Here is a 1,062,247-nt window from a genome sequence, read left to right as displayed (position 1 = left end):
TCAAAAAAAGATGACACGGTTGTATTGGGACCACCAGCTGGTCCACACCCCGCTATTCCCCCCCAGCCCTGGCAGAAGCTCCCCGCCAGCGGCACATGTCAGAAAACTATGGCGATGTTGACACTTTCCGTACCCCCTCTCTCCCCTCAATAGCCGCCACGCCGGTTTCACGATTTTAAATGCACAAGTGACCACAGCGTCAGGAACTCGGCCCATCAGAGGGCAGAGAATCGCGGAGTCCCGGAGAGTGGCCGGATCAGGCCCGCTAATGATATGCAAATGGTGCCCACTGTACGTGCGGAGTGAAACACGATGACGCCGTTTTCCGAGACAACGGAGAATCGAGATTTGCCGTTCAAATCTGCGCCTGTCAAGATTTTGGCGCCGGAAGCTATTCCCTGCCAAATCGCATTTCATCGCGGGTTCAATTCCCGTACCAGCTGACAATTCCCAAACAGGCGCTGGAATGTGGTGAATCGAGGCTTTTCACAGCAACTTCATTGCAGTGTAAATGTCAGCCTACTTGTGACAGTAAAGATTATTATTATTATTATTTCCCAATTTCGGCGTCGGCTAACGGAAGGAGTCCTGCCTTCAGTCACAGAAATGGAGAAGCCAGCCTGTTGTGCATCAGACCCCATCGGTACTGCACAGTGAGTGGCATCCAGATTACATTACTCAAGCCTTTGGAATTTGGTCTTGAATATGTGCTTTGCTGTCTCAGAGTGAAAGTGCTATCTTCTGACAGCAGGGGGCCATAAACCTGTTCCAGGTGAGCACTCAGAACAGCTAACCATGCCTGAGGACAATATGGCACCTGGCATATTTCCAGTCCAGATTCAGTGAAAGTGATTGTAACTAAAACAAGGCGGCTACAGAGGTGAAATGTGCAAGTTAAATTTATCCTCTTGCATCATTATTTGACCTACTAATTACGGCTTGGAAATGTTTTTTGGCACAACTATTATATTCACCTCAGAGAAACCCTTTATCCTTGTCGGAGTTCTCCAAGTAAGCTTTGCTCTTTACCTTTTAGAATCACACATGCCAATGACGGAACCTGTCAGGTTTCTGGGTGTGTTTATTCTGACACGTTCTCTCCAGGACTTCTGACAAGCCTTTTTAAAAATTTATGTTCACATAGATATCAGGTACTTCTACATGAGATTTGGCAATCTCTGGCTCGGACATCATATATCGCCCATCCCTAGTTGCCCTTTGAGCAGAGGGTGGTGATCCATCTTCTTGACCCACTGCAGTCCTATTTGTTGAATGTTTGCATTTTCAACAACTCTCAAAAAGAATTTCTGAGTCTTGTACGGTTGAACATTAACTGTTTGCTGGTAACATCTAACTATGTTAAGGGCAGCACGGTAGCATGGTGGTTAGCATAAATGCTTCACAGCTCCAGGGTCCCAGGTTCGATCCCCGGCTGGGTCACTGTCTGTGCGGAGTCTGCACGTCCTCCCTGTGTGTGCATGGGTGGTCCTCCGGGTGCCTCCGTTTTCCTCCCACAGTCCAAAGATGTGCGGGTTAGGTGGATTGGCCATGATAAATTGCCCGTAGTGTCCTAAAAAGTAAGGTTAAGGGGGGGGTTGTTGGGATATGGGTATAGGGTGGATACGTGGGTTTGAGTAGGGTGATCATTGTTCGGCACAACATCGAGGGCCGAAGGGCCTGTTCTGTGCTGTACTGTTCTATGTTCTATGTTCTATGTACATATAGACAGAGTAATGCTCAAGCTATGAGCTAACTCCATGCTTGCTTCTACACAGGTCTCTGTCCACAAGCGATTTTAGTCTCAGGTCATGTGCCTCTTTACATCGCACTATGGTACTGTTTTCCATTCCCGCATTAACCCTTACGATGCCAGATACGCTTAAAGTACACCTTACCCCTATGGTGGAGTTTTCCTTATAACCCGCCGCCGCCTGCTTTGTGGTGGCCCACTATTTGCGGTGGCCCGCTATTGGCGCAGGTGCACATTTGGCGATAAATCCCACCGGTGTGAATGGCTGGAAAATTCTGGTCCAGGCCTTTACTCAATGTATTTAAATTGTAAATACCCCACTTGGCCCTTCAAGTCCCTAACTTTACAGATTCAAGTGGTCTAGCGACTTGATGCTTCTTCCAGACCTCATTCTGGTCAAATTCAGAGGAGTGGTTGGCTCTGTTGATTTGGGATTTGTTTGTTGATTCCGAGTCTGAGTTGCAATCCGTTTTTCTGGCTCACGATTGCCTTCTTCCAATAAATTTTTCCGCTCCTTGGAGGGGCACATCTCGTTGTCAACTCCCCATCTGCTCCGCTTGGGGACAACCGGCTTGTCCGGTTCTTTCCACAGAGAGTATTCACCCCGTTCATTCCTGGGACAAACCTGTATTTTGTTTTCCCGTGTGGTCCACCGTGATCACTGTGGGAGTTGAAGGTGCCTCGCCCCATTGTTTGGATGATGGTCATCAGTGGGCTCACCTTGCAATATGTCTTTTATCAAAGAAATTGGAAAAACCATCTCTGTGAAGAGTTAAGACGATTCAGAGCTGAAGTCCTAGACAGGAGACTCTTTATTGGTCGACCCCTTGGGAGTTTGCAGTTCCACGTAGTTGACAACAAAGGTTGTCTTGGTATGGCCAGACGTTTTAAGAAGGTTAAAGATAACACGGGCATCTCAGCTCACGAGAGAAAATGATTGGTCTTGGGTGACTGACATGAATTTAAATACCTGCTTCTCGCCGTATCTTAATTGTTCAAAGGCTGATGACTGGAAGTTGGATTCCTACAGGCCTCCAGTGTGGTGTGTCTGTCATTCATTGCCCGAGGTTTCTCAAACATGATTCTTTATCTGGGAGGAATGAACACTAGCTCCCATCACCAATTAGAAGTTGGTGGAGTGACCGTTTACTAAGATGTTGTCTTTCCTAAAGCAAATTCAGGATCCTTGATCTCACACAAGAAAGACAGTGTGTCTCTTCCTGGTGTGGGACCTCAATCTCATGCATTGCGTTGGCATTCTCCACCTATCTGACTGTCTTAGCGTTGGATAACTTTCTGAAGTGTCCCAGGCAGTATATATTTCTGAAGTGTCCCAGGTAGTATAGATTTGTGAAGAGACCCAGGCAGTATAGCTTTCTGAAGTGTCCCAGGCAGTATAGGATTCTGAAGTTTCCCAGGTAGTATAGATTTTTGAAGTGTCCCAGGCAGTATAGCTTTCTGAAGTTTCCCAGGCAGGATAGATTTCTGAAGTGTCCCAGGCAGTATAGATTTCTGAAGTGTCCCAGGTAGTATAGATTTCTGAAGTGTCCCAGGCAGTATAGCTTTCTGAAGGTTCCCAGGCAGTATAGCTTTCTGAAGTGTCCCAGGCAGTATAGATTTCTAAAGTGCCCCAGGTAGTATAGATTTCAGAAGTGTCCCAGGTAGCATAGATTTCTGAAATACCCCAGGTAGTATAGCATTCTGAAGTGTCCCAGGCAGTATAGATTTCTGAAATACCCCAGGTAGTATAGCATTCTGAAGTGTCCCAGGCAGTATAGATTTCTGAAGTGTCCCACGTAGTATAGATTTCCTAAAAGTCCCATGTAGTATAACTTTCTGAAGTGCCCCAGGTAGTATATCTTTCTGAAGTGCCCCAGGTAGTATAGCTTTCTGAAGTGCCCCAGTCAGTATAGATGTCTGAAGAGTCCCAGTTAGTATAGATTTCTGAAGTGTCCCAGGTAGTATAGCTTTCTGAAGTGTCCCAGTTAGTATAGGTTTCTGAAGTTTCCCAGGTAGTATAGATTTCTGAAGTGTCCCAGGCAGTATAGCATTCTGAAGTGTCCCAGGCAGTATGAATTTCTGAAGTGTCCCAGGTAGTATAGATTTCTGAAGTGTCCCAGACAGTATAGGTTTCTGAAGTGTCCCAGGCAGTATAGATTTCTGAAGTGTCCCAGGCAGTATAGATTTCTCAAGTGCCCCAGGTAGTATAGATTTCAGAAGTGTCCCAGGTAGCATAGATTTCTGAAATACCCCAGGTAGTATAGCATTCTGAAGTGTCCCAGGCAGTATAGATTTCTGAAATACCCCAGGTAGTATAGCATTCTGAAGTGTCCCAGGCAGTATAGATTTCTGAAGTGTCCCACGTAGTATAGATTTTCCAAAAGTCCCATGTAGTGTAACTTTCTGAAGTGCCCCAGGTAGTATATCTTTCTGAAGTTTCCCAGGTAGTTTTGAATTCTGAAGTGTCCCAGGCAGTATAGCTTTCTGAAGTATCCCAGGTAGTATAGATTTCTGAAGTGTCCCAGGTAGTATAGATTTCTGAAGTGTCCCAGTTAGTACAGATTTCTGAAGTGCCCCAGGCAGTATAAATGTCTGAAGTGTCCCAGGTAGTATAGATTTCTGAAGTGCCCCAGGCAGTATAGATGTCTGAAGTGTCCCAGGTAGTATAGATTTCTGAAGTGCCCCAGGTAGTATATCTTTCTGAAGTTTCCCAGGTAGTTTAGAATTCTGAAGTGCCCCAGGTAGTATAGCTTTCTGAAGTGCCCCAGGCAGTATAGCTTTCTGAAGTGTCCCAGTTAGTATAGATTTCTGAAGTGTCCCAGGCAGTATAGCTTTCTGAAGTGTCCCAGTTAGTATAGATTTCTGAAGTGTCCCAGGCAGTATAGCTTTCTGAAGTGTCCCAGGCAGTATAGATTTCTGAAGTGTCCCAGGCAGTATAGATTTCTGAAGTGTCCCAGGCAGTATAGCTTTCTGAAGTGTCCCAGGCAGTATAGATTTCTGAAGTGTCCCAGGTAGTATAGATTTCTGAAGTGTCCCAGACAGTATAGATTTCTGAAGTGTCCCAGGTAGTATAGATTTCTGAAGTGTCCCAGGCAGTATAGATTTCTGAAGTGTCCCAGGTAGTATAGATTTCTGAAGTGTCCCAGGCAGTATAGATTTCTGTAGTGTCCCAGGCAGTATAGCATTCTGAAGTGTCCCAGGCAGTATGAATTTCTGAAGTGTCCCAGGTAGTATAGATTTCTGAAGTGTCCCAGTTAGTATATATTTCTGAAGTGTCCCAGACAGTATAGGTTTCTGAAGTGTCCCAGGCAGTATAGATTTCTGAAATACCCCAGGTAGTATAGATTTCTGAAGTGTCCCACGTAGTATAGATTTTCCAAAAGTCCCATGTAGTGTATCTTTCTGAAGTGCCCCAGGTAGTATAGCTTTCTGAAGTGTTCCAGGCAGTATAGAATTCTGAAATGTCCCAGGTAGTATAGCTTTCTGAAGTGTCCCAGGTAGTATAGATTTCTGAAGTGTCCCAGACAGTCTAACTTTCTGAAGTGTCCCAGACAGTATAGCATTGTTAAGTGCCCCAGGTAGTATAGATTTATGATTTGTCCAAGCAGTATAGATTTCTGAAGTGTCCCAGACAGTATAACTTTCTGAAGTGTCCCAGACAGTATAGCATCGTTAAGTGCCCCAGGTAGTATAGGTTTATGAAGTGTTCCAGGCAGTATAGATTTCTGAAGTGTCCCAGGTAGTATAGATTTCTGAAGTGTCCCAGGTAGTATAGATTTCTGAAGTGCTCCAGGCTGTATAGATTTCTGAAGTGTCCCAGGCAGTATAGATTTCTGAAGTGCCCCAGGTAGTATAGATTTCTGTAGCGTCCCAGGCAGTATAGGTTTCTGAAGTGTCCCAGGCAGTATAGATTTCTGAAGTGTCCCAGGCAGTATAGCTTTCTGAAGTGTCCCAGGTTCTATTGCTTTCTGAAGTGTCCCAGGCAGTATAGCATTCTGAAGTGTCCCAGGTAGTATAGATTTCTGAAGTGTCCCAGGTAGTATAGATTTCTGAAGTGTCCCAGGTTCTATAGCTTTCTGAAGTGCCCCAGGCAGTATAGCATTCTGAAGTGTCCCAGGTAGTATAGATTTCTGAAGTGTCCCAGGTAGTATAGATTTCTGAAGTGTCCCAGGTTCTATAGCTTTCTGGTGTCCCAGGCAGTATAGATTTCTGAAGAGTCCCAGGTAGGATAGATTTCTGAAGTGCCCCAGGTAGTATAGCTTTCTGAAGTGCCCCAGGCAGTATAGCTTTCTGAAGTGTCCCAGGCAGTATAGATTTCTGATGTGTCCCAGGTAGTATAGATTTCTGAAGTGTCCCAGGTAGTATAGGTTTCTGAAGTGTCCCAGGCAGTATAGATTTCTGAAGTGTCCCAGGTAGTATAGGTTTCTGAAGTGTCCCAGGTAGTATAGATTTCTGAAGTGTCCCAGGTAGTATAGCTTTCTGGTGTCCCAGGCAGTATAGATTTCTGAAGTGTCCCAGGTAGTATAGATTTCTGAAGTGTCCCAGGTAGTATAGATTTCTGAAGAGTCCCAGGTAGTATAGCATTCTGAAGTGTCCCAGGCAGTATAGATTTCTGAAGTGCCCCAGGTAGTATAGCTTTCTGAAGTGTCCCAGGCAGTATAGATTTCTGAAGTGTCCCAGGCAGTATAGCTTTCTGAAGTGTCCCAGACAGTATAGCTTTCTGAAGTGTCCCAGGCAGTATAGATTTCTGAAGTGCCCCAGGTAGTATAGCTTTCTGAAGTGTCCCAGGCAGTATAGATTTCTGAAGTGTCCCAGGTAGTATAGCTTTCTGAAGTGTCCCAGGTAGTAAAGATTTCTGAAGTGTCCCAGGTAGTATAGAATTCTGAAGTGTCCCAGGCGGTATAGGTTTCTGAAGTGTCCCAGACAGTATAGGTTTCTGAAATACCCCAGGCGGTATAGATTTCTGAAGTGTCCCAGGCAGTATAGATTTCTGAAGTGTCCCAGATAGTATAGCTTTCTGAAGTGTCCCAGGCAGTATAGATTTCTCAAGTGCCCCAGGTAGTATAGATTTCTGAAGTGTCCCAGGTAGTATAGATTTCTGAAATACCCCAGGTAGTATAGCATTCTGAAGTGTCCCAGGCAGTATAGATTTCTGAAATACCCCAGGTAGTATAGATTTCTGAAGTGTCCCACGTAGTATAGATTTTTCAAAAGTCCCATGTAGTGTATCTTTCTGAAGTGCCCCAGGTAGTATAGCTTTCTGAAGTGTTCCAGGCAGTATAGAATTCTGAAATGTCCCAGGTAGTATAGCTTTCTGAAGTGTCCCAGGTAGTATAGATTTCTGAAGTGTCCCAGACAGTCTAACTTTCTGAAGTGTCCCAGACAGTATAGCATTGTTAAGTGCCCCAGGTAGTATAGATTTATGATTTGTCCAAGCAGTATAGATTTCTGAAGTGTCCCAGACAGTATAACTTTCTGAAGTGTCCCAGACAGTATAGCATCGTTAAGTGCCCCAGGTAGTATAGGTTTATGAAGTGTTCCAGGCAGTATAGATTTCTGAAGTGTCCCAGGTAGTATAGATTTCTGAAGTGTCCCAGGTAGTATAGATTTCTGAAGTGCTCCAGGCTGTATAGATTTCTGAAGTGTCCCAGGCAGTATAGATTTCTGAAGTGCCCCAGGTAGTATAGATTTCTGTAGCGTCCCATGCAGTATAGGTTTCTGAAGTGTCCCAGGCAGTATAGATTTCTGAAGTGTCCCAGGCAGTATAGCTTTCTGAAGTGTCCCAGGTTCTATTGCTTTCTGAAGTGTCCCAGGCAGTATAGCATTCTGAAGTGTCCCAGGTAGTATAGATTTCTGAAGTGCCCCAGGTTCTATAGCTTTCTGAAGTGTCCCAGGCAGTATAGATTTCTGAAGTGTCCCAGGTAGTATAGATTTCTGAAGTGTCCCAGGCAGTATAGATTTCTGATGTGTCCCAGGTAGTATAGATTTCTGAAGTGTCCCAGGTAGTATAGGTTTCTGAAGTGTCCCAGGCAGTATAGATTTCTGAAGTGTCCCAGGTAGTATAGGTTTCTGAAGTGTCCCAGGTAGTATAGATTTCTGAAGTGTCCCAGGTAGTATAGCTTTCTGGTGTCCCAGGCAGTATAGATTTCTGAAGTGTCCCAGGCAGTATAGATTTCTGAAGTGTCCCAGGCAGTATAGATTTCTGAAGTGTCCCAGGCAGTATAGCTTTCTGAAGTGTCCCAGACAGTATAGCTTTCTGAAGTGTCCCAGGCAGTATAGATTTCTGAAGTGCCCCAGGTAGTATAGCTTTCTGAAGTGTCCCAGGCAGTATAGATTTCTGAAGTGTCCTAGGTAGTATAGCTTTCTGAAGTGTCCCAGGTAGTATAGATTTCTGAAGTGTCCCAGGTAGTAAAGATTTCTGAAGTGTCCCAGGTAGTATAGAATTCTGAAGTGTCCCAGGCGGTATAGGTTTCTGAAGTGTCCCAGGTAGTATAGGTTTCTGAAGTGTCCCAGGTAGTATAGATTTCTGAAGTGTCCCAGGCAGTATAGCTTTCTGAAGTGTCCCAGGCTGTATAGCTTTCTGACGTGTCCCAGGTAGTATAGGTTTCTGAAGTGTCCCAGGCGGTATATGGGGCGAAATTCTCCCAAAACGGGAGAAATCGTCAAACTGCCGTAAAACCCGGGCGGGTTTTACGGCATCGCGCCCCTTCCCGACGGGGGACCGATTCTGGTCCCCGGTCGGGGCTAGCAGCCCGACGTCGGAGGCTCCGACAAGTCGGGCTTAACGAAAATCGTTAAGCCCGCTTGTCGGACTTAGCGCCGGCTGACGCGTCATATGACGTCAGCCGCGCATGCGCAGGTGGGAAGACTCCACCCGCGCATGCGCGGGTGACGTCATCGCGTTTTTGCGCGAAACCCGCGCATGCGCGGTCCGGGTTGCCCCTCAGCCGCCCCGCGTATTGATACTGCGGGGCGGCGGAAGGACAAATAGTGCGCGGGCATCGGGCCCGCTGCCCGCGATCGGTGGGCACCGATCGCGGGCCCATGGCACCCTTGGCACGGCCGTGGTACTGCCGTGCCAATCGGTGCCATGGTTATTTTTTCCAGGTAGTCACGACGTTTTTACGAACGGCAGGACCAGGTGTGTTTGCCGTTCGTAAAAAGGTCGTAAAGGGCTGGGACTTCGGCCCTTCTAACAGCTGTGAATCGCTGCCGGCCGTAAAAAAACGGCGGCAGCGATTCGTGTCGGGATTTTGGCGGGGGGGTGGGAGAATAGCGGGAGGGCGTCAAAAAAGTCGGGAAGGCCCTCCCGCTATTCTCCCACCCGTCGTGGGGGGCGGAGAATTTCGCCCATGGTTTCTGAAGTGTCCCAGGCGGTATAGGTTTCTGACGTGTCCCAGGCAGTATAGCTTTCTGAAGTGTCCCAGGCTGTATAGCTTTCTGACGTGTCCCAGGTAGTATAGATTTCTGAAGTGTCCCAGGTAGTATAGGTTTCTGAAGTGTCCCAGGCGGTATATGGTTTCTGAAGTGTCCCAGGCGGTATAGGTTTCTGAAGTGTCCCAGGTGGTATAGGTTTCTGAAGTGTCCCAGGCAGTATAGCTTTCTGAAGTGTCCCAGGCAGTATAGATTTCTGAAGTTTCCCAGGCAGTATAGATTTCTGAAGTGTCCCAGGTGGTATAACTTTCTGAAGTGTCCCAGGCGGTATAGCTTTCTCAACTGTCCCAGGTGGTATCAAAGAACAAAGAACAAGAAACAATACAGCATAGGAAGAGGCCCTTCAGCCCTCCAAGCCTTCGCCAACCATGGTACCTGCTTAAACTAAAACCATATGCACATGCAGAGTCCGTATCCTTCCATTCTCACTCTATTAATAAATTTGTCTAGATGCCCCTTAAATGTCGCCATCGTACCTGCTCCCAACACCTCCTAGGGCAGTGTGTTCCATATATTTACCACCCTCTGTGTAAAACACGTGCCTCGCACATCTGTTCTAAACTTTTCCTTATGCACGTTAAACCTATATCCCCTAGTACTTGACTCTCCTACCCTAGGAAAGGGCATCTGACTATCCACTCTGTCCATGCCACTCAGAATCTTGTAGCCCTCTATCAAGTCACCTCTCAATCTCCGTCATTCCAGTGAGAACAGACTGAGTTTATCTAACCTCTCATCATAACTAATGCCCTCCATACTAGGCAACATCCTAGTAAACCACTTCTGTACCCTCTCCAAAGCATCTACATCCTTCTGGTAGTTTGATCACCAGAATTGTACATAATATTCCAAATGAGGCCGAACTAAGGTCCTGTACAGCTGCATCATGTCTTGTCAATTTTTATATTCAATAGCCCGACTGATGAAGGCCAGCATGCCGTATGCCTTTTTGACCATCTTATCCACATGCGTTGCCACTTTCAATGATCGGTGGACATGCAAGAGTTCTACCATTTACTGGGTAATTCCTACAACATGCATTGGACTTTCAACAGTGCATTACCTCACACTTAATTAAACTCCATCTGCTATTTCTTCACCCAAGACGCCAACCAGTTTATAAGTTGCTGTATCTTCTGACAATCCTCTTCACTATCCGCAACTCCACCAATTTTTGTGTCGTTTGTGAACTTACTAATCAGACCAGCTACATTTTCTTCCAAATCATTTTACATATACTGCGAACAACAAAGGTCCCAGAACGGATCCCTAGATCAGTGGAACATCGCTAGTCACAGTCTTCCAATCAGAAAAGCACCCTTCTATTGCTACCCTCTGTCTTCTGTGCTCAAGTCAGTTCTGTATCCAACTTGCCAGCTCTCCTCTGATGGCATGTGACTTCACCTTTTGTACCAGTCTACCATGAGGTACCTTGTTAAAGGCTTTACTGAAGTCCATGTTTACAACATCTACTGCCTTTCCCATATCTATCATCTTTGTCACTTTCTCGAAAAACTCGATCAAATTAGTGAGGCATGACCTCCCCTTCACAAAACCATGCTGTCCACCACTAATAAGTCCATTTGTTTCCAAATGTGTGTAAATCCTGTCTCTAAGAATCTTTTCCAATAATTTCCCAACCATTAATGTAAGGCTCACCAGCCTATAATTTCCTGGATTATCTCTGCTGCCCTTCTTAAACAATAACTTTCTGGTGTCCCAGGCAGTATCGCATTCTGAAGTGCCCCAGGAAGTTGAAACACTTCATTCAGGTTGTTGGACATTGCTCTTGCCTGTCAGGTCATTTGGCTCCACAGCCCAGATTGTGCACCATTTGTGGTCAGTTTGGGTATTGCCTTCCTTGGCATGGAGTCTCATGTGGCATTCTAATGTCAGATGCATAGACCACCTTCACTCTAAATTAAATGAAATGAAAAGAGAGAAGTGACGACTTTTGATATTCAGAACTGAATGATAAAAGGAATGATAGAGGGAAACGTGAGGAGTTGTGCAGATGAACCTGCAGGAGAAGTTGAGACAGCTGATCAAAAGCGTACAGGACCCTTGGTTTAGTAAGGAAACGTATAGAATACAAAAACCAGGGATGATATGCAAATCATCGTTTATGTCTCCGCTGGAGTATTGTGTTCAATTCCGGGCATCACCCTTCAGGAGGATGCGGAGGCTTTGGAGAGGGTGCGAAAGAGATTGCCAGAATTGTATCAGGGACGAGAGACTTCAGTTAGATGGAGAGACAGGAGAAGCTCGCAGAATCACAAAATTGTTACGGCCCAGCAGGAGGCCATTCTGCCCATCATGACTACTGGGATTGCTTATCATAGTCAACATCCTGGGGGTTACTATTGATCAGAAACTGAACTGGACTAGCCACATTAATACTGTGACTACCAGGGCAGGTCAAAGGCTAGGAATCCTATGGCAAGTAACTCCCAAAGCCTGTCCACCATCCACAAGGCACAAGTCAGCAGTGTGATGGAATACTCTCCACTTGCCTGGATGAGTGCAGCTCCAACAACACTCAAGAAGCTCGACACCATCCAGGACAAAGCAGCTCGCTTGATTGCTCCTCCTTCCACAAACATTCAAACCCTCCATCACCAACAAACAATGGCAGCCTTGTGTACCATCTACAAGATGCACTGCAGGAACTCACCAAGGTTCCTCACACAGCACCTTCCAAACCCACAATCACTACCATCTAGAAGGACAAGAGCAGCAGATGCCTGGGAACCCGACCACCTGGAGGTTCCCCTCCAAGTCACTCACCACCCTGACTTAGAATTATATTGCCATTCCCTCACTGTCGCTGGGGCAAAATCTAGGAGTTCCCTCCCTAACAGCATAGTGGATGTACTTACACCTGAAGGACTGCAGCAGTTCAAGAAGGCAACTCATCACCACCTTCTGAAGGACAACTAGGGATGGGCAATAAATGCTGGCCTAACCAGCGAGGCCCACATCCGTAAATTAATTTTTAAAAAGTATTTATTCATTGACAGGATGTGGTCATGGTTGGCTCGGTCAGCATTTATTGTCCATCCCTATTTGCTCTCGAGAAGGCGGAGCAGAGGTGGTTAAGGGGAGGTTTAGTGAAGAGGAGGTTAAGGTCAGGTTTGATAGAGGTATCAAAATGATAAGGGTTTTGATGGAAAATAATAAGGAGAAACAGTCTCCACCGATAGGTCAGTCAATTGAAGTAATTGAAAAAAGACTTTGAGGGGAGACGAGAAGATGGTTTACCCAGTGAATCCTTGTGATCTGAAGTATGCTGGCGGTAGAAGCAGATTCAATAATAGCTTTGAAAGTAAGTGCTCGATAAGGAAAGAATTGCAGGGCTGGGGTGTGCGACTAATTGATTAGTTCTACCAAAGAGCTAGTACAGGCATACTGGGCTGAATGGTCTTACGATTGTATGATACAGTCTGTCAGCAAACACACCATACATGTGCACAAATCCATTTTTTAATGTGAGTGACCCATTAATCAGTGGTTATTTACTGATAAGTATTGAAACCTGATAAATCTCTCATATACAAGTGGTTGCCTTTTGCCTAAGAGATAGCGGGAGATATTGTTAAGAGGTGGTGTGAAATTAATAATGCTCATACAAAGTGTTGGATCTGACTCACAGCCTGCTTAAATTGCCTCCCGCTGTCATTAAAATTATACATACCTTCCTTGTGAAGTGTATCTTTAGCTCAGTTAATGAAATTCTCTGCTATTTTCCTGTTATAATGAGGAGAGAGCATCTCTCAATTCCCTGCAGCATGCCTACTGTGGAGTGAGGCAGTGGGGAATCTATTTCTGGGTCTTAATTTACTTTTTGATTCCTTGATAATGATTGTCCTGTAGGTGATATATTGAAATTAACCTTCATTTCACTCCCTCTACCAAAAATGACAGTTGTAACACTTCCCTCTCACACAAAGGGCACTTCTTTTACACAAGAAATAAAATTGAAAAATGGCGAACAGAGTTTATGCGGAAAAAGAAACCTGCCCTTGTTTGTGTTGACTCTCATACTGAAGTGTCCGGTTCCCTATTTAAAAAGACATGTCGACATCAGGCTGCTCCATCCCTACTTTAGCCACGGGGTAACGCGGGGACTGAGAGGATAGGTGCTCACACCCAAAGGTATTCAGAGCCTGGAATGAATAAAATAATTAATTTCCCTAACACCCCAGCTCCAGACTCCTGTAGTAAAGCTCATTAACAAAATGGTTGAGTATAATCCTACTGTGCAGATGTGTTTGAAGAGCTCTCCTTGATAACAGGATAGTTTTTAAACGACTACAAAGAGCGAGCTCAAAATGTTAATGGCTAAAAGGGTACCCCATGCCTTGAAACCCCCCCCCATCCCTCTTCTCGGCACATGGCTAGTCCGTCTCGCTTGTCTCTCCAGGCTTGTTGTGGAATGCTGGGCACTAGATGGTGACAGGGAGGGGTTCATTACAACCAGGTCAGGGTCAATACAAAATGATGGGCCCACTCTACAGTGGCGGATGAGATTTTACATCAGCAGGACCTTCTTCCCCTGCAACCTTTCCCATTGCAAAAAAAACAAACTAATATCCTGGGAACACAGAACACAGCCAGGAGTTACCCCCCCCCCCCCCCCCCCCCCCCCCCCACCAACACACACACTGTTTTGAACATACATCAGCCATTGCCTCATCATCACTGGGTCATAACACCTTACCTAGGAGTATTGCAGGTGCACCTTCATCACCTGTAGCGGTTCAAAGAGAATCGCCTGCTCAAGGGGCCATTAAGGATGGACAAAACATACCAATCTTACCAGCAATGCCACATCCAAAGAAGAAATAAATAAAAATTACTCAGTACATTATTCTTATTTCAACAATCTTACAGCCAAACATCGATAGCCAACAATAGAGTCACAGCACCAACAGTACTCTTGTGCAGTTGAGTATAACATCCTTACCTTGATTACAGTTTGAGGATTTGGAAGTATGTCTGATTAATGTATTTTATTTTAATATATTGTTTAATAAATTTCACCCATTAAGTCATTGATGCAGGCTATCTCTTTGGCCATGATAGCAAAGGCAATTTTGCGCACAGAATTGTTACGGCGCAAAAGGAGGCCATTTGGCCCATTGTGTCTGTACCTGCTCTTCAAATGAGCATCATGATTTAGTGCTATTCCCCTGCCTTTGTCCCTTACCCCTTCACGTTGTAATCATCAAATGCCCTCTTGAACGCCTCACATGCAACAGACTCATCGGTTGGGTAAATGTTTCATCATGGTTGCACACACTAACCTAAACAAAAGATAAACGTTGCGATGGTTTCTAGCATGTTGCATATTTATAGGGGTAATATGACGCTATTACATCAGCACATCCTACCTTCATGTAATGTAGTTAGCACAGAAACCAATGTACACACAACAAATTCTCACAAACAGCAGTGTGATAATGACCAAACAATTTATTTTTCTGATGTTGTGTGCATTACATAACATGTCCATATCCATATCCATATCTCTTCTTAATTGTACCTGCGCATGACCATCGATCTCTGGTCATTGTTCATTCTTTGAGTGTAATGAATGATCTTCACTCTCTTATCTAGCCTGTTTTATTTCCCCTAGTTTATATGGCTATCTCATCTACAGAGCCTACTTTTACATTCCTCCCCTTGAGGCTTAAAAAATCCTTCAATCTCGAGCCAACATTTTAATTGTGTTGTTCCTATCAAGGCGGTCCTAAACCCCCTGCCCAGTAATGGCAGCAATGATTAGGCAGGATAAGTCCCTATATAATGTCACTCCCTGCCCATAACCTTCCACTCCGAATCTTTGGTGATGTTGTGTTACCGACGGTGAGGGAGTTCAAGTTGCTTTGGCAATCAGCACCTGCATGCAATGAATAGTGAAAGCACAGATTCCGACTTTCCACCACATGGCTGACCAAGGATTTCTCCTGCTGTTGGTATGTGTTGGAAGGATTTACAGGTTGGTTGGCTGTGTTATGAACACACCTTCCATGACCATCAATTTCTGAAATGGGATGTGAACCCAGAGCTTTCCGTTCAGAGGCAGTTATGCTTACCCCCCCCCCCCCCCCCCCCCCCCCCCCCGCCGCAGATCTTACATCAGGCCATATTCCGATCCTATTTCCAAATTTTCATTTTCTCATCCAATTGAAATTATGGAGTGGATTATTTCCTCCATCATTCAACTCCTGGAGTACTGTCCACAGCATTAGTCTCCTTATTTAAAAAAAATGTAAATGCATTAGAATACATGTTTGAGCCAAATAATAATATAATAATCTTTATTAGAGTCACAGGTCAGCTTACATTAACACTGCAATGAAGTTACTGTGAAAATCCCATAGTCTCCACAGACCGGCACCTGTTGTGGTACACCGAGAGAGAATTCAGAATGTCCAATTCACCTAACCAGCACACCTTTCTGGACTTGTGAAAGGAAACCGGAGCACCCAGAGAAAACCTACGCAGACATGGAAACAATGTGCAGACTCTGCACAGACGGTGACCCAAGCCAGGAATTGAACCCGGGCCCCTGATGCTGTGAAGCAACAGTGACCCTGGCGGAACCAAAACTGAGCGTCCATGAGCAGGTTATTGCTGAGTTAGTGCCGCTTGATAGCAGTGCTGATGACCTCTTCCATCACTTTGCTGATGATCGAGAGTAGATTTGATTTAGATTTATTGTCACGTGTACAGAGGTACAGTGAAAAGTATTGTTCTGCGTACAGTCCAGGCAGATCATGCCGTACATGAAAAAACATAGGACATATGATAAATACACAATGTAAATTGGGTGAAGTTTATGGAGTATAGTGCTATACAGTAGGGAAGATGCGTAGAGAGATCAGTTCAGTCCATAATAGGGTCATTTAGGGCTCTGGTAACAGTGGGGAGGATGCAGTTTTTGAACCTGTTAATGTATGTTTTGGGACTTTTGATCTTCTGCCCGATCGATGGAAGAGGTTGGAAGAGAGAATAACCTGTGTGGGATGGGTCTTTAATTATGTTGCCCACTTTCCCAAGGCAGCGGGAGGTGTAGACAGAGTCAATGGATGGGAGGCAGGTTTGCGTGATGGACTCGGCTGTGTTCATGACTGTAATTTCTTATGGCCTTGGGCCAAGCAGTTGCCATACAAAGTTGTGATGCAGCCAGATAGGATGTTTTCAATGGTGCATCTGTAAAAATTGGTTTGAGTCAATGTGGAGATGTTGAATTCCTTTAACTTCCTGAGGAAGTGTAGGTGCTGTTGTGCTTACCTGGTCGTAGCATTCACCTAGGTGAACCAGGACAGATAGTTGGTGATGTGCACTCCTAGGAATTTGAAGCTGTATGCTTCGCTTCCTGAAGTCGATGACCAGCTCCTTAGTTTTGCTGAGATTGAGGGAGAGATTGTTGTCATTACACCATGCTACTAGGTTCTCTATCTCCCTCCTGTACTTTGACACATTGTTGCTTGAAATTCGACCCACTATGGTCGTGTCATCAGCAAACTTGGAGATGGAGTTGGAGCCAGAGTAGACTGATGGGGCTTTAATTGGCTGTGTTAGATTTACTCTCTTTCTTGTGTATAAGACGCACCTGAGCAATTTTGCACATTGGTATGCAAATGCCAGTGTTATAGCTGTATTGGAACAGTTTAGCTAGGGGAGTAGAAAGTTCTGGAGCACAAGTCTTCAGGACTATTGCCTTTGAAGTATCCAGTGCCCTCAGCCATTTTTTTGCTATCACGTGGAGTCAATCGTATTGGCTGAAGACTGACATCTGTGACACTGGGGACTTCCGGAGGAGGCCAAAATGGATTATCCACTCTGCACTTCTAGCTGAAGATTGTTACAAATGCTTCAGCCTTATCTTTTGCACTGATGTGATGGGCCCCCCATGATTGAGGATTGAAATATTTGTGGAGCTTCCTCCCCCAGTGACTTGTCCACCACCATTCATGGTTAGGCGTAGCAGGACTGCAGAGCTGAGATCTGATCCGTTAATTGTGGATTCGCTTAGTTCTGTCTATCGCTTGCTGCTTGTACTGTTTGCCACACAATTGTGTTCCCCGTGACTGTTTGCCAGTCCATCACACGAACCTGCCTCCCATCCATTGATTCCATCTACACCTCCCACTGCCGGGGGAAAGCAGGCAGCATAATCAAGGATCCCTCCCACCCGGCTTACTCACTTTTCCAACTTCTTCCATCGGGCAGGAGATACAGAAGTCTGAGAACACGCACGAACAGACTCAAAAACAGCTTCTTCCCCACTGTCACCAGACTCCTAAATGACCCTCTTATTGACTGACCTCATTAGCACTACACCCTGTATGCTTCATCCGATGCCAATGCTTATGTAGTTACATTGTATATCTTGTGTTGCCCTATTATATATTCTCATGTATTTTCTTGAATTTTGTTTAATTCCCTTTTCTTCCATGTACTGAATGATCTGTTGAGCTGCTTGCAGAAAAATACTTTTCACTGTACCTCGGTACACGTGACAATAAACAAATCCAATCCAATCCACAAGTAGTCCTGTGTTGTAGCTTCACCAGGTTAACACTTCAATTTTAGGTATGCCTGGTGTTGCTTCTAGTGTGTTCCCCTGCAATCTTCATTGAACCAGGGTTGATCCCCTGGCTTGGTAGTAATGGTAGAGTGGGGAAATGCTGGGCCATGAAGTTTCAGATTGGGGTTGAGTACAATTATGCTGCTGCTGATGACCAACGGCGCCTCATGGATGTCTAGTCCTGATTTGCGAGCTCTGTTCAAAGTCTACCCTGTTTAGAAGTCTTACAACACCAGGCTAAAGTCCAACAGGTTTGTTTCGAATCACTAGCTTTTGGAGCACAGCTCCTTCGTCAGGTGAGCACCCCACCCCCGTCCACCGCCGGCATCTCCACATCATGCCTACCCCATTTAGCACAGTGGTATTGCCCGTAGCACGATGGAAGATATCCTCAATATGAAGTCGGGACTTCGCTTCTCCAAAGACTGTGTGGTAGTTACTCCTACCCAATACTGTCATGGACAGATGCATCTGCAGCAGGTAGGTTGGTGAGGATGAGGTCAAGTATGTTTTTCCCTCTTGTTGGTTCCCGCACCACCTGCCACAGTCCCAGTCTGGCAGCAATGTATATAGAACCCGGCCAGCTCTATCTATGGAGGTATTACCGAGCCACTCTTGGTGATGGACATTGAAGTCCCCCACCCAGAGTACCTTCTGCACCCTTTCCACCCTCTGTCCTTGGTCCAAGTGCTGTTCAACATGAAGAAATATTGAGGAGGACGCTACGTGGTAAGTATGAATGTGGAGAAGATGTTTCCTCTTGTAGAAGAATCTAGAACCAGGGATCACTATTTGAAAATAAGGGCTCACTCATTTCAGACAAAGATGTGGAAAAGTCTTTTCCCTCAGATGGTCGTGAGTCTCTGGAACTCTTTTCCTCAAAGGACAGTAGACGTCGCGACTTTCTGTATTTTTTAGGAAGAGCCAGATAGAGTCTTGATTAACCAGGGGTGAAAGGTTATCGGGGTTCGGCAGGAATGTGGGGTTGAGGTTACAATCACATCAGCCATGATCTTATTGAATGGCGTAGTAGGCTTGAGGGACCGAGTGGCCTCCTCCTGCTCCTAGTTCCTATGTTTGCATGTTCCTTTTGAACCTGACTGAGCAAGGGTCCTGCATTTATACTGCAGATAGTTCAGTTATTCGCGAAATTGATTTGGCCAATTGCATCATTACCTTTATCCTCAACCTTGTCTAATTCTTCTGCAAAATTCTTCACTGAAACGAGTGGCTCTTCTTCCTCTGAGGAAACATTCCCATGTGTGCTCAATCCCCAAAGGAGCCCTTTCACCTGGTTATGCATTTTTTCGTTGTGCCCCATATTGTGTCCACATCAAGTATTTTGTTTGGCACTGGGGCCCCCGGCCATTCCAAAAACCTATCCATCCCCTTCCTCCTTTCTTAACTCCAGAACCCTCAGTCTCTTCCTGATCCAACATCTATATTTAAATTAGTTCAGTAAATACCTACACCATTTTTTTAACATTGTATGATGAAAATATTCCAGAGAGGGGCGAGAGTGTGAAACATTTAACCATGTGGAACAGCTACGGTGAATAGCATTAATATATTCAATGGGAAGCTGGCTAAACACATGAGGGGGTGGAAATAGAAGAATCTACTGCGAGGGTGGGGGGGCTAATAGAAGAATATACTGCGAGGATGGGGGGTAATAGAAGGATATACTGCGAGGGTGGGGGGAGTAACGGAAGGATATACTGCGAGGGTGCGGGGAGTAATAGAAGGATATACTGCGAGGGTGGGGGGGTAATAGAAGGATATACTGCGAGGGTGAAATGAAGAAAGGTGGGAGGATTCTCATGCGAATTGTAAACAGCAGCATGGACCAGTTGGGCTGAATGGCCTGTTTCTCTGCTGTTTATTCAATGTATTTCACTGTAAACAGCCACCCTTTAAGGTGGCCATCACCCAATATATATGCTGCTTCGCATATCTCAACAGTCTTAGCATGAAGACTAATCCCACAATCTCACCATGGTAACACTATAGGACCATGGTGAGACTGAGATCTACCTTCATGACAATGCACAGAATAGTGAAAGTTGAGAGTTTGTACACATTTCTGGGTCTCCAAGTTGACCTCATATATTAGTGCATTAAAGATCTGTCAATCATGCTTTGATTCTGAATTCCCTCTTGACCCATCCCAGCTTTGGCTTTGATCTTTAAGTCATCTTTGTCTACAGGAATAGTGCCAGAAGACTGGAGAATAGCAAATGTTGTCCCCTTATTCAAGAAGGGGAGTAGAGATAACCCCGGTAACTATAGACCAGTGAGCCTTACTTCTATTGTGGGAAAAGTCTTGGAAAGGTTTATAAGAGATAGGATGTATAATCATCTGGAATGGAATAATTTGATTAGAGATAGTCAACATGGTTTTGTGAAGGGTAGGTCGTGCCTCACAAACCTTATTGAGTTTTTCGAGAAGGTGATCAAACAGGTGGATGAGGGTAAAGCAGTTGATGTGTTGTATATGGATTTCAGTAAAGTGTTTGATAAGGTTCCCCACGGTAGGCTATTGCAGAAAATACAGAGGCATAGGATTCAGGGTGATTTAGCAGTTTGGATCAGAAATTGGCTAGTTGATAGAAGACAAAGGGTGGTGGTTGATGGGAAATGTTCAGACTGGTGTCCAGTTACTAGTGGTGTACCACAAGGATCTGTTTTGGGGCCACTGCTGTTTGTCATTTTTATACATGACCCGGAGGAGGGCGTAGAAGGATGGGTGAGTAAATTTGCAGATGACACTAAAGTCGGTGGAGTTGTGGACAGTGCAGAAGGATATTACAAGTTACAGAGGGACATAGATAAGCTGCAGAGCTGGGCTGACAGGTGGCAAATGGAGTTTAATGCAGAAACGTGTGAGGTGATTCATTTTGGAAGGAATAACAGGAATACAGAGTACTGGGCTAATGGTAAGATTTTTGGTAGTGTGGACGAGCAGAGAGATCTCGGTGTCCATGTCCATAGATCCCTGAAAGTTGCCACCCAGGTTGAGAGGGTTGTTAAGAAGGCGTACGGTGTGTTAACTTTTATTGGTAGAGGAATTGAGTTTCGGAGCCATGAGGTCATGTTGCAGTTGTACAAAACTCTGGTGCGGCCGCATTTGGAGTATTGCGTGCAGTTCTAGTGGCCGCATTATAGGAAGGATGTGGAAGCATTGGAAAGGGTACAGAGGAGATTTACAAGGATGTTGCCTGGTATGGAGGGAAGATCTTACGAGGAAAGGCTGAAGGACTTGAGGCTGTTTTCGTTAGAGCGAACAAGGTTAAGAGGTGACTTAATTGAGGCATACAAGATGATCAGAGGATTAGATAGGGTGGACATTGAGAACCTTTTTCCTCGGATGGTGATGTCCAGCACGAGGGGACATAGCTTTAAATTGAGGGGAGATAGATATAGGACAGATGTCAGAGGTAGATTCTTTACTCAGAGAGTAGTAAGGGCGTGGAATGCCCTGCCTGCAACAGTAGTGGACTCGCCAACACTAAACGCATTCAAATGGTCATTGGATAGGTATATGGACGATAAGGGAATAGTGTAGATGGGCTTTAGAGTGGTTTTACAGGTCGGCGCAACATCGAGGGCCGAAGGGCCTGTACTGCGCTGTAATGTTCTATGTTCTATGTTCTAGCTCATCCAGGCCTATCAATAATTATCACCAGCAATGGTGCTTACAAGGATCAGCAGATTATCAGGTGCCACATTAAATCAGCGGCTAATCAAACCAGCGGGATTGCCAACTTTAGTTGAATGTTTTCCTGGAGGTTTCATCATGTGATCTTTGACTGCCCCACCCCACATTCCCTGTCACAGGTTGTCTAATAAGTCTACTCTCATGGTACCCTGCCTTCGCATAGCCAACTGAAAAGGGAACAGGCTTTTCATTACCTGACTGGACAATTCTTGACCGTCAGTCGGATGGTAGGTTGGTCTCCACCAACCACCTCCAGTGTCTGCCGCACCCCTCTCCATATGCCCCTGACCTATCTGTCAGAATGCTCGTTTTCCATGCTCCCTGGACAGCTCTCTCAACATGGAAAACTGTTGGCACTATCATTGGGGGAGGGGGAGGGGGGGGGTTTGAACCTGTTCTCATTGAACATTAGTACTGTAGAAGCAATGTTTACTTTGGCTAATGACAAAAGACAAAAAGCAAATTGTAAATCAGCCTTGGTGGCCGACGCCTGTTCAACGAACTTAATATGCCCTCTGAAATCAGATTGCTGCCTCCCAGACACCAATACAGTCTGATAAAAAAACAAATACTTATATAGAACCTTTCATAACCTCAGAATTTCCTTAAAATAGTTTTACCGCCAAAAGGAGCAGGATTAGACCATATGACCCATCAAGCCTGCCCCACCACTCAGTAGGATCGAAGCTGATGACAGGGATTTAACTCCACTTTTCTGCCCGCTCCCCATATCTCTGGATTCCTACCTTTTGAAGTATTATCATTGTTGTAGCAAAGGACATGAAGTAGCCAATATTCACACAACATGGCCCCACAAAGGAGCAATGTAATCGACGCCATTCTCTGCCGGGTGAGGGGTAAATATTGGTCAAAATACCAAGGAGAGCTGCTCTGCTCTTTAAATACAACCATAGATATTTACACCTGGCTGACAGGGCCTTGGTTCAACATCTTATCCAAAAGAAGTCACTTCTAACAGCGCAGCACTGCCTTAGTGCTCTACTGGGGAGGGTCGGCCGAGATGATGAGTTCACGTCCCCTGAATGGATCTTCAATCAATAGAAGCAAGAGTGCTACTCATTAAGCCATGGGGTTGGTTCGCTCAGCTGGCGAGATGAAACTAATGGTGTGGTTGTCGAGATCTGCGTCCTTGCTAGTGTTCTATGCTTGTGGGGGTCATACAATCCCTACAGTGCAGAGGAAGGCTATTCGGCCGATTGAGTCTGCGCTGATCCTCCGAAAGAGCACCCTACCTAGGCCCACTTCCCTGCAACCCCCACCCAGCCTTTGGACACTAAGAGGCAATTTAGCATGGCCAATCCACCCAAGCACAGCTTTGGACTGTTGGAGGAAACCAGAGCACCCGGAGGAAACCCGAGCAGACACGGGACGAGAGTACAAACTCCACACATTCCAAGTCCGGAATTGAAATTGGGTCCCCAGCGCTGTGAGGCAGCAGTGCTAACCGTTGTGCCACTGTGTTGCCTCTCAAATTATATGTAACCAATTCATTCTCTAATGGAGAGAGATAGGGGCAATATGGTGGCGCAGTGGTTAGCACTGCTGCCTCATGGTGCTGAGGACCCAGGTTCGACCCCGGCCCCGGGTCACTGTCCGTGTGGAGTTTGCACATTCTGCCCGTGTTTCGTGGGTCTCACCCCCACAACCCAAAGAAGTGCAGGGTAGGTGGATTGGCCAAGTTAAATTGCCCCTTAATTGAAAAGAAATTGAAAAGAAATTGAAAAATAACATGAATCCTTTCATAATAAATGTGAGACTTGTACTGACATAGTCCAATCTGGTCATTGGTTCTTATCTCCCATCAAAATCTAACACAGCCTTTTTGATAAATCCCAGCAACGAGGGCAGGAGTAGACCATTCGGCCCATCAAATCTGTTCTGCTGTTTAATATGATCCTGTCCACACCCCACATCCCCTGATTCCCAGAGAGACTGAAAATCTGTCCATCAGATAGATAAGGAAGCGGTAAGATCATGAAGGGTTTTAATCACAAGGAGTGTATTAAATTTGAGGAGTTTGAGAATGTGAGACCCTGCCGGTCTACAATGGGTGGGGAGGTGGTGAGGGGGAGCAGGATTTTTGCAGGCAAGGATACGGGCAGCAGAGTTCTGTTAAGCTGAATTTTACAAAGGCTAGAGAATGGGAAGTTGGTCCAGGGAGCTTGGAGTAGTGAGGTCCGGAGGGGACGAAGACATGGATGAGAGTTTCAGGAGGACTCAGGCTGAAACAGGGGTAGAGAGAGGTAATGTTACAGAGATGGAAGGAGGTAGCCACCTGTGATGGAGAGGCTATAGCACTAAAAGCTTAGCACGAGGTCAAATAGGGTTAAACAGTCTGGTCTAGCAAGAGAGAACGAAGATGGGACGGAATTGATTTCAAGATGTAGAGTTTTGTCGGGGTTGGCTTTGATTTTCCTGATGTTCACTTGGATCTTGAAACCTCTCTCACTTGCACCTGAGCATAATCTAGGTTGACCAACTCAGTGAGACTGGCAGCTTTGACTGTAATCACGTCAATCAAATGGCAACCAGAGGAACCTTCAGCAATAACATATTTTTCACCACCATACTGATACTTCGGGAGATCCCAAGGAGTTGTCCTTGCCAGCTCCTCTTGTTCCACTATGTGCTGTCCCTTGGTGCAATCGCCTGTAGACATTGTGGTGATATGCATCACTGTAAATACACAAGAGGTTAATGTAGATACACTGGGACTAAGTAAACACTAGAGGGAGCACCAGAGACATCATGACACACAGACATTCAACCAATAGGTCAGTAAGATAGGACACGACCAATGGGCAGTCAAGACACCCAGAGGTGACACTACCACAAGAGGGCTACCCATATAAAAGGACAGGGCACACATGCTCTTTCTCTTTCCATAGGCGACACTCAGAGAGACAGGGGCAGATCAGGAAGCATCACACCCACCGCATGGATTACAGCAGACTGGGGAGAACTCAAGTAGGAGAATTTTTAACTGTTCAATAAATGTGTTAAAGCTATCTCCAAGTCTGAACCTTCCTTTGTCAGAGAATACATCAAGGAAGCAGCTTATGCTACATGAAGAAGCATAACACAACTGACATGGAATCAGATTCCGCACGTAATCTAACAACACCCAGCTCCAACTGCTCAACAATGTCTCTGCAGGCTGTGGGCACACACTGCCCCGTGGCAACCTGGGGGTATTGCGGGGGCCACTCACAAGCTGCTCCCTTCAACATATCATCCCCTGTAGCGGTGCAAAAAAATGTAAAGGCATCATGCACAAGCAAAACAATGTAGAGGGGGGGGGGGGGGTCATTGCTCTTCCATCACATTTCTTGACCCCTCTACTGGCTCTCTGTTATCATGTCTCATGGCCCAACATCCAGTCGAGGATAAGCCATCAGCAACGCCCAACAGTGGGCCGTCGCACTGGCGAAAACCGGATATCTGGGCACAAAGTGGGATTTGGGACTGGGAGCCTTCAGTGCTTTATCTGTCACCCAGCTCTAAACTGTGACCAGAGCGTCTCACTGCTCCGCTCAATCCTCGGTCTCACAGCAGGGTGTCTTCAAGGGATCAGTGCAGTAATTTACTTTTCAGTTTCATTCACCAGTCTCTTCGATTGGCCTTCAGACTTTTTACCTCCTGGGGGGAACAATGATGAGAAATAGGTTTTGTTGTGACATAAAGCAGGCAGGGCTATTGCCCTATCAATAGGAGATGGGTTTGGGTGTTTTTTTAATCCACTTTTTATGATAATGGTTGTATTGTATCACAAAGCTGTATGATAATCAGCAGCCTCGACTGTATAATCACCTCTGTCACTTCCCAGCCAGAGGTGCCATGCAACCCAGGCACCCTGCAGAGCTTTTCATCTTAATGCTGAGAGTCGAGACTTAAAACAACAAAAAAAATACAACAAACGCATCTTTGGTTAAAAAAAAGTATTTACCTACTCTGCTTCGAGTCCCTTAACTTTCTAATTCCTCAGATTTTGACTCACTTGCACGGCAGTCACTGGGTCAAGCTGCGAGACAGTATCCCTTTTGGAATTTTTCGCAAACATGTGTGACATTGAACGGGCATTTTCCATTAAACATCCCCATCAATCACTCCCAGGACAGGTACAGCATAGGGTTAAATACAAAGCAAAGCTCCCTCTGCACTGTCTCCATTAAACACCCTTAGGACAGGTACAGCACAGGGTTAAATATTCGAGTAAAGCTCTCTCTGCACTGTCCCTATCAAACATTCCCAGGACAGGTACAACACGGGGTTAGATACAGGGCAAAGCTCCTTCTACCCTGTCCTCATCAAACACTCCCAGGGCAGGTACAGCACGGGGTTAGATACAGAGTAAAGCTCCCTCTACACTGCCCCCATCAAACACTCCCAGGGCAGGTACAGCACGGGGTTAGATACAGAGTAAAGCTCCCTCTACACTGTCCCCATCAAACACTCCCAGGGCAGGTACAGCACAGGGTTAGATACAGAGTAAAGCTCCCTCTAGACTGTCCTCATCAAACACTCCCAGGACAGGTACAGCACAGGGTTAGATAAAAGTAAAGCTCCCTCTACATTATTCCATTCCCCATGCCTTGCTTTTTGAAGACAAGTAGTATGTGATGAATTGCACATCTAGAAACAGAGTGAAAACCTTCACAATACGTAAAGTCAGGATCACATGCGGCAACTGGAACACCCCAGTTCCAGCCTAACCTCCTCATTATTGGATCCCCGCCTTGGCCTTCTTCCCTTATTCACTTTTGCATTTGCTGTCGAACTTTATCACTGGGACGAAACCCACTCAGCTCATCAAGTCTGTGTCAGCTCGGAAAGCCCACAGCTAGCCCACTGGCCAACTCCCTACCCATATTCCTGCAACTTCCTCTTGATCTGTCACCACTTCCCCCCAGTGGCAAAGCACTCCGTGATCCAAGAAACTCATTTGCCAAAATGTCTCTCTTCACTCTTAGTGACTATTTAAATTGTTAACATCTCACACACAATAACACACACGTACCTCCCATCTCACAAGCTGGGGAAGCTGCATGATGTGCGGGTGTGGGAAGGAAGAAAGGAGAAATAAATAATAAAAGACATGTCAAAATAGTCCATAATCTGGGCAATCAAAGATTTTCGAATGTTGGAAGGGAACCGAGAATAGTCACCCTTACGATGGACATAATAACTCGCAAATGGAGCTCATGAACATTTAACGAACCATTACGTTTACATCAATGACGTACAAATAGGGTCATTTTCAGAACTGAAATATTTAACAAAAATTAATTTTAAAATAGTGGTGAGAGTTAATGTATCACAATGTCTGGATTTAATTAGGTTGCAATTACTTTGTATATGATATTGCACTTTTCATGTTCAGCCTCCAGAATGATTGACGATAATATGTACTAACTGGTATTTATAATGGTTTATGATTCAATAAATGAATGCTGATTAAATCACAATTGTCATCTTTATCAACATTCCAGTGTGCAAGCCATGTAGCTCCCTGAGCCACACCATCCACAGGCTTCAGCCGTGTGTATAAGTCTCAGCTAATCGTACAGCTGACTTTTTCCGATCACCTGTCTAGCTCCTGGATTAGAGAGAGGGGATATTAGCCCGGGGCTCTGCTCCTGATCACTGTCCAGTCAACCCTGGGTTAGAGAGAGAGGGGAAATCAGCCAGGGTTCCTGCTCCTGATCACTGTCCAGTGATCCCTGGGTTTGAGAGAGAGAGAGGGGATATCATCCTGAGTTCCTGCTCCTGATCACTGTCCAGTGAACCCTGGGTTAGAGAGAGGGGAAATCAGCCAGGGTTCCTGCTCCTGATCACTGTCCAGTGATCCCTGGGTTTGCGAGAGGGGATATCAGCCAGGGTTCCTGCTCCTGATCACTGTCCAGTGAACCCTGGGTTAGAGAGAGAGGGGATATCAGCCCGAGTTCCTGCTCCTGATCACTGTCCAGTGAACCCTGGGTTAGAGAGAGAGGATATCAGCCCGAGTTCCTGCTCCTGATCACTGTCCAGTCAACCCTGGGTTAGAGAGAGGGAATATCAGCCTGGGTCTCTGCTCCTGATCACTGTCCAGTGAACCCTGGGTTAGAGAGAGGGGATATCAGCCCGAGTTCCTGCTCCTGATCACTGTCCAGTGAGCCCTGGGTTAGAGAGAGAGAGGATATCAGCCTGAATTCCTGCTCCTGATCACTGTCCAGTCAACCCTGGGTTAGAGAGAGGGGATATCAGCTCGAGTTCCTGCTCCTGATCACTGTCCAGTGAGCCCTGGGTTAGAGAGAGAGGGGATATCAGCCTGAGTTCCTGCTCCTGATCACTGTCCAGTGAACCCTGGGTTAGAGAGAGGGGAAATCAGCCAGGGTTCCTGCTCCTGATCACTGTCCAGTGAATCCTGGGTTAGAGAGAGAGGATATCAGCCAGGGTCTCTGCTCCTGATCACTGTCCAGTGAACCCTGGGTTAGAGAGAGGGGATATCAGCCCGAGTTCCTGCTCCTGATCCCTGTCCAGTGAACCCTGGGTTAGAGAGAGGGGATATCAGCCCGAGTTCCTGCTCCTGATCACTGTCCAGTGAGCCCTGGGTTAGAGAGAGAGGATATCAGCCTGGGTCTCTGCTCCTGATCACTGTCCAGTGATCCCTGGGTTAGAGAGAGAGGGGAAATCAGCCAGGGTTCCTGCTCCTGATCACTGTCTAGTGAACCCTGGGTTAGAGAGAGGGGATATCAGCCCAAGTTCCTGCTCCTGATCACTGTCCAGTGAATCCTGGGTTAGAGAGAGGGGATATCAGCCCGGGATTCTGCTCCTGATCACTGTCCAGTCAACCCTGGGTTAGAGAGAGAGGATATCAGCCCGAGTTCCTGCTCCTGATCACTGTCCAGTGATCCCTGGGTTTGAGAGAGGGGATATCGGCCTGGGTCTCTGCTCCTGATCACTGTCCAGTGATCCCTGAGTTAGAGAGAGAGGATATCAGCCCGAGTTCCTGCTCCTGATCACTGTCCAGTGAGCCCTGGGTTAGAGAGAGAGGGGATATCAGCCCGAGTTCCTGCTCCTGATCACTGTCCAGTGAATCCTGGGTTAGAGAGAGAGGATATCAGCCTGGGTCTCTGCTCCTGATCACTGTCCAGTGAACCCTGGGTTAGAGAGAGAGGATATCAGCCTGAGTTCCTGCTCCTGATCACTGTCCAGTGAATCCTGGGTTAGAGAGAGAGGGGAAATCAGCCAGGGTTCCTGCTCCTGATCACTGTCCAGTGAACCCTGGGTTAGAGAGAGAGGGGATATCGGCCTGGGTCTCTGCTCCTGATCACTGTCCAGTGAACCCTGGGTTAGAGAGAGGGGATATCAGCCTGAGTTCCTGCTCCTGATCACTGTCCAGTGAACCCTGGGTTAGAGAGACAGGATATCAGCCCGAGTTCCTGCTCCTGATCACTGTCCAGTGAACCCTGGGTTAGAGAGACAGGATATCAGCCCGAGTTCCAGCTGAAAGGGTGAAACTGTGCGGACAGTTGTATAGATAGGGGGCGGGATTTTCTGTCAGCAGGATGCTCTGTTCTGCTGACGCCCGGGCTGTTTCCCGACGGCGTGGGCCGACTTCACAATGGGAAATCCCATTGACCGGCCGGCGTAATGGAGAATCCCGCCAGGGGATCGAGGCAGAAATGTGGCGGGGCGGAGAATCCAGCCCTATACATGTATTCTCTTGAGCAGAGAAGATTTAAAGTGATCTCATAGTGGTGTCTAGGATAATTGTATGATTCAGTAGGATAGATGGACAGTGAGCGCGATCTAACCAAATGGGAACAATGTACCAGAGCGAGCATGTTGAGCCACGTGTTTTCTGGTGCTCAGAGCAGCGAGAAACACAATGCTATCTAACGTGACTCCAGTTAGATCCGGAGCCTCAGCAGGAAACGCTCCGACGAGGCCGCACTTAGTCCCGTTTTCTGCACTGAGGAACTCTGTTCACCGGAACGCCTGAGTGGAGCGAGAGATCGGGGCACCATTTTTAAATGGTGTCCTGAGCCCCCTAGGCAACCCCAAAACTTCTCCCAAGCCCCAAGCCACTCTAAAGGGGTCCCTGGGCCTCCACGCACCCCTCCAGGTCACACCCAGCCCGATCATCACTACACAAAGAATGCCATCTTGGCACCTTGGCAGTGCCAGCCTGTCACCCTAGAGTGAGACTAGCTGGCACCCAGCTGGCACTGCCATGATGCCAGGCTAGCAGTGCCTAGAAGCCAAGGTGGCACAGCAGTGCCAGGGTACCATCTACCCAGAGGGCAAGCACATGGGGACCTCCAATCCCCTGGGAGACCCTTACGTGTGCTTTTCATCTGGTTCCCAATTATGGAGACCAGTACTGAACAGCGCTAATTCGAGGTCTCCGAGGTGAGGGGGCTAGATCCCATGCCTTGGTTAGATCTTGGGAATGCATATTAGAGGGAGATCAGCTATCTCACTCTAATATGCCGTTTTGTTAAAATATGATCCCGCCCACAATGTGCGGTCTTCACATTGCGACATCTCACAAAATCGCGTTAAATCACGCGAGGCGTGAGGAGCTGGGTAGACTCCTGGAGCGGGGTCTCCCGGCATTTACCAGCCACGTTGCGCCGCGGCGTGCTGATTTTTAGGCGCAGCCTGGCGGGTAGATTGTGCCCAGAAACGATTGGATCTGAGGGTGCAGCGGGTGGGTGTGGAGGAAGGGGAATCCAGAACAAGGAGCAGAACTTTAAAATCAGCAATTGTTCAGAGTGGGAGTGGAAATCTGGAACTCTCCCCGTCAAATAGCTGAGGCTGGGCGTCAATTAAAAATGTCAAAACTGAGACTGATACATTTTTGTTGAAGAGGATTAAAGAGTATGGAAGCAAGGTGGAATAATGGAGTTAAGATGGAGTGTCAGATTGAGGTCAAGGGGCTGAATTGCCTTCTTCTGTTCCAATGTGCCTAATCTTAAACACTTTTCTAATAACTGACCGTCATGGAAGTTGTGTTATGGACACAACCAAGGAAGGGGCCCAGAGAAAACAAAGGCCATCAGGCGACACTTAACATAAAGTTGACTACCATGGTGCAAACTATCATCTCATGAGGTGAAAGCTCAGCAGCCACCAGGGTGCTACGATTGCTGTGGTGATTTCTTCGATTGGTATATTGATTGATTGAAATCCAGGTGACAAGTCTTGTGTTCAGTGTGGGACATGAGCAAGATCAGCTGGTGTTAGAGCAAAGATGAGTGAATCCGGAAATACTGACGAGTTGGCACCATGCCTGGCCTGGAGGATTGAGGGAGGAGTCGAGAGTTGAGAAACACTGAGCTGTAATAGCAGAGACTGAAGAAGTGTCCTACCAACCCGAAACAGTAACTCTTTTTATCTCTCCACAGATCCTTCCAGACCAGCTGAGTTTTTCCAGCATTTTATGTTTTTATCACAGGGGAGATGGGTTTTGATTTAAATTGAGGATACGGGGCAAGGGAGAAGGTGTAGGAAGGTTTTGAAGAAGAAAACAATAGGGATGTTACAAAGAAGCAACGATCGTAGTCAATAGTGAGATATTACTGCCAAACCATTAAGGGGTTAACTAGATTTAGTTAGGCAAACTGCAATTATGTCCTTAAGGCAGTAATATTAGCATACTCAAAACTTCTATTATCTGACAAATTGTCTCATCAGCTCTATTTCCTTTCCTCGTTGCCTGCCTTCCACTCGCGTGTCCATTCTTCATTATCAGGAGAAAGCTGCAGGCTTGCTTGATTGGCAGGGTGCATTTGCAGTTCCACTGCAGCCTCTGTGGGGAGAGACAAGCACAAGATGTTACCTTTTCCTTCCATCCCTTTCCCAGATTATCATCAATTTTACATGCCATGTTCCCCAGCACCAGGCTTGCCTGTCTATCAACCGTAACAAAATATGACACATGTCGACGAGTGACATCAATCAATTAATGACAGAGTGGGTTTAAAGACTTCGTTCCTGTTGACCTGTCACTCAAACGCCAAGCTGGTGTGTGATGTGCCGTGTTAACCCTTTCATGGGCTCAGTCTGTCCATCCTAATGAAAAACATAGTTGATTTTTAACGAGGAAGAGTTTTGCATGTTATTCTTTTCTGCTAAACCTTTAGCTTGGGTCCAACTGTTTATGACAGGGGTGAAAAGGTATAAGGTGGCAGTGCTTAAACTGTTTTACTATTCTTTTCGTCCAGTTGTTGAGCCGCAGTTGCCAGAATAACCTGGTATCCTGTCAAGAGATCATTATTTATCTGTGAACTAAGATACAATTCCAACAGTGTAGAAGGAGTCCTTTCAGCCCATCGGGTTTGCACTGACCCTCTGAAGGAGCAGCCACCTGGGCCCACTCCCTCGCCCTATCCCTGTAACACCACCTGATCTGTACATCTTTGGACACTAAGGGACAATTTTTCGCATGGCCATCCAGCTAAACTGCACATCTTTGGAATGTGGGAGGATACAGGAGCACCCGGAGGAAACCCACGTAGACACAGGGAGAAAGTGCAGACTCCACACGTACAGTCGCCCGAGGCCAAAATTTAGCCCGGGTCTCTGGTGCTGTGAGGCAGCGGTGCTAAACACTGTGCCAAGGTCTCTAAGCTGATTGCTCACCCTTCACATGCTCACGCACCTTCCAACAAGTGGCAATGGATGGTGACGAGGAGCACTAAACCTGGCTGATTTACACCCTCTGTAGTCTGGGGTCGTTAGGTCAATAGTACTGCCCCCCCGAACTCCGCTGATTCTGCACAAACCTGCCACTCCCCCTCCCAAATTATTCGGCCATTACATCTCAGGAGATCAACAAAAGGGCCAGCCATGTCGGACTGAGATCAGGTGAAATTTCTGCACTCAGAGGGTGGTGAATCTTTGAATTCTCTATCCCAGAGGGCTGTGGAGGCTCAGTCATTGAGTATATCCAACACAGGGATCGATAGTTTTTTTTTCAGTGCAAAGAGAATCAAGGGATAGGGGGAGCAGGTGGGAAAGTTAAGTTGAATTAGAAAATTGAATGGCGACGAAGGCTTCAAACAACTCTTGCTCTTGTTTTGTATGCTCTTAAACTGTAATAATATACATGCAGACAAAATAAATCATATAATTATTTGGACAATCATAGGTTAATCAATTTAAACTTGGTAGTTGTCATGATATGCAACCAATGAACAGTCAGAATAGGACACAACCAATGGGCAGTCAGGACACTCAGAGGTGGCATCACCACAAGGGGGCATGACATAAACACTATAAAAGGGATGAGGCAGTCACACCCTGACTCTTTCCACAGACAGACATCTAGAGAATTAGACAGGGTTGATCAGCAGCATCACACCCCAGCACGTGGCTTAGAGCAAGCTGGTACCGTTAGACTGAGTTACTACAGTTAGATTAGCAGAGAGTCGAACTCATTTGGGAACTGTGTTAATAGTTCAATAAACATGTTGAACTAATTTCAGAGTCTGGAACATCCTTTAGTTAAGACTGCATCAAGAGCAGCCCTCAAGAAAGTATTCTGACGCATACATGAACATGGCCTCAAGCTAAACAGGTCCAAGTGCTGTTTTGGGACATCCACGCTGAAGTTCCTGGGCGATCAGATTTCGCAACACGGTGTGCGCCCAGACGCCGACAAAATTAAAGCCACCGAGGCAATGAAAGTCTCCGAGGACAAGAAGGCAGTACTGCGCTTCCTGGGAATGGTCAGTTTCCTTGGCAAGTTCATCCCGAATTTGGCCACACACACCTCGGCCCTACGCAACCTGATGAAAAAAATCAACTGCCTTTGAGTGGAAGGCGGAGCACCGAACAAAGTGGCTGGAGCTGAAAGCCAAGCTCACCACTGCACCTGTTCTTGCATTATTTGACCCAGACTGAGACACCAAGATATCCACAGATGCGAGTCAGGATTGCATTGGGGCGGTGTTGCTTCAAAGAGACGGCACGTCATCCTGGGTACCAGTAGCATACGCGTCACGGGCAATGACACCCACTGAGACCAGATATGCGCCGGTTGAGAAGGAGTGTTTAGGTCTTCTCACCGGCATCCTCAAATTTCATGATTATGCCTATGGCTTGCCAACATTTACTGTTGAGACGGATCATAGGCCTCTGGTCCACATCATCCAAAAGGACCTGAACAACATGACGCCTTGTTTGCAGAGAATTCTGCTCAAACGCCGGAGGTATGATTTCAATTTGGTGTATACACCTGGCAAGGAGCTTATCATCGCCGATGCATTGTCCCGCATTGTCCCGCTCCGCCAACTCACCCAGTGAACCACTGGAGATCATCCAGCACATTGAATTGCGGGTACAACTGTGCGCAAGCACTCTCCCAGCAACGGATGAGAAGATCGTTCTCATCCGAGAAGAGACGACCAAAGACCCCCTGCTGCAGCGAGTCATCCACAACCTCAGCAATGGCTGGCAGAAAGGGCAATGCCCTCAATTGTCAAGGACGACCTGACGCTGATCGATGGCATCCTGCTCAAGCTGGACAGGATAGTCATCCCATGCAGAGCATGGTGCTGCGGCAGATTCATGAGGGTCACCTGGGCGTAGAAAAGTGCCGACGCAGAGCCCGGCAAGCTGTCTACTGGCCCAGCATTAACCAGGGCATCACGGACATGGTCCTGAACTGCGAAACCTGTCAGAGGTTCCAACGCTCCAACCACATGATCTAGAGACCTCTCCGTGGTCCAAGGTTGGCATTGACCTATTCCACACGAATAGTCGCGACTATATCTTAATCATCAATTACTTTATGAACTATCCTGAGGTGCTGAAGCTGCCAGACCTCACCTCAAGGACCATCTTCAAAGCGTGTAAAGAGACATTCTCATGGCATGGCATCCCGAACACCATCATGAACGACAATGGCCCGCGCTTCCACAGTCGAAATGGTCCACGTTTGCCAAGAGCTACAATTTCAGGCATGTCACCTCCAGTCCGCACTATCCGCAGTCCAATGGAAAAGTTGAAAAAGGGGTGCACATCGTTAAGCAGCTCATCCGCAAGGCCTCGGACTCCGCTTCCGACATACACCTTGCACTACTTGCGTACCGGGCGACTCCCTTGTCCACTGGCATGTCGCCAGCTCAACTGCTGATGAACAGGGACCTGCGGACGACGCTTCCAGCCATACACCTGACCAACCTTGATCACCCCCCCGGTGCTGCAGAAGATGCAGCAGCTTCGCGACAGCCAGAAGCAGGGCTATGATGCACATGCCACCGACTGGACATGCTACCCCCGACAGACACGGTCAAGATCAAGATACCGGATGGTGGGTGGTCTGCTCCGGCTATCATTGTTCAGCAGGCCGCGCCCAGATCCTATGTTATACGTATGGCTGATGGCTCCATTGTGCTAAGGAATCGATGGGCACTGCGGAAAGTTGCTTGCCAAAAACACTTTCCCCTCCATTTCCACACATCGAACTGCCACCTCCAGACATCTCGAACCACGAGGCCACCAGTCGTGCCTCCCACTCACCTGTCAAGACACCATCATCCCCTCCATCACCTCTGCGGCGGTCAACGAGGATCAGCCGCAAGCCTCAGAGACTGGACTTATGAGAATTTGTTTTGTTTGTTCTGTTCTGTATTCCTCAGTCAGTCACATTAGACAGACACATTCACATGTATATACATCTGAAAAAAAGAAAAAAAAGGGGGAGATGATATGCAAACATGCAACCAATAAACACTCAGAATAGGACACAACCAATGGGCAGTCAGTACACTCAAAGGTGGTATCACCACAAGGGGGCATTACATAAACACTATAAAAGGGATGAGGCACTCACACCCTGCCTCTTTCCACAGACAGACGTCTAGAGAGTTAGACAGGGGTGATCAGCAGCATCACACCCCAGCACGTGGCTTAGAGCAAGCTGGTACCGTTAGACTGAGTTACTACAGTTAAATTAGCAGAGAGTCGAACTAATTTGGGAACTGTGTTAATAGTTCAATAAACACGTTGAACTCATTTCAGAGTCTGGAGCATCCTTTAGTTAAGACTGCATCAAGTAGCAGCCTGTGTTATCCAAAGCAGCATAACACAACAGTAGTGAGTGATCCCGTGGGTCAGTGATACAAGATGTCATCAATCCTCACCCAAGAATCAAAAATTAATTAAGGAGCAGCATCATGGATGTATGAAAAGCATGTCATGTCTGAAATGCCGTAGTGTTCTTAGAGAAAGTAAAAGAACGTTCTGAAGGAAATACAATTCACGTTGAATAAATGAATTTTCAAAAGACATTTGATAAGGTCTATATAAGAGGCTTGAGACGTCACGACCAGGTGTGGTTGCCGCCGTCGTGAAACGGTCGCGAACGGCAGGCCGCTCGGCCCATCCAGTTCAGAGAATCGCCGGTCGCCGTGAAAAACGGCGAGTGGCTATTCTTCCAAGCGGGGGGTGGGAGATCACGGGGGGCGGCAGGGGTGTCGTGAAATTAGTCGGGGGGCCCTCCCGCGATTCTCCCACCCAGCGTGGGGAGCGGAGAATCGCATCCATGGTTTTGTCAATTGCGCCAATGCAACTAAGGGTGCAAAGCCCATGTGTGTTATATGCAGGGAAGTACATAGAACATAGAACAGTACAGCACAGAACAGGCCCTTCGGCCCTCGATGTTGTGCCGAGCAATGATCACCAGCGCCGGCCCTAGGGTTGCTGGCGCCCCGGGCAAGCTGAACTTCGGCGCCCTTTGGGGGGGGCGGGGGGCGGGGCCGGGGGGGGCAGGGGACAGGGCCGGGGGGGGCGGGGGGGCCGGGGCGGAGGCTGGGCGGGGGGCCGGGGGGGGGGCGGGGGCGGAGGGGCCGGGGCCGGAGTGGGGGGCGCGGGGCCCGAGTGGGGGGCGGGGGGCCGGAGTGGGGGGCGGGGGGCCGGAGGGGGGGAGGCCGAGGGGGTCCGGGGGAGGGGGGGAGGCCGGGGGGGTGGCCGGGGGGGGGGGGGGGGGCGGGCCTGAGGGGGGGGGCCGGAGTGACCACCGGCGAGCCTGGATCCATCCGCCATGTTTGTGCGGGGCGGCCTGAGGGAGGGCGGCCACCGCGCATGCGCTGGTTGGCACCGGCTCAACTGCGCATGCGCGGGACCCGCACTCCTTGATGGCGCCCCGTAGCACATGGCGCCCCGGGCGACTGCCCGAGTTGCCGGTACCTTGAGCCGGCCCTGATGATCACCCTACTCAAACCCACGTATCCACCCTATACCCGTAACCCAACAACCCCCCCCTTAACCTTACTTTTTTAGGACACTACGGGCAATTTAGCATGGCCAATCCACCTAACCCGCACATCTTTGGACTGTGGGAGGAAACCGGAGCACCCGGAGGAAACGCACGCACACACGGGGAGGACGTGCAGACTCCGCACAGACAGTGACCCAGCCGGGAATCGAACCTAGGACCCTGGAGCTGTGAAGCATTTATGCTAACCACCATGCTACCGTGCTGCCCCTGGTGAATGAGAGGAGAAGTTTCAGATTTTGCCAGAGAAGTGGTGGTAAAAAATTCCTTTTGAGGTTGAGCTCCCAGAGGCAGTTATTAACTTATAGCTGGCTCCAAATAATAACCTAAGGGTTAAGATCTGCTAGGAGATCCCAGACCCATGTCGTGGCCCTCTGTGATGTGGCAGTTCAGGGACACATCCACTGTCCCTCTCTCTTTCACTTGCAAGAGGTGTGTAAAACTGCAGCTTCTGTTTGACCACTTGACGGCTCTGGAACTGCAGATGGACTCACTTTGGAGCATCCGCGATGCTGAGGAAGTCGTGGTTAGTACGTTTAGTGAGTTGGTCACACCACAGATAAAGAGTACTGAGGGAGATAGGGAATGGGTGACCAACAGCTAGAGGAAGAGGAGGAAGTGAGTGGAGGGGTCCCCTGCGGCCATCTGCCTCCAAAACAGGTAAACTGTTTTGGATACTGTTGGGGGAGATGGCTCACCAGGGGAAGTCGGCATTAGCCAGATTCATGGCAGCGAGTGGTAGAGTGATATAGTACTGGTGGGTACAGATATGTCACTCTATAACACTGGGGTGCAGAACTGGTGGGGCCGGTCTGTCACTGTATAACACTGGGGTACAGTACTGGTGGGGACAGGTCTGTCACTGTATAACACTGGGGTACAATACTGGTGGGGACAGGTCTGTCACTGTATAACACTGGGGTACAGTACTGGTGGGGATGGGTCTGTCACTGTATAACACTGGGGTACAGTACTGGTGGGGATGGGTCTGTCACTGTATAACACTGGGGTACAGTACTGGTGGGGACGGGTCTGTCACTGTATAACACTGGGGTACAGCACTGGTGGGGACGGGTCTGTCACTGTATAACACTGGGGTACAGTACTGGTAAAGGCAGGTCTGTCGCTGTATAACACTGGGGTACAGTACTGGTGGGGACGGGTCTGTCACTGTATAACACTGGGGTACAGTACTGGTGGGGACGGGTCTGTCACTGTATAACACTGGGGTACAGTACTGGTGGGGAAGGGTCTGTCACTGTATAACACTGGGGTACAGTACTGGTGGGGACGGGTCTGTCACTGTATAACACTGGGGTACAGTACTGCTGGAGACGGGTCTGTCACTGTATAACACTGGGGTACAGTACTGCTGGAGACGGGTCTGTCACTGTATAACACTGGGGTACCGCACTGGTGGGTACAGGTCTGCCACTATATAATACTGGGGTACAGTACTGGTGGGTACAGGTCTGTCACTGTACAACACTGGGGTACAGTACTAGTGGGTACAGGTCAGTCACTGTGTGACACTGGTGTACAGTACTGGTGTTTATCATTTTTTCATTTTTTTTAAACACTGAGATCGATGTTGTGATATTGCGTGATACATAGTTGGGGCAGCACGGTGGCACACTTGACTAGCACGGTGGCTTCACAGCTCCAGGGTCCCAGGTTCAATTCCACACTGGGTCACGGTCTGTGCGGAGTCTGCACGTTCTCCCTGTATCTGCGTGGGTTTCCTCCGGGTGCTCCGGTTTCCTCCCACAGTCCAAAGATGTGCAAATTAGGTGGATTGGCCACGTTAAATTGCCCTTAGTATCCAAAAAGGTTAGGAGGGGTTATTGGGTTATGGGGATCGGGTGGAAGTGAGGGCTTAAGTGGGTCGGTGCAGACTCGATGGGCTGAATGGCCTCCTCCGGCACTGTATGTTCTATGTACCAGGAAAACAACCGCAGTTTATCCAATCTCTGCATAACTAAAATTCTCCAGCCCAGGCAACATCCTGGTAAATCTCCTCTGCACACTTTCCAGTGCTATCACATCCTTCCTATAATGTGGATTCCAGAACTGCACACAATACTCTAGCTGTGGCCTAATTAACGTTTTATACAGTTCCAGCATAACCTGCCTGCTCTTAAACTCTGTGCCTTTGCTAATAAAGGCAAGTATACCATATGCCTTGTTAACCACTGTATCCACCTGCTCTGCTACATTAAGGGACGGGTGTACATGCACACCAAGGTCCCTCTGATCCTCAGTACTTCCCAGTGTCCTGCAGTTTATCATGTATCCCCCTGCCTTGTTTGTCCTGGCCAAGTGCATCACCTCACACTTATTCAGATTGAATTCCATTTGCCACTGATCAGCCCATCTGACCAGCCTGTCTGTACCTCCTGTACTCTTAGGATATCCACTATTTATCACCCACCAATTTTCGTATCATCTGCAAACTTACTGATCAATCCTCCTACATTCATTTCAAAATCATTTATATAAACCACAAACAGCAAGTTCCCAAAACTGATCCCTGCGGGACCCCACTGTACACAGGCTTCCAGTCAGAAAAACTCACCTTGACCATCACCCTCTACTTCCTGTCACCCAGGCAATTCTGGATCCAATTTACAACCCTTCTTGGATCCCATAAGCTCTTACCTTCAGGATGAGTCTCCCATGTGGAACCTTATCAAAAGCCTTGCTGCAGTCCAAGTAGACTATGTCAAATGTATTGCCCCCATCTACACACCTGGTGACCTCTTCAAAAATTCAATCAGGTTGGTCAGACATGACCTCCCCTTAATGAAACTATGCTTACTGTTCTTGATTAATCCCTGCCTCTCCCAATGCAAATTAATTCTGTCTCTCAGAATTGCTTCCAATAGTTTCCTCACTGTGACACTGACTGGCCTGCACTAGCCTTGTTTATCCCTTCTTGAATAATGGCACCACGTTGGCTATCCTCCAGTCATCTGGCACCTCTCCTGTGGCCAGAGGGAAATTGAAAATTAATGCCAGCACCCCTGCTATTTCCTCCTTTGCCTCACTCAACAGCCTGGGATACATTTCATCTGGCCCTGGATGTTTGTCTACTTTTAACCCTGCCAGACCACTTAGAACCTCCTCTCTGTCTATGTTAATCTCTTTACTTTTATCACAGCCCTTCTCTCTGATTTCTGTGCCCACAACGTCCCTCTCACTCGTGAATACCGGCACAAATAATTCATTTAGAACCCTACCTATGTCCTCTGGCTCCACGCACAAATTACCTGCTGTCCTTAATGGGTCTACTCTTTCTCTAGTTACCCTTTTAACCTTAATGTACTTGTTAGAGTGGGGTTGGTCACAGGGAACTCCTGCCTTTGTCTACTCTGCCTGATGGTCACCCATGCCCTTTCTGCCTGTTCAATCTTCCCCTGTAGTGTGACCACCTCACTGAAGGTGCTATCCATGATTTGCTCAGCATCGCGGATGCTCCACAGTGAATCCTCACCCTCACTTCTAACTCCAAAATGCAGTTATCCAGTAGTTGCAGTTGGACACCCTTCCTGCACACGTGGTTAACTGAGGCAACTGCAGCTTCCATGATTTACCACATTGCACAATAGGAGCACATCACATGTGTAAACAGAAGAATTATGCTTATATACGAATACTATTAACTTACCTCCCTTATGCTAACTTTACTTCACTTACCCTATTTGTTCATTGGTACTACTTTATTATAATGACCCTGCCTTTCACTTATTTGTGTTGTTTCTCAGTTAATCCCTTCTTCCCAAAAAAAGCACTTTTTAAAACCATGACTACTTCTCTACCGCGCTGCTTACAAGAACGCTGATCCGAGACCATTTCACTGTGACACTGACTGTGAGAACACCATTCCCAGACCACTTCACTGTGATGACAATGTTCCCACACCACTTAGCTGCAACCCTGACTGTGAAGACTACATTCCCAGACCACTTCTCTATAACGCTGACTGTGAGGACAGCATTCCCAGACTGCTTCACAGTGATGCTGACTGCAAGGACACGGTTCCCAGACTGCTTCATGGTGACGCTGACTGTGAGGGCACTATTTGCGGACTGCTTCACAGTGATGCTGACTGCAAGGACACGGTTCCCAGACTGCTTTATGGTGACGCTGACTGTGAGGACATCATTCCCGGACTGCTTCACTGCGATGCTGACAGCAAGGACACGGTTCCCAGGCTGCTTCATGGTGACGCTGACTGTGAGGACATCATTCCCGGACTGCTTCACTGCGATGCTGACTGCAAGGACACGGTTCCCAGACTGCTTCATGGTGACGCTGACTGTGAGGGCACTATTTCAGACTGCTTCACTGCGATGCTGATTGCGAGGACATTGTTCCCAGACTGCTTCACTGCGATGCTGACTGCGAGGGCACCAGAATTATTGCATAGTATTTATCTTATAAGTAATCCCCATTGCAGAGGTCTAATCTCAAGTGAAATATTTGTGAAGAATTTTCTCCGCATGACAGACCTGTGTTAATTTTCCAGTTCTCAGGGTGGAGGTTGGGGACATCATTATTCTTCACATCACTGACATCATAACAATCATCTCCCACATCCTCAGAAAATGGTGCCAAATACTTTATTAATGCAAAGACAGCCTCTCTGTAAGGTAATTGGCAAACTTGAACAAGGCGAAGCAAAGTTGGTGGAATAAAGTTCAAACTTCTCAGGAAGCCAATGGCAAATAATTGGAGTTTGACTTTCCGAGTCGGTTTATCTTGGGAACTGGAGATCAAGGCATTACAAGGAGCTCATAAAAGGTCTCTTGGTGTAATAGTGAAAGAAATTATTCAAACGCTTTCAAATTAAGCTGAATTATCGGTTTCAGTTTCCCATTTGTCAAACCTTTAGAACTTTGCATGCACCTAAGATGAGCACCGCCTCAATCCCTGTCATCCTATTCACAGATCTGCTCTGCAGAAACTCATTACCATCTTCTCCCAGCTGTGTGAATGAGCCTTGCTTTATTATGCAGGAATATTAATCTTGAGTTGTCTTATCACCTCCCAAATCACACAGCTGTCGAAGCAGGAGACATTGGACCCAGAGGCTGAAGGTATTCACTTTCACAGAACAATTTGCTTTCAGCCCCATTTGAACATTTGGGTTGTATTTTGTTTCATACGAACGTTATTCTCTATATCCCTACCTTCACGTTTTCGGACTCGCCTGTCAAACTGGACTTGCAGGAACTGTTTCTGTTCAAAGAACAGAGGTATATGATCTCCGTCCTTACTTTCTTTCCCATCTTCTCTCCTTCCTCGGTGGATGGTGCTTGCTGCTATAGATCCCAGGCGGCAGCTGTTGAACTTTACCTGCACACAGGTGCTGCTCACTCGGTCTCTCAGCCCTTGTCATTTTTCACTGACTCATCATTCCCCTTCCAAATGCATCGACATCAAAATTCCCATCCTTGTCTTTAAATCCCTCCATGGCCTGCCCCCTCTCCCTGTCTCCGGGTGCCAAACCTTCTCCTATTCTATGTCTCTCGCTCTTCCAACTGTGGCGTTCATGTAGATTCACATTTGCCCATGTGAGATTTGGGTTTTGCTGGCAAAGCCAATATTTATTTTCCATCCCTAATTGTCTTTGAGATAGTTGTTGATAAGCCAACTTCCTGAAATCTGTGTGGTGAAGGTACCCCACACTACTCTTTGGTAGGGATTTCGGGGTTTAAACCCAGTAACATTGAAGGAATAACAATTGAATGCTCAACTCAGGATGATGTGTCACTTGTTGGGAATCGTGAATGTGATGGTGATCCCTTGCACAGTGTAATGATGCACTTTTAGCGACTCCATTAGTGAACACAAAAATAATTTATGAATTAAAAATTGTACAACAACCACATGGCTGCACCTACCTCCCTACATGTGTCTTGCCTAAGAAAGCTCTACCCCCTGGATGATTCCCTACTCTGAGTCCCAATTGGTCCTCCTGGCTAGGCGACCCATACTCTGCTGTGTTGCCCTTAAAGGCACAATCGCCACATCCCTCCGCCTTTAACTCCTTTATACAATCTTCAGTGATTACGTTGCACAGTTCAACACTCTAACTAAACATTAAATACGTGAGTCGGACAATTATGAATAAAGACTTTGAGGGATGTTTCTGTTTCGTGTATAGCAGCATAATTCTGAGATGCTTCCACAGTATCAGAATGAACAGGAACTGCAATAACAGAGTACTACGAACATTCTTTCACACGTGACAGACCGAGATTATGAAAGAACTGTCAAGATATAAGACCGTCGGTGCTGAGGTCCCAGGTTCGATCCCGGCTCTGGGTCACTGTCCGTGTGGAGTTTGCACATTCTCCCCGTGTCTGAGTGGGTTTCGCCCCCACAACCCAAAAAATGTGCAGAGTGGGTGGATTGGCCACACTAAATTGCCCCTTAATTGGAAAAAATAATTGGGTAATCTAAATTAAAAAAAAAGATATAAGACCATGTAGTATTGTGATGATATGAAAATAAAAATCACTCAAAGGGTGGAGAGAATCTAGAATGCGCTGTCTGGGAAAGTAGTGGAGGTGGGAAACCTCACAACCTTTAAAAAGTACTTGGATGAGTACTTGAAATGCCCATCACATTCAAGGATATGGAACAAGTGCTGGTAAATGCGATTAGCGTGAGATTTGGGGTAGTTATTGTCAGTGCAGACTCCATGGGTTGAAGGGCCTTGTCTTGCGTTATACAGCTCGATGACTCTATAACAGGTCCCTGTTCTGGCACAGGCAGTTCATTACTATTTGCTTCCACAGAAGTCAGTTACGTCTCTAACATTGATTAGGTACATCGGTGCTTACGGGTTCAAAAACATTTCTTGATGACAACACTGACTGTTGGAGCATCTACTCCTCATGTGAGCGACATGTTTACGAACAATCGGTCCCTCCACATCCACTTGGTACGAGAGACAACAATTCCGGGAATCGAACTTGATCCACTACCAAAGTTTCAGATTCTGTATTTAGTATGGCTTATTTTTCTTGTTGAAGTGGTGATGTCTCATTGATGAGATCTTGAGGTTTGTGTGTTTAAACATAGACACTTTTATTGTTCGGCATGAACTATGTACAGTCCAAATGTAGTCTTGCAAGGAGCTGATCAATGCAGGTTTGCTACTTACTGAGTTCTGTCCTAGACTGTTATCTGAACATGTGACTATGTACATCACTCTGTGGGCGGTGCCACTCTCCAGTCCCACATTGACCCTTGCTCGAGCACCTTACATTATATTGCATGCAACAACATGGTCTTAAACCTTGACAGTTCTTTCACAATCGTGGTCCGTCACGTGTGAAGGAATGGTCGTGGTACTCTGTTTCTGATACTTAGGTCATGTGATGAAGTTTCTTCTCCTTCCAGCATTTCAATTCGGCATCTTTTTCATCAACAATTTTCTCATTATGATTCTTGTGCTTTTCTATTAGAGTGACCATTTCATTCATCTTGATCTGGCACTTAATCTTAGTTTCTTTCTCTATTTGAAATGCCGATTCTGTTGTCAATTTTAATGTTTTCACCTCTTCAGTTAATTTTTCATTGCCAAGCTTCCCTTCTTCAAGCTCTTATTCGACCAATTCAATTCTTCACTGGCCTTGTTCTTATTTTTTGTTGCTTTTTCATGGAGTTCAGCTTATTCTCTATTGTCTCATTTATTTCTCCTTATTCGTAAATTCCATGTAATTTATTTTGAAAATTCTTTATAGAATCCTAGAATCATAGAATTTACAGTGTAGAAGGAGGCCATTCGGCCCATCGAGTCTGCACCGGCTCTTGGAAAGCCCACAAGCCAGTAAAGCCCACACCTCCACCCCATCCCATAACCCAGTAACCACACCCAACACGAAGGGCAATTTTGGACACTAAGGGCAATTTATCATGGCCAATCCACCTTACCTGAACATCTTGGGACTGTGGGAGGAAACTGGAGCACCTGGAGGAAACCCACGTAAACACGGGGAGAACGTGCAGACTCCGCACAGACAGTGGCCCAAGCCGGGAATCGAACCTGGGACCCTGAAGCTGTGAAGCAATTGTGCTAACCACTATGCTACCGTGCTGTCCAAAGTTTGCTGTCAGTCATTTCATTTTGTTGTTTTAATATCTTCTCAAGAGCTTTAATTCTTTTTGCTGATTCCTCCTTATGTTCAATAGTTCCTAGTTTATTTTGAAGACTTTAATTTCTGCGTTTCTTCCAAGGGGAATCCATCATGTTCTTACTGGACATCTACATTTCACAAATTGAACCATTATTTCCATTTGTCTTGAATTCAGCCAAACCCTGTTGGCTTCACAGTTGGTCAGGTCTGTCTCCGGTGAAGTGTTGACTTGTTTCCATAGTACAATTCTCTCATTGCCCTCCTTCTGCTGTCTTTTACTGTCTTCTTTCCGGGGTCTTTCACTGTCCTTCTGTGGTCTTTCATAGCCCTGCTTCTGTGGTCTTTCATAGCCCTGCTTCTGTGGTCTTTCATAGCCCTGCTTCTGTGGTCTTTCGTTGTCCTCCTTCTGGGTTTTTCATTGCCGTTCTTTATGGGTCTTTCTTGCCCTCTTTCTGGGGTCTTATCTTGCCTCCTCTCAGGTCTTCCATTGGCTCTTCCTAGAAGTCTTCATTGCCTCCTCTATGTCTTCCGTTGCTTATGAACCTTGAGAGTTGAACTCTATCTGGGGTCTTCCCTAATTTTCCGATCCATTGCCATTTGCTCCTTTTTGTGTTTGCTGCTTTAAGTGCATTGCCACTTTCAATGTATTACCGGCTTTCCCTCAGTATTTTTCCTGTGCATTAGGAGCTTCGGTGCGAACCTGGCTGCTCTTTATTGAAACGTTTTTCCTTTAACTAAAAGAAAGCCTTTTCAGCAATCTTTGGAATTTTTTTTTCTCCCTGGCCGTTTGTAGAGGTTGTTTATTTTTTCTTGTTATTTCATTTCGATATGCCAATATTTTGTCTATTTCACCTGCACTTGGAGACCCGGTGCCGTCCAATTGGAATGGTGATTTTTTAAAAAAACTTACTAACTTTTCTTCAATAGAACTTTTATTCTTTTGCTTGATGCCCATTGGTGCTGCAATTTCTACCATGGTACCCCGCAGGCTTTGTTCCGATTGTGCAAATTTGTCAGTTTCAGCTCCTTCATTTTCCTGTGCTTTGGGAGAACTGGCTGCAGTCCATTTGGGCCATTTTGTTTTTTTCTTAGAGCGCTGCTTTCTATGTACTCTTTCTTTTTTAAACTTTGCAGCAACTTTTTTTTTTACTTGTTATTTTTTTAAAACTTAAAGCCAAAGTTCTGGCTTCGCAGGGTTACTTTTTTTTGCTTTTTCTCTATACTTCTCTTTCTAAACTTTTGACTTTGTCAGTCAATTCGGGTTTGCTCTGCATCTGTCCCTCAGCCTCTCCAATGCCCTGAGCCTCCTGCTCTAGTCTACAAAGTAAGTGCAGGTACTTCTCTGTATTTCGCTCACTTTTCTTGTGGATTCCGACCCAGAGGTCTTGTCATGTTCTCTACGTGTGTCCATTGATCCAAACAGAAACATTCTATTGAGTATTTTTTTCAGACTTCCATTGAAACATAATACTCACAGGTGTCGGGCCAGAGGCAGTATCATGATAATTTATCCTTGTCGCCAGATGTAATGTTGCTCTTTCAGAGACTCCATTAGTGAGTACAAAAATGGTCTATTAATTAAGACTGATACAGCAGCTGCATGGCTGCACCTAGCTCCCATGTCATGTGCCTTAGAAGACTCTACCCCCTGGGGTGATCCACTACTCTGAGTCCCAAGTGGTCCCCAAAACCAGGTGTCCCTTACTCTGCTGTGTTGCCCTTAAAGGGACAATCACCACAGATCACCACACACAGGCTACCCTTCAACTTCTATATGGCATCCCCACATATTCGCCTACACCTGCTCTATGTCGAGTCTAAAGCACAACCACAGATCACTCAACCCAAATCATCCATGTTGTTGCTTATGCTCCAGCTGGGCATCCTTCACCCTTCTTCAGCTCACTGTCTCAGTGTATTCTTCTATTCCTTTCTCCCTCATGTGCTCATCTCCAGCCTTCAATTAAATACATCGACACTATTTCCTTCGTCCACTCCATGTGGTGGTGAGCTTCACATTTGCTCCACTCTCTGGGAAATAGGTTCACCTGGAACTCCCTGTTGGATTTGTTAGTGAAATACCTGCTCGACATTTGCCCTATCAAACTCTTTCATAATTTTAAAGGTCACTATCAGGTCACCCCTCACTCTTCTCCTTTTGAGAGCAAATGTAAAGAAGACAGCGATGAGGAGAAACTTTTTCTCTCAGAGAGCCTTGGGTCTCTGGAGCTCTCTTCCTCAAGAGGTGGTGGAAGTAGATTCTTTGTATGTTTTTAAGGCAGGGGTCGATCGATCAGAGATAAGCAAGGATATAAACGGTTACCCGGGGTGGGCAGGAGGTTGCAGATAAAATCAGATCAGCCCTGATCTTATTGAATGTTGGAGCAGGCTCAAGGGACTGAGTGGCCTCCTCCTACTCCTATTTATATGTTTGTAAATAATTCCACCCTGCTAAATCTTTCCTTTTGGAATAACCTCTCAGTTCTTGTATCATTTGAGTAAATTTTTATTCTACTGTCCATAACCAGACAATCGTACAGCATGTGAAGAGGCCAGTCAGCCCATCATAACCTTAAAATCATACAGCGCATGAAGAGGCCATTCAGCCCATCATGCCTGTGCCAGTTCTTTGCAAGAGCTCTCTGATTCGTCTCACTCCCCCTGCTCACTCCTATAACCCAACAGATTTTGGGACTGCATGGTGGCGCAGTGGTTAGCACTGTTACCTCACAGCGCCGAGGACCACTGTCCATAAGGAGTTTGCACACTCCACCCGTGTCCACGTGGGTCTCAGCCCCACAACCTCAAAATATGTGCAGGGTAGGTGGAGTGGCCACGCTAAATTGCCTCTCCATTGGAAAGAAAAATTGAGTACTCTAAATTTTTTAAAAACCCTACAGATGTGTAAGAAAGGTGGGGCGCGATTCTCCGCACTCCCGACGGTGCGGAGAATAGCGTGGCTCGTAAAATTTTACGGCCACGCTGTTCCGACGCAATCCCGCTATTCTCCCCCCCCCCCCCACGCCCGACTCCCGATACGAATCGCTGCCGCCGTTTTTTTACGGCCGGCAGCGATTCTCAGCTGATGGATGGGCCGAGTTCCCAGCCCTTTACGGCTGTTTTTACGAACGGCAAACACACCTGGTCTGGCCGTTCGTAAAAACGGCCGTAAACTCTCGCTTTTTATAACCATGGCACCGATTGGCACGGCAGTACCATGGCCGTGCCAAGGGGGCCATGGGCCCGCGATCGGTGAGCACCGATCGCAGGCAGCGGGCCCGATGCCCGCGCACTCTTTGTCCCTCCGCCGCCCCGCTGTATCACTTCGCGGGGCGGCTGAGGGGCATCCCGGCCCGCGCATGCGCGGGTTTCGCACAAATGCGCGATGACATCATCCGCGTATGCGCGGGTTGGAGTCTTCCAATCCACGCATGCGCGGCTGACGTCATATGACGCGTCAGCCGGCGCTAACTCTGGCAAGCGGGCTTAACGAAATTCGTTAAGCACGTGATGCCGGAGTTTACGGCGTCGGGATGCTAGCCCCGACCGGGGACCAGAATCGGTTCCCGGCCGGGAAGGGGGGGGCTGGCGTCAAACCCGCCCGGATTTGACGCCAGCCTTACGATTTCTCCCCATATGGGAGAATCGCGCCCTGAGTACTCTAAATTTTTTTAAAACCCTACAGATGTGTAAGAAAGGTGGGTCCTGTGAGGGAGGAAGACGGCTTTTGCACTATGTTTATATTTGTATGCACGCTGTTTCTGCAGTTATTGTTATAAAATCATAAATACCTCGATAAAATGTTTATTTAAAAAACCCTACAGACTTTCTCCAATTTTTTTTTTGAAAGATATGACTGAATCTCCTTCCACCACCATTTCAGGCAGTGAATCTAGGCCATCATAATGTCACAGAAGCACTGTCAAGAAAAGGTAACTCAGAAGTTTCCTGAATAACCAGTGATCATACTTTCAACAATCACATTGTTTCAAATTAAATACATAGCTTGGGTCTGTGAGGAATCTGTATGTTCTCCCCGTGTGTGCGTGGGTTTCGTCCTGGTGCTCCGGTTTCCTCCCACAGTCCAAAGATGTGCAGGTTGGGTGGATTGGCTATTCTAAATTGTCCTTTGTGACAAAAAAAAGTTAGGTGGGGTTACTGGGATAGAACAAAGAACAAAGAAAAGCCTGCGCCGAACATGCTGCCCATTTAAATGAAAATTTTCGACACTTCCAGGATCTGTATCTCTCTATTCCCATACTACTCATGTATTTGTCAAGACGCCCCTTAAACGTCACGATTGTCCCTGTTTCCACCACTCCCTCCGGCAACGTGTTCCAGGCACCCACTACCCTCTGTGTAAAAAACTTGCCTCGTATATCTCCATTAAACCTTGCCCCTCGCATCTTAAAGCTATGCCCCATGGTAATTTGCCCCGCTATCCTGGGAAAAAGCCTCTGCCTATCCACTCTGTCTATGCCCCTCATAATTTTGTGAACCTCTATCAAGTCGTCTCTCAACCTCCGCCGTTCCAGTGAGAACAAACCGAGTTTATTCAACCTCTCCTCATAGCTAATGCCCTCCATACCAGGCAACATCCTGGTAAATATCTTCTGCACCCTCTCCAAAGCCTCCACATCCTTCTGGTAGTGTGGCGACCAAGTGTGGCATAAATAAGATTCTATACAGCTGCAACATGACTTGCAAATTGTTATACTCAATGCACCGGCCAATGAAGGCAAGCATGCCATATGCCTTCTTGACTACCTTCTCCACCTGTGTTGCCCCTTTCAGTGACCTGTGGACCTGTACACGTAGATCTCTCTGACTTTCAATACTCTTGAGGGTTCTACCATTCACTGTATATTCCCTACCTGCATTCGACCTTCCAAAATACATTACCTCACATTTGTCTGGATTAAACTCCATCTGCCATCTCTCCGCCCAAGTCTCCAAACGATCCAAATTCTGCTGTATCCTCTGACAGTCCTCATCGCTATCCGCAATTCCACCAACTTTTGTGTCATCCGCAAATTTACTAATCAGACCAGTTACATTTTCCTCCAAATCATTTATATATACTACGCATAGGAAAGGTCCCAGCACTGATCCCTGCGGAACACCACTAATCACAGCCCTCCAATTAGAAAAGCACCCTTCCATTGCTACTCTACCTTCTATGACCTAGCCAGTTCTGTATCCACCTTGCCAACTCACCTCTGATCCCGTGTGACTTCACCTTTTGTACCAGTCTGCCATGAGGGACCTTGTCAAAGGCCTTATTGAAGTCCATATAGACAACATCCACTGCCCTACCTGCATCAATCATCTTTGTGACGTTAGGCTCACTGGCCTGTAGTTCCCTGGTTTATCCTTGCTACCCTTCTTGAACAAAGGAACAACATTGGTTATTCTCCAGTCCTCTGGGACATTACCTGAAGGCAGTGAGGATCCAAAGATTTCTGTCAAGGCCTCAGCAATTTCTTCTCTTGCCTCCTTCAGTATTCTGGGGTAGATCCCATCAGGCCCTGGGGACTTATCCACCTTAATATTTTTCAAGACGCCCAACACCTCGTCTTTTTGGATCTCAATGTGACCCAGGCTATCTACACACCCTTCTCCAGACTCAACATCCACCAATTCCTTCTCTTTGGTGAGTACTAATTCAAAATACTAATTTAGTACCTCACCCATTTCCTCTGGCTTCACACATAGATTCCCTGCCCTGTCTTTCAATGGGCCAACCCTTTCCCTGACTACGCTCTTGCTTCTTATATACGTGTAAAAAGCCTTGGGATTTTCTATAACCCTATTTGCCAATTACTTTTTATGACCCCTTTTAGCCGTCCTGACTCCTTGCTTAAGTTCCTTCCTACTTCCCTTATATTCCACACAGGCTTTGTCTGTTCCCAGCCATCTAGCCCTGACAAATGCCTCCTTTTTCTTTTTGACGAGGCCTACAATAGCTCTTGTTATCCAAGGATCCCAGAATTTGCCGTATTTATCCTTCTTCCTCACAGGAACATGCCGATCCTGAATTCCTTTCAACTGACATTTGAAAGTCTCCCAAATGTGAGATGTTGATTTACCCTCAAACATCCGCCCCCAATCTAGGTTCTTCAGTTCCCGCAGAATATTGTTATAATTAGCCTTCCCCCAATTTAGCACATAGGGTGGAGGTGTGGGCTTAGGTAGGTTGCTCTTTCCAAGGGCCGGTGCAGACTTGATGGGCCGAATGGTCTCCTTCTGCTCTGTAAATTCTATGATTCCCTGATTCTATGAACTGAACATCTCTGCAAAAGACAAGGCTGAAGCATTCGCAACAATTTCCAGCCAGAAGTGCCGAGTGGATGATCTATCTCGATCTTCTCCGGAGGTCCCCAGCATCACAGATGTCAGCCTTCAGCCAAAGTGATTCACTCCATGTTATATTAAGAAATGGCTGAAGGCACAGAATACGGTAAAGACTATGGGCCTTGACAATATTCCGGCAATAGTACTGAAGGCTTGTGCTCCAGAACCTGCTTCACCCCTAGTCAAGCTGTTCCAGTACAGCTACAACACTACCATCTACCCGGCAATGTGGAAAATTGCCCAAGCGTGTCCTGCACACAAGAAACAGGACATATCCAACCCACCAATTACCGTCCTATCAGTCTATTCTCAATCATCAGCTAAGTGATGGAAGGAGTCATCAACAGTGCTATCAAGTGGCACTTACTCATCAATAACCTGGTCATGGATGCTCAGTTTGGGTTCCGCCAGGGTCACTCAGCTCCTGAACTCATTATAGTCTTGCTTCCAACATGGACAAAAGAGCTGAATGCCAGAGGTGAGATGAGAGTTACTGCCCTTGACATCAAGGCAGCATTTGACCGAGCATGGCATCAAGGAGCCCTAGCTAAACTGGAATCAGTGGGAATTGGGGGGAAAACTCTCCGCTGGTTGGAGTAATACCTGGCATGAAGGAAGATGTTTGTGGTGGTTGCAGGTCAATCATCTCAGCACCAGGACATCACTGCAGGAGTTCTTCAGGGTAGTATCCTAGACCTGACCATCTTCAGCTACTTCATCAATGACCTCCTTCCATCATAAAGTCAGAAGGGGGGATGTTTGCGGATGACTGCACAATGTTCAGCACCATTCACGACTCCCCAGATAATGAAGCAGTTCATGCCCAAATGCAGCAGGACCTGGACAATATCCAGGCTTGGGATGATAAGTGTAAGTTACATTCGCGTCACACAAGTGCAAGGCAATGACCACCTCCTACAAGAGAGGATCTAACCACCGCCCCTTGACATTCAATGGCATTACCATCGCTGAATACCCCACAATCAACATCCTGGGGGTTACCATAGATCAGAAACTGGACTAGCCATATTAATACTATGGCTACCTGAGCAGGTCAAAGGCTCAGAATTGTACAGTGAGTAACTCACCTCTTGTCCCCAGAGCCTGTCCATCATCTATAAGGCACAAGTCAGGAGTGTAATGGAATATTCTCCACTTGCCTGGGTGAGTGCAGCTCCAACAACACTCAAGAAGTTCAACACCATCAATGACAAAGCAGCTCGCTTGATTGCTCCTCCTTCCACAAACATTCAAACTCTTCACCATCGATGAACAGTGGCAGCCGTGTGTACCATCTACAAGATGCCCTGCAGTAACTCACCAAGGTTCCTCAGACAGCACCTTCCAAACCCAGAACCACTACCATCTAGAAGGACAAGAGCAGCAGATACCTGGGAACCCCACCACCTGGAGGTTCCCCTCCAAGCCACTCACCATCCTGATGTGGAATTATATCGCCGTTCCTTCACTTTTGCTGAGGCAAAATCCTGGAATTCCCTCCCTAACAGCACAGTGGATGTACATACACCTCAGGGACACTAGAAGTTCAAGAAGGCAGCTCACCATAACCTTCTGAAGGGCAACTAGGGTTGAGCAATAAATACTGGCCAAACCAGCGCTTCCACATCCCATAAAATGAATTTTCAAAAAAGGTTTGAGATAAACTTTACATTTTTCAAAGAGTGTGCAAAAGATTCAATTAATATTCATGTTGGTGACTAATTTGTGCAGTTACTATTGCTTAACAAGTCCAAGAAATAACCAACAAATTTAGATTTAGATTTGGATTTAGTGTCATGTGTACCGAGGTACAGTGAAAAATATTGTTCTGCGTACAGTCCAGACAGATCATCCCATACATGAAAAACATAGTACATACGATAGATAGAAAATGTAAACACACAGATATAGACATCGGGTGAATCATATGCAGTGTAGTACTATTCAGTAGAGAAGATACGTGGGGAGATCAGTTCAGTCCATAAGAGGGTCATTCAGGAGGCTGGTAACAGTGGGGAAGAAACTTTTTTTGAGCCTGCGTGTTCTCAGTATCTGCTGCCCGATGGAAGAGGTTGGTTGAGAAAACAACCAGGGTGGGAGGGGTCTTTGATTATGCTGCCTGGTTTCCCAAATCAGCGGGAAGTGTAGACAGAGTCAATGGATGGGAGGCGGGGTCGTGTGATGGACTGGGCTGTGTACAGGGATTGATTGGAATGATGAAGCTTTTGGTATGTTGTTACTCTGTTAACGTGGAGAACCATCAAAGCCTCATTTTGCGATCGATATTTATTCACCAGTGAAACAATGAAGTTACTCTTGAAGGCGACTTCAGGAGTAAAGGCCACGAGGAAGCTTGCTAAAGCGCGACCCATCATCAGGCCATTATTGAGTGCTAATGAAAATCCCCCAAAAGAAAACTGTGGTGCGATTGACCTTGAAGGTTTCATTAGTGCTAACGCCACTGGGTTAGGTTAAACCAGAGGTTCGCATTCTCTGAGAAGCCCCTATTGTCTCCGTGTTGCTGCCCCTAACCGCCCACCTCCCCCGCCGCCCCACCACCTGGGACTTACTTCACCATCTTTTGGTGAGCTCAATCATTCAAACGCCCGTTTTTCCCACTTGTTCTACAAACCTGAGGACGAGGCTTCAAAATTGTCCTTGTCTCTTGGCTTCCACTCAGCCCTCCCCTCAAAAGATGAAGAAGATAAATGCAACCCCTTCATTCCCCGCACCCCCCCCCCCCCCCTCCCCGCCACTCCAGTGTGCGTCTGATTTTCTGAAAGACGCAAATAGTTCAGAAATATCTAATTAAAAGAAAGCATTAGAAACACTTTGATCCAGCAGGCAGGGCTTGATAGGATTCATAAAATAAATGTCAGTGCAGTGACAGGATCTCTGATCGATGTTGTCTCTCTGGCACAGATAATATTAGCCCAAGAAAAATTTTCAGGCAGTACATCTTTGGAAGACTTACCCACCCTGTAGAATGTTGACTGGCTTGTTCATATTGCGATTACCTCAGTTGTTGAGTGCAGTCTATGAACAAAGATTCTCCGGTGATCAATCGTCCATCTCCAGCCTCCAACTTCTCTCCATTTCTTGCCTTACTCTTTTACTGATACTATCAATGTTCATTGAGCCTCTAAATTTACGCCCCATCTATTTCCTCACTTTCAGATTTACAGGTCACCATATTTGTCTTGTCCCTGCCTCTTTGTAGTGTTGCTGCACCTGCTCTTCTTTCGTTCCAGGGCCCAGCAGCACGATAATACGAGCTGGACAGACATTCCCGCATCAGGAATTGTGATTCCCTGCCATTCCCCACACCGTCCCACTGCTGGCCTGAGTGCCCTTGTTTCTGTAAACCTTGAATCCTGCCATCACGGGAAGGGAAAAATTGTTATCTGCCTTCCTGTTTCCTGTGTCTTCCAGACAGGGCAGCATGGTGGCGCAGTGGTTAGCACCGCTGCCTCACGGCCACAAGGGTTTGATCCTGGCTCCAGGTCACTGTCCATATGGAGTTTTCACATTCTCCCTGTGTCCGTGTGGGTCTCAGCCCCACAACCCAAAAAGATGTGCAGGGTAGGTGAATTGGCCACACTAAATTGCCCCTAAGTTGGAAAAAAATATTTGGGTACTCTAAATTGATCTTTAAAAAATTGTCTTCAAGACAGAGCAGACCCCTGCTCAACTGCTTCTGATCATCCAATCAGCTTCATTACTCAAGCTTGGTGTCAGCTCACTCTGCCTCTGGGATCTATTGCATTTTCTTCGCTGTAAACCGATGCACGACCCATTGGCTCCCATTGGCCTATGAATATAAAACAAAACGTCTAAAGGTGTGCAGGTTAGATGATTGGCCATGCTAAAATTGCCCCTTGGTGTCAAAAGATGGGCAGGCTAGGTGTGGTTACAGGGTTATGGGGATAGTGTGGTGGGGGAGAATGGATCTAGGTAGGGTGCTCTTTCAGAGGGTTGATGTGGACTCAATGGGTTGAATCGCCTCCTTCTGCACTGTTGAGATTCTATGATTCAATGAAAATAATTTCATTTCCCAATTTATTCCCGATTTTCTTTGTTACACCATTGACTGGCATGCCTTAGCTCTGGAACCAACCACCTCAACCTCTCTCCATCTCTCTCTCCTTTAAGATCAATCTTTTGGTCACTTGTCCCTTTATTTGGTGTAGTGTCAAATTTTACTTGGTGATCATTCATACGAAGTGCTGGGGTATACTGTCTGACTGGAAAGGCGTTGTACAGACATAAGCTATTGTTGGATCTTAGTGCTGTTGGGCAATTTTCCTTTGACAACCTCAGGCCTGACAGGTCGGGCATTCTGTGCCAAGGATGCCTTCCAACATCAAGCCCCAATGACAGGGGCTTTATTGGGCAGAAGGAAGGAATGAGCAGTTTAAGAAAGAAAATATTGAATTTTGAAAACAGCACAGAAGGCAACTGGTATTATTGTCCATGGCCTAGGATTCCGGCTCACAACTGCCTTTTTCTAAAAGCTGTATTCTAATTGTCATCGGTTGGCATAGTGATACCCACAGTGATTGAATAGGGCAGCACGGTAAGTAAGTGGCTAACACTGTGGCTTCACAGCGCCTGGGTCCCGGGTTCGATTCCCCGCTGGGTCACTGTCTGTGCGGAATCTGCACGTTCTCCCCGTATCTGCGTGGGTTTCCTCCGGGTGCTCCGGTTTCCTCCCACAGTCCAAAGACGTGCAGGTTAGGTGGGTTGGTCATGCTAAATTGCCCTTAGAGTCCAAAAGGTTGGGAGGCGTTATTGGGTTATGGGGATAGGGTGGAAGTGAGGGCTGAAGTGGGTCGGTGCAGACTCGATGGGCCGAATGGCCTCCTTCTGCACTGTCTGTTCTAATAGCCTAAAGCACTTGCTGACCTGGTGAAGACTGGTACCCAGACTAAGTATTAGCTCAAGGTCAGTGCCCGTCAGTCATAAACCAGCGAACTTTCAGGGGAAATCATGGACAAAAGAAGGGAAAAACAAACTTGATTTTTCTTTCTATAGAAAAATGTTCTCTGTCCTCTCCGCTTATTCGTTGGTAAACTGTAAACTTGTGTTGTGACAGAAAACTCTTGGTTGTGTCTGCACCATATGGCAGTCGGCGAATGGGCCAGCAGGGACACAGTGTGACAAGAATCCATCCGTCCTGTTTGTCAAACCTCAAAATGCACCGAGCTAGTCACTCGCAATTTGATATCTGTTCCTCTTGTCAGTGTTCAAGCGACAGTAGATTAAATCTCTCATCAATCAATGTCAGATGTGTTGAGGCAGGCAGAGGGTACAGCTGAATGTTTATCTTTCTTTTTGCATCCCACCACAGAAAACTTAGAAGAGAGATTCCCCCAGGGGGTGGGGGAAGCAATTATTCAGTGAGAGGTGTTCACAGCCTCAAGATGAATTTAGTGCTCTATTTCACTAAGCTAGTTTTTATCGACAATTGGACATGCAAACCATTTTTTTCCCCCATGTACATTTTGCAATGCATTCTCGAATCTGCCTACTGACACATTGTTACACACGGAAATAGTCACACAATCCACATCGTCACACGTGGCAATTGTCACATGACAGTTGATCTGGGGTAATTGTCACAGAGTTAGTGTCAAGGTTTAGCCTCGTTAGCTGGACGGCTGGTTTGTGATGTGGAGCAGGGCCAGCAGTGTGGGTTCAATTCCCGTACCGGCTGAGGTTATTCATGAACCTTCTCAACCTTGCTCCTTGCCTGAGGTGTGATCCTCAGATTAAATCACCGCATGGTAGCACAATGGTTAGCACTGTCGCTTCACAGCTCCAGGATCCCAGGTTCGATTCCCAGCTTGGGTCACTGTCTGTGCGGAGTCTGCGCCTTCTCCCCGTGTGTGCGTGGGTTTCCTTCGGGTGCTCCGGTTTCCTCCCACAGTCCAAAGATGTGCAGGTTAGGTGGATTGGCCATGCTAAATTTCCCTTAGTATTCAAAAAGGGTAGGTGGGGGTTACTGGGTTATGGGGATAGGATGGCGGTGTGGGCTTAAGTAGGGTGCTCTTTCCAAGGGCCGGTGCAGAATTGATGGGCCAAATGGCCTCCTTCAACACTGTAAATTTTATGATTCACCACCAGTCACCCCCCCCCCCTCAAAGGGAAAAGCAGCCTATAGTCATCTGGAATATGGTGACTTTACTTTTACTTTACTATATCTATGACACCAACTGCTTCCTCTCCTCTCCCAAATGCATTGATTACAGTTGGAACATAATTCCATTTCCTGCCATCTTTACTTCATCCAGCTGACCAGTGGTAATATGTGAATCCAGACAGTGAGTGCGGCCGTACCTTAGTAGGCAGAAATCTTACATTGGGGTCAAATCCCACTACAGAGATGCAGCAACTCGCCAAGGCACACGGGTCAATACCTTCCAAATTTGTGATGCCTACCATCTAAAAGGACAAGGGCAACAGATACTTGGAGGGGAACCCTCACCAACCTGACTTGGAAATATATCGGCCATTCCATCACTGTCGCTGGGTCAAAATCTTGGAACTCCTTCCCTAACAGCACAACACCGGGAGTACTTACACCTCAGGGACTGCAACGGTTGAAGAAGGCAGCTCACCACCACCTTCTCAAGGGCAATGAGTGATGGACACTAAGTGGCCTAGCTAGTCACGTCCACATCCCTTGAATGAAGACATTTTAAAAAGCACTTTAGTAGATCACCTTATTTGACTGTGGAGGAGTTCCACAACAATCCTAAATTCTGCCCTTCGTCCTTACATCTGCAAACATGTTCTTTCCCCAACCATTGGAGGAGCTCAGGCACACTGAATGTGTGATTCAGGCAAGTCAATTCTTAAGCTTTTCAATGAATGATAATTCATGGTGAGTGTCAATTAATAAAAATACTGGTTGGGTGCAGATCATCAAAAGTTGGCAATTAGTTAGCACTGTAAATTCTATGATAAACTGATTAATACCTTGTGTAAGATCCGGACTCCCGTTGATGTAATGACCGCTCTGAGTCATGGGAAATAAGCTTCGACAAATGGAAATTCTAAACTCAAGACCTCAAACCTGCTTCTGTCACCTCTGTACAGTTACTTACCTGCCTTCTAGCAGATTTTCCGACGTTTAAAATTCATTTACGGGTTGTGGGCATCGCTGGCTAAGCCAACATTTATTGCCCGCCTTAGTTGCTCTTGAGAAGGTGGTGGTGAGCTGCCTTCATGAATTCCTCTGGTTTCTGAGGTGTAGGTACACCCACTGTGCTCTTTGGTCCCTGTGACTAACACATCAGCTAAGTAAACCGCAACACGCGGCAATCCATGCAGGATGTCCTCCATGACGCTCTGGAAGACTACGCACACCAAAGAGACTCCGAACAGAAGACAGGCGTACTGTAAGGAACCATCCTGTGAATTCTCGTTGGACTCTTATTTCTGGTTTAATTCCCGTTGTTTTGGTTATTCTAATTTCTGCACCTTGGCATTGCTGGGACCTACATCTTTAATTTGAAAAAAGGCAGTGGCAGGATATACTGACATAAGTGGTGACACACCTTGACAGACTTGGCTGACAGCCAATTGGCTACTTTCATTTCCTGGGCTGCCGTAGATTCTCAATGAGGATTGGTTTGCGGTATCCTAGAGTGCCCTGCTGGTGACTCTATGTTTTTGCCTCAGTTTTGTTTGGGAGCAGCAGAGCTAGGCAGAATTCTTTTAAGTCTCTCTCCCAGAAGAGGGAAATTATCTCTCAAATCTTAGCTGGAACTCCCTTCAGGTACACAGAACAGTTAGTAAGTGCTCAAAGCCTAAAAACAGAGCTTAGCAAGGGAAACTTTCTGGACTCTCCTCCCTTTACAGGTACCAGACAACTTGAAGGCCTCACAAAAACTGTAGCGCTGATTTTCTGTTTAACTGAGACAAGCTGTTGGTGAGTCTGCTGAAGCTGACCACATATCAGAAACTGAGCCATCCTGACGTACATCTTCCGTGGGTAAGACTCAGCCCAACACAGGTTGGAGTGTGTCCCCAGAGGGGATCCCACAGTCTGAGAGTCCGGCCTGAGTGGTCCAGCTAGAAGATCCGAACCAACTGACGATTCCACACCTTGCATTCTGAAGGGATCACCTCCTGCAAAGACATCAACCCCAGCAGCGAAGATCCTCAAATTTTGAATACACCTTCATCCCCATTCTTTTTGAACCTTCCCTCCCCCCTGACCATATATGTTTGCCTTGTGTGTGTCTCTGAGGATGGTGCGGTAGGGTTTTGGGAAGAGGTAGACAGTAAACCAACGTTCCATTATTTCCATGATATGTTCATCTTTTACTCATGTTATAAATAAATAGTTTATTAACGTTTTACTTATAAATCTGGTCCCTGTAACCCATTGGAGCAGTGAAGGGTTAACGATCTCAGGAAAATATACAACTTATTGGTTAATTCTCTTATGTTCAGACTCCGGGGTCTGTGGGGTTGGAACTGACCACGCACTGTCCCAGGGTGTCGTAACAATGCTCATAGAGTGCCTTGTGCCTATTAATTGTGATATGCTTCATTGAGGATTTATCAAGCTCCAGTTGTAGATAAGCGTTGCTCATGTCCAATTTCGTGAATGTACAGCCACGGGCCAATGTTGCACAGAAATCTTCGATGAGAGGTGAAGGGTAACAGTCTAACCTCAAAGCCATGTTCACTGCCAAATTATAGTCACCGCAGAGACGGACTGTCTAAACCGGCTTAATTATGGGGACCACTGGCGTCGCCCAAACAGCGAAGCGCACAGGCCGAATGATGCCCAAACTTTCTAAACGCCGAGGTTTGGTCTCAACCTTCTCCACTATAGCGTAGGGAACTTGGAGGCACAAAAATATCGGGACTGGGCTTCCAGATCCACCTGGAGTTTAGCCACGATCCCTTTAATCGACCCAAACCAGGCTGGTAAACCTCCGGGAATTTGCTCAGCACAAACCCACCAGACCCGACTTGGAGGATATGCTGCCAATCCAACTGCAGCAGGTGTAGCCAATCGGGGCTCAGCAGGCTTGGGCCATTTCCTTGCACAACAATGAGGGGATGACGCACTGAATTGCCCTTAGTGTTGGTTGAGTGGGGTTGCTGGGTTATGGGGATGGGGTGATGTGGGCTTGGGTGGGGTGCTCTTTCCGGGAGCCGGTGCGGACTCGATGGGCCGGGTGGCCTCCTTCTGCACTGTAAATTCTATGTGACCATACACATGTATCAGAACATGAATAGGGGCCACACAAGGGCACTGCCAAGCAGTTCAGCTGAATCTCAGCCTCATCCACAGCCTCTTCTGTGTCATCCAGATGCAAGGACCGGCCCTGGGCTGACGCCTACCTCAACCAGGGCACCTGGAGAGCTGGCCGACCTGCTACCAGTGGATATGCCTCGGTCGGCGTCCACATGTAGTGCATAGGCCGTAATTGTCTTCAGCTGAGTTGGAGATGTCGCATGATGTCTGCAGCTCGTCGCCCAGAAGCCAGAGTTGCCACAGTGTTCGGTCCAGACGATGGGGATTGCAAATGAGTGGTGATGTCCCAAAATGTTCACCTCCATCCCTTGTATCTTTTGGATGCTGCGTTCTGCGCTTTCTTGGGATAGGAAGAGGTGCAGGGCCTGCTGAAACGTTCGGAAGACTTCACCCAAAATCTTTTTCTCAGTTTCCATATTATTAATACCGCGGAGCAAGTGATCACAGAGCATATCAGACAAAACAGTTCCATACTCACAAAACTCGGCAATCTTCCATAGCCGAGACAAACCCAGTGATGGACCCACTGATGGACCACTCCGCTGTATTAAACCAGTATCTTTGAATGATAAACAATGGGGTTGGGCTGTGCCGCGAGTGACACCAGCTGGTCGACTATATGCGCATCCGGCACCGCTGGGTGCATGAGACTCAGGATCACCCCAAACATATGTGGCCCACAAGCCATCAACAGTATAATGATCTGACACTCATTATCCATGATATTGTTAGCCCTGAATAAATATGTTCAGCGTATTGGTTCCAGTCTTCAACACCAGCGTCAAATGTATCTAACCGTCCAAACAGAGGCACAGCAAATCAAAGAAATCCAAACCTGGGTCCTGAAAATCTGGAGGCGGCTCAGCTGAATAGGTCGTAGCGAACCAGTTTATTCCTCGTCGCCAGTTTAATAAGTGCACAGGGTGTCCACATCGAGTAAAAATAAGAACAAAGTTTTATTTACAAAAGATGTATGTCCTGGTAGACCCTGACCGGATTCCTTGTTCGCCGGTGCCTTACTGGCCGACCTTATGGCCACTGGGTAAGTAAGATACCTGCTCCCTAGCTGGGAAACTTGTACTCTGCAAGGAGCATGGGAACGGCAAGCATTCCCACACCGTATGTTCAGTGCGGGATATTACATTATCCCATCACCTCCTGACTTATGCCTTGTAGATTGTGGACAGGCTTTGGGGAGTCAGGAGGTGAGTTACTCACCACAGGATTCCTAGCCTCTGACCTGATCCTGTAGCCACAGTATTCATATGGCTAGTCCAGGTCAGTTTCTCGTCAATGGTGACCCCCCAGGATGTTGAAAGAGGGGGGGATTCAGCAATGGGAACGCAAGTGAATGTCAAAAACAGGGTTCTTTTATAAACAACCAGAGCTGTTGGTTGATTTAAAGCACAGTACAAAACATGACAACAGGGGCTGACAGGACATTTTTATTTATAGGCATTCTGACACTTTCTTCAATGGAAAAATACTGCAGTGCATATTAACATTTACACAATGGTGATCAAATTAAGGGTCAACTTTCCTTTGCAGCACTGATCCCTGTGATGAATCACTGCATTAATAACATATTTACATTACAATGCAGCATCAAATAATGACATTTAAAGATGTCAAAACATTTCACACTTCCCTTTCATAATGTTCCTAGCTCCTCAGCAGACTTCCCCAGTGATCACAAACTCTCTCAGGAGGTGTGTTCATTTTTGGCCTTCCAAAACCCACACGCTGCATGATAATTGTATACGGGAGCAAAGGAAATTTTCCTTTGATCCTTATAATGGGGACTTGAACTTTGGGAAGGTAAAGTTGTGTTTTGCACCCAAGGCCCTCCCGACTTGTGAAAGGCCACACAAAAATGGACTCGTCACCCTCCATTTCCCAGGGGGTTAGCAGTGCCCTGGTGTGCATCCCGCAGCTCTGGCTGCCGGCAGGGCCCTGCTGTCTAGACTGCCCGGCCGCGCATGCGCATTGCGGCCCACCTCGGCGTGGGAGCCACCGACGTGGCGGAGCCACACAGCGGTCCCCCACAGATTGTGATGGCCCGCTGATTAGTGGCCCCGGATCACGGGCCTGACCATCGCTGAGACCCCCTCCCGGAGTCAGATACCCCCCGCCCCTCCACCAGGACCGCTGCCGCGGGCCCGAGCTCCCGCCGAGTGGTACCAGATGTCAACCACGCCAGTGGGAATTCGGCTAGTCAACCGTAGAAAATCAGCGTGGGGTCCTCTTCCAACGGTCCCTGACCGGCGCCGCCTCGACCGCACGCGCACGACTGGCAGATCTGCGGAGAATCGCGGAAGCGCCGGATTTCCGGCGTGAATGGCTATTCTCCGCCCCGCGCCGGGCACGATTCCAGCATGGAGGGTCAGAGAATCCTGTCCATGGAGTCAGCTATTCAACCCCTCTAGCCTGCTCCTATTTAATAAGGTCACGGCTGATCTGTTAACCACCGATCTCTATCTCGCCCACCCACCGATAACCTCTGACCCTTTTTCTTACCAAGAATCCATCACTGCCTTAAAAATGTTCAAAGACTCTGCTTCCGCCAACTTACAGGAAGAGAGGTCCGAAGACTCGTCACCCTCTCAAAAAGAAAATCGCCTCATCTCCATTTTAAATGGGCGACTCCTTATTTTTAAACAGCGACCCCTAGTTCTAGATTCTCCCACAAGAGGAAACATCCTTTCCACATCCATCCTGTCAAGACCCGTCAGAATCTTAATCTGTTTCAGTCAAGTCACCCCTTACTTTTCTAAACTCCAACGGATCAAGCCAAGCCCATTCAACGTTTTCTCATAAGACCTGTCCATCCATTCCAGGTATTTGTCTTGCAAAGTTTCTCTGACCTGCTTCCTTAAATAAGGTGACCAATACTGAACATAGTGCTTCAAATATGGTCTCACTAGCGCTTTGTACAACTGAAGCATAATATCCCTACCTTTATAATCAATTCACCTTGCATTAAATTATAACATTGCCTTCCTAATTACTTGCTGTATCTGCATACTAACCTTTGTGATTCATGCACCAGGACGCCCAGATCCCTCTGGATTTCAGAGCTCGGCAACATCTTAAGAAGGCAGAAGAAAACTTTTTTACAGCAAAAAAATAAGTCAACATTTTGCAACCTCTATTGTGAAATAAATGTAATGTGGGAGTTCAAATCCGACAAGACAGCTGGAAATTTACATTCAACCCATCAAATAAATCTGGAATTGAAAAGCTGGTATCAGTTATGTTGATCATGAAACTATTGGATTGTTGGAAAAACCCATCCGGTTCACTTATGTCCTTGAGGGAAGGAAATCTGTCGTCATTACCCGGTCTGGCCTACATGTGACTCCAGAACCACAACATTTGGCTGGCATTAAACTGTCCTTTGAAATGGCCTCACAAAAAATACAATTAAGGCCAAATACAATTAGGGGCAGCATGGTAGCATAGTGGTTAGCATAAATGCTTCACAGCTCCAGGGTCCCAGGTTCGATTCCCGGCTGGGTCACTGTCTGTGTGGAGTCTGCACGTCCTCCCCGTGTGTGCGTGGGTTTCCTCCGGGTGCTCCGGTTTCCTCCCACAGTCCAAAGATGTGCGGGTTAGGTGGATTGGCCATGCTAAATTGCCCGTAGTGTCCTAAAAAGTAAGGTTAAGGGGAAGTTGTTGGGTTGCGGGTATAGGGTGGATATGTGAGTTTGAGTAGGGTGATCATTGCTCGGCACAACATCGAGGGCCGAAGGGCCTGTTCTGTGCTGTACTGTTCTAAGGCAATTAGAGATGGGCAATAAATGCTGACCTTGCAAGCTATGCATGCACCCTTTGAATGTATAATAATACAAAAAAATAAATTAGTCACAGAGCCACATTGTGGGGAGGTTGAAGGGTAAACATGGTGGAACTGAGGAATGAGAAGGACACAAATTCCCTGATGAATCTCTGTTTCAGCTCTGTGACCAGCAAGTTAACTCCCTTTGAATTTGGAGCATGACCGTGAGGAACAGCCACCTCGCAAGATTACAATAGATGTGAATTCATCTCAGTTTTGTTGGAGACAAGTTTCCTTTATTCTGGACACATTGTCAGCATACAGCTCCACAGTATTCCAAAACCTATCTTCAGCTTATTTTACTGGCTTCATTCTTTATTGGCGCCTAATTCCGTGCTGTAGCTGGGAGTGTTTGATGGGGACAGTGTAGAGGGAGCTTTACTCTGTATCTAACCCCGTGCTGTACCTGTCCTGGGAGTGTTTGATGGGGACAGTGTAGAGGGAGTTTTACTCTGTATCTAACCCCGTGCTGTACCTGTCCTGGGAGTGTTTGATGGGGACAGTGTAGCTGGAGCTTTACTCTGTATCTAACTCCGTGCTGTACCTGTCCTGGGAGTGTTTGATGGGGACAGTGTAGCGGGAGCTTTACTCTGTATCTAACCCCGTGCTGTACCTGTCCTGGGAGTGTTTGATGGGGACAGTGTAGAGCGAGCGTTACTCTGTATCTAACTCCGTGCTGTACCTGTCCTGGGAGTGTTTGATGGGGACAGTGTAGCGGGAGCTTTACTCTGTATCTAACCCCATACTGTAACTGTCCTAGGAGTGTTTGATAGGGACAGTGTAGAGGGAGCTTTACTCGGTATGTAACCCTGTGCTGTACCTGTCCTGGGAGTGTTTGATGGGGACAGTGTAGAGGGAGTTTTACTCTGTATCTAACCCCGTGCTGTACCTGTCCTGGGAGTGTTTGATGGTGACAGTGTAGAGGGAGCTTAACTCTGCATCTAACCCCGTGCTGTACCTGTCCTGGGAGTGTTTGATGGGGACAGTGTAGAGGGAGATTTACTCTGTATCTAATCCCATGCTGTACCTGTCCTGCGAGTGTTTGATGGGGACAGTGTAGAGCGAGCGTTACTCTGTATCTAACCCCGTGCTGTACCTGTCCTGGGAGTGTTTGATGGGGCAGTGTCGAGAGAGCGTTACTCTGTATCTAACCCCGTGCTGTACCTGTCCTGGGAGTGTTTGATGGAATCAGTGTAGAGGGAGATTTAATCTGTATCTAATCCTGTTCTGCATCTGCCCTACCGCAGTTAACAACTTTCTGATAAAAATTAAATTCAATCGCAATGTGGAAGTTCAGCCAGATGCTGCTACTGAATGGCCTCAGGTGGATCAGTGTTGGTCAGTGTGGGGTTAATTTGATACAAGCTAAGACACAGAGCCATGTGTGTCTGCTGATATGTGTAATCTGATCATGAGCTGAAGTGTGCAGGTGTTGAGATGAATTGGGATCCACTTTGATTTTTGGTTAATTAGCTCATTTGTCTTTTTCTATTACTTTATATAGCTCCGAATTTATTGAGCCATTAGGGCACTGATGACTGTGATAATGATTATGAAAGAAGAAATGGGAAAAGGAGCAATACTACAATTCTAATGGCTCCCCCATGACATTGCTCCTTGCAGCTTGGATCATGTTGAGATGATCATCATATCAGCTCAGATAGTTCCTTACCCATTGAGAACATCTTCGTCCATCCATTCAGAATGATCGGACTTGGAATCTAGAGGACCATTCTCAATTCTCGGCTGGGAGCTTGTGTCCTGTTCCATTCCAGAGACACAAATCCGGTCTGACCTTGCCAGTGTCGGCACTGAGGGAGTGCTACATTGTCGGAGGTGCAACATTTCAAATGGGATGTTAAACTGAGATTCTGTCTGCCCTCTCAGGTACTTGTTTACGGAAGATCAGAGGAGATTTTCCTGGTTTCCTTGATTAACACCTTCAACCAATATTACTGTTACAATCATAGGAGTGCCAAGGAGGGTTCAAACAAAAATGTTTATTTAGCAAGCCAAAGCAAAGCCGTAAAACGGCGAGGAGTACATCTAGTCCTGGCCGGGACCATCCGAAGATGCCAGTTCCCACCCTGGCTGGCTTCTATCGGTGAGTTTTAACGAGCCCCACTGTTAAACCTCGGCTCCTCAACGGGGGATCTCGTCTTCCACGAGCCTCATGGCGAGATCAGCCGGGTTGTCCCCGTGGGTCCCGTGGGGGTCATTACAATTACCAAAATACACTTTCACTCACTCATTGCCGCTTGTGAACTCCTATTCTGAACAAATTGACCTTTTCCTCATTTAAACAAGATTTGATTTGATTCATTAACAGGATGTGGGTAGCATTGGAAAAGCCAGAATTTATTATCCATTGATAATTGCCCTTGGGAAGGTGATGGTGGCTTGCCTGCTTAAACTTTACAGGGCAGGTAAAAGTATAACACATTGCTGTGGGTGTGTGCCGAGACGGGTAAGGAGAGCAGATCCATGAATGAGCTGTGCTTTGACAACAACCCGGTAGTTTCAGCTTTGACAAAGAGTCATCCACATTCTAAACGTTAACCACGTTCTCACTCCACAGATGCTATCAAATCTGCTGAAATCGTGCAGCATTTTCTGCTTTGTTTCAGATTCCAGCAGTCCAGACAGGGGCAGTAAAGAAATTCCAGCTGTAACACTTACCTGGAAGCACCATTGCCGAGATTCTCCGAGCCCGCGCGGGCGCGGAGAATCGGAGTTGGTGCCGAGACGGGCCACGATTCCGGTCTGATGCCAGAACGCGATTCTCCAGCGATTAGAGAATCGCCGCCAGCCACGCGCAAGCGGTCGATGCGGCACCGGTTGGGGGCCGTTAAAAGAGGCCCCTGTGGCCATTCTCCGCTGTCAACCGGCCAAGTTTCCGCTGGTGTGGTTCTAACATGGTTCCACCCGGCGGGAGTTCGGACCCGCAGCCGCGGTGGCCGTCCTGGTGAGGGGGGGGGGAATCAGACTCTGGGGGGGGCCTCCATTATGGCCAGGCCCACGATCGGAGGCCACCGATTGGCAGGCATGCGCAATCTGGGGGGAGGGGGGGCCTGCCTACCATCCTCCGGCCCGCTGTGTGGCTCCGCGTGTTGCGCGGGCCCGGCCCGGAAGTGGCCGCCGTGCGCATGCGCGGACCCGCGGCCGGTCGTCGTGCGCATGCGCAGACCCGTGGCTGGCAGTGCAGAGCTGTGTATCGGTGCCGTGCTGGCCCCTTGTGGGCCACGGAATCGCTGGGCCAGAAGGCCCATTGACGCCAGCGTAAAACACTCCGGTGTTTATGCCGGTGTCAACACTTAGCTGCGATTTTAGAGAATCCCAGCTGATATCTCCATTCCTGGAAATAGAACAGCTGTGACCGGTGTTTAAACCCCTCAGGTCCATTAGCTGCAAGCCATTCATTCATTTCTAGTGGTGGGTTGTGATTGACAGCTTCCACAAACCAACTGTTAGCCTTGCTTCCTTCATCTTCCTCATGGATGAATAAGTCTAAGTGCTGAAACCACAATGTTTATAAACATCAACAACATCAAAGCGAGTTAAGTGCATTCCAAACATGGCCCTTCACACTTGAGTGATTTCGAGGTGCTGAGCCGGAAATTGACAGCACTTAACTCTCTTTGATGTGATTGATGCTTGTCAGCATTGTTAAATCTGCTACCTATCTTCTCACTCCACTAACTTGTCTATGTCCTTTTGAAGTTCTACACTGTCCTACTCCTAGTTTATAATGCTTCCAAGTTTTGCATCATCTGAAAACTATGAAATTGTTCCCTGCACACAAAGATCTAGATCATTAACATATATCAGGAAAAACAAGGGTCCCAATGCCAACCCCTGTGGAACTCCACAACAAACCTTCCAAAAGCCCGAAAAATATCCTTGGACCATTACCCTCTGCTTCCTATTATTCAGCTAGATTTGGATCCATGTTGCTACTGTCCCTTTTATTCCAGGAGCTATAACTTTTCTCACAAGTCTGTTGTGTGGCACTGTATCAAATGCCTTTTGGAAGTCCATGTACACCACATCAACAGCATGACATTCCTCGATCCTTTCTGTTATCTCCTCAAAAACCTCCAGCAAGTTAGTTAACCGTGATGTCTCCTTTAGAAATCCTTGCTGGCTCTTGCTAATCACAGCTGGAATTCTCCAGTCGTTGCGATTCAGTTTTGCCGCCGGCAGCATACCCCCGCCAACTGGTTTTGTGGCGGTGTGGGGTGGTTGCAATGGGAAATCCCATTGACGATAGAATTCCGCAGCTAGTGAACGGCTGAGAAACATGCAGCTATTGAACCAGGGCATCCCACCCCACATTTTTCCATGTGACCACTAATTCTATCCTGAATAATTGTTCCTAGAAGCTTACCCACCGCTGACTGGTCTGTAATTGCTGGGGCTATCCATACAACATTTTTTGAACAAGGGTGTATCATTTGCAATTCTCCAGCTCTCTTGGGACCTCCCCTGAGTCGAGGGAAGACTGGAGGATGATGGCCAGCAGCCCTGCAATTTCCATTCTCACTTCCTTCAATATCCTTTGATGTATCTCTGGTTCCTTGTCTCCTTTCAGTACTAACATTCTTCCTTATCAACTTTGAACCCTTCTCGGGACAGAGTTTCCTCGTCTTTCTCCATGTCTTGGGTAGCATCTACCTCCTTGGTAAAGATGGATATTAAGTATTAATTTAATACCTCAGCTATGCTTCCAGCTTCCATATGTAAATGTCCTTGTCGGTCCCTAATCAGCTCCATTCCTCCTTTTACCACCCATTTACTATCTATATTTACACGGTTTTGTGAAGGGTAGGTTATGCCTCACAAACCTTATTGAGTTCTTTGAGAAGGTAACCAAACAGGTGGATGAGGGTAAAGCAGTTAAAGTGGTGCATATGGATTTCAGTAAAGCATTTGATAAGGTTCCCCACGGTAGGCTATTGCAGAAAATACAGAGGCATGGGATTCAGGCTGATTTAGCAGTTTGGATCAGAAATTGGCTAGCTGGAAGAAGACAAAGAGTGGTGGTTGATGGGAAATGTTCAGACTTTAGTCCAGTTACTAGTGGTGTACCGCAAGGATCTGTTTTGGGGCCACTGCTGTTTGTCATTTTTATAAATGACCTGGAGGAGGGCGTAGAAGGATGGGTGAGTAAATTTGCAGATGATGCTAAAGTCGGTGGAGTTGTGGACAGTGCGGAAGGATTTTACAAGTTACAGAGGGACATAGATAAGCTGCAGAGCTGGGCTGAGAGGTGGCAAATGGAGTTTAATGCAGAAAAGTGTGAGGTGATTCATTTTGCAAGGGATAACAGGAAGACAGAGTACTGGGCTCATGGTAAGATTCTTGATAGTGTGGATGAGCAGAGATCTCGGTGTCCATGTACATAGATCCCTGAAAGTTGCCACCCAGGTTGAGAGGGTTTTTAAGAAGGTGTACGGTGTGTTAGCTTTTATTGGTAGAGGGATTGAGTTTCGGAGCCATGAGGTCATGTTGCAGTTGTACAAAACTCTGGTGCGGCCGCATTTGGAATATTGCGTGTAATTCGGGTCGCCGCATTCTAGGAAGGATGTGGAAGCATTGGAAAGGGTGCAGAGGAGATTTACCAGAATGTTGCCTGGTATGGAGGGAAGATCTTATGAGGGAAGGCTGAGGGACTTGAGGCTGTTTTCTTTAGAGAGAAGAAGGTTAAGAGGTGACTTAATTGAGGCATACAAGATGATCAGAGGATTAGATAGGGTGGACGGTGAGAGCCTTTTTCCTCGGATGGTGATGTCTAGCGCGAGGGGACATAGCTTTAAATTGAGGGGAGATAGATATAGGACAGATGTCAGATGTAGATTCTTTCCTCAGAGAGTAGTAAGGGCGTGGAATGCCCTGCCTGCAACAGTAGTGGACTCGCCGACACTAAGGGCATTCAAATGGTCATTGGATATACATATGGATGATAAGGGAAGAGTGTAGATGGGCTTTAGAGTGGTTTCACAGGTCGGCGCAACATCGAGGGCCGAAGGGCCTGTACTGCGCTATAATGTTCTATGTTCTATATGGGGTTGGTGTAATAACCCCTACGAGGCCCACAGAGATACACTAATCGATCGCCCTGTGGGAAATATAGAAAAGGGACTATGCCACTAGTGGGCAAAGGCCTGCCCAGCTGGGGTTCGTTATCTTTTTTTGTGCAAAATTTAGAGTACCCAATTATTTTTTTGTCCAATTAAGGGGCAATTTAGCGTGGCCAATTCACCTACCATGTACATCTTTTTGGGTAGTGGGGGTTAGGCCCACGCAGACATGGGGAAAATGTGCAAACTTCACATGGACAGTGACCTGGGACCGGGATTGAACCCAAGTCCTCATCACCGTGAGGCAACAGTGCTAATGGCTTCGCAACTGTGCTGCCCTGCGGCTCGTTATCTTGCTCTTTATAACCCAGCCAGATGGGGACCAGCGTTCTGGCATTCCCGATAGAGACTTATTGTGTGTACGCTGCCGTAGCGGCCGTTCTTTGACCTGAATAAACTTCCATGTATTTACCACCTCGGGCCACCTGGGTCTTTGTGGTTGGTTATGCTCAGTTGGCTGGACGGCTGCTTAGTGATGCAGAGCAACGCCAACAACAGGGGTTTAATTCCCGTACCAGCTGAGGTTATTCATCAAGGCCCCACCTTTTCTAACTCTCCGGCCGTGTGGTGTGGTTAAATCACCACCAGTCAGCTCTCAAAGGGGAGAGTAGCCAATGATCCTCTAGAACTATACAGAAACAAGACTTTAGGATTCCCCTTTACGTTGTGTAGTCATCACAGGCATATTTTAGCACTAATATCACTGTTTATACTCAAGCAATAATTATTCCAATTCTACTCTTGAGGACTTTACCTAAAGAATGTGAATGATGAGCTGCTGCACCTTATAGAAGCCACTCAGGGAAGGGGAGAGCTTGACCATGGGCATTGTCCTAAGGACCCTCCTTTCTCTGCAGGAACAATGGGAAGAGCCGAGGCCAGGGTAAGAGGACCACCAGATGCTGGAGGAGAGATGGACAGGTGGGCAGGATGGACTCCTCCTGCCCTGCGGAGACAGGATGTCCCTCCTCCTCCAGCCCTCCTTCACCAAGTCCTCCAGTGCTGTGTCCGTCAACCTGTGTGTCCTCTTCCTCCGTCCCTGAACATGTCGCTGTGAGTCAGCCCGAGCACGCCACACCATCATTGGCAATGAGTGCTCGGAACTCACATATGTCGCTCTGCGGAAATTGTGTCTCATCAGCAACAATACACTTAAACTTGCAGCTTCTGCTTGAATGTGTTTAATTTATGGTAATCAGCAATTTGTTTCAAAATTGCATGCCAAAATCAGACTTTCAAACAGGCTTGTCTTATTAGCATTGCATCCACTTAGTGACTGTTTCCATCCTTCCCTAAAATAACCCCCTGTCTACCCCTCTCCTGTTTGTTAGTCTGCATTGGGTTAAACAGTTTCACTCATTGTCAACTATGTTACTCACTCTGCAACTCATCTCATTTGAGTAACACTCATTTAACCCTTTCTTATTTCTGTTACACACTCTGTAACTCTCTCCTATCTGTGTAACCGTTGCATCCTCGTGTTAGTCTGCGTAGAAATTCTTCCACTCACTTATTAACTTGTATACCTGTGCTACCAGAAAGCATTGCTGGAACAAATGAGAAGCTTTCTACAACTGGATTCATTTGTCCCGATCAAAATGAAATATTCCAGCAATGTACAGCCGATCTCATTATTTCGATGTGCAGAGCAGCCTATACCAAGCCTTGCCACTAATTAATCCTTCAGCACAATTAGACATTGTTGGAATCACAGCTGTGCACCATTAGTGTCGGCAAGTTTACATACAGCCAGCCAATAACAGCCATTACGTACATAATTGGATGTTGAGATTTTTAACCTGGGGCGTCTGGAGTTGGCCTTCCCTAATTAGGCTTCAAATGTTTGCAAATGGATTAATCATCAATTTTGTCTGTGTAACCGAGCAGCTTTTTCTCCAGTTAAATTGACTGTTGCAGGTTTTGAGGTCAAGATGCAGGAGCGAGATCCCGGAAACACATCTCTGTGTCTCTTAGTGAAACTCAAATCAGACACACGAGACACTGATTCACGTCAAGCAAATTTTACAGCGAAACGCTCTCACTTAGAAATACGTTTGCACGAGTTAAATGTTAATTTCTTTTTGTGATGCGCAGGTAGTCTTGGCATTTTATACTATTTTTGAGTGGGACTGATTGAGTTGTGTGTTGTGCTTAGAGAAAGCTGACAGGAACTTAATGGAGTGAATGGCCTCCTTTACTGTAACCACTCTATGGTTTACTCTCAGTGTGCCTCCATTTTTCTCCCCTCCTCTCCTGAAGGCTTCTCAGTTTTGTTGACATGGTCCCATCTGCATTCTGTTACCTTGTCCAATGGCCTTATGTGCAAGTCTACAGTGTGAGTGTAGACAGTCTAATCATTTATGAAGGCCTCACAGCCTTATACATTGACCCTAAACCTGACTGACTTGCACCCTCTGTCATAATATACATCCAGGTATATGATGGTGCACAGACAGGCAGTGATTGACAGGCAGTGATTAAAGTATGTATGATAGTTAAGAGTTCAATAAAATCGAGTTGCATTTCTTCAAGTGTTGGAAGCCGGTCTCTCTCACCACTGCAGTAAACGCAGTCCTCGCAGACCCAGCTTACCCAACACATCATGGTACCAGTGAGTCATGCTCGAGTTTGACGGACCTACCTTGAGATAATCTGCCTTTGACCAGCGATCAGCCATCCGGTAACATGGACAGCGCCCGCCCTCCCCACCCTCCAGGACGAGTTATTAGGCAACCACCAGGTAATGAAACCCTGATTGGTTTCTCCTGCCCCGATGCAAAGGGGGAATGAAGTGTTTTTCTCAGCTTGTTCAAGCAGTCAGTTCTCAGCCATGAACAATGGTGCGAGGCACTGCTGTCTTCGAGGAAGCCAGTGCAACCCACTGCATAATGTTTCCAAATTCCTCCATGTCTTCACCACTCTCTATCTCGTTAATCTTCTTCAGCCTTATAACCCTCTGAAAAATTTAGGGCTCGATTCTCTGTTTTTGGGAATATGTCTCCACGCGGTCGGAGAAACTGTGGACTTTCAAGCCCGAAAACCTGCCGTGAAAGGGTCACATATTCCTGGCCCTGCAGGGGGCTATCAGGGGAAACTAGCAGCTTTTGCTGCGGATACGGGGCCCCGCACTTCCGGGTCGGAGTTCACGCATGCGCATGGCGGACTCAGACCGCGGAGCTGGACATTAAAATTAGACCCCCTGATTGGCCGCGTGTCTGACCCTGACTGCCAGCCCAAACATGGCCCGGCCGCGTTTAAGGCCCCCCTGCCCTCCGATTGGCCCACCCCTGACCAGGGCGGCCGCGGACTGAGTCCGCAGCCACCACGCTAGTATCCCGACCAGCAAGACCACATTATATCCACGCCGTCGGGACTTCGGCCGGTCAGGGGCGGAGAATGGCAGAGCAGGTCTCCAGCAATGGCCGCAGGCAGGTGATATACGGTGCGGCGTACTCTCCGGGGCCCACAGAATCGGGAAACCAGCGCTGGTCCTGATTCCGTGCGGGGAAATGGATTCTCCGCCCCGTCGCCGGCCGCGATTTTGGCGTCAGGGTGCGGAGTATCAAGCCCCTGATTTCCGAAAATTCTGGCCCCTCGTGATCATCCCTGATTTTAATCACTCCATCAAGCTTTTGAGCACCTGTCCTTTAACTCTCCTTATGCGGCTCGCATGCCTGATAACTCTACTGTGATGCATCTTGGGACATTTTATGACATTAAACATCTCATAGACAATAATTATGTCCCATTTACATTTGGGTGGCACAGAGGTTAGCACTGCTGTCTCACAGTGCCAGGGTCCCGGGTTCAATTCCGGCCTTGGGTGACTGTGTGGGGAGTTTGCACTTCTCCCTGTGTCTGCGTGGATTTCCTCCGGTTGCTCCAGTTTCCTCCCACATTCCAAAGACGTGCAGGTTAGGTGGATTGGCCATGATAAAAAAATGGCCTTTCGTGTCCAGGGATGTGCTTGTTAGGTGGGGCTGCAGCGATGGGGCAGGGGTGTGGGCCTAGATGGGATGCTCTTTCAGAGGGTCGGTGCAGACTTGATGGGCCGAACGGCCTCCTTCTGCACTGTAAAGATTCTATGGTTATAGTACAGCCATTGTTGGGTTGTATCTTTGCATCGCGGGCACACCTTCTGAAAGTGTGAACCCTTATTATTCACAACTGAAACTATTATTTTAGGCAACTTTTTTCATCCTTATTTAAAATTAAAATGTTGGTTCGCACAGCATCACGGCTACTGAAACTGGGAAGTCTTAACTCTTGACAAGCTGATTTAACTTGGCTCCAGAGTGTGAATTGAAGAGAAAGAGAAAGGAAAGCTGACTAAGGCTCCCTTGTTTTAAAGAAGCATCCAAAAAAAATGCTAAGTTTTCAACACAGATTGTTGAAGGAGGGCCTGCATGTCAATTCGTTAAAGTTGAAATGATTTTAATTCTGGTGTAGAGCTCGATCAGTCGCTCCCCTTGCACAATGAAAAGGCTGATTCACCGGCACAATGGCTGGGAAATTACTATTAGAGTGTGGCTATTGTTCCTCAGTCACTGGGCTGTCCAAACACTGCATTCATTCTGTAGACGCACCTTGTGAAAAGTGGTTGGGGGATGAGAATAAATAGCATGTTTTTGGCAGCAGTGAATAGGGGCAGGTTTAGGCTCGAACAGACCCTTACCTCCCAGTCGTGTTGCCCACCTTCCGTCAAGTGTAGATATAGGAGCGTTCCATGGTGATGCTTTTGGAGGATCGTTTACACCCTCAGCTCACCAGGCTAAATCGCTGGCTTTTAAAGCAGACCAAGACAGGCCAGCAGCACGGTTCGATTCCCGTACCAGCCTCCCCGGACAGGCGCCGGAATGTGGCGACTAGGGGCTTTTCACAGTAACTTCATTGAAGCCTACTCGTGACAATAAGCGATTTTCATTTTCATTTCCTCCCTCTTTGTTGTTGATGTAACTTTGCTGACACTTTGTTGGTTGGTTGCAGTCCGACGTGATGTAAGTAGAAACACAGGAAAGAGGAAGAGGCCCCTTGAGCTCATTCCTCCAATCAATAAGATCCGTCTTGGTTTTGTAACCATTCCTACCCTTTACCTCCACATCTTTGCAGCTCTCTATCTCTTTAATCGCTTCCAAGAACAAAGAACATTACAGCACAGAAACAGGCCCTTTGACCCACCAAGCGTGCGCCAATCCAGATTCCTTATTTAGACCTATTACCTATTGCCCAAACGATCTTATCCTGCCATTCCCCACCTGTTCATGTGTCTATCAAGATACATCTTAAGCACGGGCAGCACGGTGCACAGTGGTTAGCACTGCTGCCTCACGGTTCGATCCTGGCTCTGAGTCACTGTCCATGTGGAGTTTGCACATTCTCCCTGTGTTTGCGTGGGTTTCACCCCCACAACCCAAAGATGTGCAGGGTACGTAGATTAGCCACGCTAAAATTGCCCCTTAATTGGAAAAAATGAATTTTTTAAATAAATAAATAAATAAAAAGATACATATTAAACATTGCTATCACGCCTGCCTCCACCACCTCCACTGGCAACGTGTTCCAGGCACCCACCACCCTCTGCGTGAAAAAATGTCCCTGCACATCTCCCTCAAACTATCTCCCTCTCACCTTGAACCTGTGCCTCCGAGCAATTGAGTCTTCCACCCAGGGAAAAAGCTTCTGACTATTCACCCTGTCGAAACGTCTCGTAATTTCCCTCAGCCTCCGTCTTCCCAATGCAAGCAACCCAGGTTTTTCCAACCTCTCCTCATAGCTAACACCCTCCAGAGCTGGCAACATCCTGGTAAACCTTCTTTGCAATCTCTCCAAAGCATCCACGTCCTTCTGGAAGTGTGGCGACCAGAACTGCATGCAGTATTCCAAATGTGGCCCGACTAAAGTTTTATACGACTGTAACAAGACCTGCCAACTCTTGTACTCATGACCCCGGCCGATGAAGGCAAGCATGTCCTATGCCCTCTTGACCACCTTATTCTCCTGCATCCAGCCATTTAACCCGTGGAAAATCGGATTTCCTATAATTCTGACCTCTTGAGCATCTGTGATTTTAATCATCCCACTACTAGCCTTCAGCTGCCTAGGCCCGAGAATTCCCTCCCTACATCTCTCTGTCTCTCCACCTCCATCTACTGAAAGCTATCAATCTCGATCACGGAAATTTCAATTGGCCCTTGGCCCCAACAGATTTTGCATGGACAGGAATCCAGATTTCCGCCAGCCTTTGTGTGAAGAAGTGCTTCTGCCCAGCTTGAGTGCAGATGAAGATCTCACAATAGTAAACACAGAGTTGCACCAGGAAATGATTTTTATCCCAAAGATTGACCCCACAATAAATTGCACTTTCATCCAAATCCAAGTATATTGTTTTAAAACTGTATTTAAGTATTGTTACCATTGCCCAGGAATGCAGAAATTAATTTCCTTTGGCTTGGACTAGATATCTGGTCCGGAGTACTGCTTCAAAGTCATAAAGAAGGGTTTTATAAAAATTTCACATTCGACTTGTGGGGTTGGCGCATGTTTGAAATAACCTGACTTTGCCAACAGAGCTCAGTCACCTCGGCGCAATCTGCGCATGTGCAAGACTGTTCTTCCCACACCTACAACCTGCTGAATCTTTTAACCCTGTGAGGGCTGAGGGTGAATTACAACTTCGAAAAATCCACCGACATGTTCAATTTCCAACTTGTGAATGTTGCCAAGTGGAACAATGAGACCCACGTTTGATGCATTGCTTTGAAGTGTTTTTCATGAATTTGCGTAAATGCACTCATGACGGACCATTCCGATATTGATCAGCATTTAATTTCCAATCTGGGTTGGGTTACCTGCTCTTGGCTTGGAGAGGATGGGAGGGGTACAAATCATCAGACAGACGAGGGACATTAACCCAACCCGCCAGTGTCCTATAGATCTGAGAGTCAGCATTCGATAACAATATGGTGCCTCCCTGGGATTGTCTGCAACAGGGGCCAGATTCTCCGATGAAGACAAGAACAGAAAATGTTTAATTTTCTTTGGTGAGGACGGGTAACTGCTGGGAACCAGACAATAAAAGAAGCAAGTTAGATTTGCAATTTGATAGAGCCTCATTCCCAGCCTCAGAGCAGGTAAATAGAGGACCCAAGAGCAGTAACCATCACATAGAAGAGGGAGAGAGGAGCAGCGGGGACATTTAAAGTGAGAGGGGAGCGGCGAGTCTATTCACAGAGAGAAAGGAGCAACAGGTCCATTCACAGTGAGAGAGGCACTGGGACCATTCACAGTGAGAGAGGGGCAATGGGGCCATTCACAGTGAGAGAGGAGCAACAGGTCCATTCACAGTGAGAGAGGGGCAATGAGGCCATTCACAGTGAGAGAGGAGCAATGGGGCCATTCACAGTGAGAGAGGAGCAATGGGACCATTCACAGTGAGAGAGGAGCAATGGGACCATTCACAGTGAGAGAGGAGCAATGGGACCATTCACAGTGAGAGAGGAGCAATGGGACCATTCACAGTGAGAGAGGAGCAATGGGGCCATTCACAGTGAGAGAGGAGCAATGGGGCCATTCACAGTGAGAGAGGAACACTGGGACCATTCACAGTGAGAGAGGAGCAATGGGGCCATTCACAGTGAGAGAGGAGCACTGGGACCATTCACAGTGAGAGAGGGGCACTACGACCATTCACAGTGAGAGAGGAGCAATGGGGCCATTCACAGTGAGAGAGGGGCACTACGACCATTCACAGTGAGAGAGGAGCAATGGGGCCATTCACAGTGAGAGGAGCAATGAGGCCATTCACAGTGAGAGAGGTGCAATAGGACCATTCACAGTGAGAGAGGAGCAATGGGACCATTCACAGTGAGAGAGGAGCAATGGGACCATTCACAGTGAGAGAGGAGCAATGGGGCCATTCACAGTGAGAGAGGAGCAATGGGGCCATTCACAGTGAGAGAGCAGCACTGAGGCCATTAACAGTGAGAGAGGAGCAATGGGACCATTCACAGTGAGAGAGGAGCAATGGGGCCATTCACAGTGAGAGAGGAGCAACAGGTCCATTCACAGTGAGAGAGGAGCAATGGGGCCATTCACAGTGAGAGAGGAGCAATGGGGCCATTCACAGTGAGAGAGGAGCAACAGGTCCATTCACAGTGAGAGAGGGGCAATGGGACCATTCACAGTGAGAGAGGAGCAATGGGACCATTCACAGTGAGAGAGGAGCAACAGGTCCATTCACAGTGAGAGAGGAGCAATGGGGCCATTCACAGTGAGAGAGGGGCAATGGGGCCATTCACAGTGAGAGAGGGGCAATGAGTCCATTCACAGTGAGAGAGGGGCAATGGGGCCATTCACAGTGAGAGAGGAGCAATGGGACCATTCACAGTGAGAGAGGGGCAATGGGACCATTCACAGTGAGAGAGGAGCAATGGGACCATTCACAGTGAGAGAGGGGCAATGAGGCCATTCACAGTGAGAGAGGAGCAACAGGTCCATTCACAGTGAGAGAGGAGCAATGGGACCATTCACAGTGAGAGAGGAGCAATGGGGCCATTCACAGTGAGAGAGGGGCAATGGGGCCATTCACAGTGAGAGAGGAGCAATGGGGCCATTCACAGTGAGAGAGGGGCAATGGGGCCATTCACAGTGGGAGAGGGGCAATGGGGCCATTCACAGTGAGAGAGGGGCAATGAGTCCATTCACAGTGAGAGAGGGGCAATGGGGCCATTCACAGTGAGAGAGGAGCAACTGGTCCATTCACAGTGAGAGAGGAGCAATGGGGCCATTCACAGTGAGAGAGGAGCAATGGGGCCATTCACAGTGAGAGAGGTGCAATGGGGCCATTCACAGTGAGAGAGGAGCAACAGGTCCATTCACAGTGAGAGAGGAGCAATGGGGCCATTCACAGTGAGAGAGGAGCAATGGGGCCATTCACAGTGAGAGAGGAGCAATGGGGCCATTCACAGTGAGAGAGGAGCAACAGGTCCATTCACAGTGAGAGAGGAGCAATGGGGCCATTCACAGTGAGAGAGGAGCAATGGGGCCATTCACAGTGAGAGAGGAGCAATGGGGCCATTCACAGTGAGATAGGAGCAATGGGGCCATTCACAGTGAGAGAGGAGCAATGGGGCCATTCACAGTGAGAGAGGAGCAATGGAGCCATTCACAGTGAGAGAGGAGCAATGGAGCCATTCATAGTGAGAGAGGAGCAATGGAGCCATTCACAGTGAGAGAGGAGCAATGGGACCATTCACAGTGAGAGAGGAGCAATGGGGCCATTCACAGTGAGAGAGGAGCAACAGGTCCATTCACAGTGAGAGAGGAGCAATGGGGCTATTCACAGTGAGAGAGGAGCAATGGGGCCATTCACAGTGAGAGAGGAGCAATGGGTCCATTCACAGTGAGAGAGGAGCAATGGGACCATTCACAGTGAGAGAGGAGCAATGGGTCCATTCACAGTGAGAGAGGAGCAATGGGACCATTCACAGTGAGAGAGGAGCAATGGGGCCATTCACAGTGAGAGAGAGGCAATGGGGCCATTCACAGTGAGAGAGAAGCACTGAGGCCATTAACAGTGAGAGAGGAGCAACAGGTCCATTCACAGTGAGAGAGGGGCAACAGGTCCATTCACAGTGAGAGAGGAGCAATGGGGCCATTCACAGTGAGAGAGGAGCAATGGGGCCATTCACAGTGAGAGAGGAGCAATGGGGCCATTCACAGTGAGATAGGAGCAATGGGGCCATTCACAGTGAGAGAGGAGCAATGGGGCCATTCACAGTGAGAGAGGAGCAATGGAGCCATTCACAGTGAGAGAGGGGCAATGGGGCCATTCACAGTGAGAGAGGGGCAATGGGGCCATTCACAGTGAGAGGGGAGCAATGGGGCCATTCACAGTGAGCGAGGAGCAATGGGGCCATTCACAGTGAGAGAGGAGCAACAGGTCCATTCACAGTGAGAGAGGAGCAATGGGGCCATTCACAGTGAGAGAGGAGCAATGGGGCCATTCACAGTGAGAGAGGAGCAATGGGGCCATTCACAGTGAGAGAGGAGCAACAGGTCCATTCACAGTGAGAGAGGAGCAATGGGGCCATTCACAGTGAGAGAGGAGCAATGGGGCCATTCACAGTGAGAGAGGAGCAATGGGGCCATTCACAGTGAGAGAGGAGCAATGGAGCCATTCACAGTGAGAGAGGAGCAATGGAGCCATTCACAGTGAGAGAGGAGCAATGGAGCCATTCACAGTGAGAGAGGAGCAATGGGACCATTCACAGTGAGAGAGGGGCAATGGGGCCATTCACAGTGAGAGAGGAGCAATGGGGCCATTCACAGTGAGAGAGGAGCAATGGAGCCATTCACAGTGAGAGAGCAGCAGTGAGGCCATTCACAGTGAGAGGAGCAATGGGGCCATTCACAGTGAGAGAGGAGCAATGGGACCATTCACAGTGAGAGAGGAGCAATGGGGCCATTCACAGTGAGAGAGGGGCAATGGGGCCATTCACAGCGAGAGAGGAGCAATGGGGCCATTCACAGTGAGAGAGGAGCAATGGGACCATTCACAGTGAGAGAGGAGCAATGGGGCCATTCACAGTGAGAGAGGAGCAATGGGGCCATTCACAGTGAGAGAGGAGCAATGGGACCATTCACAGTGAGAGAGGAGCCATGGGACCATTCACAGTGAGAGAGGAGCAATGGGGCCATTCACAGTGAGAGAGGCGCAATGGGGACATTCACAGTGAGAGAGGCACTGGGACCATTCACAGTGAGAGAGGAGCAATGGGACCATTCACAGTGAGAGAGGAGCAATGGGGCCATTCACAGTGAGAGAGGCACTGGGGCCATTCACAGTGAGAGAGGGGCAATGAGGCCATTCACAGTGAGAGGAGCAATTAGGTCATTCACAGTGAGAGAGGAGCAATGGAGCCATTCACAGTGAGAGAGGAGCAATGGAGCCATTCACAGTGAGAGAGCAGCAGTGAGGCCATTCACAGTGACAGAGGAGCAATGGGGCCATTCACAGTGAGAGAGGAGCAATGGGGCCATTCACAGTGAGAGAGGTGCAATGGAGCCATTCACAGTGAGAGAGGGGCAATGGGACCATTCACAGTGAGAGAGGAGCAATGGGACCATTCACAGTGAGAGAGGAGCAATGGGACCATTCACAGTGAGAGAGGAGCAATGGGGCCATTCACAGTGAGAGAGGGGCAATGGGACCATTCACAGTGAGAGAGGAGCAATGGGGCCATTCACAGTGAGAGAGGAGCAATGGGGCCATTCACAGTGAGAGAGGAGCAATGGGGCCATTCACAGTGAGAGAGGAGCACTGGGACCATTCACAGTGAGAGAGGCACTGGGGCCATTCACAGTGAGAGAGGAGCAATGGAGCCATTCACAGTGAGAGAGGAGCAATGGGGCCATTCACAGAGAGAGAGGAGCAATGGGGCCATTCACAGTGAGAGAGGAGCAATGGAGCCATTCACAGTGAGAGAGGGGCAGCAATGAGGCCATTCACAGTGAGAGAGGAGTAATGGGGCCATACGCAGTGAGAGAGGAGCCATGGGGCCATACGCAGTGAGAGAGGAGCAATAGGGCCATTCACAGTGAGAGAGGAGCAATGGGACTATTCACAGTGAGAGAGGAGTAATGGGATCATTCACAGTGAGAGAGGAGCAATGGGACCGACCATTCACAGTGAGACAGGAGCAATGTGGCCATTCACAGTGAGTGAGGAGCAATGGGGCCATTCACAGTGAGAGAGGAGCAATGGCCATTCACAGTGAGAGAGGAGCAATGGGACCATTCACAGTGAGGGAGGAGCAATGGGACCATTCACAGTGAGAGAGGAGCAATGGCCATTCACAGTGAGTGAGGAGCAATGGGACCATTCACAGTGAGAGAGGAGCAATGGGACCATTCACAGTGAGAGAGGAGCAATGGGACCATTCACAGTGAGAGAGGTGCAATGGGACCATTCACAGTGAGAGAGGAGCAATGGGGCCATTCACAGTGAGAGAGGAGCAATGGGACCATTCACAGTGAGAGAGGTGCAATGGGACCATTCACAGTGAGAGAGGAGCAATGGGACCATTCACAGTGAGAGAGGAGCAATGGGACCATTCACAGTGAGAGAGGTGCAATGGGGCCATTCACAGTGAGAGAGGAGCAATGGGACCATTCACAGTGAGGGAGGAGCAATGGAGCCATTCACAGAGAGAGAGGAGCAATTAGGTCATTCACAGTGAGAGAGGAGCAATGGGACCATTCACAGTGAGAGAGTAGCAATGGGACCATTCACAGTGAGAGAGGAGCAATGGGGCCATTCACAGTGAGAGAGCAGCAATGAGGCCATTCACAGTGAGAGAGGAGCAATGGGGCCATTCAGAGTGAGAGAGGGGCAATGGGGCCATTCACAGTGAGAGAGGAGCAATGGGGCCATTCACAGTGAGAGAGGAGCAATGGGGCCATTCACAGTGAGAGAGGAGCAATGGGGCCATTCACAGTGAGAGAGGAGCAATGGGGCCATTCACAGTGAGAGAGGGGCAATGGAGCCATTCACAGTGATCGAGGAGCAATGGAGCCATTCACAGTGAGAGAGGAGCAATGGAGCCATTCACAGTGAGAGAGGAGCAATGGCCATTCACAGTGAGAGAGGAGCAATGGAGCCATTCACAGTGAGAGAGGAGCAATGGAGCCATTCACAGTGAGAGAGGAGCAATGGGGCCATTCACAGTGAGAGAGGAGCAATGGAGCCATTCACAGTGAGAGAGGAGCAATGGGGCCGTTCACAGTGCGGGAGGAGCAATGGGACCATTCACAATGAGAGAGGAGCAATGGGACCATTCACAGTGAGAGAGGAGCAATGGAGCCATTCACAGTGAGAGAGGGGCAATGAGGCCATTCACAGTGAGAGAGGAGCAATGGGGCCATTCACAGTGAGAGGGGAGCAATGGGACCATTCACAGTGAGAGAGGGGCAATGGGACCATTCACAGTGAGAGAGGAGCAATGGGGCCATTCACAGTGAGAGAGGAGCAATAGGACCATTCACAGTGAGAGAGGAGCAATGGGGCCATTCACAGTGAGAGAGGAGCAATAGGACCATTCACAGTGAGAGAGGAGCAATGGGACCATTCACAATGAGAGAGGAGCAATGGGGCCATTCACAGTGAGAGAGGGGCAATGGGGCCATTCACAGTGAGAGAGGGGCAATGGGACCATTCACAGTGAGAGAGGAGCAATGGGGCCATTCACAGTGAGAGAGGAGCAATGGGGCCATTCACAGTGAGAGAGGAGCAATGGGCCATTCACAGTGAGAGAGGAGCAATGGGGCCATTCACAGTGAGAGAGGAGTAATGGGGCCATTCACAGTGAGAGAGGAGCAATGGGGCCATTCACAGTGAGAGAGGAGCAATGGGGCCATTCACAGTGAGAGAGGAGCAATGGGACCATTCACAGTGAGAGAGGGGCAATGGGGCCATTCACAGTGAGAGGAGCAATGGGGCCATTCACAGTGAGAGGGAAGCAATGGGGCCATTCACAGTGAGAGGGGAGCAATGGAGCCATTCACAGTGAGAGAGGAGCAATGGGACCATTCACAATGAGAGAGGAGCAATGGGACCATTCACAGTGAGAGAGGAGCAATGGAGCCATTCACAGTGAGAGAGGGGCAATGAGGCCATTCACAGTGAGAGAGGAGCAATGGGGCCATTCACAGTGAGAGGGGAGCAATGGGACCATTCACAGTGAGAGAGGGGCAATGGGGCCATTCACAGTGAGAGAGGGGCAATGGGGCCATTCACAGTGAGAGAGAAGCAATGGGACCATTCACAGTGAGAGAGGGGCAATGGGGCCATTCACAGTGAGAGAGGAGCAATGGGGCCATTCACAGTGAGAGGGAAGCAATGGGGCCATTCACAGTGAGAGGGGAGCAATGGAGCCATTCACAGTGAGAGAGGAGCAATGGGACCATTCACAGTGAGAGAGGAGCAATGGGACCATTCACAGTGAGAGGAGCAATGGGGCCATTCACAGTGAGAGAGGAGCAATGGGACCATTCACAGTGAGAGGGAAGCAATGGGGCCATTCACAGTGAGAGAGGAGCAATGGGGCCATTCACAGTGAGAGAGGAGCAATGGGGCCATTCACAGTGAGAGGGAAGCAATGGGGCCATTCACAGTGAGAGAGGAGCAATGGGGCCATTCACAGTGAGAGAGGAGCAAAGGGACCATTCACAGCGAGAGAGGAGCAATGGGACCATTCACAGTGAGAGGGGAGCAATGGGGCCGTTCACAGTGAGGGAGGAGCAATGGGACCATTCACAGTGAGAGAGGAGTAATGGGGCCATTCACAGTGAGAGAGGAGCAATGGGACCATTCACAGTGAGAGAGGAGCAATGGGACCATTCACAGTGAGAGAGGAGCAATGGGACCATTCACAGTGAGAGAGGAGCAATGGGACCATTCACAGTGAGAGAGGAGCAATGGGTCCATTCACAGTGAGAGAGGAGCAATGGGGCCATTCACAGTGAGAGAGGGGCAATGGGGCCATTCACAGTGAGAGAGGGGCAATGAGGCCATTCACAGTGAGAGAGGGGCAATGGGGCCATTCGCAGTGAGAGAGGAGCAATGGGGCCATTCACAGTGAGAGTGGAGCAATGGGGCCATTCACAGTGAGAGGAGCAATGGGACCATTCACAGTGAGAGAGGAGCAATGGGACCATTCACAATGAGAGAGGAGCAATGGGGCCATTCACATTGGGAGAGGAGCAATGGGACCATTCACAGTGAGAGAGGAGCAATGGGGCCATTCACAGTGAGAGAGGAGCAATGGGGCCATTCACAGTGAGAGAGGAGCAATGGGACCATTCACAGTGAGAGAGGGGCAATGGGGCCATTCACAGTGAGAGAGGAGCAATGGGACCATTCACAGTGAGAGAGTAGCAATGGAGCCATTCACAGTGAGAGAGGAGCAATGAGGCCATTCACAGTGAGAGAGGAGCAATGGGGCCATTCACAGTGAGAGAGGAGCAATGGGACCATTCACAGTGAGAGAGGCACTGGGACCATTCACAGTGAGAGAGGAGCAATGGGGCCATTCACAGTGAGAGAGGAGCACTGGGACCATTCACAGTGAGGGAGGAGCAATGGGACCATTCACAGTGAGAGAGGAGCAATGGGGCCATTCACAGTGAGAGAGGAGCAATGGGGCCATTCACAGTGAGAGAGGAGCAATGGGACCATTCACAGTGAGAGAGGAGCAATGGGACCATTCACAGTGAGAGAGGAGCAATGGGACCATTCACAGTGAGAGAGGAACAATGGGGCCATTCACAGTGAGAGAGGGGCAATGGGACCATTCACAGTGAGAGAGGAGCAATGGAGCCATTCACAGAGAGAGAGGAGCAATGGGGCCATTCACAGTGAGAGGAGCAATGGGGCCATTCACAGTGAGAGAGGGGCAATGGGACCATTCACAGTGAGAGAGGAGCAATGGGACCATTCACAGTGAGAGAGGGGCAATGGGGCCATTCACAGTGAGAGGAGCAATGGGGCCATTCACAGTGAGAGGGAAGCAATGGGGCCATTCACAGTGAGAGGGGAGCAATGGAGCCATTCACAGTGAGAGAGGAGCAATGGGACCATTCACAATGAGAGAGGAGCAATGGGACCATTCACAGTGAGAGAGGAGCAATGGAGCCATTCACAGTGAGAGAGGGGCAATGAGGCCATTCACAGTGAGAGTGGAGCAATGGGGCCATTCACAGTGAGAGGGGAGCAATGGGACCATTCACAGTGAGAGAGGGGCAATGGGGCCATTCACAGTGAGAGAGGGGCAATGGGGCCATTCACAGTGAGAGAGAAGCAATGGGACCATTCACAGTGAGAGAGGGGCAATGGGGCCATTCACAGTGAGAGAGGAGCAATGGGGCCATTCACAGTGAGAGGGAAGCAATGGGGCCATTCACAGTGAGAGGGGAGCAATGGAGCCATTCACAGTGAGAGAGGAGCAATGGGACCATTCACAGTGAGAGAGGAGCAATGGGACCATTCACAGTGAGAGGAGCAATGGGGCCATTCACAGTGAGAGAGGAGCAATGGGACCATTCACAGTGAGAGGGAAGCAATGGGGCCATTCACAGTGAGAGAGGAGCAATGGGGCCATTCACAGTGAGAGAGGAGCATTGGGGCCATTCACAGTGAGAGGGAAGCAATGGGGCCATTCACAGTGAGAGAGGAGCAATGGGGCCATTCACAGTGAGAGAGGAGCAAAGGGACCATTCACAGCGAGAGAGGAGCAATGGGACCATTCACAGTGAGAGGGGAGCAATGGGGCCGTTCACAGTGAGGGAGGAGCAATGGGACCATTCACAGTGAGAGAGGAGTAATGGGGCCATTCACAGTGAGAGAGGAGCAATGGGACCATTCACAGTGAGAGAGGAGCAATGGGACCATTCACAGTGAGAGAGGAGCAATGGGACCATTCACAGTGAGAGAGGAGCAATGGGACCATTCACAGTGAGAGAGGAACAATGGGTCCATTCACAGTGAGAGAGGAGCAATGGGGCCATTCACAGTGAGAGAGGGGCAATGGGGCCATTCACAGTGAGAGAGGGGCAATGAGGCCATTCACAGTGAGAGAGGGGCAATGGGGCCATTCGCAGTGAGAGAGGAGCAATGGGGCCATTCACAGTGAGAGTGGAGCAATGGGGCCATTCACAGTGCGAGGAGCAATGGGACCATTCACAGTGAGAGAGGAGCAATGGGACCATTCACAATGAGAGAGGAGCAATGGGGCCATTCACATTGGGAGAGGAGCAATGGGACCATTCACAGTGAGAGAGGAGCAATGGGGCCATTCACAGTGAGAGAGGAGCAATGGGGCCATTCACAGTGAGAGAGGAGCAATGGGACCATTCACAATGAGAGAGGAGCAATGGGGCCATTCACATTGGGAGAGGAGCAATGGGACCATTCACAGTGAGAGAGGAGCAATGGGGCCATTCACAGTGAGAGAGGAGCAATGGGGCCATTCACAGTGAGAGAGGAGCAATGGGACCATTCACAGTGAGAGAGGGGCAATGGGGCCATTCACAGTGAGAGAGGAGCAATGGGACCATTCACAGTGAGAGAGGAGCAATGGAGCCATTCACAGTGAGAGAGGAGCAATGGGGCCATTCACAGTGAGAGAGGAGCAATGGGACCATTCACAGTGAGAGAGGAGCAATGGGACCATTCACAGTGAGAGAGGAGCAATGGGACCATTCACAGTGAGAGAGGGGCAATGGGGCCATTCACAGTGAGAGAGGAGCAATGGGACCATTCACAGTGAGAGAGGAGCAATGGGGCCATTCACAGTGAGAGAGGAGCAATGGGGCCATTCACAGTGAGAGAGGAGCAATGGGACCATTCACAGTGAGAGAGGAGCAATGGGACCATTCACAGTGAGAGAGGAGCAATGGGACCATTCACAGTGAGAGAGGAACAATGGGGCCATTCACAGTGAGAGAGGGGCAATGGGACCATTCACAGTGAGAGAGGAGCAATGGAGCCATTCACAGAGAGAGAGGAGCAATGGGGCCATTCACAGTGAGAGGAGCAATGGGGCCATTCACAGTGAGAGAGGGGCAATGGGACCATTCACAGTGAGAGAGGAGCAATGGGACCATTCACAGTGAGAGAGGGGCAATGGGGCCATTCACAGTGAGAGGAGCAATGGGGCCATTCACAGTGAGAGGGAAGCAATGGGGCCATTCACAGTGAGAGGGGAGCAATGGAGCCATTCACAGTGAGAGAGGAGCAATGGGACCATTCACAATGAGAGAGGAGCAATGGGACCATTCACAGTGAGAGAGGAGCAATGGAGCCATTCACAGTGAGAGAGGGGCAATGAGGCCATTCACAGTGAGAGTGGAGCAATGGGGCCATTCACAGTGAGAGGGGAGCAATGGGACCATTCACAGTGAGAGAGGGGCAATGGGGCCATTCACAGTGAGAGAGGGGCAATGGGGCCATTCACAGTGAGAGAGAAGCAATGGGACCATTCACAGTGAGAGAGGGGCAATGGGGCCATTCACAGTGAGAGAGGAGCAATGGGGCCATTCACAGTGAGAGGGAAGCAATGGGGCCATTCACAGTGAGAGGGGAGCAATGGAGCCATTCACAGTGAGAGAGGAGCAATGGGACCATTCACAGTGAGAGAGGAGCAATGGGACCATTCACAGTGAGAGGAGCAATGGGGCCATTCACAGTGAGAGAGGAGCAATGGGACCATTCACAGTGAGAGGGGAGCAATGGGGCCATTCACAGTGAGAGAGGAGCAATGGGGCCATTCACAGTGAGAGAGGAGCATTGGGGCCATTCACAGTGAGAGGGAAGCAATGGGGCCATTCACAGTGAGAGAGGAGCAATGGGGCCATTCACAGTGAGAGAGGAGCAAAGGGACCATTCACAGCGAGAGAGGAGCAATGGGACCATTCACAGTGAGAGGGGAGCAATGGGGCCGTTCACAGTGAGGGAGGAGCAATGGGACCATTCACAGTGAGAGAGGAGTAATGGGGCCATTCACAGTGAGAGAGGAGCAATGGGACCATTCACAGTGAGAGAGGAGCAATGGGACCATTCACAGTGAGAGAGGAGCAATGGGACCATTCACAGTGAGAGAGGAGCAATGGGACCATTCACAGTGAGAGAGGAACAATGGGTCCATTCACAGTGAGAGAGGAGCAATGGGGCCATTCACAGTGAGAGAGGGGCAATGGGGCCATTCACAGTGAGAGAGGGGCAATGAGGCCATTCACAGTGAGAGAGGGGCAATGGGGCCATTCGCAGTGAGAGAGGAGCAATGGGGCCATTCACAGTGAGAGTGGAGCAATGGGGCCATTCACAGTGCGAGGAGCAATGGGACCATTCACAGTGAGAGAGGAGCAATGGGACCATTCACAATGAGAGAGGAGCAATGGGGCCATTCACATTGGGAGAGGAGCAATGGGACCATTCACAGTGAGAGAGGAGCAATGGGGCCATTCACAGTGAGAGAGGAGCAATGGGGCCATTCACAGTGAGAGAGGAGCAATGGGACCATTCACAATGAGAGAGGAGCAATGGGGCCATTCACATTGGGAGAGGAGCAATGGGACCATTCACAGTGAGAGAGGAGCAATGGGGCCATTCACAGTGAGAGAGGAGCAATGGGGCCATTCACAGTGAGAGAGGAGCAATGGGACCATTCACAGTGAGAGAGGGGCAATGGGGCCATTCACAGTGAGAGAGGAGCAATGGGACCATTCACAGTGAGAGAGGAGCAATGGAGCCATTCACAGTGAGAGAGGAGCAATGAGGCCATTCACAGTGAGAGAGGAGCAATGGGGCCATTCACAGTGAGAGAAGAGCAATGGGACCATTCACAGTGAGAGAGGCTCTGGGACCATTCACAGTGAGAGAGGAGCAATGGGGCCATTCACAGTGAGAGAGGAGCACTGGGACCATTCACAGTGAGGGAGGAGCAATGGGACCATTCACAGTGAGAGAGGAGCAATGGGGCCATTCACAGTGAGAGAGGAGCAATGGGGCCATTCACAGTGAGAGAGGAGCAATGGGACCATTCACAGTGAGAGAGGAGCAATGGGACCATTCACAGTGAGAGAGGAGCAATGGGACCATTCACAGTGAGAGAGGAACAATGGGGCCATTCACAGTGAGAGAGGGGCAATGGGACCATTCACAGTGAGAGAGGAGCAATGGGGCCATTCACAGTGAGAGAGGAGCAATGGGGCCATTCACAGTGAGAGAGGAGCAATGGAGCCATTCACAGAGAGAGAGGAGCAATGGGGCCATTCACAGTGAGAGAGGAGCAATGGGGCCATTCACAGTGAGAGAGGAGCAAAAGGACCATTCACAGTGAGAGAGGAGCAATGGGACCATTCACAATGAGAGAGGAGCAATGGGGCCATTCACAGTGAGAGAGGGGCAATGGGGCCATTCACAGTGAGAGAGGGGTAATGGGACCATTCACAGTGAGAGAGGAGCAATGGGGCCATTCACAGTGAGAGAGGAGCAATGGGGCCATTCACAGTGAGAGAGGAGCAATGGGGCCATTCACAGTGAGAGAGGAGCAATGGGGCCATTCACAGTGAGAGAGGAGCAATGGGGCCATTCACAGTGAGAGAGGAGCAATGGGGCCATTCACAGTGAGAGAGGAGCAATGGGGCCATTCACAGTGAGAGAGGAGCAATGGGACCATTCACAGTGAGAGAGGGGCAATGGGGCCATTCACAGTGAGAGGAGCAATGGGGCCATTCACAGTGAGAGGGAAGCAATGGGGCCATTCACAGTGAGAGGGGAGCAATGGAGCCATTCACAGTGAGAGAGGAGCAATGGGACCATTCACAGTGAGAGAGGAGCAATGGGACCATTCAAAGTGAGAGAGAAGCAATGGGACCATTCACAGTGAGAGAGGGGCAATGGGGCCATTCACAGTGAGAGAGGGGCAATGGGGCCATTCACAGTGAGAGAGAAGCAATGGGACCATTCACAGTGAGAGAGGGGCAATGGGGCCATTCACAGTGAGAGAGGGGCAATGGGGCCATTCACAGTGAGAGAGGAGCAATGGGACCATTCACAATGAGAGAGGAGCAATGGGACCATTCACAGTGAGAGAGGGGCAATGGGGCCATTCACAGTGAGAGAGGAGCAATGGGGCCATTCACAGTGAGAGAGGAGCAATGGGGCCATTCACAGTGAGAGAGGAGCACTGGGACCATTCACAGTGAGAGAGGCACTGGGGCCATTCACAGTGAGAGAGGAGCAATGGAGCCATTCACAGTGAGAGAGGAGCAATGGGGCCATTCACAGAGAGAGAGGAGCAATGGGGCCATTCACAGTGAGAGAGGAGCAATGGAGCCATTCACAGTGAGAGAGGGGCAGCAATGAGGCCATTCACAGTGAGAGAGGAGTAATGGGGCCATACGCAGTGAGAGAGGAGCCATGGGGCCATACGCAGTGAGAGAGGAGCAATAGGGCCATTCACAGTGAGAGAGGAGCAATGGGACTATTCACAGTGAGAGAGGAGTAATGGGATCATTCACAGTGAGAGAGGAGCAATGGGACCGACCATTCACAGTGAGACAGGAGCAATGTGGCCATTCACAGTGAGTGAGGAGCAATGGGGCCATTCACAGTGAGAGAGGAGCAATGGCCATTCACAGTGAGAGAGGAGCAATGGGACCATTCACAGTGAGGGAGGAGCAATGGGACCATTCACAGTGAGAGAGGAGCAATGGCCATTCACAGTGAGTGAGGAGCAATGGGACCATTCACAGTGAGAGAGGAGCAATGGGACCATTCACAGTGAGAGAGGAGCAATGGGACCATTCACAGTGAGAGAGGTGCAATGGGACCATTCACAGTGAGAGAGGAGCAATGGGGCCATTCACAGTGAGAGAGGAGCAATGGGACCATTCACAGTGAGAGAGGTGCAATGGGACCATTCACAGTGAGAGAGGAGCAATGGGACCATTCACAGTGAGAGAGGAGCAATGGGACCATTCACAGTGAGAGAGGTGCAATGGGGCCATTCACAGTGAGAGAGGAGCAATGGGACCATTCACAGTGAGGGAGGAGCAATGGAGCCATTCACAGAGAGAGAGGAGCAATTAGGTCATTCACAGTGAGAGAGGAGCAATGGGACCATTCACAGTGAGAGAGTAGCAATGGGACCATTCACAGTGAGAGAGGAGCAATGGGGCCATTCACAGTGAGAGAGCAGCAATGAGGCCATTCACAGTGAGAGAGGAGCAATGGGGCCATTCACAGTGAGAGAGGGGCAATGGGGCCATTCACAGTGAGAGAGGAGCAATGGGGGCATTCACAGTGAGAGAGGAGCAATGGGGCCATTCACAGTGAGAGAGGAGCAATGGGGCCATTCACAGTGAGAGAGGAGCAATGGGGCCATTCACAGTGAGAGAGGGGCAATGGAGCCATTCACAGTGATAGAGGAGCAATGGAGCCATTCACAGTGAGAGAGGAGCAATGGAGCCATTCACAGTGAGAGAGGAGCAATGGCCATTCACAGTGAGAGAGGAGCAATGGAGCCATTCACAGTGAGAGAGGAGCAATGGAGCCATTCACAGTGAGAGAGGAGCAATGGGGCCATTCACAGTGAGAGAGGAGCAATGGAGCCATTCACAGTGAGAGAGGAGCAATGGGGCCGTTCACAGTGAGGGAGGAGCAATGGGACCATTCACAATGAGAGAGGAGCAATGGGACCATTCACAGTGAGAGAGGAGCAATGGAGCCATTCACAGTGAGAGAGGGGCAATGAGGCCATTCACAGTGAGAGAGGAGCAATGGGGCCATTCACAGTGAGAGGGGAGCAATGGGACCATTCACAGTGAGAGAGGGGCAATGGGACCATTCACAGTGAGAGAGGAGCAATGGGGCCATTCACAGTGAGAGAGGAGCAATAGGACCATTCACAGTGAGAGAGGAGCAATGGGGCCATTCACAGTGAGAGAGGAGCAATAGGACCATTCACAGTGAGAGAGGAGCAATGGGACCATTCACAATGAGAGAGGAGCAATGGGGCCATTCACAGTGAGAGAGGGGCAATGGGGCCATTCACAGTGAGAGAGGGGCAATGGGACCATTCACAGTGAGAGAGGAGCAATGGGGCCATTCACAGTGAGAGAGGAGCAATGGGGCCATTCACAGTGAGAGAGGAGCAATGGGGCCATTCACAGTGAGAGAGGAGCAATGGGGCCATTCACAGTGAGAGAGGAGTAATGGGGCCATTCACAGTGAGAGAGGAGCAATGGGGCCATTCACAGTGAGAGAGGAGCAATGGGGCCATTCACAGTGAGAGAGGAGCAATGGGACCATTCACAGTGAGAGAGGGGCAATGGGGCCATTCACAGTGAGAGGAGCAATGGGGCCATTCACAGTGAGAGGGAAGCAATGGGGCCATTCACAGTGAGAGGGGAGCAATGGAGCCATTCACAGTGAGAGAGGAGCAATGGGACCATTCACAATGAGAGAGGAGCAATGGGACCATTCACAGTGAGAGAGGAGCAATGGAGCCATTCACAGTGAGAGAGGGGCAATGAGGCCATTCACAGTGAGAGAGGAGCAATGGGGCCATTCACAGTGAGAGGGGAGCAATGGGACCATTCACAGTGAGAGAGGGGCAATGGGGCCATTCACAGTGAGAGAGGGGCAATGGGGCCATTCACAGTGAGAGAGGAGCAATGGGACCATTCACAGTGAGAGAGGGGCAATGGGGCCATTCACAGTGAGAGAGGAGCAATGGGGCCATTCACAGTGAGAGGGAAGCAATGGGGCCATTCACAGTGAGAGGGGAGCAATGGAGCCATTCACAGTGAGAGAGGAGCAATGGGACCATTCACAGTGAGAGAGGAGCAATGGGACCATTCACAGTGAGAGGAGCAATGGGGCCATTCACAGTGAGAGAGGAGCAATGGGACCATTCACAGTGAGAGGGAAGCAATGGGGCCATTCACAGTGAGAGAGGAGCAATGGGGCCATTCACAGTGAGAGAGGAGCAATGGGGCCATTCACAGTGAGAGGGAAGCAATGGGGCCATTCACAGTGAGAGAGGAGCAATGGGGCCATTCACAGTGAGAGAGGAGCAAAGGGACCATTCACAGCGAGAGAGGAGCAATGGGACCATTCACAGTGAGAGGGGGGCAATGGGGCCGTTCACAGTGAGGGAGGAGCAATGGGATCATTCACAGTGAGAGAGGAGTAATGGGGCCATTCACAGTGAGAGAGGAGCAATGGGACCATTCACAGTGAGAGAGGAGCAATGGGACCATTCACAGTGAGAGAGGAGCAATGGGACCATTCACAGTGAGAGAGGAGCAATGGGACCATTCACAGTGAGAGAGGAACAATGGGTCCATTCACAGTGAGAGAGGAGCAATGGGGCCATTCACAGTGAGAGAGGGGCAATGGGGCCATTCACAGTGAGAGAGGGGCAATGAGGCCATTCACAGTGAGAGAGGGGCAATGGGGCCATTCGCAGTGAGAGAGGAGCAATGGGGCCATTCACAGTGAGAGTGGAGCAATGGGGCCATTCACAGTGAGAGGAGCAATGGGACCATTCACAGTGAGAGAGGAGCAATGGGACCATTCACAATGAGAGAGGAGCAATGGGGCCATTCACATTGGGAGAGGAGCAATGGGACCATTCACAGTGAGAGAGGAGCAATGGGGCCATTCACAGTGAGAGAGGAGCAATGGGGCCATTCACAGTGAGAGAGGAGCAATGGGGCCATTCACAGTGAGAGAGCAGCAATGAGGCCATTCACAGTGAGAGAGGAGCAATGGGGCCATTCACAGTGAGAGAGGGGCAATGGGGCCATTCACAGTGAGAGAGGAGCAATGGGGCCATTCACAGTGAGAGAGGAGCAATGGGGCCATTCACAGTGAGAGAGGAGCAATGGGGCCATTCACAGTGAGAGAGGAGCAATGGGGCCATTCACAGTGAGAGAGGGGCAATGGAGCCATTCACAGTGATAGAGGAGCAATGGAGCCATTCACAGTGAGAGAGGAGCAATGGAGCCATTCACAGTGAGAGAGGAGCAATGGCCATTCACAGTGAGAGAGGAGCAATGGAGCCATTCACAGTGAGAGAGGAGCAATGGAGCCATTCACAGTGAGAGAGGAGCAATGGGGCCATTCACAGTGAGAGAGGAGCAATGGAGCCATTCACAGTGAGAGAGGAGCAATGGGGCCGTTCACAGTGAGGGAGGAGCAATGGGACCATTCACAATGAGAGAGGAGCAATGGGACCATTCACAGTGAGAGAGGAGCAATGGAGCCATTCACAGTGAGAGAGGGGCAATGAGGCCATTCACAGTGAGAGAGGAGCAATGGGGCCATTCACAGTGAGAGGGGAGCAATGGGACCATTCACAGTGAGAGAGGGGCAATGGGACCATTCACAGTGAGAGAGGAGCAATGGGGCCATTCACAGTGAGAGAGGAGCAATAGGACCATTCACAGTGAGAGAGGAGCAATGGGGCCATTCACAGTGAGAGAGGAGCAATAGGACCATTCACAGTGAGAGAGGAGCAATGGGACCATTCACAATGAGAGAGGAGCAATGGGGCCATTCACAGTGAGAGAGGGGCAATGGGGCCATTCACAGTGAGAGAGGGGCAATGGGACCATTCACAGTGAGAGAGGAGCAATGGGGCCATTCACAGTGAGAGAGGAGCAATGGGGCCATTCACAGTGAGAGAGGAGCAATGGGGCCATTCACAGTGAGAGAGGAGCAATGGGGCCATTCACAGTGAGAGAGGAGTAATGGGGCCATTCACAGTGAGAGAGGAGCAATGGGGCCATTCACAGTGAGAGAGGAGCAATGGGGCCATTCACAGTGAGAGAGGAGCAATGGGACCATTCACAGTGAGAGAGGGGCAATGGGGCCATTCACAGTGAGAGGAGCAATGGGGCCATTCACAGTGAGAGGGAAGCAATGGGGCCATTCACAGTGAGAGGGGAGCAATGGAGCCATTCACAGTGAGAGAGGAGCAATGGGACCATTCACAATGAGAGAGGAGCAATGGGACCATTCACAGTGAGAGAGGAGCAATGGAGCCATTCACAGTGAGAGAGGGGCAATGAGGCCATTCACAGTGAGAGAGGAGCAATGGGGCCATTCACAGTGAGAGGGGAGCAATGGGACCATTCACAGTGAGAGAGGGGCAATGGGGCCATTCACAGTGAGAGAGGGGCAATGGGGCCATTCACAGTGAGAGAGGAGCAATGGGGCCATTCACAGTGAGAGAGGGGCAATGGGGCCATTCACAGTGAGAGAGGAGCAATGGGGCCATTCACAGTGAGAGGGAAGCAATGGGGCCATTCACAGTGAGAGGGGAGCAATGGAGCCATTCACAGTGAGAGAGGAGCAATGGGACCATTCACAGTGAGAGAGGAGCAATGGGACCATTCACAGTGAGAGGAGCAATGGGGCCATTCACAGTGAGAGAGGAGCAATGGGACCATTCACAGTGAGAGGGAAGCAATGGGGCCATTCACAGTGAGAGAGGAGCAATGGGGCCATTCACAGTGAGAGAGGAGCAATGGGGCCATTCACAGTGAGAGGGAAGCAATGGGGCCATTCACAGTGAGAGAGGAGCAATGGGGCCATTCACAGTGAGAGAGGAGCAAAGGGACCATTCACAGCGAGAGAGGAGCAATGGGACCATTCACAGTGAGAGGGGGGCAATGGGGCCGTTCACAGTGAGGGAGGAGCAATGGGATCATTCACAGTGAGAGAGGAGTAATGGGGCCATTCACAGTGAGAGAGGAGCAATGGGACCATTCACAGTGAGAGAGGAGCAATGGGACCATTCACAGTGAGAGAGGAGCAATGGGACCATTCACAGTGAGAGAGGAGCAATGGGACCATTCACAGTGAGAGAGGAACAATGGGTCCATTCACAGTGAGAGAGGAGCAATGGGGCCATTCACAGTGAGAGAGGGGCAATGGGGCCATTCACAGTGAGAGAGGGGCAATGAGGCCATTCACAGTGAGAGAGGGGCAATGGGGCCATTCACAGTGAGAGAGGAGCAATGGGGCCATTCACAGTGAGAGTGGAGCAATGGGGCCATTCACAGTGAGAGGAGCAATGGGACCATTCACAGTGAGAGAGGAGCAATGGGACCATTCACAATGAGAGAGGAGCAATGGGGCCATTCACATTGGGAGAGGAGCAATGGGACCATTCACAGTGAGAGAGGAGCAATGGGGCCATTCACAGTGAGAGAGGAGCAATGGGGCCATTCACAGTGAGAGAGGAGCAATGGGACCATTCACAGTGAGAGAGGGGCAATGGGGCCATTCACAGTGAGAGAGGAGCAATGGGACCATTCACAGTGAGAGAGTAGCAATGGAGCCATTCACAGTGAGAGAGGAGCAATGAGGCCATTCACAGTGAGAGAGGAGCAATGGGGCCATTCACAGTGAGAGAGGAGCAATGGGACCATTCACAGTGAGAGAGGCACTGGGACCATTCACAGTGAGAGAGGAGCAATGGGGCCATTCACAGTGAGAGAGGAGCACTGGGACCATTCACAGTGAGGGAGGAGCAATGGGACCATTCACAGTGAGAGAGGAGCAATGGGGCCATTCACAGTGAGAGAGGAGCAATGGGGCCATTCACAGTGAGAGAGGAGCAATGGGACCATTCACAGTGAGAGAGGAGCAATGGGACCATTCACAGTGAGAGAGGAGCAATGGGACCATTCACAGTGAGAGAGGAACAATGGGGCCATTCACAGTGAGAGAGGGGCAATGGGACCATTCACAGTGAGAGAGGAGCAATGGAGCCATTCACAGAGAGAGAGGAGCAATGGGGCCATTCACAGTGAGAGGAGCAATGGGGCCATTCACAGTGAGAGAGGGGCAATGGGACCATTCACAGTGAGAGAGGAGCAATGGGACCATTCACAGTGAGAGAGGGGCAATGGGGCCATTCACAGTGAGAGGAGCAATGGGGCCATTCACAGTGAGAGGGAAGCAATGGGGCCATTCACAGTGAGAGGGGAGCAATGGAGCCATTCACAGTGAGAGAGGAGCAATGGGACCATTCACAATGAGAGAGGAGCAATGGGACCATTCACAGTGAGAGAGGAGCAATGGAGCCATTCACAGTGAGAGAGGGGCAATGAGGCCATTCACAGTGAGAGTGGAGCAATGGGGCCATTCACAGTGAGAGGGGAGCAATGGGACCATTCACAGTGAGAGAGGGGCAATGGGGCCATTCACAGTGAGAGAGGGGCAATGGGGCCATTCACAGTGAGAGAGAAGCAATGGGACCATTCACAGTGAGAGAGGAGCAATGGGGCCATTCACAGTGAGAGAGGAGCAATGGGGCCATTCACAGTGAGAGGGAAGCAATGGGGCCATTCACAGTGAGAGGGGAGCAATGGAGCCATTCACAGTGAGAGAGGAGCAATGGGACCATTCACAGTGAGAGAGGAGCAATGGGACCATTCACAGTGAGAGGAGCAATGGGGCCATTCACAGTGAGAGAGGAGCAATGGGACCATTCACAGTGAGAGGGAAGCAATGGGGCCATTCACAGTGAGAGAGGAGCAATGGGGCCATTCACAGTGAGAGTGGAGCATTGGGGCCATTCACAGTGAGAGGGAAGCAATGGGGCCATTCACAGTGAGAGAGGAGCAATGGGGCCATTCACAGTGAGAGAGGAGCAAAGGGACCATTCACAGCGAGAGAGGAGCAATGGGACCATTCACAGTGAGAGGGGAGCAATGGGGCCGTTCACAGTGAGGGAGGAGCAATGGGACCATTCACAGTGAGAGAGGAGTAATAGAACATAGAACATAGAACAGTACAGCACAGAACAGGCCCTTCGGCCCTCAATGTTGTGCCGAGCCATGATCACCCTACTCAAACCCACGTATCCACCCTATACCGGTAACTGAACAACCTCCCCCTTAACCCTACTTTTAACACTACAGGCAATTTAGCATGGCCAATCCACCTAACCCGCACATCTTTGGACTGTGGGAGGAAACCGGAGCACCCGGAGGAAACCCACGCACACAGGGGGAGGACGTGCAGACTCCACACAGACAGTGACCCAGCCGGGAATCGAACCTGGGACCCTGGAGCTGTGAAGCATTTATGCTAACCACCATGCTACCCTGCTGCCCCTAAATGGGGCCATTCACAGTGAGAGAGGAGCAATGGGACCATTCACAGTGAGAGAGGAGCAATGGGACCATTCACAGTGAGAGAGGAGCAATGGGACCATTCACAGTGAGAGAGGAGCAATGGGACCATTCACAGTGAGAGAGGAACAATGGGTCCATTCACAGTGAGAGAGGAGCAATGGGGCCATTCACAGTGAGAGAGGGGCAATGGGGCCATTCACCGTGAGAGAGGGGCAATGAGGCCATTCACAGTGAGAGAGGGGCAATGGGGCCATTCGCAGTGAGAGAGGAGCAATGGGGCCATTCACAGTGAGAGTGGAGCAATGGGGCCATTCACAGTGCGAGGAGCAATGGGACCATTCACAGTGAGAGAGGAGCAATGGGACCATTCACAATGAGAGAGGAGCAATGGGGCCATTCACATTGGGAGAGGAGCAATGGGACCATTCACAGTGAGAGAGGAGCAATGGGGCCATTCACAGTGAGAGAGGAGCAATGGGGCCATTCACAGTGAGAGAGGAGCAATGGGACCATTCACAATAAGAGAGGAGCAATGGGGCCATTCACATTGGGAGAGGAGCAATGGGACCATTCACAGTGAGAGAGGAGCAATGGGGCCATTCACAGTGAGAGAGGAGCAATGGGGCCATTCACAGTGAGAGAGGAGCAATGGGACCATTCACAGTGAGAGAGGGGCAATGGGGCCATTCACAGTGAGAGAGGAGCAATGGGACCATTCACAGTGAGAGAGGAGCAATGGAGCCATTCACAGTGAGAGAGGAGCAATGAGGCCATTCACAGTGAGAGAGGAGCAATGGGGCCATTCACAGTGAGAGAAGAGCAATGGGACCATTCACAGTGAGAGAGGCACTGGGACCATTCACAGTGAGAGAGGAGCAATGGGGCCATTCACAGTGAGAGAGGAGCACTGGGACCATTCACAGTGAGGGAGGAGCAATGGGACCATTCACAGTGAGAGAGGAGCAATGGGGCCATTCACAGTGAGAGAGGAGCAATGGGGCCATTCACAGTGAGAGAGGAGCAATGGGACCATTCACAGTGAGAGAGGAGCAATGGGACCATTCACAGTGAGAGAGGAGCAATGGGACCATTCACAGTGAGAGAGGAACAATGGGGCCATTCACAGTGAGAGAGGGGCAATGGGACCATTCACAGTGAGAGAGGAGCAATGGGGCCATTCACAGTGAGAGAGGAGCAATGGGGCCATTCACAGTGAGAGAGGAGCAATGGAGCCATTCACAGAGAGAGAGGAGCAATGGGGCCATTCACAGTGAGAGAGGAGCAATGGGGCCATTCACAGTGAGAGAGGAGCAATAGGACCATTCACAGTGAGAGAGGAGCAATGGGACCATTCACAATGAGAGAGGAGCAATGGGGCCATTCACAGTGAGAGAGGGGCAATGGGGCCATTCACAGTGAGAGAGGGGTAATGGGACCATTCACAGTGAGAGAGGAGCAATGGGGCCATTCACAGTGAGAGAGGAGCAATGGGGCCATTCACAGTGAGAGAGGAGCAATGGGGCCATTCACAGTGAGAGAGGAGCAATGGGGCCATTCACAGTGAGAGAGGAGTAATGGGGCCATTCACAGTGAGAGAGGAGCAATGGGGCCATTCACAGTGAGAGAGGAGCAATGGGGCCATTCACAGTGAGAGAGGAGCAATGGGACCATTCACAGTGAGAGATGGGCAATGGGGCCATTCACAGTGAGAGGAGCAATGGGGCCATTCACAGTGAGAGGGAAGCAATGGGGCCGTTCACAGTGAGAGGGGAGCAATGGAGCCATTCACAGTGAGAGAGGAGCAATGGGACCATTCACAGTGAGAGAGGAGCAATGGGACCATTCAAAGTGAGAGAGAAGCAATGGGACCATTCACAGTGAGAGAGGGGCAATGGGGCCATTCACAGTGAGAGAGGGGCAATGGGGCCATTCACAGTGAGAGAGAAGCAATGGGACCATTCACAGTGAGAGAGGGGCAATGGGGCCATTCACAGTGAGAGAGGGGCAATGGGGCCATTCACAGTGAGAGAGGAGCAATGGGACCATTCACAATGAGAGAGGAGCAATGGGACCATTCACAGTGAGAGAGGGGCAATGGGGCCATTCACAGTGAGAGAGGAGCAATGGGGCCATTCACAGTGAGAGAGGAGCAATGGAGCCATTCACAGTGAGAGAGGAGCAATGGGGCCATTCACAGTGAGAGAGGAGCAATGGGACCATTCACAGTGAGAGAGGGGCAATGGGGCCATTCACAGTGAGAGAGGAGCAATGGGGCCATTCACAGTGAGAGAGGAGCAATGGGGCCATTCACACTGAGAGAGGAGCAATGGGGCCATTCACAGTGAGAGGAGCAATGGGGCCATTCACAGTGAGAGGGAAGCAATGGGGCCATTCACAGTGAGAGGGGAGCAATGGAGCCATTCACAGTGAGAGAGGAGCAATGGGACCATTCACAGTGAGAGAGGAGCAATGGGACCATTCACAGTGAGAGGAGCAATGGGGCCATTCACAGTGAGAGAGGAGCAATGGGACCATTCACAGTGAGAGGGAAGCAATGGGGCCATTCACAGTGAGAGAGGAGCAATGGGGCCATTCACAGTGAGAGAGGAGCAATGGGGCCATTCACAGTGAGAGGGAAGCAATGGGGCCATTCACAGTGAGAGAGGAGCAATGGGGCCATTCACAGTGAGAGAGGAGCAAAGGGACCATTCACAGCGAGAGAGGAGCAATGGGACCATTCACAGTGAGAGGGGAGCAATGGGGCCGTTCACAGTGAGGGAGGAGCAATGGGACCATTCACAGTGAGAGAGGAGTAATGGGGCCATTCACAGTGAGAGAGGAGCAATGGGGCCATTCACAGTGAGAGAGGAGCAATGGGACCATTCACAGTGAGAGAGGAGCAATGGGACCATTCACAGTGAGAGAGGAACAATGGGTCCATTCACAGTGAGAGAGGAGCAATGGGGCCATTCACAGTGAGAGAGGGGCAATGGGGTCATTCACAGTGAGAGAGGGGCAATGAGGCCATTCACAGTGAGAGAGGGGCAATGGGGCCATTCACAGTGAGAGAGGAGCAATGGGGCCATTCACAGTGAGAGTGGAGCAATGGGGCCATTCACAGTGAGAGGAGCAATGGGACCATTCACAGTGAGAGAGGAGCAATGGGACCATTCACAATGAGAGAGGAGCAATGGGGCCATTCACATTGGGAGAGGAGCAATGGGACCATTCACAGTGAGAGAGTAGCAATGGAGTCATTCACAGTGAGAGAGGAGCAATGAGGCCATTCACAGTGAGAGAGGAGCAATGGGGCCATTCACAGTGAGAGAGGAGCAATGGGACCATTCACAGTGAGAGAGGCACTGGGACCATTCACAGTGAGAGAGGAGCAATGGGGCCATTCACAGTGAGAGAGGAGCAATAGGACCATTCACAGTGAGAGAGGAGCAATGGGACCATTCACAATGAGAGAGGAGCAATGGGGCCATTCACAGTGAGAGAGGGGCACTGGGACCATTCACAGTGAGGGAGGAGCAATGGGACCATTCACAGTGAGAGAGGAGCAATGGGGCCATTCACAGTGAGAGAGGAGCAATGGGGCCATTCACAGTGAGAGAGGAGCAATGGGACCATTCACAGTGAGAGAGGAGCAATGGGACCATTCACAGTGAGAGAGGAGCAATGGGACCATTCACAGTGAGAGAGGAACAATGGGGCCATTCACAGTGAGAGAGGGGCAATGGGACCATTCACAGTGAGAGAGGAGCAATGGAGCCATTCACAGAGAGAGAGGAGCAATGGGGCCATTCACAGTGAGAGAGGAGCAATGGGGCCATTCACAGTGAGAGAGGAGCAATGGAGCCATTCACAGTGAGAGAGGAGCAATGGGGCCATTCACAGTGAGAGAGGGGCAATGGGGCCATTCACAGTGAGAGAGGAGCAATGGGACCGTTCAGAGTGAGAGGGGCAATGGGACCATTCACAGTGAGAGAGGAGCAATGGGACCATTCACAGTGAGAGAGGAGCAATGGGACCATTCACAGTGAGAGAGGCAATGGGGCCATTCACAGTGAGAGAGGCACTGGGGCCATTCACAGTGAGAGGAGCAATGGGGCCATTCACAGTGAGAGAGGCAATGGGGCCATTCACAGTGAGAGAGGCACTGGGGCCATTCACAGTGAGAGGAGCAATGGGGCCATTCACAGTGAGAGAGGAGCAATGGGGCCATTCACAGTGAGATAGGAGCAATGGGGCCATTCACAGTGAGAGAGGCAATGGGGCCATTCACAGTGAGAGAGGAGCAATGGGGCCATTCACAGTGAGAGAGGCACTGGGACCATTCACAGTGAGAGAGGAGCAATGGGGCCATTCACAGTGAGAGAGGAGCAATGGGGCCATTCACAGTGAGATAGGAGCAATGGGGCCATTCACAGTGAGAGAGGCAATGGGGCCATTCACAGTGAGAGAGGAGCAATGGGGCCATTCACAGTGAGAGAGGAGCAATGGGGCCATTCACAGTGAGAGAGGAGCAATGGGACCATTCACAGTGAGAGAGGAGCAAAGGGACCATTCACAGTGAGAGAGGAGCAATGGGGCCATTCACAGTGAGAGAGGAGCAATGGGACCATTCACAGTGAGAGAGGGGCAGTGAGGCCATTCACAGTGAGAGAGGAGCAATGGGACCATTCACAGTGAGAGAGGAACACTGGGACCATTCACAGTGAGAGAGGAGCAATGGGGCCATTCACAGTGAGAGAGGAGCAGTGGGGCCATTCACAGTGGGAGAGGAGCAATGGGACCATTCACAGTGAGAGAGGAGCAATGGGACCATCCACAGTGAGAGAGGGGCAATGGGACCATTCACAGTGAGAGAGGAGCAATGGGGCCATTCACAGTGAGAGAGGGGCAATGGGACCATTCACAGTGAGAGAGGGGCAATGGGACCATTCACAGTGAGAGAGGGGCAATGAGGCCATTCACAGTGAGAGAGGGGCAATGGGACCATTCACAGTGAGAGAGGGGCAATGGGACCATTCACAGTGAGAGAGGGGCAATGGGACCATTCACAGTGAGAGAGGGGCAGTGAGGCCATTCACAGTGAGAGAGGAGCAATGGGACCATTCACAGTGAGAGAGGAGCAATGGGGCCATTCACAGTGAGAGAGGGGCAATGGGGCCATTCACAGTGAGAGAGGAACAATGGGGCCATTCACAGTGAGAGAGGGGCAATGGGACCTTTCACAGTGAGTGATGAACAGCGGGGCCTGTCGTTCATCTAGGAAAATGTGATTGACAAATTGCTACACACCACATGACACAGACATATTGCAGGCACAAGCATAACCGTGTCGAAAGTGGCGAAGAATGCGTCCTCAGATGGTTACTGTAGAGGAAATTTTGGACTTGGGGGAAGGGGTGTAATAACCTTCACTAGTCCCAAAGGGATACCCCAATTGATCTCCTGGTGGTTCTCATGGAATTGCGCAGCCCTGCTCGTGGGCCGAGGCTCTCCCAGCTGGGGCTCATAATGATGTATTAAGGCCGGCCCAGACAGGGCCCGGCATGTTGGTAGTCCTGAATGGGAGTATTACTCTGTGTATATTAACTGCCAAAGGGCAGATTCTGTTGAACCTGAATAAACCAGCCTTCACCCGACTACTCGGCCTCCTGTGTAATTACACCTTCAAAAATCAAACTAAAAGGAGGAAATGGATAAATAAGGTAACTGTGGACCAGTTAACCTAATGTTGATATTGGAAAAGCTCCTAGAGACCGTAAAGTGAGGTTAAAAGTTCTCACCCAGGAAGACAATTGATTAATTAAACCCAATCATCATGGAGTTAGAAAAGACAAGACATGTCTGAGAAATTGAATCAACGTCTTTGAGGAAGTTACTCTGCGTATTGATAAAGGGAATGCCTTGGTTTTCAGTCTGTAATTTCACAAAACATTTGATAATGAGTTGCGTAGGAGACTGACTGATAAAACTAAGCCACGTGGTGTTAAAGAGAGTGTGACAGCAGAGATAGGGTGCTGGGTGGATGACTGGAAACAGTCAGAGTAATGGTTACTGCATTGTTCCAGGATGGAGTGATGTGAAGAGTGATTTTCTCATGGGGTTGGTGTTTGAACCAGCATGCTTAATCGATCAAAATGATCCACACTTGTGTAGAAGGGGCACAAGCTCCAACTTCACCAAAATGAAGAGTGCGGTTAACCTTGATGAGTCGTGTAAGTTCATGTTTTGTTATGCCCTTGATGTAGCTTAAGCTGCTTCCTTGATGTGCACTCTGACAAAGGAAGGTTCAGACTTGGAGATAGCTTTTACACGTTTATTAAACTGTTAACAATTCTCCTACTTGGATTTAACTCTCCTGTTAACCCTGCTATAGCTACTCAGACTATCTAACCAGTCTGCTACAATCCACGTGGTGGGTGTGATGTGTTCATATAGACATAGAATATCAATCAACCCTGTGTACTCACTAAGTGTCTCCACTGGAAAGAGGAAGATTATCCTTTTATATGGGTTGGTCTAATGCCCTCCTGTGGTAGTGTCACCTCTGTGTGTGTCTTGAATGCCCATTGGTCGTGTCCTATCTTACTGGCCTTTTGGTTGAATGTCTGTGTGTCAATCTAATCTACACGTGTCTAGCTAATCTACACGTATTTACATTAACCCCGTGTGTATCTACAGTGATGCTTATCACCACAGTTCGTATGTTGGACAGAAAGATGTCAGATGGAAATGTGAAGTTATATCAGCTTAGGAGGGAAATTCAGGAGACGTAATGCATCCTGAATGGTGAATCTTTAAACTGAACAAAGGTCTCCATATTTCTTCAATTATTTCAGAAAAAATGGAATAGGACCATTGAATATTGGGATTGCGGTGAAAACCGACCAGTTCACTAATGTCCTCAAGGGAAGGAAATCTGCCGCCCTGAGCCAGTCTGGCCTACTTGTGAACCCAGACCCACAGCAATGTGGTCGCCTGTTAACTGGGCTCTGAAATGGCTGAGTGAGCCATTCAGTTAAAAGATGGCTCACCACCACCTTCTCAAGGACAATTCGGGATGGACAGGAAATGCTGACCTTGCCATCGATAATCACATCTTATGAAAGAGGAAAAAATAGCAAAGCCACAATACCAACCGTGCACAAGTCATTCGTCAGACCAGTTAGAATCGTGATTTAACTGAGGATTTCTGTCACCTGTGACGTTGGGGTTGCTTTTGTCAATTTCCTGTCGGTCTTGAAATGGGATCAAAATTGAAATAAAGTTTAATGAAAGCAATACTGCAGATGCTGCAAGGGTCTGTTGGAGGGTCATGTGGACTCGAAAAGTTAACAATTGTTTCTCTCACCACAGATGCTGCCAGACCTGCTGAGTTTACCCAGCATTTTGCGTGTATTTAAAATAAACTTTGTTCTGCTAAAAATATATTGACTCCTTTTTAACCTACCTGCACCAGGTGTAACCACATTGTAGCATTAATTTATAAGTTTACGTGCGCCGGAATTCTCTGGCCGGTGGGATCATCTGTTCCTGCCGGTGCCGCACCCCCACCCAAGGGTTTCCCGGGACCATGGAGTGGTTTCAGTGGGAAATCCCACGCAGCGGGAGTAGAGAATCCTGCCGCCAGTGAACGGCACGCCGCCAAGAAGCACGCGGCGGGGGGACCGGAGAATCCGGGTAGAAGAGATCATGGGCGCGATTCTCCGCAAATGCGGAGAGTCGTAAAGGCTGCCGTGAAACTGGCCGTGTTTCACGGCAGCCTCCGCGCCTCCTCCCGGGACCCGATTCTCCCCCCCGGGCGGGGCTAGCAGCACGGCCCCGTGAAGCACGGCATCGCGGGCTTAGCGACCGTCGCTAAGCCCACGCGCCAAGTGTCACGGTGGCTGACGCGCACGATGACGTCAGCCGCGCATGCGCAGGTTGGACGGCTCCAGCCCGCGCATGCGCGGATTACGTCATCACGCAGATGCGTCAAACCCGCGCATGTACGGGCCATCATGCCCCTCAGCCGCCCCGCGGACTGATCCTGCGGGGCGGCGGAGGAACAAATAGTGCGCGGGTATCGGACCCGCTGTCCGTGATCGGTGCCCACCGATCGCAGGCCCATGCCACCATTGGCACGGCCGTGGTGCAGCCGTGCCAATTGGTGCCATGGTTGTCCGGGACGGCACTTTGCGGCCGTTTTCACGAACGGTGAGAGCAGGTGTGTTTGCGTTCGTGAAAACGGGCGTAAAGGCCTGGGAACTCAGCCCATCGGCCTGGGGAGAATCGCTGTTCGCCGTAAAAAACGGCGAGCAGCGATTCGTGTCGTGGGGCGGCCGTGGGGGGTGGGGGGGGGGGGGGTAGAATAGCGGGAGGTCGGGAAAAATGTCGGGAAGGCCCTCCCGCTATTCCCCGACCCGTCGTGGGCAGCGGAGAATCGCGCCCCACGGTTTCAAAACCAGAAGGCTGACTCCTCTAGTCAGCAACAGTTTTGAGGAGAGTTGTCCATCAGATGGGACCTTAAACGGAGACCCATTGGACCTCCTCAGTGCATGTAAAAGAATGCACTGCACTATTTAAAAAAAGAACAGGAGAGTTTTCCCTATCCTGGCCAGTATTTATCCCTCAATTAATGGTGCAGAAACAGATGGTGTGCTCATTATCAAATACACTGGGCAGGATTCCCCGTTCCTGGGACTAAGTGGTGACTCCGGGGCAGGATTCGTGGACTTCTATGAAAGCAAAACTGGCGCCGGGCCTGGACCGCTTTAGTGCCCATTGAGGGGCTCGCACCAGCACCACATGGAACACGTCCAATTCCAATGACAAATGGTGTCTGATTCGCCAGGTCCATGATTGACACTCGGGAGGGTGAGCAGCTGCAACTGCATACACACACTGCATTCCCCTCAGACACTCAACCCAGACAACAAGATGGCACTGGTTGTGCTGGAGTGCCCCCATCCCATTGTTGGGACGCCTGGGGCCAGAGGACACCAAGGGGGGGGCAGCCTTGGAAGACACCCATACGACCAATGGCACTAAGTTCACAGTGGGCAGTTGGCGGTGTGCGCCGCTGCATGGCTGCCTTGCCGGCAGCTGCAATGATGTTCCCTGCCCGTCTACCCCGACCCCACATCCCACCTCCTGGCCTCCCCTCGCTACTCCCCCTGGCCCTGGCAGAAACCCCCCCAACCCCCACCCCCGGCCAGCGGCACAATTGTCATCACACTACGGCGATGTTGGACACTTTCCGTACCCCCACCTCTCTCCCACCCTGCGCCCATTTCCCGATTTTTGAAAGCCTAAGTGAACTTGCTAGCGGAAAATCCCCCAGCTGGGGGTGGAGAATTGCGGAGACCCCAGAGAATGCCGGGTCAGGCCTGCTGATGATATGCGCATGGTGTTTACTGTGCTGGACTGGAATGCATTGTTGCCGCTGTCGATGGCACCGAAGAATTGCGATTTGGCGTGAACCTGGCGCCCGCCACGATTCCGGTATCAAAGCCGATCCTCCGCCCCAATTGTCTTTCCAGACTTCGGCGTGGGCCGACGGAGAATCCGAGAATCCCGCCCGCTGTTTGTGGGAGCTTGCTGTGAGTAAATTGGCTGCTGTCTTTCCGACATTGCGTCAGTGACTGCACTGCACCGGTTGCGAGGTATTTCAGGATGTCTTGAAAGGCGCGATATAAATGGGAGTCTTTTTTTAAAAACTACATTCAAGGCTCTGAAGTGTTTCTCCCCAACCCCATCCTTTCTGTTCGACTCCACTGTGCTTTATGTTGCTTCGAACTCTTGGCCAGCTCACACTCAACCCCACAACTGTTAAAAAAAGGTTTCAGTAAACATTGTCTCCTCTCATTTTTCACTTCAGTGATCGAGCCAAGCAAACCTGGCTGAGTCAAAAAGGAAATCAGTATTTGGTTTATGAGGTGCCTCTTCCTGTTCTCCCTCTCTCATGATACTTCTGCGTGAATGCTTCTACTTTCTACCATCTCTCCGCAATTACGTTAACTCTTAAATTACACGTTTTAAGAGGAATTTACTCTTGCAGCTTTCAAAACACACCCGTGATTTTCACTTCTCTGCAACCGCAGAAATCTGGTTTGTTTTCTGAATAGCCAAAGTCAGGAACAGTGCAGGAAATGAGTAGATTGGAGTGAGAGCTGATCAGTCACCTCGAGCGAAGCTGACCCAATTCCAATTCCTTCCTACAACAGAGGCCGCCTGCAATAATAATCCAGAGTCCCCTGAGTTCAGAACTCACCCGGGCAGGCTGCAAGTTCAAATTCAGTTTAAGAAAATCTGGAAACAGAAACCGGTCCCAGAGAAAGCGACCTTGATGCTGCTGGGGTGCTAATAAAAATCCAACTGATTCATGTCCTTTAGGGAAGGATACGTGACATACTTGCCCAGTCGGGGCCTGTACGTGACTCCAATTTCACACCAATGTTGTTAACTCTTAACTGCCCTCCGAGGTCCCCTCTCAAACCTGGGCAACAAGGGATGGGCCATAAACAGCAGCTTTGTCAGTGACACCCATACCCCAAGAATGAATGTAACTGCAGGAAATAATTGGCCTTTGTAAAACTCAATCTTGACATCATTTATCAAAGAAAGCTGATTTACCTCTTCTCTTTGCAACTGGGAGCTGTGCCCCCCCCCCCATCATCGCCCTCAGCCCCTCACTTGGGTTTTACAAATTAGAAAGTTAATATTGATCACATTAATCAGAATGTGTTGCACATTGGATAGCATAGGGTTGGGGCCGGCAATGTGACACAGACCAACTAGAGAGAGCATGGACCCAGATCAGCAAGAATCTCGCGGGGGATTCTCTGTCCAGCGACGCCAGATTCGTGAAATACGATCGGGTGTAAAATTCGGTGTCAGCCAAAAATCAAAGTTGGCGCCAGGCGCCAAACGGATTGCCATGCTCCGGTCCCTCGACAGTGGTGTGATTGCATTCTACGGTGCATGTGGCATGGGTCTACAAATAGTACAGTAAAGAGCGTTGACATATCATTAATGGACCAACCCGGCATTTTCTGGGCCTCCCGCGATGCTCCACCTCCACCAGGAGGTATTACCGACAGCGAGGTTCACTTCTGGTATTTCAAATCAGTACACAGGCACCGTGGTGGCTGAGGGATACAGAGGGGGTACAAAAAGTGCCCAACATTGCTGTAGTGTGCTTACAGTTGTATTGCTGGCCGGGGTGGGTGGGTGTGGGTGGGAGGCCTGCCAGGGCCAGGGGGAGCAGTGTGGGGCAGCTAGGCTGTGGGCTGGGTGGTCGGGGTGGACGCTCACGGAACACCATTGCCACAATCTGCAAGGCAGCCATCCGACTGTGCTGACTTCCAACTGTGAACTTAGTGCCACGGGTCATATGAGTACCCCCTGTGTACCCTCTGACCTCAGCCGACCCATCAATGGCACGGGCGTGCTCCAACGCAACTGGCGCCATCATCTTGGCTGGGAAGAGGGTCGGCATGCACAAGTTCTACGTGGTGTCAGTGCTAGCCCATTACTGGGACCTGAACCATTCCAGGGCTGGCACCACTTTCGTCCACGTAGACCATTCGCGATTCAGTCTCGGCGTCAGCACCTCGTCTCCCAAACTGAGAATTCCGCTGCTTTACTTAAACAGAGCGAAACAACCCGAGACATTTTCGGAACATGACAGAAGCCTTTGAATTCAAGACGCCTAAGTGCTTTCAAACTCCTTTGTTGAATTTCTCCCTGCCCTAGGCCACGAACTATGAGATTCAGATATTTGCTGAAAAGTCACGGTGCAAAACATTTGAGGTCTAATTTGAAGGGACCTACGGAACAGTACGGAATTGTGTGAGAGGCACACTGCACCATTTCAAAATAAGCAGGTCTCGTTCTGAGAATTGGGTGAAAGTTGACCTGCGAAAGGATTGTTTTGTTAAATTTGCGATCGGGATCTAGGTGTCCAGCTGATGGAGAGCTGCTGAGCGTGCGTTTGGCTCTGCATATTCCAGGGCTCATTTTCCAACTTTCACGTTGCTCGCCTCAAGTCACCGAGAATTCCAAACCCAGGCTCCGCCTCGCATTTCATTTCCCGATCACGGATTTTGCCAGGCAAGGCTTGTTAGCAGGAGCTTGAAAGCAACAAGCCGCGATGTATTATTTGTAAAAGACACCACAGTACAACATTATGTTGATACCGTCAGTCAAGCTGAGGGATGTAGAATTGTTTGTCAGCATGTCAGGAGGTTTGATCATTTCACACTTCAAAATGCTGAGGTAAATCATAGACCGATCAAACCACCAAGGGTGCATTTTCCAACTTCTCAAGGGTAATTAGGAATGGGTAATAAATACTTGTCGAGCGGCGACATTCACATCCCGTGAAAGAATAAATAATGTGGAAAAAAACAATTGGGCTGACTTTCATAGAACCTGGTGACGGTTTGATTGGGGCACCCTTTAGAGAGAGAGAGAGGCAGCGATGAAGGGAGGTGGAGGGGGAGGAAGGAAACTTGAGAAGGATGAGGAGGAAGTGGTGGGGAAGAGGAGGATAACGATGGGGAGGGGAGGAAACGGAGGAGAGGGAAAAAGAGGGGGAGCACCAATTCTCATTGCAGTGTCCAGGGCTGTCAATGTTTAAGCAGGATCAAATCTGTAAGCCCAGAAATTAGTGTCTGTTCTCTCAGTTCACTGGAGTTTAACGTGCCTCTGGGACATTCCCCATCTGCTATTGAAACCCGTTTAAAATAAACCAGTTAACATCTGCGCTGGAGAGAGACATTTTGTGCAAATGTGCAAAGTACTTTTCACTATTAACAGCAACCGTAATTTCTCAGATCTTGTTAAACTCCCTGCTCGTCGATCTCACAGGAACATCTTATAGAACCCTGCATTTAGAATTTCTCTTGTGTGGTTCCTCAGATTGTTGTGTTGAAACCACAAGAACTTGCATTCCTACAGTGGATTTAATGTATAAAATTTCTCAAGGCATTTCACAGAGTTAAAAATCGGGCAAGATTTTGGCAATGAACCGCTTAAGGGGATGTAGGCCGGGTTCTGCATTGCGAGTCTACTCCGCGACCACTGCTCGCGAGGGCGGAGAATTTGACGCTCAACCAATTCGCCAATTCATTGCAGCAGGACCGGAGAATCCCGCCGACGTGAACGGATGGAGAATCCCACCCATTAATACGGATGACCTAAAGCTCGGTCGAAGTTTTAAAGAGTGTCTTAAAGAACAGTAATGAAGTCTTACAACACCTGGTTAAAGTCCAACAGGTTTGTTTCAAATAACTAGCTTTCGGAGCACTGCTCCTTCCTCAGGTGAATGAGGAAGGAGCAGTGCTCCGAAAGCTAGCGATTTGAAACAAACCTGTTGGACTTTGACCTGGTGTTGTCAGACTTCTTGCTGTGGTCACCCCAGTCCAACGCCGGCATCTCCACATCATGTCTTAAAGGAGGAAAGGGAGGTTGACCGGTAGAGAGCTTTCGGGATGGAATTCCAGAGCTTCGGGCCCAGATATCTGAAGGCATGGACACCAATGGTAGAAAAGTTAAAATTGGGTCTGATCAAGAAGCCAGATTTGGAGGCGAGGTCATGTCGAGCTATGGGGTCAGAAGAGGTTAGAGTGCGGGAGTTAGGGGTCAGGGAGAGATTTGATAACAAAATGCTGCCGGACCAGGACTCAATGTAGGTCAGCAAGCATAGGGGTGACAGACGATTAGGGCCTGGTGGGAGTTAGTATACATGTATAAGAGTTTTGGATGATTATCATAGATTATCATAGAATTTACAGTGCAGAAGGAGACCACTCAGCCCATCGAGTCTGCACCGGCTCTTGGAAAGAGCACCCTACCCAAGGTCAACACCTCCACCCTATCCTCATAACCCAGTAACCCAACCCAACACTAAGGGCAATTTTGGACACTAAGGGCAATTTATCACGGCCAATCCACCTAACCTGCATATCTTTGGACTGTGGGAGGAAACCCGGAGCACCCGGAGGAAACCCACGCACACACGGTGAGGATGTGCAGACTCCGCACAGACAGTGGCCTAAGCCGGAATCGAACCTGAGATCCTGGAGCTGTGAAGCAATTGTGCTATCCACTTGTGTTTATGTACCACCCCACTCCCCACCCCCCCAGGCAGCGTGTTTTGTTCTCGCAGGTGGTGAGCTTGGGACGGGAAGGGCATTTGCGTAAGTGGGGTGGTGCCACCTTTCTACCTCCAACATCCCATGGTCCACCTTCCCGCCTGGCCAATTAATGACCATTTAAGGGCTTTACCCCACCACCACTGGGATTAGTTCAGCTGCAGGTGGGCCTGTCATCATGGGGCATGCATGACAGGTGAAGCTGTACGGGATGCTTGCAACCTTAAGGGGGGCTTCCTCGAGCAAAGGCAATCAGTGCCTGGTCGAGGGATTCGACATACGGAATGGAGGGGTGGGGGGATCTAAGACCCCTCTGTCCCCCCCCCCCCCCCCCGACTCACCCTATGGCCCCACCCATGAAACCCCCACCCGACATTATTTACCTGTGGGCTGGGTTGCTGGTGATCGTGGGACTCTGCTGACTGTCCTTCTGGCAGTTGCCACGGCCTCCTCAGTGGCATGACTGAGTGCAGGGGCTGCTGGCCAGACTTCTGCCCTGGGGTCCTGATTTCAGGGAAGGCCCACCATTGGCCTTGCCATTGCCTGATTGGGTTTTGTACGTGGTGGAATTGAATTTAATCAATCTGCAGCTGAGGCCAAAATAAGAACAGTGGAACCTGCCAGATTATTGCGAGAACTCACCTGGCTCACCTGCCAATAATGGTCCCAGCTTGTCTCGCTGGGTTGCACACTTGCCTCTGAGTCACAAGGCCGTGGGTTCCAGTTCCACTACAAAGATTTAACCATAAACCCTGGGCTGTGGCCTGTGCAGCACTCTCAGGTGGACATTAAACATCCAATGGTGCAATTCTGAAGAAGAACAGGGGTATTCACCCCCAGTGCCTGGGCAATATTAATCGCTCAACAAATATCACGAAACACAGATGATCTGCTCATTATCACATTGCTGATTGTGGGAGTTTGCTGTGCACAAATTGGCTGCCATGTTTCCCACATTGCAACACTTTGAAAAAGTACTTAATTGGCTGTCAAGTGTTCTGGGATGTCCTAAACTGACTGAGAGGGTTGAGAGAGATAGAAGTTCTTTCTTTGCACATTTCCCACAATCCTCCAGAAATGGCATATTGCATCCGGGAAGCATTGCTGTCGTGGCCTGGATGACATGGACAGGAAATACACTTGTGGACATTTTCCCCTGCTTCTTCGCGGGATCAGTTGCTGGGGAGATTAATCTTTAATTTGAGTAGATTCCAGGAAATTTGGCATGCCTGTGACATGGTGTGACCTCCACTTGACTCCAGTTCTACACAGAGTGCTTGTTGCTTACAGCCCCCAGGACGACTCGGGATGAAGGATAACTCCCAACCTTGCAAGTGTCACCCACAAGCCATGAATAAATAAAGTGAAGATGAGGCACAGTCAGACTTGTCCGACTCAACACCCCAGGGCTGGTGAATCTGCCAGATGAGCTACGAAGGGAAATGCTATTTTTGTAAATGGATTGGGGGCTTTTAAATGTAGGTGCATTAAAGAGGAGATGAATGATTGCCTTTTTATCCAGCCATGACTGGAACTACCTGTTGCGTAGCCAGCAGCAACATTAACTGCTGACTTTGTTTAAACGGAATCACCATGTGCTGCTCCCATCTGTTCCTGTTCATGTCTGTGCTTACAGGCTGAGAATTGCTCTACAGGGACAAGTACAGACAGGGTCACTCGCTGGACCCTTCCCTCGTGCTGCTGTCTTTTTTAATATATCAGGCTGAGTTGCAGAAAGAGAGGCAAAAGGAAGTTTCTTAAAAAACATATGCATTTAAGCATCGCATTTGATGCTTGTGGAAAAAAAAATTAACGCCGTACATTTATATCGCATCTTTCACGCCCTCAGCACATCCTGAGCAGCATGGTGGCACAGCGGTGAGCACTGCTGCCTCATCAGCGCCAGCGACCCAGGTTCAATTCCAGCCTGGGGTGGCTGTCTGTGCGGAGTTTGCACTTTCTCCCCGTGTCTGCGTGGGTTTCCTCCGGGTGCTCCGGTTGCTTCCTGCAGCCCAAGGATGTGCAGGTTAGGTGGATTAGCCATGATCAATGCACATGGTTAGGGGATAGGGTGGGAGAGTGGGCCTCGGTGGGCTGCTCTTTCAGAGGGTTTGTGCAGACTCAATGGGCAGAATGGCCTCCTCGGCACTGTCAGGATTCTACGGATTTTATCCCAAAGCTCTTCACAATGAACAAAGTGCTTTTTGAAGTGTAGTCACTGTTGTAATGTAGGAACTTCAACAACCAATTTGTACACAGCAAGATCTCACAAACATATGATAATCATCTGAGAGGACAGATGGAGCTTCAGTTTAATCATATCTGAAAGATGGCATCTCTGACTGTTCCGTACTTTCTTAGTGCTGTACTAATGTGTCAGCCTTGACATAGTGCTCAAGTCGTGAAGTGGAAACTGAACCCACAACGTTCTTGATTGAGAGCTGTGATGGTGGATTAGATTTTCATGAGGTCATGGAGACCATGCAGGTGATTAAAAATGGTGGATAGGACATGGATCAGCTAGTCCCACTCGCATTCTATTTCTTCCAGTAGGGAAGAAGAAGGGTAAAGCAGGGGGTGACTCACACAGGCAGGGAGTCTAGACTTAGCGAGGCCATCAAAGTGTTAGCTGTCTTTGGCATACGGGTTATGAATATAAGTCTGTTTATTTTGGTAAGGGATTAAGTACTCGAGGAGCTCTAAAAGGTTTGAATGGGCTTTCTTAAATGGGAGTTTTTTTAATAGCGCAGGTTGTAATAGATGTTTAGATTTTGTTCAAATTTCATATCAACATGGTTCCAGAAGTCTGCACATGGCGAATATTTGGTGAGTTAGCTTGGAGCGTGTCAGGGTAAAGGGTGGTGGGTGGGGGGAATGAGTTGACATTATATTGACATGGAGTGTTTGAGGGGACTTGTGGGTGGTTGGGGGATGGGTTGGCATAGGGGGAATGTGGCGAGTGGGTGGTGGAGTGATGGGGTATGAGGGGTGAGAAATAGAGGGCAGAATATTTAACAGAACAACTGGGATGATGGGCGCGATTCTCCGATGTCACGCCGGAGCGACCTCGCCGTCGAGAACTCCGTCGAGTTTCATGATGGCACGAAACGGCCCCGATCGCGACCGATTCTGGCCCCGGGAATGGGCTAGTATCTGGGGCCGTGCGGCACACGAGGGGGGCGTGTCGTAAAATGCGCGTTGTCAGCGCACGACGCACAAATGACGCCGCGTCGCGTCTTAAAAGGCACGATCCGCGCACGGAAAGACCCGCAGCAGAAGAGGTAGGAACATGACAGAGCCACGGAGGGCCACCCCGAGGTTCCGTGATACGGACCTGGAGACCCTCCTCGATGAGGTGGAGCAGCGCAGGGGCATCATCTGCCCAAGACGAGGGTATCGCCACCCATCTAGCGCTGTGCGATGGGCCTGGCGTGAGGTGGGCACGGCAGTCAGTACTGTGGGGCAGAGCCCTCGGTCCGGGGAGCAGTGTCGAAAGAAGCTCCACGACCTCACCAGGGCTGCCAGGGTAAGTGCCACGAGGGTCACAACCATCCCCCCCCCCCCCCATGTCCATCGTCACCCCCCCCCCCCCCCCGAGCACGAGGGGGAGGGGGGTGAGAGTGAGTGGAGGGGGTGAACAACGTTGTAACAGACCCACATGAGCGCTGTGACCCCCTGGAGAGATGACATGGTGTAGCTGCAACCTTCCCCCCACACAGCATTAATGTAGCCCATATCTGAACACCCTGATGATACCCTCCTAACTGTCATGCTCTATCCATGCCCCCCCCCCCCCCCCCCCCCCCGCAACTGGACAAGACTGCGCACGACAACCGGGAGCGTAATAGAACCGGAGGGGGATCGCCCGTGCTGCACCCACTAATAGTCTTTGAGCAGAGGGCACTGGACCTTGCTGGGAGATCCGCCACCCGGGAGGTCGCGCAATGCGAGGTTGGAGGTGCAGGAGCAAGTGAGAAAACCCTGCATGCCCCCCCCTCCCAGCCCATCCTCTCTCCCCTCACACTCTGCCCACTGAACCACCCATCCTCTCTCCCCTCACACTCTGCCCACTGGACCACCCAACCTCTCTCCCCTCACACTCTGCCCACTGGACCACCCATCCTCTCTCCCCTCACACTCTGCCCACTGGACCACCCATCCTCTCTCCTCTCACACTCTGCCCACTGGACCACCCATCCTCTCTCCCCTCACACTCTGCCCACTGGACCACCCATCCTCTCTCCCCTCACACTCTGCCCACTGGGCCACCCATCCTCTCTCCTCAGTGACGGGGACAGGACGGGGTCTGTGGACCTAGACGCACAGAGGACGGTGACGCAGTCAACGGACTCACCCGCTGCTGAACTGTACATGGGCCACGTGCGCCCTGCGCCGGGCCATGAGTGGGACCAGGACACAACAGATGTACTGACGGACGAGGACCTAGAGCTTGCGGCACTGCTATCTCCCACACCATCCACCATCCCAGAGACACTCACCTCGGTTGGGCAATTAAGTGATGAGGCTCCTGGGTCACGGTCTGGTGTGCACCACACAGCCGAGCCGGTACAGCAGGTGGAGGTCGGAGCAGCCGAGGGGCTGGACGGTCGGCGGGCAGCCCAGGCCCAGCATCCAGCTGCCGCACAGACGTTTCCCGGGTTCCTGGATTTACTCGACCCACCCGGACATCCGAAGCATTTGGAAACCCAGGGACACAATGACGGGATGAGGGCCGTCTTCCAGCAGCTGCAGACGCAGTTGGAGGAGTCCATCCGCATCCAGGAGTAGGGAGTGGTGCCGATCATCGCAGCTACCCAGGCCGACACCGCGCGGGTGGCGTCCACGGTCGAGGCAATGGGTGAAACGGTTTCGGCCATGGGTCAGTTTCTGCAAGGCGTTGGGCTTCATGTGCACGCATCATCCATGGCCCAGGAGAGGGCTGCCCTCTCACAGGCAGAAATGCGCCAGAGCCAAAACGATATTGCTGGCGCGCTACAGGCCATGGCCAAGTCTCACCGGGTCATGGCCCAGTCCCAGCACGCCATGGCCCAGTCCCAGCACACCATGGCCCAGTCCCAGCAGGCCATGGCCCAGTCCCAGCATGCCATGGCCCAGTCCCAGCACGCCATGGCCCAGTCCCAGCACACCATGGCCCAGTCCCAGCAGGCCATGGCCCAGTCCCAGCACACCATGGCCCAGTCCCAGCAGGCCATGGCCCAGTCCCAGCACGCCATGGCCCATCCCAGCACACCATGGCCCAGTCCCAGCAGGCCATGGCCCAGTCCCAGCACGCCATGGCCCAGTCCCAGCACGCCATGGCCCAGTCCCAGCACACCATGGCCCAGTCCCAGCAGGCCATGGCCCAGTCCCAGCACACCATGGCCCAGTCCCAGCATGCCATGGCCCAGTCCCAGCACGCCATGGCCCAGTCCCAGCACGCCATGGCCCAGTCCCAGCACGCCATGGCCCAGTCCCAGCACGCCATGGCCCAGTCCCAGCACACCATGGCCCAGTCCCAGCAGGCCATGGCCCAGTCCCAGCAGTCAGTCGCGGAGAGCATCAACCGCCTGACGCACGTGCTGGATGGCATCGCGCAATCACAGGTTGAGGTCGCACAGTCCCTTGCGGGAATGTCTCACTCCCTCGACGCTGTCTCTGTGAACATTTAGACCCTGGTCGATACCGTTGCAGGCCTCCAGGACTGGCAGCGCCAGGTGTCGGTGGGGCGATGGGGCACGTCCCCGATCGCACCTCCATCCCACAGTGAGGCCCGGGGGCCACCGGGCTCCCCAAGGGAGGAGGAGGTTCTGGGGCCGTCCCATTAACTCCATCACGGGGCGTCCCTGAACGCTCGGCATCCCCCCGTCCCGTCCCTGGCGCATCCGGTGGGCAGCGGGCAGAGTAAGGTGGCACCACGTCATCCAACACGCCCGCCAAGCAGCCTGCCCCAACAAGGCCAGGTCGCCCCAGGAAACGAGTGCCGACGGGGAGCCATGTCGCGGGGCGAGATTCTCAGCAGTCCGCCTCCACTCCCGCTGTACCATCTGGGGATTCACCTAGGCGTAGTGGTAGAGCCCGTAAGGCAAGGAAGTTGGACACATAGTAAGTTGGCAAGGGTGCAGGGCCCAGTTTAGTTGCCGGGGCTAGGGCATCAGTATATAACCTTCACTATTAAACTCACTGTTGCACCTAACTTGTAAGACTCTATGCTGTGTCCGGTGCCACGGAGCTCCCGGTGACCGACTGCCGCTGGGGTTGACGAGCAGTTAAACGTTGATGCCAGATGTGGAGTCCCCCCCCCCCCACCCCCCCAACAGTCGGACACCGTAGTCCTCAGCACTCCGACACCAGCTACCCCACACGGGCACGTGATGGAGTGTCCCTGACGAACGCAGCGACCACCGAGATGGATGGTTCAGCTATTGCCATGAGTCAGACTTTGTCCAACGATTCTGAGCCTACAGCTCATCGCAGATCGGGCTGTCATCATTCAACATGGCACTGATCACACCCGCTGACACTGTCATCAATGTAGTGCTATACCGTAGTGCCGCAGTGGTAAGGTGATGTCGAATTGGAGCAGTGCACACGGAGCGGGGGTGCGGGGTAGGTGGTGGGGGTTGTGTGCAGTCCGTGTGCACGACTGATGATGCAAGTGGCACTGTTCAGCGATCCCCTCCCACGCGATGCGTGAATCTTGCAGCCACCAATGCGTTGCGTGCCCGTGTCCTCGACGGTGCCGTCGTGCAGCCTCCTGGACATTACCAGCACCCGGGTCGTGTCTGTGTCCTGCGCCCCACCCTGCTGCACGCCATCCTCCTCCTCCTCCTCATCCTCCTCCTCAACCTCCTCCTCAACCTCCTCCTCTTCATTAGCGTTATCACCGCTGCCATCGGCTTCTCCCTCCGACTCCTCCACCAGGGCATCTCCCCTCTGCATTGCGATGTTGTGCAGCGCACAGCAGACCACAACTATGCGACTGACCCTGTTGGACCGGTACTCCAGGGCCCCTCCGGAGTAGCCCAGGCATCTGAATCTCATCTTCAGCAGGCCGAAGCACCGCTCCACCACACCCCTGGTTGCTGCATGCGCCTCGTTGTATCGGGTCTCCGCGTTGGTCTGAGGCCTCCGTATCGGCGTCATCAACCATGACCTCAATGGATAAGGCCTGTCGCCCAGCAACCAGCCCCTCAGCCGGGGGGGGGGGGGGGGGGGGGGGGGGGGGGAACACACCCTCGAACATTGCCGGGATGAACGACTGCGCAAGAATGTAGGCGTCATGCACACTCCCGGGGAACGTTGCGCACACGTGCATGTTACTCATGTGGGGGTCGCAGACCACCTGGATGTTCATCGAGTATGTGCCCTTCCTGTTAGTGAACACTTCCCTGTTGCCTGCAGGCTGGCGCATGGGGACGTGAAAGCCATCGATCACTCCCTGGACCATCGGTATCCCGGCCACCTTGGCGAATCCATGGACTCGTGCTTCCTGATGTGCTCGGTCCTCGGGGAATGTAATGTAACGGTCCGCGATGGCGAACAGGGCGTCGGTCACGTCCCGGATGCACCTGTGGACCGATGCCTGTGATATCCCAGATAGGTCCCCGCTCGGAGCCTGGAAGGAACCGGTAGCGTAGAAGTTTAGGGCCTCCGTCACCTTGACGGATACCGGTATAGCGTGTCCTCCTCCCGTTCCACATGGGGCGAGGTGCGTCACGAGGTGGCAGATATGTACGACCATCTCCCTGCTGAACCGTAGTCACCTCCGGCATGTGAGGTCTGGTAGGGCTTCGAACGACATTCGGTCACGGTACACCCTGGGCTTTGATGGCCGCCTGTGGCACCCTGGCTCCACCATCAGTGGCTCCTCCTCCTCCTTCTCCTCCTCCTCCTCCCCCCCCCCCCCCCATCCACTTCGACATCAGTGCCCGCATCCTGTGCCTTCCTCAGCGTTTGGGGGTCAATGTTCCCCTCGGCATCCCCCTGAGCATGCCGGCCATGAGCGCCTGCGGCCTGCGTGGCGATTATGGGCCACTCCGCAGCCATTCCCTCTACTGCAGCAGCCCCTGCATCTGCATCCACTGTGGGCTGTCGCAGTCGCCGCTGCTGGATGGCCAACTGCAGTGCAGCGGCTCCAACCACTGCGATGAACATCGCTGTCTGGTTGGCATACATGGTGACCTACAGAAGAGTGGTGGGGGGCAGATAAACGACGTGTTACACGGAGGTTCTTCGACACCTGGGCAGCCGGCTGCTATGGGATACCTGTGTGCCCCGGTGGCCTGGTCGCGCTGCTGACACACGGCCAGCCTAACCCCTGGTCACTGTCTGCGTACAACGGTCAGTTAAAAACGTCCTCCTCACCGGTGCGTCAGTGGGCTCTGCCCATCAGCCACACGACAACCTGCGGGCGTGTCCTCGTCACCATCCTGCCATGGCAGGGCGGCTGATATGTGGCATCCGCGGATGGAAGACCCCCTCCACTCCCTCCCTCTTCCCCTCCCACCTCTACTCCCTCCCTCTCCCCCCTCCCACCTCCACTCCCTCCCTCTCCCCCCTCCCACCTCCACTCCCTCCCTCTCCCCCTCCCACCTCCACTCCCTCCCTCTCCCCCTCCCACCTCCACTCCCTCCCTCTCCACCCTCCCACCTCCACTCCCTCCCTCTCCCCCTCCCACCTCCACTCCCTCCCTCTCCCCCTCCCACCTCCACTCCCTCCCCCCCACCTCCACTCCCTCTCTCTCCCCCCTCCCATCTCCACTCCCTCCCTCTCCCCCCTCCCTCCCACCCCCCCCCCCCCCCCCCGTTGGGCGCAGCATTCTCGGGGAAGCCTTCCCCAGTCTGCGGAGACTCCGGGACAGTCCGCTCACACCTCCTCAGCGCTCAACGTCAGCCAGCACGACTGGCTCATGACTACAAAAAGCAGGTGTGAACAGCGACGGCGTGAACTGGGGTCACGCCATCGGGACTTCAGTCCATCAGGCCCGGAGAATAGCGGGGGTACCGGAGATTCGCCATTTTGGGTGCCTCGGGCGATTCTCCGGCTTGCGCCGTGCGGAACCCGATGGGACCGATTTCGCCTGTTGGGAGAATCGCGGGAGCGCGTCGGACCGGAGTCGCGTGAAACAGTTGCGTGGCGCACGATTCTCCCAACCGGCGTGGCATCGGAGAATCACGCCGATGCCCCTGAGAACCAAGCTAGGTATTTTAAATAGCCCGCCTTGATACTTGGTAGCCATGTCGTCGCCTCCGATCTGCATCCAGGGAAGCAGACCCGAATCCATCCCCCAAGATTGAAAACTGGGTCTGACCGGACACTTTTCCTGAGGTGATGTAGCAAGCCAGGAAATTTCTCAAGTTGTGCTATCCAACTCATGAGTGAAATTCTGGTCTAATATATTATTAAAATGTCACTGTACTGTAAGTCAAGCAGCGTGCCTTAATGACTATCGTCCAGTGGCTCTGACATCCATCATCATGAAGTGCTTCAAAAGGTTAGTCATGGCACGAATCAACTCCAGCCTCTCGGATTGCCTTGATCCATTAAAGTTCGCCTACCTCGGCAACAGGTACACAGCAGACGCCATCTCCATGGCCCTGCACTCTACCCTGGAACACCTAGAAAACAAAGACACCTATGTCAGAGTCCCATTTATCGACTACAGCTCAGCCTTCAACACCATCATTCCTATGAAACTCATCTCCAAACTCCGTGGCCTTGGCCTCGGCTCCTCCCTCTGCGACTGGATCCTGAACTTTCTAACCCACAGGCCACAATCAGTAAAGATAGGCAACAACACCTCCTCCACGATCATCCTCAACACCGATGCCCCACAAGGCTGTGCCCTCAGCCCCCTACTATATTCCTTATACACCTATGACTGTGTGGCCAAATTCCCCTCCAACTCGATTTTCAAATTTGCTGATGACACCACTGTAGTGGGTCGGATCTCAAACAATGGTGAGACAGAGTATAGGAATAAGACAGAGAATCTGGCGAACTGGTGCGACGACAATAATCTCTCTCTCAATGTCAACAAACCGAAGGAGATTGTCATCGACTTCAGGAAGTGTAGTGGAGAATATGCCTCTGTCTACATCAATGGGAACGAAGTAGAAAGGGTCGTGAGCTTCAAGTTTTTAGGTGTACAGATCACCAACAGCCTGTCCTGGTCCCCCCATGCCGACACCATAGTTAGGAAAGCCCACCAACGACTCAACTTTCTCAGAAGACTCAGGAAATTTAGCATGTCAGCAACGACCCTCACCAACTTCTGCAGATGCACCATAGAAAGCATTCTTTCTGGTTGTATCACAGTTTGGTATGGAGCCTGCTCTGCCCAAGACCGCAGGAAACTACAAAAGGTTGTGAATGTAGCCCAGCCCATCACGCAAACCAGCCTCCCATCCATTGACTCTATCTGTAATTCCCGCTGCCTCAGAAAGGCAGCCAGCATAATTAAGGACCCCACACATCCAGGACATACTTTCTTCCATCTTCTTCCGTCAGGAAAAAGATACCAAAGTTTGAGGTCACGCACCAACCGACTCAAGAACAGCTTCTTCCCGACTGCCGTCAGACTTTTGAATGGACCTACCTCGTATTAAGTTGATCTTTTCTCTGCACCTTGCTATAACTGTAACATTATATTCTGCAGTCTCTCCTTCCTTCCCTATGTACGGTATGCATTGTTTGTACTGCATGCCCGTACCAGCCTCCCCGAACAGGCACCGGAATGTGGTGACTAGGGGCTTTTCACAGTAACTTCATTGAAGCCTACATGTGACAATAAGCGATTTTCATTTCAAATAAAATGCTATATTGACAGTAAAGTGCTTTGGACATGCTGAGCATGGTGGAAGATTTATTTTACTAGCCCATGGAGCCTTTTGTGTGATTGCGTGCACAGGTACCGTATAATACAGGTGTGGACAGAACAATTGACAATGTTCAGTCATCTATCTATTAAGGAGTGGCTTCCCCTGACTTTGAAGAATACATTGACATAAGACAAAGTATAGTTCTGGTCCTCACATAAGCAGCCAAAGTGATCACACATTTTGGAGCGGCTCTACTATTTTACTCTTCCATGTCTCTCACAATCTTAAGGTTTCCGAACTCCATGTTTGGCCCCATCCAATCAAAGCTTTCTAATTCACCCCACCTCCTGTTTCGCTCTTTCAGCCACGAACAGGCCCTTCTCATTGGAATTTGAACTTGACTTTTTCTGTCACAGATGTCCAGTGGTGACTTTCAGAAGTCTAAGCAGAATTTTTACTAAAATCCTTCGAGGAAGTGAGCGGGTAGACACTGAGCGACTGTTTGCCTGTGAACAGTATCAAAGACGCGGTCACAACCTCAGGATAAGGGATTGGCCATTTCGGACTGAGATGAGGAGAAATGAATCGTTGGGGTTCTCTACCTCAGAGGGCTGTGGACAATCACTTGTTGAAGGTGTTGATGACAGAGATTGATAGATTTTCCAAATCTTAGGGGATCAAGTGAAATGGGAATAGTATAGGAAAATGGAATTCAGTTAGAAGATCAACCATGATCTTTTTGAATGGCAGAACGGACTCAAAAGTCCCAATGGCTTACCCCTTTCCCTCATATTCGTCTGTCTTTTGAATCCCGTTTAAAAAAACAAATTTAGAGTACCCAATTCATTTTTTCCAATTAAGGGGCAATTTAGAGTGGCCAATCTACCTATCCTGCACATCTTTGGGTTGTGGGGGTGAAACCCACGCAGACATGGGGAGAATGTGCAAACTCCACCCAGACAGTGATCCAGGGCCGGGATTCGAACCCGGGTCCTCAGCGCCGTAGGCAGCAATGCTAACCACGGTGCCACCGTCCTGCCCTTGAATCCCGTTCTTAAAGAACCACACTGCAGGTATCCAAGTGTCAGACAGATATTTCATACCAATGTTCCATTTAGAAAACCCTAGGCACCCCACGAGCCACCATTTTGTCATCTTCTTAATTGAGAGACCGTAAGTGGCCATTTTCCATATCTGAGAAAGCAATCAATTAACATTTTGGAATATCCCGGACTATTTTTCCATGCATGCTTCAGAATGTACCAATGCGTCGACATCAAGACATTGAAATTCTTCCACTACTCTGAGCTACTTTGCAAATGCTACATTGCTCGTTTCACTGTGTCTAATTGATAGCTCCCTTTAATTAGATTGGGTATGAAATTGCTGCTCTGGGGCTGAATGTGTTAAGTCATTTATCAGGAAGTCATTTTTCTCTTTAATTTCCGCGGTGTCAGTGGTGAGCTGGTGTGGGTAACACTAGAGAAGGGTGCAATTCAAGAATGGAGATTTCTTGGACTGAGGAAATTAGCGACGGTGCGATTAAAGTGCAGACAGAGAACTTGAGTGGTTGCACGGTTTTAAAACGTTGTTGGCACCCTTTAAATGATATTATGGGTTGGTGTAGGACTTTCAGTCACCATGCTAACTCTGAAATTCAACTTTCAGAGGCTTCTGTTTTCCATCATCATAAATCCAGACTCACATCCAAAGATAACTTGAACCAATCTTTAATTTTGTTTGTGGGACAGATTCATAGCAGATGAATATTTCAGTAAGTGTTCCAGAGCTCTCTCGCTGGAGATTTCTCATATTACACAGGGAAATGCTTCTCATCCTTTCACTGATTGGCACCTTACCCACTCACTAACTGGCTCGAATATCGTCGTGCCACAATAAAAGCTGCTGTTAGGCTTGAACAGCACACTCTCCCATGCTGGGTGTGGTTCTAGAGACGTTGGCAGCTCTCCAATACTTCAACCAGGAGATTATTCTTCAACTGTGAACCTACACATTGAGTGTTGACAGACTATTCTTGTCAAGGAGATGGAGAGGCGAACCATCGCAGCAAACTCTGAACTCAGTCCTGTCCTAAACTGATATTCAAAGATGTTCTGACGGATGTCACTGGCCAGTGATTAAGAAAAAAATAATGGTGCCTGCTTCTTCTCTGCACTGGGGTAATGGTTGTAGCTGTTCCTCCCCTGCCCTTGGCGCTAACATCAAATACCTCAGGATTGACCAAGAGTGAAGTCTGAGATCTTGCACCGAATGCTCGATAACAATCTGTGCCTTTACACACTGAATCACTGGGGGAATCTGAGAGACCAGTCTGGTGACAAGTGATCCACATTGTGAGCCTTACTGATCATCTTAAATTGGTTGTTAGTAGCTCACTTACGTTTGCTAGAAGCTATATATATGCATTAACAGGGACCTGTACTCTGCAAGTAAAAGGAACATGTCCAGGTCATGCACCTATTTTTGAGTTAAACAAAAGCCCTAAGGACAGTAGTTTCCATGTACATTCTCCATGAGAACTGAAGGGGGTGTCCAGAGATGAAACTTCTTAAAACTGAATAGTTACGATGTCACTAGAGTAGTTCTACACAAGTTAGTTTATTAAGGATTGAGATTAATCATAAATAGTATACCCAGTAATCATTATTAACCATTAAACCTGTGTGTTAGGACATAGCAGTGATAATCATGTAAACTCTAGCTACAAGCAGTGGCCACAATGCATGATGGGATTTAGGCTAGCTAACTAGCCCATGTTTTTGAAACACACGAGATTGTGTGGTCAGCAGATTGCATAGTGGACTTAGTAAACATGTTTTATCAGTGGCGTCAATATGCTCTGAAACAATCCATGGAGTAAAGAGGATGCTGGTTCTGGTATCCTGCCGCTGGATGGACAATGTGTGGACAGGAATTGACTGCGATATCAGGATGGGAATGCCCGTGAAAACCAATGTTGAAATGGACACAGGATCCTGGTATCAACAGGTGACCGGATGGGGTTAAATCATGAGCTGATCACAATTTTACTGGGTAGTTTGGAAATTACAGCTTCAAGGATTGGATCAAATCCAACTGAGGTGGGCTATTGACTTTTGGAAAATCGTATAATTGGTGTGCATTTATAAATGTTTAGCAGATCGATCTTGGCATGTATCCAGATCCATCTCTCATGTGCACGAAATCAAGCTTGGGATAAAAAAGCCGTCTTAATCAGGTTGTGTGTCTGCTGTATTTATTAAGCTAAGCCATATCAATGAGGGAGGAACCCCATGTAAACGCTGGTTCAATACTCAGACCTTGGAAAACGCTCCTACAGGAACAGTTCAACCAATCAGATTAAATTTGCCAAATAATCAGCATCCTTCCCTTATGCAGTATCAATTGCTGCTCCCTTTGAGATTTTATATTCTTGCATCTGTCCTGATGAGTGCTGGATGAAAAGCTTTGACGGCATGTCTCTTTTTTCATTAATACTCAGATTCTGTAAAATGTAAAAGATTTATTCTTGTGTCTAATTATTGTTTGACAGTGCAATATCTTATTACAGCACTAAAACCAAGGGAAGGTCATGGCTAAGGAGCCATTAAACTGTTCATTCCATACAAGGCAGCAACAGAGATATAAACATTTGGGCAATGGCACAAACTGACCATATTTAGCACAGAAAGGGAAATAAACGCAAATCAGTTGCACATTTTTCTTTAAAATACATAACACACTGTGACTAGGTTGCAAAAAATCTTGTGATTGACAGTTTCTTTCTCACTCACAATGCTCAAATTCTCCCCATTACAATATTTCTTGTCTTTGCTTTATTAAAAGTATTGCTGGTAAGAATTTCACCCATGACTTCCGGTTGCGGCTATGACTAGCTAAGCCGCACATTTGGAAGCTCCTGCAACAAAGGTGTTTTTGGGCCAATTGGAGGGCCCCAACGGCGCTGAAAAAACGAATCCCGGTGGGGGAAGGTCCCCTGAGGAGAACTAGACCGATTTTATGGTCGGTACCCGGAGTGGAGCGGCAAGAAAAACGGCAGCAGCTCCCCAAAAAAAGCGGGGGAAGAAAATCAAAATGGCGGCCGGCGGTGCATCGGAGGAGTGGAAGAAATGGGCGGAGGAGCAGCAGGCCACTCTCCTCCGTTTTTTCACGGAGATGAAAGTGGAACTCTTAGAGTCCATGAACGCGACGGCCACCAGATTGGTGGGAGCCCAGGCGATCCAAGAGGCGTCGATTAAAGATCTGCAGCAGGAGATGACCGCGAGGGAGGAGGAGGCCACAGTCATCGGGGCAAAGGTGGAGGTGCACGAGGCACTCCACATGAAGTGGCAGAGCCGCTTCGAGGAGCTGGACACTCGGATGAGGAGGAAAAATTTGAGGATCCTGGGCCTGGAAGAAGGCCTGGAGGGGTCGGATCTCCCGGGATATGTGGCGGAGATGTTGAGCTCCCTGATGGGGGAAGGGGCCGGTCCGGCGCCCCTGGAATTGGAAGAGGCATACCGGGTCATGGCCAGGAGGCCTAGGGCAAACGAGCCCCCGAGGGCGGTGCTGGTGCGGTTCCAGCGGCTAAGTGATCGAGAGAAAGTCCTGAGGTGGGCTAAAAGGGAGAAAAGCAGCAAGTGGCAGAACTCGACGGTAAGGGTGTACCAGGACTGGAGTGCGGAGGTGGCAAAGCGGCGGGCCCGGTACAACCGGACAAAGGCGGTGCTACACGCGAAAAAGATCAAATTTGGAATGCTGCAACCGGCGCGCTTGTGGGTCACCTACAAGGACCGACATCATTATTTCGAGTCCCCAGAGGAGGCCTGGACCTTTGTACAAGAGGAAAAGTTGGACACGAACTAAAACCTGGGAGCACCGGCGGTCGTAGCCGCCGGGGGACTCTTGATTGAGCAAGTGGCCCTTTTCTTTTTCAGGCCAGGTCGGAACTGGGTAACAGTTTCGTGGATTGTTTGGGGTGTTTTTTCTCGAACGGTTGACTTTTCTGAATATTTTGAAGGTTTCGAGTTGTTGGGTGTTTCTGTGTGTTTGTACTGTTGAAATCTCTATGGTGGGTCGTTGGCTTCTTATGGGGTGTTTTTTCCCGTTTCCAATTTCTCTTAGTTATTTACCCCTCTTACCCTTTTTCTTTGGGTGCTTGGGGGGGTTTTTGGTTCTTTTTTTTCTTTTCGGGTTATGGTTATCTGCGGTTATTTATACTGTTTGATGGAGGGTGATGGTTGGGCACACTGTTAGTTGATAGTTAGTTAATTATTTTGTTATTTAAGTATGTAGTTAAGTATTTATGTATTTAGTTGCCATTGGGTATTTGTATTTATATTGTTAAGTTGGGGAGACGGGACGGGGGGGAGCGGGTTGATTATGCGGGTCTTTCTCGGGGGTTTTAAGGGGATCTTTCACGGGCGCAGATGGGATGAACCGGGAGGAGTTGGAATGTGGCAGGAGCAGCCGGGTCAGCGGAGACCAGCTGACTCTCGGGAGTACGATGTGGGGTACATCGCGGCTAGGAGGGGTCCTAGCCAGGGGGGGGGGGGGGGGGGGAAAGGGGGGGGGAAAGGGGGGGGGGGCTGGGGGGGGACACCGGGTTGCTGCTGGAAAGACCAGGGACGAGAAGGGGAGAGCCGGGGGGGGGGGGGGGGCCATCGCTATGGGAAGCGGGTCAGAAAAGAAGGGATGACCCGGGGCGAGCAAGGGACAAGACATGGCTAATCGACAGGGAGTAGGGACGGGTCGCTCTGCGACCCGACTGATCACGTGGAACGTAAGGGGGCTGAATGGGCCGGTCAAAAGATCAAGGGTCTTCTCACACCTGAAGGGACTGAAGGCTGATGTAGCAATGCTGCAGGAGACTCATTTGAGGGTAGCAGATCAGGTCCGCCTGAGAAGGGGGTGGGTGGGACAGGTGTTCCACTCAGGCTTGGATATCAAAAACCGGGGGGTGGCGATTTTGGTGGGAAAGAGGGTGTCGTTTGTGGCGGCAGAGGTGGTGGCAGACAAGGAGGGCAGGTACGTGATGGTGAGGGGTAGGCTGCAGGGAGAGAATGTGGTACTGGTAAATGTGTATGCCCCGAACTGGGACGACGCGGGTTTTATGAGGCGCCTGTTGGGCCTCATCCCGGGACTGGAGGCAGGGGGTCTGATCATGGGAGGGGACTTTAATACGGTGTTAGACCCTGGGCTGGATAGATCGAGTTCCAGGACGAATAGGAGGCCGGCAGCGGCAGAGGTGTTAAGGGGGTTCATGGAGCAGATGGGAGGGGTAGACCCATGGAGATTTGGTAGGCCTAGGGCGAGGGAGTATTCTTTTTTCTCCCACGTCCACGGAGTGTACTCTAGGATCGATTTTTTCGTATTGAACAGGGGGCTGATACCGAGGGTGCAGGACACGGAGTACTCGGCCATTGCAATATCGGACCATGCACCACATTGGGTGGACGTGGACATGGGGGAGGCGCGGGACCAACGCCCGTTGTGGCGCCTGGATGTAGGGCTGTTGGCGGACGAAGAGGTGTGCAGAAGGGTGAGAACGGGCATTGAGAACTATCTGGGTACGAATGACACAGGTGAGGTGCAGGTGGGGACGGTCTGGGAGGCCTTGAAAGCAGTGATTAGAGGAGAGCTGATCTCCATAAGGGCACACAGAGAGAGGAAGGAGAGGCAGGAAAGGGAGAGGCTGGTGGGGGAGCTCCTAGAAGTAGATAGGAAATATGCGGCGGCGCCAGAGGAGGGGCTATTAAGGGAGCGGCGTAGCTTGCAGGCCAGGTTCGACCTACTGACCACTAGGAAGGCGGAAATGCAGTGGAGAAGGGCGCAGGGTGCGGCGTATGAGTATGGGGAAAAGGCGAGCAGGATGCTGGCACACCAGCTTCGTAAGCGAGATGCAGCCAGAGAGATTGGGGGAGTGAGAGAGAGGGGTGGGGACGTAGTGCAGAAGGGGCAAGAGGTGAATAGGGTCTTTAGGGACTTCTATAGGGAATTGTATAGGTCTGAACCGCCGAAGAGGAGAGGGGGAATGAAGAACTTTCTCGACAAATTGGGGTTCCCAAAGGTACAGGAGGAGCTGGTGGAAGGGTTGGGGGCGCCGATAGAGCTGCAGGAGCTAATTAAAGGGATAGGCCAGATGCAGGCGGGGAAGGCGCCGGGGCCGGATGGGTTCCCGGTGGAGTTTTACAGGAAATTTGTGGACTTGGTGGGTCCAGTGCTGGTGCGAGCCTTTAATGAGGCGCGCGAGGGGGGGGTTCTGCCCCCAACAATGTCGCAGGCCCTGATCTCCTTGATTTTGAAGCGGGACAAGGACCCGGTCCAGTGCGGGTCCTACAGGCCCATCTCCCTCCTGAATGTTGACGCCAAGCTGTTAGCAAAGGTCCTGGCAACCAGGATAGAGGACTGTGTGCCAGGGGTAGTCCATGAAGACCAGACGGGGTTCGTGAAGGGACGCCAACTTAACACAAATGTCCGGAGATTGTTAAATGTGATTATGATGCCAGCAGTGGAAGGGGAGGCGGAGATAGTGGTAGCGCTGGACGCGGAGAAGGCATTTGACAGGGTGGAGTGGGAATACTTGTGGGAGACGTTGGAAAGGTTTGGGTTTGGGGAGGGATTTATCAAGTGGGTAAAACTGCTCTATTCAGCTCCGATGGCAAGTGTGGTAACAAACGGGAGGAGGTCAGAATATTTTGGGCTCCATCGAGGTACTAGGCAGGGATGTCCCCTATCTCCCTTACTCTTTGCATTAGCGATTGAGCCGTTGGCGATGGCACTGAGGGGTTCAGGGGGGTGGAGAGGACTGACAAGGGGAGGGGAGGAACATCGGGTCTCGCTCTATGCGGATGATTTGTTGTTGTATGTGGCAGACCCGGAGGGGGGAATGCCGGAGGTAATGGGGATACTAGCGGAGTTCGGGGACTTTTCGGGATATAAATTAAATCTGGGGAAAAGTGAGGTCTTTGTAATACACCCGGGAGACCAAGGGGAGGGAATTGGGAGGCTCCCCTTCAAAAGAGCAGTTAAAAGTTTTAGGTATTTGGGGGTGCAGGTGGCAAAGAACTGGGGGACCCTCCACAAGTTGAACTTTTCCAGACTGGTGGAACAGATGGAGGAGGAGTTTAAGAGGTGGGACATGGTGCCGCTGTCGCTGGCAGGGAGGGTGCAGTCAGTTAAAATGACGGTCCTCCCGAGGTTCTTGTTTTTGTTCCAGTGTCTGCCCATCTTCCTCCCCAGGGCCTTTTTCAAGAAGGTAACGAGTAGTATCATGGGGTATGTGTGGGCACATGGCACCCCGAGAGTTAGAAGGGTCTTTTTGGAGCGGAGTAGGGATAGTGGAGGGCTGGCGTTACCCAACCTTTCAGGATATTACTGGGCGGCAAATACATCGATGGTACGAAAGTGGATGATGGAAGGGGAGGGGGCAGCCTGGAAGCGCATGGAGAGGGCGTCCTGCGGCAACATAAGCTTAGGGGCACTGGTAACGGCACCATGGCCGCTCCCTCCCACGAGGTATACCACGAGCCCAGTGGTGGCGGCCACCCTCAAGATCTGGGGGCAGTGGAGGCGACACAGGGGGGAAGTGGGAGGTCTGATAGGGGCACCACTAAGAGGGAACCACAGATTTGCGCCGGGAAACACAGGAGGGGGATTCCAGAGCTGGCAGAGGGCGGGTATTAGACAACTGAGGGACTTGTTTATAGAGGGGAGGTTTGCGAGCCTGGGAGAGCTGGAGGAGAAATTTGGGCTCCCCCCGGGGAACACGTTCAGGTACCTCCAAGTGAAGGCATTTGCCAGACGACAGGTAGCGGGGTTCCCCGCGCTCCCCGACAGGGGGGTGAGTGATAGGGTGCTATCAGGGGTCTGGGTCGGGGAGGGGAAGATCTCGGACATCTATAAGATTATGCAGGAGGCGGAGGAGGTACCAGTAGAGGAGCTGAAAGATAAGTGGGAGTTAGAGCTGGGGGAACAGATAGAGGACGGGACATGGGCAGACGCCCTGGAGAGGGTCAACTCGTCGTCGTCATGTGCGAGACTAAGTCTCATTCAATTTAAGGTACTGCATAGAGCCCACATGACGGGGACAAGGATGAGTCGGTTTTTCGGGGGGGAAGACAGGTGTATTAGATGTTCGGGAAGCCCTGCGAATCATGCACATATGTTTTGGGCATGTCCGGCACTGGAGGAGTTCTGGAAGGGGGTGGCAGGGACGGTGTCGAGAGTGGTGGGGTCCAGGGTCAAGCCAGGATGGGGACTTGCGATCTTCGGGGTTGGGGTGGAACCGGGGGTACAGGAGGCGAGGGAGGCTGGAATATTAGCCTTTGCGTCCTTGGTGGCTCGGAGGAGGATCCTGATTCAGTGGAGGGACGAAAGGCCTCCGAGTGTTAACACCTGGTTAAACGACATGGCAAACTTCATCCAATTGGAAAGGATCAAATTCGCCCTGAGAGGGTCGGTGCAGGGGTTTTCCAGGCGATGGCAACCCTTCCTAGACCTCTTGGATCAGAGATAGAAACTGAGGCCGTGACAGCAGCAACCCGGGAGGGGAGGGGAGGGCGGGAGGGAGGGGGGAGGGGGGGGGGGGGGAGGGGGGAGAAAGACGAAGGAAGTACGGTAGCGGTGGTGGCACGGGCAAGGCCTGCCCGAGGACGCTGCTAGAAATGATAAGTTGGTCTGACTGTCGGTTCGCCGGCGGGGGGGGGGGGGGACGCGCGGGTAGGGGGGGGGGGGGGACTTTTTTTTCTTTTTCTTGTTAAGTAGGGGGGTTTGACTTTGTTTTGTTATAATTTAAATGTGAATGTAGGGGGGGTTAAAATGTCTGTATTTTGAAAAATTCAATAAAAATTATTTAAAAAAAAAAAAAAAGAATTTCACCCATTGCCTCTCAGTTGCCAGTCCTCCTCTGCATATAACACACATGGATTTTGCATCCTTATTTGCATGGCACAATTGACAAAACCTTACCTCAAGAAATCATCTTCGTCCTGCTTGGTCTGTTAACCAAAGGCCCTGGAGCTCTGTACAGTGCTAACACTAACACTGCTCTGTCCTGCCCTGGACTCTCCTGAGCAACACTCTCCAGCAGATTCAGATGTGAGATTCTGGCCAGTACGTACACTGTCTATTTGCGTCTTTGGTTATCTCTTCCTTGTGACAAAACAGTCCATCTTCACATCCTCTTGCCTTGCTTGCCAGCAGCGAGAAAATAGAACAAGCTCTCCTCCGTGATTTGGCGCTAAAAGCACGTACATACAAGGTGCTTGACATCAGGCCAATGTACCGGACGTGAGCGAGACACGCTCACTGCTGCTGCTGATGGTCGGTTGGATTGGATTGGATTGGATTTGTTTATTGTCACGTGTACCAAGGTAAAGTGAAAAGAATGTTTCTGCGAGCAGCTCAACGGATCATTAAGTACATGAAAAGAAAAGGAAATAAAAGAAAATACATAATAGGGCAACGCGGGATACACAATGTAACTAGATAACTTGTACACAGTATCATTTCATTCTCATTCAAAAGCCGGTAGCAGCCGCCATTTTCAATTTAAATGCCGGTAGTGGCCATTTGGCCCGTCCTTCAATTGGGACCACTGTGGGAGTGCCGTGACCGATCATTACACAACCCTCCTAACAGCCGTTGGTCGCTATACGCACTTTGAAAAATCCTGGTATAGAGCTTTGCTGAGACTGCACCCTGGAGTATTGTGCATAGTTCAAAATCCTTGAACTCCCTCCCTGGATAGGGTGTACCTACACTACATAGACTGCAACGGTTCAGGAAAGCAACTCAACGCCTCCTTCCCAAGGGAAGTTAGGACAAAGCCCACATCCTACGGTTGAATAAGAAAAAAGGTTTTGGTCTCCTTAGCTAACAAAGAATATACTTGCCATAGAAGGAATGCAAGGAAAGTTTACTCCTGCGGTAATGGGATTGTCCTGTGAGGGGAGATTGCGGAGAATGGGCCTGTATTTTCTTGAGTTTAGAAGGATGAGAGGTGATGTAATTGAAGCATACAGAATCTGACCTGAGTGCGACGGGGTAGATGCAGGGAGGATGCTTCCCCCTGGCTGGGGGGGGGGTGGGTGGTGGTGGTCTGGAACTTGTGGAGACGGTCTCAGAATAAAGGGCAGGCCATTCAGCATTTCCTCACTCAGAGGGGGAGGATCCTTGGAATACCTGACCTCAAAGGGCTGTTGATGCTCAGTATTTGAATATAGGTTTGAGACAGAGTTTGATTGATGCACTCGGAATCTCTCTTTGAAGTTACAAGGTAAGAGTTTATATGACAATTGTCCAGAAACGCGAACGTCACCAAGGATAATTGCACTGGGCTGGGAACCATCCGATAAAGCAATCAAAATCGCATCTTTGGATTGTTAGAAACTCATCGAAATTCTACAGTGCAGACGGTGGCCATTTGGCCCCATCATGTCTGCACTGACTCTCTGAACGTCTACCCAGATACCCTACCCACCCAACCATATCCCCATAACCTAACCTGCTCATCCCTGGACACTAAGGGGCAATTTAGCATGGCAATCCACCTAATCTTCACATTTTCGGACTGTGGGGGGAAACCGGAGTATCCGGAGGAAACCCCCATTGACACGTGGTGAGCGTGCAAACTCCACAGTCACCCAAGGCCCGAATTGAACCCGGGTCCCTGGCGCTATGAGGCAGCAGTAGTAACCGCTGTGCCACCATGCCGCCCTCCAGGCTTTCCAGTTTTACACTCATAGTTACTCTGGAAGAGTTAGAAGGAGAAAGGTACTTCTAAATTCAGTGTAACTATGTTAAACATCCAGACCGAGCCCCGAACAGGAAACCTCCACATTCCTGACACCACAAGGGATTCCCCCATCTCCCCACCCCCACTAGACACCTCATCAGTATTTCCCACCCCGACACTCCCACCCCCACCTGCACGGGATTTTCCACCCATAACAACCTGACCCCCTCCTCCCACTGACCTGACTAGCCCCGCCACCCTACCCCACTACCCCCTGACGATGTCTGAAAGTGGGTCCCAAACAGTTAACAATCAGATCACAGGTTAATGTTGTTACATGAGTGATTGAATGTTATTGATGAGTTTAGATGATAATTTAACATAGTTTATATCAAATGGGTGAAGGTCATGTGGTGCAGTGGTTTGCGTCGCTGCCTATGAGCCAGAAGCTCTGGATTTGGGGCTCACCCCAGGACTTGATGGTCAAGGAAGGTGAGATCATAACACAGCCAAACAGGTTGAGCGTGTCAACCTTCAAATTCTTCTAACACACCAATGACTGCTGGTAAAAGCAGGAGAGGATCTTGGTCAGCCACATGTGTAGTGGCGCCCCACAAGCTACGAACCTCTGGCGACAGACTAGTGGCCTGCTCCAGGAATCACCAGCTATGAAAACAGACAAAAGTCTGCCACGAGGTGTGGGAAGAGAATTGGACATGAAATATCAAATGGGCTAACACCGGCCCTCAAATACCAGGGAAATGTTACACAATTAGAATCATCTCGAAAACTACTGTTCTTTCATCTCAGTAAATGGAGTTGTATTCTTTTAGAACATAGAATTTACAGTGCAGAAGGAGGCCATTCAGCCCATCAAATCTGCACAGGCCCTTAAAAAGAGCACCCCACTTAAGCCTCACATCGCCACCCTATCCCCGTAACCCAGTAACCCCACCTAACCTTTTTGGACACTAAGGGCAATTTAGCATGACCAATCCACCTCACCTGCACATCTTTGGGCTGTGGGAGGAAACCAGAGCACCCGGAGGAAACCCACGCAGACATGGGGAGAACATTCAGACTCCGCACAGACAGTGGCCCAAGCCGGGAATTGAACCTGGGACCCTGGCGCAGTGAAACAACCGTGCTAACCACTGTGCTACCATGGTGCCCAAATTTTCTGGCTGTACAATTCCTCTGTACGGTTAATGTTGAGAATTTCACAGACAGTAAACACTAATCTCAAAGGTCTGTTGTCCCTTTTGGAATTTAGCAATTCCATTATATTAGTCTTTATTAATAACCTAATTGGACTTGTAGATTAATTACAGGTTTCCATTGGGACTATAAGTCAGTCTAAAAGTCCAACCCATTCAAAACTAAATTCCCCAATAGCTGGACAAATTCATTGAACAAAGGTTGTAATGCCTCTGCGTTTGTGCCCAATAACTGCAATGGTTTGTTACTGTTTCCATAGAACGTTTAACTTCCTGAAATGCATTCTTCAGAACCATGGGCCTCCTTCTCTCCTCCTCATTCATCTTTCTCTGAAGCCAGTCCCAAACACAGTGCAAAGTGACTCATGTGCCTTTCAAGCCCTTTCGAAGATACTTGATTATCATTTTCATGAAGTTATCATTATTTTATACACCATCCGAATAATCAGTCTGACATAATTGCCTTTGGATCACAGTGTGATGATCAGAATCGCCTAGTTCGAGCTGACAATCTCATACTGGGCAGCAGGGTAGCACAGTGGTTAGCACTGTTGCTTCACAGCTCCAGAGTCCCAGGTTCGATTCCGGGCTTGGGTCACTGTCTGTGTGGAGTCTGCAAGTTCTCCTCGTGTCTGCGTGGGTTTCCTCCGGGTGCTCCGGTTTCCCCCCACAAGTCCTGAAAGACATGCTGTTAGGTAATTTGGACATTCTGAATTCTCCCTCAGTGCACCTGAAAAGGCGCCGGAGTGTGGCGACTAGGGGCTTTTCACAGTAACTTCATTGCAGCGTTAATATAAGTCTACTTGTCACAATAAAGATTATTATTATTATTTCTACACCTTGGGAGTGCTACATTGCTGGTGGTACAGCATTGTTCGAGCTGCTACAATGTTGGCGGTGCTGTGTTATCAGTGGTGCTACATTGTTCGAGTTGCTTCGAAGTTCTTGGTACTGCCTTTTCTATAAGACATAATGCTCAGGCTTTATCTGATTGTTTCCACGGCACAATTTAATGAAGAGTAGGGAAGTTCGCTCGAATGTTCTGGGCAACATTTGTCCCTCAAGCAACAACAACAAAACATATTATCTGGCCATTCATCTAATTTGCTATTTGTGGGACCTTACTGTGCATACTTGGCTGCTGTGCTGCTCACATATCTGTGACTGTAGCTGGGAAAGAATCCATTGATTGTAAAGTGCTCACGATGACTCAAAAAGTGTCAACTTGCTATAAACCTGGGGTAGCATGGTAGCCTAGTGGTTAGCACAGTTGCTTCACAGCTCCAGGGTTCCAGGTTCGATTCCCAGCTTGAGTCACTGTCTTTGCGGAGTCTGCACATTCTCCCTGTGTCTGCGTGGGTTTCCTCCGGGTGCTCCGGTTTCCTCCCACAGTCCAAAGGTGTGCGGAGTAGGTGGATTGTCCACGCTAAATTGCCCTTAGTGTCCAAAAAGGTGAAATGGGGGTTACTGAGTTACAGCGATAGTGTAGAGACGTGGGCTTGAGCAGGGTGCTCTTTGTCAGGGCCAGTGCAGACTCGATGGGCCAAATGGCCTCCTTCCGCACTGTAAATTCTATAAACCTGCAGGTTCCTTCTTCAAATATCCTGCACAAGGAATGATTTAGGCACAAATCTCAGATTGGGTTATATAAAAACACATAATGTTGTTATTCTCTATATTTTATAACTCTTTCCTGTTTTATAACATATAACACTGGTGTCACAGCGGCACAACTTTGTGATTTAATTTTTTATTTAAATTTAATCTTTGGGGCTTCTTGAGTTATTTTTCAATTTGTGAAAGTAATAAAGATATCTTTCATTTCCAAAGTAATCCTGATAGGGTCTGTCTGCTGGCCTGACTGTGGTTTAAAGAGTATAGTTAAGTATTTGTGTAAAGTGAGACAGACTCTGTTTGAATATATATCCCACATGGCTTGGGTCAATCTGCCAAGATACCTGGTTCAGATTAAATCCCAAAATGGGTTACCACAAATTCTGGCAAATTAACACAATGTTCAACACACACTTTCTTTCTTTTTTTTCAAATAGCTCTTCATAGTTGGATTTGTTTTCGTGAACAAATGCAATCTTGCTAAACCATCAAAGTGAAAGAAATAATAGAAGTGAAATCGCGCATTGCGTGTGTATTCTTAATTGAGTACCTCAGAGAGGATGGGTCGAGAATTTGACGGTCTCAAGGTTTGGTTCAGATTGTAAATTGCAATTTGCCTTAATGTAAGAGTTGGGGGAGATAATGGTGCAGTGATACTGTCACTGGGCTAGTAATCCAGAGACCCAGGCTAATGTTCTGGGGTCCTGGGTTCAAATCCCACCATTGCAGCTGGTGGAATTTAAATTCAGTTAATAAACCTGGAATATAAAGCTAGACTCATGAATGATAACCACAACAACGATTGTCATTGTTATAAAAGCCCACCTGGTTCACTAATACCCTACAGGGAAGGGCGTGTGTTGTTCTCACTTGGTCTGGTCGACGTTTGACTTCAGACCACAGCAATGTTGTTGACTGCTCTCTGAAATGGCCCGGTGAGGCATTTGCTTCAAAGACAACTGGGGATGGGCAACAAACGCTACTCCTTTCCATGATGCCCACATCCCAGTAAAGAGTAAAGAAAGAAACTCTGTAAATTCTACCCTTCAAAGTGATTGCTCAAGGATCAAATTCCAATTGCATTTCCTCTCTCACCTCGAGGAGCATTAGATGCCGAAGGAACCTTATCAGCTTCCCCGAGCCCACACCACAATTCAATTCAACCAGCTTGGCTGGGCCTCCAAATCATCCAACCTCCGTTTGTCATTCTTTTACAATAACTTGCATTGGTATTACATCTCTAACAGAGTAAAATGGGCTTCACATGAGGTTGATCAATCAGAATTTGTCACTAAGTTACAGGAGTAGACATCAGGGCAGATGACTGAAAGTTTGATTGGAGGTGTAGGTTCTAAGCAGCATCATAGGCAGGAGCGGGAGGTAGAGAGGCCATTACTGTTAGTTCCCCAAAATTCCTCTCTTACTTCTCTTAGATTTCGATACCCGGCCCTGCACACTCTTCCTCTTTCCATCATCCTCGCCATCACAGACTCGAAACTCAATTCAAAATCTTTTCCTCGAACTCAAGTTTTCAGAGAAACTGAAAGTAATGGATCTCCTCAACTCCCTTTCCCCTACAACCGACTGGCTTTTAAAGCCCAGTGTAATACAGGTACAAATGGCTCACTGAGGTTATCTTTCCAGCAACTCCATAAATAAGATGAGGGGAAAATTAAGTGTGGGCCCCTTCTCATTGTCTGCTGAGCCAGCTGATCACAACTGGATGTGTGCTGGAACCGGACAGCATGGGACAAGTTCCCAACCAGGGAACACTTTTAGGTGAAAGGGGAAGATGAGGAAATTCGGTCAGCTCAAAAGCAGAAGTCCATTAAGTAAACCATTGCTAGGAAACCAATTAGAAGTACCATCTTTGGCCTTGTCTTATGCTCCTGCCCTTAAGATAGTAATCGTACTGAAGATTGGGATCTATGGGGTTTGAACTCATCCAATCATGCAATCGTTTTCCATCGTCCTAAGTGCAGACAGCCCAATTAACCATGACCGCAGAGTGCAATTCTATCCTTGCCTAATCCACAACCTCAATCACTACAACAGCAATGAGGATAGATAGTCCTGACTCCCATCCTTGTAAGACCAGTTGTCATGCCTTCCGTGCAGAAGGAGGCGATTCAGCCCATCGAGTCTGCACTGGCTCTTTGAAAGAGCACCCTACCCCAGCCCACACCTCCAGCCTATCCCAATAAAGCAGTAACCCCACCCAACGCTAAGAGCAAATTTGGACACTAAGGGCAATTTAGCATGGCCCATCCTCCTACCTGCACATCTTTGGACTGTGGGAGGAAACCGGAGCACCCGGAGGAAACCCACGCACACACGGGGAGGATGTGCAGACTCCGCACAGACAGTGACCCAAGCCAGGAATCGAACCTGGGACCCTGGAGCTGTGAAGCAATTGTGCTAACACTATGCTACCGTGCTAAGCCAGGCTTGTGTGAGCCAGGCTTGTATTCCCTTGGGTTTGGAAGTTGGAAAGATGAGTCTAGCTTAAAATGATGTGATTCCATGGGGTAGGTACTTCTTTGAACCTGTAAAGGGGAATCCAGAAAAAAGGGCATAAGTTAGAATTATCCAGCGGTGTGAGTAAGAACTTTTTCACTCAATGGGTAGTGGAAAATGAGAGCTTTCTCCCTCACAATGTGGTTGAGGCTGGGGGCCGATTGGAGTTTTCAAGACTGATCTTTGTTGGGGTGGAAGTTGAGGGACAGATCAGCCATGGTCAAGTTAAATTGAACTCGGGATTTCGAGTGCATGAGCAGAGATGTCTTGCTGCAATTATACAAGGCCTTGGTGAGGTCACACCTGGAATATTGTGTGCAGTTTTTGTCTCCTTATCGAAGGGAGGATGTTCTTACTCGAGAGGGAGTGCAGCGAAGGTTTACCAGATGGATTTCTGGAATGGCGGGAATGACGTAGGAGGATAGATTGAATTGGTCGGGATTGTATTCACTAGAGTTCAGAAGAATAAGGGGAGATCTCATAGAAACCTATAAAGTTCCAACATGACTAGACAGGGTAGATGCAGGAAGGATGTTCCCGATGGTGGGGGTGTTCACACTCTGAGGACACGGGTGTAGGGATCTCTGTACATGAAGGGTTAATGTGTAGTCAGTACAGTTTGGAGTCAGTTTGGAGTTGAGGACCAAGTGCAATGTGTCCAGGTTTGCAGACGACAATACGATGAGAGGTAAAGCAAAAAGTGCAGAAGATACTGGAGGTTTGCAGAGGGATTTGGATAGTTTAAGTGAATGGGCTAGGGTCTGGCAGATGGAATACAACGTTGACAAATGTGAGGTTATCCATTTTGGTAGGAATAACAACAAAAGGGATTATTATCTAAATGATAAAATATTAAAACATGCTGCTGTGTAGAGAGACCTGGGTGTCCTAGTGCATGAGTCACAGAAAGTTGATTTACAGCTGCAACAGGTGATTAAGAAGGCAAATGGAGTTTTGTCCTTCATTGCTAGAGGGATGGAGTTTAAGACTAGGGAGGTTAAGCTGCAACTGTATAAGGTGTTAGTGAGGCTACACCTGGAGTATTGTGTTCAGTTTTGGTCTCGTTACCTGAGAAAGGACGTACTGGCACTGGAGAGTGTGCAGAGGAGATTCACTAGGTTAATCCCAGAGTTGAGGGGGTTGAATTACGAGGAGACGTTGAGTAGACTGCGATCGTACTCGTTGAAATTTAGAAGGATACGGGGGGGATCTTATAGAAACATATAAAATTATGAAGGGAATAGATAGGATAGAGGCAGGAAGGTTGTTTCCACTGGCGAGTGAAAGCAGAATTAGGGCGCATAGTCTCAAAATTAGGGGAAGTAGATTTAGGACTGAGTTTAGCAGGAACTTCTTCACCAAAGGGTTGTGAATCTATGGAATTCCCTGCCCAGTGAAGCAGTTCAGGCTCCTTCATTGAATGTTTTCAAGATAAAGATAGATACGTTTTTGAAGAATAAAGAAATAAAGGGTTAAGGTGTTCGGGCGGGAAAGTGGAGCTGAGTCCACAAAAGATCAGCCATGATCTCATTGAATGGCAAAGCAGGCTCGAAGGGCCAGATGGCCTATTCCTGCTCCTAGTCCTTATCTTCTTGCAGTCAGAAGATCACTAGAGGGCAACAATAACAGGGAGTACAAATACAAGCTCAATCTGTTTCACGCTCTTCAGGTGTGTTGTGTACATAAAAAGCAAGACGGTAGCCAGGGAAAGGGTTGGCCCACTGAAGGACAGGGGAGGGAATCTATGTGTGGAGCCAGAGGAAATGGGCGAGGTACTAAATGAATACTTTGCATCAGTATTCACCAAAGAGAAGGAATTGGTGGATGTTGAGTCTGGAGAAGGGTGTGTAGATAGCCTGGGTCACATTGAGATCCAAAAAGACAAGGTTTTGGTGTCTTGTAAAATATTAATGTGGATAAGTCCTCAGGACCTGATGGGATCTACCTCAGAGGTGAGCTGGCAAGATGTATACTGAACTAGCTAGGTCATATAAGGCAGAGAGTAGCAAGGCAAGGGTGCTTTTCTGATTGGAGGGCTGTGACTAGTGGTGTTCCGCAGGGATCAGTGCTGGGACCTTTGCTGTTTGTAGTGTATATATAAATGATTTGGAGGAAAATGTAACTGGTCTGATTAGTAAGTTTACGGACAACACAAAGGTAGGTGGAATTGCAGATAGCGATGATCACTGTCAGAGGACACAGCAGGATTTAGATCGTTTGGAGACTTGGGCGGCGAGATGGCAGATGGAGTTTAATCTGTACAAATGTGAAGTAATGGATTTTGGAAGGTCTAATACAGGTTGGGAATATACAGTGAATGGTAGAACCCTCAACAGTATTGACAGTCAGAGAGATCTTGGTGTACAGGTCCACAGGTCACTGAAAGGGGCAACACAGGTGGAGAAGGTAGGCAAAAACGCATATGGCATGCTTGCGTTCATTGGCCAAGGCATTGAGTATAAAAATTGGCAAGTCATTTTGCAGCTGTATAGAACCTTAGTTAGGCCACACTTGGAGTACAGTGTTCAATTCTGGTCGCCACACTACCAGAAGGATGTGGAGGCTTTCGAGAGGGTGCAGAAGAGATTTACCAGGATGTTACCTGGTATGGAGTGCATTAGCTATGAGGAGAGGTTGAATAAATTTGTTTTGTTCTCACTGGAACAAAGGAGGTTGAGGGGCGACCTGAGGGGCGACCTGATAGAGGTCTACAAGATTATGAGGGGCATAGACAGAGTGGATAGTCGGAGACTTTTTCCCAGGGTAGAGGGGTCAATTACAAGGGGGCATAGGTTTAAGGTGCAAGGGGCAAGGTTTAGAGCAGATGTACGAGGCAAGTTTTTTACACAGAGGGTAGTGGGTGCCTGGAAATCGCTGCCAGAGGTGGTGGAAGCAGGGACAATGGTGACGTTTAAGGGGCATCTTGACAAATACATGAATAGGATGGGATTATAGGGATACGGACCCCGGAAGTGTAGAAGATTTTAGTTTAGACGGGCAGCATGGTCGGTGCAGGCTTGGATGGCCGAAGGGCCTGTTCCTGTGCTGTACTTTTCTTTGTTCTTTGTTGTGGCTAGAGAACAGAAGTGTATAGTTAGCTCAGAGTACAAAGTATATTATTGATAGTTAATCTAATTATATCTTGTTTAATTTAACTACTGGTAAAAGTATTGAAGAATCGAACTCACAAGTTAATTGATTAGTTACTGAGTAAATTATTTGTTATCACTGGATGACTTTGAGTATTCATCATCATCAAAAATCAGCACATCTTGGCATAAACAAATGAGTAACACATATTACTCCAAGTAACATAACAACAGGGTACACCATTTAGGTCAGTGATGAGGAGAACTATCTTCACCCAGAGAGTCAATGTACCCCTCATGAGGCTCTCTCCGAGGGATCGGTTTATGAAAGTGTCCTTCCGAACACCGGCTACTAGTCCGTGTTTTTGTTATGTCTTGGATGATCACTTTTTCAGGAAGGTTAATTTTAATTTGTGATAACATTGACATCTGTCTGGTGAGGTGCATTGTGGGAGTTTTCAGTTTGGAAAAATGGGAGGATATTTGGCTTTTGAAACGCAGGCCAGAAAAGGCGATCCAGAGGATTCGACGTCAACACCATTCAACGTCTGCACCATGGAACCTTTGAGGTAATTGTACAATAGAATGGATCAATTTCACCTCAAATATATCACTTCACATCCCAGAGTTTTATAGATTCAAAGGGCATGATCCAATGGCCACGCTGCTCCCGAAAAGCATCTCGCCTCAGCGCAGCAAGGCCGTTGAATGCCGGGAGATCCTGTTCCCAGGATCTACCTTGCTGGCCACGCCTCGCGAAATCCAACGCAATCTTGTGAGGCGTTGTAATGTGAATCCGGCCCACAGTGACTTTTTGGCAAATCTGCATATTAGAGCGAGGCAGTTAACCTCACTCTAATGTGCAGACTCCCGGGGTACCTGAGGCTTTGGGATTTAACCCCCTTGCTTCAGAGACCTCGGGCAAGTGCTGTTCAACCTTGGTCCCCACAAACAGGGATCAGATGGAACAGCACTCGTGGGGGTCTCCCAGGAGATAGGAGGCCCCCAGCTGCATGCCCTTTGCTGGTGCCACCTTGGTGCAAGCCTGGCACTGCCAAGGTGCCCAGGTGGCACTGCCAGCTGGCATGGGCACAGCTAGGGTGCCAGGTTGGCACTCCCAATGTGCCATGCTGCCAATTTTTCAGGAGTCACCTCAGGAAGGAACAGTGCTCCGACAGCTCGTGTTTGAAACAAACCTGTTGGACTTTAACCTGGTGTTGTAAGACTTCTTACTGGGCAATTTTTCAACACGCGATCAGGCCAGGTTACCCGGTGTGGGTTTGAGGGGGTGGGGGTGACCATTGACCTCCCCATTGTGCATTGAGGCTGGTGGTCGGGGTGGAGGTCGGGGATTGTTACGGGGGCCTTGGCGATTGGGACGCCATTTAAAAATGATCTCTCGCTACAATGGAGCTCCCCACTGTACAAATCGGGGCTATATTCGGTGATCTACATGCAACTCTGGTATCTGGATCTCACAATCCCCCTCTGTGTATAGTCCCCAACAACCACTTTTATAAGAACCCCCTTATAAATAAAACTTGCCTATTTTTTATTAATAGTTTCTATGGGGTGGAGTTATGGAAACAGTAAGCCTGCCATGTCCCACTGAATGACTCACATCACAAACATTTAATTTATAGGAACTTAACACCCAAACCCAGGCCCCATGACTTGCGTTGATTAGCATCCTCAGCACTGCGAGCGCCGGGAAACACGCGGCTAAACGCGCACAATATGTTTCTATTTGGGAGAATCGCGCTCATGGATGTTGAGAGCACAGAGGGAGACCATTCGGCCCATCATGTCAGGGTAGCATGGTGTCACAGTGGTTAGCACTGCTGCCTCACAGTATCAGGGACCAGGGTTCAATTCTGGCCTTGGGGTTATTATGTGAAGTTTGCACGTTCTCCCCTTGTCTACGCTGGTTTCCTCCGGGTTCTCTGATTTCCTCCCACAGTCCAAAGATTTATAGGTTAGGTAGATTAGCCAAGCTAAATTGCCTCTTAGTGTGTCCAAAAGATGGATGGGGTTATGGGATAGGGCGAGGCAATGGGCCGATGTAGTGTGATCTTTCAGAGGGAAAATGGCTGCCTTCTGCACTGCAGTGATTTAATGATTCTATGTTCATGCTGGTCAACCATTACTCATGCTGCATATACTGTTAGTCAGGTATCCATCTTGGTGTGTCTGCCATGACAATAACCCATGTTGAAAAATGCAGTGTTAAGTTCCTATAAATTAAATATTTGTAATGTGAGTCATTCTGTGGGACATGGCAGGCTTGCTGTTTCCATAACTCCACCCATGAGAAACTATTTTTAAAAAATAGGCAAGTTTTATTTATAACAGCGGGTGCTTATGAAAGTGGCTGTTGGGGAACTGCACACAGAGGGGGTTGTGAGACCCGGATCCCTGTGTTGGATATAGATCCTGCTTCTTGATACGCAAGTCACAAAAAATTCCGTTGGAGGGATAATCCCACTCTGGAAAAGAATGAAATGTGATTTTTATATCATCGAGGCACCTTTATCAAATCTCCGTAATTTCCGACAGTATTGTTGTTTTGTTTCATTGTGAGGATTGTGATTCCTCTGGGATGGTCTTTAGAAGCTTCACTGGTGGTCCCGTGCGTGTTGTGCTGGCTCTCGCAAACCACAAAGACATCTAGGGCCTCAGTTTCAGTGAGAGGAAGTTCAGCCAGAATCCTTGCTTTTGACCACAGCCTCGGCTTGCAAGTGTGGAGTTGAGCTGAGGACAGGGTCAGGCTGCCTGTAAGAGCTTCACCGGTTGTTTGGCCAATACAACAAGCACAACTGCAGTAGAGAGCTACTGAAACTTACAGAACTGCAGCTCTGGCTCATCACTCCTGCTTCTGAGTCAGAAGGTTCTGGGTTCAAGTTCTGCTTCAGAGACTTGAGCACACAAATCCAAAGTTTGCCGTCAGAGTGCCACACTGCCATAGGTGCTGTTCTTTCGGTGAGATGTTAATCCAAAGCACGCCCGCCCCCTCAAGGGCAAGCCAAAGATACCACACAGCACTATTCTGAAGAGGAGTTTATCAATCTGCATTCCCTCATCGAACATCATTAAAACACATTGGGGTGAATTCTCTGTCTCCCCAGCCGTGTCTTCCTCAGCGACCAGCCGGCGCCGGCAGCGAGATTGTCCGTTCTGCCGCTGGCCGTTGGAATTTCTATTGTGGCCATCTCACGCTGCCGGGAAACACAACAGCGGAACGGAGAATCCCGCCGGCGGAGAATTCACCCCATTATCTGCTCGTTGCCACATTGCTGTTTGCGGGATCTTGCTGTGCAAAAATTGGCTTCGTTACAACAGCGACTACACTTCAAAAGCATCGGACATTCTGAGTTGTGAAAGGCGCTTATGCAAATGCCTTTATTTGCTGTCAGTATGAGAGATACTGGGAAAAAGAATATTTTTTCTTTTAAATACTTCCAGTACGTACTCATGTTCCTGTACAGATCTGCAGGAGAGGTCGAATTGAATATGACAGCAACATGCCTCGTTTTCAGAAATATCCAGATAGAAGTAGGAAGGTGCTGAGCATCAAACTGAAACCATTGCCACATCATTTACAGTCACCTCTGAATTCTGAAACATTCCGAAAATCAGGTTGGGAGGCAAACGATAGCAGCACCGATCAGGCACTGAAAAATTAAACGTGAGAAGCTTGTCCATAATTGTGCACTAAGAACCCTTACTCTTCCTCTCTTGTCTCAATTGGATTCAAACTCAGATTCTAGAACTAAAAGAGGCAACTTAATAACCCACCTGATCGCAGGAACACGCCGATGAACAAAAGTTCAAACTGAAAAGTTAATTCTGAAAGCTTTAATAAATGCTACGAGCTTAGAAACATACGTGACACTTTCATCAAACTTCCCACCTCGCCCACAATCTTCCACGTGAATAAACTGGCTGGTTGAAAGTGTGCAAAATGGGCATACCGTGGAAATATTAACTGAACAAACAGGGCTATCACCCAATACTGCAGAGTTACAGAATTAGATTTGCTGCTAATGGGAATGGACCAGGCTGCCCTCTTTGCCCAAATTCCTGATCTTTCTTTCAACAGAAATTCTTGACAGGAGAGAGCTTTAAAATAAGGCGTCGCTCTAAATGTGCAAAACGAAAACCTACCATTACAGATAAAACACAAGAAAACATCAACATAATAAGTCCCTCATTTAAATCACATCAGGGGGCAGAGTTAATGCAAGTGGGCTTTTCAAACGATATGGGACTTGTCTGATTTCAGCAAGGGTAATAAATAAATTAACATCTTATTTGCATTCATTACTTTTGGAAAAAAAAAATGTGACTGTCATTTGCTATCTTCCACAAACCCCAGCTGGGTAACTCTGGGGGAAGAAGATCCTTTGTCCACTTGACCCCAGTCTTTTTGACCTGAGCTCTTGTGTCGCTATGGACTAGATGCCTTTAGTTATGGTGACCACAGGGCCAGCATTTGCTCTCTGGACTCCTGCAAGGTGTTACCACCCAGGGTGGAAAGTTCTTCTCCCATTTCCTTCCTTTGACTCCTCCTGGAGGGGTGGCAATCTCTGAACCGTACTTTGGTGCGTGATGCAGGTCACATTAAAAAAATTAGTGGAACGTGCATCAATCTTTACCGAACTCCTATTGCATAGAGTCATAGAGCACTACAGCACAGAAAAGACCCTTTAGCCCATCGCATCTGTGCCAGTCAAAAGCAACCACCTACCCATTCTAATCCCATTTTCCAAGGCCCAAAGCGTTGTATGCCTTGGGATCGTCATAAATGTAGAGAGCCTCTGCCTCCATCACCCTTTCAGGCAGAGAGTTCCAAACTCCCACCCCCCTCTGTGTGAAAAGGCTTTTCCTCACAAACCCTCTAAACCTGCTGCCCCTTCCCTTAAATCTGTGCTCCCTGGGCATTGATCCCTCCACCAAGGGCAAAGGTTTCTTCCTGTCCACTCTATCTATGCTATCATTTTATACATCTCAATTATATCCTCCCTCAGTCTCCTCTGCTCCAAGGAAAACAATCCAAGTTTATCCAATCTCTCTTCATAACTAAATCTCTTCAGCCCAGGAGACATGCTGGTAAATCTTCTCTGCACCCCAGTGCTATCACATCCTTCCTATAACGTGGATTCCAGAACTGCACACAATACTCTAGCTGTGGCCTAAACAACGTTTTATACAGTTCCAGCATAACCTGCCTGCTCTTAAACTCTGTGCCTCGACCAATGTATGCCTTCTTAACTACTGTATCTACCTGCTCTGCTACTTTAAGGAACCGGTGTACTTGTACACCAAGGCCCCTTTGATCTTCAGTGCTTCCCAGGGTCATGCCGTTTATCATGCATTCCCTTGCCTTGCTTGTCCTGCCCAAGTGCATCACCTCACACTTATCCGGATTTAATTCCATTTGCCACTGATCAGCCCATCTGGCCTCTATCCTCCTATAATCTAAGACTATCCTCCTCACTATTTATCCCCCCACCAATTTTTGTATAATCCGCGAATTTACTGATCAACCCTCTTACATTCATATTTAAATCATTTATATAAGCCACAAACAGCAAAGGCCCTATCCCCGATCCCTGAGGAAGCTCAGGTTCCCAGTCAGAAAAACACCCCTCAATCCCTCTGCTTCCATTATGATCCACCTTGCCAAATTTCTTTGGATCCCACTGCAGTTGTCTCTCGTGTGAAGAAACACCATTGAAATTACCCTTCTCCGGAGTGAACATGGTATTCCACTCTATCCCATTGCAAATTCCACCAGACCAGGCATGAAATTGAAGCTTTGGTTGAGTGCATGGCTGATGCTGTGTTAGCTGGTTCCAACCAACCTGGTGCTGGGCACTATAGTTGGGTAAGGAATCCGGAGAGGGGGGAATCAGGAATTGCTATTGAAAAGTATAAAGGTTTCGAAAATTAAGTGTGGACAAGATCAACTTGGTCATAATCTCACCCCTGCAGTTCCAGAACTTTGATACCAAGATTGTGGGGCTGGGCATGCATCATTGTCTTTGGTTATTGAAGTAGAAAGCAACTCAACATTTAAGGCTAGGTTAGTTAGATGATGGAAAGGATTCTGCTCTTGTGGAGGTTTAGCTCCAACAAGGACTGGCTGAGTGGCCGAATTTCATATTGAAAGTTCATTATTAAAATTCAGAACCGTAGCTCACAACTGTCGATTAACTGATGGACTCAGATATCGAAAAACAGTTGTTCTCCATTAACCAGATCCAAACAGTCGGGAGGAGAAGGGGGAAGATGTGGAATAGGTGAAAGAAAACTTATGATTGGAAGCAATCAATATATTTCATTGCTGCAGTGCAGAGGGAGACCATTCGACCCATTGAGTTGGCACCCGACCTAGAGCATCCTACCTAGGACCACTTCCCCACCCTATCCATGTGACCCCACCTAACCTGCACATTTTTGGACAAAAGGGGGAATTTAGCATGGCCAATCCACCTAACTTGCACATTTTTGGACTGTGGGAGGAAACCAGAGCACCCGGAGGAAACCCACGCAGTCACGGGGGGGAACATACAGACTCCGCACAGACAGTGACCCGAGGTTGGAATTAAACTAGGGTCCCTGTCACTGTGAGCAGCAGTGCTAACCACTGTGCCAACATTCCTCCTTGAGTTGACCCGAGCACCAGGAACCCCGTTATCTCATTGTGGCTTCCACTGAATTTAAAACCAGTTATCAGACAAAATTTGACATTGCGACACACAAGGGGCTGGATTCTCCAGTGTTGGAATTCTCTGTTAAGACGACAGCGTTCCCTTGCCCGGGGATTTCCCGAAGGCGTGGGGCTGCCCACAATGGGACATCCCATTGGCCGGAAAACGGGTGCGGCGGGACGGAGAATCTCACCCAAGATATTAGGACAGATGATCAAAATTTTTGTTAAAGGGGTACGTTGTAAGGAGCACATTAAAGGACAAGAGAGAGGTGGAGAGGCTTGGGGAGTTTAGAGAGCTTAACGTCTCATGGTTGATGGCACAACGATGGACCATAGGAAATGCTCAACCTTTTTACTGGATCGTTTCACTATTGCATTCAATCTGGTGTAAATAACAGGGGTGTGGAGATCTGAGTAGTCCTCACTCCCTGTGGATCACTACATCACTGGTGGTACAAACATGTAAAGTTACTCCCTTCCACTCCGTCCCCACCAAAAGTAACATTACAATAGGATGAGAATATAACACTGCCCAAAAATACAAATAAAATAGTCTGCATTAGCAAATGAAAACACAATGATTCATTCAATTTGACTTTAATATTTCATGCTGGTAACAAATTATCAGCTTGTAGTTTGGAACGTTTACATTTTAAAAAGAACCAGAGATGGAGAGAGTGATGAGACGTTATCGTGAGTTAACAGACCCATGTCCTTTAGTGCCGTAGGAACATTCTGTTTGTAATTACCTTTTTATATCACTAGAATATAACTGAACCTTGTGTCATGTGAGAGTACCTTTAAGAAATGGGTGTTTATAAATGGGTATGTATAAAAATATCTGTAGTGAGAGTACCTTTAAGAAATGGGTGTTTACTACTGCAGTGATGTCAGAGAGTGGGTGGAGTTGGGCTGTCTGTCAGATTTTTACATTTGTTTTAGGCTGTTTGCTGCAGGGTGTGTTTTTGTTTCATTTTCAGTGTTGGAGCTGAAGCTAGATCAAGCAGGTGCACTGCTGTTCTCTCTGCCATCAAAAGACTATCTCTTGACCATTTGGTGAATTCAGAATTATAAATGTTTTCAGTAGTGTCTTTAACCTGATGTGCTTCTGTTAAAGGTTTTGTTTTTAAGTCGTATGGATGTTAAAAGGAAAGCTTAAAGGATTACTTAGTGTTGTATTCTTTGGGGTTTGTATTTGAATTGATGGTTGCTAAGATATTCACTGTATGTTTTAAAAAGGTTCACTTGAGTTCATAGATCAAACATTGTTTTTCTTTAAAAAATATTTTTCCATTTCTGCTGTACCACACCTGTAGAGTGGGTCGTGTGCTCCCCATGCCACAATCTATTAAAAGTTGTGGGTCAGATGAACTCAGTGATACACTTTGGGGTTCTCTAAACCCTGGCCCATAACACTTGACACATGATCTAAGCTCAGGAGCAGGAAAAGTGTTTTACCTCCACAGTTTTATTGCATCAGAGATGGTATTGTAAAGTGCTTAATTCTGTCAGGGGTTTCATTGCGTCAATGGTGTTAGTAAATTAGCATCTCGACGTATCAGGGTTAGTTGATAATTCGTTACAGTAGAACAAACAGCAAATGGGAATTCTGTTACAGCTAATGAGCCCAACTGGAATGACTCCATCCTGAACATTGAGTCGTTGAGTGATTGTTACACTCTCTCATTTTCATGGATGTCCTCTTACCTGCAGCTTCAGGTCCTGAGTTTGAACTGAAACAGTAAGAAGTCTTCCAATGCCAGCTTAACGTCTAACAGGTTTGTTTGGAATCACTAGCTTTCGGAGCGCAGCTCCTTCATCAGGTGAGTCTGAAGGAGCTGCACTCCGAAAGCTAGTGATTCCAAACAAACCTGTTGGACTTTAACCCGGTGTTGTAAGACTTCTTACTGTGCTCACACCAGTCCAACGCCGGCATCTCTACATCAGAACTGAAACAGGCAGTATGTGATCTGCGAGGTAAACAGTCTGAGACTAGCTCATATCCTGCAGCTGAATTGGGATTAAAACTTTTTTTTTAAAGTGCTGTTCGGGAATGTGTGTTCAGTCATCCAATCAGATCATGGCTGACCTATGTCTCAACTCCACTTACCTGCCTTTGCTTCAGATTCCTCAATCCCAACACCCAATAAAATCCTGCCGACCTGCCATGTAATTTTCAACTGACGCCACCATTTTCCCCGCACCCCCCCCCCCCCCCCCCGCCCCCACCCCGCACCCCAGCATCCATAGCTTTTGGAGAGAGTGTTCTCGATTTCCACACCCTTTTTTGTGGAAAAAGTGCTTCCTGACATCACCCCTGAAAGGCCTAGTTCGAACTTTAAGGTTGTGCTCCTGTGATTCCTGTACCGAGGGTAATAGTTTCTCGCTGTCCATCCTATCTCTACCGTTTGAAAGACCTCAGCTAGATCATCCATTAACCATCAAAACTGAAGGGAATTCGGCCTAGCTATTTTTAATGAAACTTGCCCATCTCAGAGTAACCCTTTATAGTGGATCAGCCATCTATTTTCTGTTGATGTTGGTTGAGGAAGGCCTTTTGGCCAAGACACAAGGAGATCTCGGTGCTCTTCATATAGAGTTACATAGCAGGGAAAGGCAAATGAGCCGCTAAGAAGGGAAACTTAAGGCGAAAAGGGAAGAGAGCAAAGATTCCAATCAAAAGAGGGGCATAAGAGAAATATGAAGGCCAAGGAAGGCAGCAAGGCATGAGGTGTTGGAAGAGCAACTTACAAAACGAGGGTAGAAAGGCTGAAAGATAAGCCTCTGGTAGCCCTAACCCTAACACTCCTAGAGCAGTACTGAGGGGGTGCTGCACTATTGGAGGTCAGCTGAGGCACTAAATCTAGTCTACCTTCTCAAATGGATGTAAAAGATCCAATGGCACATTTTCAAGGAAGGGCTGGAGAGTTCTCAAATATTTCAACCAACATTACTACAAACAGATGAATTGGGTTGTGGGGTTTTGCTATGTGCCCATTTGCCTGCGAGGTCTCAACTGTGACTACTCTTTATAAGCACTTGCAATAAAAACAAAATGTTGCAGTCTCTATATAGATGCAATTTTTTCTTTGCAAGATGCAGGGAAAGCTGAAAGCAAACAACAAGTAAATGAAAAGGCATCGATTAGACAATAGGAAACCGTGGGGTTTAACAGGTCGTGCAAGAAGTGAAGACTGAAGGGGATTTGGCATTTTACAATGGAACAGTTAGAGAAGGAGATGCTGCAGTGAATCTTGACTTTGATGCTGTGAGAACATAAACAGGAGGCACGTCTCACAATTGAGATGAGGAAAGTCCTAAACGGCCTTGAATATTACATAGCGCATGAAATAAGAAATGTGAGAAAAGTGAAAGGAATATTCTCCTCAAACAAAAATCTTGCAAAATATTGAACCTTAGTTCAGCAACTGTGAATATTTAGATCATAAGGTCGCACAGAGAAAGGCAAAAATATTCTGTCAAATTGGCCTCTGGAAGGAAGCGAACATAAAATCAATTCCTCTTACTGTCTCAGCCTTCTGCTTGGTTAACTGGTTAAAACGAGAGATTTATAGAAAGGGGAAAAATGTGCAGTCACTCTGTTAACATGGTAGCATTCATAGAACCAGACAATGATACAACACAGGAGTCCATTCGGCCCATTTCCACGGTGAAAATCTTTGAAAGAGCTAACCAATTAACTCCCCTGCTCCTTCCCCATTGGCATGACATTTTTTTCCCTGTGAAGGGGAGGTCTTGTCTCACCAACTTGATAGAGTTTTTCGAGGAGGTCACAAAGATGATTGATGCAGGTAGGGCAGTGGATGTTGTCTATATGGACTTCAGTAAGGCCTTTGACAAGGTCCCTCATGGCAGGCTGGTACAAAGGTGAAGTCACATGGGATCAGGGGTGAGCTGGCAAGATGGATACAGAACTGACTAGATCATAGAAGGCAGTGAGTAGCAATGGAAGGATGCGTTTCTGATTGGAGGGCTGTGGCTCGTGGTGTTCCGCAGGGATCAGTGCTGGGACCTTTGCTGTTCATAGTATACATAAATGATTTGGAGGAAAATGTAACTGGTCTAATTAGTAAGTTTGCAGACGACACAAAGGATGGTGGAATTGTGGATAGTGATGAGGACTATCAGAGGATACAGCAGGATTTAGATCATTTGGAGACTTGGGCGGAGAGATGGCAGATGGAGTTTAATCCGGACAAATGTGAGGAAATCATTTCAGAAGGTCTAATGCAGGTAAGGAATATACAGTGAATGGTAGAACCCTCAAGAGTATTGACAGTCAGAGAGATCTAGGTGTACAGGTCCACAGGTCTCTGAAAGGGGCAACACAGGTGGAAAAGGTAGTCAAGAAGGCATACAGCCTGCTTGCCTTCATTGGCCGGGGCATTGAGTATACAAATTGGCAAGTCATGTTGCAGCTGTATAGAACCTTAGTTAGGCCACACTTGGAGTATAGTGTTCAATTCTGGTCGCCACACTACCAGAAGGATGTGGAGGCTTTAGAGAGGGTGCAGAAGAGATTTACCAGGATGTTGCCTGGTATGAAGGGCATTAGCTATGAGGAGAGGTTGAATAAACTCACTGTTTATCTTTGAAAGAGCTAACCAATTAACTCCCCTGCTCCTTCCCCATTGGCATGACATTTTTTTCCCTGTGAAGGGGAGGTCTTGTCTCACCAACTTGATAGAGTTTTTCGAGGAGGTCACAAAGATGATTGATGCAGGTAGGGCAGTGGATGTTGTCTATATGGACTTCAGTAAGGCCTTTGACAAGGTCCCTCATGGCAGGCTGGTACAAAGGTGAAGTCACACGGGATCAGGGGTGAGCTGGCAAGATGGATGCATCTCACTGGATCAACGGAGGTTGAGGGGCGACCTGATAGAGGTCTACAAAATTATGAGGAGCGTAGACAGAGTGGATAGTCAGAGGCTTTTTCCCCAGGATAGAGGGGTCAATTACTAGGAGGCAATGGTTTAAGGTGTGAGGGGCAAGGTTTAGAGGAGATGTAAAAGGCAAGTTTATTACACAGAGAGTAGTGGGTACCTGGAACTCGCTGCCGGAGGAGGTGGTGGAAGCAGGGACGATAGTGACGTTTAAGGGGCATCTTGACAAATACATGAATAGGATGGGAATAGAGGGATACGGACCCCGGAAGTGCAGAAGATTTTAATTTAGACAGGCAGCATGGTCGGCACAGGCTTGGAGGGCCCAAGGGCCTGTTCCTGTGCTGTACTTTTCTTTGTTCTTTGTTCAAGTATTTATTCTATTTCCTTTTTTAAAGTTACTATAGGACGTGCCCCCTCCCCAACGCCCCCACTCCCCCTTTTCAGGAACAGGTTCCAGATCATGGCTGGAGTTCTCTGGCCGTTGCGATTCTCTCTTTCCACCGGGAGCGCACCACCGCCCCTGGGTATCCCAGCGCCGCAGGGTGGCTTCGATGGATAATCCCATTGACATGCGGCAGGAAGAAAGAATCTAGTCGCCAGCGAACAGAGCTCTGCCGAGAAACGCACGGCTGGGGGACCGGAGGACCCCACCTATAATCTTTTTAAAATTCTCATCTCCTCTCTGGTTCTTTTGGCAATTACCGTAAATTCTTCTGGTATCGCACCGCAATGTGATACAGTATTATTGTACTATTTGTTTATTCATTGCACATCAAAGTTCCTGTAAACTTGTAGTGTTCCAATGGAAACATCATCACTGAACAAGTAAATAGAGCCACTTGATCATATATGTCACACCTGCCATCAAAACATACAATCCAATGTGATTATAGTTAAGGTATCACCCACATTTCTATGAGTCTTCATCCACTGAGTAATTTATTCACAATATTTGGCATTGGGCTTCAAGTGTCCCTCGGTTTGATTCCTGTTGTATTAGTTGATCTCTTGCTGTGATTAGCCCACAATGTCCCTGGTCAGCCCAAGGGACATCAGTCTGATATTATTTAACAAACCTCTGCAGCCCATGTTCCTGGGAAGAGGGGATTGTAGGACAGGAGGAGGTTACAGGGAGGGGTGATAAAGAGAAATGGTGGGCCTGGCTGGGTCCAAACTAGCCGAAATACCCACAGCCTAATCAAACATAATCCACCGAGCAAGAACGTGCAAGGCATCAAAAATAACCCATTGAATGTCAGTATCTTCAAGAAATGAGAAAATAACACTTGAGGAATTATCACATTAAAGGTTAGAAAGGTCTCAGATCCAACCCCTGTCGCTCTGCGATCACTCATCCCACCATTAATAGTCCCCGAATAATGAATTGCCATATTGCTCAAGGGCTGAGAGGAGGAGAGAACTGGGGGAATAGTCAAGACCATTTCCCATGGCATTGCCATATCCACATCTCAAAAAACAGAAAAAGCAGGCCTCACGCCTTCATTGACGCATGTAAAAAGGGGTCTTATCCCTGTTTTGGGTGGCTGCTTTAAATGCCTGAGAAGAGGCCTGGCACCATTTGGGTTGGAGTTTTTTCAGGTGGCGTTGAGGCACAGGATGAAATAGTTTTTTTTGCATCCATTTCATGCTTGTGAAATAAGTGCGATGTGGACTAATTTCTCCTCCAAGGAACCTTAATGGCTTTAAAGAATGAACGAGACAGGTTCCTGACAACAAATGGAATCCGGAGTTACTTAAAATGCACAAGGGAATCCTGTGAATAGGGTGTGAAAGATGGTCTCATTGCCAATGTCTGCACGTCCTCCCCGTGTGTGCGTGGGTTTCCTCCGGGTGCTCCGGTTTCCTCCCACAGTCCAAAGATGTGCGGGTTAGGTGGATTGGCCATGATAAATTGCCCGTAGTGTCCTAAAAAGTAAGGTTAAGGGGGGGTTTGTTGGGTTACGGGTATAGGGTGGATACGTGGGTTTGAGTAGGGTGATCATTGCTCGGCACAACATCGAGGGCCGAAGGGCCTGTTCTGTGCTGTACTGTTCTATGTCTATGTCTATCTGGGAAACGGCCTTGCTCACATTCACCTGAGGAAGGAGCTGTGCTCCGAAAGCTCGTGTTTGAAACAAACCTGTTGGACTTTAACCTGGTGTTGTAAGACTTCTTACTGTGCTCACCCCAGTCCAACGCCGGCATCTCCACATCATGGCCTTTGTCACTGTTATTGGGAGGTGTGAGGGAGCAGGCAGCCTGAGGACTGTGGACAGGAGAAGATTGGAGCTCAAGAGGAAAACCCTCCATTGCTCACCGCCACCACAGCATGTCCCCCATGATCCCACTTTCAACCCATTTTGTGGGGCCCTGTTTCCCACAGGATGCAATGGGACTGGGATTGAGTCTGAAGCTAAGATTCAACATGGGACGTCATTGGAGGAGCATTCCAACAGGCGAAGGGGAACCATATAAACTACTCAACAAAAAAGCTTTGGATATTAAAGTGTCTGAAGAGCATAGTTTTCAAAATAATTACTGCACAAAACTTGCTGCTAAAACAAAATGAAGGAGATGCCAATAACACCATAGTCTTGTCTTGTCTTCCAGTCTTGACAGCTGTCAGTTTCAGAGTTTCAGTTCAGACTGTTCTCATCTTGAGGACACTTCCTCTAACATTTGGAGAGCCTCTGAGACTGACCATAACAAACCATTCCATTCTCATTGACGCCAGTCTGCATTCCCAGGATTCACATTTATGAGGAGAAGCAGAGGCCACAGCACTCCATGCAGATCTCCAGGCAGTCTGCTGATTCGCAACACGCATCTATAATCCCACAATCCAGATCGCACGGCAAGTCACAAGGCACACACTCCTCCGAGCCACAGCAGAAACAGCAGGAGCTGTCTGAGCTACAGGTGCCACAGGTTGCACAGTCTAGAACGATATTGCACCAGGTGAGGAACTGACAGAACAGGCAGGCCAGGATACAGTGTACACAGCAGTCTGCACAGGAGAGATGATGGAGAGAAAGAGAATTTATAGCAGATGTTCACAACTTGATTCTAACTAGTAACTAGAATAAAACTACAAGTCCTGCATGTTTCCATGTATGTGTGCTCATGTCTGACAAATATTCACCCTCATCTGGCATCTAATCAGGCTCACTGGACAGTGATCAGGATCAGGAACCCTGGCTGATTTCCCCTCTCTCTCTCTAACCCAGAGCTCACTGGACAGTGATCAGGTTCAGGAACCCTGGCTGATATCCCCCTCTCTCTCTAACCCAGAGCTCGCTGGACAGTGATCAGGAGCAGGAACCCTGGCTGATTTCCCCTCTCTCTCTCTAACCCAGAGCTCACTGGACAGTGATCAGGTTCAGGAACCCTGGCTGATATCCCCCTCTCTCTCTAACCCAGAGCTCGCTTGACAGTGATCAGGATCAGGAACCCTGGCTGATTTCCCCTCTCTCTCGAACCCAGAGCTCACTGGACAGTGATCAGGATCAGGAACCCTGGCTGATTTCCCCTCTCTCTCTAACCCAGAGCTCGCTGAACAGTGATCAGGAGCAGGAACCCTGGTTGATTTCCCCACTCTCTCTAACCCAGAGCTCACTGAACAGTGATCAGGATCAGGAACCCTGGCTGATATCCCCCCTCTCTCTCTCTAACACAGAGCTCACTGGACAGTGATCAGGAGCAGGAACCCTGGCTGATTTCCCCTCTCTCTCTCTATCTAACCCAGAGCTCACTGGACAGTGATCAGGATCAGGAACCCTGGCTGATTTCCCCTCTCTCTCCAACCCAGAGCTCGCTGGACAGTGATCAGGATCAGGAACCCTGGCTGATTTCCCCTCTCTCCAACCCAGAGCTCAGAGGACAGTGATCAGGATCAGGAACCCTGGCTGATTTCCCCTCACTTTCTCTAACCCAGAGGTCACTGGACAGTGATCAGGATCAGGAAACCTGGCTGATTTCCCCTCTCTCTCTCTCTAACCCAGGGTTCACTGGACACTGATCAGGAGCAGGAACCCTGGCTGATTTCCCCCTCTCTCTCTAACCCAGAGGTCACTGCACAGTGATCAGGATCAGGAACCCTGGCTGATTTCCCCTCTCTCTCTAACCCAGGGACCACTGGACAGTGATCAGGAGCAGGAACCCTTGCTGATTTCCCCTCTCTCTCTAACCCAGAGCTCACTGGACAGTGATCAGGAGCAGGAACCCTGGTTGATTTTCCCTCGCTCTCTAACCCAGAGCTCACTGGACAGTGATCAGGAGCAGGAACCCTGGTTGATTTTCCCTCGCTCTCTAACCCAGTGCTCACTGGACAGTGATCAGGAGCAGGAACCCTGGTTGATTTTCCCTCGCTCTCTAACCCAGAGCTCACTGGACAGTGATCAGGAGCAGGAACCCTGGTTGATTTTCCCTCGCTCTCTAACCCAGTGCTCACTGGACAGTGATCAGGAGCAGGAACCCTGGTTGATTTTCCCTCGCTCTCTAACCCAGAGCTCAGTGGACCGTAATCAGGAGCGGAACCCGGGGGCGCGATTCTTCGGTCGCCGACAGCGAAAACGGATTCGTCGAGCAGCCGGAGAATCCCCATTTCCAACAAAATCGTGATTGGCGCAGCTTTTGCGATGCTCCGCCCATCCAAGGTGTCGAACTCGCTGAGTACGGCGCGTGCTTACCGACGGCCTGAGGACGTTGCCTGAGTCCCATACCCCATGCTCTGCCCCGACCGGCCTTGTTCCCGACTGCGTCCGTCACATGTGCTGTCATCCATCGGGAACTCGGCGCTCCGGCTGCCGACTCAGTCCAGAGGTCACTGGACAGTAATCAGGATCAGGTACCCTAGTTGATATCCCCCCTCCCTCTAACCCAAAGCTCACTGGACAGTGATTAGGAGCAGGAGCAGGAACACTGGCTGATTTCCCTCTCTCTCTCTAACCCAGAGGTCACTGCACAGTGATCAGGAGCAGGAACACGGGCTGATTTCCCCTCTCTCTCTCTCTAACCCACAGGTCACTGCACAGTGATCAGGAGCAGGAACACTGGCTGATTTTCCCTCTCTCTCTAACCCAAAGCTCACTGGACAGTGATCAGGAGCAGGAACACTGGCTGATTTCCCCCTCTCTCTCTAACCCAGAGGTCACTGCACAGTGATCAGGAGCAGGAACACGGGCTGATTTCCCCTCTCTCTCTCTAACCCAGAGGTCACTGCACAGTGATCAGGAGCAGGAACACGGGCTGATTTCCCCTCTCTCTCTCTCTAACCCAGAGGTCACTGCACAGTGATCAGGAGCAGGAACCCTAGTTGATTTTTCCTCTCTCTCTAACCCAGAGGTCACTGCACAGTGATCAGGAGCAGGAACCCTAGTTGATTTTTCCTCTCTCTCTAACCCAGAGGTCACTGCACAGTGATCAGGAGCAGGAACCCTAGTTGATTTTTCCTCTCTCTCTAACCCAGAGGTCACTGCACAGTGATCAGGAGCAGGAACCCTAGTTGATTTGCCCTCTCTCTCTAACCCAGAGGTCACTGCACAGTGCTTTATTTGCAGTGGGCCTCGCTGTTTTTTCAGGTGCGCTTGTCCTATGTTGTGAGAATTAACCAATCTGAATTCACTGCAGATCATAGAATTGGATAGCACATCTCACGAGGGTCTGGGCCATATTAACCCCGTCACTAATCCAGTGGGCTGTGGTCGGCAGTAACCACCCCTCACTTACCCATCCAGGAGAGATCTGTTCCCAGCTGGATCGAGCCCAGGATCACCACGAGCAGTACTGCTCTGTGCCATAACACCAGGGCTCTCAGATAGACACTCGAAGAGGCCATGCTGGGGGTTTTCAGTTTGATGGTATTTTCTGACATTCAATTCAATTTCCGTATTTGTAACACTTAAGTTTCTTACTTCGCTCAGGTAGCTGTCGACTAAATGTTTGACAGGATGGTCCACCATGTTGGGCATCACAGCAGCTCCAGATTTTGCCTGGACATCCAAAGCCATAGACAGTCCCAAAAAGGTTTGTTGGATAATGACGAGGAACAGCATTTCTGGGTTTTTTCTTCACTTGTTTGCCTCGGCCAATACAGCCACTTCAGATAGTGCGAGCTCAAAGCCAGGGACAGGAGCCAAGAGGACCCATTTATTTAATAGGCAACAAGAAAGGACCATTCACCCCATTAAGACCATGCCATTCCAGCTATTATTTCTACTTATTAAGTCTTTCTCAATCACAGACCATCGATTTCAGAGATACAGGCGCTTCGTTCAATATGACGTACCTGAACCTACACTCACCTTCCTCTGCATCAGAAGGGATCTGAGATGCTGTGGACCTGGAACTGGATTTGCTCTTCTTGCTGCTGTGGCTGTTGATGGATGGGTAGGACTGCAGCTGACCGTGCTGCTTATCTGAGGTTAATAGCGTCAACTGCTCCACGTCACTGCCACGCATTCGGTGTCCGATTGGAGCATGGGTAACGGGGCGTCCCGATGGAGTTACAGCTTCAATGTCTGTGCTGTTTGAGTGGGCTGCCTGTCTGCTGCCATTTTGAGTTAAAGTAGGACTCCCTCCAGTATCTTCTGGTGTCAAGCATCTTGCTGTAAGTGAGGCCTTTGGTTGATCTTAGAAATAAGATTTAAAATAAAGCTTTAATCACCAGGGTTACATTTACTTGTGAGTGTCTGACAGTACAGCTTTCCCTCATACTGACCCTCCGATAGTGCAGCACTCCCTCAGTACCGACCCTCCGACAGTGCCGCACTCCCTCAGTACTGACCCTCTGACAGTGCAGCACTCCCTCAGTACTGACCCTCTGACAGTACAGCTTTCCCTCATACCGACCCTCCGACAGTGCAGCACTCCGTCAGTACTGACCCTCTGACAGTGCAGCACTCCCTCAGTACTGACCCTCTGACAGTGCAGCACTCCGTCAGTACTGACCCTCTGACAGTGCAGCACTCCCTCAGTACTGACACTCTGACAGTGCGGCACTCCCTCAGTACTGACCCTCTGACAGTGCAGCACTCCCTCAGTACTGACCCTCTGACAGTGCAGCACTCCCTCAGTACTGACCCTCTGACAGTGCAGCACTCCCTCAGTACTGACCCTCTGACAGTGCAGCACTCCCTCAGTATTGACCCTCCGACAGTGCGGCACTCCCTCAGTACTGACCCTCTGACAGTGCAGCACTCCGTCAGTACTGACCCTCTGACAGTGCAGCACTCCCTCAGTACTGACCCTCTGACAGTGCGGCACTCCCTCAGTACTGACCCTCTGACAGTGCAGCACTCCCTCAGTACTGACCCTCTGACAGTGCAGCACTCCCTCAGTACTGACCCTCTGACAGTGCAGCACTCCCTCAGTACTGACCCTCTGACAGTGCAGCACTCCGTCAGTACTGACCCTCTGACAGTGCAGCGCTCCGTCAGTACTGACCCTCTGACAGTGCAGCACTCCCTCAGTACTGACCCTCTGACAGTGCAGCACTTCCTCAGTACTGACCCTCTGACAGTGCAGCACTCCTTCAGTACTAACCCCCTGACAGTGCAGCACTTCCTCAATACTGACCATCTGACAGTGCAGCACTCCCTCAGTACTGACCCTTTGACAGTGCAGCACTCCGTCAGCACTGACCCTCTGACAGTGCAGCACTCCATCAGTACTGATCCTCTGACAGTGCAGCACTCCCTCAGTACTGACCCTCTGACAGTGCAGCACTTCCTCAGTACTGACCCTCTGACAGTGCAGCACTCCCTCAGTACTGACCCTCTGACAGTGCAGCACTCCCTCAGTACTGACCCTCTGACAGTGCAGCACTCCCTCAGTATTGACCCTCCGACAGTGCGGCACTCCCTCAGTACTGACCCTCTGACAGTGCAGCACTCCGTCAGTACTGACCCTCTGACAGTGCAGCACTCCCTCAGTACTGACCCTCTGACAGTGCGGCACTCCCTCAGTACTGACCCTCTGACAGTGCAGCACTCCCTCAATACTGACCCTCTGACAGTGCAGCACTCTCTCAGTACTGACCCTCTGACAGTGCAGCACTCCCTCAGTACTGACCCTCTGACAGTGCAGCACTCCGTCAGTACTGACCCTCTGACAGTGCAGCGCTCCGTCAGTACTGACCCTCTGACAGTGCAGCACTTCCTCAATACTGACCATCTGACAGTGCAGCACTCCCTCAGTACTGACCCTTTGACAGTGCAGCACTCCGTCAGCACTGACCCTCTGACAGTGCAGCACTCCATCAGTACTGACCCTCTGACAGTGCAGCACTCCCTCAGTACTGAACCACTGACAGTGCAGCACTTCCTCAGTACTGACCCTCTGACAGTGCAGCACTCCCTCAGTACTGATCCTCTGACAGTGCAGCACTCCCTCAGTACTGACCCTCTGACAGTGCAGCACTTCCTCAATACTGACCATCTGACAGTGCAGCACTCCCTCAGTACTGACCCTTTTACAGTGCAGCACTCCGTCAGTACTGACCCTCTGACAGTGCAGCACTCCATCAGTACTGACCCTCTGACAGTGCAGCACTCCCTCAGTACTGACCCTCTGACAGTGCAGCATTCCCTCAGTAATGACCATCTGACAGTGCAGCACTTCCTCAGTACTGACCCTCTGACAGTGCAGCACTTCCTCAGTACTGACCCTCTGACAGTGCAGCATTCCCTCAGTACTGACCCTCTGACAGTGCAGCACTCCCTCAGTACTGACCCTCTGACAGTGCAGCACTCCCTCAGTACTGACCCTCTGACAGTGCAGCACTCTCAGTACTGACCCTCTGACAGTGCAGCACTCTCTCAGTACTGACCCTCTGACAGTGCAGCACTCTCAGTACTGGCCCTCTGACAGTGCAGCACTCCCTCAGTACTGACCCTCTGAAAGTGCAGCACTACCTCAGTCCTGACCCTCTGACAGTACAGCATTCCCTCAGTACTGACCCTCTGACAGTGCAGCACTCCCTCAGTACTGACTCTGCAACAGTGCAGCACTCCCTCAGTACTGACCCTCTGACAGTGCTGCACTCCTCAATACTGACTCGCCAACAGGTGCAGCTCTCCTCAGTACTGACCCTCTGACAGTGCGGCACTCCCTCAGTACTGATTCTGACAGTACAGCACTCCCTCAGTACTGACCCTCTGACAGTGCAGCACTCTCCGCACTGACCCTCTGACAGTGCAGCACTCCCTCAGTACTGACCCTCTGACAGTGCAGCACTCCCTCAGTACTGACCCTCTGACAATGCGGCTTTCCCTCAGTACTGACCCTCTGACAGTGCAGCACTCCCTCAGTACTGACCCTCTGACAGTGCAGCACTCCCTCAGTACTGACCCTCTGACAGTGCAGCACTCTCAGTACTGGCCCTCTGACAGTGCAGCACTCCCTCAGTACTGACCCTCTGACAGTGCAGCACTCTCAGTACTGACCCTCTGACAGTGCAGCACTCTCAGTACTGACCCTCTGACAATGCAGCACTCCCTCAGTACTGACCCTCTGACAGTGCAGCACTCTCAGTACTGGCCTTCTGACAGTGCAGCACTCCCTCAGTACTGACCCTCTGACAGTGCAGCACTCCCTCAGTACTGACCCTCTGACAGTGCAGCACTCCCTCAGTACTGGCCTTCTGACAGTGCAGCACTCCCTCAGTACTGACCCTCTGACAGTGCAGCACTCCCTCAGTACTGACCCTCTGACAGTGCAGCACTCCCTCAGTACTGACCCTCTGACAGTGCAGCACTCTCTCAGTACTGCTTCAGTAATGTTGACCTCTCATATTCTGGAGTTCTGATTGAAGTCACATAGTTTTTCTTCCAGAGGGGCAGAGGATGACCCGCAGAAACAGGTCAGTAAATGCAAGGCAGGTGCGGCTGATGAGGTTTCAATTAATAAAAGCTACACGTCTGCTCTGAGCTCATGCTGCATGAATCCTGATTTAATTAATATGGCCCCGTTTTTATACAAATACACAGTATTATCTGCCCATGCTAATTTAAATATGTGCATTGGAGAGAATATAAAGACCTTGGGAAACTGAAATCAATCATCTCACTTCACATCAAGTCACTGGAGCAATTTAATTTTAACTTGTTAATTGAAGAAACATTCTGTGGATGATTCCTGTCTGAATCAATTTGCTTTGAGATGTAATGCAGCTCCCTATTTTAGTCTGGATTTGAAAACTTTATTCTAAAGTTTGAATTCTTCACTTATTCCCAGTCTGCACTTTCCTATCCCTGTATTTGTTTCTCTTCCTGGGAGTCTTTCAACTCCAAGAGTGCAAAATCGTCTTTAAAAACTTTTTTTTTAAAATAAATGTTTTTATTGGGTTTTTGAACAAAGTATATTTACCGTTATGTACGCAGAATAAGAAATATATATATATATGTACATATGTAGAAGAGAAGGGCACACCCAAACATACCCAAAAAAAAAGTAATAATAAAAAATAAAATAAAAAATAAAATAGAATAACTGGTCGGGTATTGTGCGCCAGCTCAACAGCAGCAACTCTGTACAACTGGCAAAATTATTTACAACACATAAGTAGGCAACTGTTTGTGGGGCCGGGGGGAGGGGGAGTGGGGTGTGGAGATTGGGGAGTTAGATATACATTTGGGTGCCGGAGAAACAATTACAGAGGGCAATACTTGAATGTGTTTGGTGTTGGTGTTGTCACTTGCTTCTCCCGGATGGATCGCGCTGCCGTTGTCATCTCGCGCTCACCTCCGCTTCAGCCGTATCGTCTTAAAAAAACTGAAGACGCCTCTGAGTGGTCACCTTATCATCAAAGACTAGAGCTATCGGTACAAGAATGTAAACCAGGCAATGAGGAATGTACACATCAGGCCCATTCCAATCTGAGAGGAGAGACTGATTTGCTACTCCGGGGTTCCTGTGGAAGGGAAAAGAGAAAACCCAAACCAAACAGGGCAGAGAGTTTTCCCAAACTTTAACTTTACTGTTGGCCTTTAAGATGCTAAGGGGTACAGTGAGCTGCTCCTCGTATTTTCAGCGTTCTGGATTTAGAGCATTTATATTTTATATCAATGGCCTGAAAATGAACCGGCTTTTCTGTGCTGTACTGCGGCACAGCTTAACACACAGCATTGCTGCTGGATCTTCAGCAAGCTGTAGATGTGTCAAACTGACCCTATTAGAACTATGAAAACACTTGCAAATGTCCTACTCCTTTCTTCTAAACGTCAGCTATGTTTCGAGAATCAGTTGCACAACACTGGAACACAGGAGAGGCAAATAGGGTCTGTCACTGTATAACACTGGGCTACAGTACTGGTGGGGACAGGTCTGTCACTGTATAACACTGGGGTACAGTACTGGTGGGGACGGGTCTGTCACTGTATAACACTGGGGTACAGTACTGGTGGGGACGGGTCTGTCACTGTATAACACTGGGCTACAGTACTGGTGGGGACGGGTCTGTCACTGTATAACACTGGGGTACAGTACTGGTGGGGACGGGTCTGTCACTGTATAACACTGGGCTACAGTACTGGTGGGGACAGGTCTGTCACTGTATAACACTGGGGTACAGTACTGGTGGGGACAGATCTGTCACTGTATAACACTGGGGTACAGTACTGGTGGAGATAGGTCTGTTACTGTATAACACTGGGATGCAGTACTAATGGGGACAGGTCTGTCACTGTATAACACTGGGGTACAGTACTGGTGGAGACAGGTCTGTTACTGTATAACACTGGGGTACAGTACTGGTGGAGACAGGTCTGTTACTGTATAACACTGGGATGCAGTACTAATGGGGACAGGTTTGTCACTGTATAACACTGGGATACAGTACTGGTGGAGACAGGTCTGTTACTTTAAAACACTGGGGTACAGTACTGGTGGGTATGGGTCTGTCACTGTATAACACTGTGGTACAGTACTAGTGGGGACATGTCTGTCACTGTATAACACTGTGGTACAGTACTAGTGGGGACATGTCTGTCACTGTATAACGCTGTGGTACTGTATTGGTGGGGACAAGTCTGTCACTGTATAATACTGGGGTACAGTACTAGTGGGGACATGTCTGTTACTGTATAACACTGTGGTACAGTACTAGTGGGGACATGTCTGTCACTGTATAACACTGAGGTCATAGAATCATAACATATCTACAGCATGGAGACAGGCTCTTCAGCCCAAACGTGTCCATGCCAACCAAAAACCCCATTTAAGCTAACCCCATTTGTCTGCATTTGGCCCATATCCTTCTAAACCATTCATAATTGCAAATTTGTGAGGCATTCCATATTTTTGGGGTGTCACGGTAGCACAGTGGTTAGCACTGTTGCTTCACAGCTCCAGGGTCCCAGGTTCGATTCCTGGTTTGGGTCACTGTTTGTAAGGAGTCTGCACGTTGCCCCCGTGTGTGCGTGGGTTTCCTCCGGGTGCTCCAGTTTCTTTCCACAAGTTCCGAAAGACGTGCTGTTAAGTGAATTGGACATTCTGAATTCCCCCTCAGTGTACCCCAACAGACGCCGGAGTGTGGCGACTAGTTCACAGCAACTTCATTGCAGTGTTATTGTAAGCCGACTTGTGACAATAATAAAGATTATTATTATTAAACTCTTCCTATCCATGTATCTGTCCAAATGCCTTTTAAATGTTGTCAATGGCCCTGCCTGAACCATTTCCTCCGGTAACTCATTCCACATACGTACCACCCTCTGTGTAAAAATGTAGCACCTTATGAGCGTAATTCTCCGACCCCCCGCGGGGTCGGAGAATCGCCCGGGGCCTGCGTAGATCCCGCCCCCGCTGTGGCCGGAATTCTCCACCACCCGGGAATCGCCGGAGCGGGAATCCTGCCGCGCCGGTTGGCGGGCCCCCTGCGGTGATTCTCCGGCCTGCGATTGGCCGAAGTCCCACCGCTGACAGGCCTCTCCCGCCGGCGGGAATTGGAGCACCTCTGGTGCCGGCAGGAGCAGGCGGTGCGAGCGGGCCCCGGGGGAGGCGCGGGGCGATTGGACCCGGGGGGTGCCCGCGATCGGGGCCCACCGATCGGCCGGCGGGCCAGTGCCGTGGGCGCACTCTTCTACTTCCGCCGCCGCCTCGGCCTCCACCATGGCGGAGGTGGAAGAGACCCCCCACCGCGCATGTGCCAGGATGATGTCAGGGTCGCCGCCGCTCCGGCGCATGCGCGGCCTCACGCCGGCCGGCAAAGGCCTTTCGGTCACCTTTGGGGAGGCCCGAAGCCGGAGTGGTTGGCCCCACTCCGGTACGCCGGAACCCGCCCCCCCCCCCCCCCCCCCCCCCCCCGGGGTAGGGGAGAATCCTGCCCCAGGTTCCTATTAATTCTTTCCCCTCTTAACTTAAACCTATGTCCTCTAGTTCTCGATTCCCCAACCCTGGGAAAAAGTCTGAGTGCATTCATCCTATCCATGCCTCTCATGATCTTATACGCCTCAAAAGGTCAAACCTCAGGCTCCTACGCTCCAAAGAATAAAGTCCCAGCCTGTTCAGTCTCTCCCTATAACTCAGTCCCTTGAATCCTGGTAACATCCTTGTAATTCTCTTCGGCACACTTTCCAGTTTAATAACATCTTTCCTATATCAAGACGAACAAAACTGAACACAATATTCCAGGTGCGGCCTCACCAATGTGCTGTACAACTGCAGTATAACTTCCCAACTTCTGTACTCAATGCCCTGACTATCAGGCCAGCATGCTAAAAGCCTTCTTCACTGCTCTATCTGCCTGTAACTCCAGCTTTAGAGAACCGTGCACCTGAACGCCAAGGTCCCTCTGTTCCACAATACTCCCTGAGGTCCTACCATTCAACGTGAAAGTCCTACCTTGATCTGACTTTCCAAAATGCAACACCTCACACTTATTTGTATTGAATTCCATTTGCCATTTCTCGGCCCAGTTACCCAGCTGATCAAGATCCTGCTGCAATTTTTGATAACCTTCCTCACTGTCTACAATGCCACCTGTTTTAGTGTTACCTGCAAACTTATTGATCATGGCTTGTACATTCTCATCCAAATCGTTGATATAGATAACAAACAGCAATGGGCCCAGCACTGACCCCTGAGGCACATCTCTAGATCACAGGCCTCCAGTACAATAGTTCTGTGATGCACTGGTGAGAAATACCAGTTACGTGATAGGATTGGAAGGTACAATTTGAGGCAATGATTACCGGCATGTGCTGGACTGAGCATAGCTAATTTACAGTGTGAATATGTTAAATTACAACATTGCGGGTCTCCCATGGTGCTGCTCATGGCTAGGTTGGTACCGACAGTCCAGCTGTGATGTTGAGTCGATGTGGGAGACCAATGATTTAAGTGATATCCTCCTTCAGGCCATACCTCAGATACACTCATTTGAATAAATGCACCTTGAATTAAATTTGTCAGAACTGTTTGACAGAACTTTCTGGAGATTGGTGTCTGCTTATGAATCCCTTAACTTGCATCCTTGGAAACACAAGTTCTCAAGACCAGGAAACTGGTGATAAATGATTGGCTTTCTTTAACTTTTCTATGCTTCTGATATTTTGAAGTTTAAATTTAATGTACAGGAGGGAAGCACGAGCTGCCAAAATGGTTGCACATATATTTGAATTGGCAAGACTTAAAATATTTTTTCAATGAATTTGACAATATTTGTAGCAATGATGTGGGATATCAGTTTCTTTGAACTCTCACTTTCTGGGATATCGATGCTTGTTTCTTGGTGGAACCGAATAAACGTCATATTTACGGTTATGTAATAGCTCAATGAGGCATCAGTCTGGACAAGGCCAAGATCCCAACAACATGTTTCAACTCCAATATCATGACTGGATCCCAGTGAGGTGCTACACTGAGGGATTGTTGGCTGAATGTTTGTGCCTCACTGGGGGTGGTAACAGGGACATCAGGGCTGGGATGTGAAATCGTGGGCCCTTCCCCCTTAATCACACATGGTATTTTTTCCCCTTTTCACCAAAGAGAGAGGTCCTGGTAAGATGATAAATCTCATTGTTGGCATCTGTTCATAAATATCAGAATCCCTGCCATGCAGGAGGCCATTCGGCCCATAAAGTCTTCACTGACCCTCCGAAAGAGCAACCCACTCCTTTGCCCTACCCATGTATCCTCACCGGACCTTTGGACACTAAGAGGCAATTTAACATGGCCTAATCTACCTAACCTCAACATTTTTGGACTGTGGAGGAAACTGGAACGCCCAGAGGAAACCCACACAGACACAAGGAGAGTGTGCAAACTCAACTTAGATAGTCGCACAAGGTTGGAATCTAACCAAGGTCCCTGGTGCTGTGAGGCAGCAGTGCTAACCAATGTGCCACCCCGATATATACAGCATGGAAAGGCGACACGGTGGTGCAGTGGTTAGCACTGCTGCCTCACGGCGCTGAGGACCCAGGTTTGATTCCGGCCCCAGGTCACTGTCTGTCAGGAGATTGCATATTCTCCCCAAAAGGGGCTGGGTTAGCACAGTGGGCTATGACAGCTGGCTTGTAATGCAGAACGAGCAGCACGGGTTCAATTCCCGTTCCAGCCTCCCCGAACAGGCGCCGGAATGTGGTGACTAGGGGCTTTTCACAGTAACTTCATTGAAGCCTGCATGTGACAATAAGTGATTATTATTATTATTATTATTATTATTATTATTATGCGTGTGTTTCACCCCATAACCCAAAGATGTGCAGGGTGGGTAGATTGGTCATGCTAGCTAAATTTCCCCTTAAATGGAAAAATTAAAAAATATATATATACAGCATGGATCATTAATATTAAGAGCAGCAGCAATATAATGCAGCGTTAGTTTAAGTGCATCCAATAGGGCCTCCCGCCATGACTATGAGACAAGCCAGAGAGTACAAATTCCACTTAAAAAACATTCTGCAATATTGATAAATTTACAAGAAAATATTTCATTATCTCAATATCCTGTATCCCGCAGAAAGTTAATCTCGGGGATTAATAATGGAAAATAAGGAGATGGCAGATGAATTGAGCTTGTTTTTTGCATCAGTCTTCACAATAGGGCAGCAGGGTAGCATGGTGGTTAGCATAAATGCTTCACAGCTCCAGGGTCCCAGGTTCGATTCCCGGCTGGGTCACTGTCTGTGTGGAGTCTGCACGTCCTCCCCCTGTGTGCGTGGGTTTCCTCCGGGTGCTCCGGTTTCCTCCCACAGTCCAAAGATGTGCGGGTTAGGTGGATTGGTCATGCTAAATTGCCCGTAGTGTCCTAATAAAAAAGTAAGGTTAGGGGGGGGGGGGGTTGTTGGGTTACGGGTATAGGGTGGATACGTGGGTTTGAGTAGGGTGATCATGGCTCGGCACAACATTGAGGGCCGAAGGGCCTGTTCTGTGCTGTACTGTTCTATGTTCTATGTTCTAATAGAAAATACCCGTTACATCTCAGAAATAACTGTAAATCAGGATATGGAAGGAAGCCGGAAGCGGGAAAATTGCAATCACGAGGGAAGTGGTATTGAGCAAATAGTTGGAGCTGTGAGCTGACAAATCCCCTGGTCTGGATAAACTCCACCCGATGGTCTTAAAAGAAGTGTCGAGTGAGATAGCTGATGCATTGGTTTCAATTTTCCAAAATTCCCTAGATTCTATGATGATTCCATTACATTGGAAAATAGTGAATGTAAATCCTTTATTCAAAAAGGGAAGGAGAGAGAAAGCAGGAAACCACAGGCCAGTTAGCTTAGCACCTGGCAGGGAAAATGTTAGAAGATATTAGTAAAGGAGCTTGGAAAAATTCAGACAATCAGGCAGAGTCAACATGGTTTTGTGAAAGGAAAACATGTTTCACCAATTTATTGGAGCTCTTTGAAGAAACATATGCTGTAGATTAAGGGGGACCAATAGATGTACTGTACATAGAACATAGAACGATACAGCGCAGTACAGGCCCTTCGGCCCTCAATGTTGCACCGACATGGAAAAAAAACTAAAGGCCATCGAACCTACACTATGCCCTTATCATCCATATGCTTATCCAATAAACTTTTAAATGCCCTCAATGTTGGCGAGTTCACTACTGTTGCAGGTAGGGCATTCCACGGCCTCACCACTCTTTGCGTAAAAAACCCACCTCTGACCTCTGTCCTATATCTATTACCCTTCAATTTAAGGCTATGTCCCCTTGTGATAGCCACCTCCATCCGCGGGAGAAGGCTCTCGCTGTCCACCCTATCTAACCCTCTGATCATTTTGTATGCCTCTATTAGGTCACCTCTTAACCTTCTTCTCTCTAACGAAAACAACCTCAAGTCCATCAGCCTTTCCTCATAAGATTTTCCCTCCATACCAGGCAACATCCTGGTAAATCTCCTCTGCACCCGTTCCAAAGCTTCTACGTCCTTCCTATAATGGGGCGACCAGAACTGTACGCAATACTCCAAATGCGGCCGTACTAGAGTTTTGTACAACTGCAACATGACCTCATGGCTCCGGAACTCAATCCCTCTACCAATAAAGGCCATCACACCATAGGCCTTCTTCACAACCCTATCAACCTGGGTGGCAACTTTCAGGGATCTATGTACATGGACACCGAGATCCCTCTGCTCATCCACACTACCAAGAATTTTACCATTAGCCAAATATTCCGCATTCCTGTTATTCTTTCCAAAGTGAATCACCTCACACTTCTCCACATTAAACTCCATTTGCCACCTCTCAGCCCAGCTCTGCAGCTTATCTATGTCCCTCTGTAACCTGCAACATCCTTCCGCACTGTCTACAACTCCACCGACTTTAGTGTCGTCTGCAAATTTACTTACCCATCCTTCTGCTCCCTCCTCTAGGTCATTTATAAAAATGACAAACAGCAACGGCCCCAGAACAGATCCTTGTGGTACGCCACTCGTAACTGAACTCCATTCTGAACATTTCCCATCAACCACCACTCTCTGTCTTCTTTCAACTAGCCAATTTCTGATCCACATCTCTAAATCACCCTCAATCCCCAGCCTCCGTATTTTCTGCAATAGCCGACCGTGGGGAACCTTATCAAACGGTTTACTGAAATCCATATACACCACATCAACTGCTTTACCCTCGTCCACCTGTTCAGTCACCTTCTCAAAGAACTCGATAAGGTTTGTGAGGCATGACCTACCCTTCACAAAACCATGCTGACTATCCCTAATCATATTATTCCTATCTAGATGATTATAAATCGTATCTTTTATAATCCTCTCCAAGACTTTACCCACCACAGATGTTAGGCTCACCGGCCTATAGTTACCGGGGTTATCTCTACTCCCCTTCTTGAACAAAGGGACCACATTTGCTATCCTCCAGTCCTCTGGCACTATTCCTGTAGCCAATGATGACCTAAAAATCAAAGCCAAAGGCTCAGCAATCACTTCCCTGGCTTCCCAGAGAATCCTAGGATAAATCCCATCAGGCCCCGGGGACTTATCTATTTTCACCTTGTCCAGAATTGCCAACACTTCTTCCCTACTCACCTCAATGCCATCTATTCTAATAGCCTGGGTCTCAGCATTCTCCTCCACAATATTATCTTTTTCCTGAGTGAATACTGACAAAAAGTATTCATTTAGTATCTCGCTTATCTCCTCAGCCTCCACACACAACTTCCCACCACTGTCCTTGACTGGCCCTACTCTTACCCTAGTCATTCTTTTATTCCTGACATACCTATAGAAAGCTTTTGGGTTTTCCTTGATCCTACCTGCCAAAGACTTCTCATGTCCCCTCCTTGTTCGTCTTAGCTCTCTCTTTAGATCCTTCCTCGCTTCCCTGTAACTATCAAGCGCCCCAACTGAAACTTCACGCCTCATCTTCACATAGGCCTCCTTTTTCCTCTTAACAAGAGATTCCACTTCTTTGGTAAACCACGGTTCCCTCGCTCTACCCTTTCCTCCCTGTCTGACTGGTACGTACTGATCAAGAACACGCAATAGCTGTTCCTTGAACAAGCTCCACATATCCAGTGTGCCCAACCCTTGCAGCCTACTTCTCCAACCTACACATCCTAAGTCATGTCTAATGGCATCATAATTGCCCTTCCCCCAGCTATAACTCTTGCCCTGCGGGGTATACTTATCCCTTTCCATCACTAATGTAAAGGTCACCGAATTGTGGTCACTATCTCCAAAGTGTTCACTTACCTCCAGATCTAACACCTGGCCTGGTTCATTACCCAAAACCAAATCCAAAGTGGCCTCACCTCTTGTTGGCCTGTCAACATATTGTGTCAGAAAACCCTCCTGCACACATTGTACAAAGAACGACCCATCCAATGTACTCGAACTATATCTTTTCCAGTCAATATTAGGAAAGTTAAAGTCTCCCATAACAACTACCCTGTTACTTTCGCTCTTTTCCAGAATCATCTTCGCCATCCTTTCCTCTACATCTCTAGAACTATTAGGTGGCCTATAGAAAACTCCCAGCAGGGTGACCTCTCCTTTCCTGTTTCTAACCTCAGCCCATACTACCTCGGAAGAAGAGTCCCCAATCTTGCACCCTTTCTGCCACCGTAATACTGTCCTTGACTAGCAGCGCCACACCTCCCCCTCTTTTGCCCCCTTCTCTGACTTTACTAAAGCACCTAAACCCCGGAACCTGCAACAACCATTCCTGTCCCTGCTCTATCCATGTCTCTGAAATGGCCACAACATCGAAGTCCCAGGTACCAACCCATGCTGCCAGTTCCCCTACCTTATTTCGTATACTCCTGGCATTGAAATAGACACACTTCAAACCACCTACCTGAACACTGCCGCCTTCCTGCGAAGTCAAATCTGTGCTCCTGACCTCTCTACTCTCAATCTCTCGCACCCCAAAACTACAATCCAGGTTCCCATGCCCCTGCTGAATTAGTTTAAACCCCCCCAAAGAGTACTAACAAATCTCCCCCCCAGGATATTGGTGCCCCTTAGGTTCAGATGTAGACCATCCTGTCTATAGAGGTCCCACCTTCCCCAGAAAGAGCCCCAGTTATCCAGAAATCTGAATCCCTCCCGCCTGCACCATCCCTGTAGCCACGTGTTTAATTGCTCTCTCTCCCTATTCCTCGTCTCACTATCACGTGGCACGGGCAACAACCCAGAGATAACAACTCTGTTTGTTCTCGCTCTGAGCTTCCATCCTAGCTCCCTAAAGGCCTGCCTGACATCCTTGTCCCCTTTCCTACCTATGTCGTTAGTGCCAATGTGGACTACGACTTGGGGCTGCTCCCCCCTCCCCCTTAAGGACCCGAAAAACACGATCCGAGACATCACTTACCCTTGCACCTGGGAGGCAACATACCAAACGTGAGTCTCTCTCGCTCCCACAAAATCTCCTATCTGTGCCCCTGACTATTGAGTCCCCAATTACTAATGCTCTGCTCCTCTCCCCCCTTCCCTTCTGAGCAACAGGGACAGACTCCGTGCTAGAGTCCCGCACCCCATGGCTTACCCCTGGTAAGTCGTCCCCCCCACAAGTATCCAAAACGGTATACTTGTTACTCAGGGGAACGACCACAGGGGGTCCCTGCACTGTCTGCTTCTTCCCAGTCCCTCTTACAGTTACCCATCTATCTCCAGTCTTTGGTGTAACTACTTCCCTGAAGCTCCTATCTATGACCACCTCTGCCTCCCGAATGATCCGAAGTTCATCCAACTCCAGCTCCAGTACCATAACTCGGTCTTGTAGGAGCTGGAGCTGGCTGCACTTCCTGCAGGTAAAATCAGCAGGGACACTAACAGCATCCCTCACCTCAAACATCCTGCAGGAGGAACATTGCACTACCTTCCCTGCCATCCCACTTAATTTCAACCAAGTTCTGGTAAACAAATATAAAACAAATAAAAAAAATAATAATATAATATAGCACTTACCTGCTCACCCCAATGGGTCTTATTATTAGGTTAGAGGAGGAGGGCGAGTGGGAGACACTTCGATCTCCAGCAAGCATTTGATAAGGTACCACACCAGAGGTTATTGTGAAAAATAAAACATCATTGTGTAGGGGGTAACATATTGGCATGGATAGAAGATTGGCCAGCTAGCAGGAAACAGAGTCTAAGCATAAATAGGTCCTTTTATGGGTGGCAGGATATAATGGATCACGTGTCAAGGGGTCAGTGCTGGAGCCTGAATTCTTTACAGTTCATGTAGATAAACGGACGGAAGGGATGGTTGCTATATTTGCTGATGACACAAAGATTGTTAGGGTAGTAGGCTGTGAGAAGGACACAGGGGGCTACAAAGCGGTATGGATAGGTTGTAATTGTAAATTTTGGCAGAGAAAAATAAAAAAAGAGCCTGTTATCTAAATGGTGAAAGATTGCACAGATGTGGAGGGACCTGGGTGCCCTGGTGGATGGATGAATCACAAAAGGCTAGAATGCAGGTCCTGCAAGTAATTAGGAATGCTAATAGAATGTCATTGTTTATTGTGAAGGGGATTGAATATAAAAGTAGGTTGCTTGTACTTCAGTTATACAGGGCATTGATGAGACCACATCTACAGTATTGTGAACAGAGCTTTGGCAAAGAGGCATCGGACTCAAAACGTTAGCTCTTTTCTCTCCCTACAGATGCTGCCAGACCTGCTGAGATTTTCCAGCATTTTCTCTTTCGTTTCAGATTCCAGCATCCGCAGTAATTTCCTTTTATTTGTTATTGTGAACAGTATAGGTCTCTTTATTTAAGGATGAATGTAAATACCTTGGAAACAGTTCAGGGAAGGTTTACTAGACTAATACCTGGAATGGGCGGGTTGTGTAATGAGGAAAGGCTGGAATTTGGAAGAGGTGACTTGATTGAAACATAGAAGATCCTCCTTCATCTCCACACTGTCACCATCAAACTCTCCCAGGGCAGGTACAGCATGGGGTTACATACAGAGTAAAGCTCTCTCTTCACTGTTCCAATCAAACACTCCCAGGCAGCTTCAGCGCAGGGTTAGATACAGAGCAAAGCTCCCTCTACACAAAGGGGGCAGCAGGGTAGCATGGTGGTTAGCATAAATGCTTCACAGCTCCAGGGTCCCAGGTTCGATTCCCGGCTGGGTCACTGTCTGTGTGGAGTCTGCACGTCCTCCCCCTGTGTGCGTGGGTTTCCTCCGGGAGCTCCGGTTTCCTCCCACATTCCAAAGATGTGCGGGTTAGGTGGATTGGCCATGCTAAATTGCCCGTAGTGTCCTAATAAAAGTAGGGTTAAGGGGGAGGTTGTTGAGTTACGGGTATAGGGTGGATACGTGGGTTTGAGTAGGGTGATCATGGCTCGGCACAACATTGAGGGCCGAAGGGCCTGTTCTGTGCTGTACTGTTCTATGTTCTATGTACACTGTCTCCATCAAACACTCCCAGAACAGGTGCAGCATGGGGTTAGATACAGAGTAAAGCTCCCTCTACACTGTCCCCATCAAACACTACCAGGACAGATACAGCACAGGGTTAGATACAGAGTAAAGCTCCCTCTACACTGTCCCCATCAAACACTACCAGGACAGATACAGCACAGGGTAGACAGGGTAAAGTCCAGTACTCTAAATGTTCTCCCACAAACAGGAAGCTGGATTAATTTTTTAAAAATAGATTTAGAGTAATCAGTTATTTTTTTTCCAATTAAGGGGCAATTTAGCGCGGCCAATCCACCTTCCTGCACATCTTTAGGTTGTGGGGGTGAGACCCATGCAGACACGGGGAAAATGTGCAAACTCCACATGGACAGTGACCTAGGGCCGGGATCGAACCCGGGTCCTCAGCGCCATGAAGAGCCTCGATTAGTTGAAGTGTTTGCTAATCACCCTTGCAGAGAGAGAGCACATCACATACTGATAGTCAGTGCGTCCAGAATCTATACTCCTGCTCACAAGATTCTTAATTATTAGAGTATTGCTTCAGTATCATTCACACCCCGAACACTTCATGGTGAAATAGCTGAACATTGTGAAAACAGGCAAGCTTTTTTCAGCGAGAGTGTGAACTGAGCCCCCAAATAATTGCAATCTGTGGACATACAGCCTCCAGGAACTAAGAAGACTGTGCAAACAATTGTCATATCGCAATCACGCAGCCAGCAGCAGGGAAATCTTTGCCTCAATCTGATTCAGACTTACGTGGCCCAGGTCCAAGAGATGAAAAGTCAACCAGTTAAGCTGTTCCATGTGGTATTCTTTTCATTTCGCAAATTTTAAACACTGGTTACATTAAAATATAATCTGAATAGTTTCTGAAATTGAAGCGTATTGCAAGAAGTTTTCATTTGGTGTGTTAAAGGAAATGGAAAATGTTTTTCTTTCACAGGGGCCTGGGGCACATTTGTCAGTTGTGACATGTTCATGTTTATTTTCGGCAAAAAAAATCTGCTCAATGATTGCACTTCTCAAAAAGAAACAGAGCTCCGGGTTCAGGCAGAGATTAAATTGGAATCCTGCAAGAATTAAAATAATCCCAAATTTCACTCTGATGCTGGGCGAGCAGTTGGGGAAATGGTATGACCGAAGAAAATGCATTTTACACCGAGTCAGAAAAGAACAGCAGAGGCAGCCGACGGGAATGTCTCACTTTTAGGAACGAACGTTTTCACGCGTTCCTCACACGATTCGTTGGGAGAAGGGGAGAGGAGTTTAAAGGAGATGGCTCGTTGTGGAGAAAAGAAGGTCCTTCCAAAATGATGTCGGCACACTGGGTTGCTTTGGCAGAGGCAAGTAATGCCCAAAATGTAGCCTTGGTCCCGTGTAGCGAAGGATGGTGAAAATAATGGGCTGTTTAATCGCTAAGATCCGCACTCCTTGGATTTGGGGGAGCAAAGATAAAAGGCCACTGTACCAGGGGGGTTTGCCCATTGTGAGAGTAAAGTCCTTCAGGAAAATAAAGACACCACGCACGTTATTGTTGCTGCAAATATTTCACTGGGCAAAGGGCTTTAAAAGTGAGAGAGAGAGCATTTGTACTACAGGAAGGCATTGCAGAAGTTCTCCCTCCCACTCACCCGATAACTTGGGGCTGGCACCAGATGCAAAGCTCAAATGAAGCTGTCAGATAATCATTAAAAACCAAACTGAGTCACTGATGCCCTCATCCTGTTTGGTCTGTATGAAACCCCAGCCTGGCACAAAAATGATTGGCTCTTAACTACCCTCTGAAGTGCCTGGTAAGCCATTCACTGCATAAGGCTGGCAAAATAAATCAAAACTTGACACTACCGAAAATACATTTTTACAACGTTCTCACAGACGTACATTTACCCGCAAAAACACACACAGACGCACAAATGCAAACTCCCTTGCAGGCACACGTGAACCTGTGCACACAAATTTCTTGTCTTGCACACAAACCCTCCCATTCAAACCTTGAATCTCAAAAGCGGCCAAAGAATAAAGCTGTTCAGAAATACAAGCTTCCAATCTTACATTGCTGAATTCCAAGCCAGAGTAAGTAATCTGAAAATTTACAAGAGGAGTGTCCTTCTCAGCTGGCAGCAGCCTGGTCTGTTTTAAATCCTGACCGCCCAGGACACCAAATTATAGAATTTCTTTACTTCACTTTGAGATTGAGTAGGAAAGGACTGAGAGAACTCGCTCTCAACTCCAAGTTCTATGTCATTTAATGTAGCACAAGGATTGAGCCAGGAACCTGCATGGTTTGTATGCCTACATACTGACATTCTGCAATATTATCAGTGGTTCTCTCTCAATGACAACTAAGCCATACTCTGCAATACTTGTCCACCCTCGCACAACCATTGTTCAAAGGCTGACATTCCAAAGAAGGTCACGGACGGCCCTCGTTTCATTTGGGAACTGCACCTTCAGGCATCTCACTGGGAACCAATTCCTTTTGTGTCAAGGGCAGTCACTCCTACCTCACCTCTGGCATGCAGCTCTTTTGTCCACGTTTGAACCAAGGCTGTGATGAGGTCAGGAGCTGAGTGATCCTGGCGGAACCCAAACTGAGCGCCAGTGAGGAGGTTATTGCTGAGCAAGTGCTGCTTGATAGCACTGTTGATGACTCATTCCATCACTTTGCTGATGTTGGAGAGTAGACTGATAGGATGGTAATTGGCTGGGTTGGATTTGTCCTGTTCCTTGTGTACAGGACACACCTGGGCATTTTCCACATTGCCGGGTAGATGCCAGTGTTGTAGCTGTATTGGAACAGCTTAGCTAGGGGGAGGCACGTTCTGGAGCACAGGTCTTCAGTACTATTGCCGGAATATTGTCAGGGCCCACAGCATTTGCGGTATCCAGTGCCTTCAGCCATTTCTCTATATCACGTGGAATGAATTGTATTGCATGAAGACTGACATCAGTGATGCTGGGGACATCCGGAGGAGACCGAGATGGATCATCCACTTGGCACTTCTAGCTGAAGATTGTTGCGAATGCCTCAGCCTTGTCTTTTGCACGTATGTGCTGGGCTCCTCCATCATTGAGGATGGGGATAATTGTGGAGCCTCCTCCTCCATGAGTTATAGAACATAGAACAGTACAGCACAGAACAAGCCCTTCGGCCCTCGATGTTGTGCCGAGCAATGATTACCCCACTCAAACCCACGTACCCGTAACCCAACAACCCCCCCTTAACCTTACTTTTTAGGACACTACGGGCAATTTATCATGGCCAATCCACCTAACCCGCACATCTTTGGACTGTGGGAGGAAACCGGAGCACCCGGAGGAAACCCACGCACACACGGGTAGGACGTGCAGACTCCGCACAGACAGTGACCCAGCCGGGACTCGAACCTGGGACCCTGGAGCTGTGAAGCATTTATGCTAACCACCATGCTACCGTGCTGCCCGAGTTCTTTAATTGTCCACCACCATTCATGGCTGGATGTGGCAGGAGGTGAGTTACTCGGCGTAGGATTCCGAGCCTTTGACCTGCCCTGGTAGCCACAGTCTTAATACAGAGCTTAGATCTGATACTTCTGTTGTGAAATTTCTTAGCTCTGCCTATTACCTGCTGCTTATGCTGTTTGGCACACAAGTAGTCCTGTGTTGTCGCTTCACCAGGTTCACACCTCATTTTTCAATATGCCTGATGTTGTTCCTGGCATGCTCTCCTGCACTCTTTATTGAACCAGGTTGATCCCCTGGTGTGGTGGTAATAGTAGACTACCACCGAGCTAAATCTGATAGACTTTGAAGGCGCTGTGGGTCATCAGTAGCAGCAGAATTGTATTCAGCCACAATCTGTAACTTCATGGCCCACCTCACAACACTTTGGAGGGTATCTGCAATCTAAAGACGGGACTTTGTCTCCACAAGGACTGTGCAGTGGTCACTTCTACCGATACTGTCATGGACAGATGCATCTGCAGCAGGCAGATTGCTGAGAATGAGGTCAAGTATGTTTTTCACTCTTGTTGATTCCCTCACCACCTGCTGCAGTCCCAGTCAAGCAGCTATGTCGTTTAGGACCCGGTGTGTGGGGGTACTACCGACTCACCCTTGCTGATGAACATGAAGTCCCCCACCGAGTATATTCTTCGCCCTTGCCATCTTCAGTGCTTCCTCCAAGTTGTGTTCAACATGGAGGAGTACTGATTCATCAGCTGATGGTGGACGGTACGTGGTAATTAGCAAGAGGTTTCCATGTTTAACCTGAAGCCATGAGACTTCATGGGATCCAGAATCAATGTTGAGGACTCCCAGGGCAACTCCCTCCTGACTGTATACCACTCTGCCGCCACCTCTGCTGGGTCTGTCCTGCCAGTGAGACAGGACATACCCAGGGATGGTGATCGTGGTGTGTGGGACATTGTCTGTAAGGTTTGATTCTGTGAGTACGACTATGCCAGGGTGTTGCTTAACTAGTCTGTGAGACAGTTCTCCCAACTTTGGCACAAGCCCCCAGATGTTAGTAAGGAGGACTTTGCAGGGTCGGCAGGGCTTGCCGTTGCCGTTTCTGGTGCCTGGTTCGATGTGGGTCGTCCGTCTGGTTTCATTCCTTGCTTTTAGTTTTTGTCGCAGTTGAATACAACTGAGTGGCTTGCTAGGCCATTTTAGAGGGCATTGAAGAGTCAACCACATTGTAACCAGTAATTGCAAGGTATTCTTCTGCTGCTAAGATGAAGGTGAGTCTGCTGTAGCCTCATCCTATAAGGCCATCAGAGTCTAACTGATGTTTCAAAAAAAATAGCAGAACATCTAGGAGTCAAGCAAGGGCCAATTGCTTTCTCTTTTATTCTTGCAGAATCACAGAATCGTACAGCACAGCAGACCATTTGGCCCATCAGACTTGTGTGGGTTCTGCGACAGGGTTAGCCAATGAGTCCCATTCCCTCTGTTTTCAGTGTTATGGATTACATGTAGGCCAGGCCAGGTAAGGACGGCAGATTTCCTTCCATATAGGACATTAGTGAACCAGATGGGTTTTTACGACAGTGGACAATGGTTTCATGGTCATCATTAGAATTTTAATTCCAGATATTCTTTGGAGTTTAAATTGCATCACCTGCCGTGATGGGATTCAAACACAAGTCCCCAGATCATTATCTGGGATTACTAGTCCAGCGACAATACCACAATGCCACTGCCTCCCCAGAATGGTTCCAAGCTGAGGGACTTCAGTTACGAGGAGGGACTGGCGATGCTGGAATTGTTCTCCTGAGAGAAGGGAAGGTTAAGGGGAGATTTAATAGAGCTGATAAATTTTTCCAAGATTTGGGTAAAGTAAATAAGGAGAAACTCTTTCCGCTGGCTTACAGATCTGGTAACCAAAGGGACAGAGATTTGAGATAATTGGTAAAAGAACCAGAGAGGAGATGAGGGGAATTTTTCTTTATGCAGAGAGTTGCTGTGGTCTGGAAGCCCCTGCCCAAAAGGGGAGTGGGAGCAGATTCCATAGGAACTTTCAAAAGGAGAATTCGGATAAATATCAGAAGAGGCAAGATTTGCAGGGATATGGGGAAAGAGCGGGGGTGGGGGGGCGGGGACTCATTGGATAGCCCTTTCACAGAACCCACACAAGCTTGATGGGCTGCCGTGCTGCACAATTCTGTGATTCTACAGGAATAAAAGAGAAAGAAAGCAATTGGCCCTTGCTTGACTCCTGGATGTTCTGCAATTTTTTGAAACATCAGTTAGACTCTGATGCCCTTATAGGATGAGGCTCCAGCAGACTCACCTTCATCTCAGCAGCAGAAGAATACCTTGTAATTACTGGTTACAATGCGCTTTCCTTATGAAACAGACCGACCGACCAGAAGCAATGTCACCAGAGGTCTGTTAATGTGTTGAACACACAGCAGGGAAAAAGAATGAAAGTTAAAGTTACTGCGCACTTAAAGGGCCCCGACGATGGAGCTTTAACTATTCGTGTGATTTAAGCACTGTTGCCCAAGGTTCGTTCCCATGGTTACTCAAGGTTTAGCAGCTCATAGCACGCAGCCCACTCAGAGTTGAAAATGTTTGATGTTTTCTGGGGCCATAGATTGGGTTTTGTGTCGGACCAATGCAAACTCCACAGGGAATCCACAGCCTGAGGGGGGAGAAATTACGTTAATGAATAAAACATTACAGCTTGACCTAAAATGCTGCTTAAAGCTTTCAGGCAGCGATTCCTGTGATCTGGCACAGGGTTAGACGCTGTTGAGGACTTCCTAATTTGATTGCAGGAATTTGACTTGAAGATTGCAAGTCAAAAGTGAAATACATCAGACCCCCATGTTCACAGTAAAACGGTTCGCAGGGGAGTGGTCAGGCTGATTGAGGACCAAAATGGACATCTATCAGTGGAAGATGAAGGAGTGGCTGAGGCAGAGTGGGTTCTTTGCATCAGTGTTTATCAAGCAACAGGACCTTGCCAAAGCAATGGTAAACAAGGAGGTTTCTGGGGTACTGGATGAGTTAGAATGGCAGCTAGTACTTAAAATGGAAAAAAAAATCATCTGGTCTAGATAGGATGCAGAATCAAAGAATTTTTAGTGCACAAAGGAGGCCATTTCCCAGCTCCCCAAATGAGCAATTCAGGTTGTGCCTCCTCCCCGTAACTTTGCGCATTCTTACTTTTCAAGAAACAGTCTAATTCCTTTTTGAGTGTCTCAATTCAACCCATCTCCAGCCACATCAGGCATCGTGTACCAGACCCCAACCACTCACTATATGAATAAGTTTGTTCTCGCATTTATTTCTTCTTCTTACACCAATTACTTTAAATCTTTGCCCTGTCGTTCTTGATCTTTTCACAATGGGAACAATTTCTCCCTCTGTGCTCTGTCCAGAGCCCTCATGATTTTTAATACCTCCATTAAATCTCCTCTCAGCCTCATCTTCCCTGAGGAATACAGTCCCAAAGTCTCAAATTGAAGCTTCTCACACCTGGAGCTATTCCCGCAAATCGTTTCTGTACTCTCTCCGATGACTTCACATCTTTCCTGAAGTGCGGTGCCCAGAACTTGGGCAGATTTTGGGCAGCACGGTAGCATGGTGGTTAGCACAACTGCTTCACAGCGCCAGGGTCCCAGGTTCGATTCCCCGCTGGGTCACTGTCTGTGCGGAGACTGCACGGTCTCCCTGTGTGTGCGTGGGTTTCCTCCGGGTGCTCCGGTTTCATCCCACAGTCCAAAGATGTGCAGGTTAGGTGGATTGGCTGTGATAAATTGCCCTTAGTGTCCAAAATTTCCCTGAGTGTTGGTTGGGGTTACTGGCTTAAGGGGATAAGGTGAGGTGTGGGCTTGGGTAGGGTGCTCTTTCCAAGAGCCGGTTGTAGCCATGCTGGCCACGCAAAATGGACACTGAGCCAAAGTAAAATGGAAGACAGAAGGAAAAGCCTGTTTAGTGTGAGCAGACAGTCTGCTCTCAACTAATTAGCATTTTGCAAGCAGCAAACCAGTTTCTGGCCAGGTGCAAGATCTCCAAGCCAAAGGTGTTAATGGCAAAGCGCTTAGCATTCTGATGAGGCAGCCCAGATCCAGGCACGAACAATGGCAACATTTCCATCTCAATGTAACACTTAATTGGTTGCGCAGACAGGATGGCACCAGAGTAAAGAATATCGGAACCACCCCCCAACATCGAGGAAGGCCCTCGCATTGGAGGATTTCGAAGGTAACCGTTTGGAAACGCTCCAATCGGTACCGAAAGGTAGAGCCCGCCCAGAAGGGGGCAAGGACATTAGAGAGGGGTATAAAGGCAAATTCCCCACATAGCCCGGTCTGTTAAACCCGTGCTCCGGCTCTGACTGACATCTTGCATCCTGACTCCAGCCGTTGAGCACCAGCCGCCGAAACCGTAAGTTCAACGCTCGCTACGCGATCCAAGCCCACTAGACCCCAGTACCAGAACGCTTGCTGAAGGCTGCAGTACAAGACCAGGACGAAGGCCTCGTTCTCTGACCTTGCCTGTTCCTGTTAGATAAGTATTCTGTTCACTTAAGTTTAGTTATAGCTTAGTCTCTTAGTGTGTGCATGAGTATTTATTATAACTGTATAATAAATATTGATCGTTTGAACCTTACTAATCGGTGTATCGTCTTTATTACTTTGAACTTGACCTTGGAATACTTGTGACGTTGTCTATACGGCAACTGGCGACTCCAGAGCTGAATAAATACATAGAACAGAGCCTAGTAGTGTTAAGCACACGTCGAATACGGAGGCGTGTTAATACACTCCAATAAACGCGTTTTACGCCCATAGTAAAACGTGCAACATTTAGTGGCGACCTCCTGACGGGACACGGTTGTAAGTGGAAACCCCACACCGTCCAGGACCCTGAAATTTGAATTAGAACTCCAAATTGCAGAGAAAGAAAGAGATCACAAGTATTCAAGGTGTTCAAAATAATAAGCGTAATTCGGAAGTGTGTTTAGTGCATGCGTACTAACAGGGCTGTAAGGTAAAACTGAAAGCTTTTTGTTGCGACAAACTTTCGGTAGTTTTGTTAACGGAACATAGCGTAAGCCGTACCCGTTTCTTGAAACACAACCCCAACAACCCCCTGTTCCAAATTATATAAAAGAGAGTCAGAGAAAATGGCCATGCAGGCAATGGAACGTCTGATGGATCCAGCAAAGTTTGTGGTCGCAGCGACCAGCAACAGTAGCAGGGTAGGCCAGTGTCCCACGTGGGAGCTGGAACTCCGCAAATATTTACAAGGAAAGGGATGGCCCCTTTGGAAAGAGTTTTGTGCAAATGAGGAGACAGGTCCCGGGAGTATAGGTCATACTTGGTGGGAGAACCTCTCTCAAATACACAAAAAGAACCTAGGTAAAGCACGCAAGCCGATGGCGATTGTGTCCTGTTTGGCACAGTTGCGAGGCGCAGAGGAGGTCATCAGGACGCTCCGGACAGATTTAGAAGAGAGGAATAGGATGAGTAAGGTCGATGTCAGGGACATCGAGAAGGAGAATCTGGATCTCAAAGGGAAGTTGGCAGAGAAGGATAGAGAGGTGGATGATGCCAAAAGGGCTCATCAGTCTTGTCGAGCTCATCTGAGCAGTTCCCAGACCCAGTATGAGAAAGCCTATCAGGACGTGCAACGTGCCGTTCTGATAAGACAGGAATCGGAGAAGCAGGTGGAGGCATTGCAGAGGCAATGCTCTGATCTCAAAGCAGCTTTGAGAGCACTCCATGCTGCAACGACCGAACAAAGACAAAGCACAGTTGACCACGCGAAATGCAGGAAACAGATTGCGGAACTGCAATCTCTGCTTTCGGTGCAGAATGGCTTCCAAAGCACCTTTGGAGCACAGTTAGATGGGGAAAATGCCCCAGACTGGCAGGAATTAAGTGAGACAGCGCAGCGTTATGTTCAGGGAACATGTGCGCCAGCAGCTCAGCAGAAACGACAGGCACCCCAACCCCCCACAGCTCAGACCATAACCGCACCCATGAATCCCGTAACCACGCAGAGAAAAGCCGAATCAGAAGGCGCCCCAGACATAACCTACACCACCCCTTTAACAGTAACCCAGCTAAGGGACGCGTGTGAAAAGATCACTCCGTTCCTCCCCACCGCAGACCCCCACCAATTTTTCGCAAAAGTGAAACAGCAGGCTACCATGTACGGCCTGGATGAGAGAGAGCAGGTTAAGCTCACAGTTCTGAGTTTAGACCAGAGTGTAGTAGCAGCCCTCCCCGACCCACAGAACGTGGCAGGAGGCAGCCTAGAGGAGATGCACACCGCCATTTTAGATGCCATAGGGTACAATAGAGGTGACCCAGTAGAAGGATTAAACAAATGCAGACAAAAAAGATCCGAACACCCCACAGCATTCGCAGGAAGGCTGTGGATTCATTTCAGCGCAGTTTTTGGACAATTAGATAGAGCGCATTTAACCCGCGAAAACATGGTTAAATGGACGCGCACAATAATCTCACACGCAACAGAAGCAGGACAGAGCGCTTGCAACAGCTATGACCCCTCAGAAGAGGCCCATAACGAGAAATGGGTCCTGAAAAGATTGTCCCGCGCTTGGGAGCAATCGCTTCAGGGAAAAGGCAAAGTTAGATCCCCAGAAGAGGCTCAGGCTGCTGCAGATATTCAAGCAGTCAGAGAGCACCAGAAGCCCGCATGGGTAAATGAAGGCAAGAGCAGCCCTCAGCAGAAAGGACAGGAATGCTATAACTGTGGACAGTTAGGGCATTGGGCTAAAGAGTGCAATGCACCCCAGCGATCTCAGAGAGGCCAGCAGACAGGCACTCTGAACCGCAATAAGTCAAAACCGATCCATAATGTTACAGTACAGTCAGGACCCACCAATGTGGACGAGACGGACTGACGGTGTCCGGGCTCCCCCACTTGGGTCTGTGACACACTATGAGATCCATCAGGGAGGCCCGTAGTCACAGCGAAAGTCAAAGGGAAGCCCATAGAGTTACTGTGGGACACAGGAGGCTCCCGCACCACCATTAACTCTACGATCACGGCACACGCAGACACGTGGCCGACCACATCCACCATTACACTTAGCGGGTTCACTGGACACTCGCAGCAGGGGCACATTACAGCACCCATAGCAATTCAGCTAGGGAACATTTCCACACGACACCCCGTAGTTCTAGTAAACCTTCCCAGGACAGCAGAACACATCCTAGGGATTGATTTTATGAACACACACAGCTTATCGTTCGACCCAGTAAACCAGTGTGTCTGGCGAATGGCTAGATCAGACAGAGCACCAGCCACCCTCACAGTAGGAGACTACGCTAATCGGATTAGCGCAGTGGGAGAGTACTCATTCGACCTGACTACACTCCACACCGACCGACAAATTAAGGCCCTACTGAACAAACACAGGACAGCATTTGCAAGTCACCGTCATGACTGTGGCAGAATGACTGGACAAGTTCATGTTACCGGACAGGACCCCCGACCGCAAAAGCAATATAGATTTCCCCTTGAAGCAGAGGTGGAAATAGAAAAAGTTATAGGTAGCTTGTTGGACCAAGGTGTACTTAGAACGGTAGCCTCCACCAATAATGCCCCTATTTGGCCAGTGAGGAAGCCCGATGGATCATGGCGTCTGACCATCGATTATCGGGAACTCAATAAAGTAACCCCCGCAGTAGCCCCAACGGTAGCTACTAGTCCCGAGACCATGCTCAAGCAGGGTCTCAACGCCAAGTACTTCACGGTATTGGATATCAGTAACGGATTCTGGTCCATACAATTGGCAAAAGCGTGCCAATACAAATTTGCATTCACTTTTAAAACTCAGCAGTATACGTGGACATGCCTCCCACAGGGATTCCACAATTCCCCCTCCATTTTCCACCGACAGCTGGCAAGTGGACTAGAAAACTTTTCCCGCCCCGAATGTCTGGTACAGTATGTAGACGACCTACTACTGCAGACAGACACAAAGGCAGAGCACATTTCGCTTCTGGCCGAACTCCTGGAATTGTTGACTTCAATTGGATGTAAAGTTAACCCCAGAAAGGCCCAGATATTGGAAAGTAAAGTGATGTATTTGGGAACAGTCATCACGCACGGCAAACGCGAGATCGAATTCAAAAGAATTGATTCGATCGTCAAATTGCCCCTTCCCCAAAATGTATCAGCCCTCCGGTCGTTTTTAGGACTGGTTGGCTATTGTCGGAACCACATCGACGGATTCGCGACAAAAGCCGCCCCACTTTCAGACCTCCTTAAGAAAGGAGCCCCCTGGGAATGGCTTCCGCAGCATACAGAGGCTGTGGAAGAGTTAAAACGAGCCCTTAGTGCAGCACCCGCGCTGCTAGTCCCAGACCAACTTTCCCCGTACGCAATCGAGGTAGCTAGCACAGATCTAACCCTCTCGGCCGTGTTGCTTCAGGAACGGCACGAGCAGCTAAGACCAGTGGCTTATGCCTCCCGACTGTTAGACCCGGTTGAACAAGGATTTTCAGCCTGTGAGAGGCACCTCCTTGCTGTCTTCTGGGAAGTACAGTACTTTTCATACATAACCGGACTAAACCCCATCACCATTCTAACCGAACACACACCCACACAGCTACTACTAGACGGTCGACTGAAGGACGGTTCAGTTAGCCAGATTAGGGCAGCTAGGTGGACCCTACTTTTACAAGGACGGGACATTACTGTAAAACGGACACGCACACACACATATTTAGCAGACAACCTCCAATACCCCGGACAGCCCCATGACTGTGAAATTGTAGCTCCCCTGCATAACACAGGCCCCTTCATAGCAAAAACACCCCCCAGGAAGCTAGGAAACCCAGCACAAGGCACCCCACACACAGACACGTGTGGACCCCTCAAGATATACGTGGACGGTTCATCCACAGTTTTAAATGGTGAGCGTATCACTGGATGCGGCATCTACGTCGAGGACGCGCAGGGGCGCGCTCTCGAGGAAATAGCACTGAAGTTACCTGGTCACTTAGGCGCGCAGGCAGCAGAGCTAGCAGCCATAGCATATATAGTGGACCACCCCGATTCTTTCCCCAGCCCAGCAGACATATATTCGGACAGTTTATATGTCTGCAACAGTTTGACAGATTTTCTGCCCCTGTGGAGGACACGAGGTTTTGTATCCGCAGACGGAAAACCCCTTCCATCAGCCCCCTTACTCCAGCACATTCTAGAGAGAGCGAAGGACAGGACCTTCGGCATAATAAAAGTTCGCAGCCACCATAGGTCATCACCCCCTGGGAATGTAAAAGCCGACGCATTGGCTAAGGCAGGTTCCAGGAGAGGACACTTATGGACCCCCCCAGCTAGCGCACCAGCTAGCGCCCCTGTGAGCGCAGTACAAGTCTCACAAACAGAGGTTAAAGATCTCGTAGCAGCACAGAAACAGGATGGAGACCTCATGGAGGTTTTCAAGGGAAACTTTGTGCCTGCGTACGAGCACTTTAAACACGCACTGACCACACATGAGGGTGTGATCATTAAGGATCAACTTTATGTGGTCCCACAGCAGGATAGAAATGCAATGATCGCTTTATTTCACGATAACCACGGACACCAAGGAATTGATTCAACCACGAGGCACCTCAGGCAACTCTGTTGGTGGCCTAATCTCAGGACAGATGTCACACACTATATAGAGAATTGCCTGATTTGTGCTCAGAATAACCCGGAGCGGTATTCTAAGAAAGCACAACTTCGGCATACTCGCCCAGTTAACGGCCCTTGGACAAACCTCCAGATCGATTTTATAGGTCCATTGCCCCCTTGTCGGAATGGCTATAAGTATGTTCTGGTGGTGATAGATACCTTTACAAAATGGGTAGAGGCATTTCCATCACGTACAAACACAGCTAAGACAGCTGCAAAGATCCTGACCCACCACATCTTCACGAGATGGGGTTTACCCCGAAGTATCGATTCGGACCAGGGATCTCACTTTACAGGAAGGGTCATGAGGAACGTCCTGACAATATTCGGTATCAAACAAAACTTCCATATTGCGTATCATCCACAGTCCAGCGGGATTGTGGAGCGCATGAATCGGACCCTAAAAACGACCCTCAGGAAAATGGTTCAAGAGAATAACTCAACATGGGATTCAGTGCTCCCCTTTGCACTTATGTTCATAAGGAACACTGTCTCCACATCTACAGGATGCACACCACATACACTCATGACCGGACGCCCTATGAAAGGTACAGAATTCCTTTTAGGACTGGACATGACAAGCCCCGAAGTGACGGCCCTCACACATGAAAAGGCAGTTAAAGATCTAGTTGAGACTGTGAGGTCTGCACAGATCGCAGCCGCAGTCCAGCTAGGGAAACGCCGACAGCAACGCACTGCCTGTTTCAATAAGACCGTACACACCACAGAATTCCAGGTTGGGCAACAGGTAATGTTATCTGTTTATAACCCCAGCAGTTTTTTGGCTCCAAAATATTCCGGTCCCTACTCAATTTCGGACAAAATTAGCCCCTCCGTTTACAGGATAAAGTATCCTAATGGGAAGACCGCGTGGTTTCATATTAACCAGCTTAAGGCGTATGGACCACAGTCTAACCATGCTCATCATGTACTGCTGGATGCAGCAGAACACTTCACCCCGCCCACCAGAGACACTTTTCCACCATTCCCCTCACAGACCAGTTCATCAACGGACTCACACACGACTCCGCCCACAGACCACGACAGACCACGCCCCGACACGCCCACAAGCTGCCACAGCAGAGACAGCAGGACAGACACTGACTCTGAAGACAGCGACAGCACACAGCCATACAGCCCACACTGCACCCACTACGACCCCGACTCCAGTGACCCCATGGAAGTCACCTACCTCAAATATCCAGAACCACCACCCGACCCCGACTACCCCGACAACACACTCGACACTACATTATGGCACAGGGACAATTCGTACAGACTTGTCCGTAACGATGAAAGTGACCCCCGGTCACACAATTCCAAAGTTTCATGCCTGATCCACACAAGGGTGTGGGATCCGGGAGAGCAGGACGACGCAATGTCTGAATCCCGACACGGCAACCCCTTTGTGACCCTGTTCACAGAGGCAGAATCAAAGTGAGGTGTCCAGATGATGTAAAATAGGAATCGTTTGAGGGAAACGATGTCCTTTCTGATGGAACCTGCACGTATGTTTGTCTTCGTTTTATGTTTGTTTGTTTCCAGGATTGTAAATTGTTCAGCTGGAGGATGGACATCTTCTTTTCAGCTGAAAAGATTGTGACCACCTCACATACACGTTAGCTTGTCTGCCGAAACTTTTGAGAACTTCGGTTTGATTGGAGATCTTTTCCAAAGTTGTAAGGCTACACGCCAAATAGCTTGTCCGCAGATATCTCTGAGAACTTCAGTGATGTCCTCAGTTGGAGCATCTTGGCTCCCTTGGTTTTTTTAGGTGCCCCTCTATTCGGCGAAATAGAGGCTGCAAGTCATGGTAAATACATTCATACCCGTTTTTTTTTCCAGGTTACTCAGGCAGTGGACAAACGGCACTGAGGACCCGCCCTGTCTGAGAACCAACCCTTGGTCAGCCAAGCTCGGGTATGGCACAGCACGCCCTACCCGGGGATTCCATCCAACTCGTACCCGTCGCGGCCCATACGCAACTCATTCGGATGTTTGTTTCAAAGTTTGTTTTCATTTTAAGTTAGGTAGCCCTTCGGCCGCCATCCCACATGCTATTTACATCCGGGAACATTCGGATGGTAAATCAGCAAAGCCTGCGAGACGGCTCGCAGAAGGAAGGATTGTTAGGTGTATGCTGGTCTTTAAATTCGCTTTTTGAAAAAAAAAAATGAGGGGAGTCACAGGGTGTGACTTAGCCAGTCATTTTAAAGGGTCAATTGGGTTTTGAAAGACAGATGCACTAACAAGTAAAGGTCTTAAACTGTGTATTGACAGATACTGTGCTTGATCCCAAAGGTTTCAAAGGACGAGACAGAGGTCGAAGCCAGGATTGTCAATACCGGAGGAAGAAGGAAGAGAAAGAAGAAGAACAGCAAAATGATGGAAACCCACCTATTGTTTCTAAATGTTATGTGTATATGTGTGGAAACAAGACACGTTTCCCCCACAACCCCCACCGTAAATGTTTCAATTACAGCAAACCCCCAGTGCTCAGCTCTGATCAGCGAGGTTCAGACCTGGTGCACTAAATTCATGACGTGGTACTCCATGTCCTATATAATCGAATCACTGTTGGTGATCGCGATCCTCATCATACTAGTACAGACCCTCAGGTTGAGGAAATGGAAGAGGAGAGCCTCTCGTTCCAGCACCTCACCCATCTATAGAGTTCAATCCCCCATCTTCGGATTCCACCAAACCCCTCAACCCCTCACTGATTACAACACTCTGTAAATAAAAAGTTCAGCCATGTATTATATTGTTCCATACTCGACTGCCGAGTTGGGAAGTGTGATGTTGTGGTGTGAATGATAAAGGTTTTAGAGTGATGAAATGTTAAGTTAAGGTTAAGGTTAATAGTGATAGGTAGAGGTTCCCAGTTGTAGTAATGCATGTCCCTTTGACATAGGGCCAAGTAGAAATGTTAGTTAAAATTTTTTTCTCTTCTTCCCATAGTTTAAGATAGAGTAGAACAGGAACTGGCAAGAGGTCAGAACACAAGGAAGGCAACGTACATAGGTGATCCTTCACAATAGTATGATTGTGAGGATCACAAGGAGGGAATGTAGCCATGCTGGCCACGCAAAATGGACATTGAGCCAAAGTAAAATGGAAGACAGAAGGAAAAGCCTGTTTAGTGTGAGCAGACAGTCTGCTCTCAACTAATTAACATTTTGCAAGCAGCAAACCAGTTTCTGGCCAGGTGCAAGATCTCCAAGCCAAAGGTGTTAATGGCAAAGCGCTTAGCATTCTGATGAGGCAGCCCAGATCCAGGCACGAACAATGGCAACATTTCCATCTCAATGTAACACTTAATTGGTTGCGCAGACAGGATGGCACCAGAGTAAAGAATATCGGAACCACCCCCCAACATCGAGGAAGGCCCTCGCATTGGAGGATTTCGAAGGTAACCGTTTGGAAACGCTCCAATCGGTACCGAAAGGTAGAGCCCGCCCAGAAGGGGGCAAGGACATTAGAGAGGGGTATAAAGGCAAATTCCCCACATAGCCCGGTCTGTTAAACCCGTGCTCCGGCTCTGACTGACATCTTGCATCCTGACTCCAGCCGTTGAGCACCAGCCGCCGAAACCGTAAGTTCAACGCTCGCTACGCGATCCAAGCCCACTAGACCCCAGTACCAGAACGCTTGCTGAAGGCTGCAGTACAAGACCAGGACGAAGGCCTCGTTCTCTGACCTTGCCTGTTCCTGTTAGATAAGTATTCTGTTCACTTAAGTTTAGTTATAGCTTAGTCTCTTAGTGTGTGCATGAGTATTTATTATAACTGTATAATAAATATTGATCGTTTGAACCTTACTAATCGGTGTATCGTCTTTATTACTTTGAACTTGACCTTGGAATACTTGTGACGTTGTCTATACGGCAACTGGCGACTCCAGAGCTGAATAAATACATAGAACAGAGCCTAGTAGTGTTAAGCACACGTCGAATACGGAGGCGTGTTAATACACTCCAATAAACGCGTTTTACGCCCATAGTAAAACGTGCAACACGGTGCAGACTCGATGGGCCGAATGGCCTCCTTCTGCACTGTAAATTCTGTGAAACTGTACACAATATTCCATCTGAGGCTGAAATAGTGTCTTGTTTCATTATGTTCAACATAGCTTCCTGCTCTTGTATTCTTTGCCCCTGTCAATTAAGCCCAGATATGTCCATGTTTTATTAACCATGCTCTCCACTTGTCCTGTCACCTTCAACGATTTCGACATATATACACTCAGGTCCGTCTGCATGTAGAATTGTACCCTTTGTTTATGTTGGGCGGGATTTACTGCGCCACCTGCCATGTGTTTCACAGCAGTGGGAGGTGGCCCACCATTGGCTGATGGTTGGATCTTCTGTCCCGAGGTTTCCTGTGGAATGCCACCCTTGCCATTGGGAAACTCCTGGCCGGAGATGCACCTTCAATGGGACTGGAAGATCCCGCCAAGTGAACAGCCAGAAGATTCCAGCCATTGTCTCTCCGTGTTCTTTCAATTAAAAATCATCACTATGCAACATTGAACTTCATCTGCCACTTCTCTGCCCACACCACCAACTTTGCTATGTCCTTTTAAAGTTCCATACTGTCCTCCTCACAGTTCACAATGTTTCTAAGTTTTGTATCATCCGCAAATTTGGGTATTGTGCCCTGTACCCCAAAGTCGAGGGGCGGGTTTCTGCGGGAATCGGCGGGGCGGGCAACTCCGGCGCGAGGAATGGCGTGAACCACTCCGGTGTTGAGCTGCCGCAAAGGTGCGGAATCCTCCGCAGCTTCAGGGGTAGGCTGGCACCGGAGTGGTTTGCGCTGCGTCGGCCAGTGGGGAAGGGACTTGGCGCCACGCCAACCAGCGGCGAAGGGCCTCCGCCGGCCGGCGCGAGTTGACGCATGCGCGGCAGCACCAGCGTGTGCTGGCGTCATCCCAGCGCATGTGCAGAGAGGTTCATCTCCGCTCCGGCAATGACGGATCGGTACAGCCGTCGGTGCGGAGGGCCTACATGGCACAAGCCCGCCCGCGGATCGGTGGGCCCCGATCGCAGGCCAGGCCACTATGGGGGCACATCCCGGGGCCAGAACCCCCCGCGCCGCGCCCCCCCCCCTCCGAGGACCCCGGAGGCCGTCCGCAGAGCCAGTAAGTAATTTACGCTGGTGGGACCGGCCAAAAACGGGCAGCCACTCGGCCCATCGCAGGCTGGAGAATCGTCGGGGGCGCTGCCAGCGACCGACGTGGCGTGATTCCCGCCCCCGCCAAATCCCCGGCGCCGGAGAATTCGGCAGCCAGCGTAGGCGGGATTCACGCTGCCCCCCCGGCAATTCTCTGACCCGGCGGGGGGTCGGGGAATCCCGCCCAAGGTCATTAGTATATATCAGGAAAAGCAAGGGTACCAACAATGACCCCACCATCCCAAAAAAACATCCCTATGCCACTACACTCTATTTCTCATCATTCAGCCAAATTTTGTATCCATGTTGCAACTGTCCCTTTTATTCCACGAGCTACACCTTTGCTCACAGGTCTGTTGTGTGGCACTGCATCAAATGTCTTTTGGAAGTCCATGTACACTACATTAACTCTCTCGACAACCTGTTCAAAAAAACTCCAGCAAGTTAGCCAAACATGATTTTCCCCCAACAGATCCATGTTAGCTTTCCTTAATTAACCCAGATTTGTCCACGTGACTATTAATTTTGTCCTGGATTATTGTTTCCAGAGGTTTCTCCACCACTGAACTTAAACTTACTAACCTGAAATTGCTTGGCTTAACTTTAAACCTTTTTGAGCAAGGGTGTAACATTTGCAATTCTTCATTCCTCTGGCACCACCTCTGGAGGACTGGAGGATACTGACCAGCATCTCTGCAATTTCCTCTTTCACTTTGCTCAGCGTTCTTGGATGGATCCCATCCAGTTCTGGTGCCTTATTAACTTTACGTGCAGGTAGTCTATTCAATACCTCCTCCTTATCAATTGTAAACCTTTCTCGTGTCCAAGGTACCTCCACTGTCACTATTACCAGTGTAGCATCTTCTTATTGGTGAAGTATTCCTTGATGCAAAGTATTGATTTAATACCTCAGCTCTGCCCTCTGCCTCAACGCGTCAATCTCCTTTATGGTCCCTAATCAGCCCTACTCCTCCTTTTGCCACCCTTTTACTGTTTATATGCCAATAGAAGAGTTTGAGATCCCTTTATGTTAGCTGCCAGTTTCTTCTCATACTCCCTGTTTACTTCTTTTATTTGCTAATTCACTTCCTCTCTGAGCTTTTTATCTTCAGCATGGTTCTCAATTATACTTTCTACCTGACATCTGTCAAAGGAAACTTTTTCTTCTTTATCTTAATCTCCATCTCTTTTGCCATCCAGAGAGCTCTGGATGTGTTTGCTCTATCTTTCCCTTTTGAGGGAATATACCTTGACTGTGCCTGAAACATCTCTTCTTTGAAGGCAGCGACCGTTTTCCCTGCCACCCTTTGACTCCAATTTATTCAGCCCAGATCCGTTGCTACCCTCGTTGAAGTTGCCTTTCCCTCAGCTCACTATTCTAACTCCAGAGTAATTGTTCTGACTCTGGAGTGTTCTTTGTCCTTCTCCATCATCTTATGGACAGAATGTTCTGGTCGTGCCTCGGTGGGGGGGGGGGGGGCGGGGCCAGGGCTGGAACATGCGACGAGCTGTTGAAAAGTTCATTGATGTTGACGTGACCGGATGGTCCTGCTGCCGGGATTGGGCTGTAAACTCCCGCCCGATGATACAATGATCACTGTTGCCTATATGTTCTTCTACTGACACTTATATCTTAGGTTGCTGAGGGAAGGAAGGGGTAGAAATTGCTGAGGTGCTCACCATGAATTTCCAATCCTCCTTTGATTATGGGGCTGATAAAGACAGAAGTGATCCAAAAGGAACGGTGGATCCAGCCCTGTTCAAAAGGATTACGCACAAATTATGCTGCCCAGTCAGTTTTAACATCAGCGGAAACTTTTGGAAATACAAACTGCAGAATAAAGTAACGTCATTTGGACTAAAACAGACCAATGAAGGAGAGTCAGCACAAGTCTGTTAAGGGTAATGCATGTTTGAACAACTTGATTTTTTTTGTTGTGGAGAAGGACAGTGTAGTTGATATTGTATATCCATATTCAAAAAGCTGATGATAAACGCCTACATATTAGGCTCGTTAGAAAAAATGAAGTCGATGGGACAAAAGGGTCAGCGATAGCATGGATACTAAATTGTTTCAGGAATAGAAATCAGAGAGTTGTGGTGAATGGCTGTTTTTCTGACTGGAGGGAGATATTCACTCGTGTTCCCCAGGGTTCAGTTCTGGCATCATTGCTGGTGTTTTTGTTTTAGGCATTAATTACTTGGACTTGGGGTACAGGATACAATTTCTAAATTTGCAGATGACACTAAACCTGAAAATGTCGTCAATAGTGAGGAAGGTAATAATAGACTTCAAGATGACATGGGCAGGCTACGGGAATGAGCAGACCCGTGAGAGATGAAACTTAACGGAGGAAAGTGTGAGTTGATGCATTTGGGTAGGAAGAGTTAAGAAATGCTAAGTGGTTAGCACAATCGCTTCACAGCTCCAGGGTCCCAGGTTCGATTCCGGCTTGGGTCACTGTCTGTGCGGAGTCTGCACATCCTCCCCGTGTGTGCGTGGGTTTCCTCCGGGTGCTCCGGTTTCCTCCCACAGTCCAAAGATGTGCAGGTTAGGTGGATTGGCCTTGCTAAATTGCCCTTAGTGTATAAAATTGCCCTTAGTGTTGGGTGGGGTACTGGGTTATGGGGATAGGGTGGAGGTGTTGAGCTTGGGTAGGATGCTCTTTCCAAGAGCCGGTGCAGACTCGATGGGCCGAATGGCCTCCTACTGCACTGTAAATTCTATGTTTAAAAAAAAATATATAACCTAAATGGTAGCATTTCAAAGGGTGTGCAAGAAGAGACCTGGGAGGCTTCGTACATAAATCATTGAAGATGGCCGGACAGGTTAGCAAAGCAGTTAATAAAGTATTTAGAGTCCTTGGCTTTATGTTTAGGAGAATTAGGTACAGAAACCAAGAACTTATGCTAAAACCATAAGAAATATCGGTTTGGTCCAGTTAGAGTACAGTGTTCAATTCTGGGCACTGCACTTTGGGACGGATGCCAATGTCTTGGAGGGTTGCAGAGAAGAATTACGAGAATGGTTCCAGTGAGGAAGAATTCCATTTATGTAGAGAGTCTAGAGAAATTCTGATTATTCTCGATAGAGCAGAGAAGGTTAAGAGGAGATTTCAGGTGCGCAGAATTGCACAGGGCTTTGGTAAGAGAATCAATACCCAAAGTTCATGGGCTGGATTCTCCAAAAATGGGGCTCGGTCCCCACGCCAGTTTAAAAACGCTGGTGTTTCGCTCTGGACTTTCCTTCACAAAGTCTTAAGCGATTCTCCTACCTGCAGGGGGCTGGCAGGGCCCCGGAGTGCTCCTCGCAGCTCTCGCTGTGGATACGGAGCCCTGCACTTCAGGTCGGGAGTCCACGCAAGCGCACGGCGGCGGCCTGCAGCGGCCAAACCGTGCGACATGGCGGACTCGGACCGCGGAGCGACATCCAAAATGTAGGCTTCCCCGAGATGGCATGCGCCCTCAGAACCGAGCTGCCCGATCGCCGCCTTGGCTGCCCATGAGGCCCCCCATCCGCTGCTCGATCCTCCCGCCCCCCCCACCAGGGCGACTGCGGACCGAGTCCGCAGCCACCACCCGATGTTCCCGACAGGCGATACGTGCTTTTGACCAGTTTTGCCTGGAGAATCGCTGGGGAGGCCTCTGTCAATGTCCCCAGCCATGCCGCGTAACCCGCGCGCGAGCGATTCTGCGGGCCCGGAGAATCGCAGGAGCAGCGCCAGCCGTGATCCCCGCGTAAAAATGGATTCTCCACCCCTGCACCAATCACAATTTCGGTGCGGGGCTGCGGAGAATCCAGTCCATTAAGATCATTCACAAAACACCCAGAGGAGATTAGCAGAAATATTTTGTTGACACACATCGTTGCTGTGATTTGGAATCCACTGCCAGAAAGAATCATAGAATCCCTACAGTCCAGAAGGAGGCCATTGGGCCTTTGAGTCTGAACAGACTCTTAGAAAGAGCACTCTACACAGGTCCACTTCCCTGCCTACCCTACTCTATCCCGGTAACCCTTAACCTAAGCTGCACAAATCTGGATATGCAGAGTCAATTGATCATGGCCATCTAATCTGCACATCGTACGACAGTGGGAGAAAGCCGGAGCATCCGGAGGAAATCCATGCAGACACAGGGAGGATGTACAAACTCTCAGTCACCCCAACTGGAATGAAATTTGGATCCCTGGCACTGTGAGGCAGCAGTGCTAATCACGGTGTCATGGTACTGCCCAGGTGATGATACGGTGTGATGCAGAATCCAGCATCAGAACTACGGCAGACCAAATCACACCGCACCAAACCACACCGCACCAAACCACACCTCCACAAACCACACCAAATCACACCACACCAAACCATACCGCACCAAAACACACCGCTCCAAACCACACCGCACCAAACCACACCTCCACAAACCACACCAAATCACACCACACCAAACCATACCGCACCAAAACACACCGCTCCAAATCACACCGCACCAAACCACACCGCACCAAAGCACACCGCACCAAATCACACCGCACCAAACCACACCGCACCAAATCACACCGCACCAAACCACACCGCACCAAAACACACCGCCACAAACCACACCGCACCAAACCACACCGCACCAAAACACACCGCACCAAACCACACCGCACCAAACCACACCGCACCAAATCACACCGCACCAAACCACACCGCCACAAATCACACCGCACCAAACCACACCGCACCAAATCACACCGCACCAAACCACACCGCACCAAACCACACCGCACCAAACCACACCGCACCAAAACACACCGCACCAAACCACACCGCACCAAACCACACCGCACCAAACCACACCGCACCAAACCACACCGCACCAAAACACACCGCACCAAACCACACCGCCACAAACCACACCGCACCAAACCACACCGCACCAAACCACACCGCACCAAACCACACCGCACCAAACCACACCGCACCAAATCACACCGCACCAAATCACACCGCACCAAACCACACCGCACCAAACCACACCGCACCAAAACACACCGCACCAAACCACACCGCACCAAACCACACCGCACCAAACCACACCGCACCAAATCACACCGCACCAAACCACACCAAACCACACCACACCAAATCACACCACACCAAACCACACCAAAACACACCGCTCCAAATCACGCCGCACCAAACCACACCGCACCAAAACACACTGCACCAAACCGCACCAAATCACACCGCACCAAACCGCACCGCTCCAAATCACACCGCACCAAACCACACCGCACCAAACCACACCGCACCAAACCACACCAAATCACACCGCACCAAAACACACCGCTCCAAAACACACCGCACCAAACCGCACCAAATCACACCGCTCCAAATCACACCGCACCAAACCACACCGCTCCAAATCACACCGCACCAAACCACACCGCACCAAAACACACCACACCAAAACACACCACACCAAACCACACCACACCAAAACACACCACACCAAACCGCACCGCACCAAACCACACCACCACAAACCACACCACACCAAATCACACCACACCAAATCACACCACACCAAATCACACCACACCAAACCACACCACACCAAATCACACCGCACCAAACCACACCACCACAAACCACACCGCACCAAAACACACCACTCCAAATCACACCGCACCAAAACACACCGCACCAAACCGCACCAAACCACACCACACCAAATCACACCGCACCAAACTACACCACACCAAACCACTGCAAACCACACCACATCAAACTGCCACGTGCCACACCAAACCAAACCACACCGTAACAAATCACACCACACCAACCCACACTGCAGCAAACCACTGCAAACCACACCACATCAAACTGCACCACATTAAACTGCCACGTGCCTCACCAAACCAAACTACACCAAACAACACTGTACCAAACCACACTACCAAATTACGCCATACCAAACCATACCATAGAAAACCACACTAACCCAAAACCTACCAATCCATACCTCACAAACCCGTATCGCACCAAACCACACCTCACAATACCACACTGTATCATACCACACTGCACCAAACCATACGGCACCAAACCTTAGCGCAGCATACCACACTGCACCAAACCTTAGCGCAGCATACCACACTGCACCAAACCTTACCGCAGCATACCACACTGCACCAAGTCATACGGCACCAAACCTTATCGCAACATACCACACTGCACCAAACCATACGGCACCAAACTTTACTGCAGCATACCACACTGCACCAAGTCATACGGCACCAAACCTTATCGCAGCATACCACACTGCACCAAACCATACGGCACCAAACCTTATCGCAGCATACCACACTGCACCAAACCATACCGCACCAAACCTTATCGCAACATACCACACTGCACCAAACCATACGGCACCAAACCTTATCGCAGCATACCACACTACACCAAACCTTACCGCAGCATACCACACTGTACCATACCACACTGCACCAAACCACACTGCACCAAACCTTAGCGCAGCATACCACACTGCACCAAACTTTACCGTAGCATACCACACTGCACCAAACCATACTGCACCAAACTTTACTGTAGCATACCACACTGCACCAAACCATACCGCACCAAATGACATGGCACCAAATCATACCGCACCACACCATACTGTACCAATAATCCAATCCTCAGCAGTGACCTCAGTGCAAAATGACTTACTTATTGAAGTTGTAAGGATAAACCCAGCAACTAGAGGCCAGTCAGTTTAACCTGGGGGGTGAGGAAGCTTTTAGAAATGATAAATTGGGATAAAATTTGCTGGTGGCGCAAAATCTGCAAGAAGCCTGGACAAATGTGGATTGATTAAAGAAAGCCAGCACACATTTTTTTCGGGGTAAATCATATTGACCTAACTTGCTTGAATTTTTTGACAACAGAGTGGGTTGATGAATTATTGTGGCGTAAATGGGCTTCCAAAAGGCATTTAATAAAGAGCCACGCGACAGATCTACTGCCAACATTAGAACTCATGGAATAAAAAGGACAGAAGCAACATGCAAACGGAATTGTTTCAGTGACAGGAAACAGAGGTACAAATCTTCCGATCAGACAAAAAAACTGCCCATTTATCTTCCTCAGATTTTTCTGGTCAATCTTCGAATGGAGGATCCTGAGAAGCTCACTTGGTGAAGCAAACCTTAGAGGGAGCAACAGAGAGAATCTCTGCAGTAGCCACAACCCCTGTTTATGGAACTAGCTGCCTTGTACTGATAAGAGTTTAAGGGCGAGATTCTCCCAAAACGGGAGAAATCGTAAGGCTGGCGTCAAACCCGGGCGGGTTTGACGCCAGCGCGCCCCTTCCCGACCGGGAACCGATTCTGGTCCCCGGTCGGGGCTAGCAGCCCGACGCCGTAGGCTCCGGCATGACGGGCTTAACGAATATCGTTAAGCCCGCTTGCCGGAGTTAGCGCCGGCTGACGCGTCATATGACGTCAGCCGCGCATGCGCGGATTGGAAGACTCCAACCCGCGCATGCGCGGATGACGTCATCGCGTATTTGCGCGAAACCCGCGCATGCGCGGGCCGGGTTGCCCCTCAGCCGCCCCGCGAATGGATACTGCGGGGCGGTGGAAGGAGAAAGAGTGCGCGGGCATCGGGCCCGCTGCCCGCGATCGGTGCCCACCGATCGCGGGTCCATGGCACCCTTGGCACGGCCGTGGTACTGCCGTGCCAATCGGTGCCATGGTTATAAAAAGCGAGTTTGTGACGCCGTTTTTACGAACGGCCAGACCAGGTGTGTCTGCCGTTCGTAAAAACGGCGTAAAGGGCTGGGACTTCGGCCCATCGAACAGCTGTGAATCATTGCCGGCCGTAAAAAAACGGCGGCAGCGATTCGGGTTGGGAGTTGGGCGGGGGGTGGGGGAGAATAGCGGGAGGGCGGGAAAAATGTCGGGAAGGCCCTCCCGCTATTCTCCGACCCGTCGGGTTGGGGGGGGGGTCACAGGATGAGTTGGTCTCTGGACCTCGTCAGTTCGGGGTGAATTGGGGGATTGGGGAGGGGGGGGGGGAGAGTCAGCTGGGTCAAGTTGAATGATTAGACATAGATTTGAAAATGAAAATCGCTTATTGTCACGAGTAGGCTTCAATGAAGTTACTGTGAAAAGCCCCTAGTCGCCACATTCCGGCGCCTGTCCGGGGAGGCTGGTACGGGAATTGAACCGTGCTGCTGGCCTGCTTGGTCTGCTTTAAAAGCCAGCGGTTTAGCCTGGTGAGCTAAACCAGCCCCTCATTTTCATGTCAGATTTTTCATGTCTAACAGTGGTGCAGTGATTAGCACTGATGCCTCACGGCACTGATCACCCGGGTTCGATCTGGGCCCCGTGTCACTGTCCATGTGGAGTATGCACATTCTCCCCAAGTCTGTGGGTCTCACCCCCACAACCCAAAGGGTCTCACCCCCACAACCAGGCAACATGCCTCAATGACTACCTCCCGGTGGCCCTGACGTCAATTGTAATGAAGTGCTTTGAGAGGCTGATCATGAAGCGCATCACCTCCATACTCCCGGAACACCTTGACCCACTTCAATTCGCATATCGTCGCAACCGGTCCACATCAGACGCCATTTCCCTGGCCCTACACTCATCCCTAGAGCATCTCGAAAACAAGGACTCCTACATCAGACTCCTATTTATTGACTACAGCTCCGCCTTCAACACCACAACCCCAGCCAAGCTCATATCAAAGCTCCAAAACCTAGGACTTGGCTCTCCACTCTGCAACTGGATCCTTGACTTTCTGACCAACAGACCACAATCAGTAAGAATGAACAACAACACCTCCACAATAGTCCTCAATACCGGTGCCCCGCAAGGCTGCATACTTAGCCCCCTACTCTACTCCCTGTACACACACGACTGCGTGGCAAAACTTGGTTCCAACTCCATCTACAAGTTTGCTGACGATACGACCATAGTTGCCCGGATCTCGAATAACGACGTGTCAGAATACAGGAGGGAGATAGAGAAGCTAGTGGAGTGGTGCAGGGACAACAATCTCTCCCTCAATGCCGGCAAAACTAAAGAGCTGGTCATCGACTTCAGGAAGCAAAGTACTGTACACACCCCTGTCAGCATCAACGGGGCCGAGGTGGAGATGGTTAGCAGTTTCAAATTCCTAGGGGTGCACATCACCAAAAATCTGTCCTGGTCCACTCACGTCGACGCTATCACCAAGAAAGCACAACAGCACCTATACTTCCTCAGGAAACTAAGGAAATTCGGCATGTCCACGTTAACCCTTACCAACTTTTACAGATGCACTATAGAAAGCATCCTATCGGGCTGCATTACAGCCTGGTATGGCAACTGCTCGGCCCAGGACCGCAAGGAACTTCAGAGAGTCGTGAATACCGCCCAGTCCATCACACGAACCTGCCTCCCATCCATGGACTCCATCTACACCTCCCACTGCCTGGGGAAAGCGGGCAGCATAATCAAGGATCCCTCCCACCCGGCTTACTCACTTTTCCAACTTCTTCCATCGGGCAGGAGATACAGAAGTCTGAGAACACGCACGACCAGACTCAAAAACAGCTTCTTCCCCACTGTCACCAGGCTCCTAAATTACCCTCTTATTGACTGACCTCATTAACACTACACCCTGTATGCTTCAACCGATGCCAATGCTTATGTAGTTACATTGTATATCTTGTGTTGCCCTATTATGTATTCTCATGTATTTTCTTGAATTTTGTTTAATTCCCTTTTCTTCCCATGTACTGAATGATCTGTTGAGCTGCTTGCAGAAAAATACTTTTCACTGTACCTCGGTACACGTGACAATAAACAAATCAAATCAAATGTAGGGTAGGTGGATTTGCACATAAAAATTGCCCCTTAATTGGAAAGAGAAATTAATTGAGCACTTTAAATGTATTTCAAAAAGCATTTCTTGGGTGACCATCCAGCTAAATGAAGTCTCCGACTCCATCTTAAAGTTGGAGGCATTTTCGCAGGATCTTGGAGGAAGCCTGCCCAATGGAAGCTGAAACTTCCTCGGCAATTCCCAGGAAGTCAGTGCATCAGGATCTCCGATAAGTCCTAAAGCACATCTTGGGCACCCCCAGTCTCCGATGATCTGCAGACCATCTAGGCCAGAGAGTTGCATGGACTGGAGGAAGCTATATAATGGGGTTCCCCAGGGGTCGGTATCATTTTATTGCTTTGTATTAATGAGCTACTCTTAGATGTACAGGGCACAAGCTGAAAATTTCCAGATGACACTAAATTTGGAAGTATTGTGATAAACTGAAAGAGGACGTAGACAGGCGGGTGGAACAGGTGAACAATTGGCAGATTAAATTTAATGCAGAGAAGTATGAAATGACTCATTTTGGGAGGAAGAATCGGGAGAGGCAATATAAATTCATGCATAATTCAAAAGGGGATGCAAGAGCTGAGGGAACTGAGGCACAAATCGTTGAAGCTGGTAGGACAGGTTGAGAAAATGGCCAATGAAGCACATGGAATCATGCGCTTAATAAAGAGGGACACCGGAGTACAACATTAGTTCAGCATCAGCTGGTATGTTGGACCACACTTGAGAAAGGATGCAAAAGCTCTGCCTGAGAGCGGGGTGGAGGCAGATTCAATTGAGGCTTTCAATGGGAAATTGGGTCATTTCTGAGCCCTCTGGGGAAAAAGCGGAGAGTGAGAGTGAGTGAGTTATTCTTAAGAGGGCTGGCAGATACACGATGGACCAAATGGCCTCATTCTGTGTCGTAACCTCTTTTGATTCAATGGCATTGTCACCCCTACTCCCAAACACCGGGTGGAGTCAATTCATATTCTCCTGTGCAAGCTACGACCTATGATCAAGAATTATTGCAGAAACGTAATTCTTATGACATCACCCATTGCCTGCCTCAGATATCTGGACCACCCAAGATGGCTTTTTAATTCAATCTTATTGCTGATTTTCAAATGCACCCCATCAAAATTAGAGTTAGTAATGAGAGTGGACAGCAGATTATTTACACTGTGCATTTATTGCCTTACCAAATATTCACACAACAGGTCCAACAGGGTGTTAAGAGTCAGAGGAACGCTGACACTACACTGTCCCCATCAAACACTCCCAGGGCAGATACAGCACGGGGTTAGATACAGAGTAAAGCCCCCTCTACACTGTCCCCATCAAACGCTCCCAGGCCAGGTACAGCACGGGGTTAGATACAGAGTAAAGCTCTCTCTGCACTGTCCCCATCAAACACTCCCAGGGCAGATACAGCACGGGGTTAGATACAGAGCAAAGCTCCCTCTGTACTGTCCCCATCAAACACTCCCAGGACAGGTACAGCACGGCGTATGATACAGAGTAAAGCTCCCTCTCCACTGCCCCCATCAAATACTCCCAGGACAGGTACAGCACGGGGTTAGATACAGAGTAAAGCTCCCTCTACACTGTCCCCATCAAACACTCCCAGGGCAGATACAGCACGGGGTTAGATACAGAGTAAAGCTCCCTCTACACTGTCCCCATCAAACACTCCCAGGGCAGATACAGCACGGGGTTAGATACAGAGTAAAGCTGCCTCTGCACTGTCCCCATCAAACACTCCCAGGACAGGTACAGCATGGCGTATGATACAGAGTAAAGCTCCCTCTGCACTGTCCCCATCAAACATTCCCAGGACAGGTACAGCATGTCGTTAGATACAGAGTAAAGATCTCTCTCCACTGCCCCCATCAAACACTCCCAGGACAGGTACAGCACGGCGTATGATACAGAGTAAAGCTCCCTCTGCACTGTCCCCATCAAACACTCCCAGGGCAGATACAGCACGGCGTATGATACAGAGTAAAGCTCCCTCTCCACTGCCCCCATCAAATACTCCCAGGACAGGTACAGCATGAGGTTAGATACAGAGTAAAGCTCTCTCTTCACTGTCCCCATCAAACATCCCAGGACAGGTACATCATGGGGTTAGATACAGAGTAAAGCTCTCTCTACACTGTCCCCATCAAACACTCCCAGGGCAGATACAGCACAGGGTTAGATACAAAGTATATATTTAACCTTATACATGGGGTCACGATTAGTGAACAATCCCAATTTCAATCTTTTGGCTCACTGAGATAAAGGAGGGCCACTCATGCGGCAAACTCACTAGCCTAGGTTGCCCATCAATTGTAAAGTATCCCATCACATTCCTGATTTGTGCTTTGGTGATGATGGACAGCCTTTGGGTTGTCATGAGGTGAGTTACTTGTCGCAGGATTCCTAGCCTCTGACCTGCTCTTGTAGCCACATTGGGCGCGATTCTCCGCACTCACGACGGGACGGAGAATAGCGGGCGGCGTAAATTTTTACGGCCACGCTGGTCCGACGCCCTCCCGCTATTCTCCCCCCCCCCCCCCCACCACGCCCGCCTCCCGACACGAATCGCTGCCTGCCATTTTTTTACGGCGAGCAGCGATTCACCCCTGGCCGATGGGCCGATTTCCAAGGCCTTTATGGCCGTTTTTATGAACGTAAAACACACCTGGTCTGACCGTTCGTAAAAACGGCCGTAAAGTCCCGATCTGGGGAACCATGGCACCGATTGGCACGGCTGTACCACGGCCGTGCCAAGGGTGCCATGGGCCTGCGATCGGTGCCCACCGATCACGGGCAGTGGGTAATTACCCCGCGCACTCTTTCTCCCTCCGCCGCCCCAGACGTCATCTGACGCGTCAGCCGTCGGTAACTCTGGCTAGCGGGCTTAACGAAATTCGTTAAGCCCGCGATGCCGGAGTTCACGGCCGCGCGATGCTAGCCCCGGCCGGTGAGCTGAATCGGTTCCCGGTCGGGGGGGCGGAGGCTGGCGTCAAACCCGCCCGTTTTTGACGCCAGCTTCCCGAGTCTTCGTGACTCGGGAGAATCGCGCCCATTATGACTAGCATAGTTCAGTTTCTGACCAATGATAACCCCTGGCATGTTGATAGATTCAGTGATGGTAATGCCATTGACTATCAAGGGGCAATGGTTAGATTCTTTCTTGTTCGGGGTGATCATTGCTTGGCACTTGTGTGGTATGCATGTTACATGCACTTGTCAGCTCAAGCCTGGATATTGTCCGGGTCTTGTTGCATTTGATTCAGTACCTTGGGCGTTACAAATGGTGTTGAGCATTGTGCAATCATCGGCGCGCACCCCTAAGGATGGAAGGAAGGTCGTTGATAAAGCAGCTGAATCTGGTTTGACCCTGGACATTACCCTGAGGAACACAACAGTCCTGGAACTGAGATAATTGACCGCCAACAACTACAACCATCTTCCTTTGTGCTAAGTACACCCAAACCGCCAGAGTTTTCCCCAAATTCCCATTGACTCAATTTTGCTTGGGTTCCTTGATGCCACACTCGGTCAAATGCTGCCTTGATGCCAAGGGCTGTGACTCTATCCTCACCTCTCAAGTTCAGATCTTTTGTCCATGTTTCAACCAAGGTTCTACGGCATTCAGGAGCTGGATGATCCCAGTGGAACCCAAACTGGGCATCGGTGAGCAAAGTGTGCCACTTGGTAGCACTGTTGATGACCCCTTCCATCACTTTACTGATAATCAAGAGTAGACTGGTGGGTTGGTAATTGGCCAGGTTAATAAGGAGGACTTTGCAGGGCCGAGTTTGCCATTGATGTTTCTGGAGCCTAAGTTGGTAGTGCTGACCAGTTTCATTCACTTATAGAATTTGTAGCAGTTTGATACAGTTTGAGTGGCTTGCTCAGCTGTTTCAGAGGGCAGTTAAGAGTCTACCCCATTGCTGTGGATCTGGAGTCACAGAGAATATTGGGTAAGGACGGCAGATTTCCTTCTCGAAGGGACATTGGTGGATTTTTACGACAATGGTTCCATGCTCACCCTTCGGCTTTTAATTGTTATTGAATTCAAATTCCACCATCTGCCTGTAATTAATAATAATTAATTATTAAGTCATTACTATGACAACACCAACACCGTCCCCGCGATGGGTATGATTTTATTTGCACTTATCAACATCGTTTGGCAGTGCCTTGCAGTTGCAACAACCGAGTCAGAATGGTGTGGGTTTGAGTTCCACTCTAGGGATTTGAACAGGTAGGCCAAGCCGACACTCACCGTGCTACACTGTCAGGGATGCTGCCTTTTGTAGGAGACATTAAAGCCACTTCTAGTCTGCCCTCTCAGGTGGACCTTATCCAAAGAAGAGAAAGGAAGTTCTTTCAGTGACCTGGTCCAAAGTCACTCCTCCACCAACAACACTGAAAAAGATGAGCTGGCCATTATTGCTCTGCTGTTTGAGACCTTGCTGTGTGCAAATTGGTTGCCACATTTCCTACATTGCAACAGTGCTTATAATTCAAAAATTACTTCATTGGCTTTGAAGAGCTTTGAGACGTCCCGAGATTGTGCAAAGTATATATTAATGTAATTTTAAAAAATTATTGCTACCGTACGAAGGAAGCTTGAGCATTGCATAACTAGTTGGCAGAATAAAGGAGGCTGATCAAGAAGAGAGAGATTAAGAGGGTGATTGCAAGGTTGGCCAAAGAGATTGACTTTATGGAGATTTTTTAAATGAGCGTAAAACTTTGGACCGGTTTACAATGGAGCAGGTGACAGCCTGGACCTACGGGTGATTGAATTGCCAGGAACGATATAAGGAGTTAACATTAATTTTAAATCAGGACTTTGAAGGAATGTTTGATTTCACTTGATGACGGGATTAGAGCAATGGGCTGTCTTGGGGTGTTTCAATTAAAAGTGCTCTGCCTATAAATGCAATGGAAAGAAATTAGAAGTGTTGCCTTTGATGCAGTTGGCAGGGAAAATCTGTGTTCGGAGACTAACAGTTCACTGACTGGTACAGGTGAAAGGGGCAGAAAGCGAGATTTGAGGCACTGGTCTGATGGCATCCGCCAGGATTGGTCACCAGACTAGTCAACTGATGTGTAAAATTATAATTTGCTGCTTGAAAGGGAGAATACAGAAATCCACTTAAGAAATTGTTGAGACAGATTATGGTGGTGTTTTTGCAATAAAAGGATTAGTCGACAGAATTTCTAATCATGATTGGGGTCATTTGGAAACCAGGCGAATGTCAACTTAACCCATGCCAAGTAAATCTCCAAAATAGATTCTTTGCTTCAGTTCCAGAAGAGATAGAGATTTCTGTGCTACTGTGCACAGAGGAAAAATGTTGAAATGTTGACAATAATTGCCTCACGGAACAGATAAGTGAGAGATCATCTGCTGGAGATAGCCATGGAATGTGTTCTTCACTGTTTTCACATTGCTGCAGCAATGTTACTTTTGGAACAGGAGGTGTCCATTCAGCGACTTGTCCCTGTTGATCCTTTCAATGAGAACAGACTGAACTGCACCTCAATTTCTTTTCTTCTGTCTTTGCTTCATACCCTCTAAAACTCTTACCAAACAAAAATCTAACTACCTCAATTAAAAGCTCCAATTGTCATTGGCTAAATTACTGAAGTTCTGTCATGGTGTGATACAGTAGCATAGCAAGTGTCCGAACCTTCACAGTGAAGATGGAGGGAGAAAATCTGGGTGGAACTATTTTCTGGTGTGAAGGGTAAATTTCAGCAAGGACTGCTTGGGTCAACTAGCTTGTTCCTGGGTTATAATTTCTCTTGTGTTTCCCTGCTTTGTCTCTCCTACTTCCATTCGGTTTTTCGGACCTTCACTCCTGTTCTGTACATCGATTTAATAAGCAGAGATTGGAAAGGATAGGACTGTTCCCTTTGGAATAGAGGAAGTTAAGAAGTGAGTCAATAGAGGCCTCCAAGAAGATTGAAAATTATTGACCAAAGGTTTTGAGTGGTTGTGATAACCCTCGCGAGGACCACGAGAGATCGCTGATCCATCTCCCCATGGGCTTTGTAGAATACGAGTTCCCGCAGTGAGCGGGCGGTGACCCGCCCAGGTGGGACTCATTCGAGGGACCTTTAAATGTCGCTCCTTACCCGGAGTAGCAGTCCCCGATAGTCCTGGGCTGGGACGTCTGTTTTGTGGGCCGCGATAGCGGTTTAATTTTCAGTTGAAATAAACCAGTTTGGCCTTTCCCTTCGTACCTGCTGGAATTATTATCGTGCAGATGAGGGTAACCGAATTTCATTCAGAATTGTTGGAATTTGGAACCCTCAACCTGAAACTGTATCCATGAATAACTTGAAATGGGACGTTGAACAGGGGATAAGGAACTCACAGGATTACTGAAGAAACTTTGAGCATGTGGGGCAGAGCGTGATTTCTTTTTAAAGGCACAGGCTAGGCAGTACGAATGACCTCCTTCTGTGCTGTAGGTTTCTGTGATTCTCTGAACAGCTCACAAATACTGTATCTGGGGAGTGACAAATTAAAGGGCTTGCGCAAAGGACCAGGCACTGGTTTGATATGCTGAATGGTCACTTTCTGTACTGTACGATTTTACTCACTACCGTGGGGTAGCACGGTAGCATCTGCACGTCGTCCCACTGTCTGCGTGAGTTTCCTCCGGGTGCTCTGGTTTCTTTCCACGGTCCAAAGATGTTTAAGGTTAGGTGGATTGGCCACGCTAAATTGCCAAAAGGTTAGGTGGGGTTACTGGGTTACGGGGATAGGGTGGAGGCACGGGCTTAAGTAGGGGACTCTTTCCAAGGGCCGTGCAGACTCGATGGACCGAATGGTCGCCTTCTGCACTGTAAGTTCTATGGTACTCTTTTAAAACATTTTTTCAATAAATTTTGTGTGCCCAATTCATTTTTTCCAATTAAGGGGCAATTTTGCGTGGCCAATCCACCTAGCCTGCACATCTTTGGGTTGTGGGTGCGAAACCCACGCACACACGGGGAGAATGTGCAAACTCCACACGGACAGTGACCCAGAGCCGGGATCGAATCTGGGACCTCGGCGCCGTGAGGCCCCAGTGCTAACCACTGCGCCGCCGTGCTGCCCTGGTTCTATGGTACTCTAATATGCAAGTCTTTAACGACTGCTCATATAGAAATCATTGAATAAACTTCCATGCTGGATTGAAAATGCAGGTCCTATCTGCTCTCTTGGGGGCTTTGTAAAAGATCCCACAGCATTATTTCAAAGGGGAGTCGGAGGGTGGAATATCCCGCACGAAACACACGGGACAGGTTTGATGACAGTCCCCGTGTGGCCCGAGGAGTACACACTCTCCCGTTAACTACGGGGCAGAGACTGTTGTCTATAAAGTCGGCCTGGCTACAACAGGTCTGAAGAGAGAAAGGGCTAGTGAAGTCTAACTGAGTCCTGTGTGTGTATAAACGCTTCTGGTGTGAATAAACCAGTACGTAGATTTTTTTGCACCGACTCCGTTGCCTTTACGAAGGAAGAGTTCTCCCTAACGTCCTGCCCAATATTTATGCTCCAACATCACAAAGAGATGACCTGGCCATTATCACATTGCCGTCTGCGAGAGCTGCTGTTTACAAATCTGCTGCTGGGTTTCCTACTTCACAACAGTGGTTAAACATCAGAAATACTTCTTAGGCTGGAAAGCAATTTGGGATGTTCTGAATGTGCAATAGAAATGGATGTTCTATCTTTTATATATAAACAGAGCATACACATGGTGCAGCAACTTACAAACCTCTCACATATTAGCACCTTGGTAGTGCTATTTCCGCCCCTCTCAACAAAACAAACTGTGAAGAATTGAGAAATGACATTGAAATGAGTTGAAGCAACTAACGAACTTCATAGAAGAATCATAGCAGAGGGAGACCATTCATCCCATCGAATCTGCACCGGCCCTCCAGAAAGAGCACCCAACCTAGGCCCACTTCCCCTCCCTATCCCTGGAATCCCACCTAACCGTTGCACACTAGGGGGTAATTTCTTTAGCATGACCAATCCACCTAATTTGCACGCCTTTGGACTGTGGGAGGAAACCAGAGCACCCAGAGGAAACCCACGCAGTTACCCAAGGTTGGAATTGAACCTGAGTCCCTGGCGCTGTGAGGCAGCAGTGCTGGCCACTGTGCCGCAAATGATAAGTTTGAAGTGGACAAGAAAAGTTTGCAAACCAGTTTTCAATTGGGGGAAACAAACTTGCAGGGCCACAGGGATGGAGCGGGAAGGAATGGGATTGACTCAATTGTCCCACGAAGAGCCAGCATGGATTCAATAGGCTAAATGGCCTCTATTTGTGCCATAATGACTTTATACTTCCCAATGGCTTTCTGGTAAGGAGAGATCGGTTCAGAGATAAGGGCAAGAGAGTCCACTGGGGAAAAATAAAGATAAACACCATGGATGAACTTGAAGATAAAAAGAGTGAAGATGTGAAACCACATATAGACTCTACATATCACTGGAGTTATGTTGGACTGGAAACGTCCATTCCGATTCTCTCTCTGCCACTGTTGCCAGACCTGCCGGGTTTTCCCAGCATTTTCCGTCTTTATTTCCACCCTCTGTGGTATTTTCCTTTTTCTTTCATATAATACTTGGAAGCAGCCTTGGTGAAAACTGCAGAATGTTCACTCTGGCCTTCAAGAGGAAGAGGAGAGTGAGAATTCTTCTGCTTGCTGTGCAGAGCATTATTGTTGGATAATTCATGGTGATTTCTTTTGCATTTTTTCAAACTTCTTCAACACATCGTTGCGCATACCGAGGAACTGGCATCTCTATTCATGCTGGTGTTTAAAAATACACATCTTGTCCCTCACACCTCCTCAACCCAAGGAGCCAGTTGCTATGATTTGAACAGTGCGTGTTGGTGAGACTGGCTGCAATGCAGACAGGCAGCCTCAACATTTGTACCCAGGATGACGACGTTGAGGAAACATATATTTCAGAAGCATGGTTTCCCGACATGATATTTTGAAATGAACAAAAGCCTTTGAGCTTCCAGCCAATGTTATCTGGGTTTTTTCCCAATGAAAATATCTGGGTGTTCTATTGGGAAATGGGTTTACGAATGAAGTCCACAATAATCCCATTGATGCAAAGGCCTATGACTTCATTAGTGCTCTGCACCCTGAGTCATCTCTTCCTGTTTCCCTTCTCCACTCCCAAGACAGTAAAGGAAAGAATGTCATTGGAAGATACTAACGGCTAAGCACACTTGATAATGAACCAAGCGTGGTCTGAACACCCAGGAGCAACAGAGGGGAAGGAGGTACTGAGTGGGGGAGGGGAGAGGAGGAGAACGGCTTTCCAATTTGGGTACATAGTTCTCACCACTTTGAGGTAACAAGGAAAATTAATTTTAGCTATTAAAACAGGAAAGGAGCCGAACGCAGCAGATTTTGTTCTGCTGCAGAAAACAGTTTTGCTGAATTCAAAACAGGAGAGGACAAATCGCTGAAAGTTAGTATGCAGATGCAGCAGGTAATAAGGAAGACAAATGGAAATTTGGCATTCATTGTTAATGGAACGGAGTATAAAAATAGAGAGGTGCTGATGCCACTGTCCAGGCCACTGGTGGGAACGCATCTGGGGTACTGCACACAGTTTTGGTCCTCTTATATGAGACGGTTCAGAGAAGGTTTGCTGGATTGATTCACAGGATGACGGACTGGTTTTATGGAGAGAGATTGAGCAGTTTTGGCCAATACTTGCTGGGGTTTAGAAGAATGAGAGGAGTACTAATTCAGGCATACAAGATGCTGAAGGGGATTGGCAGGGTAGACGGAGAGAGAATGCTTCCCCTTGTTGGACATTCCAGACATTGGAGAGGCTATAGATTTAGGCTGAGGGGTGTCAGATTCAAAACAGAAATTAGGAGGAATTACTTCACTTAAAGGGCCATAAATCTGTGAAATTGTCCACCCCAGAGGGCAGTGGACAGTGTAACACTAAACAAATTTGAGGGGTAGATAGGTTTTTAATTAGTAGCAGGATGAGGGGTTAGGGAGAACGCGCAGGAAGGTGACAATGAGATCAACTATGATCGTATTGAATGGCGGTGAAGACTTGAGGGGCTGAATTACCTATTCCTCCTCCTAGTTCTTATGTTACTTTCTGATGTTTTTATGATAGAATAGAAGCAGAGAAGCAGTGAGTGGGACCCTGGGATGAGTTCAGTCAGGTTACTTTACCAACCTGCCCTGTTGTGGACCTCACCCATCGGTGGAATGGGAGAAATCTGAGTAATGTTCAGAAAACTGTGATTGGTGGGTGCCCAACTGTCTGACATGAGCCCTCCAGGCAGGGCTTTCCATTGGCAAGATGGGCCGATAAAAGTGACCGAGTTCTGGCTTTGTTGCAGATAAAGATGATTTGAGGATCTTAAGAATTAACAACCCCCCCCCCCCCCCCCCCCCCCATTGTGAGACACACAATTAAACAAAAGGGTAAATTCTTACAAATTTCCATTCTCGACAGACCTTCTCAGGCTGAAGTTCAGGTGCAAAGATGACAAGTGTCAAGGGATTTCCTGTCCATCAGTTTTAATGGACAGAATTCGCCTGTTTATTTCCACTTTGGAATTCTTGATCTCTAAAATAAAAAGAGTGCAAATCCTTCAAGTCAAAAGTTTTGGCATCTGGTTTTCATTTGAGGAATGTGCGGATGAGCCACTCGAGCACAGGTCAGTCTACTCTAACCCTAGATAACAAGAATTTCTTTCTTCACAGCTGCTGGGATAACTCCAACTTTGGTCGATACTGTAAAACTGCAATATCAAATCAGTCGCCTGTTGTCCATTTCTCCCAGTTTGCTTTTCCATCAACGTTTGGGCACTGCACTGCACACTGCGATAGAACGCCAAGACCTCCGAGGGACTGGAGAAAGCGGGATTGTTCTCCTTGGAGCTGAGGAGGTTATGGAGAGACTAAATCAAAGTCTTCAAACTCGTAAGGATGTGTATCTAAAGGACAGCAATTAAAGATAATTCAGTTGAGGAAATATTTGGTTTAACGCGGTGAGTTGTGGCGATCTGGAATGCTTGGCCTGAAAAGATGGTGGAAGCAGATTGGGTGGCGTTTGAAAGAGAAGGTGAGGAAGACTTGAAAAGCAAAACAAATTGCAGGGCTAATGGGAAAGAACAGGGAGACTAATTGGATATAACTTCCAAAGATCCGACACAGGCGCAATGGGGCTGAATGGCCTCCTGTGATTTATGATCCTATGATGAGGCACTCAGACTGCACATGAGCCACATTATCAGGCGTTCCTTGCCTCGGGCATTGAGGTGCGCACAGAAGCTCACTCCAGGTATGCAGAACTGTGCTGATGTCATTCTGGTCTCTTGCCCCACTGTGTTAATCCACTCTGGGTTGACTGGGAGACTTGCCAATAAGAAACAGAAACGCACGATTATCCAAAGACATCCAGATACTAATTTTCTTTTTAAGAGGAGATCAAGAACATTTTTATAGCATCTTTCACAACCTCAGGTCATCACACATTGTTTCACACAATGATCACTGCTTTAATGCAGAAAACGCAACAGCTAATTTAAGCACTGAAAGATGCCACAAATCACAGTAAAATAAATGGCCAGTTAATCTGTTCCTGCGATGTTGGGTGAGGGTTAAATATTGGCCAGGACATGGGGAGTTCACCCTGCTCTCCCACAAATTGTGCCATGAGATTGAGCTGAGGGTGTGGATGGAAGCTCAGTTTAACGTTTCATTTGAAAGGCAGCACCTCTCGACTGCAGCTCCCCCAGCATCGGGTCTTGATTTTGTGCTCAAGTCTCTGGCGTGGGAGCTGAATCCACAAGCTTCAGCCACTGAGGCCAGAGTGCTACCCGCTGAGTCACGTCTGACACATAAACGGTGGGTGATGCACTCCTGAATATCCAGCCTGTGCTGATGGTGTGAGACTCCCCCCACTCCCCCTAAAACACCAAGTTTGACTCCACAATGAGGAAGGTTGTCCAGAATGCAGTCACTGCAAACTCTCTGCCTGGCTGCAAACCCCTTTATTGTGAGTAAAGCTGCTGTGCTGGGCCAGCAAATTGGTGCAATCAAAAGCAGTGCCAAAAGGATTGAATCACCATTCCATTCTGACACTAAACACATGCTATTTATGGAATACAACAATAACTTTGCATTTATATAGTGCAAGATCGTCCGGCTGTTCACGCTGGCTGGATCTTGCTGCCCCGTCGACTGCACACCCCCGGTTTCTCAGCAGCGTGGGGTGGATCCAATGGGCATTCCTATTGGCGGCGCAGGACCAGAAGATCCAGTCACCGGCCAATGGCTGGCCGCCTCCCGCCGCTGAGAAACACGCCACAGCGGGGGCAAGAGTATCTCTCCCACCGTGTCTGTAACACTGAGCCTGTAAATTACAATCTGAGATTAATATAAACACCCATTATAATCATGGAACCCGCTGCTTTAAAGCTGCTGGGAACATCTCGGAGTCCTGTTCTTTTGCACAAAGAATTAAACATTCAACTACCAACATCACACAGCAAAGGCCCAGGCTGCGAGCTTTGGGTTTGCTGATGAGGCACGTCCATCGGTGGCTGCGTATGTCAAAAAATAGAATTGCAGGCAAGCTGCTCAAAGTTAGCCATCAAACATTCATCTCCAAAGAATGAGGCGGCCTCAATAATGGAAAGTTTAATTTCCCACAAGGGACATTTTGAAAGTTAAACGCGCTTTTGTTTTGGCAAAGTGGATCAGGTTAATGAATTATGGATCTAAATCGGTGTGCGGGATTTCAGTCTGGTTACCAACAGCAGTCCCTCAATGCCAGGCAGTTTCAAAGCCATCTGTACGGGGGGACTGGCTCACTCTGTGGCTCACACACTGAGATTGCGCTGTTGGAACATGTCCCTTCATACTGTTGAGTGAGTCAGGATATCAGCTCTCCTCAGTCTGTCAGCTGCCTGGTTCTCAAGAGAAAAGCAGTTTCAGTAGAAGGCCCAAGCAAAAACTGTCCTTAATTCCGTATTAACTGGAAATGGCACCCAGTGATGGCATGCTGTGTAAAATGGAAAACTGCTTCGATGTTACGGTTGGAGTTTTCCTAGAGAGCAAGGACCTCAGGACATGACGTTATTACAGTCCTGTAGAGTGGGCTTTACTGGAAGACAAAATCCTCACCTTGGTGTTCAAATCCTTCCACTGCCTCATCTCTCCCTACCTCTGTGGCTTCCTCTGGCTCTACAACACAGCATCCCGACAATTCTGGTCTCTCATTGCACAGGGGATGGTTTAGCACACTGGGCTAAATCGCTGGCTTTTAAAGCAGACCAAGACAGGTCAGCAGTGCAGGTTCAATTCCCGTACCAGCCTCCCCGAACAGGCGCCGGAATGTGGCGACTAGGGGCTTTTCACAGTAACTTCACTGAAGCCTACTCGTGACAATAAGCGATTTTCATTTCATTTCATCCTCATGTTCCTTCACCTTCCTGTAATGACTGTGCTTCACCGACCTAGAGTCCGAGGTATGGAATTCCCATCCCTGCCTTTCTCTTTTCTTTAACAGCTACCTCTTTGACAAAATCCCCTGTCCTAATATCCCCTTATGTGATTCGGTGCCAAATTATATCTGATTGCAATCGTGGGAAGTACTTTGGGATGTTAAAGGCGCCATAGAAATGCAAGTTGTTGAAATAAATTGAGGAAAGTTAGGAGGGAGAAAGCTTCAAGAATGATAGAGATTGTGGATCTTGCAAGGGAAGAAAAGAAGCATAGATTAAGTCAAGAGGCTATCAGTGATAAAGGAGTGCAGTGGTCTTCATTTACTCAAAGAGCCAGGCTTATTAGAAATAGTAGCCTTTTCTTAATTCTTAAAAATTCTGAAGCCAGTGTTTGCTGGAAAATATTTGCTGTCACAGAGGATCATCTTCTTACTGCTGGAAAATTTCTCTCCTTTATCTGGAACTGGATCTGCTATTTATAAATAAACTAAGGGAGGATGTTTGATATTTTAGGTTTGTGGAAAATGTGTTGGCAATTTCTTGGTGGTACATTCACATGCAACTAAATAGAAGTCAAACAAATAACACATTCCTCGTTCTTTCACCAACTCAGCCTTTTCAATGCATGTGCCTGGGGATTGAAAGCAGATGAAGCACAGACTGCAGTGTGTCTCAAACAAACTTAATTGAACTTTGCCAGCCCGAGTCAGCACTCCCTAGACAGCCTCCTTACTTTAGCCAACCTCCACTGAGTTCAGAATGAAAAACTGAAATACATCCAACAGAGATCACCAGGTCAGGTCTAAAGCGGAATCACAAACTTATCTTATTCTCTTTCAGACACTGGTTACCAACTACCTGTCCCTATGTTCGGTACAAGACTCTTATCACAGTCAGAAGATTTGAGCCTCACTCTGAAAGTATTTCCTATTTTCACAGGAGGATGAAAAGTCGGGTCAGGGTTCACGCATGTATCTTTAATGGAGGCAGCTGGCCATTTAAATCACCAGCTGCCTCCACCAAAGTGGGATTTTGGTAGGCCAAGAAATTCAGTTTGCTGATTAGACCAGGTAAGAACTGATCTGAATTTGGTGGATTCATTTTGATATCCAGGTTACCCTTTGGAGAGGTAAGGTGCCCATTAGAATACGGTCCAGGTATATTTTGGGGAGGTAAGATACCATTTTGAGTAGGTGAAGCACCCTTTGAGATTGATTGTTCATTAAAAAGTGCATAAACCTATAGGAATTGTCAAAGCTGTCAAAGAACTGTCAATCTGTTGGTGACCAATCAAGCGGTCAATGACCAGTCAAAGCTCTAAAAGTCATCAAAGAACTGTCAAACTGTCAAAGAACTATCAAAACTATTGGAACTGTCAAAACTCACTGGAACCGTCAAGTCTGTCAATGGATTTATCTTTGCTGGACTTTAAATTAAACAAAAGTCTGGAGTTCAAAAATAAATCAGTGCTTGATATTTCATTCTGTCTGTTAACAGAAGCCTGAGGACTATCACTTGAGGATTTGTGCTGCAGTGACTTATTTTACAAACTAACATTATCACAGTGGGGTACCTATTAAGTGAACAGCTTGATTGACAGCTCCAAGTGGTGGTAGAATATAGCTTTTTGTTTTTATAAGAGATTAGTTGAAGGAATGTTTATGTATTGGAATTTATTTTTAATCAATGAGAGATTTTCTTTGTTTAAAATACTGACATCATCATTAGACACATAACAGAGATTTGCCCTTGTGAATACTAAATAAGTTGGCAGGAGGGGATAAAGGAAAATGGTGGTGGGGAGCATGGGTTGGCATAAGGGCTACAACTAGTTTTGGGGGGCATAGAGGTTACGCGGGCCATTTGTTGGGTAGACAGACATGTGTTGACATAGGACATATGTGGAGCCATGGGGGAGTGGCTGGCGGGCATGAGTTAATTTTGTTGGCATGGATGAGACATGGGCAGTGTGTGTGGGGTTTGAGGGGGTAGGGCTGTTTTTTGTTTTAATCATTCTTTTTATTAAATTCAACAAAATGCCAGAGCATGGTGTTGATCTGCCCAGGCTGTCTCTGCACCCCCCACCCCCCGCATGCATCCCAGGGGCAGCAGGTAATCCAGCCCGCGACCCCCGATGGGGAGGCAGTGGCATAGTGGTATTGTCACTGGACTAGTAATCCAGAGACCTGTGTTCAAATTCCACCAGGGCAGATGGTGGACCACCAGGGCAGATGGTGGACCACCAGGGCAGATGGTGGACCACCAGGGCAGATGGTGGACCACCAGGCAGATGGTGGACCACCAGGGCAGATGGTGGACCACCAGGGCAGATAGTGGACCACCGGGCAGATGGTGGACCACAGGGCAGATGGTGGACCACAGGGCAGATGGTGGACCACCAGGGCAGATGGTGGACCACAGGGCAGATAGTGGACCACCGGGCAGATGGTGGACCACAGGGCAGATGGTGGACCACAGGGCAGATGGTGGACCACCGGGCAGATGGTGGATCACCAGGCAGATGGTGGACCACCAGGGCAGATGGTGGACCACAGGGCAGATGGTGGATCACCAGGCAGATGGTGGACCACCAGGGCAGATGGTGGACCACCAGGCAGATGGTGGACCACCAGGGCAGATGGTGGACCACCAGGGCAGATGGTGGACCACCAGGCAGATGGTGGACCACCAGGGCAGATGGTGGATCACCAGGCAGATGGTGGACCACCAGGCAGATGGTGGAATTTGAATTCACTTCAAAAACATTCTGGAATTGAAAGTCAAATGATGACCATGAAGTTGTTGTAAAAACCCATCTGGTTCACTAATGTCGTTTAGGGAAGGAAATCTGCCGTCCTTACTGGGTCTGGTCTACATGTGACTCCAGACCCACAGCAATGTGGTAACTCTTGAATGTCCTCAGGGATGGGCAATTAATGCTGGCCCGGCCAGTGACGCCCACATCCCATGAACGAATAAAATAAAACAAAATTCAGAGCTGCCATTTTTATAGGTCGGGTTTGCAAAGTCGGAAATTCTCCCGTCTCGGTTGTCCAGCGTGGGAGCAAAAATTCTGGGCTTAACATTTTGTGTTGCACAAGAGAGATCTGTGCATTGTTCCATTTACAAACCGGGATTTGGTGTCGCTGACTACTTTTATTCTACAGCGTCAAACTTCAGCCAAGTAAAAGGCTTGTAAGACTTTATCTCACAGATCACCCTAAACAATTATGGCAGGAAGTGTTTGCTTTGCTTTATTAAGATGCGTTGTTCAGATAGTACCAGTTCAACCATTGACATGTTGTTGGCCCATTATCCTGTAATTTCGGCCAACTCTCAATTAAGCCCCATCAACCTGTCTAAACATTTATAAAATTTGAAGTTCTTATAAGTTGGAATCAATGATCTGTTTTGAGGTGGTTTTGTAGAGTCTGGAGTGTGATTTGTGGCCCTGGATAGTGCAGGAACCGCTGCTGGATCATCACCTGATAGGGTGAAGGTAGAAGGGGAGCGTGTCCAAGAATCAACTTTAACTGCCTCAAGCACACTTCGCAGAAGATAATTCGAAACACCTGGATTCCTATGACCTATCTAGATGTTCTTTCAATGGGTTGTAAGAAGAAACTTAACTTGGATTTTGTTATATGCGTCATGCCAAAACAACTCAGGTTGCTTCAAGTGATCAATTATTGTGCGGACAACGTATCGGGAACATCCCACAGACGTCAATCAAATTAATTTGATGTTCCTCGGTTCATAGACAGATGAGAAAGATTGGCCAAGATCAGCTACTGAGCATTTCCTTGTACAACCTCAGTCCCATGGGTTTGAGAATCTGCAAGTATCCCACCCAAATGGCCTTTCTCCAGCCGCACTGTCCCCTCGGAAGAGGTTAACAGTCAGCTGCAACAATCCTCTCATTCCCCCCGGCTATCATTGAGCTCAGACAGAGTGACAAACGGGATTCTACACTGGGTAGTGCTTAAAATTATAAAATTATACAGCACGAATTAGGCCATTTGGTCCATTATTCATATATATACTGGTTCTTTTAAAGAGCTGCCCAAGCATTCCTCTGCTCTTTCCCCATTTTCCCCCAATGTTTAGCTTCACAAATGCTTATCCAGTTACATTAGGACATTTCTACTGATTCTTCTCCCTCCACCCTTTCAGCCTGCGGGATTTAAATCAAAACTTGCTGTGTGAAAAAAATCTTCGCCTCATTTAACCTCTGTTTTTTTGGCTCATTATCTCAAATCTGTCTTCTCTGATTACCAATCCTACTGCCAGTGGAAACACTTTCCCCTTATTTACCCTTATTAAAGCCCTTCATAATTTTGAACACCTCCAATAAATACCCCTTCTACTGTAAATACAGTCCCAGATTCTATAATCTTGTGTGAAACTGAATTCCCTCATCCTGAGTAACATTCGAGCAAATTCCTTCTGCACCCTCTCCGAGGTCTCGACACCCTTCCCAAGTGGTTGCCCAGAAGTGGACAAAATACTGAAGCAGAGGTTGAACATTTCTTATTTTTTCATGGCATATGGGGATCACTGGCAAAGCCAGGGTTTACTGGCCATCCCTCATTGCTCTTGAGAAGGTAGTGATTAGCTTGCTGGGTGGCACCGTAGCACAGTGGTTAGCATTGTTGCTTCACAGCGCCCGGGTCCCAGGTTCGATTCTCAGCTTGGGTCACTGTCTGTACGGAGTCTGCACGTTCTCCTTGCATCTGCGTGGGTTTCTTCCGGGTGCTCCGATTTCCTCCCACAAGTCCCGAAAGACATGATTGTTAGGTGAATTGGACATTCTTTTTTTTTTAAGTTTAGAGTACCCCATTCATTTTTTCCAATTAAAGGACAATTTAGCATGGCCAATCCACCTACCCTGCACATCTTTGGGTTGTGGGGGCGAAACCCACGCAAGCACGGGGAGAAAGTGCAAACACCATACGGACAGTGACCCAGAGCCAGGATCGAACCTGGGACCTCGCTGCCGTGAGGCAGCAGTGCTAACCCACTGCACCACCGTGCTGCCCCATGAATTGGACATTCTGACGTCTCCCTCCGGCGCCAGAGTGTGGTGACTCGGGGTTTTTCACAGTAACTTCATTGCAGTGTTAATAAAGACACTTATAAAGATTATTATTACTTAGTTGCATCAAACAGATACAGAAAAAAAAGCATTTTTGGTAACACATGGACAGCAGTAAAGTACAGAACATCAAAGGTATTCGTCTCTGGATTGTGTAGGGTCAAACAGATCGGAGAATTAACTGTGTGACTCAAACAGTGGCATAGGAAGAAGGGGTTTCAGTTCATGGGGCAATTACATCAGTACTCAGGGAAGAGTAAGCTATTCCTTTGGAATGAGCTCCACATAAACCAGGCTGGCAGAAGCGCCCTGGCTAATTGCATAACTCGGTCTCTGGACAGGACTTTAAACTCAGAAAGAGTGGGGATATCAGATTGGCAAGAATGGCCCAGAAGCTGAGTCTGTGGAATGTTTGTTTCATGACGGTTTCTCAAAAGAAATATGTTGTGGACCCAAGAAGGCATAAAGTTATCTTGGATCCAATATTGTGCGATGAAGCAGGCTTACTTTGCTATATCATAGCAAAAGATCCACTGGGAAACAGTGATCCTAACACCATTGAGTTCCAAGCTAAGTTTGAAAACAACATACTCCAATCACAACAGGAGTCCTAAGCCTAACCAAAGTCAATTGCATAAGTATGAGGGAAGCGCTAATTGAGGTTGATTGGGTGAATAGGCTGAAAGGTACGGCAGGAAATGGACAGTGGGAGTCATTTAAAGAAACAATTGAACATGTCCAATAAAAATACATTCCATTTTTTAAAAACTCAGCAAGAAAGACTGACCTGTGTGGGAAGTTAAGGAAAGTGTTGTAATGCAAGAAGGGGTTTACAATTTTGCAAAAAACAATAACAAGTCTGAGGTAGAGCCCCTCCAGTGGACCCCCCCCCCCCGCGCCCCCCCCCCCCCCCCCCCCCAATGGTGTAATTGACCTTTTCTGGATATAAAAATTCCTTGAGGTCACCCAGCCAGGCCAAGGCACTGGGCGGAGCGGAAGATCTCCATCCCAGCAGGACCCGTCTCCGAGCTTGAACCCGGGTCCCTGACTCTGTGAAGCAACAGTGTTAACCATTGTGCTACTGTGCCGCCTAATGATAAGCGTTTCATAATGGTTCAGCATAACTTCCTTGCCTTGGTATTCAATGATTCTAGTTATAAAGCCCCGGTTTCTCTGTGCTTTTTAAAGCAGCCATCCCAATTTGTCATACCACCTTCACGGATTTGTGCACATGCAGCCCAAGGTTTCTCAATTCCTGCAACCCCTTTGAAATTGTACCTTTGAGAGCATATTGACTTTCGTCATTTTCATTTAACAGCTAAATAGTTATGAGAACCGACCTGATTTCCTCCTTCTGTCACACAGAAGAAATCACCATTATCATTACGGCAAAATCTTCCCAGCATGCCCCGAAGGAAAGGATTGGGAGACAATACCGTTCCATAAAACCAGACCTGTCTCAGCAAATTCCTTTGGGGCTACCAGCAGGAATTAGTGATTGTCCGATACTATAATCTAGAAATGTCCTGTTGTTTAAGATGCACAAAACATAAAACTGTTCAGTGTTACTGTGCGGCACCAGCAACTGGCCATGGACGGCTCTAACTGCCACTGTAGTAATAAAATTGCATCAAGTCCAAAAGAATAGAAACGTTTTGTGTTCTCCCCTTCTGCTCCTTCCTGCACTTCGCCCCCGCACCTACCAGAGGTGGAGGCCTTGACTCTGGCTTAGATATAGTTAGACGGACTGTCACCGGCCTCTTATACTCACGCTGATTGTTCGCACATTGAAACCGGATTCCTCTCACTTTACAGTTAGCAATCATTCCAACACTGCCAGGGAAAAGGGGATTTGCAGAACAACATTATATTTTCTTTGGAGAGGTTTGCATTGGTTATGTTGCAATCTGAACAGGGAATGGAATATTTTTGGCATTTACGCTTAAATGGACTGTGGAGTTGGACTGGTTGGGGGGGGGGGGATGTGTCAGGTGATTAGTGGCATATTGTTTCAGCTCCATTACGGTTCAGCGATCCCCACTCTGAGCACAAGATTTGCCTTCTTGTATTGTCATTAAGCACTCTCAGGTCAATTACACCATGGGTTGAGGAGGTAACTCCCAAATTATCAGATAAATGTAATGTACGATTGATGCAGACTAATTCTTCTTCCAACTTAGCAAGTTCTAACCTCAGTTCCAGAACGGAGACATTTCCATATCTTTTCTAAACAGTCCTGTGGCTTCAAGTGAGGGAAATTGTCCAACCAGTAACAATTTGGACTGGATTTTTAAGCTTCCTTCTGTGTTGGAATGGAGGGGATAGGGCTTTAAAAATGGTGGATGAGACCCAATTCTGAGTTTCCCGCTCCCCTTCCTGTTTCCAGAACTCTTTGCCAGTTCAGGATAAGGGTCCCGTCAACAAGCCCACAAGTGGCACACAAACTTTCCTGCTCCATTGTGGGACATTTCAGACTCTCCACAATTTTGATGGAGTGCGGCCGACTTTTGCAGGAGTCATAATTGCCAGCTCCTCAGAGGAGTTGTGAACCCTGGGAGATCACTTCTCTGGAGGGAGGATCCTTTCGACTGGCATGTTTGAAAAGTGTTTTGAAGGTGCGTAATAATCCATTTTTAAGTATTGAGTTATGTGCTTCAGCCTTTTTGTGTGGCCCGTAGTATGCTGGCAATACAGTGATTGATCAGAGGACTCTGCATTTAAAAGTAAAGAGACCATTAAATTGATTAGCACTGTGCAAGGGTTCAGATACATTTGAGTTCTTTCTCCAATGGTTAATGTCCTCTCCTGCATTCTACAGTGTGGGGAATCAGATAGAATGTACATAGGGAATACTGTGGTATGGTTTTCATATTGATTTAGGGCACAATTCAGTGGCATCACCATGCCTGACTTGGTGTCGGGGTGAGGCCGTAGAATCTTGAGAGAGGACTCTTGCGATATTCGCAACCCTCGAAACACGATTCAACAGAATCTTGCAGTGCATCGCAATCTGGATCTTGCTGGGCAAGATCTGGGCATGCATATTTAATTGAGCCATTTGCTTCCACAACTCGAGCCACCTCCTTAGATTGAAATGCAGCAAGCAACTGCGATTTTTTTGTTAACGGCTTTATTTAGCTGCATTTGCACTTTCAGGGATTTATGCATTTGAATTTTTAAGTTTAGGTACTCACATTTCTAAACATCTTTTCATTGAATATATGGTCCCTCTCCTTGTTTTGCATTTGGAACAGCGTCAGTTCTCTACACTGGATTTTAACTGGCATCTACCTGTCCACTCTACTGGCTATGCCATTGTGAAATCTTTGCAATTCTTTGTCTTTGCCAAACCCACTACTTTCGTGTTGTCAGCACACTTTACAGATCACGTTCCTGCTGTCCAGCTCCGATTCCTTGCTAAATGAATTGGAGACTAAACTTAGAACTGTAACACCTCACATACACCATTTTCAACTCTTCTCAATTCCAAACCAAGAGTGGTTAAGATTTACAATGCATTGCCCGAGAGTTTGACGAGAGGCAGATTTAACCGTGGCCTTCAAGAGGAAATTGGAAAGGGAGACAAAATCTTTACAGGGCTATAGGAAAAGGGCCAGGGAGTTTCTCTTGCAGAGAGTTAGCATTGATATGATGGGTCAAATTATCCCATTCTGTACTGTAACCATCCTTTGATTCCATATTTCTAACTATTCATCTCAAACCTTGATTTATGCCGTGTTATCTAACTTTCTATCCATTCTGCTACATTTTCTCATGCGTTGCTCATATGAACACGTTTCCCTTTTTACAAACCTCAGTGACAGCCCATTCAATAATTTCTGCAAATCTATTGGCTATATTTACTGGGTTGTCCACATAAGTCACCACTTCAAAAACACGCTTACATTGGACAAACACAACGAGCCTGTAACAATTCCACACTGCCCACCTTTGATTAACTCATAAATGTTTGCTAACATTCCCTCAAATCATGGAATGCCTGCAGCTGATGCCCGAATAGCTGACCTATCTCTTATCTTCATTCCGGAGAGGAATTAGTACATTTAGCCAATCGTACAATTTAAATTCCGAAGGGCCATTGACGAATTTTAGTAGGACCCTCCACTGCCTTACTTCAATACCACAGGGTCTACACCTATCCACCTTGAGTTCTGCTGATTTATTTCCGAAACCACTTATTTTTCTGTAGATAACAAACAAATGTTTTCTATGTGAGGCCTCCATAGCAAGCTGATAGAAGAGATGCCATTTATCACTCTGCGTTGGATTTAGATTTCTGAAGGTGAAAGCACAGTCGGCATTTCACCCACCCCACTCCCTCAGAGTGCCGGCTTGTAGTAATCCACAGGAGGCAGGAGTTCCGTCACCATACCAATATTTATTTACAACAACGATATTACAGGAGCAGCTACAAACAGTGCTGCTAGCAGTCCAGTCAACTTAAGACTGGCTCACACAGCCTACATAGGTGCTTATATGGGCCCCCTCAATGAGCTTTCATTGAGGGAGCTCATACTCCAATTGGCCAACCAATAAAGCCAATTGAAGTTCATTACATCCCTCCCCCCCCCAAGGTCCGAGGAATTCCTGCCAGCTGGCATTCCTCCGAGCTTCTTCCTGCTCCTCATGTCTGGATCTGTCACCTCTGTGTCGTCCGCCGGGTTGTTCTCCGAAGTGGGCGGGGTGTACCTTATAGGTGCCCGTCTTTTCCTTGACGACCTCCTTGGAAGTTGTTCTTCCTCCTCCTCGGGGAGAGGTGTCGCGGCGGCCTCATCGAACGTGTCCATCTCCGACTCTGACGACTGGATGACGGGGTCTGGAGAAATTGCTCGGGGCTGGGGTGTGGGTATCCTTTCCGGCTGGTCTATCCCAGCTTGAGGCGGTCCTGCTTCGCCTGCCTCCAGGTGTGGTTCCGCTGCCCTTATTTGGTCTAGGTGTTTCTTCAGCACCTTACCTCCTATTGAAACCTCATAGGATATGGGCCCTGTTTGGGACTCTACCGTGCCTTTGACCCACGTTCGTCCATTCCCATAATTCTTGACCCAAACCGGTGCCCCCACCTGGAAATGTCTCTGCTACCGACTATTATCATGCCCCCTGCGTTGGGCCTCCTGTTGTTTCTCCACTTTCCCCGTTAAATTTGGGAAAAGGAGACTCAGCCTCGTTCGCAGCCGCCTTCCCATTAAGAGTTCAGCTGGCGGTATGCCCGTTGTGGAATGCGGTGTGGTCCTGTAATCAAACAGCCAGCGGGAGAGCTTTGTGTCCATTGACGCTGCCAGCTACTTATTGAGTCCCGCTTTAAGTGTCTGGACCGCTCTCTCTGCCAGGCCGTTGGTCGCTGGATGGTAAGGGGCCGTTTTGATGTGACGGACTCCGTTTTCCTTCAGGAATTTTCCAAATTCCCCACTTGTGAATGCCGTTCCATTGTCCGACACCATTACCTCCGGAAGTCCATGTGTTGCAAACGAGGCCCTGAGCTTTTCAATTGTTGATGCTGTGCTTGCATCGGTGGACGTCCAACCATTTGGAGTGGGCGTCCACTATCACCAAAAACATTGAGCCCATGAAAGGGCCGGCGTGGTCAATATGCAGGCGGGTCCACGGTCTGCCTGGCCATTCCCACGGGTGCAATGGCGCCGCTGGTGACACTCTTTGCCCCTGTTGGCACTCCTGGCACCGACGTACCAAGGCTGCTATGTCTGTGTCCAAACCTGGCCACCAAACGTAGCTTCGAGCTAGCATCTTCATTTTAGACACCCGTGGGTGTCCGTGATGTAACTCAGTTAAGATTGCCTGACGGCCCTGAGCTGGGACTATTACCCGGGCTCCCCATAATAGGATACCGTCTTCTACAGTCATTTGGTCCCTTCTGCTCCAGTATGGGTGCATCTTGGGCTCCACTGGTCTTTCCAGTTCCCCTGTTAGCAGTAAATGCTTCATCTTGGCTAAAACTTGGTCTTTTTGCGTCCACAACCGAATATGTTGTGCGTCTACTGGTAGGGTATCCAAAAAATTTAGAGTCATTACTGTCTCCTCTACTTTTGGTATTTGCAGCGGAGTGTCCGGGAGGGGAAGTCTGCTCAAAGCATCTGCATTTGCTACTCGCGTTCCCGGTCTGTGCTCCAGAACGTATCTATACGCCGCCAGTAGCAACGCCCAGCATTGGATTCCAGCTGATGCAATCGGGGGTATTGACTTGTCTTCTTTTAATAACCCTAATAACGGCTTATGGCCCGTCACTATGGTGAATTTCCGCCCGTACAGATACTGGTGAAATTTTTTTACTGCGAATATCACCGCCAGTCCTTCCTTCTCAATTTGGGCGTACTTCCTCTCAGCCATCGCCAAGGTCCTCGAAGCATAGGCTATTGGTCGTTCTTCCCCATTCCTTCCTCTATAGGCTAAGATGGCTCCTACCCCGTAGGGGGATGCATCACAAGTGACCACCAACTCCTTCCTTGGGTCATAATGCTCTAGGACATTTTCGGATGACAGCTGTTCCTTAAAGTCCCTAAATGCTCGGTTTTGGCGGGCGGACCATTTCCATTCTTGCCCCTTTTTTAGTAGCTGGTGGAAGGGTTCTAGGATGGACGCCCTATTTTCAATAAATTTTCCATAATAGGTTACCAACCCTAGAAATGATCGTAACTCCTGCACCGTGGTGGGAGCTGGGGCTTCTTTTATTGCCCTTACTCTGTCTTCTAATGGGTGTAAGCCTGACTCGTCTACTTTATATCCCAGGTACGTCACTTGTGGGGCCAGAAAAACACATTTTTCCCTTTTTAGCCGTACGCCTGTCTTTGCGAAACGCCTGAGCACTTCCTCCGGGTTCCTTAAGTGTTCCCTGTTTGTCCTACCCGTGATTAAGAAATCGTCCAAATAAATCGCCACCTGCGGTAGTACCTGCAGAATATTTTCCATCGTACGCTGGAATATAGCGCAGGCTGATGACACTCTGAAAGGTAGCCTAGTATAACGAAAAAGGCCCTTCAGGGTGTTGATCGTAGCAAACTTCTGGGAGTCCTTGTCCAGTTTTAACTGCAGGTAGGCGTGGCTCATGTCCAGTTTCGTGAACAAAAGCCCACCTGCCAATTTGGCATATAGGTCGTCTATTTTCGGGATTGGGTATTTGTCCAGCAGTGCGTATTTGTTTACCGTCTATTTGAAATCTCCACAGAGAGGTATCGAGCCATCTGGCTTCAAAATTGGTACCACCGGCGCTGCCCATTCCGAGAATTGTACTGGTCTGATAATGCCGTCGCGCCGTAACCTTTCTATTTCGTCATCTACTTTCTTCCTTAATGCAAAAGGTACCGGCCTGGCCTTACAAAATTTCGGAAGGGCTTCTGGGTCCACGTGCAAAGTTGTTTTGGCGCCTATGATTTCCCCCAAACCTTCCTGGAAGACCTCCGGGTATTTTTGGAGTACTCCACTCAACTGCCCGCTTCCACTCTGGAAAATTTTCATCCAATCTAATTTTAGGTCTTTCAGCCAGTTTCGTCCAATTAAGCTCGGTCCAGAGCCCTCTACTATCATCAATGGTAATCTGAGCAATTGTTTCTCATATTCCACGGGTACATGAGTCGTGCCTAGAACTTCCAGGGGTTCCCTCGTGTAGGTTTTAAGTTTCGTCGATGTTTTTGTTAGGGTTAGTGGCCGGAGTCCATCTTTGATTTTTCTAAATGCTGCCACTCCCATTACTGATACGGCCGCACCCGTGTCTATTTCCATTATTGTCGGCCGCCCGTTCACCCGTGGGGTAATCTTAATGGGTTCTGCTTTCTTCGTTGCAATATTATATAATTGTTCCCCTTCGGAGGAGGATGGGGCATCTAGGTTGTGTACTTCCCTGCGTCCCCACCATGCTATTCCTCTTTTGCCACCTCCTTCTAGAGTTTCTGTCGCTGTTACCCCACTCTGTCTGGTGCCAGAAACGGTCCTTCTCTGTTGGGGGAGCCTCAGCCGGTACTTCCCTCTGTCTCCAGATAGTCCTGGCAGACTTGGAGGCAGTTCTGGGTTTACCTTTTTCCCTCTATTCCTGAGAGCAGCTATCTGGTAGCAGGACCCGTTGTGGTAGTCCCTCTCACAGGTATCTACCTCCATTGGCATGCCCTGTAGTTCCTGTGCCCCACTTGCTGCCTTTTCTAGGGACAATGCGAGCTGTAACGCCTGCCTGCAGTCGAGCTCCGTTTCCGCCAACAGGCGTTTCTGTATTGTGAGGTTGTTTATACCACACACTAACCAGTCCCGAAGCATTTCATTTAGCGTCGGGCCGAACTCACATATTTCCGCCAGCCTTCTCAGCGGGTCAAGAAATTTGTGACTGACTCCCTGTCTTCCCGCTTCACTGTGTAGAATCTGTACCTACGCAAAATGAGGGGTGGTTTTGGGTCGTAGTGCTCTTTCAGGAGTTCCGTCACCACACCAATATTTATTTACAACAACGATATTACAGGAGCAGCTACAAACAGTGCTGCTAGCAGTCCAGTCAACTTAAGACTGGCTCACAAAGCCTACGCAGGTGATTATATTGGCCCCTTCAATGAGCTATCATTGAGGGAGCTCATACTCCAATTGGCCAACCAATAAAGCCAATTGGAATTCATTACACGGCTAATAGACAGACGTGTGCATGGGGTTATCCTCTGGCACTAGCAACCCAGAGGACTGGGCAAATCATTCCCAGAAATGTTGGTATCAGAAAAAAGGACAATGAAGTTATTGCATTGTCATAAAAAAACCCAACTGGTTCATTATCATCGAGGAAAGGGAAGCTTCCAACATTACACAGTCTGGCCTATATGCAACTCCAACTTAACAGCAGCCTTCTAATGTGACTGAGAAAGCCCCCACGCTATTTTGTGCAATGAAAGAAGGCACAGTGCAAGAATGAGTAACAAGATATTCATGTTCCAGGGGGAGCAATTTCGCTGCTCGGAATCCTCACAGCAATTTCCAAGCATAAATTTATATCAGCTGTGATATTTTTATACCACAAACAGGAGATTATTTATACGTATGTCTATGCATATCTCAATTCTTTGATTGCTCGGTATTTATTATGGGGGTCTTCCTGCAATAATCTACTCCCATACAGTATTAATCTTTATATTTTCTCAATGTCAATTTTACCCTGGCAGCAATCATTTACATCTAGACCTTCAGGTTGCCAATAGTGAGAACCAACCAGGGATGACTACATCAATTACTGCCTTTTAGAACCCAATTTGATTTTTGAGCTCACTTCATTGCTTTGCACCCCATTGTCTACCGAGAGTTCTGTCATGACATTGCCCCCGTGACGGACACTGTATGTGCCTGCAGGCTGGCTGGTCACTACTCACCATCGGCTGGGTCATATAATAATAGTCAAGCAATTCATTCAGCTTTCTGTCCTTAAGCATCTTTCTGGTAACAGGGTTTATTCACGCAGATCGGTTTGAGAGAATGAGAGTAATTGAAAGCAATGTTAATGAGACCCAGGCTTAACAGTAGGATTTTCTAAGTACCACCATCTGTGACCCTGATTCACAACCAATGACACAGGAATGAGATTGTCAGCATGTGTTTCAACTGTAACCTTTTAACTCACCTGTCCAACAGTTTTCCATGGACACAACCAGGACACAGGGGCTCAAATTCCTGTTGGTGTTTCTGCCCAATTTCAGTTTGGGCCCGAGGTCCGGGATGAATGTAGGAATTTCAGATACATTGTATCATATGTATTTGGTCCAGTAAGGGTTAAATGCCTGGGTTAGTGTGTGTATGACTGCTGCAGTCATGTTTTTTTAAAACCCTGGTTTGCAAGACAGCTAGGCTTGCAAGCTAGGCTTTTGGGGAGCCAGAGGTGCAATTAAAGCATCATAAAAGGTTGGGCTAATGGATTGTTTATATTAAGAGGGTTCCCGGTGAAGTAGTTAATTCGAGACATTGTGTTCAATTTAATGAGATGATGTCGTTAATGGGAGGAGCCAAAGGGCTGAAGCAGTCAGGTGTTAAGAGTCAGAGTTATAGTTTGGGAGCTGGAAGTGTAGCTATGAGGACAGTTTCTCAAGACATAAGCTGAAGATCCTGCATTGTTCCGACAGGGTCAGGTCTTTTTCTTTAAAGCAATCTCAAAAGATCCAGGGATTTCAAGACATCTCTGTCTTGCAAGTATTTTTGAGCCTGCAAATTGTATTTAAAAGTGGCTTGGGATTGGAGATGGTTGTGTTGTTTGAGTGGAAGTAAAGATAGCAGTTAAGGGTTATGGTGTCACTGTATTGATTAGCATTATTTAAGGGGGTAACTGTATAGGTATTTTCTTGTGTGATGTTAAAGATATTTTAATACTGTGTTAGTAATAAGGTTTGTTTCAATATGCCATATTCCTATTTTACGTGAAATCATTCGTGGGGTGAGGTATCCCGTCCTCACTGTCTTACAAAATTAAAATAAAATATTGGGGTGTCTATCCAGTATCCTCGCCACTGTTGGGGTCTGATCTGGGATCGTAATAGGCGACCAGCTGAGGATTTATTCCAGCCATCTCTGATTACCACCGTTATCTGCTGGAAGTAACAATTTAGCCAGAACAAATCATAAGCCTATAGAAAGAGGTGATACTCTGGAGATGTGGAAGCGGAGTATAAAATCACTAAAAGGTGATTCACTCCCCGTAATGGAACATAGAACAGTACAGCACAGAACAGGCCCCTCGGCCCTCGATGTTGTGCCGAGCATTGTCCGAAACCAAGATCAAGCTATCCCACTCCCTGTCATTCTGGTGTGCTCAATGTGCCTATCTAATAACCGCTTGAAAGTTCCTAAAGTGTCCGACTATCACAGAAGGCAGTCCATTCCACACCCTAACCACTCTCTGAGTAAAGAACCTATCTCGGATATCCCTCCTATATCTCCCACCCTGAACCTTATAGTTATGCCCCCTTGTAACAGCTACATCCACCCGAGGATAGAGTCTCGGAACGTTCACTCTATCTATCTGCCTATCTATGGACTGAAAACGATTGTGAAAATTAAAACTCGAGCATGGTGATGAAAATGCTTTGGATTTAACGTGTGGTTTAATTTGTCACTTAATAATCGTGCTGCTGTTCCCAAGCAAATCTCCTCTCTACATTCATCTCTTCAATTTTCAAAGCTGTGTTCCTGCTCCTGAAAAATTCCAGCAAGAAATAATACAAAGGGTGGACTGTCTCCCACAAAAATAGCAGGAGATGTTAGTTCAAATGCTAATTTCAGATTGATAGAATTTTGCAAATTAAGGATATTCAGATCAGCCATGGTCTTGGAAAATAGAAGAACAGGTTCAAGGGATGAAATGATCTCATCCTGCTCCTATCTTCCTCCATCTTAATTCATTTGTTTCCCAATGGGAACTGATGTGTCTTTTGTTGCGTTTCAGTGGTCACCAATTTGGAGCCATTGTTGCTGCCCGTTCTCCCTGAATCCTCCCCACACTCAGTACATTCAGAACAGAACCTGCAATTGACATCACTAATACCCTGGGAGGACCATTATTGTACAAGACCAGAATCTGAACGATCCCCCTCATCAGTTCCTGAAACATTTTTTTGCCAGCACACTTTTACCCCTCATGCCGAATGGATTCCAATTCTCATTTCCCCATTTGACTTGGCTTCTCTCTGATACTTTGTTCAATGGTCAAATTTCACATGCAACTAAATAAATGTTAGCATGGTATTCTATGTGGGAGGGTAACAATGACGAGACAGAGTACAGGAATGAGATAGAGAATCTGGTGAACTGGTGCAACGACAATAATCTCTCCCTCAATGTCAACAAAACAAAGGAGATTGTCATCGACTTCAGGAAGCGTAGTGGAGAACATGCCCCTGTCTACATCAATGGGAACGAAGTAGAAAGGGTCGAGAGCTTCAAGTTTTTAGGCGTCCAGATCACCAACAACCTGTCCTGGTCTCCCCATGCCGACACTATAGTTAAGAAATCCCACCAAAGACTCTACTTTCTCAGAAGACTAAGGAAATTTGGCACATCACCTACAACTCTTACCAACATCTATAGATGCACCACAGAAAACATTCTTTCTGGTTGTATCACAGCTTGGTATAGATCCTGCTCTGCCCAAGACCGCAGGAAATTACAAAAGATTGTGAATGTAGCCCAGTCCATCACGCAAACCAGTCTCCCATCCATCGACTCTGTCTACAATTCCCGCTGCCTTGGAAAGGCAGCCAGCATAATTAAGGACCCCACGCACTCCGGAAATACTCTCTTCCACCTTCTTCCGTCAGGAAAAAGATACCAAAGTTTGAGGTCACGTACCAACCGACTCAAGAACAGCTTCTTCCCGACTGCCATCAGACTTTTGAATGGACCTACCTCGTATTGAGTTGATCTTGTCTCTACACCTTGCTATAACTGTAACATTATGTTCTACAGTCTCTCCTTCCTTCCCTATGTATGGTATGCATTGTTTGTACAGCATGCAAGAAACAATACTTTTCACTGTATGCTAATGCATGTGACAATAATAAATCAAATCAAATCCAATAACACGGCCTATGCCAGTTCTATCGGCACTCAAAATTCTCACACACCTACTTGCCAGCAGAGATGGACAGAGATTAGTGATAGATTCTTGGGATGATTTATCCTTACTGTAGGCTTGTTGTAGCACTCAGGCTGGCTGAGAGTAACCATCCCTGTATAGACCGAGGATTAAAGCTGGCACTTTCCAGCTCAAGTTGGTTCAAAACCATATCAGATGCTGCATTCACCTAATTAGTCATTGTGGGAGCTGCTCCTGTACAAGGAGCTGTTCCTGTGCAGGCTACTACAAAGCACTCGCTAATGTGGCTATAAGTTCCAAAGTTTAACAAAAAGTTTTAAAAGAAACAACAACCTGTTTGGAAACAAAAATGTAATTAATTCATTGAAGCATAGCATGATATGGCACAGAGGGAGTCCATTCTGCCCTTCTTGTCTGTGTCAATTATTTGAAAGAGCGATCATATCAGTTCCAATAGGGCTGACAAGGTTTTCCTTTTCCACTACTTAACCAATTCCCTGTTGAAAGCTATGATTGAATTGACTTCCACCAGTGTTTCAGGCATCGATTTCACAATCACATCTTACAGAGCAGATGAGAGCCCTGACTTCATCTCTGGGTATGTGGAGTTGATGTAGTAGGTTGGAACATGTGGAGTTGATGCTGTAAGTTGGAACATGTGGAGTTGATATTGTATGTTGCAACATGTGGGGTTGGTGTTGTAGGTTGGAACATGTGGGGTTGATTTTGTATGTTGGAACATGTGGGGTTCATGTAGGTTGGAACATGTGGAGTTGATGATGTTGGTTGGAACATGTGGAGTTGATGCTGTATGTTGGAACATGTGGGGTTGATGCTGTATGTTGGAACATGTGGAGTTGATGCTGTATGTTGGAACATGTGGAGTTGATGCTCTATGTTGGAACATGTGGAGTTGATGCTGTAGGTTGGAACATGTGGAGTTGATACTGTATGTTGGAACATGTGGAGTTGATGCTGTAGGTTGGAACATGTGGAGTTGATACTGTATGTTGGAACATGTGGGGTTGATGCTGTATGTTGGAACATGTGGGGTTGATGCTGTATGTTGGAACATGTGGGGTTCATGTAGGTTGGAACATGTGGGGTTGATGTTGTATGTTGGAACATGTGGGGTTGATGCTGTATGTTGGAACATGTGGAGTTGATGCTGTATGTTGGAACATGTGGGGTTGATGCTGTATGTTGGAACATGTGGGGTTGATGCTGTATGTTGGAACATGTGGGGTTGATGGTGTATGTTGGAACATGTGGAGTTGATGCTGTATGTTGGAACATGTGGGGTTGATGCTGTATGTTGGAACATGTGGGGTTGATGCTGTATGTTGGAACATGTGGGGTTGATGTAGTAGGTTGGAACATGTGGAGTTGATGTTGTCTGTTGGAACATGTGGGGTTGATGTTGTAGGTTGGAACATGTGGAGTTGATGTTGTATGTTGGAACATGTGGGGTTGATGTTGTAGGTTGGAACATGTGGAGTTGATGTTGTCTGTTGGAACATGTGGGGTTGATATTGTAGGTTGGAACATGTGGAGTTGATGTTGGAACATGTGGGGTTGATGCTGTATGGTGGAACATGTGGAGTTGATGCTGTAGGTTGGAACATGTGGAGTTGATGCTGTAGGTTGGAACATGTGGAGTTGATGTTGTATGTTGGAACATGTGGAGTTGATGCTCTATGTTGGAACATGTGGGGTTGATGCTGTAGGTTGGAACATGTGGGGTTGATGCCGTATATTAGAACATGTGGAGTTGATGCTGTAGGTTGGAACATGTGGGGTTGATGCTGTATGTTGGAACATATGGGTTGATGCTCTTTGTTGGAACATGTGGGGTTGATGTTGTATGTTGGAACATGTGGGGTGGATGATGTATGTTGGAACATGTGGGCGGATGATGTATGTTGGAACATGTGGGGTTTAATGCTGTATGTTGGAACATGTGGAGTTGGTGTTGTATGTTGGGACGTGTGGAGTTGATGATGTATGTTGGAACATATGGGGTTGATGATGTATGTTGGAACGTGTGGAGTTGGTGTTGTATGTTGGGGCATGTGGAGTTGTTGGATATGATAAGAAGGTGGGTTGGTGGCCCTGAGCTTTCTGGGTGATGTAGGATTGAGGGAGAAGATGGAGGTAGGGGAGTAGAGGAATATGGGTAAACTGACCCGTCAAATTGTGCAGAATCTTCGGGTTCATCACCTTTTCCGACTAAAAAAAAATGATTTTTGTTCTTTTTTCACACATATCATCTTTGAATCAGTTCAATTGCTTCTCTGTCATGAATTAACACTTATACAGTGCTCTTTTAATAAACACTGAAATTTAATCACAATCCACATCAACTATCCACTTTATTCATGTGAAGCTTTGACATTTCCAATAATGTTCACAATAGGTTCACTTTTCCATCTGTCCCCACCAGTTAAGATGCTTTTATAGGATGTGTTTGACTGGCAAAGCGTCTTCTCTCTCTCTCTCTCCCCGCAGCTTTGACTGGCAAAGCGTCTTCCTCTCTCTCTCTCCGCAGCTTTGACTGGCAAAGCGTCTCCTCTCTCTCTCCGCCGCTTTGACTGGCAAAAGCGTCTTCTCTCTCTCTCCGCAGCTTTGACTGGCAAAGCGTCTCCTCTCTCTCTCCGCAGCTTTGACTGGCAAAGCGTCTCCTCTCTCTCTCCGCAGCTTTGACTGGCAAAGCGTCTTGTCTCTCTCTCCGCAGCTTTGACTGGCAAAGCGTCTCCTCTCTCTCTCCGCAGCTTTGACTGGCAAAGCGTCTCCTCTCTCTCTCCGCAGCTTTGACTGGCAAAGCGTCTTCTCTCTCTCCCCGCAGCTTTGACTGGCAAAGCGTCTCCTCTCTCTCTCCGCAGCTTTGACTGGCAAAGCGTCTTGTCTCTCTCTCCGCAGCTTTGACTGGCAAAGCGTCTTCTCTCTCTCCCCGCAGCTTTCAGTTGAAATCATTGTGGAACTGTGGCATTTGTATTGAGCAATAGAAGCCAGATGTTGGCAGTCCGCGGCCCAAGGATTATTTTGAGAGTAAAACAGCTTCATTGAGCTGCATTGAACTGCTTTGCCCAGCTTCTCTTAGAGAACACTCTTTCAATTTCAAGGCATTCGCCAAATCAAGAGGCACAACACACCCTGCACCTAAACCTCCAGGCAGGCAATGTCAATCTTAAGGGGGTGTGTAAAAACAAAGTGTCACTTTCTCACTCCCTCTATTCCTTCTACCCTCCATCTCTAAAACACTCCTTCTGTTATTCCCTTCACACCCACCCTCTCACACACTCATCCTCCCACTCACCCCCCTCTCTCACTCATCCTCCCTCTCACCCCCCTCTCTCACTCATCCTCCCTCTCACCCCCCTCTCTCACACACACACCCCTCTCTCACACACACACACACCACTCTCACACACACATACCCTCCTCACACCCACCCTCTCACACACTCATCCTCCCTCTCACCCCCCCTCTCTCACACACACACCCTCTCTCACTCACACACACCCTCTCTCACACACACATACCCTCCTCACACCCACCCTCTCACACACTCATCCTCCCTCTCACCCCCCTCTCTCACACACACACACCCTCTCTCACTCACACACACCCTCTCTCACTCACACACAAGGCACCCTCTCTCACTCACACACACCCCTCTCTCACTCACACACACCCCTCTCTCACTCACACACACCCTCTCTCTCACTCACACACACACACATCCTCTCTCTCTCACTCACACACACCCTCTCTCTCACACACACACACCCTCTCTCACACACACACACCCTCTCTTGCACACACATACCCTCTCTCACACTCATCCTCCCACTCACCCCCCTCTCTCACACACACCCTCTCTCTCACACACACACACCCTCTCTCTCACACACACACACCCTCTCTCTCACACACACACCCTCTCTCACACACACACACCCTCTCTCACACACACACACACCCTCTCTCACACACACACACACCCTCTCACACACACACCCTCTCTCTCACACGCCCTCTTTCTCTCACACCCTCTCTCTCTCACACAGACACACCCTCTCTCACACACACACACCCTCTCTCTCTCACACAAACCCTCTCTCTCACACACACACCCTCTCTCACACACACACACACTCTCTCTCACACATATGCAGCCTCTCTCTCACACACACACACACACACTGCCTCTCTCTCACACACACGCAGCCTCTCTCTCTCACACACACACACACACACTCTCTCACACATATGCAGCCTCTCTCTCATACATACACACACACACACATCCTCTCTCTCTCATACACACACACACCACCTCTCGCACACACTCACCCTCTCTCACACATTTGTATCAGTCAAGGGAACAGAGTTTTTGTTCTCTATCTCCCCTATTCGAAAATTAGGATATATTTTAAACCTTCATCATCTCTCTACTTTGCCTGAATATGACAAGCAATTGGACTTACATATGATAGCATGTACTGTGGAACTGTGACCCCCTGCTTTGTTCTCTACCTCCTGTGGAGCTGTCTGCTCCTTGACTGGTGCTGTGTCCTCTCTCGACAGCATGTGATCTTCTGTGCATTCATTTTCATCATCTGCAATAAGAATAAATCTCCTGTTATAACCAATATCCCGAAAAACAGATTCTCAGCTAATTTTCACTGTACGGCTTGTGCGTGTGTGAGCTTGCATGTTTCCCACATTCCAACAAAGACCCTGCTTCGAGAGAACTTCACCTGGGGACTTCCTGCTGTAGAAATATACTTCATTTCTTTTAATTATGGTATATCAACGTGTCATGATGAAATGAGAGAGGAAGATCATTTGAATTCGCCTGTGGTTGGATGAACCCATTTGACACCATAGTCCACATTAAAGTCCAGCTGGACAGCTAAGTGATACAGATGTTCCTTGACACAGATGTTTACCAAAGACTATTCAGTCCTTGCGTTAAAAATATGGAAATCTGTGTGCATATTTTTTGATCAAGTAAAACTCCTAACCAAAATGCTCCTATTTATTTCCGAATCTAACTACTGTAACAACTCAAATTCCAATGCTGAAATAGATCCAATTAACGTTTTTACACCAGAAATCATCCGACCCTCATTTCTCAGAAGGACGAGGGAACTTTCACACACTCGGTCATGTCTGAGGAAAGCCAAAAGGTTCAACTGCAGAGAGCAGAAACATTCTAAAAACAGTTTCTTGCTCTGCGAAACTCTTTGGGCTGAATGCTAAATAAACACACCAATGACTCAAACCATTGAAAACGTTCCTGCGTTAGAGGTTTGTGTGGAATTGACAGACGGGGAAAGTCAGCAGTTTGCGAAGTACAATCAATTGCAATGCTAGGACTGACCTTTAAAATCTCTCCAAATGGTCTTTAGTAACTCTGGTGTCGGAGGCAATGAGCGTCCCTTGCATCCAGCATTACAGTGGGAAAGACTGTCTAAGTATTTTCCTCTTCGAATGGTGTTTCAATTCACTTTTCCATGTATCTGCCAGCAAACACATTCCGAGCCAGGCCCCAATGTGTGTGATAATTCCAAATGAATAAGAAAATGAGCCGGGAATTCAGCCCATCTCGATCCTAACCCAAAACCCACCCAGAAATCCGTCTGGTAATGACCACAACACTGGAGAATATAATAATACTTTATTAGTGTCACAAGTAGGCTTACATTAACACTGCAATGAAATTATTGTGTAAATCCCCTCGTTGCCTGTTCGGGTACACAGAGGGAGAATTCAGAATGTCCAATTCACCTAACACTACATCTTTCGGGACTTGTGGGAGGAAACCGGAGAACCCGGAGGAAACCCACGCAGACACGGGGAGAATGTACAGACTCCGCATTCTCCGGGCTACCAGCAAGGTACCAGGCCGGGAATCAATCCCTGGCGCTGTGAAGCAACCATGCTAACCACTGTGCTATTGTGCCGCCCATATCAGGGCCTCATTGATTATGCTGAAACACAAAAGAACAAAAGGTTGGATTATCTATTGAAAGGTGGCAGCACGGACAGACTGTGCCAGAACACAATTCGCGATTTACACCTCCGGGGGGAGGCAACTTGGAACCGGGAGGGACCGATTCAGTTAAATCAGGTTGACAATCCCTGATCCTTTTCACCAGTCTGGGCTCAATAAAATCTGAGACGGATCTGCAGGTATCAATTATTGTTTTATTTCCACCAGCTTGCAAGGCCGACTCACTCGTGGGACCTGAGAACACGCAGCTGTCTTCTAGAGCTCTCAAACGTTAGTGAGGGAGAGAACAAAGAAATCACAGCACATATGATGAGGGAAGGGCTGTAGATGTCATATACATGGACTTTAGTGAGGCGTTTGATAAGGTTTCCCATGGCAGGTTGATGGAAAAAGTGAAGTCGTATGGGGTTTCAGGGTGTACTAGCTAGATGGATAAAGAACTGGCTGGGTAACAGGAGACAGAGAGTAGTGGTGGAAGGGAGTGTCTCAAAATGGAGAAGGGTGACTAGTGGTGTTCCACAGGGATCCGTGCTTGGACCACTGTTTGTTTGTGATCTACATAAATGACCTGGAGGAAGGTATAGGTGGTCTGATTAGCAAGTTTGCAGATGATACAAAGATTGGTGGAGTTGCAGATAGCGAGGAGGACTGTCAGAGAAAACAACAAAATATAGATAGATTGGAGAGTTGGGCAGAGAAATGGCAGATGGAGTTCAATCCAGGAAAATGCGAGGTGATGCATTTTGGAAGATCAAATTCAAGAGCGGACTCTACGGTCAATGGAAGGGTCCCGGGGAAAATTGATGTACAGAGAGATCTGGGAGTTCAGGTCCATTGTACCCTGAAGGTGGCAACGCAGGTTGATAGAGTGGTCAAGAAGGCATACAGCATGCTTGCCTTCATCGGACGGGGTATTGAGTACAAGAGTCGGCAGGTCATGTTACAGTTGTATAGGACTTTGGTTAGGCCACATTTGGAATACTGCGTGCAGTTCTGGTCGCCACATCACCAGAAGGATGTGGATGCTTTGGAAAGGGTGCAGAGGAGGTTCACCAGGATGTTGCCTGGTATGGAGGGTGCTCGCTATGAAGAAAGGTTGAGTAGATTAGGGTTGTTTTCATTGGAAAGACGGAGGTTGAGGGGAGGCCTGATTCAGGTCTACAAAATTATGAGAGGTATGAACAGGGTGGATAGCAACAAGCTTTTTCCAAGAGTGGGGATGTCAGTTACAAGGGGTCACGATTTCAAAGTGAGAGGGGAAAAGTTTAAGGGAGATGTGTGTGGAAAGCTTTTTACACAGAGGGTGGTGGGTGCCTGGAACGCTTTACCAGCAGAGGTGGTAGAGGTGGGCACGATAGCATCATTTAAGAGGCATCTAGACAGGTATATGAACGGGCGGGAACAGAGGGAAGTAGACCTTGGAAAATAGAAGACAGGTTTAAATAAAGGATCTAGATCGGCGCAGGCTGGGAGGGCCGAAGGGCCTGTTCCTGTGCTGTAATTTTCTTTGTTATTTGTTCTTTATATTGATTGAATCACATCAAGATTCGCATACAAGCTTCCCATTGGTCATTCTATACACCTTCTGACCTGGCCATATATCCTGATTGGCTGACTTCACATTTCCCAATCCTGGGCCTCTTGTTACCCAGCATCCTTTTCACCACTCTCTCCATGAGGCAAAGCTCCCCTCCCCCCTTTACTAGCAATGCTGTGCTCATCCCTTTGTTCTCTGTCTGTGAACTCACCATCTGTGACCCTCAGGGTCCTACTGTCTATCATATTCGTTTGTTCACTTCCTCAAGGTCGACATGGCTCATGGAGAGTTTTGGGGGCAGGATGGGAATAGTGAGATATGTGGCAGGGCGGGATTCGAGGGATCCGGCGAGGGGGGGTAAGAATCAGCGTGGGAGGTGGCTCATTTGCAATATAAACACCAACATTGACGAGCTGGGCCGAATGGCCTGTTTCTGTACTATAGCTTTTTCTTCATTCTAAGTGATTATATGTTTCACCTCAACTTTTTTGCAGACGCTGAATTTTTTGTGCTGTGAAAAGGTTCCGCAGACTGAAGTAACACAAACAGCTTGATGTTTGTGTTCTCGTTATTTATCTGTTTTCTGGTCCAACACTCAGAGGACTGACATTTGTGGAATTGTGACAAAAGCACAAATAAACCAATGTAAATGGGAAGGTTGTGTGTGAGCAATGAGTCATTTAACCTCAAGCATGAGTCTGAGCATGAAGCTGTCTGAATCTAGTCTCCAGGTGTAAATACACAGGCTGCCGTTGGTTACAAGCCCATAGATTGGAGAATCACACAGCAGAGCCCAGTAAACAGATGCAGAGTCTAACCTGAACTATTTTACCACAAGAATATAAGTACAACTAAAACTCAAAATGTTTGAGGAGATCAGAAAGGATAGAATTGGAAAAGGTTGTTTGACCCCCCTGATTGGCCATGTACAACGTTTGCCTTGCTGACTCTGTCTAATTTAGCTAATCTCTGAAGGGAAGTAATGAGCTGCTGGGAAAACATCCAAGGGGCAGGAAAATCTTCAGAATGGTAAAAGGTGGAAATAAAGCTGGGAGTAAGAATAGAACGGGAATTCTTTCAACTCCACTTTAAATCATGGAACAAGTTATTAGGGAAATACACTTGGGTGGACAATACGATTACAGTCAAACAATAATTAGTTGTGTTTTAGGAGAGAGAAAAGGGATATAGGGAAATGGGGAGATTGTGAATGTCTAGCATTGAAGGAGGTGAGTGAGGAGGCGGGTTGAAGGATATGGTGGGTGGATAGGGTTGGGGGAGATGGTGAGGAACATAGAACATAGAACGATACAGCGCAGTACAGGCCCTTCGGCCCATGATGTTGCACCGACAGGTTGAGGGATATGGTGGGTGGATAGGGTTGGGGGAGATGGTGAGGAAGTTGAGTGATATGGTGGGTGGATAGGGTTGGGGGAGATGGTGAGGAAGTTGAGGGATATGGTGGGTGGATAGGGTTGGCGGTGATGGTGAGGAAGTTGAGGGATATGGTGGGTGGATAGGGTTGGGGGAGATGGCGAGGAACGTTGAGGGATATGGTGGATGGATAGGGTTGGGGGTGATGGTGATTATGTGGCTGGTTCTTCTGACTCGTGAAGGAGTTTTTTTTACAGCAATCAGGTGACTTTCATGCTCACTTTTTTCAAGAACCATCTCCCAAACTACCAATTCATGGAACTCAATTTCACAACATGACTTGAACTAATGGCCTCTAGATTGTTAGTTCAATCCCTTAATCACTAGAATAACAAACCGTGCCCCAATTCTGATGCATGCTGACATCACATCACAAGAGCCAGGCTGTTCAGATTCTCTATATTGAGCAGTGGATCTGTCCCAAGGCCTGTGATCATTGGTAGGTTCACTTCACCTGTGACCCCGGACAGAACTGTTGCTTCACATGCCTCTGAACCTGGGTTCAAGATCTTGAACTGTATTCTCTGCGTCATAATATCCACTCATGTATATCATGAGATGCAGACAGGCGGTGATTGGCACAGATGATAACCAATGAACACACACGACACAGAACAACCAATCACCAGACAGGACACCACCACTATAAAGCCCATAGGGCATTAAGGCTCTCCCTCTCTCACAGGACACGGCTAATGAGATAGTCACAGTGCACAGGCCAATGAATATCATCACCATGTGATAGAGAGCTAGTCTGGTCAAGCCAGTAGGAGGTTATCAGTTAGGTTAATAGAGTGTCAACCCACAGCAGATTTTGTACAGTAATCAACAGGTTCAATAAAACAGTGTTGGACCATCTCCTGTGTCGGAAGCCTGTTTCTCGTTTTACTGCATCCAGTTGCAGTCGATGTTAGATCAACACAGATAACACATCACTCTGGTCTTCCAGCTGCTTTCCTTGCTGACCCCAAAAACAAATGTCAGTCAGGCAATACCGCTGGGAGGTTGATTTATTCCAACTTCCAAGCAGCAAAGAAAAGGTTTCTGGTAAAACAATTTTAAAAAACTATTCCACCCAAAATTCCACCCTGGCTTTGAACAGATGTGGCCTTATTGAAATTACAGCTGAAAACTCTACATTTGCAAGTGTGGAACTATCGTTCAGTGGGGCTTTTTCGTATGTTTGTGCTAAAGGGGATGGTGCCAGTACACCCCAACATATCGTTGTTGCATTATCAAGGTGCAACAAGGTGGCAATGGAGTATAATGTGGGGAAGTGCGAGGTTATTCACTATAGTTGTAAGAAGAGAGAAGCAGGGTGTGAAAATTTTAAGTCTTGATGTTCAGAGGGACTTGGACGTACTCTTACAAGAAGCACAGAGAATTAGTTAGTATTAAAGTGCAGCAAGCAATTAGGAAGTCAAATGCATGTTGGCCTTTGCTGAGATGGAATTGGATTGCAAGATTAAAGAAGTCTTTCTACAACTGTGCAGAGTTTTGGCGAGATCACACCTGGAATACCGTGCACTGTTTTGGTCTCCATTTTTAAGGAAGGATTATCACAGTGATAATTCTTCAGCTTGATTCCTACAGGGTTGCCCGATAATGATCAGTTGAATAAATTATTGGGCCTATATTTTCTACAGTCGATAAGAATGGGAAGTGATCTCATTGAGGGACTTGCAAGGGTAGTGAGGTTGTTTCCCCTCGTTGAGGAATCTAGAAAACAGGGACACCATTTCAGAATAAGAGACTGATGATTTAGGATGAGATTAGGAGAAATTCATAGAATACGTCCAGGGCAGGAGGCCACTCAGCCCATTGAGTCTTGCACCAACCCTCTGAAAGACCACCCTACCAAGCTCACTCCCCCACCCTATCGCCGTAACGCCACCTAACATACATATTTTTGAACACTAAGGGGCAATTTAGCATGGCCAATCCACCTAACGCCTGCACTTCTTTGCACTGTGGGAGGAAGCCGGAGCACCAGGAGGAAATCCATGCAGACACGGAGAGAAAGCACAAACTCCACACAGACAATGGCCCAAGGCCGGAATTGAACCCGGGTTCCTGGCGCTGTGAGGCAGCAGTGCTAAGCACTTAGCCTTTACTCAGAATTTCTTCACTCAGAAAAGAATCTTAGAATTCATTACCCCAGAGGGTAGCGGATGCTCCATTGTTGAATATATTTAAGGCCGAGATAAACAGATTTTTGGCCTCAGAGATAGGGGGAGTAGGTGGCAGAGGAGCTGAAGATTAGCAATGGTGGATAAGGCTCAAGGGGCTGTATGGTCTATTCCTGTTCCTGTTGTTATCAGGAGCCTGGTCACATGCTGTCCACCTCATGACAGCTCAAGCCCACACTTATTGGTTGTTTATGATCAGCTAGTGGGCAGCACGGTAGCATGGTGGTTAGCATAAATGCTTCACAGCTCCAGGGTCCCAGGTTCGATTCCCGGCTGGGACACTGTCTGTGCGGAGTCTGCACGTCCTCCCCGTGTGTGCGTGGGTTTCCTCCGGGTGCTCCGGTTTCCTCCCACAGTCCAAAGATGTGTGGGTTAGGTGGATTGGCCATGCTAAATTGCCCGTAGTGTCCTAAAAAGTAAGGTTAAGGGGGGGGTTGTTGGGTTACGGGTATAGGGTGGATACGTGGGTTTGAGTAGGGTGATCATGGCTCGGCACAACATCGAGGGCCGAAGGGCCTGTTCTGTGCTGTACTGTTCTATGTTCTATGTTCTAGTAGTCAGCTCCCTTCTTGGAGCGATGCAGGTTTATTTGGGCACCAGAAATGATAGAAAAAGGGAGTTGAAGTTGCCGTCTGTGGAAACTCCAATACCTGGAGTCCTTGACTCTTGATTGACCTGTAATTGAATAGGTAGATCTCTCGTTGGGGGTTAGGTTCATTCCCGCCTGGCATCAGATAGCCCTTGGCAAGACATGGTGCAACCAATGGGGTCATCACGGCTGGAGAAACTGGAAGAACCTTGCCAGAGCTCGGTGTGCCAGTAATGCAGTGGTTTTAGCTGGTTAAACTCAAGTTCTTTTCAATGCACAGAGGGTTTTATAGACCAGACAGTACTAAAGCACCCCAGGCTGAGATAAACAGGTTTTGACTCTGTCAGCGTGTGTATACAGTCATAAGCCCAGCCATCACTCTAAGTGTGGGTTCCTTTGCAGACTGACTTTTTAAACCGGTGACGGGTTTCTGTTTGTGTCAGATCACATTGGATCAGATTACACCCATGCACATTGCGTGAGTGGCTGAAGGGTTCGGTTGTAACACCTATGACTGCAGTTCCTGAGGGAATAGGAATGAAGGCCTGAAGCCCCTAACTCACTGAAAAAAACATGGTAAATGTACAAAGGAGACATCTAAAAAGTTAGAGTAACCACATGGAGCCAATATAGGTGGAAAGGGTGTTATTCCATTTAATATATTTAAATCCAATTTGAAGTTATGAAATTAAATCATGAGAAGTACAAAATTATGAAGGTGAAAAGATGTGGTCCCTAACTGCAGCATCGCCCCCATATACACTCCCAGACAAGATCATGCTTGTAGTATGTAGCATTCTCATGTCAACTCCATAAACCTTCGCTCTCAGAATATCTTCATTTGGCAAACTTCACTGTCTCAATTTTATTGGTAAATCTTCTATCTTCTACCCTTTTGTTTTCTTAAAATTCTAAGAATGGTGTGCTACATCCTCCCCTCTCCCTTCAAAATTCCTCACATCCTAGAAATAGAAAATTCCAGAAAACTGATCCAATTACATTTATTTTCAGGCCCAATCAAATACTCCCAGGACAGGTACACCATGAGGTTAGATACAGAGTAAAGCTCCCTCTACACTCTCCCCGTCAAACACTCCCAGGACAGGTACAGCACAGGGTTAGATACAGAGTAAAGCTCCCGCTACACTGTCCCCATCAAACACTCCCAGGACAGGTACAGCACGGGGTTAGATACTGAGTAAAGCTCCCTCTACACTGTCCCCGTCAAACACTCCCCGGACAGGTACAGCATGGGGTTAGATACAGAATAAAGCTCCCTCTACACTGTCCCCATCAAACACTCCCAGGACAGGTACATCATGAGGTTAGATACAGAGTAAAGCTCCCTCTACACTGTCCCCGTCAAACACTCCCAGGACAGGTACAGCACAGGATAGATACAGAGTAAAGCTCCCTCTACACCGTTCATATCAAACACTCCCAGGACTGGTACAGCACAGGGTTAGACACAGAGTAAAACTCCTTCTCCACTATCCCCGTCGAACACTCCCAGGACAGGTACAGCACAGGATTGATAAAGAGTAAAGCTCCCTCTCCACCGTTCACATCAAACACTCCCAGGATAGGTATAGCACGGGGTTAGATATAGAGTAAAGCTCTCGCTACACTGGATCCATCAAACACACAAAAGACAGATACAGCACAGGGTTAGATGCAGAGTAAAGCCCACTCTACACTGTTCCCATCAAACACTCTCTGAGCAGGTACAACACAGGGTTAGATACTGAGTAAATCTCCCTCTGCACTGTCAACATCAAACACTCCCAGGGCAGGTACAGCATGTCTTAAAAACAGAGTAAAGCTACCTCGACACTATGCCATTGAACATTGCCAGGACAGGTATAGCATGGGATTAGGTAAGTGTAAAATTCCCTCTACACTGTCCCCATCAAACACTCCCAGGACAGGTACAGCACGGGGTTAGATACTGAGTAAAGCCCCCTCTGCACTGTCCCCATCAAACACTCCCAGGACAGGTACAGCACGGGGTTAGATACTGAGTAAAGCTCCCTCTACACTGTCCCCATCAAACACTCCCAGGACAGGTACAGCACTGGGGTTAGATACTGAGTAAAGCCCCCTCTGCACTGTCCCCATCAAACACTCCCAGGACAGGTACAGCACGGGGTTAGATACAGAGTAAAGCTCCCTCTACACTGTCCCCATCAAACACTCCTAGGACAGGTACAGCACACGGTTAGATACAGAGTAAAGCTCCCTCTACACCATACCCATCAAACACTCACAGAACAGGTACAGCACTAACAAGAATATAGCTCTCTCTTCAAATTATTTTACCTAGCATGTTATTATCATCTGAAAAGCATCGTCTGCAAGTGTAGTCGAAGCAGATTCATTAATAATTTTTAAAAGGGAATTGGATGAACATTTGAGGAGGAAATATTTGCAGGCACGTGGGGAAAGAACAGAAGAGGGAAATTAATTCTCTTTGAATGAGTACACATCGGCATAAGGAGGCTTTCTTTACAATATGTTTGTATGGCTGTTCTTGGACAGCAGGTCCGGTATTACAATTGATGTTGTGCCCCTGGCCTGCCAGGGTCTGCCAGAGTTCCAGCACTTTCCCACTTTCTAGTTGCTCCTGAAAGGAAATGTGGTCATTGGCTGATAGTGAAATGACCGCTATAATTGGATAACCGAGCAATACCAGAGAACACCCACTACTGCCTGTGGACCTCAATTACTGATAAATAATACTGGCAGGAGTTGGCTATTGTGGGACGATTGTGAGAGGGCGAAGAAGTGATCAGAAATGGTGATTGCAATCGTGTTGCAGAGGCCAGAGGCACAGCATCCCCAGTTCACACATTGTGCAGGAAATGTAGATGACAACGTTTTTGAAGCAACCTCCCACGCTGCTTATCCTTGAACATTCTGCACTAAAAACATTTGCTGGCACTTCCGGCCAGCGAATAACAGGTGTCTCCTCTAATACAGCTGTTTGCAGCTCTTGAAACAACACTGGGAAGGGGAGGCAATCTGATCACCCAACAAGTCGTTGCAGATATTGGGGGTATCTTGCTACCATATCTTTGGTGAGGGCTTAGGCAGAGAAAACACACACATGGGACTTTAACGTGGATGGGAAGAGGAAATGTGAAGCTGGCCAATACTGGTCCACCAGTGTTTCACCGGTGAACCCTCAATGTAACGATGGAGCAAGCAGCTTGCCTTTTCAGAATTAGGAGCATACGTGTAAGGTAGACACGAATAAATTCAAGGGTGAATTCAGGAAAAACCTATAGAACATAGAACAGTACAGCACAGAACAGGCCCTTCGGCCCTCAATGTTGTGCCGAGCCATGATCACCCTACCCAAACCCACATATCCACCCTATACCCGTAACCCAACAACCCCCCCCTTAACCTTACATTTATTAGGACACTACGGGCAATTTAGCATGGCCAATCCACCTAACCCGCACATCTTTGGACTGTGGGAGGAAACCGGAGCACCCGGAGGAAACCCACGCACACAGGGGGAGGACGTGCAGACTCCACACAGACAGTGACCCTGCCGGGAATCGAACCTGGGACCCTGGAGCTGTGAAGCATTTATGCTAACCACCATGCTACCCTGCTTCCCCTATCTACCTAAAGAGTGGAACTCATTACCACAGGAGACTAATGGGGTAGATACATTTAAACAGAAGTTATAGAAACACCAAAGAGAGAAAATGTTGATCGGCTGAGATGAAATTGGTTGGTTGGTGGGAGGGAGAAGCTTGTGTGAAACATGAATGTCAACATGGACAGGATAGGCTTAATGATCTGGTTCTGAGCTTTAGTTTCAATGTTATTCTCCCACAAGCGATGTACTGAGCACCAATGGTTGTTGTGGTGTCATGGATTTTACGATACCCCAGGCGAGTGTGCAGGTCAGTTCCAGCCCCACAGACCCCGGAGTCCCAACATAAGTGAATTCACCAATAATTTATGTTTTCCTGAGATCTTCAACCCCTGACTGCTCCAATGAGTTACAGACGCCAGATTCATTTTTTTAAAATTTAGAGTACCCAATTCATTTTTTCCAATTAAGGGGCAATTTAATCCACCTAATCTACACATTTTTGGATTGTGGGGGCGAACCCCATGCAAAAAGGGGGGGAATGTGCAAACTCCACACGGACAGTGACCCAGAGCCGGGATCGAACCTGGGACCTCGGAGCCGTGAGGCAGAAATGCTAACCACTGCACCACCGTGCTGCCCCAGACGCCAGATTCCGAAGTAAAACATTAACAAATTGTTTATTAATAATAAGTGGAAAAGATGAATATGTAAAGAAATAATAATGGTCTACCTAATCCCCAAACTCCATCCCATCCTCCCCCCAGACACATGGTAAAGGTTGGAGAAGATGGCAAAAAAACGAGGATTAAGGGAAAAGGTTCAAGGTTACTCTTCGCTGCCACGGTTGTGGCCTCTGTGGAATCGATTTATTCAAGAGATTTTGGTTCCGTCCTTCGGCCACCGGATGTCCTTTTAGACAAGAATTCCAGGTCAGTGCAATTCTGGCCCTCTACCTCCAGGTGGAGCCGCTGCCTCCCTGAGATATTACTGGGCTTTCAATCTTAAAGTTTGCAGACCTTTTGTCTGTCTGATGTCTGTACAGAAACACCGGCTGTATTGTAACCAATGCTTTCCATTTAAGCTTCTATTTGAGCTCTTCCCAGCCCCTCAGACAGAGGGTTAGATTGTTTTAGGCCTGTGGAAAAATGGTTTGTACTTTCCCGTTCCAGAGATCTCTTATATAGTTCGGTTTGCTGTGCCTTTTAAACAAGAGATCCTTCACAGGTTTGTCTGGCAGCTTCTAAAATCGCCTGACAGAGAGAGAGCAGAGAGGGAGACAGAGAGAGAGCCTTCCAGTTAGGAGTCTGCACGTCCTCCCCCTGTGTGCGTGGGTTTCCTCCGGGTCCTCCGGTTTCCTCCCACAGTCCAAAGATGTGCGGGTTAGGTGGATTGGCCATGCTAAATTGCCCGTAGTGTCCTAATAAAAGTAAGGTTAAGGGGGGGTTGTTGGGTTACGGGTATAGGGTGGATACGTGGGTTTGAGTAGGGTGATCATGGCTCGGCACAACATTGAGGGCCGAAGGGCCTGTTCTGTGCTGTACTGTTCTATGTTCTATGTTCTAGTTGCAATCTGGCTAAATCCTTTTCAGAACTTGCAAAATGGCCCTGGCGTCTCCTATTCCAGAAGTTTCTGCAAAGCTCCGCCAACACTAGGCAACAATAGGAGATGGCTGAGAATTCTGCATTCACCAATTGGCTACTTGCCAAGTCTATCAAATCGACAGCACAGGTTCTGTCACAGAACCCAAAGGGGATGTCTTGACCTTGCCCATTAGAAGAGGTGTGTTTCAGTTTGTCCAAAATCTATAGTTTAATTGGAAATCTCTGTGTTGCAGCATCTAGCAAGAAGACTGTAGATTGAAGGCAGACAGCAAAACAACACCAAGCAGACAAAGGTTTACAACAATGTCCGACCAAGGAGCAAAACCAAACCAAACCAACATTCACACTCACGGTGCAAGGAAATAAATACCCTTCACTCAACACAAGCTTTGTGATGAGGATTTTCTTTTGCTACTAATTACAATATAATAGGAGCCCAGCTGAAGATGGTAAATAGTGACATTGAACACTGTAAAGATGTACTTTCACAGACTTCATTCATGAAAACAAAGGTATTTATTAATAATAATAATTGTACAGCAGCTGCATGGCTGTAGGTATCTCCCAAAATTTCTCTGGCTCGAAGCCTCACTCACAATGGAATGATTTCACAACCTTGGTCACACAGACCACATGATACTTACTCTGCTCTGTTGCCCTAAAAGGGACAATCACCACATCCCTCTCCCTTTACCTCCATTCTACAATCTTCAAGAACTATTTCACTCAGTCCCAAATATTAACTAAACATTATTTATAATTGTCCAATTCAAGTACATATAGGGCGCAATTCTCCGCACTCACGACGGTGCGGAGAATAGCGGGGTTCGTAAAATTTTACGGCCACACTAGTCCGACGCCCTCCCGCTATTCTCCCCCCCCCCCATGCCCAACTCCCGATACGAATCGCTGCCGCCGTTTTTTTACGGCCAGCAGCGATTCTCAGCTGGCCAATGGGCCGAGTTCCAAGCCCTTTACGGCTGTTTTTACGAACGGCAAACACACCTGGTCTGGCCGTTCGTAAAAACGGCCGTAAAGTCCCGATTTTTAAATCCATGGCACCGATTGGCACGGCAGTACCACGGCCGTGCCAAGGGTGCCATGGGCCCGCGATCGGTGGGCACCGATCGCGGGCAGCGGGTCCGATACCCGCGCACTCTTTGTCCCTCAGCCGCCCCACTGTATCACTTCGCGGGGCGGCTGAGGGGCATCCCGGCCCGCGCATGCGCGGGTTTTGCGCAAATGCGCGATGACGTCATCCGCGCATCCGCGGGTTGGAGTCTTCCAATCCGCGCATGCGCGGCTGACGTCATATGACGCGTCAGCCGGCGCAAACTCTGGCAAGCGGGCTTAACAAAATTAGTTAAGCCCGCGATGCCGGAGTTCACGGCCGCGGGCTGCTAGCCCCGACCGGGGACCAGAATCGGTTCCCGGTCGGGGAGGGGGAGGCTGGCGTCAAACCCGCCCGGATTTGACGCCAGCCTTACGATTTCTCCCCCTCTGGGAGAATCGCGCCCATAGTTTTTAATGGTTTTTCTGTTCCTTGTAGAGCAGTGCAATTTTGTTGTTGGAGGTGTTTTCACAGGACTGACATTAACAGGAACTGCAATAACAGGTACCTCTTCTGGAACAGGCAATTCATCATTTGCTTTCACAGAGACATCAGTTATGTCGCTAAGAGGTTGATCAGTAACTTGGGGGTTACAGGTTCGAAAACAATTCATGATGGAAACACTGACTGCTGCACCATCTCTCTATTCCTTACATGGTCCACATGTTTATGAACAATCTGTCCCTCCACGTCCACCTGGTATGAAAGGGGTCTGATCTTAGAGATAATAAACCTGGGGATCCAACTTCACTCATAACCAAAGTTTCCCATGTATTCAGCTTCATTTACCATCAATGAATGTGCTGCACTATGTGAATCATGGCTTGCTTTGGCTGGCTTCTACCATCCCTGGCAAATCTGCAAACACGAGGCTCTCTCTCATTCTGAGATGATGGCTCATTAGCGATTCTGTTGGTGGAACTCCCGTTGTTGCATGTGGAGTGGTACGATAGCCCCAGGAGGAATCATGATATTTTTGACTCCAAGGTTCCTCCTGAAAGTTGCTTTCGGCCAGATTTGAACATATGGTTGGGTCTCTCGGCTGGTCAGTTCAATGCTGAGGGGTAAGGTGCAGTAAGGTGCGTTTAATACCATTGAGAGCAGTGATGTTTTGGAACTCAGCACTTGTGAATATGGTTCCATTGTCTGATACCAGGACTTCAGGTAATCCTGCAGTTGAAAAGCATTGGTGTAATCCTTTGATGGTAGAATGCGATGTAGGTGACTTCACCTCAAAAATGTCTATCCATTTAGAGTGTGCATCAGTCATGAGGAAAAACATTGTGCATTGTTGACAGTGCTCGTCTCGCTTCTCGATATCAGCATCAATACCAGGCCACCACATGTAAGCATCAGAGAGATGCCAGGATGGGCTTTGTGTAATTCAGTTAGGAGCAGCTCTCTGTTTGGTACAGGGGTATGATGCCATCCTGACAACTCAATTCATTCCTATGGGTAAAGAATGGCATTTCCTTGCAGACTGTCCCACTTACCCATCCTACAAGTATTTTGTCTCTCACTTTGGACAGAAGTGAATCCCAATTGGTCCAGTTCCTGATGTGTTTCGCAACGTATCTAAAGATTCAATGTCCTGATGATTTCTTGTGGTATTGGAGTTGAAAGGGGTCTTCGTGATGATTCTGTTATTTCCCCTTTCTTTATTTTGCTGTTGTCATTTTGATCCATTGATGCTTAATGGACATGCCTCTTGAAGAAAAGGAATGAGGAATTCAGAAAGTATATGGTGCTGGTTTTTCGAACAGCAGAACTCGGCCATTTCGGCACCCGAGAGATGGGGGTGAGACTTTGTTCGGCTGGTTGACTGGTAATCAATTAAATGGCCAAAAGGTAACAGGTGGTGATTGGATCCTGCCTGAATGGGGTGATTTCCAGAGACTTAAGGAAAGCAGAGTTGAGACCTGGACGCACGGAGAAAATTACCTGCTCTCTTGCCCTCATGTTTTCTCCAGAAATGCTGTCAGCTGCTGTATTTCTGAAACTGCAGAGACCTGAATGAATCTACAGTGAAAACCATTGCAAACTGGAAAGCAGAAATCTCGACCTGAAAGCCTGGTTTGAAGGACAGTGTGTTGGAACCAACGATATGAAACAATGGCTCTTGGGCGGAGTTCTTCATCCCGCCGCAACCATTTTCCGATGTGGCACATCCCTGCCGGCAGCGGGATCCTCCGACCCGTAAGCCAGCCAATATGGTTTCCCATTGTGGGCATCCCCACGCCGTCGGGAAATCCACGGGTGTGAGTGCGCTGCTGGTCAAACGGAGGATCATGTCGCCGCAGAATCCAGCCCCTTATCTTTTACATTTATTTATTGTTTTCACCCCTCACTTCCCCTTGGTGTTTGTCTGTCCTGTGTGTGTGGGTGCAGAGAGTGAGGGCAAGTTAACTGGTGGATGAGGAATTAGATAATAGTTAACCGGTTGGTTTTGCTGCATATTTCTTCATATGCAGTTATTTCCCCTTTCTTTATTTTGCTGTTGTCATTTTGATCCATTGATGCTTAATGGACATGCCCCTTGAAGAAAAGGAATGAGGAATTCAGAAAGTATATGGTGCTGGTTTTACGAACAGCAGAACTCGGCCATTTCGGCACCCGAGAGATGGGGGTGAGACTTTGTTCGGCTGGTTGACTGGTAATCAATTAAATGGCCAAAAGGTAACAGGTGGTGATTGGATCCTGCCTGAATGGGTTGATTTCAACTTCTTGTAATTTTGTTTAAATTTACAAACCTGGTGACTGTAATTATTGGACAGCCAAGGGGCAAAGACTTTGGGTATTTTTCTAAGAATTATTGGTTAATTTGTTAACGCCCATTGTTGAATTCTGCTGAGGTGAGTCCTCTTTGAAGAGGTCCAAGAGCGGTTTCTGGCCAGAAATGATGGTGAAGTGTTTATCATGGAGGTACTGGTGCACTTTCTGACGCTAAAGACTATTGATATCCTTCCTTTTACATTTGTGAGTAGCACCCTCTGAGAGGGTTTTGGACACATACCCTATCGGCCTTTCAGAGTTGTTGTCCATCTCATGGGACAGCAATGCACCAGCATCATATAGAGAGGCATCGCAGGTCAATATCAGTTCTTAAATGGTTCGAAGTAAAATAGCAGGTTTGAGGAATGAAACAATTGCTTTACTTCTGGGGAGCCTTCCAAGACCAACGATGGTGTTTCTTTAACAGAATATGCAAGTGGGCCAATACCATTGACAGGTTTGGTAAAGAAAACTTCCATAGTACTTTACCGTACACAAAAATAATGGGTTTAGTAGTTGTGTTTGTGGGGACAGGCACCTCCCTTATTGCTGTGAACTTGTCTCCCATGTAATGTAATCCTTGTGCATTTACACTGTGCCCTAGGTCATCCCAATGGCTTGAAAGCTGCACTTCTCTTTCTTGAGGCTATTCGCCAGCCTCTTGAAATCTTGAACACCTCCTCTTGAGTTTTCTAGTTGTTCAGGCTTGTCGATCCAGTTATAAAGACATCATTAAGGTAACATAACAACAACCTGCAGTAGCCCCTGTAGCAGACTCTCCACTGTCCTTTGGAATATTGCACATGCAGAAGGCATGCAAATAGACAGGCACGTTTACTGGATAAGCCTTTGTGTGTTTTTATTGTGACCTTCCCCCAGGAAGCATCATCGAATTTGAGTTGCTGGCGCATTTGACTCATATCCAGCTTTGTGCAAGGTTGGCCTCCTATCAGTTTTGCATACATGTCTTCAATTCTCAGGGTTGGATATTCATCCAGCTTGGCCGCCTGATTAACCGTTAGCTTATGATCACTGTAAATGCAGATCGTCTTGTCCAGTTTCAATACAGGGACCATAGGTGCTGCCCATTCTGAGAACTGAACCAGCTGGATAATGCCTACTTCTTTCAACCGGTTTAATTGCGTATCTACTTTCTCCTGTAAAGTCTATGGTATTGCTCTTGCTCTAAAGAATCGGTGAATCACCTCTGAAACCACAAATGTTAGTTTGCAGCTTTTGATTTTGCCTAATTCATCAGTGTAGACTCTCTCCTGTTTTATCAGCTCAGGCAGTCCTTCTTCTCACACTTGGCCTAACTCAACTTGATTTTTTTAAGCCAATCGTGGCAAAGAAGGCTTGGTCTTTCACTCATCACTATTATCAGTGGGATCTGGGTAGACTGTTGTCCATAGGTTACAGGTATCATTGTGGTGCTTATTTAAAAAAATTCCTTCTCCTGTATTAGTCTTCAACTTGGCAGAAGTGTTCTTAAGTTCAATGGTTGGACTCCATCTCAAGTACTGAAATGTATGTTCGCCCATCACAATGGATGATGCCCCTGTATCCACTTCCATCTTAAGAAGCTTCCCATTTACCTGGAGTGTTACAGTGACAGGGTCTATCATGCCTGTTTTTAGATTAAACAGAGAGTGAACACCAGAATCACTGATGCTAAGCTCTTCCACGTTGTATCCCTGTAACAGCTTGGTTGATATGATTACTCAGCGATCTTGACTTAGCTCTGAATTGCTTTATCAAATGTCCTCTTTTGTGACAATAAAAACACTCAGACTCCTTAAACTGATATCCTTCAGGAGTGTTGTTACCTCCACATCGGTAACATTCCATTTTAAGCATTCCTGACTGATCATCTATTCTGTATCTTTTTTATTTTGTTCGTGGCTGAATTTGTTTCCCGCTTCAAATCTGTTTTGGCAGTTTTGGCGTCACGGTTGGCTGTAGTTCCTGCCCTAATTGGTGAATGGCGCCATTTTCAGAACTTTCCATTGCCAGCAGTGCCTCCATTGCTCATTTAAAATTTGTCAACCTCCGCAAGAAATCTGCATTGAATAGCGTATTTGTTCACACCACAGACTAACCTATCCTGTAACATGTCGTTCAGGGTGGCTCCAAAATCACAATACTTTGATAATTGCTTCAGTCTAACAATGTGAGTCGCCTGGTACACTCACCCTTGAATTAAATTTGAATCTCTGGAATATGACTGATGGTTAAGGCTGTATTTGAGCCTTCAGTAAAGCCAGGTGCTCACTAAATGATTTGGAGTCAGGCACGCTTGGGGCTGTAAGACTGCAAATGAGATCTGAGTTCCACAAACACTTCAGAGAATTGCTTTGGTTCGGCTCCTCCCCTATTGTGTTTGCTTAGAAAAACTTAAAGTTAAAGTCGCTAGTAGTCCCCAAGGACTAATGGCTGCTCTCCCCTTTTTGAGAGAGAGAGAGCCGACTGGCGGCGATTTAACCCAAGGGTCATTTAACCCAAGGGTCACCACACCTCAGGTGAGGGGCAAGGTTTGAGAAGGCAAGGGCTTCATGGATAACCCAGCTGGCATGGCAATTGAACCAATGCTGTTGGCATCACAAACCAGCTGTCCAGCCAAGTGAGCTAACCAACCCCCGAAACCAAGGCACTTTTGTGTCCAGTCATCCTTGGAGGTGCCAATTGGGCCTATAAGCCAGATGTGTGGGATTCTGGTGAGTACAATCTTTTCGGTCTTAAATTAAAACAGAATGCTCACAGGTGTCGGACCAGAGGCACTGTCAGGATAATTTATCCTCATCGCCAGATATAAAGATGCACTTTCACAGACTTCATGAGTGAACACAAAGGCTATTTATTAGTAAGAATTGTACAGCAGCCTCATGGGCATAGCTAGTTCCCAAAATGTCTCTGCCTAGAAGCCTCTCTCACCACGGAGTGATTGGTCAAAACAGACCATCTGACCCTTACTCTGCTGTGTTGCCCTTAATGGGACAATCACCACAAACATCCAGGTTCAGATGGCTTGTTCATTTGTTCTCTTAAGTAACAGTAGCAATGACACTGGGGATAATGCTCAGGGACACCCGTCCTCCTTAATTACCGGCACCGCTGCCATTTCCTCAGCGCATTCTAACCCTCCCTTTTGACATTTTGTATCCTGGGATTTTGGAAACGTTGGTCCTGGCTTTTTAAGGCTTGATTCAAACTCCCAGGGGTTAGAAACTAACAGCAGAAGAATGCAATCCCATTCCCTTCTCCTTCTAGTAGTCAGGTCGCCCCCAAAACTCGGCATGTGTTCCAATTGAGCGCCTGATTCCACTCTGCTAAGTGAGATTCTCCCACTAGGAAGGTTTGAGATGCATATTAATTATAGTTAGTTAATGTGTCACATCGATTTGATATTTAATGTGACTTAAGGTTTGAAAAAGATAAATTATTACTCTCGCTTGGAAATGAAAACTGTGCTGTCTTTAAGTTTTTTTTGTTTTAAAAAAAGAGAGTTTTAAGAAAGGAATTTGTTCAAACTTTGATTTTCAAACGCTGGCCGTTCATTCAACCCCATCAATGTTCCGCATGGACGCAGGCAATTAATAAAAACTGCACATTTTAACAGAGTATTTCAACACGAGAAATTCTTTATAATTAAGAGATCCAGTCAGTGCCTCGTGACCGGAGGCGCCTTCCCCCCTTGATTTATGAGTCCCATTCCATTGCGTCTCATGGTGATTAGCACCTCCTGATATACGGAAACATCCAGTCTGCAGGCATTCCCATTCTCACCTGCAACCTGTCTCTTCTTTTGTTATCTGTCTAAAGCACTGATACTATGGTCAACACCCTTCTAAAGTATTTTGTGATTTCCAAGTTCCACAATTCCCTCCCTCCTTCTCCTGCAGCAACTTTCAGTGGACTGAACTCCTTCACACATTAACAATGTGAGGGATGAGAGAAATCTCAGCATTACTGAAGGGGATAAGTACAAGACGTGAAGTTGAGATGTCTCAACCTGCGCTCCCCGGGGACAGCTTCCCTACCTAGAGCGACCACCAGGTTTTAGCCATCTCCGCCTCAAACACTTTTTCAACAAACTATGAGGCTGTTCACCTCTTTCCTTCAATCTATTGACAAGTTGTCGCAAGGGTCCCAAGTTCGATTCCCGGCTGGGGTCACTGGCTGTGCGGAGTCTGCACGGTCTCCTTGTGTCTGCGTGGGTTTCCCCCGGGTGCTACGGTTTCCTCCCATAAGTCCCGAAAGACGTGCTGTTAGGTAATTTGGACATTCTGAATTCTCTGTGTGTGTACCTGAACAGGCGCCGGAACGTGGCGACTAGGGGATTTTCACAGTAACCATTGCAGTGTTAGTATAAACCTACTGTGACAATAAAGATGATTATTAACTGATCCCAGCCTCGCTCCTTCAGACCTTGATGGGATGCTGCATCAGGCCTTCACCTGAGGTCTTCGGTATATGTATATATGTATTTCTTTAAGTAGGAATTAGGGGAGAATTCTTTCAGAGCAGCAGCATTAACACTTTACCAGAATAGATCACTGAGGTGAGCGTTGTAACTCGGTTCCAGACACAACTACAGTTTCCTCCCAGAAAGGTATAAGAAAAAAGCCCCCAGTTCTCTTGGCTCAGCCACTGGCTCTGTTTCTTCAGCTCCTGAGGTTGAAGCTCTGGAACTCCATCCTCTCTCTACCTCCCCGTTTTAAGGCACTCTTTGAAATCTGCACTGTTGATCTAGCTTTAATTATTTGCCTTAATAAATCCTTATGTGGCTCAGTCTAAAGTATTATCTGATAAGGCCCCTGTCAAGCACCTTAGGACATTTTACAATGTTAAAGGTGCTATATAAATACAGGTTACTGTCATTGATTGGACAAGGGGGTAAATCATAGAATCTTTACAGTGCAGAAGGAGGTAATTCGGCCTATCGAGTCTGCACCAGCCCTTGGAAAGCACCCAACTTAAGCACACACCTCCACCCGAACCCCGTAACCCTACCTAACCTGTTGGACACTAAGGGGCAATTTAGCATGGCCAATGCACCTAACCTGCACATCTTTGGATTGTGGAAGGTAACCGGAGCACCCGGAGGAAACCCACGCAGACACGGGGGGAAAGTGCAAACTCCACACAAACAAACAGTCACCCGAGGTCGGAATTGAGCCCTGGAACTGTGAGGCAGCAGTGCTAACCACTGTGCTACCATGCCGTGTTTAAGTTTTTATAAAATGCGTTGAGCTTGTTTGGCTAGTTTCTGTTCTTTTAAACTTGTTGGGAGTCATTTTAGTTTTGAGAAATTAAATCAAAATGGTGGGCATTATAAAAAAAAATAATCAGATATCACCCTTTTTATCCCAGTGTCCAGTTCAAGTTCCCTGCTGTTATGCTCCAATTTCTCTTGGTTTAATGACCGGAATATTATTTCATATAGTTTTCTGCTCACTGAGAAGAGTTGTCAGTGGTGTCAGTAATTAAAATATTTTTCTGCTTCCGCTGTCTAGACCAGCCTTGATCACTGTCAGGTCAGGTACAATACAAGCACAGCTCAGTAATGTGCCTCCAGTACCAGCCTCTAACCAGTGCTCTTCACAGTGGCAGACTGACCCATCCATTGCCCACAGTCACTATCCTTCTTGTTGCTTTGAGCAAGATGGTCGAGTTGATGCCAGGGGCTGGTTTAGCACAGGGCTAAATTGCTGGCTTTGAAAGCAAAGGCAGGCCAGCAGCACGGTTCAATTCCTGTACCTGCCCCCCCGAACAGGTGCCGGAATATGGCGACTAGGGGCCTTTCACAGTAACTTCATTTGAAGCCTACTTGTGACAACAAGCGATTCTCTCATTTCCTGCAATATTATTTGTAATTCTGCGTTGTGAGCCTGAACACAGGGTTGCCGTAAACCCATTTGAGGTAGTGCATTTGGGTGCCGAGCCATTTCCCAAAGATCATTCCAAATTACCGACACTCCAAACTGCAGAGCCAACGTTGAAAAAAAGCTGCTTGCTTTTAATTATCATTAATGTCAATTTTCCTGGGGCGGCACAGTGGCGCAGTGGTTAGCACTGCTGCCTCACGGCGCCCAGGGCTCAGGTTCGATCCCGACCCGGGTCACTGTCCATGTGGAGTTTGTCTCACCCTCACAACCCATAAAGATGTGCAGGGTGGGTGAATTGGCCATGCTAAGTTGCCGCTTAATTGGAAAAAATGAATTGGATACTCTTCAAAAAAAAAATTTCAATTAATGTCAATTTTCTTAAATGATAAACATTTTAATTACTGCATGCAACTCGAATAGATTTTCAATAGAAACTTTTGGAGAGACTGGAGACTCTGAGATGGTTCACTTTTTGGGGTAGAGGAGTTTAAGGAGACATTTAGCCAAGGTGTTCAAAATTGCGAAGCGTTCGAATAGATTAAATGAGTAGAAATTGCTCCCATTGGCAGACGGGTCCGTAAACAAACAAGTCATTCAAGGAGTTTGGCATATACCAGAGGGGAGATGGGAGAGTTGCCATGATCTGGAAAGTACTCCCTGAAAGGTTGATGGAAGCAGATTCAATGCTAACTTTCTAAAGTGAATTGGGTAAATTCTTGAAAGGCAGAAAATTGCAAGGATATGAGAAAAGGAGGAAACAGGACATGTTGGAAAGAGTCAGCACAGGAAGATGTGCTGAACAGTCTCCTCCTGTACTACAAGGTTGTATATGCTGATTTGCAAGAGATCATGCCAGAAGCAGTACCTAAAAATAAGGTGCCAACCTGCTGAAGCTACAACACAGGACTGCTTGCACCGCCAAACAATGGAAGCTGCATGTTTAGACAGAGCTAAACAATTCCGCAACCAACGGACCAGATGTAAATTCTGCCACATCTGGTCATGAATGGCGATGGACCGATTAAACAACTAAATGGAAGAGGAAGTTCCACGTATATCCCCATCCTCAAGGATGTATGAGCCCAGCACATCAGTGCAAAAGGCAAGGCTGAAACATTTGGAACCACCTTCAGCCAGAAGCGTGTAGTGGGTGATCCATCTTTGTCTCCTCCTGAGGTCTACATCATCACAGATGTCAGTCGTCAGCCAATTAGATTCACTCCACATGGTATCAGGAAATGCTGAAGGCACTGGATACCACGCAGGGTATGGTCCCTGACAATATTCAACAATAATACTGAGGACTTGTGCTCCAGAACTAGCTGTGCCTCTAGCCAAGCTGCTCCAGTACATCTACACCACTAGCATCTACCCAGCAATGTGGAAAGTTGCCCTGGTAAGTGTCCTGTATGCAAGAAACAGTACAGATCCAACCCAATTAATTATCCCCCCATCTGTCTACTCTCCATCATTAACAAAGTGATAGAGGGTGCCATTGACAGTGCTGTCAAGCAGCACTTAGTCCATAATAACCTGCTCACTGATGCTCAGTTTGGGTTCTACCAGTGCTACTGAGATCTTGACCTCATCACAATCTTGGTCCAATGACGGACAAAAGAGCTAAACTCAAAAGGTAAAGTGAGAGTGACTATCTTTGGCACTAAGGCAGCATTTGACCAAGTGTGGCATCAAGGATCCTTACCAAAACTGGAGTCAATGGGAATCAGGGGGAAAATTCTCCGCTGGTTGGAGTCATGTCTGGCACAAAGGAAGATGGTTGTGGTGGTTGGAGGTGAATCATTTCAGTCTTAGGACATCACCGCAGGCGTACCTCAGGGTAGTATCCTAAGCCTAACCATCTTCAGCTGCATTATCAATGACCTTCCTTCCATCATATGGTCGGAAATCGGGATGTTCATTGATGATTTCACAATGTTCAGCACTACATGTGACTCCTCAGATACTGAAGCAGTCCAATTCCAAATGCAGCAAGACCTGGACAACATTTAGGTTTGAGATGACAAATGGCAAGTAATATTCATGCCACACAAGGGTAAGGCAAAAAATATCTACAACAAGAAAGAACCTAAACATCTCCCCTTGGCATTCAATGGGGTCATGATTGCTGAATCCCCGACTACCAACATCTTGGAGGGTTACTATTAACCTAAGACTAGCCATATGAACATTGTGGCTGCAAGAGCAGGTCAGAGGCTGGGAATTCTGAGGTGAATGACTCCCCTCCTGACTCTCAAACCCTGTCCAGCAGCTACATGGCACCGATCAGGAGTGTAATGGAATGCATTCCCTTTGTCTGGATGAGTGTAGCTCCAACAACATTCAAGAGGTTCAACACCATCCAAGACGAAGCAACCCGTTTTACTGGTACCCCATCTATCATAATAAACATCCCTTCCACCCACCACCGATGAACATCAGCCGTGTGTGCCATTTACAAGATATACTGCAGCAACTCACCAAGGTTCCTTCGGCAGTACCTTCCAAAGACAGAGGGCTGGTTTCTCCGCATCCCCGACGCTGAAATCGCGGCTGGCGCGGGGTCGGAGAATCCATTTTCCCCCCAAGGAATCGGGACTGTCACTGATTCCCCGATTCTGCGGGCCCCGAAAAGCGGGGTATTCCCCCGCCTAGGACCTACCTGGGGACATTGCCAGAGGCCTGCTCTGCCATTCTCTGCCCCCAACCGGCTGCAGTCCCGAAGGCTTGTATCTAATATGGTGCAGTACGTCGTGAAACTCGCGTGGCGGCTGCGGACTCAGTCCGCGGCTGCCCTGGTCGGGGGCAACCGATCGGCGAGCAGGGGGGCCTTATAGGCGGGCGGTAAATGGTAAATGGTTGTGTAGACAGGTTCGGGCGCGCGACCGATCGGGCGGTTAATTTTCCGGGTCCAATTCCGCAGTCCGAGTCCGCCATGGAGTATGGCACGGCCTCCAACCCGGAAGTGCAGAGGCCCGTATCTGCAGGAAAAACTGCTAGATCTACGCCAGGTCCCTGCTAGCCCCCTGCAGGGCTAGGAACATGTGGCCCTTTCACGCCAGTGAAACTCCACAGTTTTGATGCCGCCATGGGGACATAGTCCCAATAACAGAGAAACCAGCCCAGAAGCTCTGCCAGTCAGAAGGAGAAGAATAGCAGATGCACGGGAACACCTCCACCTGCATGTTCTGTTGCAAGTGACACACCATCCTGACTTGGAAATATATCACCTGCTGTTGATTACCCTGTAAAGAAATAGGTCTTGTTGGCTCCAGTTTGAATTTATCTCTTGCTTATCGCTGGTGACAAGTGGGCCAAGATTGTTCTAAATGTAAAACTGAGCCTCTATTCGGCATCAATTATGGGATAGTGCCGAGTGAAAACCGTTCGCACCAAAATACTAAAAATCACACAATGCAGCTATCATCATCGACAATCACATCTAAAGGCAGAATTAGCACAGAGCTAGCCCGAAATATTCAAGTTAAATTGTCAGACAGATTTATTCACAGGTAAGGAAACTTTCAGAAGCAAAAAGGACATTCTGGACATCTGAAAAAAAGAGCAGGCTGTATCTTTGAAGACAGGAAATCCATGATGTTTCTTCAGTGACTCATTCGGAACCATCTCTGAGGGTAAACATGGAAGCTGAATATTTATGGACTTGCTAGTCTGATTGAGCATAAAGTTTTGGTGCTATAGACGACTAAAGACCTCAACAACCTTTGGAGATCAAATCATTTTTAATCTCGACGGTGTACAGCCAGTGAGAGGATGGAGTATACAGGAACTGTGGAAGGAGACAAAATGGGAAGGTAGAGCCTGTGATAGGGTAGAGTGCACGAGGAGCTGTGGAGACAATGGGGTTATCAGGGTAAATAACCTTTTTTTTTGCTCCTCCATGATATTGAGTTCTATTTTTAGCAGGTTAGGCATATTAGGCGCTACGTCAGTCATTGTTCTGTTATTCACTGCAGGTTTGATGGTGTCGTTTCTTTTCAATACTTGATAAAATTCAACCTTTTATTCTTAATGAAGCTTAAAGCCAGAGCAATTTCAATTTTATAAAACCCATTTGTTCCAAATCCACTTTTCGTTCTGTAAAACCAGTCACTGAAAAGAATGAAAAGAATGAGCCTTTTGCTCAAGTGGATTTTTTCCAAAACTTCTATGTAATTGCAGCTTCAGCTGTATTATGGTGGTATTATAGGCGCCATTCTCACAAGTAGTCTCCAGGCATCCCTCAATGTCTTTTTTGTGCCTGAATCAAGGATAATTATGGGTAATTTTACAATCTGAATTTCTAAAAGGAGTAATGTCCAATTTTTTTTTTAATTTCAGTGATTTTGCTTGTAGCTTTCATCCATTGTCAGTCTTACCATTGGGGTTGGGGAAGAAAAATCAAATATTCAACTTTTTAAAACTTGAGATGACTCAGTGGACATCTAATGCCCACAGGGCAAGAGAATAAAACTAAACAAGGAATAATGGTTCAGAACACAGACTTTGGGGTTTAGAGGGCGGAATTGAAGTAGGATTGCGGAAATTGACCACCTTCACAGATTTCAAGCGGTGGGGAGGATTTTCGCGGAGAGTAAGACCAGGTACGGTGTGATCAGTTCTACGGTGAGAAGGAAGGTGTGTTCGTAGCTAGGTAAGAATGAGAGAAGGGTGCAGAAAAGTCAGACCCTAGTATTAAAGACCAGAAAGATTGCAATGGGAAGACATAGGTTGGAAGCAAACAGTGAAAGGAAAATTGCCTCCATCAAGGTTGGTATTTTGTCCGACCAAAGAATGTAAAGCAGTGTGAGGAGACACTAGCCTTGAAATATCTGCGGACCTGAGGCAGAATGAGGGATAATGAAAGTAGTTCAGCATGGGTGAAAGATCAGGTTTTTTTCTAAAGAGGCAGAAGCTCGAGTTGGGACCTGCATTGGTTTAAAGGGCCCCCTTAGACCCAATGTTTCCTCTGGGGAGATGGAAGTGGGATGCAGGCCTTGCGACTCTCGGTGACCAAAGTGGGTGGGCGTGTGCGGAGGTGGGTTGGTTAGAAGTTGGTTAGAAGGCCTGCCTAAATTGTCCGGAACTTAGTAGCTAATACGCTATTACACTTGCTAAATCCTCCGTCCCTTCCGGTTGGAACCGACTTGATTTTACCCAGACTACGCCTTTGTGCCATGGACTTGACCTTTCTCTTCAGATTGTAAATGTAGTGTTATCTCAAGCCTCCCTTCGAGGTGTTAGCTTAAAGCTCAATCGATTGTCCCAGTTACCCAGGTCGCTTTGACACTGGTCTGTGCTCTGTTTGAATAGAGTCCGCTCCAATGAAACAGCTTGTGTTTTTCCCAGCACTGCTGACAGTGCCTCATGAATGAAACCAAATTCCTTCGCCCCTCATTCAAGCACACATTTATAACCTCAATCAGCTCGTTCCTATCCTCAATTTATTTATGGCTCAAGTCGCAATGCAGAGACTAATGTCTTCAAGATTTTTCTTTTTAATTTGGACCCAACTCCTCAGTGCAGAGGGAGCTTTACTCTGTATCTAACCCTGTACTGTAGCTGTCCTGAGAATGTTTGACAGGAACAGTGTAGAGGGAGCTTTACTCTGTATCTAACCCCATGCTGTACCCGTCTTGGGAGGGTTTTTTGGGGGACAGCGTAGAGGGAGCTTTACTCTGTATCGAACTCTGTGCTGTACTTGTCCTGGGAGTGTTTTATAGGGACGGTGGAGAGGGAGCTTTACTCTGTATCTAACCCCATGCTTCACCTGTCCTGGGAGTGTTTGATGGGGACAGTGTAGAGGGAGCGTTACTCTGTATCTAACCCCGTGCTGCACCTGTCCTGGGAGTGTTTGATGGGGACAGTGTAGAGGGAGCTTTACTCTGTATCTAACCCCGTGCTGCACCTGTCCTGGGAGTGTTTGATGGGTATGGTGTAGAGGGAGCTTTTCTCTGTATCTAACCCTGTGCTGTACCTGTCCTGGGACTGTTTGATGGGGACAGTGGAGAGGGAGCTTTACTCTGTATCTAACCCTGTGCTGTACCTGACCTGGGAGTGTTTGATGGGGACAGTGTAGAGAGAGCTTTACTCTGTATCTAACCCTGTGCTGTACCTGTCCTGGGAGTGTTTGATAGGGACGGTGTAGAGGGAGATTTTTACTCTGCATCTAACCCCATGCTGCACCTGTCCTAGGAGTGTTTGATGGGTACAGTGTAGAGGGAGCTTTACTCTGTATCTAACCCCGTGCTGTGCCTGCCCTGGGAGTGTTTGATGGGTACAGTGTAGAGGGAGCTTTACTCTGTATAACCCCGTGCTGTGCCTGTCCTGGGAGTGTTTGATGGGGACAGTGTAGAGGGAGCGTTACTCTGTATCTAACACCGTGCTATGCCTGTCCTGGGAGTGTTTGATGGGGTCAGTGTAGAGGGAGCCTTACTCTGTATCTAACCCCGTGCTGTGCCTGTCCTGGGAGTGTTTGATGGGGACAGTGTTGAGGGAGCTTTACTCTGTATCTAACCCTGTGCTATACCTGTCCTGGGAGTGTTTGATGGGTACGGTGTAGAGGGAGCTTTACTCTGTATCTAACCCCGTGCTGTGCCTGACCTGGGAGTGTTTGATGGGTATGGTGTAGAGGGAGCTTTCCTCTGTATCTAACCCCGTGCTGTGCCTGTCCTGGGAGTGTTTGATGGGGACAGTGTAGAGGGAGCTTTCCTCTGTATTTAACCCTGTGCTGTACCTGTCCTGGGAGTGTTTGATGAGTTCGGTGTAGAGGGAGCTTTACTCTGTGTGCAGGATTTACTGACCAACCACCATGTTTCTTTCGGCAGCAGAGGCAGCTTGACAATGGGATCTACCAGTCCCGCCGTTGGCAACGGAATTTCACGAATCACAGAAAAATACAGTGCCCGTTGACTGCACCCCTCATCGCCAGGAAACCCATGCGCCGGGTGAACAGCTGGTAAATCCTGCCCAGTATCTAACCGTGTGTGTATCTATTCCAAAAATGAAAATTAACAACTGTTCGATTTCCATAATCCCACCTCTCATTTAGATGAACAGAAAACTCACAAAAAGAAACAAAGTTCTCTTTGCAATCTAGTCCTGATCCTTCCAAAACAGGAATTTGGTTCTTGGCAGGAAGAGTGTCAACGAGTGTCTCTGAGAACCACGGTGTCATTCGACTCTGTCAAGCACCTCGAGCTGTACATCAGTGCCTTTCTCTGAGTCTTACCAGCAATTAGAGAAAACAAAATATTTACTTGTTTGCTTTTCACATTCTTCTAGCACGCAGACTTCAACACTGAAGGCCTGAGGTAGCACAAAGCTTGATCTGTTTGGAATCATGCTTCTTGATTGCTCTGAGGAACACTGTTCAGTTTTGGCATTGATAATTAAAAGAGCAATAGGCATTAGATTATTGAAGCCATTTTCACATTATCAGGAGAAATTTATCCTGTCATAGTTATTCATTGGCTTCAAGTGGGTATTATTCCATTGATGCTACCTCATTTCACGTGAGGCTCTGAATGGCCACTGGCTTTAGGCTATTCCTCTGTGATGGCCATCACTGTGGATTCTGCCTTCATCCAGCAGTCACCGGATTGAAAACAGGAGGAGGAGCCTTGGATGATCTTCCCAGGAGTATCACCTCCAACATCAGCCCAACTTAGATCAGCCCCGACAGTACAGAGCAGAAGCTGGAATCTTCCAATCAATTTTTAGCCGTAATGCAAGAAGATGGAGGAGCAGAAGTAGACCATTTGGCCCATCGCGTCTGCTCCGTTATTCCATGAGGTCATGAGTTACCTGATATGATAATCCGCACCTCCTATTTTCCTGCCTTATCTGCATAATCTCCGATTCCCTTACTGATTAAAAATCTGTCTATCTCAGCCTTGACCATACCTGACAACCCAGCCTCCACAGCTCTCTGTGGTAAACAGTTCCACCCAGCTTTGTATACCCAGCACAAATTGGACAAGTACACTGAACATAGCAAAGTGGCATCATCAGTCATGGATCAGTGGGTAGACTCCATCCCTCTAAGTTAGAGAAGATATTAGTTCAGGACCCACTCAGGAGAGTTGGCCGTTAAACTCCAGGCTGTCAAATGCAGTGCTGAGGGAGTTGTTCTTTGATGAGGTGGCAAGTCAAGGAACCCCCTCCCCCTCTCACAGATAGATGTAAAGATCCATGATGTTATTCAACTAAGAGCAGGGGAATTCTCACTGGTGTCCTGGACCAAGGTCTATACTTTAATCAATACCACTGAGAAACAGAGATTATCTGATCATGATCACATTGTTGTTTGCGGGAACTTTGCTTTGTGTAGAGAGATCAAGTTGTGTTGTAGTTCACCAACTGACCACTTGGAGTCTCATTAGTATATGTGAATGTGAGAGTCAGGTGACCTCAGACTGACTAGAGAGCTGGAAGAGAGAGGTTGCCTGTGCATGTTAATACTATTATTTATCTGTTATTTTGTTTCTTTGACCCATAGTCAATGTTAATAAACTGTTTATCGCTTTAGCTACAAGTCTTCTCGTAATACAAATCAGGCTATTCGACAGGAACATTACACTGTCTGCATATTCTCTGTGGTGTTTCCCACATTAAAACAATAACTACACTTCAAAAAGTACTTTATTGGTTATAAAGTGCTTTGAGATGTCGAGAGGTGGTTTAAAAGAATTTTCTGCTCCAATCAGAAGGCTCTTGGCTGTCACTAACGTGGCGGACCCGAAAAAGCAGATACCGTACTGACAAATACAGCGAATGTGTGTGGGTGCCAGGGTATTGATGTCAGTGTCATAGAATCTGCACCATTTTAGAATGGGAGGTACTACACTCCCCATTCAGTGTCCAGCATCATCAAGGACATCCAGCAGATAGGATCTCTGTATTAACCATAAATATTCTCCAGTTCCATCCCATTTCTACAACAATGATGCTTTGGTGGACCACAAACAACCTCTGGTGATTGTTTCCTCTCTACCTCCTGAGGTAGACCCCCCCGGTAGTGAGGGTGGGAGATGGTTTTTAAGGGAGTGAGATTGGGGTTGCCAAATATTTACCATGCGAGTGTCCAAGCGGTTAGCCTACTGCCTCTGCACACAGTGTCGGATGGTTTCTCGGAGCAAGGTGTCATTGCTCTGGTCTGCAGCGTTACCACTGGCCTCTGAATCCGCCCGGGTATATAGTCTTAATTCAGAAGGACTTGAGTTCATATCGCACCTTTTCACAACCTTTCACAAGACATCCAAAAGTACTTTACAATCAGTGACGTTCAAGGCTGAGAAAGACAGATTTTTATTCAGTGAGGGAATCAAGAGTTATGGGGATAAGGTGGGAAAGTGGATTTCAGGATTAATACATCAGATCAGTCATGATCTCATCGAATGGTGCAGCAGACTTGATGGGCCGAATGGCCTACTTGTCTTATGACCACCAGTTTGTGCATTGCAAGATCCCGGAAATAGCAATGTGATAACGACCAGATCATCTTTTTACTTGTCATGTTGACTGAGGAATAAATATTGGTCAGGACCCCAGGGAGCAACTCTCCAGCTCTTCTTCAAGATAGTGTGATGGGTTCTTTTACATCCACCTGAGAGAGAAGGAAGGGTTTCTGTTCAAGATCTCGCCTGAAAGACGGCGAGCACGATTCTCCGTCCAGCGACGCCGGAATCATGAATTGCCATTGGGCAGAGAATTGCTTGTCAGCTGAAAATCGGGGCCGGCGCGGGCGCCAATGGAATGCCATGCTCCGGTGCCTCAAAAGTGGTGTGAATGCATTCCACGCCACACGCCAGCCGGCATGGGCATGCAAATTGTACAGTAAAGGCCATTGACTGTAAACTTAGCGCCACAAGTCGCATGGGTGCCTCCACAGGCCAACCCCCCCCCGGGTACCCTGTGGCCCCAGCCGACCCATCGACGGGATGGGTGTGCTCCAGCCCAACCAGTGCCATCTCCTTGGCTGGGCTGAGTGTGTGTGGGCAGTGGAGTGCTATATACAGCTCCTGCTTGTCAGGCTCTCCGGTGCCGATCACAATCCCGTCATATCTCGCGCTGGCAAGCATTGGAATTGCATTAGTTCCAGGTGGCATTGGTGCTAGCCCAACAACATGTCCTGAAACACTCCGGGACCGACGCCACTTTCGTGGCCGTAGAACACTCTCGATTCAGTCCCGGCACCAGCACTGAGTCTCTCAAACGGAGAATTCCGCCCAGCACCTCTGACAGTGCAGCACTCCCTCTGCATTGCATTGGATTTTTATGGTCAAGTTTCCGAGTATTAACCCATAACTACTTGCGGAGTCTGAGGTGCGAAAGTTACCCATTGAACCATGGTTAACAGGTACAGATAGGAGGACATGAAAAAGCTTCACGATCAGATTTCTTCACATTACGAGTATGCGAAAAACAAGAAAATCTGTATTTAATTAGCCTTCAGGCCCCACTCTATGGCTGGAACTCTGTGTGATTTATGTGAAAGAACTCAATTTTGCTACGTGTGACTTCTCCCTTCCCACCTCTTGATATTATCCCTCATTCTGTTGATCGTACATTGTACCCTTCCTACCTCTACTGTCCTTAAATGTTACCAGTGCAGTTGAGAAGATTAAACATTCTTGTCTCCCATTACTCACAATGCAATCTCAGCCAATTTGCTGCAGGCAGGTTTCCTGGTTCAATCCAGCAAAGAAACCCCTTTTATTCCTGACGTTAGGTGTGAATTGTGGCTCAGTGGGTAGGACCCTAGTCTCTGAATGAGAAGGTGGAGCTTCAAACCCACATCCAGAGATTTTTTGTTTAATTTAAAGTAACCAATTTTTTTTCCCACTTAAGGCACAATTTATCAAGGCCAATGCACCTACCCTGCATGGGGGGGGGGGGGGGGGGGGGGGGGGGGGGGGTGTAAGTCCCAAGCAAACATGGGGAGAATGTGCAAACTCCACATAGACAGTGATCCGGGGGCGGGATCGAACCGGGGTCCTCGGCGCCATGAGGCAGCAGTGCTAACTACTGTGACACTGCCCTCTCCCTCCCTCCCCCGCGCAAAAATTTGGAATAAGTCTGACTGATGATCCCTTTGGAGAAGTCATGCATACTCGAAACGTTAACTCTATTTTCTCAATCCTCAAATGTTGACAGGCCTACTGAGTCTTTCCAGCATTTCTAATTCCCGATGTCGGGAATGATTGATTGATTTGGATTTATTGTCATGTGTACCGAGGTACAGTGAAACAAATTGTTTTGCGTACAGTCCATACAGATCATTCATAGAATCATAGAATTTACAGTGCAGAAGGAGGCCATTCGAGCCATCAAGTCCCCACTGGCCCTTGGAAAGGGCATCCTTCTTGACCAACGCCTCCACCCTACCCCCGTAACCCAGTAACTCCACCTAACCTTTTGGACACTAAGGGCAGTTTAGCCTGGCCAATCCACCTAACCTGCACATCTTTGGACTGTGGGAGGAAATCAGAGCACCCGAAGGAAACCCACGTGGACACGGGGAGAACATGCAGATGCCACACAGTCACCCGAGACCAGAATTGAACCCAGGACATAAAAAACCCATAGGACATACATAAATACACAATGTAAATACATAGGAACAGGCATCGGGTGAAGCATACGGAGTGTAGTACTACTCAAGTGGCGAAGATATGAGAAGAGATCAGTTAACTCCACAAGAGGGTCATTCAGGAGTCTGGTGACAGTGGTGAAGAAGCTCTGTTTTTGAACCGGTCAGTGCGTGTTCTCAGACTTTGTGGCCGGGATTCCCTGCCCCCCCCCCCCCCCCCCCCGGGGCCAGGTCAGAAAATTCCGGGGGGGGGGGGGGTCCTACAGTGGCCTGCGGTGGGCTTCACACCGCAAATGAAGGCTCGCAAGCTGATCCACCAGGACTGCGCTCACAAGCCCCCGCTCCCCGCCAACAAGGTCAAGAAGCACTTAAATAATAATAATCTTTATTATTGTCACAAGTAGGCTTACATTAACACTGCAATGAAGTTACTGTTAAAATCTCCTAGTCGCCACATTCCGGCGCCTGTTCGGGTACACAGAGGGAGAACTCGCAATGCCCAAATTACCTAACAGCACGTCTTTCGGGACTTGTGGGAGGAAACCGGAGCACCCGGAGGAAACCCATGCAGACACGGGGAGAAGATGCAGACTCTGCACAGACAGTGACCCAAGTCGGGCACCATGAAGGCAACAGTGCTAACCACTGTGCTCCCATTTGCAAAGCCAGCCCCACTCTGCTCGCAGCCATGGCGCCAAGACGACCGGCCCAAGGTTTGGAGACACGGACCTGGAGAGGCTCCTAGATGCGGTCGAGGCAGGAGGGATCGCCCCCATCAGCACCCCCCCTCCCCCCCCCCGCCCCCAGCGGAACCCCCCCCCCCGATGGCGGCCCACCCCCAACTGAGGCTGCACCCCAACTACACATTTGGTTCCAGAACAAATAATCCGCTTGCCCAACAAAAAACTATCAGTCTCAACTTTGAAATTTTCAATTGATCCTCAGCCTATTATTGAAACCTTTAAGATCCTCGGGGGACTTGAAAGGGTGCATGCTCAAAGGGTGCTTCTGCTTGTGGGAGAGACTAAAAGCAGGTAAAACACAGTTTAAAAATAAGGGGTCTTCCATTTAAGACGGAGATGAGAAGAAATACTTTCTCTCAGAGGGTGGAGAGTCTGTGGAATTCTCTTCCTCAGAGAGTGGGGCAGGCAGGATCATTGAGTTTTTTAATTAAATGCTGAGGTAGATAGAGCCTCGCCACAAGGGAGTCAAAGGGTACCGGTGGGCTGGCAGGGGGTGGGGAGGCCCAGAGCCTTGACACAAGGGAGTCAAAGGGTACCGGTGGGCGGGCAGGGGGTGGGGAGGCGGCAGACAGGCAGGAAATAGGAGAGGAGGCCACTGTCAGATCAGACATGGTCTTATCAAATGGCAGAGCAGGCTCGAGGGGCCGAGTGGCCTTCTCCTGCTCTTCGTTCCTATGATCTTATGTAACAGCTTTTATGTGTGTGGGGTTGGGGGGGGCGGAGGGTGGGGGGCAGGAAGGAAAGTTTTCCCGATTTCTAAATCCTTTTGTCTGAGGAAGTGCTTTCTGACATCACACCTGACTAGCTTGGCACTAATTTTAAGGTTGTCTTGCCCTTTCTTGAACTCCCCACACCAGAGGAAATAGTTTCTATTTACCCATCAATCATTCCAAATATCAGGGCACAACGTTACTGGGGGGGGGGGGGGGGGTTTCTGGGGCGAGCCAAGGGTCCCTGATTTGTCGTGGCAACAGATGGGCGGGAGCGACTGCTCCACCGTTGTTGGCCCTGCCTTCGGCTAGCTAAGCCCAAAGTTTTGAAAATCCCTCTTCAAACCTCTCTCCTCCCCTCTACCCTCATTCCTTTATAAATGCAAGGCCTCAGTGGATGGTTGAACAATTTATGGGGAGAGTGTGGTTGATTGGAAGGGTCAGGGGGCAGAGGTGTCTGATCGGGGAGGGGGAGGGGGGCGATGCTGGGGGAATGTCCCATTAGGCACAATGTGTCCACGTACAGATGGAAAGGTATTTATTTCCTAATTTTGTAGCCCCTCACCTTGATTTAGATGCAGATTTCCTGAGGCCTGGGAAATCCAATGTCCAATACTAAGTTTCTATTGATGACTGCAATGAGGCACTCAGTCTCACGGTAATATTTAAAATGCCAATCTTACACATTGGAGAAAGTTCACTGTGTTCTCGTGCCTTCCCATCACCTCTTGTTTCCATAGAATCCCTACATGATCCCGACAGAGTAGAAGGAGACCATTTTGCCCATTGAGTCTGCACAAACCCTCCAGAAGAGCACTCTACCTCAACTCGCTCCCCGCCCTAACCCTGAAACCCCACCTGACCTGTGCATCTTTGAACAGCAAGGGGCAATTTAACGTGGCCAATCCACCTAACCCACAGATCTTTGGACTGTGGGGGAAACAGGAGCACCCGGAGGAAACCCACGCAGAGACGGGAAGAACATACAAACTCCACATAGACAGCCACCCAAGGCTGGAATCGAATCTGGATCCCTGGAGTTGTGAAACAACCTTGCTAACTACTGATGATTAAAACCAGGAATGGGCTGGTTGGTGTCAGGATTCAGTCTGTTAACACTTAAACCCTCCATCTTGATCCAAACCCATCAGATTTTTTGAGATCAGAACTGATCGAATTACAGATGCATTCAGCATAGAAAACTGTGTCCTGTTCTGGACACCAGGCTTCAGGAATGATACCAGGGCTGGGAAAGGGAATAGAGGACGTTTACCAGAATATTTTTATTTATTTATTTGTTCTTGGGACATGGATGTCGCTAGGTAGATCAATGTTTATTGCCCATCCTGAACTGCCCTTGGGAGGCGGTGGTGACCGGTCTTTTTGAACCGCTGCAGTCCACGTGTAGGTACACCCACAGTGCTATTAGGGAGGGAGTTTTAGGATTTTGACCCACCGACATACAGGAACGGCGATTTATTTCCAAGCCAGGATGGTGAGTGGCTTGGAAGAGAACTTCCAGGTGGTGGCATTCCCATGAATCTGCTGCCCTTGTCCTACTAGATGGTAGAGGTTGTGGGATTGGAAGATGCTGTCGATGGAGCCTTTGTGAGTTGCTGCAGTGCATCTTGTATGTGGTGCACACTACAAATTGCTGCTGTGCATTGGCGGTTGAAGAAGTGAATTTTTAAGGTGGTGCATTGGGTGCCAATCAAGTGGGCTACTTTGTCCTGGCTGGTGTTGAGCCTCTCGAGTGTTGTTGGAGCTGCATTCATCAATGCAAGTGGAGAGCATTCCATCACGCTCCTGACTTGTGCTTTGCAGATGGTGGACAGTCTTAGGGGAGGTGAGTTACTCTCCACAGAATTCCCAGCCTCCAACCTTCTCTTGTAGCCACAGTAGTAATATGGTTAGTCCAGTTCAGTTTCTGGTCAATGGTAATTCCCAGGATGTTGAGAGTGAGAATTTAGCAATGGTAATGCCATTGAATGTCATGGAGTGATGGTTAGATCCTCTCTTGCTGGAGATGGTCATTGTCTGCCACTTGTGTTAACTTGCCACTTATCTGCCTAAACCTGGATATTATCCAGGTCTCGCTGCATAAAGACACATCTTGCTCCAGTAACTAAGGAGCCACAGATGGTGCTGAACATTGTGCAGTCATGTGCAGTCATCAGCGAACATCCCCACTTCTGATCTTATGATGCATGGAAGGTCATTGATGAAGCTGCTGAAGATGGTTGGGCTGAGGACACTACTCTGAGGAACTCCTGCAGTGATGTCCTGGAGCTGAGAGATTGACCTCCAACCATCACAACCATCTTCCTTTTAGCCAGGTATCCTCCAACCAGCAGAGTATCCCCCCTGATTCCCATTGACTCGTTTTGCTCGGGCTCCTTGACGCCAAAATAAATCAAACACTGCCTTGATGTCAAGGGCAGTGACTCTCACCTCACCTCTGGAGTTCGCCTCTTTTGTCCATGTTTGGACCAAACGAGCAGAGCGATGCTGGCGGAACCCAAACTGAATGTCAGTGCGCTGGATGCTGGTTATTGTTGAATAAGTGCCTCTTGACAGCACATATAACGACATCTTCCATCACTTTACCAATGACCGAGAGTAGACTGATGGAGTGGAAATTATCCCGGTTGGATTTGTCCTGCTTTTTGTGTACAGGGCATACCTGGGCAATTTTCCACATTGCTGGATAGATGCTATTGTTGTAGCTGTACTGAAACAGCTCGGCTAGGGGGTGCGGCAAGTTCTGGAGCACACGTCTTCAGTGGGATTGCTGGAATGTTGTTAGGGCCCATAGCCCTTGCAGTATCCAGTGCCTTCAGTTATTTCTTGATATCACATGGAGTGAATCATATTGGCTGAAGACTATCTGTGATGCTGGGAACCTCTGGAGAAAACCGAGATGGATCAGCACTTGGCACTTCTCTCTGAAGATAGTTCCCGGGATGAGGGACCTCACTTATTGGAGAGACTGAGAATCTGGGATTGTTCTCCTTAGAGCAGAGAAAATGAAGGAGAGATTTCATTGGGGCGTTCAGGGTCATGAGTAGTTTTGAGAGAATAAATAATTGCTTCGACTGGCAGGGGGGTTAGTAACTGGGAACGCAAATTTAAGGTAACTGACAAACAGAAACAGAGGGAAGATTAAGGGATTTCATTTTACATACCAAGTTATCGTGGTCACTTCCTCAAACAACAGTGGAAGTGGATTCAACAGTAGCTTTCAAAAGGGATTAAATAAATTGGAAAAATTCTTGAGAAGACTCGGCTGCTCTGACTCTGCTGGGGAAGGAGAAGGAGAAGGCGAGTGGGATCTATCGGATAGCTCTTTCACAGAGCTGCCAGGCCAGTGGGCCTCCTTCTGTGCTGAGTCATTCTGTGACAAACAATCCAAATAGAGAAATTTAGAAATCTCCAGAGAAAAGACAAGGCACCAGAGCACTGTAACAATTTAGGTCGAGTCAAGCAGTTTGACACAAAGGCGCATATCGTTTAAACAGTCACAATGCATCCGCAGTGAGGGTTAAAGCCAGGAATACTCATTAAAAATGTAAAATCATGGGCTCTTTATCTGAAAACATGAAGCATTTGTAAAAAGATAAGGTGAACTTGCGTCATGGAAAGAGATAAATGTGTTTGATCTAATAGTCATTACATAGATAAGTTTGCAAGGTGATCAAGTTGGGTAGAATAAAAGCTGAATGAGGGTGTAGGTTGGCAGGTGGGTAGGATGGCAGATGGGTAGGGGGTAGCCAGGTCAAGAGTCTGGAGGCGGGGTTGGGGGGGGGGAGGAGGAGATTGGGAGGGTCAAGAGCTGGTATTGGGTCAGGTTGGCAGGGGTATCAGATCAGATCAGGCTGGGGGGGAGTCGATGGGTCAGGATGAGTGATAGAAGGGCTAAGCTGCAGTTAGCCAGGATTTAGACTAGGATTTTTCTGTCTAACTATTCAAGTAACTGTGTCGGAACCATCCAGATCTACGACTCTAACTCAGAATTGGAGACTTTTTCAAAGGCCCCCGGGGAGCAGGGGAATTCTCCATCGGAAGTTCAAATGTCCCGGGCAATTCCCATGGAGTCAGTGTGTTGGGACTTCCGAGGGGTCCTGTAGTCCATCCTCTGGCAATCCAAAGACTGGAAGATCTGGGCCAGAGTATTAATCAAGAGATATAGGAGCTTGTAATGAAGATAATTCAATGCTTGTGAAGAGACTTTAATCTTTATATAGATTGGACAAATCAAATCGGCAAAAGTAATCTTCAGCAAAAATGAAACGATTACAAAGTCATCAGGCGGTGTTTTGGTCAAGGTTGATTTGGGAAAACGAATTGAAAGATATGACAGCAGATAAACAGTGGAAAACATTTAAAGAAATTATTCGTAATTCTCAATGAAAATATATTCCACTGAGGAATAAAACTTAATCCATCCATGGCTGACTAAAGAAGTTAAGACTAAAAGAAGAGGATTGTAATGTTGTGAAGAATATTAATAAGTTTCAGAATTGGGAGAGGCTTAACAACCAAGAAAAGCTGCAAAGGAAAGGGGAAATAGAGTGAGAATAAACTAACAAGAAATATAAAAGCAGATTGTTGAGCTTTTTCCAAATAAGCAACATGAAAGAGAGCAGCATAAGTAAATGTTGGTCCCTTAGTTGCCATGTGAGAAATTACAGTGGGGAGAAAGTAAATGGCAGTGACATAGAACATAGAACATAGAACAGTACAGCACAGAACAGGCCCTTCGGCCCTCAATGTTGTGCCGAGCCATGATCACCCTACTCAAACCCACGTATCCACCCTATACCCGTAACCCAACAACCCCCCCCTAATCTTACTTTTATTAGGACACTACGGGCAATTTATCATGGCCAATCCACCTAACCCGCACATCTTTGGACTGTGGGAGGAAACCGGAGCACCCGGAGGAAACCCACGCACACAGGGGGAGGACGTGCAGACTCCACACAGACAGTGACCCAGCCGGGAATCGAACCTGGGACCCTGGAGCTGTGAAGCATTTATGCTAACCACCATGCTACCCTGCTGCCCCTTAAGCATTAAATTAAGCATGACATTAAGTAAATATTTTGTATGTGTGTCCACAAGTAGAAGACATAATAAAAATATAATGGGGACTGGGAACCCAGGGGCTAAGGAGGAAATTAAATGGCTGTATTATATTTGGCTTATCAGAAGGCATTTGATAAGGTGATACATAATAAATCACAACACAAGATCTAGGCCAGGGGATTGGGAGAAACCATTAGCATGGATTGATGATTGGTTAACAGGCAGGACGCAGAGATAGGAATAAAAGGGGTGTTTCCAGGGTGGGGGGCTGTGACCTGTGACGAGCCACAGGGATCAGTGATGGGGCCACGGCTATTTGCAATCTATTTCAATTACTTAGTTGGGGGGATTGAGAGTGATGCTGACAATACAAAGCTCGGTGGGAAATTAGGCTGCGATCAACACACAAAGCTCAACTAGGTTGATTCCAGGGATGAAGGACATGTCTTATGGAGAGAGATTGAGCAATTTAGCCCAGTATTTGCTGGAGTTTCAAAGAATGAGAGGAATCTAATTAAGATGTACAAGATGCTAAAGGGGATTGATAGAGTTGACGTAGAGTGGATGTTCCCCCTTGTTAGGTATTCTTGAATGAGGCCATAGTTAATAATAATAATAATAATAATAATCTTTATTATTGTCACAAGTAGGCTTACATTAACACTGCAACGAAGTTATTGTGAAAATCTCCTAGTTGCCACACTACGGTGCCGGTTCGGGTACACTGTAGTTTTAGACTAAGGGTTGGCAAATTTAAAATAGAATTGAGGAATTTCTTCACTCAAAGGGTGGGGTGAATCTATGGAATTCTTCACCTCAGAGTGCAGTGGAAGCCAAAACACTGAACACATTTGAGGAAGCGATAGATGGGTTTTTAATTAGTAGAGGGGTGAAGGGTTATGAGGAGCGGACAGGAGGGTGGAGATCCTGCGACAAGATCAGGCATGATCGTGTTGAATGGCGGAGCAGGCTTGAGGAATCTGGAATTGAAAGATAGTCTCAACAATGAAGATAACATTGATATTTGTGAAATCCCTTGTGTCCTTTAGGGAGGGAAATCTGCCAGCCTTACCAAGTCTGGCCTACATGTGACTCCAGACCCACAGCAATGTGACTGACTCTTAACTGCTCTCTGAAATGGCCGAGAAAGCCATTCAGTTCAAGAGCAATTAGGGATGGATAACAAATGCTGGCCTTCCCAACAATGCCCACATCTCATCAAAGAATTTTTAAAATGGAGTGTAACCTTGGAAAATGTAAAGATTGTTCAATTTGGTCGGAAGAATAGAAGAACTGAATTTGGTGAGATGACTTTTAAATGTTGTTGGTTGGGTGTTCCTGTGCAAGAAATATGGCTGTCCTGTGATGGGAGGTGGAGTAGAATGGACCGATATGCTCAGCAGTTTAGAAGAAGGAGACGTGAGCATATTGCAACGTACAAGATTCTGAGGGGGTTTGACAGGATTGATGTTGAGAGGCTGTTTCCACTGGATGAATAGTTTAGAATGAGGGGAGATAATCTCAGGATTAAGGGCAATCATTAAGGACTGAAATGCAGGGAAATTCCATCACTCAGAGAGTGATAAATCTTTGGAATTATTTTACCATAGGAGGGTTGTGGATCTCAGTTGTTGAGGACATTTATGAAATGGATTGATTTTTGGACACGAGGGGAATCAAGGATTTGGCAGGAAAGTAGAGCCAAGGTAGAAGATCGGCTGTGATCTTATTGAATGGCAACAGGTTCAAGGGGCAACAAAATGGCCAACTCCTGTTTCTATTTCTAAGTTTCTTTTTCTTTTATAAATTTAGTGCACCCAATTCATTTTTTTCAATTAAGGGGCAATTTGGCGTGGCCAATCCATCTAGCCTGCACATCTTTGGGTTGTGGGTGTGAAACCCATGCAAACACGGAGAGAATGTGCAAACTCCACACAGACAGTGACCCAGGGCCGGGATCGAACCTGAGAGCTCGGCGCCGTGAGACTACAGGACTAACCCACTGCACACCGTGCTGCCCCGCTGTTTCCATTTCTTACGGTCTTGAGTTTCATCACCTGGTCAGGAGTGTGAACATTGTCGCATCTGAATCCTGGAGTCAACCAATTGAGTTACAAGGAAAGATTGAATATCTGAGACTTTTCCTCCTTGTAAGGAAATGAAATCGAGGAGGGCCATATAAATGTTCAAAGGAAATTAAATGGGATACAGAAGTTAACACTGAGCATTGATTCAAGATATGACTGGTTATTAGAACATTGGGGACAAGTTAGAACTGGGGAAATGATTGTTTGACAAAGATGTCAGGAAGATTTCACATACCGTGAGATTGACGCTTTAATGGGCTTGGAGTACGACAATGGAGAGTCTCTGAACAACACAAATTGCACCTACATGGTACCTTTTAAAGTAACAAAACACACGGAGGTGCTTCACAGAAATGCAATCAAACAATATTTGAAACTGAGCCACATAAGAAGATATTAGGACAAGTGACCAAAATCTTGGTAGGTTTCAAGAGGGGCTTAAAGTAGGAGAGAAAGTAGAATGGTCAAGAAGTTATGGAGCAAATTCTAGAGCTTAGAGTCTGGGCAACTGAAGACATGGTGGAGTGACTTAAAAATTAGGAATGCACAAAAGGCCGGAATTTCAGGAGCACTGAGAGCTGGAAGATGGAAGATGTTATTTGGGACGATGCTCGCCTTGGATGAATGAGCTAAGATGGATCATGTGGTTCTGAACTGTTGGACAATTGGTAAAGCCCAGGGGAGTGGTCTCACAGCTCAGCAATCACTTGGCTACATTCGGTGTGTCTCCACATTCTATTGGTAATCAAGGACAAGGCACCTTTACCAAGTTGATGAACAGAATAAGCAAATGCCTCAGAATAAGAGGGAATGTGCTCCAGAAGTTTTGAATAGAAATGAAAATAGTAACACATCAGCTAGTGACAAAATAGTTCCCGTACATGAATGTCCCCTCAGTTTGCTCTCCCTGTATTCCTATGTAAAGATGTAGCATGACGGTTGGATTGTATATCAATAAGTTTTTTGGATTTGAATAAAAAATTGTTTTACATTTTGACATTGCCTTTTACAACCTCACAACATCCCAGAGTGCTTTCCCACCAAAACATTGCTTTTGAAATATAGTCACTGGGGAATGTAGCAGCCAATTCACACAGCAAGATTCCAGAGAGAGGAATGAGAGAATAACTAGATAATCTGTATTTAATGTCAGCTGAGGGATGAATATCGATATACATTCATTAAGTATTTTATTGTATTCTGGCGGTGGGCATTAACTGCAAATATACTTTCGCTCCTGTCAGGCTGAAACTATGGTTGTTGGGTTAGGCGGTGCACGTTTGTAATATGTTTCTTGGAGAATAAAATATTCCAGTTCATAGAATTCATAGAATTTACAGTGCAGAAGGAGGCCATTCGGCCCATCGAGTCTGCACTGGCTCTTGGAAAGAGCACCCTACCCAAGGTCAACACCTCCACCCTATCCCCATAACCCAATAATCCCACCCAACACTAACGGCAATTTTGGACACTAAGAGCAATTTATCATGGCCAATCTACCTAACCTGCACATCTTTGGACTGTGGGAGAAAACCGGAGCATCCGGAGGAAACCCACGCACACACGGGGAGGATGTGCAGACTCCGCACAGACAGTGACCCAAGCCGGAATCGAACCTGGGACCCGTGAAGCAATTATGCTATCCACAATGCTACCGTGCTGCCCCTTCTATCCTTCTCTGCATGGCTATCCGATTCGAATTGAACAGCACATTCCCTGCTCCTCTTCAACATAGTGCAGTGGGATGTTTGACAAGTGGGATGTTTAACAAGTTGGTCAGGGCCTTGTCTCCTACCCCAGTATGACACTGTCACCTGGATCAGGCGCTCAATTATTGGGAGTACGATTTGAATCCGTGACCTGCTGTCTCAGAAATGGAAGTGTGTGCACCAACTGAATCATAGCTGGAGCGTCCTCAGATTCAGCTAGGAAATGGTTAAATGGCTCATTTCTGTCGATCCTCATATCCATTCAAACCATGCTCAGATCTCCAAACTCACAGATAGAATGTCTAACTTTACTTCCAAAATATAAAGAAACTTCCAAACATTCAACCACACATTTTCAGAAACTTTAACACAAGTTGGATGCAATTATATGCGGTGAGTGTGCATTGGGTGTGCCTCGTGTGTGTCTGTAGCTGAGTCTCTCTCTCTCTCTCTCTCTCTAGGTTTGTGCATGTTTGCACATTTGATTGTTTATCCTCTGCTGTGTCCACCCCACACTGCCCTGTTTCACAGTCGATGTGCTGTGCACCATTCTGTCTGCTGAAGCGCCCATTAGTTTATCTCCCAAAGGTTTGATTGTAATGTTTGTACTTGTGTTTTTCTTACTGCCTGGCTTAATTATTCTGTATCTCTCGGTTTCTGGCCCTGTCTGTGTTCCTCTTTCTCTTTCCATAACTCAGTGGGTGTATTTCTCTCTCCCTCTGTCCTTCCCGCTGGCCCAGCGACCGTTCGGCCCTCCTCCTTACCTCTATCCCGGGACGACTGGGTCCCTTGTCTTGTGGACGGCGACTCCTGTTCTTGGTAACTGCAGCTCTTGCTGTAATCTTGAGACATTGAGACATCTGGGTGTGACTGGAAGCGGAATGTGTAGAATGAGTAAAAACCGACCCTTTAAAACGAGTCCCACACAATCACAGCCTTTCCACTCAGTAATTAACAACTTGTCCAAACTCGAAGCAGAGCCTGGTCTGCGATTATGGGATGTCTCTCTCTCTAACTTCCACCCGCCTGAAACTTTCTCGAGTCTTTGAATGAATCCTGCAGCTTTTGTTTTTTTTTAAACAATCTCATCGATCTCTTAAACAAGAGCAGCTTAGAAAGTTTTTCAACTTAAGTTTACAAAAAAAAACTTTTATGGTTGGAAAAAAAAAGCTTGCAACTTTTTTCCCCCAAACTTACTGCAAAGTTTAGTCTCTCATGAAGTTTTTTTTTTAATAACGTTTCTTGCCTGTGCATCTGATTCTTCCTGAGCTCCTGTGGGTCCCCACACGCTGGAATTATTTGGAGATGAAACTCAAAGTGGCCCCTTCACTTTCCGCCTCTCTCTCCCCGAAGGTTCTCTCTCCTTCTGTCTCTCTGCTGAGCGAGAGGCGGAAATCGCCTGGATTGCGGATTTCTCCGTTTCCTCCAGCAGCATCTAGGCTTCCAAAAGAAATCTGCAACTCACTGGATATTTACTTGGGGTAGAGAGAGAGAAACACACATAAATAAGGCTGGCACCAGTGTAGCGTGTAGCCGAAAATCTGACTGTGGTCAGAAGATGAAGTCAGCAGGCAAGGACAGTGAGAATCATGTGTTTGTTTTAATATTAATTAACAACAACCCCCCCAGACATTTGCAATTTTCTCTCGGGGAGGAAGGGTAAAGGAATTTTAACAACTCATTTAAACAGAAACACATCCCCCCCCCCCCCCCCCCCCAACTATCCAACAATTTCTCAGGAAACACGCTCTGCAGGCAACGCAGAGTGAACATTTAATCCTCTCCAGGGTTATCTTCCAGTTGAAGTTGGCCTCCTTCTGCACTTTAAATTCGACGATTCTCTGCTAGGTTTCCTCCTGCACCCCCCCCCCCCCACCCCCCCCGTCCATCCCCCTCCTGTCAATACCACTCCCGTACCCCCGTCTATCCCTTTCCTGCATCCCCCTACCTCAACCCCCTCCCTCAACCCCTGTCCATCCCCCTCCCTCATCCCCCTCCCTCAACCCCTGTCCATCCCCCTCCCTCATCCCCCTCCCTCATCCCCCTCCCTCAACCCCTGTCCAAACCCTCCCTCAACCCCTGTCCATCCTCCTCCCTCGTCCCCCTCCCTCAACCCCTGTCCAAACCCTCCCTCAACCCCTGTCCATCCCCCTACCTCAACCCCCTCCCTCAACCCCTGTCCATCCCCCTCCCTCAACCCCTGTCCAAACCCTCCCTCAACCCCTGTCCATCCCCCTCCCTCATCCCCCTCCCTCAACCCCTGTCTAAACCCTCCCTCAACCCCTGTCCAACCCCCTCCCTCAACCCCTGTCCAAACCCTCCCTCAACCCCTGTCCATCCCCCTACCTCAACCCTCTCCCTCAACCCCTGTCCATCCCCCTCCCTCATCCCCCTCCCTCAACCCCCTCCCTCAACCCCTGTCCATCCCCCTCCCTCAACCCCTGCCCAAACCCTCCCTCAACCCCTGTCCAAACCCTCCCTCAACCCCTGTCCATCCCCCTCCCTCATCGCCCTCCCTCAACCCCTGTCCAAGCCTTCCCTCAACCCCTGTCTAATCCCCTCTTTCACCCCCTTTCCGCACCCCTCCGTCCATCCCCCTCTCTCACCTGTCAATACCACTCCTGTGCCACCTGTGCATCCCCCTCCCTCATCCCCGTCCATCTCCTTCCCTCGTCCTCCTCCCACACCCTCCTGTCAATACCACTCTCTCACCCCCTTCCACACACCTCCTGTCCAACCCCCTCGCTCATCCCTCTCCTGCTCCTCCTTGCCCATTCCCCTCCTGCATCCCCCATGTCCCATCATTCCCCTTCCCACAGCCCCCTGTCCATCCCCCCCTTGCAACCCTCCCGGCCAACCTGGCTTTGCCGCCTCAACCACCCAGCCCGTGGTACCAGGGGGTCCTATACACGCGTAGCCCTCCCTGCTAGAGGGCGATCGAACCCCACCCAGCAGCAGCCCATACACACTCCACTCTTTACCACCTGTTAACACCCATGCCGCCTGCCAGGACCGGGTGCCTCGTACACGGGGACTCCATGTGCTGCCCGCGTCCAAGTTTCTCACACTCTGCATTATCTGTCCTCCCAGGAGAAGGTGGCCCACAACCGCAGGGAGCGGGAGAAGACCGGAGGGCGCCCAATGGACCTGCGGCCCCTCACCATTGGGCCTGGTCTGTGGGGGTGGGAGAGCGGGCAATTGCTGAGGCAGATGTCGGCATGGGAGAACCAAGTGAGCCCGCAAGGAATAGCGATGACCCGCTTGCTTGTGTGGCAACCCCACCCGCGATCTAACCATGCGTCTTCTCTTGTGTCTTGCAGGATGACCTGGTGACGAGGCAGGTCCATCGGGGTTCCCCTGGCTGTAAACATGCGACTCACCTGGCGGCGAGATTGGACCTGCTGATGAATCCCGCCCCAGCCTAACCCCGCGACACCCCAGAGCGCACGTCCAGGGACGACAGTTACTTCTCGTCACTGCTGTCACCCTCCATCATCCTAGAGACACTCACCATGTCCCGCCACTACACATCGCCCCGGTACCCAACCCCGTCCCCCTCCCACCCCACCCCTTACCCCGTCCCCACCTCTGCTACCCCAGGGGTTTGATGGGAATGTGTGATGGAATGGACAGCATGCATGCAGGATCACCTAATGAACGGTAGAAAGTGCTGCAGAGGGCAGTAGTCAGACATTGGCAAATGATACAAACCACCGGAACTCATCGCGGAGCGGGTTGTCATCATCCTCCATCCCATGGGCCAGGTCCACTAATACTGCCAATCCAGGGCCAGCACCCTGTAGTGAAGCAGGTAGGGAGCACGGGGGGGGGGGGGGGGGGAGTGGCGGCTTTGCAGGAAGGATGGACAGTCCGGGGGGGGAGGGGAAGGGGGATGGCGGGGGTGGTGGTGGGGGAGTTTGACGCTGGCCAGGTCTGCTAGTCAGCGAAGCTTTTTTTTTAAATGTAAATTACCCAATTAAATTTTTTTCCAGTTAAGGAGCAATTTAGCATGTCCAATCCACCTACCCTGCAGATCTTTGGGTTATGGGGGTGAAACCCATGCAGACATGGGGAGAATGCACAAACTCCACACGTAGCTTCTGCTTGTACGGCCTCATGGCATCCGCTGGGGCTGCAGTGGGAGGCAGATGCCAACCATCCCTAGTTGGATACCAAACTTTAATTTCTGCATGGCGGTTACCCCTTTGCCCAACCGGGTCCGGTGCGCTACACGGTGGCACCAGCCTGCATTGCAGCCCCTGGAGTCTAAAAGACTGTGGGGTGATCTCATTGGAATGTATAAAGTTCTGAAGAGGCGCCACAGGGTAGATTCTGAGAAGATGGTTCCCCTAACCCGGAGAATGATTATTCACTGAAAGGCTTGTGAATCCTTGGAATTCTCGAAGAGGTTTGTGGATGTTCAGCCACTGAATATGTTCAAGAAATGGGCTGTAACCTCCGATGGAGAGGTGATTGAGTCCAATCGCCACTCTGCTCAAAAGTTCTCACCATAAAATACACGCCATCCTATCTCGCCCGAACCTCCGACTCAGGCCGGGAGAGATCTGGCATACCCAGGGCCTAGTGAGGAAGGCTTCGGAGTTGAAGGGAAGGAAGCCACTCCCCTTATTTTACAGCACTAACTGCCATAAACCAATTAAGTTTAAAGGTTTAAAGGCCTTTCACAGCATAAGTTTATAAGGTAGTGTAGGATTCGGGAGGAGAGGGTTATAGGGTCTGGTTTCTTGGAGGATAGGGTGGAGCAGAATAGGGTCAGAGCAGGTTGGATTGGGTCGGGCTGACCTGAAGGGGGTGGGGAGGGGGGGATGTGGGCGGATGTTGGGTCTGGCTTTGGTGGAAGGGGGTGGCGGTGTCAGGTTGGTTCAAGACTTGGGGTGGGTCGGGTTGGAGAGAGTGTTGGGTAAGTGGGGTGGTCGGGTTGAGCCTTGGGGGAGGGTGGGGTGCGAGTCGAACTTCGTGGGGCTGTGGCAGGTTGAAGAAAGAGTTCCAATGGGAGTGGGGGAAATCCATGGGTTGTGGTATTCCCGTCAGGATGGTGTAATCCCCTGCGGTTGGAGGGTGCTCCTGTGGGAGGGGTAGGGAGATTTCTTTGGGTGCTAATAATCATGTAGTCCCTTGAGATTTAGGGGGAACTGGAGGTTAGTCCTGTGGGAAGGGTAGGGGAAAATCCCCTGGGGGTTCAGGTGAGGGGGATTTCTGGTGTGGGGGGAGTAGTAGTGTGGTTTTATCCTCCGGGGGAGGGGAAGGGATAGGGTGGGTCGCATGGGGGGGGGGGGGGGGGGGGGGCGGGTGAATCTGTTGAATAGCTGCCCCGAAATTAGAAGTGGTTTTAATCCTTCTAACATTTTCTGGGTACCTATTGGTATAAAAAGTCGGAAACATCCAAAACTTGCAATTTTAATTCCATTTTGGGTGGTTCTGAAATAGCGCAGGCTATTTCCCAGGGGCAGTTTGCACTTCCGAGCAATTGCTGTGTGACCTTATCTCAGAACCTCCGGGTGTGTCAGGGAGGGGGGGACACCTTAGTGCATCTTGGGGGTAGCCCTCCTACAACGTCCTGGATCTCAGAAGTTATGACCATATAGAATAATCACAAGTAGGCTTCTATGCATTGGAATATGACTTTAATAATTCACTTTAATCTGTATGATGGAACTGTGAGGGAAATATCCAAGATGTACTTTGTTACAGAACTGTGAGTAATATATACCAATGTGATTTATATAAATGTATGTTATATCCCAAGGCAATTTATATAATGGAACAGAATGTATTTTATTCTGGCATAATCAATAGAACTGCAATTTCAGTGCAATGTCCCTGTGCACTGCATGCAGCAGAGCTCTGGATGATATAATACATATGATAGGGGTGTACAATATATCTCATAATAATCTATGTTTAAGAACCGTGAGTGGTAGTTCCCAGTGCAAACTTTGTAACAGTTAGGCGAGGGCCGGGCTTGATATAACCTAGTGTATTCTGAATAACAGAGCTTGTGGGTGATATGTTACAGTGCAATCCATGTCATAAAGCTGAGTCAGATATGTTAGTGTAATCTGGAGAGAATCATTGAATTCCTACAGTGCAGAAGGAGGCCATTCAGCTCATCGAGTCTGCACCGATCCACTCTGCTCTTTACCCGTAACCGCGTAACCTAACCTGAACATCCTTGAACACTGAGGGGCAATTGATCATGGCCAATCCACCTAACTTTCAGTTGGATTGTGGGAGGAAACGGGAACACCCGGAGGGAACCCATGCGGACATGAGGAGAATGTACAAACTCCACAGAGGCAGTTGCCCAAGGTTAGAATTGAACCCAGGCCACTGTCGCTGCGAGGCAGTAGTGCTAACCACTGCGCCACCTATAACAAAAATGTTTGTGATATATGACTTTTGCAAATATATTTTTATTCAACATTTTCAATTTTATACATAACAATAGAGCCCTAACAATCCCCTCCCCCACCCCCACACACACTCCCCAAACAAAAAAAAATCCCCAACAGGAAAGTCCCCCCACACTCCTACCTCCCACTTCCACCCCGCCGCCCCCACTCTCCCCCCTTGGCAAGTAACAGTAACCATCTCTTTAAAGTACAGAATAAACGGCTGCCATCTCGGGTAGAGCCCCTAAATTGCCCCCCCTCTCATGGAGTTATTGACTTTCTCAAGGTATGAAAACACCATAAAACCCCCCAGCCGTACTGAAGCAGTGGGTGGAGAAGCCGACCTCCACCCCATCGGCCATCTCCTTCAAGTAATCAGTCCCCGCCCCCGTCTGTAGCTCCGCCAGGCCCGACACTCCAAATATGGCCCCAGGGACAGGGTTCCAATTCAATTTGCAGAATCACTGACATGGTGCTGAAGAAGGAGGCCCAGAACCTCGCAAGCTTAGGCCACGCACGGAACATGTGCACATGGTTAGACGGACCTCCCCCACAATGATCACAATGATCACACTTATCCTCCACTCCCGCAAACCTAGTCAAATGAGTCACTTGCACTACCTTCAACTATATTACGCCATGTACGGATGTGATCTATGAAATAGTACTCAAGGGCAGATGAGGTCAACACAGATAGGTGTGAAATTATTAATTTTGGTAGGAAGGATGCAGGGAGACAATATAAGATAAGGGGTGGGTTTCTCCGACCCCCCCGCCGGGTCGGAGAATCACCGGGGGCCGGCTCCAATCTCGCCCCCGCCGTGTCCCGAATTCTCCGCCACCAGAGATTCGGTGGGGGTGGGAATCGCTCCGCCGGTCGGCGGGCCCCCCCCCCCGGCGATTCTCCGGCCGAAGTCGCGCCGCTGTCAAGCCTCTCCCGTCGGCGTGGACCAAACCACCTACTTTACCGGCGGGAGCAGGCGGCGCGAGCGGGCTCCGGCGTCCTGGCGGGGGCGCGGGGCGATGCCCCCGCGGTAGCCTGGCCCGCAATCAGGGCCCACCAATAAGCGGGTGGGCCTGTGCCGTGGGGGCACTCTTTTGCTTCCGTCTTCGCCATGGTCTTCACCATGGTGGAGGCGGAAGTGGCCCCCTCCCCAGCAGCCGCTGATGCTCCGGCGTATGTGCGGACATCCGCCAGCTGGCGAAGTCCTTTCGGCCCCAGCTAGCGTGGTACCAAAGGCTGTCCAGGTTAGCTGGCGGAGCGCCAACCACTCCGGCACGTGCCTAGCCCCTCCATGTTAGGGCTTGGCCCCTAAAGATGCAGAGACCTCTGCACCTTTGGGGCGGCCCGACGCCGGAGTGGTTCACGCCACTCCATCACGCCGGGACCCCCCACCCCGCCGGGTAGGGTGAAACCCAGCCAAGGGTATAGTTCTAAAAGGAATTGGATCATTTTCTGAGAAGGAATGATTTGTAACGTTATGGGGAATAGGTAGGGCAGTGGCACATGGGAAATTACTCTTTCAGAGAGCCAGCACATGCCTGGCAGGCCAAATGGCCTCCTTCTGTGCTGCAACCATTCAATGCTTCTACAGGGTGATAGATTTTGGGTACAAAAGGAATGAAGCAATGTAGGGATAGTGTGTAAAGATGGAGCTGTGGTAAAAGATCAGACCTGACCTCCCTGAATAGCAGAGAAGACTAAATGGGCCAAATAACCTACTCTAGCTCCTATTTCTTGTGTTCCACTCTATATAACCGGCTACCGTGTGTTAATGGGTGTAACATTTTTGTGGGTGATTGAAAGTAGACGGGAAAGTGGAGTTGAGGCCCCAGCAGATCAGCCATGATTATCGAATGATAGAGCAGCCCTAAGGGACTCAATGGTCTACTCCTAATTCTCCTGATCTTGCATTCTTGTGATCCTGAATACCTTGTATGACACAATGTGTTACTGTGTATAACACTGTATGTTATTAATGACCTGTAGACAGGGTGCAGTGTAACTGCAGAATTAGAGAGAAATTTACAGCCTGTTGTGTGACACAGAGGACTTGGCTTGGAATTGGGAAGGAGTGTGATGGTGTGATTGGGCTCCCAGTGTTCCTCAGAGTCTCCAAGCAATAAATTAGTTCCTTCATCAGGTCTGGCGGGTAATACGAGCAGCCACTTGTTAATGTTAATGAAATTAAATGAAAATCGCTTATCGTCACAAGTAGGCTTCAAATGAAGTTACTGTGAAAAGCCCCTAGTCGCCACTTTCCGGCGCCTGTTCGGGGAGGCCGGTACGGGAATTGAACCATGCTGCTGGCCTGCCTTGGTCTGCTTTCAAAGCCAGGTCTTTAGACCTGTGGTAAACCAGCCCCTAATCGCATGGTCCTGCCGTGTTCACACCATGAAAATTGTTGGAAACCTAACTTGAAGACGTCTCAAAACCTGATCATAGCTTCAAGCATAGAGAACGATTCAACATATTATTTTCTGTGGTGCTAAATTGGTATTGTGATCAAGTAAAATCAATAAGGACGGGTATTTTTTACTCAACCCAATTCTTTCTCCCTGGCCGTGATTTAATGGCCGCAAACTGCGTAATGGCCGTCAAATCTCTCGAGAGGCCAAAAATGAGATTTGGAATAGGTGCTATCTCAGAATGAGATCTTCCCCACCCTATGTAGGTGACATAATCAGGTACAGGTCCAGGAAGGGCAGGAACCTGATTTGCATATTTTATAATAAATTTGAATCTCATTATATGGCTTAACGCTGCCAATTCTGTCCTCAACGTATCATCCAAACCGGCCAGTATGTCATCATGTCGGTGTGATTTGCTACTGGTTTTCAAAGACGAGAACTGTGTGTACTCAGTGCACAGTCAGTGCGATAGACTCTTCGCATCAATTCCAGTGCCTCACATGCTTCATCACCCAATAATGATTCACGACCTTCAGCAACAATTGAGAACTTCAGCTTGTGCACTTTGTTGTTTACTTGCACTTCTAATTCGCACATACCCAAAGTGTTAATCTTCTTATCATTGTAGTCTTTAAGTAAGAACGGCTTATTTTGAATTCTCGGCTTTAGCTGCATGGTCTTAATATCACTTATACTGATTAGGTTTGCCTTCGCACCAGTATCCAATTTAACAGTAATTAGCGACCGATTGATAATCAAAGGTACAGTTCATTTGTCCCTTGTTACTGCTGCAATATCACTTGGCGCACTCGTTATACTTGTGGGCGGCATTTTATTCGGTATGGCTTCATTTGCTGTGTCCTCATCCGACACCAAGCCAACGAAAAATGTGTCACTTAAATTAATGTCATCGATCATGTTAATCGACTGCCCTGCATTAATTTTCGTATTTGAGAAACAGTGTTTCGTGAAGTGATTTTTCCCTTTGCACTTCGTGCATATCTTGCCAAAAGCTGGACATTGCCTTGGTAGGTGCTTATAATCACATTGTTTACATGCAATGGCTGTATGTTTAGGCCATTTAAAATGGCTGCTGAGACCATGTTTCTTTTCTAAGAGCATCACAACACCAATGGTGGCTGCATCATTTGCAATATTTGCATCAAAACGTTTTGCATTAAACATATTAACATGTTGCGGAGCTAGTTTGCTCGCATGGCAAATTTCTATGTCGGCTTCTAATTGGAGCTCATTCGCTCGTAAATGATGTACTCTCACTTTGGTATTGTGCAGTCCAAAAGCAATTTAATCTCTAATCATGGAGGATTTCAGAGTCGTGACGTTGCAAGTCTGTGCTTTCAGCTTAAGGCCAGTAAGAAAACTATCGAATGGTTCACCAGTCTTCTGCATGCGCATTCGAAAAATGAGCCTTTCATTTGTTTCACTTTTCTTGGTGTACAGTGCTCGTCAAAGTTTTTGATCAGGGCATCAAATTTCTTACTGTCTTCCTCTTGCTCATACACAAATATATTATTGTCGTGGAAATTATCATAAAGACAAATTCTTCGAGGTTCGATTTAAGGAAATTTATTTGACACAACTATTTGCGGAGGGGGGAGTGGTCTGGCTGTATAGCCATTCCACAGCACTCTGAGTTATACATAGACATAGAACAGTACAGCACAGAACAGGCCCTTCGGCCCTCGATGTTGTGCCGAGCAAATGATCACCCTACTCAAACCCACATATCCACCCTATACCCGTAACCCAACAACCCCCCCCCCCCCCAACCTTACTTTTTAGGACACTACGGGCAATTTAGCATGGCCAATCCACCTAACCCGCACATCTTTGGACTGTGGGAGGAAACCGGAGCACCCGGAGGAAACCCACGCACACACGGGGAGGACGTGCAGACTCCGCACAGACAGTGACCCATCCGGGAACCGAACCTGGGACCCTGGAGCTGTGAAGCATTTATGCTAACCACGATGCTACCGTGCTGCCCCATACCTGAAAACAATTATATTTATAGTGTGAAATAGACAACTTTGAAGAGATAAACCTTGGGAACATAAACAAGAGAAAATAGAAATGTTTTGCCGTTGGTTTCAAACAATTTGAGTATGCATTTTGTTGTCCTTCGGAAGAACAACTTATTATCATAATAAGGCTGAGTCCAAAATACTAAGCAGTATTTTGTTTATGTTACCTGACCTCTTATTTTCATTCAAAAGCAGTGTTAAACTATAGTCAAGCATTCCCAGCATGCTTTAGAAAGTGCCTTTCTTATAAAACATAGCCACGCAGCTAGATAAAATGAATACCCTTAAGCGGGCAATTAATCCGCACAGTAAAGTCCCTTCTACAATTCCCTCCTCGTTGATCTTATGATCGACACACTGTTAGTACATTATCGTGTCCTCCGTAGAGAAGGGTGGTTTATAAAGTAAGGAGAATGGACGTTTGACAGTTCTCTGCATGTTATGAGTCTGGTACCAAGGAGACAATGCAGCTAGGGCTGTTCCCATGTTTGTACAATACCCTGTGCACCATTTAAACAGGAACCATATGACAATTAAGATTATAAAGGCGATTATAATCCAGAACACAATCTTCTGTCCTAACGATCCTAACCACCCAAAGCCAAAGTCCCATCCCACATGCTAAATTGGTTTTGAATTTACGAGAGGCTATTCATCTTCCCAGCAAGATAGCCGTTTTAAAGTGTGAAGCACATACTACTGCAGACGATGAAGTCTCATGCGGCAATAGATTTGATGATAAAATGGAAAAAGAAGTGCCGCTCAAACAGCAGCCACAACTGCAAGCTGCTGCAGTTGAACTTCCGTCCACCATAATAGAACCAAAGTTAAAACAGGCACAGGAGCAAGCCTCCCCACAGGAGCAAGCCTCCCCACAGGAGCAAGCCTCCCCACAGGAGCATCGCTCTTGGCTAAAAGCCGGTTACTACCAAGACAACCATCAAATCTGGGTCCACCCCGATACCCGTATGGTATGCCCCAGAAGTCTGTTCTAGACACTATGTCACCTTGCCCATGGGCAGGCTCATGTGGACAATGGAGGGATGACACACGCTGAAGGAAATAATACCTAGGTTTGGAATACCAATGGGTATTAACAGTGACAGGGGAACTCATTTCACTAGCAAATTGACTAAAGCCCTCACAGAAGCCATGGGATTTGATTGGATATACCATATCAGCCGCAGTCCTCAGGAATGGTGGAAAGGGCAAATGGAATAATTAAAACTGCAGTTACAAAAGTGTGTCAACAAAATGGGCTGCTATGGCCAGATGCTATACCCATTCTGCTAAGAGTGACAACGTTGTTACCTTGGAGTTGGAGGAGCCAATTGGGGGATTAAGACAGTCCATGAGGCAAAGGAAATCTCCCTGTAGGCTAATGCTCTGATGGACTGCTTGAACTTCCTTCAGTTTTATATTGTATACAATTATTGTATGTAGCTTGTTTGTACATATTTTATTTGACGGTCTTGGGGGATGTGGGAGAGCGGTCCCTTTAAGGGGAATGTCCTTGCAATCCATGAGACCTTGTGGGAGTGCGTGAACCACAATAAATGAGGGAAAAGCGAGTGGTTGGGAACCAGGGTCCTAGCCCAGGAGCCTGAGTGCTAATGTCTATATTAATGACTCTGTGCCTGTACATAAGTTACCCTTGTTTGTTGTCATTAAACACATTCTTCATTACTACTGTCTACCTGGTATTGCCTCAAGCCACCACAGAAAGCTAATAGGATGTTATCCTTTATTGTGAAGGGAATTGAAGACAAAAGTAGGGAGGTTATGCTTCTATTGTGCAAGGCACTCTTGAGACCACATTGTGAGTACTGCATTCAACATTGGTGTCCTTACTTCAGGAAGGACGTAAATGCTTTGTAAGCAATTCAGAGACGGTTTGCAACAATAATACCTGGAATGGGTGGGTTGCCTTATGAGGAAAGGTTGGACAGGCTGGGCTTGTATCTGTTGGAGTTAAGAGGCAACTTGATTGAAATACTTGATCCTGAGGGGGATTGACAGGGTGGATGTGGAGAGGATGTTTCTTCTTGTGGGAGAATCTGAAACTGAGTGTCGCTGTTTAAAAATAAGGGATCGCCCACTTAAAACAGGGAGGTGGCGAAAAGCCTTCAGTCAGGGGCCATTTGTCTTTGGAGCTCTCTTTCTGAAAGGGCGGTGGAAGCAGAGTCTCAGAGTCTTTGAATAGTTTTAAGGCATGCCGATAGATTCTTAGTAAACAAGAGGGTGATAGGTTATCGGAAGTGGACGGGAAGCAGATTTGAAGTTTCTAGCAGCCGTGAACTTACTAAATAGCGGAGTAGGCTCAAGGGGCTGAATGGCCTACGCCTGCTCCTTGATTGTATGTAACCCGCCTCGGGCAAGATGGAGGAATGCCTTAATTGTAACTTTTTGTCCTTTTCATATACTACACTGGACTTGATTATATTAAGAATGCTATTAGACGGGCAGCACGGTGGCCTAGTGGTTAGCACAGCTGCCTCATGGCGCTGAAGTCCCAGTTTTGATCCCGGCTCTGGGTCACTGTCCGTGTGGAGTTTGCACATTCTCCCTGTGTCTGCGTGGGTTTCACCCCCACAACCCAAAAATGTGCAGAGTAGATGGATTGGCCACACTAAACCGCCCTTTAATTGGAAAAAATAATTAGGTAATCTAAATTTATTTTTTAAAAAGAATGCTATTAGATGCATATTGATGCGTCATTAGACTGTTAACTAAATTTATACAGTGTAACAGCCCTTCCTGTTTATTCCCTGTTTATTTTCTTTTTTTGCCCTTTCTTTTATTTTTGCATTTTTGATCCATGGATGACTCATGAACATGTGTCTTTAAGGCAGTATGTACCTGTAATTCAAGCAGAAAAAAACAGTGCCATTATGTTAGTCTGTGCTGGTTCAAACCAGAGCTTTGAGCTGTCCAGCACCAATGACAGACTGGCTGGGACTCGGTCTGATTGATTTGGCTAGTGGCCAATGAATTGGCCCAAAAGGCTGCACTCTGCTCGGTAACAGGTGGTGATTGAATCTGATGCCACTGGAATGTTTTCAGAGTCATGAGGGTTCCAGTTTCATTTCAGTTTTGATTCTGAGAGCCTGGATGAAAAGATTTGACAAATCCTCTCCAGAAGGCCTCTGTGAGCTCTGACCCTCTCTCCTCGGGTCTGGGTACATTCTCCTGAGACTGCAGAGGCCTGAGGTCAAACTATGAGTTGGAAGCAAGGTTTGATGTGAAATAAAGTGTCTCTCCAGAAATGTATAGACTTGAATGTGAACCTCGAGTTGAGGCCCGATTTGATAAGAGCTAAAGTGCCTCTCCAGAAAGCCTGCTGCCTGTGAGTACTGATTTTCCTAAACTACAGGGACTCTGATTGAATGATTATGCAGAGGAGGCCAATACCAGCTGCAAACCAGAGACTTTAAGCAGCAAGCGTGCGGTAAGGAAAATGCACTAAAGAATCACCATCGGGACCATTTGACCAGCAACCTTCTTATTTCTTACCCCTCTCCCCCTCTGTGTTTGTCTGTTTTGAGTGTGTAGGAAGAGGGTGAGAGTGGGTAGAAGATATTAGCTTCTTCTTAACCCAATTGTATTTACTGCATATTTCATGATAGTTCTTGGTATAAATAAAAATAAATTATGTTTCAACTTACAAACCTGGTGACTGTAATTATTGGGCAGCCCAGGGCCAAAGACTTCAGGAATTTTCATTACAAATTATTGGTTAATTAACTTGCGTTGAGACTCCGGGGCGAGTGGGGCTGGAATTGATCGCGCACTTGCCCAGGGTATCATAACACAGGGTAAGTTGTACCCTCCTGTTAAATTATTATTAAATCCAATATGGCTTGTCACCTCAAAGGCTATGAGAGAGGATTAGATTGGCTGAGGTTGTTCCCCTTGGAGCAGAGGAGGCTGAGGGGAGATTTGATCGAGATGTACAAAATCGTGAATAGAGTGGATGGGAAAGGCCTATTTATTTTCTCAGAGAGGTCAATGACTGGGAGCATAAGTGATTGGCAGAAAGATTAGAGGGGAGATGAGGAAACATTTTTCACCCAGAGGATTGTGGGCTCTGAAAGGGTGGTTGAGGCAGAAACCCATAAGTTTCCGGGTATGCACCTGAAGTGTCGTAGTGTTCAGGACCACAGACCAAATGCTGGAAAGTGGGATTAGGCTGAGTGGCTCTTTTTTCACCCAGCACAAACACGATGGGCCGAGTGGCCTCTTTCTGTGCCATAGAGTTTCTCGTTCTAGGACCTACTGTTGCAAAACATTACCCTGAACGTACTTATAAACATCTTCTGTGCAGCCAGTTTGTTCCCTGCTCAACTCACTCCTGATTGTTGTGCAATCGCTCAACCGCATAACTCCCGCAGCTTCGAGGGGACATTGATCCCAAAGTGACAGCAGACTACTCAGAATGCCCACCCTTCCGCTGGCAGCAGTATACCTCACCAATTAATGGCTGGCAAGAACCTGGAGCTAGGAACATCATACTTCCTGAGAATTTTTTAATAAACTAGTCTAGACGGCACTGAATAACTGCAAAGCTCTGACTGCTGAGTTTAGATCAAATGCATTTCGCATTGACACAACTTTTGAATTAAAGCCAACCGTCACATTCCACCGAACCACTTGCTCGCTGAAAAATGTCTTTTATAAAGAATTTATTTTGATTGTCATCTGGGATGTATTTCTTGATTGCTGATCCCACTGTTCCTGTAAGCTGTTGCAATGTTCGATTGTTTATCTATCCAACTGGATAGAATTCATGTTGACAGCCCCGGCCCTTTGTCGTGATGTCTGCTACCAAATGAATGAAAGAAATATCATTGGAACACCGTCATTTCCAAGTTAAAACAGAGAAACGTTTATGGAACAGAAGGTTCATCATGTCCATTCTGGCCATAAAAATTGTTCATCCAAACCTGACCCTTCACCAATAGATCTGCTGGTGCTTATCCAAGTTGATTTAAAATGCAACAAAGGTTTCTGCCTCTACCACCCCTTCAGGTAGTGAATGCCAGACTCCACCACCCTATGTTTGAAAAAATTGCTTCTCACCTCCTTAGAACATAGAACAGTACAGCACAGAACAGGCCCTTCGGCCCTCGATGTTGTGCCGAGCAATGATCACCCTACTCAAACCCACATATCCACCCTGTACCCGTAACCCAACAACCCCCCCTCCCCCCCTCCCCCCCCTACCCCCCCTCTCCCCCCCTCCCCCCTCCCCCCCTACCCCCCCCTCCCCCCCTCCCCCCCCCCCCCTCTGATCACCACATTATAAACAGAATATGAATAAAGTAAATTAGCGTGGACAAGAAAAATTTAATGTATACACACAACTGTTTATAAATAAGAGAAAAACCAATAAAAAGATTTTTAAAAAAAAAGAATTTGGAGGTTTTGGATAAAGTTTTTGTTAAAAATTCACAAGGCTTTTTTTTAAATTTAGATTACCCAATTATTTTTTCCAATGAAGGGGCAATTTAGCATGGCCAATCCACCTACTCTGCACATTTTTGGGTTGTGGGAGCGAAACCCACGCAGACACGGGGAGAATGTGCAAACTCCGCACGGACAGTGATCCAGAGCCGGGATCGAACCTGGGGACTCGGCACCGTGAGGCAGCTGTGCCAACCACTAGGCCACCGTGCTTCCCCACAAGGCTGATGCCAAAATTGAGAAGTCATAACTTCTGTGGTGAATTATAAACCTAGTAATTCACACTGTGTTGTATTATATGTGTTGTGTCCTTCTGGGCTCTGTATACGAGCTGTTGCGCGGCTCTGCCCATAGGGGGAGATGAGGAGTTTGTACTGGGCTCCACCCTTGGCTCCGATCATGGCTCCGCCCATGGCTCCTCCCACTAACCGGAAGTATAAAGATCTGCGGTCGTGAGCCTGCTGCCAGTTCATCCCGTCGCAGGCAGGCTCAGTTGTAAGACTATTAAAACCACTGTTCACTTCCAATCACGTGTCTTGTGGATTGATGGTCTCATCAATTTAATAGTCTTAGGAAACTTGAAGAAAACGACTGTGGAATCAGCCCTCAAACCTGACCGACTAGAACTCGGCCCGCAGGCTGCAGAGGTGAAAGAAATCTTTCTACACTGGCTCAGATGTTTCAAGGCCTACCTGGCTGAATCAAGCACTTCAGCAACTACGGAGGAGCAGAAACTCAGCCTACTGCATGCAAGGGTGAGCCACCGTATCTCTACTCAACTTAACAGTACTACCTTGTATACGGCGGCCCTGGCCATGCTCGATCGAATGTATGTGAGGCCCATCAACGAGGTCTACGCGCACCACATTTTTACGACCCGATGCCAGCGCCCCGCGGAGTCGTGGGACGAATTCCAGCGTGATTTAAAAGCCTTAGCTCGGGACTGCAATTATCAAGCTGTATCAGCCGATCAGCATATGGAGCTCGCTGTCCGAGATGTGTTTGTGGCAGGGCTCAGGTCAAACTATGTGCGCCAGCGGTTGCTTGAAAAAGGGGCCCAGAACTTGGAGGACACTGTAAAGGTAGCTACAACCATGGAGGTCTCATTCCGCAGCCTCACCTCGTTTGCCGCGGACCAAACGACCCCATCCTGTGCCCCCGACCAGAGACTGCCCCAGGCCTGCGCCGCGCGGCCACCCACCCAATACGCAGCCCCAGTGTGCCATTTTGCAGACAGCCCCAACACCCACCGCAGTACTGCCCGGCCCACAATGCGACCTGCAGCAGCTGCGGTCGCAAAGGACACTATGCCCGGGTCTGCCTGGCGAAGAAATCCCCCTCTCCAAACTCTCCCGCAGCCCAGAGCACTCGCTTCCCAAACTCACAGGCCCGCAGACCCGGAAATGCTGCGGCCTGTATGCCGACTCCGGCCCCACCCGACAAGTGCGACTCATGGGGGCCACCATCGTGGGCGCCATCTTCCTCGCCGCCCGCCACGTGCGATCCACGGGGGCGGTCATCTTGGGATCCATCCTCTTCAAACTCTGAAACTCACCTCGAAGACTACGACCTCAGCGGACAGTCATCACGGGGCCACTCCAGCACAGCTGATCGAGCCGCCGACTACCGGCAACTCAGCGCGGTCACGTTGGACCAGTCGCGTCCGAAACACCTCCGCAACTCGATGATGACCGTTAAAATCAACGGGTACAGTACAGCGTGCCTCTTCGACTCCGGGAGCACCGATAAGAAGAAATCGAAGAAACAACTCAAAGAAACAACTATGGAATCAGCCCTCAAACCTGACCGACTATAACTCGACCCGCTGGCTGCAGAGGCAAGTGAAATCTTTCTACACTGGCTCAGATGATTCAAGGCCTACCTGGCTGAATCAAGTACTGCTGAAACTACAGAGGAGCAGAAACTCAGTCTACTGCACGCAAGGGTGAGCCACCGTATATCTTCTCAACTAAATGGTACCAACTCGTATACGGGGGCCCTAGCCATGCTAGGTCGAATGTACGTGAGGCCCATCAACGAGGTCTATGCGCGCCATATTTTTACGACCCGCCGCCAGCGCCCCGCGGAGTCGTTAGAAGAATTCCTGCGGGAGTTAAAGATTTTAGCTCGGGACTGTAATTATCAGGCTGTATCAACCGAACAGCACATGGAACTTGCCGTTAGAGACGTGTACGTGGCAGGCCTCAGATTGAACTATGTGCGGCAGCGGTTGTTAGAAAAAGGGGTCCCAGAACTTAGAGGACACGGTAGAACTAGCTACCACTTTTGCGGGCAGCCCTGGCACCCACGGCAGTACTGCCCGGCCCGTAACGTGACCTGCAGCAGCTGCTGTCTGTCTGGCAAAGCAGGCCTCCTCTCCTATCTCCCCCTCAGCCCAGAGCACTCGTTTCCAGAATCCACAGGCCCGCAGGCCCTGAAATGCTGCAGCCTGTCTGCCGACTCGCCCCCACCCGACATGTGCGACTCATGGGGGCGGTCATCTTGGCAATCCTCCTCCATGCAGCCGGCCATGTGCGACTCACGGGGGCGGCCATCTTGGCAATCCTCCTCCATGCGGCCGGCCATGTGCGACTCATGGGGGCGGCCATCTTGGGCTCCATCCTCTTCCAACTCAGAAATTCGACTAGAAGATTCCGAACTCAGAGGGCAGTCATCACGGGGCCACTCCAGCACAGCTGATCGAGCCGCCGACTACCTGCAACTAAGCGCAGTGACACTGGACCACTCGCGTCCAAAGCACCTCCGAAATTCTATGTTGACCGTTCAGATCAACGGCTACAGTACACCGTGCCTCTTCGACTCGGGAGCACCGAGAGCTTTGTACACCCAGATCTGATAAGAAGCTGTTCGCTCCCTATTTTTCCTGCACGGCAAACTATCTCCCTCGCTTCGGGCTCCCACTCTGTTCACCTCCAAGGGCACACTGCCGCGACCCTAATGATCCAGGGCACTAGCTACTCAAACTTCCAGCTGTACGTGCTCCCCGAACTCTGCGCCCCACTCTTACTGGGACTTGACTTCCAGTGCAACCTCAAAAGCCTCACACTCAGCTTCGGCAGGCTCCTACCTCCTCTCACTATCTGCAGTCTAGCGACGCTAAAAATCGACCCCCCTCCACTCTTTGCCAATCTCACGCCGGACTGCAAACCCGCCGCCACTCGCAGCAGGCGTTATAGCCTGCAGGACAGGGTGTTTATCAGAACCCAGGTCCATATGCTCCTACGTGAGGGGATCATAGAGGCCAGTAATAGCCCCTGGAGAGCTCAGGTGGTGGTCGTCAAGACCGGGGAAAAATTCCAAATGGTAGTGGACTATAGCCAGATCATTAATCGGTTCACGCTCCTTGATGCGTATCCCCTCCCCAGGTTTGCAGACATGGTGAATCAGATCACCCAATATTGCATTTTCTCCACGGTGGATCTGAAGTCTGCATACCACCAGCTCCCAATCCGCCCGGAGGACCGCCACTACACGGCATTCGAGGCAGATGGCTGCCTCTTCCATTTCCTCCGGGTCCCCTTTGGCGTCACGAATGGGCTCTTGGTGTTCCAACGAGCAATGGACCGAATGGTGGACCAGTACAGGCTGTGGGCCATGTTTCCGTACTTGGACAACGTCACCATCTGCGGCCATGATCAGCAGGACCACGACGTTAACCTCCATCGATTTATCCAGACTGCCCAGAAACTCAACCTCACGTATAACATGGAGAAATGCGCTTTCCTGGCACGACCAGGCTAGCCATCCTCGGCTATGTCGTGGAAAACGGAGTCCTGGGCCCCGACACGGACCGTATGTGCTCCCTCTTACAACTCCCTCTCCCTCATTGTCCCAAGGCCCTCAAAAGGTGCCTGGGATTCTTCTCGTTTTATGCCCAGTGGGTCCCTCAGTATGCGGACGAAGCACGCCCACTATTTAAGGTCACACTCTTTCCTCTGTCAGATGATGCTCGCCAGGCCTTCACCTGCATCAAAGAGGACATCGCCAAAGCGGCCATGCGGGCGGTGGATGAATTCGTCCCCTTTCAGGTAGAGAGCGATGCCTCAGCGGTCGCTCTTGCAGCCACTCTAAATCAGGCAGGGAGACCAGTCACCTTTTTCTCCCGTACCCTCTCCGCTTCGGAACTTTGACACTCCTCAGTCGAAAAGGAAGCACAAGCCATCGTGGAAGCTATACGACACTGTAGGCACTACCTTGCAGGTAGGAGGTTCACCCTCATCACCGACCAAAGATCGGTTGCCTTCATGTTTGACAACTCACAAAGGGGCAAAATTAAAAATGATAAGATCCTACGGTGGAGGATCGAACTCTCCACCTACAAGTACGATATTATATATCGACCGGGGAAGCTCAACGAGCCGCCAGATGCCCTGTCCCACGGCACGTGCGCCAGCGCGCAAGACGACCACCTGAAAGCTATCCACAATGACCTCTGCCATCCGGGGGTCACCCTGCTCACCCACTACATCAAAGCCCGAAATCTGCCTTTCTCCACCGAGGAGGTAAAAGCCATCACCAGTGATTGCCCGATCTGTGCGGCGTGCAAACCGCACTTCTATAGACCAGACAGGGCCCACCTGGTAAAGGCCTCCCGGCCCTTTGAACGCCTAAGCATCGATTTCAAAGGGCCACTCCCCTCGACCAATCGGAATGTGTACTTCCTGAACGTCATCGACGCGTTCTCCCGCATTCCCTTTGCCATCCCGTGCCCCGATATGACCTCCCACACAGTCATCAGAGCCCTCCACAGTGTCTTCACCCTGTTCGGTTTCCCCAGCTACGTACACAGCGACAGGGGTTGGTCCTTTATGAGCAATGAGCTGCGTCAGTACCTGCTCGACAAGGGCATCGCCTTGAGCAGGACTACCAGCTACAACCCCAGGGGGAACGGACAGGTGGAGAGGAAGAACGCGATGGTCTGGAAGACCGTCCTACTGACCCTCCGGTCCAGGAATCTCCCGACCTCCCATTGGCAGGAGGTCCTCCCCGACTCGCTCCATGCTATTAGGTCCCTCCTATGTACAGCCACCAACCAGACCCCTCACGAACGGCTATTTGTTTTTTCTAGGCACACTACCACAGGGGTTTCGCTCCCAGCATGGTTGAAGACACCGGGCCTGGTTCTCCTATGGAAGCATGTCCGGACCCACAAAACTGACCCAGTCGTAGAGAGAGTGCTCATACTCCACTCGAACCCCCAATACGCCTTCATCGAATACCCTGACGGCCGTCAGGACACTGTTTCTCTCCGGGACCTGGCGCCTGCAGGATTGAATCCCACCACTACTACCGCCAAGGTACCCCTCACACTACACCCCGCACAACCCTCCGCGCTCTGCGCCCCCGCACCTACAGGTTCACTGCCCGTGCTCCGCGCCCCCACGCCTATGGGTTTCCGGCGCTCCCCATCGCCAGTCGAACCAGTCGGGTACGAAGCTCAGACTGAATCACCCCCGGAGTCTACCATCGTACCCTCACTGACCGTCACCACCCAGCCACCAGAAGAGGCTGCAACCACGGCGCTTCGCCGATCCCAAAGGACGACTCGGCCGCCGGACCGGCTCAATTTGTAGACCCATCACCCCCGCCGGATTTGATTTTTTTTACAGGGGGTGAATGTGGTGAATTATAAACCTACTAACTCACACTGTGTTCCAGTATATGTATTGTGTCCTTGTGGGCTCTGTATACGAGCCGTTGTGCGGCTCTGCCCATAGGGGGAGATGAGGAGTTTGTACTGGGCTCCACCCTTAGCTCCGCCCATGGCTCCACCCATGGCTCCTCCCACTAACCGGAAGTATAAAGATCTGCAGTCGTGAGCCTGCTGCCAGTTCATCTCGTTGCAGGCAGGCTCAGTTGTAAGACTATTAAAACCACTGTTCACTTCCAATCACGTGTCTTGCGGATTGATGGTCTCATCAACTTCTGACTGTGATTCTTTTCCCTCGAAAAAAGAAGGTTGATGGGTGTATTTAAAATTATGGAATGGATTGACAGGGTAAAGGTAGAAAAAACGTTTTGTGGGAGAGACCAATGCAAGGACCATAAAGGTAAGTTGATAAATCCAATAAGGAATTCTGGAGACTTTCCGTTACCAAGAGAGTGTTTTGAAAGTGGAATTTGCTACCACAGGCTGTGGATAAAATAAATAGCATATTTGCATTTAAGGGTAAGCTGGATAACAGATGAGGGAGAAAGGAATTGAAGAATAAGGTGAATCAATGAGATAATGAGGGGTGACAGGCTGCTTGTGTAAGGCATAAACACCAGCACAAACCATTAGGGCCAAACAGCAGTACAGACTATTAGGGCCGAATGGACAGTTTCTGATAAAACTTAATAGGGAAGATAATTGAAAGCAAAGGATTGGGAGGGGTGAAGTGGAGAGGAGACAGGAGAGGTGGGAAGGGGAAGAATGGAGAGTGGGAGAAGGCAGGAAAAGGGGGAGAACAAAGTGAGCAACTTGGGTTGGAAGGAGCGCAGTCAGGGAGGGGATGTTCTCTTACTGATTCTACCTCCATGTCAACTACTGGTCAATGGTCTCCAGACATCATTAAAGATTTCTAGTTAGATTGTGGTAGACCCAGTAAAGCTAAGTGGACCCACTCAGGCAGTTTCTACCAAGTGACCGATGGGGCTTTAGAGAGGAATTGAGCCCCGGATTCACACAAAGGGTCAGCTTCATAATTTGACACCTGGTGCACTTCTGGGCGAATCCTCTGTTAAACAGTGTGAGTCAAAATTCATTCTCTTACTTAGTGCCCAGAAACCGAGTATGAAAGGCAGACTGAATGCTCCACCCAGTGTGAACTGTGAACTTATCTTTGTTTCGATAACGCCTTGGGATGGTTTGCTACATCGAAGTTATTGTTGTGTCCGATTACAATGCTGTAGTCAGAGAGGAAGATCCCACCAACGATAACTCATCCTGATTTGTTTGAAGAGGCTGGGAAAGCAGCAGTACTGACGTGGTTGGCAATGGCTGCATTAGTTGAAATGCATGGCTGTGGTTGCCTGCTGTGTGACTGTGTCTACATCGTGTGGCATAAGGCACGGGGGGGGAGGGGGGGGGGGGGGGCCTCTAGGTGAACCATGCTTCTAATCAGCCACAATAGGTCTTTGTTCTCCCATCGCATGACTTCACAAATCAATAAGACTGGTCTGAGATTGAATTTTCCTTTGAACGGTTCTGAATTGATATTGAAGAGCATTTAATAATGTGTGATTTGAGCTGAGGCGAGGTGCTGTTACAGGACGAGCTGTGTTTTCTCTCTCCCTCACTGCTTTGTCAGGAAACCGTACAGTTTTCAGTGAGAGGTTATCGTTCACTTAGAATCCTCTGACCCAGATAAAAGACTGTTTACCATACGCTCATTTCTTTTTGTGTGCCAGAGAAAAATATGTCCAGTTTGACAAAGGGTGCTATTTATTAAGCAGAAGATTAGACAATACACATCCAACTGTAGGGAATGAAAATGTCTTCCCCACATTGTTGCTCCCCCATATTTTTAAAGCGTGCGATAGCCTGTTCACGAGTTAACCTTGTTGCTCGAAGTGAGATCTGATGTTAATGGTTGTGAAGCCAAGCCTGACTTATGATCAGCAAGGTCAGTGGTGAATGGCTTCCATTGCAAAATGGATGGAATGCTAATCCTTGCTGAAAATTTGATCACAAAGAATAACATTGAATTTACAACGTAGAAAAAAGCCGTTCAGGCCATCTGGTCCATGCTGATGTTCATTCTCGACAGGCGCCTCCCTCCTCTCTACTTAATTCCATGCCATTAAAATATCCTTCAGTTCAATTCTCCATAATTTATTCATATCCCTTCTTCTAAAATATATCCTACATTCTTCACCTCAACTAATAGCAAATTCCATATTCTCATCACTTTTTTCAGAGGCAATCATCTTCACCTCTGTTAATAGGACCATTAGCCAAGATTATTCAGTAACCCATTTGAGGCTCCTCATATTTGACTCCCAGCCAATTTTCCAGCAAGGTCCACTGAAACCTGGGACATCAGTGCACAATGTCGCCCCACCCTGGGCAAGTGCACAGTGCAATTCAAGCCCCACATGCCCCGGAGTCACAAGACAAGTGAATTAGCCAATAATTCTCATAAAAATTTCCTAAGTCTTTGGCCCTTGGCTGCCCAATAATTACAGTCACCAGGTTTGTAAAATTAAACATAATTGCTGTTTATTTATACCAAGAACAATCATGAAATATGCAGTACATACTGGATAACAGAAAGCTAATACCTATTACCCACTTTAACTATTCCACCCTCTCCCTGCACCCACAAGACAGACAAACACAGAGGGGTGGAAAGGGGTAAAAATAATAAGGATGAAGGTCAAAAGATAAGTCTTTGATTCAGATGGTTGTTCTTTTTTTTTAAAATAATTTTTATTGGAATTTTTTACAGAAAATATAAAATATAACAACAAACAATGAAATGCAACAAAATAACCCATAACAACTGTAACACCCCCCAGACCGCCTCAACGCATGTATCATATCCCCCCACCCCCCCCCCCCCCCAACCCCAACAAAAGAACTTAAAAATAAATTTAAATTAAATAAACAAACATAGTCATCATCTCCCCCCTCTTTTCCCTCCCCCTTCCCCCCCTCCCCCCCCGGGTTGCTCCTGCTACTGTCCCAGTACCCTATCGTTGAGCCAGAAAGTCGAGGAAAGGTTGCCACCGCCTAAAGAACCCTTGTACCGATCCTCTCAGGGCGAATTTGACCTTCTCTAGCTTAATAAACCCGCCATGTCATTGATCCAGGTCTCCACGCTTGGGGGCCTCGCATCCTTCCATTGTAGCAAAATCCTTCGCCAGGCTACTGGGGACGCAAAGGCCAGAACACCTGCCTCTTTCGCCTCCTGCACTCCCGGCTCCACCCCAACCCCAAAAATCGCGAGTCCCCAGCCTGGCTTGACCCTGGATCCTACCACCCTCGACACCGTCCTCGCCACCCCGTTCCAGAACTCCTCCAGTGCCGGGCATGCCCAGAACATATGGGCATGGTTCGCTGGACTCCCCAAGCACCTGACAAACCTGTCTTCACCCCCAAAGAACCTACTCATCCTCGTCCCATTCATGTGGGCTCGGTGCAGCACCTTGAATTGGATGAGGCTAAGCCGCGCACACAAGGAGGAAGAATTAACCCTCTCAAGGGCATCAGCCCATGTCCCGTCTTCAATCTGTTCCCCCAGTTCCCCCTCCCACTTAGTTTTCAGCTCCTCTACTGATGCCTCCTCCACCTCCTGCATAACCTTGTAGATATCAGATATCTTCCCCTCTCCGACCCAGACCCCCAAAAGCACCCTGTCACTCACCCCCCTCGCGGGAAGCGAAGGGAATCTCTCCACCTGCCGTCTAGCAAATGCCTTTACCTGCAGATACCTGAACATGTTTCCCGGGGGGAGCCCAAATTTCTCCTCCAACTCCCCCAGGCTCGCAAACCTTCCATCAATAAACAGGTCCCTCAGCTGTCTGATGCCCGCTCTGTGCCAACCCTGAAATCCCCCATCAATGTTCCCCAGGACGAACCTATGATTCCCCCTTAACGGAGCCTCCATCAAGCCCCCCACTTCTCCCCTATGTCGCCTCCACTGCCCCCAAATCTTGAGGGTAGCCGCCACCACCAGACTCGTGGTATACCTCGTAGGAGGGAGCGGCCACGGCGCCGTTACCAGGGCCCCCAGGCTTGTATCTCCACAGGACGCTCTCTCCATCCGTTTCCATGCTGCCCCCTCCCCCTCCATCACCCACTTGTGCACCATCGACACATTGGCTGCCCAGTAGTACCCCGAGAGATTGGGTAACGCCAGCCCCCCCCCCATCTCTACCCCGCTCCAAGAAGACCCTCTTCACCCTCGGGGTCCCATGCGCCCAAACAAAGCTCATGATGCTGCTGGTCACCCTTCTAAAAAAGGCCCTAGGGATAAAGATGGGCAAACACTGGAAGAGGAACAAGAACCTCGGGAGAACTGTCATTTTGACGGACTGCACTCTACCCACCAGCGATAGCGGCACCATGTCCCACCTTTTAAATTCCTCCTCCATCTGCTCCACCAGCCTGGTAAAATTAAGCTAATGGAGAGTCCCCCAACTCCTGGCCACCTGCACCCCCAGATATCTGAAACTCTTCACTGCCCTCTTAAACGGGAGCCTCCCAATTCCCTCCTCCTGATCTCCCGGGTGTACTACAAATACCTCGCTCTTGCCTAAATTTAACTTACAGCCCGAGAAGCCCCCAAATTCCGCTAACAGCTCCATCACCCCCGGCATTCCCCCTTCTGGGTCCGCCACATACAACAGCAGGTCGTCCGCATACAGCGATACCTGATGTTTCTCCCCACCCCGCACCAGACCCCTCCATCTCCCTGACTCCCTCAACGCCATAGCCAGAGGTTCAATCGCCAGTGCAAAGAGCAAGGGGGACAGGGGGCACCCCTGCCTGGTCCCACGGTAGAGCCTGAAGTACTCCGATCTCCTTCCATTTGTAACTACACTCGCGTAGAGCAGCCTCACCCATTTGATGAATCCCTCCCCAAATCCAAAGCACTCCAGCACCTCCCACAGGTACCCCCACTCAACTCTATCAAACGCTTTCCCTGCGTCCAGCGCCACCACTATCTCCGCCTCCCCTCCACTGCCGGCATCATGATAACGTTTAGCAGTCTCCGCACATTCGTGTTGAGCTGCCATCCCTTGACAAATCCTGTCTGATCTCAGATGGTTGTTCTTTAGCACACCTTCCTCACAGCTCGCTTGCTGATTAAGGTTTCTGGTTTAAGGTTGGTAATGGTCTTCTTTGCCGAATCCTTCATTCAGGGTCCCCGCAAGTTAGAAAATTCAATACTTACAGGCAGCAGGCCTTCTGGAGAGACACGTTATTTCACATCAAACCTTGCTTCCAGCTCGCTGTTTGACTTCAGGCCTCTGCAGTCTCAGGAGAACGGCACCCAGACTTGCTGGGGAGGGAGTCAGACCTCACAGTGATCTTCGGAGAGAATTAGTCAGACCTTTTTTGGACAGCGTTAGTTAGATCTCTTCATTCAGGCTGTCAGAATCAAAATTGAATCTAAACTGGAGCCTCGGGACTCTGAAAAGTATTCCAATGGAATCAAATCCAATCACCACCTGTTACTGGGAAGAACACAGCCTTTTGGGCCAATTCACTTATTGTGAGTAGACTGAAGTGTCCCCTCGTATGCCTGCCACCGCTTCCCTATTGATCTATCCTCAAACTTATTATCACAGTTCACTTCACCTCGCTCTGCTTTCATGCGGTGTAGTTGCCCTTGTTTAAGTTCAAAACCCTAGTCTTTTGGCGCTGACGATCTTTATTAACCCTGGAACTACAAGCAAGATGCTTTAGCCTAACTACCCTGTATCACTCACAGCCCAAGGTCTTCAATCCCTGTCCAGGCTGCAGTTCTTCAATGCTCTGCTCAGCTGCACCTTCACCACTGGACATTGCCATTGGCCGATTGGGAATTTTAAAGCCTTTATGACAGTGAGAGATGAGCAACAATTTTTTTTCACGGGGTCTGGGTATGTCGCTGGCCAGGCCGCATTTATCCTAATTTCCCTTGGGAAAGCGGTGGTGGGCGGCCTTCTTGAACCACTGAAATCCATCTGGTGTAGGTACACCCACAGTACTTCAGTAAGAATTGCAGGATCTGGTGCATTGTCAGTTTGTGGCTCAACATCTGGATCTGCCAAATGTGTAATGGATGTTTCTAATTGAGGAATGAGGTAAGATTTTCTTGTTCCTTCTTCTAGCACCTTCCGAATTTAATAGGATCTCCTTTGATTGCCATCCCTCTGGACAATTACACCTGCTCCATTTGGCTTCTTACCTGGAACTAGACTTGAGCCTTTCTTCCTCGCTTTTTTGTTATATTTCTCTTGATCACTTCTCTCTCACTCTTGGTTGGATTTTATAGGTTAATCTCTCTCTGATTTTTATACGTTCTCTGTCCTTATCTATTGAGTCCGCCCTGGTTCCTTTGGACAGTGTTGTCTGTCTTTCTTTACTTGTGGAGTGATGACTCCCTGTAGCTTCGCCTTCATGAACTCTGATAATCCTGGACTTGCAGCCCTGGAATTATATTATTTTTAGAATGGGGAGCTGTGAGGAAGCCACTTGATTAATCTTTTGCTTTCCCACATTATCCATTAGGCTTGGTGTAGCCATGATGCTAATGTCTTCCAACATGGAAAAGATGGACATTACATGGTTTGGCTCTGTATCTAGTTCTGGTCTAGTTTGATGGCTAGTACCCTTGACTACCACTTCTGGTGGATGGATAGGTGCAGATGTACTTTCTAGGTCACCAGTGTTGGGCGAATGTGGTGATTGAAACAACAGATTCTATCACTTGAGTTTCATCTTCCATCTTCTCAGCATACTGTGATGAAGGATTATTGTCACACTTAAGTATTCTTTAGTCCAATTGATTAGCACATTAAAACAAGCCACCTGGAAGCTTAGAGTAGCAATGTATTCCAAACTCACATCACCTAACAGATTTGGACATGTGAAAGGACCAAATTAAACATGGAACTGAGCACTTTGGGATAAAAGCTCCTGAAGATTCTGAACTGGTTCAGAGATTGACAATAAGTCAGAGGCTGAAGAAATCAGTACGTTATTTTACTTTGTTGAATCAATAGCAGATGATGTTATTGCAAGGCAAGCCATTACTGAGACATCAGATAAATTTAAAGAAGTCTTAAAAGTTTTGATAATTATTTCAACTTAAGGAGCAACAAGATTCTAGAAAGAAACCAGGTGAACCAGTAGACACTTTAATTAATGTTTTTTTTTTGACTGGCTGAATATGGAGACTTGAAAACAGAATTGATATGAGACAGCATTGTAATCGATGTTACTGATGATACCCTATCAGACGTATTGCAATCCAAGTAAGACTTAACCTTGGAGAAAACAGTACAGCTGGTGTGCTGAACAGAGATCCGTATACAGAATGGGACAATACTGAGAGGTGAAGAAAGACCTTGGCTCAGAAAGCCTCCAGTGACAGTGCAGTTTTTTTTTCTTCTACTTTATTAATTTAGAGTACCCAATTATTTAGTTTCCAATTAAGTGGAAATTTAGCGTGGCCAACCCACGCACCCTGCACATCTTTGGGTTGTGGGGGTGAGACCCACACAGACACGGGGAGAATGTGCAAACTCCACACGGACAGTGACCCAGGGCCTCAGCGCCATGAGGCAGCAGTACTAACCACTGTCTGCGCTACCGAGTCGCCCAGACAGTTTTTCTCCTTAAGATGTAATGCAGCCCCCCCCCCCCCCCCCCCCCCGATTGCTGCCTTGTAGTCACCGTGTGAAACGGGGCTGACCTCGGACTCAGACCAGGGGGTATATTTGATTCCGCGCTGGCCAGGAATGGACTATGCCCAGAGTTATCTGCTTACTGCCGTTAAATTGAATGTCTTTACCGCTTTTTAAGGGCTGTCACCAATTCTTCGAGTGTCACTCGGTTTCTCTGACTCTGTTGCTGGATGGGGGTCTTCCTCATGTGTTGTGGTTACTGAGTTGTACGGTTGATCTTCTGCCTCCACGTCTCTATGGAGCTCCTTTTGGAGTTCTTCAACTGTCTTACCCACTTTTGCAACTCAGTCCCATTATTGCTGCCACCACCACGACCATCACGTTGTGACTGGATAAGAAATGTTTACTACTGAGACATAGTATGTCGGAACAATGACTGGTCTATTGGACAAATATAATTAGATACAAATATACATAACGAGTTGTTATTCAGTCTCAGTCATAAACGCTCTCCTTGCCACCTCTTGGTCAGGTATCTCTTGCACCATTATGTGGGTGGTCCTGCTTGTCCAGTCCCACATATTAACACTTACAACCCTGAACTTCGTAATCTTACTGTACTGAGACCCAACGACCTGCAGAGCAGGGTACTGAGGTCCACACAGAGCAGAAGGTCCCCAATCCAGTGCCTGGTCTGTGTTGAATTAGCTGATTTCAGATAGGATACTGCCACAGTTAGTTTCAAAGGCGGAACAGGACTGAATGTCCTCTAACTGTTCCTTTGTTCCTGTTTCTGGGTTGAGGGAGGGGAAGAAACAAGCAATGGTCCCCTTCCCTGATCTATATTCACAGACTCTCTACAAAAGTGTCAATGTCAGACGGCAGGATCTGCTAGGCTCTGGCTAGACTCCTGTTATCTCGCTGAAACACATTGGCCGGAATTCTCTGGCCATTAGGATTCCCTGTTCCCGTCGGCATGACACCCCCCCTCCGCGGGTTTCCCAGCGACGTGGGGTGGCTTCAACAGGGAATCTTATTGACAAGCAGCGGGAGTAGGGAATCCCGCCGCCAGCGAACGGCGCACTGCCGAGAAACGTGAACGACCATTTTCAGGCCTCTCATTTACATGAGGTTGGCGAATGAGAATGCTGGCTGGGGAATCAAAGAGTGGAAGACCTTGAGCAGGATTCTCCGATTGCTGACGTCGAAATTGCGTTCGGCGACCGGCCGGAGAATCCCTTCATCCGCTTAAATTGGGGGGTGGCGCCGTTTCTCCGATGCTGCACCCCCTCAAAGGAGTACGCCACACACCATTGGGATGGCCTCAGGAGGTCACGTGAGGCCCTCCCCCGATGCTCCGCCCACGAAGGGCCGACTTCACGACGGCGTGGGACACGTGTCCTCTCAACTTTCGTAAACCTAAGGCAGCACGGCGGCGCAGTGGTTAGCATTGCTGCCTCACGGCGCCGAGGTCCCAGGTTCGATCCCGGCTCTGGGTCACTGTCCGTGTGGAGTTTGCACATTCTCCCCGTGTTTGTGTGGGTTTCGCCCCCACAACCCAAAGATGTGTAGGGTAGGTGGATTGGCCAGGCTAAATTGCCCCTTAATTGGGAAAAAATGAATTGGGTAATCTAAATTTATTTTTTTTAAACTTTCGTAAACCTGGCGTGGCGGCTGCGGGCTGTGTCCAGCGTCGCCACAGTCTGGGGGGTGGGGTGGGGGGTGGGGGGTTGTTCCGCTGACAAGGTGGGCTTCGACGGGGGGACTGGTGGGGGGTGGTCCGGGGGAGGCGAGGGGGGTTACAGGGGGCCTGTTTATGGCAGGCCTGGTCCACGCACGGCCGCCGCCATGTTGTACGGCGTGGCCGGGTGGGGGGAGGGGGGGGTGGGGCTTTACGTGGCGCGGCTGCTAGCCCCCCCCCCCCACGGGATGGGGCATGGGTGCGGGGTCTGTGCCTTTTTGGTCGGAAGACCAGACGCATCCCTCTGGACATAGCCGCAGAATCGGAGTATCCATCCCCATGCCTCCAGAAAAGAGGCAATTAAAGAAGGCAATGATGGGGCGGGCATGGGGGTAAGGAGGCATACCTTTGGCAGGAACCTGCTAACAACGTTTAAGGAACAGAATTATTGCAGTTGGAAGATTAGTCCAACATGTTGCTGAGATAATGTTTTTTAAACAGCAGGAAATTAAACTGTTCTAACATCTGGTATCTGGTTCAATCAGTGGTGATTGGTCATGGTAAAACATGTTTATTACTCCCTATCTCACTGTATAATCGACATAAAAGACATTTTCTGTAAAAAAAAATGATTCTTGCTTGATGTTTATTGTGTGTAATAAATTCCAGACGTAAAATATTGCCAAAGTAACCAGAATAAAGCTGACTTTGAATTATTGAAAGCATTATGAGACTCTAAGCTGTTTTTATTTTGAAACAATTGTGATGTGTTTTTACACTAACCATTTACATTCGTAAAATATGAAAACGCTCAGAGCAGATGCAGAGAAAATTATTGGTACATCGAGCAAACTGACCTCCACCTCTGCCCTGTGAAATTCGACCCAGAAATAACTTACAGGATCATCAGAAGACAGAAAAGTGCCAGAGTACAGCTGCCACAAGGCAGGTGAGATTTGATGCCAGCTCTCAAGTGGCCTATCATCCCATAAGGAGGCTCAAACTCAGAAACTCTGGGTTCCAGGCCCACTCCAAGACTTGCTGGCCATGGAAGAAGAGTTCACGGCGTGGTTCAACATACCCTGAAGGTGGCTGGACAAGTGGATAAGGTGGTTAAAATGCGTATAGGAAACTTTCCTTTACTAACCAAGACTTAAAATATAAGAGTACATAGAACATAGAACATACAGTGCAGAAGGAGGCCATTCGGCCCATCGAGTCTGCACCGACCCACTTAAGTCCTCACTTCCACCCTATCCCCCTAACCCAATAACCCCTCCCAAACATATTGGTCACTAAGGGCAATTTATCATGGCCAATCCACCTAACCTGCACATCTTTGAACTGTGGGAGGAAACCGGAGCACCCGGAGGAAACCCACGCAGACACGGGGAGAACCTGCAGACTCTGCACAGACCGTGACCCAGCAGGGAATCGAACCTGGGACCCTGGCGGACAGTGTTATCCACTTGTGTTACCGTGCTGCCCACGGGTGGTTATATTGGAACTGTCCAGAACACTAGTTAAGGCACACCTAGAGCATGGCATACGGTTCTGGTCAACACATTACGGGAAATATGTGATTGTACCAGAGGCTGTTCTGTTTACAGATGCTGTTTGCTCAACCATATGTTGTATTGTGGGTTCTTTGCATGTCTCAATCAGGAGATTATAATTAAACATGAACTGTTAATTGCTACTCTTTCACTATTCACAGATCCATGCATGCTGCGTTCATGCAGATAGGCTGCTTATAGAACATAGAACATTACAGTGCAGTACAGGCCCTTCGGCCCACGATGTTGCACCATCCTGTGAAACCCTTCTAAAGTCCCTCTACACTATTCCCTTATCGTCCATATGCCTATCCAATGACCATTTCAATGCGTTTAGTGTTGGCGAGTCCACTACTGTTGCAGGCAGGGCATTCCACGCCCTTACTACTCTCAGAGTAAAGAACCTACCTCTGACATCTGTCCTATATCTGTCTCCCCTCAGTTTAAAGCTATGTCCCCTCGTGCTGGACATCACCATCCGAGGAAAAGGGCTCTCGATGTCCACCCTATCTAATCCTCTGATCATCTTGTATGCCTCAATTAAGTCCCCTCTTAACCTTCTTCTCTCTAACGAAAACAGCCTTAAGTTCCTCAGCCTTTCCTCATATGATCTTCCCTCCATACCAGGCAACATTCTTGTAAATCTCCTCTGTACCCTTTCCAATGCTTCCACATCCTTCCTATAATGTGGCGACCAGAACTGCACACAATACTCCAAATGCAGCCGCACCAGAGTTTTGTACAACTGCAACATGACCTCATGGCTCCGAAACTCAATTCCTCTACCAATAAAAGCTAACACACCGTACGCCTTCTTAACAACCCTCTCAACCTGGGTGGCAACTTTCAGGGATCTATGGACATGGACACCGAGATCTCTCTGCTCGTCCACACTACCAAGAATCTTACCATTAGCCCAGTACTCTGCCTTCCTGTTATTCCTTCCAAAATGAATCACCTCACACTTTTCTGCATTAAACTCCATTTGCCACCTGTCAGCCCAGCTCTGAAGCTTATCTATGTCCCTCTGTAACTTGTAACATCCTTCTGCACTGTCCACAACTCCACCAACTTTTTATTTTAATAAACAATTTTATTGAGGTAGTTTTTGGCTTTGTAAACAGTTACAGACATCAACAGAAAGAAAGCAAAAAAGGCACAAATGTGCAAACATCCATGTACTTTCAATACTTCAATCGTAACAGCCCGCTCCTCTCCCACCGGTACTACCCGCCATTTTATCCCTCCTACTCTACTCTACTCTTACCCCCCCACCCACCCACCCCCTGCTGACGCTCACTCTCCCGCAAAGAAGTCAATAAATGGTTGCCACCTCCGGGCGAACCCCTGTATAGATCCCCTCAAGGCGAACTTAATTTTTTCCATACCCAGGAAACTCGACATGCCCGCAAGCCACAACTCAGTTTTCGGGGGCTTTGAGTCCCTCCACGCCAATAGCATTCGTCGCCGGGCTATGAGGGAAGCAAAGGCCAAAACATCGGCCTCTTTCTCCCCTTGGACTCCCGGGTCTTCCGAAACCCAAAAATTGCCACCCCTGGACCCATCGCCACCCTTGTTTTTAGCACCCGGGACATGACGCCTGCAAATCCCTCCCAGTACCCCCTAAGGTTAAGGCAGGCCCAAAACATGTGAATGTGGTTCGCTGGTCCTCCCGCGCACCTAGCGCATTTGTCCGCTATCCCAAAGAATTTGCTCATCCGAGCCACCGTCATGTGGGCCCGGTGAACGACCTTAAATTGAATCAGCCCGAGCCTAGCACATGTCGCGGTCGAGTTTACCCTACTCAGGGCCTCTCCCCACAGCCCGTGCTCCATTTCCCCGCCTAGCTCCTTCTCCCATTTAAGTTTCAGTTCCTCCGGCTGGGACCCTTCCTCCCTCATGAGCACCTTAAAAATACCAGAGACTCTACCCTCCCCTTCTCCCCCCCTAGAGACTGTTCTGTCTTGGATCCCCATTGGCGGGAGGCGTGGCAAAGATGGGACCTGTCTACGAACAAAGTCACGCAACTGTAGGTACCTAAAATCATTTCCCCTTACCAGCCCAAATTTCTCCTCCAAGCTCCTCAAACTCGCAAAGCTCCCTTCCAGGAATATCACCCACCCTTCCCACCCCCGCCCGCCGCCATACTCGAAACCCCCCATCCATACTCCCGGGGGCAAACCGATGGTTGTCGCAGATTGGCGCCCCCGACTCCCCTACATGCCTCCTCCACTGGCCCCATATCCGCAGGGTCGCCACCACTACCGGGCTGGTGGAGTACTTGGCCGGTGGCAGCGGTAGAGGAGCAGTGACCAGGGCTGCCAAGCTGGAGCCCCTGCACGAAGCCGCCTCCACCCGCTCCCAGATAGACCCCGTACCCACCATCCACTTCCTTATCATAGCGATGTTGGCCGCCCAGTAATAATTAATCAGACTCGGCAAAGCCAGCCCTCCCTCGCTGCGGTTCCTCTCCAGCATCGCCTTCTTCACCCGCGGAGACTTTCCCGCCCAGACAAAGCTCATGATCATCCTGTTAACTCTTTTGAAGAAGGACTGTGGGACAAAGATTGGGAGGCACTGAAAAATAAACAGAAATCTAGGGAGGATTGTCATCTTTACAGTCTGCAACCCCCTGCCAGAGACAGCGGGAGTGCATCCCATCTCCGAAACTCTCCCTTCATTTGCTCCACCACCCTGGCCAAATTTAACTTGTGCAGCCTGCCCCAGTCTCGTGCCACCTGGATTCCAAAATACCGGAAATTTTCCTCAACCAGCCTAAACGGTAGCCCTCTCAATCTGTTCTCCTGGCCCCTTGCCTGTACCACAAACATTTCACTCTTGACCGTATTTAATTTGTATCCTGAAAACTGGCTGAACTTCCTCAACATTCCCAGTATAGTTCCCATCCCGGCCACTGGGTCCGGCACGTACAGGAGCAGGTCGTCTGCATAAAGAGAAACCCAGTGTTCAACCCCGCCCCTCACCATCCCCTTCCATCCCTCTGCGGCTCTCAGCGCGATCGCCAGCGGCTCTATGGCCAGCGCAAACAGCAGCGGGGAGAGCGGGCAGCCCTGTCTGGTCCCTCGGTACAGCCTAAAGTACTCCGACACTTCTCTGTTAGTCCTGACGCTGGCCCTCGGGGCCTGATATAATAATTTGATCCAATCCACCAGTCCCTCCCCGAACCCAAACCGTTCGAGCATCTCCCATAGATAGTCCCACTCCACCCGGTCAAAGGCCTTCTCGGCGTCCATAGCCACCACTACCTCCACCTCTCTACCCGCCGGGGGCATCATTAGCACATTAAGTAATCTTCTCAGGTTGGCCGCCAGCTGCCTACCTTTCACGAACCGGTCCTCCCCAATCACCTCCGGTACGCAGTCCTCCATTCTAACCGCCAGTACCTTTGCCAGGAGCTTGGCGTCAACATTAATCAGGGAGATTGGCCTGTAGGACCCGCACGCCTCCGGGTCTTTACCTCGCTTCAATATCAGTGATATAGTGGCTTGCGACATTGTCGGCGACAGGGTCCCTCTGTCCCTTGCCTCATTGAAAACCCTCGCCAAGACAGGGCCCACCAGCTCAGAAAACTTCGTATAGAACTCTACTGGGTATCCATCCGGCCCCGGGGCTTTCCCCTACTGCATGGCCTTTAGGCTCCCCAATACCTCCTCCACTCTAATCGGGGCCCCCAGCTCACCCACTCGCCCCCCACCTACTGTTGGGAATGTTAACCCGTCCAGAAACCTTTTCATCTCCTCCGGTTCTTCCGGCGGCTCCGAAGTATACAGCTTGCGATAGAAGTCCCGGAATACCTTATTCAATCCTGCCGGGTCCTCCACTTTGCGCTCCTCCCCATCCATCACTCTACCTATTTTCCTGGCCGCCTCCCTCCTCCTGAGTTGCTGCGTTAACAGTCTACTAGCCTTTTCCCCATGCTCGTACACCACGCCCCTCACCTTCCTAAGCTGTTCCACGGCCCTACTCGTGGATAGTGCCCCCAGTTCCGCCTGTAGTCTCTGCCTCTCCCTGAGTAAAACCTCCCCCGGTGACACCGCGTGCTCTTCATCTATCCGACTCATTTCCCTGACCAATCTATCCATCTCTGCCCGGTCTGCCTTGGCTCTGTGGACCCCAATTGAAATCAGCTCCCCCCGCACTACTGCCTTTAGCGCCTCCCACAGGGTCGCCGCTGAGACCTCCCCCGTGTCATTCACCTGCAGGTAATTTTGCATACACCTCCGAAGCCTCTCACAGATCCCCTCCTCCAACAGCAGTCCCACGTCTAGCCTCCATTGCGGGCGTTGGTAGCTCGCCCCCCCCCCGATCTGCAGGTCTACCCAGTGCGGGGCATGGTCTGAGATAGTAATTGCCGAATATTCCGTGTTCTTTACCTCCCCTATACAATCCCTGCTTAGTACGAAGAAATCTATCCTAGAATATACTTTATGGACGTGCGAGTAAAACGAGTAGCCCCTTCCTGTCGGCTGTCTGGCTCTCCAGGGGTCCACTGTCCCCTTTGCTCCATAAACCCTTTCAGCTCCCTTGCCGTTGCTGGGAGTCTACCCGTTCTGGGACACGACCAATCCAAAGCCGGGTCAAGGACCATGTTAAAGTCCCCCCCCCATTATTAGCCTGCGAGAGTCCAGGTCCGGGATCTTCCCCAGCACTCTTTTACTGAAGTCCACGTCATCCCAGTTCGGGGCATATATATTCACCAGCACCACTCTTCTCCCCTCCAGTCTGCCCCATACCATAAGGTATCTGCCCCCCCCTGTCTGCGGCTATGCCCTCTGCCTCAAATTGCACCCCCTTGTTGATCCTGATTGCCACCCCCCTGGACTTCGAGTCCAAGTCCGAGTGGAAGACCTGGCTAATCCAGCCCTTCCTCAGCCTGGTCTGGTCAGACACTTTCAGATGTGTCTCCTGCAACATAATTACTTCCGCCCTCAGAGCCCGCAAGTGCCCTCTTAACCGGCCCATTCAGTCCCATGACGTTCCAGGTGATCAGCCTGGTCAGGGGGCACAACCCCCCACCCCCCCCCCCCCACGCTGGTCAGCCATAGCCTTTCTCGGGCCAGCCCCCGGTCCGTGCATCGCGCCATTCCTGGCCCGCCCATTGGCTGCCTCCACCCTCGACCTCCTTTCCAGTGCCTATTTCAAGTCCCTCCCACGTCAGCAGAACAACCCCCCCTAACAACATCCCCCGATACTCCCACCCCTGCCATCCACTGGCTGTGATCTCCCCCACCCCCCCCCCACCTGACTCCCTTGACTAGCCAATCTGCTAACCCGGTGACTCAACACTCCGGAGCCTTCCTGTCTCATTCCCATTGTTTCCCCGTCCTCCTCCCCACTCCCCGGCACCCCATCCCCCTCTCCAACCCACTGGAGCAAACTCACTGGCACAGGAAGGCATGGACATCAACAAAACAAACAAAAAAAACCAAAAAAAACCCCCAAGAAAAACCCCCCCAACCCACGTCCTTGGCCCCCCTTGCTGACCAGCCCCCCTTCGTTACCGTGCCGGCTCCAGTGTCCTCCGCGAGCTGCACAAAAAGTACAAATCCGCCCAAAAAGGAAAAAAGAGGAAAAAACAAAACATAAGAGAAAAAACAAACAATTAAAAAAAAACCCAAACCAATGACCATGAACAAAGGAAAGAGTCCCAAATGTTCCTATTGGCCCCTTTGACCCAGCAAACCATTGACCAGCAGTCCAGGCCCATTCGGCGTACCTTCCCACGGTAGTCCTCGGGCCCTAATTCGCGTCCGTGGGGCCTCTTTTCGGGACCAGCCCCTGATCCCTCGCAAAGTCCATCGCTTCTTCAGGCTCGGAGAAGTAGTGGTGTTGACCCTGGTGCGTGACCCATAAACGAGCCGGGAACAGCAGACCAAACTTCACGTGCTTCTTGAACAGCACCTCCTTGACATTCTTAAAGGCTGCTCGCCGCCGAGCCATCTCCTGGCTTAGGTCCTGGTAAATGCGGAGGACACTGTTGTTCCACGTGCTGCTCCTGGCGCACTTTGCCCACTGCAGCACCCGCTCCTTGTCCACGAACCTGTGGAACCTAATCACCATCGGGCGGGGGGGTCTGCCCGGCCGCCCCTGCCTCGCCTGCACTCTGTATGTCCCCTCCAGCTCCGGCGGTCGCAGAAAGGCTTTGGCCCCCATTAGCTGCATCAATAGGTCTGCTACAAACGCTGCGGCATCAGCTCCCTCAGCCCCCTCCGGGAGGCCGGCCATCCTCAGGTTGTTCCTGCGGGCTCTATTCTCCAGCTCCTCCACTCTGTCTAGCAGTCTTCTCTGCTGCTCCTTCAGCCCGTCAACTTCTAGCGCTGCAACCGTTTGCGCATCCGCCTGCTCCTCCACCGCCTCTCCCAGCTCCTTAACTTTAACATCCTGCGCATCCAGCCTCTGGTTCAGCTGATCCACCGCTTTCTGGATTGGGTCCAAGCTGTCCCGCTTCAGCGCTTCAAAACTGGACTTCATTACCGGGAGCATGTTATCCAGCGCCTGCTGGATTGCTGAGTCTGGGGTCCGTGTGTCCGCCATCTTAGGATCCAGGTAAGTTTCTTCAGGTCCTTGCCTCTGTCCCTTTTTCTCTCTTTTCTTCTGCCTCCTGGACCCCCGCTGTTCCATGTGCCGCAGCCCGCTCCTCAGCACTTTCGCTGCCGCCTTCCTTCAGGTCCGTGGTCCCACTATCGCGGGGAATCAGCCCCTAAACGCCCGCCGAAGTGACAGCCCGCTGAATGTGCGGCTCACTCGGACATCGCCGCCACCGGAAGTCCTCAACTCCACCGACTTTAGTGTCATCTGTAAATTTACTCGCCCATCCTTTTACGCCCTCCTCCAGGTCATTTATAAAAATGACAAACAGCAGCGGCCTGTAGCCATGCTGGCCACGCAAAATGGACACTGAGCCAAAGTAAAATGGAAGACAGAAGGAAAAGCCTGTTTAGTGAGAACAGACAGTCTGCTCTCAACTAATTAGCATTTTGCAAGCAGCAAACCAGTTTCTGGCCAGGTGCAAGATCTCCAAGCCAAAGGTGTTAATGGCAAAGCGCTTAGCATTCTGATGAGGCAGCCCAGATCCAGGCACGAACAATGGCAACATTTCCATCTCAATGTAACACTTAATTGGTTGCGCAGACAGGATGGCACCAGAGTAACGAATATCGGAACCACCCCCCCCAACATCGAGGAAGGCCCTCGCATTGGAAGATTTCGAAGGTAACCGTTTGGAAACGCTCCAATCGGTACCGAAAGGTAGAGCCCGCCTAGAAGGGGGCAAGGACATTAGAGAGGGGTATAAAGGCAAATTCCCCACAGAGCCCGGTCTGTTAAACCCGTGCTCCGGCCCTGATAGACATCTTGCATCCTGACTCCAGCCGTTGAGCACCAGCCGCCGAAACCGTAAGTTCAACGCTCGCTACGCGATCCAAGCCCACTAGACCCCAGTACCAGAACGCTTGCTGAAGGCTGCAGTACAAGACCAGGACGAAGGCCTCGTTCTCTGACCTTGCCTGTTCCTGTTAGATAAGTATTCTGATCACTTAAGTTTAGTTATAGCTTAGTCTCTTAGTGTGTGCATGAGTATTTATTATAACTGTATAATAAATATTGATCGTTTGAACCTTACTAATCGGTGTATCGTCTTTATTACTTTGAACTTGACCTTGGAATACTTGTGACGTTGTCTATACGGCAACTGGCGACTCCAGAGCTGAATAAATACATAGAACAGAGCCTAGTAGTGTTAAGCACACGTCGAATACGGAGGCGTGTTAATACACTCCAATAAACGCGTTTTACAACCACAGTAAAACGTGCAACAGGCCCCAAAACAGATCCTTGTGGCACACCACTACTAACTGGACACCAGTCAGAGAATTTCCCATCAACCACCACTCTTTGTCTTCTATCAGCTAGCCAATTTCTGATTCAAACTGCTAAATCACCCTGAATCCCATGCCTCTGTATTTTCTGCAATAGCCTACCGTGGGGAACCTTATCAAACGCTTTACTAAAAATTCATATACACCACATCAACTGCTTTACCCTCATCCACCTGTTTGGTCACCTTCTCGAAGAACTCAATGAGGTTTGTGAGGCACGACCTACCCTTCACAGAACCATGTTGACTATCTCTAATCAAATTATTCCTTTCCAGATGATTATACATCCTATCTCTTATAAACCTTTCCAAGACTTTTCCCACAACAGAAGTAAGGCTCGCTGGTCTATAGTTACCGGGGTTATCTCTACTCCCCTTCTTGAACAAGGGGACAACATTTGCTATCCTCCAGTCTTCTGGCACTATTCCTGTAGACAATGATGACATAAAGATCAAAGCCAAAGGCTCAGCAATTTCCTCCCTAGCTTCCCAGAGAATCCTAGGATAAATCCCATCTGGCCCAGGGGACTTATCTATTTTCACACTTTCCAGAATCGCTAACACCTCCTCCTTATGAACCTCAAGCCCTTCTAGTCTAGTAGCCCGTATCTCAGTATTCTCCCCGACAACTTTGTCTTTTTCCTGTGTGAATACTGACGAAAAATACTCATTTAGCACCTCTCCTATCTCCTCGGACTCTACGCACAACTTCCCACAACTGTCCTTGACTGGCCCTACTCTTACCTTAGTCATTCTTTTATTCCTGACATACCTATAGAAAGCTTTAGGGTTATCCTTGATCCTACATGTCCTCGCTTGGCTCTTCTTAGCTCTCTCTTTAGAGTCTTCCTAGCTAACTTGTAACTCTCAAGCGACCCAACTTAACCATCACATCTCATCTTCACATAAGTCTCCTTCTTCCTCTTGACAAGTGTTTCAACTGCTTTCGTAACCCATGGTTCCCTCACTCGACCACTTCCTCCCTGCCTAACAGGTACATACTTATCAAGGACACGCAGTAGCTGTTCCTTGAACATGCTCCACATTTCCATTGTGTCCATCTCCTGCAGTTTTCCTCTCCAGGCAATGAATACTAAGTCTTGCCTCATTGCATCATAATTGCCTTTCCCCCAGCAATAACTCTTGCCCTGCGGTTTATACCCATCCCATTCCATCGCTAAAGTAAACGTAATCGAATTGTGGTCACTATCACCAAAATGCTCACCTACCTCCAAATCTAACACCTGTCCTGGTTCATTACCCAGTACCAAATCCAATACGGCCTCGCCTCTTGTTGGCCTATCTACATACTACATCAGGAAACCCTCCTGCACACATTGGACAAAAAGGGATCCATCTAAAGTACTCAAACTATAGTGTTTCCAGTCAATATTTGGAAAGTTGAAGTCCCCCATAACAACTACCCTGTTATTTTCGCTCCTATCCAGAATCATCTTTGCAATCCTTTCCTCTACATCTCTGGAACTTTTTGGAGGCCTATAGAAAAACCCTAACAGGGTGACCTCTCCTTTCCTGTTTCTTAACTCAGCCCATACTACCTCAGTATTCGAGTCCTCATCAAATGTCCTCTCAGCCACCGTAATACAGTCCTTGACTAACAATGCCACCCCTCCCCCTCTCTAACCACCTTCCCTGAACTTACTGAAATATCTAAACCCCGGCACCTGCAACAACCATTCCTCGCCCTGCTCTATCCATGTCTCCGAAATGGCCACAACATCGAAGTCCCAGGTACTAATCCAGCAGAGGGCAACAGAGCAGAGCTACTGATTGGCTGTTCTGGGGAAATTAGGCTGACCGCACTGCATGTATGCAAATTTCCCCAGAACAGCCAATCAGTAGCTCTGCTCTGCTGCCCTCTGCTGGATGGTTCCTACCTTCACTCAAACTCCTCAGGTCCCTTTTGCAGGTACACCTTCAAATTAGGCTGACCGCACTGCATATATGCAAATTTCCCCAGAACAGCCAATCAGTAGCTCTGCTCTGCTGCCCTCTGCTGGATGCTTGCCTTCATCGAACTCCTCGGGTCTCTTTCGCAGGTACACCTTCAAATTAGGCTGACCGCGCTGCACATATGCAAATTTCCCCAGAACAGCCAATCAGTAGCTCTGCTCTGCTAGATACTTGCCTTCACTTGAACTCCTCAGGTCTCTTTCGCAGGTACACCTTCAAATTAGGCTGACCACACTGCACGTATGCAAATTTGCCCAGAACAGCCAATCAGTAGCTCTGCTCTGCTGCCCTCTGTTGGATGCTTGCCTTCACTTGAACTCCTCGGGTATCTTTCGCAGGTACACCTTCAAATTAGGCTGACCGCACTGCACGTATGCAAATTTCCCCGGAACAGCCAATCAGCAGCTCTACTCTGCTGCCCTCTGCTGGATTACTTGGCGAGGTTCTCTCCAGGCTGTTCTCTCCCAGAGTCTCTTACCATGTGGCTTTGCGCACCATACCGTGGGCGGTTCTAATCTTCAGTACCGCATTAACCCTTGATATTCCGAGCACCTTTACATTACAGTGTATTCAGGCACATATCACAACATCTCCTCTTCTTCTTTAAAGGAAACTTTCCACCCTGGCAACCGAGTATCGCAAACTCTTTTTATTTGCCATCACTGCTCCCCCCATCTCAAGTCTCTGTCTTTATGAATTCAGGCAGTCTTGAAGCTTGACAGATCTTCCACATCTTGGTCTGTCATGTTTGGAGGAAAGATAGTCATAATTATAATAGTAATGATAGTGTGCCTTTATAACCACAGTGTGTGTTAAACCCGTATACGGTGGACAAATGATCACACAAGTTTGTTTAATACAACGATAGTTTATTTGACATACACAAGATTCTTTACTTAATTAATCACACGTTCATACACATTGGACTATAACGAACACACTTAAACAAACTTGACGTAACTTCCAGGTGACCGACAGATACAGAGTAGATAAGTTGTTCTTGGCTGCTGTTGGTAGCTGTCGATGCGGCAGTCGAGGGAGTGAGTGATGGCCTGTGCAGTGCCTTTTATCCTCCTATCTTTCGCCCCCTTTTGGGCGGTCCCAGGTAAAGGTCCAATGGATCGATAGAATCTTGATCACCCTGATCGATCCTGACCAATTGGGGGCGGACACCTGTCGGCCATGGTCATTAGTGTCCAAGGCACGTAGGCCTTCCCAAATAAGGAAAGTAGGTGCCGCTCAGTCTGCCCCTTACTGTTAGTTTCTACCTGGAACCCAATTGTCCTGGAAGACCTCCAAATGAGTTTCTGCATAAATCTGGGCTGCAGTTGTATATTTGCAGGCTGCAGCCTTTATGTGTTCCAGCTTGGCCAAATTTCCCATCACTCTTTGCGGGTGGCCATTTTAGATGGTCACAGTAGTAATGGTAATAGTAATGATAGTAGTAATCTGTGCCCCTGGTACTTTGTAACCTCCATTTGATTCGCTTTTTACACTGCTTCCTTCCAATTGTGATTCTCTTTGTTAACAGCCTGTCCGCTTTTTTCACACACTTGCCGTGATTTTTCAGCAGTGTCCGCCGTTCGCACACATGGTGACATGGATAAAAAATAAAACGCGGGTGCTGCAAACCATGACGCCAAATGCCGGCTGTACAGCCAGCCGCATGTGGGTTTTCCCGTCTCAGCCAGCACTTAACGGAAAATTCCCCCCCCCCCCCCCCCCCCCCCCCCCCCCCCCCCCCCCCCCCCCCGGTTCCTTCCCAGGGGAACGTGCACTCTGTTCACTTCTGGAGTTGACTCAGCTTTTTTCTTTTTCCGTGGCGTCTGCCATGTTCTTGCTGGATGATTACGTTTCGTGAATGAAACCTTCATTTCCACTTGTTTCGCAATCTCAGCCAATCTTGTTGTATTTTTAAATCGTTTTACAAGTGTTTGAATCTTGTCATTCAATGGTTTTCAGGGCACCTGAGACATCCGGTGTTTTTCCTGCACCTTGCCTCAATGTCACATTTACATTTTCCATCTTAATTTCTGATCTTCTCGCTCAGTCCACGACAGAACTTTGTCTTTGTCCCTCATTTTGGATTCATTGTCTGCCATTTGTTTACGAGATCTGTCTCCATGTCATGTGAGAGTACCTTTAAGAAATGGGTGTGTATATAAATATCTGTATTGAGAGTACCTTTAAGAAATGGGTGTTTACTACTGCAGTGATTACAGAGTGGGTGGAGCTGGTTGTCTGTCAGCTTTTTATTTCCATTTTTGAGCAGGCTGCAGGGTGTGTTTTAATTTTCTTTTCAGTGTTGGAGCTGAAGCCAGACAGAGCAGGTGCACTGCTGTTCTCTCTGCCATCAAAAGACTATCGCTTGATCATTTGGTGAATTCAGAATTATAAATGTTTTCAGTAGTGACTTTAACCTGATGTGCTTCTGATAAAGGTTTTGTTTCTAAGTCTTCGGGATGTTCAAAGGAAAGCTTAAAGGATTACTTAGTGTTGTATTCTTTGGGGGTTGTATTTGAATTAATGGTTGCTAAGATGTTCACTGTATGTTTTAAAAAGGCTAACTTGAGTTCATAGAATAAACATTGTTTTGTTTTAAAAAATACTTTTCCATTTATGCTGTACTACACCTGTAGAGTGGGCCGTGTGCTCCCCATACCGCAATCTAGTAAAAAGTGTGGGTCTGGGGAACACTTTGGGGTTCTCTAAACACTAGCTTATAACATCCAGCAAAGTCTGACCGGGTTTCAGTTCTGTAATTGTGCCACTCACGGCTTCATTATCCGCTCGCAGTTTGGAAAGTTCCACGGCTTTTCCTTTCAATGCCTCCTCTTTTTCATTCAACAGTTTCTTCAGCTTTTCAGTCTGTTTCTTATAGCATTTAGCTTTCTCCTGGAATCGATAACATTGCTGACTCTTCTCTGCCAACCGGTACTTCAGTTGGTTCAGAGTGACGTGAAACTCATTTTTGTAATCTTCCAGAGGAACCGACCTTGACCTAAGGAATTGTTGTCGTGTGTGAAGATCTTTGGACAGGTTTTCTTTGGCTTTGCAAAGCGCACTTGCATTATCTTGGGGCTTTCCTGTAATTCAATGGAGTCTCCTTGAGTTTCTGCTGTTGGGCTTTCACTCTGCCGTTTAAGACAGTTTTCATTTCTTCATGTAGCAGCTGAATGGTCACGCATTCCTTTAGTATTCAAACCTGAAGGACAATAATTGTCCCTTCAACTGCTTATTCTCTTGCTGCCTTTGGCAGAGTTGACTTCTCTATGGAGTTCTGTTCTGCTCGGTGCTTTATTGGAGATTCCCTTCTATCTGGCATCTCTTGTGGCCTAATGACTTTCAGTTTTTTGTACTATTGCTCATTGTATTGTGGACTATGTCACTTAGGATCTTGCAATTTTCTGTAGTTTTGATCTCCTGTCTTGTGGGTGGGAAGTTTTTTGCTTTACCTCACGCAGAATTTGTGCAGTGGACTTTCGCTCACTTAGGTGGATCCCTCAACTTTGATGTTTGTGGTGAAACTGCTTCAACTTTGTTCTTATCTTTTCTTTTGAGGTGCACATCTCCCTCGCCTGGCTTCAATTCTTCATACATTGGGATACTGTTCTGGGTTTCGGCATTTAGCTGCCGCCTTTCTTCCTGCCGTCGATCTCACTGCTGCCACCATGTTCTATTTCTGAGAGCAGTAGGTTGTTCTCCCTTTACGCTCAGGTTTACGCTAGGAAATTTGGCAGCAACCAGAGGTGGGCGGCACAGTAACACAGTGGTCAGCACTTTTGCTTCGCAGCTCCAGGGTTCCAGGGTCCCAGGTTCGATTGTCAGCTTGGGTCACTGTCTGTGCGGAGTCTGCACATTCTCCCCGTGTCCGCGTGAGTTTCCTCTCGGTGCTCCGGTTTCCTCCCACACTCCAAAGATGTGCAGGCTAGCTGGATTGGCCATGCTAAATTGCCCTTAGTGTCCAAAAAGGTTAGGTGGGTGGGTTACGGGGATAGGGTGGAGTCGGGGGCTTAAGTTGGGTCCTCTTTCCAAGTCTTTGCTGCAGACTCGATGGGCCGAATTACCTCCTTCTGCGCTGAAAATTCTATGGTTCTATGACGTCGCTACCTGAAATAATTTTTTAAAATATGTTTATTTGAAAAATTTCATATTAAACAAAACCTGCCGAAACAATCAAACAGAAATACACAACAGAAGAAAGAGACAAAAAAGCAAAAGCACACATTAACTTTAATACAAAATTTAACTAAACCCCCTAACAGCTGACGGTGACTCGCTGCTTATAAAAGGATATGAATGGCTGCCATCTTAGATAGAACCCCTCCACCAAACCATTGTTGGTGAACCTAACCTTCAAATGTAGAAAAGACATGAGGCTACCCAATCAAGCCGAGGCACTCGGCAGAGTAGGCGACCTCTACCCAAGCAAAACTCATCTCCAGGCTATCAATGGGGCAAAGGTGAGGACATTGCCCTTCATGCCTTACGCACCAGCGAGTCCAACACGCCAACATGGCCACCAGTGGACATGGATCCAAATCCACACAGAGTATCTCCGACACGGTGTTAAAGAAAGAGGCCCAGGCTTTTACCAACTTGGAACAGGACCAGAACAAATGTGTGTGCTTAGCTGGCCCCCGAGAGCAGAGCCCCACACTTATCTTCCACCCTGAAGAAGAATCCGCCCATCCTCGCTTTAGTCAGGTGTGTCCTGCGCAAAATCTTGAATTGAATCAAACTCAACCGAGCACAGGAAGACGAGCAGTTGGCCCTGTGAAGGGTCTCACTCCATACCCCACCATCAAGAATGGGACCCAATTCACCCTCCCACTTCATCTTCACCTCACTCAATGGAGCTGGCTCTGCTGAGAGGATATGAAATGAAATGAAAATGAAAATCGCTTATTGTCACGAGTAGGCTTCAATGAAGTCACTGTGAAAAGCCCCTAGCCGCCACATTCTGGCGCCTGTCCGGGAAGGCTGGTACGGGAATCGAACCGTGCTGCTTGGTCTGCTTTAAAAGCCAGCGATTTAGCCCAGTGAGTTAAACCAGCCCCTGGCCCCTAATATGGCCATATATGTCAGAAATAGTCCCCTCCCTTCCGACCCGGCCAGAGATAAGACCTTCTTCAACAGGGAAGAGGGGGGTGCCAAGGGCAAGGAGGGAAAAATACTTGAAAAGACTGGAACCAGGCAATTGAAATTCCTCAGCCAACCCCTTAAAACTGGCAAACCTCCCCTCCACGAACAGGTCTCCGAACCTCTCCAGATCCGCAGGCATTAACATATTTGCCACTGAGGTCAGCTAAAATCTTAGAGACAGAAACCTGACCTCATATATTAATTAGTATTGACCCACCCTTGGCCCTCCCAATGAAACCCAAGTGAAAGACCTGTCCTAACCCCCTTCTGTAGCCTTCTCTGGTCCCTGACCCGCAAATTGGTTGCTTGCAAAAACACCACATCAGCGTTCAAACTCTTAGGGTGAGCAAATACTGTCCTGGGCCATTCAACCCCCTAACATTCCAGCTGACCAAACAAACTGGGGGTCTCCCACTTCCCCTCAGTCGGGAGTCAGCCATTTCCACCAAGAGTGATTACCCAAAAGGTACTGAAAATGCACAACAAGCAGGCCCTCCCAAACCAAATCTCAAGGCTGGAGGAAGAAAAATCTGCAGACACCATCAACAAACCACGCCCACCCCCTCCCCCCAGCGCCATTTCCCTTGAATACATCCACACCCCAAAAACATATACAAATACAGGCAAGGCAAACACAAACACCAAAATCTACATCTAACCAATCTAAACAAAACAAGCTATAAAGAACTGCTATAATTTGCTCCTGTTAGCTAACTCTTAGGTTAGCAGGGAGGCTCCCGACTAGAGTTAAGAGAAATGGTTACACACGACAAAATATTAAAACCCCATAAACCTTGCCCTCCAAAAAGGAGGTGTATATTATCATAACAAACAGAACCCCACATCGTACTAAACCCCAAATCTAATCAAGAACTGTGAAAATTCAACTCCAACAAGAACAAGAAAATACAAGAACAAACATGAAACTTCAACAATGCAACACTTCAACATGCCCGTCCCCAGAACCCAAAATCTTAATTATACCGTGCCCAACTTGTGTTTCTGAACAAAGGAGTTCTCCTCTCCTGGTGCGTCAGATAAATATCACTTTCCATTGAAGGCTACTCTAAACTCAGCAGGGTAGGCCACACCGAATCGGACTCCACTTTTATACAGGGAGGCCTTGGTTCTATCGAACGCAACCCTCCTTTTCGCTAGCTCCACTCCTGCAGCTTGGCAGAACCTGATGGCATGGCCTTCCCATTTAAATTCCTGATGTTCCTTTACCTAGCTCAGCACCCGCTCTTTCTCCTTGAAGGAATGGAATGTCACTATTACCGCAGGTTGGTTCCTCGGGGCGAGGACTCTGCCGGAGTGCACATGGACTCATTGTCAGAGATGTGTCATAGAACATACAGTGCAGAAGGAAGCCATTTGTCCCATCGAGTCAGTACAGACCCACTTAAGCCCTCACTTCCACCCTATCCCCCTAACCCAATAACTCTATCTTACCTTTTTGGACACTAAGGGCAATTTAGCATGGCCAATCCACCTAACCTGCATGTCTTTGGACTGTGGGAGGAAACCGGAGCACCCAGAGGAAACTCACGCAGACACGGGAGAATGTGCAGACTCCGCACAGACAGTGACCCAGTGGAGAACCGAACCTGGAACTCTGGCGCTGTGAATCAACCGTGTTAACCACTGTGCTACTGTGCTGCCCATTCTACCGTGCTGCCGTTAGCTCGGTCCAACTGAGAGTGGGGTGTGAGTCCACCCTCGCCCACTATCTTTCTAAATCTATTTGCAAAATACTCCGTGGGCATTGGGCCATTCCATCCCCCCCACAATTCAAATGTTTTTGGATCCTGGATCAATCCTCTAGATCATTCACCTTGGCCTTCAACAATTTGTTCATCTTGGCCACCGAAGATAGCTCCGATTCCAGTCAGGCAATCCAATCACTGTGGCTCGACAGGGCTATTTCCTTTAAATGTGGCTCCGTGGGCTTCCACGGTTTTGTTGGTTTTCTCCAGAGCCGCTCAGATCGGGGCCAGGGCCTCTTCCATTAATTACCAGAGGTCCTCTGACACAATCCGAGACCATGATTTTCAAATTCCTTCGCCAAGGTACTCGAAAGCATCTCGGCTGTTAGTGGAGTGGCCGGAGCCCCAGGGGTTGCCTCTGCCATTTTACCTGCCAACGAGCTCTTCGACTCTGTTGACGAACCTCCGCTGTCCACCTTCTTTCCCCGGACGTTTCCGGGAATTTCAGTCACACAAGATCCTTATTCCATTAACTATGTGGGCTTTCAAAAGAAAACACCCCTTGATACTGAGAAAGAGAGGCAAAAAGTACAGTACTCTACAGGGCCCACCTCTTGCATGTCTTCCCCCTACATTTCACCACCGGAGGTCCTCCGGGAATTATTTTAAAACAAATTGGTCCAGTATCTTGGGTCGTGAGGCTGGAACATGGAAGAGCTGTTTTAAAAACACCAAGACCATATTTGTTTACATTATGACTCAGAATCAGGAAAAGTTTCAGTGTCAGCAAACGTTACAGACAACATGGCAGAGGGCAATACTACTCCGGGCATTCACCAAAAAATGGTCCCTGTGTTTCCAGGTTTGCCAGTTGACTGCTGGGGGAGTGGAAGAGGAACATCCACGTTCAGATTCTCAACCTACCTCTTCACCTATGATTCCAGATCAACTGTTACAAGTTTCACCAACGATATTGCCGAGCACAAAGACTTCTGTATCGTTGAGACATTACTTTCGTCGTATTTCCGTCCTGGTGGGGGATTGAAATTCAAGGGGGAAGCAATGTTACAGATTTTGAGTACAGGGTGCCTTTCTCCTCTGTCGTTGTTTTTCTGGCGTCTGTTGAGGGTTCTGAGCATGTGCGGGCTTTGGCCGGTTTTTGGTCGGCAGGAGGGTGACCTGCAAGCAAGACCTGTTTTACTAGAGCTCTTGTTTTCATAATTATTACTGTTATTACTGTTCTGCTGAGTCACTGTTATTGTTAAACTTTATTATTTATTTATATAAAGAAATTCCTTCTTTTAATCAACACATTCGACTACCCACTTTGTGGTTTCGGTTACCACAGGCTGGATAGCTCCTATTCAGTTAGCACAGACACAATGACCTGAATAACCTCTTTCTCTGCTGTAAATTGTAATGATTTTATAATTCAGGGATTGCACTAACCACCCCTTGAAAGGCCCCCAAAACCACTGCCTTGAACACAGTGATTAAAACAAGGGGCCTCCCGTTTCTGTGGGCATGATTGTCCCCTCAGTGAAGGAGAGGTGTTCAAATTGAAACCCTACATGATTACTTATTGCCCACCATTGCCAATCTTTTTTTTTAAATTTAGAGTACCAAATTAATTTTTTTCCAATTAAGGGGCAATTTAGCGTGGCACATTTTTGGGTTGTGGGGGCGAAACCCACGCAGACACGGGGAGAATGTGAAAACTCCACACGGACAGTGACCCAGAGCCGGGGATCGAACCTGGGACCTTGCGGCCGTGAGGCCACAGTGCTAACCCACTGCGCCACCCGCGCTGCCCTTACCATTGCCAATCTTGAGGTTCCAGATATCCGGGGCCTCGACAATTTCAAATCTGTTGAACAGACGTCACTGATATTTTGTTGGTTGGTCTGGTGAGAAGGCGGGTAAGTGTGTTTGAGGGCTATGGGGAGACATTGTGCTTGAGGGAGAGGGTAAGTAGGGTGGGTAAATGGGATTGAGGGATATAGGGAGATGTACAAGGCACACAGACACCTGCATGTGTAAGCTCAGGAACCCAACAGATATTCACATACCTGAATTCAGAGGAAAACATTCAAATAAATAGTGACACACAAACACTCTTAGGCACACACTTAGACACACACTCTCAGGTACACACTCACAGATACACACTCTCAGACACACACACATAGGCACACACTCACAGGCACGCTCTCAGTTATGCACTTACTCACACACACTCTCAGGTACACACTCACTCACACACACTCTCAGGTACACAGTCACACACACACGCGCATTCTCAGGTACACACACACTCTCAGGTATACACTCTTAGGTACACAGTCACACACACACACTCTCAGTTACACACTCACACACACACATTTTCAGGTACACACACACACTCTCTCAGGTATACACTCTCAGGTACACACTCACAGGCACACTCTCAGGTACACACTCACTGACACTCTCAGGCACACATTCATTAATACACATACACACACTCACTGACACGCACTCTCAGGCACACATTCACTGATACACATACACACACTCACTGACACTCTCAGGTACACATTCACTGACACACACACTCACTGACACTCTCAGGTACACATTCTCTGACACATTCCTCACTGACACACACTCTCACTGACACACATACCCTCACTGACACACACTCTCACTGACACACACTCTCACTGACACACACACACTCACTGACACACACACTCTTACTGACACACACACTCTTACTGACACACACTCTCAGGTACACACACTAAGGTATGCACTCACAGCCAGTCACTGCTACACACACACTCACTGACACACACACACACACTCACACTCACTGACACACCATCGAAGATATACACTCACAGACACACACTCTCACTGACACACACACTCACCGACTACAGACACTCTCACTAACATACACACACTCTGAGGTACACAACCTCTCACTGACACACAGACACAGGCACTGATACATACACACATATTCACTGACATACTCTCAAGTTCACACTTACAGACACACAGTCTCACTGACACACAGTCTCAGGTATACACTCAGACGCACACACTCATTGACAGACACCCTCACTGACAGACACTCACTGACAGACACTCACTGACAGACACTCACTAACAGATACCCTCACTGACAGACACTCACTGACAGACACCCTCACTGACAGACACTCACTGACAGACACTCACTGACAGACAACCTCACTGACAGACACCCTCACTGACAGACACTCACTGACAGATACCCTCACTGACAGACACTCGCTGACAGACACTCGCTGACTGACACCCTCACTGACAGACACTCACTGACAGACACTCACTGACAGACACCCTCACTGACAGACACACTCACTGAGACACCCTCACTGACAGACACTCACTGACAGACACTCACTGACAGACACTCACTGACAGACACAGTCACTGACAGACACACTCACTGAGACACCCTCACTGACAGACACTCACTGACAGACACCCTCACTGACAGACACCCTCACTGACAGACACTCACTGACAGACACACTCACTGACAGACACCCTCACTGACAGACACTCACTGACAGACACCCTCACTGACAGATACCCTCACTGACAGACACTCACTGACAGACACACTCACTGACAGACACTCACTGACAGACACTCACTGACAGACACTCACTGAGACACTCACTGACAGATACCCTCACTGACAGACATCCTCACTGACAGACACTCACTGACAGACACCCTCACTGACAGACACCCTCACTGACAGACACTCACTGACAGACACCCTCACTGACAGACACTCACTCACAGACACACTCACTGACAGATACCCTCACTGACAGATACCCTCACTGACAGACACTCACTGACAGACACTCACTGACAGACACCCTCACTTACAGACACCCTCACTGACAGATACCCTCACTGACAGACACTCACTGACAGACACTCACTGACAGATACCCTCACTGACAGACACTCACTGACAGACACTCACTGACAGACACCCTCACTGACAGACACTCACTGACAGACACTCACTGACAGACACTCACTGACAGATACCCTCACTGTCAGACACTCACTCACAGACACACTCACTGACAGATACCCTCACTGACAGACACTCACTGACAGACACTCACTGACAGACACCCTCACTGACAGACACTCACTCACAGACACACTCACTGACAGATACCCTCACTGACAGATACCCTCACTGACAGACACTCACTGACAGACACTCACTGACAGACACACTCACTGACAGACACTCACTGACAGACACTCACTGACAGACACCCTCACTGACAGACACCCTCACTGACAGATACCCTCACTGACAGATACCCTCACTGACAGACACTCACTGACAGACACTCACTGACAGACACTCACTGACAGACACTCACTGACAGATACCCTCACTGACAGACACTCACTGACAGACACCCTCACTGACAGACACCCTCACTGACAGACACTCACTGACAGACACCCTCACTGACAGACACTCACTGACAGATACCCTCACTGACAGACACCCTCACTGACAGACACCCTCACTGACAGATACCCTCACTGACAGACACCCTCACTGACAGACACTCACTGACAGACACTCTCATTGACAGACACACTCACTGACAGACACCCTCACTGACAGACACCCTCACTTACAGACACCCTCACTGACAGATACCCTCACTGACAGACACTCACTGACAGACACTCACTGACAGATACCCTCACTGACAGACACTCACTGACAGACACTCACTGACAGACACCCTCACTGACAGACACTCACTGACAGACACTCACTGACAGACACTCACTGACAGATACCCTCACTGTCAGACACTCACTCACAGACACACTCACTGACAGATACCCTCACCGACAGACACTCACTGACAGACACTCACTGACAGACACCCTCACTGACAGACACTCACTCACAGACACACTCACTGACAGATACCCTCACTGACAGATACCCTCACTGACAGACACTCACTGACAGACACTCACTGACAGACACCCTCACTGACAGACACCCTCACTGACAGATACCCTCACTGACAGATACCCTCACTGACAGACACTCACTGACAGACACTCACTGACAGACACTCACTGACAGATACCCTCACTGACAGACACTCACTGACAGACACCCTCACTGACAGACACCCTCACTGACAGACACTCACTGACAGACACCCTCACTGACAGACACTCACTGACAGATACCCTCACTGACAGACACCCTCACTGACAGACACCCTCACTGACAGATACCCTCACTGACAGACACCCTCACTGACAGACACTCACTGACAGACACTCTCATTGACAGACACACTCACTGACAGACACCCTCACTGACAGACACCCTCACTGACAGACACCCTCACTGACAGACACCCTCACTGACAGACACCCTCACTGACAGACACTCTCACTGACAGACACACTCACTGACAGACACCCTCACTGACAGACACCCTCACTGACAGACACTCACTGACGCACTATCAGGTACATACTCACTGACACACACTCATTGGTAGACACACTCACTGACACACACACTCACTTGCACACACTCTAAGGTACACACTCACAGACACATACCCTCACTGATACACTCACACTCACAGACACACTCACACTGACACACACACTCAGGTAGGCGCCTGCTGACACACTCTCACTGACACACACACGCTTACTGACACGGACACTCTTACTGACACACACACACACTCACTGACACACACTCATGTACACACCTGCTGACACACTCTCACTGACACACACACTCTTACTGACACACAGACACTCACTGACACACACACACACTTACTGACACACACACTCACTGACACACTCTTAGGTACACACTCACTGACACACACCCTCATGGGAACACACACTCACTGACACACACTCACTGATACACACACTCAGGTACACATTCACTGACCGGCACCCTCACTGATACACACAATTATTCACACACACACTCTCAGGTGCACACTCGCTGACACACACACACTTACTAACACACTTTACTCACACACACATCCTCACTGGTAGACACACTCACTGGCACACACACTTACTGAACACACTTTCAGGTACACACTCACTGACACACACCCTCATTGGTACAAACAGACTGACACACACTCTCAGGTACACACTCACAGACACATACCCTCTCTGATACACTCACTCAGACACACACACACACTCATTGACACACAGACTCAGGTACACACTCACAGACACATACCCTCAGATACACTCACACTCACTGACACACAAACACTCACTGACACACACACTCAGGTACACACTCACTGACACACACTCATGTACACACCTGCTGACACACTCTCACTGACACACACACTCTTACTGACACACAGACACTCACTGACACACACACACGCTTACTGACACAGACACACTCACTGACATACACACTCAGGTACACACTCACTGACACACACTATTATTGACACAGACACTCTTACTGACACACACACACACACTCAATGACACACATACCCTCACTGACACACACACACTCACTGACACATTCTTAGGTACACACTCACTGGCACACACCCTCATTGGTTAACACACTACTGATACACACACTCACTGACACATTCTTAGGTACACACTCACTGACACACACCCTCATTGGTAAACACACTCACTGATACACACACTCACTGACACACCCCCCCCCCACCCCCCATTGGTAGACACACTCACAGGCACACCCTCACTGCCTGACACCCTCACTGACAGACACACTCTCAGGTACACACTCACTGACACACACCCACATTGGTACACACACTCACTGAACACACTCTCAGGTACACACTCACTGACACACACCCTCATGGGAACACACACTCACTGACACACACTCACTGATACACACACTCAGGTACACATTCACTGACCGGCACCCTCACTGATACACACAATTATTCACACACACACTCTCAGGTGCACACTCGCTGACACACACACACTTACTAACACACTTTACTCACACACACATCCTCACTGGTAGACACACTCACTGGCACACACACTTACTGAACACACTTTCAGGTACACACTCACTGACACACACCCTCATTGGTACAAACAGACTGACACACACTCTCAGGTACACACTCACAGACACATACCCTCTCTGATACACTCACTCAGACACACACACACACTCATTGACACACAGACTCAGGTACACACTCACAGACACATACCCTCAGATACACTCACACTCACTGACACACAAACACTCACTGACACACACACTCAGGTACACACTCGCTGACACTCTTACTGACACACACTCCTACTGACACACACACTCCTTCTGACACACACAGACAAACTCACTGACACACACACACTCACTGACACACTCTTAGGTACCCACTCACTGACACACACCCTCACCGATACACTCACAGACACACACACACTCAGGCACACACTTACTGACAGACACCCTCACTCATACACACAATTACTCACACACACATTCATGGGTACATACACTCACTGACACACACACTTACTGACACACACTGACACACACTTTCAGGTACACACATACTGACACACACCCTCATTGGTACACACACTCACTGGCACACACTCTCAGGTACACACTCACTGACACACACACTCACTGGCACACACTCTCAGGTACACACACACTCACTGGCACACACTCTCAGGTACACACTCACTGACACACATACTCACTGGCACACACTCTCAGGTACACACTCACCGACACACAAACTCACTGATACACTCACACTCACCACACACATACACTCAGACACACACTCTCAGATACACTCTCTCAGACACACACCCTCACTGACACACACCCTCACGTTCACACTCACAGACACACACCTTCACTGACACACGCACCCTCACTGGCACACACACACTCAGATACACACACACTCTCAGACACTCTTTCAGATACAGTCACACATATACTGACAAAAACACATTCTCACACACACACATAAACTGACTGACACACTCAGTCAGTTTATGTGTGTGTTCAGATACACACACATACTGGCACAAACGTACTCTCACACAGAGACACACTTACTCTCACATACACTCACTCTCCCGTACACACACAAACACGCGCACACACATTCTTGGAAAAACTTACTAACATACACACACTCCCACGTACACCCTTGACACACACATACTCACGGTCTCATAAACACACTCACAGATGCACACACATTCTTCCACACACTCACTAATGTGCACAGCCTCTCACATACACTCACTGACACACACACATTCTCACATACACCTACTGACACACACTCTCTCTCACATATACTCACAAATACACTCACAAACACACATTCTCATATGTACTCTCATACACATATGCTAACACACACACTCACACATGCTCACACTCACATACAAACACTCACTGACACACACTCGCACAGAGTGACACACAATAACGGATTCACACGTACTTACACACACAAACTCATACTCACATACACACAATGACACTCACACACTCACAAATGCACACAGAGTAACAGCCACACACACGTTTCACACTAAACTCACTCATTCTCCCTCACATACACACACACTCTCACACATACATACTCATTCATATTCACACAGACGTACTCCGCACACCCAACCTCCAAACAAACACGCACACACAAAATCATGCACTTGCACTCACTCTCTCACACACAGACTCACACTGACACACACAACCACTCATAGTGACACACACACACACACTCATGCAGTCACATGCACATACACACTGACACACCTAAATGTATAGTCACACACACACACACATTGACTTGCATACATAGACGCTCACGCACGCACATATACAGACATTCATGTGCACACTCACACATGCATGCCTACTCATGCATGCACATGCACTCACCATCATTTATGCACACAGATGTACACTCATATGCGCAGACTCTCCCATTCATACACAATCACGCACACACTCATGCACACATACAATCATGCATACACACTCAAAACACAAGCACTCACTCATACAGAAACACACACACGTGTGCACAGACATGCACACGTGCCTACACAAACTCCCACACAATACTCCTTTCTGTATGATGTTTTAAAGAGTCTTGAACCCGCCATACAAAAATACCAGCACAGTTTTTAAACAGTGTGATAAGGTTTTTTTTATTGCATTTTATAATGCCATTGTCAATAATTAGTACTGAATACATGCAACTAAAACTACTGTACATTTGTTTAATGTCTGCTGTACAGACAGGGAATATCAGGTTACAAATATGCCAGAGATGTTACAGGATGAAAGGGTCGGGCAGTGACTGGCAGTGGGATGCTCACCATTCCCTCCAGCTCACAGACAGTAATGTCATCTTACAAATACCCAATGCGAGCAAGAGGAAGAGAAAGAGGGAAAGGATCTGGGAGAGAGAAAAAAGGAGGAATAAACCAACAATCTCTTCGAATTAAACGGATGGTTGCCGACAACTGTGAGCTGTAGTCTTTACTTCTGCCTTAGCCTCAACTGCAATCGGACAAGATTTAAAAAATAAATATACAAAGTAAAAACGATTTAACTTGGTCTGTTGTTCTTTTGGTCTGAAGCTTTTGTATCCACTTTGAGCTGTGATGCTTGTTCACTCTCTACAAATAAGTCAGATGCCAAGCGATACCGTTTTACCAAGGCTGCCGCCAAACTGCAAACTACAACAGTGAGAAAACCTGTACAATGCATTTAAAAAATAATCATTTACACCTCGAACCAGGTTTACATTGGGTCTCGCAGGAGGGGATTGGAGAGAGGGGGAGGCTGATAAAGCCTTAAAAATTTCCACACATGTAACCATTGTTTGAAATTTCTTTGCAATTTATTTGAAATGAGGGTTCTGACGAATGGTTGCTCCATGATCCTGATAGGTCCTGCTTTGTGTTGTCAGCGCTGAATTGACATTTACATCATTCCTTTTCTTTTGTTGATAACAAACCGAATCTTATTGACTGGCTAGTTCACTTCTGTTCATTGTCTAATTCAGTCAATATTTTAATCATCAGTCCTCCAATTATGCTTCGCGCACCCTTGTGAAAACATTAAACGCCCAATGATCTCACCTCCCTAGTTACATAATTCAATTCCCAGAATCCCAGACCTATAGGATTCAAGGTATTAAGATACAAGTAAATGGCTCCTGGTGGTGTGTCACACATCAAAGAAGTCATAAAATATCCCAAACCCAGCTGTGGAATGCAACTTTGGAATGCAAGAGAAAACAAAAATACATGGAGCAAAAAATTTTCCAAGTTATGAATCTTTTGTCCATTGTGACAAGGTGTTTATATTGAGGTTCACTGTAAGTTTGTGGGCCTGTGGTCTCTTGTAGTGACTGGAGCACCCAGTACTTGCCCCTAGATCACGAGAACAGGGCATTACCACCTCGGAGTGGAGCACTTGTTGGGAGCTCATTGAGTGGCCTTGCCTCCATTTTGTGTACTGACCTGGGTGCCATGCGTCAACTTGGGGGTCAGCTGCGAGAGGAACTTTTACAAATCCAACAAAACTGGGTTTTATTCCTGGGGTTTTTGATGATTGGATGAACGTTGTGGCAAAGAAACCTAATGAGAGCTTCCATTTATTTTTCGTCCTTTGCTACGTTTTGGATTCAGGTCCTTTGGGTAACACACAACAATCAACAATGTCGTAGAGGGCAATTCTTGGGAGAGACAGCATCCTTTCACAAGAGTGGGAAATAATAGGTGCATTTGATGCCAAATTTTTTTGCTGCTTCCCATTCTGATGACAATGCAGTCTTACTTTACAGCCATGGAGTCATGGAGCAACTGATCTGGGTCCATTTTCCGAGCTAGTTTCTCCCACTTCTGTGCAGGCCGGGACTGCGACTTAGCGCAGACCAGGGATGGTGCCTGGCTCCTTCTGCGCCTTGTAAGCCAAATATTACAGGCATTGTGGCACCAGCGTTCAACTTGCAATTGTGTTGAGACAGTGCAAGAGAATTCTGAAGTCAAATCGGAATTGGGAATTTGGGAAAGGATTCTGTATCTCTGGAGGAATCTCTCTCAAACACTGGAGAGTTTATTGCAAAAAACGGCAGGAAGAATCAACCTGATCCCTTTGAGCTGTGACATCGCTCCCTTGACCAGGGAAAATGGAAGAAAAGTTCGTCTGGATTGGGCATACAAAATGGGCGGCAATGAATTGGCAGCAAACGTTCTACAAATTTATACCCCAATATGTTTCTGATTTTATTTCACAGTAACCAGAACAATCCTCCCTCCTTCCTGGTATTGTACACTGACAATCCCCCACCATCAAGACTCTCCAGGTTCAATTAAACTGTCCACATTTTCAATGTCACACATCCTCTTTTCCATCTCCTTCCCTCCATGGCTTTCAGCTTGAGGCAGTGAAAAGGACGAACAAACCCTCAACAACTCTTAAAGCACACACAGCAGGTAAGGGGAGGGGAGTGAAATCGCCTTCTGCAATGTTAGCAAAGGGAGTCCTCAATTCACTGAATCCGAGATCTTGCATTCACTGGAACAACAATGACCTATTTTAAAGGGGTTTTATTTCAAACACTGAATGTAGCAAAAAAAGATTTTCATTTCATGAATCCCTGGTGCCCTTTCACACTAATGTGGCAAAGTGTAATTACATACCTTTCAATTTAAAAACATTTGTGCAAGGTTTTCCTTTGGAAATGCATATTTTCAGCTGCTTTAGATGAGGGATAAAAAGAGATTCTAACATCGAAATGGCGAGTATTTGAAGCGACTATCTGAACACAGAAGGAATATCCCTCCTGTCATTTAATTTTTGGTCCTATATATCATTTTTTAAAAAATGCTTTTCTTTTGAGGTAAAACACATGATGAATACAGGAATAATTCAAAAAAGATAATTAAAAAAACTCGCATTTGAGAGAATTAACCTAACACACTGAATAGGGAAGTATCAAAATTATTCTAACTAAGATAAATATACAAACATTACCTAAACCACTTATTTTTAAACCTACGTGTTTCCCCCCCCCCCCACCCCCCCCCCCCCCCCCCCCCCCCCCCCCAGAAGTTAATAACATCAACTTAGATGCCATATGGAGTAACAAAGCAGTCAAAAAAAAATAAGTTTAACTATCCAGCTATATAATCTGCCGCAAGCTAGGCCAGAAAGGAAGCACACACAGAGAGCAGAAGAAGCAGATCTAAAATCAAAAGCAGAGCTTAAAGCCGTACAATACGTAAACAAGTGGAGGAACAACTCGGGTTCTTCAGAGCAAGCAACTTACAGAATATACATCGATACGTAAAATATCGCAATAAACAACTCGCTGCCCTTCTTTAATGTCTTTTTTGACTAGGTAACTAATATTCATATTATGCATTTTTAAAACTTTTTTTTTGCTTTTCTTTTTACAGAAGTGTCTTAAAGCATTTGTTCCTTATTTATTCATTGAAAGTTCAGTCCTTGAGGTCTCCAGATCCTTCCTTCGAAACGCGGAAGAAAAAGAAAATTAAGAGCTCTATTATTTTTCAAAACCAGAAACCAATTGCCAACGTGTCACTGCTGGGTTTGTGCAGCAACAGCTTCAAGCATTTATTAAATTGGGTTGCTTTCCCATCCCCACCCTGCCTCAATTCCATAGGATTTGCCAATTCCTGGGAAAATATCTATCATCCTACTTGGTTGCGGTTGGAGGTGCAGACACTCATCCTTGCCTAGACCATGTGCACCTCAAACAGAATATCTTTATGAAATAGAGCTTCAACAACAAAGCCAATATTCCCCATTTTCAATGAGGTGAGTTGATGTCGGGTTGGGAAAGAACAGGGGGGTTTGCTGCCTCTTTTGGAATCACCATTTAACTGTGGCGTCAGCTTGTCAAAAAAACTAATAATTACATGTTTTACAGAGTCAAAATATGTGAGATAATGGAATATAAAGTACGGTGCAGCACAGGTTAGATTCAAACTAAAGCTCTCCCAACGCTGTACCCATCAAACACTCCCAGGGCAGGTACAACACAGGGTCAAATACAGAGTAAAGCTTCCTCTCCACTGTCCCCATCAAACATTCCCTCAGCAGGTACAGCATGGGGTTAGATACAGAGTAAAGTTCCCTCTGTCCTGTCCCTATCAAACACTCCCACAGCAGGTACAGCATGGGTTAGATACAGAGTAAAGATCCCTCTACACTGTCCCCATCAAACACTCCCAGGGCAGGTGCAGCACAGGGTTAGATACAGAGTAAATCTCCCTCTGCACTGTCCCCATCAAACACTCCCAGGACAGGTACAGCACGGGGTTAGAAACAGAATAAATCTCCCTCGCCACTGTCCCCATCAAACACTCCCAGGGCAGGTACAGCACAGAGTTAGATACAGAGTAAAGCTCCCTCTGCACTGCCCCTACGAAACACTCTCAGGACAGGTACAGTAGAGGGTTAGACACAGGGTAGAGCTCCCTCTACACTGTCCCCATCAAACACTCCCAGGGCAGGCACAACACAGGGTTAGATACAGAGTAAAGCTCCCTCTACACTGTCCGCATCAAACACTCCCAGGGCAGGCACAACACAGGGTTAGATACAGAGTTAATCTGTCTGTACAGAGCACCAACAATACATTAAGACCTTCAGAGAAATGCCGATCAAATTTTGATGCCACTATTTCCCACAAGTACAGCCTCTCTCGTGGCTCTGTTTGAATGAGATTGTTGGTTGAGTGCTAGTGCTGATTTCTGTTCAAATACAGGCAATATTGCATTGTGCCACTTTTTCCCCAACCACGGCAGACTGTGTTACCATGACAGCTATGGGGCCAGGTTAATAAAAGCTTGAAGTTAAAGAAAAGGACAAAGAGATATTGTTGGAATAGTCCATTCAAACCCAGCAGTGAAGAGGATTCTCCTTTCAGCTCGGAACCAGCTCCAGCAGAGAGCTAGTTATCGCTGCTCAGACAATGGTATGTGCACTATATAGTATGTCATTAAACTCACATCTTTGCCCTGTGTGGATTCTGTTCACAAAACTCAAAAGAACAAGAATCACAAAGTCGTGGCTCCTACGATGGTAGGAACTCAAGATTCATTTAAATAAGAACGGAATAAAATCAGAGACACTTAAACACAATTTTGAACAACTTTTCCCGAGTTACATTGGTGCGACCGATACCGGCAAGTGCATCCTGTCCTTTAGTAAAATTCTCACCATCATAAAGGTTTATTTTTGCTGAGGTACGTGTTCGTAATAATATGTTCATTTCATGGACCTTTGGGTGTATAAACCATCCCAAGGGACATACTATTACCATAAGTGCAGGAGGAAGAAATGGGGCACGAGATACATTCACTGTCCGCTGAAGTCTACGAGAGGTCAAATGGTCTGACAACAGTTTTTGAAACATTGAACAAGCTTCTGATTTGGGATTATGTATATTTATGCAGCAGGGTTGCTCTGTTCCTCATTGATGTACCTGAAGCTTTCACTAAATCCCCAACAGTCCGACATCCCCAGAGTAGTACAATACATGCCAGGTCAAGGGTGAAAACAAACTCAAATCAGTACCAACAACTGTCCCATCTCAATATTCCTTCAAAGTCCAGGAGGAACATTAAAGAGGGAAGTGATGTGGGCCAATCTGTTCCATAATGAACCAAGATAAAAATAAAGTGAAGCAATCGGGTCACAGCAGGGGATAAATGACCAAATGTGGCCTGCTAAAACTCTCATCCGGGGCCTTGATCAATTAGCTTCAATTCCTGTGCTAAATGATTTGATTTTCACTTTTTCTTTTGGAAGTTCACATCCTAAAGCATTAATGTTCTTGACCCTGTAAGATCGGGGAAAAAAAATCTCCAGCAACATGTGAACCACCAGGATGCTACAGAGAATTCCTGATGCTTGAAGATTCTTGTATTTGGTGTTCTCAAAACATTCGGCTGACGCTCAATAAACTCTGTTGCCTTCTTTGGATTTTTGGTTGTATGTCCGAAGTAATTCTGAGGTTGTGGTTATTATTAACAACAACAACAAAAAAAAAATTCATATTAAATCCTATTCCTAATTGCGACTAGACCAATTTCTGGCCACAGATTACAAGGAGGTAGTAGCAGTGTTTCTGACATGAAATATTCTGGAAAGGTTAGCATAGCCCTCATTGCATTCTCACTTTGGGCCTATCTGATAATAAAGATAAGAGCAAGGACAGTTCTGGGAGAATCAATAGAGGCATAGGAAATCTACAAGGTTTAGCCAGAGTGAATGGTTAAAAACAATTTCTACTGGCTGGTGGGTTGGAACAATGACTGAATATTACCATAGGATTAATGAACAAAGAACTTAAATAAATATCTTTACACAGGGAGTTACAAGTTCAGGGAATGATTCGCCACACGAGATGACTTGAGACAGAGATTGGAACATCATCTAAAACGGAAATTGGACGAGTATCTAAAAAGGAGAATGCTGAGGAAAACTGGAATCCGCAATTGCCGACTTTTGGGTTGGGTGGAGAGTCCACTTTTTGAGGCACAGAGTCTGGAAATGATAAACCAGACCAGCACGCTCAAGAATTACACAACTGGAGATGTTTTATTCTAGAAGAGGGAAAAGCCTCATAAAAACCAGAACAAAGAACTCCAATCTGAATTGATCCCGAAACCTTTGCCGTTCTTTAGTTAGATTAGATGTTCCATTGGTAATGCAGACAAACCGTAAGCTTTGGGATAGAGGGCTGAGGGCACATGGGCAGGAACAGCAAAAATACTTGGGGCGAGAAAGCCAAGGTGAAATGGGTCTTTTGGCAGAATAAGTGCTATTTTAATTGTGCTACAACACGTTCATTTTTATTGAGTGTGGAACACAGGGGAATAAGGATTTTGCTGGTACCGACTGTGGCCATTTCTTTGACAATTCCTTGATAGACTAGTAAACAATCGCCTGATGCACAACTCATTAGAAAACAACATCACTTCGTGAAAAGAGAAAGAACACATTTAGTTGACCATTCAAAAGCATGAGATTGGACCTTGGTTCCACCAGTTAAATATAGGGCTATACAGCACGGATTTGTTCTCCAATTCAAGCAACTTTGGTCTTAAAATCAGCATTAAGGAAACTGAAATACCAGCCTGCTCCAAGAAAGCCCTTTCTTGAGCCCAGGGTTTCAGTCCATGACCAGGATACGTCAAGAGTGGGGAAGTTCACTTATCTCGGCAGCACACTCTCTCTCTTGAGTTGTTGATGAGGAGATACACGCAAGAATTGTCAAAGCAAGTGTAGCTTTCGGCGGATTTTGAACATCAGTCTGGAAATGGGGAAGGGTACAACTGCCTCCCAAACTGAAACTCTATGCAGCGACAGTTTTGCACACACTCCTCTGCATGACTTGTACCGGCGTCATGCAAAGAAGATCAACCACTCTCACTTGAGTCGCCTTCGGAAGCTTCTGGAGGTCAGATGGCAGGCTGGACAAAATATCAGACACTGGGGTGCTCAGCCAAACTGGCATCCACACCATATCGAGGCAGTCATGTGGGGCTGGTCACATCGCCAGACTGGCTGACAATCACTCAGCAAGGCAAATCTTCTATGGAGTGCTCGAGTCTGGGGTGCACTCTCATGGCAGTCAAAGGAAGCAATAGACAGGAATTCTGAAGTTCTCACTTTGGACTTGGAAACCTGAGAGAAGCTTGCACAGAATTGCTACATCTGGCACAGCCAAATAAAGAATGGCGCTGCCTCCCTCGTAAGTAAGGGCGTTTCAGAAGCATAGAAACACTACAGTGCAGAAGAAGGAGACCATTCAGCCCTTTATGTCTGCAGCAACCCTCTGAACGAGCACCCTCCCTAGGCCCACTGCCCTGCTCTAGCCCCGTAACCACACTTAACCTGCACATCTTTGGAGAATGTGCAAATTCAACACAGGCAGTCGCCCAAGGCCGAAATCGAACCCGTGTCCCAGGCGCTGTGAGGCAGCAGTGCTAACCACTGTACCACCGTGCCGAGCAGAGTGGAAACACAAAAAGAGGAAATCCAGAGTCAACAATTCATCCAAAACTTAATCGTCCAGAGTATATATCCACTTTGCAAGAGAACCTTCTGAGTGCAGATCGGTCTTAGTACTCACCTAATTGCCCACTGGAATCCTACCAAACACTGCAGCTAATGAACATTGTCACCTTCACAAACAAGAAAGGTATGGCTGGGTGCATGGTTTCTTGGGCTAAATGTTAAAAACAATTAAACCAAAGCCTTGGACTCAGGTTCTAATGTGAAATATTGAAGGTTATTAAGTTTTTGTGGAAAGGTCACTGGTGAGATTGAGAAATGGACGCTTGTAAATTGCTGGTCAATTTCATGTGTAATGAGCCCAATTGAACAGGAAAAGATTGAAGAAAAGTTTGATTCACTATCGCCATTCTGAACTTTCAACAAAGAGGTCAATTCCCCCTTGCCTGGCTTTCATTCACCTAAAAATGAATTATTAGATTGTGCGAGATTAAATTTATTGTGGCTAACTAATTCTGCTTGGATTTATTTACATGTACTTCAGGTGAGGTGGGGGGTGACTGCCCTTTACATTAATGCACCAGTTGACATCAAGGAGCCCCAGCAAAACTGGAGTCAATGGGAATCAGGAGAAATTCTTTGCTGGTTCAAGTCATAGCTGGCATAAAGGAAGATTGCTTGTGGTTGTTGAAGGTCAATCATCTCAGTCGTGCGACGTCACTGTAAGAGTTCCTCAGGGTAGTGTCCGAGGTGCAACCATCTTCAGCTGCTTCGTCAGTGACCTTTTCCATATCATAAGGTCAGGAGCGGGGATGTCCGCTGATGAATGCAAAATGTGCAGCACCATTTGTGACTCCTCAGGTACTGAAGCAGTCCTTGTCTATAAGCAGTAAGACCTGGACAACATTCAGGCTTGGGCTGATATGTGGCAAGTAATATTCGCGTCAGACAAGTTCCTGGCAATGACCATCTCCAACAAGAGAGAATCCAATCATTGCCTCTTGACATTTAATAGCATTACCATCCCCGAAACCCCTACTACTGTATCAACATCCTGGGGGTTACCAGAAACCAGGAACAAACTGGACTAGCCATATGAATACTGTGGCTACAAGAGCAGGTCAGAGGCTGGGAATTCTGTGGAGAGTAACTCACCTCCTGACTCCTCAAAGTCTGTCAATCATCAAGAAGGCTAAATTCAGGAGTGTGATAAAATGCTCTCCGCTTACCAGGTTGTGCCAGCTCCAACAACACTCAAGAAGCCCAACACCATCCAGGATGAAGCAGCCAGCTTAACTGGACCCCCCTCTACCACATTAAACATTCACTCCCTCCACCACCAACGTACAGTGGCAGCCACGTACACCATCTACTTGAAGGGCAAGGACTGCAGGCACATGGGAACACCACCACCTGCAAGTCCCCCTCCAAGCCACCTACCATCCTGACTTGGAAATATATCACCGTTCCTTCAGTGTCGCTGGGTCAAAATCCAGGAGCTCCCGCCCTAACAGCACCGTGGGTGTACCTACACAACATGGACACTGCAGCGATTTAAACTGGCAGCTCACAGCCACCTTATCGAGGCCCGTTAGTGACAGGCACCCACATCCCGTGATAGAATTTAAAAAATTGATGTACCTAAACATTGGAGAGAAAATTATCCTGTTCCTTCTTTCCCTTACCCCGCGCCCCCTGATCCAAATTGCCGAATGACGCCAATTCCGGTGATTAATGCCTGCTGAAATTATTATTTTTCACCTCATCTTTCCCTTTTCAGGGTTTCGCTCCCTTCCAAACAATGCACGTCAACACAAAATGTAACCAAGTCAGAGGCAAAATAAATAATTAAATGTTAAAAAACTTTGGATCAGAATTATAACTCAGCCAAGAACAGAAAACAGAAGCTTAACTTTGGAATAAATAATGAATGATTCTAATTCTGAGTGTATTGTTTCTTTGGAACATGTCTCAAAACTTGGTTAGCTCCTAACTGAGGTACAAGAAATAAATCCGTGTTTGATTCAATTAAAGTCATTGCCCCTCGGTGTGGATCAGCCACGTGTTTTCTGATTGGCGCCACATGAGGGCTTTCAGCTGCTACCTCGAGCTGACAAATTTTACACACGCATTGTCCCAGCTCTGTATCCATTCACTTTGAGACTGGCAATTGTAAACGGAAGCACGGGTGTTAGCCAGAGTTAGAGAGATTGCCATTCACCTCAGATACCTGGTCACAAGTTGAACAGGGGTGCGGGCTGCAATTTCCCTAAGCCTCGTGTTTAACGATCAGCCCCCCGCACCTTATTCATGAGAGGACTCAGGCTAGTAGACAGATACTTCTACCAGTTAAAAGGAAAATAATTATCTTTGGTCAATTGCGAAGTAAAATGTTAAAAGTGGAAAAGATTCAAATTGAGCAGTTTACTGTGTTTCTTCACTCAGAAACGAGAGCAGATGTGGGGGATCAAAGTGTTGGAGAGATCCTGGGGGTAAGTTTAACCTGCTGGGAGCAGGTGGGAGCAACGGGCACTAATCAACCCTTCCCCCCCCCCCCCACGCAGCTGGGAGCAACGGGCACTAATCTCCCCCCCCCCCCCCCGCACACAGCTGGGAGCAACGGGCACTAATCTCCCCCCCCCCCCCCCCCCTCCATGCAGCTGGGAGCAACGGGCACTAATCACCCCCCCCCCCCCCACGCAGCTGGGAGCAAAGGGCACTAATCACCCACCCCACGCAGCTGGGAGCAACGGGCACTAATCACCCCCCCTCCCCCCACCCCACCCACATTTTCCTCCCTGTCCAATTTTACTTCACGGTGACTTCAATAGAATATATCGCCAGGCCAGATATAATGCAGGATGCCAATCAGATTCCGCTAAGGGCAGGTTAAAATTCCTTCCTTTATGTACCTGCCGTTTATGTGAGTCTATTGAGGATACAAGGACTGACATCCATCCACCAGCAAAACTTGAAAACTGAAATTAAGCTGCAGGACAGCCCCAAGGGGCCGAGTGGCCTCAATCCTGCTCCTATTTTCCAACACTCGGATCAATTCAGTAAACCAGAGTGCAGCCAAGCTCCAATGGGTTGTTGGTTGGATGTAAATCCACAGCACCCGGAAATTCTTTCATTACCCTGTTCTCCCTCTAATAGTCTGATTCATCTTCCAAAGCAATGAGCTACTGGGCAGGACCACTCCCAAGAATTCATCCTGAAATCCTACACTGATGTAAAACCACTCAAACCTGACCTCGGGATTCTGACTCCCATCAATTTTCTAGTATTCTGAATCGTCACTGACCATTCAGGGCCAGGCCACTACCAAACGGATTAACCTGCTCCTGAATTTCATCAAAGCTTCGCAAACACTTTCAAGGTGGATGTTAAAACTGATGTCCCACTTGTTCTCGTAGGTTTCCAACCTGCTAAATTAGGCTAAAAACTCTCAACCTCTCTGGAATATCAAAGGACAAAAAAGAGAGTCTGCAAATTCTCAAAAAGGCAATAACAAACAAGGCATCATGTGACTGGGATACTTGCAGGATCCCGAAATTCTGCGACATTGTTTCAAAAAAATGTTAATTATCACATGAAAAAAAAATCAAGATATTTCAACGTGTGCCAGGTTAGTTATAATCTTTTATGGTTTTCAGGATTATGAAGGCTTGTGATGTGTAATATATCAGGTTTGATAATTAATTAGTGGTCATTACATTATTCATGATTCCACTTTCAATGATATAAATGACCTTTTTTACTCAGTAATGGTGTTGTCGTGGAAACTCTAATGCCTCATAATATTTCAATTTTTCCCTCCTTGTTTCAAAATGTCATCGAGACAATTAATCTTTAACTGCCTTCACCTGAGGAAAAAGAATCACGTGATTTATAGCTTGTGCGTTCAGAGTTTTATTGGATCCTGTATTACTGGGGAACTCCAATTGGTGATCCAGGGGCCCCATGTAGACTTCAATCCTGCCAATCTGGCCTCCATAATTCAGCCTCAGTTATGTTCCTGTTTCTTATTCCTGTTTAGATTTTCTGGAGCCTGGAAATTTGGAAAAGGTTGTTCTTAGCACTGTACAGCCAGAGTATGTTCGTAACAACAATGTAAGATTCCTGTGAATTAATAGGAGCAGGCATGAACAGCCGGAAGATCTCGCCCAATATCTCACCAATTGCTCCATACGGAGCCTCTGGCCAGCCCACATACAATGATGGAAGTTTATGCTTGAAGAAGAGTGGTGCTCTCAAACCTACAGGTTGACTGTGAATCTCTGATGACCCATCAACAAGCCTCCTGCTCGCTGCAGAGACCTGGTCTTGTTAGTGGTTGATTTGGAAAGATGGGGAGAGCAAAACACAAGTTGAGACTAATATTGAGGCAGGTTGCTGTTCATGTGCCATTGACTGAATACAAGAATGATCAGCGACCTCGCTGATCTTGACCATAGCGAATATCTGGAGATGACAGTGGCGATCGATTGTGTAACCATCTCAAAACTGCATTGAAGTCGAGGTTAAGACTTCACTACCGTTTACCAGGACTAACCTTTTTTTAAATAAATTTAGAGCACCCAATTATTTTTTCCAATTAAGGGGCAATTTAGAGTGGCCAATCTACCTATCCTGCACATCTTTGGGTTGTGGGGGTGAAACCCACGCAGACGCGGGGAGAATGTGTAAACTCCACACGGACAGTGACCCAGGGCCGGGATTCGAACCCAGGTCCTCAGCGCCGTAGGCAGCAATGCTAACCACTGTGCTGCCCTACCAGGACTAACCTTACTGAATTTGAAATATCAGAAACTGGCAAAAATTCATTCTCTGTAAAATGGTATACTGGCAAGCAGTGAGTGGTTCCTCTCTCAGTTTCTCTCTCTCTTCCTCTGATATTTTGTTGTCTCCTTTTCCTAATCTTTCAGTTCCTTCCTTAAAGGAAACTAAGACACAGAGAACAATTGTGTTGAATTTTCTGACCACTAGCTGTGAATTCCCAGGAAACCTAGACAGTTGTATAATCTTTCATTGAGAGCTCGAACCTTAAGTAGATTTTTGCTTGCGTTGCCTCTCACAGAAATGCTACAAGATTCCTCCCTATGGAATGTCAGCCATCTGCTGAAGTGCACACACTCAGGGACTCTGCTTTCAAATTTGCTGCTTGGCCAGGGAAATAAAACTCTTGGACCCAGGTTGCAATTGGTTCGATTTCTGTTCAGATGATCTTGTTCCCCTAAATCATTTTCTCAACAGCGAGAGTGGTGCCTAGCGCCAATTCTGACAATGCCTCACAGGCCGGAAAACATGTGGAGCTGCGATTCCCAGACCAGGAAAAGGTGGGCTGCGTTAGGAGGACCACCCACAGAGTGGGTGATGAGGACCCACAGGGTGTGATTTATGGCCAAAGAGTGTGGTTAATTGCCATGTTTCATAGTTTGCAGTCAATACCATGGGTCACATTCTGTCTGGCAAGGTGTACCCTGGTTTGGATATAACAAGGAGGTCATTCAGATTACAATCAGTTACATTCATTTTATACTAAGACTCTACCGCCATATTTGGATTGTAGGCATTCCATCCAGTTTTAAACTGGACAGTTTAGTTTGGGGGTTAGATGCATCATGATAGCAGCAATTGAAAGCTGAAATTTAGATTTTGTGCGTGGGTAGATTATTTTGAAGAGGCAAATGGATTGCATCTTCACAATTAAGTGGACTGGTTTTGTATATCTTGATCATAATGGAGGAAACTCCATAGCAGGTACCTATCCTTATCGAGGCTCCCTATCCCCTATCCTTACCATTATTCCGCCTCATTGTGTTCCAAGTCTAGAAACAGTGACAACCTCTAACCCTGTGGTGATTTTGGCAACACAAAACATTTTCTTCATTCCTATTCCCAATCACAACATGGACCGCCTGAAAAATAGACCTCACCGAGATGACATTACTATGCCTTGTTCGCACTGTCAGGTCACAGAGAAATACTGTAAATAAATCAAATTTCTTTTTGGTAACAGAAATTGCACTGCGTATTGTGTTAATTAAAAAAGAACATTATTTCAAAGCAATGAAAAGAATAAGTGAACACTGTGTCTTCGTGATTGATGTGATTTGGTTTTGTCAGGGTCCTATTGCAGAGAAACTCTCTCTATTTCTTTCTCGTTCTCATGCTGGGTTTGTTGAGGCTGCTTTGAAAACCTGTCACAAAAAAACAAAGAGCCGGCCTCGAGTTCCCTTCCATCACCTCCGCCCGCACCCCACCACCCCCATCCCCACCCCTTCCAACCTCTCTCTCCCATCCTCTCATAGAATCATAGGAATTTACAGCACAGAAAGAGGCCATTTGACCTTTTGTTTCCTCTCCTTCAGCTCTCCTCTGCCCACCCCATAGCCTTCTGCGCTCCCCTTGCCTTCCTCCCCTCCCCCGCTCCTCCCTCTCCCCTTCTGCCCCAGAAGTGCTGTCTGCTTGCTGCCACATTGTTCAAATGTCCATTCAGCATCGGTGAGCCTCCGCGAAGTGTCAACACCAAGAGTTACTGAAAAGTGATCAGCATTTGCAATCCTCGATTCCTACTCCTCCCTCCCCCCCCCACCTCTTCCCCCCCCTTCAAAAGCCAATGAGGGAAAATATTTTCTGACACAAAGCAGAATTTCAGTCAGCGTGGATGGAAGGTTTACCAAAGCAGCCCAAACAGAGCCAACGAGAAATACGCCTTTTGTTCGAAGCTTCACATTTCTTTTAAAGTATATTTATATACTGTGCTTAAACCTTTGATGGGTTAGCTTCATGGAAAATGTCTGTGCTTAGCTTTAAAATATGACGCCTGTAAGAAGTCAACACCTGACTACTTGGCTGTCTAACCATTTTCTCCACAGTTGTACCTTTGATTAGGTCTCCGTCAACATTATCTAGTCTTCAGTCGTTTACAATACAAAGCTTAAGTGAGAAAGATTTAAAAGGCTGGCCCTTTCCTCATCCCTCCCCATCCCACTCCCCTCCCCCTTCCATTCCCCAGATATAAACACAAAAACTAAAACAGCAATGGGAGTTTAAAGACAAGTTAACACTGTCCTGGATAGATCTCTCATTTGGATCTCCTCAGATGCCAAGACCAGCGAGGGGCATCTGATACCCCAGGAGCAGTTCCGCAGTTGCCCTCTGCTTAAATACAATGTGCCTGTTGAGCTATCTACAGCATTGGATAGAAAAATTTCAACTTGAGGTACCTTTTTAAAGCAGGTCGAAAAAGTCTGTTTGGGGCCCTAACAGTGAATAAGTGACTTATTCACATTGCAGGTCCGTGCGACTACCCGGCAGTCAGAAGACTAATAACCATCGCTGTGTTAATGACAAAACATTTGGGAAGAAAAGTAATAAATTGGTCAACAGCTTTGCTTTGATAAGTTGGAGCCATTCAATCGACACCCAACAAGTTGGTTTGTGTTCCAAGGCTTCATTATTAATGGACAATCAAAGCTGCCATTGGAGTCTTCAAGTATCTGTCGATGTTTGAAGAAAACTTGCTCCTTGCTTTGATCACTTAGTCCAGTGAGTCAGGCCCAGGAGACGCTGTTATGATGGATATGCAAGTATGAGGTCTGACCCTGTTTTCTTTTTTTGTCTTTTTTTCATAACTTGAAGTGCTCGAGTTCCATGTTATTCCAATTCTTCTGCTGTTAGCTCCTCCTCCATCTCTCTAGCTTCCTGCATTTCCGAATTCACATTGGCTGTGGCGATAATTGAGATGGATGGATCGTCCTCCTCCAATTCTGCAGGTTCCTCCTTGATGTGCACTTGGTGTCTACATAGAAATTGATAAACACATTGGCATTTAATAACAGACTGGAGAAAACTTCCAGCTTTCTATGCTCTTTAACATGCTTTCCATTGACTTATAACTAGATTATGAAAGGGATCAGCTCTTGCAATGGGTGATTGCATCAGCAAATCATGAAAGAGAGATTCTTGACCTCAGTCGAGTCAGCAATGTGGACCAGGGAGCCTCAGGCTAACACACAGAGAAAATACCAAGAATCCCATTCCGCCTTGTCTCTGTCGGGAAAGGTTATATGCAGGTCGCTCCCAACACTCTGCCAACACTCAAGTGATTGGGTGAGATGCTGGACTCTAGAAGATGGTTGGCATCTCCATCAATGAGAACATTCCTCAGCATTGAGTGGTACCTTCAGGAGAGCAGTGGAAAAAATTAGGTTGAAAAAATAAAAGACTCCAGGACGTGGAGCCATATCTATTCAGAGCTAATGATGTGCTGCATTTCCACCTCTGCAAAACTGGAACCTATTGCTCTGAATGCTCGGTGTTTGTTATTAGTTATTTTCACCTTCTCCCATGCAAAGACCCAGTCATCTTTCACAAGTTCAACCAGATGATATGATGACTATAGCAGTGCCCCACTCACAACAGTGACAACACAGAGCATGGAGACACAATTTGCTCTTGTGGCCCATGCACACTCTCATCTACTAATTTCCTGAGTGGAGGTTCTGCCTGCATGTTCACCTCACATTGGGAATCCAGTTAACCTCCACCAAGTTGGTTTATTGTTATACTCAATCCTAATTATCCTCAAACATCCCCAGTTCAGGTACAGTATGCACAGAAAAACGCCCATTACTTTGGCCAACCGCAGAAGAATTCCCATTCGGAAGTGGACTGTGTTGGTCCAAACGCTTTACCTCCTAGCAGATGGAAGAGCCTCTCAGTGGTTTAGGTTGGATATGCACCCATGTCCCCAAGTCAAAGGTTTGTTTCCACCCATCACTTACCCTGTGCTCGCTGACCTACCTTTGCATCTACCTTTGCCTCTGGCCCTCATCCTTTTTCAAACCCCTCAGTGGTCTTGTCCCTCTCTAACCCTGTAATCCCCCCCCCCCCCCCCCCCCCAGCCTTCCAGGCCTCCTAAGAGATCCGCACTCCTCTAAGTTCTGGACGGGATTATCCGGCCTCCTAGCCGCATGTTTCTCAGCAGCGGGAGGTGGAGTGCCGTTCCCTGGTGGCGGGATCCTCCGTTCCCGCCACTTGTCATTGGGAATTTCCATTGAAGCCGCCCCATGCCATTGGGAAGCCCAGGGTGTTTCTTCCCTTAAACATTGTGCCTCTCTAACTCTCTCCTTTTAAGAGGATGCTTAAATCCCACCATTTTAACTAAGGTTTTGGTCATCTTTACTGACATATTCCTATTTAACTAAAATATGTCTAATTTAACCTCCTGTGAACCATAGAATCCCTACAGTGCAGGAGGACGACATTCGGCCCATCGAATCTGCACCGACCCTCTGAAAAAGCACCCGACCTAGGCCCACTCCCTCACCCCATCCCAGTAGCCCCACCTAACTGCCACATTTGTGCCCACTAAGGAGCAATTTACCGTGACCAGTCAACCTAACCTGCACATCTTTAGACTGTGGGAGGAAATCGGAGCACCCGGAGGAATCCCACGCAGACACGGGGAGAACGTACAGACTCCGCACAGACAGTCACTCAAGGCCAGAATCAAACCCTGGTGCTAAATATGTATCCCATGCCGCCCTAAAGCACCTCGGGATGTTTCGCCGCATTAAAAGGCACTATGTAAATGCAAGTTGTTGTTGTGTCTAACCTATTAGACCTGTCCTCTGGTCTTTGACCATAGGCCAGTCCCCAGTCCCGGGGCCCCGGAGTTGGGTCGTACCCGTGCTGTTGAGGGGAGAGCCCTGGGCTGCTGCTGCCATTGCTGTTCACTTGCTCCACAGTGCTACTGACATCATCGTGACCCACGTGCATCAAGCCACTGGCAGACGGGTTTAGTAAGGTCGGGTTGTTGAGCAGCTGCATGTTGCTTTCAGCCAAAGCTGCCTGGAGAAGAGGGGAAGAAGGTTTAACACCAGTTAATATATGTAAAGGTCACTGAGGTTTCTTTACCCAGCGAGTAGACACAATGCGCGACTTGCTGTCACAGGGAGTGGTGGGAATGTGGAACTCGCTATCACTGGGACTGCAAATCAGGAAGCCATTCCCAATCCTTTATGCGCGATGAGGATTGCAAGTGATTCCTGAGAGAATCCGGCTGACAGGCCGCCATTTTGAGTGGGCAGCACGATTGCGAGGTCCAGAGGCTGGCCAACCACCCCCCCCGCGCCCCCTCCCCACTCTTCCCACAAATCAGCCCGTCTCCCGTGGCACCCACATCGCACATCAGCCCCCACACCCGGATTTTCTGGGTCTCTCCGCTTCCGCCAAGTACGGGGGTGATCCGCCCTGCCACGGCCCCCCCCCCATAGAGACCCACAAAATAGGGAGAGCCCCACAGATAGGGAGATGCCCAGAGTCCCCTAAATAGGGGGACCCACAGAGACTTCCTAAATAGGGGGCCCCCCCAGATACTCCCAAAATAGTGAGACCCCCCTCGAGACCCTCTAGATAGGGAGACCGTGCCACAGAGACCCCTAAATAGGGAGACCCCCTGCAGAGACCGCCTAAAAAGGGAGACCGCGGCCCCCCCCACACAGACCCCAAGTAATGAGACCCCTGTCAGGCTGTGATTGACATCTTCCATACACACAGCTGTGAGCCTTGCTTCATTCATCCTTTTCATGGTTCAGTGACTCTAAAGTGTTCTGATCACAATGTTGACAAACATCAACCACTTCAAAGAGAGTTAAGTGCATTCCAATCACCCCCCTTCAAGCTTGAGTGATTCTGAAGTGCTCAGCTGAAGATTGACAGCACTTAAAAGCCCAGGAAGGGGAATGAATAAATGGCTTGCAGCTCAAGGGTCTGAGGGTATAAACACAGGTCACTGTCTTTTCTTTCCAGGAATTGACAGAGGTGTTTCCTCTGTCTGAGCCAGCGGGTGTATGCCCAATTGAGTGTGACAACAGTGATTATTTTTACCGCTTTCTAGCTTCCAGTCTCTTTTCTGGAGGCCTCCTGACAGGTTTCTATATGGGTGTTTCTGTGGCTGGTCCACCTATTTAATGGGGGGGGGGGGGGGGGGGTTCTGGTGGGGGTGATGTGGGTAGGTCTGGCATTGTTGGTGTGGGGGAGGGGTTTGGTTATCGGATGGACTTTGGTGGAAACTCCCTTAGCCCACCCTGAGGTCCACCATGTCAGGGCCACATTGGGCAATACCAGGAGTAATGTCCGCACATGTGATTCCCGGCTCGGAGGTCCGGTGAGTCGCCAGGGCCCGGAGAATATGGTGCACGGCCCACTAAGTGGATGCAAATGGGTCATTTAAGACATCATCCGTTTGCATCCACTCGCTCGTGCGCGGGCACGAACCCCTGTCGCACTATCGGGGAGGCCGGAGCATCGCAACCAGATTGGCGCCCCAACACCCTCAGCTTGTCTTCTGGGAAGGCAGTACCCTGGCACTGCTAGTGCCATCCTGTCACTGCCACCTGGGTGCCAGCTGACAGGGGCACTGCCAAGCTGGCATTTTTCCATGATGGAAATTTTGTCTGAGGGTGCCGGGGGGGGAGTTGGAGGGGTGGTGGGAGAGTGGAGGATGGGGTGGGGGAGTGGAGGGAGGAGTGGAGGGGGAGTGGGGAGTGGGGGGGTAATGGGGAGTGGGGGGGTAATGGGGAGTGGGGGGGGTAATGGGGAGTGGGGGGAGAGCGGGGGGAGAGTGAGGGGGATGAGCGGGGGGAGAGCGGGGGGAGCACGGGTGGAGAGCGCGGGGGGGTAATGGGGAGTGGGGGGGGTAATGGGGAGTGGGGGGAGAGCAGGGGGAGAGTGAGGGGGATGAGCGGGGGGAGAGCGGGGGGAGCACGGGTGGAGAGCGCGGGGGGGAGTGGGGGGAAGAGTGGGGGGAAGAGTGGGGGAGTAGTGGGGCTGGGGGGTAGTGGGGGAGAGCGGGGGGAGTGGGGTAGGGGGGAGTGGGGTAGGGGGGAGTGGGGTAGGGGGGAGTGGGGTAGGGGGGAGTGGGGTAGGGGGGAGTGTGGGGAGTAGGGGGGAATGTGGGGAGTAGGGGGGAGTGTGGGGAGTAGTGGGTAGAGTGGGGGGGAGGGGTAGAGTGGGGGGGAGAGTGGGGGGAGTGGGGGTGGGGTAAGTGGCGGGGGAGTGGGGGTGGGGGTGAGGGGCGGGGGAGTGGGGGAGGAGTGGGGGTGGGGGGAGGGTGGGGTGGGGGGAGTGGGGGTGGGGGGAGTGGGTGAGTGGGTGGGGGAGGTTCCCCTTATAGGTGAGTTGGGGCTTGGGGTAGGGAGGGTTCGGAGGTCACGTCGAGAGGTCACGTCGAGAGGTCACGTCGAGAGGTCTAGAGATCGGGGCGCCATTTAAAAATGGCTTCCTGATCTCCTCCTGCACTGAGGACTTCCGGATAGGAGAGAGAGTACGTGGTGAGGTTCTATCGGCACTCAAGGATATAATTGCTGGAGGAGATTGCAGACATGGGACCAAATGCCCATAAGATCATAAGTAATAGAAATAGGAGTAGGAAATTCAGCCCTTCAAGCCTGCTCCACCATTTAATAAGATCATGGCTGATCTAACACTCACTTTCCTGCCGTATCTCTGTAACCCTTAATTCTGCTACTAATTAAAAACCTATCGATCTCAGTCTTGGAAATGTTCAAGGACTCAGCCTCCACAGCTTCCTGGGGTAAAGAATTCCAAAGATTCGCCACTCTATGGGAGAATAAATTCTTCCTCAAATGCGTCTTAAATGAGCGCCCCCTTATTCTGCGGCTACGGCCTCTGGTCCTACACACTCCCATGAGTGGAAACATCCTCCCAACATTTACCCTGTCTCACCCCCCGAAGCATTTCATATGTTTCACTAATATCACCTCTCATTCTTCTCAACCCCAAGAAGTACAGGCCCAATTTGTTTCATCTTTCCTGACATGGCAGTCCCTGCATACCTGGGGTTATCCTAGTAAACCTTCTCTCTACTGCCTTCATTGATAATGGGCGCAATCTACCTGAATGGAAACAGAGTCCCATATTTCAGATCTCTGAAAATCACCACGCTATCGAACAGCCATTCGGGTAGATTGGGGGCCTCAGTGGGGAACCCCCATGGCTGAGGCTGCAATTAGTCCCGTTTCCTAATGTCTCCTTATGTTTCTCAGTGTTCTGCTACCATACCTAATCATGTTGAATTGTCCTTTATTACTGGCAAGATCCCAAACTTAAGCTCCTTTCAGGAAATAAAAGATTTCTGTAACAACCTGCATGGGATATACTTCGAGGGGATGATTATTATCCCCGTGATCCTTGAAGAGTATGAGCTTCCCCCTGCTAGGGGCAAGGTAGTTTATCCGCACTTGTATAAAAGGTCGGCCAGTCTGGAACCGACCGATAGGAGAGAGAGTACGTGGTGAGGTTCTATCGGCACTCAAGTATATAATTGTTGTAAAATAACTGTTGTTTACTTTTTGCTTAATTTGGACTCTCGTGCCTTATTAAAATTTCTGATTGACTTTGAGTAAAGGACACACCCTTTGTCCTATATTCGAGTAGTTATGGTATGTGGACACTCTAGCACCTTCCAGTGGCAATATGTGGTATTGCATGAGCACAAGAATACACACTGGGACATAAACCCCTCTACTAATTAATTAGAGTGAAATAATGAGGCAAACAACTTTAAACTCACGAGCCCACTTTTGAACCAGGTTATCATATGGTTGGGTCTTGTTAGTTGTTTGTAGCCAATTAAACTTACTCTAGCCAGCTTGCAATAATCCAAGCATTTCTCCCTTCAATTATTAAACAGGAGGCTGACATTAAAAGCTCTGATCAATCAGTTCTTGGGTTGAATTATTGGATAATTATTTTAACACATGCCAAAACCTGGTCGACAGCACTGATCAATCTCACCCTCGGGGTGTATAATTCACTCAAAGGGGGAACAAATTCTCAAGGTGGGAAACTTAATTTTGAAGTAAATCCCCCAAACTGCATTGATGAAACTTGATTAGGTTTCTTTAATAAAAGGCGATTTTTTAAATGCCAGGTTGATGCATGTGGGGTAGGAGCAACTTCATCAAAAGTCATGGAGCTGGACGATGCCAGGAAACAAACTTTAGCAAACATTTATCATAAAGTGTGTTTAGCTCCAAATGTGGAGGGAATTTTCCTTGATTTCCCATTTACAGGAACAAAGTCAAGGACATACAGGTAGGATACCCGAGAGACTGAAAGAGCTTTTCAGGGCGGGCTGGAAGAATCCAGCCCGATCTCTTTGCCTTTGAGTTTCTCTTGATTGTCTTTTTCTGTCTACTCTGTCCACCACTAACCCTCCATCGCCTGTCCTTTCAATCTGTTTCCCTGTCTTTGTGTTGCCTCTGTCTCTCCACAGCAGCACGGTAACACAGTGGTTAGCACTGTGGCTTCACAGCGCCAGGGTCCCAGGTTCGATTCCCCGCTGGGTCACTGTCTGTGCAGAGTCTGCACGTTCTCCCCCGAGTCTGCGTGGGTTTCCTCCGGGTGCTCTGGTTTCCTCCCACAATCCAAAGACGTGCAGGCTAGGTGGATTGGCCGCGCTAAATTGCCCTTAGTGACCAAAAGGGTTGGGTTGCGGGGATAGGGTGGAAGTGAGGTCGGTGCAGACCCGATGGGCCGAGTGGCCTCTTTCTGCACTGTATGTTCCATGCTGTATGTACTTGTCTGCCTCTCCGTCTTTCCCTCCGTCTCTCAATGTGTCTCTCACTCTCTCTCGTCGGGCCATTCTCTACCTCTCTCTTTCCCACCCTTAATGTACTGCTCCCCAGCCAGCTGAAAAAGTTAAATGAGCACCAAATTATACTAAAGCTGCAAATCCCGATCACTGCACAAACATAGCCTTAACACAGGCATCATCTAATCCCATAAAATAAATGGACACCTGTTACTAATCCGAGTCCTGATGTGAGGGAGCATTGCACTGAATTTGAACGCAGTGACAGGAGATGATTTGCTGTCTCAGTGATTATTCACAGTTTTCCACGCAGACACAACGCAGATTTGCTGCTGGTCTATCTGTCGGTACCTGGGGCCGGAGTGGGATGCACATTGTTTCTCCACTTCCTCACTTCCATTCTCTCCGGAGATAATCTGTGATTCAGTTCCTCGTCATCATCCTGTTGTGTGTTTGAGTTCCACTGAATATCAAGAGGTTACCTGATCAGGGAATCACACCACACAGCAGCAGGCTATTTAGTTGCCCGAGTCTGTGCCATCTCTCGAAAAGCGGAACATTCTTTCCTCACAATCCTAGATACGATTCCTCAATCACTCATGCTAGGTAACTGCTGCTGATATTATGAATTACTTTATCATTTTCATCCCCCAGTCCCAGCTCAGATGCAATTAGGCTATTGTGCAGCTAACAACTGGCACTGTCTCCCGCAGGAAGCTATTTCTTTTGGTTCTCCCTTGTTCATAGAGTCATAGAATCCCTACAGTGCAGAAATTCGGCCTATCAACTCCGCACTGACCCTCCCAAAGAACACCCTACCTAGGCCCACTCCCCCGCCCTATCCCCATAACCTTAACTAGCCCTGTATTGCTCTGGTCATAATTTGGCTCACTGTTGCCTCCAAGCCAAGTTAAATGCTTATCTCAGGAAACACCAGGAATGTGCCACGTCCGACAGGGGGTCCAGTGTGTGGTGTTGGGGGAGGGGGGATGGGGGGGTTCGTGGAAGGGTGCTCGGCAAAAAATTAAAGGCAATCACAGACCAGTCCGCACCCTCTCCACCTACCTCCTCACCTGGTGCCCCTGATTTTGCAGCCCCTTCCCTCCACCACAGTGTCGCTGACACATTGAGAATTTTGCCTCTATCCCCAATAGCGAGCGACTGCAATACAGCAGGGAACAGCAAAGATCTCAGTGCTGGTCCCTCAGGCAGCCTGGAATCCTTTCCCACCCACCGTGCCCCCTTTGATACAACCTGTTCCTGACCCACTTAGAACTGTAGAAATGTTACGGCCCAGAAAAAGGCCATTCAGCCCATCGTGTCTGCGCCAGCCATGGCCTTGCAGTTTACCACACTTTAGGTGCAGATCCAGGTGCCTTTCAAATGAGTAGAGCATTTATGTCTCAACCACCAATTCAGGCAGTGAATTCCAGATACCCACCACCCTCTGTGTGCCAACATTCATCCTCATGTCCCCTCTAAGCCTTCTCCACAACTCCATAAACCTATGCCCCCTGATAATTGACTTCAGTCATTGCCCACTTCTTTTCCCAACCTTCTCTGGGTAAGTGGTGGAATCCGGATAAATAATGTCTGGACAAATTGTTTACTCAAAAGATTTTTAGGGGAGAGTCTAGCATGATAAATACACACCCGTGCCGGTCAATGGGATTTCCCATTGAGGACACTTCACGCTGCTTGGATACCCGTGGGCAGGGGTGCACTGCCGGCAGGGACAGAGACTCCCAACGACCGGAAAACTCCGGCACATGAGTGATCTGTTTCCATAAGGACACCTCTCAGTCTTCTAAACTCCAATGTTTACAGGCCCAACCTGTTCAACCTTTCCTCCTAAGAAATGAAAATGAAAATGAAAATCGCTTATTGTCACAAGTAGGCTTCAATGAAGTTACTGTGAAAAGCCCCTAGTCGCCTGTTCGGGAAGGCTGGTACGGGAATTGAACCGTGCTGCCGGCCTGCCTTGGTCTGCTTTAAAAGCCAGCGATTTAGCCCAGTGTGCTAAACCAGCCCCCTCACGCCGTCGTCCCAGGGAATAGTTGAGTGAACCTTCTCTGAAATATTTTCCAATGCAATTATGTCTTTCTCAAAGAACGAGACCAAAACTATACAAAGCGCTTGAGATAGGGTCTCACTATCCAGCTGCAGCAAAACTTCCCGACTTGTATTTTTCATTCCTCTTACATCCCATTTGCCTTCCTAAACACTTGCTGTACCTACTAACGTTTTGTGATTCATGTACCAGGACACCCAGAGCCCTCATCATCTGTCGCCAGAAGGAAAAGAAGACTTGCATTTCTATAGCATCTCCCCTGGTCTCAGGAAAGCCCAACGTGCTCTACGGTTTTGCAGCCAATTATGTACTTTTTTTTTAAGAAGCGTGGTCATTGTTGTAATGTAGGACATTCTGCAACTGCTTTGTGCACAGCAAGATCCCACCAATAGGATTGAATAAATGAACAAAGAACATCACCGTCCGGGAACAGGCCCTTTGGCCCACCAAGCCTGCACTGATCCACGTTCCTTATTTAGACCTATTGATTATTGCCCAAACAATCTGTATCCCGCCATTCCCCGCCAGTTCATGTGTCTATCAAGATACACCGTAAATGTTGCTATCGTGCCAACCTCCACCACCTCCACTGGCAACGCGTTACAGGCACCCACCACCCTCTGCGTGAAAACCTTTCCCCGCACATCTCCCGTAAACTTTCCTCCTCTCACCTTGAACCTGTGCCCCCTTGTAATTGAGTCTTCCACCCGGATGATAAGCTTACAGTTGTTGATGGAGGGATATGTATTGGTCCTAGATACAACTTCTTAGTCATTCATGCTAGATAACTGTTGTAATACTCCCTGTTATACATGACAGGGAGAACTCACCTACCTTTTTACAAATAATGGCCATGGGATCTTTTACATTGACCTGGGATGGCAGACAAGACTTTGACTGAATGCATCATCTGAAAGATAGTGCAGTATTCCCTCAGGACAGCACTTGAGTGATTAAAGGCTCAACTCCGTAGCAAGTCTTCAATGCACAACTTTATTACTCTGAGTTGACAGCGTTACCCAATGAGCCAAGGCTATCACCATAGATTCATCCTGACTGTCTGAAAGTTCTGAACTTCTCCGGATATTGATGTTTGCCTCCATCAGGGTCGACTCAGATACTTTATCAATCCCTTGGTCAGCTTCATCAGTTTAAGTTCCAGAACTGTCCTTTCACCCATCCTTTTAAAGGTAGTTACATTCCCTTCTCTCAAATCCTTTGGCAAATCTCCCCATGTTAATGATTCCCTGATGATCCCTATAATATTTCCACAATGTTGTGTGAAAGGGACTGGGGTCTTATCTTCCTTCAATATTAGAACCAGAAAGCATAGAATCCCTACAGTGCAGAAGGAGGCCATTCAGCCCATTGAGTCTACACTGACCCTCGGAAGGAGCACCCTACCTGGGTCAACCTCCCCCCCCCCCCCCTCCCCCCGCCTACCCCACCCTCATTCCCGTAACTTTACCTGCACATCCCTGGACATGAAGGGGCAATTTACGATGGCCAATCCACCTAACCTGCACATCTTTGGACCATGGGAGGAAACTGGAGTATTGAGTTGGAGTTAGATCTAATTCACTCTGCTGCTGTTGCTCATGTCAAACCCTTTGATGTGAGGGAGGGAACTTCAGTCTGGATGTACAATCCTGGGCCGGGATTCTCCCCTACCCGGCAGGGCGGGGGGTCCCGGCGTGATGGAGTGGCGTGAACCCAGTCCCTGGCGTTGCAAGGCAGCAGTGCTCACCTTTAGGGGCCAAGCCCTCACCTTGAGGGGCTAGGCCCGCGCCGGAGTGGTTCCCGTCCCGCCGGCTGGCGTGGAAGGCCTTTGGCGCCACGCCAGCCGGGGCCGAAGGGACTTCTCCGGCTGGCGGAAGTCCGCGCATGCGCCGGAGCGTCAGCGGCTGCTGACGTCATCCCCGCGCATGCGCAGGGGAGTGGGTCACTTCTGCCTCCGCCATGGTGAAGACCATGGCGAAGGCGGAAGGAAAATAATGCCCCCATGGCACAGGCCCACCTGCCGATCGGTGGGCCCCGATCGCGGGCCAGGCCACTGTGGGGGCACCCCCCGGGCCCAGATCACTCTGCCCCCCCCCCCCAGGACCCCGGAGCCCGCCCGCGCCACCTGCTCCCGCCGGTAAGGTAGGTGGTTTGATCCACGCCGGCGGGAACGGGTTGACACCGGCGGGACTTCAGCCCATCGCTGGCCGGAGAATCGCCGGGGGGGGGGGGGGGGGGGGGGCGCCGACCGGCGATTCCCACCCCCGCCGAATCTCTAGTGGCGGAGAATTCGGGACACAGCGGGGGCGGGATTGATGCCGGCCCCCGGCGATTCTCCGACCCAGCGGGGAGTCGGAGAATCCCGCCCCTGGTCATCGTTGAATGATCACTACGGGAAATGTCATGTGTAAATACCTGGGAAGATTAGATCAAGTTCATTTGTGACGCTCTCCATGGCTGAATGCCCTCTCTGGCCAGGCACACATGCGGTGAATGGGACCAGGTATGTCACACAGGCTATACCACTCAATGGGGAGGGGGAAAGATCTCAAGAGGGTTGTGTGGTGATTATAGAGATAGAGAGGGAGGGCATGAAGGGACTTGAATACAAGAATGAGAATTTTACAGAACTTTTTTTTACTCATTCATGGAATTGGGAGTTGTTGACAGGCCAGTGTTTATTGCCCATCCCTAAATGTCCCCTGAACTGAGTGGTTTGTTTGGTCATTTCAGAGGGCATTTAAAGAGTCAACCACATTGCTGTGAGTCTGGAGTCACATGTAGGCCAGACCGGGTGAGGTAGATTTCCTTCCCTGAAGGACATTAGTGAACCAAAAGAGTTTTTACAATAGCCTCATGGTCACCTTTACTGAGGCTAGGCGTGCGAGTCAACTGAAACAGATCTATGTCTGGTTTTGGACACATTTAACGGGGTGTTTCTTGGCGGCTGCAGTGCCGAGAAACACTGCTATTCAACGGCACTTTGCCTTTTTTTGGCCTTGGGGAGATTCTCTTCGCCGAGGCCTCACTTGAGTCATTTCCTGTCGGGGTCCCCAGCAGTAAAGGCTCCATGCAGATTGGGGTGCCATGTCTGGCTGCCCCCATCACCCCCTCCCTTTTCAGCTCCCCCCCCCCCCCCCCCCAATTTATGACCTCCCCCCCCCCCCCACTGCCAACCTCAGTTCGCCACCAGGCCCAATCCCTGGCAATGCCAACATGGTACCCAGACACCATGGCACACCATCCAAACACCCTGAGAGTGTCATCTGGAAGGAGCAGTCTGAGTAGCAACTCTAGGCTGGCAGTGCCAAGGTGTCCAGGTGCCAGAGGGAGTGCCAGGGTGCCACCGTGTCATTGTCCCTGACCACCTGGGGGTCTTTAATGGCCTGGAAGACTGCCCCCCCCTTCCCCCGGTGCCATTACGACTGGTTCAGGTTTGAGCAAACCAGTAATAAATGGCATCCTGGCGAAGTCTCACAGATGCGTTTGTTAGGTCCTGGGCAATGGAAGAATCCCGCAAATGCATATATAATCTAATGGCTCATTTAAATATGCAGATCTGGATCTCGCCCTCTGGGACGTCGTGCGAGCACCGCAAATCCTCGCGACGAGACCGCTAAATTACGCCCTAGATTTCAATTCCAGATTGATGAATTCATTGAATTTCTTAATTAAGTGCATTTAAATTCCACCAGCTGCCATTTGAACCCATTCGCCCCGAGCATTAGCTTGGGCCTTGGACTGCTACTCCAGTGACATTGCCACCCCCTCCTGCAGACAAGCGCACATACACACGCACATACAAAACTCACACACACACACAAAATTATCAGTCATGCACTCACGCACATAAACAAAATTCTGAGACGCACAATCACATGCACAAAAGGTCGCACACACACAGAAATTCACACACACAAAATTCTCACATGCACACACAAATTCCCATACACATTCACACACACATACACACACAAAATTCTCAAACACAAACATTCACAGGCTCAAAATCCTCACCCTCACACGCATACAAATTCTCACAAACACTCACACATATATACACCAAATTTTCACACACACACAGACAAAATTCTCACACACATAAACTTCTCACACATAGATTTAAATACACTCGCACACACAAAATTCTCAGACGAGCATACACGCTCGTACATGGGTACACGCAAAATTCACACACATACACACACACAATTCTCTCACACATGCACACAAAATTCACACAGACACAAAGTTCACATGCACACAAAATTCTCTCATCGTCACATATGAACACACACACATAATCACACAAAATTCACACACACACAAAATTCACACACACGCGCACAAAATTCACACAGACACACATGTACAATTCTCACGCACACACAAAATGGCAGCGCAACCCCACTCGTGGGTTTCCCTGCAGCATGGGTGGCTTTAATGGAAAATCTCATTGACAAGCGGCGGGAGTAGAGAATCTCGCCGCCAGCAAATGATATGTCACCGATAAACACGCAGTGCGGAGACCGAAGAATCCAGCCCATTCTCTCTCACTCACACACACTCTCGTATACTCTCTTACACACACTCATAATTCATATGCACACACACATTCATACATATTCTCATATACACACTCATAATTCTCACACACATACACAAACATACATGCATAGACAAATACACAGATAGACACACACATGTAAATTCACACATGCACTCAGACACACAAAGAGACACACAAATTCACACAGACACACATTGACAGACGGGCAGACACACGCATACAGGCACACACAAACTCAGACACACGTTCCAATTGGAATCACTAAAGTGCATTCAGGAACAGGAATGATTTAAATATATTCTCTCCTCTCTACCGGAGGCGCCACAAGGTTTACAGTTTATCCCCCCTACTCCCAAGCTGCAATCAGTCCCTCTCAGCAATCAGCGAGAGCTCAGATGTCACCGGGAACTCTGCTATTGCAGCCTGGTTGATATACAAAGAGTAACCAGCTGGTGTCTCTCTCTCTCACTGGAAATCCAGTTCAGCTTTACTTTATGAAACATGTCAAGTACTCGCAGCATGAGGTCAGATATGCAGAGGATATTCCACAAAACAGATAGCCAGAGTCACTCGGAAATATTCAATTCACATGTTCGAACGGGACCTGACTTTGGGAGCGCCTGCTGTGCGTGCGTGCCAATGATTCAATGTGTGAGAGTGTGTGTATTTGTGTAAGTGTGAATATGTGAGCATGTGCGTGTGAATGTAAGTGTGTCAATGTGAAAGTGTGAGTGTCTGAGTACGAGTGTGTGTGTCACAGTATGTGTGTGTGAGTGTCTCAGTGTGGGTGTGTCTCAGTGTGGTTGTGTCTCAGTGTCTGAGTGACTGAGGATGAGTGTGTGTGATAATGAGAATTGCAGTTTGTGTATGTGTCTTTAGTGATTCCAACTGGAACGTGTGTTTGAGTTTGTGTGCCTGTATGTGTGTGTGCGTCTCAGTATGACTGAGTGTCTCAGTGTGAGTGTCTCAGTATATGGGAGTGAGTGAGTGAGTGTGTGAGCGAGTGTGTATCAATGAATGAGCATGTGTGTGTGAGTGTGTTTGTATGTGGGCGAGTGTGTGTGTGAGGAAGTGTGTGTATGAGTGAGTGTGCATATGAGTGGATATGCTTGTGTGTGAGCGTGTATGTGTGAATGTGTGTGTGAGTGAGTGCTTGTATGTATGTGAGTGTGTGTGAGCGTGTATCTATGTGTGCTGGTGTGTGTGATGAGTGTGTGTGTGAGCGTGTGTGTGTATGTATGTGAGCATGTGCATGAGTGAGTGAGCATGTGTATGAGTGAGTGTGCATATGTGTGAGTGAGTGTGCGGGTGTGTGCGTAAGCGAGTGTCAGTGCGTGTGTGTGAGTGCCTGTGCGTGAGCAAGTATCTGTGCGTGTTTGAGTGCATGTGTCTGTGTGAACAGGTGTATGTGCATGTGTGCAAGTGTGTGTGTGAGCGAGTGTGCATAAGTGTGAGCGTGAGCAAGTGCATGTGCCTGTGTGACTAAGTGTATGTGCATATGTGTGAGGGTGTGTATGTGTGTGCGAGCGTACCCACTCACCACTGTTGCTCACTGGAATCAAAGTTGATGCCAGTTGTGGTCCTTCCAATTAATTGCTCGTAATGGGTTTTTGCGCTTGGCCCTGTGGTGACATGTGTTATCCAGCCATGCAGGTGAGCTAATGTCATCCCATAATAAGCATTACAAAGTCCCGCTGCTATTAAATGATGTCACAGTCCACCATTTTGAACTGAAACCTCTGTCCCAATATCCCCCAAAAACAGAAGGCCTGACAAAAGGGTTGTAAATCAGGGTCGAATCGGAACTCTGCCTAATTTCCTGTTCTCTCACACCCCACCTGTACCTATTTATGAAGTGGTAGAGAGTAAAATCCAGGCGGTGATATACAGGCAAGGAGGGAATAAGCTGTAGAGGGAGAAATTATTATGTTTCAAAGGTAAAATTGGATGAAATGGTAAAGGTTCACAAGTCTGAGCTACTTCCTAAAGTAAATCTGTGGCTATGGTGAACATTATAAGGAAACATCAGCACAATTGGTGGGGAGAGCAGAGTGTGTCTGGTCTTTTCTTGCCACTCATCTAGAATTTATTCCAAATATGTCCAAAGATGCTGGAGTATGGGCACTCACCTGATAGCTCGAGGTAAGTGCTCCTCCATATCCAAGTCCTGTAATCACATTCTTCACTAAAGTTGGACTTCTAAAAGAAAAGGTAAATTTTCAGTAAAAGGAAACTTTTCTTTAAAGAAATCAAATTAGATTAATTGAATAGAGTGAATTTGATTAGAATTATAGAGTTTTTACAGCACAAAAAGAGTCCCTTCGGCCCATTGTAAATGCGCCGGCCATCAAACACCTGTCTACTGTGCCAATAATCCTTTTTTTAAATAAATTTAGAGTACCCAATTCATTTTTTCCAATTAAGGGCCAATTTAGCGTGTTCAATCCACCTACTTTGCACATCTTTGAGTTGTGGTGGAAAAACCCACGCAAACGCGGGTAGAATGTGCAAACTCCACACGGACAGTGACCCAGAGCTGGGATCGAACCTGGGACCTCGGCACTGTGAGACTGCAGTGCTACCACTGTGCCACCGTGCTGCCCTCTGTGTCAATAATCCTGACTGAAAATTATGTAACGATGCTTTGTAAAGTATTGATAACCCAAAAACAACTCGTTCGACCCAACTGGCCAGTGTTTACACTCCCCATGGACCTCCTCCCATGCCCTCTTCATCTCACTCATCAGTGTACCCTTCTAGTGCTGTCTCCCTCATGTCTTTATCCAGCTTCCCTTTCAATGTGTCGATACTATTCACCTCAACCACTCCCTGTGGGAGGGAGTTCCACATTCTCCCACTCTCCGGTGAAAGAAGATTCTCCTGAATTCCCTACTCGATTCATCAGGGACTATCTGATATAGCCTTGAGTTTTAGGCCCTCTGACAAAAGTAATTGAAGTCTTTGACTGATGCAGTTGGGGGAATGGGGTGGGGGGGGGTAGATGTTTCCGTCAGGGAGTGGGCGATGTGGCCCCCGCTGAACTACCAAAGAGTGTGTTTTCACAGCTTTCACAAAGACAAATTGCAAGCAGACTTTCTCAAGCACAAGCTGTAATAGGTTGAAAAACAGGAAGTCATCATAGCAGAAACAGGCAGAAAACAATCGTTCTTTCACACACCCTCAAAATCTTGCCCAGGAAAGGCATCGCTAGACGGCACATCTGGCACAGAAACATTGTTAAACGTTTTGATTCGTTACAGGATCAAAGAGGACAACGTGACTATGTGCAAACGTGAAAACCAAGACAACTTTCGTCGGCATTCCATTCAATCAGATTGGGAGACCAATGTGATTTTAGGTGAACTGCCTCAAATGGAAACCTTACCCTTCTCTCTGTCTGTACCAATGCTGAAGATCTGACAGGTCTTATCCCAAGCATTGATCTTGAATGTATTCTATTCTAACTTGACCTTGGTCTTGTCTCCCTGGGTAGGTCAATGGGGCAAAGCAACTGCAGCAGGCACCAATCTTCCTGCACCTGCTGTGACAGGGCATGTGGCTGAAGTGATGGATGTATTGTGAAATGTCAAAAGTAGGAGTGCCCGTTAAGATGGTGGAGGAATGCCAGAACCAAACCGTACCCTGTCATCTTTGGTGGTCTTCGCTTTTGGTACTCCACTTCATCCACTGTCCAAACCGCCCCTTTCACATTCTCCACTCGCACAAAACACTTGTGAAGGCTGAGGTTGTGACGAACGGCATTCTGTAACATACAAGGAAGAAGGACAGGCATAGAAGTGAGAAACCAAGTCAGCCATGAATGTCACTCACAGGAAACACAACCACATTTATCGCCCTGTGATAGAAATCAGTTGTTTCTTCACACACGCTGTGCTGGTCTGAGCAATTCCAACCAAAGGTTACATTTTCGTCAAATGAAACTGAGGGGAAATTGAATCCCATAACATAATTTTATTGGAGCTTAGAATAGGAATTTTGACAGTGCAGCACTCCCTCAGTACTGACCCTCCGACAATGTAGCACTCCCTCAGTACTGACCCTCCGACAATGTAGCACTCCCTCAGTACTGACCCTCTAACAGTGCAGTGCTCCCTCAGTACTGACCCTCTGACAGTGCAGCACTCCCTCAGTACTGATCGTCTGACAATGCAGCACTCCCTCAGTACTGACCCTCTGACAGTGCAGCACTCCCTCAGTATTGACCCTCTAGCAGTGCAGTGCTCCCTCAGTACTGACCCTCTGACAGAGCAGCACTCCCTCAGTACTGACCCTCTGACAGTGCAGCACATCCTCAGCACTGACCCTCTGACAGTGCAGCACTCCCTCAGTACTGATCATCTGACAATGCAGCACTCTCTCAGTACTGACCCTCTGACAGTGCAGCACTCCCTCAGTACTGACCCTCTGACAGTGCAGCCTCCCTCAGTACTGACCCTCTGACAGTGCAGCCTCCCTCAGTACTGACCCTCACACACACACAAACTCGCAAACACATGCGCGCACACAAATACACACATAAACACACACTTGCACAAACAAATACACGTACACACAAACACACACGCTTGTACAAATACACACAAATATACAAACTCACATACAAACTCACATACACGCATGCACAAATACATACACTCATGCGCACAAATACTCACACACAGACTCACACAAATATATATGCACAAACACGCACACACACGCAGGTGCATGCAAAAATACACACACAAATACACAGACACAAACATGCACAGGTACACATGCATGCACAACACACACAAATCTCGCACATGTACAAACTTGCATGCACATAAATACACACATCAAATACCCTCAGATACCTACACATGCACAAACAGAAATACAGACACACAAACTCACACACACACACAGATACACACACAAACCCTAACTCGCACACACAAACCAAAACAAGCATAAATATACAAACACACACGTGCACACACCCGCGCACAAATAATTACACACACACAAACACACGTACACATACACTTGCACACACGCACGCACATACACACGGACAGGGACACACACTTCATGCCCTCACACAGCATGCACACACACGGTCACACACATACCATACATATATAGAGATATACATACACGCACCCATGCGTGCACATGCTCACACATTCATATGATCACACCTGCAGACACACACAGGCAGATGCATCGCTGTGGATTTTCATTTGAATTTTGCAAGTGTCCTTCAATAATCCTCAGAAATAATTAGCATGCAGAAAAACCAGTCACATTTTAAATAAATACTTTAAAAGCTTATCCAGAGCGCCATCAATAAAATTAAATACGAGACAATGAAAGCAGGTTGACAGGGAGTGCTTTTGTACTGCAAATGTTGTTAAAAAGAGCAGAGCGGCTGAATGGAAGCTATATTTTTTCAAAGTCAGTAAAACTGGGGTATTCATTCACACCTAGTTATCCCAGATCATAACACAAATCATTTTTTTTTTACACCCAAGCTCTTCAAGGCTGCCTTTACAATTTCATGTAGATTTCTTCATGTTTTGGATTCTGCGTGAGGTAATTTACTTTGCTAAGATTAGATTTACCAGTACATCTTGCCAAAAGAGAAAAAAAATCCAAAAAGAATATTTCCACAAATCGAAGCTACGATTGTGTTAAGGCCAGTCACCACGAGGTAGATTTAATTTATGATACCTTTTACATAAAGCCTTTTGAAAGGCTGACAAGTAACTAGCGAGGGAAGAAAGTAATGTCGGCTTGCAGTGGTGGCTGATTCTGCCCCTGAATCAGGAGGTCATCGGGTTTAGTCTTCACTCTAGTGTCTTAGAAATGAAAATCGTTTATTGTCACAAGTAGGCTTCAAATGAAGTTAACGTTAAAAGCCCCTAGTCGCCACATTCCGGCGCCTGTTCAGGGACGCTCATATGGGATTTGAACCCGCGCTGCTGGCCTGCTTTAAAAGCCAGCTATTTAGCCCTGTGCTAAACCCGCTCCTCTGACAGTGCATAATTCAGGCTGATAATGTCAGTACTGAGGGGGTGCTACTTTGTCAGAGGGTCAGTACTGAATGTGTGCTGCACTGTCAGAGGGTCAGTGCTGAGGGAGTGCTGCATTGTCGGAGGGTCAGTGCTGAGGGAGTGCTGCACTGTCAGCGGGTCAGTACTGAGGGAGTGCTGCACTGTCAGAGGGTCAGTACTGAGGGAGTGCTGCACTGTCAGAGGGTCAGTACTGAGGGAGTGCTGCACTGTCAGAGCGTCAGTACTGAGGGAGTGCTGCACTGTCAGAGGGTCAGTACTGAGGGAGTACTGCACTGTCAGAGGGTCAGTACTGAGGGAGTGCTGCACTGTCAGAGCGTCAGTACTGAGGGAGTGCTGCACTGTCAGAGGGTCAGTACTGAGGGAGTACTGCACTGTCAGAGGGTAGCGCTGAGGGAGTACTGCACTGTCAGAGGGTCAGCGCTGAGGGAGTGCTGCACTGTCAGAGGGTCAGTACTGAGGGAGCACTGCACTGTCAGAGGGTAGCGCTGAGGGAGTACTGCACTGTCAGAGGGTCAGCGCTGAGGGAGTGCTGCACTGTCAGAGGGTCAGCACTGAGGGAGTGCTGCACTGTCAAAAGGTCAGCGCTGAGCGAGTGCTGCACTATAGGAGGCTATGTTCAGATGTGATGATAAAACCATAAGACCATAAGACATCGGAGCAGAATTAGGCCACTCGGCCCATCGAGTCTGCTCCGCAATTCAATCATGGCTGATATTTTTCTCATCCCCGTTCTCCTGCCTTCTCCCCCTAACCTCTGATCCGCTTATTAATCAAAAACCTATCTATCTCTGTCTTAAAGACACTCAGTGATTTGGCCTCCATAGCCTTCTGCGACAAAGTGCTCCATAGATTCACCACCCTCTGGTTGAAGAAATTCCTCCTCATCTCCATTTTAAAGTATCGTCTCTTTAGTCTGAGATCGTGTCCTCTGTTTCTAGATTTTCGTACAAGTGAAAACATCCTCTCACATCCATTCCATCCAGGCCTCGCAGTACCCTGTAAGTTTCAATAAGATCCCCCCTCATCCTTCTAAACTCCAATGAGTACAGACCCAGAGTCCTCAACTGTTCCTCATACGACAAGTTCTTCATTCCAGGGATCATTCTTGTGAACCTCCTCTGGACCCTTTCCAAGGCCAGCACATCCTTCCTTAGATATGGGACCCAAAACTGCTCACAATACTCCAAATGGGGTCTGACCAGAGCCTTGTATAGTTTCAGAAGTACATCCCTGGTCTTGTATTCTAACCCTCTCGACATGAATGCTAACATTGCATTTGCCTTCCTAACTGCCGACTGAACCTGCACGTTGACCTGAAGAGAATTGTGAACAAAGACTTCCAATCCCTTTGTGCTTCTGATTTCCTAAGTATCTCCCCATTTAGAAAATAGTCTATGACTCCATTTCTCCTTCCAAAGTGCATAACCTCACACTTTTCCACATTGTATTTCATTGTCCACTTCATTGTCCACTCTCCTAGCTTGTCAAGCCTTGCCTGCTTCCTCAATACAACCTGTCCCTCTACAGATCTTTGTATCATCTGTAAACTTAGCAACAGTGCCTTCAGTTCCTTCCTCCAGGTCATTAATCTATATTGTGAAAATTTGCGGTCCCAGCACCAACCCCTGAGGTACACCACTAGTCACCGGCTGCCATCCTGAAAAGACCCTTTTATCCCTCAGCCAATCCTCTAACCATGCAAGGATCTTACCCTTAACACCATGGGCTCTTAAATTATTTAACAGTCTCCTATGAGGCACCTTGTCAAAGGCCTTCTGGAAATCTAAATAAATCACGTCCACTGGTTCTCCTTTGTCTACCTTCCTTGTTACTTCCTCAAAGAGCTTTAACAGATTTTTCAGACATGACCTCTCCTTGACGAAGCCGTGCTGACTCAGTCCTAAATCGAGGACCTATCTATTTATTATAGTGGTTCCTTTTAAGGACAGTGATTAGTCAGCACGTTCAGTCATTGATCACAGTGGCCATTGTGGAATCTTGCTATGTGTAACAAGATGACCTTGAATTTGTTTTGTCAGCAACAATCGCAGTGATGCAAGGTTTCAAGAGCAAATTGTGTCCCCTCTAATTGAGCTCTTCATCCTGTTCACATCCCCGACCCACACTGATTTTAACATGAGAGTTTCCACTCAAAAAAAAACAAAACTGCTCTGAGGTGGTGAAAACAAAATAACTTTTGCAGAATTGTCTCTCCGAGAATTGTTGATCAACTGAAATTATTGAGCTGAGGGTCATAGCCACCATGAAGAATTATTTGGCAAACATCGATCCCTCAGCTTTCCCTTGTGATAGTGCTCAGTGATAGGAAATCTATCATACCAGTTACAATGATGTCACTGGATTTGTACACACAGAACACACACACAGACCACACACAGACCATACCCATAGAACACAGACACAGAACACACACACACACAGACCACACATACACTCAGAACACAGCCACAGAACACACACAAAAACCACACACACACCACGCACAGACACACACACACAGACCACACACACACACCACACACAGAAAACACACACAGAACACACACACAGGCCACACACACAGGCCACACATACACTCAGAACACAGCCACAGAACACACACACAGACCACACACAGACACACACACAGACCACACACAGAATACACCCACAGAACACATACACACACTCAGAACACACACACAGACACACAGACCACACACACACCACACACAGACCACACACACACCACACACAGACACACACACAGACCACACACACACACACTCAGAACACACACACACACACATACAGAACACACATACAACACACACACACAACATATACCCACACAGAACACACAAACACAGATCATACACAAACACAGAAGACATACACACACAGAACTCATACAGACACACAAACACACGCACAAAGATACACACAAAACATACACATGCAGATACACATACACGCCGAACACACACAGACCTCACACATACAGATACATACAGAATACACACATAAAGAACACACCACACACAAAACAGAGACAAACTAACACACACAAAGACACTCACACATAGACACACACACTCACACGCAGACACTCACTTGTGCGCAGTCACACGTACATACCCAGACCACACACAAAAATACACATAAACATGGACACACAGAAAACATACACATGCAGATACACACAGACACACAGAGCATACACACGCAGACACACACACACACAGAATACACACACGCAGACACACACAGAAACACACACAGAACACAGACAAACTGACACACACAAAGATACTCACACATAGACACACAGTCACTTGCACACAGACACTCACTTGTACACAGTCACACACACAGACACACATACGCAGAGACACACGCACAGAAACACACACACAGCGACACACACACACAGTGACACACATACACAGCGACATACACACAGCGACACACACAGTGATACACACACAGCGACACGCACACAGCGGCGCGCACACAGCGACACACACAGTGATACACACACAGCGACACACACACAGCGGCGCGCACACAGCGACACACACACAGCCACACACACACACAGCCACACACAGCGACACACACACAGCGACACACACAGCGACACACACACAGCGATACACACACACAGCGACACACACAGCCACACACACACACAGCGACACACACACACAGCGACACACACACACAGCGACACACACACACAGCGACACACACACAGCGACACACACACAGCGACACACACACAGCCACACACACACAGCCACACACACACACAGCCACACACAGCGACACACACACAGCGACACACACAGCGACACACACACAGCGACACACAGCGACACACACACAGCGACACACACACAGCAACACACACAGCGACATACACACAGCGACACACACACAGCGACACACACACAGCAACACACACACAGCGACACACGCAGCGGCACACACACACAGCGATACACACACACAGCGACACACACACACAGCGACACGCACATAGTGACACACACACACACAGACCGACACACACAACACAGCCACACAAAATGACACAGACACACAGGGCATGATTTAACTAAATGGGAACAAAGTCCCAAAGCAAGCGTGTTTAGCTGCGTGTTTCCCAGCGCTCGCAGCACTGAGAAACACAAGGCTATGAAACGGCTCAGTGGGTAGATCCTGGTATCAGGGTCTCCCGGCTTCTATTGGCACGTTGCACTGTGGTGAGCTGCTTTTCGGGCACAGCGTGGCCGTTCGATCTCACCGACAGACCGACACACACATCCACACACAGACACAGTCACACATATTCACACACATACAATCGTGATCCTTGCACTCACACACACATCCTCACAAACACACACACAGACACACGCACTGAATCAAAGACACGCCTGGACAGACACATATAAATGCACACACACCTAGGACACACACAAACACCGAGTGCAAACACAACCAGACGCACACCCTCAGAAATGCACACACACGCTCAATCATAGACAAAGCCATATATCCTCCAGCACCCACACAAACACCGAGTCACAGACACACAAACAGATGCAGAGACAGATGAACAGAGTCACAGATGCACCCACTGAAACACATATACCCCGTGTGTACACAGGGGCGTACACAGACATACACATGCAAGCACAGGCAGATGCACGCAGGCAATGACCCTCCGAAACAGCACCCTTACCTAGGCCCACTCACCACCCTCTCCCTGTCACCCCATAACCTCACCTTAACTGGCACATCTTTGGACACTAAGGGACAATTTAGCATGGCCAATCCACATAATCTGCACATCTTTGGACTGCGGGAGGAAACTGGAGCAGCCGGAGGAAACCCACGCGGACACAAGGAGAATTCGTGGGTTTCCTCCGGGTGCTGCGGTTTCCCAAGACACTTTGCAGGAGCATTGTCAAACTGGATCTGGCACTGAAACACACAATGGGGAGATATCGAGGCAAAATCTAAACTGCAAAACTTGGTTTTCCAATTTAGTTTTCAGCATCATCTTCAAGGAGGATAAGAAGATCGTTCTGAATCTGTACGGGAATCAATCAGCAGTGAGGAGGCTCATCGAGCAGTCACCAATCGCAAGAGGAGTGTGACAGGGATGTGCAATGTGCACACTGAAGCGATCCGCAGAGACACAGAACATCTCTCAGATTGTGGCACTGCTGGGTTGAATGTCAACAGCTCGAGATACGCAGGTGACACTACCACTGACTGCGGAGCCAGAAGAGACACGACAGGAAATTGTAAACAAAATGAAAACAAGGAATGTGGAACGTGGATTAAGAATGAACGTGAAGAGGGCAGCACGGTGGCCTAGTGGTTAGCACAACCGCCTCACGGCGCTGAGGTCCCAGTTCGATCCCGGCTCTGGGTCACTGTCCGTGTGGAGTTTGCACATTCTCCCCGTGTCTGCGTGGGTTTCGCCCCCACAACCCAAAAATGTGCAGAGTAGGTGGATTGGCCATGCTAAATTGCCCCTTAATTGGAAAAAATAATTGGGTAATCTAAATTAAAAAAAAAAAAGAATGAACATGAAGAGGGCCAGGAAACTAGGGATGAGCAGGGAGCGAACGACGGGAGTGAAAACCAAAGTAAATGGGCAGGTCCTTGTGGTGAATGTAACTTAGTAATTCACACTGTATTTACCAATACCATTGTAAGCACAGTAGCATTATCCGCCCACTAGGGGGAGTAGCTCTGGGAATGCTCAGGAGTTTGTACAGGGCTCCACCCTTGGCTCCGCCCACGACTCCTCCCCCTGGACTTGCTGTATAAATACCCTTGTCCAGAGCCAGCCTGCAGTTCATCGAGAGTTCAACGGGTAACAGGCTGGCTCTGTAGTAAGTAGATTAAAACCACTGTTCATATCTTAAAGCACGTGTCTAGCGAATTGATGGTTCCATCAGCCCTCGAACGTGCGAAAAGGTTCACGCACCTCGAATACATTAGCACAGACGGTGGGAGGTGTGATGGTGATACCTGAAGGGAAGGGGGGGGGGTGGAGATCAGCTTTGACAGAATGAAGAACATGTTAATGTCAAAGAGACTAGATCTGAATCTTTGGAGAGAATGCAGAGAGGCCACCACTTTGTCACCCGGGTCGCATGCCTCACACAGATATGGACAGCAAACAAAACCACTATCGCTATGTTGAATGTAATCGAGACGAGGGCGGAGAGGAGAACATTCCATGTATCGTACAGAGACAGAAAGACTAATCAGGAAATGCTGGAAATGGCAGGAGAACAAGGAGATTCGTACGCAACAGAGAGAAAAATATAATACACATCACAAGAGCAGACGATAGGGACAGTTATTGGGGGGGGGCGGATGAGAAGTCGGCAGAAAATGTAGGAGCGGGTAGGAGATGAGACAATGGATGATGGATGGAATGGGCTGGACTGATGTGGGATGTGGAAGGGCAGCACAGGACAGATGGATGGAGATCGATGCCAGTCAATCTTCTGGGAAGAATGCAACACCGGCAAACGAAGGAGTGAAAAGGAGGGCGGAGAGAGACAGAAAGGTTAGGGAGGGTAGGGTTGAGGGCCCATAGGTAGCTATAGGAATGGCCGCCAATGGTGGAGTGATTGAAATCAAGGGCATGCAAGAGGCCAGAATTGGAAGAATGAGGATATCTCGGAGGATTGGGGCCTGGAGATTCCAGAAATAGGGAGGAGCAAGGATGTGAAGGGATTTGAAAACAAGGGTGCTCGTTTTAAAATTGACACGTTGATGGAATGGGAGCTGATGTGAGTCAGCCGGCACAGGGATGACGGGAAATCAGAGCTTGGTCATGGGCAGCAAAGCTTCGCACGTGTTCAGGTTTACAGAGGATGGGTTGGCAAGGAGAACGTGGAATTGTCAAGTGGAGCAGTGATGAAGGACTGAAGGAAGGAGGGGAAACCATGACAGAATGGTGTGACAGGTGCAATAAGACAAACTGTGGTCCATATCTTTCTCATTCTACACCAGCAGGGAAAGGGTTACCCAATCCCGAACACAAAGTAAATATTGTTCCCTTTTAACCGCAGTTGAATTATAACACCTTTCTCAGCCATTATCTGACCAGTAAAGGCTGGTCACAAGTCTCCCAGAGGCTAATAGACTGCCTCAGAATCCTTGACTGATTATATTATCGTTTTTAATTCAGCTGTTTTTACACCAGGTGTGATTTGATACATATAAAAATAAATATATGATATTAAGGGGCAGCAGAGTAGCATGGTGGTTAGCATATATGCTTCACAGCTCCAGGGTCCCAGGTTCGATTCCCGGCTGGGTCACTGTCTGTGTGGAGTCTGCACGTCCTCCCTCTGTGTGCGTGGGTTTCCTCCGGGTGCTCCGGTTTCCTCCCACAGTCCAAAGATGTGCGGGTTAGGAGGATTGGCCATGCTAAATTGCCCGTAGTGTCCTAATAAAAAAGCAAGGTTAAGGGGGGGTTGTTGGGTTACGGTTATAGGGTGGATACGTGGGTTTGAGTAGGGTGATCATGGCTCGGCACAACATTGAGGGCCGAAGGGCCTGTTCTGTGCTGTACTGTTCTATGTTCTATGTAACAAAGAAAGTGCATTATCCCGGGGGAAATCTTCTTTTCCAAGTCTCTCTGTCCCGAGGCTGAAATTTAGCCGACCAAAGCAGGTGGGTTTGGGTCAGGTTTTGGGGATGGGGGTTACATTCTCAGAAAGCTGGTCCCCAACCCAAACCCGCCCTGAACCCGCCCATTTCTGCTTTAACCTCAGGCCGGGAGGTGAGCCAGTCAGATTCAAGGAGGCAGGTCAGAACTTTAAATGCGATGACTGGATTGTGGGGTTTGTTAACATAAAGTGTTCATTGGCCCACTGTTGTCGTGTTTCCCAAATGCCAGACAACCCGGCAGCTCCCGCGACCCTGTGTCCTTGGCGGAGACATTAAGTGAGCACTTCCTCAACATTCCCCCTCATCCGGGATCCTACCCCGAGGAGCATCCGTGATCGGGCTCTCCGTCGGCCAACAATTCATCGAATCTCCTCCCTGCGCCTATCCCCCCCTCCCCCCCCCCCCCCCGCCCAGACCCCAATCGACCCAGCAGCACGCCCCCAACGCCACCCCGACCCCAGGATCAGCAATGAATCCAAGTGACACCCCTCCCCCAGCCCTGGTCGACTCGGGGCCTCCCCGCCTCAATGGCGCCCTCCTCCTGCCAGTGTAAACATTGCACTAGCCCTGGAAACTGCACATGCTGGCGCCTTGCCAAACTGGAAGCTACCACCCTTCAATCAGAGATTGAGACAGAGCCAGAAACAGAGACAAATGTTTGTGGGTGACTAGCCTATCAGTGATGCCAAATGCACGCTGTAACTCTCCAGTGTGGGGGTACCCCAACTTATAATAATAATAATCGCTTATTGTCACAAGTAGGCTTCAAATGAAGTTACCGTGAAAAGCCCCTGGTCGCCACATTCCGGCGCCTGTTCGGGGAGGCCAGTACGGGAATTGAACCCACGCTGCTGCCTTGTTCTGCATCGCAAACCAGCTATTTAGCCCACTGTGCTAAACCAGCCGCTTGTTGGATTTCAGCCACCCAGTGGCTCATAATCGGTAAAAATCAGCCAATGTCTTTCTGTCTCTCGATTTGTCTGTGTGACCCTCTCTCTGCTTCTGTCTCTGTCTCGTTCTCCCCCTCTGGTCAGCACATCTGTGTGCCTCTCTCTCTCTGTTTCTATCTCTCTATCTGTCCTTGTTTCTGTCTCTCTTTATTTCTTCCTCCCTGTCTCTCTCTCGCTCTCTGTTTCCGACACTGTCGATCCTTTCCACTGTCTCTCTCCACGCTGCTCTCTCGCCAACCCCCATCTCTTACTTCACTTTGCCACCTAACTGTATATAATTATGAACACAGTAACACTGCCTCACATTAAGAGCTGCTCTCCTCAACTTTGCAAATTAGAATGACCCCAATTTCAGATAAAGGCCTGTATTTATATTTGCATTTCCAATTTGTGATAGAAGATTTATTCATTCTGTTAAAACATTAACAGCAATTTGAAAGGTCAAACATCAAAGACAATACAAATAAAACATCTGCAACAAAAAAAATTAAAACGAAGGCTTTGAGGAAATTGTCTGGAAAAAGAATAAACCATTTTCAGTCGTCACAAACTGGAAGCTTTACCTTTTCACAAAATTGAGTCCAGCTTTGATCATTTTAATTCAGATTTTTCTCGAAGCGTTTGATTATTTTTCTCTCCAATTCCTTCCACTGTCAGTACTTTATTTCTTGACCGACAAGCGATTCTCTCCACGTCTCCCCCCTCCCTCCCCGCACCTCCCCATCATGCCTCTCCCCCAACATTTAATCCTGTCCCCATTGATCAGTTTCCAATCCAAAACATCCTTCTCCGAATCGGAAGGGAATGGGGATTCATTGAGAAAGGAGGGGTGCACATGGGAAATGAGGAGACTCTCACAAAATCAACAAATAAATCAACTGGTTCCCAATGGTCCCCATTTTTAATGCATGATCTTGACACTTCCTGGGCCTGATCGAACAGCCTCGCCATGCCCGACTTGGGACGTGATGGTCTTTTGTGAGATTTGTGATGATAGGGACGCCTCGCGAGATCTCGTGAGATGTCGTGATTTGGATCTCGCCCTCACTGGGCAGGATCTAGATTTGCATATTTAAGTGAGCAGTTAGCCACGCTTAAATATGTCTGCTCCGGATTCACCCTGTCTGTGCCTGGGAGACTTCGTCATGCACTGGTCCACACAACCAGGCTTAATGGCATCTGGGTGGAGCCTTCCAGGCCTTGGCAGGCACCCGAGTGGTGGGGCAGTGTGGCACCCTGCCACTGCTACCTGGGCACCTGGCAGTGCCAGGGTGGCAGTGCCAAGGTGCCTGGGTGTTAGATTGCCACTGCCAGGGATCAGGCCCAGGTGTGCCCTACCCTTATGAGGTGGCGTAAGGGTGTCTTGAGGATCCCCTAACTGGTAGGTTTTGGCATGGGGGGTGGGGGCGGTCCTTAGACTATGGTGGGGGATCCAGAGAACAGGGAGATCGGGGCAGAATTTAAAAATGGAACCTTCAGGAATTGTCCCCCGTTGAGAGTCAGCACAGATTGTGCGATCTTTCCACAGCAGTTCTATCCACTGAGCCAAAGCAATTCACAAGCTCATGTCTAAACTGCCTGTCACGCAGATAATGGAAACATAATTTCTGTAGCAAATGCTGTCACTGAATTAAATGTTTGGAAAGTAAACATTCAACAACAAGAACGCAAGTCTTGCATTATGTAATATTTCCTATATTGTAACAGGGATTACACTTCCAAAAGTATTTTGTTGTCTGTGCAGTTCTTTGAGATGTTGGTAGTTAGGAAACGCACTATGTAAATGCAAGTCTTTTTAAAAATCTGTTGCACCGCCAAATGTCCCAAACACTTTGCAGCCAATGAAGTACTTTTGAACTCTAGCTGCATTTGTACTGTAGGAAACACAGCAGCCAATTTGTAAAACATCAGAATCCCTCAATGGCAATGTGATGTTCACCAGGTAATCTGTTCCTGGGATGTTGGTTGCGGGGTGAATGTTGGCCAGGAGATGGGGAATGGCACCATGGGATCTTTCACACTGAAGGGAGAAGGCAGACAGGGCCCTCTGATTTGATAGACAGCTCCTCTGACAGTGCAGCACTCCGCGCGTACTGCCCTGGAGTCCCAGCCTCGCCTTTTTCACTGAAGCCCAGGAGTGGGACTTGAACCCAGAACCGTGTGACTCAGAGGTGAGATTGTTGCCCACTGAGTCACAGCAGACAACTCGACTGGGGTCGCTTTGGGGGCATCTTCCTAAATACTAAATGGTTTCAGGTCGTATCAGCGAGGAAGCATTTCTAAATGCCCTCTCCCCTCAAGTCCCTCCTTGAAGACACATTTCCGCTCCAGCTCCAGGTTCAGTGGGATTGGGTCAGTAGCTCTCTATGTTGTAAGTGTGAATTTTTAATGAAGCTGCAGTGACACTCTATTTAGCTTCCTCAGAGATAAAGCCCTCGTGTTCTGTCTCGGAAACGGCTCAGCTGGTTTGAAATGTCACCGCCTCCCATATTAAAGACAGACAAAAAAAAAATCCCAGTGCAGAAGCAAGATAAATAGGCCTCTCAATGATTTGCTCATAATCACATTAAAACACTTGTTTATGTGGCTGTGTGACTGACACTCACCTAGCTCTGATTGAAATAACCACACCAAATCTCCCAAGGACATTTAATCGCATAGTGATGAGCTTAAATTAACTTGTTCCTGATAGTCATAGCATCAATTATACAGCAATTGTTCAGGCCACGCAGAGCTAGCTATTCGGTGTATATTTCCCCCCTTGTTTGGTTTAGTTTCTGAGTTTACAGATTATATATTTTATTCTTCTGCTATTGAATTAATCCACAAATACAGGTTTTTAAAAAATGGTTCCCCAGTTTCCTGCCCATCTCCAGATTCAGCCTGTGACAGAGGAACAAACACGTCTCCAGGTAGTGAATCTTCATGCGTGTGAGCCCAGAGTGTGGAGTTAATCAAGAAAACACAACAAAGACCTATCCTGCCTGACGGGGGATTTTCACGCAGACCCACACACGCACGCGCACAGACGCGATGGGTGGAATTTACCGGCTATTCACGCCAGCGGGATATTCCGGTCCCATCCCGACGGTGCACGAGCTTCCCGTTGACAACGGCAGGGCCAGAAAACCCTGCTGGCGGGCCCGATGACACACACAGACACAGAAACCCGCAGAGACACGCAAACAAACAGAGTCACACAGAGCCACGCAGACACGCAGACACAGAGACACACAGGCACAGAGACACGCAGAGACACACAGAGACACACAGAGACACTCAGAGAGACAGAGATACGCAGAGACACAAAGACATAGATACACAGAGAGACAGATAGACACAGACATTCAGAGACACAGAGAGAGACACATAGACACACAGAAATGCAGAGACATGCAGCGACACAGAGATACGCAGAGACACGCAAACACGCAGACTAACAGGGACACAGAGACTCACACAGACACACAAAGGCACACAGACACTCAGAGACACAGGCACAGAGACACTCAGAGACACACAGACACACAGAGACATGTAGGGACACGTAGGGGCATGCAGGGACACGCAGAGACACAGAGACACACTGCGACATGCAGAAACACACAGAGACACACAGAGACACAGAGACATGCAGGGACACGCAGAGACACACAGACACACTGCGACATGCAGAAACACACAGAGACACACAGACACACAGAGACATGCAGGGACACGCAGAGACACAGAGACACACTGCGACATGCAGAAACACACAGAGACACACAGAGACACACAGAGACACACTGCAACATGCAGAGACACACAGAGACACACAGAGACACACTGCAACATGCAGAGACACACAGAGACACACAGAGACACACTGCAACATGCAGAGACACACAGAGACACACTGCAACATGCAGAGACACACAGAGACACACAGAGACACACAGAGACACACAGAGACACACTGCAACACACAGAGACACACAGACATGCAGAGGCATGCAGAGACACACAGAGACACACTGCAACATGCAGAGACACACAGAGACACACAGAGACACACTGTGACATGCAGAGGCATGCAGAGACACACAGAGACACACTGCAACATGCAGAGACACACAGAGACACACAGAGACACACTGCAACATGCAGAGACACACAGAGACACACTGCAACATGCAGAGACACACAGAGACACACAGAGACACACTGCAACATGCAGAGACACACAGAGACACACTGCAACATGCAGAGACACACAGAGACACACAGAGACACACAGAGACACACAGAGACACACTGCAACACACAGAGACACACAGACATGCAGAGGCATGCAGAGACACACAGAGACACACTGCAACATGCAGAGACACACAGAGACACACAGAGACACACTGTGACATGCAGAGGCATGCAGAGACACACAGAGACACACTGCAACATGCAGAGACACACAGAGACACACAGAGACACACTGCAACATGCAGAGACACACAGAGACACACTGCAACATGCAGAGACACACAGAGACACACAGAGACACACTGCAACATGCAGAGACACGCAGAGACACACTGCAACATGCAGAGACACACAGAGACACACAGAGACACACTGCAACATGCAGAGACACGCAGAGACACGCTGCAACATGCAGAGACACACAGTGACACACTGCAACATGCAGAGACACACAGTGACACACTGCAACATGCAGAAACACACAGAGACACACAGAGACACACAGAGACACACTGCAACATGCAGAAACACACAGAGACACACTGCAACATGCAGAGACACACAGAGACACACAGAGAGACACAGAGACACACTGCAACATGCAGAGACACACAGAGACACGCTGCAACATGCAGAGACACACAGAGACACACAGAGAGACACAGAGACACACAGAGACACACTGCAACATGCAGAGACACACAGAGACACGCTGCAACATGCAGAGACACACAGAGACACACAGAGAGACACAGAGACACACAGAGACACACTGCAACATGCAGACACACAGAGACACAGAGACACGCTGCAACATGCAGAGACACACAGAGGCACGCAGAGACACACAGACGCGCAGAGACGCGCAGAGACACAGAGACACACAGAGACGTGCAGAGACACACAGAGACACACTGCAACATGCAGAGACACACAGAGACACACAGAGACGTGCAGAGACACAGAGACACACAGAGACGTGCAGAGACACAGAGACACACTGCAACATGCAGAGACACACAGAGACGTGCAGAGACACAGAGACACACAGAGACACACTGCAACATGCAGACACACAGAGACGCAGAAACACAGAGACACAGAGACATAGAGAGACACACAGAGAGACACAGACAGAGACACATAGAGACACACAGACATGCCGAGACACGTAGAGACACGCAGGGGCATGCAGAGGCACACAGAGACGCAGAAACACAGAGACACAGAGACATAGAGAGACACAGAGAGATACACAGACAGACACATACAGACACACAAACATGCAGAGACACGCAGAGACACGCAGAGACATGCAGAGACATGCAGAGACACAGGCACGCACAAAGACACACAGAAACACACACACCTAATTGCAGTGTATTATATACACTCAGACACACACAACATATGACAACACAAAAGACACGTCTAAGCATTAGCACACAAACACATTGATTCAAACGTCACGACAATTGTGGTGATCCTCGCCTGAGTCACCAGGGGGCAGCGCGGGGACACCCATAAAAGGAACGCCGAAGGCCCGCCTCCGGCACTTGGAACCGGAGGGGTTGGAGTGGCAAGAGGTGCAAGAAGCTGGAGGGTGCTAGTCTGTTTGGGGCCTAGTTGCAGAACATTGAAGAGCAGCCTTTTATCAAGTGTAATCTGTAATTTATTGTGGGACACAATAAATCATCCTTAACCTAAAGACGACTTCGAGCATTCTTTCAAGAAGCATAACATGGTACCAGGAGTGGATTCTCTGAACAGAGGGAACCAGCGCTACCAGCAAGACAAAGAAAGACAAAGACAGCAGACAAAGAAGAAGCACCAGCAACAGGCAGGCCACCAGACTTTGCAGCCTCTCAACTTCAGACGACTTTCTGCAACAATGGAACACACGGTACTTCCAGCGCCAATGAGAGCTACAGGTAATTTAAATTATAATTGGAAAATGTTCAAACAACAATTTGAAATGTACTTGTTAGCTCAGGACTTACATACAGCCACCGATGGAAAGAAAATTGCACTTTTAATCACATCGTGTGGCCAGCAACTGGTAGACACATATAACTCGTTCACATATGCGGATACTGAAGACAAAACTAAGTTTCAAGTGATAATGGCAAAATTGGATGAACACTATAAGTCTCAATCAAATGAAATCATTGAAAGATTCACCCTCCGTCACAGACTCCAAAAACAAGGGGAGACTATCACCCACTTGGTCACAGAGTTACGCTTGCTGGCACAAGGCTGCAACTTTGGTGATTTAACAAACTCACTCATCAGAGATCAGCTAATCTATGGTCTTGCTGACAAAAAACTAAGAGACTCACTATTACTGCAAAACGATTTAACACTAAAAACTACCATAGAAAAATGCTTGTTACAGGAGCAGAAAATGCAGCAGGTACAGGAGCTATTTGAAAAACATTCCTTACAAAACATCCACCACGAGGACGATATAAAGATGGTGAATTCCCCTCACAGGTCGTCTCTTCCGTTTTCCAGGCCGTCTCTTCCGTTCTCTGGCCCGTCTGCGCATGCGCACCGTCCTGAAAGACGCGATCCCGGAAGTGATCGGTCCGCGCATGCGCACTACTCGCAATACCGGCCCTGGTCTGAAAACCGCAATGCGCATGCGCGAACGCAGCATACGCATGACGTCATGACGTGTCATTACTGCGGCTCCTCCCACTTAAAAGGGCAATGTCCTGCCCAAGGAAAAAGGTGCAGAAAGTGTTCAAAAATGAATCACTTTGCCTCCCAATGTCAATCCACAGCTAAATTTCACTCGTCCACTCAACGGCATGGCAACCTGAAAGTCCGCACGGTTGATGTCACGAACACTCAGGCTCCCGGCGACAATTTTTCCGACCATGAAGAATTCAACTCCTGGGAGCACACGTACAGCATTGGCATTATTAATGCCACAGCGGGACCACAGGAGCTGACGACACAACCTCGACACGTGCATGCCATCAACTCTGCAAGTGAATGGACTGCCACGGTGCACGTACAGGACTTCCCCATCACGTTCAAACTGGACACGGGAGCCTCAGCAAACTTGCTAACGAGCAAAGATCTCGCATCGGTCCCAGGGACGCACGAGGTGTTACCTGCAGCATGCAAGCTCACTGACTACAACGGCAACCCGATCATCTCCAAGGGATCCTGCCACCTACAAGTTGCCAACAAAACTGTCGTAACAGGCCTACGCTTTGAGATTGTGGAAGACAACAGGTCCTCGCTGCTCGGCGCTCAAGCCTGCAAGGATTTGCAGCTCATTCAGCGGATTTTCATGCACACGGCTGCATCATCACGCATTTACGAGGACATACAGCTGCTACTCACCGACTACCCCGACGTTTTCTCGGGCATGGGTACACTGCCCTACACGTACAGAATCTTGCTCAAAGAGACAGCCATACCGGTTGTTCATGCCCCACGGAGGGTCCCGGCTCCATTGCGGGACAAGCTAAAAGCCGAACTTCAGCGTCTCCAGACTCAAGGCGTCATCTCAAGAGTCACACAGCCGACCGACTGGGTCAGCTCGCTGGTGTGCGTCAAGAAGCCGTCTGGTGAACTTCGGATCTGTCTAGATCCCAAAGACCTGAATAAGAACATTCGCAGGGAACACTACCCGATCCCCAAGCGCGAGGAAATCACGAGCGAAATGGCAAACGCTCGCATCTTCACCAAGCTTGATGCCTCACAGGGTTTCTGGCAAATGCAGCTCGATGAGTCCAGCCGTCTGCTATGCACCTTCAACACGCCGTTTGGAAGGTACTGCTATAATCGGATGCCCTTCGGCATTATATCTGCATCCGAAATCTTCCACAGAATCATGGAGCAGATGGTAGAAGGCATCGAAGGCGTACGTGTCTATGTGGATGACATCATCATATGGTCGGCGACGGAGAAAGACCATATTGCGAGGGTGAAGCAAGTCTTCCAGAGGATACACCACTTTGGACTCAAGCTCAACCGGGCCAAGTGCACTTTCGCACAGTCCTCTCTGACATTCCTGGGCGACACAATCTCAGAGCACGGGGTGAAGCCGGACGCTGAGAAGATCGCTGCAATTCAGAGCATGCAGCGACCACAGGACAAGAAAGCGGTTCTAAGGTTCCTGGGATTCGTCAACTTCCTTGGTAAATTCATACCCAACCTGGCAGCACGGACAAAGGCGTTGAGGAACGTGACACGGAAGGACACGGAGTTTGCCTGGACCCAGGCTCACCAGGCTGAATGGGATGATCTAAGATACCAGCTGATGGCAGCTCCAACGCTTGCATTTTTTGACCCGGTGAAACCTACCAAGATCTCCACTGACGCCAGTCAACATGGGATTGGTGCTGTGCTACTGCAACAGGATGACCAGTTGGACTGGGTTCCAGTGGCTTACGCTTCACGGGCGATGACCGCCACAGAGTGCAGGTATGCACAGATAGAAAAGGAGTGCCTAGGGCTAATAACAGGAGTGACCAAATTCCACCACTATGTGTACGGTCTCCCCACTTTCATCGTGGAAACGGATCATAGGCCGCTGGTCAATATCATTGACAAGGACCTCAATGATATGACGCCGCGCCTACAGCGCATGATGATGAAGTTGCGCAGGTACGACTTCACGCTGGTCTACACCCCTGGCAAGGACCTTGTGATAGCTGACACGTTATCACGAGCCATGGACGCTGACAACCCGCCACTGGCGTCCATCAATGATGTGGAAGCTCATGCACAGTGGTGCAAGGAGACGCTCCCGGCAACGGATGAGAAGCTGCAGCAAATTCGTCAGGCGACACAGGAGGACGCCACCCTCCTTCAAGTCCTACACAACCTGCAGCATGGCTGGCCAAAGGGGCGGTGCCCACAGTTCCAGAATGTCAAGACTGAACTATCCGTGGTCGATGGCATTATACTGCGGAACGACAGGATCGTCATTCCAATGGCTCTCCGGGCGGACATCCTCCACAGGATTCACGAAGGGCACCTTGTTGCCGAAAAATGCAAAAGGAGAGCGCGCCAATCTGTTTACTGGCCAGGGATTAACGAGGACATCACCAACATGGTGCTCTCCTGTGACACGTGCCAAAGACATCGACCGGCACAATGCAAGGAGCCACTGCAGCAGCATGAGATGGCCACGTCACCATGGGACAAAGTGGGCATTGATTTGTTCCACTCCATGGGCCGCAACTATGTCCTGATCATTGACTACTTCTCCAACTTCCCGGAAGTCCTGCAACTCCCGGATCTCACAGCAGCAGCCGTCATCAAGGCCTGCAAAGAAACTTTCTCCAGGCATGGCATCCCACGGACGGTCATGTCCGACAATGGTCCTTGTTTTGCCAGCTGGGAGTGGACGGACTTCGCCAAGATTTACAATTTCCAGCACATAACGTCGAGTCCCCACTTTCTGCAATCGAATGGCAGGGTGGAGAAAGGTGTCCACATAGTCAAGCAACTCATCAGCAAGGCTGCGGACTCCAAATCTGACGTACACTTGGCCCTCCTATCGTACCGTTCGTCACCTTTGAGCTCGGGACTATCACCAGCTCAGATGCTTTTCAACAGGGATGTGCGGACAACTTTACCAGCGCTACACTTCACCAATCCTGATCACTCGCCTGTCCTGGATCAAATGCGTCAACAGCGCCAAGCGCAAAAGCAGCACTATGACAAGCAGGCCAAGGTACTGCCACCGTTGGCCATCGGCGACACAGTGAGGCTGCGAAACCCAGCTGGGGGTTGGTCCAAAATGGCGGTGGTCCTCCGCCTAACATCGCCACGGTCCTACGTCGTGCAGTCGGATGATGGAACAATGGTTCGACGAAATCGGCGAGACCTTCTGAAGGTCACACCTCGTCCACGGGTCCTTCCGACACTCGATCTGCAGGACACACTGGATCCACAGGACACGGTCATACATCTTCCTGACACCCCAGCAGCAGATGTCCGCACGGACACAAACGACCCTGGATCTCCAAGCCCACTCAGGAGGTCTACACGGATCAGACGTGCACCTGACCGTCTGAACCTGTGAACATGGACTGACAAATGCATCGCCCTGCCCTGTTCTGTGTATATACATATATAAACCTAACTCTTTACCTTTGTGTTTTACTACAGCTCTGCAACTACGAAAAAAAAAAAAAAAAAGTGAAGAAGGGGGATGTGGTGATCCTCGCCTGAGTCACCAGGGGGCAGCGCGGGGACACCCATAAAAGGAACGCCGAAGGCCCGCCTCCGGCACTTGGAACCGGAGGGGTTGGAGTGGCAAGAGGTGCAAGAAGCTGGAGGGTGCTAGTCTGTTTGGGGCCTAGTTGCAGAACATTGAAGAGCAGCCTTTTATCAAGTGTAATCTGTAATTTATTGTGGGACACAATAAATCATCCTTAACCTAAAGACGACTTCGAGCATTCTTTCAAGAAGCATAACAACAATAACAACCCATATTCGTACAGCACCTTTCACTTAACTCTCTATGATTCAAGGGGCAGCACGATGGCACAGTGGTTAACACTGCTGCCTCATGGCGCTGAGGACCCGGGTTCAATCCCGGCTCTGGGTCACTGTCCGTGTGGAGTTTGCACATTCTCCCCGTGTTTGCGTGGGTTTCGCCCCCACAACCCAAAGACATGCAGGGTAGGTGGGTTGGCCATGCTAAATTGCCGCTTAATTGAAAAAAATGAATTGGGTACTCTAAATTTAAAAATAAAAAAATGTTTGGATGGAGGATTTTGTGGGATTTGATGCCTTTCCATTCCCAAAATTACTCAGTGTTGTTCCTGACTCAAGGATTGCCTCATCATTCAGTCAGTGTAAATAACCAGTGGCCTCTGATGGAAATGATGAATTAATCCGTCTTTTGAATTTTTTTGGCAGAAGGAACCGATGATAAGACAGAGGGGGAGATTCACAGGCCTGTTTGCACCCGACTTGGTGTCGGGACGAGGCTGCTGAATCTTGCGAGCGGCCTCTTGCGAGATACGCGATGCTCGAAATGTCGCACTGGGCATGATCCAGAGCAGCCTATTTAAATGAGCCATTTTGCTCACATTTCGCTGGATCCACCTGCCGCCCGGGACTGAGTGGCCATGCGTAGGGGACCTGGTTGTAAGAAGTGCCGAATATCGGGATCTTTCTCGGCACTGCAGCGGCACCCCTGCCGATTCTAGGCCCGGGATGGGTTCAGCGGCCGTACAATAAAACCTGAGTCACGCCAGCGTCGCTCTAACCTGGTCTTACCTGATGGTACCTCGGCGTGAATGGATCCGGGGGCAGCCTGGTGGGCGGGGGGGGGGGGGGGGGGGGGGGGGGGGGGGGCGGGTGGGATCCGATCCCAGGGGGGGCCTCCGCTGTGGCATGGCCCACGCTCAGGGCCTACCGATCAGCGGGCTGGCCTCTCAGGCTGGGGGCCTCTATGGTTCCGTGCCGGCCCCTGTAGCCCTACGCCATGTTGTGTCAGGGAGGCGCGGAGAAGGGAGCCATCGCGCATGCGCGGAAATTGCGCCTGTCCCACTGCGCATGCGCAGACCCGCAGCGCCCATCTGACGCCGGGACCGGCAGCTGGCCCCTTGTAGGGTCAGAATCACTGCTCCTGAGGCCTTGTTGACGCCGTCGAACCCGCCCACTGCCTGTCTGTATTTGAACCCAGAGTTTTTAATAACATCATTGCAACAAAATATAATATATCACAATTTCTTACATTCATCAAATCACGGCTTATACGTTTTCATTTTACAGCAAAGAGCCCCAGCTTGTTTTGTTTTTCTTGACAGTCAAAAGGTCTAAATTCTAGTATAATCATGTAAATAATTTTTATCACTTCTCTGCTGCCTTATATTATTTTTGTAATATGGAGACCAGAACTGTGTGTACAGGACTGCAAGTGTGGTTGGACAGATTTGACAGGCTTTCCCACCAATAACAAGCGCACTTCTGGTGCTGTTCTGATGTGAACTCTGCAGATTCCAGTGTTGAATTTTACAGAAAGGTGAAGTGGGATTCAAAAATGAGAAGAAAGAAATTCTTCAGAAAACATTCCTAAACAGCATAAGGATTTCAAGACAACTAAAGACTGGAGATTTTCTTCTCCCAGTCTGGTAGTAACATGATACAATGATAATGGAGTTATTGACCAATCACAGTGATCAATAAGTCTCCAATAGACACAGACATGAGGTGAGGAAATCTCAGGAGAGTGAGAGCTTTGGGAACCACAGGCCCAAAGTCACCTGCCCTCCACCAACCGCGCCCCCACCCAAGAAAGATACCGTCACTAAACATCATGGCCGGATTCTCCGATCCCGCGCGGGTCGGAGAATCGCCGGAGGATGTGCGAATCCCGACACGCCACTCCGATGCGACCGGAGAATCGGCGCCAACCACACCGGTGGTCGGGGGCTGTTGAAAGTTCCCCCCCCCCGGGCGATTCTCCGTGCCCGATGGGCCAAGTGCCCGCCGAGTCCCGCTGGCGTCGTTTACGTATGGTCCTACCCGACTGGACCTCACCGTTCTAGCTGCGGGGGCTGTCCTGGCGGGTGGGGGGGGGAGCCGACTCCGGGGGGGCGGGGGGGGGGGACTTCCACGGTGGCCAGGCCCGCGATCGGGGTAACCGATCAGCGGGCAGGCTCATTCCGGGGAGGGGCCTACATTCCTCCACGCCAGGCCCCTGTAGGGCTCCGCCATGTTGCCCACGGGCTGACATGGAGATGGCCGTGTCGCGCATTCGCGGACCAGCGCCGGCTGTGGTGCACACATGCGCGGACCCGCGCTGGCTGTGGCACGCCGACTTTCGGCGCCGGAGCAGCGAACAGCACTCCACCGCCCTTCTAGCCCCCTAGGAAGGGGTGAATGCCTGGGTCTGGAGGCCCGTTGATGCCGGCGCCACTTGCGCCGGTTTTGACGGCGGCATCAACACTCGGCCGGGAATTCGGAAAATCCCGGCCCATGTCTCAAATTGCTCACAGGTTCTCAAAATGTTACTTACTGAAATCAATCTAATTTGTATTTGAATTAATTAATACGAGAACTATCCACTGTCTCACTCTGGAGTCTTTTCCATAGATTGACCTCTCACTTACTGAAATATTGGGCAGCATTTAATGGAGGCAACAGCCTGCCATGTCCTTAAACGGCATCTATGGCTGTGCCAATTTATTGAGTGACTGCTTTTTTCTACTCATTCACAGAGTCACATTTTAAGATGGATGAGGAATAATAAAGCAGCTTGTCTTTTACCTTCAGCAAGTTTATTCTTCATACAGCGCAGTAGAGTTGCAACTCCTTATGGTTCCCCGTAACCAACATTGTCCATTCGTCATCACCTGTCTTTAACAATGTAATTGCCAAAGCATACCATTGCTGAAACACTGACAGGCCAGACCAGGTGAGGACCGGTCTTGGTGAGCCACAAGGGTTTTTACGACATTCAACAATGGTCATCCTGAATGGAAGGCAGAGGGAATACCGCACTGTCAGAAAGATGTTAAACCGAGGCACCAGCTGCCCTTTCAGCTGGATGTAACGATCTCATGGCACAATTTTGAAGAAGAGCAGGAGAGTTCTTCTGATGTCCTGACCAACAACTCCCCTTCAAACAGCGTCACTGAAGCAGATTATCTCACCAATATCTGGTGTTTGTGGAAGTTTGCTGTGTGCAAATTGGCTGCCCTTTCTGCCACATTAAAGCAGTGACTACACATCAAAAAACACTTTGTGATGCTCTGAGGTTACGAAAATTGCGACATTAATGCAGGTCTTTCTAAATGTCTGATATTTTTTATATTATACAGTCAATGGTTTATTTAAAAACGTACATATAAGGAATTGAGTTTTTTTATGACACTGACCTTCCAAGTGGCTGTGTTTCTCCGGAAGTATGCGAACATTCTTGTAAACCAGTTATAAATTTCGTTCAGTGTTAACTGTCTGTCGGGCGCTTCCAAGATTGCCTACAGGGAAGGAAAGGCTGGCATGACACAGTGGATTGGAGCAGTAGTAGAGGACCGATCTAACAGGGCAGGACAGAGCAGGACAGGGCTCGGATGATGGGATGGCAAAGGACAGGACAGAACGAGACAGGTGAGTGTAGGACAGGACAGGGTAACACGAGACATTGTGGACAAGATAGGAAAGGACAGCATCACACCCGTACCCAATGCAAAAGGTGGTGGAATTGCAAACAAATTGAGACTGTGGTCAAATGTAACAATCAGTTCAAGAGACATCCTGCATCTTCTCTGTGGAGAGATGGGATTGGGGCGTTATGAAATTGGCACAGTTGTAATCGTTTATAGAACAGCAAAATTTAGAGAACAGAAGGAGGCCATTCGTTCCATCATATTCAATGCCAATGCAAGCTCTCCCCCGGAACAGTCCATCTCAATCACATTTCATTGCGTCTTTCTATGCCTTTTCCTTTGGCTCTCTGATCTATTCAAACTGGATAAAGTTTGGACAGAAATTTCTTCCAACCTCTGACCCACTTCAATTCGCATACCGTCGCAACCGGTCCACATCAGATGCCATTTCGCTGGCCCTACACGCATCCCTAGAGCATCTCGAAAACAAGGACTCCTACATCAGACTCCTATTTATTGACTACAGCTCCGCCTTCAACACCATAATCCCAGCCAAGCTCATATCAAAGCTCCAAAACCTAGGACTTGGCTCTCCACTCTGCAACTGGATCCTTGACTTTCTGACCAACAGACCACAGTCAGTAAGAATGAACACCAACACCTCCTCCACAATAGTCCTCAATACCGGTGCCCCGCAAGGCTGCGTACTTAGCCCCCACTCTACTCCCTGTACACACACGACTGCGTGGCAAAACTTGGTTCCAACTCCATCTACAAGTTTGCTGACGATACGACCATAGTGGGCCGGATCTTGAATAACGACGAGTCCGAATACAGGAGGGAGATAGAGAATCTAGTGGAGTGGTGTAACGAAAACAATCTCTCCCTCAATGCCAGCAAAACTAAAGAGCTGGTCATTGACTTCAGGAAGCAAAGTACTGTACACACCCCTGTCAGCATCAACGGGGCCGAGGTGGAGATGGTTAGCAGTTTCAAATTCCTAGGGGTGCACATCACCAAAAATCCATCCTGGTCCACTCACGTCGACGCTACCACCAAGAAAGCACAACAGCGCCTATATTTCCTCAGGAAACTAAGGAAATTCGGCATGTCCACATTAACCCTTACCAACTTTTACAGATGCATTATAGAAAGCATCCTATCGGGCTGCATCACAACCTGGTATGGCAACTGCTCGGCCCAGGACCGCAAGGAACTTCAGAGAGTCGTGAATACCGCCCAGTCCATCACACAAACCTGCCTCCCATCCATTGATTCCATCTACACCTCCCGCTGCCGGGGGAAAGCGGGCAGCATAATCAAGGATCCCTCCCACCCGGTTTACTCTTCCAACTTCTTCCATCGGGCAGGAGATTCAGAAGTCTGAGAACACGCATGAACAGACTCAAAAACAGCTTCTTCCCCACTGTCACCAGACTCCTAAATGACCCTCTTATTGACTGACCTCATTAACACTACACCCTGTATGCTTCAACCGATGCCAATGCTTATGTAGTTACATTGTATATCTTGTGTTGCCCTATTATGTATTCCCATGTATTTTCTTGAGTTTTGTTTAATTCCCTTTCCTTCCATGTACTGAATGATCTGTTGTACTGAATGATCTGTTGAGCTGCTTGCAGAAAAATACTTTTCACTGTACCTCGGTACACGTGACAATAAACAAATCCAATCCAATCCAATCCAATCCTCACTCCGATAAACACTTCACCAGAGGATAATTTTCCTGCAACAATTTGCCTCATAATTGTTCAAGCATCAATTGCCGTAGCTCAAAGACTCGAAAGAAACAATCCCCACCTCCTCAAATCTTCCGGCAGGCTGGGAGGAGGCTTGTGTGGAGCATCAACACCAGTATGGACCAGTTGGGTATAATGGCCTGTTTTGGTGCTGTAAAAAATGCAATGTAATTGTACCTAATTCCCGCCTGTTCTTATAAATTAGCGTTATCACGTGAGTGGTGAAACTGTTAACTCTGTGACATTACACCTTTCAGGATCTTTGCTCATTCGTCATTATACAAAATGATGCTTCTCTCCTTGGGAGATGGCAGAAGTGTCAATCTCTCACAGGACGTGCCTTCAGGGGGTTACAGTAGCCAGGACCCCAAACCATGTCCCAAATAAAGAGATGGGTTTTGTTCACTCACCTGCCGGATGAGGGAAGCGTATGTAAAAGGGGGTCGGACATCTGCATTCTTGTAAAATTCATGATTCTGAGCAAGTTCTGTAAGAAATCAGAAAGCACACATATTTGTGTTAATGCCGAGTGCTTGGTATCAATCCTTACTCACATTATCTGTGTATATACTGGGATGTCAGTAGTTTAAAGGGAATAGAGGGGAACTAGTTCCTAGAGTGTGTTCAGGAAAAATACTCCACCCTCCCAGTCCAATGAAAATGAAATGAAATGAAAATCGCTTATTGTCACGAGTAGGCTTCAATGAAGTTACTGTGAAAAGCCCCTAGTCGCCACATTCCGGCGTCTGTCCGGGGAGGCTGATACGGGAATGGGGGCATCGCTAGACCATTTAGGGGAACATTTAGAGAACAGCGATCATTGTATGGTAAGGTTTAGGCTGGTGTATAAAAAAAGGCGAGGAACAATCCAGAGTAAGAATAAATATCGTGGGGGAAAGCCAACTTCAATGGGGTAAGAATGGACCTCATCCAGATAAATTGGAAGCCATGATGTGGAGATGCCGGCGTTGGACTGGGGTGAGCACAGTAAGAAGTCTTACAACACCAGGTTAAAGTCCAACAGGTTTGTTTCAAACACTAGCTTTCGGAGCACTGCTCCTTCCTCCGGTGAATCAGATAAAATGGAATCAAAGGTTGGCAGAGAAAACAATAACTGAACCACTAAACACTTAAAGGAAAGACAGTCAGGGCACATTTGAGGTACATTCCCATGAGGGGGAAAAGGTAAAGCAAACAAATCCAGAGCTTTCTGGATGGTGAAATATATAAAAATTAAGATTTCTGCTTATGACCGATGTCCGGTGCATAATACAGCCCAGAACCAGGCTGAATAAAGAAGGTTCAAAGGGGAATTAAATTATCAAATAAGAGAAGCAAAGAGATAGTATGAAAAGAGGCTGGCAGTCAACATAAAAGAGAATCCCAAAGTCTTCTTCAGGCATATAAATAGAGACCGTGTGTTAATAGGAGGAGCAAGGCCAATTAGGGACCTTAAAGGGGATCTACACCCGGTGAGATGGAATAGGTGAGGCATTAAATGAATACTTTGCATCTGTCTTTACCAAGGATGAAGATGCTGCCTAGGACATGGTGAAAGAGTAGATAATTCAAACACTTGAAGGATTTAAAATTGAGAAGGAGCAGGTCCCAGGGCCAGATGAGATGCATCAAAGGATACTGAGGGACGGGAGAGTGGAAATTGTGGAGCGACTGGCCAGAATTTTTCAGTCTTCCTCAGACTCAGGGGTTATGTCAGAGGATTGGGGAACTGCAAATGTTACATAATTGTGAAAAATGTGTGTAAAGATAAGCCCAGTGAGTACAGGCCAGTCAGTTTACCCTCGCTGACAGAGGAAGCTTCAGGAAATGTTCACTCAGGACAAAATTAATAGTTTCATGGACAAATGTGGGTTAATTAAGGAAAGCCAGCATGGATCTGTTTAGCTACCTTGCTAGAGTTTTCTGATGAGGCAACAGAGAGAGATCACGAGGGTAATCACGTCAATGTGGTTTTCATGGACTTCCAAAAATTATGTGATACAGTGCCACATAACAGAGTGGACAGAGTGGAAAGGAATATGTGATTCCATTGGTGGGAGGATCAAGAACAAGCGAGCACAGATTTAAGGTCATGGGTGAAAGTAATAGCAACATGATGGAAACCGTTTTCACACAGCGAGTAGTTAGGATCTAGAAAGCACGGCCTCAGAATGTGGCAGAGGCAGATTCAACTGAGGCTTCCAAGAGAGAATTGGATAACTATCTGAAAAGAAAGAATATGCAGGGTTACAGGGAGAAGGTGGGAGAATGGTACTCGGTGAATTACTCCTTCACAAGAGCAAGTACAGACAAATCGGCTGTAAGCAACATCTGATTCTGTGCTCAGGGTTTATATCAGTTGGACTTTACTTCCACCATCAGTCCCCATTATCCAGGGCTTTTTTGTGTGCTTTCTCCTCCTGTTCTCTACCTTCTGTTGATTTTCAATTATTTCTGACTGCCCAACTCACACACATGGGCCTTTCATTGTGCCCAAGGTGCAACGCAGAATACTGATGGGATAGTGAATGAAAGAGGAGGCTTGGGCGATTCAGTGTGCAGACGTTCAATGGACCGGAGTAGGCACCACCCTTGAAAGGAATCAGAGCACCAATCATGTGGCTCCTCCTGGATGTAATCGAGTCTGTCCCCTCCTGGGTGTAATGGAGTCTACCCCCTCCAAGGTGTAATGGAGTCTGTCTCCCCCTGGGTGTAATGCAGTCTACCCCCTCCAAGGTGTAATGGAGTCTGTCTCCCCCTGGATGTAATGGAGTCTGTCCCCTCCCGCTGTAGCTCACCAGTGGCATGCAGCGATATCTTCTAGTTCCGCTGTTGACAACGGGGTTTCCCGTTGAATACACCACTTGCCGACGGGGGACTTCATGATCCCGCTGGCGTGAACGGCCAGAAAATCCCACCCGTTGTCTTTTCATTCCAGATTTATTTAATTAATTCGATTTAAGCTCCATAGTTGTTATGGTGAGAATTGAACTAATGTCTGGGAAACATTGATCCTGGGCAGTGGATTACTGGTGCAGCAATATGATTACTGACTATGCTGCTGTGCCTTATGACGATGCTCTAAACCATTGAACCATATTTTTAAATAAGCAGCTAAACGTTTGTCAGACACCACTTCAGGAACGCATTGCCTTTCCAGGTGATGATCATTACTTTGCCAGGTTTCTGCATCTCCTCTGGTCACATTTGACTTTCATTTCATGGACATCAATCATGTACCTTACTCCACGATGGGGAGTGGTATGCGATGGGGGCGGGGGAGAGCCTCTGAACTCTCCTTGAGCCTGTCCATATGAATCACTCACTGGAGAGTAATCAGGAGTTGGTTTAGCTCACTCAGCTAAATCGCTGGCTTTTAAAGCAGACCAAGCAGGCCAGCAGCACGGTTCGATTCCCGTACCAGCCTCCCCGGACAGGCGCCGGAATGTGGCGACTAGGGGCTTTTCACAGTAACTTCATTGAAGCCTACTCGTGACAATAAGCGATTTTCATTTCATTTCATTTTCAGTTGAACATTGCCCCTGTTCATTGTGACCAGCCCCGCCCCTTCACCAAAACCTGAACCTAATTCTCGTGTCCTTGTACGTGATCTGCATAGGCCAGGGATGACAAGGACATAAATCTACAGGGTATTGGACATAGGGCAGAGGATGGGCAGCACGGCAACACAGTAGTTAGCACTGTTGCTTCACAACGTCAGGGACCAACGTTCGATTCCCGCTTGGACCACTGTCTGTGCGGAGTCTGCACGTTCTTCCCAAGTCTGCGTGGGTTTCCTCCGGGTGCTCCGGTTTCCTCCCACAAGTCCCGAAAGACGTGCTGTTAGATGAATTGGACATTCTAAATTCTCCCTCCGTGTACCCGAACAGGCGCCAGAATGTGGCGACTCGGGGATTTTCACAGTAACTTCATTGCAATGTCAACGCAAGCCTACTTGTGACACTAATAAACATTATTATTAGATAGCTCTTTCAAAGAGACCGCACCAGTTTGATGGGCTGAATAGCCTCCGGCTGTGCTGCATCATCCTATATTTTCAACTCATGAACTAATACATTGAAAATCGAAAGTTTCTTACCTGAGGATAACGGCATGCAGTATTTGTCGGAATGCCTTCTCCGAATGGCTCCCATATTGTGCAAACTTGCCGAGCTGATGACAGAGGGTCCCTGCCTCATGGGGGTAATTGGTGTGGCGGCTGAGGTTGGCGTGTGAGGTAAACTTTCTGGGAAAATGTCTGAAGAACCCTTGGAAAGCGTGACATTCGACACCAGGTTCAGCTGACAGCAAACAGCGACCAGCAGGATGAACATTGCGCAGGATAGGGGAAAAGGACAGAAAACAGAAAGAATAAGCGTCACTGATAATCGTCTGGAGTTTCAGACTCTGTGTAGCCTGAATCGGGGGAATCCAGACTTTCTCCGCTAAATGACATTGTTCCACCGATTAACAGTTCCAATTAACAGATGTGTCACTTGAGAGCATCCTGCTTAGGCCCCAAGACAAGACGAGTAAAGGCCACAATGAATGCTCCTCGAACAGCCACATCTTGATGATTTTACAATGCACTTACAAAACCAATAATTTTATTTCCTCCTCTTTTCCTGATGTTGCCCACGCTCATTGGGTACACTGGCATTGGTTACTCACTAGAGCTCACCCAAAGGGCCATTGTTCAGGGATGAACCTAAACAGTAAATGCTGATAGACTATACCACCAAGCAGGGCAACATGTTGAACTCAGTCTGTCTTCAATTGATACCTGCTCATGTGCACTTTCCAGCAATTAGTTAGAGGAATCAGGGCACATCCATTTTTCTTTTCCCTTGTCTACTGGTATGAAAGTTGATGTAGTCAACAGGCACCCTGTTGAGGTTAGTTACACACAGAACATGAGGGAATATATAAGTAACACTGAGTCTGTAGTTCAGAAACAGGTCACAAGGGCCAACCAGTCTTTGTTGGTGTTTATTCCCCACATCAACCTCCTCCTGCATCTTCTAAACTCACCGTATCACCATATCCTCCTGTTCCTGTCTCCCTCATGCGTTCACCCAGCTTCCCTTTCAACATGCCGATACTATTCATCTCAACGATTCCCTGTTGCAGTGAGTTACACATCCTCATCACCCTCCAGGTAAAGTTTCTCTTCGAGTTTATGACTGGATTATTTAGTGACTGTCTTATATTTATGGCCCCCAGTTCCGGTCTCGCCACAAGAAGAAACATTCTCTTCGCATCCACCCTGTCCAACCCTTTCATTATCTCGAAGACCTTTACCAGGTCACTCCCAGCTTTTCTTTTCTCGCAAAAAGAGCCCCAGGCTGTTCAGTCGTTGTTGATTTTATAACCTGTTGTTATAACCTCTATGTTCTGTGCAGCTCCTACTCTGCTTACCTCATGACCGTCCACTTTAGTGAACAAGCAACTGGTTTGTTGCAGTAATGTGACCTAAATTTGTTACAAGAAGTTATATCTATGTCATGCTCCTCATGCCATAGGGATGTATGAGACAGTGTCAGTGACGTGGACACGTGGGGAGGGGGAGGATGAAGATTGGAAGCACAGAACGACAGAGCCGGACAGGAAAATAATTTTTTGTTTATTTGGAACTTTGCATTTTATTTTAATGAAGGTTCAAGAAACAGCGAATAAGAGCAGAGTGCGGCAGAGGAAACTGAAGACTTGGATGTCAGGAAGCAAAGTGTGAGAGGGGAAAACCAGGAAATTAAGAGGAAAATTCCTTCGAAGTAAAATGGCGTGGAATGCAGCATGTCACATATCAATAGGAATTCAGGAATTTATTATTCAGGAAATTATTTTCACAAGGCATGATTTAATGGAAACATTCCTAAGTGCCATTTTGGGCGAGTTTGGCGGGGCGTTTTTCCGCCGGTTGATTGGCTGAGATCCAGGCCGGTATTCACCCACACTTCGGGCGTGATGTAACCATAAAGAAACAGAGTCCTTTCAGGTCGGGATTAGACGGGTCGTCCCCGATGCTTGACCCCTCTATCTCAGGTCTCAATGGGGAACGCCCCGCCGATGCCACACAGTGCAGGAAGAGGCCGGGGCGGCCTTTAATTCTGCCTGTGTCCAGTGGGGTCCTGTAGGGATCTATGTTGGGGCTTTATATAAATTATTTAGATATGAATGGAGGAGCGGGTTAATCGGTAAGTTAGCAGATGATACAAAAATTGTTGGGGGGTAAATAGTGAGGAGGATAGCCTTCGATTACAGGAGGATGTAGACGGGCTGGCCAGATGGGCTGATCAGTGGCAAATGGAATTCAATCCAGATAAGTGTGAGGTGATGTACATGGGTAGGACAAACAAGGCAAGGGAAGGTATGATAAACGGCAGGACCCTGGGAAGCACTGAGGATAAAAGAGGCCTTGCTGTCCATGTACACTGGTCCCTTAATGTAGCAGAGCAGGTGGGTACAGTGGTTAAGAAGGCATACGGTATACTTGCCTTTATTAGCCGAGGCACAGAGTTTTAAGAGCAGGCAGGTTATGCTGGAACTGTATAAAACGTTAGTTAGGCCACAGCTAGAGTATTGTGTGCAATTCTGGAATCCACATTATAGGAAGGATGTGATCGCACTGGGAAGTGTGCAGAGGAGATTTACCAGGATGTTGCTGGATGGGCTGGAGTGTTTGTATGAAGAGAGATTGGATAGACGTGGATTGCTTTCCTTCAAGCGGGGGAGGGAGGGTGGCTCACAGTGGCTAGCACCGCTGCCTCAGAGCACCAGGGACTCAGGTTGGATTCTAACCTCGGGTGACTGTCTATGTGGCGTTTGCACATTCTCGCCATGTCTGCATGGGTTTCCTCCGAGTGCTCCTCCCACAGTCCACAGATGTGCAGGTTAGGTCGACTGGCTGTGCTAAATTACCCCTGGATGGGGTTATGGGAATAGGTTGGGGGATTGGGCTTAGGTAGGGTGCTCTTCTAGAGGGTTGCAGGCTCGATGGGCCAAATAGCCTCCTTCTGCGGTCTAGGGATTCTATGAGGAGGCTGAGGGGGGACATGATTGAGATGTCTAAAATTATGAGTGGCGTAGATAGAGTAGACAGGAAGAAACGTTTCCCCTTGGTGGAGGGGTCAATGACCAGGGGGCAGAGATTTACGGTAAGGGGCAGCAGGTTTGGAGGGGATGTGAGGAAAATCCTTTTTACCCAGAGGGTGGTGGGAGTTTTGAATTTTCTGCCTGAAATGGTGGAGGCAGAGACCCTCATAACATCGAAGAAGTATTTAGATGTGTACTTGTGATCCTAGAGGAAACAAGGCTATGGACCAAGTGCTAGAAAATGGGATTTGAATAGTTAGGTGTTTGTTTTTGACTGGCACAGAGGCAATGGGCCGACTCTATAACTCTATCCCAAATTGCCCTTGAGAATGTCATGGTGAGCTGCATTCTTGTGGTCTCTGTACACCTATAGTACTATTAGGGAGGGAGTTCCCGGATTTTGACCCAGCAACAGTGAAAGAATGCTGATATATTTCCAAGTCAGGATGGTGAGTGACTTGGAGGGAAACATCCAGGTGGTCATGTTACCATGTGTCTGCTGCCCTTGTCTTTCTAGATGGTAGTGGTCGTGGGTTTGGAAGGTGCTGCCTAAGGAGCCTTGGTGAGTTGCTGCAGTGCATCTTGTAGACGGTATACGTAGCTGCCACTGTGCATCGGTGGTGGAGGGAGTGAATGTTGAAGGTGGTAAAAGGGGCACTTTATCTTGGACGGTGTTGAGCTTCTTGAGAGTTATTGGAACTGCACTCACCCAAGCAAGTGGAGAGCGTTCCAACACACTGCAAACTTGTGCCTTTTAGGAAGTATCTTTAGCAGATGGACTGCAGCAATACAAGAATGTGACTCACCACCACTTTCACAAAAGGAAACTAATAATGGACAATAAATGGTGGCTTTGCCAGCGACATCCATACCCTTAATATAAATATAAAGGAGATTGGGGGGAAAAAAAAAATAGAGTTTGGTGAAATACTGAACATCTGCCACTAGATGTCAGCGACCGCCTAAGAAATCTTACTGATTGCCAGTTTAAGAAGCTAGCGACATCTAGGGACAGGGCAACAACACTGCATGGTCACTCAAACTGGCGACACTCTTTAAGAAACCTACTTCTGATGAGAAATGCTGTTTCTTCACCTGAGAGCCTTGGCAGGGGCTGTGAACAAGCCTCTCATCACAATCCTCGGATGGTGTCTACACCAGTGCACTGCCCAGCAGGGGGTCACTGAATAACCAACCAGATTCCACGTGTGGGATTCTCCGACCCCCCCACCGGGTTGGAGAATCCCTGGGGGGGCGGCGTGAATCCCACCCCGCCGCTACAACGCAGGATGCCGTATTCTCCAGCGCTGGTTTTCGGGCGGTGGGCGGGGTTTACGCTGCGCTGGTTGGGGGCCGTTGGCAGCGGCCTCCCTGGCGATTCTCCGGCCCACGATGGGCCGAAGTCCCGCTGGTTCTTTGCCAGTCCCGCCGGCGTGGATCAGACTAGATCCCTTACCGACGGGACCTGGCGACGTGGGTGGGCTCTGGGGTCCTGGGGGGGAGGGGGAGGGGGGGCGCGGGGCGATCAGGCCCCGGGGGGTGCCCCCACGATGGCCTGGCCCGCGATCGGGGCCCACCGATCCGCAGGCGGGCCTGTGCCGTGGGGCACTCTTTTCCTATGCGTCGGCCGTGTCAGCCTCCGCGATGGCTGACGCATAGGTGATTCCACCCCCCCGCGCATGCGCGGGGATGACGTTAGCATCCGCTGACGCACCCGCGCATGCGCGGACTCTTGCCGGCTGGCGGAGTCCCTTTGGCCCTGGCTGGTGTGGCGCCAAAGGCCTTCCACGCCAGCCGGCGGGGCGCGAACCACTCCGGCGCCGGCCTAGCCCCTGAAGGTGCGGAGGATTCCACACCTTAGGGGCGGGCCGAGGCTGGAGTGGTTCATGCCACTCCGTCCCGCCGGGACCCCCCGCCCCGCCGGGTATGGGAGAATCCCGCCCCTAATTTTTAAGGCTCTATCTTTTCCAGGTGTCAGTCATGGCTTGGTGGATATCACTCTCTTGCCCCAAGTCCCACTTCAGGCACTTAAATAAAGTCTAGATTAACACTCCCCGTGCGACACCGAAAGAACACTGCAATACTTGGGAATGCCATCTTGAAGATGAGATGTTAAACTGAGGAGCTAACTGCTCTCTTGGGTGGATTTAAATGACCCCAAGGTGCTATTGAAAGAAGAGCAGGGGAGTTCTCCTAAGTAACTTGCCTAATATCTCAACAAACATTACTGAAACAGATTGGCTGGACTTGATCAGATTGCTTCTTATGGGAGGCTGTTGCACATCCAGTGGCGACACTTTGAAAGTACTTGATTGACTGCAAAGTGCTTTGGAGTGCCTGCATTAGTGAGTGGTGCAACAGAAATAAAGTCCTTTCATTATCGACCTCCCAGGAGTAAGACACAGGCAGTGGATTGCCAGAGTGTACGATTGACTTCAATGTGGTCGCGTTGACTGGCTGCCGGGTAAGGTGGCAGTTTCAATGTTCCCGTTCTCTGTGATCTGACTGAGTGACCCGATTCCACTCATAAAAATTAATCAAATTTATATTCGGTTCATATTTCTCAAGAAGCCAGGAGAGTTGGAGAATTGTTTGGAAATGAGGAGAGAAAGTTTGAGTGTGAGAGGAATAGAGAAGACGAAGGTAAGAAAGAGAATGGCAGAATAAGAGAGCTGGGCAACGAGGAAGTGAGAAAGAAATAGAAAGGGAGGAGATGTCAGAGGAACTTTTTTTTAAATTTAGAGTACCTAATTATTTTCTTCCCAATTAAGGGGCAATTTAGCGTGGACAATCCACCTAATCTGCACATCTTTGGATTTCTGGGGGTGAGACCCACGCAGACACGGGGAGAACGTGCAAACGTCACACAGACAGTGACCCAGAGCCGGGATCGAACCCGGGTCCTCAGCGCCGAAGGCAAGAGTGATAACCACTGCGCCACCATGCCGCTCGGAGATGAAAGAGGAAATTGAAGGAAAGAAGGAAGGGACAAAAGGGGAACAGTAAGGAACGACAGGGGGATGAAGAATAGAATAGCTTGAATAAGTGAGAGAGGAACTGAGAGAGGGAGAGAGGAGTTCAAATCGTTTGGACAGGTGAGTAGAATAATTGATGACAGATTAGTGCTTCAAGACAGATGGAACAGGACAGAAAGAAACCAAACATTGGTTGGACTGTACAATAAGTACTCATTTACTAATTTGATAATGAAAATCATTTTGTTCCATCCTTGGGTTTTTTTCCAAAGCTCAAAAGATGAGATTTATTTATTTTAACACAACTTGATTGTAGCCCAAGTCAGACTGTCTCTTGGGATATAGCCCAGCTTGAAATTGCATTAATGTATCGCTCCTTCATTTATGTTACACTAAGTACAGATGATAGTTACCAACACACTTTCAGTGACTCACTTTTTGCCGATTCTTCTGCTCTTGCAGAATTTACGTTCAATAAATTGTGCACTTGTTTAGTGAGACACACAAACTAATGGGGCAATGAGTCAGTAAAATACAGCTCCCAAGATATGTTGTGCATCACACCATCCCAAACTCTTCAACGGCTTTGGCTCAATGCTGGCTCGCTGGGCTCTCAGTCAGAAGGTCATGGATGATGTCTATTGAACGAGGCATCAAACCATGGCCCTGCCTGTCTCTCAGATGGAGGTAAAAGGTCCCATTGCACTATTTTGAAGAAGAGCAGGGGAATTTTTCCAATGTCCGAGGCAATATTTCCCTCAACCAATATCACTGAAACAGATTAGTTACACATCATTTCAAGGCTGTTTGTGGGAGCTTGCTGTGCACAGATTGGCTGCCATGTTTCCCACATTTTAACAGTGGCCACAAAGCAAAAGTAGTTCATTGGCTATAAAGCACTTTGGATGGGTCTGAGGTACTGAAAGATGCTACAGAAATATAATTTGAAAGTTAATAAGAGTGTGGTTTAGATTGGAACTGCAGCTGAAATACTTACAGGTTGCGCAAAGGGCTTTGGATCTGATGGCCTCATGTGCAGGTGAGCCATCATGGCCTGAAGACGCTCGCTCTCTTTTGACAGCTGTGGACATCAAGAAAGACTGACTTCAACCCAATTGCATTGAGCATTTATTAGAGGTGAAGGGCTATGTTCGCACCTGATCATTCAGAAAATGGGAGCTTTTCAAAGGTTTTATGAGGTTTATCTCTTAGTTGGACAAGGATAAGTAGTTGAAAGAGGAATATCTGACAGCTGCAAGTCCAGGGATTGTTCAATTTCCTTGGAGCAGCTATTACTCCAAGCTAACATCGATCGTCCCCACTCTGCTTCATCTCACCCTGTCAGAATATCCTTCAATTTATTTCTCCCTCGTGTGTTTATTCGCCTTCCCTTTAAACTCATGCATACTCTTCACTTCAACTACCCCTTGTTATACCTCATTCTGAGCACTCCCTGGGTAAATAGATTCCTCCTGAATTCCCCATTGGATTTATTTGTGACTGTCTTACATTGATGGCCCCGAGTTCCAGATGCTTCCACAAGTGTCACGTTGAATTTTAACACCAAAAACAGGTGGTTTGTGATTGGGGCAGATATTTAAATTCAAAAATCACTATTCTGACCCCAATTCTCCTCCGACCCACCCATGAATGAAGTGAGTGAAAATGAAAATTGCTTATTGTCACAAGTAGGCTTCAAATGAAGTTACTGTGAAAAGCCCCTCGTCGCCACATTCCGGCGCCTGTTTGGGGAGGCTGGTACGGGAATTGAACCGTGCTGCTGGCCTGCCTTGGTCTGCTTTAAAAGCCAGCGATTTAGCCCAGTGTGCTAAACCAGACCCTAATAACCCATGATGAATTTAACGGAAATGGGTAAACGGTGAGCTGCCAATCCACTCCCAGGAAGCATGTTGGCAATTTAAATATTCTAATGAGGCAGGAAGCCTCTGCTTTGCAGGTTTTACAATAATTGGTCACGTTTCCCAGGCCTGAGATAACTTGACAGCTGAAAGGAGATGATGGCAGCTTTCAGGAAAGATGAAGTGCTTTTTCAGCATTGCATGTGGGCTGGGAGTAACTGAAATGCTTCTCCAAGGCACCCCCTCCCCCAACAGGTTCCCCTGCCCCACCCCAACCCATCAGAACCTCAACATATAAAGGCCCTCAGAATTAACCCCCCCACCCCTCCCCCCACCCAGCCTCACAGGGTCTCGGTTCAGGGTTCAGGCCTTCCCAGAATCTAGGATTAGAATTCCCCTGGGATGGGACTCTGCCTGAGATTGGGGGGGATCGGACCCCGTCATCTGGAGTCAAGGATTGGATTTCCCACCGTCACCCAGAACCACGTCCCTCACCGTCATGGACTGGACTGATCCGGTCTCACAGCCTGTTCCGGAGTCAATCAAATTGATTTTCAGGCAGGAAACTTGACAATCACAGTTGTCTCATATGGGAGGTTTCCCATTGGAAATCCTTCCACACAATCCACCGCGTGTTGACATCTAGGCAATGCTCTCTGCGTCAACGCAATCAAACTGTTCCATCAAGTTGCCCCTCAGTTTTCATCTTTCTCTGGAGAAAAGCATCCTAACCTGTTCATACATTCCTGATAGCTATAATCTATTATTCCCAGAATCATCTTTGTAAATATTTTCTTTCCCACCTTCTCCAGTGCCTCTATATCCTTATTATAGGGTGGAGACCAGAACAATGTGCAGTAACTCTCAGTGTCAGTCATAGAACATTGAACATAGAACAGTACAGCACAGAACAGGCCCTTCGGCCCTCGATGTTGTGCCGAGCAATGATCACCCTACTCAAGTCAACATATCCACCCTATACCAGTAACCCAACAACCCCCCCCCCCCCCCACACACACACACACACACACAAAGGTAAAGGCAGAGAAATGGGATTGGACAAGGCAGCGCCACGTGAAGGACTAATTTTGACAGACACGATGGGCCGAATGGCCTCCTGTTCTGTAATTTTTCTGATTCCATGAGGTACATTTTCCCTTGTGCAAGGCAGAATGGTTCAAAGTTTGCCCTTTGACATGGGGTTTAAGGGGGTTACTCTTTCAAGTTACTTGCAAAAGGCAAACTCCCACTGCAGAGAGACCCGAGTGAAAAATATATATACCAACCTGAATTTCAAGTTGTTGTACAACTTGCATCTGAACCCGACACTGGGCTGTGCTGCGATCATCGAGCGCGTGCTCGTTGCTGAGGTGCCTAGCAGGGAGGAAGAAATTATAACTTGAGAATACAAGTAATGAATCCATACAGAAGTGGCAGCGGGTAAGGTAGTGACTGTCAACAAAATAAAAAGATGTCTTGATACTCTCTCCCATCCTTTTCTGTTTTAATTGTTCAGGGGCCGAGCCTGCCAGGGTCATCTGGACAATAAGCGTTTCCTTGATACGCATCCAGCTCAACCATTGAACCAAGAGAGAGGCAATGGGTCTGCTGGCCTCCTCTGTGATCTATCATTCTATGATTCCACGAAAACAATGTCAGACCTGGCTACTCCAATGAGGAAAAAGAACTGGTAAAACTGAATCTGTCAAAAATCCCAGGCAGGCTGAATATTGAAATCCTGATTTCTCCCCTCAGCTCCTGTGTCTCATTCTGATGTGGACTGGTGAAATCCTGCCGATTGAAAGAATCCAAGCTCCGCAATCCATTTTTTAGCGGTGACAGACCGATATTACAGAATGATGCACTATTCAGAATTAAACACGCAAATCGTCATTGAAGTCAGAGTGACCATCAGTTTGGCTGGTGTGGATTTTGAGTCTCATTCGTGCAGGAGGGGACACATTGCCATGGTTAGGGATATGATCAATATTTTGGGTAGAGTGGAAGGAGCTTTACTCTGGGCAGGGAATGTTTGATGGGGGCAGTGTAGCCCAGGCTTTGTCAAGTGCGGGTCGCGACTCACAGGTGGGCTGCGGACAGGTGTCAGGAGGGTGCAATGGGTCGCGCAATTCCCGCGGTGGTTCCAATGGGAGAAGTGCCCAATGGCCGCTCTGAGATTTTACAGTGAGTACAGTGGCCGCTGACACTTTTAAATGAAAAGAAATGAGGCTGGGTGCAGTCTTCTGGTCAGAAGCAGCAACAGAGAGCAAGTTACGTGCCCTGCGCGCACACTTGACGTCAAGGGCCCTCCATGTATATGCTTTTGGCGCCAAATCATGGAGCAGTGTTGCTTCCATTTTCTAGCTGCTGGAAAGAGGACTGTGTAGATGGATCATTTTCTTGAAAGTAAGAGACAGCCAGGGACTCAAATAGGCACTATAATTCCTGAGAGATGCTACTCCAGAATGCTGACAGCCTCATGGGCTTTTGCCATCATTTTAATGTGGTGTACAGGTCAGGTGCAGCAGTGCAGACTTTTAATTTGGAGTCAGCAGTAAGTTAATAACTGACTCTGGGGTCTCAACCTCAAAAGCAAATTTTCACCCACCACATCTCTTTCAAAATCTGAAACTTAGGCATTAATAGTGTACCTACTCGACTGGATCTCTCTACAGGATTTGCTGGAGAGAGCTGCACAGGAGAGTCCAGGGCAGGCAGAGCAGTGCTAATGTTAGCTCCGTACAGAGCTCCAGGGCCTCCGGTTCACAAAGAAGATAATTCATTCGGTAACAAATTGGTAGGAAGATGATTTCTTGAGGTATGGTTTTGTCAATTGTGCCAATACAGATAAGGATGCAAAGCCCAGGTGTGTTATATGCAGGGAGTGCTGACCAATGAGAGGAGAAGTTTCAGATTTTGAAAGAGATGTGGTGGGTGAAAATTTGCTTTTGAGGTTGAAACCCCAGAGTCAGTTATTAACTAACAGCTGACTCCAAATTAAAAGTCTGCACTGCTGTACCTGACCTGTACACCACATTAAAATGATGGCAAAAGCCCATGAGGCTGTCAGCATTCTGGAGTAGCATCTCTCAGGAATATCCAGTGCAGAGTAAAACAAGCATTTTGTTGCTATTGCCATTCACGGCGACCTACATCTGCGAGGCTGGATATTTTGTTTTCATGAAATTGAAGACGGCACAGTAATAATAATCTTTATTGTCACAAGTAGGCTTGCATTAACACTTCAATGAAGTTACTGTGGGAAGTCCCTAGTCGTCCCATTCCGGCACCTGTTCGGGTACACTGAGGGGGAATTCAGAACATCCAAATGACCTAACAGCAGACTCCGCACAGACAGTGACCCAAGCCAGGAATCGAACCTGGGACCCTGGCGCTGTGAAGCAATAGTGCCACCAACGGAACTGACTGACTGCACCTGATATGCACATTGCCCTCTTCCACTTTGAACTTGATTCAAGTGAGATTGTGCGGACCAAGCAGGCTCCCCTATCATATTAAAGGTAAACAAATGTGACAAAGCCAGGAACACATTATATAATAATTGTTAATAATCTTTATTAGTGTCACAAGTAGGCTTACATTAACACTGCAATTAAGTTACTGTTGAAATCCCCCTAGTCACCACACTCTGGCGCCTGTTCAGGCACACTGAGGGAGAATTGAGAATGTCCAAATCACCTAACAAGCACGTCTTTCGGGATTTGTTGGAGGAAACCGGAGCACCTGGAGGAAGCACACGCACACACGGGGAGAACGTGCAGACTCTGCACAGACAGTGACCCAAGCTGGGAATCAAACCTGAGTCCCTAGCGCTGTGACGCAACAGTGCTAACCCCTGTGCTCCCACATTTAGAGTTTACAGTTCATATTTGGGAGACTGCTTCAATGAATTACTGACCCGATTGTCTCCAGTGATTTAACAATCAGGGAATGAGCTTTAAGTTATTTTATTTCCAACAGATATTCTGGATTTTGTTTTGTCTGTGCAAACTCTTTTAGAAGCGAATTCTATTCATGAAGGTGTGTTTGCGCTTAGTCGTGATCTTGGCTGAACCCGTTTTGGAATTGCCAAGAGCATTCTCAGTGTGAAAGAAGTAAGGAGTTGCTCAGTACTACAGAGCTTCTCTATTGCTGAGGAAAAGGGTGTGCTGGTCTTATACGCATCAGGAAAAACACAAGAATGCCAAATTTCAAAAACTCTCAACAAATTATACTGCAGGGGGAAGGGGTGCTAATTAATTGGCAAGGCGACTCTGATTGCTAAGGAGAAAGTAACTGGGAACTATCAGCTCCCCAAGGTGCTGGGTAATGTTTTAAAAGGCGCAATGCTTGAACATATCCCTTTTGTTCTGTGTAATGATATATACACACGTTTGTTGTGTAGGATGGTTTTTAAAGTAAGGTCGTTTAGTGGGAAGAGATGAAATATTCAATTGTTCAGTTGTTTGGTGTTTGACTGAGTGTGTCTGCTGACTCTTTGTTCTGTGTGCTGTTAGTCAAGCATGACATTTTAGAAGCAAACAAAACTCCTGCACACTTAGAAATGGGTGTGTCATCTCTCCATATCCCTAAGGTATAAAACAAAGCACACTGCTGTAATTTGTTTCCCCAAGAACATGTTTGAGGACTGGCTCTCAAGCCACCTATCACACTGAGCACAGTTGCTTGAATGTCTTCTGGAGATATTTCATTTTAAATTGTTTAATATAATATTTGTTGATATGTTTTTGGAGGGAGATGCGGGTTATTTACTCGTGATATTTATCGGCAACACTTACAGTGAAGAGAAACAGAGCAAACTAATTATCATGCCTGTTATGTCCTGATTATTTTCAGGGCTAGGGAAAATCCATCCCCGGGAATATCCTGTCACATCTGGTATGAATTTGATCATCGACTGATGTGGGACTCCCACTCACAGTGTGTCTGACCTGCACTGTCAAATTTTGCAACTGTTTTGAGTTGGCCCATTTCATCAAGGATCATTTATTTGTGTTTTCTTTCAGAACTCTGGCTGATTGCTTGGGCAACACTGTGGGATTTCTGGAGAAAATCTTTCCCCGTCCTTTCTCCCGCCCCCTCACCCACCATCTGCGACAGCGGTGACTTCATAACAATGATCTCATCTGAGATTCACGGGGGAACAGATAGCTTTCCTCCATTCCTGCTCAGGATTGATGATTAAAACAAATAAGCATGACTTCACCCTTCCTCTTCAACAACATTGCAGAACTCCTTTGCCGTGCATAGTATGGAGACTTTATTCCATTACGTTGAACAATAGAGCTCTGTCTGTTCGGAGCATGAGAAATCAACCACTGTTCTAGCCCGGTACTCCAGAGCACCACGATGACTCAGCATTCTTAGTACGACCAGGAGTTGTGTGTGTGTGTGCGCGCGTACGTGTATATGTTTCTGTGTGTGTATGTGTATGAGCCTGTGTATTTGGAAGTGAAACAGAGAAAGGCTGAATATCCTGGTCCTTTCCACTATCAGCTGTGAGGATTTGAAGAGATTTTCTACGTCTATTCCCACTAGTTAATGCAAAAGGCCTTTTTCCAGACCAACTCTCCTCAAATGAGAATTCACATGAGTGTAACAGTAATCCAATGGATCACTGCACTGCCCAATGTTCTACTGAGTCAGACAGCCGACAAAACACAGTCCTTTTCTTAATTCACGCATGTGGGCATTGCTAGCAAGGTCAGGAATTATTTTCAGTCCCTAAATGCCCTTCAGAAAGTGGTGGTGAAAAACTCCTTGAACCGCCGCAGTCGCTGTGGTGCAGGCACACTCACAATGCTGTTAGGGAGGGGGTTCCAGTGAAGGAACGTGTCATAATACACACACCAGTATATCATGGTGCAGACACACACTGATTGACACACAGCAAGACCAATCAACACACACAACACGGCAGCCAATCACCAGTTAGAGCACGCTCACTATAAAGACAGAGGGCATCAGTTTTCCCACTCATTCGGGATGCAGCCTCTAAGAAGGACAGAGCTCACAGCTTGTAGCACAGATCTTTACCATGTGCTGAGAATATAGACTGGTTAGGATAGGCATAGGTCTTCAGTTTAATCTAACATAGTGTCGACCCACAGTGAAAGTATGTTCAACAGTTTCTAGCTTAATAAAATAGTGTTGTACTATTTCAAGTATTGGTAGCCTGTTATGTGTTACTGCTGAGGTAAACACAGTCTCCACGGATCCAGAGTACCCAACACACCAGAACGGTAATACATTTCCAAATCGGGACGGTGAGTGGCTGGGAGGGGAACTTGGAGGTGGTGGTGTTCCAATGTACCTGCTGCCCTTGCCACCCCTGGATGTTGGAGCAGACAGATTCATTTGGAGTCAGTTACTCTCAATCAGGGCAGGGTTAAGGCAGCTAAAATAGGCTTTTCTGCAGCTGGATTAGCGAAGAACAATGATCTAATGGTCTCTTTTGGAAGGTGTGAATTGTATCTGGATATGAGGAGGGACAGACGTGGGCTGAAGTGTGATCTCCCAGTGCCACACAGTTTATACTCACTATCTATAGCCTTCCATAGTGAGAACTTAGATTGTCAAGCAACCAACTTGATTTTCTCAACGTTGCCATCTACTTTATCACCTTGCGTCTTAACTTCTTAACTTCCAATCCTTACACTTCCTTCTCGCCCCTCCTGGTTGCAATCAAAACTCAGTGTGCCAGTTCCCACTCCAACTCACCCCTCACAACTATTTTTGTGCGGCCGCTCATCCCATCCCGGATGGAGAATCGCTGTGGGGGGGGGGACGCCGCGTGGAGCGGCCCCCGACCGGCACCGCGCCAACCGCGCCGGCGCCAATGGCGCCGATTCTCTGCTCTCCGGAGAATCGACAGACCAGCGCGGGGTGGCGTCACCCGATTTGCGCCCGGCCCAGCGATTCTCCGGCCCGGCGTGGGCTGAGAGAAACCCGCCCCCATATCTACATCTACTCTATTGAGCCCTGTAAGAATTTTGTAAGTTTCAATCAGATCACCTGCAATTTATCAAAACTCTAGAGAATACAGGCCCAGTCTCCTCAATCTCTCTCTCCTCATAAGATGATCCCGCCATCCCAGGTATTTGGCTGATGAACCTCCATTATACTCCGTCTATGGCAAGTCCATCCTCCCTTACGTAAGGAGACCAGGACTGTGCACAATGCTCCAGGTGCGGTCTCACCAATGCCCTATACAATTGCAGCAAGACATCTTTACTCCTGTACTCAAAAAGGCCAACATTTCATTTGCCTTCCTAATTGCTTGCTGCACCTGCTTTCAATGATGTATAAAAGGTAAGAGAGAGGCACAAATAGACATTGGACCACTGGAAAATGTGGCTGGAGAAGTAATAATAGGAAACAAAGAAATGGCAGAGGAACTGAATAGTTACTTTGCATCAGTCTTCACGGTGGAAGACACCAGTGGGATGCCAGAGCTCCAGGAGAATTAGGTGGCAGAGGTGAGTGCAGTGACCATCACTAAGGAGAAGGTTCTGAGGAAACTGAAAGGTCTGAAGGTGGATAAATTATCTGGACTGGATGGACTACAACTCAGGGGTCTAAAAGTGATAGCTGAGGAGATTGTGGAGGCATTGGTGGTGATCTTTCAGAAATCACTTGAGGCAGGAAAGGTCCCAGAAGACTGGAAAGTGGCTAATGTAACACCGCTGTTTAAGAAGGGAGTGAGGCAGAAGATGAAAAATTATAGGCCGGTTAGCCTGACTTTGGTCATTGGTAAGATTTTAGAGTCCATTATTAAAGATGAAATCGCGGAGTACTTGGAAGTGCATGATAAAATAGGACTGAGTCAGCACGGCTTTGTCAAGGGGAAGTCATACCTGACAAATCTGTTGTAGAGTTCTTCGAGGAAGTAACAAGGAAGTTAGACAAAGGAGAACCAGTGGACGTGATTTATTTAGATTTCCAGAAGGCATTTGACAAGGTGCCGCCGAGGAGACAGTTAAATAAGTTAAGAGCCCATGGTGTTAAGGGTAAGATCCTGGCATGGATAGAGGATTGGCTGAATGGCAGAAGGCAGAGAGTGGGGTTAAAGGGGTATTTTTAAGGATGGCAGCCGGTGACTAGTGGTGTGCCTCAGGGGTCGGTGCTGGGACTACAACTTTTCACAATATACATTAATTATCTGGAAGAAGGAACTGAAGACACTGTTGCTAAGTTTGCAGATGATACAAAGATCTGTAGAGGGACAAGTAGTATTGTGGAAGCAAGGTGGCTGCAGAAGGACTTGGACAGGCTAGGAGAGTGGGCAATGAAGTGGCAGATGGAATACAATGTGGAAAAGTGTGAGGTTATGCAATTTGGAAGGAGAAATGGAGGCATAGAATATTTTCTAAATGGGGAAACGCTTAGGAAATCAGAAGCACAAAGGGACTTAGGAGTCCTTGTTCACGATTCTCTGAAGGTTAACATGCAGGTTCAGTCAGCAGTTAGGAAGGCAAATGCAATGTTAGCATTCCTGTCGAGAGGGCTAGAATACAAGACCAGCGATGTACGTCTGAGACTGTATAAGGCTCTGGTCAGACCCCATTTGGAGTATTGTGAGCAGTTTTGGGCCCCGTATCTAAGGAAGGATGTGCTGGCCTTGGAAAGGGTCCAGCGGAGGTTGACAAGAATGATCCCTGGAATGAAGAACTTGTCGTATGAGGAACGGTTGAGCACTCTTGGTCTGTGTTTGTTGGAGTTTAGAAGGATGAGGGGGGGATCTCATTGAAACTTACAGGATACTGCGAGGCCTGGATAGAGTGGACATGGAGAGCATGTTTCCCTTTGTAGGAAAATCTAGAACCAGAGGACACAATCTCTTTTAAAACAAGATGAGGAGGAATGTCTTCAGCCAGAGGGTGGTGAATCTGTGAAACTTTTTGCCACAGAAGGCTGTGGAGGCCAAATCACTGAGTGTCTTTAAGACAGAGATAGAGAGATTGCTGATTAATAAGGGGATCAGGGGTTATGGGGAGAAGGCAGGAGGGTGGGGATGAGAAAATATCAGCCATGATTGAATAGCGGAGCAGACTCGATGGGTCGAGTGGCCTAATTCTGCTCCTATGTCTTACGGTCTTATGGACCCATGAACAAGGACACCAAATCCTTTTGGACATCAACACTTCCCAATCTCTCACCATTTAAGAAATATTCAATCTTTCTGTTTTTTCTACCAAAGTGGATAACGGGGCACTTTTCCACGTTATATTGCATCTGTCATGTTCTTGCCCATTCAATCAGCCTGTCCAAATATCCTTGAAGCCTCTTTGCATCTTCCTCACAAATCACACTCCCACTGAATGTTGTGTCATCAGCAAACTTGGGCGGAATTCTCCAGAAATGGGGCTAAGACCCCACACCCACCAGGAAACATGTGCAAATCACTCTGGACCTACCTGGAGTACGTCCAGGGTGATTCTGCGATTTCTAAGGGGCTAGCAGGGCCCCGGAGTAGTCCTCGCCGGTCTGACTGTCGATACGGGGCCCTGCACTTCCGGTCGGGGGTCCGAGCATGTGCACGGCGGCGGTCTCCGTTGGCCGCGCAGCGCGACATGGTCCAACAGGTATGTCAGACATGATTTCCCTTTCATAAATCCATGTTGGCTCTGCCCAATCACATCATTATTTTCCAAGTGTCCAGATTTCGCTTCCTGCATAATAGATTCTGACATGTTTCCTACTTACGGACACCAAACTAACAGGTCTGCAGCTCTCCGTTTTCTCACTCTCTCCCTCATTTGCTACATTCCAATTTCCGGGAAACTTTCCAGAATCTGTAGAATTTTGAATGATAATCACCAAAGCACCCACTACCTCTTTAGCCACCTCCTTATAAACTCTTCCACTAATGGGAACAGATTTTCCTTATTTACCCTTAATACCTTTACTTGACAAAAATCTCCTGCCTTCCTGTAAATTATCCGCCAATTTGAGGTGAAGCACACAGAGGGTTAGGTTATCAAACTGCGTCTGGCTGTAGTTTCTTTTATTTGTAACTGTCTAATCATTTTAGTCAGAAGAAAAGATAAATGTGTGTTTACATCATTTCTTTCCTCAGCTCAACCTCCTTTTATCACCTCCTAGTTATTTTTCAATCCTCTCAAGTGTCAGAGAGTTGGCAAACACACAAACACGCTCCTTTGATGTCTTTTCTACCATCCGAGCAACAAAGGGATCTAATTGCAAATGAGCTAATTAAAGTAAACCAGCGACGGAGCGTGAAAACAATTTGTATGACCCTCAGCGCTGCTCGCTGTTGCTGTGAGGCTCACCGCTCACTAGACAGGGCTCAACCAGTCAGTCGGGGAAGAAATTAACCATGTCTTTAGCTCCAGTGACGGCTCTGCCCACCAGCAGACCTTCCTTCGTTGTGGGATCGCCGAGGAGCCGTTCAGAGCACTCAGGCCCAGGTGCAGCCGAAGGCCGAATCCGGAGGAGTAGAATCGTTGGCCTCCACTGCCCCTGAACCCCTCGGGATCTCTGCGCCCTCCAATTCTGTCCTCTTGTGCTTCCCCAATTCCCGCAGTCCCAACATTGCAATGACTCTGTCTCTTTCACTCTCTCTTATAACATTCCCTTTTAACCTGTCTCTTTGGAAAGGCCTTTGGTCAGCCTTTGGTCATCACTCCCAATAGCTTCTTACGTTGTCGAGTGCCAAAGTTTTCTTCGGTAATACTTCTGTGAAGGGCCGTGGAATGTTTTACTGCGACGGGTGCTATATAAATGCACGTTATTGTTGTAGGGCAACGGTCCCAGGCCAGTGACACTGGGTGGCCTCACTGCTGTGCTGTAAACATGCGGGGTTTCAGAAATATCTTTGGGACAGATCCAGAATTCGGTTGAGATAACTATGGAGAAGGAGGAGAGGGGGACATGTGGTACTAATTGGACAGCACTTGCAGGGAGTTAGCACAGTTACGATGGGCTGAACAGCCACTTTCTGGGCTCGCTGATTTGATTCAAAAGGTTGGAAGATGTAAGCTGGCTGTTAATTCACTTGTGTACACGGTTATAATCACCCAGTCGCTCCTTTCTCACTCATTTATCAACCATGCAACGTGACTGCTCATTTATCTCTTCCCCTCCTGTTCCTCCTTGCGTTCTCACCAACCTAAACTCCAGACACATTACTAACTCACTCTTTTTGAAAACCCTCAACACAGATCCCCTCGCCTCCTTTACCCTTCCTTTCCTCAACAACCAACAGTGTTTTCGACCCCAGCATTCAGTCAACAGGCCTTAACTTTTGCTGCTCTTTTTAACCCTGGTAGTGTCAGCTCTTGGTGAATTGCTGAGAATTCTTCACTGAAACAACTAACAGATGTAATCAAGCAAACAGAACGTGGTGGAGGAGGTATCTGTGGAGAAGTCCCTTTGTGCTGGATCCCAGCAACATCGCCCTGATGTCGTCCCTGAAGTTCTTCCTGCGTTGACTGAAATTGGACATTGGACTGGCACCTGACAGTTGGAATCCATAGAATTCCTACAGTGCAGAAGGAGGCCATTCAGCCCATCGAGTCTGCACCGACCTGCTGAATGAGCACGCACGTAGCCGTCGTCATCTCACCCCCCCCCCCGCCCCCGCCCTAACTTGCAGATCTTTGGACGATAAGGGGCAATTTATCATGGCCAATACACCTAACCCGCAAATCTTTGGACTGTGGGAGGAAACAGGAGCACCTGGAGGAGACCCACGCAATCGCGGAGAGAATGTGCAACTCTGCACAGACAGTCACCCGAGGCCGGAATCGAACCCGGGTACCTGGCGCTGTGAGGCAGCGGTGCAAACCACTGTGCCAGAGGTGTCTCTAATACAACCTCCCTGCACAGATTCTTCATGACCAACCATTGCTCCCTCTTCAGAAGCTGACAGAATTATTCTCTTCATCTTCTCTAAGCCATTTCAGAGTACTCAAAAGGTTCATTTTCTATTTTATACATTTTCCTCTCCAAAACCACTTGAAATGAGTAATTTAATCAGCTACAATGAACCTCTACTCAGTATAAATAGTGCACTTCACTACTCATCTGATCAGCTCAGGATTGGCCTGGAGTCTCCAGCGATTAAAGATTAAACGTGGTCTATGTGATATGTTTTAAGGAGCATCTTAAAGGGGGCGAAGGTGGCTTTGAGAGGTTTCGGGAGGGAATTCCTGAGCTCAGGCCCAGGCAGTTGAATGATGCCACAAACGGTGGAGCGATTAAAGTCAGGGATGCTCAAGAGGCCAGAATTGGAGAAGTGCAGAGATCTCAAAGGTTTGTTGTGTTGGAGAAGGTTACAGAGATAGGGAAAGACAAGACTATGGAGGGATCTCAAAGAAAGGAATTCAAAAACAATCAACTCAGGCCAAACATACAACTTGAATTCTAATGGCCAACACTCTGATTGCATCTATAAAAAAAAATAACCTGCCCTTCCCTCCCAATTTCCAGAAATCCTCATCCCTTTGTTTGGAATTTATTTCTTTTAATATAAATTTAGAGTACCAATTATTTTTTCCATTAAGGGGCTATTTAGCATGGGCAATTCACCTACCCTGCACATCTTTTTTGGGTTGTGGGGGCAGACACGGGGAGAATGTGGAAACTCCACACAGACAGTGACCCTGGGCCGGGATCGAACCTGGGTCTTCGGCGCTGTGAGGCAGCAGTGCTAGCCACTGCGCCGCCGTGCTAACCCAGGAATTCCTATTTATGTGTGATATTTGTTACAAAACCCTGCTCCCAATCTAATCCAATTCGGCAAAGCTGCTGCATAGTCAGTTGACGATCCTTCTGTAAGAACTTAAACGATGTAAACGCAGTTTTCAGAAAGTCAATCTTTAAGGTTCCACAGAAATTAACACCAGGAGCCCCAGCAACCAATGAATCAGGCACTGGGCTACAGGCAATTGGGTTTAGCGAGATGGCAGAGTCTATCGGGTAAATCTGAATGTTTCAGCCTCACTGCGTCATATCACCAGGTAAGGTTAACCAGAGGCTGGAACAGGAAAAACCTACTGGTAACATCCAAACGGTCCATGTGACTCACACATGGGTTGTGTGCTGAGCTCAGAGGTCAGATATTCATTGTTTGTTTGTCATTGCAGCTGGATATCTTCTGTAAAACCTGTTCTCATTGCGCTGAAACCTCAGACCTTTCACAAGTCAACATTAGAATCTCAAATTAAGCTGCAAAGACAATGGGTGGGACTCTCCCGCCTCCCAACCGCGTGTTCCTCGGCTGCGCACCTTTCTCTGTTCCCACCACTTGTCAATGGGATTTTTCACTGAAGCCTCCCCAGGCCGCCGGGAAACCGTGACGGTGCGCTGCCGGCAGGACCAGAGAGTCCCTTCGCCAGCGGACAGACAGAGAATCTTGGCCAAGGTTTCAGTTAGCGAGTAGTTGATCTAAGGACAGGCTCTTGACCAAGGCGGCGGCGCTAATTAGTGTTGGCTTATTCTGCTGAAAATTCGACAGATTTCTTTCAGTGAATAACAATTTGAGATCCTTTGTCTCAGTATTTTGAGTCATGGCGTGTAGTGAGTGTAACGGGCTCAGGGGGGACGGCTGACTTTGAGCCCATGATTCCCAAAGATCTCTACCACTGGGGGCGTTGCTCGCCTCATGTCTGCGTCTGTTGAAGACCCATTGATGGAAATTGATCACTGTGATTGATCACTAACTCCATTATCATTGCATCATGCGACTACTACAATGTGTACATCACAGTGAGGCCGAGACACACTCCGCCGTGTTGCTAAACCCAATCACAATGCTCTTTTCTAATTGCCTGCAGCCCGATGTCTGATTCATCAGTTGGTGGGGCTCCTGGTGTTAATTTCCAGGCAAGAGGATGATTTTTGGAAAGTGAACTACAAAGGCTCTGCTTTATCTTCATTCAATAATTCTTACTTTCCAAAGAAACGTTTTCAAAAACCACATGGTTACCAGTAACTTACAGTATAGCAGCTGAGTGCTAGGGTGCTATTAAGATATAAAATGTCACTGCTAACACAAACTGCAGAAAGAAAGCCAATGACAATGGACAACAGTTAATGTTGCTTACAGCGGTCTCGCCCGCTGCCTGTCAAAAGCCCCGGCTCATCACAGCTGAGGGAGGAATAAGTGCCCATCAAGCACTAAACTGACCAGCAAAGGGTCATTTATGACCTAGGTTCGGAAAGCCCACGCCCCCAAGAGCTTCCGGCCAATCAGAGGCTGGCAACTCCCAGGGGTCATGTGTCAGTGAGGGAACCTTGACCCACAGAGTGCATTGAGGGTCATGGGGGGTCACTGGCAAGCAGTGGGTTGGAAGTAAGGGTTGCCTCTCAGGGGCCCCTCCCACCCCCCCATTCCGAGGCAGGGTCCCTTACTGAGTGCCTTTAAATGAGGGAATCGCAGCCCACTCTGCATGGAAACCCACAAGCTCCTCAGACAGAGGTTGATTTTCAGGCACCCCACATGGCGACTTGCCCACCTGTTGCAGGGTCAATACCAGCAGCAATGGGATGTGTGTGTATGTGGGTGTGTGAGGGTCTGTGGGTGTTTGGATGGGTGTGTATCTGTGTCGGTGTGTATTTCTGTGTGTACGGGTGTGTATGTTGGTGTGTGTGTGCTGGGGTGTGTGTGGCTGGGGTGTGTGGGTGGGGTGGGGGGGTGGGGGTGGGTGTGTGAGGGTTTGTGGGTTTGAGGGTGTGTGGATGTTTGGATGGGTGTGTGTCTGTGTGTTGATGTGTGTGTGTTGGTGTGTGTGTGTATGGGTGTATATGTTGCTGTGTGTTGGATGTGTGGGGGTGGATGAGTGGGGGGGTGGGTGTGTGTGTGAGTGTGTTGCTGCATGTGTGTATGTGGGTGTGTGTGGTGTATGAGTCTGTGACGGTGTGTGAGTCTGTGACGGTGTGTATGTGTTTGGATGGGTGTGTGTATGGGTGTGGGTGTTTATGGGTATGGGGGCATATTGGTGTGTATATGGGTGTGTGTGTGGGTGTTGGTGTGTATATGGGTGTGGGTGTGATGTGTATGGGTGTGTATATGGGGTGTGGGTGTGATGTGTATATGGGGTGTGTGTGGGTGTGTATATGGGTGTGTGTTGGTCTGTATATGGGTGAGTGTGTGGGTGCATATAGGTGTGTATATGATTGTGTGTGGGTGTGTTGCTTTTTCCTCACTCCCTCTTGATCTCTTTGTAATGATTTATTTTAATATCTCCCCACTCTGACAAAGTTCCAAGTTTGTCACATTAACATGTCTATCTCCCTCTCACCCACTGTGGGTTACCAGCACTTTGCCATTTTTGATTCAGCATTTTGCTTACTTTATATTTAAAAAAGCAAAATTCATAAAATTCTCAGGAAATATTCCAGCAATTCCTGTGACTCTTAATGTTGCCCCTCACGTACTCTACACTGGCTTCTTCAAAGCTCTGTCTCGGTAGATGAAGAGTTAAGCGAGGAAGTATCAAGATGGGAATCATTTCGAAATCCCATCCCGTTCCATGAAGGAGTGAGATCCCGTAAATCAGTTACCACTGGAGGCCTCTGCAGGCAAAAGCCTGGATTTCAGTTACGGGTTGTATCCAATTATTGTTTCCCTTGGTACCTGTGTCGCCATTACCACTCCCCTGTGTCTATCTAAATCACTTCGCTAATGAGGTCAGTACCTGAGAGCGTTTACTGGTAGAGATACTGTTAACAGATTGACTGTTTGCACATCTCCGCTAATTGGCTGAATAAACTTCCACAATTATGCACCAGGCTATAAAAGATTGACTCAACAATGCTGCTAATGGAAGAAACACAACAGCTTGATGCGTGGAGAGTCCTTCGGAGAATACTTGTGTGCAGTCTGATTGCTGCCTCCCCCACTATTTGCTTAAGATCTTAAAATAAAAATTAAAGGGGTAAAGTTAAATCAGTAAACGTAAATGCTTTGTAAGATGGAAGGTTAGTTACATCGAATGGCAGAGAAAACACATCACAGAAACATTCAGCCCAGCTGATCCATGCCAGTGTCTCTGCTCCACATGAACCTTCTTCTACCTCTCTTCATTTCACCCGATCAAACTATCACATATATAACATACAAACTGATGAAACTATGTTGTTATAACCCTCACGAGGACCACGGGGAAACCATCACTGATCTCCCCGTGGGACTCGTGGAGTACCAGCTCCCCGGATAGGGGGCTGAGGTCACCTGCCTGTGGCTCGTTATGTATTGACATCAAAGTTGGCCCAAAACAGGGCCTCGACAAACTAGTCCTCCCAGCAAGGATTGTACTGGGTGTCATAATATCCACTCATGTACATAATGAGATGCAGACAGGCAATGATTGACACATAGGATGACCAGTAAGCATACAACACAGTACAGCCAATCACCAGACAGGACACTACCACTATAAAGCCAGAGGGCACTAGGTTTCCCGCTCTCTCGGGACCCAGCTACTAAGACAGTCAGAGTCCACGAGCTAGACAGTGCAAACACCATGCGGTAGCTAGTAAGTCTGGTCAGGCTACTACAAGGTCACCAGTCAGATCAGTATAGTGTCGACCCACAGCTGAATATGTATAGCAGTTCTGTAGTTGAATAAAACAGTGTTGGATCTTCTCCAGTGTTAGACGTCTGTTTCTAACTTCCCTGCATCGAGTGCAGTCCACATCCAACCAACCTGCCAAGCCCATCGTGGTACCAGAGTGATACTGACATTGATGGACCTACCTTGAGTGAATCAGCATTGACCAGCAAGCAGCCATCCAGCTAAATGGAAAACATCCAGCCTCCTCCGCATCTCCGCATCTCCGGCAACCTCGGCGCCAACTGGAAAATCTTCAAGCAAAAGTTCCTCTTGTACATCGAGGCCTCCGACCTCGAGGCAGCATCGGATGCCAGGAAGATTGTGCTATTTCTCTCCACCGCGGGGGACCACGCCATCCACATCTACAACTCCCTTACGTTCGCCGACGGCGAAGACAAAACGAAATTCAAAACAGTCCTGCTGAAGTTCGACAGCCACTGCGACATTGAGGTGAATGAGAGCTTTGAACGGTACATCTTCCAGCAGAGGCTTCAGGGTAAGGATGAACCTTTTCAGTCCTTCTTGACCCATCTCCGCCTCCTAGCGCAGTCACGTAACTATGACTCAACAGCTGATTCCATGATCCGGGATCAGATCGTTTTCGGGGTCCACTCCGACTCCCTGCGGCAGCAGCTCCTTAAAATCAAACAGTTGATCCTCTCTGTCGCTATTGAGACGTGCGTTGTCCATGAGCATGCCAAGAATCGTTACTCCCACATCAGGGCGGCAGAAACTGCAAAGCTGGCCTCCCACGAGGCGGAAAGGGTGCAGGCCAACGCACAGATGCAGGGCCTGAGCATTGAGGAGAGTGGCCATTTTGCGCGCTTTTCCCGGATCCCTGCGCATGCGTGCCACAACTGAGTGGACGACGAGACCGACAACCTGACTGCGCAGGCGCGTACGTCGACCGACCGCACTGCGCATGCGCGATGGCGCACGGAACGCGCTTACGTCAGTGTCATGACGTGTCTGAATTGTGGCTCCACCCACTTAAATGGGCAATGTCCGGCAAATGAACGTCGAAGTCTCCAGTGTGGCAAGCTTGGCCACTACGCAGCCCTTTGCAGATCCGCTCCACCGCTCAGCAGCCAGCGAACCCAGCTGCGGCGCAGAAGCGTCCGCTCAATGCAGCAAGGCATGCCAGATTCCGATCCCGACAGCCCAACGGACCCTGATGCTGACTGCCTCAAGTCTTCATATCGGGTGGTCATCATAACCACACATGAGCTGGCCTCCACCAGACCTGCGCAACGCCTCTCGATCCTCAGTGTGGATCCAGACAATGAGTGGTGTGCTGTCCTCACAGTTAACAAGGCTCGCATCCTCTTTAAACTGGACACCGGTGCGTCTGTGAACCTCATCTCACAATCCGACCTCGACATCATCCAGGCCCGACCAAGCATTCTTCCACCGGCCTGCCAGCTCCTTGACTACAATGGCAATGCCATAGCTGCCAGTGGCTCGTGTCACCTAGGGGTATCCAACAAGGCGATCAAGGCAACATTATGGTTTGAAATCGCCAGGCCTGACAGGACGTCCCTGCTCGGTGCTCGCACTGCAGGCTCCTGAATCTGGATCAGCGAGTCCACACCATGTCATTGTCACCGATGGAAATTTGCACGCCGACATAGACGACATTAGCACGCAGTACCACAGAGTATTCGATGGAATGAGCACGCTCCCGTACCGATATAAAATCCTGCTCAAGCCGAACGCCACCCCTGTAATTCATGCACCACGCCGGGTGCCAGCACCCCTCAAGGATCGTCTGAAAAAGAAACTACAGGACCTCCAAGACCAGGTCATCATCTCGAAGGTCACAGAGCCAACAGACTGGGTCAGCTCCATGGTTTGTGTAAAGAAGCCGTCAGGGGAACTTCGCATTTGCATTGATCCTAAGGATCTAAACCGCAACATCATGCGGGAGTATTACCCGATCCCGAAACGTGAAGAGTTAACCAGTGAGATGGCTCATGCCAAATTCTTCACTAAGCTGGACACCTCCAAGGGTTTTTGGCAAATACAGCTGGACGTGTCCAGTCACAAGCTGTGCACGTTCAACACCCCATTTGGTCGCTACTGCTGCAACCTCATGCCTTTCGGCATCATATCTGCCTCTGAAGTGTTTCACTGCATCATGAAGCAGATGGTGGAGGGCATCGAGGGGGTACGGGTATACGTGGACGACGTGATTATCTGGTCCACAATGCCCCAGGAACACATCGCTCGCCTCAAGCAGGTCTTCCAGCGAATTCATGAACATGGTCTCCAGCTCAACAGGGCCAAGAGCTCATTTGGTCAATCGATATTAAGTTTCTAGATGACCACATCTCGCAGCAGGTTGTGCGGCCAGACGCCGACAAGGTCTTGGCGATCAACGCCATGAAGACCCCAGAGGACAAGAAGGCGGTCTTCCACTTATTCAGGATGGTCAACTTTCTCGGGAAATTCATTCCCAATATGGCATCCTACACCACGGCCACATGAAGCGGAATGGCGTGAGCTGAAGGCAAAGCTCACCACAGCCCCAGTTCTAGCGTTCTTCGACCCAACCAAGGAAACCAAGATATCAACTGATGCAAGCCAGGACGGCATTGAGGCGGTGCTCCTTCAGCGAGATGACTCCTTGTCCTGGGCTCCAGTGCAGATGCTCATGAATTGCACTCTGAAAACCACAGTTCCAGCCATCCATGTTCCAGACCTTGACCACCTCAGTTTTACAAAAATGCAGCAGTCCCAGGCCCAACAGAAGGCCACATATGATGCGCATGCCACGGATCTACCCGAGCTGGCTCCAGCCGATCATGTTCGCGTCCAGTTGCCTGAGGGCGGCTGGTCAGCCACAGCTGTTGTTGTCAAACAAGTTGCCCCAAGGTCTTTCCTTGTCCGCATGGCTGATGGCTCCCTGCTACGGCGCAACAGACGGGCATTGCGAAGAGTTCCATGCCCACCACCTGATTGCAGTGCTCTGCCGGCCATCATACTTCCTCCGGACGTACCCTGCCACGAGGCCACCGAGTTGCCAGCGATCCTGCCGGCCCACGCGACCACCGCGATGGCAGCAATTCCACCTATCCACGTGCAGGCGGCTCCTGATCCACCTCTGCGGCGATTGACAAGAACATCGTCGCCCACCACAAAGGCTGAATCTGTGGACTGAACTTTTGTAAACTTTGTGATTGAATTCATCGATTTAACCTTTGTAAATATTGCTTTGTTTGCCATGTATCTGCACTATCGACACCTTCCCATGTATATACGTTTGTTCAAGCACCGTTTGTATATAGTCAGGCATATATATATATATATATACACGTATACATACCTCAGTATTTATTTAACTAAAAAAAAGGGGGAGATGTCATAATATCCACTCATGTATATAATGAGATGCAGACAGGCAGTGATTGACACATAGGATGACCAGTAAGCACACAACACAGTACAGCCAATCACCAGACAGGACACTACCACTATAAAGCCAGAGGGCACTAGGTTTCCTGCTCTCTTGGGACCCAGCTACTGAGGCAGTCAGAGTAGAGTCGACCCAGAGCTGCATATGTATAGCAGTTCTATAGTTGAATAAAACAGTGTTGGATCTTCTCCAGTGTTAGACGTCTGTTTCTAACTTCCCTGCATCGAGTGCAGTCCACATCGAACCAACCTGCCTAACACATCACTGGGAGCGAGATGTTGCTTTATGCAGAACCTGTGTGTCGTTAAAGTAAACTGATGTTCAAATTTTCACCTGCGTCCTCAAATTACTAAAGTCATCGACCTGGAGCTCTGGGTGAGATCTACCATCCGCGTTACACCTGAAAGGCTGTGCAGTGCAACGCAACCGGTAGATGCCAGTAAATCCCTCTTCTGGGATCTACCTGGCTGGTCAAGCCACGCGAGATCAAACGCGTTCTCGCGAGACGTCGCGATGTGAATCCCACCCGTTATGGGTGCGATCACTTTTTGGCAAATTATCGGTTTAGAGCGAGACAGCTAGTCTCACTCTAATATGCATTCCCACGATCTACCCAAGGCACGGGGTCTAACCCCTTCACCATGGAGATCTCGGGCAATCGCCATTCAGTGCTGGTCTCCACAAATGTGGAACGTGGACCAGATGGAATGGCAAATGTGGAGGTCTCCCAGGGAATTGGAAGCCCCAGGTGCATACCCTCTGGGCAGGGTGACACCCTGGGAACCTTGACACTGGCATCATGGCAGTGCCACCTGGGTGTCAGTCCAGCACTGCCAAGATACCCAGGTGGCACTGGCAGATGCCAGGCTGGCACTTTCCCTGTGATGGGGATCAGACCTGGGGGTGCGCTGGGGAGTGCAGGGAGGCCTGATGACTCCCTGATAGGTGAGTTGGGGCTTGGGGGTGGGTGCGCCCTGGGTTTGAATCCCGTCCTGGCAGACGGTGAAATTTGAATTCGATAAAAAATCTGGAATTAAAATCTATATTGTCAATTGCCGTTAAAAGAAAAAACATCTGGTTCATAAATGTCATTTATGTCCAGTCTGGCCTACCTATGACTCCAGACCCAGAAGTGGTTGACTCCTCAGGTACGGGCAATAAATGCTGGTCATATCCCATGAATGAATTTTTAAAAAACCAAATGTATGAATTGAACTTAACTTCCACCAGCTGCCAGGGTGGGATTGGAACCAGAGCATCAGCCAGTGACAATGCCACTGTGATTCTTATATGGGGAAAATATTTTTGGGGAGCTTATATCCTTTGATCCTCCCCAGATATTTATCTGAATCCTTTGACTTCCTCTCATATAACTGTTTTACACTTACCCCCTGAATTTTACACTGGTTTATATAGTCCTCCTGTTGTATCACAGGAGCTCACACTGCTAATGGGTTCACAGGTCCAACAATGTAGCACGTTGGTCCGATAGTGCTCCACACTACAACCTCACACAATGCTTCTGGCTTACCCAGCTGAAAGGAATTGTGGCTTGTGATACAGCCTGACCACAGAACCTTTGACGCTGAACAGGAGTGGCAAACTACCTATCTATTTCCTGCTTATCTGTGTCCTAGAAGAATAACTAGTACTTCCTTGAACTGGACTTCCAGCTTAAGATACACAAGACCTGTTCAGAACAATAATTTCCAAAATTCTACTGGTTTTTCATTCTGAGCTTCAAGGCAACAGGGCAGCATGGTGGTTAGCACAATTGCTTCACGGCTCCAGGGTCCCAGGTTCGATTCCCGGCTTGGGTCACTGTCTGCGCCGAGTCTGCATGTTCTCCCCGCGTGTGCGTGGGTTTCCTCTGGGTGCTCCGGTTTCCTCCCACAGTCCAAAGATGTGCAGGTTAGGTGGATTGGCCTTGCTAAATTGCCCTTAGTGTCCAAAATTGCTCTTAGTGTTGGGTGGGGTTACTGGGTTATGGGGATAGGGTGGAGGTGTGGGCTTGGGTAGGGTGCTCTTTCAAAAATGAGCAGGTGCAGACTCGATGGGCCGAATGGCCTCCTTCTGCACTGTAAATTCTATGATTCTAGATCCAAAGAGGGTTAAACATACACTCCCTCCATCTCCGACATACAGTTGCTGTAGGGTGTACTATCTACAAGTCTCCTTAGGCTCCACTGTACTCCCTATACACACATGACTGTGTGGCAAGATTTAACTCCAACACAATCTATAAGTTTGCGGATGATACGACTGTGGTGGGCCATATCTCAAACAACAATGAATCAGACTACAGGAGGGTCATAAATCACTTGGTTGCACGGTTCACCGAAAACAACTTCTCTCTAAATGTCGGAAAGACCAAGGAATTGATCATCGACTTCAGGAAGTGTAGCACAACACACACTCCTGTCTGCATCAATCCTCCAAAGTGGAGATGGTCAATAGCTGTAAGTTCCTGGGGGTCAGCATCACCAACAGTCAGTCCTGGTCCACTCACGTTGATGCAACAGTCAAGAAAGCTCAACAACATCTCTACTTCCTACGGAAGCTAAAGAAATTTGGCATGTTTGCATCGACTCTCACAAACTTCCACAGATGTGCGATAGAGAGCATCCTATCCGGCTGCATCACAGCTTGGTGTGGCAACTGCTCAACCCAAGATCACAAGAAACTGCAGAGTGTGGTGAACTCAGCCCAAGCATCACACAAGCTTGCCAACTCACATTGATTCTGTCAACATCTCCCGTTGCCTCAGGAAGGCAGACAGCATTATCAGAGACCCCTCCCACCCAGACATTTCCTTCTTCCAGACCCTTCCATCAGGCAGAAGGTACAGAAGTCTGAAGACCCCCACATCCAGACATAGGGACAGCTTCTTCCCCACAGCTACAAGACTCCTCAACGACTCTCCCTCAGGCTGATCTGTTTCCTGTACGAACACTATTCACGTCTCCCTAGGCTGCTCTTGCTCATGTATTTGCTTTGTTTGGCCCCTTGTTCCGCACTGTAACCAATCACTGTTTGTCGATGTAGCATTTGTCAATGTTCTCTTTTGATTATTCTTTTTGCCTACTATGTACATACTGTGTACGTCCCCTCAGCCGCAGAAAAATACTTTTCGCTGTACTTTGGTACATATGACAATAAATCAAATCAAATCAGGCGAAGCTTCCAAACCTGCGACCAATCTAAAAGGACAATGGCAGCAGATTACTGGAACCCCTACCTGGAAGTTCCCCAACAAGTCACACACCCTGACTTGGAAATATATAATTGTTGCTGGGTCAAAATGCTGGAAATCCCTCCCCAACAGCTCATGGATAGCAGCGGTTCAAGAAGGAAGCTCACTATCAGTTTCTCAAGGGCAAAAAATGTTGGCTACTTGCTGAAACTTAATAAATAAAAATAATGAATAAAAGGGATCCAGAGCTATTGTAAGCTCTCTCCCTAAAGTAATGCAATGACAGCTCACAACTTTCCAGTTTAACCGTTCCTCTTCAAGTTTGAGATTAAAATATTTCCTTGGGTCTAAGAGGGTTAAATTATAAGGATACATTGCATAGGCTAGACTTGTAACCTTTCCTCACACTTAAATGAAAGGGTTTTGACAATGTTTCTTCCCAGTTTTGAACCAAGGGCCTTTTGCGTGCAAAGCAAACATGGGCTGGAATTCTCCAGCGGTTGGGATTCACTTTTCCCGCTGGCAGCGCACCCCTACCAGCGGGTTTCCCGGCGGATTGGGGCGGCTTCAATGGGAAATTCCATTGACAAGCGGCAGGAATATAGAATCACCCTGCCAGCGAATCATGCACAGCCGAGAAACACGCGGGTGGGGGGGGGGGGGGGGGGGGGCGGAGATTCTGGCACATAGTAGCCACCACACTACAGAAACAGGGCACAAAACACAATGCAATTTCGCAGCCAGCGAGGAAAGCCAGCGTGTGGCTAAATGCCAAAACCCAGGATTGAACCAGGGATCTTGAGATCTTCAGTCTAACAATCTCCCAACTGAACTATTTCGGTTGATGGCAAAATTGAATTCTTCCCAACGCTATTTTTGACGGGTTTGAATTATGTCCACACATTAATCAAACAGACCGAGACATTCTGTCGACTTTGGGGGCTTAACGGGTGACCTATTTGAGGTGTTTAACGCATTTAAAGTATTAGCTAGGGGAAAACGATAGAGGAAAACCATTACCTCTGGTGTTGCGGGATACAGAAAATGGGAGTAAAACAGTAAAATTCTAGCTCAGCTGTTTAAGATGAGGCTACAATTGGAGGAACACGTTGGGAGTGCAGAGAATATGTGTGCAAGAGGCTCGGAGAGACTGTAAGGGGCGGGAGGTGGGTTAAGTCGGATTGTGACCTAACAATTCAAGGACTGAACCAGAAGTAGGAGAGGGTGGGGGGTCGCCGGGGTGGGATTATAGTTTGAACTTTGGTGTCCTGAGAGACAGAGGAGGGACGAAAGCCTTTTGTGTCCGGTTTCTATTTTGGACATGTTTGTCGATGGCAAAATTGAGCTGTTGCACCCCAAACCATCATTCACAGTTCTTCAAAATAGTGGGAAGAGGAAGAGTCACAGAGGAAGGGATAGAGGGTAGACTTGACTGATGGCAGAAGTTCAGTGACCCCCACCCCACCCCGCCATTCTTACTTTAGAAACTGTCCTACATCATCACAGAGAGCTTCACAACCCGGCCATTTGCATTCTCCATGTCCAAACAAGGGGTGAACACCTGTGGCTTCTTCATGGGACAAGCTAGGAAAGAATAGAGCAGAGATCAGGTTAGTCATTGTTGCCCAAACAATAGGGAAAACATAAAGTGCTAACTTTCACATCACACTGCCAGAAAAGGATTCAGAATGAAACATTTGACAAAGGGCTTTACTGATAGAGTGTCCAATTTCTCTGTCATTATGGGCTGTCTCAGACATACCTTAATAATAATAATAGTAATAATCTTTATTAGTGTCACAAGTAGGCTTACATTAACACTGCAGTGAAGTTACTGTGAAAACCCCCTAGTCGCCACACTCCAGTGCCTGTTCGGGTACATGGAGGGAGAATTCAGAATGTCCAATTCACCTCACAAGCCCGTCTTTTGGGACTTGTGGGAGGAAACCGGAGCATCCGGAAAAACCCACGCAGACACGGGGAGAAAATGCGGACACCTGGTGTTCAAAGAGCCACATAAAAAGTTTCAATAATTACGGATATGATTTCAACCTCTTTTTTCATTTGTTAATATGTTGTGGGTGTTGCTGGTTTGGCCAATATTCATTGTCCATCTATAATTGTCCCTGGGAAGGTGATGGTAAGCTGCCTTCTTGTGCATCTGCCGTCCATTGTCAGACAGGAACAGTGCAGTAAAGTGCTGGAAATGTTCCCAAAGGTTCCCAATGTCCAGACAGCTGTCGTTTTGGTATCCTGGAAACAGGCATCCCAGGACACTGCCATGCCAATCAGGTTTCTGCATAGTCAGTTGGACCTCAGCAGCTTCACAAAACGATTCCCTCAAAGAGTTTAATTGGGCCGGGGGAAACATTATCGTTCCTTTTTCACCTCATGAAATTCACCCCCGTCCCTCCGCCCTCCAATGCTTGCCCCTCTGCAATCTTCTCCCTCCTTCGCTTGGGCTCCGCAGAGGTCCTTATGAATTTCTTGTCTCCTCACATCTGCACGATTCTTCCTCAAGTGAGGAAGGGGCTACGCTCTGAAAGCTAGTGATTCAAAACAAACTTATTGGACTTTAACCTGTTTACAGATGTTGATAGCCTGCCGGTGTATCTCCGGTGAGTTTAATTCTAATTCTGAGACCGGTGCATTTAAGTGAAAGCTAGACCAGCATTTGAGGGAGAAGTGAATAGAGGGTGACATCGGTAGATTTATATGAGGAAAGATAGGAGGAGGATGGTCTGGAACAGAAACACCACCATGGCCTGGTTGTCACAGAATGGACTTTTTACTGTGCTGTAGATCAATTGTAATCCTTTGGTGATTTTTCTTCCCATATACCATCTATAGCAGAAGGGCCTCCACGCATGTGGTTGCTCCCTCACTAGAACTAAAGTCATTCATTCTCAATTGTTGCAGGTGTATGGTTGTTCCAGCTATGCCGCCAGGTTTAGTGAGGTTACTTCTCGTGGTAAACTCAGAATGTGACCAGCTCGCGGAACAGCAACAACAGGAACATGACCTGTGCCTGAAGATCAAAAGCCACATTCTGTCGCGATATGCCGGTAGGATAAAATCCGAACTGAATTTCCCTTCCACTGATGTATAAAATCAGATGTATAAAATCAATGAAGTATTGAGCCTGGGTGGAATACTGAGGCAGCAGCAGAGAACATGGTCATTTGGACATCAGCGCCATTGCCCTGTGGCTGATGACGGCCAGAAGTCTCTCAGTGTCTCAAATTTTCAATGATAGACAGAGTTTGGGTGGGCATTGGTGACAGGGAAGTGGACCAGAGGGAGGTAAATGGAATGGACATACAGATCAGCCATCACCTACTGGATTGATGGGTCAGGCTCAAGGGGCTGGATGGCCTCCTTCCGATACTATGTCCCTCAGAAACCACAGCTGTACAAGAATGATTGAAAAGTTACACGTTGCTAATCCTGGGAGGTGTTTATTCCCAAGTCGCCCATCTCCTGTGGTTGGTGCGTACCTTTCTCTCTTTGGAGTGTGAATGGAGTTTTGCCCATTCAACAAAGGATGGTGGGATAATGAAGGTGAGCTCTTGGCGGATAGGAAGGAGGTAGAGGTGGAGCTGCTGGTTGAGAGATCGAGGCTTTCACTCTTCTGAGGGTCCTCCATGCTTTGCATACTGGTCACTTCTTTCCATAGCTGCTGAAGATCTGCCGGACACATTGCTGTGAATGATAAGACAGTCAGAGTCAGCTGAAAAATCATTGATGACAACAACAACTTCTCTTTCGATAGAGCCTTTCATGTAGTGAAATGTCCAAAATATCCAGGAGTGTTGTCAAACAATGTTTGACAATGAGCCACAGAAATGAAGACCAAACGCTTGTTCAAAAAGGTTGGCTTTAACGAGTGTCTTAAAGGAGGAGAGAGGGGGAGAATCGGAGAGGTTTAGGAAGGGAATCCCAGAGATCAGGGACGAGGCAGAGGAATGCAGGGCAGTCAATGGAGGAAAGATGGAAAGTAAGGATGTGCAAGAGGGTCAGAATTGGAAGAATGCAAGAGCTCAGAGGGTTGTGGGGTTGGAAGAAATTACAGAGGTCGGGAAGGATTTGAAAACTAGTCCTATCAGAGGTCTGGCCATTTCTGAAGTGATCATAATCCCCAATGTGAAGGTCAAATCAAAGATCTCACCGAATAATATAACCTTTATTGGTGTCACAAGTAGGCTTACGTTAACACTACAATGCAGTTACTGTGAAAATTTCCTAGTCGCCACACTCCGGCGCCTGTTCGGGTACACTGAAGAAGAATCCAGAATGTCCAATGCGTCGAACAAGCACGTATTTCAGGACTTGTGGGAGGAAACCGAAGCACCCGGAGGAAACTCACGTAGACACGGGGAAAACGCGCAGACTCCACACAGTATATAACTCAAGCCGGGAAGCGAACCCTGTTCCCTGGCGCCGTGAAACAACAGTGCTAACCACTGTGCTACCGTGCCGCCCATGATAATCAGTTCACACTCAGCGAGGTAGGAACCAGATTACATCTGCTGGGAGGGCCCGGGAGCATCGGAAACTGTTTGGCGTCTGGTGCAAATCCCGTTTGAAGTTCTCATGACGTAGGGGGATCTGCACCAGACAGGATACGGCCGGAGACTGTCTGCTGCCCTTTGCTGGGGCCTTGAACAATCATTATTTTCTCTCAGTGTGATCGCCATTTCCTCCTCACGAGCTAAATGATCTGACTCTGTTTTGGATACAGTTCTAGGAATGGCAGCTAACCTTTGCTCACTCAGCTTGGTGTTTTACCTTGGGAGGTTAGACATTGAGCATTGAACAAACCTCCTCACATTTAGAAGCAGGTACTCGACCCCAATCAGAGATAGCAAATGTCAAATACCATTTTGCCAGTTCCGATGGAAGGTCATCGACCTAAAGCTCTGTCTCTCCTTCCGCAGATGGTGCCAGACTTGCTGAGTATTTTGATACTATTTTAGCCAAGGTTAGCTAACTCACCAAAAACTACGCATCAGGGTCACAATCTCAGGTTGGGTGTGTTTGTGGCGATTTGATCACATGATTTCCCACCTCCTACCACTTTGGCTGGTCAGACATCCATTTCCCCACCTCCAATAATGTTACTGAAGTGTTCAAAGAGAAGAAAAAGGGACACATCTGTTTCACCGCAGTGTCCAGACGAATCTTTCATTTTTGGGGACTCTGGAATAATCCAGGAGGGTTGGCAACTCCGATTGGGAATTGAATCCAGGATTCCCTGGCTCACTAACGCACTATGCATTCCTTCTTTGAGCAACTGGGAATCCAAATGCAGTGAAGCTTTTAAACGACTGTTGAGAGGGAACGAGTTTAAGTGTTCTTTCTGAGAATTAGAATTGAGTAATTAGCGATGAGTTATGAGGGATCTGGCCATTAGTTGAGTTGTGACAGTGGCTGAACAGGTTCAGTATCTCTATGTGACACTAATTAGAGACGCGGCACTTACTGAGAGTAACCAATGCAAGATCGGTGGTACTTATTAAATCTAAAGGTTGGGTCTCCTATTAGTCGTTAGTTTCCAGTTGTATCAAAATCATTAATTGTGACTTTTCTAGTGCAGATATAAATAATCAGTAATTGTTTTCAAAATATTGAGATGGGGACACATTTTAATTAGATCACAACAGTGGAAAAAAATCCTATCTGACGGTTTTTTTTTGTGTTCTTAAGACTTTAGCCTCAGGCTCCGAGTCTAACCCATCACTGCAGCCTTTGATTGAATGAGAAGTAGTGGTGGCAAGTTGCATTTGGGGATACATGCACTGTCTAACTTAACATATAAAGAGGAATCATTAAAGCAATAGAGCTTAGAGTGGAAATTAGAAGCATGGGAATCTGGGTTAATTGCTGTCATTCCCAAATCCTGATGAACCGTGCTTCGCTCTTTGACAAAGAGTCAGGGTGAGAAGGAATGGGTTTCTGTATAAATTGAGAAACCATGGGCGGATATTACGGCCCATCCCGCCGCTGGCATTTTCCAGTCCCAGCAAAGTCGATGGACATTTGAACGACTCGCTGCGTTTTCTGGCCCCACCCCCACCACGACTCGGCTTCAAAGTAATCCTCATTATTTCTTCCTCATGATTCGCCCAACGTGGTCAATACTGACAAGGCTGACATTTGTTTCACGTCCCCGACTTGCCCAGGGGTTTACGAAGTCACCTCACAGGATGGTTAAGAGGCAAGCACGTTGGACAGTGATTGGAGTCACATAGGGGCCCAGGCCAGTGACAGTGTCAGTGACAGGGGCAGTACGAGAGCACAGTAGTTAGCACAGTTGCTTCACAGCTCCAGGGACCGGGGTTCAATTCCCGGCTTGGGTCACTGTCTGTGTGGGGTCTGCCCATGTCTGCGTGGGCTTCCTCCGGGTGCTCCGGTTACCTCCCACAAGTCCCGAAAGACGTGCTTGTTAGGTGAATTAGACATTCTGAATTCTCCCTCCGTGTACCCGAACAGGTGCCAGAGTGTAGAGACTAGGGGATTTTCACAGTAACTTCATTGCAGTGTTAATGTAAGCCATTTTGTGACACTAATAAAGATTATTATGGTCCCTTGTGCTGAGGCCTGGTTTTAATTTCTAATTTTCTTTTCCAAAGAAAGACCTGTATTTATAGCTCAGTTTCTTTTCCACTAAATTCAAATTCTCAAATGGGATTTGACTCAAATTCTCTGGATGATTTGCCCAGGCCCCTCGATTACTAGTCACCAGGAGATTCGTCAAGACTGTCTTGAGCAAAAATCAAGTTCGCCTTGAGGGGATTTGCACTGGGGTTCGCCCGAAGGTGGCAACCATTCATCGACATCTCCGCGGGAGATTGAACGCCAGCAGTGGGGGGGGTTAGAGTAGAGTAGGAGGGATAAATAGGCGGTTAGTGTTTATGGGAGAGGAGCGGTTATGTGCACTTATGGCTTGGTTGAAGTGTTGGTTTTCCGTTGTTGTTTGCATATTTCTGTAATCTGTAACTGTTTACAATGCCAAAAAATACCTCAATAAAATTGTTTGTTTAAAAAAAAAGACTGTCTTGAGCAGCATGTGCCATATCAAGACAGTGCTGCATTGTGGAAATAGCTGTTTATTCAGACCATCGTTGTTCACCTTTATACTGAATGTTCATGTGGATTTTCTTTTTTTTCTTTTTTAATAAATAAATTTAAAGTACCCAATTATTTTTTCCAATTAAGAGCCAATTTAGCATGGCCAATCCACCTAGCCTGCACATCTTTGGGTAGTGGGGGTGAAACCCACACAGACACGGGGAGAATGTGCAAACTGAACACGGACAGTGACCCGGGGCCGGGATCGAACCCGGGCTCTCAGCGCCGTAGTAGGCAGTGCTAACCACTGCACCACCGTACTGCCCATCCACGTGGATTTTCCAGATCCCACAGCACTATTTGGAGATACGCAGGGGGGTTCCCTTGGTGTCCTGGTCAATATTTACTCCACAGTCACCCAGCAAGTAGAATATCTGTTTGCTGAGCAACCTTCAGTTGGAGATCTCACTCTCATTGTAGGTGTCTGATGCAGCTATGATTCGAATATTGATAGAAAAGCAAGGTACAGGAATAACAAACATGCTGGGAATAGACAACTAAGTCATGAAATGTGGGATTGGTGGTGCTGAGACTCTAGGGTGGAACATTTGAATACTCTCTTTATTTCAAATGATTTCAGCAGGCAACCCAGAGCCAAATGTGCTACTGACTGGCAGCACACTCAACAGGAGGACCAGCAGCATGTGTGGCTAAAATATGTTTCTTCTAGTCTGTACTTCTTAAAGGCAATCTTCAAGGGGAGCTGCACTCACTGCACAGAAGGTCCTGATAATTGCCTGTGGAGGGTGCAACTACAAGGAATGGCAAACTAAAGGGAGCGGCGGGCAGGTGAGGAGGTCACAGACCTGAAACATTAACACAGACGCTAGCTGACTAACAAAGTGTTTTCTGCATTTTCTGCCATTAGTGGGAGACCCTGGTACATCTGAATGTTGAGTGAATAGGTTGGGGCATGAACATACACCATCTAAAGTGACAGAATGTGGATCAAATCAGCTGAAGAGGCCAACTGATATCATGATCTGCCGACTCCGCATGGTTCTGATCCATACGCAGCACTCCAGCTCTAACAAACGGACTGTCAATCTTGCCGCATTGCGGGAATGCACGGGTACCAGGAAACACTCTGGCTAGCATCATTCCTCTTCAAGGCTTCCAAGGTGCCAGCACCAGAGGAATAATGGAGCCCACTTTCTCAGCCTCCGTGTGTCAATATTTCATGGGAAACATCCTGAAAAATCCCCTCAGCCAGAACAAATTGCAGTCCAATGTGCCTTGAAGGAATTGATTGCGAGTTGGTCCTGCAACTCGAGGCCTCAGGCTCACCTGTGAACTGGTCAAGGTAAAAGTTGATAATTAGGTCTCGTGCCTGGCTCCTGCTTACCTTGTGCCAGTGTTTGTAGTGGTACTGTGGGCTGCCCGGGCTGCAGTGTCACCAGTCCCTGTCGCTGGAGGTTTAGAAGATGCTGCTGTTGAAGCTGTTGCATTTGAAGAAACTGCTGCTGGAAGGCGAGCTGCTTATTCCCCAACTGTTGCTGTTTGAAGAGAGAAAATGCCATGAGACGCGCTTCACCATTACAGTCAGCACTCCAGCCACGCAGGGGCCAGCAACAAGACTTCTCCCTCCCCAAGGTGCCAACACTGGTTGGCACGCAGTGGCAGGACCACTGGGGCTCCCATCCGCCCTCCACTCCACAGCATCTCTAACCTTCTATGTCCTTTCTATGTGAACTGTACCGAGAGCGCTGGTCAGCTATTAGACTGTGGAGGTGTCACATCTGAAGCTGGATCGATGTACTTTCCAGCAGTAAGTCATAGGATAAGGAACAAGGAACTCAGTTGCACTTTCTCCATGGATTCTGAGAGTCCGTGCTCTGGTGGAGAATAATGGCTGAAGAAGGATATTCTGTGTGGTTCACGATCAAAGTGGATGGTAAAAACATGAATGAAACTACCAGGGAGTGGCCTCAACACTCTGATGCATTCACAGACCAGTTATTATTATCGCCATAGAATACATGGAACGTTGTTCAGGATTCATTTGGAGGACCAAAGATGAGCATTATAACCATGCTCACTCTCCACTATTGCCGTAAACCCATAACGTGGCCTGTACATCCCTGGACACTAAGGGCAATTTAGCGTGGCCAATCCACTAACCTGCACATCTTTGGACTGTGGGAGGAAACCAGTGCACCCGGAGGAAACCCACGCACACACGGGGAGAAAGTGCAAACTCCGCACAGACATTCACCAAGGCTGGAATTGAACCCGGGTCACTGGTGCTGTGAGGCAGCAGTGCTAACCACTGTGCCACCGAGTTGGGTCTTGGATGGTTTATCTTTAGGGGATGTCCGTTACCCTAAGAATACGAGTTTGGACTGTTACTTGTAAAAAAAAATCATGTCTGTTTATTCACAGATATCGGTGTACATCTCAATGCTACACACCAGCTTCTACTTCTTGCTTCCCACAAATTCTCAGTTACTTAACCTTGCATCATAGTTACATCAGTATGGACATCAGCATCAGCTGCTCCCAGTGTTAACCCTTTACTCAATATCCACCCTCCCCCCCCCTCCCCCAAAATCTCAGGCTTCACAAGACTAGCCTCTGTGATGCCTTAACCAATCTCCTGATCTGGTCCTGATTTCATTTTGAAGTTGGGGATGAACTGCTCCTTCTCACCATTCGGCAGGGCTGTCTCCACCTTGGGTGGGGTTGTACACTTTAGTACATCCAAGATTTCATTTGTTTCCTTCTCAATGATATCAGCACTCCTCGGGTCCACCTGATATTTCCCTGGCTGACTCTGTGGAGCTCTTTCTATAACAACGCTGCCTTTCAGTTGATTTTGTATCCACACACTCTCCCTCGCCTGTAGTTTATTAAACCTCGTACTCGTTGCCTGAAGTTGAATTTATGAACTTGGCTGTGAGTGGAATTTTCGGACTAAGTCACGTGGTGGGGACGGATCGCGGAGAGTTTCCCCCAGCGAAGGCCGGTGGGAATTGCGTCATGTCACATGACGCTGGCCTAATTAACCATGCTATCATAAGAACATAAGAACATAAGAACTAGGAGCAGGAGTAGGCCATCTGGCCCCTCGAGCCTGCTCCGCCATTCAATTAGATCATGGCTGATCTTTTGTGGACTCAGCTCCACTTTCCGGCCCGAACACCATAACCCTTAATCCCTTTATTCTTCAAAAAACTATCTATCTTTACCTTAAAAACATGTAATGAAGGAGCCTCAACTGCTTCACTGGGCAAGGAATTCCATAGATTCACAACCCTTTGGGTGAAGAAGTTCCTCCTAAACTCAGTCCTAAATCTACTTCCCCTTATTTTGAGGCTATGCCCCCTAGTTCTGCTGTCACCCGCCAGTGGAAACAACCTGCCCGCATCTATCCTATCTATTCCCTTCATAATTTTAAATGTTTCTATAAGATCCCCCCTCATCCTTCTAAATTCCAACGAGTACAGTCCCAGTCTACTCAACCTCTCCTCATAATCCAACCCCTTCAGCCCTGGGATTAACCTAGTGAATCTCCTCTGCACACCCTCCAGTGCCAGTACGTCCTTTCTCAAATAAGGAGACCAAAACTGAACACAATACTCCAGGTGTGGCCTCACTAACAGTTTACAGAATTGGAGCATAACCTCCCTCGTCTTAAACTCCATCCCTCTAGCAATGAAGGACAAAATTCCATTTGCCTTCTTAATCACCTGTTGCACTTGTAAACCAACCTTCTGTGAATCATGCACTAGCACACCCAAGTCTCTCTGAACAGCGGCATGCTTTATCGGGAGATATATACGCACATCTCAGTGCTATACACCAGCTTCTACTTCTTGCCTCGCGCCAATTCTCAGCTACTTAACCATGTGCCAAGGCATCATAGTTACATCAGTATCAGGTGCTCCTGATGTTAACCCTTTACTCTCCATTATGCAGCATCAATTCAGCATTACTCTCCAGCCACCTGAGCAAATTGGCCCCAGTGAGCACTTCATTGGGAGTAAAGTACTTCAAGAGGGTTTCATGGGAGGATAGTGGGTCAAGCCTGGGGCAGCGGAGGTCTAATCTTTCCTTGTGGAGTCCCGAGAAGCACTCGCACTCATTTTGTTCCGGACCCAGCAATAAAAGATTTTTAAAAATCTTTGCCCCAAAATGACATCTGCTGGCCCCGGGTCCTCTTCCTGCTGGATTGACCTGGCAGCGATGCCACAGCAAAGCTCCGATTGCCCCTGGCAGTTCTTGGAGCTATGCTATAGCAGCATTCTGACTGTCGCTTAATTGTACCAATCCCACGGTTCACTATCCTCATGTGGACAGCTTTGGCAGGGTCACATTTTTTAAATGTGGGATTCCAGTTTTCATACATTTTAACTAAGACTGTGCAAGGTCTTTTTTTTATGACGTTCTGCTTTTGTGGTGATGGTTTCACTAACAAGCAGCCCTCTTGTGTCCTATTAACATAGTCCCCAGCGAGGTATTAGTAAACTAGCCTACCAAGGTACAGTCTAGCTGCTTGAACCCTGTCACTGCAGTGACACATCCTCTGTGAATGTATTAAATATGAATACATTACCAGAGGTTTACTGCACTAACATAAATTCTCATCTGCTTAGGAGACCAGTCTGGAGGTTTCTTATGTAATTTAATCTAAACTGTAGTTTCTCCAAAGGTTCCACAAACTGATCCATCAAGTGCTCACTAATGGTTTGCCTCTCATTTAACCTGATTTCATCCAACTCATCCTCTTTTCCATTGCAGTTTTGAACCCGGATTATTCGGGATGTGAGGCCATTACTAACAAACAGCATGCAGACGTTAATTCCTGAAGTGTGTTTCCGAGTGAGGCAGTGTCCTGAGGCTAATTGTATATGACTCCGATGTGAAATTTTGGCCCAAGCGAACTTCTCCAGGAAATTTCCTTGGGCCTGGCTTTGAATTGGCTGAATGTTTCCTCCCTTCGCCTCCTGCAGACACAATGCCAGCCTGTCACCTTAGCACAGCCAGCTTGGCAGTACACCTGCCAACCTTGCAGTGCCACCTGGGCACTGCCAAGGTGCTAGGCTGGCAATGCCATGGGGCCCAGGTGGCACTAGCAGTGCCAGGGTGACACCCTGCCCAAAGAGCAACCATCCAGGGGCCACCGATCACCTGGGAGACCCCCCCCCCCAAATGTCGTTCCGCCTGGTTTCTGTGGGGACCAATACTGAATGGCGCTCGCCTAAGGTCTCCGAGGCAAAGGTGTAAGATCCCGAAGGCTTGGGTAGATCAGGGTGAGCTGCATATTAGAACGAGACTAGCTACTCCCTCTAATATGCAGACTTGCCAAATACTGATCCCATCCACAATGGTTGGGATCCAGATCCCGACAACTCGCAAGATCCTGTTAGATCTCACGAGGCGAGTTGGGTAAATTCCAGAAGAGGCCTCTCCTGGCATCTACTGGCCGCATTGCACCGCCGTTTGGACAGGATGAGGCCAGTAGTTCGCGCCCATTGTATATCAGAAAAATGTCATTTGAGACCCTTTGGTAACTTGTGATGAAAAGATCGGAGAGCTGGGGAATCAGCCAATCAAGGAATTAAGAGTTCAGTTGATGGGCAGCACAAGAATCAACAACATGTTGAGCAGCCAATGGCAGGGATGTGGAGGCAAGACGAGTAAAGTTCAGGGGTCACGAGAGGACCTCCAGAATATTTCTTTTTTTTAATATAAATTTAGAGCACGCAATTATTTTTTTTCTGATTAAGGGGCAATTTAGCGTGGCTAATTGATTTACCCTGCACGTCGCTTTGGGCTGTGGGGCTGAGACCCACACAGACACAGGCAAAATGTGCAAACTCCACATGGACAATGTGAGGAGAGATCGAATTGGCGAGGATAATATTCGCTGGAGTTGAGAAGAATGAGGGGAATCTCATAGAAACCTGTAAAATTCTTAACAGGACTGGCCCGGGTAGATACAGGAAGGATATTTCCATTGGTGGGGGAGTCCATAACAAGAACAGTATCTAAGGATACAAGTCTATGACTGAGATGAGGAGAAATTTCTTCACCCAGAGAGTGGTGGGCCAGCGGAATTCGCTACCACAGAAAGCATTTGAGGCGAAAACATTGTCTGCTTTCGGGGGGGTTAGATAGTGCTCTTGGGGCTAAAGGGATCAAACGATATGGAGGGAAAGCAGGAACAGGTTACTGAGTTGGATGATCATAGAATTTACAGTGCAGAAGGAGGCCATTCGGCCCATAGAGTCTGCACCGGCTCTTGGAAAGAGCACCCTACCCAAGGTCAACACCTCCACCCTATCCTTATAATCCAGTAACCCCACCCAACACTAAGGGCAATTTTGGACTCTAAGGGCAATTTATCATGGCCAATCCACCTAACCTGCACATCTTTGGACTGTGGGAGGAAACCGGAGCACCCGGAGGAAACCCACGCACACACGGAGGAGGATGTGCAGACTCCGCACAGACAGTGACCCAAGCCAGAATCGAACCTGGGACCCTGGAGCTGTGAAGCAATTGTGCTAATCACTGTGGTACCATGCTGCCATGTTGCTATGATCAGCCACGATCACAATGAATTGCGGAGCAGACTCAAAGAGCCGAGTGTCCTCCTCCTGCTTCTGTTTTCTATATTTCCAAAAGCAATCCAGGAGACTTTAAAATTATAGTTTTAGCAAAAGAGTGACTTAAACATATGCAGAAGTTCTGTCAGAGCTTCAAGCCGATCAGAGCAGTGATCTGAATGGTTACTTGGCAGAGTGAAGGCCTGAAACATACAGTGGTACCGAAGCACATACGCACTGTGCTCGTCAATGCTGTTGCCTGTTTTCCCACTGACATTGAGTCTTAAGGAGGTAAAAGGTGTGAGTACCGTAGGTTACACCTTCCCACTGAGTGACACAGAAAGGTAAAAGGAGCAAGTTGTAGAGATGGACTGAGTCACAGCTGATTTTTATTTTCAATGAAATAATGTGCAATTTTAAAAAAAATTTATGGTACCCAATTCATTTTTGCCAATTAATGGGCAATTTAGGGTGGCCAATCCACCTACCCTGCACATCTTTAGGTTGTGGGAGCGAAACCCACGCAGACACGGGGAGAATGTGAAAACTCCACACGGACAGTGACTCAGAGCCGGGATTGAACCTGGGACCTCGGCGCAGGGACGCAGCACTGCACCACCACGCTGCCCAAAACAATGTGCAAGTTGATGAGAATTTGTGCAGGAGCTGGTATGAAATGAGCTTTGGTGTTAGATTCAACAGAAGCCTTGGTTTGTTTGACCTCTCTTGTGCTCCCTTAGAACCCGCTCGTGCCTTCCACCAACACCTCCTGGAACATATCCATCCAGAGTTGGCAATCCCAGGTCCTGAAACACAGACAAGGGAAGAAACGCAGGGCCTCTCACGTTTGGTATGCTTCAGTTCAACAATGGCCAAAGTATTGACTCAATGGTTTATCGTGTATTCAGATAGAGGCCCCTGCAATAAGAACCCAGGCCACTGATCCCACAGTACAGGAACTCAATCCTTGTCTAACCTTTCTTATTCAGAATCTAAACTCAGCGCAAGGACACAATATTTTTTAAAAACTTATAACTTAATTAATAATGTTATTTTCATAATCCACTACTGTCTCCAATCCCAGCTGTGTGTCCAAGGACTGGTAAATGGTTGTACTGGGTTTTCTGTTCACTGATAGAAGGGTGGTTGCTAAGGAACCACGGTTTGTTCAGTGGGAGTGGGATTAAATGATTATTGGAGCCTTGGTAACAAATACATTCTGTATTGCCCATATTTGGAATGTCATCAATGGGGACATCACAAGAGTCTGACAGATAAAGAACTTGAACTAATTGGGAGTCACTAAGTTTTTTTTTTAGTTTTTTTTTCTTTTTTTTTATAAATTTAGATTATCCAATTATTTTTTCCAATTAAGGGGCAATTTAGCGTGGCCAATCCACCTTCTCTGCACGGGGAGAATGTGCAAACTCCACACGGACAGTGACCCAGAGCCGGGATCGAACCTGGGACCTCGGCGCCGTGAGGCGGTTGTGCTAACCATTAGGCCACCGTGCTGCCCGGGAGTCACTAAGTTGAAATCTGTTGCTGCCTCTTGTTCTCATCTGAGAGACGTGGAGTTCACTAGGGTGCAGTTCAAACAGTCACAGGTCTTGACCTGACCTTTCACCCGAGTGGCCCTAACACATGGTGAGTTGATCACTTTGATGGAATGTAAAATTGAGAAGGGTGTAACATGCTCAGACAACATGGTCAATTTCCGCTGGGTGAGCTGAGGGTAGAAATACCTCCCGTCATTATTGGAAGGGTATTTAGAAAGTTGGGCTGGGGGCGGGTCTCCCAGGAGATCGGAGCCCCCCCCCCCGCCCCCGAGTGGTCGGCCTCTGGGCAGGGTGGTACCCTGACACTGCTGATGCTGCCTTGGCACTGCCAGCCTGGACACCCTGACAATGCCACCTGGGTGGCACTGCCAGGGCCCAGGTGTCCCTGGCACCTTGGCAGTGTCCCTGTCGGTGCCAAGGTGCCTAGGTGGCATCTTGCCCATGATGGGGATCGGGTCCGGGGGTGCCCTGCCCTTATGAAGAGGACTCGAGGACCCCCCCAGTCGGTATGCTGGGGCAACGGGAGTGTCCGGGTGTTACGCTGGGAGGTCGAGCGATCAAGGTGCCATTTAAAAATGGTGCCCCGATCTCTTCCTGCGTTGACGAGCAGAGCTCCTCAGTGTAAGGAAATGAAGGTGAGTGCAGCCTCGGTGGGACGTTCCTCACTGAGGCTTGTAAAAGAACAGAATGCCATTGAATAGCGGGGTCCTGCTTGCCGCTACAAGCACTGGGTAACACTCCACTAAACGCGCTCAACACGAGGCCCTCTTTTTTTCCCGTTAAATCGTGCCCAATGCACTTTGTTCTTGACCAACCCCCAGCACAGATATTGGTCGTTGAAGAAGAATTATCAGAGCTGAGACTAACTACATCCTCTACTGAGAAACACACACCCTCCAGAAAGTTTCCTGGGAGCAGGGAGGATGGGAATCCTGGCTGATAATTTTTCTTTCTCGATCCAGATACTGAGGCTCATTATGGCACATCAAACAGTGTGTGGCTGTGATCTGCTGATTTCAGGGGATTGCATTTACGACTCAACAGAAGATGGAATTAGAAAGTCAGAGAGAGACTCTCACAACGAACTGCTTTGTTTCACCGTGCCCCTATAATCTGTGTAATATGGTAATGCGTTGTATCAACAATGAGGTATTAATCTGAACCTGGAACTTATCGAGTCCTCAAACTGCTCAGTTCTGTGACACTAACACGACAGACATGGCTCTGTATTGGTCCCAACCAGAAGAGGAGGAGCAGGGGGAGAGGGTGGAATAGGAAGGAAGGAGGCAGTGAGGGGGAGAGGAATGGAAAGAGGAGGGGAGCATGAGGGGAGAGTGAGGGACAGATGAAACGGAGGGGAGGAGGAGTTAAGGAAGAGGAGGGGAGAGTGGGGGGCGGGGGGTGAGAAGAGTGCGTGGGAGAAGAGAGGAGAGTGAGGGGGTGTGTAAAGAGGAAAGTGAGGTGGAGAGTGAAGGGGAGTGGAGAATGCGTGAGGGGGAAGAGTGAAGGGAGAGTGAAGGAAAAGTGAGGGGAGAGGAGGGGAGAGTGAGGGGGATAGTGCGGGGAAAGGAGGGGAGAGTGAGGAGAGTGAGTGGGAGAGGATGGGAGTGAGGGGCGATGAAATGAAGAGGAGGGGGAAAGATGGAAGAGGAGGGGAGAGTGAGGGTGTGAGGAGAGGCAGAGGAAGAGGAGGGGAGAGTGAGGGGGTGCCCTGCCCTTATGGGGGGAGGGGGAGAGTGAGGAGGAGAGTGAGTTGCAGAGTGAGGGGAGTGAAGGAAGAGGAGAGAAGAGTGAGAGGGTAAGTAGAGGGAAGATGCGAGGAGAGTGAGGGGGAGAGTGAGTGAAGGAGAGATGAATGGGGGACGAGGGGGAGAGTGAAGGAAAAGGGGGGAGAGTGAGTGGGTGAGGAGGGGAGAGTGAGGGGAAGAGGAGAGGAGAATGAGGGGGAGGGGAGAGTGAGGGGGAGAGGAGGTGAGGGGGAGTGTGGGAGGGGAAGGGAATAGCAAAGTGGGAGATGAAGTGGAGATGGAAGGGCAAAGTCTGGTCCAGGAGAGGGAAGTGGAGGGCAGGAAGGGAGAGGAAGCAGTTGAGTGGAGAGATAGAGGGTGAAGCAAGGATGGGGAATGATGGTCAAGCAGGGGGAGGGTGGAGTGGGAGAAAACCACTCAGCAATAATCATCCTTCATGCCTGTGTGAATCTTTCAGGTCAGTTCTCCCCAGAGCGTGAGATTGAGTGATGACTTGAGATGGACATAATACTGCAAGGCAAACTGGAGCAGTGAGCCTATGAAATTGGGAATTATTACTTCATGATTAAAGTGGCATTGCATCATGAATAAGTGTTGCTAAACATTTGTTTTGCCATTCCAAACCAAGAACACAGAATTATAGTAATGTGTTGATTGCTGGGATCGCATTGTGCAGTTTGAAATTGCTGTGATGAATTCATAGAATCATAGAATTTACAGTGCAGAAGGAGGCCATTCGGCCCATCGAGTCTGCACCGGCTCTTGCAAAGAGCACCCTACCCAAGCCCACACCTCCACCCCATCCCCATAACTCAGTAACCCCACCCAACACTAAGGGCAATTTTGGACACTAAGGGACAATTTAGAATGGCCAATCCACCTAACCTGCACATCTTTGGACTGTGGGAGGAAACCGGAGCACCCGGAGGAAACCCACGCACACACGGGGAGGACGTGCAGACTCCGCACAGACAGTGACCCAAGCCGGGTATCCAACCTAGGACCCTGGAGCTGTGAAGCAACTGTGCTAACCACTATGCTACCGTGCTGCACATTGAACTCTACCAAATGGATTACCTTGACAATTGATTTTTTTTTAATGTTCGTGGGATGTGGGCTTCGCTGGCAAGGCCAGCATTTATTTTCCATCCCTAATGGCCCTTGAGGAGATGGTGGTGAGCTGCCTTCTTCAACTGTTGCAGCCCCTAAGGTGTAGGTACACCCACAGTGCTGTTAGGAAGGGAGTTGCAGGATTTTGACGCAGCGACACTGAAAGAACGGTAATTTATTTCAAAGGCAGGATGATGAGTAGCTTGCAGAGGAACTTCCAGGTGGTGGTGTGCCCACGCATCTGCTCCCCTTGTCCTTTTAGATGGTAGTGGTCGGGGTTTGGGAGTGCATCTTGTAGCACGGTAGCACAAGTGGATAGCACTGTGGCTTCACAGTGCCAGGGACCCGGGTTTGATTCCCCGCTGGGTCACCCTCTGTGCAGGGTCTGCATATTCTCCCCGTGTCTGCGTGGGTTCCCTCCGGGTGCTCCGGTTTCCTCCCACAGTCCAAAGATGTGCAGGTTAGGTGGATTGGCCATGATAAATTGCCCTCAGTGACCAAAAAGGTTAGGAGGGGTTATTGGGTTGCGGGGATAGGGTGGAAGTGAGGGCTGAAGTGGGTCGGTGCAGGCTCGATGGGCCGAATGGCCTCCTTCTGCACTGTATGTTCTTTGGTGCACACGGCTGCCATTGTGCGTCGGTGATGGAGGGAGTGAATGTTTGTGGATGAGGTGCCAATCAAGCAGCCTGCTTTGTGCTGGATGGCATCGAGCTTTTTGCATGTAGGATTCTATCAGATACACAGCACAGAAGCAGACCATTCAACCCGACCAATCCATGCTGCTGTTTCTGCTCCATTCCAGCATCCTCCTATCATTCCTCATCTAAATCCACCATCGTAACCCTCTATTTCCATCTCCCTCACTTGCGTGTCTTGTTTCCCCTGAAACACATCAACTGCTTCAAACACTCACCGTGGTATAGTTCCACATTCTCACCACTCAGTGGCTGAAGATGTTCTGTCTCAATTCCCTGTTGGATTTCTTGGTGACCATCTTATATTGACGGACTTTAGATATGCCCCTCCCACAAGAGGAAACATTCTCTTTGTGTCCAAGAATCTCAAGTGTGATGGGAGATTTTTCAGATCCTTTTGCAAATGGCACAGTCACAACCGAAACAACAGACCGACCAATCTTCCTGCCTCACCAGCAACGCAAAGCAATTGTTACTGAAGACCTTAAACTCACTTAGCCTTAACGGAATTTGACAAAAAGGATGGGAATTTTGGAACGGAGGTCCTGTTTTATAGTTGTAACATTCAAGATTCTGAAGAAAGGACTCTCATGTGTGTGCACACATCCAGGCCTGACTATCACAACAGGAGCCTGATTGTATCTAAGCAGTACTCCAGCAGGATGCTTGTCTCTTTGCTCCCAGGTGGAGTATGAAGAGGCCCAAGAGGGGAAGTCAGATGTTTTTCTTTAGGGGGGGGTCAGGGGCAGTGGGAATGCCCTCAAGGTGGGCCATGGTTTTCTTATCCCAAACTCCTCCCGTCAGACCCACCCATTGAAAGCAGGAGCAACACACATTCCACAGCAACCAAAGACTCATAAATTAGGGCAGCACGGTGGCGCAGTCGATTAGCACTGCGGCCTCACAGCGCTGAGGTCCCAGGTTCAATCCCGGCTCTGGGTCACTGTCTGTGTGGAGTTTGCACATTCTCTCAGTGTTTGCGTGGGTTTCGCCCCCACAACCCAAAAATGTGCAGGGTAGGTGGATTGGCCACGCTAAATTGCCCCTTAATTGGAAAAAAATGAATAGGGTACTCTAAATTTAAAACAAATAACCTCATAAATTAATATTAAATTAACAATCTTGATTCATGCCACTGGGGCTGAGATGCAGGAATAGTGTGGACAGTGAATGAGGGAGCTTTACTCTGTATCTAACCCCATGCTGTACCTGTCCTGGGAGTGTTTGATGGGGACAGTGTAGAGGGAGCTTTACTCTGTATCTAACCCCATGCTGTACCTGTCCTGGAAGTATTTAATGGGGACAGTTGAGAGCGAGCTTTACTCTGTATCTAACCCCGTGCTATACCTGTCCTGGGAGTGTTTGATGGGGACAGTGTACAGGGAGCTTTACTCAGTATCTAACCCCGTGCTGTACCTGTCCTGGGAGTGTTTGATGGAAATAGTGCAGAGGGAGTTTTACTCTGTATCTAACCCCGTGCTCTACCTGTCCTGGGAGTGTTTAATGGGGACAGTTTAGAGGGAGCTTTATTCTGTATCTAACCCCGTGCTCCACCTGTCCTGGGAGTGTTTAATGGGGACAGTTTAGAGGGAGATTTACTCTGCATCTAACCCTGTGCTGCACCTGACGTGGGAGTGTTTGATGGGGACAGTGTAGAGGGAGCTTTACTCTATATCTAACCCCATGCTGCACCTTCCCTGGGAGTGTTTGATGAGAGAGTGGGTGTCTTTTTTCAAATTCATTTACGGGATGTAACACACTTACATTCTTCACGCTGAAGCTGATAAAATTCACATGTGAAAACACACTGTTTACTTCTGAAAAAAAAAACTGGCCGACTTCATTGTCTGCTCCACAATCACCCCACACCCCTTTCAATAACCACAAACGGGTCCGAAGTAAATCAAAAACTGTCAAAGATATCAGCGTGAATTGGCAGCAGAGAACGCGTACAGTATTAAGTGATAAGGTCCAGAAATGTTACAGTGATAAAGGATACTACAGAGCTCAGTACTGGGAGGAATGATAAACACCTCTTTGATGTGCTCAATGAAATATGGGCTGTATCACTCTGCCAGATGAGATCTTTAGAAGCTGGAGAAGTAAGGAAATGGTTCTTGATCCAAATCTGCAATGTGGCCAAACTGCTTATAAACCAACACAGACAGCAAGTCCCAGGAGAGGGAGAGGGGGGTCAAGGCCATTTCCTTGGAGGGTGTGTAATACATTTAAAGATGTTGGGTGTTCGCTGATGGGCTTCACTCCTTTAACACATTTTGTCTCTGTTCTGTTTACATTCGATGCAGTTCAGTGAGTAAAGCGAGCGGGGTAACAGGCTTGTCAAGTTGATTTATGAGCACATCAACCCAAGTTTCTGTGTGTTGTACAAGACTGACAGCGGCAGTTCATTAAATCTGGGTCCTGAGTGACTCAGAACTTGGCGTCAGACCTGCTGTTTAAACGTCAACTTTAACCCTCTGAGCCACGCCACTTGTTTTTCAATTTTCTGCCTTCCTCTCCTGGAGGCACACACTCCTGTTGTAGCTCCACAGGTGCCGGCCGGCAGCTCCCCAAATGGTCGCTCAGGTGACTGAATTTCATGTGATGTCTCTTTGACCATGCAGGTCAAGCCAAAGAGACTTGGCATGAAATTCAGTCACCTGAGCGACCATTTGGGCCGACCACTCTCGGGATAGAGACTTTGAGTGGTTATCATTCCCAGACTAATATCCTGAAATCATGCATTCACAATCTCAGGACATCTCATCGTGCTTTTCAGCCATTAAAGTAAAAACTCACTGGTTCGTTAATGTCCTTCAGGGAAGGAAATCTGCCGTCCTTACCTGGACTGGCCTACATGAAATGAAATGAAATTAAATGAAAATCGCTTATTGTCACGAGTAGGCTTCAATGAAGTTACTGTGAAAAGCCCCTAGTCGCCACATTCCGGCGCCTGTCCGGGGAGGCTGGTACGGGAATCGAACCGTGCTGCTGGCCTGCTTGGTCTGCTTTAAAAGCCAGCGATTTAGCCTGGTGAGCTAAACCAGCCCCTTGTGACTCCAGACCCACAGCAATGTGGTTCACTCTTTTTTTTTTTATAATTTTAGATTACCCAATTATTTTTTCCAATTAAGGGGCAATTTAGCGTGGCCAATCCACCTACTCTGCACATTTTTGGGTTGTGGGGGCGAAACCCACGCAGACACGGGGAGAATGTGCAAACTCCACACGGACAGTGACCCAGAGCCGGGATCGAACCTGGGACCTCAGCGCCGTGAGGCGGTTGTGCTAACCACTAGGCCACCGTGCTGCCCTTTGTGGTTCACTCTTAAATGCCCTCTGAAATGGCCTAACCATTTTTATTCAACTGCAATAAAAGATACAAAAAAGGAATGAAACTGGACGGCCCACCCTCCATCGACCCAGGCACTGGAAACAACATCGGCAAACCAGCTGTATCGACCCGGCAAAGCCCGTCGTACTATAATCTGGGGGGTTGTGCCAAAGTTGGGAGGGCTGTCTCACAGGCTAGTCAAGCAACAGCCTGACGTAGTCATCCTCACGGAATCATACCTTCCAGATAATGTCCCAGTCACCACTATCATCATTCCTGGATATGTCCTGTCTCACCGGCGGGCCAGACCCATCAGGAGGTGGCACAGTGGTGTACAGCCAGAAGGGAGCTGCCCTGGGAGTTCTCAAAATCCACTCTGGACTTTATGAAGTCTCACGGCACCAAGGCAAACATCGACAAGGAAACCTCCTGCTAATTACTGTGTACTGTCCCCCTCACCCGCTGAATCAGCACTCCTCCATGTTGAACACCACTTGGAGGAAGCACTGAGGGCCGATGGGTGCAGAATGTACTCTCAGTGGGGGACTTCAGTGTCCATCACCAAGGGTGGCTCAGTGGTACTACCACAGACTGAGCTTGCTGGGTCCTAAAGGACATACCTGCTAGATGGGACTGTGCAGATGGTGAGGGAACCAAAAAGGGGGGAAATCATACTTGACCTCATTTTCATCAACCTGTCTGCCGCAGGTGCATCTGTCCACGGAAGTATTGGTAGGAGTGACCACCGTAGGCAGTACGGCGGCACAGTGGTTAGCGCTACTGCCTCATGGCGCCGAGGTCCCAGGTTCGATCCCTGGCTCTGGGTCAGTGTCCGTGTGGAGTTTGCACATTCGCCCCGTGTTTGCGTGGGTTTGGCCCCCACAACCCAAAGATGTGCAGGGTAGGTGAATTGGTCGCGCTAAATTGCCCCTTAATTGGAAAAAATTAATTGGGTACTCTAAATTTATTTTTAAAAAGTAAAAACAAAGGACCACCTAACAGTCCTTGTGGAGACAAAATCCTGTCTCCACATTAAGGATACCCTCCATTGTGTTGTGTGGCACTACCACCGTGCTAAATGGGATAGATTTCACAACAGATCTGGCTACTCAACACAGGGCATCTATGAGGCGCTGTGGATCATCATCAGCAACATAATTGTGCTCAACCATAATCTGTAACCTCATCCAGCATATCACCCATTCTACTGTTAATACCAAGCAACACAATCAACCCTGGTTCAATGAAGAGTGTAGGTGGGCATGCCAGAGCAGTACCAGGCATACCGAACAATGAGGTATCAACTTACTGAAACTGCACACGGACTACTTGCGTGCCAAACAGCATAAGCAGCAAATGATAGACAGAGCTAAGTGTTCCCACAGGCAACGGTTCAGGTCTAAATTCTGCAGTCCTGTCACATCCAACCGTGAATGGTGGTGGACAATTAAACAACTCACGGTGTACGGAACCTCTTTCCAATCCTTGTTTTCCCTTGTTAATTCCTAACTTGCTGGCTGTCTCAGAATTGCAGACCCTGTTTTTAAATCTACAGACTTTTGGTTCAGAACTGAAACTGACACCACACTCCCCCCCCCCCCTCCCCCCACCCACCCACCCACCCAGCACCACTCAAGCTGGTATGCAGACTGACCCAGGCACCCCTTGATGCAGTGTGGATCAGTGGTACTACCACAGACTGAGCTGGCTGGGTCCTAAAGGACATACTGGGACTGTGGAGATGGTGAGGGAACCAAAAAGGGGGGGGGGAAACATATTTTACCTCATTCTCATCAACCTGCCTGCCGCATAGCTCATGATGTCATTTTGATGGACTTGGCTAGCAGCCAATCCCCTCTCCTAAAATTCTGGGGCCTCTTCTATTTTTGATTGAGATTGGTGGAGCCATTGAGAAACTTCTGGAGCAGAAAGGCAGGTTCCTTTTTGGTTTTCAGTTTTCTGCCTAGACCTCAAAGGCAGCACACAGCAGGTCATGTCTCTCTCTCTATTCTCTCGCTGCAATTTAAAAGGCTTCCAGGTGGCCGTGGAAGTTACACTGGAAGGTAAAGCAGATATCTCAACTTTCTGCATGGTGATTTAAAAGGCTGAAGCCTAAGAAAGTAACTTTATATCAAAAGGCTGCAATCAGTCTTCAGTTAGATCTGTAAAAGCCTAACTTCTGTTTGGAAGGCTGGGAAGGCACAGTACTAGTAGCTCTCCCTGGAGGGTACTGGAGGTCTGCAAAAGCCTCTTTTACTTTCTCTTCATTACAGTCAATCTGGATCTGCAGAAATGGCAGATAAATGTTCGATAAGTGGAGTGGACAGCCAACCTTTTAAATTCTCAGATGAAGAATTTTAATATTATGTCAGTAAGAATGAGAGCCAGTTATATGGAGGCATGTGCAACTGAAAATGACTCCCCAGAAAGAATTCGACAGCCTGCTCTAATTGAAGGCAGATTCTAAAAGCCCCAAACCAATCAATTGTTTCAAGATCGCCGACTACAAAGACTAGCACCTCAGTCGCAAATATTTATCCCAATCCCTTTAATCCCGGTTATTCTTTGAACCTTTCCTTCCCTCCCACCGTGTGTCTTTGTTGTGTGTGTCTGGGTGGATTGGGGAATAGTTAGACAAGTAAACCATTGTTCTATTATTTCCATTGCATGTTTATCTCTTCACTTATTATAAAGAAACAGTTTTCTATATGTTTTATTTACAGATCCGGTGCCTTTAACTCATTGGAACAGTCAAGAGTCGAAGATCTCAGGAAAATACACAGATTATAGGTTAATTCACTTATGTTTGGACTCCGGGGCCCGTGGGGCTGGAGTTGACTACAGAGATATCAAGGGTGTCATACAACTGGTGGAGATGGCCCCATAATATCCCCTTCCTCAATGATGGAGGAAACCAGCATATCAGTGCAGAAAAGAAGGTTGGAGCATTTGCAACAATCTTCAACCACGAGTGGATGGTTCATCTTGGCCTCCTCCTGAGGTCCTCAGCATCACAGATGTTAGTCTTCAACCAATTTGATTAACTCCACATGATATCAAGAAATAGCCGAGGACACAAGAGAGTGCAGGCGCCAAGGGCCCTGACAATGTTCCAGAAATAGTACTGAAGGTTTGTGCTGCGTAACTTGCAGCTCCCCCAGCCAAGCTTGTCCTGTACACCTGCAGCACCGGCATCTACCTGGCAATGTAGCAAATTTCCCAGGTATGTCCTGTACATAAGAAAGAGGACAAATCCAACCCGGCTAATTATCGCCCTATCAGTCTACTCTCGAACATCAGCAAAGTGATGGAAAGTGTCATCAACAGTGCTATCAAGCGGCACTAACTCAACAATAACTTGCTCATGGACATTCAGTTGGGTTCTGCCAGGGTCACTCAGCCTCTGACCTCAGTGTAGCGGTGGTTCAGACATGGACAAAAGAGGTGAGAGTGACTGCCCTTGACCTCAAAGCAGCATTTAACTGAGTATGGCATCCAGGAGCCCTCACAAAACTGGAGTCAATGGGAATCAGGGGGAAAACCCATCTGTGGTAGTATGGCTAGGGAGATCACATTACCTTAGAACCAGGCTGCCATTGGTACAGCAGTCCCGCTGCCCATTGGCCCAGGCAAGTCATGTGCCTCTCTGCCAATTGGCTGTGGCTAGTCATGTGACTCCCCGCCGATTAGCCGGGAGGATGGTTACAAAAGCTCGTGCCAGCCGGCAGTCGGCCTTTCCTTGTACGACCACTGCAGGGCTCACATCTAGCTTATTAAAGCCTAATATTTGGATCCTCTCTACAACTCGTGTCAGGTTGATGGTATATCACCCTCTGCTGGCTGGTGTCACACCTGGTTCACCACCATCTCCTCAAGCGCAGCCAGGGATAGGCAATAAAAATACTCGCCTCTCCAGCCACGCCCACATCTTGTAAAATGAATTTTTTAAAAGTACATCTGAAGTGTAATCACTGTTACACTATAGGGAAATGGCAGCTAACATGCGCACATCAAGGTCCGATGAATAGTAAAGTGCTAATGACCACATGAACTGTTTTCCGTGACATTTGTACAGGAATGAACACCAATCAGGACACTGGGTCGAATTTCTATTCTTTTCCATCAAATAGCACCATAGGACCTGACAGGAAAGATAGGGCCTTGATTTTGACGCCTCATCCAAAAGACAGCGCACCCCACACTGCAGCATTCCCTCAGTACTGCACTGCGAGGGGCAGCACAGTGGGGCAGTGGGTTAGCCCTGTTGCCTCACGGTGCTGAGGTCCCAGGTTCGATCCCGGCTCTGGGTCACTGTCCGTGTGAAGTTTGCATATTCTCCCCCTGTTTGCATGGGTTTCGCCCCCACAACCCAAAGATGTGCAGGGTAGGTGGATTGGCCACGCTAAATTGTCCCTTAATTGGAAAAAATGAATTGGGTACTCTTAATTTATAATTTTTAAAAGTACTGCACTACGAGTGTCGGACTAAATTGTCTAGTCAAGACTCTGGGATGGGAATGGGAACTTAGAAGGAAGTGAGTCAGCCACTGAACACGGCTAACAGTCCATTCAGGTAACTCGCCATGAAATGCCAAACGTCCCACCAATGCTCAGTAAATACTAAAAGTGACAATACCAAAAATAACAAAAAAAGTCAAGGATTAGATCCAGGAATGGACAGGGGATTGATCCTTTGGCCTTCCTGTTTGGCTGGCATCATACCACGCTAAGCTGCTTATTCAGTGGGCACCCAGTCCGATCACTCTGCCACACGGGACCTTTAAAACCAAGGAATTGGTTCTTGCTGCAAATTTGCGATGTGGCTGAACTGCTTACACGAATAGGAAGTCTCAGCTGAAGTGGTTTTGATCACCAAAATTCAGTCCAGATTTGGCGTCATTGGGACAGTTGAACAGAGGGTGTGTCACACTTCGAAGCTTTTATTTACAGACACGCATATTGGAAACATGCACCTCCAAATCAATCTGCTGCGAGATATGGCAGTAAATAACAAATTAATGCCCACTGGCTGCAGATAGTTGTTTAAAAAATTCTTATATAGAATGTGCGTGTGTTCAGATGCAGAGTAAAATACCCTCGACACTGTCCCCATCAAACACTCCCAGGTCAGGCACAGCACGGAGTTAGATACAGAGTAAAGCTCCCTCTACACTGTCCCCATCATACACTCCCAGGACATATACAGCACTGGGTTAGATACAGAGCAAAGCTCCCTCTACACTGTCCCCATCAAACACTTTCAGGGCAGGTACAGCACAGGTTAGATACAGAGTAAAGCTTTCTCTACATTGTTCCCATCAAATTCTCCCAGGGCAGGTACAGCACGGGTTAGATATAGAGTAAAGCTCCCTCTACACTGTTCCCATCAAACTCTCCCAGGGCAGGTACAGTACCAGGTAAACTACAGAGTAAAGCAATGCCAAATACTTCAGGTTCAGCTGCAGAGTGAATTTTCTATTGACCTTCCCTAGTGACCTATGATGTTGATTCTTTATCGCCATTGTTTCACGCCAGCAGGAATCTGCAGACACGCTGTAGTAAATGGGAGATTTGATTGAGCGTCAAATTCTCTGTCCTTGCTGACACCTGTAGCGAGGCAGACTAGCACCAGAGAATCCCGCCCAGTATCTTTCCAAGGTAATCCTCCCAGATCTCCTGCCCTGAGAGGTAGGTGACAGCTGTGTGTCAAATAACAGCTGATTAGTGGTCCTAGATTGGTGCACCTAAAATTGGCTTCAGACTGTGAATAAGTTACAGCCGGAGCAATTCCCAAAGAGACATGTTGATCTCAGTCTGGGTTAGACTGCAGCATAGCCACCCTCAAATTTCCATTTATCCGTTTCCTCTGCCTCAATCTTAAAATACATCAGAAATTTCACAACCTTTGGAAAGCTCATGACCCCTGACCCTTCAATCCATCAGAAACCCTCGGACACATTGTCTTCATTAGAGGCCTATTTTTCTTTGCTCGCATCCACTGCACCATTCCTCGGTTTGTACAGACTGTGTGCTGCACTCTCTATTCATTTCTCCCAGGGGTGACGTGGTGTCTGCTTAGAATATACATCTCTGAACCTACGAGGTTGTGCCAGATGGACAGAGAGCTCATGAGCTTCACACAGAATGAAGAATGAATAACTTTGCAATCTTGAAGCCATTATGGGTTTTAAAGGATGAGTGTGACAGAGAGGGTCACCAGGCACGGGAAAAGTTTGAATATTTATTCATCTCGGCTTGGATACCAAGATCCTTGTTTCCATCAATTTTTCAGCCGTTTATTAATTTTGGTTTTCTGAATTTCGTCCTGAGCAAAGCCAGAAATGTTCAGAGGTGACTCGAAATTTTCCTGTTTTCTTTTCTCCATTGTTTTGGGATGTGGGCGTCTCTGGCTGGGCCAGCATTTGTTGCCCATCCCTAATTGCCCTTGACCTGAGAGGCCTTGCTGGGCCATTTCCGTGGAGGGGGGGGGTGGCGTGAAGAATCAAATGCGTTGCTGTGTGGGTCTGGAGTCACATGTAGGCCAGATTGGGTAACAACGGGAGATTTCCTTCCCTGAAGGACATTAGTGAACCAGATGGGTCTTTACGACAATCAGCAATGGTTTCATGGTCATCATAAGGCATTTAATTCCAAATTTTTATTGAATTCAAATTTCACCATCTTCCGTGATAGGATTCGAATTTTGGACTTCAGGGCATTACCCTGGGTCTCTGGTGGATTACAAGACCATTGTGCCACTGTATCCCAGTTATCCTTTCTCTATCCATGTTAGTACATCATCACCAACCCCATGAGCTCTTAATCTCTGCAGTAACCTATCACGAAAAGCATTCCCGCCTACTTTATTTTGCCTCATAGACCATCCTGGAATGGGGGATATTGTAGGATTATTTAAGTAACAGAGAGATGGTTGACTAATGGTAATGTCACTAAACTAGTAATCCAGAGGACCAGGCTCATGCTCTAGGGACATGGGTTCAAATCCCATCACAGGGAAACTGGGCAAGAGAGAAGCCTTGAAGATTTGAGAATGCAGCCGGAGGTTGGTGATTCTGTGCTCCACGCCATTGGGATAAAGGCTCCACCTTGCTGCATTTGTGTTCTGCTTTTGAGGCTGGGGATCTGATATTGTGCTTGGAAGAGGATGCTGGAGTGTGTTTAGAAATGCTGGGGAAAGGAATGCTGGAAGATGAGGCCAAAACCGTGCGACCTGGGCCATTGTTGAAACCTTGGGATCTCTTTCCAAGGTGAGATCTTCAAAAGGTGGAGATTGGAAACCATTGTGAGAAAGACGACAGGTGGGATTTTGCGGTCCTGCCAGTGGTGGGCATCGGCATGGGAGGGACAGGAACATTTGGAGAGCAGCTAAAAGCCGCTGGCAGGATCAGAAAATGCTGCCTGGAGTTCTAGTGAGTCTGATTGGCTCACATTGCGTCAAGCAGCATGTGGGTTTTTGAGAAATCCATGGAATCTGTTTTGGTCTCATATATCATCCATTCTGTAGCGGGATGTGTCTGAGCATAGTTCAGCTGTTAATTCACATGTATCTTTTTCACAGTAACTTCATTTGAAGCCTACTTGTGACAATAAGCGATTTTCATTTTCATTTCATCTTCATCTCAGACTTACTCTGAATGTTAGAGTATAAGGTAGATATTGTAAATTGTCTTATCTTTCTGACTTTGTGTAGGAATGTTTATTTTTGTTTGGCTGTATTCACTCAGGAAGTGTCCTGAATTTCAAACTTTATCTACTTTTCTTTGATAAATTTAGAGCATCCAATTAATTATTTATTTATTTTTTCCCAATTAAGGTGGCCAATCCACCTGCCCTGCACATCTTTGTGTTGTGGGGGTGAAACCCACGCAGACACGGGGAGAATGTGCAAACTCCACAGGGACAGTGACCCGGGGCCAGGATTCGAACCCGGCTCCTCAGCGCCGTAGACAGCATTGCTAACCACTGTGCAACGTGCCGCCCTTAAACTTTATCTACTTTAAACAAAATGTTATCGATCCCTAATTGGATCTGCCCCCAAAACCTGAAGGCGGGATTGAAAGTTAATAAAGGTTTTGATAAAAGTAAACCGAAACGTAGTGAGGCACTGGTTGGCACTGCTGCCTCACGGCGCAGTGGATCGAGGTTCAATCCCGGCCCCGAGTCACTGTCTGTGTGGAGCATGTTTTGCACCGTCATTCCCGATTGGAGAGCCATGATCTCAAATTGACACCCCTCCCCTCCCACATCATCGCAGACATCGGGGGATTGGAGCCCTCTCTCCCTCACCAATGCAGGCATTCCCCTCCCCGTCCCTCACTCCCACCAATGCAGGCATTCCCCTCCCTGTCCCTCACACCCACCGATGCAAGCCACCCCCCCTCACTCCCACCAATGCAGGCAATCCCCCCCCCCCACGTCCCTCACTCCAGCAGCACGGTTCGATTCCCGTAACAGCCTCCCCAAACAGGCGGTGGAATGTGGCGACTAGGGGCTTTTCACAGTAACTTCATTTGAAGCCTACTCGTGACAATAAAGCATTTTCATTTCATTTCATTTCACACCAATGCAGGCAATACCCCCCCCCCCCCCCCCCCCGTTCCTCACTCCCACCAATGCAGGCCAATCCCCCCTTCCCTCACTCCCACCAATGCAGGCAATCCCCTCGCCGTCCCTCACACCCACCGATGCAGGCCACCCCCCCCCCAGTTCCTCACTCTCACCAATGCAGGTAAACCCCCCCCCCCCCCGCCCCTCACTCCCACCAATGCAGGCAATCCTCCCCACAGTTCCTCACTCTCACTAATGCAGGTAAACCCCCCCCCCCCCCAGTTCCTCACTCTCACCAATGCAGGTAAACCCCCCCCCCCCCCCCCATTCCTCACTCTTACCAATGCAGGCCACCAACCGCGTCCCTCACTCCCACTAATGCAGGCAATACCCTCCCTGTCCCTCACTCCCACCAATGCAGGCATCCCCCCCTCACTCCCACCAATGCAGGCATCCCCCCCCTCACTCCCACCAATGCAGGCAATACTCTCCCTGTCCCTCACTCCCACCAATGCAGGCAATACTCTCCCTGTCCCTCACTCCCACCAATGCAGGCAATACTCTCCCTGTCCCTCACTCCCACCAATGCAGGCAATACTCTCCCTGTCCCTCACTCCCACCAATGCAGGCAATACTCTCCCTGTCCCTCACTCCCACCATTGCGGACATTCGTCCCCCTCACTCCCACTAATGCAGACATCCTCCTCCCACCAATGTAGGCACCCGCCCTCCCCCACACCAGTGTGGGCATCTGTCCGCACCGCCCCCTCACTCCCATCACCACCACATACCATTGCCATCTCCTCCACATAATGTAAAGCCCTCAATATGATTCCCAGGAGGCGTCGGCCCTGGCAGTGCCAACCATGTCCTTCACGGCCTGGGGGTTATACTCACCTCTGATCTCCCAGCATGCACATCATGATTGGTGTCCATTTTTGGAAACCAGTACTGATTCCTGCTGGCAGTAGGAGAGGGGTCACATGGTGAGCCCAGGAGGAATGGCATGAAGCCATTTTTGAATATTAAAATCAAGCAAAAGCATGGTAATCTGGTTCATACCCTTGCTGGGTGTCAGCCTGATTACATAGCCGGTGGGGGAGCGTGGGGGTAAGATCTCAAAGTGAGACCTCCCCGGGACAAATCCTCTAATGGCCCTCTCGTGAGAGTTAGCGACCATAACGGGATTTGCGTCTGTTGCAAACGGGGCTGGAAAATCGCCCCCTCAGTTTTTATTTCAGATTTCCAGTGTCTGCAGGATTTTCATAGAATCATAGAAGTTACAGTGCAGAAGGAGGCCTTTCGGCCCATCGAGTCTGCACCGGCTCTTGGAAAGAGCACCCTATCCAAGCCCACACCTCCACTCTATCCCCATAACCCAGTAACACCACCCAACACTAAGGGCAACTTTTGGACACAAAGTCAATTTAGCATGGCCAATCCACCTAACCTGCACATCTTTGGACTTGTGGGAGGAAACCAGAGCACCCGGAGGAAATCCACGCACACACGGGGAGAACGTGCAGACTCCGCACAGACAGTGACCCAAGCCGGGAATCGAACCTGGGATCCCTGGAGCTGTGAAGCAATTGTGCTAACCACTGTGCTACCGTGCTGCCCTTTTGCTTTTGCTTTATTTTGCTTTTATTAATTGGAGAAGATGTTTCGTCTGGAACAATAGAGGCTGATTTAATTGGGGTGAATAAGTTCATGAGAGGTGCAGAGTAGTGTGTGGATAGGAAGGACACATATCCGTTAGCAGAAAGGTTAATAACTAAGAGATGCAGATTGAAAGTGGTTGGTGGGAGGATTAGTGAGGAGTTGAGGATAATTCTTTCTCCAGAGGGTGCTGGGGATCTGGAATCTGCTGCCTGGAAGGGTGGGAGAGGCAGAAATCCTCAACATAACTTAAAAGGAATATTTGGACATGTACTCGAGGTGTCGTGAGCTGCAGGGCTGCGGTCCAAGAGATGTAATGTGGGATTAGGCGGGATAACCTTATTGCGACCCGCATGATCTTTAGTAGGCAGCTTTTCTGCTGCAGGTGTTTCGATATTTTTGTCCAACCTTTTGGGCAGCACTGTAGCATAATGGTTAACACAATTGCTTCCCAGCTCCAGGGTCCCAGGTTCGAAATCCGGCTTAGGTCACTGTCTGTGTGGAGTCTGCACGTTCTCCCCATGTGCGCGCGGGTTTCCTCCGGGTGCTCCGATTGCCTCCCACAGTCCAAAGATGTGCAGGTTAGTTGGATTGGCCATGCTAAATTGCCCTCAGTGTCCAAAATTGCCCTTAGTGTTGGGTGGGGTTACTGGGTTATGGGGATAGAGTAGAGGGGCGGAATTCTCCGACCCCCTGCAGGGTCGGGGAATCGCCCGGGGCCGGCGTAAATCCCGCCCCCGCCATGGCCGGAATTCTCCGGCACCCCCAATGGTGGCCTGGCCCGCGATCGGGGCCCACCGATCGGCGGGCGGGCCAGTGCCGTGGGGGCACTCTTTTTCTTCCGCTGCCGCCACGGCCTCCACAATGGTGGAGGCGGAAGAGACCCCCCCTACCGCACAAGCGCCGGTGGTGACGTCAGCGGCCGCTGACGCACCGGCGCATGCGCAAAGGGGCGAAGGCCTTTCGGCCAGCCCCGATGCCAGGCGGCGGGCGTCAAAGGCTGTTGCCGCCGGTTTTGCCGCCAGTCGGCGTGGCACCAAACACTCTGTCGCGGGCCTAGCCCCTAAAGGTGCAGAGAATTCCGCACCTTTGGGGAGGCCCGACGCCGGAGTGGTTGGCGCCACTCCGCTATGCCGGGACCCCCCCGCCCCGCCGTGTAAGAGAGAATCCCGGCCGAGGTGTGGGCTTGGGTAGGGTGCTCTTTCCAAGAGCCGATGCAGACTCGATGGGCCGAATGCCCTCCTTCTGCACTGTACATTCTATGAAATCACCAGCCCACAATTGTGGAGGGAGTCCTGTCAGCGTCTTCCAGATGCTCAAACAAGATTTCAACCAGATCCCATTTCTCCAGGAACGCCAACCCCCCACCCCCACCCCCCGCTCTCCCCGCTCCCCATACTCTTCCTCCGCCCAAATACTTCAAAATGAATTCAGTGTGAAATGAGAGCACAACCAGAGGATGGATAAGGAGGACTGGGGTAAGAGAAAGGGTTCAGTGTCATCGGACTCAAAACGTTAGCTCTTTTCTCTCCCTACAGATGCTGCCAGACTTGCTGAGATTTTCCAGCATTTTCCCTTTCATTTCAGATTTCAGCATCCGCAGTAATTTGCTTTTATTGTATGTATGCATGTGTGTGTATGCATGTGTACATGCAACTGGATGTTGGCTGGAAACTGGATTGTGATGCTTCTACAGTCAAACAGCCATCCAATGTTCACTGCCTAGTCTCTCACATTAAGAACTGTCGCTTGGCTGACATAGTCGATGAATAAGATGTCTTGCTTTCAATGTAAGGGAAACAAGGAGGGCTTGTTTTAAACGATAGTTTCCCACCCGATGCCTCCAGATCAACGTACCTCTTTCGACTGTTTGATGGCCTGTTGTTGTTGTTGCTGCTGTTGTTGTTGAGTGAGCAGCTGAAGGTGCAATTGTTCCTGTTGCTTCTTGTAATACTCTTGAAGCTGCGAAGAGAAGGAAGAGGGAAAACGCACAGGGACGGAAAATACAAAGGATCTCAGTCAGGGTAAAAAAAAAACCCACAGATGAAGCAATCAGAAAATTAATATCAGAACAATAGCCAGCACACAGTGCAAACCTCGCTGCTATTTTGCGTTAGACAACACCAATTAAATTCTCGGTGGAAAGTTAATTATCTGTCAGTGCGATCCTACAGGGTCTGTGGGATCATTGTGTGCTGGTGACATGTAGATGAGGAACCTGTAAAATGCTGCTTGGGATGACTGCTATGTTTAGAAAGGTTCGAGAAATATATTAATTTGGATCAGTGTCTCATCTAAAGTGAAAGGGAGTGATTACAGCATGCTCACGGCGTCTCGTGTGTGTCAACACCACTGCAATGATCTCTTCTTGCTTCAAGCTACATTCTGCCTCATGGCTGGAGCCCACTCACTGAACAGGGGGCTGTACCGCTCCTGAACCCTGTCCCACGACTCAATTAGATCAAGGCTGACCTGGAACATCACTCCACACACCTACTTTGATTCCTGGTCCCGTCATCGCCTTCCCCAACGGAAAACCATTGAGTCCCAGGCTTGAAATTTTCAATTCAGCCTCCCGGCCTCAACAGCTTTTCTGGGGGAGAGAGTTCCTGATTCCCGCTCCTCTTCCTGAATCATCCCTCAATGTTTGGGCTGGAATACAAAGGTTCTGCCACCTTGATTTTTCCGACCAGAGTTTCTATCGAACGGTCCTATTAGCTCCATAAATCATTTCCAACAACGTGCTTAGATCACCACTCAATCTAATCAATCTGCGGGGATACAAATCTGGAGTGTGCAGCCCATTCCCCTCATTTGACCCATTTAGCCAGGGGATTATTTCACTGAATCATCCTTGAGTGTTTGTAAATTTGAATTTGCCTAAATACTGTATTCCAGACAGACACATTTCTCATCCTCAGCCTCCAGGGTGGAGAGAAACCATCTATCACTTACCCAGGATCATACTGTGTCTGGACTGGCACACACCCACCACCCTGCCCACTGTACCCCCACCACACTGCCCACTATACCCCCCCACACTGACCGCTGTACCCCCACCACCCTGCCCACTGTACCCCCCCCACACTGACCGCTGTACCCCCACCACACTGACCACTGTACCCCCCCACACTGACCGCTGTACCCACACCACACTGCCCACTGTACCCCCCCCACACTGACCGCTGTACCCCCACCACCCTGCCCACTGTACCCCCCCCACACTGACCGCTGTACCCCCACCACACTGCCCACTGTACCCCCCCACACTGACCGCTGTACCCCCACCACACTGACCACTGTACCCCCCCACACTGACCGCTGTACCCCCACTACACTGACCACTGTACCCCCCCCACACTGACCACTGTACCCCCACTACACTGACCACTGTACCCCCACCACACTGACCGCTGAACCCCCCACACTGACCCCTGTACCCCCCCACTGCCTGCTGTACCCCCACCACACTGACCACTGTACCCCCCCACACTGACCGCTGTACCCCCCCCACACTGACCGCTGTACCCCCACTACACTGACCACTGTACCCCCACCACACTGACCACTGTACCCCCCCCACACTGACCGCTGTACCCCCACCACACTGACCACTGTACCCCCCCCCACACTGACCCCTGTACCCCCCCACTGCCTGCTGTACCCCCCCACACTGACCACTGTACCCCCACCACCCTGACCACTGTACCTCCACCACCCTGCCCGCTGTACCCCCCCCCCACACTGACCGCTGTACCCCCCCCACACTGACCGCTGTACCCCCCCCACACTGACCACTGTACCCCCCCCACACTGACCGCTGTACCCCCACCACACTGACAATTTTCCCCTCACCACACTGACCGCTGTACCCCCACCGCACTGACCACTGTACCCCCCCCACTGCCTGTTGTACCCCCCCACACTGACCGCTGTACCCCCACTGCCCGCTGTACCCCCACCACACTGACCACACACTGACCGCTGTAACCCCCCACACTGACCACTGTACCCCCACCACACTGACCACACACTGACCGCTGTAACCCCCACACTGACCGCTGTACCCCCACTGCCCGCTGTACCCCCACCACACTGACCACACACTGACCGCTGTAACCCCCCACACTGACCACTGTACCCCCACTGCCCGCTGTACCCCCACCACACTGCCCACTGTACCCCCCACACTGACCACTGTACCCCCCACACTGCCCGCTGTACCCCCACCACACTGCCCACTGTACCCCCCCACACTATCCGCTGTACCCCCCACACTGACCGCTGTACCCCCACACTGCCCGCTGTACCCCCACACTGACCGCTGTACCCCCTACACTGCCCGCTGCACCCCCCACACTGACCACTGTACCCCCTCACACTGCCCACTGTACCCCCCCACAATGCGCACTGTACCCCCGCACACTGACCTCTATACCCCCCACACTGCCCGCTGTACCCCTCCCACACTGACTGCTGTACCCCCCCACGCTGCCCACTGTACCCTCACCACACTGCCCACTGTACCCCCCCACACTGCCCGCTGTCCCCCCCACACTGCCCACTGTACCCCTCCCACACTGAATGCTGTACCCCCCCACACTGCCCACTGTACCCCCCCACACTGCCCACTGTACCCCCCCACACTGCACGCTGTACCCCCCCACACTACCCGCTGTACACCCCGCACTGACCGCTGTACCCCCCCACATTGCCCACTGTCCTCCCCACACTGCCCGCTGTACCCCCCACACTGCACGCTGTACCCCCCCACACTACCCGCTGTACACCCCGCACTGACCGCTGTACCCCCCCCACATTGCCCACTGTCCTCCCCACACTGCCCGCTGTACCCCCCACACTACCCGTTGTACCCCCCACACTGCCCGCTGTACCCCCCCACACTGACGACTGTACCCCCCACACTGACCACTGTACCCCCCCACACTGCCCGCTGTACCCCCCACATTGCCCACTGTACCCCCCCACACTGCCCGCTGTACCCCCACACTGCCCGCTGTACCCCCCCCACACTGATGACTGTACCCCCCACACTGACCACTGTACCCCCCACACTGCCCGCTGTACCCCACCCACACTGACCACTGTACCCCCACCACACTGACCGCTGTACCCCCCGGCACTGCCCACTGTACCCACACTGACCGCTGTACCCCCCACACTGCCCGCTGTACCCCCCACACTGCCCGCTGTACCCCCCCACACTGCCCGCTGTACCCCCACCTCGCCGGATGCGAGTTACGGTAACACTGCACTGACTGAATATAAACCCCAAACCTCCTGGTTTACGTGACAGAGCAGCAGCGAGCTCTCTGGTACAAATGTGGCCTATCACGCAAGAAACTGCATTCAGCTGTTCCAACACCAGGGATGCGATGGGGGGAGGCTGGAGGAGGGCAGGGAGGATGGAGAGGGGTTGTGTGTCCTGCCCTGGTGGGGGGGGGGAGTGAAGGTCGAAAGAGTGTTGTATATTTCTGAAGATTATGTTTTACGTAGACAGTGGCAAGCTTGAGAACAAACCTACTAATTCCCCAGTGTTGGTCCCTGTGAAATCTGTAATGGAAAGGCCATTCCAGAACTGTAATCGTAGCGGATTGGATCACCCTTACATTGGGGATTGAACCCGCTCTTGAGGAAGGAGTGATGGCGATTTGTACGCCAGCGATGTGAATGCCACTGAGAGCCAGTAGCGGAGATGTGGACGGTCTGGTGAAGCAGTTATCAACCATGGGAGCCCTGCTGTGACCAGATGACTGATTGTGCCAAAGGGTGAATGAGAAGCTGCAGACTGAGCAATGACGCAGTGTGGGTCAGAGAGGGGTTGTCTCTGTAACTCTCCCCTGGGTGATGCGCGGCCTTGCAGCTTACCTGCTGTAACATGACTGCCTGCTGCTGCTGCAGTAACGCCTGCAGCTGAGGTGGAGACAGAATCTGCTGCATCTGTTGTGGGGTGATCACCTGCGGACTCATCATCGCCACGGACACAGGCACCTGCAATCAGAGAAAAGGCCAGACACATTTAATCGAGCTTTTTTCAAACTCAGGAAATGTTTGACAAGAGCCAGCTCAGAAGCTGGAACTGATCCCAGTGGGACAAGGATCGGTCACCAGAGCACACAGGCTGAAAGCGATTGCTAATGAATCAGAGGCAACACAGGGACAATGACACGAGCTGTTGTCCTCGGGAATGTGTTGGTGCAAGGGCAGTGGAAGCAGATTCAGGGGAATTGGATGAACGCGCGAGTGGGAAAACATTCACAGGGCTATGGGGAAGGAGTGTGTGGAGTGGGGCGAATTGCGTGACCGATTGTCCTCCTTCTGCCCTTTACCAATTTACGGCTCTGCAAACAGCACAGGAGATAGTGGGAGAGGATGTCCGAAACAATGTGGCAGAGGGGAAGGGCAGGTTGAGGAAACAGTTGCTTAGCCTGACACCTCAACTTAGACCACAGCCGGCTCTGGGTCACTGTCCCTGTGGAGTTTGCACATTTTCCCCGTGTCTGCGTGGGTTTCACCCCCAGAACCGAAAGATGTGCAGATTAGGTGGATTGGCCACGTTAAATTGCCCCTTAATTGGAAAAAAAAACAATTGGGTACTCTCTTAACAAAAAACTTTGACCACAGATGTGATGTTAAAATAATTGGGTTGGTTTTCCAAAGTAAACTGGAGCTTTATCTGTTCAACGGTAACAGGGTACGCAACAGTTTCAGACAGGAAGATACATCCTTGCTGCCCTCCTTCATTCCTTTGAGAAAGTGACAACCCATGAACATGGTGGGGAGGGCTCTGTGACCAGATTCCAAAAATGTTTTTCTTGATAAAGTTTCACATCAAAAGCACCTTAAACTTAAAGCCCTCAGCATTTGTGGCAATCGGCGTGATTCAAATAAATGGGAACAAAGTCCCGTAGCCAACGCATTTAGCCGCGTGTTTCCTGCTGCTTGCCACGCTAAGAAACACATGGCGATAAAACACCACTCCCATTGAATAAGAGGCTTCAGCGGGGAACGCACGGCAAGGCCGCACGTACCCCATTTTCTACAGCAAAGAGGTCCGCTCGCTGGAACTCCAAGTGTAGCGAGCGATCGGGATGCCATTTTTAAATGGTGTCACAATCCTCGGTTTCCCCCCCCCCCATCACCCATGTAGGGCACCCATACCCCCCATCACCCATGTAGGGCACCCATACACCCCATTACCCATGTAGGGCACCCGCACACACCCCCATCACCCATGTAGGGTACCCCTGGCCCAATTACCAGCATACGAAAAATGCCAGCTTGGCACCTTGACAATGCCAACCTGGCACTGCCCCTGCAAGCTGGCAGTGCCACTTGGGCATCTTGGTAGTGCCAGGCTGGCACCCAGGTGGCACTGCCAGGGTGCCTTGGTGGCACCAGCAGTGCCAGGGTCCCCACCCTGCCCAATGGGCATGCACCTGGGGACCCCAGGTCCCCTGGGAGACCCCACAAGTGCTGTTCCGCCTGGTCCCTGTTTGTGGGGACCAGGGCTGAATAGCGTTGGCCCAAGGTCGCTGATGCGAAGGGGATAGATCCCAACAGCTCGGGTACCTCAGGAATCTACATATTACAGCGAGACTAGCTGTCTTGCTGTAATATGCAGATTTGCTAAAAATCCCATTGCGGGTGGGATTTACATCGCTACAGCTCGCGAGATCGCGCTCGATCTCGTGGGGCGTTGGGAGCTGGGTAGTTCCCGTGAGCAGCGTCGCCGGCTTTTATCGGCCACACTATGCCACAGCAAGTTGCTTTTCGGATGCAGGGAATATTTGAGAATTAATCAGAAACTGGCACAAGGGCAGACAAGCAACAGGAGATTGGTTAGTGGAGGATATGGCACAACGTGGCACTGACAGCAGGGGGCAGTGTGTGGGGTGGGGGATAGTGAATGGGGCACCACAAGGCTTGTTGTTGGGACTTAGATTCACAAACCCAATGTAAAGTGAATAAATGCTTCCAATCTGGCAGTGTAACTAACTGGGGGAGACATTGGGATTCCACAATGGGGTTGGATAAAATATATTTGAGCCAGACAATGTACAGGTGAAAGTCAATACAGTAAAATGCAAAGTGCTTCATTTGGGAGAAAACATTAAATGTGCACATTCTGCTTGAATGGCTTGAACTTCAATAAGGATGAAGTTGAAATGGCCTTTGGTGTGTTAATGGAGGTCGGTAATCTCAGCTCCAGGACATCACTGCAGGAGTTCCTCAGAATCGTGTCCTAGGCCGAATCATCTTCAGCTGTTTCATCAATGGCCTTCCTTCCATCATAAGATCAGAAGTAGGGATGTTCTGATTGCACAATGTTCAGCACCCTTTGCGACTCCTCAGACACCGAAGCAGTCCAAGCCCAATTGCAGTAAGACTTGGACAATGTCCATGCTTGGGCAGACAAGTGACAAGTAGCATTTAAGTGCCAGCTCCAACAAGAGAGAATCAAACAATCACCCCATGATATTCAATGGCAATCCACCACCATCGACATCCAGGGGGTTACTATTGAGCAGAAACTGAACTGGACTAGCCATATAAACACTGTGGCTACAAGCGCAGGACAGAGGCTAGGAATCCTGTGGTGAGTAAGTCACCTCTTGCACCACCCCCTATTCCTGTCCACAAGACACAGGTCGGGAGAGATAGAATAATCTCCATTTGCCTGGATGAGTGCAGCTCCAATAACACTCAAAAAGCTCAACACTATTCCGGACAATGCAGCCCACTTAATAGGCACCCCACCCACAAGCATTCACTTGTCCCACCACCAATGCACAGTGGCAGTCTGTGTGCCAACTACAAAATGCACTGCAGGAACTCACCAAGGCTCCTTAGGCAGCACCTTTCCAACCCACAAGCACTACCATCTAAAAGGACAAGGGCAACTGACACATGGGAACGCCACCACCTGTGAGTCCGCCTGCAAGCCACTCACCATCCTGACTTGGAAATATATCGCCGTTCCTTCACCGTCGCTGGGTCAAAATCCTGGAACTCCCTCCCTAACAGCACTGTGGGTGTACCTACACCACATGCAGTGCAGCGGTTAAAGAAGACAGCTCACTATCGTTAAGGATAACTAGAAATGGAGAATGAATGCTGGCCTAGCCAGGGAAGCTAACATCCGTTGAATGAATACAAAAATAGATTCAACCCTAATCAACCAATGCAGGAAAGCAATCGACAAAGGCGAAACAATGTGGAGCTGTATCATACTGTCATGAGAATGTTGCTTTACGAAATGTTTGGCTACTCATGTTATTGCAGTGATGTCAGAGTGTGGGTGGAGCTGGGCTGTCTGTCAGCTTTTTACTTTCGTTTTAGGCTGTTTGCTGCAGGGTGTGTTTTAGTTTTGTTTTCAGTGTTGGAGCTGAAGCCAGACAGAGCAAGTGTACTGTTGATCTCTCTGCCATGAAAATACTATCTCTTGATCATCCGGTGAATTCAGAATTATAAATGTTCTCAGTAGTGAATGTAAACCTAATGTGCTTCTGTTAAAAGGTGTTTCTTTTGTCTTCTGGATGTTGTTTAGGAAGTTATTGAGGATTACTTAGAGTTGTATTCTTTGGGAGTTGTATTTGAGTTGATGGTTGCTAAGATGTTCACTGTATGTTTTAGAAAGGTTAACTGGAGTTCATAGGATAAACATTGTTTTGCTTTAACAAATACTTTTCCATTTCTGCTGTACCGCACCTGTAGAGTGGGCCATGTGCTCCCCATACCACAATCTATTAAAAGTTGTGGGTCAGGTGAACTCCATGATACACTTTGGGGTTCTCTAAACCCTGGCCCATAACAATACCGACAACAGTCTACAAATCAGAAGACACCGTAATCAAACAAATGATCTGCTCAGATCACATCTTGAATACAAAGTCCGATCTGGTCTTCAGGACGCTGTCGATGGAGCAGATCCACATGTCTGATTCCAGTGTCTGAGCCGTGAGAAACAACAAGAGAAGTTGGGCTCTTTCTGCCCACAAGGTAGGAGCCTCATAGAGCCGGGGTCAACAGGAGAATAAATGATTTGGAAATAGTTTACTGCGACACTAAATTAAACAGTGGGCATAGAACAAAGGGTAACAGATTCAGACTCGTGAAATGTAAATCTCAGAATGACATCAGGAAGCTTTTCCTTACTTCATGGTCTACACTCAGAATAGCCCTCGAGGAAAGGTGTGGGAGGCAATCTCTGAATCTGTAGATATAGAGTTAGGATGTTTCAATGGGAAGAACCGAAATGTCAACCTGGATAGGATAGGCGAATTAGAACATAGAACATAGAACAGTACAGCACAGAACAGGCCCTTCGGCCCTCAATGTTGTGCCGAGCCATGATCACCCTACTCAAACCCACGCATCCACCCCATACCCGCAACCCAACAACACCCCCTTAACTCCACTTTTTTTTTATTAGGACACTACGGGCAATTTAGCATGGCCAATCCACCTAACCCGCACATCTTTGGACTGTGGGAGGAAACCGGAGCACCCGGAGGAAACCCACGCACACAGGGGGAGGACGTGCAGACTCCACACAGACAGTGACCCAGCCGGGAATCGAACCTGGGACCCTGGAGCTGTGAAGCATTTATGCTAACCACCATGCTACCCTGCTGCCCCATTAGGATGGGCAGAATGGCCTTCCTCTTCCATGACTAACTTGTGAGGAGGAGAAGCAGAGAGAACTTCTACACTCAAAGAGGAATTGAGATGTCAGATGTGAAATAAGTTGCTCAGAATCAAGGATATTTTAGCGTGCCGTATGAATGGGCAAATGGAAAAGTGAGCCAATTCCCCAACCGTCAGGGTCAACGTTGGGAATTGTCTTCCTGAATCCAAATTAATAATAATAATCTTTATTATTGTCACAAGTAGGCTTCCAGTAACACTACAATGAAGTTACTGTGAAAAGACCATACTCGCCACACACCGGCGCCTGTTCGGTTACACAAAGGGAGAATTCAGAATGTCCAATTGACCGAACAAGCACGTCTTTCGGGAGGAAACTGGAGCACCCGGAGAAAACCCACGCGAACTGGGAGAATGTGCCGACTCCGCACAAACAGTTAAACTCATATCCACTTTAAAAGAAACAACTTTAGCTATATTTCTGGAAATGATTTGGGATGCAGGGTGAGGGATTGAAGGATAAACCTGTGTACCTCTTCCCCAATAACCTTCCATTGTTAATATAGATGTTGCTCCACATTGTTTGTTTATAGGACCATCAGGGAGACACAGCGAACGATTCTCAGAGCTTGGGTTCAAGGTACTTTGTTCCTTTTAACAGATGGAGTGTCAAATAATAACAGCCAGTGGCTCAGTACAAGTTATATTAAAATGTAATTCCACACTACCTCACTGACACACCCGGCACTCTCCACATCTGCCTGAAACTGGTTAATACAAATTATATATTAAAAAAATTTAAATTGCTAATCAAAATCCATCATCTTCTAATTGGTTTTCAATTAAGTGTAGCAATCCTACTAATTAAATCTTCACAGCTGTGACCCACTAATAGCACCTGACATCACTTCCTGTGCGAAACACAGCAGAGGAGCCAGTTTTTTTTTCAGGCCACTCATATTGCTGAATGGATTCATAGCTGTGAGCTGTCCATCTCACCTAAGTGACTGTTCCCCATGTGTGACTGGGTTATTCCTACATAGAGGATACATTCTTGTGGTGTCAAATTAAGGCCTGGTCTGCCCTCTTAGGTCGATGTAAAAGATCCAATGACTATTTGAAGAAGAGCAGTAGAATTCTTCCCAATCCAGGGTTGCCAAAAGCAACTTGACGGCCATTTACCTAGTGTGCCTCTTGTGGGATCTTACTCTGCACGCTTGTGCAGAAGTGACAGCAAAATTAAAACTGGCTTCAAGGACTCTAAAATAATCCACTGGTTATAAAATACTTTGGATATGCTGAGTTGAGGAAATGTCCAAATTCTGCCTTTGATCTTTGAATATTAATTTTCCTTTTGGAGCTATCGTGTTAGATGACAAAGATTTTTTTTTATAAATTTAGAATACGCAATTAATTTTTCCCAATTAAGGGGCAATTTAGCGTGGCCAATCCACCTAACCTGCACATCTTTGGGTTGTGGGGGGCGAAACCATGCACACACGGAGAGAATGTGCAAACTCCACATGGACAGTGACCCAGGGCCGGGATCGAACCTGGGACCTCGGCGCCGTGATGCAGCAGTGCTAACCACTGTGCCATCGTGCTGCCCTATTAGATGACAAAGTTAAAGAATCCAAATTAGGTTCAGCTCCTCGTTGCTCAATTTACAAATGTTGCTGTGATTCAAACAGGTTTGGCACTTGCTCCTGTGATACCAGGCTCAAATGTGGTTGCGGAGATCAAAGGGCAATGGAGTCTGCCCGAGGATATGGAGTTTTATTGAGCCCTGATTTTAGGCTCATGCTGTTATTTAGGAAAAATAATTAAATATTGCATTTTGATAGCATCTTATTATCTCCAGTGCATTGACTGCAAATTTTTCAAGTGCAGCTCTATTCTGTGCATAACAAAGATCTCACGAACAGCGATGGGATGAATGGTTAGATAATCTGAACGTTATTGGTTTGATTGAAGGAATATTGAGACCAGAACATCCTTGTTTATCCTCCAATAGTGTCATGGAATTTTAACCATCCAAAGCAGCAGACCGAACTCTGATTTCATGCCTCATCTTAAGGTTAGCACCTTGGTCAGTCAGCATTCTCTCAGAGACCGAGTGACTCAAAGTGACACACCTGATGGTGTGCATGTTTCCTGGGGCGGGATTCTCCCAGCCCCAGGCCGGGCCGAAGATTCCCTGCGAACGGCCATGCCGCTCAGACGCCAGCACATGATTCTCCGCCATTGGCACCGGTCACGGGCCACTCTACGCGGCTGGCCCGCAGATTCTCCGGCCCGGATGGGCCGAGCGGCCATAGGAAAAGAGCTGAGTTCCACTGGCGCCGTTCTAACCTGCTCTGGGCCGGTGGGACCTCACCGTGTAAGGGTCGGGTGGCAGCCTGTGGCGGGGGGGGGGTCTCCAATCCTAGTGGGGACTCCGATGTGTCACGGTGTGCGATCGGGACCCATCGATCGGTGGGCCGACCTCTGTGCCTGGGGGCCTCCTTTCCTACGCGCCGGCCCCTGTCGCCCTGCACCATGTTGCGTCGGAGCCAGCGCGTTGAAGGAGGCCACTGTGCATGCGCGCACTGGCGCCGGTGCCACTGCGCATGTCCTGTTTGGCGCCGGCGCAACTGCACATGCGCGGATCCCGCGGCGCCCAGTTAACGCCGGGATCTGGAGTGGCGCGAACCGCTCCAGCGCTGTAGGGGCCCTGTAGGGGCCAGAATTAGACATGGAAGCGGCCCGTTCACGCCGTCATAAAACGCAACGGCGTTTACGACGGCGTGGACCATCTGCCGCGGGATTGGAGAATCCTGCCCCCGGTCTCTTTAGGTAGCAGAGCAGGTGGACACAATGGTTAAGAAGGCATACTTGCCTTCATTAGCCGAGGCGTAGAGTTCAAGAGAGGTTATGCTGGAAATATAAAACATTGGTTAGCCCACAGAGGGCAGGTTTAGCTCACTCGGCTAAATCGCTGGCTTTTAAAACAGACCAAGCAGGCCAGCAGCACGGTTTGATTCCCGTACCAGCCTCCCCGGACAGGTGCCGGAATGTGGTGACTAGGGGCTTTTCACATTAACTTAATTGAAGCCTACTCGTGACAATAAGCGATTTTCATTCTTTCCATTTTTTCAGATAGAGTATTGTGTGTAATTCTGGAATCCACATTATAGGAAGGATGTGACAGCACTGGAAAGGGTGCAGAGGAGATTTACCAGGATGTTGCCTGGGCTGGAGAATTTTAGGTCTTAAGAGAGATTGGTTAGGCTTGCGTTGTTTTCCTTGGAGTAGAGGAGACTGAGATGGGACATGTTTAGGATGTATAAAATTATGAGGGGCATAGGCAGAGTAGACTGGAAGAAACATTTCCCCTTGGTGGAGGGATCAAAGGCTGGGGGCATAGATTTAAGGGAAGGGGCAGGATGTTTAAAGGGGATATGAGGAAAAGAACTTTCCCCCAGAGGGTGATGGGAGTCTGGAACTCGCTGCCTACTGGAGGTGGAAATGACGTCTCGTAATACTTGAGAAGTACTTGAGTGTACTTGCAATGCCAAGGGATACCAGGATATGGGCCAAGTGCTGGTCAATGGGATTGGAATGGTTTGGTAGTTGTTTTCGACCAGCGTAGATGTGATGGTCCTTTTCTGTGCTGTACACCTCTATGACTCTGAGATAAACTTCCCCAGACAGGGACTGGTGGGGAGACGTGGAGGGGGTCTTTATTTGAAACTCATTTAATCCTGATGGCAGAATTTCTTCGTTTCAGTGACGGAGTCGAGCACTCTTAGAGGTCTAACATGCATAAGATCCTGATTTAAACTGTACCACAATGACATTTCCAATTCAAAATTAGATGTCTTTATCTAAATGAAGTGGAATTACCAGTTTGATTTCAATTGGCTTCAGGTCAAACAGTTTTACCTGTGACACTTGGAACTGGATTAAACTTAGACTAAATCCACTTCACGGACGATCTTCGGAGTCTGAGACAAGAGGAGGGTTTCCTTCGGGATGGATTGGAACTCCCATTTGATACTGAAATGTCAAATGTGCCAGGGAGCCCAAATTGCAGGTCACTCCTTTTCTTCAATGCTGAAACCAAACTTTAGAGGTGAGGATAAATTAGGGAAGATATGTGTGAGGGACTGTGCTACGGGCTGCTCTCTAATCATTCCAAATACTCTCCGTGTATTGCGAATCAGATCATTAATTTTGAACGGGTTCCTTTTCCACGATCAAGAATGAGAGGCCTGGTCTTCATCCACCCAAACTTGAGCTCTGGGGCTCATTCCCTGAAATTGGGCCGAGGTGCATTTGTTGAAAATCTGGGAATTGGGTGAGTTCAGAGTGAAGCCCAATTTTATTCCCTATCAGATTTTACACTCCTTTGAAATCAACAGGAAGGGCAGATTACATCAGTAATTCCACCCCTCCCCCCACAAAAAAAAACCTTCCTAATGTTTACATTTACCAGCTCTAAGATCTGCACCCCTCGACAGATACAAAATGCGTAGTTCTAGCAGACAGGACAAGGCTGAGGGAGAATTGAATGAAAAATGAAAATGAAAATCGCTTCTTGTCACGAGTAGGCTTCAATGAAGTTACTGTGAAAAGCCCCTAGTCGCCACATTCCGGCGCCTGTTCGGGGAGGCTGCTACGGGAATGATGAAACCCTCTGGAAAATTCAGAGTCAATCAGAGAGGTGACCTCTTCCTGGAATTCTCTCTCGCTCTCTCCAGCCACATTCATCGCAATCCTATTGTCAGATTAGTAACTCTCCTCAGAGTGAAGTTAGGACACATCTGACAGCCTCTAATTAGTAAACACCGTTAATACAATTTGAGCTAATTAATTTTAAAATGCTTTTCAGTGCATTTCTAAATTAAAATGAACATAAACAACAGCTTATTTGTTTTCAACCAGTAAAACTGTTCTGCCCCTTGTCACTACTCAGTGAGCCTGGCTGGGAAGTACGTGTGTGTGCATGTGGACTGGGCAACGACAGACTGACTTCAGCTCTCATACCTGTCCACGGTTCAATACCTGGCTGTCACTCACGGTTAGGGTTCATTCATCTTTATGTCGTTCATGTCCCTTTAACACTAGGGTCATCCCAGTACAGGCAGGGCAGGGGGTGGGGGGTCGTGTCGTTGAAGCTGAAAAATCCTGAGGTTGGGGCAGAGCAGAGGCCAATAAGGTGAGGTACCGGGGCAGCCTCACCTTGGGAAAACTGACAGTAACACAAATGGATATCAGAAGCCGTTATTTCGAGGCAACCGGGTCGATGAATCCATCAAAGATCCTCTCGCCGGTGGGTGCACTAGCTCGATGCACATTCCTTCCCTTTCTGTTCCACGCCAACAATCCTTTTTACATTACCGAGCCAGTTCAAGTTGAGTCTTTCGCTGCGAGTCACATTCTGTGACAGACAGGCAGATTTTCATGCATCATCTTGCCCATCGTTGGTCATTTGAAATTTGTGAATGGCAGCATTCCTCAGCAACGTTGTCCGCCTGTAGCATGGTGCCATGCACACCTCCACAGTTACTGAGCAAGAAAGAGAATGATGTGTGCCCCACGGTGAATTGAGAACTGAATTGAACGCTGCAGCAGACAAGCTGTGCTGGAAATTGGTCTCTGATTATTCCCATGAATGAGGTGCGATTTTGAGGCAGCAATGCACCTCCTGGGGAGGGGAGAGGCACTCACATGGATGGCTTCAGAGGTCGAATGAGTCTCCCACCATTCCACCCGGTACCACTAGAGGACAGACTGACATCAAAATGCATCAACGGCAGAATGAAGACAGGTCAGAGACACAGCAAGTTCTCCGATGGTAACACCATTGACACAATCAAAATCAAGATACACCACACCTGAAACCTATAGGTGTGTCTGGAGAGCATTCATTTCACAAAAATGTTGCAAATGTTATTCTAGCTTGTTTATAATGGGCCCTCATCGGGCAGCAACTCACCAACGATAGGCTGGATCAGAATCAAAATACACAAAAAGGAGATCAAACTACTAGGGTAGGTGCCGCTTGGCTGGGCGGACGTGTGTGTGCAACCTTGGCGGCAGAAGGTAGGTCATGAGTTCAAATCCCACCCCAGACACTTGAGCACAAATTCCAGGCTGACACTAGCGCTGAGGGAGTGCTGCACTGTCGGAGGTGGAAGAGATGATTCATGTAATTGGCAGGGGAATTCTCCCCAGTGGCTACACCAACATTTATACCTCAATAAACCCATAAAAACACGGTTATTATCACATTGTTGTTTGTGGAACCTTACTGTGCAAAAACAAGCTGCTCAGTTTCCTACATTACAACAATGACTACACTATGCAATTCATTAGCCGTAAAATACTCTGGGCCATCCAGTTATAAATGCAACTAGCTAATACCTTCACATGATTCATATTTCCAACAGGACAGTTCACTCCTACACAGAATCACAGAACGGTTACTGTGCAGAAAGAGGCCATTCGGCCCATCGTTTCTGCACCGGCTCTCCAGATGAGCATCAATGGCAGGTGCCATTCCTCTGTCTTTTCCCCGTAACCCCGAACATTGTTTCCATTCAAATAATCATCTAATGCCATCTTGAATGCCTCAATTGAACCTACCTCCACCACACTTCCAGGCCGTGCATTCCAGACCCAAACCGCTCGCTGTGTGAAAATGTTTTTCCCCACATCACATTTGTTTCTTTTGCAAATCACTTTGGGTCTGAGCCTTCTCGTTCTTAATCCATTTATGAGGGGAACACTTTCTCCCTATCTACTCTGTCCAGCCCCCCCCCCCCCCTCATGATTTTGAACATCTCTATCATATCTCCTCTTAGCCTTCTTCTCTCCCAGCAGAACAGTCCCAGCCTCTCCATTCTAATCTCATAACTGAAGTTTCTCATCCCTGGAACCATTCTTGTCAACCTCTTCTACACCCTCTCCACTGTGTTCACATCCTTCCTACAGTGTGGCGCCCAGAACTGTACACAATACTCCAGCTGAGGATTAACTAGTGTATTGCATAGGCTCAGCATAAACTCTTTGCTCTTCTACTCTATGCTCCTATCAATGAAGCACAGGATAGTATATGCTTTATTAACTGCTCTCTCCACCTGACCTGCCACATTTAATGATTATGCACAAATACACCCAGGTCCCTCTGCTCCTGCATCCCCTTAAGAATTTGTCCCCTTATTTTATATTATCTCTCCATGTTCTCCTTACCAAAATTCATCACCTTAGACTTCTCCACATTGAACTTCACCTGCCGCCTATCTGCCCATTCCATCAATTTGTCTATGTCCTGTTGAAGTTCTACACTGTCCTCTTCATAGTTTAGTGCTTTCAAGTTTCCTATTATCCAGAAACTTTGAAACTGTCCACTGCACACCAGAATCGAGATCATTAATATATATATATCAGTAAAAGCAAGAGCTCCAATACTGACCCTGGGGAACACCACTACAAATCTTCCTTCAGCCCAAAAAATATCCATTGACCATTACTGTCTATTTCTTATTATTCAGCTAATTCTGCCCCTTTTACTCCATGACTTTTCTCACAAGTCTGTTGTGTGGCACTGTATCGAATGCCTTCTGAAAGTCCATGTACACCACATCAACATCATTACCCTCATCAATCCTTTCTTCCTTTTTTTTAATAAATTTAGATTACCCAATGATTTTTCCAATTAAGGGGCAATTTAGTGTGGCCAATCCACCTACTCTGCACATTTTTGGGTTGTGGGGGCGAAACCCACGCAGACACGGGGAGAATGTGCAAACTCCACATGGACAGTGACCCAGAGCCGGGATCGAACCTGGGACCTCAGCGCCATGAGGCAGCTGTGCTAACCACTAGGCCACCGTGCTGCCCTCATCAATCCTTTCTGTTCCATCTTCAAATTACTCCAGCAAGTTAGTTAAACACGATTTCGCTGAAATCCATGGGGGCTCTTCCGAATCAACCCATATTTTTCCATGTGACTATTAATTCTATCCCAAATAATTGCTTCCAGAAGCTTCTCCAGCACTGAAGTTGAACTGACTGGCCTATAATTGCTTGAACAAACATGTCATGTTTGCAATACTCCAGTCTTCAGGAATCACCCCCGAGCCCAGAGAAGACTGGAGGGTTATGGTCAGCATCCCTACAATTTCTATTCTGTGATGAACATAGAAATTGTTATATATTGTATTTCATATCAATTGCAGTAAGGGTTTTAAAAGCCTGGGTTAAGGTATATATTTGTTGCCAGTAATATTATTAAAGAACCTAGGTTACGGTATCCAAACTGTGAGTCTGATAAAATTGTAATTAAGAAGTCGTAAAAGGTAAGGTAAACATGGCTTCTAACCATTTACTTGTTTACATGCAGAGAGCTAATGGAACATTGTTATGATTGCTGGAGATTCCCTGGAGAGTAGATCATTTGAGAGGTTGTATTTAGTGCTAACTAAGCAGGTCATGTGACATCTCAGTGGCATATGGATGATGTAATTAATTGGAGGAGCCGAGTCTGTCTATAGTTTTGCAGTTTGCCATACGATTTGAGTCTGACAAGACAGAAGGATTTTAAGTTGAACCACAGTTTGGCCAAATGCTGCTATTCTCACTTCCTTCAATATCCTTGGATGCATCTCATCCGGTCCCGGTGAATTATCAACTTTAAGTACCAAATGTTTACAACACTTCTTCCTTATCAATTTTGATCCTTCTTTGACAGAGTTTCCTTATCTGTCACCATGGCCTGGGTGGAATCTACCTCCTTTGTAATGTTGGATGCAAAGTATTTATTTAATATCTCAGTTATGCTCCCTGCCTCCATGTATAAATCCCCTTTTTGGTCCCTAATCGGCCCTATTCCTCCTTTTACCACCCTTTTACTATTTATATTCCAATAGAAGACTTTGTGATTTCCCATTTGTGTTTGCTGTCAGTCTTTTCTCACAACCCCTCTTTGCTTCTCCAATTTTCTTTTTCACCTCCCTTCTGAACCTTCTGTCTCCCTCTTGGCCAGTGAGCCTTACTTCTGTTGTGGGAAAAGTCTTGGAAAGGTTTATAAGAGATATAAGAGATAGGATGTATAATAATCTGGAAAGGAATAATTTGATTAGAGATAGTCAACATGGTTTTGTGAAGGGTAGGTCGTGCCTCACAAACCTCATTGAGTTCTTCGAGAAGGTGACCAAACAGGTGGATGAGGGTAAAGCAGTTGATGTGGTGTATATGGATTTCAGTAAAGCGTTTGATAATGTTCCTCATGGTAGGCTATTGCAGAAAATACAGAGGCATGGGACTCAGGGTGATTTAGCAGTTTGGATCAGAAATTGGCTAGCTGATAGAAGACAAAGAGTGGTGGTTGATGGTAAATGCTCTGACTGGTGTCCAGTTACTAGTGGTGTGCCACAAGGATCTGTTTTGGGGCCGTTGCTGTTTGTCATTTTTATAAATGACCTAGAAGGATGGGTGAGTAAATTTGCAGATTACACTAAAGTCGGTGGAGTTGTGGACAGGGCAGAAGGATGTTACAAGTTACAGAGGGACATAGATAAGCTGCAGAGCTGGGCTGACAGGTGGCAAATGGAGTTTAATGCAGAAAAGTGTGAGGTGATTCATTTTGGAAGGAATAACAGAAAGGCAGAGTACTGGGCTAATGGTAAGATTCTTGGTAGTGTGGACGAGCAGAGAGATCTCGGTGTCCATGTCCATAGATCCCTGAAAGTTGCCACTCAGGTTGAGAGGGTTGTTAAGAAGGCATACGGTGTGTTAGCTGTTATTGGTAGAGGAATTGAGTTTCGGAGCCATGAGGTCATGTTGCAGTTGTACAAAACTCTGGTGCGGCCGCATTTGGAGTATTGTGTGCAGTTCTGGTTGCCACATTATAGGAAGGATGTGGAAGCATTGGAAAGGGTACAGAGGAGATTTACAAGGATGTTGCCTGGTATGGAGGGAAGATCATATGAGGAAAGGCTGAAGGACATGAGGCTGTTTTCGTTAGAGAGAAGAAGGTTAAGAGGTGACTTAATTGAGGCATACAAGATGATCAGAGGATTAGATAGGGTGGACAGTGAGAGCCTTTTTCCTCGGATGGTGATGTCCAGCACGAGGGGGACATAGCTTTAAATTGAGGGGAGATAGATATAGGACAGATGTCAGAGGTAGGTTCTTTACTCAGAGAGTAGTAAGGGTGTGGAATGCCCTGCCTGCAACAGTAGTGGACTCGCCAACACTAAACGCATTCAAATGGTCATTGGATAGGCATATGGATGATAAGGGAGTGTAGAGGGACTTTAGAGGGGTTTCACAGGACGGCGCAACATCGTGGGCCGAAGGGCCTGTACTGCGCTGTAATGTTCTATCTATCTATCTTGGTTCTCAATTGTATTTTCTACCTGACTGACACCTGTCATACGCCGACCTTTTCTTGCTTATCTTCATTTCAATCTCCTTTATTTAATCGAAGGAGCTCTGGATTTGTTTGCCCTACCTTTCCTTTTTGAAGGAATATATCTTGCTGTGCTCAAATCATTTCTGTTTTGAAGTTAGCTCATTGTTCAACTAAAAGTTTTTCCCACCAACTTTAGTTACAGTCCAACCGGCCCAGCTCCGTTCTTGCCCGATAGAAGTCGGCTCTCCCCCAGTTAATTATTCTGGATTACCTATGGTCCCTTTTTTACTGTCATCTTAATCTTTACGATACAATGATCACTGTCTCCTAAATGTTTCCCCACTTACACATGATCTACTTGGCCAGGCCACACAGTGCATCCTTTGTTGTTGGTCTGGACACATACTGCTGTATGTTTCCTATACACCATCTGGGAACCTTTGTATCTATCTGTCCGTTACATTACCACTGTCCCATTCTTTGCGTAATTAAAGTCCCCCATTATAACTACTCTACAATGTTTGCATCTATCTGTCATTTCCCTGCAGATTTATTCCTCTACATCCTTCCCACTAGTTTGCTTTCTATAGACTTCACTGAGCAAAGTAATTGCACCCTTTTTAATTCTTAGCTCTAGCCATATTGAATCTGTCCTTGAACCCTCTGAGACATCCCCTTTCTCCAACATTGTAATGTTCTCCTTAACCCATACCGCCACCCCTCCCCCTTTCCTATCTTTTTTGAACACCTTCCCAGGAATATTTAACACCCAGCTCTGTCCTTCCTTGAGCCAAGTCTCTGTTATCGCCACAACATCATGCAATCTGTGCCTGTAACTCTCCAATCTTATTTACTATACTCTGTGTATTCACATAATTGTACAGTAATCCTGATTTATACATTACTTTCTCCCTTACTCCAACCCCACCTCTTTACTTACTACTATTTACACCCTTTATGTCTCTCCCGGTATTTTGTGCATCCTAGTGTTCCTCTTTGACATTCTCTCTTGGTTCCCACATCCCCGTTAGTTTAAAACCCTCCCAACAGTGCTAACAAAACATCCCGCAAGGAACTCAGTCCCAGCTCTGTTCAGGTGTAACCCCTCCAGCATATCCAGGTGCCACCTCCCCCAAGGCAGTCCCAGGAATCTAAAGCCCTCCCTCCTGCACCATCCTTCCAGCCGCACATTTATTAGTCTCACCTTCCTACTTTCGTTCTTTTTCCCTCAATTCTTCTTGGATTTAAGTTGGAAGGAATGTTCCCTTAAAGACTGGTTTAGCACACTGGGCTAAATCGCTGGCTTTGAAAGCAGGCCCGCACCACGGTTCAATTCCTGTACCAGCCTCCCCGGACAGGCGCCAGCATGTGGCGACTAGGGGCTTTTCACAGTAACTTCATTGAAGCCTACTCGTGACAATAAGCGATTTTCATTTCATTTTCATTTCATTTCAACAGAGCAAAAGGCTCTCATTCTGTGCTTGATCAGTGTTGAGTTTGCTGACCTGAGTCCAGACAGTATTCAAATGCAACAATTGGTTTAACATCCCTGGGTTAGGGAGAAAGGAAATGAACCGAAATTTCAACTTTTGGGGACAGTAATTCCCCCCCCCTACCCAATGCTTCACTTGCATTAAGATTGGGCACCGATGGGGTATCTGCACTCCTCTCATTCTGTTGCCCGGGCCCCATGCTCTGGAATTTCCTCCTGACACCGCTCTGCCTCTCTCTCTCTCCTCTTCAATAATACTCCTTTAAAATCTACCGCGGTGACCAAGCGTTTAGTCATCTAACCTAACGGCTCATATTTTGTTTCATACTGTCCTCGCGAAGCTCTGAGAATGTTCTATTACGCTAAAGGTGCTATTGAAATGTAAATTGTTTTTAATGAGTGCTGGGATTAACATCCCTAAACAGTGAAAATTGTCACCACCCTCCCCACCCCCCCAAACCCCCGGCAATTTTTATCTGGTTTCTATGTGACACTTGCGAGTAAGAAGCAAGTGTGGGTGAGGACAGGATGGGTCATATTGGTGACAATCGACAGTGTCCAATAGACTGATGCTTGCACTGTCTATAACAATGGTGAATTGGGGGAAGGTCTCAGAGAGAGAGAGAGGGAGAGAGAGAGAGAGAGAGAGAGAGAGAGAGAATTCCCCCCACCCTCCCCCATAACCAGAGTCAGTGACTTTCCCACAGCTGGTCAAAGTCAAAGGCAAAAAAGCTGAGAGGAGGTTGCAGATCATTTCACTGAAACTTGCAGCAGAAAAAGAGACCGTTCAGCCCATTGCCCCTGTGCTGGTTCGTGAAAGAGCCATCCAATTAATCCCACTCTGCGCTCTTTCCCAGCACCCAGCAGGTTTCTCATTTTCAAGAATTCATCCCGTCAGATCCCTTTCAAAAGAGGGAGTCTCTCCATCAGTCCATCTTTTGAAATCCAGATATTGTCATTAACCTTTCAAGTTTCAGCCAGTTTCGATTAGTTTGCAGCCTTTCGCAGTGCGGTGATATTCAATTTCCCTCTGAATAACCCTCCCTGGTTGGTGATGAATATGGAATTCGTACATTCCACTTTCTTCTCTTCTTGGCTTCAGTGTGTGTGTTTGTTTCTTTAAATAAATATTTATCCCGTACCCCGGCAGGTTCCACACTGCCAAATCATCGGCAAATTTACTGCAAGCCACATATAGTCTCATATCCTGCCTGGGTCAGGCTTCATACAGTCCAGCTATGCAGGGCCTGTGCCAATCTGCATTCCACCCATTCAAACATTTTCTTCTGCTCAATGCTTGTTTCATTAGATCAGGAAATAAAAGAATCTTTTTATTAGAAAAACAGGCTTTAATCCATTACTAACAAAGTAAAGATGCAGGAAGAGATTGTTTTCACTATGGGTGGAATTTACTTTTCTGCTAGTGTGCCAACTGCGGATTCAGCTTTGCTTCCACTGGTAGCAACCTTCCTGCCGAGTGTGAAGGTTGTGAGTTCAAGTCCCAGGCAAGGACGTTATTCCTACATTACAACAGTGACTACAGTTCAAAGAGAACTCCAGTGACTGGAAAGCACTTTGGGATCGGCAGAGGCTATGAGAGGCGCGACATGAATGCAAATCCCATTTCTTACCCAACCTGGACTATCACTTTCGGGGTGACTACAATGCTTAGGGATGCCAGCCGCAAGGCAGGGTGTTAGGCCGAAGGCTGGTTGTCTGTGTGAGTGGCTCATTCTGACGCTGAAACATGAATTGTTAAGATAAAGGGCTTTATCTCACGTCCAACGGTTCAGCAATCGAAACGACAGCTCCCAGTTGTATTTTACAATTTCCCAGCCAGCACTGAGGTTCCATGTCCACGAGGCAGTGACTCACAGCCGGGAGATAACAATACAGCCACTGGCATTCCACTGCACTCCCTTCCCCCACCATATAGACTAGGCAGAATCCATCGCACAAGAGCCAAAACAAACAGAACCACTTCTGTTTGAAGAATGACGTTGAAATAAGAAAGTAGGAGCTAATATAGGGAAGCAGAGGAATGTGGGACATGAAAAGACACAAACATGAGAGGCAGGAAAAGAGAACCAGATGGAGACTGGCAGTGAAAGGTTGGGGGGGGGGGGGGGGGGGGGGGGGGGGGAGATGTAAAGAATGAATGGCTCCTGCTGAACTGCTGGAGTTTTGGTGGGAGCTGAGTGAGACCCCTGTTTGGAGGCAAAACGGTTTTGGTCAGAGTTCTGAAGTTACATCGGTGAAGAGAGTGAAAGAGACTCGTTGATAGGGAAAGAAGGGGAATATGATGGCGGAAGAGAAAGAAAATAGAAGTTAATGTGAGAGGAAGATACGAAACGTGTAGCAAAGTCAGAAGGGGAAAATAAAGACTAATAAGGAGCAAATAGTGGGAGATTGATAAAGCCAGAGAGGGAGAAAGAGGGAGAGGGAGTGCAACAGAGTGAGGATAAGAGTAAACAAAAGCTGCTGAATAAGTACAGAAAATCAACACAGTGGGGACTATTAGTTAGACGGAGAGATTAAATGTTAGTGAGGAGACTGTGCAACTTTGAGAAAGAGAATAAAATATCTGAAGGAGCAATGAGTAAGGTATCATTTCATCATTGTCTGGTGACTCATGGTGGAAAATATGCATATGTGTGCCGTGTTTATATGTGCGATTTGTTTGAGTTTGTATGTGTTTAAAACTGTGCAGTGTGTGTGACTTTGAGTGTGTGTGTGTGGCTGGGTGTATGAGTGTGCTTGGATGTGTGTGTGTCTGGGTGTATGTATATGTGTGTTTTCGGGTGTGTGTATATGTGTGTGTCTGGGTGTATGAGTTAAAATGTGTATGTGTCTGGGAGAATGTGTAGGTGTGTGTCTGGGAGAATGTGTAGGTGTGTGTCTGGATGAATGTGTGTGTGTTTCTGGGTGTGTGTGTGTGTGTATCTGGGTTTGTGTATGTGTCTGGGTGTGTATGCGTCTGGCTGTGTGTGTGTCTGGGTGCGTCAGTGTGTCTGGGTGTGTATGTATCTGGATGTGTGTATGTCCGGGTGTTTATGTGTCTGGATGTGTGCATGTGTCTGGCTGTGTGTGTGTCTGGGTGTGTCAGTGTGTCAGGGTGTGTATGTGTCTGGATGTGTGTATGTGTCTGGATGCGTGTGTGTGTCTGGGTGTATGACTGTATCTGGGAGTATGAGTTTGAGTATGTATCGGGATGTGTGAATGTGTCAGGGTGTGTGTGTGTCTGGGTGCATGGATGTGTCTGGGTGTGTGGGTTTGTGTCTGGGTATAAGAGTGTGTGAGTTTGAGTGTATGCAGTGCGCCTGGGTGTGTGTGTCTTGATATATGAGTGAGTCTGGGTGTATGAGTATGTGTAGTGTCGCAGTGTGTGTGAAGGTGTTGGGGTGTGTGCGTGTTTGTGAGTTTGAGTGTGTGCAATGTGTCTGGGTGTGTGAGTGTGTCTGGGGGTTTGAGTGTGTAGTGTCGCAGTGTGTGAGGGTGTTGGGGTGTGTGAGTGTTTGTGAGTTTGAGTGTGTGCAGTGTGTCTGGGTGTGTGAGTGTGTCTGGGTGTATGAATGTTTCTGGGGGTTTGAGTATGTGTAGTATGTGAGTGTGTTGGGATGTGTGAGTGTTTCTGGGTGCATGAGTATGTTAGGGTGCAAGAGTTTGTGCAGTTTGTCTGAGTGTATGTGCCTGGGTGTGTAAGAATGTCTGTGTGTGTGTTGTTTTTTATTTGTTCTTGGGATGTGGGTATCCCTGGCTAGGCCAGCATTTGTTGCCCATCCCTAATTGCCATTGAACTGAGTGGCTTGCTAGGTCATTTCGGTGGGGGATGGGGAGGGGTTTAAGAGTCAACCACATTGCTGTGGATATGGAGTCACATGGAGGCCAGACCAGGTAAGGACGGCAGATTTCCTTTCCTGAAGGACATTAGTGAATGGGTTTTTACGACATTCGGCAATGGTTTCATGGTCATCATTAGACATTTTTTTTATATTTAGAGTGCCCAATATTTCTTTCCAATAAAGGGGCAATTTAGTGAGGCCAATCCACCTTTCCATGCATCTACCATGTCTAGTCCTGTTAGAATTTTATAAGTCGCCATAAGATACCCCTCATTCTTCTGAACCCCAGCGAGAACAATCATAACCTAGTCAATCTCTCCTAATTTAGCATCCCTGCCATCCCTGGGATCAGTCTGGTAAACCTTCGCTCAAACACACACACCCAGACACATGCACACACAGACACATGCACACCCAGACACATGCACACCCAGTCGTGTGTCAGGGGATGCGAGGGTGTCCGGGTGCGTGCAGTCTCTATGAGTATGTCTGGGTGTCTGGGTGTAAGAGATGTGTGAGAGTTTGAGTGTGTATGGTGTATTTGTGTCTGGGTATGTGCAGTGTCTCAGAATGTGTGCAGCCTAATTTTGAGTATGTGCTTGGGTGTGTGCAGTGTGTGCGTTTGGGTCTGTGTTTGTGTCTGGGTGCATGTGGCGTGTTTGAGTATGTGTGGTGTGTGTGTGTGTTTGTGTGTGTGCAGTTTGTGCATGTGTTTGAATGTGGGGTGTGTGTGTGTCTGGGTGTGTGGTATGTGAGGGTCTGGGTGTAGGTGGTGGGTGTGTTTGAATATGTGCGGGGTGTGCGTTTGAGTGTGTGAGATGTGTCTGTTTGAGTGTGTGGGGTGTGCATGTGTGGGTGTGTGGGCATGTGAGCGTTTCTGAGTGTTTCTGTGTGCGTGTGTGGTGTGCATGTGTAAGTTTGAGTGTGTGGGGGGGGGTGAGTGTATAGGGTTTGTCTATGTCTGGGTGTGTGTGTGTTTGAGTGTGTGTGTTAGAGTGTATGTGGTGTTGTATTTGAGTTTGAGTGCGTCTGGATGTGTTTGTACCTGGGTGTGTGTGTTTGAGTGTATGCGGTGTGTGTTTTTTTGTGTTTGAGTCTGTGGTGTGTTTATTGAGTGTGTGTGTGGGTGTGTGTGGTCTGTGTTTGAGTCTGTGTGTTTTATGTATGTGTGAGGTGAGTGTGTCTGGGTGGGTGTGTTTGTGTGTGAGATTTTGTGAGTACTGTTTGTGTGAGGGTGCGTGTTAGAGTGTGTCAATGTGCAGAGTATGCAGTGTGTGCGTGTTTCTATACCTATGTGTGAGGATGTCTGGTGTGTGTTTTTCTGAGTGTGCGTGTGTGTTTTTGAGTGAGTGTGGGTTTGAGAGTGGCGCTTGTCAAACATAACAGGACTGCTGGTGTTATATTTCACATACACAGAAAACAACTGCTTGGGCGAAAATTTGTGGAATTGTTACTCAGCGAGTGAGCGAAGAAAGGGACAGAACTGGAGGAATAAAAGGATCAAATGTAACAGGAGATTGTGTGGAAGAGTGAGAAGCTCATGTAAATGTGAACAGAAATACAGTCAACAAGGCAGGAACTGGAACAAATTGGAACATTGGCAGCAACAGTAGCGTCGTGTTAATTTGCCTTCACTGCTAGCCTGCCTGAGAACTAAATGAAAGCATATAATTAATTGCTCTCCTGCTTCCCATTTTCCACTGACAACCCATAAATTTTATTTTATACACACTTTCATTGACATTTTCAAGTTTCAGGCATAATAATTACCAGAGTATAACACCTTCATTTTGTGGTAGCAGTAACTGGCTGATTGACGAGTAAGTTGAATAAGGTGCAGTAAAAAGGTTGATGGCATTAATTGCTCCTATAATCTAATATCACAAAAGGCAGAAGAAAAAAAATTGACACGGCAGCGTGAGTCTAGCAATCCGACACCGTGTCTTCACAATCACAGAAACAATGTGGAACCCACCTTCTCCCAAAATAACCTCGGATCTTGATAGCTGCCACACACGGGCACGCACACACACATGGGCATGCACACACACACAGGCACATATACACACACAGGCACATATACACACACAGGCACATATACACACACATGGGCACATATACACACACATGGGCACATATACCAACACACATGGGCACATATACCAACACACATGGGCACACACACACAGGCACATGTACACACACACACAGGCACATACACACACACACAGGCACATATACACACACACAGGCACAGATACACACATGGGCACGCACACACACATGGGCACACATATACACAGGCACATATACCAACACACATGGGCACACACACACAGGCACATGTACACACACAGGCACATACACACACACACAGGCACATATACACACACACAGGCACATATACACACATGGGCACGCACACACACATGGGCACACATATACACAGGCACATATACACACACAGGCACATATATACACACATGGGCACATATACCAACACACATGGGCACACACACACAGGCACATGTACACACACACACAGGCACATACACACACATGGGCACACACACATACATGGGGATGCACACGGGGACATAAACACATATTCACACACAGGGACATATACATGGGCACACACATACCTACATGGGGACACATACACAGGACATGAACACTTTCACACACAGGGGACATATACAAGGACAAACACACAGGTACATAAACATATATATTCACACAGAGGCACATATAAAAGGACACACACACACACACACAGGCATGGGCACACACACACATACAGAGACACACACAAATACACACACACTCACACATACATGGGGATGCATACACTGGGAGACACATTCATGTGGAGACACAGGGACACACACACAAAACCCCAGCTCAGGAACCAACTGTTTTGTTTCCAGATGCTTTGTTACGGTTAAGGATTTGACCATGAATCTTTGTTGGCTTTTACACAGACCCAATTGCAAATGAGCAAACTGAAATCTGTTTAGTTTTGATTCACTCGTCAAGTCAATATGGAGTTGCCAGCCCTGGTTGGATGTATTACTGGAGGTTTAATGCCCCCAATCAGTTCACCCTGCCTAACAGCTTTTTATAATTTGTAAGGTACATAAGCAGAAGCATTCAAAGTGAGTACATGCATGTGGAAGTGAGTACATGCATGTGGGGGTGAGTACATGCATGTGGAAGTGAGTACATGCACGTGTTCAGGTGTGTGCAGGCATGTGGGCTAGAATGGTCTCCATCCTTCCACACGTGTCAGGGTTGAAAATTCCAGGCCAGCTACCGTAGGGCTGTGTGCAACGTCCTTTAGATTTAGCACATTCCCCAACTTTTGGAATATTCTCTCCAAATCTATCTACCTCAATATTTATCTCATGACACTCTGCAAAACACCCTTGGGATGTTTAACTACATTAAAGACGCAAAATAAATCCAAGTTACTGGTGGTGTTATAACCAATGCAAACTTAAAATAACTCTTTTTAAACTGTCAGGGCACGGAAGGGGTACCATCAGAGAAAAGTCTTTTCCTTTTGGCAGCTCTCGTTCCCAGGTGGCTTGTGGCTGAAATGTTATTCCTGATTTTCTGGCGTTAGTGCCTCAGAATCATATCAACTGTCGGAAGCCAGGCCACCAGATCGGATACTCTTCCCCTTCCCAGTCCACATTGAATCTTACAGCCATGTGGCCTGACGTGCCCGTGCCAGCTCTTTGTTTCATTCCACTGCCCTATCCCCAGAGTCCTGCAATTTGTTTTCTTTTCAAGTATTTATCCAATTGCCTTTCAAAAGCTATTATTGAATCTGCTTCCTCCGCCCTTTCAGACAGCGCAATCCAAATCACAACAATTCACTTTTAAAAAGTACCCTTCTCATCTTCACCATCTGGTTCATTGTCCAATTGCCTTCAATCTGTTTCTCCTTACTCACTCCGTCAGACCCCTTCCTTGAAAACCTCTATCAACTCTCCCCCTGAGCTCTGGCTCCTGATTTTTTTTTTAGCACCGCTGTCTCTGTCCACAAAAGAACAATTCTGTTTTATTTCTGAGCCTCCCGACGTGACTGAAGCCCACACCGCTGGTTGCTTTCTGGTGAATTAAGGCTCTTTCCTCCTAATGTGCAGAGGTTGTTAAATGTTATTATGATGCCGGCGGGTGAAGGGGAGGTGGAGTTGTGGTGGCGCTAGATGCAGAGAAGGCCTTTTATAGAGTTGAGTGGGGGTACCTGTGGGAGGTGCTGGAGAGGTTTGGATTTGGGGAGGGGTTCATCAAATGGGTGAGGTTGCTTTATGAGGCCCCGATGGCGAGTGTAGCTACTAATGGAAGGAGGTCAGAGTACTTCAGGCTCTACCGTGGGACCAGGCAGGCGTGCCCCCTGTCCCCCTTGCTTTTTGCACTGGCAATTGAACCTCTGGCTATGGCGTTGAGGGAGTCGGGGAGGTGGAGGGGTCTGGTGCGGGGTGGGGATGAACATCGGGTATCGCTGTATGCGGACGATCTGCTGCTGTATGTGGCGGACCCAGTGGGGGGAATGCCGGGGGTGATGGAGCTGTTGGCTGGGTTTGGGGGCTTCTCGGGCTATAAGCTGAATCTGGGTAAGAGCGAGGTGTTTGTAGTGCACCCGGGTGATCAGGAAGAGGGAATTGGTAGGCTCCCGTTTAAGAGGGCAGTGAAGAGTTTTGGGTACCTGGGGGTGCAGGTGGCCAGGAGTTGGGGGACTCTCCACAAGCTTAATTTTACCAGGCTGGTGGAGCAGATGGAGGAGGAATTTAAAAGGTGGGACACGGTGCCGCTGTCGCTGGCGGGTAGAGTGCAGTCCGTCAAAATGACGGTGCTCCCGAGGTTCTTGTTCCTGTTTCAGTGCCTGCCCATCTTTATCCCTAGGGCCTTTTTTAGGAGGGTGACTAGCAGCATCATGAGCTTTGTTTGGGTGCATGGGACCCCGAGGGTGAAGAGGGTCTTCTTGGAGCGGGGCAGAGACGGTGGGGGGCTGGTATTACCCAACCTCTCGGGGTATTATTGGGCGGCCAATGTGTCGATGGTGCACAAGTGGGTGATGGAGGGGGCGAGTGCAGCATGGAAAAGGTTGGAGATGGCGTCCTGTGGAGACACAAGCCTGGGGGCCTTGGTAACGGCGCCGTTGCCGCTCCCTCCTACGAGGTATACCACGAGCCCGGTGGTGGTGGCTACCCTCAAGATTTGGGGGCAGTGGAGGCGACATGGGGGGAAGTGGGGGGCTCGACGGAGGCTCCGCTAAGGGGAACCATCGGTTCGTCCCAGGGAACATTGATGGGGGGTTCCTGGGGTGGCACAGGGCGGGCATCAGAAAGCTGAGGGACCTGTTCATTGACGGGAGATTTGCGAGCCTGCGAGAATTGGAGGAGAAATTTGAGCTCCCCTCGGGGAACATGTTCAGGTACCTGCAGGTAAAAGCGTTTGCTAGGCAGCAGGTGGAGGGATTCCCTTTGCTGCCCGCGAGGGGGGTGAGGGACAGGGTGCTTTCGGGGGTCTGGGTTGGGGATGGGAAGGTATCTGATATCTACAAGGTAATGCAGGAGGTGGAGGAGGCGTCAGTAGAGGAGCTAAAGGCTAAATGGGAGGGGGAGCTGGGGGAGCAGATCGAGGATGGGACATGGGCGGATGCCCTGGAGAGGGTTAACTCTTCCTCATCATGTGCGCGGCTTAGCCTCATCCAATTCAAGGTGCTGCACCGGGCCCATATGTCCGGGACTAGGATGAGTAGGTTCTTTGGGGGCGAAGACAGGTGTGTCAGGTGTTCGGGGAATCCAGCGAACCATGCCCCATATGTTCTGGGCATGCCCGGCACTGGAGGAGTTCTGGAAGGGGGTGGCGAGGACGGTGTCGAGGGTGGTAGGATCCAGGGTCAAGCCAAGCTGGGGACTCGCAATTTTTGGGGTTGCGGTGGAGCCGGGAGTGCAGGAGGCGAGAGAGGCCGGTGTTTTGGCCTTTGCGTCCCTAGTAGCCCGGCGGAGGATCTTGCTGCAGTGGAAGGATGCGAGACCCCCAAACGTGGAGACCTGGATCAATGACATGGTGGGTTTTATTAAGCTGGAGAAGGACAAATTCGCCCTGAGGGGATCGGTACAAGGGTTCTTTAGGTGGTGGCAGCCTTTCCTCGACTTTCTGGCTCAACGATAGGGAACTAGGTCAGCAGCAGCAGCAACCCGGGGGGAGGGGGGGAAAAAGTGGGGGGGTTGTTGACTATATTTATTTAATTTAATTTATTTTCAAGTTCTCTTGTTGTTTACTGGGTTTGGGGGGGTGGGGGAGCTCGATATATGTGTTGTTACGGTCTTGGGGGTGTTATGCTTATTATGTTGTTTTATTGTTGTTTTTTACTATTTGCTGTTATTTTTTTTTTTAATTTCCCAAAAAATTATTTTTTTTAAAAAGGCTCTTTCCTCCTGGAGGACCTGATTCAAGACGGGACTCATTACTCACCCAATGGCCACAGTTTGAATCTGTACACTCAGAATCATCAAGGCATCTCAGTCATGATGGTCTAGCACAGTGGTTAGCACCGTTGCTTCATAGCGCCAGGGCGCCGGGATCGATTCCCACCTTGGGTCACTGTGTGGAGTCTGCAAGTTCTCCCCCTGTCTCTGTGGGTTTCCTCCGGGTGCTCCGGTTTCCTCCCACAAGTCCCTAAAGATGTGCTGTTAGGTAATTTGGCCATTCTGAATTCTCCCCCTGCGTACCCGAACTGGCGCCGCAATGTTGCGACGAGGGGCTTTTCACAGTAACTTTATTACAGTGTTAATGTAAGCTGACTGTGACAATAATAAATATTATTATTATTATTATCTGGACTGGCCCTAATCCTGACCTGATCTGATCAAAAGCTGTCTGAAGGAGTGGCGCAGTGGTTAGCACTGTGCTTCACGCCGCCGAGGTCTCAGGTTCAATCCTGGCTCCGGGTCACTGTCTGTGTGAAGTTTGCGCATTCTCCCCATTGTGCGTGGTTCTCACCCCCACAACTCAAAAGAGGTGCAGGGTAGGTGGATTTTTAAAAAATAAATTTAGAGTACCCAATTCATTTTTTTTCCAATGAAGGGGCAATTTAGTGAGGCCGATCCACCTAGCCAGCACATTTTGGGGTTGTGGAGGCGAAACCCAAGCAAACACGGGGAGAATGTGTCAACTCCACACGGACAGTGACCCAGAGCCGGGATTGAACTTGGCGCCGTGAGGCAACAGTGCTAACCCACTGCGCCACTGTGCTGCCCTGAGTAGGTGGATTTTAATTGTTCCTTAATTGGGGGGGGGGGGGGGGGGGGGAGAATTGGGTACTTTAAAATGTTTTTAAAATGTTTTAAATCAATACCTGTCTGCGTTGCACAGTTATTGAATTAAAATCAGGAGCGGGGAATCGCTGGCTGAATTTTACACCCCTGTGTGTTCCACCACACCCCTCCCCCTCCCCTTGAGCATGCATTTGTCCAGCACCTTTGACCCACCTCAGGATGTCCTGAAGCACTTTACAGCCAATGATGTACATGTAGTGAGTGGCATTGGCAATGGAGGAGACACAGCAGCCAATTTGTGCTGAAGATCCCAGAAAAGGCAAGGAGTTGTTCACCTGCCAGTACGACACCCCCTCAGCACTTCACTTGAGCGTCAGCTTTAAGCTCCAGTTTTCTGGAGAGGGTCTTGAGCCATGTGCCCTTGTCACTCAGGTGCTACTCACTGAGCCACAACTAACCGATAGCTTAACACCGACCCTAAACTGCACCTGGCTGCTCTGTGGATGAGTAAAATTCAGTGACGTGCCAGAAAGGGGGTCACAAATTTAGCTGTTGGGAGAACAAGAAATGAATAAGGCCCATGGACAATGCCGTGTTACTTCATTTTTAAATCAGGGAACATACCTGAATATGTCCCACCTTCCTGGGCTGCAGCTGCTGAGAGAAAATTTATAATAATGCAGCCTAAAGTTTGTTGCTGTCACGTTGACGGAATTGCTTCTGATGCTGGACTCTGGCACCTATTCACATGTATTTTGCCATTAAAATAGTTAATCTCTCCCAGTGTTCTCCACACAATGCCTCTGCTACCCATTAGACCTGCCAATTAAATCCACTGTTACTGGAGCCCAGGACTTCAAACTAGATTAATCGGTTTTAGTGATTTAAAAGAGATTCTGAAATGATCCTGGACAGTAATTCCCGGTTTTGAGAGATGTTAAAAAGGTTGGGCTTCAGGGGCGTCCCTGGCTCAGTTGGCAGTTGCGTTGCCCCGATGTAACCCAGGCCCACAGCCCGGACTGCAACTCGCATCACACACGATCTGTGGTCTGAGGGCGAGGGTGGAGTTGGAACCAGTCACTGTTCAACCTGTGGAAAATATGTGTGCTCGTGTGGAGGTCGAGCAAGGATTGGATTGGGCTGCATTGCTAAACCCTTAATTGTCCAATATCTGACCAACACTCTTATGTGTGAACCGCGACAGTCAGTGTGGGCAGGATATTGCATTTTGGAAGACCTCATGGCTGAATCCAATCCTGTCCTCAATTTACATCTGTTCACATACAATTCCTGGACAGCAAGCAGGGGTGAAAATCCTGATTGGTTTATTCCCTCCCTGGCTGGACAACAAGCACACAGCCCCAAACTCTCACAGTGCTGGGATCTTCCTTGGTCTCGTGGCTCAGTAGCGACATGGATACAGGGCTTTCCTGTGCGTATCACCAATGCCAACGTAAACAGAGAGCTTGGGCTGGATTCTCCGCACTCGGACGCCGAAACCGCGTCCAGCGCCGGGACGGAGAATCCCCAGTTTGACGAATGGAATCGGGACCGGCGCCGATTACTTGATTCGTCGGCCCCCGAAAAACGGCGTACCCGCGCCTCGTACCCCCCACCTGCGGCCATTGCTTGAGCCCCGCCCCGATATTCTCCGCCCCCGACCGGCCGAAGTCCCGCGGCGTATTTCTAACATTGTGCCAGTTGTTCGGGAAACATGCGAGGGTGCTGCGGACTCAGTCCCCGTCCCCAATGGTCAGGGGTGGGCCGATCAGAGGGCAGGGGGGGGTCTCATACGGGACTGTGCCTTTATTGTGCTGGTGGGCCAGGTTGGCCGCGTGGCCGATCGGGGGCACTATTTCCGTGGTCCAGCTCCGCGTTTTGAGTCCGCCATGGAGCACGGCACGGCCGCTGGAGGCCACCGCTCTGCGCATGCGCGGCCTCTGACCCGGACGTGTGGGAGGCCGTATCTGCAGCTAAAGCTGCGAGCTTCACGACGGCTCCCTGTTGGTTCCCTGTAGGGCCGTGAATATGTGGCGTCTTGAAGCCAGTTTTTGGGTGTAAAAGGCCACAGTTTACACAACGGCGTGGGGAAGGAGTATCCAGCCCCTTATGTTCCGCGTATTGTGTGTGAGAGAGAGCGCGACAGGAGGAGACAATGAGCGACAGATAGACAAAGAGGGAGAAAGAAAACCAGAGACACCGAGTGAGAATGACTGGCTGTGAAAATCTACATTGAGTGAGGGCAGCAACAGGCTTGGGAGTGAAAGAAGGTGAGACGGGTAAGAGAGAGAGAGAGAGAGAGACCGAGGACACACAGAAAAAGAGAGAAAAGAAACAGAGACAGTCCCAAGAGGAGAGAAAGTGGCCAATATTCTTTACACCTGCATTTCAACATCAGCTATTGAACATCGTGCCACTTATACATTCTCCCCTTCGCTTCCCACTGTCTCCTCCAGTCTAGTCTGACCCTGACTATGTTCTCCTTGTCCCTATAATCGGGGGCTCTGTGGTTGGAACACACCGATGTTTGTTCATTTATCTTTGCGGATTTGTTGTTTATTACAGTACATTTTTACCTTGCGTGACCTGACAGCGCAGTGATAGCTCTCTCTGTGTACCAATAATGTCCTGTTGCATCGTGAACACACCAAAGGGAATAAATAAATAACACTGAACAAACATTCATTCTCATTGTAAAATGCATAATTAAAATTTGAGGTAATTACCCACTGCTCATTAAAACAATGCTAATTAAGCTACATGAGTGGCCTTTATTCAATTAGCACACACAACAAACAGTGTTTCCAAATCACTTAGCATACACACTATTAGATTATTATTGCATATTCTTCTCATTTAAATTCTCCTTGTCTAATCCCAGGACCATTACTGAAACTAAGCATGTGGCTATGGGAACCGCAAGTCTCCTAAACAGCTACCCCGTGAGCTCAAAGCTCTAGATCGAAGGACAAGAACGGGATCCAGCATTTCAAATTGGATTCTAATGAGAAGACATCCACACTGCCTCTGAAGACTTTGTAGGATCATTAAGATGCTTGTGGCATGACCAGAGTCACTGACGAGGTTTCTTTAATTGACAGAGGTCAAACTCAATGCTGAGCAGAAGAAAAGCGAAAGCTAAAATAGATTTGCAAAGCTGTGCCGTGTGGCGTGCTGTGAAACTGAGTAATTACAATGATTGTTTGAAGAGCCTCTGAAAACTGATTAATAAAAAGAGGAGGAAAGAAAGTTGGAACAATATCCCCCACGGCTCACGTGCTACGAAAATGCTTTTTGCCTTTTCATTCTGAAGGAATGATAGACATGCATATTCCACAAGGGGTTGGAATCAGGTGCCTAGCCCTACCCTGAAACCGCCCAATGAGACCGTCAGCTTATTTTCCTCTCTCTTGACTAGGAAACCAGCTGAATTTTTAAAAGTTCTTTCACAGGATGTGGATGTTGCAGCCTCAACCAACGTTTATTGCCCACCCCTAATTGGAAGTTGTTGTCAAAGGACCCTTAGTGAGTTCCTGCATGACCTTATATATGGTACATTTGGCTGCCAACTGTTGGTTGGTGGTAGAGGGACTGAATGTTTGTAGATGGGCAGCCAATCAAGCGGGCTGCTTTGCCCTGGATGGTGTTGAGCTTCTTGCGTGTTGTTGGAGCTGCATTCATCCAGCAAGTGGAGAATATTCCATCACACTTCAGACTTGTACCTTGCAGATGGTGGATAGGCTTTGGAGAGTCAGGAGGTGAGTTACTTGCCACAGGATTCCTATCCTCTGACATGCTCTTGTAGCCATAGTGTTTATATGGCTAGTGCAGTTCAAGTTCTGGTCAGTGATAGCCCCCAGGATGTTGATAGTCGGGGAATTCAGCGATGGTAATGCATTGAAAGTCAAATGGTGATGGTTAGGTTCTGTCTTGGGTGGCATAGTGGTTAGCACTGCTGCCTCACAGGGCCGAGGTCCCAGGTTCGATCCCAGCCCTGGGTCACTGTCTGTCTGGAGTTTGCACATTCTCCTCGTGTCTGCGTGGGCCTCACCCCCAGAACCCAAAGATGTGCAGCACGGTAGGTGGATTGGCTATGCTAAATTGCCCCTTAATTGGAAAAAAAATTGGGTACTCTGAATTTAAAGAAAAAAGATTGCTTCAGCATCTGAAGAATCACAGATGGTGTTGAAACATTGTGGAATCATCATTATGGGTGGAAATTGTGGGGGATATTCCACCCTTCTCTGCTAGGCGCTAGCTGACTGGGGAATGATAAATGTTACACCTTTGTTCAAAAAGGATGCAAGGTTAAACTTTGCAACTGCTGGCCAGTCAGTTTAACCTCGCTGGTGGGCAGGTTTTTCACAAATGACAATCTCAGACAAAATTGACAGTCACTTGGTTAAGTGTCAGTGTTATAACCTGACAGGAGGCCCAGGTATCTGCAACCGCCGAGTCCCTGTGGCCTCACCTGAGTATGATTTACCCCAGTGCTTTTCAAACTTTTTTTCTGGGGGCCCATTTTTACCAACCAGCCAACCTTCGGGACCCAACACGGCCGACCTTCGCGACCCATGCCAGCCGACCTTCGTGACCCACGCCAGCCGACCTGCACGACTCACCATTTTCTCTTACCTTGTGTGTTGCTGACAAAAATGGAGGAAATGGTTTTGGGTCCCTTTGGCCCCCCCGAACTTGGAAAAAAAAAGACTGCGACCATATAAAAAACATGCGGCCGCACTGCGCATGTGTGCCCGCTCATCGGTGCATGCGCACGCATGCGCAGTGCGGCCAAATTTTTTGATATATTCGTGGCCATGTTGAAGGCCCCTTGCAGCCGGCATTATTAAAAGCCGGCTGCTGCGGCTGCTGCGGCTGTTGCGTGCGGATTTGCACGATCGGGAGCGCCGCGACGAACGGCTCCGCGACCCTCCCGACACCCACCCGCGACCCACCTGGGGTCACGCCCCCGAGTTTGACAATGCCTGGTTTACCCAGATGAGGGGGGTGGGACTGCCCCCCTTTTCCTACGATTGCTGGAGCTTAAATACCCCCAGCCCCGGGTGTGGGAGACTCTTCGGGGAGTAGGAGGTGCAAATAGAAAGGAGAATAAATCAAAACTTTTCTACGGCTATCACTTCCGAGTGGTTGCTTGCCTGAGAGTTTACAGTTGGGTATCAGGAAATCCCGGCTCGGATAGTTAAGGGAAAATCATGTTTAACCAATTTGACTGAATTTCTTGATGAGAGAACAGAGAGGGTAGATGAAGGTGTTGCTGTTGATGTGGTGTACATAGACTTTCAGAAGGCATTTGATACAGGTCACACAACAAAGTTGAACTAATGGAATAAAGGGACAGGATACAACGTTGGGTGAGTGACAGGAAACAGGCTGATGGTGAACGGTTGTTTTTCAGACTGGAGGAAGGTATGTTGTGGGATTCCCCAGCGGTCAGTATTCGGGCCACTGTTTTTCTTGATCTATGTTAATGTCCTAGATTTGGGTTTGCAGGGAGGCACTTTCAAGATATGCAGATAACTTAAAAGCTTGGCAGCATTTTGAACTACAAGGAGGTTCGTGATAGATTTCAAGTGGACATCGGCAGGCTGGTGGAGTGGGCAGACAAGTGGCCGATAAAATGAATACGGAGAAGTGCGAAGTGATTCATTTTGGGAGGAGGAATGAAGAGAGGCAATAAAAAAAGAAAGGGTTCAATTCCATACCAGAATATATGAGATATCCCACACCCGTGAGTGGAACACTCTGATATCTCCCTCACTCCGACTTATCCAGTTGTGTTGTTGCCAGGCTCTAAGAGCTACTCAGCTATTCTCACTCCCCTCCCTTCTTCCTGAAATCTCTCTCTTCAGATACTTAACCAATTCCTTTTTGCAATCCATGATTGAATCTGCCTCCACCATACATTTCGAATAATAAACGTTTTTTCCTCATATTGTCATCGAGTCATAGACTCTGTCCCTGCTTGTTTTGCCATTCATCAAACATTGCTGTCCTCTGGCCTTCGATCCTTGCGCCAAACTATTTCTGGACTCCGTTCCGTACCCTTATGAATTTGAACACCCCGGTCAAAACTCTCCTTAAACTTCCCGAAGAAGAACAGTGCTTGTTTTGCCAATCTACCTACATGACTGAAGTTCTTCAGCCCTGGAAACATTTTTGTAAATCTTCTCTGATCCTCTCCAGTCCCTTCACAACCTTGCTAAGTGCAGTGACCAGTATTAGACACTAGCCTTTGGTTGAGGCTGAACCAGTGGTATATCTCGCACCCTTCACTGGAACACTCATATTACCATATACTCTTCACTGGAACACTCATATTACCATATACTCTTCACTGGAACAGTCATATTACCACATACTCTTCACTGGAACACTCATATTACCATATACTCTTCACTGGAACAGTCATATTACCACATACTCTTCACTGGAACACTCATATTACCATATACTCTTCACTGGAACACTCATATTACCATATACTCTTCACTGGAACACTCATATTACCACATACTCTTCACTGGAACAGTCATATTACCATATACTCTTCACTGGAACACTCATATTACCACATACCCTTCACTGGAACACTCATATTACCATATACTCTTCACTGGAACACTCATATTACCACATACTCTTCACTGGAACACTCATATTACCAGATACACTTCACTGGAACACTCATATTACCACATACTCTTCACTGGAACACTCATATTACCATATACTCTTCACTGGAACACTCATATTACCATATACCCTTCACTGGAACACCCATATTACCATATACCCTTCACTGGAACACTCATATTACCACATACTCTTCACTGGAACACTCATATTGCCACATACTCTTCACTGGAACACTCATATTACCACATACTCTTCACTGGAACACTCATATTACCACATACTCTTCACTGGAACACCCATATTACCATACACTCTTCACTGGAACACTCATATTACCATATACCCTTCACTGGAACACTCATATTACCACATACTCTTCACTGGAACACTCATATTACCACATACTCTTCACTGGAACACTCATATTACCATATACTCTTCACTGGAACACTCATATTACCACATACCCTTCACTGGAACACTCATATTACCACATACTCTTCACTGGAACACTCATATTACCACATACCCTTCACTGGAACACTCATATTACCACATACCCTTCACTGGAACACTCATATTACCACATACTCTTCACTGGAACACTCATATTACCACATACTCTTCACTGGAACACTCATATTACCATATACTCTTCACTGGAACACTCATATTACCACATACCCTTCACTGGAACACTCATATTACCACATACCCTTCACTGGAACACTCATATTACCACATACTCTTCACTGGAACACCCATATTACCATACACTCTTCACTGGAACACTCATATTACCATATACCCTTCACTGGAACACTCATATTACCACATACTCTTCACTGGAACACTCATATTACCACATACTCTTCACTGGAACACTCATATTACCATATACTCTTCACTGGAACACTCATATTACCATATACCCTTCACTGGAACACTCATATTACCACATACTCTTCACTGGAACACTCATATTACCACATACCCTTCACTGGAACACTCATATTACCACATACCCTTCACTGGAACACTCATATTACCACATACTCTTCACTGGAACACTCATATTACCACATACTCTTCACTGGAACACTCATATTACCATATACTCTTCACTGGAACACTCATATTACCATATACCCTTCACTGGAACACTCATATTACCATATACTCTTCACTGGAACACTCATATTACCATATACCCTTCACTGGAACACCCATATTACCATATACTCTTCACTGGAACACTCATATTACCACATATTCTTCACTGGAACACTCATATTACCACATACCCTTCACTGGAACAGTCATATTACCATATACTCTTCACTGGAACACCCATATTACCATATACTCTTCACTGGAACACTCATATTACCATATACCCTTCACTGGAACACTCATATTACCACATACCCTTCACTGGAACACTCATATTACCATATACCCTTCACTGGAACACTCATATTACCATATACCCTTCACTGGAACACTCATATTACCACATACTCTTCACTGGAACACTCATATTACCACATACTCTTCACTGGAACACTCATATCACCATACACTCTTCACTGGAACCCTCGTTAATATCCCACAAACCTCACTGCAGCATTTGGTAAATCCCACACCCGTCATTGGCACTCATTAGACCCCATATTCTTAACCCTACGACTTGGTATACTCCTCGCTGTAACACTTGTTAATACCCCACTATCCTCACTATAACACTTGGTATTTGCCACACCGTTCACTGTAACACTCAGTAAACCCCAAACTCCTCCTGTAAGGTGATGTAAAGCCACCATAGTCCCAGGTGACCATTTGCTGCTTTCCCCTTTGAGGGAGAGAGCTCACTGGTGGTGATTTAACCTGAGGATCACCACACCTCAGGCGAAGGGCGGGGGTAAGAAGGTGGGGGAGAAATTGAACTCACGCTGCTGGCCTTGCTCTGCATCACAAACCAGCTATCTAACCAAGTCAGCCAAACCGGCCCCACTCCTCACAGTAACACTCGGTATACCCCACACTCCTCACTGCAACACTCGGAATATCCAACACTCCTCATTATAGCACTCAGTATATTCAACACGCCTCACTGTAAAACTCAGTCTACTCAACACGCCTCACTGTAAAACTCAGTATACCCCACACTCCTCACTGTAACACTCGGTATATCCCACACTCCTCACTGTAACAGTCGGTATATCCCACACTCCTCACTGTAACACTCGGTATATCCTACACTCCTCACTGTAACACTTGGTATACCCCACACTCCTCACTGTAGCACTGTGTATACCCCACACCCCTCACTGTAACACTCGGTATATCCCACACGCCTCACTGTAACACTCGGTATATCCCACACTCCTCACTGTAACAGTCGGTATATCCCACACTCCTCACTGTAACACTCGGTATATCCTACACTCCTCACTGTAACACTTGGTATACCCCACACTCCTCACTGTAGCACTGTGTATACCCCACACCCCTCAGTGTAACACTCGGTATACCCCAAACTCCTCACTATAAACACTCGTATACCCCACATTCTTCACTGTAACACTCGGTATACCCCACACTCCTCACTATAACACTCGGTATACCCCACACTCCTCACTATAACACTCGGTATACCCCACACTCCTCACTATAACACTCGGTATACCCCACACTCCCCACTGCAACACGCTGTATACCCCACACTCCTCACTGGAACACTCTGTATACCCCACGCTCCTCACTGTAACACTCGGTATACCCCACACTCCTCACTGTAACACTCGGTATACCCCACACTCCTCACTGGAACACTCTGTATACCCCACGCTCCCCACTGTAACACTCTGTATACCCCACACTCCTCACTGTAACACTCGGTATACCCCACACTCTTCACTGTAACACTCGGTATACCCCACACTCCTCACCGTAACACTCGATATACCCCACACTACTCACTATAACACTCGGTATACCCCACACTCCCCACTGTAACATTCTGTATACCCCACACTCCTCACTGTAACACTCGGTATACCCCACACTCCTCACTGTAACACTCGGTATACCCCACACTCCTCACTGTAACACTCGGTATACCCCACATTCCTCACTATAACACTCGGTATACCCCACACTCCTCACTGTAACACTCGGTATACCCCACACTCCTCACTGTAACACTCGGTATACCCCACACTCCTCACTGTAACACTCGGTATACCCCACATTCCTCACTGTAACACTCGGTATACCACACACTCCTCACTGTAACACTCGGTATAACCCACACTTCTCACTATAACACTCTGTATACCTCACACCCCTCACTATAACACTCCGTATACCCCACACTCCTCACTGTAACACTGTGTATACCCCACATTCCTCACTGTAACACTCCGTATACCCCACACTCCTCACTATAAAACTCGGTATATCCCACACTCCTCACTGAACACTCGGTATACCCCACACTCCTCACTGTAGCACTGTGTATACCCCACACCCCTCAGTGTAACACTCGGTATACCCCAAACTCCTCACTATAACACTCGTATACCCCACACTCCTCACTGTAACACTCGGTATACCCCACACCCCTCACTATAACACTCCGTATACACCACACTCCTCACTGTAACACTCGGTATACCCCACACTCCTCACTATAACACTCCGTATACGCCACACTCCTCACTGTAACACTCGGTATACCCCACATTCCTCACTGTAACACTCTGTATACCCCACACTCCTCACTGTAACACTCGGTATACCCCACACTCCTCACTGTGACACTCTGTATACCCCACACTCCTTACTATAACACTCTGTATACCCCACACTCCCCACTGCAACACTCTGTATACCCCACACTCCTCACTGTAACACTCTGTATATCCCACACTCCTCACTGTAACACTCTGTATATCCCACACTCCTCACTATAACACTCGGTATACCCCACACTCCTCACTGTAACCCCCGGTATACCCCACAGTCCCCACTGTCACACTCGGTATACCCCACACTCCTCACTGCAACACTCTGTATACCTCACACCCCTCACTATAACACTCCGTATACCCCACACTCCTCACTGTAACACTCTGTATATCCCACACTCCTCACTATAACACTCCGTATACCCCACACTCCTCACTATAACACTCCGTATACCCCACACTCCTCACTGTAACACTCTGTATATCCCACACTCCTCACTGTAACACTCGGTATAGATAGAGATAGAGAAATACAGCACAGAACAGGCCCTTCGGCCCACGATGTTGCGCCGAACTTTTGTCCTAGGTTAATCATAGAATTTTGGACAATTTGTCATGGCCAATCCACCCAACCTGCACATCTTTGGACTGTGGGAGGAAACTGGAGTACCCGGAGGAAACCCACGCAGTCACGGGGAGGATGTGCAGACTCCACACAGATAGTGACCCAAGTCGAAATCGAACTTGGGACCCTGGAGCTTTGAAGCAATTGTGCTATCCACAATGCTACCGTGCTGCCCTTAAGAAGTTAACCTACACTCCATTATTCTACCCTAATCCATGTACCTATCCAATAGTCGCTTGAAGGTCCCTAACGTTTCCGACTCAACTACTTCCACAGGCAGTGCATTCCATGCCCCCACTACTCTCTGGGCAAAAAACCTACCTCTAACATCCCCTCTATATCTTCCACTATTTATCTTAAATTTATGTCCCCTTGTAATGGTGTGTTCCACCCGGGGAAAAAGTCTCTGACTGTCTACTCTATCTGTTCCCCTAATCATCTTATAAACCTCTATCAAGTCGCCCCTCATCCTTCTCCGTTCTAATGAGAAAAGGCCTAGCACCCTCAACCTTTCCTCGTATGACCTACTCTCCATTCCAGGCAACATCCTGGTAAATCTCCTTTGCACCTTTTCCAAAGCTTCCACATCCTTCCTAAAATGAGGCGACCAGAACTGCACACAGTACTCCAAATGTGGCCTGACCAAGGTTTTGTACAGCTGCATCATCACCTCACGGCTCTTAAATTCAATCCCTCTGCTAATGAATGCTAGCACACCATAGGCCTTCTTCACAGCTCTATCCACTTGAGTGGCAACTTTCAAAGATCTATGAACATAGACCCCAAGATCTCTCTGCTCCTCCACATTGCCAAGAACCCTACCGTTAACCCTGTATTCCGCATTCCTATTTGTCCTTCCAAAATGGACAACCTCACACTTGTCAGGGTTAAACTCCATCTGCCACTTCTCAGCCCAGCTCTGCATTCTATCTATGTCTCTTTGAAGTCGACAACAGCCCTCCTCACTATCCACTACTCCACCAATCTTCGTATCATCTGCAAATTTACTGACCCACCCTTCAACTCCCTCATCCAAGTCGTTAATGAAAATCACAAACAGCAGAGGACCCAGAACTGATCCCTGCGGTACGCCACTGATAATTGGGCTCCAGGCTGAATATTTGCCATCCACCACCACTCTCTATCTTCTATCGGTTAGCCAGTTTGTTATCCAACTGGCCACATTTCCCACTATCCCATGCCTCCTTACTTTCTGCACAAGCCTACAATGGGGAACCTTATCAAACGCCTTACTAAAATCCATGTACACTACATCCACTGCTTTACCTTCATCCACATGCTTGGTCACCTCCTCAAAGAAGTCAATAAGACTTGTAAGGCAAGACCTACCCCTCACAAATCCGTGCTGACTATCCCTAATCAAGCAGTGCCTTTCCAGATGCTCAGAAATCCTATCCCTTAGTACCCTTTCCATTACTTTGCCTACCACCGAAGTAAGACTAACTGGCCTGTAATTCCCAGGGTTATCCCTATTCCCTTTTTTGAACAGAGGCACGACATTCGCCACTCTCCAATCCTCTGGTACCACCCCTGTTGACAGCGAGGACGAAAAGATCATTGCCAACGGCTCTGCAATTTCATTTCTTGCTTCCCATAGAATCCTTGGATATATTCCGTCAGGCCCGGGGGACTTGTCTATCCTCAAGTTTTTCAAAACGCGCAACACATCTTCCTTCCTGACAAGTATCTCCTCAAGCTTATCAGTCTGTTTCACACTGTCCTCTCCATCAATATGGCCCCTCTCACTTGTAAATACTGAAGAAAAATACTTGTTCAAGACCTCTCCTATCTCTTCAGACTCAATACACAATCTCCCGCTACTGTCCTTGATCGGACCTACCCTCGCTCTAGTCATTCTCATATTTCTCACATATGTGTAAAAGGCCTTGGGGTTTTCCTTGATCCTACCTGCCAAAGATTTTTCATGCCCTCTCTTAGCTCTCCTAATCCCTTTCTTCAGTTTCCTCCTGGCTATCGTGTATCCCTCCAGCGCCCTGTCTGAACCTTGTTTCTTCAGCCTTATATAAGTCTCCTTCTTCCTCTTAACAAGACATTCAACCTCTCTTGTCAACCATGGTTCCCTCACTCGACCATCTCTTCCCTGCCTGACAGGGACATACATATCAAAGACACGCAGTACCTGTTCCTTGAACAAGTTCCACATTTCACTTGTGTCCTTCCCTGACAGCCTATGTTCCCAACTTCTGCACTTCAATTCTTGTCTGACAGCATTGTATTTACACTTCCCCCAATTATAAACCTTGCCCTGTTGCACGCACCTATCCCTCTCCATAACTAAAGTGAACGTCACAGAATTGTGGTTGCTACCTCCAAAATGCTCCCCCACTAACAAATCTATCACCTGCCCCGGTTCATTACCAAGTACTAAATCCAATATGGCCTCCCCTCTGGTCGGACAATCTACATACTGTGTTAGAAAAGCTTCCTGGACACACTGCACAAACACTACCCCATCCAAACTATTTGATCTAAAGAGTTTCCACTCAATGTTTGGGAAGTTGAAGTCACCCATGACTACTACCCTGTGACTTCTGCACCTTTCCAAAATCTGTTTCCCAATCTGTTCCTCCACATCTCTGCTGCTAGTGGGGGGCCTATAGAAAATTCCCAACAAGGTGACTGCTCCTTTCCTATTTCTGACTTCAACCCATATTACCTCAGTAGGCAGATCCCCTCGAACTGCCTTTCTGCAGCTGTTATTCTATCTCTAATTAACAATGCCACCCCCCCCCCCCCCCCCACCCCCCCAACATCTTTTACACATCCTCCCTAATCTTGTTGAAACATCTATAACCAGGGACCTCCAACAACCATTTCTGCCCCTCTTCTTTCCAAGTTTCCGTGATGGCCACCACATCGTAGTTCCAAGTACCGATCCATGCCTTAAGTTCACCCACCTTATTCCTGATGCTTCTTGCATTAAAGTATACACACTTCAGCCCATCTCCTTGCCTGCAAGTACTCTCCTTTGTCAGTGTTACCTTCCCCACTGCATCACTACATGCTTTGGCGTCCTGAATATCGACTTCCTCAGTTGCTAGACTACAGATCCGGTTCCCATTCCCCTGCCAAATTAGTTTAAACCCTCCCGGAGAGTACTAGAAAACCTCCCCCCAGGATATTGGTGCCCCTCTGGTTCAGATGCAACCCGTCCTGCTTGTACAGGTCCCACCTTCCCCAGAATGCGCTCCAATTATCCAAATACCTGAAGCCCTCCCTCCTACACCATTCCTGCAGCCACGTGTTCAACTGCACTCTCTCCCTATTCCTAGCCTCGCTATCACGTGGCACCGGCAACAAACCAAAGATGACATCTCTGTCTGTCCTGGCCTTTAACTTCCAGCCTAACTCCCTAAACTTGTTTATCACCTCCACACCCTTTTTCCTACCTACGTCGTTGGTACCAATGTGCACCACGACTTCTGGCTGCTAACCCTCCCCCTTCAGTATCCTGAAGACACGATCCGAGACATCCCTGGCCCTGGCACCCGGGAGGCAACATACCTTTCGGGAGTCTCGCTCGCGACCACAGAATCTCCTATCTATTCCCCTAACCATTGAATCTCCTATTACTATTGCTTTTCTATGCTCCCCCTTCCCTTCTGAGCCCCAGAGCCAGACTCAGTGCCAGAGACCTGGCCGCTGGGGCCTTCCCCCGGTAGGTCATCCCCCCCAACAGCATCCAAAACGGTATACTTGTTTTGAAGGGGAACGGTCATGAGGGATCCCTGCACTGTCTGCCTGTTAGTTTTCTTTCCCCTGACTGTAACCCAGCTACTCTTGTCCAGTACCTTTGGTGTGGCTACCTCCCTGTAACTCCTGTCGATAACCCCCTCTGCCTCCCGGATGATCCGAAGTTCATCCAGCTCCAGCTCCAGTTCCTTAACACGGTCTCTGAGGAGCTGGAGTTGGGTGCACTTCCCGCAGGTATAGTCAGCGGGGACACCAGTGGTATCCCTCACCTCCCACATCCTACAGGAGGAGCATGCGACTGCCCTAGCCTCCATCCTCTCTTACTTTACAGAATTAGCTGCCCCATGGACCAACTGGACCTCCGCCCTCCGACTCTGCTTCTAGTCAGCTGTACTCTAAACTCCTGGCTCCCTTCACGCTCTTTGATAAATACAGGAAATGAAATGTAAGGAGCACCTTACTCCCTCCTCACCTAACTCCCTCAGTCACCAAACTCTCACTGGAGCACTCAAATGCCACAAGCTCAGCACTCCAGTGCAAACAAAGTCTGCACTGTAACTAGCTCCTATTTATGCTGTGACTCTAGCCTCTGAAAACTGGCCTAATGCAATTAACTAATTAACAAGCTCCAGCTGCAAGTAAGTACAAGTAGAACCTTGTTTAAAGGTGATTCAAAATTCACCTTCTTACAGACCAAACAGCAACTTTTAAGTTAATTAACTAAATAAAAGAAATACTAGACTTTAAATAAAAATGAACCCTTATACTCCCTCAGTCACCAAACTCTCACTGTAGCACTCAAATGCCACAAGCTCAGCTCTCCAGTGTCCTCACACTCCTCACTATAACACTTGGTATACCCACACACCTCACTATAACACTCTGTATACCCCACACTCCTCACTGTAACACTCGGTATACCCCACACTCCTCACTGTAACACTCGGTATACCCTACACTCCTCACTGTAACACTCGGTAAACCCCACACTCCTCACTACAACACTCGGTATACCCCACACTCCTCACTGTAACACTCTGTATACCCCACACTCCTCACTGTAACACTCGGTATACCCCACACTCCTCACTGTAACACTCGGTATACCCCACACTCCTCACTACAACACTCGATATACCCCACACTCCTCACTGTAACACTCTGTATACCCCACACTCCTCACTATAACACTCGGTATACCCCACACTCCTCACTGTAACACTCGGTATACCCCACACTCCTCACTGTAACACTCGGTATACCCCACACTCCTCACTGTAACACTCGGTATACCCCACACTCCTCACTGTAACACTCGGTATACCCCACACGCCTCACTGTAACGCTCGGTATACCCCACACTCCTCACTGTAACACTCGGTATACCCCACACTCCTCACTGTAACACTCGGTATACCCCACACTCCTCACTGTAACACTCGGTATACCCCACACTCCTCACTGTAACACTCGGTATACCCCACACTCCTCACTGTAACACTCGGTATACCCCACACTCCTCACTACAACACTCGGTATACCCCACACTCCTCACTGTAACACTCTGTATACCCCACACTCCTCACTATAACACTCGGTATACCCCACACTCCTCACTGTAACACTCGGTATACCCCACGCTCCTCACTGTAACACTCAGTATATCCCACACTCCTCACTGTAACACTCGGTATACCCCACACTCCTCACTGTAACACTCTGTATACCCCACACTCCTCACTGTAACACTCGGTATACCCCACACTCCTCACTGTAACACTCGGTATACCCCACACGCCTCACTGTAACGCTCGGTATACCCCACACTCCTCACTGTAACACTCGGTATACCCCACACTCCTCACTGTAACACTCGGTATACCCCACACTCCTCACTGTAACACTCGGTATACCCCACACTCCTCACTGTAACACTCGGTATACCCCACACTCCTCACTGTAACACTCGGTATACCCCACACTCCTCACTACAACACTCGGTATACCCCACACTCCTCACTGTAACACTCTGTATACCCCACACTCCTCACTATAACACTCGGTATACCCCACACTCCTCACTGTAACACTCGGTATACCCCACGCTCCTCACTGTAACACTCGGTATATCCCACACTCCTCACTGTAACACTCGGTATACCCAACACTCCTCACTGTAACACTCTGTATACCCCACACTCCTCACTGTAACACTCGGTATACCCCACACTCCTCACTATAACACTCGGTATACTCCACACTCCTCACTGTAACACTCGGTATACCCCACACTCCTCACTGTAACACTCGGTATACTCCACACACTTCACTGGAACACTTGATGTATCATTTACTGGAACTCTCATTACAGCCCACACTCTTCACTCTAACACCCAGTGTACTCCATAGTCTTCACTGTAACACGCGTATACCCCACACACCTAACTAGATGCTCAGTATACCTCACAGTCCTCACCGCAACACTCGGATATACCACAAATTCAGTTGATATAGTAAGTGTTAAAGTGAGGAGTTTGGAATATAGCTTGTTTTACAGTGAGGAGTGTGGGATATACCGAGTGTTACAGTGAGGAGTGTGGGGTATACCGAGTGTTACAGTGAGGAGTGTGGGATATACCGAGTGTTACAGTGAGGAGTGTGGGGGTATACCGAGTGTTACAGTGAGGAGTGTGGGATATACCGAGTGTTGTAGTGAGGAGTGTGGGGTATACCGAGTGTTACAGTGAGGAGTGTGGAGTATACCGAGTGTTACAGTGAGGAGTGTGGGGTATACCGAGTGTTACAGTGAGGGGTGTGGGGTATACCGAGTGTTATAGTGAGGGGTGTGGGGTATACCGAGTGTTATAGTGGGGGGTGTGGGGTATACACAGTGTCACAGTGAGGGGTGTGGTGTATACCGAGTGTTACAGTGAGGAGTGTGGGGTATACCGAGTGTTACAGTGAGGAGTTTGGGGTATACCGAGTGTTACAGTGAGGAGTGTGGAGTATACCGAGTGTTACAGTGAGGAGTGTGGGGTATACCGAGTGTTACAGTGAGGAGTGTGGGATATACACAGTGTCACAGTGAGGAGTGTGGGTATACCAAGTGTTATAGTGAGGAGTGTGAGGTATACCGAGTGTCACAGTGAGGAGTGTGGGGTATACCGAGTGTTACAGTGAGGAGTGTGGGGTATACCGAGTGTTACAGTGAGGAGTGTGGGGTATACCGAGTGTTATAGTGAAAAGCGTGGGGTATACCGAGTGTTAGTGAAGAGTGTGGGATATACCGAGTGTTACAGTGAGGAGTGTGGGGTATACCGAGTGTTACAGTGATGAGTGTGGGGTATACCGAGTGTTAGTGAAGAGTGTGGAGTATACCGAGTGTTACAGTGAGGAGTGTGGGATATACCGAGTGTTAGTGAAGAGTGTGGGATATACCGAGTGTTACAGTGAGGAGTGTGGGGTATACCGAGTGTTACAGTGAGGAGTGTGGGTATACCGAGTGTTACAGTGAGGAGAGTGGGATATACCGAGTGTTAGTGAAGAGTGTGGGATATACCGAGTGTTACAGTGAGGAGTGTGGGGTATACCGAGTGTTGCAGTGAGGAGTGTGGGGTATACCGAGTGTTAGTGAAGAGTGTGGGATATACCGAGTGTTAGTGAAGAGTGTGGAGTATACCGAGTGTTACAGTGAGGAGTGTGAGGTACACCGAGTGTTAGTGAAGAGTGTGGGATATACCGAGTGTTAGTGAAGAGTGTGGAGTATACCGAGTGTTACAGTGAGGATTGTGGGGTATACCGAGTGTTAGTGAAGAGTGTGGGATATACCGAGTGTTAGTGAAGAGTGTGGAGTATACCGAGTGTTACAGTGAGGAGTGTGGGGTATACCGAGTGTTACAGTGAAGAGTGTGGGATATACCGAGTGTTACAGTGAAGAGTGTGGGATATACCGAGTGTTACAGTGAAGAGTGTGGGATATACCGAGTCTTACAGTGAGGAGAGTGGGGTATACCGAGTGTTAGTGAAGAGTGTGGGATATACCGAGTGTTACAGTGAGGAGAGTGGGGTATACCGAGTGTTAGTGAAGAGTGTGGGGTATACCGAGTGTTAGTGAAGAGTGTGGGATATACCGAGTGTTACAGTGAGGAGAGTGGGGTATACCGAGTGTTACAGTGAGGGGTGTGGGGTATACCGAGTGTTAGTGAAGAGTGTGGGATATACCGAGTGTTAGTAAAGAGTGTGGGGTATACCGAGTGTTAGTAAAGAGTGTGGGATACACCGAGTGTTAGTGAAGAGTGTGGGATATACCGAGTGTTACAGTGAGGAGAGTGGGGTATACCGAGTGTTAGTGAAGAGTGTGGGGTATACCGAGTGTTAGTGAAGAGTGTGGGGTATACCGAGTGTTAGTAAAGAGTGTGGGATATACCGAGTGTTGGTGAAGAGTGTGGGATATACTGAGTGTTAGTGAAGAGAGTGGGGTATACCGAGTGTTAGTGAAGAGTGTGGGATATACCGAGTGTTACAGTGAGGAGTGTGGGGTATACCGAGTGTTAGTGAAGAGTATGGGTATAATGAGTGTTCCAGTTTGAATGATTACAATTTGCTGACCTGCAATGTTTTCCTTTGCCGTTCGTAGGGCTCTGGTGATCCTGTCCTGGGATTTTTTTTTATGAATGCAGTTTCTTATTTTAGTTTGAAATTGCCAATGGTTGACGATTAAATGTTTGAGAGCTGGTGCCTCTCAATACCCTCTCCTCTTAGGTGATGCAGTTTGAGAAAAACTGTTGGAAATGGATCAGCACCTTTTGCTTTAATCTACATAGCTTTCCTCAACCAATCTGAATCACACCGCTAACATGCAGCTTGGGGTCTAGAAGCCGTGTCTTCTACCTTACTGAGCCTCAGATGTCCTACAGGAATGTGGAAGAATTTCTGCAGTTTCTTCACTCCCTCAGAACACCCAATAGAATTTCCCAGCTTGTGATATAACAGCCACTGTTATTGTGCATGTAATGCAGCTCACAATTTTCCCACAGCAATGTCCCATTAACAATAATAAGATACATGATCAGTTAAAGTCTGATTTTGGTTGTGGAAGGAATATTGACCAGGACAACATGCTCTTTACCAAATAATGCTGGCTGACACGGTGGCACAGTGGTTAGCACTGCTGTCTCGCAATGCCAGGGACCCGGGTTTGATTTCGGCCTTGGGTGACTGTGTGGAATTTGCACTTTCTCTCCGTGTCTGCGTGGGTTTCCTCTGGGTGCTTCGGTCTCCTCCCACAGTCCAAAGATACACAGGCCAGGTCAGGCACAGGCCAGATACACAGGCCAGGTCAGGCACAGGCCAGATACACAGGCCAGGTCAGGCACAGGCCAGATACACAGGCCAGGTCAGGCACAGGCCAGATACACAGGCCAGATCAGGCACAGGCCAGATACACAGGTCAGGTCAGGCACAGGCCAGATACACAGGCCAGGTCAGGCACAGGCCAGATACACAGGCCAGGTCAGGCACAGGCCAGATACACAGGCCAGATTAGGCACAGGCCAGATACACAGGCCAGATCAGGCACAGGCCAGATACACAGGCCAGGTCAGGCACAGGCCAGATACACAGGCCAGGTCAGGCACAGGCCAGATACACAGGCCAGGTCAGGCACAGGCCAGATACACAGGTGCATTGGCCATGCTAAAAATTGTCACTTAAGAGTCCAAATGTGTGCAAGTTAACTGGGGTTACGGGGTTAAGGTATGAGGTCAGGGGAGTGAGTCCAGATAGTGTGCCCTCTCAGAGGGCCAGTGCAGACCCGATGGGCCGAATGGCCTCCTTCTGCACTGTAGAAATTCTGTTCTATTCTGTGGTCTTCCATGTCCGATTCATCACTTTTTTTCTTAATTTTAGAGTACCCAATTAATTTTTTTTTACAATTAAGGGGCAATTTAGTGAGCCCACTCCACCTACCCTGCACATCTTTGTGTTGTGGGGGCGAAAACCACGTAAACACGGGGAGAATGTGCAAACTCCACATGGTCAGTGACCCAGAGCCAGGATCGAACCTGGGATCTCGGTGCCGTGAGGCAGCAGTGCTAACTACTGCGCCACCGTGCTGCCCCGATTCATCACTCTTAATATTGTACAAGAAATGCACAGTGTACAACCTTCAAACTCTTGAGGAACAGTGCGACCAGCAGAATGAAGCTGTTACTGTAAGGATGATGTGTCAATGTGGGAGCTAATGGTGCAAAGGGAACTCCCCGTGTCTAGGTTCCTCCATGATTCCGAGAGAAAATCATCACCGTGTATAAAATTCTTCAATGTGTTAACTGACACAGCGGTCTGACCCAAAATAAAATCGTCTGCCTCCTCCGCAATCTCAGATAAAAAGAGCAGAGAAACAAAAGAATGGCAGAGAGACAAGAGCTCCCTTTTCTTAATTGTTTCAAGCAGGAAACTAATTAGCAGGACTAATTACCGTGTTAATTTTTAGCAGATTGCACAGGGTATCTGCCTCAAGTTGACTGCTCTATTTGACTAGTCCTTAAGTAGAAAGAATTTGTTAAATATTTTTCTAAGCCTCGTTGATTTAATTTGCTTTTTATTCTATTGCGTGTTGTCATTTATTCAAAAGGATTTGAAGAGTATTTACTGCATCCATTTCCTCTCCACCCAGAGCTGTTTGTTGATCAGAAGTAAGCCATTCAGCCCCTTTAGCCTGTCCTGCCAGTCAATGAGATCATGGCTGATCTGTGACCTAAGTCCATATACAGGGATCACAATAGTCTTTGTGCCTCCGTGGTTAAGGTTTAAGAACATTGAATTTACAGTGCAGAAGGATTCCATTCGGACCATCGAGCCTGCACCGGCCCTTGGAAAGAGCATCCCATTTAAGCCCAGAACTCCGCCCCATACCCGTAACCCAGCAACCCCACCCAACCCCTTTGGACACTAAGGGCAATTTAGCATGGCCAATCCACCTAACCTGCACGTCTTTGGACTGTGGGAGGAAACCGGAGCACCCGGAGGAAACCCATGCAGACACGGGGAGAACATGCAGACTCCGCACAGACAGTGACCCAAGCCGGGAATCGAACCTGGAACCCTGGAGATGTGAAGCGATAATGCTAACCACTGTGCTACCGTGCTGCCCTTAAGCCATAGGTATTGCCGATAGCTACACTGTAGTGCCGTCAGTAAGTCAAATACGTATGTCCAGCTCGCCAGGGCTCCTTAGACAGCCCCTTCCAAACCTGTGGCCTCTACCATCTAAAAGAATAAGTGCAGCGAACACATGTGGATACCACCACCTGCAAGTTCCCCTCCAAGTCGCTCACCATCCTGACTTGGAAATATGTTGTCGTTACTTCACTGTCACTGGGTCACAATCTTGGAACTCCCTCCCTAACAGCACTGTGGGTGTACCTACACGATAGCAGTTCAGGGAGGTGGCTCATCTCCACTTTCTCAAGGGAAATTAGGGATGGCGGTACATGCTGGCCTCAACAGCGTCATTCACACCCCCGGAATACGTAAAATGTAATTTTGAGAAAGGACCAGTTTATGCTCTGTCATAATCCACCTCACGGTCAAACATTTTTGTTGAAATTCCTCGTCTCTGAACATGAAGAACGCTTTCTGCGTGAGGTGTGGGTGTCCAGCATATGTCAAAATGCAGGATACCAGCAGAGGAGGAGGAATTAGCAGAGAAACAAAATGAGAGCAAATCATGAGTGAACACACAAAGTTGCCCAATGAGTTTTGCAATGCTTTGCCATGACCCACAGAATACATTTGTGCTCATTCCAATCTGCTTCCATCAGCAGACAAAGAGATTTTCATGGAAATGTTGTCTGGTGAATGTTTGATCCTTTATAAGTGATATTATAACACCAGTACATCTCCTCAATGCTAAGAGAAAGAGGTTGTGGGATCATATCTAACCTGAAGCTTCCTTACTGCTGAAAATTATTGGGAGAAGGGTAAAGGAAATGGTTCGTTTTACAAGGTCAAAACATTCCTTTTGAGATAGGCAGTAAATTATGATATTTAAGTTGTGCGATGATTGATACGATGTCATTCAATGCTGCTTTTTCTGGATTACTGCATAATTAGTGCATGCTCTTCGATTCAATGAAATAAGCCCTGAAGGAGGCAGCTGTGATTCAGTGTCTGCAATTCAATAATTATGGCTTTTACCTGCTCCGATAATTGTATGCCATAAGAAATTATTGGCCAGATTAATAATCTTTAATCATTCACGTTTGCTTGCTCCGTCTTTCTCTTACAGTCATTGCAGCCAATCTTTTATTCTTAAATCCATATAAACTCTCAGACACTTTCTGCCCTGATCTTTTTAAATACAAAACTTAAACACGGCATTGGCAACTCTCCCAATGAATGTTAACCCTTCGCAAGTAACTCAAATTCTGTGACTCGTCCCGAACGCAAGACTAAATTCCTGAAAATGTTGTGCAATTTGTGTGTGGGTGAGTGTGAATGTGTGCAATTTTTAATTGTTAGTGTCATTATAAGTGTGCTTGTGAGTGTGTCAGACATGCGCGTGTGTGCGTGACGGCACATGTGCATGCAAGTGTAAATATTTACTTGTGCTTTGAGTGTCCATCTGAAAATGAATCTGATTGAGTGTGTGTTTGTGTGTATGCCTGTGTGACAGTGTAGGCGTCTGTGAGTGCCTTTATGAGAAAAAGTGCGTGTGCGTGCGAGAGAGAAAGTGCGAGAGTGTCTGTGTGACTGAGTGTTTGGTTGAGTGTGTGTGAGGGAATGTGGGTGCTTGGGTGTGCCTTTATGAGAGAGAATGTTTGCGTGAGTGTGAGTGTTTGTGAGTCTGTGTGAATGAGTGACTGAGTGCGTGTGTGAGTGTGTGTGTGCAAGTGTGTATTTGCAAGAGTGTGCGCAAACTTGAGAGTTGGGTGAATCCAGGGTTGCTATGTTGAATGCTGATACTGTAGTTCCTTTGGGCCCACTCTATTCCCCAGATGCGTGAGGGTTTGATATGATGTGGATGGATCCCATCTGTTGGTCCAGTTACATGGTGTACATGGTGACCAAGCAGATCAAGGTAGTGTTGCCAATCCATGGGCCATATTGTTGAACTATTTGCCCAAATCTGTTTTATTATGTTTTTTAACATTTGAATTTTAAATGTCTCCTCTCTCTAAACAAGCTGTGACATCCTGAGGAATATTTCCCGCTGCAGCCAGTATTCATCTGAAGTTGCCATTCTGCACATATCTGAATCATGCTATTCAGTAATGCGGCTATAACCACAGAGTTCTCACATTGTGTTACCAGCAGGACAAGGAACATCGTCCAAGATTGTTCTGTAATAAGCACATCTACCACTTACACTCATCTGAGCTCTGTTAATGTGCTCTTGAATCACTCACCATCAATGACCCTGAGCACACATGGTACCTTTAGCAGGACGCTTTCCTTCACTTGCACCTTTACATGAGTCACGTCACCAAACTCTCAAATGGAATGTCACCTCTCCTCGAGCCACAAAGTCCATGTGGCACAGAACGAGGCCAGACAGCCCAATGGGCCCATGCTAGAATTCTGTGTAACACAGCGACACCTGAGATCAAATGCATCTCACAGAAACAGCACAAACAACTAGCATTTATTTCTGGTCTTTCACAAAGTAAAACATCCCAAGACATATAATCAGACCAAAGGTAACACCAAGCTGGAAATACTGGGTCAGGTGACCAAGATCCTGGCTAAAGAGTTAAGTTTTAAGCAGCATCATAAAGGGTATTGGGAGGGGGCGAGAGGAGGCAGAGAGAAGCAAAAACAGAGGGACAGAGGTGGAGAGACACATCGAGGGAGAGGTTGAGAGAGATAGATAGAGGGAGAGAGGTGGAGAGAAGCAAAAAGAGAGGGAAGGAGAGAGGTGGAGGCAGACGGAGAGCGGGAAGGAGGGAGAGAGGGAGGGAGAGAAGCAAAAAGAGAGGTGGAGAGAGGCAGAGAGAGAGCAAGAGCAAGGTGGATAGAGGAGAGAGGAAGCGAAAGAGAGGGAGAGAGGCAGTAAGAGAGAGAGAAGCAAAGCGAGGCGGAAAGAGAAGCAGAGAGGCTGCGAGAGAGAAGGGGAGAGAGAGAGGCAGAGAGAGAGGGAGAGACAGAGAGGGAGGCAGGGGATTTCAGAGAATAGGGCCCAATAAGCTGAAAGGTATGACTGCCAACAGTGGGGGATTTCAGTCAAGGATATGCAAGAGACTAGAATTTAATGAGTGCAGAGATCTTGGAGGACTTTAGGGTTGGAGGATCTACAATGATAGGGGGGCACGAGGTCCTGAAGGAATGTGAGAAAAAGAATGAGAATTTTAAAATGACAATTTGCAATAACTGTGCATATGTGGGTGACTGCTTCCTCCATCAAATGGAAATAATTTTTAAAATGGGATGGAGGCACAAGATGCAGTATAACTCCAATCTCCATCCTGTTTACTGTGACTGAGGGGATGGCCTGGGGTAAAAGCTTTCTCTTTTCCTCTGCCATTGGTCTCCATTTCTCCCTCTCCTCTCTGGTCAGCTCAAAACCCGCTGGGTTTCCGACCATCTCTCCAACATTATGTTAAAAAGAAAATCTAATTGAACAAGGGGAAAAGGACAAACAAGGGGTGAGGAAATGAGAGCTGGGGGGTGAAAAGAATCCTCCAAAACTATAAACTATATGAAAAGAAGACCCTGTAGTGTAGCTGTTTCTACAAACAGGATAAAGTTAGTTCCTATTTCTCTGATTCCGATATGATTAAAACAAACAATGTTGACAGTAGCTGTACTGAAAGACACAGAGCAAAGAGTATATTAATAAAAACATGGTCTTGTAAAGCTAAGATTTCTGTGCTGCCGAGCTGCTATTTTCAGAGCTTGTGCAGCCTCTTCAGGATCTGCACAGCCCAATTACTTGTTGCCAGCTCACAGTTAAATAAATGCTTTGTGTTCGATGTGTGTCCAACTATGGATGGTTCAAATGGAAAATGCACCAACCCTCCATTTACTGCAACTCTATAATTTCACCAATATTTTACCAAAAGGCTGCGCGGTGGCGCAGTGGTTAGCACTGCTGTCTCACGGTGCCCAGGTCCTAGGTTTGAGCCGGGCCCTGGGTCACTGTCCGTGTGGAGTTTGCACATTCTCCCCGTGTTTGTGTGGGGTTCATCCCCACAACTCAAAGATGTGCAGGGTAGGTGGATTGGCCACACTAAATTGCCCCTTAATTGGAAAAAATTAATTGGGTACTTTAAATTTTAAAAAAAATATTTTACAAAAAAGTATATGTAGCACAGATAATACTGCAGCTTTTTGACTAGGCAGGGTTGTCCTATGGCCCCCTGCTGTTTGCACTTGCGATTGAGCCGTTGGCCATCGCATTAAGAGGTTCGGGGGTATGGAAAGGAATAGTGCGGGGGGGGGGGGGGGGGGGGGGAGGTGGTAGAGCATAGGGTGTCCTTATATGCTGATGATCTGCTGTTCTACGGTGTTATATGTGACGGACCCGCGTGTGTCGATATGGGGAATATTGGAGCTGCTTAGAGTGTTTTGGTCTTTCTCGGGGTACAAACTAAATCTAGACAAGAGTGAGTATTTTGTGGTGTCTCGGCCGGGGGTGGGGGCAGGGGGGGTGGGGGGGGGAGCTGCCATCCCGTAGGGCAGGGACTCACTTTAGGTATCTGGGGGTGTAGGTTGCCAGTTGGAAAGGTGCTACTACAGAGGGGAAGGCAGGCAGGGGGTTTGGGTCTTCCAAACCTGATGCATTACTACTGGGCGGCGAATGTGAAATGAAAATGAAAATCGCTTATTGTCACGAGTAGGCTTCAAATGAAGCTACTGTGAAAAGCCCCTAGTCACCACATTCCAGCGCCTGTTCGGGGAGGCTGTTACAGGAATCGAACCGTGCTTCTGGCCTGCCTTGGTCTGCTTTCAAAGGCAGCAATTTAGCCCTGTGCTAAACAGCCCCTGTGGAGAAGGTGCGGAGCTGGGTCAGAGGGGTTGATTCCCAGTGAGTCAGAATGGAGGAGAGTTTGTGCAGGGGGTCAGGACTGAAAGCACTAGCAACAGCGCCGCTCCTGATAGCCCCGGTGAAGTACTCAGGGAGTCCGGTAATAACAGCTTCATTGAGAATTTGGAGGCAGTTTCGCCAACACTTCAGGTTGGGGGCAGGGTCAAGGGAAATGCCGATTCGGGGGAGCCACAGATTTGAGCCAGGGAGGTGGGATGGAAATTTTCGGAAATGGGAGGAGAAGGGGATTAAGACACTAAAAGATTTGTTTCTTAGGGGTCGGTTTGCAGGGCTGAAGGAGCTGGAAGCGAAATATGGGCTGGAGTAGGGGGAAATGTTTAGATACATGCAGGTTTGAGATTTTGCCAGGAAGGAGATACAGAGCTTCCCGGTGGAGCCGGCCTCCACATTGCTGGAGGAGGTGCTGACGACAGGGGGACTGGAGAAGGGGGCAGTGTCAGTGGTTTATGGAGCTATTTTGGAAGAGGACAAGGCACCACTGGAAGGGATCAAAGCAAAGTGGGAGGAAGAGTTGGGTGAGGATATGGAGGAGGGGTTGTGGTGTGAGGTGCTCCAGAGAGTGAATGCCTCCACCTCGTGCACGAGGTTGGGGCTGATACAGCTGAAGGTGGAAAACAGAGCACACCTCACGGGGGCGAGGATGAGCCGCTTCTTTGAAGGAGTAGAACAAGAACGTTGCTGGGTTGGCCCGCTAATCACATCCATATGTTTTGGTCCTGTTCAAAGCTGGAGGATTACTGGAAGGAGGTTTTTAGGGTAATTTCTAAAGTGGTGCACATGAAACTGGACCCGGGCCCCCGGGAGGCCATATTCGGGGTGTTGGACCAGCCGGGGTTGGAAACGGGTGCGGAGGCAGATGTTGTAGACTTCGCTTCGTTGATTGCCCGAAGGAGGATCCTGATGGAATGAAGAGCAACCTCTCCACCCTGTGCCCTGGCGTGGCGGGGGGGACTTGTTGGAATTCTTGACTCTTGAGAAGGTTAAGTTTGAACTGAGGGGAAGGATGGAGGGGTTCTACAATTCATGGCCGTTATTCATTATACACTTTCAAGAATTGGATAACATCGAACATTAGTTGGGGATGAATAGGATGGGAATAGAGGGATACGGACCCAGGAAGTGCAGAAGATTGTAGTTTAGTCGGGCAGCATGGTTGGCACGGGCTTGGAGGGCCGAAGGGCCTGTTCCTGTGCTGTACTTTTCTTTGTTCTTTGTTCTTTGGGTGGGTGGGAGGGTTGGGGGGGAGGTGGGCGATAGGTGATTCCTGATTCCGTTTTGTCATTTGTTGATGTGAACATGCAGGCGAATGTTTAGGGTTTGGTGGGAGGATGGGATTGTTGTTATTGATATGGGGATTGACATATTTGTTACTGATTATTGTTTGTTGTTGTTGGGTGTAAATTTGGGAGAAAATGTGAAAAAAGAGAATAAAAAATATTTTTAAAAAATACTGCAACTTTTTACATATCTGATTTGTGAGCTCTACATCTCCCAGGCAAATGTGTTCCTTCCTCTTGCTCCAGCCCCTCTCTTCAAATAAAAAGTAAGTAACAATTGGCCATACAAGCCGCCAGCTGCAACCCCACCCCAAAATAAACTCTACCCAGTTATTTAATCCACTCCCACAGCTCAAGTGCACTCTCCCCTATCACTGACTCTACCCACCCATTTAATCTGCTGAAGGAAAATTCTGTCTTGTCATGAAGGTGTGCTTTAGGCACGTTGCACAGTGGTTAACACAGCTGCCAGGGCGCTGAGGACCCGGGTTCGATTCCCGGCCCTGGGTCACTGTCCGTGCGGAGTTTGCACATTCTCCCCGTGTCTGCGTGGATTTCACCTCCGCAACCCAAAGATGTGCAGGTTAGGTGGATTGGCCACGCTAAATTACCCCTTAATTGGAAAAAAAAGAATTGGGTATGCTAAATTTTAAAAAAGAAATTAAGGTTTGCTTTATACCAAGTGATGATTTTGTTATCCATTGGCTCTGTCTGAATTGAAGATTTAAAAACACTGACGCGAAAGTAATTTGAACTCACAGCCCAAGATGCCTGCCCTCAATTTACATTACTATACGTTCCACGTTCCAATTCATTGGAGTGGTGTTAGTCCGTTTGTAAAACCCATCAAATAGAATGCTTTCAAGGGAGTATGAAGGACTCACATATTCTGCCTCATTAGCAAGGCATCTATGGCAATCACCTGAGGTATTCAACTGTTGGAGATGGGCCATTAAGACTAATCGCTTGGACAATGGGACCCTGGCTTGGTTTGCTCCCAGGCATGAGCTAATCAAGTCACCTTTTGGAAAACACAGACAATGTATTTTTTAGTGCCACCCCCCCCCCCTTCCCCCCCCCTCCCCCCTTCCCCCCCCCCTCCCCCCCCCCCCCCCCCGGCAGTTGCAAAGGAAGGTCATGTGGCAAGCCAACCCTTTTGGCAGAATTTTCCACCCCCCCCCCCTCCCCCACCACGTCTTTTCTGGCAGTGGCCCGCAATAAGGGGCTGGTTTAGCTCACTGGGCTAAATCGCTGGCTTTTAAAGCAGGCCAGCAGCATGGTTCGATTCCCATACCGGCCTCCCCGGACAGGCGCCGGAATGTGGCGACTAGGGGCTTTTCACAGTAACTTCATTGAAGCCTACTCGTGACAATAAGCGATTTTCATTTTCATTTCATTTTTCATTTCAATTAGCTGCATCTCCCAGTCCTGTTGCTGTCAATGGGCTTTCCTGTTGTTCGCAGCTTCTTCTGCCGGGGAACCCACGCCGGAATGTCGCCGTCGGCAGGACTGGAAGATCCCATTGGTAGTTACGGCCGGAAAATTTCGGCCTTTGTCTGTTTTCGGCAAATGTCTTCTCAGCAGCACTGAGGACAAGCAGCTGAGGGAGAAGACCAAAGTCTGGTCCCTCCTGCCTCCACCTTACTCCAATCCACCTAGTAAGCTTCGAGCCCTGTTTGCTGACTGTGATCATCCAGCAACAGCCTGCTGCAGACAGAGATTTCTCAAAACAATTCACCCCAGAAAAGCCATCTCCCGAAGAACAACCAACTCCATTGTCTACACCTTTAAATTGGAAACATTAACACCATCGCGTTCAGTGCGAGGCCAGCCGAGTCGTCAAACCGGGAACCTTGGGAATCTGCACAGTAGTGTGAGACTAGCTGTCTCGCTCTAATATGCAGATTAACCGAAAAGTGACCCCGCCCACAATGGGCGGGATTTACATCGCAACGTCTTGCGAGATTGTGTCGGATCTCGCAATGTGTTGCGAGCTGGGTAGATCTGGGATTGGCGTCTCTGGGCTTTTATCGGCCATGCTGCGCCGCAACGGGCTGCTTTTCGTGTGTAGTGTGGCTATTGGATCGCGCCCTGAGGCAGTGCTGCACTGTCAGAGGGTGAGATATTAAACTGAGGCATCTGGGCCGACAGCCGGACCTCAGAATGTCCCCACCATTATTTTGAAGAGGAGTTGGCGAGTTCTCTCTGGTGCCCTGGTCAATACTTATCCCTCAAACAAAGTGACTAGAACCCATTTTCTGGTCATTCTACATGGTTACCTGCGGGAGCTTGTTATGCACAAATTGGCGATTCGTTCTCTGGTCCCCCAGCCGTGTGTTTCTCACCAGCCCGCCATTCGCTGGAGGCGAGACTCTCTCTTCACGCTGCTTGTCAATGGGATTTCCCCATTGAAGCCACCCCACGCCACCGGTAAACCACCGGGGGGGTGGGGCGGGGGTGAGCTGCCAGCCGGAAAAGAGAATTCCAACTGCCAGAGAATTCTGGCCCGGATCTCCTACATGACACCTCAAAATATTCAGGTGCGGGCAGCACGGTGGCGCAGTGATTAGCACTGCTGCCTCACGGCGCCGATGCCCCAGGTTCGATCCCAGCTCTGGGTTACTGTCCGTGTTTGCATGGGTTTAGCCCCCACAACACAAAAGATGTGGAGGCAAGGTGGCTTGGCCACGCTAAATTGCCCCTTAATTGGAAAAAATGAACTGGGTACTCTAAATTTATTTTTAAAATTCAAGTGCTTTGCGATGTACCCAGGTTGTGAAAAGAGTGATTGAAATCAAGTCTGTCTCTCTTTTACTTCAGAGTAAGGCAGCTCAAGCTTGGTGGCATTCTTGATGTTACTTGGAGTGGCCCGTGACCTTTCATATCGGCGTCCTGGCTGTTTGAGGATTTTTAGGTGTCTGATGAATAATCGTCTCCTTCTCTCACACTGCTCAACATGCTGGCTTACCCTTCCTTGGCCAAACAGGAGAAAACTTTTGTGCCTTCGACCAGTTTTTGAGAGCTGGCAATCTGTTAGCCAACTCAGAGCAATGTTCATACTGTACTGTTCACTTTGCTGTCTGTACATCCTGGACTCAGTTACAAGACAGTCTTCAAAAAATAGATCAAGCAGCATCAAGTACATCCTGGACTCAGTTACAAGACAGTCTTCAAAAAATAGATCAAGCAGCATCAATAACAGAACGTTAGCCCCTGCCGTGATCAGAATTCAAATCTCTGTGACAGACCCCTCCCAGAGTCGAGGCAACAGTAAACAGGGTGAGAATACCCCACAGCGGACGTTTACTACATGTTCAATGGAGGCAGCAGGTTGTGCAAAAATTGAAACTCAGTGAAGAGATCATGTTTTTAAATCCTGCTATTCGACAGCAGCACACAATCAGGAGCAAGGTCAGGAAAACAGATTATTGAACAGATGCTGGAAAGCAGAATCCCTCAGCTATTGAAAAAGAAAATCTGATGTTGCAGGAATATACAACAGGTCACATCAGAAGCGAGGATGGGGGGTGACATTGGCGAGGTTGGGGTGATATTGGCGAGGTTAACCCGATATTTCACTTTCTCCTGAGTGGTCCCCACATTTACTGCCATTGTTCCAGATTTCCATCTGTTGATGATTCTTTTTATTCTTTGATTCCAACTGTAGGAATTCATATATAAAGGCAGGCAGCACGGTGGCACTGTGGTTAGCACTGCTGCCTCCCGGCGCCGAGGACCCGGGTCCGATCCTGGCCCCGGGTCACTGTCCATGTGGAGTTTACACATTCCCTCCGTGTCTACGTGGGTCTCACCCCCACAACCCAAAGATGTGCAGGGTAGGTGGATTGACCATGCTAAATTGGCCTTCAATTGGAAAAAAAGAATTGGGTGCTTCAAATTAAAAATAAGGAAATCATATATGTGCCGAAATTGGGAAGCAAGTGAGTGTGGGCAGGCTCGTCAGCTACAGGAGGCTTCATAGCCAAACTCAACATTGCACGCACATTGACACATTTAAACACACTCCCATGCATACACACTCTATACACACACACACACATGTGTATGCACACAGCCGTGCACACGTTACATGGGAGGCGTCTCTGGATAATGGCCAGAAACAGGAATCCTGGTTGACATCTCCCTCCTGAATCAAAGGGCAGAGGAGAGGGATGAAAATCAGTCCCCCTATCGCTGGATGTACAGTGAGGACCTGGGATGGCTCTGCTCCTTCCTGCTCTCTAACACATTGCCAAATAGACCATCTGGGATCTCATTGCATTCTTTTAATTCTGTAAAATGACACAAGGGAATTTATGATGTGATGCAGTTTTAAGGTGTCAAAATATACCGTGATGTCTCAGTGATACTGTTACCATCAATTAATGCTGCGGCTGTTTCTCACACGAGGGAGCAGATTTAAAGAGTTGAGGCCTGGGACATGGTGGTCCATGTTTGTCAGATTAGTAAATGTTACGCATCCATTCAGACCACATCCAGCTTTACAGTCATAACCACAAACCTCTGAACACATCAACCACTAATTATATTCATAATTCTAGCTCCCTTCAACAATGTACATGAGCAACCGGCATTATTCACTGCTATGCTTCACTGAATCACATTTTCAGCCTCCACCCATCACATGAAATGAAAATGAAATGAAATGAAAATCGCTTATTGTCACGAGTAGGCTTCAATGAAGTTACTGTGAAAAGCCCCTAGTCGCCACATTCCGGCGCCTGTCCGGGGAGGCTGGTATGGGAATTGAACCGTGCTGCTGGCCTGCTTGGTCTGCTTTAAAAGCCAGCAATTTAGCCGAGTGAGCTAAACCAGCCCCAATGCAGCACGGTAGCATTGTGGTTAGCACAATTGCTTCACAGCTCCAGGGTCCCAGGTTCGATTCCCGGCTTGGGTCACAGTCTGTGCAGTGTCTACACGTTCTCCCCGTGTGTGCGTGGGTTTCCTCCGGGTGCTCCGGTTTCCTCCCACAGTCTAAAGATGTGCAGGTTAGGTGGATTGGCCATGCTAAATTGCCCTTAGTGTCCAAAATTTCCCTTAGTGTTGGGTGGGGTACTGGGCTATGGGGATAGGGTGGGGGGGTGGGGGGGTCTTGGCTTGGGTAGGATGCTCTTTCCAAGAGCCGGTGCAGACTCGATGGGCCGAATGGCCTCCATCTGCACAGTAAATTCTATAAAAACTCTATATGATATACATACTAACCAGTGATGTGGGAGTTACTGTTCGCTCAGGGAGTCCGAGTTGCTATGATAACATCCGCTTTCCCATGTATGGAGCAGTGGACTATGATGGTAAAGGCTCCAACCTTCTTTCCATCACATGGTTGACCGGGCGACTCTCCCACTCTTTCCACATGCCATTGGTGTGCATTGGTAGGATTTGCAAGTTGATACTTGACCCATTTGGCTGTGTTGCAAATGCACCTTCCTTGGTCATCAAGTCCTGGAGTGGAACTTGAAACCGGAACTTCTGGCCTAAAGGCAAGGATGGTATCCTCTGTGCCACAGGAGTTTCAACCAGTCCTGCACAATATGATAATCATCACTTTAACAGCCTCAACACAATCCAACAACACCACTCCTCTCCTCACCCAACAGAACCATTCAACTTGGAAGAACAGGCAATAGACTGCAAATGGCCCAACAGACCAGGATCAAATTCATTGCCAAATGACCAAAGATCCAGAACAGGGAGGGAAAATATTGGGGAGGGGAGCCAGGAGAAATGAGGGTGCGGATGGAACTGGGAAAGGGTGAGAATAAGGAGAGAAGAATTGGGCAGGATGAAATGGGGACGGACAGGGTTTGAGATGATGTCCTAACTTCTGAGGCATCTATCCTCAGTTGACTGGCTTCAATGATTAATACTCTCCCCGTTGGTGGGCATTTTGTATCACTGGTGGGCGGAGGATTGCATGATACGGGGGTGTGGCCAGAGAACACCATTCTCTGTCCCAAATGCTGGAAAACAATTGGGAGTTTTCTTGATTGAAATGGATGGATATCTGTTGGGTATAATTTTCGAGAGACCTGGAGCACGAACGGGGAAATGGAGAAAATGAAACTTGCATTTACATAGGGCCTTTCTTGACCACTGGGTGCCTCAAAGTGCTTTACAGCTTTTCCCTTGAAGTCTCTACAGCAGCCAATTTGTACGCAGCCATATCCCATTACAGCAATGTGCTAATCACCAGATAATCTGTTTTTGTTGATGTTGATTGAGGGATAAATGTCAACCAGGACACCGGGGGAGAACTCCCCAGTTCTTCTTTGAAATAATGCCATTGGATCCCATACATCCATCCGAGAAGACAGATGGGGGTCCCGGTTTAGCACCTGAACCAAAAGATAGTACCTCCTACAGTGCTGCACTGGAGTGTCAGCTGTGATTTTAGCACTGAAGTCCTGGGGTGGGACTTGAACCCAGAACCTGGTGACTCAGAGGTGAGATTGTTAGCCATGGCTAACCTGAAATGAGATAGCAATCAGTCATGATCTAACTGGATAGCAGGGCACACTCCAGGGCCAGAATGGCCTCCTCTCCCATTGCTCGTTCCATGAACTAATACTTAAGACGTCTGCACAGATGAAAGGAAAAGCCCATTAATCCAAGCTGAATACTAATGGATGCTTGTGAATATAAGGAAGTTAATATCGCAATGATTTCATGATAGTCAAGAAATTCACAGCAAAATAAATACATGAGAGTCTCTAGTTCACCATCTTTTTAAAAAATACTTTCACGGGTTGTGGGTGTCGCTGACCGAAATGGCATTTGTTGCCCTGCCCGAATTGCCATTGATGTGAGTCGCTTGCTTCAGAGAGCAGTTAACAGTCAACCACATTGCTGTGGGTCTGGAGTCACATGTAGGCCAGACCAGGCAAGGACGGCAGATTTCCTTCCCTAAAGGACATTAGTGAACCAGATGGGTTTTTACAACAATCGATGATAGTTCATTATCGAATCCCTACAGAAGGAGGCCATTCGACCCATTGACTCTACACCAACTGTCTGAAAGAGTATTCCCTCCCAGGCCCACCCTATTTCTGTAACCCCATAATTCCACCTAACCGTTGGACACGAAGGGGCAATTCATCATGGCAAAACATCTTTGGACTGTGGGAGGAAACTGGAGCACCCGCAGGAAACCAACGCAGGGAGAAAGTGCAAACTCCACACAGATAGTAACCCAAGGTTGGAATTGAACCGGATCCCTGGTGATGAGAAGCAGCAGTGCAAACCACTGTCACCGTGCCGCCCAATGGCCACCATTACTGAGACGAGCTTTCAGTTCCTGATTTATTTTACTAATCAATTGAACAGTTTAATTAATGAATTGAATTCAAATTCCACGATCTGCTGTGGTGGCATTTGAACCTCACCAGTGAGCCCCGCCCCTCAGGACCATCAGCTGTCTCCTCCTGGCGAGGCTGGCAGTACTGACTGCCTCTACCACCTCCTCCCAGGCGCTGTTCAGGAGGGCAGGCTTGAGTCTGAGACTGACCCTGGGGAAAAGGTGAACCTCATCTCTTCACTGGTGTGGAGCTGTAGGTCCATCTTGGACTCCCGACCTTGGGAAGTGGGGGGGGGGGGGGGGGAGGTTTGGGGGGGGGGGAGGTCGCTGTGAGCCATCCTTGTGTGTGCGAAGTGAAGCGCTTAAAAACATTTCCAGCTGTCAGACGTTTTGGCGCTGCTCCACCCCCAGCGGTTCCAACGTCTGCTGAGCTGGGAAATGCTCTCAATTGGCACCAGCAGAGTGCTGGTCCATGTCCTGACCCACTTACCGAATAACACCCCCAATGGAAGTGTAAATTGCACACAATTTAGTCCCGGCGGCAACACTTCGTAGAATCATAGAATCTCTACAGTGCAGAAAGAGGCCATTCGGTCCATCAAGTCTGCACCGACACTTTGAAAGACCATCTTACCTAGGCCCAATCCCCCGCCCTGCAACCCCACCCTAAGGGGCAATTTAGCATGGCCAATCCACCTAACCTGCACATCTTTGGTCTGTGGGAGGAAACCGGAGCACCCGGAGGAAACCCACGCAGCCACCGAGAGAACGTGCAAACTCCACACCGTGCAAACTCCACACCGACAGTCACCCGAGGTCAGAGTCGAACCCGGGTTCCTGGTGCTTTGAGGCTGCAGTGCTAACCACTGTGCCCCCATGCTGCACTTGGGGAGTGATTCACCTGAAAACCCTCTATGTCCGGTTTTGAGCCTGTTCAGCGGGATGGTCCTCTCCGGCTGCAGAGAGGGATTTCCTGCTGGCGAGCTTCAGGCTCCTTGTAGACTCAGGCATCATTGTGTCTGGCAGTCCCGATCTCTGCCGTGCACTCCCCCCCCCCCCCCCCCCCCCCCCCCCCACCCCCATCATTTCAAGGCCACCCCCATCTTCTACTCTGCCTTCCCTCCTACAACCTTGGGGAGGCCCCAATGTGTTCAACCCCCTCCCCCTTTACATGATAAGACCCCAGACCTGGTCCCTGGCATTGCCAACCTGGCACCCACACACCCTGAAATTGTTACCCTGGCAGTTCCCTTGGCACCAAGTTGGGCGAGGTGAGGCTGCTGAATCGTGCCCTTTGTCTCCCAAACGGAGAATCCTGGCCTTAATTAGAGAACAGAAAGGGATTTATTTTGTGACCGACAAAAGCAGCAGCATGTTTGCAGCGAACTCTAATATACTTAATAATATACTTAATCACCTGCAAATGCTCGCATTCGAAGCATTGTCTGGCATCTTTGAATTTGTCTATATTTATGTTTCTGGAACATACCTCTTCATTCACCTGAGGAAGGAGCAGTGCTCCAAAAGCTAGTGTTTGAAACAAACCTGTTGGACTTTAACCTGGTGTTATAAGACTTCTTACTGTGCTCACCCCAGTCCAACGCCGGCATCTCCACATCATGACCTTGATATTGTCACCTTTTTGTGATGTCAATGGTTTACTGGGTGGGTCGCTCCTTTCTAAGTCAGATGGTTGTGGGTTCAAGGCCCCCTCCACTGGCTCAGGTGGACACTGAGCTACATAAAGGAATGATTGCTTGGATAGGTTACAAAAGATTTCAATTTTATTTTAAATATTTTTAAGGCAGAGATAGATAGATTCTTGGTTAACGAGGGTGAGTGAAAGGTAACCGGGGTTGCCAGCAATGTGGGGTTGACATTACAATCTAATCAGCCATGATCTTATTAAATGGCGGAGCAGACTTGAGGGGCCGAGTGGCCTTCTCCTGCTCCTGATTCATATGTAACTTTGTAAAAGAGCAACTTGACAGAAGAGAGAGGCAGAGAGGTTTAGCACTGCTGCCTACGGCACTGAGGACGCGGGTTCGATCCCGGCCCTGGGTCACTGTCCATGTGGAGTTTGCACATTCTCCACGTGTCTGCGTGGGTTTCACCCCCACAACCCAAAGATGTGCAGGGTAGGTGGATTGGCCACACTAAATTGCCCCTTAATTGGAAAAAAATAATTGGGTACTTGAAACTGAACAAAAAAAAAGAGCAGGAATTCCAGAATTTACAGCCCAGGTGGTTGAAGGCACAGCCACGGGAGAGATTAAAATTGAGAATGTTCAAGGTCCCAGAATGTGAGGAGAGCAGAGATCTATCTCCCTGGATTGTTGGGCTGGAGGTGATGATAGGGAAAGACAGCAAAGAGGCCATGGTGGGATTTGAAATCAAGGTAACAGGAGCAGAGGATGATAGATGGAGTTTATAACAAACAATGTGAAATGGGCAAGAGTGTAACAGGCGGTTATGTAATGAGCAGACTTATAACGGGCAAGAGCGTAACAGATGTGTAGAGGTGTAACAGGCAGATGAGAAACAGGCATGAGTATAATAGATGTGGGGTGCAATAGGCAGAGGTGTAATAGGCAGGGGTGTAATAGGCAGAGATGTAATGGGCCGAGCAGTGGTGGGCAGGGGTGTAATGGGTAGGGGTATGATGGACATGGCTGTATTGGGTAGGTGTGTGATGGGCAGAGGTGTGATGAGCAGGGTTGTAATGGACATGGTTGTAATGGACATGGTTGTAATGGACATGGTTGTAATGGGCATGGTTGTAATGGACGTGGTTGTGCTGTGCTGTGCTGGGCAGCAGTATGCTGACAGAAGTGTGATGGACAGGGGTGTGCTGAGCAGAGGTGTGGTGGGTAGGGGTGTAATGGGCACATGGCTGTAATGGCAGAGGTGTGATCAGCAGAGATGTAATGATCTGGGTGGGGTGTGATAGGTATGGCAGTAATGGGCTGAGGTGTGATGGGCAGGGTGTGATTCACAGTGGTGTGGTGTGGGTGTGGTGGCAGGGCTGTTATGGGCAGGGCTGTAATGAGGTGTATAATGGGTGCCCTGTGCTCTGCCACCAGATTTTCCCCTCAATACATACAGGTGTTGTTAGTGTCAGTGAAAGCTGTAAGGACATCGACTGGGTATATCTGTGATGCACCCCAAAGCCAATTAGCCTAGCAGTCAATGTTGTGGCTGCAAATGTGTAGGAATGTGAAGAAGAATTAGAGAAAAAAGGAGCAGGGATATACTGAGAGAAGCATTCTTTGAACGCCCACAGTTATCAGTAAAAGCAATTCTCAGATTCAATTCCTTAGAAAGGACGGAAGAAAGTGACAAACCACTGAGCCTGACTCCGACAGTAGCAAGCAGCCACGTGTCACAGCTTTGTCCAGTTTATTTTTCCCACTTTAGCCAAACCACTAACTCGGTTGACTCAGGAATCACTGCAGATGGCAGTATTTGGCTCGGAACAATAGTCTCTTTATAACACTTTCATTGCCGAGTCAGCAGGCAGTCAGGATTGTTAACTCAGTGAAAGGAACTCAAACTCATTCTTGCACGCACACCCACACACACATTTGTGCATACACACACACTCGCACTCACACACAAACATTTGTGCCCACACTCGCTCACATGTGTCTGCAAACATATACACACACACACACACACGATCTCAAACTAAACTGACAATCCTGGGGAGTGTCTGAAACCAGACTCACTGAACACAGACAGAGGGAAAGGGCAGATTGATCGGCCAGTAGGGCATATCACAAAATCATTGTGTAAGCAACAGAATCACAGAGGCAGTGGTGAAGGAGTAGCCTTGAAAAAAAAATTACTTTCTTTTCCACAGATAAGTCCATGGCAATTTCTACTGCATCTGACTGAAAGGTCAGAGGTTGCTTCTCACACCCATGTGAAAGACAACGACAGTCTGCATTTACAGTTTGTCTTCTTATTCATCTGCCGACTGGTTATTTTCTTTGTAAGGTTCTGCATCTGGTTTCTAACTTGGCGAGAGTTTCATGACGCCCGTGGCGCATTGATCATTTCAGCCCCCTTGCCAAAAATCTGTGACTAAATCTTGCAGCAAAACCCATATCACAACAAGAATATGGCTTCCTGTAGCGCCTCTGACAGAGGGAAATGTCCACATGAGGCAAGGAGAATCAGACAGCAGTCACAGAAGATATTAGGAGGAGACATATAGGGATATATTAAATAAATAAAGAGCTAGCTGGGCAAACTTCTTTCCCCAGAGAATGTGGAACACACTTGCACAAAACGTGGTTGAGTTGAACAGCATTTAAGAGGAATCTGGATAAACATAAATACAGCAGAAAGGAATTGGCTGATAGGATTAGATGAAGTAAAGTGAGAGGAGATTCTTGTCAGTCGGCCCCAAAATTCCATTAGATCCTGTTACACACAGAGACCATGCCAGACAGCAGAGGGTGAGGGGGTTCAGGGAGGTAATCCCAGAGCTGACTCAGCAAAGGTAGAAGAATTAATTGCGTTCTCCCAGTGTGATGGTCATAGTGGTTTGCATCAACATTTAAAAACAGGGAGGGAGGTAGCAGGCAGTGAGGTTCAGGAAGGATTCAAGTATAGACGCTGTGAGCCATGCGACCATTGGAGAAACACTCAGAGAGGCTGGTGGACAGGAGATCACTGCAGGCTGACTTTAGGGGCCAGCTGGAGGAGATTGCAAACACAGGGATGGATGAGAGGAGGGGTTGCCAACCCTCCAGGATTATCTGGGAATCTCCTGGAATGACGATTAATCTCCAGGGCATTGCTGGGAGTAAAGCCCGTGGAAGAATCTGACAAATAATCCAAACGTGTTTATGTTCAGTTTATTTCAACACTTTGGCTCATTTGTTCTAAACATATTTCAGATGGGAAGAAGGTTATCTGACTTGGGGGAATAGCTGGCGACTCCTCCAGCCCTATAATCCTCCAAGGTCTCTGTGCTCCTCCAACTCAGCATCTTGTCTAACTGCCAGTCCCTTCACTCCACCATTAGTGGCCATGCCTTCAGCTGTCCAGGCCTCAGGCTCTGGATCTCTAATATATCTAATTCAAATAGACAAAGATGGGTAAGGCTGTGGCGGGATTGGCAATCTGGATTTAATCCTCTCCTCTGCCATGTTTCCCCATTCACCAACTCCATGATCAAAGGCGAGCAATGAAGCTAATGGAATTAGTGATGAGGGATTCCAATTGGAAACAGCAAAGCTCAGGAAATAGTTGGATGCGGAAACCCTTTTCCTTTCTCACTCTTTCAAATTCTCCCTTTTAATACAAAATAATACATGGGGCCGAAATTTCTTTCTGGTGCTTAGGGTTAGGGTTTGGGTTAGGGTCACCCACATTAATGTAACCCACATTAGTTCGTGCCTGATTTTCAGTTCCATCCCATTCATTGGAGTTATATATCATATGCTGATCCAATGTCAACCACTTGGTTCAACTGCCCCCGCTGACTTGCTACCCGATAGTATTCGCAACACGGAACAGACCATTCAGCCCAGAGAGGGCAGTGTTTGCTCTCTACATCAGCCTCCTTCAACCCGTCTTCATCACAGCCTAAATCTTTCTCACTCTCCGGACGGGATTCTCCGACTCACCGCCGGGTCGGAGAATTGCCGGGGGGGGGGGGGGGGGGGGGGGCGGTGTGAATCCTGCCCCCGCGAGCCGAATTCTCTGGCACCGGGAATTTGGCGGGGGCGGGAATCGCGCCGTACCAGTCTGCGGCCACTGGCAGCAGCCCCCGCCGGCGATTCTCTGGCCCGCGATGGGCCGAGTGTTTTGCCGGTCCCACCGGCGTAAAGGTCCTTATCGGCGGGACCTGGCGGCGCGAGCACCCTCCGGGTTTCTCGGGGGGATCTGGCCCCGGGAAGAGCTCCCACGGTGGCCTCGCAAGTGATCGGGGCCCACTGATCTGCAGGCAGGCCTGTTCCGTGGGGGCACTCTATTCTTCCTCACCAGCGGCTGCAGCGGTCCGCCATTGCTGGTGCGGAGACAAAGCCCTCTGTGCATGCGCTGGGATGACACCAGCACATGCTGGCGCTCCCCCGCATGCGTCAACTTGCATCGGCCGGCGGAGACCCTTCCCCGCCGGCCGGCACGGCGCAAACCACTCCGGGGCCGGCCTAGCCCCTGAAGGTGCGGAGGATTCTGCACCTTTGGGGCGACCCGACGCCGGAGTGGTTCACGCCACTCCTTCCCACCGAAGTTGCCCACCCCGCCGATGACGTCAGAATGCCACCCTCTATATCTCTTTGTGCACCTGATTTGACTCGAGTTGACCTGATTTTTTCTCTCTACTGTTCCACTGTTTCTCTCTCAGTCCTTAAATCTCATTGGTTAAGGAGTTGAGCTGGTTGGCCCACCGCTCCCACCGTACTCAAACCCCCAGCAAGTTACAGAGGAAGATATCGTTGAGATGAAGGGTGAATGGGAAATGATTGGCTGGAGGAGTTGAGTGGCATTGCCGGAAAATGGAAAATTTAAAAGGTCCTTACACTGTTAAGTACCAGCCCTAACTTTCTGTGGCGGGTTGAGTGGGCAAATAATGTGCGAATGCAGCAAGTTGGTAAGGGTGAGGGTGAGAGGCCATTTTCTGCTGCAGAGCAACACAAATTGTCCAGAAACTCTCATCTCACGGTGAAGGGAATCTCTTACACATCCCAAGCTGCTCCTTTCCAGTGGTATCCGAGGAATTATTAACATCATAGAGCACGTGACCAAACCTCAGATTGAGTCTTTGCTCTTCAGGGGATACATTCCACTGGCTGAGTGGGCACATGCATGATAAATGCAGCATAATGTGGATAAATGTGAGGTGATCAACTTCAGTAGAAAAAATAGGAAGGCAGATTATCATTTGAATGGGTGTAAATTGAGAGAGGTGGATACTCAGCAGGACCTTGGTGTCCTTGTGCATCAGTCACTGAAAGTAAGCATGCAGGTACTGCAGGCAGTCCAGCAGGCAGTAAAGAAGGCAAATGGTATGTTGGCCTTCATAGCGAAATGATTTGAGTATAGGAATAGGAAGTTTTACTGCAATTGGACAGGGCATTGGTGAGGCCACACCTGGAGTATTGTGTACAGTTTTGGTGTCCTTATCTGAGGAAGGATGTTCTTGCTATGTAGGGAGTGCAGCAAAGGTTTACCAGGCTGATTCCTTGAATGGTGGGACTGTGATATGAGGAGAGACTAAATTGGTTAGGATTAATTCATTGGCATTTAGAAGAGTGAGAGGGGATCTCATAGAACTTTACAAAATTCTAAAAGGATTAGACAGGGTAGATTCAGAATGTTGCCAATGGTGGGGGAGTCCAGGACTAGAACATAGAACATACAGTGCAGAAGGAGGCCATTCGGCCCATCGAGACTGCACCGACCCACTTAAGCCCTCACTTCCACCCTATCCCCATAACCCAATAACCCCTCCTAACTTTTTTGGACACGAAGGGCAATTTATCATGGCCAATCCGCCTAACCTATACGTCTTTGGACTGTGGGAGGAAACCCACGCAGACACGGGGAGAACGTGCAGACTCCGCACAGACAGTGACCCACCGGGGAATCAAACCTGGGTCCCTGGCGCTGTGAAGTGACAGTGCTAGCCACTTGTGCTACCGTGCTGCCTGGGGGGGGGGGGGGGGGGGGGGGGTCATAGTTTGAGGTTAAGGGTTAAACGTTTTCGGACTGAGGTGAGGAGAGATTTCTTCACCCAGAGAGTGGGGAATCTGTGGAATTCACTCCCATAGAAAGTAGTTGGGCCAAAACATTGTGTGATTTCAAGAAGGAATAAGATAGAGCTCTTGGGGCCAAAGGGGTCAAGGGATATGGAGGGGAAGGCGGGATCAGGATAATAACTTTGATGATGAGCCATGACCATAATGAATGGCGGAGCAGGCTCGAAGGGCCAAACTGCCTCCTCCTTCTTCTATTTTCTATGTGTATTTCTATCTATGTTTAGCTGCTTCCTGGTGATGAGCATCGAGTATTGAGAAGGATATTGGTGGTCTGGGTGGGGGCTATCTATGATTGTCAATTGGTGATTCACTCCTGTGTCTGTGAAAAGCAACGGCCCCTTTAAACATTCACACAGAGCCAGCCCAGCCCAGCAGATTACAACATTCAATGGGCTTTTATTTTTATTTGTTTTAACTGGAAATCTTTGGTTTTTCTGTTTTTGCAAAAAAACTTTACAGACAGTGACAGCACTTCCTTCCTGAGCTAACTGTGGAAAACATGCTTAACAAGCAAGTCTCTTACGGATTTGTGTCCCCAGGGAACCTTCTTTAAAGAGAAAGACAGACTGAAAAAGTGAATGTGATATTTTGAAAAGGAAAGACTTTTTTTTTTGGGTAAAAAAATTATTTGTTATTTTTCACTCCACAAAGTTATTAGTGTCGATTTGGATCTCTCTGATCCAATCTCCATACCTAACTGTGTCTATTGCACTGGCAATGATTAGTCAATTAGGATTAGGCGGAGAGTCGCTAATGTTTTTATTTATCTTTTTTAAATGGTGAGAAGTTGGTTTGAACAGTAAAAACAAAGGGTTTTCTGTGTGCGTTTGCATCTCCACATTTCTAAAAAATAAATTTAAGTACCCAATTATTTTTTTCCAATTAAGGGGCAATTTAGTGTGGCCAATCCACGTAACCAGCATATCTTTGGACTGTGGGGGCAAAACCCACACAGACACAGGGAGAATGTGCAAACTCCACATGGACAGTGACCCAGAGCCGGATTCGAACCCGGGTCCTCAGCACCGTAGTCCCAGTGCTGAGCACTGTGCCAGCGTGCTGCCCTCCACCTCCACATTTTAACCCATTTCTCTCCTGGTGGTGCTGGAGATCAGGGGGCATGGTGGTCACAGCACAAGCAGTCCAGCCAGGTTGCACACGCTCTTTGTACGTGAGCACAGACAATGCCTTTGGCAGCTATTTGATTGTCGTGGCAGTACATTATTATCACAAAACCTCAACCTGGCCTCACAAGTGTGCGCTGCCACATACACACCCCTAAAGACCCACCTAAAGAATGATCCACTTAGAACATAGAATCACTACAGCGCAAAAGGAGGCCATTTGGTCCATCGAGTCTGCACCGGCCCCTTCTTTTTTTTAAAGAATATTTTTATTAAGGTATTTGAAAAATTTTATAATAATGACATCAACAATGACATCAACATGGTATAATAAACATTTCCCTCCCCCCATCCCAATCTTCACACACCCCAACTATAAAACAACAATCCGGCCCTCTTCCCCCTCCCCCCCCCCCGCCCCCCTCCCCCCACTTGGAATACTGCATCTGCGGACATTTTAATTTTCCCCGAGAAAGTCAACGAACGGCTGCCACCTCCGGATGAACCCGACCATTGACCCTCTTAAGGCGAACATTATCTTCTCGAGACTGAGAAACTCAGCCATGTCGCTGACCCAGGTCTCTACACTCGGGGGCTTCGAGTCCCTCCACATTAACAAGGTCCGTCTCCGGGCTACCAGGGAGGCAAAGGCCAAGACATCAGCCTCTTTCGCCCCTTAACTCCCGGCTCTTGCGGACTTGCCACCACCTGTGTTTTTAGTACCGTGGACATTGCATTAGCAAAACCCTGCCAAACCCTCTAAGCTTTGGGCATGCCCAAAACATGTGGACATGATTTGCTGGGCTTCCCGCGCACCTCGCACACCTATCCCCTACCCCGAAAAACATACTCATCCTAGCCACTGTCATGTGTGCCCAGTGGACTACCTTGAACTGTATCAGGCTAAGCCTGGCACATGATGAGAAGGTATTAACCCTGCTTAGGGCATCTGCCCATAGACCCGCCTCTATCTCTCCTCCTAGCTTGTCCTCCCACTTGCCCTTAAGCTCCTCCACTGGAGTTTCCTCCGCCTCTGAAAGCTCCTGGTATGCATCGGCCCTTTCAAAGAGCACCCGACCCCACTCCCCCGCCCTAGCCCCATAACCCCACCTGACCTGCACATCCCCAGCCAGTAAGAGGCAGCGAGGGAGTGCAGTGAAGGTTCACCAGGCTGATCCCTGGGATGCTGGGATTGTCCTGTGAGGGGAGATTGAGGAGATTGGGCCTGTATATGCTAGAGCTTAGAAGGAAGGGAAGTGATTTCATCATAGCACACAGAATTCGTACCGGGTTAGATGCAGGAAGGATTTTAGCTGCAGGAAGGTGGTGGGGGGATGTCTGGAACCAGGGAACACAATGCCTCAGCATAAGGGAGTTAGGACTGAGATGAGGAGCAATTTCTTCATTCAGTGGGTGGTGGATCTTTGGAATTCTCTACCCAGAGGGCAAGAGGGGCTCAGCGTCTGTGTATATTTTGGTCATAGGTCAATAGATTTCTAGCTGTTATTGAGATTAGGGATTGTGCAGAAAATCTGTTGATGGAGAAGATCTGTCATAAGATTATAAAACCATAAGGCACAGGTGCGGAAGTAGGCCATTCAGCCCATCAAGTCTACTCTGCCATTCAATGAAATCATGGCTGATCTGATGGGATCCTCAAATCCACCTTCCCACCTTATCCCCATAACCCTTGATTCTCTTACTGATTAAAAATCTGTCTATCTCAGCCTTGAACATACTTAACAACCCAGCCTCTACAGCCCTCTACGGTAAAGAATTCCACAGATTCACTATCCTCTGAGAGAATAAATTCCTCCTCACCTCTGTTTTAAATGGGCCCCCCCTTACTCTGAGATTATGCCCTCTGGTCCTAGATGTTTTCTCCCACAAGAGGAAACATCCTCTCAGCATCTACCTTGAAAAGCTGCCTGACAATCCACGTCTCGCTAAGGTCACCTCTCACTCTTCTAAACTCCAGTGAGTACAGGCCCAACCTGTGAGGTTATCCACTTCGGTAGCAAAAATAGGAATTCAGGTTATTATTTGAATGGGTGTAAATTGAGAGAGGTGGATACTCAGCGAGACCTTGGTAACCTTGTGCATCAGTCGCTGAAAGTAAGCACGTAGGTCCAGCAGGCAGTAAAGAAGGCAAATGGTATGTTGGTCTTCATTGTGAGAGGATTTGAGTATAGGAATAGGAAGTTTTTCAGCAATTGTACAGGACGTTGGTGAGGCCACACCTGGAATACTGTGTGCAGTTTTGGTGTCCTTATCTGAGGAAGGATGTTCTTGCTATGGAGGGAGTTCAGCGAAGGTTCACCAGGCTGATTCCTGGGATCGTGGGACTGTCATATGAGGAGAGACTAAATCGGTTAGGATTATATTCATCTGAGTTTGGAAGATTGAGAGGGGATCTCATAAACATTTACAGAATTCTAACAGGATTAAACAGGGTCGATTCAGAAAGAATGTTCCCGATGGTGGGGGAGTCCAGAACTAGGGGTCATAGTTCGAGAATAAGGTGTAAATCTTTAGGACTGAAGTGAGGAGAAATGTCTTCACCCAGAGAGAGGTGAATCTGTGAAATTCACTACCACAGAAAGCAGTTGAGGCCAAAACGTTGTGTAATTTCAAGAAGGAATTAGATGTAGCTCTTGGGGCTAAAGGGTTCAAGGGATATAGGAGCAAGACGGGAACAGGGAATTTAACTTGATGGTCAGCCATGACTGGATGAATGGCAGAGCAGGCTCGTAGGTCGAATGGCCTCCTCTTGCTTCTATATTCTATATTGTTAACCTACATAACTAGTTGTTTGATGGAGCAGGCTCAAGGGACCAAATGGCCTAGACTTTCCGCCTACCTCCTATGTTCACAGGCATACAGACACACAAATTCATGGACAAACACACACAGACATGCATGTGTGCAGACACACACAAGTGCATTCATATAAAGATACTCACACTCTTGCAGGATTCATTGAGTCCTAATTAAGAGTACAAAGTCCAGTTGATTTTTTAAAAATTCCTGCTCCTAACCTCCACCAGCAGTTGGGCTAAATGTTGTATCCTACATTACCCAGCTCACTGTCCAACTGATTGTGAAGCATGAGAAACCAGGCCATTACATGTCACAAAATCAACTGAATCTTCCCCAGGACACTGAAGCACCTGACTGGTCGCAGCCTCACTGACCGACTGCCCCAGGTACAGAGATCAGTGTCGACGACCTCATCACAACTAAGCAGCCATGGATCAGCGAGAGCAATATAGCAACGGTTCAATATTTCCCCATCAGTGTGGACACACTTTAGTGATTATCCAATGTCGAATCGATGGAGCCTATCATCGTTCAAAGTGAAACAGGAAATAAGATGATCGCTCGAGTTTTATGCTGTGATTGAGACTCAGCGGGACCAGGGAAATATCACCAAGGAGCATAAATGCAAAGATTGGAAGAACACTCCACCCACAAGATACACTGCACAGACCTAGGAGAGGGGGTCAGGAGGTGAGACATACATAATAATAATATTAATAATAACCTTTATTGTCACAAGGGGGCTGACATTAACACTAATGAAGTTACTGTTAAAAACCCCTAATCGCCACACTCCGGTGCCTGTTCGGGTACACATGAGGGAGAATTCAGAATGTCCAATTCACCTAACAGCACATCTTTCGGGACTTGTGGGAGGAAACCGGAGCACCCGGAGGAAACCCACGCAGACATGGAGAAGGAAAGAGTCAGAGATAGCGAGAAAAAGTGAGAGAGAGAGACATAAGGGAAGTAGGAGGGTGAGAAAGAATCAGAGGACAGCAGAGCTAGCGCAGGAAGAAAGACACAGAGAGAGATAAAGGAAGATGCGAATGATACAGACTGGGAGAAGAGAAGGAGGGAAGAGACTGAAAGGAACAAAGAGAGGAAGAAGGTGAGGGAGAAATAATCACAGAAACAGGAGAGAAAAGGGAAAGAGCTACGATGAAGAGAGAGATGGAGAAACAGTGGACACGATCTACCCGAATCGGGACAGAGTCTCACAGCACGTACTATTACCCGGGGTGTTTCCCAGCACTCGGAGTAGCGAGAAACACCCCACTATCGAACACCCATTCGGGCAGATCAGGGCTCAGCAGGGAACGCAAGGCCGAGGCAGCACTTAGCCCCAATCCCTGCACGGAAGACCTCCACTCACAGCAACTCTCAGTGCAGCGAGAGATCAGGACGCCATTTTTAAATGGCATCCCGATCTCTCAAGCCCCCAACACAAACCCCCGTCACACCCCATACAAATCCCTGCCGTGCAGAAAATGCAGTGCCACGCACTTGGGCACCTTGGCAATGCCAGGGCGCCACCCTGCCAGGAGGACATGCACCTCGGGGCCTCCAATCCCCTGGGAGACCCCCACGAGTGATATTGCACGTGGTTCCCGTTTGTGGAGACCGACACTGAACGGCGCTCACCCAGAGTCTTCAAGGCGAGGGGGTCAGATCCCACGGTTAGCTGTCGGGAACACAGATTAGAGTGAGACTAGCTGTCTCAATCTACTATGCAGATTTGTCAGTAACTGATCCCACCCACAATGGGCGGGATTTGCATCGCGACATCTCGCAATGTCACATTAGATCTCGCGAGGCGTGGTGAGCCAGGTAGATCCCGGAAGTGGGATCACCCAGCAGCTGACGGCCGTGCTGCGCTGCTTTTCGGGCGCAACGCAGCCGGTCGACCCCACCCAGAGAGATAAAACACAGAGACAAACAGAACATGGACAGGCAGTGGGACAAAGATGAGCAGAGAGAGAGAGATCTGTGAGATTCATCCAGAGTCAGACAGAGGAATGAGGAGATAGAGGAAGGGGACACACGAGAGGGATTAGATGGGGGTGAAGGATAGGAAAGAATGACACCAGAAAAGGAACTGTAGATGGTAATAAAAGTGAAGGAGAATGTGTCAGGAGAGGGAGGGGAAAGGAGAGAGAGGAAGAGAGAGAGAGAGACCTTCAGTTTATTTTGTCTGCTTCAAATGTAAACCACAGCCCTGGAAATAAAAACACTTCTGTGATAAATACCAATCATCCAGCTGCTTCTGGGGAATACATTTCCAACATGTTGAATCATGGAATTCCTGCCTCAGGAACCGTCAGACGTGTTTGCGCGCATGTGTATGCACGTCCACACACTTGTGAATGCACATGTTCCTATGTGCGTACACACACGCGCATGCGTGTACGATCTGCTCAGACATGTGGCAATTCCTCTCCCAGCACCCAACTTCTACATCACCCAACATCCCTTCTTTAAATCTGTCATTCAAGGAGGGTGGTGTCCTGGCCCTGACTTATAGACAGTATCAAAAGCCACATTTGTCTGCTGGACAGATCGCAATTCCCATAAAAAAAATAATGGATTAATTTTTAAGCATTTTCCAATAATCCTCCCCATCAGTTGTAGTCACAATCTACAATGATTGCGCCAAAATATTGGTACTTTACTGAGGTACCAATTAGCAGTATAGTCTCCCGCTACTGGGCCCATTCTCATTCAATGACCAGAAAGTAGAGTACAATTCATTCACCTCAAAGCAGCTAACTGTGGAGCTTCAGGGGCTAACATGTACAGGGCAGGTGGATCAACTATTCCAATCTTCTCCTGACAAACCTCCTATCTCTCCACCCTCTGTAAACCTGACATCATCCAGAACTCTGCTGCTGGAGTCCCAACTCACATCAAATCCTGCTCGTCAATCCCTCTGTGCTCACTAACCTAGGTTGGCGTCTGGCCTGACGACAACTGACTTCAAAATTCTCACTGCCTATTCCAGATCTCTCCATGGCCACGTCCCCTTCCATTTCTGTAACCTCTGTACAGTCCTCCAAGATCTCTGCGCTCAAGGTGGCACAACCTGTATTGACCCTCACCTTCACTCAGCTCTCACTCTGTCTGCAAGTAGGGCAGCACGGTAGAACACGTGACTAGCACTGTGGCTTCACAGCGCCAGGACCCCCGCTGGGTCACTGTCTGTGCGGAGTCTGCACGTTCTCCCTGTGTCTGCGTGGGTTTCCTCCGGGTGCTCCGGTTTCCTCCCACAGTCCAAAGACGTGCAGGTTAGGTGGATTGGCCGCGCTAAATTACCCCTAGTGTCCAAAAAGGTTAGTAGGGGTTATTGGGGTTATGGGGATAGTTTGGAAGTGAGGGCTTAAGTGGGTCGGTGCAGACTCGATGGGCCGAATGGCCTCCTTCTGCACTGTATGTTCTATGTTCTAGTTGTTAGCATGCGACAGTGACCACACCCCAGTAAACAGTTTCCAAGGCAGACCAAACCAGGTGAGGGTCTCCTATCCCAGCAAATGAGGGGTTTGTCTACCCTGGTGTGTGAAGACTGATTCCAGCAGACTGGGTAAATGAGAAAAATCTCAGATCCAATGGACATGAAGGTGGGTCAGTAGCATGTTGTGGAACGTGCTGAGCTCAACACCCTACAGAAGATATCCTGGTCACCCCTTCATCCAGATTCCTCTCCACCCATCCAAAATCATCCAGTCACTGGACTGTGATGGGTCAGGACGAGCAAGTGAAAGTTATGTCCATCATCTTTCGATCATCTCTCACCCATCACCTCTCTTCACAAGTCCTGTGGCAATGGGCGAGTGATGGAGCAGCAGGTGTGGATTCATTGGGAGCTGCTGTCATAAACCTGACTCAGGGGTCAGGTCACAGGCTCACTGGACTGAGGCAGAAGTGGAACCCGGCAGCCCGCTGAGCGAGTGAGCAGGCCCTTTTCAGGACCACACTGAGCTCTCCTCCCGAGTATGAGGAAGGGGCGAGAAAAGGTGCCCTAAACATTGTCTGCTTCACTTCCCTGGCCAGCAGGCTGCAGCTGGCAGGAGTCCTATCAACACGGCTGTGAGTAAATCTCAAAAAGTAACGGTGACGTGGGTCACCATTGGCACAGGGAACGTGTGCCCCCTTACGGACAACACCACAGCCAACAGACCTGAGAGAACTTCTCCTGTCAGCAGAGAGCTGGATCAGTCCAACATTCAGATTACCACCCCCAGCGAGACGCATCTACCTGAGGAGAGTCAGCTCCAGGAAATCGGGGCAGGTTACACATTCTTTTGGAGTGGCTGTGGAAAAGAGGAACAGTGTAGCTGCTGCAGGCTTTGCTGTCGTGAACCATCTTGTCAAGTTGACTTATCTTCCGAATGATGCTAATGATTCTCTGATGGTGCTTAAGCTCCCCCTGCATGGTAACAAGCAAGTACACCCCTCTTACCACGACCACCCCTGACAAAGCCAAAGATAAATAATTTTATGATGACCTCCACTCCTTGATTGTTACTGTGCCAAAGTCAGGCACGCTGTGGCTTCAACACAAGAGATAGCATTCATGTTGAGAGGGCTAGACGACAAGACCAGGGATGTTCTTCTGAGGCTATATAAGGCTCTGGTCAGACCCCATTTGGAGTATTGTGAGCAGTTTGGGGCCCCGTATCTAAGGAAGGATATGCTGGCCTTGGAAAGGGTCCAGAGGAGGTTCACAAGAATGACCCCTGACAAGCTTGTAGCTTGTCGTATGAGGAACGGTTGAGGACTCTGGGTATGTTCTCGTTGGAGGGATGAGGGGGGATCTTATGGAAACTTACAGGATACTGCGTGGCCTGGATAGAGTGGACGTGGAGAGGATGTTTCCACTTGTAGGAAAAACTAGAAGCAGAAGACACAATCTCAGACTAAAGGGACGATCCTTTAAAACAAACAAAGAACAAAGAAAAGTACAGCACAGGAACAGGCCCTTCGGCCATCCAAGACTGCGCTGACCATGCTGCCCGTCTAAACTAAAATCTTCTACACTTCCGGGGTCCGTATCACTCTATTCACATCCTATTCATCTATTTGTCATGATGCCCCTTAAACGTCACTATTGTCCCTGCTTCCACCACCTCCTCCGGCAGCGAGTTCCAAGCACCCACTACCCTCTGTATAAAAAACTTGCCTCGCACATCTCCTCTAAACCTTGCCTCTCGAACCTGAAACCTATGCCCCTAGTAAATGGCCCCTCTATCCTGGGAAAAAGTCTCTGACAGAGATGAGGAGGAGTCTCTTCAGCCAGAGGGTGGTGAATCTGTGGAACTCTTTGCCGCAGAAGGCTGTGGTGGCCAAATCACTGAGTGTCTTTAAGACAGAGGTAGATAGGTTTTTGATCAATAAGGGGATCAGGGGTTATGGGGAGAAGGCAGGAGAATGGGGATGAGAAAAATATCAGCCACGATTGAATGGCGGAGCAGATTTGATGGGCCGAGTGGTCTAATTCTGCTCCTATGTCTTATGGTCTGATCGTATGATGGTGTAGATCACCAGGTGTGAGAAAGGTTCTCAGAGAAACAGGGTGTTCAACTGCTCTCTTGATGACCATCACATGCTGTTAGAAACAGTGAAAGCTATCAAACTCCAGTCTAGCAGAAAAGCTCCATGTAATTCCCGCATTGGACCTACGGGGTAGGAATGCTTGTCTTCCCCATTCTCCATGCGGAGTACGAACTTTCCCACTTGGGGCGGGGTATCTCAATTAGTCCCTGTATAAGAGGTTGGCCAGTAGGCTATTGACCAAAATAGGAACCCGGTAGGGATCTACCGGGTAGTGTATATATAGAATGTTGTTTGTTATTTTACTCTGTGTAGCCTCACCGTATCCTTATTAAACTCCAGGTGCTGATGCTATCCCAGCTGACCTGGACCAGACTGGAGGCCAATACCTGGTCACTGAACTCTTTCAGTCTTGTCGGAGCAAGGAACCACCGTGTAAGCACACAAGGATGCCTCAATTATCCACCTGGGCAGGCGAAAAGGAACTCGCCACTCTTGTGACAATCACAGAGGAATCTCTTCACCATTGATGGCAAAATCTTCGCCGGAATCCTTGTTAGTGCAGCACCTCAACCTGAAACATCTGCCTGGGAGTTAGTGCAGCTTCAGGAAAACTTGAGGAACCATTGATACCATTATTGCCGATAGAAAGTTCCAGTAGAAATGACAAGAGTAGAAAATGGTCCTCTGTGACACAGTCAGCTTTGTGTGCCTTTGGGAGGGAATGGAGAAATTCAGCTACCCTGAACACAACAGTTCAACCATTCCATGGCTGCATTCTTACCTGTGTCCTGGATGGTGGTGAGTCTTTTACCCATTCCCAATCACTAATGAGTTAGACAGGGCTATGTGCTTGCACCAATCCTCTTCAACATGTTTTTCTCTGCCATGTCTTCCATGGTGGTGATCCTGGCATTGAAATTGGATATCACATGGATGGGAAGCTGCTCAATCTGTGAGAAGCCCAGGCACAGAGCAAGGTCCCCAAGGACATACTCTGATTTCCTGTTTGCTGATGACTATGCACGAGCTGTTCAGAGTTCAGAGATAGACATGCAGCGTAGCACAGGCTTGTTCTCCAATGCATGTGTCAACTTCAGTCTTCTGATCAGTATGAAAAAAACTGAAATAGCAGCCTGCCCCAGGAAAGCCCTATCTCGAGCCCAAAGTTTCGTCCATGACCAAAACTTGTCAGCTGTGGATAAGTTCACTTATCTCGGCGGCACACACTCTCTCTCTCACTCCCGAGCTGTCTATATTGACGACAAGACGCATGCATGAATTGTCAAAGCAAATGTACCTTTGGCAGACTTCGATCATCCATCCAGGAAGAAAGGGGAGAAAGTCTGCCTCCCAAACTGAAAGTCTACAGAGCACGGGGTGGCATGGTGGCACAGCGGTTAGCACTGCAGCCTCACAGCACCTCGGGCCAGGGTTCAATTCGGCCTCGGGTGACAGTGTGGACTTTCTCCCCGTGTCTGTGTGGATTTCCTCCGAGTATTCCGGTTTCCGCCCACAGTCCAAAGATATGCAGGGTTAGTTGGATTGGCCATGCTAAAATAGCCCCTTAGTACCCAATGGTTAGGTGGGGTTACTGGATTGTGGGGATAGGATGGGGGCGTGGGCCTAGGTGGGGTGCTCTTTCCAGGGGTTAGTGCAGACTCGATGGGCTGAATGGCCTTCTTCTGCACTGTAAGGATTCTATTCTAATAGTCCTGCCCACTCTGCTCCACACATGCGACACATGTACTGTGTGTCAGCGTCATGCCAAGAAGATTAATCACTTCCATTTGATCTGCAGAAGCTTCTGGAGATCGGATGGCAGGAACGTAGTATCCAACACCGATGGGCACACCTGAGCTGGCATTCACACCACACCGAGCATCCACACCATATTGAGACAGTCACAACCGAGTTAGGCAGGTCACGCTGCCAGAATGCCTGACAATCGCTGATTAATGCAAATCTTCACTGGAGAGTTTGAGTCTGCAGTGCACACTCATGGCGGTCACAGGAAGCATTGTACAATGACACCCTGAAGGCCTCACTTTAGAGTTTTGATATCGACATTGACTCCGAGCAGAAGCTCAGCCAGAATCGCTGCATTTGGCACAACCAAATAAAAAAGTGGTGTGGCTTCTTTCGAAAGCACGCAAATTTCAGAGGCAGAGGGAAAACTCAAGAAGAGGAAATCTTGAGTCAACAATTCGTTCAAACACAATCACCCGGCGTTTCTTGTGTTATATCGTTCATAAAGAGCTAGGAACACATTGTTCTGTGATATATCCCAGGATTCCACATTTATTATCGCATTGCAGTCGTGTAACAATCTATCAGTTGGTCAGTCTATGAGTCACGTGGAGGACAGCAAGAAATACACTCATGAAAATCCAGCATTGAGTCTAAAGTATGATCATTTCTAACTTATGGGAACAAGAAAACACATCACCTGTCCTATTTGAAGCAGAGCCTTCCAGGCACAGATTGGCCTTAGCAGCCAACTTTGGGCACAATATCACGGCGCTGAGGTCCCAGGTTCGATCCTGGCCCTGGGTCACTGTCCGTGTGGAGTTTGCACATTCTCCCCGTGTCTGCGTGGGTTTCGCCCCCACAACCCAAAAATGTGCAGAGTAGGTGGATTGGCCACGCTAAATTGCCCCTTAATTGGAAAAAATAATTGGCTAATCTAAATTTATTTTAAAAAACTTTGGGCACGATACGTTGAACCTCAAAGTTGGACCTCTTTACATCCATTCTGAACGGAGACAACAATGGCCAAATTTTACCCCTGTACAGTTTAAGTCTATGTGCTGAATAAAACATATGATTATGCATTCAGTAAGTCCTTCAACCCAATGTTTTCTGGTGATTTAGGAGATTCCAGGTGAATGCAGGAGGAGGTGGTGTTGGGGAGAGTGAGACAGTGAATCCCTGATTCTTGTCTTGTGGCTTCCAAACATTATTTGACAGTCAACCAGCCTCTGAACCCCAGCCTCTGAACCCCAACCTCTGAACCTTAGTCTCTGAACGCTAGCTCTACACCCCAGCAATCAGAACCCAGCCTCTGAACACCAGCCTCTGAACCCTAGCCTCTGAACCCCAATAATATTAACCAAAGTCTCTGAACCTGAATAATTTGAATCCCAGCCTCTGAACCCTAACCTCTAAACCCCAGCCTCTGAGCCTGAATAATTTCAATCCTGCCAATCCAGCCCTCCTCGCCTGGATGATTCAGAGCTATCTCTGCCTCTATTTCTTACTTGTCAATATGTTCTGTCTGAACTCTATGAGTTTGTAGATTTGGACCGAGATTTCCCTCCACACCCAGACCGTGTGCCTCCTGACACTGACCCCAGGAGATTTTCTGGGGTCAGATCTATTTGCATTCTTGATGGGTTGATGGTGGGGCATCTAGACACACGCAGGGATCCCACCTGCATGAGCATCAGTGTTGAAAGAGTCTTGTGCCTCCTGGGCAGCTGGTGAAACTGACCGCTACTGTTAAGAATTCCAAACTTGCCATCTTGCTCATACTGCACTGGGCTGCCAGCCAGTCAATAGTTTCAAACCGAGGGCAGCACGGTGGCGCAGTGGGTTAGCCCTGCTGCCTCATGGCGCCGAGGTCCCGGGTTCGATCCCGGCTCTGGGTCACTGTCCGTGTGGAGTTTGTGCATTCCCTCCGTGCCTGTGTGGGTTTCGCCCCCACAACCCAAATGATGTGCAGGGTAGGTGGATTGGCCGCGCTAAATTGCCCCTTAATTGGAAAAAAATAATTGGGTAATCTAAATTTATTCAAAAATAAATATTTCCAAACCGCTTGCTCTCCTGAACAGTATTGCGATGCTAAGGCACAGTGGCTAACCTCATCCTTGAAGTGTTGGGCACTGTGGACCCGTGAAGCAGACATATGCCACCAACACTGAAGAAGGTTCAACACTATTTTATTAACTCTTATAAAATACTAGACATACTATAACTGTGGGTTTACACGATGTTAGTTTAACTAGAGACCTGTGCCTGTCCGAACCAGTTGAATCACTCAGCACGTGGTGTGAGTTTGTACTGTACTTGATGAGCTCTTGTGCATCTGAGAGGCAGCATCCAGAATGAGCGGGAATTATGCCCTCTGTCTTTATAGTGCGTGTGTTCTAACTGGTGATTGGCTGCGGTGTTTGTACAAGTTGATTGGTCCTAGTGTATGTCCATCAGTGTGTGTCTGCACCATGATATACTGGTGTATATTATGACAACCCTCACTGCAGCCATTGCACTATCCAAGGGAACAGCCTGATTAAAATGGTGTCAACTCTGTCCCTGTATGCAACACACATGTCTCTGGTTTCGGATGTTGTGGGTCCAAGCCCCACTCCAGAGACCTCCGCACTTAATCCAGACTGGCACTATAGTGCAATGCTGCAGGGGTATTGCAGTGTCAAAGGTGCTTTACTTGGGATCAGACATTAAGCCCTCTCTGCCCTCTCAGGTGGATGTAAAAGATCACACGATACTAAAACATAGATTACATACATAGAACATACCGTGCAGAAGGAGGCCAGTCAGCCCATCGGGTCTGCACCGACCCACTCAAGCCCTCACTTCCACCCTATCCCCGTAACCCAATAACGCCTCCTAAACGTTTTGGATACTAAGGGCAATTTAGCGTGGCCAATCCACCTAACCTGCACGTCTTTGGACTGTGGGAGGAAACCAGAGCACCCGGAGGCAACCCACGCAGAGACGGGGAGAACGTGCAGACACCGCACAGGCCGTGACCCAGCGGGGAATCGATCCTGGGACCCTGGCGTTGTGAAGCCACAGTGCTATCCACTGTGCTACCGTGCTGCCCAGGTTGGGCTGCCCAGAAGGACAGGGTGGGCTCATTACTTGGCCATCAATTAATTTAATGAAAACAGATTACCTGCTCATCATATCATTGAGGGCGGGATCTTGCTGTGCCCAAATTGGCTGCTGAATTTCCTAAATTATAAAGGTAACCAGACTTTGAACAGATTTCATTGGCTTATATCCCAGGCAAGCAGCTCAATATATGGCTAACAATGATAGAGTGATTAAAATTGGGGATATGTGAGAGGCCATTTCAATATAAAGGTGCTATAGAAATGCAATCTTCCTCAATCCTTTTTCCCAGACTGTACGTGTGTGTCGGGAGGGGTTGTAGCTATAATGCCTGTCATCAATGCCGTGGGAATGTCATGGGCAGTGCAGGAACAGTGTTTCACAATACACTCACACCCAAACAGGGTCCGAAGATGGGGCTGAGTAGGCCCAGGCTGGGGCTTGATGCTGCTGCCCAATTGGCGGATGAATCCTAAATCGGGAGCCAAGATCTGCTTCTTTCAGAAACTTGAGATGTTACCATGGAAACCATTGGCCCTGGTTGTTGCAAACATGTCTTTAATTGGGTGTGTGTGGGGTTACAGCTTGAACTTTCAATTAAATCATTCATTAGCATCCATTTTATCCCAAGCTTTGTTTTACTCATTCCCAGGGAAACGTTTGCCCTGATCTGTGACCTTTAACCTCCTGTGTCGGTTGCCAAAGTTTTACTGGGACAGGACTTTACTTTCTGTCACTGATAATGGGCTGAAATTTTGAAGTTTGGTATTTTTTTAAACTAAAATAATTATATCAAAATTGTTATTTATTTTGCTGCCAAATCGCTCCCACAAATCCTCGTAAGGTTAGAAAAACAGATCTGGGTGGAGAGCAGCACCTGTCCAAACACAACAAATGTTCTGGCAGCTGTGAGTAATGCTGGCAAACTGCAGATTGTCAACCTCAATCGTGACCTTTGGGAGAGAGAGGGGAAAAGAGGGAGGGGTGAAAGAGGTACAGAGTGGGAGACAGGCAGAGAGTGGTGAAGACAGGCAGACAGAAATGGAAAAGGAGAAACAGAGAGCGAGACAGATAAAGAGACACAGATGGAAGGCGGCATTTAACCAACGGGTTTCTATGTGCGCCAGCGAGCGTAAACTGCCGCGGGCTTCCTGACGCTCGGGCCGACGAGGCCGCACCGCTAGAAAACGTTAACCGAGGGCAGCATGGTGGCCTAGTGGTTAGCACAGTTGCCTCACGGCGCGGAGGTCCCAGGTTCGATCCCGGCTCTGGGTCACTGTCCGTGTGGAGTTTGCAAATTCTCCCCGTGTTTGCGTGGGGTTTCGCCCCCACAACCCAAAAATGTGCAGAGTAGGTGGATTGGCCACGCTAAAGTGCCCCTGAATTGGAAAAAATTACTCGGTAATCAAAATTTTTTAAAAAAGTAAAACGTTAACTGGTCCACTTAACAAGGCCCCACGGGCTTCACGCCGCAATGATGGTCCTGCCGGCTGATTCGCCAGGACTGTGCTCGCCAGCCACCCCACCAACAAGGGAGAGCAGCACATAAACCGATGCTGCACAGCTAACCCCACTCAGCCACCGAGGAGTCCAGCCCTGCGATTCAGGGCGGATTGTTGGGCACGATGGAGACGTGGCGGGATGCCCTGCTCCACCGAGGGTCTTGGTGGGTCTGCCACAGGGCAGCCTGTGCCGCCTGGGAGGAGGTGGCAGCGGCCGTCAGCTTGGCGAGCGTCACCGGGAGGACTAGAACCCAGTGCCGTCAGAAGATCAACGGCTTCCACCGGGCCGCAGGAGTGGGTTGTCCCCAGACCCCCAAACCGCCCCCATCACCGGAAATGCGCCTGGCAACACCCTTGCCTAGCACCGTTCTGTGCCTCGACCCACCCATGTCCAGCAGTGCCGCCCACACTTCACCACCCTCATACTCCCCACTTCCTTCTCGCCATATCCCTCTTACCACCCATCCATCCCATCCCCCGTCTCTCCAATACAATTCCCCCCCCCCCACCAATGCTCCATCTCCCCCCGACCCAAACAGCCTCCAACCGCCCCTCCCCCCACACCCCCACGATGAACAATGTGTGCAGCTCAGGATACCCTCTCTGTGTCCCCATAGTGGACGGGAGAGGGCCCAGACAGGCGGTGAGATGCCAGGCATCAGAGTCCTCACCCACTATGAGGAAGGGGCCCTGGGGGTCGCGGGGGTGGCTGAGGACAGATCCGTCACCGACACAGAGGTTGACGTACGGCGCTGAGGTGAGCTTCCACCAGCCCAACCCAGATGATCTGTCAGACGTGAGTTGTTAATGCCATACAGACTGACCCGTCCCTCCCACTGACCACATGTCCATTCTCCCGCAGGATCCTCGTCCAATGATGCCGGCCAATCCGGAACCCCCCCCCCAATCCGGGGACACCCCCCCCCCCCCCCCAAACCCCAGAGTCTCCTCCACCCCCCACCCCTTTGCTTTCCATGAGAACACCTTGGAAAGGGGAGCTTCGAGGACATCACCGTATTCGCGGCACAGCTGTCATCCCCACCCTCCACCAACGCAGAGACACACACCTCGGTGGGCGACAGTAGTGGGCTGGCTTCTGGGGCACATTCTGGTGAGCAGCACACAGCTGTGATGCAAATCAGGTGGAGGCAGGAACTCCCAGGCCAGACAGTAGTCGGAGGTCTGTTGGATCCCAGGAATGTTGACCCTCTGGACCAGGTTTACCCGGAGATGCTGCAGACGCTAGGCAGTAGAATTGAGAAAGGGATGCCAGTGACACCCCAGCAGGTCAAAAGCCCAATGGAGGGGTCCCAAAGGTTACGGGTGCAGAAGATGGTGCCGGCGATGTGTGGCACCGAGGACAACAGTGCTTGGGGTGATCATCGCAGTGGAGAGTCTGGTGCACAACGTCAGCAGCATGCGTGGAGTTGTCCAAGGCATAGCTCAGTCGGTGACTGACTTGGTCGAGCTCCTCGACAGCATGTCCCAGTCGCTGGGGGACGTGAGCTTGATAAGGTGCTGCGGTGGGCATTGCTGCGGTGCTCCAGATCCCCTCCCAGTCACTGCGGAGCATCGCCGAGGGCGTCGACACTGTGCTGCACACATTGGGGAGCCACCAGGACTGGCAGAACCAGATGGCGCAGGGGCAGCCGGGGCTCGGTCCAGCTGTCTCACCTCCCTGGGGTGACTCCAGGGCTCTCTGGGCGTCGACTGGGAGGAGGCGGCGTTGGCTAAAACCCAGAGCTACCCGATGGAGAGGTGACAGTGCCCACCAGCTCCCCTCAGACTCACCCCCTTGGCAAGGATGCGTCTCGGAGTCAGCATCTGGAACAGGGTGCACAACGAGGCATGTGCCGCCGGCAAGTGGCGTGGGGACCTTTGGCCCCAGGGCCCCCAGAGCATCCCAGCAGGGGCATCGAAGGCCACGGGACACGGTAGGCAGCAGGCTGCCTCCACCTCTGAGGTGCATCCGAGGTACACACCTCGGCACAGCGTTAGAGCACGGAAGGCGAAGTAGGTTGAGGATGACTGAGAAGGAGGGGGTAAGGGGGTGAGGGTATGGGGTGGGGATGGGGAAGGGGTGGGGGAGGGGTTAGAATAGTGTGGCAGCACCATCGGGGCAGTTAGGGCCACATGTGTTTAGAATGTTTAAAAGTTGACCTCGATTAATTTGACGCCTCTGGCACTTTCTTCTGCAATGCAGGCTGAGCACCATACCATGCCCCAGCGACCCGATATGGAGCCCCTAGATGCCTTTTCCCCCCTGACCCTGCCCCCTGCACCCCCCCCCCCCCAGCACACCACGTGCTGGTGTTGGGTGTGAACGAGCCCCCCCCCCCCCCCCCCCCCAGCACACCACGTGCTGGTGTTGGGTGTGAACGAGCCCCCCCCCCCCCCCAGCACACCACGTGCTGGTGTTGGGCGTGAACGAGCACACAACAGACAGGCAGGGGTTAGACTATGGCATAAATTGAGGAGCACCAGCGTTCAGCTCTCAGCGGATTATCATCACCCTTGTCAGTGACCCACTGACACACTCCCATCATCCTTTAGTGCAGTTACACACAACCTGCGAGGGTGAAACAGGCTGGGGGGAGTGGAAGAGGGAATGGTGGGGTGGGGAATGCAAGGCAGAGAAATAGAGGGGGAGGGTTTGAAGCAGGGTGGTGGGGAGAAGCGGAATGACAGACGAAGCTATGTCCTATATGAAGCAGGCGAGGACGAGGGCCTCCCTGGCTCTATGGGCTTTCTGGACCCTCGCCTCTGCTGCCAGTCCCTCATCCATCGGCTGGTCCTGCAGGTCCTCCCCGGGCTCGTCCTCCAGCCCCTCCTGGTCTGGTGTCTCCTCGTCCTCCTCCTCAGAGGTGGCCACATCTTCCTCCTCCTCCACCTCCAGCACATTTCCCCACAGCTCTGCCAGGTGGTGGAGGACACGGCAGATCACCACAAAGCGGGCGGCCCTCCGAGAGGTGTACTGCAGTGCGCCACCAGCGCAGCCAAGGCATCGGAACTGCATCGCCAGGAGCCCGACGCACTGCTCAATGACAGCCCGGTAGCCACATAGGCCTCATTGAATCGGATCTCTGCATTGGTCACCGGCCTCTGTGCTGGCGTCATCAGCCAAGTCCTCAGCAGGTACCCCTTATACCCCAAGAGCCAACCAGCCATCCTGGAGTGGTCCTTTAGGAGGGGAATCTGACTGCCCCAGGATTTGCTGTCATGCACACTGCCTGGGAAGTGTGCACGATCTTGAGGTGGTGGTCGCACACAAGCTGTATGTTCAGGGAGTGGAACCCCTTCCTTTGATGTTCGGGAACTCCCTGACAGCCCGGTCAGCACAGGACAACACATGTGCCATCCACTAACCCCTGGACCTGGGGCATCCCGTCAATAGCAGAGAACCCTCCTGCCCAGGTGTCTTGTTGGGCCTGGTCCATATCAAAGTTTATGTAGTTCACTGCTCGGTCAAACAAGGCATCCGTGACTTCACAGGTGGCACGGTGACGCAGTGGGTTAGCACTGCTGCCTCACAGCACTGAGGACCCGGGTTCGATCCTGGCCCCGGGTCACTGTCCGTGTGGAGTTTGCACATTCTCCCCGTGTTTGCGTGGGTTTCGTCCCCACAACACAAAGATGTGCAGGATAGATGGATTGGCCACGCTAAATTGTCCCTTAATTGGAAAAAATAGAATTGGGTACTCTAAAATTATTTTAACAAAGGGAGCGGGTAGCCTCCTCCTCCACAAGGTGCCATGTCCGCTTGCTGAGGCGGAGCCTCCTGCGGCACACTGTGTCCTTCATCTGTTCGCAAGACCAACAACGCCTGTACTCCTTGAGCCATAGTCGCTCCCCCCCCCCCCCCCCCCCCCCCGGGTCTTTCCCTGGCCTTCTCTGGCATCTGGCTGCCTGGCCACAGGGTCTAAGATATCATCCATTGCATGTAATATCTGTGAGGAATTGGGAAAGGGTGACTGACTGACAACCAATGGTGACCCAGCCGGGACCTTCAATTGTCCCATTGCTCGCCCCGCCTCCAATTTCCCCATTGCTCCCCCTCCCCCCGATCCCTCATTACTCCCCCTTCCCCCTTCCTCCTACTCCACCACTGCTCATCACTGCCCCCATGCCCCCCCCCATCCCCCCCCCCCCATACCCTTCCATCCAACCCACCTATTCCAGATATTAGTCCAGTAAACTTTCTCTGAACTGCTTTCAACTCATTTACATCCTTCCTTAAGTTAGGAGACCAACACTGAACATAATACTTCAGATGTGGAGCTGGATTCTCCGATTCTGCAGCTAAGTGCCGATGCCGGCGTGGGAACTGTGGCGTTTTACGACGCCAAAATTGTCGCCGAACCCTCACCAATTCTGGGACCGGTGAGGGGCTGGCAGTGGCGCCGGGTAGAACTCCCGCGCCAAAAACGGCCCGATAATGGCCGGGTCCATGCCCACGCATGTGCAGAGCGATGAGCTGCTGCAGTCACGGCGTAGAACATGGCACCAGCCGTGCGCGGACCCGACCTGCCAGATACGTGAACTCAGCCCATTGGGGGAGGGCCTTCACGTAACGTCTGCCCCAACGGCGTGCGGTGTACTCCCCGATGATGCTGTTTTGGAGGGGGCGGAGCATCCAAAAACAGGCGCTGCCCCCGATTTGGTCGTTAAAAAGGGATTCTCTGATCGATCGCAGATTACAAAATTGCCGAAGCAAGCGCAGAATCCCGTCCATGGTCTCACCAGTCCTCTGTACACCTGCACAACTTCCCTACTTTTGTACTCAATTCCCATTGCAATAAATGAGAACATGCTATTAGCTATCCTTATTACTTGCACATTATTTATCACATGAATCTCTGTACAGAACTGTACTTCTTCCATCGGGCAGGAGATACAGAAGTCTGAGAACACGCACGAACAGACTCAAAAACAGCTTCTTCCCCGTTGTTACCTGACTCCTAAATGACCCTCTTATGGACTGACCTCATTAACACTATATGCTTCATCCGATGCCGGTGCTTATGTAGTTACATTGTGCACCTTGTGTTGCCCTATTATGTATTTTCTTTTATTCCCTTTTCTTCCCTTGTACTTAATGATCAGTTGAGCTGCTCACAGAAAAATGCTTTTCACTGTACCTCGGTACACGTGCCAATGAACAAATCCAATCCAAAACAGGGATTGAATGAGGCACAATCAGGAATGTGTATGCCAAGGACCTATAAGTAGATTAATGTCAATCCGTGAACAATCATGGAGTTAATTTCCCCAAATCGTTTTCAAACTCCATTAGAAATTAAGAAAACATGTTCAAATACAGCCCAGTTCACAAGAGATACCCCCGCTGAGCCAGTCTGGAATATCGGCTGGGAGAGTGGACAGCACAAGATTCTGTCACTAAGATGGCGGACTTTCCCTTCCCATCACTGAAAGAGTTCGTGGCCAACACATTGACAACAATACTGGCTTTCCTGCAGCAATTTTACACACTGAGATGTCCTAATTAACTGGAGCTGGGACTTTCAACCCTTAGTCGAGAGGAAGTCCTACCATACAGCCAATCTGATTGACCGGCATCTGTCTAGCCCCAGCAGAGCCAGAAGCTACAGTGGACATGACTGGAACTCCAAGCAGTCCCCAGAATTTCCGCCCCGGGAATCAAGGATCCAGGACGTGTGGGGTGGGGGTCTCAGATCAATGGGGCGAGTCGAGACCTGGGGTGGGGGGTTTTGATGGAGCACATGTTGAGGACGACCCTTGTGAGGGGACACCTGGTGTTAAAAAGAGGTTGTTGATGGAGGAACCATCCCCCACCCACCCCTGCCAACTCCCACCTGAGGCCTGCCCCTGAACACCTGCCAGTCTGTAAATTGAGGCTGGGCAGAAAACAGTGGTCATTAATTGGCCACTTAAGAGCTGTTGAGGAAGGACAAGTGGTGCCGGCCTAGCCCTCACCAATCTCACTGTGAAATCATACAGAGGTCAAGGCAGGTAGGTGCCCGGTGGGAAGGCCATCCAAGAACCTTTTCGGGGCAACCTGCGAACTCACCAGTGGAGGAACGTCAAATTCTGCTCTATACTTTGGGGCAAGTGTGTGTTAGCTCGCCAGTGAAGTAGAGACCTCAATGAGCTGCATTTTCTCTCTGTTGCTGTGCTAATAGCTGCTGGCACTGTTGGTGACCTTCCATGACCTCTGCTGGTGATCTTCTATGATCTCAGATGATGATCTTCTATGATCTCTGCTGGCAATCTTTGATGGTGGTATCAGATGCTGATCTCCCATGCACTGTGCTGGCGATCTCAGATGATGATCCTTGTTGGTGATAGCCCATGACCTCTGGCGATCTCTGCTGGTGTACCCTTTTGAATGAGAATGTCCCAGGAGTTAGAGCTTCCTCTTCGGGTGCAATTGTGAAACTGCATCCGAAATGTGCAAGACATTAAGCTGGTCAGGTTGATGTTTAAGTATTAAAATTAATTGTCCTGGGACTGGATTATTCGGCCCTGCTGCAGTGAACGGATTTTTGGCAGAGCACCTAATCCTCCGTTCTTGCTGGTGGGGGGGTTTGGGGAGGGTTGGGGGGGGGGGGGTTGCTGGGGTGGTGGTGGGGGGTGGGGGGGAACCCGGATCAGAGACCCCAGGTCAACATGTTCACTGAATCAGCACAATTGGACCGAACAATAGCATTGTCTTTACTTTCCATTCGAAAGTATTTCTTATAGAACATAGAATATAGAACATATACAGTGCAGAAGGAGGCCATTTGGTCCATTGAGTCTGCACCGACCCACTTAAGCCCGCACTTCCACCCCATCCCCATAACCCAATAACCCCTCCAAACTCTTTGATCACTGAGGGAAATTTATCTTGGCCAACCCACCTAACCTGCACGTCTTTGGACTGTGGGAGGAAACCGGAGCACCCGGAGGAAGCCCACGTAGACATAGAACATAGAACAGTACAGCACAGAACAGGCCCTTCGGCCCTCAATGTTGTGCCGAGCCATGATCACCCTACTCAAACCCACATATCCACCCTATACCCGTAACCCAACAAGCCCCCCCTTAACCTTACTTTTATTAGGACACTACGGGCAATTTAGCATGGCCAATCCACCTAACCCGCACATCTTTGGACTGTGGGAGGAAACCGGAGCACCCGGAGGAAACCCACGCACACAGGGGGAGGACGTGCAGACTCCACACAGACAGTGACCCAGCGGGGAATCGAGCCTGGGACCCTGGCGCTGTGAAGCCACAGTGCAATCCACTTGTGCTACCGTGCTAGATGCGTTCAAGTGGATGACAGCTGATGAATCACAACCAGCAGCACACCCCTTCAACTATTCACGACAGGCGGGCTACTGGCCTCTGCTTGTGAAACTCAGATCATAACATCTAACACCAGATATCATTCCACAATTGGCCAGCATTTGTTAAACAATCCCGACTCTGCTAAGAATTACACTAACAACTAATTTAACAATATCTTTTCCCCTTGTTGAAAGCCACAAAAATTCAAATGCAGTTACCTGCACCCTCCAGTACTATCCAGACATTGCACTGTTTTTGAATATTGCTGTACTTATCCAGTTGCAGCTGAAAATGTCTTTCAACAAACATTTGAATAAAGATATCCAGCCCTTCGCCTGATTTGAAATCAATGGAGATAACATAAAAAAAATACGCTCCCATTTAATAATTTAGTGGGCGTACACTAGTCCGCTTCGTAGGAAATTAAATATTTCTTGAAAAGCAAAAAACTTTGACATTTGAACTCGTGCCTGGGCACGGGGGGGTGGAGGGGGAGGAGGGGAGGATCTAAGGAAATGAGCATAAACAGAAATAACTTCAGGTGGGAGGAACGAAGGAAAAACACAATAGATTGTGTGCAGCAAATCCCAAGGCTATTTTCATCGTGTTCAACTGCATCAACAGATCCACTCTGACTGTACCACTTTCTTTTATTTAAAGTGCCCAATTGGTTTTTTTTCCCCCCAATTAAAGGCCAATTTAGCTTGGCCAATCCACCTACCCTGCACATCTTTTTGGTTTGTGGGAGTGAGACCCACGTAGACATGGGGAGAATGTGCAAATTCCTCACGGACAGTAACCCGGGGCTGGGATCAAACCCGGGTCCTCGGCGCCGTGAGGCAGCAGTGCTAACCACTGCACCACCGTGCCGCCCCTGACTTTACCACTTTGTTTCGTGCCTTGCACCACTTTGTGAGCAGTCTTTAAGAGTTTACCATTCCAACTACTTCACGAAAATCGAATGCCTCTTTAATAAGAGGGCAAAACCACTGAGGTCTCAGCAGAGTTTTCATTGCGAGTACGGAATCATCAAATGATTACCAATTCTCACCGTCAGTTCTTGCTGATAATCATGAGTGAACTGCAGTGGGGAGTAGACGGTGATTGACCCGGAACTGTTAGTGAGTATTTCACTTGTACAGGATGGACAAATGTGAGGCCTTGCTCCCGCAATCTCCTGGTGGATTTGTGCTACGCTCACCCCGGTCGATTTTTAAAGATTTTATTCCCACAATCAGCCCACTGAAGTTAAATTGGCCACCGCCTTGCTCTCGGGGACTTGTATGTTTAATGAGACGAAGCTTCTTCGTCAGAGTTGGGTGGCATGTGTGTGTCCGCCATTGTACTGATTGTGGGTTGGTTGGACCACCCTCTGGGTGAAAGGTAGTCCATCATTCCTGCCTGCAACTGTGATATTCAACTGGACGTAACGACGGCAGGACAGCAATCACCTCATTTTCCAATCGTGTAACACATTTTGTGAATTTATGGGACTGAACCGATTGTATATACAGATTGGAACAGTTTGGGGCTATAATTCGGCAGTGAAGTCATTTCTCCAATTCTGTTTCCCTACAGGACAATAGAAAGGCATCTTCTGCTTCACTCATCTAAGTATCAATTCCTGCCCACATTAAAAATGTTGTAGGTAAAATGGGAATGATTCACTGCTGTCTGGTATTATACAACCCACGTGTGCCTCAGTGTCAGCTCCTGTGTGTATGTCTCAGTGTCAGCTTCTGTACGGTTTGTGTGTGTCTCAGTGTCAGTTGCTGTATATTCTGTGTGTGTCTCAATGTCAGTTCCTGTACTGTCTGTGTGTGTCTCAGTGTCAGCTTCTGTACGGTTTGTGTGTGTCTCAGTGTCAGTTGCTGTATATTCCGTGTGTGTCTCAATGTCAGTTCCTGTACGGTCTGTGTATGTCTTAGTGTCAGCTCCTGTACTGCCTGTGTATGTCTTAGTGTCAGCTCCTGTATATTCTGTGTATGTCTCAGTGTCAGCTCCTGTACGGTCTGTGTGTGTCTCAGTGTCAACTCCTGTACGGCCTGTGTGTGTCTCAGTGTCAGCTCCTGTATGGCCTGTGTGTGTCTCAGTGTCAGCTCCTGTATGGCCTGTGTGTGTCTCAGTGTCAGCTCCTGTATGGCCTGTGTGTGTCTCAGTGTCAGTTCCTGTACGGTCTGTCTGTGTCTCAGTGTCAGCTCCTGTACGGCCTGTGTGTCTCTCAGTGTCAGCTCCTGTACGGTCTGTGTGTTTCTCAGTGTCAGCTCCTGTATTCTCTGTGTTTCTCAGTCTCAGCTCCTGTATATTCTGTGTGTGTCTCAGTGTCAGCTCCTGTATATTCTGTGTGTGTCTCAGTGTCAGCTCCTGTATATTGTGTGTGTTTCTCAGTGTCAGCACCTGTAGGGTCTGTGTATGTCTCACTGTCAGCTCCTGTACGGCCTGTGTGTGTCTCAGTGTCAGCCCCTGTACGGTCTGTGTGTGTCTGAGTGTGAGCTCCTGTACGGTCCATGTGTGTCTCACTGTCAGTTGCTGAACGGCCTGTGTGTGTCTCAGTGTCAGCTCCTGTATATTCTGTGTGTGTCTCAGTGTCAGCTCCTGTATATTCTGTGTGTGTCTCAGTGTCAGCTCCTGTACGGTCTGTGTGTGTCTGAGTGTGAGCTCCTGTACGGTCCATGTGTGTCTCACTGTCAGTTGCTGAACGGCCTGTGTGTGTCTCAGTGTCAGCTCCTGTATATTCTGTGTGTGTCTCAATGTCAGCTCCTGTATATTCTGTGTGTGTCTCAGTGTCAGCTCCTGTACGGCCTGTGTGTGTCTCAGTGTCAGCTCCTGTACGGCCTGTGTGTGTCTCAGTGTCAGCTCCTGTATATTCTGTGTGCGTCTCAATGTCAGCTCCTGTATATTTTGTGTGTGTCTCAGTGTCAGCTCCTGTATATTCTGTGTGTGTCTCAGTGTCAGCTCCTGTATATTCTTTGTGTGTCTCAGTGTCAGCTCCTGTATATTCTGTGTGTGTCTCAGTGTCAGCTCCTGTATATTCTGTGTGTGTCTCAGTGTCAGCACCTGTATATTCTGTGTGTGTCTCAGTGTCAGCTCCTGTACGGCCTGTGTGTGTCTCAGTGTCAGCCCCTGTACGGTCTGTGTATGTCTCAGTGTCAGCTCTTGTACGGCCTGTGTGTGTCTCAGTGTCAGCTGTTGTATATTGTGTGTGTGTTTCTCAGTGTCAGCTCCTGTATATTTTGTGTGTTTCTCAGTGTCAGCTCCTGTACGGTCTGTGTATGTCTCAGTGTCAGCTCCTGTACGGTCTGTGTGTGTCTCAGTGTCAGCTCCTGTATATTGTGTGTGTGTTTCTCAGTGTCAGCTCCTGTATATTCTGTGTGTGTCTCAGCGTCAGCTCCTGTATGTTTTGTGTGTGTCTCAGTGTCAGCTCCTGTATGTGTGTGTGTTTCTCAGTGTCAGCTCCTGTATATTTTGTGTATGTCTCAGTGTCAGCTCCAGTACAGTCCATGTCTGTGTCTCAGTGTCAGTTCCTGTGCAGCCTGTGAGTGTCTCACTGCCAGCTTTCATGAGGCCTGTGTATTTTTCTGTGTCAGCTCTTGCATGCTCCATGTGTGTGCGTCTCAGTGCCAACTCTTGTGCAGCCTGTGTGTTTCTCAGTGCCACTCATGTGCGGCCCGTGTATTTATCTGTGTACTTATCTGTATAAGAGCTGCCAGCTCTTACACACTCCGTTTGTGTGTCTCAGTGCCGACTTCTGTACGGCCTGTGTATTTCTCAGTGTGAGTTCCTGTTTGGTCCGTGTGTTTCTCAGTGTCAGCTCCTGTACAGCCTGTGTATTTCTCACTGTCAGCTCCTGTACGGCCTGTGTATTGCTCAGTGTCAGCTCCTTTTCGGTCTGTGTGTGTCTCAGTGCCGACTTCTGTGCGGCCTGTGTATTGCTCAGTGTCAGCTCCTGTTCAGCCCGTGTGTTTCTCTGTCTGAGTTCCTGTATGTTCTGTGTGTGTCTCAGTGTGAGCTCCTGTATATTCTGTCTATGCCTCAGTGTCAGCTCCTGTATATTCTGTGTGTGTCTCAATGTCAGCTCCTGTACGGTCTGTGTGTGTCTCAATGTCAGCTCCTGTTCGGCCCATGTGTTTCTCAGTGTGAGCTCCTGTTCGGTCCGTGTGTTTCTCAGTGTGAGCTCCTGTTCGGCCCGTGTGTTTCTGAGTGTGAGTTCCTGTACGGCCTGTGTGTTTCTCAGTGTGAGTTCCTGTTCGGTCCGTGTGTTTCTCAGTGTGAGTTCCTGTTCGGTCCGTGTGTTTCTCAGTGTGAGTTCCTGTTCGGTCCGTGTGTTTCTCAGTGTGAGTTCCTGTACGTCCTGTGTGTGTCTCAGTGTGAGTTCCTGTTCGGTCCGTGTGTTTCTCAGTGTGAGTTCCTGTTCGGTCCGTGTGTTTCTCAGTGTGAGTTCCTGTTCGGTCCGTGTGTTTCTCAGTGTGAGCTCCTGTTCGGTCCGTGTGTGTCTCAGTGTGAGCTCCTGTTCGGTCCGTGTGTTTCTCAGTGTGAGCCCCTGTTCGGTCCGTGTGTTTCTCAGTGTGAGTTCCTGTTCGGTCCGTGTGTTTCTCAGTGTGAGTTCCTGTTCGGTCCGTGTGTTTCTCAGTGTGAGTTCCTGTTCGGTCCGTGTGTTTCTCAGTGTGAGTTCCTGTTCGGTCCGTGTGTTTCTCAGTGTGAGCTCCTGTTCGGTCCGTGTGTTTCTCAGTGTGAGTTCCTGTTCGGTCCGTGTGTTTCTCAGTGTGAGTTCCTGTTCGGTCCGTGTGTTTCTCAGTGTGAGTTCCTGTTCGGTCCGTGTGTTTCTCAGTGTGAGTTCCGGTACGTCCTGTGTGTTTCTCAGTGTGAGTTCCTGTTCGGTCCGTGTGTTTCTCAGTGTGAGTTCCTGTTCGGTCCGTGTGTTTCTCAGTGTGAGTTCCTGTTCGGTCCGTGTGTTTCTCAGTGTGAGTTCCTGTTCGGTCCGTGTGTTTCTCAGTGTGAGTTCCTGTTCGGTCCGTGTGTTTCTCAGTGTGAGCTCCTGTTTGGTCCGTGTGTTTCTCAGTGTGAGTTCCTGTTCGGTCCGTGTGTTTCTCAGTGTGAGTTCCTGTTCAGTCCATGTGTTTCTCAGTGTGAGTTCCTGTTCAGTCCATGTGTTTCTCAGTGTGAGTTCCTGTTCAGTCCATGTGTTTCTCAGTGTCATGTTAAGCTACTAGATCAGACTTCAAAATTTTTTACAACACTGGACAAGAAACCCAAACAATTTTTCATAAATTTGTAAAACTGTGAGGAAAGGATACTTCAGCCAGGAGTGATGATTCTGACCAATAGGAATCTTTCATGTGAAAACAAACTTTAATTTAAACACAGAATTAACCACATTAACATCAAAGAAATAGCTTTACAATTATCTGTTAACAGTTCTTAGAGACAAGGAAAGACTTCAACTATCTGTACCTGCTACTAACTCCAAGTAAGCAACCCATAACAGTTCAAATACCTCCTATAAATAAAGTTAACAAAACAGATTACTTGCTTATTTGTGTACAGATGTTTGGAGGGGGAGACACTTTCAAGAACAGATTTGGGACACTTTGCTCAACCTAAGAGCAATTGGTAAAACTGCGGTTCAACTTAAAATCCTTCTGTCTTGTCAGACTCAAATTTTATGGCAAACTGTTAAAAAGTATAGACAGACCTGGCTCGTCCCTGCAATTATATAATCTGTATCCCACTAAGATGTCGCAACTACAACCCTCATAAATGATCTACCCTCCAGGGAATCTCCAGCAATCATAACAATGATCCATTAGCTCTCCAAACGTAAACAAGTAAATGGTTGGAATCAATCATGACCTCACCATTTACGACTCCTTAATTACAGCTTTAGAAGACACACAGACTGGATACCTTAACCTAGGTTCTTCAATAATATTACTGCAACAAATATATACCTTAACCCAGCTTTTAATAACATTACTGCAACAAATATAAAATATAATATGTAATAATTTCTACATTCAACACAGTCAGCTCCTGTATAATCCGTGTGTATCACAGTGTCAGCTCCAGTATGCTCTGTGTGTGTCTCAGTGTCAGCTCCTGTATGGTCCATGCATGTCTCAGTGTCAGCCCCTATACGGGTTGTGTGTGTGTTACAGTGTCAGCCCTGTACAATCCATGCGTGTGTGTCTCAGTGTCAGTACCTGTCTGGTCCATGTGTGTGTCTCAGTGTCAGCTCCAGTCTGTATGTGTATAGAACACAGTAGATAAAAGGGAATGATTCACTACCGTGTGTGCCTCAAAGACAGCTCCTGTGCATACAAGACAGATATTACTATTAAAGCACCAATACAGTGTCAGCTCCTGTATATTAGATTTCACAGTCTAACCAGCACTGTTTACACACGATCTATTACACAGACCTGGACTGTCTGCTGTTGCTTGTCATTTGCGCTGGGAGAGTTGAGGCCTGTTGCTTGATGAAGTAAAAGCTGTCTCGCTGCTTGGAGAGCCTGAAATCAAAGAGGAAGAATGGTGAAAAGTGGAGAAAAAGCAGTAGATCCCAATTCCTTTTTCCATTATCACGCCATGAAACACTGCCACTTAACAACAGTGCAGATCCAGAATTGCCAATATTTGGGATGTCGGAGGATCCGGGGGCAAAGCGGGGGAGGGAGGCCGATATCCTGACCTTCTCCTCCCTGGTGGCCCGGAGTCGGATCTTGCTGAGATGGAGGGACTCGGAGCCCCTGAGGTCAGGAGTGTGGGTCAGCGATTATGGTCGGGCTTCTCAGTCTGGAGAAAATCAAGTTCGCTCTGAGAGGATCAACACAGGGATTCACCCGGAGTTGGCAGCCGTTCATCGATTTCTTCAACAAAAATTGAATGTCAGCAGTAAGGGGGGAAAGGGAAAAGCGGGGGGGGGAATGAAAACAGGAGGCATAGTAATGTTAAATAAGGACAGGGAACTCCGAATACGGGCAATTGGGGACAGGGCGGGAGAATGGGGGGGAACGTTGTTTGTTGTTCTTTTAGGGGGTATTTTGTTCTTCGACACGTGCGGTTGTTTTAGAAATGTCAACATGTTAAATTGTGAAAATTACAAATGCTTCAATAACATATTTCTAATAAAAAAAACAGTGCAGATAAATCATCGCAAACTAATAACTAATAATAATCTTTATTGTCACTAGTAGGCTTACATCAACACTGCAATGAAGTTACTGTGAAAAGCCCCAGGTCGCCACATTCCGGCACCTGTTCGGGCACACCGAGGGAGAATTCAGAATGTCCAAATTACCTAACAGCACGTCTTTCAGGACTTGTGGGAGGAAACCGGAGCACCCGGAGGGAACCCACGCAGACACGGGGAGAACGTGCTGACTCCACACAGACAGTGACCTAGCGGGGAATCAAACCCGTGTCCCTGGAGCTGTGAAGCAACAGTGCGACCCACTGTGTTACCGTGCCCCCTCACACACTTAAATGTGACAATATTTAGGTTTTCTGGTATCTTCAGTAGATTTTGGGAAAAGCCTCCACGTGTAGCAGAAACTACAACTACTCTAAGTTTTTTCCAATTAAGGGGCAATTTAGCGTGGCCAATCCTCCTAACCTGCACATCTCCCCGCAGACACGGGGAGAATGTGCAAACTCCACACAGACAGTGACCCGAGGCCGGGATCGAACCTGGATCATGAGCTCCAGAGGCAGCAGTGCTAACCACTGCGCCACCATGCCATGCCCCGTTACAGTTAGAACATAGAACATAGAACAGTACAGCACAGAACAGGCCCTTCGGCCCTCGATGTTGTGCCGAGCAATGATCACCCTACTTAAACCCACGCAACCCGTATACCCGTAACCCAACAATCCCCCCATTAACCTTACACTACGGGCAATTTATCATGGCCAATCCACCTAACCCACACATCGTTGGACTGTGGGAGGAAACCGGAGCACCCGGAGGAAACCCACGCACACACGGGGAGGACGTGCAGACTCCACACAGACAGTGACCCAGCCGGGAATCGAACCTGGGACCCTGGAGCTGTGAAGCATTGATGCTAACCACCATGCTACCGTGAGGCCCCATGCTTCTCATGCTTTTTTCTCCCACTCTGGGTCTGGGGTTCACAGAATCTGAAGCCTCGAATCTCCATCCTGGGTCTGCGTAGTTAAGCAGGAGTAGAATGATCCGCAGGTTCCCAGGTTAAGGTTGGGGGGGGGGGGGGGGGGGGGGGGACAACTTTACCCTGGACAACCACAGACATACCTGGCAACAACAACAACTTGTGATTCTTTGACAAAGGGAAGCAACTCACAGGTTCTGGTTCAGAGAAGGTTCACTGGATTGGTTCCGGGGATCAAGCACTTGTCTTATGGAGAGAGATTGAGCAGTTTAGTCCGGTACTCGCTGGAGTTTCGAAGAATGGGAGGAGATCTAATTGAGGGATACAAGATGCTAAAGGGATTGACAGAGTTGATGCAGAGTGGGTGTTTCCCCTTGCTGGATATTCTAGAACACAAGGCCATAGTTTTAGCCTAAAGGGGTGGCAGAATTGAAACATAAATGAGGAGAATTACATCACTCAAAGGGTGGTGAATCTCTGGAATTCTCTACCCCAGAGTACGGTGGACGCCAGATCACTAAACAAATTTGAGGAGGCGAGAGATAGGTTTTTAATTAGTAACGGGATGAAGGGTTATGGGGAATGGGCAGGAAGGTGGAGTTGAGGCTCGCTAAATTGCCCCTTAATTGAAAAAAAATGAACTGGGAACTCTAAATTTTTTTTTTAAGTGCATTGTTTTTTAAAATAAATTTAGAGTACCCAATTAATTGTTTCCAATTAAGGGGCAATTTAGCGTGGCCAATCCCCCTACCCTGCACATCTTTGGGTCGTGGGGGCGAAACCCAATCAAACACGGGGAGAATGTGCAAACTCCACACGGACAGTGACCCAGAGCCGGGATCGAACCTGGAACCTCGGCGCTGAGAGGCAGCAGTGCTAACCACTGCACCACCTTGCTGCCCAAGGTTAATACATTTAAGGGGAAGCTGGATAAACACGAGGGAGAAAGGAATAGAAGGACGTTCTGAGACGAAGAAGGGTGGGAGGTGGCTTGCGTTGAGCATATACACCGGCACAAAGTGGTTGACCCAAATAGCCTGCTTTCTGTGCTGTAAATTTTATGCAATTCGATGTAAACCTGGCAGCTTTGAGTGATTTGGCAAGTCAATTCCATTCTATTGCACATTCCCAGATCCTAACCAGTGTCCTCACAGAGAGTCAGCCCAGCATACTGCCACGTGAAGTGGAACTTCAGAGAAAATAGCTGCACAGGAAAGAACCGGAACTGTGTGACAGACAATTCCAACCATTCAGCAGTGGCACGGAGACAATTGCACGGCTGAGAGGAAGGAGCTCCCCTTGGGGATTGGCCATTCAATGTTCTTCAGATAAATATGAGACAGCACACTGACTCAGATACATCAGGCGTTCGTTATTAACCAATCTTGGACCGCAGCGGTTCAAGAAGGCGGCTCACCTCCACCTTCCTGAGGGCAATTAGGGACAGGCAACAAATGTTGGCCTGGCCTGCGGGAGCCGCCAACCTGTGGAATACTTTGTTTAAAATCTATGAGCTATTAATTTTTTTTTTTTTATAAATTTAGATTACCCAATTATTTTTTCCAATTAAAGGGCAATTTAGTGTGACCAATCCACCTACCCTGCACATTTTTGGGTTGTGGGGGCGAAACCCACGCAGACACGGGGAGAATGTGCAAACTCCACACGGACAGTGACCCAGAGCCGGGATCGAACCTGGGACCTCAGCGCCGTGAGGCAGCTGTGCTAACCACTAGGCCACCGTGCTGCCCTACTATGAGCTATTAATGCAGCTACATAGTGATAGAGGGATAGACAACCCCAACAATAGGGGAACACGGGTCAGAAAGATAAATGGGCCGGAATTCTGGGGCTGTTCCTGGGTTTTCTGTCGGCATGGGCTGTTCTCAATAGGAATTCCCACTGACAGCAGCGGCAGCAGAGGATTCCGCTGCCTCCCGCCGGCAAGAAACACAGAACCTGGAGTTCGGAGAACCACCCAAAATAACAACATTGTGGTTTTTTTGAAGATAAACTAAATTATACATTGATCGCGGCGCTTGTAACCCAGTAATACTGAGCGACTCCATAATCCTGTAACAACCAACACACTGACATAATAATCACTGAGAGCAATTTCCTGATTGAGAGACGACTGAGCAACACAGTAACATCTCAATGGAGATGCCACAGTGTCAGTAACACCATAACTGAATTGTACAACTAATCGAGGATCGAGACGCCTAATAATTGATTCACAATCAAGATACCGAAGAGTCAATAATCAAGCAATATACCAGTTTATTGATCGTGTGGGTGAAAGCTGAGTGGGGGGTGGGCGGTGCTCTCAGGGGTGTTATGGGGGTGGGGGTGACTGTTGTTGGTGGTGCAGGGACAGATATATGTAACCCCTCATATACATGACCACATATGGCAGGTTTTGGGGACAGGAGCGTGGTGGTTATGGTACTGGAACTCACTGTCTGAAAGGTTAGTGGAGGTAGAAGCCCTCAACTCATTTAAAAGGTTGTCTTCCAGGGCAGCACGGTGGCACAGTGGTTAGCACTGCTGCCTCACGGCGTCGAGACCCGGGTTCAATCCCGGCCCCAGGTCACTGTCCGTGTGGTGTTTGCTCATTCTTCCTGTGTCTGCGTGGGTCTCACCCCCACAACACAAAAATGGCCCTGTTCTGTACTGTAGCGATTCTATTATTCTATGATTTGTGATTAATAGTAAACTGGAGAGGGTGGTGGAGTTTGGTGATGCCACTCAGAAGTTGCAGGCAATAAATATAAGTGACAGATCTCTAGCAGATATAATCCAGCACAGACAAGCGTCTGACACAATCAAAGATTAAAATAGGGGGAAGTTATTTTACTGCATGAACGGTGTTTAACCAATGAGGTGAAAGCCTGAGAGAAATGGAGGAGCAACTGTTGAATCGACACTTTCAATGTCCACTCCACTCTGTGAAGCCATGACTAACAAGAAGAAAAAAAAGAACTTGCATTGTTCTGGCGCCTATTCGGACACCCTGAAAAGCTTGACAGCCAGTGAAATACTTTTAGGCGGGATTCTCTAATAATGGGGCTATGACCCCACGCCGGCGTGAAAACCGGCGGCAACCACTCCGGCGGCAACGGCCCCCGAAAGTGAGGAATTCTCCCCTTCCTCGGGGGCTAGGTTGGCGCCGGAGTGGTCCCCGCAGGTTCAGCCGGCGGCGAATGGCCAGCGCGAGTTCACGCATGCGCAGAACGGGCAGTGTACTTTCGTGCATGCGCACTGCGGCCGGCGTGATTCTGCGCATGTGCGGGGGTTCCTTTCTCCGCGCCAGCCCCCGGGCCATATGGCGGAGCTCTACTGGGGCCCGGTGGGGAGTAAAATAGGCCCCCACAGATCCAGCCCACCCGCCGATCAGTAGGTCTCGATAGCGGGCCAGGCCACCGTTGTGGCCTCCCCCCACCCCCCCCGGGATAGGATCCCCCCCCCTCCAGGATGGCCTCTGCACACTCACCTTCCAGGTCCCGCCGTGTGGGACCTGAGTAACCCACGCCAGCGGGACTCGGCCAAATGCGTTGGCCACTCGGCCCATCGGGGCCCGGAGAATTGCAATCCCGCGGGCGTCCGAGAATCGGCGCCAGAAAATGGGGAAGCTGGCGTCGAAGCGGCAGTTCGCGGCGGTCCCGGCGCCGGGTCGGAGAATCCCGGCCACGAAGTATATTCGCTCTGTGGTAATGTTGGGAACAGCTGTGCCAATTCAGGAGCCTGCAGGTCCCCGGCTGTTGAGTTGAAACTGCATGGTGCTCTGACCAGAAGCCAGTTTGATTTTGTACCTCAGAACTGATCACACAGGCACTGGGAAATATTCAACATCTTCAGGAGGATGCAGGGAAGGCACCCTTGGACTGACCTCCAGTGTGAAAGGGACAGAGTTATGGAGAAAGGTTTGGAAAAAGCACACATTTTAAATGTTAAAAAAGTCAATGAGAAAAGATTTCACTGGTGTCCAATGTACTGAGACCAGGAAGAAAGACTAATCCTGAGATAGCATTTTTCAAAATAATTTTAGAGTACCCAATTAATGTTTTTCCAATAAGGGGTAATTTAGCGTGGCCAATCCACCTACCCTGCACATTTTTTTGGGGGTTGTGGGGGCGAATCCCACGCAAACACGGGGAGAATGTGCAAACTCCACACGGATAGTGACCCAGAGTCGGGATCGAACCTGGGACCTTGGCACTAGGGCTGCAGGATAGGGGGCATATGACCATAAAGATAGGCATGTTGGAAATGGGAGCAGAGTAGACTATTCGGCCCCTTGAGTTTGTTCCACCATTCAACTAAATCAAGGCTGATCTTCCAGCTCCACGTCCTTTTCCCCACTATCCCCGTATCTTTAATATCTAGAAATCTTCCAATCTCAGTCTTGAATATACTCAATGGGCTGGATCCTCCGGTTCCCCAGCCGTGTGTTTCCTGGCAGTGCGCCGTTCGCTGGAATTGAGATTCTCTCTCTCCCCGTCGCTTGTTAATGGGTTTCCCACCGAAGCCACCCCATGCCGCTGGGAAACCCGCTGGCAAGGGTGCGCTACCGATGGGAAAAGTGAACCGCAACGGCCTGAGAATTGCGACTGAGCCTCCACAGCCCTCTGGGGTAGAGAATGCCAAAGGTTCACCACCCTCTGATGGAATAAATCCCTCCTCATCTCAGTCCTAAATGGCCGGCCCCCTAGTCTGAGACTATGTCCTCTGGTTCTCGACCACCCTCCTCACCATCAACCACCCCCCCCCCCCCCGCCCCCCCCCCCCCTCCCCACCCCCACCCTCACCCACCCACAACCAGGGGAATCATCCTTTCTACATCTACCCTGTTTTGTTTTTGCTTTTTTGTTTTTTCAAATGCATTTTATTCAGACTTGTATCAAAAGTAGGTTACAGCAAATAAACACCCCGGGAAACATTCTTCCCAACAATCAACTATACAGTTTGTGCAGATTTTTCTCCTTTTTCAACACCCTCTCCCCATCACCCACCACCACCCCCCACCCCCCTGCGACGAACAGCTCCTCAAACACGGTCACAAACATCGCCCACCTTTTCTCAAACTCCCTTGCTGAGCCCCTTAACTCATACTTTATCTTCTCTAACCGCAGGAAGTCGTACAGGTCACCCAGCCATGCTGGTGGCGATGCCGACCGCCACTCCAGCAAAATTCATGCAATCAGAGAGGCGAAGGCCAAGACATCGGCCTTCCTCCTCTCCATGAGCTCCAGCTTCTCTGAAACCCCAGATATCGCCACCAAAGGGTCCGGATCCACTCACTCCTCCACTATCCTGGCTAAGACTCTGAACACACCCGCCCAGAATCTTCCCAATTTTTCACAACTCCAAAACATGTGCGCATTATTCGCTGGCCCCCGCCCACACCTTTCACTCTCATCTGCTACCCCCTGAAAGAACCCACTATTTCTCGCCCGAGTCATATGCACCCTGTGCATCACCTTAAACTGTATCAGGCTCACCCTTGCACAAGAGGAGGCCCCGTTTACCCTTCACAGTGCCTCACTCCATACTCCCCAACTGATCTCCATTCCCAACTCCACTTCCCATTTCTCCTCGATCTTCACCACCCGCTCACCTCCCTGTTGCCCCAGCCCTTTATATATATCCCCAATTCTTCCCTCCCCTTCTACATCCGGAAGCAGCAGTCTCTCCAGCAGGGTATATCCCGGCAATCTAGGGAACCCCTTCCAGACCTTTCATGCAAAGTCCCTAACCTGTAGATACAAGAACTCACTATGCTTCGGCAGCTCTACCCTCTCCCTTAGCTCCTCCAGACTGGAGAACCCTTCCTTCAAATACAAATCCCTCACCTTGACCAGCCCCACTTCCCTCCACCTCCTGTATACACTATCCATCCCCCCCCGGCTCAGACCCATGATTCTTGCACAGCGGAGTTAGCACCGACATCCCTTCCTCTCTTAAATATCTGCTCAGCTGATTCCATATCTTCACCGTGGACTGCACCCTGGGCTCCCTGACTGCCTACTCGGAGCCATTGGCAATGCTGCCATCACCATAGCCCTCAAACTAGACCCCTTACAAGATTCCTCCTCCATCCTAACCCACTACCCCTTCTCCTTCCCACCACCACCGCACCTTGTCCACATTCGCCGCCCAATAATAATGAAGCAAGTTTGGCAATGCCAACCCCCCCCTGCTGCCTCTCAGCAGGGTCCTCCCCACCCTCGGCACCTTCCCCTCCATACAAAGTCAGAAATGATTGTGTCCACTTTCCGAAAAAAGGCCTTTGGTATAAAGATCGGAAGAGCCTGAAAGATAAACAAGAACCTCGGCAGAATATTCATTTTCACCACTTGGACCCTCCCCGCCAACGTTAAGTGCAGTGTATCCCACCTCTTAAGATCCTCCCTGGCCTCCTCCACCAGCTTCGTTAAGTTCCACTTATGGAGCCCCGTCCATTCCCTCGCTACCTGAATCCCCAAGTACCTAAACCTATCCCTCGCTACCCTAAAATGGCATCCCCCTAAATTGGCCCGCTGTGCCAGCTCATTCACTGGGAATACCTCGCTTTTCCATACATTCAGCTTGTATCCCCTCACTATCACCTGCTACCCTGCCGACCCCCTGAGAGCCATCGCCAATGGCTCTATGGCCAGCGCAAACAGCGGCGACAGCGGGCACCCCTTCCTCGTACCCTGGTGTAAGTCAAAACTTTGTGAGCTCATATCATTCGTCCTCACCCTCGCCCTTGGCACCAGATACAGCAACCGCACCATGCCACAAATCTCGGCCCAAACCCAAACCTTCCCAAAACTCGAACAAGTACCGCCACTCCACCCGATCAAATGCTTTCTCCGTGTCCATGGACACCATCACCTCGGTACCAGAGCTCTCGACGGATTCATCACCACATTCATCAGCCATTTTATATTACTCGCGAGCTGCCTGCCCTTCACAAAGCCTGTTTGATCTTCTGCAAACACCCCCGGGACACAATCCTCCCCGCCAACAAATTAGCCAATACCTTCACATCCATGTTCAATAGTGATATGGGTCTAGACGACCCACATTCCACCGGATCCTTCCCTTTTTTGGGGATTAGTGTGATTGCTGCCTGCTTCATCGTCTCTGGCAACTCCCCCTTCTCCAGTGCTTCATTAAACGCCCCCAACAGATGTGGTGCCAGGTCCGCCGCAAATTCCTTATAAAATTCTGCCGGGTACCCATTCGGCCCAGGGGCCTTCCCCGACTTCATACCCCTGATACTATCCAGCACCTCCCTCAGCCCCAGGGGCTCCCCCAGCGCCTGCCTCTTTGCTTCCTCCACCTGAGGAAATTCCAGCTCGTCCAGAAACCACCCCATGTCCCCCTCCTCTCCTCCTGGGTCTGCCTCATAAAGTCCCTGGTATATCTACCCTGTTGAGCACTGTAAGCATTTTGTATCTATCAATAAAGTAATACAAAGAGAAGATTGACAAACTGCTCCTTTACTCAGACAAAGGGTGGGATTTTCCAGCCCCTCCTGCCCACAGGGTCGTCTCATCCTGCCAGTGTTAATGGGGATGTTAAAAGTTCGTCGCATCTGCTGCTAGAAAAGCGGCTGCGGCAAGGCCGAAATGTCTCAGAGAATGAGAGAGAGAGAGAAAGTGAAAGAGAGAAAAGAGAGAGAAAGGGGGTGAAGAGAGAAAGGGGGGGGGGGGTGAAGAGAGAAAGGGGGGGGGGGAGAGAAAGGGGGGGGAGAGAAAAGGGGGGGAGAGAAAAGGGGAGAGAGAGAAAAAAGGGAGAGAAAAAAGGAGAGATGAAAAGGGGGAGAGAGGAAAGGGACTGAGAAAACAAGGGGGGAGAGAGAATGAGTGGGGAGAGAGAGAAGGGAGCGAAAGAGAAAAAAGGATGAGAGAAAAGGCAGAGAAAGGAATAGGGGAGAGAGAAAAAGAGAGAAAGAGGGGGGAGACAGAAAGAGGAGAGAAAAAGAGGGGAGAGAAAAGAGGGGAAGAGAGGGAGAGAAAAGAGGGGAAGAAAGAAAGAGAGAGAAAGAGCAGGAGAGAGAGAGAGAGGGGCAAAGAGAAAGAGGGGAAGAGAGACAGGAGGGCGAGAGATGAAAGAGGGGAAGAGAGAAAGAGGGGGTGAGAGAAAGAGAGAGTAAAAGATGAACCAAAAGAGAAAATGCTGGGAAATGCTGGACAAAGTAAAAGAGTGAGATGGAGAGAAAGAGAGGAAGAGAGTGAGAAAGAGGGGGGAAGAGAGAGTGGGGAGAGAGAAAGGGAGCGAGAGAAAAAGAGAGAGAGAGAGAGGGGGTAGAAAGAAGGAGGGAGAGAGAGAAAGACCCAGAGAAATAGCCCCAGGTTAGATTCAAGGTAGGGGAGTGAATTCATACCTAACGTAGCTATGCCCCTTGCTGGAGGGTCCATGGGCTTCAGTGAAGGACATGCTGGTCAGTCTCCTGCAGTTTGCCTTTATCTTTGCAAATTTACACATTACCCAACTCCCCCTATTTTTCATACCAACAGGAGGTAATCCTACTTTTGGAACACAGTTGGCGATAGAAGCAAGACCAGCTCCTGTAAATCAGACCTCATAAAACTAGTGATGTGTGAAGGTTTGCAACATCAAAGGCCCAAGTTCCAACACTTTTTCCTCTCTCTCGCAGGGTCCTAAAGGCAGCAATAAAAAACAAATCTTTAAAATGATTTGTCCAAATGTGACTTCAAAATAATTTTTTTAAGGATTTGGTGGTGACAGAAATAATAGTCCCAGTGTCCCACTCACTACCTCGTCTCCTCCCAGCTTCCCACACACTTCAGATCAAATTTAATTAAAATTTGAAACGGAGGTTTATCTCTTCATTGCCTTCTCCCCCACAACTCCCCCGCCATCCCAATCCCATACGCCCACCCACCAAATCTCTCTGCTTCCTGCCACTCCTCACTCTCCATGTACGAAGGGTGGATTGACACCTCTCAGTACTTAGAAAGGCTGAGTTAACAGGTGTTACCAGTTAACAAACCACAAGGAAAAATTGCACAATGCAGCATTCACCTGACATCGACAATAAACTTCACAGTCTAATTGTAACCCAGCTTTTAACCCATACCCCGAACGTTAACCTAAAAATAATATATGGCCTTGAATCTTGACCCGAACTCCTTAACCCTAATTATAACCTCAACTCTAACCCTAGCTACCAAACATTAACCTAAGCTCAACTTTAAACCTTATTCCTGATCCTAACACTAACCCCAACACCCTAGCTCAAAGCCCAACAAATTAACCCTGCAAAATACAGATCGACTGTGGTCTAATTGACTGGCAGAATGTGCTGTTGGGCTGAATGGCCTCCTCCTGCTCCAACGAACTTACAGGGCCGTTTTACCTCAGTTGGCAGGACAGCTGGTTCGTGATGCGGAGAGATGCCAACAGCGCAGATTCAATTCCCCATAGCGGCTGAGGTTATTCATGAAGGCCCCGCCTTCTCAACCTTGCCTGAGGTGTGGTGATCCTCAGGTTAAATCACCACCAGTCAGTTCTCCCCCCTCAAAGTGGAAAGCAGCCTCTGATCCTCGGGAAACTGTGGCAACTTTCACTTTCATTCAATGCCAACCCAGGGTATGGCAGCAGGGGTGCGGAAAGAGAGCCGCACCTGCAGGAGGTCTGAAACCACCCATGGGAGCTGGTTTTGCTGAAGATCTTTGGGAGGCCCGGATTCTGCCAGTGCCTGATTCCGTTTTGAGCTCTTTGGCCACCTGTTTGTTCCCAGTAGTGCTTGGCTGGCAAGTTCGGAGTTATCCTTCAATGTGGAAAATGCCTGCAAAGGTCGCAACTGGAAATCACACTCAAGTTCGAAATTTAGCACAAAACTTCAGACACGTGGGCACTTTGTGGAAGTTACCATAAAGTTGGGTACACGTCGAACTTTGAAGCCTCAAAATTTCTTCCAAAAACAGAAGTCAACTTAGGAGGTGCAAAATATAAAAGTAAACCAGCAGTATTTGTGTGGGTGGTCACCATTAATAATAATAATCTTTATTAGTGTCACAAGTAGGCTTACATTAACACTGCAATAAAGTTACTGTGAAAAGCCCTTAGTCGCCACACTCCGGCGCCTGATCGGCTACACCAAGGGAGAATTCAGAATGTCCAATTTACCTAACAGGTACGTCTTTTGGGACTTGTGGGAGGAAACCAGAGCATCCGGAGAAAACCCACGCAGACATGGGGAGGACATGCAGATTCTGCACAAGCAGTGACCCGGAAATTGAATCTGGGACTCTGGTGCTGTAAAGCAACGATGCTAACCACTGTGCTACTGTGCCGCACAGCGATACACACAGTCCCTCTCACTTGGCTGATCCCTTTGCCTGCTTATAAGGCATTGGTAAGTAAGACATACATTTGGGTATGATTGCTAATGCAGAACAGCATCTCATCGATGGAAAGAGCAAAAATTTGCAAAAACATTATTTTGGGGGCTGGAAAGCAGCATTGTTTTATAATCTGGGTCAATTTATATGGCACGGGTTTTAAATGCACAAGTGTCTATTCTCTCCCTCCCTCTACCCCATTTGCCTCCTATTCAAGTAATAAGTCCAATGCTCAATATTTAGTTGGTCTGTTAATAATATTCTCCTCTCTGAGTTGGTGAAATTTTTCTTCAAAACCCACTCCAGAACTTTGGGATAAAAATCAAGACTGATATTCCAGGGAGTGCTGCACTGTCGGAGGGTCAGTACTGAGGGAGTGCTGCACTGTCGGAGGGTCAGTACTGAGGGAGTGTTGCACTGTCGGAGGGTCAGTACTGAGGGAGTGCTGCACTGTCGGAGGGTCAGTACTGAGGGAGGGCTACACTGTCGGAGGGTCAGTACTGAGGGAGGGCTGCACTGTCGGAGGGTCAGTACTGAGGGAGCGCTGCACTGTCAGAGGGTCAGTACTGAGGGAGTGCTGCACTGTCAGAGGGTCAGTGCTGAGGGAACGCTGCACTGTCAGAGGGTCAGTACTGAGGGAGTGCTGCACTGTCAGAGGGTCAGTACTGAGGGAGGGCTGCACTGTCGGAGGGTCAGTACTGAGAGAGTGTTGCATAGTCAGAGGGCCAGTACTAGGTGAGCACTGCACTGTCAGAGGATCAGTACTGAGAGAGTGTTGCATAGTCAGAGGGTCAGTACTAGGTGAGCACTGCACTGTCAGAGGGTCAGTACTGAGGGAGTGTTGCATAGTCAGAGGGTCAGTACTGAGGGAACGCCACACTGTCAGAGGATCAGTACTGAGAGAGTGTTGCATAGTCAGAGGGTCAGTGCTGAGGGAACGCTGCACTGTCAGAGGGTCAGTACTGAGGGAGCGCTGCACTGTCGGAGGGTCAGTACTGAGGGAGTGCTGCACTGTCAGAGGGTCAGTACTGAGGGAGGGCTGCACTGTCGGAGGGTCAGTACTGAGAGAGTGTTGCATAGTCAGAGGGTCAGTACTAGGTGAGCACTGCACTGTCAGAGGATCAGTACTGAGAGAGTGTTGCATAGTCAGAGGGTCAGTACTAGGTGAGCACTGCACTGTCAGAGGGTCAGTACTGAGGGAGTGTTGCATAGTCAGAGGGTCAGTACTAGGTGAGCACTGCACTGTCAGAGGGTCAGTACTGAGAGAGTGTTGCATAGTCAGAGGGTCAGTACTAGGTGAGCACTGCACTGTCAGAGGGTCAGTACTGAGGGAGTGTTGCATAGTCAGAGGGTCAGTACTGAGGGAACGCCACACTGTCAGAGGATCAGTACTGAGAGAGTGTTGCATAGTCAGAGGGTCAGTACTAGGTGAGCACTGCACTGTCAGAGGGTCAGTACTGAGGGAGTGTTGCATAGTCAGAGGGTCAGTACTGAGGGAACGCCACACTGTCAGAGGATCAGTACTGAGAGAGTGTTGCATAGTCAGAGGGTCAGTACTAGGTGAGCACTGCACTGTCAGAGGGTTAGTACAATGGTGCATTGTTGGAGGGGCAGTCTTTTGGATGATACTTTACATTGCGATCCTGCCCTCTGAGGTGAACATAATATCCTGGAACGGGATCTTTTTACAATAATCTTTATTGTCACAAGTAGGTTTACATTAACACTGCAATTAAGTTACTGTGAAAAGCCCCTCGTCGCCACATTCCGCCGCCTGTTCGGAAGACGGTGGGAGAATTCAGAATGTCCAAATTACCTAACAGCATGTCTTTCGGGACTCGTTGGAGGAAACCGGAGCACCCGGAGGAAACCCACGCAGACACAGGGAGAAAGTGCAGACAAGTGACCCAAGCCAGGAATCATGCCTGGGACCCTGGTGCTGTGAAGCAGCAGTGCTAACCACTGTGCTACCGTGCCACTGTTTTAAGAAACGCAGGGGTGTTCTCCCTTGTGTTCTTATCAACGTTGTCCTTCAGGCAGGACAATGAAAACAGTTTACCTGTTCCTATTTCCACAGAATTGCTAAAAAGTCTAGTTATTTTGTCTATTTTACACCACCCCCCCTCTTCAAATAAGTCATTACTTATTGTTTGTCCATTTAAGAGGGGAGATGAGGCCTCAGTGTAAAATCTCATCAAAGGGGACAACATTTGCCATAGTGCACTGCTGTGAACATCGGCTCCAATACGGGCCTAAGCTTCTGGAGTGGGACTTGAACCCACAAATCTCCCTAAATCAGCGAGGAGAGTGCTGCACCACTGAGCGACGACGTGGAGATGCCGACGTTGGACTGGGGTGGGCACAGGAAGAAGTCTCACAACACCAGGTTAAAGTCCAACAGGTTTGTTTGGAATCACTGGCGAACTCCAGGAGAGGCGCAGTGCAGCCTTCCACAGCCGAGCAGACCTGGGGGTTCGCACGAAATGATGCACTCGGCTGTGTGAGGTAGTGGAGTGCTGTTGACACCCGCGCGGCGAGCGTCGAGTCAGCAGCTTGAGGTGTGGGGGGGGGGGGGGGGGGGGGGGGGGGGAGCGGACTGGAGTGACAGGAAACTGGAGTTGAAAAAGCCGCTTTCAACACAGCCAAAGTGCAATAAGAAACCGCAGGTTAAACATGTGTCCACAAGATGCCTGGTGCACACTATAAGCAGCAATGTGTTTCCTCAGAGCTCATACTGAGCGTGGAGTCAGTCTTTACACCCTGACTGCCCCCTGCTTAACCCCACTGGAAAAAAAGAAGCAACAAAAAAAAAATAGCAAATTGACTGACCCCCGAGAGGGGGTTGGGCATTTCCATTAAAAGTAATATTTTAGCAGACTTAGAAAGAGGAGAGATAATTTAATTCTACTGAGGCATTCGTCAGATTTATGAAAAAAGGCTGGATTGTGTCAAACCAGAAGTCTGATGTTTCTTTGCAAATTATTTTTTGTGTGTGAGAGGCCTTCCCCCCCCCCCCCCCCAACCCCTCCAGACAAACAGGGAGAGATAGTGTTTCTTTTACAACCCAGCGCTAAATCCAACCCCGTTGCTCTCTCAAGATGAAAACCATCTGTCTCGTAAAAACTTTTCTCTCAAGTGCACAAGGAAAACCCCACACCCTGCCCCTGCTGCCTCTGACTGGCTCACAGGGCGGCCATTTCACTTCAATCCCACCTTAATAAATAAATAAAAATAATAATTCCCCAACCCCCACCACCTTTAACCAGACGCAGCTACAGAAGTTTGGTCTCGGTTCCAACATAAGCAGGCAGCCCAGCGAGGGCTCTGAAAGAAGCAACCCATTAATTTTTCCCCTGCAAGAACAAAACGCGTATTGTTTGTTGCCCTGTGTGTCTCTGACAGGTTTTATTAGGCCTGAGAGCTGAGGGAGGGAGACAGAGAGAGAGAGAGTTGGGGGGGGGGGGGGGGGAGGGGGAGACGGAAGGGTCACCAGGGCGAGTGCAGAGTCTGGCACTGTGGCTGACAGCATGCTGCTGAGGCGGCTGCTCAGTCATGTCAACAAGCCAGCCTGTAAATCTGAAGTGCGAACCAAGAATTGATTAGCCACGCCATCAGGACATTTTTCTGCAACCGAGACTTTCCAACCAATTCTCATCCTCATTTGGCGGGGGGCAGGGGTTGGGGGGAGGGGGGTGGGGGTGTCGGTCTCTGACAGCTCCTGGTAACCACAAGCAATGGTGATTGGTTGTTCTACCAGCTCCCTGTGTTCCCCATCCCAGCACCAAATGGTGCAATCCAAGATTGAGAAATTCTCAGGCCATTCCTGCCTATCTTCCTTTCTCCCAATTGTTGTCCTGTTCTCTCTGTACTCCTGGGGAGGGGGGGGGGGGTCATTACCCTCCCTCCACCTATCACCTGAGTGGCGACATGGTAGCACAGTGGTTAGCATTGTTGCTTCACAGCGCCAGGGACCCGGGTTCGATTCCCGGCTTGGTCCGCTGTCTGTGCGGAGTCTGCATGTCTTCCCCGTGTCTGCGTGGGTTTTCTCCGGGTGCTCCGGTTTCCTCCCACAAGTCCCAAAAGATGTGCTTGTTAGGTGAATTGGAAATTCTGAATTCTCCCTCTGTGTACCTGAACAGGTGTCGGAATGTGGCGACGAGGGGATTTTCACAGTAACTTCTTTGCAGTGTTAACGTAAGCCTACTTGTGACAATAATAAAGATTATTATTGAATGTCCAGAAGCAATAGTCAGCAGACAGTGTGGACCTAGAGTTGGGTGTCAGTGGATATTGTCCTATGTGCTCCTGATCAGATACTGGGGAATGTTCAGCGTGCTCATTTTCCACTCTGTAGGCCCTGGGGCCTCCGCGGCGAACTGTGATGCTATCAAACCCACAGTCTGAAAGTGTTACACTCAGAGTTAATGATGAAATTGCTCCGGCTGCAGGGTTTCAGCGAGAACATCTGTTTCGGGAAGCAGATATGATCTGGTTTGCAACCCCATGCTCCACAGCAGCAATTCACAACGATGCTACCAGGGACAAGAGGTTTTCGTTCTGAATGAAAATTTAAAAAATGCCCCCAGGTTTTTCTCATCCACACCGACCCCCAGTTTAAAGATGTGTTTAATCCTTTGTCTTGGCTCAAGGCGCTCCTTATGGACAATTCCTCCAGAGAGCCTCAATATCAAATCCAGATGCTGCATTGGGTGGTAAGAACAAGCTTCAAATAAAGGCCATGTGTACTTTGTGACATTCTCCTCCAACAGTCCATCCCACTGGTTTTGAACTCCCGCACCGGCTGTGTATGAAGCTTCAGGTGAGAGATGGTAAGGGCCAGCTGCCAATCATTATAAGGGGGCCTCCCCATGGCGTTTCTTTTCCTTATTCATTCATGGGATGTGAGCATCATTGCCAATGGGCACCTGTTGCCCGTCCCTTGTTGCCCTTGAACTGAGTGGCCTGCTAGGCCACATGTAGTCCAGCTGCCAAGATGGGATTTGAACCTGACGCCCTGGGTTACTAGTCCACTGACATTACCAGCATCTCACCGCCTCCCCTGGCTGTGATCAGCTGGGAGCTGGAACCCCCACACTTGCAGACCATACTCACGCACAAAGGCTACCTCTTTCCTCACTGGACGTAACACACTTGCCATTTTTGTCATCGTAAGAACAGAAACTCAGTAAATCCCTCCTGTACCATTCTCCAGAATCCAGACGTCTTTTCTTGGCAAAGATGTCCGACAGCTGGGCACAATGGGGGTGAAGTTGGACTTCATTCCACAGGTCCAAAACAAATCCAGCAAGATCCAACTTCAGAAGAATATGTGTCAGGCTCCAAGTGTACCTGAAATATGTTCGACTCCCTACCAGCTTGAGCAGGCGATCAGCATCTCTGGACCTGTCTTAAATCAACACCAAATCCATTTCATATGCTAATAGAGGGCTTAACATCTCTTCAAGGATCTTGACTGATTCTTTGGATTTCTCTCAATGATCTTGCACTGAAATTGGTCAAAACTCAGCGATTCCCTGGATTTCATCTTCAGCAGGTAAACAATTGGGATTTTTCATTCCCGGTGAAGTGAATTCATAAGAACAATTCGACCAACCAGGAAACAGTTAATCACACACTCTCCCCTACCCTCCAGCTGTTTTTACATTTTTGATAATGCCCACGGATTCATTAACCTTAACTGAGTCAATGTGAGTAATACAAACAGGACAATCCACAGACAAAATGACAGAGAGAGAGAGGGGAGAGAGATGGAGAAAGAGATGGAAAGCAGAGAGAGAATAGGAAGAGGTGAGCGAAGATGGAAAGCTATAGAAGGGAAGGAGAGGAAGGAGAGAAGACGGATTTAGGGACGCTGAGAGTGCGTACTAGAGAAAGAAGATGCAGAGTGAAAACAAGAACAGAAGAAAAGCAGAGAATAAATCCTGGGGTGGTATTCTCTGCTCTCACCAGCAGCGCACCCCCACCTGCAGATTTCCTGGTGGCGTGGGATGGCTTCAATGGGAATCACATTGACAAGCGGCGGGAGTAGAGAATCCGGTCACCAGCGAACGCGTGGCCAAATTCTCCACCCTCGTAAATAGCGGAGCACTCGCAATGGAGAATCCAGCCCCTTACGTTAACTCTTCGCAGGTTTTAGTGTGGGTGGATAGTGAGATTAGATGGAAACTCAGTCATTTTGTAAATTCATTCACAGAATGTGAATGTTGCTAGCAAGGCCGGTATTTAGTGCTCATCCTTAATTGTCCTTGAGAAGGTTGGATCACAAGGTCATTTCAGAGGGCAAAGTCAACCATACTGATCACAAATCGGCCAGGCCAGGTAAGGATGACAGATTTCCTTCTCCGAAGAAGATTAGCGACACAAATGCGTTTTCTTTTACAACAAATGCTATTAGATTCATGATCACTAATACCGATACCAGCTTCTTATTCCTGTGTAGAGAATTGATCTAATTTAAATTCCCCAGCTGCAGTTCGTTAGTCCAAGCCTCTGGAACAATCATTCAGCAAAATAACCACAGCACAGGCGGCCCGGTGGTGCAGTGGTTAGCGCTGCTGCCTCACGGCGCCGAGGACCCAGGTTCGATCCCGGCTCTGGGTCACTGTCCGTGTGGAGTTTGCACATTCTCCCCATGTTTGCGCGGGTTTCGCCCACACAACCCAAAGATGTGCAGGGTAGGTGGATTGGCCACACTAAATTGCCCTTTAATTGGAAAAAATGAATTGGGTACTTTAAATTTATTTTTAAAAATAAAATAAAAAATAACCACAGCTCTACTGGACCCACAACTGCAGAAATTGAGGCAGATTAGGCTTGATTTTCAGGCTTCTTCCCTTTGGAGAACTTCCCATCAGGAATGCGGAGGGAGTAGGTGGGAAGGAGCTGCTGACTTGTGAAAATACTGCTCCCTCTCTCCCTATAATAAGGACTTAGCTGCTCAGGCCTGAGTGTAAATCAGGGTTCAACAGGTCGAGGTGGCTTTAAAATTTAGAGTACCCAATTCATTTTTTCCAATTAAGGGGAAATTTAGTGTGGCCAATCCCTGCATATCTTTGGGTTGTGGGGGCGAATGTGCAAACTCCACACGGACAGTGACCCAGAGCCGGGATCGAACCTGGGACCTCAGCGGCGCGAGGCTGCAGTGCTAACCACTACGCCACCGCGTTGCCCAGGCTCAGGATTGGATTAACCACCCAGAATCCCACCCTGTTTCCTCCAGAGAGTAGGATTAAAATCACCCCCAAAATGCTCGAGACCAACAGTTGAAAGAAAGAGCATGCAATTTGGAGGGAAAGGTGAAAGGGAATAAGGAGGAAATAATCAAGCTGATGGGAGAACATCCAAGCAGAATCTGGCCTAAACACACAAAAGGATTTCCAAAGGGGTGGTCACTGGGTGAGGATTAGTAGGACTGAATTATCCAGTTAATCTCCTGTTCAAAGATTCATTAAATTTCCTACAATTGTGCAGCATTTCAGCTGCGTTGTTGAATCCTAAGGTACATGTTGCACGTCCTGCAACATTTTAAAGATTTTCTATGATCCTATTAGCCAACTTTAATGAAACGGGACCTAAATCTCCAGGAACAATTAATCAGAAATGGTCTGATGATATTTAACTTAATTGATATTGACAGTAAGGACTATTTACAGAATTCTTCAGAATTGGGATGGGATTGTTATTCGACTTTAGTGCTAGGCACCAGCTATTCACGATCGATGGGCGCGATTTAACGGAAATCTTTCTAGGTGGCATTTTAGGCCCGACTGGCAGTGTGTTTCTTGACTGCCGCTTTGGCGAGATCGCAGCCCATATTTAACGGCACTTATCGGAAATGAGCCCCCACGAGCATCTCGCCATGACTGGCTGTCTCGCCGTCTAATTCGGCAGACTCATGCCTCAGCGTCTTGCCGTTCACAAGGGTGAGCTGCTTTTAAACGCTCCCTCACCACTCGCTCCCAGAGAACACACAAGCAGGGCAGCGCACACACCTCCTCTTGTCTTTGGGGATGCTGACCTAACAAGGCTTCTTGACGCTGCGGATGAGGACTGAGAGCCGGGTCAGCAATGCCGCCTGGGAGAAAGTGGCAGCGACTGTAGGCACGGGCAGCATGACTACAGCAGGAGGACCAGCGTCCAATTTCAGAAGAAGACCAACGACCTCCAACGAGCTGCAAGGGTAAGTTACTACCTTTCTCCTGGCATCAGGTCCGCCTGCCACCTCTAAAATTCCCAACACCAACACCCCCCCGCACCCCACAAATCACTGGCTGATACCTCGCACCCTCCCCACATCAGATCTTCGTGCTTGTTCCTCAGCACCACCGTGACCCAACAGCATAACCCCTTCATGTCCAGTTGTGGTGCCCATACGTGCCACCTGTCATAGACCCGCCCGATCTATCAAGCACATGGCTCGCAAAGCCTTCTCTTTGTCCCCGCAAGAGAAGATAGCCCATAATAAGTGGGAAAAGGCCAAGAGGGGTGGCGGGGGAGGGCGGAGGGGGTACCAGAGATCCAGGTCGTCACCCCCTATGAATAACGGGCCCTAGAGGTCGCGGGGTTGACCGAGGAGAAAGCCGTCAGTGACGGCGAGGTTGACCTGTGCCGCAGAGGTGAGGATCCACTGCCCCTTCACCCAGATGAACTGCCTCAAGTGAGTCGTTCATGTCAGACAAAATGATCCTTCCCTCTCACTGACTACGCATGTCGATCGCCTGGCAGGACCCCCATCTGTTGGGGCCAGGCCATCTGAAGTCATTGTCCACCCCCACCACCTGCCGCCCGACCAATGCCCCCCCCCCCCTCCTCCCCCCACCCACCCCGACCCAAGCGACAACCTCGGAGGAGAGCTCCGAGGAGACCACTATTGAGGCTTCACAGCGATCACACTCACCTTCAACCAGGGCAGACACACACCTTGGCGGGCGACGTTAGATTCTGGGGGACAATCTGGTGAGCACCACACAGTTGCTGATGCTCAGCAGGTGGAGGCAGGAACATCCAAGGACATCAGCAGTTGTAGGTCTGCTGGATCCCAGGACTCTGCTCAGTCCACAACTGATGCCGAGTCTCTGGACAAGGTTATCCCAGAGCTGATGCAGATGCTAGGACACGGCTGTGAGATTCAAGAGGGATGTCAGCTACGTTCCAGCGAGTGCATAGCTGATTGAAGGAGTCCCAAAGGCGATGGACACAGGAGATGATGCCGACAACGTGTGGCACAGAGGTGCCAGGGTGGCGACCGCAGTGGAAAACCTGGAGCATGAGATCAACGTCTTGAGTGGTGGTGTCCAAGGCAGGCTCAGTCTGTGATGTAGGTGGACATTGCCGAAGCCATGCAGAGCATGCCCCAGTCACTGAGGGATGTATCCCAGACGCAGGTGGACATTACCAGGGCACTGCAGAGCATGCCCCAGTCACTGGGGGATGTATCCCAGATGCAGGTGGACATTACCAGGGTACAGCGGAGCATGCCCCAGTCACTGAGGGATGTATCCCAGACGCAGGTGGACATTACCAGGGCACTGCAGAGCATGGAGCATTGCTGAGGAGAATTGAGGGAAGGAGGGGAATGGGGGCGAAGGAGGGGAATACAGGGGCGGGTAGGAGGGGGGTGAACTGAGACAAAACCTCATCCTATTGCGAGAATGCGGGCCTCCCTGGCCCTCCGGGAATGCCAGACCCTTGCCACACTCTGTCTTCCATCCTCCAGCTCTGCTGCAGTTCTTCCCCAGGCTCATTCTCTACCTTTCGGTCCGGCTCCTGCTCCTTAGATGAGGCCACATGTCCCTCCTCCTCCTCCTCCTCTAGCCTGTCGCCCCGCTGCTCTGTCAGGTTGTGGAGGATACAGCAGACCACCACAAGGTGGGAGACCCTCTAGGGAGTGTACTGCAGTGCATCACCAGAGCAGCCCAGGCATTGGAACCACATTTTGAGGAGTCTGATGCACCGCTCATTGACAGCGCCGGTGGTGACATGGGCTTCATTATATCGGGTCTCCACCTCAGTCTCTGGCCTCCGCACTGGCATCATCAGGCAGGACATTAGCGGGTACCCCGTATACCCCAAGATCTAACCCATCACCCTTGGATGGTCCTCAAAGACGCTGGGGATTTTGAGTGTCCCAAGATGTAGCTGTCATGCATACTCCCTGTGAAGTGGGCTGGTTTAGCTCACTGGGCTAAATCGCTGGCTTTTAAAGCAGACCAAGCAGGCCAGCAGCACGGTTCGATTCCCGTACCAGCCTCCCAGGACAGGCGCCGGAATGTGGCGACTAGGGCTTTTCACAGTAACTTAATTGAAGCCTACTCGTGACAATAAGCGATTTTCATTTCATTTCATTCAGGTGCGCGTACACGTGTATGATCCGGAGGTTGCGATCGCTCACAAGTTGAACATTCAGGGAATGGAACCCCTACCTGCCGGTGTGCGCAGGGCGCCATGTGAGCCATCAATTACACCCTTGACCTGGGCCATCCCAACGATGACGGAGAATCCTACAGCTCGGGCATCTTGGTGGGCTGGGTCCAGCTCAGATTTGACATAGTCAGCTGCCTGGGCATACAGGGCATCCATGACCTCATGGAGGCCCTTGTGGGTGGTGGCTTGTGATACGCTGCACAGGTCCCCACTCAAGCCCTGGAATGAACCGGTGGCATAAATGTTCACGGCTGCGATGGCCTTCACGTCCACCGGGAGGGGATGTCTTCCTCCTCCACTGGGTGCCAAGTCCGCACAGGTGTCACAGTGTCCCTTTGTTGTGTCGGAATCTCCTGTGGCTCATGCTGTCCGTCATCTCCTCGAAAGACCAACAATGCCTGTACGCCTTGGCCCTTCGCAGATGTCCCCCTCTGGGTTCCTCTTCGGCCTGATGGGAGGCTGGGTCTTCAGTGTGTGTCATGGCCTCCTGCACATGGGCCTGCATCAATGCTGCTGCCATTTGTTCCAGCACCTGGCCGCCTGGGGTTACACCAGCAACAATCATCACCCGAGACATGGCATGTGTACACCCGGGAAACCACTTGAGAATATTTTTGTTTATTAAATGGTCATCAATACCTTTAAACAAAAAGATGAAGACAAACTCCTGAGCAGTCCATACAGCACCCTGACTATCAACCAACAAGGAAAAGGCACTGTGCCACACATAGACAAGCACCTTTTCACCACAGAATATCGGGACAAACACAAAACTACAACTGTTCATTTATACAAATAAAACTAGATTATCAGCCAATAGTACAATAAAGTCACCAGCAATCTGCAAAAGCATTTCTTCAACACCTTCATCAAGCTGCTCATTCGATTCAAGCCGCCTCTCTCTCCCCAACCCACAGCTCTCAGCAGTGGACACTCAACAGTGGAAAATCACATTGGAAAGTCACACCGGGAGAGCAAAATAGCACCCCTTCCCTTTCTCTAGTGCTGGCAGTAGGTCATCAGACATCCTCCCTTTCCTTGCTCCAAGCAAAAGAGGCAGTGGCAAACAAACACAAGGCCTCCAGGCATTTAACATGAAAAGGTCAACAGTACAATAAGGTCACTGGCAAACTGCAAAAGCATTTCTTCAACACCTTCAACATGTTGGTCATTCGGATCAATCCACTTCTCTCTCTCCTCCTCCTGCAGCTTCCAGCAGTAGACACTCAACAGTGGGAAGTCACTGGCCTCATCTAAGGAGCAGGAGGAGGAGAGAGAGAAGACGCAGAGCACACCAGAAGAGAAAAAGTGCATGCCTTCCCCTTCTCCAGTGCTGGCAGCAGACCATCTTACATCCTCCCTTTCCTTGCTACAGGCCACTAAAGCAAAGGGGTGGCAGCAAACAAACACACAGCCTCCAGGCAACCGCAGCTGCAGCAGCACCACTTGAAAATATTTTGTTTACGAAACAGTCAACAGTAACAAAGACTTGAAAATCAATTACTTAACATTCCACATATTAAACTAACCATTAAAAACAAGGAAATGACGCTGTTCCATATCGGTACCAATGCAAAGCTATATCAGCTAATTTTACAAAAAAAGAAACACACGGTATCACCCCTCGTAGATTCCTCAACAGTAATGGAGGTTAAGCCTGAGAATGTGTTATCATGTCCAGAACTTTGTAGTAGAAATGATCTGTGCATCAATATATGACTTGTATCAGTGCCATTCACCATCCCAGAGTCACAGCTGTGCAGACCCTCCCACACGGCCCAATCTCACCGAAACCAAATCCTGGCATCCCCATATTCTACTGGCATTCAAGGTGCAGTTGAACATCCTTGACTTCCAGCATGTTTAACCCATGGTGATGGGTTACATGCAGCACTAACCACACCAGCAACAAAAGCATCAGCAATCTGCAAGATAATGTCTTCAAAGGCATTGAAGAGCAATGTCACCCATCGGATCCCATTGCATCTCCATCCTTCAAACCAGATTGCCTTTTTGAATCATATGTCTCCCTGAACCCAACATTCCAGCACTCAGGTATCTTAGCAAAAACTGTCCTTCTTTCCGGCTACAGAAAGGTTAGGAAACAGCAACAGCGGCCTGCAGGCATCTGCAGCCACCAGCAGGAGCAAGCAGCAAACACTACCTGCTGCTGTGAAGTGCTCTCACACTAACAAGGCCAACTCCTTATTAGCAATAACCTTCAGCTGTGTAGCTTGAGGCTGCTCACATCACAATCCAAGGGAGTTAAAGTGAGGGTCGCCCCTCCCCCTCAGCATCCCCCCCCCCCCAACTATTTAACTGACCTGCCCAGTTCCGCACCAGATGCAATGCATCATGCCGTCTGTCATTGATTTGGATGTGGGGACCAAATGTAATGACCCATAACTTCCTCAGAGTGGCAATCTCTGATGGAGGTGGGTCAGGGGTGGTGCGGTGGGTCCCCGGGGAGGCGACGGGGGGTGGGGGGGGGCTGCTGTCACGTGTGTGGGGTGTGTCCTGTGCGAGGGTGAGTCTGGGATTTTTTTCAATAGTTACTCTGGAATTAGAAGTGATTTATTTCCCTCTAATTCTTTCACACTAACTGTCAGGGTAAAACTGGGAGAACTATCCAAGGTTAGCAATTTAAATTGCTTCTCTCAAATGGTTCCCAGCCCACCACAATTGTCCAGAGGAAGTTAGCGCTCCTGGGCAATTGCTGGGTAAAGCCAACCTGGGAACCTCTCAGAGGGGATTCCCCAGAACATCATAGGGGTATCCCCTAAATCCAACGCTGGGAAACCCGCAAGCTATGGGCCAACGTTTCCAAATTTGCTGATGATAGAAAACTAGATGGGAATGTGACTTGTGCAGAGAATACAAGGAGACTTCAAGAGGATTTGGACAGGCTGATTGAATAGGCAAGATCATGACAGATTCAATATAATGTGAATAAGTGTGGCGTTATCCACTTTGGTGGAAAAAACAGAAAGACTGAAATATTTCTCAAATGGTGAGGGGTCGGGAAGTATTGATGTCCAAAAGGATTTGGGTGCACTCATTCATGAGCCACTGAAAACAGGTGCAGCAAGCAATTAGGAGGGCAAATGGTATGTTGGCCTTTGCCACAAGCGGACTTGAGTACAGGAGTAAAGATGTCTTTGCTGCCATTGTATAGAACCTTGGTGAGACCGCACCTGGAGTATTGTGTGTCGTGTTATTCACCCTGAGGTAACACGGACTGCAACAGGATGCAGATAAACTGTAAAGCATACACCAAACGTAGGCGTTGGTTCAACACGATTTATTGAACTTCTGTAATAAGGCACACAACTAGCTGTGGGTTGACACTCTACTACTCTAAGTGTACTAATTCTAACTCACTTGACCAGACTAGCTCTGATCCACGTGTAGAAGGAGCTAACTGATATATACACCCTGACTGTCACTACAGTTGTCACCAGTGGAAAGAGGGGGAGTGCTGATGCCTCGTGTGTTTTATACTTGGAAGCCCCCCTCTGGTGTTCTGTCTCGTGATTGATCCTGTATGTTGATTGGCTAACCTGGGTGTCCGTCACTGCCTGTTTTTACCTCATGATATGCATGGGTGCATATTATGACGTTGTGTACAGTCTTGGTCTCCTTATCTAAGGCAGGATGTACGTGCCATAGAGGGAGTATGATAGAGGTTCATCAGACTAATCCTTGGTTTGGTGGGATTGCCTTCTGAGGAGACATTGAGGAGACTGAGCCTGTAATTTCGAGAGTTTCGATAAATGGCAGGCAATCTCACTGACACTCACAAAATTATTACAGGGCTCAATAGAGTATAGAATCATAGAATTTCCAGTGCTGAAGGAGGCCATTCGGCCCATCAAGTCTGCACCGTCCCTTGGAAAGAGCACCCTACTTAAGCCCACACCTCTACCCTATCCCCGTAAACCAGTAACCCCCACCTAACCTTTTTGGACACTAAGGGCAATTTAGCACGGCCGATCCAATTAACCTGCACATCTGTGGACTGTGGGAGGAAACCGGAGCACCCGGAGGAAAACCACGCAGACATGGGGAGAACGTGCAGACTCCGCACAGACAGTGACCCAAGCCGGGGAGCGAACCTGGGACCCTGGTGCTGTGAAGCAACAGTGCTTACCACTGTGCTGCCGTGCCGTCCTTATAAATTCAATGCCAAACTGTTTCACTTACAGCGCATATCAACAAAGAATGTGATTTACCACAATATGCTTAATTGTAAAGCTGCTGCCAAATTAAAAATGTTTATCAAGCTGTTTAAATTACAGGCTCATGTCTTGTGACAATACAGTCAACTGTTTAACCACAATTCATCCAGATGTAAAAATATGTGGGGGGGGAAAAAAGCACTCCGCTGTGTAGTGATGATTGGCTATATTTCCCTTACCCAAGAATGGCAAATATTGAAATGTTACTCAAAAGAGTGAAAAGTAACTCCAGCTAAGCTGACTTTAGGAAACATGAGAATCAGTCATTGATGATATATCCGGCAATGGATATTGCCTGGTGCAGATTTATTTTAAATGGACACCTTGAACGAAATGCAGAAAGCAAATAAATTAGCAGCACCAAGCACGGAATAGGGACTCCAGGAACTGAAAAGCAGGAAGAATCTGGAACAGTTTGTTAAACAAAGTCTGAAGCACTTTGTGTGGGTGTAGAGATCGCAATGGTAGATGGTTGATCAGAGCTGGCAAATGACAAGTGCAAAAACTGTGATAGAATGCAAGGTTAAATGGAAAAAAATGTTTTGTTCATTCACGGGATGTGGATGTCACTGGCAATGCCAGCATTTATCACTTTTAGTCAATTGATTAGCTCAATTTATGATTCTATCATAAATTTTGCATGGGTCTTCTTCAAGGAAGATGATGCTGCCAGCCACTTAATACCTCAGTGATGCCCTCTGCTTTCAGGCATGAGTTCCTTTTTGGCCCCTAAACCATGCCTCCTCCTGCTACTTACTCCTTTACAGGAGTAGATGGAGATAGGCTGTTTCCCCTTGCTGGAGGGGGTTCTAGAGCTGGAGGACGCAGTCTAAAAATAAGGGGCATGCCATTTAAAACTGAGAGGAGGAGGAATTTCTTCACTCAGAGGGCAAATAGATAGATTCTTGGTAAATAAGGGGAGGGGATGAATGGTTATCGGGGGTAGGCAATAATGTGGGGTTGCAGTTACAATCAGAGCAGCCGTGATCTTATTGAATGGTGGAGCAGGCTCGGAGGGGCCAATTGGCCTACTCGTGCTCCTAATTCGTATGCATGTTCCTAACCAAAAGAGTTCTTCTGATCGACTGTGGTCTACACAAAGACAGTGAACCTCTCTGATGTTCAGATGACCTGATCTGTTCTGCTTCCTTATGGAGGACCAGGGTGAGGAACAGTGGTGAGTGGTTGATGAGGGGCTTCCCACTGCTGAGTCGAAGTTTACATTCCCTCCAGAGTTACGGCTATTGATCTGTTTTTATAGAAGTTGGAACTTTACCAAATACATGATCAGGACACTACTGCTTTCATACATTAGAAAGCATAAAGTTACAAGTGGGGGAAAAGTTTTCTGCACTATAATCAGTGAATGAAGATCAGATCAGAATCACTCCTGTGGTGCAGCTTTCCAAGGAGCATAGGAACAGGGAAGACCATTCAGCTCTTCAAACCATTCAATTAAATCATGGCTGCTCTTTACCTCAACTCCATTTCACCCACCTCCAAACTCTTGTTACCTTCAATCAACTGTGCCGACTTGCCTGAGTGAGTGCAGCTCCAACTACACTCAAGAGGCTTGACAAAATCCAGGACAAAGCAACCTGCTTAATTGGCACTCCATCCTAAACACCAACTGCCTCCATCAGGCGCAGTAACAGCAGAGTGCACCATCTACAGGAACACTGCAAGGCTCCTCAGCCAGCACCTTCCCAACCCACAAACACTAATATCTACAAGGACAGGGGCAGCAGATGCCAGGGAACGCCACCAGCTGGAGGCTCCTCTCCAAGTCACGCACCATCAAGACTTGGAAATATATCGCCGTTCCTTCACTGTCGCTGGGTCAAAATCCTGGTACTCCCTCCCTAACAGCGCTGCGGGTGTACCTACACCACATGGACTGCAGCAGTTCAAGAAAGCGGTTCAGCACCACCTTCTCAAGGGAAATTAGGGATGGACAATGAATACTGACTGAGCCAGTGAAGCCCACAACCCGTGAACTAAATTTCGGGCAGAACAGTGCTGCAGTGGTTAGCACTGCTGCCTCACGGCGCCAAGGACCCGGGTTTGAGCCCGGCCCCGGGTCACTGTCCATGTGGAGTTTGCACATTCTCCCCGTGTTTGCGTGGGTTTCACCCTCACAACCCAAAGATGTGTTAGGTGGATTGGCCACGCTAAATTGCCCCTTAATTGGAAACGGTAAATCTTAGGGTGGGATTCCCTTGCCTGTCATTGACCAGCAGTGGGACCCTCTGGACCCGCCACTGTCAATGGGATTCTCCATTGATTCCACCCCACACTGTCGGAAAACCCACAGCGGAGGTGTGCCATCGCGGGGCTGGAAGATCCCACCGGAGTGAAGAGCCTGAAGATCTTGGCCTACGGCCAAAACGTTGTGTAATTTCTCGAAGGAATTAGATGTCGTTTTCGGGGCTAAAGGAATTTTGTGGGGGGAGGGAGGTGGGATCAGGGTATTGAACTTGATGATTAGCCATGATCATAATGAATAACAAAACAGGAAAGAAGGGCCGAATGGCCTCTTCCTGCTTCTATTTTCTACAGTAGTCTTCACAGCTCCAATTCACCCTAACATCTACACCTTTTTGGGGGACAGAGTTCTAGATTTTCACTGTCCTTCATGTCGAAATGCTTTTCCTGCAGCCCCTGCTGAAATGTTTAGCTCTAATTTTAAGATGTTGCTTTGTGCCTGATTCCTCCGCCAGAGAAAATGGTTCCTCTGGATCTACCCTATTCAATCCTGTTAACATTTTAAATACTCCGATGAGATCACACCTCAGCCTTCGAAACTCAAGCCAGTACAAGCCAAGTTTATGCAGCCTGACCACATATTTTAAGCCCTTGTGTTGTTATTCTGGTGAACTTGCACTACACCCTTTCCTTCCTCAGACATATTGCCCCAAAACTCCCTTTATTCCAGATGGGATGTGACCGAGGCTCTGGTTCATTTTTAATTCACTTGGAAAACTTTGGAAGTAATGTTCAAGATATAGCACTGAGGTTGCTCGTTAAATGCTATCATCCAGTAAGACAGGACCAGTCAAGTGCCACTCAATTCAACCCCGTGCCCTGACACAATCCTGCAAAATTGGCAACTGTTTCACATTTGAAAGCAACCATCCAATAGCATCCGCATTAAAGGAGACCCTTAAACTGGGATGAGCATGTCAGATGATTTCAGATTTCCAGCATCTGCAGTATTTTGTTTCATGTATGCCAGGGTTAAGTGCTAATGTAATGAGTGGCCTTCCAGATCTCACCCAATTTGATATGGGGAAAGCGAAGCCTCGTCTGCCTTGATGTACCGTCAATTACCACGAGACAAGAATGGTGAAACAATCGAGGCTTTATTGCAGAAGATGTTGTGCCTCCTGCAGCTGGAACCAGAATGGGAGCAGCGCAGGTGAGCACACACTTTTATACGTCGCCTGCTCGGAGGGGATTTACTGTGGTACCTGTAATACAGTGGCAGTACCATAATACATGCAATGTGTTACCAGTGGTGTTTACCACATGCACTAACCAAGATGACTCTCTCCTTTTGGACAGCTGATAATGGCTATTCAGAATGATTAGGGAGAAATTCACAACACACAGAAATGCAACTGTAAAATGTGTTAAGTGCAACAGTAATTGCTGAAAATCAATCAAACTAATTTGCTTTCTACATATGTTCCAGTTTATTTATTTATCTTTATTACAGTGGGAAACACATAGGCACACTAGTAAAAACAACAACAACATCAGACAATACATACATAGAAATCATACTGTGGGCGCAATGGGTGGATTTCGCCCGAGCCCCAAATCGGGCGCTGGACCGATCGTGATTCACCCAACTTACTCCGCCTGGCGCAATCTGGACCTCGGCCAGCGAGTGCTAAATGAGTTGGATGGTTGGATTCGCCCGGCTGCAGGATTCACTGGCCTCGCCTGGGAGACCGCGCCATGGCACTAATCAGTACTGGTCCACATAAGCATTGCATGGCCAGGATGCTAGGGTGATAGACTGGCAGTACCATGGTGCCCAGATGCCAGATTGGCACTGCCAGGGGTTGGCCCGGGGGTGGGGTGGTGGGGGGAGTCATGCCAAGTAGATGGGATGTGGGGGAGGGGTCTCGGAAGCCTCCCCATAGTTGGGGAGGGGATGGTGAGGGATGGGTCAAAAAAGTGGGGGGAGGTCCTGAAAGGTGAGGGGAAGATTGGGGCTGCTGGACAAAAAGGCGCCCCCAATCTGCGAGAAGCCTTTCCATCACGGGCAGCCTCGTGGAGAGAAACCCCCCTCCCCCTCTGGCCAACAAAAACTGCAAAGTGCCATTGGACGGCAGAATGTTCCTCAGCGCTACAGCCAGAGTGAAACGTACCGTTCAGTGGACTTCAGTCCACTGAATCGCACACTATGTTTCTAACAGTCTTCCAAAAGTCACTACATATTCTGCATTCACAACAAAATCAGGCAAAGCATTCCAAGTATCAACAATTCTACGTGAAAAACATTACGAATGTCAAGTTGTGAACCGAATTCTGTTGTTTATACTGATGACCACGCAAAGTGCTGAAATTGTGAGTAAAGAACTTTTCAGGCTGAGAAGTAGTTAGGCCATGTATCAATTTATAAACTTCCAACTAAATCAAAAATCAATCTTCAATCAATTTTTAAAAAATGAATGAGTTGAATTTACTGAATTTAAATTCCATTGGTTGCCGTGGTGGGATTTCAACCATGTCGCCAGCGCAATAGCCTGGGCCTCTGGGTTACCACTAGGCCACCATTTGCCTTGACTTGCCCTTGAGAAGATTGTGGTGAGCTGCCTTTTTGAACCACTGCAGTCGCCGTGGTGCAGACACACCCACATTGCTGTTAGTGGGGGAAAGATTGAGACAATCTGATCAGCTGCCTCTGCCACTTGCCTCCCTTCTAATGTGCCAAACCTCCTCTCTGAAGCTCACTCCACCCCCTGTCCTGAACTCGCATCTTTCTCTAGTTTTGATCCTCTCTCCCCTCATGCCCACCCTGAGTTCATCTTGTCCGTGAGACCCACTGCCTGCTCCCTCAGTCCTATTCTCACGAACCTGCTGACTACCCAACTTCCCCTCCAGGACCTGTGTTAGCCGTTATTGTGAATGGTTTCCCCCCCCCCCCCCCCCCCCCCCCCCCCAGGTCCCCTCAATGATTCATGAATATTGTTCATGGTTCTTTCCATTCAGGGCTTTGCACCCCTTCCCCTCTTTCCTTTAAATCTCCCATCATCATCTCTCCTCAAAAATGCAGCCCTCAATCCTGCCGCCCTTGCAAACTGCTGCCGCATTTCCAATTTCCCTTTGACCATCTTGTTGCCTCCCTATTCCATGTCAATCTTTCCCTTAATTCCATGTTCAATTCTCTCCAATCAGATTTCTACCTCTTCAACAATATTGAAACAGCTAAGCACGGTGGTGCACTGCTGCCTCACGATGCCGAGGTCTCAGGTGTGATCCCGGCCCTAGGGGTCACTGTCCGTGTGGAGTTTGCACATTCTCCCCGTGTCTGCGTGGGTTTCACCCCCACAACCCAAGAGATCAGAACATCATTTTAAAATTAAATCCTGATCTCTTGAGCTCCCGATGTGACCCCTGCCCCCCCCCCCCCCCACAAACCCCATTCACTAGAGGGGGCCCCGGCTATCCCGCACCTGCACCCTCCCATATCCGTGCAGTGTACCCCAGCCCGATCAGCGCCATGGGAAAAATGCAGGTGTGGCACCTTGGCAGTGCCAACCTGGTACCCTGGCAGTGCCCATGCCATTTGACAATGCCACCTGAGCACCGTGGCAATGTCAGGCTGCACTTCCAGTGTTCTAGGTTGGCAGTACCAGGGTGCCCAAGTGGTACCAGCAGTGCCAGGGTGCCACCCTGCCCAGAGGGCAAGCACCTGGGGGCCTCCAGTCCTCTGGAAGACCCCCCATGAGTGCCGTTCTGTCTGGTCCCCGTTTGTGGTGACCAGCACTGAACAGTGCTCGTCTGAGGTGTCCAAGGTGACGGGGTTAGATCCCATTGCCATGATTAGCTCAGGAAACTGCATGTATAGAGGCAGACTAACTGTTTCACTCTAAAATGCGGATTTGCCAAAAAGTGATCCTGCCCACAATCGTATCACGATGTCTTGTGAGATTGCATTAGCTCTCGTGAAGCGTGGCGAGCCGGGTAGATCCCAGGAGTGGGGTCTCCTGTCATTTACCGGCCACGTTGCACAATGACGCGCTGTTTTTCAGGTGTAGCTTGGCTGGTAGATCGCATCCTAAACCAGTCTGCAACCATGGTGTCACACCTGATTCTGAGCTTCCAAACCAGATTCACACCATTTAACAGCGTCTATTTTCACCTCTGTAATATTGGTGGATCTCGCCCTCTCAGCTGATCGACTCCTGAAGCCCTCATTCATGCCCTTGCTACTTCGAGATTTGACTATTCCAATGCACTCTTGGCTGGTCTCCCATTTACAGCCCTCCATAAATTCAAGGTCATCCTGAACTCTCTGCCCATGCCTCAACTCGCACCAGCTCTCTTTCCCCTATCACCGCCGTGCTCACTAACCAAAGCTGGTTCCCAATCTAGCAAAATCGTAATTTTAAAATTCTCATTCTAGTTTCAAATACCCTTGCTTCTCCCTGTCTCTGTAATCTCCTCCTGCCCCACATAGCACCCCACAGCTCTAGAATTCCCTCTCTGCACCTCTCCACCGCTCTATTTCACTTGCATTCTCCAAAAGATTGCTTAAAGCTTACCTAATTGACCAAACCTTCCGTTGTCTGACCTCATACCTGCTCGCAGTGCTCTTATGAAGCACCTTGGGACACCTTGTGACACTAAAGGCGCCACACAAATGTACGTTGTTGTTGAAAAACACTGAATGACGTGTGATTCTGAAAGGTGCTGAACAAAGTCTTTCTTTTCCCTTTCCAGCTAACAATCCAGTGCATTCTTGAATACTGTAATCAATATCACATCAATCGCCACTTGAGGCAAAGCGCCCCCCCGTCCGACAACTCTCTGTGTGTCAAAGTTCCTTCTCAACTCTGCCTTCATGTAACCAGTTCTTACCCGCTAAGACTTCTTGACTTGTATCTTGACTTCAATCAATCTATATTCCATGTGTCAACTCCTTTTATTATTTTGAACAATTCTGTCGATCACCGCCCCCCCGCCCCCCCCTCTGCCACTCCCCCCCCCCCCCCCCCCCCCAACTGGATAATCTTTATTGCTTATCTATAAAGTGTTTAGGGGTCCAGCACAGAGAGATCCCACAGGTAATCTCTCTGCGTAATTATTGATAACGAATGTTCGGCCAACCAGGTCTGTCTTAAAACATCTGTATTTCTCATCTGCGGGGATTAAAAGGTCTATCTTAATGGAGTCTTTATCTTCCTCATATTCCATACATTCCAAAGCGAGCAGACCAGGACATATATCAAATTAATGGGATGCCTCACACTTCAGTAGGAAAAATCAAGATGCAGTGTCAAAAACGGTAAAATATGGTCTTGAACTTTTTCACATTTTCTATTCAAAGAGCAGATGGCGTCAATTTTCTCTATAAAGCTCAGTGCATTAGTTGGACATTATTACTGTGTGAAGGATAGATTTATGTACTATAATCGCCATCAGATCCCTGGAACATTCTTCTCTCACTTATCTCACTCAGTCACTTCCTAAAGGTTAAATGTCTAATCCCCTGGCAGTGACTGCACCGAGAGGCTCCTGTTACTGTGCAAAGTCAGGGTTTATAGAGTGAGACCAGTCATCAGGAACCCCTTTAAACGAGAAAATTTAGGAGCTTTGCCCATTACCTCACCCAGTGCGAAAGGGACATTCAGACGTTTGAGAGTTCAAGGTTTGAGTCCCTGGTTCGCAATGAGTTAAGCTGCAAATTGACGAGTCGGCTGTTACAGTTGCTCTCACAAGCTCTGGACTATAAAGGATTAAGATCAGCCAGAGTTTCTTGCCCTTGTGAATACTGCTGGTAAGAGCAGACGGAGTGTGGACAGATAGGGCTGCGCTCAGTGCGTTGTCTAATAACTCACTTTCTAGATTCACACAGTGGCAGAGGGAGGTGTATGCTGAGAAATCGATTTCCTTCGACTCTTTAAAATTGCTCCTGGTAGCTAGATTATCTTTTTAAAGGGTTCCTAATGATAAGAATCCCTCTTTGTAAGAGATCCTAGGGTATTAGACTCTTGACCTGATGGCACAAATTTGAATCCTGCTCCAACGAGAGCTGACGATTGGATTTTCTCAGATACACTCCCTCCCCCTCCCTCAGTTTTGTTGAGTCATTCACTGAATGTCGATGTCACTGGCAAGTCCAGCAATTATTGCTTATCCCGAAGCGTCTGGACACAGCTCAGAGTCCTGTTGGACCACTGCTGAGGGTGTCTATGGACTGGTGAGGGACTGGAGTCACATATAGCCCCAGACTGGGTAGGTTTCCTTCCCGAAATAACATGGTGCTCCGGTTTCCTCCCTCAAGTCCCGGAAGACGTGCCGTTAGGTGAATTGGATATTCTGAATTCTCCCTCCGTGTACCCGAACAGGCGCCGGAGTGTGGCGACTAAGGGATTTTCACAGTAACTTCATTGCAGTGTTAATGTAAGCCGACTTGTGACACTAATGAGGATTATTATTATTACTGATCCAGTCGTACTTTTATTACAATCAACAGCTTCATGGCCACTTTACAGAGGCCAACGTTTTTTCTGGGTTTTTTTCAGGCGAAAATCAAACTTGCCAGTTTCGCTGGTGGGAACTATACTCAAGCTCTCTCGGCCTTTCCTCGAGGTCTGTAGCATACTCATGTCCATAATGTATCCATCTCTTAAATTTTCCAGCTGACCTGTAGGAGACTAGGCAACTTGGCACAGAAGGATTCCCCCCCCCCCCCCCCCCCCCCCCCCCCCCACTACCCCCTTGAGGTATCAGAGTAACAGATTGGTCAGGATTTTACAGCCTTTCACCCCAGTGGGATGTTTCAGTCCCGTTGAACTGTGTGAACATTTAAATGGCTCGGCGCTTCCGCTGGGGTGCGGGGGAGACACACACTGTGACAGCACAGTAAAATACTTGCCATCATACCTTGGAGGGTGGGGGGGGGGGGGGGGGGGGTAAACCAGTCATGGATGGTGCCACACAATAGATGGCAGTGAATCTCTCTGCATCCCACACTCCAGGGTCCCAGGTTCGATTCCGGCTTGGGTCACTGTCTGCGCGGAGTCTGCACATCCTCCCCGTGTGTGCGTGGGTTCCTTCTGGGTGCTCCGGTTTCCTCCCACAGTTCAAAGATGTGCAGGTTAGGTGGTTTGGCCATAATAAATTGCCCTGAGTGTCCAAAATTGCCCTTAATGTTGGTGGAGGTGTTGACCTTGGGTAGGGGGGGCAGCACGGTGGCACAGTGGTTAGCATTGCTGCCTACGGCGTTGAGGACCCGGGTTCGAATCCCGACCCTGGGTCACTGTCTGTGTGGAGTTTGCACATTCTCCCCGTGTTTGCGTGGGTTTTACCCCCACAACCCAAAAGATGTGCAGGATAGGTGGATTGGCCATGCTAAATCGCCCCTTAATTGGAAAAAATTGGGCACTCTAAATTTATTTTTTAAAAAAAGAAAAAATCCTTGGGTAGGGTGCTCTTTCCAAGAGCCGCTGCAGACTCGCTGGGCCGAATGGCCTCCTTCTGCACTGTAAATTCTATGATAATCTATGATTAATCTAGGACAAAGGTTCGGCACAACATCGTGGGCCATCGTGGGTTCTGTGCTGTATTCTTCTATGTTCTATGTTCACTCAAATGGCTTTCCTTTATGTAAAATGGGATTTTCAGTTCTTTTTTTAATCGATGACATCTTTGCCAATCTTGACCTATCGCTGGCCCTCTATCCAACCCCACTGCTCCAAGCGACCCATCCATCACTCCCCCGCCCCCACACCACAACGCTATAAATATCATCTTACTTCCAGGTCTCTCCAGCTTTAATAGTCATCCAGACTCGAAACATTAGCTCCCTTCTCTCTCCACAGATGCAGTCAGACCTGCTGAGACTGTCCAGTACTTTCTGCTTTGGGTTTCAGTTCACCATTGCCGGTGTTTGCATTCTCTGCATTGAGATTAATCTCAACCCCTTCCCGGTCAAAGTGGCCGTTTTTCCACGTAGAATCTGAAGCTGTGAGACTGCGGGTGTCCGCGGGATCTTACTATGAGCCTAACGATTGCTATTTTCATTTCCATGCAGCTGTGATAGGTGCTATTTATTTGGCTTTATATGCAGTGTTCATTCTGTTTATCCTATGCTTACCTGGTGATTCTCCCCACCATTGCAAACATCACTCAGGAGAAGTCATTTATTCTCCCCTCTGTGCCAGGGATGCTGAGGCCAAATCCGGCAGAACTAATACCCCCCCCCCCCCCCCCCCCCCCCCCCCCCCGCAACACCGCTCCCCCACCATCACCATAGCTGAGCCCAGGGACCTTCTTGCGGTGTGATTTCATTTCACCTTGGCGGTGCATACATCTGATGAACTAGCTAGGATTAAATTACATAGAAATGCACATAAAAAATAGAAGCAGGAGGAGGCCATTCGGCCCTTCGAGCCTGCTCTGTCATTCATTATGATCATGGCTGATCTTCAAATTCAATACCCTAAACCGGCTTTCCCCTCCATATCCCTTGATCGCTTTCGCCCAAGAGCCATACCTAATTCCTTCATGAAATTACATAACGTTTTAGCCTCAACTACTTTCTGTGGCAGTGACTTCCACAGATTCACCACTCTCTGGGTGAAGAAACGCCTCCTCACCTCAGTCCGAAAGTTAAGTCCCTTATCCCCAAACTATGACCCCTAGCTCTGGACTCCCCAACCATCAGGAACATTCTTTCTGAATCTACTCTGTCTAATCCAGTTAGAATTTTATAAGATTCTATGAGGTCCCCTCTCAATCTTCTAAACTCCAATGAATATAATACTAACCGACTTAGTCTCTCCTCATATGACAGTCCTGCCATCCCAGGAATCAGCTTGGTAAACCTTTGCTGCACTCCCTCCATAGCAAGAACATCCTTCCTCAGATAAGGACACCAAAACTGCACACAATACTCCAGGTGTGGCCTCACCAATGCCCTATACAATGGCAGTAGAACATCCCTATTCCTATACTTAAATCCTCTCGCCATGAAGACCAACATACCATTTGCCTTCTTTACTCCCTGCTGTACCTCCGTACTTACTTTCAGCAACTGATACACAAGGATACCAAGGTCTTGCTGAGAATCCACCTCTCTCAATTTACACCCATTCAAATAATAATCTGCCTTCCTATTTCTGCTACCAAAGTGGATAACCTCACATTTATCCACACTATACTGCATCTGCGATGCAGTTTTTTCCACACTTAACTCAGCATCAAACAGCAACAGATTTTTTTCCTATTAATTCCAGTATGCTGAGACCACATTGAAAAGAAACCAGCCCCATCCCCTGTAAATGTGTAAAAATACAAACATTTAAACTTCCCATAAACTCTGAAGCCAAGGCTGAAGTGTTAAATTTCCTATTCCATTCTTAGTCCCAAAAGCCTAAGGAAAAAGTAAATGCAGTCCCGAGTTTCCATTGAATCAAACCAAAAATAATAAATATTTGATAAAATAACAGAACCTCAGACAGAATTCAGCAAACACTTTTCTAATAAACAGCTTGAGTTCTGATAAATAGTGAATGAGGAGACTCCACCTCCACATATCCTTAAATTACTGGAAAATATGAAGGGAGGAAACAGTTTACAGTTCAATTTATTGCTGTCAACAGAACCAAGTGTTTTCCCAGAGAGCATTGCACAGCTCAGAAAATCAAAAAGACCAAAGTTTCCGTTAGCCAACACTTCAGTTACCTTCTTTGCCATTTTTACATTTGATTCCCCTCCTTTTTGGCAGTGACTGGCCCAGTGTGGACAATATCTATGCAATTTATTCCAGTGTGGGATGGGGCTTATTTCAGTATGGGGCAGTGTCCGTGGAGTTTATTCCAGTGCGGGATAGTTTCTGTGGCGTCTATCCCAGTGTGGGACGTTGTCCATGGGTTTATCCCAGTGTGGGACAGTGTCCGTGGGGTTATCCCAGTGTGGGACAGTGTCTGTGGAGTCTATCCCAGTGTGGGATGGTGTCCGTGGGTTTATCCCAGTGTGGGACGTTGTCCATGGGTTTATCCCAGTGTGGGACAGTGTCCGTGGGGTTATCCCAGTGTGGGACAGTGTCTGTGGAGTCTATCCCAGTGTGGGACGGTGTCCGTGGGTTTATCCCAGTGTGGGACGGTGTCCGTGGGGTTATCCCAGTGTAGGACGTTGTCCATGGGTTTATCCCAGTGTGGGACGGTGCCCGTGGGTTTATCCCAGTGTGGGACGGTGTTCGTGGGGTTATCCCAGTGTAGGACGTTGTCCATGGGTTTATACCAATGTGGGACGGTGTCCATGGGGTTTAGCCCAATGCGGTGGGACAGTGTCCTTGGGTTTATCCCAATATGGAACAGTGTCCATGAGTTTTTCCCAGTGTGGGCAGTGCCCGTGGGATCTATCCCAGTGTGGGACAGTGCCCGTGGGATCTATCCCAGTGTGGGACAGTGCCCGTGGCTTTATCCCAGTGTGGGAGTTTCCGTGGGATCTATCCCAGTTTGAGACAGTGTCTGTGGGGGTCTATCCCAGTGTGGGACAATGTCTGTGGGGTCTATCTTAGTGTGGGACAGTGTCTGTGGGGTCTATCCCAGTGTGGGACAGTGCCCGTGGGATCTATCCCAGTGTGGGACAGTGCCCGTGGGATCTATCCCAGTGTGGGACAGTGCCTGTGGGATCTATCCCAGTGTGCGACAGTTTCCGTGGGGTCTATCCCAGTGTGTGAGTTTCCATGGGGTCTATCCCAGTGTGGGACATTTTCCATGGGATCTATCCCAGTGTGGGATAATGCCATGGGGTCTATCCCAGTGTGGGACATTTTCCGTGGGATCTATCCCAGTGTGGGAGTTTCCGTGGGATCTATCCCAGTTTGAGACAGTGTCCGTGGGGGTCTATCCCAGTGTGGGGTCTATCCCAGTGTGGGACATGTCTGTGGGGTCTATCCCAGTGTGGGACAGTGTCTGTGGGATCTATCCCAGTGTGGGACAATGTCTGTGGGATCTATCCCAGTGTGGGACAGTGTCTGTGGGATCTATCCCAGTGTGGGACAATGTCTGTGGGGTCTATCCCAGTGTGGGACAGTGTCTGTGGGATCTATCCCAGTGTGGGGTCTATCCCAGTGTGGTACAGTGTCTGTGGGGTCTATCCCAGTGTGGGACAATGTCTGTGGGGTCTATCCCAGTGTGGGACAATGTCTGTGCGGTCTATTCCAGTTTGGGACAGTGTCTGTGGGATCTATCCCAGTGTGGGACAATGTCTGTGGGGTCTATCCCACTGTGGGACAGTGTCTGTGGGGTCTATCCCAGTGTGGACAGTGTCTGTGGGATCTATCCCAGTGTGGGGTCTATCCCAGTGTGGTACAGTGTCTGTGGGGTCTATCCCAGTGTGGGACAGTGTCTGTGGGGTCTATCCCAGTGTGGGACAGTGTCTGTGGGATCTATCCCAGTGCGGGGTCTATCCCAGTGTGGTACAGTGTCTGTGGGGTCTATCCCAGTGTGGGACAGTGTCTGTGGGGTCTATCCCAGTGTGGGACAGTCTGTGGATCTATCCCAGTGTGGGGTCTATCCCAGTGTGGTACAGTGTCTGTGGGGTCTATCCCAGTGTGGTACAGTGTCTGTGGGGTCTATCCCAGTGTTTGACAGTGTCTGTGGGGTCTATCCCAGTGTGGGACAGTGTCTGTGGGATCTATCCCAGTGTGGGGTCTATCCCAGTGTGGTACAGTGTCTGTGGGGTCTATCCCAGTGTGGGACAGTTTCCGTGGGATCTATACCAGTGTGGGACAGAGTCTCAGAGAGAGGAGGAGACAAGTCTTGTAAAGCTCTGGAATGAAGTTCGGGATTTTAAAAGCCTTTGAATTAGTGGGCTGACTTCAGACTTAAATCCACCACCCCACCCCGAACCATCCACTTTCCCGAAGTGATCCCACAACATGTCTTTTGCGTCCCTCTGAAGTACAGAAGAATGTTTGTATCAGATCACTTCCTCTAAAAGCCTGATGTGCAACATCCGCTGTGTTGTAACAAGTTTACTGGCAGCGTTACAATCAGGACCCATTCAGTTGCCAAACCACAACCCAAAATAAAGCAGCTAACCAGCTCCCTGGACAGCTGTAAGATAAATAGCCCAGCAGCGAGGCACAGAGACCAGACACATTCAGTTCAATCACTGACCTTCAGTTAATCCGAGGATGGGGACTGTAAGATCCTAACAAACTCTCCCAATTGCAGTATGTCTGTGGTTATTGGGCGAACATGACGCTACACTCAAAACATGATGTAGTCCAAGTCGAACAGACTGGTAACTTTTGCTACCAAGTCTCGGAATGAACAGTAGCTTCTTGAGCTGAAGTCACACTGAGTGTTGAGGGGACATTTCTTTACACATAGAAGTTAACATTCCCCACTGTCACTCAATTTCCTCAGATTCACCACATCCCTTTCAGTTAAACTTTACAAGGATATTCTAGAGATCAGGTATCAGTCATGAGATTCAATTTTACTCTCTTCCTTTTTGTCTACCTCACTCTGAAATTCGCTGCCTTGATCTCTGTGTAAAAATCGCTTCTCTCTCTCCCTTTTCAAGTCATCACTATGCCTCGATGTTGAAATTAAACCTGCTCCCCACTTCAATTCATGCTTTCTCAAGAGCTCCAAACTTTGGAACGCCTTCAGCATTTTCATCCACCTACACACAGCTGGCTTCTAAAACTTGAATTTACTCTCTCCTGATTCCCTCTTCCCAATTTGTTTCATCCCCAGAACTCCCAGTGGCATCATCAGGACAAATCTTGACCATTTTGTTTGACTTTTTAAGGAACAATATTCACAGGGATCTGACAGAGTACTGCAACTAAGCTCTGAACCAACCCACGTCCGTCATTCACAGTCACCCCAACGCAGCCCTGGAAGGTCACAGCCCCCTGGCTCTCCCCCCCCCCTCCCCCCGCCACACATCCCACACCAATTGCCCCTCCGACATTCCGCCCCACTCAACTCTCACGGCCGCCTAAAACTCAGCCCCTCAATTGGAAAGACAGCAGCATGCTGACAATTCCACCAAGTTGAGTTCCATTCAAAACCCCTGTGGTAATGAAGCGGTTCTCGTGAGCCAAACACAGGATGCGGGTAACACCTGGACATGGGCTGACAGGTAACAGGTAAGATTTAAACTGCACTGATTGCCAAGTTATGACCATCTCCAACAAGAGAAAGCTCAGCTATCTCCTCTTGACCAACACAGTAGCACAGCTATCAGTAACTTCCCCATGGCTGGAATCTGAGGAATGACCATTGACCATACGCTGAATGGGAATAGTCATGCCAACACTGCGGCCACAAGAACAGTTCAGGGGCTGGGTAATTTGGGCAGCATGGTAGCATGGTGGTTAGCATAAATGCTTCACAGCTCCAGGGTCCCAGGTTCGATTCCCGGCTGGGTCACTGTCTGTGTGGAGTCTGCACGTCCTCCCCCTGTGTGCGTGGGTTTCCTCCGGGTGCTCCGGTTTCCTCCCACAGTCCAAATATGTGCGGGTTAGGTGGATTGGCCATGCTAAATTGCCCGTAGTGTCCTAAAAAGTAAGGTTAAGGGGGCGGTTGTTGGGTTACGGGTATAGGGTGGATACGTGGGTTTGAGTAGGGTAATCATTGCTCGGCACAACATCGAGGGCCGAAGGGCCTGTTCTGTGCTGTACTGTTCTATGTTCTATGTTCTAATGCTGTGACAAATGGCTCAGTTGAATTTACAAAGGGTCTGCAGTATTTACAAGGCCCCAGTCAACAGTATGCTGGAAACTCACCATTGTTCGGGAAAAGAGCACAACACTACTCAAGACATTTGAAACCATCTTGGGCAGACGGGTTCACTCTTGATCACTGCCCCCACCATCAGACAATGTCCACCCCTCCCCCACTGATGCAATGTGTACAATCTCAAAGGATATGTACAGCAACTCGCACAGGTTACTCCAACAGCCCCTCCCTCCGCTGAGTGACAATAGTAGTAATATCATGGGAATACCATCACTTCCAAGTGACAAATGGCATCCTAACTGAGATATTTATCACTGTTCCATTGTACTAACTGGATCAATAGTCTGGAACGCCCTCCCTAACAGCACTGTGGGTGTGCCTACACCACATAGACTGCAGCAGTTCAAGAAGGCCACTCACCACCACCTTCTTGAGGGCAATTAGGGATGGGCAATAAATGCTGGCCTTGATAGCGATGCCCACACCTCAAGAATAAAGCTAAGAACGTGGCAAATATACATGGGCCAGGATTTTTAGGATGGCAGGGTTTCCCTTCCCACCATCCCAGGGGTCGGCCATGAATACACCCTTGTCGATACTGCCTGCCCTGCCTAAGAAAATCACTCTTTGGGCTTCCCCCAGCCCCTGAAGTCCTCCCACCAACCTGAAAATTGCAGCTGAGTTTGGAGGGGGTAGGTCGGCCTTGGCCTAGCCCATGCCAGTGTAAAATTGCAGAGAGATGGGGGTGGGCAGGAGCCCAGTGGGGAGGCCCTCCAAAAAACTTTATGACCCCGACCCCTACAAACGCACCAGCAAGGGGAAATGTCAAATTCTGCCCATGAGTTCCATGTAACCCAAGGGAGCTTTAGAGGGACAAAGGTTCTCTTTCCTGAAGGATATTGAGAAGTCATTGAGTTTTTGCAACACACCAGTAGCTGTTAAGATTAATCGCCTTTTGCCAGCCCATAAGTTACCAAATTTATCAAAATAAATCTCATAATTTATCAGAGTTTGATTTGAGCACTCAGTCATTCGACTGTTGTGTCTCATTCTTCCTCATGTGCCAGACGGGCAATCAAATATTGGATTCTGCCTTGTGCTGTTCTTCAAATATGTGGATGTCCCTCTTATTTCTTGGAGACCAGAAGTTAACGTAATATTTGAGGTGCAGTCTAACCAGTCACTAGAACATTTGCTCACAACTTCCTCTGGCCTTTACTCCACTTTTTTGACCACATGGTTCAATGTCTTATTGGCTTTTTCATAGAACATAGAATAGTACAGCACAGAACAGGCCCTTCGGCCCTCAATGTTGTGCTGAGCATTGTCCGAAACCAAGATCAAGCTATCTTGTTCCTCTTGACAAGACATTCAACCTCTTTTCTTCACTGGTTTGAAAAGCAATCTGTTAGCAAAGTTAGGGTAACACTGTTGCCTCACAGCGCCAGGTACCCAGGTTTGATTCCGGCTTTGGATGACTGTCTGTGTGGAGTTTGCACTTTCTCCCCATGTCTGCATGGGTTTCCTTGCAGGTTAGGTGGATTGGCCACGCAAAATTGCCCCTGAGTGTCCAAAAGGTTAGGTGGGAGTTGCAGGGATAGGCCTGGGGTGTGGGCCCAGGTAAGGTGCCCTTTCAGAGGGTCGGTGCAGACTCGATGGGCCAAATGGCCTCCTTCTACACTGTAGGGATTCTATTCTATGAATCAGCTAGGACTCAAAAATGTCTTTCAACATCGTCCTCCTCTGTGTCAAGAGCATTCATGTAGTTATGTGCATGAACCACATCTCCTTCCCATTGTCTGCATTATATCTTATTTACCATTGATCTGGTCTGAGTATTTGATATACTTTTACGCTGATTATGTTGACCTCTCGATCTGGTCAATTGTGTTGAAATTCTGAGTTCAAAACTATGTTGAAAATTAGAACCACATTTATCAACACCTGGAAGTTCCCCTCCAAGTCACTCAGCATCCTGACTTGGAAATATATCAACTTACCTTCACTGTCACTGGGTCAAAATCCAGGAACTCCCTCGACAATGAAAGCAAAAGGTAGCGCGTAGATAAGGAAGAAGGAGGTCAAGGATGGAAACTTGGGAGTCTCCAGTGGTAATGATGAGAAGAGGGAAGAGAAGCTGTTGCTAGCACGTTCTGGCTACAAACTGGTAGGTAATAAGCAGAAATCAAGCAACTGTGAAAGTACCTACACCACATGGATTTCAGTGGCTCAAGGTGGCTCGCCACCACCTTCTTCAGGGCAATAAGGGTAGAACAAAGGTGCGGCACAGTGGTGCAGTGGTTAGCACTGCTGCCTCATGCTCCTGAGGACTCAGGTTCGATCCCAGACCCAGGTCACTGTCCGTGTGGAGTTTGCACATTCTCCCCATGTTTGAGTGGGTCTCACCCCCACAACCCAAAGATGTGCAGGGTAGGTGGATTGCACACGCTAAATTGCCCCTTAAGTGGAATAAAAATGAATTGGGGACTCTAAATTTTTTTTTAAAAGGTAGACCAAATGCTGACTCGCCAACGACACCCATATCCTGAGAAAGACAAAAATGTCCAGGCTTTTGGATCATTTGTCCAGTAACCTGACCATGAGGCTGCCATTCCGACATCATCTGTGAAAAACTTTATTAATCATCAACTTGGAGAGCAAAGTTAATTCCTGGTTTTCTTTCTCCAATACCAACCTTCTCCTTAAACCACGCCAGCCTCCTTTCTACACGTTTCCTCCATTTAACCAGTTCAGTGGGAGTGCCTTTGCTTGGTTCCTGCTTCTTACCCACCAGTTTGTAGCCATAACATGCTAGCAATAGCTACTCTTCCCTCTCCCCATCATTACCACTGGAGTCTCCCAAATTTACACCCTTGACCTTCTCCTTCTTCCTCGTCTACAGGCTACCTCTTGGTGTCACGTGTTTATTGGATTCAAAGCCAATTGGTCAAGTATGAAACTAGGCATTAATACTTTCCTTGATAATGGGTTTATTACAGAATGTAGGCTTACAAGTGTCTACTTCCTACATACCATCTTCATGACCCAGCAGTCTTTCTTTACAAGTGTTCCAGTTACTCAATGAAACAATTCACCCTCAACATCATAATTAACGTACCATTAACAGCATCATCCGCAGACAGGTCAGTTCCCACAATTACACTGAGGGCATCTACTTTTAATCGCTGCTACCTCTCTCAACCTCTCCACTGCCTCAGGAATTCAGGCTATTTGATTGAAACCTGGCTGCTTCACTTCTTTTCCACAGCGCGTTGTTGTGATCTGGAATACGTTGCCTGAAAGGGTAGTAGAAGCAGATTCAGCAGTAACTTTCAAAGGGGAATTGGGTAAGTACTTGAAATGGGAAACAAATTGCAAACCTCCGGGCAAAGAACAGGAGAATGAGACTAACTGATAGAATGGGTGCAATGGGCAGATTGACCCCTCCTCCTCTATTGTTTCATTCTGTGGTCATACAGCAGTCAACAGCTCAAAGACAGTACACCGCCTCAAACTCAGAATATACCGTTTCTGAGTCAGATCCCAGAGTTCCTTCCTCTTTGGTCCAGTTGCACTCATATATTGCAAAAGCTAGCTGTCACTAACCCAACCCCCACTGAGCTGCTGAAGGATCACTGAACATATTGGGGGAAGCTGTACAAGGAAAGAGCACAGCGCAATTCAGTGCTGAGTCCAGTGAGTTAGTAGCTGACCCAAATGAAGGGCTTAACCCCTTGCTCACCAAATCCATGAATGTCGACTCCTAACAGTTCTGGTGTTGGTTTTATTTGTGCTCGTGATGACAGCCCGTGAGTGGGTGGTGAAGATCAAGGAGAAATGGGAAGCGGAGTTGGGAGGGGAGATCAATTGGGGAGAATGGAGTGAGGCACTGGTTAGGGTAAATGGGACGTCCTCTTGTGCAAGGATGAGCCTAATACTTGCAAAGGTGGTGCACAGGGTGCAAATGACTCGGGCGAGAATGAGTGGGTTCTTTCAGGGGGTAGCAGATGAGTGTGAGAGGTGTGGGCAGGGGCCAGTGAATCACGCGCACATGTTTTGGGTTTTGCGGAGAATTGGGAAGATTCTGGGCGGGAGTTTTCGCAGTCTTAGCCAGGGTAGTGGAGGAGTAGGTGGACCCGGACCCTTTGGTGGCGATATTTGGGGTTTCAGAGAAGCCGGAGCTCATGGAGAGGAGGAAGGCTGATGTCGTGGCCATCGCCTCTCTTATTGCACGGCGGCTTATTTTGCTGGAGTGGCGGTCGGCATCATCACCGAGGGTAGCGGGCGGCTTGGTTGGGTGACCTGTACAACGTTCTGCGGTTAGAGAAGACAAAGTATGAGTTAAGTGGCTCAGCGGGAGGGGGGGGGGGGGGGGGGGGGAGGGGGGGTGAAAAGGGGGTAGACTCTGTACAGACTGTATAGTCGATGGTTGGGAATATGTTTCCCGGGGTGTTTATTTGCTGTAACCTGTTTTGATACAGGTTTGTCATAAAATATGTTTTTTTTTTAAATGATGACAGCCTCTGAAGGAAAATGTTTCGAAGGGAGAAGTAAAGAAATCACATTGAAATATTGTATTCTATTGGGCTGCAGAGTGACTGCAGTCAGAGTCAAACAGTAAAACCATTCCAATGGAATTCTACCAGCTCCCTTTGTGTCTGTCTATCACCCCTCAGTTGAACATACTCCCCAGTTTCTGTACCATGTGCTCGAGACTATGAACCACACTCTTCTTACAAGGCTTTTAATGATTGGTTCATTGGACAAGTTAGGGCCAACTGCTAAGGGGGGCTAACATACAACTGGAGGAGATAAGGGAAAAGTGGGAGGAGGATTTGGGGTTTGAAATAGGGTGGGGGCTCTGGAGCGAAGCACTGCACAGGGTCAACTCCACCTCCACATGTGCAAGGCTAAGCCTCGTGCAGCTAAAAGTGGTACACAGAGCTCACTTAAGCAGAAACCAAATGAGCAGGTTCTTCCCGGAGGTGGAGGATAGATGTGAACGGTGCCAAGGAGGCCCTGCCAACCAAGCCCACGTGTTCTGGTCTTGCCCCAGACTTCTTGGGTACTGGATAACCTTCTTCGAGGCAATGTCCAAGGTGGTGGGGGTGAGGGTGGAGCCATGTCCGAGAGTGCATGATCGAGTGGGCAGCACGGTAGCATGGTGGTTAGCATAAATGCTTCACAGCTCCAGGGTCCCAGGTTCGATTCCCGGCTGGGTCACTGTCTGTGTGGAGTCTGCACGTCCTCCCTGTGTGTGCGTGGGTTTCCTCCGGGTGCTCCGGTTTCCTCTCACAGTCCAAAGATGTGCGGGTTAGGTGGATTGGCCATGCTAAATTGCCCGTAGTGTCCTAAAAAGTAAGGTTAAGGGGGAGGGGGTTGTTGGGCTACGGGTATAGGCTGGATACGTGGGTTTGAGTAGGGTGATCATTGCTCGGCACAACATCGAGGGCCGAAGGGCCTGTTCTGTGCTGTACTGTTCTATGTTCTATGTTCTTCTTGGGGAGCAGGACTGACACCCTCGCCTTTGCCTCCCAGATCGCCCGCCGGAGAATCCTGTTCGGCTGGCGGTCAGCCCCAGCACCGCCCAAAGCTGCAGACTGGCTGTCTGACCTATCGGAATTTCTCCAAATGGAGAAAACTAAATTCACTATCCGAAGGTCGGAAGAAGGCTTCCACAAAACGTGGGAGCCATTCACCCAGTTGTTGCAAGACCTGTTTGTAACCAACAACTAGGATGCCAAAGAACAGGAGGGGGTAGCCACAACACAGTAAGGAAGACGGGGGGAGCATGGAACTCCACAAAGCCCAACAAGAGAAGCAGGGGGCGGGGGGAGGTGCAACAACCCGAACCAAAGAGGGGAAGATGAAAAGACAAAGAGAAAACCGATGGGAGGTGAAACGCTGGGGACCTCAACCGCCATTGGTAATAGCGCAAGGAGGAAAAAGAAAAGAAACTGTGATGCATGTATAAATAGGTAAATGTGTAAATAATTCTCGTTTTACTTTTTATTTTTATTTTGGTTTCTCTCTTGTTTTTGTTTCATCTCCTAATGTTTGTTCATATTTATATATCTGCTCCGTAAACCAAAACCTCAATAAAAACATGTTAAAAAAACAAAGAAAAAAGTAAAATAACTCACTGGCCTACCCTCGAACTGTGCATTAAACATGCCTTTAGGCTTTGTCTCTATTATATATTTGGCATAATATCCCAAATATCTATTTTTTTATTCATTCAAGGGATGTGGGCGCCACTGGCTGGGCCAGCATTTATTGTCCATCCCGGAGGGCATTTAAGAGTCAACCACATTGCTGTGTGGGTCTGGAGTCACATGTAGGCTGGACCAGGTAAGGACGACAGATTTCCTTCCCTAAAAAACATGAGTGAACCAGATGGGTTCTTACAACAATCCACAATGGTTTCATGGTCATCGTTTGACTTTTAATTCCAGATTTTTATGAACTCAAGTTTCACCATCCGCCCAGGTGGGATTTGAACCCCAGAACATTACCCTGGGTCTCTGGATTATTAGTCCAGTGACAATACCATTATGCCACTGCCTCCCCTTTAGTGAGTAGAACTTCCTACTAATGCCGTTCAATCAAAGAAAGAGAAAGGAGTGATAACCAACCCGCTGCGTAGACATTGAACTCATTCGCAATAGAGCAATGATAATGTGGGAGATTTATACAGCATCTATTTTCCTATAAATAGTGCCCAATATCCTATACACAACACAGTAACTAGCATCCTCGAGGCAAAACTGTCCCTAATATACAGAATTCCAAATGTGACACAACCTGCAACAGGTATCCTATAGATAATATAACCCATAGTACTGAGTGTTCCTTAGGTTTTGACAGAAGTGCCTAATTTTGGCACAATCTTCTTGTTCAGCTGAATGTGAACAATTCTGCGGATTCTTCACCTCTCACTGTTGGTGAGCTTGGAGATGGGAAGGGCATTTAATCATATGTACTGGAACCCTGTTGCCTTCCTGCCTCCACCTGAATTAAGTTCTGGGTGCTCCATTTGCTGACCTTCCCGACGCACCACCTACGGAGGCCCTTGTGGGCAATGAATGACTACTTAAAAGGACTCATGCCAGGCAGCACGGTGGCACAGTGGTTAGCATTGCTGCCTACGACGCTGAGGACCCGGGTTCGAATCCCGGCTCTGGGTCACTGTCAGTGAGGAGTTTGCACATTCTTCCTGTGTCTGCGTGGGTTTCACCCCCACAACCCAAAAGATGTGCAGGATAGGTGGATTGGCCATGCTAAATTGCCCCTTAATTGGAAAAAATAATTGGGTACTCTAAATTTATTTTTAAAAAAGGACTCATGCCATGACTTGTGTAAGAGGGCCTGTTGCCTGTGTCATGTCCCAGTGTGAGGGGGGGAGGCGAAGCTGGTTCCTTGATTAAAGCCACTCAGTGCCTGATCGAGGGACTTAACATCGGGAAAGGGGGGGCCCTGCTCAGAGCCAGACCTCTGTTGCCATGGGTCTCGATCCCAGGAGAAGGCCCATCATTGCCCGATTAGCTTGTGGTTTGGTGGACCTTCCTGAAAAGAGGTCAGTCTGGGCCTCTCGCCAACCCTGCAGCCAGCAGGCGAGGCCGCTCAGCGAGATTCCGCCCTGTGATGCTATTCAGAAAGCAGCACCTTCTTATCCCACTGCTAAATAACCTTCCTCACCCAAACTGCAAGTGCATGAACTGATGATTCATCTCACTGCTGAAAATATTGGCTGGGGCACCAGGAAGGATTCCCCAGCTCTTCTGCAAAGGAGCCCAACCAAGCCTCTCAAGTCCAACTTCGAGGGAAGACAGGGTTTTGGCTGCACCTGAACATGACACCTCCAACGGTGTAGAATTCTCTCAGTACCGCACTGGGAGTTTCAGCCGAGACCTATCTCCAGAGCAGGACCTGAACCCACCGGCCTTCCGACTCAGACAGTTGTAGGATCTTGCTGTGTTCAAGGCGGCTTCTGCAATTGTCTAAACAACAAAATGATCCGAAAGTGAAGTGACTTGTGTTATGGGCCAGGGTTTAGAGAACCCCAAAGTGTATCATGGAGTTCACCTGACCCACAACTTTTAATAGATTGTGGTATGGGGAGCACACGGCCCACTCTACAGGTGTTGTGCAGCAGAAATGGAAAAGTATTTTTTCAAGAAAAACAATGTTTATTCTATGAACTCAAGTTAACCTTTTTAAAACATACAGTGAACATCTTAGCAACCATTAATTCAAATACAACCCCCAAAGAATACAACACTAAGTAATCCTTAATAGCCTCCCAAACAACATCCAGAAGACAAAAGAAACACCTTTTAATAGAAGCACATCAGGTTCACATTCACTATTGAAAACATTTATAATTCTGAATTCCCCAAATGATCAAGAGATAGTCTTTTCATGGCAGAGAGATCAACAGTACACCTGCTTTGTCTGGCTTCAGCTCCAACACTGAAAACGAAACTAAAACACACCCTGCAACAAACAGCCTAAAATGAAAGTAAAAAAGCTGACAGACAGCCCAGCTCCACCCACACTCTGACATCACTGATCAACACTCATTTCTTAAAGGTACACTTCTTAAACACCCATTCCTTAAAAGTACTCACACATGATACTTGGGATGTTTTGAAGAGGCACAGCAATGTGTCACATGAAATGGGAATTTTCTTCTTTTGACTTTCCTGTATCAGCTGTAAATTACAGCCCCCATTGCAAGTTTAATAATGTGTGTAGCATGGCTGGTAAAATTTGCCCCGGATTTTCTTGAAGCTCGATTATTGTTACATTTTTAAATGCACTGTTAAAAGGAATCCCCTTCCGCCATTTGACAGCTGACAATTTGTCATGATTACATTTCAAACATTCACATATCATGATGTATAGGCCAAGCATTAGTGTGATGGTTAAGATCAATGGTTAAGTTATACATTCATAGAGTCCTCACAGACCAAAGGAGGCCATTTGGCCCAGGTTGCCTGCGTTGACTCTTTGAATCTCATCCCCTTGCTCTTTTCCCTATTCCCTTGCACGATTTTCCCGATCAAGTATTTACCCAATTCCCTGTTGAAAGGTCCTATTGAATCTGCTTCCACCAGCCTTTCAGACCACACCAATTTGCTGTTTTGTTGTGTGTTTGGGATCTAGACAAAAGTTTTAGGGATTTCTATTCTCCCACGGTATATCTGTTTGAGGCTGTAGTTTCTTAAAACCTTTACTTTTGGACCTCGACACGAGGTTGGAGATTCCATTCCTTCCAGATCGCGCTTACTTCTCAGTCGTGTGATCCGACATCATTGTTACCTCAGCACCATGTAAGCTTCTGATGTTTAACCCTTTGCTCGGCGTCTCTGTAAAACATGCTCCACATCTCCTCCCTGCTCCTTTGGCTAATTATCTTAAGTCTGCGATCTCTAGTTACCGACCCTCCCACCACTGGAAAGTTTTTGCTCCTTGACCCTATGGAAACACTTTGTGATTTTGAACACGGCTCTGTCAAAAAAAAACCTTTGCTTAACCTTCTCTGCTCGAAGGAAAACAATTCCCGCATCTCCATTCTTCCCGCATAACTGAAGTCCCTCATTCTAGTCAACCTCCTCTGCGGCCTCTCCAAGAGCTTGACATCCTTCCTGACATGTGGTGCTCAGAATGTTGAACAATAGTCCGGGCTGATGTCTGAACAGTGTGTTATTTTACAGAACTTCCTTATTTCCCCACTCTTATGTCTCTATTTACAAAGCCCTTTATCCCCTATGCTTTTTAAAAGCCTTCTCAACTTGTCCTGTCACCTTTAACGATTTGTGTACCAATGCCCACAGCTCCCTCTCTTCCCACACCTCCTTCACAATATAGAATTTAGTTTTAATTTGTCTTTCCTCGCTCTTTCTCCTAAAATGCAACACTTTTCTCCCTGGTCTCTGTGCTCCAGGTTGGAGACAGTTTGAGCCTCACAGGCACACAGTATAGGCCGACTCTCGCCCTGAGAAAGCTAAAACCAGGCGGAAGGCTCTTTCTTTAATGCGGTGCCTCCCATCCACGAAATGAAGGAGATCGCTGGAGACGGTAAATGGACTTTACAGTAGGAACTAGTAAGGGCAGTAGCTGAGAGCAAAATATATAGATCTTAACACATTTGGAAAGAAATGCAAACACTCAGAGTACAATAACTACAAACAGATGTTTGTTCAGACAGATTTCCTTCCTTTGGTGCAGATGCTGCCTGATCCACTGGGGCAGATGTGGGAAGTACAGAGGGCATTCCTTTTGATTCTGTCTCAAAGTCTGCAGTCCGTGGCAAATGCTTCCCATCTATAAACTCATTGTTAAGGAAGACGTTGAGTGTTGCTGCAATCCAGCCACTAATGATTCATTAAATTACCATATTAAAGGAACTGCCATTGTCAATCTTGTGTGGACAATGTGATGAAGCATTTGTAGATATCAAAATTCCAGTAGACCTGCCACTTCAGATCCCCCTCCCTGCCTTTGTTCTGCTCCTCCCACTAAGGTACGGCCTCTCACTGGAGGGCCAAAACGGTGAGTACATGGAAGGCTATGTCCAGTCCTGCCCTTGCTTGACTCAGTCCCTCACATTCACACATGCACACACACATACTCTCTCAAACACTCTTTCTCACACACACACTCTCTCTCTCACACACACCCTCCCACTCTCACACACTCACATCACACACACACTCTCTCTCACACACACTCTCTCTCACACACACTCTCTCACACACATACTCTCTCTCACACACTCTCTCTCTCACACACTCTCTCTCACACACTCTCCCACTCTCACACACACACTCTCATTCTCACACTCTCACATCACACACACACTCTCTCTCACACACACTCTCACACACTCTCTCTCACGCACACTCTCTCAAACACTCTTTCTCACACACACTCTCTCTCACACACACTCTCTCTCACACACTCTCTCTCTCACACACACTCTCCCACTCACACACACACACTCTCATTCTCACACTCTCACATCACACACACACTCTCTCTCACACACACTCTCTCTCACACACTCTCTCTCACGCACACTCTCTCAAACACTCTTTCTCACACACACACTCTCTCTCACACACTCTCTCTCTCACACACACTCTCCCACTCTCACATCACACACACTCTCTCTCACACACACTCTCCCACTCTCACATCACACACACTCTCTCTCACACACACTCTCTCTCACACACTCTCTCTCTCACGCACACTCTCTCAAACACTCTTTCTCACACACACACTCTCTCTCACACACACTCTCCCACTCTCACACAACCACTCTCTCACTCACAAACACTCTCACTCTCACACAACCACTCTCTCACTCTTTCACTATTTAAAAAAAATTTAGAGTATCCAATTCATTTTTTCAATTAAGGGGCAATTTAGCGTAGCCAATCCACCTATCCTGCACATCTTTTGGACAGTGGGGGCGAAACCCACGCAGACAATGTGCAAACTCCACACAGACAGTGACCCAGAGCCGGGATCCAACCCGAGACCACGGCGCCGTGAGGCAACAATGCTAACCACTTGCACAACTGTGCTGCCCTCTCAAAAACACTCTCTCTCACTCTCTCGCACACACACTCCCACTTTCTCACACACTCTCTCACTTTCTCACACACCCTCACTCACTCTCTCACACACACAAACACTCATTCTCTCACACACAGACACTCACTCTCTCACTCATATTCTCTCTCACACACACCCTCTCACACAAACACTCACACACGCTCTCACTCTCTCACACACACTCTCTCACACACACACTCTCTCTCTCTCTCTGGAACTGGGTCGCGACACGGCTGGTAGATCCCGGGAGAGGCGATCTGGGTCCCATTCACAATGGGCAGGACTCAGTCTCACATGGCTAAGCGAGTTAAGGGCAGCACAGTGGCACAGAGGGCTAGCCACGGTGCCGAGGTCCCAGGTTCGACCCCAGCTCTGGGTTACTGTCCGTGTGGAGTTTGCACATTCTCCCCGTGTTTGCGACGGTTTCACCCCGACAATCCAAAAGGTGAGCAGGTTAGGTGGATTGGCCATGCTAAATTGCCCCTTAATTGGAAAAAATGAATTGGGAACTCTAAATTTATGTTTAATATGTGAGTTTAAGAATCCACTTAGTTGTGGTCTCGTTGGATCTTATGGCCACCTGGCATTTACTGGTCTCACTGAGGAGATCCCAGCTGGAGCCGTTCATTACTGGTGCCCACAAATGGGGACCAGGCAGACCGGTACCTGGGGGCGTCTCACAGGCAATTGGAGGCCCCTGTGGTGGCCGGCCTCCAGGCAGCCTGGCATTGCTGGTGGCAGGGACGCCTTGGGACTGTCAGACTGGCACCCTGGCACTCGCACCCAGGCACTGGGTGCCCAGGCAGCACTGTCACACTGGCAAGGGCACTGCCAGAGTGCCCAGCTGGCAGTGCCACGGTGCCAGACTAGCATTTTTCCTGCGTTGGGATCGGGCCCGGGATGCCCTGCCCATGTGAGGTGAGGTGCGGAGAGCCTGATGACTTGGGGCATTGGAGGGTCCGGGGGTTGTGTTGGGTGGGGTGGGTCAAGGGATTGTGATACCGTTTAAAATGATCGCAGGAAATGTGGCCACGGGGAGCGTTCCCCGTCGGGGCACTAAAAAACCCAGTGCCGTCAAATATTAGGGTTGTTACAACTCTACAAGTGCCAGGAATAACCTCACTAATCCCACCCAGCACGGACTATATATTTTTAAAGTTAGATCGCGGCCCACACTCTCTCACTCTCTCTCACACTCTCACTCTCTCACACACATTCACTCTCTCACACACACATTCACTCACTCACACACACACAATCTCTCACAACATTCACTCACACATACACATTCACTCACACACAGACACTCACAATCTCTCACACACATTCACTCACTCACACACACAGGATGCGATTCTCCGTCCCCCACGCCGGGTGTGGAGAATAGCGGGAGGGCCTCCCGACATTTTTCACGCCCTCCCGCTATTCTCCCCGCCCCCCCCCCCCCCCCCCCCCCCCCCCCCCCCACCCCCCCCCCCCCCCCCCCCCCCCCCCCCCCCCCCCCCCCCACGCCCGACCCATGCCACGAATCGCCGTTTTTATGGCGAGCAGCGATTCTCCGAGGCCGATGGGCCAAGCGGCCAGGCCTTCATTCCCGTTTCAACACGGCAGCAAACACACCTGCTCGCTGCCGTCATGAAACGGGCACCAGATGCCCGTTTGGGGCATCTGGGGGCCCGATTGGCACGGCACTTCCACGGCTGTGCCAAGGGTGCCATAGGCCCGCGATCGGTAACGGACGCACTCTTTTCCCTCTGCCGCCCCGCAAGATCAAGCCGCCACGTCTTGAGGGACGGCTGAGGGAAAAGACGCCAACTGCGCACGCGCGGCTGACGTCATCGGCCGCGTCAGCCGACGTGACGCTTGACGTGTGGCCTTGATGACCGTCGTCAAGGCCACGCCGCCGTGACACACGGGGCCGCGCTCCTAGCCCCGCCCTGGGGGGGGGGGAGAATCGGCCCCGGAAGTGGGCATGAAGGCTGCCGTGGGTCACGGCCTGCCCCACGGCAGCCTTTACGATTCTCCGCATTTGCGGAGAATCTCGCCCACAATCTCTCACACACACACAGTCTCTCACACACACATTCACCCACTCACACACACAATCTCTCACACACACATTCACTCACTCACACACATGTACACACACGCAATTGAGCAATAACCTTCAACCATGCGGCCAGAGGCCTCCACGGTCAGTGGAAGTTATGAGTGGTCGGTGGGATAGGCAGGCAGGGGCTGGCATTGACCCTGTGTGGTGGCCTGGCATTGATGCTGATATCAAGAAGCTGGTCAAGCTCTGTCAACAGTGCCAACTGCAATGAAGGTTGCCTGCTACAGCCCCACTGCACCTTGGGAATGGCCTGGCCGGCCATGGGTACGAATCCATATCGATTGTGTTAGTCCATTTCTGGGCACAATGCTTTTATTCATGACTGATGCACACTCTAAATGGATGGGCATTTTTGAGGAGAAGCCACCGACAGCATTTACTGCCATCGAAAGATTATGCCAGTGCATTTCAACTCACGGATTACCTGACGTCATTGTTTCAGATAATGGAACCGTATTCACAAGTGCTGAGTTTCAAAACTTCACTGTTCTGAATGGTATTTAACACATTAGAACTGCTCTTACCTCCCAGCATCAAACTGACCAGCCCAGAGCCATCCAAACTTCCAAGTCTGGCCTAAAGAAACTGTCAGGAGGAACCTTGGAGAGCAAAATCTCGCGATTCCTCCTGGGCTACTGTACCACTCTACATGCAACAACGGGAGATCCACCAGCAGAATCGCTGATGAACCATCATCTCAGAACGAGACTGAGCCTCGTGTTTGTAAATTTGCCAGCGATGGTAGAAGCCAACTAAAGCAATCAGAAAGCAAACCATGATTAACACAGTGCAGCACCATCATTTATGGTAAATGAAGCCTATGTATAGTATTTTTTATTTTTTTTAAAATTTAGTGTACCCAATTCATTTTTTTCAATTAAGGGGCAATGTAGCGTGGCCAATCCACCTTGCTTGCACATCATTGGGTTGTGGGGGCAAAACCCATGCAAACACGGGGAGACTGTGCAAACTCCACATGGACAGTGACCCAGAGCCGGGATCGAACCTGGGACCTCGGCGCCGTGAGGACGCAGTGCTAACCCACTGCGCCACCTATGCTGCTCTAGCCTATGTATAGTATACACAGGAAGCTTCGGCCGTGGATCAAATTGGATCCGCAGAATTATTGTCTCTAAGACCGGACCCTTTCTTTACCAAGTTGATGTGGAGAAACGGATCATTCATAAACATGTGGACCACTTGAGGAATAGAGAGATGCTCCAGCAGTCAGTGTTGACATCAGAGAATATTTTTAAATCCGTAAGCTTTGAAGTACCTGGTCGACCTGTTATTGACGCAACTCATGGCTCCATGGAAGCAAATCATGATGAATCGACAGGCCACCACATATAACTTTTGGCAAGCATCTTCACCTTAGAGATGCCAGGTGTACTAATTGGCACCCGTGAGACCACTTGCTGGGGAGGCGGTGGGATCACGGGAGGCCATTAGGTAGGGGGTGGTTCCTGTTAATTGTATGGAGACTGGCTTTAAGTAGTGATTATTGGTTCCTTGCCAAGTCATTGCGGGATCCTGATTTCACCAAGCTCATCTTAGAGATGCCAGGATGAGCTTTGTGTCATTCAGTTAGGAGCAGCTCTCTGTCTGGTACAGGAACAACTCCTCTAGCTCCGCACAGTATGATGCCATCCGGACAACTCAATTCATTCCTGTGGGTAAAGAATGCCATTTCCTTGCAAACTGGCTCATTTACCCATCCTTCAAGTATTTTGTCTCTCACTTTGGACAGAGGTGGATCTCGATTGGTCCATTTCCTGATCTGTTTTGCCGAGACTGGGAATGTGTCCGAAACGTTTCATGCCATGATGATTTCTTGTGGTACTGGAGTACAGGTGATACTTTCATGCAAGGGTAGGTGGCTAACAGCATCCGCATTCACAAAATGTGTTCCAGGTTAGTGGTTGAAAATATATTTATAGGCTGACAGAATTAACTCCCATCGTTGAATTCTTGCCGAGGCGATCGACGGGATAGCCTTGTCCGCTTTGAAGAGCGTTTTGTGGTAAAACCATGTAAGTAGTCATGGAATTTCAGGATGCCAAAAGCATCATTATTGATAGTCCTTCCTTCTCGATTTGCCTTTCTCGGCCTCAGAGGGTTCTTGACAGAGGCCCGATCGGCCTTTCAGAGCCGTCGTCCATCTCATGGAACAACAAGGCACCAACACCATATGGAGAGGCGTTGCAGGTCAATATCAGTTCTTTAGATGGGTTGAGGTGTACTAATAGGTTTGAGGAATGCAGTAATCGCTTTACTCTGCTGAAAGCTACCACCTGGGAAACCTTCCGAGACAAACAATGGTGTTTCTTTAGCAACATATGCAAGGGAGTCAATATCATCGATAGGTTTGGTAACAACATGTCCATAGGAGTTTAACATCCCCAAAAATGATTTGAGTTCAGATGTCTTTGTGTGGGGCAGGCACCTCCTTTATCGCCTTGTCTTCCACTGGGTATAATCCATGTGCATCTGCACAGTCCCCCAGATAGATCACCTCAGTGGTTTGAAAGGTGAATGTGAGCGTGAAAAGGACTGTTTTTGCATACAGCCTGCTGAGGCACAATAAGGTGAATGACTTCCTTCTTTGCTGTAAGTTTTGCTGATTTCATGATTCTATGATAAAGCGGTTCGATAGATTATATATTAAGATGATGGGCGCGATTTAATGGCCTCGTTGTGCCCGACTTGGTGATGCAACAAGGCCGTGGAATCTCGCGAGTAGCCTCTCGTGAAATTTGTGATGCTCGAAACGCCTTGCGTGCTTTCCCAAGATCTCACGGGACGTCGTGATTCGGCTCATTTAAATCTGCGTTCACTGGATTCTCCCGGTGCCTGGGAACGTCCATCTGGGTGACTCGCCAGGGTGACGTTGACACCAGCGTGGACATAGCGTAACGACACTGCCGAGTTGAGTTCGTCAGTGCAGGAAATTAGGTAAGTGCGGCCGCGGTGGGGCGTTCCTCGCCAACATAAAAAAAGGGCAAAGTCCCGTTAAATAACAATGTTGCTCTCAGCGCTAAAACCCACTAAATGCGCCCAAAACGGGACTCTGTTTTTGTACTGCTAAATGGTGCCCGGTGTTTCCACTTATGGCTGAGACCTAAACTGGAGGCTCCAAACAGACATTAATAAATCCAGTGGGGAATTCAGGAGAAACATCTTTACCCAGAGAGTGGTAAGAATGCGAATGAGGCAGAACGGAACAGGAGGATACACTGGCCTGCTGGATGACGAGGAGTGGGAGAAGGTTGGTGTTGAGTATAAACATCCACTCAGATTCGTTTGGCACATTGTCTACGAGATCTCGCAGAGGAACTCCAATTGGCCAAGTTGTACCCAGGCAGCAGTGAGAGTGGGGTGATGTTGGAGAGCAGATCTGAAGATGACATTGCAGCTCATAGAATCTTTGCCTCAAGGTGTCCTCAGCACATGACAAAAAGTTCACTGACAAAACCACAAGAGATGGAAATTAATTTTAGGAGAGTGTGTGCTGTAACTTTCCTGTGTGGGGTAATATTTCAGGAAATATGTTAACTGTTTAGTGCTGCTTGTATGGTCAGTTCCTGTTTCATGCGGTTAATCTCACCAACCCTCCTAACCATCTGAGTCCTCCCTCTTGCTGGGCTACAGTCCTATGGGAACCAGCTGCCTTATGGCACGAGTGCCGAAAGCTTCTATTTTTTTGATGGCTGTGTAAATGTGGACCATGGGCACAGAAAGCGAATCTCTATTTAAACCCAGGTCCCCATGAACTCTCGGACATCTGGCGGATCCACAACAATTTCTATTTGTACAATGCCTTGAACGCAAGTCGCATCACCAGTACGTGACAAAGCACAATTTAACATTGGTCCCACACAGGCCAATGTGTGGATGGGTGACCAAAAACTGGGATTTGAGGAGTGGTTATAAAGGAGGAAAGGCTGAGGGAGAAGCAAAGAGGTTTGGGGAGAGAATTCCCGAGCTTCGGACCCAGGCAGTCAAAGGCACGGCTGCCAATGCTGGAGCAATTAACATCGAGGATGCACGGGAGGCCTGGATTGGAGGAGTGTGGAGATCTCAGAGGGTCCTGGTGGCTGGAGGCAATTACAGAGATAGGGAGGGGCCAGGCCATGAGGGGGTTTGAAATAAAGCACGAGGATTTAAAATTATAATAAATACAAACAAATAAAATAAAAGCGAGTTGATGCCAGTCTCCTGATTGAGGACTTTCCATTGATAAGATAATTGTGCTGTGAACCACCCTTTCCAACCCTCAAGGGCAAGTAAATGAAAACTGGACACTTCAGTGAATAACAATAATAATAATCTTTATTGTCACAAGTAGGCTTACATTAACACTGCAATGAAGTTACTGTGAAAAGCCCCTGGTCGCCACATTCCGACGCCTGTTTGGGTACACAGAGGGAGAATTCCGAATGTCCAATTCACCTAACAGCCTCCAGGAACAGAGAACAAGGAGAATACAGGCGAAAGACGGGAGGAACGGCTGAAGCGGAGGTGAGCACGAGATGACAGCGGCAGCGAGAACCGTCCGGGAGAAGCAAGTGACAACTCCAACACCAAACCCATTCGATTATTGCCCACTGTAATTGTTTCTCCGGCACCCAAATGTATATTTACCTCCCCAGTCTCCAACCCCCCCCCCCCCCCCCCCCCCCCCCACCCCCTCCACTCTCTCGTATGATCCCAGAAGAGAGGAGAATCCAAGATGTCCGTGTAGCTGGGCAGCTGCAGTGGGTGACAGGTCGAGGATATTTCTTCACCTCTGCCTCTATCTGTGAATCATGGATTAGACCGTGATGTCACGATAGCACAAGGCAAGGGCTCCACGAGGTTTAGCTGGCGCAGGTATTGAATTAGCAGTTATTCGGCACCATTCTTATCCCACAGAGAAAACTGGCCCACTGAGAAGTTACGCGTCTGAATTCTTTACAGAGAGTTACTGTTAATAGCCATTGGACTGTCGAGTGAAGGAAAAAGGGAAATTGCAGCCTATATAAGGATATTTTGCCCTTGGACAGGGTGCCACACAGATTGACCAGAATGATACCCTGACCAAACGAGCTAATTTTGAGGACAGGTTTGCAGAAACTGGGTTTTTCGTTCCCTTGAGTTGAAGCGAGATGATTAAAGATTCAATGGGGTCGTTAGAGAGAAACTATTTCTTCTGCAGGGGTGGAGTCCAGAAAAGAGGGCAGGACCTTAAAGTTAGGAGCAGGCCATTCAGGGGTGACGTCAGGTTCCTCACTCAAAGAGGAGTGGAAATCTAGAGAGGGTTGACTGCAAAATTTAACGTTGAGGTTGATAGGCGTTTGTTGGGTAAATAAATTAAGGGTTGACCAAGGCGGTTAAATGGAATTAATTTTAATAGAATGGCGCATGGGTTCAAGGAGGTGAAAGTTCTTGTCCTCTTCCTCTATGAGGCCGGGTGAAGACTCTCAGGCATGCGCTTGCCGATTTTAAATAGACACTTAGTAAACAAGTTAGGCCAACAAAAGCCCTGCAGTCAGCAATGACAATTTGGGTGCCGGAGAAACAATTACAGTGGGCAATACTCGAATGGGTTTGGTGTTGGTGTCGTCACTTGCTTCTCCCGGACGGTTCCCGCTGCCGTTGGCATCTCGTGCTCACCTCCGCTTCAGCCGTTCCTCCCCTCTTTCGCCTGTATTGTCCTTGTTCTCTGTTCCTGGAGGCTGTTAGGTGAATTGGACATTCGGAATTCTCCCTCTGTGTACCCAAACAGGCGTCGGAATGTGGCAACCAGGGGCTTTTCACAGTAACTAGGATCCATTGCAGTGTTGAATGATCTTATTCAAATGGTCGACTCCCGCTCCTAAGGGCAGGATTCTCCGGCCACGCCTGCCTGGTGACCTGGAAATCCCTTTTTTAAAATAAATTTAGCGTACCCAATTATTTTTTCCAATTAAGGGGCAATTTAGTGTGGCCAATTCACCTATCCTGCACATCTTTTGGGTGGTGGGGGCGAAACCCACGCAGACAAGGGGAGAATGTGCAAACTCCATACGGACAGTGGCCCAGGGCCGGGATTCGAACTAGGGTCCTCAGCGCTGTAGGCAACAATGCTAACCACTGTGCCACCGTGCTGCCCACCTAGAAATTCCTGCCTGAGGTTAATGGACATTTACATGACCCGTGTCCCACCCCGTGGCGTTCTTGAGGTGGTTGGGGCAGAAGAATCCAGCCTTAAATATTTGACAGTTTGGCTGTTAATTTTTAAAATAAATTTAGAGTACCCAATTCATTTTTTCCAATTAAGGGACAATTTAGTGTGGCCAATCCTCCTAGCCTGCACACCTTTGGGTTGTGAGGGCGAAACCCACCTAAACACGGGGAGAATGTGCAAACTCCACACGGACAGTGACCCTGAGCCGGATCGAACCTGGGACCTTGGCGCTGTGAGGCAACAGGGCTAGCCCACTGCGTCACCGTGCTGCCCTAGTCTGGCTGTTATTATTTGTCTTGACATCTCTGTGTTCAGGAGAGCAAAAGCTGCTGATGTCCATCTATCGGCTGCTGCTGGAACAGTCAGCGTGTATATCAAGCAGAATTGAGGTTAACTGTGAGGCCCTCCATAGTGGAATAGACCACCTATGTTCAAGTTGGAAGAATGGCCAACTCAATGCTTCATCGGAAGGCTGCTGGCAATTAGAGCTGTGTAACCCTCAGGAGCCAAGTGCCCTCAAGGAAGGAGAGAGGAAAAAAAATTAGACAGCAAAAAAACACTTTTTTTTGAAGGAAGAGTATTTTCTTTGGGAGTTGGAGCCGGTCCCAGATCAATAAAGTATTCCCTTAATATTTGTAGACATCACACGGCCGTCTGCAAAGTTAAACATTTTTCTTGGGCGGCGGAACCTGAGGCTGGGCAAGATGTCGAAAGCATTAGTCTAAGTTCCCGGCACAAATAATCTAAATCTTGTCACTGACCAGCAGCACAGACAGGCACTCCTGAAAAGGGGTCAAGAACTAGTCACAGAGGGAAAGCTGAACCCAGAAATGACCAGCGACAGTGACGGCAGGTGAAGACTCTCAGGCATGCGCTCGCCTATTTTAAATAGGCACTTAGTAAACAAGTTAGGCCAACGAAAGCCCTGCAGTCAGCAGTGACAATTTCTAGATTTTAATGATTTGGAGCAACAAGAGATAAACAGACAAAAATGTAACTCCTCACGCGCAGCAACACAGGAGAATGGAAAGAAGGAAATTGCACATAGAAGGAACCTTTCACATCCTCAAAACCTCACCGTAATTTGTTATTTTTGCCGTGGAGTTATCATTGTTCTGCAGTCAAACCTAGCAGGCATCTTATGCGCACAGCAAGATTCAACATCGGTCGATATAGATTGACCAAATAATCTGTGGTGTTGACTGAGGGCGGAATGTTGGTCAAGTGCCAGGGAAGCTGGCATGAACCTCAGATAGTGGGCAAAACTGAGCCAAGAGTGGGTGAAACTGAGCCAAGCTGCCAATTACCTTGAAGTACAAGCATTGTAACCTTTACCCTTCGTGGGCCACTGACAAATGTTAAATCCGACTCCCATACACCTCAATTTGATGATACTAAAAGGGTGAATTGTCACACTGGGTTTCACGAGTGTCTGCCGTTAGCAAGAACGCAGTTGTTGAGAATTTCCACAACTTTTCCACTACGCAATTGGTGTTTGGATTGAGCGGTTTCTTCACCAACGTGATAACAAAAACAAAATCAACCCTTTCCAAACCTATTGGCGTACAGTGTCCAGCCAGCAAGAGATATAAACTCAGGTGAAGGCTCAGCTATCTATTTTGCATGAATCTGAATAATGAGTCTCCAGGCCACCTACAGCAGCCTGAACATCCCGGAATTACAGTACAGGCAGGAACCTGCTTGGGAGAGAGTGCAGACTTATGCGCCACCACTGTAACATTTGTTCAAAGCCTCATCCTCTACCAAGACACACCTCATCCACAGCCATGGGAGAGTTAAAGAAAGGTGAAAACTGCAGATACCTAGGGTTAATTACAAAGTAAGTCATTGCACCAAGGGTTCTAGGTACGGTGAGAGAAATAATTGAGAGAAATGGAATTGTCACTCTGCATTATAAGGTTTTCTCTGAGGACAGGGGGATTGCTCGAAGAAAACCTGCCACAAAATGAAGGTAAACCATGTTTAATCAATTTATTGGAGTTCTTTGAAGGCGTCACATGCGCTGTGGATAAAAGGGAACTGGTGGATGTACTGGACTTAGATTTCCAGAAGGCATTTCATAAGGTGCCATATCAAAGGTTATTGCGGAAAATAAAAGTTCATGTTGTAGGGAGTAACATATTGGCATGGATTGAAGATTGGCTAGCTATCAGGAAACGGAGAGTTGGAATAAATAGGTATTTTTCTGGGTGCGAAGATATGATGAGTGATGTGCCACAGGGATCAGTACTGGTGTCTCAGTTTTTGCAATTTATATAAATGACTTGGATGAACGGACTGGAGGTATGGTTGCTAAATATGCTGACAACACAAAGATAGGAAGGACAGTAAATTGCGAAGAGGTCATAAGGTAGCTACAAAGGGATGCAGATAGGTTCAGTGAATTGGCAAAAATCTGGCAAATGGAATATAATGTGGGGGGTCCTGGCGTTGGTGTGGCGTGAACCGCTCCGGGGTCGGGCCGCCCCAAAGGTGCAGAAGTCTCCGCACCTTTAGGGGCCAAACCTTCACATTGAGGGGCTAGGCCCACGCCAGAGTGTTTGGCGCTCCGCCGGCTGGTGTGAACGGCCTTTGGCGCCACGCCAGCCATGCCAACCGGGGCCGAAAGGACTTCGCCAGCTGGCGTAAGTCCACGCATGCGCCGGAGTGTCAGCGGCTGCTGATGTCATCCCGGCGCATGCGCAGGGGAGGGAGTCTCTTCCGCCTCCGCCATGGTGAAGACAATGGCGAAGGCGGAAGAAAAAGAGTGCCCCCACGGCACAGGCCCGCCCGCCGATCGGTGGGCTTCAATCGCGGGCCAAGTCACCGTGGGGGCACCCCCCCTGGACCAGATCGCCCCGAATCCCCCCCCAGGGCCCATCGTGGGCCGGAGAATCGCCGCGGGGGGCCCGCCGACCGGCACGGCGAGATTCCCGCCCCCGCCGAATCTCTGGTGGCGGAGAATTCGGGACATGGTGGGGGCAGGATTGACGCTGGCCCCGGGCGATTCTCCGACCCGGCCGGGGGGGGTGGGGGGGGGGGGGGGGGTGGTCGGAGAATCCCGCCCCAGAAATGGGTGGGTTGTCTTGTAGGAAAGGTTGGAGAGGTTAGTTTTGCATCCACTAGATTTTAAAAGAGTAAGAGGTGACTTGAACAAAACCTTTAAGATCCTGAGGATATTGACAGGGTGGATATAGAGAGGATGTTTCCTCTTGTCAGAGAATCCAGAATTAAGGGTCGCTGTTTAAAAATAACTGATTGTTAGAGATGAGAGGATTTTTTTTTCTAAGAGGGTCATGAATCTCTGGAACTCTCTCCCTCTAAAGACCGTGGAAGCAGAGTCTTTGAATATTTTTAAGGCAGAGCTAGATAGATTCTTGATTAACAAGGGGGTGAATGGTTATCGGGGTTAGGCAAAAACATGGGTTGAAGTTACAATCTAATCAGCCATGATCTTATTCATTGGCGTAGCAAGCTCGAGGGGCCGAGTGGCCTACTCCTGCTCCCAATTTGTATGCTTGTATGTAGTTTGTTGGCTCACATCTTTTCCCCCTCACAGGATGGGGGGGGGGGGGGGTCAGTTTTTGTTTGAAGCAGAAGGTGAATCAATTCCTGTCAATGGTACTCATCTTCGAACTGCCATCTTGAATCTGTCCGTGGTTGAGCGCAGTAGAAGGCTCACTGGAGAATGTGTAGACACTCTCGGACTGTTGTCAAAGAATCCCCAAAGTGGCCAAACACACCTGTTGACTCATGGGAGCCCCTGGCTTGTGACCGATCAAAATGGTGAAGGTTCAGCTTGGGGGGGGGGGGGGGGGGGGGGGGGGGGGGGGGCGGAGGGTCACCCAACACATCGAGAGGCTTCATCGGAAACATGTAGAAGTGAAGGTCAGGCATCACAAACCACCCAACAGCCCATCTACCCAAAGCACCACCCGCTCCATATCCAGCAGAGTCTGCAGATTGCACGTTGGATTTGTCAGGCTTCTCGGACCCCGTTGAACTGGAGTGGAAGCAAGGTAGTCCTCGATCCATTTGGACTGCCAAAGAAGGGAGGAGGTCTGCCTTGGAGCTGAGGCGCTGTTACTTTTCCTGAGGACTGAGCAGCCAAACAGAGAAAACATGGCAGAGTGTGGAATGGGCGGCTAATCCATCATCATAGACCGAGCAGTGCTGTGAGAAGAAAAGCTCATCTCACAAATGGGTTGTGTCTGAAGTTCTGATGAACAGTGTCTGCGTGATTCTATTTTCTGTTTTTAACTGATGGAATTCCCGAACCTTTACTTGGATTTTTCAGATCAAATTTTCATAATTCCATCCAATGTTTTGGTGAAAGCCATAAATTAATGATTTGAAACATGTTCTGATGAACAGCAGAGAACAGATCTTTCTTCCATTATTTTGGAACGCACACAGTTAATTTTACTTTGATTGACAGATAAGTTCTCTAGTTCAAAACTGCACAGGTAGAATTCAGTGAAATTCTTTAATTGCTGAGCGACAGGGCGCTTTGTATGGTCAAGATTTGATGGAAAGATTGTTCCCTGCTTGATTGGCACCCCATCCACCACCGGCGCACAGTGACAGCCGTGTGTACCATCTTCAAGATGCACTGCAGGAACCCGCCAAGGATCCTTCAACAGCATCTTCTAAACCTGCGATCTCTGCGTCTAGAAGAGGATGGACAACAGGTACCTGGGAACACCACCACCTGCACGTTCCCCTCCAAATCACTCACCATCCGGACTTGGAAATAGATCGGCCGTTCCTTCACTGTCTGTGATATCCCGCACAGGACTTATGGGGTGGGACTGTTTATCTTCCCTGTGGTGCTCAGGGGGTACAAGCTCCCCTGGTGAGGAGCGGGGCAACGCCATTCAGTATGTATGAAAGGTCGGCCAGTAAGGCACCAATCCTGAAGAGACCCGGTAAGGATCTACCGGAAATTGTATATCACGTAACTGTAAATAAACCAAAGTTCTTTATTCTTACTCACTGTAGACTCCCCGTATCCTGATTAAACTGTTAATGAGGAATAAACTGGCTTGCTGACAACACTACAACCTACTCGGCTGAGCCACCTTCCCGATGTTTTGGACCCAGGTTGGAACTAATTACTTTGGCATGCCTCTGTTTGGGCGATTGGATCTGTTACTTCTTCCGGGCCAACAACATCACAGAGAACGAGCACCAGATGGTCATACTGTTGTTGGCCTGTGGGGCGTACACGTTTGGAGTGATCAGGCGTTTTACAAGCCGGCAACACCAGATACACATACACACTTATTCAACCAACTTGTGGCACAACATTTTAACCTGACCCCATCAGTGATCGTTCAAAGGAATCATTTTAATACAGTGGAGAGATCCCCCCGGTGAGTCTGTCACTGAGTTCATATCTCAGCTATGGAAAATAGCCGCGTTTTGTGAGAATGAACAGCTTTAGCTGATATGCTCCGCGATCGTTTGGTCTGCGGTATAAATAATGTGGAGACACAGAAAAACCATTTGGATGAAACCTTCCTGGCTTTTCAACAGGAGCTACAGATCTCTTTGTCCCGAGAGAGCGCGGAACACGGCACCCAAGAAACACAAGGGAAGAGGGTGAATATTTTGTCACCCCTCACATGGTACACCCACAGCCCATACCAGCTGCCACAGTGATTCCGGCCTCTGGGCGAAGGGCTGGCTGTTGTGACATGGGATATCTCCAGACTGAAGGTGATTCCGGTCTGTGTACGACATCTGGGCGCCAGTCTAGGCATAACCGCAGGCAGCAGGAGGGCCGGCATTCCAGGCAAGCCAGTCAAGGTAGGCATCAGCCCAGGGGCTGGGCCTTGCATATGTTTAACCCAGAGAAGCAGAAGATGAGGCTGAGATGCAGTTAAACTGTTTGGCAGTACCCTGTGTGGCCCCATTCAAGTTCCGATACAGGAGAATAGCCATATCTTCCAGATGGAATTGGATACAGGAGCTGCCGTTTCTGTGGTGGTGCAGAACACCTTTGATCTTATTCGATGGGGTGTGCATACTTTTGCTGACACAGCGGCTCGTTTGGCCACTTAGACTGGAGAGAGACTGAATATTGTGCGGACGTGCTTATTCTGGCAGTTGATGGGCGCCAATCGGTTCACCTTCCCCTCATTGTGCATCGATGGCGACCAGGCGAGTTGAAGGCTTTCTCCTCAAAGTTCGCAGATCTGACCGTAGAAGACGGTATCCAACTATAAGGACTGAGGATTGTTGTTCCAGCGAAGGGCCAGGAAACATGTGAAGGGACCTTCACGACTGACAAAATGAAGATGTTGGCGAGAAGTTATGTCTGGTGGTTGGGTTTGGGCATGGATATAGAGACGTTGGCCCAGCAGCGCTCCATCTGACAAGAGGGCCAGATACTCTCCGCGGCGGCACCGCTCCAGCCTTGGGAATGGCCAGGCGCCCTTGGGCTTGTATACACACAAGTTTAGCCGGCCCATTCCTGGGCTCGACGTTCCTAGTCCTGGTGGACGTCCACTCCAAGTGGCTGGAATTCCACAGGGTAGCGACGAGCATCTCACGGGCGACCGTTGAGCGATTGTACATTTCTTTTTTGACCATGGAATCCTGGAGGTGCTCGTAACAGATACCAGGGACTCTATTACGAGTGAAGAATTTGCCACTTTTGTAAAGGCAGTGGGATTCGGCATGCCCCATACCATCCAGCTCTGAATGGTTTGGCAGAGAGGCTCGTGCAGATGGCTAAATTGAGACTAAAGAAGCAGTATTCAGGCTCGATGGGCACCAGGCTAGCACGTTTTTTGGTCTCGTACACGTCCATATCACATGAAGTAAATGGGGTGGCCCCTGCTGAGTTACTCATGGGTCATCAGCTTCGTACCCGACTTAATTTGCTTCTCCCTGACATCGGTGCAAAGGTGCTCCGTGACCAGCAGTTGCAAGGGCGTTACCCGGTTTGACATCGACCTCTCCAATGCTTCAAACCTGACAACGTGGTGTTCATTCATTACTTTACCAATAGTGCTCGATGTCTCTCTGGGATGTTGTCAGTCAAATGGCCCAGTCTCTTGCCAAGTTCAGGTCTGAGGGCAACTGATGTGACGGCATTTGGATCATATTCGCTTGTGGAGGTTGGTTGCTCGGGAGAATCCTGTCCTGGATCCTCCAACTCCATTGCCCAACCAGCCCTGCTGTGGCGCCTCCAGCCTGTATCGACACTGACATTCCTGATGTGGTCTCTTCAGATTCAGACGTGGAGGCGCAGACATCTGGGGCGAGATTCTCCGCACTCCCGACGGTGCGGAGAATAGTGTGGCTCGTAAAATTTTACGGCCACGCTGTTCCGACGCCCTCCCGCTATTCTCCCCCCCCCCACGCCCGACTCCCGATACGAATCGCTGCCGCCGTTTTTTTACGGCCGGCAGCGATTCTCAGCTGATCGATGGGCCGAGTTCCCAGCCCTTTACGGCTGTTTTTACGAACGGCAAACACACCTGGTCTGGCCGTTCGTAAAAACGGCCGTAAACTCTCGCTTTTTATAACCATGGCACCGATTGGCACGGCAGTACCACGGCCGTGCCAAGGGTGCCATGGGCCCGCGATCAGTGGGCACCGATCGCGGGCAGCGGGCCCGATGCCCGCGCACTATTTGTCCTTCCGCCGCCCCGCAGTATCCATTCGCGGGGCGGCTGAGGGACATCCCGGCCCGCGCATGCGCGGGTTTCGCGCAAATACGCGATGACGTCATCCGCGTATGCGCGGGTTGGAGTCTTCCAATCCGCGCATGCGCGGCTGACGTCATATGACGCGTCAGCCAGCGCTAACTCTGGCAATTCGTTAAGCCCGCGATGCCGGAGTTTACGGCGTCGGGATGCTAGCCCCGACCGGGGACCAGAATCGGTTCCCGGTCGGGAAGGGGGGGGCTGGCGTCAAACCCGCCCGGATTTGACGCCAGCCTTACGATTTCTCCCCATATGGGAGAATCTCGCCCCTGATATCTCAGATGCAGGTCCAACCATTCAACCGCCTCCTGCTGATTGTCCACCACGGTGTTTCTGCCGCAGGCTCCGTTCCCCTTTGATGTATACGGCCCCCGATTTGGCGCTTCGGGGGCTCGACATTTCACCGGAGCCGAGGTGGGTACGACATCCTCCACCTGCTCCTCCTTCTCCTCCTCCTCGACCACCGAGTGTGTCTTTGGACTTTGGGAGGGAGGAATGAAATGTCCCACACGGGAATTACGGGGTGAGAATGATTTTCTTCCACATGGTTCCCACGGAGTACGAGCTCCCGCTTTGAGGTGTGGTGGAACTCCATTCCTCATGTACAAAAGGTCAGCCAGTAAGGCACCAACCGTGTAGAGACCCGGTAGGGATTTACCGGGAGCCGTATATAACGTAACTGTAAATAAACCAAAGTTCTTTATTCTTACTTGGTGTGGACTCCCCGTGTTCTTATTAAACTGTCGCTGGGTCAAAATCCCGGAATTCCCTGCCTAATAGCACAGTGGGTGTACCTACAGCTCACGGACTGCAGCAATTCAAGAAAACAGCTCACCCCCACTTTCTCAAGTGCAGTTAGGGATGGGCAATAAACGCTGGCCTAGCCAGTGACACCCATATTCTGTCAACGGATAAAAACAATCGTAAAGATGATATAGAGGCTCTGGAGATGGTGTAAAAATGATTTGCAAGGGTTGATGCTAAAACTAAAAGAAGAAATAAAATCCCAAGCAATCTCAGGCATCTAGACCAAGAATGATTCACATTCTATAGCAGCCTGCACTGAGTTCTCACTGTTTAGCAAGGCAGCTGAGATCACTACCGTGGGGGGGGGGGGGGGGGATTGAATTTGACTGTGATGCACCTGTAGTCGATTTTCCAACCAGCTTTCACTACCTGAGCATTTGGTCAAACAGCCGACAGCAACTGTAGAAATCGGCTTAAGCGTCAGCGTTTAAAGAGCAGGCATGGGGAGAGGAAAATATAATATCTTTTCAAATTGACAAACATGTTAAGACTGACTTCTCAGGGCCTCCTGCCTCACATTACTACATCTGCACTTGCTCGCAGTCTCACAATACTCTCTACCTTAAAGAGGCCTCAAGCAGCCTGTTCTTCTGTTTGTGTCGGTTACCAGTGGTCGACTTTTCTATACGTTATCTGGGAAGTGCAGTCATCACTTCCTCAGGATGTGCTGAGCAGCCCAGTGAACAGCTCCTGTGGTTTTTCATGGGCTCAGGAGATAATATGGGGGGGGCAGCCTGCACACATGAAGCTGGTGTTTATATTTCAAAACAATCCCCTTCCCAGCCCCAGAGGAAAAATGAATCAATTTTCCTCACTCACATGCACTCCTCTCCTCAAAGCGTTAACTCGACAGGTATCTGACGTTCTCGGGTAAATTTCCAATCTCATTCACCTCGCATATTCCAGCCGGGACTACTGCAGCCAAATCCAATCCGGCTCCCCTCCAAAATCCCACGTACAAACTCCCCAGCATGGACCATGACAGGGCGTTGCATGGATTGCTACCACCAGCCCAGGGGCAGCCAATGTTAATTTTAGTTCCTATTCCATCAGGGACCCTAGTTTGGATTAGTTCCCACAGCAGTGATTGATCAATCCGAGGTCTTCCTGGTTTGTATGATTCCGAATTACACCCCATCTCGCCCGAGGTGTGAATGCTGCAATCGGCGTGATCTTGCGTTAAGAGGCAGGGAGGGAAGCCACTGGGCGAGATGACACTCGCTGCTGTCGCGTGAGCACTGACATTTAAAAAAAAAAATTAGAGTACCCAATTCATTTTTTCCAATTAAGGGACAGTTTAGCATGGCCAATCCACCTAGCCTGCACATCTTTGGGTTGTGGGGGCAAACACAGGCAGAATGTGTAAACACCACACAGAAAGTGACCCAGAGCCGGGATCGAACCTGGGACCTCGGTGCCGTGAGGCTGCAGGGCTAACCCACTGCGCCACCGCGCTGCCCCAGCACTGACAAACCTTAACCACAGGTTAAAAAACGATGAGCAGCACGGCGGCACAGTGGCTAGCACTGCTGCCTCATGGCGCCAAGGTCCCAGGTTCGACCCTGGCTCTGGGTCACTGTCCGTGTGGAGTTTGCCCATTCTCCCCATGTTTGCGCGGGTTTTGCCCCCACAGCCCAAAAGATGTGCAGAATAGGTGGATTGGCCACGCTAAATTGTCCCTTAATTGGAAAAAATGAATTGGATACTCTACATTTATCTTTAAAAATGCCTGTGTCTTACTCTGCAGAGGTATGGCTCCATCAAGATTACTTTTCATGGGGCAGCACGGTGGCCTAGTGGTTAGCACAACCGCCTCACGGCGCTGAGGTCCCAGGTTCGATCCCGGCTCTGGGTCACTGTCCGTGTGGAGTTTGCACATTCTCCCCGTGTCTGCGTGGGTTTCGCCCCCACAACCCAAAAATGTGCAGAGTAGGTGGATTGGCCATGCTAAATTGCCCCTTAATTGGAAAATATAATTGGGTAATCTAAATTTATAAAAAAAAAAGATTACTTTTCATTCCTTGGAATTTAGACAAGAAGCACTTTCCTTTCCTGCCTCGACCCTCTCTCCTAAACCCTTCCCTATTCCTGTTCCTCCTCTTTGGGTTATAAGCAGTTACACCCAGGACTGGGTGTAAATCACATTCCTGTGTGAAGGATTGCAACTTCAAGCTGCCAGTTTATGTACATTGGACTGTTCACTTTGGTCAAACTGGATTCAGTCGCCAACTGGCATTGGGTCCTGAAGGCTCTTTAATGTCCTCCAAGATACACACAAGCAACTAAGAAACGGGAAGAGAAGGAATGGGTGGTACAGTGGATTGGAAAGCCAGCCTTCCACCTCAGGGACTTGGGTTTGAATCCAGACCAGACTGTGAGATGAAAGCAGCCTCTCTTCACCGGCTGCTGCAGGCCCATTAAAGATCTGGAGGCATGCTGAATTTGCTTCTGATCACAGAGAACATTCTCCGTGATTTGCTGCTTGTTGTGTTCTGCTGCTTCGGATAACACAGGCTGCTACTTGATGCAGTCTTAACTAAAGGATGCTCCAGACTCTGAAATGAGTTCAACGTGTTTATCGAACTATTAACACAGTTCTCAAATGAGTTTGACTCTCTGCTAATCTAACTGTAGTAACTCAGTCTAATGGTACCAGCTTGCTCTAAGCCACGTGCTGGGGTGTGATGCTGCTGATCACCCCTGTCTAACTCTCTAAATGTCTGTCTGTGGAAAGAGGCAGGGTGTGAGTGCCTCATCCCTTTTATAGTGTTTATGTCATGCCCCCTTGTGGTGATGCCACCTCTGAGTGTCCTGACTGCCCATTGGCTGTGTCCTATTCTGTGTTCATTGGTTGCATGTTTGCGTATCATGACACTGTGAACCGAAAACTAATACAAAATGATGATATAAGAAATATGGCTGTGGTAAGAGATTTCTCAAAAGGTTGCAATTTGGAATTAAGAGTAGAGGAAGTTTTACTCTGTATCTAACCCTGTGCTGCACCTGTCCTGGGAGTGATTGATGGGGACAGTGTAGAGGGAGCTTTACTCTGTATCTAACCCTGTGCTGTACCTGTCCTGGGAGTGACTGATGGGGACAGTGTAGAGGGAGCTTTACTCTGTATCTAACCTCGTGCTGTACCTGTCCTGGGAGTGCTTGATGGGGTCAGTGTAGAGGGAGCGTTACTCTGTATCTAACCCCGTGCTGTACCTGTCCTGGGGGTGATTGGTGGGGTCAGTGTAGAGAGAGCTTTACTCGGAAACTAACCCCGTGCTGTACCTGTCCTGGGATGTCACCTGAAGGCCCTCCTGTGTTGGGCCGAGTTCCTGATGGCGCAGTTCACTTGCTGCGGCCCCAGCTGTGCGGGAACCCGCCGTGGCGGCTGCGGACTGTGTCGAGCGCCATCACAGTCGGGTGGAGCTATACTGCTGGCCAGGAGGGGAGGGGGGCGTTTCCGTGGGGTCTCGGGGACTGGTGGTGGATGGCCAGGGGGACACTATCTGGCAAATCGGGTCCACGCACGGCTGATTCTATGTTTTATACGGTGTGACCACTGCAGGTCGGCCCATGCACAGCCATGGACCCGGCCATTCTCCAGCCGTTTATTTCGTGGAGTCACGGAGTTTTACGTGGTGCGGCTGCTAGCCCCTCACTGGTCGCAGGATCGGTGATGGGGCGCCGTCGACTTTTTTTAACGTAAAACTTCACAGATCGTCTGCACTTTGCCTCAGAAACGGAGAATCCAGCCCCTTGTTTTTACTGATCCATTGGTCCTGTTCCCCCCATTCTACTCACTTTTGCTGCTCCCCACAGCTTCGCCGTCTTCAATACTATCCCTTCCTTCCCAGGGACTGAGACTGCAGGACCAATCCACCAACTCCCGCCAGCAAGCCTTTCATTGCGCACTGTCCATTGCTTGAAAGTACAGCCAGCTCACAGGTTTTGAGACGGGTTCATTGCGATAAATGGGCTTTGTTGGGTGGCAAGGTGGTGCAGTGGTTCGCACTGGTGCCTCACGGCGCTGAAAACCCGGGTTCAATCCCGGCCCCCAGGTCACTGTCTGCGTGGAGTTTGCACATTCTCCCCGTGTCTGCGTGGGTCTCACCCCTACAACCCAAAGATATGCAGGGTAGGTTAATTGGCCACGTTAAATTGACCCTTAATTGGAAAAAAATGAATTGGGTATTCAAAATTTACAAAACAAAATACATGGGCTTTCTTGTCCCAGTTTGTTGCAATGATACCTGTTCTCTGGGACAGGAATCAGTCAGAACTGGTGTTTTTAAGTCAGATTTATCCATAATTCTGAAGAAGACGTTGCAACTTTGGAATTCCGCAGAGAGCCTGGACTAAACCATTTGGCACCTCTCATAACGTCCAACTTTTAATCCACCTGGTTTTACCATCCATTATTAATTTATTGCATGATTAGAGTTCTCACCAAAGTAAGATATCTGGAATTTAATCACAGGCAAATTAATTTTCTTTGATCTGATACTAAACATGTTCCAGAGATTGACAGCCAATGAATAGCACCATGAGCAGAGACGCAGGCAAGGAGATGAATAGATAACTCACTGAGTATAGTCTGTCATGTCGTAATATACACACAAGTATATGATGGTGCATAGACAGACACTGACCGACACACTGAATGACCAATCAACACACAGAACACAGCAGCCAATCACCAGACAGGACACAGCCACTATAAAGCTAGAGGGCACTAGTTTTCCCGCTCTCTTGGGATGCAGCCTCTGAGACAGCCAGAGCCCGTGATCAGCAACACGAACATCTACCATGTGCTACCAGTATAGTCTGGTCAGGTTCGCCTCAGGTCTCCAGTCAACTTAACATAGTGTCAACCCACAGTGCAAGTATGTTTAACAGCTCATAGTTAAATAAAATAGACTTGTACTTCTACAAGCGTTGGTAGCCTGTCTCTCTCACTGCTATGGTAAACGCAGTCCTCACAGACCCAGCATACCCAACACATCATGTTACACAAGGGTTAACATGTAAGATGGCGTGTATCACGCATGACAATATGAAGGTTGGATTGTGTCCTAACTCACGCTCATCCCTAATCACCTATCACCCTGTCATGTTCACTGACCTGCATTGGTTCCTACTCTGGTAGTGCCTCAGTTTTAAGATTTGCGTCCTTGTTTTCAAATCCCTCCAAGGCCTTGCCCCTCCCTATCTCTGTCGCCTCCTCATGCCACACAACCATGTGAGACGGTTTCCCTTTTAGCCCCTTTCACATCCTCGCTTTAAATTGTACACTAATGGAGGCTGGGCTTGGGTTGACTGACATTAAACTCTGGAACTCCCTCACTTAAACCCTCCATCTCTCTCTCTCTCTCCTTTGACCAAGCTTTTGGTCACCTGTCCTGATACCTCATATGTCTTAGTGTTGTATCTTGTTTGAGAACTCTCCTGTGAAGTCTTTTGGGATGTTTTGCTCTATTATTGGTGCTCTATAAATACAAACTGTTGTGCTAGATTCAGAATAGAGGCTGGAATATGGAGGACGAAACCCTGGATTCCTACTGATATCTGGTCGATTTTTATTTGCATGGTCAGAAAAGATCAGTGGGGTAGAGTCATGGAGCATCGCGTCGGCGCTGGTCAAAAACAGCCGCCGATGCGAGCATCAACTGTGTGAAGCATCATAGTCCAGTCTCGTCATGATCGACTCAATGCTTTGAAACGGACAAGTTCAGGTCGCAGTGATAGAGTCACAGAATCCTGACTGATATACCCCCCTCTGGCACTATGTGCGCTGGAACCAGCAAAGGATCACAGGGCTGGCTTTCAGGCCAGGAGCCTCTGGTTTGGAGGATTTCCCCATGTGCTGAGCTCATTGGGAGGAGCAGGCTGCACAGTCTGACAGTGAAACAGAACACTGACTTTGCAGAAGGACACCAGAGCTCAACCAGACATTCAATAGCAGCAAAATAAATAAAAAGCTTTCAAGTCCTGAAACTTACAGAAGGGGCCATTCACCAGACAAACTCTCTTCAAAAACACATCACACAATGTAAATAGCACTGGCTGTCTTGGAGTTATTTCCACAGTGACAGCTCTGGATGCTAGGCAACCCTTGCCACTCTGCTTGACCTTTCCCTCGCTACAACCCTTGTTAAACCGTAGCTGAAGACAATTATTTCTTGGCATTCGTTTTTTTTTGGTTAGGGGGCCGCAGTGTTGGACACAGACTGGATCAGAGCTGCCAGCTTGGGATTTGTCTACCACAAACTTTTGCAACTATTGCTGGTTGTAAAAATGGATAGGGGAGTGCATGGGGTGGAGGGAGGAGAGGGAATTGGTGTTTAGTTTGAACACAAGCCATATCTCTGATTAGATTAGATCAATCACTTGCTGTTGCTGGAAGCTTATTCAGAGAGGGAGCTTGAACAATAGTGAAAAACAGACCCATTTCCTCAGTTCCTGGTCCTTTTGAGAGGGGTGGTGGGTGGGGGGGGGGGGGGGGGAGAGGGGGGAGAGAGAAGATGCTGGCGTGTGTGGGGTGGAATATGGAAGAAATTCAATTTGTTGGATAGAGAAAGCTTTCAGCCATGGCTCAATTGGGGCAGCATTTTCACCTTTGACACAGAGGGTTGTGGGTCTAGGTCCTCCTGCAAAGACTTGGTGCCATAATCATAGATGACTCTCAGTACTGAGGGAGTGCAACACTGGCAGAGGAGCTGTCTTTCAGACAGGCTTCAAACTGAGGCCTTGTCTGTCCTCCCATGAGGATATAGAAGGTCCCACGGTGTTCCTTCACAGAAGAGCAGGTGAGTTCTCCCCAGCGTCCAGGCCAATAGTTACCCTTCAATCACTGGCTGATTAAATCAGTGGCACACTAGTCAGAGAACCCTTCGAATGAGGCACGGAGTCCATGGCCTGACTACTGGGAGCCCTTTTGACTAAGTATCAATGGTGAAGATTGACTGGCCTCAGACAAGAAGAAGATTCAGGTTGACTTGTTTACATCCTGAACACTGTGTGCACTTTGCTAAGAGTGAATCTGGGTTGCCAACCCTCCAGGATTGGCCTGGAGTCCACAGGAGTTGAAGATCGATCTGCAGAATACTGCTGTCTGCAATCCTGGAGAAAAATCATCGGGATATTAAAAATAGAATTTTAAAAATATGTTATTTATTAATAATTGGCATTTATTTTAATGCAAGGAGTCTAACGAACAAGGCAGATGAATTGAAGGCACAATTGAAAACATGGGGGTATGATGTCATTGCTGTCACTGAGGCATGTTGAGAGAGCGGATTGGCAGCTCAATATTCCAGGATTTAGGGGCCGGGATTCTTCGCCGGCGGGATTCTCCATTATGCCAGCGCCCGGGGGTTTCCCGACGGCGTGGGGCTGCCCCACAATACGAAACCCCATTGACCGGCTGGCGTAACGGAGAATCCCGCCAGCCAGTCGGAGCAGAAATGTGGAGCGGCGGGGAGGAGAATCCCGCCCAGGATCTTCAGGCAAGAAAGGGAAGGAGGTACAAGAGGCGGGGATGTCACAATTTTGATCAGTGAATTAATTACAGCAGGAAGGAGGGATGATAGGGGCAGCACGGTTGCACAGTGGATAGCACTGCGGCCTCACGGCACCGAAGTCCCAGGTTCGATCCCGGCTCTGGATCACTGTCCGTGTGATGTTTGCACATCCTCCCCGTGTTTGCGTAGGTTTCGCACCCACAACCCAAAAATGTGCAGGCTAGGCGGATTGGCCATGCTAAACTTGCCCCTGAATTGAAAAAAATGAATTGAGTACTCTAAATTTAAAAAAAATGTAAAGAGGGACGACATCTTAGAAGGCTCTTCAAGCAAAGCTATATGGGTAGAACTTAAAGACCGAAAAGAAGCAGTCACGTAGCTGGGAGTGTTCTATAGGCCCCCAAACAGTCCAAGAGAAATAGAAGAGCAAATATGTAGGCAAATTTCAGAGTGGTGTATAAGTAATAGTGAGAGATTTCAAATTCCACAATATTAACTAGGGTAGCCGTAATGTGAAAGGTTTAGAAGGAACAAAATTCGTAAAATACATCCAGGAGAACTTTTTAAGCCAGTATATAGAAGGTCCTACAAGAGAGAGGATGGTCCTGGACTTAGTATTAGGTGACAAAGCCAGGCAAGTGGTTGAAATATCATTGGGGGGGGGTGTTTTGCAAACAGTGATCATAACTCTGTTAGATTCAAGATTGTTATGGAAAAGGACAAGGATGGGCCTGAAATAAATGTTGCAAACTGGGAGAAGGCCGATTTTAATAGGATAAGATATGATTTGGCCAGAGTAGGCTGGGAGCAGACATTTTAGGTAAATCTGTGACAGAACAGTGAGACGCATTCAGGAAGGAAGTAGGGAGAGTACAGGGCCAACATGTTCCAATCAAGGAAAAGGATGGGACCAACAAACCTAGTGAAGCCTGGATATCAGGGGATAGACAGCATTGGTTAAGGAGAAAAGGGGGAGGCTGATGGACTCAAAACAGCAGGAGCCCGAGAGGCATATAGAATGTGCAAAAGGGAACTTCAAAAGGAAATTAGGAGAGCAAAAAGAGGACATGAAAGGATACTGGCTGATAAAGTAAAGAAAAATCCTACATTGTTTTACAAGTACATTAAGGGTAAAAGGATAACTATGGGAAGGGTAGGGCCATTAAGTACTGCAGTGGAAATTTGTGTGTGGAGCCGGAAGACATAGGTAGGGTTCTAAATGAATACTTTGTGTCGGAGTTCACTCTTGAGAGGGCTGGTGTAGATATAGAAATCAGGGAGAAGGACTGTGATAAAATTAAAGAGATTAACATAGGCAGAGTGAAGGTTCGGAGTGGTCTGGCAGGCTTAAAAGTAGACAAATCCTGAGGGGAGGCGGAAATATATGCCAGGTTGTTGAGTGAGGCAGGGAGGAAATAGCAGGGGTGCTGACAACATTTTTGAATTCCTCTCTGGCCACAGGACAGGTGCCGGTGGACTGGATCGCCAACGTGGTACCAATACTCAATAAGGGAGGAAGGTGTAAACCAGAAAACTACAGGTCAGCCAGTCTAACGTCAGTAGTGAGGAAACTATTGGAAGCAATTCTGAGAGACGGAATTAATCTTCATTTGGAGAGGCAGGGGTTAATCAAGAACAGTCGGCATGGTTTTGTTAAGAGGAGGTCAAGTCTGACCAACCTGATTGAATTTTTTGAAGCGGTGACCAGGTGTGTAGATGGGGGAAATGCATTTGGCGTAGTCTACTTGGACTTTAGAAAGGCTTTTGATAAGGTCCCACATTGGAAACTAATCGTGAAGGTAAGAGCCTATGGGATCCAAGAATAGTTGGCAAATTGGAGCCAAACTTGGCTGAGTGTCAGGAAGTAGAGGGTGATGGTCGAGAGCTGTTTTTCTGACTGGGAGCCTGTGTACAGTGGTGTCCCGCAGAGATCAGCGTTGGGTCCCTTGCTGTTTGTGGTTTATATAAATGATTTAGACATGAATTTAGGAGGGTAAGTTCGCTGATGGTACGAAAATTGTTGGGGTTGTAAATAGTGAAGAGGATAACCGTAGATTCCAGGGGAATATCGATGGACTGGTCAGATGGGCTGATCAGTGGCAAGTTGAATTCAATCTAGGTGAGTGTGAGGTGATGCACTTGGGCAGGACAAACAGGGCAAAGGAATACATGATAAACGGCAGGACCCTGGGAAGCACCGAGGATTAAAAGGGACCTTGCGTGCACACCAGTCCCTTAAGTTAGCAGAGTAGGTGGATATTAATAATATTTATTAGTTTCACAAGTATGCGCATCTTAACACTGCATAGGGCAGCACGGTGGGGCAGTGGGTTAGCCCTGCTGCCTCACGGCGCAGAGGTCCCAGGTTTGACCCCGGCTCTGGGTCACTGTCCGTGTGGAGTTTGCACATTCTCCCCGTGTTTGCGTGGGTTTTTCCCCCACAACCCAAAGATGTGCAGGCTAGGTGGATTGGCCACGCTAAATTGCCCCTTAATTGGAAAAATGAATTGGGTACTCTAAATTTATTTAAAGAAAGATCTTAACACTGCATTGACGTTACTGTGAAAATCCCCTAGTCGCCACACTATGGGCCTGTTTGGGTACACTGAGGGGATACAGTGGTTAAGAAAGCATATGATATTATTAGCCGAGGCATAGAGGCATTTATTAACCAAGGCATAGAGTTTAAGAGCAGCGAGGTTATGCTGAAACTGTCTAAAATGTTGGTTCAGCCGCAACTGGAGTATTGTTTGCAGTTCTGGAATCCACATTTTGGAGGGCTGTGATAGCACTGGGAAGAGTGCAGAGGAGATTTACCAGGATGTTGCCTGGGCGGGAAAGTTTTAGCTATGAAGAGAGATTGGATAGACTGTGGTTGTTTTCCTTGGAGCAGAGGAGACTGAGGGGGGGACATGATTGAGATGTATAAAATTATGAGGGGCATAGATAGAGCAGACAGGAAGAAACTTTTCCCCTTGGTGGAGGGATCAATGACCAGGGGACACAGATTTAAGGTGAGGGGAAGAAGATTCAGGGGGGATGTAAGGGAAAACTTTTTCACCAAGGGAGTGGCGGGAATCTGGAACTCACTGCCTGAAAGGGTGGTGGAGGCAGAGACCCTCATAACATTTCAGAAGTATTTAGAGATGCACTTGTGAATATGGCCATGGGCCAAGTGCTGGAAAGTGGGATGAGAATAGTTAGATGGTTGTCTTTGACTGGCTCACCCACGATGGGCCGAAGGGCCTTTTCTGTGCTGTTGACCTCTATGACTCTAATATTGAAAGTGGGGGAGAAAGGGTGGTTTGATTGACAGTGAGGCAACAATCAATTAGTTCATGAGTCTTTTTGCTTCCCAATTGGCCCAGGAATGCAGTAGGTCACAAGGATGGACATGTTGGCCGACTCACAGCTGGCCTGTGGGGGCAAGTCATGTGATGACATCTCCAGGAATACATTTAATCACAGTTGGCAACCCTGGAGTGAGCTGAACTCAGGTGTGTTGATCCTGGCATTGCCAGTTTCAGACTCAGAACGGGAGAGGGTGGGGTGGAGATCGTTGCTCCTGATCATTATCCAACAATTCGGGTGCTGCAATTTAATTTAATGACATCATAGTTATCTTGAGAGTGAAACTCACTGAAGAAAGAGTTTGTATTTATATCGCCTATTTCACCACCTCCAGGACTTCCCAAAATCCTTCATCGCTAATTAAGTATTATTTGAAATGTTGGGGCAGGCAATTTGCACACAATGAGCTCTGTTTTAGGGACAGTACTGACGAAAAGTCATTGACCCAAAACATCATGCTTCTTTCTCAACAGATACCGCCAGACATTGAGTGGTTCCAGCAACTTATGTTTTCACTTCAGATTTTCAGCACCCACAGAATCTTGCTTTGGGATTTTGTTTTTTTTTTTAGGTTGATTGCGAGATAAATATCGACCAGGACAAGATGGAGAACCCGCCTTCAAATGATGCCATAGCGTCTTTTACATCCATCAGGGAGGGCGGGATGTTGCCTAGTCTGGAGGGTTTCAGCTATCAATAGAGGCTGGTTAGGGTGGGGTTGTTTTTCTTGGAGCATACAAGGCTGACGGGAAACCTGATTGAGGTGTATAAAATTATGAAGGGCAGATATAGGGTGGATACTTTTCCCATTAGCGGAGGGGTCAATAGCCAAGGTGGCATAGATTTAAGGTAAGGGGGCAGGAGCTTCAGAGGGGATTTGAGGAAAAGCTTTTTCACTCAGAGGGTGGTGGGAATCTGGAACTGATTGCATGGAAGGGTGATAGAGGTGGCAACCCTCACAACTTTTAAGGAGCAGTTGGATGAACACTTGAAGTGCCATTGCATACAAGGCTATAGGCCAAGTGCTGGAAAATGGGATTAGAATAGATAGATGCTGGGGCGGCACAGACATGATGGGCAGAAGGGCCCCTTTCTGTGCTGTAAAACTCTATGATCTCTGCTTCACTGGATAACCTCCAGCAACAACCCCACTGACCCATACCTGATAATGGAGCCCAGGGCCAGTCTTCTTCTCTTTCCACCCATCCCCAACTGCAGTTGAAATGAGGTTGCTGTTTTTCTTGGTGCACTCTTTTTCCCATCACTGAGTGTCAGTCCAAATAGTAGATCCCCAAACTGGCGTTCCAATAACTGCACACACAGAAGATCGCAAAGGTTTCTCTTTGGGCCTCACTCGGTCGCGATTCACTCACCTCCGAGTTTGGGTCCCCCTCCAAGACTTGAATCTCTCACCTGGCCAAACAGTGCGGAGCAGCGCTGAGGGAGGGCCCATGTGTTCAGTCAGACAAGGCGATAAACTGAGGCCCTGTCTGTTCACTCATGTCGACATTTAAGATGCCAAGACACTATTGGAAGAATGACTCCTCCACTGTCTCGTGTGTCTCCCCCCCCCCACAGATTCAGTGCCATCATGACTTGTAAATGCTGCGGCCTGTGGGATCCGATCATGCTGTGAGAAAAATGATCTTCCATAGAATCCCAACAGTGCCATTTGGCCTATCGAGTCTGAACCGACCCTCCAAAAGACCACCTACCTAGGCCCAATTCCCCGGCCTATCCCCGTTGTTCTATAACCCCCACCGAAACTGCATCTGCATATCTTCTGACACTAATTTAGCCTGGCCAATCCACCTAACCTGCACATCTTTGGACTGTGGAAGGAAACGGGAGCACTTAGTGGAAACCCACGCACGCACGGGGAAAGCGTGCAAACTCCACACAGACGCTCACCCGAGGCTGGAATCGAACCCGGGACCCTGCCACTGTGAGGTGTCTGGGGATCTGTATCTCACCATTTATTGCATTTGCCTACATCATAACAGCCACTGCACTTCAAAGCAGTTGCGTGCACATGAAATATACTTAGGGATCTCTTGCGTGACTTGAGAGGTGTTGGTTAAATATGAGGCGTTCATTAGGGTTCCGGCTGATGTAAACGCATGGATTCGGTTGTGTCAGGATATTTTCGAGCAGCACTGGAAAGGGGCCGTTAATTAATTTTTTTAAAACACACTTTTTCTCAAGACATTCTATCCTTTGCTGTGATTCCTCTTCTCTCCAGGATGGCTGCCACCATTCCCCAGACACCTCATCTATCACAGTAAGTTAAACTTGTTCTTACAACTGGATGGCAACAGATATGTATCTTGTGAGGGGAGGGAGAGGTGGGGTTGAAGGGGGAGTGGAGAGGCAGACAGGCCACATTCCTCAGGAGGTCACTGCCACGACCTCGCCCCTTGCAGCGGCAAAACACTTTCTCAGCATCAAGATTCAGTTCTTGTGTTCTTTGCTAAACAGCCCACACCTTCTCTCTGCCTGTCTGTCTTTTTTTTTTCTTCAGGAAAATAACATTCAAAGCTGACAGAGATTTATAAAGGCTCACATGAGCTAAGTAAAGATTGTTGGGGGGGGGGGGAGGGGGAGGAAGAATGCTTTGTTTTCTGACACCTAGTCTGTAAAGAAAATATTGAATAGCGTTCAGGGATTTGCGGGTAACCCTGGGCTGAATGTTAAGAATCTCTGCAAGACGTGATTCACTTCAAAGCTTCTGGCAGCCACACTAGGAGTGAGCTCAGTTGGTGTGAGTTACAATGCTGGACATCTTCTCATGTAAAAGTTTATTTTATTGTTTCTGATCATTTTGTTAAGATTTTACTGCTTGTTTTTTTTTTCTTTCACTTTTGAAATTTTTACGTCCTCTTGCCCTGGGGAATCATTTGGAAAATCCATTATCTTCTGAGTGTTTTCGTATCTCAGCTTTGGAAGCTCCTCCGGAATGGGACTGTTGGTGCTGGCCTTCCCCAGTGTGATGCTGAGTCACTCAGCATAATAAAACCCTGGGTCAGCCATTACTCAGTGAATCGCAGTAATACCTCTCAGGTTCAAGTCTGTCTCCATTCTGGGACAGGCGGAGCTATCGGCCGCGTTGCGGCTGCTCGATGCTAAGAGAGGCCCCTTTCGGGATTTACCCGGCTCGCTACGCCGAAGCAAGATCTAACCGGACCTCTCAAGGTGTCACAATCTGAATCCCGCCCACTGTGGGTGGGATCAGAATTTGGGAAATCTGCATATTTGGGTCAGTAGCTGGTCTCAACCGAGTATGCAGCTCGCCTGATCCACCCGAGGCGTTGGCATCTAACCCCTTTGCCTTCCAGACCTCAGGTGAGCACTTTTCAGTCGAGGTCCCCACAAACGGGGACCAGGCAGAACACACTTGGGGTGGTCTGCCAGGGGGCTGGAGGCCCCTCGGCGATTGCCCTCTGGGCAGGATGCCACCCTGGCACTGCAGGTGCAGCCTGGCACCCTGGCACTGCCAGCCTGGCACGGCCATTCGGGTGGAAGCCTGACTTGGCCACGGTGCCCTTGTGGCACTGCCAGGCTGGCATTGAGCCTACGCCGGGGATCGGGCCTGAGGGTGCCTTGCCTGTGTGAGGTGTGGAGGGGGATGGGGGCGATGATCCCCTTATGGGAGAGTTGACACTTTGGGGGGTAATGTGGGGGAGGTCTGGCGAGGGGGGGTGGTGAGGATCCCCTTATGGGTGAGTTGAGACTGGGGGGAGGGGGTAATGTCGGGGAGGTCTGGCGAGGGGGGGTGGTGAGGATCCCCTTATGGGTGAGTTGAGACTTGGGGGGGGGGGGTAATGTCGGGGGAGTTCTGGCGAGAGGAGCTCCTCAGGGCAGGGAACAGGACTAAGTGCAGACTCAGTGGGGCATTGCCCGCTGAGGCCCCAGAGTGTAACAAATTCCCTGGCCTTTCTCGGCATTGCAAAGGCAGGAATCACCCGACACAGGACCCTGCTGCAATTCGGTTCAATCGTGCCCACAGTTTCAGCTCCCATCACATCGTGGTATGAGAGAGCGATGCACTGTCGAAGGCTCCCCCTTTCCAATGAGTTTTTAAACTGATCTGCCTGATTAGATGGATGTTGAAGATCCCATGGCGCCCTTTGAAGGGGGAGTTCTCCCCGGTGCCTTGGCCAATATTTATCCCTCAATCAACCTCACTAAAAACAGATTATCCAGTCGTGCACTCATTTGTTACTCGTGGGATCTTGCTGCTTGCTTGCAATTTGGCTGCATTTCAAAACAAATTCATTAGCTGTGAAACATGTTAGGACACTCTGAGGACAGAAAAGGCGTTTATCTCCAAACAAGCTCTTTCATTCCGGGCTGTGCTAAATTGGAACAGATTAACCAGGAGCTCTACATGACCTGGACATCAGGTGAAGACAGCTCTGGGGTTGAGCCCAGTGATTTCCATAAGCCTGAGAGCCCAGTCACATTTCAGGAGGTGAACTTACTCCCTATGAATGCGTTAATTAACACACAGAGAAACCTCAAAAATTCATGCCAAGATTTTCATTGAAATGTTAGGAAATGATTCACATACCTCCTAGCTGCGCTACATGGGAGGAATGGTCACTTTAGATTCAGGGTAGCACGGTAGCACAGTGGTTAGCACAGTTGCTTCACAGCGCCAGGGTCCCAGGTCCGATTTCCGGCTTGGGTCACTGTCTGTGCAGCGTCTGCACGTTCTCCCCGTGTCTGCGTGGGTTGCTTCCGGGTGCTCCGGTTTCCTCCCACAGTCGAAAGATGTGCAGGTTAGATGTATTGGCCACGCTAAGTTGCCCTAAGTGTCCTAAAAGATTGGGTGGGGTTCCTGGGTTATGGGAATAGGGTGGAGGTGTGGGCCTGTGTTGGGTGCTCTTTCCAAGGGCTGGTGCAGACTCGCCCATCTTATCTATGCCCATATGCTGCTCAAAGCCTCATCCAGACCGTTACCACCTCCAGGCTCAGTTTTCCAAAGCTGTCCTGGCAGAACTCCAATGTTTGCAAAATGCTGCTCCTTGTTGTTCTCTAAGTCGCACCAGCCACCTGGTCTTTGCTGACCTACCTACAGTGGGTTGCAGCCCCACAAGTGTTTACACCTCTCCATGGCCTCTTTCTTCCTAACTCTGTCATCTCATCGATCGCTATGACCACTTTCTCCAACTCCAAAATCTCTGTTCCTTTGATTCTTCTGTGCAAAACCCTCACCCATGCTTACCCCAACCCACTCTTCAGCTCCCTTCACTCCATTAATGTCAGTGTTTTCAGGTGCCTAGGTCCTAAACTCTGACTTCCCTCCCTCAGATGCTCCACGAGGGTCCTCCTTACAGCTACCGCTAATGCTCCACTTTTTCCCAACCCCTTCCTATCCCCTCCGATGGATCAGTGTCCATTATTTCCCCCTCAAGCCTCTGTGGAATACTGGTAGTTGTTGTACTGTAGCTCAGTTCCACAGACTCTGAAGTACGAGGAGGTTTGGGGGTGGATGGGGGGAGGGGCAGTAATCATAGCACAGTGCCACTGACAACTGGAAGTAGTTTTATGTAAAATGCAATGGCAGGACAACAATGGACTCCTTCAGAGGCAGGGGTAAGCGAAAAACACAACAAGAATCAGATCTGACAGGAGACTCTTCAAAAGGCGAGCTGCTCCGAGCTGCTTTTGTTCCAAGTTTCAATCAGTTCTCAAATATCTATGTGTGCTGCCCTCAGTTGCAGCATAAAGCCAGATATCTAGGCTCACAAAGCATCCTAACAAGCTGGTTAATATAAACTGTGTTTGACAGAGGCTCTTTAATAATGTACACGTACACACACAGAATGTTTATCTGACCTGACTGCGGATCCAACTACACTCACTGTCTCTTCACTACTTGGGATATTTGATGTCTTACATGATTCTGAATCATCTATCAAAAGGTTACATGTCATACTTCTCAATGGAATCAAATGATTTGTTATTTGCTTATTTAAAAGTTTTAAAAAAAAACTACACATTCCCTTAATGGTTCAATTTAAAATAATGGAGCGCCTGGCCTGGATCAGAGCTATACCGCCCAGGAGATCACTGGACCGTGATGAGTCGGATATTGTAGGTTCAGGCTCTTATGTGGCAAATGCCCTTCAGTTCCTTCCACAATGGGCCAATCCCAAACCTAAACCCCGACAGGAGTCTTGGCAAGCTACTAGAGCTGGCAAGTCCAATTCTGCTCTCACTTCATGTGTGCACAGGCTCCTTCTTTGGGCTGGGGCAGGGGTGATGGTTCGTGCTCAGGGGCAAGAACTGTCCCTGTCCTTATCCCAGATGCTGAATTGATGTTGCAGAGTTGGCATTCCTGATACTTGTGGCTGGAAAGGAATTCCCACTCATGGTCGGTGCCTTGGCGCGATCCCTGCTCCCACATAGTTGGACAGGCTGCTGACACTCCCTGGGGTTAATGTGCAAAGGGTGATCAATGGCTGACGGCACTGGGGAGTGGACAGTTTGAGAAAAACAAAGATTTCTTTTTAAATAAATTTAGAGTACCCAATTCATTTTTTCCAATTAAGGGGCAATTTAGCGTGGCCAATCCACCTAGCCTGCACATCTTTGGGTTATGGGGGCGAAACCCACGCAAACACGGGGAGAATGTGCAAACTCCGCACAGACAGTGACCCAGAGCCGGGATCGAACCTGGGACCTCGGCGGCGTGAGGCAGCAGGGCTAACCCACTGCGCCACCGTGCTGCCCTGAAAAACAAAGATGACACACGCTAAGGGACAGGATTGTTTTCTTCCCCCCCCAGCCCCTCCACCCCAGCCCCCCCCCCCCCCCCCCCCCACCCCCTCAATAATCGCACTGCAAAATATGAAGAAAAAAGTCATCCTGGGTGATATTCACAGGAATTGCTAGAGTTTGATCATGTTAGAATTTAGTTCTGCTGCTTTTATGATGTTACCCTGAAAAGCCCAATCACAATCTGTACATCTGTCTAAATATGAAGGGTCAACAAACAGCTTAGTTCTGAAATATTGGGAAAATACTGTGAGACCGCACTGGTCTGTTCCTTTTCGCGAAATAAACCACATTTTTATTTCAAAGGGGAGCAGGAGAGTTCTCCCCGGTGTCCTGGCTGATATTTATCCCTCAATCAACATCAACAAAAACATCTGGTCATTATCACAACGCTGTTTATGACAGCTTGCAGTGCACAATTTGATTGCTGTGTTTCTCACATTACAACAACGATACACATCAAAAAGTATGTCATAGGCTGTAAAGCACTTTGAGACAATCAGCGGCCATAAAAAGTGCGATATAAATGCAAGGCTCTCTTTATATCATCCACATTAGGCACTGCAAGAGTTGAGTTGTTCCTCTCAGACTATTGTCCCAGTCTGACCATAACGGCGAACCCTCGAAATCACGAGGTGTTGTTTCAGGCACCAGCACGCCTGCAGTTTATTTCCAACATTTTCTATCGTCACTCCACAGCGATCAATCCCCATCCTCCATTGAAAGCTTCAACTGAACTGCCTCAGGCCTCCCCTTTCCAAGAAATCTATTCAATAAGTGGCTGTACTCAAATCTGTTAACCAAATTATCACATTAACCTAGACAAACCAACAGTGAAATCTGAGGGAGGAAATTAAAATGAGAACAGACCTAATTGTTAATCCAATAACAAGCAACAGATTTACTGCAATGGAAGGCTGTCTAGACCACACAAGCTTAACACCCAGTAATAAACTCAGTGAAATTTGTTTCTGGCTTGGAGCCCAATTGGTTCCTAAAGAAACTGAGGTTAGGTGCGGGCCCTCTGTCATGTATAAAGAAGGCAGACATGTGGGTTGAGGCATGCGGCTGGGCAATCCACAAGGACAGCTGGCTACATCAAGGGGATTGACACACTGGCGTCCTGGGGAATATTGGGTGAAGTAGTCCCTCCTGAACAGCACGGTGGGTGTTCCTACACCACGCGGACTGCAGCGGCTCAAGAAGGCAGCTCACCACCACCTTCAAGGGCACTTAGGGAGGGGCAATAAATGCTGGCCGGGCCTGCGACGCCCACATCCCATGAATGAATAAAAGAAGTGGACATTACAGCCCCTGAAAGGCTATAATTATAACAATCTTTATTGTCACAAGTAGGCTTGCATTGAAGTTACTGTGAAAAGCCCCTGGTCGCCAATCTCCGGCACCAGTTCAGGCACACAGAGGGGGAATTCAGAATGTCCAATTCACCTGACAGCACGTCTTTCGGGACTTGTGGGAGGAAACCGGAGCACCCGGAGGAAACCCACGCAGACACGGGGAGAACGTGCGGACTCCGCACGGACAGTGTCCCAAGCCGGGAATAAAACCTGGGACTCTGGAGCTGTGAAGCAACAGTGCTACCCACTGTGCTACTGTGTTGGTGCAGAGGGACAGGCATGGCAATAACAAAAGAAACATTTGCATTTCCAACGCCCCTTTCATGAATTTCATTACCCCGAAGCTCCTTATGCCCAATAAAGTACAGTGGAACTGCCAGTGCTGCAATGAAGGGAATACGACAGCCAACTTGTGCACAGCAAGATCCCACAAACAGCAACGTGATAAATCCCCAAATGCACTTTTATTGATGTTGGTTGCAGGATAAATATTGGCCTGGATACCCGGGCGTACGCCTCTTCTCTTCTTTGAGGGGGGACTTTTTAAAAGTCCATTTGAGAAGGAAGACGGTGGGTAGAGGAGGAAGAAATGTATAAAATAAAGGCGAGAAAGGATTTACTGCGCAGGGTTAAAAAGAACATTTTGGGGCAGCACGGTGGCCTAGTGGTTAGCACAACCGCCTCACGGCGCTGAGGTCCCAGGTTCGATCCCGGCTCTGGGTCACTGTCCGTGTGAAGTTTGCACATTCTCCCAGTGTCTGCGTGGGTTTCGCCCCCACAACCCAAAAATGTGCAAAGTAGGTGGATTGGCCACGCTAAATTGCCCCTTAATTGGAAAAAATAATTGGGTAATCTAAATTTTAAAAAAAAAGAACATTTTGCATTTAAATAACACTTTTCGCGGGCAGCACGGTGGCGCAGTGGTTAGCACTGCTGCCTCACGGCGCCGAGGTCCCAGGTTCGATCCCGGCTCTGGGTCTCTGTCTGTATGGGGTTTGCACATTCTCCCCGTGGTTGCATGGGTTTCACCCCCACAACCCAAAGATGTGCTGGGTAGGTGGATTGGCCATGCTAAATTGCCCCTTAAATAAATTGGGTGCTCTAAATTTATATTTTAAAAAATAACACTTTTCACAATCACCGAATACTTTGCAGCCAATGAAGTACTTTTTTGAATTGTAGTCCCTGTTATAATGTAAGAAACATGGCAGCCAATCTGTGCACAGCAAGCTCCCACAGAGAGCAATGCGATAATGATCAGATCGTCTGGGGGGTTTTTTGTGATTGAGACGTAAATATTGGCCAGGACACTGGGGATAACCCCCCTCCTCTTCTTCAAAATCATGCCTTGGGATAGGAGGATAAATGGCTTTCTGTTGAAGGAATTCTAAGTGAGTGGAATGGATGATGCCATGGTTTAGAATTGAGGACAATCCTTTCACCTCTGGAACCTTGGTTCAAATCCAGTCTGGCAGAGTGGATGGAAGTGTTATAAATCTCATGGCTGTTAAGATTCCAAAATAAAACACAGATTCTATTCAGGTCTCAATGGGTGTGAATCGACAGGATATAATTTGGCAGCAATTCAAGGATCTCTGGATTTGAACTTGTGTTGACTTGTGGGGAAAGGGCAGATAGCCAATCCCCTGTCTTGCCCAAGCCCTGTCTCTTCTTTTCATTGCAGATTCAACGATGAGGAACGAACCTGGAAACTCTACTTGATTCACGTACTTTCATTCTTGACCCCAAAGACTTTGGGTTCAAGTCGCTTTCCAGGACTTGAGCTGCAAGCCAGGCTTGTCCTAATGTACCCCCATCTGGTAGTTTAGATGGATATTGAAGATCCCATGTCCCAATTTTGAAGAGGAGCGGGAAGGTTCTCCCAGGTCTCTTTACCGATATTTCCCTCTCAGCAAAAATCTCCAAAACCTGATATCTGCCAATTCTATTGTTTGTGGGAGTGTTTGCTCCGTGCCAATTGGCTACATCATTTGTTTGTTTACAAAGCCACAGCAGCGGCACTCAATGCTACTTTGTTGGCATCTGACAATTCCCTTTGAAATGTCGTCGGGTGTTATGTAAATGCAAGTCTTTAAGCCAACATTCATGTACAATGATATGGATAGAAGGAGACCATTTGGGCCATGACGCTTGTGACAGATGCCAGGTGGATAACACCATCGAGAACTTGGACAAACCAGGGCAGACGGGAATTGAGAAACTAAATAAGTGGAGCAAAGAGAGAGTGTGGGAAAAGACTGGCATAGAATATAAAAGAGAATCCAAGTTTTTAGTCTTTTACGAAAGAATGCAAAAGCAAGAGTGTGGCCAAATAGGGATGAAAAAGGAAATTATGCATTGAGACAGGCTGAGGCATTAAATTAATTATTTGCATCCGTCTTGACCAAAGGAAGAATATGCTGCCCAGGTTATGGGGAAAGAGCGGGTAGCTCAGAAGCTTGAAGATTTAAAATCGATAAAGAGGAGGTATTCGATAGGCTGCCTTTACTTAAAACTAATGAGGCACCAGGACTGGATGAGACCCATTCAAAGCGAACAAAGGAAATCTTTTAAAATTCTTTCACAGCATTTGGTTGCCAGCATTTGTTGCCCATCCCTTGGTGATGAGCTGCCATCTTGGCCTGCTGCAGTCCATGTGGTGCAATTTCAGGCTCTCCTCCTTCTCTCATCAAAACAAATGTTTATTTGACTACCGTCTGAGGTACCAAAGAGAACTTTCCCAAGAATTATTTTAGTTGCTTAACTTCATCGAATCACTGCTGTGAGATAGGCGAGGCTTGCCTTCAGAGACATTGGGCGCGATTCTCCGATCGTGGGACAGAGTGTCCGCGCTGTCGTGAACGCCGTCGTCTTTCACAACGGCACAAAACGGGTGTGGGCAGTAGCGATTCTGGCCCCCATAGGGGGCCAGCAAAGCGATGGAGTGGTTCACGCCGCTCCAGCCTTACTTCCCAGTGTGCACTGGGGGCGGCGCCAACCCACGCATGCGCAGTGGTGACGTGCCAACCCTCGCATGCGCGGTGGCCTTACTGAACGCTCCGGCCCCGACGCAACATAGCACGGGGGTTCAGGGGCCAGACACGCAACAAAGTAGGCCCGGGTGGGGAGAGGCCGGTCCACCGATCGGTGGGCCCTGATCGCGGTCCAGACCCCATCGGAGCCCCCCCCCTCCCGGGGACGGAGCCCTCCCTCAACCCCCCCGCAGTCCGCCCCCCGACCCTTCGCGCAGAGTTCCCGCCAGCAGCGATCACGTGTGGACGGCGCCAGCGGGACTCTGCTTTTACCACGCGGCCGCTCGGCCCGTCCGGGCCGGAGAATTGGCGGCCCCGCCGCATACAGCGGCCCGTGACTGGCACCGTGCCAAACACACTGGCACAAACGGTGCCGATTCTCCGCACCTCGGAGAATCACGCGCCAGCGTCGGGGCGGCATGGCGCGGGTGTGGCGATTCTCCGGCCCGGCGCAGGGCTGGGAGAATCGCGCTCATGGTAAAGCCCCTCTGCAACCAAGGCTTGACATTGTAGAACTAGGCACCACTCGAATACCCTATCCCACCAACCCCACTCCCTCTAACACACCCTGTATCTTTACCCCACCTCTAAATATTTTTTAAAGTCTGCTTTTTCACCATACTCTCCAATGTTCTCAAATTCCTGTTCATTGTCCAAATCTCTCACTTTGGGAAATCACCGGCTGGATTCTTCGCTTCCCCAACTGCGTGTTTCTCAGCGGCGCGCCGTTTCCCAGCAACAGGATTCTATCTTCCCACCGCTTGTCAATGGGATTTCCCATTGCAACCCTAGGTAACCCACGGGCAGGGGCGCGCTGCCGGCGGGAAAATTGAATCGCAACATCCGGAGCATTCTGGCCCTGATCACCATATAAAAGAGTTGGTTATTCTCTGGTTACACCAGTTTCGTTAGAGTGATTAATGCTGGTGATAGGTGTGGTTCAGTTGGTTCCTGCCTCAGGGTGCAATCCAAAGATTGAGAGTTTTGGGCCTCTCTCCAATATTTGGACAAGTAACCTACGCCGATATTCCGGTGTGGGGGAGCCTGTTAGTGATATGGGACATTGCAGCCAGATTGTTCCTCTCATTCAGCGAATTTTAAAGATCCTTGAACGGCAATTTGAACCTGGGGGTGTGAAAATCGGGCAGGTGTGGGGGTCAACCTGAGCTGTGAACTATCCTGACCTTGGCTGCAAGAAGCCTATCCTGGCCCCTAGCTGGCAGGAAACAACAGAGCATTAGACGGGGTGGCTGCTTGCTCTTGGGCCTTGGATCAGTCACAGTGAAAGGATTTGGAAGGGATTTGGGATGGGGTGGGGTAGCTCAGAGCAAGAGAGTCCTAAACCTCCCTGGAAGGGCACAGAGGAGAATCTATCCCCACGAGGAAAGTAAATAAACATTAAAAAGACTTGTTGGGTCTCTAGTGGCTGAAGATCTCTGAATTGTTGGGCTGATCACGCTAGAAAACCACAATTCCTCATGTCGGCTTCTGGCAAAAATAAATGAGGCCCCTGATTCGCCCATTGAAGCTCAATTTGCATATTTAAAGGAGCAATATCCTTCCTGTGGGCTTCCAAGAGCCGATTAAACTCAAACTCTGCGGGAAGAGAACAGAACATCAGCAGGAAAGTACCATGCCCAATTTTAACTGTCTACCTGCCCAGTTTTCGATGCAGTGAGGAGGGTTAAGGTGATCAGCCATGGTCGTGATGAATGGCGGAGCAGGCTCGAAGGGCCAAAAGGCCTCCTCCTGCTCCTATCTTCTATGTATCCATGACCCCATCGAGTTGGCTCGGTTTGAGTGGTAGTTCCACAAACAGCGGTTCATCATGTGAAACTCTTTGCAAGGTTTCAGTGTGATAACACATCGTGTACGCATTCACGATTACTGGACAAGCTGCTCCAAAGGCGGCTACTAGCATATTGGATGGCAAAAGTTAATTTTATTTTATTTTTTGTCGCTCATCCCTAATTGCACTTGAACTAAGTGCCCGGCCATTTCAGAGGGCAGTTAAGAGGCAACACATTGCTGTGGGTCTGGAGTCGCATGTAGGACAGATCAGGTAAGGACGGCAGATTTCCTTCCATAAAGAGCGTTAGTGAATGTATCGGTTTTTCCGGCCGTCGATGATGATTGCGTGGCCACTATTATAGAGACGAGCTTTCAATTCCAGACATTTATTAATTCATTGAGTGTAAATTCCACCAGCTTGCCGTGGTGGGATTTGAACCCATGTTCCCAGATTGGGCCTGCCTGGGCCTCAGGGCTACTCGTGCTGTGACATTACCCCGATGTAACTGTCTCCCCATTTAATAGCAAACAATAAAAGTTATGACTTATCATTGAGAAAGAAACAACAGCCTGAAAAGTGTAATTCTATCCAGGAAGCTGCCTGTGGATCTGGCTCAAAGTTCCAGATGTCTGCAAGAACAGCCCAGATTACATAGTGGAACCATTTATACCAGGAGCTGGGAAATGCTTTCAATCAAACAGGAAGGGCAGAACTGTCTAGAGACCCATCTCCACCTCCATGATCCAGGTTCACTGCTGATGACATCCAGCCCCTTTTCATTCATTCATCCTTCAAGAAACTTGCTAATACCTAGATCATTATTGTATCTAACTGTTCCTTCAACAATGCCAGGGTTATTGCCTCCCATTCTATATCTAGAAATTTATTCTGCACATTAGTCATTCTCAATGTGAAATAAGTTCTTTACGTCAGTCTAAAAATTATCTCTACTGCGACTGCTTCACGTCAATTTTAAGTAATATTCTGGTTAATGTTTATTTAGTTCCAAAACAATTTACAACATCGCCTGTCATATCCAACGTTCAAGTCTTCCCATAACTCAGTCCTTGACACTGCGATCATTCTTGTGACTCTTATCTGCTCTGCTGCCAGCGTGTGCCTTGGTGAAATGTACTGGACACAGCACTCAAGGCGGGGATTGATACAGAACAGGACACCATGCTCAAGGTGGGTCTGAAACAGAACTGGATACGGTGCTCAAGGTGGGTCTGAAACAGAACTGGATACGGTGCTCAAGGTGGGTCTGAAACAGAACTGGATACGGTGCTCAAGGTGGGTCTGAAACAGAACTGGATCCAGTGCTCAAGGTGGGATAGAATCAGAACTGGATACGGTGCTCAAGGTGGGTCTGAAACAGAACTGGATACGGTGCTCAAGGTGGGTCTGAAACAGAACTGGATACGGTGCACAAGGTGGGATAGAAACAGAACTGGATACGGTGCTCAAGGTGGGTCTGAAACAGAACTGGATACGGTGCTCAAGGTGGGTCTGAAACAGAACTGGACACGGTGCTCAAGGTGGGTCTGAAACAGAACTGGACACAGTGCTCAAGGTGGGTCTGAAACAGAACTGGACACAGTGCTCAAGGTGGGTCTGAAACAGAACTGGACACAGTGCTCAAGGTGGGACTGAAACAGAACTGGACACAGTGCTCAAGGTGGGTCTGAAACAGAACTGAACACTGCTTAAAGGTGGGACTGACACAGAATTCTGTACAGTTTGACCACAAATTCCTTGGAGCTGTTTAAACTGATTAATGTGTGGAGGTAATAAGTGGAGGTTCTTTGGGATCTGTGCCTTCCGTTGGTCCAGGGAATCCACCACTGATTCTCATTAGCATTGTGGAGAAAAGCTGCAATGAAAATATAAGAGCGGGCTTCCCAAAAGGGTTAATTAAACTGGCAGAGTGATGCTGACTGGTTGGAAATTGCTGTGAATAATGGGGTGTTAAAAGAATCCATTTAGACCAACAATTTACAGATTAACATTTCAAGAGGTGAAGACTGGATTCATTAATCTCCTCTTAAATCATTCATACAGCCTGCCTGTCGGACAAACCCCAGAGGTTACACCCTCAGTGCATGTGGAGCTACTTTTACCTGACTCCAGAGCACTTGAAACTTGAGGTGTTTATACCTACAGTTGTTAACACGGCCACATATAAACCTCGCGCTTTGATGTGGGGACCCACACTGTCACTTCCCTAATCTAGAACCATAACACCTGCCTCTCCCTTGGTTTCCTGTGTATTCTGCTCCTGGCTCAGTGGGCAAACCTTGTGCTTTTGAGCCAGTAAATTGTGGGTTCAAACCCCAGTACATGAGAGACTTGGGCTCATGGTTCTTCATGTGATGAAACAGGGCAGTTCTTGACCCACAGATATTTGGAGACATGGGGCTGGGTGTCTCCCAGGAGGTGGTGGGATCTGGAATTCAGGATTTGTTCTATCCTTTCCGGCTTTGCTGCATCATTAAGCCGTTTGGACTCAAAACATGATGCTGAGGGACTGCCCCAATATTGGAGGTGCCATCTTTTGGAAGGTATGTTAAATAAAGTCCCTGGCGGCCTCTTGGGTGGGTGGAAAAGGTGCATTGGGCACTCTTTCAAAGAGATGCAGGGGAGTTCCCCCTGGTGTCTTGGGACCAATATTTATCCCTCAGTTAACAAGATTAAAAAAACAGATTAACTGGTCATTTATCACATGACTGTTTGTGGGATCTTGCTGTGTGTAAACAAGCTGTCAGGTTTCCTGTATGACAAGTGACACTTCTTCAATGAAGTACTTCATCGACTGCAAAGGCCTTTGGGACATCCAACGACTGCAGAAGATGTGTCTCAAATGTGTGTCTTTTTTTACATTCTGCATTTCCCGAATAAAAGGATAATTTATCAACGCAGAAATGGTAAAGTGCCTGATTTTTGATCCCAAACTGAAATATTGGGCGGGGTTCTCTATCCCACCCGCCAATCGACCTGGAATTCCCGCCCGAGGTTAATGGACCTTCACATGGTCTGCATCCCGCGTGTGGCGATCTTGGTAATTCTATTATCAAGATCATCAACTTCCAGCTCCATAACATTGTCCTTCTTCACCCCTGCATCAGCTCATAGAATCAGAGAATTCATAGTGTGGAAGGAGGCAATTCGGCTCATCGAGTCTGCACCGGCCCTTGGAAAGAGCATCCTCCCCAAGCCCACACCTCCACCCTATCTGCTGCTGAAGCTCTCATCCATGCCTTTGCCACTGCTGGACCCTATTATTCTAAAGCTGTCCTGTATTATTCTTTCTTTTTTTAAATAAATTTAGAGTACCCAATTAATTTTTTCCAATTAAGGGGCAATTTAGCGTGTTCAATCCACCTATCTTGCACATCTTTGGGTTGTGGGGGCGAAACCCACGCAAACACGGGGAGAATGTGCAAACTCCACACGGACAGTGACCCAGAGCCGGGATCGAACCTGGGACCTCAGTGCCGTAAGACTGCAGTGCTAACCCACTGAGCCACCGTGCTGCCCCGTCCTGTATTATTCTTAGGTTCTCCTGGCCAACCTCCCATCCACTGCCTACTGTAAGCTCGTGTGTATTCACAAAATGCTCCTTTGCCTGATGAACCACACTGTCACGACTCCATTTTAAAATTTCCATCCTTGTTCTCAAATCCTTATGTGACCTCTCCCCTCCCTATCTCTGTAACCTCCTCCAGCCCCACAATCCTCTGAGACCTCTACACTCCTCTAACTCTGGCCTCCCTGTTTTAAACACCCCACCATTTGGGGTGGTGCTACCATCTGCCTCGACCCTGAGCTTTGAAATTCCCCCCCTAAACCTCTCTCTCTTTTCGGATTCTCTTTAAAAGAAAAACCTCTTTGACCAGAGGCTTTATTCATGTGTTGTACTTCAAACATCTCCTCCTGTGACTTGGTGTCAAAATTGGTCTCCTGTCAACTAGCTAAAGGCAACAAACTCAGATACCTGCAGCTTAAATCTTCCTATGGAAGGAGACAAGGACAAACCCGCGACCACCACGACAGACACTATTAGAAGAGCTACTAGACGCAGACATCCTAGGCAGAGGGAACTGTAGTGACATGTACGAACGACTGCCAGAGAGGGCCGACACCGAACTGGACACGACTAGGAGGAAATGGGAGGAAGACATGGGGTTCGAAATAGGGTGGGAATTCTGGAGCAAAGCACTGCACAGGATCAACTCTACCTCCACATGCGCAAGGCTCAACCTAACGCAGCTAGAAGCTGGAGCTCACTTGACCAGAACCCGAATGAGCAGGTTCTTCCCGGAGGTGGAGGATAGATGTGAACGGTGGCAAGGAGGCCCGGCCATCCACGGCCACATGTTCTGGTCCTGTCGCAGACTTGCTGGGTACTGGACAGCCTTCTTCGAGGCAATGTCCAAAGTGGTCGGGATGAGGGTGGAGCCATGCCCAAAAGTGGCGGGCTTCGGGGTATCAGACCAGCCAGATCTCTTCAAGGGGAGGAGGGCGCACACCCTTGTCTTTGCCTCCCTGATCGCCTGCTGTAGAATCCTGCTCGGCTGCCGGTCAGCAGCACCACCCAAAGCTGCAGACTGCTTGTCCAACCTCTCAGAATCTCCCCAAATGGAGAAAATCAAATTCACCATCCGTGGGGCGGAAGAGGGCTTCCACAAAACATGGGAGCCATTCACCCAACCGTTCCGAGACCTGTTTGTGGCCAACACATAAATAAACAGCCAGTAGCCAGGGGAAAATAGCCAGGACAAGATAGAAAGAGGAAAGCGAAGGAGGACCGGGGAGCTACGGGTGGGGGGGGGGGGGGGGGGGGGGGGCAAGGTGAGATAGCAAAACCCAGCAAGAAAAAAATGGGAAACAGCAGTGAAAATGGGGAGAAGGGATGTGGGAGGTGAAGGAGAGAGGAGCTGGAGGGGGGTGGGGGGGGGGGGGAGGGGATAGAGGGGATTGTAGGCTGAGCCAGCCAGATGGCAACAAACTATAAATAGAGAAACCTAAGAAGGAACCTTTGTGACTGCACAATAAATGAAAACGAACAGCAATGCGTATAATTTTGAAAATGCCAATAAAAGGATTTTTTTTTAAACAATCTGTCTCCTGTGAAGTAAGTGTTTTCAATACATTTAGGACAGAATTTTATTAATTTTGCACCAGGTGCTGGCTCAGGTGAGAAAATGGACAGACTGCCAACCCGCTGCCCAGGTGACATTTCTCGCCAGATAACCCAGCACTTGGTGCAAAAACAAACGGAATTAGAATTAGAACAGTACAGCACAGAAAAGGCCCTTCGGCCCTCAATGTTGTGCCGAGCAATGATCACCCTACTCAAGCCCATGTATCCACCTTATACCAGTAACCCAACAAACCCCATTAACATTATTTTTTTAGGGCACTAAGGGCAATTTAGCCTGGCCAATCCACCTAACCCGCACATCTTTGGACTGTGGGAGGAAACCGGAGCACCTGGAGGAAACCCACGCACACACGGGGAGGACATGCAGACTCCGCACAGACAGTGACCCAGCCGGAAATCGAACCTGGGACCCTGAAGCTGTGAAGCATTGATGCTAACCGAAAATGAAATGAAAATCGCTTATTGTCACGAGTAGGCTTCAATGAAGTTACTGTGAAAAGCCCCTAGTCGCCACATTCCGGCGCCTGTCCGGGGAGGCTGGTACAGGAATCAAGCCGTGCTGCTGGCCTGCTTGGTCTGCTTTAAAAGCCAGCGATTTAGCCTTGTGAGCTAAACCAGCCCCTGCTACCGTGCTGCCCCAGGTATGGTCCATGCCATTCTGGAATGGGGTCGGAAAAAAAATCCCGGCAACATCGGGAATCCCAAAGTCTGATGGCGCACTGATCTCCAATATCAAAAAATGATGGAGACCACAAGCACAGGGAGTCCACCCCACCTCACGGACAAGGGAACCCTCCCCCGCTCCTGTGTGCCACCCCTCCCCCCCCCCCCCCCAGCACCACCCCTGGCACTGCCCCGGCATCCTGGCAGCACCAGAGTGCAGAGCTGGGGGCAGTGCCAGGGGGCAGCACCACGGGGCAGTGCCGGGGCCAGTGCCAGTGGGCAGCACAATGGGGCAGAGCTGGGGGCAGCGCCAGGGGCCAGTGCCAGGTGCCAGTGGGCAGTGCCAGTGGGCAGTGCCAGCATACTACTCAGGCATGTTGCTCTCCACCCAAGTACTATATTTACCCGTGTGACCCAGCAGGTTCCCTTAGTCTGATTCCTGCTTATAAAAACCTGTTGTAAATCCCGTCGACGTAACGTCACATCGGCGAGGGGGGAGATCCCAATAAGGGGGGGGGGGGGGCATGGGGGAAACCATTTAATTATATTATAACGTGGTTAAATGAGGTTCTGGGTGAGGACTTAGTATAATCACTGGTTGGCGTGCTGCGATAATCTGAAAACGAGATCTTGCCGGCACACTTCCCATTTTTTGAATCTTGTGGGATTTTGTGCCCACGCCGCCGTTGGCGCTAAATCCCCGTCCAAGGATGCTGTAGAAATGTAAGTTGTTGTGGCAGTGATATCTACCTAGGAGGAGGGACAGGTTCAGTCCTGGTCAGTGTTGAGTTGGAAGATTCCAGGTTTTGCCTCAGTACTGCGAGGCTAGGACAGAGGGAGGCATCTCCCGATCCCAATTGCCATCCAATGAATCCTCCTGGGGAAGCCCATGCTCGCAAACAGCAGATCAGAATCCAGTTATACTTGGCAGTGAGGCCTCCTGCAGTCAAATAGTTGTCTGTCTCCCAATGCATAGAATGACACAGCGCGTGCAGCATAGAAACAGGCCATTCAGCCCCACTACCCTATGTTGGACTTCACGCACAGGAGCCTCCTCCCAACTCCCCTTTATCTCATCCTGTCAGTATACATATACGATTCCTGTCTCCCTCATGTGTTTATCCAGCTTCACTTTAAATCCTGTAGGAAACCATGGGAAACTTGAACGAGGTACCAGCAGCCGGTGCAATCCCACCCTTTCAGTGAGAGGAAGAGAGAAAACCGGGAAGTGAGAGGAGAAAGGGGCGGGAAAAGCTCGGAAAACCTCTTCATGTTTACAAAAAAACAAATCAATAAACAGGCCACTTCAACTCGAGTGGGCACTTGAATTAAGTGGAAGGTCCCTGGAGTGGAGAACAATTTAAAGAGTTACAGCCAGCGGGAGACTCTTTCCTTTGCAAGTATGGGATCCCTGTGACTAATCAGAGTGATCCATTACCTGCACACAGCTGTTCCCAGCTGTTGAACTACTGTCTCCTCATCATAAACATAATTAGCCATGAAAAGCCCGTAAGTGTCTCTCTGTAGAAGCCTTTCTATAATCCTATTCCTTCATAGTGCAGAGTATCACAGCGTGACATATTGGAATGCCTCAAGGGAGCAAACAGTATAAAATTCAGTTAGTGATATGTGCGTTACAAATTCCAAGGTAAATAGCAGACACTCATTCACGGGTAGTAAACACAAGGCAAATAAAGCATGGCCCAGCCTGTTCTTGAAACTGAAATCTTCGATCAACTCTTTCAGCTCCATTCAGCCCTTGTGAGCTTCTAATATTCTGCACTGTGCTGGAAGGCTGAATCTTTCTTCAGTCCTTTCAGATTATCTCTGAGTGAACATGGTGTTATTACAACACACCTGCATTTGCCCAGCGCCTTCAGAGAAACGGAAGGGTTCTGGGAGCGAATCCCAGAGCCCAAGGAGCTGAAGGCACATTTGCCAATTGGATTGAGAATTTGGGATGCCAAAGTGGCGAGACTCAGAGGAAAACGGAGACCTTGGCGAGCTGCAGGGACTGGAGGGGGTTACAGAGACAGGAAGGGTTGTAGGGGCTGGAGGTGGTTACAGAGACAGGGAGGGTTGTAGGGGCTAGAGGAGGTTACAGAGCCAGAGAGGGTTGTAGGGGCTGGAGGAGGTTACAGAGTTGGAGGGTTGTGGGGCTGGAGGAGGTTACAGAGTTGGAGGGTTGGAGGGGCTGGAGGTGGTTACAGAGACAGGGAGGATTGTAGGGGCTAGAGGAGGTTACAGAGACAGAGAGGGTTGTAGGGGCTGGAGGGTGTTACAGAGACAGGGAGGGTTGTAGGAGCTGGGGGAGGTTACAGAGTTGGAGGGTTGTGGGGCTGGAGGAGGTTACAGAGATAGGGAGAGTTGTAGGGGCTGGAGGAGGTTCCAGAAATAGGGAGAGTCTGGGGCTGGAGGAGGTTACAATGATAGGGAGGGTCAAGGGGCTGGAGGAGGGTACAAAGATGGGGAGGGTTGTAGGGGCTGGAGAAGACAACAAGGAGGGTTGTGGGGACTGGAGGAGGTTACAGGGATAGGGAGGTTTGTAAGTACTAGAGAAGGTTACAGAGATAGGGAGGGGTGCAGTGGCTGGAGGAGGTTAGTGAGATGGGAAGGATTATAGGTGCTGGAGGAGACTACAGAGATGGGGAGGGTTGTAGGTAGTTACAGGGATGGGGAGGACTGTAGGGATTGGAGAAGGCGACAAAGATACGAAGGGTTGCAGGGTTGGTGAAGGTTACAGGCATAGGCAGGGCTTTAGTGGCTGGAGGAGGTTATAGAGAAAGGGAGGGATGTAGGGGCTAAATGAGGTTACAGGAATAGGGAGAGTGTTGGGGCTGGAGGAGATTAGAGTCCTAGGGAGGGCTGTATGGGCTTGCGAAGGTTACAGAGATAGGGAGGGTTGTGGGGCTGGAAGTGATTACTGAGATAGGGATGATTGTGGGGGCTGGAAGAGATTACAGAGATGCGGAGTGTTGTAGGGCTGGAGGAGATTACAAGGATAGGAAGGGTTCTTTGGAGTGGAGATTGAGAGTATTCTAGGGGCTGTAGGAGGTTACCGAGATAGGGAGGTTTGTCAGCTGGAGGTAGTTACAGAGATAGGGAGGATTGTAGCGGCTGGAGGAGGCTACAGAGATAGGGTGGATTGTCGCGGCTGGAGGAGGCTACAGAGATAGGGAGGATTGTAGAGATTGGAGGAGGCGACAGAGATAGGGAAGATTGTAGAGATTGGAGGAGGTTGCCGAGATAGGGAGGGTTGGAGCTGGAAATGATTACAGAGATAGCGAATTTGTGGGGCTAGAGGAGATTACAGAGATATAAAGGTTTATAGGGACTAGAGGAGGTTACAGACAGAGGGAGGGATGTAAGGGTCATGGAGAACACAGGGATAAGGATGGGTCTTGGTGCTGCAGGAAATGACCGGGATAGGGAGGGTTGTGGAGCTGGAGGAGGTCACAGAGATAGGGATTAGTGTGGGGTTGAAGGAAGTCACAGAGATAGTGAGTGTAGGGACTGGATGTTGTCAGAGAGATAGCGAGGGTTGTGGGATTGGAGGAAGTTACAGAGATAGGGAGTGTTTGTAGGTCTGGAGTAGGCCACAAAGATAGTAAGTGTTGTGGGGTTTGTGGAGGTTACAGAAATAGGGAGGGGGAAGGCCATTGGGCGATTTGAACATGTTGAGCAGCAGTCTAGGTTATTAGCTCAAATCCTCAAATGGGGTTTGAGCCAAATTGTGGGCAGATACAGGGCTGGAGCAACGGACAAAAGTTGTGATTGTCTTTCTGAACACCTCCGTTGTTCCATCTTGCTCAGGTTTGGTAATGTTTGTATTGGAGACGATTCAGCAAGTCAACCTGATTCAATTCCTGGGGCATAGCCAGTTTGAGTGGAAATGTAAATGCAATGCAACAAAGTCAATCAGCCCTGAATAAACTGCGGTAAATTGTCTTGTATGAGACATTACTTGCAAAATACCATTGTATCTGAGGTAACGAAATAGGGGGTTGGGTTACTCAAAGGGGAAATATTTTGCTTGGAAAGGAATGAAACATTTTTATGTTATTCCAGGATTAGGAATTCTGGATGATGGGAGTGGATGGGAAGTGATCTGTTGGATTGGAATTTCATGCTTCAATCGCTCACTTGCTGGGTCAGGTTTGTGTTCTGTATTGGGTGTGTTACATAATAAATGGCCTGGAATTCAAATTGATTCATGCAAATCAGGATTATGGACCCGTTTCATAGGTACAGGCTGTGCTCCATCGGCACTCCTGATAGAATCATCTTGATGAATTACGATTCTGTGCCCATTTTTCTGGATTGTAAATGGTATCCTGTAGTTCAGTGTGGTGAATGGATGATTCAGAGATACGTCACCTGCCACCTGTCACCTGGGAGGGACCTTAGACCCTTTTTAGGCTTAACACCTGTTTAATTCCTCCTTTCCCAAACTGATTTGCCCCAAGGCACCCGGTCTGACTGCATCTCTGTCGGCATTCCCTCAAGCTAACCCAAAAGCCAAAACCATGGATTGCTGCCTCACACCGCTTATCCAACTCCAAATACCAACTGCGACCTTGCACTCCACCTCGTTCACCTCCTCTCTGCTCAAACCAGGCCTCAGACACAGGAGAGACATTCACCTCGAACTCAGATAGTGGTGAGTGCAAGTCCCACTCCAGATATTGAGCCCACAGTCTAGTTTGACCCTCCCAGTGCAGTACTGAGGAATGCTGCACTGCCACTGCTGGTGTCCTGATGAAGCCTTCAGGAAAGGCACAATCTGAGGGCGAACAGGGGAGCCCCCTCTCTCTCTCTGCTCACCTGGTCAATAGATGTCACTCCACTGCCATTGGCGAAATAGGTTGCCTGTTCTTTCAAAAGTATTTCATCGGCTGTAATGCCCTTTGGAGATGGCCTGAGGTCACTGACAGGTGCTATAGAAATGAAAATCTTCCTTTTGCAAACAGCGCTCAAAAGTTCTGCTCATTAAGTTTCAGTTATGCGAAGGCTCCTTTAAGAATCCCATGGTAAAGTCTTAACTGGAAGGTGAGGTCATTTACTGCAGATTCCGACTGGGACTGCAGAATTCTGGAATTCCCAGCTCCAATAAGTTACTGCAAACAAAAACACATTCATCGAGTTTTTTTTTGAAAAAAGGAGAGTGGGGGTGGAAGCTGATGTGAAATCCCAGCAGGGTCAGTACCTCTGCACTGAACGAGCATGCTGACACGCCACTGTGCCAACTGGGCTTCATGCCCATGGGGAGTGGTGTGAGAGAGGTCAGAGGGACACAGAAACCTGCCTGACCAAGTTCCAGGAGAGCCTAACTGAACACTGGTTCGAGGGATAATTGTGTTTGCATTTTAACTGGAATGGAGGGAGATGGCAAGGTTAAAGCCCCCTGCAATGAATGGTTAATACCCTTTTTCAAAGACAATCTCCCTTGAATTTGCGAAGGGTTCTACATTTGAATGTTGTATGACAATGAGCAGAATTAATGTGCTATGATCTTCTCTTTTTCACCCAGTCGGACTGAGTCTAAAGAGGGTTACACACAATCACCATTGCCACGTAAAGCTGCGGGGGAGAAGATGATGGAAAACCCTCCAAGAACTCTCTAACGGGATCTCGCGAAATGTCACAATCTGGATCTCGCCCTCGCTGGGTGAGATCCAGATTAGCATACTTAAGTGAGCCATTAGACTCATTTAAATATGTCTGCATCTGATTATCCCAAGGCCCAGTATCGGTCGCCAATGCCTGGGAGACCTCACCATGGTGCCGCTTAGCATTGGTCCACACAAATATGGACCAGCCATAATGCCACCAGGAACATCTCCCAGGCTATAGGAGGCCCCTGAGTTCTGAGGCTCCGGGGAGGATGGTACCCTGGCACTCCTGCTGCCACCTGGGCACCCTGGCAGTGCCACCTTGTCACTGCTAGGCTAGTGGGGGCACTGTCAGGATGCCATTCTGGCAGTGCCAGGGTGCCCAGGTGCCAGCTTTCCTTTGCCAGAGATCGGGCCTTGGGGAACCCTGCCCTTAACGGGGGTGGGGGCTTAAGAAGCAAGTTGGGACATTGGGGGAGGTCAGAGGCTGCAGTGGAATGTCCAAGGGGGGCTTTGAGAGATCGGGCGACATTTAATAATGACTCCTTGATCTCTTCTGGCACTGACAAGCTTTCCTGACCAAGGCCACAAAAAAGGAGCCCCGTTTTATAGCGGGGTCATTCTCCACACTGCAGGTGTCAAGAAACACGGCACTATACGCACCCAGAATGGGACTCTGTTTTTTGGAGTTAAATCGCACCGAATGCAATTCTCCCAACAGCGGATTAAGGATTAATTGTGGGTCGCCCCTCCTGCTGCCAGGTGGCGTAAGCAACATTTACATCTCATGAATGCTCATTAAAAACAGCTGCCCACCGCATCCCATCAGGCCTTCCAATCGTGCATCACGCCAGCCGGAAATCACATTGGCGTCAAACCTGACTGTTAAAGAGTGGCTGGCACCAGGCATCCTCAGTTGGCAAGAAACTTTGAGATAAGTGCAACAACTTTCGGCCACAGTGCTGCCCTGCTCCTGATGGATTGTTCACCAATCTGCCGGGGCAGACTCCATCTCCAAGCCAAGCTGGTCTTCATGGGCAGCACAGTGCTGCTGGGCGCATGGACCCTCTTGTGTCACTGTCTCGGTTCTGTACTGCACCCTGGGTTGGGGAGTACAGGCATCTCCTCCCCCACCCCCACCCTCTGCCAACGTGTGTCACACACCAGTGTTTATCTGGACAGCACTGTGCTGCGCGACTCATGCAACCCACCAGAACAAAGGCCCAAAGGGTGACCAAGGGCGGGGTGCGAGGTGAGGCCAGTGGGGGTGGAGTGGGGGTGGAGGGGAGGCTGACAAGGCAAGGGGGGGCAATGTGGAAGGAGGGCTGTGCCAGGAGGGGAGGGAGGGGTGGGGGCGGAGAGGGCAGGATGGCAGCCAGGGGAGCAAGGAGGTGGATGAAGAAGATCATCAATGGAAGGAAGACCAAGGGGAGTGAAACTGAATCCCGACAAGGCTGCAGGAAAAGCTCAGAACCGGGGGAGTTAGAGAGGTACCACATCGTTACTGGAAGGGGGTGCATAAAAACTCCAGATGTAGTAGAGAGGGGCACCTCGCAGGTGATGAGCCTTGTGGGGGTAGTGGGGGGGGGGGGGGGGGGGGGGGGGAGGTGTGTGGCTGAATCGAGGAATAAACTCCATCTTCAGGCTGCTAGCTTTTTCCCTCTGGGTTTCTGACCCAGTGAAGAGAGTGACAGGTGTGTGCGCTGGATTGGTCCTTTGACTTCAAACCCGTCTGCTCATGGCGGCAGACCAATCCTCCGCCAGTCTGCCAGGAGGGCCAAAAAGGAATTCACGTTGTGCATAATTAATGAGCTTCCAAGTGCAGAGTCTGCCGCGGGATCCTGCCATTCTGATTGCCGGGACAGGGGCCATCGGAGCCCGCCCACCAACGCATTTGGACTCACAATGGGGGAATTCCCACTGCCGCCTCATGACGCCGTGAATCCGGGTTCGATCCCAGCTCTGGGTCATTGTCTGTGTGGAGTTTGCATATTCTCCCCGTGTCTGTGTGGGTTTCACCCCCACAACCCAAAGATGTGCAGGTTAGGTGGATTGGCCACTCTAAATTGCCCCTTAATTGGAAAAAAAAAGAATGGGGTACTCTGGGCGCGATTCTCCCAAAACGGGAGAAATCGTAAAGCTGCCGTAAAACCCGGGCAGGGTTTACGGCAGCGCGCCCCTTCCCGACCGGGGACCGATTCTGGTCCCCGGTCGGGGCTAGCAGCCCAACGCCGTAGGCTCCGGCAAGACGGGCTTAACGAAAATCGTTAAGCCCGCTTGCCGGAGTTAGCGCCGGCTGACGCGTCATATGACGTCAGCCGCGCATGCGCAGTTTGGAAGACTCCAACCCGCGCATGCGCGGGTGATGTCATCGCGTTTTTGCGCGAAACCCGCGCATGCGCGGGCCGGGTTGCCCCTCAGCCGCCCCGCGAATGGATACTGCGGGGCGGCGGAAGGACAAGTAGTGCGCGGGCATCGGGCCCGCTGCCCGCGATCGGTGCCCCCTGATCGCGGGCCCATGGCACCCTTGGCACGGCCGTGGTACGGCCGTGCCAATCGGTGCCATGGTTATTAACAGCGAGTTTGTGACGCCGTTTTTACGAACGGCAAGACCAGGTGTGTTTGCCGTTCGTAAAAACGGCGGAAAGGGCTGGGACTTCGGCCCATCTAACAGCTGAGAATCGCTGCCGGCCGTAAAAACACGGCGGCAGCGATTCGGGTCGGGACTTCGGCGGGGGGGGGGGAGAATAGCGGGTGGGCGGGAAAAATGTCGGGAAGGCCCTCCCGCTATTCTCCCACCCGTCGTGGGGGGCGGAGAATTTCGCCCTCTAAATTTATTGTTAAAAAGTGGGAGAATTGCACTGTTTTTGTCTGTTATGGAGAGCAGCAGCTCCCCAGAGAGCTGAGCTATGGGTTCCGGCTTAGAGCCTCAATCATGTGCAGGAATTTCACAAATTCACAGCTCAAACAATACAACTTTGCACCAGCACACAGGAAAGTAGAGATCACTTCTCTTTGCGCGAACTGCCCAGTCTATTGATGCTCCGATATCGAGCATTATCAGAAGTCACCTGAGAACAGGTCGACCCACCAATGATATTAATGGATGAGAACAGCTAGTCAATCATTGGCCGTGTCCTGGATCACTGCAGCCTTGTTTGGCACGATGATAAATTCACTTGCTTCCTTATTCCATCACCAGAATATTCATGTGGAAGCCTCTTCAATCTCAAAGGGCCACACTTACCTCCCTTCCCTCGGGTAAATAGTCATCATTTGCTCGTTAAAGTGCAGGTAGGTTTTCAAAGAGCAAGCACAGGGATGAAGGGCTGAACGGCCTCTTTCTTTGCTTGTCTGATTTTATGATTAAGCCACCACAGGCGGACAGCAGATAGCAGGATCTCTTTATGAGCCACAAGGTGCACTCTGCGCACTGAGCTGCACAAAGGCCTGGGGAATTCTGCAGGGTTCCGATAATCAGAAGAAAATTGGGGCTAATCTGGACTTGGGTGTGATCGTGATCGAGTTTAGATCAGTCGTCTTGGAGCGGCACGGTGGCACAGTAGTTAGCACTGCTGCCTCACAGCACCAGGGACCCGGGTTCGATTCCGACCTCGGGTGACTGTCTGTGTGGAGTTTGCACTTCGTCCCCGTGTCTGCATGGGTTTCCTCCGGGTGTTCCGGTTTCCTCCCACAGTGTGTGCAGGTTAGGTGTGTTGGCCATGCTCAGTGTCCAAAGATGTGCAGGTTAATTGACATTATGGACATAGGGCAGGGAAGTGGGCCTAGGTCGAGTGCTCTTTCAGAGGGTGGGTGCAGACACGATGGGCCGAATGGCCTCCTTCTGCACTGTAGGGATTCTAGTGGAATTATATGTTGGAGCGATGCAAGAGGGGCAATTGCCTCACACTATCCCACACGATGACTCCCACCGAGCGAGAAATGGACAGTTTTACCCAGTAAACCTACTCCTATTTCAGTCGGTTTAGACTTTATCCTATCACAGATCTGTATGAATACAGGTAACCAATCCATCACCACTTGTGGAAATAGTGGACCCCCTTTACCCTTCTGTGCCTATTTGTTTTAATTTTGTTTATTACATGTGGGTGTTGCTGCCTGGACCAGTATTTATTGTCCATTCCTAATTGCCCTTGAGCTGAGCGACTTGCTGAGCTACTTCAGAGGGCAGTTAAGAGTCAACCACATTGCTGTGATTCTGGAGTCACACGTAGGCTTGACCGGGTAAGGATGGCAGATTTCCTTCCCTGAAGGACATTGGTGAATGAGATGGGTTTTTACAACAAACAATGACGGTTTCATGGTCATCATTAAACTTCTAATTCCAGATTTCTATTTTGCTATCTGGCACAGTGGGATTTGAATCCTGGTCCGCAGAGCATTACCCTGGGTCTCCAGGAGTGTTTGATGGGGACAGGGTAGGGGGAGCTTTACTCTGTATCCAACCCCGGGATTGTTCGATGGGGACAGTGTAGAGGAGGTTTTACTCTATCCTTTTTTTTTAAAATAAATTCTGAGTGCCCAATTTATTTTTTCCAATTAAGGGGTAATTTAGCTTGGCCAATCCACCTAGCCTGCACATCTTTGGGTTGTGGGGGCGAAACCCACGCAAACGCGGGGAAAATGTGAAAACTCCACACTGACAGTGACCCAGGGCCGGGATCGAATCTGGGACCTCGGCGCCGTGAGGCAGCAGTGCTAACCACTGTGCCACCGTGCTGCCCTCATCTTTATCTATCCTGTGCTGTACCTGTTCCTGTGCTGTACCTGGCCTGGGAGTGTTTGATGGGGACGGTGTAGAGGGAGCTTTACTCTGTATCTAACCCCGTGCTGTACCTGTCCTGGGAGTGTTTGATGGGGACAGTGTAGAGGGAGCTTTACTCTGTATCTAACCCCGTGCTGTACCTGTCCTGGGAATGTTTGATGGGGACAGTGCAGAGGGAGCTTTACTCTGTATCTAACCCCGTGCTGTACCTGTCCTGGGAGTGTTTGATGGGGACAGTGTAGAGGGAGCTTTACTCTGTACCTAACCCCGTGCTTCCCTACCCTGGGAGTGTTCGATGGAGACTGAGTGGAGGGAGTTTTACTCTTGATCTATTCTGTGCTGTACCTACTCTGGGAGTGTTTAATGAGGACAGTAGTAGAAGGGGCTTTACTCTGTATCTAATCCCATGCTATAGCTGTCCTGGGAGTGTTTGATGGGGACAGTGTCGAGGGACCTTTACTCTGTATCTAATCCCATGCTGTAGCTGTCCTGGGAGTGTTTGATGGGGACAGTGTCGAGGGACCTTTACTCTGTATCTAATCCCATGCTGTACCTGTCCTGGGAGTGTTTGATGGGGACAGTGTCGAGGGACCTTTACTCTGTATCTAATCCCATGCTGTACCTGTCCTGGGAGTGTTTGATGGGGACAGTGTAGAGGGAGCTTTACTCTGGATCTAACGCCATGCTGTACCTGTCCTGGGAGTGTTTGATGGGGACAGTGTAGAGGGAGATTTACTCTATATCTAACCCTATGCTGTCCCTGTCCTGGGAGTGTTTGATGGGGACAGTGTAGAGGGAGCTTTACTCTGTATCTAACCCTATGCTGTACCTGTCCTGGGAGTGTTTGAAGGGGACAATGTAGAGGGAGCTTTACTCTTCACCTACTCTGTGTACTTTCCAATCTTGTTGACAAAAATGTGGAAGTGTTCCAATATGCAAATTAGGCCATTTGTCTTTATGAGGTGAAAAATAATCATCAAAATAATTAAAGGAGAGAAGATATGAAGCAAATCTTAAATGCCACTTTAGTTAAGAGCAGTACAATTGCCTAGTGTACTTCACAAGTGCTGATAAACCTGCATTACCATTGCTGCAGTTTAATTATAGGCAGAGACTTCATGTCATGAGATGGCCGTCCGACTATTATGAAACAGCGTAGGAAATGGTTCTGGCTGGAGAATGACCAACACTGCTCAAAATTACATCATTGCGTAGCAACAGAATGAAAGGGGTGAAATCCAAAATGGCCTCCAGTCTTTACAGTTCAAAGCAGGCGGCATGTATTTGAAGAGAATGTGCCATTTCAGAGTAATCGCTTTTCCATCTCAAATCACACTGCTGGCTGTTCCATTCAGATTTCCCCCACGCTGGGTGAAAAAAACACATCAACAAGACGAAACATTTGAGTAACGTGTCTCACCCTTTAGTTAAGGTGACCTTTCAATGCTCTGGGCTCAGATCTCCAAGGTGTTGGTGGTTAACTGGAAAATGTGATAATGGATCTTTCAATTCTCTGCGTGAAATAGTGCACCTCAAGTAATCGTTTGCTGACCATCATCCTGGTTCTGTGTCCCAGAGGCCTACTCCGCATGCTTTATTTCCCCAACAACTTACATTTACTTCACATCCTCAACATAGAACAGTCTCTCAAGGTGCACATTCACCATTCTGGTCGTCATTCCCCCCAGTTTCCTTGCGAGTTATAGCCAACAAGAAAAGTCTGATTTAAAAAAAAATTTAAAGTGCCCAATTCTTTTTGTTCCAATTAATGGGCAAGTTAGTGTGGCCAATCCAACTTCCCTGCACATCTTTGCCTTGTGGTGGTTGGACCCACGCAGGCACGGGGAGAATGTGCAAACTCCACACGGACAGTGACCCGGGCCCGTGATCGAACCAGGGTCCTCAGCGCACTGAGGCCGCAGTGCTAACCACTGTGCGAACCGTGCCACCCAACAGTAAAAGTCAGGTGATGGTGAATTTTCTTTTCTTTTAAAGCTAAACTCAAGATTCAACTTCCTAGCCAGCCACAGGTTCCACAGTATAACCATTGCCAGGACTTCACAGGGCCCCAAGGAGCAGGCTGCAAAGTGGTGGGGTGGGGAGGGGGTGGATGTGCAATTGGCACGGTGGGCTGGGGGTTCAGGGATGACGTGCCCATTGCCTCCTGGCTGCTCTTCACATTTTACTAACAGCAGGGAAAGTGCCCAACGGCTCTCCGTCTGGAGGCCAGTTGAGTTCCTTCAATGTCCTGTTAATGGTTCTTCCGGAGCTTCTGGTATTTTAACAGTGGGCGGACACTTTGATACAGTATAATGGGTGTGCCTGGCGGCCTAATGGTGGACTGGGGGAGGGAAGATGGCTGTGGATGCGCTCCTGATAGAGCAGCTGGTGGCCCATTGAGGGATTCCCCTTGGAAACACAACCCCCATGCCCTCAACAATGACACACACCTCCACCGCACACCGGAGCCAACGTGAATGGCCACGACAATCCTGACTATATTTGCCTGTGTTCTGAGAACCTCAATCGATGCTGCTGCTGTCTGGATGCAGTTCCAGTGATGGTCACTGTTCCCAGCGATGGTCACCGTTCCCAGCGATGGTCACTGTTCCCAGCGATGGTCAATGGTCCCAGCGATGGTCAATGTTCCCAGCGATGGTCACTGTTCCCAGCGATGGTCACTATTCCCAGCGATGGTCACTGTTCCCAGCGATGGTCATGGTTCCCAGCGATGGTCATTGTTCCCAGAGTGGTCACTGTTCCCAGTGGTGGTTCCCAGTGATGGTCAATGTTCCCAGCGATGGTCAGCATTCCCAGCGATGGTCACTGTTCCCAGCGATGGTCAATGTTTCCAGCGATGGTCACCATTCCCAGCGATGGTCACCATTCCCAGCGATGGTCACCGTTCCCAGCGATGGTCACCGTTCCCAGCGATGGTCACCGTTCCCAGCGATGGTCACTGTTCCCAGCGATGGTCACCATTCTCAGCGATGGTCGCCATTCCCAGCGATGATCACCGTTCCCAGCGATGGTCACCATTCCCAGCGATGGTCACCGTTCCCAGCGATGGTCACCGTTCCCAGCGATGGTCAGCGTTCCCAGCGATGGTCAGTGTTCCCAGCGATGGTCACTATTCCCAGCGATGGTCACTGTTCCCAGCGATGGTCACCGTTCCCAGCGATGGTCAGCGTTCCCAGCGATGGTCAGTGTTCCCAGCGATGGTCACTATTCCCAGCGATGGTCACTGTTCCCAGCGATGGTCACTGTTCCCAGCGATGGTCACTGTTCCCAGCGATGGTCACTGTTCCCAGCGATGGTCACTGTTCCCAGCGATGGTCACTGTTCCCAGCGATGGTCACTGTTCCCAGCGATGGTCAATGTTCCCAGCGATGGTCGCCGCTCCCAGCGATGGTCACCGTTCCCAGCGATGGTCAATGTTCCCAGCGATGGTCAATGTTCCCAGCGATGGTCAATGTTCCCAGCGATGGTCACGGTTCCCAACGATGGTCACCATTCCCAGCGATGGTCACCGTTCCCAGCGATGGTCTCCGTTCCCAGCGATGGTCACCGTTCCCAGCAATGGTCATGGTTCCCAGCGATGGTCACGGTTCCCAGCGATGGTCACCGTTCCCAGCGATCGTCATTGTTCCCAGTGATGGTCATGGTTCCCAGCGACGGTCATTGTTCCCAGAGTGGTCACGGTTCCCAGTGGTGGTTGTTTTTCCCAGTAGCACTACTGCGATTGAAGAGCTGTCGGTGTTCTCCTTGGTCAACAAGTCGTGGAGGTAGGACCTCGACCCACAAAAGGACACCTTGACTGCAGACAGGCCATTGTCTGTTTTAATTAAAAATATTAAATTGGTCAGGGGCTGCCCAACTCCCCAGCCAGTGTTCGGAGCAACCCCACTCCTTCAAATCCTGGCTTATCTTGGTAATGCTTTCCCAGCGCAGGAATGAGTTCCTTATGAATAAGGAATTCCAAACCAGTGATTCACGTTTATACAGGAACAGATAAGGCCGATAGAGAGGAACAACTTCCATTGGTTAGAGAATCTAGTGTGAAGGGATACTCAAGCCAACCTTTCAGGAGTAAAATTCGGAAACACTCCAACGAGCAAAGAGTGGTTGAGTTTAGAATTTGCTGCCACAAAGGGCGATTAATGCCAGACCATTTGCTAATTTTAAATCTGGAATTGACAGATTTCTCTTATCCACAGGTATTAAGGGATATGGGGAAAAGATGGGTGTATGGAGTTGGGTCACAGGTCAGCTATAACCTCACTGAATGTATGAACAGGTTCGAGGGGCTGAACGGCCTCCTCCTGTCCCTACACTCCAACAAGAATGCAGGTCTTTTGTCGCTGTGACTTCAATCGACAACAGACACATTTGGCAAAGGGTTACTCAGCTCCCTGTGAGGCCTTTTTCCATCCAGTTTAGACACCAAAAATGCTCACAGCCATTAAGTTCAACGTTTCTGCAGCAGTTCCGTGGGGAGCACCCGTGCCTCCGTGTCAGAAGATTGTGGGTTTAAGCAATCGAAGTGAAGTACTGAGGGAGCTCCACACTGCTGAGATGCCAAATCTCAGGTTGAAACCAAGGCCCACCGAGCCTCTGATATGAAAGAGTCCAAGATACTATTTAACGAAGATCAGGAACTTTCTCCAAATAACTGTCGATCGACCATCATCAAAAAACAATCTCAACATTTATTCCATCGCTGTTTGTGGGATCTAATTGCACGGCAAATTGGCCGACAAGTCTCATTGACTGCGATGCCTTGGGACTTCCTGAGGTTCTGAACGGCCGGTGGTTAGCACTGCTGCCTCACAGCTCCAGGATCTCGGGGTCAATTCCGGCCTCGGGTGACTGTCTGTGTGGAGCTTGCACTTTCTCTCTGTGTCTGCGTAGGTTTCCTCTGGGTGCTCCGGTTTCCCCCCCACAGAACAAAGATGGATTGGCTATGCTAAATTGCCCCTGTGTGTCCAAAAGGTTAGGCCCAGCTTGAGGGGATCATAGAATCATAGAATTACAGTACAGAAGGAGGCCATTCTGCCCATCGATCCTGCACCGGCTCTTGGAAAGACCACCCCACTTAATTTGCCGACATCCACCCTATCCAGTAACCCCACCCAACACTAATGGCAATTTTGAACACTAAGGGCAATTTATCATGGCCAATCCACCTAACCTGCACATCTTTGGACTCTGGGAGGAAACCGGAGCACCCGGAGGGAACCCACGCACATACGGGGAGGACGTGCAGACTCCACACAGACAGTGACCCAAGCCAGGAATCGAACCTGGGACCCTGGAGCTGTGAAGCAATTGTGCTAACCATTATGCTACCATATTGCCCGGGAGGAGGCATGGGCTTAAGTAGGGTGCTCTTTCCAAAGGCCGCTGCAGAGTCGATGGGCCGAATGGGCACCTTTTGCACTGTAAACTGTCTGGTAAAGGAAGTCCTGGGTGGGATTCTGTGATCCTGAGGCGACTGGGGTCTGCGCAGAAGAAAGGAGGCCCCCAGCACGAGAGGCCAGCCTGCCAATCGGGTGTGCCCTGATCGCGGGCCAGGCCACAACCCGGGGTCAGACTCCCGACGCCCCACACAGGCCGCCCCCGGACCCTTCCACGCCGAGATCCCGCCGGCTGAGAGCAGGTTAGAACGGCGGCGGCGGGACTTGGGTATTTTGCTCTGGCCACTCGGCCCATCCCGGGCCGAGAATCAGAGGGGGGGGGGGGGCTGCGTAGAGCGGCCTCCGACCGGCGCCGCGCTGACCACGCCGGTGCCGATGGCGCCAATTCTCAGCTCTGCGAAGAATCACGTCGGGGCGGCATGGCGCAATTCGCGACAGTCGCGGCGATTCTCCAGCACAGCCCGGGCTGAGAGAATCCCGCCGCCTGTCTTTTTGCCGGTATAAATTCTCTGGGCTGTTGGTGTGCCAACTTGATGAAATATTCGACAGCAGCTTGCAATTGGCACCTCATCTATTCCATCAAATGTTCACAGTTTCCCAGGTGACACGCCTTCACACTTGGGAAGGGATGGACTTCTGCTAATGGCAGACGGCAGGCTGAAGAGACTTTAAAGGATGCCCCTTCAGTGCTCCGACAGATGCCTTCATCCCTCTATCATAGCCTGCAGGACAGGCTTGGAACGGCGAACGAATCGTCCCAGTCTGTCTGCGGCTCGTTCGGACTCGTTGGACCAGATTTGTGAGCTCGACTCAAAAGATTTGCCTCTGGCTCGAGTTCAAGGTAAATAAGAGGAAGTGTAGGAATCGGGTTCAGGTGAAATCTAAACTTCAGCGAATTTCACTGGATGAAATCCAAGAATAAGATCAATCAGACTCAGTTGTGAGAGGATGCAAGATCCTGACAGCAGGAAAGGTGAGGGATGAGAGATGGAACATTTTTCAGACAAAGTACAGGCAGAATGAACGGAACTATCAATGTGCGTCACACATAAGATCATATAATGTCTGCATTTATAGACGATACAGATACGACATTGCCTTTAATTCAGACACCAGTGAGGTGTGCCTTAAGGGAAGTGGTGGGTGGTAACCTACAACAATAACTTAGATTTATGTAACACCTTAAAAATAACAAAATGTCCTAAGTTTCGTCACAGGAGCATTATAAAACAAATTATAACACGGAACCTAATGGGCGGGATTCTCCTTTCCGGGGCTAAGTCCCCACGCCGGCGGGAAAACTGGGGCGAACCACTCCGGCGTCAACAGCCCCTTAAAGTGGGGAATTCTCCGCACTTCCCGGAGTGGACCCGGAGAGGTTGGCGTCGCCCATTTTCGGCCAGTCCCACCGGCGGGGATTGGTCATGGTCCCACACGGTGGGACCTGGCAGTAAGTCAGCTGGGGTGGTCCTTGTGGGGGAGAGGGGGGGGTCGCGCGGGGGGATCTGACCCTGGGGGGGGGGGGGGGCACGGTGGCCTGGCCCACAATCGGGGCCCACCAATCTGCGAGCGGGCCTATGCCTTGGGGGCACTCCTTCCTTCTGCGCCAGCCCCTGCAGGGCTCTGCCATCTCTGCCATGGCCGGCGTGGAGAAGAGCACCCCCGCCCGCACATGTGCCAAAACATGCCGGCGGTTCCGCGCATGCGCGAGATCATGTCGGCCTTTGGCGGCTGCACAAACTTGCGCAGTCCCTTCGGCGCCGGCTGGCGCAGCACCATCCCCTCCGGGTCCACATAGCCCCCGGAAGTGCAGAAAATTCCCCACTTTCAGGGGCGGTTGACGCCGGAGTGGTTCCCCCCCCGGTCTTCCCACCGGCGTGGGGACTTATCCCGCCCATTAGGTCAGACGATCCAAAACTTGGTCAAAGAGAAAGGTTTTAAGAAGTGTCTTAAACGAGGAAAGCAAGGGAGTGAGGGGGAGTAGTCTAGGGAAGAAATTTCAGAACTTGGGGCCCAGGGAGCAGAAGGCATGTTCACCAATTGCAATTGGGAATGCACGAGAGGCCAGAATTGGACAGATATCTAGGAGAGTTGGGAGATTGAAGGAGATTACTAGAGATAGGGACATATTTCACAGATTTCATAGAATTTACAGTGTAGAAGGAGGCCATTCAGCCCATCGAGTCTGCATCAGCCCTCGGAAAGGGCAGCCCACTTAAGACCACACCTCCACCCAATCCCTGTAACCCAGTAACACTACCTAATCTTTTGGACACTAGGGGGCAATGTAGCTTGGCCAATCCACCTAAACTGCAGATATTTGGACTATGGGTGGAATCCGGAGCACCCGGAGGAAACCCACGCAGACACGGGGAGAACGTGCAGACTCCACACAGTCACCTGAGGCTGGAATTGAACCTGGCTCCCTGGAGCTGTGAGGCAGCAGTGCTAACCACCATGCCGCCATCTCTCCATCAGTTTTTGTGTTCGGGTGCCCTGACTCATTTGAACTCACATACGTTTGAAGAAACTTGTTTCGTGGATTAGCATATTGATCCTAAACTACAAGGGGCTGGGTTTCAGTTCAGGCCTGACTGATGGAGAGAATGTCTCCACTGTCTGTTGTTCAGGAGGACTGTCAACAATCATTTTAGGCTGTTTCTGGGAGGTACGGACCTGAGCACCAAATGAACACAACCACAACCGTACCACCTGTCAGCCAATCACAATGGACAAACACCGTGGTCAATTCTTCCTGAATTCAATCCAGTTTGACTGAAAGATGAGAAGTAAGGGCAAAAGGAGGAGGGAAGAAGCTTTTCTGACATGCCTGACCAATTATTTCAGCATTTTCAATCCCATACGACCCTGGGCTGCCCTGCCAAGGTGGCCTGTCAATGTCCAGGCGTTAGACAACTTGGTAACAACTCACTGAGCAAGGAGTGGCTCAAGGTTCAGACTGGGTCAGTCCCTCCAAACCGGATATGTCCAACCTTGGGCGGTTAGGTCATCTTTCTAATCAGTATGTTCCATTATTTTGCTGCATAACACATAAATTAATGGCAAAAAACATCAAGAGCCTACCTGAACCTGCTGTTGTTGCAGATGCAACAGATCCACAGGACTCATTTCTCCATTTGCATCCCCATTCGAACCACCTTCTCGCCCTCCACCGTCTGATTGGCTGCTTAGACTACTAACTCCATTTTGATTGGCTGAAGTGCTTCGTATTGCCTCTGATGCAGATTCCACCATCATGGCTTAAAACCTGAAGAGGGATGATTGAAAAAGACAAACGATTATTGATCTCCTTGCCTGCAGCTCAGTAACAGGCAGGCCTCTGTCCGCAATATGAAAACCTCCAGCTTGTTGGATCATAGAATGGCATAGCACGGAAGGAGGCCATTCAGCCCATCATGTTTGTGCCAGTGTTTTGAACGAGCTAATTAATCCCACTCCCCCTGCTGTTGTCCCACAGCCATGCCCACCCCTTCAAATATTTATCCAGTTCCATTTTGAAAAGCCTTCCAGATCACAAAAACTGGCTGCCTCAAAACATTTTCATCAACGCACCTCTGGCTCTTTTGCCAATCACCTTAAAATTGGTGTCCTCTCGTCATCAACCTTTCTGTATTTTATTCATTCATGGGAAATGGGTGTTGGCAAGGCCAGTGTTTATTAACCATCCAGCCATGAGAAACATTTTATTCCTACTTACTCGATTCATTATTTTGATCACCTCTCCTAACCCTCCCCTCAACTTTCCCTGTTGGAAGGAGAACAATCCCCGCTTCTCTAGTTTCTCTACATTAATTGCCACTATTCTGTTAGATTTTCTCTGCCCCCCCCCCCCCCCCCCCCCCCCCTCTCTAAGGCTAGAAATGTTGCATTGAACCAAACAGACCCAAGGCCCCAGGTTCGATTTCAGAAATGTTTGCCTCAACTGGTCAGCGCCGGTACTGCGGTTGACGATGATGTGATTAACCTGGCCATCAGTGGCCAAGGCATTCTGAAACCTGACAGCTGCTCAATGACCCCCGGCTGCAAACACAAGGCTAGAATGAGATTTGGTGTCCTCCCTTAGACTGACCGCACTGACTGTCTTGACGTTACACATAGCGGGTAGCACGAGAAATGGGAGTGGTGCAGGGATGTTTGCATCAGACTTTGAATGAACAGAAATCGCATGGATCAAAACCTTCAGAATAAAGAACAATACAGCACAGGAACACGTCCTTCGGTCCTCCAAGCCGGCCATGATACCAACCTTTGCAAAAACCCTCAGCACTTCCTTGAGCCATATCCCTCTATACCCATCCTATCCATGTGTTTGTCAAGATGCCTTTTGAACGCCATTAATGTATCTGCTTCCCCAACCTCCCCTGGCAACGCGTTCCAGGCACTCACCACCCTCTGCGTAATAAACCTGCTTCGGACATCTCCTCAAAACTTTGCCCATGGACCTTAAACGTATGCACTCTGGTGACTGACCCCTCCACTCTGGGAAAGAGTGCCTGCCCATCCACTCCATCCATGCCCCTCATAATCACCCCTCAACGTCCGTCTTTCTAATGAAAACAGTCCAAGTCCATCCAGCCTCTCCATTTGGCTAACACCCTCCAGACCAGGCAACATGATGGTAAAAGCTCCTCTGCAACCTCTCCAAAGCCTCCACATCCTTCTGGTAGTATGGTGACCAGAACTGTGCGCAATAGAACATAGAACATACAGTGCAGAAACAGGCCATTCGGCCCATCCTGTCTGCACCGACCCACTTAAGCCCTCACTTCCACCCTATCCTCGTCACCTAATACCCCCTCCTAACCAATCCACCTAACCTGCACGTCTTTGGACTGTGGGAGGAAACCGGAGCACCCGGAGGAAACCCACGCAGACACAGGGAGAATGTGCAAACTCCGCACAGACAGTGACCCAGCGGGGTATCGAACCTGGGACCCTGGCGCTGTGAAGCCACAGTGCTATCCACTTGTGCTACCATGCTGCCTGCAATATTCCAAGTGTGGCCTTCTAACGTTCTATACAACTGTAGCATGACATGTCCAATTTTTATACTCGATGCCCCGTCCAAAGAAGGCAAGCATTCAGAGGGATGGTGGCAAAGAAATGTATTAAAGTTTAATGAAAGCAGTTTCTGTTTCTCTTTTACGATCAGAAATGTCAAGATTATAATGAAAGAAATCTGAGTTGTTGGAAACTTTCCCAAGTCTTTAGGAAGTCCAAGCATTGCAATTCCAGCTATGTTTGCAGACAGCCGAATTTGGTGCCCTTTTTTACAGCCCATAATAACAACAGAGCAGGTGAAGGTGGAAAGGTAAGCTTTCTGACTGCTAACCAGGGGCTGAGGGCCATGTATGCTGAACTGGTAATTTCCCCGTTTGTGCTCCTAGTAAGTGAAACTCCACCATTTCAGGATTGAGTCGAACACTAACTCACAACCTGCAAATGAGGATTGTCAAGTGAGGCCGGCATTCGATGAAAAATAGCACAGGGGCGGAAGGATGCCAGCGGTCTTTGATGAAACCTCCAAGAATATGTCTAAGCAGGGTTGGAAGCCCCAGTGCTGACTAAGGCAGGACCCTATTAGTTATTCAGTCTGAATATGACCTCGGTTACGAGTCAGGAGTCGATCCTTACCTCAGGTAGGAGTTAGTCATCGCGCTTCCCTTGGATAAGAGTCAGGAGTTGCCCCATGCCTCAGGTAGGAGTCAAGAGTCGCCCCTTCCCTCAGGTGGGAATCAGGAGTTGTCTCCTTCCTCAGGTAGGAATCAGGAGTTGTCTCCTCCCTCAGGTAGGAATCAGGAGTTGTCTCTTCCCTCAGGTAGGAATCAGGAGTTGTCTCCTCCCTCAGGTAGGAATCAGGAGTTGTCTCCTCCCTCTTTGTTTTTCCTTTGTTCCCATTTCTGCCCCTCCTTTAAAGATGGCGCAAACTCTTCTGGGCATTAATGTTCCAGCTCTGATTCGTGTTCCTCTTCTCACCCAATGTTCACATTTAGTCACAACTCCCTGGATATTAATCAGTAAAGCGTTCAGCACCTGTGTTTTGCTCCTTCCTGCTTCAGAAACTCGGATAACTTGCACAGACCACAGACTGAGTGGCTTGTGGTAAAGCCAACATTCTGATTAAACTGTGTGAGTGCAGTCATTCCACCATGTTCCTGCCACGACTCCGGTGTAAACACTGCCAATTTCACCAGGCAGTTTGCTGTTACGGCTAACCACACCGGGAGGCTTTCACACCATTTGTCTTGTATTTAAGTTCAAACATACCTCCAGCTGCCAGAGAGTTAGGTTTCCTGCTGATGTGAAGGGCAAGTACCAGTATGGCCGGGTTGGGCTGAATGGCCCTCCTTTCCTGACTTTGTAACCTCTGTGACGAACAACCTCTTAACCTTTGTTAACAACTCGTGTGACCTCTTGCACTATCTTTAGATTCCAACTAATACATCTTCTGTCAGGCCACGTTCATCATTCAGGGGAATCCTCCACGGTATCCTGGCCGATATTTATTCCTCAACTAACAACACTGAAATAGATAATCTGGCCACTCATCTCTTTGGTGCTTGTGGATGCTTTCTGTGCATATGCTGTCAGTCATATTACTGACATTAAAACAGTGACTGCGCTTCCGTAGTGCTTCATTGGCCAGTAGTATTGGCAAAGTGCTTCACCAAGTCCTGAGGTTTGTGAAAGATGCTAGAGAAATGCAGATTCTTTTTGTCTTTTTTTCTTGAACCCATGCATCTGAAACTGCAAATCCTTCAAACCCGTATTACAGAAGTCAGATACAATTGGCATTTTAAAGCTATGCGTCCCTGACGATTTTTTTTTGCATCAATGATGTTGTGACGTAAACTTCGGAATGAAATTGAAGATTATTTTTCCCTTTCGAAACTGAAAACGCCAGGATTTCAAAAATCCCTTGCATCACATCAACATCAAAACAATGTTGCTATCCCCACGGGGGAAACCAAAAAGAACCAATGACTGACCCCCAAGAGAAGAAATTAACCAAAGATTTCACTTTTTGTAACTTTTACTTTCACACAAATCAGAACCAAGGCAAATTCCCAAGAATTAACAGGCAAATAACTTCAAATAAAAAGTTATGTTTCACTTTAAATAACCGATGCACAAAAATGCATCTTCCACATCCATAAGCACCCATGTTACATAATTACAAAGTTGCTATTATGTTGCTCTTTATTCACACAGGTTAGACCAGGGGCTGGATTCTCCGCACCCCAATACCTAAATCGTGTCCGGCGCCGGGGCGGAGAATCCATTTCCATGCATGAAAATCGGGACTGGCGCCGGTTCCTCGATTCTTCGGCACCCAAAATGCGGCATACCCGGGAAGTACGCCGCATATTCCCAACTGCGGCCATTGCTGGAGGCTCACCCTCCATTCTCTACCCCCCCCGGTCGGCCGAAGTCCCAACGACGTATTTCTAACATGGTCCCAGCCGTTTGGGAAACTCGCGAGTCTGGGGGCGGGCCGATCGGATGGCGGGGGGGAGGGGGCCCTAATTCGGGACCCGGGTATTTTTGAGCGGGCGATCCGGGTCGGGCGCATGGCCGATCGGGGTCACTATTTCTGCGGTCCCATGGAGCAAGGCGTGGCGCTGGAGGCCGCTGCCGTGCCCATTCGCGGTCTCTGACCCGGAAGTGAGCGGGGGGGGGGGGGGGGGGTCCGTATCTGCAGCTGGAGCTGGGAACTTCACAACAGCTGCCTGCTAGCCCCCTGAAGGGCTGTGAATGTGTGGCCTTTTTTTCTGGCCTAAAGGCCACAGTTTTCAAGATGGTGTGGGGACATAGTCCCTGAAAAGGAGAATCCAGCCCCAGGAGTCTGATCTGAAAACAGCTATCACCTTTAGGTTTTGTGGGTACGAGTACTATCAAGGCACACTTTTACCAACCCCTTCTCCCCCAGGTCACGGCAGTCCAGATGCGGTAGACTTCTAGAGTTCCTATTCAACCGACCAATAATACACAGGTTCATGGTTTGGCTACTTCTGGGAAGACACCCATCTCTTAGTGCCTCTGAGCTATTCACACAGCTATCCAGGTTTTAGACCTTTTTAGCCAGCACGCACAGTATCTCCAAGAGTTCCTGTCTCCTTTTCATCAAACAGAAAAACTGACCTCTTTCTGAGAATGATGTGCATCTTCTCCTCACAAGAATTCTCTGTGCTCCTCTTTTCTGTCTCAGCTTTTTCTTTGTTTCTGCATCTGTGTGCGGATTGGTTCACCCTCCAGCTCCTGTGTCTGTAGCTCTTCATTGAGTCTGCAGCTCTCCTTTCTCCCTGGCCGTATGGTGTCCATATCCTAACTTCCTCCCTGTTGGTACTGCTTCCAGGTCAAGGGCTGCCAGGTCACAGGGACCTGTATTTCATATTGTCCAAGAAAGGTACAAATGACGCCTTTTGAATTGGTGCAAACTCGGAAAAGTCCTTTCCAAACATTCTTACTAATAACTACAGATTCCAAAGATATTCTAAGTAAATGACAAGTTTTCCTAACTATACTGCTTCTGGGTACAGGGATCATTACAATAAAAAGGCTTCATTAAGGAACTGTGATCGGAAGTGGCACAGTAAGATCATTGCTGACTGACAGTCAGCCGCGTGGCATTGTCAACTACTTGACTGGCCTTTGGGAGGAGGGCTCACAACCTGAGCGGGATATAGTCCTGGATATTTGATGATAGATTTCCTAACTCATACAGACAGAATGGGTCATTTTCTGGGTGGCAAGATGCGATGAGTGTTGTGTCACAGGGGTCAGTGCTGGTACCTCAACGTTTTACAATTTATACAAATGACAAGCATGAGGAGGCCAATGGGAAGGTTGCAAAATTCACTGATGACGTAAAGAAAGGTGGGAGAGTAAGTTGTGAAGAAGACATACGGAGGCTACAAAAGGATATCGATAGGTTAAGTGAGTGAGCAAAGATCTGGCAAATGGAATATAATGTGGGAAATTGTGAAATTGCCCATTTTGGCTGGAAGAACAAAAGAGAAGCTTACAATGATAATAATAATCTTTATTAGTGTCACAAGTAGGCTCACGGGGGCAGCATGGTAGCACAAGTGGATAACACTGTGGCTTCACAGTGCCAGGGTCCCAGGTTCGATTCCCTGCTGGGTCACTGTCTGTGCGGAGTCTGCACGTTCTCCCTGTGTCTGCGTGGGTGCTCCGGTTTCCTCCCACAGTCCAAAGACGTGCAGGTTAGGTGGATTGGCCATGATAAATTGCCCTTAGTGACCAAAAAAGGTTAGGAGGGGTTATTGGGTTACGGGGATAGGGTGGAAGTGAGGGCTTAAGTCGGTGCAGACCCGATGGGCCGAATGGCCTTCTGCACTGTATATTCTATGTTCTATGTTCTATGTTCATATATTAACACTGCAATGAAATTGCTGTGAAAATCCCCGAGTCGCCACACTCCGGCGCCTCTTCGGGTACACAGAGGGAGAATTCAGAATGTCCAATTCACCCAACAAGCACGTCTTTCGGGACTTGTGGGAGGAAACCGGAGCACCCGGAGGAAACTCACACAGACACGGGGAGAACGTCCAGACTCCGCACTGACAGTGACCCAAGCCAGTAATCAAACCCAGGTCTCTGTGAAGCAACAGTGCCAACCACTTTGCTACTGTGCCGCCCCATCTAAATGGTGATAGATTGCAGAGCTGCAGAGGAATCTGGGTGTCCAAGTGCATGAATCATAAAGGTTAGCATACAGGTATAGCAAGTAACATGGAAAGCTAATTGAATGTTATTGTTCACTGTGAGGGACATGAATACAAAAGTAGGCTTCAGTTATGCAGGGAATTGGTGAGACCACATCTGGAATGCTGTTTACAATATTGGTTTCCTTATTTAAGAAAAGCTGTAAATCCATTGGAAGCGGTTTTGAGAAGACTTGCCAGGCTAATGCCAGGAATGGGTGGGTTGATTATTGAGGAAACGTTGGATAGGCTGGGCTTGTATCTGTTGGAGCTCGGAAGAGTAAGAGGTGACTTGATTGAAACATATAAGGGCTGGGATTCTCCGGTATTCGGTGGGGGAGGCCGTATCGGTGCCAAGGAGTGGCGTGAACCACTCCGGCGTCGGGCCGCCCGGAAGGTTGCGGAATCCTCCGCACCTTCAGGGGTTAGGCCGGCGCTGGAGTGATTGGCGCCTTGCCAACCGGCGCCGAAGGGCCTCTGCCGGCCGGCGCGAGTTGGCGCATTCACAGGAGCGCACCGTGTTCCCAGAACCGCTGCTGTGATTCCTGCGCATGCGCAGGGGGTTTCTTCTCTGCACCGGCCATGGCGGAGCTTTACACAGGCCGGCACAGCGGGAAAGAGTGCCCCCACGGCACAGGCAGATCGGTGGGCCCTGATCGCGGGTCAGGCCACCGTGGGGGCCCGCCCCCCGAGGACTCCACAGTCCGCCCTCAGAGCCAGGTCCCACCGGTACGGACCTGGTCTAATCCACGACAGTGGGATTGGCCGAAAATGGGCGGCCACTCGGCCCATCGGGGACCGGAGAATTACCGGGGGGGGGGCACTGCTAACAGCCCCCGGCAGGCGCGGCGCGATTCCTGCACTGCCTAATAACCGGTGCCGGAGAATCTGGCAGCTGGTGTCGGAGCGGCGGGGCGGGATTCATGCCCCCCCCCCCCCCCCCCCCCCCCCCAGCGATTCTCTGACCCGCCGGGGGGTAGCTCAGAACCCTGCCCCTGGTCCTGAGGGGTCTTGATAGTGAGAATGTGGAGAGGATGTTACTTATTGTGGAAGAAACAAGAACGAAGGGTCACTTTTTAAAAATAAAAGGTTACCATTCGAGACAGTGATGAAGTCATCTTTCTTTCTCTCAGACGGTTGAGTCTCTGGAACTCTGTTCCTTAAAAGGCAGTGGAAGCAGAGCCTTTGAATGTTTTGAAGGTGGAGCTAGGCAAATTCTTGATAAGCAAGGTGGGGTGAAAGGTTATCAGGATTAAGCAGGAGTGTGGAGCTCAGTTTACAATTAGATCATCCAGGACCTTATTGACTGGTGGAGCAGGCTCGAGGGGCCGAGTGGCCTACTCCTACTCCTGATTTGTATGTCCGGATTAATGATGTGAGCTCCTCCCTCTAAATACTCCACACCCAGAATGCCACATTCATCACCAAAGGTCGAAAAAAAGAATTGGTCTAACGTGGTGGAAGTCATTCAGCTGATGGTGTCAGCATCTTAAAACAGCAATGCCATTAATACCACACCCAAGCTCACTTTTTCACTACTAAGAGTTTACCCATTTTACTTTTGACTGACAATTGGACCTGATTCAACCACCATTTCAGATTTACCAGATCACAACACAGTGCATCAAAAATGCTTCTTTATCTCCACTCCAGCTCCTTTGCAAATCATCTTAAATTTGGAAACCATTTGTCATTACTTACACACTGTTCAGAACACACATCGCTCCTTGTGAAGCACGTTGATCAGTACACACAGCTCTCCCTGTGTAATGCACTGATCAGTATACACATCACTCACTGTAAAACACACTCATCAGTACACAGCTCTCCCTGTGTAACACACTATTCAGTACACACAGCTCTCCCTGTGTAACACACTGTTCAGTGTACACAGCTCTCCCTGTGTAACACACTGTTCAGTACATACAGCTCTCCCTGTGTAACACACTGGTCAGTACACACAGCCCTCCCTGTGTAACACACTGTTCAGTACACACAGCTCTCCCTGTGTAACACACTGGTCAGTACACACAGCCCTCCCTGTGTAACACACTGTTCAGTACACACAGCTCTCCCTGTGTAACACACTGTTCAGTACACACAGCTCTCCCTGTGTAACACACTGTTCAGTACATACAGCTCTGAATGCTGAGTGCCGCAGGCCTCCTCCATACCGCCTGTCAGTGTTCTGCTCCACTATATTTTCCGTGTCAGTATGGCTTTCATTGCAAACATGCTCGATACATGATTTGGTACGTTACACACTGGAGTTTGCAATCACATTGTCAGGGGAGAGCTATATTCTGGCTTGTTGTTGAATTTCTGGAATTGAGCTGGTGTAGCGCCATCCACAGAGTGGAGAGCTGCTGACTGCTGCCAGGGCTGTGGGCATTAAACTGTGTGTTTCATTAACCACAGTCCCACTTCAGCTTCATGTTGTGGGAATGGCCTCTGAATCAGTTCCAGAACAGGGCAGAGTTTGCATTTGTATGTCACAAAGTGGCCAATCCTCCCGAAGATGAATGCTGATGAGGCCTGCTTTTCTCTGGCGAGAAGTGAATTGATGTAGTCAGCTTCCCTTCAATACAGAGCCTCAATGATCTCCCAGTGCACAGCTAAATGTGAGTACTTGTAAATATCTGCAGTTCTAACCTGACAGATCCAGATGTAGAAAATCTCAGCACCGTGGCCTCAGTATGCTCTGAGGTTGCAGGTGTGGTGACAGAGGCTGGCACGTTTCAGCGAAGATTTCCTTACTAAAGTAAAGATATCTCATAGCCTGCGCTGCACTGGGTGGATATGGCTTCGTGCCTACACCCCATCACCCTCTCTTCCTCCATCTTCCAGCAGCTGGCATGCTCTGCGTGGCCTCTTCATTTCCCCAGCCATGCTGTATTTCAAGGCAAATCCCATAGCAGAGCACCTGAACTGCGCAAAACCTTTGTTGTCAGTGAAAAGTCCTTCAGCAGCAGCCATACCTCTCGCTGTTGACCTCAACCACATTAAACTACTTCAGAAAGCAATTAACACTTCGAGAGTTGTACCACTAACCAGGGAGATAGAAAGTAGCTACTAATCTATATGTATTTACTGCTGGGCGCCCTTTCTGCAGCTGCGTGGGGCCAGCAGAGCGCATTGCTTGTTGCATTCGGCTCCAAAATGCAGCAATGTCAAATCCATCTTACTCGTGTTGCTGGTCAGGTCACCTGCCTGCTTTGTATAATTCCTGTGGATATTCACTGTGAACTCTAGCATGGAGTTTGGCATGATTTACCCAATAAATGTGCGCACAACATGTTTTGGAGATGGAAGGGTGCTCGTCAAGGCCCAAATAAATAGCACTAACGAGCACAACTTCTTACTCAGGGAATCTCCATCTGCCGCCCATCTTGGACTGAGATGAGGAGGAAATTCTTCACTCAAAGCGCTGAGAATCTTTGGAATACTCTACCCCCAAGAGCATTGAATGCTGACTGGCTTAATAAGTTCAAGACCAAGATTAATAGACTCTTGGATACTAAGGGAGCCAGAGATTTGGAGATAGGGTCGGTTCCCGCCCTGAGGCCAAAGGCCATCTCTGGTTTCCTTGAATGGTGGAGCAGGCTCAAGGGGGCTCTATGACCTACGCTTGCTCCACACTCATGTTTCTGGAAAGGGTAAGAGACAGCAAGTGAGAGCAAGCAAGGACAGGCAAAGACAGACAGAGAGACAAACACATCATGCTTGCTTTTTCAGGAAGACATCCCGCTCATTCTCCTCCGACGAAAAGTCAACCAGGTTAACAAGAAACAGCAGGTGGCCATCTGACCCTCAGTTGAAGGAAGTCCCACTCTCGAGTGTTGTCATGACATCGGATTGGCTGGCAGCTCTTGCAGCCTTAGCAACACAGGGGGAGAGCAGTGGGCATTGGTGGGACTGCAAGGCGGCCTCACAATGAAGTGTCATGGATGCCAGAGACAGCCCAGCTGGGCCTTTTTGAGTGAGGTGGGATCGGGCAGCCTAGGAAGAGGAATGGTGAGGTGGGGGGGTGGCTTTGGAGGCCAGGTGGGGATGCACAAAATGAGGGTGTATAATCTTGGGGGGGGGGGGACCCCTTGATACACACAGGTCAACCCCCAAAAGATATTCCCCGCCCCCTTCCTACTCATCTTCAACCAACCTTGGTGAAAATACAGCCTTTTCAGAGTATTATGACAGCAGGGGCGGATTGAGTACCTTAAGTGGGGACCACAGTCGGCCTACGGTGGCCTCATGGGTGCTTTACCCAAGCCCCATTATGGGGACTGAGTCAGCGGCGAGCAGGAAGACGGTAGGCTATGTATTGGACATACGTTACATGCCTTCTCCCACCAAAAACATGCCCAACGGCGGTTGGTAAAATTCAGCCCACAAAGGCAGAACTCCATCAAACCCAATTTGAAAGCAGTGCTTCAATGATTCAAGATTGGGTGGCACTCTGTTAGACCAACACCTGTTCCGTACTCAGTCTCCTGAGCCTATTGCCCCAAATGCCACCTCAGAACCCGTGTCTCTTCAGCGCGCCTCTGCTTTTCACTTAAGTTCACAACCTAATCTCTCCAATTGTGGGTCCTTTGCCAGAAATCTTTGCGCGTTATCTCCAACAATTGTCACCATCGGTGAAAGGCAAGCTTTATATATTCCTGTGCTACGGCCGGGGCAGAACAGCCTGAGACACAGGAAAAAGATCCACCAGAGGGAGGGGGGGGGGGGGGGGGGGGGGGGGGGTGAACTTTTGGTCCTCACGTTTATAAAAAGCTGAATTAAAAAAATAGAATCTTGAGGATAGAATAATTCATTAATATATTCTGGGACAATTCTTTCAGAGTAGGCTTGGTTCTGTTCCAAATGCACTAAAGGGTTTTCTGCATATTTTCAAATCCATTATCTTCAGCCGATTTCATTATGCTATCATGCACACATCACTTTCAGTGTTGAAGTTTGACAGAAAACAAAAGACAGCAATTGTACCCACTGGATCCTATACATAATGAATGATAATGCCAGTCATTAGGGTGTTTCAATTCCTAATAGTCATTTGATATTTTTTCAAGATCTCTCACTGCCACCGACTCTTGCACCTTCTGTGCTGCGCAAGGATGGTCAGCAATGAACATAAATTTTACTCAGAGATGCTTCCCATAAATAGGTATCCATTTCCTTACAAAAAGCTGAAAGGGCGACTGGATTGAAAAATTGTCAAAATGTAAACGCGCTTTTTAATTGTGCTATTTAATTGCAAATGCTGCATGTGATCTACTTTCTCCGGCTGGCGAGATAGACAGACACAGTGAGGGTGTGAGGAATTAAAAGCGCGCGCACAATTAATTTCCTTTTATTCATTCACAGGACATGGGCGTCGCTGGATGGGCCAGCATTTGCTGCCCATCCTCCATTGAACTGAGTGGCTCGCTGGGCTCATTTAAGTATCAACCACATTGCTGTGGGTCTGGAGTCACATGAAAGCCAGGCCTGGAGTCACATGTAGGCCAGGCCAGGTAGGGACGGCAGATTTCTTTCCCAAAAGGACATTAGTCAACCAGATTTTTCTTTTTCCCCCTTGACAACATTTGATGGCAGCCGCCATTACTGAGTAGCCTAGCTTTCCATTCCAGATTTATTGATTGAACTTCGAACTTTGAATTCCGCCAACCCAAACCTCTCAATCAGTCGTGACGTTACCACCGTGTCGCCATCACCTCCCTGCAATAAATATCGTGACATGATGGAAAGATCGAGAGATAGCAAAGGGGTGGAGTTTCCACTTTTGGCACAATTTAGAATCGGTGTTCAAAATGCGTTTGAGGTTTTGCTGGGACAGACTGCAGTACAAGGCGCCTCTGAAATTCATTTCCATAATTACAAATGTACAATCTACACCGAACCAGCGTAATTGGGCCATGTAATAGAATTTAATTTTTTTTTCTTCCATTATAAAATAATCCTTGCTATGTTTAAGAGTGATAATGTGCTGCAGTTTTATTAATGCAGCTGAAAATGGGTTTATCACCAAAAATAAGCATTTTTATTCAGAGTGTCCAGTTCATCACTCGACTTGAAATGATTGAAAATAACTCTGTAAAAGAGTGTCCAGTTCATCACTCGATTTGAAATGATTGAAAATAACGCTGTAAAACGCTATTGAACATCTTGATAGTTTCATGGGTGCACATCAGTCATTTTCTTAGTATATTTTTGCCTTCTTTCTAAGAAAATGATTGTAATTTAAAGAACCTTCCTGAACCAACACAGGTATGAAATCTCACAACGTGGACAGTTTTTGGTTGTGGGGCTGAACCGGGTGAACTCAATCTTCAACATTGCTAGTGGTTTCGGGAATATCTCACGTTTCAAATTCCCCAATCGAACCCCAGATTATCCTAATTGTACTATCAGGAACAAACAGAACTCAGCCCGAAAGGCACAGAAGGAGGAAAGAAAAGTACAAGGATCAGGGAATGATCGAAGAACAGGATAGAGAGAGAACAGGTTCGAGGGGCTGAATGGCCTGCTCTTGTTCCAATGGTTGAAATAAGAAGAGAGGTTGAGAAGAGAAAGCCAAACAGCATAGGAGACTCAGTAATAAAGGATTTATGAGACCACAATAGCATTTTGCTAGCTCCTGACAGAGGAGATCCCAAATATCAGGCAGTCCCAATCTTCCCCCCATCACTGCAGAATGCTGAAAACACCCATTTTCCAGAGCTACACCGCGACCAGCTGCCTGATTCTCCTCCATCCTCATTGGGCCACAGTCACCTTTTAACAGAAATGGACAGGTAGCTGATTAGCAGGACCACAAAGGTTACAACTAGCCAGCCTTAAACTCAATGGAATTGGGAGTAGCCATAGAGTGTCAGCGGAAGCTGAATAATTTATATTGATTTGGCATCATTTGCACAGTAAAACATCCCAGGGTACTTTGGAGGAGTGACCATCAAATGGAATTTGTCACTGACACATATAAGAAGATGTTAGGCCAGGTCATCAACAATCTTCATCAAAGAGATAGGATTTTGAAAGCACCCTAAAAGAGGAAGAAGACGTGAAGAGGGATGTGGGCGTTGCAGAGGATCTGGAGTCAGATGTAGGCCAGACCAGGTAAGGATGGCAGATTTCCTTCCCTAAAGGGCATTAGTGAGCCAGATGGGTTTTTACGACAATTGACACCTTTCAATTCCAGATTATTATTGAATTCAAATTTCACTATCTGTCATGATGGGATTTGAACCGGGTCCCCAGACTCTGGGTCAGTGGATGACTAGTCCAGTGACAATACCACCACGCCACTGCCTCAATGGCGGCTTGGGTAAGCTCAAGGTAAAGGAAGAGAAAGTGAAGGTTAGAGGACAGAGATAAGAGAGAGGAAGGAGTGTGGACGTGTAAGAGAAAGACAGAGTGAGAAAAACCTAATCCGAAAGAGATGGGGAGGAGGGGAGGGAGAGATGCAGAGAGACAGACACAAGGAAGAGAAAATAAAACAGACATGGCGAGAGAGAGACTCAGAAGAACTAGAAAGAGAGATTGATGCAGAATAATAGTAAAATACAACAGACATTCTCAATCACAAGAAAAGTCAGAAGAAGCGCAAAAAGAAAACAACAAATGAATCATCAAGTCACATTGCCTGGGTCCTGACACAGAGAATCCCTTTGCCAAGAAATGTTTTACTTGGATCAGGATTTCCATCAACAGCACATTGAAAGCAGCCAATTTGTAGTCCTCTATCCCACACTCTATTTAATGATTCAGTCAGCACTTGTCTGTAAACAAAAACAATAGGAAGATTGAACATATTGTACCACACCAGAGATGGTGATCTGGAGGATGCCCTGAACTTGTATGAGGCAGACAGTTGTGTTTACTGTATTCTGTTTATCAAACAGTGTGAATCAGATGCCCTGGTGCAATTTAACAATTCCATTAGAGATGGTAAATGAGGTGTGTATCCACTTGGGTCCTGTGTTTGGCCCGTGCAGAAGTTATTGTCAATCTGACACTGAACTACCCTCAGCAAAAGCTAAAGTATTTACTCTCAAGCAATTTTTTTTCATTCATTTCATCCCCCCCCCCCCCCGCCTCCATCCCCCCCCCGCCTCCATCCCCCCCCCCCCCCCAGTTGAAGAGATTTACTTCACTTTTGTGTGTTTGTGTAGAGAGGATGAATTGATTAGAAACTAGTGATGAGGCTCTGATCTAGGCGGCACGGTAGCACAGTGGTTAGCACTGTTGCTTCACAGTGCCAGGAAGCGGGTTCGATTCCTGGCTTGGGTCACTGTCTGTGTGGAGTCTGCACGTTCTCCCCGCGTCTGCGTGGGTTTCCTCTGGGTGTTTCGGTTTCCTCTCAAGAGTTCCGAAAGGCATTCAATGTTAGGTGAATTGGGACATTCTGAATTCTCCCTCAGTGTGCTCGAACAGGCGCCGGAGTGTGGCGACTAGGGGATTTTCACAGTGACTTCATTGCAGTGATAATGGTCACACTAATGTCAGTGATAATGGTCACACTAATAAAAAAGATTATTATTGATCACTCCTTTAAAAAAATAGGGTTAAAGTGGAAGAGAGAGAAGGTTCCACGCGAAAGAAAGTCTTTTCCACAGAATATTGGGTGGGGTGGGGGGAAGGGTTGGGGGGTGGAGGGGGTTGAGACGGGTCAGGGGCAGCAGAGGAAATTCATTCTTTTCCTGAGGACTCACTTCCTGTCAAAAGAGATAGAAAATCCTTGACAGTGTGAGGGGACACAATTCTCGCTTAAATAGGTCAGCAGTGACATTGGGAGTTTCAGCGTACTGGGCACTTTGTCTGAATAGGGAAAAAAAAATAATTAAAAATAATTCTCCACCTCCCTACCTTATATTAAAATTTCCCTCTCAAAACGCAAAAGGGCCTATTTTTATATCAAAAAATGCACCACAAAAGGGTGATGGAATTGCTGCTTATAATGACAGTGGAAAAAGCAGATGATAATTTGTATTAACTAGGGAGCAACGAGGCAAGCTCATTTGCATCTTTTAGATTATATGCATTTCAGAAGTAATTTCTGGAGGGGCAATGAATGAGTATTAATTCCCGTGTGGATTCACAATATAGAAAAAAAAACCATCAAACGCCACACAGGCAAGGAGAGAGAGAAATTCACAGCATAATAAACGGAGCTGCGTTCCTGAGAACTAATTCACCAGCAGCATGTTCCAGGCGGGTATTTAGGATCCAGCATAATGTCTATAGAAAGGCTGCTACTTCAGTACTTTAACATTCTCCTAGATAATTATCATATCATATTTCATTTCTGGGCTACAATGCCACTTCCTCACTTTACTCTCTTTCCAATTATTAAAAGTCGAGAGAAGGTATATAAATTCCCCAATCCATTCCAACCCATTTCAATGCTTTGGCGGTTGTTGCTGAAATTTGGCAAAGGGAAAATCATCTTTGACTGTAATTATGACATATTTATTTGCCCTGTCCTGCAGATAATATTGTGCCTCATTGTTCAATTAGTAATTATGAAAATTAATAGCAAAACAAAGTCTGTAATGGAAACGGCTCCAGTAACACTGACAGCACTCCCACAAATATGACAAGGTCAAATTATTTTTTGTGTGTGTAATTCAATGAATGTCATTAAGAAACATCCAGCACAATCTGTACTCTTTGTTCGCCGTGAAACGGATTCCTTTATTTTTATTAATGAATCTTATATTATTTTCTCCCAGCTCCCCGGGTTTCTCCTGAAGGCGCTGGCTGTCAGCGGGAGCGATTCCACCAGTGACAGCAGCTAATGTGCGTGTCTCCTGGACAGCGAGGGCTGGCGGGCAATTCGACTGCGTCAGGCATCGCAGCTCACCCTCTGCTTTCTTCCCAAGCTCATTGGGTGGCAGTGGCAGGAGGCAGCAAATTGAGAACGATGGAGCTCATGGGACAGTGGAGTTTTTTTCAACAGGGTGGAGGGCAGAGATTAGCGAGCTGGTCACTCAAGAGGTGTCAAGCCTCGCACTGCCATGGACATTACACTTGGCCCAGTGACAGTGTGGGCAGAGAGCAGGGTCAGAAATGAACTATCTCACCCTCTGCATCCTGATACACAATGGCAGAATATATAATCTAGAGAACATGCTGCGGAATATATAATCTGCACAATACATTGCCCAATATACAATCTGCAGAATACACTGTGGCATATACAATCCACAGAATATACAACCTACAGAAGGCACTGCAGGATATACAATTAACACGATACACTGCGGAATCTACAGAGTCCATTGCCGAATATACGACCTACAGAATACACTGCAGGATATGCAATCTACAGAATATGTTGCAGAATGTACAACCTACAGAATACACTGCAGAATATACAATTGTCAAAATATACAATCTACAGAATGTACAATCCACATAATACACGGCAGAATATTCAGCCTACAGAAAACTTTACTGAATCTACGAGCTATAGAATATACAGCCTTCAGAACATACAATCTAGAGAATACACAATTTACAAAATACTCTGCCGAATATACAACTAACAAAATATACAATCTGGAGAATACATCACGGAATGTACAACCTACAATATGCACTGCAGAATATACAACCTACAGAATGTACAATCCACAGAACACACTGCTGAATATACAACTACAGAATATACAACTACAGAATCCACTGCAGTATATACAACCTGCAGAATACACTGCAGCACATACAACTACAGAATACACTGCAACATATACAATCTACTGGGCAGCACGGTAGCACAGTGGTTAGCATTGCTGCCTACGGCCCTGAGGACCTGGGTTCGTAATCCTGGCCCTGGGTCACTGTCCGTGTGGAGTTTGCATTCTCCCTGTGTCTGCGTGGGTTTCACCCCGACAACCCAAATATGTGCAGGATAGGTAGATTGGCCACTCTAATTGCCCCTTAATTGGAAAAAATAATTGGGTACTCTAAATTTTTTTTAAAAAAAACACATACAATCTACACAACGTAGTCCACAGAACGCACAACTACAGAACACATTGCAGAATATACAATCCACAGCATACATTGCAGAATATACAATCTATAGAATACACTGCAGAATATATAACCTACAGAGCACACTGCCAAACATACAATATAAATAATAAGCTGCAGAAACACACCAAGGTTACTTCGGCAGAACTAACTTCCGTGTCTCGAAGGACAACCACATCTTGGATATACCACCATCTCTAGGTTCTCCTCCAAGTCCTATTCCTTCTTGACCTAGGCATACATTGTCCTTCCTACATCAGCATCTATCCTTTGGAATTGCCTGCCAGACAGCACTGTAGCAATTCCTTCACCCCAAAACTGCTGTAGTTCAAGTCAGCGGCTTACCCCCACTACATTTTCAGGCCAGCAAGGGATGGGTAAGAGATATGGTCAGGTTACAAATTGAGATTAAATTTGCATTGTTGGTTCTGAATAGGGTTTGGTGTTTGAAGTTCAGCTCTGGAGTGAGCACAATGTGGAGGTCATCAGCTGGATCAAGTAACATAGAAACAGGAAGTTGTGACTAAGACCCTCAAGCCTATTCTGTCGTTCAATCAGATCCTGGCTGATTTGTATCTCAACCCCATCCACCTACCTTGGTTTCGTAATACTTAAGCAATCTCAATTTTCAATTGGCCCCCAGCTTTTTGGGGTGAGAGGGTTTCTAGATTTCCGTTCCTCTTTGTGTGGAGAAGTGCTTCCTGACATCACCTCTGAATGACATAGCCTAAATTTGAAGATTATACCGCTTGTCCTGGATTTCCCCTCCCTCCCCAAGAGGCAACAGTTTCTCTCTAACCAACGAGAAAGGTGAAGTCGATGGAAAGGTGTGAAGATTATGGCAATGGCTGAAAGGTACAGATTCAATCTTCTCAGCGTTCAATGACAGCAGATTCTGACTCGTTTGTTAATATCAGTCCGACCGTGTTGATACAGACATGTGGTCACGGAACATAGCAGAGAGGTATAAAGCTGGGTGTCGCCAATGTATATCTAGAAACTGACCCCATGCCTTGGAGAATATGAAGCAGCGATGAAGAATGGGAAAACACTGTAGCAACAAAGGGACAAAAACCATGGCAACTAACAGCACCAGAGAAAGATGTTAGCAAGTTAAGGAGAATGGGACAATGTTAATTTTCAAGAGGCAATAAAGGTGGAAGAGTTTATTCCAGATCCCAATACCATATCCACAAAATAGATAAAGCAATTCAATATGGGAGAAAATGGCATATTTCTGTTTTTGATCGTTTGCCCTTTGCTAGCACATTTCCTTTTACTTCTACACTTTCTGGAAGTTTGTGCCAGTTTAAGTTGCCCGCTTAAAATAGTCCTGGCTCCTCATCAAACTCCACAAATATTTTTTTTAAAAGCACAGAGCATGTAAAAGTGAACCGTATACTGCAGCTTTTGTCTGAGTTTGGATTATTCACAGGTTAAGTATACGCTCCTTCCTCCACAGGTTTACATTTTACAAAAACACAGACCTCTTTTGTTCATTTTCCCAGCTGGTCTCCCTGGATGAACCATCGCTCAGGACGGCAGCCTCTTCTCTCTAATTACTGGCTGCTCTTTACTCAGTTGTACTGGAGCCTAAATTGCAGGCTTTGTTTCTCCAATCACTGAGGGTGAGGGGTGGGGGTAGGGGGAATATGGCTGCCTGGCCATGAAGAGCCGTCCAATAACTTGTCAGTATCACCCAAGACTTTGACTGTTGCAGACCATTCCAACGATTCAGACATCACAATAAAGGAGGCCAGGTAAGGATAGGTTGGGATTTGGTCCCAGTGATGATACCGTGCAATGAATCAGCTACTTACCTGCCACAAAACTAACGCTCAGTCGCCGCATTGAAGGGAACTGGTTCCAAGCGACATTCGGGAGAGAGTGCTGAATGGGGAGAACTGTAGGGAAAAGGCAAGGTGACAGTGTTGTCTCTTCCAAACAGGAGGCCATTCAGCTCTTTGATCCTGTTCCACCATCCCATTAGATCATGGTTAATTGGTATCTCCACTGTATTTATCTGTCTTGTCTTCACAGACCTTGATACCCTAATGTTTCCCCCAAAAAGGTCTATAATCTCAGCTTTGAACGCTTCAGTTGCCCCCAGCATCCACAAGCTTTGCAGAGAGCGAGTTATGATTTCCAGTTCACTTTGTGTGAGAAAGTGCATCCCGGTTTCACTCTGGAATTACATCAGTGTTGGCCTCTCTCCTGATTACGATCCAGTTGTGACTGCAGCATTGTGTGTTTAAATATTAATTTTTAAAATAAATTTAGAGTAGCCAATTATTTTTTTGGCAACTAAGGGGCAATTTAGTATGGCCAGTCCATAAGACCATAAGACATGGGAGCAGAATTAGGCCGCTTGGCCCATCGAGTCTGCGCTGCTATTCAATCATGGCTGCTATTTTTCTCTTCCCCATTCTCCTTCCTTTTCCCCATAACCCCTGATCCCCTTATTAATCAAGAACCTCTCTATCTCTGTCATAAAGAGACTCAGTGATTTGGCCTCCACAGCCTTCTGCGGCAAAGAGTTCCACAGATTCACCACCCTCTGGCTGAAGAAATTCCTCCTCATCTCGTTTTTAAAGGATCATCTATTTAATCTGAGATTGTGCCCTCTGGTTCTACTTTTTCCTGCAAGTGGAAACATCCTCTCCACGTCCACTCTATCTAGGCTTTGCAGTATCCTGTAAGTTCCAATAAGATCCCCCCTCATCTTTCAAAACTCCAACGAGTACAGACCCAGAGTCCCCAATCCACCTGCCCTCCACAGCTTTGGGTTGTGGGGGTGAGACCCACACCGACACAGGGAGAATGTGCAAACTCCACACGGACAGTGACCCGGGGCCGGGATCAAACCCAGGTCCTCGGCGCCGTGAGGCAGTGATGCTAACCACTGCGCCACCATGCCACCCGCGTGTTTGAATATTAGATCTTGACTAAAATAGTTTCAGTTTAAGTGATTCTGCCATTACGTTATTAATTTGATGAGGTAATGGATGAGAGACAGCAGCAGGGTATCACCTTCTAAAGAGGAAACTGGAGGATGCAAAACGGCTTAGAAAAAGCAAGTGCAGAATGAAACCAAAAATAAAATAAAACTGGTCAGGAAACAAGAGAATTCAGACAAATGAACTGGATATGACTTGGTGCCTGGGATTTTGGGGGCATTCCAAGAATCATGATATAAATATTGTACAAACAAAGGGATTGGGTGGGAATATTTCACTGAAAGTCAACTGGGATGATCTTGGATTTTGACTTGGCTGAGAGAGGTCTGGCTGGACCTGTGTGTTGCTAATAATCTTTTCTGCCGACTGCCTTTTGTGGCTATGGTTCGGTTACTTGCTGCCAAGACTTTCTAATCATACAACTGTGAAACAATAAAGCTTTAGAACTCAAGTACTGCTTTCATCCCGGAGCCTAATTAACTAAATCAGAAAGACAAAGCATTCAACTATCTCCTGGAAAGAAACAAAGTCAGTCCAGTGTAATTTTGCTGAGCTTTGATTTACTTACTTGTTATGTTCAATAATCTCTTTTTCTCAGGACACAGACGCCAAACCTTCCCCGCAGCTTTTAATTTGCATTATTTCCCTCTTAATGTCTCTCGCCCAGTTGCTGTCACAGTCTGTATCAGCCGGGTTTGGCTTGGCCCTCGATGGGGTTCGACATTGCACAACATGGTAGGTCAGGCTCTTTTAACTTGACCTTCCTCCTCGCTACTGCACCCCCCCCCCCCCCCCCCCCCCCCCCCCCCCCGCCCACAAGGCGCTATCTTGTGCACAATACATCCACCTGTTTCAATTCCTCACCCAATATTCATTTTTTTTTGCATTTTAAACTGGGCACAGAACTAAAATAGCCGAGGCTGCTTGATGAAAGAGTTGATGTAACTTTTTGTGTTTAGTTCTGACTTGTTGATTCTGGCTGCGGAGCTGCGGTATACTCCCATGGTTGAGTTGCCCCTCCCCACATTTGATGTTCTTCCTACCCAGGATAAGGGTTTCCTGTGGATCCGCCGCAGCTCCTGGTTCCACCTTGCACTTTTATATTCTCATCCTTCAGAGGTGGCCTGGTGACATGGCTTCTGATTTTTTTTCTTTGTCCTCAATCTTTAACTCATTGAAAATGAATGAACAAGCAGATGAGTCTTAAAAGGTTCCATCCTGGAGCATTGCTCATGACCTCAGGATGTGTCCGGGTGCTTTCCAGGCAATTAAGTAATTTTTTTTGAAGGTAGCCACTATTGGTTTTTTAAAAATTACTTTATCAGAGTTACAAAGCCAGAGCTCAGTGTGTGGATCTGGGCAGACCCCTAATCCAGCTCCTTGCCTGCTCTAAAAACCAATTCAAATTGAATCCAATTCATGGTCCCCCACAAGAGAGACATATCAGGTCCAGGCATTACACCTGAACTCACACTTATCTTAGCCAAAAGGCCAAATCATAGTCGCTAATTTGCCTGAAATAATGGCATGATAATCCAATTCAGCGATGCTGGTTAGGGGGAACATGTTGGCCAGGATATTGTGAGTGCTAACCTACTCAACCTGGAATTGACACTCCCAGATTGAGTTTGCCCACCTGAGAGGCAGACAAAGCCTCGGTTTAACATCTCTGCTGAAATATGGACACCTCTGGCAGTGCAGCACTCCCTCAGTATGGTCCTCTGACAGTGCAGCACTCCCTCAGTACTGACCCTCTGACAGTGCAGCACTCCCTCAGTACTGACCCACTGACAGTGCAGCACTCCCTCAGTACTGACCCTCTGACAGTGCAGCACTCCCTCAGTACTGACCCTCTGACAGTGCAGCACTCCCACAGTACTGACCCTCTGACAGTGCAGCACTCCCTCAGTACTGACCCTCTGACAGTGCAGCACTCCCACAGTGCTGACCCTCTGACAGTGCAGCAGTCTCTCAGTACTGACCCTCTGACAGAGCAGCACTCCCTCAGTTCTGCACTGAAAGCCTAGATTATGGGTTCAGGTCCCTAGAGTGGGACTCTGGGTGGAATTCCCCCATTCTGCCTGCAGTGGCAAGTACTGGACTGACAGAGGGTCAGTACTGATGGAGTACTGCACTGTCAGAGGGTCAGTACTGAGGGAGCGCTGCACTGTCAGAGGGTCAGTACTGAGGGAGTGCTGCACTGACAGAGGGTGAGTACTGAGAGAGTGCTGTACTGTCAGAGTCAGTACTGATGGAATGCTGCACTGGCAGAGGGTCAGTATTGACGGAGTGCTGCACTGTCGGAGGAGTCAGTGCTGAGTGAGTGCTGCACTGTCGGCGGCTCAGTACTGAGGGAGTGCTGCACTTTTGGAGGGTCATTACAGAGGGAGCGCTGCACTGTCAGAGGCTCAGTACTGAGGGAGTGCTGCACTGGCAGAGGGTCAGTATTGACGGAGTGCTACACTGTTCGAAGCTCAGTATTGCGGGAGTGCTGCACTGTTTGAGGCTCAGTACTGATGGAGTGCTGCACTGTCGGAGGAGTCAGTACTGAGTGAATGCCGCACTGTCGGCGGCTCAGTACTGAGGGAGTGCTGCACTTTTGGAGGGTCATTACAGAGGGAGCGCTGCACTGTCAGAGGCTCAGTACTGAGGGACTGTTTTTCAGATGCGAATTGAAACATGATCGGTGTTTAAAGAGATGGAAGCTATCCTCGGTGTCCCGGCCTTCATTTGACTGGCAATTGGCATGAAGAGATTAACTGACAATTATGACATTGCTATTTTCCAAGTCGTGTTCTGTGTTGAGGCTGCAATGTTTACCTACAAAACTTGTTAATTCCCTTATAGTAAAAAAAGGTTAACATAGAGTATTTACAGTGCAGAAGGAGGCCATTCAGCCCATCGAGTCTGCACCGGCTCTTGGAAAGAGCACCCTACCCCCTACCAAGGTCAACACTTCCACCCTATCCCCATAACTCAGTAACCCCACCCAACACTAAGGGCAATTTTGGACACTAAAGGCAATTTATCATGGCCAATCCACCTAACCTGCACATCTTTGGACTGTGGGAGGAAACCCGGAGCACCCGGAGGAAACCCACGCACACACGGGGAGGATGTGCAGACTCCGCACAGACAGTGACCCAAGCCAGAATCGAACCTGGGACCCTGGCGCTGTGAAGCGATTGTGCTATCCACAATGCTACCGTACTGCCCGGAGTGAACTGTCGGAGGTGTTCAAAATAATGAATAGTTTGGATAAAGTAAATAAGGAGAAACTATTTCCAGTGACAGATGGTTCAGTGACCAAAGGACACAAATCTGACCAGATTGGCAATTGAACCGGAAGAGAGATGAGGAGGTATTTTTCCACAGCAATGTGCTGTGAGTGGAATGCATTGCCTGAAAAGACAGCGGAATCAGATTCAATCATAACTTTCAAAAATACATTGGATAAAGTGCTGAAGGGGGAAAAAATAATCAAACAGGACAATGGGAAAAGAACAGGGAAGAGGGATGAATTTGTTGTACTCTCCCAGAGGAACACCTTCTGTGTCGGATCATTTGCTGTGAGCTGGGCGAACGTGGTCTAACTGGAGTCCAGGTGTTTAAGTACAAATGGTGTGACTCAATGGATAGAATACTTTCCTCTGAATGTGGCTCGGTGAGTTCACGTGCTACTCGAAAGACAGAAATCTAGGTTGGCACTTCAGTGTTGTACTGAGGGAGTGCTGTGTTGTCAGAGGTGCTGTCATGTGGATGATGCATTAAACTGAGGCTCAGGTGGGTGTGCAAGTTTCCACGACACGACTTTGAAAAAAGGCTGGAGAGTTCTCCCTGCCGCCCTGACCAATATTTAACCCTCAACCAATATCCTGGAAAACCTCGCTGTCTGTGGTAGCTTGCTGTGCATTTCCCACATCACAACAGTGACTTCACTTCTGACGAAAACTCTGGGCCATCCAGAGGTGGTGAGAGATGCAGTTTCAATGCAAGGGGATTTGTTTTCTTGATTTCGCTCCTCAGATGTTTCTGATTTGGTGCAAGTCAGATTGAAGTTCATACTGTGTGACAGAGAGGTGACAGGATGGTGGGATCAGGGGGGCGGGGGGGGGGGGGGGGGGTGGGGGGGCGGGGTGAGAGTGGAAAAACATTCCTTAATGTGTGATTCCCCAGCGCCAACTCCCAGAGATTAAGGATAAAACATCACTTAAAGAGCAAAATTGAAAAATTGCAGTTCAAACCTAATAATAATGAACAACAATTTTCCAAACAATTTTGAGTGACACTGGATGAATTATGTTGACAGTCTGTTATGTGACCTGTCTCACCTGGCCTTCAGTAAATTGCAGTGGTTGCAATTTCTTTGTTACTAACAAGTATTCCCTAGCAACAGCTGTAACCGTATAATCAACCCTGGAAATTTCCACATCACTTAACTGTCCAGGACCACCTGCTCAGCACTAGTGAGGTGATTTACAAATGGCTCCCCGATTCTCACTGGGGTATGGGTCCCACACACACTGACTCTGACTGGGCTACGGGCTCCACACTCACTAACACTCACTGGGGTAAGACTCTCACTGGATAATGGGTCCCACACATTGACACTCACTGGGGTACGGATCCCACACTCACTAACACTCACTGGGGTGAGACTCTCACTGGATAATGGGTCCCACACATTGACACTCACTGGGGTACGGGTCCCACACTCACTAACACTCACTGGGGTAAGACTCTCACTGGGGTACGGGTCCCACACACACTGACTATCACTGGGTCTCCTGATCCCCTTCAATGGCCCAACTTACTGATTAGGTGTCCTCGAGCCCCCTCTCACTCCACCTCATAAGGGCAGGGCATCCCCGTGCCCAATCCACTGCATGGGCAAACTGGGCACTTTGGTATGGTCAGCCTGGCACCTGGCAGTACCCCAGCCAGCCTTAAATTGCCAACTGGGTACCCTGGAAATGCCAGGGTGGCTGGGTGGCAGTGCCAGGCTGACAGTGCCATGGTGCCAGGCTGGCATTGCAGTACCAGGGTACCACTCTGCCCAGAGACCGACCAGAGCCTCCGATTGCTTGGTAGACCTCCCCAAGTGCTGTTATGTCTGGTCCATGTTTGTGGAAACCAGTGCTAAATGGTGTCACTGTGAGCTCTCCCAGGTGTGGCTGTTAAATAGCAGGCCTTGGGCGGTTCCGGAGCAGACATATTTAAGTAAAGCTAACTGCTCACTTAAATATGCAAATCTAGATCCCATTCAGTGAGGGCGAGTTCCAGATCGCGGCGTCTTGTGAGATCTCACTAGATCCCACGGGGCATCCTAACGTCATTAATCTTGTAAGAGGCTATACAATCGCGCCCACTGTCCGTCTCTGGAGTACGGGTCCCATACACAATGACCCTAACTGGGGTTTGGGCACCGTACACATTGAGTCCACTGGGTTATAAGTTCCACACAAACTGACCTTCATTGGGGTACGGGTCTCACATATATTGAGTCTCACTGGGGTACAGGTCCCACCCACAGTGACTCTCACTGGAGTATGGGACCCACATACACTGACTCTCACTGGGGTATGGGACCCACACACACTGATTCTCTCTGGGGTATGGGTTCCACACTCATTGACTCTCACTGGGATACAGGTTCCACACACACTGACTCTCGCTGGGGTACAGGTTCCACATACCCTGACTCTCACTGGGATACAGGTTCCACACTCATTGACTCTCACTGGGGTACAGGTTCCACACACACTGACTCTCACTGGGGTACAGGTTCCACAAACACTGACTCTCACTAGGCTACAGGTTCCACACACACTGACTCTCACTCGGGTACAGGTTGCACACTCATTAACTCTCACTGGGGTACAGGTTCCACACACACTGACTCTCATTGGGGTACAGGTCCCACACACACTGACTCTCACTGAGATACAGGTTCCACACACACTGGCTATCACTGGGGTACAGGTCCCACACACACTGACTCTCACTGGGGTACAGGTTCCACACACACTGACTCTCATTGGGGTACAGGTTTCACACTCATTGACTCTCATTGGGGTACAGGTTCCACACACACTGACTCTCACTGGGGTATAGGTTCCACACACACTGACTCTCACTGGGGTACAGGTTCCACACACACTGACTCTCACTGGGGTATAGGTTCCACACACACTGACTCTCACTGGGGTACAGGTCCCACACTCACTGACTCTCATTGGGGTACAGGTTTCACACTCATTGACTTTCGTTGGGGTACAGGTTCCACAAACACTGACTCACTGAGATACAGATTCCACACACACTGACTCTCACTGAGGTACGGGTTCCACACTCATTGACTCTCACTGGGTTACAGGTTCCACACACACTGACTCTCACTGGGGTACGGGTTCCACACACACTGACTCTCACTGGGGTACGGGTTCCACACACACTGACTCTCACTGGGGTACGGGTTCCACACTCATTGACTCTCATTGGGGTACAGGTTTCACACTCATTGACTTTCGTTGGGGTACAGGTTCCACACTCACTGACTCTCACTGAGGCCCTATTGGGCATTGCAGTGCTGAATGACTGATTACCTGCACGATGTTGGATTTACTTTTATTGACATTGGAGGGGGCGGTGGGGGGGAATCTATGTGGGAGATTTGGAATCTCACATATGGCGGTTGGAAAGAGTGTGAGCTAAGACCCCGCTGGCGGAGAAAGGGTTAAACTCAGTTAGTGCTGAACAATTTCAAATTTCATTCAAAGCCCACCAAGATCTTTGCACCAAATCTACTACAATAAACAGAATGTGACCTTTCAGAAAATATTTGAAATGATCAGCAGGATAAAGCTGGCCTTTAAGAAGCAATCATGATGTTTTATAACCCAGGATATTCCACAGGGTCTGAAACCAAGGAGGACCTCTCTCAGTTTTAGTGATTGGCTTCACAAATCAGCTGGTCGGATGTGCCCTGACTGTAATCAGAGATTGTTAGAGGGAAAGGAGTTTAAATAAGTGTGAATTATCACTCTGTTGGCTTAATTGTACTGAACTGTTGGTGAGGGATCTCCCAGAGCAAACTGCCCCCCCCCAAATCATCTCAGTCACTTCTCAGTCTCGCTGCATTTAGATTCCTATTCTTTGACAGAACATTAATGGTTCTCATGAACGTGCATGTGCGTGTCAATACATATGCATGTATGTATGGGCGCGTACATCCTTATGTGATTGCATGGACATTCGCTGAGGCCATGGGGGGCAGGTGGTGGTGGTGGTGGGGGGGGGGGGGGGGGGGCGGGGGGGGAATCAGCTGAAATGAAATGAAATGAAAATCGCTTATTGTCACGAGTGGCCTTCAAATGAAGTTACTGTGAAAAGCCCCTAGTCGCCACATTCCGGCGCCTGTCCGGGGAGGCTGGTACGGGAATCGAACCGCGCTGCTGGCCTGCCTTGGTCTGCTTCACATGCCAGCGATTTAGCCCAGTGTGATGAAGAAGTGGGAAGCGCTCTTGCTCCGCCCACAGTGCTGGAAAGTCACTTTTCAGCCGGATTTGCACCAATGTCTCTTTAGCTGCCAATTTTACTAGGCCCCAAAAATTCAATCCATAGCTGTTAAATGTGAATGGCCCCTGTAGCCTCATTTCAATAAAGTAATCATTGTTCGATTTCCTTAGTGAGAGACTTATTTAGCTGATCCCAAACTTGCGAGGTTAAATCAGAAGCAGCTGTGTCACAGTAGTTGGATTTACAAAGGATTGTCAAGGATATACAAATCACAAACAGGCCATTTGGTCCAACTAGTCCATGATGCTGTTTCTGATCCGCCCGAGCTTCCTCCCATTTTTCCTCATCTAAATCTACCATCCTACACTCCCAATTCCGTTCTTCCTCAACAGCTTTTATATAAGCTGCTCCTTAAACACTTCGATACTATTCACTTCAACCACTCCCTGTAGTAGTGAGTTCCACATTCACTTTAAAAAAATTTTTTACAGCACCCAATTCATTTTTTCCAATTAAGGGGCAATTTAGCGTGGCCAATCCGCCTACCCTGCACATCTTTGGGTTGTGGGGGCGAAACCCACACAAACATGGAGAGAATGTGCAAACTCCACACGGACAGTGACCCAGAGCTGGGATCGAACCTGGGACCTCGACGGCATGAGGCAACCGTGCTAACCCACTGCGCCACCATGCTGCCCGAGTTCCACATTCTCAACACTCTCTGGTGAAGAGATTTCTCCTGAATTCCCTGTTGGACTTATTGGAGACTGTCTTATGTTGATGGCCTCCAGTTCTGGGCCACAATCGTATTGCCTTGTCGCACCCAAGCGGGTGACGCAACGAGGTTGGTAAATCTCACGACAGGCCTCCTGCAGGTTTATGATGTTTTTACACCTCCCGAGGCATCGCGATCTGGATCTCACCCTCAATGGGAGGGTTTCAGATTTGCATATTTAAGTGTCCAGTTAAGGACACATAAATATATTTGTGTCAGAGTCTTCAAGACGTGGGATCGAACGGCCGCGATACCTCACTGCTTAGCTCTGGCCAACACAAACGTGAACCAGGCATAACGACATCTGGGGGGGAAGGGGGGTGTCTCCCAGGAGATCGGAGGCCCCTGCCCAGATGATCGGGCTCAGGGCATGGTGGTACCCTGGCAGTGCTGATGCCACCAAGCCTAACATTCTGCCACTGCCTGGGTTCCCAGGTGGTGCTGGCAGGGACACTGTCAGGTTGGCATTGCCAAGGTGCCCGGGAGGCAGGTTGCCCGTGCCGGGGATCGGGCCTGGGGTTGGCCTGCCCTTTTGAGGTGGGATGAAGGGAGGCTCGACGATTCCCTAATCGGTAAGTTGGGGTGTTGGGTGGGGTCCGGTGTCACACTTGTGGGGGGGGGGGTCAAGAGATCGGGAGCCATTTAAAAATGAAGCTAAGTGTGGCTTCGTCGGGGCTATCCTCGCCAAGGCCAAAATAAAAGAGTCCCGCTAATGGCGGGGTCGGTCCCGGCGCTGTGGACGCCACCAAACAGCCCGCTAATCACGCCCAAAACAGGATTCTGTTTTTTCCCCATTAAATCACACCCCTGGTCTCTTCTCTTCAAGAGGAAACATTCTCTCTGTATCCACTCCATTAAACCTTTCAGAATCACAAAGGTCTCCACGAGGTCACCTCCTCAGCCTTCCTTTTCCAAGGGAATGCTGACAATCCTGTAAACACAGGCACTTCTGATATCATCTTTGTAAATCTTCACTGCACAACTCAAATATCGCTTCTCCTTTCTATAATATGGCGCCCAGAACCGCATACAGTATGCTCTTAAGTGTGGCCTGACGAAGGTTCGATACAGGTTTAATATAACTTCCTTACGTTTCAATTCTACTGCTCCAGAAACAAAGCTGAGTGGTGCACAGTTTGCTTTTCATGGCCTTGTTAACCTGTGAAGTAATGTTTGGTGATTGAGGTATTTGCACTCTGCGGTACCTCTGCCTGATCCGGCGGGAGGGGGGGTCAGAGAATCGGCCCCTCATTCCTCCATCTCACCCAGACTTGCACCTTCCAAGTAACAAGGGGCTTCCTTCTTCTTCCGACCAAAATGCACAACGTGCACTCCCCCCCCCCCCCCCCCCCCCCCCACCACCCCGATACTCTCTGCCTGTGCTGAAGACAGTAAGTTCCCAAACTCTTTCCACAGATGGGCAGGAACGTTTGGAGAAGGTGTGGGTGGTTAGCATTTCACATCCGGGCACATTGTACTTTCCCAGCACCCTCCCTTGAACAAAAGGCTGTGCTCCCATGCACATAATCTTCTTGTGAGAGCTGGTCACTGGGACAGTTCGAGCACAGATCCCAGTGATCCCAATTCACAGCTGAAACCTTTGAAGAAATTCATTCTGAGAATGTAGCTGTCACTGGCAAGGCTGACAATTATCGGCCTTGCCCAGTTTCCCAGAAATATAGTGATATTCTTGAGCTGCAGCAGTCCTCTCTCTCTGTCTGATTTGAGAGTTTAATTATGTGTGTACATGGAAATGTGTGAATTTGTGCCTGCCCGCTGCTTCCTTAGGCACACATGCACACAAACACACACTTACACTCTGTCACACACTAACAACTCTCCCTCTCTCTCTCTCTCTCTCAGACATGCAATTTTCTTCACTCTTAAACAAGGAGTGTTCTCTCTCAATCTCTCTCCCATGGGCAATTTCCTCCAATCTTACACAGGCTTATTCTCTCCCTCACAGCTGCTGTCTCTCTCCCTCTCTCACCTTTCCATAGCTCCTGTTTCAACCCCACCCCCCCCCCTCCCCCACCCACCCCGCCAACCAGTACCCTGACCACTGCCAGCATGCTCACCCTGCTGGAAAATATCCACAAGAGCTGGGAGCTAGCAGCAAAAACAAGCAGAAAAAAAACTGGAACCAATTGTTACCGAGCCCAGAGTATGAGTAGAGGTGAAATTAAACCTTCACAAATACTTCAAACAGCTGCAGTACTTTGACAAGGGTTCTCTCTGTTTATATTAAATATCTTTTAAACCAGAAGAAACAACATCGTTATAAACAGCATTTTTCACTTAACTCATTGCTGAATATTTAGTGAATGACGAAGCTGGTGTTATGGTAACTGAAAGAAAAATAGTTATCACAAAGTTGTCAGAAACCCAACGAAAAGACTATCACAGTCTAATGCTAAGCACTCCGAATCGGAGAGAGGGAGGAGGCTGGAATTGTGGTGAGGGAGGAAAGAGTTGAACAGTATCTTACGCAGGGAGAGCTGTGTGTACTGAACAGTATATTACACAGGGCGAGCTGTGTGTACTGAACAGTATATTACACAGGGAGAGCTGTGTGTACTGAACAGTGTGTTACACAGGGAGAGCTGTGTGTACTGAACAGTATCTTACGCAGGGAGAGCTGTGTGTACTGAACACTGTGTTACACAGAGAGCTGTGTGTACTGAACACTGTGTTACACAGGGAGAGCTGTGTGTACTGAACAGTGTGTTACACAGGGAGAGCTGTGTGTACTGAACAGTGTGTTACACAGGGAGAGCTGTGTGTACTGAACAGTGTGTTACACAGGGAGAGCTGTGTGTACTGAACAGTATATTACACAGGGAGAGCTGTGTGTACTGAACAGTGTGTTACACAGGGAGGGCTGTACTGAACAGTGTATTACACAGGGAGAGCTGTGTGTACTGAACAGTGTGTTACACAGGGAGAGCTGTGTGTACTGAACAGTGTATTACACAGGGAGAGCTGTGTGTACTGAATAGTGTGTTACACAGGGGGAGCTGTGTGTACTGAACAGTGTGTTACACAGGGGGAGCTGTGTGTACTGAACAGTGTGTTACACAGGGAGAGCTGTGTGTACTGAACAGTGTATTACACAGGGAGAGCTGTGTGTACTGAACAGTGTATTACACAGGGAGAGCTGTGTGTACTGAATAGTGTGTTACACAGGGGGAGCTGTGTGTACTGAACAGTGTGTTACACAGGGAGAGCTGTGTGTACTGAACAGTGTATTACACAGGGAGAGCTGTGTGTACTGAACAGTGTATTACACAGGGAGAGCTGTGTGTACTGAACAGTATATTACACAGGGCGAGCTGTGTGTACTGAACAGTGTGTTACACAGGGCGAGCTGTGCGTACTGAACAGTGTGTTACACAGGGAGAGCTGTGTGTACTGAACAGTGTGTTACACAGAGAGCTGTGTGTACTGAACAGTGTATTACACAGGGAGAGCTGTGTGTACTGAACAGTGTGTTACACAGGGAGAGCTGTGTGTACTGAACAGTGTGTTACACAGGGAGAGCTGTGTGTACTGAACAGTGTGTTACACAAGGAGAGCTGTGTGTACTGAACAGTGTGTTACACAGGGAGAGCTGTGTGTACTGAACATTGTGTTACACTGGGAGAGCTGTGTGTACTGAGCAGTGTGTTACACAGGGAGAGCTGTGTATACTGAACAGTGTGTTACACAGGGAGAGCTGTGTGTACTGAACAGTGTGTTACACAAGGAGAGCTGTGTGTACTGAACAGTGTGTTACACAAGGAGAGCTGTGTGTACTGAGCAGTGTGTTACACAGGGAGAGCTGTGTGTACTGACCAGTGTGTTACACAAGGAGAGCTGTGTGTACTGAACACTGTGTTACACAGGGAGAGCTGTGTGTACTGAACAGTGTATTACACAAGGAGAGCTGTGTGTACTGAGCAGTGTGTTACACAGGGAGAGCTGTGTGTACTGAACACTGTGTTACACAAGGAGAGCTGTGTGTACTGAACAGTGTGTTACACAAGGAGAGCTGTGTGTACTGAACAGTGTATTACGCAGGGAGAGCTGTGTGTACTGAACAGTGTGTTACACAGGGAGAGCTGTGTGTACTGAACAGTGTGTTACACAGGGAGAGCTGTGTGTACTGAACAGTGTGTTACACAGGGAGAGCTGTGTGTACTGAACAGTGTGTTACACAGGGAGAGCTGTGTGTACTGAACAGTGTGTTACACAGGGAGAGCTGTGTGTACTGAACAGTGTGTTACACAGGGAGTGTTGTGTGTACTGAATAGTGTGTTACACAGGGAGTGCTGTATTGATGACTGAGGACTACCAGCCCCATTCAGATTGTCTCAAGTGGGATTGGATGATTTCCCACTGATATTAGGACAGTCAGAATTCTCAGGGTCGCTAGTTTGGATGATGGTGGGTAGGACAAGGTAATTTTACTATTGGAGAACTCGCCTGGTATTGTGGGGGCAGTCGATAAATTCACAAACAATTGACACATTGGCAGAGCAGCGTCCATTTAACCGTGCAAAAGAGGAGATTGGAAAATCAAAATAAGAAAGTTACGGGTTAGAAGGTCATTTGGAAAATAAATTGCATTTATATAGCACCTTTCACAACCTCTGGGCCTTCCAATTGGTTTTGCAGCCAATTAGAAGTGCAGTCACGGTTGTAAACCAGAAAACATGGAAGTCACTATGTGCAGAGTAAGATCCCACAAATAGCATTGTGGTAATGACCGAATAATCTGATTTCAATTGATGTCAATTGCCTGATAAATATTATGCAAGACACTGGAGTAAACTCCCAGCTTTTCTCGAAAATAGTACCAGGCATTTATCTCATCCTCTTGGCGGGCAATCAAGGCCTGAGTTTAACATTTCATCCAAAATAGTGCTTGTGACAGTGCAGCACTCCCTCTGTCCAGTACTGGATTACATGCTCAATTTTCTGCAGTGGGACTTTACCCCATGGTAACCTGATGCATGCATGAGAGTGCAACTTCCTGAACCCAGGCAGCCACTAGTCTTTGGGGTTTGGGGTAGAGCTCCTCGATTGTGGGGGGCATCATAGCTGAACCTGACCCCATTCTTGTAATGATCTTACACATGCATTTTCTTAACATTCCACCACTGGATAGTGATCAGGAATGCTTGCTGCTTTCCCCTCCCTCCCCGGATGATTGAGGGGAATACTCTATGTCCAGCGCTGCCGTGTTTAAAGTTATTTGGCTGAGCACACATACTGGATCACCCCAGGTCTTTCTTAGTCCTAGACAAAACCCATTTATACAGGAGTTGGGATACAGGTCTAGACTGTACCCTGGTCTGTCCAGCTCAGTGCTCACCCAGGATGCACATTACTAACTGGAAGGTACTGGCAACTATTATGGATCTTGTGTCCTGACAGCACTGGCTCTTTATCTCCAGAAGGATCCACTGGGATTGGCTCCAATTTAATTCATATAATAGCTTGTTCAAAATTAGATTTATACAAATTTTATTTTCTCCATCTTCCAGTTTTCCTATTTGCATTCCCCAGGGATGAGGAGTCAAATTAATAGAGGTGTCTACATCGCAAATGTTTCAAAAATTCAATTTCTTGAGCTTTGGAATGAAAAACAAATTGCTTTGCTAGTACCGTCCACCGCTAAGGTCAAGGTTTATGGATAAAATTTGGTTGAAAGCCCACTCATTCAGGTTGACACAAGGACAACTGATACCCCTGAAAGAATTGACTCATTTTAGTTATGGATGCATGGGTGCTGGTCAGCACTCGACATCTCAAAGGGCAACTCTTAAGTGAACCTAAACCCGAATGTTGCCTGGCTATTTGGTAGTGGAAACATCAAATCAGCTGAAGCAGGAAGTCTGGTTGGGTTTCCTCACTTACTCAAGCTACTGAAGTCAATTGTAGTTCATCTCTCAATACTCTGGCTGAGGAAAACTAACCGAGCATCACCTTCAACCAACTTCAGTAGCCTTAAAGCATGTTGGGTGAAAAATAGAAAAGGTTTTGTTCTTTGTTAATAACTAGTCTGGTTCAGGTGTATAGGAAGGATCCCATGGTCTCATTCGAAGAAGAGCCACATTTCAGACTCAACCAACATCACCAGAAATTGGACCCACTGGTCAACTGTTTCATTGCCATTTGTGGAATCCTGCTGTGCATTTAACGGCTGAACATTCACATTTTCCCAGTCACTGCACGTTAATGATAATTTAGTGTATGAATTGTTTTTTTAAATAAATTTAGAGTACCCAATTAATATTTTCCAATTAAGGGACAATTTTTTAGCGTGGCCAATCCACCTACCCTGCACATCTTTGGGTTATGGGGGCGAAACCCACGCAAACATGGGGAGAATGTGCAAACTCCACACGGACAGTGACCCAGAGCCGGGATCGAACCTGGGACCTCAGCGCAGTGAGGCTGCAGGGCTAACCCACTGCGCCACCGTGCTGCCCCGTGTATGAATTATTTCTGAGTTGTTTCATGGCAATAGACTATAGCAAAGTTTATTGCACAGAGAGTGAAGAACAAGATACAGAGATAATAATAATTGTTAGAATAATCTTTATTGTCACAAGTTAGGCTTACATTGACACTGCAATGAAGTTACTGTGAAAAGCCCCTCGTCGCCCCATTCCGGCGCCTATTCGGGGTCACAGAGGGAGAATTCAGAATGCCCAAATTACCTAACAGCACATCTTTCAGGACGTGTGGGAGGAAACCAGAGCACCCGGAGGAAACCCACGCAGGCACAAGGAGAACGTGCAGGCTCCACACAGACAGTGACACAAGCCGGGAATCGAATCTGGGATCCCGGCGCTGTGAAGCAACAGTGCTAACCACTGTGCTATGACTGTGCTGCTTGAAGAGAATCCTGAAGGAAGCTAAATGGTTAAAAAGAGATAACAATTGCCAAATTGAAATGAAAAATGGTCAGGGAAGTGATAATGGAGGATAAGAAGGTAACTATGAGCGTAACACATTACTGAGTAGGAGAGAAATAGAGGTTTACAGGTCAGAGACAGCAGAGAGAGAGATGGAGAGCAAAAAAACATAGTGAAAGAGGGAGATGCAGATGGAATCAGAGAGGGGGACCAGCAGATACAGAAACAGTGAGCGATATAGATATCGAGACATGGACAAAGAAATGCAGACAGATAAGGGAGAGAGGAATAGAAGGAGGTTGGGATACAGATGGAGAGAGGGTGACAGAAATAGAATGATAGAGAATGCACGTGTGTGTGAGAGCGAAAGTGAGAAAGGGAGGGAGATAGACAATTGGTGAGAGAGCTATTGAAAGATAAAGGCGAGCGTTGATGATGTGGTCATACAATTCAAAATGCTTTCTCTAGACATTTCACTATCTATCTCTCACTCACTCACTTTCTCTCCCTCACTCTGCCTCTGTCTCTCTCGTTAATTCATGTTCATGGACAGTGAATTTGGATCCAATCCAGGTTCAAATCACCTGAGGGAAAAGGCAATATTAATTCCGATTTAATCAGAATTAACCAACTTCCCTCCGTAGCCAGCAATACATTTCCATCCAAATTAGAGCTGATTGAATCAGAATTAGAAAGTATTATGGAAATGGGACTCCAGACTCAAATTTGACAGAAACCAACTTCATTTACAGATACAAAAAGCAATTTAACACAATTTTCTGATTACCATAAGTTTCCTAATCACCTTCACAGATCATGAGAGTCCATCTGGGAATACAAAGACTTGCTCTTGTTCAGGGGACTCGAGGGCACCTTCCATTCATGTCTCAAAACAAGGGCAAAGGAAAGGCCAAGATCAGAGTCTGTCTGGAACAGGCACATTTTAACCCTTCACATTTTTAACTCTTAAGGTATTTTTTCTAATTTGGCCCCTTCTTAACCAAAGTCGTCTTTCCCCTCCCCCACTCCCCTGAACTGCTTGAAGGGAACATTAGAAGGCATTGCAACCTTTAACTTGGAAACAAACACAGCAGTTGTTTGTTCAGCTCCACACCATTTTAGGAATAAACCGGGTTGGCAAATTAATTCCGTGGTAGGTCGCAAAGTTAAATAAACCCCATAAGTTCTCCCACTGATGCCTGGCAAAAACGCCTTTTACAAAACAAAATATCCAGTTCACTCTTGCATTTGTTGCCGTTGTCTATCTTCACGCTCTCTCTGGCAGTCATTCTCTGTGCGAAGAACCTGCTGACAATTCACCATGAAAAGACTCTCCGCACGTGGAAGCACTCTTGAGTGCTGAGGCAAATAGGAAGGCTCCAGGTTTGGCCAAGTGAGTATTAGTCCCTTAGATGATGAGACGGGGCCATAAATAATGGAGAACGAGGAAACGGCAGAGGCTTTGAACAAATACTTTGCATCCGTTTTCACAGCAGAAAACACAAAAAACATCCAAGGAACTGTTGATAATCAAGAGGCAAAAAGGGAGTGAGGAATTTAGAACAATCAAGATCGCCAGAGAAAAAGTAATGGGAATATTGATGGGATTTAATGCTGACAAGTCCCCTGAACTTGGTGAACTACATTTTCGGGAGTTGAAGAAGCATAAACTAATTTTTTGACTTATTAAAAATAATCTTTATTATTGTCACAAGTAGGCTTACATTAACACTGCAATGAAGTTACTGTTGAAAGCCCCTAGTCGCCACACTCCGGCGCCTGTTCGGGTCCACTGAGGGAGAATTCAGAATGTCCAATTCACCTAACAAGCACGTCTTTCGGGACTTGTGGTAGGAAGCCGGAGCACCCGGGGGTAACCCACGCAGACATGGGGAGAACGTGCAGACTCCACACAGACAGTGACCCAAGCCGGGAATTGAACTTGGGACCCTGGTGCTGTGTTGCAACAGTGCTAACCACTGTGCTAACGTGCCACCCTTGGCAACTCTGCAGTGTTCTGGACACAAAATGCAGTTCAATAATGTTAGATTATAACCTCTGCCCCCATCTTGTTTTATGTGTGTTTTTTCTGACTTACTCCTTATTCCTTCGATTTTGTATTATGACATCTGCTATCCTGCCATTCACACCTCTTCGAGACACATCTTGTGTTTCCTTATTTCATCCATTGCCACTCCCTTTGGCTTTTGTCTCATGAAAACTTTTGTCATTTAATCTCCCCTGCCTTCCACTCCATCACAAACCTTCCCCTATGTTCTTCCCACAATTAATTTATACACCCAATGAACTTATACCCACACAATTTGGTGTCATCCAGAACATTTTAATTGAGCACTTCTGATTCCCAAGTCCTAATCCTTTCCATACCAGATGAGTCATTATCTTATTGAAATGCAGAGCAGGACAGAAGGGCTGAATGGCCTACTGCTACTCCAAAGTTCCTGGCCGGGATTCTCCGAAAATGGGGCTATGTCGCCACGACTGCAGGGAAACGGGCGCGATTCACTCCAGACTTTTTCAAAAAGTCCTGAGTGATTCTCCGGAGTACAGGGGGATAGCCGGGCCCCAACGTGCGCAGCACAGCTCATGCTGCTGATACGGGGCCCTGCACCTCCGGCCACGGGTCCGCGCATGCGCGCAGCAGCCATTTTCGTGCCGGCCCCGCAAAACATGGCGGAGCCACTCAGCGGGCCAGCGCGGAAGAAGGTACGCCCCCCGGGATCGCATGCACCCGCCAATCAGTAGATCCCGATCGCGGCCCTGACCGTCGTGGAGGCCCCCCCATGGAGTCATATCCCCCCGCCCCCCACTATGATGGCCAACGCAGCTGCAGGTCCGAGCTCCCGCCGGGTGGAACCAGGTTGGAATCATGCTGGCGGGAATCCGGCCGGTCGATCGCGGAGAATCGCCGCGACGGCCTATTTCAACGGCCCCCGACTGGCGTCCAGTCTGTGGAGAATCGCATCCCGGTGCCGCGGGTCTGAGACCCCATTCTCCGCCCCCGCGCTGAGCCCGATTTCGGCGCGGAGGCTCAGAGAATCCCGCCCTCAATCTTCCTGTGCAAAAAAGAGCTCAATTTATACAGCACCTGGGGCAGCACGGTGGCCTAGTGGTTAGCACCACCGCCTCACGGCGCTGAGGTCCCAGGTTCGATCCCGGCTCTGGGTCACTGTCCGTGTGGAGTTTGCACGTTCTCCCCGTGTCTGCGTGGGTTTCGCCCCCACAACCCAAAAATGTGCAGAGTAGGTGGATTGGCCACGCTAAATTGCCCCTTAATTGGAAAAAATAATTGGCTAATTTAAATTTAAAAAAAAAAAAAAAAAAATTTATACAGCACCTTCTACAGCCACTGGACGTTCTCAAGCATTCCAGGAGCAGATCAACTGGATGTATTCCTTCACTGCCATAAAATTAGCAAACGGTGGCCTTATCTGCCACATACTCTGAATCACTGGCCCATCACTTAACGAGGTACATGAGGAATCCCAGCTTTGTGCGACTGAACCCCACTGATCCAACAGCCATTGGTGAGTCCTCCTCAACTTCCACTGATGGGCGGGGCGGCACGGTAGCACAGTGGTTAGCACAGTTGCTTCACAGCTCCAGGGTCCCAGGTTTGATTCCCAGCTTGGGTCACTGTCTGTGCGGAGTCTGCATGTTCTCCCCGTGTCTGCGTGGGTTTCCTCTGGGTGCTCCGGTTTCCTCCCACTGTCCAAAGACATGCAGGTTTGGTGGATTGGTCATGCTAAATTGCCCTTAGTGTCCAAAAAAAAAGTTTAGTTGGGATTACTGGGTTAAGGGGTTAGGGTGGAGGTGTGGCCTTAGGTGGGGCAGCTCTTTCCATGGGCTGGTGCAGACTTGATTGGCCGAATGGCCTCCTTTTGCACTGTAAATTCTTCCAAAAAAAATAAATTTAGAGTACCCAATTCATTTTTTCCAATTAAGAGGTAATTTAGCGTGGCCAATCCACCTACCCTGCACATCTTTGGGTTGTGGGGGTGAAACCCACACAAACACGGGTAGAATGTGCAAACTCCACATGGACAGTGACCCAGTTGAACCTGGGGCCTCGGCGCCGTGAGACTGCAGTGCTAACCACTGCGCCACCATGCTGCCCTCGCACTGTAAATTCTATGTTCTATTACAGCGGCGATGAAGTACTTTTTGAAATGTAGTTACTGTTGTAGGAAACAGGGCAGCTAATTTATGCACAGCAAGCTCCCATAATCAGCACTGTGATAATGACAGTTTTTGTGATGTTAATTAAGGGATAAATATTGGCCAGCACACTGAGGCCCACTCTCTTTCTTTTTCCAGAGTCATAGAGTCAGAGAGTTTTACAGCACGGAGAGAGGCCCTTTGGCCCATCCGTCTGCGCCGGTCATCAAGCACCTAGCAACTTTTCTAATTCCATTTTCCAGCACTTGGTCCATAGCCTTGTATGCTCTGGCATTTCAAGTGCTCATCTAAATGCTTCTTTAATGTTGTGAGTGTTCCCGTCTTTATCACCCTTTCAGGCAGTGAGTTCCAGATTCCCACCACCCTCTCTGCGTGCAAAACCTTTTCCCAAATCCCCTCAAAATCCCCTGCCCTTTACCATAAATTTATGCCCCCTGGTTATTGCTGCGACTACTAAGGGGGAAAGTTTCTTCCTATCTACCCTAGCTATGTCTGCCATAACTTTATACATCTCAGTCAGGTCCCACTGCAGCCTTCTCTGCTCTGAGAAATACAACCAGCCTCTCTCCACAGCTGAAACGCTCCAGACCAGGCAACATCCTGGTAAGTCTCACTGCACCCTCTCCACTACAATCACATCCTTCCTCGAGATAGTCTCATGGGACCTTTTACGTTCATATGGGAGCACAGATGGGGCCTCCATTGAATGGCTCATCCAAAAGATGGTACCTCTGAAAGCACTCCCTGTGCACTGCACTGGAAGAGTCCGCCCTGATTTTCACACTCAGGTGCTGGTCTTGGGAGACCACAATCCTCTGACTCAAGGTGACATTGCAACTAAGCCGCAGCTGACACGATGGGTTTTTTTTCTTTTAAATTTAGAGTACCCAATTCATTTTTTCCAATTAAGGGGCAATTTAGCGAGGCCAATCCACCTACCCTGCACATCTTTGGGTTGTGGGGCGAAACCCACACAAACACGGGGAGAATGTGCAAACTCCACACGGACAGTGACCCAGAGCCGGGATCGAACCTGGGACCTCGGTGCCATGAGGCAGCAGGGCTAACCCACTGCGCCACCATGCTGCCCATCTGACACGATGGTTTGAGCACTGATCCTGTTGAACACATTTCCCACCTTTTGCTGGTCCGAGTAGCTACCTGTGAACCCATCTCTTTTTCCTTTTTTCCCATCAGTTTTCAATCCATTTTGCTACTTGTCCCCAGACTCCATACACTCTAATCTTTCACAGTAAAAATTCATCAGATATTTTCTTGCCTCAATGCATTAAAAATACATTAATGGCGGTAATTTTCAACTTCACTGCCTGGGCAGTAATGTGGCAGAACAGCTCGCAGCCCTTTGTAGATTCAACCTGACTTTCATCCCCTAATTTTAATCAAACAAATTCGGCCAGCTTTAGAGCAGGCAAGTTATCCATTCTGTCAGAATACAGGGAGGTGGGAAGTTAAAACGTGTTCCAGTCGAACTTTCATTTTATTTTATTTTACTTTATTTTTAAAAAATTTAAAGTACCCAATTATTTTTTTCCATTTACAGATTAGGATGGCTAATCCACATCTTTGGGTTGTGGGGGTGAAACCCACGCAGAAACGGGGAGAATGTTCAAACTCCACACGGACAGTGACCCGGGGCCGATATCAACCTCGGCTCCTCAGCGCCGTAGGCAGCAGTGCTAACCGCTGCGCCACCGTGCCGCCCTTTCATTCCGTTTTATATTTAATATTGTAACCAGCTCTTGTCTTTTTTTGTTTTACTGCTTATCTCTCTCTGCTCGGAGCCCATCTGCTTCTCACATCCTCTGTGTGTCTCCCTCTTGTTCTTTCTGTGACACACTCTCTGTCTGTGTCTTTCTCTGTGGTTGCACTCCTTGCGTTACTTCTGCACCCTTTATTTTCTCTCCCTGTCCCTGACTTCATTTTGCACAATGCCCTCCGTCTTTCAAACTCCTGGCTGTAAGTATGCACTGGGTGAAGTTAATTTCTATTTTGTGAAAATAGAGATCAGGGCTGAGAGTGCAAACCGGACATTGGTGACTGATGCCAAGGTTCCTTTGGCTCTGAACTAGTGTGGGATTGGACACTGCAAACAATTCCTAAACTCGGGCCATATGGTCCACTTACAATAAGACGACATCAGCAACATAATCTTGCAGATCTAAGGGAAACACTTATTGAAAGTATTTCTTGATCATTTAACCGCAGTATAAGGCTGCGAGAATGGAGAGTGAGCCTGTACAGGTTGACACGTGTACACTTTTCTTTCTAAAATTTAGAGTACCCAATTCATTTTTTTCCAATTAAGGGACAATTTAGCATGGCCAATCCACCTACCATGCACATCTTTTGGGTTGTGGATGCGAAACCCACAAAACACGGGGAGAACGTGCAAACTCCACACAGACAGTGACCCAGAGCCGGGATCGAACCTGGGACCTCAGCACCGCAAGGCAGCAATGCTAACCACTGCGCCACTGTGCTGCCCGACACGTGGACACTTGTACAACTTCCTTGTCCACTCAGTTCTCGGACACTGTCCAGACAGGGGCTGAAATGACAGAGCAAGAAGAACGAATTGATATGTGGCGGCTGAGTTTAGTTAGGGTTTTACAATTAGCAGTCCTGGGGTCCACTGGGGGTAATTCAGCCAAGCTCGCTGTTCCTAATTTCTCTCCAATGTCTCGATTCTCCTGCAGGGTGTTTGGAATGGTGATACTCTCCAGTGTCACGTACTGCGGCTCACCTTGAGGACTCAGCCAAGATGTTTGTCACCTTGGAGAGTGTTCGTAGCATGTTCCCTTCCCAGCAATGGTTCTAAAACCACTGGGAGTAAGAGTCCAGCTTTTGTGGAAAAACAGTAAAACTGATCAGCTGGCAAGACCCCTAGATTTCACTGAGAGGTACAAGTTTGAGTCTTTACAGGGGCCACGGAATAACAGCACAGAGCAGGCTCAAACACCTTGTGCAGTGTGCTTTTTATTGCAGTGATTACAGCTTCTAAATTGTCATTAGAAACGGGACATTAATCACATTTAAACACATTCACGCCAGGATCTCCATTAAAGGGAAAGCAAATTGAACGAGGGAGTGAATTTATGGACTGCCTGTTTTATGTGTTGACCATGGCTCAGTGGGCAGAACTTTCACCTCTGAGTCAGAAGGTTGTGAGTTGTGGGTCAGTCACCCCAGAAACTTGAACACAGATTTCAAGCTGACAGCCTGACTGTAGTACTGAGGGAGGGCTGCAATGAGGGAGGTGACTGTGGTACTGAGGGAGGGCTGCAATGAGGGAGGTGACTGTAGTACTGAGGGAGGGCTGCAATGAGGGAGGTGACTGTGGTACTGAGGGAGGGCTGCAATGAGGGAGGTGACTGTGGTATTGAGGGAGTGCTGTAATGAGGGAGGTGACTGTGGTACTGAGGGAGTGCTGCAATGAGGGAGGTGACTGTAGTACTGAGGGAGGGCTGTAATGAGGGAGGTGACTGTAGTACTGAGGGAGGGCTGTAATGAGGGAGGTGACTGTGGTACTGAGGGAGGGCTGCAATGAGGGAGGTGACTGTGGTACTGAGGGAGGGCTGCAATGAGGGAGGTGACTGTAGTGCTGAAGGAGGGCTGCAATGAGGGAGGTGACTGTGGTACTGAGGGAGTGCTGCAATGAGGGAGGTGACTGTAGTACTGAGGGAGGGCTGTATTGAGGGAGGTGACTGTAGTACTGAGGGAGGGCTGTAATGAGGGAAGTGACTGTGGTACTGAGGGAGGGCTGCAATGAGGGAGGTGACTGTGGTACTGAGGGAGGGCTGCAATGAGGGAGGTGACTGTAGTGCTGAAGGAGGGCTGCAATGAGGGAGGTGACTGTGGTACTGAGGGAGGGCTGTAATGAGGGAGGTGACTGTGGTACTGAGGGAGGGCTGCAATGAGGGAGGTGACTGTAGTACTGGGAGGGCTGTAATGAGGGAGGTGACTGTGGTACTGAGGGAGGGCTGCAATGAGAGAGGTGACTGTGGTACTGAGGGAGGGCTGCAATGAGGGAGGTGACTGTAGTACTGAGGGAGTGCTGCAATGAGGGAGGTGACTGTAGTACTGAGGGAGGGCTGCAATGAGGGAGGTGACTGTAGTACTGAGGGAGTGCTGTAATGAGGGAGGTGACTGTAGTACTGAGGGAGGGCTGCAACGAGGGAGGTGACTGTAGTACTGAGGGAGGGCTGCAATGAGGGAGGTGACTGTAGTACTGAGGGAGGGCTGCAATGAGGGAGGTGACTGTAGTACTGAGGGAGGGCTGTAATGAGGGAGGTGACTGTAGTACTGAGGGAGGGCTGCAATGAGGGAGGTGACTGTGGTACTGAGGGAGTGCTGTAATGAGGGAGGTGACTGTAGTACTGAGGGAAGGCTGCAATGAGGGAGGTGACTGTAGTACTGAGGGAGGGCTGCAATGAGGGAGGTGACTGTAGTACTGAGGGAGTGCTGCAATGAGGGAGGTGACTGTAGTACTGAGGGAGGGCTGCAATGAGGGAGCTGACTGTAGTACTGAGGGAGGGCTGCAATGAGGGAGGTGACTGTAGTACTGAGGGAGGGCTGCAATGAGGGAGGTGACTGTGGTACTGAGGGAGGGCTGCAATGAGGGAGGTGACTGTAGTACTGAGGGAGGGCTGCAATGAGGGAGGTGACTGTAGTACTGAGGGAGGGCTGTAATGAGGGAGGTGACTGTAGTACTGAGGGAGGGCTGCAATGAGGGAGGTGACTGTAGTACTGAGGGAGGGCTGCAATGAGGGAGGTGACTGTAGTACTGAGGGAGGGCTGCAATGAGGGAGGAGACTGTAGTACTGAGGGAGTGCTGTAATGAGGGAGGTGACTGTAGTACTGAGGGAGTGCTGTAATGAGGGAGGTGACTGTAGTACTGAGGGAGTGCTGTAATGAGGGAGGTGACTGTAGTACTGAGGGAGGGCTGCAATGAGGGAGGTGACTGTAGTACTGAGGGAGGGCTGCAATGAGGGAGGTGACTGTAGTACTGAGGGAGTGCTGCAATGAGGGAGGTGACTGTGGTACTGAGGGAGGGCTGCAATGAGGGAGCTGACTGCAGTACTGAGGGAGGGCTGCAATGAAGGAGGTGACTGTAGTACTGAGGGAGGGCTGCAATGAGGGAGGTGACTGTGGTACTGAGGGAGGGCTGCAATGAGGGAGGTGACTGTCGTACTGAGGGAGGGCTGCAATGAGGGAGGTGACTGTAGTACTGAGGGAGTGCTGTAATGAGGGAGGTGACTGTAGTACTGAGGGAGTGCTGTAATGAGGGAGGTGACGTCCTTTGGCTGATATGTTGCCCCGAGGCCCCATTTGCCCTCTGAGCGGATGTAAATAATGCTATACCACTATTTCAAAGAAGCTCAAGACGTTTTCCTTGTCCGCCATTAATCCTTCAACTAATCTCACAAGCGTAAATTATTTTGTCACTACTGTATCACATTTCTTTTTGTAGAAGTTTGATGTCCAGATTTCCAGCATTGTAACTCTCTTTGTGCCTCTGATGACTGGCTCCTGTTCTCCAAAGATCTATTTTAAACGCTTGAGGTTTGAACCCTGATGGCACCCAGGCAGGTGTGTCTGGGAGAGTCTTCCTGTCGCCTGGAATCCATTAGCTGTTGAAGGGATTGAGTTCCACAACTCAGCTGTGAGCCCACACTCCCCTCAGCTGTTCAATCTTTAACTCTTGTACCAGGACATTGAGAAATCATCACAATAAGGGGCTTGGGTCCCCCCCTGGTGATGTTGTAGTTTCCCTCCTGCACTCATGCAGGAGAAACTCCAGGAAAGGGATAACTCATGTGGACATTCATGGCTTATTTACTGTTCTGGAAACCATTCAAACCTTTCACTATCTCCAGCCTGAACTGTTTCCCTTCTCCAGTCCCACCTCCTGAACCCTCTCTCCTTAAAGCAGTCTGACCTCCCACTTACTATATGATTAATGTCACAGAAGATTGGCAAATATATAAAAGCCTAGCCACAGTTTAGACATCACACTTCATACGAAGCACCAACAAATCATGACTTATTACCCAATAGTGTAAAATAAAGATACAAACTAAATAAAAGAAACCAGGAAAGGCATTTGTACCTTCCGAGATTTTAACACCTGGAGAAAACCAGACATCTCTCCACGGAACTTCTCATTGACTTCCAACAGTATTTAACTTCTAATTAACCATAATGTGGTCATTTACACTACTTCTCCTCAGGGAACACATCTCTGCGCACGCTGATTAAAGGGCAGATTCACATCAAATTCATCATCCAAATCTCAAACCACCATTGACACAACAGGTCAACCAGTTCCATGCAATAATCTGTAAACATTGTGTTGCACTGAAAAATCACACCCAAATAAGTGTGTACCTCTTACAAAATGTAGCAATGACAAAATCTATATGAAATACCAAATTTGCAGGTGAATTTTTTGAATGTTTTAGTTATTATGGGATGGAAAAGCTGGATCAGGGAGCATTTTTCTTCCCGTTTAACCCTTGTGTTGGCATCAGCCAGACCCAGCTCAAGCTTCCATGGGGAATAGGTTGAGGAAAGAATGCATCTCTCTCAAGGTAATACCCAAAGGTTCTTGCCACAAGGCTGAATCGGTCTCTGAACGATACTCAGTATCTGAGAACACCAAAGACCATTCATGCTTCCTTTCCCCCTGGTATAACTGGTATTTAATACCAGTTGTGCAGTTGTGTGCTATCACAAACATCTGCTTCATACTGCCTTGAAAATTATGCCAGTTCACCCTAAATGAGACATTTGCCTTTATTAGCCAAGGCGTAGACTATAAAAGCAGGAAGGTTATGATGGAGCTGTTTAAAACGCTCATTCGGCCACAGCTAGAGCACTATGTGCAGTTCTGGTCACCGCACTCTGGGAAGGACATGCGCGCATTAGAGAAGGTGCAGAGGAGATTCCCCAGGATGTTGCCTGGGCTGGAGTGTTTCAGCTATCGAGAGAGGCTGGTTAGGCTGGAGTTGTTCTCCTTAGAGCAGAGAAGGCCGAGGGGGGACCTGATCGAGGTGGACAAAATTATGAGGGATATAGGTAGGCTGGATAGGGAGGGCCTTTTCCCCTTAGTAGCAGGGTCAATAATCAGGGGGCATAGATTTAAGGTAAGGTAAGGGGTGATTTAGAGGGAATTTGAGAAAAACCTTTTTCACTCAGAGGGTGGTGGGAATCTGGAACTCATTGACCGAAAGGGTGGTAGAGGCCGGGAACCCTCACAACATTTAAGATGCATTTAGTTGAGCACTTAAACGTCATAGCATACAAGGTGACGGACCAAGTGCTGTAAAAGCAGGTTTGGAAGAGATGGGTGTTTGAGGGCCGGCACAGACTCAATGGGCCGAAGGGCCTTCAACGGTGCTGTGACTCTATGATTATGACTTTAAACAGTGCAGGTGCTGAATGAGTCTAATTACATTGTGTATCAATTGGGATTATTAATGCTGCTGTTAGGATTATGACCATTAACAAGTCAAACCTGCATCTCATTATTTACACTTGAAATATTCTGTTACATCTAGAAAAATCACTGTCCAATTTCTAATGCCCGATGTGCCATTCATTAACCATCATCTAGGTGAAAATCATTGCCAGCAAACTCTTCCTTAAAGGTGAAAAATCCAGTTGGATAAAAAATTAAATTGGTATAGGAAGAGGCACTAATCTCCGAGATTTCCTGAATATCTTTGTGATTCAGAATTCCTTCCTCAAAGGTACATGATGTCTCTGTGTTTGGCAGACAATGTGGCTTTAATCCATAATGAGGTGCTGGCAGGTTTTATGTTGACGATTTGTACTCAAGCGCGGAACTTTAAAAACTAGAAAAATAATTACTCAGTATCTGAAGTTTCTAAAAGATGCAATCAGGAAATAGATAACTTTCCAGGTACAGGCATCCATGTCAGGGTCAAGGTTCCCAGGACAGGAACAGCACCAGGTTAGATAGAGTGAAACTTCCTCTGTTCCTTTATGTCTCTTTTTATTTTGCTCAATTTTATGCTGTACACAGGTACAGGACACGATTTGATAGAGTAGGTCTCTCAATACCGTCCCCATCAAACACTCCCAGGACAGGTACAGCAAGGGATTAAATACAGAGTAAAGCTCCCACTACACTGTTTCCATCAAACACTGCCAGGACAGGAACAGGACATGATTAGATACAGAGTAAAGCTTCCTCTGCACAGTCCTCATCAACACTCCCAGGGCAGGTACAGCACTGGGTTAGATTCAGAGTAAAGCTCCCTCTGTGCTGTCCCTATTAAACACTCCATGGACAGGTACAGCACAGGGTTAGATCCAGAGTAAAGCTCCCTCTACACTGTCCCCATTACACACTCCGAAGCAGATACAACAGCCTACTCTGTCGGCTTAGATACAGAGTAAAAATCCCCCTACACTGTCCCCATCAAACACTCCCAGGACAGGTACAGCACGGGGTTAGATACAGAGTAAAAATCCCCCTACACTGTCCCCATCAAACACTCCCAGGACAGGTACAGCACAGGGTTAGATACAGAGTAAAGCTCCCTCTACACTGTCCCCATTAAACACTCCATGGACAGGTACAGCACAGGGTTAGATACAGAGTGAAACTGCCTCTGCTCCAATAGTAATCTGCTGCCCCAATTCTTGTTCCACATTTTCTTATTAAACATCCTGAGGCCAATTACTGCCTAATGGTGCAGCCAAAGACACGGGAGCTAGCTTGGGAATCTCTCACCTCAGTCCAAGTTGATATAAAGGGGTTGCAGCCTGTTCTGCTCCGATACTTCACGGTTTAGTCTCAGCTGCTTTATGGGAGAACTGGAACTTGGCTGATGATGCATCCTCTGATCTTTGCTGCATTTCACAGACTGTGAACAGGAATCTGGGTCGACTATTTCGGCAACTGCACTTAAACAGCTCAGAAGTCACTCCAGGCACTGTTTCTTTAACTGGCCTACAAATACTCCCTGTATTGTTGACACCTTAAGCTTTTAATAGAGAAATGACTGTTCCCTGATGCCTCTGCTGGTTTGTACTCAAACTATATCGATCATACATGTGTTTAACTGCAGTGTGACAGCTTTGCACTTCAAAGGGAGTTCACTGTGTGAAGTGCTTTAAAAATTTGGCTGTGATAAAACGCTCTATAAACAAAAGTACAACTGTTGTTGTTATAGGAGCATCAGATCCCAGTTTCATTCTCAGTCACTGCCAGATACTGAGCAAATCCAAGTCAGGATGGTGTAAATGTACAGCACACCCTGAGGGCAGCAAGTAAAAGGAAGCATCAGCCAGAATTCTGCCTCTGACTGGAGCACTGCCCAGCAATCCTGAACAGAAACTGAACATGTGGGAATGTCAAATGGAGGAATATCAGGGTTGCCCGTGATACCCCTTCCCATGGTGCAATGGTCTACTGACACCTAGTCATGTCTGCAGAATGGCCACTTGGTTTGAAATACCGGACCAAGTGTGGAAGTCAGAGTAACTACATCCCCAGACAGAATGAGCATATGTGGGAGAGGAGGTTAATGGGAGATTTAATAGGGGACTGAAAATACTGAAGGATTTTGTAAATAAGGAGATTTTCCGCTGGGAGTAAGGTTAACCAGAAGACACAGATTTAATATAATTGGCAGAGGGCAAAATGAGGAGAATTATTTTAAATAGGGTGAGTTGATGTGATCTGGAAGGTTTTGTCTGGGAGGGCTGTGGAAGCAGATTCAATTGGTACTTTCAAATTGGATAATTACTTGAATCAAAAAATGTACAGGGTTATAGGGAAAGAGTAGGGGGAATAGAAGTATGTGGCAAAGCTCTTACAAAGAGGCAATGCAGACAGGATGGATTGAACGGTCTCCTGTACTGCACCATTCGATGATTTGAGGAGGTGGTAAGTAGATTGTGGTATGAGGAGGAGAGACAGTGGCCAGTATTTTTCGACCATTCCCGTGGTGGGATCTTCCGGTCCTGCTGACAGCGAATGCCCGCCATGGGTATCCTGGCGAAGGAGGGTCTGATCAATGGGAAATCCCACTGATAGCGACAAGATCCCACCGCCAGTTCATGGCGTGCCACCTCCGCTGCCGGGAATTATGCTGCAGGGAGTGCGGGAAAATCCTGCCCAGTGACTTTACACTGGGTTAATCACGAAGGGAAAACCAATCTCTGCGGCACATGCATGCAGAATTATGAGGGACATAGATAGGGAGGGTAGGAAGAAACTTTTCACCCGAGCAAAGGGATCAATAACCATGGGGCATGGAATTAAGGTAAGGGGCAAGCGATTTAGAGGGCATTTGAGGAAATATATCACCCAGAGGGTGGTGGGAATCTGGAACTCACTGCTCGATAGGGTGATAGAGGCTGGAAGCATTACAACATTTAAGAAGCATTTAGATGAACACTAGCATGCAAGGATATGGTCAAATGCTGGAAAAGTGAGTTTAGGATAGACATGTACTCGATGGCCGGTGCAGACATGATGGGCTGAAGGGCCTCACTCGGTGCTGTAAATGTCTTTGACTCTAACTCTTGATTCCCTGACTGATTAAAAAGCTGTCTATCTCTGAATTGAACATACTTAACAACCCAAACTCTAAAGCCCTCTGTGGTAGAGAATTCTGCAGATTCACCACATTTCTACTCATCTGTTTTCAATGGGCGAGCCCTCACTCTGAGATTATGCCCTGTGGTCCTGGACTATCCCACAAGGGGAAAAACCTCTCAGCATCCACCCTGTTAAACCCCTTGAGAATCCACATGTCTCAAAATATCATCTCTCATTCCTCTAAACGCCAATGAGTACAGGCCCAACCTGTGCATGTTTAGTATCTTTCAGACAGAGATATATAGGTTTTTGATCAATAAGGGGATCAGGGGTTATGGGGAGAAGGCAGGAGAATGGGGATGAGAAAAATATCAGCCATGGTTGAATGACGGAGCAGACTCGATGGGCCGAGTGGCCTAATTCTGCTCCTATGCCTTATGGTCTACTCCCAGCACCTTCACCATGGAATTATACTGTAGAGGCATGGAGTGTAAAGCATAGAGGCCATTCACTCCAATGTTAATACACCAGCATCTTGGCAGAATAGGGAAATAATAATCCTACTACCCAGTTGTCTTCCATTCCTCCCTATTCATAACCAAGACTGTCCATTCTCTCAATACTCTCTCCTCCAAATCAGACAAGAGGTCTGCGTTCCTTGTTAAGACAGGACCATGCCCATTGCTGCCGCCCAGCACTGACCCTGCAGGCGATCAGGAAACAGGGTAAAGAGGAGAACGGGTCAGTTATAGTGGTGAGGGGAGGAAAAAGCCGAGGATGTGGGCATTGTGGGTATGTGGGGGAGCTCCAGTCAGCAGTGTCCACATTCTTTTAATATGTGGTGGTGGAGGAGGGGGGGGGGAATAACTCCTGTCCCCTCTCGCCAGATACACATTCAGTATCCATAACAGAAAGATCCACACGGAATTAGGATGGGGCTGATACATAGCAAGTAACAAACAAACCACACAAGTGCAAGGCAATGACCATCCCTACCAAGAGAGTATCTAACCAATAACCCTTGACTTTCAATGGTACTATTATCACTAAATTCCCCATTATCAACATCTGCGGGGTTACCATTTACCAAAAACTGAACTGGACTATCCATATGTGGCTACCAGAGCAGATCAGAGGCTAGGAATTCTGCGGCGAGTAACTCAGCTCCTAATTCCCCAAAGCCTACCCACCATCTACACGGTACAAGTCAGGGGTTGGATGGAATACTCTTCACTTGCCTGTGGTGATGCGTTTCAGCTATGAAGAGAGACTGGAAATGCTGGGGTTGTTTTCCTTAGAGAAGAGAAGACTGAGAGGGGACCTGATCAAGGCACACAAAATTATGAGGGACATAGATAGGTTGGATAGGAAGAAACCTTTCCTTTTAGTAGAGGGATCAATAACCATGGGGCATGGAATTAAGGTAAAGGGCAAGCGATTTAGAGGGCATTTGAGGAAATATCTTTTACCCAGAGGGTGGTGGGAATCTGGAACTCACTGCTCGATAGGGTGATAGAGGCTGGAACCCTTACAACGCTTCAGAAGCATTTAGATGAGCACTAGCATGCAAGGATATGGTCAAATGCTGGAAAAATGAGTTTTGGATAGACATGTACTCGATGGCCGGTGCAGACACGATGGGCTGAAGGGCCTCACTCGGTGCTGTAAAAGTCTTTGATTCTAACTCTTGATTCCCTGACTGATTAAAAAGCTGTCTATCTCTGACTTGAACATACTTAACGGCCCAAACTCTAAAGCCCTCTGTGGTATAGAATTCTGCAGATTCACCACATTTTCTCCTCATCTCTGTCTTCAATGGGCGAGCCCTCACTCTGAGATTATGCCCTGTGGTCCTGGACTATCCCACAAGGGGAAAAACCTCTCAGCATCCACCCTGTTAAACCCCCTGAGAATCCACATGTCTCAAAATATCATCTCTCATTCCTCTAAATTCCAATGAGTACAGGCCCAGCCTACTCAACCTCTCCCGATTAGAAAATCCCTCCAAATCCGGGTTCAACCTAGTGAACCTTCTCTGGACTGCCTCCAATGTATATTTCTTAGATAAGTGGACCAAAACTGTTCAGTATTCCAAGTGTGGTCTAAATAGGCCTTGTTTTAACAAGTCTTCTCCATTTGTATACTCCATTCCCTTTGAAATAATGCCAACATTCCATTTGCCTTCCCTATTACCTGTTTTTGCCCACTCATTTAACCTGTGCATATGCCTCTTTGTTTCATCTTTCCCGTATATTTTTGTGTCATCCACAAACTTCCCTCATCTAAGCCATTAATATAAATTGTAAACAATTGTGGCCTCAGCACTGATCCCTGTGGCACTCCATTAGTTACAGGTTACCATCTCGAAAATGCCCCTCTTATCCCAACTCTTTGTCCTCTATGAGTTAGCCAATCCCCTATTCACGCCACCCCCAAGTCCATGGGCTCCTATCCTATTAAATAGCCTTTTGTAGTGTACCTTATCGTACCTTAGGCCTTGCAGGTAGGCCTCGCTTTCCAATTGGCTAAGGAAAAACAGTATTGTCATTGGGATTTCAAAGTCATTAGGTGCTTTATTTGCATGAAGTGGGGCCACGTGTTATTTTGATCTTTACCAATGTGATGACTGACAATGCAGAGTTCCCTCAGTAGTACACTGGACTGTGAGAAAGATCACGTGCTCCATTCCTCAAAATGCTGCTTGAACCCATAACCTTCTGATTCAGATGCTGGAGCGTGAAGGCTGAGGTGAGTGGGCAGCGAGTGCACTGACTGGAATTTCAGTCTCTTGTTCGAATCTCGAGTGGCTGAGATCTGCTGTCCATTTTCCAGTCGGTCAACAGCACTCAATAAGTTTGACACCATCCAGGACAAAGCAGCCCGCTTGATCAACACCCATCTACCAACCTAATTGTTCACTTCCTCTACTACAGATGCACAATGACAGCGATGAGTTTCATCTACGAGATGCACTGCAACAACTCACCAATGCGCCTTCGAAAGCACCTTCCAAACCGGCGCCCTCCACCATCTAGAAGGACAGGGGAAGATTGGAATATTATGACAAGCCCTGCCACTATCTCTACCCCCACCTACCTCACAAGAAGAACACAATAAATAGGAGAGTAGACCATATGGCCTGTTGAGCCTCCTCTTCCATTCAATACAAAAATGGCTAACCCTGTGCTTCAACTCCACTTTCCTGTCCACTCCCCATGATTCCCGGAAAGACCAAAAATCTACCTATTCCAGCCTCAAATGTATTCAATGATGCCGTCTTTGCCGCTCTCTGGGGTAGAGAGTTCCAAAGATTCACAACCTTTTGAGTGAAGTGATTTTCCCTGATCTGTCCTGATTGGCCCCTTATCTTGAGACTGCGCCCACATATTTTGGATTCCCTAAAAAGCAGAAACCATCTCTCATCTTCTCCCCTATCAAGCTCCTTCAGAATGTTGAACTTTTCAATCAGATCACCTCTCATTCAGAAAAATGACTCAATTTGCTCAGCGTCTCATAATAGAAAGCCACCCCTCCCCCTCCATATCCCAGGAAGCAATTTAGCATACCACTGTGCCCCCTGCCTCCAGTGCGAGCAGTATCCTTTCATAAATATGCAGACCAAAACCCCACACAGTGGTACAGATGTGGTCTCATCAAACGCTGTGTAGTTGCAGGAACACTTCTTTATTCCTGTACTGCAATCGCCTTGCAGTAAGGACCAACATGCCATTTGCCTTCCGAACTGTTGCTGCACCTGCATGGTCACTTTCTGCATTCCTTGCATGAGCACACCCAAGTCTCTGTGAATAGCAGCACTTACAAGATTCTCACCTTTTATTCAGCTTTTCTATTCTTTCAACCAAAGTGAATAACTCCACACTTGCCTAAATTATACGCCAGCTGCCACCTTGTTCCCCACTCACTTACCTTGTCTATTTTTCTTTGCAACCTCTCAGTGTCCTCCCCACAGCTTACCTCCCTACGTGGTTTTGCATAATCAGCAACCTTGAATTCATTACACTCTGTCTCTTCATCCAAGTTAGATTGTAAACAGCAACCTGGGATGCAGGTCATCATGATTTATCAACTCTAAACATTGTCAGCCTTCCCAGGAACAGAAAGAGATGTAACGGAAAAGAGGTAGAGAGAAAGAGCAAAAAGCAATGAGTTAAAAACAGAAATCCTGTGGTAGGTAAAGTGGCCAATAGAAACAGAGGGACAGAGAATGAAAAAGAGCACATTGAAAGATACGGAGAGAAAAAGACTGCAAGAGAGAAAAAGGATGTAAAAGAGCAAGTTAGGCTCTCGCAGCATCTTCTCAAATTCCTGGCCCTGTCAGATGAAACCAATCGGACATGTTGGCTTCCTCTCAGTTTTTGTTTAGAAATAAATTTCCAAAACACAAACAATAAAAATGTTTGACACCACCCCATTTGATTAACACCGTAACCATTCACCTTCCCCATCTACAAGATGCACCGCAGCAATTTCCCAAATTCCATAGGCAGCTCCTTCCAAACCCCACCCTCTACCATCTAGATACAGCAGCAGATACATGGGAACATCACCATCTGAAAGTTTCCCCCAAGTTACTCACAATCCTGAGTTGGAAATATCTCGCCGTTCCATCACTGTCGCTAGGTCAAAATCCTGGAACACCCTCCCTCCCTAACAGCAATGTGGGTGTACCTGCACCACATGGACTGCAGAGGTTCAAGAAGGCAGCTCCCCAGCACCTTCTCAAGGGCAACGAGGGATGGACAGTAAATGCTACATTGCACAGAGACACCCACATCTCGTAAAAGAAAAAGGAAAAAGTTCAATAGACGAGAGCCTCAGGACTTTTACACAGTCAGATATGAAATGTTCAAGTTTTGGCTCTTGTGATATCTTGAACAATGCCATTGTGTAAATAGTAAAGGGAATATTCTGATAAATGTTACCTGTGCAAGAGTCTGTGGGTGAGGAGAGAACACTGAGGAAATCAGATAATAATATAATCAGGAACTGATATGTTCAAGAACTTTTCTGAAATCTATTTGGTTCAAATGCAGAACAAAATTTACAGAAAGTGAACAAAAAGCCTCATTAATAATTTTAAAAACAATATTCAGTGGAACAAAATTAACTCAACATGAATGTCTGACCTGATGTCTGGGGCTTTGCATTTGAGCTTTTTTAAATTCCTTCCTTGTACCTGTGCCAACAAGACTGAACTTAGAACCAGTTAGTAATTTCGCCCAAAGGGACCACAGGGCAGATTGCATGGGGAATGAAAAAATGTCACTCTGTATCTAACCCTGTGCTGTACCTGTCCTGACAGTGTTTGATGGGGACAGTGTAGAGGGAGCTTTACTCTGTCTCTAAGCCATGCTGTACCTGTCCTGGGAGTGTTTGATGGGGACAGTGTCGATGGAGCATTACTCTGTCTCTAAGCCATGCTGTACCTGTCCTGGGAGTGTTTGATGGGGACAGTGTCGATGGAGCATTACTCTGTCTCTAAGCCATGCTGTACCTGTTCTGGGAGTGTTTGATGGGGACAGCTTTACAGGGGCAGCACGGTAGCACAGTGAGTAGCACTGTTGCTTCACAGCTCCAGGGTCCCAGGTTCAATTCCCAGCTTGTGTTATTGTCTGTGCGGAGTCTGCACGTTCTCCCTGTGTTTGCGTGGGTCTCCTCTGGGTGCTCCGGTTTCCTCCCACAAGTCCCTGAAGACGAGCTGTTCGCTAATTTGGACATTCTGAATTCTCCCACTGTGTACCCGAACAAGAGCTGGAATGTGGTGACTCGGGGTTTTTCACAGTAACTTCATTGCAGTGTCAATGTAAGCCTACTTGTGACAATAAAGATTATTATTATATTATTACTACTCTGTATCTAACCCTGTGCTGTACCTTTCCTGGGAGTGTTTGAAGGGGAAGTGTAGAGGGAGCTTTACTCTGTGTCTAACCCCATGCTGTACCTGTCCTGGGAGTGTTTGATGGGGACAGTGGAAAGGAAGTTTTACTCTGTATCTAACCCTGTGCTGTACCTGTCCTGGGAGTGTTTGATGGGGACAGTGGAAAGGAAGCTTTACTTTGTATCTAACCCCGTGCTGTACCTGTCTTAGGAGTGTTTGATGGGGACAGTGTAGAGAGAGCTTTACTCTGTATCTAACCCCGTGCTGTACCTGTCCTGGGAGTGTTTGATGGGGTAGTGTAGAGGGAGCTTTACTCTGTGTCTAACCCCGTGCTGTACCTGTCCTGGGAGTGTTTGATGGGGAGTGGCAAGGGAGCTTTACTCTGTATCTAACCCCGTGCTGTAACTGTCCTGGGAGTGTTTGATGGGGACAGTGTAGGGGGATTTTTACTCTGTATCTAAGCCTACAGCGTAGGCTGTTGTATCTGCAGAGGAGTGTGTGATGGGGACAGTGTAGAGGGAGCTTTATGCTCTATCTAAACCAGTGTTGTACCTGTCCTGGGAGTGCTTGATGCTGACCCTTCTATCTGAAGCATTTTATCCTGATGCATAAAGTTCAGCAGAATAAAAAGAGACATAAAGGAAGACATGGAGACACAGCAACAGAGATGAAAATGTGAATGGCCCTGTTCAGGAGACAGAAATTTGTTTCTTTCCACAGTAAATTTACTGAATAGATAAGCCTCATTTTTTATGATCTGGTTTTCTGTGGTATTACTGACTTGAATCAGCTGCTGTCAGGTTTCTGTTCCCCCATTGCCTAATTATCACTTGCTTTCACCAGTCAAGATGACAGAATAGAATTCAAAATTGAAAGGAGTGATGTGAGCAGATTATAGCAGAAATCAATCGAGGGTCAAATATAAGGAGTTTAATAAGTGAGGCAGAACTTTAGAAATAAATGATGAAACGGGCTGGAATAAAACAGCCAGCTGTGAATAGATAAATGTTTTTCTTTTAAAAAGAAAATGTACATTTTATTAAAAATGTACACTGAAAGTGTAATCAGTGGAGGCTAATTAAGCCTTTAATTAGGCTGCCTCATTACTAATGCAAATTAGATTACACTACTTAGCCCCATCGTGTCCACAACACGATCATAATTGTAGGCTTTGAAATTAAATTACACAGTGATTAGCATTTCAAAGGGATTTATTCAGCATTCTCCCCCTCCACGCGCGGAAAAAACAAATGGCCAGTTACCATACCGACTTTCCTTAATTAAATATCTTCTTCCGTTCCCCCGCTTCTCGGTAACTTCCCAATCGTTTAGAATCTGCCTCAAAGGGAGCCTTGTTCGTCCTCTGAGGTGGCAGTGACTGGGATACCACCCTCACACTGGCAGTGACCAGGGAAGGAGAGCAATTTGGGGTGACTTCACCCCCCAATCGCGACACAGAAAACATCAAGCTGTGCCGCCTGCACAGTTGAATAGCCTACCCACAGTCGCCACCTTCCACCTGTGGAACGCTGGCCCAGAAAGGTCAGTGCCTTCGGGTGGGGGGCAAGAATTAGTAACAAGGGATTTTTATTTTTTTTTAGAAAATGACAATCTGATGGTCTTTTAAAAAGAAATAATACACAGTTGGGAGACTGTGATTTGGTTTTATTTAACCTGTATTCATCATAATCCTCAATTTCCCAAAGGGTGTCAGATCGCAGGCCCAGTCGTTCTTCTCCTCGCTGCAAATCACAATTACAAAAAAATAGCTTCACATTTTTTTGTTGTTGAAACAATGCTTCATAAATGTTTAAACTTCCCATTGAACCATCCAGGAGCAGGAGTTGCTGTGAAAGGGTTCTGAATTGCAGGTTTCTTTTGAGCCTTTGCTGCCGTCTTCTCCTGCCGGGGTGATGTTCCCTGGTATTCCGGGGCCCATTGAGGTAACCTTTCCACCTTTGACTATTAGCTCCAGTAGTTGCGTGGCATTTTTGATTCTCCACTTGCTGTTGTTTTGTGCAGCTGGACAAAGCGGTTTCACTCTCGTGATTTCGTTTCTGACACACACACACACACAAACAAATCCTCACGCAATAAATCATTAACTTGCAGTTTCTGCTTTCAAATGCTATTTATTTCCAGCAGTTCCTGTTTTCATTTCAACTTGCCTTGTTTTACTATCCTCTTCCTTTTCTAGGGCCTCTCCTTGCTCCCTGTGACTGGGACACAAGAGCTGGAAGGGCCCGCCCACTCTCTCTCGTCAAGGTTACTAACCCTGGCTGCATCTATTCTTGCAGAATTTGCCACATGACCTCTCACCTTGATGGCCCCAGACATTGATCACCTGACATGTCAAGATTCACGGTGCCCATCTTGCCCCAGCCAATCAGAGTGTGAATAGCCTCTTCCTTGCCCTCCCACCACACCACCCCAACTGTCAGTCAAGCAGCCCAGACCCTCCCCACCCACCCACTTTTCAATAGTTTACAACAGATCAAAGAAGGTTATTAAACAAAAAAGTAGGAAGAACGCCGATCTTTTAATTAATGCCTCAGAACATTTCTCCCGAGTTAGATGCAGCAATTGCCTTGGAAATTAATCTCTCATTTGTGGAGACCCAGGACAGACTTAAAGAGCTGACAACCCCACCACCCTCGGGAGGCATTAGCTCTCGCGGCAGGAGTTTTCCCTCTCAAGATTTCCTATTGACTTACACTTGATTCCCAAATTACAGCCATTCGGGATTTCTAAGCAGTGGTTGGACCCCATGCGTCTGTTGTTTGCAGGGAAAGAATGGAAATTCTGACAATGATTCTCAGACAGGATCAGACTTTGAGTCAGTCAAACATTCATCTTATTCCAGCAGCTACCCCCCCCCCCCCCCTCACTCCACTTCCACTGACGCCCAATACCCAACCACCTTGCTTCTGTAAAAAAAAAATGAAAATCGCTTATTGTCACGAGTAGGCTTCAATGAAGTTACTGTGAAAAGCCCCTAGTCGCCACATTCCGGCGCCTGTCCGGGGAGGCTGGTACGGGGCTGGTATGGCTTCTGACCATATACAAAATTAGAAATATTGTTGCACACAGTGTACCACAGCAGTGAGTCGGACAACAACGAGACAGAGTACAGGAATGAGATAGAGAATCTGGTGAACTGGTGCGACGACAATAATCTCTCCCTCAATGTCAACAAAACGAAGGAGATTGTCATTGACTTCAGGAAGCATAGTGGAGAATATGCCCTGTCTACATCAATGGGAACAAAGTAGAAAGGGTCGAGAGCTTCAAGTTTTTAGGTGTACAGATCACCAACAGCCTGTCCTGGTCCCCCCATGCCGACACTATAGTTAAGAAAGCCCACCAATGACTACTTTCTCAAATGACTAAGGAAATTTGGCATGTCAGCTGGGACCCTCACCAACTTTACAGAGGCACCATAGAAAGCATTCTTTCTGGTTGTATCACAGCTTGGTATGGAGCCTGCTCTGCCCAAGACCACAGGAAACTATAAAAGATTGTGAATGTGGCCCAGTCCATCACGCAAACCAGCCTCCCATCCATTGACTCTATCTATAATTACCACTGCCTCAGAAAGGCAGCCAGCATAATTAAGGACCCCATGCACCCCGGACATACTCTCTTCCACCTCCTTCCGTCAGGTAAAATATACCAAAGTTTGAGGTCACGTACCAACCGACTCAAGAACAGCTTCGTCCCTTCTGCCATCATACTTTTGAATGGACCTACCTCGTATTAAGTTGGTCTTTTCTCTACACCTTGCTATAACTGTAACATTATATTCTGCAGTCTCTCCTTCCTTCCCTATGTACGGTACGCATTGTTTGTACAGCATGCAAGAAACAATACTTTTCACTGTATACTAATACATGTGACAATAGTAAATCAAATCAAATCAAAAACCACATGAAGCGATTGCAGCATTGTGGTGCCTGGGACCAAAACCTTCACATTGGGAGGAGAGCAGTATGCATGTTTGTAAAGTAGCGTTTAAGAGGGACAGAGACGACAGGGGTTGAAGAAGAAACCTTCTGAAGGGCAATTAGGAATGGGCAATAAATGCTGGCCTAACCAGCGATGCCAGCATTTATTGCCCATTCCTAATTGCCCTTCAGAAGGTTTCTTTTTCAACCGCTGTAGTCCCTGTCCCTCTTAAACTCTACTTTGTCTTTTCCTGTGTCTCCCATGGACCAGTTTTCACAGACCTACGTCGAATCTACAGCCAAGAACAGCCACTTATCGCAATAGATCCATGCCAGTGTTAATACTTCAGAGGAGCCCTCTGTCAGAGAGTCCTCTTCAGCAAAATATCCTTAATTTTTCCCTCCAGTGCTAATCACCTCGACCAACAAGGGGAGCAAATTTCCCTCTTCCCCATTACTCTGGGTGAAGAGGTTGTTCCTCGCTTCAGGATTGGATTTATTACTGACTACCTTCTCTCCGGTCTCCTCCCACAATGAAATGAAACAAAACCAAAAACAAAAATGCCAACACCACCCGGGCCACAGCAATCTTCGTTCTAACGCCATTCCCCTGAATGGAATCCTTCCAATACTTAATGTTCCTCCCTCAAGCGATGTAATCAAAAACAACAGGTAAAAATGGCCATTCATCTCCGTTGTGGGGTGCTGTTCCTGCACGATGGCAGCCACCTCCGAGGGATCGAAAGCAATCCAGTGCCATGAGACATTTTGAAGTGATCGGATGCTGTCCAATCACAATGGCTTGGGTGGTGACCCTGCCCTCTTGAGCCAGAATCCCCGGGTTCTGTCTCAACCCAGGGCCAAGCCAAGCAGTTGACTATCAACCTGTAAATCCTTCCCATGTGCCTGTGACGGGTGGTGGTGGGGGTGGGGGAGCAGGTCGGGTGGCAACTGCAGCTAAACTGCTTCCCTGCACGTTCAAAAGGCCCCATGCACAATTCCTCACCATGGCCTTCTTGGAGGGCGTCCGAGAGAGAACCACACTTTGAATGCCAGTCACACCCAATATGCGTGTATGTGACTGTGAAGAAGATGGGACGTGAGGGTGGGGGGTAGCAGGAGTGGTGATCAAAAGATTTGCTGGGATGAATGTGCGGGTAGTGTCGTGGGTTATGCTGCTCGCGTGATAATCAAGAGGAGGTGAGTTTAAAGCCCCACTGTCTGTAGTTCGAACTCGGTTTTAGAAATGTGGAAATAAAAGATGGGCACCAATACGAGAAACCTTTAAAATCATTGGGATTTGTTGAAATCCAACTGGTTCATTAATGCCCTCCTCTGGAAGGAGATCCGACATATTGAATGCAATAAAGTGATAGATTTTTAAACCCCATCCGGAATCGGTTTGCAGTAGCTCTTTCTCAGGGTAAATCGGGATGGACACTAAGCCAGCAACACACACATCCCGAGAATGAATAATAAAAACGGAATAGCGAGAATCAGGCAGAAAATATAGAAACGCTCACAATCTCATGAGGGTTAAAACATCAAAAGGAAAAAAAAATCCTGAGATTTCTGATTTCCCTTTTTTCAATTTAACACACAATGTAAGATCCTGAATATAACTAGTGGGTTAGGAAGGATTTGAACATTGCCAATTTAAAAACCTAATTAAAATCAGCTGAAATATCATATCAAGTATTTAGAATTTTTAAATAAAATTATTCTAATGATTTTTTAAAGCTCCCATATTTCTCTATTTCTCCAGTCTATGCGAACACCTTACACGGAGGAGGATAAAAACACATTTTTTTTTAAAAAAAGGTCCTTTCTTAATCAGACGCAAATGTCCTTGAAAAATTAATTGGAGCCCCTGTCTTATCAGTTAATTAAATCTAGTTGGAAATCATTGTAACTTAACTGCGATTAAGAATCTTTCTCTGTTACTTGGCATTTAGAGATAGTGTAGCATAAAACCCTTTAACACTGGTAAAATAAAATAAAAAAAATGAATTAAAATCTCTGAATAATTCCAACTACTTCCACTGTTTGGAGCTAATTAGATGCAAGCTCGAGAAGCACTCTATTTCATCCATTGTCGGTTTTTAAAATATTAATTCCATACAGTTAAAAAAATTCTTCTTTTAAAAGAACACTTCATAAAATGACGACAAAAAATCATAGAAGCTTTCAACTCATTACAGATATAACAAACCTTTTAAACTTCCTCACACTGGGGAAATGATCTAATTACTTTCCAGAACGTTCTAACGTTTCTGTTATTCTGTTAAAATCCAAAGCCACTTTTCTTTCAATTTTCTGACAATAAAAACTTTAAATTAAAGTACTTCATTTTTTTTTGCTTAACTTATATTTAATCTCGCAAGTGCACACGTCCTGGGGTGAGACTCACTGTAGCTCTCAATTTTCGTTCCCTCTCCTAATTATTCAAACACTGATCATTTTCTCGCCAACTTCACCCCTTGGATAGATTTTGATATTGTCCCTTTCCAGCGTGTGAATTTCTCTACATGGTCTATTAAGGCAACTCGAACATTGCTAAAGGTTAACAAGAAGTAATTAATGGGATTGAAAAGGTAAATCTAGAACGCTGGGTTGAATCAAGGAGCAGAGGGGCTCACTTGTTTTAGGAATGATATCAGGAAACAGTTCTCCCACGCGAAGAACGACCAACATGTGGGATAAACTTCCAGATCGAGGATTGGCGGCAAAGAGTCAGAGAAATCATGGAAGTCGCAACTTGATGCCCCAGTGGAAAGGCTGGTAGATTAGGCAGGTCGTGTGAATTAAACAACAACGCACTGCATTCATGTAGCGCCTTTAACAGAGTCAAAACACCCCAAGGGACTCGACAGGAGGGTTAACAGATAAAATACACCCACTGACACCGAGCAGCACACGGGGCTATTCGAACAGGTGACTGCAAACTTGGTCAGAAGAGGATGGTTTCAAGGAAGGGGACGAGAGACAGATGTTTAGGGATGGGGATGCCAGGGCTTTGGGACACCGATGGTGGGACAGGGAAGATCAGAAGTGCACAAGAGGCCAGAATTTGGAAAAGGGAGGCGTGGGGGATCAACCGTTCTGAGGGTGGATGGAAATCTGAAGCTCTTATTCTGTGTGAAAACAAAAGCAAAAGCAGTAACAAACAAATAGAAATCCCAACACGTTGTTTTTGTTTTCTTGCTGTTGCCTGAATCTGCAGCCCGGCTCCCGAACCTTCTTGATCTCCCCGAGCCCCCCCCCCCCCCCCCCCCCCCCCACTTTTCACTAACCGTTAGTTTTATTTATGCCGCCTGCACTAGCAGCAGCCCCGGCGAAGGAGGACTCTCCACCCAGACCCTGCCGCTTTGAATCGAGGTGACACTCGGGAAGAAACAGAATCGGAGATCAAAGCACTGGAACACAGCTCGAGTTTTGACTAAATGTGTTCTTTCTGCGAGTGGAGAAAACCCAAAACAGTCCAGCAAGATTTTAAAAAAAACTTCAAAAGGACTTGGCCCTTAATCCTTTTTGCAACATCACTGTGTCAGGAACTTTAAACTTCATGGCGTTACTGATTACTCCTACCTCATTTCAATGGTATGAAGTGAGAAATCGTGCGGGGATTTTGTTCCATGTTTTTTTTTAACGTTGTTACATGTTTATCTGCAAAGCAAGATGTTATTATTCTGTCAGAATTCTCTCCTTTATTGCTCTGCAGCTTGGTGCAAGAGTTTGGCATCTGCTTTGTGTTTAGTTAAACGCTCCGCACTTTCGCATAAACCACAAGTTTAAATCTCTGTTCCCATTAATTTGCAGTGTCTCAGGGTGCTGTTTTTGTATTTAAAAAAAACATTTTGGACGTTCTGATGTGAAATTCATCCATGAATAAGGGGCTAAGAACAGTCCCCAGGGCAGGGAATAGCAAGACAGCACCAAGCTACAATGAGTTAAACATGGGGAAATGCCTGCCAGGAAATCTTCATCCCTGCCACTACCTCCCGAGAGAAAGTGTTTGCAACAGGTATGAGTCTGACTGACACCATCAACAAACACACTGCGTGGGCTGAGCTACATCTTTCGTTTTGATGTCTTGTGAATCTGCAATTAAACCCAGTTGACTATTGCATCTCTCCCAATGGTACAGAGAAAGATTAAAACACCTTTCAATTAAATCAATGTTCAAACTTTTCCAACTCCACCATTCTGCCGGCTACTTTGCCTGCTCGGGGTTTGACCATTTCTGGTGTCACGCTCATTGGTGGTGAGATATCACGAAGTTTGTCGAAGGTGTTAAATGAGCAGACACATGACTAAAGTATGATTCTCCAGTTGCCCTGGGTTAATGAATCTCCACTGCTGTTAATCCAGTTCCGCCATATTATCAGCCATAAAGTAATTCCTCTCAATCAGCCCCTTTCATATCGGTGATCGGTTTAAACAGCAACAGCGATCTCACTGTTGAAACTGTCTGCTAACTTGTGCAGTGAGGTGGGCCCATAAGTGTTCTTACAGTTACTGACCTCAGCTCCCTCATTTCTGGGCTGGAGGCTGTGACATTAACAGAATGTTAACAAAATCATTTACTGTTAATACTTTGTAAACAACAGCCAGATTACTCTGCGAGTCTCGGAATAAATATACAGCCTGGTTTGGTAATGAACTCTACAGTCTATTGCCCACTTTACTGCCCAGCTAGTGCATCCCAGTAGGGCAACAGGGGAGTGGAGGGAGGCAATTATGGTCCTCAACATACCTGGATCTACCTCTCCCTCTGTAAATCTGCCTCCTATCCTAACATCTTTCTGTGGTTGCTTGATAGTACTGCTGTGAGACTCCTTAACACCTTTCACTGCATCATAAAGGCAACTCGTTGTTGTGGGTCGCGAAGGTCAATCAGCCCAGGTTCCTGCTCGCTTTCCTTTGCCAAATGCATCTTCAACATATTGCTGACTCAATCTCCACAAGAGAAACAACGCGATTAACACGGCGCAAGGAGACAAACAGGTGTCCATGGAAACATGGATCAGCGAGGTTCCGAATTGGGCAGGAAAGAAGGAAGGGGGGGAAACAAAAATGTACCAGGAATAGTTTTGAACAGGATCAGTGCTCGCTCCTGACTGCATTGTTCCCATCGGAAAATTCTGTTGGACCAGTTGCTTGCTGCATGCATCCATACACTGTGAGGAGAGACAGGAATCACTTCCTCTGCATATTAAACCGATAACTCTAAACTAAAATACAAGTGGGACATCATCTGTTTGGCGAGCACCCTGAGAATGAATTGAATCTGTTTAACTGTGTGTCTCATTGTAGTGAAAGGGTGTAGTGGTTAATGGATAATTACAGGGATGCAGTTCACACTGAATGTGGTAAAACTCAATTTCCTACCTCCATACAACCAATGAGAACAGTTTTAAATCGTTACAGAACGTACTGGAAAGACACAACAGGTCTGTCAACATTTAAATTTAAATTTAACATAATCTTCCCATCAGAGAGTTTGCTGATGCAAGTATTAAAGTGTCTCCTGAAGCTTAGCTTCCAGATTGCTGTATATTTCCAGCATTTTGTGTTTTCATTTCAAATTTCCAAATTTCTTCATGCCTGGAACTTGCTTTCCTCGAGCTCCCTTCACAACCTCAGAACATTCCAATGTATCCACGAGCCAATGAAGTACATTCGAAGTGTCCTTATTGTTGCAATGTGCACACTTAGCAATGTCTCACACTGTGCTTTGATAGTGACCAGGTTTGTAAAGCTGGTAACTACGGGATAACTATTGGATCCAATGCAATCCAGAGAACCCTGTTCTTCTGCCAAGGAGTAAATGTGAAATATCTTATAAATGGGCAGTCAGAGCCTCATTTCAGCATCTCGTCTGGAACAAAAAGCACCTATGACAGTGCAGCACTCCCTCATTACTTCACTGGAGTGTCAGCCTACTTTATAGCAGCTTGCCTAGAAGTTGCCAAAACAAACTTTAGGCAAGCTATCTTTCAAGTCAGATCGGAGGTAGCAGGCTAATCCACTGCAGAGGGCATCACAGACAAGCTTGATGTAACCTAGTGGAATGATCAATACCCTTTGTAAACACCTTGCCATACCAACACTAACCTTAATCCTAACCCTGACCCTAATCTGTTTCCCCTTCTCCCCTGCAGTGGGAGAGAATCATGTTCTGTAAGGGACGAGATAGAGAAACAAGAGGGGGCAGCAGGGTAGCATGGTGGTTAGCATAAATGCTTCACAGCTCCAGGGTCCCAGGTTCGATTCCCGGCTGGGTCACTGTCTGTGTGGAGTCTGCACGTCCTCCCCCTGTGTGCGTGGGTTTCCTCCGGGTGCTCCGGTTTCCTCCCACAGTCCAAAGATGTGCGGGTTAGGTGGATTGGCCATGCTAAATTGCCCGTAGTGTCCTAATAAAAGTAAGGTTAAGGGGGGGTTGTTGGGTTACGGATATAGGGTGGTTACGTGGGTTTGAGTAGGGTGATCATGGCTCGGCACAACATTGAGGGCCGAAGGGCCTGTTCTGTGCTGTACTGTTCTATGTTCTAAGAGTTAACGTTTCGAGCCCAATATTAGACACGAAGCAGATGCTGCCAGACCTGTTGAGTGTTTCCAGCATTTCCTAGTTTTATTTCAGATTTCGAACATCAACAGTATTTTCATTTAATTCTATTAGAGGCACTTGTCTGGTTAGAAGCCAGATTTTGGCAAGAGGGCAGGAGAAGAGACTGGGAGAGCTGCCGCTTAGAATGGTAGGGAAGAGCTTTCGATACCTGGGAATCCAGGTGGCCCGGAAATGGGAGGTGCGACACAAGTTAAACCTATCCCGGTTGGTAGAACAAATGGAAGGGGACTTTAAGAGATGGGACATGCTCCCGCTATCACTGGCGGAGAGGGTACAGACCGTGAAAATGAGGGTCCTCCCCAGATTTCTGTTTGTCTTTCAGTGCCTCCCCATCTTCATCCCCAAGGCCTTTTTCAAGCAGGTGAATAAGATTATTTTGGGCTTTGCGTGGGCAAGTAAAACCCCGCGAGTGAAGAAAGTGTTGCTGGTGGGTTGGTGCTGCTGAACTTCTGCAATTACTACTGGGCGGCTAATATAGCCATGATCAGGAAGTGAGTAGTGGGGGAGGGGTCAACATGGGAGCGGATGGAGGCGGCGTCATGTAAAGACAGCAGTCTGGGAGCATTGGTAATGGCACCTCTGCCGTTCTCACTGGCCCGATACTCCACAAGTTCGGTGGTAGTGGCGGCTCTGAGGATCTGGGGCAGTGGAGGAGATACAAGAGAGTGGAGGAAGCATCGGTTTTGACCCCGATTTATAATAACCACAGGTTTGTACCGGGTAGGCTAGATGGCGGGTTCAAGATTTGGCAGAGGGCAGGAATTAGAAGGATGGGGGATCCATTTATAGATGGGAGCTTTCCCAGCTTGAAAGCTTTGGAGGATAAATTTAAATTGCCAGCAGGGAATGGTTTTAGGTATTTGCAGGTGCGCGACATCCTGAGAAAACAGGTGCCGGCCTTTCCGCTGCTGCCGCCACGGGGGATACAGGATAGAGTAGTTTCCAGTACCTGGGTGGGAGAGGAGAAGTTATTGGATATTTACCAGGAGCTTTCAGAGGCGGAGGAAACGCTGGTCGAGGAGCTTAAGGGCAAGTGGGAGGACGAGCTAGGAGGAAAGATAGAGGCGGGTCTATGGGCGGATGCTCTAAGCATGGTTAATGCCTCCTCATCGTGTGCCAGGCTTAGCCTGATACAATTTAAGGTAGTCCACCGGGCACACATGACAGCGGCTCGGATGAGCAGGATTTTCAGGGTAGAGGATAGGTGTGCGAGGTGCGCGGGACGCCCAGAAAATCATGCCCACATGTTTTGGGCATGCCCAAAGCTTAGAGGGTTTTGGCAGGGTTTTGCTAAGACAATGTCCACGGTTGGGGGGGGGGGGGGGGGGGGGGTGTTGGATTGTTGTTGTATAGTTGAGGTGTGTGAAGATTGGGCTGGAGGGGGGGGATGTTTATTTTACCATGTCGATGTCATTGTTTTTGTTACTGTTCTAAAAAATTTCAAATACCTTAATAAAATATTATTTAAAAAACAGAAGCCAGATGCAGAGTGGATTTACCTCCCATGTGCTATTGAGCATGGCATGTTGCAATCAGTGGGGTCCTGGCCAGCTCCCTTCATTAGTGCATGGAGCAAATTCCTACTCTTGCCTGTGAATACTAGCAGGAAACCCAGCACATCAGACCTGGAACCCTAGGCCTTCCGGCCTTTCCATCTCATTGTGGGCAAATTCTGAATCATGAGAGGAGTGGGGATTATGTTAGAATTGAGACAGCTCAAAGTCTACCCATGACTCTCACAAACGATCTATGATCTATATTTAAAATTTATAACGGGATTGCAAACCAGAGGCTAAAGAGGCATTGCACTTTCCTCCAATACCCTCCGATGTCACATTTCTAATTCAGCACCAGGTCTGAGCTTATGGACAACAGGGTAATTTCCATCTCAACCGTCCAGCTCACTCAAAGAGAGTACAGGTTGAAGGTTCTGTAGACAATCCCAGAGTCACGCTCACAAGACAAGTAGCTCCTTTGCTGAGTCTGAGAAGCTGATAATTTCTCTCCCATCAAAGATTTTTTTTTTTTTTTTTTATAAATTTAGAGTACCCAATTATTTTTTCCAATTAAGGGGCAATTTAGAGTGTTCAATCTACCTATCCTGCACATCTTTGGGTTGTGGGGGTGAAACCCACGCAGACACGGGGAGAATGTGCAAACTCCACACGGACAGTGACCCAGGGCCGGGATTCAAACCCGGGTCCTCAGCGCCGTAGGCAGCGATGCTAACCACTGTGCCACCGTGCTGCCCTTCTCCCATCAAAGATGACAAAAGTTTAGAAAAGCAGAAGCTCAACCCGTTTCCTAAAAAAAACAGAATATATATCCTGTAATCTACATTTTTCTATTCTCACTGATTCATGTATCTAGGATTGGAAATAAAGTTTCTCACTTGAGATAGAAATATATTTCACAATCATGTTATATTCCAGGAAGGTGAAGGATAGAATTGAAGCCAATCTTCACAAGGTTTTATAAGCATTTATTTACAAAGTCACATACTACAAGCATTTACCTCCTCATCCAACCACTGAAGCTTCAGCCTGTGCCTATTTATCAGGGCACAAATGAATCCCTAGTTAATGCCCCCCACTTGCAATTAAATATAATTAATATACAATTAACAGGAGAACAGTTAGGTTCAACTGTGCAATTAACTCCGATATATTTGAAGATTTGTATTTATAATTTTACATAAGAGATCTTAGTCTCTTGAAACTATTGACATTTTCCTCAGTTGTCAAGCAATGAACCAGCTTTATTTTTTCAATCTCGGGATGTGGGCCTCGTTGGCAATTACTGCCCGGTCCCAGTTGCCACTTGAGCAGCTGGTGGGTCACTGAAGGGAGTTACCAGTAACAGACATGCCTGCAAGTTTCAAGTTGCTTCAGCCTGAGTATATGTGGTGTATGAGGTATCCCAGTATCACTCGGATTTACTGGAAATGTGCAAATCTTATATCCTTTTGGGACATTCCTATGTTTTTTTTTCTAAATGATGCAAAATCAAGACTGAGTAATAACTTTGAGAGCTTTGTTTTCAGCTATGATCTCACATTGAATCTATTACTACGTACTGTACAATTTTAACATTGGGATAAAGCTTACCTAATGTGGATAAAGGGAGAACTTTCTTTTGTGCATACTGAGAAGCTGAAATACAATTTATCATTACAGAAAATCTTTTTCTCAAATGGTGGCCGCCTTTGCACTAAAGCAGATTACACCAATAATGGGGGTGTAGTTGTCACAGGGAACGTTTGCAGCAATGCAGACAAATATTGGTAAACTTGCAAATGAACTTCAAAATAGGTAAATGTGAGCTGTTCCATTTTGATAGAAAGAAGAAAGAGGCTGCAACCGCCTTGAAAAGTAAGAGCCTAAATGAGGTAGAGGAACAGAAAGATTTGGGACGACAGATAGGCAAATCAGTAACAGTAATCATGCAAGGCCATTAAAAACAAACAATGCCCTGAGGATCATTTTTAGACCGACAATATTGAAAACCAGAGAAGTTACGTCAAACCTGTATTGAACCTTGTTCAGACCACACTTGGAGTTACTGCACACATTTCTGGTCCCCATATTATCAAAAAGATATATGGACACTGGGGAAGTGTAACATAGATTTTCTAGAATTATACCAGAACTGAGGAGTTAATCATCAATGGAAAGATTGAGAAATTTGGGGCTTTTCTTCTTGAGGAGAAAGAAAACTGAGGGTTGACCTGATAGAAGTCTTTAAAATTATGGAAAGGTTTGGATGGGTAGCTGTGGATAATATGTTTCTGCTTGCAGGCAAGATGAGAGGGGCACTATTAAATCCAATAGGGAATTTAGGAGAAACTTCTGTACCCAGACAGTGGTGAGAATATAGAACTTGCCACTACAAGAAGCGGTCGAGAGTAACAATATAGACCCGTTTAAGGGAAACATGATCAACGCATGGGGCAAAAAGATTAGAATGAAATGTTGATAAGGTTAGAAGAAGGAGACTGGAAGGGGGCTTGGGTGGGACATAAACACCGACAGATCTGTTGGGCTGACCGCCCTGTTTCTGTATTGTAACTTTGTCTGTATTGTCAATTATATATAATATTTTGCAATACAATTATATTAGAGTTCAAAATTATTTCAAAATTAACTGAAAGATCAATTTTAGAAGCTGCATATTTCAGGTTTTCAACTTAATCTTTTAACTTCAGAGAGCCTAACTCAGACTTTATAAAAATAGTGATTTACTCCCCTTTGCTGATCCTCCGTTTATACTTCTGAATTGCAAAACAAAGTTCAGTTCTTGTTTATATTGTAATAAAGATTTAGTGATTGTATTGACCCACACATTCAAATCCCACAACTGCCCACTTCAAATTGTTATTGATCCCTGAGCCCTTACTTACTCTTTCCTCCAGCACTACTAGCTCCCAATTTTTCTTCTCTAGTCCAATTTGAATTGTCTTCTACTTCCTGATATTTCCACATGGTGTGATCCACCTTGAACACAGTGGCATGGTGGGGGACACCAGACCATAAAACAGGTTTGCAGGCAAGTTTGCCAAATTCTACCAGTCAACCCATGCAAATATCTGTGACACCTAAACAGAAACACAACATAAACCAGCTATTTCTAATCTTTGGACAAGTTTCACTCTAACAGAAAGTGGCCTCTGCCAACCTTAGAGTGTCAATAAGCACAGTTTCTGATTCACCTCAAACTACAGCAGTTCAACCTGGTGACATGGGCAACGCAGTAGCACAATGGTTAGCACTGTTGCTTCACAACACCAGGGCCCCGGGTTCGATTCCCGCTTAGGTCACTGTCTGTGCGGAGTCTGCATGTTCTCCCGGTGTCTGCGTGGATTTCCTCCGGGTGCTCCGGTTTCTCCCACAAGCCCCGAAAGACGTACTGTTAGGTGCATTTGACATTCTGAATTCTCCCTCAGTGTACCCGAACAGGCGCCGGAATTTGGCGACTAGGGGATTTTCACAATAACTTCATTGCAGTGTTAATGTAAACCCCCTTGTGACAATAATAAAATATTATTATTTGATAAACGGGTCACAATAACCATAGTTGTACCTTAACAGCACCGTACTACATTGTTCATGGCACATAAAATGTTTCTATCCTTACAATGTCATCTGCACCTCGATGAGAATTGGCATACGAGATCCATTTAGAAAAATGGCAAGTAATACTGATAATCACATTGCCAAAAATTAGTCAACATTAATTATTTATTTAAAATAGTTCATCTGTTGTGTTTGTTTGGGTTTTATTGATCCTGATTTTCAACTCCTGCTCTGTTCCCCTCATGTCACAGCTTCACGTCATGCAGAGCTAATGATACCTAGATTCTCGTTGAATCTACTCCTCAGTCTGTCCATTGAAGGGAAGAGTGTGTGACAGCTGCCTCAGTACAAATCACCATCACTACTGGGAAATATCAGGCCAATGGAATAATATAGTAATCCATACAGCACCGTGGCTATGTTCCTGCACTTGTGGTCCAGTGGCCTGAGCATCTGATCCAGCAACAATGGCGGCACAGTAGCATAGTGGTTAGCACAGTCGCTTCACAGCTCCAGGGTTCCAGGTTCGATTCCTGGTTTGAGTCACTGTCTGTGTGGAGTTTGCACGTTCTCCCCATGTCAGCGTGGGTTTCCTCTGGGTGCTCCGGTTTCCTCCCACAGTCCCACAGGGGTGGAGGTGTGGGGTTTGGTGGGGTGCTCTTTCCAAGGGCCAGTGCAGACACGATGGGCCAAATAGCCTCCTTCTGCACTGTAAATTCTATGATTGTATGACATGAGTTCCAATCCGTCCATGGCTACCGGACAATTGCAATTCAGTAATGGTGACAATTAAACAACCGCATTTGGTTCACCAATATCCTTTAGGGAAGGAGATCTGCCATGCACACCAGGCCTGGTCTATATGTGACTCCAGACCCACAGCAATGTTAATTGCCCCCCTATAATGGTTCACGAAGCATTCAATGATTATCAATATTAGAGGAAAGGTCCGATGTTTTGTGTGGTTTGTAAACATGTCATATTTAATAACTCATTGTCAGGACTCTGACAAGTTGTAATGTTGATCCAGATTATTTGTCTTCCTCAGAATTTTGTGACTAATGTGTTAAAGAGTTCATTCCCTCTGGGAGAATGGGCTGTTTCATTTTCCAAACAAACTGGGCAGGGCAGGGCTGCACTAAATAAAGATGGAGTGCAAAACAGGACCAGTCGCCAATGCACTGAGTGTATGTTTACGGCATCAGCCCAAAAAGTGACTTTAGCATCCTGGTATTTAATTATGAAAACTATTGGCAGAACATGCTGCATCTGGACTGGCAGGTTCAGATCAGTCTATGTAGAGCAAACTATTCCCCCCAAGAACAAGTTACAGGCTCGGATTTAATTGAGGGCTTTTGGTAGTTTCTATGTAGAATCGCTCCTCCATGGATCGCCACCTCTGACAATTTCTTGAGCAAATCCGACAGGGGTTCCTTGCCTCTACAACCATCCAAGACAGCAAGGTTGGGGGGGGGGGGGGTGCTGCTGGTCAAGATGTAGTTGAGGAAGTTCTGAACAGCAAAACTGCAAGGACGAATGTTTGTCACACCAGCCAGGAAGGCAGCAGCAGTCCCCGGCAGCATGGTTTGACATGTGACCACCAAACCATCATGCAGACAATGACAGCAGCCCAAAGTCCCCACATTAAACCAAGTCATGTGCAGGCTTCTATTAGAGTCCGTTGCCAAATGCTGTGGTGATGGTGAATTTTGTGAACCTGGGAGTCCTGAGCCAAGAAATCTTCACACAGATGACAGATCCATGAAGATCTTTGGGCACTTGTGTTGGGACAGACCTACCTTTGGACAGTCGACATCAGGATACCCTCTGTTCATGCCCAATGGGAGGGGGCAGGAAAAGGTGACCTAAAAATGTCCACTTTCTCCTGGCTGGGAAACGACACCCTGCGAGATCACCATCTTTATGGTCAAAGAATGGAAACCTTAAATTTTGTAACCTGAATGTTAAATCGCTCATGGATAATCTTAAGAGTGACTATCTACTAAGAAGAACTACAACCATATTGTGTGAGCTTTTAAGACTCCAAATTGGAATTGCTGCCCTCAGTGAGACCCACCTTCCTGGGAGGGGCAGCTGAAAGAACAAACAGGGGAATACACCTACTACTGGAAAGGGAAGTCTGACAGCGATCCTCGTGTCCAAGGAAGCCATTGATATTTGCGTTGCGCCGCTGTATTCTGGAAATATAGATGGGTCACCATTTTCTGAATCTGTACTCATTGGACTTAGCCACTCATGCAATTGAGTTCAGTTTGAATGACACCACATGTACTCAAATAGATAGTTTAACCATGGGATTTCCTCTCAGTGTATGCCGATATTTTCATCGGTTTCCATACAAAACGCATTTTTGATGGAATTAACCCTAATCTCCCACCCCATGCATATTTCCAATATCTAGATAATATATTTTGTGATCATTCAAACTGCAGCCATGTGTAAGGATTCCTTTATACAACTTAATGTGTTCCATCCTGTGCTTAAATAAACTTTTAAGATGGTGTCGTCTAATGCACTCCCTTTCCTCGATATGCTGGTTGAGAAATCTGCTAATCGGCTCTTCACTACTGTCTACCTTCACCAGTCAATTTACACATTGAAACTTGTATAGCTCCACTCACTAGAAGATTAGCCTCATCAGCAATATCTGAGGCAGAACCCTATCCATTTGCTCACCTTGCACGTTTGATGCAGAATTGAAGCCTGTTGGACAGTGACTATCTTGATCAGATTATCGTTCGTTGTACCACGCAACATCGTAAATAGGCTAAAGATTGCTGCTTTTGTATCTGAAAAGTATCTGAAAGGTATGACTCAAATTACCCTGAAAAAGCAAAGTTTCTCCAAAATTTGAACAGGTTAAGTGAGCTGTTTCACGTCGCCACTATGCAGTAACTACACAAATGGTATTTACTGTAAACAAGACGCTGGCCGTATGTCCAAAAAGCTGTTCTGCCGACCACACAATTGATCAACACCATCTATGAATTTCAGTGTTGGTGCATTGCCAGGTATGTAGGGGATATATCCCAGTGATTGGCTGATCAAATCAAATGGCATGTTCCTTCGGTCATTTGTAACCAGCAAAGTACACACTGTACTCAAACAGCCCATGCTTGTAAAACCCAAAGCGTTAACTGTTAGATGTGATTCTGCAATTGGGCAATACTTGCTGAACAGTCCTGAGTGTAATAATAGCTACACTAACAACCAACCTAAGATAATAAGTTGACCTTGTAACGTGATTCATTTACACTTGTTAGAAACAACAGACATTCATATGCAGGGACAAACAAAAGGAATATGTTCAAGCCTTGCTCCCTTTTATAAATTACCCAGGCGTTTGGGAAGGCTATAGTTAGTTCCCCGTCGCTTCTCTATGGCAACACCTCAGCCAATCAGAGTTGACATGCTGACCAATCAGCACACTTTTCTCCTACAGTTAGAGTGTGCTGATCATTTGAAATTTGCCATTCTTGTATTTGTCTTGGTGAGTGCAAGATGAATAACTTCAGCAACCTGTCTCCCTTTTCAGAAATACTCAGATTCTGTACGACCAAATGGCTGGCCAACAGCATTGTTTAATTCCCACATCCACTGCCCTGGTTCCTTCTACAAAGTGGTACTGCCAATTTTGTTTCAAATTATGGACATCTTTCTACGATCAAGCCCTTGCATTGTTGCAGCCAGTGTAAGTACAGGCACCATGGACATCACAGCTAAGCCTATCTGCATGATGAATGTTAACAGCTTGAGAAACACTGGATGATCTCTCTCCTCACAAAGCTGTCTGCTTCCCCCCCCCCCCCCCCCCCCCCCCCACCTCCCACCCCCGCACCACCCTTATTGAACTCACCATGAGCCAGGAAACTGAAACTGAAATTGACAATAGAGAAATGTACAGGCATCCTGACTGGGTAGAAGTTTGGTAAACATTGTTTATGGTTATGTAAAACTAATGCGTTCATTTGAAAGGAGTAGCAAATGTAGAATTCAAAGAAATCAATTACATCTTCAAACCCATTGTCGCAAATTCAGTATAGAGAAATATAGAATTTTAGAGTACCCAATTCATTTTTTTCATTAACGGGCAATTCAGCGTGGTCAATCCACCTACCCTGCACATCTTTTGAGTGTGGAGGTGAGACCCAGATGGGGAAAATGTGCAAACTCCACACAGACAGTGACCCAGAGCTGGGATTGAACCTGGCACCTTGGTGCCGTAAGGCAGCAGTGCTAACCACTGCGCCACCATGCTGCCCTGAGAAATATACACTTGAAACAAAATCTCACCTATTTCTAATTAAGTTAGCACCTTAATTTCCCAATATTTATGTCAGTCGAAACACATATTTTTATAACCTGACATTGAATGAGTACGTTGTAATTTTTTATTTATGCTCCAAGTTTAGCTGTCCTATTCACTCTCCTGCTCCTAGCATTCTTATTATGTTCAATAAATACTCATATTAACTTTACTCACCTTTTCACAGACCCCAAAATGTGTGAATCCCATTCCTCAGTCTGACACATCACACACAATCCTACAATCCTCAATATTGTTATATGCTGACCATAGCCGACCACTACTTTTTTTTCTTTTTTTTAAATTTAGAGTACGCAATTATTTTTTTTTCCAATTAAGGGGCAATTTAGCGTGGCCAATCCACTTAACCTGCACATCTTTGTGTTGTGGGGGTGAAACCCACGCAGACACAGGGAGAATGTGCAAACTCCACACGGACAATGACCCAGGGCTGGATCCTCAGCGCCATAGGCAGCAGTGCTAACCACTACACCACGTGCCGCCTTATGGTCGACCATTACTAATCAATACTTTTTCAATTCACCAGTGCTAGCCATGGGTCTGATAAATGAACTCTCACCTTTGTGAGTCAGAGATGTTGCTCACTCGAGCCCCATTCCAGAGACTGGAGCGCAAAGTCCAGGTTGACATTCCCACTGCAGCATTGAGGGGATGCTGCACAGTCAGATCATTTGGATGAAATGTTAAATCATCGAATCCCATAGAGTCCCTGCAGTGCAGAAGGAGGTCATTCAGCCTATTGAGTCTGCACCAATCCCCTGAAAGAGTCGACTAACCTAGGCCCAATCCCCCACCCTATCCCTGTAACCCCACCTAGGGACAATTTAGCATTTCCAAACCACCTAACTTGCACATCTTTGGACTGTGGGAGGCAACCGGAGCACACGGAGGAAACCCATGCAGACACGGGAAGAATGTGCAAACTCCACACAGATGGTGGCCCGAGGTCAGAATCAAACCCGGGTCCTTTGCACTGCGAGGCAGCAGCGCTAACCACTGTGCCAACATGTCACCCTTTCTCCGACCTATCAAATGGATATAAAAATTGTCCTGGCACTACGTCAGCGAAGAGTAGGCAGGGCGCCCCAGTGTCCACGCCAATATTAAGCCCTGAAGCAAAGTCACAAAAATAGATGATATGGACATTATCATATTGCTGCTGGTGGGAGCTCCATTATATCTGTGGCTACACATCAAGGTTGTTCATTGGCTGCAACAAGCCAGAACAGCGTTCCTGAGACATTTTACCTTGCTTTACTCAGTGTTAATACTCTCAAGACAGTTTGGTTATTTAGGAAAAAGGGGAAGTGAAAGATGACACATTTCAGTTTGTATATTTTTATCATTTTATTTCTGGTTTGATTGTTCAGAGAGAAGGGGTTGCTTCAAACAGTAAATGAAAAGAAAGACATTAATTCCTAAGACATTCCATAAGCATTTTGTAGTCAATGAAATGCATTGAAGTTAAGTCAATGTCGTAATGTAGGGGAAAACAGCAGCCAATTTGCACACAGACATTTCCCCCACATGGTGGCACAGGTCAGATAATCAGTTTTTGTGATCTTAGTTGAGGGATAAATGTTGGCCTGGCCATCCCTTGCTTTTCTTCAAAACAACGTCATGAAATCGTCACTTTCACCCAAGCAGGTCGATCAATTTAATATCTCCCCTGAAACCCCCCCCCCCCCCTCTATCAGTGCAGCACTCCCCCAATGCTGCACGAGAGCATCAGTCTCGATTTCTGTGCTCAGGTTCTGAATGGGGACTGGAAGCCAGAGCTTTGCAACTCACAGGCAGGAGCATTACAAACAGCACCATGACTGACACTCAGGCTATTTTATATTCTGCTCCTTCAGCCTGGCCAAATTTCAACTTCTCCTGTGTAGACGTATGAACTTGTCCACATGGATGACAGGAAAATGTGACGATGAAAGATTGCTGGGCCTTGGTTACAGGGAACACAGAAGGCAGAGAAATAGGGAAGGAAACTGTGAAAGAGCTCGGAAAGACAAATATAGACAAAACGAATGGGCAGATGGGGCAGAAAAGTATGATGTGATACATTTGTGGGAGAAAAAGCAAGAAACATGCAATGAAAAGACACTGAAGAGTGTAGAGGACCAGAAAAAAAACATAGGCATTCAGTTACATCAATCCCTGAAAGTTCAGGTGCAAGGTTGATAAAATTGTAGAAAGGCCAACTGAATTTTGGCTTTCCTAAATACATCGTAGACTTGAACCGGAAAGTAGGAAATTATCAATTTGAGCCAAATCAAAGTAAGAAACGATATCAGTTTTATAGCACAGAAACGGGGTATTCAGCGCAATTGGTTAATGCTGGTGTTTATATTCCTCTCCCCTATCAATATTCTGCTTAAATGCATTGAGCTATCAAGACAGTCTAGATTGACCAGGATAATGTCAGGGATGGGAAGCTCTAGTGATCACAGAATCCCTATGGTGCAGAAAGAGGCCATTCAGCCCATGGAGTCTGCACTGACCCTCCAAAAGAGTGCCCTGCCTGGGCCCACTCCCCTTCCCTACCTCCATAACCCCACCTAACCGTTGGACACTAAAGGACAATTTAGTATGGCCAATCCACCTAACCTACACATCTTTGTGGGAGGAAACCGGAGCACCTGGAGACAACCCACAGACATGAGGCGAATGTGCAAACTCCACACAGTCATCAGAGGTCAGAATCAAATCCAGGTCCCTGGCACTGAGATGCAGCCCATGAAGAGAGACTTGGGCTAACAAGAATGTTCCCAATGAACAGAGATGGGTAAGAGTAGATTTAAGTGATTTTGTTTTTAATTCTGATGGGGTTTTGACAGAGCAAATGGAGAAAAAAAGTAGTTCACCTTTTTGGGGGGCTGTGGCATGGGTCAATGACAGAGAATGAACAGAGAGGTTAGGTGACATTTTCTTATACAAAGGCTTGCTGAAACATGGAATTCTATACCCCAGAGAGTGTCGTACAACCGAAGAGAAAAAAGGAGACAAATACCAGGCCAAGGGAAGAATCTGGGCAGTGGGATTAGTTTTCAATTGATTCAGGAAAGCACCAGTACAGTCCCAATGGGCCAAATGGACCACTTCTGCACTGTAAACGTTTAGACTTTTTGATCTCTAAAACCAAAGGATGTTGACTCTGAATGCGGCCCAGTGACATCAAAGAGTAAACATATCAAACATCATAAATGATTGTCCTCAAACGTTATTAAATATCGGGCAGCATGGTAGCATAGTGGTTAGCACAATTGTTCACAGCTCCAGGGTCCCAGATTCGATTCGCGGCTTGGGTCACTGTCTGTGCAGAGTCTGCACGTTCTCCCTGTGTGTGCGTGGGTTTCCTCCGGGTGCTCCGGTTTCCTCCCACAGTCTAAAGATCTGCAGGTTACGTGGACTGGCCATGCTAAATTGCCCTTGGTGTCCAAAATTGCCCTTAGTGTCGGGTGGGGTTACTGGGTTATGGGGATAGGGTGGAGGTGTGGGCTTGGGTAGGGTGCTCTTTCCAAGAGCCGGTGCAGACCCAATGGGCCGAATGGCCTCCTTCTGCACTGCAAAATCTATGATTCTATGAAAGACTTTAAAGACGTTTGCATCCTCATTGTTCTGAGCCTGTCCTACTAATCCTTTTGGGCACTGTTGTGTGTGAGGTGTACAGGTCTATGTGTGTTCTGCCATTCCCTAACATCCATCCCAAGGTCTGAGTCTTGTGTGAACCGGTACAGTGGTATTGCACCGTGAAGGGTTTCGTATCTGAGCCAAATTCTGTACTTACCAGAACTGGAGTTGTTTTTAGATTTCGGGACCTGGCTGATATTTGGCTCGTTCTAAATCTAACCCCCATTGCCACCCAACCCCCTCAATCCAGGGGCTGTTTGGGAAGATATAATACCTTTCACAACTTTAAAATGCATTTTACACGCAATTCGATGATTTTGAAGTGTAGCCACTGCTGTAATCACAGAATTTACAGTGCCGAACGAGGCCATTCGGCCCATCGAGTCTGTACTGGCCCTTGGAAAGAGCCCCCTACACAAGCCCACACCTCCACCCTATTCCCGTAACCCAGTGAGCCCACCCCACCTTTTGGACACTAACGACAATTTATCGTGGCCAGTCCACCTAACCTGCACATCTTTGGACTGTGGGAGGAAACCGGAGCACCCGGAGGAAACCCAATCAGACACGGGGAGAACGTGCAGACTCCGCACAGACGGTGACCCAAGCCGGGAATCGAACCTAGGACCCTGGAGCTGTGAAGCAACTGTGCTAACCACTATGCTACCGTGCTGCCCTCAATTTAGCAGCCAGTTGGTGCACAGCAAGATGCCACAAACAGCAAGGTGGCAATAATTGGATAATCCATTTTGGTGAAGTTGGGGCGAGGGATAAATATTGTTGAGGAGCCCAGGCCGAATTCTCTGCTTTATCTGGAAACAGTGTGCCCCTTGGGATCTTTTACACCCACCCTAAAGGGGCAGACTAAACTCACTATAATGCTGCATTTGAAAAGCAGCACGGCTGACAATGCTACACCCCCTCAGCACTCTCATTGAAATGACACCTCTCGTGCTGGAGTCTCCTGCAACCCACCAAGCTTCTGACTTTGGAAGTGAGTATTCGCCGCTGAACTGATGCTCCCCAAGGGTTGGGTTGTTGTGCTGCTCCAGCCAGCACAGGCCTCTCCGCTCTGTCTGACTCTGCCCTACAACAGGCGCTGCATTTACACATTTACACTCTTCAGGTGAAACTTCAATCGGCTAGCGTCTGGATTGGCGTACTTAACAAAAGATGATCTTCGGGGCGGGGGTGCGGGAGGGTTTGACTTCGAGATAAAAATAAAATAAAAACGGTGACCAACTTCAAACCCACCACCCAGAACTTTCAAATTAACCCAGTATCCTGCTCTCCACAAACCTGGCCTTGGGACCGGGGAGTAGAATAACAGGGAATCAAGGTAATCAAATGCTAATTCATTAATATGATGCAAATTCGATAATAAGATGCAAATTCGGTAATAGTATGCGACCAAAATGCAACTTTAAAATAAAATGACACCAAAAATAAGTCATTTAAAAAAAAGAAACATGTTATTATTTGTCAAAGTGCCCCTTTTTAATAGTCTGAGCGAATAAAACGCAAGGTGAAAATGATCCATTTCTTTCTGACGAATTGTGATTTGAACGGTTTAATTTTTTTTTGAAGTCACTTTATAAAATATCCAGTTAGGATGGTGATACTTTGGGCAAATGTAATTATAGTGTTTCGTGTCCCCCTCCCTCTAATAACGTCAAGGGACTATAATCCCTTCGTCAAGTCAACACAATAAAGAGTTTCTGTGCAGCATATAAGCATTGTTGCAAAAGGACCTGTCAACCCGCGACTGGGAACTGCGCTCCGTCTGAATGCAATTAGCAATTTTTTTTTATAAAAAAAAAATCTATTCAAAAGACATGCCAAATGAGAACAAGCCGTATCAGCCCTGCAATAAAGGAATTAAAAAAAAACAGCCAGTGTTTCTGAGCAAGTAATTATAGTGTTAGTACACTGCAGTGAGAGGACAAGGCAGCATTTACCCCAGGTTCCAATAGACAGTTGAGAGACTCAGGGTTTTTATTCGACTCCCACCCAGCCCCCCCCCCCCCCCCCTGACTGCAGCACACTGTACAATAAGGATTCCTGAAGACCCCCACATCTGAAATCCCACTCGTCCTCTTCCTCAAGACACATTATAGCAAGGGGAGCGTGCAGCCCCTGCAAGAGTTCGGGACAAGATAGGAGCCTGAAATGTGGGGACTTTTTCACTCCGGAGGGGTGAATTACACATCTCCAAACACTCTCTCCAAATTCTTGCTGGTTTTGCTTCTAAATTGAATTATCTACAATAAAAAAATACGTTGACAATGAAGTGAGTGTTTTGGGGGAGTGGGTCTGTATTTATCCCATTCTTAAATAGTAGGTTTAGTCCCTGAGCGCCATCTACGAACCCCCCCTCTTTCAAACCCCCCCTCTTTCAACCCCCCCTTACAACACTCCCTCCCCCTTTTCAACCCCCTCTCTTTCAACCCCCCTTACAACACTCCCCCATCTTTCAACCCCCACTTTCAACACTCCCCCCTCTTTCAACCCCCACTTTCAACACTCCCCCCTCTTTCAACCCCCACTTTCAACACTCCCCCCTCTTTCAAACCTCCCTCACAACACTCCCCCCTCTTTCAACCCCCCTCTTTCAACCCCCCCCCCCCCCCCCCCTTACAACACAGCAGTCGCTACTGTTCAGTTTAACCCTTCTCCTGATGATTTCTTGCTGTCGAGAAGGAGGAACCTTATCTGATCTCACAATTTGCTCACTCACTGAGCCCCCTGAACTGGCCGTCCATTTCCTGACCCTTCAACTTCCCCTTTCCTGACTGTCTCTTGTCCTCCCCCTAATTGTACTGTGTGCGCGGTCCCGATGCCGCTGAATGTGGAGGCTCACAATAATGCGGGTGGGAGAAACAGAGTGCTGGAAACATTCAGCAGGGTCCGGCAGCGTTGGCGGAGAGAAACACAGTTAACTTTTTCAGCTCCACGACCTTATATCAGAACACCCAGCTGAAACGTTAACTCTGTTCCTCTTTCCACAGACCCTGCCCGGCCTGCTGAATATTTCCAGCACTTTCGGTTGATTTTTTAAAAATAAAAAATTCTGATTTCCAGGATCTGCGGTATTTTGCAAGGAATTCTGTTTGAATTCTAGTGACATTGAGCCCAGTTTTAGTGCGCCCAGACGAAATTCCCAACTTTGGGAGGTTTAAATCTGTGGACTCGAGTGAGGGATGTAGAAAGCGGTTCAGGGTGGAAAAGGTCTAAAAGGGCCGTTTCCAAACAGAGAAATTGTTATTTTCCATTTTCTCCCAACCTGACACCGTTGCTGTGGTTCAAGGACAGGAGCTGTACTGCAATGCTGGAGGACAGAACGTGCATTGGGAAGACCAGAGTTATACCGCCGCCTGAATTAAACTCGGTAACAACAACAGCAAAAACACTCCTCGGTCCACGTTTCCAAAGAATAAAAAGCACCAAGCCCCCAACTCACCTTTCAATCATTCAAACACAACGTTGAGAAAGAATCCGAGTGGATCAGAGGCGGCGATGACCCAGAAACTGGTGGTGCGCTGAATAATATCCAGGGTTATGGACAGGCGGGGTGGGGAATTGTGCCTCACTCGACCTCCGGGAAAGGGACGATGCTGGAGACGCCCAAATACAGAAGTGTGGCAAGGAAGGACAGGTAGTGTTGTGCCTCACTGATAATTAGCATTCCAGAATACTGTGAAATACATCTCCCTCTGCTGCCGGACTGAGTGGGGGGGGGGGGGGGGGGCTGGAAGGGAGTAAGGAGCCGAGATATTTGATTGTTACACCAGCGGCTGCAATGGAAATATTTCACAATCGCAACCCCAATATCCTGGGTGTGATTACTAAGGCACGAATTAGAAGCTGCTATTTGTATCCAGTCCACAAAGGTTTGATGTGCTGGATTTCTGAGTGACCACCTGTCTATGTTAGCCACTATCTTATGCATTTGTGAAGTTGAATAAATCGCTTTTTTCCCCCCTTATACACCTCACCCCATCATTTTCTCAGTGTGTGTCTCTTCCCCTCACACAGTGCACAGCTATCCTGCTGCCCCGAAAACTCCAGCCCATTCTCAAACCCTCTCTCCACAAGCTCAGCATTTTCCCTTTTTGCTTTGGCTGTGAACATCTTTTTTGCTTTGGCTGTGAACATCTTTTTTGGAACATTTCTATCTGCCCATTACCCTTGCTGACAGGCCCCGCACTAACCATGGGCGGCCTGGGCAAGGCTGGGAAAGGTTCCCGCATCTGCCCCCCTGTGAAGCAGGAGCTGGGAGATTTCATTCCGTTGCTGAGGAGCTTTGCTGGGCTGGTGATGGGTGTTTGGGGGTGGGGGAGCTCCTAACGGACTGAGAATTGAGACTGGCATTTGGAGTAGCAAGTGTGATCACTCAGGTTCCCCGTGGACCAATATGAAAGCAGGGTTCCGTGTTTAAATCCACACATGAAAAATGGCAATTGGGACAAAAAAAAACCGACAGCCTTGTAACCAGCAAGAACAGACAGCGGGCAAATTTATGGCGGCACCACCGTGAAACTGACGGATCTCACGCCAGTCGTGAAACCCGCCTGGATTATCACCGCCCCAAACCCAATGGAATGAAAATCAGGCGGGTTCGGTCAAGGCTGAACGCTCCACTCTGAGATTACCAGCAGCGAGTGAAGGCAAAAAAAAAGTTACCCCGTGGACTTGAGCAGAAGGATGAGGATGGGAGACAAGGGGGGGGGGGGGGGGGGCACTAGGCTTCATGAGGTTAAGGCTCCTCAAACTTCACATTGCAGAACGCTGATCTGATTTCACTCAGTCACTTCTATGCCCCAAGTCACGCAATAAAATAGTACACCTCGCTGGCATTTTTTAAAATGCGGTTATCAGGAAACAAACATATGGAAATGAATCAATTTTCATCCCAGTATAAAGTTAACTGCCAATCAGCTCCCAGTGAGACTGGGTGCTGTGTTGCCTTTACCGCGGGAAGGTGGACACGTTCAAAGAGTTATGGATGGGAGGAAATTGATGGACGAATCTGGAGTATGTGGGGGGGGGGGGGGGGGGGGGGGAGGAAATTCTCCTGGCGGATCTGGGGAAAGTGGGAAAACGCCTCTGCGAAGCGTGTGGCCGACAATGAGCAGATTCCGAGATCAATCAAATGCTTCTAAAGGTCACTTAGCGAAGTTTCACGTGTTTAAGTGCAGCACCCAATCGGTGTTTCAATAGCTGTCTGTGTGTGGAAACTGGACCCTGCAATTTGCTGGCCAGTGTCCAAATCATTGAAAGTCTGTAAGAAAAACAGACACATTATTCACCTCACCATAACTGCTCCGCATTGGGGGGGGGGGGGGGGAGCTAGTTTTTAATTGTTCCAATTATTTTATTAGTTGTTGCACAAGGCATTAAAACCGCACACGTTTTGAATGCTGCTTTATTCAGTCAATTTAACGGTCAGAAAGAAACATGAAATTAGAAGATTAATCGGGTCCCCATTACCAACCTCACTTTAATTATATTACGCACTGTGGGACAATATTTTATTTCTATTTATAAAATTTCGTCTAATGTTACAAAATGGAAAAAAGTCTGCGAAGAAGTCTGAAAATACAGCTCTTCATGTTGCTTTATAAAGAGAGATAGTCCCATACAGATAAATGTCTAGTTCCACGCGCGACCTCGACAAATTATTTAGCATGAGAGCTTGTGAACGTTTCTGACATAAAGATTACCCCGCAGTTATTTTTCACTTCAGTTTTAAACATGCTGAGCATTTAAAAATAAACCTGATCCACTAAGGCCGGTGTTCTTATCGGGGCGGGCGGGGGGCAGTGAAATGAGAATTGAAAAGTTTTGGTCTTGTGAATCGCTGGGCGATTTGGGCCGAGGTGATCCGAATCGATGTCAACTTGTGGATCAGCCTGTGACCGACGTGGGACTGGTGGAGTCCGCGTTCAACCAACTCTGGCCTGATCCTCGGCTCCCTGCCTCCTCCACTCATTTTTGGGGGGGGGGGGGGGGGGGGGGAGACAATTTGTCGAAAAGGCTCAGACTTAAAAGTATGGCAAGGTAACAGCGGCATGATGAAAAAGGCCCAGAAAAAAATGAATGGCAATAATGAAGACATGAGGAATACATCACTAGGCTGCAAGGATAAATGTGAAATCAGCTAGTATCCCTCCCCAGTGGGGGAAAAAAAAGATTCTGACCCAGAACAAAACAACAAAAGGGTTAAAAGAATTTTAAGAAGCTAAGGATTTTCGTCCTCTGAAAGAATGTGCATCTTTCCCAATAAAAGTCCTGTCTTTTATTGCACAATTTCCTCTAACTTTAAAATCGCTCCAGATGTTATTGATTCTGTCTGTATTCAATCTCAGGGCAGGTGGATACATCGTCCTCTTTAGGTGCCTGTTCATCCCTTTCTTGTGCCTCTTTGTGTCTCAATCTTTTCCTACCCCCCTCTCTCTCTCTCATTCACCATCTCTCTTCCCAAATATATTTCACTCGCTGCTCGCCGGTCGTCTTTTCTCCTCCATTTTTCTAACTCTCCCACACACACTCTCACTCGCTCTCGTTGCTAAATTGTTGTTCCCTCTCCTCTAATCTTGTCTTCAAGATTTAACAGCTTCGTTTTCACCCCCCCCCCCTCCTATTGTTAGAACTTTGCTAACCTTGCTGAGGCTTAGCCAACAACGAAGCGTTCGATTAAAAAAAAAACTATGCCATTGGAGAAAGTTGCAGCCCCTGTCATGGGAAAGATCAATCAATCTCGACCTCCATCCCGAAGTTTCCGATGTCGCTAATTTATTCACTGACTTCTGCCCACTTTGTGAATGGGATGGTTGGGTGGGAGGGGGGTGGTTGGGTGGGAGGGGGTGGTGGATGTGGTGGTGAGGGGGGGAGGGGGGGTGCACTGCCCATACACAAGCTGCCGCCCCTCTCTGATAACCAAGCGAGAGTCGCTCGCAGCTCTGATCTCACCCTCGCCCGTTTTATTTCTTAGTCCAGGAATTCGACAACAAGTGTTAGCTCTCTCCCCCCCCCCCCCCCCTTCCCCCACACACAAAAACTGCCTCACAGCAAAACAAAACAGAGAGCTGTCGAGGGTGCAGACCTCATCATGTATGTGGAAAAGTGGGTGCTGTGTCTTCAATCATTTCTCTGCAAAAGTCAATTGCTATTTTGCAAAGGGACAAGGGAACACATGTATCCAGTTTTTTCTTAATGCGCTGAAAATCCCAGATCAAAATAGTCGTGACTGATTTTATTATTAAAAAGAAAAGTACAACTTCTAACTCATTTGGCCATTCAAATTCTCTCTGAGCTACTTTGGGGCCGGGTAATCCCAGGAAGTCCCGTTCCGCCAATGCCCTGGGTGAGATTTTTCTTTTTTTGCACGACCCAATAATTCATCGGTCTTTTCGGGTCGGTAAAAACCGCCTCTGAATCTCACTGTTATTTTTTTTAAAATGCCCCTTTCATTGTGTCCTAACAACTGAGCGGAAACCATCAGAAAACGACCCCCGCTTCTCCTGCGGGAGTGTGAGTGGACATAGACATAGAATTTACAGTGCAAATTATCCATTCATCTCCAGGACAGACCTAGACCCCAAAAGATGCCTCGATGATCATTCGAAGAGTGGATTCCCACACTTGGAACGTGGCATGTAATAAATGGATGGACACGAGGGTGAGACATGACTGAAAGACACCTCTCAGAGGGGTCGGCAAGCAAATTAAGAAACTAAATGGGTGAAATGAATGTAGCTGCTGGGAATTGAGAATTAATCTCGTTAATAATCAGATCCAGTCCGGGCTCCACATTAAACGCCTTTGACAATAGCATTTTCTATTTCTTAAGCACGCCGACGCTTTTAGATTAAACTATAGATATATTGGGCGCGATCTTTGTGAGTGTAAAAAGACCCCCAAACAAATAAAAACTTGAAAATGTGATCAAAGGTCTGAATTGGGGGTGAGGACTGGAATCTTCCCCCAGCAGAGAGCGTTTTGAAATCAGCCGTGATGGACATCATTGTGACCACCAGCACCAATCACAGATTCATTGACACGGGGTCTGGGTGGGTGGGTGGGGGGGTTAACCGACTTTAACCCTTTTTGTATCTGAGTCAGGGCCGCGGGCCATCCAACCCTTGTCCCATTCCCAACCTCTCTCAGAGGCAGAGTCAGGGAAAACAAGAAGGTTACTTTTTACCATATTTCTCCACCTGTAAGCAAATGCTCGGCCAGAGTGAGGTCACTTCTTCTGGGGGGGGGGGGGGGGGGGAAGAAGGTCAATTTATCACAAGGATTCCTCCCAGTTTTTGTTGAGGGGGGGGGGGGGGGGTCGACGAATATCCAAAGTCAACGCTTTAAAGCTCGTGGGTTTCAGTATTACAGCGAGAGTGCCGGGGTAATTATTCAGGGAGGATTTGACAAACACAACGTGTATCTTAGAGAATCCTCAGACACTTGGCGGGAGGGAGGGGGTCCAACTTGGGGAATTCTGACAATGATTCCCAGGGAGTCAGTAAGAATCAGAATGAGTCAGGGACAAGTTGCTGGGAGTTTGTAATTCCCCCCCCCCCCCCCCAACACAAAAGCTAAATTCTCTCCTTTTCCACCCCCCCCCCCGCTTCATTCAATGCTTCCAACCAGGAAAATCCCACAACCCGACACTCCCGCCAAAGGATTCCACCTTTTTCCCTCAAAGCCAGCAGCCCCTCCACTAATCTCCCAACCCGCGGCGCCCAGATAGGGCAACAAAAAAGAAATCATTCTTCCCAAATTCTTCCCGTACCCATAAAAAAAAAACACCACCACACACACAATTCCTGAGCCGCTTTTCCCACATGGAACACACGGAGAGCTGGAGCGGAGCCTGAACCCCGTCCAATGGAGAGATGGGTCGATTTAAATAAAGACACAGCATTGGAATATACCGCGATTCTAAACTTCCCCAAAACTAGGAGACGCCAAGTTGTCCCCAGTCCCAGCTGCAGGATTTCGAGAGAAAGTTTCACACTTTCCCTTGTTTACTTGGGGGGGCTATTAGAGCCACAATTGCCCTCTGTTTAAATCTCTATAATGAGCCTCTTCAATCGTTTAAAAACTAGTTAGAGTTGTGCTGGTAATCCGGAGTGTTCAGCTACTCGGAATCAGGGAGATTCCCAATGTACGGCAATGTAGGTGAAGCTTAGTAAAGTTTGCTGGGAGCAGGTTTTAGGCAGTGTCTCCCTCCCTCCAGGCCCCAGGGGAGGATTGGTCTCGGGGGTGATGGACAAGTTTATTTCCTGGGGGAAGAGTGTCTGTCTCTTTGTGACTGCGGGAGAAGTTGGGAACGGGCGGAGAGTTTCTCTTTCAGCCGCAGCTGAAATCTGCAAACTGGAGAAAGGAAGCTCAACAAGCAAACTCTCTCTCTCTATCTATCTATATATATCTTTTACAACTCAAACAAAAATCACACCGCTGAAAATCCCCAATTGCCTCCCCGTCGCCGGGTAACAAACTGTGGTCAGTCCAATCCGAGTGAAATCGATCATTTTACTCTCTCTAACACAACTGCCACATGTTCACTGAGTTTCAGATGGACTGACAATAGCAATTCCTTCCAGCCTGACCCCAAGCCTCGCTCCCCTCCCCCGCCTCCAAAAGACCAGCCAGAGATTCCTCTCTCTCACATTGGCGACTCTCCGGGCACAGACTCATTTCTCGCCATGGCTGGGATTTCATTCAAACAGCCAGGACTCCCAGCCAACTGTGTGGAGATTTCGCCCAACTAAAAGCGTGCTCTCTCTCACACACATACACACTTACTCACTCATTCATTCACTCACTCTCTCCCCCTCACTCACTCTGTCATTCACTCATTTTCTTTTACTCAATCTATCGCTCACTCTCTTACTCACTCACTATCTCTCTCACTCATTCATTCTCTCACTCTCTGTCCCCCCTCTCTGACTCTCCCTCTCTTTCTGACTCACTCGCTCACACTATCTCATTCATTCACTCTCTGTCCCCCCTCACTCTCTCTCTTTTCAACTCACTCACTCACACTATCTCTCGCTCACTCATTCACTCTCTGCACCCCCCCCCCCCCCCCCCCCCACTCTCTCTGTCACTCACTCTGTATCTGACTCACACACGCATTAATTCACTCATTCACTTACAGTCTCTCTCTCTCTCACTCACTCAACAGCCGCAATATTACAAATGTGGCCACATTTTGCTCAGGCCGCAGAGTGCTAACTCCATGTGAAACGGGCCACCGGCCTTTAGACACGAGAACCTTTGGAAACGGCCACTTTCTTCGACACAGCAGAAGTGAAACTTTAGCCAGCTCTCAATTCCAAACAGGGTTAGAAACGGCATCAAAATGTGGACTGGAGAAACAAAACAGAACTGGACCCGGATCAGAATGAATCCCATCTCCCGAAATATCTCCCAGACACAATCGGACATTCAAATCCCCCCCAACCAGCCTCTCTCCCCCCCCCCCCCCCCCCCACCCACAATTTCTCATTTTCCGACCTGATTCTATTCACCCCCTGATCAAAAGAAAAAAGCCTTTCAAACTCCACCAGGCTGGAGGTTCTGTTCAAACACCGACTCCCACCCAACAATCGAGACCATTGGGAAACTCGTGGCGGCTTTTACCTGTCCCCACATCACTTGAGCAGGAACTTTTAATGTTTCCACAGACCAAAGAAACGTCGCTTCACAAAAAAAAATCCACAGAACTTTTAAGTTGCGAAAACTTTAATATCTCCCCCCCCCCCCCCCCCCCCAACCACCACAAACACCCCTTCCCCCCCTCCCCCAGCAATGAGACTAAATGGCAAAGGGTTTGTGTTTTTGGATGTGAAGGAGAAGCCACTAACCTGTGTGAAATCTGCGGGCTGCTTTCTCTCTCTCTCTCTCTCTCGATCTCCTTCTTAACGACCCACAATCATGAGAAGTTGAGAACTCAACGTGAAAATGTTGAAGGATGGAAAGATTCACTCTTTCTCGAACACCCCGCAAGCAGCTTCTGTGGCGGAGTCTCTCTCGCACACACACTGTGCTGAAATGTGGGGTGATGCAATTTTCTTCTTGTATTATATATTTTCTTTCCACTATTTACAGCATGCTCCTGGGACGATTGGGTTGCATTGTTTTTTTTAAAAAAAGAGATCTGGTCTCTCTCTCTCTCTCTCTGCCTTGTGCTCAGTACCTCCTCCTGGTAGTCACCACGTTCCTTTAATTACTGACACAGAACGCTCCACGGTCCTGGTGATATCCCATAGCATCTAGACAGGCACACACTCTCTCATACAGACTCTCACACACTCACCGTCAGGAGCAGCCTTTAATCTCATGGTTTGAGTCTTACACACAAACAACGTGAGGGTGAGAAGTAGGTTCGCCACACAGCCGTAATCCATCTAAAGCAGGGGCTGCTCAGTTTTACTCATCAGCTCTCTCCCCATCACCACCCCCACCACACTCAGCTGACCAGCTCGGTGCTGAGCTGACATGAGCACTAACTGATGTTTGGGGTGAGGGTGTTGGGGGAGCGGAGGAGGGAACGAGATTGTAACCAGACAACAGGAAAGGTGACCAATCTAAACCAAACATTGCAAACAGATATATGAAAGGCGTGTGTGGATTTAAAGAAAAACATTGTCACTTGTGTTGTTTTTTGTTAGGGGGCAAGCCTTCACAGGTGCAAATACCTCTGGTACCTCAGCACCTGAACATGTTCCCTGCTTATGCAGAATCATAGATACACAGAAGGAGGCCATTTGGCCCATCAAGTCTGCACCATCCCTTGGAAAGAGCACCCTACGTAAGGCGACACCTCTACCCTATGTCCGTAATAACCCTGTGACCCCACCTAACCTTTTGGACACTAAGGGCAAATTAGCGCAGCCAATCCACCTAACCCACACATCTTTGGACTATGGGAGGAAACCGGATCACCCGGAGGAAACCCACGCAGACACTGTGAGAATGTGCAGTCTCCGCACAGACAGTGATCCAAGCCGGGAATTGAACCATGCCCCCCCACCCTGGCGGTGGTCCGTTATAAATGGATAATGGGAGGACCAGGCCATGATTCTACTGCAGCCTCAGAGAATCCTATCACAATGACATAGTATTTGCATCACAGAAATGGACTATTCGGCCCAACTGCTCCGCGCTGATGATACTGTTCCACAAGAATGTCCTCCCACCCCCTCACTCTGTGAGCGTGTCCTTCTACCCCTTTCTTCCTCATGTTTCTTCAGCTCTCCCTCCAATGGTATTCATCTCAACTACCCCCTGTGGTAGGTAGCAAGTTCCACATTCCCACCACTCTCTCATCACAGAAGCTTCTCCCGGATTCCCAATTTGGATTTATTAGGGAACATTATGACCCATAGGTCCAACCCTTTCATAACCATAAACCCCTCAATCAGCTCACTCCTCAGCTCCAGGCCTGTCTAGACTTTTGTGACCGTTATAACCTCCCAGTTCTTGTCTCATTCTTGTAAAATCTTTTTGCACCTTTTCCAGTGTCTCTATCTCTTTTTTATAATACGGGAACCAAACTATCATGATACTCCAAATGTGGTCAAACCGACATCACATATTGTTCAACATGACCTCTGAGGAATGAATCTCGATTATTTGTTTGCATTTTTGATCAGTGTGTTAGCTTGCTTCACAATATTTAATAATTTCAGCATCTGTGCCCCCAGATTCCTTTTCTCCTTTATCCCACTTAGACTCACATGGTCTAGGGAATGTGTCGTCTCCCTATTTAAAAAGCATCATGTCACACAAAGCTATAACAGCAACTTGCATTCATATAGCACTGTTAACTTCAACAAGGGACATCACTATAAAACAAAATGCAACACCGAGACATTTAGTGTTAAATTAGGACAGACGACCGGCAGTGCGGTCGAAGCAGATCTTAAGACATGTCTTAAAAGATGAAAGGGAGGTGGAGAAGTGGAGCGGTGGAAAGGTCGAGGGAGGGAATACCAGAGTTTAGGACCCAGGCAGCCGAAGGAATGGCCACCAATGGTGGAGCGGTTAAAATAGGAGTTGCTCAAGTGTCCAGAATGAGAGGAGGGCCAGGATTGGGGCCTCACGGTAGCATGGTGGTTAGCATCAATGCTTCACAGCTCCAGGGTCCCAGGTTCGATTCCCGGCTGGGTCACTGTCTGTGTGCAGTCTGCACGTCCTCCCCGTGTGTGCGTGGGTTTCCTCCGGGTGCTCCGGTTTCCTCCCACAGTCCAAAGATGTGCAGGTTAGGTGGATTGGCCATGCTAAATTGTCCGTAGTGTAAGGTTAATGGGGGGGATTGTTGGGTTACGGGTATACGGGTTACGTGGGTTTAAGTAGGGTGATCATTGCTCGGCACAACATCGAGGGCCGAAGGGCCTGTTCTGTGCTGTACTGTTCTATGTTCTATGTTCTATGATCGGACAGGTGTGGGTCTGCAAGAGATTACAGAGATCAAGAGGGGATGAGGCAATGGATACAACACGGAGAATGTTAAACACAAAGAATTGTTTAACTGGGAGCCAATGGAAGCCATTGAGCACAGGTATGATAGGTGAATGGGGCTTGGCATGAGAACGGACACAGCCAGCAGAAGTTTGGATCATGTCAAGTTTATGGAGGGCAGAATGTGCCAGACTAGCCAGGACATGTGGTGAAGAGACTAATCTCGAAGTAACAAAGGCATGAATGATGGAATCAGCTGCAGACGGGCTGAGACAGAGGTGAAGTTTGGTGATGTTACAGGGCTGAAAATACACGGTTTCAGTATTGGTCGAATATGTGGGCAGAAGCTCATTTTTTAAATGTGACGCCAAGGTTGTGAACCGCCTCAGAGAGAGGGAGAGAGCCTGCGACTTTTAAAAAATCCATTTACGGGATATGGGTGTCACTGCATTTATTGCCCATCCCTAGTTGCCCTTCAGAAGGTGGTGGTGAGCTGCCTTCTTGAACCACTGCAGTCCCTGAGGTGTAGGTACATCCACTGTTCTGTTAGGGAAGGAGTTCATGGATTTTAGCCCAGTGGCAGTGAAAGAACAGCGATATATTTCCAAACCGGGGTGGTGAGTGACTTGGAAGGGAACCTCCAGGTGGTGGGGTTCCCAGATATCTGTTGCTCTTGTCTTTCTAGATGGTAGTGGTCGTGGGTTTGGAAGGTGCTGTCTGAGAACCTTGGTGAGTTCCTGCAGTGCATCTTGTAGATGGCCCACATGGCTGCCACTGGTCGTCAGTGGTGGGGGTTTGAATGTTTGTGGAAGTGGAAGCAATCAAGTGACTGCTTTGTTCTGGATGGTGTCCAGCTTCTAGAGGGTTCTTGGAGCAGCACTCATCCAAGCAAGTGATGAGTATTCTATTAGTCCCCTGACTTGTGCCTTGTAGATGGTGGACAGGTTTTGGGGGTCAGGAGGTGAGTTATTCGCCATATGCATCCGAGCCTTTGACCTGCCCTGGTAACAACAGTATTAATATGATTAGTCCAGTTCAACTTCTGATCAATGGTAACCCCCAAGATGTTGATTGTGGGGGATTCAGTGATGGTAATGCCATTGAATGTCAAGGGGCAGTGGTTAGATACTCTCTTGTAAGAGATAGTCATTGCCTGGTACTTGTGTGGTGTAAATGTAATTTGCCACTTGTCAGCCCAAGCCTGGATAGTGTCCAGGTCTTGGTGCATTTGGACATGGACTGCTTCATTATCTGGGGAGTCACGAATGGTGCTGAACATTGTGCCGTCATCTGCAAACATCCCCCCACTTCTGACCTTTTGATGGAAGGGAGGCCATTGATGACGCAGTTGAAGATGGATGGGCCTAGGACATCACCCTGAGGAACTCCTGCAGTGATGTCCTGGAGCTGAGATGATTGACCTTCAACCACCACAACCATTTTCCTTTATGCCAGGTATGACTCCAACCAGCAGAAAGGTTTCCCCCTGATTCCCATTGACTCCGATTTAGCTAAGGTTCCTTAATATCTTATTCAGTCAAATGCTGCCTTGATGTCAAGGGCAGTCACTCTCACCTCACCTTTGGCATTCATCTCTTTTGTCCATGTTTGAACCAAGGCTGTAATGAAGTCAGGAGCTGAGTGACCATGGCGGAAACCTAACTGAGCATCCATGAGCAGGTTATTGCTGAGTAGGTGCAGCTTGATAGCACTGTTGATGATTCCTTCCATCACTTTACTGTTGATTGAGAATAGACTGATAGGAAGGTAATTGGTTGGGTTGGATTTGTCCTGTTTCTTGTGTGCAGGACACAACTGGGCAACCTTCCACATTGCTGGGCAGATGTCAGTGTTCTAGCTGTACTCGAACAGCTTGGCTAGGGGCGCGGCAAGATCTGGAGCACAAGTCTTTAGTACTATTGACTATTGCTGGAATATCATCCGGCAAGACTGTCTGCCCCTCTTCCGCGGCTACATCTGCGGCCGGGTATCCCTGGAAAGGGAGCATGCAGTGTCCACGGGCGACATTGAGGCCTTCCATGCCCTCTGCGCACCGCAGGGGCTGGGGTGCTTTATCGACCCCTTTAACTGCACTCTTATTTGATGTTTTTTAAGTTTCCGTTGATCTTTGTTATGTTCGGGCAGTGCCCCTCACAGGAGCGACCCTTTTTTGCTTTGTCCCTCAGTTTGTTTTCCTTTCTTCTGTTTTGTTCGTGGACCTCAAAAGAGTGGCCAATCCACCTAGCCTGCACATCTTTGGGTCGTGGAGGTGAAACCCACGCAGACACGGGAAGAATATGCAAACTCCACACGGAGTCGGGATTCGAACTCAGGTCCTCAGCGCCGTAGTCCCAGTGCTAACCACTGCGCCATGTGCCACCCCTCTCCCTTCAGCTCTGAAGAAGCATCATACGGACTGGAAACATTAACTCTGTTTCAGCAGGTCTGGCAGCATCTGTAGGGAGAGAAAAGAGCTAACGTTTCGAGTCCAGATGACCCTTTGTCAAAGCTCATGCTTGACAAAGCTTTGACAAAGGGTCATCTGGACTCGAAACGTTAGCTCTTTTCTCTCCCTACAGATGCTGCCAGACCTGCTCAGATTTTCCAACATTTTCTCTTTGGTTTCAGATTCCAGTATCCCCAGTAATTTTCTTTCATTAACTTTGATTCTCTCTGCGGACGCTGCCAGACCTGTTGAGTTTTTCCAGCACTTTTCTGTTTTTATTTCAAATTCTTGAAAGGTCCTGCACCATTTTAAGTCAACAATCACCTTTCCCACCTGTCCTTGTTTGAATCCCTCCAACCTGGTTTCCGCCCTCCAACTTTCCCAAACCTGCTGTTGCCAAAGTTACGAATTACATTGTGTGTGACTATGACAATGGTAAACTATTCCTTTTCACCCATCTCAACCTGTCTGCAGATTTTGCCCATTGACCACAGAATCCTCTCCAATGCTTCTCATTTGTAGTCCAGCTAGTTGGGATTGCCCCCACCTAAACAATGATATCCTGAGATCACCCATCTTTCCTGCCTTTTCATGGTATCCTCTGGAGACCCTCCCTAATAGTCTATTCTTGGCTGCGTTCTGTACCACATCTACATACCACCCCTCAGCAACATCATCCAAAAATTGTTGGGTTCCATATGTGTGCTGAGAGCACCCATCTCTATTTCACCCCCACCTCTCCTGATGTTTCTAATGCCCTCACCTTTTCAGATCGCTTGTCAACAATCGTTTCTAGATGATGAGGCATTTCCGCCAATGAAATATTGGGAAGGTTGAATCCACAGTTGTCCCCAAACATGAATAACATCCCCTGATCACACATTCCATATCCATCACTGTGGCCAGTGTTAGAAACTTGACCAAACTCTTTATATTCTGAGGATCTGTTTCTCCATCATAAAGAATGTCTATTTTTGTCCAACCTCACCCCACCTCAGGTCGTCTATCGCTAAAACCCTCATCCACACCTGCCATCTTTAGATTTGACTGTGAATCCTCTCACAGTTGAGCAATACCTCAATTAAAAAAAATCTCAACTTCATTTTCAAACCCTCCATTACCACAATCTCCCCCACTTCCCTGTACTCCTTCCAGCTCTATGTTCCTCTGAGATCTCTGGGCACCTCCAATTCTGCAATCTTGTCCATTCCCCACATTCATCCTACCACCATTGGTGACTGTGCTGTTGGGTATGTAGGGCAGGTCTAACTCACTCACTGAATCTGCTTGCTTCTTTAACTCTCTTTCCTGTTTTAAACTCATGGCAATTCTCTCTGATATACCCTCCATGCCTGAGTGGAATGGTCTGTATACCCTCTATTGCCGAGTATTTCACCCTGTATTTACCATTAAAGATTACACTTTTGAAAGACTGCCTGAGAATGTGCGGGATCGGGGAGTTTTATTGCTTCATCAGCTGGTACAAAGTTGTAAAAAAGTTTAAATTGCAAATTACAAGCATGGAATTGACTCTACTCCAGCTCACTGTTACTCTGGGTAGCCCACTCCCAGTTCATTATTATTCTGCATAATACAGTCCAAACTTGCTGTTACTCAGTGTATCACACTCACAGCTCATTAATGCTCTATGTACCACACTGCAAGTTCATTGTTATTCCATATACTAAACTCCCAACTCACTGTTACTTTGTGTAACACACTCCCAGCTGATTGTTACTCTGTGTGACACACTATCAGCTCATTGGTACTCTGTTTAACACACTCCCAACTTACTGCTACTCTGAGTAATTCAGTCCCAGCTCACTTACTCTGCGTAACATACTCCCAATTCATTGTTACTCTGTATCATTCAGTCCCAGCTCACTGTTACTCAGGCTAATTCAGTCCCAGCTCATGGTAACTCTGTGTAACGCTCTCCCAGCTCATTGTTACTCAGTCAAAGCTCATTGTTACTCTTCAGAACACACTCCCAAGTTACTGTTACCTGTTTGACACACTGCCAGCTGATTAATTCTCTGTGTGATCACTCCCAATGCTTTGTTACTCTGCATAACAAACTCCCAGCTTCTTGTGACCATGTGCAACTCAACTCGCTGTTACTCTGTATTACTCTCCCTCAGCTCACTGCTACTCTGCATAACACACTCCCAGCTCACTGATAATCTATGTAAAAATACTTGCAGCTCATTGATAATCTGAGTAACACACCGCCCAGCTCCACTTTGCTCTGAAACCCAACTCTGCAAAACAAACACCCAACTCACTGTTACTGTGTGTAATACACTGCCAGCTCATTGTTACTCTGTAACATATTCTCAGCTGTTTGATATTTTGTCCCATATGCTCCCAACTCATTGATAATCTGAGTAACACACACACAGTTCCTTGTTACTCTGTGTAACCCAGCCATTGTTACTCTGCTTGGCATACTCCTAACACATTGTTACTCTGTGTAACACACTCCTAGCTCATTGTTATTCTGTGAAACTCACTCCCCGTTCATTATTATCCTGTGTCCCACACATCCAACTCATTGTGACTCTGTGAAACACACTCCCAGCTCATTGTTACTCTGTGAAACTCACTCCCAGCTCATTGTTACTCTGTGAAACTCACTCCCATCTCATTATTACTCTATGCAATAACCCATTGTTACTTTGTGTAATGCACCCTCAGGTCTCTGCTACCCTGGGTAATGGTCTCCTAGTTCATTGTTGCTGTGCCCAAAACACTTCCTGATAATTGTTACTCTGTGTATCACACCTGCAGCTCATTGTTACTCCTTGTAATATGTGTCCAGCTCATTATTGCCCCATGTACTACACAGCCAATTCATTATTCTTCTGTGTAACATACACCCAGCTCATTGTTACTCTGTGTAACACACTCCCAGCTCATTGTTACTCTGTGTAACACACTCCCAGCTCATTGTTACTCTGTGTAACACACGCCCAGCTCATGGTTACTCTGTGTAACACACTCCCAGCTTATTGTTACTCTGTGTAACACACTCCCAGCTCATTGTTACTCTGTGTAACACACGCCCAGCTCATGGTTACTCTGCGTAACATACTCCCAGCTCATTGTTACTCTGTGTAACACACTCCCTGATATTCTGTGTAACATGTTCCCAGTTCATTGCTAATCTGAGTAACACATGCCCAGCTCCTTGTTACTGTGTGTAATACACTGCCAGTTCATTGTCACTCTGTGTAACATGTTCTCAGCTCACTGACATTCAATGTAAAGTCGCCATAGTCCCAGATGACCATAGGTTGCTTTCTCTTTTAATGGGGGAGAGCTGACTGGTGATGATTTCACCTGAGGATCACCACACCTCAGGCGAGGGGCAAGTTTCATCAATAACCTCAGCCGGTACGGGGATTGAACCTGCGCTGTTGGCCTCGCTCTGCATCAGGAGTCCAGCCAAGTGAGCTAAACCGACACTCTGTTTAACACGCTGCCAGATCGCTATTTCTCTCTGTAACACATGTGCAGTTTGCTGTTACTCTTTGTGCACAAGCCGAGCCCGCTATTACTCTCTGTAATACACTCCTGTTAACATTAAACCTTTATACCTACAGGAAAGCTTGGAAGCAGAGTACGCAGATTTAAGATAATGCTTATGAGAACCAGGATAAAATGAAAAATGTATTCTTTCCACAGCGGGTTGTTCTGATCTGGAAAGCACGACCTGAAAGGACAGTGGAAGTAGATTCCTTTGCAACTTTCAAAAGGGAATTTGGTAAATATTTGAAAGGGTAAATGTTGCTCAGCTACTGAGAGAGGGAGCAGAGAGGGAGTGGGACTTATTATATGTCACTTTCAAAAAGCCATCACATGGTTGGCTTAAAGCCATCCTTCTGTCTGATTTTGTGATTGTATAATAATTAAGTGATTAACCCAGTATTTGGCAGATGTGAGTGAGCTGCGCCCACTCATCTCGATCTGTTACTCTCCTTAAACAGCACTGAAGTTCACAATGAATGCATATTTCTAAAATTATTTTACCACAAAAATATTAACAGATGTTTAAGTTTACCATAAGCCACTAAACAGGATCAAACCACGTTTTCTGCTTAAATACCGATATACATCAGCTTAAATATTGAAACCTCATGACAAAGATCAATGTGCAATCATGCGCAAAATGGGCAACACAGCTCGGAATCCTGGAATCTTTTGTAATTAAGCACTTTAGGGTTGGTGTCACTGAGTGACTCCTGTTATGAAATAGGAAGAAATATTGATAAGGACTACTCTCTAGTCAGCTGATTGGTGCCAGATAAAGTGTTGCCCATTTGTACCATACTTTGAGAATTGGGGCAGGGCGGAGGGGCTTCACCAGGCCCCCACCTGATGGCACACTGGTGATTGGTCCTGGGAAAATGAGGATGGAACTATAGCTGCAGGATTAGGCCAGATTAAAGAAAGAAAATGAACAGAATGCAACAAACTAAGATAAAGCAAAAAATACCCAAGTCACTAACATGTAGGAGCCTAAAATGTGCCTGCCATTGGGTTAATGTCTCAGTTGAAATGTTAGAGGCCAGAATGTTGCTGAGTTTGATCCCCAGTCTATGGTGATTGAGCAGATCTCAGATCTAAGTGGGAACTGGGGGGGACACGGGGGGCCGGGGTGGACGGAGCTGTCACCAAGTCGCTCCCCGCTACTCCCCCCGGTCGTGGCAGCCATTCCCAAGCAGGGTACAATGTTTGACAGTTTTTCAAACTTTGCTTCTCTCTCCCTCTCAGCAACCATGGCGGGCCCAGTCCCAGTTTTTAAATACCGGGCGTAAATCGTGCGCGCGACTTCCGCCTGACAGGGGTGGAGCCTGGAACATAATAATAACCTTTTTATTGTCACAAGTAGACTTACGTTAACACTGCAATGAAGTTACTGTGAAAAGCCCCGAGTGCGTCAAATGGGCTAATCACATTTAAATACATGCAAATGCCGGGTTGGTTGCTGCCGCTGGCGCGGGATGCAAACTTCGTTAACGCCACCAGCGAGGGACCCGAGCATGGCGCCCAGCGCGGACCTCGATTTTGGCCGGGCGCCCGATTCTCTGCCCGATCGTGGTGCACGTTTGCGGCGTCGCGAGACGGGGAATTTCGCCCACTGTCTCGGTGGGGAAAGACAAAGCTGACAATATACATGAACCTATACTGTAATACTAGTCACCATATTGAATTCATGGCCATAGGGCATAGGGCAGCACGGTAGCAAGGGCAGCACGGTAGCATGGTGGTTAGCATAAATGCTTCACAGCTCCAGGGTCCCAGGTTCGATTCCCGGCTGGGTCACTGTCTGTGCGGAGTCTGCACGTCCTCCCCGTGTGTGCGTGGGTTTCCTCCGGGTGCTCCGGTTTCCTCCCACAGTCCAAAGATGTGCGGGTTAGGTGGATTGGCCATGCTAAATTGCCCTTAGTGTCGTTAAAAAATAAGGTTAAGGGGGGGGTTGTTGGGTTACGGGTATAGGGTGGATACGTGGGTTTGAGTAGGGTGATCATTGCTCAGCACAACATCGAGGGCCGAAGGGCCTGTTCTGTGCTGTACTGTTCTAATTCTAATTCTAATATTTAAGAGAGAGAGAGAGAGTGGGAGAATAGATGAGAGGAATGGGAAAAATGAAATGAACTTGTGCTGTCAGATGGTTAAAGGACACAATTCCTTTCCAAAGAGGTTAATTTAGGGCCATGAACAGCAAATGCTCTGTCAGAAGTACACACAATATTATCCAATCCTTTTACAATCAAGCAGAAGCAGTTTAAATGACAAAGAGCTGGTTATATAAACTGTGTAATCAAAATATGAAAAACAAAATGATGTTTGATGAGTGGTTTCCACGCCTGATTACTGAGAACACGTCTGATATGTTTTCCTGTCCAGTCAGATGCATTTTGTTCAGCGTCTGTCGCATGTCTGTTCTCAATGAAGGTTTGCAGGAGTTAAGTCAGGGGTTAAATTCAGGAAAGAAATGGGAGGGAAGGGATTAAGGACAATTTTTAGTTCCCTATTACAATGAAAGCTCCCTGTTTGGGCTCCATGAGTCACTGAATTAAATGTACCAGCAAAGCCCCGACTTTGAGCCAAGTCCAATACCTGCAAATAGGGCCTTTCTGGCAACAACAATGTGCATTTAATGATAATAATAATAATAATAATCTTTATTGTCACAAGTAGGCTTACATTAACACTGCAATGAAGTTCCTGTGAAAAGCCCCTAGTCACCACATTCCAGCCCCTGTTCGGAATACACATAGAATTTACAGTGCAGAAGGAGGCCATTCAGCCCATCGAGTCTGCACCGGCTCTTGGAAAGAGCACCCTACCCAAGGTCAACACCTCCACCCTATCCCCATAACCCAGTAACCCCACCCAACACTAAGGGCAATTTTGGACACTAAGGGGAATTTATCATGGCCAAGCCACCTAACCTGCACATCTTTGGACCACACGGAGGGAGAATTCAGAATGTCCAGTTCACCTAACAGCACGTGTTTTGGGACTTGTGGTAAGAAACCGGAGCACTCGGAGGAAACCCACGCAGACACGGGGAGAACGTGCAGACTTGGCACAGACTGTGACGCAGTTCGGGAATGTAACCTGGGACCCTGGCGCTGTGAAGCAACAGCGCTAGCCACTGTGCTACTGTGCCACCCCTTTATATAGCACCTTTAACCGTATGAAACCTGGGCAGCACGGCGCCGCAGTGGTTAGCTCTGCTGCCTCATGTCGCTGAGGTCCTAGGTTCAATCCCGGCTCTGGGTCACTGTCCGTGTGGAGTTTGCACATTCTCCCCGTGTTTGCTTGGGCTTCGCCCTACAACCCAAAAGATGTGCAGGGTAGGTGGATTGGCCACGCTAAATTGCCCCTTAATTGGAAAAAATGAATTGGGCACTCTAAATTTATGAAAAAAACAATATGAAACATCTCGGGATGTTTCGCAGGAGTATGATGAAACTGACACCGAGCCACAATTGGAGTTATTGGGATAGGTGACCAAGTCTTTTGTCAAAAGAGGTAAGTTTTAAGGAAGAGAAGGAGGTAGAGAGTTGGAGATAAACAGGGTGTTATATATGTGGGTTATTGTAGTTGTGTGCAATGTCTAAAGAGCCGAATCGCGTAATATGCATGACATCATTTGCTACTTTGCTGGCTTTTGGGGACTCTCATGCCACTGAAAGCCTATTTAATAAACTCTGTAGATCTTTCATTTAACCCACGTGGGTCTGCAACCCAGATTTCTTTTGCACTGTTAACATAAAGATATAAAACCGGGAGCAAATTCCGCAGCCAAGGGATCCTGGCAGCTGAAGGTATGGCGTGGTGGAGTGGCTAAAACAAGATGCACAGGAAACCATATTTTGTGGTGTGTGGGTGTCTCAGGATGTTGTGGGGATGAAGAGTGTAATATCCCAAACGGGATCCACAGGGTGGGAATGCTTGTCTCCCCTTGCTCCTTGCGGAGTACGAGCTCCCCCGCTAGTGGTGGGGTATCTCAATTACCCAGAGTATGTAAGATTGGCCAGTAAGGCACCCGGTCGGGGTCTACCAGGAAGTGCATATATAATGTTTGTAAATAAAACATTGTTCTTATTTTTACTGGGTGTGGACTCCCCGTGCATGTATTAAACTGGCGACGAGGAGTAAACTGGTTTGCTGTCAATGCCACGACCTATTCAACTAAGCTGCCTCCCCGATTTTCTGGACCCAGGTTTGGATGTCCTCGATTCGCTGTGCCTCTGTTTGGGGGCTTAGATACATTTGACACCGGTGGTGAAGACTGAAAACAATACGCTGAACAAAAACGTTATATCTTCTGGGCCAACAATGTCATGGTGAACGAATGCCAGACGGTCATACTGTTGATGGCCTGTGGGCCACATATGTTCAGGGTGATCCTAAGTCCTACCAACCCAGCGGCACTAGATAAGTGTACATTCAACCAGCTCATGACACTCGTGGCGCTACACTTCAACCCAACCCTCCCGATAATCGTTCAAAGATATCGGCTTAATAAAGCAGAGAGGTTCATCAGTGAGTCTGTCACCGAGTTTGTGTCTCGATTACAAATCATAATTTTTTTGTTATAAATTTAACAAAAAAATAATTTTTTCCAATTAAGGGGCAATTTAGCGCGGCCAATCCACCTACCCATCACATCTTTTGGGTTGTGGGGGCGAAACCCACGCAAACACGGGGAGAATGTGCAAACTCCACACGGACAGTGGCCCAGAGCCGGGATCGAACCTGGGACCTCGGCGCCGTGAGTCGGCAGTGCTAACCACTGCGCCACCGTGCTGCATTTCGATTACGAAAGAAAGCTGAGTTTGTGAGTATGGAACTGTTTTGACCGAAACGCTCCGCGATTGCTTGGTCTGTAGTATTTTCAAAAAAGAACTTTCGTACCCAATTCATTTTTCCCAATTAAGGGGCAATTTAGCGTGGCCAATCCACCTAGCCTGCACATCTTTGGGTTGTGGGGATGAAACCCATGCAAACACAGGGAGAATGTGCAAACTCCACACGGACAGTGACCCTCAGCCTGGATCGTACCTGGGGCTTCGGTGCTGAGAGGTAGCAGTACTAACCACTGCGCCACCATGTTGCCTCGTCTGCGGTATTAAAAACATGGAAATTCAGAAAATGCTTTTGGGAGAAGTCTTCCGAACTTTTCAGCAGGCCCTGCGGAACAAACTATCCCAAGAAAGCGCAGAAAGCAGCATCCCAGAGATAAAAGGGATGGAGGTGAGTGCTTTGGGGTGTCACCCCTCACAAGGTGGACCCATGGCCCGGACTGAACATCGCTGCAACTCTGGCGTCTGGCTGAAGAGTCGGCATGCAAGACGTGTGACGTCCCCGTACTCAGCTGCAGCCGATTCCGGCCTGTGCGCTACATGGGGATGCCAGTCAAGCCATACCCGCCAGCAGCAGGATGGTCAGCTCACCCGGTGCCCTGGTCAAGGTGGGCCTCAGCCCAGGGCCGGGCATTGCATCTGGATGACACAGAAGAGGCTGAGGATGAGACTGAGATGCAGCTGAACTGCTTGGCAGTGCCCTTGTGTGGCACTTATTCATGTTCCGATACAAGTGGATGGTTACATGCTCCGAATGGGGCTAGATACGGGAGCTGTCATTTCTGTAGTGGCATAGAGCACTTCGATCTTCTCAAACGAGGGGTGTATACTTTGACTTTGGCTGACACGGTGGCTCGTTACACAGGGGAATGAATGAATGTCGTGGGGGTCCATCCTCAATCCGGTGGTTCATGGGAGCCAGTCAGTGTGCCATTCCTTCATTGTTGTGCAAGGAAGCAGTCCTCGCCTGTTGGACCGCGATTGGCTACACTGGTTGGAGTTGGATTGACAGCATATCCTCCAAGTGAGATCTGGTGGTTTGTGTACGATACTGAGCAAATTCCCGGAGGTTTTCCAGCCTGGTTTGGGTGCCATTAAAGGGGCTGTGGCTAAACTCCAGGTGGACCCGGAAACCCAGTCCCGATATTTACGTGCTCTCCTGGTTCCCTATGCTATAGTGGAGAAGGTTGAGACCAAACATCGTTTTTTTGGAAAGTTTGGGCATAATTCGGCCTGTGCGCTTTGCCGATTGGGCGGCACCGGTGGTCCCTGTACGGAAGCCTGATAAGACAGTCCGCCTCTGCGGTGACTGTAATTTGATGGTGAACCTGGCATTGCAATTAGATCGTTACCCTTTACCTCGCATTGAGGATTTGTACGCAACTTTGGCCGGTGGCTGTACATTCACAAAATTCTACATAAGCAACGCGCATCTCCAGCTGGTATTCCATAAATCCTCACAGAAGTACGTTAATTAATACACACAAGGAACTCTATGAGTACACCCAGCTTCCGTTTGCAGTCTTCAAGCGGGCCATTGAGACATCATGCTTGGATTGCCGTGCGTTGCAGTTTATTTAGATGAAGTGTTAGTCACAAGGACCACGGAACAAGAACATTTGCAGAACCTCAAGGCGATGGTGAAACAGTTTAGCGAATATGGGGCCTGCCTGCACCGAACGGAGCGCATGCTTCATGTGAAAGAAGTGATATATCTGGGATATCTGGTAGACCAAAATGGTCTGCACCCAGTCACTGAGAAGGTCCAGGCAAACAAAATGGCCCTGGCTCTCCAAGATGCCGTGGAACTCCGCTCTTTCCTTGGATTAGTGAATTATTATGGCACTTTTTTCCGAATATGGCTGCTATTCTTGTCCCCTCCACTTGCTTTTGAAAAAATGCCAAACTTGGGCTTGGGGCATGCTCCAGGATACTGCATTTGACAAAGCTCTGTTTTTGCCTGCTTTTGAGTTCTCTTTCGAGCACCGCCATGGACCCAGATTGCTCATGTTGATGCATTGAGACGTCTACCCCTACAGGGCGAGTCCATGAACACTCTTACAGTGGACAAAGTGATTGTTGTCCTGAACTTCACGGACTCCTTGCCTGTTGCAGCCTCGTGTGTTTGTGACTGGACGCAAACTGACCCTGTATTTGCCAAAGTGGGTCTTCATGGCTATGTGGTGGGCAACATCGGCAGCTATCAGCAGAGTTGAAGGCTTTCTCTTCAAAATTATCAGAGTTAAATGTGGAGGACGGCATCCGCCTGTGGGGCACCAGGGTTGTTGTCCCGGCGAAGGGACAGGTTGCCATGCCGAAGGACCTTCACAACGGACATACCAGAGTGTCCAAAATGAAGATGCTGGCGAGAAGCCACTTCTGGTGGCCAGGGTTGGATTTGGATATCGAGACGATGGCCCAGCAGTGCTCCATCTCTCAAAAGCACCAGAAGGTCCCCACAGCAGCACCCCAACACCTTTGGGGGTGCCCGGGGCGCCCTTCTTGGATTCAATGTTTCTCATTCTGGTGGACGCCCACTCAAAGTGGCTGGAGATCCGCAAGGTGGCGACAGTCACCTTCCGCGTGACCATCGAGCGTTTGCGCATTTCTTTTCCACCCACGGAATTCCGGAGGTACTCATGATCGATATTAAGGCCTGTTTCACGAGTGAAGAGTTTGCTGCTTTTGTGAAGAGCATTGGGATTCACCACATTGGCACCGCCTCATAACATCTGACATTGAATGGTTCAGCAGAAAGGACCATGCAGGAGGTTAAACGGGAAAGAAACTGACATCCGGCGGGAAGCACGGTGCACAGTGGTTAGCACTGCTGCCTCATGGCGCCGAGGACCGAGTTTGATCCCGGCCCCGGGTCACTGTCTGTGTGGAATTTGCACATTCTCCCCGTGTATGCGTGGATTTCACCCCCACAACCCAAAGATGTGCAGGGTAGGTGGATTGGCCGTGCTAAATTGCCCGTTAACTGGAAAAAAATAATTGGGCACTCTAAATTTATTAAAAGAAAGAAACAGACATCTGAATCGATGGACACACAACTGGCAAGATTTCTATTCTCGTACAGGAGCACGCTGCACACAGTAACTGGGATAACCCCCGCTGAGATGTTAGTAGACTTCGTACATGACTCAGTTTGATTCTGACGGAGCTCGGCGCGAAGGTGCTTCGGAGCCAAGATTTGCAAGAGTGTTGCCCAGTTCGATGTTGGCCTCTTCACCACTTCACACGTGACGACGTGTCGCTCATTCAATGACGGTACTCGCTGGCTCTCTGGGATTGTTGTCCATCAAACGGGACCGGACTCATGCCAAGTTCGGGTTCGGGGGAAACAAATAACCAGCACCTGGATCTCATTCACTCACGCCAGTAGCTCCCTCGTGAAGTGCCTCGAAGGAAGCCTCTCCTGGATCCTCTGGCTCCATTGCCGGACCAGCCTGCTGTGACACCTCCAGTCGCTCTCCATGCCAACATGCCCGACGGTGTGTCAGCCGATTCTGAGATGGAGACGCAGACCTGACAGGTCTCGGACGCCGACTCCGTAGTTCTGCCACTTCCTGATGATCAACCACCAAGCCATTCGTGCCGCTGACGGCATTCACCATTGCGGTGTACGACAACTGATCCGGCACACCTGCTCCATGAGGACTTACCGGAGCCGCAGAGACTCCGACGTCTCCGCCTGCTCCTAATCATCGCTCGTCGAGGGGGTCCTTGAACTTTGGGGGTGGGGGGCAGAAATGTAATATCCAGCACGGGACATACAGGATGGGAATGCTTGTCTTCCCCGTGCTTCTTGCGGAGTACGAGCTCCCCCGCTCGGTGCGAGTTATCTCAATTACCCAATGTATATAAGGTCGGCCAGTATGGTTTCCTCTGGGCGCTCTGTTTTCCTCCCACAAGTCCCGAAAGACGTGCTTGTTGGGTAACTTGGACAGTCTGAGTCTGCCCATGTGTACCCGAACAGGCGCCGGAATGTGGCGACTTGGGGCTTGTCACAGTAACTTCATTGCAGTGATAATGTAAGCCTACTTGTGACAACAATAATAATAAAATAATACATAACTATAAGGCACCGACCAGGAAGGCACCCGGCAGAGTTCTCCCGGGAAGTGTATATATATAGTTTGTGAATTTACATAGATTTACATAGAATTTACAGTGCAGATGGAGGCCATTCTGCCCATCAAGTCTGCACCGGATGGAGGCCATTCTGCCCATCGAGTCTGCACCGGATGGAGGCCATTCTGCCCATTGAGTCTGCACCGGCTCTTGGAAAGAGCACCCTACTCAAGCCCACACCTCTACCATATCCCCGTAACCCAATAACCCAGTAACCCCACCTAACCATTTGGGACATTAAGGGCAATTTAGCATGGCCAATCCACTTAACCTGCACATTTTTGCACTGTGGGAGGAAACCGGAGCACCTGGAGGAAACTCAGGCAGACATGGGGAGGAACGCGCAGGTGCCGCACAGACAGTGACCCAAGCCGGGAATCGAACCTGGATCCCTGGCCCTGTGAAGCAACAGTGCTAACCACTGTGCTACCGTGCCACCCTTAGAACAAAACATTGTTTTTATTTTCACTCGGTGTTGGTTCCCTGTGTCCTTATTAAAAAGAGATTGATGGGGCAGCACGGTGGCGCAGTGGGTTACCCCTGCAGCCTCACGGCGCCGAGGCCCCAGGTTCAATCCCGGCTCTGGGTCACTGTCCGTGTGGAGTTTGCACATTCTCCCCGTGTCTGCGTGGGTTTCGTTCGCCCCCCCCCCCACCCCCCCAACCCAAAAGATGTGCAGGGTAGGTGGATTGGCCACGCTAAATCGCCCCTTAATTGGAAAAAATGAATTGGGTACTTTAAATTTATATTTTAAAAAAAGAGATTACTGAGTGTTATGATGGCTGAGACTATGGAGGGATTTAGAAACAAGAATGAGAATTTTACAACAGAGACATTGCAAGCCCAGAAGCCAGTGTAGGTTAGTGAGCACAGGGATGATGGGTGAATGGGATTTGGTGCAAGTTAATGTTAGTGGGCAGCGAGTGAAAGAGAGAGTCTTGTTCGAAATCGCTCTAAATTAATGAAAGATGAAGAAAGAATTAGTAGCCCCCTCCAGTTGCTGCACTATCTCAGTGCCGACTGGGATCTTCCCCTTCTTAAGGGCTTCGTACCAGACCAGGCAGAGCACATTCATGAGGAACGTCATCCCTTTCCTAGTTTCTATCCATAATGATTTCCGCGAACCTCATCAAATTTCACCTGGGTTTTTAGAATTAAAACTGAACAAAATGCTGGGACTTAAAAAAAAATGAAAACAATGGACCCCATTCACGTTCCGGAACAATAATCAGTTTAGCTGCAGGGTTCTCTCACTGTTACAGACATACCCAGCCAATTTTCCTCTCATTGTCCAGTGGCCCAGCGTCTCATCAGCTCCAAGTACAACAACACTTCATTCAAGGACTGAATCAGTCAATTTTCCTCCAAATGTTTCCAGCCATGAGCCAGGAAAGGTGTTGTCCTTCTCGCTCAAATTACTGACAGGATGGGCAGCACGGTGGCGCGGTGGGTTAGCCCTGCTGTCTCACGGGGCCGAGGTCCCAGGTTCGATCCCGTCTCTGGGTCGCTGTCCGTGTGGAGTTTACACATTCTCCCGTGTTTGCGTGGATTTCGTCCCCACAACACAAAGGTGTGCAGGGTAGGTCGATTGGCCATGCTAAATTGCCCCTTAATTGGAAAAAAATAAATTGGGTACTCTAAATTTATTTAACAAAAAATAACTATAAAAATTAAAATTACTGACAGGGGAGGTAACATTTTTCGAGACATTCCCAAGGCTGGTAAAGACAGCAGCTCTCAAAGGGAAAGATGAACAAAGGGTCAGAAAACATCACGTAGGTCGTAGCCTGAATAGGGATGATCCCACAACAGTGTGTTAGCACAGTCTACTGCCTCTCATGGCTGCCTCTGATTGTTCCACAACAGTGTGTCAGCACATCTACTGCCGCTGATTGTTCCACAACAGTGTGTCAGCACATCTACTGCCGCTGATTGTTCCACAACAGTGTGTTAGCACAGTCTACTGCCTCTGATGGTTCTAAAACATTGTGTTAGCACAGTCTACTGCCTCTCATGGCTGCCTCTGATTGTTCCACAACAGTGGGTCAGCACAGTCTACTGCCTCTGATGGTTCTAAAACATTGTGTTAGCGCAGTCTACTGCCTCTGATGGTTCTAAAACATTGTGTTAGCACAGTCTACTGCCTCTCATGGCTGCCTCTGATTGTTCCACAACATTGTGTTAGCACAGTCTACTGCCTCTCATGGCTGCCTCTGATTGTTCCACAACAGTGTGTCAGCACATCTACTGCCTCTGATGGTTCTAAAACATTGTGTTAGCACAGTCTACTGCCTCTCATGGCTGCCTCTGATTGTTCCACAACATTGTGTTAGCACAGTCTACTGCCTCTCATGGCTGCCTCTGATTGTTCCACAACATTGTGTTAGCACAGTCTACTGCCTCTCATGGCTGCCTCTGATTGTTCCACAACAGTGTGTCAGCACAGTCTACTGCCTCTGATGGTTCTAAAACATTGTGTTAGCGCAGTCTACTGCCTCTGATGGTTCTAAAACATTGTGTTAGCACAGTCTACTGCCTCTCATGGCTGCCTCTGATTGTTCCACAACAGTGTGTCAGCACAGTCTACTGCCTCTGATGGTTCTAAAACATTGTGTTAGCACAGTCTACTGCCTTTGAGAAAGAACGGCATCTGTCTACTGAATTTGAGCCCAATGTTCCTTCCGACAACATTGTAGAAAGCACTACATTACTGCAACCCACCGCAGCCAATGAAATACTTTTATTTGCAATGCCGTTAATGTTGACACCCAAGGAACAGGGGAACCAATTTCCACGCAGCAAGTTTCCACAAACAGCGAAAGGATGACGAGCAGATAAACTGAGGGATACTTATTGACCAGGAACTCGGGGAACTTCCCTCCTCTGCTTGATGTAATGCTCGGGGATCGTTTATGTCCACCTGTCAGTGATGTTGGAGCCTCAGTTTAGCATCACGTCGGCCAGGTAGCGCCTCTGACACTGCGGCATTGCCTCAGTAGTGCACTCGCGGCATTCACCAGGGTTATCAGCACAGAAAATGAAATGAAAAGAAAATCACTTATTGTCACGAGTAGGCTTCAAATGAAGTTACTGTGAAAAGCCCCTAGTCACCACATTCCGGCGCCTGTTCGGGGAGGCTGTTACGGGAATTGAACCGTGCTGCTGGCCTGCTTTCAAAGCCAGCGATTTAGCCCAGTGTGCTAAACAGCCTCAGGGCTCTGGTATGGGATATGAGGTCATAGTCACGTGATTCAGAGCTGAGAGCATTATCCAGTGAGTAACAAGTGACACCACTGGTTCAATGGTTGATTTCATTTGATGCAAAACAAAGAAAAATAATAACAGAAGGATGGAGTCAGGTGATCAAACACTATTATGGCCATTTGCTCGACAGATAAATCAGTATCTTCAATTTACTCCCTTGTGGTAAAGTTCCTTTCCCGCCTGCCATGATTCCCAGCAAAAGAATAAGTTGGCGAGTGTGTGTGCAGGGGGAGTGTGTGTGCAGGGGGAGTGTGTGTGCAGGGGGAGTGTGTGCAGGGAGAATGTGTGTGTGCAGGGAGAGTGTGTGCCGGGAGAATATGTGTGTACAGGGAGAGTGTGTGCAGGGCGAATGTGTGTGTGCAGGGAGAGTGTGTGTGCATGGAGTGTTTCTGTACAGGGAGAGTGTGTGCAGGGAGAACGTGTGTGTGCAGGGAGAGTGTGTGCAGGGAGAGTGTATATGCATGGAGAGTGTGTGTGCAAGGGGAGTGTGTGTGCAAGTGGAGTGTGTGTGTGCAGAGGGAGTGCGTGTGCAGGGCGAGTGTGTGCAGGGCAAATGTGTGTGCAGGGGGAGTGTGTGTGCATGGGGAAGTGTGTGCGCAGGGGGAGTGTGTGTGCAGGGGGAGTGTGTGTGCAGGGGGAGTGCGTGTGCAGGGGGAGTGTGTGTGCATGGGGGAGTGTGTGTGCAGTAGGAGTGTGTGTGGGGGGAGTGTGTGCAGGGCAAATGTGTGTGCAGGGGGAGTGTGTGTGTAGGGGGAGTGTGTGTGTAGGGGGAGTGTGTGTGTAGGGGGAGTGTGTGTGCAGGGGGAGTGTGTGCAGGGCAAATGTGTGTGCAGGAGGAGTGTGTGTGCAGGGGGAGTGCGTGTGCAGGTGGAGTGTGTGTGCATGGGGAAGTGTGTGTGCAGCGGGAGTGTGTGTGTGCAGGGGAAGTGTGTGCAGGGCAAATGTGTGTGCAGGGGAGTGTGTGTGCAGGGGGAGTGCGTGTGCAGGGGAGTGTGTGTGCAGGGCAAATGTGTGTGCAGGGGGAGTGTGTGTTCAGGGGAGTGCATGTGCAGGGGGAGTGTGTGTGCAGGGGGAGTGTGTGTGCATGGTGTGTGTGTGCAGGGGGAGTGTGTGTGCAGGGGGAGTGTGTGTGCAGGGGGAGTGTGTGTGCGTGGTGTGTGTGTGCAGGGGGAGTGCGTGTGCAGGGGGAGTGCATGTGCAGGGGGAGTGTGTGCGCAGGGGGAGTGCATGTGCAGGGGGAGTGTGTGTGCAGGGGGAGTGTGTGTGCATGGTGTGTGTGTGCAGGGGGAGTGTGTGTGCAGGGGGAGTGTGTGTGCGTGGTGTGTGTGTGCAGGGGGAGTGCGTGTGCAGGGGGAGTGCGTGTGCAGGGGGAGTGCGTGTGCAGGGGGAGTGTGCATGGGGACTGTATGAGCATGGGGAGTGTGCGTGTGCATAGGAGTATATATGGGAATTTACTGCATGAGGAGTCAATGTGCCTATGGAATGTGCATGGAGATTCACTGTGCAAGGGGAGCTCGGATTAATAGAGTGTGAGTGTGCAAGATAGCTGGGATAGGAGTTTTTCACACAGGTCTTTTGGAATCTAACCAATATATTGCTTTTGAGAATGTCCCTGGATACCTTCTGGTATCTCAGAGGCTGAGAGTTGAGGTGGAAGTGACTACCCTTGACATCAAGGCAGCATTTAACTGTGTATGGTATTAAGGAGCTGGACTTAGCACAAAGGAAGATTATTGTGGTTGTTGGACATCAATCATCTCAGTCCTGGGACATCACTGCAGGGGAGGCAGTGGCGCAGTGGTAGTGTCACTGGACTAGTAATCCAGAGACCCAGAGTCGTGCTCTGGGGACCCAGGTTCAAATCCCGCCATGGCAGATGGATTTGAATTCAATAAAAATATCTGGAATTACAAGTCTAAAGATGACCATGAAACCATTATCGATTGTTGTAAAAACCCATTTGGTTCACTAAGGAAATCTGTCGATTTATCAGACTTTATCTGGTCTGGCCGACATGTGACTCCAGATCCACAGTAATGTGGTTGGCTCTTAAAATGCCCTCAGGGATGGGCAATGAATGCTGGTCCAGCTAGCGATGCCCACATCGCATGAACGAATAAAAAAATTACCTCAGGGTCCCAAGTCCAACCATCTTCAGCTGCTTCATCAATGATGTTCCTTCCATCATAAGGTTAGAGCTGGGGATGTTCACTGATGGTTACACAATGTTCAGCACCACTTGTGACTCTTAGCGAAGCAGCCTGTGCTCATGTAGAAAACATTTTAGGTGTGCCATCTCCAAAATGAGAGAATCTCACCATCTCCTCTTGACCTTCAATGGCATTCCTATTGCCGAATCCCCCACTGCAATATCTTGGGAGTTACCATTGGCCGGAAACTCAATTAGACTAGCTTTATAAATGCTTTGGCTACAAGAGCAAGTCAGAGGCTAAGAACCTTGTGGTGAAGAACCCTATCTCCTGACTCACCAAAGTCTGTCCACCACTTACAAAGCAGGGGTGCTATCGAATACTCTCCACTGGATCAGTGCAGCTCCAACAACGCTCATGAAGCTCGACATCATCTAGGACAAAGCAACCCCGCTTGATTGGCACCCTATCCACCAACTTAAACATTCACTCCCTCCACCGCTGATGCACAGTGGCATCAGTAGGTACCATCTACAAGATGCACTGCACAACTCAGCAAGGCTTCTTCGACAGCACCTTGAAACCCTGTGACGTCTACCGTCGACAAGGGCAGCAGGCACATGGGAACAACGCCACCTGCAAGTTCCCTTCCAAACCACTCATCATCCTGAGTTGGAAATATATCAGCCGTTCTTTCACTGTCACTGGGTCAAAATCCTGGAACGCCCTCCCTAACAGCACTGTGGATGTACCTACACTTAGACCTAGCCAGCGATGCCCAAATCCCATTGGAAGACAAAAATGCCATCATTTGTGCATTGATGCATTTCGTTGGTGATGTTTGCAAATGAGATTTGCCCACCCTGACAACTGAGAAAAACGACAGAGACAGAACTGGATCACATGACAATTTACATTGCGATCGTGCTCTTCATGTAATGAAACATGACAGCGTGCTTTACAGAGCGAACAATGGGTACTGAGCAGTAGGTAGGAGTGCGTGTGGACAGCTGGCTGAAAGCTTGATCAAACTGGTTTTGAATTGATTATGGAAAGAGATTGAGCGAGGCGAAGAGAGTTTCAAACTATGAAGGGGTGGAAGTAAAAGTTTTACAATTGATTGAAGGGACAACAGAGACCAGGGCATCATTAGATTAGTTGTATGTGCAGTAAACAATCAACATATCATCTTGAGCACCCTCTGTACTGATCAGAAATCTGGGCCTGGAATGGACATACTGATGTCTCTGTACTGTGCTACTTAAATTGGTTAACTTTACCAAATGACAGTCCCAAATTAAATCACGTTATTCAAGAACTCAAGGATAATCAGTGGAGGCTTTCAAGGATGCCGCTGATGTTTATCTTTCCCCAACGCCACCCCCCCCCCCCCCCTCTCTGCCCCCTGCGCACACATACACAAATGCCCGAAAGTCATTGAAGAATTCTGCAATAACCTTCAAAAGAGAGGAATATAGAGGCTAAGAGGAACCATAACTGATTTACTATGGGAATGCGTCACAGTCTGGAGATGACGGAGGGAGCAGCTTGCTTTCGGGCCTATTAAAGCTGAGGAGACCAGAAAAGGTGAATCAAAACAGAGGTTTGCTTCTAACCAATGAAAATAAAAGATCGCAACGCAGTGTACAGCACAGAGGTCCCAACCGGAACTACCGATCATGCCGGTCCCAATCCGGGCCGGATTTTAAGATTTGGTTCTGAATCCCAGCTGCTGGGCACCGCCTATTATTGGGGAAGATTGTATCCCATGAGCCCCATGGGAAGATCAATCGGATCGTTCCCGTGGACCTCCGGAGGGTCATTACAGAACCAAGACTCTTGGAAGTGTAATTCTGCAGGCATTTTCCATCCTGAATTCAGGCTGGGTGACCCAGAATTGAGATTCATGTATCTGAATTGTGACGATAAAGTAAGGCTGCTGTGACTCCAGTTGACGACAATCCCACGTGCTGTGCTGTGATTTGTTATGTTTTTGGGGGTCCCCACTCTACTTTCTTTGGGCCCATTGCCACTGCTCAGTCTTGTAAGTTGGTCTCACATTCCTACAGAATCAGAACGTTCTTTTACCTCGTACGAGTGTTGCCTCCAAGAACGAGCAAGAAACCAGTCAGAATGAGCCCTGCTCCAAGACTTGAGCACATATCTAAGCTGATGCCCTATTGTTGTACCAAGGGAGCGCCACAATATTAAGGGTGGTCCAGCTGTTTGCAGGAGAGACCCAGTTCTACTGATACAAAAGATCACATGGCACCTTTCGAAAAAAACTTTGGTGATCCTGCCTGTTACTCAGGCCATTCCTCCTTCAAATGCTATCTTCATTACTGTTTGCAGAATTTTTCTGCAGAAGAATTGGATATAACTTACCTACATAAAAACAGTCACCAAGCAAAAATGATGATTTCTTCTTGTGCTTCCTTCATAATGACACAAATGAATTTCTAGATCTAGGTATCAAGAATTCGCCACCAAAAGGGGTCAGAAAGGGGGTCTCTCTCTTTCTCGCTGAGGATACAGCTTTCTGCTGAGAACCTTCCTCCACCTTCCAGCACATTGTGCTGTTCCATATATCACCGTTCCCTCACTGTCGCTGGGTCAAAATCCTGGAACTCCCTCCCTAACCACACTACGAGAGTCCCTGCACCACATGGACTGCAGCAGTTCAAGAAGGCAGCTCAACACCACCTTCTCATGGTCAATTGATGGCAGCACAGGTGCACAGTGGTTAGCGTTGCTGCCTCACAGCACCAGGGACCGGGCTCGATTCCGACCTAGGGTGAGTGTCAGTGTGGAGTTTGCACATTCACTCATGTCTGCCTGGGTTTCTTCCAGGTGCTCTGGTTTCCTCCACAGTCGAAAGATGTGCAGGGTAGGTGGATTGGCCATGCTAAATTGACCCTTAGGCTGGGGTTGCCAGAATAAGATGGGGGATTGGGCCTAGGTAGGGTGCTCTTTCAAAGGGTTGGTGCAGACTCGATGGGCCGAATGACCACCTTCTGCACTGTAGGGATTCTAAGAATTCGGAATGGACAATAAATACTGGCCTGGCCAGCGAAGCCCAACTCCCACGAATCAATAAAATATCAATCCACATTGCATGCAGATTAGCATCATTATTTACCAGCTCTGCTTGCAGCTGTTAGGTGGCTGTTAGGTGTGCGCGTGCAAAAAATATCTGTGGAAGCTGGTATCCATTACAATTCTTGTCAGAAGTGTGCATACACCCCATGGATGCAATTATCAATGCTGAAGAGGCATGTTGCAATCCAAGAACACTGAGCCCAATATCACACACCCCTCTTGTATTTTATAATGTTTTGATAAAACAAATACATTGCAAGGTTCTTCAGATGGTGAAAGGGATGATTGTCAAGCCCATGTGAAGATATGATTTAATATGTTACTGAAGAGATTTCTGTTAACTGGGACTGTAAAGATGGATGGAGAAGTGGTTGTGGAGGGTGGTGGTGGGTTAAGGAGACAACTTTGAAGATTGGACCCACGTGGCCCCATTGGAAATGTTTTTATTATCATTTTTAACAATTTTTATACAAAGCACACAAAAGCACAGAATAACAACCAAATAATAAGAACCCCCCTTTCCCATATGACACTATAATCTCACTACTAACCCCCCACCCTATCTCCCCACCCCCTAATAGCTACAGTGACCAACTCTTTAAAATACATTATTAACGGCCACCATCGACGGTATAATCCTTCCACTAATCCTCTCACAGTAAACCTAACCTTCCCGAGGTACAAAAACTCCATCAAGTCACCCCGCCAGGCCGAGGTGCTTGGCAGTGTAATCGACCTCCAGCCCAAAAGGATCCTCCTCCTTGCCACCAGTGAGGTAAAGACCAGGAGGCCTGCACCCATCCCCATCTGCAACTCTGGCACATCTCTGCAACCCCAAAATTCGCCATCAGCAGGTAAGGCTCCACCCCAATGCCCAGGACTGCCGACATGGTATCAAAGAGGTCCTCCAGAAGTCCACCAGCTTTGAGCATGACCAGAACATGTGCGTGTGGTGCGCCAGCCCCCTCGATGCATTCTAGCCTTCATGAAGTGCGGCTTGAAACATTGCCTTTAGCTGGATGAGACTCAGCCTCGAATAAGATGAGGCCGTGTTCACCCTCCTCAGTGCCTCGCTCCAAATCTCTTCTTCCAAGATCGCCCGCAGCTCCTCGGCCCACTTTGCCTTCACGCCCTCAACCAAGCAGGTCTCCTCCCCGCTGTCCGCTGGTATATGCCCGACGTACTGCCCACCTCCGACCCCGAGCTGGATAAACTCCGCTCGAGGAAGGTGGAAGGCTGCTTTACCAGGTAGATTGGAAAGTGCCCTTTGACCCAGCTATGCACCTGGGGACACCTGAACTCATGACCATCTGTAAGCCCAGATTTCTCCTTCAGTTCTCCCAGACTAGCGAACCGACCTTCTAAAAACAAATCTCCCACCTCCTCCAACACCTTTTCCTTCCGCTCCCTCAACTTCACGTCTGACCTAGCAGGCTCGAATAACTGGTTGGCACAGATGGAGCGGAGCGGTTACGAACGCCCCCAGGCCTGACCCTCTCACAAACTCCACTTCCACCCGAACCCACAGCGCCTCCGAATCTCTGCACCACTCTAGCACTTTTTCAGCATTGGCCGCCCAATAGTATTACTGAAAACTTGGCAAAGCCAAGCCTCCTACTTATCTCTTCCTCTGGAGCAACGCCGTCCTGATCCTTGGACCCTTACCTGCAAACCTGTCAATCACTGGGAAGAACTCCTGAGGCAGGAACACTGGAGACACTAAAATAAAAATAAAAATCTCGGCAAGAAATTCATCTTAACCGAATGCACTCGGCCCTCCCAGGATATTGGGAGACCATCCCACCTTTGCAGGTCTGCTTTAACCTTCCCCACCAGACTCCTGTAGTTCAACCTCTGGAGTTTCCTTCAGTCCTTTGCTGTCTGGATCCCCAAATACCAAAATGACTTCCTGCTAGCCGGTACGGCAACCCCCTCTCCGCCCCTGTGCCCCAACCACCCAGTATTCGCTCTTTTCTACATTTAGTTTATGGCCAGAGAAGGTTCCAAAGCATTGCAAGATCCCTATAATGCTTCCCACTGACTTCTCTGGATCCCTTGAACTTGTCTTTTTGGTGGTACAGTGTGACAGCGATGATGAGCTGGTGTTCTGCGCACTGGGAAGCAGGAGAGCCCTGTTGGAGTTGCAATTGCTAACTCCGCCCTTCCAGGTGGTTCCTTTCCATAGTTGGGAGTCGTATAGGCCCCAGTGTTTGAAGTCCTCAAGAGGGATGCTCTTATCTTCCTTCGGAAATTTGAAGAGTATGGTGACCAGCGTGGATAGAAGCCATCTTTGGACTTGTAATTGGCATTAAAGGTCGGGCATAGGAATTCATGACCATTGTCTGCTGGTTCTTGGCAAGTTGTAGATGAAAGGTCATAGGATGCTCGTTGATGCCGACAGGGATCTCCAAGAGTTGGCTGCTGAGTTCATTCTCAATGGCGAATCCAGTTCCATGCATCCTGGGCTGATCCTTGGGTTTTCCTCTCCAGAGGAAGGTGTTACCACTGCCACCTTCCCTCAGCTGCCCTTTGCTGGCTCTCTGGGTCTCTTGTAGGGCAAAGTACATGGGCAAGATGGGCAGCGCTCTGATCTGGTCGATTGTTTTGCTCATTATCCAGGAGGGTCTCATCTGTTCCAGGTTTCAAAAGTGAGTTTTTTACTTTTCTGACCGTGGATAAATGATCCTGTTGGATGTGGTTTTCCAGCCAGGTTGGGGACGGGATAGACTATTTTTAGGGCATCTTTTCCCTTGCTTTCCCTAAGCGGGGTGAACAGAGTAGATCCTGCCTGAAGAGAGCTGCTCCGTTGTGAAGAAAGCTGCCAAAACGCTGTCCTGTTCCTCTTCCAAGAGTGCGATAACTCCACCGCCTGCGAGCTGGTCTGAAGCTAGAGTCTTCCGGATATCGAGGTCCTGTTCCCGTCATGTCTTGCTGATCGCTTGAGGGATTGTGTGTGTGTGTGTGTTGGGAGGTGGTGGGGGGGGGGGGGGGGGTTGCTGGTTTCCTCTAGATAGACACCCTGGTGTGGGACACCTTTTAACGTGGGAATGCTGTTGTACATCAATGGACTTACTGTCCTTGGGGGTAGATACAGTTCCGGTGTTAAGTGAACTTCGGCAGCTGGGGATCTCCAGATTCCTGCAGCCTTCCTCTGCCATTGCAGCCATTGGAACCACACGATTATCTCCAGCCTGATCTGCCATTGAGGACTTGTTTTAGATTTCTCTCAGGATCAGAGGAACATTCAAACCTCTCTGCCACGACAAGGTGGAAATCCAAGGAAATGGACAACAGTTGATTACATATCTCTTCATACCTAATCCGTGGTAGTCTCGGAAATGCACATCAGAGTTCCCCTTAAATAAAAGCAAAATACTGCAGATGCTGGAAATCTGAAATAGGAACAGAAAATTCCGGATCAACTCATTAGGTCTGGCAGTATCTGTGGTGAGGCACAGAGTTAACAGGCTGTTCATGGGGCTGCGATATTCTGGTTCCCACCCACCGATGGTGCACCCCCGCCTTGGGTTTCCCGGCCATGAGGGAGGCATTCAACAAGAAATCCCATTGACAACGGCGGGACGGGAAAATCCTGCTGGTGGTCCCCACCACAGCTGCAAAATACGCGGAGATTGTTCGGTAAATCCCGAACACCATGTTCTGTATAAGGATCATTTCGATCTGAACCGTTGACTCTGTTTCTCCCCAAAAATATAGCCAGACCTGTTGACTTTATCCAGCAGTTTCTGTTTTTATTGTCAAAGATTCCCTTGAAAGGACTTGGGGTACACAGAACTATGGATGAATCAACTGGTGGTCAAATGAACTTTTCTTGTCTCAAACTTTCTTGTAGTCTCAAATCAGGATTGATGAAACATGATCGAGATAAGTCTTCATTGATGGTGGTGTGTTGTGATGATCAATATCGGGCAAATTTAACCTTCATTTCCTGAAATTGGTTAATGTTGCCTGGATTTCTTCTGCCGTTGGGATTCTCTTTTCCCGCCGGCAGTGCACCCCTCCCCGCGGGTTTCCCGGCGGCGTGGAATGACTTCAATGGAAAATGCCATTGACAAGCAGCGGGATTAGAGAATTCCGCCACCAGCGAACAGAGGCTGGACTCTCCGATCCTGCGGCTATGTCCGCAGGATCCGACTGGTCTTACGACCAGAAAGTCGGCGCTGCCCCGCACCGCTCCTCTGTCTGGTGCTGGGCTTGCAGCTGCACAGCGTAATGCCCCGGCTTTACCTACGGATACGGCCGGAGAGTGGCCGGGTCCATGGCCGTGCCGTGCAACATGGTGCTGGTCGCGCGCAGACCCGGTCTACCCACCTGTAACCAGCCTTGCCACCCCCGGACCATCCCCCAACTGTACCCGCAGCCCCCGCTGAAGACACCCTGAGAGCGGAAGGGCTCCCCCCCCAGACTGTGGTGGTGCTGGACACAGTCTGCAGCTGCCACGCGAGGTCCCTGACCGGTGTGAGCACACGCGAGCGACGCCGTTGGGGACTCGGCCCATCGGGGGGGGGAGCGTCGGAGAAGGGTCTCAGCTGATGACCTGAAGCTGTGCACACGGCGTGCGGCGTACTCCCCGAGTACGCCATTTTTGGTGGGGGGGGGGGGGGGTGGAGCATCGCAAAAATGGCACTTCCCTTGATTCCAGCGTAAACGTGGATTCTCCGGCCGATTGGCGAACGCGATTTCGCCGTCGCAGATCGGAGAATCCAGCCGCAGGCGTCTGGGTGATTGGGGAATCTATTGTAAATTAGAACTGTAGATCTCTATTCATGGTGCAAACTGAAAGTGTTCATTGTCGGCACTTTAATCTTAACTACTTCATCTGAATATGTGAAGTTCACTGCAAAATTACCTTGGAATCATTTACCAGCAGGAAACCTAAAATTCTATTCTCAAAGGGAGTCACAGGCTTCAACCCTGACAGCTTTATAGAGAAGGTGTTTATTTTTGCTGAGCTGCAGATATGTTCAAAGTTTAAAAAAAGAAAAGTTCAATGTAAATGGAGTCCATGGAAATAAGAGCAAGGTTCCAAGTGGACTGTGAAAATCCTGGCGAAGTTCCCAATGACGCTGCTCTCACAAACAACAACTTATTAGCAACAAGTCTGAAGATGTTGCCCTTGAAATGTTGTAAAGTTGTCCAAATATAATCTTGTGGAGTGAGACTGACGCGATGTTCAAAGGCAATTCTATTGAAGTCTCCTCAGTCAGCTCAGAAACAATCTGACCACCGATTGTTGTTGTGGAGATGTCTCTTTGCAAACTTGTGAGCAACACCAAGAATGGTAACTCAATGGGAACAGTAGTGAAGTGGCATAGGAGTGGCCTTTGTGGGGAAAGAGCCTGAAGAGGTTCATATTAATGTGGGTAAGAATATTGTGATGCGCTTTCTTGTTGCCTTCACTGAATCATAGAACGAGACCTGTGCTGACTCTTTCAAGGAGCAATCCTATTGGACCCACTACTTGCACTGTCCCTCAAACCCGGAGTATGTTTTTACTTCAAATTCCCTTTTCAAGGTTACTGTTTCTTTCAGGCAGTGCATTCCACATCATGAGAACTCATTGTATAAAAATGTTTTACTCATCTCGCCTCTACGTTCTTTCGTCGTTATCACTGTAAATCTATCTCCTGCCACTGGAAGCGGTTTCTCCCCATTTACTCTACTGCAACATCCAGCGGCCATCCCCCGTCAAATTAATTTAAAGCCACCCTCACAGTCCTCATTATCTCATTAATGAGGATGTCGGTCCCAGCTCTCTTGAGGTAAAACACATTAACCTTGAACTGGCCCCTCCTGACCCAGAACAAGTCCCAGTGCCCCAGGAATCTGAAGTCCTCCCACCTTTGCTCCAAGTACCATATCTCTAGCCTCCGGCTAACCTATTTTATTCTATACTTGCTATTGCATGGCACTGGGAGTAATCCAGAGATTAGTACATATGAGATTCTGTTTTCAAAATCTCTCCTAACATTTGAAACTTTGCTGACAGCACCTTAGCCCTTTCTTCCCTAACTTATCGGTGACCATTTGGGCAATAACGTCTGGCTGTTCTCCTTCCCCCAGCAGAATGTTCAACATTCTCTCCAAGTTGCCCCTTTCCCTGGCATTAAGGAGGCAGCACACCGTGTGATAATCACCTCAGCGATTGGAGAAGTGCCTGTCTATTGCTCTGGTTTTGGAATCTGCCATAACCTCGATATTTCAGCACTATGCGGTGCCCCGCACAATCCTTTGCTCCAAGTTACCAGTCTTGGACTGCACTCACTTGATGCGTTGTCACCCCCACTGGTATTCAATATTGAAAATCCACAGCCCCAGACATTTTACGTGTTGCCTGCCTCTTTCTACTCTGCTGGAGCGCCACTCATTTACTGTCCAGAGCTTTCTGAGGCGTTACCACCTCCTGGAATGTACGGCCCAGGAAATTCTCAGCCTCTGTGTTTCCTTCAGTCACTCCAGCCCCTCTTCAAGCTCAGAAACTCTGGGTGGAAGTTAATGGGTGGCGTTGTTTCCCAACCATTGCCATTGAGAAATTCAGTGGGGAGCATATTGTCACTCTGTACGGCACCCTTCTCACTACGAGAAGCATTAATATAGCAGAGGCTGACCTTCCAGCTACATCTGGGGAGGAATTTTCACCTCCGAGATCTTTCAGTCATCCAATTGACCAGCGGCTTGCTGGTCTCAGCAGCACCAGCGGGAACGGTGGCCACTGCTGGGATTGCATCCAGTACCGGAGAATGAGATGAGGAGGAATTTCTTTACTCGGAGGCTGGTGAATCTTTGGAATTCTCTACCCCAGAGGTCTATCATTAAAAGTGTATTCGGGGGCAGCACAGTGGCGCAGTGGTTTAGCCCTGCTGCCTCACGGCGCCGAGGTCCCAGGTTCGATCCCGGCTCTGGGTCACTGCCCGTGTGGAGTTTGCACACTCTCCCCGTGTCTGCGTGGGTTTCACCCCCACAACCCAAAGATGTGCAGGACAGGTGGGTTGGCCATGCTAAATTGCCCCTTAATTGGAAAAAAAGAATTGGGTACTCTAAATTTATTTTTTTTAAAGTGTATTCGAAGCAGAGGTTGCTAGATTCCTGGAAACTAAGGACACCAATAGATATAGAAATAGCATGGGAAAGTGATATGGAGGTCGATGACCAGCCATGATCTACTTGGATGATGGAGCAGGCTTGATGGGCTGAATGGCCTATTACTGCTCCTGTGTTCCAGTGGGACACCTGGGGGAGACAGAATTTGGGGTGGGTGGGCTCTGATCGCAAAAGGGAGCCCATGAAGGAGGCACCATCCCTTTTCCATCCAAGGCTTTAGGAAACCACCCTGCCAAGCTTTCACCCTATCCCCGACCTCCGACCTCCCACTTGCTGCACAATTGTGGCCCTAGTGGGAAATGGCCCTTAAAAGATCATTAATAGCCACATAAGGGCCTCAATTTGAGGGAGGGCAGGTGGACAACCCTGGTCTGCCACTTTAAAGACCACAGCAAGGTCAAAGCTGCTGGGTTGGAGGTGGCAAAGCCACCGGCAGAACTTTACAGACTCCAGCTACAATGCTAACCACAGGGGATCATAAAATGTTGCCCGCTGAGATCAAGTTCAAGCAAGCGGAGATATTTTGTATGCTCTTTATCCTTGGATGTTCTGCAGTTCCCACATGGCCCAGGAATTATTAACAACTGGTCTCTGCTGTCCGACAATTCTCTCAAAAGTTGAGTTAAATGTTGCACAAATGGTTCTTTTAAAAAATAAATTTAAAGTGCCCAATTATTGTTTTCCAATTAAGAGGCAATTTAGTGTGGCCAATCCCCCTACCCTGAGCATCTTTGGGATGTGGGGTTGAGACCCCTGCAGACACGGAGAGAATGTGCAAACTGCACACGGACAGTGACCTGGGTCCGGGATTGAACCCGGGTCCTCGGTGCCGCAAGGCAGCAGTGCTAACCACTGCGCCACTGTGCTGCCCCCATGTTGCACATATAGTTGCTATTTTGTTTAACTGTTTTATCTTTATTCCCTTTTAAATACTTAAAACATAACGACTCGTGGCCGGGGCAGGGGTTGTGGTGGGCGCTGGGGGGTGGGGCATACATCGCCATCTCAGGGGGAGGGGGCAGAAAAAAATGGGTGACACGGTGACAGACTGGTTAGCACTGCTGCCTCATAGCTCCAGGGACCCAGGTTCAATTCGGCCTTAGATGACTCTGTGGAGTTTGCACTTTCTTCCCGTGTCTGCATCAGTTTCCTCCGGGTACTCCAGTTACCTTCGACAGTCTAAAGATTTGCAGGTTAGGTGGATTGACGATGATAAAAATTGCCCGTTAGTGTCCAAAGATGTGCAGGTTGAGTGGAGTTATTGGGTTACGGGGATAGGGTGGGGGAATGGGCCGAGGTAGGGTGTCCCTTTAGTGGGCCGATGCAGACCCGATGGGCCGAATGGCCTGCTTCTGCACAGTACAAATCCTGTGTGTATTCCATGTTCTTTTTGGTTGTATCCTTATGTTCAAACTTATTCAGTCTCTCCTGACCCTGACGTCTACTGACTGTTCCTTTCTCCTGACCAGGAATCCTCCTCCAGATAATCGTCCATTTCCTCTGTCGCACTGAGAGAATGCTGCAATATTGGAGGTGCGGTTTTTCAAATGAGGTGTTAAATTGAGGTCCCAGCTACCCTCCCCGCTGGACATAGAAGGCTGTGCAGTTTGAAGAAGAGTCGGGGAGTTCTCCCAGTACCGAGTCCAGCATTCATCCCAAAGCCAATGTTTGAAAAAGATTAACTTGGCATCATCACATGGTATTTGTGGGAGCTTGCTGTGTACAAATCGACTGGCAAGTATTCTACAATTTAACAAATGACCACACTTCCAAATGACCTTGTTGACTGTGAAGCATGTTGGGATGTTTTGAGAATAGCAATGTTGCTGTATAAATGCAAGTTCCTTATTTCTAATTCACTGCAAAACAGGAATATGGGTTTAGCCAATAAAACTGTCACTTGTTTCAGTTACACAGCACGCTCATGTAGGATTGTAGTAGTTAGACACTTATAAACCTAACTGGATTGAAATTTTTAGCTATGGGGAGAGGTCAGATAAATTCGGTCTGTTCTCACTGGAACAATGGAGGTTGAGAGGCGACCTGATAGAGGTCTACAAGATTATGAGTGGCATGGACAAAGTGGATAGTCAAATGCTCTGTCCAAGGGTCGGAGAGTCAAGTACTAGGGGACATAGGTTTAAAGTGCATGGGGGAAGGTTTAGAACTGATGTGCGAGGCAAGACTTTTTACACAGAGGGTGGCAAATATCTGGAGCGCGTTGCCTGGTGGAAGCAGGTACGATAGTGGCATTTAAGGGGCATCTCGACAAATATACAAATAGGGTGGGAATGGGCAGCACGGTAGCATTGTGGATAGCACAATCGCTTCACAGCTCCAGGGTCCCAGGTTCGATTCCGGCTTGGGTCACTGTCTGTGCAGAGTCTGAACATCCTCCCCGTGTGTGCGTGGGTTTCCTCCGGGTGCTCCGGTTTCCTCCCACAGTCCAAAGATGTGCAGGTTAGGTGGATTGGCCATGATAAATTCCCCTTAGTGTCCAAGATTGCCCTTAGTGTTGGGCGGGGTTACTGTGTAATGGGGATAGGGTGAAGGTGTTGACCTTGGGTAGGGTGCTCTTTCCAAGAGCCGGTGCAGACTCGATGGGCCGAATGGCCTCCTTCTGCACTGTAAATTCTATGTAATCTATGTAATACGGACTCCGTAAGTGCAGACGGTTTTAGTTTAGGCAGGTACATGGTTGGCGCAGGCTTGGAGGGCTGAAGGGCCTGTTCCTGTTCTGTATTGTTATTTGAAATATATGTACTCCATGTTCTTATGCACTTGGTTGTGTCAGAGCAACAGAGTGCAGAGTTGTATTTCCACCTTGACACCGATGGAACAAGGTTTGAGTGCGCCCGATGTGTGAAGAGAGAGTTGAACAAGAATTCCCGAGATCAGTTCATTGTAGGAGGAAGGAAATATGAGAGGTAAAAGAATTGCCGGGGTGGGGTGGGGAATATCGAATAAAGGGTTAACATTGGAGGCATACATGATGCTGATATAATTGAGACGTCAGACCTCCTGACTGAGAAATACGGGAGATCTGGAAGGAGGAGAATCTGAAACCACATGTTGAGAGCCAAATGTGTAAAAGCTTGCTGTAAATAGAGTAATGGATTTAAGAAAACACAGACTCTAGCAACATACTTTGGGAGAACAGGCAATCGGCAAGACCCCCGACTGTACCTCGACTACATAACAAGTCAGGGCGACAGGCCTTAAAGAAAGAAGACACAGGGCTGGCAAGAAAAAAAGGAAAACAATTCAAGACACAACAAGGCCGCAGAACATCACGGGACCAACGGATACAAGCAGCGACACAGATCGGGAAACTGGACTGCAGTGAGCTCAGGCTCGAAGCAGCAGTAACACAGAAGCAGGAACAATTCTGGGGCTTAGCATTAACCATGGAATGTCCACTGCCACTCCCAGAACCATTTCAGAAGGCTTACAACAGGCCCAGAACTGGGACAACTGAAATAAACAACTTTCACAAGGGGCAGAACTGGTCAAGATTACACAAATGTAACAAACTCTGATACCTGACATAATCAGCAGTCAGCGATTGGGAGTTCGGAGGCCAGGAACTAAATTTCCAGTGGAACTCAGGGCCTTCCTGCTGGGAACTGGTCCTGCGTCCATGAGCAGGAAAAAGAAGAAAAGGAAGGGAGTAAATGAAACGGCGCGAGTATGAGGGCCATGAAGAATCCAGCACGGGTTTGTAGAATAGAAAGAAATAACTTTATTTGCAATTACATATATATACACAACAGCAGCAGTAACTCCCTTGCTGCTCACTCCTCTCTAGCTGGTTCCAAACTGGCCAGCTCTATTTATGCAGGGACTCTGCTAATCATTTCTCCGCCCCCCCTCATTGGGGAAGCTCATGCTCCCTAAGGATTGTGGGATTGCCATTAGTCCCCAGCCAGTGGTAAGCAGACAGGTTATAAGATCCCTCCCCCCCAAAGTCCAAGGAGTCCACCAAAGACCCTGGTGAAGGAAGGCGTCAGACTCGTTTTGCCGCAGGCCGGACACCATTTGCACGAGATGCTGGATCGGGCAGTGTGTAACGAGACGGAGAACGGCGCTTCTGTGATGAACGGCGTAACGGTTGTACATCCACGGCCCGTGGGACCGAGGACTCCCCCTCTGAGGCTTCCTGTGTCTCCATCTCGGAGTCGGAGACCACTGCCTCCATCATCTGGGCATCCCTATCTCCAGGCGGTTCTGCAATGACCTGCGCAGGCTTTGAGTGCAGCACCAGAGGAAGATCGTGAGGAATACTCTCCACTGTGTCTGGCCTCTGTGGCTGTAGAAATTAGCTCCGGGGTGGGGAATCTTTGGAAGAGATGGTCTTCTGGACCGAACGTGGTCTCCATGTTTACGCTGGAGACGACCCTGGGCTTGCACCTGGTAAGAGATAGGGCCCGTTTGGCGGAAGATAACGCCAGGGACCCACTGGGCACCATCAGCAAAATGTCGAACGAGCACTGGGTACCGGGCGCAAACTGCCGAATCGGCCGATGCTGAGAAAGGCCATGTCCCTGACGGTCTTGAGTGCGGCGTACCTTTGCGCCAATGAAAACCATGCTAAGGTGGGTGCAAAGTCTCCAGCCCATTAGGAGTTCCACGGGAGCTATATCAGTCGCCGCATGTGGAGTGTTCCCACATGAAAACAAGAAACGAGCCAGTCTCTTGTCCATCAACCCAGAAGACTGTTTCTTTGGGCCCCGTTTAAATGTCTGCACTGCGAGCTCTGCCAACCCATTGGAAACCGGGTGGTATGGAGCGGTGCGGATATAGCGTATGCCATTCATCTTCATGAACCTCGCAAACTTGCCCATTGTGCAAATCCCTTAATATCAGCTCCTGTCCTTTTTCCGGGACAATCACACGCGTCCCCCACAAGAGGATACCGTCTTTCACGCTAAATTCTTTTTAAACAAAAATATTTTTATTTGGATATTTGCAAGTTTTTATAATAATAACAATAACAGCGACATAAACATGGTACAATAATCATTTCCACCCCATCCCAATCTTCACATCCCCCAACAATAAAACAACAGTCTGGCCCTCCCCCCACTTTTGGAATTCTGCTTCTGTTGACATTTAAATTTTCCCCGAGAAAGTCGACAAATGGCTGCCACCTCCGGGAGAACCCTAACATTGACCCTCTTAAGGCAAACTTTATTTTCTCAAGACTGAGAAACCCAGTCATGCCATTAATCCAGGTCTCTACACTCGGGGCTTCAAGTCCCTCCACATTAATAAGATCCGTCTCCGGGCTACCAGGGAGGCAAAGGCCAAGACATCGGCCTCTTTCGCCCCCTTAACTCCTGGATCTTCCGACAGTCCAAAGATCGCTACCTCCGGACTCGGCACCATCCGTGTTTGAAGTACCGTGGATATAGCCTGGGCAAAACCCTCCAAGCTTCGGGCATGCCCAAAACATGTGGACATGATTTGCTGGGCTACCCTCCTCGCCAGTGATAGCGGGAGCATGTCCCATCCCTTAAAGTCCTCTTTCATTTGTCCTATGAGCCAGAATAGGTTTAACTTGTGCAGTGCTTCCCATTTCCGGGCCACCTGGGTTCCCAGATATCGAAAGGTCCTTCCTACCATTCTAAACGGCAGCTCTCCCAGTCTCTTCTCCTGCCCTCTTGCCTGGATCGTGAACATCAGGCTTCTTCCCATGTTCAATTTATACCCCGAAAAATTCCCAAATTCCCTGAGGATCCGCATAACTTCCCCCATCTCCTCCAACGAGTCTGAAATATACAAGAGCAGGTCATCTGCGTAAAGCGAGACCCGGTTCTCCACCACCACCCCCCGAACCAGCCCTTTCCAGTTCCTAGAGGGTCTTAACACCATGGCCAGAGGCTCTATGGCCAGAGCAAACAGTAGCGGGGAGAGGGGGCAACCTTGAATTAAGGAGAGAGCCGCGGTGAGCAAACATGAATAAAAGAGGGCTTGAGAGAAGCCCGGAAGATCCAAGAGGGTCAGCCGAAGGTTGGCGACCCCATACCGTGGCTGTACGGAGCTGTGCTGTTCGGCTTGGCACTGCCGAAGATCGGAAATTGTGCTTGAAAGGTGAAACTTGAGTGTGCTGGGAGATCCAGGGGGAAAGGAGTCTCAGAAGATGAGATTGAAACACTGGGTCTGGATCCTTGTTGAAGCTGTTGAAGCAAGAAAGATGTTTGGAGAGATGGCTCAAATGTAGGAATTGGAAATCCTGATGAGAAAGGCAGTGAGATCAGTTGGTTTGTGGTGTGACAAGCATCTGGGTGGGGGTGTTGAAAAATTAATGGCACCTGCTTTGATTGCATCTGTCATTTACTTTGGAGTGTGGTGTGGCTGACCACATGTTAGTTCACATGTACACCATACTTACCCTGAATATTAGAGTATAAGATAGCTACAGTAAATTGTTTTATCTTTTCAAATTTGTATGTATCTATAATGATATATCTGGGCTGAAGGAATAGTGAACATTTAAATCTTTTTTTGTGTTTGTGTCAAAATCTTTCCAACCTTTGTCTGGTGTAGTATAGTTCAACTTTCTTGTTGAATAAATGTTTTATTATTTATGTTAGAGGTTCAGAAGCGGATTCCTGCGAATTTGTTCAGCAGTTTACCTCCATGATTTCTAAACATAAATAAGTTAGGATTTATGAGGATGGCACGGTGGTGCAGTGGTTAGCACTGCTGCCTCATGGCGCCGAGGACCCAGGTTTGATCCTGACCTTGGGTCACTGTCCGTGTCTGTGTGGGTCTCACCCTCACAACCCAAAGATGTGCAGGGTAGGTGGATTGGCCACGCTAAATTGCCCCTTAATTGGCAAGAAAAATGAATTGGGTACTCTAAATTTATTTTTAAAAGTTAGGATTTATGAAGCCGGGTTTCACTCTCGGATCCGACTTGTCCAGCTGGGATCGTATCACAAAAAGGATCAAGAAGACCATGTCAGTGCACTACTTTATGCAGTAGGATCTATCACTGATAATAGCAAAGTTCTGCAAGTCTCTGATTTTTATTTCAGCACCGTCAGAATTTAGTAATAGTGAGGGATAAATTTAATAAGAGAAAGCGAAGACCAGGTGTAGGAATGGGTTTGTGCATTAACGATCACTATGGGCTGGCAGGGAATTGCGATTATGGAACCTTAAAGGACGAGCTGTTTCATGACAGAATTATAGTCAGGGTCCGAGATGAAGCATTATCAGATCTCTTACAGATAAAAGAGGATTTAACGCCCGTGAAAGCGGTTCAGACTGAGAGGCAAATAGAACTCAGGAAAGATAATTGAGCATTTGTTCCCGTGGAAGGAGAGGTTTGTGGAGAAGACCGAGTGAGACCATTCAGTTTGCAGATCATAAAAGAGAAAGCAAGCCAAAGCCTCAATCCGCTAAAATGGTGAAATGCACACTGGCTGCCATTTTGAAATGTCTTTGGTGTGGCAGGAACAAATGGCTCAAGCGAGGAGAATATCCAATGGGTGGGGGGGGGGGGGGGGGGGGGGGGGGGCGGGGTGGAGAACAGGATGACAAGACTGTGGAAAAATCGACCACTTCAAAACAGTTTGCCACTCAAAAGCACCGACGACCTGTAAAGAAATGGAGAAAACTTTAAAACAGAGTCGCGTACATAAAGTGGACGAACCACAAGCAGATGAGCTAATTTTTCTCAGCAAGGTAGATGCGACTGAAAGCAAGTATTGGATTATTAAACTTGTGATGGATGGACACTCCACAGAGTTTGAGACTAGACACAGGAGCAGGAGTTTCTGTTTTATCAGATGAAGTCAAATGGCTCAAACAGATTATAGTGCAAGCCTCATCTATCAAATTACAAGGTCCTGGTTGGACAACTTTAAAAGCTAAAGGTCAACATTTCAAAATGAATTTCCACAATTTATGACAGGCGTCAGGAAGTTAAAGGCCGAGCACCATATCACCTTTCGAGCTGAATCTCAATTAATTTATCTCTTTATACTGAATAAAGTCGCTCAGCAACTCTTGGACAAAGTCAAAGGTGAAATCGAAAAGGTGCAGCAGCTCACAGCACCAAGAAACACATGGTTATAAAATGCCACTCATGTTTAATAAGGGGCCTCAGCAGGATACGGGTGGCAGAGGCCACACATAGCCCAATTCTCTGCACTGACGAGCTCCACTCGCCGGAATTCCTCAGCATCTCTCCGAGGCCCCCATCTGACCCCCGACCCCTCCCCTCCCAAACTATGTGAGGGCCCCCCAAGCCCCGACACACCATGGGAGGGCCGGCCCGGCACCCTCCTCAACACCCTCTCAACACCCGGCCCCATCGCCAGTGTACAAAAAATGCCAGCTTGGGAGTGCCAAACTGGCACCGCGGCAGTGCCCCTGCCAGCTGGCAGTACCACCTGGGCACCTTAGCAAATGGCACTGCCAGGGTGCCAGGCTGGCAGTGCCAGAATGCCTCAGTGGCACCAGCCGTGCCAGGGTACCACCCTGCCCAAAGGGCATGCAACTGGGGGCCTCCAAACACCTGGGACACCCCTACGAGTGCCGTTCCATCTGATCCCCATTTGTGGAGACCGGCACTGAATTGCACTCGTCCCAGGTCGCCGGGTCTTCCTCGCTTTAATATGCAGATTTGCCCAAAAAGTGATCCCACCCACAATGGGAGGTATTTACATCGCAACATTTCGCGAGATCACGTTAGACCTCGCAAGGCATTGCGAGCCGGATAGATCCCGGGAGCGGGGCGTCGCTAAACAATTGCCCTGTAGTCTCTTGTGTAAATGAACCAGTGAAAAAACCCAACCATTCATTCCAGAGAGTCCCAGGATTGATTCCTGATCTGTGTGAGATAGCTAACGTCCTGAACATCAGCATTCAGGTGAAAAAGAGACTCAGGCAATGTTTTTAAAAAATCGGTCAAGGTTCCAGATTGATCACTCTGGTACTCAATGACTCCTGTTGGAAGGTGATCAGATTTCAGTGGAGAAAACATTAGCTTTGCCCCACGACAATTGTGGTGACTATTACTGAGATTAGCTTTTAATTCCAGATATTATTAATTGAATTCCATCTCTGCCAGCTGGTGTGGTGGGATTTGAACTCATGTCAAAGAACAAAGAACAATACAGCACAGGAACAGGCCCTTCGGCCCTCAAAGTCTGTACTGGTCATGATACCAACCTTTGCCAAAACCCTCAACGCTTCCTTGTGCCATATCCCTCTATACCCATCCTTTCCATGTTTTTGTCAAGATGCCTTTTGAACGCCGTTAATGTATCTGCTTTCACAACCACCCCTGGCAACATGTTCCAGGCACTCACCACCCTCTGCATAAAACATCTGCCTCGCACATCTCCTCTAAACTTTGCCCCACGGATCTTAAACCTATGCCCCCTGGTGACTGACCCCTCCACCCTGGGAAAGAGTGCCTGCCCATCCACTCTATCCATGCCCCTCATAATCTTGTAGACCTCTATCAGGCCACCCCTCAACCTCTGTCTTTCAAATGAAAACAGTCCGAGTCTATTCAGCCTCTCCACATAGCTAACACCCTCCAGATGAGGCAACAACCTGGTAAACCTCCTCTGCACCCACTCCACATCCTTCTGATATGGTGGTGACCAGAATTGTGTGCAATATTCCAAGTGCGGCCTTATCAAGGTTCTATACCAGGCAGCACGGTAGCATGGTGGTTAGCATAAATGCTTCACAGCTTCGGGGTCCCAGGTTTGATTCCCGGCTGGGTCACTGTCTGTGCGGAGTCTGCACGTCCTCCCCGTGTGTGTGTGGGTTTCCTCCGGGTGCTCCGGTTTCCTCCCACAGTCCAAAGATGTGCGGGGTTAGGTGGATTGGCCATGCTAAATTGCCCGTAGTGTCCTAAAAAAAAAAGTAAGGTTAAGGGGGGGGGGGGGGGGGGGGGGGGTTGTTGGGTTACGGGTATAAGGTGGATACGTGGGTTTGAGTAGGGTGATCATTGCTCGGCACAACATCGAGGGCCGAAGGGCCTGTTCTGTGCTGTACTGTTCTATACAACTGTAGCACGACTTGCCAGTTTGTATAATTGATGCCCCGTACAATGAAGGTAAGCATTCCGTATGCTTTCTTGACTACCTTGTCCACTTGTGTTGCCACCTTCAGAGATCTGTGGACCTGCACGCCCAGATCTCCCTGACTTTCTATATTCCTAAGAATTTTACCATTTATGGTATAGTTCCCCTCTATGTTAGATCTTCCAAAATGCATTACCTCACATTTGTCCGGATTAAACTCCATTTGCCATTTCTCTGCCCAAGTGTCCAACCTATCTATGTCCTGCTGTATCTTCTGACAATACTCAACACTATTTGCCACTCCACCAACCTTGATGTCATCCGCGAACTTACTAATCAGACCGGCTACATTTTCCTCCAAATCGTTTATGTACACCACAAACCACAGAGGCCCAAGCACCGATCCCAGTGGAACACCACTAGTCACAATATTCCATTCAGAAAAATACCCTTCTACTGCTACCCTTTGCCTTCTGTGACCGAGCCAGTTCTGTATCCATCTTACCACCTCATCCCTGATCCCATGTGACTTCACCTTTTATACCAGTCTGCCATGAGGCACCTTGTCAAAGGCTTTACTGAAGTCCATGGAAACAACATCCACCACCCTCCCCTCATCAATCATCTTTGTCACCTCCTCAAAAAATTCAATCAAGTTAGTGAGGCACTAACTTCACAAAACCAAGCTGTCTATCGCTTATGAGTCCATTTGTTTCCAAATGGGTAGAAACCCTGTCCCTAAGAATTCTCTCCAGTAATTTACCTATTACCAACGTGAGGCTCACCACCTTATAGTTTCCAGGATTATCCCTGCTACATTTCTTAAACAGCGGCACAACATTAGCTATTCTCCAGTCCTCTGAGATCTCACCTGTAGCCAATATGGATACAAAGATGTCAGTCAATGCCCCAGCAATTTCCTCCCCTGCTTCCCTCAGTATTCTGGGATAAATCCCATCTGGCCCAGGAGACTTATCTCCCTTAATATGTTTTAAAAGACCCAATACCTCCTCCTTTTCGATGTTAACATGAATCAGACTGTCCACACACCCTACCCAAGAATCAACTTCCACAAAGTCTCTTTCTTTCGTGAACATTGACGCAAAGTATTCATTCAATCCAGTCAATATAGGGGAAGTTAAAATCCCCTTCCACAACAACCCTGTTACTTTTCCACCTTTCCATAATCTCTCTACCTATCTGCTCCTCTATCTCTCGCTGGAAGTTGGGGGGCCTGTAATAAACGCCCAATATTGTGATTTCCCCCTTCCTGTTCCTAAGCTCTACCCAGATTGCCTCATTGTATGAACCCTCCAAGGTGTCCTCCCGTAGTACAGCTATAATATTCTCCTTAACCAGTAATGCTACTCCCCCCACCCCTTTTACATCCTCCTCTATCTCTCCTGAAGCATCTATACCCTCCAACGTTCAGCTGCTAATCCTGCCCTTCCTTTAATCATGTGTCTGTGATAGCCATAACATCGTAATTCCAAGTACTAATAAATGCTCCAAGTTCATCTGCTTTACCCACTATACTTCTGCCGTTGAAACAAAAACACTTCAAACCACTATGGTTGAGCAGACAGTGTGATTTGTTGTCTGATTTTTGTGCTCTATTTCCCCTTCAGTTTTTACGCTTTCTAAACGAGGGCTCTGGTTCCCACCCCCCTGCCATACTAGTTGTCCCCAGAGCATCAGTCTGGATCTGCGGATTACTAGTCCAGATCTTTACAGACAACCTTTTTCTTTCTTTCTTGTCAATTTTTAACATGTCCTTCAGGGAAGTAAACCTGTCATCCTTAACCAGTTTGGGCCTCGAAGTGTCTCCAGTCCCACACCAAAGTGGTTGACCTCAATTTGTCCTCTGATGTGACCCAGCAAGGCACCTAGTTGTATCAAACCTGCAACCAGTGGTTCAAGTAGAAAGCATAGCACCACCTTCTCAGGGCAACTAGGAGTGGGTGATAAATGCTGGCCTTGACAGCAACACTCACACCCGAGAATGAATAAATAGACACAAACAAAACAATGGCCACTTGTCTGAGGTGTGTTGGTGCCTGTGTCTAAATGACTCATCTCTCCAGGATAAGTGGGAGGGCATTTGTTTGCAAATGTAAGATGATTTTCCAAAGAAAGGCGTCTCTTTATAAAAAAAACTCCCCCTCCCCCCATGTAGCTGGTCGAACGAGTTGGTGGGTAAGCAGCATCATCGGCGAAGGCTAAGAACAAGTTAATGCTATAGTTTGTGTGGCAGGTATGTATTGTAGCTGGAGGCAGAATTAGTCATGTGAAAGTCAGACAGAGCATCTGCCTGTCTGGAGGAAAAGACATTTTACACACCTAGCCATGGGACAGAATGAAAACATAGTCCCAGTGGATGACCTTTGACTTCTTTCGCAAATGTGGAAAATTCCTGTTCTAGTGCAGTTTTTCAAGCAAGGTTGCTTGAGGCATCCCTAAAGGCGAACGCGTTTTTCTTTTAGTTATGCTATAATCTCCCATCTAGATTTTATATCTGTGCTCACTAGTTAAATGTCCAGTGACTTGTCCAGATGTGTCACCCGAGGGGAGGTGTTTCTGCAAAGGGTGTTTGGTTCCTGAAGTATTCACAGCTTCAGCCAACCCGTCTTCTCACCTGATGCCACCGTGTTTATGAACATAGAACATACAGGGCAGAAGGAGGCCATTCGGCCCATCAAGTCTGCACCGCCCCACTTAAGCCCTCACTTCCACCCTATCCCTGTAACACAATAACCCCTCCTAACCTTTTTTGGTCACTAAGGGCAATTTATCATGGCCAATCCACCCAACCTGCACATCTTTGGACTGTGGGAGGAAACCGGAGCACCCGGAGGAAACCCACGCAGACACGGGGCGAACGTGCAGACTCCGCACAGGCAGTGACCCAAGCTGGGAATCGAACCTGGGACCCTGGCGCTGTGAAGTCACGGTGCTATCCACTTGTACTACCGTGCTGCACCTATGTCAACACAGAACCCAGACGCAAGCTGAATCTTGTCCTGATGAATGATCATTGACCTCCAATGGCATTTGAAACCCAACCTTTAACCTAACCATTTCTTCTCATTGGATTTAACTCTTCTGTATCTGCTCAATCTCGGTATATCCTCAACTACAAGTCTTATGCTACCTGGCGGTGAGAAAGGTCATTAATTGATGCGATACATTTTGTTTTTCCTTTTTAAAAAAAATTTAAATTTAGAGGATCCAATTATTTTTTTTCCAATTAAGGGGCAATTTAGCGTGGCCAATCCACCTAACCTGCACATCTTTGGGTTGTGGGGGTGAAACCCACACAGACATGGGGACAATGTACAAACTCCACACGGTCAGTGACCCAGGTCAGGGATTGGAACCCAGGTCCTCAGCGCCGCAGTCCCAGTGCTAACCACTGCGCCACATGCTGCCCGTTTGATGCGATACATAACTGTACTGCAGACTATCGAGAAGCGAGATCGCTCCTTCCCAACATGGCCAACCCTCACTAACGCTCCAGACCAAGGTCAACCATCATCTCAACCCTCTGCTTTAAAAACCCCTCTACCTTCAGTCACCCCATCATTACTTGCTGGCTGAGCGATGTTCCATGCTCCAACATGTTTTAAATTCATCCTCTGAATAAAAATTGAAATTTATATTGTTATTATCGTTTTCAAAAATATTTCTTTGCTACTGTGAATGCATGTAAGAACTTAACAAAGTAAGAACTAGCAGCAGCAGGCCATTCAGCCCTTTATACCTGTGCTGTACTTTAATAAGATCTGGGCTGATCAGGGGGGTGATTCTCCAATAATGGGCCCAAGTGTTCACGCCGTCGTGAACGCCGTCGCGATTCTGACCCCCACAGGGGGCCAGCACGGCGCTGGAGCAGTTCATGCCGCTCCAGCCTCCTTACACGGCTGCGCCAACCTGCGCATGCGCGGGGAATTTCTTTCGCGCGCCGGCCCCGACCAATATGGCGTTGGTGTTCAGGAGCCGGCCGCGCCATAAAGTAGGCCCGGGGGGGGGGGAAGAGGCTGGCGGGCCGATTGGTGAGCCCCGATTGCAGGCCAGACCCCATCAGAGGTCCTCCCCCCCACCCCGGTGAAGGAGCCCCACCCCCCACACAGGCTGCCCCCCCCTCCCGGCCGTTCCCGCAGAGTTCCCGCCGGCAGCGACCAGCGGTGAACTGCGCCGACGGGACTCTGTCGTATCGGCACGGCCGCTCGGCCCATTCGGGCCGGAGAATCGGCGTGCCCCGCCAACTCCAGCGGCCAACGCCGCGCCAAACATGCCGGCGCAAATGGTGCCGATCCACCGCACCTCGGTGAATCGTGTTGAGGCGCCGTGGCACAGTTGCGCCGATTCTCCGGCCCGGTGCGGGGCTCGGAGAATCGCCCCCTTGATCTTGAACTCAACCTCACTCTCTTGCTTGCTCTCCATAACCATTGACACCCCTATAGGTCGAGAATCTGTCTATCTCAGCCTTGAATATATTCAATGGTTATGCCTCGACAGCTCTCTGGGTACAGAATTTCAAAGGTTAATGACCTTCTGAGAGAAACATTCATTCTCATCCCTGCCCTAAATGAGCGGCCCCTTATTCTGAAACTATGCCCCCTAGTTCCAGAATACCCAGTGAGGGGAAACACTTCATCTACCCCGCCAAGTCCCCTCAGACTTTTATATATTTCATTAAGATCACCTCACATTCTTCTAAGCTCCAATGAGTTAGGCCAAAACTGCTCAACTTTTTCTCATTAAACAAAAGAACTGGGCTTAAGAGGTGAGTTGAAAATGACCTTTCTTGATATTAAGGAGCATTTACTGAGTGTGGCATTGAGGACCCCTCGCAAAACTGTCATCAATGGAAATCAGGGGGGAAACTCTCCACTGGTTGGAGTTGTACCTGGTGCAAAGGAAGATAGTCATGTTGGTTGGAGGTCAATCATCTCAGTTCCAGGACATCACTGCAGGAGTTCCTCACCTAGACCCATCAAACATCAGCTGCTTCATCAAAGACCTACCCTCCATCATTAGGGCAGAAGTGGCGGTGTCACTGATGATTGCACAATGTTCAGCACCATTCACGACTCCTCAGATACTGAAGCAACCCATGCCAATTTGCAACAAGACCTGAACAACATTTAAGTTTCGGCTAACAAATAGCAAGTAACATTTACGTCGCACAAGCTCGAGGCAATGACCATCTCCAAAATGTGAGAATTTAACCATTTCCCCTTGACATTCAAAAACACTGCCATTATTGAATTCCCCACCATCAATATCCTGGAGGTTACCATTGAATAGAAACTGAACTAGATTTGCCATATAAATATGATGGCTACAAGAGCAGGTTAGAAGCTAGGAATCCTGAAGTTAATTATTCACCTTTTCAATTTTAAGTGGCCTAGCAAAATACTCAGTTGTATCAGACCACTAGCTTGTTACTCACCTCTTGACTCCCCAAAGCCTGCCCACCATCTACAAGGCAAAAGTCAGAACTGTGATAAAATACGCTCCACTTGCCTGGATGTGTGCAGCTCCAGCAACACTCAAGAATCTTTTAAAAAATAAATTTTGAGCACCCAATTCATTTTTTCCAATTAAGGGGCAACTTAGTGTGGCCAATCCACCTGGCCTGCACATCTTTGGGTTGTGGGGGCAAAACCCATGCAAACACGGGGAGAATGTGCAAACTCCACACGGACAGTGACCCAGAGCTGGGATCGAACCTGGGATTTTGGCTCCGTGAGGCAGCAGGGCTAACCCACTGCGCCACCGTGCTGCCCCACACTCAAGAATCTTGATACCATCCTGGGCAAAGCAACCTGCTTGATTGGCACCCCATCACCATGTTAAATACTCACCCCCTCCACCACCAATGCACAGTAGCAACCATGTGTATCATCTACAAGATGCAAAGCAGTAACTCACCAAGGTTTCTTCGACAACACCTTCCAAACCAGAAACCTTCACCACCTAAGGACAAGGGCAACCGATGCATTGGATACCACCACGTGCAAGTTTCCCTCCAAGCCACACACCACCTTGACATGGAAATATATCGCCGTTCCTTCATTGCCATCGGATCAAAATCCTAGAAATCACTCCCTAACAGCACTGTGCGGATATCTTCGCCACAAGGACTGCAACGGTTGAAGAAGGCAGCTCACCACCACCTTCTCAAGGGCAATTAGGGATGGGCAATCAATGTTGGCCCAGCCAGCGAAGCCCACATCCCATGAAAAAATAATTTAAAAAACCCTCATCCTGGGAATCAACATTGTCAAACTTCTCTGAGTTGCCTCCAAAGCAAGTTTGTCCCTTCTTAAATCAGGAAACCAAAACTGTTCTCAATACTCTTGGTGTGGTCTCACACATACCCGGTATAATTGAAGCAAGGCTTCCCTACACTTATACTCCATCGCCCCTATAATAAAAGCCAACATTCCATGTGCCTTGCTAATGACTTGCTGCATCTGCATGCTAACGCTTGTGATTCTTGTGCAAGGACACCCAGGTCCCTCTGTACTGCAGCATTCGGTAGCTTCTCTCCAATTAAATCACATTTTGTTTTTCTATTAGTTGTTCTGCTACTGAGTCTATTTAATTTGGGGCCCCTCACTATAGCTGGCAAATGTGGAGAGTCACACATGCCATTTATTTATTTTTAATGTATTTTTAGCTATGACAGGAAGGAACAGCCATTTAGAGGTTAAGGTTTGTTTTCAGTAAATCCCAGATGTCAAAATTTAGCAGAACAAACAGCATTTTCAGCATTGCAGCCTGGAACCCACTGCTAAATATTTCAGCCCACCAGCTACACGTTGTTTCAGCCTAAACTTACCAGGTCTGAAAATTGGCTTTTGCGAGCCACTGGCATGGACTGGATACGGAAGATGATCCCAGTGTCTGAATCGATGGGCCTAAGGCAAACCCAGTATTGGGACATCATTAACATTGAGCTGGTGAATTGACGGCACTTGGCGGCCGCCTACAAGCAGCTCAAATGGCTGCAGTAATTCCGGCAGCACCTCTTCGAGTACCTTCTTAAAGGGACCAGAGAGATGGGGGCTACCAGGAAAGGGCACAATCAGAAAGTGAGGAGGGTGACCACCAGAAACAGGGGTGATCAGGAAGAAGGAAAATCGGGATGGAAGATAACGACGGTAATTCGCTGTGTTTCTCGGCAGCGGGAGGCGGTGCGTCGTTCGAGCCGTCGTTCTCCGCTCCCGCCGCTGTCAATGAGAATTCCTGGTAAAGCCAACCCATGGCAATGGAAAACCCATGAATGGAGTGTGCTGGGAGTGGGATCAGAGAATCCCGCTGCAGCGAAATGGCCAGAGAATTCCAACCTGTGTCACCTAATTCTAGTCTCTTTGACATTGTTTGAATGTACCCACAGGCGGCGAATCGGGTTAGACTTGATTCAGTCCCTGTTACAGCACAAACCCTCTAGAGAGTAGTTTGCACCTTTAGCGGAGGACAGAGATGGTTCCTTTTGGAGATGGGCATGTCAGACTGTTGCAGCTGCTATCACAATTTGGAAGAAGTGTTGGACTTAGGAGGTGTAGGCCATTCTGCCCTTCCAGTCCACTCTGTCATTCCACAAAATCAATGTTGATCAGATTGAGGGCCTAACTCCATTTACCCGTCTGCCTGCCAGAACATTTGTCTGTCAAAAATCTATTCAGTGATCCAGCCTCCACTGCTCCCTGGGGAAGAGATTTCCACAGACTGACAATCCTCCTGTGAGAAAACATTTCTCCTCACCCCAGTCTTAAAAGGGAGGCCTCTTATTCCTAAACTATGGGCGAGAGTCGCAGAATTCCCAGCCGCTGTGTTTCTAGGCAGCGGGAGGCGGTGCACCGTCGTTCGCCGCTCCCGCCGCTGTCAATGAGAATTCCTGTCAAAGCCAACCCATGTCAATGGAAAACCCATGAATGGAGTGCGCTGTGGAGTGGGATCAGAGAATCCCGCTGCCAGCGAAATGGTCAGAGAATTCCAACTTGTGTCACCTAATTTTAGTCTTCCTGTATCCTCCCTGCTGGTAGCCATCATATTAAGTCCCTTCAGGATATTATATATTTCAATAAGATTACCTCTCATTCTCAACCTCCAACAGGTATCGGGCCAGTCTGTTCAACCTTTCTTGACAAGACAATCTCTTCAACCCAGGAATGGATTGCGCGATCTGTCTCTGAACTGATTCTAACTAAACTATATCGCTTTTCAAATAACGAGTCCAAAATTGTGCAGAGTACTCGCTGCACGATGGCCCAGTGATTAGCACTGCTGCCTCACAGCGCCAGGGACCCGGGCTCAATCACAGCCTTGGGTGACTGTGTGTGTGGAGCTTGTACATTCAAGCCGTGTCTGCTTGAGGTTCCTATGGGGGTTCCGGTTTCTTCCCAAAGTTTCTTCCCGGGCAGCATGGTAGCATAGTGGTTAGCACAACTGCTTCACAGCTCCAGGGTCCCAGGTTCGATTCCCGGCTTGGGTGACAGTCTGTGCGGAGTCTGCACGTTCTATCCGTGTCTGCGAGGGTTTCCTCCGGGGGCTGCGGTTTCCTCCCACAGTCCAACGATGTGCAGGTTAGGTGGATTGGCCATGCTGAATTGCCCTTAGTATCCAAAATTGCCCTTAGTGTTGGGCGGGGGGGAAGAATGGATACATTTGGAATTGATACAGATTCCAAGGTTCCTGAAGTGGTCTAATACCATGCTGCAGGAATTTTATTCAAGTCGAACCAGAAGTCGATGTATGAAGAACATTGGATTCCTTGCTTGTAGCAGTGAGGCACTGCAGGGTGCCTGGAGGTGAGGCACGACAGGTTGTAACCTTCGTTCTAAAAATGGGCACAGAACAAAAACCTCTCATCACATTTTTCAATTAATTGGTCTGAATGTGGAGTCCTGGGGTGAGAAATGTTTGAAACGCTGTCGGGAAATGGTTGCTGTGATTTTCTACAGTCATTTTACAATCATTATTTTTGACAGTCATTTAAAAGAAATTGTGGTAATTTTTTTTTCACGTTCATTAAGGTGAACCATGTCAATGCTGAAGAATAGAAATTATGTCTTTTTATATCTAACGTTGCAGCCCAGTTCCTTCTGCCCTGCTCCCCACAAGTGAGCTTCCAACCCCAACCTCTGAAGGTAGCTCGCTACTCTAACTGTGTCACCTTTCTCTTTCTGACAGACTGTCAGCTTCACTCAGCTCCGAACACATCTTCCCTCAAAGTCAGGAAGATGCAGATTTCTTCAGAATTTGAGTACATTGCCCTATGCCGCACCGAAGCAGGTTTTAAAGATCTTGTGGCGTTACTTTGAGGAGGGCAAAGTCATTATACTGATGTAAAATCAAAATACTGCAGGTGCCGGAAATCTGAAATTAAAACAGAAAACGCTGGATAAACGCAGCAGGTCTGCGAGCACCTGTGGAGAGAGAAACTAGATTTAACGTTTTGAGTCTGTGTGATTCTTCTTCAAAGCTGAAGACAGGCAGAAAAATAATGGGTTCTATATTGAAGTCGGGAGGGGAGAGAGGGGGGGGCGGGGGGGAGGAGAGGGGGTGTGTGGGGGTGGGGGCGGTGGGGGGGGGGCTGCTGTGGGGCAAAATAGAATGTCAGGGATAAGTGGGAGCTCAGGAGAGATTTAACAAAGATGTAATTTAACAAAGATGATCTAGACAGTTTGGGAGAGTGGTGCAGGAAATGGCCGAGATCTAGACAGTTTGGGAGAGTGGTGCAGGAAATGGCTGATGTAATTCAACGTGAGAAAATGTGAGGTCTTGCACTTTGGAAAAAAGAATCCAAGCATAGACTACTTTCTAAACGGTGAGAAAATTCATAATGCCAAAGTACAAAGGGATCTGGGAGTGCTAGTCGAGGATTCCCTAAAGGTAAACATGCAGGTTGAATCTGTGATTAAGAAAGCGAATGCAATGTTGTCATTTATCTCAAGAGGGTTGGAATATAAAAGCAGCGATGTGCTACTGAGCCTTTATAAGGCTCTGGTTAGGCCCCATTTGGAGTACTGTGTCCAGTTTTGGGCCCCGCATCTCAGGAAGGACATACTGGCACTGGAGCGTGTCCAGCGGAGATTCAAACGGATGATCCCTGGAATGGCGGGTCTAACATATGATGAACGGCTGAGGATCCTGGGATTGTATTCATTGGAGTTTAGAAGGTTAAGGGGAGATCTAATAGAAACTTACAAGGTAATACATGGCTTAGAAAGGGTGGACGCAAAGAAATTGTTTCCGTTAGGCGAGGAGACGAGGACCCGTGGGCACAGCCTTAGAATTAGAGGGGGTAAATTCAGAACAGAAATGCGGAGACATTTCTTCAGCCAGAGAGTGGTGGGCCTGTGGAATTCATTGCCGCGGAGTGCAGTGGAGGCCGGGACGCTAAATGGCTCCAAGGCAGAGATAGATAAATTCTTGATGTCGCGAGGAATTAAGGGCTACGGGGAGAATGCTGGTAGGTGGAGTTGAAATGCCCATCAGCCATGATTGAATGGCGGAGTGGACTCGATGGGCCGAATGGCCTTACTTCCACTCCTATGTCTTATGGTCTTATGGTAATGGACACAAGGTAAAGTGAGCGTTAATGGGAGTGTCAAAGACTAAGGAAGATGTCCATGGCAGCATAAAGGTCAGATAACAGAGTGTGTTGATAATTGAACAAGGGTCAGCGCTCTGTGGAAGCAAAACATAATAGGTTAGAAACTAGCCCTGTGCGGGACCCTCCATCCCAGAGCCATGATAGGGCCCTCTTGTCCTCAGTTTTTACCCTATCGTCTCTGTATCCAAAGGATCATCCTCTGTCATTTCCATCAACTTCAACATGATGTCATCTACATCTCCCCCTCATTTCCCCTGACAACATTCGATCAGGTCGTTTCTTTCTATGACATCCTGGTTCACCTTCATCACTCTAACACCTTACCCCTTCCCACGGCACCTTCCCATGCAAACACAAGAGATGTAACACCTGCCCCTTTCCCTCCTCACAGTTCAAGGACCGAAACCTTCCATCCAGGTGAAGCAATAATCCACTTGCCCTTCCTTCAGTTTAGTCTAATGCATTTGCTGCTCCCGATGCGGTCTCCCCAACATGGGGGAGGCTAAACGCAAAGTGGGCGAACACTTTGTGGAACACCTTCACTCAGATTGCAAGAATAACCTCCAACCTTCCTATCGCTTGCCATTTCAACTCACCATATTTCTCTCCGGCTCACAATTCTGTCCTCGGCCTGCGACAATATTCCAGTGGAGGCTAAACGCAAATTGGAGAAACAGCACCTCGTCTTCCAATGAGGCACTTTGAAGCCTTCAGGATCTTTTTTTAAAAAAGTATTTTATTCAGGTTTTGCAGAATTTTTCATAAAAGAACAGTAATAACAATAATAACAAAACTAACTAGAGTGAATATTAACATAGTGTAAAAAGAGAATCTAGAGTAACAATTAAATAGACATTACCCCACGCGACGCAGTCTTCCCACACCATCCCAATGAAGCACTCACCCCTACACCCCTCACCCCCCCCCCCCACCCCACTGCCCCCCCCCACCATGCCCAGCTGTATCTTTTTAAAAAAAAAAATTTTTGAAATAATTTTTATTCAAGTTTTCAACAACAAATTTTATCACAACAGAGAAAAACAGTAACCCCTCCCCTCCAATACAAAAACAATAAATGAACAAGAAAAAGAAATAAGCATAAAACCATGAGAACAAACCCCCATAACGAACCCGTAGCCCTCCCCCCCCCCCCCCCCCCCCCCCGGCTACCTTCCCCCGATTCCCGTCCATTTTCCCCTGATTCTTGGCCAGCCGACTATTCTTCCTCTTGTTCGTTGGCCACAAACAGGTCCCGGAACAGTTGCATGAATGGCTCCCACGTTCTGTGGAAGCCGTCGTCTGACCCTCGGATGGCGAATTTGATTTTCTCCATTTGGAGAGATTCCGAGAGGTCGGACAGCCAGTCTGCAGCTTTGGGTGGTGCTGCTGACCGCCAGCCAAACAGGATTCTACGGCAGGCGATCAGGGAGGCAAAGGCAAGGGTGTCCGCCCTCCTCCCCAGGAATAGATCTGGCTGGTCTGAAACCCCGAAGACCGCCACTATCGGGCATGGCTCCGCCCTCACCCCCACCACTTTGGACATAGCCTTGAAGAAGGCTGTCCAGTAATCCACAAGTCTGGGGCAAGACCAGAACATGTGGGCGTGGTTGGCCGGGCCTCTTTGGCACCATTCACATCTGTCCTCCACCTCCGGGAAGAACCTACTCATACGGTTTCTTGTTAAGTGGGCTCTATGTACCACTTTTAGTTGTGTCAGGCTGAGCCTTGCGCACGTGGCGGTGGAGTTGACCCTATGCAGTGCTTCGCTCCAGAGTCCCCACCCTATCTCAATCCCCAGGTCATTCTCCCATTTCTTTAGCCTTCAGGATCTAACATTGAGCTCAACAACTTCTGACTATGAACTCTGTTCTCCATTTTGATATTCTCCCCACCGCTCCAAACCTCACGTGGACCCAGTCTGTAACTTGTTCTTATGTTTGCTTTTTAGAGAGTGCTGATACTTATTCTGCTATAAACAAGCAAGTTGGATCAGTATGGGTGGAGATTAGCAATGGTAAGTGACAGAGAACATTCCTGGGAGTAGAGTATAGGCCCCCGGACAGAGAGTAGTCATACCGCTGGGCAAAGCACTAAGAAAGGAAAAATTGAAGTTTGTCATGAAGGCATTGTAATAATTGTGGAGGACTTCAATTTTCATACAGACTTTACCAATCAAATAGGACGGATGGCCTGGATGAGTTTGTAGAATGCTCGTGTGACAGTTTTCTGGGCCAATAAATTGTGTAACCAATTAGGAAAAAGCTATTTTGGATCTAGTCCTGTGCAGTGAGGTGAGGTTAATTAGTAATCTCGTAGTGAAAGATCCACTGGGAAAAAGTGATCATGGTACAATTGAATTACATGGTAAGTTTCAAAGTGACACACGCCAATCCCAAAGAAGAATCTTAGGGCGCAATTCAACCAATTGGGAACAAAGTGCCATAGAAAGTGCGCTTAGCCGCTTGATTCCCGATGCTCACAGCTCCGAGAAACACATGGCCGTACAAAGTGATTCGCGTTGTACTAGGGGCCTCAGTGGGGAATGTGTGGCCGAGGTCACACATCGCCCCGTTTTGTACACTGGCGAGCTCCGCTTGACGGACCCCAGTGTAGCGAGAGATCGCGAGGCCATTTAAAAATGGCATTCTGATCTCCAAGGCCCCCAAAGCAATTCCTGAACCCCCCCCAGGCCGATCACACGTGCGCTAAGAATGACAGCAACACCCTGGCAGTACCCCTGCCGGGTGGCAATTTCACCTCGTCACCTTGACAGTTCCAGGCTGGCACCTAGGTGGCACTAGCAGGGTGGCAGGCTGGCACTTGAAGGGCACCCAGGTTGCACCAGCAGCTGGGCACCACCCCGCCCAAAGGGCATGCAGCTGGGAGCCTCCGTTGTGTCTGCTCCCCGTTTGTGGAGACCAGTGCTGAACAGCATCTCCGAGGCAAAGGGAAGCCTCAGGTACCTCGGGAATCCGCAGTGAATCTGACAGTGAGACTAGCTGTCTTGTTCTCATATGCAGATTTGTCAAAAAGTGATCGCACCCACAATGGGCAGATTTACATCACAACGTCTCGCGACATTGTGTTGGATCTTGCAAGGCGTTGCGGGCCAGGCAGATCTTGGGAGTGGGGTCTCCCGCTTTTTGGGCACAGCATGGCCATTGGATTGCACCCTTAAATTTTAACAAAGGCACTTCCACGGGTAATGATCACTGCGGCACTCCACTACTTACAGTTTGGCAAGTTAAAAATAAACCATTTATCCTGACTTGATCTGTTGCCTGTTAATTAGCCATGCTCTAGCCATGCTAATATATCACCCCCCCCCCCCCCCACCCGGAATACAATGAGCTCTAATCTTGTGCAGTAACCTTTTATGTGGCATCTTATCAAATGCCTTTTGGAAATCCATGTTCTGGTTCCCCTTTATCCATCCTGCGTTTTACACCTTCAACAAATTCGAATAAATTTGTTGATCACAAATTGCTTTTCACAAAACCATGTTGACTCTGCCTTGATTATAAATACCCTGCTATTACCTATTTTAGAATGAATTTTCCCAATATTGTTCTAATTGAGCCGTTAGTAGCTTCAAAATGATGTTGACTCTAAGAAGGCCCAATAAGCCTCAAACTTTTCAATAGATAAACTCTATGGGCACACCTTCTCCTCATATTCCTCAACCTGTCATGTGAGAGTGCCTTTAAGAAATGGATGTTTAAGCAATGTACCTCTAAGAAAATAGTGATGTCAGAGAGTGGGTGGAGCTGAGCTCAGTTCGGCCATTTTGAAGTTAGTTCTGGGTTTTTAGTTTCAGTTTGAAGAAAACTTGGATGTGGCTGCAAGCTGCATTGCTGGTGATCTCTGCCATGAGGAACTATCTCTTAATCCTTTGATGAAATCGGAATTGTAAAAAGATCTCAGTATTGAATATAAATGAAGTAAAATGAAATGAAAATCGCTTATTGTCAGGAGTAGGCTTCAATGAAGCTACTGTGAAAAGCCCCTAGTTGCCACATTCCGGCGCCTGTCCGGGGAGGCTGGTACGGGAATCGAACCGAGCTGCTGGCCTGCTTGGTCTGCTTTAAAAGCCAGCGATTTAGCCCAGTGAGCTAAACCAGCCCCTGAATCTAATGTGCTTCTGTTTGAAGGATTTGTTGTCTTTTGGATGTGTAAAGGAACAGTTTACAGGGTTGGGTAGTGTTGTATTATTTTTGGGGTTATCTTGGAAGTAAGGGGTGTTAAGAGATCCAATGTTTGTTTAAAAGGTTAATTTGAGTTCATGGAATAAACATGGTTTTGTTTTAAAAACCACGTGTCCATAATTGTAATACTACACCTGGGGAACAAGCCATGTGCTTCAAAAGCAACAATCCATTAAAGGTGGGGGTTGGTTGAACTCCATGATATATTCTGGGATTCTGAAAACACCTCTCCCATAAGAAACCCCAGTCATTCACCACCTCCCCACGTCCCTCACCTGTCCATCTTCATTCCACCTCTCTCAACCCCATCGACCCATCGCTCCACTATATCCCTCAATCCTAACCATCCCTTCCCAATACTCTCCCTATTCAGAACCTCTCTGTCCCATGCAATGTATAGAAACCCACCTCTTAGCTTTTTCTGTATTTGGGCTCTTTTTGTTGCCCTGTGTATCTTGATTGTCAGTCGCACAGGGAACATTCCTGATTTGTTCTCATAAAATTGGACCAGAAATTATTTCAGGATTAATTTCACTGAGTGACACAGAGGAATCCCACAGTCTCTTCATGTTACATATCAGGTAATATCCTCCTGGCAGTGAATTACAAAGTAATACCATAAGACTGCGGACTGACTGAAGTGAATTATTCGCTTAAATTCGCTGTTGGACATTTGTTGCACAAAAGTGTTCTGTTACTTTTCCAAATCTTCTTAGAGTCTGAGCACTGTGCCTGCAGGAAGGATGTTTGAGTGGACGAAGGTTTAAGTTGGGGTGGGGCGGGGGGGGGGGGGGGGGGGGGGGGGGGGGGGTAGGGATTGCTTACGGCAGAGGAAATCTGGAGCTTTTACCCTCAAACAGCTGCTGAGATCGGATCCACTGAAAGATGTCAGCATGGAGACTGATGGATTTCTGTTATGCAGGGGTATGGACTGAAGGTGGGCAGATAGACTAAAGATACAGATTGGTCATGGCATTGTTAAATGGCGAAACAGGCTTGATGGACTGAACAGCCTACTCGTGTTCCAATGTGACAATAATAGGTCTTGAAAAATAACGGAAGAAAGTACACAATTAGATTAAAACAATATCAACAACTAGAAACCATGACAGGAGATGGTTACATGCAAAGCGTCTGTCATATAATGTATGGTTGCAGATTATACAGAGGTGTGTCACACATTGTGGCACCATTTGTATAAGATATTGACCAGAATATATTTGGAGTTTTTATTACTTCCCCAGTCAATTTGATTTCGGAAGACAATTTGTCACGTGTCATTCTTGTATATTGTCCACGATGGGTATAAAGTCAACCACTGTAGCACTGGGATAGTCTGTGCCCAAACTGTAAAACCAAAACTTACTTTAAAGATGCCTGGAATGCACCTGAAACCCTCTGACTGCAGGGCTGTGTGGGTCAAGTGCGAGGAAGCAGGATTAAGTTGGCTGGCTCATTTTTTTATTTGACTGGCAAAGACCTGATGGTTAGAGTGGCCTCCCTCTCTGCCATAAATCTTTCTACATTATCTGAAACAGGAGGAACACGCAGGGATGTAGGTAGAGGGTGAAGAAGTGTCAGTAAGTGAATTACTCCTCAGGAGATCTAGCATGGATGCAATAGCCCGAATGGACTTCAGTGCTGTAACAATTCTATGATTCTTTTACTCTGGGGATTGATCCCACTTCTAAACTCATGTGGATCAGATTTTAGGCATCCTAGAAAGGTGCCTAAAATTTGTGTTGGTCCTCTCAAATATGGTTATGAGAGGCCTAGCAATTCTTAATGAAGCCTGCTACAAACTTTACACCTGATAAAGAGGGCAGGTGTTGAGCTGGACCAGCTCACATTCCCTCAGTTGCTGCAGTATGAAGATCACACTCAGATTAAAAGGTAATTGCTTGGCTCAGTGGACAGTGCTATCATCTCTGACTCAGAAGCCTGTGTGACGATTCCAACTATCAGAGATTTGAGACAGCATTCAGATTCATACACCCAGTGTAGTACTGAGGGAGTGCTGCACTGCCAGAGGGTCAGGACTGAGGGAGTGCTGCACTGCCAGAGGGTCAATACTGAGGGAGTGCTGCACTGTCAGAGGGTCAGTACTGAGGAAGTGCTGCACTGTCAGTGGGCCAGTACTGAGGGAGTGCTGCACTGTTAGAGGGCCAGTACTGATGGAGTGCTGCACTGCCGGAAGGTCAGTACTGAGGGAGTGCTGCACTGTTAGAGGGCCAGTACTGATGGAGTGCTGCACTGCCGGAAGGTCAGTACTGAGGGAGTGCTGCACTGTCAGTGGGCCAGTACTGAGGGAGTGCTGCACTGTTAGAGGGCCAGTACTGATGGAGTGCTGCACTGCCGGAAGGTCAGTACTGAGGGAGAGCTGCACTGTCTGAGGGTCAGTACTGAGAGAGTGCTGCACTGTCGGAGGGCCAGTACTGAGGGAGTGCTGCACTGTCCAACAGTCAGTACTGAGAGAGTGCTGCACTGTCCAGCAGTCAGTACTAAGGGAGTGCTGCACTGTCGGAGGGTCAGTACTGAGGGAGTGCTGCACTGTCAGAGGGCCAGTACTGAGGGAATGCTGCACTGTCAGAGGGCCAGTACTGAGAGACTGCTGCACTGTCAGAGGGCCAGTACTGAGGGAGTGCTGCACTGTCAGAGGGTCAGTTCTGAGGGAGTGCCGCACTGTCAGAGGGTCAGTACTGATGGAGTGCTGCACTGCCGGAAGGTCAGTACTGAGGGAGTGCTGCACTGCCGGAAGGTCACGACTGAGGGAGTGCTGCACTGTCAGAGGGTCAGTACTGAGGGTGTGCTGTATTGCCAGAGGGTCAGTACTGTGGGAATGCCACACTGTCCAGCAGTCAGTACCAAGGGAGTACTGCACTGTCCAGCAGTCTGTACTGAGGGAGTGCTGCACTGTCAGAGGGTCAGTACTGAGGGAGTGCTGCACTGTCAGAGGGTCAGTACTGAGGGAGTGCTGCACTGTCCAGCAGTCAGTACTGAGGGAGTGCTGCACTGTCAGAGGGTCAGTACTGAGGGAGTGCTGCACTGTCAGTGGGTCAGTACTGAGGGAGTGCTGCACTGTCCAGCAGTCTGTACTGAGGGAGTGCTGCACTGTCAGAGGGTCAGTACTGAGGGAGTGCCGCACTGTCAGAGGGTCAGTACTGAGGGAGTGCTGCACTGTCCAGCAGTCAGTACTGAGGGAGTGCTGCACTGTCGGAGGGTCAGTACTGAGGGAGTGCTGTACTGTCCAGCAGTCAGTACTGAGGGAGTGCTGCACTGTCGGAGGGTCAGTACTGAGGGAGTGCTGCACTGTCCAGCAGTCTGTACTGAGGGAGTGCTGCACTGTCCAGCAGTCAGTACTGAGGGAGTGCTGCGCTGTCAGAGGGTCAGTACTGAGGGAGTGCTGCACTGTCAGAGGGTCAGTACTGAGGGAGTGCCGCACTATCAGAGGGTCAGTACTGAGGGAGTGCAGCACTGTCCAGCAGTCAGTACTGAGGGAGTGCTGCACTGTAAGAGGGTCAGTACTGAGGGAGTGCTGCACTGTCAGAGGGTCAGTACTGAGGGAGTTCTGCACTGTCCAGCAGTCAGTACTGAGGGAGTGCTGCTCTGTCAGAGGGTCAGTACTGAGGGAGTGCTGCACTGTCAAAGGGCAGTGGCGAGTGGGGTACTGCAGAGATCCGTACTAGGACCCCAACTATTCACATTATATATTAATGATTTGGATGAGGGAACTAAATGTAAGATCTCCAAATTTGCAGATGACGCATAGTTGGTTGGAAGGGTGAGCTGTGAGGAGGATGCAGAGATGTTTCAGTGGAATTAGAATAAGATGAGTGAGTGGGCACATGCATGGCAGATGCAGTATAATGTGGATAAATGTGAATTTATCCACTTTGGTTGCAAAAATAGGAAGGCAGATTACTAGTTCAGTGGGTCTAAATTGAGATTGGTGGATACTCAGCGAGACCATCATGTCCTCGTGCATCAGTCGCTGAAAGTAAGCATGCAGGTACAGCAGGCAATAAAGAAGGCAAATGGCATCATAAAATCATAGAATTTACTGTGCAGAAAGAGGCCATTCGGCCCATCGAGTCTGCACCAGCCCTTAGGAAAGAGCACCCTACTCAGGCCCACGCCTCCACCTTATCCCCTAATCCAACTAACCTGCACATCTTTGGACTGTGGGAGGAAACCGGAGCAGCCGGAGGAAACCCACGCAGACACAGGGAGAAAGTGCAAACTCCACACAGAGAACGGAATTAAACGCAGGACCCTGGAGCTATGAGGCCGCAGTGCTAACCACTGTGCCACCATGCCGTTGTGCATATGTTGGCCTTCATTTCGTGGAGATTTGAGTCGAGGAATAGAGTTGTTCAACTATAATTGTATAGGGCATTGGTGAAGCCACACCTGGAATACTGTGTGCAGTTTTGGTGTCCTTATCTGAGGAAGGATGTTCTTGGTATGGAGGGAGTGTAGCAAAGGTTTACCAGGCTGATTCCTGTGAGAGACTCAGTCGGTTAGGATTATATTCATTGGAGTTTAGAAGAGTGAGAGGGGATCTCATAGAAATGTATACAACTCTAACAGAACTAGACAGGGTAGATTCAGAAAGAATGTTCCCGATGCTGGGGGAATCCAGAACTAGGGGTCATAATTTGAGGTTAATGGGGTAAACATTTTAGGACTGAGGTGAGGAGAAATGCCTTCACCCAGAGAACGGTAAAACTGTGGAATTCACTGCCACAAAATGTAGCTGAGACAAAAACAGTGAGTCATTTCTTTTTTTTTAAATTTAAAGTACCCGATACTTTTTTTCTTCAATTAAAGGGCAATTTAGTGTGGCCGATCCACCTACCCTGCACACCTTTGGGGTTGTGGGGATGAGACCCACGTGGACACGGGGAGAATGTGCAAACTCCACACGCACAGTGACCCGGGGCTGGGATTGATCCTGGGTCCTTGGCGCCGTGAGGAAGCAGTGCTAACCACTGCGCCATGTGCCAACCCTACACTGTGTAATTTCAAGAAGGAATTAGATATTGCTCTTGGGGATAAAGGGATCAAGGGCTATGGGCGGGGGTGGGGGGGGGGGGGGGGGGGGGGGGGGGGAGAGGGGAGGCTGGATCAGGGTATTGAACTTGATGATCAACCATGATCATAATGAATGGCAGAGCAGACTCGAAGGGCCGAATGGCCTCCTCCTGCTTCCCTGTATCTATGTATTCTTGGTGAATAGATAGGAAATTCTCCTTTTGTCTGATTAACATTTACCTCCCAGCCAGCATTGATAAATAGCTCTGATGAATTCTGTGATGAATGCTCCCACTGACGGTGGGATTGTGCTGTGCAAAGACAGGCTGCGAGTTTGCCTAACTAATAACAGTGACGACGCTTCAAAAGTAAGTAATTGTTTATCACGTTGAAACGTCCCGAGGACAAGAAATACACCACATAACTGAAGCATTTCTTTATTCCCTCCACATTAAAGAAAGTGTTCCTTTTTTGGAGTATAAGGAACTAAGCATAGAATAGAAGCACACTCAGGGAAAATATTTGTGTTATTAAAAGCATAACTGTACTGTTAAGAATGTGAGAAAGTCACATGAAACCTATCACAAACTCACTTTGTCTCCCAGCCACATCAAAGTGTGAGTGTTCCATTGGCTTTGCAGCCCCGTGGGATAAAACTGAGAACATCAAAGGCCTTGATGTGTACAAACATACAAACAAGCCTGAAAACTAATGTACACACTGGGTCAAAAGACTCAACTGACGTATGGAATTGTGGTAATCATGTGCCAACTCCTGTCTTACGCACAGCATTGAAAAGAAGATTTCACTCACAGAGTTGGGAAATTATGAGTGCCAAAGTCACAATGCCAGGCAACGAACAGTGCACATCAAGTAAGACATGACAAGGTTCTCCTACGCTATCACAGCACACTTCCTGCTTGTATCAGCACCGGCACCTCCACACTATAAATCAGCAGTTCCACTATTGAAAGGCTCCAGTCAAACTTTTCATCTACCACAAGGATACTGCACCTTGTGGTATTATCATAAATGTAAGAACTGCAAGGGTTAATGAAATGACTAGATCAGCCACCGGAGGGAGTTAGAGTTACAAGTATATAAGACATTGATCCTAAGCCTTGGGGGGAGAGAAGTAAAGGAGTTCGCTGGAGTACAGACTGAAGGAAAGATAGTGGGCGCGATTCTCCGCCCCCCACGACGGGTCGGAGAATAGCGGGAGGGCCTTCCCGACATTTTTCCCGCCCTCCCGCTATTCTCCCCCCCTCCCCGCCCAACTCCCGACACGAATCGCTGCCGCCATTTTTTTACGGCCGGCAGCGATTCACAGCTGATAGATGGGCCGAAGTCCCAGCCCTTTACGCTGTTTTTACGAACGGCAAACACACCTGGTCTGGCCGTTCGGAAAAACGGCGGGAACAACTCGCTTTTTATAACCATGGAACCGATTGGCACGGCAGTACCACGGCCGTGCCAAGGGTGCCATGGGCCCGCGATCGGTGGGCACCGATCGCGGGCAGCGGGCCCGATGCCCGCGCACTATTTCTCCTTCCGCCGCCCCGCAGTATCCATTCGCGGGTCGGCTGAGGGGCATCCCGGCCTGCGCATGCGCGGGTTTCGCGCAAATACGCGATGACGTCATCCGCGCATGCGCGGGTTGGAGTCTTCCAATCCGCGCATGCGCGGCTGACGTCATATGACGCGTCAGCCGGCGCTAACTCCGGCAAGCGGGCTTAACGAAATTCGTTAAGCCCGTGATGCCGGAGCTTACGGCGTCGGGCTGCTAGCCCCGACCGGGGACCAGAATCGGTTCCCGGTCGGGAAGGGGCGCGCTGGCGTCAAACCCGCCCGGGTTTGACGCCAGCCTTACGATTTCTCTCGTTTTGGGAGAATCGCGCCCAGTGTGAGTAAGAGCAGATCATAGTTTATTATAGTGTAGAGATTAGTTGTGGATGAGTGCAGATTATATGTTAATTATCAACTCTATATTATTTAGGAGTATGTGTTGAATCCAAATTAGCAGTGTTAATAGATTTGTAGCTTTGTCCAAGTTAAAGCTATTTTGCGGTCTTTGTGAACACTACGCCAACCATCCTGAATTTAGCAACACAAAGCACACCTCGGCAATGCAACCACTCTTGTGGATTCTCTGTGTGATAATCACCTGGTTTACCTAATCCAGGCACAGCGCAAAGAAAACATATGAGTTGGACTGAATTCAGTGGTAACTTCAGCATAACCTTTCACTAACACTGTGGATTCCTGGATGGCCTTGTTTCCTTATGGTGTCCCTGATACTAACAAATGGAATGGGGCAGCACCAAGCTGGTGACAGGTCACTGCTCATGCAGGTCTAGAGAGGGGCAGCAGGACGCCTGCCAAGAGCCAGCAACAGAGGAGATAGGCTGCACGTGCTGTACTGTGAGAAGCATTGCTGGAGATTCTGCACAGGCTGACGTACAAGAGCAGAAAGCAGTGCTCGGAATGCACATCCTACAGGAACATCAGTTCTATAAATGGGATTTACACCCAGAACTATTGTCACACTGCTCCTACGCGACATTTGTGCTAAATGCATAGCTCTGTTACTGTGTGCAAAAAGTGGCGTACAATAACCATCAATGGACAAGAGTGAGAAATGGTTAACTGGGTGTTCATCGTGGAGGTGTGCAGTTAGAATAAGAAATTGACTGCACTTGTACATAAGAGCTGTGGTATTATTCATCAACATTCATACAAGAAACAAAAGTTCAAAACGCACACATTTTAAAATATATCAACGAAAAAGATTGGACTGTTTTGTGGGCTTGGTTAGCTCAGTTGACTAGTTAGCTAATCAGTGATGTCAATGTTGCGGTTCAATCCCCATACCAGCTGTAATAGTTTATGGAAGCCTTATCAACATCTTGCCACATGTTTGTAACGTTTTGCCCCTCAAACTATATAACCAATTGTCTCTCCCAAATGGAGAGAGGTGATTTTGGCAAACTGTGGACGTGGCTTACCTTATTATTAAATTATTTCGCATCACACAAGCAATAAAAATGAACCATGATTTGATTGCTTGAACCTTTCCAACTTGTGTCGCTTCCATCCTTCAGTCCTCAATACAACTCATAAGTGTCCCTCAGGCTGCCATTTGATTAGCTTCATTATAGACATCAAGGTACGTCCCAGGTTTATTTGGGGCAGCGCGGTAGCACAAGTAGATAGCACTGTGGCTTCACAGCGCCAGGGTCCCAGGTTTGATTCCCCGCTGGGTCACTGTCTGTGTGGAGTCTGCAAGTTCTCCCTGTGTCTGCGTGGGTTTCCTCCGGGTGCTCCGGTTTCCTCCCACAGTCCAAAGACCTGCAGGTTAGGTGGATTGGCCATGATAAATTGCCCTCAGTGACCAAAAAGGTTAGGAGCGATTATTCGGTTATGGGGATAGGGTGGAAATGAGGGCTTAAGTGGGTTGGTGCTGACTCAATGGGCTGAATGGCCTCCTTCTGCACTGTATATTCTATGTTGTTCTATGTTAAAATATTCTTGATTGTACATTTTATGGTTTACACAATGTCTGCAGGAATATTGTTACAATTTGGGGTTGAATGGAGTGAAATCAACCGAATTTTACAATATAATGATCACTGTTTCCTTAATGCTCCCCCACTGATACTTGACACTGAACCAGGTCCAGCAGTTGCTCCTTTCTCATTGGACTGGAAACATACTGATGTCAGAAATTTTCCTGAACCTGTGCCCCTCATAGCCCCTTATGCTATTAAAATCCCAATCTATATTCAAATAATTCAAATCACCCATTATAATTACTCTATAATTCTTGCAATGCTCTGTAATTTCTTTGCAAGTTTGTTCTCGACAGCTTTTCTGCTAGGTTAAAGTCCAACAGGTTTGTTTCAAATCACTAGCTTTCGGAGCACTGCTCCTTCCTCAAGTGAACCTGAGGAAGGAGCAGTGCTCTGAAAGCTGGTGATTTGAAACAAGCCTGTTGGACTTTAATCTGGTGTTGCAATATTCTTACTGTGCTCAGCCCAGTCCAATGCTGAGATCTCCACATCATGGCTTTTCTGCTAGTTAGTAGCCTGGAGACTGCACTGAACAATGTAATTGCACATTGTTTGTTCATCAGCTCCAACGAAATATGTTTTGACCTTAACCCCTTCAGGACATTGTCTCTCTCTCTCCCTCTCCCCCCTTTTCTCCCTTTCCTTTCGTTCCTGAGCACCTTGTATCCAAGAATATTGAACACCCAGTACTGCCCAGCTTTGAGTCAGGTCTCTGTTATCGCCACAACATCGTGGGCGGGATTCTCTCAGCCCTGGGCCAGGCCGGAGAATCCCCGCGACTGGGCAACGCCGCCCCCGACGCCGGCATGTGATTCTCCGCAGAGCGGGGAATCGGCGCCATTGGCGCCAGCGTGGTTGGCGCGGCGCCGGTCGGGGGGCCGATCTATGCGGCCGGCCTGCTGATTCTTGGGCCGGGGTGGGCAGAGCGACCGTCGTGGAAACGCAGAGTCCCGCCGGCGCCGTACACACCTGCTCTCAGCCGGCGGGAACTCAGCGTGGAATGGTCAGGTGGCAGCCTGTGGGGGGGGCCTCCGATGCGGCCTCGCTCGCGATCGGGGCCCACCGATCATTGGGCCGGCCTCTCTGGCTGGGGGATTCATTTCCTACATGCCGGGCCCTGTAGTCCTGCGCCATGTTGTGTCGGGGCCGGCGCGTTGAAGGAAGCCACTACGCATGCGTGCGTTGGCGCCGGTGCCACTGCGCATCCCGCAGCGCCCAGTTCACGCCGGGATCGGCAGCTGGAGCCGTGGTAAACGCGACGGTGTTGATGACGGCGTGGACACTCTGCCACGAGATGAGACAATCCTGCCCCATGTTTCCACATGGGTTATCTGCGCCTGTAACTCACCAATCTTATTTGCCACACTCTACACATTCACCTATATACACAGTATCCCAGAACAGGGATGATGGCAGAATGGTATTTGATAAGTTACTTTCTATTCATTTAGCACTGTTGGAGGGTATGTGTAGTGAAGGAGCGCTGCACTGTTGGAGGGTCAGTGTTGAGAGGGCGCTGCACTGGCTAGGCCAGCATTTAATGCCCTAGTTATCCTTGAGAAGGTGGTGCTCAGCTTCCTCCTTGAACCACCGCAGTCCCTGAGGTGCAGGTACACCCACAGTGCTGTTAGGGAGGAGGTTCCAGGATTTTGACCCAGCGACAGTGAAGGATTGGTAATATATTTCCAAGTTAGGATGGTGAGTAGCTTGGAGGGGAACCTCCAGGTGATGGCGTCCCCAGGTATCTGTTGCTCTTGTCCTTCTAGATGGTAGTAGATTTGGAAGATGTTGCCCCAAGTGCTATGTTTAACTGCTTCTTGAAGACATACAGTGTTTTGTCGCTAACCACTTCCTGTTGTAACAAATTCCACAGGCTCACTTTCCCCTCATCTCTGCCCTAAATGGTTTACCCTGTATCCTCAGACTGTTAGCCCTGGTTCTGGACATCCCCATCATCAGAAACATCCTTCCTATGTCTAGCGTGCTGGGTCCTGAGGGAATTTTATAGGTTTCGATGAGATCCCCCCTCATTCTTCTGAACTCCAGCAAATACAATCTGAACCAACTCAATCTCTCCTCATATATCCATCCTGCCATCCCAGGAATCAGTCTGATAAACCTTCGCTGCACTCCCTCGAGAGCAAGAACATACAAGGATAAATCTGCTCACAATATTCCAGGTGTGGCATCACAAAGGCCCTGTATAATTGCAGCATGACATCCCTGATCCTGTACTCAAATCCTCTTGCAATGAAAGCCAACATACTATTTACTTTCTTTGATGCCTTCTATACTTGCATGCTTACTTTCAGTGACTGGTGTACAAGGACACCCAGGTCTCATTGCACATTCCCTTCTGCTAATTTATGGCCCTTCAGGTAATAGTCTGCCTTCCAGTTTTTGCCACCATTAGGCTCATTTAAATAGTATGACACCGCATTCAACCGGTGCCTGGGAGTCACCGGCCACATCGGCAAGGCCTCAAACATACACTGATTAGTACTGGTCTCCACAAAGTTATGATGGCCGCTCGGGGGGTCTTGGAGGCCATTAGATCCCTCCAGGTGGTCGCGGACAGGGCAGGGCAGCACCCTAGCACTCCCCCTGGCCCCTGGGCATTCTGACAGTACCAACCAGAAACACTGGTAGTAGTTGGCAGGGTGCCCAGGTGCCAGGTTGGCGCTGTCAAGGGTCTGGCCTGAGGGGGTCCTTGCCCATGAATTGGGGATGAGGGAGTATGTAAGGTAGGGGTGAAGGAGGGTATGAGGGGGTCTCATAAAGGTTGAGTGGGTGAAGGGGGTGTTCTGAAAGGGCAGAGGTCCTGAAAGTGGAAGTGGGGACGGGGGCCTGAAAAGTGGGGTTCCTCAGCGACCCACCAGTCGGGTGTCCTCACTTGTGGGGGGGGGGGGGGGGTAATGCCCATGTGCGGGGGGGGGGGAGTTGGCATTGCCCATGAGTGTGGAGTGTGGTGGACCCTCACTTAGAGGTCAGGACACCCTTTCAAAACGACGCCCAGATCTCCGAGGAGCCGAAAATATTTTGAAGTGTGGGCTAGACTGCGTAGACTATGGGCGCGATTCTCCCAAAACGGGAGAAATCGTAAGGCTGGCGTCAAACCTTCCCGACCGGGAACCAATTCTGGTCCCCGGTCGGGGCTAGCAGCCCGACGCCGTAAGCTCCGGCATCACGGGCTTAACGAATTTCGTTAAGCCCGCTTGCCGGAGTTAGCGCCGGCTGACGCGTCATATGACGTCAGCCGTGCATGCGCGGATTGGAAGACTCCAACCCGCGCATGCGCGGATGACGTCATCGCGTATTTGCGCGAAACCCGCGCATGCGCGGGCCAGGATGCCCCTCAGCCGCCCCGCGAATGGATACTGCGGGGCGGCGGAAGGAGAAATAGTGCGCGGGCATCGGGCCCGCTGCCCGCGATCGGTGCCCACCGATTGCGGGCCCATGGCACCCTTGGCATGGCCGTGGTACTGCCGTGCCAATCGGTGCCATGGTTATAAAAAGTGAGTTGTTCCCGCCGTTTTTACGAACGGCCAGACCAGGTGTGTTTGCCGTTCGTAAAAACAGCGTAAAGGGCTGGGACTTCGGCCCATCTATCAGCTGTGAATCGCTGCCGGCCGTAAAAAACCGGCGGCAGCGATTCGTGTCGGGAGTTGGGCGGGGGGGGGGGGGGGGGGAGAATAGCGGGAGGGCGGGAAAAATGTCGGGAAGGCCCTCCCTCTATTCTCCGACCCGTCGTGGGGGGCGGAGAATCGCGCCCTAAGTGTGGGTGAGTACCAATCTGGATTTCCCCCCAAAAATGGCAGGAAACATCCTTCCAAACGCTCCCAAAATCGCACTTGGGAAATATTTAGTTGAACCTCACCCCATATCTATCTGTCCAGAGGTTGCTAAAAATCCCATGGAACCATTTGAACTGGGACCAGATTCTCCAGTCAAACAATGAACTAGCCATTCAGATCTTTGCTCTTTCTGTCGCTACCTCAGAATGAACTCTCTGACTGGCTGGAAAAATATTGCATTATGTGAAGGGTTATGAGACATTTCAATGTAAAATACGTGAATAGGCAAAGAAATCTACCCTCTGTATGAGGTCACTGAGACTCTGTCGTGCACACTGCTACAGCTCACTCACCCCTTGCCCTGAGCCACCAGGGTGCCTTGATCAGAGCATGCAAACCCTTCTCTCTCTCTCTCTCTCCCAATTCAGCTTCACCAGTAAAACCAGGTGGTTGGCATCAAGCAGACAATTTACCTGTTTTTATTCCACTCAATGTCAATGTTAGTTTCAGCTCAGTTGGTAATATTTTGACCTCGCAGTCAGAAGGTTACAGGTTCAACTCAGACCTCTAACACTCTCAAGTGCTGCGCTGTTAAAGGAGCTGGGATTTTGTACGCCTTCGGGGCTGTTAGACGGCAGCCCAGTTAGTCCTGTCGGTTGGAAGTAAAAGACCCCAGTACACTATTTTGATGAAGAGCTGGGGGGAGGTGGCGGGTGTATGGGTGGGTGAGGATTCTTCTGAAATTCTGGGCCAATATTTAATTCAAAAAACTCTTCTGTTTCTGCTCCGTTCCGAAATAATTCTGCAGGTTATTTTTTTTAAATGTCGCAAAGAAGGAATTAATTCATTACGGCGCTCATATTTGTCAGTCGTTATGTGATTAACCCCTTGATTACTGTTGTCATGGAGACATAATTACATTATAATTAGGGTCACTGTGGCAATGCCACTGGAGTCTATAATGCAGGTTGTGCACATTGCAATGCTTCAAAAGCAGCACATCCCTTCAAGGCTTAGACTTTCAAAAGGCTGCATTTCAACATGAGATATCACGTCCCTGAGATCATTTCAAGAGCATCGTTAATAAAGATTGTTTCCCCCTTTACCTCATTTTGACATTGGCATAATTACACACAACAAGATGAGCAAGTTGATATACATTTATGATGGGTCGAGGCAATTTCTCAGGACAAATAAGTCAAGATCCATTAGAAGCTCCAGTGTGCAAAATGCATAGGTCACTATTACTGGCACGTCCCATGTTGTGTGTTCTTTTCTGCATGGTTTTATTTCCTGTTGTTGGTGAACACCTTTCTTGAATCACAATGCTTATCTGGAAATGTATTGACCAAGGAAGACTTTGCTTTGCTCCCAGCCTCTATCCTGTTGCTGTGTTGGGGAAAGTACAACTGACCTCAGATTTCCTCAACTCAAGGAAATGAAACAATAGTTTCTGCTCATCCTGACTCATGTTCGGCTGTGCCTCTGTGCCACCACCCTCCTTGCTTGGGTAAGGTGCCCACTGGAGCAGGTTTGAGATGGTGATGGCTTTCCTCAGTCTGCAGTTGGAATGGCGGGTTTGCCGTGGGGAAATCAGTGGGAAGACAGTTTGTTGCATAATTTAGACTCCTGCTTTTCAGGGGCAGACTTTCCGGGCGGGATTCCCTCAGCCCGGAGCTGGGCCGGAGAATACCAGCGACCGGCGCGAATCGCGCCACGCTGCCCCGACTCTATACGGCCAGCCTGCCGATTCTCAGCCCGGGAAATTCTCGGCGGGAATTCGGCATGGAAGGGTCGGGTGTGGCCTGGGGGGGGGTCCGACCCCAGGCGGGGGGAGGGGGGGGGGCCTCCGATGTGGACTGGCCTGAGATAGGTGCCCACCAATTGACGGTCTGGCCTCTCTTGCTGGTGGCCTCCTTTCCTCCGTGCTGGCCCTTGTAGTCCTGCGCCATGTTGCGTCGGGGCTGGCATTGAAGGAAGCCACTGCGCATGTGCGAGTTGGCGCCGGCGTCACTGCGCATGCACGGATCCCGCGGCGCCCAGTCCACGCCGGGATCAGCAGCTGGAGCAGCGTCAACCGCTCCAGTGACGTGCTGGCCCCCTGTAGGGGCCACCATTGCTGATCCTGAGACCGTGTTGACGCCATTGAGGAATGCGATGGCGTTTCCGACGGCGTCAGCACTTAGCCTCAGGATCAGAGAATCCCGCCCTCCATTCCTGGTTTTAGGGAGGAGAGTAGACAACATAGATAAACTCATACCTGTCCACATCCAACACCAACACACTCACCCCTGGCAGCAAGGATTCAGGAGTTACCCGCCATACAGTCAGGCGGTGGGGGAGGGGAGGTGGGCAGGGAGGGGGAGCGGGGTGGGAGAATCCTCCGGCTTACTTCCACAAATCAGGCTGGGTAGAGACTGAGGGTCATTGGATGGAGCCGGTTTTCCTGACATTAGCTCTGCTGTTTAATGGGGGGATGGTGTGGGAAAGGGAATAGGGTGATCTGAGCGGTTACACGGCAATAATGCAAGAGAAGGAACCCAAACAGTGACCCCACTGCCACAGATCAGGAAGAATGGACTTTTGCCAGAATGTAACATACCTGAGATATTATCGTACTTGAAGAGGGTGGAAGCAACGTCTGGTGAGGTTTGCAGCGATGTTGTTGGGGCAGGGCCTGGTGGGTGGGTATTGGTGGGGGAAGAACAGATTTAACTGTTCCACGCACCCCCCCCCCCCCACCCCACCCCCTGCACCACGCTCCCACCAGGATCAGTCTTCTTCCTTTACAGACAGCTGCGTGTATTGGGGGTTACTTTAAACATTAGTGAGGACCAGACCTGAAACCAGGTGACAGTGCACCTTGGTACAAGAAATAAAGACTTTGATTCATATAGTTTCTTTTGCGGCCTCAGAACATTCTGAAGTGCCCGAAAGCCAATAGAGTACTTTCCAAGTGTAGTGACTGTTGTGATGTGGGGCAGAAAGAACACACACAGCAAGATCCCAGAAACACGAATGAGATAACGATCCAATAATCTGGTTTCTGTGATGTCAGCCAAGGGTAAATATTGGTCAGGACATCGGAAAGAACTCTGCTGCTCTTCTTCAAAAGCCATCCTCGGACCTTTATCGTCCGCCTGAGAGGACAGACAGGCTTTGTCCTGAATCTCCAGGTGGACACCACTTCCTCCAACCGTCTGTGGGATATGCTCAGTGATGCAATTAAAAACAGTGACATTGAGGAAGGAATATTGGGCAACACGGTAGCATTGTGGATAGCACAATTGCTTCACAGCTCCAGGGTCCCAGGTTCGATTCCCGGCTTGGGTCACTGTCTGTGCGGAGTCTGCACGTTCTCCCCGTGTTTGCGTGGGTTTCCTCCGGGTGCTCCGGTTTCCTCCCACAGTCCAAAGATATGCAGGTTGGGTGGATTGGCCATGCTAAATTGCCCTTAGTGTCCAAAATTGCCCTTAGTGTCAGGTGGGGTTACTGGGTTATGGGGATAGGGTGGAGGTGTTGACCTTGGGTAGGGTGCGCTTTCCAAGAGCCGGTGCAGATTTGATGGGCCGAATGGCCTCCTTCTGCACTGTAAATTCTATGATAATCTATGATATTCTGCAGCAACACAAAGAGAGTGAAATCATTTCAAATCAGTTTTATTTCCATCTAAACCTGAGATAGAGGAACTCCCCTGATGAAGCTAATTGACCTAGATCAGGAAAACCACTGGTCTTTGTTGGTTTGATTACTGGCCTGTGGTTAGTTACTGCCTCTTGAGCTGGTGGTTAAGGTGCCACCTGACAGGACTAGCAGTATGGGAAGAATGTGGGGTTGAGGATGGGATTGAACAGTCGGTGGTGAAGATGAAGACGGCTAGCTTCAACTAACTACTGAACACTCAACCAGGCATCAGTCAGTCAGGGGAAGCATAGATGGGGGAGTTTAAAATATATATTTTTCTTTATTCTTTCATGGGATGTGGGCATCGCCGGCAAGATTGGCACTTGTCGACCATCTCTGATTGCCCCGAACTAAGAGGCAGTTAAGGGTCAACCACATTTCTGTGGGCCTGGACTCACATACAGGCCACACCAGGTAAGGATGGCAAATTTCCAGCAGTGGTGGACCAGATGTTTTTTTTCATGACAATCGACAATGGTTTCATGGTCACCATTCGACTATTATTACAGATTTTTATTGAAATTGAAATTTCACCATCTGCTGTGGTGTGGGGTTCGAAGCTGGGGCCCCAGAGCATTACCCTGGGTCTCTGGGTTACTAGTCCAGTGGCAACACCATCATGCCGCCTCCTCCCCCGATGGGATGTTGGGGGTGGAAACCCCATTTACTGACATCGTAACTCAGAACAATCACCTGACTCCAAACAACTTCACGTGTTAGATGAGATCATTTTTAAAAAAGATTTGTGGGATTTCCATGTCGCTGGCAAGATCAGCATTTATTTCTCATCCCTAATCATGTTGAAATGAATAGTGGAGTCAGCCATATTGCTGTGGGTCTGGAGTCACAGATAGGGCCAGACCAGGTAAGGGTGACAGATTTCCTTCCCTAAAGGACATTAGTGAACCAGATGGGTTTTTACAACAAATGACGATGGTTTCATGATCATCATTAGCCTTTTAATTCCAAATCTTTTTGTTGAATTCACCATCAGACATGGTGGGATTCAAACCCGGGTCGCCAGAGCATAAACCTGGATCTCTGATTACTAGTCCAATGACAATACCGCTGTGCCACCGCTTGAGGAGGTCGACAAGATTATGAGTGGCATGGACAGAGTGGATAGTCAGATGCTCTTTCCTCGGGTGGGAGAGTCAAGTACTAGGGGACAAAACGGGCTGGTTCAGCACAGGGTTAAAGAGCTGGCTTTTAAAGCAGACCACGGCAGGCCAGCAGCACGGTTCAATTCCCGTGCCAGCCTCCCCGAACAGGCGCCGGAATGCGGCGACTAGGGGCTTTTCACAGCAACTTCATTTGAAGCCTACTGGCGACAATAAGCGATTTCCATTTTTCATTTTCACATAGGTTTAAAGTGCGTGGGGAAAAGTTTAGAACAGATGTGTGAGGCAAGTTCTTTACACAGAGGGTGGTAAATATTTGGAAAGCGCTGCCTGGGGAGATATTGGGAGCAGGTACGACAGCAGCATTTAAGGGACATCGCGATAAATATATGAATAGGGTGTGAATTGAAGGATACGGCCTCCGTAAGTGCATATGGTTTTAGTTCAGGCAGGTACCATAGTAGGTGCGAGCTTGGAGGGCCGAAGGGCCTGTTTCTGTGCTGTATTATTCTCTGTTCTTTGAGGTGGCAATGAAGAAATGACCTCATGGCACCTCCCATATCCCATCCATAACCTCGTCACACCCATGCACCGCGCATATAACCTAGTTGTGCTTAAGATGATTCAGTCTCCTAGCTCCCTCTTACATGTCCTGTACATTGAGACTGTCTCAGCGACAGCCTGCATATGCTGAGGATTGCCACAAACACGGCTCTCCTGACTGTGTGGCGGGTAACTCCTGAATCCTTGCTACCAGGGATGAGCGTGTTGGTGTTGGATGTGGACAGGTATGAGATTATCTATGTTGCAGTTATTTCACTTTCCCAAACAAACTGTATGCTTCGGTCTCTCTGAAGAAGTAACCACATAAAATGCTCCTCGCTGCAATGCTGGCTTGCATACCTGGGCTGTGAAAATCCTTATTTGAACAGGGACTGAGGGAAAGTCAGGTGAAAACAGGCACACACAAGGGAATGTGTCAAAACAGAACTGTTCCACAGAAGAAGAATGTTTAGAGAGTTCTAAACCACTCCACCCAATACCAATCTCTGGAAAAAGAAGGTGGAGGGGAGAGAGGAAGAGGAGGGGGCTGAGGCCTCAATTAAACACAACACAGTGAGCACTTACATTCCATCCTTTACTCCGAGCCATCCGCCACTTCAAAAGGCTAAGGTGGAATATTGCTGGTTGGCCAACTTTACTAACATTTATCACCAGGTTCCAGCGGCAGCTATTTTGGTGCAAAGTTTGTTTGAACAAAGAAGGCAGATTTGAGCGTCAGATGTTCCAGCCTGTGGAAAGTATTTGGAATGTGGCGGGGGGGGGGGGGGGGGGGGGGGGGGTGGCGGGGAGGAGAAAACTAGCAAAGGCCCCCCCCCCCACCACCCCCACCTCCATAAATTCAAGTGGACTGATTTTAACTCTTAAAACAATTGGCTTTTTTGACGCCCGTTAGCTTTCCCTGAGAGAGTGAGTCCTGAGTCTGTGGAAAGGACTGTTGGACGAGAGGATAGTGGAAACTTGGGATAGCTGTTCTCATTTCGAAGCCTCGCAGCCCCGCAGACAGCCCAGGCCTTGTTCATGGTGCGCAGTCCATGGTCGTCCTGGTTGGAAATGTTTTACAGAAATTAGCATGGGAAAGGGAACCAGCCCAGGTTTTGTAAAGGTGCAAGAAATTTGGCAGAGTTGGAAAAATATAGAGCCGTCAAAAAACACATCATAAAACTTGCAATTGTGCAAACAGGGATGAACTGATAGTTCAGAGCATGCTCTAATTTGTAGAAGTCAGGAATGTATTTCCCCATTAGCAGCATGAGATTGTTTACAGTTCCTTTTGGAGTGAGCAATGTTGAGGCAGAGTGTCAGGTGCAAAATGCACCTGATGAATAGAGATGTGACACGAACGGACAATAGAACAATAGAACATTACAGCGCAGTACAGGCTAAGCCAGCATATTTTGCCCATTCCTAACTGCCCTCAAACTGAGTGACATGCTAGGCCAATTCAGAGGTAGTTAAGAGTCAACCACATTCCTGTGAATCTGGAGTCACATGTGGGCAGCCCGGTGGCACGGTGGTTAGCTCTGCTGCCTCAAAGCACCAGGGAACCAGGTTCGATTCCGGCCTTGGGTGACCGTGTGGAGTTTTCACATTCTTCCCGTGTCTGCGTGGGCTTCCTCCGGGTTCTCCGGATTCCTCCCACAAAGATCTGCTGGTTAGCTGGATTGGCCATGATCAATGTGCAGGGTTACAGGGATAGGGTCAGTGCAGACTCGATGGGCTGAATGGCCTCCTTCTGCATTGGAGGGATTCTATGGAAACGTAGGCCAAACCAGGCAACAGTGGCAGATTTCCTTCCCTAAAAGGCATTAGTGAGCCAGGTGGGTTTTTACGACAATCAATGATAGTTTCATGGTCACCATTATTGAGATTGTTGTGATATTTTGCGCATTTCAATGCAATTAAGAAGCTGCACAGTGTTATGTCAATAAGATCATGGTTTGTTAGGCTGGAGGATAAAAGGTACAGCCTCCCTGTTGGATGTTCACTATCGCCTGTGATCCCCACTGCGGATGTTCACTCCTGTCTGTCACTCTGCATCAGTCAGACCTCAGTCAGACATATAGTCAAGTAGTCATCCTATCTAACTGTTAGGACACATGCTAGATCAAGGACGGTGCAGAGTTGTATATAGATGTTGATGTTAATAAACATAATGTAATTGTGTTCAACCAGAACCCTCTTCATTCTCAATATCTTGATCAGCATCGAGACGGATGCCTTCAGATCTACATTGAGAACCTCAACATATACGGTGCCTGTAGACCGTAAGGGAGCACGCCGTGATGGGCAGTAATGCTCGCTTCCAAAGATCTTACAGTAGCGGAGGTCATTTCTGAAGGCAGCAGAACACAAGGCGGGAGACTACTTCGACAGCAACATCGACTGTATTGATTCCACTTCCCCAGCTCCAATCCACGCTCCTGGAGGGAAGGACAATCTTCAACAGGAATCTCGGGAATCTCAGTCCAGGTGCTTCAGTTTAAAAACAAAATAAAAGTCTAGCTCTTCAACCACCTGGAATCCAAATATGGCACAGCGACTAGTTCCAAAAGACATCGCAGCTCAGAGGCGAGTGAAGACCTCACTCCAAGCTAGTGATTTAGGGAGGAGGCCTTGTTTTATCTGAGCATTGAGATCAGCTATTTACAAGCAACTTATCCCAACAGTGAAGGCTAGAGTTTCGAGTGATTTAAAAAAAAATCGATCCCCAGGCTGAGAGGACAGGGGGGAGGCGAGTTCCAACAGGCCTTGGCAGACCTCAGCATGACTGTTGGTTGGTTCCGCCATTTTGCTTTTTTTTTGTTTCAGGGCCAAAACCAGCTTTGCTGCCCTGACAGCTGAGGGGTGGTAGCAACAGCACAGTTTCCACACTGCAGCAAGAACAACCAGCCAGGCAATATCTCTGCAATTTAAAGAGACGCAACCGAAAAATATTTTCCCTCATTTCAAGCCAGACTAAAAAAAAAAAAGGCCAAGCATCTCGAGGGTTATTTTTAAATTATACAGCACGCGAGGGGGCAGGTTTTCCCTTCGCAGCACAGTGTTATGAGGCAGCAGCGATGCACTGTGGCTGTGCTTGTCCTCCAAAGGCACAGGAACAACAGACCGGCAGTAAGCAGAAATTCTCATCCAAAGAGACACGGCACTCCAGCAGCTGCATTTGTGCAGCGCCTAGTGCAGCCAATAACCAAGACATCGCAACGAAGAATAGAGATTTGACCATGGGCCTCCAGTGGTGGGCGATGTGCTGAACAGTTGCATGAAAGGTGGCTCTCCTCTGAAAACGTTTATTTTGGCCCCTTTAACCTAAAAGTCGACCACTAAACCGACAAAAAAAACCCCTAACCTCATCCCCAAACGAAACGAGCGACGAACACCCAAGACAATACCCTCAAATCCGCCAAGCAGCAGAAAAGACAGAAGGACTCAAACGACGGACACGAGGAGTGAAGTTGAGCAAAGCACGTTGGACCGGGAGAGATCACCGAGGTGACAACCGGCACCTACCCAGCCACCGACGGGGCAATGGATGGAGCCCCTGGCATAGGAGCACCTAAAACTGAGGGACTCCATCAAGGAGGACCTCATGGAGGCCGTGAAGGTGGCCACGGCAATCACTTTGGCCACTTTCAAAAGGCCGTGGAAAAGACGGAGAGATGGTTGGAAACCCAGGAAAAGACGGTACGGGAACTGGAGAGAGCTGCAACCGACCAGAGTGGCCGCATCACCGCACTAGAAACGGAGGTGGAAAGTTAAGTGGCGGCCCGGGGAGCACTGAAGGGGAAGATGGAGGACTAGGAGAATAGATCCCATCACACAGAGGGCAGGAACCTAACAGACTATGTGGCAGGAATGCTGGGGAAATTGATCGGGAGAGAAAGCTTCGCCAAAACCCCAGAAGTGGACAGGGCCCACAGATCGCTCAGGCGAAGGCCCAAATCAAGGGAGCCATCAAGAGAAATCATCACAAATCTCCATAGGTACCAGGACAAAGAGTAGATCTTAAACTGGGCGAGAGCACGTGGTCCTGTAAATGGGAAGGCCACGCAATCCATATATATCAGGACATTGGGGCCAACCTGGCCAAGCATTGGGCCGAGTTCAACGGAGCCAGGACAGCCCTGATCAAAAACAAAATACGGATCGGGATGCTTTACTTGGCAAAACTTTGGTTAACATTCAACAACAGGGAGTTTTACTTCAACACGCTGGGCAAAGCGGAGGTATTTGTTGAGTAAAACGGGCTAGGAAGATAGCAGTAATGGACAAAATGGACCACGGAAGATGTTCTTTGTCTTTCCAAGCCTGATCTTCCCCATATCCCCAGAAGTGGACAGAGCCCACAGGGAGAGGAACAAAATGGACCAAAGACAGGAGGAAAAACTCCCAGGAGGGGTGCCACTGGGCGGGCGAGCATGCGAGCTGACGGAGGTTAGAGGAGAGGGAGGGACGCGGCGCAGACCCCAAGAAGGAGGGAGTGCCTGGCAGAAGGGGTAAAATAGCTGAACGGGGGGAAGAGGGGTAGAGAGTAAGGGCGGGAGCTTCAGGAAAGAGAAGTCCACAGTGGCATGCGAAAGGGGGGTATTTCTAAAGGTGAAAACATGTTTAACTAACTTCCTGGAGATTTTGGGGAGGTAACAGAAAGGATCGATGAGGGAAATGTTGTTGATGTGGTGGACATGGACTTTGAAAGGCATTCAATACAGTGCCACAACAGACTTGTGGGAAAAATTACAGCTCATGGAATAAAAGGGACAGCCACAACATAGATACAAATCTAGCGGAATAATAGGAAACAGAGAGTAACAGTCAATGGATATTTCCCAGGCTGGAGGAATGTTTGTAGTGATGCTTCCCAGGAGTCAGTATTGAGACCCTTGCTTTTCCTGATATATATTAATGATCTAGATCTTGGTGTGCAGGGGACAATTTCAAAGTTTGCAGATGATACAAAACTTGGGAAGTATTGTAAACCGAGAAGAGGACAGTGTAGAAGTTCAAAAGGCCATAGACCAATTGGTGGAGTGGGTAGATAGGTGGCAGATGAAGTTCAATGTGGAGATGCATGAGGTAATGCATTTTGGTAAGGAGAACATGGAGAGACAATATAAAATAAAGGGTGAAATTCATAAAGGGGTACAGGAGCAGAGGGACCTGGGTCTATGTGCATAGACCATTAAATGTGGCAGAACAGGTGGAGAGAGCAGTTAATTGTATAATATTCTGGGCTTTATTAATAGGGGCATAGAGTGCAAGAGCAAGGAGTACCCGCATGGGTCCTAGCTACGCTTGTCTTTTCATGGGGTATGTGGAACATTCCTTGTTCCAGGTCTACCCGGGTCTTTCCCCTTGGTTTCTGTGGCCATTAGCATCCGGTTTCCCTGGGTTTCTGTGGCTATGACTCATCTTTCAGTCTCACTCCACAGTATAAATATTTCCCACTTTCTCTGTCTGTCAGTTTTGACAAAGAGTCATCGGACTCGAAATGTTAGCTCTTTTCTCTCCCTACAGATGCTGCCAGACCTGCTGAGATTTTCCAGCATTTTCTCTTTCGTCTCAGATTCCAGCATCCGCAGTAATTTGCTTTTAACAAGAGCAAGGAGGTTATGCTGAACTTATACAAGACACTAGTTAGACCTCAGCTGGAATATTCTGGGCGCCACACGAACTCGCGCCGGCCATTTGGCGCCTGCTGGAACTGCAAGAACCTCTTCGGCGTCAACCTAGCCCCCAAGAAAATTCCTCACCTTAGGGGGCCGTTGACGCTGAAGTGGTTGGCGCCGGCGACATAGTCCCATTATTGGATAATCCCGGCCTAGGAAGGATGGGAACACATTGGAGAGAGAGCAGAAGAGGTTCCAGGGAAGCTTCAGTTATGAGGATAGATCGGAGAGGTTGGGACTTGTGGGGCTGGATTCTCCGCCGTCGGAATGCTCGGTTTTGCCAGCAGCCCGGAGGTTTCCCGACGGCGTGGGGCTGCCCCACAATGGGAAACCCCATTGACCAGCCGGCGAAATGGAGCATCCCGCCGGCGTGCTGAACCAGAAATCTGGCGCGGTGGGACGGAGAATCCAGCTTGTTGTCTTTGGAGGGAAGGTGGCTAAGAGGAGATTTGAAGAGATGTTCAAAAGCATGAGGGAGCTGGACAGAGTAGATAGGGGGAAACTGTCCCCGCTCATAAAAGGGTCAAAAACAAGAGGGCACAGATTAAAATGATTTGCAAAAGGAACAAATGTGACGGAAGAAAAACCTGTCACACAACAAGTGGTTGGTGTCTGGAATGCACTGCCTGGAAGTGGGTGGAAGCAGGTTCAATTGAGGCTTTCAAGAGGGCAGTAGATGATTATTTGAATCGAAACAACGTGCAGGGCTACGGGGAAATGGCAGGGGAATGGCAGAATCACGTGCTCGATTGGAAAGTCAATGGGCCCAACGGCCTCTTCTGCACCATAACAATTTTGTGATTCTGTGTAAGGCTGGAGAATGAAAGGTAAAGGTTCCATGTTAATTCACAAGGTTAGATCACATGGGGTTAGGGGTCATTTATTAGCTTGGATAGAAGAGTGGTTGAAGGACAGAAGACAGGGGGCTGGATTCTCCGATCTGGGGGCTATGCACCCATGTTCCCATGGGAACGGTGGCATTTTAACCAGGAAAACTGACGCAAAACAGCCACGAATTCCCCATTTTACTGGGGGCTAGCAGGACGGCAATGTAGAGCACATGGCTCTCACTGCCGATACGCCCCGGAGAATTGCCGGGTCCGTGGCCGCGCATGCGCAAAGCGGCGGCCTGCACCGGCCGTGCCGTGCTTCATGGCGGAGGCCATTCATGGACCTGGCCCGCGAATTAGTCCCACCTTCGGCCGGCTCGCACGCCCAGGACCACCCCCCCCCCCCCCCCCCCCCCCACATTGCCCCCAGCTCCAAATAATGGCCCCCCTGCCCGTGGATCGGCCCTCCCTGACTGTGGCGGTGGTGGACTGAGTCCACAGCCGCAACGCCGATTTCACGAAGGGTGAGACCATTGGGAACTCGGCCGGTTGGGGGCGGAGCATTGGGGGCGGGCCTCAGGCCCGTGGCGTGGAGTACACTCCGAGTACGCCGCTTTGGAGGGGCAGAGCATCGCGAAAACACCGGACAATCCAGCCCAGAGAATGGGCTCCTGATGATAGACACTGAAATTCCCGACCCAGAGGACATTCTGCACTTCTTCAGCCCTGAGTGGTTCCTCCAAGTGGTTGATGCCTGGCTGTTCCTCTGGTTTCATTTTTTGAGTCCTTTGTAACACTGGGTGGCTTGCTGGGCAATTTCTGGTCTGCAGTCACATAAAGGCCTTTATTGAACTAGTTGGGATTTTACAACAGTTGTTTCATGGTCATCATTGGACTTTTCATTCCAGATGTTTTATTGCCATTGTGGGATTCAAACCTGGGCCCCAGAGAATACCCTGGGTCGATGGATTACCGTCCAACGATAATACCACTGTGCCACCATCTCCCCCTATTGTATTGGGTTACAGACTGGAATCTAATTGAGGGGTTCAGAGGATTTATATATAGAACAGCAGATACCCAAAGTGAGTTGGAATATAATCAGGGCATTTTATTTTATTTGCTCAGGCGATGTGGGTGAATCTGCCACAGACAGCATTTATTGCCCACCCCAATTGCCCTAGAGAAAATTGTGAGCTACCTTATTGAACTGCTGGAGTCCCTGTGTTGTAGGAATACGCACAGTACTGTTAGGGAGAGAGTTCCCATGGGAATTTGACCCCCCCCAACATGGTTTGTACAGAGAATAAGAGATACTCAAGAGCAAGTCACAGACTGGGTTTAATCGAGGGATTCAGGGATATATCCAGAATAATGGTTACCAGGAATATGTGACAACCTGGAAATCTGGGAGTGGGTTACTGGTTGAGATTTAATTGAGGATATCATCAGGCTTGATGCCAGAAACGGCCAAATCAGAATTCTAAGTACAATTCTACTGAAGGTCATCGATCTGAAATGTGAATTATTTTTCTTGCTCCACAGATGCTGCCAGACCTCCAGACTATTTCCAAAATTTCCTGAATATTTTACAGCATCAGCAGTATTTTGGTTTTGTTTCGATTCAAATTATCTGATAAGATTCCAGCTTTTTGCGTATGACAGATATTGAGTATTATTTAAAGTTTCCCCCCTCAGGTGGTAAGAATCCTGACCTTTACATCCGAACATTTAGTAACTGGCCTTCAATAGGCCGCAGGCTTATCACTCAGGACTGCACTCACTGCTGAGACTAACCCAGTTGCTGCACAATGCACTGGCAATTCACAGCCGGACCCAGTGAATTTTGGTTTCCATTATTGATTTTTATTTGTGAATCTGAAAAATAATTCATCATAAACGCTGCTGATGCTGCTTTAACATCACAGGTCCCTCCACATTAGCTGGAGAGACAAACGCCTGCCTGGCAAAGTTTCACAGAGATAAGCAGTGAAGAATGGAAACAGGAACAAGTCTAGATTTCAGAAAGGCGTCACTTATTAAACAGAGTTGGCAGAACAATCACTGAACAATTCTCGTGAAAATCCATCAGAGAACCTGCAGTTGGTGTTAACAGAGACACATGAACAGTTCAGATGAAGCACCAGTCCTGACTGCCATGGAATGACTACTGTGAACAATGTCAATCAAGATTGTGGTCAATCAGACTGTAATGCGGGGTCTTTACTTTATGTAAACCTGTGCTGTATCTGTCCTGGGATTGTTTAATTCAGAAAGTGTAGAGGGAGCTTTACTCAGTATTGGACCCCGTGCTGCACCTGTCCTGGGAGTGTTTGATGGGGACTGTGCAGAGGGACCGTTACTCTATAATCAAGCCTGTGGCGAACGTGCCCTGGGAGTGTTTGATGAGGACAGTGTAGAAGGAGCTTTAGTCTCCATCTAACCCGTGCTGTATCTGTCCTGGGAGAGTTTGATGGGGACAATGTAGAGGGAGCTTTAGTCTGTATCTAACCCGTGCTGTATCTGTCCTGGAAGAGTTTGATGGGGACAGTGTAGAGGGAACTTTAATCTGTATCTAACCCCATGCTGTATCTATCCTGGGAGTGTTTGATGTGGACAGTGTAGAGGGAACTTTATTCTGTATCTAACCTCGTACTATACCTGCCCTGGGTAACTGCTGCTGGGGGTAGTGTAGAGGGAATTTTGATCTGTATATAACCACATGCTGCACTTGTCCTGGGAGTGATTGATGGGACAGTGCAACAGGAGCTTTACTCTGTATCAAACTCTGTGCTGTACCCGCACTGGGAGTGTTTGATGGAACAGTGTAACAGGGGCTTTAACCTCTATTTGAACCAGTACTCTTTGGCACTGGAAGTGCTTGAAATTGAAGCTGGGGCCCTGACGTCCGTGGAGTATCAAGAACACTCGCACTGCCACTTTGGGCCTTTTTGCTGACGCTAAGATTTTTTTCCTCATCAATTTAGAGTACCCAATTATATTTTTTCCAATTAAGGGGCAATTTAGCGTGGCCAATCCACCTAACCTGCACATCTTTGGATTGTGGGGGTGAAACCCACGCAAACACGGGGAGAATGTGCAAACTCCACACAGACAGTGACCCAGGGCTGGGATTCGAACCCGGGTCCTCAGTGCTGCAGTCCCAATGCTAACCAGGGCACCACATGCCACCCCTTTGCTGACACTAAGATGCAACTGATTTTTTCCCACCTGATCTTCTAACATGGGCCGGGTGAGAAAAGTGCATTGGATTCTCAAAGCCTCCTGTCAAGTCCAGGAGAGTTGGAGGAAAGGAAGACATGCTCCTTTTTTGCAGTATTCGATGCTGTAAACCTGGTAATTTTAAACTCCGTAAACACCTAGGCAAGTGTGTAAGGTAAGTGTGTTAGGCAAGTGTGTAAGGTAAGTGTGTAAGGTAAGTGTGTTAGGCAAGTGTGTACAGTAAGTGTGTAAGGTAAGTGTGTTAGGCACGTGTGTAAGGTAAATGTGTAAGGTAAGTGGGTAAGGTAAGTGGGTAAGGTAAGTGGGTAAGGTAAGTGGATAAGGTAAGTGGATAAGATGAGGGGAGGGTGGGGACAGGATGGGAGTAGGGGTTGGGTGGTCAAGAGTGGGGTGGTCAGTGGTTGGAGGGTTTGCATGATCAGTGGGGGGAGGGCAAGATGTTACTGTTGGAGGCAGTCAGGCGTGAAGGTTTTCGTTGAAGATGAGGGGATTAATGGGGGGTCAGGAGGGCAGGCGGTGAGCTGAAGGTTGACGGGAAGTTTGGAACGGTAGTCAGGGGTGTTGGGTGAGATTTGTCAGGAGGGCAGTCTGCAGGATGGGGTGTAGTTAAGATGTCAGGATGGTAATCGGGGGGGGGTGGTATTGGGTGTGGTCGGGGATTCCCATGGGTGTTGGGGGGTTTAGATAGGGGAGCGAGTGGGGGATATAGGAGGGATGTCAGTATTATCTAGGATAACGAGGATATAACTAGTAGAGTTGATGAGGGGGATCCAGTAAATGTGGTGTATTTAGACTTTCAGAAGGCTTTCCACAAAGCCCCACATAAAGGCTAGCATGTTAAATTAAAGTTCAGTTAGCTCAGTTGATTGGATGGCTGGTTCATGATATGGAGCAATGCAAACAGTGCTGATTCAATTCCCATACCGGCGAAGATAATCCATGAAGGCCCGCCTTCTCACCCTTCCCGCTTGCCTGTAATGTGGTGTCCCTCAGGTTAAAGTACCACGAGCAAGTTCTCGCTCAAAAGGGAAGAGCAGCGTGAGGTCCTCGGGGTTATGATAACTTTCATTCCTGTCAGACAGCCAAAACCGTCCAAGGTATTCAACTTATTTCATATATTGCCCAAAAGGAATTTTGAACTTCCTGAGCAATTGCCATGCAATCTCTTTATGTGGACTTCAAGGGGGTCCCCTCGTGAAAATTTAGAATATCCCCTTGACTATGAGGCCTGTAGTTCCGATATTGTGGGCCTCAGTTAATAAAATGGTAGAACTTCAACAAAGAACATATTTTCTTGATTATTTTTTATAACCTATATCCTTAAAAAACAATGAAGCACGGTAGCACAGTGGGTGGCACTGTTGCTTCACAGCACCAAGGTCCCAGAATCGATTCCTGTTGAAACGTGCGGAGTTTGCACGTTCTCGTCGTGTATGCGTGGATTTCCTCCGGGTGCTCCGGTTTCCTCCCACAAATCCCGAAAGACGTGCTTGTTAGGTGAATTGGGCATTCTGAATTCTCCCTCCGTGTACCTGAACAGGCGCCGGAATGTGGTGACTTGGGGCTTTTCACAGTAACTTCATTGCAATGTTAATGTAAGCCTACTTGTGGCAATACAGATTATTATTATTATTAATAAGGTATTTTGAAGTTTAGTGACCTGTCTTCATGTCTCACTATAAGGCATGCGTCACATTTTCTTTGATAACATTCCTGGAAAGCACCATGAGATAGTTTAATACCTTAAGGCACTTAAAATAATTGCAAGTTCCTGTTCCATTTCTTGAAAATTGCTCTTACCCAACTTTTGAACCTTTGTTTATGACTTTCCCTCTCAAATTTAATATCAAATTCCATCATGTTATCGTCGCTTTCGCAACATTGCTCAGATTCCTTCAAACTTAGTTTTTTGTTATGGGGTGGTTCTTTCATTTTCCTGAGTTAATTAGTTGCCTCATTAATTAGTTATTTAGTAAATTACTTATTTAATTATATTGTTTTTTAAGAGGCTAATGAGACATTCCCTTTTATGGGTAGTTCATTAATTAATTTGATTTGATTTATCAAGAGCATGAGGAGGACTGCCCATGCGCCTGATCTTTGGCCACTGAATGTGGAAGGGGATGGTTCAGACAGAGGATGTCCTTGTTAGCTTGGGCCTGGTCAAGGTGACAATTAACAGGTCCAGGCAGCAGGCAGTTGAGGGGGTCGTGTGACCTGACTATCTACGTCGCTTCCCTGGTAATATCTCTGCCTGGCTGTCCTCGAAGAGAGGGCATGTGCCGCCCATTGATGCGCTTGTAGCTTTCTGTGACTGCTGGGTGTCACAGGGGCTGGAATGCACCATCAGCCCCAAGAACATTATTTTAATTTGATAATTTCTTTTGAAGTTTTTTTTTTGCCGCAGTGTCCCTTTAAGGAGCTGTCAACTGGTTAGCTTGTTTATTTGGCTTTAGTTGCTTCGAGGAATTATGGAAAGATGTATGGAGTGGGTGGCAAAATGGTGTTGTCACTGGACTGTTGTCCTCGAGCCGATACTACTGTCCTGGGAAGAGGAGATCTGATCCCATCGTAACTAGTTTAAAAACAATTTGGAATATGATGCCAGTCTCACTAAATACCACCACAAAACTATAATCAACTGCTGTAAAAACCCACCTGGTTCACAAATTCCCTTTACAGAGGAAGTTTGCCGACATATGACTCTGGATTCACAGCAATGTGGTTGACTCTGAACTCAATGTGTTCAATTTAGTTGACTGTGGGCGGCACGGTAGCACAGTGGTTAGCACTGCTGCTTTTGTAGCCACCTGGGGTGACCACTGCCCAACACAAAATGGAAGATTGCAAGGAATGCAGGGAAAATGGACATGTTGTAAAAGCAAGCAGCTTGCAAAGCGCTTGTGTATTCTGGCTACTGTAGAAACCAGTTCTGAATGCTGCAGAAACCAGACAGCACTGTGAAAGAAAACAAGTTAGCATGCTAATGAGGCAATACCGGGCGATCCCCAGGTACAATGGAAACAAGTTAACACAAATCGATACATTAAATGGAAGGCCAGACTTTTCGGCGCCAAAGGAAGTCCAAAACAATAAGTCCCAAGAACCGCCCAGTGATCGAGGGATTGCCCCGTTATTGGGGAATTCAAATCAATCAATTGGGAAGAGACCCAATCAATTGTGAGTGAATAGAAGGTTCGCCCAGACCCTGAGAGAGGTATAAAACAGAGACCCCAACACCAGCTCTCTCTCTCTGCCAGCCTCTCCTTGACCAGCCAGCCCTCCCAGCAGAACACCATTGCAGCAGAAGAACCTTGAGGAGGAGAGGTCTGGACAGCAGTCGCCAACAAGTAAGTGTCACAACGCACGCTACGGGAATAGACACTCCTGACCCCCTTTAGTCCATAACTTCTGGAAGCCTGCGGACCCAGGACAAAGCTAGAGGCTGTTGTTCCCTGATCCGACAGTCCCCTTATCCAGATAAGTATTTGGTCTATTAGTGGTAGGATTAGCCTAGTCTTATAGTTTTATATGCATGATTAGGAGATTATTGTAATATAATAAATGTGTCTTGTTTGAACTTACTAATTGGTGTATGGATTTATTGCTTTGAACTTGAACTTGAAACTTGTGGCGTTATCTTAACTATACCTGGCGACTCTAGAACTAAGGAATGAAACAGAGCTAAATTGAGTGTTAAGCACACTCACCCAGAACAAGCAACACTTCACAGCGGCAGAGTCCCAGGTTCGATTCCGGGCTTGGGCCACTGTTTGTGTGGAGTCTGCACGTTCTCCCCGTGTTTGTGGGGTTTCCTCCGGGTGCTCCGGTTTCCTCCCACAAATCCTGAAAGACGTGCTGTTAGGTAATTTGCACATTCTCAATTTTCCCTCTGTGTACCCGAACAGGCACCAGAGCGTGGCGACTGGGTGATTTTCACAGTTTCTTCATGGCAGTGTTAATGTAAGCCTACTTTTGACACTAATAAAGATTATAAAAATAACTATTTCCAGAGTCAAGTCACGATGGGAAACACATGCCAGGCTTGTCAGTGACACCCACAGACAGGAAAAATTATTTTGGTAGAAAACTTTATTATCAACTGGGATTGCTGAGTCAAGAGACACCTATAAATAAACTGACAATGAAGAAAAGGCTTTGTGTCTTGATTCATGCTTCAACATTTGGTTTGGGATCCATTTAGCAGTAACTATTGCTCTTGAAAAGGGGTAATAGATGTGCAATTCTACCGAAAATTTGAAATGAAAACTGAAAATTCCGAAATCTCATCAGGTCTGGCTGCATCAGTGGAGACAGAAACCCTGGCGAACGTTCCGAGACAATATGACTCTTCTTTGGAACTGGAGAGATTGTGATTGGTTTTATGCTGTTGAGAAGGGGAGAGTCAGGTCGACCAAAAGGGAAGGTCAGGGATAGGTTATAGAGTGGCAGACATTGAATGCCAAATACGTCATCGACCAACAAACAATGGGGAGACCCGACACGAACTGGGTGAGCGCTTTACGGAACCCCCCGTCCGCTCAGTCTGCAAGCAGACCCTGATCTCCTGGTTGCTTGCCTTTTCAATCCAGCACCTCGGTCTCGTGCTCACATTTCCATACTTGGCCTGCTGCAATGCTCCAGTGAAGCCCACCACAAGTTTGAGGAGCAGCACCTCATCCTCTGATGGGGCACTTTGGAGTCGTCCGGACTCAACATTGAGTTCAACAACTTCAGACTGTGAACTTTGTTCCCCATTTTGTTTTGCTAACTGCCAGCCTGTGTCTTGTTTTCTTGTTTTTGCTTTCCGACAGACTCTCCGAGCTTAAATAGCCTGTGTCTTGTTTTCTTCTTTTTGCTTTCCGACAGACTCTCCGTGCTTAAATAGACTTTCAAAAGGCATTCAAGAAGGTCCGATGAAAGAGGCTGTTCCAATAAACGAAAGTGAATGAACCGAGAGACAACTCATTGACTTGGATAGGGAACTAGTTTGAAGGCAGAGAGGAGCGATAATGGTCTGAAATTGAATTTGGCAGGATGTGACCGGTGGTATTCATCGGCAATTAGTACCAGGGCCTCAACTTTTCACCGTGTAAGTAAATTACTTTAATAAAGGAAATAACTCACCTAACAGCTGTGTGTGTACCTACGCTACTCAGACTGCAGCAGTTCAAGGCGTCTGCTCACGACCACCTCATGGTAATTTTGGCATGAGTAATAAATGCTGACCTTGTTAGTGACACCCAAATCCCATGAGGACGGAAAAAAAGAATTTGCAAAGTTGGGAGATGAAAGTTGTAAAGGGACATTGATAGATTAAGTCAGTGGACAAAACCAGAAAGATGAATCAAAGTATATTCTAAACGGTGAGAAAGCAGGAGCTCTGTCGGAGCAAAAAGATTTAGGGGTCGGAATACAGAAATCACAAAGGCCCGGTGAATAGATATAAAATATCATTTGAATGGTTAATGGAATGCTAATGTCCATATCACAGTGACTGGAACAAGAAAGGGGTAAGTTGGGCAGCACGGTAGCACAGTGGTTAGCACAATTGCTTCACAGCTCCAGGGTCCCAGGTTCGATTCACTGTCTGTGCGGAGTCTGCACGTTCTCCCCGTGTGTGCGTGGGTTTCCTCCGGGTGCTCCGGTATCCTCCCACAGTCCAAAGATGCGCGGGTTAGGTGGATTGGCCATGCTAAATTTCCCTTAGTGTCCAAATTGCCCTTAGTGTCGGGTGGGGTTACTGGGTTATGAAATGAAATGAAATGAAAATCGCTTATTGTCACGAGTAGGCTTCAAATTAAGTTACTGTGAAAAGCCCCTAGTCGCCACATTCCGGCGCCTGTTCGGGGAGGCTGTTACGGGAATCGAACCGTGCTGCTGGCCTATCTTGGTCTGCTTTCAAAGGTGGAGATGTGGGCTTGGGTAGGGTGCTCTTTCCAAAAGTGTCGGTGCAGACTCGATGGGTCTGATGTACCATCAATTGGACGTGAGACATGATGAAGATCCAAACTGTGGCTTTAATCAGCTAGTTGTTAGCCCGGTGGTCGACTACAGAGAAGGCCAACTGCCGGGGAACCTGGGTACTTATACCCCGCCTCCGAGGCGGGGTCTACTGGCCTCTCGACCAATTGGTGAGCAGTCACATGACTAGTCCCAGCCAATCAGACGAGAGGCACATGACTAGCCAGAGCCAATGGGAAACCAATGCTCTGCACCAATGGCAGTGCTCCCACTCATATCACCACATTCACCCCTTGTGGAGAAAGAAGGCGGGAGGGGGTGTGTGAGGGGAAGAGAGGGGGGGGGGGTCCGAGGACTGGTGATATGAGTAGTGATAATCGAAGATATGGGCTGCCCACTGGCTCGTGGCAAAAATGAACAATAGTAACTACATTAGGATGCAAAAAAAATTACAATAGAGTCCAATAAAGTCCCATGGTTGCATCAAATGGTCATGATCAGCCTGTTGGGTGCCCGTGATGTTCTGGTGGACCGTCGCAGTGGAGCCTGTGACGTCGGGCCGATGGACGTCCTTGCCTCCGGGAGTGTCGGTCGTAGATGTGTCTCCGTACCCCGGGCCGGTGGTGGAGATGCTGTAATCGGGGAAGGGGGGGGTATATGCGCTGGGTCTTCGGGGCGCGGGGGGCGCTGGGGGGAATTGCGGTTGGGGGGGGAGGTGTTGATGTAAGAGGAGAAGGCCGCACGACGGCAGGTGCCAGGTCCCGAAGCGAGACCGTATCCTGCCGACCGTCGGGATACTCCACGTACGCATACTGCGGGTTGGCGTGGAGTAACTGGACTCGCTCAACAACGGGTCGGACTTGTGCACCCGCACATGCTTCTGGAGCAAGATGGGCCCGGGGGTGGCCAGCAAGGTCGGGAGAGGGGATCCTGAGGACGACTTCCTGGGGAAAACAAGAAGACGTTCATGAGGTGTTTGATTAGTGGTAGTACAGAGGAGAGACCGGATTGAGTGAAGGGCGTCGGGAATGACCTCTTGCCAACGGGGAATAGGGAGATCTCTGGACCGTAGGGCCAGCAGGATGGTCATCCAAATGGTGCCATTCTCCCGCTCGAACTGACCGTTACCCCGGGGGTTATAACTGGTCATCCTGCTAGAGGCTATGCCCCTGCTGAGCAGGAACTGACGCAGTTCATTACTCATAAAGGAGGACCCCCGGTCGCTGTGGATATACGCGGGGTAACCGAACCGGGAGAAGATGGATAGGAGGGCCTTTATGACGGTTGTCGTGGTCATGTCGGGACAGGGAATGGCGATAGGGAAGCGGGAGTATTCGTCGATAACACTCAAGAAATAAGTGTTACAGTTGTTGGAGGGGAGGGGACCCTTGAAGTCTATACTGATACGTTCAAAGGGGCGGGATGCCTTGATCAGATGCGCTCGTTCAGGGCGGTAGAAGTGCGGTTTGCACTCGGCGCAGACGTGGCAGTCCCTGGTCCTGACTTCCTCAACGGAGTAGGGCAGGTTGCGGGTCTTAATAAAATGGTAAAAATGGGTGACCCCTGGATGGCAGAGGTCCGTGTGGAGGGAGCGGAGGCGGTCAATCTGTGCGCTGGCGCAGGTACCGCGGGATAGGGCATCGGAAGGCTCGTTGAGCTTCCCAGGACGATACCAGATATCGTAGTTGTACGTGGAGAACTCGATCCACCACCGCAAGATCTTGTCGTTCTTGATCTTGCCCCTCTGTGCATTGTCGAACATGAAAGCTACTGACCGTTGGTCTGTGAGGTGGGTAAACCTCCTGCCGGCCAGATAGTGCCTCCAATATCGCACAGCTTCAACAATGGCCTGTGCCTCCTTTTCCACCGAGGAGTGGCGGATTTCGGAAGCGTGGAGGGTTCGTGAGAAGAAGGCCACGGGTCTGCCCGCTTGGTTCAGGGTGGCCGCCAGAGCTACGTCAGACGCGTTGCTCTCGACCTGGAATGGGAGGGCCTCGTCGATAGTGTGCATCGTGGCCTTTGCGATATCCGCTTTGGTGAGGCTAAAGGCCTGGCGGGCCTCCATCGACAGGGGAAAGGAGGTGGACTGGATGAGGGGGCGGACTTTGTCGGCGTAATTGGGGACCCACTAGGCGTAATAGGAGAAGAAGCCCAGGCAGCGTTTGAGGGATTTGAGGGAGTTGGGGAGAGGGAGTTCCATCGGGGGGGCGCATGCGTTCGGGGTCGGGGCCTATCACTCCGTTACGCACTACGTAGCCGAGGATGGCTAGACGGTCGGTGCTAAACACGCACTTATCCTTATTGTAGGTTAAATTAAGTTTCGCGGTTCTGAGGAATTTTTGAAGGTTGATGTCATGGAGAAGGTTGATGCTGATCGTGGCCGCAGATGGTGACGTTATCGAGGTATGGGACGGTAGCCCGTAACCCATGCTTGTCGACCATTCAGTCCATCTCCCGTTGGAAGATCGAGACCCCATTTGTGACACCGAATGGAACCCTGAGGAAGTGGTAGAGGCTTCCATCTGCCTCAAATGCGGTGTACTTGCAGTCACTCGCGCGGATGGGGAGCTGGTAGTAGGCGGACTTAAGGTCCACCGTGGAAAAGGCTTTGTATTTCACGATCCTGTTAACCAGGTCGGAAATACAGGGGAGAGGGTACGCGTCCAGCTCCATAAACCCATTGATGGTCTGACTGTAATCAATGGCCATCCGGTTTTTCTCACCAGTCCGAACTACCAGCACTTGGGCTCGCCAGGGACTGTTGCTGGCCTCGATAACTCCTTCCTTAAGGAGCTTCTGAACCTCGGACCCGATGAAGGTCTGGTCCTGGGCACTGTATCGTCTGCTCCAAGTGGTGACAGGTTTACAATCTGGGGTGAGATTAGCAAACAAGGAAGGTGGGTCCACTTTGAGGGACGTGAGGCTGCAGACAGTAAGGGGGGGGGGGGAATAGGACCGCTGAATTGGAAGGTTAAGCTCTGCAGGTTGCACTGGAAATCCAGACCCAAGAATGCTGGAGCGCATAGACAGGGGGGAATGAGGAGTTTGAAGCTTTTGAAAACCCTCCCCTGGACTGTGAGGTCTGCTAAGCAGCACCCGGTGAGTTGGACGGATTGCGAACCCGAGGCCAATTTGATTTTATGCTTAACTGGGTGGATGGGGAGCGCGCAGCGTCTTACCGTGTTGGGGTGGACGAAACGTACCGTGCTCCCGGAGTCCAGTAGGCATTTTGTCTTGTGTCCGTTGAGCTGGATCGTTGTCGTAGTCTTGGCAAGCGAGCATGGTTGCGACTTGTCGAGAGTGATGGAAGCAAGTCGTGGTGAGAGTTCCATGTTATCCTCGGTGGCAGAGTAATCGCTGGCAGGGCCTTCCATGTTGGCCCAAGATGGTGGCACCCAGGACCCGCACGTGGAATCGGGGTCCCAAGATGGCGGCGCCCATGACCCACACGTGGCGTCCGGGGCCCAAGATGGCGGCGCCCGTGGGGACCTCGTGGCAGCTGGGGGCATTGTCAGTGGTGTCTGCGGGCCGGTCGGGGCAGCCGGGAGCGGTGGTCGGGGGGGGGGGGCCATCCGCGGTTGCTGCGCGGAACAGCAGCGACCGACTTGATCTGGCAGACCACCGCGTAGTGGCCCTTCTTCCCGCAGTTCTTACATAGAACGGAGTGGGCCGGGCAACGCGGGCGGGGGTGCTTGGAGAGGCCACATAAATAGCAGCGGGGCCCCGATAGCTTGTCGGACCATCCCGCAGCGCAGGACTGGGGGGGTCGGGGGAGGACGGGGGTAGCACGTGCCACGATGTCCAGGGGGTTGCTGCGCGGCCGGGGGCGTATGCGTGGGCGTTCAGGTCAGCGACCTCCAGAGAAGTTGCAAGGGTCCATGCCTCAGCTAGGCTGAGGGCGTTCTTCTCCAGCAATCGTTGGCGGATAGAGGAGGATTGCATGCCGGCAACATAAGCGTCTCTAATTAAAAGTTCCATGTGCTCGGTTGCCGAAATTTGGGGACAGGCGCACATTATCCCTAGAGCCGTGCGGGCCTGGTAGAATTCGTCGAGTGACTCACCAGGGAACTGCTGTCTAGTCGTCAGGAGATGCCGTGCTTATACTTCGTTGACCGGCCGGAGAAAGTGTCCTTTCAGGATATCCATTGCCGCATCATAATCGCTTTCGTCCTCAATCATTGAATATACCGCCGTGCCCACGCACGAGTGGAGGATGTGGAGTTTCTATTCCTTGGGTTTGCTGGCTGCAGTTGTCAGGTAACTGTTGAAGCACGCCTGCCAATGTTTAAAGATTGCAGGCACATTTGCAGCATGCGGGCTGGTGGGAAGGCAGTCAGGCTTGATGCGAAGCTCCATTCCAAAATTCTAGCTGATTAAATTGATGTACCATCAATTGGACGCGAGTCACGATGAAGATCCAAACTGTGGCTTTAATCAGCTAGTTGTTAGCCCGGTGGTCGACTACAGAGAAAGGCCGACCGCCGGAAAACCTGGGTACTTATACCCTGCCTCAGAGGCGGGGTCTACTTGCCTCTCGACCAATTGGTGAGCAGTCACATGACTAGTCCCAGCCAATCAGACGAGAGGCACATGACCAGCCAAAGGCCAATGGGAAACCAATGTTCTGCACCCATGGCAGTGCTCCCACTCATATCACCACAGGGCCAAATGGCCTCCTTCTGCACTTTAAATTCTATGAAAGTTGTGTAAAGCTCTGGTTAGATTGTGGTTAGGATTCTCCGGTGCAAGTCCGCCCCGCTGCCAGTGAGGACGGAGAATTTAGCGCTCAGCCAAATCTCCCTTTCACTGCTGCGGGACCGGAGAATCCCGCTGCCAAGGGCGGATGGGTGGAAAATCCTGCAGCGCATTCAATCTGGGTGCCAGGTCTCAGGAAGGATCTATTGCCCTTGGAGGGGGTTCAGCACAGATTCACCAGAATGATTCCAGGGCTAAAAGGGTCCAATTATAAGAAAGAGTTGCATCGACTCGGCTTGTACTCCCCTCATTTTAGAAGATTACAGGGTGATCTAATTGAGAAGCTGGAGGATATTAAGGTTATTGGAAAGAGTCGACAGAGAGAAACTATTATCTCTGTTGTGGACAATACAAAACCAAGGGGAATGATCTTGAAATGGGGACTTTCAGCGGTGATATCACAAAACACGTCTGCACACAAGCGGTTGTGGAAATCTGAATTAATTCCTCAAAAGGTTGTTCAGGTTGGTGGAGGGGGGGCAATCAGAAATTTCAAAACTGCCACATGAGCCAAGTGGGGGTAAATGGAATCGAGGTACAAATTGAATGATGGGGCAGGCACAAGGGGATGAATGACCTACTCCTGTTCCTTTGAAGGGTGGAAGATCCAGGGAGTAACAGAGCAGTTCATGTGTTAGGTGATGTACGGAGGTAAGAGAATCTGTCTATGGAGGCAGAGTAACTGGAACCTTCAACAGAGAGAACTGACGTGAGCTTGTTAACATAGATTTGTTAAGTTTGCGTCATGTGTGCAACTTTAGCTACTGGCATTCGCTACGAATGGAGTTATGACAGGTCCCCTCGTAGGTCAACCAGTGTCTACTGAACTCAAAGCCATGGTAGATGTGAAGCTTCCCAGGTTCACTGTGAAGGGAAGCAGCTGGAAATATGGAGTTAGAAGAGAATCTAACTCTAACTAAAGAATTAGAAGATCAAAATAGTGAGTTTCCTATGAAGTAGGGATTAACAATGAAAAGCAGAAATTTTCTTCTGGACAAAAGTTCAATAAATTTTAAACATGCTTGCATTAATTGTATGCTCAAGGACAACAACATCCTGTGGCATAGAATATGGTTTTTCCCAACACTCCTCCATGGTAGTCTTAAATACCAGGACCCTGCAAGGCTGCGTACTGAGCCCCCTACTATACTTCCTACACGTCTGTGTGGCAAAATTTGGCTCCATCTCCATCGACACGTTTGCTGACGACACGATCGTAGTGGGTCGGATCTCGAACAATGATGAGTCAGAATACAGGAGGGAGATAGAGAACCTAGTGACATGGTGTAATGACAACAATCTCTCCCTCAATATCTGAAAACTAAAGAGTTGGTCATTGACTTTAGGAAGCAAAGTATTGCACGGTGTCTGCATCAAAGGTGCCGAGGTGGAGATGGTTGAAAGCTTCAAATTCCTAGGTGTGCACATCACCAATAATCTGTCCTGGCCCACCCACGTCGACGCTACGACCAAGAAAGCACAACAGCGCCTATATTTTCTTAGGAAACTAAGGAAATCCGGCATGTCCACATTAACTCTTACCAGCTTTTACAAATGCACTAACGAAAGCATCCTATCTGGCTGCATCACAGCCTGGTATGGCAACTGCTCGGCCCAGGACCGCAACAAATTTCAGAGAGTCAGGAACACCGCCCAGTCCATCACATGAACCCGCCTCCAAAACATTGACTCTGTCTACACCTCTCCCTGCCTTGGGAATACGGGCATCATAATCAAAGACCCCTCCCACCCGGCTTACTCACTCTTCCAACTTCTTCAATCGGGCAGGAGATACAAAAGTCTGAGAACACGCATGAACAGACTCAAAAACAGCTTCTTCCCTGCTATTACCAGTCTCCGAAACGACCCTCTTATGGACTGATCTGATCTCTTCAATCATCTTCTCTGCATTCCTGTATGCTCCACCCGATGTCGGTGTCTATGTATTTACATTGTGTATTTTATGTTTGCCTTCTGTATTTTCTTTTCATGTACGGAATGATCTGTCTGAACTGTACACAGAACAATACTTTTCACTGTACCACAGTTCACGTGACGTTAAACAAATACCAATCCAAGATCCTCTAACACAAGGCAGTTGTGGAAAACCAGGAACCAGCCTCTATATCACCTCAGCAAGGCATTGAAAAATTGTAAGATACCGCAATCTAACAATGTATAACCTTAAGGATGAACCTAAATAGCGTATAGGAATTTTAGATTTGTTGGATTCACTCCAGCATCTCTCCAGGTAAAAGTATAGCTTCTGTAGTGTGGTGGTGACTGTCCTCCCCTTCATTAGAATAGACAAATTTTGCTAGGCTCGGTAGTTTTCTACTCAGAGATTGAAGATAAATACTTTAAACATTGACGAATATCTTAAATATCTCTCTGTAACATGATTAAGACTTGGATTCTCTCTTAGGAACAAGATTATGCTTACTGTTCCTGAAACTACCAATGTTACAACTACCATCAAAAGTGAATCACATGTTTAATTCTTTAGTAAGCTTTGCTATAATTTGGAAGAATCATGCCTCACATAGTCTTCTGTACCCAGACTTGAGATCCCATCTCCATACACTCCTCAATGCAAAGGTACGTTGTTGAGGAGAGATGTCCGGACCCTTATAATATCTGGGTTGTTTAAATCTGGCTAAAACATGTTTAAAAAAACTATCTGGAGGACTGTAATATTCTCTGGTGGTTCCTTTCCTTCAGAAAGAGTTAGACCAATTCTTTAGATCCAATCAAATGTTTGTGAGGCTTGTCTTTCTCTACATTAATGAGAAGGATCATCTGAGGAACATGTCTGATCCTGAATAGTGAAAGGGGGTAGGATTAAAATCCACTTCAACACTCCACTTATAAAGAGTGAAATTTTCCCTGGCAGAGAACTTAATTTGGAGGGTGAGTTTAATTCTGGCCAGGTGACCTTTTAACGACCATCTATGAGATGGTAATGCATGCAAATGGGGTTCTCGACACTGTTCATCAGGGAACTCGATCGCATTTAACCTGCCTTGAAAGTCGGGAGAACAAAATCAAAACAGTTAATCCCATTGGCGGGAAACAGATATTTTGCCAAATTAAGTGTTCCCACACGTCATGGCTCCCACTGCTGTCAGGATCAGGTGATCCCGCCCAGTCACATGAGGACAAAGACAAGGATGTCATCCTAAACTTTTACAAATCACAGGTTGGGTCCCAGCTGAAGTATTGTGTCCAATTCTAATTGATAAAGTTGTACGGATTTTTCCTGTTGGGTTAGCTGTGGAGGAATTGAGCAGGATATTCCCTTGAATGGTACCAGGGATGAGAGATTTCAGTTATGTGAAAAGATTAGAAAAGCCTGGATTGTTCATCTTCAAGCAAAGAAGATTACTGGAACGTTTGATAGAAGTGTTCAAAACCTTGAATAGTTTTAATAAAGGAGCGAGCGTTTCCAATGACTGAAGAGCGAGTAAGCAGAACAGACAGATGTATGGGGGGAGGGTGAGATTCTCTGGTCCTCCAGCCATGGTATCCTGCACGGATTCTCCATTCCCGCAGCTGGCCAATGGGGTTTCCCATTGTGGCCACCCCATACCAGCGGGAAACCCGGAGAACCGGAGGTTCCCGCCGATGGAACATTCCGCTGACGACCTTTGATAAAAGATCCAGAGGGGAGATTAGAATCTTTCTTACCCAGTGGCTTTCCGGAACGCATCGTTGGAAAGGTGGAAGCAAATTCAATAGTGACATTCAACAGAGAATTGGATAAATAGAGACAAAGGAAAGATTTACAGGGTTATGGGAATCAAGGGGACAAGGTAGAAAAGTGGAGTTCAGGATTATCAAATAGGCTGAACGGCCTGCTTCTGCTCCTATGTCGTATTCTTTTATGGGGAAAGGACAGAGTGGGATTAACTGGATTACTTTTGCACAGGCAAAATGGGCCAGAGGAAATGGCATTATATCAAGCCCTGAAACTATATCAGAGACCCTGATACTGTTTATGAAGCCATGGTACTGTACATCAGAGACCCCAGTAGCATCTATCAGAGACCCTGGCACTTTATATCACTCCAGCAAAATAGTAACCCTGTTCAAAATAGGGGGGGGGGGGGGGGGGGGGGGACCTGTTCAATAGAAAGGGTCATTCAGCCTGAGGGAGAAGAGAACACTACAGAGCTGTAGTAAGGCTAGACTAGCTGAGAGCTTCCTTCAAATAAAAACCTCCCCTCACATAGCATTCAGCGAGTGTTCTGTCTGTTCTGGTAACAGGATTCCTTTTCCTTGACAAGATGTCTATTGAATGTGATTAGGTATCAAAGCTCTGAATAACACACAGGATTTTGATCTACTTTACGTTGGTTGACACATATATTTGAGATGAGTGACGCAGTGACTACCCAATCCTGTCTGATCTTCTAACCCGAACCTATTTTCCCACAGGATCTCACAGTGCATTGTTCTTTGTTTGCCCAAGGAGCTTGCTTCTCTAGAAATAATATTTGTGTGTTTTTTTTATTATTCAAACAGAAAGGTTTGGAAGCTTCAGGACTGTGGCCCCCTGGGATTACTGCATTCCTTAATAATACAAGACAGAGATAAGGTTTTAAGAATTGAGTCATGAAAGATTTGTTTCCTATAAACCAGACAAGAAATTACTGCTAACAAGCGTGTTATTATTCACTAATACCGGGGCTGTGTTATGCTGCTTGTGAACAGGACACGATCATCTCTATGAGAAACTAATGCTATTAATGTCCATTGGGTCAATGTGGAGAACAAAGAAACAATTGCATTTCTATCACCTCGTTCATAGCCTTAGAACATCCAAAAGTGTTTCCAGCCAATGAAGTACATTTGAAATATAGTGACTGTTGGAATGTAGGGAAAACAGCCGCCAATTTGTGAACAGAAAGCTCCCGCAAATAGCAACGTTATAATGACCAGATGAGGTGTTGTTGTGCAGTTGATCCAACTATTCCACTATCTCCCTCATCCACCTAATCTTCTAATCTGTAATCATTTAGGTGCTTGCCACCACAATCTCTCACACTCTGCTGTTTCCACCTCCCCACATCTCCTTTGTAACACACACTCCATCAAATAACCCTCACAAACTCCCTTTCTCTCCTCATCTCCATTTTAACGTATTATTGATCACAACATCCCGCCTTCCACATGGATTTCCAACCTGTTGCCTTCGTCTTCACTTTCCTGCAGTAATGCCGTGGATCCTTTGATTGGTATGCATAACCACTCATTTCATAGTATAGAATCTACAGTGCAGAAGGAAGAAGGCCATTCAGCCCATCAGATCTGCACCGGCCTTTGGAAAGAGCACCCTACCTAAGCCCACACCTCCACCCAACCTTTTCTTTTGGACTCCAAAGGCAATTTAGCATAGCCAATCCACCTAACCTGCACATCTTTGGACTGTGGGAGGACCTCTTTCTCCTGGCTCAGGGACCTTTATTGGAACAGGAATTTAGGGCAGCACGGTAGCACAGTGGTTAGCACAGTTGCTTCACAGCTCCAGGGTCCCAGGCTCGATTCCCAGCTGGATCACTGTCTGTGTGGAGTCTCACGTTCTCCCCGTGTGTGCGTGGGTTTCCTCCAGGTGCTCCGGTTTCCTCCCACAGTCCAAAGATGTGCAGGTTAGGTGGGTTGGCCATGCTAAATTGCCCTCAGTGTCCAAAAAGGTTAAGTGGGGGTTACTAGGTTATGGGGATAGGATAGATATGTGGGCTTGAGTCGGGTGCTCTTTGTAAGGGCCAGTGCAGACGCGATGGGCCGAATGGCCTCCTTCTGCACTGTAAATTCTATGATTCTATGAAATGGAGAGCAGAGGATGAACAGTTGTTTTTCAGATTTAAGGGAGGTATATTGTGGTGTCTCCCAGAGATCGATAATGGAACCACCTCTCTTTCTGATATATATTAATGGCCCCTGCATTCGTATGCACAGGGCATGATTTAAAAATTTAGGATGACGCAAAACTTGGAAATATAGGAAATAATGTGAAGGGCAGTAACAGACTTCAGGGGAAAAATGGAACAGCTGACATGGGAGAGATTAAATTTAACACCCAGACTGTGAATCGATGCATCTTGGAAGGCAGGATGAGGAGAGGCAAAATAAACCAAATGGTACAAAGTTAAAGGAGGTGCAGAATCAGAGAGACCTGTGAGTGTGGGTACACAAAGGCGTCAAGTTATGCTAAACATTTAAACATCACTGATTGGGCCCTAGCTGGAGAAGTGTGCTCAGTTCTGTGCAACGCTCTTTGGGAAAGATGCAAAGGCCTTGGAGAAGGTACGGAGGAGATTTACCCGGAATGGTTCCAGGGATGAGGGACTTCAGTTAATGTGGAGGAACTGGAGAAGGTGGGATTGTTCTCCTGAGAGTAGGGAAGGGTAAGGGGAGATTTGATAGAGCTATTAAAAACTATGAAGGGTTTTGATACAGCAAATGAGGATAAGCTGTTTTCACTGTCGAGAAGGTTAGTAACCATAGGACAGAGATTTAAGATAATTGGCAAAAGAGCCAGAATGGGAATAAGAACATTTTTTGAACCAGCCAGTTGTCAAGATCTAGAATCTGCTGCCTTAAACGGGTGGTGAAAGTAAAGTTTAACAATAACTTTCAAAAGGAGGATTGAATGAATACTTGAGAAGGGGGAAGTTGCAGGGGAGGGTTAAGAGGAGTGGGCAGTGGGATTAATTGGGCAGACCTTTCAAAGTAATGGCACAGGCAGAATGGGTGAGAATGACCTCCTCTTTTAGAACATTCGATGAAAAAATGCCTCATGCAGCCACTATTTACCCTTATAGACCAGAAAGATCCTGCTTTAATTTCTGACCTGTTCTAAGTTAACATAGGCATGGAGCTGGAGACGAGAGCTAGACAGATCACCTATTTAACCCTTGTGATGACTATGTAACAGTCAGCCCTGTATCTCAACAGCCTGGGATCCAAGGCCAGTCCTCCGAGACAAAAACAGAAAATGCTGGACAATCTCAGCCGGTCTGACAGCGTCTAGAGAGAGAACAGAGCAAACCTTTCGGGTCTGGATGACTCTTTGTCAAAGCTGAGGTTTGATTCCATTAGATTAGAATTAATACCACTGGTGCTTTACTGTGACAATTGGTTCCAATTTTCTTTTCATCGCATTGCACTCCAAGAGCTGCTGCGTGTTCTTGTGATGATTTTCAATGACACAATTTCCCAAAGTAATGTCCTCGCCAATGGTTGATGTGGGAAAGAGCCTCTAAGTGTAGAGATTGGGTAAGAACAGTGTCAAGATTAGCACAGAGAATGGCCGCACTCTGTGAAGCCACTGTACCTCTTCCTGAAGGATGATGTGGAAGAGCATTCAGAATTTGTGATAGGATGGACCTTGAATTCTATGGGAGACAATGAACAATGTTTGGAAAGATTCTTCAGCTGTTAATGAGATGACTTTATAATATATGGCCCAATTGAATAGGGAATGATCCCAGAGAGCGCATTATAAAATTCAGAGATTCAATTAGAGGCACGTATGTAGACGAAAGTAGGGCTTAATACTCTGCAACTTCCCATTCTTCTACTTATCCAGTAGTTCAAATGATTTAAGCATCTCTGACAGTTTCTTTTTAACTAAACTCTCCAGGAACAATGTTCGAAGAAGGGTTTAGAAAGAAAATTCAAGTTTAAAAAAAGTTTCACCCAATTTTTATCACCCTGCAGAGATGTGACATATCGATGCTCTGATGCATGATGTATAATGCACGATGTAGGACACATCAACGAGCTGTTTTCCGGAAGCATCTCTTTGATGCTCTTGTTCAGTGAAGAGCAGAGTTTTTTCAGACGTTTGATAAACTTCTGAGGTTTTCCATATCTGTCACTCACAAGTATTTAAGCTGATAGTCAGGAATAAATTTAATATAAAAGATACAGACCAAATCCATCTAAATGCACTTGATATAAACTTTGTCAGTTAGCTCTGTATTAACACAATTCTCACTCTGTTTGTTCTCCTGTACTGAAGGTGCTGACTCCCACTGGAGCACAGTTCCAGAAGGTGCTGACTCACACTGGGGGTCAGTTCCTGAAGGTGCTGACTCCCACTGGAGCACAGTTCCAGAAGGTGCTGACTCTCACTGGGGGACAGTTTCTGAAGGTGCTGACTCTCACTGGGGGTCAGTTCCTGAAGGTGCTGACTCTCACTGGGGGACAGTTCCTGAAGGTGCTGACTCTCACCGGGGGACAGTTCCAGAAGGTGCTAACTCTCACTGGGTGACAGTTCCTGAAGGTGCTGACTCCCACTGGAGCACAGTTCCAGAAGGTGCTGACTCACACTGGGGGTCAGTTCCTGAAGGTGCTGACTCTCACTGGGGGACAGTTCCTGAAGGTGCTGACTCTCACTGGGGGTCAGTTCCTGAAGGTGCTGACTCTCACTGGGGGACAGTTCCTGAAGGTGATGACACCCACTGGGAGACAGTTCCTGAAGGTGTTGACTCTCACTGGCATACAGTTCCTGAAGGTGCTGACTCTCACTGGCATACAGCTCCTGAAGGTGCTGACTCTCATTGGGGACAGTTACTGAATATGCTGACTCTCACTGGGATACAGTTTCTGAAGGTGCTGACTCTCACTGGGAGACTGTTCCTGAAGGTGTTGACTCTCACTGGCATACAGTTCCTGAAGGTGCTGACTCTCATTGGAGACAGTTCCTGAAGGTGCTGACTCTCACTGGGGGACAGTTTCTTAAGGTGCTGACTTTCACTGGGAGACAGTTCCTGAAGGTGCTGACTCTCACTGGGGTACAGTTGCTGTAGGTGCTGAGTCTCACTGGGAGACAGTTCCTGAAGGTGCTGACTCTGACTGGGAGTCTGTTCCTCTAAGTGCTGAATCTCACTGGGAAACTGTTCCTGAAGGTGTTGACTCTCACTGGAGTAAGGTTCCAGAAGGTGTTGACACTCACTGGCATACAGTTCCTGAAGGTACTGACTCTCACTGGGGGACAGTTACTGAAGGTGCTGACTCTCACTGGCATACAGTTACTGGTTGTGCTGACTCTCACTTGGGGACAGTCCTGAAGGTGCTGACTCTCACTGGGAGACAGTAAACTGAATGTGCTGACTCTCACTGGGGACAATTGATGAAGGTGCTGACTCTCACTGGGGTACAGTTCCTGAAGGTGATGCCTCTCACCGGGGGACAGTTCCTGAAGGTGCTGACTCTCACTGGGGGACAGTTCCTGAAGGTGCTGACTCTCACTGGGGGTCAGTTCCTGAAGGTGCTGACACTCACTGAGGGACAGTTCCTGAAGGTGCTGACTCTCACTGGGGTACAGTTCCTGAAGGTGCTGACTCTCACTGGGGGACAGTTCCTGAAGGAGCTGACTCTCACTGGGGGACAGTTCCTGAAGGTCCTGAGTCTCACTGGGGGACAGTTCCTGACGTTACTGACTCTCACTGGGGACAGTTCCTGAAGGTGCTGACTCTCACTGGGGGACAGTTACTGAGTACTGACCGTCACTGGGTGTCAGTTCCTGAAGGTGATGACACCCACCGGGAGACTGTTCCTGAAGGTTCTGACTCTCACAGGGGGACAGTTCCTGAAGGTGCTGACTCTCACTGGGGGACAGTTCCTGAAGGTGCTGACTCTGACTGGGGGACAGTTACTGAAGGTGCTGATTCTCAATGGGGGACAGTTCCTGAAGGTGCTGACTCTGACTGGGGGACAGTTACTGAAGGTGCTGATTCTCACTGGGGGACAGTTCCTGAAGGTGCTGACTCTCACTGGGAGACAGTTCCTGATGGTCCTGACTCTCACTGGGGGATAGTTCCTGAAGGTGCTGACTCTCACTGGGACACAGTTCCTGAAGGTGCTGACTCTCATTGGGGACAGTTACTGAATGTGCTGACTCTCACTGGGACACAGTTCCTGAAGGTGCTGACTCTCATTGGGGACAGTTACTGAATGTGCTGACTCTCACTGGCGGGCAGTTCCTGAAGGTGATGACACCCGCTGGGAGACAGTTCCTGTACGTGCTGACTCTCACTGGGAGACTGTTCCTGAAGGTGCTGACCCTCATTGGGGACAGTTCCTGAAGGTGCTGACTCTCACTGGGGTACGGTTCATAAGAACATAAGAGCTGGGAGCAGGAGTAGGCCATCTGTCCCTTCGCGCCTGTTCCGCCATTCATTGAGATCATGGCTGATCTTTTGTGGACTCAGCTCCACTTTATGGCCCGAACACCATAACCCTTAATCCCTTTGTTCTTCAAAGAACTATCTGTATCTTAAAAACATTTCATGAAGGAGCATCAACTGTTTCACTGGGCAAGGAATTCCATGGATTCACAACTCTTTGGGTGAAGAAGTTCCTCCTAAACTCAGTCCTAAATCTACTTCCCCTTATTTTGAGGCTATGCCCCATAGTTCTGCTTTCACCCGCCAGTGGAAACAATCTGCCCGCATCATTCCTATCTATTCCCTTCATAATTTTATATGTTTCTATAAGATCCCCCCTCATCCTTCTAAATTCCAATGATTACAGTCCCAGTCTACTCAACCTCTCCTCGTAATCCAACCCCTTCAGCTAGTGAATCTCCTCTGCACACCCTCCAGCGCCAGTACGTCCTTTCTCAAGTAAGCAGACCACAACTGAACACAATACTCCAGGTGTGGCCTCACTAACACATTATACAATTGCAGCATAACTTCCCTAGTCTTAAACTCCATCCCTCTAGCAATGAAGGACAAAATTCCATTTGCCTTCTTAATCACCTGCTGCACCTGTAAACCAACTTTTTGCGACTCATGCACTAGCGCACCCAGGTTTCTCTGCACAGCAGCATGTTTTAATATTTTATCATTTAAATAATCCCTGAAGATGCTCCACTTGAACAAGGATGTGAAAGTTTTTGGGAAGGTGTAGAGGAGATTTACTAATCTGGGGCGAAATTCTCCGACCCCCAGCAGGTCACCCGGGAAGTGGCGGGGCGGGAATCTCGCCACTCCGATCGGAGAGGCCCCTGCGGTGATTCTCCGGCCCGGATGGGCCGAAGTCCCGCCGCTGGGAGGCCTCTCCCGCCGCCGAGGTTTGAACCACCTCTGGAACAGCGGGATCAGTGGCGCGAGCGGGCCCCGGGGTCCTGGGGGGGGGCGCGGGGCGATCGGAACCTGGGGGTGCCCCCACAGTGGCCAGGCCCGCGATCGGGGACCCCGCTCAGACTCCGGGCTAGTGCCCTGGCTGCACTATTTCTCCTCCGTGGCCGCCATGGCCTTTGCCATGGCAGAAGCGGAAGAGAACCCCACATCGCGCATGCGCCGGCAGTGACGTCAGCGGCCAGCTGCCGCTGACATCACTGCCAGCGCATGCGCCGACCGGCGAAAGCCTTTCGGCCAGCCCCGCTGCCGGGGGCGCCGGTTTTTTGCGCCAGTCTTCTGGTGCCAACCGCTCCGGCGCGGGGCTAGCCCCCAAAGGTGGGGAGAATTCCCCACCTTTGGGGAGGCCCGACCCCTGAGTGGTTGGCGCCACTCCCCTACACCGGGACCCTCCGTCACGCCGGGTAGGGGAGAATCCCGCCCATGATATCAGGGTGAGGGAATTATTTTATTCAGGAATTTGAATTTGAAGGAAGGTTAGAGAAACTGGGACCATTCTCCTCACAGAGAGCAGATTAAGGAAGATGTAATAGTGGTCTGAGAGTGTGGTTAAGGAGAAATTGTTTCTGCTGATAGGTGTGTCAGGAAGAAGCGGAGATTATTGTTTGATGGGACACATTTTCAGAAAAGGTGGTGGAAGCAGATTCATCAGAGACTTTAAAAGCAGATTGGATAAATAATCATAAAGGAGAAAGAGAAGACCGTGGGATTAATCTCACTGCACTCTTGGAGGGTCAGTACTGAGGAAGAGCTGCACTGTCAGAGGGTCAGTACTGAGGAAGAGCTGCACTGTCAGAGGGTCAGTACTGAGGGAGTGCTGCACTGTCAGAGGGTCAGGACTGAGGGAGTGCCGCACTGTCAGAGGGTCAGTACTGAGGGAGTGCTGCACTGTCAGAGGGTCAGTACTGAGGGAGTGCTGCACGGTCAGAGGGTCAGCACTGAGGGAGTGCTGCACTGTCAGAGCGTCACTAGTGGGGGAGTGCTGAACAATCGGAGGGTCAGTGCTGAGGGAGTGCTGCACTGTCAGAGGGTCAGTACTGAGGGAGTGCTGCACTGTCAGAGGGTTAGTACTGAGGGAGTGCTGCACTGTCAGAGGGCCCGTACTGAGGGAGTGCCTCACTGTCAGAGGGTCAGTACTGAGGGAGTGCTGCACTGTCAGAGGGTCAGTACTGAGGGAGCGCTGCACTCTCAGAGGGTCAGTACTGAGGGAGTGCCGCACTGTCAGAGCGTCACTAGTGGGGGAGTGCTGAACAATCGGAGGGTCAGTGCTGAGGGATTGCTGCACTGTCAGAGGGTCAGTACTGAGGGAGTGCTGCACTGTCAGAGGGTCAGTACTGAGGGAGTGCTGCACTGTCAGAGGGTCAGTACTGAGGGAGTGCTGCACTGTCAGAGGGCCAGTGCTCAGGGAGCGCTGCACTCGAAGAGGGTCAGTACCAAGGGTGCGCTGTACAGTCACAGGTTCAATACTGAGGGAGTGCTGCCCTGTCAGAGGGCCACTAGTGGGGGAGTGCTGAACAATCGGAGGGTCAGTACTGAGGGAGTGCTGCACTGTCAGAGGGTCAGTACAGAGGGAGTGCTGCACTGTCAGAGGGTAAATATCCCGGGCGCTTCGGGACTTGTGGGAGGAAAGCGGAGCACCCGGAGTAAACCCATGCAGACACAGGGAGAACGTGCGGACTCCACACAGCCAGTGACCCAAGCGGGAATCGAACCTTGCACTATGAAGCAGTGGTGTTAACCACATGCTAACATGCCACCCTATGAATGTCTTCTTGTGTTTTCTATTTCTATCTCAGTTCTTGCCGGTGTTTTACCAAAATACGGAATCCGGACTCCAATAGGAATTGACATCCACTGAAATGGCTTCTACTCTCTGTCGTGTTATTCACCCTGGGGTAACACGGACCGCAACAGGATGCAGTTAGACTGGAAAACAGACACCAAACTTAGACGTTGGCTCAATACGATTTATTGAACTTCTGTAACAGTGCACACAGCTTGCTGTGGGCTGACACTCTACTACTCTAAGTGTACTAACTATTTCGACCAGACTAGCTCTGAGCCACGTGCAGAAGGTGCTGACTGATATATACACCCTGACTGTCACTACAGTTGTCACCAGTGGAAAGAGGACGAGTGCTGATGCCTCATGTGTTTTATAGTAGGAAATTTCCTTCCAGTGTTCTGTGTGCTGATTGGTTGTGTTCTGTCCTGTGTGTTGATTGGCTATACTGGGTATCTGTCATTGCCTGTCTGTATCTCATTATGTGCATGAGTGCATATCATGACACTCTCATCTCTGAACTCTGTGTTGATTGGCGTGGAAGACAGGTCCCTGCAACTTGCTACAACGCCGAACGAGATAAAAGTTGTTGGCCTTCTGACGGGACTTAAGAGACTTTGGTCAAATCTGCTGAATGTGTAACTCAGAGAGCTGAGTATTGAAGTTCTCTTCCTGCATTGTGCTGCATCAGATTTTTTGAGTAACAACCAGAAAAGTTTAACTGCTCTTGAAACAGGAGAATGGAAGAACTGTATCAATGGATTCATATTTCAGTCACCACTTAATTAGACACACGCAAAATATTTCCCAATAGCCACTGAAAATATATTCTGCCAAAAAGATAAACTCCTGTCTCTCCACAACTCCACACTGTGCCTCCGCACACGTTCCCATGAATTTCTCACAAGCGCAATGATTGTTGCCATGCCGACAAACAGGAAGTTATTATGCGCACAGCAGGATCCCACAAACAGCAATAATGATTGACTGGCTAAATCTATTTGTTGGCGTTGGACGATGAAGGGTTGTTGGCCGGAGCACCCAATGCATTGAATGCATTGCTCTTCAAATTCTTCGAACAAAGAGTATTCAACGTCTGGAATAGATTTCCCCATCGAGAGGCAGAGGCAACAATTCTGGAATCAGTTAAAGAAAAAAACAACTTAATGTTACAATGCGGGTGGAGGGAAGTGTTTGCATTTCTCTGGATGGATGAATTAAGATGGGCTGACTCGCTCTCCTCAACTGTAATTTTCTTTCTCCCTCCCCGATTAAGGAATCTTTAGAGTTTGATGCATCAGAAAACGCAGATGGGGCTTGGATTTCATCCAAAGCACAACGGGGTGAATTCTCCCCCAGTGGCATTCTCTGTTCCTCTGACAGCACATCTTGGCCGCAGATTCCCCAGCGGAGTGGGGCGGCCACAACGGGAAATCCCAGTGGTGGGAAGCGGGATCAGAGAATCCTACTGCTGGCAACGGCACGCCACCGAGGAACACTGTGCGGAGTCTGCATGTTCTCCTCGTGTCTGCGTGGGTTACCTCCGGGTGCTCCGGTTTCCTCCCACAGTCCACAGATGTAGAGGTTAGGTGGATTGGTCATGATAAATTGCCCTTAGTGTCCAAAAAGGTTGGGTGGGGTTATTGGGTTATGGGGATAAGGAGGAGGGCTTAAGTGGGATGCTCTTTCCAAGGGCTGGTGCAGACTTGATGTGCCGAATGGCCTCCTTCTGCACTGTAAATTCTGTGATTCCATGAACACATGGCTGACAATACACCTGACAATACAGCACTCTCTCGGTGTTGTACTAGAGGATTGTGAACTCAAGTCCAGGTGCCATTGTCAGCACATTCTTCTGTCTGAAAGGTGATGGGTTTTGCAAACAAGTCAAGCCCAGTGGTTCTTTGCCAGCCTTCTGTCTGATATCTAAAATTAAAACAGAAAATGCAGGATAAACAGAGAGAAACAAGAGATAATGTTTCAAATTCACATGACCCTTCGACAGGACTTAGTTCCAATTTCCAGCATCCGCAGTATTTTGCTTTTATTCCAGCTGGTATCGCTGGTGTGGCCCAGGAGCCTCACTCTAGCATGGCAGCCAGGGCCACATATGTTGCCGATGAAACCATTGCTGGTCTTTGTTTTCTCAGGATAATCACCTTGGGCTAGCTAAACGTTCTGTTTATCTTTATCCCTTCCAATGCCCCTCCAAGCAGTCAGCCTCCTGAGGTTAAGGCCATACAGCATCTGACCCTCAGTTATCTGTGTTGACATGCACCGTCTTCCCTTTTCCATTGAAAGTCTCCTTATAATGGGGCTAAGAGTGTCCATCAGGCCGTCGCCCAGTGGCAGGTTTGCTGTGCAGATGCGCTTTGGGTATACGGACATCAGTCACCCAATGATTGTCTTCAAGCCAACAGAGCCATCGCTGGCTTTGCAGTGAATAGATGCAGATGGAATTAACACATTAAAGGATGTCTGAACTCCTGACCTTGTCCTGCCAAGAAATGCCAAGGAGAAATCTGAGACAGCAAAGATGAAAACATTTGGCCCATCGAGTCTTCTCCGCCGTTCGATCATGGCTGTCTTAAAGACACTCTGGCTGAAGAAATTCCTCCTCATCTCAGTTTTAAAGGATTGCCCCTTCAGTCTGAGGCCGGGCCCTCGAGTTCTAGCCTCTCCTACTAGTGAAAATATCTTCTCCATATTCACTCTATCCTCTCAGTATTCTGTAAGTTTCAATGAGATCCCCCTTCATCGTTATAAACTTTATCGAGTACAGACTCAGAGTCCTCAACCACTCCTCATATGACAAGCCCTTCATTCCGGGCATCATTCTTGTGAACCTCCCCTAGACCCTTTCTAAGGCCAGCACATCCTTCCTTAAATACGGGTACCAGAACTGCTCACAATACTCCAAATGGGGTCTGACTAGAACCATATACAGCCTCAACAGTACATCCCCGCTCTTGTATTCTAGCCCTCTCGACATGAATGCTAACATTGCATTTGCCTTCCTAACTGCCAACAGAACCTGCATGTTATCCTTAAGAGAATCCTGAACTGAGACTCCTAAGTCCCTTTTTGCTTCTGATTTCCGAAGCCTGTCAAAGGCCTTCTGGAAATCCAAATAGACCTTGTCCACTGGCCCTCTTTTGTCAAACTTCCTCAATATTTCCTCAAAGAACTCTAACAGATCTGTCAGATGTGACCTCCACTTGGCGAAGCAGTTCTGACTCAGCCCTATGTTACCATGCACTTCCAAGTACTCTGCAATCTCATCCCGAATAATGAATTCGGTTTGACACCCTGAGCTAGCGCGTGGTCAATTTCAGCCCCACAGACCCCGGAGTCCCACCATAAGTGAGTTAATCAATAATCCGTCTATGTTTTCTGCGATCTTTGTCCCTTGACTGCTCCAATGACATAGACTCCGAAGAGAGATAAGTCTCCTTGTTGCTGATATTGTAGTGATTGTAGCTGGCTATCCTCCTAGGACACGGCGTGATGAAACCACCAGTTGGTTTGAATCTTCTGGCTGGACTCCCAGGTTTTGTGATTCCCTCTAGGTAGTCACATAAAGTTGTGTAAACCTGTGCCTTCACACGGAAGATGTACTTCAGGTCTGTTCAATGTCTTGTTTTTTGCAAGCTTCAGCAGGCAGATCAACAGCTTGTTCAGATAGAGTATCAGAACAGCAGCTTCCACAAGGCCTTAGAGTGATCTAGTAACCTTACAGGGAGAGTAATGCGGAAAGATCCCCGCAGCTCTCTCTTCAGGATTTAAATACTCACTAGCTGGCTAGAGAGAAGAACACTGGCTACTCTGTTTATCTGAAGTGAGCCCCAGCCAAGGTATGGTGAGAGAGTTCCAGCTTTTCTGGGAGAGACAGTTAAAATAGTTCTGCTCAGCTGATTTCAAATCAAAATTGAAACAAACACACAGACTCGCACAGCAAGAGACATTCTGGAACAATCAGTACCAATCAGCATCAAGGATCTGTTAAGTCCCAGGCGTTTAGTCGCTGGTTGGCTGCCATCCAAGTCCATCAAGATGTGTCATCACTGGACCAAACCAGGCAGCACCTCTCACTAGGGGGATTCCTGAGATCAGACCAAATAGCACATCTGCCGTGGGTGAACTGTTCCCTTTTAAAATTAAAAGTGTAGTCCATCTGAAAGGCATAAGTCCCAGCAATTGTCCAGGTACATCAATTATAAAAGCAAAGAATAACAGAAAATAAAGGGAATACCCAAGAGAAACCAGGTTCAAAAAGAAGGGTCCGTACAACTCTAAAATCTTACTCCCGATAAATTCAGGCTAACTAGCCTATTATTTCTTGCCTTCTGCCTCCCTCCTTTTTTATTTAATTTAGAGTACCCAATTCATTTTTTCCAATTAAGGGGCAATTTAGCATGGCCAATTCACCTACCCTGCACATCTTTGAGTTGTGGGGACAAAACCCACGCAGACACGGGGAGAATGTCCAAACTCCACACAGACAGTGACCCAGAGCTGGGATCGAACCTGGGACCTCGGCACTGTGAGGCAGCAAGGCTAACCCGCAGCACCACCGTGCTGCCCTCCTCCCTACTTTCTGAAACATGAGTGTACATTGGAGATTTTCAAGTCCTCTGGGATCCTCCTTGACTCCAGTGATTCCCGAAATCCAATGCCTCCACAATCTCCTCAGATATCTTCTTCAGAATCCTGGGGTGATGTCCATCTTGCTGGGTGATTTATACACCTTTTGACCTTTCAGCTTCCCCAGCACCTTCTCCTTAGTGATGGCCACTACACTTACCTCTGCCCTCTGACTCTCTCGAAACTCTGGTAAGCCACTGGTGTTTTCCACCATGAAGACTGATGCAAAGTACGCTACAGCAGCCAAGCCTGCCCCAGAGAAACAGGAGGCAGCCGCCGAGGATGGAGAGCCAGCCACCCAACAGGACGAAGAGCAGGAGGGGGATGTGCAAAGGAGACACTGCATGAGGCCCCGTGCGTACTGGCAACGCCTGTCATATGAGGACTTGCCGGACTGGGCTTGACATCGAAGACTCTGATTGAGCAGAGGGCAACATATCTGCCAGACCATGGCCCACCTGGCTCTGTAGGGGAATGGGGGAGGATACCCGCTCATGGTGGCCGACAAGGTGATGGTTACCCTGAACCTCTACGTCACTGGGTCCTTCCAGGCGCTGAATGGGGATCAGTCCCAAATCTCACGGAGCTTGGTGCACAGGTGCATCCACGCTGTCACAGAGGCTCTTTATGCCCAGTCTGCACAATACACCCATTTCAATGTGGAATGAGCCCACCAGGATGCCCAGGCAGTGGGGTTCACTGCCGAGATGCCTGGGTCCAGGGGGTGATTGACGGGATGCATGACCCTCTACGAGCACCTGAAGATGACAGGCATATCTTCACAAACTGAGAGGGGTTCCACTCTGGAGCTGGTGTGTAGCCATGAGATGTGCATCATGCATGTCTGTGTCTGATACCCGGGCAGCATGCATGATGCCTATATCCTGGCACACTCAATGGTTTCTGGCCTCTTCGAGGTGCCCCCCCCCCCCAACCCCCAACTGGGGGTTGGCTCTTGGGCGACAGGGGTTATCCGCTGCGGCTGTGGCTGATGCTACCTCTCCGGAGGCTGCAGACCGACGCGGAGACCCGCTACAATGGCACCTATGCTGCAAACAGGGGCACGATCGAGCGCTGCTTTGCCATTGTGAGGATGCGGTTCAGGTGCCTGGACTGCTCTGGCGGGGCCCTCTAGTATAGCGCTTGGAGGGCCACCCACATCGTGGTGGCCTGCTATGGCCTCCACCACATTGTGCATTAGAAGGGCAATGTGCTGGTGGAGGAGGATGATCGGCAGTCTTTGTCCGATGAGGAGGATGCGGGGGAGGGGGAGGATGGGCAGGACGTGGAGCCCAGGCAGGCAGGGGAGACCACATGACATGTGCACTAGGGCCAATGCGCATGGGACGCTCTGATTGCCTCCAGGTTCACAAAGTAGGTGGGGAGGGGGGACTGACCAGGAACACGGACCATGGGCGGTATTCTCCGCCCCGCCGCACCACATTTCTGCCCGACCCGCCGGCGGGAGTCTCCGCTGTGCCAGCCGGTCAATGGGGTTTCCCATTGTGGGGCAGCCCCACCCCATCGGGAAACCCCCAGGCGCTGGCAAAACGGAGAATCACACCGGCGGAGAATCCCCCCTATTGCCTCCCCCGCCCACCCTTCCCAACTCCCCCCCTCCCCCCTGGCCATACACCCACCCGCAGCCCCCTCCATGATACATACCTGACGCACTATGTGATGTGGGCCCTGGGTTGGCAGTAACAGCTTGTCTGGTCCATGGGATGGAGGATGATGACAACCCGCTCTGGTGCTCTGCATCGTTTGACAATGTTTGACTCCTGCCCATGGTAGCTCTTCCCACCGTCCACCTGGGTGATCCCTGCATGCCAGCTGGCCATTTCAACACATGGTGCCATTGAATCCCTGGGGTGGCGGAGGTGGGTGTTACGTTCTGGTGCTTGGCCTGATGGAACTAGTGCACTAGAGAACGTCTGGTTCGTGACTAGTTGAATGTTTATTTTCAAACAATAACATGAGTGAGATAACAATAAGAAAACTATCAAAATCTAAAAACTATTGTATTACTATTATAAATTATGTAAGAGCTACTACAAATGCGATTATCCACTACGCCAACTATCTCCAGATTCCCCGAGGTAACAGTGTCACGTGGTTGTTCTTTACTGCCACCTGCTGATTGGAGGTCGTATCTATTAATATTTACATGATTGCTTATGAATATCATCACAGTGGGGACAGTGGTGGAGGTGGTGGTGGGAGGGGGGGGTTGGGACACCAGAGTAGTGAGCGCTAGCTGAAATGGGGTCCCTGGGCTAAGCCCACCCCAACATCCGCCCATCCTACCCCGTCCACCCGTGCCCCTTCAGCAGCCAACCCAGACAACCCACTCCTCCTGTTTGTGTAAAATTTGTACGTGTGTTTACTGTGAAAACATATATACAGATTTGTGCCCTAGCCGCTATCGCTAAACTGTATCCTGCACCCGTGCCAACTTAACTGGTATCTAATTTTCTGGCCTTATGGGCCCTAACGCTATGTCTAGGTGGATCCACGGATGGTACATCAGTAGTGGAAGGCCTGCTATGATTCACAGTGACCTGGGCCCCCTGAGTGGCTGTCTTCTGGGGCATCTGGATCTGGATGGGCCTGGCTGCTGTCCAGGTGTCCCAGATGGCATGGTGCTACCCTGTTCTGCCTGCTGCCCATGTGATGCGCCACGGACAGGAAGGGGGGGTGGGTCTGAGGTGCTACAGTGTTCTGGTACCTCCTCTGTCAGACTCATCAACAAGGGCCCCATCACCCCCTACTCCCTCGGGGTGCGCGATGGCCCCTGGGCCACTCCATGGAACGGGGGTACGAGTGGAGCGAACTCCGGAGGCTCCCCCGCCACCTGGCGCTGCCAGTCCGACCAGGATCTGCATGCTTGTGGCCATGGAGCACAGTGAGTGGGCCACCTTCACCTGGGACTTTGCCATAACACACTGTGACTGTGCCACCTCTCTCGGTCTCTGTGCCACGTTGGCCAGTGCCTGGGCATTGCTGCCAATGCGCTCAGCCATGGCCTGCTGTGAGTGGGCTACAATCAGGAGCACTGCTGCATTGTCCAGGTGCCCCGGGCACATGGCTGCCTGTGAGAGGGCAGCACTGTCCTGGGCCCAGGCCACCATCCTACTAGAGTGCTTCAGGCCTTGGACATGTTGATCCATGGCCGAAACCCTCTCCCTCAAAGCTGCTGCTGCGGACGCCTGGGTGGCATGCATGGTTGGCATTACCAACTGCACCTGCGGGTGCTGGAGATTTGCTGACAACTCCTCACGCAGTCCAGGGCTCTGCAACTGTATCTCCTCGATCAATGGGACTGTGCACCTCAGAAGCCAGAAATCCATCTGGATGGCAGCTAGTCCCTGGGTTTGGCCCAACCTCCGGCCGTCCACCCCCTCAGGAGTTCCTACCCCCACCGACTGTACCACAGCATGTGTGTATGTGTGGTGCGTATCAGATAGTCCCTCAGGAACCTCTCCAATACATGCCCAGCTGAGGTGTGTGCCTCTGGGTTGGTGGAGGGTGTTGGAGACAGCTGTGATGGGAAATCAGTGTCATCCCTGCACTGAGGTCTCCTGGGATGCGGGTGGGTGGCTTCCGTCCGTCCTCATCTCTGGTCGGCTCCTAGGGTTCTGGCTGTGGCTGAGGACGGGCGACACTAGAAGGGCCGGCCCCATCACCAGCAGCTCCTTAAAGGCAAGACGCATGACTGCATCGCGGGCAGCGGGGTGGGTGGGGGAGTGTGTGCAGAGTAGGGGTGGTGGGGATCTGTTGGGGAGGGGGTTGTGTTGGGGAGGAGGGAGTAGGGTGTAGTGGTGGTGATGGAGCGGGGTCGGTGTGGAGGTGAGGATGCTGTGGGGGTGGTGGTGGGTGCCACGGGGGACAGCAGCTCAGTTGGGTTTCACTTCCTTGCCTGATGTCAACCTTCATCCCGGTGACTGCCCAAAGGGCCCACCGTCCCATGCCCTGCGGCAGTCCTGGCAGTCCCCCCCCCCCCAGTCTCCTTTTTCCCCTGCTGATTTTGAGCGCCGTTCTCCTGGGTTGGCGGGGGGGGGGGGTGGGGGGGGGGGGGGGGTGGTGGGAGGGGGTGGTGATAGACAGTCCAACGCATGTAGCCAAGGGGGTGGGTAGCTGGTGGCTTCAGTGGCCAGGGCACCCGGCCACGGCGGCCAGTATGAGTGCCGCCATGTGGCGCACAGTGTTGCCAGGGGCACAGTGCTGCCTACTCACCCTCGTCGCCCTGAGGAGACCATACAGTTTTTTCTGCTGCTTGGGCAGTATTATGAAGAACCAGAAGATCCGAGTAGTTATGTAAACAATTGTTTATTTAAGGTCAACGGAACCGGTCACGAGCAAGGCGTCGGGGACCGATTGCGGGCTAAAGTATTTGGGTTTGGTCTCCTATTCGACATGAATTCTTACCATGGCCTTTTTTATTTTACCCAGGCCCCCCTGGAAAACCTCCGCATATTTCCTAAGGACTTTGTACAGGCTGCCGGTGCCCATCTGGAAAATTTGCTCCCTGTCCAGTCGAAGTGGTCGCAGGCAATCACAGCCCATCAGGTTGGGTCGTGGCCCTGTACCACTATTATTGGCAGTCTGAATGTACACTGCCCATGGGTCACCGGGGTCACGGCTCCCCAGTATATGTCGCCGCCGAGCCTTGGCATCGCCCACGCTCAAGGGCAGGATTCCTGTACAAAGAGGGCAGAAGGTCTGTCGGCCGATGATGAAGACGGCAGCTCCCGTGTTGATCTCCATTACCAGGGGGTGCCCATTGACTTGATGTCCAATCTGAATCGGTGCCACTTTAGGGGTCATGATGCAATTCAGCTGCATCCGGTCATCCTCCTTGGGCTGGGCCATGTGTGCAAAGCCCTGGCTCGAGGTGATCTTATCGTTTGACCTGGGCGGTGCGTTATTTTCTGATCCTGGTGGCCTTGGTGCCACACGTTCTGCGAATGTAGGCCTGGGAATATCGCTGGTGCTCCCTATCATCGTCCGGGGAGGCTTCATGCTGGTCTGTGATAGCCCTTGACCTTTGAGTCTAGATGCGCCATTGCGCAGTTGGTTGCTGCTTTGGCGGTGACCTGGTCATGCTCGCACTGCCCTGAGAGGGCGCGGCACTCCTTAACGGGGGTTGTCCAATGCGAAGGATGCTAGAATCCTGGAATTCCCGAACCCTCTTCTCAGCGTTCTCATGGGACAACGTTAGCTCGATAGCTCTTTTCAGGCCCAGTGTTTTGCCAAAATTCTCTGAGTTGCCACATTTAAAAAAAAACAATACATTTACAGTACCCAATTCGTTTTTTTCCAATTAAGGGGCAATTTAACTTGGCCAATCCACCTACCCTGCACATCTTTGGGTTGTGGGGGCGAAACCCACGCAAACACGGGGAGAATGCACAAACTCCAGACGGACAGTGACCCAGGGCCGGGATAGAACCTGGGAATCCCTTCGTGAGGCAGCAGTGGTAACCATTGCACCACCGTGCTGTCTTGAGTTGCCACACTGTCAATCCCACAAGTCAATGGTCCCTTGACATCTCAGAGAGGGATGGGCCAACTTCACAATGTTCAGCCAGCCTTCGGAGTCGTGTCAGAATGTCCGATACTGACCACCCCAGAGTATGGGTCACTGGGTCACTGTCTGTGTGGAGCCTGCACGTTCTCCCCCTGTCTGCGTGGGTTTCTTCCGGGGGCTCCAGTTTCCTCCCACAGTCCAAAGACGTGCAGGTTAGGTGGATTTGCCATGCTAAATTGCCCTTCGTGTCCAAAAAGATTAGGAGTTATTGGGTTACGGATATAGAGTGGAAGTGAGGGCTTAAGTGGGTCGGTGCAGACTCGATGGGCCGAATGGCCTCCTTCACCACTGCATGTTCTATGTTCTAAGCACAGCAGTATTAAATTGGTACCGTTACATAATCACGGACAGATTTAGGTCATAATTGTTGGATACCCAGAGCCCCCAATGGGTGAAACGGTTCCTTGATGGACTGGACATACCAGTCGTGGGAGAGGGCAGAAAGCGGGATCTGGAAGCACCACTGGCACTTATAGAGATCATAGACAGCATCAGGCCCATGCAGGCGGGGAAGGCGCCGGGACCGGACGGATTCCCGGCGGACTTCCACAAAAGATTTGCGACAGCACTGGCCCCGCACCTGCGGGAGATGTTCACAGACTCGCTAGCTAGGGGCACACTGCCACCCACGTTAGCACAGGCCTCAATCTCACTGATACCTAAAAAATATAAAGACCCAACGGAATGTGGGTCATACAGACTCATATCTCTGCTGAACGCAGACGCCAAAATATTGCCAAAATACCCACATTCCGTTGGGTCTTTATATTTTTTAGGTATCAGCGAGATTGAGGCCTGTGCTAACGTGGGTGGCAGTGTGCCCCTAGCTAGTGAGTCTGTGAACATCTCCCGCAGGTGCGGGGCCAGCGCTGTCGCAAATGTTTTGTAGAAGTCCGCCGGGAATCCGTCCGGTCCCGGCGCCTTCCCCGTCTGCGTGGAGCTAATGCTGTCCATGATCTCTCCCAGTTCTAGTGGTGCTTCCAGGTCCCGTTTTCTGCCCTCTCCCATGACTGGAATGTCCAGTCCATCAAGGAACCGGTTCATCCCAGCCTTCCTCGTTGGGGGCTCTGAGGTGTTCAGCTCTTGGGAGAAGGCCTTGAAGGTTTTGTTAATCCTCTCTGGTTCTGTTTCCAACGTGCCTCCGGTACCCCTGATTTGTGCAATTTCTCTGGTGGCTGCCTGCTTTCTCAGCTGGTGTGCCAACAGGCGGCTGGCTTTGTCTCCGTGTTCATACAGGGTCCCGCGTGCCTGGCGGAGTTGGTGTACTGCTTTCCTGGTGGAGAGCAGGTCAAAGTTCCTTTGTAGTTCTTTCCTCTCCGCCAGGAGCTCTACGGTCGGGGCCTCGGAGTATTTACGGTCTACCTCCAGTATGGAGTCGACCAGCTTCTGCCTAGCCACCCTTTCCTCCCTATCTCTTTGCCCTTTGAAGGCAATGATTTCCCCTCTTAGTACGGCCTTAAGCGCTTCCCAGAACGTGGAGGGTGAGACCTCCCCGTTTTGGTTGTTCTCTGTGTACTCCGCTATGGCCCGCGCTATCCTTTCGCTGAAGGCCTTGTCCGCTAGTAAGGCACCGTCCAACCTCCATGTGGGGCGCTGGGCCCTTCCCGTCTCCAGCCGCACGTCCATGTAGTGTGGAGCGTGGTCTGATATCACAATTGCGGAGTATTCCTCTTTGTCTATCCCTGGAAGCACTGTTTTTCCCCTCACAAAGAAGTCAATTCTGGTGTACACTTTGTACTGGGGAGAAGAAGGAGAATTCTTTCTCCCCGGGTGGGCGAACCTCCAGGAGTCCACTGCTCCTATCTGCTCCATAAAGTGACTGAGTTCCCTTGCCATGCTTGAGGTTTTCCCCGTTTTGGGGTTTGATCTGTCTGTCTTTGGATCCTGTACACAGTTGAAGTCCCCCCCCATGATTAGTCGATGCGTCGCTATGTCCGGGATTTCTGCCATGGTCTTTTTGATGAAACTCGTGTCGTCCCAGTTGGGCGCGTACACGTTGACTAGAACTAACGGTGCCCCATCCAGGGCCCCGCTGACCATGACGTACCGCCCCCCTGGGTCTGTAACCGTCTTTGTCGCCCTAAACATTGTCCTCTTGCCGATCAGGATCGCCACCCCCCTGGCCCTTGTCCCATAGCAGGAATGGTAGGTTTGTCCCACCCAGCCCTTTCTTACCCGCAGTTGGTCCTGCTCCCTCAGGTGCGTCTCTTGGAGGAAGACTATGTCGGCCCTCATGTTTCTGAGGTGGGTGAGGACTCTAGATCTCTTCACTGGGCCGTTAAGTCCCCTTACGTTCCAGGTGATTATCCTGGTGGGGGGCTTCTGCCCCTTCGTTCCTGTGGGATTAACCATATTTATCTGGTGGACGCGCCCCTGCTCTCCGGGGTTTCCCTTTGTTAGGGGGCCGTCCAGGATGGCCGCTATCACTGCTCTCCCCATGCGGTCGGGTCTCTGCGCTCCGGGGTTTCCCCTTGTCCCGGGGGCACCCGCCATGGCCGTCCACCGTGAGTCCACCACGCGGGTAGTCCCCTGGACTCTGGGGGGCCCCTTTGCCCACAGACCGTACAGGGTGGGTGCTTGCAGCGGTTCTTGTTTCGAGCCCTTGGTTGTGGCACTTTGTAGCCCTGTTCCTTTTCTGGCCTCTTTTGTCCCTTCGCCCCTGCATTTCCCCTCCCCGGTCTCTTGCTCTCTGTGTGCCCCCCCCCCCCCCCCCCCCCGCTCCCCCGGTCTCTCCTTTTTCCCTCCTCCCCTGTATACCCCTCCTTTGCCCCTCTATCCCCTATTCCTGTCCCTGTTTGCTCTCCCGACTTTGACGGGTGATCCCCCCCCTCCCCTGCCTGGCGCCTTCCCCCCTGTTTGGGATGCGCTGCGGCCCTGCTTTGTTGCGTGCCCCCGGCGCTAGCTTTCCCGCTAGTACGATGGCCCCCCCTCTCGGGGGTTGTTGTCTCGCTTCTCCCCCGCCTGGCCTCTATGGTTTTCTGCCCGCTCTTCCCCCATCCTACCCTGCACCCCTCTCGCCTGATCTCCCTCCTCCATTGCTCTCGTTCCCTCGTGCTGGGGCCTGGCCTCCCACCTGGAGCGGTCCCTCGGGCAGTGGTTTTGTTTTTTGCTCTGGGTGTTCTTGCCTGGGGGGGGGGGGGGGGCTGGCATTGCCTCGCCCCTCCCCACCCCTGTCGGCGTGTCGTTGCCCCTTGCCGCCCCTCGTCCGTACCCCCGCTGGTCGTTTTCCAGCCCGTGCTCCTCGACGAACCTATTCGCCTCAGCGGGGGCTGTAAAGAAGTATTCCCTGTTTCGGTATGTGACCCAGAGTTTCGCTGGGTACAGCATACCAAAACGCACTCTGCTCCTGTGGAGAGCTGCTTTCGCTCTGTTGAACTCAGCCCGTCTCTTAGTTATGTCTGCTCCAAGATCCTCATAGATTCGGACGGCGTGTCCTTCACAATTGCAAGCTCTATTTTCCTTGGCCCAGCGCAGGATTGTCTCCCTATCCCGGTACCGGTGCAGTTTGGTTATGACTGCTCTCGGTTGTTCCCCTGCCTTGGGCTTCGGGCGCAGCGACCGATGAGCTCTGTCCAAATCCGGTGGGATGGGGAAAGTGTTCCTCCCCACTAAGTTGCCCAGCATCGCAGCCACGTATGCTGTGGGGTTTCTACCCTCGATCCCCTGTGGCAGGCCCACTATCCTTACATTTTGCCTTCTCGAGCGGTTTTCCTGGTCATCTACCCTGCCCTTCAGGCTCCCCTGTGTTGCGCCCTGACTGTAAGTAGGATCCACTTAGACCTCTGCTCCCAGGCTTGAATTAAAGAGACAATTTACAAGTTGCGATTAAAGTTTGGCCTCCTTGCTAATTGGCTGACTGGCAGGGAGATGGTTCTGACAGTGCACCAGTGAGCAAATAACCCATGCCCTGTTATTCCCAACCCCATCCCACCCCCAAACTCAGCATCTGCAAATCAATAAGTGAAACAATAGGAAGCTGCCTTCTGACCCCGAATGCTTAGGCAATGTCAGGTGTGAAAGAGTTGAGAGAGGATGTGGCTACTGCAGGTCCGGCCTGTATCCAACGTTAACAACTTCCTGTATCAAGCCAGCTGAGCAATGAGTCCCTCTGCAAGACCTATTTTGCTTTTACTTGAATCTGGGTCATTCTTGTATCAAGGCACAATTCATTAAACGATGTCAAGTTACAAGCGTTTAGTGAAAAAAAGAGTAATTTCTTCTGATTTATGTAATTAAAAAAAAACTGGAGAGATAGATTAAAGAAAAACCACATCAAACAAAATGGTAATTTGAAAGAGTAAAACATACCATAGGGGCACTGCAGTGAAATTCCAATGGACGAATAATCAAGAGAAAGCACATTCAAACCCTACAGTAGCAGTAAGATATTCGAATATATATCTAAATATATAAAGCTGGGTTCGTTAAAAGTGACCATGAGGGCTGTTTAGAATTGTTTTAAAAACCCAATTAGTTCATGATGCACCACCAATTGGACTCGAGTCGTGAAGTAGTTCCAAACAACAGGCTTTAATACACTAGACGTGTGCCCGGCAGTAGATGTACAGAGAAAGGCCGACTGCCAGCCGGTAGGGGTTCTTATACCCCGCCTCACAGGCGGAGCTACCAACCTCTCAGCCAATCGGCGGGTAGTCACATGACTAGCCTCAGCCAATTGGCAGAGAGGCACATGACTTGCCTGAGCCAATGGGCAGCGAGTCTTCTGCACCAATGGCAGCATGGTTCTAAGGCACCGTAATCTCCCTAGTCATACTACCACAGTTCATTAATATCCTGGAGGGAAAGGAACCTGCCACCCTTTCGCCGGTTCGGTTAACTAACCACCCTCGGATGTGACCCCAGCAAAAGCACTCAGTTGTATTGAGGGAAACATGTTATGGTAATAAAGGCTGACCTAGCCAGTGGTGTTCGCATTCTTGTGAACGATCTTTTTAATCCTCCCCTCCTCGCTCACTCATAGAAATGGAACTTCGCCATCATAACTGAACGACCCTCGAAATTGAAACAAGTTTAAACAAAAGAAAAGGGATCTTCTGAATCATAGGCAACTGTGCCACCAACTGACACAATGGGGGGGGGGGGGGGGGGGGGCCCACGTCTGGTACTTGAGCAGAAAATCTAGACTGACACTTCCAGTGGTGTACTGAAGCAGCACTGCATTGTCAGAGGGGCCATCTTTTTAATGAGACATTAATCCAAGGATAAGAGTAAATAATAGGGACTGGTTTAGCACAGTGAGCTAAACAGCTGGCTTGTAATGCAGAACAACGCCTGCAATGCGGGTTCAATTCCCGTACTGCCCTCCCCAAACAGACACCGGAATATGGCGACTAGGGGCTTTTCACAGTAACTTCATTGAAGCCTACTTGTGACAATAAGTGATTAATCTTTATTGTCACAAGTAGACTTACATTAACACTGCAATTAAGTTATTGTGAAAAGCCCCTAGCCACCACACACCGGTGTCCGTTTGGATACACACAGTGAGAATTCAGAATGTCCAAATTACCTAACAAATACGTCTTTCGGGATTCGTGGTGGAAACCGGAGCACCCGGAGGAAACCCACGCAGACACGGGGACAACGTGCAGACTCCACACAGACAGTGGCCCAAGCCGGGAATCGCACCTGGGACCTGGTGCTGTGAAGCAACAGTGCTAACCACTGTGCTACCATGCCACCCATATTACTGCAGATGCTGGAATCTGAAACAAAAACAGAAAATGCTGGTCAATCTCAGCAGGTCCGACAGCCTCTGTGGAGAGAGAACTGAGCTAACTTTTCCAGTCCGGTTGACTTTTGGTCAGAGTCATCAAAGAGTCATCCAGACTCAAATTGCTAGTTCCGACCACTCTCCACAGATGCTGTCAGACCTGCTGAGATTAATCCAAGGATATCTGCTTTCTCCAAATGGAATGAAGAGATTCCATGGCACAATTTCAGAAGAGTGGGAGAGTTCTGCCTGGTCGGCTGGGCAACATTTACCTTCAACAATCATCTCTAAAACAGATGACCTCACTGTTATCACTTTTGTGAGACTTGCCATAAACAAATTAACTGCTGTGTTTCTCATGTTACAACAGTGAGTACACTTCAAAGGTACTTCATTAGCTTCAAAATGCTTTGCGGCATCTTTAGTTTGTGAAAGGTGTGACACAAATGTCAGTCTTTGTTGGAAACGAGAAGCAAAATCTCAAAAACATTATCAGAGCAGGATTCATGCTTTTTAGATTATACAATTAAGTTCACTCTCAGAACAGAAGGTGATGGCAGCACCATCTCATCTTGGTAGCTTGCTGACTGATCCTTGTTCAGGGTCTCATCCTTTACCTTCAAATCCCTCCACGGTGAAGATTGCAAGAAAGCTGGAGATAAACTGGGACAAACCAGGAAGAAGTGGTTGAGTGATGTTAACTTTTGGGTTTTTCAATCCTGTAAGGTTTATAGGGGGAAAGGGGCGGCAGGATGATGCAGTGGTTAGCACTGCTGCCTCACGGCGTTGAGGACCCGGGTTCGATCCTGGCTCTGAGTCACTATCCGTGTGGAGTTTGCACATTCTCCCCGTGTCTGCGTGGGTCTCACCCCCACAACCCAAAGAGTAGGTGGGTTGGCCAAGCTAAATTGCCCCTTGATTGGAAATTTACTTTGAAAAGGTTTACAGGAGGAATGAGTGAGCGAATGTTGGCTGTACGCTTCATCTTCTTTTAATTCTCCGACTGTTGGGATTCTCTTTTCCCGCCAGCAGCACACTCCCGCCCGTGGGTTTCCCGACGGCGTGGAGTTGGCTTCAACGTGAAATCCCACCGACAAGTGGCGGGAGTAGAGTATCCAGCCGCCAGCGAATGGCGAGCTGCCGAGAGACACGCGGCTGGGGGTGATGTGTTAGGCGGGTTGGTTTGACGTTGACTGCGACTGGAATGCAGGGAAGCTAGAAACAAACGTCTAACACCGGAGATGATCCAACACCATTTTATTTAAACTATGAATGGCTGTACATGTTCAGCTGTGGGTTGACACTCTCCTAATCCTACTGACGATCTATTACTGGTTCGACCAGACCTACTAGCTACCACATGGCAATAATGTCCACTGACTTGTGCACTCTGACTGTCTCAGTTTCTGGGTCCCGAAAAGAGCGGGAGTCTTAATGCCCTGTGAGCTTTATAGTGGTGGTGTCTTGTCTGGTGATTGGTTGTTCTGTGTTGTGTGTTCATTGGTCATCCTATGTGTCAATCACTGCCTGTCTGCATCTCATTATATACATGAGTGGATGTTATGACAGGGGGAACTGGAGAATCCCGCTCCAGAAGTCCAGGAGCTTGAGAAGATACATCCAGGCTGACAATCTAGCGCCGTGCTGCAGGGGGTGCTGCACTTCCAGGGGTGACCTCTTTTGACATTTGATTAACTGGTCAGGTGATCAAATATGCCTTAATCACTGACACTGGGTGAACAAAACTTTTATCCTTGCTCTATTTTAAAAAAAAACAGGAGGTTATTTTCCTGTTACCTCTCTATCTATCCTGCATTATGGAACTACTTCTTTCTGTGCCCTTGTACAATTTTCAATAGATGTTCATCGGTAGCAAAACAAACAGCAGAACTTAAACTGTGATTCCCTTCTTGGCCTGCCCTCATCTGGTTTCTATTTGGGAAAAGGTGGCACCTTAGATTAACTGTGAGTCAACTGAAAGGTCACTCAACATCTGGGTAAATATTAATTTATCAGCTGGTCATTGAAAAATGTGTATAGCCTACTCAGGATCTCCATAACAACCACAATTCCATTGCACATTCTACTTGGGGGGGGGGGGGGGGGGGGGGGGGCTGGGGGGATGGTGAGGGTACTGAGGAAGTCAGGAAATTCCTGAGGCAGGCACTTCAGATACAAATAACAGTTTTATATCAATCAACTCATTTTACAGTCAGAGTGTTTAGTTTGGGGGATGGAGGAGAACTACGTAAACAAGAATTGTTTGCAACAGACACCTCCTGTTCTCAGTAACACCTCAGCTTCAAGACATTGGGGCTTAAGGAAGACCTGAATCACCCACATGAGGGACTGTGGATACTGTCTGATATTTGGAACATTCGTCCAGCATCAATCCAGAGAGAACTCCCCCCCCATTCTTCTGATATTGCTTCCCCTAACTTTCTTCGCAAACATATGAGGCCACTGTTGCATTAGCTACCCTGCTGCATGTGTTATGATCCCTGCAGACAGCCAGCTTTTTCAAAAGAAAGGAATCCCTACAATACTAACAGAAAGATCATCACTGGACAAGATTTCACTTTTTAACCTTTCACTGTAACAAACCAGCTAAAATCAGCATAATTCAAACATTAATCAGTCGCCAAAGAATATTCCAAACAGAAACTTGAAATAGTCAATACAACAAAGATATGCAACAAAGGGCAGCACGGTAGCATGGTGGTTAGCATAAATGCTTCACAGCTCCAGGGTCCCAGGTTCGATTCCCGGCTGGGTCACTGTCTGTGTGGAGTCTGCACGTCCTCCCCGTGTGTGCGTGGGTTTCCTCCGGGTGCTCCGGTTTCCTCCCACAGTCCAAAGATGTGCGGGTTAGGTGGATTGGCCATGCTAAATTGCCCGTAGTGTCCTAATAGTAAGGTTAAGGGGGGGAGTTGTCGGGTTACGGGTATAGGGTGGATACGTGGGTTTGAGTAGGGTGATCATTGCTCGGCACAACATCGAGGGCCGAAGGGCCTGTTCTGTGCTGTACTGTTCTATGTTCTATGTTCTATGTTCTATGTTCTATGTTCTATGCCTCATGCAGTTACAAGCACTTGTATGACTTTCCGCACAAATGTGGTATCATGTGCAATCTCACAGTCTTTCTAACTTGGTCTCTGCTATGTAGGATTTCTCACTTCCCATTCAATCATTTCAGCCCTTGAGTTGCATTTACCAGCAGCAGTAATCCATCCAAAGTCCCCAGATACAGTTAGCACTGACTAGGTGCACCTTCATGAACCCTCTCTCACTCAGGACTTAATAGTCCTGATGCCACAGAATCTCCAGAGACTCCCTTCTCTGACCTCTTCAGGTGGAATCTGACGGGACCTGACAACATTGAAACAATAGAAATGGGTCCTGTCAAGTCTACAATCATTGCCCTTCCTATCTTCAGCTCTCTGCTCTTTGCAAATGTATAACACACACAGCAACACAGTCTCTGCTCCTTTCTCGGAGACCTGTTTCAACACCAGGATGTGATCAAAGAGGCCCAAACAGAAAGTTATTTCATTTAGAGGAAACTTTGCTTGTTTAATCTTAACACAAATTCTCAATGTGCTCTGAACAGCCAAACAGAAAACTCAGGCTAAAACCCAACTACTCTACAAATATTTACCCTTTGCTTCCTTGTTGTTCATCTCTATGGCAACAGCAGGTCGTGTGGGTATTTCTTGCTCTCCTCTATACATCAGAAACATGGACAACGTACAGCAGATACCTCAAATCCTTTGAGAGATATCACCAATGCTGCCTCCGCAAAATCCTGCAAATCCACTGGCAGGTTGGGCTTACCAATTGATGCACTATCAATTACGCAAAGACGAGAGTAGGATGTAATTGAGGCTTTATTACACTGAGATGTGTGGCCTTCAACAGCAGCTGACAAAATGGCTGCTGTACGGGGAGCACACATACTTATACTTCGCCTACTGGGTGGAGCCAGCAGGCAGGGATCTACCCTCATACCTGTAGTACTGGGGCCTTACCGTAAAGCACCTATATCAACATCCTATATATACAATATATACATCAGTGGTGACTACCACACAATTGTGAGCATCCTCTCCCAGGCCAATATCCCCAGTATCGAGGCACTGGTCACGCTCGACCAGCTGCGATGGGAGGGCCACATTGCCGGCATGCCCGACATCAGACTCCCAAACAAGTGCTCTACTCCGAGCTCTGCAATGGCAAGCAATCACTAGGAGGGCAGAGGAAACACTGCAAAGACACTCTGAATGCCTCCCTGAATAAATGCGACATCGCCATCGACAAGTGGGAAGCGCTTGCTTTAGAACACACAAATTGGAGAAAACGCATGCGCACCGGCAGCAATCACCTCGAGCGTTGTGGGGTAAACAGTGGATGGAGAGCGCAGAATCCGGAGTGTCCCATCCACCTCATCAAACTGGTTTGGGGCTGGTTTGGCACAGTGGGCTAAACAACTGATTTGTAATGCAGAACAAGGCAGCAGCGCGGGTTCAATTCCCGTACCGGCTTACCCGAACAGGTGGCGGAATGTGGCGACTAGGGGCTTTTCACAGTAACTTCATTGAAGCCTACTTGTGACAACAAGCAATTATTATTATTAAACACCACCTGCCAAACCTGTGGCAGGGTCTGCGGATCCAGGACTGGACGATTCAATCACTGCAGAACCCACCTCCCCGGAGTGGAAGCAAGTCATCCTCCAGGCTGAGGGACTGCCCAAGATAAAAAATGAATGGGCTGGATTCTCCGATTTTGAGGCTATGTCCAGAGGAAGTGTCTCGTCCTACAATGGAGAGATCGGCGAGGCCCTAGCACCCACCCTCCGAACGGTGAGGGGCCAGCAGCCGCGCCATGTAAAACACACGGCCGTCGCAAAATAAACAGCTGGAGAATTGCCGGATCCGTGGCCGCGCATGTGCACGCCAACGACTTACAAACGTACAACATGGCGCCAGCCGTGTGGGGACTCGACCTGCCAGATTGTGCCCCTCTGGACACTCCCTCGCCACCCCCGGGCCACCGCCCACCAGCCCCCAGCCCTCGCCAAAGCCCCCCCTGGCCAGGGGCATGGCTCCCCCCACCCCCCCCCCCCCCCCCCGCTGACTGTGGCAGCGCTGGACACAGTCCGCAGCTGCCACGGTGGGTTCCCGAAAACTGAGAGCACACGTGCCCCGCGCAGTCGAGAACTCGGCCCATTGGTTAACGGGTGGGGGATTGTTGGGTTACGGGCATAGGGTGATACGTGGGTTTGAGTAGGGTGATCATGGATCGGCACAACATCGAGGGCCGAAGGGCCTGTTCTGTGCTGTACTGTTCTATGTTCTATGTTCTATTGCGGGTGGAGCATTGTGGGAAGGCCTTCAGATGACGTCCTGAGGCCGTCCCTACAGCATGCGGCATATTCCCTGATGATGCCGTTTTGGAGGGGGCAGAGCATCCGAAAATAGGCGCCACCCCTGATTCGGTCTTAAAAAGGCATTCTCCGCCTGATCGCCGATTACGAAATCGGCGTTGGCAAGCGGAGAATCCCACCCAATATCTTTCAATGACACATTGAATAAAGGCTCGATTTCCCTTTCGAGTGGGTAGAAAAGTTTCCATTAGTTTGAAATGATGTTCCTTTCTTACCTCTCCCTTGCTCCATTCCTGTCCATCGCAGAGTTGAAACCACCTTCACTAAAGTTTAAATCCAGGGATCATTTTGTTTCCTTTTATCCGAGTTGCTGATCCTTACAGGTCCTGCTGTTCTGGTTTGGGATTGGTCCTGGGTGAAGTAACAGGTCTAAGAACAGCCCTTTACAAATCTTGAGGATAAGCCAAAAACTGAACAACATGAACATAAGCAGGACAGGATCTCCCGGGCTTCAAGGTCAGATTGTCAATGATTGAGAGACACGCGGGGCTTCGGAGCCTCTGATTGAGCACCCTCCGGCTAAGAAGGAAAGCTCTGCACTTGACCTGGGATTGCTCAATGCTAAGGTTGGTGACCAAACTCACCCCATTTCTAACTGATATCTCTGTTCAGTGTACACAGAAAGAATAAAATGATGCAAGGAAAAGCAGAAAAACTGGAGCAGTGTAGTTTATAGACAAGGAAACAATTGTCTGAGAACGAGGAGCGTCAGTTTAATGATGTTCCAGTTGTTAACGTAACGTGGAATGGTTATTTTATCCTCTCCCTGACTCCACAGATTTGATTCCCTGAATTCCGTACCCCAATAACGTTATGGTTCCTTTGCCCGGAAAGATCCATTGCTTTGCCAGAGGGTGAATGATTGGACACACATCAGTAATGGATTCTCTAAGCTCTCTTTAAGGTTCCCTGGAGACAGTAGATCTGAGGGACCTGGGAGCAGAGTCTGCCTGCAGCAATATGAGAAATGGAGCAGCAAGCTCCTGAAACTCAGAGGAAAGGATTAAGGTTAGGACGAGGACAGCCCAGAATTCACTTTGGAAGAGACATTCTACTTACTAAAATTCAAACAAAGCAGGAGAATTAGGTTAACCCTTTGCAAATCTTTGGCACTGTAACTGCGTCAAAAAAATGCTCAACTCCTTCCGCTGTGCGTGGGCACTCTCTCATACTGTACTTGGACATCCTCCCTCCCTTTATTTTACAAATAATACTATACTAATTTCTCTTCTGAACCCAAGCTTTTGATCCCCTGCTCCATCAATTCTTTCTGTTCCCTGTGTCCCCCATGTGCCGAAACCAGTCTCCGACCCTCTTCATTTTCCAGGATTTTCCAGAATCATCATCCCAATAACCTGCTGCTGCTTGACCCTAAACTTGGAGTTCCCAATCTCAGACTTTATTGCTCTTGACTGTGGTTGTCAACCTTTGCTTTGAAGTAAACCAGCTCTATCACAACAATTCCTTCCCCAGTTTTCACTTTGGGATCTGCAACTTTGCATTGCCCTGACAAAAATGTAGCGATGGTTGGCAAGGACCTCAGCTTTCATTGTTTCTCAATGCATTATTTCAAGTTTCTTTCTCATCGAAAACACGTGGTGAGGCTCCATTAAGGGAGAACCATAGGTTCGTCCCGGGGAACATTGATGGGGGATTTCAGGGTTGGCACAGAGCGGGCATCAGACAGCTGAGGGACCTGTTTATTGATGGGAGGTTTGCGAGTCTGGGGGAGTTGGAGGAGAAATTTGGGCTCCCCCTGGGGAACATGTTCAGGTATCTGCAGGTAAAGGCATTTGCTAGGCGGCAGGTGGAGGGATTCCCTTCGCTTCCCGCGAGGGGGGTGAGCGACAGGGTGCTTTCGGGGGTCTGGGTCGGAGAGGGGAAGATATCTGATATCTACAAGGTTATGCAGGAGGCGGAGGAAGCGTCAGTAGAGGAGCTGAAAGCTAAGTGGGAGGGGGAACTGGGGGAACAGATCGAAGACGGGACATGGGCTGATGCCCTGGAGAGGGTTAATTCTTCCTCCTCGTGTGCGCGGCTTAGCCTCATCCAATTCAAGGTGCTGCATAGGGCCCACATGACTGGGACGAGGATGAGTAGGTTCTTTGGGGGTGAAGACAGGTGTGTCAGGTGCTCGGAGAGTCCAGTGAACCATGCCCATATGTTCTGGGCATGCCCGGCACTGGAGGAGTTCTGGAAGGGGGTGGCGAGGACGGTGTCGAGGGTGGTGGGATCCAGGGTCAAGCCAGGATGGGGACTCGTGACTTTTGGGGTTGGGGTGGAGCCGGGAGTGCAGGAGGCGAAAGAGGCCGGTGTGCTGGCCTTTGCGTCCCTAGTAGCCCGGCGAAGGATCTTGCTACAATGGAAGGATGCGAGGCCCCCAAGCGTGGAGACCTGGATCAATGACATGGCGGGTTTCATTAAGCTAGAGAAGGTCAAATTTGCCCTGAGAGGGTCGGTACAAGGGTTCTTTAGGCGGTGGCAACCTTTTCTCGACTTTCTGGCTCAACGATAGGGTACAGGGTCAGCAGCAGCAGCAACCGGGGGGGGGGGGGGGGGGGGGAAGGGGGAGGGAAAAGGGGGGGGAGGGAAAAGGGGGGGGGGGGCGGACAATGACTATGTTTGTTTATTTAATTTTAATATATTTTTAAGTTCTTTTGTTGTTCATTGGGGTTGGGCGGGGTGGGGGATGTGATACATGCGTTGATACGGTCTGGGGGTGCCACAGTTTTTATGGGTTATTTCGTTGCATTTCATTGTTTGTCGTTATGTTTTATATTTTCTGTAAAAAATTCCAATAAAAATTATATTAAAAAAAAAGAAAACACGTGGTGAAATAACAATTCAAAGATCAGAATGAACACCGACGCAGTGATGGCAACGAGAGAAAAGATTCTCAAGTTGAAAGGAAATAAAAGATTACATTTGATTTGCTTCAGTAAATTTCCGTTAGTGTCCTTCTCTATGTTATTGTGCAGGGCAAAGCAGAATTCTTAATAGCAGTGCCACATCTCGCCCCACTAAATGTCCACCTCTCCTCCCACTCTCCCAGCTCTCCTCCCACGCCTTGATACCCAGGCTGTCGGTTAGATATTAGGGTCTTGTTTGATTCACAGCTTTCTCCACTTAATCATCAATGTGGCTGATTCCATCGCTTAGAGTCTTAGAGTCATTGTGGCCCAGGAGGAGACCATTTGGTCCATCGAGTCTATGCTGGCTCTCTGCAGAGCAATCTAATCAACCCCAAACCCCTGCTGTAACCCTGTAGCCCTGTGAGTTTATTTCCCTCAAGTGCTCATCCAATTTCCTTTTGAAACCATTGAAACCCTTCACTTCCACCATCCTCATGGGCAATGAGTTCCAGCTCACATTCTCTTGCCCCATTAACAAGCTATTTTCACATCTCCCCTACATCTGTTGCTCAAAACTAAATCTGCGTCACCTAAACCTTGTAGAAGGGTAGCACGGTAGCACAACGGTTAGCACTGTGGCTTCACAGCGCCAGGGACCTGGGTTCGATACCCGGCTTGTGCCACTGTCTGTGTTGAGTCTGCACGTTCTCCCTGTGTCTGCGTGGGTTTCCTCCGGGTGCTTCGGTTTCCTCCCACAAGTCCCGAAAGACGTCCTTGTTAGGTAATTTGGACAGTCTGAGTCCGCCCATGTGTACCCGAACAGGTGCCGGAATGTGGCGACCAGAGGCTTTTCACAGTAACTTCATTGCAGCGTTAATTGTAGTCATGATGTGGAGATGTCGGCGTTGGACTGGGGTGAGCACAGTAAGAAGTCTTACAACACCAGGTTAAAGTCCAACCGGTTTGTTTCAAACACTTGCTTTCAGAGTGCAGCTCCTTCCTCAGGTGAACCTTCCATTCACCTGGGGAAGGAGCAGCGCTCCGAAAGCTAGTGTTTGAAAACAAACCTGTTGGACTGTCACCTGGTGTTGTAAGACTTCTTATATTGTTAATATATGCCTACTTGTGACAATAATAAAGATTATTATTATTATTATTATTATTAATAACTAAAGGAAACAGCTTTTCCTTTTCTACCTCGTCTGAACCTGGCATAACCTTGTACGCCTCTATCACATCTCCCCTCAATCTCATTCAGTGCAAGAGCAACGCCAGTCTCCCCAGCCTAACCTTGGATCTTCCCAGGGCCTGCCATGATGCAACTTCTTCTGCTGCCAGCCGCAAACATCAGTGCTCTTCTCAACCCTGAACTCAACCTCAAACCTCACATCCTATCTGTCACCTCTGTCCAACTGTAACTTCCCCATCATGTCTACCCTTTCCCGTGTTACCACCGGCTGGAAATGCCAATGCTCCGTCAACGTCACCTGGTCCAGACCATCATATCCAGCTCATTCGCTCAATACCGTATCCTCGCTGACATATGCTCAGAAATTAAAATCTTAAATTCTTGTCCTCATCTTCAAATCTAACCATGGCGTTGTTCTACCCTTTGTCCTCGCCTCCTTGGGGGCGTGGTTTAACAATAAGGGGTTTCTCGTTTCAGAAGGGGCCTCACGGTAGCATGGTGGTTAGCATCAATGCTTCACAGCTCCAGGGTCCCAGGTTCGATTCCCGGCTGGGTCACTGTCTGTGTGGAGTCTGCACGTCCTCCCCGTGTGTGCGTGGGTTTCCTCCGGGTGCTCCGGTTTCCTCCCACAGTCCAAAGATGTGCGGGTTAGGTGGATTGGCTATGCTAAATTGCCCGTAGTGTAAGGTTAATGAGGGGATTGTTGGGTTACGGGTATACGGGTTACGTGGGTTTAAGTAGGGTGATCATTGCTCGGCACAACATCGAGGGCCGAAGGGCCTGTTCTGTGCTGTACTGTTCTATGTCTTCTAGAATGAGATGATTTTTTATCTTAAAGGGTGTTTAGGCTTTAGACTTCTCTACAGAGCGGTATGGAGGCTGGAGCATTGAATATATTCAAGGCTGATTAGAGAGATTTGTGATTGACAAAGGAGTCAAAGGTTAGGCGGGGGTGGGGGGGGGGGGGGGGGGGGGGGGGGGGAGCCATGATCTTACAGGATAAAGATAGATTGGAGACTTGGGCACAGAAATGGCAGATGGAGTTTAATCCAGAGAAATGTGAGGGGATGCATTTTGGAGGATCAAATCTATGTACGATTATACTGTAAATGGTAGAACCCATTCGGAACATTAACATACAGAAGGATCTGGGCGTGCAGGTCCACAGTTCCCTAAAATGGCACACAGGTGGCCAAGGTGATTAAGAAGGCATATGGCATGCTTGCCTTCATCAGCCGGGGCATTGAGGACAGGAGTTGGGAAATCATATTACAGTTGTATAAAACCTGGGTTAGGCCGCATTTGGAGTACCGCGTGCAATTCGGGTCATCACATTATCAGAAGGACGTGGAAGCTTTGGCGAGAGTTCAAAGAAGGTCCACCAGGATGTTGCCTGGTCTTGAGGTTGTTGGCTATGAGGAAAGGCTAAATAAACTCGGATTGTTTTCACTGGAAAACAGAAGCTGACGGGAGAAGATTATGAGAGGCATAGACAGGGTGGACAGTTAGAGACTTTTTGCAAGTGTGGAAGTATCAATTACTAGGGGACACAGGTTCAAGGGGCGCGATTCTCCCGAGTTACGAAAAATCGGGAAGCTGGCGTCAAAAACGGGCGCGTTTCTGGGGCTAGCATCGCGCGGCCGTGAACTCCGGCATCGCGGGCTTAACGAATTTCGTTAAGCCCGCTAGCCAAAGTTAGCGACGGCTGACGTCATCTGACGGATTGGACGACTCCAACCCGCGTATGCGCGGATGACGTCTTCACGCATATGCGTGAAACCCGCGCATGCGCGGGCCGGTATGCCCCTCAGACGCCCCGCGAATCCAGCGGGGCGGCGGAGGGAGAAAGAGTGCGCGGGGTAAGTACCTGCTGCCCGCGATCGGTGCCCATGGTTCCACAGATCGGGACTTTACGGCCGTTTTTACGAACGGTCAGACCAGGTGTGTTTTACGTTCATAAAAACGGTCGTAAAGGCCTTGGAATTCGGCCCATCGGCCAGGGGAGAATCGCTGCTCGCCATAAAATAACGGCGAGCAGCGGTTCGTGTCGGGGGGCGGTCGTGGGGGGGGGGGGGGAAATAGTGGGAGGGCGTCGGACCAGCGTGTCCGTAAAAATTTACGCCGCCCGCTATTCTCCGATTTTTCGTAAGTCTGGAGAATTGCGCCCAAGGTGAGAGGGGGAATATTTAAGGGAGATGTGCGGGGTATGTTTTTTATGCAGAGTGGTGGGTACCTAGAACGCGCTGCCAGAGGATGTGGTGGAAGCAGGCACATTAGCAACATTTAAGAGGCATCTGGATGGGTACATGAATCGGGAGGAAATAGAGGGATACAGATCGAGTAAGGGCAGAAGATTTTTAATTTAGTTAGGGCGTCATGATCGGCACAGTCTTGAATGGCTGAAGGGCCTGTTCCTGTGCTGTACTTTTCTTTGTTGTTTGTTCTTATTGAATGCCAGAGAAGGCTCGAGGGGCTGAATGGACTGCTTATGGCTTGTGATCTCATTCTCCTCCAGACTTCACTCAGTCCTGTCACCTCGTTTTTTACTACAATTTCCCCCGGCCCTCAGCTCTGGTCTCTGGCAGCTCCTCTAAAATCTTCCATTTCCTCTTAGCAAAGCAGGGGGAAGGAGCAGGGGAGCAGTGCTTACTGAATAGTCATTCAAAGAGCTAGTACCAGGTATGATAGGTGAATGGTCACTTTCTAAGTTGTAAGGCTCCATGACGCTCTAAAAATCATGGTACAATCCATGGCCGGGATTCTCCCCTACCCGGCGGGGCGGGGGGTCCCGGCGGGATGCAGTGGCGTGAACCACTCCGGCATCGGGCTGCCCCAAAGGTGCGGAGACTCCGCACCTTTAGGGGCCAAGCCCTCACCTTGAGGGGCTAGGCCCGCGCCGGAGTGGTTGGCGCTCCGCCGGCTGGCGTGGACGGCCTTTGGCGCCGGGGCCGAAGGGACTTCGCCGGCCGGCATAAGCCCACACATGCGCCGGAGCGCCAGCGGCTGCTGACGTTATCCCCTTGCATTCGCAGGGGAGGGGGTCACTTCTGCCTCCGCCATGGTGAAGACATTGGCTAAGGCGGAAGGAAAAGAGTGCCCCCACGGCACAGGCCTACCCGCCGATCGGTGGGCCCCGATCGGGGGCCAGGCCACCATGGGGGCATCCCCCCCCGGGGCCCGATCACCCCGTGCCCCCCCCCAGGACCCCGGAGCTCGCCCGCGCTGCCTGCTCCAGCTGGTCAGGTAGGTCGTTCTTACCTATTTGGACTCTAATCAGACTGGTTTATATTTGATTTAACGCCGGCGGGAGAGGCTTGACAGCGGCGTGGCGTGATTCCCGCCCCCGCCGAATCTCTGGTGGCGGAGAATTCGGGACGCGGCGGGGCGGGATTGACGCCGGCCCCCGGCAATTCTCCGACCCAGCGGGAGGTCGGAGAATCCCGCCCCATCTCTTTGATGCAACATTTGCTCACCTCTCTAAATAACTGACTCCATGGTTCAGCATCCGTCCTCTTTCTGCTAGTTCTCCCTCTCTCTCCAAAGAATATGGGTTAATTTTATAACTGTAGGCCGTGGTTACTCGCGGGAAAATGAATGAACCAGCTTCTCGATGGTTGTATCAGAAATGATGGGCTGGATTATCTGTCCCGCCGTGCCAGATTTCTGGTTCAGCACACTGGCTAGATGCTCCGTTTTGCTGGCTGGTCAATGGGGTTTCCCATTGGGGGCAGCCACAAACCATCGGGAAACCCCCGGGTTGCCGGCAAAATGGAGCATCCCGCTGGCATAGAATCCAGCCCGATATTTTTCCAGTGTTTTCCTGTACGATGTTCCCATTGTCAGTCAGCGCTGAGCTAATTAATCTCAGAATCGTACCAGAGGTACTACAGATGGTGGAACATGATGTGGGTGGCAGGGTGGCACAGTGGTCAGCACCGCTGCCTCACAGTGACAGGGACCTGGATTCAATTCAGCCTTGCGTCACTATCTGGGTGAAAATTGTACTTTCTCCCCCCACAGTTTCCTCCCACAGTCCATAGATTTGCAGGTTAGGGTGGGTTGGCCATGCTAAATTGCCCCTTAGTATCCAGAGATTGGCAGGTTAAGTGGTGTTTAGGTGTTATGGGGATAGACCAGAGGAGTGGGCCCAGGAAGGGCAGACTCGATGGGCCAAATGGCCTCCTTAGGGATTCCATGGTCCTCTCAATGACCTCTGCTTGACTGTGGGTTGTCGAGGAAAAGTTCAGTTCAGCTCCTACAAGTCACGGTCAAATATACCATGAATATCATGGGCTAGACCGGATGATGAAGGATCACGTAGAACATAGAACATAGAACAGTACAGCACAGAACAGGCCCTTCGGCCCTCAATGTTGTGCCGAGCAATGATCACCCTACTCAAACCCACGTATCCCCCCTATACCCGTAACCCAACAACCCCCCCCCCCCCCCCCCAAACCTTACATTTTTAGGACACTACGGGCAATTTAGCATGGCCAATCCACCTAACCCGCACATCTTTGGACTGTGGGAGGAAACCGGAGCACCCGGAGGAAACCCACGCACACACGGGGAGGACGTGCAGACTCCAAACAGACAGTGACCCAGCCGGGAATCGAACCTGGGACCCTGGAGCTGTGAAGCATTTATGCTAACCACCATGCTACCGTGCTGCCCACGTAGCTGAGATTCTGGCCAATGCCCAGCAGATGTGAAGGATGGCCCGGGCCCGGTGAGTCAACATGTTCAGGACAGGATGGAATGGGATTCAATCACCACCCCGCCAACAAACCAGCTTGCTGAAGTATCGATTTAAAATTATTGAGGGTCTTACAAATGTGCTCACAGGATTTGGACTCTAATCAGACTGGTTTATTTTTGATTTAACCTCGCGCGCAGAAAAAAAATTGAAAAATGTAAAATAAAAATGGTGGGATAAAGAATATTTAAAGGAAACGAGGAGACAATGTTTTCATCTAAAATTATCCACATTCATATTCTGTGGAGGGTGTCACTGAGCAGCGAAGATGGACATACAATTATGCTCACTTGTTGTATATTAATATAGATTCTTGACATCTTTCATAGACCTCAGGCTGTCATCTTTTTGTCTGCCTTAATTGAAAATTAATGGTTAGTGTGTTGCCATGGTAATAAAGTCATTGGTCGCAAATAGCGCTCACATTTCAAGAAGGCACCAGTGGCATTGTTTGTCCTGGGTGACCTTGGGAGTTCAGAGATATTGAAGGAGAAATGGGGGTTGAATATTGCCAATCCGAGCAAGACATGAAAAAAAAACTTATTGCGTGTGTGTATAGAAAAATAAAATGAATGTGTCAAGGCAGAGAGTAGGAGAATTATACTGGAGTACAAAGCAGAAAAGTTTCATCTTTTCATTTGATTCTGTCTATTGCCTTCTCAGAGATTGGTGTTATGACGTTACAGTAGGGTGTATTATACCTTCATAATACAGACAGCAGCAGAAGGAACAAGAGTCGCACAACAGATGATAGGAGCTGATTGCTGCTTTGTACCAGTGAAAGAGTTATCTGAACTAGGGCATCAATTTGGGTCGGACAAAAGGGAAAAGGATTTAAAAATATAACAGTAAGATGTGGCAGAATAAAAGCATCATAGCGTTCAGGAAATAAGAGAGAGAAGCGGTTAGCAGAAGAAAGACAAAGGAGAGAGAAAGGAGTTGGACCCAGTAAAGTAGACACACACTCTGAAACATACACATTCTGAAACACATGCACACACACTCTCTCAAACACACACACACACACATTCTCAAACACACACACACATTCTCAAACATACACACACATTCTCAAACACACACACACATTCTCAAACATACACACACATTCTCAAACACACACACACATTCTCAAATACACACACTCTCAAACACACACACACTCTCAAACACACACATTCTCAAACACACACACACTCTCTCAAACACACACACACTCTCAAACACACACACACATTATCAAACACACACACACACATTCTCAAACACACATACTCTCAAACACACAGACACTCTCAAAAATACACACACTCTCAAACACACACACTCCCAAACACACACACACTCTCAAACACACACTCTCAAAAAAACACACACTCTCAAAAAAAAAACACACACACTCTCAAACACACACACACGCACACACACACTCTCTCAAACACACACACACATATTCTCAAACACACACACATTCTCAAACACACACACTCTCTCAAACACACACTCTCAAACACACACTCTCAAACACACTCACTCTCAAACACACACACTCTCAAACACGCACACATACTCTCTCAAATATGCACACACACTCTCTCAAACACACACACACTCTCAAACACACACACACACTCTCTCAAGCACACACACACACACTGAAACACACACTCTCAAACACACATACACATTCACTCGGAAACACACTCTGAAACACACTCTGAAACACACACACTCTTAAACACACACCCACTCAAACACACACACACTCTCAAACACACACACTCTCAAACACACACACTCTCAAACACACACACACTCAAACACACACTGACTCTCAAACACACACACACACTCACACTCAAACACACACACACATACATGCACTCTCAAACACACACTTTCTGAAAAACACACCTTCTCAAACACAAACACACACTTTCTCAAACACACACACACACTAACACACGCATATACTCCCAGAAACACATGCACACACTCTCAAACACACACTCTAACACATGCGTATACTCCCAGAAACACATGCACACACTCTCAAACACACACTCTAACACAGGGGTGGGCAAACTTTTCCGTGCAAGGGCCACATTCAGAAATTCACAATTTTAAAGGGCCGCATAGTATATTAAGTAAAATAATGAATATTTAAAATAGCCAAAATAAAAGGTTTTTAAAGAAAAAAAGCAATTAATTTTTATTAATTAATATTTTAAAGTAGAAACTTCACATGAAACACATGTTGTGCCGAGCAATGATCACCCTATACCAGTAACCCAACAGCCCCCCCCCCCCCCCCATTAACCTTAAAATTTGGAAAAAAAAGAAAAAAAAGATAATTAAAAACTAAATTTTTTTTTTATGACTTGATCTTGGTGGGCCGCATAAAGACCTTTGGCAGGCTGCATGCGTCCCGCGGGCCGTAGTTTGCCCACCCCTGCTCTAACACATGCGTATACTCCCAGAAACACATGCACACACTCTCAAACATTTATCCACCATGCTGCAGTAATGCCATCTCCCTTCCTTTGCAGGGCAACATCCGGCCAGCCTGGACCATCCACGCATCCTTTGGAGACCACAGCCTCGAGCAGCTCCGAGGGAGACTTCTCAGATATAACCATTGAAACGTTACATCTGTCTCCCGCACCCCCACCAGATGCAGATACTCACATCTCAGTGGAATTAACTAGCAGGCAGGCTTCTGGGTCACTCACTGTTGAGCACTACACAATTGAAGATTAATCGAAGGCGGAGGCGAGGACTGCCCAGGGAACCGGCACTCGAGGGATGTCTGAGCACAGGACTCTTCCGAGCCTCTGGTCAATGATGTATCGCAGGGTCCGATTGCCCCAGAACTGCGGGAACTGCAAAGATAGAGTGACAAACAGCTTTCCTCGGGCTGCAAGGCCAACTGGAGGAATCCCGTCGCCTTCTGCCTGAGGAGATGGTGCAGTCACTCTTACGCAATGAGGCCAACACTGTATGGCTGGAATCCACAGTGGTACAGGACATTCACTCCATGGTGGGGGATGACTGCTCCAAGGCTTAACTCATGACCTCCATGGCCGAGGGCATGAGATCCATGGTGCAGAGCTCCAACGGCGTGGTGCAGGCACCAGTAGGATTCCATGACTGTCTGTGCCAGAGGACGGCAGGGCTTCTGGATCTCACTCCAGCTGTCCCTCTATCTCATTGAGGAGCGCAGCCCCCCTCCCCTGGGCACCCAAAGGGAAGAGGATCAGCTGGAGCATAACCCGGGGCCGTCCACCCAGGGGACTCTGGGTGTGCCCGGCCTATTTGACCCCCCCCCGCGCCCCCCCCCCCCCCCCCCCCCCCCCCCCCCCGCCCCGAAGCAGGCTGCTTCAACTTCAGTTGGATATCCTGGGCAGATACCTAAATATAGCGGAAGGGTGAGGAAAAGTAGTAAACTGTCAGCACCTAGTGGGCAAAGGTGAACCTCAGCACTAGTTGTGATAGGTCATCATCGTAATATAGTTAAATATTGCTTAGTTCACCAGCAGATCCTCCAGCAGATCCACCAGCAGATCCTCCAGCAGATCCTCCAGCAGATCTTCCAGCAGATCCTCCAGCAGATCCTTCAGCAGATCCTTCAGCAGATCCTCCAGCAGATCCTCCAGCAGATCCTTCAGCAGATCCTTCAGCAGATCCTCCAGCAGATCCTCCAGCAGATCCTCCAGCAGATCCTCCAGCAGATCCATCAGCAGATCTTCCAGCAGATCTTCCAGCAGATCCTTCAGCAGATCCATCAGCAGATCCTCCAGCAGATCCTCCAGCAGATCTTCCAGCAGATCCTCCAGCAGATCCTTCAGCAGATCCTTCAGCAGATCCTCCAGCAGATCCTTCAGCACATCCTTCAGCAGATCCTCCAGCAGATCCTTCAGCAGATCCTCCAGCAGATCCTCCAGCAGATCCATCAGCAGATCTTCCAGCAGATCCTTCAGCAGATCCATCAGCAGATCCTCCAGCAGATCCTCCAGCAGATCTTCCAGCAGATCCTCCAGCAGATCCTTCAGCAGATCCTTCAGCAGATCCTCCAGCAGATCCTTCAGCACATCCTTCAGCAGATCCTCCAGCAGATCCTTCAGCAGATCCTCCAGCAGATCCTCCAGCAGATCCATCAGCAGATCTTCCAGCAGATCCTTCAGCAGATCCATCAGCAGATCCTCCAGCAGATCCATCAGCAGATCTTCCAGCAGATACTCCATCAGATGCTTCAGCAGATCTTCCAGCAGATCCTCCAGCAGATCCTTCAGCAGATCCATCAGCAGATCGTCTAGCAGATCCTCCAGCAGATCCTTCAGCAGATCTTCCAGCAGATCCTTCCGCAGATTCTCCAGCAGATCCTTCAGCAGATCTTCCAGCAGATCCTTCCGCAGATCCTTCAGCAGATCCTTCAGCAGATCTTCCAGCAGATCCTCCAGCAGATCTTGCAGCAGATCCTTCAGCAGATCCTTCAGCCTGTCATTTTGTGGCGCTATGCTTTGCAATTCCTTGCTCACACTTGGCGCTTCATCCCTGTGCAGTGTGAGTGCGGCATCGATATGTCTCTTCCATCCCCCACAACGATGACGCAGTGAAGACTCACTACTGCTGCTGCTGGCAGCACCAGATACTCCAACCCCACTCACAACCCCCACCCCCTCACCCGCGCACCCTAACCCCGCCACCCTCCACCCACAGATCACAGCCCCCACTCCCCATCCGCAGCTCCCAGATCACCCCACCCCCTCACAGCCCTGCCCCACCACCCTCACCCATTCCCCACCCACAGCCCCCCTCACCCATAACCCCCAGCCCCACCACCCTCAACAATCCACCCACAGCTCCCAGCCCCCACTGCCCACCCACAGCTCCCATCCCCCCCCCCCCCCCACCACCACACAACACAGCCCCGCCAACCATACGTCTCCCCCACCCACACACCCCAGGCCCGCCATCCCCACCACCCCAAGCCCCATTCCCCACCCACAGCCCCATTCCCCACTCCTACATAGCCCCACCACCCTCACCCATCGCCCCAAACCCACACACACACTCTAAACTTTCACAAAGAGTCATCGAGACTCGAAACATTTGTTCCGTTCTGAATCATAGAATTTACAGTGCAGAAGGAGGCCATTCGGCCCATCAAGTCTGCACCGGCTCTTGGAAAGAGCACCCTACCCAGGCCCACACCCCCACCCTATCCCCATAACCCAGTAACCCCACCCAACACTAAGGGCAATTTTGGAAACTAAGGGCAATTTTGCATGGCCAATCCACCTAACCTGCACATCTTTGGACTGTGGGAGGAAACCGGAGCACCCGGAGGAAACTAACGCACACACGGGGAGAACGTGCAGACTCCGCACAGACGGTGACCCAAGCTGGGAATCGAACCTGGGACCCTGGAGCTGTGAAGTAATTATGCTATCCACTATGCTACCGTGCTGCCCTGTTCTCTCTCCACAGAGGCTGTCAGACCTGTTGAGATTGTCCAGCGTTTTCTGTTTTTGTTACATTCTGCAAATCTTGTTGCCCGAAATGGCTTGGACAGCGAGGGAGTGAAATCTGCATTCACATGGGGGATTTCAAAGAGTCCCCCTACCCCATCATGGCCTTGGAGGGTGTGAGTAATGACAGACATCACCATCATGCCTTGCATAGCGGTAAACATCAGTTTTAGCTGTGTAATGTTAACCCTTGTATGAGCATTTCCACACACTCACAAGCACACATACTTGGAGCCATGCTTCCAAGTATTTTAATGTTTTTTTAGGCATCCAATTATTTTGATGTTCCAAAGTGTTAGACCAACAGGACTGCTCTGTCGGTCAGCGCGAAAAGGATGCTCCCCAACATGTGATCCCCCCCCCCCCCCCCCCCGCCCCCCATCCCATCCCAGCCCCGCAGCTGTTGGATGCACAACTGTGGGCAAGGTGATGAAGGAGACCCCCCTCTGCATCCAGTAACAGGGGGGCCTGCAGACTTCGAGAAGAGCGGTGTAGTAGCCCTCATGAGACCCATGGGCACGGTCCACTTGATCTCCCAGGGAGCCAGGAATATGAGTTCACCCGCTGATGGGCGGATGCCCAACAGCAGGGGCTCATGGAATCAATCCTTAAAATCCGGCCCGGATTGGGACCGGCATGATCGGTAGTCCCGATTGGGACCTATGTGCTGTACACTGCGTTGCAACCGTTTTGTTTCATTGGTTGGAAACAAACCTCCGTTTTGATTCACCGTCTCTGGTCTCCTGTGCCTTTATACAGATACAGGACTAGAATTCCACTGACCTGCTTCCCCGACAAAATGCCTGATGCCTTAGCTCCACCCGGTAATGACATAATCTTACCAAGCTGAAATCTAACCAACTCCACAGAGAATCCCCTTATTCAAAACACCATTCCATTAGCCCAAGCCTTTTACGATAGTTTAATTGCACCTTGGCTCCCAAAATGTACTTGCCTTTCAAACTAAGATTTCTTTTTAAAACATGATTGCAGCAGTCAAACACACACTAATCCAGGCTTTTAACCCTTTCTTCACCAAATACCTATAATTCAATATATCCAGAATTCCTACATTCATCACAATATACAGTCAAAACAATCACAGTCTCAGACAAACACACATCGGCTCACAGACACACAAACCCTGTCAAACACACGCACATAAACATAGACACACACTCTCCCAAACACACACTCTCAAATACAGACTCACATGTACACATACTCAAACACATAAACACTCCCGAACACACACGCAATTACAAATACACACACATACTCAAAAACACACACACACACATGCACTCTCAAACACACGCACAATCTCAAAAGCACACACACACTCTCAAACACATGCACTCTCAAACACATATACACTCACAAACACACACTTTCAAACACATGCACTCTCAAACACACTCTCAAACACATGCACTCTCAAACACACACACACTCACAAATTCACACACGTGTTCACAAACACACACTCAAACACACACACACTCTCAAACACACTCAAACAGACACACGCACTCACAAGAGGACTCCCACTTCAGATTCTTATTCATTGACTACAGCTCCGCCTTCAACATCATAACCCCAGCCAAGCCCATATCAAAACTCCAAAACCTAGGACTTAGTTCCTCACTCTGCAATTGAGTTCTCAGCTTTCTGACCCACAGACCACAATCAGTAAGGATAAACAACAACTTCTCCTCCATGACAGTCCTCAATACCGGGGCCCCACAAGGCTGCGTACTTAGCCCCCTACTATACTCCCTGCTATCATGACTGTGTGGCAAAATTTGGCTCCAACTCGATCTACATGTTTGCTGATGACACGACCGTAGTGGGTCGGATCTCGAACAATGATGAGTCAGAGTACAGGAGGGAGATAGAGAACCAAGTGGCATGGTGTAATGACAACAATCTCTCCCTCAATGTCAGCAAAACTAAGGAGCTGGTCATTGGCTTCGGGAAGCGAAGTATCGTACACACCCCTGTCTACATCAATGGTGCCAAGGTGCAGATGGTTGTTAGCTTCAAATTCCTAGGCGAGCACATCACCAACAATCTGTCCTGGTCCACCCATGTTGCCGCTACAACCAAGAAAGCACAACAGCGCTTATACTCCCTCGGAAACTAAGGACATTCGGCATGTCCAGATTGACTCTTGCCAATTTTTACCATAGAAAGCATCGTATCTGGCTGCATCACAGCCTGGTATGGCAACTGCTCTGCCCAAGATCGTAAGAAACTACAGAGTTGTGAACAGAGCCCAGTCATCATGCGAAAGTGCCTTCCATCTGGTGACTCTGTCTATACCTCCCACTGTCTTGGGAATGTGGGCAGCATAATCAAAGGCCTCTCCCACCCAGGTTACTCTCTCTTTCAACCTCTTCCATCGGACAGGAGATGGAAAAGTCTGAGAGCACTAACAGATTCAAAAACAGCTTCTTTGCCGCTGATACCAGACTCCTGAATGGCCCTCTTATGGACTGAACTGATCTCTTTGCATATCTTCTCTACTGAGTAGTACTACACTCCGTAAGCTTCACCCGATGTCTGTGTCTATTTATTTACATTGTGTATTTATGTATGTCCTTTTTTTAAATGTGTGGAACGATCTGTCTGGACTGTACGCTAAACAATACTTTTCACTGTACCTCGGTACACGTGACAATAAATCAAAACAAATCAAATCAAAACACATACATTCTCAAACACATACATACTCGCAAACATTCTCACAAATCAAACACACACATTCTCAAACATAATCACACACTCAACAAAACACACACACTCTAAGATTTATTTTTAAAACATGACTACAGCAGTCAAACACTAATCAAGGCTTTTAACCCTTTCTTCACCAAATACCTAGAATACAGTATATCCAGAATTCCTACATTCATCACAATATACAGTCAAAACACACATTACTCTCAGACAGACACACATACACTCACATACAAACACTGTCAAACACACACTCAAACAGACACACACACACTCTCTCAAGCACAGACTCACAAACACACACACATACTCAAACACTCATCCCCCCCAAACACAATCGCACTCACAGACACACTCTCAAACCTATAGGCCGCGATTCTCCCATCTCGTGGCCAATTTCTGACGGCGGCGTCAAAAGCTGCGTGAGCGACTCCGGCATCAACAGGCCTCCAGGCCCAGGCATTCACCCCTTCCTAGGGGGCTAGTAGGACACCGGAGTGGTGACCGCTGCTCCGGCGCTCGAAAGCCGGCGTGCCATGGCTGGCGCGGGTTCGCGCATGCGCGTGGGTTGCCGTTTCCACGCCGGCCCCATGGCCATATGGCAGAGCCCTACAGGGGCCTGGCTCGGAGGAACATAGGCCCCCCACGGAATTAGCCTGCCCACCGATTGGTGGGTCCCAATCGCGGGCCAGGCCACCGTGGAGCCCCCCTCCCCCCCCCGAGTCGGATCCCCCCGTCCCCCCACCAGGACAGCCCCTGCAGCCAGAACTCCAAGGTCCCACCGAGTAGGACCATACGTAACTCACGTCGGTGGGACTCGGACGAACTCAGCGGGCATTCGGCCCGTCGAGGCACGGAGAATCATGGTGGGGCCGCTTTCACTGGCCCCCGACCGGTACGGCGGTGACCCTGCGGGCGCGATTGCCGCTGATTTTCTGGTGACCGGAGAATCGGCGACCCGGCGTCGGAGCGGCGTGTGCGATTCCTGCAGCCCCCGGCGATTTTCCGACCCGGCGCGGGATCGAAAAATCCCGGCCATACACTCTCAAACATACTCAAACAGACACACACTCACAAAAATACACACACTCTCAAACACATACACACTCTCAAATACTCTAACACAGGGGTGGGCAAACTACGGCCCGCGGGCCGCATGCGGCCCGCCAAAGGTATTTCTGCGGCCCACCAAGTCATTAAAAAAAAAAAAAAAAATTTCTTTAAAAAAAATTTTTTTTTTTTTTTTTTAATTTTTTTTTTAAGGTTAATGGGGGGGGGGCTGTTGGGTTACTTACTGGTATAGGGTGGATACGTTGACTTGAGTAGGATGATCATTGCTCGGCACAACGTCGAGGGCCGAAGGGCCTGTTCTGTGCTGTACTGTTCTATGTTCTATATGAGGCGCCCAGAATCATAACCGGGTGAAGTAATTATTTTACTTAATATACTATGCGGCCCTTTGTGAATTGTGAATTTCTGAATGTGGCCCTTGCAAGGAAAAGTTTGCCCACCCCTGCTCTAACAGATCAAACACACACTCGCAAACACAATCACACACTCCTAAGTAGATACATACCCTCAGAAGCACACACACACTCAGACAGACACATATACACTCACATACACACACACTGTAAATCACATGCACACACACTCATAATCAGACACACACACTCTCAAACACAATCACACACTCACAAGCGCTCACACACTCTCAAAAACACACACTCACTCAGGCGGACACACATACACACACACAAAAGCTGTGAATCACACGGGCACACACTCTCAATCAGACACACATACTCAACCCACACACACACTCTCATAACATACTCTCAATGTGCTTCCTACCAAAATGCATCACCCCACTCTTTTCCAGATTGAACTTCATCTGCCACCTATCTGCCCACTCCGACTTGTCTATGTTCTTTTGAAGTTCTACACTGTGAAGTCCCCATCACAGTTTACAATACTTCCAAGTTTTGTGTCATAGTCAAACTTTGAAATTGTGCTCTGCAGACCAAGATCTAGATCATTATTACATATCAGGAAAATACTGCCCCGTGGGGAACACCACTATAAACTTTCCTCCAGCCCAAATATCCATGGATCATTACTCTCGGCTTCCCATTATTCAGGCAAATTTGGATCCACGTTGCTACTGTCCCTTTTTTTCCAGGAGCTATAAGTTTTCTGACAAGTCTGTTGTGTGGCACTGTGTTGAATGTCTTCTGAAAGTACATGTACACCACATCTGCAGCATTACCCTCATTGAGTCTTTCTGTTACCAACTCAAACCACCTCACCACCGTGACAGCGATACGATGGCATAGTGGTTAGCACTACCACCTCACAAGGTCAGAGACCCAGGTTCTATTCTGATCTTGGGTCATTGTCTGTGTGGAGGTTGCACGTTCTCCCCGTGTCTGCGTGAATTTCCTCCGGGTGCTCCAGTTTCCTCCCACAGTCCAAAGATGTGCACGTTCGGTGGATTGGCCACGCTAAGATTGCTCTTTTGCGTCCAAAAATGTTAGTTGGAGTTAAGTGCAGGCTCAAAGGGCCGAATGGCAATCCTCTGCACTGTAGGAATTCCAAGTTAGTTGAATATGATTTTCATTTAGTAATTTATGCTGGTTTTTCCTAATCAATGCACATTTTTTCAGGTGACCACTAATTCTATGCCCAATACTTGTTTCTAGAAGTCTGCCCTCCACTGATGTTATCACCGCACCATCATATCTCCACACTACAATCTGCACCTTTAAGCACCCCCATCTTATTTACTATACTCTGTGCATTCACATACACGTTCAGTGACCCTGATTTAGCTGTCATTATTTTCTCCCTTACACCGACTTTACTTATTAACTTACTATTCTGTACACCAGTGTAATTTGCCCCTCCCAATATGTTGTGCATCCTGATATTCCTCTCTGACATTCTCTCTTGGTTGCCACACCTCTGCTGAGTTAGTTTAAAGCCCCCCACCCCCCTCCCACCAGCAGCAAAACATCCTGCAAGGAACTCATTCCCCGCTCTGTTCAGGTGGAACCCGTCCAGCTTGTACAGGCGCCATCTCCCCCAGGGCCATCCCAGTGTCCTAGGAGTCTAAAGCCCTCCCTCCTGCACCATCTTTCCAGCCAGTCACTCACCCACCTTATCCTCCTGTTTCAATTTCACTTGGTATTGGGAGTAATCCAAAGATGACGACATTGGAGCTCCCGCTGTCTAATTTTCTGCTTAGCTCCCGAAAGTTTGGTTTCAGGATCCCATCTCCCTTCTTACCCAAGTCATTGGGACCCATGTGGATCATGACTTCTGGCTGGTCACCCTCCCCCAGAGAAATGTCCTGTAGTTACTCAGTGACATGCACACAGACATACTAACATACTCACAAACACACAGACACACTAACATACTCACAAACACACACTGACACAGACACACTAACATACTCACAAACACACACACAGACACACTAAAATACTCACAAACACACACACTGACACTGACACACTAACATACTCACAAACACACACACAGACACACTAACATACTCACAAACACACACACTGACACACTAACAAACACATACAGACAGACACACTAACATACTCACAAACACACAGACACACTAACATACTCACAAACACTGACACAGACACACTAACATACTCACAAACACACACACACACATACACACTCACAAACACACAGAGACACAGACACACTAACATACTCACAAACACACACATACTGACACACTAACATACTCACAAACACACAACACTGACACAGACACTCTAACAAACTCACAAACACACACACTAACTTACAAGCACACACACACACAGGCACACACACACTCACAAACGTACACAGACACACTAACATACTCACAAACACACACATACTTACACAGACACACTAACATACTCACAAACACACACACACAGACACAGACACACTCAGACACTCGCAAACACATACACAGACACACAAACCTACTCACAAACCTACTCACAAACACACACACACACAGACACGCTAACATACTCACAAACACACTCAGACACAGACGCACTCAGACTCTCACAAACATACACACACTGACACAGACACACTAACATACTCACAAACACACTCAGACACAGACACATTCAGACACTCACAAACATACACACACTGACACAGACAAACACTAACATACTCACAAACATACACACTGTTGCTCGTTCTGGGTGAGTGTGCTTTACACTCAATTTGGCTCTGTTTCATTCCTTAGCTCTAGAGTCGCCAGGTATCGTTAAGATACCGCCACAAGTTTCAAGTTCAAGTTCAGACCAATAACTCAATACACCAGTTAGTAAGTTCAAACAAGACACGTTTATTATTATGTTTATGCATACTAATTATGCATATAAACTACAAGACTAGGCTAATCCTACCACTAACAGACCAATACTTATCTGGAATAAGGGAACTGCCGGATCAGGGAACAACGGCCTCTTGCTTTGCCCTGGATCCGCAGGCTTCCAGTCAGTGTGGATTAAAGGGGTCAGGAGTGCCTACTCTCGTAGCGTGCGTTGTATGACACTTACTTGATGGTGGCTGCTGACCAGGCCTCTCCTTCTCAAGGTCTTCTGCTGCAACGGTGTTCTGCTGGGAGGGTTGGCTGGTCAAGGAGAGGCTGGCTAAGAGAGCGAGCTGGGGTCGGGGTCTCTGTCTTATACCTCTCCCAGGGTCTCGCACCCACCTGGGCGGACCCTCTATACACTCGCAATCGATTGGGTCTCTTCCCAATCGATTGATTTGAATTCCCCCAATAATGGGGCCATTCTTCGATCAATGGGCGGTTCTTGGGGCTTATTGTTTTGAACTTCTCTTGGCGCCGAGAAGTCTGGCCTTCTATTCAATGTAGCGATTTCAGTTAACTTGTTTCCATTGTACCTGGGAATCACCGGGTATCGCCTCATTAGTATGCTAACTTATTTTTTTTCACAGTGCTGTCTGGTTTCTGCAGCAGTCAGAATACACAAGCGCTTCTGCAAGCTGCTTGCTTTTGCAACATGTCCATTTTCCCTGCATTCTTTATAATCTTCCATTTTGTGTTGGGCAGTGGCCACCCCAGGTGGCTACAACAAACTGACACAGACGCACTAACATACTCACAAACGCACACACTGACACAGACACACTCAGACACTCACAAACACACACACACAGATGCACTAACATACTCACAAACACACACACTGACACAGACACACTCAGATACTCACAAACCCACACACAGATGCACTAACATACTCACAAACACACACAAACAGATGCACTAACATACTCACAAACACACACACTGACACAGACACACTCAGACACTCACAAACACACATACAGACGCACTAACATACTCACAAACACACACACAAACCTACTCACAAACACACCCACACAGCCACACTAACATACTCACAAACACACACACAAACCTACTCACAAACACACACACACATACACACACACAGCCACACTAACATACTCACACACACAGACACACTATCACAGACACACTCAGACACTCACAAACACACACACAAACCTACTCACAAACACACACACACACACACACAGCCACACTAACATACTCACACACACACAGACACACTAACATACTCACAAACACACAAACACAGACACACTCAGACACTCACAGACACACAGACAGACAGACACAGACACACTAACATACTCACAAACACACACATACAAACAGACTCACAAACACACAGAGACACACTAACATACTCACAAACACGCTCAGACACAGACACACTCAGACACTCACAAACACACTGACACTGACACAGACACACTAACATACTCACAAACACACACACACAGACGCACTCACAAACACACACACAAACCTACTCACAAACACACACACACAGACGCACTCACAAACACACACACAAACCTACTCACAAACACACACACACAGACGCACTCACAAACACACACACAAACCTACTCACAAACACACACACATAGACACACTAACATACTCACAAACACACACACTGACACAGACACTCAGACACTCACAAACACACACACACAGACGCACTAACGTACTCACAAACACACACACAAACACAGACACACTCAGACACCCACAAACACACAGACAGACAGACACAGACACACTAACATACTCACAAACACACACATACAAACAGACTCACAAACACACAGAGACACACTAACATACTCACAAACACACACACAAACCTACACATAAACCTACTCACAAACACACACACACAAACCTACTCACAAACACACACACAAACCTACTCACAAACACACACACACAGACACACTAACATACTCACAAACACACTCAGACACAGACACACTCAGACACTCACAAACACACTGACACTGACACAGACACACTAACATACTCACAAACACACACACACAGACGCACTCACAAACACACACACAAACCTACTCACAAACACACACACATAGACACACTAACATACTCACAAACACACACACTGACACAGACACTCAGACACTCACAAACACACACACACAGACGCACTAACGTACTCACAAACACACACACCGACACAGACACTCAGACACTCACAAACACACACACACACAGACGCACTAACGTACTCACAAACACACACACAAACACAGACACACTCAGACACCCACAAACACACAGACAGACAGACACAGACACACTAACATACTCACAAACACACACATACAAACAGACTCACAAACACACACACAGCCACACTAACATACTCACAAACACACACACAAACCTACACATAAACCTACTCACAAACACACACACACAAACCTACTCACAAACACACACACAAACCTACTCACAAACACACACACACAGACACACTAACATACTCACAAACACACTCAGACACAGACACACTCAGACACTCACAAACACACTGACACTGACACAGACACACTAACATACTCACAAACACACACACACAGACGCACTCACAAACACACACACAAACCTACACACACACATAGACACACTAACATACTCACAAACACACACACTGGCACAGACACTCAGACACTCACAAACACACACACACACAGACGCACTAACGTACTCACAAACACACACACTGACACAGACACACGCAGACACTCACAAACACACACAGGTACAGGCTCACTAACACACTCACAAACACACACACAAACATACTCACAAACACACGCACACATACACACACACAGACACACTAACATACTCACAAACACACACACACATACACACACACAGCCACACTAACATACTCACACACACAGACACACTAACACAGACACACTCAGACACTCACAAACACATACACAGACACACTAACATACTCACAAACACACAGTCACAGACACACTCAGACACTCATAAACACACAGACACAGACAGACTAACATACTCACAAACACACTCACAGACACAGGCACACTCAGACACACACACTCACAAACACACAAACACTGACACAGACACACTAACATATGCACAAACACACACACCAACACACTAACATACTCACAAATGCGCACACAGCAGACACACTACAGTACTCACAAACACACACACACCAACACACTAACATACTCACAAATGCGCACAAGCAGACACACTACAGTACTCACAAACATAGACACACTAACATACTCACAAACACACATACAGACACACTCACACACACATACAGACAGACAAAGACACACTAACATACTCACAAGCACACACAGACGCACTCACAAACACACACAGACAGACACAGACACACTAACATACTCACAAACACACACACACTGACACATACACACTAACATACTCACAAACACACACACAGACACACTCACAAACACACACAGACAGGGGCATCACGGTGGCGCAGTGGGTTAGCCCTGCTGCCTCACGGCGCCGAGGTCCCAGGTTCAATCCCGGCTCTGGGTCACTGTCCGTGTGGAGTTTGCACATTCTCCCCGTGTTTGCGTGGGTTTCACCCCCACAACCCAAAGATGTGCTGGTTAGGTGGATTGGCCACATTAAATCACCCCTTAATTGGAAAAATGAATTGGGTACTCTAAATTTAGAAAACACAAACAGACAGACACAGACATACTAACATACTCTCAAACACACACACAGACATAGACACACTAACATACTCACAAAGGCACTAACATGCTTACAAACACACACACACATTCACAAAAATTCAGTACACACACGGATACACAGACACAGATGACACATCAATGCAGACACAAAGACGCACACTCAGACATACACATGCACACAAATGTTCATCATTGACAACACACACACCAGCACAAACACACACGCAAATAAACTTATTAAACACAGAGACACATGCAAACTGATAGATATATATATTTACACAGATGTATATAGAGAAACACACAGAAAATATTGAGTAATGAAGGAAAGGTTGATGAGTGAGTAGAATCAGCCTGCAATATCGCCATGTTACATTGACACTTTTAGATCTTTCTCAAATTCACCAACTCAGCAAACTGAAGATCTCCCCGGATACGGGCTGACTTTTATAAAGAGTCCATCAGAAAAATCAATGCTTGGTTGGTTTTAGATTTAGTGTAAATTAACTGACAAAAAGGGATCCATCTGGAGGCAGAGGGCTGAAGCAAATCAGGGACCTGGGAGTCTGGCTTCAATGTGGAGAGATAAGGAAGGGCAAATAGGAATTGTACAAGGAGAATGCACGATCCTGGGGCGGAAGTAATGTTCGGAACTGCAACAACAAGGCCACAAGCCAGTCTTCTGTAGATCACATAGTTTCTGCACATTCCCTAGCTGTGGGATAACATAAAGTATCAATCTGTTACCTTCCCTTGGAATCGCCAGTGTGGACTCTGTCATTATGTTGGACTTGCTTCCCCTATTGGAATGATCAGGTTGTGAAAACCAGCATCCCTCCTGCTTTATGTCAGGGTTACAGTTTGTGGGCAGATTCTTACTGTATTTTTTACAAAGTGTCAGGCCCAGACCGAAGATGGGCATCTAGCTCCGCAATTGGACAGAACAGCTTTCGTTCACAATCTTGAGCCTCTGTAAAGAAAAACCTTGAGTGGCCGTGATTTACGCTGTTACCCGGGTGGGTCAGAGCTTGACCGGGCTGGCACCCGGCTCCACACAGATCGGGGAGCCATCTTTACTCTGATCAGAGCTGAAGTTTTACTCTTCCCCCTCACACACCGGACAATCATCAGGGGGGCCCCCTCCTCACCACTGTCAAATTTACCCCACCTCAGTGACTGCTCCCCTGTGACTGGAGGCTCCTCCTCACTGCCTGATCTCACCCCCCCCCCCAACAACAATTAAATAGACCCCCCCCATGGTGCTACGATGAGAATCCTCCCCTGGCATTGCCCCAGGCACAGGCTGGCCCTGCCAAATTGGCACTGCCAAGATCACAGTGCCAGGCGGCCCAGCTGGTAGTACCAGCCTGTGCCAAGGGGCAGCGTCCTGCCATGTCCACCCCCCCCCCCCCCCCCCCCCCCCATGGGGGCTATATTTACCTTTGCGCTCCTGGAGGGATCCCTTCCAACTGATTCCCGTATTTAAAAAGCTGTTGTAAACCTCGCCGACCTGATATCCCGTTGGCAAGATATAAATATTCAGTGAGTGGTGTGGCATCATGCGGCCGAGTGGCTCGTTAAAAATATTACTACTTCTGAATCTACATTTAAATGCAGGCAAAGGGTGGGGAAAATCAGGAGAAGCGAAGTCTTCGGATACAATCGCGTTTCCCGATTCTCTCCGGAATTTCCGGCCACGTCGCCGTTCTCTCGGGCGGCAGCCAAGGACTGAAGATTACCCCCACTGTCCGGGCTCCGGAGTTCTGAGCTGCTCCAGGAATGATCTCTGTGTTTAATGCTGCACCTTTCTCAAACTATCTGAGGGCTTTGCTGATCAATTATCGTCCAGCAGGACAGCACGTAAAGCCCATGAGTCTGGTGGCTACCGTCTGCTTCTGGTTCTCCTGGGAATTGACTTTCCAAGCTCAGCCAGTAAGAAGTCTTACAGCACCAAATTAAAGTCCAACAGGTTTATTTGGAATTACGAGCTTTCGGAGCGTAGTTCCTTCATCAGTCAGATCAGCAATCGGTATCATTCAGACCAGGAATCTCCCAACGGTGACAAGAGTCGGGAGGCTCTCTGTGTGAGTCACCCTGCACCCAGAAAGTTTGCGATCTTCCCTCGCCCCTCTCACACTGTAGCAGGGTCATGGGGACTGCCCACAATGATGCAATCAATGTGCTGGAGCCAGTGAGATCAAAGGTGGAAAGCGAATAGGACTTAATGCAGGATAGGGAATAGCCAGCAGAGATCTGGACGCACTGGTTTGAAGGGGCTTCTGACGAAAAGGGTTGAACATTCTGCATTTGTAGACCTGTCCTTTCTGTTAATTAGGACGTCGAAAATTGAAATAAGAACCAAACACGCTGCAAGTACTCAGTAGGTCAGGCAGCATCTGTGGAGAGAGAAACAGAGGTCTGAACTTTAGCCTTGATATGGGGAGCATGATTGGCAGGGCCAGAAATGGATGTGAGATCTGCCCCTGCCCGTAATCAGCCCCCAACTGCAATTTCACACTGGCTGGCCAATTGTCTGCCGCCCATTGTGAGGCGCGCGCTGTGACAGACAGGCTGAATGAGAACACGGGTGGGGGCTTTAAATAGTGTTCCCTGAAGGTTCAGCAGCATCAGGGAGCTGCTTTGAATTTCCAGGGGTCTGACTACCTTTCTCAGTTCTTGTGCTCTCCACGTGTCCGCACCCAGAGCCCATGCCAGGTGGGATGAGAATGCCCGAAGTCAGGAGCAACTCCCATGGAAAGGCAGCTCCAGGAATTTAATAAGGGTCATCATGATCACATAAGGGATCTCACGGGTGATTCTTTATTCATTGACATGAGTGTAATGGTGTATGTCTATCTCACATTTCAATATTAAAATGTTTGATCAATTGCGGTGACCTTAGTGAGCATCATACACATATAATGGAGCACAGTCTATTTCAGAGGTCAGGTTTGAGTGAAAAGTGACAGAGTGCCTTATGAGCACTGATCAGTATGGTGTCATCTCCCTTGACTCCTTGCTTTGGATTCCTAACTGAAATACCCCTGGATCAAAGCCTTCCTGGTCTCCCTGCCTCCCATAAGTATCCGCACTTCAGGATCTTGCTCCTCACACTGGGGCTCCTCAGGCGCTCCTCAGATTCAGCACTGGAATCGTCCTCTGCAGCCTGTGGAGCAGGATCACTATCTTCATCCTCCAATGGGTTCCCCCCCTTTTGTCAGAAACAAATTGTGCAGGGCACCACAGTAAACAACAACAAAGGAGATGTGTTCAGGAAAATATTGCAGTGACCCCCCCACCGTGTGGTCCAGGCAGAGAAATCTCATCTTGAGTCGCCCTATTTTCCTCTCAATTATTGCACAACTGGATGTATGACTGTGGCTATAGCTCTCCTCAACTGGAGTCCCTGGGTGTTTCAGCAATATCATCTGCCATCTTTGCAGCAGATTGCCCCTGCTCTCAAGTAGTCAGCCATTCAAGCATCCTGGACAATGAACAGCCTTGGCACCTGGGAGTGACACACAGGATGTAGGCATCATGGCAGCTGCCTGGATATCGGACACCAGTCTGGAGTATCAGTGGTAGCAAACAATCAGCCCTTTCAGTTGACTAAGGCACCCGGCTCTCTTGCTGGTACCTTTATGGGCACACGCATAGAACTCAGGAAACCCTGCAATTGCAGCAAATTCTCTGGCTCTCTCAGTCAGTCCTGAATGAAAGTGTTGGCCGTACAGAACAGAGCATCTGTGAGCAACTTGGTGTGCTTTGGGCAGCAGACTGTGGGTCTCCAGAGAGATCCTCTCACTGACTCCTGGAAGAATCAGACACATATTTATTCAGTCCATTGCCACACTCAGAGTCGCTGGCATAGGGAGGCTGCCTGGACAGCTAGAGGCTATTTTGGGGCTGATCATGTCGCAGATAGAAGTGATAGTGTCTCTGGTGAGGCGGATCCTTTATCGGAAATAAACCACTGACATGCTGAGGTCGCATGATCGCTGCCGAAACAGCTTACCCACTGAGTAACGAGCATCTTCTCTGGACCCTTGTCCCCTGTTTAATCCTGTTGCTCTTCCACCCATTCTAGCTGCACCTCTCAGTCCAGAGGACCAACTCTGGGAGGGGGCACGTGGGCAACTGGCTTCCTCTCCCTTCTGGCCCCTCCTCTGAGGAGGAGGTCCCTCCAGCTTTGTGCAGCTGGTCGCACTGGATTCCGCACTAAAGGGGCCTTTCTACAGAAAGCGCCTGCACATCTTCAGCAATCCGAGAATTATCCAACCACCCAAATAAATGTCAGGAATGATTTTTAAACCAACAACACGCAACTCGCAGCAAATCCCCTGACGCCTCACCTCACCGGCATTTTCTGGGCCTTTTATACCACCCTGGATGTAGAATGAATTTTTAAAAATGCAGGCCAGGGCGACACGGTGGCACAGTGGTTAGCACTGCTGCCTCAGGGCGCCGAAGATCCGGGTTCAATCCCGACCCTGGGTCAGTGTCTGTATGGAGTTTGCACATTTCCCCGTGTCTGCGTGGGTCTCACCCGCACAACCCAAAAAGATGTACAGGACAGGTGGATTGACCACGCTAAGTTGCCCCTTAATTGGGAAAAATATGAAGGCTGCCGATTGGCCCATCCGCTGAGTGTAAAAGCCGCCCAGGACAGTCAAAATCATTGTCAATGTAAATTGGCCCTTTAATTTTGATGGGTGCACTTCTGATTTTTGTATGTGCCAACCAAACAAAATATCACGAGGCAGCACCATGATGTCAGGATGCCCCCCCCCCCCCCCCCCCACCCCCCGAGGCCTTCACACCCCAATTCACAAATGGTCAGGCCTAACACGTGCCCACCCAGCATCCAGAAAATTCTGACCAGAGTTAATGTGCTGGATCATTTAACGGGCTCCATCATATTCCCCCCCCTTCCCCCCCTCCCCCCTTCCCCTCTCCCCCTCCCCCCCCCACCCCCACCCCGCCCCCTCCCCCTTCCCCCCACAGAAGCTGCCAGACCTGTTGGGTTTTTCCAGCATTTCTTTGTATACCGTATTCTTCCATGGGACGCGGTCTCTTTAGTTTGGCTGTGAGTTGAAAGTTGGTGACTGTTACATTTCAGGAACTTTTTGTTTCTTGTTTCAAGCCTGGAAACAAACAGAATGCTTCAGCCTCAATCAAGGTGGAACACAGCACCATATGAACGGGGGTCAGGAGTGTGATGGGATACTCCCCGCTGGATGAGTGCAGCTCCAACAACACTCAAGAAGCTCGACACCGTCCAGGACAAAGCAGCCCACTTGATTGGTCCCCCTTCCACAAACATTCAAACCCTCCACCACTGCCAAACAGTGTGTACCATCTACAAGATGCAGTGCAGGAGCTCACCCAGGATCCTTGGGAAACACCTTCCAAACCTACTATCAAGAAGGGCAAGGGCAGAAGATACCTGGGAACACCATTTGTAAGTTCCCCTTCAAGTCACTCACCATCGTGAGCTGCAAATATATCATTGTCCCTTCACTGTCACTGTTGCTGGAACTCCCTCCCTAACAGCACTGTGGGTGAACCTACACCAGAGGGCATTGCAATGGTTCAATGAGGCAGCTCACCGTCACCTTCTCAAGGGCATCTAGTGATGAATAGAATGTGTATAAAAAACGGCAGTCGTCCATTCGCCTGCGCAAGCACATGCAGAGCAGGATGGAAGGTGCTGGGATTCAGATGATCTTGGTGTTGGATTATTTGTGTTGAAGATCAGCCTCAAACAGGACACTGAGGTGCACTGGCACTGGTGGGAAAAGGAAGAGAAGGTTTATAAGAACATGAAAGTTAATGGGCAGAGATAAACCAAGATCTGTCCAGTTCACTTTCAGCCATCCTGGTAGTGACATGATGCAATGATAATGAAGTTATTGACCAGTCACAGTGATCGATTTCTATGAATGAGTCTCCAACAGATCCAGATATGAGGTGAGGAAAGCCCCCAGTGGCAAGAGCCTGGATCCCCCCCCCCTCCCCCCCAACACCCCGCCCCCCCACCCCACCAGGTAGCATATCAAGGACGTTATACTTGAAGCATAGCTAAAATAGCATCGGAAGTGTCGGGAAAGTGGACGGTGAGGTTTACTGGCCCTTCCCATCCCAAGCTGGATTTCCCTCTCTTCTGTTGCCATTCCTTATCCACTCACTCAATGTCATCAGTAGCCTGGCGCATTACCTAATACCCCTCCCGTTTGCCCCCATTACTGCCACTCTCCCTGATTGCCTGACAGACCATTGCAGCATATCTCAGCATCAGCAGTAAAAACCTTAAAATCTTCTGGTGGAGGGAGGGGCAGGGTCAAGGTCTGTCAGTTTCATTATCAAGGCTCTACTGCCCTTCAACAGCACCCGCACCCCGAAACACCGCCTCCTTACACAGTGTCGACGCAGTGTGAGAAAGTTTGGAGGAACGAGACAATCTCCTTTCTCTGTCACCATGTCAAACACTTCCATGTCAATTAGATACAAAGTGAAACTCTCAACAACAGAACTCAGCTCTCACCTCAGCAAAGTAATATGTTCACACCAGGGTGTGGATTATCCCCCTCAGCGACTAAGGGTTGACGCCATCGGAGCATGTGTGGTCATCGACGCCCAGAGGGTTTCTGCGTGAAACCCTCACCGATTCCGGGGCCGGTGAGGGGCTAGCAGCGTGGCCGGGTGAAACACCCGGCTCCAGCGGCGAAAACGGCCGGAGAGTGACCCGGTCCCTGGCCGCGCATGCGCACAGCTGATGACCTGCGTCGGTCGTGCCATACAACATGGTGCCGGCCGTGCGCGGACCCGACCGACCATCTGCGACCCCGTAGCCCACCCCCTGGCCATCCCCCCACCAGTCCCCCCCCAGCCCTTGCATAAGCCCTCCTGGCCGGCAGATTGATCCCGTCCGAGTGTGGCGGCGCTGGACATAGTCCGCTGCCATCACGCCGGATTCCCGCATGGTTGAGATAACAGGTATCCTGCGCCATCGGGAACTCAGCCCTTCGGGGGCGCAGCATCATGGGAGGGCCGACGGTTACAGACCAACGCCGCTGTAACGGCGCTCGACGCCCGCGAACACGCGCTGACGCCGTTTACGAGGGGGCAAAGCATGGCTGACTGGCGTCAAATGACATCATCCATTTTGCCATGGAGCTGAGTGTCCCAAGATTCGGACCTAAAAATTAGCAGAACAATTCTCCACCTTCCGGGGAGTAATTGGAACTGATTAAATCGGAATCTCACTTTTCCGGAATTATGAAGTGAAGGATGATGAAATGGAAGAAGTTAGATTGTGGAAACGTATTGAAGGCCTTTGTTTCTGGCACTTAGTATTTGCAGGGCTAAAACGTCTCGCTCAGATTTCTGTGCCAGCATTGCGTCAGAACGACTGTGCTTCCCACATCTCCCCCAAACCCTCCCCACCCGTACACCCCCACTCCCCCAACTAGTCGGGAGTTATACCATGTTTGGATCATTTACACCAGGACCAGAACATCAGATGTAACAATATAAGTGGCCACTGCTGTATGATATTTGCCATCAGATGTTTCCAGCCAAGCTCATACTTGTCAGGCAGCAGTGCTAAAATGTATGAGTCACTGACATTCTGCTAAGTTGGTTCAAATGAACTCTAGCGCCTTCTTGGAACCTGCAAAAGAAAGAGTGATCAATCTAATTGTACGGACTAGCTCAGCACCCGCATGTGTGAAGACAGATTGAGCGGATGTGGCTGTGAAAGCACTTCTGATAAACTGATCAATTTCATGCATCAATCGTCAGTTCCTGTGTGTTGCCAATCTCCCTTTCCTTCCCTGTCCTAGGCCCAATCATCTTAAGCTGCTTCATTAATGACCGACCTTCCATCATCAGGTCAGATATGGGGATGTTCACTGAGGACTGCACAATGTTTAGCACCTTTCATGAATCCCCAGGTTCTGAAGCAGTTCATGTCCAAATGCAGCAAGACATGCACGTTGTCTCACCACGGACTGAAAAGTAACATTTGTGGTACACAAGTGCCAGGCAATGACCATCTCCAACAAGAGAGGATCTAACCATCGACCCATGACATTCAATGGCATTATCATTGCTGAATGCCCCACAATCAAAATCCTGAGGTTACCATTGACCAGAAACTGAACTCGACTAGCCACATAAAATCTGTGGCTATCAGAGTAGGTTAAAGGCTCAGAATCCTGTTGGGAGCAACTCACCTCCTGACTTCCCAAAGCCTGTCCACCAGGCACAAGTCAGGAGTGTAATGGAATACTCTCCACTTGCCTGGATGCAACAACACTCAAGAAGTTTGACATCATCCAGGACAAAGCAGCCTGTTTGATTGCTACCCCTTCCACAAACATTCACTCCCTCCACCATCGGCACACAGTGGCAGCCGTGTGTACCATCTACAGGATGTGTTGCAGGAACCCACCAAAGCTCCTTATAATAGACAGCACCTTCCAAACCCATGACCACTACCATCTAGAAGGACATAGGCAACAGATACCTGGGAACCCCACCACCTGAAGGTTTTCCCTCCAAGTCACTCACCTCCTGACTTGGAAATATCTCACCATTCCTTCGCTGTCGCTGGGTCAAAATTCTGGAACTCCTTCCCTAATACCACTGTGGGTGTACCGACAGTTCAGGGACTGCAGCAGTTCAAGTCGGCAGCTCACCACCAACTTTTCACGGGCAATTAGGGATGGGCAATAAATTCTGACCTGGCCAGCGAAGCCCACCTGCCGTAAAATGAATAAAAAACATTAATGCCTGCTCTCCAGGAAAATGCCATGACTGTTTTTAACCACATGCTAATCCACCAGCCCAGCCCTGAGAACACAAAGCCATGTATCAGAATGGCTGATTGGAGATCTGGGATATCCCCTGCAGTGATGGCTAATGACTCCAGTGTTGCATCCCCAGACAGCAGAGTGAAGCAAATATAATGAGGCCCATGGGATTTCATGAAGTGTGATCGAGCCCATTACTGCCATTCCAAATCTCATTTCAGCTACTTGGGCAAAGGTTGTGGAGCCCAGCCAGAGGCCCCTGAATTATCTCAGTTTATGTATGCTGTATGTGCTCAAAGGATTATTACTTCCTGAAGTTAAAAAGGCTGATGATGATTGTGAAGAAGAGGAAAATGAGGTTTCATCCTGCATATCAGGAGGATATTGTACAGGGGGCTGAGCCGAGAAAACACCAAGATCCAGCCAAGGAAAGATAGGTACAACTGAGCAATAAATAACAGTTCAGAGGGACAAATAAAACCCCTCCAGTTCCATCATGTGCTCAGGGGCTGGTTTAGCTCACTCAGCTAAATCGCTGGCTTTTAAAGCAGACCAAGCAGGCCAGCCGCACAATTCAATACCTGTACCTGGCGCCAGAATGTGGTGACTAGGGGCTTTTCACAATAACTTCATTGAAACCTACTCGTGACAATAAGCGATTTTCATTTCATTTCATCCCTGTTAAAGGAGCTGCTTTTCCAAAGGGAGCTGCGCATTAGATCAGTAATTCAAATCTCCAATTTCATCATCGCCATGTTCAATAGATGCTTTCGATACATTATACAATCAATACATTTTCACTTTTCAATCCAAGCCATTCCAATAATTTCAAATACTAACTTTCCTCTACCATGTCAGCCCTTGGTGCCAGCTCTCTTTTACACTCTTGGATGGAAAATCCTGCAGAAATCTGAATATCCAGCTCATGGCTCTGTTGGTAAAGTTCTTCTCCAGGTCGAGAGTGCAAAAATCAAGATCGACACTTTACCGTACCATTGAGGGACGAAACATTAATCAGGTAGATGTGACCCGTGGCATTATGCTGAAGAAGAGGAGGAGAGTTCTCCCCTCTCTCCTGGCCATTTTTATCCTTCAATCAACATCATGAAACACAGATTTCTGATTGTTGTTTGTGGGGTTTTGCTGTACATAAATGGGTGGCTGCATTTTCCACATTGCAACAGCACCTAAACTGTACCTTACTGGTTGGGGAAAGCGTGATATACATGGAAATCCTTCTTTTATTTTTGAAGACGGAAAATGCTGCAAAACAATACACAGGGCAGGAATCTCCGGATGTTCGCTGGTGGCAGGAATCTCCGGATGTTCGCTGGCAGTGGGAATCTCCGGATGTTCGCTGGTGGCAGGAATCTCCGGATGTTCGCTGGCAGTGGGAATCTCCGGGTGTTCGCTGGCAGTGGGAATCTCCGGATGTTCGCTGGCAGTGGGAATCTCCGGGTGTTCGCTGGCAGTGGGAATCTCCGGGTGTTCGCTGGTGGCGGGAATCTCCAGATGTTCACTGGCGGCGGGATTCTCCGGATGTTCGCTGGCAGTGGGAATCTCCGGATGTTCGCTGGCAATGGGAATCTCCGGATGTTCGCTGGCAGTGGGAATCTCCGGGTGTTCGCTGGCAGTGGGAATCTCCGGGTGTTTGCTGGCAGTGGGAATCTCCGGGTGTTCGCTGGCAGTGGGAATCTCCGGATGTTCGCTGGCAGTGGGAATCTCTGGGTGTTCGCTGGCAGTGGGAATCTCCGGGTGTTCGCTGGCAGTGGGAATCTCCGGGTGTTCGCTGGGGGCGGGAATCTCCAGATGTTCACTGGCGGTGGGATTCTCCGGATGTTCGCTGGCAGTGGGAATCTCCAGATGTTCGCTGGCAGTGGGAATCTCCGGGTGTTCACTGGCAGTGGGAATCTCCGGATGTTCGCTGGCAGTGGGAATCTCCGTGTGATCGCTGGCAGTGGGAATCTCCGGGTGTTCGCTGGCAGTGGGAATCTCCGGGTGTTCGCTGGTGGCGGGAATCTCCGGGTGTTCGCTGGTGGCGGGAATCTCCAGATGTTCACTGGCGGCGGGATTCTCCGGTGTTCGCTGGCAGTGGGAATCTCCGGATGTTCGCTGGCAGTGGGAATCTCCGGGTGTTCGCTGGTGGCGGGAATCTCCAGATGTTCACTGGCGGCGGGATTCTCCGGATGTTCGCTGGCAGTGGGAATCTCCGGGTGTTCGCTGGCAGTGGGAATCTCCGGGTGTTCGCTGGCAGTGGGAATCTCCGGGTGTTCGCTGGCAGTGGGAATCTCCGGGTGTTCACTGGCTGTGGGAATCTCCGGATGTTCGCTGGCAGTGGGAATCTCCGGGTGTTCGCTGGCAGTGGGAATCTCCGGGTGTTCGCTAGCAGTGGGAATCTCCGGGTGTTCGCTGGCAGTGGGAATCTCCGGGTGTTCGCTGGCAGTGGGAATCTCCGGGTGTTCGCTGGTGGCGGGAATCTCCGGATGTTTGCTGGCGGTGGGAATCTCTGGATGTTCGCTGGTGGCGTGATTATCCTGATATTCGCTGGCGGCGGGATTCTCCGAATATTCGCTGGCGGCGGGAATCTCTGGATATTTGCTGACGGCGGGATTCTCCGGATGTTCGCTGGTGGCGGGAATCTCCGGATGTTCGCTGATGGCAGGATGCGCTGGTCCCCCGCCCACGGGTTTCCCAGGTGCATGTGGTGGTTTCAATGGGAAGAGCAGATTGGAAACTGAGCATCACAAGAAGGGAAGGGAAACATAAATTCCAGACTCTAACAATTTTTTTGGGGGGGAGAAATTTAGCAGGCTTCTTCTGCTCAACCCCTGTCCAGAATAAAAACTGAAATGCCAAAATAGAATCTGCATTCTGTTCCAGAATTTTCTGAAAGGCACTACCAATCGAGAATGGAAGGTGTCCCGGAATTTAAGAAGAGGGGATTGGCTGCTAGCCAAGTCCATCAAAATGACATCATGGACTTAGCCACCGAGCATACTGAATGAAGGGGTCTGCCTAGGCCAGTCCAAATAGCAATTTGCAGCAATGGGGGTTCAAAGGTCTCTAGTTTTAAAAACTGGGCCTGCAATTCTGAGGAAGCCAGCTAGGCAGGAATTAAAAAGGAAAAACAAGGATTGGAAAGAGGTTCCTTACAGCATTTATTACCCATCCCCAATTGCCCTTGAGGAGGTGGTGGTGAGCTGTCTTCTTGAACTGCTGCAGTGCATGTGGTTTTGGTAGATGCACAGTGCTGTTAGGGAGAGAGTTCCAGGAATTTGGCCCAGTGTTGGTGAAGAAATGACAATATATTTCCAAGCCAGGATTGTGTGTAGCTTGGAGGGGATCTTACACGTGGTGCTGTTCCCATCTGTGCAACTGCCTTTTTCATTCCAGGTGGTAGTGGCCAAAGATTTGGAAGGCGATGACCCATTGTAGCTGGGTCAAAACTCCCTCACTCCCCACCAGCACTACGGGTATTTGTACATGTCTTGGACTTCAGTGGTTCAAGAAGGCAGCTCCTCACCACCTTAGCAAGGGTACTTTGGGATGGACAAAAATGTTGACCAAGACAGCCGGGCACGTGACCTTCTCTCTGCCGCTGCCTCTGGTGGAAAATCTCCATCGTTTATATTTAAAGGCCACTCATCTTTGAAACTTTATTTGCAATACCTGATTTTTCCAAGTTCATGAATTTTCACTGCTGAAAATTAAAACCGTTTCAAAATTAAATAATGGAACATGCGTATCGTTACATTTACACACAAACGTTCTTTTAAATATATTCCCATTTCTTTAGAAATTTAAACAAGTATAGGAAAAAGTACAATCTTGTTTTTACTTTACAAACTATGACTTTAGACAAGATGAAGTAACTTGTCAAGCACACACAATGTCACAATATTTCTTATTGGCTCCATTGTATCGCACTATCCTCGTGCCGCCCAGCCCCCTCAAACATTGCAGCCGATCGGAGACTGCCCGCAGCCGGCATTCTTAAAAGCCGGTCGTGGCCTTTGTGGACTTCTTCCCGTGATTGGGAACGCCATAACTGATCGTTCCGCGACCCTCCCAACACTCGACCGTGACCCACCCGCAGGTCGTGACCCTGAGTTTGAACAACCCTAATTTAGCAGGTCAAACTTGAACGTGGTCCAGGTCTTGCTGCATTTGGGCATGGACTGATTCAGTATCTGAGGGGTGACAAATAGTGCTGAACATTCTACAACCAGGCTGTTTTCGTTAGAGAGAAGAAGGTTAAGAGGTGACTTAATTGAGGCATACAAGATGATCAGAGGATTAGATAGGGTGGACATTGAGAGCCTTTTTCCTCGGATGGTGATGTCCAGCACAAGGGGACATAGCTTTAAATTGAGGGGAGATAGATATAGGACAGATGTCAGAGGTAGGTTCTTTACTCAGAGAGTAGTAAGGGCATGGAATGCCCTGCCTGCAACAGTAGTGGACTCGCCAACAATAAATGCATTCAAATGGTCATTGGATAGGCATATGGACAATAAGGGAATAGTATAGAGGGACTTTAGAGGGGTTTCACAGGTCGGCGCAACATTGAGGGCCGAAGGGCCTGTACTGTGCTGTAATGTTCTATGTTCTATGTTTAATCAGCAAACATCTTCACTTCTGACCTCATGATGGAAGGAAGGTCATTGATGGAGCCGCTGAAGATGGTTGGGCCTCGGACACTACCCTGAGGAACTCCTGCAGTGATATCAGGGAGTTGAGATGATTGACGATTGGGCTGAAGAAGGATTGGAAGGTGGTGTAGCATTGGGAGGGGGAGGGGCAGTGCTTTTGTACAGATAAGGGGACTTGAGCATCAATGGCTGGTTTAGCTCACAGGGCTAATCGCTGGCTTTTAAAGCAGACCAGCAGCACGGTTCGATTCCCGTACCAGCCTCCCCGGACAGGCGCCGGAATGTGGCAACTAGGGGCTTTTCACAGTAACTTCATTGAAGCCTATTTGTGACAATAAGTGATTTTCATTTCATTTCAATTGCAAAATCTTGAAATGTGTTGATGTAAGAAGTTTGGCAAGCAATGAGAAGGGTTGTAGAAATGTTTCAGGAATACAGTCAGGTTAGATTATTATGTTCAATATTGCACCAAATACTTTAGGAACGATGTCACAGCCTGGGAGTAGCTGCAGTCGAGATTTATTAGAATAATACCAGGGATGAGGGGTTCCAGTCATGTGGAGAGACTGGAGAATTGGGAATGTTCTTTGAGGGGAGAAGAATAAGGAGAGATTTGATGGATGTGTTCAGAATCATGGAGCATTTTGATAGATAAAGGATAAAATGCTTTCATTGGAAGAAAACAAGTAAGAAAATTGGCATTAAAAAGTCAGGGGGGATAAGGAGCAACCTTTTTACACGGTGATTTGTGATGAGCTGGAATGCACTAAGTGGGTGGCAGAATCAAATCCAAAAATAACATTCACGTGGGAATTAGATAAAGGCTTTAAAAGGGCACATTTTCAGACAAAGAGAGAAGGGCAATGTGTTGGATTGCTGTTTCAAAGAGCCAGCACAGGCAACGATGGACCAAACGGCTTCCTTCCGTATTGGATTCGGTGAATCCATTCTACAAACATAGTGGATCGAATCAAAAGGTGTGGCAAAGAGACAAAGAGACCCACAATTGTTCACAATTTACATAGATGATTTGGAGTTGGGCACCAAGGGCAATGTGTCCAAGTTTGCAGATGACACTAAGATGAGTGGTAAAGCGAAAAGTGCAGAGGATACTGGAAGTCTGCAGAGGGATTTGGATAGGTTAAGTGAATGGGCTAGGGTCTGGCAGATGGAATACAATGTTGACAAATGTGAGGTTATCCATTTTGGTAGGAATAACAGCAAACGTGATTATTATTTAAACAATAAAATATTAAAGCATGCCGCTGTGCAGAGAGACTTGGGTGTGCTAGTGCATGAGTCACAGAAGGTTGGTTTACAGGTGCAACAGGTGATTAAGAAGGCAAATGGAATTTTGTCCTTCATTGCTAGAGCGATGGAGTTTAAGACTAGGGAGGTTATGTTGCAATTGTATAAGGTGTTAGTGAGGCCACACCTGGAGTATTGTGTTCAGTTTTTGTCTCCTTACTTGAGAAAGGACGTACTGGCACTGGAGGGTGTGCAGAGGAGATTGACTAGGTTAATCCCAGAGCTGAAGGGGTTGGATTATGAGGAGAGGTTGAGTAGACTGGGACTGTACTCATTGGAATTTAGAAGGATGAGGGGGGATCTTATAGAAACATTTAAATTTATGAAGGGAATAGATAGGATAGATGCGGGCAGGTCGTTTCCACTGGCGGGTGAAAGCAGAACTAGGGGACATAGCCTCAAAATAAGGGGAAGTAGATTTAGGACTGAGTTTAGGAGGAACTTCTTCACCCAAAGGGTTGTGAATCTATGGAATTCCTTGCCCAGTGAAGCAGTTGAGGCTCCTTCATTACATGTTTTTAAGGTAAAGATAGATAGTTTTTTGAAGAATAAAGGGATTAAGGGTTATGGTGTTCGGGCCGGAAAGTGGAGCTGAGTCCACAAAAGATCAGCCATGATCTCATTGAATGGCGGAGCAGGCTCGAGGGGCCAGATGGCCTACTCCTGCTCCTAGTTCTTATGTTCTTATGTTCTTATATCCCTCTATCTCTGGGAGTTGATGGGAGGTCATTAACGTCAAATGTTCATTGAGAGGGTGAGTGAAACTGGGAAAGGGGAGATTTCTTTCCACTGTCACAGTGTCGGATTGTTGTAAAATAGAAACAGAAATTTGCCGGGTAAACTCAGCAGGTCTGGCAGCATCTGTGGAGAGAGAAACAGGAGTTAACATTTCGAGTCGGTCTGAGTCTTCGTCAAAGCTGAAGAGCGGCAGGAATATGATGGATTCTATACTGTTGAAGAGGAAGGGGTGGGGCAGGGTCCGATAGGGGGTGGTGATGTGGAGCAAAGTAGAAGGTCAGGGATAGGTGGGAGCTTGGGAAAAATTTGACAACATGGTGTGGACATGAGACAAAGTGAGCGTTACTAGGAGTGTTAAAGACTAAAGCAGATGTCAATGGAGGCATAATGATCAGATAATAATAATAATCTATATTGTTGTCACAAATAGGCTTACATTAACACTGCAATGAAGTTACTGTGAAAGTCCCCGAGTTGCCACACTCCGACGCCTGTTCGGTACACCGAGGGAGAATTCAGAATATCCAATTCATCTAATAGCACGTCTTTCGGGACTCGTGGGGGGAAACTGGAGCACCTGGAGGAAACCCGAGCAGACACGGGGACAAGTGCAGCCTCCTCATAGGCAGTGACCTAAGCCAGGAATCGAAGCCGGATCGCTGGCACTGCGAAGCAACAGTGCTAACTGCTGTGCTACCATGCCACCCTAATAGAGTGTGTTAATAATTGAACAAAGGTCAATGCTCTGTGGAGGCAAAACATGACACACCACCCTGTTGGAGGAGTTCATGGTTCAAGTCCATATGACCCTTTTGTTCTGTACATGGGTGAAATGGACTCAAAACATTAACTCTGTTTCTCTCTCCACTGATGCTGCCAGACCTGCTGAGTTTATCTCGCAATTTTCTGTTTTTAATTCAGACTTCCAGCATCCAAAGTCATTCAGCTGGGTAACCAGAGATAGGAAATAAATGCCTCCGCAGACTTCCAAATCTACAGAATGAAGAACAAAAGGAAACAGGTGAGCAGATAGGGATTCCTATCATAGAATTTACAGTGCAGAAGGGGGGCAATTCGGCCCATTGAGTCTGCACTAGCCCTTGGAAACAGCACCCTACTTAATCCCACACCTCCACCCTATCCCTGTAACCCCACCCAACCTTTTTGGACACTAAGGGCAATTTAGCATGGCCAATCCACCTAACCTGCTCATCTTGAAATGAAAATCGCTTATTGTCATGAGTAGGCTTCAATGAAGTTACTGTGAAAAGCCCCTAGTCGCCACATTCTGGCACCTGTTCGGGGAGGCTGAATTGGAATTGAACCGTGCTACTGGCCTGCCTTGGTCTGCTTTAAAAGCAAGTGATTTAGCCCAGTGTGCTAAACCAGCCTCTCCATCTTTGGACTGTGGGAGGAAACCGGAGCACCCGGAGGAAACCCACGCAGACACGGGGAAAACGACAGTGTCATGTGAGAGTACCTTTAAGAAATGGATGCTTCAGCAATGTACCTTTAAGAAATAGAGCAGCTCATATTACTGAAGTGATGTCAGAGTGTGGGTGGAGGTGGGTTTTTTAGCTCAGCCATTTTGCAGTGTTTAGGTTTCAGTTTGAGAGAGCAGGTGAAAAGTGCCTGGCTGGTTTGCTGAGAGCTGCATGGAGAAAAAGAGCTTGGGTGCGTCTGTGTTTGCTGTGAGCTGGATCTGCTGTGATCTCTGCCATGAAAGACTATCTCTGAATCATTTGGGTGATTTAAACTCATAATAGTAATGTCTTGAACCTGATGTGTTTCTGTTTAAAGGTGTTAAGTCTCTTGGATGTTTAAAGGAACAACTGAAGGATTATTTAGTGTTGTATTATTTTGGGGTTATCTTTGAAGTAAGGGGTGTTAAGTGATCCAATGTTTATTTAAAAGGTTAAGTTGAATTCATGGAATAAACATTGTTTTGTGTTTAAAAACCCAAGACCTGGAGACCAAGCTGTATGCTTCAAAAGCAACAATACATGAAAGGGGGAGGTTGGTTGAACTCCATGATACATTTTGGGGTTCTGAAAACGCCTCTCCCATAACAACAGTGACCCAAACCGGGAATCAAACCTAGGATCCTGGAGCTCTGAAGTAATTGTGCTAACCACTATGCTACCGTGCTGCCTTAAATTTCACTGACCGGCTTTCCATCGTAAAGGTTCGACTGCAGATGAAATATTTCTCACACTTCACTCTTTGCGTGCTTCACCTTTCAACGTAACGGTTTTAAAGTTTTCTTTGCATAAATTATGCAAACAAGGAACCAGTTTACTACCCAGCTGCAATAGAGCCTGTCTGCAGGTATCTATATATATATGTATAAAAAGCAAATAAAATGACAAATATATAATGGATAGGTTTAAAAGGTTGGAAAAAATAGCTGGAATTAAAATGTGATAATTTAATGATTTGGGGAATAAATGGTTTCCAATATAATACCTATGCAGCAGAGTGGAGCCCAGGTTGTCCCAGGATTATTGAGTGTAATTACCACTTTAACTGAAATTCCATTTGACAACTAGTCACAATACTGACCTAACAATCTGATAACTGACAGAAAAATTACAGCTCTCATATTGAAAAGCAAGTACAGCTCTTGATTTTACTGTTAAAAAAACAGTTTCGCTCTGTCAGAAACTCAAATGGAATAATTTACATTTAGATATAAAAAAGAGACAATCTTAGGCGCATATTTTCTCTTCTTGTGTGACTTGTCATTTGATTTGCATAAAGCTGGAGATTAGTAACAGTAAATCACATGGTGTCTGATATGTGTAGATGCGTTGCTCGACATCTGACTGTACGACACAGGTTCCAGTGTTGATCTTGGCCAGAGGAACCCGGATAGAAAATGCCCTGTGTGGAATTCAGATGCAGGGGAAAATCATGATCAGCTCCGGTGTCGGCCTGTCAGGCAGCACTCATCACGTTGGTTTACAAGGCAAGACACCAGATAACCATTAGGAGAGGAAGAATCGCTCAGCAAGTCAGCATATTCAGGAGCAGGGAGAGCAAAGAAAGGGTGAAGGGAAACTAAATAGTGTCAAAAGGACCCAAAGTTGCTCCTTAATGAGATTGAATGATGTACAACATGGCCTGTTGTGGATAATCTACACAAGGTGGGTGAGTAGCAAAGCAATTCTTCACAGAGACGTTTAACTAGGTACTACGCTGATTATATACATCAGTAAGTGGGGAAATCACAGGTAGGGAATTCTGTCCCGTCACTGTGGGGAAATCACAGATAGGGACCCCTGTCCGTCACTGTGGGGAAATAACAGGTAAAGATCCCTGTCCTATCACTGTTGTGAAATCACAGCGAGGGACTCTGTCCTGTCACTGTGGGGAACTCACAGGTAGGGACTCCTGTCTGTTACTGTGGGGAACTCACAGGTAGGGACCCCTGCCTGTTACTGTGGGGAATTCACAGGTCAGGACCCCTGCCGTCACTGTGGGGAAATCACAGGTCAGGACCCCTGCCGTCACTGTGGGGAAATCACAGGTCAGGACCCCTGTTCCGTAACTGTGGGGAACTCATAGGTAGGGACCCCTGTCCCGTCACTGTGGGGAAATCACAGGTAGGGACCCCTATCTGTTATTGTGGGGAAATCACAGGTACAGACCCCTGTCCTGTCACTGTGGGTAAATCACAGGTAGGGATCCTGTCCCGTCATTGTGGGGAAATCACAGGTAGGGACCCCTGATCTGTCATTGTGGGGAAATCACAGGTCGGGACCCCTGATCTGTCACTGTGGGGAAATCACAGGTAGGGACACCTGTCCGTCACTGTGGAGAAATCACAGGTAGGGGCACCTGTCCGTCATTGTGGGGAAATCACAGGTAGGGCCCTGTCCCATCACTGTGGGGAAATCACAGGTAGGGGCCCCTGTCCCGTCACTGTGGAGAAATCACAGGTAGGGACCCCTGTCCCGTCATTGTGGGGAAATCACAGGTAGGGCCCCTGTCCCGTCATTGTGGGTAAATCACAGGTAGGGACCCCTGTCCCGTCACTGTGGGGAAATCACAGGTACAGACCCCTGTCCCGTCACTGTGGGGAAATCACAGGTAGGGCCCCTGTCCCGTCATTGTGGGGAAATCACAGGTAGGGACCCCTGTCCCGTGACTGTGGGGAAATCACAGGTACAGACCCCTGTCCCGTCATTGTGGGGAAATCACAGGTAGGGGCCCCTGTCCCGTCATTGTGGGGAAATCACAGGTAGGGGCCCCTGTCCCGTCACTGTGGGGAAATCACAGGTAGGGACCCCTGTCCCATCACTGTGGAGAAATCACAGGTAGGGACCCCTATCCCGTCACTGTGGGGAAATCACAGGTAGGGACCCCTGCCCCGTCACTGTGGGGAAATCACAGGTAGGGACCCCTGTCCCGTCATTGTGGGGAAATCACAGGTAGGGCCCCTGTCCCGTCATTGTGGGGAAATCACAGGTAGGGACCCCTGTCCCGTCGTTGTGGGGAAATCACAGGTAGGGACCCCTGTCCCGTCATTGTGGGGAAATCACAGGTAGGGACCCCTGTCCCGTCACTGTGGGGAAATCACAGGTAGGGGCCCCTGTCTTGGCATTGTGAATAAATCACAGGTAGGGACCCTCGTCCCGTCATTGTGGGGAAATCACAGGTAGGGACCCCTGTCCCGTCACTGTGGGGAAATCACAGGTAGGGGCCCCTGTCTTGGCATTGTGAATAAATCACAGGTAGGGCCCCTGTCCCGTCATTGTGGGGAAATCACAGGTACAGACCCCTGTCCCGTCATTGTGGGGAAATCACAGGTAGGGGCCCCTGTCCCATCACTGTGGGTAAATCACAGGTAGGGACCCCTGTCCCTCATTGTGGTGAAATCACAGGTAGGGCCCTGTCCCATCATTGTGGGTAAATCACAGGTAGGGACTCCTGTCCCGTCACTGTGGGGAAATCACAGGTAGGGCCCCTGTCCCGTCCCTGTGGGTAAATCACAGGTAGGGACCCCTGTCCCATCACTGTGGGGAAATCACAGGTAGGGACCCCGTGTCCCGTCACTGTGGGGAAATCACAGGTAGGGATCTGGATATTGGCCAAGGCATTGGGGAGAATTTAACAAGGCCACTGGGTATCCACACCAAGTAAAATAAGAAACAGAGTTTTATTTATGCAATCGATGTGTTTACTACACGGTAGCTCCATACCAGGTTCCTGTTCTGGCCGGTGCCTTACTGGCTGTCCTTTTATACATGGGTTAACTGAGATATCCCGCCCCTAGTGGGGGAGCTTGTATTCGCAAGGAGCATGGGGAAGACAAGCATTCCGACGCCATAGGTTTTGTGCGGGGAATGGCAGGGCTATAGTGATAGGGGACTCGATCGTAAGGGGAATAGACAGGCGGTTCTGTGGACGCAATCGAGACTCCAGGATGGTATGTTGCCTCCCTGGTGCAAGGGTCAAGGATGTCTCGGAGCGGCTGCAGGACATTCTGGGGGGGGAGGGTGAACAGCCAGCTGTCGTGGTGCACATAGGCACCAACGATATAGGTAAAAAACGGGATGAGGTCCTACAAGCGGAATTCAGGGAGTTAGGAGTTAAACTAAAAAGTAGGACCTCAAAGGTAGTAATCTCAGGATTGCTACCAGTGCCACGAGCTAGTCAGAGTAGGAATGTCAGGATAAATAGGATGAATGCGTGGCTCGAGAGATGGTGCAAGAGGGAGGGATTCAAATTCCTGGGGCATTGGGACCGGTTCTGGGGGAGGTGGGACCAGTACAAACCGGACGGTCTGCACTTGGGCAGGACTGGAACCGATGTCCTAGGGGGGGTGTTTTCTAGAGCTGTTGGGGAGGGTTTAAACTAATGTGGCAGGGGGATGGGAACCAATGCTGGAAGTTGGAAGGTAGTAAAACAGGGACAGAAACAAAAGGAAGTAAGGGGAAAAGTGCAAGGCAGAGAAGACATAGTCAGAAATCCATAAGGGCGACAGTACAAGGCACAGTGACTGAGGGGAGCACAGTGAATAGGCCCAGTAATAACAAAAGGAATAAAACTGGAGATGTTAAGATTCAAAACAGAGGTAAAAAAACCAACATAAGTGTACTTTACCTGAATGCTCGTAGTATTCGGAATAAAGTAAATGAGTTGGTGGCACAAATCATCGTAAATGACTATGATTTAGTGGCCATTACTGAAACATGGTTAAAGGATGGTCACGACTGGGAGTTAAATATCCGAGGGTATCAAACTATTCGGAAGGACAGAGTGGATGGTAAGGGAGGTGGTGTTGCTCTGTTATTTAAGGATGACATCCGGGCAATAGTAAGGGATGACATCGGTGCTATGGAGGATAAGGTTGAATCCATTTGGGTGGAAATCAGGAATAGTAAGGCGAAAAAGTCACTGATAGGAGTAGTCTATCGGCCACCAAATAGTAACGAGATGGTGGGGCAGGCAATAAACAAAGAAATAACTGATGCATGTAGAAATGGTACAGCAGTTATCATGGGGGATTTTAATCTACATGTCGATTGGTTTAACCAGGTCGGTCAAGGCAACCGTGAGGAGGAGTTTATAGAATGTATCCGCGATAGTTTCCTAGAACAGTATGTAATGGAACCTACGAGGGAACAAGCGGTCCTAGATCTTGTCCTGTGTAATGAGACAGGATTGATTCATGATCTCATAGTTAGGGATCCTCTCGGAAGGAGCGATCACAATATGGTGGAATTTAAAATACAGATGGAGGGTGAGAAAGTAAAATCAAATACTAGTGTTTTGTGTTTAAACAAAGGAGATTACAAGGGGATGAGAGAAGAACTAGCTAAGGTAGTCTGGGAGCTAAGACTTTATGGTGGAACAGTTGAGGAACAGTGGAGAACCTTCCAAGCGATTTTTCACAGTGCTCAGCAAAGGTTTATACCAACAAAAAGGAAGGACGGAAGAAAGAAGGAAAATCGACCGTGGATATCTAAGGAAATAAGGGAGAGTATCAAATTGAAGGAAAAAGCATATAAAGTGGCAAAGATTGCTGGGAGATTAGAGGACTGGGAAATCTTTAGGGGGCAACAGAAAGCTACTAAAAAAGCTATAAAGAAGAGTAAGATAGAGTATGAGAGTAAACTTGCTTAGAATATAAAAACAGACAGTAAAAGTTTTTACAAATATATAAGACAAAAAAGAGTGGCTAAGGTAAATATTGGTCCTTTAGAGGATGAGAAGGGAGTTTTAATAATGGGAAATGAGGAAATGGCTGAGGAACTGAACAGGTTTTTTGGGTCGGTCTTCACAGTGGAAGACACAAATAACATGCCAGCGACTGATAGAAATGAGGCTATGACAGGTGAGGACCTTGAGAGGATTGTTATCACTAAGGAGGGAGTGATGGGCAAGCTAATGGGGCTAAAGGTAGACAAGTCTCCTGGCCCTGATGGAATGCATCCCAGAGTGCTAAAAGAGATGGCTAGGGAAATTGCAGATGCACTAGTGATAATTTACCGAAATTCACTAGACTCTGGGGTGGTCCCGGTGGATTGGAAATTAGCAAACGTGACGCCACTGTTTAAAAAAGGAGGTAGGCAGAAAGCAGGAAATTATAGGCCAGTGAGTTTAACTTCGGTAATAGGGAAGATGCTGGAATCTATCATCAAGGAAGAAATTGCGAGGCATCTGGATAGAAATTGTCCCATTGGGCAGACGCAGCATGGGTTCGTAAAAGGCAGGTCATGCCTAACTAATTTAGTGGAATTTTTTGAGGACATTACCAGTACAGTAGATAACGGGGAGCCGATGGATGTGGTATATCTGGATTTCCAGAAAGCCTTTGACAAGGTGCCACACAAAAGGTTGCTGCATAAGATAAAGATGCATGGCATTAAGGGTAAAGTAGTAGCATGGATAGAGGATTGGTTAATTAATAGAAAGCAAAGAGTTGGGATAAATGGGTGTTTCTCTGGTTGGCAATCAGTAGCTAGTGGTGTCCCTCAGGGATCAGTGTTGGGCCCACAATTGTTCACAATTTACATAGATGATTTGGAGTTGGGGACCAAGGGCAATGTGTTCAAGTTTGCAGATGACACTAAGATGAGTGGTAAAGCGAAAAGTGCAGAGGATACTGGAAGTCTGCAGAGGGATTTGGATAGGTTAAGTGAATGGGCTCGGGTCTGGCAGATGGAATACAATGTTGACAAATGTGAGGTTATCCATTTTGGTAGGAATAACAGCAAACGGGATTATTATTTAAACGATAAAATATTAAAGCATGCCGCTGTTCAGAGAGACTTGGGTGTGCTAGTGCATGAGTCACAGAAGGTTGGTTTACAAGTGCAACAGGTGATTAAGAAGGCAAATGGAATTTTGTCCTTCATTGCTAGAGGGATGGAGTTTAAGACTAGGCAGGTTATGTTGCAATTGTATAAGGTGTTAGTGCGGCCACACCTGGAGTATTGTGTTCAGTTTTGGTCTCCTTACTTGAGAAAGGACGTACTGGCGCTGGAGGGTGTGCAGAGGAGATTCACTAGGTTAATCCCAGAGCTGAAGGGGTTGGATTATGAGGAGAGGTTGAGTAGACTGGGACTGTACTCGTTGGAATTTAGAAGGATGAGGGGGGATCTTATAGAAACATTTAAAATTATGAAGGGAATAGATAGGATTGATGCGGGCAGGTTGTTTCCACTGGCGGGTGACAGCAGAACTAGGGGGCATAGCCTCAAAATAAGGGGATGTAGATTTAGAACTGAGTTTAGGAGGAACTTCTTCACCCAAAGGGTTGTGAATCTATGGAATTCCTTGCCCAGTGAAGCAGTTGAGGCTCCTTCATTACATGTTTTTAAGGTAAAGATAGATAGTTTTTTGAAGAATAAAGGGATTAAGGGTTATGGTGTTCGGGCCAGAAAGTGGAGCTGAGTCCACAAAAGATCAGCCATGATCTAATTGAATGGCGGAGCAGGCTCGAGGGGCCAGATGGCCTACTCCTGCTCCTAGTTCTTATGTTCTTATGTTCTTATGTTCTTATGAATGACCGAAAACTCCCCTACTTTTCTTCGAACTACCCAGTGCTACCCAGTAAGCTACGGTATGGGCGTTATGGAGGACCAAGTCTTTATTGTATGACTGGTGTATGTCACACATTTACCAAAGTGAGTATGCATCAATTTGTATTCTGACCCAGGACTGTCATCTGCTTTCAGTCCCAGCGGAATGTACAGTGAACGCACAAACATATGAATTAGGAGGGGTAGGCCACTTGGCTCTTCGAGCCTGGTGTAATACAAACTCCTTGGTGACCCAGTAAACCATTTATTACCAGATCAATATGACAGAACATCTGTAAGTGCTCTGTCAGTGACTTTTAAAGTTACAGAATACAGCGAGACTAAAATTCAGGTCCATGGTCCCACTGGGGACTGCTACCAGGTCCCCGGCCCTGACTCAGGGTATTGACCTCTCAGGTCACCTGCTGATAATCCCTTCAGGAGGTGGTCCTTGAGAGCCTCCTGTGCTCAATCCGTCAACCCGAAACCAAGGCTTCGTCCCTCCTGCCCTCCTCCTTTAGCACCGCAGCTGGGAAGGAACCTTGAGAGCCCTCTCTCTGACCTCCATTTTCTATGCAGAACTGCATTAGAATTCAATAGCAGGATTGTGTAATTATAATGCATCTTCCCATTAAGATGGACAGACAGACTTTAAGAACAGCAGACTGTCAATGTGTACGAACCACACATGCAGCGTGGTTCCCAGCTGAGTAGTCAAGCAGCATAGTTTCCATTCAGACAAATCCTACAATCAGATGAATGAGGTGGTAGCACCAGATTTTTTACCTATCTCGATAGCAATGAAAAAGAATCAATTTCTAACCTTATATTTTTATGACTGAATTCTGAGAAGATTGCCTCGTATGTTTGGTCCTTTGAATGACACAGTAGGTGAGACCCAGTTTGTTCTCTCATTTAGACACAAAAGATCCCAAAACACTATTAAAAAAAGAACAGGAGATGTTCTCTTCGATGCATATGCACACTGGGCTAAATCGCTGGCTTTGAAAGCAGACCAAGCAGGCCAGCAGCACGGTTCGATTCCCGTAACAGCCTCCCCGAACAGGCGCCGGAATGTGGCGACTAGGGGCCTTTCACAGTAACTTCATTGAAGTCTACTCGTGACAATAAGCGATTTTCATTTCATTTCATTTTCATATGCCTTGGCGAACAATTGACCATTGCTACATTTTTTCTCTCCACAGAAGCTGCCTGACCTGCTGAGTATTTGTGGCATTTTCTGCCTAATTATACGGCACTTTGCCGAATGTCTTCTGGAAGTCCATATACAGAATATCACCACACTATCTGCATCAACCCTTTCCATCACTTTATCGAAGAAATTAATCCAGTTAGTCAAATATTATTTGCCTTTAACAAATCAGTGATGGCTTTCATTTATTAAGCTACATTTTTTCAAATGTCAGTTATCTTTTTCCCAGATTATTGTCTGTATAAGCTTTCCCACCACAACATTAGGTTGACTGGCTTCTAGTTATCTCGTTAACTCATCTCCCCTTTTTGAAACGGGGTGAAACACTTACAGTTCTCTCGCACCACCATCCACTCTGAGGGTAATGGGGGGGGGGGGGATTTTGTTCTCTTCTGTTCCGACATCTGAGTGTCTCTGGTCAGGTGAGCAGTTATTGCCCATCCCTTATTGCCCTTGAGAAGATGGTGGTTCACGGCCTTCTTAAATTGCTGCAGTCCACGGAGGTGTAGCTCGGCTCACAGCGCCATTAGGAAGCGGGTTCCAGGAATTTGACCCAGCGGCAGCGAAGGAAAGACAGTGAGTGTGATCTACCGGCCACCTCCCACCTGAACCGGGGTGTGATGTGGCCAGTAGATGCCAGGAGAGGCCTTTTCCAGGATTTACACGGCTCGCCATGCCTCTCAAGATCTAGCAGGATCTCGCGAGACGTCAGGATCTGGATCCTGCCCATTGTGGGCGGGATCAGTATTTGGCAAATCTGCATGTGAGAGTGAACAGCTAGTCTCATTCTATATGTGCTTGCCTGATCTACCTTCACCTTGGACACCTGAGGCGAGCGCTATTCAGTACTGTTCCTCAGAAACGGGCAACAGGTGGGATGGCGCTTTGGGTGGGGGTCTCCCAGGGGATTGGAGGCACCTGGGTGCTTGGCATCTGGGCAGGATGGCACACTGGCACTGCTGGTGCCACCTCGGCACCTTGGCTCAGCCAGTCTGACACCCTGGCAGTGCCACCTGGGCATCCTGGCAGTGCCAACTGGGTGCCAGCCTTGCACTGCCAGGTGACTTGATGACTCTGCCAGGCTGGTGGTGGCACTGTCAGGGTGCCTGGTTGGCATTTTGCCTGTGCCGGGGATAAGGCCTGGGGGTGCCCTGCCTGCGTGATGTGGGATGTGGGCAGGACGGAGGATACCCTTGTCGGTGAGTTGAGATGTTGGGGGCTCTGGGGGCCATGTCAGGGGGTCGGGGGTTTAGAGCGCTATTTAAAAATGGCGTCCCAATCTCCTCAAGCACTGAGTAGTTCCGGCGAATGGAGCTCCTCAATGCAGGATATGTGACTGAGTGTGAACTCAGGGGGTCGGTCCACGCTTCGCCACCAACAAAAAAAGAGTGCCGTCAGATAGCGGGGTCATTCCTGCCACTTGTAGAGCCAGGAACGACCCCTCAATTCCCGCCCAGAACGGACTCTGTTTTTTTGGTTAGAACTCGCCCTATATATTTCCGAGTCAAGGTTGTGTGTGCCTTGGAGGGGAATTTGTAAATCTTACAAACTCCACCAGCTTTTAGAAATTTGTGAAGCAGAGCATCTTCACAATAACTCAGGCTTCACCAATTAGAGAATATTCTTTTTTTCAAAATAAATTTCACATGCCCAATACATTTTTTCCAATTAAGGGGCAATTTAGCGTGGCCAATCCACCTACCCTGCACATCTTTTGGTTGTGGGGGCGATGCCCAGGCAAACACGGGTAGAATGTGCAAACTCCACACAGACAGTGCCCCAGAGCCAGGATCGAACCTGGAACCTCGGCGCCGTGAGGCAGCAGTGCTAACCACTGTGCCACCGTGCTGCCCGGTTAGAGAATATTCTAACCAGTCATTCTTGGACACAAAGTACACGGCCAGAATTTTACATGCTGAAAATTGGTAGGAGCCCAGCTGAGCCTGACCTGAGCCTGACCTGAGCCTGACCTGAGCCCGACCTGAGCCTGACCTGAGCCCGATCCTGTGCCCGAACTGAGCCTGACCTGAGCCCGACCCTGTGCCCGAACTGAGCCTGACCTGAGCCCGACCCTGACCTGACCTGAGCCCGACCTGAGCCTGACCTGAGCCTGACCTGAGCCTGACCTGTGTCCGACCAGAGCCCGACCTGAGCCTGACCTGAGCCCGACCTGAGCCTGACCTGAGCCTGACCTGAGCCTGACCTGTGTCCGACCAGAGCCCGACCTGAGCCTGACCTGAGCCCGACCTGAGCCTGACCTGAGCCTGAGCTGAGCCTGACCTGACCTGAGCCCAACCCTGAACTGACCTGAGCCCAACCTGAGCCTGACCTGAGCCTGACCTGAGCCTGACCTGTGTCCGACCAGAGCCCGACCTGAGCCTGACCTGAGCCCGACCTGAGCCTAACCCTGAACTGACCAGAGCCCGACCTGAGCCTGACCTGAGCCTGACCCTGTGCCCGACCTGAGCCCAACCTGAGCCTGACCTGAGCCCGACCTGAGCCTGAGCTGAGCTTGACCTGAGCCTGACCCTGAACTGACCTGAGCCCAACCTGAGCCTGACCAGAGCACGACCTGAGCCTGACCTGAGCCTGACCTGAGCCTGACCAGAGCCTGACCCTGTGCCCGACCTGAGCCTGACAAGAGCACGACCTGAGCCTGACCTGAGCCCGACCTGAGCCTGACCTGAGCCTGACCTGAGCCTGAGCTGAGCCTGACCCAAGCCTGACCTGAACCCAACCTGAGCCTGACCTGAGCCTGAGCTGAGCCTGACCCAAGCCTGACCTGAACCCAACCTGAGCCTGACCTGAGCCTGAGCTGAGCCTGACCCAAGCCTGACCTGAACCCAATCTGAGCCTGACCTGAGCCCGACCTGAGCCTGACCTGAGTCTGACCTGAGCCTGACCTGAGCCTGACCTGAACCCAACCTGAGTCTGACCTGAGCTTGACCTGAGCACGACCTGAGGCCGATCTGAGCCCACCTGAAAGATCGTGCGAAAAGATGTTGGGCAAGCATCCCAGAGTCATTGTGCACGTGAAACATATTATGATCGGCGGGTGCTGATTTGACCACCACAGATACTTAAAGGACCGATTAAGGCCATTAATTTACCAATTGAGAAGAATTTTACAAATTTGCCGTGGTTCCACCACCAACATGGCAGGCAGCCAACCTTCAGCTTCCAAGACTTTCTTCGTAGCACTTCTCTGGCAGTTTCCTCCTCTGGCTTCAGTTCTTTGGTTGTTCTTCAGGTCAGAATGCTGCTTTGATTTTGTTCTTGAGCTTTCCAGGATTTTAGTTTTCTTCTGCAGTCTCTGTGGGATTTTGTGATCCTTCATTTGTTGCTACCATTTTGTACAGTATTAGGTGTAGTTTAGTCAGCCTTATTAGGGTACATGTAGTTTTAGGTAGTTCATTATTCTAGTAGTTAACTCTTCATTAGTTATGAGAAATTATATGCCGAAGTATTGCAAAGGGTCCAAGCTCGGAGCTGTCTCCATTCTTGCTTCTACACATTCTGTCCAATATTACACTGACCCTTGGCCATGTATTCTCTTATGTCACATTGTGGGTGGCACTGTATTCCGTTCGACATTAATCCTTAATCTGCAGATTCTTATACTACAGTGCTGAAAACTGTGAAATTATTAGTGGACATTGCACTTCCGACCCTATCGTAGAGGGAGGCTATTGAAGAAGCAACTGAAGGTGGTTGAGCCCTGCGCACTCCCCTGAGGAACTCCTTCTGTGATGTCCTAGCGTTTAAATTATCTACTTGTTACATCCTGCAAATCCAGTGCACTCCCTTTATCGCTGTTCTCTTTGTCCAATGATTTTCCAAGCCATGTATTGAGGTTGCCTCCAGATCTGTGCATTTTTATTTTGCCAATAATATCTGGTGTGGAACCTTCACATTTGCCTGCTGGAGTTCCACATTAATGACATCCATGTATTCTCCTCTACTATCATGTTAATAACCTCCTTAAAACATTGAGGTTCCCAAGGCAGGCACAACTTGGGGCTAGATACAGAGTGAAGCTCCCTCAACACAAATGTTTTTAAAACTTTTTTCCCCGGAAACCACTATTGCCAACCGGCAGACCTTTGGGACTCATGCCTGCTGACCTTCATGACCCACTCTGGCTGACCTTCATGACCCACACTGGTCGATCTTCACGATGCATGCCTCATTGGCGTACCTTTAATGCGAAAGGGGAGGGTCTGCTTGATCCTCAGGTTCAAAGAGGGAGAGGGTAATGTGCATATCAGGTGCAGGCTTCAGCCAGTTCCTTTGTGCTGTCTCCATCTTTGTGAAAATGGAAAATCCAACATATAGATCGTCGTGAAAGATAATAGCAACAAAATACTTCTTTTACTCAGCCGTGGGTACTCCTGGGAGATGCTACTCCAGAATTCTGATGGCTTCATGGGCTTGTGGCATCCTTTTAATGTTGATTCACAGGTCAGGTACAACAGCGTAGTCTTTTAGTTTGGAGTCAGCTCTAAGTCAATAACTGACTCTGGGGTCTCAATCTCAAAAGGGATTTTTCACCCACCATTTCGCTTTCAAAATCTGAAACTTCTCTTATATCTTAGTACTTCCCTGCATATAACACACATGGGCTTTGTATTTTATTTGCATTGGCACATTTGACAAAACCATACATCAAGAAATCACCTTTATACATCACTGTTCCCGAGTTAAGTTTATTTTTTGTAGGCTGTGAACTAGAGGCCTTGGAGCTCTGTACAGAACCAGCACCAGTACTGCTCTGTCCTGCCCTAGACTCTCCTAAGCACCTCTCTCCAGCAGATTCTGTTGTGAGATCCTTTCCAGTAGGTACACTGTTCTCTTGCCAGCAGCTGGATAATGGAAGCAGCTCTGCTCTGTGATTTAGTGCCAAAAGCACATACTTGACCTCCAGTGTAAATGCAGGGTGCGTGACCTGCTCTCTGCTGCCGCTTCTGGCTGGAAGCCTCCACACAGCCTTACTTACTTTTATTACTCTTACTACAAATGACGGTAGCGGCCACTGGGCATTACTCCTGCAATTGGGAGCGCTACAGGTACTGTGCAACCGATCGCTCCGCAACCCTCCCATGACTCACCCATGGGTCACAATCCTCATTTTGACCAACATTGCTCTACATAAGCCCCATCAAACACTCCGAGGACAGGTACAGCACGGGATTAGATACAGAGTAAAGCTCCCTCTAGACTGTTTCCCTCAAACATTCTCAGAGCTATACATCATGGAGTTTGATAGAGAGTGATGCTCCCTGCACACTGCCCAGGGCAGGTATGATGTGGAGTAGTATACAGAGTAAAGCTCCCTCGAACCTTTCCCCATCAAACACTCCCAGGACAGCTTCAGCATGATGTTAGATTCAGAGTAAAGCTTCCTCTACACTGCCCCATCAAACACTCCCAGGACAGTTACAGCATGGGGTTAGATACAGAGTAAAGCTTCCTCTACACTGCCCCATCAAACACTCCCAGGACAGTTACAGTATGGGGTTAGATACAGAGTAAAGCTCCCTCTACACTGTCCCCATCAAACACTCCCAGGACAGGTACAGCACTGGGTTAGATACAGAGTAAAGCTTCCTCTACACTGCCCCATCAAACACTCCCAGGACAGTTACAGTATGGGGTTAGATACAGAGTAAAGCTTCCTCTACACTGCCCCATCAAACACTCCCAGGACACGTACAGCATGGGGTTAGATACAGAGTAAAGCTCCCTCTACATTGCCCCCATCAAACACTCCCAGGACAGTTACAGTATGGGGTTAGATACAGAGTAAAGCTTCCTCTACACCAGGGGTGGGCAAACTACGGCCCGCGGGCCGCATGCGGCCCGCCAAAGGTCTTTATGCGGCCCACCAAGTAATTAAAAAAAAAAATTAAAAACAAATTTAAAAAAAAAATTTTTTTTTTAAGGTTAATGGGGGGGGGGGGGGGCTGTTGGGTTACTTACTGGTATAGGGTGGATACGTTGGCTTGAGTAAGGTGATCATTGCTCGGCACAACGTCGAGGGCCGAAGGGCCTGTTCTGTGCTGTACTGTTCTATGTTCTATATGAGGCGCCCAGAATCATAACCGGGTGAAGTAATTATTTTACTTAATATACTATGCGGCCCTTTAAAATTGTGAATTTCTGAATGTGGCCCTTGCACGGAAAAGTTTGCCCACCCCTGCTCTACACTGTCCCCATCAAACACTCCCAGGACAGGTACAGCACGGGGTTAGATACAGAGGACAGGCACAACATTGTCTTAAACCTACCTCAATACTGATTCAACAGTTTCCCTTAAACACAATCTCAGCTGACGGTTCTCCGATATCACTGAGTTGTTCTCTATGGTGTTCACCTATCCTTTTGTGATCTCTACTGTGGGTTACCCACTGCTCTCCAATGACCACGAGGGTTGATTGCTGACTGATGTTCGCAAGTTGGATCTTTCACCTCCTGACTCTCACAGTGGTTTAGAAACCAGCTTGTCCCAGGATTATCCTTCAATTCTGCTTGTTGCTTTTTCTGCCGCCCGGACTAAGAGAGTGGTAGGAGCAAAAACAGAATGGCAACCTTTGAAATGTCAACGCTTCCATCCGAGTTCAAAGCACCCAAAATAAATGTAGACAAAAAGAGTGCCTGTGATCTCCCACAGAATCACTGTCACCTTTAGAAATCATTTGTGAAAACTAAATGACCTCCAATCAATGGCAGTACAGATTTAAAATAGAGAGAGGAGAAATCATTTGATGAATCTTTGCAGCATTTCAAAGAGAGATTTGAATATTTTTGATTTTTTGATGAATTTGATAGCTACAAAGACAGGGGAATCAAAACAGTGCAACATAAAAAAATGAATAATGGGTCAAAGTTAAATCTTTCAAAACTTGCTTTGCGACATTTTGACATTCATTAATGGAAGGTGCTGACTCTGACTGGGGCAGTTCCCGAAGATATTGACTCTCACTGAGGGTTAGAGTTCCTGAAGGTGCTGACTCTCACTGGGGGACTGTTCCTGAAGGTGCTGACTCTCACTGGGGGACAGTTCCTGAAGGTGCTGACTCTCACTGGGGGACTGTTCCTGAAGGTGCTGACTCTCACTGGGGTACAGTTCCTGAAGGTGCTGACTCTCTCTGGGGGAGAGTTACTAAAGGTGCTGATTCTCACTGGGGTACAGTTCCTGAAGGTGCTGATTCTCACTGAGATACAGTTCCTGAAGGTGCTGACTCTCACTGGGGGACAGTTCCTGAAGGTGCTGACTCTCACTGGGGGACAGTTCCTGAAGGTGCTGACTCTCACTGGGGGACAGTTCCTGAAGGTGCTGATTCTCACTGGGGGACAGTTACTGAAGGTGCTGACTCTCACTGGGGGACAGTTCCTGAAGGTGCTGATTCTCACTGGGGGACAGTTCCTGAAGGTGCTGACTCTCACTGGGGGACAGTTCCTGAAGGTGCTGATTCTCACTGGGGGACAGTTACTGAAGGTGTTGACTCTCACTGGGGGACAGTTCCTGAAGGTGCTGAATCTCACTGGGGGACAGTTACTGAAGGTGCTGAATCTCACTGGGGGACAGTTACTGAAGGTGATGACTCTCACAGGGGACAGTTCTTAAAGGTGCTGACTCTCACTGGGGGACATTTTCTAAAGGTGATGACTCTCACTGGGGGACAGTTTCTAAAGGTGCTGACTCTCAATGGTGGACAAAGAACAAAGAACAGTAAAGCACAGGAACAGGCCCTTCGACCCTCCAAGCCTGTGCCAACAATGCTGCCCGTCTAACCTAAAAGCTTCTGCACTTCCAAGGCCCGTATCACTCTATTCCCATCCTATTCCTGTATTTGTCAAAATGCCGTTTAAACATCACTATTGTACCTGCTTCCACCACCTCCTCCTGCAGCGAGTTCCAGGCACCCACTACCCTCTGTGCAAAAACCTTAACTCGCACATCTCTTCTAAACCTTTCCCCTCGCACCTTAAACTTATGCCCCCTAGTAATTGACTCTTCCACCCTGGGAAAAAGCTTCTGACTATCCACTCTGTCCTTGCCCCTCATAATTTTGTGGACTTCCACCAGGTCGCATCTCAATCTCTACCGTTCCAGTGAGAACAAACTGAGTTTATCCAACATCTCCTCATAGCTAATGCCCTCCAAACCAGGCAACATCCTGGTGAACCACTTCTGTACCGTTTCCAAATCCTCCACATCCTTCTGTGGTGATCGGAATTGAACACAATATTCAATATGTGGAATATTCTCTCATTGGGACACAGTTTCTGAAGGTGCTGACTCTCACTGGGGTACAGTTCCTGAAGGTACTGACTCTCACTGGGACACAGTTCCTGAAGGTGCTGACTCTCATTGGGGGACAGTTCCTGAAGGTGCTGACTCTCACTGGGGGACAGTTCCTGAAGGTACTGACTCTCACTGGGGGGACAGTTCCTGAAGGTGCTGACTCTCATTGGGGGACAGTTCCTGAAGGTACTGACTCTCACTGGGGGACAGTTCCTGAAGGTGCTGACTCTCACTGGGACACAGTTCCTGAAGGTGTTGACTCTCATTGGGGGACAGTTCCGGAAAGTGTTGACTCTCACTGGGGGACAGTTCCTGAAGGTGTTGACTCTCACTGGGGGACAGTTCCTGAACGTGCTGAGACTCCCTGGGGTACAGTTCCTGAAGGTGCTGACCTTCACTGGGAGACAGTTCCTGAAGGTGCTGACTCTCACTGGGGACAGTTCCTGAAGGTGCTGACTCTCACTGGGAGACAGTTCCTGAAGGTGTTGACTCTCACTGGGGGACAGTTCCTGAACGTGCTGAGACTCCCTGGGGTACAGTTCCTGAAGGTGCTGACTCTCACTGGGAGACAGTTCCTGAAGGTGCTGACTCTCACTGGGGACAGTTCCTGAAGGTGCTGACTCTCACTGGGACACAGTTCGTGAAGGTGCTGACTCTCACTGGGAGACAGTTCCTGAAGGTGCTGACTCTCACTGGGGACAGTTCCTGAAGGTGCTGACTCACTGGGACACAGTTCCTGAAGGTGTTAACTCTCATTGGGGGACAGTTCCGGAAAGTGTTGACTCTCACTGGGGGACAGTTCCTGAAGGTGTTGACTCTCACTGGGGGACAGTTCCTGAAGGTGTTGACTCTCACTGGGGGACAGTTCCTGAAGGTGTTGACTCTCACTGGGTGACAGTTCCTGAAGGTGCTGACTCTCATTGGGGGACAGTCCTGAAGGTGCTGACTCTTATTGGGGACAGTTCCTGAAGGTGCTGACTCTCATTGGGGACCCTTTGAGTTTGGACTGGTTTTGAACTGCACAGGTTAAAAGAAGTGTCTCTCAAGGGCAGAATGTTGGCACAGTGGTTAGCATTGCTGCCTTTGGGCAGCATGGTAGCACAAGTGGATAGCACTGGCTTCACAGCGCCAGGGTCCCAGGTTCGATATCCTACTGGGTCACTGTCTGTGAGGAGTCTGCACGTTCTCCCCGTGTCTGCGTGGGTTTCCTCCAGGTGCTCCAGTTTCCTTCCACAGTCCAAAGACGTGCAGGTTAGGTGGATTGGCCATGCTAAATTGCCCTTAGTGTCCAAAAAAGTTTAGATGGGGATATTGGGTTACGGGGATAGGGTGGAAGTAAGGGCTTAATGTGGGTCGGTGCAGACTCGATGGGCCGAATGCCCTCTTTCTGCACTGTACGTGTTATGTTTTATGTTTGTTCATCTCATGGCGCCAAGGTCCCAGGTTCGATCCTGGCTCTGAGTCACTGTCTGTGTGGAGTTTGCACATTCTCCCCGTGTTTGCGTGGATTTCTCCCCCACAACCCAAAGATGTGCAGGTTAGGTGGATTGGCCATGCCAAATTGCCTCTTAATTGGTATATAATAAATTGGGTACTCTAAATTTATTAAAGCAAAGTGTCTCTCTATCTTCATTTCAAAAGCTGTTTCCAGACTGCTTGATAACGTAAAAGAGATAATTGCTTTCTGGAAGGAATTCAAACCGGCTGTTTGATAAAGGGGACAGAGTATCAATAACAAGTTTTATACCAGTAAGAGTGCCGTGTGCTGGGCCATACCTTTGAAAAGGGGTTACTGGTTTTACTTGGATTTTGTTATTGAATTGGAACAGTTAAGGGGGAATTCATTAATGTTTATACATAGATTACTGTAGCTGTGTGGGGTCTTTATGGTTGTGGTTGATAAAACTTCTTACTGGGTGTATTTATACCAATGTTAATTAAATTCGTACAATTAAGCTTGTTTTTTTATTAAAAGCGCCTAAGAACTCATTTGAATAACACCTGAAAGGTAGGGTCTTTCCCTCACCCGATCCAAATTCAATAAACAGTTGTAGATCAGGTGAACCCCATGATATACTTTGGTGATTTCGAAACCCTGGCCCATAACACTGGCTCTTGTCACTGACATGACTGTCACTTGCCAATTACCAACCCTGAATGTTGCTCAGGCCTTGTTGCATTTGGACATGGACTGATTCTGCTTTGAGTAGCTGTGAATGGTGCTGAATACTGTGCAATCATCCACAAACATCCCACTCTGTTCTTATGGTGGAGGCCACGGACCCGGCAATTCTCTGGCCTACCCCCTGGTTACTGACTCTCTGGCCACTGGAAACAATGGGCTGGATTCTCTGTTCCTGAGGCTAAGTGCCGTCGTCAACGGAGGATCATCCATGGTTTTTCACGATGGGAAAAGCGAGAATCCTGCCCAGTTTCTCCTAATAACTCCATCGAACCCATGATGACTTTGAACACCTCTATTCAATCTCTACTTTCCCATCTGTGTTCTGCAGAGAATATTCCCAGATTCTCCAGTCTCGCCACATTAACGGAAGGCCCTTATCACTGGAACGATTTTGCTAAATCTCCTCCACAAGGTACAACTCTTTTCAGTAAGGTACAACTACTTATTCCTCCTTATTCTCTTGGGCAACCCACAGGTTTGGAAAACCATTACCTCCCCACATAGCTCTCTCCTATATTGTTACCTTTTCTATTCTTCTGTACTCTGTGTCTCAGCCCTTAATAAAAGTCCTTCCTGTTATTTCCTTTGTTCCCATTTATTTTATTAAATTTGGTCCATGGACCCATAATCAGGATGTGCTTTTAAGCAGAAGAATGCTTGCCAGGACACTGTATTCCTAGGTTTTGTATTTTGGAGAGGGGAAACCAGACTCGTCGGCACCGAGTGAATCTTAGGAAACTGTTTTGGAGGAAATCGGTTCAATTGGCTAACTGGCCACCGATAGTTTGGCCAGGGACAGTGTTCTGGCTGACAACAGCAAGTGATTGGTTCCTGTGTGATGCTTTGTGAGAGTGCTCGGCAGAAGCCTCGAGACCTTCGAAGGAAGAGGAGCTGGCTTTCCCTCTCTCTCTGGTGCTGGTTGCCTGTTGTCTCCGTGTGGCTGAACGAGCTCACATAAAGATCATTGCAAGCTGAAGAAAAATAAATTACCCAACTGAAGGCCTAACCTTGAGGAAGAAACTAACTGGAAGCCGTCCATCTAAATCATTTTTTTTATTTGTCTATTGGATGTAGGCATTGTTGTCTGTTTCAGCATTTATTACCCATCCAGAATTATCCTGGTGGGGGAAGTTAAGAGTCAACCACATTGCTGCGGATCTGGAGTCACATGTTGGCCGGACCAGGTAAGGATGGCAGATTTCCTTCCCAAAAGGTTGGTAGTGAACCAGTGGATTTTTACAACAATTGACAATGGTTTCATGGTCCCTGGTTTACTGAATTGATGATCCAGCGGCGGGATTCTTCGGAAACCGGCGGGAAGGGTAACTCCGGCGTGAAGGAGTGGCGTGAACCGCTCCAGCATTGGGTCGTCCCGAAGGTGTGAAATCCTCCGCTCCTTCAGGGGCTAGGCTGGCACCAGAGTGGTTTGCGCCATGCCAGCCGGCGCGGAAGGGGCTTGGCGCCGCGCCAACGGGCGTCGAAGGTCTTCCGCCGGCCGGCGCAAGTTGGCACATGCACGGGAGCGCCATCCCAGCCCATGCGCAGGGGGTGGTGTGAGTGTGGGTTGTCACCTTCAGGAGAGTGATAGGCCGGGATTAAGAGGCCGCGTTAGCCCTGGCCGTAAAAAAACGGCGGGCAGCGATTCGTGTCGGGAGGCGGGCGTGGGGGGGGGGGGGGGGGGGGGGGAGAATAGCGGGAGGGCGTCAGACCAGCGTGGCCGTAAAAATTTACGCCGCCCGCTATTCTCCGCACCGTCGTGAGTGCGGAGAATTGCGCCCCATATCTGTGCAGCAGGTATTCATGAATGTTAACTGCTTTCCCTATATTGATTAGCATTGTTTATGGGGGAAATTCTAAGCTATTTTCTAGTGTCGTGTGAAAGATAACTGTTCATAATAACGTTTGTTTTAATATACCGTATCCCTATTTCTTTTTTTCTTTGTGAAATCAGTCCTGGAACGAGAGTTCCTTTCCAACAGTCCTACAAAATAAAAATAATATAGTTGGGCTTCTGTCCAGTTTCTTAGCCACTGTTGGGGTCTGGTCTGGTATCGTAATATTGGGGGGCTAACCGGAGGAAACCCACCGGTTTGTGGGAGACCAGATCCGGGGGCCCTGCGAGGTGGCAGCCTGTGGGATCAAGGTGACATTTGGAAGGGTGACGACAAGGTGGAGTGCAGGGAGGTGAAAGGTAATACTTAGCCTGGCAGAATGGAGTTGGTCATTCATCTTCCAGTGACACTGCTCTCTGCGCTCTTGGTCAGGTTGTTAACCAATGCTGCATCTATCTCCCATGCAGGATTCACCACCTTGCTAGAGGGTCTCCTGCCAGCCTGAGGGTATATTGTTTGCCCCCTCCCACCTCCATTCAGCAAATGGGTGAGGGTCCCTTCCATGAATGGAGGAGCTGGTTTCCTTGCTGCCGTCCTCCTGGCTTGAATGACAGTAGGTGCTGAGGAGCTGTGTAAACGCAGTGCCGACTTCATTGAAGTGATCAGATAACCATTGAGAATCGAATCCTTTACGCCTCAGGTGTGGCCCATTCTGCCAGGCTGTCTATGTCCTGTTGCAGTATCATCCTCACTATCTACCACACCTCCAGTTTGACATCCCATTTTCTATTCTAAGATCAATGTCAAATTATTTGGACGGCAAGGTAGTACAGTGTTCAGCACTGTTGCTTCATAGCACCAGGGTCCCAGGTTTGATTCCCGGCTTGGGTCACTGTCTGTGTGGAGTCTGCACATTCTACCCGTGCCTTCGTGGGTTTCCTCCGGGTGCTCCAGTTTCCTCCCATAAGTCCTGAAAGACGTGCTTGTTAGGTGAATTGGACATTCTGAATTCTCCCTCAGTGTACCCAAACAGGCGCCGGAGTGTGGCAACTAGGGGATTTTCACAGTAGCTTCATTGCAGTGTTAATGTAAGCCTACTTGTGACACTAATAAAGATTATTATTATGAAGAAAAAAAAAGCAGTGACCCCCACACGGACGACAGCGAACATCACTGTCTACCACCCTTGCGTGTGAAAAACATCCATCTATCACAGCTAACTGTTTTCTGTCCTTCAGCTAATTATTTTATCCAACTGGACACTGACCTTCCTCTTCCGTGAGTTTCAATTTTGAGAAACCAGCCTTTTATGCGGCACCTTCTTCAAATTCATACAGACAACATCCAATATATTTTCTTCATCAATCTTCAGAGTTGCTTCATCAAAAGATTAATTTTGACTGGTCAAACACGAGCAGCCTTTATGCAAATCTGTGCTGGCTCTCCTTAATTCACTCAAATCTCTCCCACTGCCTGTTGATTTTTTTGCACTGATTAAGGATTCCAAAGCCTTGCCCGCCACTGATTTAAAGCTAACGAGCTGGCAGTAATTGCTCGGACTGCCACGTATTCTTTCTTGAATAAGGAATTGGAAAGAAGAGGAGGAAATGAAAATAACATTGCCTGTTGGTTGAAAACCAGATGAGCAATCAGAGATGGAAACATTACCAAAAAAAGTGCAGGATGAAGAGTCGACAAATTGGTCTAAAGGGTGAAGAGTCGACAAATTGGTCTAAAGTCAGACAGGACTGACTGGAAGTTAACAGCAGCACAGATTAACAGGGTTAACCACTAGTTTAGATAGTTATGGTTGGGAGTTAGCACTGGTGCAGTTTAAGCCGGTTAACTACTAGTTTCGAAAGATATGGGTGGGAGTTAGTGCTGGAACTGGTACAATGGCTGGTCGGGCTGTGCTGTATGGGGATTGCAATGTCATCACGGGCCACAATTCAGAGAAACATTCGATGCATTAAAAGTAATTTATCTGCAGCTTGAAGTTTTCTTCTAATCACCTGACCCAGCTTCAAAAATGTGCAGCTGTTAAATATTTAGAAACTCTTCTTTGTAATTGCATTTTAAAAATTTATAATGCAGATAAATTATGCTATTTTAACTATATGACCTTTGAAACTGTGATGTCATTGTGTGTCTGCCTATAGAGAAGGAAGGGAGTGAGAGACAGTCAAATATTTTTTAATGTAATGGCATTTATTAATGTAACAGCACTGCTTATTAAATATGAAAATGCAGTTTGAGTTCCATCTTTTTTGTTTGAACTGTCTCAATATGTTATTAAACATATTACTAATCTACTCTGCATTTTTTCATACTTCGAGCTGCAAGGATTTTTAAGAAAGTAACAGTCAGGATTACAACATCTGAGTTAGTATAATGTTCCTTTTATTTCTTATTGATGAAGTCGGTGAGTGGACAAAGTCCCACACGCAATATGGAAACATTAAGACAGAAGTTGAATTAAATCAGGAAATGGCTACCTGATAGTGAGGGGTTTAAAAACCTGTTGATTCCAGGAAGGAGAAAAGAGTGAAGGAAAAGAGGAGATAGAATCAGAGAATGGTCGAATCCCTACAGTGCAGACTTGGCCCATCAGGTCTGCACCAACCCTCTGAAAGAGCACTCCACTCAAGCCCACTATCCTGCCTGTATCCCAAAAGCCCTTCACCTACCCCGTGCAACCTTGGGCGCCAAGGGATAATTTAGCATGGCCAATCCACCTAACAACCACGTCGTTGGGCTGTGGGAGGAAACCGGAGCACCCAGAGGAAACCCACGCAGGCAAGGGGAGAAAGTGTAAACTCCGCACTCCACACAGGCAGTCATCCAATACCAGATTTGAACTCAGGACCTTGACGCTGTGAGGTTGCGTGCTAACCACTGTGCCACCATGCCGCCTATATGATTTGAGGAGAGGAAGGAAGATTTGTGGAGGTGAGTGGTCTATGGCAAGCCTTGTGGAATGGCGCACATTGAATGCCAAAAGGCAAGTGGTAAATTTGCACAGCTGTATTGATTCTGAGCAAACCAGTGAATAGAAAGAAATTGGCAAAAGGTGAAAAACTACAGGCAGGTGTTTAAGGGGTTATGTCACAGTGTGAGGGTGGGGAGTTGTATTGATTGAGATGGTGTCCAGGGTTAAGTTGGGAAGCAGTACTGTGTATAATTTACGTCAGTGACCTAGACACGATACCCAATCATGGTTTTCCAAATTTGCGTGACATGCAAATGAGGAGGCGCAGAAGAACCAGCGATTCCGATCTCAGACATTACAGAACTAGTTGACCAGATATGAAGAGAGTTGCAACAATGGAAAATTAAGTCTAATTTTGGTAAGTGTACTGTGTTGCACGATTGAAGGGAAAATAATCTACTGGATCACTGTGAATGATTTCAAATAACTAACAATGAAACCCAACAGATAGGAGCCTGGGAAGGTTTTCTACTCAAAGGCCGGGACCCCGCGCTGGGTCGGAGAATCGCCGGTGGGACACGAGAATCACGCCACTCCGCCCTGACGCTGGCCCGCCAATTTTCCGGCACCGATTCTTGGGCGCCCGTGGGATCGCCGCCATGCCGGTCGGAGGCCATTGAAAGTGGCCACCCCCCCCCCGGCGATTCTCCGGGTCTCGACGGGCCAGGTGCCCGCCGAGTTCGGCTGAGTCCCGCCGGCGTGGGTTACGTATGGTCCCACCCGGCAGGACCTCGGAGTTCTGGCTGTAGGGGTCGTCGTGGGTGGGGGGGGGGGAATCCGACCCCGGGGGGGCCTCCACAGTGGCCTGGCCCGCGATCGGGGTCTACCAATTGGCTGGCGGGCTGGAGGCCTATGTTCCTCCGCGCCGGGCCTCTGTAGGGCTCCGCCATATTGCCCGGGGGTCGGTGCAGAGATGGGAACCCACGCTCATGTGTGGACTCGCGCCGGTCATGGCGCACATGCGTGAACTTGCGCCGGCCGTGGTACGCCAGCTTTATGGCGCTGGAGCTGCGGACACCACTCCGACGCCATACTAGCCCCCTAGGAAGGGGTGAATACCTGACACTTGAGGCCCGTTGACGCCGGAGTGGCTCACGCCGCTTTTCACTCCGGCGTCAGAACTTGGCTGCGGGGGATGGAGAATCCCGGCCAAAATGTCCAGCCAATGCAAAGCAGCAAACCCAAGTCTGAAAGATGTTGAACTCCACTGAACTAAATCAGTTGGGGCGACATGACATAGGACGTCAAACTAAAATAGCACAGAGTACTGGCCAGACCCACATTGGGCACTGTATCCAGTTTAGGGGATTAAGGATGGGTAATGAATGGTAGGTGGATTGGCTATGCTAAATTGCCCTTAATTGGAAATTGGGTACTCTAAATTTATTGAAAAAACCATAATTCTCCTCAACATGGAGGGAAATCCCTCTCAGTGTATCGTTTGTGCCGTGGGTGAACCTTTTCATGCCGATAACCCCCGTTTTGTGGCATGGAACCTCTGGCCCCATTCGCGTCCTGGTCCAGGGTAAGTAGCCGTGGTGTAGTGTGGGCTGCTGATCTGATTCACTGGCTGCTTACAAAGAACTTTCTTGATGGTCGGCAGGCGCCAGGGAACCATTTTGACATAAATAGGTACCTCCACCCCCCCCCACTCAAGCCCTCCATCGTAAGAAACATTCGTCAACTGAGCCTGGTGCTTTCGACCTCAATAACTGCCATATCCGGATACATCATGGGGCAGTGAGAAAAAGGTGGAAATTGCAGGTGAAAAAAATTGCAAAGCACTGTAACTAATTTGTAGAGGAATAGAACGGAAAAGCAGAGAAGCAATGTAGCATTTATACAGAACCTTGGATTGGATTGGATTGGATTTGTTTATTGTCACGTGTCCGGAGGGACAGTGAAAAGTATTTTTCTGCGAGCAGCTCAACAGGTGAAAAAATGAAAATCGCTTATTGTCACAAGTAGGCTTCAAATGAAGTTACTGTGAAAAGCCCCTCGTCGCCACATTCCGGCGCCTGTTCGGGGAGGCTGGTACAGTCATTAAGTACATGAAAAGAAAAGGAAATAAAAGAGAATACATAATAGGGCAACACAAGCTACACAATGTAACTAGATAAATGAAAAATGAAATGAAAATCGCTTATTGTCACAAGTAGGCTTCAATGAAGTTACTGTGAAAAGCCCCTAGTCGCCACATTCCGGCGCCTGTCAGGGGAGGCTGGTACAGGAATTGAACCGTGCTGCTGGCCTGCTTGGTCTGCTTTAAAAGCCAGCGATTTAGCTCAGTGAGCTAAACCAGCAGCTAGTGTAGTGTTAACAGTGTAGTGTTAATGAGGTCAGTCCATAAGAGGGTCATTTAGGAGTCTGGTAATAGCGAAGAAGAAGCTGTTTTTGACTCTGTTCGTGCGTGTTCTCAGACATTTGTACCTCCTGCCCGATGGAAGAAGTTGGAAGAGTGAGTAAGCCGGGTGTGAGGGGTCTTTGATTATGCTGCCCGCTTTCCCCAGGCAGCGGGAGGTGTAGATGGAGTCAATGGATGGGCGGCAGGTTTGTGTAATGGACTGGGCTGTATTCATGACTCTCTGAAGTTTCTTGCGGTACTGGGCCGAGCCGTTGCCATACCAGGCTGTGATACAGCCAGATAGGATGCTTTCTATGGTGCTTCTGTAAAAGTTGGTAAGGGTTAATGTGGACATGCCGAATTTCCTTAGTTTCTGAGGAAGTATAGGCATTGTTGTGCTTTCTTGGTGGTAGCGTCGACCTGGGTGGACCAGGACAGATTTTTGGAAATGTGTACCCCTAGGAATTTGAAACTGCTAACCATCTCCACCTTGGCCCCATTAATGCTGACAGGGGTGTGTACAGTACTTTGCTCCCTGAAGTCAATGACCAGCTCTTTAGTTTTGCTGGCATTGAGGGAGAGATTGTTGTTGCTGCACCACTCCACTAGGAACCTTGATTAGAATAGGCTTGGAATACTGCACCAGTGACAGACTTCATTTTATAAAAAAGGAAACACTGGCACTGGGGAAGGTGCAAAAAGATTAAAAAGGAATCATCAGAATTGAGAGACCGTACACATCAAAATAGACTGAGTGGGCTAAGCAATATCCAGCATGGGACCTACGGAGTGGGTATGATCATCTCCCCCGTGGTCCTTGCAGAGTATGAGCTCTCCCGCTAGGGGTGGGGGAACACTAATTAACCAATGTATAAGAGATCAGTCAGTAAGGCATTGACTAGAGAGGAACCCGATAGGGAGCTACCGGTAATTGTATAAACCGTATTTTAAATAAATCTAGTCCTTTACTCTGCGTGGACTCCCTTTGTTCTTATTAAAAGCTTGGCATCTAGAAAATGTTTAGGGTTTACCTGAAAAAAGGACTTTAACATTACGGAAGGGTTTAGTCAGGTCGACATAGGGAAGGTGCTTCCACTTGTGGGGGCTGTCTAGGTGGTAGAGGTTGCGATTTGGAAGGTGCTGTTGAAGGCACCTTGGTGGGTTGCTACAGTGCATCTTGTAGATGGGACACACTGCCGGCACTGTGCATTGGTGGTGGAAGGAGTGGATATTTCAGCTGGTGGATGGGTGCCAAACAAGTGGGCTGCTTTTCCCTGGAGCCAAGAGTTATTGGGGGTAGGTGGGAATGTGGAGTTGGGGCCACAATCAGATCAACTATGATCTTATTGAATGACAGAGCAGGATCAAGGGGCCGAATGGCCTCCTCCTATCCTAATTCATATGTGCTATGTCTATTTCTGTGCTATGGATTCTATGTAATTCTATCCAGATATTTATCAAACTGGTTAGGAAGATCATCCTGGTCCACAGAGCTCCATTTGATAATGGTTAGGGCATTGAACATCAAAGGGATTGAGTTCCTGAACACTCCTAGTGAAGTTCGGTGCCGTGAGTGACAGTTAGATTTCACACCGGAGATATGTGGCCACCGGGAACTGGATGGACCGCATACATTCACCTTCCCATATAACTAAAATCTGAATAAACTCCAAGGCAACAGCTGTAATCTCTGGCGCCCAAGTGCAAGGCTTGGTGTTCATCTGGTCTCTAGGGGTTTATCAATGAGACGTGAATGTCTGATTCACAAACAGCAGAGAACTTGCTGTGATATTTGCACCTTCACATCGCCCCATTGTGTTCCTGTAACCGCAGTGCTAGGGGCATTCAGACAACCAAATATTTGAAAGGCATCAATCACAGATACCTGTCTGGCAGCTTTCCCACATCTTATTGTTTTCTACAGTGCAGAAAAACTAGTCTGTAAAATGAGAACAGTGAAAGTTCCATCAATGTCTAAACTCATGGGGAGACTATAATTAGTTGATTAATTGGCCATTAATTAATCATAAGTTATCTATAATGTGTACAGGAACAGTCGGCTAGCAAAGTGGAAAGGCAATCACTTCACACCTCTCTCAATGAGACGAAGGGACCTCGGTAATGGGGACAAATCACTGCTTCAAGCTGTTTAATTTCAGGAATATAGAACACTCTTTTGTATATTTGGAAGTACAAGATTCACTTTAACTTTCCTGGGAACGAGATTGTTTCATATTTCTGGAAATAACACAAAATCCAGACTTGGAAGGTGAAAACACAAAGAAAGGAGAAATTTCAAATTCTCTATCCCAGAGGGCTTTGGTAGTCAAAATGCAGATACATTTTTTGGATATAAGAGGAATGAAGAGATGTGGGATCGGGCCGAAATGTGGAGTTCAGTCATGATCTTGTTGAATAGCAGAGCAGGCTCGAGGGGCTGAATGGCCTGCGCCTGCTCCTAGTTCCTATGTTTGAATAAGAACACAAAACATGGGTTTGAGTAGGGTGATCATGGCTCGGCACAACATTGAGGGCCGAAGGGCCTGTTCTGTGCTGTACTGTTCTATGTTCTATGTTCTATGTTTGATTGGATCAGGCTCCTAAGCAACCTCTGAGCACGGTGTGAGTTTGGGTGAAATTCACTTATGGGCAGATCTTCCAAACTTTGTCCTTGTCCCCTGTGCATCGTTGCCTCATCATCAATCAACAAAACACTCAGGACTAATTGGATCACGTTTTTATTTGCTTCTCCCTCCTTGTTCCATCTATTCTATTTTGTACTGCTCATGTGAAGAATCTTGGGGCATTTCATTCCATTAAAGGTGGAATATAAATAATTTGCAGTTCTCCCCCCAGACCATGAATCCGATGAAGGATCACTGAAGCTGCCATCCTGCTCCAAGGTACTTTGCAGCGTAATAGGGGAATATAGTGGCTGTGGTGTCAAGGACCTGCTCCCCACTCTTCCTTCATTCCCATGGTGAAGCATCTAGCTGTGGTTCATCATCTTCACTTTGGACACCTACGACAATGCAGAAGGAGGCCATTTGGCTCATCGAGTCTGCACTGACCCTCCAAAGGAGCACTCTACTTAGGCCCACATCCCCGGCCTATCCTGTAACCCCGCTCATGGATCATGGCCAATCCACCTAACCTAACCTTCACATCTTTGGGCTGTGGGAGAAGATTGGTGCACCCGGAAGAAACCCACACACACACGGGGAGAATGTGCAGACTCTGCACAGAAAGTCACCAAGGCCGGAATCGCACCTGGGTCCCTGGCGTTATGAGTCAGCAATGCTAACAGTGCTAGCCACTGTGCCGCCGCACCCTCTCCCCGCCCTGCAGGCTCAAGGGGCTTACACTCACTCTCTGCCACCCGCTCCAGTTTCCTTGGATCTGTGACCACTGATACCTGAAAGGGTTACAATCAGCAAAGAGCACTCTGCCAATGACCCCCTCCGATGCCCACCCAGTAGGATCCGACCAATGTGGTGCCTAAAAAGGCCAATGGCTGCATAAAATTATTCCCTGACAGAGCCCTTAAAGCTAGGCCAGTACATTAGCTGATAATGCAGGTCTTGCTGTAGCCATCAGCAGGGAAGTGATCATGATGGAGAACACGCTTCCATTTGCTGTATGTGGGACTATGTCTGCCGCTACGCCGGCCTTGCTGCCATGGCTTGGTTTACCTGTTGATCCTGGGGTGCAATGAGATCAGGGAGGAAACGGGGTCAAGGCTCTGGGTCCCACCAGAATTTATGCCTCGAGGGAAACTGAGCTACCTCTGAAAGAGACACGGGAAGGTGGGAGGTGGGACTAGGGATGGGGCCATTAGTTTTTTTCAAGTTGTGGTGAGGAGCAGACAGTCCAAATCCATCCTCTCCTCCGCCACTATTCAACTTGGTTGTGGTTTTCAGAATTGATGCCCTGATATTGAGGTCTTTAACTTTAAATAGAAATCCGCAGTGAGAATCTGACTTGATTTCTATCTTCGAAAAGCAAAACACTACGGATGCCGAAAATCTGAAATAAAAACAGAAAGTGCTGGAAATGCTTAGCAGGACTGGCAATGTCTGTGGAGAGAGAAACAAAGTTAACATTTCAGGTCAATGACCTTTCATCAGGACTGGGAAACTGACCATTTATACACAGGAAGATCTCAGAGTTAGTGTTCATTGCAATACTGACCATATATACACAGGAAGATCTCAGGGTCAATGTTTAATGCAATACTGACCAGAGATCCACAGGAAGATCCCAATGATCAGCGATACATAGGACGATCCCAGGGTCAATGTTTAATGCAATACTGCCTATATATACACAGGAAGATTCCAGAAACGACGGTCAGCGTATACCAAGTAGCTCTAAGCTGAGAGATGGAATATTCCCGGTGAATCAATGCAAGTATTAGCGGAAGGGGGAGGGAGGAATTGATGAAGTTATTGAGGAAGTTATTATAAACCTGTGGTAGATTGTAATCAATGCCGTATCTGTCTATTATCTCTGAATGCCAGTTGAATGTGATGATGCAGTGTTTTTGGAAACAGCAGAATGGGGGATGTGGAGTGTTAGACAATGAAAGTGCTGAGTTTCCACCACTTTCTTGCTCTGTGTGAGATACTATCGCAGATAGGGGCAGGGCACACCTAATGTGGGCAGCCTGAGGTGTCTCTGACTCGGCTGCAAGTGTAATCATATCTGCTGCTCACATTTCAGGCAAATATTTGTTTGGTCGACTCATTGCTGGGCTGTGCAGGTGTCAGCAACATAGACATCACAATAGCAGAGTGGAACAACAAGACTGACAGCCACAGCTCTCACCTTTTACCAAGTACAATACAGTCTTGGGTTTGAGTTCTGATGTTTCATTCACTACCGATGTAAATAACGAATTTAATCTGGACACACTTCCTGCAGCAGATTCAAGTGCAAGATTGAAAAGAAAATTGGATAAATACTTCAAGTATTAGCACAGAGGGGTCAGATTAATTGGTCAGCCCTTTCAAAGGGCTAGTACCGGTACAAAGGGCTGAATGGTTTCCTCTTGTTCATTCAAAATTGCCTCGACCATGAGAAAGAAAACAAGAGTGTGAAAATAATGAAATATTTATTTTTGAACTACTGTTTAATTCTCTTCGTGACCTGATTCCTGTTCAGGAACATGGGAGGAGGAGTGGATCATTCGGCCCCTCGAGCTTGCTCAGCCATTCAACTAGATTGGGGCTGATCCACCAAATCTCTATTCCCGCACTGTCCTCATATCCCTTACTATCTTTAATATCCAGGAATCTATCGAGCTCTGCCTTGAACATACTCAATGACTGAGCCCCCACAGCCTTCTGGGGTGGAGAAGTCCAAAGATTCACCATCCTCTGAGTAAAGAAATTCCTCTTCCTCTCGGTCCTAAATGGTTTGCCCCGTGTTCTGAGACCGTGTCCCCTGGTTCGAGACGCTGCCAGACAGGGAAAACATCCTTCCTGCATTTGGCCGTGTCAAGATTTTGCATGCTTCAATAAGATCACCCCCTTATGCCTCCAAACTCTGGAGAATACAGGTCCTGTATCCTCAATCTTGCCTTATAGGACAATTCCCCCATCCCAGGGATCAGTCTGGTGAAACCTTGTACAACAAAGTAGGCCAAGACTGTACGTAATGTTCCAGGTGCAGTCTCAACAAGGCTCTATACAACTGCAGTGAGACTCCCTTCTCCTCTACTCAAATCCTCTTGCAGTAAGAGCCGACATACCATTTGCCTTCCTGATTTCTTGCTATACCTGTATGTTAGCTCTCAGCGACTTATGAACAAGGACACCCTTTGGACATCAGAACTTTCAACCTCTCACCATTTAAGAAATATTCTGTATTTCTGTTTTTCCTACCAAAGTGGTTAACGTCACATTTTCCACATTATATATTCCATCTGCCATGTTCTTGCCCACTCACTGTGTCTGTCTGAACCTCTTTGAAACTTCTTTGCATCCTCCTCACAATTTATATTCCCACCAAACTTTAAAATATTACACTTGGTCCCCGCGTTCAAATAATTGATGGAGATTGTGAATAGCTGGGCCCAAGCACTGATCCTTGTGATATCCCACTCGTTACAGCCTGCGAACCTGAGAATGCCCTGTTTATTCCTACTGTCTGTTTTCTGTCTGTTAACCGATTCTCAGTCGATGTCAGTGTATTATCCTGATCCTATGTGCTCGAATTTGGTTTGCTAATCTATTGTGTGAGACCCTATCAAAAGCCTTCTGAAAATGCAAATACACCACATCCACTGGTTCTCCCTTATCTATTCTGCGAGATATATCTTCAAAAAATTCCTACAGGTTTGTCAAATGTGATTTCCCTTTTATAAATTCATGTTGACTGCCCAATCCTACCATTATATTCTAAATATCCAGTTATCATAACCTTTGGAACAGATCTTCTATAACCTCCTCTGGCCGAATGACCCCACATTTCTATTAGTTTGACTCCGTCCTGTCTCTTTCCTCCATTTCACATACAACCCCTCACCCTGCACCTGACTCCCATCTTCTCTCATTGCTCCATCAGTGATTGTGTCTTTATCTGCCTGGGCCCTTATCTCTGGAATTCCCTCCCTAAACTCCTCTGTGTCTCTACCTCTTCCTTTAAAACCCTCAACAAATCCTATCGCTTTGACCCAGTGTTTGGTCAGCTGTATATCTCCACAAGTGGCTTGCCATTTGCATTGTGAAATAAATTGGTGGAGTTTTTCCCGCGTTGAAGTCATTATTGATGTTCTTGTTTGAAGTCTGACTTATCTTTCAGAATGTTCCGGAGAATCAGTTCAACAATGGTGACGTTCTTTCAAGACATATGGGCCGGGATTCTCCAACCCTGCGCCGGGTCGGAGACTCCCCGGGGGTAGGCGCAAATCCCGCCCCGACGCCAGCTGCCCTATTCTCCGGCTCCATTTTTCGGGGGCCAGCGGGATTCCCGCCATGCCGGTTGGGGGCCGTTGACAGCGGCCCACCTGGCGATTCTCTGGGCCCTGATGGGCCGAGTGACCATAAAGTTTTGCCCAGTCCCGCCGGCGTGAATTACTCACCTCACACGGCGGGACCTGGCAGGTATGTGTGCGGGGGCGGTCCTCGGGGGAGGGCGGCAGGGGGATTCGATCCCAGGGGGGACCTCCACGGTGGCCTGGCCTGCGACCGGGGCTTACCGATCCGCGGGTGGGCTGGTTCCGTAGGGGGCCTTCTTTCCTCCGCGCCGGGCCCCTGTAGGGCTCCATCACATTGCCCGGGGGCCGGCGTAGAGAAGGGAACCCATCGCGCATGCGCGGAAATACGGCGGCCGTTCTGCGCATGCGCGAGATCACGCCAGCCCTTTGGCGCCGGCTGGAGCTGAGGGGACGGCTCCAGTGGCAACCTGGGCCCATAGAAAGGTGAGAATTCCTCACTTTCGGGGGCCGTTGACGCCAGAGTCATTGCCGGCAGTTTTCCCACCGGCGTGGGGACATAGCCCCATTTTTAGAAATTAGGAGCAGGACGAGGCCACTCGGCCCCTCAAGCCTGCTACAGCATTTAATTTGTCTCATCTGATTGTAACCTCAACCCCACATTCCTGCCGATTCCCCTGATAACCTTTCACCCCCTTGTTAGTCAAGAATCTATCTACCTCTGCCTCAAAAATATTCAAAGGCTCTGGCCCACTGCCTTTTGAGGAAGAGAGTTCCAGAGATTTATGCTCCTCGGAGAGAAACAATTCTCTACGGATGACTCAGGGTCAATCCTATGGGACAGGGGACTGGATTCTCCGAGACTCTGCACCGAAATAGTGTTCAGCGCGTGGGCGGAGAATGGCCGTTTACCCAGAAATCAGGACCGGCGCCGCTGAAGTGATTCTCCGGTATAATTGCTTGGGATCTCTCACACGCGATCTACGCGGCGCGGGTCGGGGGCCATTGGCAGACGAACCCCCCCCCCCAAAAAACTCTCCGCGCAAAACTGGCCGAGTTCCCGACGGCATGGTTCGAACCACATATCAGCTGCCGGGAACCCCGGGTGGCAGCTGTGGACTCAGTCCGTGGCCATCCTGGTGGGGGGGGGCATCGATCAGCGGTGGGGGGCCTCATGGACGGCCAGGAAGTGATTGGGTGGCACAGACACGCGGGTGCCGCGATCTCGGAGGGGCCTACATTTTTGGTGATGGTCCACGGTGTGAGTCTGCAATGTCGCACGCGCGGCAGCGGCAGGCCGCTGCTGTGCCCTTGCGCGGACTCCCAACCGGAAGTGCGGGGCGCCGTATCCGCAGCCAGATCTGAGAAGCACACCAGGGCCCTGCCAGCCCCCTGCAGGTAGGAGAATCGCTCAGCACTTTCTGAAGGAAAGTCCAGAGTGAAACGCCAGCGTTTTTACGCTGATGTGGGGATATAGCCCCATGTTTGGAGAATCCAGCCCAGGAAGTCTGCCAGTATGTGCACATTGTGAAATGGATTCCAGGCTTCCCAGAATGGGCAGTGAGCAAGCGTCCAGACAAACCAGTCCTCCACAGATAAACAAAATACCTTTGTTGGGTTTTTGTGAATATTTTGGCTGGGAATCTCCGGCGGCGGGATTCTCCGTTTTGCCGGTGCTCGGGGGTTTCCCGAAGGCGTGGGGCTGCCCCACAGTGGGAAACGCCATTGATCGGCCGGTGTAACGGAGAATCCTGCCGGCCGGTCAGGGCAGAAATGTGGCGCCGCGGGGTGGAGAACCCCGCCGGCCGGTCAGGGCAGAAATGTGGCACCGCGGGCCGGAGAATCCCGCCGGCCGGTCAGGGCAGAAATGTGGCACCGCGGGCCGGAGAATCCCGCCGGCCGGTCAGGGCAGAAATGTGGCGCCGCAGGCCGGAGAATCCCGCCGGCCGGTCAGGGCAGAAATGTGGCGCCGCGGGCCGGAGAATCCTGCCGGCCGGTCAGGGCAGAAATGTGGCACCGCGGGGCGGAGAACCCCGCCGGCCGGTCAGGGCAGAAATGTGGCGCCGCGGGCCGGAGAATCCTGCCGGCCGGTCAGGGCAGAAATGTGGCGCCGCGGGGTGGAGAATCCCACCCTTATCTTTTCAAAAGAAGACAGGCGTTTTTGGGAGCAGTTTGGGTGATAAGACTGTGCAAAGAATGGATGCTAAAGGAAGAATAGCAGGGTTGGAGAGATGGAATGATGAGAAGAGAGGAGGCGCTGAGGGGGTGGCGCAGAGGGAGGAAGAATTGAGGGATTCAGCGTGGCAAGGAAAAACATCCACAAACTGACTGACGCACTGATCACCCTCAGCCATCGGCTACTTGCTAAAACAACAGCGTAACATAAAAAACTGCGGAGGCTGTAAATCTGAAATGAAAACAGAAAATGCTGGATACACTCAGCAGGTCTGGCAGCATCTGTGGATTCTACTTCTATCGGTTCTCTGGTGGGGGGTTCGCGTCAGCCTCGTACTGTGAGGGGGGAGGATTACCAAACTATCTCCAGGGGTTGGGGGTGGTGGGGGCTGAATTGCATTGCGGAAGGGAGGGAGGGGGGGCCTGACCGCTGGGCCTCGCTATCGGGCTGCTCACTCAAAATGGCGGCCTGGTAGGACATTCCCTAGGGGATCCCTCGCAATCCTCGTCATGCATAAATTTGCATGACAAAAATTGGGACTCGCTTCCTGATTTGTGCTCCCAGGGTAAATGCAAATCAGGTGTGATTCAGCTCCGGCGGGAGAATATTAGTCTCCCAAGCACAGAATCCTGCCCCATACCTGTACTGTAAGAAGATCCTTATGAACCAGTAAGCTGCTTCTGTGATAACTGAAGTGAACAGAGATTCTACATCAAAGCAGCTTGTCAAATCCCTCAGCATCATCCAGCTTCTTGGCCAAGTCAATAAAATAAAATCTCAAGTTCCCACCAGGTGAGTTGGTTTGAGTTGAAAACTTCAGATTCAAGAACAGTGTGAATATGTACAGAGCTCACTGGGGTCTATCCGATGCTGATAGAATTACAGCAAATATACAGCACAGAAACAGGCCATTCAGCCCGACAACTCATGCGAGCGCTCTTACGCCATAGCAAAAAGCGAAGGATGTTGAGAAGTGTAGAGATGGAGAGATATGGAGGGAGAAGGTGCAGAGGGAGGGGTGTGGAGAGAGAGGAAAGAGTGGAAGTAGGGATGGAGACACAAGGTGGAGGAAGTGGGTCATGTGGTCCCCCACCAAGGCTCAACTCCAGCAATCTGGGATGTCGAGCCAGCAGAAATGTTTGGAATGTGGACTAAATGCCAAGACGGGGTTTCAGATTGGCTACCTCTGTATCTGGACCCCTCACCCTAAATGACCATTCAAAAAGCAAACAACCCTCCTCCCCTTAAAACAATTCGAGAATGTAATGTGGTAATGTGGTTTTGAGTCAGACTGAGTAGTACAAAGTCAGTAGAGAAAATGCTGAAGTCGTTTTCTGTTGTTTGCACGCTAATGTCTGATAGCCACAAGAGAGTCATTACCACTGTAATCCCCTGAAATGTCTGGGACAACAACATTTTTCCCTTCATTTGGAAGTTTGAGGGTTTTGGCATTAATATCAGGACATGGCCTTTAAAGTCGTGAAGCAATGGGTAAGGCACGGCATTTAATGAAGGAAGGGAGTTTAGTCGAAGTGGGGAAATGTGGGTTGGGACAGGGAGCTGGCATTGGGATTGGGACAAGAATGGAGCCCAGGGTTTGCAATACGGAATGGGCAGGGCATTTCGCTAGGTCAGTACAAGCAGGGTTGATTAGTAACATACAAGGGGAACCATTCTTCACATGTGAGCAGACACAGCGACTGATTAAAATTGAGTGCGTTATTAAAACTGAGATTACATGGAGCCTGAGGTTCCATGTCCTCTCAATATTTACGCATTTTCCAGCAGGGATCTGCAAATAAAATCAGCAAATTCCTCCTTCCTGCAGAAGGAGGCTATTTGGCCCATCGAGTCTGTACATACCCTCCAAAAGAGCACCCTACCCAGGCCCACTCCCTCGCCCTATCCCTGTAACCCCACTTAACCTACACGTCTTTGGACACTAAGGAGAAATTTGGCCAATCCACCTAACCTGCACATCTTTAGATTGTGGGAGTAAACCAGAGCACTCGGAGGAAACCCACGCAGACACAATGAGAAAGTGCAAACTTCACACAGTCACCCAAGGCTGGAATTGAACCCGTGTCCCTCACAATGTGAGACAACAGTGTTAACCATTGTACCTCACATCATGATAACAAACCTGGCTGCTCTTCTAATTAGCCCCATTTTATCCCGACCATCTGGTTAAGTTAAAGGCAGGTGTATTAACTCTGTTGGACATTCCGAATTCTCCCTCAGTGTACCCGAACAGGTAACTTCATTGCAGTGTTAATGTAAGCTTACTTATAATGCTAATATAGATTATTTTTATTATTATTATTACAGACTGAGGACCTAACTATCTTCAAATGTGTGTGTCTCAGTTCAACATCTGGCCTGGCGCCAACTCAACTCCTGCGAGAAGTGACATCCATAAAATGATTCTGGACTAACCCGAGTGACTTGTGTCCTCCTGAGTGTGGAAGGTTATGGGATGATCTAATTGAACAAAGAACAAAGAAAAGTACGGCACAGGAACAGGCCCTTCGGCCCTCCAAGCCCGTTGCGACCATGCTGTCCGAGGTGGTGAAGATGAATAAAGGTGGCCACAGGGTTTATGGAGAAAAGCCATTTCCTCTGATTGGGGGAGTGGGGAGAGAAGGGAATCCAGAATAAGTGGACACAACCTTAAATTATAACCAGGCTGTTCACAGATGATGGTAGGAAGCTTCACACAAAGAGTAATGGAAATATGGACCACTCTCCCACTAAAGGCTGCTGAGGTTGTGGATCTATGCGGTCAGTAGGTTTTTATTCAGGTGTATTAAGGGTTATGGAACTATGGATGGAGTTGCAATTCAGATCAGCCATCATTTATTTAACTGAACAGCGTTTGAAAGGCGCAGTGGCTTTCACTTATTCCTAAGGGTGAAATCTTCCATGCCGACCAACGTCGGGAAGCTTGGCGAGTAGGTGACCTTAATTTCCCCACGGGAGGCCAAATATCAGTTTCCTAACGTTGGGATGAAGGTTAGGAATTTTGTTCTCAGGACAGGCGAAATGTGGGTTGAGCTTCCAGATGAATAATGTCGGGAAGCCCATTTGCAGGCGTTAACATGCTATCCATGCTCATTAAAAGGCCACCTCATCCGAGTTACATTCACCCTCCAAATGTAATTCCCTGTCAGGGAGAAAATAGAACATTCACTTTAGGACAGTATGTAAGTGTCGCATGCTTAAGTACTGGGCTAACTAATGGAAGGTCACACGTGGTCAGCCATGTCGTGACTCACCCTCTCCACCCTCGCATTCTGGCCTCCGTTCCCGCCAACCAATTTAGACTCTGGAAAGAAGGATTCCACCCAATGGGCTAGATTCTCTGGTTGCCAACACCAAAATCATGTTCACCGATTGGCCAGAGAATCAAAGTTCTCAACCAAATCGGGGGCGGCGCCGCTTTCGCACTGCTCTGCCACCTCCAGAGCAGCGCACTCGGAGAGTACGCCGAACGACGTATCGACGGCCTCAGGACGTTGCCTGAGGCCCGTCCCCAATGCTCCATCCCCGATCGGCCGAATTCCCAAGGGCGTGGGTCTCTCATGATCTCACCCGTCGGGAACTTGGCGTGGTGGCTGCGGCCTCAGTCCAGCGCCGCCACAGTCGGGAGAGGGACAATCCGTGGGCAGGGGGACTTTATCAGGGGCTGGGGGAATTGTTGGGAGGAGGTCCGGGGCGCGCGAGCTGGACAAAGGGGGGTGGGGGCGGATACTATTTTGCAGGCCGGGTCCGCGAGCGGCTGCCGACATGCACATGGCCACGGACCCAGCAATTCTCCGAGCCTTATCAGCAGCTGGAGCCGGGAGGTCTGTGCTGCCGACATGCACATGGCCATGGACCCAGCAATTCTCTGAGCCTTATCAGCAACTGGAGCCGGGTGCTCTATGCTGCCGACATGCTAGTCCCAGCTTCATTGAAGATCGGATGCTGTTTTGTGCCAACATTTCGGTCGTAAAACGCCATCATTCCCATGACGGCGTGAGCACATAGCCTCACAATCGGAGAATCCGCCCAATGTTCCTGGAACTCACAGAAGGTGGAAGTGAATAATATAACAGAATTCTGGGCGCGATTCTCTGCTCTCATGCCGGTTCGGAGAATAGCGGGCCGCGCATATTTTCACGGCGACGCCGGTCCGACACCCTCCCGCTATTCTCCGAACCTCGCACAAACTACACGTCGGCATTCCCGGAAAAGGCCTTGAAAGACCCCCCGACACGACCAGAATCCCAACTTATTGGCCCCCCGCTATTCTCCGGCCCGGATGGGCCGAAGTCCCGATGTCCTCACGCCATGTTTTCACGCTGGCCAACACACCTGCTTTTGAAGTTCGTCAACCAGTCGTGCTGGCTGACGAGAGCTTCGAGGAGGTGAGCGCACCGCTCAGCGCACCGCTCAGCGCACTACTCAGCGCACTGCTCAGCGCACTGCTCAGCGCACCGCTCAGCGCACTGCTGGAGTGTGGCCACAACGGGGAAGGCATCCCCGAGAACGGGAGGGGGGTCCAGAGCAGGGGGGAGTGGGAGAGACTGAGGGGGGAGTGGGGGAGACTGAAGGGGGAGTGGGGGAGACGGAGGGGGGAGTGGGGGAGACTGAGGGGGGAGTGGGGGAGACTGAAGGGGGAGTGGGGGAGACGGAGGGGGGAGTGGGGGAGACTGAGGGGGGAGTGGGGGAGACGGAGGGGGGAGTGGGGGAGACTGAGGGGGGAGTGGGGGAGACTGAGGGGGGAGTGGGGGAGATGGGGGGGAATGGGAGAGACTGAGGGGGGAGTGGGGGAGACTGAAGGGGGATTGGGGGAGACGGAGGGAGGAGTGGGGGAGACTGAGGGGGGAGTGGGGGAGACGGAGGGGGGAGTGGGGGGAGACTGAGGGGGGAGTGGGGGAGACTGAGGGGGGAGTGGGGGAGACGGAGGGGGGAGTGGGGGAGACTGAGGGGGGAGTGGGGGAGACTGAGGGGGGAGTGGGGGAGACGGAGGGGGAGTGGGGGACTGAGGGGGGAGTGGGGAGTGGAGGAGATGGAGGGGGGAGAGGGGGAGACGGAGGGGGGAGTGGGGGAGACGGAGGGGGGAGTGGGGGAGACGGAGGGGGGAGTGGGGGAGATGGAGGGGGAGTGGGGGAGACGGAGGGGGGAGTGGGGGAGACTGAGGGGGGAGTGGGGGAGACTGAAGGGGGATTGGGGGAGACGGAGGGGGGAGTGGGGGAGACTGAGGGGGGAGTGGGGGAGACGGAGGGGGGAGTGGGGGAGACTGAGGGGGGAGTGGGGGAGACTGAGTGGGGAGTGGGGGAGACGGAGGGGGGAGTGGGGGAGACTGAGGGGGGAGTGGGGGAGACTGAGGGGGGAGTGGGGGAGACGGAGGGCAGTGGGGGACTGAGGGGGGAGTGGGGAGTGGAGGAGATGGAGGGGGGAGAGGGGGAGACGGAGGGGGGAGTGGGGGAGACGGAGGGGGGAGTGGGGGAGACGGAGGGGGGAGTGGGGGAGACGGAGGGGGGAGTGGGGGAGATGGAGGGGGGAGTGGGGGAGTGGGGGAGACAGAGGGGGGATTGGGGGAGACTGAGGGGGGAGTGGGAGAGACTGAGGGGGGAGTGCAGGAGTGGGGGAGACGGAGGGGGGAGTGGGGGAGACGGAGGGGGGAGTGGGGGAGACGGAGGGGGGAGTGGGGGAGACTGAGGGGGGAGTGGGGGAGACTGAGGGGGGAGTGGGGGAGATGGGGGGGAATGGGAGAGACTGAGGGGGGAGTGGGGGAGACTGAAGGGGGATTGGGGGAGACGGAGGGGGGAGTGGGGGAGACTGAGGGGGGAGTGGGGGAGACGGAGGGGGGAGTGGGGGAGACTGAGGGGGGAGTGGGGGAGACTGAGTGGGGAGTGGGGGAGACGGAGGGGGGAGTGGGGGAGACTGAGGGGGGAGTGGGGGAGACTGAGGGGGGAGTGGGGGAGACGGAGGGGGAGTGGGGGACTGAGGGGGGAGTGGGGAGTGGAGGAGATGGAGGGGGGAGAGGGGGAGACGGAGGGGGGAGTGGGGGAGACGGAGGGGGGAGTGGGGGAGACGGAGGGGGGAGTGGGGGAGATGGAGGGGGAGTGGGGGAGACGGAGGGGGGAGTGGGGGAGACTGAGGGGGGAGTGGGGGAGACTGAAGGGGGAGTGGGGGAGATGGAGGGGGGAGTGGGGGAGACTGAGGGGGGAGTGGGGGAGACTGAAGGGGGATTGGGGGAGACGGAGGGGGGAGTGGGGGAGACTGAGGGGGGAGTGGGGGAGACGGAGGGGGGAGTGGGGGAGACTGAGGGGGGAGTGGGGGAGACTGAGTGGGGAGTGGGGGAGACGGAGGGGGGAGTGGGGGAGACTGAGGGGGGAGTGGGGGAGACTGAGGGGGGAGTGGGGGAGACGGAGGGGCAGTGGGGGACTGAGGGGGGAGTGGGGAGTGGAGGAGATGGAGGGGGGAGAGGGGGAGACGGAGGGGGAAGTGGGGGAGACGGAGGGGGGAGTGGGGGAGACGGAGGGGGGAGTGGGGGAGACGGAGGGGGGAGTGGGGAGATGGAGGGGGGAGTGGGGGAGTGGGGGAGACAGAGGGGGATTGGGGGAGACTGAGGGGGGAGTGGGAGAGAGACTGAGGGGGGAGTGCAGGAGTGGGGGAGACGGAGGGGGGAGTGGGGGAGACGGAGGGGGGAGTGGGGGAGACGGAGGGGGGAGTGGGGGAGATGGAGGGGGGAGTGGGGGAGTGGGGGAGACAGAGGGGGGATTGGGGGAGACTGAGGGGGGAGTGGGAGAGACTGAGGGGGGAGTGCGGGAGTGGGGGAGACGGAGGGGGGAGTGGGGGAGACGGAGGGGGAGTGGGGGAGACGGAGGGGGGAGTGGGGGAGACGGAGGGGGGAGTGGGGGAGACAGAGGGGGGAGATGGAGTGGGGAGTGGGAGTGGGGTGGTGTTAGGGAGCGAGTGACCCGTCCAACCCCGTAACAAAATGTCTGCCACCATGCCATGGTGTGCCGGTCACAAGGACACGGCCGCTGTTTGCCCTGTGGCTTACGGCCACAGGCCACTGACGCACCGGTGAAGAGGACGTAGTTAACTGCCCGTTGGATGCAGAAAGTGACCAGGGGTTAGGCTGCCCGTGTGTCAGGAGTGCGACCAGGCCACCGGGACACACAGGTATCCCGCGGCAGGCGGCTGCCGAGTTGTCGACTAACCTCCGTCTAAATTGTCCCGTTTCTCTGCCCCCACCACCCTTCTGTAGGTTAGCACAATGTCTGCCAACAGAACGGCTATGTTCTGCGCAGTGGTTGGCGCCGCTGCACTGCATTTGGAGATGGAGCAGCATCCACAGCCACAACCCGCAGTGGATGCAGGGCCAGCTGCAGCAGCAGAGGGAAGGGCTGAGGAGTTGCCAGTCGTCGAGCAACATGGGGGGGAGGAGGAGGAGGAGGAGGAGAGAGTGAGGGTGCAGCCACGGCACCAGAGGTGACGACCAAGGCCGAGGGTGTACCGTGTCCGGATCTCTTTCCTAACAACGACGGACATCACCTGCAGGAGGAGACTCCGGCTGAGTAGGGGGGCGGTGATACATATCTGTCACCTCGTGGCGCACCTCGCCCCACGTGGAACGGGGGGAGGACACGCGATCCCGGTTGCCATCAAGGTGACGGTCACTCTTAACTTCTATGCGAAGGGCTCCTTCCAGTCTCCGAGCGGGGACCTCTCCGGGATCTCCCAGTGATCGGTCCACAGGTGCATCCGGGATGTGACCGATGCCCTCTATGCCATCGCGGACCGCTACATCACCTTTCCCGAGGACCGAGCAACTCAAGACTCACGAGCTTGTGGATTTGCCAGAGTGGCCGGGATACCGATGGTGCAGGGGGCAATCAATTGTGTTCACGTCCCCATGCGCTCACCTGCAGGGGACAGGGAGGTGTTCACAAACAGAAGGGGGACATACTCCATGAATATCCAGGTGGTATGCGACCCCTACATGACGTTCATGAACGTCTGTGCAAGGTTCCCAGGGAGTGTGCATGACTCCTACATACTGGCGCAGTCGTACATCCCTGCGATGTTTGAGGGACGTCCCCCCCCCGGCTGAGGGGCTGGTTGCTAGGCGACAGGGGTTATCCGCTGAGGTCTTAGCTGATGACGCCTATACGGAGGCCTCAGACCAATGCGGAAACCCGATACTACGAGGACCATGCAGCAACCAGGGGTGTGGTGGAGCGCTGCGTTGGCCTCCTGAAGATGAGATTCAGGTGGCTGGACCCCTCCGGAGGAGCCCTGCAGTACCAGGCCGACAGGGTCGCTCGCATTGTAGTGGTCTGCTGTGCGCTGCACAACATCGCGATGCAGAGGGGAGATGACCTGCTGCAGGAGGCGGAGGGAGAAGCAAGTGGCAGTGGTTCCAGCACAGAGGAGGAGGAGGAGGAGGTGAGGGAGGAGGAGGAGGAGGAGGAGGCTGGCGGAGTGGCGGGCGCAGCACGCAGACACGACCCAGGTGCTGATGATGTCCAGGAGGCGGCACGACGGACCCGGCGAGGACGGCGGGCACGCAACGCCTTGGTGGCAGCACGGTTCACGCGTCGCATGCGATGGCCCCGCTGAACACCAAACCACCACCTGCATCGCTAGTCGTGCAGAGGGTCAACACACAACTGCCACCACCACAACCCCCCCCCCCCCGCACCCCCTCTCAGTGTACACTGCTCTACTTTGACATCACCCTTACCACTGGGTCCAGACGGTATGGCACAACATTGATGGCTGTGTCAGCGGGTGTGATCAGTGCCATGTGGAATGATTACAGCCCGCTCTGCGATGAGCTGTGAGCTCAGAATCGTTAGAGAGAGTCTGACCCATGGCAATAGCTGAACCATCCACCTTGGTGGCCGCTGAGTTTGTCTTGTCACGGACACTCCATCACGTGCCCGCGTGGGCTAGCTGTGGGAGGGGGTGGGGGGAGGGGCAGGGACTGCACACCCGGCACCGATGTTTCACCGCTCGTCAACCCCAGCGACACTCGGTCACTATCACGAATCCTGTGGCTGTGGAACAATCACACGGTATTACAAGTAAGGTGGAAAGTGCGTTTATTGTCTACAATAATTTACAGGTGCCCTAGCCCCTACAACTAAATGGTGCCCTTCACCCGTGCCAACTTACTCAGTGTCTCTCTTTGTTGCCTTACGGGCCCTACCACTACGTCTAAGTGATTCCCCAGATGATACAGCAGGAGTGGAGGAGGACTGCTGCGAATCGCCCCCTTCGACTCATTTCTCCTTCGGCAAGCGTTTCCTGGGGCGACCCGGCCTTGATGGGCCAGGCTGCTCTGCGGGCGTCTCGGGTGATGTTGTGCCACCCTGCTCTGCCTGCTGCCCACCCGATGCACCAGGGATGGGACGGGGGTAGGCTGAGAATTCCGGGACGTCCCGTGATGGAGTTAATAGGACGGGCCCCGAAACCTCCTCCTCCCTCGGGGAGCCCGGTGGCCCCCGGGCCTCACTTTGGGACAGAGGTGCGAGCGGGGAGGTGCCCCATCGCGCCACCGACACCTGGCGCTGCCAGTCCTGGAGGCCTGCAACGGTATCCACCAGGATCCGAAGGTTTGCAGAGACGGAGTCCAGGGAGTTAGACAATCCCGCCAGGGACTGTGCGATCTCAACCTGTGAGTGCACGACGCCATCCAGCACATGTGTCAGGCGGTTGATGCTCTCCGCGACTGACTGCTGGGACTGTGCCATCGACTGCTGGGACTGTGCCATCGACTGCTGTGACTGTGCCATGGCGTTCTGCGACTGGGCCATGACCTGCTGAGACTCGGCCAAGGCCCGCGGCGCGCCGGCAATGTCGTGTTGGCTCTGGCGCATTGCTGCCTGTGAGAGGGCAACCCTGTCCAGGGCCGAGGATGACGCGTGCACATTAAGCCCAACGCCTTGCATAACCTGGCCCATTGCCTCCACTGCGGATGCCACCCGTGCGGTGTCAGCCTGGGTTGCTGCTATGAGCGGCACCACTCCCTGCTCGTGGACGCGGTTCGACTCCTCTAACAGCGTCTGCAGAATCTGGAAGACAGCCCTCATCCCTTCATTGTGTCCCTGGGTTTTTTGATGCATCTGCTGTGCGGGTGGGTTGAGAAACTCCAGGAACTCGGAAAATGTCTGGGAGCCAGCTGCATGCTGGGCCTGGCCTGGCCTCCGCCAGTCCGGGCCCTCGTCTGCTCCGACCTCCACCTGCTGTACCTGCTCAGCTGTGATGTGCAAACCAGACTGTGACCTAGGAGACTCATCACTAAATAGGCCAACCGGGGTGAGTGTCTCTGGGATGGTGGATGGTGTGGGAGATAGCTGTGCCGCAAGCTCGAGGTCGTCTTGGGTGGACGCCTCCTCTATGTCATCGGCCCGCTGAGAGGCCGCAGGGCGTTCGCGGGCCATTTCTCTCTCTTACTCTCTCGCCGCCCTCTGTGCGTCCTGCTCCACAGATTCGGTTGGGGTGGATGGGACTCCCCGCTGATCGGGCACCCTCTGTCGTGCGGCCCTGGGTGAGGTGGGGGCAGATGCCTGTGTCCACCTGGAGGCAGACGGCCCTGGGCGTTCGGCATCACGTCCTAGGGATGAGAATGAGACGGGTTATTTAGAGACGCTCGGCCGGGCGCTGGACGGTCCCAGTGGGCAGGGTGTGAAGGGACAGAGGATGGGGGAGGTGTCCAAGCGGGCAGGGTGTGTGAAGGGACAGAGGATGGGGGAGGTGTCCAAGTGGGCAGGGTGTGTGAAGGGACAGAGGATGGGGGAGGTGTTCCAGTGGGCAGGGTGTTTGAAGGGACAGAGGATGGGGAGGTGTCCAAGTGGGCAGGGTGTGTGAAGGGACAGAGGATGGGGGAGGTGTCCAAGTGGGCAGGGTGTGTGAAGGGACAGAGGATGGGGGAGGGGGGGTGTTTGACATGCAGGGTTGTCTCACTTGTTGCAGCTCCGCCAACCTCGCATTGCGCGATCTCCCGGGTGGCAGATCCCCCAACAAGGTCCAGTGCTCTCTGCTCAAACGTGGTGAGGGGGTGCAGGATGGGCGAACCCCCTCCAGTCTTGTTCCGCTCACGAGTGTTGTGAGCGGTCTTGTCCTGTTGGGGGAGGGGGCATAGGTAGATCATTACAATACGGCAGGTATCAGCAGTCCGTTCAGAAACTGGCACAGTTTGGGGGTCAAGTTGTAATAAGACCATTGCATCTCTCCACGGGGGCCAGAGCGCTGGGTCTGTGACAACTTTGTGAACCACCCTCAACTCACTCTGCCCCAATCCCCCTCCACCCCCCGTGCCGGGGGGGGGGGGGGGGGGGGGGAGGTGGGTGATTAAGTAAAGGGGGGAGGGATGGTTGTGACCCGGGGGCACCCTCTTGGCACTTACCCTGGCAGCCCTGGTGAGGTCGTGCATCTTCTTCCGACATTGCTCTGCAGAGCGAGGGGTCTGCCCCACAGCACTGACGGCAGCAGCCACCTCACGCCAGGCCTGGCGTACCGCGCTGGCAGGGTGGCGATGCCCTCTACGCGGGCAGATGATGCCTCTCCTCTGCTCGATTGATTCGAGCAGCGTCTCCACGTCAGCCTCCACGAATCGCGGGGCTGCTCTCCTGAGCTCCGACATCCTGGCCTACAGTTTCTGTCCTCGCCCGCGCCTTTTTACGGCGTCGGGCGGCGTCACGTGGGCGTGTTCGTGTCGTCGTCGCGTTCCGGCGTCATCGCGCACGTGATTGACGCGGCCCCGTTCCTAGCCCATTTCCCGGACGTGAATACCTCGGGAAATGGGCCGTGTCGGGCCGTCGCCGACTTTGCGATTTTCCGCGGGTGCGGAATATCGCGCCCAGTGTCACCAGTAGAGCTGAAATTCTCAGACCATTTCTCAATCCAGCCGTTCAATCTCTGTTTCAAATCTATATACATATCACTTTCGCTCACTTCACAACACAAACCAGCCCAGAAGTCAAACGTTGGCCAAACCAGGCAAGGACAGCAGATTACCTTCCCTCACAGGCATTAGTGAACCAGATGAGCTTTTATTGACAATAGTTTCATTGTCATCATTCCCGAGACTCGTTTGCAATCCCAGATTTTAAAAACCAATTTTCGGACTGAATTTAAAATTCCACCGGTCGCCATGTGTAAAATGTGCCATTCGCCTCAAGCATTATCGCAGGTTACAAATTCAGTGACATTACCACAACACCAGTGTCTTCTTATGACATGTTGAGATGGAGGATCTACCACAGCATTGGTGAAGAGCATTGTGGGAAGAGACTGCTTCTCAGTTTGGAAGCCTTGGATTTACCCTCGAGCGGGGGAAGGGCAACTGCAGCTTGCTCCCTGTTGCAATCAGTAGAGCAAAGAGCTTGTTGTTGTCAGCTCCTTTCAGACAAAGTCCAGGAGTCGCAGAGCAGAATCTTCCGGTCTGGAATGTAAGTTGGGAAGTGGAAATTTGGAACTGAGTGATTTTCACTCAGGGGTGCAAATCTGTCCACAAGTGATCTCACGCTGGTCAGCTCACTAGGTATTCATGCTGGTGGAGCATGTGGCGGGGAGGGCAGGAAGTCAATGGTCCTTGCTGCTCCCTCTTCACCTGGACCAAAGACCAGATTAGCTCAGTGGGCTAGACAGCTGGTTTGTAATGCAGAACAAGGGCAGCAGCGCGGGTTCAATTCCCAAAGCGGCTTACCCGAACAGGCACCGGAATATGGCAACTAGGGGCTTTTAGGGGCTGGTTTAGCACAGTGGACTAAATAGCTGGCTTGTAATGCAGAACAAGGCCAGCAGCGCAGGTTCAATTCCCGTACCAGCCTCCCCGGACAGGCACCGGAATATGGCGACTGGGGGCTTTTCACAGTAACTTCATTGAAGCCTACTTGTGACAATAAGCGATTGTTATTATTATTAAAGGCAGGAGAAGTGTAGGGCTGTCTGGTGCCAGAATTATGTTGAGGTGATCAGTGGACAAATTGTAATGTTCCATCGAGTCAGCATATTCTTTGAATCTGTCCACTGAGCCCTGAGTATTTCAGCCAATGGGAAGCCCTGTATTTAGCATTGCTCTGGTCCTGCCAGTGACCCACCCCTCTACCATATTGAGACTAATCCTGGAGGACAATAGATTTGTTCTCCTCTTGTTCATGCATCCATCTGCATGGAGACACAGCACTGACCGGGGTAATGAAATCCCTGCTCATGTATCCTCCCTCAAATATCATTGGGCCAGGGCAGCACGGTGGCCTAGTGGTTAGCATAGCTGCCTCACGGCGCTGAGGTCCCAGGTTCGATCCCGGCTCTGGGTCACTGTCCGTGTGGAGTTTGCACATTCTCCCCGTGTCTGCGTGGGTTTCGCCCCCACAGCCCAAAAATGTGCAGAGTAGGTGGATTGGCCATGCTAAATTGCCCTTAATTGGAAAAAATAAGTGGGTAATCTAAAAATTTTTTTTTTTAAATGTATAATTGGGCCTCCCTCCATTGCCCTCCTGATACATTAGAGAGACATTCATCATTGTACCATCCAGCCCATTATCAACTATGGCCATCTACCCTTGAGCTTCTAAACTGGCATGTTATTGCATGTAATTGCATAGAAGCCCTTCCCTCCCTCCCTTGTCCCTTCACTCACTGGCTCTGTCCCCACCCCAGGACACTGCCAGCTCTGCCAGCTTCGATATCCTAGGTTCCTTAAATTGCCACCGCCCTATTATGGCATTGTTGAACACAAAGAGGAAATAAACAGTGACAACTCACTCCACCTCCAGCAAGTTGGCGATCTCACTGCTGCGCGCCACTTAAATCTGCTGGCGTGTCTCGCTCAATCGCTGATAACTTAATTTGGAACAATGCTTAATTCTGAAGAGCTGGCCTTTTAATGAACATGCGTGACATGCTGACGCAAATGTTCTTCTCAATGTTTGCCATCGGGAAGCTCGATACACCTCCAAACCTCCCTGAACTTAATTGCAAACATTCATCCCACCTTCAGGAAGCTGATATTTGGCCTCCTGCTCAATTAACTTTCCTTGGTAACTGTTATATGGGTCTTGCAGGGTAGGGATGATTAACCACCCCGTGGACCTTGCAGAATATGAGCTCCCTCAATAAGGGGGTGGAGTACCTTTAAAATGTTTGCTTTATGTAAATAGAGTCGGCCAGTAAGGCACCGACTAGAGAAGACCCAGTAGGGAACTACTGGAACTGCAAATAATAGTAATTGTTAAATAAAGTAATCTTTTGTTTTTGACCAACTCGGTCAGAACTCTTCATGCCCCTTACAGAAGTGACCTTGTCTCCTTATCTAGGGAGCAGCATAAAATTCCACCCATAGAGTCATAATAACTCAAAAAAAGGCCATTTGGCCCATCAGGTCAATGTTGGATCTCTGCAGGGTAGTCTAGTCAGTCGTGTTTCCCCGCTCGATCCTAGAAACCCTGGACGTTTGTTTCCCACAAAGTGCCCATTGATAATCTCTGCTTCCACCGCCCTCATGGGAAATGACTGCCAGGTCATTGTCACTTGCTGCAGAAAAAAGGTTATTCCTGATATTCCTCTCATAGGGATGAGGAAGAATTCATTCTCTCAAAGGGTCGTGAACTCAATGATGGGGAGTTCTACTTTAAGATGTCGGCTTCCATTAATGTAACTGTTTTCTCAAGTTGGGTGCGAGGATCAGGAGGTTGGCACTTATTCCCTCTGATATGATCAGCATTCCTCAGCTAGATTTTAGATAGGCAAGGGAATCAAGGATTATTGGGTGGGATAGAAAACTGGAACTGAGCTCACAACCAGATCAGTCATGATGTTATTGAATCATGGAGTAGGATGAAAGGGCCAAATGGTCTACTGCTCCTATGTTCCCATGAGGCAACATCTGGGTGGGTTATCTGCTGTAACCCTCTCTCCTATCAAATTAACCTTAAACAAATTCATAAATCATCTTTAACATATTAAAATGTTTTAAATTGCTTCACAGAGGTGAAACCTCACACCAAGAGTGTGGGAGGTAACTGAAGGTCAAAGAAATAAGCTTCTGAAAGATTAAAGGAGGGGGAGAATGACCTTGAGGCAAAGATATTTAGGGCGACCCCACCAGCTGGTGGGAATGCTGCGGTGAATAACTCACCTCCTGACTCCCCAAAGCCTGTCCACTGTCAACAAGGCATAAGTCAGGAGTGTGATGGAACACTTGCCTGAATCAATACAGTTCCAACAACATTCAAAAAGCTCAACATCATCCAGGACAAAGCAGCCCACTGGATTGGCACCCCATCCACCAGCTTAAATATTCACTCCCTCCACCACCGATTAACAGTGGCAGCCGTGTGTACCATCGACAAGATGCACTGCACTAACTCACCAAGGCTCCTACGACAGCACCTTCCAAACCCATGAAGTCTATCATCCAGAAGGACAAGGGCAGCAGATACATGGGAACACCACCACTTGGAAGTTACTCTCCAAGTGACTCAGAATCCTGACTTGGAATTATGTTGCCGTTCCTTCACCGTTGTTGGGTCCAAATCCTGGAACTCCCTCCCTAACAGCACGGTGGGTGTACCAGTTCAAGATGACAGCTCACCACCACCTTCCCGAGGGCAATTTGAGATGTGCAGTAAATGCTGGCCTGGCCAGCAATGCCCACATTCCATGAACAAATAGAAAAAGCATTGGGCGGTCACAATTTACATGAGTTTATGGTTGGTGGAATGGCTTACCTGAACATCTGGCATGTAATGATTCCTGACTGTGAAACATGACACCGAGCTAGGCCCTGATGATAATTCTGATGATTGAGTATTGTTGTAATGCCTGTTACTCAATGCACCCTCAGCTGTCAACAGCCAGCATCTTCTTTTCAGTTCCCCGCTGGAGTAATCAATCCTTCCCCAATACTTTTGCAGTGATTGCGATTGTTGAGTTTGTCTGATTACATAAACATGGTGGATGTTATGTCAGGTCGAATGAGCTGAGGAAACAAAACTCAAAACTGCTTTGGATAGAATCCGAGAGCATTATAATTGCTTTTTATAACACATCATCACCAGATGAGCCAGTTCATATTTTACCTTGTTTTAAAGACCAGGAAGTCAGCGGTAGGAATGAGAAAGGGGGCGCGATTCAGAGATCCCATTGCACCCAGCGCATATCCGGGCGCAATGGGTGCATTGCGCTCGAATCCAAAATCGAGCCCCGTACCGGGCGCCAGGCCGATCGCGAGTCAGTCGACTCGCTCCTGCCCCCGGCACATGAGGGCGGGATCCAGATCTGAATATTTAAATGAGCCTGAAAGGCAGTGGGGGGAAAGATGGGGGCAGCCAGTCAAGTTGCAGCCCCTATCTGTGAGGAGCATTCCCTGCTGGCGACCTTCCAGCAGGGAATCACTCCAAATGCGGTCTCGGTGAAGAGAATCTCCCCGGGGACAGAAAAAAGGCAAAGTGCCGTTGAATCGTGTTTGTCGGCGCTGCAGCCTCCGAGAAACACCCCGCTAAGCGTGCTGTTGAGCGGACCTTAACTTTAATCTTCTGAATCGCACCCATGATTTATTTAATAGAACATGAAGTCTGTCCATGGCAGTAACTATTTACACTTCGCCGTCCCCGTTGGAACAACCAACATGCCTGTCCCTGTTCGGGCCGGCCTTTTTGTTTAATCTTACAAGCCCCAGCTGGGTAGGCCTTGTGGTGATATGCATCACTGTGGACACACAAGGGGTTAATGTAAGTACACATGGACTAGCTAGACACTAGAGGGAGCACCAGAGACATGACACACAGACCTTCAACCAATAGGTCAGTAAGATAGGACACGACCAACGGGCATTCACGATACACACAGAGGTGACACTACCACAGGGGGGCATTACACCAACCCATATATAAAGGACACAGCACACATGACCTTTCTCTTTCCAGTGGAGACACTCAGTGAGTACAGACACAGGGTTGATTCAACATCACACCCACCACGTGGATTGTAGCAGACTGGTTCGTCAGTCTGAGTAGCTATAGAAGGATTAACAGTAGAGGCGAATCCGAGTAGGAGAATTGTTAATAGTTCAATAAACGTGTTGAAGCAATCTCCACGTCTGAACCTTCCTTTGTCAGAGTGAACATCAAGGAAGCAGCTTATGCTACGCCAAAAGCTTAACAAGACAGACCTCCACCCACTACCAGTAAAGCTTATATTCAACAAGCCTGACGGGGAGAACAATTGGGCTTTCTCCATGGGCCTTGTGGGGGGTTATAACATCTTCCTCTGCCCCCAAGACGGAAATCTCCCCCTCTGCATGGTTCTGAGGAGGCCTTTTGCGCCACTTTGTGTGCAGCTGTGCTTGTGCATGTGGTGGGTCTGGGTCGGGTGGTGTGTAATGGTATGTCGACTGTCTTTTCCGAGTTGATCTCCAGAGGACCTTTGTCAGGATCTTGACCCTGAACACGGCATCGTCCGTCTGTGTGAATGCCTCTGCACCCCTATCTGAGTCAGAGTCATCTTCGTCCTGGTGGTCCAGGAGTCGGGGCACGGTTGAATGCACTGTCTGGTTAAGGGGTGGTTCCTGACTAAGGCAGAGGGGCGACGTTCCTAGTTGGGTGTCCTCTGGTGCTGGCTTTTGCTGCTTTAAATGGTCCATGTATTTTCGTAGGGTCTTCCCTTGAACCTTAACCTTGTATGAGACGGGCCCTGTTTTCTCCACTATGATCCCAGGGAGCCAGAGTGCACAATCCCCAAAATCGCAGGCATAAACAGTGGCACATGGTTAGAAATTCCACCCTGGTGTCCTGTGGTTATGATACCATCGCTGTGACTCCTGCTGCAGCTCTACTTTCCTGTCCAGGTTTGACAAATTAAGGCTTAATCGGGTCTTGAGGCATCAACCCATCAGCAGCTCCACTGGTGCCACCCTCCTGTAACATGCGGCACAGCCCTATGGTTTAAAGGAATCTTGCCAGCGTGTGTCCAGGGAGCCCACGATCTGCTTCAAATGTCTGAACCGCCCATTAGGCCAGGCTGTCAGGTGGCGGGTCATACGGGGCGGTTTGGATGTGTATGATTCCGTTCATCCTTGCGAACGTCGAAAATTCTTCACTTGTGAACGGTGCCCCTTTGTCAGCGGCCAGGACTTCAGGGATCCCGTGAGTGCTGAATGAGCACCTCAATTTCTCGATGGTGGCCCTTGATGTGGTAGAGGCCATCTTGTAAACGTTGAATCATTTGGAATGGATGTCCAAAATGATAAAAACATGAAAGGCCTGGTGAAATCAGCACGCAGTCTTTACCCAGAGATGCCTTAGCAATTCCCTGGGATGGAGGGAGGCCGAAGGTGGGAGTTTTTGGTGCTTCTGACACAATGAGCAACGGCCCACGATGCACGCAATGTCTCCACTGATTCCAGGCCACCAGACGTAGCTTTGTGGCAGCATCTTCATTTTTGAGGCTCCGGGGTGACCACTATGTAAATCCTTCCGGATGAATATCTGGCCCGGCGATGGGATGACCATGCAAGCTCCCCACAGGAGTATGCCTTGTTCTACACTCAATTCCTGTAGCTTCTGGGCTTAGGGCAGTAGGGATGCAGGGGAAGGGGTGGTATCCCCTGTAATCCGCCATATAACAGCATGTAGCGGAGATTCGCCAATTTGGGATCCTTTTGCATCCATGCTCATATCTGTACAGCTGTCACTAGCAGAGTGTCCATAAAGTTCAAATTCACCATAAATTCATCCGTGACTGGGTAGAGACAGGGAACTCCAAGGCAGTGGGAGATGACTGACGGTGATGCTGAAACGGATATTCATATGCTACGAGCAAGAGCACCCTGTGCTGAATTTGGGCCAATGCAATGGGGGGGAAATCCCCTTGTCTCCACAATACCGGTACCAAAGAAGAACCAGGCAACATGCCTCAATGATTACCGCCCGGTGTCCCTGACGTCAGTTGTAATGAAGTGCTTCGAGAGGCTGATCATGAAGCGCATCACCTCCATACTCTCAGAATGCCTTGACCCACTTCAATTCGCATACCGTCGCAACCGGTCCACAGCAGACGCCATTTCCCTGGCCCTACACACATCCCTAGAGCATCTCAAAAACTAGGACTCCTACATCAGACTCCTATTTGTTGACTACAGCTCCGCCTTCAACACCATAATCCCAGCCAAGCTCATATCAAAGCTCCAAAACCTAGGACTTGGCTCTCCACTTGGCAACTGGATCCTTGACTTTCTGACCAACGGACCACAGTCAGTAAGAATGAACACCAACACCTCCTCCACAATAGTACTCAATACCGGTGCCCCGCAAGGCTGCGTACTTAGCCCCCTACTCTACTCCCTGTACACACACGACTGCGTGGCAAAACTTGGTTCCAACTCCATCTACAAGTTTGCTGACGATACGACCATAGTGGGCCGGATCTCGAATAACGACGAGTCCGAATACAGGAGGGAGATAGAGAACATAGTGGAGTGGTGTAACGACAACAATCTCTCCCTCAATGCCAGCAAAACTAAAGAGCTAGTCATCGACTTCAGGAAGCAAAGTACTGTACACACCCCTGTCAGCATCAACAGGGCCGAGGTGGAGATGGTTAGCAGTTTCAAATTCCTAGGGGTGCACATCACCAAAAATCTGTCCTGGTCCACTCACGTCGACGCTATCACCAAGAAAGCACAACAGCGCCTATACTTCCTCAGGAAACTAAGGAAATTCGGCATGTCCACGTTAACCCTTACCAACTTTTACAGATGCACTATAGAGAGCATCCTCTCGGGCTGCATCACAGCCTGGTATGGCAACTGCTCGGCCCAGGACCGCAAGGAACTTCAGAGAGTCGTGAATACTGCCCAGTCCATCACACGAACCTGCCTCCCATCCATTGATTCCATCTACACCTCCCGCTGCCGGGGGAAAGCGGGCAGCATAATCAAAGACCCCTCCCACCCGGCTTACTCACTTTTCCAACTTCTTCCATCGGGCAGGAGATTCAAAAGTCTGAGAACACGCACGAACAGACTCAAAAACAGCTTCTTCCCCACTGTCACCAGACTCCTAAATTACCCTCTTATTGACTGACCTCATTAACACTACACCCTGTATGCTTCAACCGATGCCGCTGCTTATGTAGTCACATTGTATATCTTGTGTTGCCCTATTATGTATTCTCATGTATTTTCTTGAATTTTGTTTAATTCCCTTTCCTTCCATGTACTGAATGATCTGTTGAGCTGCTTGCAGAAAAAGACTTTTCACTGTACCTCGGTGCACGTGACAATAAACAAATCCAATACAATCCTCCTTCAAGAGGCCCAGCAGAGGTTTGTGATCGGTAATGATGAAGACGTGTTGCCCATAAACAGACTGGCAAAATTTCTTTATAGCAAACACCATTGCCAAGTCTTCCTTTACTATCTGGTATAGCGGCACTTCACGTCCGCCAGAGTTCTGGATGCGAATGCAATTTGGTGCCCTGTGCCATCGTCCAATCTAAGGGCCAGCACCGCCCCTATGCCACAGCGGGAGGCATCGCAAGTGAGGACGTGCAGTCAGGATGGGTCATAGTGGGCGAATAGTTCGGCCTCTTCACCCCAGCGTATGTATCTTCCTGTGGAGTACTTCAGGCCCACATTTGACTCTGTTTTCGTGAGATGTGCAGGAGTGTCAACAGAGTGGCCAAGTTTGAAATGAATTCTCCGCAGTAATTCACAAAGCCTCAACGTTATTTTAGTTCTGTGGCATTCATAGAACATAGAACATAGAACAGTACAGCACAGAACAGGCCCTTCGGCCCTCAATGTTGTGCCGAGCCATGATCACCCTACACAAACCCACGTATCCACCCTATACCCGTAACCCAACAACCCCCCCCTTAACCTTACTTATATTAGGACACTACGGGCAATTTAGCATGGCCAATCCACCTAACCCGCACATCTTTGGACTGTGGGAGGAAACCGGAGCACCCGGAGGAAACCCACGCACACAGGGGGAGGACGTGCAGACTCCACACAGACAGTGACCCAGCCGGGAATCGAACCTGGGACCCTGGAGCTGTGAAGCATTTATGCTAACCACCATGCTACCCTGCTGCCCTAGGTTCTGCCTTTGGTGTTCGGCCCCCTTTTTTAAGCCTGATGCTCTACTGACTGAGCTATCGGGCTCCCTTTTATGGGCTGAACCTCCTCCTCCACAGGCTGCAGGCCATCTTTGTCCACCCTGTACCCCAAGTATGTCACAGCTTTCACTCTAAAAATGCATTTGTTTCTTTTCAAGTGGGCGTCAACCTGGGAGAATAGTCGGAACACCTCCTCTAGGTTTTGCATGTGCTCCTTGTCAGTGGTCCCCATAATGACCACATCATCTAAATTCACTGCTACCTTTGACAGTCCCTGAAGTAGGCCTTCCATTACCCTTTGGAAGATCGCAGGAGCTGAAGAGACCCCAAACAGGAGATGAGTGTACTCGAATAATCCCCCTAGCTGCCTATTTTAGATATGTGGAGTCCAGTTCCAACTGCAGATAAGCGCGGCTTATATCAACCTTTCAATTTTATTAACAAACTTATCATCCCATTCACTCCCTGAAGCTTCTCCCAGCATCCTCGTTGAGTTTGAGATCACGATTTACCCCACTATCTCTCGCTCCTATTTACCCTTTGACCTCTCAAATATTGAAATCGGCCCCTAATTTGTTGCCCATCAACTAAAAGCTACATCTCATTGCATCCCATTTTATCCCTCATCTTGTTTCCTTAACATTCCTTGAGTCAGAATTCTGATTGTTGACCTTTTACCTAGCTCTTCGAATAAAAAAAAAATCAACCAGAAAAATTTTATAAGTGCGAGAGCCTCGGATAGGATTTTTTTTTTGAACTTCCCTAAAAACAGTCCATGTGCTGGCTCCTAATTACTGATGGTTGGATAATGGGCCTATTCATTGGTGCCTGTTCGAAATAACAATTTTTGTGGTGATTTCCAATCAGTCTCCATACCAGAGATGTCTGAATACTTCATGGACCCCAGCTGCTATTGAATCTTTATTTTTGTGAATTGCTCAGGAGAAGATTGTGTCCCACGAGGTCCAGCTGGTCATATTTACAAATGGACATTCAATACGTTTCACTTACATTTTTCTGTCCTCTTTCCAAATGAAGATATAAACTGGTTTATTTTAAATGGAGTTAGCACGTTTGTTAAAATAACAGCACTGGGTTGGGTAGGTGGAGCTTAGATTTAATCCCTGGGCTACAAGATGGAAAAATTGAATTTTTTTTTTGCCCACGCTCTGGTTTGTTATTAACTTGTTTGATTCTGCTGAAGGGTCAAAGGCCAGGTTAGGCAGAGAAATCAGGCTGCAGTTTACCTCAATACATTTATGTGGCAATAATTTAGCTAGCTGCACCAGTCTGCAAAATGTATCACAGCCCATTCTTGCCTCTGCTTGGCTTCTTAGTGTCAATATACTTGCCACTTTCCCATTGCACCATGTTCGTTTAAGTTTGCTTGTTTTCCCAGTTGACTCTCCTCCCACACTGATCTAAACACACTGCTCTCAGTAAGTGAACTCTCTCTCTCTAACACGTGAGCTACTCCCAATCGGATTATCTGGATTCTCCTGAAGACTGCAAGAACCTGGCACAATGGATATGTACTGGTGTTAGATGTTTTGAAAAGTGCCCTTGGGGAATAATATAATAATCGCTTATTATCACAAGCAGGCTTCAATGAAGTTACTGTGAAAAGCCCCTAGTCGCCACATTCCGGCGCCTGTTCGGGGAGGCTGGTACGGGAATTGAACCCGCACTGCTGACCTTGCTCTGCATTAAAAGCCAGCTGTTTAGTCCACTGTATAATTGCATTGAAGGATTTTATAATAAAACATTTTACTGTCAATGCTCCATAATTGTGCAGGCCCTTCATTATCAGCCATGATAAAATGGCAGAGCAGACTTGATGGGCCAAATGGCCTAATTCTGCTCCTGTACCTTATGAACTGTCCATTATATTCAGCACTTAAAAGTAGCTAAATGTTCATTTTGGAGCCAGTTCTTTTTCATTGATGGCAAATCTCCCATGGCACTGCTCACAGTTAGAGTGGTTAGAAACTGTTTCATGAAGACGAGGGCATTCTATCACGTAATGTATACCCTGGTAAGGGAGATTGCGTCCCTTTCACTGACTGAAGGCAGTCCATATTTAACAGTTCAGATGTGCAGTTTTTATTTCATCAGTCCACAGGAAATTAGTCTGTTCTTGGAGAGAGGGAACTGAGACACAGAGTTTATAATTGTGTGCCATCTGTAAGGAAAAAAAGAGCAGAGTGTGGGATTTTTAAAAATATATACCCGCTCATGGGGTGTGAGAGTCGCTGGTTAAGCTGGCGTTTTTATTTCCCACTTCTGATTGTTCTTGAGAAGATGGTGGTGAGCCGCTGCAGCCCATGCAGTGTAGGTGCAGCCACTGTGCTGTTAGGGAGGGAGTTCAAAATCGGAAGTGCAAATTACCTAAATTACGTTGAGTAAAGATTTTGAACCATCCCACATGTATACCAAACTCTGAGCTGTTCAGTTCTTTAAGTCACTTAGTTATAGCCTGGAAGGGTTCTTGGGAATGTGAGTGTTAGAAAGAATGATCTAACCACTGCAGCACAATAAACTTCCCAATTAATTTGACTCTGGGTGAAGCTAATTTGTGATTCAGTAATTAAAATGAAGCATAACAAAGTGCATAACTGTGCTTCATCATCCTTAAGATATGTAACACATTTTGGAAGTTTTTGTTGGACTATATATTTTTACACTGATTCATGGGTCCATCAAGTGTAACGATCCTGACCCTGACCCAGGTCAGATCAAAAAATTGGAAGTATCGGATCCTGGGCCAGTTTATTATTCCTGAATATCGGTCCATTCACTCTCCAACCCACCATCAGACACACGCAACACAATCACAATGACATTTATTGTGCAATTGTTGTTTTTGCATGCAGTTTTTATTTTCTCCTTTAGACTAAGTTTTTGGGTGAAATGCAAACCAGCCCATTTAAATCTTGCGTTTTAAAATCCTGCCTTCGATCCTTAACCACTGTAGTATAATCCCCACCCCCACGCTATCGATGTGTTGGATACTTGCTGTGCTTCCGCCCTCAGGGGCTTGGCTAAGATTAGTTCCACTCGAGTTAAATCCCATTGACTGTCAAAATCTCCTTTCTTCCTCTGTGAAATTATTTAATGGAATGGTGTGCTTATTTGAGCAAAATTCTCACATTACTCTTGTCCAAATTGAGGAACTCTTTGCAACGGGTTCTGGTGGGTGGGTGCCGAAGGTTAGGAGATACCTTTTATTTTTGAGATGTTTTGGAACTGGTGTAAAGCAGTATTTCTAACTTTCTGCTTATCCATCAAACCGATAAGATGGAGGAGTACAGCCTTTCGTACCTGAGGAAATCTTCTTTCCGCATTGTTGATTTACTTCCTCGTTGACACTGTTGCATGTGGTGCCAGGCCAACCCTTCGACATGCTGCCCAAATGGCTCAAGAGAACTCAGATAAGATGCTGCCAACAGGCTACTTGACAATAGATAGTGTCCTCCGTGAGCCTGGCGTCGACACTATCTGCACATCCAGCAGTAATGACTGGATGGTGGAGAATTTCCCCTCCCTAGCCCAGAGGCATTGTGGGCTGCCATAGTCCTTACACTGCTTCCAGACTGAGATGAACTTAGACAAGGGATGGAATGTGGAATCTCCCTCTGTCGCTCAGAGCCATACTGGTCAGTGCATGATCTAACTGCCAAGCCACATGGCGTCACTGAAGTAAATCATTTTTACATTCAGAAGTTGAGAAATTTTACATTTGTACATTTAATTTTCTTAACCAGATTTCCCCTCCCTTGCAATATGTGATGCCATGTCTCAATAAACACACTTTGATTGGAGCAGCTAACTGCAATAAACAACTTGGATCTTAATGCTTCCAAGCAAGTATAAGCTATCCTTGTCAAATATCTTCTCCATATCTTTAATCTACTACAAAAGACTTGTCAGATCAGATAAATATACTCACACTCAACTAGCCAGCGATATCTATCTGATTCAGGCTGGTTTGAGAGTGGGGCTGTCAACAAGTAGATTGGAAGAATGTAATTTACTGTGAATCTCAATACAAGGTGATTAAAATCACATTTTTAAAGTACTGACAAGTAATAGCCCTCTTGTTATTACAAATGCATTGTTCGGGATTTTTAATGCTTGAACTGTACGTAGGATGCATTACGCTCACATGCTGTGCTGATCTTCCCCACTTATGACTTCAAAAGCCAAACACTTGCAGTGTCAGTCTCACTGCTCATAGCAATCTCGTTTCTCAATCTCAATCTCTTTCCATTTATGATTTACGATTCATTGGAAAACAGCGAAGAAATGCTCATGTTATAATTGAAAGAGAGACTTGCATTTCTATAGCGCCATTCACAACCATGGGATGCCACAAGGTGCTTCGCAGCCGGTGATGCACTTTTGAAGTGTGGCGCCTGTTGTAATGTAAAAAAGAAAGGTGGCATTGATTTTTGCACAGCAAGCTCCCACGAATAATAATGTGATAATGGCGGGGTTGCATGTTTTGATAATGCTGGCTGAAGGTCAAATATCGGCCCCTGGAAGACAGGGAGAATTCCCTTCCTCTTCTCCGGAATGGCGTCGTGGGAACACTCACATATACTTAAGAGATCAGACGAGCCCTCAGTTTAATATCTCACCTGGAAAATGCAACATCCGACATTGCAACACTCACTCAGTATACCAGCCTCAGAGTGCCAGCTCAGATTGCTTGCCTCAGCCTCGGGAGTGTGAATTGAATCCACAGCCAAACCGAGCAATAGCAGTTTGAATTCTCAATACAGGCTCAAAGTGATTTGGAAAATGATAGCAATTGGAAAATGATAGCAATCGCATGTTTAATGGGCCGGCAGCCTTGACTGGCTTCACCTTTACAGCTGAAATAGAATTTCCACCCGAGGAGTTCACCTTTATTTCCAAATCATTCCTTGGCCTATTGTTGTAACTTCCTTCAGCCTTACAGCTCTCCCTATCTCGTTAACCATCTCCAGCCCTTACAACCCCCCCTATCTCTGTAAACACCTCCAGCCGTTACAAACCTTCCTATCTCTGTAAACTCCTCCAACTCCTACAACCCTCCCTACCTCTGTAACCTTCTCCAGTCCCTACAGCCCTCCTTATCTATGTAACCTCAAGCCCTTACAACCCTCCCTATCGCTGTAAACTATTCCAGGCCTCACAACCCTCCCTATCTCTGTAACCTCCTCCAACTCCTACAACCCTCCCTGTCTCTGTAACAACCTCCAGCCTCTGAAACCCTCCCTATCTCTGTAACCGCCTCCAGCCTCTGAAACCCCCCCTATCTCTGTAACAACCTTCAGCCAATACAACCCGCCAAGATCTCTGTGTTTTGCCACTTCGATTCTCTTGGACAGTTGCAATATTAATTGCTCCACCATTTGCGGCCATGCCTTAAGTTGCTCGGTCCCCAAGCTCTTCCCTGAACGTCTCCGCCTCTCGGCCTTTCTCTCCTCCTTTAAGAACTCCTCAAAATTTACATCTTTGACCAATTTCTGTCATATGTGTAGGTTTTGCAACATTATTCCCAAAATATCTACAAGATGCACAGCAGTACCACGCCAAGGTTCCCGAGACTGCATCTTCCAAACTCAAGATCACTACCATCTAGAAGGACAAGAGCAGCAGATACCTGGGAACCCCACCACCAGGATGGTCATTCACCATTCTGACTTGGAAATATATTAACGTTCCCTCACTGTCACTGGGACAACATCCTGGAATTCCCTCCCTACAGTACAGTGGGCGTACCTACACTTTCGCGATGACAGCAACTCACCGCAACCTTCTGAAGGGCAACTAGGGATGGGCAATAAATGCTGGCCTTCCCAGCGATGCCCATATCCTGTAAATGAATTTTAAAAATAATAAATTGACCCGACATTCCCAAATCAGCAGAGTTTCCTTTTATGAAATTAATTTCTGGTCCCAGGAATGATAATGTCCACCAGAACTGGCAATGGCCCCTACTCTTGAACATAAATTATCAATACAATCAGTAGGTATATTGATGAGTTGAGAGAGTAACTTTAGATCTCCCTGTGCAAATTAATTCTAATGAACACCAAAGTTAAGTGAATATGCCCAAATGACTGATATGCACCCTCATTATCAAAATAATGGAAAATCATAAAGTTATCCCTAAATCTTTGAATATTCATCATATTAACAGTTGAAATATTTAAATCAAAATCTGTTTCCATTAACCAGTTAACGTGAGAAATAAGGAGCTGAAGGAACTCTTTTCAGAGTGCGTAAGATACAAACAAACTGGTATTGTGGGCTGGTGTGTTTGGAATAATCGAAATGGTGAGGCTTGTACTTGTAGGTGAGTGGGAGGAAGGGAAATGTTGAAATGATTCTGCAGAGTGCATTTGGAGGGCAGGCAGCTCTTTTTGAGAGAAGGAAACTTAAAAGGCAAAGGGCTCATAATTCAGTGAACGTGAAGATTAAAAGGGTAAATGACCAGAAAATTCTGTTAGAAGAAAGCTTAACACATGTGATAGGTTTCCCTCCACCTGAAATTTCACTTTGCAACAACAGGCCGACCGACACATGAGCTGAAAGAGGATTGTTATGGAAACGGGTGAAGAGAAGTTTTATTCATGTTACCAGCAGCAGACTCTGGGCTCGGGGAGCCAAGAAGGAATGGATAATCATCACTTAACATGGGTTTTGAAAGGCCGATAGACTGAGGAAGCTGAGGAACTCTACATTTTTGAAGTTCTGGGAATTGATGATTCCAGAGTAAGAGATGATTAGACCCACGTCAGGATACCAGGAGGATGGTGATGCATTCTGAGGCATGTTCAACTCCAAAATAACAGGAGAGCAAGTTTTGGAGGAGCAAAGACCACAGTGACATCTCTAAAATAGAACAGGAAAGACATCAAAGATCATTGTAGTGATAGTTTGCCGCACAATTGGTTAACTTAATCCAAAAAAATAAAAGGCACATGAACATTCCAAATAAATGTCAGACTAACACCTCACCATTCTGAATCCCAGATGTGTGGTTTAAATGAACAGGCAACATCCAGCACTTTATCAAGACTTGTCTAAAGTCCGTTAGACTAAACACTTGTGACTTGTCTGTGAAGTGCTGCAGGATTCCAGATGCTGGTCTGTTTGGAGGCCAGGCTAATTGAAGTGACAGACAAAGACAGTCTTTCAACAAGACTGTAATTCAAGGGTGACCCTGCTTATTTCATTGTTCCTCTGCTTTTCCTCACACTAACACTGCCCCAAGAGTCTTCAGGTGCCGTTCAGCTGATCAACTTTCAGCAACTTGGTTCTGAGAAGGTACCTGAAAGAAGATTACCAACATTCCAGTTCAACTGCCAGTGGAACTCTGTGTTAATTGCTGCTGCGGAATCTGGCTGCCAGCCCATCAGTATTTTCAGATGTGAGTGTGGTTCTGCAGGTCCTCATTGTCTTCATCTCCCTCGCCCAAAGAGCCCTACAGTTTAGAAATTAGCATCAGCGGAAAGACTTGCTGCCATTAAATCAGGGAACTAAAGTCGTGGAATGAGGAATAGTTATGGAAATTAGATAAGTACCATAATGAAATACTGATGTCAGCGATCATGAGGAAAAGACCAAGATGAGAAGATGGAACAGTCCATACAAGAGATAAGTGCTTACTGACAAGTTTAGAATATACTATTGTCTAAATAAACGAGTTTTTGAAGGGCAGCACGGTAGCATGGTGGTTAGCATAAATGCTTCACAGCTCCAGGGTCCCAGGTTCAGTTCCCGGCTGGGTCACTGTCTGTGCGGAGTCTGCACGTCCTCCCCGTGTGTGCGTGGGTTTCCTCCGGGTGCTCCGGTTTCCTCCCACAGTCCAAAGATGTGCGGGTTAGGTAGATTGGCCATGCTAAATTGCCCGTAGTGTCCTAAAAAGTAAGGTTAAGGGGGGTTGGGTTACGGGTATAGGGTGGATACATGGGTTTGAGTAGGGTGATCATTGCTCGGCACAACATTGAGGGCCGAAGGGCCTGTTCTGTGCTGTACTGTTCTATGTTCTATGTTCTATACCAGAGTTGGACTCAATCCAGACCCAGGCCACAATAAGGGAGATCCAAATAGTATTCAACGCAACACATAAGATTATTTCTCAATCAGTTTTAGCAATGTTCAAAATTTTAAATAATTCTTTCAAGGAATGTGTGTGTCTCGTTGGTCCATTTGTTGCCCATTGCTAATAGAACTTAACTGAATGGTTTGCGTGGTCATTTAAGGATCAACCACATTGCTGAGAGTCTAGAGTCACATGTAGGCCAGGCCGCTCAAGGAGGGCAGATTTCCTAAAGGACAGTGAACCAGATGGGTTTAACAACAATTGCTACATAGTCACCATTACTGAGACTAGCTTTATATTCCAGATTTATTAATGGAATTTAAAATTCAAGCTGCTGTGGTGAGATTTGAACCCGTGGCCCCCGGGCGTGGAGGTGCCCACAATGGGAAACCCCCATTGGCCAGCTGCCGCGATGGAGGATCCTGCAGCTGGCGGGGCTGCGCCGCACCAGAAAACGGGTGCGGCGGGACAGAGAATCCCGCCCTATGTTCTTCCTGCTGTAGCTGAATTACACCTGATTTGTGCATCCGCTGGGAGTAATTCAGTATCCCTCGCAATGCAAATTGGTGCATGGCGCCGAATACAAGGGATTCCCGAGGGAATCCCGCTATCGGGACATCGTATTGATGGCTCAATAGCTGATGCGACCATCAATTCACTCAAAGACACGAGTAGAAGTAAACTGTGGCTTTAATCGACTTACAACTGAGCCTGCCTGCGACTAGCTGAACTGAAGGCAGGCTCGCAAGACCGCAGCACTTTATACTTCTGGTTGTGGGCGGAGCCCTGTACATGCTCCTCATCTCCCCCGTGGGCAGAGCCGCGCAACAGCTCACAGATGGAGCCCACAGGGACACAGCGATATACAGTGTGAATTAATATAATACATTCACCACAATAGCGAAGTTCTGTGGCCAGCCCCCGCTCTACCCACACCACAAATCAGCACCCCTATCCTCCGCATTATTAATCATCCCCCCACCCCTGGATTTTCTGGGTGCTCCCCTTCTCCCAAGCATGGGGCGACCTCCCTTCCCACCCAGGACTCTCTAAATAGTGAGACTCCCACAGGGTTCACTTAACTAGAGCGATTGCCTCCCCAGAGATCCCATAAATAGTGAGACCCCCACAGGGACCCCAAAGTGGAGGGACTCCCAAAAGACCCAAGAATTCGAGGGATCCCCCCAGAAACCCCCAAACTAGAGGGACCACCCAGAGACCCTCTAATATAGAAACCACCACTAGAGATCCTCTAATTAGCGAGAACCCCCACAGAGACCCCTAAGTAGAGGGACCCCCGAGAGACCCAAGAACTTGAGGGACCCTCCCCCCCCCCGAGACCCCCTAACTAAAGGAAGCCCCAGAAGCCCCCTAAATAGAGACCCCAATGGAGATCCCCTAACAAAAGGAACCTTCCACAGGGGCCGCTTAACTAGAGGAACCACTTACAGAATCCCCCCCTCTCAAAAAAGAGACCCCTGTCTGGAAGCCAGGGAGTAGTCCAGACCGGGGCAGTGAAAAAGATTACAGCTGTAACACTTACCTGGAAGCACCATGGGCGGAATTCTCCGACCCCCTGCAGGGTCGGGGAATCGCCCGGGGCCGGCGTAAATCCTGCCCCCGCTGTGGCCAGAATTCTCCGCCACCCGGGAATCGGTGGGAGCACGAATCACGCCCTGCCGGTCAGCGTGCCCCCCACGCCGATCGGCGGGCCCCACGCGGCGATTCTCCGGCCCGCGATGGGCTGAAGTACCGCCGCTGGCAGGCCTTTCCCGCCGGCGTGGTTTAAACCACCTCTGTGCCAGCGGGATTGGTGGCGCGAGCGGGCCCCCGGGGTCCTGGGGGGGGGGCGCGGGGCAATTGGACTCCGGGGGGTGCTCCCACGGTGGCCTGGCCCGCGATCGGGGCTCACCGATCGGCGGGCGGGCCAGTGCCGTGGAGGCACTCTTTTTCTTCCGCCGCCACCACGGCCTCCACCATGGCGGAGACGGAAGAGACCCCCTCCACCGCGCATGCGCAGGTGGTGACGTCAGCGGCTGCTGGCGCCCCGGCACATGCGCGGACCCATGCCAACTGGCGAAGGCCTTTCGGCCAGCCCCGCCGCCGGCCCGCGGGCACCAAAGGCTGTTGGCGCCGGTTTTGGGCCTAGCCCTTAAAGGTGCAGTAAATTCTGGAAGCAGGAACGGGTGTGATTAGAAGACACTTAACTTTCATTGATGTGGTTGATATTTGTGCTGCCCTCCTCTTCCTCCATTGAGTTGCTTCACGACTGGATGTGGCAGGACTGCAGAGCTTAGATCTGCAGAATCTGCACCTTTGGGGAGACCCGACGCCGGAGTGGTTGGCGCCACTCCGCTACGCCGGGAACCCCGCCCCGCTGGGTAGGGGAGAACTTTGCCCCCGATCTGATGACGTGATGACTAATTTTAGGAATTGAACAGAAATATGATGCAGCTGCATATCCAGACATGCTCTGAAATGGGGATTCCATTCAATGTTCTCTGAGCCGAAACTTGACAGACGAAAATTAGTCAGGGCGGGGGGTCGGAAAATTCTGCCCATGGAGCTTCCAGGTAAGTGTTACAGCTGTAATCTTTTTCACTCCATCAGCTATACCATACCAACATTGGGGATTGGCTGCAGATAAGGATGCAAGGAAGCAGTGTGGGCTCTGCTAACTTATCCTCCAGGAATTAAGTGGTTAACTGTCGCTCAATGTGTAGTGGGTCATGGGTTTGATTCCTTCCCAGAGGACTTGAGTTCCATAATCCCTGAAGAGCCTCCAGCATTAGTGTGAGAGTGTTGCCCAGTCAGGGTGGGTTGCCATATTTTGGATGATATGTTTGAAGAAAAGCAGGGGATTTCCGTAATGTCCTGGACAATATTTATCTCTCAATCAATCCCATCCAAATCTAATTTATCTACTCACTGCTGATTGTGTGATCTTGCTGTCTGCTGTATTTCACTATATTACAACAGTGACGAGAAATTTAATTGACTGATAGCCTTGTCAATGGAGGCCGATGGTTACCTGGGACCTCAATCTTCATGTTTGCAACTCCTTCCAGCCCAACGCTGTTGACTAATTCTCTGCTCACAAGTTGCGCCAAGGAGGTACCGAATTCTGGGAGCTCCGGAACTGACCTAAAATATCAGCGACAACATCAGTGTCTTCTCTTTGTCCAATGAACTGCCAATACTGCTCCATTGAGGACCACCTTTCTGAGGCCTTGCAGTAGGGTTGTTTAGTCGTGACCTATGGAAATGTCTTTCCTCACTTTATAAAGCCCAATTCTCCAGCCTTTGTCCCCAGCTTTGCCTTCCCAGTGTCACATCAAATGTCAAGGTCCCTTTCAACTGCAGTTCACACCTTATTAAGAGGATTGGTGCTCAGTGCTTTCCATCAGCTGGCCTACTGCGTGATAGATGTATCCCACGCGTATCGACAAACAGCAATATTATTAGTGAATCAATAGGTTTTGGCATCCAAAATACAGTTAATAAGTCTTTGATAATGCATCAGCACCATTTTCTAGACTTTTGTCAGCATTCTATTTGATCTGAAGGGTATTGCATCCCAGCACAATCCTTTTGTTCCCCAATATTCACACTTTCCAGCAAGGCCACTGAACACTGATTAGCAACATGAATTTTACTGATCCATCTTTAAATTCCAGAGAGACACTGGCGCAGTTTACTGCAGTTCTACCACAGTCCAAGCTGAGATGTGCTGCCTGAGCACAGTTAATGGGTGGAACCTTCTCTATGAGCTCCGATTCATATTGGGCAAAAGATTCATCAATGAAACTATCAGAAGTCAAATATCCAGCAACAAAGAACGGGACCTGCTAGGTTCAACTGATCTCACTGTAGAGTGAGACAACATACCTTGACTGTAACTCATTCTTTGCAGAAGCAATTACATTTCAATGTAAGAAGTCTTACAACACCAGGTTAAAGTCCAACAGGTTTGTTTCAAACACGAGCTTTCGGAGCACGGCTCCTTCTTCAGGTCACCTGAAGAAGGAGCCGTGCTCCGAAAGCTCGTGTTTGAAACAAACCTGTTGGACTTTAACCTGGTGTTGTAAGACTTCTTACTGTGCTCACCCCAGTCCAACGCCGGCATCTCCACATCATGACATTTCAATGTGACAGTTCCATCTGGTACCTGTTGAATGCAGGTTGCTGAACCTAACCCAACAGGACACAAAGCTTCTCTGCATCGTTAGGACCATAGACCAATAGATTCCCTACAGTGCCGAAGGAGGACATCTGGCCCATCGAGTCTTCACCGACCCTCCAAAAGAACTCCCGACCGAGGCCCACTCTCCCACCCTATCCCCACAACTCCACCTAACCTGCACATCTTTTGACACCAAGGGGCAACTTCAGCAAGGCTACGCCACCTGAATTGTACATATTTGGACTAACATCAGCAGACACATTGTGCACCCTACACTCCTGCAGCTCTGCAATATTTACATTTCCTATCTTAGCTACTCCCAGTGTTGCATATCACCCCTTTGGTTTGTTTTCATAGAATCATAGAATTTACAGTACAGAAGGAGGCCATTCGGCCCATCGAGTCGGCACCTGCTCTTGGAAAGAACACCGTACCCAGGCCCGCATCTCCACCCTATCCCCACAACCCAGTAACCCCACCCGACACTAAGGGCAATTTTGGACACTGAGGGCAATTTAGCGTGGCCAATCCACCTAACCTGCACATCTTTGGACTGTGGGAGGAAACCGGAGCACCCGGAGGAAACCCACGCACACACGGGGAGAACGTGCAGACTCCGCACAGAAAATGACCCTAAGCCGGGAATCGAACCTGGGACCCTGGAGCTGTGAAGCAACAGTACTAACCGCTATGCTACTGTCTTCACTACATGAAGGCAGTGGCATGGTGGCATTGGTAATGCGTTAATAATCCCCGATCTCCGAGATAATGCTCTGGGGACCTGGGTTCAAATCACAACGCAGGTTTTCTTTTTCAATTCAATAAAAATCTGGAATTGAAAGTCTAATGTTGACCATGAAACCATTGTTGATTGTTATAAAAACCTATCTGGTTCATCCTGAGGGCAGGAAATCTGCCCCTGTTACCAGGCCTGACCTACATGTGACTCCAGCAAAGTTGTTGACTCTTTAAAATGCTCTTTGAAATGGCCCAGCAAGCATTTCAATGGCAATAAATATTGACTCAGCCAGCGCCGCTCACATCCCATGTTCCTTCATTGTGATATTGTTGCAACACCCTGGGGTAGTGTGCTGTCATTCCCAGCCCCACATGCCCCAGAATCACAACATAAGTGAATTAACCAACAATTCTTGCAAAAATTTCCAAAGTCTTTGCCCCTTGGCGGCCCAATAATTACAGTCACCAGGTTTGTACGTTGAAACATAATTATTGTTTATTTATAATAAGAACTATGATGAAATATGCGATAAATATAGCTGGATAACAAGTTAATATCTACTTCCCACTTTAATTGCCCCACCCTCTACCCATGCACACAAGACAGACAAACACAGAGGGGTGGAAAGGGGTAAAAATAATAACGATGAAGGTCAAAAGACCTTCTTTGCTTCAAATGGTGGTTCATTAGCACGCTTGCTGATTGAAGTCTCTGGTTTACATTTGTTGATGGCCTTCTTTGAGGGTCATTCATTCAGGGTCCTTGTAGTTTTGAAAGAGAATGCAGTACTCACAGGCAGCAGACTTAGTGGGAGACACTTTGGGCGAAATTCTCCGCCCCCCACGACGGGTGGGAGAATAGCGGGAGGGCCTTCCCGACATTTTTGCCGCCCTCCCGCTATTCTCCCCCCCCCCCCCGCCGAAGTCCCGACCCGAATCGCTGCCGCCGTTTTTTTACGGCCGGCAGCGATTCTCAGCTGTTAGATGGGTCGAAGTCCCAGCCCTTTCCGCCGTTTTTACGAACGGCAAACACACCTGGTCTTGCCGTTCGTAAAAACGGCGTCACAAACTCGCTATTAATAACCATGGTACCGATTAGCACGGCCGTACCACGGCCGTGCCAAGGGTGCCATGGGCCCGCGATCGGTGGGCACCGATCGCGGGCAGCGGGCACGATACCCGCGCACTACTTGTCCTTCTGCCGCCCCGCAGTATCCATTCGCGGGGCGGCTGAGGGGCAACCCGGCCCGCGCATACGCGGGTTTCGCGCAAAAACACGATGACGTCACCCGCGCATGCGCGGGTTGGAGTCTTCCAAACTGCGCATGCGCGGCTGACGTCATATGACGCGTCAGCCGGCGCTAACTCCGGCGAGCGGGCTTAACGATTTTCGTTAAGCCCGTCTTGCCGGAGCCTACGGCGTCGGGCTGCTAGCCCCGACCGGGGACCAGAATCGGTCCCCGGTCGGGAAGGGGCGCGCTGCCGTAAAACCCGCCCGGGTTTTACGGCAGCTTTACGATTTCTCCCGTTTTGGGAGAATCGCGCCCTTTAATTCTTATCAAACTGGGCCTTCAGCTCGAGGTTCACATTCAGGCCAATATCTTTCTGGAAAGACACTTCATTTCACATCAATCCTTGCTTCCAGCTAATGGTCTGACTTCAGATTTCTACAGACTCAAGAGAACGACACCCAGCTTTGCTGGAGAGAGAGTCAGCCCTCACCCTGACCTTATGAAGAGGATTAGTTTGATCTTTTTGGAGAGAGTTAACAGCTTTGTGGAGAGGGTTTAGCTGGAACTCTTCGCTCCATGTTGTCAAAAGGAAACTGAAAGCTCCTTTGGTCTCTGAACCATTTCAATGGGATACGATCCAATCACCACCCATTACCGGGAAGAGCACAGCATTTTTGACAAATCCATTGGCCACCAGTCAACATAGTCAAACCGAGTCATCACTGATGTCAGCCAGTCAGCAGTCACCAGTCTAAAACAGCACATTCTTCTGGAATCTTCTGTTTGAATTAAAGGCACAGGCCTTTAGGGGGCGATGAGCGGCCTCCGATATTTTGAAAGATATTCTTTGACTGAATGGTGCAATAATGTAGCCATTGGCTTTATGGGCTTGAATATCCCCCAGGATTCCCCTGACTTCCTTCAATCTCAAAGAGAGACAGGCAGAATGCCTGGGGGAAAGTCATTTGTGTTGTTTCCCCAGGGGTTCCATTCATTTCTCGGCACTGTTCCAGGAGAGACCAGTGAAATCCCAGGGCAACATCAAGCTGAGGATCTGGGGGATTTACTTTCCAATCTCTCCCAGATTGGTTTCTCCAGCTTTTAACTGTAGAGATGCCAAATGGGTTTACAAAATAGGAACAAGGGGACTCCCCTTCTCCAATCCATCAATTATGCCACATATATAAAGATTTGGCTTGATACACTAACTTTATTTTGCCATCTTCATCGCTGGATGAAGTCCCATAAACACTTAATCGCTATGATCCCATATGAAATGCAGAATAAAACATATAAATTGGGATATTCCATTTCTGATACTAAGGGCACGATTCTCCGCTCCCCATGCCGGGTGGGAGAATCGCGCGAGGGCCGGGCGAATCATGACACACCGCCCTGGCATCCCCCGTGATTCTCCCAACCCCCAAAAATTTTTCACGGCGACCCGCGATTCCCCGGCCCAGATGGGCCGAGCGGCCAGCCGTTGCCGACCTGTTCACGCCGGCGGCAACCACACCTGGTCGCTGCCGGCGTGAACATAGCGCGAAAGGTAAGTTTGGGGCCTGTGGGGGGCGGAGAGGGCATCGAGCACCACGGCCATGCTCGGGAGGGGACTGGCCCGCGATCGGTGCCCACCGATCATCAGGCCGGCGTCTCTAAGAGACGCACTCTTTCCCCTCCGCCGCCCCGCAAGATCAAGCCGGCACGTCTTGCGGGGCAGCGGAGGGAAAGACGGCAACCGCGCATGCGCGGGTTGGAGCCAGCCAACCTGCGCATGCGCGTTTGACCTCACTAAGGTGCCGCCGGCCGCGTCATTATCGGCGCGCCGCCTTGACACCAGAGTCAAGGCCCGGCGGCCGAGTTTCACGAAACGGCGCTCCTAGCCCCCAGGGGGCGGGGGAGAATAGGGGGTGAGGAGCAGCCTCCGACGCCGTCATGAAACTCGGCCAAGTTCACAACGGCTTTCCCGATGCCGCGCGGCATTGGAGAATCGCGCCCTAAGTATTGACGCTAATGCAGATTCAGTGGACTTTCATGACAGAACATTTGGTGCTGCACCTGGACTGATTCTGCTACTGTTAAGGGGCTAGAACCGGCGTCACCTGGAACACAATTGATTCTAATGAGAATTGGTGCCGGTTTCGCCGGTTTTGCGATTGACACTCAGGAGGCTGACAAGCTGCAGCCGCATATACGCACTGCACTCCCCACACACACCATCCCAGACAACAAGATGGCAGCGAGGAGAGTGGCACCACGTGATGGAACCATCAATTCACTAGACACGTGCTTTAAGATATGAACAGTGGTTTTAATCTACCAGCCTGTTACCCGTTGAATTCTCGATGAACTGCAGGCTGGCTCTGGACAAGGGTATTTATACAGTAGTCCAGGGGGAAGAGTCGTGGGCGGAGCCAAGGGTGGAGCCCTGTACAAACTCCTGAGCATTCCCAGAGCTACTCCCCCTAGTGGTCGGATAACGCTACTGCGCTTACAATGGTATTGGTAAATACAGTGTGAATTACTAAGTTACATTCACCACACCACGTTTCACCAACACTGAATTGGAGACCCTCACCCCCACATCACCCTCACCTTACACCATCCTCACTCTACACCACCCTCACCCGACACCACCCTCACCCTACACCACCCACACCTCCATGCTACCCTCACCCTACACCACCCTCACCCTACACCACCCTGACCCTACATCACCCTCACCCTACATCACCCTCACCCTACACCACCCTCACTCCACACCACCCTCACAGGACACCACCCTCACCTACACCACCCTCACCCTACATCACCCTCACCCTACATCACTCTCACCCTACATCACCCTCATCTTACACCACCCTCACCCTACACTAACCTCACTCTACACCACCCTCACCCTACACCACCCTCACCCTACACCACCCTCATCTTACACCACCCTCACCCTACACTAACCTCACTCTACACCACCCTCATCCGACACCACCCTCACAGGACACCACCCTCACCCTACACCACCCTCACCCTACGCCACCCTCACCCTACACCACCCTCACCCTACATCACCCTCATCTTACACCACCCTCACCCTACACCACCCTCACCCTACACCACCCTCACCCTACACCACCCTCACCCTACACCACCCTCACCCTACACCACCCTCACCCTACACCACCCTCACCCTACACTAACCTCACTCTACACCACCCTCACTCTACACCACCCTCACCCTACACCACTCCCACCCTCACCAACCCCATTCCCATCTACATGCCGACCCCCACTCCACCCCGCCCCGCAGTCTCATCATGCGTGTTGCAGGACCTGCTGGGAATGGGGCGGGTCCATCTGGTGGCCCCAGCCAGTGCCACAGCCGGAGTCCCCCAGTAAGCCGAGCAGTGATGCTGAGGGCAGCACGGACACCAGCCCTCTGCCCGAGACTCAGGAGACCCTGGAGCTCGGGTTGGAGGATGACACTGACTTCCCGTCACAGCTGCCTCCAACACCCTCCACCATCCCAGAGACACTCACCTTGTTTGGGCATGTTAGTGAAGAAGCTCCTGAGACACTATCTGGTGCGCACCGCTAAGCTGATCTGGTACAGAAGGTGGAGGTAAGAACACCCGAGGAGGCGGACCTTCAGAGGGCAGGCTGACCCAAGGAACTAGCTGCCGTTCAGATGAATCTCGGGCTTAGGGAACAGACAGTCCCATCGATTGTGGAGATGCAGTTGCAGAGCCAGGGGCTACATGAGGAGTTGTCGATGAGCATCCAGCACTTGCAGGTGCAGTTGGTGGAGCCCAACCACATGCAGGAGCAGGAGGTGATGCCGACCATGCGTGCCACCCAGGCCAACACCACATGGGTGGCGTCCGCGGTGGAGGCATTGGGGGGGCGACGGTTTTGGCTATGGATCAGCATGTCCAAGGCCCGGGGTATTCTGTGCAGGCGCTGGCCAAGGTCCAGGCCAGGGTTGCCCCCTCACAGGCAATCATGTTCCAGACCACCTGGAAATCACAGAGGCGCTCCTGAGTGATGCCCAGTTACAAGAGGCCATGACTATGAACATCGGCAGCATTGCCCAGGCGCTGGCTGAAGTGACGCAGACACTGAGCGAGGTGACCCAGTTCCAGAAGGAGATGGCACAGTCACTGGCTGATGGGACACAGACCCAGAAGGTGGTGGCACAGTCAATGAGTGATGTGGCGCAGTCCCAGAGGCAGATGGTCCACTCGTGTGCTCCATAGCTATGAGCGTGCAGACTGGTCATGACCAGAGCGGGCCTCCAGAACTGGCAGCGCCAGGTGGTGGGGGAGCGCCATGTTGTAGCTCCACCCCATCCCCCAGAGTAGCCCGGGAGCGATCGGGCACCCCGAGGGAGGAGGAGATGATGGGTCCTGTTCTGGTGACTCCCGCAGGGGAGGTGCCAGAACACCGCAGCACCTCGGACCCTTCCCCTCCTGTCCCTGGTATATCTGGTGGGTAGCAAGCAGAATGGGGCCACCACATCACCTGGGCACCCGAGCAGCAGCCGGGCCCATCCAGGCCCAGTCGCCCCAGAAGACACCCACCAATGAGGACCCAGGCCGCAGAGCAGGATTCATAGCAGGCCGTCTCCACTCCTGCTGTACTGTCTGGGGAACCATCTAGGCATAGCGTTAGGGCCTGTAAGGCCAGGATGTTAGACACCAGTTAAGTTGGTACGGGTGCAGGGCAGAGTTTAGTTATTGGGGCTAGGGCACTAATCTATATAAGCATTGTCACATTAAACACCTGTCACACTGTTGCAACCTGCCTCGGTGCTCTGCCAGATGAGTGTGAGGGGTGGGTGGGTCTGGGCTGGCTTCAGGGGGCTGGTGGGGGGGAATGGGCGGATGTTGGGGAGGGAATGGTCGGACACTGTGGGTGGCCTGGGCTCCAAACCACACCCCCATCAACCGTCCCACCACCGTCACCCCAGGGATTCGATGGCACCGTGTGATGGAATGACCAGCTCGCATGCGGGGATCACCCAGGTGGACGGTGGAAAGGGGACGGGGGGGGGAACTGGACAGGGACATAGACACCGCATCCCACCCCTACACTCCCTCTCTTCCCCAGCCATCCCCCACCTACACCTCCCTCCGTGATGCATGCCTGTCACAGTACGGGGTGGGGACCCTGGGTTGGAGCTAACAGTAGCTCTGCTCCATGGGATGGAGGATATTGACAACCCCCTCAGGATCTAATCATGTGCTGTACCTGTCCTGGGAATGTTTGATGGGGACAGTGTAGAGGGAGCTTTACTCTGTATCTAACCCCGTGCTGTACCTGGCCTGGGAGTGTTTGATGGGGACAGTGTAGAGGCAGCTTACTCTGTATCTAACCCCGTGCTGTACCTGCCCTGGGAGTGTTTGATGGAGACAGTGTAGAGGCAGCGTTACTCTGTATCTAACCCCGTGCTGTACCTGTCCTGGGAGTGTTTGATGGGGACAGTGTAGAGGGAGCGTTACTCTGTATGTAACCCCGTGCTGTACCTGTCCTGGGAGCGTTTGATGGGGACAGTGTAGAGGGAGCTTTACTCTGTATCTAACTCAGTGCTGTACCTGTCCTGGGAGTGTTTGCTGGGGACAGTGTAGAGGGAGCTTTACTCTGTATCTAACCCCGTGCTGTACCTGTCCTGGGAGTGTTTGATGGGGACAGTGTAGCAGGAGCTTTAATCTGTATCAAACCCATTGCTGTACCTGTCCTGGGAATGTTTGTTGGGGGCAGTGTAGAGGGAGCTTTACTCTGTATCTAACCCCGTGCTATACCTGTCCTGGGAGTGTCTGATGGGACAGTGTAGAGGGAGCTTTACTCTGTATCTAACCCCGTGCTGTACCTGCCCTGGGAGTGTTTGATGGGGACAGTGTAGAGGGAGCTTTACTCTGTATCTAACCCCGTGCTGTACCTGTCCTGGGAGTGTTTGATGGGGACAATGGAGAGGGAGCTTTACTCTGTATCTAACCCCGTGCTGTACCTGCCCTGGGAGTGTTTGATGGGGACAGTGTAGAGGGAGCTTTACTCTGTATCTAACCCCGTGCTGTACCTGCCCTGGGAGTGTTTGATGGGGACAGTGTAGAGGGAGCTTTACTCTGTATCTAACCCCGTGCTGTACCTGTCCTGGGAGTGTTTGATGGGGACAATGTAGAGGGAGCGTTACTTTGTATCGAACCCAGTGCTGTACCTGTCCTGGGGGTGTTTGATGGGACAATGGAGAGGGAGCTTTACTCTGTATCTAACCCCGTGCTGTACCTGCCCTGGGAGTGTTTGATGGGGACAGTGTAGAGGGAGCTTTACTCTGTATCTAACCCCGTGCTGTACCTGTCCTGGGAGTGTTTGATGGGGACAATGGAGAGGGAGCTTTACTCTGTATCTAACCCCGTGCTGTACCTGCCCTGGGAGTGTTTGATGGGACAATGGAGAGGGAGCGTTACTCTGTATCTAACCGCGTGCTGTACCTGCACTAAGAGTGCTTGGTGAGGATAATGTAGAGGGAGCTTTACCCTGTTCAACCCTGTGCTGTACCTGTCTGGGGTATATTGATGGGAACAGTGTGGAGGGATCTTTACTCTGTATCTAACCCTGTTCTGTACCTGTCCTAAGAGTGTTTGGCGGGGACAATCGAGAGGGAGCTTTACTCTGTATCTAGCCAGAACACACTTGGCTGGGAAGTGGCTGGTTCTGCCGTTGGCCACCAATAATGCAATGTGTTGCAGTTCCAATTGGTCATTATTAACAAGGTATTTTAATGTCTGCGTGCTTCTGTTTAGGCTAAGATATTCCTGGTGTTAACTTGCTGACCTATTTCAGGATGGGAATAATGAAATAACAATACAGCCATCCCACCTAGCATTTCACGCAGTGCTAATGTATCAATTATTGAAAGATAAGGTTTAATTTGTCGACCATTCCTTGAGATACGTCATGCTGCCTTGCCTTAATGGGATGTTTCCAATTACAATCTTCCCTCGTACAGCGTCTCATGATTCTCCTCATTGTGAGGTGCTGGAAATTCCTTCACTAAACACAGGACACACACTTTTCAAGAACGTTTCTCTCTCTGAAATGAATCATGGATCTCATTTCTCCTGGGTTTGTTTCTGGACGCAGAGGCTATCAAGGCAGATTAGTGCTGATCTGATCATAAGTGGAAGACAAAACCTCGAGTTACAAACGTACAAAGAATGTATCACCCCACCCCCCCCCCCCCCCGCCCCCCCCCCCCCCCCACCCCCCCCCCACCGCCAATACCTGTCATAATACACACACAAGTATATGATGGTGCATAGACAGACATTGACTGACATACTGAATGACCAATCAACACACAGAACACAGCAGCCAATCACCAGACAGGACACGGCCACTATAAAGCCAGAGGGCACTAGTTTTCCCTCTCTCTTGGGATGCAGCCTCTGAGACAGCCAGAGCCCGTGATCAGCAACACGAACATCCACCATGTGCTAGCAGGATAGTCTGGTCAGGTTAGCCTCAGGTCTCCAGTCAACTCAACATAGTGTCAACCCACAGTGCAAGTATGTTTAACATCTCATAGTTCAATAAAATAGAGTTGTACTTCTACAAGTGTTGGTAGCCTGTCTCTCTCACTGCTATGGTAAACGCAGTCCTCGCAGACCCAGCATACCCAACGCATCATGGTACCAGTGCGTGACGTTAGAGTTTGATGGACCTACCCTGAGATAGTCTGCCATTGACCAGCGACCAGCCATCTGGTATCATGGACAGCGTCCACCCTTCCCCGCCACTCTGCATCGCCGGCAACCTCGGTGCCAACTGGAAGATTTTGAAGCAGAAGTTTCAGCTGTACCTCGAAGCCACCGACCTTGAAGCCGCTTCAGATGCCAGAAAGATTGCTCTCTTTCTCTCCACGGCTGGGGATCACGCCATCCACATTACCATTCCCACTCACAGCAGTTACACACACACTTGCTCAGCCAGTTTCTGAGTTTAACCATGGAATGTAGATACATGTGTTGCAGAAGAACCCGAAACAAACGCTTGTCCCTCCTCCCCGCCCCCACCTCGCCCCACCCCTCCCAAGTTAGGGAAATCACAGTCCTGATCGTGGTCGGCCCACTGCCCACACTGTCCCAGGATACTGAGCCACACCAGGGGATTGTGGGTCAGGTGACTAAAACCTTTGTCAAAGAGGCGGGTTTTGAGGACCGTGTTAAAGGAGGAAAGTGAGTTCGGGAGGCGGAGAGGTGTAGAAAGGGGGGCCACGAAGCTGAAGACAATGTCTACCAATGGTGGAGCAACGAAAGTAGAGCGTGCACAAGATGTCAGAATTAGAGGAGCACCGATAACTCTGAGATATGTTGGGCCGGAGGAGATTACAGAGATAGGGAGTGGCGAGGCCACTGAAGGAAAAGCAGATGAGAATCTTAAAATCAACAAGCTGCTTGAACCAGAATCAATGTAGTTCAATGGGCAGAGGGGTGTTGGGCAACAGAAATTCCTGTGAGTTTGGATGACCTGTGAGTGTCCATATCCAAATGCAGCAAGATGTGGACAATATCCAGGCTTGGGCTGACAAGTGGAAGTAACAATCACGCCACACAAGTAATGATCATCTCCAACAAGAGAGAATTAAACCATCATCCCTTGACATTCAATGACATTACCATCGCTGAATCCCCCACTATCAACATCATGGAGGTTATCATTGACCAGAAACTGAGCTGGACTAGCCAAACAAATACTATGTCTCCTAGAGCAGATCAAAGGCTAGGAATCCTGTGGTAGATAACGCACCTTCTGACTCGCCAAAGCCTGCCCACTATCTGGAAGACACAATTCAGGAGTGTAATGGAATACTCTCAGCTTGCCGGGATGAGTGCAGCTCCAACAACACTCAAGAAATTCAACACCATCCAGGATGAAAGAACCCATTTTATTGCAACCCCTCCCACAAACCACTGCAGAACAGTGGCAGTTGTGTGTAACATCTACAAGATGCACTAAAGAAACTCACAAAGGTACCTGAAGCAGAACCTGTCAAACCCCCTGTTCCTACCATCTAGATGGACAAGGGCAGCAAATACCTGGAAACTCCACAACCTGGAGGTTCCCCTCCAAGTCACTCATATTATGATACTCTGGACGAGGGCGTGGTCAATTCCAGTCCCCTTGACCCAAAGTCACAAAGCAATTGAATTTATCAATAATTCTTAGAAAAATACCCGATGTCTTTAGCCCTTGATGGGCCAATAATTACAGTCACCAGGTTTGTAAATTTAAACACAATTACTTTTTGTTTATAAGAAGAGCTATAAGGAAATATGCAGCAAATACAACTGGTTAACTATCATCTAATTCCTAATCCCTCACTTCAACTTGCCCCCCACCTTCTACACACACGCAAACACACACACACAAGACAGACAAACACAGAGGCAGATAGAGGGGTGAAAAATAATAAGTAAAAGGAAAAAAGGTATTTGTTTCAGATGGTTGTCTTTAAGCACACCTTTATTCAAAGTAAGCTTTCAGGACAAGGTTTCTGTTTGCAGTCTGTAATATGTTTCACTGTAGATTAATTCATTCAGGTTCTCTGTAGGTTCAGGAGGACAGCAGCTGAAATGAAAATCGCTTATTGTCACAAGTAGGCTTCAAATGAAGTTACTGTGAAAAGCCCCTAGTCGCCACATTCTGGCACCTGTTCGGGGAGGCTGGTAGGGGAATTGAACCGTGCTGCTGGCCTGCCTTGGTCTGCTTTCAAAGCCAGCGATGTAGCCCTGTGCTAAACCAGCCCCGAACCAGCTCACTGCATTTCTGGAGAGAGAGTGAGTGAGAGAGAGATATCGAGAGCAGGCATTCACAGTTCCTTCTTCTTCGGCATCCAGGACCCAACTGAGCTCCTTTGGCCTCTGAAATTAATTCAACTCGAGTAGGACCCAATCACTACTTGTTACTGGGCAGAATATGGCCTTTTGGCCAATTCATTGACCACTATCCTGTGGGTCAAACCGAGTCCCACTTCATCTCTTGGGTGCCACAGAGTCTGAGTTCTGCTCATCGAACATTAACACCCAATGCTGTGTTGCAACTTCTTGAGTTCCCCCTGTTCTCTGCTGCTTGACTTCAAGATACATGTCCATTCAGCCTCCATGGTGCAAAAATGATAATAGTAATAATAAAAAAAGGAGAAATAAGGGAATAAACTGAAGGGCTCTCACACTCAACATCCTGACTTGGAAATATATCGCTGTTTCTTCACTGACGCTGGGTCAAAATTCTGGAATTCCCTCCCTAGCAGCACTGTGGGTGTACCTACACGCCAGGGACTGCAGCGGGTCAAGGAGGCAGCTCACCACCACCTTCGTAAGGACAACTAGGGATGAGCAATAAATGCTGACCTAGCCAGCGATGCCCGCATCCCTTCAATGAATTAAAAAACCTCAAGTTTTTCAAGTACAGAATACAGGAGACCAACTGGGAGTTCATTGGAATAGTTGAATCTCAAAGTAATGAAGCAGGAATGAGGGTTACAGCAGCAAATTAACCGAGGCAGGGGAAAAGTGTAATGTTGCGGAGCTATTAATGGATGGTCTTAGTGATGGCACAAATAGGTCAGAAACCATCTTGGGATCCAATATGACATCAAGGTTGTGAATAGATTGGCTTATTTTAGTCTGTTGCCAGGGAGCGGGATGGAGTTGGTCGCTAGGAAACACAGTTTGAAGCAGGGACCAAAACCATGGATTCAGTCTTCCCAAAATTTAATTGGATGAGTTTTCTGCTCAAGCGAACATACAAGCATACAAATTAGGAGCAGACGCGGGCCATTCAGCCCCCTTGAGCCTGCTCCACCATAATTCTTAGTGTTCTTGCCTGCCAAAAGATTATCATTCTAAGTCAGACACAACAGCTTTTTAGGGAGAGAGTTCCAGATTTTCTTTACCCTTTGTGTGAAGAAATGCCTCCTAACACTCCCCTTTTAGACAAGATTGACACTTTAAAGACTTGATGGAGGTCCTCTCTCAGGTTCAGTCTCAATTTTTGTTTTGATAAATCACCTGTGAAGCATCTCGGCACGTTTTGCGGTGTTAAAGTCACTGTGCCAATGCACGCTATTGTTGTAGACATGCAGTTAAAAACTTTTATTTCCACAGCAATTCTCGCAAACTCCGAGCAAGCGTATCCAAATGTGCCTTGCAGCCTATGAAGTCCTTTGCCAGTTGTAGTTACTATCGTACTGTGGGAAACGCAGCAGCCAAGTTATGCCATTTGATGTCTTTCAAAACTATGGGTGGCATTTTCTTCGGCACCCCCCACATATTCCCTTTAGGGTTAAATGTAGGAGCAACAAATCCAGAGATTCCTGGATGTGTAGGAATATTCAGGACTGGTTAAAGAAAAGAAGAGATGGGCAGCGCGGTGGCAAAGTGGTTAGCATTGCTGCCTCACGGCGCCGAGGTCCCAGGTTCGAACCCGGCTCTGGGTCACTATCCATGTGGAGTTTGCACATTCTCCCCCTGTTTGCGTGGGTTTCACCCCCACAACCCAAAAGATGTGCAGGGTAGGTGGATTGGCCACTCTAAATTGCCCCTTAATTGGAAAAATGAATTGGTCACTCTAAATTTATTTTTTTTAAAAGAAGGGAGGCTTTGAGCAGGTGCAAAGGGAGCAATTCAGCGGAGGTCTGAGTGGAGTATAGAAAGTGCAGGGGGGGAACTTAAGAAAGCAATTAGGATGGTCAGATGGGCAGATCAGTGGCAGACAGAATTTAACCCTGAGAAGTGTGAGGTGATACACTTTGGAATGAGTAACCAGACAAGGGAGTACTCAATGAATGGCAGGACTCGAGGAAGCGCAGAGGAACAGAGGTATCATCATAGAATCACAGAATTTACAGTGCAGAAGGAGGCCATTCGGCCCATCGAGTCTGCACCGGCTCTTGGAAAGAGCACCCTACCCAAGCCCACACCTCCACCCTATCCCCATAACCCAGTAACCCCACTCAACACTAAGGGCAATTTTGGACACTGAGGGCAATTTAGCATGGCCAATCCACCTAACCTGCTCATCTTTGGACTGTGGGAGGAAACCGGAGCACCCGGAGGAAACCCACGCACACACGGGGAGAACGTGCAGACTCCGCACAGACAGTGACCCAAGCCGGGAATCAAACCTGGGACCCTGGAGCTGTGACACAATTGTGCTAACCACTATGCTACCGTACTGCCCCAATCATGGGGTGATTGTCCGCAAATCCCTGAAGGGTTCAGGCTATGTTTATAGGGTAGTTTTAAGGCATATGGGGCATGCACCTTCAAAGGTCATGGCATAGATTATAAGTGCATGGAGGTCAAGATGGAGCGGTGCCAAATACCCGTTAGGCCACAGCTGGAGTATTGTGTGCAGCTGTAGTTGCCTCACTATAGGATGTGATTGTACAGGAGAGGGTGCAGAGTAGGTTCCCAGCATGATGCCTGGGATGGAACATTTGAGCTATGAAGAGAGTCTGGATAAACTCAAGTTGTTTTCTTTGGAGCAGAGAATGCTGATAAGGGGTGTGGGGCGCAAGCTGATTGAGGTGTATAAGATTGTGAGGGGTATGGACAGGGTGGATAGGAAACAGTGGTGTGAAATGGCGATGTTTTTTCCCGCCAAGTGCATGGCCTGAGGGTCTTGCCCATCTTTTACCAAACACCCAAACATGGTCGCCTTGCCCCACAGCTCTCCCCCATCTGGCATAGCGGCTGTCGTCAGGGAGCTGCTGCTCAGGAATCCGCACTTCCACCAACATAATTTTGGGTGTCTGGTGGAGAAGCGGGCTGGGGCTGACGGCATAACCAGGATTGGGAACGTGCTGGGTGACGGAGGAGTGGGCTTGATGGCACACCATAAATTGGCATGACACGAGGCAGGCAGGGGGTTTGGGTCTTCCGAACCTGATGTATTACTACTGGGCGGCGAATGTAGAGAAGGTGCGGAGCTGGGTCAGAGGGGTTGATTCCCAGTGGGTCAGAATGGAAGAGAGTTTGTGCAGTGGGTCAGGACTGAAAGCACTAGCAACAGCGCCGCTCCTGATAGCCCCGGGGAAGTACTCAGGGAGTCCGGTAATAATAGCTTCATTGAGAATTTAGAGGCAGTTGCGCAAACAGTTCAGGTTGGGGGCAGAGTCAAGGGAAATGCCGATTTGGGGTAACCACAGATTTGAGCCAGGGAGGTGGGATGGAAATTTTCGGAAATGGGAAGAGAAGGGGATTGTTTCTCAGGGGTCGGTTTGCAGGATTGAAGGAGCTGGAAGCAAAGTATGGGCTGGAGCAGGGGGAAATGTTTAGACACATGCAGGTTCGAGATTTTGCCAGGAAGGAGATACAGAACTTCCTGGCGGAGCCGGCCTCCACTTTGCTGGAGGAGGTGCTGACGACAGGGGGACTGGAGAAGGGGATAGTGTCAGCGGTCTACGGAGCTATTTTGGAGAGGAGAAGGCACCACTGGAAGGGATCAAAGCAAAGTGGGAGGAAGAGTTGGGAAAGGGTATGGAGGAGGGGTTGTGGTGTGAGGTGCTCCAGAGAGTGAATGCCTCCACCTCGTGCGCGAGGTTGGGGCTGATACAGCTGAAGGTGGTGTACAGAGCACGCCTCACGGGGGCGAGGATGAGCCGATTCTTTGAAGGAGTAGAAGATGTGTGTGACTATTGCGGGGGGTGGGGGGGGGGGGGGGGGGGGGGGGGGGGGGGGGGGGGGGGGCGCTAATCACATTCATATGTTTTGGTCCTGTCCAAAGCTGGAGGATTACTGGAAGGAGGTTTTTAGGGTCATTTCTAAAGTGGTGCACGTGAAACTGGATCCAGGCCCCCGGGAGGCCATATTCGGGGTGTCGGACCAGCCAGGGTTGGAAACGGGTGCAGAGGCAGATGTTGTAACCTTCGCCTCGTTGATAGCCCGGAGGTGGATCCTGTTGGGTTGGAGATCGACCTCTCCATCCTGTGCCCTGGCGTGGCGGGGGGACCTGTTGGAATTCTTGACACTTGAGAAGGTTAAATTTGAACTGAGGGGAAGGATAGAGGGGTTCTACAATTCATGGGCATTATTAATTGTGCACTTTCAATAACTGGATATCATCGAACATTAGGTGGGGTGGGGACTGGGAGGGTTGGGGGGAGGGGGACTGTGTGTGTTAATGGTGATTCCTGATTCATTTTTGTCATTTGTTTGTGTGAACATGCGGGCCAATGTTTGGGGATTGGTGGGAGGATGGGGTCGTTGTATTGATATGGGGATTGATGTATTTGTTGCTGATTATTGTTTATTGTTGCTGGGTGTAAATTTGGGAGAAAATGTGAAAAAGGAGGAGAATAAAGAAATATTTATTTTTAAAAATGGCATGTCAAGAGGCGGTGAGTGTCCAGCTCACGGCCAATGCCATCCATGACCTCAAAAAGGTCATGCTCGGACCCAACGGCACTTGTGGTCTTGAGGAGGCGCAGGTGTGCCATCAACTTCCATCTAGTGTCCCCTGGCTTGGACAGAATTTCACATTGGACCCAAGACCTGGCCTCCCCACTGTGGTGAATGTGATTCCCACTATATATTGTTGCCAATATCACTCCATGTATATATGTTCATTATCTACCCATTGTAAGTGCAGTTGCACTATCCGACCACCAGGGGGAGTTGCTCTGGGAGTACATGAGAGTTTGTACTGGGCTCCTCCCTTGGCTCCGCCCAAGACTCCTCCCCCTGGGACCGATGTATAAAGATCAGTGCCTTAGAGCCAGCCTGCCATTTCACCTGAAGTTCAACGGCGAATAGGCTGGCTCTATTGTAAGTGTATTAAAGCCTCTGTTCAGATCCAACTACATGTGTCCGCTGAATTGATGGTTCCATCAATTTAATACACTTAAGAAGGAGCCGAAGTAAAGCATGGAATCCGCTCTAAAGCCAGGACGTCTAGAACTCGATCCGCAGGATGTAGAGGCGAAAGAAACCTTCTGCCACTGGCTGGAATGGTTTAAGGCCTACCTGGCCGAATTCAGCAGCGCTGAAACTACAGAGGAACGAAAGCTCAGCCTACTGCACGCGAGGGTAAGCCACAGAATTTCTACACAACTAAATCCAGCCGGTTCCTACACCGCAGCGCTGGCGATTTTGGACAAAATATATATTAGGCCCATGAACGAGGTCTTTGCCCGCCATGTGCTCACAACTCGCCGATAACGGGCTACTGAAACTTTAGCTGAATTTGCACGCGAGTTGAACAATCTCTCAAATGACTGCAATTACCAAGCCGTAACCGCGGCCGAACGTAGGGAGCTTGCTGTGCGGGATGTTTTTGTAGCGGGCCTTCGATCTAACTATGTACGCCTGAGACTATTAGAAAATGGGGCCCAGGGCTTAGAGACTACCGTAGAGGCTGCTATCACGATGGAAGTTTCCTTCCGCAGCCTCAACTCGTTTCCCGCGGACCCCGCTAACCCCGCATGGACCCCCGACCAGAGGACCCCCCAACCCTGTGCCGCAAGGCCCCCCAGCTATCACGCTGCTACAGCCGGTCCTACTGTCCCAGTCAACTACTCAAACTATCCATCTGCTCCAGCTAATTACTCAGCTCCCCAGCCAGCTACTCAGCTCACCAAACCAGTTATTCAACTGCTCCAGCCTGCCACTATTCAGCTCCCCAAACCAGTTATTCAACTGCTCCAGCCTGCCACTATTCAGCTCCCCAAACCAGTTATTCAACTGCTCCAGCCTGCCACTTCTGTGGACAAAGCCAGCACCCGCGGCAGCACTGTCCAGCCCGATCCGCGACCTGCAGCAGCTGCGGGAAGAAAGGCCACTATGCTAAAGTGTGCCTCGGCAGAAGGGCCCCCGCCCTCAACACTCCAACAGTCCAACAACATCGCCCCCAGCAGGCCCGAAACGCTGCGGCCTACGCTCAGGCTCCGCCCCCTCCCGCCACGTGCGATCCATGGGGACCGCCATCTTGGCAAACCTCCACCATGCGGCCGGCCACATGCGATTCATGGGGACCGCCATCTTGGACGCCATCTTCATCACCACCCTCCACGTGCAATCCACGGGCCCTAGCTGCATCCCCAGACTCAAACAGCTCATCGGAGGAGTACGACCTCCCCGGGCAGTCACCACATGGCCCGCAACTCAGCGCAGTGTTGCTGCATCAAGCTCACCAGAACGTAGCGGCATCTACTTGACAGGACGCCCAATCGGAAGAATTCGACTCCCCGGGCACCCACCACGCGGCCCGCAACTCAACACGGTCACCCTCGGCCAATCTCGCCCCAAGCATCTGAGAAATTCGATGATGGAGGTCCAGATCAACGGGTACAACACGTCGTGCCTCTTCGACTCCGGGAGCACAGAGAGCTTCATACATCCAGACCTGGTAAGACGCTGTTCCCTCTCTATTTATCCTGTCAACCAAACTATCGCCCTCGCTTCGGGCTCCCATTCCATCCAAATCCAAGGCCGCACTACAGCAACGCTAACGATTCGAGGCGCTAGCTATTCCAAATTTAAACTGTATGTCTTGCCGACCTCTGCGCGCCACTCCTCTCAGGCTTGGATTTCCAATGTAATCTCAAGAGTCTCACCCTCAGCTTCGGCGGGCCCCTGCCCCCACTCACTATCTGCAGCCTCGCCACGCTGCGCATCGCCCCCCCTCCTCTCTTCGCCAACCTCACCCCGGATTGCAAACCGGTAGCCACCCGCAGCAGGCGGTACAGCCTGCAGGATAGGGTATTTATCAGAACGGAGGTCCGAAGGCTGCTCAGTGAGGGGATCATAGATGCCAGTAACAATCCCTGGAGAGCTCAGGTGGTGGTTGTCAAGACCGGGGAAAAATTCCGCATGGTCGTCGATTATAGCCAGACCATCAATCGCTTTACGCTCCTAGACGCGTATCCCCTCCCCAGAATCATAGACATGGTAAACCAGATCGCCCAATATCTGGTATTTTCCACGGTGGATCTGAAGTCTGCATACCACCAGCTCCCAATCCGCCCAGAGGACCGCCACTACACGGCGTTCGAGGCTGATGGCCGCCTCTTCCATTTCCTCTGGGTTCCCTTCGGCGTCACTAACGGGGTTTCGGTGTTCCAACGAGCAATGGACCGAATGGTAGACCAGTACGGGCTGCAGGCCACGTTTCCGTATCTGGATAATGTTACCATCTGCGGCCATGACCAGCAGGACCACGACGCCAACCTCCACCGTTTTCTCCAGACGGCACAGAAATTAAACCTTACATATAACAAGGAGAAATGCGTGTTCCGCACAAACAGACTAGCCATCCTCGGCTACGTCGTGGAGAACAGAGTCCTGGGCCCAGACCCGAACCGCATGCGCCCCCTCTTAGAACTCCCCCTCCCTCATTGCCCCAAGGCCCTCAAACGGTGCTTGGGGCTCTTTTCGTACTACGCCCAGTGGGTCCCTCAATATGCGGACAAAGCCCGCCCACTCTTCAAGGCCACACTATTTCCCCTGTCTGCTGAGGCGCGCCAGGCCTTCAGCTGCATCAGGGACGACATCGCCAAAGCAGCCATGCGGGCGGTGGATGAATCCACTCCCTTTCAGGTTGAGAGCGACGCCTCAGAGGTAGCGCTAGCAGCCACTTTAAACCAAGCAGGGCGGCCCGTTGCATTTTTCTCCCGTACCCTATCCGCTTCATAACTCCGATACCCCTCAGTCGAGAAAGAAGCACAAGCCATCGTGGAGGCTATCCGACACTGGAGGCACTACCTCGCAGGTAGGAGGTTCACCCTCATTACCGACCAACGGTCGGTCGCCTTCATGTTCGACAACTCGCAAAGGGGCAAAATTAAAAATGACAAAATTCTTCGGTGGAGGATTGAACTCTCCACCCACAATTACGATATCAAATATCGACCGGGTAAGCTCAACGAGCCCTCGGATGCCAGCGCGCAAATCAGCCGCCTAAAAGCCATCCACGATGACCTCTAACACCCAGGGGGTCACCCGGCTCGCCCACTACATCAGAGCCCAAAACCTGCCTTTCTCCAACGAGGAGGTAAAAGCGGTCACCAGGGACTGCCTGATCTGTGCGGAGTGCAAACCGCACTTCTATAGACCAGACAGGGCCCACCTGGTCAAGGCTTCTAAGCCCTTTGAACGCCTTTCGATCGATTTCAAAGGGCCACTCCCTTCCACTAACAAAAACATTTACTTCCTTAACATTATTGACGAGTTCTCCCGATTCCCCTTCGCCATCCCATGCCCCAATATGACCTCCCACACAGTCATTAGGGCCCTGCATAGTGTCTTCACCCTGTTCGGTTTCCCCAGCTACGTGCACAGCGACCGGGGTGCGTCCTTTATGAGTGACGAGCTGCGTCAGTACCTGCTTGACAAGGGCATCGCCTCGAGCAGGACTACCAGTTACAACCCCAGGGGGAACGGACAGGTGGAGAGGGACAGTCTGGAAGACCGTCCTACTGACCCTCAGGTCCAGGAAGCTCCAAGTTTCCCAATGGCAGGAAGTCCTCCCAGACGCGCTCCACGCAATTAGATCCCTCCTGTGTACAGCTACCAACCAAACCCCCCACGAGCGGCTCTTCATTTTTTCCACGGGCTCTACCACAGGGGTCTCACTTCCGGCGTGGCTGAGGACACCAGGCCCGGTTCTCCTAAGGAAGCACGTCAGGACGCACAAGACCGACCCCATTGTTGAAAAGGTGCGCCTGCTTCATTCCAACTCACAGTACGTATTTGTTGAGTTCCCGGACGGTCGCCAGGACACAGTATCCTTCCGGGACCTGGCACCCGCTGGATCCAGCCCCCATCTACCCCCACCGAGGAACTCCTTTCCCCGTTCCCTATGCGGCCACCCCCTTGCGCCCCCGATTCTGCGAGCTCACCCCACCAGTCCCGAGCGCCAGCACCAGCCCGCGCCCCGCGTCCCCAGTCTCCATTCAACCAGGAGGTGTATGAGGCTCGGACAAGACTCGCCCCGGAGCCGGCAACCTTACCCCAGACCCCGACACCCGCCCAGCCACCGCAAGAGGCTGCAACCCCGGTGCTCTGCAGATCAAAACGGACAATTCGTCCACCGGACAGACTGACTCTTTGAGCCATCACCCCCGCCGGACTTGATGTTTTTAACAGGGGGTGAATGTGGTGAATGTGATTCACACTATATATAGTTGCCAATATCACTCCATGTATAGATGTACGTTATCTACCCATTGTAAGTGCAGTTGCACTATCCGACCACCAGGAGGAGTTGCTCTGGGAGTGCGCGAGAGTTTGTACTGGGCTCCTCCCTTGGCTCCGCCCAAGACTCCTCCCCCTGGGACCGATGTATAAAGATCAGTGCCTTAGCCTGAAGTTCAACGACGAATAGGCTGGCTCTATTGTAAGTGTATTAAAGCCTCTGTTCAGATCCAACTACACGTGTTTGCTGAATTGATGGTTCCATCACCCACCACCTTGGGATCTGGAGCCCCATAGTCTGAACGCCTCGTGCAAATGCCCTCCATGCTGTTTTGTACTGCATGGAGGGGTTTCCTGTATGGGCCTGCTGCTGTAAACCCTTCACTTCCGTGCCCTCGCACGTCACCTGGACACGTCTTGGCATGACTTGTTGCCGCCCAGTGGCCGATGTCCCCAGTGGACATCACTTTACATCGGGTGCCTGAGGTGGAGGATGTCATACGCAGCAGTATCATACAAGCATAGGTTACACCGGTTCACGGACTCCCAAGACACCTGCCCTTTTTGCAGACTTGTGAAGTCCGTGGACCATGTTTATATCGGCTGTTAAAGGCTGCACTCTCTGTTCAGTTACTTTAAAAATCTTTTGTTTGCACTTCAGTCCCACACTCCTGATATATGGGCATCCGATGTGGAGAGGGACGGGTAGGAAGGAGGATCTCCTTCCTGGGCCTGGCAAAGCCTGCCATCAACAGGTCCAAGCAGTGGGCGATCGAGAAGGCTCTCTCACCTGACTGTCTGCCCCACTTCCGCGGTTACGTTCCTGGCTGGGTGTCCCTGGAGGGGGAGCATGTGGTGTCCATGGGCACCCTTCAGACCCAGCGGATGGGCCTTATTGGCCACGTTACTCACATTTTGATTTAATGCCTTAATGCCCCCCCCCCCTCCTCCAAAGCCTCCTCCATCTCTGCGGAGGGCCTCCCACCCCCAGCTGGTGTTCTCTACTCCCCCTCCCTCCCAAGTCGAGGGACCCCACCCTCCACCTCGTACTGGGATGGCAAGGCCAGCAGCCTGGGCCCTCTTCCTGTGAGCAATGATGGCTACTCACCTCCTTGGCTCCCCACAGATGCCCTTCCGCCAGATTCACGTTTTTCAAAACTACTAAGAGGACTAATCGGTGGCAGCATGACCACTTGCTGGGGAGGCCGTTGGATATAGGGTCAATCCCATTAATTGTATGGAAATATGGCTAAAGTGGTGACAGTTGACCTTTCGCCAGGCTATGGAGAGATCCCGATTTTGCCTATGGGACCGGGCCGGTTGCATCGCAACCTATTTGGCACCTGGTGCAGTTCTCGTTTTCGGGCCCTCCCCCCAAATCAAGGGCCTCGATTCACTCGAGCGTAAGAGCAACGTGGCCGGAGAATTGCACCCTTACTCTCACCTCGAATTGAACTAAAAACTTGACCAGTTGAATTTCTACTTTGATCCAAATTACTGACCTTATCTGACCGTGTCTTCCTTACTGATCATGTCTCAGTTACTGACTATGTGTCCTTACTGTGTCTCCATTACAAACCGTGTCTCCCTTACTGACTGCGCCTCCCTTACTGACCGTGTGTCCCTTACTGACCGTGTCTCCTTTATTAACCGTGTGTCCCTTACTGACCGTGTGTCCCTTACTGACCATGTCTCCTTTATTGACCGTGTGTCCCTTATTGACCGTGTGTCCCTTACTGACCGTGTGTCCCTTACTGACCATGTGTCCCTTACTGACCATGTCTCCTTTATTGACCGTGTGTCCCTTATTGACCGTGTGTCCCTTATTGACCATGTCCCTTATTGACCGTGTGTCCCTTACTGACTGTGTCTCCCTTACTTACTGCGTGTCCTTACTTACTGTGTGTCCTTACTTACTGTGTGTCCTTACTGACCATGTGTCCTTACTGACCATCTGACCCTTACCGACCCTGCATCCCTGACAGACTATGTCTCACTTACTCACCATATGTCCCTTACTGACCATGTCTCCCATACTGTCCGTGTGTCCCCTACTAACCCCTATAATCTTGCTCTTTAAAGTCGCCAATATGATGTTATGTCCCAGCAGCATCGCCAATACTTGGGTGTTTCTATTTCTCTGACTGAACCACAAGCCTTCCCCTGTATTGATCAAATGACCACACAGGTTAGTCAGTTCAAGTTTAAAGATGGTTTATTTACACACAAGGGTTACTTCGACATGCAAGCACAATATACAACAAGCTAAACTACACCTATCTGCTGCAATAACCTATACTTAACATCAGGGCGACCAGCGATGTGCAGATTGATAAGGCCTTTATCTTGATCTCAATTGGCTGTTTTGAAGAAGTGGCTCTGTCTCTGCTGGGCTCAGCCGTCAGGTAGTGATCGTTGGTCTTGAACTTGGCTCTCTGGTCGTTATGCGGCAGTTGGGCTGGCACAGGCCAATCAAAAGAGGCAGAACACATGGCTGTGTCCCCTTTTATCCCTCTGGGATTTCGCGCTCCTTGGGGCGGTCCTTGATCATGGACCCAATAGTTTGACAGGGCTCTGATCACTGCCTTCGATTTCGGCCAATAAAGGGGCGGGTGCCTTAGTGGCTGGGTGGGTCCTTAGCGGTCATTGATCTTGGCAATTGGGGTATCTGAGTAAAGGGAGTGGCAGTGATCAGTCTGTGGCTGTATTCGTTTCTTGATTGGAGTCCGATTGTACTGGGGAACGGGCCATTAAAATGCAAACGAGCGGGGGTTTCGATCAGGTCTGGCTACCTGCGTTTCAAATACACAGAAGCTCTGTATCTGTCTGAGTCCTGGGTTGGCCATAATTCCCATGGTCCCTTGCATGTGGGCATCACAGATGGCTACAGTCTCCCTTACGGACCATGTGCGCTTACTGACCGTGTCCCCCTCACTGACAATGTCCCTCTTACTGACTGTGTGCCCTGACTGACCATGTGTCCCTTACTGACAGCATGTCCTTACTGATCTTGTGTCCCTTACTGACCGTGAGTCCCTTACTGACCGTGTGCCCTTACTGACCTTGTCTCCTTGACTGATCTTGTGTCCCTTACTGACCATGACTCCCTTACTGACCTTGTGTCCCTTACTGACCGTGAATCCCTTTATGACCTTGTGTCCCTTACTGACCGTGTGTCCCTTACTGACTGTGTCTCCCTTACTGACCGTATGTCCCTTACTGACTGTGTGTCCCTTACTGACCATGTGCCCCTGACTGACCGTGTGTACCTTACTGACTGTGTGTCCATTTCTGACCATGTGTCCTCACTGACCCTGCGATGCTGACTGACTGTGTATCCCTTATTGACCATGACTCACTTACTGACCGGTTGTCCCTGACTGACTATGTGTCCCTACTGACCGTGTCTCCCTTACTGACCATGTGTCCCTGACTGACTGTGTGTCCCTTACTGACCATGTGTCCCTTACTGACCGTGTCTCCCTTGCTGACCGTGTGTCCCTTACTGAATGTGTGCCCCTTACTGACCATGTGCCCCTGACTGACCGTGTCTTCCTTACTGACTGTGTGTCCATTACTGACCATGTGTCCTCACTGACCCTGCGACCCTGACTGACCGTGTATCACTTACTGACCATGTGTCCTTACTGACCGTGTGTCCTTACTGACCATGTGTACCTGACTGACTGTGTGTCCTTACTGACTGTGTGACCTTACTGACTGTATGTCCTTACTGACTGTGTGACCTTACTGACTGTGTGACCTTACTGACCATGTGTACCTGACTGACTGCGTGTCCTTACTGACCATGTGTACCTTACTGACTGTGTGTCCTTACTGACTGTGTGACCTTACTGACTGTGTGACCTTACTGACCATGTGTACCTGACTGACTGCGTGTCCTTACTGACCATGTGTACCTGACTGACCGTGTGTCCTTACTGACCGTGTGTCCTTACTGACTGTGTGACCTTACTGACTGTGTGACCTTACTGACCATGTGTACCTGACTGACTGTGTGTCCTTACTGACCATGTGTACCTGACTGACTGTGTGTCCTTACTGACCATGTGTACCTGACTGACTGCGTGTCCTTACTGACCGTGTGTCCTTTCTGACTATTTGATCCTTACTGGTCTTGTGGCCCTTACTGATCTTGTGTGACCTGCTCTAAATCACTGACCATGTTCCTTACTGACCGTTTGCCCCTTACTTACCATGGGTCCTAACTGACCGGCTGTCTCTTATTTACGATGCGTCCCTCACTGATCGTTTCACACTCTCTGCTCAAGGGGCCTTACTGACCAGTTGTTCCTTACTGATCATCACTCCGTCACTGACCATGTGGCTTTACTGACTGTCCCTTACTGACTTTGTGTCATTACTGACCGTTTATCCTGACTGACCATTTGTGTCTTACTGACCATGTGTCCCTTACTGACCAGGTGTCCTTACTGACCATGTGTCCCTTACTGACCATGTGTCCATTACTGACAGTGTGTCCCTTACTGACCATGTATCCCTTACTGACCATGTGTCCCTTACTGACCGTATGTCCCTTACTGACCGTGTGTCCTTTATTGACCATGTGTCCCTTACTGACCATGTGTTCTTTACTGACCATGTGTCCCTTACCGACCGTATATCCCATACTGACCATGTGTCCATTACTGACCGTGTGCCCCTAACTGACCATGTGTCCATACTGACCATGAGTTCCTTACCAAAGGTGTTTCCTTACTGACCATGTGTCCCTTACTGAACATGTGTCCCTTACTGACCGTGTGTCCCTTACTGACCATGTGTTCCTTACCGACCGTGTCTCTTACTGACCATGTGTCCCTTAATGACCATGTGTCCCTTTCTGACCGTGTGTCCTTACTGACCATTTGTCCCTTACTGACCGTGTGTCCCTTACTGACCATGTGTCCCTTACTGACCGCGTGTTCCCTACTGACCATGTGTACCTTACTGACTGTGTGTCCCTTACTGACCATTTGTCCCTTACTGACCGCGTGTTCCCTACTGACCATTTGTCCCTTGCTGACCGTGTGTCCATACTGACCGTGTATTCCTTACTGTCCATGTGTCCCTTACTGACTGTGTGTCCCTTACTGACCATGTGTCCCTTACTGACCGTGTGTCCTTACTGACCGTGTGTACCTTACTGACTGTGTGTCCCTTACTGACCATTTGTCCCTTACTGACCGTGTGTACCTTACTCTGCATGTATCCCTTACTGACCGTGTGTCCCTTACTGACCGTGTGCCCCTTACTGACCGTGTGTCCTTACTGACCGTGTGTCCCTTACTGACCGTGTGTACCTTACTGTGCATGTGTCCCTTACTGACCGTGTCCCTTACTAACCATTTGTCCCTTACTGACCGTGTGTCCCTTACTGACCATGTGTCCCTTACTGACCATGTGTCCCTTACTGACCGTGTGTCCCTTACTGAACATGTGTCCCTTACTGACCATGTGTTCCTTACTGACCATGTGTCCCTTACTGACCATGTGTCCCTTACTGACCGTGTGTTCCTTACTGACCGTGTGTTCCTTACTGACCGTGTGTCTTTTACTGACCGCGTGTCCCTTACTGACCGTGTGTCCATACTGACCATGTGTCCCTTACTGACCGTGTGTCCCATACTGACCGTGTGTCCCTTACTGACTGTGTGTCCCTTACTGACCGTGTGTTCCTTATTGACCGTGTGTCTTTTACTGACCGCGTGTCCCTTACTGACCGTGTGTCCCTTACTGACCGTGTGTTCCTTACTGACCGTGTGTCTTTTACTGACCGTGTGTCCCTTACTGACCGTGTGTCCCTTACTGACCGTGTGTTCCTTACTGACCATTTGTCACTTACAGACCATGTCCCTTACTAACCATTTGTCCCTTACTGACCGTGTGTCCCTTACTGACACTGTGTACCTTACTGACTAAGTGTCACTTACTGACCGTGTGCTCCTTACTGACCGTGTGTCCCTTACTGACCCTGTGTCCCTTACTGACCATTTGTCCCTTACTGACCGTGTGTCCCTTACTGACCATGTGTCCCTTACTGACCATGTGTCCCTTACTGACCGTGTGCTCCTTACTGACCGTGTGTTCCTTACTGACCGCGTGTCCCTTACTGACCGTGTGTCCCTTACTGACCGTGTGTCCTTTACTGACCATGTGTTCCTCCCCGACGGTGTTTCCTTACTGACCGTGAGTCCCTTACTGACCGTGTATCCTTACTGACCGTGTGTCCCTTACTGACCGTGTGTCCCTTACTGACCGTGTATCCTTACTGACCATGTGTCCCTTACTGACCGTGTGTGCCTTACTGACCGTGTGTCCATACTGACCGTGTGTCCCTTACTGACCATGTGTCCTTACTGACCATGTGTTCCTCCCCGACGGTGTTTCCTTACTGACCGTGAGCCCCTTACTGACCGTGTATCCTTACTGACCGTGTGTCCCTTACTGACCGCGTGTCCCTTACTGACCGTGTGTCCCTTACTGACCGTGTATCCTTACTGACCGTGTGTCCCTTACCGACCGTGTGTCCCTTACCGACCCTGTGTACCTTACTGACCTTGTGTCCATACTGACCATGTGTTCCTTACTGTCCATGTGTCCTTTACTGACCATGTGTTCCTTACCAACGGTATTTCCTTACTGACCGTGTGTCCCTTACTGACCTTGTGTCCCTTATCGACCGTGTGTTCTTTACGGACCGTGTGTCCCATACTGACCATGTGTCCCTTACTGACCGTGTGTTCCTTACTGACCGTGTGTCCCTTACTGACCGTGTGTTCCTTACTGACCGTGTGTCCCTTACTGACCATGTGTTCCTTACCAACGGTGTTTCCTTACTGACCATGTGTCCCTTATTGACCGTGTGTCTCTTACTGACCGTGTATCCCACACTGACCATGTGTCCCTCACAGACCGTGTGTCCCTTACTGACCGTTTGTCCATAATGACCATGTGTTCCTTACCAACGGTGTTTCCTTACTGACCATGTCACCCTTACTGACCATGTGTCCCTTACTGACCGTGTGTCCCTTACTGACCATGTGTCCCTTACTGACCGAGTCCCTTACTAACCATTTGTCCCTTACTGACCGTGTGTCCCTTACTGACCGTGTGTTCCTTCCTGACCGTGTGTTCCTTACTGACCGTGTGTTCCTTACTGACCGTGTGTCCCTTACAGACCATGTGTCCCTTACTGACTGAGTGTTCCTCACTGACCGTGTGTCCTTTACTGAACGTGTGTCCATACTGACCATGTGTTCCTTACCGATGGTGTTTCCTTACTGACCATGTGTCCCTTACTGACCGTGTCCCTTACTAACCATTTGTCCCTTACTGACCGTGTGTCCCTTACTGACCATGTGTCCCTTACTGACCTTGTCTCCCTTACTGATCATGTGTCCCATACTGACCGTGTGTCCCTTACTGACCGTGTGCCCCTTACTGACCGTGTGTCCATACTGACCGTGTGTCCCTTACTGACCCTGTGTCCCTTACTGACCATGTGTTCCTTACTGACCATGTGTTCCTTACTGACCGTGTTTTCCTTACTGACCGTGTGTCCATACTAACCATTTGTCTCTCACTGACCGTGTGTCCCTTACTGACCATGTGTCCCTTACTGACCGTGTGTCCCTTACTGACCATTTGTCCCTTACTGACCGTGTGTCCCTTACTGACCATGTGTCCCTTACTGACCATGTGACCCTTACTGACCATGTGTCTCTTTCTGACACTGTGTCCCTTACTGACCATTTGTCCCTTACTGACCGTGTGTCCCTTACTGACCATGTGTCCCTTACTGACCATGTGTCCCTTACTGACCGTGTGTCCCTTACTGACCGTGTGTTCCTTACTGACTGTGTATCCCTTACTGACCATGTGTCCCTTACTGACCATGTGTCCCTTACTGACCGTGTATCCCTTACTGACCATGTGTCCCTTACTGACCATGTGTCCATACTGACCGTGTGTTCCTTACTGACCGTGTATCCCTTACTGACCATGTGTCCCTTACTGACCATGTGTCCCTTACTGACCGTGTGTCCCTTACTGACAGTGTGTCCCTTACTGACCGTGTGTCCCTTACTGACCATTTGTCCCTTACTGACCGTGTATCCCTTACTGACCGTGTGTTCCTTACTGACTGTGTGTCCCTTACTGACCATTTGTCCCTTACTGACCGTGTATCCCTTACTGACCATGTGTCCCTTACTTACCATGTGTCCCTTTCTGACTGTGTGACCCTTACTGACCGTGTATCCCTTACTGACCATGTGTCCCTTACTTACCATGTGTCCCTTTCTGACTGTGTGACCCTTACTGACCGTGTATCCCTTACTGACCCTGTGTCCCTTACTGACCGTGTGTTCCTTACTGACTGTGTGTTCCTTACTGAATGTGTGTCCCTTACTGACCATGTGTCCCTTACTGACCGTGCGTTCCTTGCTGACCATGTGTCCCTTACTGACCGTGTGTCCATACTGACCATTTGTCCCTTACTGACCATGTGTCCCTTACTGACCATGTGTTCCTTACTGACCGTGTGTCCCTTACTGACTGTGTGTCCCTTACTGACCGTGTGTCCCTTACTGACCGTGTGTCCCTCACTGATAGTGTGTCCCTTACTGACCGTGTGTTCCTTGCTGACCATTTGTCCCTTACTGACCATGTGTCCCTTACTGACCGTGTATCCCTTACTGACCGTATATCCCTTACTGACCGTGTGTCCCTTACTGACCGTGTGTCCCTTACTGACCGTGTGTCCCTTACTGACCGTGTGTCCCTTACTGACCATGTGTCCCTTTCTGACCGTGTATCCCTTACTGACCCTGTGTCCCTTACTGACCATGTGTCCTTACTGACCGTGTGTCCCTTACTGACCATGTGTCCCTTTCTGACCGTGTATCCCTTACTGACCCTGTGTCCCTTACTGACCATGTGTCCTTACTGACCGTGTGTCCCTTACTGACCATGTGTCCCTTTCTGACCGTGTATCCCTTACTGACCCTGTGTCCCTTACTGACCATGTGTCCTTACTGACCCTGTGTCCCTTACTGACCGTGTCTCCCTTACTGACCG

The 1,062,247-nt window shown here is 48.5% G+C and overlaps 2 protein-coding genes across 7 annotated transcripts; both read right to left on the bottom strand.

Annotated features, from left to right (window-relative positions):
• Positions 1 to 158,138: 158,138 nt before the first annotated feature.
• Positions 158,139 to 287,965, bottom strand: mdfi (MyoD family inhibitor). Of its 2 annotated transcripts, XM_038820990.1 has the most exons (5): positions 287,682 to 287,965; positions 287,200 to 287,305; positions 242,245 to 242,376; positions 162,340 to 162,666; positions 158,139 to 159,044 (listed from the first exon to the last, which is right to left on the bottom strand). In XM_038820990.1, the coding sequence occupies exons 2-5, from the start codon at positions 287,285 to 287,287 to the stop codon at positions 158,794 to 158,796; spliced, it is 798 nt and encodes a 265-aa protein (XP_038676918.1). In that variant the 5' UTR covers positions 287,288 to 287,305; positions 287,682 to 287,965; the 3' UTR covers positions 158,139 to 158,793. The 2 variants fall into 2 exon arrangements, with proteins under 2 accessions (XP_038676918.1, XP_038676919.1); XM_038820991.1 differs by lacking the exon at positions 287,682 to 287,965 and having other exon boundaries at positions 242,294 to 242,376.
• A 72,916-nt stretch (positions 287,966 to 360,881) lies between these two features.
• foxp4 (forkhead box P4) lies at positions 360,882 to 844,603 on the bottom strand. Of its 5 annotated transcripts, none has more exons than XM_038819852.1 (17): positions 844,582 to 844,603; positions 699,048 to 699,231; positions 579,319 to 579,408; positions 478,738 to 478,860; positions 474,706 to 474,810; positions 448,971 to 449,121; positions 443,992 to 444,196; positions 441,974 to 442,078; positions 418,572 to 418,659; positions 416,424 to 416,507; positions 409,459 to 409,660; positions 405,770 to 405,846; positions 403,369 to 403,470; positions 378,180 to 378,301; positions 376,668 to 376,737; positions 362,894 to 363,129; positions 360,882 to 361,075 (listed from the first exon to the last, which is right to left on the bottom strand). In XM_038819852.1, the coding sequence occupies exons 2-17, from the start codon at positions 699,219 to 699,221 to the stop codon at positions 360,931 to 360,933; spliced, it is 2,079 nt and encodes a 692-aa protein (XP_038675780.1). In that variant the 5' UTR covers positions 699,222 to 699,231; positions 844,582 to 844,603; the 3' UTR covers positions 360,882 to 360,930. The 5 variants fall into 5 exon arrangements, with proteins under 5 accessions (XP_038675780.1, XP_038675777.1, XP_038675781.1 ...); XM_038819849.1 differs by lacking the exon at positions 844,582 to 844,603 and adding an exon at positions 790,100 to 790,683; XM_038819853.1 differs by lacking the exon at positions 844,582 to 844,603 and adding an exon at positions 790,100 to 790,683 and having other exon boundaries at positions 362,966 to 363,129.
• Positions 844,604 to 1,062,247: the final 217,644 nt, after the last annotated feature.

Source organism: Scyliorhinus canicula, chromosome 15, assembly GCF_902713615.1.
Source record: "Scyliorhinus canicula chromosome 15, sScyCan1.1, whole genome shotgun sequence".
In the NCBI taxonomy this organism is placed as follows: Eukaryota; Metazoa; Chordata; class Chondrichthyes; order Carcharhiniformes; family Scyliorhinidae; genus Scyliorhinus; species Scyliorhinus canicula.
Note: the sequence above shows the minus strand (reverse complement) of the source record. Positions and strands in the feature narration are given on the sequence as shown.

What these genes read in the sequence shown, in the direction of transcription:
- mdfi (XM_038820990.1), bottom strand. Translation starts at nt 287,287, where the DNA reads ATGTCTCAAGATTACAGCAAGAGCTGCAGTTACCAAGAACAGGAGTCG. An exon ending in CCAGTCGTCCCGGGATAGAG is followed by an intron (nt 242,377 to 287,199) that starts GTAAGGAGGAGG and finishes TTCTTATTGCAG; the next exon opens with ATGATGAAAATGAATGCACA. An exon ending in CACAGTACATGCTATCATAT is followed by an intron (nt 162,667 to 242,244) that starts GTAAGTCCAATT and finishes CTTATTTCTAAG; the next exon opens with ATCAACCAAAGGCCTCACTT.
- foxp4 (XM_038819852.1), bottom strand. Translation starts at nt 699,221, where the DNA reads ATGATGGTGGAATCTGCATCAGAGGCAATACGAAGCACTTCAGCCAAT. An exon ending in AGCAACAGCAGACAGTCCAG is followed by an intron (nt 478,861 to 579,318) that starts GTCTGTGTAATA and finishes CTCTGATTGCAG; the next exon opens with GTGCCTGTGTCCGTGGCGAT. An exon ending in CACTTACCTCGAGCTATCAG is followed by an intron (nt 363,130 to 376,667) that starts GTGAGTGCCCAT and finishes CCTCTTCTCCAG; the next exon opens with GCAGCTTTGGCTGAAAGCAA.